The sequence below is a fragment of the Bombus affinis genome, chromosome 10, assembly GCF_024516045.1.
Source record: "Bombus affinis isolate iyBomAffi1 chromosome 10, iyBomAffi1.2, whole genome shotgun sequence".
In the NCBI taxonomy this organism is placed as follows: domain Eukaryota; kingdom Metazoa; phylum Arthropoda; class Insecta; order Hymenoptera; family Apidae; genus Bombus; species Bombus affinis.
The window spans coordinates 2,091,475-3,244,907 of NC_066353.1; the positions used below are offsets into that span (position 1 = coordinate 2,091,475).

The 1,153,433-nt window shown below is 37.0% G+C and overlaps 32 protein-coding genes and 7 long non-coding RNA genes across 94 annotated transcripts; 25 read left to right on the forward strand and 14 right to left on the reverse strand.

The window, feature by feature from the left end:
* Positions 1-5,656: 5,656 nt before the first annotated feature.
* Positions 5,657-397,882, forward strand: LOC126921419 (uncharacterized). Of its 11 annotated transcripts, none has more exons than XR_007712335.1 (18): positions 5,657-5,857; positions 8,164-8,446; positions 175,790-175,870; positions 181,463-181,685; positions 277,525-277,584; positions 300,703-300,813; positions 353,842-353,975; positions 382,866-382,956; positions 386,101-386,349; positions 387,040-387,304; positions 387,831-388,284; positions 388,519-388,783; positions 389,183-389,552; positions 389,757-390,046; positions 390,228-390,461; positions 390,682-390,832; positions 391,450-391,593; positions 392,764-392,983. XR_007712335.1 is itself a non-coding variant. In XM_050732990.1 (18 exons), exons 3-18 carry the CDS (start codon positions 8,406-8,408, stop codon positions 393,091-393,093), a joined length of 3,273 nt encoding a protein of 1,090 aa, XP_050588947.1. In that variant the 5' UTR covers positions 5,657-5,857; positions 7,601-7,659; positions 8,164-8,405; the 3' UTR covers positions 393,094-397,882. The 11 variants fall into 11 exon arrangements, 10 of the variants coding, with proteins under 10 accessions (XP_050588947.1, XP_050588946.1, XP_050588949.1 ...); XM_050732990.1 differs by lacking the exon at positions 391,450-391,593 and adding an exon at positions 7,601-7,659 and having other exon boundaries at positions 392,840-397,882; XM_050732989.1 differs by lacking the exon at positions 391,450-391,593 and having other exon boundaries at positions 392,840-397,882.
* Positions 36,900-37,367, reverse strand: LOC126921453 (uncharacterized). Its single transcript, XR_007712346.1, has 3 exons — positions 37,235-37,367; positions 37,059-37,137; positions 36,900-36,997 (listed from the first exon to the last, which is right to left on the reverse strand). It is a non-coding gene; the product is annotated as an uncharacterized LOC126921453 (long non-coding RNA).
* Positions 396,038-406,398, reverse strand: LOC126921443 (CD63 antigen-like). Of its 2 annotated transcripts, none has more exons than XM_050733048.1 (5): positions 406,158-406,398; positions 397,693-397,881; positions 397,419-397,595; positions 397,092-397,295; positions 396,038-396,887 (listed from the first exon to the last, which is right to left on the reverse strand). In XM_050733048.1, the coding sequence occupies exons 1-5, from the start codon at positions 406,215-406,217 to the stop codon at positions 396,813-396,815; spliced, it is 705 nt and encodes a 234-aa protein (XP_050589005.1). In that variant the 5' UTR covers positions 406,218-406,398; the 3' UTR covers positions 396,038-396,812. The 2 variants fall into 2 exon arrangements, with proteins under 2 accessions (XP_050589005.1, XP_050589006.1); XM_050733049.1 differs by lacking the exon at positions 406,158-406,398 and adding an exon at positions 404,179-404,360.
* Positions 406,399-406,713: 315 nt separating this feature from the next.
* On the reverse strand, positions 406,714-410,040 carry LOC126921442 (23 kDa integral membrane protein-like). Its single transcript, XM_050733047.1, has 5 exons — positions 409,654-410,040; positions 408,177-408,365; positions 407,804-407,968; positions 407,504-407,719; positions 406,714-407,433 (listed from the first exon to the last, which is right to left on the reverse strand). Exons 1-5 carry the CDS (start codon positions 409,711-409,713, stop codon positions 407,257-407,259), a joined length of 807 nt encoding a protein of 268 aa, XP_050589004.1. The 5' UTR covers positions 409,714-410,040; the 3' UTR covers positions 406,714-407,256.
* Positions 410,041-410,544: 504 nt separating this feature from the next.
* LOC126921447 (protein FAM177B) lies at positions 410,545-411,351 on the forward strand. Its single transcript, XM_050733053.1, has 3 exons — positions 410,545-410,761; positions 410,830-410,952; positions 411,084-411,351. The coding sequence occupies exons 1-3, from the start codon at positions 410,690-410,692 to the stop codon at positions 411,333-411,335; spliced, it is 447 nt and encodes a 148-aa protein (XP_050589010.1). The 5' UTR covers positions 410,545-410,689; the 3' UTR covers positions 411,336-411,351.
* A 102-nt stretch (positions 411,352-411,453) lies between these two features.
* On the reverse strand, positions 411,454-416,201 carry LOC126921422 (uncharacterized). Its single transcript, XM_050733001.1, has 11 exons — positions 415,967-416,201; positions 415,680-415,774; positions 415,434-415,588; positions 415,224-415,354; positions 415,013-415,148; positions 414,569-414,947; positions 413,959-414,494; positions 413,499-413,871; positions 413,093-413,418; positions 412,769-413,003; positions 411,454-412,673 (listed from the first exon to the last, which is right to left on the reverse strand). The coding sequence occupies exons 1-11, from the start codon at positions 416,043-416,045 to the stop codon at positions 412,311-412,313; spliced, it is 2,808 nt and encodes a 935-aa protein (XP_050588958.1). The 5' UTR covers positions 416,046-416,201; the 3' UTR covers positions 411,454-412,310.
* A 263-nt stretch (positions 416,202-416,464) lies between these two features.
* Positions 416,465-418,410, forward strand: LOC126921438 (ubiquitin-like protein 7). The gene is made up of 4 exons (XM_050733042.1): positions 416,465-416,820; positions 417,015-417,220; positions 417,291-417,427; positions 417,501-418,410. Exons 1-4 carry the CDS (start codon positions 416,676-416,678, stop codon positions 418,051-418,053), a joined length of 1,041 nt encoding a protein of 346 aa, XP_050588999.1. The 5' UTR covers positions 416,465-416,675; the 3' UTR covers positions 418,054-418,410.
* Positions 418,411-419,130: 720 nt separating this feature from the next.
* LOC126921421 (bumetanide-sensitive sodium-(potassium)-chloride cotransporter) lies at positions 419,131-433,900 on the forward strand. Its single transcript, XM_050733000.1, has 18 exons — positions 419,131-419,575; positions 422,431-422,872; positions 428,841-429,000; positions 429,067-429,162; positions 429,302-429,493; positions 429,560-429,736; positions 429,888-430,027; positions 430,253-430,552; positions 430,636-430,861; positions 430,950-431,071; positions 431,138-431,273; positions 431,345-431,556; positions 431,632-431,873; positions 431,948-432,093; positions 432,186-432,513; positions 432,595-432,746; positions 432,819-432,927; positions 433,019-433,900. Exons 2-18 carry the CDS (start codon positions 422,606-422,608, stop codon positions 433,152-433,154), a joined length of 3,141 nt encoding a protein of 1,046 aa, XP_050588957.1. The 5' UTR covers positions 419,131-419,575; positions 422,431-422,605; the 3' UTR covers positions 433,155-433,900.
* An 89-nt stretch (positions 433,901-433,989) lies between these two features.
* LOC126921441 (N(G),N(G)-dimethylarginine dimethylaminohydrolase 1) lies at positions 433,990-438,246 on the reverse strand. Of its 2 annotated transcripts, XM_050733045.1 has the most exons (6): positions 437,989-438,246; positions 437,558-437,660; positions 437,386-437,483; positions 436,640-436,696; positions 435,747-435,842; positions 433,990-435,651 (listed from the first exon to the last, which is right to left on the reverse strand). In XM_050733045.1, exons 1-6 carry the CDS (start codon positions 438,244-438,246, stop codon positions 435,397-435,399), a joined length of 867 nt encoding a protein of 288 aa, XP_050589002.1. In that variant the 3' UTR covers positions 433,990-435,396. The 2 variants fall into 2 exon arrangements, with proteins under 2 accessions (XP_050589002.1, XP_050589003.1); XM_050733046.1 differs by lacking the exon at positions 436,640-436,696.
* A 176-nt stretch (positions 438,247-438,422) lies between these two features.
* On the forward strand, positions 438,423-442,184 carry LOC126921433 (ribitol 5-phosphate transferase FKRP). The gene is made up of 3 exons (XM_050733029.1): positions 438,423-439,245; positions 439,334-439,591; positions 439,782-442,184. Exons 1-3 carry the CDS (start codon positions 438,781-438,783, stop codon positions 440,562-440,564), a joined length of 1,506 nt encoding a protein of 501 aa, XP_050588986.1. The 5' UTR covers positions 438,423-438,780; the 3' UTR covers positions 440,565-442,184.
* A 58-nt stretch (positions 442,185-442,242) lies between these two features.
* LOC126921423 (dynein intermediate chain 2, ciliary) lies at positions 442,243-446,764 on the reverse strand. 3 transcript variants are annotated; one of them, XM_050733002.1, is made up of 15 exons: positions 446,638-446,764; positions 445,448-445,545; positions 445,252-445,359; positions 444,959-445,160; positions 444,775-444,876; positions 444,531-444,652; positions 444,380-444,463; positions 444,121-444,307; positions 443,889-444,050; positions 443,686-443,829; positions 443,502-443,608; positions 443,214-443,391; positions 442,907-443,138; positions 442,599-442,832; positions 442,243-442,504 (listed from the first exon to the last, which is right to left on the reverse strand). In XM_050733002.1, the coding sequence occupies exons 2-15, from the start codon at positions 445,511-445,513 to the stop codon at positions 442,327-442,329; spliced, it is 2,106 nt and encodes a 701-aa protein (XP_050588959.1). In that variant the 5' UTR covers positions 445,514-445,545; positions 446,638-446,764; the 3' UTR covers positions 442,243-442,326. The 3 variants fall into 3 exon arrangements, with proteins under 3 accessions (XP_050588959.1, XP_050588960.1, XP_050588961.1); XM_050733003.1 differs by lacking the exon at positions 446,638-446,764 and adding an exon at positions 446,174-446,264; XM_050733004.1 differs by lacking the exon at positions 446,638-446,764 and adding an exon at positions 445,717-445,793.
* Positions 446,649-447,701, forward strand: LOC126921446 (uncharacterized). Of its 2 annotated transcripts, none has more exons than XM_050733050.1 (4): positions 446,649-446,766; positions 446,873-446,954; positions 447,039-447,225; positions 447,309-447,701. In XM_050733050.1, the coding sequence occupies exons 1-4, from the start codon at positions 446,698-446,700 to the stop codon at positions 447,520-447,522; spliced, it is 552 nt and encodes a 183-aa protein (XP_050589007.1). In that variant the 5' UTR covers positions 446,649-446,697; the 3' UTR covers positions 447,523-447,701. The 2 variants fall into 2 exon arrangements, with proteins under 2 accessions (XP_050589007.1, XP_050589008.1); XM_050733051.1 differs by having other exon boundaries at positions 447,042-447,225.
* A 411-nt stretch (positions 447,702-448,112) lies between these two features.
* Positions 448,113-453,446, reverse strand: LOC126921451 (uncharacterized). 7 transcript variants are annotated; one of them, XR_007712341.1, is made up of 8 exons: positions 453,340-453,446; positions 452,951-453,139; positions 451,603-451,910; positions 451,350-451,469; positions 451,107-451,281; positions 449,272-450,674; positions 448,516-449,064; positions 448,113-448,438 (listed from the first exon to the last, which is right to left on the reverse strand). It is a non-coding gene; the product is annotated as an uncharacterized LOC126921451 (long non-coding RNA). The 7 variants fall into 7 exon arrangements; XR_007712340.1 differs by having other exon boundaries at positions 448,516-448,675; positions 448,763-449,064; positions 451,350-451,910; XR_007712339.1 differs by having other exon boundaries at positions 448,516-448,689; positions 448,763-449,064; positions 451,350-451,910.
* Positions 453,447-453,555: 109 nt separating this feature from the next.
* LOC126921417 (uncharacterized) lies at positions 453,556-669,223 on the forward strand. Its single transcript, XM_050732987.1, has 8 exons — positions 453,556-454,349; positions 644,610-648,811; positions 652,652-652,777; positions 653,324-653,434; positions 654,396-654,582; positions 659,978-660,159; positions 666,198-666,438; positions 667,092-669,223. The coding sequence occupies exons 1-8, from the start codon at positions 454,202-454,204 to the stop codon at positions 667,337-667,339; spliced, it is 5,445 nt and encodes a 1,814-aa protein (XP_050588944.1). The 5' UTR covers positions 453,556-454,201; the 3' UTR covers positions 667,340-669,223.
* A 10,306-nt stretch (positions 669,224-679,529) lies between these two features.
* On the forward strand, positions 679,530-692,884 carry LOC126921431 (neurotrophin 1). 2 transcript variants are annotated; one of them, XM_050733028.1, is made up of 10 exons: positions 679,530-680,133; positions 686,038-686,196; positions 686,722-686,868; positions 688,317-688,419; positions 688,970-689,093; positions 689,582-689,743; positions 690,211-690,372; positions 690,831-691,144; positions 691,249-691,525; positions 691,843-692,884. In XM_050733028.1, the coding sequence occupies exons 1-10, from the start codon at positions 680,098-680,100 to the stop codon at positions 692,060-692,062; spliced, it is 1,704 nt and encodes a 567-aa protein (XP_050588985.1). In that variant the 5' UTR covers positions 679,530-680,097; the 3' UTR covers positions 692,063-692,884. The 2 variants fall into 2 exon arrangements, with proteins under 2 accessions (XP_050588985.1, XP_050588984.1); XM_050733027.1 differs by having other exon boundaries at positions 679,536-680,133; positions 690,208-690,372.
* Positions 692,885-695,527: 2,643 nt separating this feature from the next.
* LOC126921276 (uncharacterized) lies at positions 695,528-702,859 on the forward strand. The gene has a single exon (XM_050732732.1). It carries the CDS (start codon positions 695,528-695,530, stop codon positions 702,857-702,859), a length of 7,332 nt encoding a protein of 2,443 aa, XP_050588689.1.
* A 1,815-nt stretch (positions 702,860-704,674) lies between these two features.
* LOC126921448 (uncharacterized) lies at positions 704,675-707,434 on the forward strand. 2 transcript variants are annotated; one of them, XM_050733055.1, is made up of 4 exons: positions 704,675-704,816; positions 705,585-705,748; positions 706,347-706,443; positions 707,134-707,434. In XM_050733055.1, exons 3-4 carry the CDS (start codon positions 706,365-706,367, stop codon positions 707,376-707,378), a joined length of 324 nt encoding a protein of 107 aa, XP_050589012.1. In that variant the 5' UTR covers positions 704,675-704,816; positions 705,585-705,748; positions 706,347-706,364; the 3' UTR covers positions 707,379-707,434. The 2 variants fall into 2 exon arrangements, with proteins under 2 accessions (XP_050589012.1, XP_050589011.1); XM_050733054.1 differs by lacking the exon at positions 705,585-705,748 and having other exon boundaries at positions 704,679-704,816.
* Positions 707,435-708,018: 584 nt separating this feature from the next.
* On the forward strand, positions 708,019-714,424 carry LOC126921430 (uncharacterized). Of its 2 annotated transcripts, XM_050733026.1 has the most exons (4): positions 708,019-708,145; positions 710,824-710,890; positions 712,542-713,201; positions 713,271-714,424. In XM_050733026.1, exons 1-4 carry the CDS (start codon positions 708,128-708,130, stop codon positions 714,194-714,196), a joined length of 1,671 nt encoding a protein of 556 aa, XP_050588983.1. In that variant the 5' UTR covers positions 708,019-708,127; the 3' UTR covers positions 714,197-714,424. The 2 variants fall into 2 exon arrangements, with proteins under 2 accessions (XP_050588983.1, XP_050588982.1); XM_050733025.1 differs by having other exon boundaries at positions 708,027-708,145; positions 712,542-714,421.
* A 3,443-nt stretch (positions 714,425-717,867) lies between these two features.
* On the forward strand, positions 717,868-718,710 carry LOC126921449 (uncharacterized). The gene is made up of 2 exons (XR_007712336.1): positions 717,868-717,950; positions 718,547-718,710. It is a non-coding gene; the product is annotated as an uncharacterized LOC126921449 (long non-coding RNA).
* A 7,918-nt stretch (positions 718,711-726,628) lies between these two features.
* On the forward strand, positions 726,629-740,415 carry LOC126921426 (uncharacterized). Of its 13 annotated transcripts, none has more exons than XM_050733012.1 (8): positions 726,629-726,867; positions 737,180-737,322; positions 737,450-737,611; positions 737,716-737,871; positions 737,997-738,199; positions 738,683-738,868; positions 739,022-739,051; positions 739,103-740,415. In XM_050733012.1, the coding sequence occupies exons 1-8, from the start codon at positions 726,865-726,867 to the stop codon at positions 740,011-740,013; spliced, it is 1,794 nt and encodes a 597-aa protein (XP_050588969.1). In that variant the 5' UTR covers positions 726,629-726,864; the 3' UTR covers positions 740,014-740,415. The 13 variants fall into 13 exon arrangements, with proteins under 13 accessions (XP_050588969.1, XP_050588968.1, XP_050588971.1 ...); XM_050733011.1 differs by having other exon boundaries at positions 726,630-726,867; positions 738,683-738,802; positions 738,854-738,868; positions 739,022-740,415; XM_050733014.1 differs by lacking the exon at positions 739,022-739,051 and adding an exon at positions 738,950-739,000 and having other exon boundaries at positions 726,630-726,867; positions 738,683-738,751; positions 739,052-740,415.
* A 233-nt stretch (positions 740,416-740,648) lies between these two features.
* Positions 740,649-747,792, forward strand: LOC126921428 (uncharacterized). The gene is made up of 5 exons (XM_050733022.1): positions 740,649-741,488; positions 743,080-743,465; positions 744,151-744,549; positions 745,026-745,433; positions 746,560-747,792. The coding sequence occupies exons 1-5, from the start codon at positions 741,342-741,344 to the stop codon at positions 747,053-747,055; spliced, it is 1,836 nt and encodes a 611-aa protein (XP_050588979.1). The 5' UTR covers positions 740,649-741,341; the 3' UTR covers positions 747,056-747,792.
* Positions 747,793-747,899: 107 nt separating this feature from the next.
* LOC126921416 (cadherin EGF LAG seven-pass G-type receptor 2) lies at positions 747,900-767,463 on the reverse strand. Of its 7 annotated transcripts, none has more exons than XM_050732986.1 (14): positions 765,266-765,423; positions 764,934-765,060; positions 758,392-758,695; positions 757,656-757,927; positions 757,017-757,181; positions 755,389-756,069; positions 754,488-755,012; positions 753,462-753,814; positions 753,098-753,312; positions 752,049-752,608; positions 751,552-751,860; positions 751,159-751,453; positions 749,315-750,959; positions 747,900-749,007 (listed from the first exon to the last, which is right to left on the reverse strand). In XM_050732986.1, exons 3-14 carry the CDS (start codon positions 758,687-758,689, stop codon positions 748,797-748,799), a joined length of 5,529 nt encoding a protein of 1,842 aa, XP_050588943.1. In that variant the 5' UTR covers positions 758,690-758,695; positions 764,934-765,060; positions 765,266-765,423; the 3' UTR covers positions 747,900-748,796. The 7 variants fall into 7 exon arrangements, with proteins under 7 accessions (XP_050588943.1, XP_050588939.1, XP_050588937.1 ...); XM_050732982.1 differs by having other exon boundaries at positions 764,905-765,060; XM_050732980.1 differs by having other exon boundaries at positions 764,905-765,104; positions 765,266-765,415.
* On the forward strand, positions 761,080-762,745 carry LOC126921452 (uncharacterized). Its single transcript, XR_007712345.1, has 3 exons — positions 761,080-761,337; positions 761,741-761,876; positions 762,573-762,745. It is a non-coding gene; the product is annotated as an uncharacterized LOC126921452 (long non-coding RNA).
* Positions 767,464-777,542: 10,079 nt separating the features above from the next.
* Positions 777,543-779,830, forward strand: LOC126921479 (neurogenin-1). Its single transcript, XM_050733142.1, has 2 exons — positions 777,543-777,866; positions 778,023-779,830. Exons 1-2 carry the CDS (start codon positions 777,681-777,683, stop codon positions 778,530-778,532), a joined length of 696 nt encoding a protein of 231 aa, XP_050589099.1. The 5' UTR covers positions 777,543-777,680; the 3' UTR covers positions 778,533-779,830.
* Positions 779,831-801,685: 21,855 nt separating this feature from the next.
* LOC126921462 (vitamin K-dependent gamma-carboxylase) lies at positions 801,686-805,970 on the forward strand. 2 transcript variants are annotated; one of them, XM_050733111.1, is made up of 11 exons: positions 801,710-801,842; positions 801,921-802,043; positions 802,189-802,425; positions 802,553-802,874; positions 803,125-803,307; positions 803,429-803,592; positions 803,677-804,062; positions 804,152-804,352; positions 804,517-804,755; positions 804,884-805,198; positions 805,416-805,970. In XM_050733111.1, the coding sequence occupies exons 3-11, from the start codon at positions 802,200-802,202 to the stop codon at positions 805,573-805,575; spliced, it is 2,196 nt and encodes a 731-aa protein (XP_050589068.1). In that variant the 5' UTR covers positions 801,710-801,842; positions 801,921-802,043; positions 802,189-802,199; the 3' UTR covers positions 805,576-805,970. The 2 variants fall into 2 exon arrangements, with proteins under 2 accessions (XP_050589067.1, XP_050589068.1); XM_050733110.1 differs by lacking the exon at positions 801,921-802,043 and having other exon boundaries at positions 801,686-801,842; positions 802,190-802,425.
* A 2,610-nt stretch (positions 805,971-808,580) lies between these two features.
* Positions 808,581-813,200, forward strand: LOC126921465 (organic cation transporter protein-like). 2 transcript variants are annotated; one of them, XM_050733114.1, is made up of 8 exons: positions 808,581-808,728; positions 808,859-809,039; positions 809,388-809,627; positions 810,279-810,537; positions 810,775-810,943; positions 811,169-811,455; positions 811,780-812,063; positions 812,759-813,200. In XM_050733114.1, exons 2-8 carry the CDS (start codon positions 808,866-808,868, stop codon positions 813,017-813,019), a joined length of 1,674 nt encoding a protein of 557 aa, XP_050589071.1. In that variant the 5' UTR covers positions 808,581-808,728; positions 808,859-808,865; the 3' UTR covers positions 813,020-813,200. The 2 variants fall into 2 exon arrangements, with proteins under 2 accessions (XP_050589071.1, XP_050589070.1); XM_050733113.1 differs by lacking the exon at positions 808,581-808,728 and having other exon boundaries at positions 808,778-809,039.
* A 945-nt stretch (positions 813,201-814,145) lies between these two features.
* LOC126921484 (uncharacterized) lies at positions 814,146-815,119 on the forward strand. Its single transcript, XM_050733147.1, has 5 exons — positions 814,146-814,307; positions 814,392-814,491; positions 814,557-814,675; positions 814,744-814,861; positions 814,944-815,119. The coding sequence occupies exons 1-5, from the start codon at positions 814,266-814,268 to the stop codon at positions 815,021-815,023; spliced, it is 459 nt and encodes a 152-aa protein (XP_050589104.1). The 5' UTR covers positions 814,146-814,265; the 3' UTR covers positions 815,024-815,119.
* Positions 815,120-815,240: 121 nt separating this feature from the next.
* LOC126921460 (leucine-rich repeat transmembrane protein FLRT3-like) lies at positions 815,241-817,989 on the forward strand. 2 transcript variants are annotated; one of them, XM_050733108.1, is made up of 4 exons: positions 815,241-815,373; positions 815,471-815,673; positions 815,737-815,780; positions 815,877-817,989. In XM_050733108.1, the coding sequence occupies exons 1-4, from the start codon at positions 815,312-815,314 to the stop codon at positions 817,749-817,751; spliced, it is 2,184 nt and encodes a 727-aa protein (XP_050589065.1). In that variant the 5' UTR covers positions 815,241-815,311; the 3' UTR covers positions 817,752-817,989. The 2 variants fall into 2 exon arrangements, with proteins under 2 accessions (XP_050589065.1, XP_050589064.1); XM_050733107.1 differs by having other exon boundaries at positions 815,471-815,780; positions 815,877-817,987.
* Positions 817,990-819,478: 1,489 nt separating this feature from the next.
* On the forward strand, positions 819,479-821,868 carry LOC126921483 (troponin C, isoallergen Bla g 6.0101-like). Its single transcript, XM_050733146.1, has 5 exons — positions 819,479-819,629; positions 819,868-819,901; positions 820,059-820,202; positions 820,284-820,538; positions 821,228-821,868. Exons 1-5 carry the CDS (start codon positions 819,627-819,629, stop codon positions 821,251-821,253), a joined length of 462 nt encoding a protein of 153 aa, XP_050589103.1. The 5' UTR covers positions 819,479-819,626; the 3' UTR covers positions 821,254-821,868.
* A 1,436-nt stretch (positions 821,869-823,304) lies between these two features.
* Positions 823,305-825,199, forward strand: LOC126921482 (troponin C, isoallergen Bla g 6.0201-like). The gene is made up of 5 exons (XM_050733145.1): positions 823,305-823,462; positions 823,609-823,636; positions 823,715-823,858; positions 824,192-824,443; positions 824,850-825,199. Exons 1-5 carry the CDS (start codon positions 823,460-823,462, stop codon positions 824,882-824,884), a joined length of 462 nt encoding a protein of 153 aa, XP_050589102.1. The 5' UTR covers positions 823,305-823,459; the 3' UTR covers positions 824,885-825,199.
* Positions 825,200-887,017: 61,818 nt separating this feature from the next.
* On the reverse strand, positions 887,018-887,830 carry LOC126921493 (uncharacterized). The gene is made up of 3 exons (XR_007712357.1): positions 887,675-887,830; positions 887,257-887,391; positions 887,018-887,163 (listed from the first exon to the last, which is right to left on the reverse strand). It is a non-coding gene; the product is annotated as an uncharacterized LOC126921493 (long non-coding RNA).
* Positions 887,831-905,047: 17,217 nt separating this feature from the next.
* On the forward strand, positions 905,048-952,744 carry LOC126921461 (uncharacterized). The gene is made up of 10 exons (XM_050733109.1): positions 905,048-906,066; positions 945,600-945,960; positions 946,208-946,492; positions 946,581-946,854; positions 947,632-947,836; positions 947,974-948,158; positions 948,595-948,790; positions 948,951-949,163; positions 949,616-949,846; positions 949,926-952,744. The coding sequence occupies exons 1-10, from the start codon at positions 905,961-905,963 to the stop codon at positions 950,093-950,095; spliced, it is 2,226 nt and encodes a 741-aa protein (XP_050589066.1). The 5' UTR covers positions 905,048-905,960; the 3' UTR covers positions 950,096-952,744.
* Positions 952,745-954,062: 1,318 nt separating this feature from the next.
* Positions 954,063-977,299, reverse strand: LOC126921471 (uncharacterized). Its single transcript, XM_050733131.1, has 9 exons — positions 976,907-977,299; positions 958,107-958,343; positions 957,636-957,748; positions 957,402-957,511; positions 957,201-957,279; positions 956,797-956,936; positions 956,337-956,483; positions 955,893-956,115; positions 954,063-955,382 (listed from the first exon to the last, which is right to left on the reverse strand). Exons 1-9 carry the CDS (start codon positions 976,994-976,996, stop codon positions 955,184-955,186), a joined length of 1,338 nt encoding a protein of 445 aa, XP_050589088.1. The 5' UTR covers positions 976,997-977,299; the 3' UTR covers positions 954,063-955,183.
* Positions 977,300-979,713: 2,414 nt separating this feature from the next.
* On the forward strand, positions 979,714-1,027,267 carry LOC126921466 (synapsin). 2 transcript variants are annotated; one of them, XM_050733117.1, is made up of 10 exons: positions 979,714-979,841; positions 984,477-984,902; positions 986,618-986,954; positions 988,043-988,296; positions 988,635-988,770; positions 988,887-988,991; positions 1,015,866-1,016,071; positions 1,016,542-1,016,806; positions 1,017,193-1,017,439; positions 1,017,534-1,027,267. In XM_050733117.1, exons 3-10 carry the CDS (start codon positions 986,697-986,699, stop codon positions 1,017,704-1,017,706), a joined length of 1,644 nt encoding a protein of 547 aa, XP_050589074.1. In that variant the 5' UTR covers positions 979,714-979,841; positions 984,477-984,902; positions 986,618-986,696; the 3' UTR covers positions 1,017,707-1,027,267. The 2 variants fall into 2 exon arrangements, with proteins under 2 accessions (XP_050589074.1, XP_050589073.1); XM_050733116.1 differs by having other exon boundaries at positions 986,630-986,954.
* On the reverse strand, positions 989,054-1,012,577 carry LOC126921475 (metalloproteinase inhibitor 3). 4 transcript variants are annotated; one of them, XM_050733137.1, is made up of 5 exons: positions 1,012,148-1,012,577; positions 991,600-991,726; positions 991,434-991,516; positions 991,121-991,357; positions 989,054-990,863 (listed from the first exon to the last, which is right to left on the reverse strand). In XM_050733137.1, exons 2-5 carry the CDS (start codon positions 991,724-991,726, stop codon positions 990,642-990,644), a joined length of 669 nt encoding a protein of 222 aa, XP_050589094.1. In that variant the 5' UTR covers positions 1,012,148-1,012,577; the 3' UTR covers positions 989,054-990,641. The 4 variants fall into 4 exon arrangements, with proteins under 4 accessions (XP_050589094.1, XP_050589093.1, XP_050589092.1 ...); XM_050733136.1 differs by having other exon boundaries at positions 1,012,081-1,012,577; XM_050733135.1 differs by lacking the exon at positions 1,012,148-1,012,577 and adding an exon at positions 1,002,354-1,002,500.
* A 573-nt stretch (positions 1,027,268-1,027,840) lies between the features above and the next one.
* LOC126921473 (insulin-like growth factor-binding protein complex acid labile subunit) lies at positions 1,027,841-1,030,445 on the reverse strand. Its single transcript, XM_050733133.1, has one exon. It carries the CDS (start codon positions 1,029,013-1,029,015, stop codon positions 1,027,996-1,027,998), a length of 1,020 nt encoding a protein of 339 aa, XP_050589090.1. The 5' UTR covers positions 1,029,016-1,030,445; the 3' UTR covers positions 1,027,841-1,027,995.
* A 956-nt stretch (positions 1,030,446-1,031,401) lies between these two features.
* On the forward strand, positions 1,031,402-1,057,045 carry LOC126921456 (uncharacterized). 6 transcript variants are annotated; one of them, XM_050733065.1, is made up of 12 exons: positions 1,031,402-1,033,561; positions 1,033,980-1,034,175; positions 1,035,479-1,035,643; positions 1,045,250-1,045,377; positions 1,045,475-1,045,600; positions 1,046,869-1,047,223; positions 1,047,348-1,047,519; positions 1,047,602-1,047,701; positions 1,047,786-1,047,960; positions 1,048,050-1,048,193; positions 1,048,475-1,048,648; positions 1,049,126-1,057,045. In XM_050733065.1, the coding sequence occupies exons 1-12, from the start codon at positions 1,033,178-1,033,180 to the stop codon at positions 1,053,550-1,053,552; spliced, it is 6,546 nt and encodes a 2,181-aa protein (XP_050589022.1). In that variant the 5' UTR covers positions 1,031,402-1,033,177; the 3' UTR covers positions 1,053,553-1,057,045. The 6 variants fall into 6 exon arrangements, with proteins under 6 accessions (XP_050589022.1, XP_050589020.1, XP_050589024.1 ...); XM_050733063.1 differs by having other exon boundaries at positions 1,031,403-1,033,561; positions 1,048,412-1,048,648; XM_050733067.1 differs by lacking the exons at positions 1,031,402-1,033,561; positions 1,033,980-1,034,175; positions 1,035,479-1,035,643 and adding exons at positions 1,040,993-1,041,588; positions 1,043,058-1,043,385 and having other exon boundaries at positions 1,048,412-1,048,648.
* An 84,251-nt stretch (positions 1,057,046-1,141,296) lies between these two features.
* LOC126921489 (uncharacterized) lies at positions 1,141,297-1,142,433 on the reverse strand. Its single transcript, XR_007712352.1, has 2 exons — positions 1,142,290-1,142,433; positions 1,141,297-1,142,214 (listed from the first exon to the last, which is right to left on the reverse strand). It is a non-coding gene; the product is annotated as an uncharacterized LOC126921489 (long non-coding RNA).
* Positions 1,142,434-1,144,354: 1,921 nt separating this feature from the next.
* Positions 1,144,355-1,147,793, reverse strand: LOC126921485 (uncharacterized). Of its 2 annotated transcripts, XR_007712349.1 has the most exons (4): positions 1,146,767-1,147,793; positions 1,146,616-1,146,669; positions 1,145,477-1,146,547; positions 1,144,355-1,145,397 (listed from the first exon to the last, which is right to left on the reverse strand). It is a non-coding gene; the product is annotated as an uncharacterized LOC126921485 (long non-coding RNA). The 2 variants fall into 2 exon arrangements; XR_007712348.1 differs by having other exon boundaries at positions 1,144,355-1,146,547; positions 1,146,767-1,146,933.
* Between the last annotated feature and the right edge of the window lie 5,640 nt (positions 1,147,794-1,153,433).

Consider the following 1,153,433-nt stretch of genomic DNA (forward strand, 5'->3'; position numbering starts at 1 on the left):
GTGTAACGAGAGCAAGTCCGGTTTTTAGTCGGGCTTCGGCTATTCAGCGCTCCTTTTTCAGCCGGTGTTTTATACTGCGACGACAGGACGGAGAGTAGCGTGGACATCGATGCGTCTTCGAACGATCGCGTTTCTTCTTCCTTCTTCTCTCGTTCTTTCTCGTCTCGTCCTGCAAAGAATCGCGAAATCGACGTGATCATCAAAGGTTCAACTGTGCGTGACAATACGGATAGTCGATGCCCATGCGATGCCCACGTTCCATCAAATTTCTCATTTCATGCACCGTGTGTATATAACGCGATTGATATCGCATCGACTCTTTCCGTCAGTGACATTTAAGCGATGACATCCCAAAAAGTACAAAATTACGACGAATTATAATTAGTGACAAGCATTCGACTCTCAGTTTCGAAACGATCCCACGTTCTCTGAGACTATCAGGATTCCAGCCACTTGAAATATGATTCGACGCTCTGGAACTCCTGAAAGTCTCGAAAGTGTTGGAGGTCGTTCGCGTTAACACGTGTTTGTTTTCGCGCCTATAGAAGCGGAGACGTGGAATTGGTGCTCGGTCGTTTGTCTTCGAAGCAGACGACTGCTTGGTAACTTGATTATTCGCTTGGTAATTACACGACGAAATAGGAAATTGGGTCGAGTGTCGTGAGAATATTTTGGGGCACCTTCGATCTCTAGTGTTCTTCAACAACTCCTATCTTTGTGCGAGGCGTACTTTGATTCATGTGGCTCTCGCTTCCGTGCTTCGCGTCTTTTCAGACGCGAATCCGCGCGATGAAACGTTGCATTGTTTCCACGCTGCCGAGAAGAAAGAACTTGTGAAAAATTCCGTCCGGAAGAGATCGCTATTCGACGCAGACAATTTTACTATTATATTGTTCGATTCGTCTGAATGCTACTGTGTGTGAGTTTGATCGTAATCTCACAGGTTAATCACTTGTTTGAATACTGGTAAGAAATCACGTTATCGATGAATGTCGTTTAACGTTCCTTATCTCGATCAAGTAGTTTTACTATTAAACAAAAATACCTGATCGAAAGATATCACTTTTGGGAGCGGACAGTGAAATTACTTTGATCTTCTTCTACATTGGTGTTTCCCTGCTTGTGTTGCTGCTAATTCAGTACTAACGATATTTATCTGGTCTCGTGAATCTAGCTTCTAAATATGTTGTTCCACTTTGTTATCTATTACCTAATTTCAAAAACTTCGTTATCGTTCTCAACTACGTAACTTGACTCAGCCCACGGATACTTATCGTCACTGTTCTCTTTTACAACTGTACTAATATTATTAACGAAATTTTACATATCGCAAGTTACAAGTTTTCAATACAAAGGATTTCTACAAATTATTGTTGCAATTTTACAGGATACAAGCCAGCCGATTTCGACCAGACGATCGACATCACATGGCAAAAATTACTTACGTAGCACAGGTTTACATTTATTCCGCGACTACTCGCTTGTCAATTCACAAACGGCTGGATAAAATTCATGGCGATGTCGATGAAGATTTTGACAATACTGGATTTAGTCACGCATTTCAACTGTCATTTCTTCAGTCTCGTAATTGATCATAACTTTATTTTCTGCCGCTTTTATGAAATTTGTAGACAAAAGTAGAACTTTCCCTGCTTGCCACTGTTTTGTGAAAAATAACAGTGGGTCGACTTGTAACGCTACGATCGCCTGTTTTCCAAGAGTTACTAAATTATCGTGTAAACAGGCTCATGACAATTTTTTTTACCGAACCGCAACGCTCTTTTAACATTCCCGTTCGATAGATCTTTTCCTTTTCTATCGAAACCGTATGTTTCAACTTGATCGTCGACAAAACAACAAAACGATTCATGATGGAGGAGGTCAGATACGATCGACGTAGCCGGATCCATACCAATAAAAAGGATTAGGTAACAATCGGGTCGAATGGCTCGAATTTATCATGCATCCGTGTTCCCTGTGGTAACTGCAGGTGGCCCATTCAGGATGCGGGATGATCGGTCAGAAGTAGTCAGTCATGAAAAAGACGCAAGGACTTCTACCTCCTGCGTGGAACAATCAGTTTCAATGGTTCGGCTTCGTCCAGAACGATACATGGAGTTTCCGTTTGGTTGTTTCGGTGCGTGTCCCGAGGGCACTACCTGTCGGAAAGCAGCGTGAAATCTCGAGAAACCAGTCGCACGGATGTTCAATGTTCCTTCGGCCGTCTCCACCTGCAGCCTCTTTTTATTCTTGCCGCTGAACTTCACCCTGATCCTAATCTGCAGTTATATCTCAACCAACAATTAAATTGCCTTTAATAATGGTTTCCATGGATTCGATTCGACCACGAGCCGAATGATATTTCAGGTTCTATGTCGCAACGATCGAGCAAGAATTATGAGTTTCTCTATGGTTGTAGTCATGGTTCTATAATATAACCTTTTTTATGCTTTTTGTAATCTGATGCTATTTGTGTCGTCTTGGGAAATGGTGTGACAAATACGTTAACACGTGTGCTTGGAGGAAAGTACAGGAATGTTTCGAAAGGATTTACGATTAAAGATTGAGAAAAATTAAAATAACTGGCTGGAGAGATTGATGCTTGTGACATATTTTTAACGCATTGATTTTCTCTTACATCTATTGCATGTGACTAGTGGAGCAAAGAGTAGACCCGTGCGCGAATTGCTTTATTTAACTCGATGAAGGGTATTAATTCTGATGATCGGTGATTAATTATCAATGACCCACGTTATACGGAAAATCATTGTGTGACTCTAGATTTGCAATTTCATCTTTTAGAAAGACTTCATTTTTTTTCTACAATTTTCTATATCTGTTTGAACCACTCTATAAAGTTAAAAGTTCTCATTCGTCAGTAGTATAGAGTATAATAGGGTGATGAAATGGCACGGAAGATTCTTGTGAATAAAAGAAAAAGTACACGAGCTTAAAAAGTTCCCGCGAGAAAGGGAACTCTCTTGGAAATTGATTAACACTAATGGTTACCTAGCTTCTCTAGACATTTGATAAAGAAACTTTCTCGTCGGTAATTAAAAGCAATATTTTTAATAAAGCTCCGTCAACCATAACGCTCTATAACTTTTCACTTCAAAACGTGAAATCGAGCTTTACTATGTATTATAGAATTATCCTATACCGTATGACGTTACATCGTAATACTATATAACGTAATACTATATAACGTAATACTATATAACGTAATACTATATAACGTAATACTACACAACGTATTACTATAAACCGTAATACTATGCAACGTAATACTATATATCGTAATGCTATATACAGTAATACCTCATAACGTAATGCGTTACAACGTAATACTATACAACGTAATACTATATACCGTAATAAGTTAAAACGTAATACTATATATCGTAATAGTATATGACGTCATATGTTACAACGTAATACTATATAACAAAATACGTTACAACGTAGTACTATATAACGTGATACTAAATGCCGTAATACTATGCAACGCAATACTATATACCGTAATACTACATAACGAAATACTATATAACGTAATACTACATAACGTAATACAATATATCGTAATACTACATAACGTAATACAATATATCGTAATACTATACAACTTAAAACTACATAACGTAATAAGTTATAGCGTGAAACTATTAAACGTAATACTATTTAACACAATACTATACACCGTAATACTTTACGACGTAATACGTTACAACGTAATACTATATAACGTAATAGTAAATGCTGTAATACTATGTAACGTAATACTTTATAACGTAATACTATATAAAGTAATACTATATACCGTAATGCTATTTAACGCATACTATATACCATCTTAAGTTATAACGTAGTATTATATAACGTAATACTATATAACGTGATACTATATACCGTAACATTATGTAACGTAATACTATATACCGCAATGCGTTATACGACAATACTATATAAAGTAATAGTATATACCGTAGCACTATATGACGTAATACTATATATCGTTATACTTCATAATGTAATACTGTATAACGTAATACTACATAACGTAATATTATTAAACGTAATACTATTTAACGTTATACTATGTAACGTAATACTATGTGTCGTAAGACTATATAACGTAATACTATATATAGCGTCATACTGTATACCGTAATATAACGTAATATATACCGTCATACTATATAGCATAATACTATATAACGTAATACGTTATAATGTAATACTGTAAAACGTAGCATTATATACCGTAATACGTTGTACGGTAACACTATATAACGTAATACTATATACCGTAACACTGTATAATGCATTTCGATATAACACCATACAATATAATGTTATAGTATATAACGTATTACTGTATAACATAATACTTTATACCGTAATACGTTGTAGCGTAATACTATATAACGTACTACTATATACCGTAGTGCGTTATAACGTTATATTGTACAACGTAATACCGAACACCGTAATACGTTATAACGTAATATTGTAGAACGTAATAATAATATATACCGTAATACGTTATACGGTAACAATATATAATGCAATACTATATACCGCAATACATTATACGGTTATACTTTATAACGTAATACTATATACTGTAATACGTTATATCGTAATACTATATAACGCAGTATTATATAACGTAAAACGTTATAACGTAATACTATATAATATAAAACGTTATGACGTAATACTATATAGCGTAAATCGTTATAACATAATACTATATAACGTAATATAATATAACACAATATAAGATATCATACAGCTAATAAAACACTTACTGAAACAGTTTCATAACAAATTATGAAAAATCTGTGGCGCATGCATATAATTATGTGTCAAATGCGATCCATAGTGGGTGGGATCTTTCTCATATCTACACCAGGACAAGCTTTTACTTCCTATCTTACATGCTTATAAATTATAATACTTCTTTATCTCTCTTGCACTCTACTTCAAAATAATCACTTTACATAATATTATTTCACTTAAATCTTCCTGTTTTATCAGTTGCATGATATCTCCCTATTTTTTATTTTTTTTTTGCTATTGAATATGTTACCGTGTTTTTCATGCAAAGACCAACTCAAAATTAATCAACATTAATATTAGTAGAAATAAATTTTTCTATCTTTTAATCTATCTTTAATTCATACCTTTCTTTCTCCTCCAATGGATACAATTTAAATATTGGTACTGCTTCTTTATTACTGCAAATTGTCCAATTCTCAATATAATTCTTTCTACTAAAGTCAAACAAATATATTTTCTAATTTATACATTTTAAATTATCTACCTACACATTAATTTATACATAGAAAAAGCTTAAAAAATAACCTATTACAATCAAAATGCTTTGTTTTTTGTATTTTTAATTATTTATAATTACTTAATATAATATTTAAAATTGCACAAATGCCTACGGCAAAAATTCAATGCCGAAGAAAACGGTCGATCGTAGATTAATCTAATTCGATTGATTATGAGCATAGTAACCCGTGGCGCTTCGTATCGGCGCCGCGGCGGTACCTTGAGTCGTGCGCGTTGGAGTGGGGAAGCTTGTGGAAAGTCCGATGGAGTAGGGGCAGCGAGGAGCCCGGCGAGCTGCCGGGAAGGAGTACCACCGCGTGTCTGCCATCTCTGTCTTTAGTTTAGTTCGAGTTCGGCGCGCAGCCGGTTCGTGTCTGTGTGTTCTGCGTTCGATTTCCGCCTGATCGACGCTTGTCTCATCTCCGCGACTCGCGTCGATACGTCGTCGACCTCCACAGTGTTTCCTCATCTTCCTTTAATCCAGAACACGGTCACCGGGTCGAATTCCCAAAATGTTCGTATATATAACGTTCAAATAAATTCGTAGCGTCGCTAACCATTTTCACGAGTTTCTGCAGTTTCTATGATTCAGTGTGATCTTTAGTCGAAAACATCGTTGTTTCGTGTACGTGAATCTGCGTAAAATTCCATGGTGTACGTCGATCTATGGTGGTGACGTACAGCAATCGATACTATGTAGATTGCTTGTTGTGACGCTTCCAAAGAAACGGTGATTCATTGGACGCACGTAAGAAACACGTAAGCGGTTTGTTTTGCTAGTATTGTTTTCGCGCGAACGATTCGTTATGTTTACCTATCTAAACTTCTTTGATATTCATTCTCCGAATAGTGACATTTCACGAACGTAAATACGTATTGCTCTCTAAATTACTCTGAAATATCGATCGGTAGAGATACATATATTCACGAAGCAACGATCGATTATGTACGTGTTCGAGCTGCGACATTCAGACTAGTAGCACACAGTTTTCCTTTGAAATACATCTTATTTGCGTTGGTGCGTTTTTGGTTATGACAGTTTTCGTTATAAGTACGCGAAATAAAAACGTGTTTGATATTATTTCGCTATTATATTGTCGTTGTAAGTTCGAAATATCAGGATAATTAACTTTAAAAGTGAGCTCTTTGTAGCGGTTATTAAGCTAATAATGCTATACTATTAGGTTGTCCGAAATGTTTCTTTCGTTTCATAAGGTGACAATAGATGAACAACAACTTCTGTTTTATATTATTTTATTGAATTAGGTATGATCCATTTCGTTCTATTTCTATTATTATGTTCGTGCATAATTCAATAAACTAATATAAAACAAAAAACATTGTGCGTCTATTATTTACTTATAAAACGAAAGAAACAATCGGACAATCTGATATTTAACATGAATGTCATAATTCGATATAGAGCCGGTTTAGCACTTTTTTAAAAGATTTTTCTGCTGATTTAATAGTTTAAATTCTAGGGGCTATTAACTAAATTACGAAGAAAACGAAATTTTTCGTTGTTAAATGGTTGAATATTCAATGGTATTCCATTTATAGTCGATTTGTAGAATTTACTCTGTTAACGAAGCGATGCGACGATATATGTACGTAGTTCTATAATTAGTGTTTTGCAATGAATAAACGTGTGATACAATTAAATTTGGGGCTTTATAGTGGGGATAGTGTTATTATATACAGTGCATAGGTTTCTTGTCGTTTCTCCAACATTACGTAGATTATACTCGAAGCTGTCTCGATTTTTCGACCGTGGTAATGGTGGTAGACGTGGTGAAAATAAAAAACTTGGATAAGATTTCGAGAGCAGGTACAGATTTTTCTGGAAATTCGAAGTTAATTATTGGCTTCATTATTGCGACAAACGATTAATCAGAAATACCTAGGTAGCGCTGACATCATTGGCGACTAATTAATCAGTGGCATACGTACCTTCTGTACAGTAGACATCCCTCGTTAGACGTTCATGGAGATGTCTACCGTAACGAAGATTCTCGTTGTTTGACATCCATATCGTCAATATGTTTTCCTCGCCAAAGAATAGAAAGTAATAATTAATCGATTTCGATATCTATATTTCTCGTGTTTGTTGCGTAATTGCTAAAGATCACACATGATAAATGTATAAATTGTTGCCTTGTTGACCAAAAAAGAATAATTTCTTGTTCTTTGAAAGATCATATCAGTGTGACATCTTTTTTCTGAAATGTCATTTTATCTTGAATTTATAATTTTTCAGTTGATTAACCATAATCGAGTATTTCAAGCATATCGTGTTGATAGTGGTTTAAGGATAAGGTAATGAATAATGTTATCGATACAATCTACTCATTTTTAATATTTTTCTTTGATTCCTTTTTCAAAATTAACACATCATCACTATTAATATATTTTTTTCTCGTATCTTGCATTGAAATACAATTGCAGGACGTTCACCCGTATTGACGTGCAAAGACCCTATTATGCATGAACGGATCACAGGGACTGTAGAAGTTCTTTGTTAGTCGAGCTTGAAAGTTTTCTTATCATCAGTTACTCGAGAAAAAAGTCTCACAAACGTCGATAAGAAAGCATTAATAAGTCACGTTACCTAAAGAACATGTTATTTGCTTTTATACAGGCAAAAAATAGTTGAGATAGATTCTATGACTGTAGTTGATTCAAATTAAGCGGCAAATTAGTTGATAGGATTTTTGGTAGCAGCGCTACGATTGGTAGTTTGTTTCGATCGTCTCGCGAATCGTGTAACTTCCCGCGCGAATCAGTAGACCAATTAGAGAGTTTGTTTGACTCTTTTTGCAGCGGATTCGTGAGAATCAATTGATCAAGTGTCGAGCTGTTCGCGATAGACCGATAACGGTGCGAAATAAGAAATTACATAGTGAACGATCATGGTGTGACTCGGGTGACTAGATTGATCTTTCGGAAAGATCGACGAGATTGACCGGTGGTTGTGTGGTGATTGGTTTTGGTTGTGGTGGTTGATACGCTCTTGGGAGTCGGAAGCCCGTTGGCACTTGGGCCTCGTTTACATCGGTTTACTCATGCTGGGAGTTTTGAAGCGGCGCTGGAAGCCTTCAAAAAGGTGAGTGCACTTTTACATTTTTCTTTCTTTTTCACTGCTACATCGTACATGTATCCTAAAAGTGTTACGATTTATAATAATTTAGTTGTATTAAAATGAAGAGATTCTCTTGAATGTTCTACAGCTTGTTTTACAAAAAAAAGAAAAAAAACATTAAAACGGTGAAAGGAGGATTCCAAGGGGTAAGAATGGAAAATTACAAAAATAATATTTGACAATTGTTCCATAGAATCTATATATTTTATCAACGTTATGTGTTTAATAACTTATCCTTTTTGTAAGTTCCTGAATAATTTGTTGCTTTTTCCGAAGAACTTGTCCGAAATGTCACTTTTGAAATAACATGTACAATGTGGTACTTGGCTTCGAAACAAGAGATATTAACTAAAAAGAAATGTCTCAACGAGTAACAATTTTATTTAACGATTAATTTCCTAATTTATAAAAAATCTGCTAGGAGAAATATCGATAAATTACTTTGTTTGGAAACGATACGAGAAATTTGGAATACGAACGTCGGTCGGTAATCGATAATCGCGAGGTATCGTTCGGTGCATTGAACTTGCCGCGTAAAGTTAGAGCAACGTAACGTGACGCTTTAATTACGAAAGTGAGGTCGTTGTACGATAATTGCTCCTCAAATTTCACCCGAAAACTTTAATCATACCTAACGTTACTCTTATCAATGATTAACAAATATATCCGTATTATCAGCGTTTTCTTTTTGTTAGTTAGCAGTATCGATTCTTATGTTTCGTTTCAATCAATCTACATAACCTCTATATCAAAAGTGATGTAAATAATATTACGAATATATACTACGATATACCTATCTAATAGTTTATTTGAGTATACATAGCTATTTCAGTACACACGCACTCGAAAGGTATCCAAAGTCGACTTTCGAACACAAAGCCACGTACAGTGGCTCATAAAACTGTTCGAATATGTATCCATTTATAGAAAGCTTTTATGAATGTACTGTGCGTGTTACATAAAACATATTGAAATTTCATTAATATGTAATGAGCTGTTATATTGATAATAAATAATCATGATATTTTTTAATAAGTTTCGATATTGAGTGGGTCTATTTGCAATGTTTATTACAATATATGCTATGACACCTACTGAAATATACGTATGTTTGCAATAAATATCTTGTAACTTCTATATACACTTTCAGATTGGCTTGAAACTTTACCAACATAATCATGACAGTCGTCTCTCATTACAGTACTACGACGAAATTTCAAAATGTTTTCTATACAATATACATAGAATAGGTTTTGTATACCATAATATATAGGATGAAAATTATTTATGGTAGGTAAGTGTCCAAATATATTAGTGAGCCACTTTACACGTATATCTGTACACGTACATACGTGTACCATAAAACACGGGTAAATTCGTGCCAATATTTACGGCACGAAGAAATTTGTTAGTGCGTTATTTATAACTGTACTACCTATAACTAACCACAGTAGAACAATGGAACAATAGAATAATGCGGTCGGTAACGAGAGACAGCGTTGTAAGAACCAGAATCCCTCTAACCATTCGGTTTACCGAAAAGGCAGAAAAATAATCGGGACATGGAGTCGAGATCAAAGACAAATTCCAACGTTTCGTTATTTGTCGTGGAATTTTTCTTACACTGTGGATCTCCTTGTGTGTATCCTGTTCGTGGAACGTCCTAAGGAGGCTGTCTTTGTGACTCGGTTTGCTCGTCAGTTTCGCTCGTAGAAGCAAATATACCTGTTTTTTCTCGTATCATATTCGTCGGACGAACGCGCCACATGTATATAGGTTTTATAAGAGCGAAAAGCTTTGAAAAGAACAGACGCTTATCGGAGCGACGACTTCAACAAACGATTGGTATTAATTTCGAGTGAAAAATTCATTCGAATGGAATCGGAATGCCGAACGGACGTTATCCTCTCCTGTTATATTTTTCCGTTATTTAGAGGATTTTTTTTTATTTTTCTCGCCTGTTTCGATACCGAAACAACGGGAGCCGTGTATGTAATTTTTCCTCTTCGTTTTTTCTGGATTGAAAAAGTTTTGGAATGTTTCGTGCTTAGGCTAATTGGCATTGAATTTGAAATTGGAGAGAAAGTTTGTAAAACGTAGGCAATATAGATAATAATTAGGCGGATTTCTGTGTACACGCGAACGTTAGTCTAATTGGAGAAAGCAATATACAGTTTGTAGTAAAATAATCGATTCGTTGGTATTTATCGTGCCAAGTAATTAAACTTCTCACGTTTGGCTTGAAGTTGAGCAATATATTTATGATGCGGCATACGAACTTCTTGATGCATCTTCCTTCAGGCTATCTGAAAATTTTGTAGGTCGATCCTCCTTTGTTCCTGTAGTGGCTGGCTAAAATTAATTTATCAATATCTGTGTAAGTAGTGATAATGTATTCACTATCAAACAAGTGAATCACGTATATACCTAGAATATTCAAACTTAATTTATATTTCATATTTGAGTACAAATCATGTCCCATATCGTAAAATAAATATCTATCTCTGTTGAATTTTTATTAAATCATGAGATTACACAATTTTACAAAATTACCTTTTGTAAAATTAATAATGGGTTTATTTCATCTCCTACGCAGGTTTGTACTCGTTTTATGCGTTCGTTTGTTCCATCGATTAAAATATACCTGGTGAAGCACGTCGAGTTTCACGAGATCTTTCAACAAGCAGAGCACAAACGACGAACTATATCTATTATTATCGGAACTGAACTGTAATCCAAATAAACATAGGTGTGCATACTTGCACGATAAATTAAAATAATACAGGCAACAGGGTCGCGGGATCAATGTAACATAATTGCAACGGCGTAAATAATGCCGCGATCCCTAGTGTACGGCGATTCACACGACGAAGGTTTAACTCCCTGCATAACTTTGCATGCCGATGTTTACCTGGACTAATTTAAACGAATTATCATAACACCTGCTGCGTTCTGGTCTCTCTCCATTAATTTTCATTAGACTACTTATGGTCGATTAGATTTGAAACGAAATGATTGTTATCAAACGATGATTCTTAAGCAATTATTTTTGCTTATTATAACGCAAGAACTGTAAAAAACAGCAGGAAGAAAAGCAGAGCGTAAAATCAGGGCGTTGTTTAAAAATACAAGCTAAAACTTAAACTTGTACTTAGGTAATTAGGTTATCGCAAGTGTTTCGTATAATTCAACTTTTTTTATAGTGACAGCTTTTAACCTTTGTTACGTAGAATCGAAGAAGAAGATCACAGGCAGCGATCTTCCACTCGTTTTTCTATTATTACAAAATTCTTTTAAATTGAGGAGAATAGTGTCCACATGATTTCTGGTTTCAATTGTATGCTACAGGTTTTCTTAAAAGTCTTTCAGAAGACTTTTGAAGTTCGTAACAGGCGAACGAAATTGAAATCATCTCGGAATTAAAATTCAATACACTGTGCTTAACTATGCCACATTACTTAGGTTTTGTTTCTGGCTAATTCGTAGATTGTGTTTGTATTTTTCATCGTCCTCTTGAATATTTCGAAAATATCGATTGTTCTTCGTGCATCTTAACAATCATCGCATGCCTCAAAAGTTATTAGCGTAACGAGCACGGCGAATTCTTCACGTATCTTCTCGAGGATTATTCAAACGGCTTTTCCACTTGTTTCCTCTTGAAAACGAATCGCCGACATACATAGGTGCATGTATTTATTTGCTTTCGAACGTGTTGCTCGGAACTCCGTTCTATTAAAATAGACTTCAAGTGTTTTAAGTACGACCTGCGATAAAATGTTGCACCGACGCTTCTGAATGTCGGCTATGATTCGTAATCTGATGATTCGTACGAGCAAAAGCTACTATTTAAAACCATCATTTACGCGTAATCAGAGATTACTTCGTGTATATCGAACATTTGATACATTTCACACCTTTTATGCCGATGTATATTTAGTTTATTTCGCACGAAATGTGTCGAGGAATATTTCTGTATGAAGAATAGATATAAGTATAAATATGTTGCAACTATCAAGTTATCAAAAATCTAGGTATCAAAATAACTTACGTAAGTATAGATAAAAAAAGAGAGATGTAAAACATTCGTCAAATACTACATTATTTTATTTCATTAGTTTCGATAACAGAAGTCTCCTTATTTTTTTAATCTCGACCTCGCACGTTACATTATCTGCTATATATGTATTCTCCTTTAGTTATTATTCAACGGCGGATATTTAAAGAAATTCATGTCTTCGCGAAAACAATTAAAGGGATGAAACTTAACTTTGTACTTTCAAATTTCTCATAAATACGTAAGAATCTATAGCTTAATTATTATTTTCCTTCTTTCTCCTGTACTTTATTGTCATTCCGTTCTGCTACGTGAGACTATCGTTCTTATAAATATCGTTCTTATAAATTTACCCTTGCTCATTCTCATCACGCATTTTCTCGACGAAATGAACTCATTAGCCGAATCATCTGTTATCTAAAAACTTCTCTAATTACGATATTAAAAATTTGAGAAAACAAATTGATTTCAATTAGATCGGTTTCGGACGTCAGAAATATAAATTCGATATAATTTATTTTTTACGGAAATGGAATGATAGTGGTAAACAAATAAAAAAGATAAAATAAATCAATTATTATACCCGAAAGATTTGCAATCTAAATGACGAGTTAACTCGTCTTGCTCGTTTAATAGATCCATATCGGATACCTATATCTCTTCTAATCCGCGACTTATCGAAAACGACCGATCTCTCGTTAGTCTTATCGGCTCAATTCATTCAATATAAATTTGTCGGGCGAGTAATTTCGTAACGGTACTTCTGATCAAGCTTCTGTTCGGTCAAAATGTTAACTGGTGCGCGGAATTCCCGAGCGAGAAAATGCGCGCGATGCGGTCGAAATGCAAACGCAGCTGAAAACTAGTTCGTCAAGGAATTTACCCACAGGAAATGCGTCAAGTGTATCATGCGATACAGTTATAGGGAATTTAGGGGAGAAGAGAGGGAATGAACCGAAAAGGACAGTGGGTGGTACGGGAGAGGATTGCGGTTATTCTAAAAACAATGCAATTTCGTGCGCTTGGATTATCTCATGCAAAATACGCTCCTTTTGCTTGTTCGCGTGAACATAAATGGATAAGCTGGACTTTCCTTTTATAAATTTCCGCGTCGATCGTTCGGGCATTTCCATTTGAAACGCTGCACCAGGATATTTAATTAATTCATCCTGCTTTTCCCCGATATTTTATAATTTATGGAGCTTTTTCTCGTGTCGTGTATGTAACAGAGTTTAATGGCTCTGGTCCACTGAGTGGAAGTTGGAATTAATCGAAATCCCTTGAAGTTTTCGCAAGTAGCTTTGAATAATGTCACGTTACATATGTATGTTGATAATCACATAGTCGTAATATAAATTTAGATATATACATATAAACGAAGAGAATACCGTTCGTTGAAGAAGATAAATATTCGCGTGATTTTTTGCTGATCAATGCGCTAAACACACGAGTAGTGGATTTATATTTTGCAGGAAGACGCGTATCGTCATTGCTATTGCTCACATTTGCACTTTAATAAAGTTTGTGAAAAGGTTGATTAGAAGGTTGAAAGAGGAGATAATTCTTTGATAAAAAATATCTCTCTGTCTATCTTATTTCGTTTAAAAACTATTTGCAAGTCAAGGGATAGCCTCATAAATAAAGACGAGAAAGTAATAAATAAAGACAGCAATAATTCCTATTTTAATCAGATAGAAGTATTCAAAATTAGGGACGCAATTCTTGCCTGTATAAAGTTCATCTGAACGCGTTATATCGTTGTTACGTGCATAGCTGTGGAGAAACAGGAAATGCTAGGAATAAAAGAGACAGGATCATGCCCGACGTCAAATAAGCTGCAATTAGACGGTAGAGGTGGCCTTTTGGGAAGGGTATAATGGACGAACGCATCGTTACTCGATAAAATTCAGCTAGCTTTTTTCCCTGCACTCTTGACGCCGGTATATCCATCTCGCAAAAGTGCATGGAACGGGGAGCAACGTGAAACCGTTGAATAGGATTTGCTGGAGGCTGTAATCTCATTCACAATTATATCTGTCGCGCGAGAGAAGCGTGCAACTCGATCAAGCGAAATCCTCTCTCGTTTCCGGATATTCCGGCCTTCATGCACAAGGAACGAAAGAAAGGGGGGATGAAAAGAGACGAGAGGAGCAGAGAAGTCTAAAGAGACCGCGCACGGCATGAAAAAGAGAATAAGCTGCCACGCTACGAAAAATAAGAAAGGATCGTAATCGGGTTCCGTTGCACTCAAATTTCGCCAGCTTCTTGCAAATAAAGTAAGATAGCTCAAGAATGGATGGATCATGGGCATTGGATGAAACGACGTGATATTTCGAAAAGAAATATTCAGGAGAAAGCCGTTAATTATTAATTAAATCAATCTTCGGTACAATAATAGGAAAGAAATTATCTTGAATTTTAATTGGAAGAGACATAAAAAACGAACGAGCGTACTTTTAATCGATTGAAAGGTGTATAGATATGTAAAAGGATCGCAGTAATTCGCGCGTTAGAAAAGCAGTGATTTTGGTTGGAATTTCATTGTGTCGGCACATAACGATGGACAGATGAAATTCCAGCGGTAAATCCGGCCGCTCGGGCTGCTTTTGCGGCGCCAATTAGAAGTGGAAACGAGCAAGAAATCGTACTGAACGGAGCAGAGCTGCTAAATTCCGACCGAGTTTCTGGCCTGTCGAAAGTTTTTGCTCGTGGAAATACGATGCGCTCTTCCTCTGCACGGTTACTCGACCATTTCGCTGCGTTCCTCGTATTTTCGAGGAAAGCGTCGTGGCTTCAGATTTTTTGAAAGCAAACCGAAATCTCTAGATCGCCTCGATAATGATTTTCACCAAAGAGAACGCTTTGCCGTTGGGTATTTGGGTCACACGAGACTCGGAGCCGTCGCGAAAATTCCTTTTTCTTCTCTTCTCACCTCTTTAGTATATTCCAATAGCCGAGACATTGGTTTTTAAGCGACGATTTATTGGCGTCGAACTTTTAATCGTGACTTACGCAACATTGTATGTATAAATATATATATATATATATACAATTGCTTACGAAAACATTTGAATACTCCCCACAGAAATCTTTTATATATATGCAGTGACTGCAAAGAGTATTGCCATACACCCTTATTTATTAATAAGGCGTTTTCTTATCAAATTCTACATTTCTTTTTCATAGCGCCAAATTTTCCTAACGATATGAGTGCATTGCTAACTCATACGAAATTTAATATGCTTGGATCTAGTTAGTCAAGTAAATTCAGAAATCATCAAAATCGAGTAAATCTAGTTGATGAATGTAAATGCTATAATAATGTCATAAATTTTTGTAACCATTATATCGTACGTGTTAGATAGAATATTTTGAAATTTCATTAGCACGGTAACGAGACACGACTGTCGTGATTATGTTGATCGAATTTGAAACCAATCTGAAAATTTATATAAACGTTACGAACTATTTACTGCAAACATATATATAGTACAAATTTGGTATATAGTAAATATTCTACGAGTATTCGAACACTTTCGTGAGCTGATGTGCGTTGAAAAGAAACAAAAGAGCGTTCTGAAATAACATACCCATTAAATGTGTCTTTTATATGTGGTAGAAATGCAAAATATTCAAGTCGTAGTCGTAGAACTTTGTTGTCTATCCAGCGGAATTTGTTCGGTTAGCAACAACCAAACACAATTCTGCGAACACGCGTCGAACAGAAATTATGCAGAGAGCCGATCTAACTTTAGAGTCGAGCTTACCTATACTTGATTGATCCTTCTTTTCGAAGAAACTCGTTGCGTACCTACGCCTTAACCTACGACTTACGTCCTTGCCTAAAAATAAAGTAATTTAAAGTTTCGTAAAAGGTATAAAACCAGAGAACTGAGACACAAAGAGCGTAAAAGAGAAACATGATAAATGCTAAAACTTTGTTGGAATAATTTCGAATGAAAATCTGAATCGGATAAGAACAAGTAAAATATAAAAATTACATACGATACGAATGTCATGATTGAAGGAATAAAGAAAAGGAGATTTTATTTTGTAATACTTGAAGATAAGATTTTTCTCATCAGGTTCCAAACGAGAGATAATAATTCTTAAAAATGTAATAGTAATCTCTGTGGTTTAATTCGTTTCCTGTAAGTGTCCTAATACTTAAATCCTGAATTGTACGTAATACTCTTGCGTGGTTTACATAGTTTCGCGTAAAGCTTTTCGGTGACTGTGAAATTATGAGAAGCGCTTGTCGCATTTGTCGGTACTCTCTTTGAAACATCATCATTGATAGTAATCGGTCGTAAACCGGGGAACGAGATGCGATACCGACGTGTTTTACGTTCGCATCGCTTGAAAAGTTTGGATATTCTCGACTTTTCTGAGTACCACCCTCGGTTCTCCCTCCGGTTACCCGCTTTAGAATCGTAGTTGAAGCTTGATCAGCGGCTAGACGTGTTTATACAGTGCTTGATATTCGAGCTAGCGATCGAACTCGTGTTTAGAGTTGGCTTTTACTTGCTTTCGAACGTGTTTTGTCAAACGAAGTCATCAAACGTTTTAATCCTACAAACAACTTTTTAAAAACAGGCAATGTTTATTTCATTATCGCTAGACTACGTTTCTACTTTGTATCTTTAATTGTAATTTTATATTTACGAATATATCTTCATTATTGGGAATTTGTTTCGCTTATCGATTAGTATAACTAGTAATCTATTTTCGTTATCCTATCTAATTTTGCATATTATGTGCAGTCTATGCATCTTTGCATTATGAAATACTACATTGACTTAGTGTAAATAGAATTACAGAATAACATAGACATAATTAAGAATTAACGAACGATTTATTTTCCGAAATATTTCTCGTTTCCTTTTCTTCTTTTAATTTATTTCACAAATCTTAAGAGCGTCAGTGTGAATCGTGGTTTTACATTCTTCTTTCGCGGAGCTTTTCGAGTACACGCAAGCTTTGCGAACCTGAATCGCGTGGACCCTGGTTGGGTTGCGCGTGTGCATCGACTAAAAGGAGTAAAAATAGCAAAAGCTAAGCAGCGGTTGCAGCGATTTCGTGTTCCTCTGGCGGAACACGAAATTCCGACGCAGCTAGGTGCTAGGCGCGCAATAAACTCACCAGAGTGCCCACGACTCGGCTTGGAGCTGCGAACGTTCGACCACGTCACGAGAATAGCTTTTTCGTGTGAAACAAGAATCGCATAGCGTTTGCACGAAAAATACGGCTTATTGGAAAAATGATCGAAGGAGTTTTATTTTAAGAATTTTATATATCCATTGAAGCGTTAAATATATATGTTACTTCCAGAATATCCATTACAGAAAGTACTTGCATTGTATTTGTATTGTATTTTTATTGCATTGTGTTTGTTTATTGCGCCGAGCCTTATTCCTATTACAATCTTTTTGTGTATGTGCCCGCCCTTTACATTTCGTTTCTGTCTTAGCTTATTGCGTAAAGCTAAATCTTTATTGAAGAATGTTGATAGAAAACACTGTAAGTGCCAAGAAATAAATTTCCCAGGAGGGAAACTTATGCATTAACGTAGCATTAACGTATGCATAAACGAAGCGACGTTGCGACAGTATCGTCTAGCATTATTAATAACTATTTAGAAAGGGAAATTGCACTTAAATTCTGCGCGACAGTGTTCTCATTGATATACAGAACATTTTTCAATAAAAAATAAAGATTCTCCAATTTTACAGTGTTTCCTACAAGCAGTCTTCAATTATCTATTTGTCTATGATATAGATATATCTTAATTTACTATACATATTACTATATAACGTATCTCCTATGTGTCAGTCTTTGGTATTTCACCCTTATTCGTTCTTCTTTGGTTTCTCTATTCGTTCATGCAGAAAGCCCTCCTCGACTTCATGTTTCCCTTTATGAAATTTGCCAGTTCCTATATTTTTTTTTCGGTCGTCGTTGTTACTGTTATTTCTGACCATTTCTTGTTTCTCAGTATGATTGGTCTGATTTTTGTATATATTATACAGTTATTTATTATGTGTTTTCTGTTTTATATTTCTCCGGTGTCACATAGTTGATATATTAGATTCTCTTCTATTTTATATTTCATGTCTTGTCATGTCATAATTAAAACGCTGTAATCGATTCTGACATCATCAGTGTTAGTACCGACTCCTACGATAGAGAAATTAATCTATTTGGAACGACGATTTTTTAAAAAAGCAACTTATCATTCACTATCCTTTGCCACTTCTTCCATCACGAGCTCCTCTACTTCTCTATAAAACAGAAACTGCCTCGTGATTCATCTAGAATCCATCAAGTCTGGATATGTCGTGAAAAAGCGAAGGAAAACCATAAAAACTCATTGCAACTATATTTCCCTCGCAATTACCAGAACTTCGTCGAACGCAATGTTCTCAGCAGAAATATCGGTCACTGTGTCTCACGATCGGTGTACCAACTCGAAACTCGCGCTTTAAGCCGATAATCCATTCAGAGTGCATCGACGTATCGTCATATAAATCGTGAAAAAGTAGAACATAACCGTAGAAACTCGTTACGAAAAACCTCGTCGAACACGATATTCTTTACAGCAGGAAGATCGATTAAAGTGTCTCGTGACTAGTCCACCAGCCTCAAAGTCACGTTTGAAACCCGTGACCTGTTTTCACGGTCGGTTTGATAAGGACGAAGAGTTTCGCGACCTCGAGCACATCGAAGCGTTAGCCATCGAGTCTCCACCATCCGTACAAGCGTTCGAAAGAGGGAGGCCGATGGAGTTTTGGCGTCTCAAAGTTCCATTATCGTTCTGGCATCCACGATGACGCAGGCATAACAAACAAATTCCGCCGGTAGAAGCGCTTTTTCATTTGGCAAGGAGCCGGTCTCTCTGGCGGATAAATTTAATTGCTAGAGGCTCGTGGACACCATGGAAGAATGACCCTACGACCGGCTCACCTTGACGGTAATCATGCCTTGAATTATTCAAGTTCTTCCGTTGATAAGCAACCGTGGATAATATATTGCTTCTAATTAGCGTTTGTCCATAGGAAAAAAAGCGATGTTGGAAAGAGAGAGAGAGAGAGAGAGAGAGAGAGATAAAGAGATTCGTATCGTTAGATTAATTACCTCGGTAGAGAGATCGTTAGGCTTCGGGACACGTTCAGTTTTTCTTTATCCATTCTGTCTGTTTCCCCTCTCTTTCTCTTCGTATTTAACGTATGTGCAATATATGTATAATACACTACTGTTCAAAAGCATCCGAACGTTATGATCGATTTATAGTAACGGTATTCGAATTTCACTAAACTGTGCAAATTAACGATGAATAAATATGCAATTAGAGTAATACTTTCTATCTTCATACAAAGATAGTGGCTTAAATATCTATACGCTTGAAACAGTAAATGTAAATTATCTGTTAAAAGACTACCGTATATAGGTCGATGTAAGAAGTTTCTCTACCGATATAAGAACCTTCTTGATTTGATTGATGACTCAAGGATTGTAGAATCTGAAGATGAAGCGTTTTCGTTAAGAAAATAATTCAGCAAGGATTGAAAATTATAAATACCAGCTTTATCGTTGCATATTGGTTTTTAAAAAAGTAACGTAATCGCGTCATAATATTCTATTATACTAGACGATCGCAGAGCAGGTATTTGTAAAAGCATTTGTAAAAGCATCTGCAACTTCATAAATAAAATATATTCTCTTGAACGATATTGTACGTTATACGTGTGTGATCAACGATAGTAGTCGATCAATTTGGAGGAGGCTGCGATTGCTCCGATCGATATCCCGATCGTACGGATAGATTCGAATGGTATTGTACTGGAACAATAGAATTGAAATGATTTTCCTTTAAATTGCCTGCGATTTTATCCTACTTTATACTTGAAATAATGGTATAATAGTGCGTTTTCTATAATTCGAGCAGGTTAATAACATTGGACTATAATGTACGATGAAAATACGAACACGAAATAGCTTCGTCCACGAAATTCCAGCACCTGTGCCAAATAGTTGGAGGTCCCTCTGAATTCCGTTTATACAGAATTCTGACCTCTTGAATTTTGCAAGCGCTGAGAAAGCTATTTTCATAGCCGGTTGCTTGAAAGAAGTAATCTTCTTTAGAAAGTTATTGAAGGGATGGGATAAGATTCATCGTCGGTGGAAATTTAATTTACCGGACTAGCGATGCAGTATAGTAAATGGTATGTCAAACATCGTAATGAGAGGGGATAGCGTCCTTTAGGTTAATCAATGTCCGCTGGTTTAACGTTAAACTGAGAACACGAGGAAATTTTTCTTAACGGTTCTAAAATCCCAAACATCTGATATTTAAGTTTATGAATATTTTCTTTACTTTAATTATTTGTATCCAGAGAATTCTTTAATAAAATCGATCAGCAGTTTCAATATTCTTTTTCGGCAAAGTTTTCTTGGAAGATATATCGCTGGAAGGGAAGGATATAAATATTCGCATCCAGAATTTAATTTATTTATATACGCTACCTAACCCTCTCCTTTTCTTTATCTTCAATTCGTGAACAAAAAATCGAATAACACTTTTCAAGGAGCCAAATCGCATTAATCAAATGCAAAAAGGCTAATTCTTTTTATTAATTCTTTAACGGTATACACTTAGGGAGACTCAGAAAGGTGATCAAATGTAGTGTTATAAATTTCACGCTTTAAATATTATCACATGCATTGTGAACAATTTCTGTGAACAATTGAAAATATTTATTTTTGTATGTCATAGAAACGCAGGAAATCTTGAGGACCAGAAAATAATTATTTTTTAAATCGTCCATTTCTGCATTCCTCGTGATTTTATCATGCCATCAAAGAGCAAAGGATCTTTTGAAACTGATATATATTCGATCTCGTCCATTTATCAAAACGTATCATCCTGTAGCTATTATCGTTACAAACTCTCGAAACAGATGTCCGCTTATTACGATGCAACGTGTATATACATAACGTGGTGTCCACTCGACACACCTACTCGCCGAAAATTTACGCGTGGCGTTCGATTCGCGAGATGAGCCGCGCAGATTTCAAGGAATCGCGGATTTAGAGGCGCGCGTTAGAGTCGTGGTTGGCGCGTTCTTTAATGGCTTGCTTCCAACGCTCGTATATCCCGAGTCTATGCGTTTATAGCGGTTTAACGACGTCTGGTCGTTTGTTGAACGACGATGCACGGCTACCAGCGCCGCGTAATGTTCACGGTGAATTCTTCGAGACACGTTGGATTCTCGCTCTACGCGAGATTTCTAAATTCTCGTGTTGTTACTGCTGCATGAGAATTTCAATCGTTGTGACCATTTGCTTTTAAACAGTTTATTTGCATAAGTCTTTTTCTGTATCGTTTCTTACTTTTACGTTTAGTGTCTGGATTAGCGAACTTAGTCTCATAAAGAACGAAAGCACGTTCGTCTTAGCTGAAGAAATTGGACATTTCACACGTTACGACATAATACCATCTTGCGGTATCACTACGGTCTGAGAATGACCAGTTGTAGGATTTTATCAAATCATAAGATGCGTTTCATTTTCCAGACATATGAGAGTGAAGTATCTTGGATTTTTAACGAATAAACGTAAAATTTAAATATCCGTATCAACGAATTTTCAGGCTGGCTTCGAACATTCGAATATGAACTAATATACAGAATTGTTCAAGCGACATCAAGAATCGGTAGGCATCTTTTGTGTAATTTAAATCTAATTTATGAGATCTATATGTATATTTAGTACCTACTGCAACTATAACGTACAAGCACGCGTGAGTAGTCGATTCTACGCAAAATTCGTAATTAAGAACCTCGTAATTACACAGTTCTAAAATTTTACTCCATTACATTGGTCAGATACTAAAATCAAATATCTAGAATCATAATAGATATTGAGGCGTAGTTTTTATTTCGAATTGCATGCAGATCTAACTAAAATAGGGGAGTATCGGAGTTATATAGTCCTGATACTATTGTTTCGTGCGGACTACGGACGCGGATGAACTTATCCTCTTGCTCTTTTCACCTTTTCTCGGCTGACTTGAATCGTAGGTATCCTCTCCCATCGCGGGTCGAATCTCAAAGGTCAGTGTGTTCAGTTGCCAGTGTGTTCCGTGTTTAGTCGATAGAGGTAGCCTCGCGATCACGAACAGGGTCGCATGCGAAATTCTGCATAAGGGTTGCACGTTCTCACACAAAACTGCCGGATATCTTGAGTTTCTTCGAGCCTCGTTGTCTCGGGTTCTTCTCTTTTCCCCATGGAAAAACGCGCTCTGGTTTCCAACTTCCGTTTCTACTCGATTACCTGCCAGAGTTTCGTGCGAGTTCTAGCCTTAGAACGATGGTTCAGCAACATTTCTAGGATGTGGAATGTTCGCGTTCCGATGCTAGAAATTCTACTTGCGCTTCCGCGGCTCGGTCTTGTATGTTTACTCCAGGGAGTTGTAGCGTTTTGTCTATCTAGTACGGTGTCCAAAGAATGTAAGCAAAAAGATAATTCTTAGGTAACTTGAAAAAAAAAGAAAAAACAGCGAAAAATAAATTCTTTGAAATCATTGGGGAATTGCATAGCGTAATCATCGTTTGCTCAGTTTGATGTAACGTTTTCTTTGATATCGTCTGTTTCTCTAGTTGTATGCTCTTTGTTTGTACAAAACGTTATACAGTGGATACAAAGGTATTTGGACGCACTTTGTTTCACTATTTCCAATGAAACATTTTTTTGATAATATTCTGTGCATTTTATTTTCATAGTATTTATTTTTATAGTCACATAAGAGTATTGGCAAATGGTACGAAATTTAATAACTCGAACCTAATTAAACCAGTATGCAAATGTTATAATAAATATGTCGGGTTTTCGTTAGAAATTTTAGGCGCGTAATAATTAATAAGTATAACAAAAGCTATTGACAATGTTCCTGGGCTTAATAACGAATCCACGGTCAACGGGTAAACTCTTTGTACAATGGAATACATTTTGTAGCACGCAGACACGTTAACTCAGACGCTGGGTTACTTTCAGACTGACTGCCAAGACGATAACAGTAAACTCTCCAAGGTGATTGCAAAATAAAAGACAGATAAGGTCACATTTGTCAATTACATATTGATAGGGAATATCAACAAATTCCCAAGCGCCGTTACTAGGCAGTCCCGCGTAAAATCAACATTGCTCCTGACCGAGCTTGATTGTTAATACAGCGTGTCCCTCAACATCGGTACTTTCTCTGTTAGACATATCATTCATCCCGTGACCGTGGCTACGTTCGGCGACCAGTTATGTCACCTCGAGTCCAAGTATTGGGGATCTTCCTAAAGAAAGGCCCGATGTCCCTACATCTCGGACAAATATAACAATACGCAAATATTTTTGTGGTCGCTATAGATACTAGTACAACTGATAGAATTATTATATTATATTATATTGCTGTGTCAAACCGTATAAAGTAATGATTCTCTAATTATCCCGAACGGTGTATATCCATTGATTAATACGAAATATGAAATCTAAAAAGTTGAACAAATATTCTATAACAATTCTTTTCGATTAATTTTGCACAAAAAATGCACGCAGAAAATAACCCTCCTCTACATACATTTCTTTGCGATACAGACACATCATTTCGTTGAAATCATTCACTGATATTTTTATGAATGAACCCAATGCTGATTACGACATTCCGCGGATGAATGGTAGGAATTCAAGAATGAGCCGGCAGTATCCTTTCCTTTTTCGTTCGTTCGACTGAGATAAAGAGAGAGAGAAAGAGAGAAAGAGAGAGAGCTTGCTTTTAAATACGTCGTTGAAATATGACGTGAAAACAGCCAGATTCTGCTTTAATCGTGTACAAGTGGGCACCGGTGACTTCCTTGTTCGTAGATTGATTATCATGGAACTATGGAACATCGTTTTCGCACAGGCAACCGCAGCATTGTTGGTGGGTGGTTACGTTGAACGACAATTCCAAACGATGTAGCTCATGAATACGCCTTTAAAAGGTAACGGTACCTGTCCTGCGTATATCCGTTTTGTAGAATCGGGTTCTCCCGTGTGTAGGAGACTACTTGCATTGTACGTAACTCTACCGACGAAGCAAGGGAATTTTCAGTGTTCTTAGTGGAGTTAGATACTTAAACTTTTATATTTCCAAGATTATCCCCTCTAAGTTTTGTATCGATTCAATATGGCATTGGTCCAATGCTTCAGTTTGGTAATATTTGATGACTACAGGAGAAGCAAGGAATAAGTAAGATTTTTTTACTTTTAGCGGAGGACAGATTAAAATGTTGAGTCAGATCAAAATGTTGTTATTCATCGTACCAAAACTGTTTTTTTATTTATTTATTACTTGGTTTTTATTAATTAATAATTTTATTTATTTATTTGGTTTTGATACTAAACACGTATTATTGCACCTTCTTCATAAAATTCTTTATAAAATTCTTGAGAACATTAAAAGTATTGGAGATATGAAAATGTTGCTTGCCTTAAAATGATTGTAAATTTCACATCAAATTCTAGTATTACATTTTTATCGTTGTACTTCGTTGCTAAACTTCATAGAATTCTACTGCAACAGTACGTAGGTAGAAAGGTCTTGGCAACGTTTCATCTCCATTCGTCTTTTTCTTTTCTTAATCATTTCTCGGCGACCTTCCTCTATTTCAGTTGGAAACTTTCGACGAAATGCTGCAAGTTTCGGCCTTCGTATATTCTACGCGTTTTTCACCATCTCCCAGGCTGCCACCTCGCTGGATCGTTGCACCACTGTAACACAGGCAATTGAATTATTGCCTTGGCACATCCTGGCGAATCCGACTCTACTCGAAAATCCTTCTTCGTTTCTTCCGCGTCGCGTCCAGGCGAGAACTTTTGTTTCTTAAATAATTGACATGGACGACGAACTCGAACGGGGAGATCGTTGCACATAATTTATCATTTCTGCATTTCTCCACGACTTTCGTGTTCGTTCATGCCTCTCGAGCTGTGCACCGTGCCCGGTCGCTTCGATACATTGAATTATTGCTGCGGTACAGGTGCACCTGCAACCTGTAAGCGCTCTCCGCATATGGCTCTTCCACTTTACATAGGTAGCTGCGTGTGCATTGCATAATTCCGGGTTATTGCGGCACTTGAAAATAAGCTAGCTGTGTTTTGTTGCATGAGAAAACCGCCAAAGTATTCGAAAACTATTGTAATTATTGCTCGACTGGAATCTCGGTTACTACGCGGCTGCAAACGTTTCCATTTCTTGGTTGATTTATACAAGTTCGTGTTTCAAGCTAATTTCAAGTAAGAAGAAAAATTCAGTAGTAAGTGATTTACATAGTACTTATTACCATCGGAAATTGCTGTTTGCGCGTTTAACGTGTCTCGCTTGAAGGAAATTGGAAATACTGGTCAAGATTTTCTAATTATTTTACTAATTGTGTCTTTAGTGAACTTTTGTTAATTTTCTCATTAATTTGAGATTAGTACCACGGATAGGAATATTGATTTCCTTTATTTCGACAGATTTTTAATTGCAAAGTATTCTAGGATAAAAGAATTTCGATCCAACTCGTCTTTCAATCCTTAGATCTCATAGAATCACTTGTAAATATATGTTATTAATGTATACGTGTATTGTATTTAAGGTATATGCGTGTGCAGCATCAATAAAATATAAATATTATGTATATACTTACATACCTACAGGTATATCTACTATCTTAATAACGATCAAATTAGACAAAAGTGTTTTAAAATGTGTTCTAGAAATCGAGTTAGACCAGATCTCCGAGGTTACCTACTGTCTCCTAACAAAACATTATTAACTTAGCTGGCAGTTGTTGTTTGTCTATGTTTCTGCCAAGTAATTATGACAAGTAAAAACACAAAGGGGCAAGGCTTTGGGTAAGGCGCTTCTTGTTGCCGGTTGAAAGGAAAAAATGTTCGTTTCTGTCGTTTCATGGTTAGAGAGAGGCTCCCTTCATCGAGCCGGTTCGTCCCTACGATACGCGGCCACGTAACCCCCGTCTAATGGATGCTCTTGTCACATAGTGGGTAGCGATTGTGAAGGTACCGACTGCATTTAGAAAGGTCGTTAAGGACTTATTATAGAAACGTGGCGTGCTACCCGTATCTCGAGGGTGAGAAGTAGCAGACCTCTCCTCTTCACCCTCGAGCGCTTGAAGCGCCTTTGCCCGTTAAGCTTCATTCACACGTGAAACTAGCTGTCCTCTTTGTCGTCATAACGTCGTTCGGCCGGGAATTAATATCGTTCTTATAATTCTGCAATGAATTTAGAAAACGATTTACGTTGGCACAAGTGTGCTTAACGATCTCTACGGTTCTTAATTCAAAGGTTTCATGTACGTCGTAGAATCATTGGGAACTATAATCGTAGAGTATTACGTAGCAGCGTTAAGTCCGAAGTTTGATCGATAAGCTTGCGGAGAGTTGATCGTGTTCTTTCGTTCTTGAAAAATATAGTAACTGCAAACGATTTGTAATCTAAAAATTTTGTAGAATTTAATAAAACGTGTCCTTCCGCCTGGTCCTCAAGCTGTGATCATTTAAACGAACAGTAGCGTATATAGGATAGGTATTCTTGATTAACTTGGGAAAAATGATTTCAAAATTAGTCAAAAATCAACGGATCAGTCATTTGAGACGAGCAAACGAGCCTATCTACTTTCACGAAAATTTCCATCTGAAACTCGCTGATCGTCTTGCACAAAGATAGATCTTGCTCCTAATTGTCAGGGGAAAAAAGTTCAAGGGTAAAATTTCATTCAGGTTATCAACGATCCAGTTCCCGTACGAAACGTTAGATGATGAAATGAAATACGACAGTAACTCGTAGAGAATATATGTTGGAAAGCAATAAAGAGACATTAAGAATAGTGAGAAACGTAGTTGGACCGTAACGATCTGTGGACAGACCTTTAAATATGCATGCGTACTTCGACAATATGCATCGTACGCGTTTGCTTCTGGAAGATGGTGCCACGATGCCGCGTATTTATAGGCGTCATGCTGTTTGCTTCTGTATTAGCCCAATTTGCTCCACAACCCCCCAGTGGCATCGTGGCCACCCTCCAATTAGTAGATTAGTCGGAGCAGAACGCCTCCGCCTTGTTGGCGCGATTCGCGAATTCCAGCCTCGCTATGGGAACGCTCGATTTAACGTCGGGCGAAATCGCGAATTCGCTTCGACGACTAGTCAGTATTTCTGGCAAAAAATCGGAATCCTTCTCCTGCGGGTGTTGGTTGATCCGTGTTCCAGCTAATTGGTCGGTATCTTAACGACGCTACTGAATCTCGTTTCCGTCGGACGTCTCTAATTTCTCTTCCCTCTTTCCTTTATTTAATCGAATCTCCACAGTGCACTTAATTTGTGGAAATTACGTTTATTATCCGAGGTATTGCCAAGAGAAAGGACAATGTTTATTTTATTCGACCTGTGAAAGTTAATCGGAAAAGTTACAAAATTCCTGCGAGAATTGTTTTCACAAGAACAGCAAACGAAGGTTACAGACGAAAAATTGCAATATTTTGAAAGTCGAAGTGTTTAAAACACATGTACTGTTATTACGCTAACGAACGAACGTAAAATTTCATACTATATCGATAAAAGGTTTTGGAACACGCATTCTTCGATGGTTGCCTCGCGATATTTTCGACAATGCAAGAAAGTACATATTATTACTTGGTTTCCGGAGAAGTATTTGTCACCGTGTTTCTCGCAAGAAGGCGTTACACGAGCAGCGAGCTTCTCGCTTTTCGAATTTGTCAACCGTGCGTCGTTATCCGAAATAAATTTCTACGTACAAAATTTTCATGCGGCCGCGGGGCACGCCGTCAGCAAACTTCCCACCCTGTCCCGCGTCGTTTCTTTTTTACCACCGTTATTTCGCCGGATTTCGCGGAACACTTGCATGACACATTAACGTTGCAAGAAAAATCAAAACACGGTGCCGTTCTCTGGAAGCATTTGTCTCGACGTATAACACGCAACGCTTTTAACTTTTCGCGCGCCTTTTTCCTTTCCTTTCCTTTCCATTCCTTTAGTCCAGAGTGCATTTAGGAATCGTCTGAAACATTCTGCAAAAAAATGATCCTGGCGCGAACCATTTCAAAAGTTTCCTACGAATTCGAAGGTTGCGCAATATCAGTTTGATTTAATTAACATTAACCTGTATATAGATAATGTTATTAATATTTCTAAAATGTCTAAGAAAGTGACGAATATACAAATTTACAATTCAAAAGTCAAATGGAAAGATTGTTTTGATATGAAGCTAGTCGACAACGTTATTGAATTGCAACATTGCTTTTCCATAAGAGCCGAAAAATGTGACGAGGTGGTTTGTTATACGTGTTGGTTTATTAAAGAGACGAGTGATAAAATTATAATAGTCAATGTATATAAAAAATTCGTTTAAATACAAGTACAGAGATAGTGTATGCCGGTCGTAATCGTCGCTCCCTCAATGCTGCTGTTCGACTCTACGCTCGCTATTCGACTGTATGACTCGCTATAATAACTCGCTATAATGATTGTCCTAGAGAGCACGTTCGTCTATTCGTATCGACTGGTATTACAAATAACGGCGATAATATTTTGTCCGGAGTTCGTTTACCTTTGAACCTAGTAAACCAAAACAACGTTGACACTCCAAGTTCCAGTTGGCACAAAACAATATGAGTCTCTCCCGATTCGTATCTTCCGTTGACGCATGTGCCGCTACAGTGACTTCTCGGACATTTCAATTTTTAAACTTCAAAGTATTATTTAAACGATTTATATCATTGTCTTCTTGAAGACGGCTCATGCAGTGTAACTGGCAATCTGTTACGTCAAAGATATTTGCGTTTCTCTTTACCAAAGGGCATCTCAAAACGGTTACATAAATATTACGGTAGAAACGGAGTTCGAGTCCTTCTTGTCGTGGTAATTGTACGAACGGTACATTTCGTGAAGCGACGACCTTACGGGCGTAGTTTCTTCTGTTAGACCGAATTCATAGGGGGCTGTTCAAGGGAAACACACAGGAGGGCAGGAGAGATACGCTTCGCTGCCTTCGCGCCTTCGCGTTTTCGCCCATTCCCTATTTTCGTGTTTCTCTGTTTTCGAGGCGGAACTAATAACTCCTAAATGACTCGTTACTCTTTCTGTACGAGTTACTCGTATGATATACTACATCCACTCACGAAAACTAAAGAAACCACGTTGGACGAAAAGTTTGATGTTGCTACGTTAAGAATTGATTTTCGATCTTTGAACAATAAATGGAGACTCTTCCAAGTACTTGCCTCTTTCTAGATGTCTTATAATTTATTTCAAGGGAGAAGAACATTTTTATCCCTTCAATTATATTGATGATTTATTATTTGCATAGTTTTTCCGTGTTAGACATTTTCTGTTTTAGCCATATACGTATCTGAAAATAATTATCCAATAATTCAATTTTCAGATTTAAATCTGAATTTTGATACAAATAGAACCCACTTCTCCTCTATTTGATTCCTAATCCACCCTACAAGTAGATTGGATGTAATTAAACTTATGATTAAACCGCAGAAAACTTACCCCGTTAAGCACCGAGCAGTGCTTTGTTCTAACGAATGTAAATAGAAAAAGATATCGAGCGAGCTCTCGGAATTTCTTTTCGTAATCACAATATTAAAAAGATAGTTGTATGGATAAAAATATAAATCTGCATAGTTTACTCATAATTTATGATTCAAGATCTTAATTCCTTAACGAGACCTATTTTTAATTTTGACCTCCTGCCGATCTACGAACAGCAGCCGAACGAAACGTGCCCTTTGCACCAGCTGCAGCTTGAGCAGCGCACAGGAAACGTATCTCTACGGTTTGAACGATTCTATTTTTAAAGGGCCAGATAATAATGCCGTCTATGCGTTGAAAGATCCACGCTCGGATCTCCTCGGTTCTTCTCTCTTTTATCCAGCGTTTGTTCGCGTGCGTTGCTCTTAATGAAAGCTCGTAAAAATTGCGCGAGCTATGCGCACGTCACATGGAAATTTAGTGTCGCGAGAAATTGCAGCGAAGCCAGGCAGTAGTAAGGAAGGCCTCCGTGTTTCCTCGGACAGAGGTCGTAAAATTCAAATTTCTTTCCCTTTTTCGTCTCTTTTTCTCTTTCCAGAGTTTTTGGCAAGCGACGCGGGGTATAACGAACCCTTCGAGTGACACGTCCGCGAAAAATATCGCCGATAAACTTTCGAACGCGATCCCATGTTCTTTACGAGGTCGCTTCGACGTGGATGAAAGTTCCGCTGGAGTTATTTTCAGGCTGATAACCGGACTCATGTATTTTGTACACGATACGTAACCTTGTTTGTCTTTATCATTTACAATTTTCCATTAAGTTATAAGCTTGAATTTGTCTAAGACAGTCGTTGGGTTAATGAATATGCGTTCTTCGTGTTCAACTCCTTATATTAATTCACTTTTGTATCGGAGACTCGTCTCTCACTATATCGATACTTGTCTCACCGTACTTAAGTAAGATACTCGACGAAATATTAAATCGTTTTCTCCGTTATCATCGTGAAACATATACATGAGAAATCGAGTGGGTGGATCTCGAAGTGAAACTCTGTGTTTAACCAGGCGGAACACCCTTTGCCACTGTGAAGTTCCCACCAGTTAAGACCTGTTCCGAATTTATAAGAACACGGTCGACGCAAGTTTCTCGACCGTGAATTCAGATAAGATCGGGTCAATTCGTTAATATCAGCAAGTGTTATTCGAACAACGACGAAAAGTCGAACGTGTAACATAGATAGGGGAATGTTGATGCAAAATTTCCGCAGGTAAGAGTCGGTTGTTTCTGGAGATATCATCTTTTTCCCATCAGGGTTTGCGGCGGAAAGTTTAAAGTCCGTTCTGGCGGAAGCGGTTAGACACCGAAACCACTTCCGGGCAGAAGAGACAATCGGCTTTCAGGACGGTTCCCCTGTATTTTAAGAGCAGTCTACCGATGAAAACCGAACCGGGAAGCAAAGCGGAAAGGAAGTTGCACACAGTTGCCGCACTGATATTGATTTCTTTCCATTGAACGCGCACAATGGCTTATCTTTGCTGGGATTAAAGAAGTTTTGCTGCTTCGAGTCTAATGACTGTCCTCGATATGTTTGTTGTATCTTTTAATTTCCCCCTATATCTCTTTCCTTTCCCATTTCTTCTTTTGCTCCTTTTTCTTTTTCGTCTTTTTGAAAGTTGTCATGGAACCGTCGAAAAGTTGCTCGAGAAGAGGAGGATTCACGATGGGTCGGCAGGGCGACGCGTTTAACCTTGAAACGTCGCCTCTTAAAGTCTCCAGTGGACTTTTAAGACCCACTCGACCGCGCGGGATCTTTTTAAAATTTGAATTCGAGCGACGACTCTTTACGATCTCGAGGCGCCGTCGATTCGCGTTCTTTTTTCGATATTCATGCGAGCAAATGCCCGCCACGGGATGCTCTCAGGATATTAAAAAGAGACGCTACAATCGCATCGGGCTTCCGCTACGCTCTGTCGTATTAATTTAACATGCCACGGACATATCTCCTTCTGGCCTCAGTCGCGCTGCTTATCATAACCATTAACCTGTTTTCATGGCGTATAAATTACAGCTTAAAAGCTCTCGCAGCTTTCTGCGAAATTTCGTAATATATCTAGTCGTTTTCGTTTTAAACGATCTTCTGGGAAAATTAAATTGAACGATAATAGTTTGGTGTAAAAAAAGCACTCCGACGTCACTGATGTTTATTGGTAAAAATAATCGGTAATGGTTATTCCCGACGAAAATCATTTAAACTAAAACACTAATTCCTATATTATGTAATAAGTTTGATAATTTAGGTCATAGCTGTTATATGATCAGCAAAGATATCCTCGTTACGCTTCGATTAACCAATAATTACCACGATTATGGTTCGTGTCTACAAATTAGCGTAAACCTCAATTTCCCATAGCAGCCGTGTACTTATGAGATCGTAGATGGAGTATATCTTACAGTCTGTTAGTTGGTGGTATATTGGCACGATCGTTTAGAAACACCTCGTTGAACCAGCACTTTCCTCGTTTGCTCTGTCAGATTTTTCTGTTATTAGCGAGATACTTTACGAACGTGTAGCCGATACTTATTAATTTTCACGCGGCTCGCGGATCGGGCACCGCTCCAGTGCATCGCCATTAAGCGCAACATCCTAGGAGAAAGATTATAGGCGAACGTTTTATGAATAGCTCGATAAATCTTGCCCCTTGATACCGTTGCGACCGGTTATGCGTTGCTTTTAAATACTTGCTTAACGCTCGTGGCGATTTATTACGAGATTATCATTCCGGCAAATTCGCGTATTACACTATACTCTCTGAGAAGAATGATCGTGCGATTTCAGTAATTGTTCACGTTGTCAGAATTTTTGCCGCGTTTGTCGTTCGACCACAGTCGATGTGCGAGTGCAAGAGATTTGGTCTCGTTTACCTGATTGCTTTCTTCGTTATACGAGATTATACTATAATGCCATTCGCGTGACTTATCTTTATGATTGATCGTGAAAGAAGGTGTGTCTATGAGGGAAGTTTGAATTCTCATCCAAAGCCATCATCTGTAGATGACATTTAGGATAAAAAGATCGTAGGTAATTATAGACTTTAAACGAGGCACTTCAAATTTTTTCACGGACGGTTGACCATGTTTTAAGAAAACACAGCGTAATTTTAATGTAACTATCTCAATTATTAATTATTACGTTATTAAACGATCCGCGTGATGTCAAAGACATTTTCAATGGGCCTATGTTTAACATTTCAAGCGATGCATCCTTTTCCGTAAATGTCGGGAACACGTTTCTACAGAAATTTTCACACGTTCTTAATAATAGAAAAACACGACTATTTAAAAAATGACCAAAAGTATCGTAGCGGGATTAATAATTATACAAAGGAAGAATTTCTCGATCGATCCTTCGTTATTACGCTTTTAAGCGACGATTTTAAACGCGAAGGAACATTGGCAAAGATGACATTAGGTCGTTCTAAATTCAACGATAAAGTTATGGTTGAACGTTTAACTATCTTGTCAACGTCTGTCTCCATGGGAGTTGACGAAATCGCACTGAAACCATTATATGCCTCTCATTATACGCTCTTAGCTTCCATTGTACATCTCAGTTGCAATTCGGTGCAGTCCCTCGGGGCAGGTTTTGGAGGTCAGTCTATTCTTATCTACCTCTATTTGCCTCTTCCGTCTACCGAAATACGATCCTCTAAGCATCGCCGCGAGCCCGAGGTGAATCGTTAGAGCATCATAATTTGCACAGTTGTCTTCTGTCGTCCGGAAGATAGAGATTTTCCGACACTGAACAGACAAAATCATACTTATGACGTGCTAAAACCCATCGTTGAGTTTTATTATCTAATTTGGCACGATAGGCAAAGCTAAAGTAGCAGAGATTAGTCTCTAGAGTATAACAGTTTTGAATACATAGTGGCGCTATGTAGAGCAGAATTTAAAGAGTTCGAATTCGAATCTGTTTTGGATTCGTTGTTGGAAATATTAAGCAGCGTAAAAGTCATCCTCCTCAGAATGATAATTTTGTGCATTTCACCTCTTGTATCTCATATGGATACAAATTTAATAATTTTAAGGATACATATTCAAATTTTATCGAATTACATGCCTTAGTTTCTTTGCAAAATTATAGTTCAAAATCGCGCAGTAAATATATTGGTTTTAATTTTACGTTTTCGCGATTCCTTACCCTCCGTGGAGCAAAATAGCGTTTTACCTATTTACAACCTTATAATCAGATCCTGTACTCGCATTCGGTAGGAGTGAAAATGTATTTAATTCAGCGCAGCCTCTATATCAGAAATTATTTGCTTTTGAAAAGATCGATCGCCCTGTCACAAACCAGTCGAGCAAGTTTGAAAAATACAGAAATAATCCTTGTTACCGACAGAGAAGAATGATATCATCGTTGTCGAGTGCGCGGATCGATTCGAATTGGAGTCCCGTGTGGAAACGAAGCGTTAAGAAGGTCGTTGTGGTATAGCGTGGCTGTTTGCGGAGAACACGGGATCGTTTGTATGTAGTCCCATTTGCCATTCGGCGAATAAACGGAGGACAGGGCCAGCATGTTTGACACAGGAAGGTAGTTGCCTGTGCGCGACACTCCTGTATGCCGAATAAATAAGACTCCACCCCAAGGGCGCTGCTTTGTTGAATTTTCCGAGTGCCCCATTAGTTTACGACATTGGACAACGAAGCGACTACGGAAGAAATGATTTTAAAAGAACCTTGAGAAAACCTTGAAGGAAATATGAACGAGACAGGGTTCTTTTGGATGATCAGGAAGGAGAAAACACCAAGTCATCTATTAAATAGAAATCATGACAGAAGTAACATGATTTCTTTTCATAGCGATAAGTGCATCAGGCGAAAAAGAAGCAATTATTTGTCGGTAATTAATACATTAAGAACTACTGTTAATACGACGTCTTTTAGGATTAGGACAGATAGGTTAATTATTATTAGTATCAATGATTCTGCGGAAATAAGAATTCACGAAGCATATAATATTCGAAAGAACATTCTCCTAATTTTCATTTTTGATTTAATTTTTAGAAACTTGCGATTTTCTAGTTTCAAATTTTCATAAAATTACCGATTGCAAATATGTCAATTAACGTTGATTAGTAGCGTATTTTCTCTCATTTCTATATACATTTACTATGTTTCTTCAGGTATTTTACTCCACATTTAGAAATTCTTACAATTCCACGCTTAAATTTTTGACTTCTATTGCTTCGAAAATTCAAGTCTCAGAGAAGTATCGTTTTTCTGTAAAACGACTTAATATTTTGTTTTAATTGACTTACTTCTTTCAGTTTATTTCATCCCACTGCATTTGTTGATTATGGTTTTGTCGACCACATGTAATTCAATAACAATAGCGCCGAGTTTATGTTCGGTGCAATAACCGTGTTATATTGTGACATACGAACGTAGACTGCGAGATGGAATAGCATCCGATCTTTTCCTGGAACAAACGACGACAGTTGCTTCTCAGGCAAACCACGAGAACTCGTATCTTTAAAGATTAGAAGCGTGGAAAACGTGCGCGTTTGTATTCCGTGGAGCTGTGCATGAATTTCTTTATTCAGGTACCAAGAACTTCATAATTATGGGAAACAGGTAAACGTATTTTCTTTACGACGACATCCAAACAAATAACGCTATCTGACCGGTTTTTCTTGTTCTAATCTTGAATTCATTTTTATCATTGCTTGTTTTAATTACTTAATGATAGCGTTTTCCATCTTTCTTCGTCTAAATATATTCTCAGCTTATACAACGTATACATGCAACATCGATTATGGCTGATAACAATATAAAAAATATTTTGTCTGTAAAAAGGTAGACAGTTTCCTAGAAACCTAATGGTTTCTTTTAAAGAAAATCCACGCTGTTAATGTTGGAAAGGTTTTTTACTGCATGTTCTCTCAGCGATCTCATATTTTAGTAATCTCATCTCTTAGTATCAGAATTGATATATCTAATGCAACGTTCCTTCAATTTCCTGCTTATGTTCGGCTCATTTCCTTCAGGGATATAACGTTCTATGGGATCGTTTTCAACATGTATGGAATAAGACTACTCATGCGTATGGAACATACCTACATACCATGTGTATGTACTTATCTGCATGCTACATATAACAGGTTATGTTTCATTTTCCGCACACACACATATATATATATATATCATAAATGCGGATTATACAAGCTGTTTTTAAACCGCAAAACGTATTAGACTAAAGAATACGCTTCCATATTTGAAAAGAATTGCATTTAAAACAAAAGTAATACTCGTACTCTGAAAGATAAGAAAACAGATATATTATCATCTTTTATTACTTTATTTATTTGTGATCCATGCCTTTCGGGTACGTCTCTATTTACAATATTTTATCTTATATAATATTCTCATCATAAAATATACGTTCCTACCCTTATAGTCTTACTAAATTAGAATTAGAACCAATAAAAGTAAACTTAACATAGACTTCATCGATTTTTCTGGAATTTAATACTGCAAACTGAAGCTATTACGAGCTTTCGGCTGAAGTTTTCACGCAAAAGGTTTCGAATTTACATGGCCAAGTTTAAATTATACTTTGAAATTACCTCTTAACTTTTCTAAAGTGCATATTTATGAAAGATTCTTACCTATCTTGTCTAGATTCCTTCTCTCGAGATACCTCTGGAACCTTCAAAGCTTTATAGCCAGCTTTGAATCGGCTTAGTCAATCTTACGTACACTTGTAAGCCTTGTTTCTTGTCTACCTTTTTCTCGAAATACTTCATAAAATTATAAATATATTTTTAACCCAGATCCCATCTAGCTCCTTTCTTCCACGAAATACTCCTGAAATGTCAGGTAGCTTTTTGTTCAGCTTCGAATTTATTTAGTCAAGCTTGATCTGTACCTCTTAGATTTCTCAAAATATAACAATCGATGAAAGATTCCAATCTGTCTCATGTAGATTTTCTCTTTTCAAGATGCTTCTAAAACATTCTAAACGTTATTCACCTGCGAATTTATTTAATCGAGTTTAAAATGTATCTTTCCAATTTCTCAAAGTACTTGATCAAAAATTCGAACCTGTTCCTTCTACACATTTCATCAAAATACTCCGGAAATATTGAAAATCTCATCTCCAGAAAGATCTCAAGCTATTTACAGCATATTTGATTCAACGATATACTTGGTCCTTAGACATTTCGCGCTCCATCGTAGCAAGAGAACAGAGTTTGCCACAGTGGGTTCTGGCATTTGCCTGTTACGGTGACGCAGTCGAGTTCCTGACCGAATCTGAATGTCGCCAGTTGGAGGTTTATTGATTGAGGAAGCTCGGCGTGCCCCACCCTGTCGTCTACTGGCGAATATAGTTCAGCAGCTCGCCCTCGGCATTACTGACCTACTACCACACGAGCAGTATTCGCAAGGTGAGGGCTGTCTTCAAAAAGGACATTCGAACTGAAGAGAACCGTTTCAGAGGCGGCTCCCTCCCTCTATTCTAATACGCGTTCGATACAGTTCTGCTGCTTTGTGATTTTCAATGCGAGTAGTTTCGACCTTTCGCCAAGAATTTTCGAAGGAACATTCGCCGAGGGAAACAGCTTGGAAAGTTTCACGCACAGCTTGTGAATGATTTTTCCAGGAGAAACGAACAGAGAGACACGTTGCCTGGAAGACTTTCGAGGTATAAATGTAGGTGAAGAAATCGGTTTGAAAAATGGACTTTGGCAAGTGCGGCAGGTAATAGAACGAATACCAGAATGGAAGTTCTGTTTCGTACGTCTCTAATGTTTCCTTTCGATCTTGATTTTATTTTGTATTTTCAAGTCTGTGAAATCATTGTTTCTATCTTGAGAAGAACGGTGACGTTATTTCTGCGAAAATAGAATTTGATGGATCGTATTATTCACTAAATTTCGTGCTGTTACCGATCACGTTAATCTTGTTGCATCTTTTCAATTATTTTACACCTAGTCGTGTTTTTCTAGCGTTGAAAGATTTCTTCAGTTTAAGGAAAATATACGCAATAGAATCGTTATTCGTATATTTATATGATAACGAATTGAGTTATTTATCGTTTTATTAAGATACACAAAATATATTAAAATAATGAATACAAAATCAAAATATAAGGAAAAGATACAACAAGAATTTGTATGATTTAAACAAATATATGTATTATACTTTGTGATATTAATGGGTTAAAGAAGAATAAGCTATGGGTCATGCGTATTCAATGCTAAGAAGAGTTTCGATGAAAATAACAAGATTTTCGAAAAAGATGTGGAAACATCATATTGGCACGTTTTGTATTGGCGTCACGATTTCTGGTTCGATATGGTTGAAGTAATTAAAGTAGCGATCATGCGTCCGCGAATGTGAAGTTGGCAAGTGATGAGCATGTTTTTCAGAATGTTTCCTCGGTGTTTTTCCGCAATGCATATAAAGCGACTACTTCACGTCGCATGCATTAAGTCCTCTAAAGAGATCAACCGCTTTCAGGGTAAATCTTTGAAAAGAGGCGTCTCGAATTTGCTTTGTGCGTGAAATGATGAAAAGTCTGCTCCCGTTGCTTACCCTTCTTGACCTCGGCCCTTTGTATTTACAAGAGCTTCTCCAGCGCAATTAAAATTCTTTGAATTCCTCTGACGTGTCACGGGACATGCATATTCATTGGAAATGTTTAACAAAGAATAGAATTTTCGTTTGATTTTCATAGATATCTATTTAAATGGAAATTTAATTGCGGTATGAAATAATGGTGTCTGATATCTGGGAATATTTTGGAAATTCAATAGTACGTTGAGATAAATAGAACTGATATCTGAATATATTGGAATTTCACATTGTATTGAATTTTATTAATTTAGCTGTGTAGAATAAAATTGTAGAATACAATATACAATATCTTCATATCTTCTTTTTACGAAAGATTAAATTTCCTGTACGCTCTTCCGATATTGGATTTTCAATAAATTATAGCTCTGATTTAATAGATTATTATATTAGAATTTTATATAGATATTGAATTTTACTAAATTTATTATAAAGTTTGTCAATGTAACCATAGAAAGTGACGGACCTAACTTTCGATAGAATGTAATTGTCATGTTACATTACAATCAATATGTTTCTTGAATTGTTTTATAAATATATTTAATGCATCGATGGATTATTGTAGGATGGATTATAATACCATTATATTAAAGTTTCGTAATAATTGCTTGATTTTTATTACTGCACGTTTATGGAAACATTCGTTGCAGTGACAGACTTACAATCGTTTGAACGTTACGGAGAACACAATCATTCTGAGTGAACGCCGTGATAAATGTGCGTTGCGTAAGCAATAGGTGTACCAGACATAATCTACGATCTTCTGCTTATCGTGCCTATTGCGCGTAGAATAATAATCATACCGTAAATTAGTGATAACGGAATTTACACGTAGAAAGTGTCGGACAGTGCGCGACACGATGATAAATCCGCTGTAACGTTGAGATATCAAAGCGAATTCAACGATCGCTAATGATCAATCTCTCGATATAAGGTGTCGAATAGATAAAATTTCAGAGCCTCGAGTCTTCTTAGATTAAATTGTTGAACTTTTAAATTGCCCAGTATTCGAGTTTTTTAACTTTGCCATATTGCAATTTTTTAATCTTCGAATATTCGAGAGATTAAATATTGCAATTTTTTAATTCCCAAAGTTTCGCACTTTCAAACTTTTCGACTTTCCGACGTTAAAGCTTTTTAACTTTCAAATTCCCAAATTTCTAAATATACTAAATATACTAAATTCTACAACCATGAGAAAAATACATAGCTCCATCCGTAGCATCCTAAACTTTGCTGCCGAAGTTTGTAAGCCGAAATAAACGCGTTTCAATTCATTCGGAAGAATAGAATTAAAAACACGTCCTTAAACTCGAAGTACACGATCGTTTGACTTGAATTTCTTTCTTCTTTGGTCCAACTGGGATTAAAATGTGAATTATGCGCGGGTTGGTAGCTGGTGAAATTCGGGCAAAAAGGAGCATGGTCTTCCTGCGCGAGTACGAATCCGGTTTAATAGCCCGAGAGGGGGTGGTGGTCTCGAATTACTGTTTCGGCGATATTTATGTCGGGGCAACGGGAATGCAAGAACAAAGGGCTCTCTGTGGTGGCTCGATCTTAATCGTTTAGGATCCTCCTGGCGGAATCGCAGCGCGCCCTTAAATCGTCGCTTATTTTCTCCTCCGTTCTTTCGTTGTTCCTCTAATTACCAGCAACTGGTAATTTTTGCTCCTTAGAACGATGAATTCTCTTTGGATAGTCACGGGAACGTTTCCACGATATTTCATGTATCGACGTCAAGCAGGCTTGATAGCGGAAAATTTAGAGGAGAGTTTAAGACGATGAATTATGTTCCTTTGAAGTATATATATGGGTAAGAAGACTTTACTTAAATCGCGTTAACCTTCTCTAAGTTCTCGTGAACTATTGAATTTGAGTAACTTTGCTATATCTGTACTGTCGCCTATGTAAGTATTCGCAATCTTTCAAAATATATGAACGTTGGAATGAAACTTTTTAATCTAATTCTGTTAATATAATTAATCCAGTCTTAATCTAATTGGCATCTAGCTGCTATATTTCAAACGATCATATACAGTTAACTCAGCCAGTAAAACGTAAATTCCTGTTTTGTCAAGGTACAAAACTGTTACGATATATCTGAATTAAGATACGTATGTGTATAATCTATTGACCATGATGAATCAGTTGGTAAAATATCGATAACGAATCAAACCTTCTCGGTCTATCTCCACGTATTCTAAATACCATCAGGAAAATCGAAACATTTTTATTCAGACTTTTATTCAGAAAATATGAACCAAGCAAGGGCGGTAAGCGTGAGAAAAGGAAAAAAAGCACGATCGTAATGAAAGTGGAGAATGATCCTCGACATCCTTAGGCACCCCGATATCGAGGTTCCCATGGTGGTGAGTGTGATCGGAGTTCTATCTTTTCCTTTTTACACGACGACGGTTCTCCATTTGCTTTCAGAATCCGACGCGAAACGTCCGTGAACCGATAAGCCGTTCCTTTTGCGGCCGACACCTTGCAGGATCGTTACTCACTTATCGTTTTTCGAGAGCGCTAAAAATTGCAGTCGCACGAGATACGCTCGAAGGTGAACAGGTGTTGACTAAAAATACCCAGACACGTACACGAAAACACACACCGTGGACTCTGGATTCGCTGTAATCCGCGAGATTAGTCGAGGAAGAATCGGCGGAAGAATTTTGGGAATTTAGAGTGGATCCTGGGCTCGTGATAAAATCGAGGTCAAAGTGCAAACGCCAAACTCGCCAGGAACTCAAATTACAAAATAAAGGTTAGCACAAGCTCGAAGGTAAGGTTGTTGAATTTGCAAGATTAAATTGTTGGAAGGAGGTTTCTTTAATGCGATCAAACCTGTTCGTTTCGTTTTACAAGTCGCTCAGGGCATCGAATTTATGTTTCTGCGCTTCGAAATTTATGTCTAAGCGTTTTCTTAGGGCAGCGAAGAAGTTTTGCTCGATTAACGGAAGCACGATAACATCGCTGGCGAACTTCACACGTGCAAGCAATTAAAGCGTTGGCAATTCTCGACTCGTAGATCGTGATCTGCTACGATCGAAAGTAGAAGAAATCGTTATCCAATTAACGAAGCGTATGGCGTAAGGCTAGTTATCTTTATGCGTTACGTGTGTCGTTGAAAAATCTAACTCACGAATCTTACGATTAATCGAGAACATGGGAATAGTTAGTAGATGACATTAAGTACATCGAGTTTCGATGCTCTTGTTATTGAAACTAACCTGAAATGCAAAACGTTGTATCGGTGATAAAATCAATTGGACAAAACCGATGTTATAGTACATAATTAGCCTACGAATAGTCAAACTTCAAATTTTTATAAATTCGTTTATTTTACTGGACGAAACGAACGAAATGTAACAAACGATCTCTTGAGAAATTCGATGTATTTCGATTAAACGAATGATATTTTTATTATACTCTTGACACAATGTTATTGAATTTCGCTAAATAGAGTTTGTTGAGAATTTTGGATCTTAGTTGCCGAAATAAATGTATAGGAACACTCACATTACACGTAGAAATGATATTAAAATAGTTTCAGATTTATTTAATATGTGATTTACAAGATATTCGTAGATACCCATTGCACGCGTCTCAGCACTCCTTTTCTTACCATCTTTTTACCACCATGCGTACGGAACAGTTGCATTCTTCTGTTTTACGAGACGCTGCGCACGCACCTACTCCCACACACGCTCATACTCATATATGTGTGTCACTACTACGCGGCTAATCCAGTGTAGCACACAAAATTACACATATCTCAATAGAATTCAAGAGAGTAAGAACGACACTTATCTGATCTCAAAATTCAAGAAAAAGGTAGTTTTGATGTGTAGCTGGTTAGAAATATATTAAATTTTAATACTGTTCGTTTGAAATATATTTTATATGTTTGCAATAATTTAAAAGTGCTCAAATACGCATATGCACAATAGTGTATGCTGCATTCAGCTTAAATGAACACAGCTTCTGTCGAAGTTCACATCGTGTATATTACATTATATATACGTGGTTTTGATTCAATGAACAATGCGGTGACCCGATTGGGCGACCGTTAATTGATGTCCCTTAATTAATTAATATGCAGGATGGTCCGGCGTGTAGCATTTGCTCCAAGGAACGCATACACATAATTTCTCCTTCTGTCTGTAGAGTCGTGTTACGTTTATGGTTATATCGTGGTACACAGGTGTATCGATGCTTGTACGCGTAAAACGATTACGTTCCAGTCGTACGACTCTGAATCTTTTTTAATTTAACCAAGAATGGATGGAGCATTCGCTGAAGAGATTTCAGCGAACGGTTTTGCATCGTTGGAAAAATTGCACGCAAATTGCGCTGAAATACTCTTCGTTATTCGCTTTTACATACGTCCAATCTTACCTTATTTTATTTATGAAATTGAGGTAGGTTTTGTAATAATCCTGAGCCTGGATGTCTTTTGTACAAATCTTTACTGTTTTCTTATTAGTGTGTTTTATTCTGTTTGCGGAATGTAATAAGCCTGTTAGTAACAATAATTTGTTGTTTATACATTGTACCATTATAGATGCATATGCTATATCGTGGTTTATTGTACATTTATGTTAATGTTATTATAAATTTGTAAAATGTTCTTGTAAAAAGAAGGTAATTTTCAAAATCGAGTGATATATGTAATTGTTCTATAATTCTACAATTTCATGCAATTTAAGGAATTTGAAGTATTTATGATATTATAATAAACTATTGCTTGATTCCCGATTGATTAATGTCCAACTATTTCGCCATTGGTACGTTGATCACATTATCGTAAAGGGAAGAATCATTTTCAAAAGCATAGAAATCAAATCGTATTTTCTCATTGTCTATGTACTTTCACGAGAGGGTTTGCAACCATCGGCTCGAACCTTTAGGCGACTATTTGCGAACGTTCCAGCGGATAACCCTATCGATCGCTGCAGGTTTCGCCTGGACCTATTAATACTCATTCATGTCGTGCGAAACGTTTAGTCCGACGGTAATCGGCAACACATGTTGTTAATTGCACGCGCAGCCTTTATATAATCTGCTATTGGATCGATCGTGTCAGCCTGAGATCGAAGAGGATACGAATTTAAACTCGAGAATTAAAACGTAAACGTCGAAACGGTACAGAGTATTTGTCTACAAGCGTATTTTTCACGGGATCCTTCGTTTTCCCAGCAAAATCGATGAGCTTCGAATTTGTTTAAGCCACACCAGCGTACCGTTGAAATTTAATTAAACGTGCGTACCTTGAAGCTTTTATTTGCGCGCCGCGCTCTACCATATTTTCCTTGGCCACGTTGCACAGGTAATTACGTTGCCCGCTCGAAATATACATATATCGTTGGCTGAAATCACAGCCGGCGAAGCGCCAAATTTTCCGCGCTCTTTCGTGTTGAAACGGTCGTTCAATGCGCGAATCCTCTCGATGCTTCTCACAACGAGACTGTTTCACGAGAAGGGAGAGAATCGCTCGTGGCAATTATGAAAATTTCAACGTGTTCGAGCAGCAAAGAATCGCCGGATTTCACAGGAGAACCTGCGGTAGAAAGGATATCAGCTATTCAATCCTACCCTTCGTTGACGTAGAGCATTTTTTAGCAGGTGGATGATCGAACCCTTTTGGAGAGCAGCGTGGCCGAAACACGCTGTGATGTCGAGTTAGAATTTTAAATCGTCCACGTTTTTCGTTACGACGAAACCTGGATATCGTAGAATTGCTTATTAGGAAGAAATCTGTCGAATATCAAATTGTCATCGAGTATCGAATTGACGATCTAGCGAATTATAAAAGAACCATCTATAAAACGAACATTAACTTAATTAACAGTACGAGATTTTTAATCTAGCGAAGTATAGAAGATGTACAACGAAGGCCATATATATGAAACAAAATTTAAGCCGCTCTAACTTGAATTATTCTTCTTAAATGAAAAAAACGTAGCTTTTTCAGAAGTTATTCGAATCTCTGATTCAGAATGAAATCTCACGGCCGTAAAGAGTTAAACTTAGATCTTATGTAGCACTTCCTATCACCTCGATGGCTAATGCATATTTCAAAATCATAAATTTAGACATGAAATTCCTCTATCAATGATGCCTATGTCAACACTCAGGCTATCGGGGTGAATAATGTCGCAATTAACGACAGCCATTTGAATATCTGCAACGCAATAACGCGTCAATTTATCCACGGAAATTTAGAGGGAAACAAACGAGTTCCCATAAAAGTATCCAACGCTATGCGCGAAATATTATCAAGTTCCATCCGCGCTCGTCATAAATTCGGTTTACGGCCAGACCGCCTGTAAACTTTTCCATTGCTGCATTCAGGGTGTTATGTCGTCATCGTTGATCTTAAACGAACGAATGTAACTCGATGGAATTTCGGTGACGTTCGCTCGAATTTCTTTCGAAGATTTACCTGTCCCTGTCGATGATAGAACATTGAGGACAATATGTGTTCTCGATCCTTACAGCGAGACATCCGATTTTTCAAGCTTCGCGTATTTTAGACAGAAACGAGAAGCGTGTGCTACATTCGTCTTTCGATCTTCGAAGGTAGGATTTCTACTTGAGGACGGTCAAACAATATCCTTGGGATAAAAGGATTCGCCGAAGAAGATTTTTCGCTCTCATTGCTGAGAAATGTTCTTCCTCCTGGATGAAAAATCTGTTTGCTTAAATTCTTTTTGTGCTTTCGATCGAACATACACATCCGTTTGTAGGTATTAGGGAGCTTAGAAAAAAAAAGAAAAACAAGGTAAACCTTGATAAATGATCAGGAGATTATTAAACATCGCTTGGAACATTAAGCTGTAAAGAACTCATATGTTCAATATCGTAATTAGAATCTGACCGAGCGTATTTCGCTTTATCATGTTCTGCATGTCGTTGTTTTTGATAGCACCCTGTCAATAATTTAGACTGAAACGTTTCATTCACTTTTATCTTTTCGATGTGTTTCAAATCGAACAATTATATAGCGGATAATCTATTATCTATATGCAATTCTTGTAATTAATTTTCACAATTTTCTGTTTGGTACTTTGAATCGTTACTTTGTATAAATACAAAATTCTAATCCCTAAGACTAAGAGCTAACAATTCTAGATCGTCCATTACGTTATGTACAGGTTTAGCAGGTAAACACGACTTGCATTCCATTTTGTGTTGCACAAAGTATCGTATGGATATATTTATGAACATTTGGTATTCTTTAGATAGAACGATAATTCATGACGTTCCTAGATCTAATTAGAAATCGCGCGACAGCCGCAGTGCTACGAGATCGATGAGGAAATTAGTGGGATGTGAAAATCGAATTTGGGAATCTTGCCAATCTCGCATTTAGAATTCAAGAGCATGGCCATTCAGGTTCGCTGTGTCGATTCATAAGTATTGTAGCGGTACGAGCGTTACGTAATCGATCCACAATGTTGGTGGATATAACTAGATGTTATTTAACGATCACTATGGTTGTTATCAGACGTCGTTACCGTCCTCTTGCGCAATAATTCTTGGACTAATGATATCGGTAAAATGGAAATTTACAAGTTGCTGGTTATACATCTCTCTTTTACAATGTTGCAACTTTACGTCACATGGAATAATCAAATTATTGGTCATTTGTCAGATTTATATATAAACTTGAATGTCTTTTATTACCAAAATCCAAAACTGTAACTGTAATAAAAGAGACTTTACACTTATTGGTAACTTGTGACTTGTAGAGAATTTTTAGTAATAATATTCGTTCAATTGTACGTACAAGAGTGTGCTGATTTTGCAGAACTCGATGATAAAAAAATAAAGAGAAAGATAGGAAAGAATGAACGAGCAAAAGCAAGCGAAATTCGAGGATATTTGTGGAATTTATTCCATTTGCAGCGCTGATCGTCGAAAATACGTTGCATGGAAATGAAATGCCATGCTTTGTTTCGATATAACGCGCGATGAAAGAGATTGATTGGGATTTTTTGGCAGTTTTTTCGGGTTTTGTGAAATTGAACTCGCGTCGAATCAAAAGGATGCTAATTTCCTTTTCTTTTTTTTCATCTTCCATCCAACATCGATCGTTCGTCCGGTTTATCGAAATTTTTCATGACCCTCGTACAATTTTTCTCGTAGAAGGAGGTTAAGTTTTTAAACGGAGCAAAATATGTTAAAACCAATAAGTTGGAAGGGATTGTGATCGTTTTTAAGGATCGATACGTTGCTGTCGGGGATGAACGAGGACTTAAAAGTAAATTGCTCGGGTAGACCGATCGAACGCAGGAATCTTGCCAACCGCAGATTTAGAGGCGAGGCGAAGCGCAGCAAAATAATCGCTTAGATTCGGTGCCTACGATAGGAACTCTGTGGCAGAGCTCGTTCCTGCTTTCACAACTTGATATAATTGCAAGGAGCCTGAGTTAGGTGAAATCTCGCGATGATTAAGACCGATAGCTGGTGCAAGAATAATTGATCTCTCATGCCGGCGTTTCGTAACTTGGCACTTTGCATTGCTTTTAATTCACAAGCGCCGTCGCGAGCAGAAGAGACGCAAGGTTTCGTTGAACGCATAAATCACGATTACGGAACAGTTCGAAGCTTTCAAAGGAAACGAAGACAAATAAAGATCACAAGGTAAGAGAACGACGAGCAGTTTTAAAATTCAATTGTTATCAATCCCATGCGCGAATAAAATAAAACAATAAGTTGTAAAGGAGTTCGATGCCGATTCTCGTACGTCGATGCAAACGAGAAATCGTTACTTCGTGTCGTAACGATGATCCGCACGTGACTCCCCTCCCCCCTCCCAAATACGTTGGCTTGTGTAGCGAAAATAAATTTCACAGCCGATCTATACTAACTGAAAGCAACTGCATTGCAGTTAGACGTAACGAGATTGAAGAGCAAATTGCCAGAGTGTATTGATCGGAATCTGCAATTTCGTCGATTGCACTCGCCACGTAAGGTCGAAGAGCCGCGTCGTCCTGCGAGTTTTGCATCCGTTGAAAACAAAACGAATCGTTGTGCGTGGTATGTGAACGTATATCGGATAGATTTATCGGTACATCGAGCTAAGCAACGACAACCGTGTAGCTCAGCTGATGGATGAGACCGCTACGTTTGTTCGTGGAATCATACGGGAGTGTCGGAATTCTCTGCATAATGTATGAACGAAAGAAGCATCTTTCTTGGATCTGGCCTGCGATCATTTCGTCTAACTTTCGTCTAACGGAAGATCAAGTTGTTTAGAGGGCGTTTGCCCCTAATTATGATAATTGGAAGGTCCTTCGAATGGCTCGTATATCGAATGTATTTGGAATAATTTGACGCGGTAGGAAGTTTATTGTTGGCGAATCGACGTGTAAAGCACAAATTGTAATTCACAGGGACGATTATACAGATATTTACACTTATGGGTGGTTGTTACACATTAAATAAAAATCGATATTTGTAAAATTTGTAGAATGTTTATCCATTTGTATGGATTTTGAGGGTGTAAAAATGAGTCTAATATACAAAGATATCTTGTAATTTTCAAATACTAACGTAGTCACAATAGGCGTGTCTCGTTGCAACGCTAATGAAATTTCATGTTTCGTATAAAACACATACAAAAAGTTTGTTAAGGCGTTCGAATATTCGCGAATCACTGTATAAATTAGTAAACATAGACGTTACGATTTAGTCTTAATGGGTTCATGTTCCAGCAAGTTCATCGGTGTTCTCGAAGCGAGCTCGAACGAATAGGAAAATTTGCTTTCGGAATCAGCGACGATGTTCTGTGTCGCCTTGCACACAACCGGAATCTCCGATCTCGTGAAAGCCAATCGAGCCAAGATATTTCTCTCGGTTCCGAAACCAGCCAAGTAGTATTGGCTCAATTTTCTATTATATCCAAGCACGATTACGGAAACTTCCAAGAATTCGACTATTTCGAATATAGAATTCCTGTTTTCTCAAGGCGAAGCAGGAAACAGAGCCTCTAAAAGGCTTGGAAAAGTTGGAAATGCGACCGCCACAAGGGTCGCTCGGTTGCTCTCTTGACCTCGCCACGCAAACGATCGTACGTAACACGTACGAGAATTTAGGTCACGGTACTCACGACTATTTTCACGAATTTCATTCTTCGAGTCTGACAAGTCTTAAACGGTGACTTTAAATAATCGTTGATGGCCTTCACGGACGATCTGTTAATAGTTTCACGAAGCTTAGGAAGTTACATCTGTCTTCTGTCCTGTAGTCGCCACAACCCGACAAGACACTGAGCTTTACTTCCGTAGATTTCAAGCGAAGGGTATTTATCAGAAGCGAAAAAAGTATATTTTACCTTGCCTTGCGATAGATCGAGATATACTACACCACAACGGTATTTGCTGACTTTGTGCTGATAATATTATCTGTCATTTACAATATTGGAAATTTTTGTAGCCCAAGAAACGACCACGTGACAGTCAATGTGTTAAAAAACAACGATATTTTGTTGTTACCGTCGAAATACGAGAGGATCATGCGGAAGTCAGACCTCAAAATTAGACAGAATCTTCACCGATATCGTTCGATCGTGCGCAATTAACGAACACACAATTTTTACAGTTCTTCTTTCTTTTTTTTTTTTTTTATCGAAAAATGATGTTAGAGAGAAGCGACTTAATTGCATTTTAGTGAGAGACCAGCCAAGTGTTCGTGGAACGAATAACAAATGGCGAGTTGTTAAATGACTTCGTGACGGACCGGTGGAATGGAAAGGCCGAAAGGGACGAGAAAAATGGAGAAACAAAAGCGGATGTGGGCCTCGTTTCGCGGTGATCGTTTTACGAAAAATGAGGGCTGGCCTGCGCTTCTGGTGAAAAATGAATATCCGCCGGGAGAAGCGAGCCTCTATCGCCAAGAAATCGGAAGCGATGGATCAACGACAAACCAGCAGCGGAGGTCGGTCCTCTTTCCAACTAAGCCGGGACAGCTTGCCAATTTATGGCCGATTGATTAAGGCTGCGATAAACTGGTAATCCGGAGGTAGCGAACAGCCAGCTTCTTGCTCTTGGATGTCGCGTTGTGATCGCGGAGGGTCTCTGTTACTTTTTACATTGGCTTTTTTCCCCCAATCGCTGCCATTCATCGTTTCGTTGTTGAGCCATGCCATGGTTCCGTCGTCTCGTTGGTAACCACCAGGTTTCTGATTCAGTTCCAGATACATACGATTCATTGATCCCCGTCATTCTTCGAAATCTTTCAAAAGTCGCGAAAAACATTTGGGTATGCACATGTTTATTTGTATAGGAACGATGGGTCTTGGATTTATTATCGTTGCATAGTCATCGAGTGATGGTATCGAGCGGACATTAATAAGTACTTCTTTTTTTCTTGTTTCACTGTACGTTGAATCCTGCTCCTTTATCGAGATCTCGAAAGTATTATTCCATTGTGTATCGGTGTTCGCGTAAGGTTCGTATGAAATTCAATGACTCGTGGTTTTTATTATTGAGAGGAGGAGCATGCAGATCAATGTTCGATCTTGATAATTTCAGAGTATGGCCGATGCCTTTCGGGAGGATGAAAAAATAAACTAATTATAGGAAAGGAAAAAAAAGTGAAAAATTGCGTTATATATTTGTATGACGAATGCATTGAAATTTTAATATGATCTTGTTTACACGAGTATACGTGGTTCAAAGTCTCGAATAAATTGGATTCATCGAAGAGACTTAAAAATGCGAGTATTAATTATTTTGCAATTCTAGCTTTAACACAGCTTTCCCATGTTCGCATCTAAGTAATTGTATAAAGTTATGGATTTGATGAAATAAAACAGGTTAGTTACCACAGCGAGATAATTTATTTTCCAACTCATTACCTCCATAATAATGTTTCTAATAGCTGAACGTGTGAAGAAACTAATACTGTAAAAACGCAATATTCGCAGAATTAAATAGAATAAATCTAAATTTAGAATTCTAAAAGTGGAATAAAGGGGTTATAGAAATTATCGCAGAAATTATAAAACAATCGAAGTATTGTGTGAATGCGATGCCTGAAACAGACCCAGAAAACCTAGGATCTCCATCATCACGAACCCAAAATAGCGAGATCTATCTCTTATTAATCTAGGTACTTACTTCATGATCACATGGTTTGAGATTTTCGGATCATGAATATTATTATGATCATGAATATTATAATATTATTATTATGAATTATGCATGACAATTTTGGAATCATAAACATCGTGAACTGTCGACCTTGACGTTGATCGAATCGAGTTCTACGACTCGAAAGTTACAAAGTTTGCGATCTTTTAATATTAGAATGTTTTAAGACAGATCTTTCTCTCGACTCCAAACCATCTCATAGTCGTGGATTTTGATCAACTCGATGGTAACCCGTGGTAAATCTCACGATATCAAGATCATGTTGCTCCTGCTGTCTCGAATCGGTATTATTATGTTGATTCTTGAGACTGTGGTTTGCACGAACTCCTACGATTCCAGACTACTATTACGTGGTACCCAGATGTTTGGAATCGTTTGGTTTATAATTAGTTCCTAGCAACCGAGTTAATCGGATTCCTGTTGTTCGAATTCTATTTAAGTTGAAACCTCGAATCTTGAATAGTCTGTCACCTATTATGAGGCAATGAAGCGTATACCGCAACCTTTAAATATCTTCATTAAATAGCGTTCTCTTTTCATTAAATTAATTTTATCTTATCGCTTATTGTTAATTGCAAATCCCCAACGGTTCTTTAACAATGATCGTTTCTTTTATAAGACGCTTTTGACTCGTTGTTACCGTAGGTGTTCCACATGTTGCTGTCTCAATATTGAAATGTCGGTCGGTATTATTCCATGCAATTGACCTATGAACTCGATTCGAACAATAGGACAATAAGCGTCAAGGTCTTTCCTGATTCGTACGTCTTCATCGAACACGTACTTACGTGCCTCTTATAGCCGTCGGATGTTTTGTACTGTTGCGAATTAACAATCGTCGTACGTGTCTTGCCATTGCAAGTCTGGACAACAATGTCCCTCGGTTTCCTGGTTGTGGCACGGCGGCAGATGTTAACTGCGACTACCGACTGCGCGCAACTTGTGTCAAAGGTGACGTTGAAAGCCCAGGGATAAGGGAATGACGCGATGTAACGCAACTGTTACATTCTACGGAAGAACGTGCATAACTAAACGATGTTCTGTCGGCTATGTTCTCAACTCGGACGAACGAACGACGCGTGCTGAAGCAGCGACCGAAAGCAGAATTTTCGAAATTCCGAAGGAACGCGCGTTATTTCCGAGCAAAGCGAAGCTTCGAAAGAAGGAATTACCCTTTCACGTACAAAAAGGAATTCAGGATCAGGTAAAATTTACTTTACGGTATACCGTCAACGATATGTCAAAACATATCGGAAAATATATGAATGATAAGCTAAAAGACGACGATACCTAGGTAAAATGAAATTAGATATGAAACGGATTAAAGTGGATAAACCAAAGTTTTACATGGATAACATGGAGAGATGCGTCGTGTTGGAGTACGATGAGGTATGGTATCGTCATATTAAGCATTCCATGGCGAGTTTGCCGATGAAGGGAAGGCAAAGGAGGTAGAGTTTCGATAAGAAGGAAGCGAGATGAATTTCGAACGTGAAACGCACTGCGCAGACTGGTCGGCGTCCTCGTCTCGTTCGCGAGTTGCATTTCAATCGAAGCTTATATTAACCATCCCAGTTGCATTCTTTGACCTTCGCCAGTGCGGTGGTCGGGAGGTACATGCGCAGTGCTGTAGGCACCAAGGGCTGCATACGGGGCGTTGCTTTCTACTCGATTAAAGGTAGGTTGCCGGGGTTACGTAAGATTCATCGATGAATCGCAACAACGCTTTTATGCTCGTAGTCCCCATGGAAATCTACTTACGCGATTCAAGAGATAAAACAGCTTCTAATTATGTGAATCACATGAATTCGTTTCTTCTAAATTGAATTTTAATGTGTAAGCAATTTGTATTTAAAAGTTAGTACGTATCGATTTATACTAATCGCAATGTGGAGTCGTAGTAAACGAAATGTCATCCTTGCATTTTCTTCCTTACGGTCTTTAATTTTACTAAGTGACTTTAGGTAATCGAATAGTTGTGTAATAGAGTCATCGATAAGTACAGTGGCTCGTGAAATATTTGAAGACTTATAGGAAACTTCTCACGAATATATTCTATGTGTTATACGAGACATTTTGAAATTTCATTAGTATCGTAGTGAGAAACGACTGTCAAAATATTGGCAAAGCTGATTCGAATCTAAAAGCGATATACTTTTCTGAGTCACTGTATGCCAGAATTTCTTCATATTTTTCGAAAGTCTACAACGGTAAGAAGATCGACTTGGCCGAATAAAGAATCAAGTTTGTCCATTGTTTATGGAGGATTATTTTTCTTCGTTGAGGTTCGAAGGCTTTCGATGCAAAATTCCTCTCTTATGTGAAAATCTACAAAGCCAAATACATGACAAGAAACAACGCAAAATAATAACTCTGGCTGCCAAAAACAACTTTCAAAGTCGCACGATTCAAGACTCGGTGGAAATGCATTACCATGGTGGTGTATTGCTCGGGTTCCTTTAAAAAACCGTCATATTCGTCTGAAAGGGCGTGCGACCCTTTGTTTGAGGTTCCACCGTCTTCAAACATTTTTGCGAGACAAAGGGTTGTCGCACCTTCGTCGGGACGTACGCCAATGGTCGCGTCTCGAGGTACGGGAGGAAGTCGAATAAACGTGAATCGAAGTGACTCCCATTGAAAGGAACTCCGCAGACGTTCTGTACAAGAAACGGGCCGTGTTCTTTTACGTCATAGCAAAGTCAATGCACCGGTTTTTCGCCTCGTATACCAGCGGACAGTCGTTCGTCCGGCTACCAGGGACAAGTTCTGAATTTCTGATCGTTACCAGCCGATCTCGCCGGACCGGATACGCGTGTCGAAAGTCGCTGGAATGATTGTCGTTAGTAGTCACGTGCCGTGCAGCTTCCTTCTTGCCCGCGAAACTGGTTCGAAAATTATTCGGGTCGCTTCCGTTTGCTCGCTGCTTTAATTATCGAGGAGCTGGCATGGATCGTTGTATGCGTCGGTTGCGACCCTTCCAACTAGACGATTATCTTGAATCGAATCCTGAGACTACTACTGTCTAGTTAACTTCTCGTTAGATAAGTAGAGTCATAGTCTCTGTAGGTAGATGACTCGATTTTGTGGAATCCGAGCTTTTACATTTTCAGGGGAATATCAGCACGTGTGCCTGAACTATTCAGAAGCTGCATTGCTGTAGCCAACTCCGTGATTGGAAGGCAGAAAAAAGCGGTAACGCGATGAGCATCGCTTCTTTTTAATTTCATCTTGAAATTTATCCTTATTCGTGTAACTTTTCACGACGAACCAATTTATGCAAGTAGATGATTCATTTTTTTTTTTTTTTTGAGAATTGAACATTGGTCATTCATTGGGATAACGAAATTGAGAAATTAGCAAAAGGTTGATCAGTTCGGTTTCTGAAAGACCCGATTATCCTCAGTTCTTTGATGAAAAAGATTTAAAGGATATTACAGTTACACAGGTAAACGCTATTTTTCTGAGAGAAATAATTATCTTTTCTGATATTAACAAATTCGCCCCTGCACGATTTTCTATCGAGCAATTTTATCGTGATTTAACGTACATTTTTAAGTCAATTCTTTTCTATTTCCATAATACACATAACGTGTCTAGTTTATCGTACAACAGCACGACACGTGTGTGATAACTTTAATTGTCGCGTTACGATAATTGTACGATATTTCGTCATGCGAATTGCCAATTCGATGGAGGGAACGTTCTACTTTTTCCGTGGTGTAGAGCCATCGAGAGAGCGCATTATGCAAACAGGCATCGATTCTTGCTTCCAGCATATCGATTAACGTGCAGCCGGAATAAATCGGACGGTCTCGTTTGCGCCCGGTCAACGTTTTTCTAATTAATTTCACAATGCTACAATTAAACGGTGAACGCGCCAGTCACGAAGAAAACGTCGTGACGAACATGTTTCATGCGGACTTGGTTAGGCTCTTTGTTACGCGACCTTGCTTTTTTAATCCTACCATGACCGTGATTATGTATTTGTCGTTTTCGTGTGTTTAGTATTACGGTAGAACCTCGCTCAATTACAACAACATTGTTTTATGGACAATTTAAAGATAGTCTCTTGCAAAAAAGGATTAGGAAGTAAGAATAGGCATTGAATGAAATTGTATTGTTTATATTGGAAAACTTTTAGTCGTGTTTCAATGGATATTTATAAAGTAGTTGGAAGTAAATGACCTCTAATATGAAAACAAAGCTATTTGACTGTCTGAATAGCGTGTACCATGATTAGTTCGAATAATCAAGATTCTGCTGTATTTCGATTGTCCGACTAATAATACGAATCTATTTAAAATAACGTGACTCGTAATAAAGAAGAAAAGGGAGAAGGGATACGATAATATTGTAAATGGAAACGTTAGTTTTTCCTTGTAGTTCCATTTTCTCTCAAAAAGCGCGCTTAAGACTAATACCGAAAAATCGAAATTAAGACACATAAGATTTTAGTCAACACGGAATTCGATGACACAGGTATTAAATTCTTATGGCAGCTTTAACAATCACCTTACTCCCGTGTTAACTTTTTCTCGATAACGATAAGAATGATGCGTCTTTATCTTAACGTGCATATCTGAGAAAAAAGCAGGCGAATGATAACAATAGTAATAAAATACGTATACATATAGACATGGATAGCATCATTAAATTTGATCCTGATTTAGCATCGAACAATATTGAAATTATCATGAATCATGATATTTGAAGAATATCATTTATGTATCTTAAAAAATATGGTGCAGCGATGATCGAAAAGATGAAACGAGAATCGTATCGCAAAACAGATCTGTGCTATCAACGTTTATCTTCCTCAGACGCGAATCACTTCACGGTGAATTACACGAATCGAATTCGATCAACATTCTTGCGCTTCGCGTGAATTTATCTTTGTAAGTGGTTTCTGATCGCGGACAGACATCCGAAGTCACGATGATCGAAGGATGAAAGACGCGCGATTGATAACCGTCGGCGAGATAAGCCGAACGTCGGGAAATATCTGGGCCAGTTCTCTCTTCCGCTGAGTTAATGAATAATCAATAACTATGAGGAAAGTTCGCAAGGTGAAGCCCCTTTCTCCCGTTAGCTGTGGCATTTGTTGCAACGCGAACGATTAATTGGGTCACCCGAGTCGATTGTACGGAGATAATTAACGGATGTTACGTAAAGTCCTGAAGAAAATGTCAATGATCGAACAATTTATGGGAGACAGAAACGTGTGTGACAGTGTGCAAATAATATACAGGGTGGAACGAAAACTGTAATGCAACCGAAGACAGAATGATTCTATATGAAAAGTTTGCTATGAAGATTTTTCGACCGAGGCATTGATTTTGGGAAAACCCGATTTGCAAAGTTAAATTGGTTAGAACGAGTAGAATTGTGTGTTGTATATTTAATTGTCAGTGATGTATATAGTAATTAGTGAAGTAATTCCGTCCACGCTATATAATATGTCTAAGTATCGACAGTGGCATATTTAGAGCAATACATGTCTTCGCAAATTTTCGTTTTTTTTATTCTTCACTTGATCAGCACTAACTCTAACAGAAACCACTAATGGAATAACATATCAAATTTTCAGAATCAATTTTCAAAATTAATTTCCAAAATCAACTTTCAGAATCATTTTCGAAATGAATTTTCTATTAAACAAGCCCTCTGACAAGGTACTTCATATCAAACGTTTTAGTTATTTCTTTTATGTGAAATCACTCACTTTCCGATTGTATCTCGATTTCCAAGCCACCTTGTATGCATGGTAAATACATAGTAAACAGTATATTCTATTCATAGCAACGAGACTTTGTCGTAATCAATAAGCATTGTAATCTTTTTAATTTTGAGAATCTATCGATCGATCGGTAGGCACATTATTATCTGAAATGCAGCGAGATCTTTCGACACGATTATGTTGCGTCGCGCGTTGCATTGCGTTTTCGCGAAATTAAAATAACGAGTCATGTCGTTATCCCAGGGAAAATCTTTGGTCTATCTTTTGTTGGATGACGATAAACGGGGTTTATAAAATGGGCCAATAAATCTATCGCGCGGGATCGAAACTCGTTCTCACTGCGGAATATGCATTTTGCAACGGAGTTGGGATACGATATTTATTATGTGCCAGAGTTATAACGGTCCGCTGTTACGCCTTTAACGCGCTTATCTGCAGATACGGGCGTTCTTAACCATTGCAAAATGTCTTTTGATACGCAAATACGCGTGTCGATGCAAATATTTGCAAACGTGAAACTTATTAGGCTTGAAACGTTATCGTTCTGTAATTGATCGTAAATCGTACGGGACGATAGTGGTTTCTTTTTCCACTCGTAAGAATATTCGAACGAATTTTGTCGAAAGAATCTATCCAGTTATCGACACGTCCAATTGGCATTCGTGAAATTAAAACCGACGAATTTTCAGCCAGTCATCCAATTAAATCGAACCAGTTCCGAGCGATTGGTCGTTTATTAAATATTAGATACGAGAAAACGAAAAGATCAGAGTTCGAATCTTGATACGGTCGATCGATTCTTTTTTCTTTCACAGTGATATGAGTCACGCGATCGGGTACCAGCCGTATCTGTTCCTCGATCGAAGGGGGCAAAAAGTAACGGTGGAAAAAGGTTGAATGGTATAATAAAGCTTATCATCCTTGGATCACAGTTTTTCTGTGGTGACGCACCTGTTAAGTGCAACTGCTCCTGCCTGTGTTCGAATGTAAAACGTACATTGAAATTTCAAATACAGCCGGTACAATACAACTTGACTTAAATGGTAAATGATACGAGAAACTTCAAATACCTCAACATATCGTGAGAAATGAAAAAAACGTTACGTGGAGCACTTTATTAATGCGGATCAATTTAAGGTGATCAGCATACATCATAAATTATCCATGAGCAATTTAAAAGATCAATAGTCAATGAGATCGTTGGAATGCTTTTTAAGTTCCAAGGATTTCCATGACTTATTTTTTAGGAAAACAACTTTTTGTTTTAGCTATGGTTCTGAAACATCTATCTGTGGTGCTAAATCAATACGAGGATATATCTAGTTACTGTTGAACACCTTTGTCTTATACCCGAAAGTCCCAAATCATAATAAAACATACAGGGTGTTTCATTTATCTTAATATGTGCTTATCTTAGTTACTTTCGCTGATGGCACGCACTGTTCAAATATTGTCATTGCCGATCGTAAGTACTACAACACCTGTTAACATTTAGTTCAAAATATCCACAAATTAGATGCTTTCCAGCGCTTCTATTTTCTACTCACTGTATTTAGAATTCTATTATTTCGTTCTGATTATGCATCTATAACGTGCTTCAAATATCAAATAAAATACAATCTGATCAAATCTTCCAATAAAAGTAACAACAAGCAAATGCTCTGATACTTATGACCGGCAGCATACACATTCCACGTTTCTACGTCGCACGATGAATCACCTCGCCATCAAAAACATCGATTTCACCGCGAAAAGAAACGGGCGCCGGACACGAAGGATTAGGGACATCGTTTTTGAATACGTGTCTCGTGAAACTCGCTCTTGAAACGAAGGCACTCTCCAGGCTTTCACGCGTCGTTCCTCCTTCGAACTCATTACAATGGACCTTCGGTGGCTGAAAAGGGGCTGGTTCCGTCCGGGTCTTTTGTCTCGTGATGGCTCTCGTCGCCCACGTGGCGTTCACCAGCGGGAAACGCGGAACGCGCACGTGCAACCAGCCCGGATACGCGAGCCTGTTCGTCACGCGCCAACAGACACACACGGCTTTCGTGTATCATGTAAATATGTTGGAGATGCGCGTGCGACAGCTCCAAGTGCGCTCGAACTTTCGTTGCACGGCCGTTTCATACACGAGACATACCGGTGCGATATTCCTCAGAGGAGTACCGTATCCAGCCAGAGTGATTCAGCGAGGAGGAACGACTTCGAGCACGTGCGAGAATTCAGACGGTCGCGCGTTCGTAACGTTGGATTTCTAATTGTGTGCCGTGGAATTTAATAAGCCTGTCCGAGTGAATCTCGACCACGCGGCGTGACTCTACCAAGTCGGGCAGCCCCTTTCTCTTTTCCTTTTACACTTTTAACCTAAGTAACCTCTGATTGGAACTTGCGTCGCGTTTGTAAAATGTTAGGTAATTATGTAGTTGTCAGTATGTTTGCATGGTTCTTTGATAAATTTTGTTAAGCGATACAATTATTTGAATGAAATCGAAGGATCGTATATGAAAACGATAAATTAGGAGAATTTGCAATTGAAGAAACGCGGTATTAAAGGAAACTTGATCTAATGTTACGATTAGGTTATAGCATTTGAATACGATAGTAGAGTATAACTTATCTCATCTCTCTTCGTTAATTGTGATCTTTCGTTTATATAATTAGATTGAAGCGGTGTCAGTCCATTTAATCAGACGCTAATAGAAATTTCACTTCGATAAATGAAGGTCGAATAAACGATTTTCCATTCTGTACATTCTCTACATCGCTTTGATTTAAGCATTGTAGCTCTGATGTCTTTATTCAAACGCGTAGTGTCTCTGCAGACCTATCATTTGAAGGCATTCATCATTCTAAACCATTCGAGATCGAATGGCAACGATAAGCATTTTAATGGTCGTTGATTCACCTGTTCCGCCAGAACTCGGATACACTCGCGCGAATCGCCCTTCGTCTACATACTAGCAACTCTAATTACGGTTATTAAAACCATCGTGGTATTCACGAAATCTTTTTAAGCACTATATACTTTAATCTGTGCACGCGCGATGCGCGTAGAGCAGTCGCGACCAACTTTATTCCTCTCGTTCCGCGTTCTGATCTTGTTCCTACATAGAACGTCATGCACGATTATCGATCACGAGCCCACGATTCCAGTTAACGATTAAAGAAACCAGCAATCGGACGTGAAACACTTCGATACAGCCCGAGTTTGTGTACGTAACGAAAAATTATTTTTGAAGGTCTTGATCAGTTTTGGAAGTCTTGGAAGGCTTGAGAGTACGACTAACTTGATAAATATCAAATATTTGACAAGCATTTTCAATGCATTTAAGAAAGCACCTAAACATCGTCGTAAATACATTTAATTACGTTATTCATCCTTATAATTTGCATATATTATAAATGTTGATATTTCGGGAAACTTTCAAGAAATGCACGAAGCTGTAGATTACAGATTGAATACTAATCAGCACTCTTAAGAGTTCTAAGATCGCGAGTTACAAGTTCTGGTTCGTATCTCCGTAATCTGAAAAAATTTCGTTTTGAAAAAGAGTGGCTTCGCTATTGAAATTCAAACACTCATCGCTGTCTACGACGTAGGTCCTCCAAAGTGTTTGGAATCGCGTTTTATTGCGTCTGAACGCGTGTGCGGCATCCACGTTTCGTTGTAGATAACTATCGTGTTCCCATCAAGATCTTCGTCGAGGGCATATGTTCATGCAAATGGGTCTGCTTGAACGCATAAAGCGGCAGCAGGTGCGTTTGCTCGCGAAACTGGCGGCCAATCGGCCGGCCCGTTCGCGTTGGACGCGTGCACACGCTTGACGAGTATGTCCGGTTTGCTCTTGTTTGAAACGAGCGACGTGAGGATTGGCACCGTGAAATACGCCTCTCCGCACCTATGGCGCGTCAAGTGCGACGTACAGGGACATTTACTCGCGAAAATAGTCCAGATTCGATGTATCTTCTTGGGACATAGCTGGGTGAGCAACGTGAGTTTAACTTCTGCAAAGGTTGCCAGAGAGACGACACAGGGACAAGAGATGTCTACTTGTCACTCTTTTGATCTGTAAATGTAAAATGGCTATAAAAATTATTTGCACATATCTGCTCTTTTTTTCGATCAAACACGTTTTATCAAATTTCAGAATTCACTTTTAAATTTTTGTGACTATGTGCAAGTGGTGTATGCAAATAGTACTAAATGATATGAAGTTTAATATACTTGGAATTAATTAATTAGTATGTAAATGATATTTGTAGACGATGAGCGATAGAGGATCGCCGTAGATGACCGATTTTTGGGGTGTGACTATTTTGAGCAGTAATGAAAATGTATGTGCACGTATTTTAACCATTTTTGATATACAAAATGAAGTCAACTTTTATAAATATGGGAAAGGCATGAGCGCGAATATTAAAGCGCTATAAATAATTAATTGTAGCGTAATACACACAAAGGGAAATAAAAATGAGTCCACGTTATAAAGAACTTATTTGCGTATCTTTGGCATAGGATTGTTTACGCTATAAATCAATCAGATCTGCATTCCTCTTGTTAATTAAGTTCTCATCCGAGAGCAGTAGACATGGTCGAAATTTCTGCTCTTTTTAAAGCTTTATTTGGTGAAAGGTGCGAGATAAGGCGGCAGCTGAAATCATTTGGTCAATTTGTTGGACGCGTTTTAAAAACGAATCAATCTCGAACAACATTGATGCAACTTTTTAATAAGATTGGCGACTGCAGTAACTTTTGACGAAGATTATAATTGGCTGTCTCCTTCACTGCAATTTTGTTGCACGTAGGATGGCAGGTGGGCCGTATCTTCGATATATTTGGAATTGAATGATGAGGCTACTTATCAGAAAGATTTGCTATTTCTTTTCTTCTTAGCAATCTTTTTTCAGACGACCATATGTATATAGATAGATACCTAATTAAATTTTCTCTTAGAATTAGAATTGAATTAGGAAATACTGACACACTTTCGAGGCTTAAAATTAAATATTAATAAGCAATATTTGTGTTCCCATTCATTTACACTGAATGCTCTCTGTTAGAATCATCTAGAGCAGCTCGTCATTCGATACATTGGCATTGAATACATTGGCATTGAATACTTGAAATGAGCTAGATTACAATCATCTCGGTAAAGAAGGTTAACTCAGCTAGCATTGAACGATCCAAGAATTTAATATTCTTCAAGGATTATCCCGGTCAAATGAACGTTCTATATTCCACAGTGTAATCCGAATAATTAATAAGTAATCCGAATAATGAATAACTAATTCTACATAATTAATTCATAAATAGTTCCGCGCGTTAGAATTTGTATCTGAGTAGCAGTAGAATATAGCGCGCGCGACTCATGGTCGGACATAAGTAGAATACGAATGTTTATCCAATGCGAAACTATAGATACAGAATATCCAATAAATATCCAATGTGAAATACGCCAGATTTAGACAATGAGACGTATCTTTATTTAGATCTTTTAGTGACTGGTATTAGTATTCGGATACGAAATTTGAGCATTATTTATCCTATTGTTACCGGTTTGAAAAAGCATACAAAATATCACATACGATATTTCCTTTAATATACTAAGAACAATTTATTAATTGATACTATTATAAAAATATGTACATCAAAATAATCTCCAACGTCAATAAACCGATAATGTCCGTTCGAACATATAATATTCATTAATACGATTGCAAATGCAATTTATTGGCTTGTAAAAATAAATGTATCCTACTTTCTTGTATATATTATATGTACTGTATAAACGAGTTTACGTTATAATTCGAAGGAAATTAAATTTCTATCACTTCCTCCGTTCTCGACGTTTCCGAATATCTAACTCGTTGATATTATTAATGAAATATGAAAAAAGGAAACGGCGGTGCAGAAACATTCACAAGGAATGGCCGCAAGCTTTTTATTGGGATCGCGATGGTGCCGCTGTGAATGCGTTATCTCGACGTTAAAGGATCCCGCGGAGGAGGGAAAAAATTTGAAAGAGAAGATTCTGGTCAGCAGAACTGATGCACTGGTGTAAGAAGTCTGACGTTAGCGTTTCGATGCTAACATAGAGCTACTGTCTGGACCGCATGCCAAGGAGAATGTGGCAATTCTCCAAGCTGCGTGGTACACAACTGTCATCCTCTTTTGCTTAGAAGTTGCTTAATAATTCAGAACACAAAGTTACCGAGGCCCTGAGTTCGGCCGAAGTAAATACATCTTGGCGGTGAAATCGTTTAAGCGACATGATGCATTACAGCTAATTCAGCCGTGCAATATAATCCGACAGTAAATACGGATCGTTGTGCGCCCCTTTCGTAATAATTATGATATATTATCGAAACGACGCGTATAAGCTACATGAACGTCTATTTTGCAAATCGTGCGCGAAACTCGTTTACGTGTGAGAAGCACGTTTACACTTCATATGTGCGATGATATAGCGAACAGCTTCGTGGAGAACTATAAATGCACTTTACAAAATAATAGGATAAATATAGGAGAGGATGGGTAAAATCTATCTAGACATCTGTATTTATCTAGAATTTCGTTATAAATTGTTGAAATTTTATGATCACATTCTATACGTTGTTTGAATTCTTATGCGATTTTATACAATTTCTATGAAAAATGATATTTTGGGATTTTGTCGGCCTGATTAATCCGATAGTTGCAATGTTATTGTATAGAAGTATACGTCGAAGTTGAATTTTATCCATTGTTTCTTAAATTAAGGATTTTATGACTGCGTCTCTTCTTATATTTAATTATTCGTCGTTTTGAGTTTAAAAGAGACATTTTCCAGTATATTTCCAAGTATATTAACACAGATCAGATCGATAAAAGTAAGAAAACGCTTGTGTTTAAACAGTTATTAATATTCTACGAAAATGTGTATCGCAGACTTATATTATAATTAAATGCAATTACACGTCATGATCGTAATGTAACGTCTTGCTTGGTGATAAATCGCGTAAAATTCGACGCGCTGCGTTCGGTAAAAGGCTCGCCAATAAAATTATCGGGGGTTTAATTGGTAATTCGCGTTAATTGAAAGCATTTTAAGTAAATTGCGTGCGTCATGTGTGGTCTCGTGGTCGGAGACCTTCGACGAGCTGCGTCCTTCACCTTTTCGAGTTTCTTTGCACCGATCTTGCACGTACACTCAAGGTCGATACGTTCTCTCGTCTGCAAGGCTCTTCCTTCATAAATTTCTTGTCTGTCCCCGTCGCTAACGGGATAGTTTTCCATGTTGTCCGCGTGGCTAGTTATGCACGTGCAATAAACTTGTCGCGTTGAAACAAGGGGCTGCATGAAAAACGTTTTCTATCTTTGCAACGTAATCTTTTAATAGATAGAGATTTTATTATCTATATAATATCCTGTATTTACAACTTTTTATTATTTGCTCACATATTCATATTCATTATTTAACTGTTTAAATAATATTTCCGAGTATCTAATTGATATTTCTATTGTTTTCAGGTAAGAGCTGTTGGAATTTCTTATCTTACGATTGATATTCATTGAGGATCTTCGAGAATGTGTAAGTATTTAATAAATTATCCAAAGGGTTAGTTCTAATTCTGCAAGTGCAACACCGAATAGCTTTGATTTAGTAACTTTATTATTACGATATTTAAGGTTGAGAGATTTACTTAAAAACGCCCCATTTCTCTATATATTCTTAAAATCTTAGTTTCAAAGGTCTACGTTTACGATAAAGGAGCTCGTGTGTACTTTGTATGCCAGAAAGCTTGGATCTTAAAAGTTCAAAGACCAAGACGCGTAACGATCAAAGGAAGTTCATTCATCTAGAACACTCTATCTTAAGAAAACTTACCTTTCGGGTACCAAAAATTCGAACGACAATCCGCGGAGATCCGAGGTAAACCCTTGGAATAAATTACTTAATTTTACAGTACCTAGTTCCAATTTCTACGTGGTATTTTGCACGATAGAGACTACTCGACATCTATCACGTGAAATATAAGACACAGATAAGAATTAACCCCTTGGCCTATAACCACGAGTGAGACTTCTGGTAAGGGATTTGTGCCATAAGCGAAAACCACGAGTCAGACTCGTGGCGAGGAATTTATGTTGCATTCACATCGAGTATCTTTCCTTGTTTTTCGAGTTTTAATCAGTGTTTTGTTTTTATCATTTATTTCTGACGACAGTGGATAATCTCTTTAGTTCAGCATAAGGCTTCGTTACGTTCACACCTTTCAAATATAATCCTCTAGAAAGAAAAAAGAACATTTAGACCCATTATGTTAGCAAAAAAAAAAGAAAAAAAAAAAATCTAATGTTGATGGTTGTGTCGAGAAGTGTGGTACTATTGCCGATTGTGATTCGATAGACCTTTTTGAATATGTGAGTAAGGAGAGTGATATTATATTTCCTGTAAGAAAACGTCCACGAAGATTAATAATTGAAGATGACTCCGATGATGAAGACAGTGAATATAGACTTCGAATGGCTGAAGGAATATTACAAACCGTACCATCGCAAAATTATAACTGACAAGGATCATTATCGAACGGGGATATATATGAGGCTAGAAGCGCAACATTGGGATCAGTTTCCGAAACATATAGATCCCACGCCATTGAAAAAAGATCCAACAAGAACTTGCAAAGTATGTACGAAACATAAGAAAAGGAGTGAAACAACATGGGAATGTAAAAAGTGTCGAGTTGCGTTACATGTACCTAATTGTTTTGAAAGATACCATACAGTTGAAGACTACTAATTTTCATTAAATTAACTAAGTATTAATTTACAACTTGCTAATGATTCATTATCCACTTTGAAATAATAAATTGTTTTTGTTAACTGATCAATTGATCATGATTACGCCCTAGACGTCTTGAAAACACTATTTGTCCTCAAACGTTGATTATTATTTTACAATTCCTTTTGTAGCCCCTAAATATGCATGTCATAAGAAGAATATATTTTGCGCCAGTTCGGGCACACGGCTGAACAGATGAATGGCCCGGCGCCCGAACGCGCCGAACTTCTTGCTTACTATGGCTCGCACGATCGACAGATAGCGTGTAGGCCAAGGGGTTAAGCTTTCTAAAACGGAAAACATTACGCGTAATGACATCAGTCCGATACAGTACATAACCATCAAAGGTTACAGTCTGTCAGAAAGAACGTTTTGCTGTACGAAGAAGCGTTCGGTGTGAGATCTACGTCACGCGTTAAATCGTGTCAAAAAAAGGGAGACTCGATGCTTAGTGCGTTCGATCATCGTTGAATTTTTCATACTGCCAATTAGCGGCGAGTGCCGTGAACAAGGAGGAAGAAGGACGCTGCGAAGGGCTAAAAGGAGGTGAGACGAAACTTGGTATTGCGAAGGAAGAAACGAAACGTAGGAAGGAAAGGAGAGAAATGGTTCTCAAGTATTTATACATCTTTGCATTCCCGGCTGCCAGGACAGGGACTTTTCCTAGTAAACCGGGAATAGATAGCGCGCGGATGAGAAGTTGAAACTCGTCGTGGACCCTGGTTCTCGCGACACACTCTGCTCGCTTTGTTAAATCACGATTTGTTTGCGCTCTGCACCGCGCGAAGCGTGCGAGCATTTGTCTTCTATAGGTTCTAGGAAGGATCGCAGCTTGTGTTTGCAAATGGAAGTTAAATGGGAGGATATTAGGGTTGATAGAAAACGAGGTTACGGGGGATCTTTGTTGTGGGTAGCGCGTGCTTCGCTTGTCTGATGAATGAACAGATTTGTGCTTCGTCAGTGGGTTACTCCGGATCGTTGATGGAATGCCGTGGGGGAGGATGATGAAGTGGTAATGAAAATTATGGCTCGAATCTTGTTCGTTAAATGGACTTAAAACCGTGCTTTCATTTTCAAATATTAAAAAGTATCTAATGTTTCAACGAACGATTGTTTAATCTTGTTTTTGAAGAAACTTGTTAATGGTCGAATAGATTGACTCGATTAATATAGAAATAATATGAGTAATTGATCGATTAACGTAGAAATAGGTCATCATAGTGGAACGTAACAAGCGTTCTACACAAATTATAAAACATTTTTCATGTTTAAGAGAAAGTAAGTTGTTTTGGTCGAAAGTTAACGGCTGCTTCTGGCTTCTGACGAATCGGTAAAAAAGTTTCCTTGGTGGTCGAGTAAAACTCGTTCCATCGCCTTATGCTTCTCCAACAGTTCACCCCTATAACAGAGCATTCGACTATTAATCGTAATTTGTTTTTGTTCGAAGAGAGCGTTGAGTGTGTAAGCAGTAAGCACCTGTGCGTTCGGAGTTCTCAGAAAGAAAATGATCGTGGAGTGTCGACAACCCCTTACTGGAACGGGAATAATGTTTGACCACGTAGTTCCTCGGCTTTTTAACGTCGATTTGTATCAACGAAGCGGCGTCTTCACAGGGCAGGATATTTCTGTTTGTTTTCTCGAATCTTCGCGTCTTTTGTTGCTCCGAATTTTCTTTCAACGTTTTATGATTCCATTTTTAAACGTTCTTTTATTCTATAAATATCCTTTGTACGAATTTAGGTTTACAATTTGTCAGAGTTCTCGCGTTTTATTCTTCAGATTACCGTATCCGTTAACGGTAAACTCAGACGTCTTTATACATGGTGTATTCAGTACTCATTCGTTTTGGTGTTATCAGAACGTAATATTTCGGAGTAAGATTGATGACGATAGGGTATTGAAAAAATGAAATGAAAAAGAAGCACGACTACTGCGTGCGATAATAACGAATGATTTATTACTGTTCGCCCCGAAACTTCCACCCGGCTTGATTTTCGTAAGAGCAATAATTCTTCCGTTATTCGGAAAGCAACGGAGTTTGTAATGTCTTGACTCTAGCTACGTTGCAGTTATTTTTCAAACACCTGCTACGTTATTAAGGAAAATCTACCGGAGGATGTTCGTCATTTTTCCAGCGAAACTTTTTCACAGTTTCTTACTCAACCAACGATCCATGTTTGCAGTCTCTGTTTTAACCTACTTTCGTCTTCACTTTTTCTCGAATATCCCCGCACTGGAATTACGGATGGAAACGTTTAAAGCGAAACAAATTGTCTTATCTTATAGAATATCATAATTCATGATCATAAATCACGAATTACAGTACAGTAAAAATTCTTGAAAATATTTCCTTTGGGATATAAAATGAAAAATCTATCTGGTGGCTAACTTTTGCTTGGATCTGAGCATGATTTTCTATTATATGAACGAAAGATATTAGTATTAATAGAGAAAAAGAGAATCAGCGCGTTTCGATTATATGTATTTACAAATTCAAATTAAATTTCAATATATTATTGGAGAGCACAGAATGCAAAATTCGAGATTCCTTTAAATTCCATGTAAAACCATACTTTTATATGGACTTTGCATTTTGTAAAACTTTGTTCGAGAAAGAGAACGCATCCTAAAATAGAGCTTCACTTTCAACACGTTTACAGTAGATTATGAATAATGGTAGAAAAAGGCGCTGCAGGAGATCAAAAGAAGCTTTCGTTTAGTAAGGGAAACCTTAGCTGCTGTGGAGGTTCTGCCAGAAGCAGCTATGCTTTTTCCTACGGAAGTTTTCGAAGATGCAACGAGAAAGAAATTGCCGGACCCAGGCTGATATTTTTCAAATGCAGAATTTTAATGGATCCAGTGCGGCATGAAATTCCTACGGGTGAAAAGGGCGACTCGCGTACCTACTAGTTTGCATTCATTAAAATGCATGAAGGAGAAACATTGTGCGAGTCTGTATTTACAGAGCCATTAGTAATTATGTAAATACGCGTGGTTCGTTGTTTATTGAAAATTATCTCGCCTCGTTGGCTCAATTTATTCAACCCGTTCCTACCAGATACCAATTAATAACGCGATTACATATCAAACGAAAACCGTTTTCGAATTTCTTTTTTCAAGGGGATCGCCAGACCCAATGTATACAGAACCGGAATTGATGTTTATCGCGACTTTTGTTTATCTTCTCGCCAGTCGTGTAATGCTACTCGTTTCGATTAATATCAATTATTTTTCTGCAACTTTGTATCGGTTGTTTTCCTTTGAAATTTGCAAAATGTCCATTGAAAACTGTTCGAACAATGTGTATTCTAAGCATAAATAATTTTTGCAGTTTTTTATCACATTTTTGTTCCTATCATTTGTTACACTTACCCATCAAACTTTATGTCCACATTTTGCACAAATACAGTTTTTTAACAACGTATCGAATGTTAAAATTTATTGATATGAAATATGAAAAACAAAAAAAAAAGTTGCATTCTTCGCGAGCATCCTTAAGGCATAAAGTGTATAATAAATAACAGTGAAGTACAATGAAGGAACACAGTGCAACTATGCGTACAATGTGAATCGATCTTCTTTGAACAAAGTACGTGTATACAGAGACTTGTAAGTTGCTTAGGCGAAGTAATTTGTAGTCCATTTATTTCCCCTGCATTACGTAGCAGCGAAATAATATAATTTATGGACCAGGCCGCTTTCCAACGACAGTGTTCGCCATTACGTAAGAACAAGGGGTTGCTAATTGGCTTGCACCTGCACCCGTTCGCGGTTAGCAAGACGCGTTCCTGTAGCAACGTTTCGCTTCAACGAACCTTCTCGCGGACAGGTAGGGACGTTTTAACGATTCTGCCCTTAAACAGTTTAACAAGCTGGTTATACCTTGTGCCGAAGGACGAACGTGGCGTCATTGGCCGCGTGAACGAATCACGTTTCAACTAGAGAAAACTCTGTTAAAACACGTGGCATCGTTGGAAGCTTATAAAATGCTGTTGATGGTAAATTTACGTTAAAGATATTTTTCAGTTTAATGAAAATTTACGCTCGTAGAAATAGCAAACAGAAAGAACTTGCAGATGGGAACATCGACGCAGAAACTTTGCCATTGGATGCGATTAATTTACGCGGAGAAGTGGTCAACCTTTATCACGTAAATCGTAATAAAAATGCTCGAAAATCCGACAAGTGGAAAATGTTCGTTCGAAAGTTAAAACGAAACTCCGATATTTTGTTCCAACGTTCGGGCGATAATTAAGAAAATTGATCTTACATCGTTCGAGTAATTTGCATCATCGTTTTAAACGTGTATAGTATCGTGCGATTTGAAAGTTACATACTTGTACGTCTGTATCTTTTGGATTTTATGTAACCATCGTGTTTCATTGTACCCACTGTGTTGGAATTTTTATTAGCAACTGTTAATTCTGAAGTTTCCAGAGTAAAAGAAAATAAGATAGAAAAATTTGTTCTCCTCTAAATAAACAGAAATGATTAAGGAAAGACGATTACATATGAATAAAGAAAAGACACACAATATTTCCCTTGCACCAAATTCGAACGAAACCAGTTTTCACCTTCGACTGCGTACATTTGAACCATACGACAAATACCGAAGCAGGAGGCTTTACGCAGGCGTGCACAAATTATTCCGTAATTATTAGCGATTACAGAGGAACGTGTTGCGCGAGGAATGCCGACGACGAGCCGGGGATAATTTAGCCGGCATGAACGTTTCAGCCGTTTTAAATATAATTTAACGAGGCGAGCCTCTCTTTAGGGCTGCTGCACGCATATTTGCATAGGCATACGAGCGAGGCATGCACGCGCGCAGACTGCACCGATGCAACGTACACGAATCGTGTACACGGCCAATGTCATACTCGTGTAACTGCTGCGGATACCTTTTAACATGCCTTCCTCCCTTTCCTCTTTGCGTTTGTTCACCTTTTGCACGGCAGGTGCTTTCTACCTCTATATTTTAATGAAAGAATACCACTTCGGATTCGTTATTATTCATGCGATCCGAATATCAAATTAGCGTGGAAGATGCTTTTAGCAGCGATCATTTCCTTCTTGCTTCTTTTTGAAGATTTGTACCATGTGAATGAAGCGGAGTTTTGGGGATGGGCGAAAGATGAATATCTTTATGACGGGAATTAGAGGAAATCGTTATAGTAACTTTTAGCTTGTTTCTTTTTAAACATTCGTGCTGCCCGAGACGAATTTTTGGACATAGAGAAACGAATGAACTACGAACGTTTGCGCGATTGAGTCTTTTCTGTAGTAATTTTATAGTAAATTTTTATTTCATTATTTTTGTAATTTTTTAAATTCAATTTTAGCTCGTTATTTTTTGAGGATTTGCTTTGTGTGAATGAATGAGCTTTGCGAAAATAACAAGAAGACTAAAACACGATTGTTCGTGCGATGGGTACTTAGAATAGATTAGAATAGAAGCAATGCACTATTTAGTCTGATACAAAGTTTTGATATTTGTAAAATTGTATTAAGTTAAATTTTTCAATAAAACGTTTTCAACCTCGATTTATTAGGATTTTCTATAATGTTTAGTTTCGCTACAAGCTCGAGCGGATTATGTAAATAGATTTTAGTAGCAGCTGTTAGTTATCATATCACTAGCGAGATATTGTCAATACCGATGTCGAAATGCTGGCATTCGTGAAACCTTGTTTGAACAACGTGTTCAAGTTTGCCTATTACGAAACTGCTAAATGCAGCCACGGAACAGGGCTACAGACACGCGACACAGTTTCTTCACCCAACTCCGTATATAGTAATCGAGGGGATAAGAACAAGCAGATTTGCCACTAATAAACAGACCTAACTTCCAGGAGCAAACAAACTGGCCCTGTCTATTATCTCAAATTCACAATACACGTGTACACATATAGAAATATTAGTCTACTAAGTGTTGTACACTTTGACGAGTTCAACGAGTAACATATTACCATTCGAAATCAGGTAACATCTGAAGATATCAAAACTCTCGTACAGTTTCAATAGACGACATTTGCCCACTTAGATACAGATAACATCTAAAGAAATTAAAATTCTTGTACAAAAATCAATAGACGACATTTTGCTACTTGAAAACAAGCAACGTCTGAAGAGATTAAACTTTAGAAAACGTTTTGTACAGATATTCTTAACGTGTAACAAACACGCGAGATAAGTGCAAAGATGATCCTGTGAGTTATAACCATATAGGAATGGAAAGAGAACGCTGCATAAAGGCAGCTTGTGTCCTTGTCTAACAACGCATATAATTATCGTACGATAAATAGCCTGCATGTCCGATTAGACAAGGACAGAAGGCTCTCTATGAAACGTTCTCTTTCTATTCCCACAACGCATTCATTTATACGGTAACATATGGTTCTATCTCTGTATTTCTATGTTCGTAACAGTGGCTGCTATGTAAGTGTTAACTGAATTATATACCAAGGGATTAGTTTATAATTTATAACATTCAAGCGCCAGCAGGATTATGTATGGACCAATTAGTTCGTAATTTATAACATTCAAGCGTCCCGATCAGGCCTGAGCAACGTAATAAATCTTTATCCTCAATCTTGGAAACATTCGGCATCTAACTTTCTCCAGTTGCCTAAGCTTCCATCTGCTTCGATCAATCTAATCGATCGACAGGAACGTTCCTATCTCTGTTACATCGCAAGCTTGCAAGCGGTTGATCAAACTGAGCTAGTAGAACGCTGTAAACTAATGGAATCGGACGAGTCAGATTATTTTACTCGTTACAGTAAATTTTCATCAAAAGAGAGGCGATCGAGCAAGTCCTATCAAAGTCGTAAGATCACATATATGCGTCAGAGTGAAAAAGAAAAGAAAAGGAAAAGATTTCAAAGAAGCTTCCCAACTTCTCCTTGCTTTTAAAACGACCACTTCAAGCCAATACGTTTCACGGATCCACTCGCACAACCATAAACGCGCAACCGTAGGATTTCAAGATGCCTAACGACGAACGTTAATACCTCGATGCCATTCGCGATTCGTCCATCGGCGTATTTCGCTTTCCGCGAAATTACCAACTATTTGTATAGGTGGAAGAGCCTATAATTGTACTTTGGTGGGGTGCTTGGTGTGCGCGTGGTGGCAGCTGTTGGCCGTTTGCGTTCAATTCGTCCATCGCGTCATGGCAATTCCATATGTTCTCGAAGCCTCTGGTTTCCTTTATGCGCTATAGACCGTTGAAAATTCGCGTACGTTCGCACGCGACAACAAGCCACCGGCAATAAGATAATAACGCGAACTAGACCCCCGTTGGCGAGAAGGTAAAAAGGAAGCGAACGCCTCTTGAACGTTGTTCAACCTCTCGTTCCGACGACGACAGCTATACGATTTCTATATATAATTTCCCTTTTGCTCCGCGTTATATGGTCAGATTTTGCAAAAGAGTCGCCCCGTTAATTCGAAACACACGGAGGTGTGTTTAGACTCGAAACACGTCGCTACGCTACGAGAATAGACCTTCCTGATAGCAGCAGGATTAATGGATCTTCGTGCGTGCCAGGATTTTGAGGAATTATTTCTCGTGCTTTAGCAGACGTTTGCCTTGAAATTCTACCCGGTTAGGTTCAGTTGGTTAAGCTTTAATTGTTGTTTCCTGACATGTAGTGCCCTAGCTTTCGTAAGTTGCGAAAGATATATCAAAAAATATGATATAAATTGCAAGTTACGTACACTCTCGTTTGTAAGTATTCGAATACTAGTTAAAAATAAAATTGACCTCAGAAATGGTCAGAAGTTATTAAAATTTTTAACAATTATTATCTGCTTTGAAACGCGTACAATGATAGATAAAGAATTCAAATACATATATTCAACGTTACTATAATTATCGCATCTTTGTGTCTAATAATATCTATTAAATTTCTTGTTCTTTGAAATAGGATTGTTCCCCTAATTTCATTAAAACTTCAAAATTTCAATTGAGGTTTTACATTCATAATAAAGTATCACCTCGTGTATGTAACTTGCAACCACATTTATAGCATTTCTCTCTTCTTCCATCTTTCCTCTTTTCATTCGTTTCATTATTTCTCACGTCTGTCGAGCTAGTAAAACTAACGGTATATCTGAAATATTATCGTCACCTGTGTGCACTTTAAAACGTAATAACGTAGGGATCCTTTGTGGTGTGTCAGCTATTCACGCACGCATGAATTCTTCAAGATCTCCTGGGGCATACGTAGCTATGTCAATTTGAATGTTGTTTCAGGCTGAATGGTAAATTAGTTCGTTTGGTGGTGAAAAGCGTCGCGCTTCGTGAAAATCGACGCGTTCAAAAGCCAGACAAATCCAAGGGTTTACGTTAAACGCGTCACGCGTGAGATTGTAAAACCGCAACTGCGCTTGTAATGCGTACGGTCGAAATTTAATGGCCCGAATCGACCATGAATGGAACGCGGTTGTGTATCTCCTAACTATGATTCGTATAACGTTAGAAATACGGTTTACTTTTTACTTTATTCTTTATCAGTTACTGTATTTCATTGTATTAAATTTTTCTAGTCGTATAAAAATACCACTAAATAGTACAAAAACCGTTTTTGGATCTGATTTAATCCAAATGTAAATTCTACAACAAATACTATATTTGTCTAATGTATCGATGCATTTTGTTATAGTGATTGCAATAGAATGTGTCTAACAGTTTCACATATTTCATACGTAAAAATATTGTGTCATAACAATTACACGTTTTGAGAAAGATAATCCACTACACAAAGGAGGAAGTCCAATATTTGACATTTTTAAAATAATCAACTCAACCATATATAATAAAATACTCAAATCATATATGATAGAAGACTCAATAAAAACAATCCAAAAAGGACGTTCCATTAATTTCTATCCATTTCAATAAGAAAGTTAAAATTTCTCTTCCTATTAAAAATTATATGCTTCTAAAAAATTTAAAAGCATCGAAATTTCTCTTCTCAGTACCGTCTAATTGTTGCTATATTAAACTGGATATTGGAACGGAAGTTTCACTTGATCGTCAGTGACAAACAAGCGAGGGTAGAAGTTTAACAAGTTCGATGAACGCACCAAGAATTTTACCTCGCTCGATGAAAATGTACGAGGAACCGATTAATCGAATCGGACGAGGTTTTGATAATACGGAGGTTATTAAAATTCCCCTTGAAAGGACGCAATATCGTGGCCCGCTGTACATCAATTTGAAAGAACTTCTCGCTAACACAGTTATCCACCGGCTCACCTTGTTATTTCTTCGTTATTGCCGCTGTATCGTCCGTGAAAGCGAATCTACGGAAGATTATCCGATTAAGCGACTGAGATACTGCTCTGTGTAAATCGAATCATCGAAATAACCAACGCGGAATTATTTTCCGCTTTTGTCGAGCATGGCCGATGAAGTACGCTTTTGTTCCCCTGAAAATTCAATTTCGTTTATCGAAATGACTAAAAGACACACCTGGCGCGACGAAATTTCCTTTTCAACCGAGTGCTTGGTAATTCTGTTTACGGATTGCACGATTTACTCGTCTGCAGTTAATCTATATTTTGCTATATGAGAGAGTGGAACGTTTGTCGTTCGTAAATGAAGATGAGAGGGGAAAAACGCGATAAGTATACTTTTATCGAGTTCCTCACTCTCGTGTCGCTGTATATATTCGATATGACGTAATTCAAAATGGAAAATACCTGTCGGTTAAGCGTTACGGAAAAATGAATATAGCAAATATTATACACCAGTAGATATACAAATTAGCAATACAGCAATCTGAAGACAAAGATGTCAATATATTTGTAAATTATCTTAAACTTCAGAAAGCACCGTTTTAAATAATATCTCACGTTCTTAGGAAAACACGTAAACTCGTCCAGAAATTACCGTTTCCAGCTTCGTATTCAATTTCAAAGCGTTTACTAGATGGAATACAGAATGTATCTGGCAGTTTCTCTCGAACTCCGGAGTGCAAACTGGTAGGCAAAATGTAAATGAAAAGGACAAGCGATTCGTAGTCGACGTAGAATCCTGACGGTGATTAGTTGATTACAAAGTGTATTCACTCTGTGTTTCCATTTTCCAACGGTACATTCTCTAATTACTTGGCTTGTTTTTAGAACAAAGGAAACTTTGTATTCTTTGACCAAGTAAAAAACATCACGACACATTGGTATGGCATCTCTGGTAAATTATGCGTGTCAAAGAAGCAGTGTATAGCGTAATTAACCGTGTTGACATCACTGGTTGCTCTGAGTCGCCATTGTAAATTTGCCTGTTAAATCTTCGAACAGAATTTTTATTGCAGCTTTATGTTCAACGTCGTTTCCATTGTATGTTAGATGTTTTTGTCGTCTTTTAAATTCGTATTGTTATTATACATGTTATTCTATTGTTCGTTGGGATGATTGTTGGTTAAAGTAATTAGAATCTTGTCTCTTGATTACTATCTTATTTTTCTAACGATTCTTCAAATAACAATTAACACCAATTTCTAATCGAAGTTTAAAGAACAGACGAATATTGTTTATCTTAATTAATATCTTGTTTAATAGAACAATGAATGAATGGTTTAAATATTCGAAGATTATTTCACGAATATTATTCAAAGTTGCCAAAATTTCGTAAAACTGATTGTTCCATCTCACCTATCACGTTCCGTATGAAGTATTATTATCATCCTAAACTTTCATGGAGAGCCTAAAATTCTCTAATCCAACTTAACTAAAATTCGAAAGGAAGCTTCGAAATAAACGTCGTATATAGAAACAAACGTTCATTGAGAAGACAAGTTCGTGAAACAATGTATGATCGGATATTCGAACGAAATTTCACGGAAGCACAAACGTGAAACGAATTTTCGGCCATAAAACCATCGACAAGTAATTTTTAGTGGCGTGTAGACGACAGCCTCGAAAAATCGGTCCATTGTAGGCGCGGCTTAATGTCGTCCCGACGTTGGTCCATCGGTTCTATTCAGGTGAAACCTGTCGTCGTCGGTCTAGACTTGCTGGCTGGCCGAACAACCTTTTTCAAGCATGAAGCGCCTCAAATTCAGCGGACCGATCACTAGCTGTGTCTGGGCTTCTTGCTCTAGACCAGAGAACCGTGACTGTTAGACTATCGAACTGCCCGATTGATAACGAATATCGGGCTCGAAGATAACCAATAGCTCCCCTTCCATCGATTGTACATCCTGTGTTTGTGCAAACACTGCGTACAGCATGATTTTAACAGTTTAGGTTAGGCTATATAGTTCCGTTTGTGTAGCTTCCGCTGAATTTAGAAAATTGTAGTAGAAAATCTTGAATCGTTTAACAAGTTTTAATATTTCGTGATACGATTTTTTAAAAACGTAGATTATTTTTTCTTGTTTTTTTTTATTGATAAATATCTAGTATCATAAATAGTCTTAACTTAATATTATTACAAATTAATAATATGACAAAATATTTGTAATGTAATGTTTATTTGGTTCAGTTTCAATTAAACACAGATAGGAGAGGAATATGAACATCAAGAGCAGCGTATGAAATACGTGTTATAATTCGATAGTAAAATCATTCGAAAGTCAGTACTTGAAGATGTGTTTAGATGCGTTCAGTAAATATAAAAAATCAGAAATAATTGATGTAACTAAAAGAAAGCTAATTGAATTTATTCAGAAAATTAAATATTGTCTGTATTACATTGAGAGCGAGACCATTACAATTTTCCTCACGTTTCACATTTTTCCCATAACTTTCTACCGAACGATTTATTACCTTACGTTCACGCAACGTTTTCATCTTGTTTCTATTTTATAAAATGCTCTATATCTAACCTAAAAGCTACAGCAAACCAGGAGATATCCAGTATGTTCATACATATTAATATCAAAGGCTGGTTGTTTTATTAAGTACACGATACTGGATATTGTATTTTACACTTCAAATCTGACGGTATATCAATTAGAAGAATCGAGTGTTGATTATTACATAGAGAATGAGCTTTTAGAATTAAGGACTCGAAGATAAATGCTCGGTAATGATGAATTTGACGCTGTACTGCTTATCAATTAGTGGTTTCATGTAACGCAATGCATGAATTCATTACGAGTAATTGCAACAGAGATTAACTAATCGAATGCTTATGTGTCTTTCCTCTCTTTTTACATCCTCACATGCTTGTTTCTTCTTACTGTAACTTGTCTTAGATGCAACAGCAAAAGAAGAAAGCCCACGGATTTGCACGTTGTTTCTTGGACAAGTTTCAATGCAATTTACCGACCTTTGTCAGCATCAAAAGGATTACTAAGCAGGCAATTAAGCGGCGCGACCATTATTCAAATTACTCGTCTTTGACGAATGACGCTGAATCATCGATCAAAATATTCTGCATGGTAAACGTCGTCTTTTAATTCGACTCGCCGTCGATACATTTTCTCGTGGCTGGAAAAAATTCCAATTCCAGTTTACAAGCACGTTGCTCGCGCTTGTCGTTCTGACAATATATGATAAAAAGCCATGAGACCGTAAATCGCGCTAATGATGTTTGCCAACAGCTGTATTTCACCATGTCCACCACTTTGGTCGAATTCGTTCGCAAGTAATTGTCGTTAACATCCTGCAACACGTTTTGTATTTGTCATCTTCCTGTATTTTAGTTATTGCAATTTGAAATTTCACTTGGCCAGCATTTAAAAATATTATAGATGTAAATTTACAAACGTTTTCTATTACCATTAATTTCAATTTGCAGACCTTTGAATGCGATATGATTCCAGTTTCATAGCTTTTGGTTACTCTGATTTAATATAAACAACTAGAGTAGTATAAATAACCAATCGAATGCGTTCCTGCAGTACCCAAATTGACCAAAACCAACTCAAAGTCAATCGAAATCAAATCACCTTTTGAAACGTGCAATAAATTCATAGTCAACTGACATTCGTATTGATAAACTTTTTATTCCCATTTCTGTCCTACAAATGTTATTAAAATGTAACATTTTTTGTCGTCTGTGATCCTGTTATTAAAATCGCCTGGCTAAATTTTAAATACAGTTTCCACAAGCTACTTCGTCATGAATTTTTCAATCTCCATTTAATTGCAAATTTTGTCATGGAATATTTCCCTGACAATTTGCCGATTCGCGAAAGAATTCTTTCCTACCGTTTTCTCTAAGAATCGAATAGCTAGAAGATCGATTACGAGACGTAAATTAGAATAGATAGAATGTAGATGGAGACGTAGCAGGTCGACCCCGTCTCTGTAAAGAATTCTTCAATTTTCATCTAATTGTAAATTTTGTCAAAGCATGTTCCTTCGACTCTTTTATGATGCACGAAAGAATTGCTTCTTTGTGGGAACCGAGTTGCTAACGATCGGAGATCGAGACGCAGTGGCTCGATTCGATTTCGTGCAGTCTGTATCTCGAAGCCGTCCGAGAGTGAAGCACCGGTATGTCTCTCGACCAGACATACCGGTTGATCGAGCAACCTTTTTGAAGCATGAAGCGCAACAAGTTCAACGAAGCGGACGGTGCGTGTCGAGCGGTTCGAAACCCGGAGCTTGGAAAAGTGGACGTCGTACGAAATTATCATCGAACGCGGTGCCATTGTAACGCGTTTTTCATTCGGTTAAAAAAATCGGGGACGGTTGCTTTGAAACAATTCTCTCTTACGAAGGACGTCAGCGTCACGGTTTGTCGACGCTTTCCACGCGACCGTTCAAACAAACTTGCCGGAATCGCTTAGTTCGATCTGCGAAAATAATTCGTTCGAACAGCGTGAAATATAATAAGCGGCGAGCACACGAGAGAGAAAGAGAGGGCAGGAGAAAGAGAGTAATTATAACGTAGAATGTATTGGAGCGATATAGAGGAAAGATGAAATATGTAAAACGAAAGCGTTTGCTCGATGTGACAGCGTATATTTCGTTGGGTGAACTCGTGCGTGTGATAAAATGAGATCGTTACAATGTTTCTTACGTTTCAGTTGTCTTATGTCATTTAACGTTTGATCGTTTTTGACTCGAGTCGATGACTAATGAGGGTTACTTGGAATTGTTAATCTGACGATAAAGAAAACGCTGGAGGTGAAGGAATGAGACGTCTTGAGAGATTATCGAGCTACAGTACAAGCTGATTGTTCTCGCGGTGCTGCTGTTCGTTTGATGGAGGATTTACCGTGTAACGTAACAAATTCGAGAAAATTAACCGAGCTAAGATGTTCGTGCCACGAACCAGTTTAGTACGCGTTAGAACGGATCTCTTGTCAGTTGGCACGAAGTAATTTTAAACGTCACTCAAAATATCGTCGGCAGGCCAGGCTACGACTGGTGTAACGAGTGTAGTAATCGGTGCATCACGATTTCTGTACTGGAAACGGAGATGGTCGTTGCCCGGGCGAAATATCCACTTGGCTGAGTTGTACCGTGCAAATCTCTACCGTTCTTTTATTAACGCAGCAGCGAATGATATTAAAGTTTCTATAACTTGAGTTTCAAATTCCAGTTTTTACTATTTCCAGCGGTAAAGAACCTTTTAAAAGACGTTTCAAATGTCGTCAACGATAACTTCTACCAAGATATAAGGAATAAAGGGATAAAATATTCAAATGCGTTGCAATAATTCACTGTTCATATTACAATTCATTATTCTATAACAAACATTCACTAACAAATTCTAAGAGGTACTCTCAACCTCAACAAACCTCGTCAAACAATTCCTGAAAAAGGATTCGAATATTACGATTCGTTATTCCACGACAAACGTTTATTAACAAGTAGGCGAACAATCTCGCAACTGCCTCAAACCTTCTCGACGAACAAATGATTATTCTATAACAAATATTCATCGACAAATTCTACAAGATTCTGTAAACCTCGTCGAACCTTAGCAATTCTTAAAAAAGAATTCGAATGAAATTACGATTCATTATTCCGTAATAAACATTTACCAACAAATTTCGCTGAGAAACTCTAAAGCGCTTGAAACCTCCTCAACGAAGCGCAACTCAAACCGGGGAGAAAAATATAAAGAGATAACCATAGAAATCTTGAAAAAGTATCGTCCGGTCTCGAGCGTGTCCCTGGAAAGCGAATGACTATGTAAGCGTGGTTGTAAAAGGAAGGGAAAACTCGCGTTGTGAAATTGTTGCTATCTGTTTTATCCGGCGAACAATACGCTGGCACCGCATTCAAAAGACTGGCAGTGTATAATGGATGTCGCAACGCGGAGGGTTGTCAGCTCGAGGCCAAAAACGAAGCCGTCGTTCGAGGCAGACGCGCCGGCTGGCCGAGCATCCTTCTTCAAGCGCGAAATGCAACGAGCTCAGCGAGGCGGACGCGGAGCGGATCCGCCTAGACGAGCAACAACGTCTAGGAGCTGGAAAAGCGATATCGTGGCGCGTTGTGCCATGCCACGGCGGTGCCAAGTGGAACAGAACGGAACGAGCGTAAGGTTGAAGGAACGAGGAGAGTGGAGCGGTTAGGAGCGGATGAGTCACTCTTACCGCGCCGTTCTCGCTGCCGATAGTCGGCCTGCCGTGTAACCGGCTGTACGGTGATAGGTCACCGCACCTTGCCTTTCGATCTCCTCAGCTTTCAGACGTTCCACGCTTGCCTCGCGCGTAGACAAGCTGATTTCGTGACGGAACGATTCAAGATTGTCATTGTTTTATTAGGTTGGTGAATATGAAATGACGTTCTCGTTCGAAATGAAACTTTAGCAGCACGTAATACGTCGAAGCACGGAAATATTTGAACATTTACTAATGAGATCGAAGTTCTGGGATTCAAAGTTTCACAACTTAGGATTGGCGTAGGGTGGGTTCTCTTCTAACGGAGTTCAAAGTGTCGCTTTCTCGAGGAGATTGTATTCAAGTTTTGAAGTATCTTAATCTTCCGATTTAGTCCTTCGAATCTTCGAATTTTTTATGTTTCACTTTACAATTAGCGTTACGTGTTTAATATCATCATAGATGCAATATCTTTTTTATCTGAAATACACAGGATATTAAGGTTCGTTAGAATCTGATTTCTACATCGACGAGGCAAAGGATTTTATTACTTGCGTCACATTTTTGATTCTCGTAATCAAAACGCGTTTCTTTTCCGCTTTAATCGCATTTACAGTTTCATCATAGATAATAATCCGAATATCATTCACAAGCCGGAGAATCCTTCGCTCAGTGTTTAGGATTTCTCCATGGTATAAACCCATCGTGTCGTAAATTCCTTTATTTTCGAAACTTGATCCGTACAATCGCGTCGTTAAAGGTTACACCTAAAATCTGTCTCGAGGAACTCCTTAATCTCATTATACGGTACCACGATGGCGTTGCCACACGTTCAAGGCTTCTCTAGAGGTCTATGAAGAATTCTGACAATTAGATAACGCAAGTTTGTACGTTTACACAGACGTTACACGTGGGCGGTTTACGATTCGTTCAAGTTCCGTTGATTTGCACACGCGTCGGTCGTTGCAGGTTTCATCACGACCTTCCAGCTTGATCAGAAGTTGGACTGTCTGCAAGTTAAGTTGAACTCTCGGTATTTGCACCCCGCGGCTACGAGGAATACGACAAAGTGTATCTCGTAAGTTGCTCGTCAGCGTTGGTAACTTCCACTGGGAAAGCTCGTAAAATGCAGCTTGCACTCTCGTAATTGCAGACACGACTCAAGCGAACGGCCCTTTGAGAGTCGAGATCCGTGGAGATGGAAACGCTTCAACGTAACTGTCCTGGGTGCCGTTTCAATCGTAATATCGTGGAATTGTAAAAATTGAAAGCGTCGGTATTCATCGAATCGCCTCGGAGAAAAACGACTAGCCTCATGGCTAGAACGAACGACATTTGTCTCGAAATTGGTAAGCTTTCATCATCGTCTTTCACTCTTTTTCATCCGTTTGGTAATCGACGTTCGTCGACACGTGGCCAGACACCATCGAGTTTTATTAGTGCGCCTACTTCTTCGACCTTTGCCACCTTGAGACGCTTTCGAGGCCTGTACCTCGGCCTCTGCACTTGATGTCGATGACCTCATCACCAAAGCCGCTATTTTCATCTTGACACTCGAGCTTACTTGAAGTGCGAAGTACCGAGGTCAATGTCTCGAGAGAAATCTCCCTTGTCGAAGAATACTCCGTCTTTGATACAACTATCTCTATCAATTCTTACATCACGTCACCCTTCTTCCTTATATTTTCGAATGAAACAGCTACATCCTCTTTATATCCATCGACCCACGATTCAAAGTTTACCTTCTATTTTCCTCGTCTCTGACGTGGATATCGCACTTAAGTTTCCGTTTCGCTTAATCTCTTCCATTGACAGGCAACGAAACGCGTGTCCGGAATAGGTTCGCGTGTCGTATGATGATAATATTCGAGCGTTTTCTGCAATGCAAATGCCAGCCACCTAGTTTCTCCCGGTTGACCCAGTCCGAATGCGCTATATTTGTCGCGGTGGCATTTTCATTTGCGCCGAAATGCGCCCGTTCGCGGTTCGAGGAAACGCGGTAGCCGGTCGCTAAACTTTCGTGATAGGTGAGAAGTTCATGCATCTATTAGCGAATCCTCGTGAAACTGATTCCGTGCCACGAGTTGATATGTCAGAGGTCGGCAGAGAATTAACGGACGTGTTCCGGTTTCCGAGGGATTGTCCGGTTCTCCGTGTACCGCAGCACGGATTAACAAATATTCTGCGGTATGATTAATCGACGCGACGCAGGAGCATCGCGTGACACGCCACAGTTCCGTGCATTTTAATTGCCGTCCCATGTCACGCGTATCGCATGCTTCGGGCCAGATGGACTTCGCAACGTGTATCAAGACCGTTTTAAAAAGGAGAAACTATTTTTGTTTTATACGTTCATTACCGCGGCTGTCGTGGTTGATCGTTTAAACACAATTTTTCTATATTTTCTAAGTTACTCACATACGTGCATACATACATAAGTAGGTAGTGGTAGGGTTATTTAATTTAGCTAAGATTCAGTATCTTGAAATTCAGTCCGGAACTTGGAGAATAATCAAACTTGCGTATTATTAGACGCTGCTGGCTTTTGATATAATAACCAAAGTATGAGAAAGTAACGTGGACATTGGATACGGGAAGATAAAGTATTAAAAATGAGAAAATGATTCAGTAACGAGGTTATATTTGAATCAGGCAGAAGGTTACTCGGATCTAGGAAGGATTTCAGACTTCAATTTTCTGCAAATCTCTTCAATTTAATGCCAGTATTTGATGTTATTTAATTTTTCAGCCCGCTAGTTTAATATCGAACAGGCCGGCGGTTAAATTAAAGAAGAAGCGATGTTCGTACTGTAACTCACAGACTTCCCGTTAACAAAGTATTCATCCGAAACAAAGGCAATCTATTTGATGGGATTATTCTAAAAGCTAATCATGCTCGCCTGGGTCGCAAGAAAATCTCATTTTAGTCCGTAGAATCGTCGTCGGAAGAAAGGTATAACGGCCGCAAATATCAACGCGTTGATGACAGGAACTAAGAGGCAGAACAAAGAGAGATCGGAGAGAATACTGGAAGCTAGTTGCAAAAACTGTTCCCAGTGAATCATGGAATCGCAGGAAGTTCCAGGCGAATGAATGCAACGCGATTCAGTCACAGCCTGCGCATAAAAGCTTGCTAGGGGATGCTGCGCTTGCTGATAACTCGCTAATTAGCGAATAACTTCGCGGGTTGAATGTACACGAGCTGAGAATTAGCAGCAAGTAGCGGCGATGTTTATCGAAAAACAGTTGATCCTCGTGCCACGGTGGATTCTCTAGGAACGTGAAACTCCACTGCGTTCCTCTCGACTTTTTTTTTGTATTTAGAAGTATTTCGATCGTTGCCGATTTCTGGCACGAACATTTCGAACAAACTCCTCTTACGATTAATTCCACCGTACGTACTATTCTATCGTTTGGAATATGTTTTTTGATGTCATGTAAAGCAGAGTTGTCCAGTTTTTGTATTTACGTTTGCTTCTCATCCTCGATTATGCACGTAATGTTGTTAGATCATATCGTGCTTAATAAGTTATTAAGGAATTAAACGACAAATATATTTGACTTAAATAATCCTGTTTCTAATTTTAGTCGTTTCAAATCAAAAAGATCAGAAAAGGTGCGTTTCTATAATTGATAATCAACAAATAAAAAATCGTCTACAGCTTAACAAATTGAAAAGGAATTTGGTTTTCAAAGAGTTGGGGATCATACGCGAAGAAAATATATAGAATAGAAATGAAATACTAAAGTAATGAAATTCATAGGACGGAATGATATTTACCTCGTCGCAATGCAGTGAAGTGGTTTATTCCTACGTAACAGAAAGATTATAAAAAGCTTGGCAAATCGCCAGCTAAACGATGGAACAATAAACGTTATTAAGACGTGCAATATCAATCGAAAGTTAGATTTCGTAGATTAAATGCCGGCACCTTCGCCTCGCTGCAAACTCGAACGAAAGAGAAATCGAGGAATAAACAAGTAAGCACACGGTGGTAATAACACGCGTCTGTTAATCCGGTTCGTAAATTATTGCTGGCTAGATCGTAGATATCACGATATCATCCCGTCGGTCATTCATTCGCGATGATTTGTCCGACAAGCGCGTAGCGCGAGCAAAAACGTGTACCATTCATTATACGAAGTTGTTTCTTGAACGCCGGCGTCTGACGACTGGCGCATATCGGTTCATTAGCAGCTTAGAAAGAATATTAACCGATTAAGGTCCGGTAATCTGATTCGTTCCGCGACCAACTGGTGTTACTGATTGTACTACACACTCTAAAACGATCTTTCGAAACAATCGTTACAGAAATTGTCCTCGTTCCTTGAGAAAGCTTCTTTCTATCTTTCGTGCAGAAAATAATGTTCCTAATATCTCCTTTAGATTAGTTAAGTCAGTTGAGGTTGAGCAACGTGAAGCAATTTTGTCCGAGCGTAAATCTGATATTTTAATTGACTTGAAATTCGTTCTTAATTCCTTTAAGCTGAAGAAACTGACTCGATGTTACAACTATTGCTTGATTTGTAAGGAAGAACAGTTGGTTTAAGCATGTACACCATATTAACCATTCATTTTCTATTTTGAATTGTGGTTACTTGAATTCAAGTCACACAGCTTGACTCGTATGAACGCTTGAAACTTGAAATTCGCTCTTAATTTTTTTAAGCTGAAGAAACTGACTCGATGTTACAACCATTGCTTGATTTGGAAGGAAGAACAGTTGGTTTAAGCATATACAGCATATTAACCATTCATTTCCTATTATGTATCTACTTGAATTGTGGTTACTTGAATACAAGCCACACAGCTTGACTCGTATAAATGCTTGAAACTTGAAATTCGCTCTTAATTCTTTTAAGCTGAAGAAACTGACTCGATGTTACAACCATTGCTTGATTTGGAAGGAAGAACAGTTGGTTTAAGCATATACATCATATTAACCATTCATTTTCTATTATGTATCTACTTGAATTGTGGTTACTTGATTTCAAGTCAAACAGTTTGACTCGTATGAACACAGATTGGAAGTCGAGCATAAACTTGAAATCAAATCGCTCGTACGAATACAAATACGAAGTCAAGTTGCTGATTCTAGCCTTGTTTAAGCAATTTAAATTCGACCAGCACGAATAATATGAATGAGACTACACAGAATGGTGATACTTTAAAGTTTCGTTTCCTTTCGTTCGTCGTACGGTGTTATTTATACAAGTTTCATCCATCCGTGTATTAAGTGATTTCTCTTCCCGCAAACCCCCATTGATTACGACATCGAGATATCCGACACGGGATCCTCCTAGCTGTACTCTCTCGTAAATTTCACGATCCGCCATTAATCTCTTTTCGCGTGACTCGTTTTTCTCTCGATTCGAAATACCTTTCTTCCCTTGTAACCATTCATTGGAAATCTTGCACTCGCCTTTATTTATATCACTGCTGTTGTATCTGACAAGGAAACGTCTCCTTCATTTACGACTCGCGAACCTCTTAACCAAAACGAATCGAATTGTCTGAAGAACAAACAGGAAAGACGGTCGCCATAGACGCAGACGGTTAATTGCTTTTCCTTCGTACACGTTGCTACACGCTAATTTCATTTTAACACCAGGCTAAAGCTCAACAAACCTCTCTAGTGCCTGTTCCTCCTCGCTCGTTAGCTTCTCGTCCACGCTTTATATTATCGGTTTAATCGTTTTCCTCTCCATCCGTATCCTCTGTTTTTCTCTATCCTTCCACGCCCTCTCGTTCCAAGCTACTTCATACAAGCTCTCCGCATAATCTCTATATTCATTCGTTTATCGTGATTTAGAATGGGGCGTTAAGCACTCCGCGATAATTTTCCAGTGACTGGTGTCGTTTTATCGTGACAATTTTTATTGTAGTATCTTCGAAAGGGTGAAAACATAGGAGTATGACGACGTCTCAATAAAAAAAATAAAAAATAAAAAATGAAACTGTAATCGGACGTATATATGTTAAAAATAATTTTAAAATAGAATACATTAGAATCCGAGATAACTCGACGACTATCATTCGAAAACTATTTCTGACGCGTATTCTCCATGCAATGTATCTTAATATCCATATATGCTCCTTTTTTAATTTTTCAATTGTTTCAATCGCTTCGAGCAACCTGCGCAAATATTATCAAACGTGACATTCGGACGCATCCGCATAAAAACTTGGATATTCGAAGGTTGAATTTCCTAGAAAACATACGTCTTATTGAGATATGTATAACTTTGTGTGCTAGACTAGATTGGCCGCGTATAGTGACACGCTTATATGGATATGAGTGTATGGAAGTATGTGTGTGCGCGGCGTCTCGAAAAACAGATGAATGTAACTGTTCCGTTGGCAGTGTGGTATGGAAGATGGTGAGCCATGGTGAAGTACTGAGACGCGTGCAAATGTATATCGATGAAGATCCTGGAAATCCTTAGTGTTCCTTAGTGCAACCTTAGTGTTCCTTTACTTTTATTTCGGCAATTAAGATCCACAATTCTCAACACGTCTTTACGTTTTTAATTCGACATATTCATCCACAGTGAATTCCTATCAATGCAAGATGCTTGTAACGTAACTTACAATACATTGAAGAAGCATACTTCTAAACGATCTTCAATTGTCTCATTCGCGCCGGTACTTACGCTATCGTACATAGGTATTTGGGCACCTGTACCTGATGCAATTCGATCAAAAGATTAATATCTCTGTTATATTTTCAGTTATAATCGAAGAATGTTCCCGATGAATTCCTATACTCCGTGCCATAATTGGGATCAAATGCTCTGCTAAGCTTAAATCGAAACGAGTAATATACTTACCTGCATCGCTCAAATTCCATATTCATCTTTAACAAATAGCTAACATTTTAGAAAATTCATATAGTCTTTTCGGAATGTGGCTGGGAACGAATATTTTAATCGCTCTAACATTCCAACATTAAACAGGCACACTTAGAACCACGTATCTCAGGTGTCTGCAGGACCAATTTTCATCCATCTCAAATTATTGCCATTTTATTTATGCTGATTAATATTAACTATTACTTTTATCAGTATTTACTAACATCAGATCTAAAGATGTTTGCAGTAATTTAGGAGCGTCCATATACTTATGTACGATAATGTGCATGACTGAAATATCAGCTTAACCCCTTCCCGTACTTTAACGAGTCAGACTCGCGATGAAGATTTTGGCCCAAACACGAATATCGCGAGTTAAAGAGAATCAATTTCTACCACCACAGACTCTGACAAAAAGTTTCTCATCAAGCGCGCTAACACAAAATATACTAAAAACATTCATGTTTCGTAATAAATTGAAGTTTATAATATATGTTGCTTATTTATTTATATAAGTATTTATATATAATATAAATTTGTTGACAATATATATATTAGCGTAGTTCCGAAATATGAATATTCCTAGTAAAATCGTATTACTGTGCCTGATTGGAAGCTTTTTATCAGGAGTTGTGTATCGTTCGTAGCACCAAATAGAAAGATGTAAATCCGCAAATGAATTTCGCCTACACCTTGACGCTTTATTTAGTAGCTATCCACGTTAAATTGCTATTTCATTAACCACTTCTTCTCCCTTCTTTTGCGTCCCCCCTTCTGCCTGTATCGTTTGTTTTACGACGTGATCCGTCGTTCTAGCTGCGTCCCCAGAGCTCGCTTCCGTGTACATAATGCAAGGCGAGCGCGCCGCGGCTAATGTAAATTAAGCCGTGCATGCATATTAAGTACGCGTTGTCCGCCGCGTAACGGATGCACCGTGATATAATCTCAGTGTAACACATTCGCGGAGAGCGGGCGAGCGCGCGTTAAATTATTCGCATACATCCGCGGAACGGTACTTCGATAGGACGCACCGTTGCGTCTTCGATCCCCTGGCTTAACGAGACGAGCCGAGGCGTCGCGACGCCGCCCCATGCTCGACACTGAGAAGATGGTCGGATCAACGATCACAGAACTCTCTTCCCTCGTCGAGTCTGCGAACGACCCTTTTCTGCTCTTCGTGTTCCTGATTTATGGAATCTCGTTTGAAGGAGGCATGTTTCACGCGTTAGTTGAGGGTTCGTTCACGCGTGTTCAATGTTCGGGAACTGGCGATCTGGTTGTCGGCTGGATTGTTTGAATTCTGTGTTGGTGTTTCTCTGCTGGACAGTGAATGATGGAACTGTTTTCTAGTGTGGCGTTCAGTTTGCTAGCTGAATCGATGCCTCTCTTTAATCGGAAGTTTTAGAGTTGTGAATTGTACGTTCAACACGTTGATTGATAGCGAATGATTGATCGTGTCGTTTAAACTAGGTAAATGATCGTATCGAAAGAAATATTCAACGCTTCCAGTGTTACGATGTTGTAAAGTAGTAAATACGTCCTGAGGCGATTAAACAACGATGAATTTATTAAATTGTTTGAATAGTCGTTTCGTTTGACGTAAGTCGTTCATAGATTGCGAAACCAACTTTGAGCAACGATAGCGCAACGCGATTCGTCGCTTTCCAGTTTCGTCGAGTTTCATCCATCGGTGTACGTTCACGCACGGTGATGAGCTCGTAGAAAACGTTTCCTGTAAACAGTAATGAATCATCAGCGTGGAATTAAATTAAGTGTTAACCGTAGCGCAAGAAGCGTGACGCATCGACCGACAGTTCGTGTTTCTCGATTAACTTCATTTCCAACGCGATACGGCCTTTGATTTTGCATTACGTAACCCCGCCTGAGGCCTGGCCAAAGATGTGTGCTAACGATTAGGATTATACGGTGCGCTAGATCGCGATTAGAACGATTATGTAAGGGAATACAGCGATAATATTGAATAAGACTGGTCCGGGCTGGCATTTAAATTCGCCAGTGTTTGTCTCTGGTCTCGCGAGCCGGTTTTTCGAGTAACCCCACTAAACTACCGTGCCGAGCGACGATATGCAAAACTATTCAAATCAGATGCATTAGGATCCGTTACGCGTGATATTTTTTCAAAAGGCAGAAAATCTAAGCGTATTCGAAGAAACAGACGTTCAATGTCTTCGCAGATTGAAGGAACTGCACCGTCTTGCTCGATTGAATTAATTCACAAATATTGATAAACATCTTTGCACAATATCGGCAAACAAATTTTACAAATGATAAGTTATTTGATTGATCTATTTGACGTAAAATTGTAAAATCGTAAAAGGAAAGTCTGTAACTTGTAACTTATAACTTGTCAATGAAGTAGTAATTAGTTGGTAACTTATTATGTAAGAGAGCCGTAAGCGATAAAATCGAAATAATTCATGGGCGGTCTTGTTGCCGTTTGTGATTCATTTTATGGACTTTAGACCGGGACTTATCCGACGTTGTACCTGGATTAAAGTTATTGGAGCGGCAGAAACCGTTCCAGAATGATACTCGTAAAATGCGTTGTAGAATATTAAAGTCCTGTGTCTGTGTGTCTGGAACAGTTGGCAGTGGTTCTACAGGACGAGGCGCATTTAAACTGAAATTAAATCGCTAGCCTACTACTTGGCAACCTTCGCCGTCCGCTAATTTAGACCACCGGCAAAGTAATTCTCTCACACATTTTTCACGATTATCACCGCTGGAAACCGGGCTAGATCGTTTTTCATCAGAAGGATGCAATTAGCTCCGAACACCTTGGAAGTGGGACGCCTTTTCTTCTCGGATTCTACTCTGTGAACTGCTACCTTGTCTCATATACGTTACACGCTCTGGTTTAACTATCGTGAACAAGACAAAACATTAAGTGGATCTGCGGTTGGCTTTGTTCTCCTTGTATAATTAATGATTTTTAATTAAAGATTCTTCGCCGATGAGTGTGAAATGTTTACTACGAGTAATAGATTTTAATTCTCTTCCCGTATCTTTCTTCTTTTTGCTTCTTCATGCTTCTAACCCTTTCCTTTCTTCGCTTCCCTTTTCTTCTATCCAGTTTTCTTCGTTCTTTGTCTTTTTAATACTTCGTTCTCTTTTTAAAGAATCTTTGCCTACTTCTTAAAAAGTAAATGATAAATTGACCAAGTTTTATGGAACCCAGAGATATAACCGTGAAGACAAGGAATATTTTAACGCCTCTGATACTGTAATACGCTGATTATAAGAAATAGCTGGACAATTTTACAGTAGATTAAAGAACCTATGTTTAATTCCAAAATCAAATATAAAAATATAAGAATTTTGCCGATACGAGATTGCTAGATAACGCGGTGAACCTTAACGTTTCTTTCCCACAGAAAGTAGATGTGATTCTTCATGCTTTTCCCTGTGATCTCCACTTCTGTAATCTCTCCTGTCTAACTCGATGATCCACCGCATTCGTTTGGACGCAGCCAAGCTTAATTCTTCGCTCAATAGAATCACCGTACATCTCGAATTCGCAAATCGAACGTTTGTCGCGGTTTTACCTGGAGATCACGAGAACGGTAGTTCGGCCTTTGACATCGGAGAGGTTCATGTCGTTGTTTGGTTGCCCCGTGACACAGCCACGGATGATAGGATTGAGCGATTAGGTAGAATCCAACGGTTCACAGATTCCTATCGTATCTACACGCCGCGGCGATGCTCGATGTCGACCACTGATATCTCGACTCGTTCGAAACAACCCTGTGGTTCTCGTTTCGACCCTCTATCTAATAGCTAGTGGAACGTGCGAGAGTAGTCTGAAAACGCGCATAGTTTCGGCTTTACAGGACTTTACAGGGTACTCGTTTTGTATTCAACGCTCGTCGCTCGTCGACGTGAGTTAGATTCGTTTGAAATAATCCGCTGGACGCCTTCCGTATTATTTATATCGCGGCCGCTTTCATTCTCTTGGGAATCTGAGCAGGTAACACGAAGGTAGTGTGTTCGTGGATAAAGCGAAGCATTGTGAATTTTGACAATTGGGTTGATAGATCGGAGATAAAAATAAGTGGATAGGTAGTGGAAATAGGTATTGATTAAGTTTCGTTAAGTATAGCTTGTTTGCACAAAAGTGTCAATATTAATTCCAATTATTTAGAGAATAATACGTATAGCATAAGAGAATATAGTAGATGCTCGGAATTTTGAGCGGACAGGCCCATTCCCTTCTTTAGGAAATTCCGAATTACATGTCCTCCCCGAGCTGTAAACCTAATGACTCCGAGGTCAGGTAAAAACCCCCGGGAAAGGACCAGCCGGAAGGGCACGATGGACAGACGAAACCCAACGGCTGGTAGTGAGAATCAGCAACGCAGGAGGACTGTTCATCAACAGACATCGTACCGTACGGGTGAAATACTTCACTCCCACAAACTTACTACCGCCGTGTTCACATTTCTTAGAACCATCTGTGCGTAGCTTATGAGACACAAAAATTCACGAAGTAAATATATTACAAGCAAAACTACTAAAGTGCTTAAAGCAACACGGTCTTCGCTATGAATTCAAAACGAACTTCAAACGAAGTAGGCAAAACTCTTTTGTAAAAACGTTGAACAGATCGATCGATCTGATCTTCTAAACGAAACGTTTGACTTCGTAGAGACAGTTCGAACGTTTTACGATATGTGTCACAGCAGGTTGTTGGACAACGAAACATATCAGATAAAGGAACGATTAAGAGTCTTTGCTCCGAGATGTAAAATTTCCAACAGAATAGAGGGATATATGAGTCGGAAGTTTTACGATTGTCGATATCGATCTACGTTCGTCCGACTGCCTTGATACTTGCACGCGCAACCCTGAAATTGAAAGCAAGTCCATGGGTATGCTCGTGACAAAGCTAGAGGAATGGAACGTCGTGTATCTGTCTGCCCTCTGGGAGGGTTCTCACGGCGGAACGCTAGATGCTGGTGCAAGACATCAGATATCAGCTAGTCTTGTAACGATGACGCAATCCTATCTCCAGGATCACCAGACGAAATAATGCGTTTGATGGTAACGAGGTACGCGACGTGAAGAGAAATTCTTCGAAAGGCCGTCGTCTCTTCTTTGTGATTTACTGGAATAATGTCTCGAGCTCCTAACAAAGAAGTTTATTTAAGAAACTTTCTTTCTCGAGGATATGTCTCTTCGTAAATCGACGTGAGGTATCGAAAATATTTAAAAATATTTAAGCAGCCGATTAATTAATCATTATATTAGTACGATTTCACTATTCTTACCTTAATCATATTCTTGCGACCACTCCTGTGTAAGTCCTTAGATTTCTTTCAAATTTGATCGACGTAATCACGATTATCGTCTCGTTACATTGCTAAGCATTTCTTGTGATAGTTCTTTCTTTTTTCTGGTAATTTTATTAAATTTGGTACGATAGACAGAATGTGTCCATGAAAGTATTTTAAGGCTTCAAATATTTTCCAGATAAGTTATCTAGATGATGAATTACAGTATCCGGATTGCAAAATTTTCGATTTTGGTACTTTAGGTCACCAAAGTCGAAAATGAGGATCATTTTTCATGGAATTGTACGATTTTAAAAATTCCATCTTATGAACATTTGCCACAGCCGATGCCGATATTCCAAATGCCAATTTGGCCATACTCATATATATTCCAATAAAAAGTAATCCAAGCCTCATTCAACACCCACGATCCAAACGCATGCAGGGTAAGCCACGCAACGAGTTAAGAATACCAAATTTTACGAAAGGTATCGTCAAAATCCACGAGAAAGTCACACGCGTCAATAGGTTGACCGAAATTTATTACGCCTTGTTTCCGTGAAAATCACGTTTAGCTTCAGCGACCTGAAAAAATCACTCTAGCCGAATATTTTGCCGAATATTTTACTATACTAGAGCCAAAGTTACTACAGATATTTTATAATAAGATTTCTAAATACGCAGTTCATCCTAGGCATCGCATAGTTAGGATTCTCCTCTGCGACTGTTATCGCGATTAATTCAAGTATTCTCAAGTTTCCAAAGAAGATTAAAATTGTACGTTTCACTTAGCTTCTGGCGGTTTCCGTAAGAGAAGAAAGATGATTCCTTGTTTATCGTGGCGTCAAGCCGAAGAAACATATTTCATACTTGCTACCCTCGTCGATAAATAACGCGTAACGATTTGAAAAAGACCTCCTTTATAAATTTTGCCAGGTTCCTTTATAAATTGCCGATGTCATTCGGCCATTTCCCATTCTTTCTGCCATGGGACACGTAAATATTTACAGGAATTGGCCCGCGATAAAGAAGGTTCTGGCACGAAGCAATGGACAAAGGTCAAGCAGCCACGAAGGAGTAACGATTCCAGCCGATCGTACATCAGAATACTTATACGCGGACCTTTTTGGACTCGACCCGAAAACAGAGAGGTCAGAGATGGACCACACGCGTGGCGCGTACTACCTGATCCGTGGCTGGGAATCCTTTCACGAGTCCCGATCTCTGTAATGCCTCATGCACCTCGTCGTATCGTCGATAACTCTTCCGTTCTTTCGTCCTTTTTCCTGTTTTCATCTTTCTGAAGCTTTACTTTCTCGTTTGTTGGCGAACCGAGTAATCGAGTTGAAAGGAATGAAATAAACGACGGACACTCGGAATGGATAGTAGGAAACATATCGAAGCGACAATCGCGATAAACGCGACGTGTTTTTCGTACGAGCATCGATTCGTAAGCGTAGAAAATTCAGTTTCTACCACCTATGCTATTTCTCTCTTCCTAGACAGAAATCGTTCGAAACAATCGCGCGTACCTTGTTTTTCCACTATTTTTATTTCAAGAGTTTTGTTCCGTTCTGTCCTGTCAAAATGGAAACGTAACTTATCGTAAAAAAATATTCGCTGGGTTTTGATTTAAAAACTTCAGTATAGACGGAGGTAGGAGAAAAATTCCAGTAATATAGGAAATTTCGGGTAACAAAAATCCACGGAAATTCTAGCTTAACGCTTCCGTAGGCGTAACGCGATTTTTTAAAAATCAGTTCGTTCTTTTTCACGGACCGCTATATGTTTTACATTCAAAAATATAAAATACACAACGTAATAGAAAAACAGCAAACCTCCGCAAGAATAATTGAAATTTCCAGAAATGCTCTTTAGAAAACGCTTGGGCGGTAGATTTGACTTAGGATTATTAATTTTATCCCTTTTTAAATGCGGGACTAAATTTCACGTTCAAGGATATATATATAAATACATAAAGTAATAAAAAAAAAGCCTTCGCAAGAATCATTGAAATTGCCAGAAATCCGCTTGTAGCGGCATATGCGTCTTAGGACGCCGTGATACGAAGATGCCTCACGTAGTTGTTTTGCCTCAGAGGATTAACATTGTACGACGCGCATATGTAATAAACAAACTCTGGACAAAGCAATTTTGCTGTTACGTGCAATCTACCACGGCGACAAGTTCAAACCCTTCGACTAATATAAATAGACGACCAAATTCTCCACGAGTCATTAGTAATGCGAACGAATATCAGTATCGAGTCAGTAAGTAAGTCAGTCAGAGCGAACTAGTATTACGAATCAATCTTATAACGAGTATCATCAAGCGAACGACGCTTACGATTAATTTTGTATTCTACAGTTTAAAATACCTGTAAGTATAACTAATTAAATTAACTCGCCTCATTATTGATTTAACCAACAACACGTTACACTGTCCACCACACGCTTATGAGAACACGTGGGCGGTAGATTTCCTTCTCGTTTCTTCTTTCCTCTCGATTTCGTTGGTCCCTTTGTTTTTGCCATTGATCCTTATTGCATTGTCCGGCGTGGTGTCGTTAAGACGTATCTCATTGTCATAGACGGCACATAAACCATCCACATGGTGGCCTGTTAATACGGCGACGTGTTTTAGCGCCGGAGGAATTCGCGTATCGGAGATGCAATAAGCCATTCCACCCGGCGTTTGATAAATGTGCGACGTGTTGGTACACGGTCGCGGCGATTTCGTCTAAGAAATTATTGGATTTTCGCTGTAACGCGTGACAATGCCATAATCCCTTGCGCGTTAAAGCTTGTCGATGGTAAGAACGATCGCGAAACCGCGTGTTCTACTACGTGCACTTTATGGATGAAAATAAACGAGCTTGGAATTATTTATCCTTCGTAAAGGGATGGTCATGTTGCCTTTTGTTTATAGAAGTATGAAAACGAATGATGCGTTTGACTTATTATTCAGTCCTCTTAATCACGAAAAACGAGCAGTAGGAGGATGATAAACGAGTATGAGATAACATTATGGACGTCGGGGGTAATTGGAAGATTAGAGGGCGAAGAAGTTGATTTATGCAAGAGGCTATTAACCCCTGATCTTATGACTTTTCCGGTAACTACTTAAGGTTTAAGTGGTCGTTAGGTATTCTCTATCGTAATATCGTTCGCATAATCTGTATTTAAAGATTTGCAGTTCGAAGGATTAAAGTCGAAGCTGAAACTAAACTTTATTAGTAATACAGTCGGCAATTGTTAAATCGTAATAGTAACACGTATCACGACTGTGGCACGCTATTATAAAGCAAGGGTGAGTTTCGATTACGAACATACAGCAAATCATCGCTAACGAGTCTCTGGAACTGCTTTCTTTACTTATGAATTATCTCTTTTCTCTGTTGCAGGTAAGGAACAATTCTGCGATGTTAAAATGCCATCTGCAAATATTTATCCTCGTGACGCTGAATCGCCGGGGATACTCCAAACCTGTAAGCATAGAATCGTCTTGAAAAGAATTTTCGTTTAACGTGTACCTAGTTTCAAAACCGGAAAGCTAATTTCGCCGAAAAGATTCTTCGAAGAAGCCATTCTGCTTCATCAATTTTTCTCGTTAAACGAATGTTTGCTCGGTTTTTCATACGCGTTTCTTATGTTCTTATCGTGTCTCTTCGTTGCCACGGAAGATAATTGGATAGAACGCGAGAGTTTACATAGTATCGATGTTTATCTTTCGCATAATAGCGTAGGTTTCTACTGGAAAAAGCAGTATGGCGCACAGAATGTTAGAACGTGGCTCCAAGTTACGCCACGGTCAAAACTATTTGGACAGTCTGTTTGGACAATCGATTTCGATTCGATCATTGATACCGGCCTGCCCTATTTAAAGCTGAACGAGTTTATTCTGCAATATTCATGCACCCTACCACGCTCATGGGTCACGATCTATTGGAAAGATTTACTATCGTACCAACCCTTAGTTTCTGGTTCCTAGCAGGTTCTTGGCCCTTTGAAACTTTTAACTGATTCTGTATATTTACTTTAACTTGGACATACTAGAAGACTTGTAACATTTCAAGCAAGGGCTTGGTAGAATCTATTTCAAAAATTGATACAGATCGGAATTGACTATTATTATCAGAATCGATGATGATATAATTCAATTGATCAATACATATATATAACAGCGACTGTTTTATATTTTCCTAAAAATTAAGAAACTTTCTAACAATACAAAACTAATGATGACTAACTAATTACCTAGCGATTGATTGGAAAATGATACGAGGGACGTAACGGTGATAAAATGTAATGTACGAATTTAAGAGTTCAGCTACGTTTAAAGCTTCTGATATTTAACGAGTATCTCATTCCAGTTTAAGTAGGTGCAATTTTATCTGTGCGAAGGTCTTAAGGGAACCTTTGAATTACTGAAGACCGAAATACAATATTCGACGAAGCAAGAATCAAAATGAATCTCGTAGTCAGAGAGCCGGGTAGAACTTGCTTTCCTAAATTATTTGCACGCTCTGCATGCCAGATGATGCGTCCCGTAAACTATCAGGAACGAACACGAGTGGCACTTTGAGATAGTCGGTCGATTACGAGCTCGTTTTATGCTCCTGTGGATAGGAATATAAACTGTGGCTTCTGCGGTTCCCTCCTATCGAGTTATTCAACGATATCGCCATGTCTTGTTTGCATTTTGTATCATGCATTCTCTCTGTAAATCACGATTCGGTCGTTTTCACCAACTTCCTGCGTTCCGCGAAAATTGTACATTCTCTGATATTCGAGAGAAGTTTCTTCGTTCGACGAATTAACAGAGGCGAAACAGGCGGAGCAAGCAACGTTCACGATCGAACTAAATTTCCAATTAGCAGCTAGTTTTGCCCGATTCATGGAAGCTAAAGCAACTTATATATTCGTTGGCCACGAGCGTTTCAGTAACGCGCGTATCTCGTGTCGTTATTTGTCGAGAGTTGCGTTGAAGAAAGCCAGTGTCCGGATGAAACGTGCAGCAGCCGAGTTTGTTTGGAAATTTGATGCAGAGGCGAATCGAAAAATGTTGGATGCAAGTTTTAAAGCTCGAACGCTGTAAATTATTTCGCGTTTTTCCGTGCGGCCGGGGAATCGAAACGCGTAACGACCACGTTGAATTATGATCGAATTTCCGTCGGAAAATACGGGCCAACGGAGAGACGAAGTACGAATTAGATATAGAAATATACTGGTTAGTCGGCTGATTCTAGGCGAATAAGAAAATATGGATCTCGTTAGTTTTTGTCCCCGCGCGTACGTTCTATTTCCGATTTTAATGGTGTACGCTTTTTTATCATTACTTCATTTCCCAGGAAATATTAGTGAATATATATATATATATATATATATATATATATTTATATATATATATATATATATTCATATATATATATATATATATTTATATATATATATATATATTCATATATATATATATAATATATATATATATATATAATATATATATATATATTTCCGATTTATATATATATATATATATATATATATATATATATATATATATAAATCGGAAATAGAACGATATATATATCGTGATTCATCTTTTTGAAAGTAAAAAATCTTCGTTCGCGCTTTGTTACATGAGAAATTAATCGCTACGATCGTTTTGCGTTCGTTAAACAACATTCGTTAAAAGAATTGTCCTTTGGCAGAATAAACGAAAACGACGGTTTGACGATTTTATTCCGATCTGTTTTTTCTTTTGCTTTGTCCTTTCCGGATGGACGTTGATGTTTGTACACTTTTATCCTATAACAAGATCATTGTAATCGAATATTCGGTACGATACCACGTTTCGTCGCTTGTTCAAACTTGCACGAAAGTAAAACAACAACAAACGGAAAAGCTGAAAGCTTTTTCAGTTTAAAAGAAAGAAAAAATGTTGTTTAGTTTAAATTGAGAAACTGAGATCCGTAGGTATAATATCAGAGAAGTTGGACAATTTTTACTCATACAAATAGCGTTGCGCAAATATTCCATCGTTTGTACCTATATGCAGGTTTATTGAACTAGTATCTCCGACTTTGATACAGAAATAATACCTTGCAGATTGATGTATTTATTCCAAATAGGAAATCGAATCTGAAGGGAATTATTTTTCTTGTAAATTTCAACTTTCCTGACTTGTGTTCGAAGATTAACTGTAAAAATTTTACTCGCTATTTTTATTAGGTTGGTGCACGTATGACATATTGCTTTTCACAATAATACTTCAACAACATTATTCTTCTTCGAATTATAATTTCGATTAAATTTAAATACTATGCTTTGGACATTTTATATATTTTTATATATTTGTACATTGCAGTCGAATCTCTATAAGTCGAAAACCGTTGCAAATCGCTACAATTTTGTTAATCCCCCGCCAGTCCGCCGCGGAAACCTCTAGAAGCCGAAATAAATGTTACTTTAACTCGAATTATTTGCCACATGTCCAGCTGCATTATTTTATCTTTGTGATTCGAGCTTAGAATAGCCAGACTTCTATAAGTTGAAGTTTACCTCTGTAAGTGAAACTTTTATCGTTGCTGGCTCTGCAACTCGATGTATACCACCTGTAACTATGCTATGCGTCACAAGATGTGAGAAACCAATCAATCGATATTGTTGTCTCCTTTCCTCCAACTGTTAGGATTCTCTGGAATAACATAAGACGGTAAATGTAAAACGACGTAAACCTTCCATATCCATGGAAGCTAATCGTTTTTCGTCAGGCTAATAAATAATAATTAAAAAAATAATTGCCACTATCTCGTGCGTCTTTAAGCGTTGCATTTGTGTGCGTCGAATAAAATTAGTTTTAAGAGAAAGGTTAGAATACTAACGCTTTCTGAGAAGATGAATACAGCTGTGCCTTCGTACAAAGCTTCTTTCTTCTTTGTTAAACCTTCTTTATCTGGAAATTTTGATAAGTCGAATACAATTCGAAGATTTTAGCTCTTCCCTTGAGATTCGAGTTATAATAATTATAATTATAATACGCAGGATATGGTCACAAGTAATTGTAAGAAGTAAACTGCAGATATTCATCCATTTACGGGAAACTTAACAAATGCACAAATTTGCGTGAAATAAAACTCTGTTTAGGCCTTTTTTTGTACTATCTGTCACAAGTTTGCACGCGTTTTTCGTCACTTTCCAAAACAAAAAAAAAAAAAAAAAAAAAAAAAAGTCTACACCATTCAACCGCTCGTGGAACCATAAACTGACGTAGCCCTGTAACAGTTTTTTGCTATGTCAAACAAAGCTGTGACATTTTTGTCACTCGCGTTTCACGAAATACTGAAATCTCGCGCGCTGTGTAATCGTTCGATGAAAGTGCAGCAGGGCCATTCTACTCGGTACCATTTCGCCAGCTGTATTCAACGTATCCAGTGGCGCAGTTCGCGAGAATCGTCGGCAACGTGGAAGCGTGCTCGCAGATAAGCGCCATAAAACGTCTGTCAGCGCCGTTGGCACAGGCCACAGGTAGAATGGGAAGCTTGTCAGGCCGTGTAATGAATTTATTGTCGGCTGAAAGAAGGGTACTCGTGCCGCGAGCGACACGAGCTCGGATAAGATAACCGCGGAACGAGATTAGTTTGTTCGTACGGTTTTCTGTTTTGCAGAGGATCGCGACGGTTTCAAGGCGAAAATGGAAAATCGCGACCGATTAGTCGCAAAGAGGCAGTCTGCGCGTGCTTGTTATACGCCTTGAACGAGAATGGCGGTTGGTTTTCAATGGGGACGAAAGCACGAGATAGGAAACTTGTTTAGCGGAATATGTTTTTATGCTGCTATGAAAGCTTTCGACGGAGAGTCGAGAGAATTCTGTTTTAAATTGCCAGAGCTTGTATTCATTGTCTCGGACGTGTATTGTTAGCGATTGTTATTTTGATCGCGGACTTTTTGGAAAGCTGAAGAGTAGACTTTAGAAGTTGGCTGTTTTTGGAGCAGCGAAAGAGGATTATAACCGTTGGCCTGTTTCGCCAATCTATCCTATTATACAGTTGTAGTATAAACATTGTTTGTTGATCATTTATTTGCATATTGAAAGAACAAGAAAAATGGTTACAAGAAAAAAAGATTGAGAAGTGGGTAACTCGTACTCTACGAGTATCTATCGAGCATTTATCGAGTATTTATCAGCGATCTTATTTTGCGACTTATACACTGTACGAGCGTCTCAGCGAATATTGTCTGTATAATAACTTATTTAATTATTTTAAATATATTCGACGGTTTCAACAATAAGCAATCTCGTTTAATAAATCTCACGATCAAACATCCTCTACACAAGTCCTCTGCAATCGTATAAAAAGTATTACGAGTTGGTGAAAAACGTAACAACTAATTGTATTTCATAGCGTATCTTAGGAAATCGAGTATTGGACAGCGAACGAGTAGCTAGTAGTTGGAAATATGTGTAGATCTGACCGGTACGGTGGATTGTTTGACTCGTAAAATGGCAAATATTTACCGTCGTTAATCCGCCTGTACGACTCAAAGAGGGTGTTTAGTATGGCTGGTTCTTACGAGCATGCCAAACTGGATTATCGGCGTTCGAGGATCGTCCAGTGAATCAAGTCTCCGTGGACATTAGGGAGCGACCAATATGCGGCTTTATAACGAATAAAAAACATCGTGTCTTGTGCTTTATCGTCGGTGCACGAATTGTAATGCTACTTTTATGTCGCTTCGCACCTTGTATCCATACACCTTCGTTCGATTCTGTGTTCCGAGTTTAATGTAATTGCACATTAAATCTGCCACTTCGATCGAACTGAGTCTAACGAGAGAACTGGAAAGACTGGAACGAACCGAAAAAAATAAAAGAATTCTTGTGTGCCAACTTACTTCGATGATTACTGCTCCATGGAATTATTCTATTTTTAGAATCGAAACTAAAGTCTTCTTCGAGACCAAATCGAGCTCGATTTAAACATCCAACAGAGTCTAGAAAAAAGTTTTCAACATTAATCATCTCGTTCTAAACGCTCAGATAAACCTCTTATTAAACCTGTCTTCTTCGACTTCTCGATCTTCAAGCGACTTTGAATACCTACGACACTACTTCGATGATTCTCCGCGACTTTCGACTAACTTTGAGTGCGAATAGCACTACCTCAATGACTCTTTGTAACGTTCGAATGACATCGGCTCCCACAACCTCGAAGATCTTTCCGCAACTTTCAAGCGAACGTAAGTACTGTAATATGTCAACTTTTGAAGATTATTTGATTTTACGTTTCTCTGGATGAGAATAGAGTTTCTATACAAGTTTTGATCATTTCTCGTTACGTTAGCAGCAGGTTTGGTCCTTTGGTAACTTAATCCTCGAGTTTGTTCCGCACTAGTTTGCCCTTAATGTTTAAGACGATAAGGCTATGTCTAGGTGACACTCGGAGATACTGGCATTACAACTACCGGTTTTCCTCTGGTAGTCTACCGTGGAAGGTTCAAGGCACTCGTCGGAGAACCTCTTCCACGAAGCTCGTTATAAAATGTTCGCAGAAAATCGCTTGCCGTTAGTGACAACGACTACTTTCCTAAGTTCAAGGAAACACGCTCGATGAGGATAGTAAAACTGCTTGCACTTGGCGTAATTAATTCGCGTTCCTTTATTATTTTAGATTTGGAATGTAATTATTAGTACGATACGTATATTTTGTAGCGTGATGATGGAATAAATATTTTGACGAGTAAAGATTACGGTGACTTGCGAAGGAAGAAAACTCGAAATTTTGTAGAAAAATTTGAAACGTTTCGTTTTGAAACGAGTTCGTGGTACTTGAGTTTAGATCGAGGAATCCAAAAAGCTTTCAACTCCGCCGTGAATTCTGGAATTAGGATCTGTTCTCTATTTAGTCAGAAGAGAACTTATATCTGCTGTCTGCAACTTTTCGAGCTGTCCCTTCTTTCGGTAAACTGGTTTCAGGACTTTGTTTCCTAATGGGATTAGCGAGATTAGCATTTGATCTCAGCTCGTGAGTTCGGCCACGAAACACGTGAATCCATTTGTGTTCGTTAGTTCGATATCTCGTCAACACACGCGTATTAAATTTACTTTATGTACGCACGTATATATGTGTACTAACGTTCCTCAAGATACCCAAACAAGGGAAAATATTGACAGAAAATATCGTAGAAATTCGTAGAAAGTGGGATTCTCGCATCTATTTTTATTTTTCATTAAATTGTACTATCCTGATACGATAAGATAATAAAGTAAACTACTCTTAAATATAGTTAACCCGCATTAAATCGTGTAATCCTGCAACGTCCAATCATGTTGGTATAATAAAATAAATTCAAATAAAATGTTTTTCTGTTAGGAAAGTCGGCAAAATATATATATCTCAATCCTTGATTCATGGTCGGTAAAAGTCGATCGTTGGACAGTGAGGAGCCGAGACGAAGGATTATTCATCGATGTATCCGATCGGGAAAGAGCACGTGAAAGGGGATCCAATCATGGGACAAGGAGAAACTCGATTTTTCGTTTCATCGGCGCCGGATGATGAAACGTGAGACGAAACGAGAGTAGGTACAGGAATCGAGATTGTCGCGTGACGCGTTCCATGCAAATCTGAATAAATATGCTAGATAGGATCGGCCTTTTACCTCTGACTTTTGTCAAGTTTTTTCCTTTTTTACCCGCGTAAAAATCTCGTTTCTTGTTATCCATTTCGAGTAATCGAATAGCGTAAAAGGACCAGGGAGGAAACAAGTGCCGATCGTTTACAGTTTTCCAAGCGTGAAATTAATTCGATCGACGGTATGACTAGGAGCTAAACTTCGACCAGGTTCCAATAGCCAAAATCCCGTAGGACATTTGAAAATTAGTGATTCAACAGAATTTAATGGCTGCTTCGATCGGTACGAAGATCGTCGAGAGAAACATTTACCGATCGTAAATTGGAAAGCTTCGAATCTTGGAAATTGAAATTTCGTCTGGTTTTTGTTCGCTAATTGGCTAAAAAGAAACCTCGTTCTGCTGACTTTTGGCTTCTGGTGCCGACATTAACTTCGTACAAATTTAAATGCACATTTAGATCTTCCATAATTGCTTTCTTATTATCAAAGAACGTTACAAATATCGCAGAACATCACTTTCTTCTACTTACCAGATTATCTTTTTTTACTAAGAAAGTTATTCAGCCAATTTTAATTCTACAAAAGCGTAGTCGCTTCGATGTATATCAGAACACGCAAAGTCGATATCCGAGATACGAATCTAAGGAATTCGTGATCCTCGAGATTGAAGCATTCCATCTATGGACCGTGATCTCGTTTCGGCGAACGAAAACCGAGAGACGACGAATAAAAGAGATCGACACTAGCCATGAGAGATGGGAATCTCGAGTGATTTTCGAGCTCTGATTTCATCGTCTTCTGTGTAAAGAGGTTCTCTCTCCCGTTAATAACGTCATAACCTGACCGCTCGTCTTCTTCTATTCTATCTATTTATCTTCTTGTCGTCTGTCCAGCTTCCTTTGCCTTTGTGCCCTCTGCCTTGCGTTCTTCATTGTCCACGGTCGCACCTCTTTTACACGGCCTCTTGTTAATTCGAGCGTCCGTCTCTTCGTCTCAGCTTCCGTGAATTCCTCTTCTATATTGCCACATCGTCTTCTTCAATTTTATTTTGCTTTCCAGATCAAGTACTTTGCTATTTTCAGCTTGCAATATTGTGTTTTAGACTTGCAGTTTGAACCGTCGATCCTTTTATTCTTCTGCTGTATCTCGTAATTATGAGATCATAAAAAAATTGCGATTTTTATACATCGCTTTGCTTACGGCCGACTTTAGATTCATCGATACGTGTACCTATTCTTAAGAATATGTTTTCATTCTTTTCATCTTTTTCAATCCATTCAAATATACTCTGTATATAACGTAAGTTTACATCCTGTAAAGAATCGCATCGCCATTTAATTTCTCCATTATCTAACGAATATCGTTCAAGAAAACAGAAAAACATGAGAATCAGTTGTATCAGGCATCGATATCGAGGGAATTATTTCTCAATCAATAAATCTCCGAAGTGATTTTATATTTTATATGGTAGCGTGGCCGACTTGGTCGCTGTCAGATCTTATTATTAGTGTGTTTCAGTATCGTAAGAATCTCCAGATTGGGTTTAATTGAAACAGTAAATATAACGGGAAGAGAAAATCCAGTGCTGCATGTGTGAATTAATTGAATTCTGTCATGTTGGAAGTTTCCTTAACACCACAGCCACCTCTGTTCTCGTGTAATCTGGCCTTTCCAATGTAATATTAAAGCTACCAACTTGTAATGTGTACATACAGATGCTTATAATTAAAATGAAGATAAACAGTTATATATATGTGTTTTTATCCGAATAAAAGACAAGATTAATTTTGTCAAAAACATTCTGTACAATGTAAATAATTTTACAGGAGAAAACCTATCAATTAATTTCGATAATTCTAATGTTGAGATATCTAGCGAAAATAGTACAGCAGATCATGTGGAGACTCTTCATTTATTTCGTTTCACATGGGAAGAATTTAATTCTCATAGTTTTATAATTTCAGTTATGTGAGAATTTTTATTCCAAGCTTGGTTACTTTTACGAACCAGGAAGGCGAAATAAATCTCTAATTCTACCAAAAGCCGAAATACCAGCCGGCGTTATTAATCCGAGAATTTATAGTTCGCTCTTACTATAACATATATCTTTTGATACATTTTCATTCCGCTCTATCGCGAGCCTATTGAACGAACCTGACGTTTTTTATCGTAATTTTTACTTCTGTCTCCGTTTGTTACTCAGGAAAAATTGGAGAAGATGAAAGCATCGAAAGATAAACGATTCAATGGTATCTTTTTTTTTCTCTTTGCAACAACTCATTCTCTCCTTTTTTTCTTTACAAAATAAGGACGAAGGAGTTATACTTCAGATGTATTATGGAATCACGTTTATTAATAATAGTATTTTCTTGGACAAATTGGACCAGCCACATTGTTCGATTCTATAGCGAAGTATAATAGTATGAAAAGAGTAAGATAAGTTGCAATACGGACCTACACAATCTACATTGTACTTCCTTTTCCTCGCAATATTATGTTTATGTTATATTCTATAAGAAATAAGCCACGCTGAATAGACCTGAGAAAGTACCGCTCTTATTAAAATTCTGCTTTGAAGCGGATGCTTCATGCAATAATCGGATCATCTTGGTTCAAGATGCTTTTGAAATCTTAATGATTACTTAGAAATATTTCTTAGAAGAGCGGGACGTATAAATATCGCCACTTTTGAATCTGCAAAAATTAACGCTGGAAGTGAATTAGCAGAAAATAAGACAACAGTAAAAAATTACATCATGCAACAAATAAAGTAAATTAAATAGTGACGTACATAAAGTAAATTGTCCCGATTAAATTTAATTGTAATCTATCAAAAAATTTCACGATTCTCCTTTAACTTTACGTCGAAATCCCTAAAGCCAACGACTAACAGGCTAGTTCCATTCCATTTACAAAAACTACCTTCATTTTGGAAAACTGGGTTAGTTTCCTTGGACGTTGTCGCCATTTCTTCAAGTTGAACAATTCACTCGAAGTTCCTCTCGGTTGGTTCGTGAATGCAAGAAGCTACATGAATAATAAATACGCACTTCTCTCAAAGGAATTGCTAATTTCTTCCTCTCTATGGTCACAGAATACGTTTGCAACGAGGAAAATAAAATTCATGAAATAGATACCGATAATTACACACGCAGTAATACACACGCATTCATACATTATATCATTCCTATGTACACGGTAGCGGACAAAAGGAAATTTGAATGTAAATAATACATATACAAAAAGTATTGTAACTTTATAAAACAGAACTGTATTTGACAAAAGCAACGAATAAAAATGTTGAATAATGTTGAGGTTATTAGATGTATGAACAGAGGAACGCGTGGATAAATTGTAAAGTAGAAAATATATTTTAATACAGAGGTGTAAGTACAAGTAGGAATATAATTTGAGCTGGTCCCGATCCGCACGCTAGCAGTGTTACCCTATAACTGAAAGCCCTGAAGCCATCGTCGCCTGTCTACTATCTATGGTGTACTTTCGTCCCAGTCTATTGTCTATACGCTGTCGATGGCTTCAGTGCTTGAGAAAACTAAAAAGACCAGATTTAGAATTTTCTTAGAAGTGGTGACCACTTCAACAAATAAAAATTTGTCAGTGAAACTGAAAGATTATTTCAAAGAAAGATACGTTAGTTTATTCAATCAAAATAGTAATCACCGTTGCTTTCTATAACCTTAAGTCATTCATCAGGCAAGTGACGAATTCCATCACGGTACAATGCTGCGTCCTTAGACAAGATCCAATCGTCCAGTCATTTATGTATCTCATTCCTTAATTGGAAGTGTATATCGGATAAGGCCTGTTGCATCGATCGGAACAGGTGGTGATCCGATGGAGTAACGTCTGGTGAATAAGCTGGCTGTTGCAAGACGTCCCAACCAAGGCTCATTATGATGTCTTTTGTCGCAGAAGCAGTGTGTGACCTAGCGTTGCCACGCAACAATTTCAAAGGACGTTCACCTTTGTCCTGACGATTGGATCTTCTCTAAAGGGATTTTCCGCGTTGGAATTCATCACTTGCCTAATAGATGGCTTAAAGTTGTAGAAACCAATGACAGACACTTTGATCGAACGACTTGCGATATTTCTTCTTTTTAAATAAACTTTTGGGCCATCCACTAGTACACCTAATAATATTATACTCTGTAATATAAAACATAACATAATATAAAACAAGTGACTGTTAGAAAACTAGTAAAAATTATATCCAATATAAAAGTTTCTAATATGTACATATGCAAAGTCATGTACGACGCGAATAAACATCTTTAACAATTTTAAACCTCCTTTTGTCCGCTGTTTGTACGTCCGAGAGTCTACAAAAAATCCATTATAAGAAGTATTTTGTCATGGTACAAGTGTCACTTTTCGAAATTATTGTCGAACAGAAATAAAGTCAATACGTATATATATATACGTATAAATTGTGTGTATTTCCGCATTATTCGCAAGCTTGCAACAGTGTTCTCATCCGCATAGTTGGCGAAATTACGGACATGACATGTACATGTAATGAAAGGCGTAATGAAGCCGGATCGAGAAAACGCGGCTGTTTTATCATACTCGTACAGAGGGCTTGATTGTATTATTCCGGCGATGCGGAAAGTTGTTCGTCGCGACTGTTCCGCGCAACGTAATTGCTAATCTCTCGATGCCGTTTGCGATTCCATTTTCATCCCTGTTGATTACCATTGGGAATTGTTCGCTACGATGTACCGTTTCCATCGCCTGCTGTTACGCACAGCTATTTCTGGCGGTATCTAAATAAGAAACACCATGCTGTAATTGTTAGCTTCCTGTTTTCAAATTCAATACATATTAACGATTAACCCTCGTGTGGATTATCGGGATCGCTATGGCCCTGTGGAACTTTAGATGAAATTAATTTTTTAATATCTCGTCCTACACAGTTAAAGTTTAATATTTAACGATACAGAGTAAAAGCAAAATCTCCATTTACAAATTTTCTACAAAACGACATCAGGTGATTGCGTTATTAGCGATTACATCATATGTTAGTTTCCATTTTTAAAACCCATCGTACTTAGGTGAAACCTCTGTGAAGAACATTAAAAGCTAATGTATAGGGATTGTTTCTAATTCAGGACTATCGTAGTGTGTATTTTATGTTATATCTATTTTTGTATTGTAATAATCTTATCTATATATATCTACATATAAAAATATTGCCGTGATATTTTAATATAAGTATATTAGGATGTGCATATTCATCGTTTTCAAGGAACTGATGCATACAAGATGAACCTGTATAATCGCGGCGATAAAAATTAAAAATTGTTAATCCGCTATTAAACCGTTTAATAATCCCGGTATTTCTACGCGGGTTACTATTCGTTCACGTGATTCTGTCATTGGCTGAGTTTATATCGTTCTCATCAAGCCTCTAGACTTTATCCACCAACGATATTAAATGCAGCGAACAGCTTTCGACCGGTAGTTGCAACAGATATGCTTTGATTACGGTCCGTTGCAATAATCATATCAATGGATGTTGGTGGAGAATGTTTGCTATTTGAAACGTGGTACGCCGCTAAATAAGCCTCTGGTTTCCTGCCACCGTATCTTCCGTAGATTTTGCTTTATCGTGGGGTACCTATGCTTCGTATTAGCCGGATGTTCTACGATTAGATTCTTTGTTGTTCCAACGAATGCAGTGGTTGAATTTAAAATGAAAAGTTCTAGATCAAAATTATTTTCCAGTAAGAATTCTTCGACATTATCCGAAGCTTCAAAATATGGATTTTTCCATAAATATTCGTACCTTAACCATTACGCTATTTCTCCACATCGCTGTTAAGAATATTTCCTCTAGAATAAGAATTTCCTCTAACAATATCTGCGGATAAAAACATTTATGAATAGGAATACTAGCAAATAACGATATAGGTAAATAACAATGCGAGCAGATAAATAAAATATAATAAATAAATAAAAGTAACAATGCAAATTACAGTATTAGTAAATAATAAAATAATACTGATGAGTAACGATACTCGCAATATAGGCGAATATTTAACAACTCAGAGAAATTGAAGGGATGCTGACTCACTCAGTGAAGAATGAAGGGATTTGCGAGTCGATTTGCGAAAGCAAAGAAGGGTGAGCTGGACAAGGAAAATCAGGGGTGAGAGAATGGAGACACACGAGAAGTTGCTCCGGGTAATAACCGAGTTGTGCAGCTGAATTGCCTCGGATGCGATACTCGATGTCCAACCGGAGGCGGATCCGGTATCACGTCACGCTCGCGTACATCGTGGTTGCGCCAGACCTCAGAGGATCGCGTGTTTCCTCCGAGATCCCTGATGGATCGGAGTCTGGAAAAATGTGCTGTCGGCTCACGCTGTCGACTTGCTTCCATCGGAGTGGACTCTTTTTAAGATGATCCCTTTTTTCAGACATCCTTTTTCAAGTCTTCTGCTGCTCTTCGACGTCAGCTTTTTAATTTAAAAGCGTGTATACTGATACAGCAAAGGATTCCACTCGAGTAAATTATTATGTCGGTGTCGAATAATTGGTGAAAAAATCTGCCACGGAGAATCATGCGAGATTGGATGATTGAAAACTGAATTGTTCCTTTTTCCAGACCAAGTCGGAGGAAAAGACATAATTAACCCTACGATATTATACTATGACGGGGAACTGTGTACCTTGATTACATGAAAATACGCGAAGGAAGGTTCGAACGATCGAAAAACATGCACTTATTAATAGAAAAATTACTTGGAACAAGGTGACATCCTTTTTGCCACTGTAAAGTCTTGGTTTTTCCACCTCAAACATGGTAAATAATAAAATAGAAAATATAGCGAAGGTAAATACTTCGATTTCCACTAGAGGCGCACGAAGCTCGGAAGTAATTCAGCGCGTCGAAGGAAACACGCCAATAAAAATTTTTGCCGAACGTGAAGAATGTATCTTGAAGCAGACGCGCAAGCACAGTGGAACAACGAAACACTCAGTCACGTTACTTCCAAAATGAGAAGTGTGTAGCTCTTTGATTTCAATTTTCACGCTGTTGTCTTGAATGAGCCATTAGCCGCTGGCACGTGTGCCCTCGCGAACAGACAGTGTGACGCTCCTGCGGTACGTTTCTGAGGCCGACGAAAATAGCCAAGAGGCCGAGGTTTGCGCGTCTTCTCGCTCGATGAACGCTTTGCTCTGGCGCTCGTGCGTTAGGCAGGTGCAGCAAGCGTACGCCGGTCACGCGATTGGAATGCAGATTCGCGGAAGAGATGGCGTGGTTCAGGCTGTCGCCCACTTAGGGCCAATTAAAATTGCTCTTAATTACGCTTGTCCGCGGCGGATAGCTCTCTCCTTTAATCTCGAAATTTATGAACCGGCATGCGGACAGAATGGTGTTGTTGCACGTTGAAAGGAGTTTGATTAATCGTCTCCGGGAGGATCGCTCGTTTTTTGGCATCAACTGGAGAAAACGAGCGAGGGATTAAACGGCTGGAAACAGTCTGGGTTACCTGGCTGCATGATTTACGATCGTGGAAGCCAAAGTTTTGCGGGATGTCTGATCTTTTGATGGTAAAGATTTCGTGAATGACTGTTGCTAACACTATGACTTTAGCTTGCACATCGTGAATCAACATGTTATGGGTTTTACGTATGAGTTTTATGCGAGAGAATTTAGTAATTTCGAGTATTTGGTAAGTGAAGTACTAGAAGTAATGAACGTTTAAAGGAATGCGTAAATAATAGTGTAGCATCATCGGTCCTTGCAATATTAAACTTCCGTTAGATCAATTAAATTGCTTAAAGTGTTAAAAGATATAAAAATCCTCTCAAACAGCGTGAATCTGTTATTTACTTTATTATTATTATAAATCTGCCATTTCTCACGTCATTTTCTACTACTCGAAGCCGTTCCACTAATTTGAACCGTTCGATTCGAATAATCTTGATTCAAATGAACTGGAGCTCGAATTCAAGGAACCTGTCTAACTTATGAACGAATTTTTATGGTTGAGAGATGTATGTTGGAGATTTAATGCGAAGGTAGTCAAGCAACAAAGATAGAAAGGCTAACTAATTGTAAGTCTGTCTTTTTCTTTTTTCAAACAGCATTTTGAATTACATGATGAGAAATGATTTTTTGCGTTGTCGTTAAAGAGATTCATCTACGGGTTGTACGCGGGATTAGATTTCGCAATGCTTGTCGTAACCTTCTTCAAGCGGCGGCCTCTGATGTAATTAAACGCATCCACTGTAGACCAATTAAATTTCCTCGTAATTGCGTCCGGCTCCTTTGAGATTGCTCGCGTGTAGATGCAAACCCGGCAGGGGGCATAAAATGTCACGCGTCGTTGAAATGTTAAAGAGGTATTTTAGCTTGTTCGTTATGTCAACGTTAATCGGGTCGAGAAATTGTTGCAAAAATAAGATGGACTTTTCAAAGCAGCGTTTTTGCAAAGGCAAAGATAACGAATAATTTATAAAATCTAATTATATACCGTTCGAAGGATATATTTGATTCTATCATTTTTTAGATCGATACTTTTATCACTCTCCATTTCCTTTCGTTCGATTTCATTAAAAGTGACATGGATATTTAATCACCTGCCATCGCGATTCAAGTGTCTACTTCTTTGTATCTGGCGCGGAAAGGTAGTCGAAATCGCTGTCGATGAAAATTCTACCGACTCACCTTTTGAAATGTAAAATATTCGAGGCACGGTTTGGACAAAGAGTTACTCTCGATAACGATTGACTCGATCAATGAGAAGATCGATGATGGTTCGCGGGCGTTGAATGAATATAAAGGGACATTTCAGCTGTTCGATCTGCATGTCCACGTGTTCGGTTCAATCTTGACTCGGAGCGAGATACGAGGCGTATCGATGCGTCTTGACAGATCGATCGATGATTAACGATCCGTGTCGATTAAATTTTCTCAACAACGATGATAGATAATAATAATAATAGCAGCGCTTGAGTAATTGTTATTAATAACTGGACTAAGAACTTTTTAAGTCATATTTTTATGAATACAATTAGAAAAATTGAACTTAGGATATTTGTTTCATCTGCTAAATATTACAACGGGTGTTAGATATTTTACGTATATTTTACCTATTATGTGAATTCTATGAATTTTTGTACCTTTAAATTTGCAAACTCTCATAATCTGAATATCTTGATATTTAAAAATTCCATTATCTAGACGTTTTCGTCTCTCTAGCGGTTATCATAAGTACAACAAGGATATTTGTAGAAAATAGGCTAATTGTATAACTTATAATTCGGTTATCATGGTGTAATAACTTAATACTAATAATAACAGTAACACAATTTCCCAGACACGAACTTAGCTCTCACCAAGTTTGCTCCAATTTCCTGGTAGTTTGGAGAATTCAATTTTAATTTTTGTGCCATCGTCGGGCCAACTTTTTGAAATTGTTTTACAACGTTTCTTATTACTTCTCGGGACGAGTACAATGGAAGATTGAATTTCCAGAGCTGGCACAGTTTTGATCGGCGACAGTTCCCATTAGTGGCCGTGTCGGACGAAACGAAAAGAACGGTCGCTTAATTGAGTTTATTGTTAGACGACGGGTTCTTCCTTGCAGTAATTCAATGGGTGTCGCTCGAAGATGACGAGTTTTCTAACGGTTCGCAGTAAAAATAACGGTGACACGAAAGCTACATGGTCGATAGGTGCGTCATTATGAATTTCAATGAAATGTGAACCCGATAACGTAAGCAAATGACATTTTACTAATCAGTCATACATAAAATAATATTACTTTTATCTGAAACTTGTTTCCTGTAAGTTTGTGCGGATTATTACGGCAACTAAAATGTCAACCTTTTTATATCATCCCCTGTGACACGTTGCATATTTAAATCTTCGATAATGGATGGTTCTACATTGTGTACAAATTTATATCGATATATTAAGACGTTTCAGCTTGTGTTCTAACTAAATCTGAAAATGATCTGGAAGTCTGAAACCTGGAATATGTCTCAGAAGTTTGAAAGAAGAAACAGATCTCCAGCCGTGACACAATTCCTCTTAATTAACACTAAAACTACCGTTAGTTAACACGAAGCTATTTCTACCAAAACCAGTCAAAATGACTGGTTTTTAAAAAATACCTTATATAATAGAATATTTTTATATTCATTGATTTATTACTTTCTTACAGAAGGGATTCCATGTTATGTAGTGGTTTTTGGTATTATTAATCCATCCAGGATCCTTAAATGAGGGTTGTCACATTTATAAAATTCTAGAGCCAGTCATTTTGACTGGTGTGATATTTCTAATGTTAGCATCTAGTGATTCAGCGATCGATCCGAAATTTTCCTAATAACTGATATCATCATATTGAATGATACGCAGTAAAAATTTAAAAAACGTGCGGGAAATTGTACAAAACGAGGAAACTGGTTAATTGGAAATCGATGAACAGATTGCAGGATCCTTTTACACTTTGACAAGTACCAGTCATTTTGACCGATATTGGTGTAAGTAGCCTTAATACAAAATTATTTTGAATTTGAATAGATAAAAAACAAAATAAAATTCATTATATTATTCTTTTAGTTATCGTTGCGAAAGTCATTACATCACTGCGGGAAAAAATATAACATAACATGAAGTAGGTATTTTAAAATTAACTTTAACTGGTGTAGTAGTTCTAGTGTTAGTACTACGAGTATTTCAGTCGATGGAAAAGTACCTAAGAGATGCTAGTTGCTTTTCTATCATACACGATGGCCAAGGTTTATTAAATCTCGACGATCAGGTTGGCATCTTCTGGATCTTGGTCGGTGCCTATAATTTTCAGAAGAAGCATTTATCCTCGCGTCACGAACGGCAATATTGCGTTCCCCCGGCTGTGGATGATCGTTCCAGTCAACGTGACTCGTAGGCGGTAGCTATTTTCTCAACGATAGAGATAGGTAGCGCGGATGATTAGTCTCGCTGCTCGTCCTATTTGCGCCACAGTAACGTACAATTGCATCGAAGAAACTTGGATTTATCTTGCGGAAGATTACCAAACTTCATTATCTTTTGTTGGTCTAATTCTTTTCCAAATTTCACTGTTAGATTTTCTATCCATCGTCACACGGTGGTTCGGGTAGTAACGAACTTGCTATTTTTATGAATGTATCGTGTGTGTTATACGAAATATTTTGAAATTTGATTAGCACTGTAATGAGATACGATTACGGTGATTATATTGTCAAAATCTTAAATCGGTCGACATGTTTCGTATAAACGTCCAAGTATGTATTCCATAATTATCCAATTATTTTGCTAGACTACTATATTCTCTTTCTCTCTCTTTCTCTGTCTCTCTTTGAACATACTGTTTCGATGTCTCGAGAAAAGCAGCAGACCTGCCTTTCGTTGCTCCAGGGAAGGATGTAGATGGGATCAAGCCGCGTTTACATCGCACGTACATCATCGACAGCATGGAAAATTGATAACCCTGGCTAGCCAGCGTACAGGATTCGACTATGGAAATGTCGACGTAGACAAAGGTGTGCTGCTTTGTACATGAAATACCTGGTTCAATTGAATCAAATAGAGTGTAAATTCTGTTCGAAAGCAGTCGTGTGGATTAATTTGATTGAATGTTACTTTTATCGGCTAGGATCCGTTTAATGACCCTTTGTGTTCTGCAGTACGCTGTTGTATTGAAATGGATAGAATATCTTCTTTATCTTGATGTGAAAGATAGAAAACGTGAAAGAAGAAGAAAATCTCTTTCAATTAAGTAGAACCGGTTTATCTCAATAATACGCGATATAGATTTGCCCATCATATTATCATATTATCACAGAAAAATGCCAATACCGACCAATTCTACTGTACCTATTCTTCTAATCGAAATTCTATTTGCATTATGTTTCGTTTATCGCCTTAATTAAGTCTTAAATATGCTTCAAAACTAGAGTCATTAGTATCAAGCCATAGGAATCACTAGTGTAAAGTCGTTAGAGTCAAGTTATTATATAATACACGACACGCGAAATATACAGATGAATGGCAGATGTCCATATCAATCGCAACAATTCCAAAGCAAACAATCAAATTTGACAAGCATAATCATAAAACAAAAGAAAACCCGATCGATATATTCATCCCGGGTCGTTCAAAAAGCGAGTCCGCAACCAGCTACAGGCTGTCGATTAGATTTTGATCAACTCGGCCTGTCAACGAGGAAACCTACGACAAAACGGCAACAAATACGCCAGATTTCCCAATTCCGCTCGATTGTTTGAAATTCACGAATCAATTACCAACTTGATCCCATCTCTAGCCTGCGTGCACGTACCTACATACGTACAGACATATACACGCGTGTCGTATTATTTATAGAGGCTCGAGCCACGGAGTCTGATAGGCAATCAAGGCAGGGCGCGTGTGCGGCATTCCGCGACTGAGTCACCAGTCGTACGTAAACCAGTCCTCGAAGCCGCGACGATACGTCGTAATAACGGCGAATCCCGATATCGCCATTGTTTACGTCTACCTGGGGATCATCCCTGGATTCCTCGCCAAGACGATACCACGAGGATACACGAGCACAGATCAGATACGACGTGTATACGGACAAATACGAGAATTTATTGTGCGAACGATACTTAGAGTATGTACAGCTGAGTATAATAGAACCGAGAAGAAGATTAGGTAAATTCGGCTTCGATTGGTTTTTTAATAATAACACAGTCCACAAAGACGAGCACGCGCATTGACCAAAACTGTCGCGTAATATAAATTGTTTGCTATCTTCCATATAGTTTTCTGCAATTTGCTTGAATTTTTAAAGAAAAAATTGACAAATTATTATATGTAATAGCGTATCGCAACAAGCGATCGTTAGCTGACGCGTTCTGGTGCCACTTTCTGGATCGATCGAAGACCATATGCGAAAAATAAGATAGCTCGAATTTTGTAGATATTCTGATTCGATAATCCTTTGAATTTGAAGGTATAAGCATTTTAAGAATAGATGGTAATTCAAAATATTCTTTAAAAAATGATTAATGTTCGTTTGATTGTTATGCCAATTTAATTGAATTAATAATAGTTTATGCGTAATTGATGTTATTAATATCTTTCAAATGTATATGTCTCAAAATCAAATACAGAGATAGTTTTGATGTAGCATTGTAAAATTGCCTATCTATAAAATATAAGAAATGCGACTTACCATATCTTCACCTTTAGCCGTCACAATCTTTTTGTTTCCCACATCTCCGCGGATTATCTTCTGAAATAAGTACAGCCCATCGACGGTTCTTAAAACCTAAACCTCGAAAGCTACATGAGAAAATCGCTACTATTACAACAACCTCACTTTCCAAACATCTTAACATCTTCTACCAACGTTTTCCGCCGGATAAAAGGTTCAAGTCCCTGAGGGAACAGGCGTAACACGTTGCATCATCAGGAAATCCAGGTCCATTAACCTTTAGCGTCCTAATGCCACGTGAATGGAACGAAGAAAAGGAAAAACAGGTATACGTATATTTAGAAGCACAGAAGAGTATATGCTTGTAGAATGGACATAGAAAAAGACAGAAAGGGTGGGTCCGCGGAGTGAATGCAATTAGAAACGTTTGCACCTTCTTCGTTCGCCTTTTCCAACATTCGCATGCGTGCAGATAAGACGCATACGCGTTTAATGGTTCCCACCGGTTGTGTGTAGAACGTGTGGGCCGTCGAAGAGTATTTTAATGACGCGGCCATTGCACGAACGTAATTTACGTCTTATTGTGCCAGTTCGTAGCCGTTCCCGTATATTTATCGCGTAATGGTCCAACGATCGGTCGATATTTTATTTCCGTGGAAATAGTCGAACAAACGCCTCGAACGATCCAGAGAGAAACGTTTCCACGAGGATCGTTTTGATCCTTCTTCCACCTATCGGAGCTTGTTCCGTCATTTTGCAATCTGTAATTTGCGAGCTCGTGTATATTCCAAGCGATTTTCACGCGTCAGGAATTTCCATCGCGTTTCAGTGTCGATTTCATCCTGCGGTTATTTTTCTTGTAGGATCTATTTGTGCGTTTTACATGTACATGTTCTTGCTTCGTCGAGGAATGTGTAATATATGTTATCGGACATCTCGTGGACACCGTTAGGCGCGCTAATTTTAGATGGAACGCGAGGTGTTTCGTTTTTCAGGAATTTAGTCGTGTACGATTGAGCTTCGTTCGTGTCACAGCTAGGTAAATTGCTTATTGGATCTGTATGTTTAGACTTGCGTATGATAAGATATCGATGAAGAACCTAAGGACTTTTTTCGTTGTGCATGGTTTAGATTTGCCTATGTTTCGACAGGGAAATTCCTGACACGTCATCGTCAAAGTAACAGTCATTCCTGATTTCCACAGACAGATCACTGTACAAGTTGTTACTTATACGCGTGCAGACTGATATAAAATGATATATCGATAAAAACCTGATGTTTTTTTTAAATTTGACCGTGTATAATTAAGATTGCAACAGAGGCAGATTGGTCATTTGATCTACACGTGCAAACTTTTGCATAATATTTATATTTATAAAAATCCTGCGGTCTTTTAACGCAACCAATGATTAGGATAAATACTGAGATATTTTGAGAAAATCACGTTTCTCCGGTATCTTTTCAGGCAAACAGCATCGTATCTGAACGCACATCGATTATTCGATTATTCGCCTTTTCACGAAGATACTTTACATACGCAAATTGCTATCAACGTAATCTCCTGGCGACAATAAAATGCTTGTCACGAGGCCAGGTCGAAACAAACGGCCATGTAACTCGGTATTTCTTGCTTTCGATAAACGCCGGGTTCGTGAACACGATTTCAATGCGCACCCACATTTCCTGGGCTGGGGGCGGAGATAGGCCTTTAACGTGGTCATGTCCGGTCCCTGCTGCAATAAGACATAACGACGGTACGACGTACGCAATAATAACGCGATATGCATGCGAACCCGGCTGTATTCGCTACACAAGCTGTGAATAATGCGGCGCGGTGTATGAATCTCACTGGATTCGAACCTCTCGAAAAACATCTGTGCATTGCTGAGGAAATTGGACCTTGAAAAACGTCAAGGTCATGATGAAACGATATTTTCGCCGCTGAAATACAAGTGACGTCAGAGCTAGAAGTTAAAATGTGCGTGAAGGTCCCGTCTTTTTTTAGAATTTGAAAAACGCCCACTTTTTCCTCTTATCGAAGACAAAGCGTTATTGATATATTACTTATATTCAAAATATAGATTGCCACACTCAATATCTATTATTCCTCGTCTCTCGTACAAATTCTATTACACTGTAACTCCCTGCGTAAAGAGATTGAAGAACAACGCTGTTAAGAGTTGGCATTCGTAAAATTCATCCTGACGTTGTTATTCATCGAAAAAACTGTCGCGACAAATAGGTCATTTCGTATATCAAATACAATGTTTTACCCTTCTTCGCAATTAATCGGCTATTGTGGAATCGACGATAAAATCGACCGACCAAACGAGCAAGATTAATTCATAATCAATATATGTAAACGCGAATAGCGCGTTTCAGCCCGCGCATTGTTATTTTCCATAATACCAGAAATTATCTTGGCTTTGTGCAATCACAATGGCCAGCTGTACCACGATAATTCAAATTGCACAATGGAATATAGGGTTCCCTTTCATCGGGCAAACTTTGACCGATCCGAATCTCGATTCCATTACACTCGAACAATCTCTGCTATTGGTAACTTTTTTCGAGTTAGTTTCGAGTTTTTTCGATTCGACGAAACAGTCCTAGGCGGTGGATATCGAGGCTCGATCGGTAAGAAAACGTGGATCACGATAGATCACTCGGTAGGATCCATGGTGCACGAGGTTCAGTATCGGTGAATCTGAAATTCTTTCTCCTTTTTTCTTCTCTTTTTGCTCGCCGTTTCGTTGTACACGTAAGCACAGAATCCCGACGATTCGTGCGAGAGAAGCCTTTCAACTGGAACGTCTCCGCTTTTAGTTCCCGCGAAGAGAATTCTGCGAGATTCGAGCCTCGATTCACCGAGCGTTCCCTTAGCTTTTAATGCTCTCGATCGTCTCTCTTTCGTACGATTCAAATCGGTGATCGTAATTCGAAGACCGGCACGCTAGCTTTACCCTCTTTCTCCAGCCGCGAATACGAATTCGATCGAGAGTCGTGAATAACCCCATGATTTTCTCGCCGCTTTGCGTCGCTCGAGGCGCGAGAAAGGAGAGACAGGATGGATATTTCCCTCGGTGAAGGCCTATCTTGGTCACACGCCTTTTTGCATCGTGTTCTTCTTGTCGAATTTTTGTGGGATTTCCCTTAAGAAACGTAATATAGTTGGAGAAGATTATATTAAGTACATACACTAGGAAATTTTAATTTCACGTATTTCATACATTTACAAATGTTTCCAACATACTCATAACCAATTAGTCAAGAGGTTTCTTCTTGTTGAGAATTGTGGATCTTAGTCGCAGAAATAAATGTATGGGAACACTCACATTACACGTAGAAATGATATCAAAATAGTTTCAGATTTATTTAATAAGTGATTTACAAGATATTCGTAGATGCACATTGCACGCATCTCAGCACTCTTTTTCTCTCACCACCTTCTTTTCCATTATGCGTACGAAACAGTTGCATTCTTCTGCGCGCACGTACTCCCACACACACTCATACTCATCATGTGTGTCACTACTACGCGGCTAATCCAGTGTAGCACACAAAATTACAAATATCTCAATACTTCTGTTAATATTTCACTCTCAAGAATGTGAAACGACTATCCTGCGACGTACGAACGTACAACTGAAAAACTTAACACGTTGTCACTACGTCGACGTTAAAAAAATCTCCCTTCGAACATCTCTGAAAATTAACAAGCCTTTCTCGAAAATATCGCTATTGAATTCCCCTTAGAAAAATCTCCTCTATTCAAACATTTGCAGAAGCCAAAAACCTTCCACTGAAATATTCAAAATATACGAAAACGCCCGAATCGCATTCTCCTGGATTAATTCCCAACCGATAATCCCGAAATTTTCCTCCGGAAAAGTAATCTGAAATTACAAAAAAGAAGAAACAGAGGGAAAGTGGCTGCGTGCGTGCCGACGGGGAGCGAAAACGCGGTAGGATGTTTACCACGACATGTTTCGAGTTTGATCTTAACGAGGAGGAACGGCGGGTGCAGGTTTTCGTCGTAAATCATTCGCGGCTCACGCTTATCTGCCTTGTTATATCTGCTTAGCAGAAATGCTTCGTGTTCGAACTGATCTTTACTCGAGAGCCACGAACCGGACTGTCATACTGGACGCGATAGAATTGAACCGGTGGATGAGGAACGACCATCGAGGTAGCCGATGCTCCGTGCCGTTTCCGTTTTCGCGATCGGAAACGGGACCGAACGTGTTAACACGTTTTACGACCGCGCGAAATGTTGCGCGCGCGACGCGATCTTTCATCTCGCGTGACTCATCCGCGGCTTCAAGGCTCGAGATTACTTTCTATTAGACTTCAAGGGGATTGTTTAAGTGTTTAGAGACGAAGATTGGCTGGGAATAGGTCGACGAGTGGATTGCTTTGAGAGTTAATGGTAGGATGTACTTTTAGAAATTTTGTTTCGATATATGCGGGTAGATCGTGGGAAATGATTTTTCGAAGTTGTTGAAAGAATGCTAGATCGAAGGATATTTGTTATTTATTTATTTTATCAAATCCCATTAACGTATGAGTAGCGTGTATATATTTTGAACGGATTTGTAGAAATCAAAGAAATAGTATAACACAGCAAAGATTGTAATGGATGTAAGACGACAAACAAAGAGATGCTGGATTGGATCTTTAATTATAAGAATCTGCAAGAGGCAGAATGAATTGTAATGATACATCTCATTAGAAAGAACAAGAAATAAAATGTCAGAGACACGGAACACTAAAAAATTGACTGAAAGCTCGTAGGTTTTAGAGATACAGACTGTTGAGTTCATAAATAAGAGAAATATCCGCGCAGAGTATAACTCAGCATTCTTTCGATACACAATACCACACAACAATAAACTTAGACATCTAATAGTTCGCCGCAACAGCCTAGTGACTCATGGCCGACAATAAACCATTCATTCTACTTAAAAATTTCCTTTCACGAAACTCCAGCCCCGTGCCACCGACGAATATCGTTATACGCGCGTCAAATGCGAATATTACTACATTTGCCGGTGAAATTTACGCAATCCCGTTGCGGCACGAAGGAATATCGGGTGAATCGTCGATTTCAAAGCGGCTGTTCGATTCATCGGACCAGAGCTTTGTTGCAACCAACGCATGTCCGCGTCTCGGTTTCCGTGCAATATGATATTTTACGAAAAATTCGGAACGCATTGGTCGATCTCGAGGTCGATCGTTGAGTCGATGATTCGGATTCGAGCGTGTTTTTTTGGCCATTGAACAACGAAAGTTAAATCATCGTTGTCAAGAGCGTCGAATGTCATATCGTATAGCGATAATGCAACGAGCTAATTAAGAAGACTTTCCGTTTCTAATAACAACAATTAAAATTCCTTAATTCTGCTGCGTGCTTTGGCTCATTTTCGAGAATCCTATTTTTCTGTCGTTAGATATTTTATTTAATTTGAAGAAGATGAATTAGAAGAATATATAGTATGATATATGATACAATATACATGAGGCAAGAATGTACAAAATATCGAAAGTTACGTAATCGTTAAGTTACTCAGAAGATGAAATAATAGAAAGTAACGCTCTTGAAACTGAAAAATAACAATCGTGAAATATGTGCACGAGTCGGAATCGATCGAGCATTCGTTATTCGAGAGTTAAATTATTTTGTGCCGCTTGAAAATTTCCCTTAGCTCGATCGCTTTTGTATTTCTGTTTCGCGTTGCCACCTCTTGTGTTTCGTCTAGAAATGATCAGACTATTAGCGTGGCATTTGTGTCTTTGTGTGTATGGAGTTAAAAGTTGGAATCGTTGACATAGTTGGACTAATGTAGGAGTTGAATACGAACTTGTAGCGGTTTCTGCAGATTAGAGAGATATTAGCGAAATTGGTAGAAATTTGTCGAATGTTTCACGTCCATGGTATTACGTTCTTTGATGAATATCGAATATGAATTTAGCAAATTAAACGCAATGACGAATCATAAATTTCTTCGCTAGGACATTTTTTTCTTCTCTATATTAAAAACATGCTTCTGAATTCCCCAGAACCCATTTTTTGAAGAACCCATACACTGGCGCTCTTTAAGAAGCTTCCCCACGTAGAAACATATGTAAAGACATGTACAGAAAGGTCACTTGATCTCTCGAGTGCACGTGAATTCCTAAAAGGTCCATTTCCTAAACGTTACGCTGCTAACTCTCTAGGAAACCCGTTCTTACAAACGGCTGCATAAAATACTACTGGTTCAGTATTATTGCTGTTGTATAATAACAGGCAATTCTTAGTTAACTCTTCGTTTCAACCATCCGTCAATACTTTCGTTTATTAGAAGAAATCATCGATTTTTGATCGAAGTTTTCTTCTTTTCCAATGGGTTTAAAAATATTTATTTTTCTTATTTACGATACTATCGACATTTCACATGTATACAGACTTAGGCAAGCGTTTGAACGTTTGTCAAAGAAAATTTTTACGTTCACATGCGTTCTGTAAAATACAATAAACATTGAGTTACGAAGAAATTTAGCTCGTTTTCTGTACAATTAGCGCACGATGGTAATTAACGAGACGAATTACGGTAATCCAAGCCGTTTCGGTAAGTCGTGCACTGGTTTCCGGTAACGTAGACAACAATCGAAAGGTGAAAATCACACGGAGTAAGGTCGTGTTTCGGTTGTCCAATTAACAGCGTGTGGTCGAGCATTGTCGTGAAATAAAATGGCGGTTTCGAATAGCGTTCCTCTATGTTTAACGAGAATAGTTGGCCTCCGTTCATTAATTAGCGTTTCACGATCACATGGGACGCCGCGCCGGTCGTTGTTCCGTTTTCAACGCTGAATTCGCATCGCGTATCGTCTTCGACACGAATGATCGCGTGACGGATTTCAAATTATTAATTAATCTCTCCTCGAACGACTCCTTTTACTTATCGCTGATATCGTCTCACACAAGTTTCTTGTCTTGCATGTAGTTCTTGATAAACGCATTGCTAACGAGCTTACGTCCTTAATAATAATTTTCCATTTTTATACGTAGCTTATCTAGCAAGTTTTGTTTTATGCACCGTGACCCACGCACAGTTAATTCGTTGTATGCATTCTACAAAGCTGTTTGAAGTTTCATGAGTGCATATCATGATTATATCGATAGAATCTCAAGTTAATCTGCAAATTTATATAAAAGTCACGAAACATTTACTGTTAATATATACGTCTGTACTTGGTAAAGTAGTGTATAGTATGAATAATCATTTGAAAAATATAGCAAATGTTAAAAATGGTGCCATGATAAACGTTGAAGCTTGTTGATACAATGCGTAATTCACCATGATCATAATTAATAATCAATTATAATAAATTATCATGATTCTTTGAAATGATTAACTGATTGTACGCTTGATTAACTTGATTTAAGCTTGATCGATCGACGATGTGTTACCAATGTTTTTACTACAATAGATGAACTTTCATGGTGATTCAGCCGGATACTTTGAAATGAACACATCGCGCTATCGAATTCTACTTTTCCATCATAGATTCATTCGACGCGATTACAAATCTTTCTATTCTTCTGAAGTAACAGCAAACCAAACACAATTCAGCGAGCAGAGTCGATTAAATTCGATCGCTATGCTGAGGAAAAAAATCGAACCTACAAATACCATCGATTCTTTGGCTCTTCGCATTATCGACGTTCGTAAAGAGCACGATCCGAAAGAGAAACCAGCGAACACGGTTATTCGCTCCCCGTTCGGTTGGCCTTTTCAGCATGTTCAATAAATAGCAGAAAGCATGCGAGTAAATCTTTGTTTCTGGAGCCGCATCTTGAGCCGCGTTTGCCTCGTAGAATCCAGGTAGAACGTACTTAAGTACACACGTTTGATGCATATCGGGCCAGATGCAGCGGCAGATAGTTCGATGCAGCGCATAAATGCAACTCGCGCCGATAAAACAACGTTTCACGATCACGATCACGCCGAGGACAACGCCTATATTTTTCGTTTTTGCATCCATTTGGACCTGGTTTACAAGTCAAAATCCAGATTCTCTTTTGTGGATCGTGTATTGGATGTTGCATTATAACGTTTGCAGATATATAATCCGAATATCACACCTTCTTTGTAGAACGATATACCAACTAACAATATTAGTACATTGAAAAGTTATAAATTATAGGTAGTGTAGTTTATAATTTATAGATGATAGAAAGATTGTCTTATATACGAATATAGTTTTTTTTTACAATTAAGGGTAATTTATAGCTTTCAAAATTTATTTGGAAAGTTTCGTTTGTATTATTATCAAACTAGCTAGTGGTTTGCTAGTGTTGAAATTTAGAATTTCTCTTTTGTAAAACGGGGACAAGATATTAATTATCATGTTCTTCGTGCGTTGAAGAATTATTTTAAAATAATAGTAAAAGATAGAAGGACAGATCTGTCGTTACGATGCTATTGCGTAATAACGTTTTTAATTAAGCTGTTCGCGGCAGAAAGGACTTCATTTGGAAGTAATTAAATTCTCCGCCTTTGAAATAGTAATTAAACGTAGTGTAAATTTTAGTTCGTGTTCTCGGTGTTGTTTCGTCCTCGCTATTGTTGCTCGTTGCAAGATTCAGGTTGATTAAAATACCGCGTATTTATCGTCAGCTTGTTACCATAACCAAGAATCGAGATTGCGCGGTGGTTAAGCATCCGCTTGGAAACAATGAGATTTTCACAAATTATGTGTCTTATTTGTATAACAAATTCTAACTCTCCTAAGATAAAAAGTTAAGAAACTAATAGAATAAAAATAAGGAAAAAAAACACGACGATATAAGAATGAGAATACGAAGGAAATCATATTTGATCGACAAACCCAGATAGTCCAAAGAATAAGAGAATAGCATAGAATATTAAAGAAGCCGTATTGAAATATTCCAACTCTTCTATGGAGAGTAAAATATTAAACCGGGACAAGCAAAAATATAAGAAAAAAACATAAAACGCAACAAAGAACACTGAGGAAACCCAATTGCAGTCTATAAAATACTTCTATTCTCCCACGTAAAATAAAAAGATCAGAAAGCTGAAACAAAAAGCATAAAGCATATGAAAGTGGGGGACATTAAGGAACCCCTTTTTACAATTTAAAAAATAACATCTCCCAAATCTTGAATTCATTTTAACCACGACACGCTTCCACTATATCCAATACCACGGGCTTGAAAAATTCATATATACATAGGTACTCTATTCAGAAGGATTCTCTCACCGATTTTCTCCACCCTCGTATCTTCCATCGAGGCTTCTGCCCCAAAAAATTTCTCCCTTGTCGACCAGCAGATACCCTCGATTACGATGTTGCGTTTATGGATGCACGCAGGGGAAATTGCTCGAGCCGTGCAAATCGATGTTCCGTTAGCGATCGATGTTTTGGGTGGTCGACGTTGGGGTTGCTACCCCGTGGCGTTTTTCGGGGTTTCTAGGCTGACGTGTTTCTATTTTGAAGCGAACCGAGCCAATTACGCTCTTGTCGGCAATCTGCAGTCGCATAACGAAATAACTGGTTCACTTCGATTGCCATGGCGCGATTAATCCTTCGTTCTACCCTCGTGCGTATTCGCCTCGAGGATGATCAAGTAGAAAGAACGGACACGTCCTTTCCATTCGATTGCTCGAGGCTATCTCTCTCGCGATGACTCAGATCTTCATCGTGGCGATTCGATTTTCGCCGACTATTATGATTGGTAAATCGGAGACGGTGAGAACGAGAAAATTACAGTCTCTGGGTATCGAATTAGAAACGCTCGAAGTTTTTCTCTCTTTATTGAGATTTGGGAGGTGAGAGATTAATAATGAAGTTTATTAACTACCAAAGCGATATATATTCTTTGTAAATTACCTGTATTCTATGCATTTTTGTACCTTTAAATTTCTAACGAAATTTGTAAATGCGTATAAATCCGCAGGTTGATGAATAGTCGAAATGAAACGACGCGTGTATCAAAAAGATATAATGCAGCGAAAGATGAAACTTTTATCCACGTCCCTTCGAAATAGTTAACACAGTATAAAATTCGATGCAAATTGCAATCGCTAATTTCAATATATTAATTCCCATATATCATGACAGAAAATTTGATTAAAAATTCAGGGTATTAGAGATCAAAACAATACCTTCGCTCGTAAGTAACGGATCTGCATCAGCTTAGCTACAGATAATAGTCGGCGTACAAAGAATCATCCAAATATTGACTCGGCTCTTGTCCCGAGAATCAGTTTATTCTGCTTCGGCGACAGTCGCCAATGCGCTTTTTCCCCTCGTCTACATCACTTCGTGTTCTAGCATTCATCAACGGGAAAGCGTATTTGTCGAAAGCAATCGAAACGTTTCATAAACCGTTATTCTACACTGTGAATGAAATTCACTGGTCCTATCATATCAGTGCATACGTATCAAACAGTGTTTTTAGTCAGTCAACACGAGAATTCTCGTTTGTCAAAATGTCCACGGTTACGAATATATTTTTACGTGTGCACACAATATCCTTGATTTGAAGGGTAAATTCTCTTTAGCTTTGAAAGACAAATTGAAAGATTCGAGTGGTTTCCGAAAGTTTATTGCATTCAAATAATATCAACACTCTCAATTTTAATATTTTGCTCGTGTGACACTCATTATACGTATACAAATGTCCGCTCATTCACACGCGCACTTGTCAAAATCTGTCACGAGCACGCGAGTACACTTAAGTACACTTGCTCCAAGTACACATACATTTAACCTACTACATGTTATATCAAATAAGTAGGTACTTTGCTCGGAATATATCTAACGTATATTTACATATTATATACTTTTGCATATTGTACGAAAATATGTGTGTGTTCATCTGTATTGTACGAGCGAGGAATGAAAGAGAGGAAGACAAAAGGAAAACGCTATGAGACAAGCGCATCGCGTATGTATTGCATGAATGAATCTGTAATAAAACAAATTCATTCCTGTTTGATATATATAAGAGAATAAGAGAGCGGTGTACGTTAACACTTCAAATTATTCTGTTACATATAAATTATATATTTAGTAAAACGTTATATATTATTACTTTAACAGTACGATTCTGTATCTTTAAAGTTTCCATAAATAGATAGTTTCTATAAATAAAAATATAAACATTCGCCCTACTTGCAATCGTAACTCGCCTACCCCGAACGCCTCGACTCGAACCGACCCGATCGAATTTCCATCAACGTTCGCGGCCAGTTACGCTTTTGGCCATTCTCGTTCGATATCAAACTCCCCCTTTCCTGGGTGGACCGTTACTTTTTCTGGCTTACGACCGTGAACGAATTTATCGTCTTCCATGGTCATTTCTCCTCTTCTCCTCGCTTTCTTCCGATAAATGCAGCGTCGCGAGGCCAGAATACACCGTAATCGCCTTACGGTCGCCACAGGATACTTTCAGGAACCTTCACGCCATCCCTTATCGTTGAATATTATCGAAATTTTGGTTGGATTCGAGACATATGTATATACGTGTTATATATGATGTTTCTCGCTTGCGAAATCATGCGACCGCGCGGATAATCTCGTCAGCTATTTCAGCCAGCTATTTCAGTGTCAAGATTGACCCGCCATTGGTCCGCCCCTTTTTTCTTTCACAACGACCTTTCAGAGGAACGACGATGGTTTCTCCTCGTTTCTTACGGAAGAAGGCACTTTGGATTTGCAGAAGATTTGATTTACTCGAGCGTAGACCACGGTGGAAGGATTTCTCGATGAAACTGTCAGAGTCGATCTTTACAGATATGAATTCTTACACTCAAGATATTGCTAATCGGTAGAACTTGAATATTTATGAAAATTCATATTTTTACGAGCATAATTTCAAAAGCGGAATTTAGACAGTGTGTTTTACTTACTAAGTGTCGTAATAAATATTATAGTTTGCATATTTCGTATATTTCTGTGTAGTATGTGCATTGTGTGCATCGTTGCGCCTTAAAACTTCCCAGAAATGCGTAACATTTCGCAGTAACTTCTTTCCAATTATCCAAGTCACGATCGACGAAGCATTGGAACAACTCGTTTCTCCTTCCCTCTCTGTTCAACGTAAACGACACCTCCGGAAAGAAACAATTTACCTTATTAGCATATAAATTAATCGCTCTTGAAACTGGTCTCTGACGACGGAGTATCTCCTTGTTCTTCAATGTTCTTCAATGACGAAGAAAGATTCCGTTGACGTAAAAGAGCGAAAGTTGGGACAAGCAGAATTTGCATCATCGTATCAAGATTAGCGAAATTAGAAATGATCAAAATCAAATCTCCACCATTCGTTGTATATCAACCATTATACTGATCTCAACTATAAGTTATGCACAGTTTGTTCGAGTTTCTTGTTCGTTTTGCTCGGATTAAAGAACCTTATCGAGTTGGCGACGCAGAGTGTTGTCCTTTGCATCCGAATGGAACGGATAAAGCTGAGAGCCGAGGATTAAATTATCCGTGGACACCTTGCTGAATCGAGGAGGCTCCTTCTTTCGGTCAATTATTCCAGATAAAACCCTAAGGGCACTCCCGAAACTTGTTTCGGCCTTCTTTCGCTCTCTGCCGGTTGAAAACATCGACGATATCACAGTTGCTCTTCTTTTCGTTCTTTCGCTACTCCGACGTCCTTCTTTAATAAGCGATGGTACATTACGCAAATCTTCTTCTCCTTTTTTTAGCTTCTTGTACCACGCGTAGAATCTTGCCGTTGGAAGTTTTGGCTTCCTTTTTGGCGATTCTTACGTTTATAAAATGAAAGTCGTATGGTAATGAGTAGATATTGCGGATATTTATGCATTTATGGGGAATTTCAATGTGCAAAAATATACAGACTGCGTGTTATTACAACAAAAATGTACAAAGTATTCAAAGTAAAGTAATAGTTATAAATGTTAACAGGCAAAATGCATCTCTACTTAGGTTCCACTTATCCAGCTGTATTTATGTTTTATATTATGTGAAAATATAAATTTACATAAACGTCCGCGCATCCCCAGTCCAACAATGAAGAAGACAAAGAGTGGCTTTTATTTTCTTTCTTAAATTCGTTTTGCGCGAGTTTCAGATTTCTTTTTATTGATTTTTCAATATACAAGATTTTACTAGATAAACATAAAAAGAAAGAAGCAGATGATATTTTGAATAAGCTTCAGATTAGTGGGTTATTTGAGGTGTTTTGCACAAAGATTTGCAGCTTTAGAAAATTAAATTGCACAGTTAATTCTGATAGGTGAACATTTTCACCTCGTTAACTATCTTTGATTTTCGACGATATTGATTTTTATTGAAAGCTAACTTTGGGCAGTTCACTTGTTAGCGTTCACGAATACGCTTTTAAAATATATTTTACTGTACGAAAGAAACAAATTCGTACTCGCCGGTCGTGAAAAGGGTGTTATCTAAAAATAAAAATCTACAAGGTCGACAGCCACAGGAGAAAAATGCAACGTTCAATGCCAGAGCGGAAGCGACCAATGGTCCGTGAAGTTTTATTACCTTTCGCAGAATTTAATTATGCAGGGGAAAACAATTCTACAAAATTCCACGAATTTTTCGTCGATCGCAACTCGAGCAAATTCAGTTCGCGCGTCTCTTGATATATATATATACACATATTTCTAAGTATTTAAAGGTCACTTGTTTGTTGCACAATATCTCGACAGGAGCAGATCGCACTCGCGTTTCCAAGCTATTGCATACTTATCGATTTCAATTCGTTCCTCGAATCGAACGCATTGTGATTTTGAAAATTGTATGCGATTCGCGCGGTTGCGTGTTTTCCACGCAGTGAATCCTGCATTTGTAAAACATTGGGTAAAGCCATTACAAACATCGACTGTTTGCGATTGTTTGGTAAAAAATGTTTGAACGAAAGGTCAGCAGCAATTCCTTTCGGAAATCATTCCGCGGTTAAGCAAACGTTTGTCTCGCTTTCATCGCCAGTGTATTTTTGTTTAAAGACAGACTTTTGAAAATAATGAAACATGCAGTCGAGGGACAGATCGAAGTATCGATAGATATGTTTGGCTTGGTAATATCAAGTTGGTGTCTTATCTCTGTACATGTCGCAGATTTTTTTAAGGTGATAAATTGACGGATTTTATATATAGAGAAACTCGTATCGACGACTGTAAAATATTAACCTATCGAGCGATATTTTCTATGGAAACACGTAGAAGACTGGTTGCGCACGTAACTCGTGCTATCGATTGTTGTAAATCTCGCGTTCGTTTTCCAGTTCTCGCTATAATCTAGCGATTTTTGTTTGCCACGATTCTAGCAGCGTGTTATAAAAATCAATATTTCTCTCGCTCTGACTCTACGCCGCTAAGTTTGCGCCTCCTGATTTATTCATGAACTTCATCATCCTGTGCTAGAACTTATCTGTCTTATATCTATTACACCTCGGCGCTTACTTATCAGTCGATCTTTCATTTTCTTTTCTCATTTTCTATATTATTTGTTTATCACCTTATCATTTTACGTGAAACTGTAGATCGTTTCACTGATTTATAAAACCGAGCACTACCGTTTATTCACAATAGAATATCGCGTAGTTTTCTAACAATTCACGCGGTGACCGCGATTGTCCCGACCTTAATAGCGCTGATGAAGTTAACTTTCCATAAACACGCGATCGACGACGCATCGAATTAAACTGCCGTTGGGGATGATGAAGCAGACCTGCACGAGGAACTAGGGGTTTCTAAATATAGAAAATGGAAAAAAAGAACATCGAAAATAAAATGGCTGTAGATTTAGGAAATAAGAAAGGAAAAGAAAATATCAAAAATCTAGATTTTTAGATATATATATAAAACAAAAGGAAAATTGAGAGAAAAGGTTTCCTATGTTTTCACTTATATATTTATTTACAAGTAACATTCCTTTGATACTTGACGTATTATACAAACAAAGTCCACTGTTTGTACGAGAAATACTTGTCAATAAAAGTTCAATTATATTAAGCAACTACACAGAATGGAACTTCTGAAGCACAAAAATCTACGGAGAAGATGAATTTTCGTTAAAATTATTTACAGATAAAAATAATATATTAGTCCAATTATAATCTAAGTATTTTTGTATAGAAGAGAATAGATTAAAAAGTCGATAAAACAATTATTCGCATGGATAAATTCGCATTTGCGTAAAGTTAATGGCTGATCACGATGCGAACGTGTCACTTTATTATTTCAGAGAGGAAAAGGGATATTTTGCGTTGGGTAGCTCGAAGTCTCGAGTCAGCGTGAGATCGACTGCGAGACGATCGATGGTTCGCACTGGAAGATTGGTTGCTCATCGATGCCTTTTCCACTCCAAATACGATAACGAAAGTGGATGAAATGGTCAGCGAGCCGATATCACGCCGTGCATAATACGCATGGAAATTACTTTGCGCCATGAAAGCCCTGTCAAAATTGATCCTAACGACTCTTCGATCTTAATTGAAGAATTTATTACCATTTGATCGTTCACGGTTCCAGAATCGTAAATTCAATGGGCGTCGAAGCGGAAACGAAACTTTGATTCGTTGCGAGAGAACGGTTCGAATATTTCCATAATCGAAACGCGTCTTTTCAAACAAAAATGTTGCTAATTGTCACATGTCGAGTTACCTGCTATGCTCATAATTTACGCTGTCGGAGAACCGACATGCATAACGTATCGCGATATTTCCAACCAATGTTTTCTTCTCTCTCCCTCTCTCTCTTTGACCAATATCCATTTCCATCATTTGCATAACGTTTTCACCAGAAACATCCAGTTTCAGTCGAAGTACGAATATTCCTCTCATTACTTCCATTAACGTTCCACATTACACCATTGTTTTTAATAAACTATACCTAGAATTACCCATATTTTTTCTCTCTGTCTCTCTGGATATTTCAGAAAAAGTTCTCCTCTTTCTCTTTAATTATTACCAATGTCCATCATCTGCCTAACGTTTTTCCACCGAATAAGCAACTTAATTATTACAAATATTCCGCCGACTACTTTTCCATTAGCTTTTCGCCAATATTTTGAATGAGATGCATCAAAAATTCTCGAATTCATAATATTTTTTCACCAACGTTTTATATCTCACAATATTGTTTCTATATAACAAAATACACGTTGAATTTTTAACGAATTTTATATAAATTTTCACATTTAGCCGATATAATTTTCTGGCAAAAATGGCTGCTCCTCGACGAATTCTATTCTCTGAAATTACTGTTAATCCTGGAATAGCACACCGAAGTTTTTCGTAAGCCCGACAGAATACTGATTCCGATTCCGTATCGCAAAATATTCGCAAATGTAAAGCTTCTGTAACCTTTGTTGAACGTTTGAACTTTATAATTTATCGTTAGACCAGGAATTTTTATACATTTGTAGGAAATTTCAAGATGAAAGCTCGTACAAATTGCATGTAAGGCGTAAACACCTGTAAAATGTCTATGTAAGAATCTTGAGTTTTTGGCCTACCATATATTACATACTTACGTTTCTCAATTTCGTATTTCAAATTGAGGAATAGCTTGTACTTTATATCATTAGGGAATACAAACTTGGATATTACGAACTAAAAACAGTCGAGTTCAAGTTCCGTGGTGCAAGTATAATCTAAAGCCAAATTCCATACTCTCGTAGCAGACCAATCCAACTCTAGAGACCACAAGATGTACCCCGAGAGTTCCCCGTATTACGTCTCCCAACTTTGACATCCTCGATATCCTCTACTTCATCTCTGACGAATGATACTATTCCAAGTAATAGTTTCCAGATTTACAGGATCTCTGCTTTTGAATTTCATGGTTCCAAAATTTCAGTACCCAGTATTCAGTATTCGGATGAATATAGGTACCTAAGTCTCAATTATCGAGAATTTTTAGTCTTCTTTTTACTCACCATCAAGTTTGAACTCAATATTTTAGGAACGGTCTATTAAATCATGGGATACTTTGTGATGTGTGAAATATGATGTCACAAGATTTTCTTCTATTTTCTAACGTAGTGAAACGAAGATCGGACAATCTATATCACTGCTGGTGTACTATACGTACAGTAACTACAAAAAGTATTTGTACATAGCGTTATTTTTCAATGAAACTTCTCTTCTTATCAACTTACGCATTTCAGTTTCATAGTATCAAATATCTATAGTATTGTAAAAGGACTACCAAATAATATGAAACTTAATACACTTGGATTTAATTAATTAGTACTTACGTAAATGTATTTTTCGCAAGAGATAACGACAAATAAACGAAACAGCAATTCTTTGAACTCGTTAACTGATACGAAATGTTTTCAACTCTTTAGCATGTTTTATGGTTTCGATCTTTATTTCCTACAACGGTATATGTTAATAAAATGTCTTCTTACAATACCTGTCTTTATATTGCGAAATACGAACTGTTATAAAAAATATCTTTTCACAATTTTCAGATTTTTAATTCACGCGCCACATTCAGGTCGATACGATTATCATCTAAAAGCCGTGAATTCCTTAACATTGGAACTAACGATAGTTAACACGAAACTATTGCTATCAAAACCAGTCAAAATGACTGCTCTTTAAAAAATACGTAATAATAGAATATTTTTATATTTATTGATTTATTATTTTCTTACAGAAGCAATTCCACGTTATGTAGTAGATTTTTGGTATTATTAATCCATCTGGGACCATGACCCTTAAACGAGAGTTGACACATTTATAAAATTGTAGAACCAGTCATTTTGACTGCTGTGGTATTTCTAGTGTTAGCATCTAGCGATTTAGCGATCGATCCGAAATTTTCCTGATAACTGATATCATCATATTGAATGATACGCAGTAAAAATTTTAAAAACGTGCAGGAAATTGTACAAAACGAGGAAACTGATTAATTGGGGTTCGATAAACAGATTGCAACACCCTTTTACACTTTGACAAGTACCAGTCATTTTGACTGATATTGGTATAAGTAGCCTTGATACAAAATTATTTTGAGTTTGAATAGATGAAAAACAAAATAAAATTCATTATATTATCCTTTTAGTTATCGTTGCGAAAGTCATTACATCATTGCGGGAAGAAGATATAACATGAAGTAGGAGTTCTAAAATAAAATTGTAAAACCAGTGAATTTAACTGGTGTGGTAGTTTTAGTGTTAATTGCTATATTAACAAAGAATTCGGACTCGAAAGTTTTACAAATTAACGATTTACAGTACAAATCCGCGATACTACATCTATTTCATTCGTTCTTAACATGTAATCTCTCTCTCTTTCTCTCTCTCTCTTGTGTTTCTTATAAAACTATTATCTCGCTTCCTTGGTGACAACTTCGAACCATCTTCAATTTGATAACGAAGATACTTTGAATCTACTACATATCGAACCCCGACACGTTATAAGAAATACGACAATGTACAAATACTTTTTGTAGCCACTGTACGTTCGATCGAAACAAGCTGTCGCGCCTTCCTAAATGGCTTCAAACATTTCTATTCGCGGAACTGGATTAGCTCTTCGATATTGACGATTTGTACGGGCGTATTTCAATCGGTTGGGCCTGTGGCGTGTTTCATCGTATATTTCGCCGGTATTAATGTGGAACGGCAGGCGTGCCGCTTAAACCAACCGGGGCCCGCAATGCCGAACTGTCACCGACAATATCGTTGATTTAAACCCGGCCGTAACAGTTTCGCGATAATTTGTTTCGACTCGTGTACCGCTTTATCGCTCCGCTCACAATTTATACAATTTCCCCTCGCGTCGTTTTACGTAAGCCTCATTAAACGCAGTTGCCATGATTTTTCACGACGTTCCACGGCCTACTACTCGGCCAAGGAACGTAGCACACGCGGTATTGTCTAATCTCCTCGCATTAGTCGTTATTCATTGCTCGCGTTACAATAACTGGCCGTCTTGTTCGCAGTGAGATATGATAAGATCGATAGAAAGTGCGGCTGCCGGTCGGCTACTACTCGGACCACATTGTTGCGGACCCGAGTCCTTGGCGTTGACACAGACTACGCGAGAAACGGAACGCGGTTTCGCGACGAAAAAATAATATGTTGTCTGTCGTACGGTGGATTATTATACAGGCTCACGAAAGTATACCAACGCTTGTAGATATAGTTTGAACACGATTATATGACGCGTATTATGCGAAATATTTTGGAATTCCATTTGACACTGTTATAGGTGGACTGCGGATTTTTACGCGTTTATGGAATGTTGAGGTTATTCGGTATATAAAGAGAGAAAAACGCGTGGATAAAGTGTAAGATACAAAATATATATTTAATTTGATAGTGGAATACAGGAATACAATTTGAGCTGGTCCAGATCCGCACGCTAGCAGTGTTACTTTATGACTGAAAACCCTGAAGCCAACGTCGCCTGTCTACTGTTTATGGTCTGCCTCCCTGCTATTCTTTTGTCTATATGCTGTCGATGGCTTCAGCGCTTGAGAAAGCTAAAAAGACCAGATGTGGAGTTTTCCTAGAAGTGGTGACCACTTCAACATGGAAAATCCGAAAGCGCGGAATTGCACAGAAAGCGCATGATATGGAAAATTATATAAAATATCCAAAAGTATTTGGATTTATATAAAATATCCAATAATATTCGCCAGGCAAAACAATTCTCTATCGTGCTTCTATATTTTTAATTATATTTTAAAAGTTAGAAATCTGCATAAAAATCCATAGTCTAGTTGCGAGACTCGACTACGATAAACAGACTGTAGATACTCATAGAAATTCGTGTTTCTTGAATGTAGTTAAAAAAGTGAAAGCCAGATCACAGAGTGCACTAATCTCACGCAAATTATTCAACTCCACGCGTAATACCAAATTCTCGTTGTACATTTCCCATTCTCGACAGCGGAACGTGCAATTCTCCGCTTCGATTGACCAATTTCGATCAAACTTCCGTCAACTACGAAGCACTAAAAGCCGAGAAGCGATGAAATAAATGCCGTACGACGTCTGAAATGCTGAAAGCGGCGATTCGGAGAGAAAAATCTGCGCCGGAGTAAAACCTTAATATTTGTGATCGGCGATCCCAGTCCCAGCTACTTTTTATCGAAAGTTCATCTAGGTGGAACTTCAAAAAGATCGACGACTCTTTCCCGTTTCTTTTATTGCAGCGTTTGAAAGGCTCGCAATTACAGCGATTTGCGACCAGTGGCACGTAAATCATTGAGTACCGGTTCCTGGCTAACGTCTAGCCCCTGAACGTAAAAGAAATACTAGAATGGTTAAAAGGCACGATATCGTTTACATTAATCCTGGTATTAGTAAATTCTCGTCCTAGCTTGTTACGAACCACAAGCAATATTTGCCTTGTCGCGTATACGTATAGATTGCCAATAAACGCAGGTTAAAGAAGGAAAGCTAGTGGAAGACTAATAAAGAAGAGAAGAAAACGAAGTTTGTGTCCAGGCAAAAGAACGAATCGTTTGATTTCGGATGTTTGTGAATTCGATCGTTTGACAGACTTTGCCAAATTTCCAGTTAAGCTTCAATGAGACTGATCGAGGAGTTTTCTAAAAAAAGCTTCTACAAGTCTCTGTGGTAAATATATATAATAGCTATAATTGTCTACCTACAAATGCCTATAATATAATATCTATAGTTTCCGGGTGTATTTTTTGAACAGATAGTTGAACTATTATGAAATTTTTATTTATTACGTAAATATAAAACAAGGATATAAATAAAATATAAAAGATTGATGACCAAAGTAATAAAAGTAAAGAAATAAATACGAGAAAGTGCAACGATTTAAGCGCAGTTATATATCAAAAGTGTACAACTAAAATTGCCGACGAAATTTAATTAATTTACCGCTTTGTCTTTCAGAAATTTTCTCAATTGATTCCTATTAAAATTACCCATAGCTCTCTAGAATTAAAATTACGCGAAGAGATCTATATTTTCCTACGTAATTTATTACCTATGTACGAATATTAACAAATCGTCCTTTTACATAAATAACGATAATAACACAGCTTCGTGTTATTATGGCATATTTACAATTAATTCCCATCGAATTCTCCGGGATATATTCAAATATACATCGAATTTCGATGTTTTACACGGAAATACAAATATCCATTTACAACGTCAAAACATGTCCACCCCCCGAGTACAATAGACTCATTTCATGAATTGGTATTTCGAAAGGGTTGGGTTTACTGATGGATATTGAATATGAACACAGAGGAAGGGCATGAAAATTCTTCCGAATGGATATGCTAATTACAATTGAATCGTTTATTCAACCATCGATTAGCTTTCATTATCGATAATTATTGTCGGAAATCACGCGTTATATTTTTCTCCGTGCCTGGAAATACATTTTCCAATATGAAAATTGTTTTAACCGTCAGAGACTCGATTATTTTGACGGGCGCTAATGAAATTGTTTCCATTCACTGATATTCTATAATATATTGTTATTTCATAAATTCTACCATTTTTTGATTATCATATCTGTCAAGAGACTGTGAACGTGTTAAATATATAATATGTAGTGGTTACTTTATTTTACATTTCTGCAATCCACGCTAGACATTTAAATATTGTTAAAAATTGACACTAAAATTCCCACCTGTCCTTTTAAAGATGATAAATCAGTTGCTCAATATTAATTTAGTATACATATTTCGCGTTAGTGTTTTCATTAACTCGTTCTAGACGTCTTAACATTTCTAAGTTTATCGGTTAAATAGCCCTAAAAATTTGCATTAAGATCTCCGTGTTTCTATAAAAATGGTAAATTGGTTGTTCAATTTTAATTTCTTTTGCGATTTACGTAATTTTCGTGATCCACAATTTACAATAGTAATTAATATTTACTATTATATTGATAACAGATTATATTGCTGATCATGAAATATACGATTTGTAAATTATATTACTGTAGTATTGTTGGTATAATAGCAATTAGTAATTAACGATAAATTTCAGCGTTAAAACTCCACGAAGAAATGATATTCGCACGATTCGACTCGCGACGGCAACGGTCCCGTTTATCGGACAGTAGTCGATAGATTTGTGGTCAGACATAAGTAAAAGGTCGAAGAGGAGCACGAAACGCTTCTAGGCGATCGCGTGCGCGGTATACTTTATTCGTGCAATCTTCATTCTCGGTCGTGTGTTATTTTCTTCCAGATAATGAAAGTGGGCGCGTTATATTTTTTCCCTTCCGGTTCTGGTACAAGAGAGGGAGAAAATACACGAGAAGTCTTTGGTTTCGTTGCAGCCGAGCTCTTCTGATATTAAAATCTCTTTGAATACCTGCGCGTTTTCATTCGAGGATCCAAGACGACTTCTTTCTTCTGCTCCTTGTGTATATTCTAATATTGTTTTCACGTGTAATAGAATTCTTGTGGAACTTCTTCTGAAATTCCTGCGTGTTCCTCGCGCGTTTCTTGTCTGTTTGCCGTTGGAAATGTTCGCGTTTTGCGGAGACTTTTATTCGAAATATTTGTTTTAAACGGAGGAGAAACATAGATAAACAGAGAACTGTGAAATGTATAAATTTTAGGAATTTAAATAAAATTTGAGTGAAAATAAAGAATAAAAAGTCGTAGAATATAATTAATTCTGGACTTTTACGATAAATCGTTAATTATAATTCCAATATGTAAATGACAAATGCTTTGAGATCGATTTTAAAGCCAATTTTTCATTTACTTAATTAGTCTATCGGAAGGTATAATTTCAACGTAAATTTCGAACATTTAGAAACACAATGAAATAGAATAGAGGCTCGTTTATGAATAATAAAAGAACTTGGGGCAACGTTTTAACCAGAGGTTGTTAAATTCATGATACGGTCGTGATTCTTTCGTGGAAGTTCCGAACGACCGCGGTGCGGTCACCGCTGTCAGGTCGTAAAGACAGTTTAGCGCGCGATGACCGATTTTGTGGTCGACGTTTCGATTTGCTACGCGTTGTTAATGGACGTCGTTAAATCGAACGTAATACGGCTTCGCAATTAATTCCGGATACATTTACATTGTGGAGAGGTGTATACGTACTTTATGCTGGTCTTAACTTTAACTTGAATATCGTCACATGTTGCGATATACTTCATAAACCATGAAGACGAGTACATATAAGTATGTATTCTCGTGCTATAGTTTTCATGTACATTTTGGAAATTTGGTATTTTCTCCGTTCCACGTGCAGCTGAAAAGAAAGCATTCCTTTGAAAGCATATTTCAGAAGAATTTTGTTATTTATGGACAATTTTTGTTTCTTTTCGTTATTTGTTATTATTGTCTTTTTTATATCGTAATTGTTTTTTCTTTTTTGGTTTTATGTTTATTGGCCATCATTGGTATCGTTTACTCTTTACATACGTGTGATTATATGATATTACGTAATTTCTGTAATTTTGAAGAATTAACTTCAATAGACTACCGTACCAAATAAATTATCATACCTTTTTAACATTTTTGTGATTTCGCATACTTGTTGAATAACATGATTATTATATAGAAATTTTATTCTTAGAGATTTCTAAGGAATTATACAAAAAACGTATCATTAATATCTAATTCAACAAACAAACGTGTTGGCTATTTAAACGAAATGTTTTTGTCCGAGTTTCACCATTTCAATTGTCCTTTTCCTTTGTCGAGCCGAGGGACAAGTTTTCGCGAATAAAACCTAGGAAACGTCGCTTATATTATCTGTGTTACGCAATCAAACTTCATTACATGCGGCACGCAATTCGTAGTCTTTTTTCTTTGTTGAATTCAAAGTTGCTCAAGCCACGCAACGGTTCGCATGGTTCACGTTGAGAAAGAATGCAAATTTCAAACGAAAAAAGATCTAGAAACTCGTTGGGATCTCTAATTAAGATAAATGGTTTTGTCGAATCTGTTTCACTTGTGCTGGTCGTGCACCCATGCGCTCGCTACTAATTTATAACACTTGACCGTTGGAATTTGTCTCCATCAGATAGCATCCCAGTTTTAGCGGCTGTTTTTATCGAACGGGTAAAAGTATTTTCTGCGAAAGGCCATGGCACGCTTTCTCACGGTATAAATCTGGTAAAACATAGCCAAACATGTACAAATAACTATCGTCTTTCTCATAAAATTGCATAAAGCAGTGTTTGCATCTGTGTCCTTTTACTTTGTGCCGTATTTATCTGTGTACAAAATTCTTTAGATTGTTGGATCGTTGACTTCGTGGCCTCTAATCTGTTAACCGGATGCTTAAATTTTAATTAAATATTTCAATATCAAGTAAGAATAGAAAGAATTATTTTCATATAATACGATTCGTTCTTAACACAAAATGAAACAATACATCATCTTTAGGATAATTTCAAAAAGAATGGAGCATCTTTAAATAAAGAAATTTATTTTATTTAGAAATTAAAGTAAACTTATCGAGCAATTCGAATGACAGGTTAATTGATCGCCTCAGATTAACAAATAAAATCTTGTAGCGAATTACTCATTCATTACGTTTTTGAAGCTAGCTGAAAGAGAATTTGGGTTTTTTAAATTTCTTCTTTGAGAATTGTTCAAAAGCTGTTAAGGTAATACTTTTTGCATGTGCGTCGAGCTTCTGGAACAAGGTTTAATTTAGTTCTTCTTTGAACTCTGAGTATAGTCGGTCGAGTGATCCAATTTCGCGGTTCGCTTACGAACATTTTTGGACTGCGTGGACGTTTAAAGTTCGTACTGGAAGATATTTTGTATAACATCGCTGGATAAATACAACTTCCACTACGCTGAATACGATTGAAGTAGTTGCAGATTTTTCCTTGAGCTTTCAGTCATCGGTATTTATCGATTCAAGGATGAAAATAAAGCAGTTCTTTTGATAATAAGTCACTTTTTAATTAATGCCATCGAATATTAAAATTCAGAAGCCCTCGTAATTTCTATTTATTGTTGCTGACGGGATATTAGAAATCCGCTGCTTTCGAGATAACATTATGTGTTTATCGCGTGACAATTATTAAAACAGAATTGATTTTTCGTTGCAATTGGCACACGTGAACGAATCCTTGATCATCTGGATCAAAGGTATCGTCTATAATCTCGCGATGCATCGGCATGCCATTCATAATACCGCACGTTTCCCATACCATGCGAACACCATACCGATATTCGTGTGTCTCTGACTGTTACGTGTACCAAAATCGATCTCACGTCTGGTTTCAGTCCTCACGAAGATCATCCAGATTATGAGACGATTATTCAAAATTGACCGTTTGTTTTGCTGCGATTTCTAACCTTACACTGAACACAGTGGTCCGAAAAAATCTTCGGACACTCTACAAAATTATTATGTTAAAATGAAGTGTTACGAAATCTCAGAGTAACGATTTTAGATACTTCCAGAAGGATGAGCTTTACTTCAAACATACCTAATATTGACCTATAAAGGAAATTCTATCCGTAAAAGATCTTTCAAAGAAAGTTCTGTGTTAATGGCAAAATTTGTGTATAAATTTTCTAAGTAAAAATACCCGAAGAATGTGAGTTCAAAGTCGTTCCGTGATGCTTTCATCAGGAAAGATGGAATTGTAAAGAAAATAAGGAAAAAAATGAATATCATCGAAATAAAATAAAAAACATCGATAAACAAAGCGTATTGTTAATTTTACTCGATTTTGTGATTCGTCACGTATTCGACCACGTAAAGTCGATTTTCCGCGGTCGACGAACATCCCGCGAGAACTCGTGTGGATCGATTTATTCGTTGCATACCAGCGGCGTGTTTATGGGAGGCAGCGTAACGTTAAACAGGTACAAGTGGTCACGGTCATATTAAGCTGGCGCGGTTGAATTCCGTTCGCGTCACCGATGAAGGATTATTCATGGTCTTCTAGCGAGCTTAATTCGGCTGCGTTAATCCTGCGAATCGCACGAGTGCACCACCATGCTTCGTTAATAACTCGTTTCGCGGCGAGGAAGAGATTGCTTTCGTGATTTCGGGACGGAAGGAACAGATCGCGTCCGTCTCGCATTCGACTATCTTCACTGTGCTATCCAGACTGCTCGTGAATCGTAATTGCTAATTAGACACGGCTCGCAGCCTCCTGTCCGCCCAGGAAGTCACCTTCGGCGAGTCTCGCCTCTGAAAACCTGAGGAACCTTAGCGAAATCGAGAGCAGACGATGGTTTGTTGCTTTTGGTTTCCGGCCTCTTTCGATTTCTTTTTAAAGTTATTTTGAAGCTTTTTTTTCTCTTTCGTAAAGACAGATTCGAATGGAAATATCTGATAAGAATATAACAATATAATGGATAATAAAAAATTCTTGGTTTATTTGGAGGTATAAACTTCAAGAAGTTGATTGGAATTAAATGGTGAACATGTACGCGGTTGAAAATTCTCCGACAATCTTTGGAGAATATTTCAACTCGTGGTCCTCTGGGAATTTTTCTCGATATTTTTAAGTATTTCAAGGTTTCTTTTCGATATTCCCTCGTGAAAAGAAATTCGTTTTTAACAGAAGTATTTATATAATAAATGATAATAGATAACGGATAATAAATAACAAATGATAGTAGATAATAAGAAGTTAATTGAAGTTGCATAGTGAGGCATCGATATGGTTGGAAATTCTCCGAAAAATTTTATAGAAAATTTTGCCTCATGGCCTTCTTTGAATCTTTTTCAATGTTTTTTAAGTTTTTTAGCATTTCCCTTTGCGAAAACATATTTAGTTTTAACGAAAGTACGATAACAGATAATAAATGACAAATGACAGTAGATAATAAAAATCTGTTGGTTCATTCAAAGTAACGAGAACTAGAAAGTTGGTCGAGGTAGAACAATGGACATCGACGTGGTTGAGCATTCCACGCGAATCTTTGTACAAGATTTCGGCTCTTAGTCTGCTTTAGGTCTCTTTCCTGAAAAGAGATTCCTTTGGAACAAAGCTATACAACAAGAATAATCACGATACGAATAGGTAGATTATTCGCACAATTAACTCCGGACTTGTTTTTCCTATAAACGAACTTCCTAACTACCAAATCCACTAACCGCTATCAATCCCTCCACGCGATCCACGCAAACGGCAAAAGCTAAAATTCCAGCGATCCCGTCGTATCTCAAAAATTCCATTCTGCCTCATTAACTTGCAGTCGCATGCTGCTTGGCAGATCTCAGATCGGGGAACGCACGGAGAATTCGCGGCACTCGCGGAACTCGAGAGCCATTGGGGTAATACGTCGCGTCGCAAAGACGCGGGACGAGCTTATAGCTCGTCCATAATATTACGTAGGAAACGGGCCTGTGGCCGGATGCACACGTATACGGGTCTCGCGGCGGGATCATTACGCGTCATTACGGAGTTACACGGTCGAATGGACGACGTTACAAATTACAGAGAGACCGGCAACCTGCTGCTCCGTGGAAGCAACTATCTCGCATGCGGCAGAACACTCGAATCCCTCGGTGCATTGTTATCGGGATTATTCGCGTCCAGGCGGCGACAAATCGCCGGAACGTTTGCACGCGTTACGAAAAGCTTTCGTAAGCTGCGAGAGCGCGTTGTAATTCTCTTAATGCGTCGCGAGAAAAGCGAGAAACGCCGCAGCTGACTCGGTCTTTGGATCGTGTTTCGTCGACGATGAATAACGCACGGATATGTGGATATGCACAAAGAGTTCGGTGTATTATCCGGCTAGTTTAACGTTCGGGTACTTAACTGGATTTATGGTACGAGGACTAGCTCCGAACTCTAGAATTTTCCCAAGGCTCTTAAGCTTAAGGATGTTTTAATAGAAGATAATTTCAAAGGCATTTATGTATGCGAGATTGTAGCATCGGAGTAAATATATTAAGTAGTATATCAAGCAAGTATATTAAGCCACATTTTTTCCGATTCTGACTTTATAGCTGTAATAATCGTACAAGAGTGGAGATACTCGTTTCTTTTTTTCTTTTTTCGAATTAAATTCTCAGCGGAACGAAACCAATAATCGCACCGAAGATCTTGCGCTCACGTCTGTTTCAGATGGGAAATTACTCTCTTAGCATACTTCGTATTAATCACATTTTACATGTAACATAACTATCTATTTATCTATATTATGATAAATATACTATATTTGCACATGTAGTAGATTCGTGATTGTATTGTGTATACACGTAGAAGTTGATAAACATCTCTGTATAAATATGTAGTTATGGTAATTATCGCAATAATTATTTCCTGTTTAAGCTACGCAATGATTGATTTAACATCGAAGATAGACTCGTCACGCACGTAAGCAAAAGTCTATTTTTCCTCACCGCGAAACCTAATCCACAATCGATTATGTCCGACCACTCGATACTCATACTCAAATAGTCAGATAAACTCGGTCTGTTGGGGTATTTGAGTTTGGGTAAACCTGGTATGTTCGTTGTTTCGAGGTGTGTTTTGGTCTGTGAGCGAATTTCGTGATTAGATTTTGGAATAGCGGGTGTTTGGGCAGCGTTTGCTTTCAGTCCTTTGAATCGAGAGAATTTGTTGACCTAGGCGGAATACGATTCAATATTTGGCCAGTGTTAATCAATAACGTTTAGATTTCTATCAAATGTTTTTAGCTGCTTTTATGATTTTAGAACTTTGTTGCATCGTAATTTAAAAATTGTTTAATTTCGTACAAAATTCATAATAATTGAAAACTTGATCCGCAAGGTTTTGATTTGTATTTATGCATTCTAATGTACTGATTATCCTTGTATTGTCATCACGATTATATCGTCTAATTTTTTAAATTTCGTATCTTCAAGTTCTACAAATACTTAATCTTCAAAATTAGCAACAGTGAAGGGAAGCAAAGAAATATCATGATCGCTACTTTTTTCATGCAACTTTGCCAGTTTCGAAATATCCACTTGAAACTGTCGACACTTGGACGAGAACCCGAAGGAAATATTTCCGATCTCTTTAATTATCTCCATGGGATCATCGAGTTTCTCTTTATTCTTACACCCACTCGACCGCTTCAATCTCTCTTTTAATCTTTTAGCGTAAAAATGTCTGACAAAGAAACAGGAATTAAAGGATCGTGTTGAGACGGCGGAGAGGTTCTTGTAATTCACTTCTTGCTCCCTTTGACGGTGTTTATAAATGAAGGATTGTCGCGCCGGTAAGCGGAACACCAAGAGCGACAAGTAGAATGCACTCGATCGATACTATCAGCGAATGCTAATTTCATTGAAATTCACGTTGTCTGTTACTTTGTACCTCGTTCAAGTGTGAATCTGTGTAAAATGTATCTTTCGCAAAGGTTTCTTTGTTCTACGAGCGTGTCACGCTTCGTGAACGAAGCTTCTCGAGACGCTTGAAAAGGAAAGGTCGCGAATAGTCTAATTTGCATAAAAGTTTATAAGTTTGAAGAACCGCCACAAATATTAGACGCGTAACTTTTTCGACTGCCGTAACCCAAATTCAAGGGATGAAGCCACCCTCCAAATTCCAATCCCCTTCAGGGAAGAGAGATTACCTAAATCAAAAGGGATAGAAACGAATTAGTGGAACAAGAATTGAATGGCCTCCAACAGAGGCAATGCTGCAATTAACAACGAATTTTCAAAAATGTTTGAAAATATTGAGAAAATAATCGGCCAGTGTTTAATGGAAAAAATATAGCCACTGCGCATATAATGAAAAGAATTGGATTTTTATTGCAAAATCAACGATATACATACGTACATAGTTGTTACGTAAGTTGACACAAAAATTCCATTTTTTTCTTTTTTTTCTTTTTGAAAGGTGGGCGTTGGATGGTGAATTGCAAATTTGACGAAGTTTAACGAACGGTACAAATTTGTACGTATTTATTTTTTCATCTTTTGTTGCTGTGTCAACCTGGCACCAAATGAAAAATTGTAATAATTATAATAAGTGGTAAAATGGTAGAAAGAGGAACGGATGAGTGTTAATATGGTGCGTATACATTTGCAGAAACGAATACAAATCATTCGCAGGATGTTCCAAACATTTTTATGAACCCACCGCAGACGAGAAAGAAAGCAACTCGTCGTGAAACAATTTAAAAGCAGGAACGGAGCAAAAATAACACCACACCGCCACAGCCGGCACATCATTTCCTTTAGATTTTGTTTGGCCACGCGTCTGAAACTTTTAGTCGGATGATATCTCCAACTCGTAAATTTTCGCGGCTCGGGCTGTATCGCTGCGCGAACTTGCCTAAAATCCCTCTGTTTGTATTACGAATTCCGCGAGCAGCCAACGTACAGATCAAATTTCGAAATGTCGAAACTAATCACTCGACAATGTTCGACGATACCGAACTAAAGACTTTGTCGGTACGCGGAGGAATTACTGACCAAGCTTTGTACAGATTATCCTATTTCAAGCTTTACATGCCATTATCTTCTCAACTATTCGCTCTTCCGAATAAACGTTCCAAGTAAATCTTACTTTGTTCCTGTTGAAGTAATTACTTCAAGAAAAAATCTTTACTTTTGTATACCCGTAACATGAAGACCGCTGTTACGAAGAGAACAGAATTTAGTGAAACAAAAAATTCGAAATAAAGAGAGGTCCATATTATTATGCCCTTGAATATAAATCATGTTTTGGGTTACAAGATCCAGAAACGAAAGAACTATAAGTAGATTTCTATTATTGTTTCTTGTAGTCTTCAGCTAGAGTTAGAACGTTAACTTTTTGGTAATGTCTTTTGCTATAAATATATGAACGTGTTCCATATCGTAGCTTCTTCTACTTTTGTATTGTAACACTGCAAGAGCGAGGATCTGGATCAGTATACACTATACTTATACTTATTTCAATATATTTTTCTATTAGAAATTCATCTACTCGTTCCTATATCAGCCAGCCTCAACAATTTAAAGAAATATAAACGTGGAATTAGTGGCAAAGATAGATCCACTAAATATCGTGGCTTGTTAACGTAACGAATAATTAACTGACGTGTGTGAAGTACGCGTGCGCTAAATATCTTGTAACCCCGTACACATATTTTTAGACTTTTTTCAAATTTTATCGATGATAGTAGGGACACGTCCCAATTGAAATATAATTTCTAAATGTTTTGTATGACAGATATAACACATTGATATAATAAGTATTCAAATATCTTCGTGAGCCACTATATGTATAGTCTTTTGTACAATCGAACTAAACTTGTATGGAAATTTCAAGTCCCCGATGAAAAACCATTTCATAAAAAAGCATACTGAAAAGCAGTAATCACAACTACGGTTTAAAAAAAGGCGTTCGCGGAATACTAAAAGTATAAACACGCGGAACAAATGTTGACGGAAGCGCTTAAAATTGCAGCTTATGTCACGAATCGTGAAAGAGAAATCGCGAGTCGAGAAAATCGTGTACTCTACCGACTCCCGTTGACGGTTTGTAGAAGTTAATTAAAGCGTTTCTTTATGAACGTGTCATCGTATCTTGGATTTCAAGTACCGTGAAAGTAGCACATGTACCGATGACGATATTCCGTAAACAGAAGATTCGATCAATTATCAAATGCAGTGCTGCAGCGCAAATTGTTACTTGAAAGCTCCGATAATCGTGTAGTTCGAAATATTTAGGATCTTCGATCGACTCAGTATAATCTCGTTTCACCGCTTAACTTCGCTCATTTGTACCGCCACAACCAAATAAATCCAGCTGTTTATTACCGTCTGACAATGGCGATAGTCACTTTTTCTTTCTCAAGTTTTTATCCGGAACACGCGAAACCTGGACGCGTTTCTTTGCCGCCGGTGGAGTAATTCAATCTGTCTTATTAACAACGACATCATTAAGGATAAATTACGAAGCAACGTTATTCTCTTAACAGCAACTTAATTAGCTGAAGCGGTTCGCCCTGTTCCAAAGAGGCAACGTCCAATTCTTTTTCGAGCGTTAACCAGTTCTCAGTTGGAAAACTGAAAATACTTGCCACTGTCGTGGTCAATAATATTGAGACTTTATATAACAATTAAAAGTTGTAACCACACGCGTAACGTATCTCTGGTTTAACGTGAAGGCGCGTTCAATTAAAATTCCAAGCGGAACTTTCTGGTTAAGAAGGTAGGAAGCATGCGAAATAAAGATCTTAACGAAACGATCGCGTGTAGAGCTTTGGCTCCTCGATGCAACCTATTAAGGCCAACGAGATATCACTTGACGAAGCATCTTCGACGTTTCCGTTGTTCCCGGCCGGTAAATCTGGCCCGGATAGCTCGCGGAAATGGAGATGTCTCGTGAAAGCGTGCCTCGATTTTCAGGAGAGACGTCGTCGTCATTCGTTTTCACGATTTCTGTCCCGGTATCATATCGCCGCGACGCGATTTATCCGCGATTCGATATTCGATTTTGGCACGTTGAATTTTCCACAAGATCGGTTTGTTACTATGACAATTTCGCTGAGACACGAATTTCTTGAAAAGTACGGAAGTCCACCATTTTCATCTACGGTCTTTGAATCTTATTTAGAATATTATTTCCTTTTTCTTTGACGTTCTGGCTCCGATCTTTGAAAAGCCATTGCAATGTGCCGCGAGCGAAGTTTATCAGAATTCTCATGGCAATACACAATTGTATATACAAAATACCATAGTGCACACGTTGCATTTTTACCGCGGAATATTCGCATTTTCAACTTTCGAGTCTTCGTCCTTCTTTCTTTAATCTTGTGACAGCGACCTTTGAAAAAGAGTTGCGATTTTTCGCGATTGAAATTTAGAATTGTCTTAGTAATATACGGTTGTAGATTTGAATTATTACCCTATATAGTGTTCCCGACACGCTGAATTTTGCCGAGATACGAAAGTTTTCTGTTTCCATCTTCAACTTTCGTATCTTTCTTCCTCTTTCTTCAATCGTGTGATAGCAATCTTTGGAAAAGAGTTGCGATTTGTCGCGATTAAAGTTTATTTGGACGACTGTAGCAATTCTACGATCTGTCAAACTTTGCTGAGAAACGAAAGTTTTCCACTGTCATCTTCGATCTTTGAATTTTATGTCGACTCTTCTTGCTTTTCTCCTCCGGTCTTCTGATTTCAATCCTTGAAAATTTGTGCTGATTTCGTAATGAAAAAACCTTAAAGTTTGAAGATGATAGAACATAAGAGAGTCATTGAGGATATTTTAAGTAAATTTCTCCCCATTCTGTGGTGCTACGCAAGCTTGTTACACGAAATGTAAGGCAAGTATGCAGTACACGTGGCACACTCCAGTCTACTCCAGAAACCAAGAGTTAATCCCATAATCCCTGCTTTGAAATCTCCGTTTTGCCGGCTTTATCATACATCACTCACTATGCAGAGTCAGGAAACTTGAGTATCTGCAATTTAATTGGAATATCAAATTCTACTCTCTTGTAAATAGAAGGGGACTTTCAAGAATAATTAAATACTTTATCGAATACCCGTAACAAATTTAACAAAGCTGTAGAACGCCGAGTACTAGAATTCAAAGGAATATTTGATATTTAAACGTTTCTCCTACGAATAATTATTCATTCGTGATCCAGAATTCGACTATTTCATGATCAAATAAATAAGACATAAGAGTTACAAGATCATTCACGTTCATAGATGATTCTCTTTCTTTTTGTGTCCTATTTCTATGTTTATTGCATAAATGGGGAAACAGGACGAATTTATGTTATCAGCCGATACCATGTTTTATACTAAGACATCGCATAAATCAATAGTAAAATGAGAAAATGAGACGAAGAAATTGAACGATAGAGAGATAGGGAAATTAATAGAGAAATGGAATAGGATTTGGAAAATGAGAGAAAATATATCGATCATAAGTACTTGTAATTACTTTATTTTATTTTCTTCAAAAACAAAAGATATTTTCATTACAAACAACGGGGTTACCTGATAATATTCCGAATCTTCAGAAATAACGGAAATCACACGCAATATACCTTGCTTTAGTTTTATTAAGTAGTTTTATCAATATATTTTATCTTTACTCACAAAATCGATTCCTTCACTAAAAGCAAAGAGAAAGACACAAAGTTCTTCTATCCAAAGTCTCCCTCTAAACAAATACTAGAAGAACAGCACGAACTGGCGTGCAATCGTCAGCGTGGACACGGTTGGCTTTTTCAGAGTCATCTCAATCGGTGACGAACGAACCATGAACGAACCTCGATCCTTAGATGGATAAATATTCAAACATGGCCAGGGCACGCGTGGGTGAGCTCCCACGCGTGGCTGGTTCTCTCACGCATCTATAATGTCTTACCAGTGTATCCGTGTGTACGTTGTGTTTTATGCGACGGAGACATCGCGTCCGATAAATTTCGTCGGCTGGAACTTGGTTCGAGAGCGAAGGTGGAATCGGCGCGTTTGTTACGGATTGAGAAAACCCTGATAATCATAGGAGAAACGTACGGGCTCTCGTCCCACGAGAGTTTAACATGTCGACGTTGACTTTTTCTCTTATGGATTCTTCTCTCTGTAGGTTTCGTTCGTTCCCAATGAATGATTTCATTTGAAGGGTTCGAAGGTTTTCGATGGTATTAGCCTTGATAGAGTAAAATCGAATAAACAAGTATGTTACAAAATACAATGCTGATTCAGAGTCTGTGATAATTTTTGTTTTAAATATCAAGCATGTTTTAAATAGCAATAGCTAAATATTCCCGTAAAAAGAATCTTCAAAAAACTCCAAATGTAGCTCTCCTTCTAACTTCACCAATTATTCAAGTAGGGTAGAGATGGAAATTTATTTTAATTCCATTTAATAAAATGTTTGAATAAAAAACGGGATTTTATTTCGTGTCCGACCTGCGCTGATTAAATCTACTTGTTCATCAACCTCTATCATCCAAGCGGAATATCATAGATAATAAAGAAAAATTGCGAAAATTTTAGTACAAGTGCAGTTACACAAATTCTTGTTTATATTGAAATAAATAAAATTTTACCATAAAACGAACAACCATCCTTTAAACTGTTAACCGAAAGATATGAATTAATTTGTCGCTTTGACCGGCGATCTCCTGGACCTAATAATTTCGTTCACGAATTCAGAGTTTCACTACTATTTTACGTTTCTTTTCACTTGGAAATAAATTATACGATATTAAAATCTCCAAGAACTAGAACCCACTTAATAGGAACTGATTTACTTTTATTGACTTTTTATTTCGTGAATATGAAAGTTCCTGATTGATGTTCATTTCGTAGTTAACATCAGAGAATGAAATTTCTACATCGCAATGTAAAAGACCAGTAAAAAAAAATATGAAAGACGAGAGACATTTCCATTCCCATTTCAGTTTAGAAAATTCCATTTCAGTCAACTTGTTATTTCGTTTCTCGTTGCACAAATGGAACAAAGCTTCTATGCCCCAAGTAAGCTGTATTTTCACGGCGTAAATTCGCCGGAAATAGGGCGTCCTATAATTACCAGGGCGCTGTAAAAGGTGATGACCGGTGAATTCTTCCGTGTTCCCGAAAATCTATTTCAGATTCGCCGCTGGCTACCAGCGTGGAATGTAATTAGCGGCTGAATCATATTACCTCGCTGGGACCGTATAAACTCGAACGAATCCCGCGGGGGGTTGGTTGCGTTAGAAGCGTTGGCCAACGTGAGTCATTGCATCGTTGACAGTGCTCGCCGTGTATCCGGACTCTACTGCAAAATGGTCTTTCACAGCACGGCGCGCAAGAAACGTTTCTAATCTTCCGTTCCTCTTTATTAATAGACCTCGTCCAGGTTTATTAATAGCACCGTCTCCCTTGATTGATCTCTCGCGTTACCTTTAGCGCGAGTTACGCGCATCTCGTTCCAGTATTAAACGCGTCGCGTAATAACGAATCTCGAGTCGCGATAGAACGGAGTAGAATTAATGGCTTGTACCGGCAACATTTTTCCTCACTTGTTTCATTCATGGTCTCGCGAGGGTTCGAGCTATTTCACTCTCTGCGAATTCGAAGCGCAAAATATGTTTTGGACATAAAGAGTTGAAATTTTAACGTTGCTTCATTTCTTATTCACATTTGTGAATTTCATTCTGTTTAATTTTCAATTAGAAGTTTGTTAGGTTTTCGGGAGAATTCATTTGTTGATGGAGAATTGCGTCGATAATTGTATTTTTCATATTTTTATTGAATTTTTCAACCGTGATTTAATCATTTGTTATATAGTTCTTCGAAGTTTTGAAAAGTTATTATCTGCAGTTTCTTGTTTGAAGCTTTAAAATGACAGAAAGAACGTAGATTTCTTTGGATGGTAAATTCCGAACGTAAAACGTTAAAATGATAAGTCATGGTTAGCCGTAAAATTCTCTTCATTAGCAAACGAAGCTCTAATTACAGCGAGCTAAATAAACGTTTTAATTAACCAAAACAAATTTTAGATTAATTTCGTCAACTACGAAACACGATCCACCGTAACTCAAACAAAATTCCCCCCCTTACTGGTTTGTTTCTATTAATTCGTGGTACCAGCGGCGTATACGTCTCGGTCTTTCGCGGTTGACATGATTAAATATCGTGGCATCGGGCCTCTGTACGATGAAATGAAACCGCGCGCTGATTAATCGCGCGTCTAGCCAAGCCGCATCAGCGAATTCCGCATAGACAAGAAACAAGTGTTTACAGCAACGTTACGATCGTCCCTAGTCTTTTTGTGTAGCGAGCGATCAGCTTTGATCTTGCATTTGCGTAGGACAGATGGTTCGTTTTGAAACAAGACGTAGAATTCTTGTTAACTACTCGCTGTCTTCTGTCTTGCGTGTTTATCGATACAGAGATAGAATAACGAGATCGGATTGTTATCCCATGTATTTTTTAAATTTTCTTATCCATTGCAAATTTTTAAATATCTGTTCTATTATACTGACAACTAACGTATAATTTAACAACTGCCAGTGTATGTATAACGCATAATACTGCAGAACTCCATTTATTTGAATTTGTCAGGGGACGAGCAGTTTATATGAATTGTGAAAATATGAGTTCATACAATAGAAATTTACCTATTTTCCTAACCACTTACAAGTACTGTTATTTTTCACTCACATAATGGGACCCCGCCTAAATAAGTAGATCCAATCCATAAATTTCAATTAACTAACAAAAATTTCCTTCCAATAAATGTAGTTCGAACGAATGAAATTCCACTACTGTACCACCTTTTAGAAATTTCTGGACATTTCTTGTTAAACTCTCGTGAAACTTCTCCTCATTTGCCTCTACGTAATAACTACCATACCAGTTACCTAAAAATTCAAAACTATCAAATATAAGAAACTCATTTTTTCAAAAATGAAACACCATGTCGTCTTCCATTCAGAAAATAATTTTCCAGTGACTCATCAAGGAAACATCCACCGGGATATCCTGCTTCCATTGCATCCCATCAACAAATTATAGGTAACAATGAACGCAACAATAGAGTCGGTTTATCGTCTCGCGTGCTGGTTACGAATTACGAAAGTGGGCAACAAAGCGGGTCCGGCGATTCCCATCTACGCGATTCCACACAGGGCCCACACGAAAACCGCTTTCATCGGTGCAACGACACCAAGCATGATGGCGCAACCGGCGCGTAAAGATCGACACGCGGAAAAATCGTCAGGAACTGGTTCTGTACGAGCGATCCATCGCTTTCCGCGTCGGTGTCACGGAATTACGCAAACGACGTCGCCGTGAATGATCTACGGGAAGTCGACCACCGTATATCGTCCACGTTACGAGTGTCACGTCGCCGGTGAAGTTTCGCAACCCACCCGCCACCGGGTTCATTCGTAAATGAATTTAACCTTTACTGCCGAAGGCCTTCGTTTTCTAGCTGCTATACCGAAACAGTGTCTTCCTATAGATACAAGGAATTTTGTGATTTTTCTTAAGAGTTTTACCGTGTGGTGATTTGTCTCAGTTTCGCGTGTAACCGAGTTTAACGTAAAATACTAACGATCATCTCTAACCTGTTAACCAGGTGCCCTGTTTCTGGTGAACTGAAAAATTAGAATTCGATATAGATATATCAGTTTCAGCCATGTCGATTCTACTTGCAAATGTAAATACGATATAATTTACTCTTAACAAATGCAAGTATGTGAAAAATAGAGGATGTCTGTATAAAGAAATTATTACGTGCAACAGATTGGTAGTCTGAATGACGAGTTAAATCGTCTTCCATGGTTAATAGGTTGAAGAATAAAACTCGAAGCAAGATTACTTCAGGCATTATAAAGAACATCTTGCTCGATTATACTAAATTATCCGGTCCATTGATTCGTGTAAAAAAGAAAAATTTACAAAGCATAGTTGGAAACTCGCGTGCATACACCAGCGGATAATCATTACCAGGCCGCGACTCGCTAACTTACATTACAATGGCGGATCGGCGCCCGATAGAGGTGAATGTCTGCTCTCTTTCTCTCTCTCTCCCTTTTCTTTTCTCTCTCTGTATAATATATCGCGTTTCATATTATGCAAATAATCTTTCACGGAAGATGAGATTAGAGAAGCTTCGCATACATCATAGTAACAATAATCGTTCCTTCTTTTAAGGAATAATTGAAAGCGTTTGCTTTGATGAACATTTTTCGCGATATATTCCATGGTAAATCGTCCGAAACGATGGACTCAGATGACCGTGGTGATCGGATCGAAAACACGCTGCCTTTAATGCACCGCAGGAATTGTAAAGAAAAGACGATTTCAGGTACATAAGAAATTTTGACGAAACACTTTTGGAAATGTTACGATTTTCTATGTTATCCCTGGCTCTGTAGCTTTTTTCGTGTTCTTCTGTGGTATTTATTATAAAAATATTCTGAAATGTAATCTATTCATAATATTCGGGTTAGGTTCCTAGCGATGTTAAGAAACTCGATGGTTGCACGTTACTAGAATGTTAATAGCATTGAAACGCTATTGCGACGAAAGTATTTTCTCAGTGGTGGAATGATTGCTTAACTCTTTCAAGCGTGGGTTTTTTTGGGGGGAATTGATAGCAGCAGGTAAAAGTGGTTGATTAGAGGATGATCGATGAGATTGAATTTCAATAGAATGTTGGACACAAGTAGGAGTGGGAAATTGAATATGGTAATAGAGGAATTTATACATATAAATTCATATTATAGTACGTCCATGTCGGATGTATAATTATATTTCTACTCACAAAGATCCAATTTATGTAATATTTAATAAATTGAATTTTTATAAACCAATGTTATATCTTCATGAAAATGTAATATTAAGCGAAATCCTCTCTCACTATGAATTATTCTGAAAATATGCAACAAATTTATAATTATATTCCTACTTACAAGAATCCAATTTATGTAACATTTAACAAATTGAATTTATATTTGAAATTTACAAAACAGCATTTCCACGAAGATATAATATTGGATTATTAAAAGAATCAATACTCTCTTATCATGCAGGCCATGCACTGTCCTAAAAGTAAATGATACGTTCGTGAGGTCGTTGTAGAGATTTCGATCGTATAAACAAAAAGACGAGTTGCCTGGACGTTGGGAAATTTCTCGCGCGTCGTTCGTTATTTTTTAGACATTTCATTTCGAAGCGAACAATGACGACAAGCCGCGTTCCGGAATCGTGTTCATGTAAAAGGATCGAGACCGAATCGCCGGCGGATCGAGAGGGAATAAAATTGAAAGTCACGAAGGAAAAAGGAGACGTGGCTGAGAAAGGAGGATTCGTGAGTGGCGTATCCGGCGGAAGTAGTTATCATTCGTGGCGAACCGAGTGTTTTTCTAAGAGCGTTCCGCTCTTCTTCACGATATTATACCGTTTCTTGTTTCGTTGCTCTTTCATACCTTTCTTTTCTTCCGGATGACGCTTAATTTTCTCAAAATTTATTAGTCTAAATTCATTTTCTCCCCCTTTTCCGAATGCTGCTGTCTTAAATAAATTTATGCAATAAATGAGGATATTGCAATAAAAGGATTTTCTACGTATCTGTTAACCTTAAACTTGTTCTTCTCAGAGTTGTATAACCCAAAATGAAAGTTATAATTCAATAGATATTGCTAGAACGTATTCTGTTGAAGTATTCGATATAATTTTACTACGTTTACTACGTGTGGTTTACGCTTTCACGAACAAAGTGTTTCGAAATTTGAAAAGAAGAGGAAAATAGCATATAATAAAGATTTGACCTTTGCGCTGATTAATAGGTCTAAAATTTATGGTATGAAATTACGACGTGATGTAATTAGGAATTCAAAGCTCATAAATCCGAATGTCAGTAATCGATGTTCATTGCAGTAGTGTCTTGTAATTATAAAATTAAGTTGTTATAATTTTGTGTAATTAACTACAATTTAGGATTATAGACGTGAATGCTGGTATAAAAAAAGATGTTACTTCACGTATTTGAAGGATGTGTCGGACATAGAGAAAGGTGCAGTAGAGAGATAGTTTCTTTCGCACGAGCCATCAACTTTTACGCCCAGATTTCTTTTCGCTCTGTAGCACCGCGGAATAGTCAAGAAAATTACAGGTTAGCAGAATTTTACGTGCGTTCATAAATATAACGCTTGCTGCATACATAATAGGTAAAAACGTTTAGGAGAACATTGCGTAAACGACAACCGTGTAGTTACAGCATCCCGGAAAAACAGGTGAATTTTTGGTCGACGAAAGAACAAATATCTAAACTTTCTCCTGAAGAAGAATTTCAGGTTCAATAAAAAAAGAATGATAAAAAAAGAAATATTTACAAATCTTTCGATAAATTTGACAAGATACAACTTATAAAGAATCAGAATCTAAATCCAGATTTTTATCTGGATTTTTATCAAGTATCTTGCTATAAATATTTCATGAAATTATGTAGATTATATTTTACGTTCGTATAAATTTCTTGTAAAAACATAAACATCCGCCATTTAATTATTAATTCCTAGATTTCATATTAAACTACAAAAGATCGATGATTTATAACCCTCCTTTCTGCCGAAAACATTCTGGTTACAGAAGATTAAATATTCCATTAAAATCTGCATCATGCCACGGATTCTGCACTGCTTTTAAAAATTTCAAAAGCTTTGTCTATGCACCAATACCAAAAATTCCTGTTACTTATTACACAAGAGACACAAGCCGAAAAAATATAGGACACTCGCCAACTTGATCAATAACTTCACAGCATCGAAAGTTTCCACTTGGAACACGTACAAAAGTACGAAGCACGGAAACAGAAATTGCACTGCCGCGTTCCGTGAGCCACTTGTTTCGCATTCGAGGCTCTTTCTTCCTCATCGACCGCGGGGAACTTTTGACCCAGAACGAGGAGTAGCCGCGGAACGTCTCGACATTGTCTCGAGTACGAGGAAGCGGTAAATATAACGTCGTTTCAGTGGCGCGTGGAACGGCCACGAGTACTGGCCAGAAATAGTGTGGCGCAGGTGCTGAACGCCGTGGGAAACGTTGCGTTTTCACAGAGGGATGTTTTCCTTGCAGTTTCACATTCTTTCCTCCTCCGGACTCCCTCGAATCTGGTCTTTTTGAAGGCCTCGGTACTCAGAAAATATACATTTTATTTCACGTCTATAACTGTGAGTAATTCACTCGTCCAAGTTAAACAAAAATTAAAGGAACGCTCCTTTAAAGATACATACGGTCTTTTAAAAGATTCTCGGAATAATTTGTTACAGAAGAAATTTTGTTGCCTATTTGCTTAATTTTAATTTGTAATTTTAATTTTAATTGTAATTTTAATTCTCGATTTTATTTCCTATTATCTTTTTCATATAGTTGAAAAGTTGAGTTAATAGTAACATGTCATGAAAACTCGAATTCAGACAAATCCTACTGTCACCAAAGGATCCACGAAGAAGGCAAAAATTTGCAAACTGTGCATCTAAATTCGTCGTGCAAGCGAAATCAGGAAAATTTTATGGCTGAAAATAAGATAAATGTCAAGAGTAACAGAATTGTGTTAGAGGCTCTATTTTTGAGAAAGTCGAGTTTGTAAATTCACCAAGTGTGCACGTCCAATTCTACTGGAAACTGTTGTACGTATTTCTGAAGGATCACGTAGGATGTAGAACTCGGGATTGTACGAGCAACAAATGGATGGTTAAACAAATTTTTAAACCAAGTTATGAAAACTACGGTTGAAACTAGCGAAGCTACAAATTATTTGAAACTATTCCTGTGAGAACTGTCCTATGGGTTTCAAAGAACCACAGTGTTCTCTTCCCTATTACTTATTTAGTTTATTATTTATTATTCTATTATTTGTTATTCTACGATATAGAATCATCGCAAAATCCTTTGGGAAACATCAAAATTTTCTAGTTACGAGATATTCGAATATATTTTTAGATTACTAGCAATAAGTCAAGTATCATCTGAGCGCTGATACCTAAATGGTAAAGAAGCGAAAATCTGTCTTACAAAAACAAGAATTGCTCAAAACGTGTTGTCCTTAAAACGTACGATTGAGTACACGACCTCCTTGAAATAGATCGAAGAACGAATCGACCATCGAACGTCGAGAGGAAATCTTTCTCGATTTGTCTTTTCGTGATCAAACTGAACTTTGTTCTTCGTTCGATCATGGCTTCGTGATGACCAAACTCGTTTTAACGACGATACCCTGTGCGTGTCGAAATGGATTTATGAGATTTATGAGATAGCACGTTGCGAAGATTGAGATTGCTGAGTACTTTGATAAAGAGACTTTTGATGATGAATCGTTTCAATCGATTAAATTGTTTAAGGTGGAAGTGGTGGATTCTGTGGCCGGAATGAAAGGCGGACAAGTAGGTTTTAGTGAAACTTGGCGAGAAGATGGGAAAGTGTTTAGATAGGTTGGAAATTTATTTGCCGGACACGTCAACGGTTTGCTATTTTACGAATGTAACACCTGTTCTCTCGCTCGAAACTAATTCTTCTCGCTTGGATCTGTGTATCTTGACTGATATCTCCACCATCTTCTAACGTTCAGGATGTTGTCAGCTTTCTAATCCGTGATTCTTGTTGGAAAACCTAACTGACAAAAGTTTCGTCGATATCTATAGAAAGAGAAACGAATCGTCCTTGCTGTTTCCGCGGTGATTCACATTAAACGACTGAAATAAAAAAAAACCTGTACGAAGAAGCTCAGACTGAAAGGTATGTGGAAAAATATACAACTGAAAATAAGACTTCGAACGAAAAAATGTTATTCTCTATTCTTGGCGTATTATTTCATATAAAATTACCCTATACTTGATTGTACAACCTGTATAATTCAAAGGAAAAATCAAATCTTTGTTCAGATATCTTACAAAAAGACATTCGAAGACCTAAAAATGCATTGTTGTAAATCTACGTATAAATCTTTGACAGAAGATCGCTCTCGTTTTGATTAGTCTGATATTTCCAGTATTATACCGCGCAGAATCGTTATTATATGGCCTCCAGTGGTAATTTAAGGGGAAATTAACCACCATGAATGAGTGACACTTGGATGCGTGAAAACAAAAAGTCTCGCAAGCGTAGTCGGTCTGTTTACGCGCGATGGCGGTGGCTTTCTGCTCGCTTCCCTTTTTTCTCGGCTCGTGGCCGCTCACTTCCGCTCGCAAATCCTCGGACGGACGCATTTGGCGCTCTTGGCAGCAGCTCAGACGTTTGCGATGAAATATCTAGCACGGCTGACTTTGATCTTCCGTCGCGTGACCGAAACGACCTGGAAGTTCTGGATGCGGACGCGGGACTACACTCGCGACACTCCTCCGCCCAGACATTCCACCGGAACCAGGAAGTCAGTTGGAAACACTCGCGCGAACCATCATTTTCTTTTCGTATTTGAAATATTTTCTTATTACGTTTAAGTGTATTTTCTTTTATCTTCGAAACGTTTGTCTCTTTTAATTTTATTCTTAAGGTTGCACCAAACCTTAGAAGTTATTGGCAAACACATTGGTTTGATAAGAAAGATATATTGAATTAAATAATTGAACTTATTTTAGGAATCTAAAGACGTTTGAATTTAATTTTCTATTTTCCGAGGTTGCCATTGACTTCTGGTATAAGTTCCTTTATAGCATCATTTTGCGGCAAAAGTGTCTCATATTTATTGGACATTCTTCTTAGGCGAGAAAGTACGCGTGACGTTTGTGTGGTCGATCATTGTCTTGGTTAGTGCTACTTTACATTTTAACGAGCTTTTCTTCTATAATAATCTCAAAGGGGAAAAATTTGGAAGAATTATCAGTTATACTTAATGAATTCTTTATTTATTCGATGCAGTAAACGTGCCACATGGAAACATTTATGGGAGAGAAAGCGTAGGGAAATTATGAAATGTTTCGAAAAGAAGTAATTTAGAGAAACTTGCGTGTAATTCGTTAGTGCAACCGAAGCAACTGTTCTTGCATGTTAATTCATGGCTTTTTCCATATATTTTTTACTGTATCTAATTACAGAATTTTCTCGCTTCGCGGTATATTATTTAATTAAATTGAACCACACTAATTGAATTACATTAAAACGGAAGAAATTTAAGAATAAATTTTGCACGCAATGTATAGTGTAATATTATACCTAAGAATTCGTTGCATCGAACTTAAGGAGAATTCCACGATGAATTCAGAGGAACTTCGGTGCAAACGTTATTCGTTTAAATTCGATGTGATTTGTTTCCTTCAATTTGTCCAAATTAATCACGGACGCTTGACAAATCAGATACACGAACAAGCTATTCGGTGGTTGGCATTGAACAAATCGATGGCATGGTATTTGTTTCGAATGCGAGTGTTGCGAGCTCGCCACGCGTTTCGAGCTTGCATTCCGAGCACATACCGTGTCATGTATCGGTATTGTTTGTTGTCTGATCGACGTGCAGCTTGAAACAACTTGTACAGCATATTGTCTGAAATTAAGCGTGTTTAATTCGAATCCAACGTTGATTTCCTGCGACTCGAATTACGCGTGTTGTTCCGGAAACTGGTCTTATTTCTAGAGAACCTAACTTCAACTTTAGTAAATTTATACTCTATTGTTTCCTTCTCTATCGTTAAAAGCTTCCTCAAAGCAACAATAATTGTTAACATTTAAAATGAGTTTTAATTTTTGAGCAATTAAGTTCGAAATTTTTAATTTAACGTTTAATTTTAAGATAAAATAAGAGCGAGGCTGAGACATAAGAATTCAAGCACCATAACAGAATTAATTTTATATTTCTCGAGTCAAAAACGTCAAAGTTTCTCGACATCCTGTTTTTGGATTCCTCCCTGTTACTATTTCCCTCGAGGACACTTTATTCCTTTCGCGAAGCAAACAGCAGTCTTCGAAACACTGGTATAAACCTCTAAACGTAAATTCGCCGAAACTATTCAGGCAAGTTGCTACGGAAGGACACTTCTGAAGCAGCCACAAATTGGCGGAACGTTCGTAAACACCTCGCATGTTTCACCGGTTTAAATTACCCTCGGAATGGCATCTCCATTTACTGGGAAAATTATAATAACAATCTCGTTCCGCAAATTACGCTGTCAACGTTCCACCCTCGAGCTGGCATTTTGATACAACGCGAAGGCAACGAGCATCGTCGTGCGTTCCACGTCTGGCATGCTAAGCCGAAGCAATTACCAAAATTGCTGACAGGCACGAGCAGAACATCGCGACCAGTCGACAGCTGCTCGCATACGGAATCGCGGTCGAAATCTCGCTTGACCCCCTTCTTTCTCCTTCCTCTTCTTCGTTTTCTACCTTTTCCTCATCTCGTCGTTCTCCTCGCATTCCCGCGCGTAGAAAGGCTGAATCACACCCTCCTGTGAAATTCTAAAAGTGCCGGTTTCCCGAAAGTCTATTACGAACCACTTAGAATCATGCAGCGTGGCATTCGACCCCTCAAGACGTTGGCCAGTGAACTCAAAGCGAACCAAGAGCGTAGCCCCGCGTTCGTTAGCAACGCGAGTAAAACCGTTGTTCGACGCTTTTTTAGGTTTAGCGTTTCGTGCCTCTCGCTTTTGCTATCGACGCTGATTTACGACGTTCGAGACAACCCGGTGTTTTGTACTCGCGCGGCCAGTTAAGTTACTTTAATAAGCCACTTCGCGCTGATGCAGTTTGAGGCGCTCTCGTTAAGGTTACTAGAGGGTTTCTACGTCGAATAGATACCCTTGTTCTTATCTGAAATTCATGGGTTCGATGAAAGTTCTCGGGACACGTCAGGATCGTTGCACAAATGACGAGGAAGTTTCGTAAAGGTGTACTTTGCTACGTGTGTAGGTGCCTGAAATTAAGGAGGGCGAATAAGTTATGAGAGAAGGGTTCCTCGAATCTTTTAAAATTTCATGTTTCTGCTAGAACTTCTGTATCAATTTCTTTGTACTCATTACATGAAATATGTAGCGTGTCTTTTAATTAGAATGCAGCGAAGTTGATCGGAGCAACACGATCTTTCGCGTACACGTTTCCTATGAAAAGAAGGATATACTCATAGCATAGAAGTAGCTTGCTTTTTTCCGATATGTTAACCGATATGCAATCGTTTTTCTTTCTATTTCATATTTTCTTCCATATTTCTTTTCATTTCTATGCGCCGTACCACAAGTACTTTCATTTCTACGCGTTACGTAATTAATTACGAAAATATGCAAGTACGTTACAGGGCTCATAAGCATATTTTATGCTACTGAGTATATTATAAGCATTAAATATTCATGGGCACATAACAGCCTCAAGCTATTATTATTATATTACGTTATTATAGTATATTAAATTGGTTTTTAGCTTTAAGTTAACTTTAAAAGTTGAGAAACCTATGCAGAAATTTATACATCTCCAGAATTTTTAGAATCACAGAACTTTTTCGAGTCGCGTTGTCCCAATTACCATGTGGGATCTCGACAAGGTCAAGTAACTGCTTTGACACGAATCGGACGATAGGACTCGGTTTCACGACTGAATTAGCGCTCAGTCCTCCCTTAAAGGGCAAACGACGCCGTAAAACGACAGCCATAGCTACCGGATAGCAATAAACGTGTAATACTCGGCCGCCGGTGGTATTATCATTAACGTTGGCGACAGCTTCGAGCTTGCGGAGCTGTCTCGCTAACACAGCTAGGGGAACAGATAATATTAATCCGACTGGTAGCGACGTTTTATGCGAATTGGACTTGTGTTTCGTTTTAAACACGACATCGTATTCACTGTGCTTTGCTGGACCAGCTATAAAGCACTCTGGCTATTGGTATAGCCTGAACGAAAATGGCAGTGAAAGACTACGAGGAAATACGAGCGCCGTTAGAGTTTAATGGCTTGTTTAAAATAAGGTTGAATAGAAATCACGATAGTAATATAAGTACAGAGTGCTATCTTAGTACTGGAACTATGAATGAGAAAAGTATTTTGTTTCAAAGAGATCAAACTGACAGAGACATACGGCAGAAGTCTATTTTTCTCAACGAAATTTTCGTTAGAGTTCGATTAAATCACTCGTGTATGAGCCGTATTCGGGTGAACTCCGATTCTATGTATAAATTAATTATACTTAGACGGAGGAAGCTTATGAAAAGAAATATTTCTAAATAATCTTTCTATAAATGACGTAGCGAGGTGGATTTCGAAATTTTGAAAGTGTCTTTTGGTGAATTGTAACCCACGCAAGAAATTTGTGGTTTCGTTTGCTTCTTTTTTATGTCGAAGGTATTACGTTGCAGTAATTCGTATAAAAACTACACTGGTACAGTTTACGAGCGAAGAAACGAGGAGAGAGAACAAGGGTAAGAGTTAGGGGACTGTTCTACCTTCTAAACGAAAATTTTATTGCCGATGGTTGTATCTTTTATAATTTGTAAGCGCGTAGCACATTGAAATTAAATTTAATGTAAATTCGATTACCATACGTGTAAACTAATATCTTTTCTCCTTTATTGCAGGTAAGAGAAGTAAAGTGACAGTTACTGCTCCCACACGTGTGCCTTTCTGGAGAATAATAGAGTCACAAGTAAGTACTGTCGTTGCAGGAACTGAATAACTATGGTCATAACCTTGTGCAATATGTCATGTGGATTGTCATGTAATCACTCCCTGAGTATTAATTGAATGTTCATCGAAATCACGATTGTAATCCTACAAATTACAAATTTCTTACAATTCATTGCGAAGTACGAAAGATCTTAAGTAAACTCTTCTCACGAAATACAGCTATTAACTCGGATTCTACTTCCTTAAAGGAAAAGCTGGAGAATTCTTGGAGAATTGCTCCTTTAGGTCGTGAAAAAGGGTCGTGATAAAAAGAAGAAAAATGGGGAAAAAGGGGAAGCGATGTGGTACGTGACTCGGAACGAAGAAGAATCCGAGGAAGTGGCAGAACGAAAATTTCATTCCGGTCCCCGTGGAACCTAAATTGTGGGTCGCTGTTGCCTCGCTGTTCCCGTTGTAAAAAATGCAACGGGAACGTCTGGTTGGTCGAAAATCATGGCGAAACAGAAATGGCCACCAGGAAGGCAAGTTATTTCGCACCCAACGTTCTCTTGGTTGTAACTTAAACCACGAGCTGGTTGGTTGGTGCTCTTTGATGAGATCATGGAAAAATAAGAGGAACGCCGGGGGAAAAAATGTGTGCCAGATGACGGTACGCTGTTGCAGGCTAGATGAAAAAAATTGCTGATTGCCGAGCGTAGTTGCACGGTATAATAAGTTACAGGTTGGGCTCGGCAAGAGGTTTCTCTCTGTGAACTCTTTTTGGAGGTTCAGTGAACCTATATTTAAAAATAATCGTCCGTGTCGATGAAGCTTACATTGTACTGTCCCAAATTTCTTATTACGATCGTTTCGCATAATTAATTTAATATCAGTGAAGTTTTACAAATCGCGAGTTACACGTTATGTATCAAAACTGATTAATTCTCTTGAATAATAGGAACGAAGGGAATAGGAAGAAGCCAATGTTGCCTTTTTCTTCTTTTTACGCACTCTCATTCAAAAATTGATAAATTATAAAAGAAGAATTTCTGATTTATTAAATTTATTAAATTTATATATTATTTATTTTTGTAACTTATCAGTTGATCAATATTATTAATATGTAAATTACGATGCACGAGGTCTTAGTTAACGGGTCCAATTGTATAACCAATGATATATTTATTTCCTTATGATCAACTCTAAGTTCCAAAATTGCAAGAGTGCTTTGAAACTCGTTATTTCATAGACAATAAACGAAGCATTTGAATTATATGACAACTTCATACAGTAAATTCGAGGTTAGTCAAAAACGAAAAATAAATATTTCGAATTTTTTGCCACAGATTTTTTATATAAACAGACAAATTGACCCAGTAGGGTTTACTCAATTTTCAATTAGAAGGTGCAGTTAAAAATCGAGGAAGATGGTAGACAGTCAAAGATTCGCATGACGTATCGGCCTTTCTCTCAACTGAAGGGCAATTTAATCTCTCGGAACACCCGTTTAATCATCGACGTGTAACGTAAAAGAGCGAGCGATTTAATTAACAAAGGAAAGAGACGAAACGTTTTTTCCTACTCGTTTTGCATTGCATAATCCGCGACAGCGAAGCGGTGCGACCGGTAACGGTACACCCTCGGTGCATATTTCTCGAATGAAGTCGGTGTCAGATGCTGGTGCATTAGCAGCTTCGGGATCTCGTCTCCGCGTTGTAACACAATATCCTCCTCTAAAACAACCGCAACTCCCAACTTGCGTTGCTCCGTCGAGCTTCTGCCAGCGAGGAGAAGCGGCCTGGAATTATTATTGTTGACAGTGGGCTGACGAAACTTTAACTTCGTGAAATCGTCGCGTCGTAAATAATAAAGGTAGACCGAAATCTAGGTTACTCGTAGTCGACGTACGCTAAATCGTGTGTTAAATATACAGCGCCTTAAGATAGAATTTTCGTTTCTGGAAGGTGTCCGATTTTATGATATGATCAAGAATTATAGTAGAAGCTATCATATATCTAGATTTCGTATGACTGGTTGTACTACTAGCTATTATTTCTCGTTTACACGTTATTAATAGAAGTTCATGAGCAGATAAATAATTCAGAAACAGAATTTCTCTATTTAGAACGTTCTTATTTCGTTTTTGATAAATAGTGGTCGTTTGTGTAGAATTCTGTTTACATGTGTATGGGACGCTCATACGAAAGAAGTTCGTCGACTCTCTTCATTAGCTATGATTTCTCGTACGAATTAACTACAAGTTGCTTCGAATAAGTGGAATGCTACTACATTTTACATAACATTTTACATAAAACCACGAATTGTAGAAAATACACGAATACGTGAGGAAAATGTTTGATATTCTTACAAATCCTACTTATAAATCCTATTTATGTAGCAATAAACCTATCTCATGAAAGGGATGATTTCCCAAATTGAAAAATAATAAACCCCAAAGTAATATACAGTAATCCAGAAAAGAGCAGGTCACTGGGGACGTTAGTATCACTGAACTCCATACGAGGGAATCTCTAGGTCGTGAAATCCGAATTTTACTACCCTGTAACCACGGAAACAGCTACAGACTACAGAGTCTGCCGTAAAATCTTGACCTTCGTGGTCACCAGATCGAAGGTCCATAGCCGTATCATTCTGAACTCGCTGGACCTCGAAAACCATTTCAAGGTTGTGCACTCTGATCTTAAACTACAATGATGTCGTAAAGCATGCTCGTATCACTCAAAATTCTCAGGGGAAAATAGCGGACGCAATAAGTTCCGGTTCATAGAGTATATCTAGTGTATTCCAATCTCGAGAAGCTGTAGAGGTTTGGGAGATTTGCGGTGAAAACTTTGGTCTCGTGGAGATGCAGAGGGTGCCTTTCGATTTCTGACAAGTCCAGAGTGTGTCTTCTGGTTTTGCCATGAACCAGAGGCTAAGTTTCTCGGTCTTAACCTAGTTTGCGATAGACTACCTATTCTTGGTGTAGTCCGACGTTCTTAGACCTGTGAGTGATTCATAATGCTTTAGATTAGGTTCTTTGACGTGAATTTTCTTTAGGAGACGAAGCATCAGTTAATGTATTCTCTGGCAACTTCTAATTAATAATAATTATTCTGTGAATAATTTTTGCTCGATAAAACACAGGTTGGATAATACGCATATGACCAATTAATTTGTATTGTCACTAATTTATAAGTATAAAGAGCTTTTATAAGTAAAAAGCAATGACCATGTTATGATGTTTCACTGCTTCTGAACCACGGCCTCTATTTACAAATATTACGTAACAAATTATGGTCGATAAGTTCAGATTTCCATTTTCTGTGTTAATTTTGAAACGGATCGGTTGCCGGCCAACCGCGGTCAGGTTTTTAACCGCAGTTATTTACTCATGCAGAACTGAACAACAGAATCAGGAGGTATATTGTCTTGCTTGCATAATTGCGTGCTCGATCGTTGCGTCACATTCCACAACGAAGAATTACGGAAACTATATAATTTATCCAGCGAGCGTGGAACGTCTCCCGTTTGTTTCGCATACCTGGTTACGTGTCAGATGTTGCTTCAGATGTTGGGATTCCTGTAACTCCGTCCACGAACTCTGTTTTCGTACGTGAAATTTCAATGTGCAAACTGTACGCCGCGGAAAACTTGTGGCACCCAGTTGAGACATTGCTTGTATAATAGAACGAATCATATCTACGAAATGTCGACACAGCGAAGTTTCTGTCTCTGTAATACGTTATCTTATATTACGCCACGTTGATCAAACCTAGTTCAATTCTATATCTAACCTAATTCCTTTATTTTTATTGGCTGTCTTATATTCCATTCAATAATTCGTTTTACAATTGTCCAATTAATAAGATGTAGAGTAAGAGAATTATCATCTACAAATGTCTCGTATATCTTTTTATCTTCTTTGTATTAAAATTAGATGCTGATTAAATTTAAAGTTTATGAAAGTGGCCATCATTCTCTGATAATGAAATCAAGAATTGTAATAACGCGATAATTTCATGATACAATGATGAGGTAATTGGAACAGAAGTTAAAACTGTACATATGAAACCTCACTTACTCGATTCAGTTATATCTGAAATTATTTCTTTATTATCTTCCTCGGTTTAGGTAGTAGGGCAATGTTATTTTTTTTATAAATCTTGTGGAATCGGTAATTATATTTTTCTGTGGAGAAAACGTAGAAACAACATTGTTCAATAATATCATTATTTTTAAACAATTTCGAGAGAAATCTGCCAACTTTCAATTTCTTCGCCTACGATCTCGCCACGCGGAAACGTTGACACGATATTTTCCCTTTCCTCTGGCTTTTCAAATGTCGGTTTTGTCCTTTGGAAGATTCAGTTTTCGTTGAAAGGCGAAGAGTTGACGAACTTCGCGATCTACTTTCTTGCCGGTAGGCAGCTTATTAAATCAGGACCGGAAGCCACAGTGTGGAACCAGCGTTTCTTACAAAGATGGTAGGTTAGTCTAGATAGAGGATTACCGTTAATACACGTTTTGTGCGAATTCAACGTCGTCTAGATTTCCTCGGCGGAAACTCCTCGGCGACCATGGGGAAAGGCAAATGCTCTACGAAACAACGAATGGATCGCGCGATAAAACCGGGAACGTTGAAACGCCCGACGGCTTCCAGTTTCGTCCACAAAGAGTGCCAGTTGCTTCTTTGCTTCTTTTACTTTTTTCTTGCTTTTGCTTCTGTCCTTCTTTTACTTCTTTCTATTCTCTGCTTCGCGGGGACTCGCTTGTTTTCTTCATACGTATTTCTTTTTCTTAATTCTCTTTATTTTTCCAAGACAATAAGCTTCTTAGAGATTCGAGAGTTATTACTTCTCCTTTAAACAGATTCATTCAGATTAATGAAATGAACCCTGCTGTATTCCTTAGATAATTTTTCATAAAGTGTTTCTCTACTATTAATATGTTTATTAAATTTGGTTTATTAAATCGCTAAAAATGTCTTGTGCAAATCGTGTACTATAATTCTTTTCAAAATATCAGAAGAGATATTAGTTACATATAGATTTGTAGCACGTTTAAAGAAAACGATCGAATTTCCATTGATTTGTAGTTTGTTTTTATCGATGCAAATTATTGAATAGTGGATTATTGAAAAGTACATATCCATATGCAATACAGAAGTCGACTATTAAGTGAGCTTTGAATTTCTTTAATTCGACTCTAGCAACCGATTATTCCAATGAAAATACCTTACGGCGATTAATAACTGACCAGAACGTTTAACAGCAAACATCGAACGATAGAGTTTACCGAAGCACGAGCTCATAACGTTTCGAAGTTCCTGTCGATTTTAATTAAAACGACTTCAACGGGATTCGTGTCTGATCGCAAACGGGGATATTAAAAGAGGTGGAAGGTACGTCTGATGAAAATGCTTCAGGCGTTTTGTCAGTCGTTTCTGCAAAAGGATGAACGAGATCTCCCGCACTTTTATCAGGGGTTCTTTTTCCCGATTAACTTCCATCCTGGATCAATTTTTCGCGATCACTCGTAAATCTCGAAACTTTCGATCGTGATTTTAAGGCACAGTCATTTTATCATAATTTTATTGATAGGAAAAAAGGGGAAGCGAATCAAATTTTATTACCTTAACCTGAGAAATCATTAACGAAATTATTAAAACGTTCAAAAGTTATTTTCTTATTCAAAACGTTAGATTACAAAGAACTCATATTTAATATTATAACAACAATTTTATCAATGTGGTGTAATAAAATTATCTTTCTCCCTTCGTTGTGTATATCTGTCATATGATACCTTTATCGAAAATTTCAAATATAAGTTTCATTACTTTTCTGTACTACCCGGTCTCGTGTTACAAATGATATTTCTCTTCAACAACGAATATGTTCGATTTTATTTCATCAGCGGTGTTACGATATGAGTATCGGAAGAGACTGGTGGACACATGCGTGAACGAAGTTATTGACTGACTGAACCGTGATTCGCTATTTTATGTATTTTGTACGCGAATACCGCAACATACCCCGTGCGAAACTAACATCTGCCCTCGAGAAATGTAGCTACCTTCGAGCGATAGGTATTTTCGCGTTGCACGAGCATTGCCGATCGATGATTGAGAAAGCTATCGAATATTATAGAAATATGGGATTAATATTCTTTAGATACTACAATAGCTGACAACGTCTCTTTGTACAATTTGTTAAAATATTAACTAATACATTGTTGACCAGAGACATATCTGACGCATCGATACGTCTTGTGTTATCCGATTATATTGATTTGTACAAAGAAATGCATTTGCATTAGGAAAAAAGCTATTGTTCAATGTCCGTACAATGTTGAATTTATAAAAAAATGTCTTTTTACCTTGACATTTTTCTGCTATTATTATAACCTGAAACAGTCGCATGAATCATCCTATACACATATTCACGTTTACCGAAGCATAATAAATTTAGCTTAATTAATAAAGATAGCAGTTAGATAATGATTTTTTCACTAAGTGCGATCATCGCGAGTTAAATAGGAAAAACGACGAATAATACTTCCTGTTTATAAAACGATAAATTCAGATACGTATTCCGAGATAAAACGCGTTTATCATGTAATTCAGGCGAATTTCCAGCAAGAATGGCACAGCATATTTTACAGAACGTGTCTGTTTCGCCATATCAACGCGATATAACCGTGTGCTTTACCGTGAAACACGCGCGATAAATTCTCTCCGTAAATTGTTAAATTAATTAGAAGACTTTTCGTTGAAACGCATTATCATGGAAATTCACGTTCAGTCGACTCGCCGGATCGATCCGTTTTTCGTTACTTCTAGCAGAGCAACAGCGTGCACATCTCGTCCTGAAAATTAAAATCTCGATAGCGTTCGATGCTCTCGATAAGCAACGCAGAAATAATGAAGTCGCGCGCGAATCTATCAAGTGAATGAAAGTTCCAAAATACAAAGCCCTTTTTGCCAATTATACAGCAACTGAACGAAGCCGTGCCATTCTTTTACACGACCACTTTTCGTCCATGTCCTACGCGTTTTCTTTCTCGTTCCAATAGTCTCGCTTTTCCTGCCGTTATTAACTTTTAATGAAAGCTATTGATTTTTCGTTTAACTCAAATGTGTTATTCATTCATTTTCGTTACTGATTGAACCAGTATTTGGTTTGAATTAAATAAACAGAAATATGTGAAATAGTGGAGAACAGCGTTTCAGCCGTCAAAATGTTTGTCAACGAAATTGTTGCTAATTACTTTTTTATACAAACGTATGGAACAATATCTCTTACGAGTAATTTTAGATCCTTTATTTTGTTTTACGTTCCAAATAACGCGCAGCAATTTCCAACTGTTCTGCGATTGAAAAGTAAATTGAATTATCTTGATATTCTTAATTTTCCATCCAAAATTATATATATATATATATTATTTTTTTACAATAAAATCATGTTTTTCAAAAACTAAGGTTAACAGATCGATTCTGCTTCCAGATTCATTTGAAAGGAGAAATTCTCTAGGCAGTGTATTAACGAGACAAACGACAGAAAATATTTAGACAGATGATAGGTGTATCGTACAAAGAAACGAGTTCTTACGTACTCGTGAAATCAATCGAATAAGTCTAATTACAGACATCCTGTGCACGGTTTGCTTTTTAATTGATTAACGATGGATCTAACTGTGTACAAGCAATCGTAGACGTTTTCAGAAGGAGCCGGTATTTTAATTGAGATAAATACGTGTTAACCGTGAGTCTGGATCGCCACTTCCAAAGACAGACGTAATTACAAACGACTGGTTCAGTTGGAACCCGTGATAATATACAGGCTTTATCACGAGGAGCGATCCGCAGATGATTATTATTAATTAGCCAGAACCTCGTAATTGCACGTTTCTACCGACTGGAAATCCACTTAGAGTATCCTCTTTCTCTTTCATTATGTTGAAATATATTTACTCTCGTCGGGGCATTAATCAGGGAAATAACTGCCCAAGCAGTTTGAAACTGAGAAAGGAATCTCGTAGTCGCGATTGTCTTCGTCCGGCAAATCTTGTTACAGTGAGCCAAGGGAAAAGGAAGAAGATTGGATATAGCAAATATAACCATCGAATCGCTTATAAGATAATATCCTTACGGTACAGTATTTACTGATTACTATTATCTTCTATAACAGAGATTGTGTAACAACTTGTATCCTTTTATTATTGCGTAAAGTATTGATCGAAAGTAGCAACGAGGGTATAGGATTTTAAATCGGCTTCTCACAATACAATTTTGGTGAAATGTCCATGGAACAGCGATAAAACTGTAAAGAATGTACCGCTTCTGAATAGATTTAAGGAGGTTTGCAGTCTACAAAGTAGAAAATACTTGACGGTTTTTCCGAGTGTAAGATGTTCTGCAAAAAACGTTCGTTCCAAGTTGAAATAGTGATTAATTACAACTTTTAAGTTGGTGGAAGCTCTATAGCTCTCTTGCGACAGCGGGGAATAATTACCAGCGTTGAGTGTAGTTTTAAGTGGATTTAGGGATGAGATAACGGAACTATGGCTTGGAGTATCGGTCAATCACGCCAAACTTCTTAGCCTGGGTCTAGGCTGCTTAAAACCACGCATTAATCACGGCATTAGAAAGTTCCTCTATTCAACTAAGTTCGTTTTATAACTATCTTTTTCACGCAAAATAGCCTATTACGATATCGAACTACACAATGGAGCGAACACGCGAAGCTACTTACGAATCAAAAGGAAATAGAGTGTTTATGGGTATAAATGAATCAATTGAAAAGTTCGGCTACGAAATAAGACGATATCGTTACATAATCCTAACGTTAAGGCCGAATCGGCGAAACGATCACGGCAAATTTTTACAACATATTTATCGGTACGATCACGCGATCGCCTTTGCATCCGGGATGTCTGTCGTAAAACGAAAAGCATCAATTCTACGATTGCGCGTAAAGTATCCAAGGCTGTCGCGTTTATTCGTCCAACTTATTAATTTATGTCACGCAGTCGGGCGCCAGAAGTTGAGTTACAGCACGTTCTCACGAAAGGCGAGTTCATGATATCGGGCCTTGTCATATACCGGGAACGAAGATATAAATATCGTAATGGGGAGAAACGCATATTGAATCGTGATTATGTAATCGTAATTCGTTCGAATCGAACGTCGTTTTTTCTGTATCGCTGATCGAGATAAGGGCAATGAAAATAGATCTATAGCGGGTATGGCCCGCGAAAATAAATTTTACATTTTAACTTCGATACGGGAGCCGTTTTATTTATTCAAAATTATTTAAAAGCATACGATCCGTAAAAGCGTGGACGAGGTTCTCGGGTGTTACGCAAGTGCAACAAATTACGTGCGTGCGTTGTCATAAAAAGAAATTCACGAGACGATTCTGATGATGCTTCGTTGCGTCTGAATAACCACGACACTGTACGTAAGTACTTGCGTATGTATGGTAACGACGTCGACATGTAACGCCATACAGAAGGGTGAATATCCTGTAAAGCTTATTCTCAGAATAATCGTTTGACCCGTCTACCGGAGAGATACCCGTTTTCCAATAATTTAAACCGCATACCGTGTAATTTACGATCGATCCCGGACACTTTATTTTCATAGCGTAATTATAGCAGTTCGAACGATGATTTAATAAGTCGAGAGCTTGAGGGAATTTTAAACGCCGCAGAATTACGTAAATGCGTGTCTTAAATCATACATCGTCCATCCTGTGCTATTCATAATTATAAGGATCGATACCAGTAATAAAGAAGGTCTTTCTATAAATATTCCATAATGGTTAGAAACTTTGATTACGTACGTCGTGTAACTGTGATATCGATTATAGATCTTTCAAAATCCGCGCGCCTGCGCGCGTTTTTACTGTCCTGGCGCGTAACTTAGAGGATGTGCGCATGCGTAGATCTAATTCGCAATTAATACGTCGCCATAGTTTGTGGACAGTGACAGAAAATTTCAACTCGTGAAAATAAAAACTCGTAAATAATACATCTCTTACATAACGTGTTAGTTAATTAATACATTAAAAGTACATTGTAAAACGATTGTTCGATCTTGTGAGCTTTGGTAACAACACAGTCATCGTAAAAGTACTTCAAAATTTTATATGGTGTTTGTGAACATTGTAGGTTATATTGACGTCTCATCTACACATAAATTGATTAATATGTCGCAAAGCTCATCGTGTATCGATTGTTCTAACCCGTAAAGTTCCGCAACTAAACAGCTGTTCTCGAACTGTACGTTAGATTGGCATTTCCCCTATACACAAATCAATTAATATGTATGCTGCAAAGCACACCATGCATCGATTGCTGTATCCCGTAAAGTTCTGCAGCGTCACCAGCTGTTGTGAAACTGTAAGTTAGATTGGCATTTCTCCTATACATAAATCGATTAATATCTATATTGCAAAACACACCATATACCGATTGTTCTATCCCGTAAAGTTCTGCGAGAACATAGCTGTTGTGAAATTGTAGGCTAGATTAGCATTTCCCCTGTACATAAATCGAGTAATATTTTGCAAAGCACACCGCGTACCTACTGCACGATTCCATGAAATTCAGTAAGGAGATAGTTTTCATCAAATTGTTTTAAAGCTTTGTACAGTGTTTATAGATATTATAGGTTGTAATAATGTCTCTCTTATAGGGTCAGATACTATATTGTAAGTTAATCTGAAATATGTGTGTGTGATGATAGTATGGATACTTATGTATACATATATATGCACTACTTGCTGGGTATCGACTTCCATAAAGGCAAACGTAAGATACAGCCTTCTTTATACGTTATTGGCTTCCGAATAGCAATCGAGCTAACGATAATTCTGTTTGCCTAGGGCTTCCAGCGTCCGCGGACCTGATTCGCCCCTGAGCTCGGATCTGGCGCTTGATAAGCCTCGTCCCATACCATCACCCAGGTAAGCTACTTTGCGATTGCAGCCTTTTCTCACCCTTTGAAAGCGAATGAAAAACCTCGACCTCGATTTCCCGCGTAATAAACACGGGTTAATTGGAAAACTTGGCCAGGCAGTGTCGAAGGACTCCGTTTCTCATGGTCGGGGTTGTTCATCTTCCTGAAGGGCTTCGACCTACATTAAGGAGAGGCTATGATGTATCTATATCAATTGGAACTGTGCTCTTAGTATATAATTCATAAAAGTAATTTAAAAGATTCTGTTCGTAATCTATACATAACTTATTCCGTGTTCAGCCAGGTGTGTTCATTTTCAAGAGAGCGCAATTCAGAAATAATACAAAAGTCATGTCCCAAGTGACTTCAATGCTGTCGATAACATTTGTCGGATTAATTTACTACAATCATATTATCATTATGAATTATTATCCTCTGGAATACATAGGATTCAATTGAAAATTCGTATCGAACAACGGCGAAAGCTTCGTAATTGTATTAATTCAATTAGTTGAAAGGCAACTGGTTCTTTGCCGATTTAATTTCATCGTATTTGCGTTCGAAGTGCTAATAAACCGTAGTTCCTGAAGCGTACTCAGGAAATTCTATTTTTAACCGTGCTGGTACATTTCATCCTCTACCCACCGAGATTCACCCCTCGACGAAGGCTTGACGTTCGATAAGCCTGGCAACAATAAACCATTCGCCGTGCACACTGAAACGCCTATTTTATTTCCTCGTCGACACGTGATATTTCGAGCCCTTGGCTCTGTCAACTACGGTGGAATCAAACCCCCGTGAACTCTTATTCGCCACCTGATGAGAGGGAGAGAGAGAGAGAGAGAGAGAGAGAGAGAGATTCACCCTATCACATTTCCCGGCTAAACCACTTATTATCAAGCATCCACGTAGCTTTCCTTTGTTTTCTCGCTCTTCTTCTCTTTTTCCTGGCTCATGTGTGTTTCGCTTTGCGCAGCGAGAGAGCAGTAAAAAAGAAAAAGAATATAGAAAGAAAGGAAAGGAAAATTCCATGGCGGTGATATGAAAACGACGAGACGCGAGAGATTCGAAAGCAGTCATAATTAGAAGGCAACTCGTTCCACCGTCTAATTAAAATATGTTGCTGATTTTCAATAGCGTATGGATTATTCTGCGGAGAAAGAGAATAGCGAAACTTGTTTCGTAGCTAGAGTCGCAATGTATTAGTTAAGTTTTAATATTGATTCTTATTTAAAGAGGTTTTTCTTTTTCATATAAAAGTTTGGAAATTTATTTGAGAAATTCAAACGACGATAAGGAATTTTTTATTCAGATATGCATGTATAATTTAAAAATTTGTTTGTCATTAATGCATTTCATTTTTGTCATGGGCAAAGGGAAACATACGTTAGAAAATCACTCTCTGCTGTAAATCTTATTCCAGACGAATAATGTTCGAAGTTTACCAATATTGCTCAGTTTCGCTTGGAAATTTTGGTCGGCCAGTAGCCAGTTAACAATCCAATGGATCGTGTACGCCTGAGCATTACCCTCGAAATTCTCCTCGAAATATTTGCACGATCGTTTCGCGTGGTTGCATCGTTCGCATAACTTGCAGTGCTATTTGTGTTCATCAATTCAGCTGACCTAGTGCTAGCAGGTCAGTTGTAAAATAGCTTCGTCGAATGTCACAGTACGATATTGTAAATTGGAAAATTTTCATTCTTCTTTGGAATATTAAAACGTCGTGCTGTTCTTTTTCATCGAAAAATTTCTCAGCGCAAACACATTTTTCATCGTATTCAAGCTATTATTAAATATTTCAGAAATTGGAACGTGACATAAATATTTGCTATTGGATGAACATTTCGATCAAATCTTGGCAGATATAAATGATTATTTGAGTTCGAATAAACGAATATCATAAAAATACTCTTCATCTCGAGTGATAAACGTGAAATTTATGGGATTTCTTCAACTTTTCGTGGCTCTATTACAATCTGGAATCAGCACTGCGCTTTATCGCGTTCAATTTCACGTCAGTTCAAATTCGATGGAAACTTTTACGATGATTCAGCGTAAATGATAAAAAGTCACTTTATACGCAACTTAAAAACCAATATCCTTGGTGTATCTTTCTTTCTTTTTTTTTTTTTTATTAAAACATAATAATGTGGTTTGTGTGCAAAGAGTGCTATTGATTTTATGCTCTCTCGAAACATCCATGAATGTACGATAAACCGATTACTCATTCTCTCCACGAAATTACGATTTCATGTTATGTTGGTGCCCGGTCTTTCTGTTTTTCAGATTTCCATAAATATTTCATCTTCTTCTATTATTGTGGCTTTGTTAATAAATCATCTCGTAAATGCACCTTTCAAATAACGTGAAATTCGATAATGGACTTTAATTTTCTTTGAAAGTATAGTATGTACATGCCATGTACATGCTAGAGATATATCAATACATATTTTAATACGGTTAATAGCATAATGTCAAAGTCTCGGTCTGTCAGTTAGTATTGTTGTCACAATAGTAAAACGTTTTTAATAGACGTAAGATGTAAGTTTCTATAGAGTGGCGTCCGATAAACGTGTGAAAATGGATGTGCTATTAGTCGATCTCTTTGTAATTGTATCGAAGTTGAGCCTTCGTAAGATTACTGTCGTTGATACGCAAATGCACTCCTCGCATAATCGGCGCCAAGCGTGAACGAATAATCAACCAAATGGCTTTGTCAGCGTTTAAGTTGCTTGGTTAAGTCGGTCAGTTTTCCGGTTGCTCAATAACCGCGCGTTGCATTGAAATGCACGTATAAAACTGGTGTAATGCATTAGGTGATGTCAGAGTGTTCTACAATATATTACAATCGCATCCGTGAGAATTAGGCCGTCGTTCACTGTTAAAAAGCTTTCCATAGAAAACGCTGGAAATAATTTGGAAATTAAATCGACAAGGTTGGATTCATTATTAAATAAAAATAAAAATAGAAATAGAATGAACTTGACACTTAATAAAAAAGCAGCGGTGCATGTTTCATTTGACGACACATTGACACATAAGTGCTCGCAACTTTAAACTTTTTCTCAGCTGCAATGCAATAGAGTGAAGTGCTAGTTACGTAACTCATGGAACAGGTCCAACTTGACCTCAATCTCTAAAGTACACGAATTGGTACGCTTTACCTGATTAAAAAATGCGACCCTGTTTAAGTTTGATGGCTTAACAAATTGACCTGTTACACAAGTTTAACCCGGAAAATTTAATATACGCAGTCCCTGCTTCTTCTAGTCAAACTTTGAGTTTCCTTTGCTAGCGTGTTTCGTGAGAATAAATTTATTAAAATTTTATAACAAAAATATGAAGTATAAAGAGGACGGTAACTCGAGGTTACTATGGTACAAGATGAGAATTGCTTAATAATTAATATCATCGCTTCTTCAAAATCTTCACCATTTTTGTTAAAACAAGAATAACATGGTTATATAAGATGCACGAACTTTTTTATTTTATTATTGTACAAATTTCATCCTGTCCTATTTCAATGGACAAATCACCGACTCTTTTTATTAGTTAACCACAAGTATAAATTCTTATTTGATATAGCTTACAAATAAAAATTTCAAAATTCCTTACAAATAAGAATTTAATCAAAAATCAGTTGGTTTTTGAGAGTACTGTTCTTTTTTTATGTATCGCATTTTTATTACAATTTTTGTAAAAACTTCAAACGATTAATGTTCATACAACATCTTATCTACAGGTACTTAAAGGATATGTTGAAATAGCTTGGCCGTAAGAAATTTTTCGCTCTGTATAATAAATTCAATGCTGATTCACAATTCTTTGCGAAGCTGTGACTTCAATGAAATAAACAGGAAAATTAAACGAGTTCACTGACACGAGCGCAAATGCCAGTTACAAAAATGTTACGAAACCCGTTGCTAATGAAACTCATTCGCTCGCAAGAAAGACGTTATGCGTTAATTCAGTAAAGTATCGCGTGCATCGCCGCGCCGGCGCAACGTTAGATCCAAAGTTGCGAAACATTTTTACTCGGTCTAGCTCACGTTACAAAAGGCAGAAAAAGCGAGAATTGCGTATGCACTGTCCTTTTAGTCATGATGTGCCGTGAGCGTCTGCCGTGAAAATTCAACTAGCGGTAATGTAATTTCCTCCCCGTAGTTTTTATCTCATCGACCAGAACGGCAGCGGTTTTAATCGTCGTCGCGACCGCATCAAGAAACCTTCCCCACGTAATCAAGGTTCTACGACCACTATATTGTCAACATCGTTTTTATTTAATATGAACTAATTTTGTTAATTAATTTTACCTATGTACACGATCTCACGAAAGTATTCTAAGTTTGTAGATACTATTTATTTATTTTTATATATTATGCGTATTCTACGGAATGTATTCCAAGATTTGAATAGCCTTGCTTTAAGACTGTCATGATTATATCGGTGAAGTTTAAAACTAATTTGGAGATACATTTAGAAATTACAAGATATTCAAGTTCAGGTATAATATATTTTATAAAGATCATCAAAGTGTTGAAATAGCTAACGATGCACTACATTAATAAGCTTTAATATTCAATGGGATTATATTTAACGCTTTACTATTACTTTGTTTTAAGATAACTATTCATACTGTATATTAATTTTTTATTAAATATATGTTTGCAATAAATATCTTGTAATTTCTGTATACATCTTTAGATTGATTGTAAACCAATGTAATAATGATAGTCGTGTTGCAGTACGATGCTAGTGAGCGACAAACAGGCACAATATATTCATAGAAGCTTTCTATAACACGTGTTTAAGCAGTTTCGCGAGCTAGTGAATACGGTTTCCATATCACCGATGAATCGGATTGCTATTTTTCCCCATTACGCGTACGCAGTACGTAAAATCAATAAGTGGATCGTTTTGCATTTCAAATTCCCGATTGATAATCGTATCGTCTACTATCTTCTATTTGGTTTCCAAAGCAAGTACTTCACAAATTTTCATTTACCAATTTCAATTTCAATGAGCCTCGAGTCAGCTAGCGGTCAGATTTATTCCCTTAAATTGGCGATTCAATCCTGGTCGAATACTTTTAGAGCTGTTGGCGCGTTTTCGCGGTTCGTTTACTCTCTGCGAGGACAGAGACGAATGGAATATTAAATCATTGGAGATCATACGCGCGCAAAAGCGTTCCGTTTTATCGGAAAACGGCAGGGAGAAGAATGCATCGCCGATGGACGATTAAACGCCAGTCGGTTTTTAATTTCGTTAGCCCGCAGTTTCATCGATAAATGTCCCGATTAAAAGCAGCTTTCACCTCGGCGCGATCAATTCGATTCGCCTCGGAATTCTCGCCGCGTACGAATTATCCGTATTCACGTGTAAATTTACAATATCTCTTGTTCGAAGTGGTTGCTCATTCGCTCGTGATTCATTGTTCGGGCCACTCAGCTAGCGATTTAAATTCCTCGTGAGAAGACTTTCACCGGAAACCTGCGGTTCCTTTTCTGTTAGCAACTCTCGTTCTAGAATTTAAGTTGAAAACTCCATCTGGATTTGCAACCCTCTAACAGTGGCGCGTCTTTACCGACTGTTGCAGACAAATTCACCCCCTGTACGGGGAGAAAGCCGGGCTCCTAGGCTACTGCGACCCGCTCGGTAACGCAGAGAATTTTCCACCAGCCCCGAACATCGTCGTCGAGGGTGGCAGAATCGAGTTTGTTCGCCCCTCGCAGGATGGCACCACGACACCCCGTAGGAACACCATGTCTCGTGGCTCGCAGACCTTCAACGACGAGTCCGAGAAGTCTGACCCTGCGAAGGTAAGTGGATCCTCCGTTTTCCATCGGTCGTTCAACTTGAACCCGTCCGTTTTTCACGCGACCGTTTGCTTAGACACTGTGTTTACACGACTTGTTCGGACTGGAGAACTCGGTCAACCGAGTGAACCATGACGGCATTGGTTAGTACTTACGAAAACCACCACCGAATTTTTACTTCTTTTTAAAAGGGCAAACAAAAGGAAGATGACGAAATCTCGGTTGAATAAATAGAAGTTGGTTAGACTGTAGTGCACGTCCGCGTGTCTGTGAAACGGTTTCTTTGATTTGTCTTTGTATGTTACATGCAGCTCGAAATAAGCGAGGATCAGCTGTTTAAATGGCCTTTGTCGCTCGGTTAAGAGGCAAATATTTTAAGAACTTCAAGAAGAGAAAAGAACTCGAGTTGTTTCGATGCATCGAAACAGTTGTTTCTTTGTCGATACTACGTTAGTTTTAACTCTTTCCAGCTAAGCTTGTTATATTATTTATCGAAGGATAAGATAAGCCACGCACCTGGCACGTCACTGGTTATAATTGTTAAATTAAATAAAATAATGCAGCCTTTTGATGAATCTTTTGACGAGGTGCATATGAAGATTACGTTAAGATTTGACTCTTTTTTATTTTTCTGTCGCCGCGTGATAATGTTCGTATTAACATTAGCAATGCTAACAATTCGTTTAATGTTTAAAGTCCATTAGCCGCCAGCTCGTGAAAGGGTTGAATACTGTGTAATCTTTAATTGATGTCGCGTCGGCGTTTCTTAATGCGGTCCAGTGCTGTTCGCAGCTTGACAAATCGCATTTCTTCGACCCACTCAAGCATGAATTCAGTTAGCTGTGTTTTCGATGGGGTTGAAACGCGCGCTGATTTTTGTTGAACACCCTTAAACCCTTCATGTTGTATTCATTAGACGTAACCATAATGGAATAAGTCGTAACGTGTGAAAATATTGTAACCATCGTCTAACGACAGCTTACCAACGCGTTTGAAATCAACGTAGCTCGTTAGTTTCTAGTCGAAATATCGCATTAAATCCTTCTGTCCTTTCTTTCATTATTAATGTTCTTTTAATTTCCAACTGACAACGCACGATAATTATATTACGCTTTCTACATCTTAAAAAAAGCGGTATATTCATTAAATTTAAAATTCCTTCTCCGCTCCTTGATTATATGCTTCTACGTTTTCTCTTCTTTTCTTTCGTTTCCACTGTAAGCATCATATAGCTACGTATTTAGAATTATGAGCCATAATTTTCCTCTCGTCAGAAATGAGACATAATTTCTCTCTCACCAGAAGTTAGTCATAAAATTAGAAATGGGTATAATGTTTGCACTTATCTGTCATATTATGGGACTCTTATACTAAAAGAAACGACCAATATTTTATAAAATCGTAATTAACAGAAAAACGATGCTATTTCATATTCCATTCGATAAGAAAATATGAAAATTCACACGATAATAGTTCAGACGGATCGTGATTTAATCGTCAAATTGCTCTGAGATTTCATTAATTGGCTATATAACTTTTCCAACTGACTTCATTTCAGCGCCACCATTTAGCTTCGTTCGAAAAACAGTCACGTTTAATCAAATGATCTTGGAAACGTTGTCGCGGCCGCCGCAATTCGACTGGAAATTTTCACCCTGTTCTTTCTTGCCGTTCGAACGTCACTCGAATCGGGGGGAAAAGTGCGCGCAGATTCCTGCCGAACCCTTTAACCCTTCATGTTGTATTCATTAGACGTAATTGATTTTCTCGATAGGGCGTAGCGCAGGATTTCCATATTAAATTGGAGCGAGCAGCAGGCGACAGCGAACGTTCGCACCCGCTCGCGTCGATACGCGGCGATTATTCCGAAATTAACGACGTTTCGCGGCGTGTCGCGTTTTCGTCGCCGGCAATTCTAACGACTTATCCCTTTGCCCGTGCCCGTTTCTTCGTTTCTACAGCATTTAGGGTCGATTATAGCTAAAGTGAAGTCCTATTGTCGAATTCGTGTGAAAACTCTTTCTGGCGCTGTTAACTTTCTGTTATAGATGAAGCGTAGAAACCTATAATTGTGTACATAATTGTGAAAAGAGTAAAGTTGGAAATTCACACGATATATATTCTCGCTGGAACATTTGGAACATGTTAGGATTCAGAAAGAAATAATGACTTCATTAAGGAAATAAATATTTCATTCGTAACATTCTGTTATTATGTCGAGGCTATAATTACTTATTTGAAGAGCACACGGAATAAACATGACAAATCCACTTTTGATATAGTTAGAGAACCAGTTAAGTGGTTGATTCTTGTCGCCAAGTGCATATTATTCAATTGGGTCAATTTTAACGAACTTAAGTCGACCTGGTCTCAAACGTATAATGTAAATTTATCGACATTCGTCTGATGTCATTCGTATGAGCTACTCAGAAGCCACCTTAATCGATTGCATAAATTGAAAAATACAGAAAAGCGATGATGTTGATATAAACATTGTTTTTTAAATTTACCTTAGAATTCACTATTATTTATGACATCTTCTTGCAATGAACGAGTCGTCCATGTTTTTGATAATCGAATATTAATCTTGTACTTATGCAACAAAGTTAAGAAATTCAGAAAAAGTTAATCATTTTGACTTCTGAGAAGCTCATATATTATGCTTTCAAATAAGCGACAGCCTTAATAGACCGTACATTCCACCTAATCGCCCAGAAACAATTTACAACGTTAGTTGCCTTTTTACGTTATTGATTCACGTTAGGTAATGCGGAAAAACAGCTTTAGATACGGTTGAAAGTATGATGAAATCCCTTTTACAGCGTGTTCGTTTGACCTTTAGCAGACCCAGGCACACGTTTTCTGACAAAGTACATATTAAACTTCTTCGAGGTGTCGTCACAGGGCATTTGCATGCGATTAATCAGTCGACTTTCTTCACTACACTCGCTCAACTGGACGAAGCAGCGTGTTAACTCGAGCTCTTTCTTCGAATTCTTTCTTTTATTATTAACACTACCATAGGGAAAATTAGGGGAACCTAGAATACTTTGGCACCGTCCTCTCTCTGTACCAAACTAGGTGCAATTTCGTTTGATGCCATTGACGGGGTGCCTTTTAATTAAAGGATGGTTGGACAAAAATTTAATTTCGGGATATTTAGAAGCTACCAGCTGCGATGTTATTAAGTTCCACGTACGACCGTATTAAAAGAGCTATCCATGTTTTTCATGGTTATTATGGTAATTGTATCTACTTTAGTGACGTTCCTCAATTTCGATTATTTGATTCCAGTCTTTTTTTTTTTTTTTTTTAAAGCAAGAAAAGATTAATTAGCGTTATCAGCTTCTTTGATTGATTTCTTGTTTTCGTGATACGATAATGCTCGTAAAAATGATCCTAACTTACTGAACTGTATAATTATTCAGATTATTGATCCCGTTTCGTTGTAGCTTAATGTGAATACGAACGCAATTAGGACGACTGGTCAAGTATTTGGTATAAATTCGTATTCATATAATCCGCCGAAATAATTCGTTTCTTTCACGCGAGCAATCAGTTCTTTGATCGACTTCAACGAAAACCTCTACAAAGCGGAATCCAACGGTCGCGTACAACGTTCTTTCAATTCGTCTACACGTAGGATCCCATGGAAATTCGTGATGGAAATGAGTGCATTACGTCGGCGGCGAAAGACTTTTTACGCGGTTTCCACGTAGCCTAGCCGGCTGGAATTATTCGAAGGTTTTTTGCGGCCGAGCGAATTAATTTTAATTACGAACACTCCGCGGCTCGCGGTCAAATAAAAGGGTAATAAAATATAGGGATAAAATAGTGGCGCAACTGAAATTCATGCGTCCGTGGAATACTTTCGGTTTACTTTTATATTATTTCGTAATTACCGCCGCCTCCATTAACTCGAATTTCGACCAACTCTCGCCAACACTCGTGCAATTATACTGAATAATCCTTTGCACTCTACTGTGTGTCTATTTCATGTATCTTTTTATTTAATCCGGTCACAGTGTGATACGTTATAAGATATCGCGAGATTTTTCAAATTTAATATCCTTCTCTTACTATATCGCACGATTCTAAACGAATTTACAGCAAAATCCGTGGTTTGGTGATACGATAGAGTTTATTGATTCGAATAACACTTTCCCCCTGCGTGATTAATCGTACATCATAAAATACACTTGAAAGTAGAAAGAAACGAATTTATACAAATTATAAAACCGTACATTTTGAGAAGTAAAATAAATAACTAGTAATTACTCGTGTGCAAAGTCAACTGGTAGACCTAATGAAAATGTCAATTTAAGATTGCAAATAAGGGTTAAACAAGGTTGTGGAAGGAATGAATAATTTGGTGGAGCAAAGTGGAGGCCTTTGGACGCGATGCGTATTGACGTGTCTAGCGGCTTGGTGGCACGCGCGTGTATGCCGCCGTTACGAATAATAATTAATCGCGGTAGGAGAGTTGATTAAGGTCCTATTCATCGAGTGGGGACGTTATAAATCACAGTGGACAGTACTTTGATTGTTCCTATGCGAGCTCTACATAGCACGCGTTGCGTAGTTGCGCAAGTGAAATTTCGTGACGTAGCTTTTGTCGAACAGCTGTTCGGCGACTTTTCGGCTCTATATAAACCGGAGAAAGCGTGCGAACATGAGCTCCAAGCTAACGACTTTTGTATTTTTAAAAGAAGATTAGGCACTACTTCGTTTTATTATATGTCAAATTTGTGACCTTTTTTAAATCGTAGCATGATACTTCTTGACGAGTAGAATTAAAAAATAGTAATATTCTAAAACGAGAAAATCAAAATAATTATACGTATATACATTTTTCAATGATTTTTACTTCGAGAACTATATTTTTAAGCGAGAGATTAAGACTGAACAAAATGACGGATTCGTTGAGTAATTCTCTTTTTTACGATGAATAATCCCACCGAGTGATTTTGGTTGGAAAATACGAGTGATACATGTTAAAAGGGAAGGGACGAGTTATTATATTTATAGACGGTTTAATTTCCTAAATGCAAGTGTCCATTTCGCGAAACAGAGACCGACGTTTTTCGCGAAAATGTTTTCAGGAAATTAAATAAACTGAAACGCGAACATTGGAAGGAAACACACGAGCCGGTTCAATAACGATAAAATCTTTTCGGTGAATCGGTACAAATTGACGTTCGTATCTGACACTGGTATCTAGGTACCATTTGGCGAATCGACCAGCTACGAAACAGCCAGTCGAGCTTGCAGCCCCAGGAACAGGCTAAAAAAGATTTTAATAGCTCTTCTAATTTATGTTAATTTTCGGCCTGAAACTTTTTACCTCGTTCAATTCAATTAGTTCCGCTCTTTGATTACTGTAATTAACATATTCTACGAGCGTTCAGGTTTCCTCGGGGAGGATTCATGAAAATGTACCCACGGCACGGTGGACTTTCGACACAGCCCCAACGTTTCCATGTTTATTGAAATTTCTTCCTGTAAAATTTAAACCTGTAGTTTTTATGCCAACATTGTAGCCCCCATATGGATCTCTCAAAAGCTAAACTCCTTTTATCAATTTCTCAGTTTCATTACATAATCGTAAGATTAATGTTCATTTCTTGAAACAAATCACTTACCTCCATGAATTCATTTATCACTAGAAAATGACACAAGTAATAGTAAATTACAAGGTAAACATAGAATATAAAAAGCAGCGTTTGCGACATCATTACCATGCAGCTGATCAATATGCCTTCTAAACGACTTATATACGTACAAATCTATGAGCAAATATTATAAAAACAATTTTTCACTAAATGAATTTTCGAAAATTAATCTTCCAAAGTTATCTTGTCGAATTTGCAATTAGACTTTGCAACAAAATTGATTTCAAGAAACAGATGTTTCATTAAACAGGTTGGTCTGTGTTTAAGACATCGTCCTGTTTCAAATAGCTTGTACCACGAGAAATCTTCATAACGTAACTTAAATATCACAGATCCCTTAGTTACATAAATAGGTTCGTTAAGAAAAAAAAAAAAAAAAAAATCGAGTACAATTCTATGATATCCAAAATCTCTATATTCACAATATCAAATCATGTAATTATAGAGCAGTAGTTTTTCTTCACAGTGGATAGTCCGTTTTATCCAGTTTACCGAAAACTTGGTCGAAGTTACCATCGACCGGAAACGAAATTAGCAGGGTATCTGGCTGGCGGTGATTCGATAGGATCGACGGGTCACGTCGAAAGAATTCGAGATAAAGTTCGCGCAATCGAGTACGGAAGTTTTCCAGGCACTGAGAAGTGCTTCTTCTACTTCTGCAACGAAGAAACAGGCATAACTGATTGCCGATGCAACTTTTCTCGCTGGTTCTTTGTTTCGTGGTGTTAACAAGAAAAATATGTAGAAGTAAAATGTTCGTAACATCGTTGAAGGCACAATAAAGGCGTAACGTGACTTACATGTTTCCTCGCGTGAAACTACAAAGCTGTTCCGGCTGCAGCAACGAGGAAAATAACGAGTGATCAAAGCGAAACGATCCATAGAGCGTGTCGGCTATTAAACAGAAGCCTGGTTCCTTCCTTGAGAGAAATTGTTGAAAATGACAACGTGAGTTTGTGCTCGCCTTCCACATGCGGATGCACTAGTTACAAAAAACAGTAATTAAAAGATTGTTCTAGATGCAATCGATAGACTCGATCGATAGTTTTAAGATGCTCCTTTGTTTTTTTTCCCTAGTCCATGTAAGCGTGTGCAATAAAGGTTTTTTCGGCTCAGAACGGTGTGATTTATCCGTGCAATATTGTAATAACTATTGTGATCATACCTCTGAATATAGAAATAACAACAAAAATTTTGTTTATTTATGACGAACCATTGGCAGAAGTAACCGCTTCGTTTACGGGTGAAATAGAAGAGTTTCGTTTATACCTTGCGATATTTTGTAATAGTTTTAATATATACATTTTCATACATTCATATACACAATAGATAAATTTTCTAGAAAGTGTTTTATAGCATCACGGCGCAGGCGAATATTTTGTTGATTAGTGGAATAGTTAAATAGGGCGAGTAATTATTTTGAGTAACTCAAATATGACGTGATAAATACATGAGAATACGTTTATTGAATGAGGGTGTAATTAACCTCTTGACCGGAGAAGACGAGTTAATTTCTTACTGGAAATTACCAATTTATTGGATATAATAATTTACTTATCGCCTATCTTCTTTCGTGTCGTTTCATTTCTCTTAGAAATAACTTACGTCGTATTTATACTTCAAGGATTTATTACAAGATCATATCTTCAGGATCAAAGTTTCTATAATCGTGCGATTATAGACATTTTCAATTGAGGGATGTCTCGAATAACAAGTTGCAACTGGGGTATCTTTTTTACAGGTAGTTTCAGAAAAGGTATTCGAAAATTAGGTTAGGACAAATTCTCACCCACAAAGAGATCATAGTGACCAGAATCTGATAATATCCGGATATCCCGGGTAAAACTGTCCATATCTGGGTGACGTTGACCCTAACCGCAGGTTATCTGTGGCATCATTAATCGAAAGGATTTTCTTCGGACTTATCCATTGTTATCGCGAGACGTATAAGATTTTAAAAGGTTCAGAGTAGACGCGAACAGAGAGAGCAAGGAATAAGTACCAACATAAAGATATGGCACGTGACAAATTGCTGTTGTTGAAAGATATTCGTTTCTTTACGATCTCTTCAAATTCGATCGTCTCTTCTTTGTTAATATTCCTACTTTGCATTTCTACTTGATTATCGATACTACTTGTTAAATTACAGCTTTGAAACTTCTGCAATTAATTATAATTAAACAATCCTAAGATGAATCTTATTTCTATTTGAAAAATATTGTGACCAGTATGGAAAACAATTATTAAAATTTCCCAGTAAAAGCACTGCAGAGTATACAAATTTTCCAACAAACATTCTAACATTTGCTATTAATATTTTTTGTTAATCTCGCGATCGTGAGTGATCGTTGTGCTAAAAATTACATGCCATAATAGCGTGAAATAATTTCCTCTGTTTCTCAAAGCCCTCACATTTGGCAAAGTTAAGTCGAACAAAGTAGTTTAACGATAAAATAGAATTGGTGGAAACGAGGAGAAATTCGCCCTCGGAAATTTGGACAAATTCCCTTCCTGATGGACACTCTCATATTGTGTTCCGGATAGGAGAAAACGTAGCTTGAACGACGGGAGCAATAATCGCTGTCGATACGATTGCATCCCCGTGTCAAAGTTCTATGGCTAAGTGCAGCTGTCTGTTTCGATGTCGAAGATACTTGACATGGGGGATATTGTACAATAGTACGGAATTATCGTCGTGTCTGTTTAAATCGCACGTAATTTCCAGTATATCAGGGAGTGGTGTGTCCAGGTATTAGAATATAACAATGAAACATTCGTCTCTTTAATTAAAGACGGTAAATCCTTTGTTCTGTTAACGTATTACAAAACAATTCAGCGTATTGTACCTTTAACCAGTTAGTTGTTTTCGACGAGTATACTCGTCATTACTTACTTTTGGCGACACATTTTACGCACACACTTCTCAAAGTTTTCAAAGAGGTCGCAACAGCTAACTGGTCAATAGCTGGAAAAATAGTCTATCGAAATATGATTTTCATTTCTGGAAGATGTACGTGGAACGGTTTGGAATTCTTTTACGTCATAAAAGTAGAAGTTATATTTGTGTTTTAAAGTTCTGCTTGTTGCAACAATTTTATTCATGAAGTAGCATTAAGAAATGCTTAATACCTATAACACTTCCAAGAAATATACGTTATCTAATTATTATACTGCGGTTGTTTATGCATTTATGGGGAATTTATACGCACAAAAATACACAGGATGTATTTAATATGTAAAGTATACGTAACAGTAGTTAGAAGACGAAGCAAACATGAATTTAGATTCTATGTTGTCAGTTGTATATATATAGATATATCTTGTTTGTATAATAAAGTTTGTATAAAATTGAACAAATCTTATCAATTGCAAAAGAACTAAATTCATTTGTCTCGATAAATCCGGTTTCATAAAGCTAGCTATCCTTTCCACTTTTTCAGTAATTTATTTTGCGTCCCATTAAACATCAACGACAAAATCTAAGAGCCGCTGGCGATCGTTATTTTTAGAAGCAAAGCAACGATATACACATGCTCGACGAATCAGTTTCATCGAGTTATTTCATTCGCGATCGTACTTACTGGTTCTCGCTGAAGAAATCGACGAACGTGTTTGTGGCCTCAGGATCTCGTACACCGATCCCCAGCATGAATGGCGGACGAATTTATGAATGAGGAGGTTGCACGAGCGGTACGTGTTCTTGCTAATTAGAAGCCCCTCAAGGTTCAGCACACGGTCAGCCGAGGAGAAAGTTTCAAAGCGGCGGCCTATTGTTATTGCAATTAGCGTGGCCTGCCACTCGTCCGCCGGTTTCCTTTGGTACCGTCTGTTTTCCGCGACGATATTGTACCGCGAAGACGTCGCTTTTGTACCGTTAAGTAAGTACCACAAGGTTAATTAAAAGCTCGAAGGAAAAACAATCGCGAATCGTTTCTTTAGCGATCTGAAGGATTACCGGGGAAAGAATTAGTTTTAAATAGCTAGGATGAAATAAAAAATTGTCCATTATGGAATTAATTTTTCTATGAAGGATACTTCGGAGCAAAGTACAGTCGAGAATGTTATCAACATTTTAAAGTAGAGGAAACTATTCAACAAAGTAATATAATACGATATTGTATGCTAGTTTAAACTTTATCTAAGTTTTTATCGTAAATAATTGATGTTAATAATCAAAAAGATTATGTGATATACTTCTCTCTTAGAATTCCCAGAGCTTTCGATCTCCCATCATGCTCGTCAAGCTCTCACCGTCAGGACAGCATTTAGCTTTAATAATATCTAACGTCTTTAAAATCCTTTACTCCACTTTTCTTCGTTTTTAACTTGAATCTCGTTAAGATCATATATACTTCATGGAAAGAATTTAACATAAGCTTTTGCGCTTCGTTACCCGTAAAATTCAAAAGCCAATATCGAGAACTTGCTATGATTATGGCACAGTTCTAAGTTCGCTTGGACTTCCTATCGTTCAACGACTTATGCTTATATCCAACTTGTCATTTCTTTCCAAAATTCTAAATTACCACCTCGAATGCTCTGACATCTTCAGTTTAGTTCAGTTTAATGGCCCGCTTAGGACCCTCAGCAGGCACTCATTATTCCATGTATCCCCATGTCGAGCCAACGTTACTGTTAATGATTGTATTAACCCGTATGTGTAGTCAAGCCAGCCGGTACACTCATCGGCTTGACCTTTTTGGTTGTTCTCTTCGCTGTTTTATAAATCGTATACAATTTACGTCACGCGATATATCATAGCCCTGTTTTCGCGTCTTGTTATGCATATTATTTATTCATTTTTTACTGTGTTGACTTTCTCAAACGGTGGTACCCGTTAAAATAAATAAATGATGGTCATCAATACTACGATATCAATGTGAAGTATGAAATATATTCGTAAAGGCATAAACAAGTTGCTATTCTCATAAAATATATGTACTATTGAGATATGTATAATTTTGTGTGCTAGACTAGCCGCATAGTAGTGGCACACGTATGTGAATATGAGTGTATGGAAGTATGTGTGTGTACAGCGTCTCGATAAACAGATAAATGTAACTATTCCGTTGGCAATGTCATATGGAAAGTGGTGAGACAAAGAGAGTGTTGAGACGCGTGCAAATGTATATCGACGAAGATCCTGGAAATCGTTTATTAAATAAATTTGAAACTATTTTAATATGAATTCTAAGTGTAACCTTAGTGTTCCTTTACTTTTATTTCGACAATTATGATCCACAATTCTCAACATGTGCATAAAATATATGTGCATTATACGTTTACTGAGAATGCAATAACATATCAGTGCTATGAGTAAAAAATACAAAATTTATATAACATTCGTCATATGAGAAAAGGAATGGAGGAAGAAATCATTACACGTATTTCTGTTCAATTTGTACAGTTTGGAAACTTTCAAAGAAGTCAATCGAAGGGTTCGAATAAATGGCGAAACGTGTACGGGATGTATTTTCCCTCGGAGTGTCTGTTTAAAGCCATAGAGGGTGAAAAATTGGTGAAACGCGTCGGTATTCGCGGAATTCCTGGCGGGACGAAAATATTGCCTGAAATCTCACGGCTCAGGGCGTTGCAACTTTCGAACGCTCGCTTTGACGTTCCATTGGTTTTCGATCTTATCTTCGTGGTAGAAAAGTAGTTCTAGCAGATTAAATGGCGGATCATTGACTGGGCCGATAGTTTCGTCGTTAATTAAGGGTTTGTGATAAGTCGCGAATAAAACCATGGCGATTATACGAGCGTGCGTTGCGCGTTAATTAACGTTGACAATGCGGTTGCACGAGGTTCGCGAGAAAAAAGCTTGGCACGCGCACCTTTACCGGAGTTTAATTGATCGGAGGATCACGCGTATCACTGCTGCTAATTAGAAATAATTACACCAGTGATACGCAGGTGTATCTCCACTGATAGGGGACTATTTTAGAGCCGGCAAGGATTTTTATATCACCATCGATTTTTTGTCCTAAACGGTTATCAACCAGGACACTATATAATTCTTTAGTGGTTCAAAACTCTCGAAACTATCAGGTAGATAATAATTTGTATAAATATTATGCAAAGATATTGTGACGACGTTAATTTATTTTTATTTAGCTATTATAATAGTAATCGAATGCAACTTGTTTAAATTTTATGCCTTCTACAATTGATATGATTTCATATTTTTTCGGTTCAAAATTTCCTCAAGCTTGAATTCCTGACGAAACGGATGCTCTTTTGGAGAAAGGAAATAAACGTCCGGATTTCAGGAGTTTCGATATCTCGCAAAATTTCGGATTCGAGTTTCATGAACGTAAAAAACAGCTTTCGCTTCATTTATTAACCCTCCAACTCTCGTAATATCGATTTAAAAAAATTAAAGACGGCGAAGAGAAGTAATACCTTGGGAAATTTCCCAAATTCAATAAAACTCGTTAAGATAAATTTTAACAAAAAAGATTGGAAAATACGAACCATTTGCATAGAAAACGAAACGTAGAATTTGTGGAAAACTAACCGTAATTTGAAGATTAAAAATTTGGGTATAAATATCACAGAAATCATTGCTCTATCTGAAATTATTTCACGACGTTTACAAAGGAAAGATCTAAGAGAAACATTTTTGCTGGAATTGCGAAAGTAATCGTTTCATTTGCGGTTGACACGTTAACTCAGCACTCACGAGCGCTACCTGAACTCTAGGAATGTTATCTTCAGCTGACGACACTTGCCCCGGTACTCCTGGTTATCTCTGTCCCATTATCGACCAGCCAGTGGCTATTTTGCAAACGAAAGGCGTACCCGATAATCTCGCTTGCGATAATCAGTGTGCGTGTTGCGTCTAGCGAAGCTCGTTGCTCCATTTCAGATCGAAGCGAAGATTAAATTAAGCCGAGCCTACCACTTTCCCTTTTCCCTCGATCGTATCGACTGGGTTTTAATTAGGTTTTAACGCTACGACTCAGTGATGACGATTTCTTCGTTTCTTTATTAAGGAAACTTATATATTCACGATATAAATGTAGCGATGGAGGTAACACGGTTCGTGTTATTGTAGTTTTATATACCGAATTCTCTTTGTATAAAATTTTGTAAATTCTGAATTCGTAAAAATTTCTTTAGAACAGAGACATCTTCAGTTCTTTATTTCATTTTTAAACGCGAAAGCGTTTTCGAAAAGCTTCAATTTAGAGTTGCGAAAGTAAATATATCATATTTTGGAATAATCTCAGGTAAAGTGTTGTAGGATTTCTCTTCAGACAGTTACAGTAGTTTACGAATGGACAATTTTTCGATGAAAAATGTAGAGATCCTTAGATTCTATCTTTCTGTAAGATGCATAACACGTTTGTGGGTGACTAGCACAAATTTGAAAATTATTGCTAAACAAGTCAACAAGTAAAAGAGGAGGAATTGAAACGGAAAAGCTACTAGAATAGATAGAAAAGTGAAGAGGAATAAAATTTTCTCTAATATGCAAATATCGAAAAATTGAATGCAGAGAGGTATTAGGCGCCTAACGAAGCACGCGGAGAGCGATGATACGCAGAGCACGACCTCCTAAATTTAATTATGGCGCCTCTAGTAATTAGAGAGATATGTCCGTACGCGAAGGACACGCGAAAATCGAGCCTCGTATCGTTTTCCACGTGAAATATGGCAGACATGGCCTTGATGGGAGCACAGTCATGGACTTCAAAGGATGCCGCGCCGACGACCAAATCGCTTGTTTGCCGAAAACGATAGGCACACAGCGATCCACATGTAGCTTCCACCCTGGTGAGGGTGGAATACCCGCCACGTTGCACGGCAAACGTAATTTCGCTAATAAATGGTTAAATCATGGTGTTAACCGTCGTGGCATGAATTTGAAACGAGCGATGAAACTTCCCGCCGGAACGTAAACGGATCCATTTCTGCCTTTTCTACGACGAAACTCCGTTTTAGATGCAATAAAATGGAGTTTGCGATTGGAGTCGATCGGTGGAAACAAAAGTTGCCGCAATAAGAATATCGAGATATGTACATTTCTCTGTTATGGATTGTTTTGAAGATTCGCAGTGAAAGTTAAGGAAGGTTTAACTATTGTTGAGAATATTTTATGAGCTTCTAGCATATAAAGAAATATTAGAAGAAATTTTGGTCCTAGTTTGATGCTAAAAGGAATTAAGAAGAAACGTTTACAATTCGTTGAAGAAAAACAAGTTTTTCTTTTTAATGAGACAGGTTTGAATTTCATGCATGAAGAGCAAGAAAAGAGCGTCTTAGCTGATACGTTCAACTCTACCTGTGGCATTCATCTAATATAGCATAGCCTTATTTTAGATAGAAACTTTGTAAATCTGTAAAAATTATGCGTTATTATACGTTACCAAAAAAGACGAAAAATTTTTCTAGAAGGTAAAATTCATTTTTTGACAATCTAATACATATATCAACGAGCTTACACGATCGCATAACTCGAAAGAAACTTATTCGGCTACTTAATAATCATACGCGTTTGTAAAGGCAAATAATAAATCATCAAGCACTTCCTCGCATTTACAATACGTCGTTGAGGCGATTTCAGCTACTTGGCAGCAGCTGTGCTTATGTTGATAGTGACGGAAAAGTTAGCACACAGTTGCACGGTGGACCCTTTGAAGTCCGTGGCGATAGTCATGAATCCACGTCGCGCAGGGACATATCGGCAAACGTACACGTGTACGAGGCCGATGCAATTCGATTGATTAGCCTAATTACTCGTCGTTCTATCGCTATTCCTGTCGCAAGCAGCGCCGCGGGGAACTCGGACGAATACATTGGCTCACCCTCCTGCAGAGTTTCACGTTCGAATTTGCATCGAATCGCATGAAATGGATGCTTGAACATCGACCGGTGTCCTGAAGCTGTCAGTGTTCATTTAAGACGATCGTTTCGGGATCCAGCTCTTTAATCGTCAAATCAAACTAGGAGCTGTTATGAAAGAAATGGTCCTGAAGGAATACGTAACCTGAATTTAGGAATTCGTAGCTCGGAGAGACAGAATTTTCAAGGGAAATTGGTGTCGAAAGTTTTTCGAGAAAAAAAAACGAGCTTTTCGATTCGCTGGAAGTGTTCTTGGTTTCGAGACTAACTTTGGTAAAATAAGTTTAGCGGAATCCGAGGGTGTTTATGAAAGTTTAATAACTCGAGAGTGGGTGTTTCAGAGGTACACTTTTATATTTTTCACATTCTATGAAATATTATGTTATCTCATAAATGATGCGGGTTTCTACCTATGTTCACGATGGACAATATGTAACTGACTAATTTCAAGGTTTTGCCATTCCGAAACGATGTATCGTCTTTTGTTCCAATTTAGGAATTATTTTATGGATTCACAGCAAAATAATCATGGAGCGTTATACAGCTCTGGAGCGAGCAAAAATTGTTAGAACATTTTGTCAAAGAAATTCACATGATGGTGACCTTACACGAATTACGTCAAGCTATCGATATCGTCGTTTTGGCGATATCATCTGACTACATAGATCATCTGATCTAACTGCACCGTACTTCTTCTTATGGGGTTTTCTTAATAGTAAAGCACATGTCGATAAACCAAACGCAATTAAATAGTTGAAAGAATTTTCCACCTGAAAATATAATGAAAGTTACGACAGTGACTAAAGGCGGATATCTTTCTGATATTCCATACACAATTTCCAAGTAGGTATTAACAAATGACTTATATTAAAGCGACTGTTGTTTTTTGTTTTATTTGAAAGTTATTAACAATGAGAATCAGTCAGTTATATATTGGTCATTGTATATTAGGTGAAGATATACCAAGACAAAGAGGGGAGGAAGATGATAAGCCACATTTTCTATTTTTTAAAGGGAACAGTTTCAAAACTCAGCATATTATCAAATAGTCAGTTGCATGTTAAGGAGATTCTAAAATTATCTTTTTATTTGATTTTAGAGTTGAACGTGTGTTTCTTTATCCTCTTCAACATTTTCAAAACATTACAAGTCATTATTTTTTCAAACAGATCCCTGTCCTTTATACGATTCAGATACCAGGATACATAACTCAAAGTTATTTTAATTCGCTATATTCTAGAGTCGATTGTCGTGAACAAATTTATTCATAACTCGTCCATATTGCAAAACACGACCGATAATTCTACGAATTAATTCGCGATGTTACAGAATCTCGTCGAAGAGATTCGATTTGCTCAGAGGTTTTTAATCGCAACATCAGACCGGATTCGCTCGAATTAATCGAGAAAATTTATGGACACTGGTCGAGAACAGGTTACTTCAACTCGGAACAAGACTGTGCGCGGATAAATTTTCCTTTCGAGAGACATTCACGGCTGTTCCGTCGCAGTAACTTCATTATGAATTTTGATTCTCTACGGTTCAGTTGCTCCGACTAATAAATAATCCGCGTACGAAGTTAATCGATAAAATATCGATTCGTCGAAGCTTTATGATCTTTGTTCGACCAGCTTCTGTTTATTATACTTCTACGATTGATGATAATCCGTATGAATAATTTTTTAAAAACGGTCTATGAGGAAATTGTAAATCAAGTTTCAGTTCTTTAAAAAACAATTTTTCGTTTAAACTTTTTTAAGATGATTAAACTCGTACGGTGGTCAGCCTATCAGATAGACAGAAATGTTCAGAAATGTACAAAAGGTGCTACTAGAAATTATACATAAACTGTTATTTGTTATAATAACTCACAATGCGTCATTTCCAAGTTACAGCAATAATAACAATTCCTAGGGTTTCATGGACCGCACTTACCAGTTTTGGATTAAATACTACGAATTAGAAGATCTCTCACTAGAAATACTCAAGAACGAAATTCTGAATGGAAATGGGAATTTCGAGTGAACATTTGAATCTCAAGAATACTTAATTCGAAGATTTGTAGGCATTGTAAAGTAAACATTTGAATTTTGAACCATGTGACTAACTTCTGAAGGATCGATTTAGGTTGCTATTTAGGATTTTCGATGAACATGACTGAAGGTCTCCTATACATGTTTTGTATAGTTCATCTGGATTCTCTAAAATATATGTTGCATTTATCGTATCATTTTCTTCGTCATGTAGGATATTAAATAAAATAACACTTTCTCCTATCTTCTCTAATTACCTAAACTTCCTTAAGTTAAAAAAGAAAATAGAGTAACATAACATGAAAATATCTTTCAACGACCTCTGAACGACGATGTAAATTTTCTAATTTATGATTCATATATTTTTCCTGCAATATTTAATCCCTGATACGATACATTAGTACGTTGATATATCTTGTTAATTCTTTAAACATGTTAGGAGCATACCTAAATCTTTAATGCGAAAGATCGTAGATATATTATCATGGGAAGAAGGACTTCGAGTGCGTTCTGCGGCAGACAATTAGATTCGCAAATGCTTCCTGCTGCGACTCGATCCTGGCCCTCGGGTCTGGTACATATGCAATCGATTGTACGAGAGCAATTGCCTCAGGTCGCACAGGTGGTTGGCTAATAATAGCTCGTGTGTGTACGGGTACGCGTGCGGGCACAATCTAGTGCAGTGGTGCACAAATTTTTTATCGGTTAAAGTGCATATTCCAGCCAGGGGCTCTTAACTTGCTCGTAGGAAAAATAGTCGAGCTATTAACCTCGGTACTGAACCATTTTCATTGATCTTATTATACCGCGGGAGGAAATTAAAATTATACGTATAAGTACATAATATCGCTAAAGAATTTAAAAAGCGAAAAGAATATACGTTGAAACGTGGCGATACTACAAATTCTAGCACTTTACGTCCATAAAAGTTAGCGTTTTTTTCAAGAAATATGAAACTAATGATACAGTAATTTACGAACCACTGGATATTTCTGTAAATTCATATTTTTATCCTTATCGTTATTAATATCAATATCTTTATTTTTTAAGTATTTCGATTACATGTATATTTTATGGAACTTAGGTATACAATTATTATAACGACTACTATATTTTGACCGTTTTACATATTTTTCCGTATTATGTGTATCCTGTGCATTTTTGTACTTTCAAATGTTCCATAATTGCATCAAAATCCGTAGTTCAGTGATAAAATAAATATTTTATAAATTTTATCGTTTTTCATTTTATCGTTCATAAAGAATAAGAAAAATCCAGATTCTTAGATTGCCCAAGATAAATAGTACCATTCCGTTTTGTCGAAATTTCTGATATTAATCAAAATCATGAGTAGGCTGTAAATGATTCTACGTTAAAATTTAGCATTTAACAATTGATTGGCATTGAAGATTTATTTAGAATTCAGTGTTACCCGTTGGCAAGCTGGACGTAACGCAAAGTTGCGCGTCACTGATGCAACTTTACCCGTTGAAAGTGCGCTTGGCACCAGAGACGGCTTGTATGAGCAGCAGCACGCGGAAAATGATATCTATAGAACGATGAAATCCGCAACGTCAATAATTCCTGTCCGCTGGAAAAAGGTCGCACGTTGGAAAATGGAAGGTTACCTAAGCGACGAGAAAATTATCCCTTGATCCGATTATGGGTTAGGTAGACGCGATCGTTTAGAAAGAAATCCCGTGTTACACACCGTAGTAGGCGGTTAACAGAAGTTTGTTCCTCGTTCTTCGATGCTGATATTAGAAAATCTTGTTGTCTTATAATTGGGCGATTTCCACGGTCGTCGAGATTGGCGTAATCTCTCTCGGTGGTATTAAGATTATGTCGGCGTGAAACGACGAGCAATTTCCTTGGGCCATACTTTTCGCTGGAAGCGAGTAATTTGCGCTGGAAACGGCGACGCATAAATTATTCTCACGCGTCGTTTACGTTCGTCTACGTTAGTCATTTTTGCAGCTCCGGTAACAGCTGTCTCATTAATCGGATTTCAAAGCAGAAATTAATTCAGATATATTCAAATTTTCTTTTTTCCTTCCTCCTAATTTAGGAATTTGAATGGTATGAAATTTTGTACGTTCGTGAGTGGTTGATATAGAGATTCTAGGGACAGACGATGGCAAACATAATTTTTAATCTTACTCTTTTCAGGTTTATAAACCTCGAAATGGGTATCAAGTTTTAATAGATATTATTAAAATATAGGTAATTTTTAAATATTAAATATTTGGTTAGTTGCGTTCGATATATCTTTTCTGTATTTCATACTTTTTTCGAGCAAAGTGTTGCAAAAACAGAAGACATCTAAGGAGATGAAAACACGAAGAAGTAAGAATAGTAGAGTTCAAATTGGTAAAGATAGATATTGACATAGCAACAGAAAGTTGCAAAAGATCCAAGTTCTAGAAGTTACGAAAGTACAGTTAGAACGCGTGAAGTCGTCACGATCGAAAACTTCTACTCCTGATTCTCAAGACCGATCTATTTCTAAACGCGAGTCCCGATTTCTCTACTGAAGGCGTTCGCAGAAGTCTATGTTCGTAAATAGGTTTGCCAGGAAATCTGCAGAGGACTTTTCTCAATGACTAATTCTTTAAATATTTGATGTACCATTGCCAAACACATTCAATCTTGCAAAGTTATATTTCATCTCTCAACTCCCAATTATTATTCGACCTTCGAGTCAATGCAAGAAGAAATCGTATACGTAATTTCATACTTTCGAACTTTTTCCCAATCTTCTTTTCAAATCATACGCAATATTATTATTCACGAATAACTCGTGGTGGCAATAATAATTTGTTAAAGTTGCTTCGATATTCGTACGAAAACATATCTTTGGACAGAAGACGGACGACCTGGGAATACATTCCAATCAGGACACATTTGAATATAGCAATAATAGTTCGGCAACTTTGGGACGGTTTTCGTGGAAGCACGCGCCAACAAACTCGGCCGCGTTGTTTCCATCGGTCACCCTTCCTCGTGCTTTGGCCCACGTGCAAAGAAGAGGGCGGATACCAACGATTCTCGTGCGCTATACTACTGATATCGATGCTCGAAAGAGGGTCTGAAACCTCAAAGGGTCGACTAATTACGGCTGTTCCTACGGGGCCGCGTTGCTACTGGCTCGAGCGAGTTTCCAAATGTGAGCTCGAAAATATCCCGGTCTGGTGAATGATGCCTGCTAATTACTAATGGGCACACCCGAACAATTTCATAAACAATCCAGAGCGATTTTGTTTCGACACGGTAGTTGAACTATTCGAAGCATGAGTTTCGTAACTCATTTCAGGAAAATTGTTACGATTGAACGAGATGGAATTTATGTTTCTTTGTATCGAATGGTGGATTTTGTGTGTTGCGTAGATTCTATCGTTGTTTCTAGAAGTATTCCATTACCTGTGCTGCTATGTCGGTTGGTATCACGCCGAGAAGTCTAAAGAAATTTGTGCTGTACATAGAGTAAGAATCTTAACGAGTGGTGTAACTGAAAGTGGGGAGTAATTCTACGTGCGAAAATGGTTAGAACGCATAGACTAACATTTTTGTTAGAAATGTTTATTTCTGAAAAAATTTCACCTAAAGATTCTTTAGCTACGTGTGCATCGTGTTAAAGATCTAATATGTAGAATAATAATAGAAACCTTTTAACTGTAGAAATTTTCAATAGCTGATTAAAATCTCGTAATATTGGAAAAATTAAGTCTCATTTGTTTGATTAATTTTCTGTTTTGCGTACAACGGACAATCGCGTCGGAAAATCCTTTTCTAAGAAACGTAACGCGAAACACGCATGTCGCTTTATTGCGAGTGGTTAATAATCGATATGGGTATATAAAAATACACGAAGTAGGGATCAGCCTAGAAAGGTTGCAGGGGTTAAGTAACGATTGATACGCATCATTATATTTTATAAAAACGACAAGTACCGTGACACGATTATTATTCGCTGGATGTAGTAAATCTTCGAGCCGATCGTACATAAGATACAGGGATACACGTGTTATTTTCCTTTTTTACGGAAAAACAGAAGATCAAGAACGTTTTCGAAGGAGCGATAGCACGCCAGACTGTCGTGAAACCTGTTACATGCGGTATTTAACACCTATTTTCCCCGGAGTTCTCGACTTACCGGCGGCTGATCGTAATCGAGCGGCTTGTTTCGCGAAACACGACTCCTAACCCGATGGAACACGCGTTTATTTATTCTCGGGAAGCATTGTACGAGATTAGTCAGCGTTTACTCGTTCTGTTTCTGTCGTTTTCGTTCTGCCTTGCTAGGGACTGGCGACCGGATCCCGTAATGCACCTAATTGATTTCGTAACAACACTTTCGCTGATTCCCGAGATCATTCTGCTGTTTATCTCGTTACATAGATTTCGGACTTTTACTAATAACTGTAATGGTTATTCGATCGGTATCTTTCGCTATCGGTTTCCATCGAAACTCGTTGCGTAAGTACAATGTAGAGATTGCATGTAGTGTCTACATACAATCTCGTACAGCTCCTCGGTCAATTTAACACGATCTATGTCCGAAGAAAAGTGAGCGTTTTGTACTTCCTGAACGTAGAAATTTAAACCCAGACGAAAAGAATATATTGATGTATTGAATTATCGAATTAGGCAAACGTAATATTTGCGTCGAATTCTTCGTGTTTTCACATTCCCTGATATTTATTTTAATTAGGCGATATAACAAAGCATACTCTCGCGAAGCATTACATATTTTTAGTTGGAAACTAGATTCTCCGAATTTTCTCTAAATGTAAAAATATAAATAAATCTTGATATTTTCTTGCATTTATCTTAGTTGACGAAGTATGCTTCTGTTTCTTCGACGAACATTTCACTTTCATTGGCCATTTTTCACTAATCAAGATCTCTAATTCAAGATAGTCAAATATTCAATCGAAAAAGGAAAGACGAGAGCAGAGAGCGTAAAAACAAAGGGGCGAATGACGAATGAGACTGACACGGAGGCTTTTGCCTGAATTCCGGGTAATTTCTCATTGTTACGTTCGTCCACGTTGACGTGCCTAGAAAGCTGCCTACTAACAGCGCCAGACACGCAGCAGCCTGTGCCAATAGCATCTAGAGGCCGGACTACGGTTGCCAGGAACGTTAAACAGGCTGGGTGTCCCGTAATTATTGTTAATTAACATTTATAGAGACACGTACAGGCTCTTTAGACAATTTTGGCAGACGTGAGCGCAGGTCTGCATCATTCTGATCTGTCACAAAGATGTGACCGCCAAAGAGAACGGAAGAGGCTCCATTATATTCTAATTAACGTTGAAGGGCTCTTCACAGGTCCGAGGGATTCCAGAGAAGACGTGAAAATTGCCTGTCATACGTGACATATGTTACTGGGAATTTCCCAGAGAATTAGATTGTATAATTATGTGAGATAATTAATCGTTTAAAGATACAATCATATGGTATTGTTTGATTACAGTGCATATGTATGTGTGTCACATTAACAAATATTACTAATAATGAAATTAGTAAATACAGTGGTGATAAAAAGTAAAATATTTGCACACCACAGTAGTCACGAGAGTATTTATATCCTATTTAATTAGGCCTACGTATATTAACTTTGCTATCATTTAATAGTACGTTTATATCATGACTAGTACGCTACATGTTATGAAATAGATGCTATGAAAACGAAATGTAGATTACGTTAAAAAAGAAACACTGCGTTGAAGATAAGGATATATGCAAATACTTTTTGTAGCCGCTGTACATTTCGCGAGAGTATACTGAACCAGTGCATCGTTTATGTAAGGTTTTAACGGAGAAATTAGAAATTAGACAAATTCTCCATACTTTAGAAAGTATGTTTAACATAAAATATAAAATACAATATATAATATTAAACATAAAAACATGTTTAGGTACTACTTCTGTCTAGTAAGTGTATTTATCTATACTATACAACTGAATGCAGTATACCAATGCTAGCAAAATTTTTAGTTTAATTGCTTGCGTATACATTTCCTACACAGCTATAAATTTACTTATCAAATTAATTGACCGTAATAAGTGTAGATATATATTTAATTAATTATGTCCACTGTAACAAGCAAGAAAAATTCTATCAAACACATTCTAACAAACAATTTCTTCCTCGGTTCTCCGACGAAATTCTCACAATTCTGTAGAACATTAGTTTCCTTAGAACAACATCCGTTTCAGGCAATTCAATTACGTAGATTAAGCTTGACTATCGAATAACGGGAGCGACGCGTACCATCCCGTGGATCGTCTTTGAAGGTTTGCTTATTAACGCGAGTAACGGGATCCACTTCGCTTAACAAATTCTGGAAAACAACGCGATTCCTTTGATCTCGTGGCAGATCGTTTAGAATGCAGATAATCTCTCGATGAAAGTATATCAATAAGCTACCCGTGTAACAATAGCAAAGCGGGGCGGTTCGCGCCTCGTTCTGCCCTCGAAATCGGAGATCAAAGATCGGCTCACATCGGCCCTCGCTTCGCCAATGTTTTTCACAACCCCAGCCCTCTTTGCTCGCAACAAGCCGCGGCGTGCTTTCAACCGGGCCACCGAATTTCCATAAATCAACCCCCTCGAACCGCGATCTTTCCACCCTTCGTCCTCGACCACGTCCCTTCCTGAAATTCTCTGATCTCTGCCTCAGCGACAACGGCTCGTTCATTTTCTACATCTTGTCAAAAAATTGTGAACACCGCTAGAAAATATAATATATTGATCGATGTCTTTATTAGTAGATTTTATTATACAGACATTTTTAAGGTGAAAAGTTAGCTCTTTTGTTTAGTACGATGCGGGAGAATTTGCACGACAAATATCGAGAAAGATATCTTTTTCTCGTTTTTACTTGAAAAATGTCCACGGACACGGAATAGAATAAAAAAAAAGATATTTAGAATAATAATGTTGATACGCGTATCGACGTGAATCGATCGACTGCGTTAATGTTTGAAATGTCATATGTGTGTTCTAATTTCTTCCGGTCAAACGTAGTTAGTATATTCAATAGGTCAGGATAAAAAAGATCATGTAAACATATGTCATTAAAAGCATTGCTGAAGAGTTATAACAAAAAAACGATACACCAAATGAACAGGAACGGACGAGCATACTATGGTACAAAGTATGAATAGGTCAGACATATTTACATCTGGTAGTAGTCAGAAGGTATAATATGTATCATAATACATGCATCTACGGCTCCAACTCCAAAACGAGTTACAAACGAGAACTTGAAAGAGTAATAAATTCTATCTTTTGCCGCTGCCAATCTCGTATTGACAGGAATACTGAACATTTTGAAATGGAGTTGTAGTTGAAGCCATAGAAATATTATGATACTTTCTGACCCTTACTACATGTAAATATGTCTAACCTATTCATATTTTGTACCGTAGTAACGCGCGTTAGTTACCGCTCCTTTCTTATGTCTTTTATTTTTTGCTATAACATTTTAAAAAAGCTTCCAACGACATATGTTTATATATCATTTTCTTATCTTGACCTATAGGCTCATAGGTTACAAGACGAAGACTGGAACAGCCTGTATAAATAACCTTTTTTTAAATAAAGTTCTGTCTACGAACTGCGATGTACTGCAGACGCTAAGGAAGTTTCTATGAACGTGGTATGTATCTACCGAGTTGTTATAGTTACGTATTTGTATATTTGCGATGCCTAGGTATTGTTAATTCGAATTCTCACTTTCCATGACTCTATTATAATCCGAAATAATAAATAACTATAGGATTGATCAATTCTTTTTATATAGAATAATACTTTTTTATGCTACGTGTGCTCTAAACTTTATGAAACTATTTCTTATTCTAAAATTACAAATTTTTCTAAATCTTCCAAATATATGTGTATATATAAGCACTACCAAATTCCATACATAAAATTACGTCTTTCGCTACTCGAGAGATCGATCGACGGAGCCGAAGCGCTTTCCTTCTAGCATCATTTCAGGGCAATTCTTCGTGATCGCTACGAGAACACGACCTAGCCTGTCCCTACCAGCGTCGACCTTAAAACGCAAGTGCGAAAATTTCCAGTTCATTGCCTTGACAAACGCGTAGCCAGTCAATGACTCGTTGCTTAAAGGCTCTCGAGCAGACAGGAAGCATCGATCCTGTCTGCCGGGTGTACCGTACACCAGGAATCCCTGTACCAACGCCTTCCACTCCTCTCTCTTCCCCTCCTCTTACTCTCTCTCTCTCTTCTTTCTCTTTATCTCCCGTCCCCTCTCTTTCTCTGTTCGATATCTGGTCCCGCGCGTTTACGTTGGAAACCGGCTTTACGTCCCGACACCCTCTGCCAGAATTCATTAGCCCGCCCTTCCTTGATGCTGGCGAGCCGCCCTAAAAAAGACTCCAAAGAGATTTTAATTGGCGGAACTTCGACGTCCAGGCAGAACGTGCAGGCGTCGCGACGTCCGAACGTTCGGCATCATCGGTTTCGTAAAATGAATTCCTGCGGCTCCGATTAACGCTTTATGTTCGGCCATCAGCGGCACAACTTGGGGTCGTGGACCTTGGGTGTTAATTTCGCGACGGTAGAAACGATTTGTCACGCGTGTACGACTTTTACTCGGCTTCAATGTCCACAATGGAGAATTGGGATAAGCTTGGGTTAGTTCGAGGTATTGCTGTACGATTAATCAACACGTACGTTTATCAATGTGTATAGGTATATTTTTGTAAGATTTCTGGTTTTCTATGTTGTAGCATTGCAGAACGTAAGGTTTTAACGCGTGCAGTACCGATGCTTTATTAACAGAGAGCTTTCATTATGATTGCTTTTATTCAGATTGTATTTTATAAATTAACGAATGTATATTGTTATGAAGATATCAAAGAGAATGAAAATCGTAAGCGAATATCTAGAGACACTTTTATAAAAGAGCAGCTTCCAAATCTGACATGTTGTCAATCAATCCCATATTATAAAAATTGCGTTCCCTTTTTTCGTTTCGAAAGATGCACTTATTACGTTTTTTTCCTGCGATCTTCGTATATTAAATATAGAATTATATAAAGATATGTGGATATAAGAAACTCTGATTATTATTTCTACGTTATTCATCTAACATTGACGAATACTACTTGGTCCGGAAAGTGTCTTTCTTTCGCAAACGTGTTTTTTACAACAATACACTATCATACAAACATGAAACCAAATCTGTGAATTGTCGCGGTGTTTATCTCAACAGAACAAAATGGATCGTACGTAATTCGACAAAATAATATAAAACAAGAAACGTTGTGCGTCTATTATATCCTCATAAAACGGAAGAAACTTTTTGGATAACCTAATATTTATATCTCGCGTGCTCACATTACTTCACATAGATCGCCAATTGTCGTTAAAGCGTCGAAGCGATTCGCGAAGTAATCTCGTGTAGCAATAAATAAACGCGAGAAAACGCTTTCTCCTTAAATTCTTAACTTTCGAGAAGCTATCAGTTCTCAGTGACTTCACTTTCCTCGTTCCATTGCGCAGCGAGGTTATTGTTTATCGTGTGCGCTACCTCCCTCACACCTACGTAACGGAATGACACGTCAATCGCGAGGACGAATCGTGGAGGACGAGCGGCTATCTGAATCGCCATTGAGAAAGCACGGAAAACTGGCATCGACTCGCCGGCAGAGGTGGAAATTGCAGTCGCAGCATCGATGCATCGAGGCGCGAGGGTGTTTTATACGCCGTGCGACCGGCGCCGGTTGTCGGCGAGACGAGAACCGTTATCAGACGTTTCCACCCTCTTCCACCCTCTACATCCTCTGTTCCTCTATTTTCTCCGTTTCCCTCTCGCGTTTTCTGCGATCCACTTCGCTCTCGCACCTCATCCTTTACTTCTTCTTATCTGCTACTATCCGACACCACATCTTCGACTTCTTTTTCTTCCGTTTCTCTCGTCTCTCTCTCTCTCTCTCTCTTTCTCTTTGTTTCATTGTTTCTGCCTTCTTCCTTCCGTCTTCTCTAGTTCATTGAGCTTTATATTTTACCTTCTATGGAAGGAGATGGGGTTTGTTGGACCAGAAGAAATGACCGGAAGGTTGTGAGATTGTTTTGGTATTGTCTGTATTTTTAAACGCGAAGTAAGATATCAATGGAAGAATATTTGGTAGTTTAGATCGGGAAGAATTTTTGTGAAATAGTTATCAGTGGTGGAAAATATGTCTTGAATGCAAATATGGGGCTTTTCTTGATGCAATATGATTTTTATACGACTCTTCGTTATCTCCGTACGAGTCCCTTTAATTGAATAATAGATGTTGGCCATATACAAGTGCAATTCTTAGGGAACAATAGCACTATCAGTTCACGTTTAATTCATATACGCGTTTAATATCACCTAGCTATGACTCGCTAATCGATACCTAAAACGTCTTACGTTTTACGAACGAAAAAGTTCCATGGTTGAAGCATATGTGTTGGTCACATGGTCCGCGAAACGACGTCCGAGGATAGGACGTCGTAAAAGAATAAATCCTGGGACTTACTAAAAAACCCATGGGCCTTCGAAAAGAAAATTTATTGTTTTATCACCTACGGGATTTTCCATCCCCACCTCGGGAGAAAACTCTCTCTTCTGAGAACCTCGGTGCCCTATAAAAAGGGAAACGAGAAAAAGCTCGGGATAGTCGATGTTAGTCTGTCATAGTCAATAGCTGATAACAGTTCACGGTAGTTGCTGGTAGTTACACCATTAATCTATCAGACAGATAGTCATAGTAAGTTGGCATCACCTCTGTATCGTCATCGTCGACGAGCATCCGTTACGATCTAAAACGACGCACTCTCGACATCGAAATAAACATTGTTAAAACTCTACACCCAATAATTTGATATTATTCAACACGTCCTTATTATCTTCATCAGAAAGAATGCACGTGATCCTTGTCTAACATTCACATTTCAATCTCAATCTCCTGCAACCTAAAATCGCTTTCTTCTCACAACTCACAATCAGCAAGTGTACACTTTTCTAATTTGCAATGGCAGATTAATATCAAACACCATGTAAAGTACCATATCAGACATTCCTTGATTCAAGCGGTAATAATCAATCAATAATCAAATTTTCTCGTTTCTATCTTCCACCTCTAACGTCTCTCCTAATTTGAAAATAACATTTGTCTACGTTCTGTAACTTGCAAGTCTTTTTAAAAACGCACAATAATTACCGCATTATCTCATTCCGTGATACACGCTTTCCCCATCGTGCTCTCTGACCTTTCTCTTCCTTTTCGTTATTTACGTAATCTCGTCCTTTCTTCTTTCTCTCCCCTCTCACTCAGTGCACGCGTCTCCGTTCGTTATCTGCAACGTTTCTGCGTTTTCGGTGTGAACACGCCGCGTCAGACTTCCCGAGGCTGCAAAAGCAACCCCCTGTCTTCTGTCAGAGACCAGTCACGCGCGTCCACCGAGATAAGGCTTGCCATCATCGGCGTCGACAAGGTCGAACAATACCACGAGCATCACCCTAATGCGAGTACCCGACGAAGAACGAAGATCCCTCCAAAGATAAGACCACCGCGTGATGTGTCACCCTAATAGTTCTTCGCTGCCTCTGTCTTCCTATCCTGTGACACGGTGCTCCATAGCAAAGAACCTGTCTTTTTTCTTTTCTTTTCGTCTTTTTTCAAAGGACAAATTTCTTTGGTTCTGCTGAAAAATCTTATCAAGACTTTGATTTGAACCAGATTCGTGTCACGTAGGTTTGCTCACTGTTTGTTAATGGTTCTTCCAAGTCCTTCCCTTTCTTAGGGTATATTGGTATCGTATTATCTTGATTTGTTTGAGAACTCTCTTATTCTAGGTTTTAAGAGAAGTAGTTCTTTGTATTTTTAAAAAATATTAGGAGAATTGATATGATACTTGTTTGCTGGAAGTTATCAGATTATATTATAATGCAGGATCTTTACTACAAATAGTTTATGTATAATAAATGAATTAAACAGATGATGATTAAACAGGAAACGACGGTTGTTTAATGTGAACTAATCACAATAACGCATTATAATTAAGACAACTAGATAGTTAATTTGCAACTTTCGTCACCACGGATCCAACGCTCTTTTTCACGCGGACCACACTCTCTCGACAACGCTAGCAACACTATCTCCCTGACTTCTCGATTCACACTCTCTGGCTTCTCAACTCACACTCTCTGGCTTCTCAACTAACACTGACTGTTAATTCGTCTTTCTCCCTTAGCATCCCTTTGTCTTTTGTCTTAACCCCACCACGCACGTGCTCCGCAACCGCTCGTGGCCAGGGTCACGCAGGCCTTTTCCGCAAAACTATTAGATTGAAGGACCGACAATACATTGTTGGGCCTGACGGCACTTCGGCTTTCTCGCGACATTGTTTATAGTTCGCTCGATATTTCTTAGGCTTTTCGTCCACGATATTACAATAATATACACTTGTGCCTTTTTATAAGTTGTATAATACTTATAAAATAGGAAGTATTTATGTTAGAATTTAAAACAGATTGCAACTATAGATCTTTCATCGTTCGTTTTTCTTCAAGTTTACTGTAATCGATATTCTGTACTGTGTTATTCCAAATTAAACAACGCAGAAAATTAAAGTGGCACGCAACTTAAATCGACACAAAAAGAAATTTCCATATGATTCTTCGAAGCGACACCAAAGTACCGACAAACGTTATGGTCATTCATTAAAGGCAGAGCGTAATAGTCGGATCTATGGTCGAATAAGCAAGAAGCAAGAGAAAGAAAAGGGAAGAGAAAAAAGGATCATGGGCTACGAAGATCCTTGCCAAATTGAGATTATACTCGATAAAAAAGGAACATAGCAGGGCACGGTGCGCAAGAGAAATCGTTCCTTTCGACGGTGTAATCCGTCGGATTCCATTAAGGGCGCCACTCATATTCGACGCCGGTCTCTTCTTTTTCCTGCGGGGGTATCGAAAAATACTGTAATTTATCAAGCTGTGGTTACGGCACTGCCCTACAGTTCCCGAGCGGGGACTTTAACCCTGTCTGGGCTTTCTCCGTTCCCTCCCCTTTGCCTCGTTCGGTTCGTTCCTCTTTCTTCGTCCTTTCAGGATCCCTCCTGTAGTAGTTGTTAATGCATACGTCCACCGTAGTCGGCCTCGAAAGTCAACGCCCACCGCTAAGGCTGTGCTTAACAATTCTGAGAAGACCTGACTTAGTCCGCAACTACGCGATGAAAAGGCGACTCGCGATTGCCGAGAAAAATGGGAACAATGCTCGGCCAAGAATTTATTTCGACGAGTATGAAAGTATTGCGGGATGTATACATTGTGTCGAATCGTTTGTAATATCCCGAGGATCTGTGAAATATTTGAAACAGTTCATTTTTTGAATTGTGATTTAGACGGTGTATTGTGAATATTCTTATCAACATAATTGAAAGGGCAGCGTTTAAATACATATTTGATTTCACCTATTTTGAGATATTTTATATATTTTCAAAGATCACGTGCGTTTTATACATTTTTGTTTAGTTTGTCATAAAAGCGTAAGTATTGGCAGTCTGGTTATAAAAATATTGCAACGTTGATTTGTTCATCTATGTTGTATCATAATATTTGATACAGCATTTAAAGAAAATGTTTCATTTTCTGTTTCAGGTATGTCTTTTAATGCATTGCAATTACGTTCAGCAACAGTCTCTTTGATGAAACGTGAGTACATTGAAGTTAAGATCGTAAAGTAAGAGAATAAACAAAATGTGCTCTCCTCGGTAATCTCTTTCCATTATAAAATTATCTGTGCTATACATGTTTAATAATTTTCTTAGTAAAGTACGTTTCTTAATATCGATAATCGTGTCGTAAATTTCGTCTATATATATTAAGGTATTCGTATAAGCCCATGAGCCGCCTGTATTAAACGAGTATGATATTAATTGAGAAGAAATGAAAGAGGGGCTTTTAATAAAATGAAAATTAGCGTAATACGATATTCGCGACGGTGGTGGAACGCTGACACAACAAATTTCCATACGCAATTATTACCACCGGCGTGACCATTAAAGAATTAATGGCCTGGAAGCATTCGCAACTCCGCAGCATGAAAACTAAATTAACCCTCGGCATTGGCCAATACTCCACCTAAAAATTGTATTCTGTCTAATGGCTGTTTCGTGTAGAACGATTTTTATCCCGGCACTGAATTGCGTAAAAAACCAATCGCGTCCCTATTTATACTTTACAATTTGACATATTCGTTTCACATTACGCGTAATCGAGACGTTTTCAATCGTCACATCTCGCACGCTACTTAAATCAATTTAACACGGAACTCAAACTGATCGTCTCGCAACTTTCTATCCAAATATATTCAAGAAATATTCAGAATTAAATTTTCCAGCTGTTAAGTTCAATGATTTTTGTTAGCGATATAAGAAGAGCACGTATCGTACATAAAAATATAAAACGGCGTATATAATTATGTTTTTACCAGGAATGAAAGCCAACATTAATTTTCAACAAGCGTACGTAATTGTATCTTTTTCTCGATACCCGTAAAAATTAATCCTGTCAAAAACATTTACACGCGTTTAACGATTGCAAATCGAAGGATTATACTTGGATATTATACTTGGATTGAACGATTCATAGCAGAATTACCGTCAAATAAAAAGAAAAAATCAGTTTCTATACTCGCGACCTACTATCGAATAAATAGGCCGATTCAGTTTATTTTAATAATACTTTGATCATATCGTACTCATCTGAGATTGTCAATCCTGTCCTGGCTGTAAACTCCTTAGAGATTTAGTCTCCAGCTGCGAGTAATTCCTACGAAGCACGCGAGCAGTGCATTTACTATGTAAATGAGTAATTAGTAGAATTTCGACTAATCGAGAGGATCAGCTCTAATCGAAGAATAATCCGTGATTAATCGGTTGCTGTGTGGAGTAACGGTAAGGACCGGTATCGTTGTTGAAAACGAGCCGGCACAAGCGTGTCTGTGTGCACAATGTGTCTATGTGTATGAGTGGAAGAGCTCACGAAACGATTCATTGCCAACGGGTACGCAGATATCTGATCGTTGGTAGCGAATTCATTAACGGAAAACGCGGCACTGGCGTCGCAAGGGAAGGAAGAAGGAGAGCAAGAAGTTGAATCGAAATTGATTACCTGCATAAAAGCGATTGTAATATCGCTAAATCATTTCGTGTATTTATAACCATCCGCGATCCGTTTAGAGAAAAGGAAAAAGAGACAGAGAGAGAGGGAGGGAGGGGGCGAAAGAAGAGCGCAGAGAACGTTTCGCATGCATGGACATTTTCGAGTGTCAGCCTGAAATACGCCGCTCGTTATTTATTATCGTAATTAAACGATGCAATTACAGGCGTAAAATATGAATTTTATCGCTCTCAGCAGTTACAATCGACCGGGACTAGAACACATTTTAATTACGTCGCGCGCGAGATTAATAAATAAATTCGCGCCGTGCATTCTGCAAATAATAATAGAACGTTTATCAATGGAATGTCGAAGCGTTGTCGATGGAATTTGGCGAGCAGATTCTATCCTTGCCGGATTGGAAATTACGGCGTTGCAATTATCTTAAGAATTTTCTATGGAAAACCACGGAAATTCCGAATGATTTCTTCTATGAATAAAAATTCACGCGTTACATTGTTACAATTTTATATTTTATTCGCCACTTTTTATCAACTTTATTCCATTATGTCAACGCACCAATTATCATCGCGTCAGCTATAAAACAGAAATCGTGACTTCGTAATATTCATGTCGGGGTTGATTAGCATAATTTCAGCGTATATTGATGTGTACGTCGAGCAATTTTTCCGCGCAACTTGAGACGTATCGATAAGCAGACAGAGCGTGAGCTACCGAGCGTTACCAGAGAGAGAATTCATTAACAAGACACCGGGCAGGCTATTGATAGCTGCGACGGTGACTCTGGTTGTACCGAAACACGCGGGGGGTGGCAACAAAACCAAGAGCAACGCTGGCCACGAGGGTTAGCGGACAATCGAAACCGAAATCGATAACTCATCGTATGCGTCTGCCGATCGCCCTGCCGCGCTCCCTCCGTCTCGTCTTTTCCGTTGCTGCCTCTACCCTTTCCGTTATGCGTTTTCGACCCCATGCGTGTCAATCACGCGACGATACTGAATGAGTAGAACGTCGTCGAATCGCGTTTAATGACGCACGCTTTATGCTTCTGTTTGGAGAAACCGTTCCTGTTACGGACGAGTTCGGCTGTTGAAAAGGAACGGTAGAGGGTGGTTTTTGAGTCTGCTGGTGCTTCGTCGTGTTCGTTAGGGTTGTCTTTTATTGGCAGTATAGAAGATTATATCGATCGTTGGTTAGCAGTAAATTTTTGAAATTATGGTCTTGTTTTGAAAAGGAAGCGTAGAACGATTTTGAGTCTTTTGGCATTTCATCGTGTTTGTTAGAGGTGTTTTCTTTCTTTATGAGTATCAAGATTATTTTGATCGTTAATTAATGGTAGATTTTTAAGTTCTAAGATTTTTAAGATTTAGTTCTATTCAGGTTCCCTTCATTGTTGATTCTATTTCATTTTGGACGAAATGAAATCTTCCGAATCATTGACTCTATAATACCATACTAACAATAACGTATTATATCTCTACTTGTTTTCTTTAGTTATTTATATATAAGAGAAATCTGCGCCTTTTTGACTAGCTGAATAGTAGATTTAAACTCATTTGAAGCAAACGTTTAACCATCTAAACTTTATTCTTCTTTAGCTTCATGGTTGGAATATTTACGTACGTTAGTCACACCTTCCATTAAGTAACGCTGAAAGCTGGCCAAAAAACCAATCTAAATCCCCGAACAATCAAAGCAAACAGAACAATAATGGAATAATTCGATTTGCTAACCACGCACGCTCACCCTCGCGCGAGAATTCACGAAGAATAAAGCGTCAGTCAGCTCGTTTATACAACTCTATGGTTCCACCCTTGAGTGGCTGGACTCACGCGACCGAAACAAGACGTCACACCCAGCGAGTTCTGTCTGTCAAGAAGATAGAACGACCGACGCCGACGCCGACGCAGCTTGAAACGCGTTCAACGCGCCGTAAACGAGCGAATTCCGTGATCTTGCAACCGTTTCGTAAACAACACAGGGTTCCTTTCACGTAAAAATTAGAGAATATCTTTGGTATTTTCGAAGAAGCAGCCAAAATGGTCAGATCGTTTCGATCGTTACACGCGAGCTCGAAAAAAGAATGCCACTAAGGCGATATTAAAACGACATTTCGAGGATATTTTCTGCGTTCCTCTTTCGTACTTTTATCTTCCCTTTTCTCTTCCGTTGTCTATTACGATCTTTTACGGACCTCTTTAATGTCGATTCCCCGCACGGCAATCGTTAAAGAATTTTACGATGCCGTAAAATGTCTCGGTACTCGTCCACTCACCTTTCCTCCATGGAATACGTTCATCTGTTCGATAAGATGCGTTAGATGCGCGACCCGTGTCGTTTATAATGCTCATCGGGGCAATTTTAGAAAAGAAGGAGAAAGAGACCCGTGCTGACTAGACGATTTTCATCACCTGTGTCCCTTGCAGAGCTTGGTGGACGAATTCGTTTGAACAGCTAGAAATACGATTATACTTGAGTATTTGTGGTGGAAGATTTATTATGGGAGAATTTCATTAATTTGTAGATTTAATTGTTTTTATATAATTGTTGTTATATGTACATTCGGAGATTGTTTTATTAAATTAATTAAAACCGGAAATCCTTGAGAAAGTGATTAATCTTTTAATCCCTTCCCGTACTTTAGAGTCTGACTCGCTAAAGTACGGGAAGGGGTTAAATAGCTTTCACAAATTGCTACATCTTTATTTTGCGTGAACACAATATTTTGATCGATTAATCGTAATTAAAAATAATTTGGATTAATTATCAGGTCTTATATAAATTCAAAATGTGTTCTAATATTTATGAATGAGCGTGTACATTTCCTAGTTGTGTCACTCTTCTACCAAACAACGTGAAAGTTTAGTTTACCTCTCGGTGTCGTTTCCCACGATCCAGCGAAACGCAACAAATAAACCGCTAAACTAGCGCATGTAGCTGTTATTAAATTATCTTACGGCACGTATCAGCGCATCAACCATTAAATCCCCCGAAAAACATCGCAGACACGAAGTTCCGAGGGTAAATCAACTCGTTGCCGAGATCGATTTCCCGCGATCCCATCCCATCGGTTTGATCCCGGTTTCCTCTCGTTCATTCGAACGACGAGGCCGATCCCAGTTGGTGGAGATTTCACTATTAATTCGGCCGTGTTCCAAACGCGTTCCCGTCGGTTCCGAAATTTTCACGTGCCAGCACGTCGCGTCACGCCTCGTCACTGACGGCCTGCCCTCTTTTATTTTTACCGTCTGACGTTAATGAGAATTGGCAGGGTGATACGAGCGAGCGCGCGAGCGCACGAGAGCGTTAGGTAACTAACGAGACTGGTCACAATGCACAAAGGGTATTATTTCCAGGATAGGTTTGAACGGATCCGCCGAATCCCATTCAGGTTACCTCTTTTTCCTTCCCTTCGTCGCGTGACCGATCTCTCTTTTTCCGTCTTTCTACACTCTCTTCCTACATCCTCCCATATCTATTATTCTCTCTTTGTTTATGTCTCCATTTATCTACTTACCTATCTGTCCTGTTTGCTTACGGAATTCGATGTCTCTTCCCTTGCATCCTTCGTCTCTCTCGTTTTTTTCCCTCTGGCGCTTTCCTGGCTCTTTGATCTCTTTGCCAATCGGAGCTATTCAAGGGGTGAAAGTGTCGATCTTCAGAGGAGTTTTAGGAGAGAAAAGGAGCTACGCCTAAAGATGATGGATAGGTAGAATTTTGTATAAAATTAGGTTTTTTTTACGTTGATTATTTTTTGATATAGTTTAACAATAATTTAACGAAACGTTAATGTTCAAAGACCAATCACTCTGACATTTCAGAATCGAAACTATCACTTTTCGAATGCCCATGTCGAAACCACTCATTTTCCGTTCCAGCCACCCTTTTTCCTGATCGTTCAATCTATAGTTTATCTACACCCTCCGCACAATACTTTAATTATCAGAAGCACTCCTATATGTCCGTTCGATCAAAGAGGAGGTGCACAGAAGTAGAGAAAAAAAAAGATTGAATTCGTCCAGCGTCTATCCACTCAGACGCGTACTCTTTTCATTTTCTCCCTTTTACCCCAAGCTTTTGCTGGTCCTGTGTATTCCTGTCTTTCCATCCCCGTTTGTCCGTTTCACCCTCTATCTCGTCGATAGACAAATAAATAGGCAGGTAGACGTTGCTCGATCGACACCTTTCTCCCCTTTATCCTCTTTCACCTCTGTTAAAACGTGAGCTATAGTTAGCTTGAGGCAGTGGCTATGATGCGAACGTGATATCCCTGCTATTTTAGATTTTCCATACGCATATTTAATTATACTTCGTCTTCTAATTTGTTAGAATTAACGAAGAATTCAAAGTTTCTTTCTGCACTTCGATAGCAAATTTACTCGTCATCGATTCGCGAATTCTCAAGCGACTAGTCTGCTACCTTAGAACCTTCCTCCTGTCTCGCGTGATGTATACTTCGTTCTAATACTCCAAAAGCGATAATTATTTAATAACTTGACTAATTCCTTTCGGTGAGCACGACGCCAGCTATCAGAAATAAGATTTTGATAGCCAAGCTCAGGAAAGTATTTAAACTCTCGTAAACACCTTTTATGAAAGGTTCACCCTCATTTCCTCAAAATGTTTTATGTAACAAATATAATATAAACGCAGGAATTTTCCATAGCTAAATGTTCGAATATTTCGTAACCGCAAATCTTTACCAATCGTGCGGTCCACTTTGCTATTATATTTTACAATGCGCTGTTTGAGTGTAAGTGTGCGGATTCGCGGCACAACACCGTCCCGCACTATCTTTTTTTCCCTCGTTTCTTCGTCATTTTGGCAAACGGAGGGACGCGCGCTATTTCATACGAGCAATTTAAACGGGTTATTCGCCGGACACGGACACCTGGTGTCGTGATGTCGTTACGCCAAAAGCCAGCTGCGTTCGCCGCACAGATTATGGCTGCGTTTTTCGCATCGAAATTCTTAATGATATTGCCGGGGAGCGATGATACAGTGCCGATCGTTAAACGCACACCGGCCACGCGAATCGAACATGGCCGACGCGATCTTTTATTTGCATCGTGCCGCTATGCGACCGGATTTTATCTGTTACGCGACCCTCTCAAAATATAGATGTACTGGATCCGTATGATTTTCGGGGCTGAAACGTAGCAATTAACGTGAATCGACCTTAGAACGTTCGTTTGATTTTTGATCGATCGTGTGTTGGTCCTCTTTTCCTTTATTCGTAGCAGTTAGAAAAATGCGAGAACACTTGGTTTCAACGCTACTGAAAGAGATACAGATTTTTTTGGATAACTGTAAAACCAAAAAACAGTAGCGCTTGTCATAAAATTAATGTCGACTTTTGTTGGGATGAAATTTTATGTTTATTATACTACTCTAATTATAATGATTTATACGTATAGAATACGCTTTAATGCACATTAAAACTTTATTGTTCTGATGTTTAAGGCAAAGGAGGTCATTCTTATGGTTAAGGTTTTTTACTTAAAAAATGGTATAGGTGTAATTTTATCCATGAACAAAATTATCTTCAAGCTTTCATGACTACGTATGGGAAGATATTTTAGTATTTTGAAACGTATAAACTTCTATATCAGGATTGAATTTCATTCACAGTTTTTAAAAATTAAAGGTTCACCACGTGTATCACTTTCCTTATGAGACCCATGATTCTTTGATGAGTCGTTACATTTTACGTTATAAAACAAAGAGATATAGAGCTAATTCACATTGAAATACATCCCAGCTCTAATTCACAAATTATCTGGACAGTATCTGACTATCAGTCGCGCGATGCTGTCTGTGTGTGTCGCTGGCACCGATACTTTTCCATTTCCGTTCTTCGTGATCGACAATTGCAGTCGCGTTTCTTGCAGCAAAAACACATCGACGTGCGCGTCTACCACTGTCACACCGACAATTACTATTCTATCGGAATAATTTATCGTCAGATTCTATTGTACAAAGTGAAAATAAGCTGACACGTCCGTAGCGAAGAAACTCGCCCGAAAAGGAGAGAAACTTTCCAACTGTGAAACACCTTTGTGCCGACCTCATCAAACGCCTTTTCTCGATTCTCGTTCGCGCGAAGCTTTTCTTTTCGAATAGATAAACAATCATCCTTCTGCCTCTCCCGTAGGGATTAAACAAGGCAGACTCTTTTCTTCGGCGAAACCGGCTTGTAATTACGTAAACTGCGTGGATAACAAGACCACGGGTCTACAGAAAGTTACTTCTTTTTCCTTTCTGGCAAAGAGCGAAGGCTTCGTTAAAATACAAGCACGGAAAATAGCTTGGAAAAGCATTCGGTATAGAAAAGCCGGGGATGATTCTTTCGCCGAACAGAAGCGTCCTTCGCATCCTGTCGCCCTTTTCTTCAAGTTCCGTGCGCGAACTCCGGTTCTTCCTTTTCCTTATTTTCGTTACTTCCGCTTCGTGTTATCATCAGTTACTTTAAGCTTTCTTCGCTCGAGAATATACGCGAGTGCCAGCTCGTCGAACGCGAAAAGAGAAAGTTAGTCACTTTTCTCTTTGAACAGTATAAAATTTTACATAGCGTTGAATCAACTTTTAAATAATTTTGCGAGCTTGTAATTATGAAGATGGTGAAAGGGTCGCGTGATTAAATAGAATCATTGAGTAGACTTATTGTTAATCAACTATTCAGTATTACACGATAAGTTATATTTTTCATCTGTTATGATGGAGTAATTTCAATATTTCATACGTTAATAATCAGTTCTATTTTTGTTGGTTCTGAAATTAAATTTATATCTTTACTATTCCCCTGAATGTTTCAAAAATATTCACATTAACATCAACAAATAACATTAGTTATATTTTTGATTTTTAAAAACTCTATAAGTGTATCATCTATTTTTTAAATGGTTATATCTTCACGCAGATAACAAGTTTTTCTCTTCTTCATATTAAAATGTTCTTCGTTAGACACCATCAAACTCATAAAATCAGTTCAAATGTATGTGTTATATCATCTTTCATTTCTTCGAACGTCCCGAATTTTTTAAAAACTAAGTCCCAAAACATTTATCACAGATTCTTGTCGTTGCGTTACACAGACGCAGGTTCGTAATCGCAAATTTTACAAATTAAATTTTACAATGTTGTTCGTTTCGTACCGCGCAGTAGGCGTGCGATCAATGTAAAACATACATTATCAATGCTACAAGAAAATTTGTTTTATAGTTTTAGAAAGGCTGCGGACTCGAATAATTGTATTTAAGTTTTGTAGTTCTTCGAAATTGAAAGTTGTAACCGTTGTAACGTTCCTTCGAAGAAGTCGTTCCCACAATTACTACGGAAACGTAAAGACAAATCGAGCTGTGCGTCGTTAAAGTTGCATTACGCTGTTATTGCTATTACACGTAGAACCGGGAATTCGATTAAGTAGTCTTACGTTCAGTGACGTTCGAATTAATAACATTCTATTACGGCGAAATTGTCATTGATGGAAGAGCTATTAAGTGCAATTTATAAACTCGATCTCTTCTATTCCGTCACGTAGATCATGATACTCGTAATTCTAGGTGTTTCTCTCGCAGAACTCGATACGTTGCATGTCTTTGCCAAACTATAGACTTCATTGTTGCTGAGATAAATAATAAAAGGTAAATAAAAGGAAAGGTAGAAAATTTTCGTCGTATCGCACCTTTGCTCGCAACTTTGCTTGATTTTCCTTAATGATCGACTATGGAGTAATTCTACGATCTTTGCACAAGGGCAAATGAGTATGAACGGACACAAAAAAATTGCAAAGTAACTTTGCGACACTAAATTAATTAGAATATCTTGCAGCGATTTTGGTGAAAGTGTGTTAGAATTTTGCAATTCGAATTCATTCAAGTATAACCATAAATAACCAACTCCATAAAATACCCATCACTTCAACTTATTTACATAACACGCAAAACCTTCTCAGGCTGTATTCTTAACATAGCAGCAAAGTGTCAAAATATTCTCTTAAAAATACACAATTCACCCTTGGAAATATGAAAATCCAGGTTAGCCCATAAAAGGCAGGAGGTTCTTAAGGCGATTGGAATAACGACGAACATGTCCTTGGACATGTGTGAAAAACAAACTCATCGAATTTTAAGGGCGAGGAGCATGGACGAGAGACCGTAATCCCTAAGACGCAAAATGGGTTTGGGAAGGGATTTCTCGGGGCGATGTTATGGGGTTGCAGAAGGGTGCAAAGGGCCAACCCTCGTTCTGTTCGTAGCAGGATGCGTAAATAATGACGGTCATACGAGCCAACGGTATTCTTGCATCGGATCGTGATTTACTGGCAAGGGAAGATTTCGCGAGGTGAACGCACGGATGTTCCGCGATACGACCGAGATCCGACCAAGGTAAAGAAAAAATATGATATCCCGTGGATCGCATTAATAAATCGTTATAATAGCTTCTAAAAGGAAGCTCTATAGCTTTTAAAAGGAATAACGGCATATTATTTTCTTCGTGGATCGTAATATATTTTTTGCCTGAAGAGAAACGATCGATATCGTGTAAATAAATGTAGGAAGATTTGTGATTTTTAATATTGTTGCAATATAGTTTGTGAATAGATCTACCGTCAGTGTCTTTCGAATTTTTCTTTTATTTATTGCTCGATGAGTTGATACAGACACCAGACTTTTTATTTATGTAGTGGTGATCATTGGAGACTGACGATACTGGAATTAATTAAAATAAACAGATGTGTATAAAATTTACAGTAAGAATATGAAGTTATTTTACTCGTTTAGCATTGAATACACGTTTCTTTAAATTTCTTCTTCCTATCACAAATTCACAGGGATACCGTTAAAAACTCGTGTCTGATCATTGATGGCCGTGTCTACTTAAAAACGTTCTTTACAATGTTCATTGAGTAGCTCGAGTCTTAAGACCTTCAAACTTAAGTTTCGACCTTTAATACCACTTCTACAAAGCGCCGAGTGGAAAGGGGCTGTAATATTTTCAGGTCCATTCGCGCAAAGTCCGATTCCACCATTAAAAATAATCTCCCACAGAGTGGTGGTTTTCTTCCGAGAATGTCCGCAATTAAAGCTGTTTTACGAGGAAAACTCGAGGTCGGAAAGAGGGATCAGCTTCGGAAGATGGCCACGCGGATGAGAGGATTTCGTTAAGTACTTCCCGCGAGATGGGATGTTCATCCTTTTTACTCCCGAAACCAGCAGCATGCGAACTCTATTCTTTCATTTAACCACGCCCCTCGTCACGAAAGTGATGTGCTCTCTTGTCCGCCTCTTTATTCCTTTGGTATCTTTAAGAGCATTCGCTAATCTGTTTACGATGACGATGGAAAAAAGACCACAATTGAATCGAATAGTGTTAGAAGTTGCAAGTTGAAGTGTTGGAATTCACACGAAATATTTTGAAAGTTGATTATTTATTCTACTGTTCTTCTGCCTTTTCCTTTATATCTCTTCAGATATCTTCTCTTCTTTGGCTGTGCTACTATATTTATAAAAAGCGTAGGGCATCCAAAAGGTGACTATATTATGTGGAATACTAAGAATCAAATGTTTAAAAACTATCTGTATTTTAATAAAGTCTATGGAAGACAACAGCAGAGTTAATATCTTTTGCGATATTAGGGAAACCATTAATTCACGTATCTGTAGATACATTTGTAGGCATTTTTCTATAAATATCGCAATAGTTTTCAATGCGCTTGACGATTTTATGAAGAGAATTTTGTGAAAAATTTTACCAAGAGAATTGTAAAATGTAACAAAGTGACGATTTTCAATTTAGTTTATTGCAATTACTTTTTAATATTCATATTGAGGAAAGTTACCAAAGAACAAATCGAATCATTATTCCGTCTGTCTGAATGAATTCCGCGAAATGAGAAATTTGCAAGTACAAGTCGGAGGGCTAATTTCGAGCGGAATGAAAATGTTATTTGTCCAGAGTTTAGGATTCAGAAACGTTGACTCATTTCTCTGACCTAATGGCGTAATAATTCTCATCAGACTGTCACCGCAGGCCAATTCCATTGCAGCGAAATACGGCAATTAATTGCTCACCACGATGCACATCCCGCCAATTAATTAGCCATTTAATTTAGATCCTATCGGCGGAAGAGGTCACCGCGTTGCCTCCTTCCTTCCATCTTCTTTATCTTCCTCTTTATCTTTTCTTTAACCAGGAAAGAATTTCTCGATAAGAAATCGAAAAAGATTAAAGAGACATTTCCCCTTTTTACTCTCATAGCCGACTCGATCCCCCATTCTCTTGCTTTCCACCTTGTTACGACTACTAAAAGTGCCAATAAAATTTTCTACAACTTACGACCAGGTACGGGAATCGGACGATAGAATTATAAACTGACATATACGTTTTACAGTTTGTGTATGATTCAGAGTTCTAGAAGTTTCAATTTCCATCTTGTATATTTAGTATACCAAGATTTTAGACTTCTGTCTTTATCGGATTCGAGACAAAACTACTTTTAAGCATCGTTATTTTATTTTCAAATAACCACGATTTCACCAAACTACATCCTTCACCTATTAATCAATTGCTTTGAATTCCATAACTATAAAATTCATTGCTCGTCATTCCACAAGACAAAAACCTCTTCAAGTCGAAGATCTTATATTCGCGATTCATCCAAACTTTCTGTACCCTCGTTTTCCATTCCTTAACCACGATACCACCAAATTACGTTCCCATACTTCACAACATTGTCACCTGGCGTCTTTCTTTTCTACGTTTTCGACCTTTCTGCTCCGTTCTTCGTAAGCGAGCCACTCGAGGATAAAATCTCGACGGTAAGAGAAGAAGAAGAAGAAAGAGGCGGAGGAATTTCCTCCTGTTCTTCGGTGTTCGTTGCCCTCTCTCGCTTCAGCCAGTCATCGGGCTGAACGTTAATTACCGGCTTCACCGTGTTGCACTCTCCGAAAGTCGGCTGTTTACGGCGCCTCCTTCGCGGCTACTCATTTTTAAGCGACAAGTTTAATTACGCCCGCAGGCCAGACTGTTCATTCCAGGCTGGTTCCGCTTCGTGCAGCCGTGGAAACGTCTCCGGGGTTTCTTTTCACGGTCCGTACACGAGAATCGTCACGCGATATCCTCGGTTCACGCGTGTCGAAACCATCCTTTATGATCCTTCGGACCGTTTTCCTCGCCGGCGCCAGGATGCTTATTATCCATGGAGCGAGTCGTTAGTTGGAATAGCGGCGTGGCTTGCAGGGTGTCTCTACCGACGTGGTTTTTTCTCAAAAGGACACGGCTCGCTCGATTATCGCGAGTAAGTACGCAGGATGAAGGCAGACGTTTTATATGCTTCTCGAGATGTGGGTCTGATCGGACCGGCATACGAGGTGAGATCGGTGATGAACGATAATTGCCGGCTTCATGCGGATGAGGTTTTAGGTGCAATGTTTTTAAACGTTCGTGTTTTATGCGAAAAATATGTTTTTCATGGTTGTAGTTGAAGTTCTCTTTTGGTTTTTGTTTAACGGTTTCTCATCAGTTTGCCCGCGGAGTGACTTGTACATAATTCTCTGATTATGTTTTTCTCGATTCTGTTTATTTTCTTTGCAATTTAAATCGACCCTCTAGTAATCAGAAAGCAATTTCACAAACGCAACTTCTCATAATAAGATTATTATTTATTATACTATTTCTCGAATTACGAACTATCATATTTGCTTTATGCCAAGCGAAAAGATAGTATTATCTCCTTTTAGTGTTCCCATCTGACACAATGACTCTTAACGATAACAAGCGACTCTGGTGAGCTTCGTCATGTCACATTCGTCATCTATGCCATGTGGCGTTAGTGAAATCGTTTATAAAGCCATCGAACAGCTTCCCTTTGTGATTCTCCCTTGGAACGGCCATCGTTCAACGATCATTAGGCCATAATGGATTTCTGTCTTTCGCGCATGGTCAACTTCGATACGCTATCTATCGATTTGCCCGCATACTTCGAAATCTCGACCGATCTTTCGTCGAATCCCAACTGCTGGGATTTAAGGCGGGTCATTAAGGTTCATCATGCTAAATGCTGGTATCGTTCAATCACTTTCGATCGATCCTTTGTTATTCCGAATAGAAGTTTCTTACTCTGGCTTCAAAGTTAATTCCAGTTCAAATTTGAAACAATAAATTCATTCTTGTGCAGAGAGGATTGTGTCTTTCAGGTACTTTAGGTACTTGTACACGTTAACTATGGAAGTAAAGTTAGTTGATAGTTCGATGTTCTTTGTCCCTTCGACCATTTCCGTATTCGTCTATCAATTCTCAATTGTTAATTCTTGTATTAAGTTTGATAAAGGAACCGCCGTTAACACGTTAAATGCCATAGGGGTCACCGGTGACCGGCACTCAACTTGGTTGTGGCGCTGTGGGGGTCGCCGATGATCGGCGCACCAAGATTAGTAAAAATACATAATTTGAACAAATATCAATAGTTATAAATTTTTTATTATTATTATCGTCACTACGATGGTGTGACGAAATTAATGCATTGTAAAACATATAAAAATAGTTTTATTTATACATGAAATATAGGTCTATTATGTGCGCCCCCACCAGTGGCTGTCGGACATGTGAAAAACCCGCTTTTTCCGTATTTTATCTTAATGAAAAATGACCCTAAGGAACAATTTTCAACTTTAAAGATGTTTGATTGCAATTAAGGATTTCGACAGGAAAGTAAAAAATGCTAAATCTTGTGACGGTTCCTTAAGATTATTGCGGGTCCGAATAAGTATGATCGAGGGCTGGATTGTGATTTATGGTAGGTCCCAGACGTAACAACATAGAACAATTATTTAGCAACATGAAGGAACAATATGAGATAATTGATAATCGCAAAAAGTAATTGAATCGAGCGAAATTGCACTACAGCGCCATGGGGGTCACCAGTGACCTCAGTGAGATAAATTCATTAATGATGATTATACACCGTAACATATCTCTTGTAAGTAATATTTTAACATCATATGTATCGCGTAATAAAAAATTCATCGTGGCGCTACGGCCAAACTTTGTAAAACTGGCGTGACATTCAACGTGTTAATATTCGCGATTTCTCGTTCCAATTTCAAGCTATAGTTTCTCTCGATACATAAAAAATACTTTTGTCTATCGAAAGGAGAGAGGAATTGAAACATCAAAATTAATCACAAATAATCCAGTATGAAATGCTTAATTTTATAAAATCTCTCTGTGATCTTTGTCTGGTAAAATATAAAATGCAAAGTAAATTTATATATACTACAGTCAAATGACGAAACTGGATCATGGATAAGCATTTACGATGTGAATAGAAGTAACTTCTGAAAGGATCCAACAATAGCCTCGCCAGGGAAAATAGAACGAGCGCTGGAAAGCAGGTTCGCCGTACTACAAAATTCGCATGGAAGCCGCGAGAGATTTCTTCCATGGCAGACACTTTCACGGCTCGTTGGCTGCAACATCGATTACGATGTTAGCCGGCAGTGGCCGCCGTTTGATCGATACAAGGCGCGGCTAATTTCGAAAAAAAAGAAAAAAATTAAAATCCATTAATGCCTAGGCCACTTGGGTGCTATACTTTCATCGATGTCGCACGTGACGAAACCATCGAGTCCCGCCATGACGTTAATCACGCCTCTCTTATCCGATAGCTAACCTCCTTTACTTGACAAGAAATATTCAAGCAAGTATTTATATCTCGTAGCAACCGTCTTCACGATCCATTTATCTATACTTTACTTGCGATGGTCAAATTCACGTTATTATAATAGAAGGTTTAATAGAGGAGACTCTGCTAAAGATATGAAGACTTTTATAGAATGTTCCATTCTTTATGGCACAGGTCGGCGCTTGCACAAGTACTTCGTCTATACAAAATTGGCGTGAAGATTGAAAGGATCTATTCTATCTTACTATACATATAACTTGGCTGTATAACGTACATGCTCATGTATGGACATAGATCGTTTACAGTTTAGTCCATTTGTAGTAAAATATATTATAAAAGATTACAATATATCTTACCCAATGCAAGTTACTATGATCGGTGAAAGTTGGCGTATGCGATTTAGTGCTTCGAAGGATAACTCGTTAAAAGTTTCTGAAGGTGATTAAGATTCGATGGTAAAAGCTCGTATAAAATATAGAAGCAACCACAAGTCATACCTCAATCACCTTGACGATAAAGTAAATATCGATAAGTAAACAAATATCTCACCATCACTATCGGAAAACAAAAACGACGATCATCGAAAAAGCATCAAGGGTTCCGTGATTAATAACCCGGTGCTGGCCACTGCAGACAGACGATCGACGATCAAAGCGGATAACAGGGACGATCGACTAGCGTCAAGAAGAGACTTCGTTACGCGATTTCCCGCGCTGCTACTCTACGATGAAACTCTCGCGAGCGCAAGAAATCTCTGTTCGATAAGGCCGTAAATCGAGAAAGCGCTTCGAGGCAAGGACCGAGTCTAGCTACCAGAACGGGTTAATATCTGCGAGAGTAGCTAGTTGTTACTCGGAGCCGGTCCAGGTCGAGAACAAGCGGATTCCGCGACTCAGAAGGCCGCCTGTTAGTTAGATGAAAGGCAATTATCGTAAATAAGACGTGTGCCCATCGGGTATGTGGGTGTTCCGCTCGTGCCAGATCCTCTGGATCTTGTTCTGCTTCTCACCAGCGGAAGTAGCTGCAAGAAGAAATTATGTAACGAATGGCTATCGTATCTGGAACACATAATCTGTCAATGTAATATGCAATTTCATCGGTTGATGGGATTATTCGAAAGGATAGAGGAAATGTTTTATTGTAGTACAATATATTACAGTTTTATAGTATTGTACTGATTGTAGTACACGGATCTGTTTGTGATTTGAAGTCTGTTTGAACGAATTTGATATTAAAGGGAGATTGTAGGTAATGTAGGGTACTTATGTTGAGGTTAAATTTGTTTGAGATTAAGTTGATCTTTTAAGTTTAAGTAAAGGTTTTTTATATTTTCTTTGAAGGATACTTTGGAAGAGCGTATTTTGTTTGAAAAAATTTGGCAAGAGAGGTCATATTGCAGTTAGGTTTACACAGTTGGTTTTCGTAACTAGGTTTTCTATTAAGAACAATACTTTTTTTTTAAAAATGTGTGTTTTTTTTAATGGATATTTTCGTGTATTATTTCTACAACTGGTTTTATTAATCCGTGTCTTTTAGCGGGACACTGTTATCGCAAATGAGGCGTATATTCGGCGTTGTTCTCGTGATTCATTGTTTCTTCGTCCCTTCGAACGAAGGCGAAAAAGGAACAGAAAGGGGAGGTTGCACCGGAAGGCAACCCCATTTCGTTTATCTTGCCGTGGTAACAAATCTGCGTCCATCAGCAGCTTTCAAACGCATTGTTCTACATCTCTGAATTAACTGACCTTTTGTTTAAAAAATTTTCCATAAATATACTGTTACAAATTATAAATTTAATACTAAAGAATACACACCCAAGCGTATCAGGACATATAAAAACATTTCAAACAAAACCAGTTTCTTTTCTAATTTCATTTTTTAATTATAAATTCCCTTTTTCATCGTACTTAATCAATGAGATTGAGTTTTAAATCTAAACTTAATATAATTTTTGGCGAATGCACTCCGATTTATTTATACAATTAACTATTATAAACAACAGCAATTGTAAATATTCCTCTTCATATATCTTCAAAGATGAACGAATAAGTAACTACGTAATTGCGTAATTGATCTATAGCACGTTGATTTACATTTCTTAATTAACAAAAGCAGCGCAATTACATTCTTTAAGAAAACTTATCGTTCTGAGATCCCTCCCTGCACAGCGAGTCTCACTGCACCCCCAGTGTTATCAAGAAAAATTATAGTAGTCGCGATGATAGGAAGTGAACGTCGGCCACGCGAATAGTGCAAACTGATTCGCCTTTTCTCTTGGCGTAAGAGTCAACAGGCACGCAATCATACATCGTACGTAAGCACGTGAAGGGAAACTGTCGTGACAAGGCAGTCAGGGGTCAATCTTTTGTTTAGCCGCGACCTTTTGTTTCACTGTCTTGCAATTACTCACGTATCCGGCGCGGCCGTAAATTGGAAGGAAGCCTTTTCTGCACTGCGCTTCCTCTGTCTTCGTTGGCCGTATTTTCACCGTATCCTCGCGAGAACATCCTCTTTTCATGATTGACACCTCGGATGCGGAACTCGTAATTGCTGAACGCGTAAAAAGACATCCCGCCTCGAGTCGAGGTCCTTTTGTAACTTTCGTCGAGTCAAGGATAATGATTTAGCGGAATACTGCTAATTAACAGTTGGTCGCCTAATAAAAGCTGCATTTTTGAAAATAATTATCCTAATATCGATTAGCTATTATATCAAGAAAGAGAAGTTCTATCAGAAATCGTTCGAAGGTAGACAATAACCGATAGTAATAAACATTATTTTTAAAAATATGTTTTGAAATTTATTGTTATTTGTGTCGTTCTTTCGCAATGAATTGAAAATTATTAATTGCGTGGATGATGATTGCGAGAAATGTATAAAAACTGAAGTTGATCAGTTTGTTTCCCCAAAGACTCAAATAATAAGCCTCTAGTCATAATTAGACCTAAGAAAGCTCGTTAAACGTTCCATCTTTGCACCAATTCAGATCTTTATGCTAAAAAATTCGCTTACTGAGGCAGAATCTCATCACCACGAGCGAAAACACGATCAATAACTCTGACCGTAAGCATAATTTACATTTCTATCAAACGTGTCCAAAACCAATCACCTATCTCTTTCGACTCAACCCGCCGTGATCATCTGTCTTTTTATAGATTCGTAAGCACGAACAAAGTCGAACATTAAGAACTGGAAGTCTCCATCGTAAGTCCTTTCAGTTCGTTTGTAGCGCATTTAAGACCAGATTGAGCAATAATTTGACTCAGAGTAACGGTAGGGAGTTGCTCATGAAAATTTCAAGGAAGAGAATTCGTTTTTCAACGTTCACACCCTTGAAAAACCGTTTATATATGGTGAAAAGTTCCTCGAAAAGTCCCCTCTACGGCGTGCTCCGCGGAATGTCCACTCTTTCGGCGGGTTTCCAAGTGACCGTTGCCAAGGGAGGCAAGAGACTCCACTTCAGCGACCCTCCGCCGCTTTCTAAACCCTGCTCCGTCCAAGTAGAACGAGCCGTCGCGGCCTGGCCGTTTTCGAAAACGAGGAAAACGGTCGGACATGCTGGAAGAATGGAAGTTGATCGCTTCTCTTCGAAAGAAAAAAGGGATCCTGACGGAGGGACCGACTTGAAGAGCGTAATTTGTCGATGAGCGACTTCCACCATTTTCGTCCCTTCACTAGCTTTTTTCCATGTTACGTTTTTGTGATTCCTGACTACTTCTCCTTTGTGATTCCTGACACGTTTGGATGTCTGTGTGTTCCATCGATCCTAGCATCTTCTTCTTTTTTTTTTTACGACATAGGCTGAAAGTTAGAAATGATACTATTTTACCCATGTCATATCTCATGATTTTTCTATAAACTTATGTCTAAACACGTTGCATAATAACTTTTCCTAGAGTTTATAAGAATTTTATATCTTAATCGTAGATATTACTTCTTCGATGCTCAAAGGTTTTCAGGTACGTTCTATCTTTAATAAAGCTTCCGTGTTTGATGTAGATTATACGTCTCTTGAATCATATCCAGTTTACAGTATAAGTTTGGACAAATTAGCACTTCGTACGTTAGGTACACATAAAACCATATATAATATCAAGTTGTATCTAATAATCGATTGCAAGAGGTTTTAAAAAACGATGATTCGACCTACGATTATTTATCGCAGTATCCATTGTGCCGTCGAGCAAAATAAATTACAAGAGATAGTTAGTTTGTCGCTGGTAATTACGTCTAATGAGAGTCAGCAGAGCTTTGGGGAAAGTTTGAAGCGTCGGCACAGGGACTTTCTATTTACCCGCGCGGTGTCCGGTAATTGAGAAAAAGAATTAAGGGAGGATAGGATCGGCAGGCGCAACGAACAGCTCATTTAGCTACTCGTTGGACGTACCAATGTGACGGGGGAAAGAGCAGGAAAAAAGGCGGAGAAACTGATTTTATTCCCTTGCACCCGAAGCTTTAAAGAGTTTCGAAGGTGCTTCGAGAGGCCATTGAGAATCCTTAAGAAGCTTCCCTGTCTTGGTAACTAATTAAAATTCTTCCCTCTCGAATCTTTGAAACTCCTGAGCCGATCAATCTGTCGAGATCTAACATTTCCCTGTTACGAGTCGAGAAAATATACCGTTCCGTGAAAAAAAACTGGATAAAATAAAGAAAAAGAGAATGATAACTCACGCACGTTCACACTCGAACAATTCCAGTTAAGATTCGTTTGTCGACAGAATGGAAAACCGCGAGTTACGACCGCGGTTTCTCGACGATGAATGTTTTAACCCGCATTGACCTCCATGACAGTGGTCGTGATTATCTCAATCAGTGAGGCTAATTCTTCGCTGCCATTCGTCGTTGACCTCATCTTTAGTCTGTCGCTTTATTCGCCTTCGGCCTCTTTGTCCTCGTTTATTAAATCTTATTCAAGATTATGATGTTCGCTTGAATGAAAACCGTCAAGTTGTAAACTTCTTGATTAGGTCGTTTCATAGAAGTGAAAGGTGTAAAGAATTATAAGGAATACTTATTATCGATACTATACTGAATATTTAGTATACGAGTTTAAGAATTTCCTTCCTTACAGAAAGAAAAATTTACATTAACTAAACTAGTTTTCTGTTGGTTATATTTCTATCATTTAATTTATAGTATAATTTATAGCGGCTATAAAAATATTTTTCCTTGCCCTTATTTTGTGTAATTAAGTGTTTCTTATCAGAGCGTACGTTTCATTTCCATAGTATCAAATTTACTGAATACTATAAAATTTAATATACCTGAACGTCAATTAATTAATACGTAAATATTATAATACACAAATATAATGATGTGCAATGCTTTATTACCCACTGTGATAAATAATTTTCATACGAAACCTATTTCTACGTTGTAAAACCTTAACGTGTGCTTTATAAGAAAATTTGTTGTTAAAATTCCACTATCGAAGTTAAATTTTGCGATCCAAGCAGTCGGAGATTAATTGACTCCGCGCACGAACGAACCTTCTTCGAAAGTAGCATTTGTCTCGCGTTCTTTACCCAAAAACAAATGGAAGATTAAACCAATGAAAAGCACAGAAGCACCAAGCGTTTAATTAATTACGATTACATCGAGCAGCCACGTCTGAATCCTCAAAGTTCGTTTTGACGAGAAACGTAATATTCTGCTTTGCAAATTACAAATGTAGCGACACTGTTGTGACGCGTAATGTGGCGCAAACAAGTTTCGAGAACAGGGATATAGGATGTCTTAATGCGCTTGATGCCAGTGACCTATGATTGAGAGAAAACAAAGATAAAACTTCATTAAATGAAGAAGGATATCTTTCGATTGATTTTTAAAACATTTATAAAGATATTTACAAGATATACGAATATACAAAATATTTATAAGAAAAGACTATTTTTATTCATCTGTAACTAAATACTCTATCGTGAATTCTTGACTTAGTTCCAAAATTATTTTCATAATCTTAATTCCGTCAGGAAATCGAAGCACCAAAAATTCTATTTGTATTATCCAACAATCAAATATTTCTGCCTGCGATTCTTGTCTAAATTTTAATGCTTTTGATTTTCCTATATCAGCGTGCCAAAGTTATAGATTAATTTCTATTCTTCGCTGAAATATTTTTTTCATAAATCTTTTATGTGCCAAGAATATATACAATAGATCTACTTCTATTATTGTATGATCAATCTATCTGCAAATGTATGAATTTATCAAAATTCTCATGTTACTCGTAATTTTCTCGCATCTCGCCAGTGTCAAGAAATTAAATCTACTGTATTCCTATTATTCCACAATCACATATTTTATCTTTGAGAATTGATTGTAAAATTCATCCAAATAAAAAAAAACATATTTTATCTAAAAATTCTCTCTCTCTCCATATATATATATAAGAAAATAAAAAAATATATATAGTTTCTTTGAACCTTTTTATTTTATATATACATAAACTTGTGTCATAGTCCTAATTTCCTCGTGCCGTGTACCGTGTCGAAAGAGAGCCACCGACGTAAAAAATCAATGATACTTTCCCCCTTAGAGGCGTTAAAACAGCACTTCCTCGAAGCTATACGTCTGTACAGTTGGAGTAGTCTGCGGTGAAGGCAGTTTGCGGTCGCGAGCGAATGTTAAATTGGCCGGGCACGTTCGCGAGAGCCCGAAACGAACCGGAATTCACAGGTGTCTCCGCGACGAGCGTAAGCAGACAGGATCCTCTGGCCTCGTCCCGCCTTTGCCTTTCTACCTGTTCCTTTCTCTATCCGTTTCGTTCGTTCCTCTTTCGTGGCTGCAATTAACCGGTTTGTTTTGCAAACCGAGAGCTGCCACTTGTCACGGTGCAGCGAAGAAAAAAGTTCACGAATGAATGCTGGCTCATTTGCATGCCATTGTTTCAATATTAGCTCGGCTCTACGACCCTGTTCGGCTGTCCTGGGAAATATACGGCTTTCAAGTATACGAAGAAAGCGAATTTACTGGACGAGAAGGACACGAGAGAAAGAAATTCATAGAAGTATCATGATCTTTGTTAAGATTCTGAAGAATTCCTCTTCTCGATTCTTTCATAAAATAAGGCTTATTTAGAGATCTCGAGGAAGTTTTCTGCATTGGAATTGGTCGCTGCTAGCGTTACGGAAGGATAAAACCGCTCGAGACTCAGCATGAAAGTTGAGTGGAATATACAATGGCTCATGAAAGTATTTCAACACTTGCAGACACCTTTTGTAAATGTACTATGTCTGTTATATGAAAGATCTCGAAATCTCATTAGGAGTCGGCTATCGTAATTGTATTGGTAAAGTTTGGAACAAATCTGAAAAAAAAATATATATAAGTTTCTACAATATATTTGGTGAAAATATATGCGTATATCGCAGAAATCTCAAAAGTATTCAAATAGCTAATTGCCCCTTATATTAATAACACACGATATTCAGTGGAACCATCTTGAATACATATTATGTATTCAAAATAACTATCCATGCTCTATTGTAATTCTTCGTTAAATTAAATTCATATTTAATAAATTATTATTAAACATGAATTTAATAATTAATAATAAGTTAATTTAATAAATATCTTATAACTTCTATACACTCGTTTAGAAGTTACGTGCTCGTATATTTTAAGAAGACTGGTCTCAATTTGATCGATATAATTATGGTCCTGTCTCACTACATTTCCAGTGGAATTTCAAAACGTTCCACGTAACACTTACGGTATGAACGTGCAATTTTTCTATTATAATTGTTCAAATACTTTCATCAGCCAGTGTATGCAGTAACATAATATCATCGAGTCGGTATTTCGAGATTTCCAACGTGGATCATAGGTGTTCTTTCACCAGATGCACTATACTTGCCAACCATTCTAAATTGGCTGATTATGCTTTGGGAGTCTGTTCGCTCGTCCTCTCCGTTGCTGGATAAGCTCGATGATTTCCGTCGAATTATGTAAACGAGCGGTCTGGAGCCGCTGCCCAACCCAGATCCGCCGTAATTGAGGCTGGAGATGTGTATTTGCGGAAAAACGAGTGGTTCCATGGAAAAATTCGAAGTACGTCGTGTATTTCACTGCTCCCATTCGCCTCGGGATTATTTTAATCGGTAGAATGTACCGTGAAGGTTTCACTACCCTCGTCGTCTTTAGAATTTCCTTTTGGAATTAATTGGCGTCGAGGAAGATATTAATTTTGCGTCGTTTCCATTGTTTAAAGAACAAAGGGAAACCTTGGCTTTACGATTCTTTATATCACTTTGTATGCTAAATTCTTGGCAATCGGTATTTCTTTGGAAGAGCATCAAAAATCGTTACTTTCATAGTAAATCTATTTAGCCAACTCATTATTTGATTTTATTATTTGTTGTAATTGGATTATGTGACATTTTATTCCATCACTTCAAAGCTTTGATCATTTTTTGTTACAAATATGTGCTTTTTCTTCAAATATGTGCACAATGTTTCTTAAATATTGAAATAATTGAAATTTTAATAATAATGTGAAATATCGTAAATCGAAATGAAGCTGTGATAATTTCTACCACGTCACGAGAGAAACCTAGAATCAAATATGTTTAGGTATAAAGTTTTATCACTTAAATGCATCGTTTCTTCGATACTATTTATAAATATCTCTGCTATCCGATCCGCGATACCATCAAAAATCCATAAATATCAATCACGTGGCTAAGATATTAAACTGTATTAAAGTGTAACCGAGTTTGGCGATAAAACGCATTTCGGTATTCGTTGTTCGCGGATGATTCACAGGTAAAACCATCATTTTCGCCGTGGAGAATGTATGGCCCTTAACGATAATTACAACAGTCGAGCTACATCAACGCGCTGAGTATCGTGAAAAAGAAAAATAATAATTCGCCATGCGTTCAGCTTGGTACCGTTATCTCCAAAAAAAGAGATCGAAGACAGCGACCGAGGTAACGAGCAGCGCAGACTGTGCCTTTTTTGATGATAAAACACGGGAGAACGTTTTGAGGAAATGAATTAATAGATCTTCAAACGCGATAATTCGTCGGCCTAATAGAAACGCAATGAAACTTCAGTAACAATTTTTATTAGCATCCACATTTCAAAATGCTTCTTTGTATATCAGTTCGTGTAGTTTTTAGTATTTTCCGTCCGAATGTTTTCATTCTTAATTTTCAAATACTCGATTTTTCTAAAATATTTAATTCCAATATTCCTAAAACATGATCCAAATATACTTTACTGCGATACACACTTCATTCCTCTGTCAAACAATTTAACAATGTATGAATTTGATCGCAAAGCTCTGTCGTAAATCTCGTTTGTCTATTTACGACCACGCTGATAATTTCCACAAATTGCACGTAATTACGCGTATATTTTAGTCTAACTACGCGTAACATATTTTGACAGTGGAGTCGTGAAATATAAAAAGACGGTGTAACATAAAAAAATAAAACGCTATAGAAAATTTGACGAAGAAATTATCTTGAATTCTCCAGCGACTCTAAATTTTTCCACGTTACTCGATTTCCGCTACATAGTTTCTTTCCAAAATACCAGATCCTTCGGTAGTATTATCCTTTTTTTCGAGCAGGACATTCCTCCAGACTCGCACGAGGACATGGCTAACAAATAAAAGCGTTAATGAACGCGATACGTTCGGAAAGTGGAAGAGCCCGCTCGTAAATTAACGCTAATTCCCGTGAAAGTACCTATAATTTTCACCTATAATTTTCTCCGTGTTACTTCTTCGTTCTTATCGCTAAACAAGCGCGCGAAGCAACTGAAGAACGTCGGCGCCAAGCTTTTTCAAGCCAGCGCACACATGCACGTCGTGGGCGTGTAAATTTCTCAATTCGCGCATTTCCGAGGGCCTCGAGAAGCCAGCAGTCATTAATCTGGTTATGGATACCGCCAAAGCCAAGGTCTCTGCCACCAGACGGCTCGAGATTCAATCTCTCTTCTCAACTTCTTCCTTTCTCTGGCATGCTCGTGTTCAAGTACAACCATCAGGTTCCCTCTTTCTCCTGCTCTTAGTCTGTGCTAAGAAGAGTTAAAGGCAGGACGTGACACCTTTTATGCATGTACTCCCCTCGTTTCTCTTTCTTTCTTTTTCTGTTTCTCTTTTAATTTCTTTCTCTTTGCTGTGCTACGAATTTTCGTACGAGTATCTCGGCATTCGAGACTTTTAAAATAGCAAAATGGACTGTAGGATTACTGAAATTACGCTGCATCTCGAAAGTACTTGAACACTTACCATAGAAAACTTTTATTTTCACATTGTATATGTTATATAAAGCATTTCGAAACACTACGACCGTAATGAAATATGATGGCCGTGATTTCGTTGGTTAAGTTTGAAACGAATCTTAAAATACGCGTGGAAATTGTAAGAGATATTTAACGCATTTCGTGTGTTCACAGCAATTTATGTACGTACGAAAACTACATATAGAGTTACATATAGAGAACTCGATGAGTTACAATTTCCATCCTTTTACAGGCTAGTACTTTGCAAATTCAAATTGTCGATTAATCCTATGTTAGCAAAATTGTACTTTTATTTGGTTTTAAAGCTAAACCTCAATATCTTCCACTGTCTTCGAAATTTAAAAGACATTGGAATATTAAAATATCGAAAGTCACTAAAACATTCAGACCGTCAAAATATTATTTACTTTTGCAATTATACCTTGGTTGGATCCAACATATCTTTTTTTCCATTTTTATCTATTTCATAGTAAAATATCCATTTTTAGTCATAACGCGATGTAAATATGAAAAAATCAACGAAAACATACTTATCATATTTATTCTTCTGTATTCTATTATCATTACATCTATTATTATACATAATGATGTATTACATATCTATTCATGTGTATTCTTGTGTTATTTGATTGCTTTGACACGTTGGATTCGCCAAAACATACATCCACTGTAAAACCAGAGTCTTACAAGTAATTATTGCCAGTGTCCTGACTGTCTTTCTGTCGTTCGTTCAAGTTGATTGCGAGAATTCCTGAAGATTGCACGAGGTCGAGTCACCTCGGAGTAGTGCCTTTTTACGAGCCCAAACCTCCGACCACGATGTTTTGGCCTGTTCCCCGTTCCATGGTCCTCGTTCTACACGCGGTGAACATCGTAGAACGACCGTTCGGATATTTCTTTCTGCGGAATGTTCGGTAAATTGCTTATATTTAAACGGTTAAGCACCCTCGCCGGCGCGCAAACGCGACCATAAATAGCGGATTATTACGAACGAACGCCGCGAAGGGGCATTGCCGAGGTAATTGTGCGATTACCGTTAACATTTGCATGTGTGTTAGTAGCTCATTGCCGATTAAACTTGGTAGTGCGACTCACTGATCACTCGGTTACTGATTACCCAGATTTTTCTTTTCAATTAATCTACCTCCGTTTTCTTTCTTCGTTTCTTTTTTTTTTTTAATGAGAACTCCTGCTCACCTGCATTGATAATTGAAATATCCTATCATTGACAACTTGCATTATTTATATCATTGAAACTTAGGGAAATCATGGAAAAATGAAAGAAAAGGTTGTTAAGTACGAGATAGGAGAGAAGTGGTCGATAGGAGCTTCAATACTTGAAGTAGAAGAATCACAATCTTCTGTAATTAAAATAACGCTGAGTATGTTTAAATTTTTCATTTACATGTCACGTACTTCGAATCACTTATTATGATTAATCTAGAATAAAATTTATTAAATTTGTAAAAACACTCAACTGAATGCATATACAACTGTTTCGTTCTAAAGCTTGAACTTTTTACGGAAGTTTTTATACGAGTAGCAATCTTTGAATATGTTAGAAGGATAAAAGTTGAGGCAGAGACGCCAAAGATAAATAAATTTTTGTTCGACATCATTTACTGATAAAACAACTGATTACCGAAGGGTTCGTCGACGACACAATTTCTAACGATGATATGCGTACAAATGCAAATAGGATTACGGAAGGCTAACTAGGGAAAGGCAAAGAGAAAGCTAAATCTCGTGGGCAGTGGAATCCAACGGTCGAGCTGATTCACCTAACTCGCGTCTCCCACGAATATTCGGCAACATCTGGACGAACGAACCTGTTCCCCGTTAACGAGTCACGTTTCATTGCGTAGCTCTTCGAAATTTGCCGATCGGAAATCGAATCGTCCCAAATGACCATCGTGACGCGCATTTTAATTCACTCGAGGTGTAAAAACGCACTGATCTAAGGCGAAACTACTTGCTTAAATAAATCAGATATTTTCAGTGAAGTTGATTGTTATGAATTCTAAAGATTCATTTTTCGTATTAAGTGTTCTACGTTTCATAGGAACCGCGTGCACAATCAAATTAATACTATTAATTTAATTTAAATTTAATATCATAATAATAATTTAATATAATAACAAACTATAATATTATTTAATATAATATTAAGTAATAATAAATTAAGAAATTCAAACATACTCGTGTAAATTGAAGCAAACCTCTATCGAGGTTGCAAATGCTTATAAAAAGAAAAGATTTTGATTAAAACAAGTATGGCCAATTTTCTTAACTATAAATAAGCTGTATCTATTCTACGTAAAATTATAAAATTGTAAAAGCTATTTGAGCATCAAAAATCTACAACTTATCGCTTGTTGATTCACCAACATTATTAATTCATAAATCATGCAAGAGAATCTTGGTCAAGATATAACAATTTACTTTGAGAAATGAAACTGAATTCCGACAATACAAACGCGATCATGAATATATGTAAATTCGCAGATTGAAGCCATCTACAAATTTAGCAAGATACTGTTCGTTACAGACAACGACCACTTTGGCATCGCCTACAGGAGATGTTGGCATGACTAAGTAATTCAACGCGCATGAATACCCATACGGTATTCCGTATTCGGTAGACATCCACACCGTTAAATATTTAATAGTTCGTGCAAGGATTCGCCATCCTATATCTCTACGTTTCCCATCGTTTCTAACGCATTAACACTGCATCGATTACGTAATATTGGACCTTTTCGTAGCTACTGATACGAATAAAAAATTCATTGATGACTCTAAGGCATCAGTTTGCAGTCGTACTACTAACTGATACTGCACTCCTCTTCAAAAAGATAACCCAAGTGTGTTATCTTTAATTTCTCAATGATGCGTGCAAAGTTTTTCGTCTGTAACGCATAATATCAAACATTATGAGCTCAGGATATGAGGCTTGCTGGAAATAAGTCGCAATATCGTAGATGTTTATATACGACAAAGAAAAACTGTTCTATATTAAGATCGAAATGATAACACATTCTGTTAAGGAATTGCTCACTAGTTCGTGATCTGTCAACGAGTAAAGATTGCAGTATATATATTATATAAATTTGTAAGTATGGGACACGGAGAAAGATTAAACGAGTCTGAAAAAAAGCAAATTCTTGAACTAAAACAGCAACGGTTATCAATAACAAGAATATTGAAAGTAATAAGAAGAAGTCGTAGAGTAATACACAATTTCTTAAAAAATGTTGAAGATTATGGCAAAAAGAAAAGTACTGGTCGCCGTCATCGTTATCCGATCGCGATAAGCGAGTAATTTTACGTGTAGCTTTCAACTCGCAACAAAGCAAATAATGGAGAAATGTAATGTTAGTGCCAGTGTTTCAAGTGTTCGTCGAGTTCTACTATCTTGTAAAAATATCAAGAGGCTAAAATTGAGAAAGAAACCTTCGTTAACAACGAAACACGAAGTTTCGCTTTGCAAACTTTTACGCTTTGCAAAAGAAAGGGTGCATTGGAAAAAGGAATGGAGAAGGGTACTATTTTCAGATGAAAAAAGATTCAACTTGGATGGTCCTGGTGGGTTCCAATATTATTTTCATGACACAAGAAAAGAGACAATGCCAGCAATTCGACGACAAATGAGAGGAGGCAGCGTGATGGTTTGGGCCGGCATCGGTTATTTCTGCAAGACAAATATCAAGTTCATCGATGGGAGAATGAATAGTGTCCGATACATAAATTTAATCAAAGAAGAAATAAATAATCATGCAGAACGCATTTCTGAACCTGATTACATCTTTCAACAAGATAATAAACCTGTACACAAATCAAGATTGGTTCAATCATATTTTAATGAAAATAATATATATATTTTGCCATGTCCTGCACACTTCCCGGACCTTAATATTATTGAAAATTGCTGGGCAGAACTTGTTTACGGCAGATACGCGAATGGAAAGCAGTATCAACACGTACAAGAATTAAAAAATGCAATTGTACGCGAATGGGATACGTTAAGTCAAAATTATATCCAAAAACCATATAAATCGATACCAAATCGTATACTAGAAGTAATAGAAAATAAAGGGGGATGTACACATTATTAAATAAGTATATATGTTTGATAAGTAATTATTGCTAGTTACAATTTATGTTGTATATTATTTTCTTATTGTATATGTGTTATCATTTCGTTCTTAAAATAAAACAATTTTTTTGTTACACATTAAACCTCATAATATTTTTAATTATTTTCAACGAATCGCATATCTTGAGTTCATAATGTTTTGATATTATACGTTACAGACGAAAAACTTTACACGCGTCATAAAGATAACACACCTGGGTTATCTTTTTGACGAGGAGTGTATCTGTCTCAAGTATCAAGCATTAACGTCGATAACGACGTTAGACAAAATGTGATCGTCGATAGCAGTGGATTTTTTTCAATTTATTAACACGTTAAGAAAAATTTATTAACACGTTGACTGCCACGTGAATTTTATATATTAGATCATCCCATAAGTTCGTGCCGACTTTTGTGTATACATTTCATATTTTAAAGAAAAACAAGAGAACTTTTATCGAGACGGAATAATGGCCCTACCAGAAAAATGGGAAGAAGTTGTACAACGAGAGGGGGATTACATTTTTTCATGAAACTGAAAGGTATGTAAACAATCTTAAGATATATAACCGCTCGAAAAACGGCACGAACTTATGGGATGACCTAATATTTTTCTCTGGAAACGCAATGAATTGGAGTATAGTACGCTATAATATTTCAGTTTTACAAAATATTATGTTGTATTTGCGCATCATTTTCTTGGCAGTGTTATCTAAGTCGGCCACGGTGCTGAAGCTTTCTTAACCGATGAAATTTATCTTATTTCAATCATTTTAAAATATTTAGTAACGTGGGTCTCCTACTGTCACCACTTTCCAATCGTATTATTCACCTCTGTCTCAAGTATTATTTCAATTAGTTTATTCGAAAATTTGCATGTGAAATATTTTCGGTGAAGCTATCGTCACTTTATAGCGCAACAATCTCATCTTTCGCCACATTTCCTCTATCTCTTCAGTCTACACAAGCGTTTGCAAGGGGATTCATGTGTCTCGATTGCATATTTGTACGTTTCTGTCTGGGCATTGGTTCCTCTTACGCTGCTCGATGCATAGCTTTACTATATGCACAACTGTTCGATCCAACCACGTACGGTTCTAAGCTTCTTCCTCGATTTCCTTGATCTTTTGTTTCCGTGCGTGCTTCTAAAGAGGAGCACGTATAGGTAGATTCTCTCTTCCTCATCCCTGTTAAACTGAGACTGTTTAACATCTCGCATATCCCGAGAAGACTTCTAGACTTCCCTTATTTCCGACATGTTAACATCTACCTGTTAAACCATAAATTACCTTCGACCGTTCAACCTACTCCCACACAATTATCGTACTTACCTATTCATTTACATATCTCACTTTACCTTTCATCTCGCCTGTCTTCTTTTTTTTACTATTCTCCGCCTCAACGTTAGCGAAACACAAATTTCTCAGTGACTGTGAGACTTTTCTTTTTATAAGGTTTTACGTTTCGTTCTCATAATATCAAATTTTTGTAATCATATGAAAGTATTACTAAACGATATAAAATTTAATAAACTTTCAGCTAATTCATCCGGCTGTAAATGCTGTAATGAATGCAAATAATGTTCACAAATAATTTCTATAGCCACTGTATATTGGCAAAATCATTTAAACTATTCAAATTTTGTATTCATATGCTATATGAATATCGTATATGAATATAAAATTCCGATCGATTAATCGATTCTTTGATAATTCACATTAATTCTTTCTAGTTCCTATACTTATGTGTATCCTGTTCCAATACTTATAAACGAGAGTGTACATTTATTTCCCTTTCGATACAAGAAATCCCACGGCTTCTAACTGAAAATCATCTTCCGTCTCCGCCATTCACGCGCCTTGGAAGAGGCCATCAGCTCCTCGTTGCCGTGCGATTTTCATCTCTCTATCTTCGCTGACCTCGAAGTGGCTACTCTCGTCTCCGTTCATCTTTTCTGTCCACACGCGAGTTGAGAATGGAACGGATGGAGGGAGAGGCTGAAAGACAAGGAAGGAGTATGTATATGAGAAAACGAGAGAGAAAGAGAAAGAGAGAGAGAGAGAGAGAGAGAGAGAGAGAGAGAAGGCCAGGGCACAACCGCAGACTGAAGGAATGCCTAATGAGCCAGACATCTCGCGTGGGAGCAATCATTTCCATGGGGACCGCTTGTAGATCGTCGCACGAAAACGAGCCACACGGCGAAATCGTAATTCAACGGGGCGGAACTCGGGGAGACGCGAAATTTGAATTTAAAGCGGGCCGAATGGCCGACGATCAGCAGGCCCGGCCGCCATCGCCGCCACCGAATTAACCTCCGTCCGGACTAAATCCTGCCTACGTGATTATATTTGCTCGTACGGCTGCTGGCCTGGACGATAAAGTCCGCGGAAACGAGGGATTTGCTTTTTAAGCTCGCGCCTCGGATTAACCGTTGCTCATTTATTCGGCATCGTTTTCGCCCGGTTCGCTCGTTTCACGTCGTTAGTTTTCGTCGTTATCTTTTCGCTCGTAATGTCCTTTCGATGCTGTCGCGATTCCCGACGATGATGGTCGAAGCTACTTCGTGCTCGTTCCGTTTCCACGTTTTGTTATCAGCTGTGACTCGCAACGATTAGATCGTGTTTCCATGCTATACAATTTACGACTTATAGCGGATGCGGGGTGGCTATACCTTCCACTCTTTAAACGACCCTTTTTTATCACAGAACTCGGATTTCGAATTGCGTTTGGAGATACTGCGGGATTTTTTCTCCCTGCGTTCCTCTTCCTCTTTTTTTTTTTTTTTCGTTTTTGCGGATGAAGGAGTACATCTACGAAATGTAGATTTCCACGTTTATCGCTTTTAAATTAGTGAAACACGTTTCGATAATCGGGTACTTTATTCTAAATCGTGCTGTTTCCATTTAATCGTACTGCCTTAAATACAAGATTATACTTGAAAGATGAAAAACCGTATGAAGTAAATCTATATATCTATTTGCTACCAGCCACGTAAATTTGTTATATTCGTGGTACACTACTCTGAGTAGCATTTCTTTCGAATTCTCTCGTTAATTCGATAGATAATGTCTCTATAACTGTAATAATTAGCGACATTCTACATCGACTTAAATATAATCATTCCGTAAACCTCGACTTAAGAAGAATCGTTTAAATCTACGTGCAATCTGAACAAACTAAACAACGCTACATTCAATACGATCTGATCGTTCCACGAAACAATTTCCACGGTAAATTCTACAGAATTTCAGTTAACCAATCGGCAACGAGAAGTCCTAAGCCGAAGCAATCTTTGTTCCATTTCACGATCCACTTTTCTCTTTCTTCTGTTTAACTCGACAACGTTCTAAAAAATGTGAAAGATCGAAGAAAGGTGGTTTCGCGACTTAACTCGGTCGGAAGCTTTTTCCCCGTGGCTCGAGCCGCGGAAAGCCTGCAATCACAAGCAGTTGTGGTCCGATAGCAAAGCCAGAAAATAAGGCAACCGATCCTCTCGGTCCTGAGACGATACCAGTATCGACGTTCGACCGGGAGAACGACGTATCCCACCACGTCTCGAGCGAAGAGAAACGTTCTCGGCACGAGCGATTATCTTAATGTCTGCATCATGGTGGCAGAGGGACCCTGAAGGCGCTGACGAGAGCCAGGGGAAAACGCTGGACGAAAAAGTTTACTGGCGGCGATAAAATTTGTTCCTGTTCGGTTTTCAGCGACCGAAAACTCGAACGTTCCTCTTTCTTTCTTTCCTTTTTACTCTGTTGCTCCTCTTTCGGAGCAGGTTTCGTTCGTTCGTAGGTGGGGTAAAGTTGAAACGTTTATTGGGCTGGATTACCGAAAGTGCTCGTTCCTGGCAACAAGTATAATTTCTTTCAAGTACGGTATTTTAAATAATTGAGGGGTTATTTACTTTGAAGCAAGAATTGAGTACGATGAGAAGATGTATAATACTCCATAGGTTAATCTGATCTCAGCTGATTCTTCCTTCGATTCCGCTTCTTCGTTGGATAGTAATCGCGATACATAGGAAGATAGGTAGAGATAATCGATACAAATTCAATTTATTCTCAGATATTGATACCGAAGATAGGGAAGATGACGAGAAAAATTGAAATCAATCGTAGCTTCGACCGCAGAGAGCCTTCGGGATTATCTGGATTGCCTGCTACCGAAACAGGAAAAGTTAAGAGCTGGAAATCGATTTATTCGCGAATCGTTGAATCATCGTGATTTATCGTTCGAAAATTATTGTTTCAGTTTGTTCCGACTATGAATAATACTACAACGACATTTCGATAAACCAGTCAGGATACTTTCGATACTGTATCGTGTGCATGTTGTTGCTGTAAATTACTCCAAAATTCGGTCTTCATTCTTCTGTTAGATCGTGTATACATCATTTTAATATTAATTGTGAGAATATTCTCTTACGTGATTTCGATCGTTCCATTTTTAGAATTCAGTGAAATACGTCGTTGAAAGTCAGACACTCCGTACGTTACAACGCAATAAGTGAAACTACGTACATACTTTAATTTAACTACTCAGATAGCCCATTCAGAGCGTAATAACACATATACGTGTAATAGAACGATAACATACATTACCCTAATCAATTGTCGTTCACGTCCGACCCATACAATGCAGTTCGTACGTTCGCAGTTAATGCACAGATATTTTTCAACAGATTCACGAGGCGAATGATTGAAAATATTTCATTCTATTGAGCGGCGCGATAGGGCAAAGATCAGGCTGTCGGTAATTCTTGGGGATAATGGCTTCATATCTCTTCGGCGTTGAACGCAGGTTTCATTATTGTCGGCTTTTCTTGCCGGCGTTTGTTTTTTTTTCATGTCGTCCCTCCGATACCCACGAGTGTAATTCATAGCGCCATATAAAACGTAACGCTCGAACGTGCAATTGCTCGGCAATTTGCATTTGTATGGTGATTCGTACATTTACCCGTGAGAACCTGATGAATCACGGAAAATAATGTCGCGCAATCATCGGAACATGAGTATAATGCCGGCTCGAATGCATTGGAGAAGCATGTAGCCGCGAATACTAGCATCGTCAGGTGACTGTAAAATTCGTGTTCGATCGGGTATAATAAACGTAAGATGAGGTTTCATCTTGGAAGATAGTTGATAATTGTCGGTCTTGAAATGTTAATAGAGATTTAATAGAGAAACGTTTCGATTCGAAATTTATTCAGTAGGCTGGTGTGTATATCTTCGTTTGTCGAAGTTCCTTCGGAATTTTTAAATCTTCGGTATTATTCTTGCTCCTTTTTTACACTCGTGAATTCAGGCACCTAAATCCTAGAATTTACCTTCTCGTCGCTTCGCAACGTCTTACTGAGGGAGGATCTTCCATGATCCTTCGAAAAGAGGGAACGGAATGAGAAAATGATATGGAAGATTTTGTCTTTCCGATTTAACTAGAAAGAGATCCGAGATGTAAATAGATGCTGCCTCCGTTTCGGAAATTAGTCGACAGAACTGCATCCATGTAGACGAACAAGACACCAGTAATCTAACTGAAACAAAACTAAATTCCAGTGAGAGTTAACGCGAAACCTCTACGACGCTTAGTAGAATAAGCTCGGCAAAGTAAACAGAAGTTTAATTAAAAAGAGGTCGAGAATATCTGTTGTATCTTCCCAAATGCCAACATTTTCCATCGGAAAACTTCAGATAACGTCCTCATAAAGGAACAAGATACGAGTAATCAAACTAAAAAAGAACTAAATTCAAGGTAGAAGGTTGTTGGTACAGAACCTGTGCGACGTTCAGGAGGATAAATTCGGTCGGAACCGAGCGTCGAACCGTGACGTGCTCCGGATCAGTACCCTCTGGGCAGGCTCTCGCGAAATTCCCTGCTCTTCGAGATCCATAATGGACGTCGAAACAACGGACCGTCGTCGTTGCTGCTCCGTCGATTCTCTCCCCGGCCCGATTGGCCGTAATTTACGCGTTGCGTGGAACAAATAGTCCTTGGAAGGATGAGGACCCGACGCAGACACATTCACGACCAGAGTAACGCTCACGGCCAGACATTATCGTTCGCCACTATCTTCTTCTTCTCTTCTTCCTTCTTTCTCATGTTGTTCTTATTGCACAGTCTGTCTTGGCCTTTCTCTGCGAATCTTTGTCTTCGTCTTATGTTAGTTTCATTCGATGCGATCACGTTCCTATCTTCTCTTGCTCATTCATTCGGACGATTCCATCTTCTTCGTGATTAACGTGTTGCACGAATTTTACATGTTTTGCTTTAGCATTCTCGATAGATCGAAGTATACTACATCATAACGTTTAACTGATACTATACTGTATTCGCGCACTTTTTTCTAACAATGCTTTCTAAAGCATTCGCATTATTGGAAATTTCTTGGTCCATGAAATCTGTTTGATTTTCATCATTCTGAAAAATGTAGTAACCTGGTTGACTAATGATCATCGTTAGTGTATTAAATTAAAGTCGATATTTGATACGTGAATGGTACATAAAGTGGTAAATATTTTCACCGAGGAATTGAGCGTTGGAAAATAATTTGTCGATAAAGAAAAACACAATATGAAATAATGAAATAAATAACGCGAACGAATGAATAAGTATGGAATCGTAAATTATAAACGTGTTACATTGTTGAATCGTCGAACGTCGAGAGACATTGCGTTGCTCGCTTGTTAATATAAGTCGTCGATTCTAAAAAGTTAAATAGTGTTCTTTATTCGTCGTTGAGCATTTTTAACTTAATTAACTCTTGAAAAACGAAAATCTCCCCTGGTTTCTTTACTCGTTGACTCCTTTGCATGTGCCGTTCGTTGCACCCTATACGTCGGCGTTTTGCTCCTTTTTAACGGATATTCTTTCTTGTGCGGTGAATGGAAGAAGCTCGTTGGGTATTTTTAAGTTCCGCCTGCTTTCAGCCGATCATCCCACGTTTCCCCGGGGAGCTCCTTCCAGTTTTATTATTGTCGAGCTGCAAAAACGCGTGTGACTAGGGAAGATATTATCCAGACACCTATGTTTGTTTGTTTCTTGAGGTACAAATTAAGCCGGAAATCGCAGTAGAATCGGAAAGGGGTGATTCTACGTGAAAACTTTAGCGTGAGGTTCTTTTAAGCCCTTTGTTTAGAAAACAAAGCTCTGAATGAAAAAGTGTATAGCAAATTTTTTATTTACTTTTTCGCGTAGAATCATTCTCTGTTCTCTTGTACTGCAATTTCTTGCTCACCCTGTATTTGTCCGGCGATTATATCTAAAACAATGCTGTTCGTTCGTTGAGTTTAATTAATTTTTTATACAGAGAAGAGAAAAGAACAATTGGAACGGAGAATGTTTCGGAATGTTCAATTTTGCCACGTCCGTTTCCTTTATTCTGTTCTCAATTTCATCTTCCTGGTATATTCTCAGCTTCATCCAGTATACTCTCTCCTGTGGATCATTTTCTTCGACCCGTTCGCGTTTTTCGTCTTGCTACGTAGCAGCAGTTTCAAGAACGTGCTGTAATTTTCTGTTCGATCGACCCTGAAGGACAAAAAGCGACCAATCTAACCGTCCCTCGCGGATTAGGTGAACGATATAGCTAGCTACTTCTCTCTTAGAAACTGTGGACAGGAAAATGGCACGAAAAAATGAAGGAATTGCACATTTGGGTTTTGAGTACTGCGGTGTATCTATTAATTAATCTATTTTAATTTATAGTAAAATATCGAAAGGTCGTTTGTTAAACATGTACTTTTGTTTCAAGGAAATTTATAAATTTACTAATGTCTCTTGGTATCATTTCCTGTTGCAGGTGAGTGAAACCACGTCCTGTTGCTACTGTGCCAAACAAACAACTGTAAGGTACATGTACATCGTCGCAAATGTACATAAACTTCTGTATTAGTTTATTATTGCATATTATTATTTAGTTTTCAATATTCGTTTCTATGAAGAATAATTCTATCTTTTTTTATGATTCACCGCTTCTGACGGCAAGGTGCATCAGAGCGTTAGTTCGTGAGATTTCCTGATTCAGAACCGTGGCGAGACCTGATAACGTTCCATTGATCCAGCTGGTTTTCAACGGAAACTTCGAGGAACTCCTAACTGTTTCGTGAATTACAAACACTTTGATGTCTATGCATTCTCTTCGGTGTAATTAAGAGTTGATTCAGCTATGAAATGATATATTAACGCATAGTTGTTTCTCTATAAATCTATAAAAATCTCTAGACAAAATCTATTCGTAGATTGAAATCAATCGACGATAAGCTACGTCATATTTTTCTATAAAAATTCTCGTTTGACAAATGTAATATTCATGGCGATTACTCAAATGCAATTTTATATTTACCATAACCATTATGCTTTTCATGGATAGAAATTTTACATCCTTTTTAACAAATGTATCTGATATTTAACGCAGTCGTTCAAATTCGATTGAATATTCATCATACCACAAATTTTATATAAACGTACAACAAAAGATTCGCACAGGAAAATCGAGTAAATTAAAAAGCACTGTACCGTAATCACTCAAATTTAGCTCAATACTTATCAGTAGACTGCGGATATTTATGACAATTCATAATTTTATAAATATAACGTAATTATAAAATGCTACCAAAAGTTATGTATTTTTACATATTATGCGCCTTATTATTGCGCTTTTAAATTTCCCATAAATACATAAAAATCCGCAGTCTATTTATCAGAATATTTCTCGTAACTCCGCTATTTCTTCTACGAACACACATGTTGCATAAAGCATATAACGCAAGATGCAGCCAAGATACACCGAACAAATTGAATTCTGAATCAAACGATTCGTTCATTCACAGTTTTAACAATCAAGACTGCGAAACCTCAATTTAATACTAGTGTCGCTGAATTCTATCTCCAGCTGGCAGTCGTCTAACTGCGTAAACGGTTATCGATCGCGTCGCATACCGATCTGATGCGTATCGGTCATAAAGCAGCCACGGTTAATCTGGTTGTCTCCGCTCTCCGGATCCTATTGTCCCAGCAATCGGTTGTTGCGGCTTGTGTACGCGACCGATAATCGAAATACAGCGTGTTTCTTTCCAACCCTTTGTCAACAGTAATGACGGAAAAAGGGTGAACCGCGTTGGAAGTGGAACGCGCACATGTACGATAAGACAGGGACATTAAGCAAGGCCATGCTAATACTTGATCAGAAACGTAGACTTTATCTGGTTCGTTCGCCTGCTTCGTTTTCTTCTGTCGCGCCATTTGACGTACGATCACGATACAAGACGATCGTCTATCGGGTAACTTTCGTTTGCCGTGTCTCTGTCCATTACGAAGCCACTGATTGGGGGAATAGGAAAAATCAATTGATGCATGGCTTACGAGTCTCGTACAGCGTTTTTTTAACGAAGGCAACTACAAACGTACAGTTTCTTTGGGCAGACTATAGACATTCGCGAGAGATCTTGTTATTTCTTATATATATATAAATCTGCATGTATCTTCTAAAGGGCAATTTTCGTTTAAACAAACCATATGGATCACAGAAAAAGATGTATTAAGTATAATTTTGTTGATTTGCAGATTTCAACTTTATTTAGCGATTAGAGGGAAGTGGTTTTATGCAAAATAGTTAAAAGGTGAATCTAGAAAGTTTTATGAAAAAATAAGGATATATCTAATACATAATAAGCAATATTTTTGAGAAATCAATTTTTTTAATGTGAATATTTTTCAACGTAAGAAAGAAAAAGACAAGTTTGGTAATATGCGATTCACGAGATAGTGAGATTTAAAATTGCTGTCATATGAAAAAGAAAAATCATTATTGTGTTTTTCTCCTGTGATCTTCATTTGTTACGTAAAATGCCAAAACTAATGAATTATACGGATTTAAGCATTTGCCTGATAAGATAAGATAAAATATTAATCTCTTATAAATAAGATTTTATGAGAATTAAATTATTACTGAGAAAGTTTGATGTTGAGTGTATTTAATGGAAAGTCGTTTTATGAAAAAGAAAAAGTTGCCATTAATTCTATATAAACGTTGATAAATAACTCTTCTCTTTCTGAGTCTAAGAGGAGAAATTCTTCAGAAAAAGAAAAATACTTTCTTCGGTCGATCATGGTTTCCTTTTTGTCATTATTGCTTTTGGTCAGCTGCAGATTATCTTCTATTTATCAACGTAAATTTAACGCACTGTGGAAAGTGGCGAGAAAGCTCACTGGTAGAATCGAATTTATTGCTCTTTCATTTTTCTACGAATTCTATTAATATTACAGTATTTTCGTTAGTTAAATAGTCGCCAAAACTCATTGTATATCCGTCGAACTTTTGATATTCTACCATTTCACAACAAAGCAAAAATTATTTTTTGTTAGATAATTGTCTATGAAATTCTCTGAATAATACACAATTCCATTTATGCGGATATTCAGCAAACAATAATTTCTATGAATTTCCATCAACGTTATATTCCAGAACTGTGTTGAATAACAAATCTTTTAGAAAATGAATTTTCCATAGTAATACGGGGATATTGTTTAATAATGAAATTTGCAGCAATTTATCGTTACGTAATTTACTTTCACATCCGTAGCATTTTTTTGTCTTCTGGCATCGGTCAATAATGAATAAAAATTTGCTTCTACATGGGGGTTTGATTAAACGAACAAGCCGAGTTCCATCTCCATTGCAGCGGCAAATTTAATTTCGCTCTTCCTCCGTATTTGGTCTATTGCTGGTCGAGAACATATTATTGCACGGCGTCAGAGTGCAATTATATGTAATTGCGAACTGACTAATCTGATTAGTCAGATCATGATACCCGTTCCTCAGTGTCGGGCAATAGATCAGCTTGATGTATTATTACTACGATACATTGCCGCTACTCTGCTGTTTACAAATATGACCTAACTCAAGGCACACCGATAGCTATCTCACTTTCGCCATGCAGTTACAAATATCTTCAAACGTAGAGGACTCTACGTCTAAGCTAGAATGAATCCTATCTTTTCTTTCGAAATTATTTTGTTCCTATGAATATGTGTTGAACGAGGAAGAGTGTCAATTACTCTTTAGCATTTGAACTTCAATTCACAGAGTATCTGGCATATATTATATCGTTTAAAGAAGGAAATCATGTTCTCTTTAGACATCTAAACTTCAATTTGTAGGGTGTCTCTCGTATCATTTGAACCTTGAAGGAAGTTCTGTTCCACTTAAGCATCTAAACTTCAATTTACAGGGTGTTACTCAAAGATTGTAGGCACTTTGTTGCACAGGAACTCGTGTTCAGATAATTCAATCGGCAAGGTTCAAATAATTGGACTAAAATTGGAGTAAATTTTGTTCGAATAAATGTACACGTAAACGTAAAATGTTGAAAATGTAGCAGCTCTATCTGTATTAGATACTGCTATCGATAATTAAAAAAAAATTATTGGACCATATTCGAATTATAAATAAGAAAATTCATCGTGATAACAAATCAAAATGGATTGATAGATAGACACAGGAAATACAAAATGCAAAAATAGTCTTATAAGAACTTTCTAGCCTCGCTAAAAGAATATGATTCTTTTACCCAGAACGATATCCTGCTCAGTGATACCACACTTCACAGGACACCTTATACACAATAACATCTATTTGTCCTTACACGACAGATAAACTTGCAATCCTGCTTCAGAATCTCAATTTATCGATTCTTTATACTGAGGAGTAATCGCGGGATACTGTGATCGAGCAAAGAGTCTCTGTATCTTGGTGTTATGGTTGGCGTACAAAAGATCCAGTTCCATATATCTGCAAGAGTACCTAACTCCGAGGAAAGTCGTGTTAGCTGTCAATGCAATTACCAGTCGATTGTTCGCGATCGGGCAGAGCCCGACGGATTTATCGAGCGTGATAAATATCGAGACGCGTGCAGGATCAAGCGCGTTGTCCAGCTGCGAGCTCGTCCTGGAGGCCTCCTACGAGGACACGCGCATTGTACTCGCGGTTATCCAGCGCTCTCTCAATTAATCGACCGGCTGATTGCAACCGCGATACCATCTGCTTGTTGCCTCGCATTGTAGAACGTGGAAAGAGCGGTGAATACGACGTGATTAACGGGACGCCGCCTACGTCGCGACGCTCGCCCTCCAAAGGGTCGTTCCAACTAATCGAAAACTGCTTTCGCTAGAGTCTCCATTCGATGCACTCGAATCATGCCAATTTCCAACTGGGTATTTATTCTACGCTTAGCTAATTCAAACAAGTTCTTTGGAAAAACTATTTGGAAGCTTGCAAAAATATTATTTAAAAAATACGTAATGTTAGGAGAAGAAATAGAGCGCAGAAAACAATTTTTGTAATTTTCTATTCTTAACTATTGAAATATCCGTTTGGCGATTTTGTTCTTCTAACGCAGGGCTGAATCATTTTCATTTGCGATACTTTTTAGATGCAATGGCTATTATTTTCATAGTAGATGTTAAATTTTTGTAATCGCGTGAAGGTATGTGTGAACGATACAAATGATACGAAATTTAAAATATCTACATCTAATTAATTGGAATATAAACGTTATAATAATGTCCATGTGTAATATTCTAATAGTCTTCAGCTAAACATAGTATCATAATCCTATAGTATCACTGTATCAAGTTCATCATAGTATATATTCAACTTTCTAAATCTAAAATTATATTCTAAACATACTGCACATCAGTTTCGTTTAATATTCGCTTCGTGTTCCCAGTTGTCTTTTATCTTTCGTGGATCATTCAGCGGAATCCTTGGATTCAATGTCACGACAGAATGATGACTTGTAGGGTAAGCTAACATGTCCCGAATTTGCGAACTCGTGACAGCGAAGACGTATAGTGGATCAATCAGAAATTTCCCTGAGATCGAAAGCAAGGGGGGTCAGATGTGCTCGCGAATTAATCGTGTTATCTGCTTATCCGCTTCTCGTACGGTTCGACGACAACGCTAACTAAGTTTACACCGTCGCACCGTGCAGATACCGACAAACTGCTTGCTAGAAGTCGAACGCATTTGCGACGTGCGGGACTATTATCGAGTCGCGCGTGTTTAATAGTACGACGCTGATAAGGTGATTTATGTCTAGCCGACTTTGTATGAATCTGTTTTCCCATAAAAAACGCGCGTGTCTTGGAACAAGTTGTATCTTGTATGTATAGAATTTATCGACAACAATTTGAAAGTGGAAAAGAAATACCGAGTTTAATATAGATCGGGTTTAATGCAACCTGAAATTAATTAAAGCTAATAATTTTTCTTTTCAATATATATATAGTGTACAGTGTATACTACGTCAAGTGTCGCAGCTCGTTTTCTCACAAACCATTTCCACTTCAATTTTTTCCTTTCCTTTTGGTTTATACTAAATAGAACTGGGCTGATTATTTGGCGCGCAAATTTCTAAGGAGGTATCTTTCTCCGTTTCTTTTTTTTTTTTTTTTTTCGAATGTAGTGGTTTGTTAGGACTTAATTATATTCATTTGAAATATCTTTTTTATTCTACATAGGTAAAAAATTACGACCAAGCGTAGTTTTCTCGAGACATATTTTCGAAAGATATCAAAATAAATGTATACCGGTTGAAGAATATTTTTATTGGAAGTTTGAGATGATCTCCTTGATCTAAACGTTAGGTTCTTTCTTACGGTATTGCATAAAATATAAAACAATAGATATCGCCTCTACAATAAAAAGAGACAAAAATAAGAATACTTACCGCCTATATATTGGCTGCCTTGTTCATATTATGAAATATTTGAAACGCGATGTTCGTTTAATAAAAATGTTACAAGTATTTAAAACTTACAGAATACCATTTCGTGAGAAACAAAGAATAATCTGAATCGATACTTTGTAATGCAACGGTTCCCAAGAAAACAGTCTGTGACACTTTATTTGATCAACCGAGCATAATATTAATTATATTTGATATGAATCGTTGTTTAATTTTATCGAGAACGAAAGTAAGCTCTTAATTTATTCTTCATGAAGACATTATCATGAATATATAGCTGCATATACAAGCGCATCATGAAATTACGTAGAAAGTTTTTACATTTCCTCGTCTGTGGGTTGTTTCGATGAAACTTCCCGCCAGCTCCATCAACCATCGCGATGGTTGCGTAAAAGAAACATTGCTGGTAAATACAATTTTACCGGTTGCTTTCTGCAAGCTTCCAGTATCTTTATAGCGAAGACTGTAATTGCAATCGTAAAAGAATTTTGCGAAACACCTCGAAAGTGTCCTGTCATTCGCTTTCTAATTCTTTCGCCTCCGTTAGGCTACCTGACTCGTTGCGCACGATCGTAAATAATAGGGGATATTTTTTTGCAGTTTCATCGTCCGCTTTATTGTCTCGCGATTCTTTCGATTTCCCTGCAGCCTTCGCGCAATAAAAACGGGGAAACTTTCACGGATTATAAATCGCCACTGTATTTCTTTCCTTTATCCGGTAGAAACATCTTCTCGTTATTCATTATGAACATTAATCGCTGTTATTTGTAATTCTTAGAAGGACTTTATACTCTTCTTTAAATTCTTTATTAATCAAGGAACGGTGGACTTCGAGGTTTTCAAAATTTTACGAGATGCTTCATTATAGATTCTTTTCCCGTTTTTAAAATCCTCTTGAACCTTTAACGAATCTTCTTCGTTTTTATCAACCTCGTAATAGTTTCAATAAAATATACAACACGATCAAATGTTTGAAATAATTAAATTTGTTTTCCTTTAGAAATATTTAATCGATTCTCAATCGACGAAAAATTTAGCAATTTTAAACGGAGTTAATCTCGTGGATTTTAATTAATTAAAGTAAGTCATACTTACTTTTGAACACTATATTACATTATCTCAACTGTATTCTACCCTCTGTCATCAAACACGAACCAGAACAATCCAAACGTCTCAGTCCCCTCTGTAACCCTTTTCAAGCCGCTTCGTGGAAAGATCGATGGTCGAAGAGTCGCCTCCGTGGCACATGTTCCTCGAGGTTATCCGTGCACGAAAGAAAGAAATTATCTTCTCGAATGGAAATTCGTGCATTACGAGGCCAGGCACGATCCTTGTCGGTGATAGAACGCTGTGCGGTTCGCCGTTTGTCGCCAGGGTTACGGAAACAAAATAATTAGAGGGGAAAGGAGGGTGAAATAGAGACAGAGAAGGAAAGAGAGAGAAGTCTCCCCTGTAGCTGACAGGATACGAAACGACGAAAAGGAAAAGGGGACCGACGATTCCCCGTAGGAGTTATTGCGTAATCGGGTAAACTCTCGTTCAACCGGCGTAACTTCGTTTAAACGTTACGTACGTTTATCGCCAATTAAATTTCCAGTCCTTCGTCGATTTAAACTGGCCGCTGGTGCTGTCCGTACACCAATTTAAAAATTACTCCGATATAATGAACTCGAGCTCCTCGATATAATATATTTTTACCTTCCTCTTTCCACATTTTTCGTTTACCTTGCGTTTGCTGATCGCTGAAGATAGCAATGAAAGTATAAAAGAGAATTCCGATTAAGGAAGAATATAAAAGTGGGATTGGAACTTGTGATATTGCCTGTAGTGGATTTTAAAGACGTTGGTATGTCACGAAGCTGATCGATATTATCTCCTTCCTCTTTTTATCGATTATTTTGTACTTGTTAATTATCGATTGGGATACAAAAATGGAGCAAGAGAAAAAATATAAAAAGTAAAATTGAAACTTGTGATTGTCGTTGATCATCGAACAAGATATAAAAATAAAAGAAGAAATCTAGTTCAAGAGAAATGTACAAAATAAAATTGTAATTTCTTGACTTTATTATGTCACGAAAGTGGAATTCTCCAGCGATGATAATCGTCGCGAAAGGTACATCCTGCTGCTCGATTTAAAACGACCGTACGGCTGTTGATCCTCGACGGACAAGCCTTTGATTTCTCCGCGTGAGCCACCTTTCCACGCACGATATCTCGTGTTTCGTCTGTCCATGCGTTCGATCGTATTCCTTGCTCCGTTTCACGCATCGTTCCTAAGTGATAAATCGTCTGTCTGGATCAGGGTTACCTTAAAAGGTCGATATCGATCGCGCGTGCTCGATAGAGTCGTTCGAAAGGAAAGAGAACGCGCGCGAACTCTTGTCCGGATGATTGATGAGATTTCCCGGTTATTTCTGCTGCTTTTTGTCTTACGCTGAATTATTATACCTCCCTTCGACGGTCATTAATATCTTCCAGCCTGAATGATAAAAATTCACTCTTCTGGTCGTTTGATTCGATACAGCACACTTTAGTTCTATTACCCTCATGAATCGTGGTGTAATTATTCCACAACGTTAAAACAACTTTTCTGCCTCTCAAAGGATCATTAACAGTGATTATGGATTCATGGAATTAATTATCTACGATTCATACAAACGTGAGAGATAAGAGGAGATTTGAATCGTTATCGCAGATTGTCAATTTAATGTGGATCAAACTTTTTTTAATGCGTCGTCTATGAAATTTAATTATGGAGTTACGTTACGAAGCGTGAACAAGGCTGTAGAGATAAATGCGTGTATTATTAAGAAAGTTGAAATATCTAAACTATAATATATCTAGTTTACGCTCACGTAACTATAAGATTTTCGTACGTAGAATGATCCAAGGTGGCGATCTATCTAAGAAATGTTACCTATGTAATTCTATCTAAAAATAGGTGCAGCTTTAAATAAAGTTGTAAACGTATACGGTAGGAAATATATATAATAAAAGTAATGCAAAACATTCTTTTCTATTTCAAGTCGTTTGGTCAGTTGAGCGTAACACTTTATATGATAGTATGACAGGCATGATATTCCACACAAAATCATAACGCACATGATATTAATTCTGCTTATTTCTGGCCGTGATAACGTGCGTCCACATTCTACTGCTACTCAAAACCAGATTGCCGTTCGCGTTTCCTAACTTCTAATAAATATTAGGTCATCCCATAAGTTCGTGCCGACTTTTGTGTATACATTTCATGTGTCGATTTATAAACATACGGCGATAAGGGACCAATGCACTTGAAAAATGGGAAGAAGTTGTACAACGAGAGGGAGATTACATTTTTTCATGAAACTGAAAGGTATGTAAACAATCCTAACATATATAACCGCTCGAAAAACGGAACGAACTTATGGGATGACCTAATATAATCTGGGATGTTTTGCATATTTTTGTAGACTTTTGCACCTTTAAATTCCCCCAAAATAAATAAAAATCCGCAATCTATTTGTAATGTCAACACCAATACAATCGAGCAATCACTGTGGAAATATCATCAAAAATAAACAAAGCATCAGCTTCACGCTCGTTTAATGGAAAAGATAGAATGATAGCAATATGGGATGGGATAGGATATGACGAGTGAAAGAATAAATAAATCGGTGGATGAATTTTTCCCGCGACAGGAAATATTTGTTCGGCGGTCATGTCGAGCTCTGGCAGCACCGGGGGCACTTTATAATTGCAACTTGTTGCCCGGTTGCACGCTAGCAGCGTGTTCTATACCAGTTCGCGGTACATGTAATTTATGGTCGTCGGAGAGGCGGCCAGGGTGGGGGGAGCAATTGCAATTTTAACGACCGTGCACGACGGCATAAATATCGAAGGACGTGGAACAAATAATTGATCAAGAACGTAGTCACGTTTCCTGCGAAACGATGTATCTAGAAATGAAACGCGTAGGCAACTCGCCTATTCGTCATGCATTCTAAAAATGACAATTTTTCCTTCTTGCTTGCTTTTTTCTTGTACTTTTTCCTTTCGATAGGTTACGGGATAATTTGTTGTAGTCGAGTCAATTTAGCGAGCAAGATATTTAACCAGATGGAGTATCGTGGATGAGAGTCTCGAGCAAAGTATGATTCGAAATATAAATATGAAATTATAGTTTGGTACAATAGTATTGAGTAGCGATGAATGATAGCAGTGCGAAGCGAAGAAAATACAGAGCACAGGCGGAAAACGTGGGTCGTGTTTATTGGTCCAGTCAATGAACGCCAGCTGTATTTATCGATGATCTTTTATAGTAAAATACATACTTGCGTCGACTGTTTGCAACCTCGTGTTTTTATAGGAATATTTGCGAATTTTTTATTACGGATAGCAGATCGAATAATAAAAGGTTATCGTGAATGAAATGTTGATTGCTAAAAATACGATCTGCGTATAGAATACAATATCGTTCATATTCTATAATGCAAGTTTCACTGCTAAACACATATTTCAGTTTTATTGACTGATAACTTTGTAATAAAACGTATATGGGAAACCTTTATAGAGAACATTCTTTCTTTCTATTCTTGAAACGTCTCAAACAGTCCAATGTTCTTCTAATTAAGATCAAAGTCACCCACATATTATTACTTACTATTGGGAAAGCTAAAAATTAAAAGTCTGATCTGTAAATTCTCGCAAAAGATAAACCTTCTCTCACGAAACGTAACAAAAATCAATTTACAGAAAATTATTTCACGCGAGGCCAGCAGAATCGTTTAAAGTTTGAATCTCGAACAAGCAGTATCGTGAAATCGCAACGTTTAAATATGGTAACGAGACGAAACCGATATTACTCGACTGTGCTGGAGTTCCTTTTATAAGGGGGACGCGCGATTAAACGCAAATCGTTAATGGAAGGGCGTAAAGTTCCTCGTAAACAATCCTTATTCGCGGGTGAAGTTACTTTTTACCGTCCTCGTGCTAATGCTATAAACAGTATAAACTCGTTACACGTAGAAACAAGTAACCAGTCCTATTAAAACAATTTTAATCAAGACGAAGTTTCGCGCGAGTCTCTCGTTGTCCCTTTGTTTCTCCAGGTGGACAAAAGATTTCGCGTCGACGCTTTCAATTATTTCGCGACATCTCGGATTCTCGTTTTATTCACCACAATAAACTACGTTATGCGGGGTTGAAGTATTCGATACGATGACTTAGTCTTCCCCGTTTCGTGAATGTTGCGAAGAAATTTCTGCGGTTATTTTGGTGTTCTATTCCGATTTTGGAAATGAACAACTGGTTATTCATTTTGGGGGACTTAAGCAATAACGCACGTGCATGATGATTCTTTGATGATTATGAACTTTCATACAAGAGCTAATTTTAGAAACGAAAGTTGAGAAGGTTGTTTTCTTTTTATTTTTAAAATAAGGTGAAATATGCATATATTTTAGTATATTGAATTTTGGTATAAAAGATATGTATGAAGAATGATCTATTTTCATAGTAAAGTTTTATAAAGATACATATACATATATATAGTAGTGTCTTTATCAATAGACTGCGTATATAGATTATATTTATATACGAAAGAATATAAAATACCTAAAAGTGAGGCATTTGTTATAAAATGTGGATGGTGAAACGAATCTCTATTAATTTTTAATTACATTCATAAAAATATGAATTTGCTCAAGCATTCGCAGTCTGAAATACGAGTTTCAATAAAAAGACAGTATCGACTTCTCTCAACTACTTAGTGCCTTTTAAAATTGAAAATTCCCCTTTCATTTTCTATAAAAGACTAAACTTCGAAGGTACAAGATGCTCCAGCAAAATAAATATATTTCTCTTTTCATCTGTGTGTTAACAAAGAGCATTCGAGTATCTTAAGTAATTATCAAAGGTAATTCAATGAGCGGTTAAGATCCTGGCGAAAAGGCTAGCAGCAGCAGCCATAAGTACTCGTCGAGTCTTGAGGGAGTGAAATTAAGGGGTTGGATCGAAGGTTGCGAAGAAAGGACAGTGGTATAAGGAGCCAGCGAGCGATGGAGAGAATGATAGGGTGATAGAGAGAGCTGATGAAGAGGACAAGGCTTTGAGGACAGACTGAGACTGCTACTAGGTCGAGGGTTGTCGTGAATGAAACCGTGAAGGAGTCAGCCTCTCGTCTTTCATGTCGTACCAAGCCGAAATTGTCTCGAGGGTTCTCTTTCTATTAATACTGTTTCCACGATGCGCTTAATTTTCCTCGGTGCTCTATGTTTCGGACATCCCTTCGCTCTACATCATGTCAATCCTCATGAATCGTGTGGAAGAGACTAGGTAAAGGAGGTTGATCGTTTGATGATCTGACTGGGTTACCAAAGAGTGAAATCTTCCTGTGCATAAAATTTCGATTAACGAAACATTAAGAATAATTACTATTTTGAAACAGTGTGAATACAAATTTCATATCAAAATTTTTGTGATCTAGTTTTTGTGAAAAGTTAAATATTGTAGGATATTTTCGTGGGAAATTGAAAAGAGAATAGTTCCAATTTCTTCGGAAAATAATGCGTTACTCTATCGATATGAAAGTTTAATTCTTCACGATTTTCCTCTAGGAAATTGTTACTTATGACAACAGCACTTCAACGTTTAATTTCTCACGATTTCTTACAGGAATTTGAGAATTGCGAAATAGAAACTATTTTTAAAATTATCAAAACCTCTTCCTTCCACTTTGCCGATTCGAAAGTTTCCTTCTTTCATAGAAAAAGGTGAATTGTAGAAATAATTTTCTACACCCCGTTAAAAGGACATAATTATCTTTGGTGTTTCATGCCCGTAATTGTAACACTGTATTGCTTGCTAACACGCATCGTGGCACACGAATCGATGAAAGTGGCGCTCTCGGTGCGTCTTGAATGTAAGCCAAGCGAGTTCCGTGCGCGAGCCACGCATGAAAAGACTCCCGACATTACTGGAACAGTTTTAATCAAAGTAAACTTCCCTTCGGGTATTCTCGACGTTGCTATCGTCGTCGTCGACGAAGGTTCTTTGTCCCGTGCTACAAGACGAGAGAGGTTTCTCCTCAGTGGTTTCATTCATTCGAACCCTCGACCCAGTACCGCTCTTCATCTGTCCTTAGAACCTTGCTCTCTTCATCAGCATCCTTCTTCTATTCCCTCTTCCATCGATTCACCCCTCTTCATCCGCGCCTTTTCGTTTTCATTCCGGTTGAAAAGTGTTCGATGTTTTGCCCACGTACGTGCGTGTGTATCTTTGCCATTGGTGTTCTTTGATGCGGTAAATGTATATACGTCTTTAGCTTACGTTGGATTAAGAAAATGAAGATAAAAATGGAAAATGGTCAGAATCTGGGTAGCCTTGGCAAACTAAAATATTATGTATTAGGTTAAAAAACAAAATTTTCAGAAATTTGTTCATGTATGTCTATACTCTTGAAAGTATCATTCGAAATTTATAAGGTGTAACCTCGTCGTCGGCTTTCTTTCCATAAGATCAAAAAATAGATTGATTTTTTCGTAGGGATAAATATGAAACAACATTTTATGAGAAATAGTAATGAACTGACGTACACCATTATGATCCTCAGATCACCATGTGTTATAATAATTGCTTTTTATTTTTCAAATTCAAGATGAACAAATTTATTTATAGAAATAAATGTAACAACGATTAATCGTTCTATGTATAGATTTCGCTATTTCTTCTCTTTCCATGAAACTTTACAATCAAGATAATTTACAGGTTTTACCAGTATGTACAACTTTAAACAGGCAGAGTTAAGCTAGACGATTCGACGCCGATCGAGTCGATAAAGAAACCTAACACCAGCAAAATAGATATCTAGCAAATTGAATAAAACTCGAATAAAGTGTTGGAATAACGATTCAGATAAGATCTCGATACTGAAAGTTATAATCTAGCCAAATTATCGATCCCCGAATCAGTAACACGACATGTATTCTGAGTCGTATTACTAGCCTAAAACACGGGTTCGAATAACGGTTCGATTAGGGTTCTTACAACGACTATTTCACACGTTAGTCCGATGTAATTCTATCTGTAATTATATGCATTATCTGTAATTCTATCGAAAGTCAAATTAGAGTCTGGTAATAACTCGATCCTGTTCCTCATCTGTAACAGCATTGAACAACGCGTCAGCTAGTTTATCGATAGTTGAATGGATAATTTCACGATAGAACGAAGCGTCGACAATCGAAGGTCGGAGTTGCGAATTGAATTCTCAAATTATGTGCCGCGTAAATTGTCTGCGTATCTTTAATCCGTCGGTGCCGGAGAATCTCCACGGACGATGCAGTAATCGTAAAAGGTAATTCATAGACGTCCGTTCACGAGTATTCCATCTGGAAATCTGTTACGGCACATTTGTCACGAATGTTGCCTAACGTTGAGTCAATGTAATCCTCGACTGTAACAACTAGTTGGCAAAAAGACCATCTCTACGATTGAACATCGGAAGCAATTTGAAGAATTTTTAAATGCACCTATACGACCTGGCAACCTTAGGATTAAAACTTGGAAACACAATGAACACCCGCCAGATAAAAATTTTGATTCTTACATTGCGTATATATTAATACGCAAAAGTTTTCTAAAATCTTATCCAAGTACAAAGATTCCTATTCGTGGAAATCCGAAATTTGCTAACATTTGTCATGCAATATCTAAAGCTGCTACATCCACTACGCACTTCATACTCAAATATCCTTATCTGCACTTATTCGATACGTCGATCTACCTGCAAATATTCCAACCATAAATCTACGTTGCGGAAGCTCTAACACCGACGACAAGCAATACCCCATAGAACAAACACTAGAACCTACTACTCCTACGCGTTGTCCCGTTGCAAAACAATCCTCGAACTGTCTACTTTTGCGATTATAACGGGCGAAGGTTAGAATAAAACCGTGCCACATGTACATGCTTGCAGACGAAAAGTGATCATCGAGATTACTCGTTATCGTAACAAGAAAAAGCACGGACGCCCACACGGCCGATAGCGTTACGAACCTTAATTGCAGCTGGGTAATTGCATGGAGGCCTTTCGAAAGCGAGACCGGCCTCCTCCTCCTCCTCCTCTGATTCACGTTTCTCTATTTAAAGACCGCCGGTGAATTTTTCCTGATTGAAGACTAGCGGTGTCTGACCGTCGCGTCGAGGTTCGCTTCAGCCAGGAAGAAAACGCGGCGAGGAAAGACAGGCGAAGGCGGTAGAACACAGGCGCGAGCGTAGCGAACGTCACGCTTTGCTTGTTCGTCCCACGCGAGCCAATATCCAAAGCGGATACGCGATATTGCGATCAATGCCATTGGCCTATCTGGAATACGATCCGTGGCAACGAGACCGTGGCTCTCTACGTGTGAGAATCCCGCCGGTTCGACGCGCTTCGAGATCGATTACCAGAGATACGCGGTCGAGCAGTGTCCCGTCACTTTTCATTCAAAAAGCAGACCGCAAGCGTACAATCGAACTATACGCGATCCACGCGACTCCGATCCGAGACTTCTTCTTTGTGTTTGCGCTGTCTGTGTTCTGTTGAACTTTATTCGGGGCTGAGATCTTCTTGGATATAAAAAGTAGATTAGAAGTATGAGTACATATATATATGCACTCCATTTGCAATAACAATCTGAATTAACATTTCTGTGGCTCTTTGAGGTTCAGTGGTGTTTTTATTCGTATACCGCGCTTTGTTCTGATGTTTCGTGAACATTGCTGTTCGCTTCTTCGGAGCATGTCTGAAAATGAAGGACACATATGATTCTGATCATCATTTCACATCTAATTTTCGTGGAGGTTGAAAATCTGAAGAAGTATCTGGAAAATCTGGATTGTATCAAATGTACAAGCTAATGACTTTTTTGCTATTTATCCTATTCCTATTAATTTATAAGAACCTTCTTAATCCAACTTACAACGCAAAAATTAAATCGTCTAAAGAGCTTGTCTTAAGATGTGACGATTACGAGTTTCAGTTTTATTATTATATATTGACTTTTAAAAATCAATTTGATCATCGTGATTGTAAAGAGTAGGATCATTTCCGCTTGATTTGTTCGTAACCTCGTAATTTATGTACATCTTGTCATGACACCGTTAATTTGTCAGGGGATAAACAGTTCGTATATTCATGTAATCTACTCATTAATTAATCTACTCATTCTGATGTACGAGAGTAATCTATCGATCAGATACGATTTTTCGTCCGCGTAATAGGAGTTTACGTTCAAATAAGTAGATTCAAGCAGCAGAAGTTTATTTAATCAGACACCGATTAAAATTTCATCGAGGCAAGTGAAATTCATATAAACGTAGTTTTATCGCACTTCCATCTATCTTCGCCATATTTTCCCTCGAGTATCACACAAATAAAGAAGAGCAGTACCAACCAGAAGAACAGGAATTTAACGCCTAATCCGCACGAAAACAGCGCAAGTCGACTTATCTCTGCGCGCACCGAACGTGTACTCGCATTAAAGAGGATTAAGGAGCCTCATCTCTGCCCAGCGCGATACCTGGAGCCTTTAGAGCGGTAAATGTACTCGAGGAGGATAGTCACGAATCGAGCGTGCGGTCGATGATGTACAGATAAACGAGGGAAATTTTGCTCGGGAGAACAGAAAGACACTTTCTTCCTCTTTATCATCCTTTCCCTGTTTGTCGTTCTACTTGGCGTGTACCCGTTTCTGTCTCGGCGAAGGGACTCGCGATAATTATAAATCGTTTTGTGGCTGATGCTAACGAGCTCCTCGAAGCCGCCTCCGCACGAGCTTTGAGCTTGGACCTAGCAAGACCTCGGAACTTATGTTGTCTCTCGCCAGGAGGATATTATTGCTTTAGATACACCGTGGCTGATACTTAGCCGATTCGAGGCGAGTTTTTAAAAGTGTAGGTACAATCTACGCAAATTCACTCGTGTGTAATTTATCGTGCTATTCGAAGTAATTAAAGGGTTGCTCGTGTAATCTTCCAGATTATAAATAGTCCCGAGTATAGTACCTGTGTTTATGTTTCTTTGGGTTTAACGTCTTGTTAATTGCAAATTTTTTGATCGGCATGTGTTTCTCAAGGTTGTAAATGACAAGGTTGAGGTGAGTTTGCATAAGTGGTTTCGTATTTTCCTTTGTCGATTAGCTACGAAAAGTGTAGCTGTCGTTAAGAGAAAGAGCAATTATACTCTACGACTGCGTGCACTCGCGTAACTACAAAATAATAACAGGGAATACATGGAGGAAATTAAACGTATCTATTTTTTGTCTCGTGCCCCGATTTTTTTCATCGGCTTAATGACTTTGCATTCCCTTCTCGATTTAAAAATCTGTTTGTTAGCGTAAAAATAGTTCACTTTTGAAGCTTAACCATACTTATTTGTTTAATCCTTAGTTCCAGTATTTACTCTTGATTCTAATGACCAGACTGCGGATATTTTATGAATAGAACTGCGGAAACGTAAATTCTGAATGATATTTGTCTCACTCGTGAAGTATCACAACATAAATATCCTACTTTTTATTGTTGGATTATTTGATATCTTTTTATATTATTTCTAATCATACACGTTTGTTTCACGTCACTAAACTTGCCATAAATGCGCAGATGAATCCATAATCTACCGATAAATCAACTTGCACGCATTCGAATGATCGATCGTTTCCTAATAAAGCAATGTAATGTATTGGATCCATAAGAGATAATATCAAATGTTTAATTCAACGTTTATTTCGAGATCAAGGAATCTTATTGATTAAGAAATACAGAAACGCCGGGACACGAAGGAAAAGAAACGTGGCGCGGATCTTTGAAGTAGATTAATCCCAGCGTGGGTCAGACGGTCGGATATTGGGCTAAACGTCACGCGCACCCTCTACACATTGCACGAATGTGGTCAACTCACCCTCCACTCGCTGATCGCGCTCGATCCCGGATTGTTTTGATTGACAGGAACAAATAAGAGTGACGTGCATCCATGGGGACACTGTGTTATCGCGTCTGATCCTTCGGTATCGCCTCCCATGGGTGGATTAAGTGAAACCTTTTACACAAATATTTTGTGACGTGTATCTTTTACCGCGTCGAGAGTTCAACGTTTCAACGAGTGAAATATGGTTTATAATCTGTACACTATTTTCTTTCTCTCGTGTAAGGAGACGATGGAATTTAGCATTTTTTTCATAACATTGAAATTCTAATTGTACTTTTTCTTATCAAAGAAATAGTAAATTTGTAAATGTTGGAAAAATTTGATACTTGATTGTACATATTGCTTTTATCCAGAGAGTGTTTGCGTGGTTAAGATTTGATTACAATCATCGTGAGTGGAAGCGAAAGATATTTGGGGTTCGATTGCGTTAAAATCGTAGCCGGTGTCAAATGTGGCATCTGAATGTTTCCATCAGATACAGACAGTTGTTGGAAACCAGAAACCACAGTTTCTACTTACATTTTGCTGTGAACGGTCTGTTCTCGCGGTGAGGAAGCGGAAACGGTAATAGATGATCTTTTTGCTCCACCTTTCGCTGTTTCTTGTACAAACCGTCAACAGTGTCATTTGAATGTCTTTGATCACATCGAACAATTGTGTGTTCCAAACAATCTATCTTTAAATATATAAAAGTTATTTTATTTATTCGAATATCCCTAAAGAATTTAGGAAATCATAAATAGAACGAAGTGGGTGAAAAGATTTCGAAGTACTTTAAAATCATTCTTATTTCCCTTACATTGAGAAAGGTCGACACGGCTTTCATTTTTGAGCAGATGAATCGATAAGAACCAACTCACGGCCATCGATATCCCTTTATTCGGCGAACCGTGGCTTCTTCGTAGCCCCCAGTCATCGTTACTACGATTATTTTCAAATTCGTGCCCATGAGAGGCGAACAAAAGGGAAACGAGAAGCAAGTAATTCCCTCTGGAATCGCTGAACGGCGCTGGCTTGTCCAGCCATCTGTTGCCTTTCAAGGATAAAACCAAAAGTGGAGCCAGGAAAGCCGACATCCTCTTCCGTGGTCTCTGTCATTTCTCTCTTCCCTTCGTTGCAAACAATCTTCCCCGAACTTGCATAAAATGATTTGATAAATTCCACGTTTGTATGTTACATAAACTTGTCCAATATAAAGACGTATTAAAGATTGAATTCTTAAATCAAACAGATTAATTGAAATTTCAATATATACGAGAAAAAGCCGATCAATCTAATTCTTTCCGAAATCTAATCTTTTATGAACGGTATATGGTAGGATAAATTATATATATTACAAAACGATTACCACTATGACATCATAATCTGCCATAAGCCACCCCCTATTCTACGAAGCGCCCTTTATCGTATATCAACATTGCCTACATGCGTTCGACGCGAAATCTTCGGAATTTCAGAAAGTGGAATTCTACAAAGTCCAAAATTGCGTCTAATATTACAAAATATATAAAATATCCAAAATATATATTTTTCCATAGTACTTGATAGATAAAACAATTTTCTACCGAGATTCTATTTTTTAAAATTAATTTTTGCAATATATAAATTTTCATAGGAATCCAAGCCTACTCATTATAGCGTCGATGATACTTGACTATTTTTCATATGACACACATAATGCGTACACAAAATTTCTCCGTAATATGTGTTCAAATACTTTCCCGAGCCACTGTACCTTTGAGTCGGGTTCGGTGTTTTATTGAGCGGTAAAATTTAACGGCGAACGCTGGCCCGTAACTTCCGGTGTTTCGTAGGTTGGCGGCCCTAGCGTTCGCCCGCCACGAGTCACAATGAAAGCCACCCCGCGCGCGGAAGGATAACAATGGCAACGGGAGCAGCGCCGGTCCTGGAAATACCTTGATCCCACAAAAGGTAGCTAAACACGAGCCAGGACGAACACCCGAACCCTGGCCCTTCCAATTATACGTACTCTCGACTCGCAAGCGGATTGACGGTTGGTACGCAACGATAAATCGCGACGGTGATCCGACTTCTCCATTGAATCGCGACCGAACGAACGCCAGGGAATCCGATCGTACCGCCGAATATTTCGAGCCAGGGGCTTTCGTGGCTTTTCAACCGACCACGTAGCCGAGTTTGTTCGTGCGTTCATTGTGTTACCGAGCAGTCGACTTTCAATATTCGAAACTTGCGTTTTAGGGATCCGCTTTGATCAAAGTTTTTGAATTGAAATCTTTGGCTCTTTGACATTTTTAATTGTGGGATTTGTTAACTTTTAGAGTTCCGCGAATAGTTGTATCCTTAGTTCTTGCCATCGTGGAACTTTACAAGATTTTTTAATTTTATATTTATATAGAATACAGAATTGTTTAATATATAATGGTAGACTTTAAACTTTCGAATTGTCGAATACTTACACCTTTGAAACTTTGCATCCTGGAAGCTTAAAATCTTTGAGTCTTCTGAAATTAAAGATTGTCCTTGATCCTTGGATCTTGGAGTCTTTGTTGAGAATTATGGATCTTAATCGCCGAAATAAATGTATAGGAGCACTTACATTACACGTAGAAAAGATATTCAAATAGTTTCATATTTATTTAATATGTGATTTACAGGATCTTCGTCGATATATATTTGCACGCGTCTCAGCACTCTCTTTGTCTCACCATCTTCTATACCACACTACTAACGGAACAGTTGCATTTACCTGCTTTTTGAGACGCTGTGCACACACATACTTCCATACACTCATACTCACATACGTGTGTCACTACTACGCAGCTAATCTAATCTAGCACACAAAATTATACATATCTCAATAGTCTTTGAATATTTGAAACGTTGAATCTTTGCAAATTTTAATTCTTTGATCTTTGAATCTTTGTGTCTTTGGATTGTTCGAAATATAATATATAAAAATTTCCTTTGACAAAACTGATTATACATTTTCCGTCGAATTTCGGAAACAAAAACGCGTTCGGGGGTTTTCATTTTCGTAGTTTCTATTAGAGCAACATCTGCTTCCTTGCTTGCCGCGCATTGATGAATTAGTTGGGTCAAACGACAGCCTCGCAGCTACGTTCACCCCCTCACAATTATCTTTTCTCCCTATGTATTTTTCCCTTTGTTGTTCATCTGTCAGCTCGCTTGAAGGATGCACAAAGGCTTTCTGGTACTCGCCGACGAATTCTGACGTTCCTCGCCCGCATGGCTTGTCATAATTTTCTAAAGTGCTGGTCACGCTTCTGATTACGATCACGCAACGAGTGAAGGAATTTATATGATAAGCAAACATTTGCAAACAAACGAATGTCCGTAATTTCGTTAATGCTACAGAGTTTAATAAACTTACTTTTTCCCCTGTACAGAGGGATTTTTGTAAGGCAAACAAAATGGAAGCTTTTACATAAATCAAATAAGACCCATATTTAAATAATATGCAGCTTAATTCTCATATCAATATCATCTAACAATTTTAAATAATTTGCGATACTTCACATTTTAATCTTTCGAATATTTATTTCTCAATCTTACTCTGAAACTGTTGAAGCTGTAAGGATATTTTTTAATCTTAGAAAGCATGTAAAAGTGTTAAATATTTCATTCAATAACTCTAAACACATTTTAAATAAATCGATATCTAAAGTATATGTGTACACATAAAATAATTTCTGTATGAATTTTCAAGCAAAATTTTACACCAAAAAAGCTTCGAATAAAGAGCTGCATAAAACTAACGACCAGATCATCCATCAAGCGTTCTATCAGCCAATTATCTGAAATCACCGCTGTCATCCAAAGAAAATGAAAACCAAACTTCCACTCTCAAGAATCCTTCGAACTTCCATACGTGTGACTTTACACAGTCTGAACGATCTATAATAACTATCGTGCGTCGATCGCGCATCGTAGATCGAGGGGACAGAGCCAGGAAGACCGGTACCGCGAAGAAAAGTAATAAGGGTGGAATATCGATATTCATCGACTAGAAAGCAAGTGGAGGCGACGAAGCGCAACGATGCGCGCTAGATTGGCCGGCACTTTCCGAGATATGAAATTATTGTCCGGGCCAGCAGCCCCTGTCAAAGGATCGACTGACAAGCGATCTCGAACGAAGCACGACAGCTTGACTAATGCGGTTACTACGGCCCCTCGTGATATAACCAAATGAAATACTCCTACTCGCAAGAAGAAGCTGATGTCACGAAATCAAAGTTCTTTTCCCTTGTGCTTGGATCATCCCTTCTTCTTCTCTAAAGAAGAAATCATCTTTTCCACCGCATCAGCGAGAATTCCTCTGCTTCATCTATGTCTTCTTTTTTCATTTGTCAATCGATATGCGAGAAGGCGACGGTGACGTCGATTTATTTATTGTTAATGTTTCGTAGCATTTAATTGAATTGCGATTTGCTAGGTTGAGACTCGATAGATGATTAATGATGGCTTCGTCAGGTTATAAAGGGACGACCAAAGAAATTGTTGGTAGTTTAGAATCGAAGATAGAATTCTTATTGTGATTTTGTGTAATTGAATAACTTAAGATTTGAATAGTTAAATGACGATTCTTCGATTCTGAAGATTATCGAGATCAGCTGAGATAAATTGAGTTTGTTTAGGATTTTTTAGATATTAGATTTGTTTAGGAGGATTACTAACTGTGACATAGTAATCTTAATATCATCCATTTCTGATAAACTCGCGTCTTTAATTCCTCGCCATACAAAATACCATTTTCGTGTGTTCGTAAGTTGGCCACATCAAAGTGTACAGTGACTAATGATTAATAATCTATCTTATTGAAATATTTTAACTTTAACATGATATCATTTTTTCTCTTTTAGATCACTTTCTTAAACGTGGTTATATTTTTTATTTAGAAGCCTTTTTCGTGTTATTCCATTTTTATTACAAATAGCACTGAACCTGGTTAACTTAACTGCCAGTTTCTTCGGTGCTTTCAATAACAGAAATGGAAATAGTACAACCGCGGTTCACAGTATTCTCGAAACGTGCAGCTCGTAAACTGCTTGTCGAGCGAGTAGCTGTACACCTGACAGTCGAATATTTTATTACTTACGGAAGTTCTAGCTCGCCTTCTCCATCGCGGACCGTGACCCTTAAGGTGCGGTCAAACTCGCTCGACAGCCGCGCAATATGTAACATGAACTTCTGATGTGTTCTCCACGAGGAATTTAACGAACAGTTGCACGTGTTCATTCCATTCGTGCTTGGAATAATACCGAATCGTTCGGTACTTGCATTTGACAATGTAATTTGTATATTTCGCGCGAAGAATGCAGCATCAACAAGAAGCATCGACACATATCGCCATTTCCTATTAAAGTTTTCTTATCAGTTTCCATACACAGTGGCAGACAAAAAGAAGCTTAAAATTGATACTTACGTATAATAACTGCACTACATTAATGGTAACTTCGTTGTACTAAACATTTTTATGTTCATATCATGCGTTGATAACAGTCATCTATATTATATCTATTCATAATTTAATTGTTCTTGTCAATTATAACCGTTTTGTACTGCTTAGCCTTTAAACTTTCTTTCGTAGTCCAATGTGTATTTAACCTTCATAGTATCAAATTTTTGTAGTCGTATGAAAATACTACTAACGGTTCGAAATATAATATTTATATTTCGAAAATTTAAATATTTCCAACGCCCGAAATTTTAACAATTTGGAAGTTTCTATCCTTCCGCGGCTTACAAATTTTCTACGGTTTTCTGTCCCACTTTTCACGCATTCTCGTTTCTTCCTACCTAATTAATTAGTATGTAAATGGTATAATAAATACTGTCAACATTTATGTAGCCACTCTGAGTTAAAGAACTAGAAGAGTAGAAATAATAGAGTACATCAATACGTTGAATAATTACAATTCTATTTCTTGGATACTTCAACGAAAGTATTCGTCGAGACTTTGTGTTACAAGCAGTAAGCAGATTTCGATGTTTGCTTTAATATAAAAGTGAAAACAGTCGATCAGGGAATCTTTCTTTGTCTGCGTAGAGGGAGGAAAGTGTGTACATCGTTCGTTTGCCAGGGCAGAATGGAAGCTGTATTCTTCTTCTGGTAAACCTCTTCGAACCTTCACCATTCGAAACGTATTTCACCTGGAATATATTTTTCCTCCTTGATTTGCAAAAGATTGCGTTGGTATTTACATAAAGTAAAGAGCGGGAGACGGTGAATACGTTTCGATCTCTTTATCGGCGTATAATAGACCTTGGTATTCGCCGGTATTCGTGCAAGGGATTGTAAAATGGTCCTATTCTCCTTGCATGTAATAAGATTCGGTAAGGCTAAATGTTTCGGAGAAATTTCAGGGAGATTACATTTGAAATTAGTATAATCAGTCCGTGAAAATTAGAAAATTTGGAAGAACGAAGATTTGAACCAATTCAAAAAATCAAGCCGTTGTGAAATAGGAGATTCGAAAATTTGGAAAGTCGAAAATTCAAACATTTGGGGGATCGAAAATATTCATGGACTTTATGAGGTCAAAGCTTGGAACATTCAATCCAAATTTGCGGGGTCAGAAATTACAAAATTTAAATATTTGAATATTTGAAAGTTCGAGAATCGAATACTTGTACGTTTGTAAGTTTCTACTTACTTCTAGCTTATCATTGCGTTACTTGCGACGTATAACAATTTTTTTTACCCGCTTCCGATCCACTTTTCACATTATTCCGTTCTTTCTTCCACGATTCCCACGTTCTCAGATTTCCAAAGTCCCACGCTCTCAATTTCCAGTTCCTAAAAATAACAATACATATATCAACTGTCAGATACCTAGCGTAACCAATCAAAGTTTCCCAACTACACGATGGACATCCCCTAGTCTCTGCACCCTACAATTTCCTCCAGCCTACAGGCTGGGTCCGTATACAAGAATAGTCATTGCTACCGTGAAACGAAGCATGCTTTCTTCATCAGCAGCGTTTAATTTGAATACACGTGCACGTTGTTACACGCAAACATGCGCAAGAGGAAGGAATCGTCGCGCGCGAGTAACCGTGGATCTCTTTCGCGTAACAAGACACTGCAAAGTAGGAGAGTACATATTGATCTTCCATTTCCTGCGGCTGAAACCAAGGGCTCTGCGCCTTGGTGAATCGCGATATTCGCCGTACCGTATCCTCCCACGTTGTTCGGCGAACGATGACGACGGCCAGGGTTCTTTCCAGGCTCGACGACTCTTAACGGAGTCCCACGAGGCACCGATTACACGAATCGGTGATTCATAATCGTCGTTCGGGCTTCCTTCCTGAATGCAATCACGGCCGCGGGGCCGCCATCCGTGAACAAAAAGAAAAGAAAGTCTCAAGGAGCTCGACTTCCATGGTCGATCCTTGGTTTCTCGCCATTCACCAAGACGCCTCGGGAAGCTTCCAGGTCTGTGGATATTTCACGAGAGAATTTATTTTCATTTGATTTGTGGTTAGTTAGATTAGACTATATAGTTTCATTTTTCACTTAATCGATAATGTCTTTAGGGTGATATAAATTTAGGATTTCTTACTTGGGAAGTTTCATCGAGTTTGGCACATTTCGTCAAAATGTAACTTCGTGTAAAATAAATGCGGATAAATAATAAAAAAGCTTTAGTGAAAATACATAACGATTTATTTTTCTGAGGTAATTTCATTGATTTTAGCGTTGTTATAATTTTGCTCTTGGCTTCGCCATACACCAAGACGTCTCAGGAAATGTTTAAATCTCTGGATTTAATCCAGATAATTATTTGATGGGAGGGACCGATTTTTCGTGGTTCGTGGCTACTTAGATCCGATTATAATAATTAAATTCCTCAGTTTAATTGGCAATTATTTTAGACTGATATAAATTTAACGTTTCTTTCTTGGGAAGTTTGTCCGGGTTCAGGGACGTTTCGTTAAAACGATTGAAAGTAAATGCAGATATATTTTTTAGAATTTATGTTTTCTGAGAAGTACCAGTGATTTTACAATTATTTTTTATTAAACGATCCGTGTTTCTTCAGAGATTCCTCTGCATTTGCGTAAGAAGAGTCCTGCAGCAACCTATTGTACCCAATGTCGCAAAAGCAACAAATCACAACGACACTGCACACCAGAGAAACATGGAACGAGGATCAATTATGCTCCGCTCGTAAATCTCGAACTACCCCAAGAAGAATTTTATCATCGTAGGTAGTTTATAACCTTAAAGCTTCGGAGTGGCAGTCCACGTTCCATATACGTAGCGTTTCAAACGAAAGCCTTGAAACTTGCTTGTAACTTTATAAAGGCGAACGTTCTTTATCGGCAAAACTTTGAAAAGCGTAACGTTCAGCCGTGATTTCGTAGGGAAATACACGGGAAACGTCGACTTGCGACGATCTTTGAGAACGCGTTAAAATATAAATTGCATTCATTAAAGTTGAATGGACACGTAATGACGCTAAATGCTATTGATTTCGTATTCTATAGAGCGGCCAGTTTGAGTTGGCATCGGCGAGACTGGTGCCGGATATAGGTGTCTTATTGTCTGAATACCCCGAAGCTCTCATTGTTTGGATGTTCCAAATGTTAATTCTAGGTGGTACATCCGCATGAAATACCTTTTTGAGTCTTGTGAATAGGAAAAGCAAACGACAGCCGGTCGGATGAACATGAAAAATAGTTGACATACACTGTCCACGATTTTTTTACGTATAGTCAAGATGAAAGTAGGTTGATCGAAATATCTGAGAGGAAATGGTACAATCTTTTTTTATCCGGATCCATTGTTTGATGAACTGGTTTCCTTTTCCTCGATCCATACACATTCCTGAGTGCAATGTGAACGTGCCAAGTGAATGCCAATATACAGCTTTATTCATAAATATTGGCACATTGTTGACCTGTACAAAATGCAATAATCGGGCTGAATCGTCAGGCAAATCAGGCAATCGATCAGACTTTTGTATTTATACAAGATAAGGACCCACGAAATGTACGATAAATAATTGTCAGGAACTGCTTACGTTATAAGAAAGTTATAAAATATAAAATACACGAGAGTTATAAAAAAAAGTAAAGAATAAACGATAGTCCCCACAGTTTCCTGATCGATATCTTGTCGAAAAAATTTCAGCTGAATTGCGTAAGTATCGTCGATGAGAATTGAAATATGAGAAGTCTATCCAAAGGCTGATTGCGATCTATGAAAACCCGTGCGACATTTATGGAACCAAGTAACCACAGACACATTAGGAAAATTAACGAAACGAAGACACACGATTTGTCCAAACTTAGTCTGCAACTGCAGGACAGAAACTGCCGCAGGAATCGAAGAAATGATCGGTAAACCGATCTACGACTGACAGAGGAACCCTCGTTAAACCGGCGATTCATCATTCGTTGAGGAGTCTTTAAGGACGATTAGGTAGTACGTCGACGAGCAAAAGGGTCAACGAGGCTGGCCTACGTCAAAACGGATGGGAACCTGTTTTCCTCCGTCACCGCCCGCATCTTCAACCCTCGTAACGAAACTTGGTTAACCCTTTCGGGTAACTGGAGCAAGTCTACTTCTGTGTCTTTTTTCCTTTCGTTTCATCGAAGGGAGAGGACCACGTGCCTTCGAGGCTCATTTTCACCAGAACTTATCTCCGTTAAACGTATACGCGAACTAGGATCTTGCTGGTGCAGGGGACGAAGGATTTCGTAGACGCCATCGCCAGAGGCAATCTGGGCACCAAATTGAGCCGTACTTTCGTCAAGGCGACACGCGCCCTCTGATTAAATCGGGTGTATTATTGACGACGACCTGCCTTGTCTTCGACATTGTGAAACTTTACACGTTGCGTTTTTACAGCTTAGAAGTGCTGTTGAGAACTCCGCCGCGAATTTCACTCATTAAAAGACAACATTGCGCAAACGTATAATATTCCATCTGCAATATTTTTCAATCAATTTACGTTATATTCTCGTGTTAGAGTTTTATTTCTAACATTGTAGCTTGGGAAACAGGTTCCAGGGATTAACTCATCACCATAACTCAACGATATCTACGCAACCTTATTATTATTCACTTTTCCACTTATAATCTCTTTCATTCGATTCTATGGAATTCATACGATAAACTTGTTTTTACATCTTAATTTAATTTGTCATTCCGAATCACTTAGGTGAATATAGGCACTAATCTCAGGTCAGATCTAAAATTTCAACGAGTTACTTATAAAAAAATTGGTATGAAATTCTCTTGAGTTCATATCACATTTTATTCGCTTATATCCTAAAAAAAAACAATATCTTCTTTCTGCTTTCAGGTACGTACCTGCCACTGCAGCATCACGAGTTCTTCCCTGACGTCTCGAGCGTGCATTAACGTGAGTAGATCAAAGCACGAAAGGAATTCGTATCCCCCGAAAGACAAAGAGTCGTCTTTTTTTCGATAATGAAACAGGGTTGAGAGGGATGAGTTGTGATTGTTTCGTACGCGAACGTAATCTCGGGGGAGTATTCCCCGCGGTGGATGAAATTTCAATTTTCGGCGGGAATTTCCACGAAATCTGCATAACTCGAGGATCCGCAAGACGCTCGAGTGACAGAAAAGGGAGGAAAGTGTCGGAACCGAAGGAAGCACTAAATCTTTTAAGTCTCGCCCATTTTTGCACCAGAACCGCGAACAAAAAGAGATCGAGTCGGGAAGAAATCCGCTGAAACTTTCCTCCTCTTCTCGAGATGCTTGAAATGTCTTCTTCGTTGAAATTTTGAGACATGAAGAGGAATTTGAGGAAGTTGGAGATTTCGATTTGAAGGAATTCCAAGCGAAAAACGTCGCGAAGCTTTAAATAATGTATAGCTGCGGTGGATCTGGCTTTTATTTATTTAAAACACGATATTTTTAGATGAAATTTTAAGTAAAGAAATAGAATCTAGTAAATTTTTGAGTGGAATTCGTAAACAAATGATAGATACCGAGAATTCGTGAAACGTATTTCTTATCCGCTCGAGGGTGAACTACCCTCTTCCCGTCGATTCGATGCCAATTCAAGAGTATTATTTCGAATACCAAACGTTCCTTCCAGAATTTCCATTTTTATCGACAATTTCGAAGCTCTTCAGAAAATTTGAAATTTACTTACTTTTACAGACAGCTTTTCACTTGAATTTTTAGATAAATTCTGACAAATTCTATTCAATGTTTATTCAAGAACTGGAAATTTCTCATATCGAACGAAACAAGAATATATACTTCCCATTAGTATGTTAACCACGAGGCTATGTTTCGTCGAATATTTAATCCCGCTGTTCTCCTATGGTCTGCATAGCGCAGCTTGAAAATCACACCTCGATATATATTGTAGAAATATCGTTGAATCTTTATTAATATTGTATAAAATATTGTTGAAATCTTTGCATATTTCACACTGTTCGTGAATTCAAATTTCGAAAGAAGATATCGGAAAATATAAGAACGTAAAACGGTACTAAGCAAAACAGCAGGATCAATTATCTTTTTAAACAAAATTTCCAAAGACTCTATGGATCTGTCGGTTTGTTCCCCGTTCGATATTTTGAAATTGCGAAAGCAGCGAGAGAACGATGGCACCTGTACAGTTTACGGCTTTATGCCTTGACGACAGGCGGCCTCTTCATTTCTATTAGCCTCCCTTCGAGTCGCTTCACCCTTCTATCTCTCGCTAGGCCTTCCACCAAGAAGCCCGAGAGAACCCATGACACAAGCTCGAATCCCCTCGCTCTAAACCGCTCACTCCCTCCCATACTCTCCTCGTTCATCCTTCCCCTATTGTTCTTCATTCTCTGCCGCCCAGACTTCGATCTTAAAGGTGCACCCCTCGAGCCCTTTCGCCAACCAACGTCTAACTCGTCCGCCACCAGAGTCAATTATTTCGTGAGAAGATTTCAGGATCTGAGAAACGACAAATATTTTCTGTTCGATGCGAAAAGTGGAAGACAAGTTGGGGCAGTTTACCCTGGTTTCCTGGAAGTTTACGACTTTTTATGGGGTGTCGAGTAATGGATATGTCCTTTGAGTCGGTTGGATGAGATTGTCGTTGGATAAAGTAAGTTTCTCGTGATTCTATTCGATTTTGCCGGTCAGAATAGGGTCGATAGATTGGTACGATTGTTTAGGGTATTTTATTGTTACGTTTCAGTATTACAAACTGCGGATGTTTATGGAAAAGTTTATGTTTTGGGGAAATTTAAGGGTGCAGGGATCCGTAGCATATATATTATATAAGTATATATGTAAAATATTCAAAGTAGAGTATTTATTATTTCATGGAATTTAATAGATGAAACAAATATGTATTTGGGTTCTGTTTCTTCAGCTACGTATATCCAGTTCAAAAAGTAATTTGATTTCGATTGATTGTTCGAATTATTGGAAAGTATGCAAAGAGTGTCTCCTTATTGCAACAACTCCTTCCATTTCTTTACACAAAAAGCTGCAACGCCATAAAAAGTAAATATAAATAGCAGACAAGTACAAACATCCTATTTACTATACAACGATGTCCAATTTCCAGCGACGTGAATCCGAAAAATCTCAATGTTAGCGCACCCGCCGATGCATCAACGCGAAATACAAATAGCCAGTTCGCGTGATACGCGCGCGAAACAGCAAATAAGACGATAACGTATCGCCATCAACACCACCAGCGCTATACAAAAGGAAGAAAGACGAGGAAGAAAAAAGAAAATCGAAATAAAAAGATAAATTATCTACAGTTATTCATACATTAAACTCGCGCGCGCTATATTTCACCGTTGTCAGTTTATCCGCGACACCTGCTACATCGAATCCCTCTTATTTCGACGGGTATCAACGGTGCAGAACAGTCGTGCAGGGAACCTCCGGGATCGGCGAGATCGATAGCGCCAATAAAGCACCACTTTCGCTACTATAAATCGAACCGGAGATCTTTTATTGCGCCGAATATATTTGCGTGGTAATCACTGATGGATAGGCGAACACATGAACGCGATGGATGGCCGGTAAATCGCGTCGCGTTGCTGCATTCGATTTATTACGATGAAAATACTGGCGACGATGCGATGGAAGGAAGAGAAGAGATTAGGGTCTTTTCAAATGCTTCTCGACGCCAATGACTTAAGAGGGTTGCGGACTCCCGTTGTCGTGAATAAGAAACGACGCGAGCTCTTAAGAAACGCGGAGAAGCGTAATTCATTTACGTTAGATTGATTAAAGCGTTCGTTAAGGTTGCGTCGAGGAAACAGCTTTTAAACGATTAATCGTTAATAGCACTGCCATGGCTGTTGTTGCACCCGTGACGAGATCGTTAGGTATTCATTAGAACTTTTTAAATATTTGTTTGTAGCAACACTTAATTTGATTTGTTAGCTCGAATCTTCTAAACGATTAATAATAGTAATGTGATGGTTGTTGTTTCTAGGCAAGATTTTTACAAGAAGCTTTTTATATATATCTATACTAATAAAAATAAAAGCGATAGTACTAATATCTGACTTTTGTCGATAGGTTTGTTTCTTTATTCTGCTGTGTTTTTCCAGATCCCGTTTTCGACCCAATCGTATTTTTCTTTCGTCAATAGGTTCCCTAAGTTTGAGAAGAAGCGACGTGATCATTATTTTTCTTAAACTTAAACTTCTTAGTAAATATTTGAATGAAATTGTTGAGAATTGTGGATTTTAGTCGCTGAAATAAATGTATGGGAAAATTCACATTACACGTAGAAATGATATTAAGATAGTTTCAGATTTATTTAATATGCGATTTACAAGATATTCGTAGATACGTAGATACAAGAGATTTGTAGCACTCTTTTTGTCTCACTATGTTTTTACCACCATGCGTACGGAACAGTTGCATTCTTCTGTTTTATGAGTCACTGCGCATGTACATACTCCCAAACACACTCATACTCATATATGTGTATCATTACTACGCGGCTAATCCAGTGTAGCACACAAAATTACATACATCTCAATAGAAATAGTAAAAGTCTTCTTATTTGAAGACTGCAACAGGGTTGATTGGTTTCCAACGTTTTTGGATGGGACAAGGTTTAAGTAGAATATGTTGCACGTATCGGTTTCCCATATGTACAAAACAATCTTCGACAAGCACTCGCTAAGGATGTGGTCTCAATTTTCCGCGGCAAAAATAGGACAAGTAAATGTTGATTTAGTTAATGGCGCTCCCGTTTCGACTGACTTTCTGTCCGCGTCGACTTAACTGTATAGGGTGTATATTTTAGGAACAGAGTTGAAAAAGGATATAATAAGAGAGATATTGATAAAGTATTCAGCCGTTCGATAAGTTCGTAACAAAATTTAAGAGAGATTATATTAAAAAAACTAAAGAAACTTCTGTAATAAAAATTGAAGGTCTTTTTATTATTTTTATACTTTTCTTCTACCACTAAAAAAATATATATGCGACGAATTAATATATGGAAACGAAAAAAGAATCACAAAAGCAAATTTCCTGAGATTGTCAACTTTAAAACACGAGATTATTTATAGAACCGAATATCAGGCCTTTCATAAATTATTCAGCAACCCAATTTTCTCTCAGAAAAGACAAAAAAACGTGAAATCCCCGTAAGGTTCTTTGTTCCTGGCGGAACAATGCAACTCGAGCGAAGTTTCTAGATAAAAATCCGATCCAAGTTATCCAAGAGCGAACGATCCGCTCTCTGAAGTATCCGCTAATTAGCTACGGACGAAATAAAAGACGTAATCACCTCGATAATAATTCGAAACTTGGACGAACTTGATCGTTCGATGGTTGCTTCATCTTGAAATATGACAGTGAGAAACCGAGAAGATTGGCAAATGGAATTCGATACGTTGTCGCTTGGAAGGGGCGTAAAATTAAAATATCTCTGCGGAGAAGAAGCGTATCGAGGGGTAGAAGATTTTTTGCTCCTCCACGCTTTCCATCGTTCTCTAATCTCTACATCTGCGCCTTCTTCCGTTGGTATCCTTTCTGCTCGAGAATTTCGTCCTTCCGCGAGAATCGATTCCCTTAGGAACGCTTTGGAAACCCGGTCGTCGCAACTTCTTTGCAAAAAGAAAGTCCGTGAAGAAGGGACTCGATACTCGTATTCTATCCCGTAGGGTTTTGTGGCAAGAACGATGAAGAGTCTATTATATGCGTTCTTTCCCTAGGGTATCATAAACTTAGCAGCAACTCCTTTTGTTGATTTTTGGGCTCGTGGGTGCTTTCATTTTATTTATTTATTTATTTTCCAGTAAAAGCCCTTTGACATCAAATGCAAATAAAATAAAATTGGATACAATAGGATTAATCGTGCATCGAACGCCTAAAACATGTCCCTGTGCCGTGAAAAATCTCAATGTGTTTGTACTATGAAATGTAAATGAGCACAAGCGAATGATTAAAAGTGGATGTGGTACCAACAGAATAAGAGATGAGCTATTAAGATTTGGTAATAACAAAGAGAATTCTAATGTAACGTTTAAAATAACGTTGTATCGTTAAAGAGTCATTAGAATTTGTCAGTGACTATTTACGAAATTTCTCTGACATTTCTGGGATTACTGAATCAATTGTTTCGTGAATTTTTGGACACGCGGTCGTGCATTTTCTATTTCTTTGCAAACGGATTCAGCGACGAAGAGAGACGCTTTTATTCGAAGGAACAAAGCTGCTCTTCAGAAATTGTAGTAGTGTCATTACAAAATAGAGTTTTTACAAGAATACGAAATTGGACTTATTTTATGGAAGTTGATTTGCTCGCCAAGGTGAACAAAAGCGAACGTTTTGTTTCCCGGTGGTGTATTCGACGTTTCTATAGGGTTGCGTGGCGCAATAAAACGCAGATGTCAAATTCAAGAAAGCTACTTTCATCAATCGTTTTTTTCCGTTGTCGTCTCTTTGTTCCTCGATTCTTTTCTTGTTATTTCAACTGTCTTCCCTGCTCGGACGAACGTGTTCCCCCTGCGAGTCTCATCATTCGACCGAATCAATTCTTGTCGAAATACTTTGTCATTTCGAAATTACTTTAGCATTTTCCTTTTTTTTATAAAAACACAAAATTAGAACACTTTCAACATTACTAAATTCCTACGTATAATTCGATATTAGGAATGTGTAATTTATTACGTATAAAGTTATGAGTATATTTTTTCGTACCCAAAATTTGATGATTAAATAATAATTGGCAGGAGGAACCGAATACATGCATCGATTTATACGAAACACAAAATTGCCAATATTTCGAATCTTCAATAGGAAAATGGAAACGATGGCTTCTTCGCGATTCTTAGCTTCATAAATCGAAAATGATTAAAAAGAAAGATACTTGATTGCGATTATATAAAATTAATCGACGAGTTATTATGTTCACAGAAAATTCTTTGTATGTTTTATATAATTCAATTCATCAAACAAACTTCTCTATTTCCTCGATTTCGAAGCTGAGTCAAAGAGCTTAACATTCGAGTTAAATTATGTCTCTAAAATTCCTAAATTTGCTCCTATGGAATGCCATATAAATCATATTCTTCAACGAATAAATTTTTCAAGCACTCCTTTCCGCAATAATTCTTCATTTCCGTTGTGTACTCGGCATTCCACCGTTAACCATACTTTACGTCATCGGACGCGTTCTTCCGTATGCTCCGGCTGGTTCTCCTCCATTCCTCTTTGCCTGGCCTTCCTCTATTTTCTTTTTTCCCCGCTCTCGGTCCCGGCTTCTCCCATTTTCCATTTTTCTTCTCAATTTCGGCGGCGTTCTCCTCGAGGATTGAATCCCCCGTGGGACTCTTCGTAGGTTCCCCACAACTTCCTTATAAAGCGAAACATTGTCTGGAAAGGGTTGATATATTCTACGCGAAGCCAACGTTTATAGCCGACGCGACTATAGTCGTCTACACCATACAGATTTCTCCGTTTCGCCAAACAAATACGCGCCAACTTCTTCGATGTTCACTGCCCCTGAATTGCTTTCGCTAGAAGAAATTGCTCGTACCGTTTGAGAGATTATGGTTTCACGCTGTGGTACCCAGCAGACGAACGTTGACGTTTTATTATACTGTGACAGAAATATTAATGAAGGATTATGTATACATACTACGCTATATACTATCGGTCAGAAGCTTAGAACTCGTAATAAATGTCCTGCTAATAGTCTCATTAATTTGAAATTCTTTGCTGCAGTAGATTCTTTATTAAAAAAAATTTTTTTTTAATAGATTTCTAAGCTAAAATTTTCCTTGAATCGTTGTATTTGATGGGATGCTAGTAGTAATTGCAAAGTTTCGATCGACAGTATATATCTAAATAGATAGCAAAGTTTGATTAATGTTACTCGACAATTAATAATCGTAACAGATTGGTCGAAGTAGTTTTGTAAAATAAAGAAACTTAAGCAGCTAGCGATACATGAACATTTTTCTTTCGTTTTAAATCAAAATAACGCAAATGTTATAGAATTATAAAATAAATATGAAAAATTGATATTTGCATTGGATATTCTGTAATTTTCGAGCTGAGTTATTCTATGTGCGAGGATGTTAAGGAAATTAAACGAATTTCGATAGTTAAAATAATAATTAAAATAATTGCTCTAACTGATTGGAACTCGAATAGAAGATATACCTAAAGAGGACAGACAAAAAGAGGCATAAGAGTAACAAAATGATCACATACATTTTATAAGATAGGAGCGTGTGATACGTTTTAACGAAATAACGTGGAGTCAGTTTCATAAATAACCGAAATGAAATCCTGCCGGGATGTAGTAAGTGAAGATAACAACGTGTCGATATAGGTTAGAGCATGGAAAGGGACGTTATAAGGCTGGTGCCTATAAATTTCGTACTATTACTTCTGGCAAGTATACGGTGGGGTAATAAAATGCAATATAACACAGAGCCTGAACGTGTCTATGTAAGATTCCTCGCTACATGCCGCGAACATAGAAGACCACCTATGGAGTGAGTTGGAATTCGTGCAAAGACGAAATAGTTTTCTTTCGCGAGAGAAGGTAACGAGAAAGTATGCGACGTTTCTGGAAAGTATCAGACGAAATATAAATGAATAAATCTTCTGAAAACAGTAGATTATAATATTCTTTATTTTATATTTAATTTTATCATTAACAGCTTTCAAATAATAATTAAACAACGTTAAGATCGTAAATTTTATTGCAGACCTCACAGACTGAAATAAATATAGTCTCAATTGCATCAAGAAGTTTAATTTTTCATATAGCACACGACGATTAAAATCAGGACTATAAATAATAGCGAAAGCAAAACGTAATTGGTGGTTGCTCGAATCTTAGCAAATTTGTTAAAACTCTTTTGTAAAATGAAAGAAGCTTCGATTGTGTTTTAACGAAGAGAAACTGTTAACTCCAGCGATAATTTAAACAATTTGTCCAATTGAAATTTGAATCTCTCACGCTTGAAAAAATCCCAAACTCCTTGATCCATCGTTAAAATGTCGAAACTGATCGATACTCATCAACGTAAACATCTATTCGCTGTTGTCCACTCTAAAATCTTACAGAGCAAAAAAGGAGCGTCAAGATACAGTAAATCACAAGCTGTTCTCTCAGAAACGTGTCACCATCGGTATCGAGAAATCGTGACATTTATCTCGTCACAAAGAAGAGACGATGACGAACGGTCGCGCGTACTATTTCCTCGATCGACGTGTCTCTTGGTGTACGCGGATGATTTACATGGCAATAAACTAACGCCTTGGTGCACCACGAAAAACGCTTTTGATTTATCCGCGTACTTTCTCGAAGCACTGGACTTCTGCCAGACCGGAAGGTCCATCTCGCCGGAAATCACGGTCATAATTCAGCGACGACTACGGAGCAGAGGACCATGAAAACACCCTCCAGTCGAGAAGTGTCCCGCCGCTGGAATTTACATAAAGCGGACCGTGGTTTTGCAAAATCAATTTGAACTTTTGCGGTTCCACCTTAGCCTCGTCCACCTACCACTGCGTTTCCCCTTGCCTCACCGCTGGCTGCTTCTCTCTAACTTTATTACGTCCCCAAGAACGTCTGTTTGCAGAGCTTGGTAATAGAGTCCCTCGGTGGTGAAAGGAAGCCGCCGTCGATTCGCGTGAAACGGATTTCTATTCCTCTTTTTATCGGTACTATTCTGCCGCCTTTTCTCTATTTCCGAAGTCGTGGAATTCCCAGTGCATAATTACTTTTTGCTAGCCGCATATTCACATTTTTAATATTTTATTTTCTGGTAAATATTTCGCTAACTTTTCTAAACCTGGTGAGGCTAACGGTACAATATATCACGAGATAACTTTTAGAATAATTATTGGATTGTTTTATAATGTTTCTTTCACCACTGAGACATATTGAGACGTGGGATCTCGTTATAAATGCTACTACATATCCCGTTTTAAGAATTATGATTAACCTATTTTTTTCAAGCATGAGCGTGTTATAGTTCGCATTATTATATTACAGTTAAAAGAAGAATCCTTGTCGAGAAAGTTAAATTGTATATTAATTAAATTGGAAAGAAAATTGTTGTTTAATCTAATGTTATGCCGTTTTGGAGGGTCAATTTATGTCTTCTTATCTGATAGATCAAAGTTAATAGGAATTTTCTATAAAAATGATAAAACTTTGGATCCTAAATATATGATCAAACAGATACACAGACGATTACTATGAAGAAAAAAGGATTTACTATGCGAACATACCGGAAATTATTGTTCGCGGAACGATCGAAGACGATGATCCACCGACAACGACTAGCCTCTCTTTGTGCGTGGCCGATGCTTTTAAGCAGATGGAGATTTATGCGCTGGTAGACGAATTCCAAGCGTTCACTGGGTAATGGAGAGCACTCGTGGAAAAATCATGCATGAACGATTCGTTCGTTGACCCCCTTTGCATCCCGCTGACTCTCGGCCCTGTAACGGCCCTCGAAGACGATTCTACCGGGACTTTTAACAGAAAATCGAAGGAGCTCGTCGGGAATGGCACTTCAGGTTCCGTTGTCCCCTTTCAGCTTCGCATTCCTCTCCTCTTCGCGGCTAAAATCGGCCGAACATCGTTTTATGACCGTTTTATGAACGTTTTACGACCAGCCGATTTTTGGTTTATTGAGAAGCTTTGTAGAAGCATAACGAAACGTTCAAAATTATGAAGTCTCCGAAATTAATCCTGTAATTTTATGATCTATAAATGTTCAGTTATTTATTTGCCCACAATTATTCTTTACCAATTAACATATTCACCGAAGCCTCTGAAGGTCTTCCGTTCTTTTTTCAAAAATGTTTCCGTTTTATGTAATAACGTTCGTTCCAGCACACTACCCGATATTTCGTTTATCTTCTTAAGCCATTTTATTGGAACGCACACACAAATTGCAGCAGTTGCGTCTGCAACATTACCAAAACAATTAAATCGACGCAATACTTTCATCGGTAGCAACGAATATGTTAAATTCTCCGTTTCTACAATCTCATCCGATTAAAAATTTAAGCTAAAAAAAAGCTAAAAGTTGCGCTTTAATTCCGTCGCTCTCAGAAGGCGTATACTATCTTCTGACAAACGCTAGACCGGAAACGGCGCTGCATTTGCATTAACGCATCAACAGTTTCAAAGTCTGCAGACGACGAGGACGACAACGATAATTCTGGCCGTATTTGCAGGCGTATTTACAAGGCGCAGGGTGGGCCGCGTTTTCTACCTCGACGGCCAATATACAAGAGTGCCTTGTACATATGTATTTCCTGCATAATTTTGCACCAGTCTGGCCGTGTTCTCACTATGCGAAACTCGCGGAAGCCCTCGAGATATCCGCGGAACTTAATACGCTGTACGAGCTTAACTCGTTGTCACTTTTCCGTTCTAGCATTCTCCGACGTAAATCTCGACCTTGTTGGCAATATCGAAAATTAATCAAGTTAAGGAGCTAGATGATCTTGAGAAATCTTTTAGGAGACACGAAGAAGTAGTGAAGATTGGCTTTTGATGTTGGTCGTTTGGTATAGGATGAGAAAGGATTGAGGTGTCTGGACGAGCAGATATTTATATGGAAATATTTAAAAGAATATAGGAAAAATTTTATTATAGATGAGATTTCAATTATTGTACGATATTTCTGTTCAGTATTATCGTTCTATAATAATTCAGTTTAATATTATTGTTGCCATTGCAACGTTACTTATATCCTTTAGGAACGATCATTTTTCTACTTCCCAGTCAATATCGAATAATAATATAGATCTTAACTGCGCTACTTACGTTTGATTTAATGAACATGTAAAATAAAAAATATGTACTAAACTGAAATTTCATATAGCACAAGCATTGATGTTATTCCATTTGATAATAACTTTTGGATTAACATAGCTACCTATTGAATGATAAAATGATACTTGGAATGTCAAAAATATCAGATATAGAGTTTAGTATATTCATTCGTAAAATTCAAACCACCAAGTATCTCGATAATCCCCAAAATCAAAATAAATCTTAAATTATTAGATCGTTTTGTATTGTCGATTGAATTTTCCATTCTCCGTAGAACACACTACCCTCTCGCAATTCTGAAATTCACCATATCCTAAAACCTCCAGCTAAGAAAACCGGCTGATCAAAAAGACATTTCCTGTTCCCTTGCATAAGGTTAACGGCCCTCAATTTTCTTTCACCTTTGTACACGAACTGAACAAACGCAAAACGATGGTTCTTGGTTATTTTGGCCGTGTATCAAGGAAAGAAAGCGTTCGAACAGTAGCGTAACGAGGTACACAGGCCTTTGAAGTACATTGTTTTCCACCTGATTTGTCTCATCCCCCCTGTTCCCTGGCTTTTTCACCACCTAATTATCGGCCCGAAAAGCTCAGCTGGACGTGAGAACATCTGAGAGCCTTCTTTCGCGTCCATAACGTGGAGCAACACGCGTAGCAACGATGGGCCCCCCTTTTTGCCAGATTTTCGATAGCCCTAAAAGCGTGCTCTCGTTACGATGGGGGCAGCCCACGCTAATCAGGATCAAAGTTAGGAGCCGCGTTCGAAAACGGCAAAGAGGATTTCGATGCTGGACCTATCGAGCCGGTACGAATACGGGCTATTCGCGTTCGTGATCTTCGTTAAATTGGCTAATCAGCTAATCCTGTCTTTGATTCGCTGGGTATCGGTTAGTTGGTAATGGCGAGGGTGAATCTAGAGACTTTAGGTTGTTTCTGGAGTTCATGGAATTTCATCGTGTAATACATTATGGTATTGAGTTAAATATTTGCAGGATTATTTATTTTGTTTAGTATTATCTTATTTGAAGTAGATTTAATGTGGAAGAAGAAAGTATATGTATATATTAGAAAGGAATTGAAATACAAAGAGAATATTTTTGAAGAAGAAGAGATAGCAGAGGGAAATTTTTGGATTGGATAGATATTGAAGAACAATGCACTAGATCTAATTTGGGAAAAGAAAGTATTGTAGTAGAATTGAAAGAAATGTAAGAGAAATTTGTTTTGAGAGGAAAGGCTAGGAAAAATAATTTCATAGGATACTGCGTTAAAGACCTGAAATATGACTAAGATATGAGTCATTAAAAAGTTCTTTATTTCTTTTTTTTTAGTGAAGTATTTTATGGAAGAATTGCATATTCAAAGTATATGAAATGTCACTATCCTCCAACCATGAATCTCTCTATGTTCGTTTATCGAAAATATCAAAATTTGCAAAGTATGTTAAATGAAATTATTTAAATGTACTTTAATTTATCATTTGGTCAAATATGTTAAATTTGAGCAGACGTTTAGTTACATTCTGATGCGATTTGAATGTTCTTCAAGCGGGCCGACCAGAGCAAGCACGTGTTGCATTTCGGTTGACGTGCATGCCGGGCGTTACTCGCTCTTGCAAATAGTTTACATGCAAACGAGTTGGGCGTGTTCGTGCATGTAGAGCACGTGTATATTTTAAGTACGCATTGACTAACTTGGTACATTTCGAGTAAATTTGGAACAGACGTTGAGCATAGACCGAGCGAACGTCTGTTATTTTAATTATTACACAACGCGAGCACCTACTCGATAATTTCTACCAATTCTCTTCATCTTCGTGTTTAATCAACTTGTTAGTCGAAAATCGAATTTACAAAGGAAAATTTGCGATTACTTATCCGCTACAAACTAGCAAATTTTTCACGAATAAAACATTATTATGTACGATGTTATCTATTTTTATTCTTATTTTTCTATTTATTTATTTTTTTAACAAAGGTATTTCATATGGTTTAGAAAGGAAAATGAGGAAGATAAGGAAGATAGTTATCAACGTAAGCGAAGCACTGATTAATATTAATGGGACGCGAGTCAACTTGCTCTTCCGGTTCGCTACAAATAATAGCCGTGATGTCGCATTGTTCTATAGAAAGCGACCGCTGGCATTGCACATCGATGGCTGTGAGGCAATTCGCCGCGACCATCATCCCATTTGCACAATATAACGATACCGTGATCGTAATAATCAAGTTCATTTCGCGTTACTGGTAATTAATGTTAACATGCTGGATGATCGGCTGAATCGTTATAATTGTAACGAGGTTACAGGAAGTTTGCTTGTTATAACGTACCTACCCTTCTCATCACAGAACTTTTCATCATTAAAACAATTTTTAAATATCAAAAGATTTGAATTGACAAATTGAAAGTTACGTTCTACTTTAAATTTTAATCTTCAAATTTCAGGATAATACAAATTAAAATAAAAGTTATTGCCACTTGTTCTATGTATGTAATTTACTGCTCAAAGATACTCAGATACTATTTGTCTTCATGTAACTCAATTACAAACTGAGAGATGAATTGGCAAGTTAAATTAATTTTCAACTGACGTTTGTAATTATCAAGATCATAGAACCATTTCGTTGTTTGACAAGCACTTAATCTCCAAATTCTTCAATTCCTCAATTACAAGCAGATTGTACAAAAGTTCTTCCAAACCGATAGAAAAATGTCCGACACTAATCCAAGCAGTGATATTAATATGGCAAATGTACCTATGTAGCAGTAAATATATTTCGTGGCTAAAGTTCCAATAAATAATTTTACCTCTAATTACACTGCGCTAAGACTCGCATTCTATTGCTATAAATCGATCATAGCGTCTGGATCACTTCCAGCCGATATAATATCTACCTGATCAAAGATTTTCATTATTCAAGACCATCCTCTTCTCCACAAGCTACACCAAAGACTCTAGCCACCATTCTCTACATTCCCATCCCTTGTTCCAACGAACCCCATCGACCTCGACAATCTCCAGCAGCTATCAAATAATTTCGACCAATTAACAACCGAATAATTACAACAGCCGGTAAAATTGCGATACCGACACGCAATCAGAATTTTACGCGGATCGGTCGTTGTCGAGGCAAGAACAGTGGGCCAAGAAAGCGGGTAGTAATTACGGCGATTATGGTATCAAAGAAACATACGTATACGGAATACCGATCGCGATTGAAGATTGTACAGCTGGTGCGTTTTAACGTTCGTTGAGCGGCCGTTTTAACGTGCGCGCGGCGATTTATTATCACCGGTTGACACGTTGCTATAATTTACCGCTACGGCAGCAGAATATTTCTTAGATCCCGGATACCAGAGGGAAACGCGAAACAAACTGGCGATGCCCAGTCGGCCAGGACTAAGCGTTCATCCTACTTGGCGAAACGATATTTATAACGACGATTCGTTACCGTTTGTCCCGGTGTGTTTTATTCGCCGCGATACTCTGCGACAACCTGTAACTGTATTACGAGAAACGACCGGGCTTCCATTCGAGAGAAAAGTAATCCACGTTGATGAATCTTGGTAAAAGTTGTGCAAGTAACGAGGTCACGACCTCTTTCAGTCCGCTACGATGGCCACGATGGGAAAAAGTGGATTTGTGACTATTGAAAAAATGGTACGTGGAAGGTATATAGTGTTTTCTCTTTTCTTCCTTTAGATTTAGTGGTTTATATTAGTTGAATTTTTATGTGCTTAAATTCAAATATAAAAATGTAGGGAATTTATATATGGAATGGGCTGAAGTACTAAGAGCTTCCATAATAAATATTTAATCCTTTTAAGCAAAATTCACTTTCGTTGTCCGACAAGTGTATAAGTGTATGATCTCGAGTGTTTTTAAATATGAGAAGTTGTTACTTAAAGTTTTCAAAATAGAGTATTCTTTTATATAAACAAAATGTCGCGCTTATCCAAAAAACGTGTAAATTTAAAGCTTCAATATTTAAATCTTTCGATAGAACATCTCGGTATTACGTTTTTACTAAAAGATAAAAAGAAAGATGTAGAAATGGATATTCGATTGTCCATACTAGAATTCAAATATGAAGCAATTCTTTATTCGAGAGAACTCCAATCCCTGTAATTCTTCAAAAAATAATCCATTTCCACCCTACATCCGATAAATCTCCCTTAAACCGCTTTCGTCTGAGTTCTGAATTGATTTCGATAACCCAAAGTCACATTACTGAAACCAAATTAAAGCGCAATATTTTCTCCAATAAGTTGCCCATATGGAATACTTTATCCAGCGATAGGAAGTCTGCGTTAAACACGTTTGACGAGATTTTTTCGATTTCTGACGCTCTGCGCGCGACTCAAAGGGAAAATAGCTCGAATGGGAATCGCCTTTTCCAGCTCTTGATCGTTCGATTTTCATTAGCTGCGCGCGGTAGGAGTGAGACGAGTTTTGCAGAGGGCGGCGGTGGCTTTCCTCGACAGTTTGGGGTTCGCCTTTAAAGCCGCTCACCAGCATTTGCACGCGGAAATTAAAAACGCGTGTCGGCGACGTGCACGCCGCTTTGATTTTACGGTTTTGCATCTGACGATATTGACTAATAATTCATCGAGAACCGAATATGTTCAACGACGATACGTACACCGTTTTCTATTGGACGCTCAGAAAATAACGTCCAGCTTATTTAAGCGTAAATCAAGCAGATGGCCGTTGCAACATGTCTCGGACGTATGATCAAATGATACTCGGAGAAACGATCGTACCGTTAGAAATTCTGTTTATAGTCGTTTCACTTGAGTTTTCATAGTTCTAATAATGATAGGTTATTGGTGTATTCGTGTTTTTAAAGAAAAATAGCAAATATAGGGGAAGTATAAATAGCAGTAATAGTGATATTTAACAAAAAATTTTGTTCGACATATGAATCGCTTAATAGCCATATTGATCGATTCTATAAATTAAAGAGTATACGAAAGTGATGATGTGTAAGGAGAAGACATGATGATTTCAAAAACCTTTTGAAAACTTCTTTAAATTTGCCTTATAATTTACCATTATTTATGTCATCCCCTGATGAATGAATTTATGAAAGTCCTTAGTTTTTTGAGAATTAAATATTCGTTATATACTTACATGATAGTAATAGAAAGTAGAGTTGATCAGATTGGCTTCCGAAGGGCTCATATTTTAGTCATTTTATTTTACAATTTATTGATCTCATCCCTATTCTGACATAATAATGACGAACTAGATCGTTTTATGAACGCTACTGATAACATAAATATGCAAAAGAACGTGACTTTTTAACACTTGTTTACTCTACCAGTAGAATAATGCTGACACCGTCAAGTTCCTCGACTACTGAATCAGACATGTGATAACTGAATCTGTTAGACCATCTGAATCCGGTCTCTAACCTAAACAAAAACCCTTAAAACATTTTGAATATGTACAATATATATCATTTCTTAATTTCATGCAATCGATCTCTGCAATACTCTCATTGTGTAATATCATTTCTTCGATTAATTTTTCAATATTAACTGATTATAAATTGTTTACACTTGATTACAAATCATGCTTTGGCCAAAGAATACTTTCAACCAAAATTAGCTCGATGGTCAAAGAACGTCAGCATTTCTTCCTATACAAATCACTATTAAAATTATGTCCATTTTAGTGTCCTAAGTCACTCGGGAAACTATCAAATTGCTCGAACTATTTGATCAAACAAACTGAATCTTTCCCACGCCACAAATCTGCCGACTCGTATCTCGACATTTCATTTCACGAGTTCAATTAATCTTCCGAAAGTTTCCAGCAACGTGTATAAATGATTCGTAAATCCTCGATGTTCATTAAGATTTATGGGTAACGCGTTTTGAAGGAATACGCGAGCCGAGCGTTTGCACACGTCGAGATGATGAAAAGAGAAGGGGATGATCGTGGAAGCGAGAGAGGTTGGCATTAACCTGAGGCGTTCGAATTTAGAGGCACGAATGCTTCGCACGTATTTCGACACCAAAGAGCCGTTGTCGTCTTTAGGGTGAGTCGCTTTGCAGTAAGTGGCAGCCGCTCTGCAAAGGACACCCTTGCTTCGGGCTCTTGCGTATGCAAAGCGATCATATTTCGCGTCGAAGGTCTATTAAATCTCCGTACGAGAAGCCACGATCCGAACGATATTTTCACTTTACGAATTATCCCATTTAAATCGTGAGTTTCGCTGGCTTCTCTGCGATTATGAATACATTCGTTCGATATCTCTCTTCGAGTTCGTTTGATTCGGTCTCTTGCCGATGGAAAAAATTCTCCTAGTTGGCAGATCCACTTCGATGTTAAAAACAGAAAAATTCTTTCAGTTATTGTTGTTCCTGTCTACTGGTAGTGGTATTAAGAATTGTTAACTTTCAATAGTGATGCGAAAGACAAAAATCAGGTCAAGAAGTCTTCTTATAATAGTAAATTATACAACAGAACTTTGATTGTGAAAGCTTCAAGGGTATCCAACAAACTGAAGCTGATAGATTTTTCAAAATATTGGGATTTTTCAACAAATTACACGAAACTTGAAATAGCATTGCATTCTCAGTGATGATTCGGAACATAAAAATCGGATTCGGAGATTTTCGTGTAACAGCAAATAACTTAAAAAGTTTAATCTTTGAAACCTTGAAAGGAAGTTCCTTCTCTGATAAACTCAAACCGATGAATTCTTGAAAAAAATCGCAAAGTTTTAGAGAGAGTCGTGCAATATTTAAAAGAACGTGTATCTTCGTCGTCTGGCATGTTAAAAATTGCGTAAATCAAGTCGTGGAACGTACGATAAACGTTAAATAAAATCTGCGACAATTAACGGAACGAACACAGTAGTAGCATGAAACGTTTCATGGAGAAAGAGAGAATGTTGGAGGGTCCCTGGACGCTTTACTCGACGTGTCGTTGTTTAGAGACGAGTTTCACACCTTCGTTGACGTCGAAATTGAACGGGCGCGTCAGCATCAGACGGCGACAAAGGAGCGCCGCGATGTCGGCGCAAATTTCCCGACGCCAGCGTCGCTTTGGCCGAGAGCTGCGTGTTCGACTCCCACCCCTGGACGAACGCGAAACGATCGTAATTTCAACTAACAGCTGCTCGGCCCGACGCGTCTCAACGAGACACGAAACACCCTTAAATCAAGATCTTGCCTAAACACGACCGTTTGAATAGTTCGTTCTCGTTGCTCCGTCTCGAAATAGACGGCGCCTCTCTCATATTCAGTTCGTTTCTATTACGTGCTGTAAATGGTGAAAGAATCCTCGATTATGGTAAAGTACATGTGTTTGTGCGCGAAACAAATAGAGCTAATTAGTCGGAAATAAGAGAGAAGTTCGTACGTTTGCGTGAAAAAGTGCTGGAACGTCAATTTCTTGTTTTACCTTTTACATATCTATGTATCTACTTATCTATTTTGTTTTGGATTTTGTTTATTATCATACAAAGAGATAGTCTTGCTACTTTTCGAAGTGCTTCTACTAATATTGGACACTTCTCGTGTACGTTCTCAGACGAAGTGACAAAAGTGATTAACGATGATAATCATGGAAATTTTAGAAACGTAATATACAAGTATTGGAGTGTAACATAAATTCGTTTTGTTCTTATATCTATTATATGAACGAAGACAAATGATAATTACATATAATAATTACGCGTAGATAAAATAGGAACAACAAATTCTTCTAGAGGATGATGTGACACATAAAATTTGGCGAACTTGTCTCGATTCAGAAAAATACAAGCTACACGTGGTGTTCGAAATTACAGAAACTTTACACAGATTGAGTCCCTAAGATGGTTAGAAGAATCTTCTATTTCCTAATAATCAACCAGAAAACCAATCACCGTCGGAATTTTGCTTTCATTTGACAGTAAGAGGCAACCAACTGACTCTATTCGATCGATGTCTTTCATAACGATCTCAACAAGTTGTTCGAGCACGATTTAATCTTTTCTGAGTGAATCGAATAAATTCACTCGGTCGAAATTAACATTCCCCGAGGAGAAGATCCATCGACGAGAAGATACGAGCGTAGTCACAGGCTTTTCTCTTCGGGGCACAAGAAAATCGGCTCGAGCTGTCGTCCCGTAAACGTTCACAGGATCGAGTTAACCGTCTGATTACTCGAGGGCGGCGTGCACGGGACCTTACCCTTGTTCCCGTTTACCTTTATCCATCCTCTTCCGACCTTGGAAAATGGACGTTTGCAATTTAACGGAATCTCTGCATATAGAGTGGCCTCATCGTCGCGGTTCTATACTCTAAATGACGTCCCGGAAGTCCCTGTACTAATTCTATGGGTCTTCCAATGGTGACGCCCTTTCGTCCATAGTGTAGGGTGAACGCGAGACAAGGGCCAGTTACACAGGGGTTGGCTTGTTATAATTGCGCCAGCTTTCTTCATGGTACACCTGAAAGACCAAGGAAACAAGTATCCTTCTTCACTGCACAGATCCGATGGATTTAATTAATTATGAAGGAATGCGAAGAAAGACGAGGATCTTTCAAAGAAAGCATTCTGCTTGAACATCTGCGAAGGAATTCTTGAAATGTCGGTGGAATTAGGGATAGATGACGGAGTTTAACAGGTTCACTGATATGAATGCAAGACGCGCAAATTACATGATCGTAACGAAATTTGTATAATAATTATGGCAAGCATATCCGTAAAGTTCTATAATATGAACAGAGATCTCTGCTTCTCTTTTGGGATTCGTTTTATTTTTCAAGATGCATCGAAAGGATTGAAGCTCCCGTATTCTTTGTCTTTCAAGTGAAGTTATATTATGCAGGTTGTTAAGAAATAACAATTGGGTAGCCTAAATTGAATGGAGAACAAGAAAGCTTACTTCAGTTTCGAGATGGTTGATAGGATATTTAATTAAGAAAGATATTAGTGTGTGAAAATTATTTGCGAGCACATACAACGTTGGAGAAGGTGAATTGGTGGCATTGAAACATTAATTTGGCAAGTTGTGCTCGAAAATAGTATTTCGTGTAATGCGTTAATGGATAAGCGATAAAGAATCAAATATTTTAGGGGAAATTCGGGGAAAAGGGAACAAAGGGTGATATACAACTCGAAGCCAGACAAAAATTACAGCGAGGGTTGGCCAAGCCTTAAATCTTTTCTTGTTTGTTCTGGTCTTGCCGACTCATAATTATTCACAGCGTAGTACACGCCATAAATCCAAGGGAAACCAATACTTTCCCGATAATGTCAACCATGGTCATTCTAGGAACCCTTTAATACAGATTTACAAGTATACGCGAGCCGACAAGGAAACCTACCCCAGCCTGTTTATATAGGGTGTATTACGAATTAATCCGAAACAAATGAAACTCTCTCGCAAACATACACACTTCTACGATTTAACTGCATTTTTCTCCAATTGCATTTTTACTTTCGATTCATAGAGCGAAAAGCTTTATATACGTTATCAAATTTTCAACAAATCTTCTTGAACAGTCATTAAAATGTTCAGTTTAAAGACTACAAGGACAATTCAAAGAATTAAAACGAACAAAGACGGGACAGCTGTGTACAATAGTTACAAACTAAAATAATTTTCATATTCATTTATTAGCAACTACAATTTTTAAACCTCCGCCCTTCTTCTATTTTTACACGCTTCGTATCGCATAAAAACTCATACCCTTGCTAAGCACACAGAATAACGAATGGAACATATAAAAAAAATCTCTGAAGCTTTTTATTTGTCCTCGTGGAACGGTGGTCGTAGACACGCGGCACACCCGGTATAATTTCGTTGGTTGGCGACAAACAATAGCCAAGCGTGCTCGTGGAGCAGCAAAACGTGGACTCGAGCTGGGAGGGGTTGGAAAGGGTGAATTGCAGCTACGTGCACCAGCATACGAATCATCCCTTCGCGTGGACCGGCGCACGGGCGCGAAACGTCGTTGCCTGCCTCGAGGGCCCCTGAAACCGTCGGCGTCGCCTCGAATCTAATGGATCGCACCGATACTTATGGTCAAATCGCGACCAACAGCCCTTCGAGGCCCAATGCTCATTAGCATTCCGTTCGAGCACGACTGAATGAGCGCTTTTGATAATCGGAAATACCCGCTCGAAGACGTAAATTAGGCGAGGGCGGTGCCGTTATTATTGCACCGCGCACAGGGGTTACCGGGGCGAAAAGTGAAAAGGGTGGTTACGCGGAGACCTTGAGGACAGCTGGCTTTACGATTCGGACGTGACTTCTCAGGTGTTCTTTAGATGATGGAATTTTTCTGGGCGATTGGAGCGCGCGATGCACTTGAACCGGGCTGGTAGGGAACTTGGGCGGGAAGATTGGAAATTTTAATTGGGATCAAGGAAGTTTTGAGATTCTTCGAATTTAGTGAATTTTAGAGGTGGATGGCGGGTCGAGCATTCTTGACGAGGTTTGTGAAATTGTTTTTGCCGCGTTGATTAGCTCGATGTATCAATTTGTTAATAACTTGACAGAAGTATCTTGTCATAGACGCAATAGCTTTTTTATTTGCGGCGTCTTACTTTTTTACGTGTCGCTCCGCATTTCTTAAAGACGAATTCAAATATAATTGTAATTTAAATACATTTAGTCGTGTGGTGTTAAGGCTTAGAAATGAATATCCTTTTTATTGTATTCTTTGTGTTAATGAGATGTATGCGGATTGGTTAATTACATTTGTTTCATAAATGGCGTTAGGACAGTTAAGAACTAGCGCGGCGATTTGTAAGAACTAAAATGTAATAGAAAATTATATATAGTAATTCTTATTTTTATTATATAATATTCTTGAAGTTTCTCGATCCGTTTAAGGCATGATTAATAGATAAAAACGGAAAATATTACGTCGAAACCGTCGTTAAGAGCTTCCACCGATGATTAAAATATGCAAAATTTATGAAAATTTTCTTTGATAATTCTATTCATGTTTAAGCTGAAAACTGTATAACGAAATATATCAGAAAATATCACAAAATATCGATTTTAACTATCAAATCGCCTATTCACAACAATTCTATTTTATTACTCAATTGTCAAGTAATGTTGTATCTTCTATTACAATGTTGGGCTAGCAATTACAAATCGTTTCTTAAATTGAACGACAGTCGAAATTCTATTCGTTTGAAGTTTAAACTCCAAAATGTTATCTCACGGAACTGTTGACCAACGATTGGGTTCTGAATCGCGCATAGATCGGAAGCTTACGGTCGAGCGTTTCTCAATTAACTTTCGCGGCCGCAAACGCAACGGAACTGGAAACTTTCCCTGTAACTTTCAGCAGGATTTCCTTCTCCCGCGTAATTCCTGTTGCTCGAGTTTTAAGCTGCCTTAACAGGGGCTTAAAGTTCCTCGAGAGATCGCACTCTACGTGTACTTAGAGATTACAAACACGTGGATGCCGAATTCCGTTTTTCCAAACTGAGAAACACACGATTTCTTCTTCTCTTTCTTATGTATTCGTTAAATATCTCAGTAATTCTGATATGTAGGTTTATTAATAATTTAAAAATTCTACAATTATTGGAATTAATATTAACCTAATTTAATAATTTACGACATCGATACCGATGACTCATGTTTGATGTTTCAAATGCTCTGAAATTCGCGTACTTTGATCGTCAGCAACTCTAGTGTTAAAATGGAACGGTGAAATATCTGCAGAGGACTTGTGTAAGATGGTTGATCGTGAGATTTATGAGACGAGGTTACTCGTTGTTGAAGCCGTCAAGTATATTTAAAATGTTAAATAAATAAATACAATTACTGTTCGCAAAGACGCTTGTACTAAGAGATTCGCCAACGGGATTCGATAACTCGGTAGATACTCGTAGATATTCGTAGATACTCTTTCGCGCGACTAACTGATAACTGCTAGATAACTGAACTCTTACGGTCGCGTTCGTTTATTTATACTGGTCGGGGAGAGCCGGAAAATTTGAATTCGAGTTTGCTTGACAGTTGCACGTAGCGGCAACATTGTTTTGCCCGGAGTTTATTTATTATTACGTTGATTATCGAAATACTAAAATACTTAACAGCTGTGACATTAAAATATTCAAGCTTAGCTGTTTGAGTTAAAAAAAACGTACTAAAGTACTGAAGCAATTGCATGCAAGAGTCTAACAGCAGAATGAATTATTCTAAGCAGTCTGTTGATCCCTAACGATTGTCTTCCATTTCAGGAGAGCTTGGAAGAGCGGGTACAAGAACTGGAACAGGCGTTGCAAGCAGAACGTCTTGCTGCGCAACGAGACCGAGCGACGATTACGAAGCTGCAAAGACAGATCAACAAGGTGAGTCAAACAAAACTGACTCTGATTTCAAGTAATCATATCGTATAATCAATCCGTGACTATCTACAAACATTATCGAATATCATATCTACCAAACACGCGTAACTCATGAACAATTCTTACAATGCATAACTTATTCGTGATTCATCGTAATCACGATCAGATAAGACATAATTTATCATCGGAAACAAACGAATCAATAACTGAATTATCAATTGCCCATTACAAACATTAAATCGGTTAATCGTTCGAAAGAAGGTGCTGATTAAATGGAGCCAGTGAGACGTGAAAAATCAAGAGAAAGAGATTGGACTTCTTCGAACGAGCTGCAGTTGTCGTATCGCGAGTTCGGGTAAACTCAGTGAAACGTTCGCTTAATTATAATCACGCGTCTTTCCTTTCTCGCGATTTATTTCGAGTTGTGTAATTTAGATATCGCCTTGCAACGCCTGTAATCGCTTCCGTCTGGTTTATGCGACCTGCAGTTCTCGCGGAATCCGTTGAATTATCTCGCACCATTCCGCGGATTATCCAGAGACCAGTTATTTCGTGATACGCGAGAATTTAACTGCAATTGGAATGTATTAGGCAATTTACGGTGACCGTTGTGGCAGGGCTCCTGCCTAAGATAATTTTTCCAGATTAAAAACGCAGTGAGAATGTTATTTGATTTGTGTGAAAATAGCAGAATACGCGACAGTCGATTTATTAACGCACAGCAATTTATTAAGGAACGGTTGAATTTTCAATTGATCAGCTCTTAAAAATAAATCTCTCTTTTCTTACGAATTAAGCTCTGATCATATACAGTAACTACAAAACGTGTTTTTACGCATCCTTATTTTCCAATGAAGCGTTTTCTATTGAGCCCTAGGTTTCTTTTTCATAACATCAAATTTTTCTAGTTATATAAAAGCAATACTAAGCCATACGAAATTTAATATACTTGAAACAATTAGTATGTAGATCCTACAACAAATGCAATTGTGTGCAAATATTTTTATAACCATCATACTGAAATTAAAAAATTCGTAAAAGTGGCTCTATCTTTTTCCTGGCAGATTCAGACAAATGAAACCTTAGTGTGATTCTCTCTCTGTCCCTCTCTCTCCCTCTGTGACTCTTGAACTTTCAAGATTTTTATGTCGAACGAAGAGCTAATCATCTTCATCAATAATTCTCTACCACTTTCCATTCGCGAAAGCAAAACATGAAAACATGAAAAACCACGTGAAAAATTCCCAAGAAACAGCCTCTCTCCGGGATTCTCCTGAAATCCTTAGGATTTCACTAGTAGCACGAAGGAAGCTGCGTCTTACGAAGACGCATAAATTCCCAACAGATCCCGGATAATCCCGTATACTCCCTTTTAATCCGTTCGCGTTTCCGAGTTTCTCACATTCGAAATGGTGCGATGGAAATTGCCCTGGCTGAAGGAAAATGATGCACGAGCGGGACCAGCGTTCGTGGTCTGTTTCTGACATCGTCAGCCTTTCCCCTTCGTTTCAACAGGCCTATAAACCATCGTGACAAAAACAAACGGGGGTAACGAGTGGAAAAATCGGGAAATACAACAGCGGAACGTAATCTCGCATGATTTATGCGCTTTCGGTTAAGTTTCCGTTAACGCCAATCTGGAGACTGACTCAGAGACGCGTTAAAATTATTTATTTCTCTTCGATACTCTGTGCGGAACGATTCCGTGAAGAAATTGATACTGACGATCTCGATCAAACCGTAAACGCTGCGAAGTCGAGCGAGGTTGTTTCCTGAAAATTTATGACCGAATTTTTCATAGTGCTGAACAAAGTATCCATTGTGAAATGTTTTAACTTATCGGTTCATAGGTGATTACTTGAATCATAGATGATCGTAATCGAATGTTTCACTGTGGTGAATGAACTGGAATATTTTAAACCTTGATTGGTATCATTAAATCTGTGTACATATATATATATATCATATTTTAGCAGATAAATACCATTAATCGTCTTTATCACACGATGTACGAAATATAAATTACAAGTTCTTTAAAATTAAATAATCCACGTCAAACGGTTATGCATCACCAAGATACCAGTTGATTAATCTTGGCAAGATTAATAGGACAACACGATCAAAAGTAATTTTTAGAAATGCTGTTATGTTCTTCGAATATTTTTGAGACAATTGAGGCTAAAATCCCATCATAAAAATAAATTCATCTAAAAAGGGTTAAGAAAGTGGAATTAAAAGAGTTCTTAGAATTCTCGAGTATAGTTCCTAAATAAAATTTAGATATATTTAAAAGAAGTACGAGGAAGTGGTACATATAACAAACGATAAAAAATTCGAAGTTTCTTTTTGAAAGGGAAGAAAGTTAAGGAAGAATCTATAGTACAAAGTCATTTTCCGGTTGATTTTTATTTTTTCGCGGGCTATCTCCGATTATCCTTTGTACCCATTCATCCCCGACTCTTCTTTGTCTGGCTGTTCTTGTAAGTAAAAGGCAAAAAGGAGAAGTTTAAGGAGGTCTCCTGGTAACTGTTGGTAAGAGAGTTTCCCGCAACTTGCCGGAGAATTTCATCGGAGTTATTTGAATTTCCGCATAGCTCTCGAAGCTGGAACGCAAAAAATTCGCGAGATACTTTCAGACAATTTTCAGACCGTGTCTAAATCACGTCGAAACTTCGAGTTGTCTCTCCGACCAGTTTTCGCTATCGAACTTCTTTCCTGGTACCTAAAAGGCATATGAAAATTCTTTGTCTGTCTTTCAAAATATCTCATCTCTTTGACAAAATATTCTAAATACTTTTCTTTCTTTTTCTTACAGCCTCGTTTTAAACGCGTTAATACATTTTGCTGCTCTTTCTCCTATCTTCCTTTTGTGTCAAATTTTGTTCTTTTCTCTTAACACGTTACAAACATTCGGCATACAACTTTGTTGTAAACGAATTAATTCATTTTTCCATCTTTTTACCGCCATTACCATTTGAAGTCAATTTAGGATAACGATATCGCTTCTTGCAAATTTTGTACATACTTCTTTTTCCTTACATAATGCAAATATCCTGTATATATCTTTATTACATATAACCCTTTTATTTTTCCTTCTTCGACCATGTCGAATTCTATCATTCAGATCGCATGTTGTTTTACAATTTTCAAATGTTATTTCGCGCCACATGGCCCACTGTTCGATAAGTCAGAGAAAGGGGTTGCTGGAAAGCGACGGATGGGAGCCATGGTGCTTCCAACTTATTTCAACGCCACTCGAGTAACACGCGTGCCGTGTACGAAGTGGTTATCGAGGAAATAGCCTATTATTTGTAACGAATACAGGCTTTGCGAGATAAAATTGCTTAGGGTGGAGATTGTAAAGGGTCAAATCCAATGGAAATGTTATTCGATTATAATTCTACGTTCTTGGGGTTGCTATTAAACGTACACCACCTAATTCTATGCAAAATACGGGGCGTTAATTTTTCTTTAATTGCCATAGTAATAGCAGTAGAGACAGTAAACTACGATTGGCACTGGTGTTGTATATTGGCGTCCCATTTAATATTAAATTCGAATGAAATTTATTTTACATGAACGCAATCGTCAAATGAATACAAATTGCTGGTTTGATGCGAATGCAATAATTGAGAAGCGTAAATATAATCTATCATAATAATTCATAATATTCATAGTATTTCAGTTATATTGTGTTAAAAGATTCATTTGTTTTCGATAAATATGCCTGCTATGGAATAATACAACAAACGTAATAATACAACAAACAATAAATTAACGTAAATGAATAACTTCTACAAATTTCTATCGATACGTAGAGTGATTCAAACTAGTCAAAAGAAGAGGATAGTCAAAAGATAGAGATATAAGTATATTCGTGCACGCTTGTTAAATTTTACGAAGAAGGATAAGAAAGGCAAAGCACATTCTTGGCGAAGCAACGTTCCGTGAAAGTGAATTGAAAGGGAGGACAGGTGAAAGCTCGAGACTCTTGAGAAAACACCCCGGTTGACATTGCAGCGTACGTATTCTTAGAGAAATGCTAATGCAACGATATTGCCAATTATGTGAGTCGTTTGTCGTGGAAAAGTTCATTTTCGTTGATAACTTTCCCTTTTAACGGAATTCAACGTGAATGCAGTGTACCTCCTATGATCGAATTAATTTTCGACCAATGTAGATTTCGCAAACTATGCAAATTGAACGATCATCGTATTTTTTACTTAACGTCGCGTCATAAGGAAAGAATTATCGAATTCTCGAATTTTTTATTCGACGCCCTTGTTAGAAATTTTCATTCTATATTATTCATAAATGAATTACAGATACTTATGTATCGTATATCATGTATAGTAGTCTAAAGTAGATGTTTAACACACGATCAATCAGAGAATAGTCACTAAAAGTCATTCTTTCCAAAATTGTTCCACAGAAAACATCTCTAGCGTAAATATTTTAGGGGCTTTGCACTCGGTTCCAACTACTTACGTGGACAATGTCTATTCGAGATCAGTGATAGGAAACAATATATCTCCCCAGAAACTTCCCTTCGGTAATACCTTCATGGGGTGCACGTTCTACCGTGATGAAATTGACACTTCGAAACATTTTCACGTTTTCACGTGGGGAAAAGTAATTTCTTGGCGGAGGGGGAATCTAGGGAGGATTCTGGTATCGCAAAGACCTTTTTAGAAAAAAAGATGCCAGCAATAAAAAACAAGGCTATAAAAATAAATAAATAAAATGAAACTGCTACATTGGAAAAGAAGCTCTACCCGTATGAAAAAAAAACACAAGGATTGCAAGCAACACAAGGTTATCAAAAAGGCAGTTACTGGCAATAAAAAAAAGTTAACATATAAGATAACAAAGCACAGATGCTAAAGGGGGGGGGGGAATTGCAGCACTAAAAAAAAAAGATACCAAAAGAAGGAATTCTACCCATAAAAAACCAGGACCACCAAAAATAGAGGTTGATCTATCAAGTAAGAACACGAAGAAAAAGGAGTAAAAAAGTTTTTCAGACTTCGTTTCTCGCTCGATTTCGCCAATTTCCACCTATGTACCTACATCAAGGCAACAGGTTGAAGCTCCTAGAGTATCGCGGTCCCACTTTTACTATTTCCCTACTACCAAGAAAACCCAACTTTCTGCTGAACATTCGAAAAAGAGGAAGCTATTTCTATGCGCACGGCCACACAAATATTGTTCTATCCTCGCCAAACGAAATAACCATCAACCCGGATAAAACGGTTTAATGGTCGTTAACGCTGGGAACCAGCTCCAGAAATTTCTCTCCGGATAGATTCTTTCGATGTGTATACCTGCGTGCCCTTAGAACCCCTTGGCACGCAACGAATTCGACGAACCGTCGCCAGTGCGATTTGCCTTCGGTCCATTTGCAATCGGAAACGACCTTAACTTTCCTGCCGTTTGCGGCAATGCGTTCCATTAACCTAACGGAGAAGACCGTTGGGGATGCTGCGCGAACGGAAGGGAAAATATAAGAGCGAAGGGTGAGTTTAAGGAGAGCCAGAATCTCCTTCGTGCCAGACTGCCGCCTGATCCGGAGGCTTCCGTTCAACCAAGAATCTGCGTTCTCTTTTCTATGTTCGACTTTGCCATTGAACAATAGCCATCATTTTTTCTTCTTTTTCTTCTTCTTCTTCTTTTTTTTTTTTTTTTTTTTGCTTCTTCCAGATAAGAAACTTCCGCCGAACAACTGCTAACGACAGATTAATATCTCTTTTAACGAAGTTGCAGAAGTTCTTTCAACAACTTCATTATTCGGAATTACTCGTTTGTGAAAAAGAACTTGAACGTTGTAAATTTTTTATTTTTGACGATTAATAGAATTAGAGGATGTGTAGAAGTATCTCTAATGGAACGTGTGGAAATATTGAAATGCAAATATTTTATATTAGTAAGTTTTGAAAGATACATAAAAAGTAAAGTCAGTCAACGTTACTCGGTTGAAATCAATTTTGCTGAAAAGATATTCCAAAACAAGAATAATAAAAATAAAAATAATAAACGAAAAAAGAATAATAAACGTAGTAGAAAATCTCTTGTGAAATATGTTACGATATACAAATAGACAAATTTTATATTAGCGAGCAGTCAAAGATATGTAATAAATAAAATAAGACACTGTAATTAATGTATTAATGTATTAATAGAGAATAAATTTTACCAAAATATATTTCACGGAAAAAGAATAGTGAAATACCTTTTCCAGAATGGCTTTAGTAGATCGAGTAATGTTGCCAGTAAACTCCAACGAGCGAAAGTTAAGCCAATTGAGATAAAAGTTTGAGGGTAAAGTTATATTTGCACGAATCCCTATCTCCAACCATACGGATCGCTATCGTTGAAAAAAAAAGAAACACAATTCTCCATCGAGATCGTAGATATCTGTGAAAACTAGGTCAGTCGTTGGAAGGAATGTCCCTTATCCAAAAAGAACTGGCTCCTGTTTCCGTGCTTTACAGCGACTTTATGGACAAGCTCGAAATTCGAGTAGATCCGAATGGCCGTTTTACGCACGAGGTGGACGATATCACGGAAAAATGAACTTACGAACGGTGAAATGGACCGGCGAAATGGAAAAGAAGGAACTGGAAGTATCGTATAATATAGGGGACAGATAAGATACGTAACCATTTGCACCGAAACACGCCAGAGTTGTAAAAGTAACAGAGATCGTCGATCGTGTTTTCTAAAAATGTTTTCGATTCTTTTTTATTGTCAATGTTTCATTGAACGAATAGAAACCATAAAAGAATTGATTGCAAAATTCTCTTTGTAAAACGGTAAAAGGTATATAACGAAAAATGGCTAAAATAAATTCTAGAACGCTGTACAAAAATATAGATCCATGTTGACTGCTAAAATTTTGTAGCTACAATATATAGTTTTATCATATCACTAAGACGATAAATTTTTTAATATAAAGGCAGATTTACTACGTAAGTATAATAGAAGATATAGCAGATCCATTTAGTGAAATTAAATTTTGTATATCAGAAGTCCATAGCCTACAATTTGTCCATAGCCAAAATTTAGTAACGAAAAAGCGTAATATTATATCAACAATTATTAGATATTGAAGTATCCAACTATATAACTATGTGTTTTCTTTCCCTTCTGCACACGGCTCTTTCCTGAATGTCTCAAACAGTGTTAGACGAAGCAGTGTTGAACGTATCACTGTTAAGTGCAACAATGTAAATAGTATATACATGTCGAACACTTAAGTATGCAAAAACACTCGAGTACCCAAATTTTTGCTAATATCTAAGTACTTAAGCATTCCAGTTTCAAATATCTAAAGGTACACAGGTACCTAAATATTCATCTATCCCAATTAATACTCTAACATCTAACAACAGGTACCTACCGAAACTTTAAATTATCAGAATATTGAAGCACGAAAATACCAAAGATCTCAACTGCTTGTAGAATCCTAGTAATTCCCCAAGTGCTCGATCACTCGATTATAAATACTCTTGCATAAACATCTAAATATTCCATTACGAAAATACCGCATTCTCTCCAAAAAGACTCAAGCTCCACTCTGTATTCTTCAACCTTTTACTCTTCCTGGTATACCCAGCTCGATCCCCTGAGTAATACCTACAGCACGTGGCAATCAACTAAACAGGGTGAGAAAGTGCGCGATCTATTGGACGATCTTGTGGATCTTGGACGTATTCCATTAGCAGGGGATTTCTATTCGGACGAGAAGAATCGAACGGCGGAGACACGGTTCCAGGACTTTTCCCAGTCGCCTTATAACCTACAAGATCCGAAGCGTTTAGTAGACGCGATCCGGTCTGGGCCGGCGTAAATCACCCCGATAGGGAAGCGCGTCGCTACGATTCCGACCAGAAACGAGGAAAACCGGACGACAAAACGGCAGTTCACGCCGGGACCCAGCCATTCAATTAAGTTTATCTCCGGCCCTTTCAGACCGCGCGCCGCGTCCACATACATCAGCTTTCTGCTGGAATCTTGCAACCTGACCACGTACCCATGTGCCTGCTCCGGTTTTTCAAACCTACTCTGCACTGCTAAGGACGTGTACGCAGCTGCACGGAAGAACCTAATCTAAAAATCGTCCAGCGTACAACCATCCTCGGAAAACCGCCGTGTTCTTAAGGGATGCTGGAATCGTGCGGTCGAAAGTATTTCTTTGAAACAGGCTCAATTAACAGACAATTGCTCGAAACAATTCAAAGGTCGCTGCACTATATTTAGTTCTGTTTAACTAATCGAAACGATGTTTTAGGAGATTGATAGATGGAAATATGTATAAGACTGTGACGCAAGACTGTGGCTTTAAGGTATTCGTTTTAAACAATGCATAGGCACTAAAATGTAGAAATCATGATGATATGAAAGATGATCCTCTAATTGCTTTGAGTACGTTAAAACCGTGCTGATATAAATCTGTTGAAAGATAAATAATTGGAAGATAACTGAAGTTCATATGTAAAGTTTATTGATCCTACCAAATATCTATGATTTTTGTACATACAATAGAAATTCACTTGTAAATAATTGGTAAGTCACATTAAGATAACTAACTAAAATATCATCCAAATAGAGTTCTACCGCAGTGTATTAAACGCGTATTTGAATTCGACAATAATTGGCTAGTATTTATTAATCATAGATCGCCACTTAGAAATATAATACCCTTAATAGCACAAATTCAAGGTAGTTATCCTACGCCATTTATTCATGGTATGGAAACAAATCATGTACGCACAAAAAATACAAATTTGATACAATGACCACCCTTTAGCCAACAAACTTACGTCGTATCATTTCGTTTCCCCGTATCTGAGACGAGAATCGTTGGCAAAACGTCGTTCCCTACAGGCGTTCTAATCTTTATTGAACATAAAATCAACCATAGCGCCGTTCTCGTTCCAACGTGATCGATAACGTTCGTCCAAGCTTGCTCGAGATCGCCGTGGCTCGCAATTTGCTTCCAATAAAGGTTCCTCCCCGTAAAGGTTAAAGAACCTGTCGCTTCGACTGTCTTCGTCGTTGTTACGTCTATGTGCTACAGCTTCTGGGCTTTTCGAAGTGGAAAACCACCCGTCGCGACGGCGCCACACATCCACACGTACACGCACATTCATATGTCCATACACTACGGGCCAAAAGTTTGAAATTACCTTTACAGCTCTAAATATATTAAAACTCCTGCTAATTTTTATTACTAATTCAAATATTAATATCACAGATATCAATGGCAATCGTCTTCGTTTCGATAAATTCGTGATTAGGATATTACAAAAAAAAGAAGAAAAGAAATAAAAATTTTTATATTCTGCAAAATTGGGGAAAAGATGAGCGAATGGAATACGGGTTTGATTGATTATAATACTCATGATGGATTAGGCGCTGGTAGATTTTAGTTACTTATAAATTAATAATTTAAATTTAAAAATTTATAGATTAATAATCTCCTGTTACGCAACAGTAAAAATTACTTAACTTTACGAATAAACAAAGATAACATTAGTGGTGTTTTGCATAGTCAACTCTCAGTGGCTAACTACTCCTTTGACCATATTGCAGCTATTGGGTCTATAGATAAAAAGAAAAAGCTGTTTGCATTTTTTATTTCCACAATATACAAATATACAACATGGCTACCTCGATCTCTGGCGCATTAAACTTACCTCGACTCTAGCGTATTATAAACCGAAATGGTTTATTAATTATGTCACTTGACATGTAAAACAAACAGGATATTCTTATCCCTTTACTATCTCGCTAGACTTCTTTTCAGCTCTCCATAGTTGTACGAAACTTTTGCTCAGTAGTGTAAGAGGAACATGTACATATGTACTATCTCGTCGTTGATGCAATAGCAACTGGGCCCTTACTTCTGATCTACAGTTACGCGCTCTTCGTCGAAATTGTCTCTCTAAATGAGAGTTAGGTTGCTTCTATTATCGTTTCACATTGTTCATTGTTACGTTTATGAACGCCGATCATACGCGATGTCGTAGTTTGGCCATCGACCACGATATCGCTGTTTTTCTTCCGTTTTCAATCCGTTTCGAATTGTTTCTCGCTGTTTGTTATTCAAACTCGATGAATTTTATTGACAGACAGCTTCCAGTTGCGGATTGAGTGTATTAAAAACAAATAGGAACATAGCAAGCCAATGGATGTTTGAGTGGCGGCGATTTATAAAAAATCGTGGACTGATGGACAATTAATATTTCCGTGATAGATTTTATCGTTCGTAGTATTTATTCGTGAAAATTCTACTTCTTATCAGTTTAACGTTGGTGGCAAATTGTAGAAAAAGTTTTCTTTGTACGAGGGAAATTTAAAAGTACAGCCACACCTGCAAATAAAGGTGACTTAAACCAAATAGGAAATAAAAAGAAAGTAGAAGTAACGTTCTCAGTATCTCCAGACGTCAAATTATTTTGCCACGCGCAAATAAATTCAAATATTGGATCGCTTCCTGTAAATCGCAACAAAATGAAGGTGACAAATGACCCAGAAACTTCAAGGGATCACAAAGATTAACAAGAAGATGATGAAAAGTATATCGGTGTGACGGTAACACAAGTATTCTCTTGGAGCATGCACATGCGTGATCAATGCGTGCTCATCCATCAAGTCCAGAACATTAAATTTCCCGATCGAAATAAATGAAGGTGTCTCATACATCATCGAAGAAATGAATTCATCTTCCGTTAATGAGTGATGCGGTCCCCATGGAGCTAAGGAGGATACGCAAGAGTCGGAACCGCTGACGGCGAAGGGAAGTCGTAACTTTAATGCGCAGGACGACAGGATAATCATTATTACACCGCGGCTCGTCTGCGGGGGCGTAAACCGGATGTTGCCCCGCGTGCTCTGCGGTTCCGCCCTGCGGACGAAGCTTCTAATCTTCCAACGAAACTCTGTTGCCGGATATACAAGTGAGTTGCATTACTATTTATAATAAAGAAGAGATTTTCCTAAAAACTATGTGGCTCTAAAATATGAAGTTACTGCAAAATTATATTACTCGGAGGATAAAAAAGGAAAGGAAAGAACTTATTTGAGTTTGGTATTGGCTTCAACTAGATTAGATTTAGTACATTTTTAGTAACTTTTTATTTTAGTTTTATTTATAGTTCATCTCAAGTGGTATTTGATTTGAAATGCTTAGAAGATAAATGGTGTAAAGTGTGCAAAGTAGTAATGTAAGGATATAAAGTAGTGTAATGTAGAATATAAACATGGTTTATATTTTTCGTTTATGTTAGTATCGCAATTTTTTTAATTTAGATCATGCGTTTTAATTCTTCATTGTAATTCCCGTGTGTAACTTGGACAGAGCTCTAACCAATTTCAACGTTGATCTTAACACACTGATCACCGATGACGATCGATGTTTAAATTAACTAAAATATTTAAATTGAAACGAGTCATATACATCAAATTTGTAATACTTCTATCATTACAACGGCAATATATAAAATAATAAATTTGCTATAAAACAATCCCTTGAACAATCCTAGTCTCCTAACGAACGAGAGGATCGATCCATTAACAAGGTAGTACCTCACATTACATGGAAGCAGCCGTGGCTCACGCATGCCAACATTTTCACCAGTCTGAACCACTTGTTCGACGTAGCCAAATCGCGATCGCCTATCACCGTGTCGCGTCGTTGGTTGCTTGTGTTAACAATGGTATGCCATAATGGCGTCGTTTTCACGCGGCACGCGTATAACGAGTCACCGCGATGGCGTTGACGTATCGCGGATATTTGCATGCGGCCGCAATTTATCTCGCGCGTCTCCGCAAAGTGAATCTTAGAATTGCTGTTGGCCGTGGCTGGCAGAGAGGCTGACAGAGAGACGAGGGAACGAGAGGAGAACGCTCATCAGTCATTCATTCCCGCGGGAACCAGCCTACCTATAAACGAACGCCGCTTTTCAACTCCTGTATATACCGTCCTTTTCCTTTCGCTCGGATTCCTTAACGATTATCGATTAAACGTCGCGAGAACGATGACCAAGAACCGGGGAAAGTTTCGAAGTTTCCACGGTGGCAAAGATCTCTGCGTGATCTTTATCTCGAACGCCTTCCCCACGGGATTAATCGTTGACAGTGATTTCGACGGGGACGATACGCTCCCCAGTAAAGTTTGAACCTCTGGTTGATACGTTTTAGAAGGTGAATACCTCGTTTTGCGTAGCACGAGTTTGGTGCGCGAGGTGGAATGAGTTTTAGGATGATTTAACACGTTAATACGCATATTTAACGCATTGCGTACGACAAGCAAGATTCGAGTCGGTGCATACTTTCAGATTATGTGTTCTATTGACTCAAATGTTATATGTGAATGAGAAATCCCGCGATTCTGAGAAAGTATCTCTTAATTGTTAAAGTACGGAGAGGACTTTGGAGAGATATTACAAATAACTTTATTCTAACATTCACATAACTTTGCTGACTACTCGCCGGCTACTCGCCGGAGACCTAAGACACGAGATTTCACACTGCATCCCCTTTTTTCTCAACGGAGTCTTAAGTCATCATGCGACTTTACATATATAGTATGGGGAGGATACATACTTGTGTGTGTTGACTTTTAAATATTGTCACGACGAACTTATCTCTCTTGTTCTTTGTTCGCTATATTTTACGTAATTGTATATACGGCTGGTCACATACCTATTCGTTCACCTATCATATCCTCGTCTCTTTCATGCTATCTCCTCTCAGCCATGCACGATCTTCAATTGAAATCAGCAATCTACATTGTGATCTACAATTGTTTATTTTTTATATCATACTAAATGCATGATTTATATCACGTACCCAATTACTACATCTTGGAAAATACTTTTAATCTTCTTAACCCTTTGCACTCGAGAGGCGAATCTCAATCACCACAACGTTCCGTGCTGCAACTCCAGTAGCGAGCGAGAGGCTACAGTCCCTGAACTTTCGACCGTTCACGGGGTGACGCGATCTCGAAGAAGCGCGCCAACGGGAGTCGTAAATTCCCGTTACGATTTGAATGATCGACGCTACGAATCGTTCGATTTCTTATTTCGATTAAGATAATAAGGGTGGTTGAATGAATATAACGTTGATATTAACAGGTTAATATATATTTTCAAAGATCCAACAATTTCAATGTGATACAAGGTTACGTATGTGGAATGACAAACTACGAATGAGTACGACCTGAGACTCGTTTCGTGTTGGCGACTGTGATGATGTATCTTCTGTCGATTGACTGCCTTCGACTTGGCGATTCTGCTGACTTGACTTCTGACTCCTTCTGTTCCTTGAACTGTGTTTTAACTCGAGCTGGTTTTAACTGACTACTCGCTGTTATGTTATTACGGAGGAAAGCTCGGTATGGGTGTGCCCTTTGAGCGAAGAACGTGGACTCATAGTTTACACTTTTCGTTAGAAAAGTGAGGCCAACTATTCGCGATGCCCATTGGTTATGACCCATGTTAATGAGTGAAGATATGAGGAGGAAGCCTTCTACCAACGTGGCTCGCGGGTGATCTTGTTCATGGAAAAAACCAGCTTTTCCGTTAGACAAATATTCGTTTTTCTCGTTAGGTAACTACTCGCTTTCTCCGTGATTTTTAAAAGCGAATAATAAATCCAAGGACTAATTTAACTACTTAATTTAAGTACCAGACGTGACCAGTACCAGGGATTGAAGATTCCGTTAAAAAAATTCTGTTTATAGTGGTTCCTTAGGTTTATTGAGGGTCTGAATTACGGTGCGTGTGCCTTTGATGGTCAGACAATGAAGGACAGCGCACGGAATGTCCCACGCGACGTAACAGTCCCTGTTTATGTTAGATTTCGACATCTCCGATTGAAGAGAGTGCAATATTGATTCGTAAATTGGTTCCTTAGCTCTTTATATTGTTTGTTCTGACGTCTCCAACGTTAATTCGGATTCGACGATCATGGCAAAAATATTATAGTTTAGAAACCCTAAAAAAATGGATTGCGGAAGTGAAATTAGCTCAAATGAAGATGAACTTAATTTTTAACTGTTGAAAAATGGATCAATTATATTCAAGAATGCATCTTTGTGAATGCTTTATAAATTATCATACAAAAAAAATACAGAAATTAATATTACAAAATCATATTTTCAAAGATGTAAATATAGATAAATTATTAGAATATAATGTTCCTCTAAGTTAATTTGTATATAAAATCATTTTACGCTAAATCATACGAAATAGCTGCTACGTCCGACCGAAAAAGTCCTCGAGTTTAAAGGGTTAATTTAAAAAATTTGGAAGTATCTGTTTGAGATACAGAAGATTAAGAAATAGTTCGTCGTTAGTTAGTTTTCCAAGCAGTCGATGAAAAATTGACGCACGAACGCAACGAAATTGAAGCGCACGGTATAACTAGCCATCGGTCGAAGGAAGATTTAAAAGCCCTTGACGACACTAGGATCGCAATTTCTACGCGAGCAGTCGTTACGTCAGGTGCTGCGGGGATTCATCGTAGAGAAACTGCTCGGAGCAGACGCAATTTATCATTGTTGAACGGCCGTGTACCCCTTTTGCGTCCGCCAATTAAGACGATTCCGGAGTCAATTTTCGCGCGTAAAATATCAGGGCTGATTGATGGGGAGAAGCCGACAACGGGCTACGACGACATGGAATGCGTTATTAAATATTATTTCACGAGACAAAAAAGAGAAGAGGAGAAACAAAGAAGAAAGAAAAAAAGATATTCGTTGGAGCCGAACAGGATAGACGAGCTTTCGTTAACGTCATTAATCATCGTTCATCAAGAGGGATCGATCAATTTACCGTAAGTGGCATAAATCGTCGAAGAAAGTTAGTTGCAGCCGTTTATCGATTAATCACCATCCTCCGCGAGTTAAGTCCGGTCAATGTCTTCTTCTTTTGCAGTTACGTAATACTTGAATGTCCTTTTACTCGGGCGCAACAGCTCGATTATTAATCGTCGCTGATTAACGATCGTCCGTGTTATTCCGCGACAAATGGAGAGAATTCGTCGCAACGGGACAGGCTGTCCGTTGAACGACCCGTTTCGCAGATTTTATCTCATTATTCTTGGTTACGTCGGCGCCATCGTCGAAAGTCTATTCGCTGTTTCTATTTAAAGCTCATCCGTCAAACGCTTACGGCTTTGCTCTTTTATTTCTTGAGTAACAAACGGAAGATCCTTGTAGAAGTTTTCTAACGTTTGAACTATCGTTTATAAAATATAAAAGTTGCGACAGAGAAATCAAGATGAAAGATGTATGAGGAAGATGTATCGGGCAAAGAGAAAAGTAAGCTTGGACAAACAAGTATGCTTGTGTAACAAATTATAAATCGGTCTTAGCCAGACTTATCTTTGCTTCAAGAAACAAAAGAAATTTTAACATTTTGAAGATTACGCCTTACAACAGTGATTCTCTTTTATTTTCCGCGAATGTAAAACACTTTTTTAGCAATACAGAAAACACAATTGAATGGAAAATGGCCGAGACAACGCAGGATTAAAGAGACATAGATTCTTTCTACGTCGTTAGCTTGTGAACGAAATTGGAGAAGGGAAAGGAAAACCGGGCAGCAAAGGGAAACGATTTGTATTTTCTCTTCGTGGTTGAGAATAAGAAACCACGACACACAGTCGATAATTGCGCTAATATTCTTTGTTTGCCGTTTTGCAACTTCTTGGCTGGAACCGAGGGTCGAGCAACTGGGGATTTAAGTTTCCCGGAGCTGGATTAAAATTTCACGTCGAGCTGCTCTTCGAAAAACTTTCACCCTCGTCGCCGTTGGTACTTTCCCCTGTACAATTAGAGGAGGAAACTGAGTGCGAATCTTTGGCAGATTCGCCATTAAAAAGTATATAAAATTTCTTATCTGGAAACAAGCATTTTATATTATTTAAAAGAAAATCAAGTAAAATGCATAAAATAAGACACAAAAGGAGATGAATTAATAAACAACATTTTCTAGAAAGCACAGAACATATTTCACGATAACGTTCACCTATGTCATCTCGATTTCGCGTGGAAGATAAGAGGATCGATTTTAACAGCAGCAAACGGTAATCCAGTGAAAACGCAAACGTGGTTTGAACGCGCGACGATAAATCACCGATATCGAGAAACGTAGTCATCAGGCAGTCGACCTGACTATCTCCCAGTTGCGTATCCAGCGGAAACACGACAATAAACCTTGTGGATACGTCGTAAAAGGCAAGATTTACCGATCCACCCTCGTTCTTCCTCAATGATATGCGCGACCACGTGGACCGTGCACCACCTACTCGAAAAACCATCTCGCCTTCGCCTCTTTATCGTGTACACGACATTAATTAACCAATTTCTGAAGCTTAATAACATCGGTCGTTGTACTCGCGAGTATCTTTCTCTCGCGCTCTATTACTATTTCTCTCTCTTTTTTCATTTGCTCGTTCTTTCATTTGCATTTCTTTTCATTTGCTCTCCCTTCGTTCGCGCATTCTTTACTGTTGTTACTTTTTGCATTAGTCGATAGATGGAAGGCGAAAACGAGAAGAGTTAAAGTAAAAACAGCGTCAGTTTGAATATTTAAATCGACGCGTTATTGTTGCCACGAGTCGGCTTAATGAATAACGATTTTAGAATTGCGAGTGGGCGACTGCGGATTGAAGGCCGAGGGAATGGCGAAGGTTTTATTTGAATACTGGCGGTGAAAGCGTATGAAGTTCTGTGGGAAAATAAACAAATGTCTGGCTTAATTAGAACGAGCTTTGGCTTAAAACTCCGGAATGTTTCATGAGGTGATGTAGTAGACTCTGTTGCCGAGCTGGTAAGCTCGTGAAAGCACCGATTTGTCATTTGTTTGAACTGGGATTAGAACGCTGGTATTAATGTGCAAACTAACGACTTCGAAGATTAAATAAATCTATATTAAATATAGGATTATTCGCGTACGAGCTCCTGAGAAGCCGAATTAATCAACTTCACTTTTCAATTCTTCGATCGATTTCTGGCGATTTATTCAAATTATACAATTGTTGCAGCAACTCTGCTACTAAATATCTTTTAAAAAATTCTACTGTTTACCAGTAAATAATAAACACTAAATATTTGCATATCATAAATTTTCGAAGAAATCAAAAAGTATAACGTAAAAATCTTTGAATGATCCTCATTCTTGATCGGTTTAAATGAGAAGTCAGGGCAAAGACGCGATCGAAGGTAACAACACGCTCGCCCTTTCGGACAGCGAGTTTAAAATGAAGAAGTTCATCCTCGGGCGAGCTGGCTGCTGAGCGCTGTTAAAATCTTACCGAACTTATAATGAAGAGATTTTTCACCGAGTGCACCGGCCAACTCCCAACCCGTGGTTAATTAACGTTTTGTTTGCAACGGGGAAAGTTATTGAGATGGTCTTCGACGTTCCAGAAAATTATTAATATCGTCGTCGATTAATTAAGTCTTTGCCGGTTAACTGGCGTGGTACGAACGGTAAAAGGAATTTTCATTGTGTTGCCACACGAAGCAGCTGGAAGATCGTGCAGCTTGTTCAGCCAAGGTGAAAGAAAAATTCGGCTCCTTAAGGCAATCGATATTGCCTTGAGAGATTATTAAACCTTTAATATCGAAATTCGATGAAATATTTAAAATGGCGAGTCTTCTATCATCGATAAGGGAAAAACTCACGAGTTATTTTATCGTAGAACTCTTCTTTAAAATTAACACGTCGACCGCCACGGTAGTCATCGGTGATCCACGTTACTAAAATTTTTTTAGAATGATCAAAATACGACAAATTTCATAGACTGAAAAGTTTTCAACAATGCGAATGATTCAGATAACATTGTCAGAAAAAAAGCAAAAATTAATTGTTATGGTGTAGTATATTTCAATCTATTGCGTCTTCTAAAGTAAAATGTATATAAAATTCTCGTGGCAGTAGACTCGCTGAAAGCTTCAATGAAATGTTCGAGCAAATGCAAATATGGCAAGGTTGCCCTGATCTTTTTTAGTTTAATTTAATTAATTTATCCGTTATTATGTATTACGTACGTTAACTTTTTGAAAATAAATTTCCCTGGGAAATTTAAGATGATGTAGAATCATTTCATGAAACGAAAGAAATTCTGCGAAATGATCACACTTACACGAGTGGAAAGAAAAGGTCGGCATGCAAATCGGTCCGAAATTCCATCTACGTGAAACTAGCGAGCAATTTCCTCTCGATCGAATTTATTTCATGTTAGGTCGCACAAGCGTCGTTTGACGGCAGACGCGAAAGGTAAACGGAAACGAGAGAAAATAAGGGAGCCATAGAAACGGACTGCGATGGTCGACTTTGACCGATAGGGACGAAGTCCACGGAGACGAGAAACTGAGAACAGGAAATAACCGAGGCAACGAAGAGCGCGCGATAGGAATGTAAGCAAGAAATTCTGATAGTGCTAGTGACAATTTTTGATCGAATAGATATATGTATATGTTCTATATTTTCAACCCTTTGAATACTCACTAAAATTATTGAAATTTTTCTTTTGGAAGATGAAATTTGGACGATGAAAATGGTAATAGCAAAGGTAACAATAATAGCAATAATGACGACATTATGATAGTAATAGCAATGACGAGCGTGTAAATGACAATGGGGACAGCAATAGCAATGAAAATGGAAATAGTAACAGAGTTATACATTTTTGAGAAATTAGACAGTAATTACATCTGTGGATAATAGCGATGATGATGAAAATGACAGTCGGAATAACATTGACAGTAACAATGTGAACAACATTTGGAATAATAATAAAAGCAACATTACGAGTGATAATAATGGCAATATCTCCTGCGAAACGTAACAATAATTCTGAATGTGATAACAATCGTATAAAATTCGATTGTCGAGGGCAATTTCTCTCTCAACAATGGTAACGCGTTTCATTAGGTTTAGTATTAGTAGTAGCATTCACGAGGCAAAATGCAGGAAACTTGACTGGACAAATAACGCGGAGACGAAAATAAATACGCCGCGTAACGGAGGGAAACACGAGGAATGAAATTGTGGAACATTTGACAGCAAATGAAAGAAAAAGAAGCGGAACGGTAAATAGAAAGCAAATATAAAAGGAATTCCGTTGGTTCGACGCGACTGGTTGCTTTGTAGGAATACAGAAACGTGTGTGTATCTTTACTACGATACGTACCTTTTTGAGCACGACAATAGAGAAGCTTTTGTCGAGAAATTTCGAGAAACGGAAATATTTCGAACACAAAGGTACCAAGCTCTGTTTCTGATATCTTTTCTTCCACAATGCAAAATCAATGAGCGGAAAAGTCGTTCTTTCTCCTTGTTTTCCAATACAGGAAAGTGTTAATTCTAAATATGATCTATGTAAAACCGATTAAAGTGAAAGATGATTATTCGAGATTTTTGCAAAGTGATTTTCGTCGTATCGTTCAATTATATACCTGCTATTAATTTTCTTTATCCCTATCAGATGTAGACAAAAATTGTAAATTTGTTAATGATGGTCTCCTAAGGTACACTTGGATCAAAATAATCAAAACGATGAAATCCTAATTAGAAACGAACATTACACCCTGCAAATCATTCAAACACCCGCGTTCAAAAGTCGTACGGTAGTTACTCAATTTGTCCCAAGTTAGAAAAATATTATGAATGATCTAAAGTACATAGATTACTAATATTTTAATAATTTTATTAAAAGATGTATACAATGCAGAATTCATAATCTTTACCAAATACCAAAATTCTATTAAATATAATAGCTAAATAAATAAAGAGATAAATAATAAGGCTTCCTAGCTATTTTCATTGATATTCCAAACTCCCCACAATATAATAGACACGAGAATCTATATCAAAACTAGATTCAAACACTTGAACTAAAACAACAATGTGTAACAAAAAGCTCGCACAGAGGCTGACCGAATACTAAGAGAAAGGCAGTACACGTGAAAGTGGAGGAACGAGAAAAGGAAAGGGCATCCACTCGGTGGCAACAAAGTGGAGGGTGAGAGGGCTGCGAGTGATGATGACTAATGTCCGTGCGAGCAATTTACATCCCACTTTGCAAGAAGATATCCTCCGTTCCTGGCCTCTCCTTACGAACCCTCCTTTCTGTCTCTCCTCTATCCTTCTCCCCTTTGCCTTCACCCTCCTTTCGCGAGTTCTTGCCGAGTTTCCTGTCTGTCGAGGCCACTCTCGAGCCTCCTGTATATCGTTACCCTCGTGTCTGCAACGCGAACAGCCATCAAGCCGACGTTTTGGCAAATTGCCCCTGTTTTTATCGTGCGCGAATATTTCTGCGGCCTCGAAGAGACACGTCGCGTCGTGACGCTTCAGCCGGTCAAACGAAACATTCGGAAGCCCAATTTCGAAAAGATGCTGCGAAGGATCCTGTAGGATTCCAGAACACGGTTTGATCTTCTCAAAAAGGTAGAAACGACTCGTTTCGTGTTTTTTTACGAGATTCTTCCTGCTGGTGCAGGTGGAGATCTTGGTGATTGGCTGAACGAAAAAGTTTCGTTGGAAAGATGCTTCTATTCGACGTGTCCGTGTTGATTAGAACGCCTTCATGTTAGAGGTGAAATTAACGTTTTGCCCGGTGGAGATCTCTGCTACCCTTGGGATATGTATGGGTTTCATTTGGTTTGTATGTAGATGCACGTGTGTGAGGTATGTGTGATAATTATTTGAAGAACAATTCGAGTAGTCCCCTGATAGTTGTAGAAACGAATGTTCGCCACGTGAATCTGAAGATCAGGTGTTTTTAAGAAGCGATTAGTCGAATAAGTCGATGATTCTGTTGGAGTTATACGTTTGAATATTCTTTAAAGGACAGAATATAATAGAATTTTTTAAATTCATCTGCTCTGTTTTGTAGAAAACATAGAATCTTCTTCTATTTTGAAAATTATCTAAACCTTGCTTAGTTCAATCTTATATTTCGAAATCTTTGATTTCATATTATACGTAGATATAAAATAAAACCTAGGCAGATAGGAAATAAATAATCCAATAGTCAGACGGAATATTCTACTTGCTCAATAGGTAAGCTCTATTATTAAGCTACATATATTTCTTTGACTTATTTCCCTCGCTACCTAAAGAAGATAACTTATATACATACATACATTGAAGATTATAAAATTTATCTGACTGAAAATCTCCACATCAAGACAAGAAGTAAAAATAGAGATTTCCATAAACACGCACCAGAGATTCTGCAGAATCTTGAGTTTTAAGCTGACCTTGAACGTCGGCGAACAGGTCGATATATGTTAATCCCTGGATATTTATGTGAGAGACGGGCAAGCCTTATTGATGACCTTACCGCGGTGTTACACGTATATAGAGACGGTCTCTGGCTCGCTGGATGAAAAATGATAGGTCGAGAGAAAAAATGAAGCTGAAGTTACAGGCGGAGATATAGATTTTTTCCTGGCGCACGACGACACGCGCGAGGCTCGCGGATTTTCGCTTCTCTGAACGATTTTAAGCATCAATCCGACACGGTTGGTACACTCGTCGAGGGAAAAAGATTAATACGCTCGACGACGTCTGCAGTACGCTTCCTGCGTCGATGGGTTCGTCCTGACGAGACGATTCTGACAAATCATGCCTGTTCTGACCGAATTATGCGAGCTCTTCTGACGAAAGCAGATGGATAATAAATCGAATCGATGAGAAATAAATCTACTTTGCATGGGGAGAAATAGAGCAGCACCAGCTCGAGAAGTCATGATTGATAAATCGTACAACCATAGAAAATATGAAAGAATGTATAAGAAAATAGAAGTCTTCGGAGATTCTTCTTGCCAGGAAACATTCGAAAATTTCTATAGAATAATTCTCCGAAAATTATCTTTCCCAAATTTTTTAGTAAAAATTGTTTTATCTACTTGATATTCCATTCGATTGTCCCATATTTTGTACAATAACGTATATAACGTTATAATTCTTAGAATTAATTCATTCGTTAAATATTTAAAAATCCAGGTGAATCACCGTTCGTGCAACGCAGTTTATGTCATAAACTTTCACGCAATCACTCGTGGTGTTTGCGCTTATTTTTTCGGTTATTATATCCGAGCTCGCCCCTCGATTCTGTATTCACGCGGCTCGAAGATCGACGGGGGGTTCTCCGCCACAGAAGGAAGAAAGGGTGAACGAACAGAGGAAGGGGAAAGTAACAAATTACCTTGCCAGTTGATAAAACCACGATAGAAAGCGAAACGAAGGAAACGACAGCTAGGAAAGCACGTGTAGAAAGAGGGACGTGGAACAGGGTAATTTAATACGAGAATGTGTCGCGAAATACAGCAAAATAGAATTTTCATTTTCGCTCGCCGCGATTATTCCGCTTTAATCGTGTTATCGTCAGTCACGATGTACATTTGCAATACAATAAGTATCCCGACAGGACGATTCAAAGGGCCAGACGTCGAATTGTTAAAATATGCATGGAATAATTATCCAAAATGTAAGCAGGCCGCCTCACGGTATAATTACTTCTATCTCCAGGCAGGTAAATAATAATTAACAAGATACGCCGTAGATCAGTGAACTTGCAGGCTTCTCTGCATTGAAAACGCTTCACCTTGAGTAAAGTTTTGCCCTTGCGCGAGGACAAATTGGGAAGTTTCCGGAATGACAATAACAATAAGAAATAAAGCAACTTGTGACGGTGATTCCGGAAACTTCTTAATCTGTCTTTGTAGTTTCTTTGTGGTGTTCTGATTACGAAATTTGCGAATTAAGGCAATTTCATTTAGGAACACATACTCGATCGAGCTTTTTACCCATTAAAAGTTTCAATCTGATACTTCGTAGAAAAGACTTCTTTGACTTTTCTGGTTTCTATAAATACACAACTTTCCAATCTTTTTAACTACCCCATAATTGTAAAAATGATCTTAAAGGAAGTACGACAATTAACTATTCAAAAAGTGATCAGCTTTATTTTCTACTAATTTCTTAATTTCTTTACTTAAGTACACGATTAAATATATATACATAAATAGAAAATTTTAAAAAATAACTTCATTCTATTATGTCACTGTCTCAATTATCTTAATAGATAACAATTTAGGAAAAGATCATCTCTTTCCCATTTTTTACAAATATTTTATAAATCATTCTTCACGCTACAAGCGCCATATCAATAAACTGTAGATAAATTACCACCTGAATCGCTCATTAGACACGTTTAAAATACCGCAAAATTCCAGCCGAATTTACGCACCGTCCACGCTTCGTTTTTCCGTCTTTCTCGAACGAAACTCTGCTTTTTCACAATGTTGTAATATGATTGTGAATAAAATAAATCGGTACAACTATTCCGCGCGACATCTAGAACAAATATAGCGAGAGTTGTAGGACACGAGGTTCCCACGTTGAAATTCAAATTTCGTCGGTACGTGAGCCGCGCATAATTTCCATCGCTAGCGCGCGGATCTGTTTTGAAAGGATTACAGGGTTGCGCACGTGCAGGGCGAGACAGTTCTTTGTTGTCCAAGCGACCAGGGTGGTTCTCCAATGAATCGATGCTAACGGTGCGCATGATACAAATTTGCATAAATAATCATCGATGTTTGCGTCGCGTCTTTCATAACGTAGTTAGCATCCCTTTGATATAGAATTTTTCCTAATTTTTGCTCCTCTTCCCACATTTTTTGTTTCATCCCCTTCTCTTTCTTCTTCCTTTTTCTTTTTTTTTTTTTTGCGAGTAATGCAACCGAATTAGCATGCACCACGAAAAGAGACACGCGGTAATTTCCTTTGCAAATTTTTCCCCTTCTTGTACCGTATGTGTACACGTATGTCGTGGAATTATGAATTACCGTGTCTGGCTTCTCGATACTTGCTCGTTTCCGCCAGCCGTATTTTATTCCATTATACCCGCTTCCAAGGGATGCTTTTTCGCGAGCTACTTGAATTTCTGATTCGCGGTTATCGGTGTTTCCATACTTTCCTATTTTTATTCGACCGTTATATTATTCAAGTTCCCAGGTTGTTCACTGTGGTTTCGAGATTTTGGTGGGTCTGTTGTTTTACGAATATTTGCTTGTTATTAATTAACGATCGTACAGTTTGTAACCGCATCTATCAGTTCAATCGGCGGTTCCCGGAAATGTCCAAATTTTATCTATTGAATCGATATTCAGCGATTCAGTCCGTTTCAATAGCCAATTGTATCGCTTGTACAATGGTGGGAATAAAAAATGTTTGTACAGTTGGTTTATTATAGACATGAAACACGAATATACATGTGTAACTATACAATAAACATTAATCCGCAAATGCCATACGACGTAAAAATAAATGTTTAAAAACGATCTGTAATAACAAATGTTATTAAAAACTTGGTATTATCTGTGCCCAATAAATTGCAGCCATTTATTCGTCGAACAAGGAAGCCAACGAAAAATTAATTACAACACGGACACTAATTATTAATATTAATATTGTATGAATACTTTTGTCTTCAGAACATTACCACTAGATTGTCTCGTTATAAATTACCAACTAAAACGTTTATATTTCTATAAATTTATTGTTATAATGTCTGTGTAATATGCGATTATGTACAATCATTTGAATATATTTAACAGTATAGAAAACCCCTTGCTCCTTTTATTTCTAATATAATTAATAATTTAATAATTCCAACTGTACAAATACTTTCGTCTCTCACTGGATATAATTTACATCTGTCCGTGTATCTCATTGACTCTCTGCGTCCTGGAGAGAATAAGAATAAATGCATAGTTGGAAAACGAAATTTATCGGGGCGGGAATGGTGTTTGAGTTGGATCGGCGATCCACGTAGCAACGTTGATCGAAACGACGATATATCAATACGCAGCCAGTCCTTGAGGCGACAGAAGTAAATTCAAAGGCGTCGAGGATGAAGGATGGCGAGGGATGGAGAAGAAAGGGTCTGAATGGCAGAGCGAGAAGGATAGAAGTCGAAAGGACGAAACAGAGAAGGGACACCCCTCCGGATTTCATGGCGCCGCGACGTCGCAAACAGTCTAAAGGTACGATATCACCAGAACGACGTCGAACCGTGACTCGTTGCTATATCGATCATTAATACGATGAAAAACAATCGGGGCGAAGAAACGGAGAACCCTCGAGAAACGTCTGGTATCGTCGAAAAAGATTGTATTTCTTATTGGCTGATTTTTTCTTATCAATCATTGGCACCGAGGTCGCCTCGCAGTATCGATTAGTTTGTGGTTGAAAGAGGTTGAGAGATGCAGGAGTTGCTAGTTTTATATACATTTCATCTGCAGTTTACGAATGATTTAATTTTACTGGAAATCCTATGATGTTCCTTAATTAATTATATCCATATTCATATGTTTTATTACATAGTTTGAACTGCTAATATTGTAATTTTTGCTAATTATTTCGAAGTGTGACCTCCACACCGATTTCAATGATCTTGAAATACATTGTCAAGGTCATCGTACATATTAGGTCGTCCGAAAAGTTTCGTTTTGTAAGGAAATAATAGATGCACAACATTTTCCATCTTATATTATTTTATCGAATTACGTATGATCCATTTTGTTCTATCAAAATAAAGATCACAATGTTTGACGGATTAGGTTTCATGTTTGTATAAAGATGTATCATTGTAGAAGACTGTCTGTCTGTAAAAGAAAGACACTTTTCGGACAACCTAATAAAACAACTTTTTCCTATACACGTTACCGCAGCTCAGTTTTGATTTCCAAGATATTTACAAAAACTTTTGTTAAACCTACCTCGTGAATGTTCGTTACAGCGTGAATTCAGACATAGGCGATCACCTAGCGGCGTCCACATTCCCATAATGTAGCCTAATCTACATAACAAAACAGAAAAATTAATGGGTTATGCGATGTGCTAAATTTATATCCGGCCGCTTCTCGGCCGCCGGCAGCGCTAGCATAGAAATACGTGTGCCACCAATTATAAATCTAAATTCAACAAAAGCTTTTTGCAGATATGTCAGAAACGAAAGCCGAGCGGTAACTATATAAGAAAAAGTTGTTCAGAATGATGACCTTGATATTTCGAGATTATTGAAATCGGAGAGGAGGCCACGTTTTTAAATAATTATCGTAGCTATTTGAAAAAGATTTATTTCTTTTATAATAATGCATAATTACGTATTCAATATAAGCATAATTCAATATATATTACATACTCAATATAAATATTTGTACATATACAATAGTACATATTTTTCAGTAGCGACTTAGGATAAGTGAAATAAGATGACATGAGGTCAGAAGTAAGACAAACATTCAGACAAACTGAATAGAAATATACGTTTTCGCTTGAAAATCTCAGGACACATATTGTTTTTAATAAATGTATTTAATATAGATACTTGTTTATAGTATGAATTTTAATAGATTAATACTTTATACATTACATTTTCCTTATCGCATAAAGCATCAAGTTAACTGATTTTCCTTCGTATCTTTTAACGATTGTTTAAAACTTCAGTTACTTAATCTAACTCCAGTAGCTATTCTAAGGCTTTTGAGCAGAAGTATAACTCTAAAATGTGTATTTTGCATGGATAAAATTGTTTGATTAATCCAAAATTTATAAAATTCTCTATTTCGCAAATTCATTTTATAGATTCGAAGCCACTTATTCAGAGGGACACTTTTAAGAAGCGTAAACCAGTTTTTCTCATTTCTTGGAATCCTTTGATATCCATGGTGTTTGTCGACTGGCGAGTCTGCTGCGGCAGACGCTCTTACGCAATGTCATAAACGTTAAGGTTTTTAATCGTTCGCGGGGATATTTGCCGACGCGCGGAAGAAGAGTATCTCCGTGTGGCCCTGCTTGATAATTTTAAAATGTACTCCGAGCGTGTTCAGCCCCCGCAGGTATCTTTCCAGTGACGAGGGTTGCCAAGGACAGTAAAAATGTCGTAAAACCGCTTCCAAGAATTACGCCGGGGGAAAAAACCATGGAAATTCACGCGTATTTAAGTACAGGACGATCGTTATCGTTGCATAAACTTTACTTTCGTTCATCGTGCGTCGCTGTGCTTTAGCTTCGCGCTTGGTCTCGTTCTCCGTGTAAAAATTCTGCGTGTTCCGTGAGACTCTCAACTTGCACGATGAACGTCACTTGGATATGAAGATTACATTCATTCTGTGAAAAGTGAAATGGAATCTTTGAGACGCGAGTATGTGGTAAAGATTTGAAGGTGGTGGAGTCTGGCTACTAAACGGCTACAATGTCTCAAGTATAATTTCACGGTAGTAGCGAGACTTTAATTATGATATAAATATTTGAAGGAATATATTCAATATATCATACAATCGTATAACTGAGATATTTTTGTAAACAGATCGAAGAAATTTAATATTGCTCAAAGTTTAGAATAAATTGAAAATTTTAGTATTCATAACGGTATGATAAACCACTGTTTTTGGTCTTCAATGTATTGTTTGATATCATTCTCCTAATTTAATTATTTGCTCGCTATGACTTTCACCTAAACATGCTTGAAGGAGATTTAATATTATGACGTTTAAAGTATTTCCAACGAATAGATTTAAAATATAATATGATACGAGCATCGAAGTTTCGCAAAAAAAAATTCTTCCTTTTGCATCGATAATTCCAACATCGTGAACAACGACTACTTGAAACTCAAAATTTATATACGACCATATGTTTACTCAATTAGCACATACCTCAGACCAATCAAAACATACAGAATCAAGCTTATACCCTTTCCCGTCCTATGGTTTTCAGTCCAGGGAATCAAATATTTCTCTATTTCCGGGTGTTGAATCAGAAACGGAGGAAATTCGGTCGGTATTCCTCGAACGAGGAAGAACGCATGGGTTCCTGTGCAGAACCGCAACCAGAAAGGGAGGAAAGCGGAACCCGCGGTTTTCCACCAAAGGGTCATCGCGTACTCGAAGGGTTGAACCGGATAGGCTCGCGAAGGGCGCGAAACCCCTTAATAGATTGCGACTCTGCATCGAATGCAACGCGTGCACGCGTTCTCGACAATCGGGTAAACGTCGTCCTCGCGCTGTCGCACAACCGATCGCCATTAATTGCTATGTCGTTGTTTAAATATTGGAAGCCATCCATGAATAAACCGCCCTTATTGAAGGGGTCATTCTTTCTATATATAGAGGAATTCAGTTCATTCGATAAATTGATACATGATTGTTTTGTTTGCAATGAAATATAGAAATTATGAGGTTTTTAAATCTTTGATAAACAATCTTTTTTTTTGCGCTGTTAAAAATCATGAATTAAACGAATGAATAGTAAATAATATTTTCCTTGTATTGTATTGAAAGAAAATTCTGCATGCAGCAAATGTTCACTGTGGTCAAGACTGAACTAGAATGTATTTTTCAAATATTTTAGATTCAACAAACAAAGTGTAAGGACAATGATGTAAAGAAGTTGAAATTAATTTAATTCATCTGATATTTATTAACTGGTATTTAGTTTACGTTCGATTTTGCTTGTTAGAATGACGGAAATCCTATATTGAGCTTGTATAATGTAACTTTTTTGCAATCACAATACGGGAAGCATCGAAGATGAAGAACTTCGTTAACTTTACTAACTTTTTGCAAATAACAAACTGTCATCACCATCTTACGGAACATTTACTTTCGTTTCATTAATCCCAGTTTTTTCCCCAACGCTTCGACGATAAAGTGATGGGTAACTAGTTTTTGTCAGTCTGTAATTTGCACAAGCATTCTTCTTTTACCCTCTTTTTGTGAACACCGAGGTAAACGTACCTTGTCTAAAGGAGTATTTAATCATCCGCCTAACCCTCGCGTGTTTACACTCGGACTGAGCCTGTTAGCATCTTCAGCAATGTAAATTCAATAATGCAAATTTCGAAGCTACTTATCTTTTCAAAAATTTATTCGTTTGCATTTTCAACGGTACATTAATAAAACTTGTGATAAATCGAATAAAATTTCCGAAAAAAGGAACATCTAACGAGATACAAACTTGGAAAAGTAAGAATACCATTGTTAATCTTATTCATAAAATTCCGAATCTATGTAAAAATAGTCTTCGATTATTATATAACAATTATAACTCGATAGTTCCACTGTCCATCGATTATCCATCAAGTGCACGACTGAAATCGCTTAATCTTGCGCGCATTGCATTCGCGTTCGGTTACACCGTGCGAACGCAATCTTACGCTTCGAATCACCGCGTGATTACGTCTCAATTAATCGCGGCGTAGTCACGTTCAATGCGAGTCGTCATCGAGGGGAATAGCTCGCGATGACTGCTATCAGCGTGCGTTGATCAAAGGATCGCGTCGACGGTTCAAGATCGGCCGAGTATCGGTACGATACGCGTTTCAATGATTCCTCGAAGCCGTGGATACGCTGATCGACCCGCGAAAATTCAGTAAATCATAGGAACCAATTAATTCGATGGTCAAAGGGGACTACGTAGAATTCGATCGATCCCTCCGAGGGCAATATCATCCTCTGATTTACGAGTAGGACACGATTATACCTGGCGCTACAGGGTGCAATTTTCACTGCTTTTGTTCTTCAGAATATCCAGCTAGCCCTTGAAATTACAGATTTTTATTAGACTATGTATGTTTATGCAAGTTCATATTTCTCCAAACGAAGACCGTAGGTGAAATACACGATAAGCAATATAGAACTTAGTTTTTTCAACAATTTCGATTGCCATAACATTGGATATATCTTTGATTATTTGCAGAATTTAATAGATTAAAATGATATTTCCTTTCCCACTATCCTAGTCACTAATTGAAAGCGAATGCCTCTTCAAATATAATTAACGCAAATATGTTTGAACTGTTGTTGTGTGTATTTCAAAATAATGTTGCTTTTGCTTTATTTCAGATCTATATATTATACAACAGTGTTGAAAGTTTCGTTTTAATATTATCGTCCTGTAAAAGAGCAGCCATGCGTTCGAAAGAATATTGCGTACTGTAAAAACAATATATAAAGATGAGAGAATACAATAAGATTATTTTCTGATTATTCTTTCGGAAAAGTAATACACATGTCTGAGTTATTAATAATCTTATATATATATAGATTCTCATGTAACCATCAATCATAATAAAATCACGAGAAAGCTTCAAAAAGTTGGTTCCATCGCAAGAGGGTGAAATCTACCCTTCGAATAGAAGTCGTATCGAGGCACACGTTCCATGTGTCGATTTTTCCATAACAATGAACGCGTTCGAAGACGCGTCACGCCCCTTACGATAGTATCTGGAGGCAAAAGGCTGAAAATTCCCGCGGGATGGTAAATCGCATCCCACTAACCCATTCTAATCGGTCGAACAGCAGGCCTAAGTAATGACTAATGACCGGACCACATTAGGGGATGAAACAGTGCGCGTTGTGGTTTACGGTGGCGCAGCTGATCGGTACATAACTTTGCACTTCGACCCGCGTCGTTTCTGTGCGTTGCATCAAATCCGGTATGATATGCTCATTGCTTGGAACAATGAGCATACGTTGTATAACTAAACGGCAATTTATACTTGTACACGTTTACATAGGAAAGTAAATTGAAAGTGATATTGAATCGTGGGGTAGTAGATCTTTTATTGTAAAACGTAGACTAAAATAATGAAACCTGGAGGTACATCGATATGTGTTTAGCTGTAATTTTTACCGTGTCTTTAAATAAGTAACGTGAATTTATAAATATATATAATTTGTCAATCACGCGAGTTCCATCTATACGAATAATTCATAAACACTTCTTAATGAATATTACATGACGGATATCGTCCAGTATTTTCCGGAATTGCGTACACCGTTCATGCATTCAGAATTACGAATGTGTAACGAGCAGATAATGTTCCAATCGCTGGTAACGATAATCATTCGATCTAGTTAATGTGAAAATCCACAGTCTATAGTCATTATTACTGTTTTTTTCCATGCTATATTAACCAGATAACGCGGGACAGTAGCCATTATTATTGATTACACATTTAATACCTGTATTACGATGCCACTTGATATCACAGATGCAAATAATCTCTATAATTATGCAAATAATTTGAAGAGTATCAATTGGTCAAACAGATCGCTAATCGACTAATAGAAGCATATTTACCTATAAACGTTTCAACTCCAGAATTCTTTCAATATCAGACCGTATGAAGAGCACACTGGAAAAACGTAACAACATCATATTTGCTGATTTCATACTGTCGATGTCAATTAGCGGCTAACATAGTTGAAGAAATAGTAATTTCTTAAATTCGAATATAAAAATTATCTCCTAATAACAGATGGTATATCTACGAAACCTTGTAAACGATTAAGAATATATTTAATATTGCAACAATCGACATTAGATCCTTAGAATATTCAAAATGTATTTAAAAAGGAATAGTTTTAGATAACTAGTAACAAAATGATAACTGATCGATAGAGCGCTGAGTCCTAAAATTGTTTATCACATTCTGTTCCTGTGATCTTCATGTTCTAACGTAAATCCAAACTTGCCATGAAACAGACGTATCCGCCAGCTTCTATACAACAAATTCTTCCGTCCGTGCACCGAAGATACGCTCGTTTGCAATCCGCAAATTGATAAAACGTCGTGCCAACAATATGGAAATGTTGCCGGCCGATTATTTATGAACGAACAGCCGAGACAGTCGATGAACTAGCGCGGTGAGGAAGTGGTATCGGTGACACGATAACACGGGCCACCCTTTTACACGTTGGCGTTTTTTAATGGAGTCGACCGAAAGAGGGATGGAAGTCAAAATGGAAATTTCGCGAGGTAGAAATTCGGTTCGTTTTGCGTTCGTTCCTCGGGTCAGAGAGAAAAAAAGCCCCGGTTCAAGTGTTTTCTAGTATTTCAATTCGCACGTATACTCTTCGACACACGGCGCGCTGGAAAACAAGCCAGACGACGATAAATCGTTGCACCCAGCCAGACAACGAACGTAAATTGTTTGCCGACCCGCCGATACAAAAATCTGCGCCCAGATCGAACAGAACTTGCCGATAAATTCTATAGTCTCCGCTCCTTTCTTTCTTTGTTTCTATGTCCTGCCTTTCGCCCTTCTTTTGCACAGTAGAAAGCCGATCTTGCGCATTCTTGCGTGTTATTAAAGACATAGGGGGTGGAAGAGAAAAAAGTATTAAAATAAGGTTGCTGCCTAATTACACGTACATAGTAAATCTTTGCTAAAACATTTTTGATAAAGTAGCTATGGTGTAATTATGTTATATAAAGTAAGATTCGAATATTTAAAGAGAGTAAAAGGAAAATATAGGTATACAAGAATATTCTTGTATCTGTGTATCTTGTACCGATACTCATATGAGCATCGGTAGAGTTGTGTATCAAAAGAGTTCAGATTACGCATTAGAACAACGAGAAATTAGAGGAACATAATTGAGAAGTTGAAATGGCAAAGGATGTGACCAAGAAGTCACAAGTGACTTTTTATTAATTTTATACCATTTATCGTTTGAATTGATTTTCAATAAAATTTATTTTCGCAGATTTAAAAGGAGATTAAGCAGAACAAAATTTATTTAGATTCGTTACATTTATTTATTTGTATATTATACGGTAAAAAGTTTGTTTATTCGTTAAATTATCATTTAACTTGTTATCTTTTAACAGGTATCATTTCAACTTCCTAATCGTAGAAAAAATTTTTTGGAGATCAATGACCTTCCTCTCTCGTATGACAAATTATATCTCAAAATCTCTATTTTAAAGTTAAAAAGGCGCTGATCTGGAATCGATAAAAGGGTTGAAACCGATCGATGTTTCCGACTAGCGATAAATCGCCGTTAATGACACGGCTTGTAGCTGGAAATTTAAACTAAAATCCGGAGATCGTCGGTGGACCGTACGACCCCACGTTATTTCGGCTATCTCGAGGCCGCACCCCGGCATTCGCGGAACAACCATCGTCGCCCCCGCGCTCTATACGCCCGAAGGTTTTTATCGAGAAGGGTGCACTCCGGGGCCCCTTTAATTAATGGCGAGACGCACACACGCCCACCAACCACGCTCAAGAGAAAACAGGGATGCGACTCGTATAGACTCGTTCCTCGCCGACGAATTATGTATTTGGAGAAGCATCACCGCTTCCTGGGGGTTACCACCAAGGATAAAAGGGGTGTCGTTACTGACCCACCGAGGGACGTGCCCTCGTTCGCCAAATTTGACAGAATTTCCGGCAACTTTGCATGCGACAGGTACTCTCATGGGAAGAAGAAATTTATGTAACGTTGGATCTTGTTGTCAAATTTAAAAAAGCATACGATCGTAGACTGAATATTTATGCAAATTTATAGTTTTACGGGTATAATTCAAAAGTGGAACATACGTGGAAAATTGTTGAGGTGGTGTGTCGTGATAGGTGCGGAAGGAATACTCAGATGTTCAACAAAAAGTTTATTTCTATTAACAATCAACAGATCAACAATTTATACGATTCACACTTATGATTAACCATCGAGAGTTTACAATCGCGTATCTCGGCTTGTGTTTGCTTCGCTATGATGCTGAACCTTTCGCACTTCGCGGTTGGAGGCAGAAAGACTCTTTTGTTCGAAATCAAATGGATTCTTTTCTTAGTTGCCCTTCGATATCCCCACTACACACGCGTTTATTAGATGTACCGCGGCGGTTGCCGTGCGTGCATTCTTCCGAATATTCGGCGGAAGAACCATAGGGATATCGATGGCACATTAGGCACGTCGGCCTTACGCTTTGAAGGTATAGCGCTTTGTGTCGCGAAGCCGTTGGAAAGTTCCGTGCTCGAGTGCCGCTACATTGTCTAATATGTTTTTTTTTCAAATTAGCCATGAATGCATAAAAATTCGTAGTCTATTTATATTAGTTTATACGATATTACTAAACGTTAGTTGAATAAGTTATAATTTCGGAATAATTGAAACTAATTATGAAAACAAATGAACAAAATTAGAGGAAGCGAGAAATGAATAGAACAAACATGACAATGTCTCAGCTTCGATATTTATGTACTGACGAAATAGAGAATTGTAATTTCCTCTTGCTCGTTAGAACAAGAATTTATTGTGCATTAAATTCATTAAATGAAAGAAAAAAGATATAGCTATCTTCCTAGGGATGGATCTTTGTGATTCCCTGCAATATCATTGCACGCATGACCGGAGATGAATAACCACAGAGAAAATCTAAATGATTGTCATTACTGCCCTACCAATTATTCGACGAACATCATCCAACCCCTGTTTATGGTGGGGACAAAGGGCAAAAACATCAGAGTAGCTAACCTAACCAATGATACGCCCTTATTTACGAAATATACGATTGTTCGCCAAAAATGTTTTCGTAGCAGGTGGCCACAAAATGATATACGTTTATTGTGATCAGATATTTGTCCAAATACCAAAAGCAAGCACAGAGGAACTCTGGTTCGTTCGAAAATTATTCAAGATCATAACAAGACCGTTTGAATAATATTTATAGCCATTTCATGGTTGAAATTATTGGAAATTATATCAATACTTGAAACATTTTAGAGCCATTTAAAGTCGTACACTTATCTTAAGTAGGACCATTTAATCACACTATTTCAGTTCCACTTCATAGAATATCAAAAGACGTATCTATTGTAGTTATATCCATTCGTATGGACCTCGAATTTGAAGTAAACGAAAAAACCATCGCCATAGTGTACGAATTAATGATATACCATCGTATATACTCATAGAAGTCTACATAATGCAACTTACGTATTTCAAAATTAAAAACATATATAACACCTCAGACCCGAACAAAAACCATGATTCAGCTACTAAATAATCGTCTATCAGATGCACTGCCAAATTGAAGGGAACAGCAGAATCGCGTGATTTACATGGACACGAACGACGACAGAACTGGAAAGTGCAACAACTTGCAACTTGCAATGTAAAAAACGAGCCAGTATCGCGCAACGGTGCTCGCTAAAAGTTATTTTATTGCATGCCGCTAATCGTCGTTCTCCTGTACGCTTACAAGTCGCCGAGAGTCGTTTCATACTTTCACGCGTAGTAAATACGATACAGTACAGCGGAAAGCTCTTCAGCGTTATCATCGCTCGACTCGTTTCTTGTTCATATTCACCGAGAGACTCGGTTCCGCTTTGCCGTGTAGAGTCTTCAGCGAGTCCTCGCCGAAATATCAAATCTCGAATTTTCCTCCTGTCGCCGTCAACGTTTTCCTTCCTGTCGTAAAAGTCTCGTCACGTTTCCTTCCCGACGTGTAATTCCTGTATTAAGAGCTGCTCTCTTCCTCTCACCTGCCTCTCTCTCTCTCTCTCTTTCTACGATTTACAGAAACGCCACGTTCTTTTGATCCTCGTCTGCGACGCTTACGTTGTTTGCTACGCTTCCTATCTCGCTATACGGAATTCATTTTCGTAAAACATGTCGGCGAAATCTTATTTTGGAGCACTACGACTTTGTGATATATTTTTCTTGTTGTAATAATATGGTACTTTTTGACGAGAATGTACTTTTAGAATGCAAAAATCACAGTTTCAAAGCGCGGAAGTTTTTATCATAAAAGTTGCGTACATAGTTGAAGTTTATGGGATGAAAGTTTCAGAAATGAAATGAGCCACGTAATCGGTTCGCGGTAAACATGAAAAGACGAGAAGGATGTAGGGCAATGTTTCCGAAGTCTCGAATTGCACATTTTTTTGAATTGATCGAGTCGTTTACAAACATTTACAGTTGTACACTGTGTCAGCTTGATTGATCATAGTACGTGAGGAAACTTAATCCTTCATTTCATAGTGCATCGCTGATGAGAATATTCTTTTTCTGTTTCAGGTATGTATCCTCCAACCATTCGCTACTTCCTACAGGAACGTGAGTAGAATAAAGAAACTGGTTAACGAATACTACTTTCTATTCTAAAAATTTAAAGTCTTGTTTTATTTGACGAACCTCAATGAATATTGTTAAATATATTCTACCGAACAACCAACATTTAACCGATAAGTATTCAACGATTGAGCATCACAGGAAAAGACACGATAAGTTCACTCTTATTGATTTCTGTACACGAACGTTATTTTTCGTCCAAAAAGGAATATTTCGCTAAAAGTGCAATACGTCAAATTGAAAATTATATTTGGCCATAGAAGCCAAAGATATTAGCGATAATAATTATTATTTTAATTCATATTGTATGCAACGTCTCAATTAATCATCATCGATCACCGCTGATCCTCGCTCTGTTTCCAGAGGACAGCAAATCCTCTGGCTGAAGTAGATCGTTATTAAACAGTGGTTACAGCAATATGGTCGATCGATTTTCAGCAGGAAACAAATAAAGCCGGGTGGGTTCCCCGGAGTAAAAAGGGAAATTATTCAAAGGGCTCCGCCCTCTTTGTTCCCCCCACGTGGACGTAATACGGGGCTACTTGTATACGTGGGGTTTGCGGCAAGCACTGGCATAAGCATAGTGCATATGGGTATCGGAAACGTGCGTAGATCACGCGGGATTATTCGGACACCCCCTCAACGTGGCCTAAGCTCCGCTGGATGCATGCTAATTGCCATGAAGACGTACACAGCAGCGCATTATGATGGGCATACGTCATTGTTCCTGCCGGTTTCTCTCGTACATTGTTATGCGTGGAAACGAGCCGCGTGTGACTTAACACGTTACCGGTTGCTCGTCGTGTTTCCTCGCTGTTTTCGCGACCCCCGTGTAACAACACGCATTTTGCGTGTCTTGAACCTTAGCTTCATCACGTTGCACAACTTTTCTTCCGGGAATAAGATGTGCAGAAACGAATTTTAATAACTCCTGCACTAACAATTTTTTACCACATTAATAATGCTCATCACTTCCCTGGTATATCGTATATTTATTTGTTTTTTTTTTTTTTGGTAAATATAAATACATTTTGGAAAATTATGGTGTCTTTTGTATTTTTTGTTTGGCAAATTTCCCGTTGTCCACCGTGTTTGAGTATAACGTGTTCGAGCGAGATAACGTGATTTTTTGGAATTTGTACACTTGAATAGGTGTGAGGTAGGACTGAGGAGAATAACTTGTCTTTGATTCTCTAGACGATTGGGATTTTAGGTTGGAAAAATTTTTGGATTTTAGAAGCTTTGAATTTGAAGTGAAACCAATTCTTAAAATATTGAACGTCGAATGTAGAATGTTTCAGCGACTGACATATGTATGAAACGAGACTCATTTGGTGAATTTCGCCGTCGTGAACGTATCGTCTTTCATATGTCGGTCGACCGTACTGGTAGAAAAAGGAACGAACAAGGGAGGCACAAAATCCAGCTGTTCGAGCTGTCCTTCGAGGGTGACATGCTTTCGAAGCAATGCAGTGAATGAAAAAAAAATGCACCGTGCAAAGGTATGAACGTGCCGGTATCGAAGATCACAAAAATATGAAAATTCCATACTTCTATCTTATCAAGATAATATTTAGCATAAATAATTTCTCATTTGAATTCTTCATTTTAAATTCTTGGATATCAATCTTTTATTTGTCAAGTTCTGGAAGAATTGTTTTTTTATTAAATATTTTAAATTCGTCATAATCAACATAGTTTTTCTTATCTCAAATTCTTAAATATACGATCAACTCTTCCTTCTTTAATTTCTAGAAAAATTTAATTTTTTCAACCAAATATCCACCGTTTCTCATATCACAATGTATGTATAATCAGCATAATTCACGGTTTATTTTCTTCTAAATTTGTCGCAAACGTTCAAGGAAACTTTCCTCTCCTTATCCTCTATTAAATCCTTAGATACACAGTTCTGCTGTATTCTTCAATTCCTACGATCTGTCGTTCTCTTTGACTAAATATCTGAATCGCGTCCACCGTGACTTAAAACCACCCTTTTTCTCAGAAACACCCTAGCTCTCCCATAACTTCCAGAGATCAGAGAAGAACAAACCGAGTGAAATCCGACTCAACGCCGAATAAAATTCCACTACGACTACGATGTCTTATCTCGTCTAATTGTATAGCTCGAGAAGATCCAGGCAATCTCTCAAAACGGGAAATGCCAGGCAAATTCCGCTTTCTACCGAATCAGGCCCGCGTACCACGAAACGTTGAACAGTCGACAGATAAGAGGCACCGGAGCTACTGGCTTCTCTGTATCGATGATACGGGACGGACAGGGATGAGAACAGAGAAGAGGAGAGAAACAAGAAAGAGAGAGAGAAAGGGAGGAATGATGATGGGGGTACAGAAGCACCTTTCATCCTGCCCGGGGATCGCACGACAGTAGAACTTTCCAATAAACGTGGAGATCTCGGCTTTGTGACTGTTAGAAGACAGATAAGGTATGCCGAGGAAGGGTCCTTAGCAAGGACTTTCGTTGAGAGGCGGCGCATATTAAATTGTTTGCCTCACAATGTCGCCCTCCATGGATCCTCTTGCCTGCTCGCCATCGGGATATTGGCAACCTGTTAATATACTTTGCGGAATGGCGAAGCAACGGACGTATCGATCGAACAGGGCAGTTTCGCTTTCCTTCAGAAATCAACGTGTATTTATCATCGTCTAGTGTTGTCTCTGTGGTCTAACGATACTCCTGATTGATCGTCAGTCCATCAGCAAATTAGTAGAGTTATTGTTTCACGAGTTATTTCACGTGTGAAATCTTGTGATGTAAATATTTGATATTATAACAGTACTCATTAATTATGTCGACACTGTAAGATAATAATTTTCCTTAGTTTATATTAGTTTATATCTTCCGATCACCGTTTTAATATTAGAGAGTTAGAAACTTCATTTGTTTAGTTTGAAGTTTTCTTCTTTTAAAATGTGAATGGCGTTGCATCAAGAAATATCGTGTGTCCGTGTCAAAATGTATGTATCTTAACGACGGTTAATTTCAACGAACGCGTCAAAAGCTTTTAAGCTTCTCATCGCGCCAAGTCTTTGACAGCTATTTCGCCAACTGCTGCTACTCGTTTCGCGTCAGGTTTGCAAACTTGGTGCATGTCGACGTAACGAACACCGCTATCCATGCCATTCAATTTAATTCTCAAAGTAGCAGCTCGCAGGGAATAATCCCACGAAACAGAATCCCTCGTTCGAAACAACGACCGCGTCGTTCGCCGTCAGCGATTTGTAAACGTCGTCAAACCTCAATATCTCTGACCCCAGCGGCTTATATTAAACGCGGCGGACAGCGAAAAATTCCCGTTATAAATATAAAACGCGGTAACGCCATTTTACCCTCCGACGAAAATTCTAGCAAATCACGGTGTTCGAATACTCCGCCGTTAAAATAAAATTCACGTCGTTCCGTAGTAAAACGCGCGATAATAAATCACGAGGATCGATTATTTCGTACGTGATTGATACACGACTATTGTTCGTCGATGAATTTTCAAAATAATGGCGCGGTTTCTATGAGGGGCAGCTAAAGTGAGCGCAATCCCCTAATCAGTTTTAAAATGTCATAAAGCGGATTAACCGCGAAGGATATCGAGGGTCAATCGATGTTATGAATTTATTAGAGGATAGGAAATGAGATTACGAGACCTTAATCTAAGCGATTCCATAGCGACCGTCTTCATACCCAGTTTACGTAATTACCAGTGTCTTACGAGGCAGTGGATTCTGATGAGCTTGAGCGATTTAGATCGCTGTTTAGCCGAGTTGTACTGACCCTAATCAACGCAAATCTTGCTCATCTACTGTCTACATGTTCTTTTATAATATCGTATGTATTATTATATCATATCGAATTTTATATTCGAAATTCTTTTAAGCAACCCAAAACTGTTTGTACATTTTTATCTAACGACTGTTTGAAGCCTAATCTTTTTTTGTTGTGTAACTAATAATACGTCAATCTATAAAACTTTCGATCTATCAGTCTATAAGACTGTCTCATTTCTGATCATATGATTGATCCAGTAGAATAATTCGCAATAGAGATTAAGTAAATTATTGAACAAAAAAAAAATCAATACGGATTTCGTAATCGAATTTCGTTGTCTAGTTTGTTCATTAATTGTCTAAAATCAAATCAAAATTCCAAACCACAAACTTCCTCGATCACCAAATACCACCAAATGATAGAAACATTCATGATAGAGATTGAGTGTACTTATTCAAGAAAAATCGATACCGATCTTCTAATATAATCTCGCTGCCTTGTTTGTTTGTACAAACTAGAGATTTTCAGTTAGTCTTTTGCTATTAGATTTTCTATCATGAATTACCTAAAAACAACAAATGTGCAACAAACTACAAATGTACTTCTACAACTCCTTAAAAAAAAGACTCAAAAATGAAACCAAAATCTCTAACAAGAAACTTTCTCAACCATCAAAGACCGTGAAAAATTCGGATCCTTAAAAAAACCTAAAAAAACTACCATCCGCGTTGCCATCCTTGGTCACCACCAGCACCACTACCACCACCCCTTTTGCTTTAGAACCAAACTGCAAGCGCAACAAAAAGGAAACGTGAAAGAACGAAGCAGAAGAAAACACCATGAAGAGGTATACGTAGAAAGTTTTACTAGCTTTGTCCGACGAGAATCTCGCTTTTTCGTCGTTTTTCGAACGTGTAAGAACAGGAGGATCAGCAGCGCTGTTTCACGCGCTCCACCGTGCGTATGCACGCGCGAGCCACGCAGGCGCACCGTTGAAAATCCTCCCCAAGGGTTGGAGTGAGTCAGACACACGGCGAAGGGAGGCCGTTAATCGGCGATAGGCAGTCAGTCGGTCGGCAACCAGCGCGCCACACGGACGTCAGCTCGTGTTTTCGCCCCGTTCCACGCCGATCCTCGTCGTCGTCGTCGACGCGCGTGACACCTTCGCTCGTCTCAGCTACCTCTTCCACTATAAGAAAATATTCTTCGCTTGGATAGTTTTGAACAATTTCTTAAATATCCTATCAATGACTCTTATATTTTTATTCTGCGATCTTCTAAATTGCAACTTTGAGAACTTGGTGAATGCTTAATAAGGGATGAATAAATGTTGGAATATTCTATAGAGAACTTCGAATATTCTATATGTGGACTTTACTAAAAATTTCCTGAACGCTCGATGTCTGAAATATCAATGTTTTAACTGGCAGCGGAGGTTTAAGTAACAGTCGGCGAGGTAGTTAATCGAAAGAGAGGATCGATCGGAGTTTTGAAGGACAGAAGGGGTGGCTCGTTGTCTCGCTGTCGGCCGCAGCGACGTGCGAGTATCGATGTCCAGTGAACACGAGTTCGTATGACGAGTACCGTCTACCGGGACATGACAGTGAACGGACTGTGTAATGGGAGTTGACAGGCGGACACCTGGTACGTTCGAGCGATGCACAGAGATGAACGAGAACGTGTTCAGCTGATGGCCCATCCGAAATTTTACCGATCCTAATCTAGAAAGATCGTTGCCTTACTCGCGATAGAACGTAGCTCGCTTTCAACCGTGAAATCCTCTACCTCCAGATCGTGATATATCTTTTGTATATATTTTTTACGAGTAAGCGAACCCACGAAATCACTCATCAACCATCTAAAACACCATCGCGAACAAGAGTCTTCCAGGAAGTTAATCCACCCTCTTGTCCTTCCATAAATACCATCAACTTTATCAACGAGATTCTCTTTTAAATCAGAAACCGACATATTCGATAAATTTCTAAAGAAGTCAAAATTAAGAAGAAATCTTCGCAATAGCAAAGATCTCCTCTTCAAGAGATTCTTCTTTCTGGAGAAAAAATTCCATTTGCAGAAAAGATCCGAACAAATTCATAGCAAAGAGAAGCGTTCGTGAGCCACGAGACTCGACCAACGACACGAGGTTCGTTGATCGAGCGATTGCGCTGCAGCTGCAACGATTTCGAGACAGCTGCGACGCGCTTCTCCAGAGGGTGGCGGAGACCGTGGGGAATCACGAGGACGCCGATCATCTGCGAAGGTGACAGGAGAAAGATCAACGGGGAGGGTGGAGGAGACGAAACATACAACGAGGCTGGAAACGAAGGAGGTGGAGGGTGAAAGTGTCGACGACAGGAGTGGTGGTGGCAGTGGTGTTATCGGTGACGACAGTGGGACTATCAACGAACACGGCGACAGTCGTGGGCAGAAGAATAATAACGGTGGTAGTAACGGCATTGGTAGCTGCGCTACGAGTGGTGTCAGTGGTGGTGGTGGTGGTGGTGGTGGTGGTGGACTATCGTGCAAGGGTAGTACGTTACGACTTCTAAGGGGACTGGTGGAGGGCCCAATAGGCAGGGTGGCCGCACGAGTGCACCGTTGGGGAACAGCAGGAGGGGTCAATCCCTCTGCACCCTCAGGACGGGAATGTCCCGGCGGAGAGGGCACCCCCCGTCGGAACGTCCTCGACGCCACGAAGAATCGCCGGCTGATGGGCGCCAACCTCACTAAGCAAAGCAGGGTGAGTCGCTCGAGAAGGGTGGCCGTGCGAGCTTCTTTCGATTCTCGACCCGTTACCGACAACACGCGTGCTGCGTCCAGCCTTCACTTCTCCCTTTTTTCCTTCCTTTCTTTCTTCCTTCTTTTCGCTGGATAATGAAGCAGTATATGGGTTAGAGCGTGAATGGGGAATATAAAGGTACATTTATAAATCGATTGTTTGAGAATTTGCGGGGTTGCATATGGTGCTTTGTGCGAATAGAACGATTCGAGGTTAAGGACAGTGTATCGGGTTCAAGATCAGAGCGATGGATATATATTTGGAAAATTGTGATTTTTCTTTTGAGATATCGAAGTTGATTAATTTCAGAAAGTATGTCGTATTACGAGTAACATAATTGCATCGTGATTTTATACTCTTTATTGTCTCCGGAGCATTCCTTGCGATTTTAAAAACGTTTAGTGTAGCTTTGTTTGGAAAATCATATACTTTTTGTTATTCGTACGAGAAGTTAAAACTGATATCCATCTTGTGATGAATCTAGAAGCAAAGATGAATTACTTTAGTTACAACTATTAACCGTATATTCGGCGCAATTGTTCTCCAGTAAAAAATATTTCTTATTTCTTTTTGCCACTTAAACTCCCCGAATAGAACGGTAGAAACATTGAAGAGGAATTCACATCAACGATTAAAGCGACCACGCGTGCCCTGCAAAGCCATCTAACTTCTATTAAACTACTATCGCATAAAGCTTCCATATTCGAGTAAAGGACATTCCAAGACGAACAAAACACCATACAAACGGAAGGCATAATTCATTTTATTATCCTACACGAACAAAACGGATTATCTTTGAAAGTTCCAGCGATGAAACGTTTTATTCGTTGCTGGAAACTAGCCGGACCATTCGTTCCGAACGCCAGGAAGAGTTTCACGGCGAATCGTACCGTTGAACTTGTTTGGATATTCGTCTCGCGCTATAAACGACAATCGGGTAGAAAGTTTTGTCTGGCTAGCAAGGGACATAACCGTTGTCCCGTAACAAAACCGTCCTGGCTAGTTTCGTAACTTCTATACTTTCGTAACTTTTTACGTCCCTCGATTCGCGTCCTTTGAAAGAGTAGCTGCTGTGGCCGTAGAAAAAGTCGTACGATAATCGAACGGAACCAGCAGTCTTTTTTTTCGACGACGTATAAAACTGGGAAATGTAGAAAGACGTTAAAGCGTGAATTTTCAAGCAAGAGAAAAATTTTACGATAGAAACCAAGTTTTTAGGTCAAATTGCTAAGTTAAAGGGGAAGCGTTTACGTTTCTTGCGTCTCTGACGCCTCGTAGTTTCTTTATAGTTTAGAATATTTCTCCCCTGCGAGGGAACAGCATTGAAGTCGCGCACACCGCGGTTGTAAAAACTCGAAGTGCGCTATATTTCTGCGGAGAAGTAACGTTCTTTTCTGAAGACTGAGATGAAGTTTGGATTAGTCTTTCTTATAACTATAAGGGCGAAGGGTTGTTTAACTTGAACTTCGAAGAAGAAGAAATGGTGAACCATTTACTTTCCCAAAAAAAATATTTCATTCTTACGATTGTTTCTTTATTTTCACCTTCGAATATCTGTAATTTTCTTCTTTTCTGCAAAATCGTGGAAGTAATGATTATCCTTTGAACTCGATGAAAAACCTGTGAAATTGTTTCAACCGTCGAAGATCCCGCTTCTTTAAAGGAAAAGAAGAAACACAGTCTGTTCTCGTCTTAGAAAATTGATATCACCGATTCTGTTAAAAGAATACCGTTGTTCGACAGTTTCTCGTTGAAATCGGAGCACACGGCAGCTTGGAGGATAAAAATGCGAGGCGGAAGAGGAGAAGGGACAAGAAGAAAAAGGTAACGAGGAAATTCATGGGCCATTTAAGCTCTGCCGCAGGTATCACGCGTAGATATCTGCGCCCATGAGAGACACCCATTCACCGGCCGCTTTCCGTGCCGATGAATGAAGCATTCATGCGCCTCGTGCGTTCGTAAAAGACAGAGTTTACTTTGACGATTTGAATCACGCCCGCTGAATCTCTTCCGATTCAGCTCACACAAACCCTCCACAATTTCTATTCATCCGCTCTTCTCTCTCTCTCTCTCTCTCTCTCTCTCTCTCTCTCTCTCTCTCTCCCCTTCTCTCTTTCTCTTTGTCTTATGATCAAGATCGTTCAAGTAATTGAAGATTGATTAACCCGAGCATCGCTAATGTCAGTACCTACGACGTTACGTCTTTTAAAATTACTATGATTATTGTGACGATTGCATATTGAGAGATATCAAAAATTTATGTGACTGCAACCTTTGAGTTGTCGTAGAAGAGATATTTGGTTTTCGTGAAAAGCAACAAATTTGACAAAGAAAATTAGGCAACATTGAACGACAAAATTAATTTTCAAAAAGTAAATTTCATCCTGTGAATTTTCATTTTTATTGGAAAACGGTTTTTATCTTAGCAAGGAATTATATAACATCGTAGGAATATTGATAAACATCGCGAAATATTCTTAGGTTTTTGAAACACGTAGAACAGCGAGGAAATTCATCCATTATTATATTTTCTCAAACTTGGAAAGCAACGAAGTATTTTTTGTACCGTACCTCGTCTTAATTCATAATTCTATTATAACTTGTAATCTGTAATATAATATTGTATACTGTAATGTGTTTTCTCGCCGTAAATAAATTAAAATTCAAATTGAGAAAGAAAATTTTAGAATCAAAATTCTACAAGATATTATTTCTCCATGAATCGCCGAATTTCTCCAACATGTTCAAAGAATTTCTTCCATAACAGTGATACGCTATGCCCAGCATTCTTGCTGTAGCAAGCCGTACGATTCACAAATTCTCTCGAGTAGAATACCGGAAACGTAGCCACGGTTCGCACGGTGCATACCGGGAGGAATAGCCCCGTATATCTGTTAGCTAATTCCAGGATTTTCAACGAGTGTACGAAACTAGCGTTATCATCGTTAGCACACGGTTTGATGTAACGACGCGTATCAACGCGGTTCACAGCGATAAATCATGGCGAAAGCAACCCCTAAATAATACGATACCGGGAGGCTGATCGTGCAACCGCACGAAACTCGACGAATTCGTGGAAAAACGTCGTTGACTGGCGTTCATTTTGTAAATGAACGGGACCACGTCGTTTGTAACTCGAGCAACGTCGTGTCGAGGATCGTAAGTTACGGTTCCTTTATCGCGGTTCGACTAATTACCGGTCGATCGCGAAAGAACGCGTTACACTGTCCGGTCGAAATGGAAAACCATGAAAATACGAGAGAAAGGATTTTATTCTTCACCAGAGGCAAGGTGAATTTGCATTTGGGTTCGTTACTCGAATTACACTGAGGCATGTTCCACGATTACCGATTCTTTTGATAACCGCCGCGAAACTGTTATACGGTCGGTAATGATTACATGGAAGCTTTTGTACCAGGCTGGATTTTAGAGGCGAAATTGCATATGCGGATAAAAAGTATTAATGAAAGAGACGATGGAGTTTTAAAAATCGTAGGATTCGTTGATCTGTGTGACGCTTCTCGTATATTATAATAAAATAGAAAAATTAATATTGAGTCACTTTTTGTATGTTCATAATATTAGGTGAAGTAAAATTATAGATCATGTAGCTCCGTAACGTCTAATAGTAGTAATAGTAGACGCAATAATACGAATATATTTCATCTATTTTACAAAAAGAATTAATTTTAAGAGCTGTATCGTGTTCACGATCTTGTGTCATAAAATTATACGCATTAATCTCACAAAAAATACAGTAAGACCATACCAAGCTGTAGAAAACATATAACTGTACCAGACAAAAGCTAACCCATAAAATCTGTACTATCTGTTCCTCGTTGACAATGGAGAACAAACAAGTAGAGTATGCAACAATAGTAAAAAAATTGTTCACTTACGACAAAAGAAACGAAGGAAATTGCAGAATCATCGTTGTACGACGAAGCCAAAGAATTTTTCGTCGATAATAAAAACTAAAAAAGTAGAATATACAACGAAAACGAAAGAGAAAGGCGATTCGTAGCCATAACGAGCAAGAATATTAACGCGTCCAACGACCCTACTCGCTCCTATTCGCACATCGATTCGCTTTAGTAGTCTGTAGACTAATACACCCCGCAAGAACTGCTTCAAATCATAACCAGTATTAATCGGCGCTGTTACAATGCGAATTTTCGCGCGAATGCACAATTTGATGAATCGATCGCAAGTTTGTCGACAAACAACGACGTGAAATCCGTCCGTGAAATGGAAAAGTACACAAAGCTCGTATGCTGCACCGATAATGTCGAGGTCGAGAGGTGTTAATTATCTTGTTTGCACAGTTGTGCTCGTGCCGCGATTGTTTGTCGTGGCTACCTTTGATACGTGTCCGGTGTTTGACACCAACTTTTATAATTCACATCTGCGCCACAAATTTAGCTTCTTTTTCTTTTATGTGAAAAGCGATGCGTGGAATCTTTGTTTTTGAGAATAATTCTTTTTGCAATTCGAGGATTATATGGATGTGTATGGTGTGTTTGATAATGTTTGAAGAGAAAAATTGATTTTTTAGTTTTTCATGATCTTATAGATATCTATGTTGTTTTGATATTTTAATTTGGATAAGTCATTGGTATTTCTATGAAATACATATGTTATTTTTCTATTCTTATTCCATAAGAATAACTAATAACTCTAATAACTCTATTCTTAGTTTCTCTATATTTCATGTTTCTAAAATAACGGCGATCCTATGTTTATACGACATCGTCATAGGAGGAAAGAAATTCGCGTTTTTATAATTTCTCGACTGGAAAACCTCGTAGAATGACATTTGTACCGTTCAGGCAATTATCAAATGAATACTAAAGACAAAAATGCAAAATCCATTCCCAAAAACCTGGGTCTTCCAAATTACGTCGAACGACTCACCACAGGCAATTACACGATGACCAACTTCGTAACACATCCTCTGTCATTTAAAAAGGGCAGATAATTGACTCGATATGCGTTGTAATAAAACAACTATGGCACAGTTACGTCCCCACAGGGCAACATTCTCCTAGAAGGCGCGAAAGAGCCTGCAAGATTTATCGCGATTGCTTTCCCAACGACGAGAGGTGAGGATCAGTGGCACGTGACCCAGCTATCAATCCCTTTGCGCCACGACCGCTCACCTGCCTTTCCAGCTTTTACTTTCCCTCTGAAAACGACGATCCCCTCGCGTACAAGCAGCTAGAAATCCGATCGTGGCCGAGAATTTGCTCGCATTCTGAATTATTCAGCCCTCCACGCGTTTCTCCAGTACGCGTACGCGCTATCATTGGCGAATCTCATTAATAATTTGTCACTCGATCAACGAGCCCTCGAAACGTATCGGGAACCCTTTTAACTCGAGCCAACGTCGATGGTCCAACGTGGAGGTCCACTCGCAGCTTCTTCGCGGCTCGCACGTGCCTCGAATGAAACTAACGCGTGCACGCACTGAGTCACCGGGGACTTTGAACCGACGCAACGCCGCGTTCTGCGCGCCGAAAAACCAAGAATACTAATACGACGAGGTGAATGGAAGAGCTGCGTGGCTAGGTTGCGAAGAGTGTGTCGCTTTGCGTTAAAAAGGAAATATTCCTGGTACGTATTGGTGGTAAAAAGATGGGATTCTGGAGATTTTTGGTAACTAAGTTCAATTAGGAATATCTACTTATATCACGAGACGAATGGGAGAGCTGAGTTACGAGAAGTGTATCGCTTTGTATTAATGGGAAAAGCTTTCTGGGACGTATTGGCGATAGAAAAATAGGACTTTGGAGATTTTTGGTAATGAAAATTATTCGTAGTTAGATTAAAATTGCTAATATTATGAGGCAGATGGAAGAGTCACATGCTTTGAGTGAAAGGCGAAAAATTATTACAACTTATTGGAACTTGCGAAGTGAATTTATTCGTAATTAAATCGAGAGTGTTAATACGATGAAGTGAATTGAAACGTTGTACTGTGTTTAAGAGATTAGCGAATAAATAAGAAATTTGCAATTTTAAGACGAATGAATATAATTAACGAGTTAGGAACGGAACTCGATGTTAGCGGAAACATGACAGGCTCGGAGGTAGTTGCTAATGAATACGTAAAGGAATTAAGTTGGCTCGTTCATAGTGCAGAAATGGTTTGACTTTTTGTGGATAAAATTAATTGTATCATTATATAAAGTGTTTCGACACATATATATTATGTTATGTCCATATTTCAAGGAAGAAATTTCGTAGAAAGTATTAAGGAGGAGTGTAGCCTAAGTACTACAAGCTTATATAGTATATCATGTTATGCGTATTATAAGGCTGGCAAAGAAGAAGGGATGAACATGAGAAATAACTCTTTTGTGATTGATGATGTAGTAATCGTATTTAAGGAACGGGTATATAAATGAACCTTTCCGTGATAAATGATCGAGTACAAATGTTCGAGGAATTAGATTATGAATCATATTTTCGTAAAAATTAACATCAAAGATTTCATATCTATTTTCCAAGTTGTGAATATAGACTAGAAGAAGAAAAAAAAGAAAATGAAATTGTCGGTCGATATAAATGAAACGTGTACAAGAAAGATTGTTAAGGTGGTCGAAAAACTTGTTAATCTATCGATGAATCCCTTCGATACGCCATTGAGACAGCTCATCGCTGAATCTCGTTAAGAACGTAAATTTTTTACGTGACGCACGTGTCTCGAATGAAACTCACATGCGGTTATCGATCGACGTGCCCACCTTACTCGTTGTGTAAGCAATGCCGTTCCTTTTAGAATACGTTAAGCTCTCTCTCACGGACACTGCTACTGTATTCCTTAATTTTTGCTCCCTGTGTTCCGCAATTTCAATGCCTCGCTTCGTTTCCACACGAACGTGATTTTATCGAGAAACCAAGAAACAAAGTCTCCGATATATCAGTTACAGTGAAATGTCGAACACTGTTCAACCAGCAAAGGGTTAATTCTTCTGAAACCACATACTTGTTCTTAATGAAATTGAATTCTGTAAAATTCAAACGATCCTTCTAAATAGTCATCATTATACAATCGATGAAAAGTGCACACAAGTATCGTTATTTTTCGATAGAAACTCCTTCCAAACGATATTATTTAACACTTAAGAGATCGCATAATACTCGTAATAGCTGAAATAGTCTAAGCAATCATCGATGTATCATCAACACAAATATTACTTTTCTATTGAAATCTTCTAAAACAATATCGCTTATGACATAATACACTATCATATATTATTTCGCGATAGCATAATAAATCTTCCTCAAAAAGAATAGAAAGGTAAATGGTCCTAAGCCTTTGAAAAATCTCTACATGAAACTCAATACGAAAGCTTTCCAGCTTTTATATCCGCATCCATTTAAATCCTCTTTAAATTATAGAAAAGACAGAGTTACGAAGTCAAAAGTAACCCCGCGCTGGCCTGTGCTTCCTTCAAAGCCTTGCAATGGCGGCGTTTCCGTCGACTGGCAGCCGAAAAAGGACAAGATCGCATTACCTCTCGACGAGTGGCCACCCCCCGAAAAAGAAGAATAGCACAACGAGGGAGAAGAACGTTCGTCGGGATTTAAGGCTCCATAAATCCGATCGAAGCATCCCTTAAGCCCCGTACGCGGTGGTCACTCGGCTTTTACCAGATTGTATTCCGCGATATCTCCCGTTTCGACCCTTGACTAAACGCCTTTCACCTGACTCCGTTTAATGGACCGCCACCTATTTCGATCGCGATGACTTTAAGCGCGGCCCGGTTTAATTCTCCGCTTGTGTTCGATCTAGCGAGCGTCGAATTTCCTGCAAGATTGAATTTTCTTCGTCTGGCAAACTACTAGTGAAATCGGAGGATCTGAAAGATCAAGACAAGGGAAGATAAGAATGCTGTAGTATTCGGTGTTCTTTGTAGGATTAAATGAATTCGGGGATGAAGAAGAGGTTTGACCGCGCTGTAAGATACAAAGCACGTTTGATTCGTTGTCGTAGCGTAGATTAAATTTTAAACGATCGATACAATTCATCGTGAATATGTACAATGAATTAATCCTGCGTGTAATACGCGTTTATATATCAAACTGGATTTCCTTCTAACGAGCAAGAAGACTGTCGAATCCTCCCGTTTCAAATCGGAACGTGACAGACAGCGTAGAAGATATGCCAAATATCACACGTCTTATACTTTTCTTAAACTTAAGAAATATTTCAATGATAAAACAACGCGATTGAGTCGAAAGTGGCTGAAGAGACGTCGTTATTTGTAATAGTTGGTAAGCAATTGACCGAATTGCTTTGATAACAAAAATTTGTAAAACGTTCAAACGAGGTACAAATCTTGACTGAGTTACGTGCAAACCTAATAACAGTTCCAGTACTCGAAGATATTTAACCTTCCTGATATCGAGAGAATGCTTCGTAATAACATTTATCCTACCCGTCTCTTTTCTACAAAAATATAAAAGAATCCAAACTCGAAGAATTTCATTTCGACAAATAGATCAAGCAACTTACTCTCTGTAGCCTTTCAAGGAACTCGGTCTGAGACACCGGTATGTTCTATCCGACGAGAAAAAAGCGATGTGGCCTTTTCCTGGAACGAACGTATCTACTAAAACCTGACAAACAAAATAACGGAATTCCGAGGAAATTTCTCGAACATCCAACGAAATTGAAACATCGAAGAGGCCGGGAGGACGGTTTAAAACTCGTTTGGTTGGAGTTGGGACCAATACGGGTGCGGTTCGTCGCGCATTTTCCAAGTTCCATCGGTTCTGGCAATTTATTATCGACGTCGATAGTCGCGGCGGGCACATTGAGTTAAATCGCGTGAAATACTGCTTTCGGCACATTCGTCGAGCGCAATTATTGATAGGACAGCCAGCGGATTCGCAGCAGAAGCATAGACGAAGGCTGTAACCGGGCTCAGAATCGAAAGGGTGCAATCAATGTACCGTGCAACGCTTCGATTTAAATTCATGAATAATTCCTCCCAGCGGCCAGGCCGAAGATCGACGAGCTCCCTTCCATTCTCTTCCGTCTTTCTTTTTTCTTTTGTCTTCCTACGCCGACCATCCTGGCTTTATCGGGTCGTTCTGCTCGATCGGGCCGAGCTTAATCAAGAAAATGTTCGATACCTACGAAACTTTCGTGGTTGTCTTTCGGTTCTTGGTGAAAATCATGTGGTGGAGGTAGTGTCATGCAAATTCAAAGAAGCTTGCATATGGTTCGAGTTACGAATAATTTGAGATATGGTCGGAACGAACATTGTATAAAAGTCAGCATATTTGACCTATCTCTGTTTAATGTAAAAGTATTATAATAATATTTCATTTTAATATAAAAAACAAAGGATACTTGTGAACAATTTTTCTATGAAAAATTCAAATCATCTTGCGTTCTCAAAATACTATTTTACATATTCCCGTGATTTAAGAATATAATAAGAATACATTCTATATGTTTAAATTTTCTGCAAATGCATAAATGCATAAACGCATAAACATAATCTTTGTAGTAACAAGCATCTATCCTTCCATATACCATTCAAGTTACAAATAGTGTCAATTAACGCAAATCTTAATTCCAAAATTTACAAAGAAAAGGAAACGAAGAGGATCGAGCCACTAATCCACGATGAATCAATTCAGCTTCGTTTCAGTCGATAATTCGAACGAAATTAATTCCAGCATAAAATCCTCTAACACGAATGTCCATCTCTGATTGAATCAATCGCGCAACCGCGTAAACAATTCTCGTTCGATTTGCCTTCCTCCCTACTAGTCCGAGTTTTCACTCTCCAATAGCTGAGACTTCCCACTGGAGATAAAATCGAAATCGACAAATTCTGAACTAACGTGACATCGCCGGAAGCCAAAGTCCCATTGTCGATATACACGAACATTTTCTAACGGAAAAGAGATCGTAAATAGGTCGTATTTGTCTGACAGACTACTGTCCGATATTTTACTTCCTCGGCAAACTTCTTTCTTCTTCTTTTTTTTACGATTCATTTCGCGTCCTGTGGAGTCGGCGATAAATCTGCTCGCTTATGCTCGTTCGAGTCGAAAAGCGTTCACGATGCATAAAACTCAGCAAAGTCTTGAAGGGGTGGAAGCAGCATTGAAAATTATCATGAACGAGGGGAGCGAATCGCGTTCGCTTGATGAACATCTGCAGAGATAGAGACATGGATAGAAACGTGCACGTTTCAGTGCATCCGCGATGAGATCAATGGTCTTGAAGCGAAATAAATTTGCACATGAATAAGGGTTCTTGATGATCGGTATGGAGGGCAGTGGGACGTTGCTGGACGACGCTGGAGAAGAACTGACTCAATGGGGATTGAATAAATTCGCTCGAGAAGATGAAGGGAAATATGTATTTGTATTTACTTTCATTAGATGCTAGATTGTTCTGCGTAAAAATTAAAGAGATGACTCCAGAGCGGGAACAAGAGTCGTTACGTTGACTGATGGGAAACACTAATTCGTTTGTTACAGAGAGAGGCTACGCAACGAGATGTGGAACGCGAACGACGACAACGAATGGAAGCCGAAGCTCGGGTACGCGAGGCTACGGCTGAAGCTGAAAGAGCACGCTCCAGGGTTCATCACCTTCAGAGAGAACTGGCCAGGTAAGAAAACATTCTATATTATATATGACAATTACAGAAGAATGATACGCTATGTACACTTTCATTAATTTTCTGATTTCTATGTTATTTGATGCTGAAAAATAAGATAATAATATAATGTACTTTGACATAATATGATTAAGAAAAAACACAACATATTTGATCTGAAAATATAAGTCATTTATTAATAGATAATAAGTTGATGAAGTTTTATGAAAATATTAATGTACCTAATACATATATAATATGTGATAACCAATATTTTTTGACAAATAAATATTTTTCAAGAGAATCCAATAAACAAATTTAATAAAAAGATAGTTTTAGTAATGTATGATTGGTTAACAAAGTATTGGGTTTTAGCATTATTGTCATATGATAAACAGAAAATATGACCCATCATATTTTTCCCATAAAATGTTCATACGAAAATTGAATCAGTTTGTTGTGGGTATATTTTTTATTAATATCCTAAAAATTCAGTCGGTAGATTACAAAATACCAGATTTAAAAACTATTTCGTTTATCGAAATCTAGTCGAAATAAAAAATTCCAATTTCATTGCAGTATCGATTAATTTTTTATTTTCCCCGTCTGCAACGTTTGTACAACACGTTCAACCAATTTAATTAAAACACGTTCATGTTGTACATAGTAAAAAAACGCTTGAACCAGCGCTATGGAAAAATACATATGCATACAGAATATAAATTGGTCTACTCGAGTTCGAAGCGAATACGTGCTTTCAGTAATTTTCTATCCATTTCAAGTGAGCTCGTGCATCAACTACATTAATTGAAAAATCCCCCTGTTGCCAATTAAATCTAAATTTTGATCAAAATTAACTTTGCAAATATTTTGACATATATATATACATAGATATATTTATACATAAAATACAGCATAACGAATAACGCAAACTTAATATGCCATTCCATAAACATTCACCCCAGAATTTTATACAGTGTGAAAGATTAACCCCTCTGACCTATTTAAGACAAACAAATACGAATACGAAGAGCTTCATGTTCTTGAAGCTTAACTATCGCGAATTATGAGCATAACGAAAAAGTGTAATATGTAATAAGAATAAAAATATTTTGATTCGTTTAATTCTTTATTAAAATCATTGAAACTGTAAAAAGCTTTACAGACATTAATTATATTGACGAATTAGTTACGATACTGGAGCGACGAGATACGGCGAACTGGCCGTTAGTTGAATAGATTCATCAACATAGAGAACTTTATAAAGCGCAGTATAAAATTACTACGAAACGAGGAAAACAATAAACTCATAATTCGTCGACAAATTCAATTCGGTATCTGCGATGCTTTCGAAGAAGATAGCTTCTAATACTTTATCACCCTATATATTCTACCGTCAGAAGAGAACAAGGTTTCCCGTAATCCTGGGAGAGCACAACTCGGTGCAACTTCGTTTATGCAGGGGTCCACATTTCCCATCGATAGACAGGAAAAGAGAAACCAGGCCTGCAAATCGATGCGGTTGCCAAACATCCGGTAATAATTCGAGACGCTTGTTCGACATCGATTTCTCCTTCCTTTGCCTTCCTCTCTACGTAAATGTATCTATACACGCGTATATATGCGCATGTGTGCACGGGTTCGCGAAAATCGCTTATTTCATCGAGCCACAGACAGCGCTTTATTTCCCGTGCACAGCTCGCCGGAAAAGTATCGACTCGATATAACGTATAAATAATGCGACCGCGTTTCCCACGCAATAACTACCGGATTTCATGGTAAATCATCGATATTGGCGTCCTTCCAATAACATATCTCGAACCGGCCAAAACCTCCCTCGCGAACGTATTATCGCAGCGTTGTATCGAGATTACAAGTTTTCCCTTCTCGGCCAAACTACGGTGCGAATCGAATGCGGTGGGCTGTGGAAATTTTACCTTGGCTAACATTTACACATTTGTTTCACACGATCGTTTCACCGTACTACGTAGATTAGCGTTGTGTCCGCGTTCATCGAACGTTTCGAGGGATTCAAGTGTTTGCACGATGCATCATCCGCTACTCATGGAATGTTTCGAGATTTTAGCCCCATCGTTCGAGCGTTGTTCGAGCATAGTTTCGATGTACGAGTATTCGAAATAATAATAATAATTACTGGTATTTATCGTACGATAACGTTCGTTAATAAAATTAAATACAACGAGGAATATATACGCGTCTACTCATAAATATTAAGACTGTTCATAAATGGTAATAATAGATTTTTTATACGAGTAATATTCTTTAATGAAATTAAATACAAAGAAAAATGTATACATCCCCGTTCATAAATATCAAGGCGCTTATGAAAATCTAAGTAAACCTGAAAAATTATTAGGGAATTACCAAAACCTTTGAGAATGATATTTCATTCGAAACGTTAGACTATAAAATATCTCTATATTATACATTATAATAAGAATCTCATCAGTTTAATGTAATAAAATTAATTCTCTTCTTTTCCCTCTGTATATCTATCTTCACAATTTTGACCTTGGGAGTAGATCGTAATAATATGAAAAATTGTTGAATTCTTTCTATCGGAATAAGGTTTATGGATAACGTATGCCTGCGAGGTAAGAGGTCGGCGATAATTCTTTCATATCGGACCTTTTTCGATGACAAATCTCGCCGTCGGAAATGCTATCAACTGGATATATTACACCGGATATCGGAAGCTGGTACTGTGACGTTAAATCATAGTGGTTGTTCGTTTTATTGAAGGATCACGTTCGAGAATGAAGTTGGAAACGTTGTCCTCGAAGATTGTATTGAATGTAAGACCTTTAATCTTTTCGCTGTGTTCAAACCGTAGAAACGTTAATACGATTCTATATCATAGACAACGTACACATAAACCTTTAGCAATTGATATTATATAATAATATTACTTAATATTTCTATTAGTTAATATTTATAAATATGCATATTCAGATATGTATAATTTTGTGTGCTAGACTAGATTAGAATATGAGTGTATGGAAATATGTGTGTGCACAGCGTCTCGAAAAGCAGATGAATGTATTTGTTCCGTTAGCAGCGTGATATAGAAGAGAGGCAAAGAAAGGTGAGATAAAGAAAGTGCTGAGACGCGTGCAAATGTGTATCGAAAAAGATCCTGGAAATCGTTTATTAAATAAATCTAAAACTATTTTAATATGAATTCTAAGTGTAACCGTAGTGTTCCTTCACTTTTATTTCGGCGATTAAGATCCACAATTCTCAACAATACATATACATAACCAATCAATTTGAGCAGATTTTATCAAAAAATAGGTGTAACTTAAAGTTCATAATTTCTATCAAATACTAAACTCTTACTAAAATTGAAAGTCGTCCTAAGACTTTTATACGGAAATGTATACGTTGTCCGTAGTGAAAGGGTCAAGGATATTCGATAATTGTAAAAGAAAATTACAATATCGTACAAACTTTGTATAGTCTCCAATATAATGTGTTCGAGTCATTTTACCATTAATTAAACGATCTTATGTAACGATTTTCCTGTATCTTTCTATCTCTTATATACGTGATCAGTAATAAGAGATGAATTAAATCAGTCCATTAACGAATTTTATCGATTCCTTATTTCATGCCTGACAACATATAAGCCGATGTAACGACTAGCCAATAAATTATATTCCCATCGCGACGAACGTTATTACTGCGTAAGATTCGAGAGGTCGTCGATTTCTTCGTTTCCGCTACAATAGTTAATCGCAAATTCATTTGAAGATAAATGAGACAAAAAGAAGAAGAAACTGACTTGGCGAGCTCGTTAATAACGCAGTCGACTGCAATGATTCGCAGGAATCGAATAATTGCTTAATTATCTGCGATTCATTAGTCATGTCCAATTACACGAAAGCAAGCGTTAAATAGGGTATTAAGTGCGGTGTAAAATACAACGTTAAAGGACCGCCGCGTATCCCGGTTCTCCCATAAATGGCTAAAATTTAATTCCCGCGTTCGATTGTACTCCCGCGCAAGTGCCGCGTAAACAGTCTATTGAATTTCAAAATTTTAATCGACGCGTCTGCTGGCCGTATAATTACGAAAATTAAAGAAATCTTCCAAGTCAGAAAATGACGTCGCTGATCTTTTGTGAAATTTTTATTAGTCGGATTAAGTAATAAAAGCAAGTAATTACATTTTTTATTGGAAAAAATTTGAAGATAACTTTTGTAGCTGATATGAAATATTAGGTTATTGTAGGAGCAATATGATTCTTTCAAAAGTTTACACTTTATATAGGGAATAAGATGTAAAGTGAATTGATTACATTAATTCATATTAAGAATCTTACTAAAACATTCGTACAATGTAATGCTCATAATGTGCATCAAATACTGGTAAAAATTGTAATAAAAATGAAAGGTGTCCTAGTGCTTTTCAGCAGAAAATGGGCATCTATTTGTCGGTAATATTATATATACGATATATATATTTCGTTTTTATTTTAAACTCGTCACTTACAAAAATCAGATTAGCCATGAGCTTAATATGAATTAAATTATATTAGGGGAAATTGAAGTCTTAAAAAGCATGAATGCTCCAGAAAAGATCGAAATTGATAAGAATTTCTTTTATTCGCCTCTCGAAAGATCGACACAACACGATTGACATTAGATAACTTTTTTACAATTACTAAAATCTGCTGTCGCTATTATGAAAACTTGCATTCATTACATCTTCTATCAAGGAAAGAAAACGATTTATAAAACGGTTTATACACCCTCAAACTCACACCACGAAAAAACATACTCTTTCTCCTTACCTTGAGCCATATCGCATTTATGTCAGAAATACCTACGGAAATATCAGACAACGATCCTTGGCCAGCATGCACATTGTCATTGGAGCGATAAAAAAACGGAGACTGGAACGCATATTTGGCGAGAAACCAGGCTAGCCAAGCAGACAGAAAAGCACGTTAAGGCGGAGCCATGGGATCTACCCCTCGACTCAAGTCACGTCGAACGCATCTCGGAAACGGGACAGGGTCGATTCTGCGAAGGGGTTGCTTATGGCAGAATGCCACGAGAAGCGAGACAACAAAGCATCGTGCGTGTTCGCAACAAAAGCGTAGATGTGCTTCTCATGCTATTCTGGTTGCACAAACGCAGATGCACCACGACTTCTCGATGCCTTTTGCACGTCATTCCAGCTGCGAGTGGATTATGGTTATGCTAATGCTAGAAAGATATGATAACTGCGCAGGGAACGCGTCATCAAGGAAAATTGCATCTATAAGCAAGAAAAAGTGTTGATATTAATTCAATTGTGCAAGATTCTCTCCAGCTGCTTTTACTATTAATTCGAAATTAATATCGTAGACGTGGATAATAATATCTTTTATCGTGATAGGTGTTTGAATAAAATTTCTAAGATAATAGTTTTCTCGTAAAATTCTTGGATTTAATGAAACGCGCAAGTAGAATTTTCCAAGCTTTAAACCAGTAGTGAAACTACTAGTGAAACCTAGTGAAACTTGAATAGACGTATTCTCGTCGAAAAACAAAGAAGAAGAATTTCGAAGAAGAGAAACCAGAAAATTACAGTTATCATTCGCGATAACCATACATATCGCGATTTCAATATTTGTATGTTCTAAAAATCTGACTTGTTCTAATTCTGATTCACTGATCTTTGATCAAATAGATCGAAGGGGCTCTATAATCTTTTTTCTTTTCTTTCAGTTCTTACGATCTGAGGAAATTTGTAACGGTTCTCGTGACCATAGATACGAAGAAAGATTTTATACTTTAGGGGAAAATGTTGGTTTCGCGAGCTGGCATACATAAAGACATTTTGAATATAAGGACATAAGTTGAGGAATGGATTTAGTCAGAAACGTCCAGATGAAATTCCATCGATAAGAGCGTATTTCGCGTTTTCCCGTCTTTTGGCATGTAAGCACGTCTCCTTACAATTTCTGCGCGATGCTATTCCCAGCCGGCGAAACGAATTTTTATCGCCAACCCCATTTGGCACCGGTATCGTATTTCCCGTCGCCAATAGCCTCCGAAAATCGGGACGGTTACGCATTATATCGTGGAAGTTTGAATTTTATTAAGGAACTTCTTGGCCCCTTGCCGCACAATAACGTTATGTCGATTGGATCGCTGGTAAGCTCGTGCCATTTTTAATACTTCTCCACAATGTAATCCATTCGACCCTGAAAAATTTCGCGATTCTTAAATTCTGTACTTTGAGAATACATTACTGGAATAAGCTTCGCTAATAAATGTCCATATATATTTTTACAAATAAAGCATAAAATTATATGTGCTTTTCAAGTGACCTTAGATGTCAATAATACGATTTCGATGACTTTTGGAGGTCTCTGAATGATCTTGAATAGTAATAATAAGGCTTCAGTGTCTAGTGCTGTAACTTTCATATGACTTTAATTAGCAATGACACGACCTCGATATAAATCTGTGTAATCATGTAACGATCCTGACTGCCAGTGAAATGACTTTTATAACACCTTATGACTCTGAAACGACTTTGATGATCAATAGTCGTCAATTTTAATGACTCTCTAAAATTTTGAAACGATTAAACATCAAATCGATATTTTCTTTATCCAATGAAATTCAGAAATCAAGCACACAAAGATGTTTATAAATAAGTTAAAAATTCTCTATATTTGTTTGATTTTTTGATTTGTTGAGTTTTATCTTCATAGAAATGAAAATTAAATATAAAGTGTAACGTAATGTCCATTCTCTTATCAAGATAACATCAGTAGTACGAATCTATACGAAGCTCGTCTGCGCAAGAATATTCATGAAAATGGCTCGTCTCGCATGAATGGCACGTCGCCTGATCTAAGTGCGAAGCATATGTCTCGAGTATGACAGCGCTGCAAACAGCTACTAGAAACTTCACGGCGCAACGATATCTACGAATTCGGCGAAGGGCCATGGAATCAGCGAAATGCTTAACAAACATGAAAGCATTTAGCTTGAAAGCAGCGATACCCGCTATAGACCAAGATGCGCAGTAGAGACGCGTCTCGTTAAAATGCAGTCTTGAACTTGGAGAACAGTATGAAGCGTACTTGAAATCGCATGGGAATCTCACAGACCTTCCCCGAGGATATACATTCGTTCTCGTAGACTCGCGTCGAACCTGCGTACTTTGTTCGCGTTGCGTTTGATTTTGTTAATCGAATGCGGGAAAAGATTCGAATACAAAAGTTTGAGTCGTATAGAAGCTGCAAATAAAAGATGTAGGCGCTGCTTACAGGACCGATTTCAGATACCAAGACAATGGAACAATAAATAGGAAACAATTTAATTAAATATTCCTGTACACGGTCTGTTTGTGTATGAATCTTTTTTTTAATCGGTGGAGATCTGCCCTTGACTTGGAAACTTCAAATTTTTTATTTCATTGTATAAAAAATATCAAGACAGAAAACGTTAGCGTAGATCGATCATTGAGAAAGCAGAGATGTGCGATACGAATAGCCTGCTGATATTCGAAATAGCACAGAAAAGGTGTCATAAGAAACATACTCCGGAACCTAATTATTCTCTTGCAAAATGGAACAAAAGTTTCGTCTCAGCACATAAACCGGTTTACGTTTCCAACGGACACAGATGTACAGAATTTGGACAATAGATATCTGAGTCCGATGAGTGTAGGTTCTTGAAAATGGATGATACGGCTCAGAAAGATATACATATGTAAAATGTAAAGGTTTCAGAAAGTATTACGGCGACAGAGTGATTCGTAGCATTTCAAGGGTCTCGAGACCATTAGGTAGTTTGAAAGATTTCTAGATCCCTGAAATCCTGAGGCCTTAGAAGTCTCGTGGCTTTCAAGGTTTCCGGAGATATTAGAAATTTCTGAAAATCTTGAGAATTTGGCAGGGTTTCAGAGTACGAGGTCCATGGAAACTCTGAAATATTCAACGTTCCTAAGATCCTGGTAAGTCTTAGGTCTTTATGAATGCCAGATGTCTAAACTCCCTTTAGATCTTGAGATTCCAAAATTATGGACAATACCAGACAAATAATCTTACCACATATAATATAACAAAAGAAAAAAGATAAAAAAGAAACACGATAATTTTCAAGTCCTATTTAACATAAAATCACATACAGACCCTCACGAAGTATTCGAATATTCGTAGAAAATTTTTTACTTGATCTATAAAGTGGAACTCGACTATCATTATTACATTAATAAAATTTGAAACAAATCTGTAAATATATATCGAAGCCACAAAGATATTGATTTAAATAGTCGTTATTATTCATTATTCAATGGGACTATACTTGGCACTCGTATGTTTAAAATGGCTATTCACAATTATACTAATTTGTTATTAGATGTATGTTCGCAATAAATATCTTATAACTTCTATATACATTTTCAAATTGGTTTCAGTCATATTTTGTTACCGTGTTAGTGAAATTTCAAATTATTTTGTATATCACGCACAATATATTTATATAGGAAAGTTTCCTACCGTAACTGCTCAGATACTTTCATGAGCCGCTGTAAAGTCATAGAAATTGCAAAGTGGAAGATCTATCGCGATCAATCGTGTCTGGTATCTGCTGAAAAGTCGATAACATCCCTACGATACGGCTATATCAGCCATGCTACCGACGGAAATGACAGTCTACAGACAGCAATAACGACGCCACCCTTTGGTCCCATCGCCCCTCCGCTGTTCCGAGTCTCAATTCATCCGAACATCCCGATAGGACGTCATGTTCGATAAATCTAGGCTGTTTTATTACCTCTTTAAACTAAATTACAGTCTACCGTTTGCTTTTCGCGGCGATGAACCACTCGATCTACGTGCCCTGTAATTTCATAGGCATTTTTTTCTGTTCAATGTTATCTTAACGTTAAATCCATTTTGTACAAAGCTCGGGCACCCTGTCCAGATTGACTGAATTATCTGTTGAACTGTTTCTTTATCTGTTTTATTACCATACGATCGAAAGAATTATTCGATGCATTTACCTACGTTGCGTTTTTACGTCGCATTATCTGTAACTATTTGATATTATATTTCGACCCTGTTGTTCTCGTCGAGTCTATGTGACTTGAAATGAACATTATATATCAGTAGATATTATCAAAATATAAGTAGTCTTTACATAATTGATCTTCATTCATGCGAATAATCGATATATTTAAATTGTACTACTTGTGTAATCCTTACAATTCTACGCACTTTTTATGAATAAACTCCAAAATCCTCAAAGATGCTCAAAATTTTCTCTAAAATTTGGGAAGAAGATATCAAAGGGATACATCTTCCCTTGGGAAAAATTTGATTAATTATTTGACGTTAAATGTATCTCAATTATCATTATGTATATCCATTATCATATTTTTCAAGAAGAATTTGCAAGGAATTTCATGTAATAAAAATCAACATTATGCTTCTCGAGAAACATTATTTAACGTAAATAATGCAGTAAAAAATGTCTGCCAAACTATATTGAACGATTGTACAATGGTATTGATTAATCGAAACCAGATCATTTCAAGGATAACGAAACGAGCAGATGAAGAAGAAGAAGGAACCTCGACAAGATATTCTTTAGGTTAATGAAAACTCGAAGCATAGTGATTTGAACACGAAGAGAATTCCAGCCGCAGAGATGGGCGAACGTGTCGCGTTAACCGATGTGATTATTCATTCAGGACAGAAAACCGTCAGCCGGTATATCCGGCCGGTTGTAATGCATCATGTCGCGTTATATCCTCGAGAACAAAAATGTCCGGCCAATGTACACGCATTCTGCTTGCGTGTTACGCGGTGCGTGAGTTGGCATGCCCCTCCTTCCTGGAACGGTTCCCGGCAGGAATTCACAGCGTCGGGAATTGATCCCTTCGACCCTTTCTGGAAATCTTTCGTTTCATCGACACTGGTCGTGACAAGGGTTACGTATACGACCGAAAATTTTTTAGCTTTCACGTAAAAAAAGAAATGGCGAAAGAATCAACTATTTACCTTTCTCTTAATTCTGCGATAATATATCTATATAATATAATTTTCTAACTATGAATATAAATAAAAGTATTATTAAACTTTAATAAGGGCTGAATTTTAGGAAAATGCGTGAGAACGGAACGTTTTACGTGATACGTATAACGTGTTTTATCGAACGTAGTATTACGGAGGTGGACTTCGAAGGGTTAAAGAATTGAAATGGTAAGCGGTGTACCAGATATTTGTATCGAATAGTATAAGAGTATAATAGTATAATATATGATAGAAGTAAATAATAGAAATTAATAATAATAAGCAATAATAAGTAACAATAAAAACTAATTTTGATATTTGTATCATTTATCACTTGTTATGATATATAAAGTTATGACACTGCAACATTTACCATTTTTATTTTGGAAGGGAAATATATAAAATAATAAAAACTATATTGAACACATTTCATACAATAGCAAATATATAAACAGAGATATAATTGAGGGAAAATACGCTCTTGATTAACGTTAATACTAATTTAAACATGACGTTATCAATTAAGTTCGCCATGAACCCTTTAGTTCCGCATAATTAATACTTCCACATTTCCAAAAAAAATCCTATTACTTATTCATTGCGGTCCGTCGCGTAAATCGATTGAAATTCTGATGGTATCGAATTATCCGCGTGCTTCGAATATCAGGAACTTATTCGACCGGTATTAATAATTAACAGTGGTTGGACGTATTAATTTGTATTTAACTTGTCAGCGCGTTTATTTGCCGCAATGGTCAGTTAATTCGCAAACGTATGCCCGGTTAATTTATTATTTAACTCATGATTAATTAATGAGCGTAATTACCCGGCGGGGATCGCGTGGCGATAATCAAAACCGAGCAACAACAGACGACGAGGATCGTTTTATGCTTTTGTTTTGTGCCGCTGTAATCGGTTACGTGCCGCTTCGCTGTAACTCATTCGCACAAAAGCAAAAACTAAATAGAATCATCGTTCGAAGATAATATAAAATAGGAAAAGGAAATTTCTGTTTGCACGAATATCGAAGAAAAATGCATTTTATGGTTGATATATGAGCGACAGAAATTTGACACAATAATTTATCACGTATATACGTACATATCTTTATTTTCGGCCTCACAGCCCTGAAAATGATTTCGTTCGCAATCTCTTTATAATGTCAATTAACATCGAATGACTATATGTATACACATGCTTATGATTTTACTTACTTGGTCTAATTTCTCAATTTTGCTCTCTCTCTCTCTCTCTCTCTCTCTCTCTCTCTCTCTCTCTCTCTCTCTCATTCTCTTACCTTCTTTCATTATTCATTCATTTTCGTCTTTCTTCCTTTTCTCGATTTCGCTCAACCATTTTGTTACCTCTTCTCTTTCCTTACCATTGACTATGTCCTTCTCAAGTTCCCCCTTACCAGTTCTTTGCATTCCCTCAGCATATGCTCCAGCATGCTTCGTCCTTCATGGCAAATCTCGCACTTCCTCTCCTCTTCTTCTTTTCGTATTACCTATCCCATGTTTCTATATTACCACATTTAGCCTTTGTTATTAGCATCTGACTATTTTCATCCCTAGCTCTTTTGAAATACTCTGCCTGTACATTTATTCTTATCTGTTTGTAGCTTACATTATACCTTGCACTTTTTATCTTGTCTTATATTACATTTGTCTTTGGATTTCTCTGTCCCTTTCTTTTACCTTTTTCACCATTTCTTGCTCTTCTAAGCTGTTCGATTCGTAATCGTCATCTCCCGATCTCTTTCCCTTTCCTTTGTCTTCCTTTCGGCAGTTTTCTTCTTTGTTCTTCCTCTGCTTTTTCCTGAAACTTTATTGCTCTTTGCTTTATCTTAATTCTTACCTTGTCTGCTTTTGTTACTTCTAGCAGTATGTAAATTTATCAAGTATAACGATATTAACAAATTTACAATTTACCATTTATAGGTTATTAGCTTCTCTTTTTTTTAATTCTCCGCCAGAATCATCCTCTTTAGATAATTTCTCATCAGACAGAATAACCAAACTACTTGCAAAATTTCATTTGTTTTATTACCGAAGTTATTATTGGTACGCAAGTGTATTTATTAATACTGCTGACCTGTAACTTATTAATTTAATTATGCGATGCATCTGGTCTCGGTATATTCTCTGTATGTTCCCTTCCTTCGTCACGCAATTCTACATAATTCAGCTTATAACAATTCCAGTTAATAATACAGTTTCGTGTACCTTGCTTTTACGATTATTATCTGAGAGAAGATAGTCCTATCGATATACATATTATCCTTTGCAAAAATAAAACGCAAATTAATTTGCATAGCTAGCCAGCCAGTAAACAAGTGGTAAATTCAAATATCAACTCCGTTTTTCCCACCTTCCGCTTCTCTGATTTTTCCAGCATATTCTGATTCCTCTAGTAAAAACGCGAATTAGAGATAATAAATGGTACACACGTACAGAGTGGTGACTCGGAAAGAGGAGAGAGTCGCTGCGACGCGTGAATCAACGATAATTAATTCCCGCAATTTCTCGCGTAAGTACGCGAACCGTGTGCACGGTCGCAATTTATGAACGGCCTGCACGAAACGTCATCACGCGCTGTGCCCCGCCAAAGGGGTGGAAGAGCCGTGTGCAATGTGCACGTTTCGATCTTCATTCTAACGCATTTACACGTTCTGCACCCTGTGGCCGAATATCTCGATTAATCACTGAAACCGAAACTTTTACTTTACAAACGAGAATATTCTTTCATTTGATGTTAAAATACAGTAGATATTAAAAGGTCCAGTATATTTGATTCTTTTACATGTACTTTGAAAAATGAAATCAAAATGAAATCATTTAAGTACATATAATCGAATGCTGGTGGAGTAGAAATTTTTGTGTACTTCGCCAGAAATTCTACTCAAGAAATTTTTTAATGATCTTCGGAACCAATTGAAAACTATAATTGACCGATTCTGAAACTAAACATGTTTTACTTGTTGCATACTTCAAAACTGTTGATTGCCCCAGCATTGGTTATATTATTGACTTTTTATGGAACTTCAACTAATTTTGATTATGAAAAATCTTTATATGTATATTATCGATTAACTTCAGTATAATTAACTTCATGTATCCGGTGAAGCAGAATTACCCACATGTGTAACATTTATCTCTGTGTTTAATAAAATTCAAACTATATGTATTATATTTATCATATAGTTAATATTAACAACATTCGTAAACTTCCGCTTAATTCTTTAAGCGTCAGCCGAAACAAATTCGCGAAATAACGCAGCCTGCAACAGCTGCGAATCTCCAGCTTCAAATGCAACCGTCACGAGCGACTTTCCTTCTTGCTCCTTCGTTAAGTCGGTCTCTTTCTCTTTCGCTTTTATCCGCGCGACGCTTCCGCTCCTTTTTTCCTTGTGCTCGTTTTTCTTCTCGTCTACGCGGCTCTTCAGTCGCCTCCGCCTCTCTTTGTTCCATGCTGCTCTGTCTGTCCTTTGAATTGTTCGTCGCTTTAACTGTTCTTCCTCCACTTTTGTTTTGCTCGATTCTCCACTCTTCTCGTTTTATTCCTTCATGGTTTTTAACTTCCTCGTTCTCTGCCCTTTGATTCCTATTTACGCTCTGTCTTTTTTTTTCATTGAACTACTTCTTTTTACCACTTCATTATACCCCGAAGACTTTCTCCTCTTCTCATCCCATATTAATTTATCTTTGAGAATTTCCTTCTCTATTTCTCCCTTTTTTAAATATACCTATTTTTAATTTATTTACTCAACAAGGTAAAGTCGTCTTTAATAACAGATCGCTCACTGTATCTTGCGTTTTACTTCACAGATATTGTTTCCCCTCTTTCTGTTGCAATTGTCATATAACACGATAATAAATTATAATGCATTATGTTACGCCCCGAGGCTCACTATAGACCGTGTTCCTAACCGTCTCCCTTGGTGTTGTCGCGGACGGATCGTCTTACATGACCGTCGAGATATATACAAAGTATACAAAGTAGCGATAAACGCGTAGTTGTCGTCAAGCAGCGAGTTCTAGAAACATCGTTCGCCTTCGGTCCGTTATTTTATCTACGCAAAAAAGATGGCATACGTGACCATAGGCGTGAACGGTTGCGAGACCCGAGCGTGGTGGGGGTCGTCTCCCAGAGAAGATAAAGGACAAAATCGAAGGGCAGTCAGTGGCAAATGAGGATTCAAACCGAATGCATTGAGAGGTTCAAAAGAATAAAATTGAGGTCGCTTAGTTAAACGAATACATCGAGAAATATCATAAAGTCAGGTCGAATTACAGTAACAAACTAATTGTATCATCGTTAAATCATCTGTGACGCGTTCATTATAATTTTAAATATTGTTAAATATACAAGTTTATATTAACCCGGTTAATTCAGTGTCACAATCATTTGAACTACCTCTGTTATCCTAATCGAAACAGGGGAACGACTGATTCGCGGCGTTGATTATCAGAATCGTAGCGAGAATTTACGCCTCTCGCTGACGCGTTTTCCTCGCGATCGCGTCTCTCCTCGAACGGTCGTAACACGTTATGTCTTACTTTTTCATTTCTATTATTCTTTCATTCGATGATATGAGAAGCATTTACAAAAAATGATCCATCCATCCTTTTTCGTTTTTCATTCAATTTTTCTTCCAGATCCTCGTTACATATTCTGCCTTTCTCCACAACCTAATTCGACTGCCTTTTTCTAGCCTTTCAACCTTCTCTTCGAATTCTTTATTTCTGATTTTATTCGCTAGTTCAACGCAAAGATTTACAAAAAATGATCCCACTTCTTATTTTTTACTCTCTATTTTTCCAAGCTCTCCATTTGTCCTCCCTTCAATACAATCTAATTCTACACCTCTTCCTCACCTTTCATCTTCCTCTTCGATTCTCATTCCATGAATCTCCTTTTCCCTCGTTTCTTTCGCATATCACTCTTCGCCCTCCTCCGGCATCCTCTTCATCCCCTTCTGTTCCCAAAGCAGCACCCTTTCAGTGCGCCTATTTAGCAGGCATTGTTCCTCAGCGCTGTTAATGGGCCCTCTCGGACGCGGAGAACGCTCACGGTTACGTGTCCAGCGGCAAAGGGTGGATGGAAAATTGAATTTCGTGTCTGCCCGCGCAAAAATAACGCGCGACTCTGCTCGTAAAACACCGCTCGGCCCGTACGAGGATGGAATTTTTAATTTTCACAGAGGAGAGCCTCTATCGCGAGACTGTTTGCCTGCCCGATCGTACGGGAAATAGACGAGTGTCCTCGCTTCGAGCGCGAAATCGCGAAATTTCGAGCGGTTCCGCATCTGCCAGCCAAGCGACTAGCCACGAACAAACGCGCTTAACAGGCTGTTAGGTAATTTCCGCTGGCCTGGCAGGGTGCAATGTTTGCTCGTGATTTCAAAGTGACGTCGAACGAGAGTTCGTTGCACGTCTCGTCTCTTTCGACCCAAGAGGACAATGAACGAGTTGCGTCACGATCGTCGATCGATCTTCCTTCGAGACGCTGGTAGTTCCTCGTGACTGGCGATTAAATTGGCGAATTTGGTTCCTTGAGGTATACGGAAAGCTTTTGGTTCTGTTTTTGATTTGCATTTCTCGGCAGTTACACCGACCGGCTCCATCTTCCACCAAGATTTCAATTTCGTCGCAAAAATACACGAATAATGTTCAGTTCTCAAGAAACTGATAACTTATTTCCATTAGCTTATTTCTTGCCAAAAATGAAGTAATTATGATATTAAAGTCTAAGGTGAATTTAAAATGCCTTTTTTAAATTTAAATTTCATTTAATTTTTTCAAATTTCTTCAAATTTCACACGACTGTATATATATTCATAATCTACTAATAACGATAGATATAGTAAAAAATAATACGAATTAGTTGAGAATAAAATCTACATGAAACAAATGTAAACGCGAAGGAAGTTTGCATCGCGACATAATTTCGTTCCTTTTTCCTCGATGGATAGATCCCGAAAATGTCTCATCGATTCCAAAGAGAACGTACGACGAAATTCTCGAAGGAAGTTTTCCAACGGTAATTTAAATGCAATCGGAATTCAAAACATGTTTTATTTCGTGCATTTTATATACTACCGCGAATGCATAGTAAAACGAAACTTTTGAGCTGGCTTGTCCCTATGAAACGTGGCAATTTCGCCGTATTTGCGATGCAAACGATCGGGAATGGGATGGTTACATCGTAAAGCACGGTCTATTGCAGCCATAAAGCGTACTGGAACGCGTTCGCGCGATACCTGCTGAAAATCGAAAGTTCGTCGCGCAAATTACAGACCGGAATTCCCATCTACTCGGCAGAAGGCGGCCGAACGATTTCCGTCGCCGGCTCGGAGAGGCCGAATTAGCCAGCGAAATTTGCGCGTCGCCAGAGAACACGGAAATGATAGGTGAAAATTATTCAATTCCAAAGTCCACGTGGAAATGGCAATCTCGATGGTAACGATCGAAAATTGCCGCGAAATTATGGCCGGCCTGTGTGCGGCCGCGCCGCGCCCATTAACCTCGAATTAGCCGCCATTTCCTGCCGACATTTTTCATTTTTCCGGGTAATTACGAGCCTTCCTTGTAATTATACCGTAAAGTACGACGCATGCTGCACATTTCGGGTCTCTGCAAAATGTTACGATATTCACGCGTCGCCAAATTCCCTCCGAAAATTGCTTTGGCGCCGTAAGTCCTTGTCGATGTCAGATATCAAGTGATTTCTAATCGTTTTTCTGCAAATCTTTCGCATCACCTAATTCGTATTACCTATTTATCGTTCTACGTCGGATACATAGAACCATATCATGAAAAGAACAACCAAATGTTTAGAAACGAACAGTGGTCATTTTGAATCCACCTAATGGAATGAATTTCATCTCACAATAGGTCTATTTCAATTACTCTCTGACATCTTAGATAGCCTCTTCGCAGTTTCCTTTCGTTAGTCCTCTTTAATTAGGCAAATTAACGAAAAAAGCTTCAGGCAAATGTTCTTTAGTTTTGTAAGAAATATCTTAACAAAGGGAAATTAATATGGCATTACATTTCAAAAGAATCGTTCCTCGAATAATTAATCCTCTTGTATCATTAAAATGTAAAAAAAAAAGCTAGTCGATATTCGCTATAGTTTCTAAGAAGATGGCTTGTAATACTTTACGCGGAATACTCTGTATATTTCGACTTGTATTTTCACACGTTGTGCGTTGCGCCATAATTAACCGTGCAAAGTATTTAACCCATAATTGGTAGGACCTATGAATCTTTGGGAATTTTTATTCTCGTGGTAATTTGGAAGCTGTGAGTCATGAAGAACTTAATGTCTACCAATCCATGTTATCATCTTTTGTAAACTCCTGAACAATTTGTCTATCTAATTATATACCAATATACCAATCTAAATATGTAGTAATTACGAGTTAAATGTTCACACGCATACGTTTTCCCCTGTAAATCAAAAACTGCTTCTCTCTGACACCAAAAATATTCACACTTCCGACTATATCGTATCAAGAGGATCAGGCACCCAATTCGCCAAACATTTTCAATCATAACTGTCGATCGCGAAGCAGATCAACCAGAATTGTTTTCAGCACGCGATCAACCGAGGCTGGAAATAAGCCTAACGATCGATGGAAGATTTAATCGTGGCCTAGGGAACGCCGCGTTCCATTCGCTATTGTTCCAGGACACGTTCGACGTTATTGCGTAGCACAGGATCGGGATGTTTCGCCGTATGACGGCGCCGTTCAATTTATTTCACCGAATACAGGTTTACGAGTGCCTGTTAAGCACGGTTACCGTCGCATTGTGTTAGCCAGATACACGGAGCACCGTTTATTACGCGTTTTATAGCCACCACCTCCCATCCACCGACTACTTTTGTCGTAAATGCATCCGCGGCTGAGCACAATCGCGCCTCGAAACGATCATCGCCGGTTAAACGTAACTATAGAATAGCAATGGCAGAATTGTAGGTAAAGACGCGCGCGTCAAACGCTTTCATTATTAACACTTTACCGACCGTAGCCGATTAATCGGTTTTTTGTCGCTGACGCTTACCGATCGATAATCTATTAATCGGCTTTTTGTCGCCGACAATCTTTCTCATTATTTGAGCAGTAATTTGTTATTTAGTACTAAGATACCTTGCTCAGTTGCGTCAGTTGCGTTGCTTTGTAAGCTCCCACAGTTTTATACCAATTTGAAAAACTTACCGTTCGCGATCAACGAAAAGAATGGTATTGGAGAGTCTAAACCGAAACAGAGCCGGCGCCAGGGAGAATTTGCGCCTGTTCAGTTTCAGAATGAATTTCATCTGTTCAATATCGATATCGTGTTTGGAGATAGTATACATTATTATTATTTGAATATTACAGTACTATAAATATATTTATAGTTTTCATTTTAGTTTTCATAAATTTTGTATTAGAGTATTTCAAGGACCAATTTTTTATAGATCGGTGGCTGATTAGGCTTTTTTTTTTATTTGGGAAACCTCAGTCAAGGTATACGATGTGAATGTTGATAAGTTCGAGGCGACAATATTTGTAAATAGAACTGATTGTAGATATGGAATATCGATATGATCGTAAAAAGAAGAAAATTATTATTTGAATATAATTTTTGTAACTGCGATATATGTACGTGTTTTTTTCAACTCCCTTGAAAGCATTAATAAAGTATATAGACACGTGTGTATATAGGGTGAACGTATTTCTATGTAAATTTGAACACAGCTATCAGTACACAGAAGAATGAATTCGTCGGGGGCATTGTTAATAGTAATTCTGGTGGAACACAGTCAATTTTCGTGGCTATCGGTTGTATTTGATCAAAGCTGTCATAAGCGGGGATAATCGAACGTTCGGTAGATTGAAAATTGGGGTAGATTTCGCTTCTCATAATAGGATCGCAGAAATGGCACGCGATCCGATTCGACTCGATAAAAGTAGGTCTCTGTGGGAAAATAATCGCGAGACTTTCGCTCGATCGTTATCACCCTTCAACGAAGCTACGCCACTGCGAAGATAAACAATCAATTCCCATACACCATCATGGACGTTTTGATGTTCGTATCTCGACACTGACAAGAGGAGATCGAAAGATAGATATACTGTATTCCAAATTTTCGGTGGAAGTTCTTTACAATAAATAATGGATTAATTCATCGAAAAAGATAGCGTAATATTTTCCTATCTAAAATATTCTTGTTATTGAAATGAAAAGCAAAGACCAAAAACTAGATACATTAATCGTATTCCAAAGTTAGAATTGTTTAGAATAAGCGTCAAATTAATTTGATAAGAAATATATAACATAATTGTACTTGTCTAAAGTGTTCTTCTTATTTAAATAAAAAACGTAGATGAAAACCAGATACATAAACTGTATTTGAAAATAGAATGTTTTTAGAATAAACGTCAAATTAGTTCGATAAAAGATATATGACAGTCTCTCTTATTTAAAATATTCCTGTTATTGAAATAAAAATCTTCCTTATATGATAAAAAACGAAAATCATGGAGAAATTACGATCGTAACATTTTCAGACGAATTTCATGCTCCGAACAGACGAAACGATTCTTTTTCAACCCCCCAGAGCAGACACTTACCCCGGAGTCCGGTGCGTGTTAGACGAAAGCGCGGTCTCGTATAATAAACCAGCCATTATCGTGTCACTGTTCACCATCCAATCTTCTTTGTTATCAAACTTTACCGTCGCCTTCTGGGAAAAGGTTCACAATCACCCTCGGCCCAGAAACCGCGTTTGTCTTCGCTGCTAACGGCACATCGCCTCCGTGCAATCCGTATAAATGCATTGCGAGACACTTTACCCTATATTTCAGTTAGTTTCTGCGATTCATAAATAAATTATGCACTTCTATAGCTTTGAGGAAACGAACGGCCTCCGCTGTTTTAGAGTATTCGCGGCTTCCTCTTATCTTTTCCCCTAGAAACTGGTGCAATTATTATTTCCTTTCAAACATAATGCATCATATTGAAGCAATAGTAGAGAAATTAAGGAACGAGATAAAGCTATGGATTGCAAGCTGCTTTCGATATTGCGAGAGACTGATTCGCTCGGAAATGTAACTTGTAAGAAAAACCAAATAGAGAAAAACATAGATTGGATAGTGAACATCCGCCAGGATGATATAATAGGGACATTTGGCAAAGACTACTATACACGTTTAATCCGACAAATGGGAACCTAGTTCCATATCTGTGATCTTCCAGAGCAACTACATAAGATCTTTCATGGTCTGGAATAATGTTGTTTGCTATTTATTACCTTGTAAGCTAGTCTTTTTAATTACACATCCCAAAGAATTCAAATTATCGCGTGTAGATTTAAATTAAAATTTTTTCATTTAAATGAGATTCTTCTATGGTTACATATATTCTATGCATGAGCTTTCAAAGCAACGACACAAGCGCCTCCAAGCTTTCTCAATAGAAAAAGATTTTTAAGAGCAACCCTTAAACTCTTTCTTTTTCCTTACAAATTCCATTTACCTTTCTTTTTCCTTTTGAAAAACTATTGTAAATGGCCTGCAAACCACGATCAGCTCCTTTTTCTCATAGCCAAAAGTATCTTCTTGCATTCCAAGTTCGCAAAGTGTGCGGAAACGATTCGTTTCTACCGACCTTACGCGTTTCTTCAAACAAAAAAGCTCGCAAACCAACATCAATCCCTTTTTCTGCGCTACTAAAAGCATTTGCTTGCATTCCAAGTTTGTAAAGCGTGTGACTAATTTGCAGAAACGGTTCGATTACACTCCCTTTCGCGTTTCATCTGTCATCAATAGGCGACACGCGATTATACTTCGACGAACATTTCTACCCCTTCTAAAATGGGAAAATCCTCGTCAACGACGCGTCTCGAGCTGCTGAGAGTAATTATTGTTTACACGTTAGATCGCACGTGAGCGATAGTACGGAGCATGCACGTTCACGTACACGTGAGCTATGCAAACGCAGACGGCGGCTAAGACAAACAGGTATCCATGAATGTAGTATTGAATCGGGGTGTCAGAGCCACCTTTGTGTACTCGCGCCATTATTATCCGCGGAAACTATAACGCTTACAATAAGACTGCAACGATAGTGCTCGTTTCTCCCCTCCTTTTTCCTCGTTAATAAAGACCTTTCAACACGTTGCTGTTCCCAACCTTCTGCCGTGTTTTTATTGCATAGCATATCCTACGATAGATGAAAATTAAGAATGCAGAATGTAAGGGATAAGAATTTTTTTAAAATATTCAATTACGTAAAAGTCATTATTTCTCTTAAAAAATACATTTATTTTTCATTTTATACCTGACACGTTTTGTGTCAGATTAAACTTAGGAAAATGAACAATTTTGAAAATAAAAATTTTCTTAGAATATTCAGTTACGTAACGTATTTTTTATTGTATACCTATCACACCCTATGTCGTCCTAAAAGTAGGTTAATAAACAATTTGTAGATTGAGAATTTGCTTAGGATATTTAGTTGGGGAAAAGTAACTTCAAATTTTGTTAGCCATCATGAAACGCGATGTTATTAATATATTTCTAAAGGTAACATAGTAGTAGTCGATGCCTATGTACAGTAATAACTGAAATATAATAGCGTCCAAAGCTTCGGAGCTTAGCACGAGCAACACTGCTTTAACCCATTGAGACTGATGTTGCGTTATAACGATTTTATCGTAGATGAACGTTTAAAAGCAATACATCTGCACATGGCGCAGCTGTATTACAGAAATACGGTATTGGGCGAGGATTATGTTGTAAGAGAGGGTGATAGTTGAACTAGTAACGGAACTTCTGTATATAATGAGCTCCCTTGGTTTATTTGGCAGGGTGTTCCCAGAGAACAATACCCTGTACACCCTAGGTATTGTTTTAGTCCGTTGTTGAGACTAAGGATTTGGTTTTGTTTTCAGTTTTGGTTTCAACGAACTGCAATTTATAGTCTGCTCTCATTTGCATTGTAGTTTATCTTTACTCTATTCTTTAATCATTAATATAGTCGTGAAAATTACGTAAAGTGTTTGTAAGTAGTTCGAGTAAGTAATATCGCAAACGCGAGTAGATAGAATACAAATTGAGGAATACGTTCGAGCATCCTTGATTAAAATTGAGTAGTTTACGAATTTAATAGTCGTTTGATCGTAGAAATGGTGCAATATCGAAGATTCTTACGCGCTACTTGAAATATTAAACATCGAATTCCAAATACATTATGTTCTGTTTTATCGGCCCTATGCTATCACTCGTAAATATCTCAATATTTTTATCCGAACGATACTTTAAACACATAAACGATATGAGGATATAGAATCTTTCAAACAACAAAAGTGCTCCATAACGTTTGATACTTATATTCAATACTATTAATATTAGTACTGAATGTTCCATTGATGTTCGACCAAATGCACGCACTGATGTAAGGTGGATTGCATATCTACAGGCGACTCTAGCGCAACATTCAACTTTGTCGAACTTGAAAAATAAGTGCCATGCATATTCGACATTTATATACATGAACTTTCCTCATTATCTTAATGTCTAGAATCATCCATATAATTTATAAATATAAACATTCTTTGTAATATACATTGGAATAAAAATAAAAAGGAAGATCATGATTTATCTTTTTGTTTGCATTTTTGCAATAGAATTACATTCAGGCCAGAAACAAGCAAACGTCCAAGTAATTTTGAACAGTATGTATAGTATGTCCCCTAGTTTACTGTGAGAAAAACCTACGTCTGGCTACATACATGTCTACAAGACCGCTCTCCTAATAAATCTTATTTTGTCTTCAATATATCCCTGTAACCGGCTCCCTCCTCGTCCAGACGTAATACGAACGAAAGTAATCGCGCGATTTTCCAATTTATCGTCCGAGAATCGGCAATGGTTTGGCAATCGCGTCTTGTAACAATACGTCTTCCACGGATGCTTGTTCCGGGTTGAAAAATGCCCGTGACCCGGACCAATTCACGAAACGAGATTAATGGTTTCGCGAGGATGTTGCCTGTCGTTGAAAAAGAATCTCGTCGAACAAAACGGAACGAAACGGAATGAAATAAAACGAAGGGAACGGAAACGCACGAGCGCCTCTTGATCAATTCCTCGACAAAGCACGGATCGCTGGCAATTACCAGCGCTCGTGCACACGACTACAATAATGCCACAGGGGCAGATTACACTCTGCAGGCCAACCCTTTTTCCGGATTGCTGCATTTTATGCGCCTTTTTGCGCAAAGTGCAGCGACCGAACGCTGCTCGATCGTTCTGTACTGCTCTTCTTTTTTTGCAGCGATAGATTTTAATGAAATACGAGATTATGGCGGTTCTTTGCGAGGGTAACATGGAAATCGACGGATAGAAACGTGATTAATATGAAATGATGCAGATGAGACTGTTGTAAATGAAGATTACAGGCTGTAGAATTCGATATAAATCATATTTTCTGGTTTTCAAATTCAGTGCATTGTAAACTAATCTGCAGTTACGAAAATTATTCTTTCAATTTCACTCTGGGGCTGAACAGACGTTTTTCTATTCCTTTTTAATTTAAAAAATATTGCTCGTCGTAATACTAAAATATTGAGAAACATTAACACGTCGAAGATATTATGATTTTGTTTATCTTAACAGTGAATCTATCTGGTTTACTCATAAAGCGACGTTCAAATATTAAAATTAACAAAAACGTATTATTATATTTTGTATTTATTTCTAATGTGTATTTTTATTTATTCCACAATATATAATTTTTCATATGATTTTCCGATATATTGTGCTTATGGTTCCAGTATTTCGTTTTGAACGTAATACGTCAGCGATGAAGTTCTTGGACAGTTAAGCATACCATTTAAAGTTCTTGTCTCTAAACTCTCCCATATTTGTCATCCTTGAAACTTTCACTGTCTACATTGACTGCCCTTAGAAACTTTCCACCCCATATACACTTCGGGACCTCTAACTTTTATGCGTGTATTCATCTCCACTTCGCTAACCCTCGATATTATATTAAAAATTCATTTCAATTTTTTAACTGTCCGCAAAGTACCTTCGTTAATTAATACTGCTACTAAAATATGAAAATTGCTTCTGATGAAATGGTATATCATTAACAATTTAACGAATAAAGATAAGTACAATATAAATATATATATATAGTACAAAAAACGGTACATAAAGATTAAATCTAGAAAATTCTTATAAAGAGTCACGAATTTGTGAGATTATCTTTGCCACTTTAACGTAAACAAAGAAAACATAAATATATATGTTAAAAAATATAATATCGCATAAAAATATCGAAAGAATATTAGGTAAATACTAGATGCAACTGATCCGTATAAATATGAATTGGTCACTTTTACCATTCTAGAGTTACAATCTTCCCAGAGAAATTTGTTACATATCTACTTATGCAAAAATACTCAGAGAATATTCTAATAAATAAATAATTGTTAAATAATACTAACAGCAACTGCATCACATGCAATCATAACAGGAAAATTCAGAAATTGCTAACATAATTTTATGGTAATTTCGGAACTCCATCTTCCTGGCTGTTACATCGCCGAGGCATCCAGAGTTTCTATCAGCAACCGGAACACATGGCACCGGCCAGCCGTTCCTCGTGATTTACTGCTATTACCTTGCAAACTTGATTATAATGATGCAGGAACACCGTTTGCCGAATTATACGCGGAACCGCGTGTAGCCGAACTTTCATTAAACGATAATCATCTTCCGCTCACTTGTTGGAACGGCCGGAAACTGTTGGGGACAATGCGTCTTCCACGTATTGTCTCCGGTATCGCGCTTCGCCTCTTTATCGCGGCTCAAACAGTTTTCCCACGTGAAGAATGCACTCGTAGTTGATAAAAAGTTGGCGACGTTTTGACGCCGGAAGAAAGCGTGAAATTTGCTCTGGGATTTAATTAAAAGGAAGAACAAGCGATGCTGCTGACGTACTTTAATTAGCAAGAAGAATATAAGAAAATATAAGAATTGTATTTATCCGCTTTAAAGTGCAAAGAATTTGTAAGGAGAGTTTCTAATCTTTGAATCTTTGAATCTTTGAATTTCTAAATTTTCAAATCTAAACGTAATTTAGTTTTAGATTAAAAAGTTTCTATTTGAGAACTGCATTCTAAATTCGAACTCCAATATCAGTTGAAAGCAGAGCCGTTTAATCTTCCGACAGTTAAGTTCTAGTTGAATTTCCTGCAGACCAAACAATCGAGGACGAACGAATCCACGAAATGTTGGAGGAAGAGCATAAAGGAACGATGTGCAAAGTGAAGGTAACCGTAAAGGCTGCAATCTTGATTATTCATCGTATGATGGGTTCGCTGACAATCGCTCTTCTATTTGCACTTATAATTACTGTTTGCGGAGCATTGTTCTTAAGTCTGACGCCTGAAATGGCACCCTAGTTGATAAGTTACGGGGAATCACCGTGCAAAGTCTCCCCGTTTCACAACTGGAATCGACTTCCAAGTAAAACTCTAATGAAGAAGGTTACGGGGTTACTTGCAGATCTCGTGAATTATTACGTTATCCCCGGAAGAGGAATAAGGTTCCTATGTTCGTTAATATTCACGAGCTATACGTATAGAAAAACTGCTCTTTAGAATAAAGATTTAACTTAATAATACGCAGATATTATTATTTATACAAAGATCCAAAGACTCAAAGATTCGAGAATGTTTATATAAATTTATAATAAATTCATTATTATAAATTTTATTTTTACAATTTAGACGCAATTACAGAAATACAGAGGTGGAACGTAATTTGTATATATATGTATGTATTTGTATTATATATATAATTAATATTTTGTATTTATTATATAATAAATTACAACGAGGGTTCTACTTTGAATATTTTACATGTTTTTCCATAGTATATGCATTCTGTGCATTTTTGCATCATTAAATTTTCCATAACTGCAGAAACATCTAAATGAATTATGTTACATTAGACCTAAAACCTCTTTAATCCAGTTATTTTAAAATAACAGAGAAGTTAGCTGGAAAGTTACGAAATTCTATGGAATAAAAATAAAATTTCACTTTTTAAAAGACTTGCACAATCACGGAATAGATATAAAAATTTAGTAGATAAAATGTTATTTCAACAAACCACAACAATCTTTCGTTGATGCTGTAACTCATCTCGTATCAGAAACGATTCTATGAAGCCTCAAGTAAACGAGATGGAAATGAGACGAGCGTAAAAACAGGGCAGCGTGAACGATAACGGGATGAGATAGCGAACGCATAAAGACGTTGTCACCTTCCAACGAACGCGTTAATAAAGGTAGACGGTTTAAGGCCGATTGGATACTTCAATCTTACTGAATGCCATTTTCATAATCGTTTCGGAAGCACGGTAAGGGTTAAAGTAAACTTGGAGCTTTAACGAACGGACTTCTAAGCCGATTAACATCCTCGAACTCCTCGAATATACACAATCCAGGAGTCTGAACAAGCAAGTTCGCCGGGACAATCAGCTTATTCGCGGAGTTTCTTTCCACGATCCAGTATGTACACAAACGAGCTATCTATGAAACGATACTGAGGAAGAACGGGCAATAAAAATGTCTCCCAGACGTTCCAAAGCGAGAAACAATTGAAATCGATCAGCCGCTTATCGACTGTCTCAAAGGAGACTTAATTACGAACTTGGGCATTGATCGCGCTCTTTCATTGATTTTAAACCTCTGCATCGTTATTATCTCTTCATCTTCTTCTTTCGTTGGAAAATTTGTACTCTAAAAGTTTTAGGCTTCGACTTTTACACTTTGGATATCTAAATTCTCTAGGACGTGAAATTCCGAATAAAAGCATTTGAAATGTTCATTCTTAGACGTTGCCTATCGGTCAGGTCTCGCGTATCTTTTCATCTTTCGTTGCATGTTTCCTGAAAATTCATGTTTATACGTTAGAAAATTTTGAAATTCAGAAATTCAAACATTCGAAGGTTAAAAATACCTTCGTCGAACTCTTTGCAATCTTCTAATCATTAGAAGTATCAAACATTTCACAAACGTGACCATCTAATTGAAAATTGACTTTGATCCCATCATTCTTGATTGCAGTTAGATAAGTTTCATCTGCTTTAAAATTTATCCCCGAAGAAACGCTACGAGCGGTATGCATTGTATATATTATTCTACTATTTATCCAACTTCTTCATGGCACATAATATAAGTTCAGCAACTCGTTATCAAGATGAGAGAGTCGCAACAAAGTCGTACCCTTCTCCAGAGGTAATTTTTCTAATAAAAAAAAAAACGCGGCTCTGAAAAGGATAGTCGAGCGTGGCAGCGAGTAATTATCAATTAATCTTCATTAAAGCCTTCCGCGTTCCTGCAGATGGCTGCCACGATGGAAAACAATCAGACGCTTGCTCCAAGGAGCGTGCAGTTAGTTTGGAAAGTTAGTTTCGAAAGAGGCAGAAGGAAAGAGAAGAACGGGGGAAAACGAAAAGGGTGTTGCCAGGCGTGTTGGAGACTCGCCCTCGACTCGTCTCCCTCGGAAAGCTTAAATCGGCTTCATATCTCAGCCCCTGCAACCCTCTTGTATCTCTAATCAGATCATTAAGCTCGCGGAGCGTGCGCATGAAGAAATTTGTCGCGAACCTAGTCCTCCGCGTGATTCGCGAAGAAAATGTATAATCGAATCAACATTGACGAGGGGTCGCGACTTTTTCCGTTTCGGCTTGCGCGTAAATGTGCACGCCTGTCGATAAACCTTCGGATACACTCGACGAGTTATTAAGTTAGAACTACGACTGGGGTTGCTTGTAAAGTGGGTGGCCAAACTTGGCGAAATTCTGCCCCTCTCTTTTTATGTATATTTCAGCTTCCCTTTGCCATTCGTTTCTTCACCATGCTCCTACTTTTCTTTTTTCGTGTAATATATTTTCCGGACGTTTCCCGTCTCAAGTTCTTTTTTTCTTCTTTCGACGCGGAATACTACGTTTAATCAAAAGCCAAGCAATGAAATTAATTCACGAAAATGTTGAAACTCGTCGTAACGTTAGAGATACCTTTTTAATGCTTCGTCAAATATTATTTAAGCTAATTTATTAATTTATACTATTCGCTTCTTTGATACTTATTTAAATACTTTGTTAGATTACAGAAAATCGTAGAATCCAAGTGTCTCGTAGAAACAATGACGAGTACTAAATGTATTCAAAGTTACTGCGGTTCTCGAATTTTGAGCATTCGTGACTGAAGACGTCTGAAGTGTCGTTACAGTAATAGAGAGAATGGTTTCTACGACAGATGGTTAAAGTTCCGAAACTCGTAACGGGGGTGGAAAGCGAAGGTGGTAGCAAAGTATAGTGGCAACTGTCTTCCAAATGAGAGCCATTTTTTATCCACGACACAGCTGTGACAACATGTTCCACAACTGTATCCATTACCATCTCCCTTTATAATAATTTCTCACCTCTATAATCATAACGATTACATCGACGATGCAGCGATCGTTTAAATCCACAAACTGTTCCACCGTGAAACTCCGCGACAAAGGATACATTTTTTACAGGCTAATTGCATTGAAACATTTTTCCCTTTCTTTTCTTTTTTTCTTTATTTGAAATTTTATTTATCGTCAAACGTTTCGACCTCGGTGAGTTATATTGGACTCTGAAGTATTAATATTTCACGGTAGAATTATCACGCTGGAAGCAATTGAAACATGCGCAACAATGGTAAAGGGATTGAACGGGGCCACGGTACGGGTTCAGTTAGAACCTTTTCGACGAGAATTAAAACTGGACAGCTCCTTCAAGCGAATTCGATTTGTTCCAGGATGGAGGAGACATCACGGGGGTTGCTGCAGCATAAGCACAGGGCCGAACAGCTGAAGCAAGAGAAAACTGCGCTCACACTTTCTTACGAGGTAAGATTTTACTAAACAAATGTTTCCAAGTAGCTCAGAAATTTAGTCGATTATCCATAATATTAATAAACCTCGATATTCAGCAGAACCACTTTTAACAATCAGTTTAATACCTATTCAATGATTATTATGTCTTGTTACAGTGTTTGGTAAAACTTCAAAATGTTTTGCCAGTCACTTGTAAGTTTCGAACTTTTCGAAAATGTTAAATTATGTAACATTACGAGATGCCATTAAATCTTATGATTTCAAAAGATTAAGATAATTATTCGTATCGCATGTTACATCGAAACATAAGTCCCTGAAGGAATTCAATTTCTGCAGGATTTCAATTGCGCGTACCATCCTCCTTGAATTTATACTCGTTCGAGTGGTTCGTCGGATTTTAGCTTCCTGAATGTAGGGTGAAATGAAAAGCGGAATGTCTCCCCCTTGATTCAACCATTGGTTCCGTTGTCGATAAGCACGAGCAGATAACGAAGAGGCTGTCAAATTCTCTAGTCTATCGAACAGAGTTTATCCATCGTTTATCGTGGCGACTATTTCTTTTTTTCTCTTCTGCGATTTATTTGCTTTTTCTCTTTTTTTTTTTTTTTTTTTTTTTTGTAAACAGAAGTCGAGACACGATGACACTCTGGTAAAAAGCTTCCAGCTGCCATGGTCCAATAACAACGCTCTCGTAACGCGAACCAACAAGCTGTTATTGTATTTCAGCTGAAGTTGTCATGTACGATTGTTCCTGCCGGAGACACAAAGCGGGGTGCTGGGTTTATCGTTGAATTCACGTAACGCAATTTATTTCATCCTCTTACTCGGTACTTTCGGTCCGTGAAGCGACACAATGGGCTAAAGAACGCGATATGCACGCGATGTATACTCCGCGTCGATTAAAAACACTCGATCGGTGCGATTAAGGATATTCTTTTCGATGAACCTGTTACCGATCGGATGGCGTTTCAATTAATTTCTCTATACATTTGAAGCAGACGCACACGCAGGTGAAAGGGAGTGCGTTTATTCGAAACACTTCGAACTTGACTAACCAATGTTCTCAATAAACCGAAAGATTGACATCGATGAATTTGTCTGAGAAATTCGTCTGTCGTATTGTAGACAGGAGAGTATGACATTTAAAAAACTCAAGTTGACCTTAAATTTTCCCCTTCGTTTATAGAAAAACTATGTATGTTACGTAATGTCTCCTGCTGTACCGAAAACTTCTTTTCTAAGATCAATGTTTTCATGTTTTCATTTCTTTACGATATGTTTAATTACATTAAATTCAAGGAAGCTTCTAACATTTCTAGGTTCTACAGGTTTCATTTTCGAATCCATATGCCTTATGAACTATACTATAATATGACGTAGAATCACCCTCAAACTGCTTTTACAATCATTTACGACCTACAGCGTATGTGAAATCTATATTTAAAAATCTGTTTTTATCCGTTATACCTGTCCAACCACGTCGGAAGTCAAAGGCAGAGAAACATATTTGAATAGAATGTGGTTTCGTAGAAAGGCAATTTTGGCAAAGACCGCCAGCAAATTCCCTAATTTCTGCTCAATCCTAAGCGAGCCATCTGCGAACTGACAATACTTTCGCCACATATTTGCCAACGACCAATATCCCTGACTTAACGAAGTAACGTAACGCGGCCGTGTACAATGAAAGGGGAGGAAACGGTAAACGGTCGCGTTTGCTACGAGCCCTTAGAATGGTACGCACTATCTCGTTCACGGCCGGTTTGCTTCTAAAAGAGTCGTAGATTTAGAGCGCGTGGGGTGTGCATCACTGCCCCACGAAATACCGTTTATTATCGATCGTCACTCGATCCCCTGGTTCAATGTCGTCCCGCCCTACCGATGCCACCCCCCTAAAAGTCCTTTTGCCGGCTACGAGGAAGTATATCCATAATGCCTGCAAGTGTTCTCTCTAGCTGTTCGATTTTACTTGCGGAGCGCGCATCCCCCTTCTTCCTTCGCGATCTCGGGAAGAAAAGTTGCTTGAAAACTCACCTTAACATAATTTTTTCTGGTAAGAAAGGCGAATGGGTTTCGTCACATCGCTGACAAATTTTTTTTTTAGTTCTATTAGTATTAATAAATTAATGTTGTTTTATTAGTAGATTAGAAGAGCTGATAATACGAGGAAAGAAATCTAATTGAATAAGATCTGCTAAAAATTGCAACTCGTAACCTTCGCTCCTATGTTCTTTATAAATTCGAGTAAACTATCTTTTGAAATCTTCGTATATTCGAATTTAACATCTTGTTACGAGTGTATTCTTCAAGATTAGAAATTGATTAAATTAGAAATGTCCCTGTACTCGATGCGTGCAATTCAGAGGCGAGCAGAAGCTGTCGGGCGCGACGATAGATTAGTCGAAAGTGGCGGGAAACGACGCGAAAAGATACGCTGCGGGAAAAATTCCATGAAGCGGACAGTTTATATTTCTATTTTTCGTTGCTCTTCTCCCGCGAGATGACAGAAAATCGTTGCTCTCCCTTCAGCTTTGAAAGAAGGGAGTGTAGACATTAGCAAGGGCCGGCTGGCTGGCACGACTGTTATAAATCAGACACACGCACCCTCTATTAGCACCCCTGTCCCCGACAGGTCTCTACAGCCCTAATTTAACGTTAAACGCTTTTCTGCTAATAACGACCGCTTGTGTTATTAACTCTGACTACGGAACTGCGCCGAATCCTTGACAAAAGTGCAGTTGGTCACCAAGGAGGCGCGTCCCTTCTTCGAATTATCGCCATAGCCTTACAAATTATTGCCGATTTCTCAGTAAGCAAAGCAGCGCTCCTTTATTTTCTTATCCATCGTTTTGAAACATCTGAGAAAAAGTTTTATTATTTTCTCGTGCCATTTGTATTATTTCTCAATTGATGCTATAACCTACGAGAATTTGAATTAAATATTACATATAATTTGGGAATATTTGTTATTCTCATTTGTATTCTACGATTCACGTGACGAAGATTATCATTTATAATCCACTTAAAATTAAATAACTCAAATCTAATCCTGGTTCGAGTTATTGTAATCACCTCGTCGAGTTAGAACAGTGACGCGAGTTACATTGAACCGCTTTTTCGTTAATGACGTTTTATTTTTTGTTTTTCGTTTGCCAACAGGCACGCGTGCATCAGTATCAGGCTCAGATTTCGAAGCTGCAGCTGGAGAACGAGTCGATGAGGGGTCAGCTGCGCGGTTTGGAGGCTGCATGTGCTGGTGAGGTGCATGCTGCGTTGGTGGCACGTCTGGCGACCTTGGAAACGGAACACGCTGCCTTGGCACGAGACGCGGACGCTCAGCGTCGCCAGTACGAGCGGTGCCTGGACGACGTCGCCAACCAGGTGGTCCGCGCCCTTCTATCCCAAAAGGTTCATTGCTATGCTCTCGTTACCACGTCCTCGACTTGTCTTTCTTCTCTTTTCATTTCCTCTTTTAATTCTCATCTTTTTTATTCATCTTTTGTCGCGATGAAATACTCACGTCATTCGATCTTTATGTCTAATTATTTGATGATTTGTGACATCGAAGTAAATTATGTTGCATTTAAAATATACTCATACTTCTGAGTCGATTTCGTTGACTAGTATAAGACGTTGGCCTTTACGGGATAATATTTGTGTTTAATTTCTTCTCCTCTTTTACGTTTAAAAGAAATCTACCAATGGTTATCCAGATTTCACCCTTAATGTCGATCCCGTCTAATCCATCTGCTGAGCTGCGAGATTGCAAAGCTGCAAGTGTGTGTTCACGCATACTAAATTAGTTCGATTAAATAACACGAATATATTTAACAATATTTTCCAGGAGACAATCTTCTGTGTTCGAATAACTTGACGTTGCTCGAACCTTTTAGCACGTAGAAGGAAAAACAACGAACAGAAGAATATTTTATTTTCTTTAATGCTAGTTTTCGTGTAGCAAACGCTTGTTTATCCAATCACATTTTCAACATTTTACTTTGAAATCCTCATTGTTCGTCCGCTAACGCGCTTTCTATTGTCATTCCTAAGATTATGTTTGAAAAAACGGCGTACTTATTGTTTCTTTATGCTGTATAGGGTCTGAGGGAAGAAATCGGTGCATTGCAGAGGCGTATACGAGAGCTGGAGGCTCAAAATCGAGCACTTTCAGGATTATTGGCCCAGGCCGCAAATCCTGGAAGTCCGACAGAATTGATTCAAGGAATCCTCGAAGCTGGACCGGCGGCACTAGTCGCTGCTCTTGGTCTGGACCCAGCTTGGGTTCCCTTATCAAGGCCACGCTCGCTCAATTTACAGATACCAGTCATGGCTGCTACGAAATGTCGAAGAAACAGACCTTTGGGTACGTTTATCAATACCAAATAGAAATATGTTCTATGAACGAGTAATCGTTTTAAAAATATATATGGCTTGATTAGATAATTCCACGTGTGATTGTACGTTGTGCGTGTGAAATCTTTAATCCTTCCACGTTAGATTGTAGTTTCAAATTTTAGTAACTAATTAAACGGTAGATATATTTTACTTTCAACAAAACTGATTCTAATTTTAGTACATTGCATCTCGCTTATAAAAAGATCACAAATATATATATATATTTAATAATAATTATTAAAAAGGAAAAAGTTGTTTACACAGTCTAAGAAACATTTCGCTCGTAAAAGAATTAAGGATACGATATGACTTGAAAGAGCCAGAATTAAAATAAGCATTATGCTTATAAGTCAAATGTACAGTTGAAGTATTCACAATAGTCGTACGACAATTACCCGCATTACTCGTTATATCTGCAGTACCATTATAGTATTAACAATTAACACAAATGCTAAGATAATAAGATTAAAGTAATGCTCACCGCGATAATTCAGCACAAAAACCGTCAGAAGAGGAAGGTAGCGAGAGTCCAGAAAGTGGGAACAGAGACGAGGGTTATTCAACGATGTCCAGCGACGTACAGGGTGAGGGTGCTCGACAGGAGCCATCCCGAGGGTTAGAAGATCTAAAGGAGGCGACAGACGAGACCGAGGCAGACGTTTCACCGGATGCACGGCTGGTCGCCCTCGACGCTGGCGACCCGGACGTGCTGTTTTTGCCGTTGAATCTCACCGTAGGAATAAATCCACGTCACAGTTATCCCCCTACCAAAGACTTGCTGCCGTATCAGCACGTGATGCGCAGCTTCTCTGATAGTCACCTATGCCTCAAGCTGACCACTACAACCAATTTCACGCCGTACAAGCTACCAAGCCCCATGGGATCCTCTTCTCTTCTTCTAGTCGAAGAAGAAGGCTGGGATGCCGAGTATGTGCAACAATGGCTCAGGTTCGTTCATAACTTCCTACTTACTTCCCTGTCCTTTTCTTCCCGTAGTAATCACAAATTATCAAAAAAAAGTAATATGATTTTTTCGTTTACTTTTATTAATTTACTTTTATTGGAAATTGATCGTGACGATCAAATTGGTTTGACAGTAAATTCAATTTAAAATTGAATATATGTAAAACACAATGGTATGGGTTGAAAAGGAAAACAAATTGAAATTTTTGTAACCCAAAGGTTGGACGACAGCAGAAGTGCTCAACAACATCGAGATCACCTCGAGTTGGAATACGACAGAGCAGAACTGGAAGATTGGAGTTTCTCGTTGTCCACCGAGGACCTTGTTCAAAATGAATCTACGGTATGGAAGGAGCCCTCCACCACTACCACCCCAGCTCTTCCAGCAATCAAGGAACATAATCCTTTGGAATTGGAAGAAGACGCGAATGAATGTTTGTGGAATGGTGCCAGTTACCTTGCTGATAGAACAGGAGGCGAATTGGTAAAAATAGAAAACAACATTGCTTCTTTATATCTTCTTCAAATTAGATATGGTTTTAACAATTGATAAATTTCCGATAGAACTCCATTTATACAAATTTTCCGGTAGAAAGCTAATTTATGTAATTAGATTTCATACAATAAAAGTCTACCGATTCTCCGCTTTATAATCTTTCATTCAATGGTAAGAGTTTACGTTCGGTGGATTTAAGTGAATTTAAGTGGATTAAGTAAATGGATTTAACTAACAAGAATTAATTTAACCGGGTATTGAATACAACTTGGTTCAAATAACTGGAATTCATATAAACAGAGTTCTACTTAGTCTTAAATTAGGCTATTCGTTAAACAATGCAATTGTATACAATTTTTATTTGGGAATCTCTTGTTCGTTACCTAGGTTGCTCTTCTTATGGATGCCAGAGCGACTGGGTCATGGCCATATGCTACGAGTCCTGGTGCTTCCTGGAGCAGCGAAGAAGGAGCATTTGAAAATTCCAGCAAACGATCCTCTGCGGCATTATCCGGCTGCAGCGATGATCCAGACTCTCCATCCATTGGCACGGATTTCACCAGAGACTTTTATAGACTGGTAAAGTTCGAGAGTACGAAAAGCTTGGCAAGCACATCGTCGAGAAGCGGAAGACCTCCACCGGACAGGGAACAAGCATTGCAGAGCGTGTTGTCCTTTATCGCTGAACAACAAATGTATTTGGCTGAATTGCCAAATAATCTACTTGAACATAATAGTGCAACTCTTGCAACAGAAGGTATATTCTTTTCATGTTTATATGTCTTATCGTTATGTTTGCTGTATTTTGTTATTTCAAAATTTATTCCTAAGTTCACGTGTTACAACACAAAATTAATGGTACAATTCTAAGCAACAAAACTGTTGGAAGAAAAGAATACTTAAGAAAACTAATAACGAAATATCTCCGGACACGAATTAAGATCAAACATTATGTAAAAAGTTCTAGAGGAAACCGAACACAAGGATGAGTCTGGAACCGAGGCGATGTGCGCCGAAATAGAAACATCTGTCGATCAAGATAGCAGCAACATCGAGAACATTGCTGAAACGAGCAGTAACGACGATTTGCTCGATCAGATACCCGTACCCTCTTTAGCGCCGGAGGAGAGAATAATCAGTGCGGTAGCTTGCAATGGTGGTGTTTCTTATACTACAGTCGCGCCGTCTGAATTAGGTGCCGTTCCCGAGGAAGACGAGGAAGCTGCTACTTCCTCTACACCAAGCACAGTTGTAAGTTCTATAGTAAAAATTTGAAACGAAAAATCATAATTTAAAATTTAAAAAGTTACATCTTTGTTTTAATTTTCATTTATGTGTTTTTTCCAAAGCTTTAAATGTTTTATGTATATTATTGAAAATTTATTTCAATCCTCATTGCTTGGACAGTATTTTGACATTACGTTTTCATTAGGTAAGTCCAGCAAGAGCACCGCTATTAGTTGAAGGCAGAGACAGATCACTGAGCTTTCACGAACGTGCCACGTCGAAAGATGTGATAGATGAACTGAATCGAATGATCAGAAAAGGTGAAGAGAACACCGTTACCCAAGAAACCCAGGTGCCGCTTGAAAAATTGGATCTCGCTTGCTGCTGTCCGACTGGATGGGTTCACGTTGAACGAGATATTGACTTTACCGACCCAAAAGTGAGTACTAGTCGTAAAAAATTCAATAGTTATTTTAACCAGTTAACTGCGACTCGTCGTCGCTTGTATTTATTGATGCACTCCATGACCTAAGCCCATGAGAGGTTTCTAAAACTAAATTCCGCAGTTAACTGGTCAATTAAAAAATTGCGAATTTAAATTTATAAAATAATAATTACCTAATTATCATTTTTTTCACATAAAATTCATATTTCTCCAGGCAAGAGCCAATTTATTAGACGTGATGCTAGAAAGCAGTGAAAGTTCTTCGGCGACATCGAGCAGCGGATCAGCCGGAAGTGACTCGGGGGATGAACCACCTGATTACCGTCACTTACATAGACTACACCGATACCGACGACAAAAGAAAGGTATTTATTAACAATTCCTTAGTAGTACATCTTCTTGTCCAATCTTGCACATCACTCTGAGATACTTTCTCCTATCTATAAAGTGTATCTTTCGCTGGACACGATATAATTCAACAGACACAAAGGTTATTAAAATAAAAGATTTCAAAGCTTGCGAATCTCGACCATACTTTCAATCTCGACGTCTTTCTGCCTTTCGTTCAATATATATACATGTTTCTTCTTCCAAGAATGCATTGTGAAACAAAGAATCGCTTCCGCTTATCATATTCGAAATAACATTACTAACAACAGTATCAAAAATCACGCTACTATACTCCAATATGTGAAATAATTTATTTCACGCAGAATGTGTTCATTTAAGAAATATTTGAATGTATTTAAAGTAAATGGAAAAGTTAAATAAAAATAGTTGCTCAGTGCCGTTTTAAACTTTCACAATAATAAGTATGTATATTAGCGTGGATTGAACACCAACACGCATTAACACGTCACGCTGTTAAGTGGCTTTGGCCGATTAACACCCCGTCACTGTACAGTTACAAAAGAAAACGGAACATGAACACGAACGCTAGTAGCCCTCGCTGTACATAGCCTTTTCCACGTTTTCTGTTCAGATGGTAGCTCCTACGCGGTGTGCTTTGATTGTCACAAGAAAAGCTACGTAGTTCGGCTTAGTGACGATCAGTTTCTGTAACCGACATGCCAGTTGGGAGGAATCGTTTCACCGGGACCTATTTTGGCCTGATCCAACGTGAACTGTACGGCTACAACGGATTTTCTATTGGCTTACTAACCGATTATTAACCAGAAGACGTTCGAACGAATTCGTCATGAGTCACCTTTACGCAATTCCACCTTTGCTATTAAACGAATGAAAATCCGATATATACATATCTAATAAATTCCGATTTAACGTCGGTTAACACATTACGAACGATGCGTTTGACAACTTTTTATATTACATATATTTTTTGTTTTATTATTTTTAAACATTTAATAAAGGCAATGTCTATAGTTTTTCCTGAAAATTTGTCCGTAATGTGTTAATAATATTGTTATTTATTTATTTATTTTTTTACACGTACAAAATAACGTTCGTTATTATTTAGGATGATTTTGTAACTAGAATATACGTGAAATTTGTACGCAGATACATAGTAAGTTTGATTAGTTAATAAAATAGAACAGATATTTGAAAATTGTTTTCGTATTTAAAAATTATATGTTATGTAAATACTTCTCTATTGTTCTATTATTTATTATATATTGTCATTGTATCTAATCTAACTGCGTCTGGAATTGCGTCAAGGATTATATAAAACAGTTACTTTCTCTCTCATTCTGAAAAGTACTACTACTGGTTGATTTCCGTCATTGGCAGGTGTTCGACTTTTCCACTATTTCTATTTCAATCATTTTCCTATTATTCGTCATCTTATAAGAAAAAGCACAGAAGTAAGACACAAACCTTACATACCTAGTACATTAACCTTTAGCATAATAATTTTCGTATATAAATATCTCATTTTCATTTATTTCAATCAGACGTCAAGTTATTCGTGGCAGACAAATAACATGTACTTGCAGGTAAATAACCGAAAAAGAATCAGTTTCTTTCTAAACATATCAACGTTACATAGCAGTATTTCCAAAGTTACATCTACGTAAATAAATTTTACAAAACATATCTGCAACTGTGCTGTTTGGCTGTCACGAAATCGTACATGGAAAATCGAGCACTTGCCAATATTTAAAACTCTCCATACGAAAGTACCCATTCATGAGAGAGATCAACAAACGATCACGTGGCAATGGAAGGCAGAGAAAAAATGGACAGATACGTTATGATAAAGGAGAGTGAGGGAGAGAAAGAGAGAGGAACGTGATACGTGTAAGAGTGCTAAGCCGAGCTACTCTGTGTCTGCTAGAGCCGGTATAGGAAGAAAGAGAAAAGAGATCAAGTGAGGTCTGAGGCATGTTGACCCGCTGCGCTTGGTTTCTCAGCATCGGCGGCCCAGGCACACCGTGTGCTGCGATTGCCGTCAACCTGGGGTTCATCGAGGCCGTCGATCATCGGACGAGGTGACGATTTCTTCGTGCGATACGGAGACAAGGAGCGCGAAGCTGTGGCCTCGTTTGACTTCCTCGACGAGATCGTGGCACCTTCCTCGACAGGCTCGAACGCTAGTCTCATCGATTTGGATGACACACCACCTACAGAGCTTCGTAGCGACATCATGAAGCTTTCTCCTCTCTAGGATCAGCTTCGACGTAGAAGTCTATCGTAAAATTGCACGTTGACGCGATGGAAGCACTCTTGTAAGGGTAGGAAAAATATCCTGTTCTAATTGTAGGTCAGCGCGCATACTTTGTTACACTATGGTGAACTTATGCTGCGCCGGTATTAAGCTTCAATGCTGTATCAAAAGTACATAAGTACATGAAACTGAAATCTACGGAGACAAATTGTATCATAACATCTTGAAGGGTACATTGATTTTTTTTTTATTACTCTTGTTAAGTCGCGCGTACATTTACATTACACGTACACTTACAGCGAGTAATTTGCATATAATTTCGATGGAAACGTACAAGTTGCTCTTCTTGTGCGAATATATTCTACGGGTGTTTTGCTAAGGGTCAGTATAGTGTTATTGCGACGATATCTATTTATTTTTGTTAAATTACCCTAAAAATCTTCGACACAAATTTTCAACAATGTGTATTCGTTTTTCATAGTATAACATATAAAATATAAAGAAAATTCGGTAGTATAAAAAAGAATTTTTTTTATACTCTCTTATTGCTTTAAATCGTACCTCCTTTTTGGATAAACATGAATATTTCTGCACAAAATTAATTATTAAATAAATTAACGAAATAAAAGCCACTAAACGTAGGTACTGTTATATTGTTTGCCTATTTATCATAGAGATTCTCAAGATGTACATCTTTCTTTGGTGTCTAATGACTTGCTACTTGTTATAATATTCGTAAATATTCAAATTTGTAAATAGGATATTGGTTTTCTTATAAATAAGAATAATTATTCATTATCTACTTGCATCTTGAATACCATGGTGTATTAAGATTTTTATAAAGTTTTAGATATGAATATAAATTATTATTGAGATAATCACAATATAAAAAATATTGTTTGACTTTATTATGAAAACTTAGATATATAATTTCTAGAATTAATGCTTATTTTTTGTTTGAAAACTTTCTTTGAACAAAACGTTGGATGAATGTCCTTTTATCTTTTCTTTATATACATAAAAAGTCCTAGAACAATTTATCATACTTGAAGTATGCTCTTGCTCACAAGATGGAAGTAGACTCCTTAATTATTATATACACATAAACATTAAAGTATGGATAATATTATCTAAGAGGTGGTCTATACATATATACAAAAAAATACTATTAGTGTAATATGTACAGTATATATGAACTATCATGAGAAAAATATCATAGACTGGAACTATGATTATAGGTTACTGTACACTTGAATACAAATTTCAAATAATACTTCCATTGATGATCTTGGCAGATCATAAAATATCAGGTGATCTTAACAAAATCTACTTCTTACGCACATGAAATTTAATTTACACTTTTAATATACGTTTCATAAAGAATTTTAAAGGTTCAGAAATCTATTACAACAAATCATGATTGGAACGTATCTTTAAAATATTTAGATAGAATAACTGTTTCTACATTTTTCAAACCAAAACATATAATTTAAAGAATGCGATGTCGCGTATTATCTTCCCAAAATTGAGCTTAGAAAAATTTAGATTAAGAGTACTCGACGATTTTGTATGAATATGAATTTGTACTCTTCTTCGTCGATCATCAATAAACGTTGAGGACATACTCTAATATCCTGTTGTTGGTATGAGACACGTGTTATATGTACGCTATGAGTGGATATAACGTTTTGTTCCGTCTTCAACGAAAATATATTGAATGTATTACTTATGATCTGTAAGATAAAATAGAAGAAGTTCAAATTCAAACGGATATATTTAAAATACGCTCGGCGAATGAGTCATACCTAGGTGATAGAAATAACGTAAGCAAAAAAAACTCGCAACAGAAAAAAAGTAACGCTATGATCAAAACGCCGTACCAAGTAGATGATTTCGTCATAATTTGTACAAGATAATTCACACTATTTCAAGAACATATAACGTTCGGAATAAATCGTTAACTTGCGTTTGGTCAAATTACTAGAAATAATATAGTTCATATAATGTTTAAGGTATCAAGTCGATAGAAATTGAAATATTTTACACGTAGATATATATATATATATATTAAATATATATATATATATATATATATATATATATATATATATATATATATATATATATTAAACACGGTGAACATTTTCAATGTTGAAATGGAGACTGTACGAATATAGAGTTGTATTTTCCATTAGTCCATTTTTTACACACAGTTTCTTATTATCATATATACAATGTGTATGAGACTAGAATAATCAATTCATCCTTTATGTTAAAAGAGATAAAAAATACTATACATACATATTATATTGAAACCCAGTATATTATTATTGTTTATATCTAATGATTACATAAAACTTTACCGCATCGCTAATTTTAATATTTAATAACTACAACGAAGAAGTTCCAAACGAAAACAACTTATATCCTGCAGTCTCAAAGTAATCGTTTAATGATAGTTAATAAGGTACGTGTGAGATGCATTATATCGAAAATGCGATGATTAAAGCACTGATCCTCTATCCCAATTGAAAGAAAGAAAATCCATCGATAGATACAAACTCGTGATTGGGACATTGTAAATAGTATGTATTATAGCACAACAGATGTAAGTTATCCTCTCTTGAACTTAATAAATAACGACAATATAACGAATGTAAAGGCGCATATTCGATGTTCAATCTAGAAAACCGTTCCTATAAAAATACTATTGATATACATATAAATATTATCAGTCCACTCGATCATATTGTCCATTAAGATAGACAAATATTTCAATAAATAATAAAAGTAAGTTAATTATGTGAATGTTTCATTTGCATGTAAATAGCTGTAATAGTTAAATACTGATGCATAAATTAAAAGTATGATAATCTCAAGTTTCGTAAAATGTAAGAGTAATTTCTTTTAGAGAGACAAAATAATATGTTAATAATCTTAAAAATTTGGATCAAATAAATTTTATTACAAGAAATAGTATATATTTCGACATCCTCTGAAAAACATAGTGAATGTGTGCTGTACAAATAACAATATAAACAGTATTTTATAAAAGCATCTGAAAGCACTGTGTAATACATATGTATTTTTTAAAATATCATTATAAAAATATTTTCCTATGATAGTCGCAGAACTACATAATGCAATGTGACTTAACTTATTGTTTTACCAGAATATTCCGTAATGTTTAATTTTATATTATAAAAAATGATCTGATATTCTGGTGCATCAATAACAATTTTTGCTAATTGTGTGCAAAAGACGTTATATTATATTATATATATGTGAATGTATACAAAAGTTATGCAAACAAGAATAGACATGAAATGTATCGAATCTCTAGAAACGTTTTGCACCAATTATTATTATTAAGAACAGGTTATCATTATTACAATTATTTTATTTGTCGCACATAAAAAAAATATATCCAATTTAACAGAAATGTACCAAAATTAAAAATATATTAAATAACATGTTTACACATTTCATATTACATACCAAGGTCAAAATTTAAACAAAAATCGTGCTTCAACTTAGAAAAACAGGCACTTTTCCTGTCTTTGTTTTCATTGATCTACCATTTAAAAAAATATTTAAATTTGTTTTCATAGAATAACTGCACTTCTTCTGTCACTTAAGATCAAATTATTAATGGTAGTGTTACCAATTATATTACTTTTCGTTTTTAATATATATTTCTTTCATTTATCTTTGAACTCTTACACTCTGTAGCCCCTGCGTTCAGCGTTCCGTATAGAATTTGCCAAGCAAAGTGCGAATATGATTCCGATCAACTGAAACATGATATACATAATTTATATACAGATCTTACATATTCCTGCTATATTTTATAGTACACTATACTTTATGTTGTACATATACATAAAACACAGAAGAAATGATAAAATATCGTGAAAATCGGCACAAATACACGGTTTACTAGTTTTATTTACGACTAACACGATATTTACTGAATACAGCAATAAAAAAAAACTTACCTCAACACCGGCAATAGCAATAGCTAAACTGCCAAGTATAGTTCCAGCTTTGGAGATCGCATCCTTTAGTTCATTCACACAGCCTACCTTATACACATCATTTAAAGGGCAGGTTTGCCCTTCTGCTAAGCCACAGCAACTTGGCGGAATAGGGAGGTTGTGGAGATTGAAATCTTTCGAAGAATGGACACCACAGCAATGCAACTGTACAAAAGCAATCCGAATTTGATATATCATAACGTTTTTAGATAGGATGTTTTTCGATAAGAAGAATGTTTTTCAAGAAACGAATACTTTCATTCATTTAACAACCGTAAAATTACTTACGCTACTCTGCACAAGATTAACCACTTCTCTGCTGTCTTTGTCCACACTGTAATTGTTAAATAGTTTGTCGTAGCTCTCTGTGATGTTAATCTTGTCATCGTTGTTTTTAACAACAACAAACACATAAACAGCAACTGCCACTTGCACGATCAAGATGAACAAAAGGAACGATGCGAACTAAAAGAGAAAAAATAATTTGTATCTTATTAAGCAATATTTTTATAATAAAATGTTAAGTGGAATTTGAAGTGATAAATATAATCAATATATTTACGGTAATTGTCATGCAATGACTCTCCCGGATGGCGCCACAGCATCCGAAAAATGATATTATGAAGATTATGCTGCCGATAACGATCAAAGTTATCGATGGGAATAAAAGATTGGTATCAATGTGATCGGTTATTTCTGACACTTGCAGATGTACAATAACGCCGAGAGTTAAAATAGCCAATCCACATATCTGCAACACGTAAAAATGTCAAGGATGAACAAGAATTCAATTTGAGTAAATATAATACAAAATATAATATATGTCTAATATACGAGATATAAAAATATACGAAATATAAAATTTACAAAAAATATCAATTGGAGGATTATTTGATAATATTTAATATTATTTTATTTTAAATTAATTTTTGTACCACTTTTAATCGATTGGATCGTCGAGTTTCTAAATATATATACCGATTGAAGGTTAAGATAGCAACTTATTACATCACATTGCACAATATTAACCGGTTAGCATTGAACATTCTGTAGACGGTATACTACGATTGCAGCCGTCCGTAGGTGAATTTAGGTCATGTTCCAGGTGCGAGCCAGGTGGTAGTTGAACGGACTTTCAACAAAGAATACTGACAATAGACCTCGAGCAAATCAGGATCTTTTCAATAAAATACACATTCAATCGTATAACTTGCACAAAAGAAATGAGCAACCAAAAAAGAAGATAATAAATAACGTTGGACAAGAAAAAAGAAATGTTGTAAATTCCTATAGTAATATGAACGGACCTTTTATCAATAAAATTTTAAATCAGCATTGCCTTTCTGTAATGTAAATTATCTGCACTCCATATTACTTACAAATTTACCAAAACCCACGATGACTCAAAAGAAACAGCGAGAAGAATACAATATTCTAAAAATTTTATTTTTATTTATGTAATATTTAACAGCTAAGCACAGTATCTATATAAATTGGATTTTCTTGTTAATATCAAGTGTCTTGATAAAACAAAATCAATAATAATGCTATCTGCTTGATATTTGAAACGTTTTTTAGACAAGAGACAAGAACGTAACATACGTAAGTCTTTCTAACTAATACAATCTAAGTAATAAGATTCTAAGTAATAAAATTCTGCATATCATTGTTACGATTATATCGAAATATAAATTTTGATTGATATAAATATCTTTTTTTAATCGGATAACTAACTTCACAATAGATACTCTTCCACGAAACCATGTTATCATAGGAAAGTTCTCTAAAATTAACGTTTTAGGAGTTGTAAACATATAATGCTATTAATAAAACGGAGTTATTAATTTTTCCATTTTACAGATAATATCAAATCTTTCGTAGAATTTTACTACCGATCAGAAATATAATAATAATCGCTACTGTAAGATGTAAACTGTAAGCACTCGTGGATATTAAGCAATCAATGATAAGATATTGCTATGGAGTATAATCATTTGATTAAAGGTAGGAAATAGATCGATAAACATTTCAGTGAAATTGCAATTGCTCGAAGTTTCGTTTAGATTAGATGTGCACAAATATTGATTATGGCATCGAGATCAGATAAATAACTTCTTAAAATATTGAATTGAGAAAAAAAGCAATCTCGAAGGCTGCTTCGGCAACGTCTAATCACAAAATCGGTTAGGAATCATTTGAGATCGCGGAAAATCGAGCAGAATTAAAAATTCACGATATTGAATTTGTCAAAATTAATAACAATTAATAATTTTCTAGGTTCTATTGATTTTAAACCATACATCATTGTACTCGCTATCAGAACAATTCATTTTCACAAATTAAAGAAAAAGATTCTAATGTAGCGTAACTTTCTTTTTTAGAACTAGGTGAGATTCTAGTTTTAGAAGTTAAATTATATTTTACGAGAATAAACAAATCAATGGTTGTACTTCGCTTGAGTAAAGCCAATTGTATATCGATACGTAAATACGCCGTTTGTATCCTTGACACTTTATATTGTAGTATATTCCTTTGTGTCTCGCGCATGTTTGAAACTATTGTAATCGATGCTGAGAGCCGGACATGTGCGAATGTCTGTCACGCAATTTTTAGTCCGCGACGTGAATTTATCATTTGAAATCTGCTTATAACTCTTCGGCTATAGTTTCCTCGAGTTAGAGGACTGTACACTTCGATCTACTTGGAGTAGTTATTTTCAAGTTATTATTATTATTGTTATTATACAAGTTTCTACGGTAGATTTTAAAGAATTGAGAACAATTTGAGGATCGATGCACAGACTCTTATTAAATGATTAATGCCTGACACGGAGGAGCTCATAGGAATTCAAGACTGATTCTAAGTGGCGTGATGTATTTTGTCGAGGATAAATTCCAATAAAAAAAAGCGTAACAGCATGTTATTTAATCTATGCATTATTCAGAAATTATGATACTGTGCTTTTCTCTATCATTCTCGATGAATAAGAAGAAGAAGATACATAAATTGTTGAACTCCAATTAAAATGTGTTGTTACTTGATTATATATCCATAAAATTAATCGTATTTTTGTTTAATATTTTTACTTAAATAAAAATTTTTATATGAGTGTATAATGACGAAGATAATTGAAATAGCGTCATTTGAGAGAAAATTATCATGATAATTGTAACGTCTAAGATGTCTCTCACTGTAGGAATTAAGAGTTAAGAACTTTTGAAGTCATATCAAGCTGGTTTAATCGGACACAATGTTCCCAAACGTGATAACATGAACAGTCAGAGAATAGAGAACGCACAAGCTATAAACTTGATCGCTCAAACTAGATGACATCATCCTATTCAACATATGCCTCGGTACTGACTTCCTCTGAAACAACATACGTCTCTGTCGATGGAAATAAGTTTCGAATTGACTTTGCCTGAACTGTACGTTCTTTTCACTTGCAGTTTGTTTCTCGTATTCATTTATATCTCCGCCTAAACAAAGATTCTTTCTGAATGAAAAGCCAAGGTCTGCCATCTGGAACTTTCTAAATGAAAATCGTGTAAAGGTAGTTTGTAGCTTGAAATATTTGATAAACAATTCTGGACAATTTTATAGATAATACCAAGTTTTCCAAGAAATCAACAGAAATATAATCGATATTCAATAACACAGAGTTTATCTTGAGATCGTAATCAATGATTTAATGAAAAACTATGAAACTAAATACAGTACCATGCAAGCTATTTTTTTAATAATAATCTTATTTTACGTTATTTACGTTAATAGCAACGTTAACAATAAATCATAATATATTATCAAATATTTGAAAGAGACAGTTTAGAAATTCGGAAAGATCAATATTTTAAACAGAAAATATCATTCATATATGTTAATACATATCACATTTCCGAATAGGAAAAAATATTCTAACGCCAGTAACAGTTCGTTTTGTGAGTACATAAATCAATTTAGCCGTTAAGCTTAATGCTTGCAGTTAAAACTACTATAGGCGTACTGATAGTTTCAGAGAACGATACTTATTGGCACGTTATTGCTGTTAATTGACGATATAAAGTATCATCGTTCTATCATCTAGCGTTCTTTTAAACATGCAATGCCGCAAAGTATAAGATAAAACGAAAAAGAAGAAAAAATATATATTTTCAACTGTGTCACGTAATGGAAATCGTTTCAATTTTAGAAAAATCAACTATCTTGCTAGTTTTCTAGAACGCTAATAAAACCTGTTTTCGGTTTGAAAAACAGCGAAGCCTTGAAAAGTATTCTGTCGCGACACAAAAGAAACGTTGCCAAACGAGCAACGTCTTTTTTTTCTTTTCTCTGTTTGAAAAATCTCGCATGCGTAGCTATACATTTGTAGTAACTGCGTGCAAAATACCTGAAATATACTGAAACGCAGATGAGTCAACATTTCCAGGACAAAGTTTCTGACGCATATTTAATCAAGTTCGTGATAACAAAACTATAATGAAACGCGATACAGTCGCCGAATTTTATGAAAGATTTTGAAAAGCAAACGGAACCGGTTATTTCACCATTGATCCGATATTTATCTCTATTCTTAGAAAGAATAAAATCGTGTACTTCCGGCGATACTTATCTTTGTGAAATGCTACAAAAGTCGATCCACTGCGTTCCACGAATGCGTTAAAAAATTACGAGAACTATGTTCATGTACGCTTTTATATATTAGCTTGTTACCATGATTCCTTTTTACGCAAGTCGATTCCTCAAATAAATCTTAATATAAACTTAATTGTTTGTATATGTATATAGATTAATATAGATCATGATTTTAAGGTAGAAATTTTGCGTAAGATTAATCACTAATATTAAATACACAATGTAAATACGATAGAGCAGGTTTATATGATAATGATATATTAAATAAATATTTAAATACATAAAATAAATAGTGCAACCTTGCTTTGTAGATCGACTAATTTATCGTGAATATTTTCCTTTTTATATTGCTACTTCGTATGAATTATTGATCGCGTAGAAAACTGGTAAAACATTTGGAGTACGTCATGCGTTAGTATGTGTAATGTATATCGTTTCACAAAATACAGAATGAGATTTAAGTTTATCTTCAATAAATTCGATAGCTGACCAACGTGTCAGGCAATCTCTTTTACTCGTGTTGGATTAATTGTCTGATTAGGGAGAAAGAGTTATCAGCGATATACTAAATAGATGAATTGTATACATCGATTGTTTGGCATACAAAGAATCCAGCTCGAGTTATTTCAGTCAAACAACCAGTCTGATTGATTCTTTTTATTCGTTTACGTAACAAATTAAAATTTAAAAATGCTAATACTTAAATATTATCTCATTCGTCTATTAAACTATTAAGGCAACCTCCGAATTTCATTCAGTTCTACGTGCCAATTTTGTATAGGTTTCTGTGCCAAAATTTTATCTACAATATAGAAATCACACAGTGGACAATTTAATCTAAGTTTATTCGACGCTAGACGTGCTTGCAATATTGTACTTTTTCATAATGGACAAAGACAAAGAAGAAAATGTACTACCGATCGCATGATTATGTTTCGTACGTGATGTAACCAGTAACTACTGATCTCACAGTACCTGGTGGTACGCTCGAAAATTACTACGTTACATAAAAAAATCTAATACAAAAGACTGTGAGTAAAAAAAAGACTATGTATCATTATATGCAAAATGGTTAGAAGAAAAGCAAGATTTGACTGAAATAATGAATACGGTTATCTGGTGGAAGTATTTTTCTGATTGAACCATTCTCTTCCAAATGTCGATATATATAATCGGCAATTATACAAGAAAATCAAGAAAATGCCTTCGATTTACCTAACTTATTCACTATACACAACTTCTTTACCAAAACATACAGACTATCAAAGAGCTTTACGGCACCTCACTAGGAAGCTGTGCTATGTATGTAAAAACAAACCGTTCAGAAAATTCAATATTTTTTAAAATTATTTTTCAACATTTATTGTTAAATAGACAAAACGTAATTTTCAGCTGTAATATTTTTATTTTAATATTTCAATGCTAATGTTACTAGTATTATTATCGGCGTTAATTAACACGATTTCAGACTTCCTGGAAAATGGCGTCATATATATAAATTGCGAGATATCTCAGAACATGCCCATAATCACGAGCAAATACCGCATGACGCTGAATTTACATTGTGATAGCGATTAAATTTCACACTAACGTACTCTAAAACTCTAGCTATGTAAGAATTCTTAATGACACAACGCACAATACAAGAAACGATTCCTTTAATTAACATAGAGATATCAACAACTATAGTGAAACATACACAGAATATTTCTCTTTGCAACGATTCCTATTATTCATAAAATGTTCTGACATAAACACATCTCATTATATGTAATTTGCATTTCTAACTATGAATTACTGTATGAACTCTGAATTCATTCAATATTATGAAATATTAATGCAAAATATATGTAATATATGTAAAATACATGCTAGAGTTACTTGAATAATATGATAGTGTTTAGAAACGAAATATAAAGGTGCGTTCTTAACGATCCATAAAATGTCAAGGATACTACAGTTCAACCGAACCTTGACTAAAACGTATAATTTAGAGCAGAATTACATCCAGTTTTTCTCTGACTGGAGGGGAGTTTCTCTGAAGAAATGACGCAATTCCATTGTAAAACATGCAAACTGTTGTGATCTAATACCCCAGCTTTATCGTGGCAGTTAAACATCAGAACGTGCTTTCTTATTTCTACAACCCTAAAATTCCAACTCCATTTCCTGTTTTTCTCTTGCTCTGTTTCACAAATAGAAAACCAGTTGGTAACTAAACCTAGTCTCGACAGATTCCCTAAGAAATATTTAAAACTCTTTTTAGTACCTTTTTTTCTTCCACTATAAACTATTCCTTTCCTAAATTTAAGAAAGAAGAAGAGCCATCTATAATCCGACCATTTGGTAGGTAAAACAGTTTAAAGGTTTTTGAATCGTGATCTTGCAGAGCTTATTGGCTTCGAAGTTTACTTACCAAAAATATAAAATTAAAAATAAAAAGCAAATATTTAATACAATCCGAGATGCAACTCATCTTGATCTTTTCACCACTCGATTTTGATGACGAAAAATTAAACGACACAATCGAAACAGAAGAGAAACGCGCGTAACGTCACAAGGACGATCGAGGCGATACGCACACTGATCTAACGAGACGAACGCGGAACGAGCATTAAAAATACCTACAGTTAGTGTATCTACAGAAATACGTGAGAAAAAGTCTCTTCATTCTATCTCTGTTCCTCGTCCATCAATGCAACACACACTCATCATTCGGGATTCCCTGGCAGCCAATGATTCGCGTTTACGTCATTTGCAAGAGAATGCAATTTCTTAACATTATATGCAACACTACTATTATTAAAAAAGACGAAGAGAGAAGAACGTGCTTGCGAGAGATCAGCAACGTAACTTTAAGATAAAAACGTAAAATCTCGATAAGGAAAGAACGATATGAGTTCAGCATGAGTTTACAATCATGCAGTTTATACATCGTTTCCATTGATAATTTCCCAAGAAAAGATTATGTTTTAGATTACTAAAAATGTTACGGAATTTTACTTTTTGATCAGTATCGATTTACAGACTAAATTTTTATCTTGAGATTAAATTATAGAAAAAATTATTGAAGTTGAGATATAGATGTTCTACTTCAACTACTCTATCTAAGCAAACTTTATAAAATCGAGAGTACACCACAGTTCTAATACAACTTGAATCGTTACATCGATTATTTAATATATAGTCGAAAAGAATATATACTTTGTCCCCTTTCTTAACGCCATTCGAAACACGTGATATCCCCAGTTGTTGGTAATATTTTATCGAATTGCGCAATGTTATTTATACTTATACATATTTACATGCATGTAACGATATTATAATGCGCATTTAAATTTATCCTACATTTTAATTCGATGTTATTACTATTCATAGTTTGAAAAGATTGAATTCAAAAAAATGCGAAATATAGAATAAATTATCTAGATTTATATCCGTCACTGAAATATATTTGAGTAAAGAAAAAAACTTATTTTGTATATTTTGCTAAACATCGCCTAGTGTTGACAGTTCTCGAAAGGCTTGGTATTTTTCAACTACAACGGGTTTTTCTTATCGTATGACTCATGACTCATGGCTTGTCATTTACATTGTCGTATGTTTAAACAACCGTGTAAAACTCTCTCTGACTCAGTATTTGTGACCCACCCTTCACTGTTATCTTTGTTGCTATTTCAAGTACCGTATAATGATTAATATTAAGGAAATATCAAATTTCACAGCTAATTGGCGCGATAATGTCAACGAAGAAAGCGTTAAATTTATTGCGAGATTTCCATAACGTATTGTTATTGATACGCGAGTAGTCATAATTAATAACATTATAACAGCAGAAGAAAAATCATTATTTTTTAGTTCTTAAATAAGAACACGTTAATGAAAGTATTAAAATCAAAATTGTTGAATAAAACCAAATTCACGTATAAAACTTACTAAAATTTTTCGATTACTAAGCTCCTTTTACGCAATTAATAAAAAATCATAAAAAAAACAGTAAAGTTAAAAGAGATCAATATTCAAAATAATCAGTATTCAAAAATAGCAATGATGATAGGTTACAAATCAAATACGGCGTAAAATCTATTCGTATCGCATCGTGAAACGACAGGCTACAGTATACTCTTTAGTAAATTACCAGCTTGTCTTCGAATAATGCTAGAAAAATAGTAACACCATTGCTCGCTTAAACATTCATTTCATAAGCACAGCATTCGCTTTTATCATTATAGCAGACAAGCTTTTTTCATTTCATTTATCTTTTAATATATTTTTAAATGATAAATTGTTAAACGAGAACACATTGGAAAATTATAAAATATAAATTGAATATTACGCCATAGGCAAATAGGAAAGATCATGGAATATGTTAGATTAATACTAATATATACTAACCGCAAAGATGAAGTTAAATATGAAAAGCAGGTATTTTATCATTCCTATTCCGCAGCCCATCTTCGTAGCTTTTTTCTTTCCAGCAACTTCTGTTTCGAGAAAATAAATCCGTTAAAATACCAGAAGTGATTCGGAAGACACGCAGAAAGATGCTCAACAGGTTAGGTTAAAGGACGGCACGAACAAGAACAGCAACACTTACAACACTGACGTCTCGCATTCAACTGACGCTACTGACGCTAAGCGAAACGAGTTTCAGTCATGAAGCGTAATAGCGCCGTACCTGTCTTATCTAGAGAGATTAAAAAAGCTCTTGTATAAATTTCCCGTTGATTTTGATAACGTAACATTAAAAAAATGAATCGTAGAATATGAAATTCACCGAAGGGTTTACTGAAATTTTTAACGATCAATTTTAAACTTCTTAAAAACACTTCAACATCCGACCTAAGAAACTTCTAGTAGCATAGATTTTCGTGCTCGGAACTTATCGAAACTTAAAGATTTGTTATTTCATTTTATATATACATCAAGATTGGGTTTGATTTACTTACAATTATTTACAAACGTTTATTTTGTTCGTATTAAAAGTGTACAAATTTTTAATCAAAGTGTAAATCATATATCACTGACATTCTTGATATAAGGGTAAATCTTATAATAAGAGATTGATTTTCTCGCATTAATATATTAATAATATTTAGTAACATTACTTGATTCTTTGTTAATAATGATTTGCTTACTTTTTTGTGTTTAATTGTAAAATGTCTTTCAGCTAAGGAACTTCGTATTTGGTACATTTTGTAAAATGGCACAATATTTTGGCATGAATAGTTTCATAACACCATGCAATGTACATGATATTTTTGTTACTGATATTTATGTTAATATTGGAGAATTATGTATTTAACATATTCAATATAAACGACACTTTTAAAGTAAAGGAACACGCTAAAAAAAAAATACCAAAGTACGGCACACGATCTCTATAAAATACTACAATGATTAAAATGAAAGTACTTATGTAATGAAATACAGGTATAAACAGTAAGTATCAAAATACAAATATTTCTTCTGAAGAGAATAAAAATTCAAATTATCAAGCATCAGGCACCGTTTTTGAATATTTTGACTGATGATTCAGAAGATTATCGCCTGTTCCGAAATCTTTGGACGCTCGCTCGAATGACTGAGAGATGACCATCATGTCCTTTCTTCTTTCCATCCTTTCTCGGCATGCTTTTACGTAACATGACATGCACGTTATGAAGCAGACCTAAAAATAGCAATACAATCACATTTCCGATTCTATCTATAATGGTTAACTGATTAACAGATCTCATTACCTGTAATAATACTGAGCACAATGCAAGCAAAAAAATATGAAGAAGAATCGATCTAGTACGATTTAATACTACATGCTGGCAACCATGTGCATACATGCTAGTACACACGCCTTTATCATCATTAGGATTTGCAAGTGATGACGTATCGCAACAAGACCAAGGAACTGCATTTTGACTACGATAATCGGCTGGTCCGTTTATTCCACAACAATGTAACTAAGGAAGGAATACATAAGTATTTAACTCGAATATGATATGTGATATATGAATTACATATCATCTTGAAGTAATTAAATGTACCTTTGAATGCATACTATCCCAGCGAGACTTATCGTCCGTTATAGCAAGCTCAAATACATGTTCGAGATGCGCTATTGGCAACAAATCCACTTGTTCATGTCTAACAAGGGCCCAAATTCCAGCGCTCGTATTAACAATTGTAACAATTATAAGCAGTGCAGAAAACTAAATGAAAAATTATATGTTTCTTTATCGAAGATGGATAAGGAAGGAAATCTTATCGAAGAACAAAAAGCGATATAATGATCAGAAATATATAAATGTATATACTTATACATATATACTTCTAAGTAAAATTCGTTATTGTTAGAAAAAAGTATTTACAAGTGTATTAATCGATAATTAAAATAAGTAATAATCTAAGGTTCCTTACAATTATAACTTGGCCCCTATTTGTAAAATCTAGGAATTGCCAAGCGCACCAAGCTATCATACACGTTATCAAACCCATCACGACCAATGTTATCGCTGAACCACATACATTGCTAGATGTGAGGGATGAATATTCATACAACTGGTATATGAAATATCCAGCGCAAACACTTTCTATGATACCGCACACCTATGGACAGTAAACAGAAAAATTTTTATCATTTATGGTATAATACAATGAATTCTACGGTGATAACATACTTTAACATCTGTGATAAGCGATGATTAATTATATCTAATCTTGATGTTTCTTGTAATACATGAGATTAAAGGTTTCGAAAGAGATTGGATGATAAGACATTTTAAGTTTTTATGAAATAACATTTCTCGCAAATTACGAATTTTGATTTTGACATCGATATTAAAGATCGATTTCACTCCCTTTTCCGTGAACAAATCAGTCTTGACATACTTTAGCACGATCACTCTATCTACATTTCAATTTCAGTTGTTGGCTATAGATCAATTGAACTATAGATCATTATGTTGTTTGTCTATAAGCCCAAGACTATATTAAAACCAATGTTACAAATATTTTTAATTAAATTTGATAAAAAATTTTCTTTAAATATATATAATAATGTTTGCATAAATTTTGCACAAATTGCACAAATTTGCATTCACATATACGGAAGTACTAGTACGAAGGGTTTAAGCTATCGATAATGCGATTATTTTTTTGTGCATACGAGATATTGATATCAAAGACAAACAAAGTTTATATACTAGATATCAAAAACTTATGTGAATCTATATAAAAAATTTTGTTAAGAGAACTCTAATAACTTTAACAAAAGAAAGCATTCTTTTGTCTTATTTTATTCTTATTTATTAATCAATAGATAATAACATAAACGGTTACAATTACATTGATTTTAGGAAGACATTCAATATTGACCAAATAATGATTTAATTGATAAAAAAATACATAATAATTCAGAAGTCGAAATAGTCTTTATGCTGAGTAATTCATTTCCCCAATTATTTTTGAGACATTTTAATTCTAAATGTACAATAAAATTCTTCAATTTTCAACACTTTTTAATCCTTACAATAAAGAAGAATAAATTTCAGCTGTATATGAATTAAAATCGAATCTCGCAGTAAACGGATACGTAGCAACAACATTCGACTATAATCGAAATCGTAGCATAAAGGTTAAAGTGTCCAAAAGAATGACGGGGGAATAGCATAGTAAGTTGGCGGATATCCAATTCCACGACAAATCTGAAACTAGTCACCAACTGCTTAACACTTAATAATAGAATGTTGAAAAACGAAACTGAGAAAAGGTAATATCATTTGATACTTATCTGAGAACTTAAATAAGACAAATTTTCTTTGAGACAACATTAAATCGTGATCCATCAGGCGTAAAAACAAACCATTTAAAATAAGGGTAGTAAATTTGCACTTACACCAATGATGATAGCACCAATGATGAGAAAGTACCGTATACAAACAAGCGTCTGTGCCATCACAAATTTATTAATAGAAATCACTTAAACAACATGAACGGAAGGTGTAGTTAATACAAGCTAAGGAAAAGAAGAAAGTGTCACTATCAAGTATCGAAGAACTGTCACCACGGTGACCAGGCGCAAACCTCAATCTGAACCGACATTCCTTATAGTACTGAGCTACAAACGTAACCAATTATGCTACTAGCCTTATCAATACAATTCGAATGTTATTACTTCATATAAATAATGTACGTTTCATGTTGCAATATTTCTTTTTCCTTCTTTATTCATACCAAAGGATATGTCTATACTTTTGTTTTTCATCGATTAAAATCGAGGATCATGTGTTTTCCACAGACAAGAAATAGTATAGATGCAATAGAGAATTCTGATGCTAAAATACCGACCTCGCCAAAAAATAAATGATTTTTGCGCCCTCTGTAATTTAGAATGAATACATAAAAAATTACGTATATTGAACCAGAAACGAAATTCAAAATAGATCTGGCATTTTATGGAACTTCTCGTTAACATATTTTGAAATATCCACTTCCAAAAACAAACTTTTTATGCAGAATCGGTAATGTTGGGAATGATATTAAAATGGTAAAGGAGTACTAGAACTCTGTATTACAATATTACATGTATAACACAAAAATGTATTAGGTCTTTACGTATTGAATATTTGTGTACGAAATTTCATAACATATCATGTCTGTTCTATCATTTGTTAATGACGAAACTTTGGTTTTCTTAATTAATTTAAATCTTAAATGGCCGGTATTTCAAAATATGTGATACAAAATCCCGTAAGATGTCAGATCTATACTATATCTTGTTAGTGCATATGATGTGACTGTATGACTCATATAAGAATAAGTAACGAACTATCTGTTGTTTTGCTTACCTTAGATTACAGATGTGAGCTGTCAGAGATGATAAATAATTTAATATAAGGTTGTTATTTCGTAAATAATTAAATTTATCGATTATGGATCCGAGGAAGAATGAAACTTGTGATTTATCGGATGTTATTTTAAACGAAACTGATACTGGCACGCAAGTATGTGATATTATAGAAGCAAACATTTGTCAAAATTGTATTTTTATTGAGATATAAAGCAATTTTAGGATCGTAAGTCATTAAAACGACCAAAGCGTGTATTGCATTTTTCGGATGGTGATTTAGAAGAATATTCTGAAGACGAAACAGATGTAGCGCATATAAATGCCACAGTGAATCAGATAGATCCAGTTAAGTTTTATTCCAAACTGCTATTACATCGAATAATACGACGTAATTACGTATTACGCCGAATTCTATATATTTTATAAATAATTTATTTCAATGGATTTTATACTAAATTAAAAAGTAAAATTTCTAGAAATCTCTGAATTGGTTACCGTGGGCATGGTATCAAACCACTTCAATTGGTAATAAAGTACTGGAAGGATGTGAGTGTGTAGGTGAATGGTTAGCGGGCTTTTTCGGGATTACATCACCCAAGTATCAGTTTGAAATCAATGAATTCTATAGAATTCAAGCTCTTGAAAATAAAATGCAACATAAACAGGATTTGGAAATGGGTGGGTGGAACGAACACAGCAAAAATAATATTGTAAATAATGTGCAATAAATGTATTATTAAATTATGCATTTTATAATATTTATTCATTTAATTATTATATTTATAAAGTATTTTATGATTCAATATTGCAAGTGTTAAAAAATCTTTAAGTTGTTACAGTGTTAAATATTTTAACAATTATAATCATTTATTTCAATATTACACATAAAAAAATGTCGCTTTTAAAAATATCTATGGTATCTTAATCGTTTTTTACATGTGTATTTAATAGTATAACAACTTTTAAAAATACCAGAATATATTGTATTTGATTAACACAAATTAACATTACAAACATATAAGTATAAAAGTGTTGTTTTAAGAAGAACTTAACAATACTGTAAGCTTTTGAATTATTTCACATTGGATACTAATTAAAGTATTGTTTAATACAGTAGTAATGTTATTGTAAATTGTCACATATTGATATAAAGGATTCATAGTGTACAAATATTACCTTGTTTTAGTAACACTTAGTATTAAAATACTTTCGTGCATAGGTTTGTAATACCAATCTTGCCACAAAAATTTTGTACAATTTATATGTATTGACTTGGAAGCATATACAGAATTACTCAATACAATCATATTAAATAAAAATAATTCTATAATTGTAATGATCGCTTTTCATATTATAAATTGGCAAAAACAATACTTTGTTATATAAATATTTTATTAGACCTTGAGAATGTTCCCTTAGATATATGTATAATTATTTTCACATAAATATTAAATGTCACTATAATATGAATTGTTCTATTGAAAAGAACAATTAAAATTCTATTTGAAATAAGTGGAATGCTGTCGTGTTACACTATTCTATACTAGCAAATTTTGTTATAAAGGAACATTCATAAGCTCTTTGTATAATTGCTTTTAGCACAGCATATATATATATATATACCTGCAGTCTTGTATAGCAGGAACTGATATTCATTTTTTTACTTATACAAATAGTCTTTTATATTTTCAAAGCTCAAAAAATTATGTTTCTGGCACGAACCTATGTAAAGCACTAGTCAAGACTAGTAGAGAGCTTTGAAGGCCCTGAGGTAAATGCCTTTGTAACCATGAACCTTTATACTGTTCTATATGAGCCAACATTTTGTTTGCTACATCAGTCCTAAATGTAGGAGGCAGATTACATATACCTAAATTAATCACTGCAAGACCCATATTACTATTTGGATTAACACCAACGCCAATCAATGTTCTGCCAATTTTACATGCTGTTAACATTAAATCAGCGGTCAACTGGAGCTCTTGTAGTTCCATTGATGCAAATTTCGATGATAGACTTCCTTCATATAATGAATGTGAAATACGTTTAACTTGTTTTGTTACTTTCTATTAAATAAAGCGAGAATATTATTCATTTAATATACTCTTATATATCACTAATATATTTTTTAATATACTCCAGGTTTTATAGTTTTTCTTACCGCAAATAAATCAGCCGAAAGGTATTCTAAATTTACATTATCCGGATCTGTTAATAATCTGTATAAAGTTGATCCTCGATTGTCAGGGATTTGTTGTAGATCTTTTGTTCCTTGATTCTTACTTAAAGTAAGTACTAAAGTATCTAAACGCCCTAATTCTAATATTGCATTACCAATTTTATATTCAGAATCTTGAAAAACATGAATATCTAATAATTTCGTAATACATTTCTGCCTGTAAAATAACATACAATTTCTCTTTTTAATACTTCTACATAAATGTGTAGCAATTATGCATTACTTTTAATTTAATATATTTATTACCTTGATCCAAATACTTCAGGTATTTCATAGTTATCATTGATACCTATATCTATTTCACTAGCTGGGTTCCATGCCAATCCTGCTGCTATTAAATATCCAATCCATGCAAAAGGATGAGGAGTAAGATGATGACTTCCAGACCAATGAGCTACAACTATACCCACTGAATCCTGTTCAAGAGAAGTTTTTATTGCGTTCTTTGTATTTGCATATGTTGATGCTGGACATCCTGCTAAACTATTATAACTTGCTGTTCCAGAACTAGGCAATACATTACCACCTGCTGTTCTAAATGTTTCTGTCCATTCAGAAAAATCATAATCAGCCTGTAATATAGTATCTTATAATAACAAATTCAATTCAATTTCGATATTATATTTATTGAACCACATATAACTTTATTTACCTGAAATCCGTATTCAACAAGAATAATATTACTGGGTATGTTATGAAATTCTGCCTTAGAATGTAAGCCATTTGAACAAAGTAGTAAAGTTGTATTTGGACCTAAATCTAAGATATGCCAAAGTTCTTGGAGACAAGAGTATGATTTAAATATTTCTGACATATCTGTTTCTATAGTTTCATTAACTGATAAATTCAAATCAAGGTTCTCTGCTTGAACAAGCAAATTAGCCAATCTAGGCCCAACATGAACATAACTTAAACTTGGAAATACTGCTAATAATTCTTGGAATATAGGCCACATTTGTGACAAATGATGTTGTCCTACATTAGAATCAACATCCAAAGTTGGAACTAAATCCAAATGTCGATCTCTGAAATAAGAATTATTTACAAAACATATTTAAGTTACATAAACATAAGAATATAAGAAAAATAATGTTACAGAATTGTATACATACCTGCAATAACGATCTAGAGTAACCATTTCTGATTTTGAATAACATAATTGCCAATCACAATTTGGTGTAAGTCTGGAATATAAATGTAAGTAAGATATTTTAAATGACGACCATAAATCGATCATATGAAGTAAGTATTCTAATGTAGGTATTCGTCCTCTCGGTGAAATATCTAACAGTATACCACGATGAGTAAATCGCGGTTCATCTTTTATAAAAACTGGTTCGATTTCACATGCTTCTGATTTACTTTGATTTTTACTTAATCGCAAAATCTGTACAAAAGTACAAACTGCATAATGTAAACCAGCTAAACTTCCAGCACCAACTTTAATAGTATTTTGTGAAATATGCAATTGATATCCTTCAGGTGTATTAAACAGACTTTTATTAACTATACATTCAATTCGGTTATCAGTTAATAATTTGCCAGAACTAGGATGTACTTCACCAATTTTAACGTCATGACCTAATTCTAGTAAATGAGTCCTGCTAATTTCCCAAACATCTAATATTCTGTGTATGGATTCACTACCCTATATAACAATACATACATATATAAAAAACTGAATAAAACAATGTGTATTACAGTTGTCTATCAAAAGTATACCTGTATTATAGATATAAAAAGTTCTTTCCCTGCAATAAAAGATGTAGAAGAATTTTTCAATTCAACAATGGTTTTTGGTTGTGGCCAAAGTAAACTATAAATTCCATCTTTTTCTGCACTTTTAGTGGGGCTTTCTTTGCCTGATTCACGTAATGGTAAGTCATAAACTGGATCTAATGATTTGGTAGATTCAATAGAAAGTTGACTCATGTTACTTGAGATGCTTTTTTGACAAAAATTTCCATCTGTAAATGTTGCAGTTGGGCTATGCATTGTTTCACTGTCGTTTGATACACAGTTTGATAGAAATCTTTGAAGAAAACAGTGCAAAGATTGTTTTCCTCTAGTAAGATCATATGGAGTCTTCCCTGCAAAAGTTCTATAACACAATTCGTTAAAATATGTTTAAGCGTATGTTATAGAAATACAATATTGCCTATTTACCCTTTAGTTGCTCGTACAAGGGGATTTGCACCAGCTTGTAATAATTCTTGACAAATAGCAACATCACCACGATTTACTGCATCATGTAATGGTGTAGCACCACAACCATTAACAGCATTTACATCTGCCCCTCTATCTACAGAAAAATTGTACGTGTTAAATTGAAAAATAAAAAATAACTTTCACAAAATTAATACTTTTAAAGTTTTACCAATTAAATATGTGACAATATCTTTATTTCCATAACAAGCTGCCCAATGTAAAGGAGTATTTTTACTGCCATGGGAATCCCATGAATTTACATTTAATCCCGCATCTAATAATTGTACTACCCTATCCAACCTTTAAATAATTGTATCCTTATATGTAAAATTATTTTAATATATCATATACTTATATAATAAAAATATTGATCATATACTCAGATGCAGCAGTTGCTCTTAATAACTCTTCAATATAAGTACGACGTATTATGTCACTTGATGCAACATCTACAGCATTATGTCCATTAGTATTCTGGACAGCTGGATTAGCACCACAGCTTAACAATGTTCGTACTATATCTGGTTGATTTGCCTGTATTTTAATATAAACAGATAAAAAGACATTTCAGTCCTTATGAACTTACACAAATTATTTGTTTATGATGTATGATATGTATGATTACCTTTGAAGCATATGAAAGGAAAGTACCTTCTTCTAGAAGTGGTTGATTTAGAATCTTCTCCTTTGTTATACCTTCAGTTGCATTGCCATTCTCACCTATCATAAAAGTGATATAAAGATTTTGAAAGATTGTACTTTAAAGGATTCAATATATGAATTATAATCCATTTTACATGATACATTTTTATTCACTCTGTTATTCTATTTTAAATAAAAATATTTTATTCACAACATTATGTGATAATTATATTTAAAATTTAAATATAATGCAAAATTTGTGATACGTACATGCATCTAAAAGGGATCTAATTATATCGGTACGTCCATGTTCAATAGCTGTACGAATATTTTCGCAAATGTCTTGCATTTCTGCTTATTCTTATATCATATCAAAGTTGTATATTGCACAACATTATAAACAAATTACTTGAATGTCAGCTATGAAAACTTATTACAAACATTTCACGGAACTTTCTCGTCATATTGCTAGTACAGCGTTAGGTTGCATATCGCAAAAATATCGATATACCGAATATATTCAACATCGAGTCATCGAAATCATTTATCGATTTAGAAAATTTTAAAAATGTTGTTCCTAAGATATATATTTTAATAATTAAAATTTCAAATAACGTCAATTATAGTTCATTCCGTATATAAATATAGTGAATTTATTTTTATCTAATAGTTGGTTCCTTTTTAATTTATAATAATTTGAATATGTAAAATGTCGTTTGCATTTGCTTGTTTTATTCTTATTAAAAGTTCATTCATAATAATAAAATATTAAAACGAAGTTACTAAAAGTGATTTCAATTTCAATCAGTTAAGAATATATGATAGAGCAGTTAGAAAATAATGTGAAGTCAAAAGCAATAAAATGATATGAGGGACGCAATAAACGCTTCATGATGATTTTGTAAAATCGAAGAGTGTATCGATTTGAAAGTGTATCGTGTTCGTGTTGTGTTTTCTGTGTAGTGTTTCTGTGACAATAATGAGTTCAGAATTGATTCTAGGTGTACGTTTAGATCCTCAAACATTAACTACCATTAAATTAAATGATATTAATTTTAAGACAAAGGTTGAAAAACTGAAATATGAAACAGCTGGAAGGGTTAACCTATCAAAAGATTTATTTGGTGAGATGTTTTCTTTGTTTCTTGTTTCCATTTCTCTTGTGAATCACAATGTTTTAAGTTCTTTAACATTGAAGCAATAATGCAGTAATAATGTATTATAAAAATAATGTATAATCATCTTTGTTAAAGTAATTTTTAAATTATAACCATAAACATATTTAAAACACAAATATTTTTCTTTTGTTTTTCCATAGAATTAATTTATTGTGGATGTGTCCTTGAGGATGATATGACTCTAGAATCGTATGGTTTGAAAAATGGTTCAATGGTACATGTTTTAAGAAGAAGGGAACCAGAACTGCCATCATTTCCTAAATGCATATCAGAAGACGGAATTTTACAACTAGTATCTGCATTTAAGTCTTTTAAAGAAAATCCTGGGCTTCGAAGTGCTTTAAATGTACATTAGTTACTATGCACTTACGTGAAAATACTTAAATTTTATTACAAAATGTATTTGTTAATTTTAGCGCATAGGTAAGAAACCAGAAGTTATGGACAATATCATTTCATCTTCTCCTGGATTACACGAAGATACAGTAGCAATTGCAATTTTACAAGACCCTGATTTAATGTCATATTTCACAGATGTTGATACTGTTAGAAGGTAAATTCTATTATGTATATTTTTAAACACTATAATTCTAAAAAATTATTACGTGTTTTAATTATATGAGTAGATTTGCAGAAGCACATCCAGTCTTGGTGGAAGCTGCTCAAAATATAGCTGCAGCTGTTCATGCTGAAGCACATAACAACGTAACTGTTGGCTCCAATTCTTCACTATCTAATTCACAGCCTGCCGCTTATTCTTATAGTTTAGACAATTTAAGTGGTGATGAAGAAATGGCAGGAGATTCTTCTCAGTCTTCAGATTCTACACAAACACCAAATTTATCTTCTAATCCAACAAACTCCGTTACTGTTGCACAACTTGCAGCAGCAGTTTCTAGAGCAAGAGCTGGAAGTTTTCCCCTCTCCAATCCTGCTTCTTCCACTTCAGCTGGCAGCACGAATTCTGGAATAATAACTACGGAAATGTTTACACAAGCTATGCAGCAAGTTCATTCACCGTCCGTTTTACCACGCTCTTCGGATTTACGACGAATGTTAGCGCAAATGCATGAACTAGGATTGCAAAATGATACATTAAATCTTCGAGCATTACATCTCACAAATCATGATGTAATAGCAGCAATTGAACTTGTGTTCAGTGGATTTAGCAACAATTAAGTTTATAAAATTAGAATCACCAGTGCCCTCATTTGAACATTATATACAAAAATATAACGGTATATGTCTTATTTTTATGCATTAAACTGAATGATCTTTATGAAATTTAAAAAATGGAAATTTCCTTTAATTTCAAAAGAACTTCAATCATTGTAATTTCTCTGGTTTTAAAAACAACTGTTGAAAATCTATAAACAAAATTTTCGAGCTAGATATATAAGATAAGACTTTTATGTTAAAATAAGAAAAAAGAATTATAATCTGTTTATATACTTTTGATAATATTAATAATTATATTTTATACAATTTTGTTAATGTACATAAAACCGACAAATATAAAGAAGTAATAAAATTGAATACTTAGTAATTAATATGCTTATTTCTTGTGAAATATCTTTTATCATTTAATATTTTCGGAAACTGGTGGTTTTGCTCATATATTTTTAATAATCATTGGAGAGATATACATACATGGTTTATGTTAATTTTATGCATTTTATAATAGCACGCGTAAACCATGTGGTGTAATAGCGGTATTCACATTGTAATATTAAATAAATACGTCATAAAATAATAATAAAATTTTAATAAAACACGTAATAAAATTTTATCGCATTAAAAATAATATTAAAAATTGATCTATTACTCGATTCTTATTTGTTATTATCCGATACAGTAAATACATTCATACACACCTATATACAATAAAATTGAAGTAAATAAAATTTTAGTTGAAAATATTACAGTCTAATAAAATATTCAAATTAATCAAAAATTTAAAACTTACACCAGATAAAAGAATTACAAATTTCACGAACTCAAAACTTAAACCTGCAATTGCAATACTACTGTATATTTTTTATTTGAAACAGACGAAAAGAATAGATTATTCATAAAGGATGTTCTGACAGCGAGTAAGTAACGTCTCGGAGGGCTTTGTAAGAAAGTGCATGTACAAAATAACGCTTGTATCGCGATGATCTTTATGACATGTGTACAAAGGAGGTGCACGTGTATGTATACATATTGGTACGAAAGCGATTGCGTGTGAACTAGTGGACGCGAGCGCACGAACGGTTTAGCTAGAGTGAAGGGGAATTGTGCGATGTTCCGTCAGTAGGAATCGGGATTTTGTGACGGCTGGACGCGTCGTGGAGTGGTGAGTCTGAGAAATCACACGAGCACGTATGACAGAAGCGGCACGTGCTTACGCAAATGTATAAGTGTACACACCGATCCAATTCTCGTACAGTGTAAAGTCCATTGACAGAAAGGATAGTCGCGTCGTGGTGTAACTGGACATTAGTTGAGAAGTTGCCGGCTTCGTTTTATGTTATCTGACATGCGGTCGATTATATTCCTGAAAAACATCGAATGTTAGGATCGTTGTTTTATATTCAATGGACAGATGTGAGAAGAAATCGAAAGCGTGAATATTCATGGCGTGAGGTTATGGGGGGATCGAATACCTGACGGATACTCTGTTCTACTTGACGACCTTTTTACGTGACTGAGAAAGAAGGTGAAGAACGAAATGCTTGCTTCTATTTATTCCCTTATACCTGATCCCCTTATGAATGATTCCTTTTCGAGCATCTGCACTGGCCTTTCCCTTTTGTATCCATACGAATAATGCTACAAAATATTAGACTATTCGCCGGCGTCTAGGGTGAGCCGGCTTCCTCCCTACAATGAACCCCGTAACGTTTCTTCTCAAATTTTCGTCGTTTCTTTAATAGAACATTTTACAATATCTCCAATATAAAATTTTATTATATCTATTAAAATACATATATTTCTTGGATCAATATTAGGCTTGATTAATTCCGTTAGCAAATTTTTTAAAAGTTTGTGTTCTTACAATTAAATTTTGTATATTGTCACGTGGACTGTCTATGTATATGTGTGTGTGTGTAATTACATAAATTAATCTTTCTTAGTTGCTAATTGGGATTTTGAAATTTTCATGAACAGATTACGATCAATCGTGAAGTGATTAAAGAATATCCGAAAACTTACAAAAATTAAGAAAGAGAATCGATTCCTTTCTCTCTAAAAAGACCAATCACGAGGCATGCTAGTATTAATATGAATTAGTAAAACATGACATAATATATGTGTACATATTTATAATAGAGAAGACAAAGAGTAGCTGTCCTTTTTTCTGATAAGCAGCGATACACCGACTTCTTATTATTTTTTAACATACAACGATAAACTCAAGAGAATATTAATCGTATTTAAGATAGAACGACAGAGAAAATGATTTTACTCATACGTGAATCGACGACACAGTCGAAATATGAAAAGGTAGGTGGCCATGAGAGTTACCAGGATATTTGCCACAGTCTCTTGCTTGTCACGAATGTTTTAGTGAACATTATGTGAACTAACGAAGTACGGCTTCCGATATTTCGCTCGAATTTCAAATTTTTCATTGAATAATTGAATTGAAATATATTGGATTCTTAATATTTATATTAAGTCAATAGTCAAAATAGTATAAACGAAATAAAAAACTGTTCGATGATGAACGAAATGTAATCAAATAATATCGTATACTTGCATAAAAGAAGACCTTTTTCACTTGTTGATTAATCTGATATTTTCCTTGGCTTGTATAAAAATGTTGCAAGCCTACTTAAATTATGTTTTTAATTTGCCATAATAATTTTCAAAGAGAAATAATAAATAATTTCTAAATGGGCCATAATTCGAAACTATAGGTAATTATTATGCTTAAATGAACAATAATTTCATATGTAAATTCAATGATATACGATCGTTTAACAGTTTCAGGTTAATATGTTACGCGATACTTATGCGTTGCAGCTATTTTGAAATGACACGGACTGACGAGTCGTCGTTAAAAATGCAGTTTTGAACTTGCGTAAATTAGAATGATCTAGTTAGACGTTAATCGAGACCAATTTTTGCGGTAATTACTTGATTTACTTTATGTACTTCGACTTACACCGAAATTTGTTCTTTACTTTATGTACTTCGACTTACACCGAAATTTGTTCTTATAATAACAAGACAAAAGATCACATAAATTCTTTTCACAACTATTCATTCTCTTTACGATTCGATTCTATTCCGATTTTAAATCGGAGTTAAGTTAATTGTCAAGAGCGGAAAATTAATTGACAACGAATAGAGTGTTTTTCCATTATCAGTATTACATTTTCTAATTACCAATAGCATAGCTCATTTGCAATGAAATATTTATGGTAGTAAAATAACGAAGAAGCTGTTCATAAAGCGATTAAAATAGTTATACATTTGCTTATAAAACTTTTGCGCGAAGCGTTTAATTGTTCGTTTAAAGTACACCCAAACCATTAACCGTTAAGGATGCATTGCCAGCCTCCCTTCTTTTTTAATCTTGTCATGGAATAAATTATAAAACGTTTATCAATTACCGCCCAAGATCGTTTCACGGAAGCAGCGCGCCATACAGACAGAACCTTTTCTCATTTTCCGTTTTATTAATTTGATCTTCGCAGATGTTGATAAATATTTTCCTTCTGTTCGTACATTAAAAAATAAAACAGTTAGTTTCTATTCCAATCAGAAAACTATCTTTTTACGGCGTTAGAAGAAACGATTAATTCAATAACTAGATCATTCATGCATTAACCCGTCGAGAGCTAGTAATTATGTACGGAGTGTTGTAAACAAGGGTAATTTCATAATTGACAAGCCTACGCGGCAGTTGTTAACTAATTGTAACTGGAGAACCAAGGGCATCGGGTATCGATCGTATTTAAGACAGACCGATTCTAAGAAATGCTGCGAATACGGATTTTCATCTAGTTTGTCCCGTATTAAAATCGCGAATAATTCCATATCTACAATGGCATTTGCAAATAATCTTTACGATCGTTGCTTTCAGTCAAGATCGTTGTAACTTTTCCCCCTTCGTTCTTCCAACGCCTTTTCCGGCTAATATTATCCAGAAATTGCAAGTGCCAGTTGCATTTTTGTAAACAAGATCTCTCGGCGGTTACTTAAAGATCGATTAGAATTATTAAACCACGCATGTTTATACATTTATAGAAAATTTGAAGATGCAAAAATTGTACACTTACAGAAATTAAATTAGTTGACAAACCTATGAATCTGCCTAAACATCCGCGGTCTAGCTATTAGTCAGTTCCGATTTATTTTGTAATTACCGAACCACATGTATAATGCAAAATGAAAATAGATCTTCGTCTTTCCGATAAAGACAAAAGGAAGTTACGTTCTCCGTTATAAAACCTTTCAAGACTTGACTTACTCTTACAAAGGCTCGAAGAATATTATCCGTAGTCAACGATTTACAAACTTACATTCGTGAGCCAGCCGTTAATAGAGAATTTTAATTCGAAGGTGAATCAGTAAAGGCGAAACGATCAAACGTCCAGCTCACCAGCTTCCAGAAGACGTTGTCGAACCTGATCGTCGTCAGCTGCATCGTCAGCGGTGTAACGAACGAAAAGTAGAAGGATCGCAGAGCCAAAAACAAGTAATAAAGTAATAAAGTAAAGAGATATTGAAGGAGAAGATGGCTCACGAGAACGGCGTAAACGGCGATACCGATTCCGAAACGGTGGAATTGAATTCCCTGAGAAGAACCAGATTCCACGTAAATCGAGTAGACAGTCTGGAAGGTCGTGCCAGCCTTCTTGGCGAGCAGGAAACGAGAAAGTCTCTTAGGCACATGACGAGGGAGGCTCTCCCTAGACTGGATAATTATAGAAACATTATGAGTATTCAGGCTGCTCATAGACCGTCTTTGGACGAGCTTCACAATCCCACTCTGCTTAACAAGGTAAGGATGATGATACTTGACCATTAATAGGACCGCTATTACTTTGTTTTATAATGCGTCGGTAGTTGTATTCATTATGATTACGACGATGTGTGATATTATGCACTTGGTATTCTCCTCGGTTGATTTCCAGCTCCAGACGTCTTTGAATCACCCAACACGTGCTTTTACGAGACAATTTTTCACTTCATTTCGATGTCATTTTGATAAACGAGCAAGTTTATTTTCGAGTCTCGTTATCGCATTATTTATTGTTCTTTAAATTGCTGAATCGTATAATTGAATAGTAAACTCGTATAAAATTTGTTTATCGTTTAAAGAGGAGTTTCATAATTATTTCGTGGCTGCTAGGGTGAGATCAATTTAATTTCGATTGAGGTAGGTAGAATTTACGCTTTATGTATATGGTTGATGTCGTTTTACATAACTTGCATTATGTTTGCACATCGCGAAATTGCAATTACAACAAACGATTAATCAACTTGCAGCTTATCGCTAACTCAGTCAGTGTGTCGGTACTTCGTTTACAGACTAAACATTAGACTTCAGTGACAAGGCAAATAGTTGTGGAAAAGCATAATCAATGAGACTCCACCCCGTGAAAAAATTATGTGGGTCACTTGAAAGTTCCCCTTTGCTATTTAAACGAATGTCAAGCCTTAAGATCGAGTCAACGTTCGTTCGGAGAATTTTCGAACTATATGATATAGTATACATGTACTACGAGAGTATTCGAACACTTATCGTAGAAAATTTCCATGAATATAATAACACTTTTTGAAGTTTCATTAGCATTGCAACGAAGTGACACGAATGTCACGATTATGCTGGAAGAATGTATACCAGTAAAGTTAATTTGGAAATGTATACACAAGTTGCGACGTACCTATCGCAAATATACGTTTGATAAAAAGATTGTTATACGAAAGATGGTCTTATTAAGTGTCGAGGTTTATTGATATAATGGAGCATTGACTGCTTAAATAATTCTGTGATTTTAATATCTTGTAACTTATACATTTACAGCATTCTTACAAACTATCTCGATCGTAACATAATCGTATGTAAAATACAAAATATTTTGTATAACAAATGTATGGTACAGTATATTTAGAATAAGTTTCTATACGTGTTGCCTTGTATAGTCGTCGCGTTTTCTCTATCTTCCTCGTTTGAAACAGCGGTACGTCGATGCATGTACGAACACATGTACGTCGGCTGACACGGTGTACATTGACATTCAAGCATTTCTTAACCGAGTTCGTCCCTTATCTACGACCCTCTCTCGTCAACTACTCCGGTCTAAAATTAACCAAGTATAGTAAACGTGGTCGTGCACGCGTTCGCCAACGAACAATGCCTTACAGATTCGTTCATTCTTTCTTCATATATATGTTCATACGTCTGTTGCTTGATGATGAGATAATAATTAGGCAGTTTTGTCAGGTTATAGGAGAAAGAAAAAGAATAGAGAAATAATTGGAAGAGTTTAGTGGGACTACCACAACGGAAACGGGAAGGGAAATGAACAGTATTTTATCTTCGTTCGTACTCGTCACGCTGATTTATCAAAAGTCTGTATATTGAACGTACGTCTGAATTTGTATTACTATCTGCCGAATCGGTATATTCTTTGTATCACATAACGTTCCGTTTCCCGTTCGTGTTACTCGGAAATAGTAGGAGTCAATGGAAACGGCGTTATATTTACGAGCTTGTTCGATTTGAATTCATTCTGTGTCGGTAAGCGATAACTTTTTTTTTCGATAATCGGAATGTCGTTAGTTTCCTATGAATATTTTAGTATTTATACACAGTGTTTATTAAACTTAGCTAAATAAGCTTGCTATTTTGTTCATTTTCTGGATGCCTTCTAATAAGTTACATAACTTATGCGATTAAAGAAAACGATATTCATCTTGTTCTATTTACCGTGATTGACCTATTCCTTGTGATAACAAAGAGGCTTCGTTAAACGTTATTTTCTTAATCTTTCTTCCACTAAGAAACTGATTAGAACGTTTGTGTTTATTCACATCATAATGTTTCATTCTGTCGACTACAGTTGATGCAATAGTTCAACATTTTTCAAGATTTTTCATATCTAAATACCTTCTTCTGAGACACAATTTGTCGTTTGCTATTTATGCTTGGGAATTAGTTGCTATTTATGCAACGAATCTGATTCCATACTACACGTACCGAACAGCTAAATAGGGAGCAAGATGTAAATATACCGTGTTTTAAGAAATAGTACTCCTAGAAAGGATAACTAAAACGACTAGTACGGTTTCTTAATTGTATATCCCATTGTGTAAAAGTATTTAAAAATACACGGATTAGAAGCGATTAACCCCTTTCTTGATCAACCCCAGCTGAAATCATGGACGTTACATTTGTTCCCATCAAGTTTTCTCATTTCAAGTTGACAATAAATCCTGGCCATTAATCATAATAGAACAGTTTCGAGCCAGCAGAACTTTTTCACTAAGTCTCATGGTATGTTTAGCTAAATATAAGCTCCGCTAAACTGACTACTACGACGAAATATGATATGTCCGGCATAACCGTAGGATCGTAACGACTTAAATCCATCATCTAGATTGCCCCTGACACGGGGTTAACTATAATTCAACCTAAATAAATTTCGGATACAATCGAGTTCGCTCGATCGCCTCGATGCGTATAATCAGATCGATTGGGATGAGTCGGTACGGCCAACCTTATTCGATTACGAGCAACCACGTTCCCCAGGTAATTCAAGGAAGTTGGTTGAAATAGAAAGGAGAGGGAACGGGGCGTCTTGTACAGTACGTGACGAAACGAAAACTTTCCAAACGAATGAAAGGAGAAAAGGGCGCTAGAGAACGACACAGAGTTAGAGAAAGCACATTGTGTGGCATACATTAGATGAATGATCATTTTTTGACAATGTTAACGGGTGAAAACGCACGTGCGTAGTTTATCGATCGTACATTTGGATGTAGAAATCATTTCCCGACGCGCTCTTCTTTCTTGTTAATTAAAATAGTGAAAAATAAGGAGAAAATATTCCATTTCCGTCTCTTTATCCAGTCTACGTTACATGCAATATTTTAACAATTAGCTGCGTTACCCTTGGTAAATTTTCATAGTAAATTTTAGTTTATAATGCTTCCACTATTTGTTTTGCTTACAGAGCCATTTGCTATTGCTGTTAAGTTTATTATCAATATCTACTTTTGAAAATTTGAAAGTAATCCACGAACCTAAACAAACTTCACTTTGAAAGATTAAAAAGTCAACATTAATTAGCGACGCGTCTTTTATGAGGTTTTTAATTAAAAGATGAAGAAGGATCGGCAAATATTAGTAAACGCGTATGAGCAATTTTTATTTTTAGAGGCGTATCGATTCATGTGAAGTCAAACGAATTCTTGAATCGTAATCTTTCGAATCGACAGAACTAATTAGCAACGCGTCTTTCAGCAGGATGAAAGTCGACTATGTTTTTGTCGTTGTCTGCGATTCCTATGGAAAACGAGCACGATCGAGCGCTATTTTCGAGATCGTTGTCCATTTCGTTGGAATTAATTAGCACAGACTTACCTCCGCGAGGATCGATTATATGGCCCTTGCCATGAAATCTTAGAAATCGCGTGCAGAAACGCAGCAACCTTCGCAGATCGTAGAATGTTAAAATAGGAACCCCCACGTTCGGCTGAACAATTAAAGCATCACTTGAAGTGATCGTAAATGCCATGAGACTGTCTCATCCATAACGCAATGCTCGACAAATCGTACCGTCTATTCGAGAAATTAACATCTTTGTACAAGCACAATAGAACTTTGTCTTACCATGAGGCACGATTTATTTTGATCATTTTATCCTGCGTTTGTGTCGATGCGGTTATCTGTCTCTCTCCGTCGGCTTCGTCGTACCAAGACCATATGAAAGTCGTTGAACGAATTTGATATCAATGAATGTACTCGTTCTTATTACTTCATCGTATCAGTCGACCGCAACGTGCAAAAGGTCAACGATAAACGATTCAATTTTGTTTGACTAGATCGATTATAGAGTAATAAATATGTAGATTGAACGACTGACGACGGTGAAAAGGAACGAATATAGAAGAAAATTGAAATATCACTTGTAAATCCAAATTGTGTGGCACACATGAGTTAATGACAGCATCTGTAGGACCAGTAAAACGCGTGCTCCGAATACATTACATGTCGAGAGATAAGCGTTCGTTATTATTTGACTATTATGCCACGTATCGTACGGACGTGTCGGTTTCAAAGAGTGTGTATGTGGCCAGTAGGCGAGAAGCGTGTTCTTTTCCTCGTCGATTTTTTCTTTCGATGCAACGCGCTCGTAATTCACTTATGCGCGTCGTAAGTACTTACGTGCATGATCTGCAACGATGAACAGACGACTCATCTTTGGACAGACTGCTTTTTCTCTCCAAGTATATCTTCATAATGTACTGGTTCCGAGAAGAAAAGGATTAGTTTGGTGCTTTTCGTTGTAACATTTCAAGGTACAATAATTGTAGTAAGAGGATCGCTTGAGAAATTTTCTCTCGTTAAGTTAAACAATTTGCGGCATTGAGAAACACGACACGTTTTTTACGTGGCGATGAAATTGTTGAAAGTCAAGTTCAAGTTCTACATTTATATTTGGACTGTGTTATCGGGATTGAAATATCGAATGATTGAGAATCTGAAAATATTATTTGACAGTTCATAAGTTTCCTGTCAGGGTAGCTTCATTTATTTGACCGATTCGAGGAACATTCTTGTCACGTTACGAAGGGTAAGTCGACGCAAGATTGGCTCCGTGCAGATGCTTAAGAATAATTTTACAATTATACCGAACTTCAAGGCACGATATTCGAGGATATAACGGGAAATAATGGGATGAAATAATCGTCTCTCTAAGAGTTAGAAGCTAGTTGAAGCAGGCTCGTAGGAAAATATCTTTGAACCGCGGATATTCGTGCTTGCTATCTATTCTTCGATTTTTGGCGATTTCTTCGAATTTTTGGCGTATTAACGATAGAAAAGAATCATCGTATTAGCTGAAGCAAATTGAAATAAGCTGCTATAAAAAGTTCAGTTTCATATCGAAAATCCTTGGTTTCTCTATTCGTCGTAAATATCATGTTATTACAGAGGGTATAATTCAATTAGTGTTTACATAGTAGCTTGTTTCTAAGGCTTCTACAATCGTTTGTTTGATCAGGTCTATACGTATTTAGAGAAACGAAAGTTCCTTCAGCTTTGTTTGATTCTCATGTAAATACTCTGAAGAGTTCGCATCGACACTACTTCGTTTTATAAATTCCACTTTTCAGTTTTCATTAATTTAGATTTCCATTGTTTTAATTTCGATTATCGTGTTTATTCTGTTACGCCTGGGATTTACAGCGTAGATATTGTCAATATCGTTATCAATGTTATTTTTCATCCATAACGAGCAAAATGTATTTTTGCTTATTAATAATATTCGCTGCTAATCATCGACATTTACGGGCTGGATTTCTAAAAAGTATCTGAACATTGGGCGACGCGTGTAATGTATGACATGTGAGGCATTGTTACGTAAATCGTTAGTCTTCATTGGTTGACTGGCGACCCTTCCTCTAGACGAATCACCTTCAATGCCGATAACCACCTCTAAATCTCAATTTACGCGTAACACTCACATAGAGATCTACGAATCTCTCGATAAATTCTGCAGTTTATTTCCATAAATACTTGTTTGTTCCAATGGGCCTGGAAACTGAAACAATCTTATTCATCATCCAAGAAAATCTACCAGTCATCGACCAGTATGTGGGACGATGATTTAACTTGAACTTGAATGAAGTAAATAGTTGATTGTAATACATCGATGTTGTATTTCTATTCGAGCTTAAACTAGATTGAACGATAATCATTAAGTCGCTTTAAAATTATGCTTATTGCTTTACTGTCGTAGGACGCAGGATCGCATATATTACCAATAGCACAGGTGAAATCATCGATTTCCGGTATAAAATTCGGATGGATTCAAGGAGTCTTATTGAGATGTCTTCTGAATATTTGGGGGGTGATGCTCTTTCTACGACTCTCTTGGGTCGTAGCACAAGCTGGCATAGGTAACTATGAAAAAAAAGAAAATGTATCTTATAGATTTCATGCGATTTTTCTTCCGTTCCCTTTAGGGGAAGCTATTTTATTGATTTCAATAACGACAGCTGTAACCACAATAACATCTTTATCGATGTCGGCGATTAGCACAAATGGGCTCATTAAAGGAGGTAAATACCAACGAATACGTACCTGTTATATACTATCGATTCGAACAATGGTTGGAAAAAATGTGTCTACGTCGGTCGACACGTTTTTCTTTCTTCATTGTCTCTGGTGTCAGCTGATAAGATTAATTACTTGCCGCAGGTGGCACATATTACATGATTTCCAGATCACTGGGACCCGAATTCGGAGGTTCTATAGGACTTATATTTTCTTTGGCGAATGCAGTCGCTTGCTCCATGTACGTTGTTGGATTCTGTGAAAGTATGGTTGACTGTTTAAAAGCGAATGAGATTTGTATCGTTGATTGTGACAATACAGACATCAGAATTATAGGTCGGTATAAAAGGCCATGTACATGATTTTTTTGGACAGAATTTCTTATGATTCCCTTCCGTACAGGTTGTATCACGATAGTTCTGTTGCTGCTAATCGTTATGTTCGGTTTGGAATGGGAGGCGAAGGCTCAGATTGGTTTGCTGATTATTTTGCTCTTAGCTATCGTCGATTTCATGATTGGCACCATCATTGGACCTAAAGACGATCAGGAACGGGCCAAAGGATTTATAGGATACAACGGTAATACATACTGCTGATAATATCATTTGTTCAAAAGATAGTAACTAAGTTATGAATTAAATAATGATCAATAATCAGGATATGTTGCAGATAAAATATTTAAGGATTTTACAATTCTTTAACTCATATCCTATTTTCCATATGTCCGCAGCTGATCTATTCAAAGAGAACTTTTATTCGGACTACAGATACAGCGAAGGGGTGGAACACAACTTTTTTTCAGTTTTGGCTATTTTCTTTCCTGCGGCTACGGGTATCCTGGCAGGTGCGAATATATCCGGTGATTTGAAGGTGATTTAGCCCTTTCGTTTATAGGGAATATCTTTCAACGTTTTAATTGCTAAGAAGTTTCATTGATATTACATTATATTGTTATTTTATACATTACATGTTATAATTACATTATATTAAATCTTAGCATTTAACTCGCCGTATCTTAATGTTGCATACATTTGTAGCATTAGAAACAAATATGTGTCTATTATAGTCCATACAGAGAATTTGTATTTTTGATAGGATCCACAAACAGCTATTCCTAAAGGAACACTGTTGGCTATTCTTTTAACAACTATATCTTACCTCTTTATGGCGCTTATGGTGGGCGGCACAGTTATGCGAGACGCGTCTGGTGATATTAATGATTTGTGGAACATTTTCAATAATTCATATACTGCTTTATCGAGTTTGAATGCGACTAATGAAACAACTGAATCCCCAATTGCTACCTTAAATACTAGCGAAATAGTATGGAGCATGTATGACACAAAATTTAATTGTACAGGACATTGTCTTTATGGTAGTCATAATAGTTTTCAGGTATTTCTTCTAACAGCTAGCAATCAAAGGAATGCGAATGAATATTTAATTTTCATATTGACTATTTTATACGATTGTTTTAGGTGATTGAATTGGTTTCTGTATTTGGACCATTTATTTATGCTGGATGCTTTGCAGCTACTTTATCAAGTGCCTTAGCATCACTAGTTTCTGCACCTAAAGTATTTCAGGCACTTTGTCTTGATAAATTGTATCCTGGAATAGAGTGGTTTAGTGGTGACAAAGACAAAGAGCCAATTCGTGGTTACTTTCTTACATTTATAATTGCTGTTGGTTTCATTTTAATTGGTTAGAGTTATACTATCTTGTTCTAGATAAATAATGACATTATTCACCGATGTTAATTGTTTCGAATAAAAAATTTCATTTATTGTAGGAGAATTGAATGCCATAGCTCCGTTGATCTCAAATTTCTTTTTGGCTGCCTATACTCTTGTTAACTTTAGCACGTTTCATGCTTCATTGGCTAAACCAATCGGTTGGAGACCAACGTTTAAGGTACAATTTGCATTAAATTATTTTTCTAACAAGAGATTATTAGTCGCAAAATAAATTTTATTCCAGTATTATAATATGTGGCTAAGTCTTGCTGGTGCTATTCTCTGTGTTTCTGTGATGTTCTTGATCTCATGGTGGACAGCGCTAATCACTTTATTCGTAGTTCTAGCACTTTATTTAGTAGTCTCGTACAGAAAGCCAGGTAATATTTTACAAATTAAGTATTTTTTATGTTGTAATGACAACGTTAATAATCTAAAAATGATTTCGTAGATGTTAATTGGGGTTCTACGACACAAGCTCAGACATATAATAACGCCTTAAACGCTGTTCAGCAGTTAGATAGAGTCGAAGAACACGTTAAAAATTACAGACCTCAACTGCTAGTACTCAGTGGTACTCCAAGTACAAGATCAGCGCTCATTGACTTTGCACATTATATTACTAAAAATAATAGCTTATTTATTTGTGGGCATATTATCGAGGTACAGTATTTTTCGGTAAGAAGTGATACACATCTTTTATGTAATGTTTAATACATTTAAATTTCCATACTTTAGTCACCAATTTCATATAAAACGCGCAATTCCATGACCGTGAACTGTACTTCATGGTTTAGAGCGAATAAAATTAAGGCATTTTATTCCATGGTGGATGGTGCAAATTTTCAAGACGGCACTACTTCTCTTTTGCAAGCCGCTGGCTTGGGAAAAATGAGGCCCAATATTTTGTTAATGGGCTACAAACAAGACTGGGCGACTTGTCCTCGAGAAAATTTGAATATGTACTTTAATGTAATGCAGTAAGTATTTTCATATAATTAAATATAATAATTAAGTGAAATCAAAATTTCACGAAAATTTTATATATATATAGCAAAGCTTTGGACATGCATATAGCAGTAGCACTTCTTCGAATAAGCGAGGGTTTAGATTGTAGCACGGTTGTAGGAGATGCTGAAGAACAAAAGAAAAATGCGCAAACAATTCCAGGAAATCAAAGCTTTTCTCAGCTTAGTCAGGGTTTGTGGAATATCTGAAAAGCTTGTTTTCATAAACACTGAATTTTTGTTATAATCCTTATCGTACCTTTAAACTAATATTTATTCTTGCAGCTAGTAGTACGTCAGATATTTCTATTCCTGGGAGTCCAGCTCCAAGAAGGTCCAAAGTAATTAACGAATATCCTAATCCAACTGCGCAAGGTCAACGTGAAAATCAACAGAATTTTCTACCGGTAGCAAAAGATATACTTAGTACTGTAACAAAATTTCAGCGTAAGCAAAAAAAGGGTACGATAGATGTATGGTGGTTGTACGATGATGGTGGTTTAACCCTTTTGCTACCCTATATAATAAGTACAAGACGTAATTGGTCTAATAGCAAGTTAAGAGTTTTCGCTCTTGCAAATAAAAACTCAGAGCTCGAATATGAGCAAAGAAAGTAAGTATATAATATGTATTTCTATGAGTAAAAAAGAAAGTTAAAACAAATTTATTAATATTATTATTGCTTTATCATTAGTATGGCAAGTCTTTTATCGAAATTCAGGATAGATTACTCTGCCTTGAACGTAATACCAGATATTTCAAAACCAGCTCAGGATACTACCAAAAATTTCTTTAATACATTAATAGCAAATTTTCAAGAAACGGAAAATACAAAAACGGACGATGGTAGTATTATGTTAATTACACGCGTATTTTGATAAAATTATAAAAAATTCCTAAAAATCGATTTATTTTCAGATATCATTAAAGATTCTGAATTAACCGCTATGAATGAGAAAACAAATCGGCATCTACGTTTAAGAGAATTATTACTTGAAAATTCAATGGAAGCTAATTTAGTAGTTATGTAAGTAATTGTATAAACAATATTACACTTTTACCGCTTTTTGTTTTTAATTTACTGAAATTATTTTTGTTTTATTTTATTCTCCTTTCAGGACATTGCCAATGCCTCGAAAGGGTGCTGTATCAGCACCTCTTTATATGGCTTGGCTTGAAACTTTAACACGCGACATGCCACCATTTTTGCTTGTTCGAGGCAATCATACATCTGTCTTAACTTTTTATTCTTAATAAGGGAAAACAAATAACAATACTTGTGCACTGTGACGTTAATAATATTTAAAGTTAATTGAAGTATTTTACCAATGACTTAAACATTATAGTTGCACATACGAATGAATTGATTAAAATGAAAAATAGAACTGCCGCGGAATATAGATGACAGTAAGAGGCCTTTATAATGAGAGTGACACATGTTTGAATGAGTTAGTATTCAGGTGTGTTTAGTAAGAATTAATCCCTGAATATATTCGAATACAACGAATGCAGCAAGACTGTATTATTTGTTAAAATAACGTTCGCTACGATAACTGTTCCTGAATTTCGAAATGTTATCCATCCACCAATTGTAAAAAGAAATAACTGCATCCTCATAAATATTTAAAATAAATGACGTTATCAGATACTGTAAATTGTACAATCACCAATAACATGTTTTACATATTTGATTACAATTATTCAAAATTTCGATAATATATAAAGATATTATAGTTAATTAATTTATTTAGAAAACTATTGACAATCGTTAAATAAAATATTTTGAATAATTATAGGCAAATATGAACCATTAAAATAAAAATTTGAGAAAAAATACTAGTCCTAGGTGTAGCACTATAATTGAAATTGGTATCTATTTATATCAAAGTATAAAACCATGTATAAAATTTTAAAATTAAATTACATTGCAGGTACTATACTGAGTCACTCATAATAAAGTATTGCAAATGTTTTGTGAGAACATTTTTTAAATACGTAAATCTATTATTTTATTAATGGACCTAGTAATAAATACATTCACATTCCTCCATTCACTTAGGTAGGGAATCAATTAATCAAAACTAGACTATAACGTCTAGCATATATTTTTTATTTTGTTTACAACTTCGTAGCCTTATACACTTTGGAAAATTTTTTAAGAAATATACAGAATGACACTAAACCTAATATTATAACGTGTAAAATATTCATTGTGAAATTATTTTCAATTTACAAAATTTATATAATTGCAATAAAAAAGAATAAGAAGAGTTGCAAAAACGAAAAAAAATTTGGATTAATATGAAAACATGCAAATTAAAGTATATAAAAATATAATAAACTGATTTTAATATTGTCATGATTTTTAAGAAATATCAAGAAATTATATTATAGTACTACAAATCGTATTGATACTCTACAGTTGTAAATTTGCCAAAACGGTTTAAGCTTGCTGCAATATATATTGTGTATATATGAAATTTGTTCTTATACAGAAATTTTACTTCTCCTTTTGCTCAGTAGACTCTTAACCATGTAACTTTGCTATAATGTGAATCAGCACATTAACTCTTAACTATCAGTGCTTTTATATATCATTAACTCTGTAGTATATAATTGAATTATAGAAGAACTCTATTTGAATAGGTGAACATTAAGTGAACACTTTTAATAGACTAGTAGCAAATGCATTCAAAGGTATTAGAATACTGATGATTGATGATTCTAATAAGTGATTTTTAATAATATAACAGAAAATATCAAAAGTCGAAGACATAGATTGGTATTGGGATTTTTATTTTTATTTTATGATTTTGTTCTTTTTGTGCTTAATTAAAAATTCATTTTGATTTACTTGTATAATCTATAGATCAATTTTTTTTTTATATTTTTGGTCTTTATAAAAAAGAAATTTTGTGCAATATAATTAAATTACTATAATATTTTGATATTAAATTTATTGTATGTAAAAGTTCATCATATATTATTAAAATATAAAATATAATAACTAAAAAACAATCATAAAATAGGTTTGAAATCACGAAAATATAAAAAATATGTATTTATAAATGCTGTCATAATAAAATTGAAACATATTAAAAAAAGATAAATATTATATAAATGGCAAGATAGAAATTATGACTTCATGTGATATAAATCTACAAATTAGGTAAATAAAGTCTCAATATATTATCTCTACTGTAAATACGTTAAAATCAAATATATTAATCTTCTTAATTATAAAATCTCTTTTATATTAAGATAATCTTTTTATAAAATAATTACAAAATAATCTTTCTGTTCATTAAAGTAGTCATTAGAGTTTTGGAGTGACGTACGTGTTACGTCAATATTATAGTTTTTTGCACAGCATTTTGGTAATATTTCCTATTAGAAATATTTAAATTCTTGATTTTGTGGTTCACATCAATATATGATCCTAGCAATTTAAAACGTTTGCTAGGTTGTCATAGGTTTCTGGTCTTCATTCCGTAGCTTAAATACTGCGAATATGTCTGGGTCTACGCACCAGTAAACAACAAGAAGTTAAACCAGAACTAACCTTTGCTAATTCAGACATACGTAAGGATCTGGTTGGAAACTCAATTTTTTCTGCAAAAACTTTACTTGATTGTGGAATCTCATCTTCTGATCTATGAATTAGAGTTCCATTAACATAAAGTACATTCGCTGCAGCATCTTCAGGCACAGTTAATGTTTGGTAACTATAAGTTGCTTCCCTCTCAATTCTCTGCATTATAAACAATATATTATATAAAAGATGGGCAAATTAAAAAGATATAAACAAATGTAAAAAGTAATGATATTTGAATTACAAATAAATACCTTCAAGACTTCTTGAGATTCTTTTCCAGCACCTACACAAATAATATCAGGGCCAGCCATTGTAACTAAACCTTTAAGACGCTTGGATTCAGCAACCTATAAACAATAATTAAATAAAAATATAAATATTTTCAATCTCAAACAATAATGAATTGTAATCATGAATGCAATAATGATAAAATTATTAACCTTTTCTTTATATTCATGATATTTATACTATTTCAGATATAACTTAGGTTAGAACAAAATAGATACATATTTAGATAATTTAAGCATCATTTTCATCAGTTAGCTTTTATAATAAACACAATGCATAAAAAGGAAAATGAAAAATGAATATATATATGTAAGTCCTCTGTAGCATTGCATAAGAAAAATAATTAAGTAAAATTGATGGAATTACTATTTTTTATTTATGAGTTTAATATGCATAATAAGAGTAGCAAATAATGTATCTTCAATCAATCATTAAAATTTTATAATTATAGAAATTAAAATATACTTTTTAACAAAAATATTTTTGTATATTCTACATACATTTTTTTTATATATACTTGTTATAAAATTGATTGAAGTTGCACAGTACAAAGTTCTGCAATATGACAAATTTATGCAAAGAGATACAAACATTAATCACATGCAAGAGTGAAATATGATCTTGTGTATCAGTGTATGTATGTGTTTCATGTGCACAATTACATCAAGCCATAACTTACATACTATATATATAAAACTCCATTTTTGAAAGCATTCTGTTTAAAATCTGTAATGGGTAATTGTAAAAAGTATATTCACAAACAAATTTGTTGGAACCGTGCAAAATTGTGTTTCTAAATCGTGAAATCTTTTTTCGATATAATATGCAAAAGAGAGTCAGTCTAATACACCCAAACCTGAATTGGGGCTGAGGTAAGACTCTCCACTATCACCTCTTCACCACCATCACCCACCTTAAATGAATACCAGAATGGTAAGTTGTTTGATCTTAACCTTTTGTTGTGGTCAATCATATTTTATAACCTATATGTGTAAGTGTGTGTGGTCTCACGCGCATTTATGTTATGTATCATATAAGTAGCTTTAAATGAGTTTTCTTAATATAAGTAGTAATATTTTTAGTTTAATATTTACTAAGAAAACTATTTGGTAATTCATATGGAACTAATAATATAGACTATAATTATTAATTTAATATATGCTACTATAAAATCCAAAGTACAATTACCCATATCATATATTATTACATGACTTCATTAAACTAACTTTCAAGATATAATAATAAAGACTACATTATATAGATACTAATAATACAAAAAAGTATATTTCTAAAACAATCACAATACACATATATGTTTTAATTTCTTTATAACACATGATACTCATTGATGACACAGATTATATAATGAAATAAAAATGTTAAAAAATATCAAATAAAGTCCCATTATGCAAACAACATCAATTCCTTTTTACTTCAAGAAATATTTAATGAAATAATTCATGCATTATTTTACACTTTTAGAGTAAATATAGATTTATATAAAATAGAGGACTGAAATATTAGTGTAATATATATTAAAAAGCAGATGACTATATAAATTATATTAAATACTAGTAACATAACTTTTAATAATTAACCAACCTTAATAGGTACACATGGATATTCTGGGAATGCTGCTGCAACTGCTCTTGCACCTGCTTCATTAGTATAATGAGACAATCCAACAAAAAATTCACGACCTATAATAATCAGTTACTTCTGTTTAGTAATTTGGTTGTAAGTTCATTAACTTAATATTAAAAACAAAACTTACCAGTAAATAAAACATCTCCTCCATCTAGACGAGCATTTTTGTCAGCTATTTCTATAAGAGGAATTTCCAATTCCTTCTTTAAAACAGCTCTAATTGTCTCAATCTGGAATTAGATCATCATCATTTTAGTTATTCACACACTGGAAACATTACAGAATAATAATGTTAATACATGTAACAATGTAATGAAGTTATATTCTTTTTATGCGAATATGCACAAAATAATTGTCCAATTCATATTTTTTAATTTAATGTTATAATTTGATATACAATATAGTATATTGATATATACTTAAAATGATATTTAATGATTTAGATTTTCTCTTAAATAATACAATAGCATAATAGATTGAAATTTCATTATTTATATAAAATAACAATAATATAATTAGAAACTATTTATTAATTACTATACGATTTTATAAATATACCTCTTTTAGGCGCGATGGTTCATTGGGCCGTGCTATAAGTGCAATACCATTGCACACAACTGCGATATCTTCGACAAAAACACAGAGCGGTGAATTTTCATCCGGTGGCATTTCAACAACGTCGATGTCGAGTTCTCGTAGAAGCTGAGCAAGTGCCAAATGTTGAGTTCTAGCTTCGTCCAATGTGACCTCGCCTCTTGTACGAAGCGAAAGAGGAATTCTACATAGAACTGCATGAGTATAACGATGGAGAGGCATGGTGCTTCGATAGAAAGGCTTCCGTGTCAAAGTTTATCTGAACTTTATTACTTCTCGTTTATGTAAATTATAATACAACGATCACAGAACTAGTTCTACGTTTCTACTAACTTCATTGGAACGCCGATTGCAACAAATGTAGAGTTTGACGTTTATGTAAAAACAACAGCAAGACAGTATTCTAAACATTTACATTTGTAATGTCACCAGATCGTAGCGTAATTTTGAATTTTTTAAATGTTGGATTAAAACTTTCGTTTTTTATTACGGAAAATTAGTTAAAAATATTAAAACCTTACAATAATACAATAAATATTTATTAAATGATGATGTAATATAAATAGTATTTTAATTGTTATATCCTTATGTTATATCCGGAAAATAATAGATTGGCAGTGCTGAATAGAAGTGAATTGAAACATGCAGAGGTACTGTGATCTGTCAAACATTTAAACGTAATTTGGAGGTGTTATAATATAAGGATGAAGTAAAAAAAATTTGATCTACGATGACATCACAAAATATGTGATAATTATGCGTTTTAAGTTTGTAAGAACGTTATTAGTGCTTGCACTACTAGCTAATATCATTGTGTGGCACAGAATATGGAGGTTATTTTCAACGCAAAACACTTTGCGGTTGTTGACACCAACTACCGTAACACCTGATCCTCCGCAAAAACTTCATCGGCGATTAGCTCGATTAGTAACTGTGGTTATACGACAATTTGAAACCTTTGAAAATGATGTAACTTCCACTGTAGAGTCTGTGTTAAGTCTTTTTCCTACTATACCAATTTTAATAGTAAGCAATGAATTACCATATCCTCCACTGGAATTGGACTTTGCAAATGAAAGCATGCAAAATGTTAAACTAATAAACTTGCAACCGGAATTTAATAAATCTTATGATGAAAGAAATCCACTATTTTATATACGTACAAAATACGTTTTATTTTTACCTGATGGTAGTAGGCTTTCTACTAAGCAAAGCATGGAAGTAAGAAATACGTTATATATAACATTATTACTTTATTGTAAGGCAATAATTTGCTTTTTTTAATTGTCTTATATCAAATATTTTTCAGGAAATTGTATCACAAACTACAAAATTAGGTGCTGTAGGTGTACCAGTAGGAAGTATAACTTTAAATTGTGTCAATATAAATTTAAAAGTAAAAGAATGGAGTCTGAAGTTTTCATACATAACAGGCACTGAATGTGATGGAATAAATGGAAAACATGCTACAATGCTTGAGGCAAAATTATTACGAAAATTAACTGATCCTTTCTTACTACCTTTTACAGATGCATTATATATTCAAACAACTGCATTAGGTGTAAAGGTTTGTACTTTATATTTAATTTTTAACAAAGAAAAAGTTTTTATTAATTTTATATATCTGGAGGTTTTACTTATTATTTCTTTGTTTAAGTTTATGATTCAAATACTATGATTCACGATGTTTAATATATAAAAATATACTAATAATAAGTAAAATTTATTCAAGTAAATAATTTATTACATGTTGTCAGATTCATATGTTGTCAAATTATCATTTCAACGAAGGAAAATCATCATATAAAGGTCCGCAATTCTTATGGAAGGTACAACAGTTACATCAAGATCATGAACGAACTATGTTTGAAAAATTGGGAATTAAGAAGGTTACAAGAGCTTCCAATTCTATAGAATGGTATGGCTGTTCTAGAGAAAGTAGTAGATGTTTTGGACCAGTCATAAATGGTATTCCATCTTATCTTCATCAAAATCGGTTTACTCCACCTTGCTGCATCTCAGGATTGAGAAAAGTTGCTCATCATGTGTTTAATAAATTAGAAGAAGTTGGTATCAGATATTGGTTAGAAAGTGGATCTTTACTTGGTGCTATGAGAAATGGTGATATTTTACCATGGGATCATGAAGTACAAATAGGAGTAAATCGTGATGATCTCTCAAGATCATCATGGTTAATTCAAGCCATGGATAAACCTGTTGTTGACAATCATGGTTTTGTCTGGAAAAAGGCAACGGAAGGTGAATTTTTTAAAGTACAGTATTCAAAGGTAAACCATTTAACTGTAAATATACTTCCATTTTATGCAAAAAATGGATCTATGCTTAAAGATGCATGGTTTTTAAACAATAAAGATTTTCCAGAGCAATTTCTTCATCCAATGTCAAGTATCGAATTTGCTGGCAGACAAGTGCCATGCCCAAATAATATTAGGGATTTTTTAGAATTAAAATATTTCAGGGGTGTGATAGAAAATCCAGAACTCCCTGGTAAAATTTCTTTTCAAGAGTTTCTTCATTAAAAATTAATCTTGTAGTAAGTCATATATGAAATTGGGAAAGAAATTTTTCCAAAATATATAATTTAAATTATCTAATCTATAATTGTCTCATCTACAAATATATTTAGGCTTTACAATCTATTTCCATAATTTTAATCATCCGAATTAGTATATCCTATGAAAAAATTGTATTGGGAATACATTATAGCATTTTCGAATGAGAAATATTATTTTCCGATATTTTATAAGGTTACGCGATTTTATGCTAGAATAAGAATTATTACTAATTTGGCTAGAAATTTAGTATGAGAACAAAGGGAAGGTTCTATAAAATGTCCTTAAAAATGTAGATGTTATATATTTTCTAACATTTATAATAAATATATAGGTACTTAAATTTTAATTGTATTTAAATAATTGCGTATTGGAGATAAAAAATTTTCTTTTTTTTGTTTCATTAATAATGAATTGTCATGATATCAAGTTCCTAAGAAAGATTCAGATTGTTTTGAATGTAATATAGTAATGAAACTTGTTGGTTAGATAATTATAAAATACATTTTTTTTTTTTGTAAAAGAAATATTGTTTATTAATTGATATTATGATTTTAATTTCTTGCATATGCATTGTCAGTATTAATTATAGTATTAAATATTTCATTTCGATTTTGTTTTATACAACAAATAGGTGTGCCAAAGATATAAAAATTATTTAATTTAATGAATAATATACTTTTTATATTTTTAATATGTATTTATAATCAATATTTTTGTATGTTATTTAGTATTTTTATATATTATTTTAAGATTATTTCTATTTGATATTATATGTTCCTAAATTGTTTTATATAAATGGTAATATTTTTTCATATACATCATTTTTTTTCGAAAAAATAATTTGTTTAATAACATTTAATTTGATATAACAACTTATATATAAATATTTCTTTGATATTAAAGAGGTAATTAAAGATAACAGACACTGTGATAGCCAGTGCTTAATACATTTGAAATATCAGAAAATAAGATTTGTGTAATAATAATGCTTGTATTAAGTTTATAGGAAATTGTGCATACTGTTGAATTAAAACTTACTGAATTGAAACATTTTTTATAAACATTACTCAAATTTTTCTTTATAAGGATATTACAATTTCACTTGGACCACTTTTCTTATAATATTAGCTATTATTAAATACGTAACTCGATATTTACATTGATATTTTCTTGATTATTATCCTTTTTTAATACATATTAAATTTCATATACAAATTTAGGTAACAACAAATATTATTATATGTATACAATTAATGTCGACTATTTCTGAAATCACTAACTTATTCTTTAAAAGTATTTAAAGATAAAAGTATTTAAAGACTTATTATGAAACTGTGTGGTACTGTTATATATGGAATTGCAAAAACTTTAATAATTCTGTTTACAAAGGAATGTATTAAAGTAGTTTCATAATCGTTAATAATTGCTTCTAGTCTAGAAGACATGTTATAGTAATTATATAGATAAGTTTAGATTTGTAAATCATTCTAAATTTAGTGCCAATTTCTTCATATAAAGACATAGATATTAATATGTATTTTCTGTTATAGCAAATGTTAATAAAGTGTTGATGTTTACAAAAAATTAGAGAATATTATAATTTTTTATTATAGTATTATACAATAGTGATGATTATCATTATTACCTGTAATATATAATTTTCATATCTAAACAGATTTTATTTTAAAAAAGCACATGCAAATATATTTGTGATTAAAAATATGACTTAGATTTCTACCCTTATATCTTTTGGTGGTGGTAAAATAGCTGGTTCACGTACAAAACTTAATAATCTTTCTAATTTCATAATTTCTAATTCTCTATGTGTCAAATGAAGTTGCCTCTTAGTTGGTTTTACTTTTAATCTAAGGTTTGGTGACAATTTCAATGTATTTATGGTACCTCTGTTGACGAGACATGAAAATGGAATTGTATTATAACATTATTCATTAAACATACAATTATATTATTGAATAAAACTATAAAATAATTACATACTTATCATCGCCCACTATAATGAATGGTAATTTATTGTTAAATGCAAGTCTAGTTAGTTTATATTTTTTTCTGCTAACAACTGGTTGACTACATATTGGTCGATATTTATTTACATTCAAATCAAATACTGTAACTTTCCCATCATTTGAAACACAAGCTAACACTGTTGAACTATATGGTGCCCATTGAACATCTCCAATGGGAACGCCAAGATCAAACATAAATAAGGGTTCCCTAAAATAGTGCATACTTAACAGATAAGAAAAAATTAAGAATTTAAGAAAACTATGAATGTAATTGAAACTTACATTCTATCATCTTCCCATATTTTTATTCTCCAATCACCAGAACAACTTGCAAATATGCTGGAATTGAATTTATTAAATACTATCCGGTAGACTGGCATATTGTGTGCTTCATTATAAGTTCTCATATAAACACTACTATATGCTGTATTGCACTTATAAATTGTTCCTTCTTCTGTTCCTACTAAGAATACATTTTGATCTGCAGGGTGAAATGCTAGACATGTTCCACAACCTAATAAATTTTATTTTTTATTTATTGGAGCTTGTTAATCTTAGAAATTATATTAATGGTATAAAATATTCTCACCCTTAAGTGTAATTATTGTACCATCTGGCCCAGGTATTGGTGGTCTGTCCAAAAAAAGGGTCATCACAGTTGTCAAACCAAGATTATTTTCACTTAATATCCAGTAGTTTACTTTTCCATCAATGCTAACACTGTAGAATGCTAAATTACCTTCTTCCGTGTCTGGTGCCCAATGTACCTTGAACATTATATATTATAAATATTGTATTAATGATAAATACATATTGAAATAATTAACACAGTGATGTTGTTAGGCATTTTAGATATTTTTATTTGTAATCAACAAACCTCCCACACAATACCTCCATGTTTTTGAACAACATCATTGCTTCTATATTGAGGGGCTGTAGGTGGCAACATAATATTATAAACAGCAACAGCACCATCCATAGTACCTTTATCATTAAAAAAGACAATATTACAGTAATGATATTATAATAAAAATGTACTATATAATACTAGTTTTTATTACCAATAACTAAAAGATGTGGATGTTGTTCACTGAAGTCTAAACACATTACGGGAGATTCTGTTGGACAGATCCACTCTGGATATGATGGATTTTTTAAACTAAATAAGCATACTGTTCCATCTATTATCGAATTACTAAATGACACTGAAATATTTTGTATATAAGCATTTGTATATAACCGAATTTTTATATTTTTTACTAACTTGTCCCATATGAAACTGCAAATAAATCATAATATCTACTATTGAAGCATAAATCTGTAACATCATGTTTCTTGGTTTTTTCGTAATGAAATTTCCATAAAGGTAGTAATGAACCTTCTCCAACTTTAAATTCATCACTTGGATCATCCCAATATCTGTAATCTAATAATATTTATATTAAATATTTCTCTAAATAAAGTTTTTTTGGGAGTCACTGAATTAAAATATTAACCTTGCGCTATTTCATCAAAAATATTTTGATTTACCATTCGTTCCAATGTTTTTGCAGCTTGTAACATTCTACATGTTAATGCTGTGGATTCAGTTTGAGCTTTTTTCTTCATATCCTCCTTCTTCAGTTGTAGAAATGGAATTCTTCTTTCTCTTTCTTTTTCACGTTGTTGTTGAGCAAAATCTTCCTAAGATATATATTTATTCATATTTCTAATTCATATAATTTTGAATGATTTAATTCAAAATAAAATACATACCTGATACTCATCAAAGATTGTCCATTGAAAAACATGGGTATTAAATGTCTCTGTTGGAGGTGGTATTGTTTGGGTACTCATTTCCTATAAATTAATATAAAAGTAATTAAATAGATCTTAGTCTATAAAATCTAAACTGTTCTACACTTACTCGCATAGGATTGGTATAAGTTAAAGCAGCTCTTTCACAAAAGTTAAATTGATTTGGTATTTTTTTTGGTTTTACTCTTTCTTCTTCATGATCATCTTCATGGTCAGGTTCAGGTTCATGTTCTTCACGATTTTCAATATTTTTTCAAAATTTTGAATTTTAAAATTGCTTTTTACTTTTATCAAAAATAAATATTTGAAGAGATTTTTGTAACTTTCTCTATTATTATAATTAATCATCTTACCTTCTTGCTCTTCAACATCTGCTCCTTCTTCTTCATCTTCTTCCTCTTCTTCTCTTTCTTCCTCATCATCATGTAATATGGCTTCTTCAAACGGAGTATCCACTACAATAATATATTTAAATGTTACCTAATAAAATATTAAATTAATTGTAAACTTCTTATATTTGTATTTATGGAATTTTACCAACAAGTCCTCCTGCCAATTGTATTCTAGCTTCTTCAGAATCTTTATGCAATATCGATCCAGGAACACTTAGAACAGTTATTAAATGTGGTGGAGGAGGTAATAATATGAAACTTTTTAATTTCCATGACCACTCAACTAAAGAATCTGGAACTCTTGTGTTATGTATAGTCAGAACTCTTGCAATCTCTTCTTGTAATTCCTAAAGTTTTATTTTTTGAATTAGCTATAAACTTTCTTAAAAACTCGTAGTTGGAATGTATGATGTTTCAATAATGAAAAGGTGCACATACTGCATCTGATAATACTAGTTGATCTTCTGGTTTTAAGAAAACTCTTCCTCGTAACCAATCCATATCACCACCACCTAGGTCCATACGGCTCTTCAAGAAGCTTATATGCTAAACATAAGTAAGAAAATAGTGATTAATTCTTTATTAAAAGAGTTCGAAATTTTATTAAATTAAATAAAAAGTGTGAAATACTAACTCTTGCTGGTTCTTTCGATACCTCTGCCACTTTAGAAAGTGTTCTCTTTACTAGTGATGGACGCATGATTCTTGGATTAAAACTTACTTAATATCCAACTACATAGAGAAATATTGCAAATTAGTGTTTATGTTTATTATTATATAAAAGTTATTATTTTCTCTCTCTATATATATTTTTATTCTTAATTTTTTATTTTCTCATTTTCTTTCTAACAATAATGTAATTTTAATATTATATTATAGAATAATATTTATTCAAATTCTTACAATTTAAAATAATAATATTAAAATTTTTCAGTTTATAAAAAGATATGGAATTTCGTTTGTATATTTGTATTAACTAAATTGACTTTTGTACTAGATGAATAGAAAACAGTTCTATTATAGTAAACATATATTAAAAAACTAAATAAAAACTAAACTGAAGTTCTTTATATCTCTTATTTTTCTCAATAAATACATAGAAATAAGTTCTGGTTTCCTAGGAAACTTGTTATACTATCATAACATTTAAATATTATCTGTTTTAAGTTAATAATTCTGTCATACAATATAATAATTTATTTAAGTTACGCCAGGATACAAATTTTAAAGCTCTGAAAATTTAAATATTCGGTGGTTTATATATTAAAAATTTAAAATTATATTATAGTGTTGAATATATGCATAAATAAAGGAATATAATATATTGTGCTCAAATATATTTAATTGTAAATTTATATACATTTAGATAGAGGTAGAGTATACATTTAAACATATAAGATTATCTTTTAAATAAGGGCAATATTTTTAACATATTGTGTGTGGTTATATAGAGAAAGAAAATCAATAATGGAGCATACCATGATAATGTAAGCATGCTTCCTACTAGATAAGTCAGAATAGCTTGCAAATACTTGTGAGTAACAATTTTCAGATTATCTTTCATTAAGCATGGTTTTATATAGAATGTGCATTATATATAAATTGTATTATATTTCAGAATAACTTATTTTTTAAGTACTTGTTAGTACTTGTATATAAAAGATGACAGTACATAAATTAAAGGTGGAATGTGTGCATTGTTATTGAATATTTAAGTGATAAGAGGTATTATTTTATTAGTTATTTTAAAAAATGTTGCTATATTTATACATGTGGTTATGTGTATGAAAATTTTGTGTAATTGGAAATTTAGAAATGTCTTACCTTCATTTCAGATGAATTGAGAGATTTGATCTTTAGTTTACAATACATTTTTATTTTGTGATGGAAGATAGTGGAATTGATAGTGATCCAAAAACCACTAGTCATACAGAAGATGAAAGACTTTTCTTGGTAAATATATGCTCCATAATATTATCCATTTTATAAATTAAAATTAAAATAAATAAATAGAGATAATAATGAAAGAGACACAGTGCTTTATTTCTTTTTATTTTAGGGAAGCGATAGCAGTTGTAGCAGCAATCAGACACAGACATCACAGCATAATTCTACTACTAAACAATTGCAAAGAAAGCTTGGTATTGAATTGTTAATTGTTGTTTTATAAATTACAAATATCACAATATTTACAATTTCCTTTATATGTTATCTGTTTTGGGCAGAAGCACGAATTGAACAAGCTAAACGTATTCAGCGTAATTCAGATTATGTGAAGTTGCCAAAATATGATAAGGGATGCGGAAGTGGTAGTAGTGCTGCTGGTCTGATTTCTATTCAAAGACTTCCTGTACCAAATAAGAATAAAGAACATCTTCCTCTTGTTGAATATTGGCATAGTGATAGTGAAAGGTAATTAGTAATATATATATTATATATGTAGCAATTCTTAGTATAGTAAATATAGTACAGTTATGTATCTTATATATTTTTAGTGAAGAGGAACTGACTCTTTTTTCAACAATTAAATCGAAAGATTCCTCCAAGCATAAGCAAGATCTAACTGATACATTTAGCATTGAAGAAATGAGTGAAGAAAGTGAAGATTCTTTAAACTTAGGACCTGCACAATCATCTCCGGAGCTCAAATTTATGAAATCTTATAAATGTACTGGTGATTGCTTTCATTGTCAGTGCCACATATTATAATTCATTGTTATGTATATATATTTTGAATATGTTATAGATTAATTATTTTTTTGCATTATTAAATATTAATTTAATCTCTCAAAGTTTTATGTAATTATGTAATATGAAAGATTTTATATATATCGAATGAAAACTAAATATATCAAATATATATAAGTTAGATCTATTAAAATGTATAATTGTCTCAATATCTTCCATAAAATGATAAATATTAAGAATAATGAATGAAAGTTGTATTTTACATTCAATTATAATGATGTTTGATGATTAAATGATGTTCAAAAAATCAAATTAATTGCTTTAGTGATTGTATTATGCGAGCAAAATGATACGCGTCTTATTCGTGACTGAAGTAATTATTGCTAAGGAAATTATTCAAATAGTGTTTCTCAATTGTGCATCGGCAGACCTCGTAACGTCTATTTTGTACGAAGTTGCAGTAGGTAATATCCGCCGCTGTCACTTCAGGATATTACTTAAGCCTTAAGACATTGCTATAATGGTGCCGTGCGAAAATTTCAAATTGGTAAAATGATGGTAGCGTGTCGTGGCGGGATTTTATGACTGTGTAAATAAAATTTTGCAGCTAATGAAATTAAAAGATCATATAAATATATGTTTATTTTTTCTATTTCTTTATATTAATAATAAACTATCTTTGTACTTTTATTTGGTATTTTTTTTTGTGACATCATTGCAAAGAAACATAATACCGTATAGGATCACCCAATAGACGTTTCTGAAATAAAGTCGTATGGAAATCTTGTCTTGTACCAGAGAAGAAATTTCTTTTCTGCTTGTACCAAACGTATACACAGATAACCTGAGAAAATGCGGTCCCCTTCGTAATGCGCGGTTTATTCTGTAATCTAGATCGTCCTCGGGGAAAAAGACTGCGTACTCCATTTCTTGTTTTCTGCAAGCAAACAGTTCCACTATATTTTATACCGTTATAGAGGTTTCCCTTCTGTATTCCCACTCGTTATATCTTACCTGTCCGATCTGGTGTACATTGTGCGTGCCTAGAAAAATTCTTTTAAAAAATTCCTCGAGCTATGTGTATGATACAGAAGTCTATTGCACATTGTTCACGAATTCTTTGTCAAAGATATTATTTCCTAGATATACATATGTGCCTGTATTAACATTTTTTCTAAAAGAAATTTACTAACATTTTACTTTGATAAATTATTGTAGCTTTCTATTAATTTGAATACTTAATAATAATTAATTGTATTACCTGTTTTTCACGTTTGATGTGCCTTTAATCTTTACACATTACATACTTATATAAATGTAGTTTCAATATGCATACAATGAGCTGAGATACGTAGGAAGCACAGGATTAGCATAAGAAAGGGTGATCCTTAAGTTTAAATAAATATGCGTCAATAGAAGAAGGCAGAAAATCCATTTGACAATTACGTATCTCTTGTTTAACCAAATATTTATTTTGTACTTTAAAGCTGTACGTTTAAAATAAATATAACGTTGGAGTAAGTAAAATATGTGTCTCCTTCTTTTCCGAAAATATTTTAATGTCTGTAAAGAAAAACACAACTGTTAAATCGGTAGAAGTATTTTAGACAAAATTTTGTACGAAAAGATAAAGTTGTATTAATACAAAACATAGAGCCGCGATAGTTACGCAGGTTTGATGTTGTAAGTATTAACACTCATAGCAATGAGATGAGCATCGCGGTTATTCGTAGCAGCATCTTAGCACGATGCAAGTAAGTAAGTACGTACTTCCCATGAGTTCATTGCTCGCGAAACCCGGCAGCTGTAAATGTGTCTGTGTAGAGTTAATTGTTTTTCTTGCCATGTTCTCCTCTCTTTAGTCCTTCACGAAGAGAATTCCTTTCAAATTAATTTAACATATCTATACAATCCTCAAATTCAGTTTCCGAATTTCTACTCGACGCAATTGTTGCAAATAAATCACTAAAGTTTGAATTGTCGTTTAGACGTAGATAGGATTCTGTAACCCAGAACGAGTTCCATTGGGGCATTCCTTGTCCCAAGACGAATGTAGATAGATTTGTGGGATTTAGGATAAGTTAAAATCGTTCGATGCAAAACTAGTGCTATTGAACTTTTTCGATGTAGTGATTGATATTAGCGGGATCGTTCGACTTGTCTAAGCGTAGTATCTTCTTATTTTTTCGCTGATTCTTGTGGTAAACATAGTTTATTCCAGTGAGGATATAGAGTTGTTGCTCGATTCAAGACTGGTCCTGGCGATGTCTTTGGACTCTGGCTTGTTATTCTCGGTTTCTGCTTGTATTCTTTAGCCTTTCAGGTATATATGAATTATGGACATTTTTATGTAAATATATGATTGCACTTTACCATACTTAAACGTACTATATAGGTTTTGCGCGTATAATGTTGTTAGTTTTTATTTCCCATACAAACGTAGCAAACAAATCGATGTAGTTACGAAGGTTTTTTTTGGAAGCACATTCTACGTACGTTACGCCCTCCTTGTATAATAAGAATATCAGCAATTGGACCGCTAATTAATGGCTCATACGTATTAAATTTATTCTTCTCTCTGATATTCTGGCCAGTTCAATTTTTAATGAAGCCCACCGCCGTGGATCTTACAGAGAGGAATTAACAACCTGTTGTGCAGGAGATGGTGTTTGGCTACATGATATTTTTGCATACAGAGTGAAACATTTATCTCCCGATACTAGCTATGCATTGTTACAATTTCAAAGAACTTCTTTTACTTGTTGAATACTTTAGCTTCTTTAAAAGTGATATTTTTTAAATTTACAATGACAGACATTATATTTATTTAAATCATTTTTTGTTTCACATAAGTCATAAGCATTGCACATATTAATAAAAGGGAGGTAATCAATGATTTTATTAAAAGTCACTCTGTATATGTTGCGTAGACTCGGCGTTTATAATACTCGTAGCCGCAAACTGATGTATGATTCGTGATACATTGCATATGAATATTTAAATACACCTGGTCTCTCGTATTGCTCTCGTATGTATAATATTATATGAGAGAGATATATTCACGGGATGCGTCGTCAACACCATCGGTACGGTCATAAATTATGCGAGAGTTATGGTGTATTTTGTAACCAATTTGAAGTAATAAATATCATCTCCTTTGAGAACGTGACAACCTGTAATGTGAGTGCCGCTAATATCTTTTCATTTATTCGTACGTAACATGTGAAAATGAGAAAGAGATTGCAACCAAAGATAAACGCCGATATCGAGATTAATTTACAAATTAATTGAAAATCATTTAACTGGCATCATTTTAACATCTGCCAAAATCGGATTATCAACTTTAGTTTTGCTCTGATTATATTTATTAATTTCTAGATATTTGTAAAACTACAGAATGGTATGGAGTTTACTTAAATGAATAATTGGGTCTATATGAATGAAAAGTGTTCATTATAGCGTTTAAATTTAGATTTTACGGTCTTATTTCTAACACGGCAGCTACATTCTTTTACGTAATAAATGAACTAATCTAATGCGGTGCATTGCGGTACAGTAATCGACAGAGGTGCCGATTTACCGGGCCACCAGAGACTAAACTTTACCTTCGTATCTAACACCAAACCAGTAGAACCGGATTTCGTGAGAATATGTCCCCCAAGGCTTCAAAAAGGGCGACTAAAATGAAGAAGCATAGAAGAACTTCGTTGGTACGTAGTGCAGTGTTTAGACATTATACCGAAATTACGCATCAACCGTGACTTTCCTCTTGAACACCTTCTGAAAGTTATTCCATACCTTAAGTGTGATACATCTTGTACACAGAATAACATTAAATAATTATTCACCATAAATAACAGATGTTAATGCAATAGCCTGGCAGTTACGATCAGTTACAATCACACCGGAAGATATTTTAATGTTGTAGCGACTATTAGAAGGAGACAAAAGTTTGTCGTCTTCAGAGGCTGAACAATAAAGTATTGTGAATTCTTCATACGTGAGAAAGATGGTTGAATAGTAGTGGCTCATTAAAAGGAAGATACGTTTTACGATCTTCTATACTTTACGCTATTCTAAAACCACAGAAAGCTTCACTACCTGTGAAATCAGCTCGATCTTCATTTCCTCATTTTGTTCTACATATTTTCTAAACTCTACGCTATTGAGCAAACAATCATTATGTCAAATCTCATTCCCATTATCCTACGATCATGCTAAAATTAGACAGCACGTTTATCAAGGATAATATGCAGATGGCAAGTAGTGTATTTTTTTCATCTTAATTCTTCCATTCGAATCTCATGGTATGCACATTACTCGATTCGGTTGCCTCTGTGCGCTCAGAGATTACGTATCGCGATCGAACTGCAATTGAAAGTGCATCGACCGTCCGTTTTCATGTCAGGCTGAAAAACAACACGGATCGTTTGCCTTTTGTGGTGGACAGATAGAGCGAGATAAAGCGGAAAAAGGGAACGCGCGACAAAGACAAAGCCGGTGTTCTGCTCTGACCATTACTCTCGGGTCTCGTGTCGATAATTTTTAAGGTCGACGCGGTTCGCGATCCCTGCGGAATACCGGCGAGAAGTTGCACCGGCATTCTGCAACGGCGTCGAGGCGCCGCGATGCGCAAACATCCGTTGTGCAAAGGACATTGGCCGATCGATTGGGACTACGCCAATGAATCTGTCCCGTAACGGGGCTCGAACTACGGTCCGCTGCTCGGCGTACTCGAAACCCATCGCTTCCTGTACCAACGGCTTTTTTTCTCGAACGACCGGGCTTAATTAAATACCGGTAGACCGAGGCATCCGTGTCCTCTTCGCGGAGAGGCCACGCTTACGTGACTGCGACGCGTGATTTTACCTTGCTAAGGCCGGGAATGGAGAGAGAGAGAGAGAGAGAGAAAGAGAGAGAGAGAGAGAGAGAGAGAGAGAGAGAGAGAGAGAGGGAGAGAGGCGGTGAGAAATCGCCGCCGATAGGGAAATGTAGGTAACGAACGAATCGCGACTGCTTTCGTGCAGGAAACTGTTTAGAAGCAGCCGGCGAACGGTTCGCCGGTGTTGGGCAACGTTTGCACACCATGTTTCAAGTTTGGCAATCATAAAAGGGAAGATACGCGTTTGGAGGTATTTGTGGAAGATTGAAAAAGCGATAAATGCAAAGATGATTTTAACCTCTAACTGGTAAGGCGAAGTTTATCGCGTCCAAGCATTTCTTACTTTGGTAATGATAGTAATTTGGAAAACAGCTACTGTGAGATGTCGTGCGTAACGGCAGCTATCTGTTAATCAGTATGATTCAATTAGTTTTTAAATACAGTAATAAATATGATGTATATATAATATTATTGTATTTTTTTCGTTAACTGTAAATTTCTAAGGACTTCTATAGAGTTCTGTACATATATTATCATTCAGTTTACGTGAGAAAATGACTACCATACCAGTTATTGGTTAAAGTTGAATCAGGAGTGCATGTTGAATAAGAAACCAGCAAGGGAATAAGACACGTGTTGATTTTTCGATTACGTGTAACTTATAAAATTCAGTTTTCCTCGAATCGATTACGTTTTGGGTGGTTGCGGCCGATTCGTAGAAGCGTTCATTACACCGCGTGCATTTTTATGGAGAACCTGCAACGCATCGAAATCGATTTATCGAACGAGTAATATTTTGACGATACCTCGTTAGGCCATGAGAAATCGAGGCGTCAATAATAAAGTAATGGATATAATTTCCGCTTTGCATATACAGAAACCGTGTTGCATATAGCGATGGAAAAAAGGAGAAGAGTTAAGAACGACGCATAGCTACGCAGCTGGTTGATACTTACGCATACACGCTCGTAGTATAAAAGGACCTGTCTCCATGAATGAAGTCAAGTGACCACGTGACACAGAAAGAACGACGTAAGGAACGTGCGCGTGAAAAGCGTGCCGGTGGTTTACGCGCGACGCCAAAAGTTCGGTGATAGGCGGACAGATGGCGCGGATGTCGCGTGGCGGCTGCTTGAAACACCTGACTGGTGCCTAGCAGTGCAGCATGGACTCGTGCGGCAAGCGCACACTTCTTTTAAAACAGGTAGCACGCGCGGTCTCAGATAATTCTTTTTATTTTCGCGTCCGAGCAGGCCGTATTCAATTAGGCATACGCGAGTGACAGTCGACGAGTGTGTAATGTCCGTCGACTGACAGCCCTTCGTGTGTCACGAATCGAGGGGGATGAGATCGGACGAAGAAGATTCGTAAAGTTTCACCGACCTCGAGTTTCTCATCCGTGAACGGTGCACTCGTTTCGCACGCGGATTCTGTCCTATGCGCAGTAATTATGACAGTTCGTTCGATCTGCGCACTTATCGATTACGCGCCCTCAAAGGGCCAACTTTGCGTCGCTCGAGGTTAAAATGCGCGGGAAAAATGCGCAAATCGTAACGAATTGACGCTTTCGTATATTATATGTAATCGTGTCTCGTCTACGTATAGTCGCGTTCGTTTGGGTTTGAATAATATGCGAGGATTGACGGCCGGTACGCGATTCCGGCATTCGAACTTCCCGCTTCGAGCGCTCGATAATTTCGAGCTTTCCTCTTCGAAGCGCCGATTCTCGCGGCTCGTGAAAATGTGATCGAACGGCATACCCTGTGTCGCGCGACGGATTTTTCGTGCCCGGTAAGCGCAAATCTTTTTTCTATCAAAATGACGGTGAACCGATCGGTGATAATAATGGTGTTGATGCTGGTGACGAGCGTAATTGTTTTGGTTCATACGAAGGACGTGACGACACTGGAGTACGACGATCTTCTTCCGGTGAACGAGACCAACGCCCGGCACCGAGTCCATACAGGTCGGATTGAATGATTTTTGCTCGTTTTTTTTCCATCTTTTTCGTTCATTTAATTTATCTAAACTTGTTATTCGATGTTTTACAAATGTATCAAAATTTGAATATTATCGAGATTGTTTCCTATAGATTTTTTAATATTAACGTATATTTATGTGATTATATGTATGTGCATATATATATGTATATATATATATATACACACACATATATGTAATAAATAACACTACTATACAAACAAAAATTCTACATTATGTATTTTGAATACTATCGGTAGTGAACGTACAAATACAAGTTCGTATATGATTTTTCCCATACTTAACGCCGTCAATACGCGACTACATAGTATTATTATTTACATTCGTAAATTTTACTGGATTTACAAGATTTATGGGATAGCATTTTTTAAATAGCTTCCAACATATTTTTATATATCAGTACAGAACCGAAAGACTATTTTTACGTGTGAAAAAGGCTCCCTTTTTCCCGTTTTGTTCATCCCATTCAATACATTCGAGTTTTCTCGGCAGTGATTATACACGTCACGATTTGCATTGAATGTCACCGCTCATTTAAATTATCGAAAGTATCGCTTATGTTTGTTGCACAATGTGTGTCACGATACCTTCTTAAGACGTATGACCTTACTGTGAAGAAAATATTAGTATTGTTAATTACATGTACTATTTTGTAAACTATATATCTATTTTCAATTACCCACGCCATATTTTATGATTGTTATAGAAGATAATATAATACTTGAATTATTTTTTTGACTTTAATTTATTCTTTTGGAAGTCTTCACCGTGAAATGAAAAAATAAATAACATTTATAATTGTTTTCTGTTTGCGATATGGCAATTGCACTGTCTCGAAAAGAACAGTATGACGGTGAATGCTTGAACTTTGTTACTCGTCTTGGATTTGCTAGGGAAGAATGACCTTTGCTCTAACGCTTCTGTGAAAGTATTATACGTTCGCCGAGTAAGGCCTTGTGCCTTTCCGAAGTAATCTTCTAACGCACGCCTACTTTTCATGGGGAAATTTCATTTTCCCCTTGGTTTTTGTGTCGTCGAAATTTAAGTGAAATCGTATTTTCGTCAAATGTTTCCACACGCCTCCGTGTTTGATCTACGTTGTTATTTATAAATAGAACTATGAAATAATCATAAATTTGCCACGCGCGTTAAGAAACGCCTGGAAAGGCATTATTAGAAACTGTAATCTATTATTCTTAGCGTAATTCCTCGTATATATTAACTTCTAAATATATTTCATGATTCGGATACTTGTAATTAAATTTTCGATATTTCATCCTATTCAAATATTTGTTAATTTCAATAAATTTAAATAATTGTTAAATTTCTATTAAAAATTTTCTTTATTAATTAGAATTAATATAGTTCATCTCATTTTTATTCAATTAATCCTATATCATCGATACTCTGTGTAGTATAATAAAGTTTTCGAAAATTTTTAATTCAAAATAAGCTATCAAGATTAAATAATGTAACGTAATGTAATTGACGATATGAAAAACAAAAGGATTTCATGGTGGATATGTTGGAATGATTCTCGATTTATACGGATTCCTCGCTCATAATTCAATGCAAAAGAGGAAAGAGTTTGTAAGATGACTTGACTCTCCACTAGCATTGACGATCACGTATGTCGTTGAACTGCATTGTCCCCGTTGTTTCGATAATTCACGTCGAAGTAACTGGTACTGAGGTAACATCCGTAGCGAAGGTTCGAATTATGTAATTTCTAGCGAAATCCGTCGGTTGGTTGTTTCACTGCTCATTTTTAATTGTGTGCATTATACAGAGAGACAGCTTTGCGACACGATCATTTCGTTTTAATGACACTTCTCATTGAACTTGCTTCATTCGGATGAAACTTTTTCAAATATAGTTTGCTTAATTTTTTTCTTGCTGTTTAACTTTATTCGTTATCGAAACAATGTTTGAAATGTAGGAGTAATATAAATTTTAACATTTTGAGTATATCTTTATTTTCGTACAATATTATTCATATTATATACTAACTTTTTACCAAACGTCTTGTAACGTACTAATGCATTTTTGAATTAATTAAACATTTTGAGAACACGCACATGTTCATGCGAAGGTCCTGTAAATGTTCAGATACTTTTGCCAGTCATTATATTCATAATCGCTAGTTTAATTAAACTACTTTATGTTCAAACATTTCAAGGCCAGAATCTCTCATTCCAATTATTTACATTATTTAATTACACGATAGCTGCCTGATCATTTCATTAAAGGGTTAACGGTGACTAACTAACGCGTCATTCACCTCGTCTAGAAAAATTTCCCACGCCGTAAAAGAATTCGTCGATAGCTATCGTTGGACTGTGTCCATCACATTAGCTTTAATCGCGTTCGCTTAATTTGCATTCGTTTAGAAAGGCGGAAATGCGTTTCTGTGCGTGTCGAGAGAGGTGTCGTATGCCAACTCGATGAACTCTCAAACGAACGTCTAACTGTGCGTGCAAATTACTTGTGCGATCGCGCTTTCTATCAGCGTACGAACGTTAAATAGAATTTTACGTCGCGTCTCGTCCGTGAATGTGCGTGTTCTTTAATCACTCCTGGCCAAACGATAATTAAATCAAAATTCTCCGCTTAAGGATCTTCATGTATACACGCTGGCTGCCGGTATGAAACAATACAGGATATGGTGTAACCTGGACGTGTTGAAACCGTGGTACAACGAAATTGATTCAGAGACATTCTAACCGAGTGGTCGCAAACAATCGATTTTTTTCTAATTTAATAAAGCGAGGCTATGCACATATTCGTCTTCTATCGTTGTTCATTTCTATATATGTATTATCATTGGAAAGGCGTGGTATATTTATAAGAATTTCCTCTCCATTCCGTAATAATTATTTCGTATAATAATCTTTTAAAGATTTCTTTTTGGTCCGAATAAACAAATTTGAAACATTAATTACTAATTACAAATGATCAAATCATTTGTAATTGTAATCACAATTTATGCTTCAAATAACTCACGTCGTTTAGCATAATCGTCTTTTTTCTAATTAACTGGTTATTAATGAAACATAGCTGCAATTTTCGCCGGATAAGCGAATCAAATATTACGAGTTATTTTAGTACGTGAGACACTGTCTGGCACATCTGATGCATATGCATGCACTAAACGTAAACGTGCTGGCAACGTAGAGTTCTTTTTCAACCTTGGTGCGAATGGTATCCCGTGTACGTGTTGAGCCTGTTGTTAAGAGCTCGGTATCGTACGAATTCTACTAATGGTTGACCGTACGAGCCTGATGTGCTCCGAGCGCTCATTTAACGATACAGCATTTACGATTCGTTGGCATTGTTTACGGTTTGGAACAAGTTCGTTAATAAATCACCTGGCATTTTAAGCATGCGGGACGATTAATCCACGATTGCTGCCTTTTTCGTTCCACAGTTCGACAGTTGCTTGCTGTGTCGTAATTAATTTTCTTTCTACGTAAGTGCGATACTTACGACTAGTGTTGTTGGATTTTTGCTGAAACTCTTCATGTTATTATACGAAACGTTAATGCGAATCTATAGAAACGTTGCGTTAAAGCATTCGTAATTCTTTTAAATGATTCGTCAATTTAACAGTTTAATTGCGAAAGAAAATCTCAAGAATTTGTCTAATATTTTTTCGTTACTATTCTTTTGCAACTTAGAACCTACAATTTTATGAAGTATAAAGAAATTGAAGTAGTCACTACAATAGACTATTTTTTTTCAAATCATGGAAATTCTTCTTGTGTCTCATTCGTCATCTCTTCATCGTCATTTATTTAACTAGCCTCTATAATGTATTTATAGCGTCGTGATTTACAGTGTCGTGATACGTACTTTCAAATAGTAGTTGCCTGATTTTTTTAACCAACATGTGTTTATGTACTTTCCAATATTATTTTAAAATTCGTGCTGTTCTTTAAAGCGTGTTAGGTTAGCCATTCGAAAATCTTATCTGCAAGATGTAAGTGTTCGTAGAAGTACAGGAAATGAATTAAAGGTACGCGAAGGGAACACCATGCACTACAGCGCATAGGAACTATACGTTTTGATAAGAGAATCTACGTATAAGATCGTGAGCGAACTTCTTATCTTCTTACGTGTAGATAGTTACACGCAAGAAAGCAAATAGGATAAAAGAGTGAATTTCGTGTTAGGCACTAGGAAGCCTCGAAGATTAATGTACAAGCAATGTTAGATGATTGGAGGAGATTTAATTAAGATTAATTCCATCGCTTTCGATGATTCTTCTAATTCGCAAGTATACAGTGTTACGCTGTTATGGAACAAATGTAATTTACCGTTTTCGTGTCCCATCGAATCCAGGAAGTTTCGTAACTGGTCTATTAAACATTAACGTATTGTAACTTAATACCGTTGAAGTAAAGTATTTTCAAAAAATAATTTAATCGATCCTCTAATATCATACAAGTCAGATATAAAATAATAGAAAACAATGAGCGTACGAATAACATTGTGACTCCGTCTCAGGAAGAAATTTAGTTTCAATCGTGACCGTGAAGAATCGCGTGCATCATCACGATCTGATTAGAAAAATTCGATAATTATTTGCTTATTTATAATGGACCGAAGTACGCGCAATCTTAATGATAATAATCGTCAGGGCCGCTACGTGTTCCTTAAAGTGTTGCGCATTGCCTTCTACGTGTTACGTGTATGGTCTTGTAATGCGATGCAAGGATTTCAAGGTTTCGCCTATATGGGTATGAACAGTTCTCCTATTCGTCTGTGTTGCGTACACCGATAGGATCCAAACGAGATTTAAACGAAGTTGCAATAAATCATGTATAACTTGCCATTGAAAGTTGGACAGCAAACCAGTTCTCCCGCAATACCCCCTTTTTCCCGCGATTTTATTGCTCCAATTATTTCGCCGTACATATGAAATTGAAATTTCACCAATTATCCGAACAAAATAGAGCGTACCGGTAGATACTAGTCTTATACACTGAATTCGTGACATTTTATTTACTTGAATGCACATTTGCAAACAATCTCAAAGCATGACCATGATGGTAAATAGAATTACAAGGGGAACCTGCATTATTTGAATAACGCTATCCGATGTCATTGAAATCTCGAATAGATTTCAAATTCAGCGTCGTTCTGTTAATTATTTATGACAACACCATCGATTATACCCTTGTATTCGCACGTTATTAAATTTACGTCGTGTAAACTTCGTTACTTTTCTTTTTACCTCCTTCGCGTATCACTTTATACAAAACGAGCTGAGAATTCGAATGTGCGAAAAGAACTTGGCACATTTCGCGGTGTGTTTTAGTAACAAGCCGAGTCATCAAGTTTTCTTGCGTATTACCATTTCCTGCACTGAGCCCTCCGTTTTTTCGGTCTGGTTTTACGAGCCGAGCAAAATACGATCGTTCGCTCGTTCGCGATTCGAAGGGTGTAATTTTGCCACCGATCGCGATTAGGGACATTAACTTCGCTTAACTTTTTTTTGCCGAGCAGATATGGCTTTGCATTCTTCTCGAAGGCGCATAAGTCCGCCCGTTACGTCTGGCACGGTCGTTTCGCTCCCGTTATTATACAGAACAATGAATAGTTAAGATCGCTTTATTGCCGAGCCACCAAAGCTGCTGGTCGTTTCAAAGCTATCATTACAGGAATCAATGACCTCTTCCTTCGCATCTTCTTCTCTTTCGAAGATAACGGAGTCGTCTGATTTTTGAGAACTTTTCTTTGTTTCAATATGAAGAGCTAAGCAGTATTGTTTATCATTCAATTTTTAAAATTTTAAAGAACGGATGAATAAATTATATAGTGGAGAGAGTAGGAATATCAGACACTAGGGTTTTTATTTATATATACGGTACTGATATCTGTAACAATGATTACAGATTAAGTCAGTATCAAGTATCAACAGAGATCAACAGCGCTTAACGAGTATCTCCGCGACAAATTATACCGAGTATTTATTCCGAACTATTTGTTGCATTTACGACGCAGTGTACGTCCATTTATTTATTTCATATATACTCGACGAATTGCGACAGCAACCTATCATCCGTGTTATTTAATTACATCTAACACAACCTAATCTCCACAGATCAAGTATTATGAAGATTATAACATTTTTCTACGATTGCCATTGTAGTGTATCGTTCCTTGGTTAGAGCTGTTCGTTTAAATATTTATTTACACCTGCTCTAAAATTCCATAAATCAAAAAATGAAATAAGTATTTGGCACTTTCGTCCTTGCTTCGATTACTATCGGGACATTCACTTGTACAGTGGGTTATAAACCCTGAAACAGGACTCCTACGAGCTCATGACAAAGCAACTCGCACCTGCTGAAATTGTCCACGCATAGTAGCATTGCTGGAGCGTGAGCAAATGCACGGAAATAACTACCCTGTTGTTTCAAGCGAGCTGCGGGGAAAAATATCCCAAGGTGTATAATTGGTAAATAAAGGGGCGGTGGGAAACGTGGCTCGGTGAAAACATTGACGAGAAAAAGGCGTTGGCTCCGCGTCTCTCGATATCGTCGAGCAATAAATCGGTGCCGCGGGACAATAATTATCACACGCGGCGATGTTTTTCGCTTCATTGTATGCCGGTTCCGAGCACGCGGAATGCGGTTTTTCTCGCGTCGTTTTGACGTTCTGATACCTGCTGTTGCGGGCTGTTCAAGATTTTGCTAGCACTGACAGTACAATGGTGCTAACACGAACATTGCCAACGTTTCGCCGTCATAGCTTCTCCAGCTAGAAAGACGCATGCATCGTTACGAGGGGACAATCGTTGGTTTGCGTGGATTCGTTAAATCAGTGGAGGAAGGCATCTTCTTTTTTTCTCTTGCGTTTACTATTTCTGAAGCATCGCCGCGATCAGTGAGAAATAAATTTTAATGGCAGAAACTATCGGAGTTGTTCGTGCAGCGGTTCCGTTTAAAATGGTACCCAAGAAGCAAAATGACGATTATCAAGTGGTACGACTAAGATGCGTGTTTGTATTGGTACAGGAGGTGAACGTGAATGCGCGTACAACGTGCTCGATATTTGCAGAGAAGAGGGTGTGGAACCTATACTCCGTATAATAGCGTATTATGTTAGTTGTTGGTCGAGATGATATCTGATATACGTAGCAAGAAATAAATATAAAAGTACGGAGCGTTCGTGTATGCGTGATTTTCTAATTATTTTGAACACTTCGGGCTATTGGAATTTTTCTGAGAAAATTTTATTACCTCGTATCGTGTATCGTTATTTGTTATATAGAGGATTGATCTTATCTGTCGCGAATGCTTCGAATCGTAGCAAACGAACCAGTATATCATGATTCACATTGATCGGTGGTCCGAGTTTCTGATTGCGGTCGTTGCGATAAATAAGTAACAACAGGATTAAAAGAGAACAGATTTGCAGAAATGGTAGTGGCGGTAATTAAAAAGATAGTCAGGTAAAATGATGATTATTGACTGCCGCTGCGAGCTCCGGGTATACACAGGTGAATGTAAATGCAGGTTAGTTGGATACTCGCGATGAAATGGGTGTGTAGGGTTCTGCAAGTATACTGTACAGTGTAGGTATAGCTGGTTTACAAGGCTGCGCTTCGTTATAAAGTAGGACTAGACCGCTATTTATTGTAGATAACAATATAAAAGAGAAACCTTTGAGAACTCATCGAGAAAGTGAATAAAATATAGTATATTTATTCTTAAGAAATGTTCAAAGTATCAAGTGAAGATCGGAATTTTATTATTAACAAATATTTAGCACGAGAATGCAATATCGAATTTGCTCAGTGGTTGCACGATATCACAGCATCAGATGCAAAAGATAGCATTCCAAATCGGATTTCAAGTTGAAAGACTAGATTTTCTATATTTGGCAACGCGGCTTACAATCCAGTATGACGACCGCTGTTCACGCCTAGTTTTTGTGGTCAAGAATCGGTAAATATAAAAGTCGAAGCGAGTAATAGAAACGATGGAATACTATCGATAAAATGTATTGATCGATCATTCGCAATGTACGATCGAATTTTCTGTAACGTAATCTCCATTGATCACACCTGTGTTCTATTTGCAAGACCCGACGTTTACGAGGAAAATTCATCGTGATTAAGTTATCATTCTGTGACTTGGGTGAGAAATTTCTTCATCGGTGATCACGTCGTCGTAATTAAAGGTAAAGTTGATTATAATAACCGGTCACGACGTTAAAATTCGTGGCAACATCAAGGTGTTTTTACTTATTAAACCGACGAGGGAGCGTTTCAGCCACTAAAATGCTGCAATTATCCGCGATTCGTATTTACTGAAACGGTATAGATGTGGATACTACAGGCGAATCACCGACACGCTTTTTTCAGGAATGATCGCGCGGCGCGTTGATTAAAAATAAAACAAAAATTGTCAATACTACGAAAATGTGTATCTAAACGTTGATTCGACATGTTCGCAGAGGACAACCAGGTTTTAACATTTTCTCCTTCGCATCTTTCTGTTATCGAAACGATTTTCCATTGAAAAAATTGAAATAATTACGATTTTTATCACAGTTTATATTAGGACGAATCTTCTCTATTTAACGTGCTATGAATTATCGTAATTCATGTTTAGTTGAAAATTTTGTTCTAGAGAATATTGAATTTGCACGAAAAATTAAACGAATTCTAGTTCCAGTTTAATAACAAAGAGATCGCATTATTATAAAGAGTCAGTTTCTGAATACTATAAAATCAAAATATTAACAGAAATGATAATTTGTCATGTTTTCTTTCGGTGACTTTCATACGAAATGTCATCTGAAGCAACTTGAAGTTTAAATTCTAAAGTAGAATCTCGAGAAGTTACTAGTTAGATAAAAGATTGAATTTTTCCAAACGGAAACAGGCCCCATGGGACTGTGTCATGCCACGTTGTAAAGATTGAGCCCTCCTTAGGGGATCTGTGTTGGATGTCCTGATCAGGAGGAGCGAGGTGGGTTTGAATTCAACATTCGCTGTGTAACACAGCGTGCGTAGTCGAGTACACGACGTATATAAGCTGCACAGGTGAAGCGGGATCTCGGTGGTAAACGGATGCCACTCTCCTTCTCTCTTTTTCCTTGTGTCTCGTTCGCCATTTTATATGATACGAGTTACCGTCGTCGTGGTCCTCTTGCTGAATGCGCGCAGGTTTATACTGGTCACTCGCATCCTGTGTCATTATCCATCATTACGGAGTCGGACAACGGTGAGGAATCGTCTGTGTCGGAGTCCGGCGTGCCGTGTAAAATCTCTTCCTCCTCCGTTCGTCCTTTTTTTCGTCGGTTACTTTGATGATCGTTGCGTGGTCCCCATGAATTCGCACGATGATGCTTCTGGCGTGACTCGGATGGTAGTTGTTGAGCACGATGGAAGCACTGCGGAGAAAAAATTATAGCACTTATTTCGTAGAATGTCGATTACCCGTGAAATTGAATTTTAGAAGAATTGGTTATTATTTTGAAAGTAAATTCTTAGAACACTGCGATTGATATCGCTCGTGTGCTCGTTAAAGTCTCCCGCAGCGTGCTCCTATGCCCTTATGACTTATATGGATTACTCTTTTTAATTCGACTTCTTAACTTGCTTTATAATATCGAGTTGCACCTGTCGCGTAGATTATGATTCCGATCTAACGAAGGCAAGTGATATTTACGGTAAGGTTTAACGTTAGCTTTAACTTTATTTGAAATTAATGTAGTAAGGTCCACTAAATACAAATTACGTATAGTTCTGCAATTTATTGCGCCTGATACGTTATAAGAGCACCGAATGTAACTAACGATAAAAACTATAAGGCGATCGATTAATGTCAAAATAAAGAAAAATTCCTTCTTACGTATACGTATAATATAATTTTTGTACATAACTTAAGTTTTCGTTCCTTCATAATTTTTTTTTAGATCTAATTATACAGTACGTCGTTTCTCTTTATCCCGAGCTCCTTTTTAATCGCGACAACCCCTCAAATTCGTGTGATAACACTCAGTCCGTAAATATTCTGGTGCATACACGCGTACGATCCTTCTTTTTCGTGATACGAAGCATTAAAGTCTCTTACATGGTATTTCCCCCTTGGTTGGCTTACCTCTTGTTATGTCCTGCTGTTGAAGGTGGTTGCTGGTATATGGGGGGTTCCGATGATTACACCAACCAGCTCGGTCAGTCGAGATAGCCAGACCGAGGCTGCTCCACTCATGGATGCTTTATTTTCCGAATAAGCGTTCGGTCAGGTGATAGATTTTTCTCTGGTCTTTTTCTGATGAAGATCCGCAACGGATACTTCGATTTTGCTGCTCTGCGAAAATATACAACGAAGGGTTTAATAAAATCGCAAATTCCCATCGAAAAATAACGCGAATCATATACAGCAATTTTTGCAGTTGTTCGTAATTTAGATTTTATAGTTATTGGCTATAATATTCGTACTTTTCCTATCAAATTTCACTCAAAATTATGGTGGTATTTGGAATTAATTCCATACAACTTCGAATTTGATAGCTAAAGAGATATCTCTTTATTATTATATTACACAAAGCCGGTTTAAATCGAAAGGTTTTCTGCTTCTGCATGTATTCCAATCGTGCATTCTTTTATCTAATACATCTGTTATTTAGTATATTTGAAACGATCTTCTTACTATAATAGTACATAGTATCGTGTATTTTTAAGACTCAAAATTTACGAGCCCTTTTACGATCAAATCCAAATTTGTGTAACCCGTATATCTCTGAAACGTTGAAAGTAAAGTAGGAAACAGTAACGGGCGCAAGGTTCAACTGAAAATTTTTCTGGTAGAATTAATTGTAATATATTGCAGTATAAAGTACATCTATAATAGAACGCCTGCAGCGATGGCTTTCAGGCATTCGATGATTTATTTAAACGTTCACGGGGCCTCCGTTCTTCTTGGAAAATTTATTGAACAAGATTTAAAGAGCAATGGGAATCTAGGAGTTTCACTTCGTAAACATATTTCATCCTCCGCAAGTTTGCTGCTACATGGGATATTCTTCGAGCAGTCGTTTCATATACACAATTTATTTCCAACGTACAATTAAATATGCTAAGTAGCAAAAAGCATCGATGCCGAAATAAACTTCGTCGCGCATTGTGAACCTAACAGGTGTTTTTACTGTTTGATGTAATAATCAGCCTGTTAACGCGCGAGCATTGCGTTGATCTTAATATTATGTCTCATATAAACCGAAAAATTGAGAAACATCGTTGTAACAAGAGCAGCGTAAGAAGGAGATGCTTCTCTAAGATAGCGACTCTTTGTCTTCGAGTACAATACAATTATTTAAACAAGTGTTCCTTCGATATACAATTTCACTGTTTTCAAGATATCTTTCATAAACGTGAAAATTGACAAGTCGTAAAAACCGAACATGCCAACAGCTCCTAACGCGTTACGAAAGAATAGTAAATGTGCGTGTCCTGGTGCGCTTACTTTTCTCAGAAGAGTAATTGCCAGTCGGTTCTAGCTCTTCTTGAAATTCTGAAAAAAGTAACTGACACTTCGATATTTCGTAGTCAACCGTAATCTACGTCTTTTCATCGGAGCATGGTGCTCGAACATAGCACGCAGCGTATTTTGCTCCGTTTTAATCAGAATATCGGCAATTTCCCAGAGCGGATAGTCGTACGACAGCCGCGGTACACATAGCTATAATCGCGGCTACTCTAAACAGGTTTCCAAGAGACGCCGGATGAAAAATCGCCGCGACACCGGCGTGTTTCTGAGAATCTACCGTGCGATCGAACTCGAACTTGAAATCGAGACTGGCTTGGCGCGCTCGTAATCCAGCGATCGCGATTTTTCACCGTGGTTTTTCTTCCGTTTCACAGCGGTGAGCCAGGATAACAGTTGCGCTGGCCGGTCGTTTCCCTGGCGACGTGGGATTTTCTTTTCCTCGGTCAATCGACGTCGCGCGTATACTTACGATCCACCGTGGAAGAATCTTGGTTGATCGTAAGCAACAAGTACTTACGCGAGCGTCGAGTCGATGGCGCAGGACGCGACTATATTATAGTAGGTTGGGACCATCCATCAACCGGATCGGGGTAGACGAGTAAAAAGCTCAAACTTGTCTAAACCGATTGCTCTGTGCAGCTCTCACGGTCGAGCGCGACCGCTCATTTCAGATAATCCGCGATTGCGTTCGTCTTCGTGGGCATTTTTATCGCGTCAACTTCATACGCGGTCTCGGTTGCCGAGATGCGTGTTCGGGAATGTAGATAGGATCGCGTGTGTGCGTGAGCTTACGCGCAGACGATACCCGCCGTGGACCTGTTCATCCTCGGGCTTTATAGATGATAATGTCTTCGTGGAATGTAGGCTCCTTTTACGCGGCGCGACGCCACGCGGTATTTGGATTGATGTTGGCGTTTGATGCGAAAATAAGAGGCCGTGTAATTGCAGGGTGGCAACGTGGAATTCTATAAACGTAAACGGTGGAATTTCGAGTTGGTCATTAAGGGTGCGTTTTTGATAATCATTAATACGGTATTTGCTATTTGAAAAGGAAAAAGAGCGAGGATAATCTTATATAGAGTCCAATTAAGGTTTATAGAAAACAGTTTATACGAGAAGTTAGCAACTATCTGAAGTTTTCCATCGTCTCGTGGCGATGGTAAGTGGTGTTTTTACAATTTGCGACGGTTTAACGACCACGAGATAGAGAAGAGCAATTATAGGATATCCCTTCGCTGTAACGTCCATCAGAGAGCCGTGTGTTTATAAGCGCACGAGTCCACACCAACGCATTTTCCTAATGCTCGTAAACCGCAATTTTGCGTTGGGGATGCGTTGCGCGTTGCCGCCCTCTAATGAAGACGTCGGTAAATGACTTTTCTTTCATGACAAGAATTCGTGCACGCGATGTTATTATTAACGATCTAACTGTTAATTCAACTTCTTTAAATAGACTCGTTAGTTTAACTTCTTTAAATAAACTCGTTATTCAACTTCTTTAAATAGACTCATTACTTCAATTTCTTTAAATATACTCATTTTTCAACGTTCAACATTTGTACTTTAAACTGTACGTTTCTCTATGTTAAATGAACTGCACGCGAAGGAAATATGACAACACTATTTTTCACGTTAAACGGTTAATTTCAGCATTCTATTGCGCGAAACGTGAATGTTGTTCTGGTACGTGTAGTAGACGACCGAAAGTTTTCCTCTGTGAACAGCATTGCGGTCGTTGCACGTGCTATTTACGAGGATCGTGGAAGCGAGGTAAAATGCCGCTCAATGAGCATTTACGCAAGTCAAAAACGCTGTCATAGCGGCTTATTATTATTTCACGAGGTAAAAAGGCGTTGCCGAGCCTCTGGTAGACCGACCCTGTTCATTACGCTTCGCGTGTTTCACATGGAAACATTCTTCTGCAATTTTTCTTGCGTCGTTCGTTTTGATTGCTCGATCACTATACTTCCGAGAAACTGCCGTTTAAAAACACTTTTCGTAGGCATTTTTACTACTCGAACGTTCATCGGCATGGTTGACCATCGCGTCGCTGTTGCGGCTAATTGTATGTGTAATTGTGTCATCGCGTACCCAGCACCGTCATTAAATATTTCATTTCGACATTCGTACATGCCTCCTCGTCACGCTTTTGGAAAACGAGGTTATGGCAATTCTGTCTTCAAAGCAGTTTATTTGTTGCTTATCGTTGTTTGTATTGATATTTAGTAAAGAATTAATTGACAAATTTATTGATAATTGACGGATGTATGAGAGTTAATAGTAATTTGAGCGTATCAAATTTGTCGATCTCGTTCGTTAAGAATAAATTACAGAGCTACGTCTAAATCACATCATTTGAGAGCATTTGACTATTAATATAGATTTGATATAGGAGATTTAAATGCTTGATTTATTGCCTTGTACCACTATAATTTGTAGGTGATACTGATGATGATACATCGAGCATTAATCGAAGGCGAACGTGTCGCTTGCGTTGTAAATTAATTAGTTGAGCACCTTGTCACACTTTTGTTCTTGAATTCTGTACCTGAGTCCCATACTGCATCTATAATCCGAGCTTTAAAAATAGCAAATTTTTAATCATTTTTAAAAATTGATTAAGTTAGTTATGATTAGTAACTATTTCTAACAATAATTACTCCTGCAAAGAGCGAAATGTTTCATCCGTAATATGTAGGTGAATAAAGCTCAAAGTTTAAATAAATAAACCAAAGATACGGCAAAGATAAATCGTGCTCAAGATTTCTGAGCGCCTATTATACAGTTTTTTTTAGAACTGCTATATCGACGTCTTGTTAAATGACGATGATGCAGCAACGTCCGATGATCGAGTAGAACTGGAACTAATTCTAGCAGTTTGCTTTTTCTTCAATCTTCCAACTAGTGCTCTATTAACCCAATATCGTTGGCCTCTTCATATTCTCTCGATGCTTGACCTATTTTATATAAATATCACAATTACCTTTATATTCTTTTAACATACGACATACCATTATTTCTACAATATTAATCAGGTTTGTTAAATGCTATATTAAGTATCTTTCAAGTATATTTCTCAAAATATTTTCAAGCCACATTATAATATCGCATCTTTCAATTGTTAACAGTCGTATATTAATATTTATTTTGATTTAAGTCTCGGCTGGAAACCGAGGGTTTTGTTTCTTGAATATTAACCGCAAGGTGAGTCTCGTCTTTACGAACCACTTAATAATTTCTGCTTTACGAGGCCGACGTATTACAACCTCTACACTTCCAACGTGCTTTGCCCAGCTACTCGAGGAAACTAGCTTTTTACGTCGACCGCGGATCCCCTGTGTGTGCCGTACACGCGTCATCATAGGAGCTGTTATAACGCTAAAAGTAATTGCAACGTGTAAGTTGAACCAGCCTCTCGTTTGAGTTGGCCGTAGAACTTGAACTATCGCGGATTCATGAAAGTTTTATGCTTCTCGAACTCTGCCAACCTCCCGACAGATGATAGTTATTGACCGTGAGATGCTTTAAAATACTGACGATAGCTACTCGCGTTCGCTATGCTAAATTCATGTCGTGTCTCAACTCTGATCGACTCAAGGTCATCTGACATTGAAATTCGTATCCATGGTGGTCACCGCTTTTAGAATGTTTCCTCTTTTTACCTAGCGCAAAGACTTTATCTTTGAACACCACGTAGTATAAATTTCAATCATCAACCAAGCAATTCACACTTTTACCCACATTCCGCATTAAAGATTCAGCATTGCTTCTAGAATTTATTGTCTTAAGAATAAATAGCACAAATTTTGATTTCAATTCTCACCCAAGCAATTCAGATATTTCTTAGATCCAACACCGAAGTATCGCTTTCGTAACTTATCTTTAAACATTTAAAGTTCTCAGAAATATTTACCAATATTGTATCAGAACTAGATTTAATAACGAACTGCCTGTTATACACCGTTATTGACTTACGAGCGTGAAACGCACGCGATAGACGTGCTAGAACGGATATAACTCCTTCCATCGGCGATAGGCAAGCTCGCGCGGAGACAAGTCGGCGTAATTTAATTTAACGAACCACGTAAATCCTGGCGATCGGTCATCGGATGCCGTAGACACCGCGCACGTCGCATTTCACGAAGATCCAGATAAGAGAGGAGGCCAGAGGCACGCACGACGGCACGCTTAACCACGGGTTTATATACCGCGAGGGTGCTGGTCGTCGGGACGCATCGATCGTCTTAATTAATTCGCGCCGGCAAAAGGAAACCTCCCATCGTTTTATCAATGAACGCTCTCGTCGGATCTCCAGTCCAACACGAAACATTCGCTTGCCTTTCTGCCATGCTTGAGAACGACTTGCGTGCATCCTGCGATTGGGAAACGACTCGTAAATAATCGTGTACTCTACGTTACACCCCTACGTTCATAAGAGTTAGGACACTTACCGATAGCGAGATTATTCTCAGAAATGATTAGAAATTTCTTTAAGAGTTAGTTTATCCAAGTCATCTTGCACTACTGAAACTAATTAGTGACATTTTGCAAGTTACAAGTTAACGATATTGTTCAATACTTCTATATAACATTAGCAAGTTCCATAATAAAACGAATGAAACTTTTTGTTGATAAATTTTACAAATTATAAATAGAAATTTTTATAAATCATAATCAACTAAGCTTTCAATGTGATTTAGCTGAGGAGGTTGTGAATATTAATACGCATGATTCCTAATACATTTTGTTCGCCACGAAATTTGTAACAAGATCGTGGGCAATTAATGATTTCCTTGATATAACTTAAATAAGTTGTCACGTTCGATACGAGATTAAAATCTGTCCTATTACTTATAAACGGCAGTGTACATGTTAATAAAAACAGCGAAGCAAGTCTAAAAGAGGCGAGTAAAAAGGTAAAAGAAGAGAAAGAAGATTTAGAAGAATAACAATTAAGAAAGAAGAAGAAAAATGAAGGGCAAGGATAAAGGAACAGCGAGCGAGAGCGAAAGGGGAAGAAGAAGACGTGGAAGAATGGATAGGAAAAGAGAGAAACAAGTGGACGAAGAGGGCTCGAAGAGAAGTCTTTGCGATGGTGCGTGGGTGGCTCGATGCATAATTACGTAAGGGTCTATTAAACGCAATCATTAGTAGAAATCTAATGGTGGCGATGGCTTCGTGCACGATGCCCACGTGGTCGCGTGATCATTTGTACCGTGCGTCGAGGAATCGAGGCCGATCTTTGATTTATTTGCTGGCAGCTGTCTCGGCCGTCTCGCAGCTCGGCTACGCGAGTTTGTAATGCATCGATGGCTGACTGGTAATAGGTTTGGAGCGTAGCGATTATGTACCGGCACGCTTTAACGTCGAAGATCCGCCGCCATGGTCGCGATTGTTCATGGAATCTTCATTCGTTTCGGATGCGTAACACGTAATTCAACTTGCGTTCTCGACGCGTCCTGCTAGTGTATGCACGATTTGCTAGATTCGCAATGGTTTCGGATATTTCGTATGAATTCAAGGTCGATCGGGACGAGGAGTAACATGGGTCGATTCAAGGATCGGTTTTCAAAAAAATTAGTTCCTCGACACGTGTTTGGAATCAACAGACTTTAATTCGTTGCGTATTGAGTTAATTGTCTGGGGAATATTTTCAAACCGAGGATTCGGGTATCTGGATTTTATATGGAGATCTTAGGAGAAAACTGTAAGTATACTTTTGTTTGTTTTCTAGTTTCAATGTCATTTGGCGATTACGTAGAAGAATTTATAATACCACATAATTGAAAATAAAAACAACCTGTTTAGCTTTGAGGTGTACAGTCCGTGATGATTGTCGCTGGTATTCGTCCGGAGTAATTATAGCTCTGGCTGTAGATGCCGCTGCTAGGGTACTGCTATTTTTCTTCTATTTTTGATGCGTGGAAGAAAAATCGGTCTCCAGTCGCCGGGATTCGAAACCCGGGTTCCGAACGTTCGTAACCTAAGGCGCTAACCACTGCTTTTTTTTTTTTTAACTTTGTTTATTAATTTCAGGTTTTTTACATATTTTTTTTTTTACATGATTTTTTTTCCAGAATAAACGCTGAATTCTAATTGTAGGGTGGTACAGGCAAAAGTACCGATACGCGACGGCACGACGTAGCCATGCATTATTACATTTTTTTTTTTTTTAAGATTATTATTGTGCCTTAAATTTAAGCCGCTGTTGCGCTGTGCTTATGTACGATATTTTAATTTATGTCCTGAAAGCCTGGACGCAAAAACAGGACAGACGCTAACCACTGCGCTGCCGTCGTGTCAAGTGGTGGTATTTGGCTTGTCGAGTGCCACCACAGCTTCTAAACCATAGCCTGGCATTAAAAACAATTTTGATACCGTGAGACTGATTCATGACGCAATTTTAAAACTGCTATATTTGTATAAACTAAAAAAAGTGAATTATCATGTTCTTGCCTTTAGTATTCATATAGAATTCTATACAATTCCGTTGACCGTTGTAACGTTTACACGATTTGCATAAAATTCACAAGACCTCTCTATGAATGCCTATATATTATACTTTCACAAGCGCATTTCAAATGATGTGCAATTGCTATCTGTACTCCACAAAACGAAGCAACAATGTTGCGAAATTACTCGTAGCAACGTACCTAGATTGCAGGCCCTTTGTAATAAGTATAGTAAAACATGTAAAGTTCATCAAATTGGAGCGAAGCACGCCCATTTCTTCTAGTGGTCGTTACAATCGTCATTATTTCTCATTGTCAGTCAATTCGTTGTTCCGTACACACGCATTGTTCTTCGTTTTCGCTTGTCGTTTATTGTCACAACGATCGTCGATCTCTTAACTAGACGTTAATGGAAATTCCGTAAGCTGCCGGTAGATTATGCGGATAGTAACGTGGGACTTCCCCTGTTGTCCTCCTTGTTATGAAACTGACTAGCACGGAAACTGCGAGACGAGATCCTAGATACGGAGGGACTAATCCTGAAATGCATCTTTAGCTAGAAAATTCATGCCGGCTGTTCTCTATTCCCTAAGGATTTTATTAATTCTCCTTTGATCATAATTCAGCAGGTACACCTTCATTTTCCATTAAGCTGTCTTTTCGTTAGATTTTATATCCTATTAGTTACTGCGTCGCAATTGCTTTCAATTTCAATTTAACACAGTATAACATGGAAGTCGTATCTCTACGGATTCACCGTTCCGTAATTGAATATTTCATTATTGTCGATTGAAATACGAGGTTCGGTTTGTATCTCGAACGAGGCACGCAATAATTCTTGCCACCATCTTTCTACTGCCTCCACAGGCTTTTCTTGGTATAACTTGTTCGTTTTTAAGGATGGACATTCAATTAACTGAAATGATTTTCCTTTCGCGCGAGAGGACGGTTTCTAGTTCGTCTGTGACAGTGCGTGTCATAAAATCGAACGTCGTCATAAAGTTTAGGCGTCTAGCAGACTGTACAGTGGTGTCCGATCTCGATGTCGAGGAGTCGACACGCGCTGGTGGGCGTTCAATCGTTATTCACCACCTCGCCAGGAGTCTGGTCGCTCGGAGAACCGCGAGCAGTGGCTTTTCGAACTTTATATCGTGCCGTGCGCCGCCAATCAACAGCGTGATTTCATTCACGCTATCGATCATAAGGGAAGATTCGATAGGTATTCGGATTTAACTCATTCATAAATTAAGATTAAAAAAAAGCGAATATCGTGATTCTGAAATCATCTTCTTCCTGATATTCTTCGATTTTGTTCATACTCACTTCAATTTATTTTTATTCTATGCATTATAATTTTTTCAATAATGCTTCTCGTACGTCTAAGCAAGTTAGATGCAACTTTGTTCTTCTATGAGTATAATCACAAGAGAAATATTTTGCTTCGTTTTATCCGAAATATCACGCACCTGGCATTAATGAACCAATATTAAATTATTCTTCTTTCTTACACCTTTGATCTCATTCACGGACCGGCTCGATTTATTTTCGTTATAAGCGTTATTTCATTAACAATGGTTCTCGTATGTATAAGCAGGTTGATCGGTGTTCTTTATTCTTTTGTGAGTGTAATCATAAGAAGAAGATCTCCATCGATGGGCATGTGCCCGTAATTGGAATTCTCCTGATCCCAGTTCGGTAAGCGTCTCCGACTCAATCAAAAGTAATTGCGTTTGACGTCTTAAGAAAGGCGTCCGAATACCAAGATAAATAGCAGCCGAATCGTCACTGTCAGGGTTTGAGTGTTACCCTCTATGCGTGCGCGTAATCGATTTGAAAAATGCCGGTATGATATCGTCTCGGCACAGAATCAATTCCGTTCAGCTATAAATGCTTGCCCGTATCCACAACGATTATTAGGGTGTCCTCGTAAAGTGACCATCTCTCAAGATGATTTATCGGACCTCTCGATAGGTTCACAATTTAACGCGTGATCCGATCTTGAAATGTCCCACACTGTCTACCAGTGTTTCTTGACCGAACGCTGGAAAACCAAACGAAACGAAATGAAATGAAACGAACGATCGAATGAGATGGGAAGTAGAACCGGGGAAAGAAAGGAGTGGGAACGAAACGAATGGAAAGGAAGAGGAAGGACGAATCCTTTCCGTGGGCGTTTTGTTTGATTACATTCATTAAACGTACGACCGGTACGTTCGTTTTACCCGCGGTATCAGTTTCTTCTTTGCCGCGCTCGTTCTCGTTTGCTGCCGATATCGAGCTGCTGTGATCTGGAGCGTGTAGTTGGCTGCGCGGCCGAAAGGATCGAGATCGAACGACCGCGAAGAGAGATATAAGCAAGGGAACGGAGAAAGAGAACGCTCCCGGCTCCTCGCTCGTGGACGAAGAAACAAGAAGCAGAGGAAACAGGAGGGAGAAAAAAAATATTATACGGTCGGTCAGGAGGGAAAGGGAGAGGCGATCGGATCGCGAGAAGAGGACAGTAGAAAATGCTAGGAAAGGAGGATAACATCTCGTTAGACTAGTCTAGCAAGCTCTGGGGGTCTCGTTCCACTGCTTCTTGCCCTATACACGAGATTGATCATCTACGCATATGCCGCGCTTATCCGTGGCTCGTTCCTCCGTTGCTTCGGCTTCGATGAATAGCCTCGACTCTTTGTCGACACCGCGTCGAGGAAAATCGTTTGATGTTTGTTTTTCGCTAACGTGTTTGCTTAACGGTCCTACGACTCTGTTGCTTCTTTTCTTAATCATTTCTTGCCTCTTCGTCTCCTCTCTTTTATTTTTCCTGCATCCTTCATGGGTTTCCATCGTAATAAATGATCGCGATAATTAAAATACGAATTGCATTTAATTCAGAGTCTACCTGGTAGCTTATAAAGGAACGCGTGTGCCCCGGAACTGCGGTCTTGCTTGATTTATAGCGCGGCCCCAGAGAACACGAAATGGCGATGTTAAGCGTAGATGCGATGTGGGGAGTCCCAAATTGCTGTTTCTTCTTGCGAGCGCAATCCTTCACCACCCTTGTAACCCACGCAGTCCTTTGTCCCGTTGGTAGGTACACTGGCACAAAAATGCCTCGTTAGGTATCGCCGTGTAAATGAACGTCATTTGTGTATTAACATTTTGGTTCAACGGACGACGGTGGCGGTCATTAGTCATCAAATACGTTTTGTTGCCTTCCAACGTTATTCAATTGGTACTTTATCTCGTTATTCGTATATCAGTGATTTCTTTGTTAATCAAATAAATTCGACGTTTGCAGTGAAAGGAACCTATTTAAAGCGTAATTATGCAGCAACGATGGGAGAAACCTACTTTAGCGGACGATTAATGGCACCATGGTTAATTTCTATTTAATTGCTTCTTACTAATTGATAACGATCCATTTAGTTTGTAACTACTTTAAAATAAGGTTGAAATATTCCATGTTCTCGATATCGCTATAAATCGACCGAGTAAATCCTCATTCTCAGCGAAAGGTCGAAAAATGCGCAAGAAACTAGGCGAAAGGAATTTCCATTTCTGTCGTCTCATTTCGATCAATTTTACGGTTTCACGGTCTGTTGATAGCATTTCACTGATCTCTTGACGACTTTATTATTAAGGGGGATTCTCGTAGAAATAGCCGTCGCAATGACGAGACTGTGTATACCAGCGGATAAAGCGTGATTTGCATCAGATGACGTGTAATGCATTGTCCACGCTTACCAAGCAGATAAGTAAGTACTTACCTCGCTTTTTATAATCACGAGCATTGGAATTCGCTTTACGGCAGTTTCTTTATTCACGCGTGAAACGACTTCCGCGTCAGTTTAAAAGGAATGTTGTTCATGCGTGATACCAGGTCTTTGCCGGATGAATGAAACGTCGATCGGTTTTTTGTCGAAATTTCTATCGTGTAATTTGATTGAATCTTTTCCTTTATATGAAACGTTTCATTTTTGTTGCGTGATTGAAACGTCAAGCTCACTTTTTTTACTGAAATTTCCATCATATAATTTCGAACTTTTTGTTGGCATACAGTGATTTTTCTTGTCTAACGTTTCATGCCTGTTTTTTTTAAGAACAGGTAATTGAGTCATAATGATCATGAACGCGAAATATTACTTAGCGGTGCGAGAATAATCGAAGAAATAGTATCACATTGCTTCATCGCTTGAAATAATGCGGCAGCTGTTAGATAATGGCACCTAATGTCACAAGCGTTTGATGTCGGTACGGTCTATTCGACAACCACCTACATAGATACATAATAAAGGCGTAGAAAATAATGTTCTTCTGTTATCTTTACCATACATTTTGATTTTTTGTTTGAATAAGCAGGTACCATTATCTTTGCATTCGAGTCAAGATATTCGAGTTATACTGTCATTTCGTGTTACTGGAAGTAGGTGTAACGTTATACCCTGAAGAGTACAAGTACATTTCTTGACTTAGATGCTACTACTGCGTTCACGTAGGCGGATAGTGATTGGATTGTTACGTAACATTCTTTCCTTTGCAACGGGAGCTGAGTCGAGGCTGAAATATGCAAACTCACAGCAAAGAAGGAACTCCAGTAAAAAATGACAGTGTATCGCAAAGGGATTTAAAAGATAGTGCAAGAACATCGAGAGCATGATTCTGATAATAAAGCAAATGGCAGGAACGCTAAAAAAGAGATTCCAGAAGCAAAAAAAAGTAGAACAAGGATGTTATTATTCTTATATTTGGTCCTTGCATCAATTGATCTTATACCATTTTGATTTTCCATACACATCTTGTTTTATATCGCACGAAGAAACCTCTCGCGAAACTTTGGATTTTCTCATCATCATCTTGCACCACGTTGCAAATCGCATCTTGGGTCTTCTTACGAACAAGTGCCTCGTCCATCGATCGAAAACAAGCGTCAAACACCGCCCACAGGATCAGTCAGAGTTAACTCGAAGCAATTCGTGTGGAGCACGCGAGCGCGAGAGGTTCAACGAGCGCACAATGTAGAAAGACCTCTATCATTGAATCCAATTTACCGAACACAACGGGCCGATTACATCGCTACAAGAACAGGTCTCGCGTAGAGCCAGTCGGAGGCCAGACTCCTCTCATTAGGGTATCGGGTCACGGGTTATGTCTATCACATTGTTGTTCTGGCCTGGTGTGCGGTTATGGAGGATTATTCGGTTTGTAAGGTAATAACGCCGACAGCGTTGGTCAAGGGTTGCCGAGATAAGGCCGGGTAACCAAATAAATGAGGTAGGAGCTCAGCCTTCGAGGATGAACGTATCGGGAGCCTCTATCCGAGGGCAAAGTCTCACGGTAATCAATTAATCTTTCGACTCTCATCATTCAGCCTATCGACCCTTTGTGAACATCTGCGGATACTAATAGTCGAGTGGATATCGCATTGGTAGGATTTAGAGGCGTTTCTAACTTGTATCTATCTGAGAAATAGATTTGGAGATAATTTAACGCTTCTTTGATTAATGAGGATACAGAACGACTTGCGTAGTCCTTATATAAGAACTCGTTAAATTTGAAATCATGTTCGATAAGAATATTACACGGCATGTGCTAACTTTTCATTGAACTTTATGACTTGAGTTATACGCGTGTGTTTTACAAGATATTTCTCCGCTATAATAGTTATCGACTCTTTTAGAACTAGCCTCGAATGCTAGTAGTCGAACCGGTGCGGCATTGGTAGGTTTCAGAGGCGTTTCTAACTTGTATCTACCTGAGAAATAGGTTTGCAGGCAATTTGAAGTTTCCTTGATTAATGAGGATCTACTGTAATAATTAGATATTACAGAATTTGATTAAACAGTTAGTCTTTGTAACGAATAACTCGTTAAATTAGAAGACACATCATGTTGATAAGAATATCGTGCGATACGTGCCAGTTTTTCATACAAAATTCATGCCTTGAATTACATGTGAGACATTTTACGAGACGCTCCTCTGCTATAATAGTCATAAACAAATAAACTGAGCGCGTTTGACCTTTGAACATTACTGAAACTAAAGCAGCTACGCGGCGAGAGTGACACAAGAGGGAAATCAGGTTCTTCAAAGTGGCTGTAACCACGGAGTAATTCTTGCGAATGAAAGAAGAGTCGCTAAGAGCGAGAAGAGATAAAGACCCAGAGAAGAGACGTTAAGTTCGTGACGATGCGTATATTCGGTGTCTTGCTTGGTCGAAATAAAACAACCGAGGGAAAGAGATCGTGATGTTGGCCCACTTGCGGTGACATGACATAACCGGTACGTAGTTCCAAGGCGACTGGATGCATCCAGAATTTCAATAAGCTCCTTTACATTCCTTTAGTCGCCGGAAATGTAATAGCGTGCTTTTTCTTTAGTTACTTATTCATTCGATGAATTCTTCCTCTTTTAACGGATTTCTATTAAAAAATGGCACTAAAATAGCGTTTTAAAGAATTTGTTAGCAAGCGATTACGAAAATAACATTACCATGTAATCGCATCCTTCGTTTTTATCCTGCCTTCTCAAGGTACCACAGAGAATATTTAAGATTTACGAGTCATCTTTGACTTCAAAAATCCTGTATGCATTATGCCGGGGTCACAAGATTCATATCAGATAATCTAGCATTATGAAACGTAGGATGAATTCTAGTAGGATTAGCTGTATAACATTGCATTTGGTTACAACTGTTTCACCATATTAAAACTAGTTACTATGATTTGAATATGGATCGAAGAACTTACTTTTGAAGCAACGAGACTTAGCATAGATTATCTTTTCGAATATTAGGTACTACAAATCGGATTTGTATAATATTCCTCATGGATCATGTAAGAATTGTGAATTGTAAGAACGTTGTGACTTCGAAGTCGTCGAATCTCCTACGATCTACCTCTACACTCAGGGAATTAAATTAGAATTTAGTTTTGAATTTAGAGATGATTTAATTTAGAGAGAGAGAAAATCTTAGAACAAAATGGTCTTCTAAATTCTAAAGTAACTAGGAAATTCGAGGTTTAAGAGAGTTTCTGTGAAACGTTCGTTCGAAGAAAATAGTTTCCCTTAGTAACAGCACCAAACCATGAATACCACGTAAATGTAAGAAAAAGCTGGCTTTCGAGCAGTAATCCCACTGAAGGTTATATCCTTTTCCTCCGAAGAGGAATGAGAATACAAAAACGGAGAACATGACGAGAGATAGTCAAGAAGTACGGAGAAAAAGTACGGATGGTCTCTTTAAGGATACCAATGTTTGCTAAATCTTCGACGTCTCCTCTAATAGATAATTCTGAAATTTCACATAGTTTTCATTGTATTATTAATTTATTATAATTATTTGTTTCACGCTGGTTTCTCGTCAAATCAGACATTACGTCACTATATTTTTATATACTGCGGGTACGTCCATATTTTGGTTAATTGATATTATCGAGTAATTCAAATAAAATAACAAATGCAAAGTATAAATTCAGGATGTTTCTCAAACTTTTTCTTGCGAACCATTTTCGAAACCAAAAAGGCTACTGTCGTTAACGTTCGAATAAAAATAGACACCCAAGTACAGTAGTTGTACATTGGTATTACTTCACGATCGTACGGGGTTGCAATGGATACGATCGGCCCAAGGCTGACTAGGAACGAGGACTAAAAACAGGAATTTCCTTTTTCCCATTCGCGAGCGCGATTCCTACCGGAGCACGTATTATCGAGTCTCATCACAGAAGTCGAGTGAGCTCGAGTAGATGCGCGATCGGTGCTCGAAGAACAGGTTGCCATCCAGGTTTTTGCAGGTGGCTTATAGTGCAACCACTGTCCTCTTTCTCTCTCCATCGATCTTCTTTGTCTCTCTTCTCTGTTTCTTTCCTCTGGCATTTCTAGGTACCTCATATCTAACGATCTCGTCTGGAACCCTCGCTGCTCTTGAAACTCGTTACAAAATGTTCTGGCCGAGACCGCGAGCCAACGTTAGTTTTATCACGGTATCTTCGCAGCCATTTCGATTATGTTTCATTAGTATACTTACGAGATGAGCTTCTGATACGTAGGTGTAAAGATCAAGGTATGAGACACCTGTCCCGCCGGTTGCACGATAGATTAAGGTCTTTCCAGGTGCAACATTTCCAAACGGTTACACGATCCACAATCGCATTTCATTTGATCGTTATGGAATTCTGAGGATTAACGTCGAGTTATATATGTAAAATAAAATCGAAAGCATGCTAATCTGTTTACGCTTCCTTTTCTGTTTACCATTGTGCAGTATAGTTTGTTATGAGAAATGATTGATGCTTGAACTTTCACGATCAACGTGTTTATCGATAGTCAAGGCTTTCAAGTGTCAGGCTTGTATATGTAAAAAATGATTCCAATGTATTACATTATTAACGTTAGTAATAGATAGTTGCGATTCTAACGTTAGAATCGTTTTTCACATTCATATACTGAAATTATTGCAATGTTTACATTTATCGTTGGTAATGGTTTTATAAATAAATGTCCAATGTAGTTAAAATATGTCTCACATTTTTAACAATTTTTCGCAAAATTTTCTAGATTTAATTGTCTCATCTTGAACCTTTATCACAATACTATAGAAATTAAAATATTAGTGAATTTTTTGACAAATTGCGAGTTACAGTTTTACGTTAAACGAAATAATCGAATTTGTACATTCTAACATTTTTTGTGCCTCATGACCAAAATTGTTTTGATTACGGAAGAAAATCTATCGTACCAGTAACATGTAATTTATAAAATTTCGCTAATAATATTGGTTTGATTGTTCAAGAGAATACTATATGTCAAGATAAACGTTGGCTTTGGATGCTTGTTCAGTTGTTTTGAAACAACGTTGTTACGGTCCCATTTCTGGCGTCGATAGGTTATGAATTCGTCTTTCATCGTGGATTCCTTATTTGGTTGGGCGGCTCGGCACGGTTAGGATCCACGAGTTTAATAATACCACATCTAGCCAGATTTATGTTCACCGATATGAAATCGAGATTGTTCGAAGGTAACTCGTTTTTGACGTAGACATCTTCGTTCAGCGGGGAATTGTGCCATCTGATTCACGTGCCGTGCGTAAACTTTATTCCAGTCACGTTTGCTTATGCGCATATGCTACGCATAGTCCTTTATTTTCTCTGTATCATTTACGCACGTTCCTTGCGTTCAGATGCGGCTTCATTATAACTAATGACGCTGTAAATTCCACGATAACAATGCTAGATGCGCTTTAAACGCTAGGCGCGTTTGATTAACATTTCTGCTACCGTTGTGAAAGCTGGGTGGTCATCAGGATGGATGTGTGATTTTTACACGGGAACCAGTTAGAAAATGGTGGAGGTAGAACAAAAAAAAAAAAAGTGGATTGAAATTCCCACGGAACAATGGAAAGAATATGGTTGGGATAGTGGAATGTGCGATCGTACTTATATGTACGCTATCGTATAAGCTCGCACAATGTAGTAAATAACAGGTCAGGATTTCAAGACTATGCCTTTGCTTTCTACGAATACGAAGCTAGCTATTATTTTCGAACTGTATGCGATCATGTCTCGCTTTTCCTTTGACGCTGTTTCGCCATCATCGATGGGAAATACTTTTGTCTGAAGTCTGTTCTTTCTTCAATCGATCGTGTCTTAATTTTTAATTTTAAACGATCAACGAAAGAAATCACAAATCTACGAAGTTCTATGAAGAATATAACTTATCATCTGTTTCCCTCTTGTCTGTATAATTATAAGGAAGCGATATTTTTGAACAAATACGATTTGATGTAAAAAGTAAAACGAAAACAAACTGAATTTAGTATTTTTACTAGCTCAATCGTTGTGTACTAAATAAAGGAGATACAGATAAGAGATCGATACAGTCGCAAATAAGCCAAGGAAGCGTTGGCTACTGGTTCTATGGCATATGCTTACAGTCGGTGAACTGCAGCGCAGTATCTGCATTCATGAACTTCTATTTTCAATAGCGTGCTCGAGTGCCAGTTGTCCGTTGCATCTTTTAAATCCTGATACCTATGAAGCCGCTTACGGTAAATTATAGTGCAACGCGAAATAACGTTAATCTACAGCGAGGTCCAATGAGAACAATGATTTATCATAACGAGTTAAACGCAAATTATATGCTATAATTAAATCGATCAATTCCATCGGCAAATCGAAAGCCCAATTTCCTTCCGCCAATATTATCGAAATTATACTCTATCCTACTACCTTATTATCAACTTCATGTTCTTTTATTTCTATATACACTCCAGATCGTTTATAAATTAACTATTATATATACAGTTACTCATAAAGGTATTTGCATATTTAGCATAGGAAACTTATTGCGTACATATTGCGTATGTCATACGAAACATTTTGAAATTTCATTATCACCGTAATGAGACACTACTACTACGATTACATTGATCAAACTTGGCTTCGAGGTAATTGTAGGTATTATGTTGGATTAGTTCTGGAGAGATGAAGAGGTGGATTTTTATACGATATGGAAATTTTGAAATATTTTATGCAACAAATACAATATATACATACAAGTTTCCTATGATAAGTGTTTAAGCGCGAGTCTCGTTACAGTGTTAATGAAATTTCAAAATGTTTGGAACTATGCGTATAATGTTTCTATAAATATTCGAAAACTTTCGTGAATAATTGTACACGCATCCATTTCGACTAACTTGAAATCAAGTGAAAGGAAATTCAACGGTGACCCTAAACGACATCATTCGTTATACTTTTTACGTCGCGGAAATTGAGGATAAAAGGTGTCGACCACGAGCAGTTTAGACTCAGCGATCGGCTTTGAACGAGTTCACCCCGAGGGAGCAGCAATTCCAGTAAATAAAATCGAATAGGATTCCTCGGTGGGCCAGCTTCGTTCCGCTTTCAACCTACTATTATCTAACTTGATTTCTGTGTTTCGCGTTACCGCTCTCAACCTAGTAATATCTGGCCTCTGCGTGGCAAGAATTTTTTCTTGTTGGCGATAATCGCAGGGTGTCTGCACACGTGACGGCTTTTACAAGTCTTCGGGCCGTGCGGAACGCGCAGCAAAATTGAATTTCGACGATCTCTGTGTGCATCTTGCGTTTTATGGGATAAGTCGGCGAGAGTATCCGTGCTCGTGTTGCGCTCGGGATAACAAGCTTGTACGTTTGCTCTCGATAGCTATTTTCCCTCGGAAGCATATATACGCGACTGTTTGTCCCCCTATTTCCACTTTCGCTTTTGATTTTCGATCGTAGGTGTAACTTTTATACAAAATAGCAATCTTCTTAGACTCTTATCAGATAGGAGGAAGGATAAAGGAAAAGAGCTATTGCAAATTAAATTCTATATTGTAAAAGTAGAAGATGTTTCTTTTATTTGCAGCAATTAAACGTGCCTATTATACCAACAAGATCATGTGGAAATGAAAATTTGATGCGAATGTTTGTGACGAGTGCTTGAGTTTTCAATGTTTGAGATTAAATACTTGAATAAAGAGACTAAGATTACTGGAGTTAAGTACTTGACAGAAGACCTGACTGAACGTTCTATGGACATACGAATTGATTTGAAGATTTCTGGATCTTAGACAGAAGATATTCTATAAAAATTCAGCTTTCCATCTTTCTAAAGACGATCCACCAAAATTCCCATAATCACATGTTCTAAAAATTCTCTACATCATATAAACCTGTTTTATCGAATCTGACGAAGATTATCTGACGAAGACGGTCGATTTCTCCTGAACGCAACTGATTGCGTTCGGCGTCATGTCGGTGTCCGGCGGAATAAGAATTCGCGTGTGTATCGTTTTCACAGCGATCGTGTACTTCGGCATGCTGCAAGCGTAGAAACAGAATTCACGCGAGTTTCTCGTGAGACGGTATCGTTTTGCTGGCTTCTGTTTACGGGCAACATAGCTTCAGCTATCCCGTCACGGGATCTCGTTGCTGGCGGCCACTCTCCGCGTGCTTCGTGCAAGAATCTAACCTTAATGAGTAAAATTGAGTCCCGAGGGGCCAGAATCAACGAAGACCGGCTTCTAACCACCGCGTGGCTTCCTTCTGGATGCGTTGTCCCGCAAGCGTAAAAAGCGTAGCGGACGAAAAAGACGAACAGAACGTTGCTCCCCTATTGAGCTGGCTCTGGTATACGTTGCTATAGCGAATCAGGATTCTCTGTGTACCACTGGTGGCGGCCGATACGCGTTACGTTACGTTCTTGCGGTTCGTAGAATTACATCGCTGTCGGACGTGTTGGTCAGAGAAACAGGAATCTGCGCTTAGGTCTGGCTAGCATGAGCTTACGCTCGATGCTCGTTGATTATCGAGCAGCGAGAAATCTGTTGCCTGTTTTGCTCCTTTCTCCCTTTACCTAGCTGCTTGTCTGATGTTGAAACATGTCTTTGATAGGCGTGGCATTGAAACTATCGACTTAGATGGTTATAACGTTGAACAGAATTGATTAAACTTGATTAGGTGTTGACGTTCCTCGATATACAGATACTGTAGATTGACTTACGATGAATGATGACTTGTGTTACGTGCTTTGATGTTGTGTGGACCTGGTTTTCATATTTGTTGAATAATGGTCCGTTCAAACTAGTTAACTTGACAGTTTCCTTGTCGGGTCGACCTGTAAATGTGATATAATCTGCCCTTAACAGAAATGAGACAACATGTAAGATATAGAGGATTCTTTAATTTGTTAAGGATAAAGGGTTAAGGGTAAACGCGATTGCTTTCACGCGATATTTCGTTCGTAATGTTTCTTAATTATTTCACATCATTCAATTCTATTGAATTTGCGTTGTGATTATGAGAAGCAATTTCAAAAATTTTCTCAACATCTTCTTCGTTATTATAGTATTTCTTTTCTCATCTAGATCCTGTAACTTTATGAACATTGGCCAAGTTGAAATATTTTACTTTATCCTGATAAACTATCCTTTTTGTTTTCAAGCTGTAGAATTTCTTTTTATGCCTCTGATCTATATGGTGGGCTTCTGTTATGTATATTTCGCTATATCGTTCTCAATGGGTCAATAAAAGAGATTGTCAATTGGAACGACGAATTAAATTCTTCCCTAGTCTCCCCTAGTTAAAAGGCTGTGAATACGAGATGCAATAATTAGATTGGTTTCTCCTGACACATTAGCCAGTTTATTTTAATTATTTTCCGGGTTACAATGTCACTTAACTTTCTCGCGGATCACGCAATCTTTATTGTATTTTATTCGTGCTTATTGTGTTCTAGGATTTCTCCGTTCAATTTTATTGTTCCCCCCGGTTATGAGGCGGGAAAGTCGGCTAATAATTGTAAAACGCTTTCCAGCTTCGATATTAATGTCAGTCAGGGATTAATCGTTGGAAGCGTAGGTGGTTTCCCGCGGAGAAATCGTCACGAACGGTCGATACTTCCTCTCCGGGAATCTCACGAACACATGTTTGAAGATGTTGGACAGCGATTCGATGCGTTTCTTTCCCGTGGATCGTGGTCGAATCATGGCTCTTCCCTTCGGCTTGCATCTTCGCGCGAGAAAGTAAACGAGTCGACCAAGTTTCTCACGGTACGCAACTTCTACGAATTTCTGACACATTCAGCCTCGCGTGTGCATGAAACGATCGTTGATCGTGAATTTACCTTTCAACTTTGGGTTTTCTAATTTATACATAGATTAGTAGATTAGCGGATTATCATATAAAGGTTCGGTGGCGATTGTTCGCGGAGACAATACAGAGATACAAAATTGTAACTCACGGGTTTGGCAACATTTTCTTCAACTGTTAATTGAAATTAAAAGGAAACTGTTTACTTGTAGTTAGCTTTTCTTTTCAGTGTGTGAGTATGAAGATAAAAACGCAGATTTGAGAGAGATTAATTTCCTAGATTATTTATCTTATCTTAAAAATTTTTACTTTGTAATACCACACTTCAAACAAGATTAAATTAATTACCGATTCTTAATTACCGAGCTATTCACAGAGAGCTATCATCTCTTATAAATAGCTAAAAGAAAACAAATGGAGCATGTAGTATTCCCCTATAAGATTCCAGCGTTAATAAATCGTTATCGTCGATTTATTTAAATTTTTTCAAATTTTCTAATAAAAAAAATAATTCGTCTATCAACTAAAAAATAATGAAACTTTCTCAAAATCATTTCCAAGTTAAGAAACTCCGCATTTATTAAAATTGCCATTTTACCGAACTCCAATCGTTCCATTGACAGAAATATTCAGGTCATTGGAGCGTCGCAACTGCCTCCCACGCGAGTCGATTTGCGGTCGATTAAAATCACTATGTTTCGATCCCGCGTGGATCTGATTCGTCGTGATTGCATGTTGAGTCTATTCGAGAGGCACGAGAGAACGCACGTCTCGTGGCGAATCACTTTTACAACGACTCGTTTGACTTTCGTGTCCCACGCAAAACTCGTACGCGCGTAAGCATGCAGGAACGACGGCCACGGCGAAAGTAGGATGCACTTGGCGACTCAGTTTTCGCTCGGTGTATGTAATTCGCTAGGGGAACGAACACGGTGAAAATATACGCGCTTTAAATCTACAGCTTCTATATTGTTGGATGAAGAAAACGAATTTTATTGGCGGTCGAGACGTTTATTACGTGCGAATGGATCGTCGATTCGTTCACGACCAATTTGTCTAAGGTAATAACATGACATATAGCGAATTACTTGTTTGACTAATTTTCGACGTTTTTTTACCTGTTCCTTTTGGTATAGTTTTAGCGTAATGATGTATAAATTATTGGTATCATTTGGCAGACTGAATTGAATTTAGCACTGATTTTCCATTTCTGGTATTGAAGATCAGTAGTATAAGATAAAAGTTGTCAGACACAGTTTCCTGTCGCATGAAAAGAAAGTGATTAAAAGCTTAATTTCTTGCTATAGCACATGTTGACTTTGTAAAATTGTTTCTTGTATTATAATCCTGTAATTTATTGTCTTTCGGAAAAAATGATAAAAAATTGAATAATTGTATACCTTGTAATTGTATAAAATCCAAGTACCAAGTCGATATTAACATATTATATTCATAGTTTCCTATCTTACATTCATTTTAAATACTTTCGTTTAATAATTACATCCATGCATACTTTACAATTTCATCATCGCTATCTTCAATCCTCCCGTTAAAACCTTTTTATACTTCATTCAAATCAAACTGTAATCGAATCAGAGGTTTGGGAATGAATTCTGATTCGAACAAATACTTCAACCGAGTTGTAGAACTGACCTTAGCATTCATCGAAAGTAAAAGGAAATTGAATTTTCCATCGACTATGAAGCGAGTTCACGGTGTATGGAGGCGCAACTTTTAAAGTCTGGACAGACATGAGAACGACTATGCTAGTGAAAGTTCTCGACTCTCTGCACTTTATTAACGCCCGTCGTTGCCTTCGGAAAAGCGCGTTCAAAGTCATTAATTAGAGGCTGCCGACGACCGATATTCTTCTCGACTTCTAATGCAAGATCCGCGTCGTTTGCATTCTTCTTGATTTTATCGAGTAATGTTTTGTCGCATCGCTCAAAAATAATTAATCGCTCGTACGTAGCATTGGTGTTAGAAAGTCTGGTAATTACAAACAAGTAATTAGCTTGCGAACGGTCACTGGAGTTTTCTTTTTGCTAGGAGTTTTGCAAGTAAACAGCTGTCGCGTGTTCGAGTGACTTTTTGACGAAGACTGTGTTATATAAACGCAATGACAGTATAAAGATTTCAAATGGCGTTTCTACATATTTCAACAAGTCGGTGGTCTTAAGTTTGGTATTATCCTGCATCGATGGTGGAACTAAATCAATAGATCACTCTGATCAATTCGTTCATTTACATTTTGTTTCAGTTACGTTGTGTTTTTCATTCCCAAAAAACTACGAATTCCGATGCAAATATTTCGCAAACGATGATCTTTCACATTTCTTATCGTTAGAGTTGTCAAACCCAGTTGGAAACTTAAAATGAATGTTTCTTTAAAAGCTGTTCAATTCTTGCTACTTTATCACATTCTAACAGCACATTCATATATGTATATCATGTAGAACTTCTGCACACTAATTTGACCAATAAACGAGGCTGACGAGTGAAATCGGCGTTAGCTGGCAGTCTAACAAATACCACGGAGGTTCCCTGGATCGTCCATACTCTTAAATCAGTAAGAAGCCATGAAAGATATAGTCATAAATAAAAGGTTCGACTTGTGCACAGTCGAATTAACCTACATTCTACTTATCTATCGGTCACGCGAAAGTCACGGACGTGTTCCAGATTCATCGCGCAACACAGGCACGCAACGCCATGTGCACCCCCGTTCGTAGGTACAAGAACACTTGTAGAAAAATAAAATAAACCCCACAAAGCATTAGAAAATTCTTAAACATCGTTTCGAACCTGACTCTGTATAATAGGATTAGTCGTTGCTGTTCGTGTCAAACATTAAGTTTCTGATATTTATATTAAATAGTTATTCCAGTAGTTATTCTATTTTTATCCAATAGTTATTCTATTTCTTATATCGTTATTTACTTGTATGCTATTAATAATTCCAGGCGTCAGGTTTAAGCTCTGGGCGATTCGATTTAGTTAAAATTCTTTCAATTCTTCTTAAATTAGAAAATTGTATAGTCTTCTACATATAATTGTTTACTTCCTTTGAAATTCTTGAAGATAGTTTCCACAACTTCCCCTCGTGTATTTTCGATGAAACTGATCAATTATTTTCCAGAAATCTAAGTCATTATCCTGTTCGAAACCAGCGAGCGTCTTCACGCTTATCAACAGGGGTGTAGATATTTGGGGCGAAGGGTTGAGCAGGGTTTTCGTTTTCGACGGCCCGTACAATATCGCGAGACGGCTATTAATATTGTTTTAAAAGACAACGGTGGTCCGACACGTGACTGCAAACTGGTTTCGTTGTCGCCTCGGGCCGATGGGAGACCCTGACACTAACATTCCTCAAGGCTGCCTGTGGGATCGTTCGCGTTGCCCGGGGGCTCCATCGGACCATGACATTGACTTCGAGATGGAAGCCTCGTGAATATGGTAATACCGGGTCTCTCTGCTCTACGCGAAGCATTCGTTTCCCCGGCGATGGCAAAGCGGCGATGTAGAAGCAAACGGTAGAACCGTTCGCTCTCGTCCTTCTTCTTCTCAGTTTCGCCACGAGAAGAATCTTTATCCGTCTTCCCGTCGTGTTCTTCTATCGGCGTGCTTGGCGCATCTCCTCGGCCACCGGATGTTGTCCCCTTTTCTAACCGGCTGCACGTGACTTAGGCAGCATAAACTGTGTTTTTAAAGGGCGGCCAAGCTGTGAACAAGCGGAGGGAACAGGGATCGTGGCTGGCCTACAGCTTCAATTCAGAGTATAGCTTTACGTATACGTGATGTTGTATCGTTTCGTGCTTGGAAAGCGTATGGAATTAAGTGACAGGCATTTTCTTATTCTAGCGTTTTTGGTTGTTATGTGTAGCCGTATACATGGATGATGGGAGTAAAGAAAAAGAATAATGGTGTTTTTAAGCTCTAGACCTTTTTCTTTCTAGTGCATTTGGTTGTATTTAATTAAGTAACTTAGACAGATTTGCAATTAGAAAATTTTTCTTTGTTGCAGGTATGATGAATTTTATTATGTTAGAAGACAAAATCTATCGGGTGGATATGTAAGTGCTTTACAGTTAATTTCTCTAACTCTTCTCTCTTTGTTAATCATTTGAAGAATAAACGAGGCGTCTCGATACTATCTATAGTATAATTTACATTATTTTGTCGCTCCTGTTTTATTGCAAAACGAAATATGTGAAAGTCTTTAACATCGATCCTAATCGATATTATCCGTACAAGTCAGACATTTCCTATGTTAATCCTATATAATGTTAGTACTTATTATCCCTTACATGCGAATTCACTTGAGAAATTACAACGTTTCAATCGTTACACATATTCGATCGAGACGTCTCAGTTAAAAGTTTGATACATTTCAGTAATCGATATCTCAATTTCCGCGAAAGTTTCGTTCTGGAACGGAAGCAGAAATAGAAGCGTACTTTCTTTTTATCGAGATGCCATTTAGGAAAAGTTGTCATTACGAAAATTGCGGTATTCGGTTCTTTGCGTCCTCAATTAGAACAGAATTCGCTTTCACACGAGTCCATCGTCCTTCTCGTACGTAGGTGCAACGTGATTTGCCACTTTGTGGCCCGTGATCGCGAACAACGTCAACCGGTGTCTGACGCGAAGACCCAACGTCACTTTCTTATCGTTACATTAAACATGACGTATGCATTATGGATGACAACGATCAAAACTCTTGTTTTGCGTCAAAGCGTCGCGCAAGGGACGCGCGATACTCATGATCCCGAATAATTTGTACACCATCGTAACTATCGTGAGACTTTATGCAAATCATCTTGATGGTTATGCATAACGCGAAGCGTGTTCAAGTGTTTCGTCGTTCGATGAAAATCGTCGAGGATTTACATGTTTTAAACGTAAAAGCCTAAACTCTTGTTTATAAATAACAGGATCTATCGAGTTTAAATCTTTAAATCTTTAATCTTTTATCTTCGTAATATAATACATATACGTAATTGAATTTTTGTTTTACGATATTTATGAGAAATAAAATAAACCAGCCTCTCAACGAGCCAATCTGATCAACTCCGTCCTCTGTAAAAAGTAAAATACGGAAAATAAGATGTTCTTTTATTCGAGTCCATATTCCTCGCCTGTATCTCTGAAAGCATGAATTTATATAAAGATCCATAGCCTTCCAATGATCGTTGCCTCCAAACTCTAAATCCCTCCATTACCTAGCTAATCACCTTTCCACACTGAACAACAGCGTCACGCTAGGGGAACTCAAAGCGGACCATTAAGTTTCAATTCGCGTGAAATTTACACCGCGTGGTACACGGGACATCTTAATCTCCTTCCATAAATCCAGTAAAAAGCGTAAACGTCAAGCCGGACGCGATTCACGTTCGTTTCCCCTTGACTCTTAGCCTTATGCTCCTATCTTCGTCATTTCTCGCATACGGTGCACGCGACGAGATCGCGCTTGCCCGCGTACTACAGCGTGCATTACAAGCTCGGATTCCCGGCTGACCTATGACCCTCGAACGATGTCGGGCGATGTCGTACGCGCGGGGATAGCGTTACGCTCGCTATAATTCGAGCACGAGCGCGCGGCCACAGGCGCGTCGGAGACGCTCCGGCAAACGGACGAGTGAGGTTCTGCAGCGTCGAAAGCGAGCGACGTGCTACATGGGAGCTCGTTACCGCGAGAAAGAGTCAAGCCGCGTTTCTCTCCGTTCGAGAGGCGAGCCGCCGCGAGCCAAGCAGTAAGGAACTGCCACGCTCGCTGCCTACCTGATCCCACGACCAGATTTATTGGCGCGCGGAAAACTAATGGTAACACTCGAGGGATTCCTTCGAGATGGCACGTCGTGCGCGCAAGTTCTGTCTCTTAACCATCTTTCACTGAAAGTACGATGGAACTCCGTTTGTATGAACTTTTCGAGAGACGACTAGTTTACAAAATTGCAGTTCATATATATTGGGCGGCTAACAATTTTTTCCATTACCTGTTAATTTTTGTTCATGTATGCAAAGCCTGTTTCTTGAGTATCTGTCGATATGGTAGAAGATATAGTAGAGTTCCGTTTATATGTGTGAATTTTTCGGGGGAAAATAGTTTGTACAGGATGTTAACACACAGGAGTAAGATTTTCAGGGTTAATTATAGTCACGGAGAGGAGTAAAGAAAGTGCAATAAAAATCAACTTCGAGCATTCGACAATGTAAATGAATCTTCTCCCCAAATTATTGGTGAGAATTTGGAGTTTTGTATTAACACGTTTATTAATATGCACTTTGTATTTACAGATGTAAAAAGACAAAGAATTCAGAACGAATGATTTCATAACGGTTTATTAGACAGTTTGTTCGAATCTCCTCTGAAGTACAATGTTAAATAGCTAATCAATGTGTTTGATAGAAGCTGTAGGTGTTTAAGTTTGTTCAGAGAAGGAGTTGATAGTAGACTTGGTTCCAAGTTCCCGAGCAGAATTGCAAGTTTCCAGGTAAACTTGACAAAGGAGCACGATGTTGGCAAGATCGAGTGGTTGGAACGTATGTTTCCAGAGAAATAGCCGTATCGATGTTGATTAGATAGCAGGGAATTAAGAACAGATTTCTGCAAAGATTAGGAATTTTCTAGATATATGAGATTTAGTTAAGCAAAGGTAGCAGTTTGCTGAGACTACAGATTTCTTGATATTTTTTGTGACATTTCTTTGTCTATCCCTGCTGTTGCAGAGGAATGACAAAATAGTCAGGTTAGCCATAAATTTCATAGCGTAACAGTTAGTAATCAGCTAGTATGCGAAAGAATTTTGCATAACAAATATACGCATAGTTTTGTTCGATCGAAAAGTATATACTAGACGCTGGTCGCACGTTTGTGCATGAAAAAGGATAAAGATATATCTCATACAGAAGCAACTACGTTGTGTTTTTCGATTCGTTTCGGTGTCAGAGTTGATCATTATCTGATTACATACGCAGTAGAAAATGACTAATAATTTGAGGAAAGACTGTGTTTAATCTTTTAATTTAATTAATTAATTTTGAAATTAAGATTAATTTTGAAAAAACAAGTCAAATATATAACGATCAAACTTTGATCAAACCTTTTGTAAAACTCGCATCGATCAAACCTTTTGTAATGAAAATTTAAAACTTAAAGCACGAACGAGCAAAAGTATGTCAGTAAGTAGCTACAATCATATTACGTTGATTTTATCATTCACCTTGTCCTTAACATCAAGAACACTCACGAAGAATTTTATTTTATTCTGGAGAAAGGTTACGCGTATCCGAAAAACCTGTTTCGTCCGAAGTTTTGCTAGAACTGGTTGTGGATAATTAAGAATAATGAGCTTACGCAAGCTGGCATAAACTGTTAGGGAAGGCGTTCCGGGATAACGAAATGTTGTAAATAATTCTACTCACCATACTCCGTGCATAGTATACCGTTCAATAGGCACTACATAAACTTTATTCTATAAATTATCTTCAGTTAATATTCTAATAAATTCCTTCTCTTATCGATCTTGTTTTTCCTTTATATTTTTTATCGTATGTAAGAGTTTTAAACTAATGACAACGATCCCAGTCAAAGCGTTAGCAGAATCGTAAATAAAACCGGAAATCGACCATACAATAAAGTTAATTCCTGCAGCCGGCTGAGTGAAATTTATCGATGCTTAGAAGGCATCGGTTTATCGTCGTAGGGTTACCAGCGTCTCCGATATTCCTCGTGCACGCTAAAGGGCCTGGAAAAGCAGACGCACTTTGAAGCGTTCTCCGGATAGAAAGAGAGAGAAAGGAAGAGAGTTTTGTTGCACGGTCGCTAGCTACGGATAATTAAGGATAATGGAGGTGCCCGAGGGAAGACGAGAATGGATGAGGTATTTCCAAGTGATGGAATATTATGAATAGTACGTTGCTCGATACTACAGAGATATCGGTCTCTTAGCTGGAAAGGGAACTGGTTTTAATTTTTGCGATATTTCGTATTCATCGCGCGCACACCATATGGAAATTTCTTTTGCCTCGAGTGCTTGAATAATGTACATTGTTATTACGTGTTAAAATAACGCATCCGACGATCTGCCGCTGAGAAACTATCCTTGATCCGAGTTTTCTTCGCGCGATAATCAATTCAAGCTCACGTTCGGAATTTTAAGTACATAGGCTCACAAAAGCATTTGAATATTTGTAGAAATCTTTTGTGGGCATATTTTATAAATTTTACATACGCTTCCAGATTGGTTTCAAATTTGATCGATATAATCGTAACAGTTGCGTGTCATTACAATGTTGATGAAATTGTAGAATGTCTTATGTAACACACGCATGACATATGATGAACATAAAAGTTTTCCACGGTAAATGTTCAAATACTTTCGTGAGCCAGTGTATAATCGAACGAATATGCGTTCACGCACCAGCATGAAATTAACGTGGTGTGCATTATAATTCTATGAACACGATTAAAGCATTGGGTGTTATCGTTGCACCGAGCAACCAACGACTTAATGTACGCGGATAATATCGAACAAAAAAGAAAAGAGAAATTATTATGTACACGTTTGTTCTCGTTCCCACGTTCGAGCCGGTCGTTTTCTCCAACCGAAAAAGTTTTTCCACTCACAGCAACTGATATCCAATTGATTTGAATAGAAATTAGCGAGCTTTTTTTCGTATTAGAAGGATTCTAACGAAGTCCCGGGTAAATCATTAACGGCAGTAATAATATTCCCCGTTAGACTGGTTGCGTTGCAAATAATCTGCCGTGGAGAATGGCCGCAATTTATATCGTCAGTGCGGCGCCAGGTAAATCTGCCCGTTATAAACAGATCCACTCGTTCGATCATTTTACGAGAGAACTGTCATCGATTACACGTAGATATTCGTGAGATTGCGTTGTTGTCTCGTTACCGGTATTAAGACAGAGTCTGCAATAGATAATATACTTGTTTCCTTTCATGAATTTGTTCCACTTGCGAGTTCTCCTTTTATTTATGCGTTCTAGCAACGCAACCATCCAGTGTTCGATAGTTACCATATGAAATCCAACTATCAGTAATAATTTATACGGTCAACGAAATATTTATGATACTATGAAATCGCCGATTTTCTTGTTCGTTTTTCAGACTCAATGAAAAATCATTTGCAAGATATATGAGAAATAGGAGCGTAGAAAGCGTGTCGGCGAAGAAATCGTTACGAATCTTCTAAAATAACTTAAGCGCTGGTTGATTCGTAGCCGTAATAATTCAGATAATTATGCCTGGACGTTACCTCATTAAGAAAGCGTGTTCCACAAACGGTTAAGGCAGGGGTCGTGTAAAACGGCGCGAGTTATGCCTTTTTACCGTGGCTGGAGCCATTCATCACCGTGGCAGCCGGTGTTAAAAGGCAAAACTTCCGATGACCTCCCGCGTTGAAATCGGTCGTGGATGAGAACGGGAAGTGGCACCCATATCCGGCAAGAACTGCTTTCATCGTCGTCCACAATGCAGCCGAAAGCGTGGCTTGCCTGTAATCCATTGTGTTGCGTCCCCGTTTCGAGAAACGTGCTCTTTCTTGCAACCGCGATGTTACGAGTTGCCTCCTTCGATCGCGATAAACTGGAAGGCGAACAAAAATTTCGCTCGTCAACGCGAGGATCCCGTTGCTACTTTATTCCGTAGAGAACGAAACCGTGCTCCCTCTACCGTAACGTTCGCTCACATACAAGTAACGTTGGAATAATTATTCTTTTTCGTCTGCTTCGTACAAGGTCAACGTCGATTCACGTGTGGCCGCCTTTCTTTTTTCTTCCCGCTTCGCACGATTTGCTCGCACGCACGTGTTTCATATAGTAGTACCGTTCCATGCATTAACGGTCAACGTTGCGTTAGCGTTGTATTACGCATGCAAAACTTCCTTCGCAATGTAGATTATTGAACTATGTTTTTCAATATTAGGGTTGTGAGATGGAATAAGAAACGAGCACGAGTTCCATAGTTGTATTGAATCTGGTCTATTTTACTAATTTCTTTTCTTTGGAAAATTTACGAATGTTTCTATTGGACATTTGAGAAGAGATGAGTAATAACAAATAACAGAAACGAGTGACGTTTAGAGACGACCATGAATGGCAATTTTAGTTTTAGTCCGAGAAAAATTGATTCTGTATTTTTTTAGATTTGAAAACGATTTTGAGAAGATTTGTTGCGCGTAATTGCTCGACACTCGAGTATCATAAATTACAAGCATCCGCCCTGCGGCTGTCATAATGGTTTCAAAAGTTTTATTAACGACTTCAATTACGAGTGATCGTTGGTTCAGTCATTACGAAGGCATCGTATCCGCTCTGGAAATTAATTAAATCTTTTTGTACGTTTGCTCTTGCTTTTATCTTTATTATAACCTGCCACGAAGCTTTCGCACACGTTGATTTCATAGTCAGAGAACGATTTACTTACTTTAAATAGCTCGATCTCTTCCTCCCCAACGAAACGTATTATCTGGTACAGCGATCCATTTGAAAAAGCAAAAGCAGTGTAACGTGCACGTGAGGTCCACTTCGAGTAAGGAACCTATCGATCCAGTGATCTAAATTAACTCTCGTGTGGCCGTGAATCACCTGCGTCAGGTAGCTTAACACGTACACCGGATGATTTTCTGTTGTTCTTCGAGCCACGGAATTTTTTATCTCCATGGAACATATAATTTCAGAGAAATGTTTAACACGTGCGCTGTTGTTGACCATCCTGTTCTCCGAGATTTTACGAAACCTACAGCGATTACGTTTCAATAAAAAAACTTTAAGCGAAATCCGAGTTTAATGGTAAACATAAAGGTTTTTTCGTTAGTTATTTCTCTGAACCTGAAAACTGATTTAAGTAGCTCCGTGATACACTAGAATGTAATACGAACAACGAAAAATATGTTATACTAATCAAAATAGTTATCTGAGATTCTATAAAACTTACAACAATTATATTTCGTCAAGAAATGTCAGAAAAAATGTGTGTGGAAGAAAAATGGATATAGACATAAAGATTTCTATCGAGCATATCTCTGAACTTAACAAATTATTTCAATAGTTTTCATGATACGCGAGGAATATACGGAATATAAAATACGTTACAGGTACTAGTCGAGGATTAGATTTGCTTATCGAGAAATTTCATTTCATCAAGAATAGCAAGATACGAACATCGCCCACTCTCGAATTCTGTCAAGAGGCAGTTGCAATCTTTCCCACGGTTGCTAATGATTTATTTTCAAGGAGCATACAGGTTACACACGCGAGGTTCGCGGCATTATTCGCTGCGTATGCGAGTTTTAAATCGATCGAAAATAGGATCGGCTTAAGAATTCGTTTCGCGAGTGCTTTACGTTGCTCATGCAGCGAGAATTGATATCGTGTTTAATAAATGCGGTAGCTCAAGAATTTCATTCAGCCACGCGCACCGAATTCTGATGAATGGAAAGGATCGTGCTGGATGCAAGTTTCATAGAGAAGTACGAAATATATTTTTATAGTGGAATGATCTGTTATCGATTAAATACTAATCGCCACTACGTTACAATCCCTATAACTGTAGATTATAATTGAATAATACAAATAATTTTTAAGTATATTATTTAGTACAGAAGTGCAACTCAATAACAGGAGGCTCTTCAAAACTACTTTAACACGAAATTCTTGTTTCTACAATATTTGATTTCTTGATATTTTGACCTCTTGATTATGTTTCAATTGATATAATTGTATACTATGTATATACATTTATGAAGAAATAATACATAGAAATAATTTTTGATTACATTTTTCAATACAGTTCAATAATCCAAGACTTTCCAAAAACTAGTTTAACAGGAAATTCCTGATCCCATAACACTTGAACACGACTATACAAGGATGCTATCTCGTCTTAAGTTTATTATACTGAGCGTCGCCATCTTATATTTGACCCATTGTTTGCCCACAAGACCTTCAATGGTGATATTACTTGTCCCGAAATTGTATCTTCTTTTGGACTAATAATATTTTAGCCAACTTTAAGACACAGCTACCTACTACGTCAGGGTCAGCATAGCACTCTTTATGGACAGTTTAACTACTTTGACCGTATATTTATTATTGTCAATAATTTCTGCAAATGTCTTAACTTTTTTTATTCACATACTAATTTTAAACGGAACAGGTATTCCACTATTTTTAGTATTCGATAACGGCTCCTTTTTGATTCTGTTCTTTTTCTCTACACTTTAAACGGTTTTTACCCATTAATCTTTATGAATATATGAATAAATGAATAAATGAATACTTACTATCAATATTCTCCGCTTCTCTATTTTCTGATTTTTCCAAAGCATTGTACATTCCTCTACCTTCCTCCGCTGGTTCTCCAGACTCGATACGAGATTCTTTATATCCGTGAACTATTTATGTGTGGTCCGTTCGCAAGCTCGTTTCCTATTCCTCTTGTTTCCTCCAACAAACAAGCGACAATACAGTACAACCTTCTCCATCGGATCGTCCCTTGGCTCCGTGCTTCGTTCTCGTCGCAGAATGGAACAGGTCGACGGTCCTGTTGTCGATAAATCATTTCGTAGTCGTTATACTTTGTCGCAACCGGCGATCCTCATCCCTTTTCCCTCTGCGTCTTACTGCCTTGCAGCGTAGAAGAATGCAACTGGGGAATCGAGAATGTGCATCGTGGCTATGCGGAAGAGCAACAAGATGATATGTTATTTGATTTGTGGCGCGTTATGCCGCGAATAAGCTCCAACCTCTTTGCGTAAGCTTGCGTTAAGCCGCGTATCCATTGGCTTTGCGATAGTTTCATAGACGTTTGCTACCTACTTGTTGCATACGAGCAAGGTAGATAACTTTTGCGAGTACTTGCAATTAGCGTCGAGACCTTAAACCTGAGATTACCATATTTTTGCTTTTGCGATTTAAGCTTCTTTCCATTATATGTACGTTAAGTGGATGAAATGTTTGTAGGATTGTTGAAATATATTAGGAGCAACGGCAAGTGTTTTTAAAATTATTTCAGATTCTTAGATATGGTTAATAGTTTAGCTACGTGTCTCTCTTGTAGTCTGAGAATTAATAAAAAATTATCATTTGTGCACGTTCGCTGGTTGCGCTTTAAAGAATTAGCTTCCTTTGAAGTTCGTTTAAAGTTGGTTCCACGTATTCGATATTCGGCGAATGGAATTAAACAAAGAGTTCTCTGTACTTTGAGCATTTACTCACTATATGACGAATATTTGACGTCTAAATATTTTTCATTTCAATGCGAATACACATGCGAAACTTGCCACCTCTGTAATAATATTTCGCTATAGTTGTCTCTGCGAATATTTCACATCATAATCTAGAGAATCCTTAGATCTACCAAGTCTAAGTCTACTTAAATCTGGCGTTGCTGTTACAAAATTCCAACGATATCTTATCTCCTCTTCGATATGGTCATTAACGAAAAATTTCCAAAAAGTATTCGTCAAAAGTTCCAGCTGATATCTGTTAATACTAGAAAAAAATACTATATACGTTGCGTATGCTATGATATAATATTCAGCGTAGTGAGGACGCGTCTTTAGACAGTACATGATACGCGGATGCAGTGTTTATTATTATCGCAAGGTTAGAAATCGGTGACGTTACCGCGGGCTGTTTAATGATCATTTCATAATCGACGTGATCGATGGTAGAACGCGAGATCCTGTCTATGGCGCGCATCCTGATCCGCTGCAGGCTCGAAATCCTGGCTAAGCTCGCGAAGGAAAAGGTAGGTTGCAAAAAGAGACACGTGGAGGAGGTCCATCTGCATTGCAAATCGGGTAGGCTTAACGCTTGTTCGCCGATTTCGCGGGAAAAACGTGACACGTTACGTGCCAGGCCTGCTAATTAATAGTGATCTCATCCCGTTTCCATGGTAACGTTTCAATCATTTAACGGTCGGCGTGTTTCGATCAGTGAGAGATTTACAAATCATCGTGGTAATAATATGAATTTTTTTCGATGAAAAAACTATCGTTACAAGATTGAGAATTCGTGTGGGTGACGAGTGGTTGTGATCCGGTGGAATGTTGATGCTAGAACGCTGTTGGTGAGAGAGCGGCAATTCAGAAAATACACGTGGATGATTGATATGCAAGGTGCGACACGAAGATTTGATTGCACGTGGCAGGAATATGTGTTGCGCGTGTAAGATTTATAAGATTGCGGTATGATTGAGTAGCGAGAGATTACTGAAAGTAAGAGTCTGGGATCAGAGAAATGAAATTTTAGAGTGTCGAATCGCATTGAACGAAAATCATTGTAGAATTACTGTATTATTGTCGTATTATTTCTATTTTATTATTAGATACAGTTCTTATTATTTTATATCGTATCCATCCACGTGATTCGTGTTGGTTGAAACTAAATTTGTGAGATGACGCGTAAGATAACAATCGACACTTAATTATGACAGCTTACAAAGCTTCGCGTCGAGACACGTGAATTTACTCGTATATATTCTTGAAAATCCTCTTATTTAATAAAGTAATAATTTTCCTCACCATCGAATAAATTGTACATTTGTCATATTAGCATAAAAAGATTGCGAAGAATTATACTATTTTTAAAACGTTGTAATCATAGATATAGGCAATGATGCGGTAGCCATAAAATTCTAAACGATATATCCGTTTCAACGTAATCGTACCTAATGGCAATTATCATCGCGGTGAAGAGTTCGTGGCTGGTTGCAGAGAAGTCATCTTCGATTATATCATTAGCTTCCAAGGATTTACTCCATTCCCACAAAGCTATCTTCCGTTCACCGTATTCCGGCAACAATATCGTGCCATGTCAGATCTGTTGAGATCCGATCGCACCTCTTCTTCCAATCATAAACCAACGAAGGTTGCCGTGGCGCAATGATCAGTCTGACATTCTGCGAAGCCTCGTAAGTTGTAATCCACCATTCAGAAACATTTTGACTTTTGTATCTGGATCGAGCATCTTAATTCTTGGAGATGCGCTCGATGAAAAGGCGAAGGAAGATATTTATAACGCCGATCACATTAACATAAACCAGATCGTAACCTTTGCTGCGCGATAAAACTTTGTACAGTAATTTGTATTAGCGCGATTATTGTGCAATCTTTGAAGCGAATAAGTGTTGACCAGTAAGCGAAATATACGATTCACTGTTTGATATCCAGCAGTGAATTAAAATTCTAATAACAAAATATAAAATCTGTTAGAATTATAATATACCAAATGGAATGTTGTATAATTTGTACTTTATTGGAGAATGTGCTTGAAATTCTAACTTATTCGATAGATTCTGATAAAATGTAGGGTCTGTTTTCATTAATTTCCCTCTTGAAATTCTTCGACAAAAAGGAATTATTTCAAACACTGGTGGATTGAATTTTAATGGCTTAAATATAATTCACAGTTGTAGTAGAAACGAGAATTGCGTTTACTTCAAATCGGAGTAGGTTTCTACGTGAATCTGCGTAGGTTCGTTATAATATATCGAGTTGTTGTAGCGTGTGACAACGTTAAGTACCAACCAGATGAATATGTATTTTCTGTTGCTGTTTAGTGAACACCGGGATCAGTGATGACTGATGTAATTTGTATTCGTAGTAGTAACAGCTCTACACCTTGGTTCAACGTTCACGACAGACGTTCGAATTTATCTCTTCCTTGATACGCGAAAAATGACTCCGTGCATTTATCACGTGCTTATTGCGTTTCCGTATTCTCAGAGAAAATTATCATGCCTACCAAGTGTAGCAATGTAAATGCCGTAAGTGAATTTTTACACGGTTGTGCCAAATATTTAAATAAATTTTGAAAGAGCATACTCGCGTATATCAAATTCACTTTGTTAATCGAATCGAATACAAACCGAGGACCATACAACAGGGCAGAATCATTTATCTCAGTTTTGAAACCTCTTCTCTGTAAAGAATGGAAAATGTTATCATAATTTTTTCCCGCGATCTTCAATGGCTAGATTTTTGAAGTTCTATTCATTGAATTTTATCCATAGAAGATTTTAAGGTGAACTCTAACTCTGTATAGATTCGTTAAGAACGCGAGCAGGAATCGTTCATTTGTATTGATCGATGTACTCTGATCGATGAGCGTAATAAATCCCATTGAAACTTCATCGTGCGAGCTTTCGATGATCACCAGGGTCGAAATCAGTCAAGGTTTGTTCAGACTATTCGATAGTTCTTTTGCGGCGTCTCGTTCCTTTCTTCCGTGGCAACGAGTTCATTTGTACGCCGCCGAACAATAGGTTCCAACGTTTTCGCAGGGCATTGATTAATGATTGACGATGCGTTTCTGCGTGGCAGGCATTGTTCTTTGTGCATGGAAAAAGGTCACGATATCGAAAGTGTTCCTTTGCAGTCAGCCGAAAGTCGATCTTCTTTTTGCGATGGTTAGCGCATCCCTCTAATAAATTATTTATAATTATTCGTACCCATTCGTATTCAATTTTATTTATTAATTAAATTTCTATGTGAGATTTCGAAATAAATTTTATAAAGGATAGTTGTTCGTTTTTCGCGAAGAAATTGTTCGAGTTGTGTCACTTCTGAAGAACACGTGCGATGTTCTGATAAATTTAATCTCGGAATATAATCTTCTCTTCGAAAAACACTTTGTGTAATGAGAGAATGCAGAATCGGTTCTTGAGTATTTTGTACGAATATTACAGGGAATGAAATTCTGGTAATTTGCACGATTATTCGCGTGATGACTCGAAGCACGTGATGTCAGACGTGCGTTCGGCAAATCGCCAAATTGGAATGGATCGTTCCACCTCAAGGTTGCAGGTAGAAGATCCATCGTAAACGAGCCGTTCAACTTCCACGAAACGGATTATTATGGAGATGCGAATCGAGAGACCACGATTGTGGGTGCTATTATACGTATAGAATCTGCATAGAGGGACTTACTTCCACGCGAAGAAGTTGAAACATCTGTTCAAGTAAAAAATTCCTTCGTTCGTATAAAAATATATCATCAAGTTTCATCTTTACATATAGACGTATTATTTAAGATAAATTATACAAGATCATTTTGGGCAGCAATTTTGATTTAAAAAAAAGAGAGACAAAAAACTATTACGTGTTAGAAGTAAAAATATTATTGTCCGTTCAAAGTAATAAATTGCGTTATAAATGTAAGTCACAGTCGAGCTGCAGGCAAAATTTAACGTATAAATACACACAAATAAATCCTGATATATCGAGTATTAACGTATAAATTCATGTCATATGATTGTCGCGCGATTGTTAGACATTCAAATATTAAGAAAAAGAGGCGGGTAAGGAATGATGTAATTATACACGTCTTATAATTTAAAAACCATCAGTGATCATTATTTTATTAATTAAATACAATATTCTTCAAAGCATGTTTTGTGTCTGATATGAGTTTGGGTTATCTTCGTTTTCTTTAGACGTTTCCCTCGAGCAAAGAGAGTGATTCTTTTCAGAAGTCTATATCTTTGGGGAAGATAGTAAAAATTTGTGAAAACTTTTCAGAATATCTTTTTAACTAAAGAATGTTTGATTATTTGGATATTTAATGCAATGGTGGCGGTACGATCTCGCGTTATCTTCAGGACCGCTTCCCCCTTTCGAGAACCTTCCACGTTCTTTCGACTACTTATTATCTGCTTTCCGTTTTCCTCGTTATCTCGTTTTATTTTCTCATGGCACCGTGTTCGTGGCGAGGATCCCCGGTCCTAATGAACGCAGCGGACGATGTAGAAATCGTGGGACCGTGCTGTAGATCCGCGGATAGATTATTTTCATCCAAAAGTGGGATACAAAGCCGGGCTACTTTTGGATGCGGCCGAACGAAATAGAACGTAATTAGACGATCGTTTGTGCCAAGATTCACTACTAGATAACAGACGAAATAAAATAATGGAGTATTCATCGTAAAATTTAGAATCCTCTTATCGTGAATGTTTAAGAGTTTCAGAGGTTCCGAGCATTGTGTTAATGTTTTCCGATTTTTTCTATTAACGATATTTTAACGATATAATGTTATATAATTCTATGGAAAATATTATACATAATGAATAATGACATAATGGATACAAAATGAATTTTTTTTAAAGCGAATTTCATAATGTTTAACACTTTCTAATAATGTTGTAATAAATTCATTTCACACTTTTTGTCATTCTGTTTCCGACGTTTCAAAAGCTGTTTTTCTTTTTAAGTGACTTCGTATGTATTCAACATATTGCGGAATGTTCAGTAAACTTATTCGTCATAAAAAATCATAAAATAAAAAGCAACACACGAAAAGAGTACCTAAAGATTCCATTCCATGGAGCAGTATATTAAAAACATTTTCAAAAAATACACTTAGTACCTGTCGTTGAAAGACGAGTAACATAGCTGGTCGAAAATTCTTGTATATGGTATATTCATTGAAACAAGTTTTCCACACTTGCTTAAAACAAGTTTTACACACTTTAAAGAGATAACTGAGTATATTAACTAGATACTTGTTTCTCACATTGTAAACGGATTTCCATACGTGTATATGTATTTACTGGTCGATTCAGACCTCAGGCATCTCGTGTCTCCGCAACAAGAAATTAAAATCACACCAGGTTCACAAGGATGGACAGCAACGGAAAACATAGCTGGAGGATACGACTGCATTCATTCGAGCAGGCTTATCTGCCTCATCAAACTGTCTGAAAGTCACGAATGAAGGGTTCGTGTCTCCCGCTAAGACACGAGTCGTTGAACGAAGAGATTATCCCTCAAGGTCTACTAATTACGCTGACTCGGAACAATGGATAGCTTCGTACGAAACGGAGAAAAAGAAAAGGACAGGGACAAAGGCTTTATCGAAGGTTAGGTCCAACAATGAACTCGATCGTCCTAGGTGAGGTATGCACGAGATATCTTCTCCGCCTGCAGCGACTCCTCTTGTAATAGCTACACGTCTATCGATTCTCCTCGAGTACGCTGGTCACAATAAAAGATCTTCGATATTATTCAAGGAATGAGCTCGTAATGATCGCTCTTCCGTAGCTACGTGTGTTGATCTTGTTGTTGGAAGTTGTCAACTGGAACGTACTTTTTTCACGGCCTCTTTGGAAATCGAGCATTTGATAATTATTGGAAATGTTTCGGCTGAGAAATATTTAACGCGAGAGTGAGAATTTACGTGAATGGCGAGCGATCGAAAATTTCGTGGATTTTTATATCAGATATTTATTCGTTTTAGAATATTCATATAGGAATTTGGCATTGCAAGGTACCGCATTTAGCTGCACATCATAAAACAGTTGTACGTTTGAAACTTATAAAATTGCAGTATTATTCAGAAATATGTAGGAATTCTATGTGAATCGTTGAAAAGTTGTGAAAGTAATTTGAGGTCTAAATAAACAGAGGTTTGAGAGAATTGAAAGTTGTTCGGAAACTATGCTTTTTACTATTTTATTTTTTATTCCTAAGTAAGAATCTCTCTGTAACCCAACATTAATTTTATTTTCTAAAAAACCGTTGGTTAGGGCAGTTGTTCTGGTCGTGCGTTAAAGATGTTTAGCAGTTTGTCAGTGAGCTGAAGCGAAACGAATTTGTGTGGACTCCGATCACGATGCAACGAATCGTACGAGTTGAACAAACGAATTGCAAACAGTAGACGGGTAGCGAGATGTTTCTACAGGGTTTTAACGTCAGTGGAGCCGAAAATGAAATCGCTACCATGTCAGGTCAGCAGATTTTTTTGCTTCTGCGGTTCGCCGGAATGCTTTGAACTGCCTGTTTAGCTGTCTGATTTGCGATATAGCCGATTAGTTGTCGAAAAAAGAGCACAATGAGATAGCGAAACACGTAAACGGTGAGATTTTATGCCCGATTCGCAAATAAATGTCGCGTCGAAAGCTCTATCTTAAAAACGTATCTAAGGATTCTCTTCGTGTGTTTTGTCTTTTAGCTCGTGACTCATCGAAAGTTAAATTCATTCTTGTCTCGTCCTGTCTGCCATCAGATACAATCCAAATTTCGCTTCAGGACTGATTCTGTTTTGTGAGGCAAATCCTCGAGCGCGAAAGAAAATAAGAGCCAGATAGAATCGTTCCGACATTGATTACGTTCTCAGTCTGCACCGACCCGAAAAGGAAATGTTTGAAGAAAGCGTATCATCAAATTCAGTTCCCTTCGTTCCCTGCTCTGATTTCTACACGCCCATGGTGCATAATTTTAAGAAATTTTAGAGCACAGCAAATTCGTGACTTCTTCTGTATAACACATCATAGTTTTTTGATGAGTAGATTCTAAAGATAAAAGTAGAATCTAGAAAAACACTAGCTTCGTGGCACGGAGGTCATCACTTAAAAATTTTAACACAACACAAAGTTAACACGTTTCACTAATCACTTTGTCAAGCCTGTTATAATTCATAATATAATACATAACCGATTAATATTCATAGTATTAAACTTTTGCATTTTTAGCCATACAACTTTTGAATACGAAACATATATCTGAGGTGGTATATGTTGTCCGTGATAGTTGTAGTTGCTGGGCCTCGTCCGGAGTAATTGTCGCTAGGGGCTGTAGTAGATGTCACTGCTGGGGTACTGTTGATTTTTCCTCCGTTTTTTGGTGCGTGGAAGAAAAATCGGACTCCGGTCGCCGGGATTCGGAACCCCGGTTCCGAACGTTCGTAACCTAAGGCGCTAGTTAGTGTCGAGTGGCGGTATTTGGCTTGTCGAATGTTGCCACATATCTTTCCTTTTCTTCCAATAAATACAACTTAAATATGGCTACAAACTCTTCGATTAATATTCTATATGTTTTTAAGAGAACATTCCTTAGCTCCACATCTTCTCACACTGGATACGAAAGGAATCTCGAAGAATATCACTGCCACAGGCCCCCTCTTAAATTCTCGCTTCTAATTACAAATAATTTCATATCTCAAATAGGGAATCATCTTTGAACTTGTAATCGTATCTCCAAAATGATTGACAATCTTATAATTCCACCACTGTGTAAACAACTTAAACCTAGTTTGCTACAAAAGTGAAGAAGCAATTCGAAAGACCTGCAGATTCTATCGAAGAGAGAAGAAGGGTCGAGGAGCACAGACAAGAGACCAGAGAGAGAGAGAGAGAGAGAGAGAGAGACACTCGAGCAGGAAGAAGCTTGCATAAAGGGAGACGGTAGAAAGCAGAGGCGTTCTTACCGCGCAAAGCATGCGAGTGTCCTACGGTGGAACTAATGGCGGTGCCATTAATATAACTTCGCCTTGGCTTAGATGCAACCGCGGTTTGTGTACATACGCATATTGTAGCAGCTAGGAGTGATGCATGGCACGCCGCGATTCACGGTCCTCTTAAACGTCACAATGCCACTCGCAGGATGGGAACATTAATCCTTTCGCCGAGTTTAGCGTTTCGTCCGCGTGTTTCTTGCAACCCTCTCCGAGTAGCTTAGACACTTGGCGCACTTAGTCTCTCGGACTAACCTCGAAGCAAGCTGGAAGTAAACGTTGGCGGGGTTCTCTCGTCTAAGAGGATAAGGGGAGTTTCGTTACTTGTTAACGTTTAAAGCGCGTCGCAAGGATCCGGAGGGGCGCGATTATTCACCCTAGGATCCTTATTATCCGCATAATCCTTTTACGTTGCGCATGATATGCCCTGGTCAAACCTATCTCTCGATTTATACGTTCCTTCTGGGCACCGATTATCTTGTTGAATTTTATCGCGTTTTAATCGTAGCTTGATAAACGGACCACGTCACTGTAGCATTGAAATGCGTTTTCGGGCATATCGAATTTATTACCTTCTTTTTCTTACAAGAGTACGATAGATATATTTTCGTTAACTTTCTGACTTTTATATCACTTGGTGGCTGAAAACAAGTATTGTAATATGAAATTATGGAATTAAAGAAGGGAATAATCTGATGGATTCGAAGATATAGGCCCCTTTGGAAGTTTAATTAATTAATATCAGTCTGTATAAGTAATGTTATTAATGTTTTTTGGATGTTTAAAAGGGTGATAAAAACGCATAGCTTCAAAATCAAATAAGAAGATAGTTTTAGCATGGAACTAGTTAACAACATATTAAACTTTAAAGTTGCTCTTCTATGAAAGACAGGAAATGTGACTCATATGCTTTTCACCTGCGGTCTTCATATAAGATATTCCGTCTTTAAAAGCGATATTCTATACATTTCTACTGAACAAAAAAGGTAAATACAGCATCTAATTTCAGCTTACGTTAAATGGAGCGTAAGAGCACGATCTCGTAGATAACGTTGGAGACGATTAGAAAGGAAAGCAAGAGGATATAAACTAGTTCGTCGGAAATATAAGAGTTAAAAAATGAACAGTAAATTTGCATTAAAGTCGCGGTGAATGTTTTGCCGGTCGATGAGACTCCGAATGATCGCATCTTTCGAATCAGCTTGTTAATTTCGAACAATTAATGAGTTGATCATCCCTGTAACTAACCGGGAGAGTTCAATGAACTGATCGAGCAAGAAGGATTGTTTTGCTCGAAGGGAGTTGCTTCATTAGCTTCGAGCAATTAATTTGGCTCGTTCGATGAGAAAAGAATGGAAAAGAAGAGTAGAATTCTTCCTCTTGCGTGTTTTTAGCTCTTGTTGCGATCTTCAGTAACGTTCTCTTCTCTCATCTCTGTTCGAAAGAATACTTCCTGCCTTTGGCTGGAAGCACATTGGTCATTAAGTTGATTTTCTCAACTTTGTTGTTGCTTCGCTTAACGACACTTCCGAGGAAGATTTCTGATTTTGCATTCTAGTGCTTTGCATGGCTATTAATATCACCATTATTGACATCTACGTTCTTCTTTTCTCTGAATAGTTGCTTTGAATAGTAACGAACTGATTAAGCTTCAAGTTGACAATTAAATTATACTTGCTTCGAAAACTAAATCCAGTTGATAATTAAGTCATGTTTGCTTTGCTAAATCAAATTGATAATTAAATTACGTTTGCTTTGAAAGTTGGATGGATAAATATGCTAACTTTCGTATGAAGTTAATATTATTTTATTGAATTAAAAAGGTAGCTATTTTCTGAAGTTCCATCTGAGTCTTGTCGTCTTTTATTCCGTTCTTTTTCTGTTACTCATCATCTGTTAAGAAATAATCGCGTAATTTTCTTTGCCCGTTAAGCTGATCTCCTCTTGCGTGGTATGATCAGTGCATTCACCTTTAAGAGTCGGTTGAACAAGCACGTATTAAGGTTCAATCTATGAGATGACAATCAGAATGCCGCTATTGCCTTGGATTTTTCTTGTTTCAAAGGATATTGCCCGCGTAATTAGAACCGTTTTGGAAATAATGAAAGAGAAATTTTTGCCGGCGTAGCGAGAGAAAGGAGAAGGATGGTCAACTTGGGAGAAGACTAGATGATGTTGCTCACGATTCGAGATATTCCGCTACTTTCCTCTGATCTTATTCCTTTTTACGGCAATTAAATCTTTATTTTATCCGAGGAAAAAAGACTGAATAAAGTGTCTTTCAATTATTTGCATCTCACGGCAGTGTCTTAAAAAACAACAATAATTAATTTCACGATAATTAGAATTCAGTGATGAGAAATTAAATGCCACTACGAATCATCTTTTTCTTTGCGTAAATTTACATATTTAGATTCAATGAAATTACTTTTGCTTGGAAAATCTTTGAATCTTCGACATGTTTTTATAACATAGTTTCTTCAATTTTAAACGTTTCACTTTCTACTTTATAGTTTAGCTCCCTAATAATAGAACTTTAATATACACAATCTGAAATGTCATAAAAAGTGGTAACATAACAGAACAGGGAATTTTTACTGGCAGCGAACTTGTGTTTCTTGTGCGTATCGCTAGCATAAAGTTCAATATCGTAGGTTGCCGTTCGAGCAAATTTATCGCTCCCATGTGCACCCCATATTTAAAATTCCTGCACGCGTTACGTCGCGGCCCAAGATAAAAATCCATATTTTCCGTCCGTGCCAGTGTTCTGAAAGGCTAGTTGCGGCAACTTTTATGGGATTTTATGGAGTGCACCTTTACGTAGTAACATTACACCGCGGTTAAGCGAGAGGAGCGAACAAGGGAGAGGTAACATTTCACTCCGGTTCAACGAGTCCGACAGAAAAATTGTTGTGGTCTATGCACCGGTTGCTCGTAATATTCTTACGATTCTTCTAGATGCAATCGTTTCTTACATTCAGAAATTGGATCTGCCACTAATACGAATTCGGCCGCGTTCTTTTTCTATCTGATGTTTCAATGCCAATCGTGAAATTTTGTCTTAATGATACACGGTTGAAGAAAAGTAACAAGATTGCCAATACGTATCAATTCAAATACGCGTCATGTTTTTAAAAATCGATCATTTCTCTCGAATCCTTGTCGTATCCACCTATACGGTTGTAATGTCTTCATGGCGAGTCTTCTATTGAATATCGAATGAAATAGAAAGTAATTACAGAAAATCAAACCAGATGGATATACAATTATTGGCATTTGCTTCTTGTTCAATATATTTTCTTATGAACAAGCATTGGTGTTTGCTTTTCGTTTAATAATTTAATACGACTGCTATAGCATGAAAAAATCAGATGTATTAAGATTCTATCACTTTCATTTTTATCTTGATTATCACTTGTATGATACATGTATACATGTATATTTTGTGGTTACGAAATATCGTCATTAACACATGTAAATATGATTTCGAAACAACAGTAACGATTGCAGTTTACATAATTAAATATTTGTTTCTTGGTTAAAAGTTTGTATGCTCGATCGAGATACTATCTTTGACGTTCACTTGTTGTTAATTTTTGTGAAAACGAACGTTTCCAATTTGTTCTGTGAATTATACGGAAGCAGGCATCGGCTGTCTTTATTGGCATTGAAATTCAAGGTGATAAAAGTGGTCCAATGAACGTACGGTAATATCGTCGCGACAAATTGCGATGTAATTGCACGCGATACGCGTTCATTCGTTAAACAAGCATAGACACTGCGGCAAGATATCTCTCTCTCCTCCCCCGCTTCCTTTCCCCTTTCGACATTGTATTCCCTTTAAGGCTGCGAAGTCTATCCGGTCGCGTGACGATTGAATCTTACCCTTGTAGCAACTGTTAATTGAAAACCCGACACGGTTCCGTTAATTATGGTTAAACAGGTTAATCGTTATTCACGAGAAACGAAACCGAGATGCGTAATGTAATGTTTTAGGTAAGAAATAGAAAAACGCGATGCGTTTTTCTTCGATCGTTCGAACGTTCTTCGATCCGCGAGTTAGAGAAATCGTTTCTCACACGAGAATCTTCGTTCGTCTAAATAGAAAGAATTCTTTGTACACCGAGAGTTCAGACTCTGCAATCCGATATTTAACCTAGATGCGAATCTCTGAGAAGCCTAAGCACTCGTAATCAACTCTACCATTTATTAATTTCTTAATCTCGTTACGTAAGTAGATAATCAATCTTCGGTACTTAAGAAACATAAATAATGATACGTTCTAAGTGTTTGTAACATCATCACTTATCTGTACTTCTCAATTCATGGACTTGATCGATGTGAGTTCTAAACGGTTTAAATGTCTATCATTTTCTCGAAAGAGTAATTTTAAATTTCGATACTGTCCGACATTCTTTTCCAAATATGGCTGGTTTCTGAAGGCGGTTAACGATAATTAAAAATTTGGTCGATACGTAAGTCTTTCAATTTATATCGCAAATAAAGGAAAAATTATATCGTTATGAAAAGTCTCAGGCACGTTTGAGCTGAACTGCATCCTTTGTTCTAGAGATAAGATAACGTTTCATCCCTTATCCGATGTGTAACCTAAACTCTGCCAGGGTCATGCGAGTACGTATACAACAGAGAATCTAGCAACAACGAAATCAAATAGATTTATCATCGAGGCCGTCATTTGAGAAAACGTTTCCTCCATGGAAGAATGGCTGTCGCAGGGAGTAAGGAACACCGTATTCACGGCAGGTTATGAGAGAAACGCTCTGGGCAATCTAATCCAGCGCATTCCAGCTGTCAGTGCATGCGAGAGCGGCTAGCAGCCACCTAGGCACACCCCGCTCGTAATATGCAGATGAGAGTATAAATATGAAACATGAGATCACTAAGCCACCTACGGACCCGCTGTTACACCGCCGCCAAGCGTTGCAGCTCCTCCGACACGCATGTATGCACCGATGCACCGCGAATATGCGCACCGATGTGCATGCGCGCGTGCACCAGCGCTCCAATCCTGCTCATCCCTCAGGTCCTTAAGAAAAAGGCGGGCTTGAAAACGCGCAGAAATGGAGGATTTGAGAGACGTCACTGGACAGTGGATTTTTACGCATTTGTAGGAAATTTGAAAGCGTAAAATTGCAAAGCAATGCATACAATATCAAAAAAATATATAGAATACCCAAAATGCGATACTTTCTGTAATACTTGGTAGGTAAAATAATTTTCTATGGAATCTGTGCCTTTTTAATTATATTCTGGAAAGAAATAAGGATTTGAATATAAAAATCTGAAGTCTAGACATCACTGTTAAGAATGTTTTCGATCATGTGATTTAAGAAGACGATTTATCTTCGTTTACCTCTTAACACTAGATGATCAGAATGATTAACAGTGCATTTTTAAGAATTTGAATGATTTTCTGTAAAATATACGATCGAAGCTTGTTTTCCTTTTTATATTATGTTTTTTTCATATACTTTTCATTTTGATTTCTTTGATGGAAATTTTTATAGGAGAGACAGTCGTTTAATTTATGAGTTGGGAAGTTATGTTTTGGCAAATAAGAATTTGAAAGGACAAAATGCGATGTATTTATGATAACACAAAATGATATACAATATGAACATAAATATAACGTGACATGGAATAATTTAAAAATACAAGGATGACATCCGTTACATAATAACTGTAAGTAGACTCGGAACTTCAAGTAAAAAAAGTTGCACAATATAAATGTTATCCGCTTTCGGAATATTACGAATTAGAATTCAGTTCGTCTCTGATTATATAAGTAATGTACTTACATTGCAGAATAGCGTATGTCTTTATTTCGACTGTCACGCTGTATCAACTAGAAAACAGAAATCTTTTTTTTCTGAATAATACCAACGTCGTTTTCTCTCGGTACAAAGTACAGTTAAGTTCTTACCGGTTCTTTCATGACGGTCCCTCATGTTCATAACTGAAATCAGTGAGCGTAAAGACGATGTTAACGAAAGTACTTTCTTCTGTGGCTTGCAATTTCAGGATCATAAACCAAGTTAAACTTTTAAGGTTCAGTTTCTCTTAGTTGTCCACGATAATTATATCGTTACCTAACGGTATAACTCATGCATCTAAATACCGTACACCCCATTATCATCGAAAAGAATAGAGAAAACGATGATTTTCTTGTCTTCAACGAACTCTTCGCTTTCGCTGTGAAACCGTTAAACGGTCATTAACATTAAACTAAATCTTTGGATATGAATTTCATAACTGTATATTTTACAAATCTAATTAAATTAACGAGAATTTATAAATAGTAATAATTACAATAATAGTAATTTAGAATTCGAGTAAAGGAGAGTTTAGAATGGTAAGAAATTCTACTCTACTAACGAGATGTTCACCATTATCTTGAACTATAATCTAACTATAATCGTTTCGGCGATTCGGAAACTTCTAATTGTCGTAGTTGCATAGTAAATGATTGAAAATCAGTATCGGTAACGACCGATTGTGATACATTCAATCTCGACTCCGTCATCGGTTCGATGACATTATTGATTCGTAATTATACGGTTCAGAACTGTCATTGGTAAGGAATCACAGATCGACTCGAAGCTTTAATTCGTATATCGTTATGACAAATCGCGGAATAATCATGTCGTTCGTATTTCAATAGCCACGTCATCAATGAACAATTCTTCGTCATAACATTCCTCAACGTTCTCATATAACACTTACATTTACGTTTGGACAGAAAAAGTATAATATCATTATTCTTTCGCGAGAATGTGACACGAACAGTAATGAATAACCATATATCTTTTTGAACTGAAGAATTGAACACGATGAAGATGGAGTTGGACGATCTACCACGAAAACATCGCGCTTATGCCCACATTGAAGAATCCAGTCGCGTTACTTTAGCCAGATATTATGTCATACGGACACGACACCATCAAATTACCATGAACTCTTATAAATTTAAAGATTGAATTCTCAGCGAAGATAAAACTCGACGTGTCCAGCGAGAAGATTGCGCTTATACTTACATTGTGATTTTCGTCTCGTTGCTTTGGACAGAAAGCTTATAATATTATCCTTTGACAAGAACATGACACCAACGGTGACATATTATCATAAACTTTCTTAACCTGAAAGAAGAATCTAGTGAAAATCAAGCTCGACGATGTGTCATGACAAAATCGTGCCTTTGTTTGCGTTGAAGATTCCAGCTGTGTCATTTTGGACAGAAATTGTAACTTTACTGCTGTTTCATCCAAACATGACACCGACAGAGACAAATTACCATAGATTGTCGTAAATTTAGAGTTTTAATAATTCTCAGTGAAGATGAAACTCGATGGTGTGCAGTGAGAAAAACAGCACTTGTGCGAGCGTTGAAGTCACCAGCCGCGTTGCTGTAAGGTGGTCAAGATTATGAAATCGTCTGTGATCGGAGCAGTATTAAACTTTGTCCATTGATCGCGCTTGTCTGGCGTGCACGCGTGCCGGTAATAAGAATTGCATCTAGCTGTTTGTAGAAAGGGGCAATTGACTTTGAACGGTTCCATTACCGTGCGACCGTGCTGTTAATACGCCCACGTTTTCTGGATCGATATCTTATTGTGACGCACGGGACGTTGCTAAAACTAATGCTGCAAAGCTAACGCTGTAAAGCCAACGCGACGAATTGATTGCTTTAAGATCGAATACGGTGCATGGAAACGGGCGTTAAACACGTATGGGCACTTTCTAATGATAGTGTAAATAATAGTTAATAACGTGTGTCGATAATTATATCGATATGGTGTTGATACAAATAACTATGATGTCTATTGTCTTATGATCAGAATGGTATCGTAAGTCTTAACGGTATCGTTAAGATTTGATCAAAGATTAAAGTCAGTTTAATTATTGAAAGTATTAATGCAATGCGGACCACATTTTTATACGTTGGACTTGGTTCACTTAGAAACATACCATCGTACATCGAATCCTACATCGAAAAATCCAATTCTGGATTCACATCATTGAGCATGATTTTATTTAACGTGGCATGTTTCGCAGTGTAAAATGCAGAACAACTCGTTAGATTCACAAATGACAAGCCTTATGAAGATAGCTGGTAAATGTATAAAATTTTAGAAACACAATCGAGCGAAGAATTATTTCTGGAATGATCAATAAGATATAAAAATGGACATATGTATGTATAAAAGGAAAATTATGTTAACATGAAATTGATTACTGAATTTTAAAATTGCTTATTATATTCTTTACCTGTGATCGTCGACTATTATCCATTTATCAGTTTCCTATGACTCAGCAGTACCAAGCGAAGGTTAATCAAATTTCAAGAGTTACATAAATTGAATCCATGAACTTGGTCAGGACAAATTCCGCGACCAAAGATTCAACCAGTGCCAATTCTAAGTACGGAAATCCGCTCAGGATCAGTCGTGAGATCAGATACTCGAACAGGACCAACTCTAGGGTCGAGACACTCAATCCGGACTAAGAGGTCAGAGGTTGCCAGACACCATGACTGCACAATCGCCTCAGGTCCTAGATGGCTGGTCCAGAGTGGGTCCCTCGATTCGAAGGATAGGCTTTTGTCGGATCCCTCGACTCAGTCGGAGTACGCCTTAGACTGGTTCTTCTGCCCTTAGGGCTAATTCTATCTAGGTCTGTGTGTTCTGCATCATTCTTGACCGATTCATTCGAATCTGCGATCGTAACATTTGCGTTCATAACTTGATTATGCTTCGTCCCACGCCCCAAGTGTTGTTCGACTTGTACATCAGGATCTTCAAGTAATTTGTTATGTTCTTATTGTTAGCCCTGTGCTATTATATTTTCTTGAGCTAGCTGGAGATTATTAATATGACTGTATCCATCGTTACTTGGGCGGTGTTTCTCTGTTGTCTTGGCACTGTGTCATTAGTGTGTCCCGACTTTTGGTATAACTGTCTACATTATTGTTTTGTTAATGTTTTATTACTATATACGCGAGTGAATTACAATTTATATCTCTATCATTACTGGTCTGTCGACATATATTTATGCAAACTTATATTTTCGGTAAAATAATTATAAAAGTAGGACCTAGGTAGAGATTTGTTTCACCTATTAAGTATCACATTGAATATTTTATTTTGGATATTTAATATGTTCGTGTATATTCTATGCATTTTGGCGTCGTTTACTTTTTCATGAATGAATAAATATTCACAGTTTAATAATTACTTAAAGAAGAAGTCATTAGCTATACTACGCTATTGGCGTTACCAACCAATTATTATGAACGAAAATATGTTTTTTCTTTGGTATGCATATGTGGCACGAGGACATTCTTTGTCATAGTCACTTGTCATCGTGCCACATTACTCGTCAGCGTGTGTCAACTACTGAATACACCATGTGTTTTCAGGTGAACACCTGAATTCGTGACTCATTTCACTTAACAAACGCGTAGACCGGTTGAAATGATGTGCGCCGATTCTTTCGTCGCGTGGTTAATTATTCTCTCGTGTGTCGTATTCGTGTAATTAGGCTCATTTTTTACACGTTGCCTAAAAATAGCTGATGTTTTGATTTTCTTAACCGCAATTACGCAATGACGTGTTTAACAAGAACTATAAAGAAAGTAACTTCCGTAGTGAGCTGGTTGGCCTTTTTAGATGAAGATATTTCATCAAAATTTGACTCTCTCTCTCTCACTCTTTTGTAATTTGTTTCATTACGCATAATGTACGACCTATTGTGAAATAATCTCTATACGGAGATCTCAATTACTTCAATAAAAAGACTTAAACTTCTTCTGCTTCTTTTCGTAATAAAACAAAAATAATTAGGAACGAAACGTTAGCATTTTCGAGTGCTTGATTCTCTTGGTATACGGAAAGTAATGTTGATATAAATCAAATCCGTAACTGGTAAATCTCCATGTAGAAATTTATTGGAAGTTAGGAAACCGTTTCGCGAGGTATCGCGACACGGGTTCGTTAGTGAAACGAGGGAGAAAGGACTGCACAGCGTTCGCTACTTTCATAAGCGGAAAGTGCATCTGCACGTGTATCTTCGTTTGCTCGTTTTTGCGCTTTCGGATCACGAAGTCTGTACGCTAATTGATCGAGTCCAAGCACGGTTCTACCGTTGTATACACGGATGCCCTTAGGCCCTGGACGAGGATAATGAAGATGCGCGAGCACGACGGTTCCTAGAACCTCCATCCTTCCTTTTCTTCCTATCTGCTTGGCTCCTTGAGTTCCTTTCTTTTTCCATCTACCGTTTCTCTGCTCCCTTGTATCTCGTGCCTTTCTTAGAGCCGATACAGGGAGTTTCTACCACGTCCTACGCTGCGGGAGGACGCTCGAAATTGCATCTCGATTCCTCGAAGCCCTCTATAAATTCGGTTAATAGACTTGCATCATCTTCTCACCCTCAGGTGAAATTATAACGGTGGGAATCGCGTTCGAAACAGGAGCGACGAAGTATAGTCACTTCCATTTTACGCAGGAAATATCTTCTTCGGCTCGCTTCGCCAAATATATTGCTGAGGATTTCTTTTTTCAGTTTTTAGGATGTAAATTGGAGAGTCTAAATTTGTTCCTTTCCTGACCGTTGTAGGGTGCGTGGTCTTATATGGGTTGCTTCGATGATCTAATCTGTTTCTGCTAACAGATACCTTGGTTCGTTCTTGTTCCTTTGGCTTGATTGGTTATTCATTGTAGCGGTTTCTCTGATATTGTATTTTATGTATGTAGATAAAGAACTGCAATGTACTATATAGAATTTTTTTTGCAGTAGAATATACTATCATCAGATTTTTAATTCAGATTTTTCTGAAAGGTTAAAGCATCTTTATAGTGTTATACGATCTAAACTCTGATCTTTGAAAATTAACAGAAGAACTCTAACAGTCTCCTTACGAACTGAGTTATTTGCATCATGTTGATCTCGTTGTTTACATTTTTATCCGTCGAAGAATTTCCTCTTTTTTTTAGAAATGAACTTTATAAAGGTTAGTTACTTTATACTCTAATGAGTATCTCCTACCTTTTAATATCAGCGATGCCATTTTATAAGAATGGATATCAAGCCGAGTATAGAGTGCTTCTACGGTTGCGTTTAGTAAGCAGGATGAAGAGTCAGAAAAGAAACAAAAATTCGCAGAAACGGAATCAATGAAGACGTGTAGTGGAGCAGCTTAAAGAAACACCCTTTGCATGCTTTTCCGCTGTCATTTATTTTATTTAGATTAGTTGGCCAGTGGAACCCAGCTGTCAAATAATTTCTGCTTCCCTTCGTCTTTATAGCTTCTTTTCAATTCGTTAACAATTCGTTTTACGACTGTCGTTTTTAGACATCTCTTCTCGTCGTAAAAATTGTTTTTTCGAAAAAATAATTCTACATCATCATAAATAAAGTAAGAAACGTTTTACCAAGGAAAAACTTAGAAACGGGAAGTATTCTGATCTTTTATCGTATCAATTCCAAGTATCTTTCGTCTGACCAAATAAACGAACGAGCGCATCTCTTGCCAGTGAAGTTATTTACGGTGTAGTTACTTTGTTACGTACGGAATTGAACAATCTCCAGCCAGTTTATCTAACCGATCGATCTATCGTGATATATGTTCTCTTTCAGATCCTCTCTCGCTGAAATTGTTAGCCTTTACGTAAGAAGAGGTTCGTAAGCGAGTCAATAATTACGACGCATATGAAATATTTAATAAGCAAACGTGCACTTTCTCTTCGACGAGGATTCCCCTTTCGACTCGACTCATCCTTTCGAAGAAGAACCGCAACCAAGGGTAGAACGGTCGCCCATATTACGTTCAGACTTTCTAAAACTGTGACACAGTTTTCGATTTCATATCGCGAATACTCACTATTCTCGCGAATAGATTACGGATGTCTGTGTATTTGTGAGAAATGTAAATATGTAGAAATATACAAAATATCCAAAGTGATATTTAAAGGATAAAATACACCGTTAATCAAAAATTTGGAATCGCTCCTCTAGATGTGTCTATAGCGAATTTCCTGCTAATTTTACGATTAATTAGAAATTAATGCCGTTAATGTCAATAATAATTTTCGAAGCTCGACGAATCTTTTAGAAAAAAGTTCTCCGATCTATCAGAATTTTCAGCTGTTCTCTTTCTAAATTCTTAGAGTTCAATGATAATTTTCCATACTTTGATAGATTTTTAAGAAAAGAATTTTCTAGATCGATAGAATTCTGAGCTGAGCTTTTCTCAAATTCTTCAATGCTGTAAAACATGTACTGATTTTAAACTTCTGGCACGGTGACTATCTAGCTTCTACTTCCTTAATCTACATCGTAAAAATATAAATTTACATAGATATTAGTATTCTACTCGTGATGAAAGTCGATCGGTTGGCAACTAAGCGAAAGGAGAATTATGCCACGATCTTTCACATAGCATTCACAAGAACTCCGAGAACTCAATTAATGGTACATTGGAGAATGTTCTGTGGAGAACCACGCAGGCGGACTCTCGACTTCACGACATCGGAGGTAATGATCCTGAAAGGTGACACAAGAGGTAACCTACGCATTCGAAAGTTCACGTTCTCCGTTTGTCGGAATCTAGATCTCCCTGTGTTCCCGCCGATCGTAGCGGAGAAAGTGCACAGATGGTTTGCAGGACACGATCGACACGATTCGAGAGCTCCGCCGTTATCATTTTCCGCTCTCCAATACCGATATCGTATCTATATCGAGAACAAGTTAATACGTTAAGAATCCCCTGTTATCGAGTTACATTGGGATCTCATCGATTTTTGGTCGGTCAAGTAGTTGATCATTTCTAAAAGACTGAGTCGAAGTTGCGATTCAATGATTTTCGAGTTTGTAATTAAAAAATAAAGAATTAAATTGATAACCAACACGAATTACTTATTTTATATTTATCGAGTCTCTTTACTTAAAAGACTCTTTGTGACGGTTCTTGTCTTTAAAGTCTTGTTTTATATATAGCGAGAGAGTCACATGAAACACAGAATTTAACTAAAATATCGGTTTGGATCGAAGACACAAAGGATGCAATTGGATTTATCTTTGAACTGACTAGTGAAAATTGAATGTTAATAAGACAGCTTGTTTGATCTGAGTCGATGTCAAATGTGTCATCTGACACATGCTCTTCCTTCAATTCGCAGAAAAGATATAATGCTGATTAGAATGTTTAATCATTACGTATTTTATATAATATTGAAAAGTACCCATATAAATATACGAAATAAGGAAAGACGAAACAAATCTTTATTTCTCTCTCATTTCTTTAGTTACGTTCAGAAAAACACAAATTTACATAAAACTTCTTAATCTTATAATTATCTACCATTTTACACATCGAAAATTAAATTATCGTTAAACTCGCGTAGATGTTATTTAACTGTAACCAGCAACGGTACTGGTGTCGCGAAATAATTACAGCACCGTTTAATCGGCATCGGTACTATTATCAGTGACCCAATCTAATTTAATAGGTTCGCCACTAGTGGCTACAAGTGCGTTGTTTCTATTCTTATCCGTATATGTTCAATCACGACAGCATTTTCTGTACGACACAATGAAACTCGAATTTCACTGTGTGCTCGTATGTAACTTTTGTATCTTTCTGCGTTTAACAATTGTTCGAAATGAGTACCATTAACGGCTATTTGTAGCCGGTTGCAAGAGAGAAGTCTGGAACAAAGGCAACGTACCAGTTTACAATTCGAACGGGGGCGTTAAGGTTCGTTTACGAAACCTTCGTGTTAGCCTCAGACCGCTATTAGCAGGTGAACCAAGCTCTTTGAAACGGTAATAATCGTACCTTGATGATTTATTGTGCTAATAGATGAGGCAAATCACTGTAGAATATATCTGGGTCAATGGTATCCGGTGTCGTGTTATTATATTATTATTGCTTCGACGCTAACACGTTTTGCAAATAAATATTTTTAAGACTATGTTACGTTTGCACATAAAAAAATACTACTCGCACGGTATTTACTACGTGTGCAATTTTATAATTCTTTCGCAAGTGTTGACTCGTTACAAGAACAGTGACATTGGTTCGAAAAGAATCTCGTCGCGCGACATTTTGCTGCTTCCTGCAGAATTCGACGAAACTGGACTTGGAAGATCCTTAAAAGGACGAAACAAGTTTTGGAACCGGGTGACCTACATAAAATGAGCAAGTCGCCAACTACTTTTTATTCGTTTCGTCCTACGAATTTCTCGTTCCATTTTAACCTTCCAATATACAGTATATATATATTGATGAATGAACTCGTATTGTATATAGAATCAAAGCTAAAATTATGCTTTGAGATTTCACTGAACACCTTAAAAATATAATTCAATATAAAGAGTTTTTATGAAAATTCTTAAAAAGAAATTTCAAGAATTTTCTCAATACCTTTTTCCTCGTTATTACTGTCACCTTCTCTCACAATTTTATGAAATTTAAGAAAGTCGAAGTATATATAACATTATGATAAACTACCGCTTGATACTTAATGGGCTGAAGCAGCTTCACAACGTAAATAGTCTTTTTTTACGAATTTCAGTATTTTGACGAAATCCAGCAGCGAAGTTCCACAATCGTAATAATCCACTAATAAATTAGCCGTAACATCCTTATTCCTTACGAGAATTATCTCAGAGAGTATCGAAGACACGCGAGTATCTTGGTGAACGTAACCACCGTATCGATTACAATTCCTGTTCCTGCGTGGAGGAGCACAGCTGTCGCTACATAGAGAGAAAGAATTTGGATGTGTTCGCTTCCTGACCGGGCGAACACGGGTTTTACACGGTCGAACGTGGTCCACGGAAGGGCGGAACGAGTTTCTGGGACCGGGTTACCCAGATAGGATTCGAGCTGTGCGCCGTTGCAGCTGCCCACTTATTCCGCGTGCATACGGGCATCGTGGACGCCTACAAACACGCAAATGAAGATATTCACCGTGTTTACGGAGCCGGTCGCGAGGTCAACGTCTCGTAAGTGTGTCGCCGGCTGTACGGTGAGCCAACTGAAAAACCGACAGCTTGTCCTATCCCGACCTTGGCGTCTCCACGATGAAGGTTCGACAACCGTGTCCCTGTCTGTCAGCTATTCACACACAATGGCTATAGAAAATATTTGCAAATATCTTTACTTTTCAACGAATCTGTTCTTTTTTTTTGTATCAGGTTCCGCGTTTTATTTTCACGGTATGAAATTTTTGTCGTCGTATGAAAGTACTACTAAATGATAGGAAATTTAGTTCGATCATGGATCTAGTTAGCAACGTTTAGTAAAAAAAAGATTCTACAGGTCGCAATTTTAGAAATTACAAACTAGTTGATTGTAATCGTAAATCATAAAATTGATATTTGAAAGAAAGTTGTGAGATTAGAAGAGAAAGATTTATAATCTGTGATTTCTAACTTGTCAATTTAGAAATATTACTGGTTGGTAGGTTATTGTACAAGAGAGTCCTGATCTAATATAATCGAAGATCGGGGAGATTATTAAAGATGAAACTGCAGAATTCAGAGTTATAATAGAAATATGTTGCAATATCAACTTTAATCGGCATAATGGGAATATAATTCGAAGGAAATTAGCTTTCTACACGCGATGCTCTGATTTCACCTCTCGCGTAAATCGACCGGCGCCAGAGTAAAAAGAAGGAATATAACAGTTGCGATTTTAGTGCGATTAAAGTCTGTGAGTACCATCATGAAATAAGGCCGATTAGACAGTACAAATAAATTACTTTCTTTCCTTAAATTCAGTGTGTAATTACGTCGATCGTTCTCTATTATTAGTGATTTCGCTGGGAAATTTCCATGAGACAATTTGGATTTCATTAAGCGCGACGGATGATCGATTTTCGTGTATTTATCTTGAAGAATCTTTTTTTTATAATAATATATAAATAATAATAATATATGTAATATAATATAGCGCAATTCGAAAGCATGTTTCGCTATTCTAATTTAACCTTGATCGATCGAGCAGTATTTTCGGTATAGATCGGCGATATTCAATGTTGTCGGATAAGATCTTACGAAATTTATTCCTCCTTTGTGTCGAAGGCGTGGTTAGAACAATGAACAAAGAGCATCGGGATGTTGCGAATCGTCATAAAAGTTGCGGACTTCTGACAAGCGAACTCGATCGTAAAACATTTGCGTTCGTATGTTCGTTTATGTTTGGTAGGAAATAGCCTATTGAATTGTGCACAACCCGCGGTTTACGCACTCTTTCTATGCAGATATCCACGCTTCTGTCCCTATTCTCTTTGGCTTTCAAATCTTTTCCTTTGCTCGCGTTGCGTAAGCTAATGTTACGTTCGCGAAACGTGCGTTTTGTTCAAGTTTCCAAACGTTAAGGTAATCTTACGATTTATTAGATATTTTATAGTAGGATTTTTAACGATGCTGTTGATTGGAAAGTTCGATAGTCTGGATGATGGATCGCGGTGTAACCTTAATGAAACTTTAAGAACGTACAGGTCAGATGGTATCATATACTGTGAATTTCTGACGGGATCATTTGTCATTGTAGATAACATTACCTGATTTGTTCGACTGTTTCTAGGTTTTGGCAGTTGGGTTCATTCGAAGGTAGTTCGAGGGTCTGTGAGATGACTGATTGCACGAGTGATCTCTTCTAATAGTCTTCTTTGAATGGGACGCTAAATAATTAAATATAAAGACTTGAAAGTTTGAGAATTCGAATGATTAAATAAGAAATTTAAATATTCCAAAATTTAGTCGCAACTGTATAATATTTCAAAGTGACCAGAGGGTATAGCGCTAATATTATAAATTTGTTGTCTATTTTGTTGCTAACACTGCTACCGAGCGCAGCATTTTTTTCGATCCGAAAAATGAGAGATTCGGGGCGTCCCATGGCTGGTCCGGCGCGAGTGGAACATTCGTTTTGAAAATATCGCCTCCCATGATTCTAACTCGTAAAGTAAGCAGCGTAGCGGGATTCGGTGGCCTTTGAGAAGCCGCTGAGAGGCGTAGTGCTTGTACAAGCTGTCTAGGAGACGATGTTAGAGAGGGACTCACAGGCATAAATCGCGTAGGAAAGATAAAACGTCGTAGATGGAAGGTGGAACGCACGCTCGCACGTGTGTACGTGAACGTGACCCTCGCTGGCCAGGTGATTTGTGAAACAAACTGCTACCAAGCGTGCCTCTCTCTTTACGTTTCGGACACCACTAACATTATCGGCAAGGGAGTATCCATGTTCATCAAAATTCCCCTATCTAGTCGAAAAACTTCGAATATTTATTCTGTGTGCGTTACTATAAGTGATATATTTTATTATTATCTATTCCGGATATCGCACAGAACATAGCACGCAAATAATCTAACATTTCTACCATAAATTTATTACAAGAGCTTCTTCGCACAATTAAACTAATATCGTTGGTAAATTTGACGAGTTCCAAATATTAATAAATTTTCTTGCATAATAGTAATATAATAAAAGAAATTAAATTTTTTAAGCAAATTTTACAAATGACAAATCGTTTAATGATCCTGTTCCAAGTCGTAAAATTATAAAATTGTAAAGAAGAAGTTTCTAAGCTGTAACTTGTAACTTGTTAATTTAATAACATTATTACTCGGTAAATTATTGTGCAAGACAACCAAGGCTGCGATGTGTATCTATTATTCAATCAAAGTCTATCAATTGTCATTGGGCTTTCGCAACAGGATAACGATTAACCGCATTTATTCCAGTTGATCTTCGTACGTGACAATACTTGGTATTCTGAATAGCGAAAGGATTTCTCACAGTTAAACTAATCGCTTCCTCGATACGGAAACCTTGGACTCGTAGAACGCGAATAACTTTCTTGCATACGATTTCAACGTAATTTTAACCTTCGGTTCTTTTTTTTACAGAGAATCGTTATAGTTTTATCGCGCAGAGACGATAAAAATCGTCTATTTTAACAAATTTATTACCATATTTTACAGATATACGGTCTATAATTATTTCCGTTTAGTGATACGCTCGAGGACGTTTAATATCGTATTATCCTTGTTGTAAATTGCTGACATTCAGAGTGTAAGCGACGGGTAATATACCGAGCGTGCGCTCCCTCACTTTGCTCGAGTAACACTCGAATCAAGTAATGAAAATTGCACGTATTAATTACATTGCCGCTTATCGTATTCTCGAACGATTACTAATTCGATTAAACATATTCGACGCGTTCTGTGTCATTATCTTTGAATGTAACTAACAATTTACATAATTTATCCGCCGTTACCTTTTGCTATTACTATTCCTTATAGGTGTACATTAAAACACCATGTGATTCTTCAAATATGTAAATGTATAATCGTTTGATAATTCAAACATTTTTGAGATTATAAAGCGCAAAATGTTAGTTTACTGCATATAAATTGTCGTTTCTCTAAATAAGATTTTAATCATATATATGCTGCATGTATTTGCATAATTAACTCCTCATAACATATGTACATCGGATCAAAGTAATTTCTATGTTAATCAATGCCTTTTTCCCAACCGTTAACGGAATTTCATTATTCCAGATTTACAAGAATTATGAGTTCCAAGTAAACCGTCTTGACACGGTTGTTAATCGACAATAAGACAATATTAAAAAAGAAAAATTCCAAGGTAAAATTCAGAACAATTAATTCTTTCTTGTAACGGTAGCAATTTCGTGAAAGTTGAAACAAACAGATTCTTCGACAAAATACCGATGTAATAATTGCATTGTGAAACATGTGAATTTCTTATTGGTTCGTGCCATCGAGAATTCCAATGCGATGTTTCCGAGAAACGAAGCATTTATTTATTTCCTGCGAAGCAGAGCAAATTGTAAATCTATGATGCGTTTTGCGTAACTATTAAGTGCGTTATGGTTTTATTTATCCTTTTTACGAGGTATTAAGAGCTCGTTCGATTTGGTAACGGTACGAGCGCACTTTTTATTCTTTCCCCGAACGATATCGTTGGTTAAGTAACGAAACTTGTATCTGTCATTCGTGTGTTGTCCAGAACATATGCAATATACATACTCGTGTATGTATATCTGAAGGAGTATTCAGTCGTGAGAAAGGAACAATCGAATCCATAAGGTCAGGTATGCGTGCTGGTATGATTGAATTGTTTATGAGCACGGAAGAATGAGCTTGCGTGCACCGTGTATCGAGAGTTACAAGTTAACAGACGTTGAATATTCAAATTGGTAGTTCGTGCGGTAAAACATCGTTGTTACGTATCAAAAGTATACAGGTTTTACATATTTTATAGCCCGACAGTGGCTTGCGAGAGTATTTATAACACTCACTATGGAAAACTTCTACGTGTATATAGTATGTGTTATGCAAGACATTTTGAGGTTTCATTAGCGTTATAACGATATAACATTGTAATACTAAATCGGTAAAATTTTAAACCAAACTAAAGATGTATGTAGAAGCAACAAGATAGCTACAAGATTGTATTGCAAACATATATATATATATATACTTAGTAAAAAATGAATATACTGTATGAATAGTTCTTTCAGATATGTAATAGACGCTAAAGATGGGCCCATTGAACTTTTTTATATCAATATTTTTCGAGAAATTTATTTTTATGTTTTAGTTTCATAGCCTTTCTTTGAAATTTTTTCCCTTTTTCTATCGTTCGAAATGATGGAAGGCTCTTTGTTTCATATTTCAATGGCACATAAATACATTATTCGAGCACATAAGCGCGCTCTTGAATACCCCATCAACAACACCTTGCTTTGCCATCGTTGTGTTCATCGTGCACGTCAATAATAAGTATAAATACTTTTATAACTGTAATATCTCTTGCTATACAAGAGATTTCGCTGTGTAAGATATGGGAATTGTGCGGCGGCGGTTATACACGCATGATCGACGAACCCATAAGCCATGAAGCTACGAAACGGAGAAGGCGTATTACAAATATTACAATACACACTCCCGGGGGCACGTTTGACGTTTGAACGAAATATACAGCGGGATAGTCGCCCTTTCTTATAATGTCAGTGTTATCAAATTAATATACGTGGTATGATAGATAACAGAAAGGGTAAGTATAATTTTTATGTTACTATAAGAGAGATATTTTGGGTCATTATAAGTTATTCGTGATGTTAGATAATGTTCATGGACAGAATATCTCTACTTAATTAAGAGAATCTTAAATAAAATCTAAAAATTATCCTTAAATCGGTTTCCTATCTAAGTGAACCTCTATGTTGAAGCCCATATCACTTTTTATATTTAGATTTATAAATAAAAGTTACAATTTATTTGAAATCCAATATGCATTTGAATTGGCAAACTTTGTGCCCAATAGAAGTATAAAATTGGGATAAAGTGTTCAAATTACACTCTCCCCTCTTTTATATTCTACCTACATTTTAATTTTCCATTGTTAAAACTTACTCTTAAATAACTAAATTTTACTTCTTATTACGCACTTAATTCGACAAAGCTGCTTCCGAAATCTTTTCCAACTTCCTCAATCAATTCCAAAACTATTTATCACCATTATCTTCATTATATAAATTCGATTGCTCTTCAATACTAATCAGGGCTAGTTACAAAATTTAATTAAAGATTGTACGTTCGTCATCTCTTTTGTTTATCCAACTTTAGGTAAATTCTTATATCAGTAAAAATTGAGAAATCGATCAATCAGATAATATAAGAATTTACATAAAACTAGATGAAGGAAAAAAATAACAATGAATGTACAACTTTAAATTAAATTTTGACACCGGCCATTTGATCGAACCTGGCGTTAAATCCCCTTCATTCATTTTTACATTGATCAATTCCTTATTCCAAAAAGTTATGACTCTCATAACACGGTTAGTTTCCTCTGTGGACACCTGAATAAATGTTCGTGTTAAGGTCTAATTTTCATATGATCGATGAACGAATTGTTCAGAGACACACGAGAGTGCGATGGGAGATCCCTGGGGCCGTCTTTGACGATCCGACGAAACACACAGCCGGACGACCGTCGCGTCGTTCCTCAAAGTGTCGTCACCATCAAATTAACATACGAAATCCAACCGGTCGTAGCCGCGTATATCTTGTTTAATGGCGGGCAGTCGCATTACTCGCCAACAGAAACGACCCCGGTACATCACACGCCCAGTTGTCTCACAGTACGCGGCGTTGTATACGTTGAAACTCGATACCTCGGCTCGGTTCGAGACTACGATCGATCGAACCTCCGCTTGGCTCGTACCGTAGAGAGAAGACGCAGAAAAATCGGATTAACAATCTCGAACATTGGTCGAGTATCGAGAAAACGACCCCCTGAGAAGGTTGTTGGATTTTATTCCTATCTCTGGCGTTTTGCCCAGTCCCACGGTGATCAACTGCGTTTCGTATGCGTACGAGAGAACCGTTTTTTTCCTAGTACATATTAGATTACGCAACCGTAGAAATGTACGGGAGAAAGAGAGACTCGGCATCAAGGAGAATAGGATCTCGCGCGGGAAACGTTCCGCCGAGGGAAATTGTGTGTTAATTTTTGCTCGCATTCCTCGGATATCTGTCCCCTATGAGAGAAGTTACGAGTTGTGAATTTTAACGAAATAATGAATATCAAATATCTGATAGCCTTTTGTAATTACTTTTCAGTTAAAAGTATCAGGGGCCGTTTTATTTCATAAATAAGGAACAATCATGTTATGTAACTGTACATAGCAAGTAATACTTAAGAACAGAGAGATGTAAATCGGCAGCGAGAATTTCCAACTTAATGGGAAACTATTTTCTGTTTCAGGTAAGAACGGGCATCGTGTTTCGTTATAGATATACTTATGGCGTGGATTTCCCTCTGTGGTTCGACGAATAACAAAATCAAATAATCTGAAACGCTGCTAAGAACGTGTAACATACCAAGTAAGAAATCTCCGATAATATCAATCTACCTTCCTCTACACCATTTTCAGCTTATTTAATTAGACATTTTATTTCGCTAAAAAAGGCAAAAGCAAGGAAAGCATAATCATTCTCGTAAAGTCAGTCGTAAACGCAGCGAGAGATCGTAAATGGCGGCAAGTCAGATCGAGCGACACGGTTTATTTTCGCGATGATGCGCAGGCGTCGCATCGATTATTCAGTACGGCCGTTAATTGCGCTCGTCCGTAATCCTGTTAACTCGCGGCGACAAGCTGCAGGGTTCATCCGGTTGGTTTCTTCTTATTATCGCTCGCAGCGTGCTCCAATTTCGATAAATCTGAAGGTGGACGTCGTCCGTTGATAATTGCCCGCCGAGTGAATTACGCGCTCGCGGGCCAAGAATGCAGTTAGGTACGTCGGCTTTGCGACACACGACTCCGCTACGACCTTGTTCGACACGGTTCCGACGTGGATTATGTGTGATTTCAACACGTGAACAATTGTCACGCGTGTCGCCGTGAAATGTCCCGGGTCACCGTTACGACATTACAGAGGAAGCTCGTGGCCCTTGATTATGACTGGACAACGTTTATGGAGTTACTCGAACATACTTGATACGCGCAATATAAAATACGTGTGCTGGGTATAACAAGCTTAAATTTTGAATGGGACAAACGTTCGGGTCAAGGATATTGTAAAATTTAACATAAAAATTTGTTGATCGATAAGTCGTCTTCGCACGATAATTTCCTGACTGATAATATCATTGTATCGACAAGTTACACGTTGTCGCTTATAGACTTCAGTCTTGCAATTTTGCATTGTATAAAATAATCGAATGCTCGTAACTTATCAGAGCTCATTTTTCTTTATTAAGAAACTTAACATTGTTCTTTAAGGATATTTCTTGATACCGGTAAGTTGCAACATTTAACTTATTAAATTTTACTAACAATATTAGTTCGATTGTGCAAGAGGGCCGCGGTAATAGTTTAGACTCTTACAATTAGAAAAGATTCTGAATCCGTAGTGTATGGTGATTCGTAGAATCTGATATCAACGATCGTTAACTCGCGCGATTCGATACCTGTGAACCTGTAGAGTCCGTAAATAACTCGAGATTCGTGGGATTCGAGGCAAATATCCTTGGTTTTACGAGGTTCCGCCGTAGACTCGTTAACTACAGCGCACAATGCTTTACGCTTACAAAATCATGAGATCCTATGAATTTTCGTAACTGTTCGAAACCGACAGGCATCGTGAAAGAAATAGGGTGTCGTGTTTGGGCCATTAAATGTTCCACAAAGATGCTTCGAAAGATGTATCGAGACATATCTGGAGCACCGTGTAACAAGCTGGAACAATGGAAAGTGGAATTGCCATCGTTGACGCGCAGGATGGATCAGGAAAAGATGTTACGATTTGAGATCGTTGGTCGATTTTCCTTCGGAAGTCTAGCGTAATCAGCTGGCGATAACTGTGTCGTTTCCAAACTCGTCGTATGCCTACGCGTGTGGAATAGTTGTCGTTCCTCTCGAACGAGGCCAGGATTTACTCTCGATCGTAGAATTCTTTAACTCGCATCGCGAGCCGTATAAAGTCGGTCGCGAGGCCGCGGGGTGGCTCCGAGTGACGACATGCTGTTCGCAACTTTTTTTCTTCAACGTTCCGAAAATGGATCTCGTACACACCCATCGAGCTCTTCACAGCAATCGTTAGTCGATAATCCTTGAAGACTCGAGTAAGCGGTTTACGATGCGTTCTGAAGCGACGTGGAAAGACGAAGAGGAGATAAATCGATCCTCGTGATTAACAGCAGACGAAGAATACTTTTGTTGATTTTCTGAATTTTGATATCGCTTTTCCTTTGGTGATTAAAACGAAGTATTTTAACGTGAAATAGTTGGAAAGGAATACTTGAAAATAGACGATGAACCCACGGTGTTTACTCTTTTTTATTTTACTCTGCATTATTTACAATCTACTCTTTAGCATATAGAATAATAAGCGTTGAATAAAAATGTGTTGCGATGTGATTTGACGTGAGCAGAGACATCATCCAGCGACGATACTGACCTTTATACCGACCTCTAGGTCTTCGTACTTGATCTTTGATAATTTTAGCTTACTTCTTCTCTCGTCTGTAGCAGATCAACTGCCTATTGTTTCTTCAGCATTCTTGTTACATTTCGTGCAGCTTGATACTTTGATGATAGTGCGTTGATAGACTACGTATTTCTTCTATGACGAAAAGAATTTTGAGATCGTTATGGAAGACATAGTTTGAGGTGTACGAAGGATGTTTTTTAAGAAACGATTAATATTGGTCTACGTAACTCTAATGTTATTAATACTTCGTAAACGTGGAAGAAAGTAACACAACACGCATTTAATCCGAAAATCAGATGTACAGATAGTTCTGATTTGAGATTCGCTGACAACATATTGGATTTTAAAATTGCACGTCTATAAACCTTCTTTACCTGCGGCTTGCAAAGTGAAATGATTTTCCTTAGATATCCTTCTTTTTTTACACAACTCGGAGATCTTTTCGCGATAGATATTTTTCAAGCCATGCCTCAGTGAAGAATTCTTGGTTGGTCATTAATAACGTTAACTTTGTTTGTTTAGGGTGAGCATGAAACACAGTCAGGGATGATAAATGATGCAGCGACGCGTATCGTTATTGAATTTTAAAGTCCAATTAACTTTCAATTTATTCCGACGACGTTCGTTATCTGCAAATCATACTACGACAATTATTGGTCGTTTTTTAGGTTTTACTTTGGAACGATTTGATTTTTGTTGGCGCTGTTAGGCATTGCAGAAGAAACTGATGCTTCTTCGCGGCGTAAAAGGCCGCCTCGCAATATACCACGTCGTATACATCGACGTTGCACGTGATAAGCAGAACCTTTATACATTTTAATGACGAAGTCATAAATTGCACCTTCGAGGCATACGTTCGGCTTTTTTCAAGCCTTATAGAGCCATCCACGAGGTCAGCTTTCTTAGTTGCTATCGATGTGTCCGTATAGGCTTGGTGAATGTATTAACACACAAATAACTCGGTAGTGAAACCGGGGCATGTTAAAAACAATGGTAAAAGTCATTATAGAATTTATGAAGGTAACTCCTATAAATTATCAGTGTTATAACAGCGCATTTCATTCGCGTTGTTTATTCTTTCACACGATGAAAGAATTAGCCAGAAATGGAAATTAAATATTCATTTTACTCGAAGTGTTGTAACTCGTCAATATTTTTCATACTTTTCCAGTATCGGATGAGAAATATCAAGATACAAAAAAACACAGAACGTACATAATGAGCAAAAATATATTAAATTCAAATTATATAGTACTACCTATAATAGGACAACAGGTGAAAAAAATATCAATTGTCTGGATGTTATCTTTTTAATTATTTTCGTAAAAATGTAAATTTGTCCAAAATATTTACAGCGTATTTATTATGATCAAAGTTATCATTATCTTTCTTGTGACGTTTTGTACATTATAAATACAACAAATCCTTTTTACATCGTGATTTTCTAAGTTCAAGAATCGTGTGAAAAATTCGAATATTTAATATAGTTGCGGTCACTGAATACGATAATGCATACGAACGGTTTTAACACATGAATCTTAATACATAACGCATCAAATATATGTAGCTTTCACTTGTCCTGGGTACATTGTTCTCATGTTCCACGTATCGCGCTGTCTTCGGAAAAAAATCACCATACACTCAGCTTTCCAGAGGTCTGTGAAAGAAACTGTTCGCGACAATGGCCACATTCGTATTCCTTGTAAGAATATCGTGGCGTTGCACACGAATAGCAAGAACCAACACTCCGTCACGAATTTCCAAACGGGTACTAATCGAGCATTAGAAATCCCCGATGCGTAATTCAATCTGCCTGCAAGAAGCTTTACCCGTTAACTAGGTAATTCCTTAACAGGAAACTTTTATAATCACGAACGATTCGATCCAATCACTTTCAACATTATGATAGTCCATGAGAGCAAATCAATTTCGGTTAAGTCAATTCTGGTCACTATAAAACGATGTTTCTAACAAAGTGACTATTAATTAAAAAATAAAACGGCACATAAAAATTAGGGGATTCGTAAATAAAGATATTATCATATGCAAAAAATTGAGGATTATCTACTTGATCATCATTTGATTCGTTATTCTTTTAATTTTTTTCACGTAAAATCGAAGAAATAGTTCTTCTCCTTAGCAATTATTTTCTTTTCGTAATACTATGTTTCGCTTTGATTACATTCTGTTTCAAGGATGAAAATCCATACATTATGAGATACTCTGTGAATCACAAGCATCATCCATGGCAGAAGAGAGAATTTCGTAATATACAGTAAGTCGCGTTCGAGTGGAACTGCCCCAGATGTAACTTCGAAGCCGTAAATCGTCCATGAGAAATTTAGATGGTACATTCTAAGCAAGGTTCTCGTTCCGATCGGACATTGAGCGTTTTGTAACCGTGGAACACAAAACGCCTCGCAAACAGTTGAATTCCGTAAATCACGACACCGAGAGGTTCTAGGCCATCGATGGGAGGTTCGTGTGTTACATCACAAACGTTTACGCTGCGCTGTTATCGCAGGGAGACTCGTGTCAGACGAGGTGCGTGGGTGTTCAACGAGAGACAACGGTTCGTCGAAAGTTTAATGGAAAAGTTGATGTACGCGCGCGAAAGACAACTTGTTTATTAAAGTCTACGAGAACTCGTATCTTCGATCGTGTTGCCAGTGGACGAAGATGAAATGTGGTTAATGTCGAAGATGGTCTCGTTTCAGCGAGTTAGACGATCGTTTTTTCACGAAGAAATCGGTATCATACATAGGGTGTATCGTGAATTAACCGTTAATTCTTTAAAGATTTTACGATATTAAAGGAAGCGAAAAGTCTCGAGTGTTTCGGCCTCTTATTTTTGTAAATGCGTTTCGATGGCAACAGATTACGAAAATAGTAAGGATCGAAGTCATGCTGTGTATACATTGTGAAATATTATTAGGATATTTATGGGTTGAACTAAAGATCATGGGAAACGAGTTTATTACCTATAACCGTTCTTGGTCTATCCGCAGAGAACAGTTTTGTTTGTAATTTTGAGAAAAAAGAATTTTATTATTTCAATAGTAATAAAAGTGAAATATAGGAAATAATTTAACGCGTTATTATTATCGTCATTAAACCACATCGTCTTAATGTTTGTTTGCTTTCAATCAATGACATGAAACTTCAATTACACAGCCACCAGTCTATCTACTTCCAACTTCAATCACCTCTAATCACAAATCAATTCAACGACAAACCTATCTGGCAAGGGTCCCACAATTCATCGAATCGATATCGACAGAACTTCACATTTGCCATTCGTCACGTAAACGTACGAACCAGCGACTGAATCAGTTGGCAATAGATTCGCGGCACACCCTGTACATTTATTGCCGATTGCGTTATGTAAGGGGATCCATATGCTCGACTGGCCGCACGATGCTTTGCGAGGAACGTTACTCACTGTTATTCTTATTAACTATTCCCCGGCGTTGTAACGATACAGCTACGAGGGACGCGATACGATCTCTCGCGCGCGGAAGATCTTGACGCAACCATAATCGTATTGCGATCATTGATTACGCTCCGCGTTCTCGAGAAAACGTTCGCGTTAAAACTTCGTTTTGCGCGTTAGATATACAGTATCCTTAATTGTGTAACTTGAAAACCTTTTATTGATTTTCTACGGTAAATGTTCAAATATTTTTGTCAGCCACTGTACGTGTATCGTATATGCGAGTTTATAGACGATTGATAAGGACATCAACGTCGGATTAAGCAACAATAGCGCACGTTCTTAAGCAATGTCGTTCGTGTCGCGTTATACTGCAAACGTGTTAATCCCCGAGGTCGGTGTACGACAATTTGCTAGGTGGTCAATCAGTCCGAGTGCCAAGAAACTGCATCGCGGATGGTTTACTGCTACGGAGCAGCGTAAATCTCGTTTAACAATATAGGGGAGAAATATAACGAGGCGAAGGCCGTAGGTTGCCGGGACTGATGATCTCGTTTTCTCGCTTCAAATGGTAATTCGAACACGCGATTTAGCTTTTCATCGTTCAGTCGACTGGAAGTAGTTGACTCTTAGAGAATTAATGGCTCCAATTACTCCCGTCTGAAATTTTTATTTTTCGCCCGTATATCGTTCCTCATTTACTTCTCACACGTTATATCGTTCATACCTTGAATAATCATAATTGATGTATCAACGTTTTCTCGTGTCCTTATTTGCTACATTTGAGTTTCAATGGCAATTTAGCTATTGATAAACGACAATTACAGAACGGGAGCTAATGAAGAACGATCCTCAAATTGAACGTGTAATTTGAAATAAAATTGTCGCCCGAGGGCACAGGTCGTCGGAGGAAGGCCAATGTTAATGGTCGAACGCGTATCGCGAAAACGAGAATAAATCGACGCGAGTTCACGGTACGCATCCACTTTACACGTCGTGACGTGAAAGTTGATTCGCGGTACGTACGTGTCTTTATACGCGATTAAACTTTTTACGACGCGATTGTGTCGGTTATAGGTACGTGGCCGCTGGCCACGATCGTAACTCACGCGATTCGTAAACCTCGTTTCTCTGCTCGAAATATACTCATCATCCATAGCCCTTACTCAGAAATGTTTCGTTAACGAGCTTCAAAATCGCATAGAAAATTGATTCGTAGATCGTTCGAAGTGAAAACTCAGGATCACAAATAGATTTTCCAGTATTTAATATCGACATTTTAACTGGAACATTTTATACGGCATACTTCGGTATTTTTTGTTCTATTTTATATCGTGGCATCATGAAATATCGAAACGACTATTTATTTCTGCTATGAAAACCAAGAACTTTTGTAACATCGTGTAACACCATCGCCATAGCGCCATCGTATTACCGCGACTTGTTGGCGTTTCTGCAAAATGATAGTACTAAGGTTGATGGCCAAACGACAGAAGGAGAGAAGAGGAAAGAAGAATGTAAAAGGGAACCATTCTTTTCATGTACAAAGCTTAATTACGCAGGGCTATAATGAAGGGTCTTGTCCAGTGGATCGTGCGCTATCCTGAGCGTTGTTAACGAAGGAAAAAAAAGTCTTGTTATCTTGATGGGAGGCCAATAAATGGATAGCTGCGTTAGTTTGCCCCGTGCTACAATAAGCTGACAAGCGGCACTCACTCCTCAAAGACGACCCGATCATTTTGTCTGTACTTTAATAAGAGACCTCCTCGACCTATTCGATGTCTCCCCTTCCTTCCCTTCGCGATATCGTGAAGGCACTCTCAATCACGATCGGCCAAACCTTATATCGCTAATCGACAATTAGAGGGCTCTATGATAGATCGTGAACTCGTGATCGCTCGACAGATCGATCTCTCAGAATGCACTATCGAGATAAGTTCAAGGTTCTACTTTTTATCTTTGAGAAACAATGGTTGCTTGCTGATTGTGATGCTATAGTAATAACACTAACACACAGTTTGTATCGATGTGATTGTATATCTGTGTTTCTGTATGAGGGTTGAATATGTAATTCTCAACATAGAGATAGAAAAGATGGATTCATTTAATCAATACCTTAAATTATTAATTCTGGAACGATTGAATTTTGAATGAGAAAGAATGGAGGAAAGAATAATTACACCAATCGACAGAGACAAACACGAAGATTTTCCCCCTTTGATCTTTCGCGAGACTATAGATTCCAGTAAAGTTCGAAATTTTACTATAAAAACGAAAATCTTTCGTTAAATTTATCTAATTTATTTACCTAAACTTGAAAGATTATACAAGAACTAAATATCGAATAGTTGTTAATTTCGTCTGGATTGTAAAATCTCTGAATCACACGTAGTTACTATTATTATAGTAAGTACAAGTAATACAGTTACGCGTCTCGTAGGTGCGTCATTAGCTTAGAATAGACTTAGGTCTTAATCACGAGGACAGATTGAAAGAGTAGTCGATCGTTCCCAGGAAACAGTAGCTTACATAGAGACGAAGCAGCAAGCGAGTCAAAGTCACGATGAGTGAATGAACTAGAGTAAATGACGCGATCCCACGAGGAGAAGCTGCCTTTACCAGACATCGAAGTCATCGTGGTCGATCGAACGCAATCGATCGTTGACGCGAGGCCAATCGTGCTGCGATTCATTTCGCGTGCATAACGCGGGGAATTTAACCGGGAAAATCGCTAGATTCTTGCCCGCCTACTGTCATTAGGTTAATCGAATCATCTAACAGAAACCGATCGATTAGCCGTGAGCGCGTTTCTCACAAGTGGAATGTTATACTGGTCGGCTTGTAACACACGTGAACGTTCAAGAACGCTTACACCGTTTACTGTAATATTAAAATCGTCAGAATGACGAAAATAACCAATTTATATTTTTTACAGTAATCAAATTCCCAGAATCATTTACCAGCAAAGATTTCAAACTGCTGCGAATTTAAAGATTGGAAACCAAGAATCTAAAAGAAACAACGTTATTTTAGAATGTTATTTCTTTAGAAAATTGTTTAGTGAACAATCTGTCGAAGTAAGGACAGTTACTTTTGCTATCTATAAACTTGAATTAATAGTGATTTATGGACTAGATACTTGTGAAAATTCATATTTTGTTTAAATGGATCCTGAATAAAAATTTATTTTACGTATTAAAACATATTTTCAGAAGGTTTATATCTTTGAATATTAATTTGAATATCAAGCTACTCCTCTCTTCAACCATTCCATGTTTATCCACCAAATGGCATAACAGTCAGAGGATCAACAAAAACAAACTTATCATATTTTTCTCTTGCGATCTTCAACTGTTACATATCTTCCTTGTTTGTATCTCAATGGAAACGTCAAAACTCACAGCAAGAGATCTAACATGAGGTCATTCACCCTTTTCTTCGAGGTTCGTTAACTTTACTGACTCCGATCGGTAAAGGATCGATTTAATCGCGAGTCGATAAGACTAGCAGCGTTCTGGCTAGCGCAGCGTTTACGAGTCGGAGCGCGCGAACTCGAGCGCGACGAACGGAGAAAGGAACACTGAAAGGTTTATGGCGACTTCTAAAGTTCAATAGCAACCGAAGCAGGCAAGGTTCGCCGCTATTTATTTTATAGGCGTGCTCCACTTGCTAGCGGAGCGAAAGAGGCAGCTTCCATTCACCGAAAGAGGGAAAGAGGACTCAGAAGGACAGAGAGGAACAACGGGTAGGTACAGAAAAAAATCAAGGTTTACGATGCCGCAGTTTAGTTGTTTCTGCATGCCACCGCGGTGCCGCACTATACACACACCGAGTTGATACGATTTACGCGACAAGTTTGCACGGCTCACTTCGCGAGAGACGCGTCTCCGCTCCGGATTTCGCGAGAAGATATCGCGCGAACGTTTCTCCGGTCGTAGTCACTCGAAACAACGTGGCTATTGGTCCTTTTTTATCCCCTTTTCTACCCTTACCTCGATCAACTTTACGCATACGCAAACCGGTTTAAATTCACTTCGATCGAAGCTCCGATCATTTGCCAATGAAATCGCTTTAGGAAAACGAAGATGTTCGGAGGTATAAGTTGGTCTCCCAGAAGTTGTTGTTTCTCAATAACTGTGTTAGCCTCAATAGAGTTAGAGAACAGTAGTTCTCTGTGGGTAAGCTCGTGAAAATATTTGAACATTTACCATGGAGAACTCATTATATCACTTTGCGAGCCACTATATATAGTTTTGTTTTTCTTAATGGAGTTTACAAACACAGACTCGATTATTGTAATGTTTATAGTTCAGTGTCAGAGTACGTAGCAAGATCGTGGGAGAATGTCTATATTCATAGTCAAGAAAAGACTCTTGAATAATCAATTAACTGCAAACAAACCTTAGCTCATCAGCCATTAGTCGTCTATTATCCGAGTGGTTCATCGCAAAAACATTATTTCTTGCGCGACCTTCTATACCAATAAGATAAGGTCCATCAGTATACACCCATCCATGCTGGTAAGTCCTATAGAATGCCCATTCATTACGGTAGCATTAATCAACGTCGCTTATAATCGCTTTCTACACTCGAAATTTATCTGCGCCAGCACGCACCGGCAACCCTTCGAACGGAACGTTTTATCGTGGTCGCGTACTACTACCGTGTGTACAAGAGAGCTCCACCTAGCTCAGCTACCAGCCGAACAAGTTGCTCGTAAATTGGCAAGTGCGCGACTAGCTCGATTCACAATAAAACCACCAACGAAATTCGCATTACATTCGCACTTATCAAGCACCGTGACACGAGCTTCGGTTCGAGCATCACTTTGTTAACGTTAGAACTAAACGACGACTATGATATGAAATTTGTATCGGAGAGATCAAAATGAAAGATGTTTAAAAAAATGTGTAATATATGCAGCATATGGACCATTAGTCGACAGTTTGGAATCGTTAGACTGCGGATATTTTTGTATTTATGGGAAAGAAACTGCAAAAATGTACAAAGTGCATATGATATAAAGAAATATATAAAATATCCGCTTAGATTTTCTTTCTTTACTCGTGTTTATAAAGATTTGTTCGGTGAGAAGCCCACGATATTTTGTAAGAAAGGAGTAATGTTAGTTTAGTTGTGTTCACTTAATTGTTAGTTTAATTTAATTAATATTAGTCTGCATAACTGATATTCAAGAACGTAGTTTTCGTTTCTTTAAATGTTCAAGGAGGTAAGCATAATATAATGCAAATAATATAAATGCATAAATGCATAATATAAATGCAAAAGCATAATATACGCATTTGTAATCGCAAGACTAAAATTAAATTACTGAAAAATGAAGCTGCGATGCATTCCAGAATGCTGGAATTTAATAAAAATCATAAGTAGAGAAAATGAGTTCAACAACGATCGTTAGTCGTGAGATAGGAATTACAGTGGTCTCAGGACGAAGTCTTCTGCTTAATTTGAAACTGTGTTGCGAAGATAGGCGAAGAAATGGGATAGGGGCAAATGAATAATGGAACGAATGAAAATAAATAACAAGCGTACGCTGTTCAATACTTAATTAAAACGCTTTTATCGCGTCGAGGAACCGGATTTATCCCTTAAGAAAAAACGTTGCAACGTTTTAATCCGCGTAGAGATCAGCCGTGAGATTACGCCGCGTAATCGGATGATTCAATAATAATTATTCGTCCGCGAATTCCGCCGCCGACTGTTTTCGCCTCGATGTTCATTTAAGACGCATTATAACCTTAGGTGAACGACTCACGTTCTGCAATAACAGAATTTTCTATTGAGAATTTTATTCAATCGTACGAACTTTGAACTTGAATGGTAAATTTTATACTTAGATGGAGTCAGAAACTTATATTTTTTTCATTTTTCTAATTTTTCATACTTGCCTCAAATACCAGGCTATAAGTAAAAACGTTTGATATTTTACTTCGAAGTTTCACCAAATGAAGAAATCGCAATTTGTGATTTGGAACAGATTTCATTTATCTCGTTGAATAAATAAATAGCTGTGGCCTTACAGATCACTGAAGCGAAATCACGAACGCATCGAATGGTATTTATCATAAAGCATTTCATCTTTCCTATTTATGAATAAAGTTATCGTAGCCTTCGTTTGGAATTTTCGAGATATAGATTTGTTTTATAATATTTTAATTTTAAATAAAAGATTCGCAAAATTGAATATTCTTTCATCGTTGTGCGATTAAAATTCTACACAATCAACTATAGCCATCAAATTACCCTGTTGTTAACTATCGTTTATTCGATCGTTCAATCGATCAGTTCGATTGCTGGAAATCGCGTGACTATTATCATACCATTCCGGTCACTTGCATTACACAGGTATATGATTAGAACAGCATTGTTGTACCGTAGTTTTAAAAAGCTCCGCGGATAAGCTTTCCGGTATTTTAATTGTTAAATATTTAAATGTAAATGGAAAGGGACTAGCTAGATGAACAGACAACGAGCGCTGAGATAATTAAAATCGTACCTAATCACTATGAAAGCGTTGCATTGAATTTCGTTGGATTCGAACAATCAAAATCCGATTTTCAGATTACCAGCGATGTATTAATCGATCGGAATTTAAGCAATCGTAGGAATTGGACTTTGAAACCAATGTATTATTAATAAATATCGCTTAGAACGATAGGGCGATCGTTACGTTGGTATTTGACTATAGACGCATGATTTATCTGATCGCTCTTAATACAATTCCTTTTCGAATAATACGCGAAGGAACTGGTTCATGGAATTTAGCAGCATAGCTTTGCTTCTCGGAGAGCTATAAATACGAGTTTAAAAGGGGGATAGAGGCGGTATTAATATGTATATGAATCATTGGTTCTTTTTCGATGAGCCCGCCTTCGAGCGAAAGACGCCGCACTGTCTTGAAAAATTCCCATCGACACACATTTCGTCGTATCTGCATTATTTATGGCCTTGTATAAAAATGAATAAAGGATCTCGTTGCATTTTTTCGTAAAAATCATACTATAATTGTGGGGTGGCGTAGACGGAGTAGAAAAAAAGGGGAAGATAGAGCGTGAGACCTTCTGGGCACGCGTTGATAAGCCTGAAATATGAACAGAGTATCGCACGAAAAGCACAGATGAAATATGGCGGATAGTGATACTGGACACTATCGAAGGGATGGCTGGACTGTTGCGTTTTTAACATTATTCTATGGTCGTTCAGTTAATATGTTCTCAAAGGACAATGCACCCTCGAGGCACGAAACAACTTTGAGAAATGTATATCTTTCAATGGCGGCTTATAATTAGAGGACGGGGCGATGTGAGATAATGTTGATTGCCATCGTGATATATCGGACTCGCGCACGAAACGTTCGAGAAAACACTTCGGAATATATTGCCTAGTAAAAATGAGTTACTAAGCGCGTGTCTCCGCGGGCAAATTATTGAACTGTGCAACCTTCAAGTACACTGTATGCCATTTTTTTGCTTCTCTGAATAAACTTTTCAAATTAGTGACATTACACTTTCCTACTTTGATCACGATGATCCAAATAACGTCAATGAGTAAATTCCATTATCTTTCATTCTTTAAGATCATAAACTCTTCTGTAGAATTCTCATGAGAATAATAAACTCATCCCCCTTATTCTTTCTACTAAATTTGTTTTTTCACCGTCCAAGTTGCTGAGCGTTTCATCAAAATGAATGGATTTATCCAATTAGCGAAACATGTTGCGCCACGCTGTGATTCACGAACTTGGGCAAAAGTGAAAATGCAGCGAAGACAGACGAGGGAAGGTTTCGTGCATTAGAGGCCACACGGTGCCCTTGAACCATCCACCTGTTCTCGTAGAACGTTACGCTCGGATTATCTGATCGTAATAACAGGACTGGCACGCCAATTGCCTGCGAGGTTTAATTGCAACGAACTGCAACATCACGTGCACGCGGGACGCATCGCGGTGTTCGCTTCGTGTTGCTTGAATTTAACGCTGCTTATTCAGACATGGATCCCTTTGAGGGTCGTATCGATGCTCACCGAGCGGATTATGTTTCACAGTAGAAACCTGTTACGAGAGTGATACGCGTTCTATCAAGACACGTAATTGCGGCCAAATGACGATCGTATCGCCTCTCGTAATTATGATCAAATTGTTACAATCTCTTCTGCGTCTACTCGTCGAGAAATTTATTACCTCCACTTGTATGCGCTATACATATTATATACAGCTAGTTGGACTTTTATACGTTTCATTCTTTCTATTTGTTCCTGACGAGGATTATTGAAATATTTTAATGCGAAAAAGATTATTTAGAAAGGAAACTAAAGGAAATTCAGATCGTTGAATCTGGATGTTCCGAAGTTTCTATAGATATTGTTATTGAGATATAATATAGTATAATTGAGTATAATTTTGTGTGCTAGACTAGATTTACCGCGTAGTAGTGACACACGTATATGAATATGAGTGTATGCGTTCCGTTGGCAGTGTGGTATGGAAGATGGTGAGACAAAGAGAATGCTGAGACGCGTGAAAACGTTTATCGACGAAGATCCTGGAAATCGTTTATTAAATAAATCTAAAACTATTTTAATATGAATTCTAAGTGTAACCTTAGTGTTCCTTTACCTTTATTTCGGCAATTAAGATCCACAATTCTCAACAATTGTATCTTGTAACTTTGAGTACGTATACTTCGTAGCTGTAATCCATAGCTTTGCCTCGCGAGATAGTATCGAAAGTCGATCACGAGGGAACGTTTCATCGTGGCATGATGGGTAAAACGCAAACGCCTCGACCGCAAATTCCATCGTAACCATCGCAAAGTGGACGATTTGGCTGATATCGAAGTATTAGCTGCGAACAGTCGGTTCGTCCTTGTTATTTTCTTATACGCGTGTCACGAATTTTTACACGGTTCGACCACAGTAAAATGGTAAAAATGTCACTGAAAAATTTGTTGTGAAATTCGTTCCAACTTGATTTTGACTAACCCTATCACTTTCTCTCGTGTGGTTGAAACAGGAATTTGATTATAGAACTCGCAAATCACACCCTACGCAACTAGCTTGTATCTTTCGAAATATTGCATGTGAGTCATTTAATTCCAGATAAAGTTCATTTGAAACTCACTTAAACGATAGTTCGTTCGCATAGAGACTTACTGTTCTATGTACAAAATATTGTACAATTTGTATATATATAAATAATATACAATTTAGTCAGCTAGCTTTTACAAGCCTTTCTTTCTTATGCCTCTTAAATGAGTTTTGTAAAGACCAAAATGAATAACAATGACATGATATTATATGTATTGAATTGGACAGATAGAATTGAACTTGCCTAAGATCCATTTGTTCAATTATTTCATTACTTGATAAAGGTTCATAAGAAAAATGCATTGAACTTTCCGAGTAATCTTCAATTATTTTCGGTTATAATTTCTATTAATCATTCGAAAGAGCGCTATTAAAATTAACGAAAGTGCTCACGAGGGCCCGCCAATGTCTCTCTGCAAATATAAAAACGAAGCCCTGCAGCACCTTACGAGACCAACCCACAAATACAGGCCGCAAAAAGTGGCGTGTACAAGGGCCAGTGTGTTGAGAAAAAAAGTGATAAAGCATCGTTGGCACGATCGGGGGCCTGTTCCATCGCCGTACAATACTTTTTTCATAAAGCATGGCAGGCCTGGAATTTGGGGCGTGCTGCTATTCCAATGGTAATTGCTGGCCAGCAACGGATAATTAACACGGCATTAAGAGTTATCTCGGCAAATCTATCGGTAGAACCAAGCTCGAAACGCCTCTTTGCCGTTCAAACCTGATATTCACCTAGTCTGAATTACGAATGGCTGTCACGTCAGCCTACCACTATGAAAAGCAAAGCAAGTACTCTCGTTGAGCGTACTTTTTCTCTTTGTTTAATTGCCTCGACAAAATTAAAGTAGCTCTATATTACTGGATAATTGGACCTGATGATTTTAGACTAGATGCAGCTGAGCGATTTTTCTCGTTTATTGTCACAAAGATTAGGTAGTGTTAGCGAATAAAACGCTAATCGTCAAATGTGATCATAAAATACTATACTTGTTATAGTTAAGTACTGTGCCATAGGTTCTATTCATTTATGTGCAGCATTTTACTGGATCTCAGGGATATCGAAAGATATCTGCTTAATTTTTAAATATGAATAATTAATAGAGAAAGATTGAAATGTTAAAATATCGATAAATAATGACGAAAAATTCAAGTGTTTAAATGTCAATAACTAATAAACAAATTTTCGAACTAAGCTAAAACGTTAATACTTATTAAATAGAGCTTCAAATTTTTCATTTTCCTCTTATTTTAACTTATAGAAGCATCTATTAAATTTTCTATCACCAGTTATCAAATACTTTGTATCGATACTCGTGTATTTCTTCGTATAATCGAGTGTTTGCATCGAGTTGACTTTGTGCGATACAACATCGTCATCAGCATAGAAATCTTTCGTTCGTTCGAAGTTAGATAATTGAAAAACCATTAGGTTCCAGTATTCTTAAATGGTTATAACGAATATACTCGGTAGAGTATCCATGAGCGCCGATCAAAACGAAATTAAATAGCGCTTGTGTATATAGATGTCGTAACGATTCGCGCCTGTAAATTGCGCGTTCTCACGTCACGCTGGCCGTATCATAAATTACCGGGCCGTGGTCCTGGAGATGTTCGTTGGACTGTTGCTTGTTCGTTCAGTGATTTTTCATTCGCGGTTTCTATGCTCTGCCCTCGCCGGCAGATCATTATGATGCGCCGCGTGCGCCGTTCGTCTACCAATGATTCAGCGGAACTCTTTTCCCCGGGAAACTCTCGAGAACGATGAACTTTCCAGTGGTTACGAGTCTATACGTTCCTCAATTATCATACGCTTATTGGTGTTTGTAGTTTCTTTTCGATCAATTCACACTATTGGATTCTATCGAATTCATATTGTGATTATAAAAAGAAATTCCAAGAATTTTGCACAATGCTTTTGAGTTTGAAACAATTAAGTTTGAAGTTTGAAAAGATTAAAATGTTTATAGCATTATAACAAACTATCTCTTTTTTCAAAGTGTATTTTGTATTCGGGTTTTGCAATGTATTTATTATTCTAGTACATTAAAGGAAAGAGAAATATCAGGTTCTCGCGATGTAGCTTATTAATTATTCGCGAGTCACTAAACTGGGTAATTATATTGTTAATCATTGCAACTGACTTTTCGATGGAAGATCGAGCGACGAGTCCAGAAAGAGAGTTCGCGTGTCATCGTATCATTTGATGTTGAATTTGTCAGACACGATCGATCAACGTACCTGTTGCGCGTTCTGTGTTATCACGAACCCTATCTGTTGCAATGTAACGAGAATTAATTTCGACGCTACCGGCAGCAAGCTGAGGACTCCTCTTTATGCATACGGCATTGTACAAGCTGATTCGGTCGATAGTCAGACGAGTCTTGCGAACTCGAAAACTTGGATGCACAAAAGAATCCTTTCGCCTAGTCATCGGGGTAAAACCGAGACTCATCAGGTGGATTGCTTGAGAAACAGATACCTACTGGGATTTTTTGATTACATCTTCGAAAGCAATGTAAAGTGGAACTGATCTTGCGCGTCGGAGGTGAAGAAATTCTACATTGTCTACTGGAGCATCATTTGTCAAGTACGGGACAAGTATCATTACTCTAGCAAAAGGAACGTAAGAGGATGGTCACGATACTATCAGAATTATAGATTATCTAATGAATCTCTAAGCAACTAGGAACTACAATATTATGGACCGTTTAGACGATCAATATTATTGTCAATATTCAGGGTTCTTAACATAGTATTGACAATTGGTCGTACAGAGTGTCTTTTATTATACGTACGATAATGTTGAGAACCTTGGATATTGACAATAATAATGTTTGCAACAAGCATGCTTCAACAATGCTATTGCTTCAACAATAATGAAGCTTGCAAGACAATTTAAAAAAGATCAAAAGCAAAATTCAAGGACAAGAATATTAAGTTCCGAGCCTTTCATTAATTTTTGCGAGAATCAATGAATATTTTTACATTAGTGATATCCTATTTGATGTCCATACCTCGTAATATCCTTGTAATTCATATCTCAGTTTGCACATCAATGTTTCGTAAATTCTGCATGAAGTCGCAGGTAATTAATTGCACGAAAGTACTTTGTTGATTAAGATGACGAGATGACATACGATCGGGATGGTAGAAACGAACTGAATGATGAACTTGAATGAACTGATTGATTTATTTGGATGAAAAGTTTAAAATTTTCAGCAAATCCAATGTGGTTAGTGATTTTACTATTGTTCAATGTTCAATTTTATTGTATAGCCTAAATTGCCTAATTAGGCATTGTATGCCTAATCACGTGATATTTCAAGCGCTCTAATAAGGCACGAATGCTGCTTAAATAGAAGATTCTCTTCCGCGTCAATACCACACAATCGATTGTTTTTAAAATCAATATCGTAAATCGTGGCGAGCAACGTGTTGCCGAGCCATTTTTGGTGAACTCCTTGCCAGCAGCTCGTTCCTTCTGGCTTGACCTTTATGGGCATCGTTACGAATCACCATGAAATCGTCCTAGAACGAACGTGGAGACGCGCGCTTTGACGTGAATTACGCGGTCCGGCTGCGCTTCCTCTTCAACTTTCTCTGCTCCAGTCACCGGATGTTTGTAAAACGCTGTGAAAACGTCTGGCTCTGACGATTGTTCGCGGGTCAAGCGTGAAAATGTACTTACACGCCGGACATGGAAAATAACGATACTTCGAGATCGTAAACTCTAAACGCACTCATTCCTCTCATTATGTGACAACAGTGAAAATTATATGAGAACGTATCGTTCTGTGGGATACACTTATTCATTTGTGTTTTTGCTTTATTCATTATTCATTGAAAATATCTATTAGCTTGGTTTAACTTAAGTTTCGAATGAAATTAAAAACGAAGGTTAGAAAGGAAACATTATAGATTAGATCGAAATAAAATGTAACATCACTTTAGTTTAGTTCGAGTTGAGATGAAATAAAAATACTGACTTTGATCTGGGTTAAATTTCGAAACCATTTGCGAAATTCTTGTTCAGCGAACAAAGATATTTGCTTATTTTCTTTTAATATTCAGAGAGAAGGGAGAGGAAAGTATGACAAGATAAAGAAACCTATAATAATTAATCGTTGTGATATAAATTTCGCATCTGTTTCTAATATCCCGTATAAAAGTCGATTCATACAACGTGTAAGATTATTTTTTTAAGCAATGTTAATCGTTTATTTCCACCAGGTAGCATTTCGATAAGAATCGCAATAAATTCTCGCGTGATTCTTTCATCTGCGCATAGAACATCATCGAATCACTTCAGTACATAATAACGAATACTGTGTAATTATTTGTAATATCGAGATTTACTATCGTCTTTCGACTTGTATTTAATCTTTCCCAAGCACGATGATTTCACCTGGGTACATCGTGCATCGATCAAGCGAATCTGAAAGCACTTAAGAACAATCAGGTAGCAGAGGTGCGTACTACAAACCTGTGGATCTCTTCTCACGGTGGTTCGAACGTCGTTGAAATTACCGACGATTTCTCTCGTGATCCTCGTGTACTCCCACTCGCTAAACGAACGTCTTCAGATGCTGATTATAGGATTAAACGAGCGAAGAGACGGGAAACGATCTTATGCCTGCAGTGCATCGTGTAACGATGTTACTTCTTTTCTTTCTATTGTGCTGATTATTTTTGAAAATTTATAATCTATAGAAAAGATTGAGAGATGGACACGTGTAACGTCGGAAGAAACGTTTTCTCGGCTTCATTTTTCGATCGATATTCTTTCAAATATTTACTCTTTATACACCAATCGATGCACTTTTTCAATTCCTATAATCCAAAAGCAAAGTAGGTATTTGTATGTGAAAATACTAAATCAAATATTTAAGTATGCTGTTTCTCATGATTCATTCTCGTATAATAACTTATAACGTTAGAATAGCAAATATTACGTAAATCCAACTTCTCATTATTAGCATTAAAGAATCAATATACACAATTTTCTATTCGATGAACCTATAGATAAGATTACTATGGGTAAGGTTGGACTATAGTCCAATGTCAATAGCAACGATTTAACGTCCTCCCAAGTATGAAGCTTGATAACAACGCTCTATTCACAATCTCGCTCATCGTCATCCGAGGTAAATTTTTTCAAAGGACAAATATATGATGCAGATATTTTTCCTAAAGCATCAGGCATAGAGCGATGGTCCACAAAAGTCGTGGAATAGGAAGAAGCACGCCCGTAGTGCGATCAGAATTGACCGAGTGAACGGTACGAAGGAATGGAACGAATCGTTTAAGTTTAAAGGTATGTAGGCACGTTCGACAAGAGAGACGAATCACTGGGGTCGAAAGGTCTCTGATAGATGTTCCCAGATAAGAGGGTTTTGCTATCTCGATTTCACTGATGGGGGCATAGCCACGATGCACACGCGCGCCACGCGGATTGAAATCTGGTATTGCGTTTCACCAGGAAGCCGAGGGAATCCCTTCGATCGCCAACGTGGAATGTGGATAATGTGTGGCAATCGAGCAGTAACTCTTGTAACTCTATTGTGAATCATTGCGTCCGATGGACACCGAGGGGAACGAATCGCGTTTCGTGCCGGGGTCGCTGAATGCAAATTGATCCTTTTTCCCATTGTGTAATCGGAGAATTGGATATTATGTGCGTTGTCAATTGTCCGGTGTACACGCAACAATTGGTGGCAGCGTGTACGGGGATAACAGTGAATGTTTATTGAATTATTTTGTTTGATGACGCAGGTATAGCGGGGGGAGTGGTATGAATGCGATGCGGATTACGAAATAGTTGTTATACAATACGGTTATTCCACGTTTGTTATCATTTTTATCCTTCTACTTTGTGATTACCTTACGACGAATCAAATTGATATTTTTTAAAGATTAGATTTGTATAAAAATTTAATAAGTTTTGTTTGTTTTGTCTGGAATCTGAGAAATAATAATTATTATAAACATTTAATGTTAGTAGGATGGTGTATTAGTAAAATAGAATAATACAATAATAGGAAAGATGATAAAGTTAAGAAAGTAAACGTATATACATGTAACTTATATGTATGTTAAATAATGTTATAAAGGATTAAACGAAGAAAAAGATTCGCTTCATAATCATAAATAGAACGTTACTATATACATCTCGAGTATCAAACGATATTCTAACGCGTGTTATTTAAACGTCATTCATCTCGATAATATCACCGCTACCAGGAACATTAAGGAAATCACGGATGAAGTGACACTACACGCAGCCCAAGCACGAAGAAGCAAGTGTCGGAAGCTGTTTCTGCGATAATATTATCCTGTTACACAATATCGTAACATAAAGGCGCTGCTATTGGCGTGGCTTACGTCTTACGTTACATCGGAACCAGTCGAGAAACATAGCGCACATTATTACGAGCACGGACGTAATGTATGCAGAGAGCTTCTGCTCACGAGCAATATACAGCTTCGACGTTTCCCCGAGAAAACCTCTTCACATCTCGTCTAACCTCTCGGTCTATTCCTGCCACGATATTTGCAAGCGAAATACCACGTTTGTCTATCTACACTTCCTCAAGACACGTTTCTACCGTTTTTAATATTGCATTGCATGAAACACGCGAACTGTATGTGCAGAAAATTTCACTCATAAATCAATTGTCACGATATCTTTTTTTTGATTCTGATAGGTTAAAGAAAGAACGCTTCCAAGTGGAAGTTAATCGATACTAAGTGGAAATCTATTGGTATGAAATCAATTTTTGAAATTGTTTCGTTTCTATAAAATGCTAAAATCGTCTGAGATTTTCTAAGTGACAGTGTATATTTTTCTGTACAAATTTTTGGATTGTAAAAATTAGATAAGTCAAATATTGCTAAAGTCGATTCGTGACACATTCCGCAGATAAAAGTATTTATTTCGCGATTCCCGTTTGATTTATTTATGAGACATAATCGTTCTTAAATTTCCTTGCTCCCCAAAATTGAAGATTACTGGAGTTACATAATGGTCACTAAACTGAGTACAAAAATTACACAATGTAATTTCGAGTCATTTAAATTCATCAGTAACATTACTTTCTTTCCTCCGTTGCAGCTATCAGAGTATTACTTTCATTACTCCATAAAGTTAGTCGGAAACCGCGCTACGAGATCAGGCGAACGAGTCCGTAACCTCTCTTCATTCATTAAAAACAAACGGTATACTTAAGCAGGCCCATTCCGTACGAAACGTTCGCTATTTAACAGTACCTTGAGTCAAAACGGATCGCTTTGCGACTGAATTAATTAGCTTGCATAACGCTTCCACATATAACCCAGCAATCTGCGCATCGTAAACCGCACAGCACCAAAGAACTGGCTTGCTCTGTGCCTCTTTTGGTGGCTACGATACGCGCATAAATAACCAGTAGTATCTTTGGAAAGCACGTTTCTGCGTCGGTACAAACCGTTTTCCCATGAGTTTCACCGACCATAATAACGTTCCATTCGCAAAGAGAGTTCTATAGGTCAACGTTAACGGATTAACGCTTTGATTTAGGTTACTGGTACACGCCTACGACAATTAGCGTTTCTTCCTTTCCTCCTTTCTGCCGATTAGTGCTTCTTCGCGAGGCTTTCACACAGGAAGAGGGCATTTCCTTCGCGCGAATAATTACGGGCCTGTTGCTCGTAAAGTAAAAACCGAACATATTCTCTCGGTCGATTACGTCAATTGCATAAGACGCACGACTGGTTGGTTGGTTGCCACTCCGTGGTTAGTCTCGACGCGGCTCCAAGAAGTTTAAGAGCCTGTCGGTGCTTCGGGATTCGTTGCAAGAGGTTGGTTAAGAGCTAAGAGATGCGCGAGTGGTTAATTGCACCGATTGCATAAAATATTTTGCTTCCTCGTACGTCAGCTTCCGCTTGGTGTCTTACTTTAATCTCCTTCAACGATTGCGCAGAACGTAGCGATATTCGCTTGCGATTTGTCGTCTGATCGCTTAAACCAGAGGGATCAGGTTTACAAGATTTTTAGACAATTAAATTCAGGTTGATTATTGTTTTACAATTGCTCGCTGTTCGTTTTTATTGTCTAACCCAATACGTAATATTCGAGGCTAATACTCGTAGATTGGAAAGTATATATAAATATAAAAGCGTGATCGATCGTTTTTAAAATGTTTTTCGTAATAATCGCACCGACGTATAAATTTCTGCTCTCTCGCTCCTTGGTTTCCACTTGGTGTCTTACTTTGGTTTCTTTGATTGATTATAGAGAGAATAGTGATATTCGCGTGGGATTTGTTGTTCGATCGTGAAAACGGTTCTGTATTGATCGATTTATCGACGAATTAATTATTAATGGTTCTGGAGGTAGATAATTGCGATATCCTGTCAGAATTGCTTTTTCACCCGTTATATTCCGAGAATAGAATCTTATCTGGTAGATCTGTTAAATACATATTCGTGGTAATAAATCTGTTTCTCCTAAGAATAATTGCAAGATAGATCTTAACTAAATGGAAGTACACGTAGATGTTTTTTCATTGTCTATTGCAAATGAATCTTTATCGTGTTTACTTTGAAATTGTTTAAAATTGTTTGTTACTTTGAAAGTGTTCGCTTGGAATTCGTTAAGAAACAGAATGACTCGATGAGCCGAGGCATTCCTAACTATTTACCACAACAAGAGACGATTGCATCAAGAATCCAAGTTTCGTAGCTTCTGGGTGTAATTGGGGTACACAGTGCTCCGATCCATTCGCCGACGTAATTTAAAGGCACCTACATTCCCGATGAAAATGATTCACAATTGGAACACTCCTCCCAGCTATGTACTTATGTAAACGCCTGATGTTTCGTCGGTAACACAACCGATCACACGGAATTATCTGAAAGACCGTAATCTCTGTAGACGCCAAATACCATTTTTTCTCACTTTAACTCCGCGCCCATTAGTTTATTTTTTATTCAATCGATGTTTTCTGTTCTCAAATGAAGATTCGTTTGACGAAAAATCATTCAAAAATCGTTGTTACCACGTGTAATTTCTCGCTTCAATCTTATTTTACAATTTGCTTTAAAAATTTGTAAGTCATTTTCCGTTATTTTTCGGTATTTTTTAACGGTATTTTTCCGTTTCTTGAAACGTGAGTTTGGATTAGCAAATTGGATGATAGAAATTCACAGATCATAACAGACTCGAGTATGAACACCTGTTTCCGTTCTTAATTGAATAATGCATAATAATTATAAAAATAGAAATTGGAGAAAATATCAGAGAAACTGGTAGTAACATCAGTCGGAACAAGAAACTGAATTTAAAATGGCATTTTCGGATGAGTAATGGGGAGAGATAAAAGAAAAAAAAGAAAGTTGATCCCGTGAAATAATGCACGAAGCTTGTCGAGACATCAACGAGAAACTTTTGCTCTTTTTCTCGCAGAGTAGCCATTCTGGTTTCGAGATTTTCTACGGTTATCGTTTTGCAAAATACTCGTTTTTTACCAGCTCGACGTGCAAAGTGGTGTTCACTGTCACGATGCTTACGTAATTAGCGAATGATGAGCGATAACGAAAGCGAAACGTTGTTGCCTGTCTACTTACTCGTGACCTCGTTACCATCAGTTTCTTCGCCCAGTAGCACCAATGTCGGCTAATCGCTCGTTAGCGACGACTAAAGCTGATCTCGCTGTAACGAGGCGAGACCGATTCTCTTTGCCATGCTTTGAGCCTTTGCGAAATACGAATCAAGATCCCTATCATCGAATCTGATCGAATCGGAGATTTATCTAGAGCAGTGTACGGGTATTTGTTTTCAATAGAATTTTTCTTCGTTTCTTTATTCGTCTAGAAATTTATTATCGTACAATTAGATGTATTATGACTCTGACAAATTTTGTTCTGCTAATCTTTAATAATCAGAATTTGATTCGGAACATGCAAATGACTTTTATATGTGTTATTCAAGGTATCAAATCTGGTCGAAGGAGATATCCTCACTCAAGTACAGGTAACTACAGGAAATCGATTGAGACGGCCTTACACGTTCTCTCACTCATTATATTTTTACTGAAAAATCACTACCACTTGTCGTTACCTGTATGAACTTCACCCTTCGTTATACTATTTTTACAAGTTACAAGTAAGAACCTTACACGTTTCATATACTATAGCAAAGAAATACAACTTTTTCTCACTCGCTATATTTTTATTAATATTCTTATCACTACCTTCATATCGAACTCAACCCTTGTACCTTTTTTAAAAGTTTCAAGCAAAGATCTTACATATTTCATACGTCTTAACAAAGGAACAAGACTTTGGTTTCAAGAGGGTGCTCGAAAGTCGATGGCGACAAACGACAGCCATTAGCGGCAACGGACTCATGGATGGGTCTCATAAGTTCGATAACCTTCGGCAGCAGGCAGCAGGCACGAATGAATAGACCGTACGAGCTCAGGCAGTCATTAATTTCGTGAGAGCTGGCCATGTTTTAACATTATCGTAATCATCGCCAGGATGTTCCCGTTATTTCCTGCGCATCTGACTGTGGGAATAACAAGCGACTGGTTTCGGGCACCGGACCAATCGATGGTCGGTTACGTTTCGTCGTGTCTGCCAGGTTTTCAATCCAAACCTGATATAAATCAGATTATAAATCACTGGAATAATTGAAATTGCGGTAAACTCCTTGTTCTGTTCCTTTCAGTCGATCGTTATGCAATTTCATGACGTAAAACATGCCGATTAGGTTCAACGATCAACAATTGCGCGGATGAATCATAAACCTCGAATGCAACGACCGATCAGAATCACGAAAAACATTATACAGAGGATTCCAAACAATTTCAAACGATTAAGTCGATCGGCAAGTTTCATGCAGGGTCGAATGTTCTTGCAAACAAGTGTACGCGTAGAATTTGACCCGTCGTGTGAATAATATTTTCTCAGAGTAATTAATTTCAGTCGGGCACAGTTGATATTTAATTCCGCCAATTTGTGCGTGGATGATTTTATGAGCAAATTATGGATTACCTAATGTGATTTGCGTAAGTAGCTTTTCTCTTCCTTTGATTGATGGCTTTTAAATGTCTAGAATGATCGAAACGTATAATTCATACTGCGGTACGGTGTTTTTTTTGTTCTTTATTAAATTCAAATAAACTAAAATGCCAAGAGCTGGAAGTTTTTTGTTTCTGTTGAAAGATAAGATAAATGGCTATATTGGGATTTAAAGGTATACTTAACGTATACGCAGTACGTAAAAATATTAAAAAACGCTAAAATCGAAACATTCGTTACGATATATAGTTGATATAAAATCTCAGAATTTTCATTCAAATTCCATCTCTGTATTTATCTTCTATATTTCTTCTATCACTCATTCTACCATCCTATATCATATTTTAATAACTTGCATTACAGTAATTCTCAATTTGCTCATCAATTACAAATGAGTTTAAATTTATTCAAATTACCGTAAAGTATAATCAAGGAATTGGTATATTTACGAAGAAGAAAAATATTCACTCAATAAACATCTCCTGGCTAACAATGAACCATCCTTCATCATTTCCAGGAAGCATCAGCTTCATCATAAAATTAATTTACCGTTCAATAATCCTCCTCCACATCGACAAGCGACATTCTTCCCTAACGGTATCCTATCTAACGTTTCTTTGCTTCGTAAACAATCAATTAAAAGAAAGCTTGTTAAAAAATCAAGCGTTATCTATAAACGGAATTCTTCAGAAATTCCCTTGGTTAGCAAGCAATCATCGATTCCCTCTATAGTACCTCGGGATAATCAATGTTAGCCAGCGATCGAAGGAACGCTGTGTTCGCACTTCCGCCGTGGAAACTAGTGGATCTCACCCGAGCAAGTTCGACAACCTTGCGGTGTGGAATCGTGTACATGTTCGCGCGTGTACGCACGCTGATGCGCGCGCGATGTTCCGCGTTAAGATGATTATCGAACACGCGAAACGGGATTCGAATCGTCATAGTAGGATGGCCAGTTATCACAGATCCTCACCGAGATAGAAACCTTTCGATGAAATAACAGCTTGTTTTTACGTGTATTGCCGGTCATAAATACGTTCAACCGTCTTATAACACAGCAATCTGAAAACGTGGTTCCGATATAACGCGATGTAAAAATTGCCGGGTCCATATAGCATAACTTGGTAACATTGAACCATCCACAGATAGCAGGAATCACACTGTTCTTGTTTTGTTTAACACGATTTCTATACACCGTGGAACCAATTAATCGTTTTATAGTTGGGTTGATTGTACTAAAAATCCAACAATTTTTACTTTCTCTAATAACATATATCAAATGCCACGTGTAAATAACATGACATGACAACATAATGACATGAACAAAATAACGGATTTATAATAAAATAAGTAGAAAATAAAAGCGGTGGAAAACATTCGATTTATACTAAATATCAGTAAATGTCCTAGTACTTATGGCCGACCGTATCTTGCTTACCCCATGGTTGCTTGTTTCCTATTATGTTCTCTCTCTCTTTCTCTCTTTCGTCTTTGTATAATTTGATTGATACCTTGTCGATGTTACCTCACCTAACTTCGTATTATATTATTCCTGCTGGTTATTCACCTTAATGGTATTTCTCTCTTCGTGTGTACGTGTTTTGTTTCTGGGATGTACATGTCCAATTTGAGGATACATTGTCTGATAGAGAATGGAGGAAGTGATTTCGTTGCGAATGAGATTCTACAGTTCCTCACGAAAGTATTATAAACAAACCGAAGAGGATATCGGCTTGAAACGAAACAGTGTTTTCGCTTTCTACGATTAACGATCTTCAAATTTGCTTTCGTATTTCCCGATGCTTAAGATGTTGCTGTAACTATTGAATAACGTTGAACAAGAGGAAGACGTTGAGCAACGTATATTTAAAGGATTTTGATGGAGACACAGACGTATCGCCAGAATGTAACAGTCGTTTCGCAAGCGTTGGCTAATGTGTTGAAAGGAAAATCGTTTGAAACACATTTCCAGAGGATGCTGAAATTCCTAGGATACCGTGCCCTCGGATTTATCGCAAGTGTAAAGAATCATTTCCTAACAGGCCGGATTCTAAAATTCGTGTAACAACAGGTTCAACGAAATATCTGTCACATTTTATCGGTATTCACCGCGTCGTTTAATGTCTGGGAAAGTTCCTAGGCTCGTTGTTCGACCTATTACAATCGAGTCGACCTAGCACAATCATGAGAAACGAGATAAATCTATGTAATTTCAGTCACCTGTTAAAAATTATCTCGTGTCCCTCGTAAATTGAAACAGTTCGCTGTAGTTTCTTTCTCCAGCATATTTTATCGTCAAACTGCAGGTGATTAACAAATAACAGGATAAAGAATGTAACTAAGCTACAGGCAAATTTATTCCAAATATTGTCACCTAGTTCTATTACCTAATTCAATCATGTTCTAATAGAGCATCACATTAAAATACTTTACTACATGTATATAACCCTAAAGTCTCGAAACTTCACAACAAAATTCTTTGGATAAATTCGGCTGTTATACAATATACGACACAAGAAATGTCTTGTGTGTATCACTTTTCCACCTTTCAATTAATCGTGTAATCCTTTCATCGTGTTCCATGATTTAACCCCTAATTGACCTTAAAAACGTATCCGCATTATTACATACATCACATTTCCCATCCCGTTACATAAACCATGCCCCTTGTAAATTATACTTTCACAAGGAAACATCTTTTACGAACAATTTTTTGAAGATCGAATCACCTGCAGCTTCTCCAACCGGACATGTTTCCTACAGCCTCCTCTTACTCACTGATCTAACCATTCTTCTCCTCCAGTGGACGAGTGTCAAAATGGCTCGCTCGCGCTAACGACTAGGGTAAATTATCAGAGAAACCGTAAATGGATAAACATTCGCCGGACATCCGATCCGGCGGCGCGAATAAGCCCAGTATTTTTCACTTGGCCCGCGATTTATGATCTTACAAAAGGCCGGCGATATAGGTGCAACGTTGCACCAACGATGCATTCACGGTAACACCAGCTACGTATTCGAGGAGAGATGCAGCGAGCGAGGTTGGCTTGCCTCTAAAATATACACGCGAGAACCGTGACACCAGCTATGCCAATAATTTAACGCGGCCGTTTTTTCTTTCTATTTTGTTTTTCTTTCCGTTTGTTAGGTGAGACTGGCGCGGGCTTGCGACCGTGCAAACCGGAGGTGTGCAAGACTTGTAAGTCTCTATGCGACCTCTACCGGTTTCTAGAAGATACGGCCGCGTTAATAAAGCAGGTGTACGACCGGTGAGTATGCACGAGACGCGTCAGTCGGCGTTAATGCGTCTTATGAGCGATTGCAGCCGGTGTACACACGCATCCTGCCGCGCAACGCGCTAATACGTGGTAATTCATTTTGCAAACGCGGATTCCGCTCCCTCGGAAATGGGTTTCGCGGCTGGAGTTCCCTGATTTTTCTCAACAGCGTAGGAACTTGGCGCGAGTCTCTCTAGGAGAGTTTACAATTTATTCGAAGGGAAATCTTTCTGGTGGTTAATTTGTATCGACAACGATCGGTGATTTTATAGATTTCCGTAGACTTTGAATAGTTTAGGTTACGATAGTGGATTTGAGTATGCTATAGAACGTAGGACGAATATACAGCGATTCGCATTAGCGTTCGGATATTATTTAGCTTCTTGTTTCGTATTTAAAGAAAGTATGTGCATTGTGTAAATAAAATACATGCTTTAGCCAACAACGATATTTGTTTTAATATATTAAGATTGCTAAGCAACATATAGGCTTATATATTTAAGAATATCTAGTTATGCGTTATAAGCAAATGTATATAACAATAATGTCCCGCATCTCATTATACCTTAATATTAATGCGGGTAGGTGGATTGGACTCTAGATTGAATGCAGAATAAAATTCATGAAATAAATATAGAAATAGGACAAATGTAGATTAGACATAGAATACGGAAATAATGAAAAATAAAAGATCTGAATAGATAGAATATTTTGAACATATTTTGAATATATTATTTTGAATATATTATTTCACCTATATATTTCCTTTATTTCTTACTAAATTCCTTTCTTAGTTGGATTAAACTATGATATAACAATATACCCTAGACTTGTTTTAGCTGTAAACTTGATTTTTTTAGTAGTCCATGTGTAATCATTTTTGCAGATATGCATAATGTTATAATTCTGAATTTACAAGCCATGTGGAAATACGTACGGGCACTTGCGAGTGTCATTGGATATTCGTTATTCTATAAATTTCAGCATTATGGGATAAAGTTACGTTGCCTTGAATTTACATGTACCAGCCAAGAGGCCTCCATAGCCTTTTCGCCTTGATTTTCATTTCAACTTGTCTTACCTTGAAATTCATATTTGCTGAACAAATGACATTTTGGTTTATCGACGTTTACTATTTGATATTTTGGGAATTGTGTTTGCTAATTATATCATTCGGAAGTTTACTTTTTTACGCAATACGCCATTAGTTGGATTTAATCTCAAATCAGTAGAAAATTGCAAGGACAAGCTGTTAATTCAAGTAAGTAAATATTAGCAGGAATCTTAGGCAAATTATGCAAATGGAATGAAGATTAGGCGAATTCTATAAATCATGGAAACTAAGAAGGTTAGGAAAAAATTTCCTTATACGATACATACATACTGAACCATAGTCTATATTTCACAGTAATACATATCTAATCTTAAAATTTACCAAGATCATATCAAACCAACATGAATCACTGCTTTTGCCGAATGAAATCTATTCGTCAAGGCGCGAATAGCCGAATTCACGCAAAAGGTAATGAAACTTTTTGCAGTTTCGTGTAGATTGATCGACCGATTCCGGAACAGTCAAATGACCGCCATAAATTATCGTCGTTGGTCTCTGTCGAAGGTGTGCACCCGCCTACCATTGAATTGCGAGACAATCTCGCGGCGCAGAAACCGGCGAAAGAGTTTCTTCGATTTACTGTACACAGCACCGTGATTCCCTTTCACCTAACGGTTCCCATGCATGCCGGTTAATGGCGGGAAGAAAGGTCTCGCCAAAGGAAAGCAAAATCGTCCATGGATCTCGTCCTGTTCATTTTTTGCTATCGAGTTCCTTTTACTTGCGATTCTCTCTTGATGTTGCTGGGTGAAAGCACCTAATTCATCGTCGATCTTCCTCTATCTCGTTTTATTTTCTGTAACATTTTGTAAATTTCTCTGTGAAGACTGAGTTGAATCTGCACATAAGTTTAATTGCATCGAAAAGTTCGAAGACATTGCGCTCTGAGTCATCGAACAGCTGCTTAATCGAGGAATCTACATTTATCTTACAACTTTCTTGTTTCAGCCTGTTCCGTCTCATTTGTATGAGTTATTATCCGTATATTACATTAGAATTATAGACTTTGCATGAGAAATAAAACGGTACTTTTACCTATAAATTCTCAGCTAGTATGATTTAACGTGGCCGTAAAATCATGCTGCATTCTTTTATTGCAGAAATTTCTATTTCGTTTCTTTAGTTCCTCATTATTTTCCATCTTATTGCCAAGATCTTTTTTAACGTGTTTGCATTGTTTTCTTAATCGATGGAATTTCTCCTTTCATTTTCTTGTACTGTATTTTATTGCTTAAATTCTGCCTGAATAGGCTTACTCAAATGTCGACATGTTTGAAAGCCTTAATTTCATCACGGTAAAATGATATTGTCGATTGGGGTTGCCCTTAGGGTGATCGATAATTTATCATATTACCGTCTCAGGATGAATATTGTGTTTATATAAGTATAGGAGTTCTTAGAAACATCCATAATAGGTGATTAAGTATTAAGTAAGAATAGTTTTGGGAAACATGTCCATTAGCGGATAACTACAGATGTGGGTATCCAAGTCCTTCGATTAAGATATGGCTCTATATGCACTAGTATTAGTTACTTAGTCAACTGACTATCACAGAGAAATTTCTTGGAAGAATTAGATTAAAGATATTTTTGAAAAATGAAAAAAATCATTTTTTCATAAATTTCAATAAAAGATGTTTTCTAACTTTCTGCTCTCGAGACACCTTTTTAAATAACAGTGGTCATTGTTACAACTCTCAATTTCAGATCTTAATTAATTCCTGTAATATACACATACTACGAATTAAGAATGAATTAAACATAAATTAAGAATGAATTTAATTGAATATCATGTTAACAATTATACTTATAACGGCGGGAAAACGTGACAAGATTAGTCAAGTATCAAATATCATATATTCAAATATATTTCGTTCTTTGTCGTTATCCACGCAATTCCCGATTCCAATATTGCCATCGAGCGAGTACGTTGTTTCGTTCCGACCATCGCCAGCAGTATCGAGAATATCAAATTATACAAATGCAGTCGTGGATGGTCACGCCGATTATCGCGAACAAAATTTATCTTTCGAGCAGTGTTCCCGCATCCACTGTATTTCCAGCATCCAACGATTACAAGACGAGGCAGGCTACCGACGTACACACAGGCGTACGTGGCCGCTTCCTTTGATACGCTGCTGCAATCCTAATCCCCTGTGCTTACATATCGCCGATGTTGTCCGTGAAATTGCATAATATAATCCACCCACGGTAGCGGAAATTCTTCGTGGGAGTACGCGCGCGTACCACCCAGCCGACAGCTGGCAAAACGATGAATAATGTCTTGAAACAGAATACGAGGGATATTGGTTCTTGGGTAGGTTACCACAGACCACGTGTGCAATTATTTTTGACACAATGCTGCGGTAAAATCATGATCTCCTTAACTAAGCATTCTTGCTTCTTTAAATATTCCCGAGTTACTTAGTACTTGAGTTATTACCAAACTTTTCAATTAATTACGATCTGAGTAATAGTCATAATGTTATAATCTATTCGTCAATTTCTTTAAATTTTATCAAACAAAATGTAGGATTTAGGAAAATGTATGATGGCGACCGAAAAAATATTCAGTGAACCCTTGGAATCCTCTTTTATAGCTGCAATGTTAAAAAATAGGATACGAACGATAATATAAATTCGTTGAAAAATAATTAGAAATGAATATTAATTTCGATTAAAACAAAAATTTCTGGTATTTTCATACACTTATCCTAGAAATAATAAATTTTCTTACATTTCAATGTTTTAGAAATAACAAGAATTCTCCTTTTTCTGCAACTTATTTATCTTCGTCATTAAAATTCCTTGCCTAAAAAGAAGTACACCGTCCAAGAGTCTTACCTCTTATAATCTGTTCTACGAAAACATTCTTACTCAAACTCGTCAAGAATGAATTACTGTTAACCACGAGGACGTCTCCACCATTCCACTCACATCACTCCATTCTGGAAACAAATCCTTCAAACTCAAACCCGCCGATAGAATTTCCAATCATCTTTAAACGGTCAGAAATTATCTTCCTCTGACGTCAGGATTTCATCGACGAATCAGTCGAAACCCTTTTCTTGCTATTGAAGCTCAAGATACTCGACAGCGCAATCGTGAACACAACCGGAGAAGCGTTGACAGTAGATTTTTTACGTTTCACAGTCGCTTCTGCGCGTAGAGTGGACGGACCACCGATGAACATGGCTCGTTCGGAACATTCTTCAAGGAACGTTACATCCTCGCGCGAATGACATACGATCGAGACGTTTAAGCGAGGCGTACAGGTGTCGAGGTCCTCGAGGCTATCTTTAATCGGCCATCGAAGAATTACGCGACGTACCAAGCGTACACACGGTGGTTCGTTCACGAAATCGGCGTCAAATACACTTTACGTAGCTTCTTAACGATGAACAGTGGTCCCGTGCAAACGATCATAAATACCGAAATTGCGTGCGTTCGATCAATTAACGGCGCACGCGTAAGCGCAGTGACCGGTATTCGGTATTTTCGATGATGTGTAATGCCTACGGCCTGTAAATGCTCCTTAATGTTCGATTACCGCGCCATGGGGTAGAAACTGGTCGTTACGTGTTTATTCGTAGCTTCTTGCGCAAACGACGAATACACGGTATCTCGGTAGTCTTAACGGTCGGCTAAAAATAATGTTTAACAAGTAGGGATTTTTTGCAGGTTACGTTAATTCGAACGTTTATCATCTTGTGTTGATGATATACGCCAAAGTATAGCGTTTTCACGGCAGGCTCGTCACTCGTTGTATTTCTTCCTTTTCATTCCATGCTGTTTACTTGGACCTAGGAATATAAGCACCATGCTTGAACGTAGTTTATGGGTGACTGACGTAGGTTATGGGGGAATGAAAATTAATTCTGCTTAAGTATTAGCTGCATTTGTACCTGTATCTTATATTGCTAATTATGAAAATCGTTTATCATGTATGTTCAATGGTTAGAATTTGGAGAAGTTTGGTATAAAACAATATATTGTTATTGTAAGTGCGCAAGGTTTGTCGTTCTTTTTATTCTTTCCTTTATTCGTGGATTACAGTACGTTCAGTTTTCCATTTCTTTTTTCTTGTTGCCGGGAGATCCGTGTACAGGCCCGAACGACGCAGAAAGAAACTCGATGAGATTCGACCGACCCTTGGTGCGTTTGAATGCGTTCACAGCATCTCGTGCAGCGATGTCATTCGAAAAGTGGTCACTACCAGAAGGCAATCGTGACAGTTAATGTATACCCCGTTATTTACGCGACATAGTTTAAGACCACTTGTATCTTACAAATACTTACTTAAAGTGTACAAATACGTTATAACGTACTAATACGCTTATAAGGCAAAAATATTTCTTGACGGTTTGCTACAAATTCTAATAACAATGCAATGTAAAAATACGCAAATCGTGGTAAGACGAATGAAATAAGAATTAGCGAGATTGAAAATAGAAAACAGCGGTTCATTTGTTTTATCCTCTCTTTATTGACAGATTTGTTTTATGAGACAGTCGATAAGATAACTCCATACTTGTACATTTATTTAACGATACACAGAATTAAAACTATGCAAATGAAGCTATTCTCGTGTTGTACAATTTTTCTTAACTTTAACAAAGATTAATTCTCAAGGAGTAGATTAACGTAATTATCATTAAGACAGGAATCCACATCGTTACGTTTTCATTCTTCGTTACAATGCCTTTAAAAACCACATTTATGGAAGGTACGACCTATCCCAATCGATTTAAAAGAAGAATTTAAACGATCGTTTCGCTTCAAGCGCAAGAAACAATTAAAACCGTTATCAGCGATCATTACTTCCACTCAAGGTCCGGTACATTATCGACGACCTAACTCACGAATCTCTCGTGGAGTTTCACGAAAGAACTCGATACGAACGTCCGGTTCGAAGCTGGTTCGCGATCCGAATAAATAACAGGGTCGTAAAGATAGAGCACCCGTATTCGTCCGACAATGATTACGCCATAAAGACTCGTTTGCGGTGTTCGCGCACGACAACTGTAGGCGTTACAATTATTTCAATAATCGATGCATAAAACTGGTTGTTGAAAGAGATAGAGAGAGACGAATAAGAGAAAAAATGAGAGGGAAATAGGCGATCAACAGACTGAAAAAGCAGAGTTGGACGCGCCGAATGGTCCGGTGGCCCGGTGAAATACACGTCGCTACAGAGCAACGTATATATACGTGTAGCACACGGAATACCAAGGTACCTACGAGCCTACCTGCAATCTATTTGCATGCAAGAAGTTCGCATGCTGCGCCGCCGCCGCCGCCGCCGCGTTATTTTTACTATTATTATAAAGTGCATGTTCCTACCCTTGCGTGCAGGCCGCATGCCGCTGCACTGTCCCGGCGATGGTTTATAAGGACTATAAGTTTTATTGAAAAGCCCTTGAGCTTCTTTTCTTCTTATTTTTTCCTTATTCTGCCTTGGTCCCCTTTTGCCTGAGAAGCTCAGTACGATATCGATAAACCAGGTCTCCGTAGCGAGGGAGGAATATGGTAGAATATGACCATATGTAATTTTTATGTATACCTTTTAGTATATCTTTTAGCACATATATATAGTGAAGTAGGGTTGTATAAATCATCTAAGTTTCAACATCGTAAAATTCAACCTTGATCTTTGCACAGAATAATCAAACTTGTACGTTATGAGTCATCGTTAGTCCTTAATATAGTATCGAGGCAATGAGGAAAAATCCGTTTTTTTTTTTTTTTTTTTTTATTTAACCTGTTTGTTTTCGAGCTAGAAAAGTTGATATAACGAAGATTTATTTGACACATAACCGTGAAAGACCATGGCCGCCAAGCGTCGTGTCAGCTTGCGATGTACGTTAGGCTGTATAATGGTACCATAAGTACTCGTCGGGTGAAAAATAAAATATCGTAAAGGAAGAAAAGTCAGTGTTTTAGTTGCTTTACCGCCGTCCTTTGTAGTCTCGTAAAACCTTTTGATTTTCGTTTTTGGTAGTCGGAGGTATAGCGTTTAGAGAGATAATCGATTATGAATGGCGAACCGTAGCGCCAGCAACATGAAGTACTAGAGAAGTGTATGGCTCTCATCGAAGGATGTTCTATTGTAATTAAACGTTGGAGGGAGAGGATTATAAAGCGAAGAGTGGTAGGGATAAACGGCGGTAAAACAAAACTAATTTACGACTGAAGAATTTATTGGCAATAAACAATGGGCTACGAGCGAGGAATTTAGCGAGGCTTTAAACAGTCGCGAGCATAATTTCATTCTAAATCGTGCAACTAACAGCGTACGAACGCTCGTTTCAACATACCAAGATATTGTTTCTGATGTATTTATTATTCTTGTAGCTGATTCGTGGGATCATTAGAGCCGAGCCTGTTACCATTACCGCTACCCATTACGAATGGCCTCCATTTAAATAATAAATGACTTCATACAATTGATTCATACATGTGCTCCTACGCCGTTCGTTAAAATTTAATGCGCCAGCCAATTTGTTTAACTAAAGTCCCGCGCCTGCCCGCAACTGAAGTCCCTTTCTTTCTCTCTTGACGAGTTCTCTCACTGCTATATCTCGAAGCCCCACGGGGATGACGATCCTCGGATCTTTCTTTTTCTTCCCTCTCGCGCGAAATTGAACATTTCTGCCAAGTCAGAGAGCCCCTCATCGAGAAAGAGAGAGGGAGAGACCGCATCAGTATGTATACCAATTACCGGACGCAACGCAGCGTATTGTTGAGCGAAAGCAACGCAACGCCCACGCGTAGGAATCGTACCGAGCGCGCATCTTGTCAGGGTGATCGTGTAGAGAACTTCGTGCACATTGCAGGAAGTCACGTGCACTTGTGTGCATCCCTGTCAGGCGCGCGTCCCGAGCCTGTCGTACGCGCGCCTCTGAAACGAAAGCAACATCCATTTGCATGAAACTCATCGGTGCACACCGCAAGAAACTGAGGGATCGCTGCTCCACAGGCGAAGGTGGAAGGAGGAACGTAAAATGATCGATCGGTATAATAAACGATTACTTTTGAACGAACGCCTTTAACCCTTGTCTATGGAGTGCCTTTGTCATTAGCACTGTCAGGATCGCTGGAAAGGAAATTGTAATGCATTGGGTCTTTGTTCGTTTGCTCTTAGCTTATTGCAAAATAGATTATATTTTTATAAGAACGCGTAACCTATTTTGAATGTTTTATATACTTTTATATGTTACGTGAATTGAGGATTTTCCACAAACGCACAGAAATCCATTAATTATATGTAATATAATGTACGATATTAATTATATGTATTATGTCGAATTATATATAAATATGATAATTGAATGCAACAAGTTTTTGAGTCTCGTGAGTTTTGTGTGCCAAAATGAATAATGTAAAAGTTGCACGTGTATTTTTATTAATTACGTATTTATGCGTACGAGTAACGCATAGATCCCAACAAATTGTCTCTAGTTAGGGTTAACTTTAAATACAATAAAGTAGGGTTACTTCAATTTTTTGCCACATACATGTTTTGTGACGTAATATGATGCTTTTTTGATAACAAGCAGCTATTGTAATTTTCTGATGTATTCTATTATAAAGTTTCTCTATATCTCTTCACGGTATGTAAGATGAATCGCAAATAGCAGAGATAGCCGAGGGCACGTTAGTTCTGTTTAACGACCGATATCAGCTAGTGATAACGCAATATCCCCGTGTACACATGAGTTGAACGTCTCGCACGGGTAGGCCAAGTAACTGTAAACCGAGTTTGCGAGTATGCGAAGCTTAGAGACGCGAACTCATCTCTGAAACCTTGTTCTATCAGTTTTGCCTGGGTTTACGGTACTGCGAACAACGTCTGGTCGGTTGTTTAAGTAGGTCGTGGTGCCCAAGTCGATTCCTATCCTTTGTCTCTGTGAAAGAAGTCTGCGATATCGCATTTTTATGTCCCTCCCAATCTTTAGAGAAGATATTGGAATTCTAATGGGAATGATAGGTGTCATCGTAGAATTCATTCTTTTATAACAGTTTTTTAAATCGTTAACTAAGAAACATGAATTATTTCGATCTTTTATTTAAATACCGATTGTTGTTTTAAGTATAACTCCGTTCTTTTATTAAATAAATTACGTCACATTTTCGTTTACAGGAGTTAGAATTACCCTGGTTAAAATTGATTTTTCTTTATCAACTTATAATTCTGTAATTGTAGAAATTTAAAGATAAGCTAAATGTGTATTAATAACTTTCTACGATCAATATTCAGAAGCTAGCTAATAAATCCGTATCAAGGTCATAAATCTTGAACATAGTGTCTTGTTTAAGAAGAAAAGGCACGAGCAAACTTTCTTTAATCGATCGAATTAACGATACGTTTAGTGGAACAACCAATTTATTTCGGTAAAAATAGAGCTCTGGAAGGTGGTCATGTTTCACGATTCCGCGGAGGTTCACTAGATACTTGCTCAATGATCGTTCGAACGAGAAGTGGGACAACGCGTTGCAGGATCGTCATTCCTAAGACGGTCTCGTGGCGTTGCTAAACATTGATATATGTGCGGCGAAAAAACCTGTGAATATGTGACGTAGGATGGTTATCTTGTTATTGTGGCGACGATGGCGAGTCATTGTTTCTTCGCGTATTAATGCAATTGACACAATGATACCAGTTAACAGTCGTATTAATCCACATATTTATTATATCTATCGAATTTTTACATTGATTTTCAAAATTATTAGATATATAAATAAATTGGAGAATTCATGAAAACGAAATAGAATATAAAAGGTCGATCAATTTTCTGTTTTTAGTTTTCTATATTCTCTCCTACAACCTGAACAGTCATCTAGCTGGATATCGAGCGTAATGAATTATGTTTTGTTTCCTGGCAGTAACCAGGCGGGAAGTGAGCAACAAATCATATCGACACACTCGACACAAGATTTCTACATCCTCCCACGTCCTCAATCGATCCTCCCCTTACACATGTTCCTACCGTAAAAAAGCAGCGTCGATATCTTCATAAACATTTTCATCTGTTTATTAATATTGTCTTGTATTGGAGTAATTAATTATCAACCTATCGACATAATTTAACAGCAAACTAACGAGTAAATCAGAGCTACATATCTTTATCTCTGTTGCTTCAATGTACTCCAGGATATCTGAAGGTTAGATTAACACTTACTCCTTCGTTTTGTTAGACAGAAACCGAAGACCTTCGAGTATCATCGTTCTATCTTACCAATATACATCCTATTTCTTTCAAGAAAAGTTAAACGCATTGATTCGCTCTATCATATTATAAAGCTTCAGATCAAAAGGATCTGGTGGATAAGTTAATACGTCAATTTTCTAATGCATCGACGCTTCGAATCAGCGAGTAACGCAACGTTATTCTACAATATGTAATAGAGCTAAGCTCTACACATTTACCCTTCATGTTCATCGTTTCTCGACGAAAAGAAGGAAAGCTGTACTAAGGATATGCGTTACGAATGCCTTAGCAATTAAAATGCCAGCATCGTTTATATTTTACACGTCTGGAGGTCTGGTATCTCGATGAAGATTCGTTGCGCTGGCCGACGTTGCGTTGTGTATACGAGACGCTATTCGCGAGAGCCAGTCGGTAATTGTTTTCAGAGGAGCAAGAAAAAGAGATTGTGCATCCCCGATAGGTTCACCTTGAAAAGTTTCTCGCGCCGCACCGTGATCGAAATCGTGGCTTAATGAAACGTGCACGATTTTTGCCAGGAATTATGCTGCCTAATGGACATCGTTCTTCGTCGCTACGCAAAGTTTAATAAACGCAATCGGCTTTCATATATCGTCCACTAAGAAACAAGAGCTACTCGAGTACATCCTAGTCAGCCGGTTTTAGAGGACGACCGTGTAGGTTTCTTTTTTCTGCACAGCCGACTGCACCAAGATACGACGATTTTAATTGAAACGTAATACTATCAGAACGGACGAACGCATATTTTATATCCGGATTTCCACTGTGGTAATTAGAGGTTTTAACATGGCGGATGTTCCTTTAGTTTTATTGGTTTTATCGAGGATAAGAGGATTAATGGAAATGAAAGGATGTTGGAAAGATTACGTCGATTTTGTTAGGGTAGTATAGAGTACACTTGTCGGATTTCATTAGAGGACAAATAGTTGATATTAAAGCAGTATAGTGATTCTCTTTGTTATTGATTTATTGGTTTTATTCGTGTTTGGGATGGGAATTAATGGAAACGAAACTACATTAGGATGATTATGTCTGATTTCTTGCTTTAATAGAGTTTCATTCGTCGAACTTCCTCAGGGACATATGATTCATATTATAACAGTTTATATTAAAGAGATATACTGATTCTCCTTATTACGTAGGCTTTTTTAGAGAATTTTTTGATTATAGCTTCGCATTCAAATAAGTGGATTCAACCGAAAGGAGCTTTGTTGATCAGATATGATTTATTCTAATAAACGGAGTGCAATTATCCAATTTAAATTCAACTAAGCTAGAATCTTCTGGCCACTGTGAATTTGATACTTCCAGTTTGAAATTCCTAGTTTCAAGTGAAGTTGTAATGTTATTTTCAATTTCGTACTTGCTGATATTGCATAAATCAAGTTGGCCAAATAGCTTGAATTCGTGCAACTGGAATTAATATGAACAAGGTTCTGAATTTTCAGACGTGTCGTTTCATACATAGGTAAAACGTGAACGCGAAGAATATGTTCAAGTCACGAATGCGAAGAAAGTAACGAATGGTACTAATTTATTCGATATTAAGAACGTATGAAGATATATTTCGCGTCATTGTCGAGGCACGCAAACTCAATCGAGGATTACATTAGGGTACAGAAGAGGGATAAGGAGATAGAGGAGCAGAGAAAGAGACGGTGCCACGTTAGCTGTGGAAAATGAGTGGAGCCGCGCGGCTCAGAGTTGCTGGAATTTATTAGCGATCGTACATACAGATACACCAGCGCATCGCAATAACACTTCTTCTAACAGGTTTCCTTGGCTTCGATAAAATCGTCGGCGGTCGCGTTGCACCTTTTGCAACGCCCTGTACGCACCTGCGCGTCACGTTCTCTACGTCGGATTCCTCTTAATAACGCCATTAACAGCGACAGTATATCCAGTCGCGCTTTCCTTCTGGAAAATCCCAACGCATCACACCACGAACGACAGTACTACTGGTATCGAATTACTGGTTAGTTTGTTCACTGGAATTATCGATTCCTGAGTAGAATAAGATCCTGTTTGATATTCGAGAGCTTCTGCTTTGATATTACGTTTGTTATCGAGCATTTGAAACTTCAATGGAAGTGAATAAATGATTTTATTTACAATCTTTTAAGGAGGAGAAAATATAAAAACACCGCAACATTTAGTTCTGTCATTGTAAACTAGTGTTAAAGAATAATTCAAATTTTACTTCTCGTCAATTGTTTCAGTTGGAATTATCATTTTTGCTACTTTGAGCCAAACAGACATTCCCTTATCAAATAAGTAACTAAGAAATCGTCTGTGTCTTTAAGACTAAATGTTCAAAAAAAAAAGTTATTGCAAGAAATGAATGATATATTCAACGCTGTATTCAAGGAAGTAAATACAAATGAATCTTCGATTTTTTACTTTTTCATACCGAATGAAAAATAGATTGGAACGTAAGATGAAAATAAAAGGATGCTCGCAGATTTCCATACAATTCTTCGATCTGGACTTGCGTAGCAAGTATCAAGAATGGAACGTTGGGTCATCCAGCTTTGCATCATGCAATTCTCTAATTAATTATCGTTATCCCGTGCCACATGAATACTCTATTCTCTCTTTACCATACAGGTGGTTATGTGCGGCGTGGCGAAAGATATATCGACATCCTCCTGTATGGCAAAGCGCGCGGCGTGTTCAGCGAGAAAGCGCATGGGTGTAACGTTGCAACGGAGCCTATTTTTCTTCGTAACTGTCTAAATGTTAAACGCGAACGTGGCAACTCCAACCCGTTAATTATTTCGCGGCATTGTGTATTATGACAATATATTAGACGCATTATTTCAATGTTTCTTCGTTGTTTCGTGCCAGAGTTATGTTAACTGTTCTTAGGTACCTGTGTAATATTTCATCGTTGTGAGATGTGAATTTTGCCGATTTGGAAAATTCATTCTTACGCAAGTCTACGCAACAATTGTACGCTGTTATTATATCCAGTATGTATGACATTAAATGATAGGTTGAAAAATTAAAAATTAGCGAAAATATGGACAAGCAATGTGTAAAGGTGATTTCTATATAAATAGCTTTGTATAGTTTACCACTGAGTATAAACGAATGTATTGTCATGACATATTCTATTAAATTCTAAAACTTTACATATTGTATCGAATAATTAAGTTTGTTCGCTTTCTACTAATATATACATTTCGCAGAATTTATAAAAATTGCTTAAGGAATATAAAAATACCCGTTTGAATTTTTTTTATAAAGGACACATATTTTTAAAGAGATGGAAAAATTTTATGTAAAAGTGACGAGACTGCGCGTGCTCTTTTAAGAAGACACAAATGAATTTATTACGCAACCTAATACCTATTATCTTATTCATGAAAATGTCAACGAATCAGACAATTTTACACCAACTATCAAAAATTCCTATCAAAGTTTCTAGTTGATCATAAATTTTTCATCTTAGAATTCTCTTGTTTCCTCTTTCATTATGATCCTTTCGCTTTCCAAGTTTTGACTCGATTCGACTCGATGAATCGCCGAGCAGCGCTTTCTAGTAACATTAGCATTTGAATGTATCGCGTATTGCGAAATTGCGTCTATCTCGAGGTACCGGCTAGCTCGTTTACAAACACGCGTCTCGAATGTTAATTAACGCGGATTATGGGGCACGGCGAGAGATGATAGCTAAAGAACCGCACAAACTATTGTCGAATTGATAGAACCGGCGAGATATCTGAGTCTGATCTCGGAAGCTGAATTTAAGACATGTTAGATGTGGTAATTGGTGCATGAAATAATGTTTGTAGCCTTATCGTATAACGTAAGAGGAAAAAATTGAAAGAAATTAAATAATAGATAATAAGGAAATGGTATTCCTCTATTTACAATATTTATACGATATAATAATTATTATTGGAGCTCTTTCATTTCCTGTTTGAATAAGGAAGAACATGTTATTGTTAGATTGCAGGTGCTCGGATATATGTATATAAGAAATTTAAAGACGTGAAAAACGTAGAGTGAGAGAAAGTTATTTTAATAAAGAAAATTTCTGTCAAAGATATCAATTTGCGTAAACTTGTGTTCGAAACTTAGTTACTCCACATTATCGTACGTATTACCAACAAATATTTGATTTTTCGATATTTATCAAATTTTTCATCGCAAAAAATATAAAATATATCAATAAACCTGTAACATCTGACATTCCACGAATCCAACGTCTTACCGAATTACACACAACAACCCACAAGGTATGTACCTAAACGTGGTGGGTTCATGTAGAGACTCTGGAGGCTGGCTATTGCGTATTCCATTGCAACGGAAGATACACAAGAGCCGGTAGAGGAAGAGAACGAATAAAAAAAGGAGTAAATTTCATCCATTCTCGCGCGAAGTCCAGCCGCGGCGCATATTGCACTTCGATGGCGATTCTAAAACAGTCGGGGGAGAACTTCTATGGTGCAGTAAATTCCCAACCGTCTCGTGCAATCATTCTAACCTACCCTTTGCTTAGCCTTCGTTTCACCGGCGGACCTTTGGCTCTGAAATGGACCCTTTCTTCCTTCGTGGTTCCGCTCGGGTAATTTGCGATCAGGGCACTGAGTATCCGATTCTTTTTCGCCAACGATCGACGCTTGTCCTTCGATCTCGAACGTGAGACGACGCGCACGATAGCCTTCCCTGTCCTTATTCTCGTGTAGCTTTCCAACAGGATTCGAAGAAGAAAATAGTCACGAATATTTTATATCCTTCGCTAGTTTGACTTTCGTGCGAGACGATCGTAGATCTTCGTTTTCTTCAATGGATCCCTTCGATTTGTTTTTCTGTTTTTCTATCGAAGAAGCACGACGAGAGACGAGACGAGTCTTGATTTTTGAGTCTTAATTTTTCAACAGAATTTTTGGGACATTGAACGAATTTACGAATTACAATATAACGGAGAAGGAATTAGTCATTCAGATAAAGGTCGGATTGGATTCTCGATGATTTTACCTCTGGTAGTTATTCAATTATGGTATTTATAATTTTCCAGTAATTTCCTTAATCGTCCGCGTCCTTCGGCACGATAATTTTCTTTCTTCGATTATCGTCGTTCGTCGGTTTTTAAGGACTCCAGTGTCGTCGATTAAGCCGATAAAAACATCATCGACACCTGGGAATTTTATTCATCAATCGAGGTTGAGGCAAACGGATTCACAGCACGAGGATTATACCGATCGGTTCGGTTATTATTATTGGAAAGCGGAAAGAATCGCAGCGTCTCTTGTTTTCCACGATTTCGCGAAATCGACACGCTAACACAAATTACCGCAATTTTCCACGCTACTTGGTGTGCATTGAATGTACATAATACCAGTAGTTCTTTCTCCGAGAGGAACGATATTTTAATTGAAATTTAACAAGTCTCGATGAACCATGACATTTCTTTCGCCGAAGTAAAAAATATCCAATTAAATAATTGATTAAATTGGCGGTGCAGAAAATATCCAATTAGACAATTTATACAGTTGACGGTTGTAAAACATGTTCAATTAGACGATAATTGATAAAATCGATCTTGTATAAAACTCCAATCAAAATTGACGATGTAAAAAATATTCACTCGATAAAATGAACGCTGTAGAAGATACAATACGATAATTGATAAGTATCTAAACAGAAAACCGAGAAGAAACATATGAAAAAAAAAAACAGAAGAACGATGAAACAACAATGATTAAAAATGTAAAAAAATAATTCGACCCATATCTACTCTCTTCGCAACGGATTCTGAAACGCACATGACGCAACGTAGGGAAGAAAAAAACGATCTCCCGTGTCATCGACCATGTTGATGACGATACCATTATCCGAGGATCGTGTTTAGCGCTCGAGGTTAGAATACTTCGAACGTAATTAAGAAACGTTCCGGCTGGAACGCGTGTAACCATATAGCTTGGCTTCATTGTCTCTAGCATGTGATGTTCGCGCGTGCACGTACATATTTTTTATCGCGAGGTCGATAATTATTATCGAATCAAAGGGGACGACGCCGCTCGATGAGCTCCTCGCTGGCTCTTTTATGCAGCGTGCACGCCTGCCGATGGCAAGAGGTCAGCTCGCGAGGCCTTCAGCCTATGGAGACGTAGCACAAACCAACCAGAGAGATTCGCCAGATACATCCATCTCCGGACGCGGCCGATGCATCCTTGGAAATAATCAGTCGGCCTTCCGCCCGTGTCAACCGCATTTTTCGTCTTCGATTCCCCGTTGAATCGACTCGTCTCGTTCCACCGCGAGACCTGCCTGCCGCAGATTCAAAGGGAGATGTCCTCGTGGAACGCACCATTTTGATCCTGTCGGCAATACATCAAGGTTTCCATCTGCTTGCTCGACGCTAGGGGAAGAATAGAAGACGAGTTGGTCGCAGGTGTGAATTGTGAGTCGATGGATACAGGAATGGGTGACTTGGGATAGTCGTATGGAGTCGCAAAGGTATAGCCAGGTGTTGTCCGAGCATATAGTGGTTTGCTAGAAAGTGTTTGAACACTTATTACAGGAAAGTTTTACGTGTATATTGTATGTGTTATACCAAATATTTTGCCATATTAGATATGCGATGAATGTTGAATGTTGTGACCCACTAAATAGTGAATAATAAATAAATACTAAATATTTATTAAATAAAATGTTTCATATTAGACACATAATATATTTGTTAAGGAGCTTTACAACTGTTTGAATACTTTCGTCAGCAACTATAAATATACATAGAGGAAACTTTCTTTAGATGTAAAGTTGCATTCGTAAAGGATGTAGTTTGAACGTATAATTACAAACCAGCTATCGCCGAGAAAAACTTGCATGTTATTTATCGTTATTGATTACTCGATTAATAAATTGTTCATTGAAACATAACGGTTTAATTTGTTGCGTCGTCAATGTGGCCCGAAGTAAGCAAGCAACTTTCAGAAATAATGGATGGAATTATCATGTATATGTTTCATGGTACTACCATATTGCGTTAACCGCGATTTAAACCACGACTTCGTTCGGTGAGATCGCTATTCGTATCATGATGCGTCCTTGGCGAGAAATTCACTCTAAAAAGGCTGCGAACTGACTACGTTGGAACACCGGAAGAGATGTTTTCTTGCCAAACATCGTCCCGAGACGTTCGCTGTATAAACTACACTCAGTTTTTGCTCGTTTCTTGCACGCACAAAAATCTTATAATGTGCGCATCCGCCGTAAAATCTCATAACAGGAGGAACATCGAGCGTGTCTTGCCCCCAAAGAGAGGCGCTCGTTATTTCTTCCCCGGTGAAATATTATTTCCGGCCGGGGATCGGTTGTTTTCTTAGCCAACAAAGAGCTCCTTCCGCGATCTCCTCCGTTGTCGATTTTCCTTTCTTTTCACTATTTTCTCTAGCATGCGCGGAAATTTCTCCTGTGGTCAAGTTTTCATCCATTACAAATGAAAGACAATTTTCTCCACTTCCTGTATCACATTCCTCGTGTCTATGAATATATAATTTGAAACCGTATACAATCGAGTATCAAAGGTAGTAAAATATTTGAAGATTCACGAGGAAGGTCATAGTAAATTCCATTCATTTTCATCAACGTGAATGGACAGAACTTTCGACTCGATTAATAATCTCTCCCTCTTCTTTCACGGTTTTAGACTCGGTTTATAAACCCGACGCTTGACGTCCCTTGATACGCTTAACGAGCACTAAATCCTGAATTAAACGATCCAGAAACTCGTTCAACGGAACGCTCCCTGTTCCGCTGTGTTCTAAAAAACCGTGTTTCCCCTTAATGAGTCTTGGCAATTAATACCGCGCGTATCGTTTAAAAGTGTCTCGATGAAATAGTCCGTTTCTTCCATAAACTATTAACAAACAAAAGGAAAAGAAATACTTTTCGTACTCGTTGTACCTAATTATACAATGATGTTTATTCGTCATAGCGTTTTATTTTATTTATTACTATACCCTTGTATCGAATAGTATTAAAAATCCCCTTAGATATTATTATTGGAATATAAAGCGAAAAAATTATCTGACTGGAAATATTTGCACGCTATTATCAATTCGTTCGTGGTTGCAAAAGAGCATCAACCTTCTCGCAATTTACAACAAGAAATCAAGAGGAATGTGGAGCTACGCTGAGTATCGCCGTTAAACGTTAATCAAGTAGAATCGCGTCCCATTAACCGCGGCGAAAGGAGGACCATGACGAGCGAGCCTTTGACCTGCGAATCCATTGGAATAAGAAATCACGGTTCAACTTCGCCGCCGCTTTCCACCGTGGCTCCGAACGTTCTCTTCGCTGGCTGTTTATTCATTCGGCGCCGTTTCAGTGAATGCTGATAGAGTTTTGATTCGCGGCCGATTTGAATTGCCAAGCAGCCTCATAGTACACGACGACCGCACGCGAGCGTATTTCCTCCGTTCTGCTTGCGCCGCCTCGCCATGAAATTCAGATTCTCGTCGAACAGTCGAAGGTTATACCGAATCGACGATTAGGGAAATATCGTAACACTTTCTGTTTCTGAAATCGATGCGCCTTTCTTAAATCTGGCAGCTGATCGATTCTGCGATAAATTGTACTGTTGGTGTAGATAGAAGCGTTCGTTAAATGCACATAATATCTGGAAATTTGAAAATGAAATGAAATTTCTAATGAAATTTCAAAACATTTCTAATGTGCTAATGAAATTTCAAAATATTTCATATAACACACACAATATGAGTATTTTCTATGGTAATATTTTCGTGAGTCATATAATCCTATAAGACTCCATAATAAATCCTATCATTTCTAAAAAACAATCATCGCTAATATAAAAAGAATATGCTTTGATGAAACAGTAGCTTTACCTCATTTTTTACCGAATATTATCTTGTATCAGCTCAGTCGAGAACAAATCCACAGTTACCGAAATTTTTTAAATAAGCTTCTCGAATTCGTGTTTTTGAAATTGTCAGACTACCCAGGGAAGTTGTAGATTTTCAATACATCGCCTCCATTAAACGAGCGTAAAACCGTAAGAAGGAAGTTTAAAGAAAAGAGACGAGTCGCTTCTGAAAAGTGGCGGAACGGCCGTAAAGCTGTAGAACAATTTGAGGCGGGTTGGTGCGTAGGCGCTGTTTGAATTTTTTTCGTCCCGTGCGAAGGAAGCTGGACGACTCGACTAAGAAAAGAGAAAGAAGGAAAGGAATGATTCACGATTATTACGACCGCTCCTCATTTTGGCCACGAGGTCGTCCTTAGTCTTCGCCGCTTTAACCGATAAGGTGGTCAGGGGTTTCCGTACGAAATCAACGTGTTTTACGGTACTGGTGTCATAGGCCATATTTTTGTTTGGCGGCGTTCCTCGTTCGTGGCAGACGTACGGCGCCGCGTAAATTAATTTCCCAATTGATGATCACGGAAGCTCTGTTACTTCGCCTGCAGTTCAGTTGACTTTTGTCTTTTAACTATTGTCCAAATCTCTTTTGACATATCGTCCACCACATAAGTATTTATCCACCTACTTTTTCAACGTTTCATATCATTTCGAAATGCTTTTGTACTGCTAGAAAAGTTTGATATTATGAAATGTAGAATTTTATAAAATGAAGCTTCATTGGAAACTTAGAGCGTATGCAAATACTTCTTGTAGCAATATATTTATACATCTTCTTTTTAAAAAACTCGATAATGATGTACACGTTTCTATGGATTTATTCTACAAGGAAGCGTTCTTGTAATCAGTTACAACGTTTAGAGTCAACCAGCGCGATTGTGTAATCAATTGTGAAAGGATGTTACACTTTTACGTCTTTCCGTAGTTCGTACAGGTGTGAAAGTATTGTGAAATAGGAAGCAGAATCTCTTCGTTCTTCGTTTCAAACGCGTACTTTTCAAAATTTATTACAGAGAAAGTGATCTAAATAGCAGACAGCAAGCCTTCGCGAGTCTAATAACAGACATGCTATACTATAAATTACTACACTACAAATTTACAAGAAGATTCGATAGCGATGCCTACTACCTCTCTCGTTTATCTCTTCGAATTTAATGAAACTATTACATCGATCTTTCGGATCAACGACTCAAAGATATCGCCGCGAGATAATCATAGAACAAATCAGACATCTTTCCTATCAATTATGTGGAACGTTTCCAGTCAGGTTCCTAATAGAATCGCCTGGGATCGGACCGAATACTCTGAAGAAATCGATAAAAGCGATCACGCTATTTCGTTCACGCTGATTCGCTCCTTCTCTCTCCGCTTCCGTATCGTTCCAGCAATTAGAAGCATCAAAAGAGCTGGAAGATAATGAGCCAACTCGAGACGGATCGCAGTTGCTGATTTTAGGTACGGTTCGAATACCTGGCGATTTGCGATTCGTAGCTCTCTCGCAAGCCAGAGAGATTATCGAGCCGGATGGTATGCGCTTCGAAGAATGTGGAATCGATATTTTTTCGCTTCGATCGAACTCCGTGATTCCGGTCTCTCTCTAATTATACCATGGCCTCGGTACGCTCCCTTGCTAGCCTCAGATTATCTTACGAAACGAAAAAAAAAAAAAAAAAAGAAAACAGTCTCCTTTTCATGGTCGAGACGTAACGAGTCGTTAATTGACGGACTTCGAGATGCATTCAGTCGCCGTTTGATTTTTGATCCACCATCGTAATGGCGATCGACTTCGAACGGATGTTTCTCGATAGCTTTACTCCAGGCAACTGCAACAGGAGTTGGGATGGAATCTTGGTATGGTTGTTTTTGTTTTGTACGAAGATGGTAGAATCGATTAAATGATTAGCTTGCTGGAATTAAATATCGGTTCAGTGCTTTTCTCTTTATTATTTCATCCGTTATTTTTCTTTTTATTTCTATTGTCTTCTCCATTGTTCGAATTCTAATATAGATTTCATGGAAAAACCTGTCATTGTTCAGGCCATCTAAGACCTATTGTTTCTTAATCATATTACCAATTTAATCGATCGTTAGTCGTTAACGAAATTGTTAGTCGTGCGAAATCAATTCCTTAACGAGTAGAGAAAGTCCCTCGTGTTACCATCACCCTTTTCATTAGCAGAGATTCGGCATCAATCATCTAGCCGTTTCGGCCACTCCTGAAACATCGTAGAATTTCAAATACTGCGCGAATCTGACGGGATCGACCGCCACGATCAATCACCGTCAGTCTGAACCGCACCTGGTCATCGAGTACTCACCTAAAGTATTTGAAACATTGGCATCAGAATCGTGGGAGAACAAGCTTTGCGAGGCTAGGTTGACCGACAAGAGAAACCAATACAAAACCACTATTTAGCAATTGTTTAATGATAATAATGACAAATACCTTTGCGTACGTTTTCATGAGTAATATGGCCAGTAATAAGTCATTTGAACAAACGTTTTACACGGTATGTAACATATGCTGGATGGGTATATTTCATCTCCACCGTTTAGAAATTCGATGTACTCGACAATCATCGATATTACTATTTTTAGTTTATATTAAAAGCAAGATCCATTCTCCATGGACATCAAAGACAGAGAATAAAGGGATTTTGTTTTATTGTTAATTTAAGTACTGCACTTGAACTCTTGAATACTATTTGTATTATTCTATGTTCATTATGGAGACATTTAATAAATGCGATATTGATTACACAATTTGTTTCATAAATTAAAAAGTTATGGAGATCTAGAACCTGAAGTACACAGTTTTGTACTTTTCCATACCAAGTGCATACTCGTTGTTCCATCTAACGACAGAGGAATGGAGGGACGACTACCAGCAGCGCTCTTTCCGCGGACAATCTGTTGATTTATAGTAACACGCGGCCTCGATTCGTATATATCCCCTCGCGGAGAAATATAGAGTCCGGCATTTATTTCTCCGTGGGTGATTTATGCTCGGCCGATCCTCTACTTGTGCCACGTCCGCGTCGCAACGAGGGCGTCACATTGCCGCTGCATCGAGGGATTCCGATCTATAACGCTGAACGCATACCGGACGGTGGTTCGGGTTCGATCGTGCTGACCGAGGCATTGCAAAAAGTTCTTTGCTTCGAAGAAACATGTCTCGCGAGGCCAGCTTCCAGAGAATCTTCTCGCGACTTCGAAGCTTCTTGGGGAGCTCAGTGCACATTCAAAAGGGGTAATCGATCTCCAAGACGATTTATGACGCGGAGGATAGCTTTTCTTTCAATCGAACGTGTACCACTAACAGAATTCATCTTTGTGCAGCTAATATCGCGAAACAAGACTAACTGGTTTATCTTGCTTTGCAAGAATTCGATTGGTTCTGTAAACTATTCATATATTCGTACTATGCAGGGCTGCAGAGAAGACTAACCGATGGTACAGATGGTTTCATCAAGCTTTGCATTGCATCAAACAACACTTCACACGATCAACCTTTGACGACGAATTTTTCTTTTAATCATACGATTCTTCCAGAAGTCAATATGGTTAGTTAACCATATTTGAAGAACCATAGTTGGTTCTTATCAGTTTCACGATTTAAGTATTCAAAAGTTCCTTCGTCTTATAAAGATGGTACAAGTAAATGTATAATGGCAAATAAAAAAATATAATGGTAAAATAAATGATAAATTTAAAAAAATACAGAACTTGTAATATCATTGCTTTTGTCTATAATACAAGTTTAACTATCAATAGGTTTCAATCGTGCCAGAAAAATTATATCAATATTTCTAAAAATAACTTTGCTACATCTTGTGCCATTACTCTGTAAGAGTACACATAACCACTTCGGCCATTCCCATTCGGTCTTCCCATCTCAGCATAATACGCAATGTATTTCACAACTCCAAAAACGGCAGCTCCGATCCTGTCACGAAATCTGATTAAATTTTCATTAAATTTTCGCTTTATTATTCGATCGAAATACCCAGCAGAATGTCCAATTATATCTTTAAATTTTCGAGTCTTCAATTTTACGAAACAGCATATACGTCGAAACTTCCAGGCGCCATGTCGAGTGGCGGTTAATCCGGCGATGCTGAGTAACAAGGTCGGAGCAAATCGGAGCAAATGAGGTTGCGGGGCGGTCGAAAAGGGGACGGAAATCGTGGGCCACGGTATCCGTTCATCTCCTTAATCACGCGGTCGTGTTCGAGCATGGAGGGCAGTGGTGTTCACGGTGAAATAAATAAGCCGGCCACGACCACGCTCGCGGTACACAATGCGCCACCATTTGTCTTGCCAGGTTCGTTTATTTGGTGCTTATTAATTTCAACAACGAACCAACCTGCGAAAGCCTCGATGATAAAGTGTCCCTCCAACCTGGTGTAGAGCATAGGCGTGAGCCTCTCGCGGATTTAGGCAGTTCGTTGTGACAAAGAATTCTGTTAGGCGAATAAATGAGTTCGGTAGCTGGTCGTGTCCCTTTATCGAGTTACCGCCAACTATTCGTGATTACCTTCTTTTAGAATCTTTGGAAATTGATGGACGATTTGTTTCGCGTCTCTACAACGCTGATTCCGAATTTGCTTTCTTTTTTCTCCTTTTGGATAATAGAATTAACAGAAGAGGATCTTAATAACAAATGGACTCGTATTCGAACGTAGGGTGACTCGGAGATTAAGCTTCGATGATTTATCGGTGAGATTTTTACATAGAGGATTACATGGAGGATTTATACATAGTTTTCTGACGGTGTTTGTAGCAATTGATTTTCGGAAGAGATTTTTCGTACACGTCCGATTTATGTAAACGTTGAGCTTGATTAATATCCTTGGTCTCTATGATGCATCCTTAATTGCCGATTAAACATTCTCAATTCCTCCGTTGCAACTGCATTCTATTCAGTCATTCCCTTCGGACGTTAATCGTAAATGATGCGTTCGCTTGAACGTGCGAAACAAAGGTTTAACCCACATCCTCGTTTGTACGACACGATGTACTTAAACGATCGTTCATCAGAGTAAAAGTATCTATGTTGGTAAATAAAATTCTTTTCGCATATATTGCGCATCATTCCCCTCTGTCAAGTAAAATCCAAAATCTCTGAAACAAAAATTCTTGGTTGTCCAATATAAATCTTTTTACGTACTAATAGTGATGCGTCTTTTTGAGTTAAAGAAAATCATATCCAATTCTTGTAAACACGAGATAGGGTAGAAATCTGCAAGAATCAAAGTCAGAGAATAAACTATGAGCGGAATTACATTTTATCAGTGGGAATTTATGTGGTCGTAGTCTCAATGCGGCGTTCGGCCTGATAAATGACTCCGATAGCTCGTTCGCGATTCAGCCACCGTCAGAATTGCGTTATTTATTCCTCTCGGAAGTGGCGTGTCGGGCCATTCTTCGGCGTGGATTCTTTCGAGATCGGATCGGAGTGGCGCGTATATGCACGCGTGAGCGGTAATAACGCGCATCCGTATTCCATGGCAGTTTGATAACTTCCATGCGGTTGTACTACAGATTTGAGTTATTCAAGGGAATTTGTTCGCGTCACTGGTACTGCACGGCTCTTCAGGGCGCATAGTTAGTACGTTATTCCGTTGGATAATGCTTCCACCATTCGACTCCACGTGTCTGCGTATTTATTGATTTTTACAGAGAGCTTCGAAACATTACGAGCTACTTTCATACCTATGTGATAGACGATAAAACAGAATCTTCGTGATTTTGTTCTCGCTTGGTTTAAGATTGAAATTAGTAGTTCGATGATCGCGTGTGCGTTACGTTGGATTTGAAATTACGTCGAGGTTTACGATACTTGGGTAATTAACGATGCTTGGGTTAACTCAGTTCCCTCGATATTCAGTAGGTCGTTTAATTACTGATAAATATTAATATGATAATTTTACATTAGGATTGAAATTAAAAATACTTGTTATTCACTTCTTTTCTCTTGATTTAGTACATAATTTCGTATTCCCCTACCCCTTAGATTTATTTAATAATTACAATGTTTTCGACACTGTGTGTCAAATTCATCGTAAAAATGATCTTCAGTTTTTAATAGAATCGATTAACCGCTATAGGAGAACATTTCTATACTCGTCAGAATAATAAACGTAAAAATAATAAACGCGAGTATACTTATGCTTCGTTATCAATTCTCATTCTCCTTTCTCTCTGGGTACACTTATGCATAATTCGAGAGAAAGAACTTTATTATTTCGTGTTGCTGAATCAATCAGATTGAATACCATGTTTACGTATTACATAGGATCCTGAATATCGACTTTTTATCTTGATTAAACGTTTCTTCGACTAACGTGTTGATTTTCTCTGCAATAATCGTCTCGTTGATTTACGATTACAACATAGCGAGGAAATATTAAAGTAAAATGTATTATTAACTCGCCCCTGTAACACTATATGTATCTACTCACAAAAATTATTACGACAAAATTATAAAGAAGAGAACAAAATTCCAATCGCTTCACGCGTTGCTGGTTTGAAGGATAACCACGCTGCAAAGGTTAAGAATTCTCACGACCGTCCAGTATACTTAACCAAAGTTCTCGGCAATTTTCATCCATACCTGTCCCGATGCCACGATCACTTGGCGTATTATCGTCGCGTACATTTCAATGATCAATAGCTCGAGGTCGTAGCGAGCACGTAACCACCATTGCAATCCCGTACACGCGTGAAACTGCATCGTATTTATTCGTTTAAGGATCTAAATATCGTTGCTGCATAATAATGCAATCATGTGAAAATTAAACCGAATGTAACGAGAAAGTATGCACTATAAATCGAGGAAATAACGCGTGTTTGGGCACAGTTTTCTCGGTATCCGAGATGGAAACGAGAGTTGGCGATTGTAAAATTCAAATCGACCGCCTCTTATTTCCATATTAATGTCACGTGCGATATTCCCATTCGTAACGCGTCTGTGTGGTCCAGTAACGCAAGAACAACAATTTTTCGAGATATTTCATAAACCGATAATTTGCATCGAGCATGTACACATATTAAAAATTAACCTTAACGAACGGTGATATTTAAGATCGAACGAAACAACATGTTGTTGCACGATGCTTGTAGAAAGACTTATCGATTTACGTGCTTTCGAGCAATCAGTCCGTCACTGTAATGATTCCTTTATAATTAATTTTTAGCGTAAATACACCATGCGAAGATTTAAGGTTATCGACGTGAGAGTTAAATCGTAATCTGGCTGCATATTTCGAGTGACCTTAAAAAAATAATTATTGTTTGTTTGTTTTAATGCGCTATCGGAAAAAGTCTAATCTCTCTGCATTAAGTAAAGGAAGATAAAAATCACCCATTTGAAGGATATTTAAAATATATAGGTTTGAATTAAAACCTTAAAAGAAGAACACTAAATAATATGTGTATTTATTCCGACGAACTTTCCCAACGAAAATTGCTATGTTATTGGTAAGGGGGTTAATCCAATCTCCAATGGTTACAAAATAAGTAGACTTTGCATTAAAGGATCACAAAAAGTGTGAAAGAAACGCCAAAGGAAGAAGCTGCTCACCTTAATTCTCGAAAGAAATTCCAAAATGTCTTGTCATATCTTAACTATAAATTAGCCACGGCTTGCCATTATAGTCTATTAGCGATATGGTCGTGAGAGTTGTTCGTGCATTACGATAATAGTTTCCAGCCGGATATTCCGTGTAGCGCAATTTCGCGACTCGTACGTCCTACGAACCATCAATGATCGAGAAATCGTTACGCACGATCGCGTGCAATCACGTTATCGGCCAGGGCCGTAAGACGATACATAGGAATCGCATATACGAGGCTTTGATAAAAAGGAAGAAGCGCGGTTAATGCGCGATTCATGCTGGCTTCGCTCGAATTATGGCTAGCGTTATGAGAAATGACGCACAACACGGTTATTGCCTCTCATTTAACTTACCATTCTTTGCAATAAAATTTGGCACTATAAATTTTATAAACTATCTGTTATTAAGCACAAAGGTTCTTTAAGATATTCATATTAAAATATTCTCTGTAATAAAATTTTACATTATAAATCTTATTTTATAACTTGGCTGTCGTTAGGGATAACAAATTCGTAGAATATTTTTCAGACTTTTTTTCAGATATAAATTCGGAACAAGACCACATAAATATTCTGGTTACACAATTATTCGTGATAACGAATAACTAGCTCGTTATTGTGCATTTTCTTCACATCGAACAGATATACTTCGTAGTAAGTTTCTTCTACTTTAATGCGATCGATATACGAACGATGTACGAATTTAATAAAATTAAGGCAACGCGTTTAGAAACGAACAGTAATAGTAACATAGAAGCAAATAGTAATAAAAAGTAAGCTGCGTTGATAATAAGGAACAATAATGGTAGAAAATAAGCAGACGCTAGGGTGTAATAGATGTAGAAAAACACGCGATATTATGAAATCACTGGAACATGAGATTTTGCAACAAAATTGGCGGCAGGACGTCAAAAATCTATAAAATACAATGGTATGGGAAAGGTTTCTCGGTGATGAAAGAAGAGTAAAGAATTGAGTAACATTCTTTCTGTGCATCGTAACAGGCGTTTGAGCACAGATAATTTCGAGGTGTAACGTCGTACGTGACGACGCAACGCGAATTTGCGTTTATCCCTTCAATGCTAATTACGCATCTCTATTTGCATCCTTATTGAAACGATTCTATGTATCTATAAATCGTTGAACGCGTTGAACGTTCTTAGTTTTGATACACACAGATCGACTCTACACGATATTACGCAATTTATACATATGTACATAGGAAGTTATACTTTATGGCGAATCGAAGAATCTTATAAATGAACCCAATATCGTATTTCGAGAGATGCACAAATATTTAAACGACTGATCTAACGGTACATCGATGGCATTACGGCGATTTCCTTCACGGGCCGTGAATTCTTGATTGGGGAATTACTATCAAACTTTCAAGCGTGATACGTGAAAGAGTGCCAGCCACCTGCCTCCGGTACGTTGACTTTTCTTTCCAGCCTGCTAGCAGGTTCTCAACTTCCTTCGAACTATTCCTCTACATTGTAACTCAATATACACATTAACTATTATATAACTTACCGAACTAATGAAGGAGCTGTCTAATTTGCATTCTCTGAGAAAAAATCACATTAACATGTATAAGCCAAAAATATATGTATCGCAAATAATATTTTGTTAGATTAGACACAGAATCGCGTCACCTGTTGTTGTCATCAACGAGTCATTGTGCATTGTATCGTAGACGCCGCGCTTTGTTGTTATATCACTGTTGCCTGTCGAGCGGTTAAGACGTACAAGTAACGAACTTTGTGAGATATAAAATAACGATTAAAGTCGCATACGTGGTATTCCTGTAAATTTACAATGTAAGTCTTTAATTTGGAAAGATGATTTCAACTCTTTAATATATCCATAAATTGTCATATTAATATTGTGATTAATTTAAAAAATACAATTCGAACAACATCGTTATTCACAGTAAAAGGAACTTGATTATTTTGCACGATAATTTATTAGATAATTTATGAAATAATTTACAAAATAATTTTAACGAATCGACCATTCGTAAATTACAGGTTGTAGGCTCTTGTCTTATAATTTCACGCAAAATAGAATAATCAATCGCGTTCTGTTAAACATTCTTAACACAAAACCGATCGTTGTCGATATGCACCATTTCTCGTTTGAATTATACTCGAAACTTTTTCTTAAAATATTAAAGCCATCTTTTTTGTTGAAAGAAGATTCAATTTGAAAGATATAAATTTAAGGAGCACGGCGGGGTTGGAGCCATTCATCCAGAATACTTCCGCAATGTGTGTACGTGTAAAAAGCGAGCATCGACAGAGGTAAACGAACCGGTCGTGGAATCCAGGCTATCGAAAATCGATGGCATCTGTGGCACCAGGAAGCGAGCGTGCGTCGTCTGCCGGCGCTAGGGACTTGGAGCCAAAAGAAAGAAACGAGAGTGTGGGCTCGGTCGAATTTTACTGTGGTAGTCGTGTTCGACGAGGCGCAGTTTATCGCGGATAGCCGGATGACCCGAGAGTGTATAACGGTTCCTCGCAGCATCCCGCCTGTTCCTGTCGGTTTTTTCGAACCTCCGTTCAGCAAAACTCGTCCCATTTAAGCCGATTATTCGTCACGGAGTATATATGTACCAAGTTGGTCCCGTACAAAAACCACAGGGATATGGCGACGAATGGCTCGCAAAGTTAATTGAAAACGTACGTCGATAATGGAGACGCGAGTCTTTAATCTGCAGCGTGTGAATCTTAGATAACGTAATGGTTTGGTAAATTGGTTGGTTTAATTGGCTCGTAGGAGATTCCGAAATAAATTCTCGGGAGTTGATTGCTGGGAAATTGGTTATTTCATATTTTTAGATACGGAAACTCGCGAGATTTACAAAGACTGCAGATAGTTAATGTGGATTTAAAATACCAATACCAAGACAATACCAATTGTGATTCCAGATCGCTGGAAAGAAGGCGACATTTACATATTGGATTTAATTTTACTAATAGTTCGATATAGATTCTTAATAGAATCGCATGTGTAGACTGCGGAAGTTAATGTAAGCATATATTTTTATAAATGTAGCTATGAAAAATGGAATTTACACAGAGAATTGTTTTACTCGCAAAATATATTATTACAGCAGGTATTATAGTTTGAATCTTCTATGTATGTATTCGGTGCATTTTCATATCATTTTCCCATAAATGCATAAACATTCGTAGTCTACGCGTATACATGAGTTCACAATGTGGATATAATTTAATATAAAATAAATTAATGTGAGAATATGATTTCTTATATTATCTTCTACTAATTAGAGGGGTAATTTGTTAAGGCGTAGAGATTTGATTTAGATGTTTTAGTGAGAAATAACGATGCAGGTGAAAGACTGTAGAAAGGCTATAAGAACGGTAGGTATAGTTGGGATCGGCAGTAGACTGCCAATTGAAAGTAAATTATGGAAATAGCGTAACAGTTCACAGCATAATTATGAATGCTCGTTATCGTTGAAAGTCTGCCACTCACTGAACATTTCACTGATCATTCGGTTCAATAGATCGGATTTTTGGAATCGATGCTTATCGTTAAACGGACAGTAACGGAAGGAAGTAGTTGGTGCAATTTTGCATTCTTCCGTCTTTAAAGTTCTTTCTTTCACCTAGGAAGTGTATCTGTCGATACATATCTAATAGGTAAAAACAACGAAATTTTGATTGATTATAATTTATTTCACGATTTAAATCATGCCTTTCATGAATAATAATATTCCAAGCTAATGAAGCACGAAATTAGAAAATATATGTATAAAAGCAATATAGGAACAAGAATTTTTCGAAAAAGAATATTTTAAAAAGATTCTTTTCCTTCATATTTCCTTTTATCTATCAATGATAAATGTATACAACTCCATTTTTTAACATGAATCAATTACAGAAAGTGAGAAAGGTAAAATATATATATAAATATAAATATATGTAAATTATATATATTTAAATTTATCTGGTTGACTAGCATCTTTTTATTTACCTTTCTCACTTTCTGTAATTGATTCATGTTAAAAAGTGGAGTTGTATACATTTATTATTGATACATAAAAGGAAATATGAAGAGAAAGAATCTTTTTAAATAGTCTCTTTCCAAAGATCCTTGTTCTTATACTGCATATACAGATATAATAATTTTGTTAATAAGATGTATAATGTATAAAGTGTACTCTGAATCCGTATATCCTCAAAGAGCAGTAATCTTTCAATAGAAAAAAGATATTATTCAACTATTCGAAGAAATAAAGATAATTAAAAGTAACATTTCCTTAGATGACTGCCTCATAAGTTTCATCGTTTTTATGTTTGATTCTCAAGTAATTGGTCTTGAACGCATTCGTAAGGAAGCAAAAGGCTCGTTAGAAAGGGGAACGTCTCAATAGATGTATTCTGATTCTCTGGTACATAGAAGTGGCCGCGAAACAAATCGCATTGATTAGAATCGGTTCGTTATTTACCAGCATGAAGAGTTGCGCGATTCTATTTTAGCTGTCTTTATTTAATGTTGGAAAACGCGACCATTGTATCTCCTTTTAAGGCTATTTTGCGCTTGTGTGTATTTAGAATATCCGATGAATACGGAAACGAGGAGATAAACTAAGAGAAGGGCGATCATGCTAAAATTAAAGACAAGAAATTTACTTCATTTAATATTTTATTTCGTAATTTAATATTTAAATTTCAATGCAATTGGCCGACTAAGAATTATAGTAGAGTATGTCAGTTCATTGCTACTTGTCATAAAATAGTATCCTGTGTTTATTATTATAAGGAATTCAGTATGTTTTTTAAATCGGGGAAACGTATTGTGGTAGAGAAGAAAGTTATAGTTTAATTAGCTATGAAACTAAAAGGATTATACTTGTAAAAATTGACTAAATAAGTGTCTAAAATGAAATTCTCAAAATTTTGATTTACGTAACCAGTCATTTCCAATTTACAAATTGTTCCATGTTAACAAGATGCAAGTCTTTACAAAATTTTAAATCGAAGTCAGAGTATAGCAGTTAAAATGAAAAATTCTTTAGAATACTAATATTTGTTTAATAAAATAGTTACAATATTTAATGTTATAATAAAACGATTGACGCGCCGTTACCATTATCCAAGAATTATTACATAAAGGTAATAGCAGTATAGCAGTTAAAATGAAAAATTCTTTAGAATACTAATATTTGTTTAATAAAATAGTTACAATATTTAATGTTATAATAAAACGATTGACGCGCCGTTACCATTATCCAAGAATTATTACATAAAGGTAATAGCAGTATAGCAGTTAAAATGAAAAATTCTTTAGAATACTAATATTTGTTTAATAAAATAGTTACAATATTTAATGTTATAATAAAACGATTGACGCGCCGTTACCATTATCCAAGAATTATTACATAAAGGTAATCTGTGTCACACTTGCGTAACAGAGCGCCACAATATTTTCCATCCAATATAATTCCTATATAATTTCTTTTTCTTCGCAATAAAAAGAAGGAATAAAAAAGAACGGAAACAATCTGTAACACGTGAAGCAAGAAGAGGACTCGTTTATGTCATACTTGTTTCCTTGGCGTAGTTTCCATGTCATCTAGTCGATGATCTTTGTCCTGACGGGACGACGACGGTTTTCCTTACCATCGGCGCGTGACTCTGTGAATCGTGTAACTGTTAACCTCGTGCCACTTTCATGACAGTCACTGATTATCATGATAATTAGTCCATAGAAAAATCAACGTGAACCTCTTCCTTGGCTCGTTGCGTTGTCTGTGCTCGTTCAGAGAAAAAAATGAACAAGAACTCGACAGCTTCGTGATCGAGTCCCATCGATTTCGATTATTACCAGTCATCAGAAATCCGTGGGAGCGTAATTTTCTTGACTCTGTGCCTACTAAGCACAGTGCGCCTACTTTTCGTTAATTCCGTGGATAATTAGATAGTAATTATCAGGATCCTAGAGATGATGCTAATTTATAGATTATGGGGAAGGTTTCTGGCAAATGACTTTGTGACATGAAGCTAGTCATTTCTTTTGGAATTTAAAAATTGCTACAGTAGTGGCAATAATTTTTGGACATGGGACAATTATAGTAGCCACCATGATGCAACAAAATTTTATAGCGATTGCAAAAAATATTGGCACGTAACATTATTTTTCAACGAAGTGTTTTTTTGATTCAATATTTGTGACATTTTATTTTCATAGTGGCCATATAAAGTGTTAAATGGTATAAAGTTTAATATGCTTGGACCTAATTAAATTCTATGATAGACAGGATAATTTGTCAGTATTTTGTGCAGCCACTGCATATTATTATATCATGGCGACTAAGAATAGAAGGATAGATTAAATTAAAGATTACGGTAATCGATTAAGGATGGAAGATTAGCATTCGGTTCAATAGTTCGCTTCAGCCTTTAATTTGATTTCTTAACAATGAAATATCTACTTTCCATTATTACATGATTTCATGGACTGCATAAAAGAACAGAAAAGATGAATAAGAAACACAGGATGCATTCGCTACCAACTCTATCGAGCTCTCTGTTCTTTCAAAGAACAATCAAGTACACAATATAAGTGTCTGTCAATCATTTCATTTACCACCTTTAACTAAAGCGAAAGTAGAAAAGAGATCTTTTAAGTGCATCCAATAATCAATGGATGTATGAGTTTACTACAATCGTCAACTCTCTAACAATAAACATGTTCCAATCTTCCTGAAGAACAATTAAGCTCATTGTTAAATGAAAGATTATACAAATAACAGAACTTTAATTCGATCGAACTTTAAGCGGAGTTAAATCGAACTACAGAAATTCATATGATTTCGAATATGAAAATATCTTGCTATATATAGGTACTATACGTAGCTACAAGGAAATTTCTAAGAAAATCTTTCTTCTGATAAATACTTGTGCACATGTAACTCATTCTTAGGAAAAATCCACTTAGATCGCTTTTCCACTAAACTCCTCTCCTTGGTCTTTTACATTTTAATATGAATCTTGATCGTTTATTATAGAATATAATATTAAGAATTTCTTATTACTCCCTTTGCACAAAGAAAAATTCTATAATTAGGATATTCATTGAAAAATACAACAAGAAATAGACCGTCATCTAATTTATATTAGCCAGAATGAAAAATTCTTCATACGTTAATTTTATATCAATTTGTCCACTGATGATGAACTTTTAATAAACCATATTAACTTTAGTAAACTTTAATAAACCATATTGTTGGACTAAAGGCTTCGTAGAAAAGAAAGGAAAGAAAGGCAACGAAGGGCTCGTTTATTCGAAAATTGTTTCGGGTAGCCCTGGTTGCCATGTGGGTCGACCCCTAACCTTAAATCTCGACGTATCGAAATATAATTGAGGGTCTGCCAAGGGATATATCCGCGGTGCGGCCAGCCGTATGAGTTTTTGCATCAGGGTGCATCGGTTCCCGCCCATTCTCCTTTATTGCTGGGCGTACCGCGACTGTATAAAACATGCAAATCTCTCGGATATTACCGATTCCCGTGTGACGACCACTTCGTGGAACTTCGCCCCGTTCCACGATCACGTTCCACGTTTCACGCGGATACGCAAACGAGATTGAGCGATAGCGACCCCTCAAAATGTGTAATCTTCCCTGTACTTTCATTTTCCCTTTCATAGTATAGCTGCAAATTTGTAGTTACATTGTACTCTAGAATTTTTGTTCCTGGAATAAACTGAATTTATCGATTCGTAATCACCTGAGAGTTACGTGGTCCTATTTTTACACGTCAACGTGACTCTTTCCGCTTCTTGATTTATTTTCTTTCGGATTGTGCTTCTACAGAGAGTAGAATTCTATTTGTCGAAAATTCTATTCATCGAAATGGAATTTTCTAATGGTTAATGCGTGAGTAACGTATCAACAGTGATTAATTAAATTTTTATCGATTAAATCCATTTATCTGAACTCCATTTACTTATCTGTGCTCCTATCATTTGGATGAAAAATCTTAGTGGGAAGAATCAGCGAACTAGCATTGTGTGAATCTACGATATTTGTATAAATTATATATTCCTTGATAGGTTCAAATAAATAGCAAATATTCCGTTGCATTTACATTGATATTTTTACCTCTAAGATGAAAAAGTGAAAGAAAGTTCTTTTTTCCTATACTTGAAGTTGGTTTGATTTTCCGTATTAGTTGTTTTATTTTAATTTGTGAGAATGGAAGGTTCTGAGAGTGCCGCTGCGAAAAATATACAGTTATGTTGAAGACTGGATCGGTGAAGAAATTTCGTACGTGCGTAATTTAATCGCTACTCAAAGAAGTATTTTAGCTCGGGGCTTGAGTAGCGATAAATAAGCATACAGGAGAACGGTAGTTCTTCTTTCCAGTTTCTTGTTAATTCACGCTATCGATTAGCGTAAAAAGTGTGACAAGGTTTCTGGTAGACTGAAACCTCGTTATCGAGGAGGTGCGTGACTATTTCTTTTGCATGTGGAAGATTCAAGCGAATCGGTTCGTTAAACTTTCTATTAAAATTCGGATTATTAACAATTTCATATACCCATAGAACATTTAAATGTACGATGTATTAAATGTATGAAATAATTTTGTGAGTAAACTAATAATACCCGTTATAGCATGTAGGGTGAATGTCAAGTGCAGATGCCGATAATAAGACACCTATCATTACAAAACTTGAAGAAGGTAGCTTTTTTTAGTTTTCTGCCTGTAATTAGATGGCATGCGCATGTTGTACAGTATGCATACGTTATAAAGTGACTCAGGCTGAATATTATGATCCAACAGACACGCAATTAGCTCAAATTAACTGGTTTTGCCTGAGGCGTTCGCCAGTCTTTCCATATTTGCAATAATTGCGCTACCACCACCATCATTTATTTTGCAGTCTTCTTACTTTAATCGCGCAAAAGTGTTGTATTTTGCGATTTTAATTACTTCTGATATTTTTATATACATCGGGGATATAAGGCAGAATCTTAAAAATTTGCAGGTCTGATGTTTAAAACCGTCAAAGGCAGTTATATTTTCGCAAAAGTTTATCTGTCAAGTTAACAAACATAAAAGCGATCAATTATACCTACACACTACTAAATTGAGGAAGACAAAAAAGGAATAAAGAGATAAATAAAAACAAGAAGGAGGAATAACGTACGTATCAAGCAACATCCAGAGATCTTTGAGTTTCGCACTCAGAGATCAGAATCTTTACAAACCTATATGAATCGCAACAATTGTATGATGGAATCATGAAACATCGCATAACTTATCAACTTTGCAACCCCGATAATTATACAGAAAAATAGCAAATTTTGTATCATACATACCAACGCCAATGGAATGCAGTAGCGGTAGTAACGCTCGTTTTACTGCAAGAATTCACCACAAGAATCCATTACAAGGATTCACGATACGCGATTAAAAAGATCGGATTTCTTGGATAGTAGAACGACTTAAAATACACGAAAAGCGAAATGGGGCCGAGCAACGATCGTACATGCCACGACTATACAATAGCATGACTCTGAATGCAGCAGCGCGACGTGGAATTCCGCTCGTTCCAAGGCGGGCGAGGAAAGAACTTCGCCGAGTTTCTGGGTTGCTTTATGTAACAGTCGCGTAATTGTTATCTCATGGCGTCGTGGGTCGAATTTTTCGTACCGGCTAACCGTCTCTGGGTGGTCGCCAAGTCTCAAAGAACGCGTTTCACGTGCGGCTGCTAATACCACGTGAGAACCGTAAAACGGATTTGAACGATCAGAACGACGTCTCCCGCCCGAAACTTTCGGCGTGTCTCCTTCGCGGTCAATTAACGCGCTGCCCGTACATTGCCATTGTTTGTTTAGTTATGACATTCCTCTCAATCCAATGAAACCGTTTTAAGCGATTTTATCTATACTAATAGAGCCTTTGGAAAAAATTGCTTTATTTCTACAAAAGCTGTTAAAATAGAATTCGGAGTTGATATGATCGTTTGTAAACGAATGGGAAACTTAAAAATGCCAAAATACATACAGTGCGTATAATAATATCAAAACATATAAAATATCCAGGGTAGAGTATTTATTATAATATTTAGTAAACGAGACAAATTTCTATTTATGTTCTATTTCTTTAATTATGTTTATGAAAATACAAAAGTGCGCTATAGTTGACAGTCTAATCATTGGTTTTAGATTGAAAAATTTCATTTCATTTTTTTAGAATGGTAGGAGATGAATGTATTTTCTGTATCAAACTGGTCTTGTTTCATAGTAAACGAGTTTTAAAGAAATGCTTCTAAGTACCATCCCCCTAAGCACCTGGGAATTATAAGCATCTTCGAACAATTACTCGTAAACTTTCGATTTTACACCGACGTAATAAACAAGCCTAATGAATAGAGACAGCCACGAAGAACAGTAAAGGATAATGCGCACCACACCTTTGGATTGATTCAAATAGGTGTGGATCAGTGTTCGATGAAATTAGGTTTGATGGCGTACTAAATGAAAAATTGAACTTTCAAAACTATTTATAAACTGTTCATTATAGGCATAACTTATATCAATTACACGCGATTCATTCTAAAGAACATCATATAAAGAGATATTCATTATTGATATCCAGAAAATGTTCTTACATGTATATCCACTATCGATGAATTAAATTTTAAACAAAGTCGTAATAAGACATAATTCGGTTAATGACAATTTAGATTTCAGTAGAAGCAGCGTAGCTGTAATACTCTGACTGTCGCGACAAGAATATTAACAAACTCTTGAAATTGCTCTCGTTCGGGTCGATATTAATTAAACAAAAATGTTCGACCGCGAGTAGATCTCTCAAAAGCGATTCAGATTTACCTTGGATCGTTCAGTATTATTCCCGTGAAAGGAAGGAGAGTAAAGTTGGATGTCGTAGTCTCGATTTTTCAGACGCGTTTATCGGCCGATTAGTTCGAGGTACACGTGGATTCACTTTCGCGCCTTGTCGCCGAACATGTCCTTTCGCTTGCGGCGCGTCCGGCCAGAAAACGATCCAGTACCCACGATGTGGCCATTGTCATTAGCGTGAAAGTCGGTCTTTCCGTCTTGGTCAGACACGTTAATGGTCTAAGCTTTTAACTCGCAGCTCTTTTTGAAGGAATGAATTCTTTTTGGTTAGCCGTCGTTCTCTTGACAAAACTGAAAGTCGAGAACGTAACTCGAATAAAAGAATACCAATTACGTGGAGACTAGTAACTTATTACGTGGAGATTATATAGTTCAAAAAATACGTATTTAAAATATGGCTGGTCTTATATCTGACAGTTTGATCATAAGAATCAGCATGTAATAAGGATCATTGAAAAGTAGAAAATTTAAGTTTCGATAAATGAACAAATCTTTTAAATAAGATTGTAAGAGCACGATTGTTGCGTGAATGTTACACAAGAATATATTAATTTGTATAGAAAAATCATTTCGTATTGCGTGTCCAATTCCGCACGCATATATAATATGTACATAAATCCATGTATTATGTGACCAACAACGTAATCATACAATTCCATCTTTCCATCAAAACCAGAAATATTCAACAAATAAAATTCCTACACGTTAAACACATCTCTGTAGAATTTATTAAAATTACCATGCTATTATTGCGATTATCGAAAATACCCTACTCGACCATGAGCACGATCCATCATACTTTAAACTGGCTTGCATCTCATGTAACTGGCCCGGAGGCCTCGTTCCTCAGCGACTCATCGTTACACGCTAATCATGCAAATTTCCCAAAGGACAGTCCCCTCGACTCACTCGCGATCTCGAACAAATTACTCGGCTCGTTTTCCACCGGTTGTCGTTCGAGGAATATTCAATGCAGCGATCGATGGCACGTAAATTCAAGCGGGTTCCCGCATATACGCGCTTGCAACAGGTTCATCGCGTCCTTACAAGTCCGACAAGTTCTGGCTCTCGTACAGTCTACGTTGCAGAATTTTCTTTTCTCGCTCGGCACCGCTCGTCCTGTCTCCCTATGCTCGTTTCGAACGATCTCGAGAACTAGTTGTCATACCGGTGTCTCTCGACAGCTCCGTGATTTTTCAAACCGGTGCGCGTTCGCGGTGAATCCGCAAAGTCTAGAGGCACTTGCCTCGACGGGAACAAGTGCGAGACGCCAATAAGCCTGTTCGATCGGTTCTCCAGCAAAAACAGAGCGTTTAAATGCTTTAAATGTCATTCGAGTTCTGCGATAAGGGTATTAGAGACGAGTCGATTCGCGACTTATGCAGATCCGTTTCGTCGTTTTGTTGTTATCTGATCGGCGATATTAAAATTGCGAATGTTAAGTTGAGGGAGAAAAGTTGACAGAATTTAAATTAGAAACGTAAGTTGGTGTTACATTATACGTGATTTATAATTTATGAAGTGGTCCATGGTTTTATGTTATTCGATCGGTAATATTAAAATTTATTGTTGGGAAAAGTTAATTGGATTTAATCTAGTAGCCTAACTCGTTTCCTTTATTTTCTTTCACAGCATTCTTCTATTATTAGTTTATAGAGTAACTGGTATTTGATTTAAGATATTAAACTGGAGGCTTAGTCTTGGATCGTTGAGTTCTTAGATTCAAAGCTCGATCCGTGTCCTGGTTGCATTCCTTAAACCGCGGTCTTGTCAGGATTTTGATCTCTAGAGATCAAGATATCTCTAAAACATATTTAAAATTCCTTTGTCTGCGTTATTCATTTGGACTTGATATCGCATGTCTATTGTAAATATGTTATAACTAGACTGTGGACGTTTATGTAAATTCTAATTTTTATGGGAGATAATAAGATCAAATATATTAAAACATCGACCATATATTAAATGCATTATGTGCATTCTATATATTTTTGTAAAATACCAGTAAATTTCTTATAGATGCATAAACATTCGCAGTCTAGTTATGACATACCAGGCGTCATGCTTGTAGCATACTGACACCGTTTTATGTTCTACGTTTTCCTTTACCGCGGTTGTTTTCACGTTTCCATATTTACACATCGTTCCGCAATTACGCTCGCAAGCCGCTTCGGTCTAATTCAAACTTGCTCGCTCTTCTTTTCCAGGTATGTTGACCGGATGTTATTGTGGCGTGAGAATATCTGGCTTTATCGGAAGTACGGTATGATGCATTTACTGCCAACTGCTTGAAACCTTCTGCACGGAAACGGATGTTTCGTTGAGACTTATCGATTACTAACGCAAAATTGCAAATATTTGGTATGAAACGAACTTATTTATTCTCTTTGTTAAACACGATTTTGTTGAAAATAATTATCGTTGAATAATAAATGCAACAAATATTAAAATAATTCCATGGAAGTAGGCAAATAATAAAATCGAATTTTTCGTATAAAAGTGTACTAAATAGATCGTGATTTTATTTTTCCTGATTTCGTAAAGGTATCAGGACATGAAAATTTTCGTGATTACGAAACCGAAACGTTCTCTCTCTTCTTTCAATATTTAATTTTCGTAACATCTCCGGATATCTAACGGTGATGAAATACCAATATGGGAAACGCGAGGAGAACCGTTTGCAAGGACAGGCTTAACCGTTTGTTTGGACTTGCATAATCTTTCGTTCGTTTCCAGTGAAAGAGGAAGGAAGAATCAATATTTAGATATCGTAGTGACGTTAGGTCCTGTAAACTGGTAAAACCAGGTTATTAGAACCAAAACCTTAACACATTTACAAACAAGAAGTATATCTCAAATATTCCTCTAAATTTTTTTTAAAGAAATCTATGTTTTCGAAAGAAATTTATGCGATTTAAGGAGTGATTCTATTAATTGGCATTATGAAAATTGTAACATCAATCGCGTAATAAATTAGCAATTTCAACAGTCGACGCGTTTATCTGGCTCGAGGAAGCAATAGTATCAAAAGGGACGCAACGTATCGCAACCGCGAATCCGGTAAATCCCGCAATTAGATAGGCATTGTTGCAAACTCTGCTTCTTGGCTTTACTTCAGCGAATTGCAGGTGAAAATACAGGTTGGCCTTGTGTCTGATTACCGTAACGAAGCGCTCAGTGACCGCATGTTACCGAATTATCTCGTTAGTTCATTAAACGAATCCGCATACTTGGCTGATAATTAAGCGCTTCGTTGCAGGGAATGTCACAGATTAATTTTTCGCAGTCATTATCTTTTATAATTAATTTCTGGATTAACAACCGCTCATTCTATATGAATAAAAATCCTCGTAGATTTCCAAGCAATAAAATTCCATCGAAATATTTTATATCCACTTCAGGGAAAGGAAATTGACCGGTCAAATTATGGCACGTATAATTTGATCTATAGGGTTAGAAAATATATCGTTTACAAAGATTGATTAAATATTTCATAATTGAGTGAACGAGTAGTCCGTAAAATTTACGAAAATATAGCGTTTCCTTATTGCCTATAACAACGATCCAAAACGAAAAAATCTTTCCCGAAAAGGAAACCGTTTACGATCTTCAATTCACGGTACCGTAACGTCGCACTTTATGGACCATTTGCAGAAACGTTTCGAATAACAGAAGCTGAGAATTCCAAAGGAAATAACGCGTTTAGGTAACGACAATGTTTTCGAACGACGTTAAAATCTTAGGATATATAGGAAAAAATACGCTTTCACCTGTATGTTTCGATACAGACTAGAAAATAGAAGAATCGTTACTAAGATCGGCGATTTTCCAAGCAAGCGAAATTGCTTTCACGGAAACAACGATCCTGGCGGTTACGGTAAGCGCAGACGACGGTAATTGATAGAAACGATACCGGCTGGCGACTTGTTGTTAGTAATAAAACGCCGGTCTCGCGGTTGCAAGTTCGTTCGAAGCCGAGGACGTGACCTGACCATCATGTCAGGAAGTTGTAACGGAGAACGACATGAAAAATAGATAACTACACCAGCTTCTGTCGTGTTCTATTTTCGGAAAGTTGATCTGTGTACAGCGCTAATAAAAAATTTGGTATCATCATCGTTCCATAGGTTTTCAGAATTAAAAGGAAACGTAAAGGCAGCTCAGAATCTGTTAGGAACGTTCATCTGCATATAGTGCTGGTTAAAGATTTTAAATCATTATACTGTTTCATAGAATTACAGAAGATGATTAGACAGCTTTTCTTATGTTTTATTTTTTAATAATTAGGCTATGTATATGTTATTGCCGGTTAAAAATTTCGAGATTTCGAATTCGAGAATCAAAGATAGGAAAAGTAAGCTTAAAATTTAGTTGCTTTAACAATTTTTTAATCAAAGGAAATTGCTATTGATATCTACAATATTAATTTTGCAGTAATAATCAGAGTACAAGTACAAATAGAAAGGTGTATATGGTTAGGTATGTCAGAACTTGTCGTTTGAATTACATCGAATTTCTCCGTACGTTATCGCGACACTCATTAGATTACAACGGGACACGCAATTTGCCTCGCCATTAAAGCTTCTTCGTAGCTTTCACTGTCTGTTGAAGACCGGATTGCATGTGCATATACGTGCACCGATGACGCACAATGTCACAGATGCGTGCACCCGCATTTGGACACTTGGTTGACTTCTACTTTCGTGGGATATTTTACTGACGTACGCTTCGAAACGTTGATTGATTGGTTGGACTAATGAAGTATCGTTTGCTATGATGCGACGAGCTGAATTATTATAAAGATCGATATCTGCTAGAAGAGAATATACCTTTGAAAAATTCCAATTCCTACATTTTTGTTTTTCTAAATATTTGAAATTAAGAACTTTTAGTTCTATAAATCACAGGCTTTCGAGTATAGGCTTTCATCAACTCTCTATCAACATTAACACGTTTTTACGTCTTGGGCCTCAACTGACCAAGTCAGGTGTGCGATAATTTGCAGCCAGAAGTATCTATGTACTTAAGTCATACGTATTAAATAATCAATACTTCAAAGACTAGAATCTCTCTAAGTGGTTCTTCCATCAAATCTTAAGCAGCTGACTAATCCAAGAATCGTAAAGCCACCAAAGAAAGTGAAATAACCGGAGTTTACATTACGGAAAGTAGAAAAGTTTTCCCGGTAATGAATCATAGAAATGCAATTACAATTAGTCGTAAGAAATCCTACACATAGCAGTGATTACTTGTAAGATAAGGATTGGAGTAAAAGTAAAATAAGAGAACGGTGTAATGAAGAAGAAACGAATTCCCAACGAGAAACACTTCTGTCGTAATTCGAATTACCTGATGGACGAGGATACGAATACAAAGTATACAGCAGTGCAGTGGCACGATAGTATTGCGGATACGTTGCACGTCCGGTTGCATTTTGTCGCATGTGCAACCAGTGTTGGTTTAACGAACCGATCGAAGGTCGACCATCGATTTTCACACGATCGGCTACACTACCACGCAACCACTTAACTCGTCGTTTATCTTCGTGCACGGCCACCGTTCGGCGCAACGTCAGTTTAGTCAGAAAAGACTAAAATGAAAAATAAATTGCACTTGAGGTTTAAATTATGCTGTTCTTTGTGAAGGTAAAGTTTTATCGGAAAAATTTGATTCGAGGCAATCAACCTAATCGGGATCCAAAGAAAGTCATACATTACACACGCGGACGATAATCGAAGCAGAAAACGTATTACAGTATCGATTAATTTTCCGCGCCAGACTAACGTTGAGAAAGTCGTTCGAACTTAATGAACTAGAAAGTACTTCGGGAAGCAGAACATCAGAGAACGTTCGTATCATTGACCGAGGTAATTTAATCTCTCTAATAGAAATTGTTTTCTATCTTGCAATTAGTACAACATTTTTAAGAAAGGCACAGAACTACAGATATTGATAAAAGTCTTCGTATATATGAGCTTCTTAGATGGCAAACTGAACGATTGCACTAAATTAATCAATTCTCAAGGAACAGGTAGTTCCATCAGTTCATTTAGTATAAGAAGAAGACAACAATAATAGCAAATTGCAAGATAAATTTGACTGTTTCAGTACTTCTAGCATCACTAGAAATAGCCTTCCTATAGAATACATGAACGTTCTTATGGCTATCTATACAGTGTTTAAACTTTTGATCTCTCTCAAACTTGACCTATACTTGGAAAGACATGTTCCGTAAAAAGAAAAAATTAATATTTAGAGAAATTGAAGAGAAAAGGAAAAATGTGACCATCTTGAAATTAAAAATCTGTATCGATTCATCGGCGTTCGAAACACGAACATAACCCGAATACTGCGTGCATTGTGGAACGAGTTCGCGTGGCCACTCAGCTCGTGAGTCGTGCATCGACAAATCGAGCCCGACTTTCGCACGACCCGCATATCCCGCCGATACGGTTTCCGCCGCACCATCGTCAGACTCATCGTGACTTACTATACCGCCATGCCCCGGTGAGAGCTGTGCACGATCACCTAGACACGAGCTAGGGACAAAATCCTCTCAGAAAAGTTGGTGATAAATGCAGATATGTGGCCGCGGTGGAAGAGGTAACACGCAAATGCAATATACCCTCATCTACCGTGACCAGTTACGGATTAGCAAAGGTTGCCTTAGAAAACCTAAATACATTGCTTGTTCCATGGTTGCTCGCTTAGAACTTTCCTAGGAATTCGGATTTTAATGCAAACTATTTCAGTAAATATCGACATCGCACAGATTCAACCTAACGAGGAGAAACGAAGTCAAGGAATTCATTCCGCAAATAGCAAAAATATTTTACAATCCTTAATCTTTAATTGTTAGAATTTTTCATCATTTAAAGTAGAGAAAAATTGTGAAAAATTTTCAGAGTAATGTACAAAGCGTAAAATGTGGAAATAAGTATAGAAAATACCGTAAGCTTTATTTTTTTATTTGAATTTGTTATAATATGTCTATAAGGGACTTCATGCCTTGTTAGAATTTTATGAAGGAATTTTCTGAGGAAGAGGAAAATTATGAAAAATTTCAGAGTGATGAACAAAGTATAAGATATGAAAATTAGTGTAAAATATGAAGCAAATCTTATTTTGTTCGATTTTGTCATACCTGACTCATAGTCTCTCCTTTTGAAAAAATCACGGTGACGGCAATTGTGAGCAAGATTCTCGGAATCGAATACTATTGAAGTTGATACTTGACATCATCTAAGGGACCAGATAGCAGACTTATAATTTTAGTGCGACTTCAAGGTTAAACGGAACACTTTTGTAGATTTTTTACTAACTGTAACACAATGACTTCACGCGCTGATTCTTCAATCACGTCTGACATCATTTGCCAACAGTTGCTCGAATCGATCATTCTCTATCGAATCTTTTGTTTTCTCGTTGGCGTCTTCGAAGTTTTTACGGGCGCTAATGACGCGTTCGAACGCGGAAGACCACGTAACGAAAGGTTTTCAGAAGGCAGCTACCACCAAAGCCAATAGTGTGTTCTTTGTGGGGAAGAATCAATTACGAAAGGAATTTCGTGCGCAGAAAACGGATACATTGGAGCAAGCGTACACCGGTTACGTAAGTTCATCGTTCGTCCATCGACGTTCCGGCCGCAAAAGCCATCACAGCACCTCCGTGCGAAGAGAAATCATACCGACGCGAATGTAGACACCGAAGGCAAAAACTCGTGCTTTCGCTTGATCTTACAACTAATTATTCGACGAACATGCCGATCAATCAAGGAACATCCAATCTCGACGACAGATTCTTCCAAGCAGTTTCATTCGAATATTTAATTAACGTATTATACGAGTCTGTCTCATGTTCGAGATACTAGTCAATAAGAGTTCATCGTCGGTTTTGCAATATTTTGGATTGTTTTCAGTGTTGGCTAAATATTTATTCTCTTCGGAATTGTCGATCACAGTTGAGATCGGTTAACTATCATATTAGGTGAAGAAAGTACAATCTTATAGGTCAGATAACAATTCCTTGAGTGGTGATCGTTGTTATAAAATAGGTTTTATTGTTCTTTAAGGAACTATGTGAACAGTTACACAGCGGATATATAATGGCGACAGAAAGGATTTGTATATTTTTCTTATTTTCCAATGATGCATTTTTTATCAGATTCTACATTTAGTTATTCATAGTTTTTTTCCAGTATCTAGCATTTTTTGTTCATTCTATAATATAATAACGGTTCATGCTCAAATAATTCAAATTTCGTTCCAATAAATGCAGTTGAGATAAATGAAATTCTATCGTTTTCACCGTCTAAAGAATAGAATATTTTCAGCGCTTTAGCCCGCTGTATTAAAAAATTCCAGATACAGTTTAAAATCCGCTCCACTCATTTTCACATATCCCACCAATTCCCAAGACCCTTTCTTCTGCTACTGGATGGTTTTTGCCCCCCTCCTCTTTCTTCCTCCGGTTCGGCCGAAAACTACAAAGTAGGGGATGGATGAAAAGAAAACAAACAGACGTTTCGAAGAAACATCGGTCGATGCACGTATTATCCGTGGCTGCATAAAGGTAGCGTAGTCCTAGCTACCAGGCATGTATAAAGCATGAGCTCTCAGTCCCAGGACGCAATGAATAAATGTAAATTCAGCCCCATAATAATTGCTTTACGGGGGTACCCACCACTGTAATCACTTTAATAGCCGCTTCTGTCATGGCGGCTGGAGAAGTGCCTTCTAGACGCAGTGTGATGCGCCATCGCATTAATGGCGCCTTTTACGAGGCTCTTGTCTGTGGTGTTTCTGTGCTGTTTTGCGCGTACGCGTTACCCGTATAAGTTACACCCATACAAATATAACAGACCACTTTCGAATGGAAAAAAGGAATATGAATGACGAAACAGCATAACGTTTGTTGTTTCGTATCAAATTTATCGTGCATAAAGGCGGACAGATATTAATGGTAAATTAATTGCTAAATAAATTCATTTTTATCCAATCACGTTGTTTGTTCGATAATTTTGCTGAAATTGAATATCTTGCACTTTCTTTTCTTCTCGTTATGGCCTGATTTGTACATTACTCGCGATGACAGATTGCCAGACATATTCATCGTGCGCATCTACCGGTCGTTGCGCTTCGAGATTGTTGTTAGACTTTGACGAGGCACGTTCTTTTACAGCATCGTTATGAGCTATACGATATACAGCTAATTGATAAAGTATTTGAAAATCGATAAAGCTAATTTTGTACTAGACAAATATTGAGATTGTAACAAAAAAATCTTCAATTTCATTAATAAATGTTACGTGGAGAAATTTTTACAAATGTTTGAAAATAGCTTTCAGGAATACATACATATGTGCAACAAAGATTTCTTTAAATAATGAAAAGTGAAAAGAATTCGAAGAATTGAATGGTCGAGAAATTAGTACTGTGAGGAGATCGTGGTTGGCTTTTCACGAGAATGTAAGAATTCGCTTGTCACACAAAACGAAATAAATTATCCTTACCCTAAGAAGAAACGCACGCTCCTACAATTCCGGCAGACGCGGCGCCAATTAAAAGCAAACACTCGGCCCGCTCTTCTTGTTACCAACATCACGACCTCTCGTTATTGAGAATCGGGTTTGATAGTTAACCTGCTACGTGAGCTCAACTCGACCATGGTATTCGCGCGAAATCCTTATTTTTCTTGTATGACGCAATTCCTTACAAATCTACTCGTTAATTAATTTAAAATGTTTCAATCAGCATCGTACTTTATTATTGACCTATTCCGGATAAAACCACAATCTATACGTGCAATAATTGACGTCTGATATTCTAAGGAAATTGTAGTCGATGTAAATTCTTATATCGTATAATCTTAATGAAAACGTCATAGAATATCGTTTATTAAAGAAATTTCAACATGTGTACACTGACGTCATAAATATTAAGACACGCATTGATATTCAATACGAACTGAATGCTTTTCATTGATTTTATTTTACTTTGTTCCTAGACATTTCATATTATATGAGTTTTGTAATGTAAGATATTAAATAAAGTAAAATTTGTTAAAGATCTCCGGTGATTGTAACCAGTAAACATCATGATACTTATAGCCAGTAGATGTACGTATTTTTAAAAATTGAATATTAACTTTATCCAAAAAACTAACAAGAACATACACGTACAATTTTTACAAAAGTCTGTGTTTTCTCTTATTTCACTGTAATTATTACTATCCAGTACAACGATTAACGATCTTCACGAAATGGCCTTCAGCGATCTAATGAACGCTTAAAGCTTCTTCTGAACTGGGAGCTGTCGCAATTACTTAGCAAAAATATGGCACGTTCGAAGAATTCATCGAATCTTCGCGAAGAAGAGCGGACGTTCCCAAAGGCTAGTCAGGACCATCTGAACCGCGATGACGAGGGGAAGCCATTCGTTTCGGGCGTCACACTTACAATGAATCCTTAAATTATCCTCCGGCGCAGAGGCAGAAGAAACGTCCGCGTCCTTGCGCCGTGGTAGCCGCCACGCGGATAGAAGTACGTTGCCTCCAATTAAAATAAATGCGTTCGCTGCTTTTCTTGTCACCGTTCCACAGTTGCTCCAGCGCGGCATCTCGTCAGCTCCCTCTTTCCTTCCACCTGCCTTCCTCTCACCATTTTCTTTCTCGCCTGGTGTACCTTTGCACCAACGATGATCGCCGATGTCGTTGCACCGATCAAAACTTACTAGACAAACTTACTACAGTAAAGTACTAATGTTATTTGAGTTAGTCAAGCTAAAACATTTCCAAATTTAATCTTGAATATTGCACAGTATAATTAAACCTGTTGCATATTATGAAACATCGTTTGTCTTGATTAGAAACAATTGATTTTAATCACCTATTGCACCTTGAAATTCTCTGATACCACTTTGATATTTTACCTTCAACGTAGGACGAGACATGAACGGCTATTTAACAATCAGAAACGAGAATATTAGTTCAATATTGTGAATGAAAATATTCTCTTATTCGCTGCAATACAAACTTTCGGCTTTTAATCCGGCGCTAAAATACTTCTCAAAGTTCTTTAAAAAGCATCGACTTATTTAAACAGCGCTTCAAACAAGCACGCTGATCATCATTTATATTCTGACACGGCAAAATCAACGCGGTCATGCTGCATGCTTTAACGTCCTTTTTACGCTGCCTCGTCCGCACCGATAATTCCTTCATGCGATATACAGATACTATTATTCATTTGCAACGTCACGGGAATATTCAGGTTTCCAATAACCATGAAACAACCTCATACTCGGGAAATAAGAAATCTTTCAAAAATGAAGAAGGACATTTTTTCATTCTAATGATAGCTATCCTTTCGTCTGTCATGCAAAAAACGATTGCGATAATAAGAATATTCGATGATATACTGTTGCAAGTGTTATTTGGTTGAGAAGAATGTTAGAGGTGAATTAGGTAATTCGTTTTGTAATTCGTCAATTTACGAGATTCCGAATTATTCAGATCTTGAATTTTAAGGTTGAATCCTAAATGACTAAAATAAGCTTACTGTATTTTACTCGATTGGCACAACGATGCCACGCATTCTTGAGCCAGTTAAACGTCATGACGCGCAAACGAACCACCGTGGATTCCGGCCGTGTCCTCGTCCCTCTTTTCCTATGCTCCAGCTCTCGCGGGGTGCACGCGGCATAGGCTGTCCGCGCAGACAACGACGACGAACACGAGGTGAACGACACCGTTGGCATTGACCACTTCTGTCGCTGGCGTACGGCCGCCGCAAACGACACACGCGGGTAGATCTCTCAAGCTTTTTGCCACGCCGGCCGACCTGTGGAAATTGCGCTCGTCCACGGAGACAGAGACGCCGATCTAAAATCCTCGTTCGTCGAGCGATTACCGAGCGCCGCGAAAAGAAACGAAGAAACTCGTTGCTTTTCAACGCATCGTGCCATTTCTTCGTGAGAAAAAAGATTTTATTTGTGCGTTGAACAGAAGACGAGTGGATATCGTCGACGTGATTCACGTGTTAGTAAATTTTTATTTGTCGTTCGTATTGAGGAGAAGGTAGAGACGGTTTTCGGCGAGTTAATCCGACGGTCTGTCGGATTCGACAAAGCGCTTGAAGCTTATTTAAATGTCCCCGTGTGCGACGGGAGTCCTCCTTAAAGTCCTGCGAGGCGCATCACTAAGAGGACACTACGGAGACATAAGGGGACGTAAAGGGACGCGTGCGGACGTAACGAGACGCGTAGAAGTAGAGTGATATGAATACAGATGCTGAGCGAAATTCATATGGAACGAAACGCGTAAACGATATACCTATGATTTTATAGTATAGTTCGTAAATATTTGCTCGATCGAAAATACGCGTGCCATTAAGATACGTTAATGTAAAATGAATGTTTTATTAAAAAACGTTTGAGATTTATCATATGCATTTTCATGAGATTCATCATGCATAGTAGATTCTGAAAGTATTTGAAAATTTGTCATAGAAAATTTCTATATATACGTATATACTTCTATATATACATATACATATTGTATAATATTTCGTAGCTTTTGTATGCATATGTAGATTTGTTTCGAACTTCAACAATACGATCCTGATAATCGTGTTTCATCAAAATATCACCAAACGAATAACACTTATAATATATTCATAAAAGTGTTTTACAATGCACATTATTAGTGTTAATGATCTATTTCTTCTACTGATTTGTTAAAATATATTATGTAAGATAAATTGCATATTTAATTTGCTTGTTTAATTAAATTCTTCAAAGTTCTGTAAAAGAATATATTAATAGCGATAGTCTATAAAGTTTCGTGAGTAATGTTAATTCATAAGTTTGCAATAGAGTTCTAAAAATAGTTTCAATGATTCGCGACGAATTATATTCAGTTATTACATTTTGTTCGACTCGATTTTCAAAAAGGCCTCCGTAAGAAAGGTTTCCTGCAATATCCTTCGCGATCGATAGCCCTCTCGCTTTCGGTAAAAGCGTCACGCTCCCAGCGGCAGAACTTATTTCTTCGTAGAAGCTCGGGACCGACGACGACTTCTGGATTTCGTGCGCGTGTAAAAGCATTCGATCGGCGACATGGAAAGCAACGGTAGCGCGGTAAGAATATTGAACAGCGCGGTGAGAATATTGAACAGAGCCTGCACGGAATAATCTGCGAATCTCGCGGATTCTGGGTTCCTCGCGCTCGCGCCATCGTCTTTGACATAAGCGCCGTGTCTTTATCTCCGATTTGCTCGCATGAGATGCGAACATGAAAATGAATCGACCTGTTGGTTTCGAGCGGGATGGTAGCGAATGGTTGGCACGTAGCGCTCGAAAGAAAATTGAATCAAGTGGCTGCGAGGTGTCATTTAAATATGCATGAAGCTGAGTGATGAGTTTTGCGTAGACTGACACGCAGTCTCCCACGAACGCAGCGAGCTATGTTTCGTGTTCTTTCATTGTGGATTCCTGTATTAGCTGGTTTTCGGAGAATTCTTAGCGATGCAAAGTTTACGATGTTTTTGACACGTATTTTTCTGTTTGGTAAAGGTAATCGAAATAAAAGAAATAAGATAAATATCGAAGGATTAATTTGAAGCAAACTGCTTCTTCATCAGAGATGTTGGTATAAATGATTTAAAAATTACTACGATTAGAAAATTTATTATGTCTCTTCTTCTGACACAGGAGACCATTTCATTGTCGCAAGTGATGATAGGTAGAATTTTTCAAAGGAGATGAAGGATGATCCAAGCAAGGTAATGTCGAGCTATTGTTGATCGTGGTTGATTGTTTACGCGTTCGATTATAACGCACGCCATAAATCTTGAAACAAATGTGCAATGGCGCGAACAAGCGGTAAATTCAATTATTGTAATCAATCAGATATGAAGCTCCGGATCATTATGGAAATGTATTACAAGGTGAGTTTCTTAACTCGCGTCCGTGGCACGACTGCGAAGAGGACACGTACTTGCAAAGAATTTTTCAGGATTCTTTTCTAGAAAGGCTGGCAAATCGTATATAGCGTCGCTATTGTACTTGCGGCTAGCTGTTTAAACGTATGCGACGTACAATGTACTAAAACTGTCGTGACGTAGCCTCGAGGCACGAAGAAGGTACTGTGAAGTGATTCATTCGGCGATCGAGAAGGATTCGTGGAAAAGTGAGTGTACTTTCGTAAAACACGTAAGGAAGACAGTCAGAGTACTAATCTACGCGAGGTTGCGAATAATAGTATGACTAATCGTTAGTTTCCTGTTTTCAATGTGAATAGGGGCCGTGTTCTTGATAAAGTGACAATTATCATTCTGTTGCTAGTTTATTCATTGCAAATGACTAACTTCAGGAAATTATCTTTTATGTACATCCTTCAGTCGTAATTGCCTTCGCGATGTAGCGAGATTGTAAATTAAGGCGTCAAGTAGCGAGATCGATTAACACTGGCAGTCGCGTGCAACGTTTTATCTTTTTTCAATGGAGACATCAGCGTGTTTTACCTTTTTCAATGGAAACGTCAGGCGAGAATTCTATCATTCCAAGGGCTTTTTTCCCAAAGGGCAACAATTTTATGGGATATGCAACACCATGATGAAATTGGGATTCTAAAAAAGTCTCTACATTTGAAGGATCATTTCTAGGAATCATAAAAATAAAGGTCGAAGAACGAAAGGAACGACAGAGGTGAGAAAAGATGCAAGGAATGAGATGATAGGAAAAAGAGAAGAAATCTTTAAGACTCCCATTTCCAATTATATTATATTTATTGTCAGATATTCGTTATTAAAGGTAAACTTTATCATTAAGATTACTTCATCGTGGAATACTAGAAATCATCACCGTCTTTCCAATTTTCCCTTTTAACCACAGAAGCATCCAAAACCGTCGTCGAGCATTCTCATCAACATCAATCATTTTTCATAGCAATTCTCATCAATATACTCCGCCGGCCTCCTTTTGCTCGTCATTAGCACAAGATAAACTCAATTGCCGCAATCCATATACCCAGCCATCAACCACGTTTCTCCATCATCCATATTTGCCGCTTCGATCATTCAGAAACGTTTCTCTCCTCTTCCTTTCTCGATCAACCATGTCAAACGCATTGGTCCCACTTTATGCGTGTGACCCAGTGAATAGTTGAAACGTGCTCGGAGCATTTACGAACTTTGATCGTAAACGTGATTCATGAGTCGTAGTCGACCGTATCGCAACCTTGAGCAACCGACGAAGGCCAAGGTGAGAACGCGCCAGCCACTTATTGCTCTCGATGAAAACGAACGAACAGACTGACGCGGTTCAACGTTCGCCATAATTAGGGACCGGCTTGATTTTTCCGAAAGCGTCGTCACTCATCACTCGTCAACCGTTGCTACCTGCTGGGTAAACCGCGGGAAACGCGAACACCTTGACGAGTTTCAACCGTCTGCCATCTAATGCGTCGACCAATACATTGACGGTTTTCGGATTTCACGCCAAGAGAAAATTGCCTTAGCCCCCAGGAGATGATGGAACAGCTTTCGTTTCAAAATTGTGTTTCCATTCGTTCAAGTTTTATTGTTAAAATGTGTGTTTAGTACTGGAACTTTTGAGAATTTTTACTTATTTTTTAATAAGTTTATTAATGTCACGATTTTTATTTATTACTAGCTGCACATTGGGGCACCTCAAAATTTTTCATAAATGTATAAAAATTTCTAATCTATTTATTATTTTCTATCGGATGATATTATTATCAATTTGAGCTTGTGTTTCGGTGATTGGCTTATCAAGATTGAACGAATGTAGCAATGCAGTTATTATAATTACATAATGACTAGGCTCTCTTTTGTAATGTATGTTAATGCATAGTAGTATTAGGTTAATTACCAAGTGTTCTTAGATACAGTCGTTGTTTTCTATTTCTTGGAATATACTTTCACGTGTGCTCTCTTTGTACTTCCTGATTGTTCTTTATATGTATGTAGAGCTATTTTAACTGCATCACCGTAGATTTTTATTGAATTTATGCATGTTCTATTGTGTATACGTGTATTCAAATGATGTAAGAAATTATCTCAAAGGATTCTATTCTGGAGATGACAAAGAAAATGAAATGTTGACGTCAAGTGTACGATAATTAACGATTCCTCGATTTCCTCTACTGCGTGTAGGTCGTCGTTCAATGCTGACGTTGAAATCTACCGAATGCAACGCGGTGGCTACACTGTTTGACGGCCACTCGGCACTTCGGATAATCATCCAGACATGTGGGAAGATGGACGCGAACGATACAAGCTTTTTCAACCTTCTCGACCCGAGAGACGTTCCTACCTTGTAGAAGGATTGACGGGTCCTTTTCCGATTTTTATTCACTTGTCGATTGTGTAATGCCTTGCCATAATATTACATGCTACTGACAAAAAGTACAAAGGAACAGGTGTGTATAAGGAACAATGGTATTAACTTATTATCAAACAATGTCCATTCTTTAAATACGAAAAGTTTTGACAAACGATACTCTATAATCTGTCTTAATTTAAATTAGAAGAAACAAGTCCTCTTAGAGGCCATACTCATCAACTTGATTAACATTTACAATTGATATTCAATTCTCAAGCAACAAATGACTTACTTTTGTAAGTTCATTCGTCGTGGGAAGATCATCTAAATAATGATAAATTCTAAGATAAATTTAAAAACCAGTGTGTGAAACATCGTGACTTTTGAATACTTTTTAGTTTATAAAATTGATCAAAATATAGCTTGTACTTCATACAATAGAATTATCTCGTTATAATATAACAATCAATTCTACATAATAAACTTCATCAAATAGAAGAATTTCAATTTTTCTAGTGATGGATTCTTGATGGACGGAGAGTAAAATGTCAATTATTAATGTCTCCATTACACGATTGGCATAACAATCTTAAGACAGAAATTATACAAAAATCCCAAAACAGATAAACACGGTTTCTGTGAAGTACAACAGCAAATTTCTATAATTAAAGCAAAGACAAGAATTTGAAGATTATACCTATTTCCGAATATCATTATTAATACAAATAAATACGACAAAAAGTAGCCTTTCTCTTAAAATCATTGATAGTTGATTTTGATACATGAGCTTACTCTCACCTAACCGTACAATTACAAAAATCCAAATTCTTGTCCAACAATTTACACCATTTTCCATTTAAGCTTCTCAATTAACGAAGATTGCTTCATTTTTTCATTGAACTAAAGCTTATCGCTCATCAATGGATCTATATTATACAAGATATATCATTCTAAAGGTACGCAACCTGATGGGCTTGTACCGCATGACGTATCCGCATTAATGCATACAGGTTGTACGAAGCTACAAAGCCGTAGCGAAGATCCGCTTGCAAGCCGATCCGCAAGGTGCGCGCTGTAATAAAGATCGCGCTTGGATTATCGCGACCGGCATCGTGTTCACCTCGGGATCGAAATTCTCGCGGCGTCTTTCGAGCGTACCGACGATCGAATTTTGCGCGTGGCTCGCGATGTCACGCGATACGCGCTACGAAACGCTTCGTGTATCGTTGCACAACGCGATTGTGCGCTACAGTGCGCTAGCGTTTCACTTCGAGCTTCACTGTCTGTGCGTGATCAATGAGGGTCAGTGTTAAGAAAGTTCATTGTTAAAGGTATTATTCAGGGAATTAGGTTTTCTTCGTTTCGAGGTGAGTTGCAATCAGCTTTGATTTTGTTGAGGTTCAACTTTAAAAATAATAGCGATGGTTGAATCTATACACAATAGTATATGTTTGTTTAAGCTCCAAAAAATATTAGCATATAGATTCTCTTATTTTATTCTTTGAAGCACTTTCTTATCAGGTTCTACATTTCGTTTTCGTAGTACCAAATTTTTGTCTTTATATAAAAGTACTGGAAATACTTGGGAATTAATTACTACGTAAATGTTATAATAAATTATTGTATCAATTTTTAGATTTCAAATTTGAGCAATTTAATCATGACTATCGTGTCCCATTACAGTACAATGAAAGTTTTAAATTTTTACTGTACGAATACTTTTGCGAGCCACTTATACGTGTTTCTCACGTATAATGCATATAATGTATAAGTTCGAAAGAGATCGATTTCTGTTTTTTTTTTTCTAATTTGATTCCTTTTGATAAAATTTTTCATAAAATTTCTCCTTACACTTACAAATTAGCCAAAAAAAGCTTTTAATTACCTTATGACGCGTAAAATGAAACTCGCTAAACGAATCCTGTATATCTGAATGTTTGTTCATGTAAATCGAATAACCTCCATTAAATTCGCTTCAAGGTGTCTTCAGTCATCTTGCATGTTCTATTTTTGGGATAAGTTTAATTTGACGGACGCACGAGAATGCGGTTGGCGTCAGCCGACAGCTCGTCTCGTTACGCGTTTGAAATACATGTGCGCGCGTCGTAGTAACGGGATCATTCGGTTTTATTATTTTGCCGGTTTACGGCAGGAAGTCATTATCGCATGCAGATTTGTGGTGCACCGAAGGCCGGAGGGCAATCTTCAGGGGTAGAAAAAGGCTGTTCTTCGTGCATACACCGCGCTCGCGCTCTTTCAGTCAAGAAGAAAATACGTTCCGATGCATAAATCCACGATGAGTTAAATTGAAGATGCTAGTCAAGACAGCTATTCGATTTTTTGAGATTGCATCTGTCAAAAAAGTTTAAGTCCTTCACATTTTTGACATAGTATTATAATCGTTTTCTAGAATCATAAGAGATTGTTCTAAAACGATATTTTCTGAATTAGAAATGTGCTAAACCTTCGTGTGAAAACTTGGCTAGAAAGCAAAGCTTCAAGCAATTGCCTCATTTTTTCTTCCTTTAATTTTTCTCAAATTCTATCAACTATCAACTATCACTATATATTTAAATAAATAAAACAATGAAAGTTGTTACTATCACAGCTTTATTAATTGGAATAAAAAACATAATAAGGAAAGATAGAGGTTTATAAAAAGACAAATGAGAAGACATCACTGATCAATTGTCAACGAGCAATTTTCCATTTTCATATGAAAACCGCAGTCCACGTTACTCCACGACCTGTATCAACTTAATACATATAGAAGAGGAACGTTTATTTCAATTTCTGATATTATCTTCCTCTTAAATTCTCACTTGATATACGTAGCAAGACGCGTCTGAGCCTTTCGTTAATAAAATATCGTGGTGCCAGTAGAATGAATCCTCAAGGAATCCCTACAACCAGCGATTCGAGCAATCTCAGAGGGAACACGCTGGATCCTCGACAAGGTGGCGAGTTTACAACAGATGGATATCCGCGTCCCACTGTACTCCCGTGAATCCGTTGTAAAGTATGCGCTGACACGAGTTCGACCGTTTACAGAATAGATGCACGCATGCACGTATGTGAAATACCAGGCCTGGCAATTACAGAATTTCTGCGGATTTTTCATTTCCGTCAGCATTGTTTTCCATCCGGGCCCGACTCCTGGGGAATGCCACCGGTTCGAGGAGAGAAACACGTGGCCGTGCTGTTGCTCGCAAACCCTTATAGGTCCGTAGTAAATAGCACCGTGGAGGGAAAGAGAAGGTAGAGGAGAAGGAAGAAAAAAATAGCTGACAATGGTTTGCACGGATACCAGGATGAACAGATGGCCACGCAGCCTTTAGGCAATTTACGATTCCTTCGAATCGTACTTCGTCTCTCCCTTTCGTACCCTAACGCTTATTCCCGTTCTTCTTGCCCCTTTCCAAAGCAGGCACCGGCCCCTGGCTTGTTCACGAATTCTTCCCCGTTTCGATCCTTCTCTCTTCCAGGCCTTGTTTCGAGCTTTACACGAAACGCGGTTTCGTGGACCACGTAAATTTCCTGGCCCAGCTACCATAACACCCATACTTAAAGTTTCCTTTGTTCTAGTAGTTTGAAACCATTGTCTTCTTACTCTGGACTCTCGTCGTTTACTTTGAGGATTCCTTAAAGTTTTTTGCAAGAGGAATTCTTGCTGCAAATTTATAAACTTCGTTGGGCTCAGCTGTCATACCAATTGAAAGGTTCTAACCATATCATGGAATTTCAATTGGAAAATTCTAGTCAGTGGCCCTAAATTTGTGAAAGTAAGAAGTTTGTTACAAGATTCGTGTAATCATTCAAAGGTGAAATAGTAATTCTTATTGAAAAAAGTCCATGCTGTCGTGAATCTTACTTCACCATGCTAAGTTTACAATCTCATTTATACAACTGAATCTTAATTGCAGTAAAACTTTGGAGAAATTATCCCCCTTGTAAAGTCTCTTAGCAACTTGTACAACTTCGTAATTCGACTTTTATTTCGATACACAGATTCCAACTGCATTATGAAACTCAAACTAGGAAATTGTAATCAGTGGCGCTAAATTTATCACAGTAAGATTGTCCCAAAATCCCCGTAATTGTTCGTCCATACTGAAGAAATTCAAGGGTGTTGCAAATCTTACGCCACGATACTAAATTTACAATCTTATTTATGCGATCCAGTCTTAATCCTAGTAAAAATTTCGAAAAATTATAGTCTCTCCACAACTTCCATTGTAATTCAAAAATTCCAACTACGTCATGAAATTTAAATTAGGAAATTCTAATCAGTGACTCTGAGCTCGTCAAAGCAACAAGTTTGTTCAAGGTTCCCGTAATTATTCGAGGGTGATGGAAGAACAAAGCGCCCCGGTAGGGTCGTTGCATCTTAGACGGTCCTTATAGGATGGAAGCCGCGAGGCAGCATTGTCTAAGCGTTTTTCTAGCGGATCCAGGAGGAGGATGCTCGCGTGCGAGTTATATAACAAAATGGCTGCACTCTCTTCCAGCGTAGCTGTCGGTGATAGTCCCTGTGTGCGCGTCGGCACGTAAGGAAGGAAGGAAGGGTTCTATGGGATTGTGCGTTAGGCTAGGTTAAGTAAGGATCGGTTAGGTCTTTAACCGAGGCGAGGGAATGCCAGCGAAGCGTACAGTCGAGTTATCATCTCGCCCGTACGATCGGGACGAAACGAATGAATGAGTTCGCTCTCGCGTTACCGTAGATCCTTCCGTTCTGGATCGGTGGACTTTATGTGTAGCCGTCCGTTCTTCGCTCGTGCATCGATCTCTGGTACACGGTTGGCGATGCTTGGACGTTTAGTCGTAAGAATGTTTGTAACATAATTTTACATTTTACCAAATTTTTTCTAATAACACGATGTGATTTTAATCTTACTTCCCCTATTTACTTTCATTCTTACTGTTTCTAGAAGGTTTTTGTTATTTATATTTGCCTGGTAATCTTCCAATAAGAATATGATTAATACAAGTAGGTTTGGACTTGTTTGAAGTGGATATTATGTCAATAAAATTATATTTCGTATTAAATTCTACAAATTATACATTTTTCAGTATAGCATAAGATTATGTACAGATATAGTATAGCAGAGCTTATTTTGAAGTTTACATCGTTTTCACATGTTTGAATTCATATTTTTTAATTTTTTCTCGTACCTTTTGATATTGTAATAAATTGTCGATTAAATTGTTCACGTATTTTATATTTCTTCGGTTTTTTTTTTACAAACGAATTTACTTATTTAATTCGATCAATAAAATAACACGTCATTCTACTTGACGAATATAATAAATCATTCGACCGAACCTCGATCATAATCGGTACAATCGTTGGATGGTATAGCGGACTCAATCTTTCGATCTTTAAAACGCACATTCTAGCGACGATCAATTCCATCCCATGTTCAGTGCACGCTATTTCTTTTCTCTGCAGGCGAAACGTCGCGGTCGTTTCGTTTTCTTTCCCATCGGCTCGTTCTCAAAGAGAGACGCCTAGGCGATCGAACGCGACGCATTTCGCTTACGGGGAACGTGAAACGGCTGGAATTCGTTTCATCCAACAGAGCCACAATGCGACCCTGATGAAACGATAGGAGCGATTATTCCCGCGAGAATAATCGCGGCTATCGAAAGGACCACGCAATGCCCCGTGCAAGGCCGCAGCTAGGCGTGTCGACGAAAAGATTTCTCGTTTCGCATCGTCTCCTTTCGGCTGTTCCTCGAACACGCGAATCACTCTTTCGATCTTCCACGCTGACGAATAGCAAACGAGAAATCATGAATTTAAAATGAATCGTAGGGACTTATTGACGATTCCTAATTAGTACTTTATATAAAATAATCATATTGCAATATATAAGTATTAGATACATAAGTATTTCAAGTAATACGTAAATTGAGTAATTTAAATAAATACTGTAGAGATAATAATCAAGGCTTCTTTAATACATTCTTAAATTTACATATCGATATCTTCGTTAATTTAACAGATTAAATTAAACAATGAATTGTTTAAATGCTTTTGAACGAAAAGCGCATCGTTAATAACCTGTTGGTGATTCCGATAGAATAACTGCGAATTAGACTTCTTAGGCAACGTTTGTTTGGTTTAGCAAGGTGCAAATTCAATTTCCCTCTCAGAAGCATGAATGGAAAGGTTTACTGGTTACAGGTAGATTTCCAGTGAGCCAATGATCCGATAGCAGGGAGAAATATTTGAAAAGAAGCGACGAATTCGATTTTTCTTTTACCCAAACAATAGGTGATTTAGCATTTGCGATGGGAACGCGTATAGTCGCGAGTTTTATCTCTCCATTTGCTGGCAGCGGTGAGTCCGACTGTCTAGTGGCGGAGAGGGGTGAACAGTGTCTGGTTTCAATGCGTTTCTTGAATAAAATACACCATATCGCCAAGTTGCTAGTCGAGGAGAATATTTCGCTTCAAGAATACGGTAGAATTAAATATTATTTCTACGTATTATCCAAATTATTTATAGATGAAAATTTCTCGGTAGCTGTATTACAAATATAAAATTACTCAAATTACTCGAAAAAAAAGAAATGGAAAGAAATTACGTCGCAAGAAATAATCGCGTAATCGAATTATCATCGGTCGTCGATATAAAATCCATTTACTAGCAATAAAATCCGTATGTTATATCTTTCAATCGACTGCGATTATTCGAATAACTCAGGTTTCTTATTCGGAACAGCTCCTCGAATTTGAGCTATCGTTCTTGAAACGAAGACGAACGATCGTCGGCCACGGCCAAGCAACTCGTTCCGCCGTCATAATCGACTTTGTAATCCGCTTAAAGCCGCGCCACGCTGTAATTACATAATTCAATCAGCACGCGCATAAATCGCTCTTGGAACAATGTGCAACCGTGAGAGTGCGGCGATACTGGCCCCCTTCACGGGAAGATAATTTCAACACGTACCTAAGATGTGTCTAATTTCGCGGCGTTTCTCAATCGATCTTGAGCGCAAGTAGCATTTGCCATAGCCCCGAGAACTTCGCATGAATTATCCGACGTAACGTACGTGCGAGACCTCGCGCAAAGATTAGAGAAACGTTCAATGCGTATAATGGTTCACAGAGTGTAATGAGAATGTAATCGTTGCAAAATTTCATTTACGATTGTTGTCAATCTTTATGGAATACGCTTGTCTTCGGTGTATCTCTGAACTTTGAGCTGTTATTGCAGAAATCGTAAAGAATAATGATAAATATGCAAGAATTTATTTCATTACAGAACTCATTCATATATCACTTACATTCTATATAATTTTTTATTTCTTTTAATGTTTTACAATTTCCAGAATAAGTCGAGAGAAAATTCGTTACTAATTCCAACACAGAACTTTGCATTTCTGTTGTTGTTTGGAAATGCCCAGAATAAATAAAAAGTAAGTCGAGCAAGTATTCATTATTAATTACTCATAATTACTATTCTAAAGTACTGGATTGTTCGAAAAAATCGCAGGCAATTTATCTTATCAAGTACCATTGCTTTAGAAATAATTCTATTTTCTCTACTTTGCTAAATACGTAGCAGAAGATAATGTATTAATTCTATGCCCTACTTCTACGACTCAACATATAAAATGAATTAAACATTTGCCGAAAGAATATTCCAATTTCAATGAAAATTCCCCAAAAAGCAAGAAGTTAGCTCGACGAGAACCTCAAATACACGGAGCACGGTGAACTTACACGATTACACAGAGCAGTCTTAAAGAACGTAAAATGTCTGACCAAAGAAATTACTGAACTGCGAGCAAAGTCGTGCTGGCCGAGGTACACAAACCGCTGGCTCCCTTCCAAGGTATATAAAAAAATCTCCTTCCGCGAGGTGGCCGTGCGCATTTCAATTTTCCCGTCGAACGTGAAGAAAGACGAGACTCGGGAGGAGGGCTAAAGGATGTGTACACGGCTGGAGGAAATTCTAAGAGTCACGGGAACGAGTGGCGGCGTTGTAGGTACGTGGCGGCGGCGTTGGGTTCGAGCCTAGTTCTCTAATGTCCTTTTGCGTGGCAGTCACTCGCAGCACGTCCGTCTATGATTCCTCAGCAACATTCTTCGAGCTGCTCGGCAGCGTTATAACCGTAGCGAGCAAGGGCCGCGGCAGCCTTAAGACGGTACACAAGTTGAGCGCACGACCAACCGACCGTCCATTCTCGTGAAGTGGAACGAAGACGGCTGGTACGAAGCTCACGGCTCCAGTATTTCTTCGTCCGTTCCCCTTCCTAGTACCGGCCAAGTCCTTCTTCTTCCCGTCGTTTTTCCCCTCTTTCCAGTTTGTATCGTCCTATGTGATTCCACCAGGCGGAACTGCCGGTATATCAACCGCCTCGACGTTTTCCTATATATAGCGGGGCGCGCGCCTACTGCCGTGCTTTTGCTTCCCAGCTTTTTCGATAAAGCTCTCAACGTGCCTCGGGAATATTGCCTCTTGGATGGTTGATGCTTCCTCGAGAACTGTGTTACGGGCTTGTAGACTTTAAAAGAGCTAGGTTTCGCGTACGATGTTTCATTCGATACGGTTTACTAATGTTTGTTGGAATTTATTGGAACTGCTGATTGGGTTCGAATCTTTTTTTAGAAGATTCAGTGCTATTGGAATATCGTATGGGTATCCTTGATTTTATACATATCAAAGTTACTAAGATTAACTTGTTTGATATAATATGGTAATAGCATGTGATTAGACTTGGATGTTATGTAACTTCATATTTACATGAACGCAATTGAAGCGATGAATCTTCTATGCATCATAAGAAGTACTTTACTTTGGATAGTTTGTACATATATACTACATGGGAAAAATATAATAAGTCATGATGTTTTCCATTTTTTTATAGGGCAACAGTTTCTAAATTCACCCTTTAATTACGTGTACTTCATACATTTTTGCACCTTTCGTATCAATGCATAACCATCTGCAATCTAATCATAATAGCATATTCCAATTAGAAACACCTTAGAGGAAGACATTTGACCACGACAAATGGAGAGAATTAACATTTCCATATACCGATTCTCTCTTCAAAGATCTTGATAAAAAGCAGAAATGTTTTCCACGCAGTCTCGCATCAAATGGAAACTACGAAGCGTGCAGAATGTTAGCGCAACAAAATTCGTCACGGTTGGAACAAGTGAAAGAGACCGATGGGAATAAAACGTGAACGGAAGGAAGGTAGAAAACCCTTGGGGGGAATGGTGCCTCTCCCTTTTGCGGGCTGCCTACGCCTCGAGACGATGTTGCATTGTGTACGTACAATATTAACCGCGATATGGTAGGACGACAAAAAGGACCACGAAAGTGCAACGGGCGCTGCAACGCCACGGGACGAATGAATGATTCAGAGCCGTGGCTGTCACGATGTCCCTGCTGCCACCAGCTAATGCAGAAACGCTCGTGCGCGCGCGCGCGCGCTTATGCTCGTGGTCTCGTGTATATTGCTTGGAATAATGGTACAGCTCTCTACGCACGTGTGCCTACGTTCCGATTTGAATTCTGAGACTCACTTTTCGTCGTGAAGGCGGACAAGCTTACGGAGGGTTCGAGACTTCTCGAATGAAAAATATACTTATTGTCGGAGAAACGAGAATCGACCGATAGACATTCTGCAAAGTGGCAGTCTGACTGATATTTCATTGGTTAGATGAAAATATTAACTCATTACGAGACAATGCTGCGTTAACGAAACGTTTTGTTTGCAGCATTTTTCAATTCATTTACATTATTTTTTTCTTTCTTTTTAAATATTGCAACTATGGAAGGAAATTTCATAAACTCGATTGATATTTTTTTTGTCGCTATCCCTTTCATCTAGATTCTACAATTTTACGAAGTTTACAGAAATTGGAGTATTTATAACATTATTACAAACTATTGCATGACTTTTAACGGATTAAATTATTGGACGTTTTGTTTCTTATGTTTTTATATGATTTCTATACGGTTTTGCGAATTTTTGTTAGCTTCACTTCTGAGAATTTCACAGGAAGAGGATTATTTTCTTATCTGTATGGCAAACGAGCAACGCTTGTAAAGAGAACTTTGAAGAAAACTTTTTTTTTACTAGGCGTGGTTTCCTAAAGTTCATAAATATTCATATGCAGGTATTGCGAATATGCACGTATCTGCGGAAAGTGAAAAGTTCAACACGCGTGATAGGTCGCGAATTCGATACGCGATGCCTTTTCTTACTTCCATTGGCATTTTAGCAATTAATTTCGCCATGTCGAAGATCGGCAATTGACCAGGCGTTGCTTATGAACCAAGTTTATTGCATTCTCAAACAATTCAGTTCTTATGTCTTTCACTCTTGAGAAGAGTAAATTTCCGCACGAGAGCTTCTTCTTATTTTTATTACTTCAAGTATTCTCCTCAGTTTCCACGAACTTTTGTCCTTCAGAAGCACCCTTCTTCTCTTGTTTCAACCGATGCTCGCGCTTGGAAACGCGCGAGTTTCACAAAGTTGGCAAGGTCGGGGAACAAGGAGAAGCTAAAATTACCCTTCTCAAGCGGAATTCCTAGGCACTGTAGCTGCAGACACTCAGCACCTCTGCATACTAACTACGCTGCTCACGAGTTCGCACAATTCTATCGATACGTGTCAATCGATTTAATGTATCGCTGGTTGCGCAACCAGTCACCCTGAAAGCACACTTGTTGCCTTGAGTCGAACGACAGACTGGTTGTCGACCTCGAGCTCCTTATTTTTGGGATTTCTCGTGACCGACAATTCGTGACGAGATATCATACAGCGAACCGTTTCAAAGTGATAACAAACATTGTATGCAACGCAATAAGTCAGCTGTAGATAATCTAAAAGGGGTCTACATTCTACGCTGTTGAACATTTGTTGGCAATTTTGATCAAAAGTTAGATAAGGTCCGTTACAAAGTTATAGAGTTACAAATACTGAAAGTGTACCGGTTTTGATCAAATCATAAATACATTGTGAATATTTATACAAATTTATATTTTTATAAATGAAATAGAATTTGCGCAGATATTTGTTTGACTTAAATATCATAGTGAGTATTATATTTCAGATATTTTATATGAAAAATACAAGGGATAAGTCACATTTTCTATCTTTTTACGAGCGAGATTAAAATTCTTACGTTATCAAAATTACCTTCTCATTTTATTTTGGGCTAACAACAACATAATAATTTTTCTTTTTTTTTTATAATTTTAGAAACGTTGCTCAACAACGTAAGAAAATTTCGCACATTTTTTCATCTTCAAACTTCAATATAAATGCACAAACCGCAGTTTAATAATAAATGTTCTGTTTAAAATCAGATTTGTTTTTAAGTATAATTGTTAGACAGAGTTGTTCGTCAGGGTTCATTAAACGAACCCAATTTCTTAAAAAAGCACAATAGACAATTGTTCTCCACGAGACAGGCTAACGTTCGTTCGAAGGTAGTCTCCAGACACCGGAGACAATCATTTCCAAGACGCATCTTCCGCAGCCTACGCAGTCTCACATTCGACTCATACTGTCTTCTATGCACACAGACATCTAACACTGTGAAACGTTTTCAGTCCAGTCATAAAAAGTGTGCCAAAACCGAGATGATTCGTTGAATGTTTCGTCATTGACGATCCAATTTACAGGTCAGACCTGTGAGACCTGACAAGGGTCTAGCAGAAACGAATAAATTCTGTTGTCTGTGAGATCACATTCTTTAGCAGGTGACGCCATAAGTTCAACTAGGTTCTCTGGAAATCCAATTACCAACAGTTCTATTCTATTTCCTGGAAATCGTTGTGAGGTTTCATTGATATTGAATTATGGAAGAACTTTAGGAATCAAAAGTTTTATGAAGGATTCTAATGTTTGAGTGAGTGTTTAAAGTTCGTTGATAAAAATTAGAAATATAGCAATGTTTGTTTGCATTCTAATAAAATTATTTCATCGAAAATCACAATGACACAAACTTATCACTTCTACCGAATCTATTCCAGAACTATTCTTTTTCCTTGTAGAATGAACTCGGAAATAATCCTGGGAAAAAATCGCTACCATTACGCAAGAATTACAATGTAGATTCCCGGTTACTATGGAGAGTATTGAAAAAAAGTAGTCGATATTTATCTGATGTGATTATAGACAACAAAGCAATGACGCGATAAAAAATAAAAGGGGTAAACTGTATCAAAATCACTGTATTTCCCTAATGAATTCGTGCAATCGACGATAACCGTGGGGTTAAAGATCAATTCTGATTCGAAGAAAGTAAGACGCTCCAGAAAGCTACGTCAGAATCTCAATTTATCAACGTCGTTCCATGAGATTCCTCAGTGGAAGTAAAAGGAAGACGAATAGCGAACGTGGGGATTCGCGCGTCTTGACCGGACGCAAACTTTTACGAAATCCTTATTCCGTGAGATACGATCCGCGCGTTTGTTCCTTCATCTTTTATTCAGTCGCTATCACCCCCGATTCTAAATCGCCGGCAGTCATGTGCGACAGCGCCCGGCTCCAGCCCTGCAGACGTTTCCTTAGATCACTCTTGAAGAAGAGCAGAGGACATAGAACCTTCTCACACACGAGAAGAGCCAACAGCGGACCACTCGTGGCCCAGGAGAATGTAAACGTGGGCGGTAGTTTACATAGAACTTTGAACCGTTTGTTCGTCGATGTCGGCTGTGGCAATGGCTCTCGCCGGGTAAGGGCAGTAATTCAAATCGACAGTAGCATCCATTTGGTTAAGGGGGCCTTACCGAGATACGAATCAGTGATTTATAACTGGCTGCCGGAATGCGTGCGGACGTGCCAATGTCTCTTCCAACATCATCGATATCCATTATTGAACTTTTTCTTTCACCTACGGGCCACTAGAATCACTACGAACTTCGTGCCAAACAGACGAACTGCGTTCGTGTTACCACCTTCTGTGTTTATCGTTTTTCGCAATTGTTGACTAGTAACTTGGTACGTTTGAGAAATAGTTAGTAATGGTTTGATTATATCAGGAAGAATATGTTTTAGTTGCTTTATCTTAACTTATTTTAATTTTTTGAGTGTTTAGTTCGTTATATTGAGCGATGCTTGAAACCGAAATAGTTCCCTTTATGTTTGAGGAATTTAGATACTATGCATGTAGAATGATATATTTTAAAAATATATGATATAACGAATAAATATCTGAAATGTCTAAAAACGAATGTATTCTTAGTTCGTACTTTTAACGTAGTAATATTTCATAGAAATTTTGTCGTTAAATTAACATTTTATCATTAAATAGATAACAAATAATATAATTAATTACTGTAGTAGTGGAATGGTATCAGATCAGCCTATGAATATTTATCTGTGACCACATTGTCATGGAATTCACGTTAGCCAGCCCCTAGATTGTACAACATAGAATACAATAGGGGTTTAAATACAAGCCCCTAGGTCATCGCAGGTCATTCTAAGTCATGGTATTTGTGATAAATTAGAACGAGGTCGCAGAATCATGATCCCGATGACCTTGATGACGCGAGATTTATTTGGGATCTTGTTGTCGTAGGACACAATGGGGAAGATTTCAGGACTATAGGATTCAACTTCAACGCCTTCAAAATTACGAGAATACTTTAGAATCGTATCGTTTATATCAAACTAGTCAAACTTAGATCCGTTGACCTCTGTACATATAGTATTATGGTAGCCTATGCCTGCTAACTTCGATTTGAGTCACACGACCTCGAGGTGATCGGATTCGGATTTTGCCACCTCGAGGTTATAGAGGTCCCATAATCATGGTTCGACTTAGATCTCACAATCTCAAGGTAGTTAGATTCAACTTGTACTGTTCTGAGAACATGGAGGTCAAGTTCCATGACCTTAGTGTGACCCAAATTGCATCCTGCGACTCCACCTTTAAGGTTTCACATTTATGTATTATTTATGTGCTTTATATAAAGTATTTACATAATATATGTTGTTGCCTATTTATTTGTTATATTTGTCATACATACGACCAATTTTCTCATGATACGATTATTTGATTTTATTTGTGCGTGTAATGTGAATAAATGGAATTGTTTGATGTCATCGAAACTCAAATGTTGACTGTTTTATACATCTTGGGGTGTACATACATAGATGCACCGACGTTGATACCTTTTAACCTTTGCGATTTTCTGCGTGACCCTAAAGGGCAACTATAGGCCCGCGCATTGTAACAATGCATCATCTTGTCGCGCTGGGAGGTTCACTGCTTCAAGGCTAGCCGAACCTGCGACTCCGGCTACGGAATACAATGGACAGTTCAGGCACCGTCGCCGGTTCAATGCTTACATTATGACTATCCCTGTGGCTTGGCACATGTAACGATACTTATCCCTGTATCCTTACAGGCTTTGTCTCACATTGGTGGGAGGACGCGATCGTAGGCTGCGCATTCTGCAAAAATTAATCTCTATTAACTTCACCCAAAGTCTATTTCCTATTTCCTTGAATATATATTCTTTACAATTTTGTACATATATATATTTGCAGCCTATAGTTTCAACAATACAACAGAATAATGCTTTTTAATTTAATTATTATCTGCATTATTTCCCTAAGACTTTGAAATAACGTGTTTCATAGAATATAAGAATTAAACAAAAGTTCATTTAGAATTCTGCTATTTCCGAAAACTTCTCCCGCCAAAAATGATTCAAAGTAGTATCAATTTAAAATTAATAATAAAATTACAACTTTGATTCAGTATAGGAACAGTTGGGAAAGTGATTCAAACTCCTAACTAATAGTTAAGATATTTAACTATAGTTAAGATGATAATAATAATAAATCTTAATTTATATAGTTATATCTAGCAAAACGTTACTGCATGTAATGCTTGCCAATATTGTTATTCGTTTAAGTTTTACGACACCGTTCTCGCAGGTAAACCATCGTATTGATCTTTCTTGTTTAAATTATTCCGTCTTTCTCGCGATGCATCTACATGTTTATGTAACTTGTACTCAAGATACGTAGGCTCATTAGCCACGGTATTACGTGCCGGAAGAAGATCGCGTGTAAATGATCGGCGTGTGTACAGTCGACGATCCGCTCGATCATCGAGTAAATATTCTGTACTATCTATTCCGATCATACATGCTATACATACAAGATCTCAGTTATTTAAACTTTTACAATCATATCTCTTTTCTTACTTCAGCTCTAATAGAGACACGTTATTGATCTAACTTTATCTTAAGTTCCTCTTTTTAAAGCGAAGCTTAAAATTTATAATTAGCCCTATTAAATTTAAAAAATCAACAAACCATACCGTATCACGTTGTTCCCATGTTATCTTTGGGAACGTTTAAAATCTCGAAGAAGGTTGTACATTTCATTTTTAAATTCCCTTACACCAACGGCTAATTGTCAATTCGCTAATTAAAACTACCACCAGTGTGACTAATTACGCTACAACGGCTGGCTCGTGTGACTCGAATCGTAAGAGAGAAAAATCTGAATCACGGGACACGATCGTTGCATCTTCGTCTTTCTAATAACGACAAGCCAAATACCGAAATACGAGCAGGTTCGTTAGTATGTAACATAGTAGCGCGACATTCACCTTTCCACCCGTAATCAAGGTTCAATGTTCGTGCAAAATGTGGCGACGGAATGGTCGAAGATAGACGAGCTCAGCTGATGATCACGGTGAATCGTACATCAAGGGACCTTGGTACGAGTAACACCCTGCAGCAGAGATTACGTTCACCTTTATGAGTGAACATACAACATACTGCAAGACGGGAAGCACTCTTGATGATACATATGTATAGACCTCTTCCGACAAAATGTTAGTGGAAGGTTAATTTGTTTGGCTACAAGAGTGATGTTTAAATTCTCTCGACGTGAATTGATGAGACTGTAATTTTTTTAATTATTTCGGTAATTAATGTTTTCCATGGTGGCTCGAGAGTACATATGTTTTCGTTATCATCGAAGAGGTAAAAGGTCCCGTGTTTTGTTTGTTCTCTTTAAAGCATCGGATTAAATGCTTTCCCGAAAGGAAGATAAAAATGAAATTATAGCATTAAGAGCCTCCAATATATTAAAAGTGCCACTTAAGATACGCGCTTTTAGTTCTGTACTCTCCTTCGTTGGCCTTCGTTTCGCAAATATGTTTGTCTGCCTCGATGCAAAAATAGATATTACTCGCGATGATGGTAATTCCAAATGTGGCTTCGGTAAATTGTATGCAACTTTTGATTTATTTTCCATTGGTTGGATGTCAAACATCGCGATAATAATATCTTATATATGTCGGAGATGAAAGGACGCTGGGGCCTTCTCTTTGGGATTCTTGGGAAAATACCCAATATTTTAATCTCTGTAATTTAACTCGATTATAATTGTTCGAGATCTGTGATAATGAGCTTGGGCTTGAGGCGACAACTAGTCGCTGAACGTAGCCGCGGTCACGGGATGAACGTTTTTACCTAACAGAGGTATGGAGTAATTCTATAGCTTTCCTTAAAAGAAATAGTTGTAGCGGCACGCGACAGTAAACATTCCAACGATTTCTGTCCCGTGGCTCGCCACACACAGACCCTATTCTTTGGGCAAGATGATTACCAGATGTCGATGCATCTCCATAGTACATGTTCAGCTATCCTGAAGACCCACTATAAATCTTAGGATTTAGTTAACTAAGGTCCTTCAAACGGACAAACAGACATTATCCTAACAGTCCCTGAATCACCCACTATGGGGAAATACAGGAAATCTGCTTTTCTCACGAACGACGCTTCCCGCTAGCAACTTTCTCTCAAGAGCGATTAGCATCCTTCTTCAACCACCAACATAGAAATTGACCAATTAACAGGAACGCCCATTTCCCTCACTTTCCGAACGAAGGCTTTCCTCGACGAATCCGATGATCTCGTGTCCTTAGACACACCCCATCATAGTTTTCCTCTGCAGCGTCATCGTGTCGGAAAGTTATTCTCTTGTGAGGTCTCATTAGCGAGTTACATAGCGTCTTTACACTCGGTGGATATTCTACGTTTTAACAAAGAGTTAGTTCAGTAATACTGAAGACCGTAAACAAGAAAGTTGGGTACAACTTGGACCTTGGAGGAAGGCGCATTTTGTTGTCCCATTTTGCTGTTCGTTGTTGGGCCTGGGATCATTGGCATTAGCATCTCGAGTATCTAATTACCACGGTTACTTGTCAAATTCTGTAATAATCATATTTGCACTAGTAGATATCTTCTCTATTGCATAACAACAGTGTCTGATCCAAATGAAGATTCGCTTCACGCCTCTGATCCTAATCATAATGTGAACCCGACATATATATCTTATATATACCTTATATTTTACATCTATCTTATATCTATAGAGTTTTGGTAACCAAAGGAAGGCTATATAAGGTTTTATCGACAAAAGAATCAGTATCTGTTGCATCGAATTCACCAATTTAAAAATATGTCAGTTTATGATTCTGCTACTTAAGAATTTAATTGAAAATATATCCAAGACTATTATTATTAATATCTGTATATCCAATAAATAAACAAATGACGTAGGTGTTCTAATATTAGCGGCTGGTACGTTATGCATATTAAAAAGCAGATTATACATCATGTATGATTAGAAGATATTGAACGTGTTAGTATCATAAATTTATCTTAAATTCTGAAATATCTTCATAACCCGAATCGATCCTCTGAAACTCCGTTGATTCAGCAATATCCTATTGTAATAACCTTGGAAAGAGCAGCATGTGCACGCGCGACGAGTATCGAGAGATCTAAACAGCTCCCCAGGCTCGACTTTATCACGCCACTGGTATTGCCGGGAAACTTACGAACTGATAGAGGGAATAAATTCAATGGAACGCATAGTAGTGGAGCGTAGTAGCGGCGATCAACCGAAAGGAAGTATGACTTTCCATCTTTCCTCGATGCTGAAACGCTCATTCAAGGCCACACTCTCAAGATCACGGTCACGTCGTTAGTGTTGGACAATCGCCATTTGTCATCGACCGTTTCTCTTATACGATGTCCAACGAGCGCAAAATAAAATAAACAGAAAACGAACAGTAATATCGTGCTGTGATTACCTGTACATGCATCACCTCGCTCATTTACATTTTCATTGGAGAAAAACTCGAGGAATCTCGAAAGATTCTTTTACATTTCATCCAGAGAACACCTGTCAACTTGATGCTTCGCGATCATAAATATAATGATTATTCATTTGCTTCCGTATTAGCTTCCAAGAAGGTTAGGAAGGTAATTTAATAAAAGGATATATCATTCCACAAAGACTTTCCTTTTCTTCGAATCGCGTTATTTCTTAAATGGGTATTCCCTCTTATGAAGAATATTTTCTTTAGGATTTTCTTCAGCTACGGATAAAAGCTTAAAATCAATTTTTATCTTGTAACTGTATTGAGTCTACCGATAATTTTGTTATTGGATCAAAATTAATGTTCATCTAATGTGTGACTAAATTCAAAGAATGTTTTTGAGTCCCCTGTATGAAGTTTGGATTAATTCAGCTGGATGATTCGCTATTCTCGTTGTGCGTGCTTATTTCGGAACAGTTTTTAACGGTCCTCCTAAAAATAACGAATCTGATAAAATATATTTAGAAAAAGAACATATATCTAAACGATATTTAAACTGGATGTTTTATTCTTTTCTGAATAGAAACTAAAGGTTTGAACGATGAACGTATTATACTAGAAATACGAGATACAAAGCGATCTTGTATTTCAAAATTCTCATTCGAAAACATAGAGAAAGAATCATATTTTCTTCTGCCGCAAGCATAAAGGTAACAGAAAGAGATCAAGAAAACATCTTGTGTCATGGACAAATTACAAACATATCTTCTGAGATCCAGAATATAAAAGAAGGTATAAATAAGGCTTAACTGTGCCGTCCAAAATATAAAGAAAGAATGAGAAAGAGGGAAGGGCATACAGAGCATCGTGGCGATAGAAAGAATTCTGTGTGAGCCAGTTCGTGACGTGGTGGCGATGCACGACTTTGATAATTCCTTCCTTTCTCCGTGTCCACGTGATATCCGGGCGAAAGATCGCACCGGCAGAACGGAGGCTTTCAAGGGATCGCTTTACATTCGTGAGAAGTCAATGATCTTGATCGTGATCGTTGGTACGCCCGCTTACCTTCTGGAGGAAGAAGGATTCCGCTGCAAAACCGCGTTCATTGGTATTTCTATCGCTTGTTGCTGATTGTAAAATGCCACGAATACCTTAGAGGAAATCATTGGAAAATGTTCGATACTTAAGTAACGTAGTTTATGAATATTTCAGCTCCTTAGAGAAACTCCATATTTTTTCCTCGTGACTTGACATAAATATCGCAAGAACCTGCTTGAAGATACTTCGAGTGGTTGATGAAGCTTTAAAGAGTATTCTACAATTTTTTATAAATTCTTCGAGGTTAAATATTGAATAGAAGCAGAGGAATGATTCGTAGAATCCGGGTGATCTTCGACCCGCGAACGTCGTCGGAGATAACGAACGTGTCGGGCACGCATGATCGATCACGTGCTCACCGAGAAACGATTCGAATTCCGTTACCAGGAAACAACGAGACCCGATGGTTTCTAGGAAGAAGATGAATTTCTGTTGCTGTCAAGGAGGCTGGATACGGAAACGAGGCGTCAATTACGCACGGTACGCAATATCTTAAATCATCGGCCCGTAAATTAATACCCCACTGTCGTACAATTTATTATAATTTATATAGAATCAATGACGCCTGCGGGTTAGCGTGTCTAACGGGATTCATTTTTCATACACAATCATAATAAACGTCTAACAAATATTTCACAGTAAAACGTTGGTGCTATTAAATTTAAATAAGGTTTGCTATTAAATTTAAATAAGAACACTCGAAAAAAACGAAAATAGGAAAATGTTCTATTCTATCAAAATATTTAAAAGTAGCTTGGAATAATAATTAAATACTACATATATGTATAAGTCCATATTTTCAAAAGAATATAGTCGATAGTAGTATTGTAATATAAAAATATTGATACGTTGGAATTTTAATATAGAAGAATTAAAATATTTGTTCGAGATTCGAGTAGGTGCAAAATGGGTTGGGTACGATCTCGAATTTTTAGGATCCTCTTCCATGGATCCTGTGAATCGCTTGCCACATCCAGGAAGCGTTCCGGCAGCCGACCACTGACTTTTCGCGAACGTCGATCTGACCGTCCGCGTTCCATTGTTCTCCCGATATTTGCATACGGTTTAATGGAACATCGGGGCCCTATTGTGCGTCCGTGGAAATCTTATGTAACGAAGCTCTAGGTGATAACATCTTCGACACGTAATCGCATGCGTAACTTTATCGATGCTACCGAAAGGTCCTTAAATGGACATTCGAATCAATGTTACTTCCTTGTGAAACAGGCTTAAGATTCGATATCGATAAGCATGACACGAGTTCTGTGGTTAACATCAAATTCTAAACAAAATTAATTGAATTATACCTGTATATTACATATTGTAATTTTAACCCGGCTTTGTTTTATTTTATCGTACCTTTATTTTGAGATATTGCAAAAAAGATGTAAAAAGATCCGAAATATGTAGAATGATAGCCATTATTGTTGTATCATACTTGAAAAGATACGATTATTTGCATTTAAATTTCAATACGTAAACCAGAAATTTTTCAACTTTTTACGAATTGTTACGGTCGCTCCCACGTTTCCAAAGTGACTTACCAGAAATAAAGACGCACACATGTGATCAGTCCTGCGGCAGTACCTCGCGAATCATTCGAACTATGATTACATACCGAAGATTGCATCGGTCCGACTCCTCGTTGCATAATAGCTCCTGGGATCTTCCATTAAATCATACATAAGTCTCGAAGAGAAACCATGAGCGCATTTTTAGATTGCAGAACGTGGAAACTTTCGATAGATGGTTGCTATAAAACGTTTTATAAAAGGGTCATTAAGCTCGCTGATCGCTCTCGATTCGATTTCGTTCGTGAAAGTTTTCATTGATGGATCTACCGTGAAATTTTTACTGCTCAATAACTTCGACTTTTCCGACTCAAAAATAACTAAAAATTAAACATCAATTCTAAATAACACGCAAGAATAAAATTAACTTTTTCTATTATTTTTAACAAAAATACCTTAAGAATAATTTATAATTTTCACTAGAAGAGTATTACAAAGCAAAGAAACAGAACATTAAATATTAAAGCAAAATACATTTTTTCTATTATTTTTAGTGAAGATGCGTAAAGAATAATTTATAATTTTCACCGAAGAGCTATTAAGAGAAGAAGAGAAAGAAAAAAAAACAGAGCACGGCTATCGTCAATTTTTACACTGCAGAAAAGCATTCTCCGTCTGACACACACGGGCGCACCTACTGCCACTGCGTCTGTACATGCATGGCTCGTTCCACTTGTGGTCGTCTTTCGTGAAGCGTGTATCCGCTTCCGGTGGGACGAGTCACAGAGGACACTCCGGTCACTGAACACAAATAACTCATTGATAATTATGTAATGAATTCGTCGTTTCGTGATGATCGACGAATGCCCATTATTTTGGAATTCAATGACTAGCAATTAGCTCTTTCACGGCGATTCAGCTTGTATCAATTGTCGAACGGCATTTGACAATTTGTCAGTTCTATTCAGAATAGAATACGTTCCTCCAGCTAACAAAACAGAACAAAAATGTCAACTTTTGTGAACTTATCGAATAGGAAGCAATTTAACAAAAATTAAACTATTTTACTGAATAAAATTTGTTATTTATATTATATCGAAGATACATTAATTCACGAAAGTATTCGGATTTCATTAACATTCACCAGATTCAAACCAAACCAAAAAAATAGTACGTACAATTTATATGAAACTTATTGCAAACATGCACTTAGAAAATTATCTTGCAATTAGTAAATATCGTGACTTGATACTGTAATAAATAATTGGCTACTCAAGTAGTTTAATAATTTTTGTGAATATGTTTGAAATAAATATGTTGTAACATCTATATACATTTTCAAATCCCTTCTGAATTTTACCAATACCATCATGTTCGTCGTGCCTCACTACAGTGTTAATGAATTTTAAAAATGTGTAATATAACACTTATAAGATATTTATGAAAGGTTTCTTCAAGTGTTCGGATACTTTCATGTGCCACGATATTTCAAAACATTAAATTGTATTGAACTCACGATCCTTTCCATCAATTCTGTTCGATTCCTATAAATCGTGCTTCACCGGTAGGTTAATGTGTTTTCATCATAGTCGAACGCGTTTCTCTGGCGTAGCAGATACGGACGCAGGTTGCAGAACACGGTAATAAACATTCGGGCACAGTTGAACGTGTTCGAAGAGCGTGTAACCTGTTGCGTTGCCATTCCTCGAGTATTGTTCCGAAAAATTGCGTGCAACAAAGGGAGTGTGTCCAACAGGTGGTTAGACCTGTTCAACATGTGCGCATCATATGTGCGTTGAATGCATTCGTGCGGCACTTAAGGAACATGCGATCGTTCGCTTCTTTAAAATAGCCAGCTTTCAATTGAAATTCTCACTTGCTTCCTCGGTAGCGTTCATTAAGTGCAACTATTTTATGATTTTTTATGCCCACTTTATATATGCAAAATTTTCCATTCAATGCATAACGATCAGTTTTATTCTCACGTGAATTTTTTATGCATGGATTTATAAATTATTTAAGAGTTGGAAACAATACTGCATCGTGAGAAATATTTTCAATTATTTTAGGAGCAAGTGATGGATCAAAATTCTAGAAATCATTTTAAAGATTAATTCTTTTAAAGAATATAGTCTACTCAAATGTTCATAGTCTGTAAAATTTTTATAGATTTTGTAATTATTTGATATACGTAACTCTGTTTGCAGACGGATTGATTGCTTTAATTAGACGAATATTGCTAATCGACAGGAACCGAGTTCATTCTATTTATTCTTCTCTGCAAAATTTCCTGAGCGTCCATAACAATACGTATAAATCATTCATAGTTCTTAAAGTCCATGATTGGCATAATCGTTTGGTCGTAACACGGTGCTATAAATGATTTGTAACTTGGTTCGAACACGATACGAATAAGAAAGAAAGGAATTTGGAATATCATTAGGTAATTATTATCGATGCCGATAATCGAGTCGTAATAATGAAAAAAAACGGAAGGGTCAATGATCTCGATATTATCGATTTTGTTTGTGATAGACCCCGGTCGCCCCGAGGCTAACACGAACATCTGGTTCTATGAATATTTGAGACTGATCCAGCAGATTTTAATGCGAATACGCACTATGGTTATTACCACATCTATTATAAATTTAATGAATACTCTTCGAGACGTGTAGTGTAATTGTAAACGAATAACTTCCGCAAACTTTTTCTCTACCCAATTAGTGTTTGTGTTAAATGAATTATCTGTTCGTTAATTGATCTGTTCAGGTAATTGATATCGCAAAAAATAGAATAAAGTTCTCGGATGCCAGAAGACAAAGGAGAATTTATCAGAGCAACAGAGGTAAATGTATTGAAGCAAATGGAGTCGGAAGTATTGACGAATATTTTCTAACGAGTTTTACGAGCGTTGTAAGGAAAAGGAACGTTTGAAGAGCCAGTCTGGTCTGCTGGATCGTTAATCTACATCTTTCAGGAGTATTACATAAAACCATTAGGCGGGACCTTGATTACGTCAAGCCTGTAAAATGAGGTTTCCACGGCTAATTACGCGATGACTAAGCGTATTTGATGGAAATCATTTATTAAGTTATGATGAAACAATTTTGAATTTTCCATTAATATTTTCTAAAACCTTAATACAATTATTATAGATATTGAGACTTTTTATCAAATTTGATCAAAAAGATTTTTCTCATAATTAGATTAATAAAATTTTAATAATACTGTAATAAAATTTTTGACAAGAAATGTGCAAAATTTTCAGCTCTTTATGAAGGACATATACGCAGAATAATTCGTTTACGCGGATTACTAATCTCCCCGTTGGCTGCTCTGAGAAGGAGCCATTCGTGGCATTCACGTTGTCACAGGGTCACGGCTTCGGCATAAATACCAAGATAGTACTCATAGATACGGAGCAATCCTACGAGTTATCTTATGCACGATGCCTTGGACAACATTGAAGCGTGATTACGATCCTGGCCAGTTTAAGACAAAACCAGCAAATTGCCAAGATGCTACCTCTGTCTCGTGCATGCATACAAAAATGAATTCAACAACCGACCACTAACTTTACGTCACGTAACGCGAATTAAGTTAATTGTTCTCGAACGAACCTAAATGAAAAATTTAATACTACTCTTCAAACGGACAATTCACTTTTACTCAGAAAAAACATTCGAACGAAATTACGCGGCAATTACGTTGCTGGAACATCAAACCACACGCATTACGATAATCACATTTGCGCGTAAATGGCTCGAAACTTTATTAACCGGCTAAATTAAGTTAAACGACGCTGGAGGAGGTGAACGCGTTGGAACCATCGCAATAATTCTCTAGAATCGCCGTACCGCGCATGTACATCCGAATAAGGTCGAAAAATATGATACTATATAGCACGTACATCGAAAGTCCGCGCAATCGGAGAACACGTTTGAACAATTACAGTAACTTATAGTAATCGGCGCGCTACCCGCAAGTCTCAAGGACAATGAAGGCCACGAGGTGACGAAGTGGCTGGATTAAAACAAGAGACGAGTTGGGGATACAAGAACGTTTTCAAGCATTTAGTCGCCGAGCGCGGTCCGTTTCGACCTTTAAATTTACGATGGAGAGCCGCGGACGCGGGCAAAGTTATCGCGCTGCGAGTAATGAACACTTGTTCGTTTTAAAGTAGCCGTCCGGCAATTTGTACGTCAGTCGGAACGGCGCGACAAGACCGACTTCTATCTGGCGCGAATCTCGCGCACTTCTTGCGCTCCTCCTTTTGTGGCGCGTGCACAGTCCGAGTCGCGCGCTCGTAAAAGCGTACCATCCGCTGTTCCACCCGAAATTCCGCTACAAAGTTAGATCTTTGAAGCGATTTTTTTAAATTTTGAAATACCTTGAATACCTTCTTTTGATCAAAATTTACGTAGAATTAACGTTATTGAGCGTCTGGATAATTTAATGACTTTAATGAATGTTTCATTGAACTATCAGAGAGACACCATCGTGAGATACAACAATAAAAATATTGTAATTGTTCAAATATGACACCACTTTCACGAAAATATGAAATACGTAAAATATAAAATTCACACTGAGAGTCAGACAGGAATAAAAAAGCCATTGTTTAGAACAGTTTATCAATTGTACGGAGCATAATCGCAGTTTAACTGGAACTCAATTATGTAGTGTATGCAATAGCTACATAAACTATACTGTACTTTATTCTACATACTACGCTGTAGATGCCATTACCTTTTAATAAAGCATTTTTTTAATCAAGCACATTTCATTTTTAATATTTATATATATTATATAAATATTTTATTATATAATCGATATATTTCGATTTAACTAAACATAATGTTGGTATAAATGCTGTAATAAGTATAATGGTATGCAAATGCTTCTTCTAATAACTGTACAGTCTCGTAAATACACATTTCGACATATCACAAAATATTCATTTATTCGATACTTCCACATCGAATAATAATTTATTCAAACACTTGCGATTCAACTAAAAGATGTTCGTTCAACCTACCATCATCTTACATCACGTCAAATACTAACAACTTTCGTTCCAATTTTTACAAAATCCTGTCACCAGATTCTATCATCCACTTGATGTTTAAAATTCGTAAATATGTATATAATTCCGTACGAGACGCGAGATACGATCCCATGAAAGGACAAGAGACTCGAGGGCCGTCGTGATCGATGAAGAAACAGTAATCGCTACATCGTCCGGCGACATGGCTGTTTTCCGCGCGGAACAATGGCTGTTCTAGCAGAGAGAGCCGTGGTGGAATCAAGGAAACAAGGACAGAAAGAACAGCACTGACCTTCCTTATACACGTGTTCACATAAAACATTACGATCTTTTATGCGGTCACGTTCGCGGCGATAACCCACGACTTCTCGTGCCTTCTTCTGTTGCGACGCCAGCTTCGCCACTGAGTCCTCCCCTTTCTTCTCCCTCCTCCATTATTATTATCCGCCAATTCTTTTTTTCGCCTGTGCCAGTCGTTTCCTCCGGTTTCACCGGCGGGACAGGGAGGACACCCATGGACCCCTCTAGAATTCCGTGCAACGTCGGATTCTTGCGCGCCAGTGCAGAAGGTCAGATGATGACTCGCGATTCCGGAAGGGATAATAGGTGGTCTGCATTATTCAGGACCTCAGGATGCAGGACCAAGACCATGGCTCGGTGTCGGACCTCACGTTTAACCGCTACGATTGCGACGGACAAAAATGCCCGCTCGTCGATGTGCAAGCGATTCGATACTTCGAATTGAATAACAACGGTGTACGGGCTTGTTTCTGCCCCGATCTTCCTATCCACCAATCCCTGATAATTTGGTAAATCGCATGAAACGTTTCGACGATCAGTGATTTTGTACTTGTGAGTTCTCTGGGATACTCTGGATTCATATTCTTCAGTGTTGGGTTTTTGAACAGTTTTCAGAGATGACAGATATTTGGTGATATTTGATTAGTCGTTATGTTTTCTGAACGCTATACCAGTTACAAATTAAACTTAGACTTTTTAGATTCTGAAAAATGGGTACGTTTATTTAGAGGAAGGAGATAACGAGTAAAAAAAAAGTTTAATATTTTACTCTCAAAATTATATTGCAATTTGTGATGCAATCTTGTAGATTGCCACTTGATGATTCATTACTTGGGGTCAAATTTCTATGGAATTCTACTCTGTATAATTTGTGAATAATTTCAGAATCACGTAGCGCAATACGCGAGTAAACTATTTCATTGGAAAACAAGTAAATAAAATGTCGATTAAGCTGCAATTGCAACGCCCTTAAAATTTTTTCCAGGTCATCCGGTTCTGAAAATTGCGACCGGTTTACACGGTTCCACGCAACAAAGTGCATGTTCTCATAGCAATCATATCTGTTCTTGCTGACTGAACGAGATCTGGTACTCACGTTTTTGTCATGAACGCTGGTTATGCGTATCTCGACTTCGTTGTCTGGTTTGATTACGCCAATAATCAAAATACTGAATGGTTCGAAAACAACATCAATCAAGATACTAAGACGTGCTCGTAAAAATCAACGTAATACCAAGTCTATAGTTGAACATAAACAACATCAACATTCTGATATCATACTAACATACTGATAATACGACTGGAACTCGAAGATTCATAAATAGACATCATCTGTTCACCGTGAAAGCTTAAAATCCAAAAATAAGTAAATCGTATTTAAGCACCGAAGAAAAGAAATTGGATATGTTTTACAATTTTCTGTCAAGTTTTATTTAAACGATATCGAATACTGGGAACAAAAATGACGAAATTGCGTGGCAGTCAATTCCTCCGATTCGCACAGCCATTCATCTGACTGAAGTTGGAGAAGGGGTCATTTTTCGTGGTGAAACAAAACGAGAATTGCCCATTAACCGCACGATAGGGTGGAAGATGTCGATGTACCATCGCGTGTGAGAAAGCCACGAACGAAGATCCCCCAGGCGTTCCTTGCCTGTGTATAACGTAAATATATTGTATCTCGTTAGTTTTCTTATCAACCACCAGAGAAACGATCCCGATTTTGAATTAACTTTAATATACCTTCTATACTTTCGATATAGTTCATTGTAATAGTGATATTCTAACCAGATTAATATTAATCTTTTATTTTCGTATAAAAATTCTGTATTCCAATGTAACAAAGCAATATTTATACATAGGAATTTCTTGGTAAAAATGTACGCATGGTAGATTGCGTTTATCATGGATATATTGATGAAGTCATTAAATTAATTGCTTCCCTCTTGGTTTGTAATTCGTTTCGCGAAATACGGTGTTCTGCGGTGAAGTTTATGGCACTCCTTCCGTGCTAGAATACATATGAGCTGTCGGAAGGTGATGGGTTGTCAATTATACTTGACCTCAATAAAACTTTTTTTCGGAAGTTTTTGTCCAATCTTGATAAGTTACGATCTGAAAAGTGCCGCAGAAAGCTTTGTAGAGCTTTTAGACATCAACCATGTTCTTGTCGTTGATAAGGTGGAACCTTTTATTTTGATTTCATTTCTTCAGTTATATTCGTAAAACACTGGCTAATATTATCTGCATCTTACGATTCGAGTATTACGGAAATTTAGTTATTACAGAAATTAAATAAATTTCTAAAACATATAAGGATCAATTAATTTAACAGAAAGGAAGACAAAGTGTAATAAATGGAAAAACGGAGGAAATTAATGAATAGTTTACGCTTCACGTGGAAACAGTAAGACAACTGTGTTAACCGTGCACGGAGGCATCCCTTTTCCCGTCACTGATGATTTACCACGGAAGCGGTTCTAGCGCGCTTAAAACTGCTTTCCACGTGTCGTAGACTTGTAAGTTATGCGCGTGCATATGGAGACGTAAGTGCCTGATGCGGTCATTCTCGCGCCGTGTAACATCGTCGCGGCCTACGGATAAAATTTTGTCCATCCGCACCTAGGATATAGGCGCCAAGAAAAAGTGTAAATTATCGCGAAACCTGTGGAACGTTGCCGGAAGAACTAGCGGATTCGCTGATTTACCGACCGCCTTTAATTACGAACGCGTTACTGATTTGTAACATCTTACGAATAAATTTCACGTTGAATATTCGCCAGACGCGACTACACGCCGTCAATTATTTCGCTGCGGGAACTTCTCTTTGTTTGTAAATTTTCATATTTATTATTTATGTAATTCTTAAGAGATAGATATCGGCGTTGTAAGAAATGAATTCGATAAGAATTCTACCTATCGTGTGTAAAATCGAACACTGATAAAAAGGATGGTTGGAAACTTCAATGTTTGCTTAGAATATCGATATTTAAAGTAAAAATGGTAGATTGCTTTGGATCATGCGAAATAGGAACTGTTTACTTTTTGATTATTCTGCGAGATATTAACGATAGAACGAACCAAGGATTAATTGTATTTCATTCGTCTTGAAACATATCGTAAATAAGGATTACAGAGGCGAAACATGATAAGTCATTTTTTTAAACTACTTGCGAATCATATTAAGATATCCTCTTTTAGCCAACAAGTTATGTATACACAAACGTCTTTTTTCAAATAAATATAGCGATAAGTTAGTGCAGGTATAATTTCTTCTGCGTAGTATTCCTGATATACTAAATTCTGAATACTAAAAACAATCTGAACGATGAAATAACTTAGATTAGCAGAGAATGTGATGGAAAAAATGGACACGAGTCTGTGGGATTGGTCGTCCGCGTGGCAGGTCGCTTCTTCCACATCTTTTATTTCTGTTTACTTATAAGGAAACTGGTACCATGTAATTACCTTGAGATACCGCTACGGTGTTATCACACCCTTTCCACTTTTCTCTTTGTCGTACCGTGAGTCGAGATAGAGATCTCCTCTCGTCCGTACTTATAAAGTGGTTTGACCCGAGACCTTGACATTTGACTTCAACCGCATCCTTTCTTCATTGAGGGACACCGTTAGCTTCGTGGACCCTACAGAGGGTGACACCACTTTCCTTTCATTGGATGCAAAGTGTGTCACAGAAATATAATATACGAAATACACAAGTAATGACAATTTTTAGAGGAATCTTCCAAATTTTATTGATTCCTTAACTACTGACAAGCAACCTGATTGGGTTCTAGGCGATGATACATTTCTTTACGCTTGGTAGCTCTTTAAATTCTGTTTATGAGCATATAAAATATTTTCTAACAGAAATTTGTACTGTATTAAAATTTAAAGTTAGTGTTACATAAATTTTATAAATATATAGCAGCACTCAACTTTCATCAGAATCTAGTAAACTTCGTATGAGTATTAGTGTCTTAAAATTAGATGTTGGTAGTTAAGCATTGTACAAATAGGTTTAAATTTATGCATAAGTGAGATGAAAAACGTTAATATTGAATTTAAGCAGTCTGTTGTTACATTTTATGAGTTTTATATTAATAATTTTTATAGGAATCGTTTCCTTCGTCATTATTAATGTATACTTGAAATTAATGTAACTGTTATATGTTATCAGAAGAAACATATGTTAATATGTCTTAAATGATGGTAAACGTTCTAACTTTCTCCTGAGAGTCTTCCTTAATATCTGCTCGGAAGTTCAAGAACGATAAACGAGTACTATACTTCAATGCTACTAACGGTACTATCAGATCCTTTCTCCTTCTCCTGCCGATGTATCCACGATCACGATGAAAGTCTTCCTCTTGTCTACATGCACGAGGTAACTCGACCTGAGGCCTTGGTACTTGATCGACCAAATGTTTTTCTCACAAACTACCGATCTTATTCTACTACTCACGTTCCTTTAACAAGAAAAATTGCTCTTCACATCTAAGATAACATCCTTTAAATAAATCAATCGCAATGAAACGATTACAACACGTTTTAAGACGGTTTGAGAATGAAACATGATTAAGTGTACAATATAATTAATTTCAGTCAATACATTAGCACTGCCTTTATCTTCGATCTTGTTACTTAAATATTACATCTATAAAAGATTGCAATCAGTATCGATCGATTTCGCGTTTCCACAGAGTTATAGAGCAATGAACGAAGCGTCTACAGTGTTCAGTGATCTCGATATGAATAATTGGCCAGAATAAGGCGGTGCTACATAATCACGACGACATGCAATTCCGTCTCGTTCCGGCTCTATTCGTAGAGAGAAAGTCCGGTTAATGTAAACGGATCCGTAACAATACGTCAAGAAATAGTAAAACATACAGTTCTTACACGAACTCGTACTCACGGCTACAAATTCCTTTCCTTCTTTTCTCCCGTTTCTGAAACGCACATAATATACGCCAAAAGAATTTGCGAAATCGATAGATCAATGCAAAAGTATCTTTCCAATGTTTCGTAGTTAATTGCGTTACGATACAAGTCTGAGATTAACCACACATTATTTAACAAACAGCGATCTTGGAAAATTAAATATTATATGACCAATTAGTTATTTAATCATTCCCATTCGCGACATTAACAAACGAGTCTATAGCTTTCATCGTTCGTTCGACTCGCTCGTAATCGTTTCTTGTCATGATATATCTACCAAAAGTAGGTTCAACCTGTTTATCGAGCATTTAGATCGTCTGTTCAGAGGCTAATTATTATCAATCGGTCGATTTACACCACATTCCATTCAAATTGCACACCATCGACCAACCGGGGATAAACAGAACGTGAATGGGACCGAATTCATGGAAGATCGAAATAAATGGAACGTTTCTTAAGATCACGGATGGCCGACTGGACTTGTTATCTTTTTTATTTTTCTCTTTTTTTCATTCTTCTCTTCACGCAGGGTTCCACGGACCCTGTACCGTTATTTCACGGTTCCGTACGCAGCAGCGAACGTTTGCTTCTTTACGTCACCTTCTTCGTGGCCCGTCACACCGCTGAAATTCCTCGAAGTCATGATCCGATTAAAATCGCGCGTCAAATTCAAGCCAATGATTTGGCGCGCAGTTAGATCAATCAAACTGATTTCTTACGTAATTGCTAGATCGTGCATGTTTATGCAAATTTACAATATTAGGTGTGTAACTAAGGAAGTGAATTCTAAATGGAAATTAGTTTCGCTTACTATGTATTATAACTGCGGATTTTTTTAGCGTATTTAGATTAAGAAATCAATAGAATGAATAGAATATAACATGCAAAAATAAAGTATAGTATTTGGTAACGAAACAAATTTCTGCGTAATTTTCATTTCTTTAGTTCGAAAAATTATGACTTTACATAAATATCTGTAATCTTGAAAAGTTAATTATAAGTTATTAGAAATGAACAAAAATGCTCAATTATGAACTATACAGAATTAGTAAAGCATTAATATAAGTTGACGAATTTAAAAATTGATGCGTGTGCACGAATTCGTTTGATTTTAATATTCGACCGCCAAGTTCGTAATAATATTATAATTGCTTGATTAACGTTGCGGAAGTCACAAGAAGAAAGGTGTATATTTAATCAAATTCCAATCCACGGAAGATAATCCTCCAGCCCAAAAGAAATTTGCTAAATAGAAATAATTTCCATTATTCGGTAAAGAAGGAAAAATGCGTCGTTTGTACTTGAAGTTAAGAATTGCTCGTTAAAGCTGACGACGAACTGTTTGTTTGCAGATTCCTCGATCGGCGATCATCGTCAGGGTCGCATGTCCCTTCAAGCCGAGCTACCGTCGTCGAAGGCGAAGAGGGAGCAGGCGCTTCGCAGCATCCTTGCGGCGAGAAGACGACAGATCTTCAGCCAACGGCCGATCGAATCTCGGAATCTGAACCGCACACCAAGACCATTCGACGCGTCCGCGAAAGATTCGCCGGATGTTCTCGAGGCTCAAGAGACGAGGCATGGAATGTACGTAACCGCACCAGCTACCATTAAACAGGACGAAGAAACAGCAAGTAGGATCATCGTGTCAGAATTGTCGAGCAAAGATGTGGACATCGAATTCGTATCGAAGGACGTAGAAGGCAAACAAACAATCGATCAAAGTTCAACAAAACTGAGCAACGAGAATCTCACTGTCTCTGCTATCGAAGATAAACCAGTCTCTAGTAATCTCAAAAGCAACCATTCAATTAATCAAAGAAATTCCTCTTCGTCATCCTCAACGACTGTCATCGTAAATACACACAAAGCTTCCGATACGGAAGTTCGTAAAAAGAACATTGTCTCTATGCCAGAATCTTTGTATAATTACTTTAGACCGGTAGAAAGTAATATACCTGTAGAAGACATGTCACAGTTTCTATATTTTGGCCAAAAAATTCAACCAGAGACGCAGAATACAACTGGGAACAATTCGGTTGAATCTACGCCAACCGTGCCAACTGTACCCAGTTCTCGAAGAAGGTATTCCATGAAGAGATTCAGTGCTACGACGTCTGTACCAGTGCCCAAGTTGGAAGAGATTATTAATGAAGAGATGAATATAGCCGTAGAAAGACAGACGGTCGAAAAGAATAAGATCTCGAAGATTAAGAACGCGTTTAGAAGCGCGGAAAATGGCGTTTACTACAGGAAGGCTAGGCCAACGGAGGGGGCGATCGTCTCGAATATGATCGCAGTGAAGGAGGCAGGAAACGGCACCGAGGCTAGAATAAACTCTGGAGATAAATTTCGCGACAATAACTCGTCCGCTCACGCTGACGCTGCGGACCAGCTGCGGCGCGAGAGAGGAAGTGCTGCAACCCACGTGGCCGTTGAAACAAGGAATGCGACCAACTCGACCCAGATACCGTACGCGCAGCCCGTTTCCGCGAACATGTACGGCCAGACCGAAAGTGAAATCAGTTTTAAGGATCATCCTGCGGATACAAACGAATCCAAAACTGCTTCCACAACGTTGAACCGAGTAGAGCATACGAAGGCAATAAAGAGTTACACACGAAGAAGGAAGAACAATAATTTGTCCGTGAACACTAGTACCGAAAACGAATCCGCATTTGAATATGAGAATCCTCCAGAGACTACAGATACAGAAATGTACGGAGAGCAGACGGAGAAAAAGATACGAAGGATCGATGTATACAACATAAACGATCACCCAGATATCTTTAAAACGGAAGAACCGCCAGCGGATCAAGTACACGTGACTAATTCCCGCGAGAGTAATAACATCGAGACTTCGACTTCCAGAGACAAGATCGGTCGATCGACTACCGAGCCATTTCGGATCGTTTGGGCGTCTCCTGAGACGTCCACCCTGCGGATCATCGTAACCGAGGGGAGTTTAGAAGAGAGTTTCGCGATCGGCGCAGATGCTGCGGAGAAGTATACCGTTAAACCGGTCGATTCTACGATGGAACGAGTTCGCAGCTTGGCTTCCGGCGATGTTCCAGCTGCGGACGCGGTTGCATCAAGCACGACGATCGCGTCTACGAGTTGGTCCGCAAGCAACGTTCAGTCAGGCGCGTTTACGATCGAGCCGGTGTTAGTTCGGTCCAAGTCTCGACATTGGGAACAGAAACAGCAGCAGCTGGAAGGAAGCAGCAAGGTAGAGCACGAGGGGAATCAGGATCCGCATCGACATCAGCGGCAGGAACAACAACAGCAGCAGCAGCACGTGTACGCTTACACGATAACGAACGTGACGCGGCTATTGCGCAACTACACCGGACCTGGGTTAAGCAGAGAGGAACAAGGAGGTCCAGAGCGGAGCACCGGTACGACCGAGATAACGACCGGATCAGCGCAGCGGCGTCAGCCACCGCCGCTGTCTCTTCTGCTTCCTCGTGCCGGTAGTGGTATAGAGGCAGGCCGAGCGCCGGCGGAACTCAGTGCCGGCACGACCGTCGAACCAGCCGCAGCCGGTGGAGCGTCCGCTGCTCACCTGGTGGGGGAACGACAGAGGAAAGTGGTTACAGTCGCGCCGCCGCAGTCGCAGCAACGTGCGGTCAACAGAACGTCGCTGGTGCAGCTGACCAGCGTAAACAAGACCGGGCCGAGGTCAACGAAGCCGACGGAACCGAGTCACCGAGGCGCCGTCCGCTGGAATCACACTAAAGTTAGAAATACGGATTTGGAGGGGTTTAACGACAGGAGGTTTCTCAGGAAGTCGGCCAGCGCGGTGCTCAATCAACGAATTGGAGCAAGTCCCGAAGAGGAAGCTGTGCCCCCGGTAATAGGCAAGAGACGAAGGTTGACAAATGGACAGACAGTATCCAATAGAAGAGTTAAAGGGACGAGCAAGATCGTAGAAGAGAATTTAAGTAAAGTGAATGAGTCTGGATCTTATTTGATCGGCGATAAGAAAAATTTGGAGAAGAAGAATGTAGAGGATGTGGTGGAGGGTCGAGGATTTAGGTTAGCAAAAGTTGATATGAATCGAACAAGTACCATTTTGGAAAATATGACGTCGGAAAGCGTAACAATGCAGCAGAGAATTTCGCCTACTACGATCTCGTTTGCTCCCTCTGTGGAAGAAACGATCGATTGTACTACTCCTCAGACACCTGTGAATACCACGGAGGAAGATGAAAACAATGTGACAGAAGTGGCCACTTCACCAAGTGGAAATACGAACGTTGATACCAAAGACGAAAATACCGAGTTTGGAGGTGAAAACGAGAGTGTCCCCACTAGTAATGGTAACGCGTCCGATAGGAACGACGAGAGTGGTGCGGATAATGGTAATGATAACGGAAGTGGTTCGCCGACCGTGACAGTGACCGCGACGGCCGACGAAACGATCGTGCCCAAAGAAACGAGTACCACGCCGATGTCGGCGCCAGTTTTTCCGGTTACACCCAGAATAATCACGGAAGCGAGTCGAGCGTCGGTCGAGAAAGAAACTTTCACCTTGAAGCCAACGGACTCCGCTATGACGGATATCAAAACGACTGAACTGGATAAACCTAGAACGTCTAACCTACATCCTTCGGAGATCCAAAAAATGTACAGGTCGAAAGACACCACTGTAACTACGACTACAACTGGTGCACCAACTTTGTTCACTACGACGGAAGCTCCGACCACTACGATAACCACGGTTCAAATAGAAATTTCTACTATTCCCGAAAACCAAAGTACAATTTCTGATTCGAAAATACCGAGTTCGGAAGTGAAACCTGACCCGTTTTCAGATTCGACTTTACAAGGAGTAAAGTCAGAAATATCCACAAATCCGTCGACAGAAACTGGAAAGCGAGCGTCTGGTGAAAGGTCACCTGAAGTTAGAGGCCGAAACCTGTCTGATAAATCTCAGGACGTACCATCTGACAAAGACGACGTGCTACCTATAATGCATCTATACAACACTTCAGACATCTTCAACAACACTGGTCCCGTGAACTCGTTCTCCCGCAGTATGGAACGACGAGCGGAACTTCCGGTGAGCACGAAGCAACCGGAGACTTCGAGAACGACCGAGAAAGCTAACGACACGATTACTCTGAAAAGTGCTACGAACGAAACGAATTCTATCCGCGTCCCAGAAAGCACAAGGAAGGATAAACAGGAAGAAAATCGTGATACGATCACGCAGGTTCCACCGACGGGTCCAGGTAGAGGATCCACGAGCGGAAGTAGTAACAATCGAACGAAACACAGGCCAATTTATCACCACACTATCTTACCGGAATACAACACCTCAGTGTATTCCAACGAACTGAATAGGACGTTCTTTGAAAGTGGATTGATATCGGTTAGTCCAAGGGAATCGGTGAATATCAGTGAAGTGATATCGAAGAGACACGACGGAGATGCCATTGCATCGCAGGAGACTGTAGCTGTGGTGAGCTATATCCTGGCGACACTGGTCGTCTTTCCAATCGCCGTTGGCGTTGGCCTAATTCTAAGAAGACTGATACTTAGGAATCGTAAGGTGAGTGAGATTTCTTTTCGGTTAAAGTGGATATACAGTAGCTCACGAAAGTAATATTTGAACACTTACTATGGAAAACTTTTATGTTCATATGTTGAAATTTCATTAGCAATGTAGTGAAACACGATTGTTATGATTATGATTTTCAGCTAATTATAGGCGTTAAAGCCTGGCTCCACTGAGTAGTGATGTTAATTAATATAATGTATCTTTAACTGTTTAAATATTTTTGTGATCTTTACGGAATACATGCTTGTATTAAATATATTGTCATTACTATATACGTTTTTAGATTGTTTTCAAACTCTGCTCAGGCTCATAATGGTATTAATGAAATTTTTAAATGTTTCATATATCATATCATATATATTCATAGAATGTGTCTACAGGTGTTACAATACTTTGTCTTTACATACGGAGTTGTGAATATAGGGTGTCAGCATTAGAAAGTATTTGTAGAGGTACTATATAATATAGGTCGCCGGATGAAAGTGGTCTAGTGACGTTTGATGCTGGTCCAGTGGCCAGACTCCGTTTCACGTGAAAGTTTGCAAAGGTGTAGGAACAAGGTCGGTGTCAATGACCTGGTTATTTTTGGACCAATATCTCGAACTGTGTGCACTACTTTTGTTTACTGATCGAGTTGTTAAAGTATCAAAGAAAAGCTTGTAACTCTTTCTTTAGTTATCTTTTATTATTTTTTATATGATTAGTGCTATGAATAGATGGATGCAATAGATTTTCTAGATTTTTATTAAAAAATGTTGCATACATTATTATTTATTCGTAGTAGTTGAACCTGTAGCATTACATTTCACGTATAACAAATGATGATTATATGGAAGAGAAAACCATGATAAGTACATTTTTATTGACTTTAATTCTGCTTTATGATTAAAGAGCAGAATTTTGATATAACATAATGAGAAATACAAATAATTTACCAGATCCAAAGCTCTTAATATATGAAAGTAGGTAATAAATTGGCAAAGTCTAACTAATCAAAGATAAAATTATCGAAACAAGGAATATTTTAACATTTTCAATATTGTGTAATAAGATTTAGAAATTCTATTATAATGTCATTCATACGCTATGCATGAGTGTATCGTACGTACAACAAAACTTCTATGTCTGGAAAAACATTCCTCTCCAAATTCTGTCTTAAACATTTCGTTTTAGACACAGCGATTTTTACGTCAAACGCCTCGGAATAAAAACATCTTGCTCAAGTCTCACCCCTAGAAATTTCTCTCTCCCAGGTTACCTACCCGGGTTTGTTCGACGGACGGTTTGAAAGCGACGCTCCCAACCGTGTAGCCGAGGGGTGGCCATTTGAAATGGTATTCTTCAGCTGCTAAACGTTTCATTTTTATTCGCCGTGGTTCTCGTCCAGCGGTGTAATTTCCTCTTGAGCCTGCTGCTCACCAGCCGTATTATCCCGACAAAAAATTTTGATTTACGATTGTGTACCGTAAAGCGTATCTGGCCGATGATCACTAAATCGAAACGCGAATTGTATACCAGTGCCACTTAAGTACCGTTACGCTGGCCCCGTGGATTATCGTCGACCGCGAGCATTTATCATCTGGCCATTAACAGACAAGACTTTCGTTATCTTCCGCAAAGTAGATCCACGTGCGTGTGTTTCCTTGACACTTTTCAATAATTATCCTAAAAACCGACACGTTTCCGTGCACATCGAAATTAGTAATATCCCAAGGTCGAGGAACTTGTACAATTGAAGGAATTAATGAAATCATAAATAGACTGTGATTATTTATGCTACTTCGTATTTCTAGAAAAACAAATATAGACATAAAACCCAAGCAGAAATCTGTTTCATCCACTAAATACCGTAATTGGTGTAAAACTGCATATTTTATATACTTCTGAATATTATGAGCATTATGTGCGTCTTTGCTCTTCTAAATGTCCCAGAAATGCATAAAAATTTATAATCTAATTACAGTTACAAGAAACACATAAATTTTCATTATGAATTTATTATTATTATTTATTACGAATTTGTAATTTCTTATTCTTATACTAATACAGAAAGAATTACTTGTATCTCTAATTTCGTAAATTTTATGACTATATCATTCATTCGTATGTTTATCGCTACAAGTAAAAGATACAGGAAGCTGGCTCTTATTAATTAGTATTTTTTATTTACTAGAATTGCTATTGGATACACTGTGCGTCGCTAAGATCGAGCTGGCGCGTATCCCCGAGTTCGCGTTGAATGAACCGTAATGAAAGATCGCTACTTCCTCCTCCTTTGTAACTGGAAATGCTTTCGCATAAGCGCGTACTAGGAAGCGAATGCCTTCAGCGATCGTTAACGATACGACTATTCGAGTTTCTGCAGATAATTTATAGATCGCGATGGATTTCGTTGGTAATGAATTTGTGACATAATTTTTTGAACGGTCTCAGACGAGGAAAATATTTGTATGACTGCCGATAAAAAACATGAAACGTGTGTTAGTCATTTCTATTTTGGAATGGTTTGACGAAGGTTCGTCAAATTAGTTTGTATGACGCGTGTCAGTTGGATTCTTTTTTACTTTATCAGTTTGTCTTCTGAGGGTCTCATATAAGTCTTTCTTTATTGTTACTATTATTATTATTATTATAAAAAATATGAAGAGGACTCTGCAATCGTTTAAGAAAAACGCTGATTTATTTAGTAATTTTTCTTCGATATCATTACTTTTCACGTAAATACTAATCTTTTGGTTGTAATAAACGGACTAGAAAACCAAATCAGGCATCGTGACACGATCGCTTTTTTGCAAATTTCTTCGCGCTTTGTCCCTGAACTCGCCGCGAATGGCCACGACAACTCGGTCGTCGACTAATTTTTACGGATCGCGAAGGATCGCCAGTGATTCACCGAATTTGTAATGAACGTCCGATCACGAAGTTAGGTTCTATGTATCAATTGAATAATCCGTTGCCTTTTTTCCCGTAAAAATACAGTGTGTCGTTTCGTGTGCTTCGATCTATCGGATAGTATAATGTCTTGAAATAATGAGAAAGTAAATTACATAATGCGAAGATCGTTTGCGTCTTTGTCTTCGATAAGCGTTTAATTGCATATTCTCTGATGAGCATAAAAATTGAAAAAAATTAAACTGCAACCGTTGAAAAATTGCAGTAGTTTAAAATGTTGTAGAAAAAAAGGGGGAAGAAGGAAATGGAATTCAACTTCGCTGAACTTTTTAGAATCAATCAGTAAAATATGTATAAATTTTTAAGTAAGGATAAGTATTAACGTAAATTAATCATTTTCCATGATAAAGAGCTACACGTGTCCCGCTTTATCCACGTCGTGTTTTCGTCTTAAAAAATTATTAATTTATCGTGGTATGCAGGAAACAGCTTCTTCAAAGGCGATGTAAATGTAACAAAGATGATCTTCGAATGCAAAAGTGTGAAACAGTCACGTATTTTCTCTCGTATTTGCGTCAAACACATATTTCTTCGTTGACATCCTAACGTTCGTTCGCATTTTGCATATTTTTAATTTCATTCTCATAGTATTTTCATGTTCATCAACGTTATCCACGAAATTCATATTTCTTGAGCGGCCATAAATATTTTTTTTTATAACGAAACATCGTGCTACTTGTCGAACGTTCGTAATTAAATAAACAAAACGATCGATAAAACATGACTACTTGTTATTGCAGACTCGGTTCCTTTACTCGAGTCACGATTACTTTATGAGCTGCGAAAATATTCGAAGGAAATCGAAGTTTCTCGTAAATTGCACGCTCGATCGTTCTTGTCGACTGCATGTACAACACGATGACGTTGATTTTTTCGTAGGTACTGGAGGAGTCGGACACATCGTCGGAAATAAGCTGCCGGAAAGACGCGCTGAATCTTGAAAATGGTGACTTCAAAACATCCATCGAGAAGGCGATCACGAAACTTCCGAGGATACAACACTTGGTACTCGCATATCTTATCTATCTTCTAAATTATATGAATAGAATATAAATTTTTTTTTAATAATATAATTATTTACGCGTTCAATTTTATCGTTTCTACGATAATCGGTTGCATATTTAAAATCATAAGATAGAATGTAACTTTTATCAGAAAGTAATCATAACAGATAAGACTTTTTCTATTTGTGAATAATTTATACACGTTATTAAAGTTGTTAAAATCTTTATATAAATCATATATTTTTTTCACAAAAGGTAATCAAGGGTTAACTTAATTAAAGTAAGTGAATAAAAAATTACGAAAATAAATTACGACAATACTCGACCATTTCGGCATAGTTCCATGCTGTTGCGTCTATTTAGATGGTTCATTCGAAAATAATCGCCGCGAAGAAACGATAATTCACGACGCAGAACGCCATTCTGCTCACCTTTTCGCCCGAAGTCGCGGTACATCAAAAGGAACTGGCCGGCCGCAGATTTATTCGTCAGGCATTTTTAAATAATTATCGTTCGCGATTCAATACAGTCTTCTTTTTCTGTTTAGTGTCACGAAGCAGAGAAACCACCGCCTCCGTCGTCACAAGAATCCAGATGGGAGTTTCCTAGAGATAAGCTTAGGTTACAGACGGTCCTCGGCCAAGGAAACTTCGGCCAGGTAAAGCGTTAGTCTCTCCCTCGAACGGAACAGGAACAGCGAGTCCTCAGGCGAGAGACGGCGATAATAAATCGTCCGACGTTAACGTGAAACGTGCGCCGCCCGCGAAATTTCGGTTACAACTCTTGAAACACTCTTGTGAAACACTTTTTTATTCATTTATTTACTGGCGGGAGTGACCCATTAATAAAAAGCAGAAGAAAGAAAATTATACATGTATGAGTAATTTTAAAAAGGAATAATGTTCACTCTGATAGTTTAGTTTTTCTTTGTATCAAATTCTTTATTATTTTTTTCACTAAATTTTTTAATCTATTATTCATTATTTTTATTAAGCGTGTATTAAATTGTTCAATCGTATGACGATTTTACGGACGTTTATTAATTTCATGTGTTTCAATGGTCGATAGAAAGATCGTTGTTTATCATTTATGTAATGATCCGTGGAACTCGCGGTGATATAATGGACTTCAAATGTTCAATAAACAGTTGTTGTTTGCATAGACATTCGAATTACTTTTGATTTAGTGATTCCTGGAATACTGGTTAGGTGGAACTATGCTTCTTATTAAGCAAATAATCAGTGAATACCTTGTCGATTGTCGGCAACATGTGAATTCTTTTATTATACAACTGTATTGTATAAGAATTCCTTATACATTACTGATTCTTTTCTTTGAAATACTTTGTAAAAATTACAATCTAAGATGTATCTAACGAGAAAATTACTTTGCAACATTTAGTGTACTAATCTTTAATACTGTTTTAATTGCTACTAACGCATGTTTTTCAACCAAAAGACATTCGTTAGGTAACACTTATTTATTACATAATTTTCTGTCTAACGTGTAATATCGTATGCAATTCTGAACGCTAAAACCTAGTTTCACGCAGAAGATGGAGTTTATAATTAAAATCCTATTAGAAAGTCGAATTCACGTTGTATTTTTTGGTCGTTTAGGTCTGGAAGGCTGAAGCCGACGATTTGACTGGTCATCAAGGAACGACCCGGTTAGTAGCCGTCAAAACCGTCAAAGAAGGTGCTTCCGAACGAGAGAAGGAGGATCTGGTTCGAGAACTCGAAATCATGCAGCAACTTGGCAGCCATCCGAACGTCGTAACTCTTCTAGGTTGCTGTACAGAACAAGGTAGGCTCAATTAAATTAATTTCAACATAGTTCATACAGCTTTTATTTCGAAATTATGTCATTTAATATGTGCACAGACAACACCTCAATTATAATGTTAAAATACTTAATATCTGAGGAAGAATTTATTAAAAATATTTTTATTTTTGTAATTAGTATAAGAGATAATATGAATAAAGATAGTTCTTCATTTCTTAGATCAATATGTCATTCCTTACCTTAATGCTTTTATAAAGAAGACAAAGAAAAGTCCAAGTAAAGGTATTATTTAATGTGTAAGAAAAAATCTATTAAAGAATTCCTTATTTTTGTAATTTATCTAAAATGGTAATATCTCGTTTCTTATATTTGCACAAGGAATGCGATGGAATGTTGAAAATGAAATACTCAGTACTTGTTAAATAAATATCGCAGGTGTTGTTTTCGCATTTGAGTCCGGCAGATATTACTTTGTTACCAAGTTCACGAGTCACTTATTCCTGACCTTGCCAGTGTAAACGTCAGCGACTAGCTTTACAAAAACTAGTGGAGTTTTAAGTGGCAGTTCGTTTACGGAGATTGCAAAATACGATGATTAAGTAATCAAGATTCTAATTGTAAGAAGAGGCATCGTTTATTTGAAAAGTTACATTCCAACCCATCCATGTTGTCAAACGATTGTTCTTCGGTCTTTTTCTGACGTCTATCGCATAAAATAACGTCTCCATTAATATTCCTATTGTGATGAGTATACTGCAGACTTTTATGCAATTTTTTATTTCTATGAATATATCAAAAAAAAAAAAAAAAATTAGAACAAATTTTGTTTCACTTATTAAATATTATAACGAGTATTTTATTTCGATTATTTTATATATTTTTGTACATAAATCGCATGCATTCACGCATGTGCCTTCGAATTTTCCATAAATGTATAAAAATCTGGTCGTGAGAATTTTTTCAATCCCAAAATGAAGAGTCAATCTCTTTTGTTTTGTTCTTCACGTTTTTCTCCCTGTTATTCAACGCCATCGCGTTTCCCGAGAATTAATGGCTTAAATAGTAATTCACACCTGCGTTGCGTAGACTACGAAACTACAGACAATAACTGGTTTTGATCGTAGTCGCCTCTGAAATCGTGCTTATCTCGCCGACTAGCGCATCTTTAATTATTTACGATTCCCTGTTTTCGACGACCATCCATAGATCGTATCGCTGTGAAACACGGCGTAATGCATATTGAAGACGTCGTTAGGGGATCGCAAGAGAGATGCATTCCTCGTCATTGAGTCAGCAATGATAGGTCTTCTTTCTCCTTCATCTCCGTCTCAACCGACCACCGTAATCATTTACACGCGTGCACTATTGTTTTGCAAATAAAAGGAAGATCGATCGCTGGTACCAGCGGAGGAGGACTCGCTGTTTACGTGCGATCATCCTGCAGGTAATTGAGTAATAGTTCTGGAGAACTGCCTCCGCAGAGTCACCACGAAGGAAGGATTAATGAGTTCCAATCGGTTGGATAATCGCGACAATATTAGAATTCGATTTTTTTCTTTGACTAAGAGACACTGTGCGATAAAGAATACAATCCGTTATTGTATTTGAATTGTTAAGAAGATATATTGGTTAATATTATGTATTAAAAAGTGGAGAAAAGTTAGATTGTGTTTTTTAAGAATTTTCTTTATATCTACGATTGTTTGTGTCACCTTCTTACAGTGAATCAATTTATGGAAGTAAATAGTTTGAGTTTTGAGAAGGGCAGAACTAATTCTGAACTGGAATAATGAAATTAAGACATTTATGAAAAGCAAAGTTGATTGCTTTGGTTTCTGAATGACTTGCTTGCAAATAACGTACAATAAAGTATTGTGTAAAGAAATTATATGGAATTCGCTAATTTGTGAATTTTACCAACTTCAACGAATTGCGTGAAATACATTTCTGCTAAGTTCAGCGCATACCGATCGTGATACGAGTATTGATTACGAAACATCAAGGAAAGGAAATTTTATTTCACAACGTTATCGTGCAAGTTCGTAGTGCGTTAAAAGTCGAAGCGTGAAATGGTTAAAAGCTATTTGCTTGCCTATGGGTCGTAACCGCTGTCTGATTAATTGAGGTATAATAAATTGCTATTACATCGACACGGGATGGCTAAATAATCACAGTTCCTCACATTGGTCGCAATTATCTCGATGGGAGGATAAACCAGTGAATTGCCGTCGTGTTTTTCGTTTTTCCAGTTGTCGATTGTGCGCAGTTATACGCGTAAAACTGCGACGAAGAACGCAACGAAACACAATTGCATCGGACAATAAAAGAATGATCAGCTGTTTCAATACGATAAACCGAGTATTCTTCGAGTACCATTTCCTTGAAAAAAAAAATTTTCTTGCAAAGATTCTTGCTACAGCATTGATGAGAATCTTTCAAAGAATCAATTTTTGAAAATAAACAGATCAACAATCAAGTGGCGGCAAAAATTCTTCCTATCAAAACTACATATCCGCATCATTGCATAAATATGTCTCACTGTCAACAAATCCAATGCCAGGGACGTCAGAAGAATTTTTCAAAGTATCGAATCTTGAGAATAAATAGAAGAATAATAAATAAACAATCAGATATAGAACTAAAAGTTCTTTTCTCAGTTTAAGTTGCATATGCATCAACGATTGCATTAATGACAAATCCGATGGTTGAGACATCAAAAACAGCAACGAGACAATCTCGAAGTTTTAGTCGTGGTGGATTTCAAAGAGGGAGGCCCATTATACGTCTTTCGTTGGAAGCCCGTCGGTATCGTCGCTCTCATCGTATAAATTTCCATACGCGTCCCCACGGCGACGATCCTCGTGGCACAATACGTCTATTAAGTCGGCGAAATGATGGTTCGTAGCGGGGTTCGGAAGAGGATACACCGGTATCGATACGATCGGTCGGCTTGGACGTCGATCTGGATTTGACGTCGTTACGGCCTTCCCTCGATATTTATGCGCAGAATAGTCTTTTTCGCGATTGTATGCTAATGCACGCAGAGCTGGTCTAGTAATAGTATAAAATGTAATCCCCTTCTGGGAAATAGCTTCTTGATACGTTTAGAAAAATTAGGTTTTACGTACGATAAGCTTTCGAAGAGAAATTATTGTAGGTTTCGTGATACTATATTAGGTTGTATGAGATTTATGATAGTTTTGTCAGTTATATGCTGATAGTTATATGGAAAATTTATTAATACTATAAGTATCACGACAGCTTCTGTTTTCATATAGAACGATCATTCATTGAAATTATGATTAGGAGATAATGGTGCAAAAACTCGCAAAAGCTACTTGCAAAAGTTACAAGAGATTATTGCAAATATTATGTGTAAATTTGTGTATATTTGCATTTTTCATAGATGCATAAACTATCCACAGTCTATTGATGAATATTTGAAGAATTTTCATAAAAGAAAAATATTCTTTTGAGATGGTCGTATAAAGAAAGAGTTGAAGTAAAAGGTTCTAATAATTGTAGGTGACCCTCAAAGTCCATGGAGGACGTGGCGTGTTCGTTTTGGGATGCACCACCCCGAAAGTCTTTCGACTACGTTCGACGTGTGTAGAAGAAAAAACACGCCTGCGTGAACCTACTCGCAAGATTTACGGCATCTAAATTTCTGGCCCCCCGTATTTATCGTTTCGGTCATGGTGGGCGCGTTCGAATTCCTTCCGAGCGACGTTTTCGTCCTTTGACGGCCGGTTCTTGTCAAAAGAATCCCTTTCAACAAATTAAAAAGAGGAACTAAATAAAAGGACTGTAACTGTCTTCAAGGATGGAAAAATATTTATGAACTGCTGTGTCGAACTTTAGGAGAATATTTGGCATTATTTCCCATCGGCAATAAAAAGAAGAAGATAAATGCAATTCAAGCAAGTATTTCTAGGTAAAGGTGTGACAGTAATTAGTCAGTTCGCTTAGGTATTTCCTTTGAAAAACAAATCTGTGGCACGTTGAAAAATTTCTGACACCCCTGGTGTTCAGAGTTCACGATCCTTAAAAGAGTTCTTTTGATGATACCGACGTTTTTCTTCTCTCCGCTTTATTCTTCTTTTTCTTTTCACGGTTTAATCGAGAGTCGGCGTTATTCACACGGAACGAGATTCTATAATACTTTATCGTGGATAAATTAGGAGCGCGAGTAAGGGTCCACTTAGTGTCGTATTTTTCTGATCTCGCGACAGATCGATATTCTTCGATAAAGTATCGCATGTGGCATTAATTATGTCACCACCGCCAATTACCGGTGAAAAATTTTTGTCTTTCGAGGGGTTGAAGCGGTGTCTCGTTTGTTCAGAATCCGAATAGCCCAGGTGCAAAACACAAATTTCGTTACCATTCATTGATGTCGGTAATAATTTATTTCCAAATTAGCGGTGATCAGTTTCTGAAATACGATACGTTTAAATATCAAAGACAAAAATTACTGAAATTACTGAAATTTTGTCTCTTCCTTGGAAAAGTAGAGATATAAGGGAAAAATAATCACAAAATCGTAGAGACCTGATTCAAGATATTGCGTGAAAGGCCAAAATGTACGACCTAGATTACTATAATTTTATAAATCATCAAACCCGACTCCAAGATGATTTCAATCGATGATCCTTATGATCATTCAATCGTGGTTGCATAATTTTCTCATGTTCCACACCAGATTTTATGACTTTTACACCGCAAGCTAAAAATTGGAACTCCATAATCAAACAATGAAATTTTGTAATTTGATAAAGATCTGAAGAATAAAAAACTAGACCGATGTTTAATAAAGATCAATTCCTATACTCTACATTATAATCCTTGAATAAGATTTGACCAAAGTTTGCCGATGCTGTCGACATGATAACAGCAGCAAGCACATTCATTGTTCAAGAGTACAGCTGTTAGCCCCAGTAACAACATCCTAACAACACAACCGGACCAAACTTAGAATTCACTGTATCTTGATTGCGTTATCCACTCGCCACGTTACATTTCTCGCCGTGCAAATATTATGACCGAGTGTACAGATCGTCTTGCATGGAACGAATCTACTCGTAGAAAAGAAACGCTCCTTAACAAATGAAAATTATTAAAGGCCGGTAATGCTATCCTAATATGAAAGTTACGAGCTCGTGCAGCCAGCAAAAGTGGGCCCATATGTTACAATCAGCCTGATACTACCTACGGGGTCCCGAAAGTGCTCCGGTTAAATTACTTTAACGGCCTCACTGTGTAGTACACCTCTTCGTATTCTCACCATATGGGGTCCCCTAATCCCATGCACGGCATCGTACGCGCTATTTCATTCACCGAGTTAATGCTGATCAAACTGCAATTTCGCGAAGCTTTAAGACCGTTTAATTGTGTAATCGTGTATGCTTGTTCGCAGAGCCTCATTATCTTATACTCGAGTACGTGATGTACGGGAAATTGTTGGCGTACCTGCGTGATCACCGCACCAGGCAGGATTTCTACAATTTCAGTGAGGACTCGGCCGCGCTCACCTCTAGGGATCTCACTGTTTTTGGATACTGCGTGGCAAGAGGTATGGAGTATCTTGCGTCAAAAAAGGTGAGAGTGTACTCTGATTTTACTATGTATATTTCTTTTGATTTTTTTTTTATTGTTTATTTTACTATAAATCATTTTGATGTATTTGTTTCTTAACCCACTACTCATCAACGTTGCATTAACGCAACATTTTATTGGCAATTTTCCTCGGTTAATTTATTGTAGATTATCACGACGATGTGTAAATGAATTGGGAATAGATTTTAACTTTTAAATGTACAATCCTTTTCTAATAGGAGAAAAACGTTTTGAAAACGTGAATTTGTGGAATACGAAACTATAGAAATATAGTCTCAAAAATCCATCTCATCTTTTCTGTATTTTTTATTTCAAGAGAAATTAATTGTCAAATGGATTAAGCGATTCTATATCTATTAATAATCTGAAATACTTTAGAGCTAAATCTTTTTATCATGTTGATTTTTAAGGACGTTAAATCGTAAGTATCGCGTCGCGTACAGCTTTTAATATCTGTGAATTATTGAAAGTACCCTTTCGTGGTCCGGTTTAAATTATCACTCCCCCCTTATTTGTATTTCCATTACGCTCGTGAGGCTTCTTGGTGTTGGCCGAAAATTTATTATGACCTTACATGCTCGCGTGTTAAAGGAGTCTTAGAGACGAAGCCAAAACGATACAGCGGCCGTCTACTTACTGTAACATTATATCAAAGTATTACCCCCGATGTTGTTATATTCATGCCATGCCGATCTTGTTCTTAATTCATTTCGAATCTATAATCGATTCTGTATCTCATCCCGCAACAACAAAGAAAAGATTCAGACTTCGTAAATGTCATACAAATTTATTACTTCATAAGAATGTCAATTACTTCATAAGAATGATTAAATTTTTCAGTATTTTTGGTAACTTAATTGGAAATTAATTTTGATGAAATAGTTCTCTTTCGTAATCAATACAACATTTTTCTCTGTATCTTTTTACGCAAAATATGCAAAGCTTCAGTTTCTCAAATCTACATCCCTATTTCATTTAATTTCTTATATTCTTATGTTTCCAAATTTTTCTCTATACAAAAATTCCTTTTTTGCAAATTTGCTTTCTTACATTTTCACGTTTTCAAAATTGTATCCGTGCAAAAGTTTCTTTTTTTCATTTTAACCCCCCTCCCCCTTCCCTATTTGATTTAGTCTCTTATAATTCACATTTTCATACTTTTATCTATGCGAATATTCCTTTTTTCACGTAGTGTATTCTTCACGTAGTATATTTTTTAATCTGACAAAGCTTCATAAACTCGCCATAAATCGAAGCTTCTCAATAACGAAGATAATGAAACGATAAAATATCGCCTTTAAAGTCTCCAATGTGTTTCAAAAACACCTACGTGTCAAAAGAGTACCCCGCATTAAAAACCGAATACCTCGTCCTTCGAGGTTGCCTATACGTTACGACTGAAGGTCGCGAGCGAAAAAGCGACGACATGACAAACAGCTTGCCGGTGGTATTTGTACGTCAAATATTTTCTTAGCGTCGGAAAGACGCGGGACCAGAGATCATTTCACCAGTGAATCTGTGTCAGTGGGCAAAAATGGATGACATGGTCAAATGAGATAAATTCTGACACGATCATTCTATAACCCTAAGTTGGTGTGAACAGCAATAAACTTATATTAGCGGGAATACGCGAAGAAGTTTGTATCGATTAAAGCGAGTTCTTTCCTCGTAAGAAAGTTAGCATAAGACCTAATATCTTTTTGTCTCGTGTCTTGATGAAATTTATGCGACGGTGAACCAATTTCCAACTTTTCAGTAGCTCAATTGTTTAGATTTACAAAAAATTAAAAATTTTAGAAGGGATGTTGAATATGGTGATTTAAAAACTGGATAATTAAAAAAAATTGTATTACTTTGTCGAGATATTTATGGCAAATAGAAGTCATCGATGTTAATAAAATCTCGTTGTTGAAATATTGCTGAAGAAAATTGGGATTCTATGAAGATCGAAATCTTAGAAATGTAGAGTACTGAAAATGATCTTATGGTTCCAAGTCGTTTACGTAGATTAAAAAAATTAGTTAGGCATCCGCGGACACATTTTAAATCGTGCTAAGACCCAAGTTGGGGCACTGACAGAGGTATCGAATGTTTATTGTCGATTTATGAAATTTCAAGCCAAAAATACGTGTGACTCGAAGCTGATAATGCCGCCGTAACCGCAGAGTGACACGAGTGCGTTTAATATTACGGTTCTAACCTCCTTGCTGAAGGCACGTGATTCGCGTCGGAACCATAAAACAGACATTTTTATGCATCCAACGACGTTTAATGGACTCTTTTTTTGAGATAGTATCGTGACTCGAAGTCCAAATCAACATTCTAAATTATCGTTCGTTTTCTTTATAGCCCTGCGTAAATATTCGAATATATCTTTTAGAGTTTCTTTTTGTACACAATACCCTAAATTTCACTTTTTTCATTTTACAACATGTTTAATAATTCGATACGTAATAGTCAGTTTGAATGGCGTAAAAATGAAATTCATTTCTATGGAAGCAACTATAAAAGAAATATTACCGATGGTAAACCTTCGATTAGAATAATTTCACGCCGTTTCTTGCAAGGGCAAATATCGAATAAACCGTTCGTAATTATTTTCTACGAATATTCGCGTAATCATCTTCGGAGAATTGCCGCGTGAAAGCTAATTTTCTGAAGTTAGTGGACGATAATTACTCATCAGAAGGAAAACGGTAGTGTACATTCCGGCATGGAGAACATCAAGGTTCTTTTTCGCTCTACCAACCTCGAGAAACGTGCCTTAAACTTCAACTGTACGTTAACTATCTCTGCTAGCTATAACATCGTTTAAAAGGTGCAACTCGAATCTTGTCGTTATCTTCTCGAGTGTGAAAAAATTCATTTAAAAACATATTACTCGTTATGGATGAAGTTTTTGCATCGTATGAAACATTCCTTAGCAACTGGTTTACTTAACTTTTTATACAAGCATACGAAGCAACCAACACGTGTCTGCATCATTTCCATAATTCATCTGACTGGTTCATGCTTCTGTCGTGTCATCTATTCCATAATCCTCCCTTTGCCGATGTATTAGAATAACAAATCATGTATTTCATAGTGCGAACATGAACGCTCATGAGTCACGAGGTATTTTAATCATTTTTTCGTATGTGTTGCAAAATGATTGGAGTTTTCAAATGAAGGTGATGTTGCGCCTTGTTCGGAAAATTAATTACTCTTGAAAACTTGACGAGTAAGTTGTTTTATAATACGGTGAACCTTAGACGAATGTCAGACAGAAGCATTACATCAAGGTAGATATTGCAACCTTTTTACGCTTTCAAATAATTCCATTAGACCTTTATAGAACTATTTTACAAAAGAGAATAACTAGGTTTCTGAGAATCAGACCGTAAATGCATTAAAAGAATACTTTAATAATAAAAAATAAAAAAAACTAACAGTTCACTACGTAAATTTACTAAATAAATTGCTAGAATATTATATCGAAGACTAATTAATAGAAATTTTAATTAAAACAATCGATTCCTTTTCTTTCCTGAAAATCTTTCTACAGACAAAAATATACCATAAAATATTGGATGCTGAAAAAATATATACATATAGATTAAGTAATTGAGGAATGAATTATTAGATAATACTCGGGTAGATATAACTCAGATGAATTATTAGATAAAAAAAGTTTCGATTGTAATAAGCAATTTCCGTCTTGCTAAAAGTTGAACCAACAAAACTTTCCGATCAACCTGACACTTTTACTGGAATAACAATTTACTAGATGACAATGCAGTAGCGAGGTAAAAAATGGTAAATAGCTAAATATCATCATCGACCGGTTATGATTCGGTTGATGGAGATGCACGCGGCGAGGCTGCTCCAGGCATCGAACAGCAGGAACGAAGTCTCGATTGGAATCAGTATGCTATGTTCGTCGTTGGAAGGACGGGCAAAGAGCAACCGAGTCAGGATGTCGATTTCAATCAAAGATTATATACGAGTTCGCAGAAATTCTTCTCAAGAATTGTTCCTCCAATAATTCTCCCGACATACATAGTACCCTTAATTGAAAGTGGAAGCCACGGTTGATGCACGAACGAGATGAAATGATTTAAAGCCTCGAAACAGCAAGGTTTATTGGTTTAAGATCGAGATCGTTATGCTTACTTCGCACGAACCGTGGAGGTATTGTTTCGATTGCAAATTAATACGGATATACATCCGGGGAAATATTTATTCCGAATTATTTATCGTCTTTCCGCTCAATATTGAAGGATCGAACTTAACGTCGTAACATCATAGAATCGAGAATACTTTACAAAATTATAATTTTTAGAGATTTCCTTCACTTGACACTTTTTAAATAACGCGAGTCTTCGACAAGTTCAAGATAAAAATGAAAAGAAAGACACAGACACAGGTAAATTAAAAACAAAGGAAATGATGATATTTGATGATGATATTTATCAAAGTTAAAACGATAGCTGGAAAAGCAAAATTTCCTCCTGTCAGTGTAATAAAGATAATAATACATAAGCAATGAAGCAATTTTAGATTATTTATCAATTATACGACACTCGTACAAAATATTTATCACGCGAACGTGACTTAAACGTGATCGGAATATAAATCGTTTGGCTTCTTGTTATTTCATCTTTTTTTTTTCTTTTGATACGGTAACGCCGACATACCATAGATACACTGGTATCTTATGTTACGCGAAAGTAGTCGCGAAAATATATTTTTCAACCGTACAAAACGTTGAGGAGCGGGCAGAAACACGAGCAGCTCGACACGACAAATGGACTCGTGTTCGAGTTTTGCACCGGTGGTCGCGCGGCGCGCTATAAATCTAGAAGATGAAGTCATTAAAGAAACGGCAAAGACGTATGTATATCCAGCTCGCCTTGACATTGAGCAGCGCAAGTTCATTAGCATCGGCCACGGTCGAACGGCGAAAGCCCGCTCACCCGATTTTCCGACAGCCTAATTCGTACTCTTCCGTGCGTTTTCAAAGTTTCTTGAACATTTTCTTGAAACAAAATTTTCTTGGAAAGTTACAATAATCTGCTATTTTCCACGAAAGATTTCTGTTAATTAAGAAGATGATTCATAACGTGTTCTTATCGTGTAACTTTGATTTTGAATATGGAGACTTCATTTACTTCGATGATTCATTGATGACGGTCCATTTTATCTTCTGAAATCGGAGAAATGTATGTATGTATACGCGGATCAACATTGTTGATCGGATAGTCGATCAAAAATAGCTTTTGAAAAAATTGCTACTACTATGTTAAATACATTTTCTTCCGACGATAAACTTCTTAACTGATGCTAAAAGAAACTCAACAATTTACACTTTTGACTAGGCTTTGCATTCAAACTGGAGTTATATAATGGTCGTACCATTTCCCCGAATATTCCCCGGAGACTTGAACCTGTAATCATCTATGACGGAAGTCTGCAACACAGTTCAGTATCGTTCACTAGTTTAATCGAAGCTTTCATCGTTGCTCAAACATCATCACCGACTTTGATCGACGTGTCGAGGCCGTACGACAATTAAATTTCACGCGTATTTACCGGTACGCCAAGCAATTTCCATTGAAGCACACAGTTCGCGAGGTCCGCGGTGACTGGCCACATGAGAACGTAAAATAAATCAAGCTCAGCTTCTGCGGCAAATAACAGTACGACGAACACGCGATAAATCAGACGTACAATAAATAATCAGCAATAACGTGTCTCTGCCGCCGTATTACGAAGCCGAGCAACATGGAATCCGCGGGTCATAAAATCTATTCGTCGAGTCCCGTCGTCGAAGAATATCTTTGGTGGTAGAAGGAGTCTTGAAACTTTTCTACGCGACAATCCAACCAGTTCGAGGATTCGAGTTTGCTCGCTCTCTCACTTGATACCTTGTATATGCGATGTGGTAACTATAGTGCGGTTGCGTAACAGGACGTCCACCTGCGGTCACTGTCTCATGGAGGAACGTTGATCGAGCCGTGTGCTTTTGTTCAATTTTGCAGATCATCCACCGTGATCTTGCCGCGAGGAACGTGCTAGTGGACCATAACAAGCTGTGCAAGATCGCCGACTTTGGTATGTCCAGATTTGCGAATGAAGATGGGGAAGTGATCGAGACGAGACACGGCAGAAACGCGTTGCCAATAAGGTGGATGGCGCCCGAATCATTGATCTACTCGCTATTCACCACTAAGACCGACGTTTGGAGTTTCGGGATCTTGATGTGGGAGATCGTCACCCTGGGTATGTGTGAATTATCGATTTCTCGAATTTGGTATTTTATATTCCCATCCCAGTTCTAAACTTCTTTAACCCCTTTCCGTACTTTATCGAGTCAGACTCGCGATGAAGATTTTGGCCCAAACATGAATATCGCGAGCCTGACTCGCGACCAGATACTTGGGCCAAACGTAAACATAACAAGCCGAGCTCGCCGACATAATGGCAACTATATTGATGATAAAATAATAATACAACCTTCCTCCTTACTACTATAATCTTAACTCTTCGCTAACTCTTGTCTTCGAATTCTTAACTCATTCGTTCGCCCATTCGCTTTTCTTTATTTCTCTGTCTCTTTTACTCTTGATACTTTCGCAATCCTATTAATATTCTATCATTTTCACATTTCCTATTTTATATTTAAGTAATTATTTAATTCCTTTATTTCTATTTGCCATTCCCATTTAAGCAATTGTCTTAATAATTTACAACTTATAAAACAGATATGTATTTTTTAATGCATTATTTTATCTTTGTGAATCATAATATAAGATGTTACTTAGAAGTATTGGAATTTTTTTTAATTAAATATTTAATGATATCTTATTGGAGATATTTTTCCTATTATATTATCAACGTTATCAATGACAGAAGAACTAATTTCCTTAACGCAGGTTCGACACCGTACCCGGACATGACGGCACGAGAAGTGATGCGAAACGTGCAGAACAGTTATAGGCTGGAGAGACCTTCGCATTGTCGAAGCGAGCTGTTCAGGGTGATATCCCGATGTTGGCAGGCTGATCCAGACCGCAGGCCGGAGTTCCAGACTCTAAGGAGGGATCTGGCGCAGTTACTCGAGGACAATATGAACGGACATTACGTAGATCTCGAGAGCTTTGCCTCAGAATGCACTGATTGAGCATCATCCAATAGAGATTCATTGGAAATCGTTTCTCTGTCGTATGCTCGTCTTTGACACATACGATCGAGCATTCTGGACCATCGGTTCATGAACATGATTGTTTCGTGTTCAATAATCGATCCTCTGTTTTGAACAGGTGGACAATCTCAAGTTCGTGAAATTTTGATCGTATGTTTGGTTGTGTCAATCCATTCGAACGCATGAATGTGAATGGAATGTGATGCTTCTCTTTGTATGAGGTAATCTGCGCGGTTTTGCGAAGGTGGTCGAGAGAGATTTTTTGCCTCAACATGGAACTAGTAATGCGTGAGTGAGATACGAGCAGTTCTTTCTTTAACGCCTTGAAATTTGTGAATTTGTAAAAATTTCAAGTATCTGTTGCAAGATGTGGAAATCAGAATCCGTCCATATATGATTCTAATTTTTTATATCAATTGTATGTACTTAGGACAAACAAATCTGTGAAAAGAAAGTAATTTTCGAAGCGTATACGGAATATGTATATATTAAGGAACAACTTCGTCAATATTACATCTTGTTCTTGAAACGTTTTGATACGGGTGCATACGGGTTTCAGAAAAAAAAGTGCTGATATGTTATGAGACTCGTGAAAGGCGAAGAATATTTGCATCGAACGTAAAATTATGGAAAGACAATCGATAGCATATGTGTGTGAGAGTGATTTTATCGTTGAAACGAAGACGAAATTGCGAATTATGAGGCGAGAAGGGTGATTTAACAATGCAAATACGATGGTAAAGTAACGTGCAGTATGTACAGTTAAGGATAATAGACGTTCTTTACTATTTCTTTCTTTCAACGCGGAGAAGATGTCTAAGATTCTCTTAAGTATTTCGTTTAGTATTACTACACTATGTCTAGCGTTATTTCCTTCAATTAATGCGCCAGTCGTCGAAAGTTCGTTCATATCGGTGTTTTTCGTTCAACATAATATAATAAAATAACAATATTATAACAATATTCAAACACGCACAAGAAAAAAACAAAGGAGTAAGGTGATAGAGAAACTTCCATACTGTTTAACTTTGCTCACATTCAACAAAAACTTGTTGAAATAAAAAAACTCCGATATGTAAACGATCAATTACGCAACCCATCGCATAAATCTCATGACAACGCAAAACGATCGACGTTCCAGTTGTCTAATGTATTTCTCTCACTTATAATCATTGTACATAAACTCGCATTATTATAAACGCGTCGTGTTAATCAAAAAAAAGAAAAAAAAATTGAAAAAACAGAGCAATTTTTCTTGATCGTCTCACCGTAGTTATATCGAGGATTATTGTAATAATAATTATTATTATCCGTATCATTATTAACGAATTGTTATTAAACACGTACGTTTATAAGTTTCCAATCGTCGATTAATATTCTTAATCATTCTAGTCTTTCTTAATGCGTATGGGGTGGCGATTGGTCCTGAATTAAGCACAGAAATCGCGTGTAAATTTATTATTCTGGATTGTGATATCTTCGTACGTTTTTTTTTTTCTTCTTTTTATACGATATGTACATTACGAGAACTTCCTTTTAGAGCTGATTAAAGCCCCATCATTGTCGGTTGATTGTTTTATTAAGTTTTGTACGTTAAAACGGAACATCGACTCATCTCTTCGAGAATCCCGACCTCGCTTCCATAATATCGAAGAGAAGCGATTCTGTCAATTTTTTTAAACGTTATCGTAACGTTACTCTTTGCGTAGTTTTGCGGTCCGATCACATATATACATATTCTTTTCCTATTTTTTTTGCCTGCCGTTCTCTGTTACCCCCGCCCCCAAAAAAATGCAAATTATTGTATGTAAACTCAACTACTGTAAGAAGATTTTTTTGTCAGTAAACGTTGTCGTAAATTCACGCAGTTCTTATTTTTTTTATAAACAATTTTCTTGATCTTTGATTATCATAGATCAGTGTATTACTCAATCACTTTAAACATATGAGGTCGTCAATCGAATTTTGTCAAAACTGTGTAAATAGATTCATTTATAACGTACAATAGCGAGAGAGAAGTAAAAGTTTGGGAGCGATGGTACAAGATAAAAAAACATGGAAGATATGGTAAAAAGAATGTATTAAAAAATAAATATGGACATGATTCATAATATTATAATTTACAATAAGATTCAAAGGCACAGACAAACGTTATAATCTATTCTGAAATGTTAATTAAAAAGTTTTTATGTCTACGTTCCTAGCGAGGCATCCTCTAAATAATAATAATATTTCCATTAATTTTCTTCATTAATATACATGTACGATAGCGAGTTTTCTTTGGTACTCTGTGATCGATATAAATTTCCTGAAAGAATCTATATGTATGTTAAGAATTCTTATTTCCTTTAAAAAGTTTTAAAAATATTTAGATAGGTATATGTAGCGATAAATTATGGATTTAACTCATAGAAACTATAAAATAATATGTCATGATAAAAATTAATAATTAAAAATTAAAAAGATTAGAGTTTGCAATTAAAATAACTAATTTCAATAAACAAGATGGAAGCCGAAACGTCACGCAAAGAGTCAAGAATTAAATATAGCATTTAATTAATATGCTTTCGTTTAATTAATACCCAACTGGGTAAAGGGAGGAAAATGTTTTAATATATAGAATGATTGCATTTTTCGCGCGAAGAATGCGCGAATAATTGACCGAGAATGCAGGCCTCAATTAAACTCTCGGTCTCCCGCCGGTTTAATTGCGAAATCGTAGCAACGAATTGTTACGATGATATCGTGCGTGAGTTTTCTTGTTTCTCGATTATTTTTTTTACTGCTTGCATCTTAATTAACTTGCTTCCAACGCATCAAAGAGGGTGCATTCCTACGCACGATTATACGCGACACGCGTGTTAAATTTTTATTGAAAACGGTTAAACAAAGAGAAAATAATATTTGAAAAATTTGAAAAGAATTTAATCGTGTATAGACAATTAAATAATATATCTACTAAATAATTAGTTAACAAATTATTACAGCAATCTGTTACCTGTGATGAAATCGATTAACATGTATTTTGAAGTAGCGCGTTAGAAATCGAATTTCAGAAATTTCCATTTCTTTATTAACAGTAAAGTGTGTAAATGGGAAATTATGTGTAAAAATTATTATCAGTATACTGTATTAGTAGTTAAGTTTAGGAATAATATAGGTAGTTAGAGTAAATTTAATCTTATACATATTGCATTTCTAGATTTGATATTTCCTGTTTAAATAAATCTACTCCCTAATAATTTATTTCTGTGTAACAGGAGATTCATCTTCATTACAGTATGATGTTAATGATCACAAAACTTTCACCTGTCTCTATTATCCTACGATTTTAAATTGTAATTATACCTGTTTGTGCTGACCAACTTTCTAAAAGGTATGTAATCCCAAAATCTTCTTTTGAAGTTTTTCCTAAAACCTTAAAAAGAAACGCAGGTAATATTTTTCATCGAAATAAGTTCATCAGGTGATATATCAATTAAGTTTATGATATGAATTGCCAAATTTAAGGGCCGTAATAAAATAATTATTTAAAGGCAAAATGATCCAGAAGACACGTCGAGTAATCTTCAACATACATTTACTCAAAAATTAATAAACAATTATTATTTATTATTATATTATTTTTTATTCATATATTTTTATTATTATATTATTTAATTTAATTATCATTTAATTTATTACTTATTAATACAATAAACAAATATTTAGGGATTAATGATTAATGATAACTATGAAACCAAATTCAATTTGCAATTAAATCCAAACTTCCGAGTGGTCAATGAAAGTTTCATCAAGGCAAGAAACATTTGCTGAATCGGTAAAATTAGATTCCGTTATCCCCGCCCGGGCTTCTCTCATAAAATTTTCAGAAGTTGTTTGCATAATTTTAAGACTTTATCACGCAATCCTTGTAACGGTAGTGTTCTTCGGTGGAAAGATTCCGCAAAAAGCGCGAACAGTTGATGCGTTAATTGAATTCTCGCATCACGCGATGTTTTACGGCTGAGTGAATTATCTGAGTTATAGTGCAATAATTGAACTAAGGATTTTGTAATTTATCGCCGACTATCAGGTAAGATGGCGAGCCATCTTAGTTTTTGCCCGGCATGAAATTAAGCTTACGCTCCACGAGTTTATACCCTATCGTCTCGTGACGTTTCGATTTGCGGTGACTTGATGGGCGTGTAATATCCTCGTGTATCTGAAATTCCTATTAATACTTATTCTTGTGAAGAATTCGTATAGTAAAGAATTTCGTAGTGAAGAATTTCGTAGCGAATTATTTTACATACTTTTGTATATCATGGATAGAAAGCGATGGAAATATTTAACATTGAATTGCGATTAATAGTTAAAATATAAAATAGCTAAAAGTACAAATAGTAGGACTCGTTATATATATAATATAAATATTGAAACATTTAAGGTTCGTATTTTTCAACTCATTTAATCAATTTTAATATAAACGCATCGAACAAATATATTAGAAGGAACTTAAAGTGAATATGGTAGGAGTCACTCGAGTCAGAATGGCCCTAAAGGAAACATGTGAAACGCACGAAGAATCCTTGAACATCTCCAATCATCCCCGAGAATTGTCAGTAGGAATTGCGTGGATGGCATATATGTATGAACGTCTCGTGCAGTAGTTTTCAAAGCTGTCGTATGTTGCAACATGTATTGGGGTAAGGATCGTTATCGTAAATTGGATCGCATTCCGGAAATCTTGAAATAGCCGTAAAACGTCGAAACCTGTTTATAGTGATGGGTAGTTCGATGATAGGATGAAATCAAATGAGATCTTACGTCGATGGAAAAATAATCGTAAATTTAGTTCATTCAGTGTATTTCGCTTTCGTTCATATAGATTACAAAATGTAAAAGTTATTATGTAGGAACTATTATGGATATGTATGTATGTCAATGTTATAGATTTTATACGTTGCAGAATGTGAAAAATATTGAACAAATAATATTATACGGTACATCATGTACATACATATATTAGGTCGTCCAAAAAGTTTCTTGCGTTATATAAGGAAATAATGGGATGCACAACATTTTCCGTTTTATATTATTTTATCGAATTACGTATGATCCATTTTGTTCTATCAAACTAAAGATCACAGCGTTCTACAAATTAGGTTTCATGTTTGTATAAAGATGCGTTGTTGTAAAAGACGTGTCTGGGAGAGAAAGACACTTTCCGGACAACCCAATACATACAGTAGATACAGTATATACAGTAGATATTATAAAACACACGTTATTGGAAGCATTGTTAAACAAAAAAGTGCTATAACAAAAAGGAAACATTATACGGAATAAGTGACAGTGGATGTGCATTAATACAAAGCATGAATAGATTAGAAATACTTAAGTAGCAATAGTCAAAATGTAACATAATTAGAGGTGTTCGCAAAGCCGAAAATATCAGAAATCCAATACTCGTCGAAAATCCAATAATACGAGTCGTTTCAGATCTGATAAAAGTATCTCCTAATTCAAGATTGTCATGATTCGAGAGTTATAAAATTATATAGCAAATTATAATACTTCATAATGAAATATTATATCTATCATGTATTTCATTCTTATTTTTGCTCAGTATTTTTGCTTATATAATTTGAAAATTCTCAAGAATTCCGAAAGCCCTGACAATTCCCACTTTCTCGAGAATCCCGAAATTCTCGGGAGTTCCGACTTTCTTAAGAGTTTCGAAATTTCTGGAAATACGAGACACCTTCGGGAAATCGACCCGACTCCGGGAAAAATTCTTGACCCGACTCAACCCGATATCTTCGGGTTATAGCATAAGTCTAATCGTAATACTTCTACGACTTCAGCTATAACACCATTTCAAAATGTTTGCTATTAGTTATTTATTAATTATTAATACTCTTTGAAGTTCTCATTTATTGCTCATTGATATAACTCTTTTACAATGCTTCCAATGACATACGCTTGTATGACATTCTTTTCTTATCTTGATCTATGGAATCTACTGATAACGTTTGACTGAAAGAACTGGGTCACCCTGTATATTTACTCGCCATTGTAGATCCTCAAAATAAATCTCTTAAATATCATTTAGGCGAAAAAATGACCTTGGAGTGATCTTGTAACGAACCAAATGATTTAGAAATGACCATCAAATGGCCTTAAATATCTCAAGCAACCTTGGAGTTACTGTTAAATAACCTTGGCATAATCTTCATGTGATCTTGAGGATCCTTCAAATTTTTCTTTAAATCTTAATTAAAATTAAATTTTTTAAATGTTGGAGGATGATAATTTATGCTCGTTTATTGGTGTGACTTAACGAGTTAAGTACGATGCCTTGTAGTCTCATGAGGATCACTTGAGGAGATTTACGCAGGAAATATCCTCCACGTGACTAGGTCGCGTTTGCTATCTATGGAAAGACTTTCGCCTAGAGATCCAGCAACGGTATCGAGGTAACAACATGAGAATGTAATGAAGATGAAAAACGACTTAACATATACCGAGAGTATCTCAAATCACATTCGATTATATTGGAAATCACATGAACACTATATTTTGAAATGATCTGAAAGCAAAAATTATTAATATTGTCATTATTAATACATCCAGTCATTCAAATAATTAATGCTTTATAAAATTCATTCTGATGGCTAGAACGAACTTTCTCGTCTGCATTTATGCGATAATATACATAAATCATTTGAAAGTACATCAAATATTTTGTCCAGCGATAAAATTCCTGCTGCATAGTTATTAATTTTATCGCGATAACTTATGGTCGTAAAACGAACAAATAACTGCTGGATAGTTAGAAGATCCTTTCCATTCCCTGGGACGAACGCGCGATTAAAAGTAAGATCGCGGCGACACGTTCCACTTTCATTCGTGGCCAGTTGAAAATTCTGTCTTGTGTTGATCAACGCCTTATTTTTTATAGTAATGTTAACGAGCTGCTGACCCAAATATTCTCCGAAATGAGCGCGTTTCACTTTACTGAAAACGTGCCGAAATAACGTCGGAACGTATGTATCGAATCGAAAATATCGTTAGTATGTTATCTGCCGCTGTTTGATGGTTTTTGATATCGGCTAAATAAGTTTCTGACGAAATGTTTTTGCACTTGCCATCCTTCGCGAGAACAAAGATCAGCAACGAATTGAGAATGAGGAGAACCTCGTAGAAACAAAAGACACCGCCGCGCAGTAATGAGTTTCGATTGGTTCCAGACGCGAGACGTTTTTCAGCCTTTTTCAAGCAGATTCGTCTTCCCATTTTGTGAGCAGAACGAATTACATCGTTTGATCCTTTGAAATAAGAGAGATCAGCAACCTTGAGGTCTTGACTTGATGATTCTTGTTTCGAAGGTCAATTCTTCTTCTTGACCTTTTTGCACAATTAATCACAATTAAAGTCATGACAGTGAATCGACAAGTTGCAAATTATAAGTTATAGACTTCTTTCTTATAAATTTACAATTTTATATGTACACCTTCGTTCGTTCTACCAACAAACCTGTTGGCATTGTTCAAGAGAATTTATCGAAATTGTTAACTTGTAATTTATGATTTGTAAAATTTCGAATTTCATATAAGAATTATTATAGAATTATTGTAGAATTATTGCATATTAATATATAATAGTATGTAATATGTAATAATATATATTACAGTAGAATTATTGCAATAAAGCGCAAATGAACTCTAGATAATTTGATGCTTCTTGATATCACATACAGACGATAAGGGAAGTTAAATACAACGAAGGGATAAATACTTGATCTTAAAAATTCTTTAATTGCTAGTGCAGATGAATGAAACATTTTTATATTCAAGCACGGTGTACAAATAATAAGATGACATACAGAGTATACTATATTTTTAGTAAAATGTAAAAATAAGAGTTAAATCGAATATAGCATATTCCGACTTTTAAGCATGGACATGTTACGAGTTTTGACTTGATATTAAAAATCAAAAAAGAGTGAGAATATAATGAAAAGAATAAATAGCTTGTACATTACAATAACGGTAACGTTATATGGATACCGGAAGTATAAAATGACTGAGAAGGACTATAATTGGTTCTCACGAAAGGAGCGAACAAGGGAAACGGATAATTTCAGCCGTCGTGTAAATTATGTTGCTATGTGGTGCTCAAATAATCTTTCAAACGTCCAGTGAAAGTAACTTCCACTAATCTGTATCAATAACAAAAAGATACGTCTGTATAATTGTAAGGAAGCATGCAAAAAAGGTATCGTAATATCACCTTTTTAGTATCACAGGTAATAAAATTCCAACTTACTCTTTACAATTTCTCCGTAGCTTCTGAGCATTTTATTCCAGGATTGGGCAAGTTTCATTTCAAATGAGGATACAAAGTAAAAAGTTGAAATAAAGAATCATTTTAACTAGAATATTACTTCTATATTAGAAATAACATAGGAAAATAATAATTTTATTTATATCATTTTCTTTAATTAACCTTTGAATTAAACCTCAAAGAATTAGGTGAAATATCTATATAAGTCTTTTTTAATATTATGCTCTTCGCCTAGAATCGAATAATAATGAAACATTTAATCTTTCATTTATAAAGCACGTGTTGCGAAGAATACCCGCTTATGATAGTTTTTAAAAATTGATATCTGCAAATAAAATAAATAACTTATATTTCAATATTAATTTCTATTTTAAATATCACACTTTGCGTATACCTAAGTCAGAAACAGTATAGGCAAATTATTTTACTCTCATCTACAATATATCTATCCACATAGAACGATATATCATTTATATAATAATTGTTCAAATATTTTATGTAGACAATATTCAAGTCAATTTTGTCCAAACTAAACCCGTTTAATTTCACCGATCCACGGCACACCGTTTGATACTTGTTGACAAATTTTACGAACACTCTAAATCTCCCATGGAATCCGATTGGAAACGTCGTTAACATGGCCGGGTTTCTAGTCGCGGGGTTTCGAGCGCATCGATGCGTAAATCAAGAGCGAAGGGTTACAATATTCCTTTTACCACTTTAACTTGAACTCGTACGGTCGTACGCGTTCCGACACAACAAGACCTACTCTCTAGCTCAACGTGCACTTGAATACATGTACGCGAATGGTTCACACGCTGGCAATAACCATTCTCTTTATCGAGTTAAGTGAGCCGCGGATCGTTTCGCGATCGATTCGTCGTCCGTTTATTTCGATTTCCACGACTGCTTTAAATACCCGCCGCGCAACGATACACAGGCTATCGTTAAGTTTAACAGAGGAAACATCTCACGGCCGCGTTCCAACGATCTTTATGCGGGTTGCACGCGCCGTTTCGGAATGCAGATTCGCCACGAAGGACAATGGAAACGGCGCCAAGTATCTACCAAGCCAAGTACATCGTGACAGTTTACGCGTGCCCCTGACAGTTTCACAGTTGGATATTTATCGAGTGGAGTTAGGAGGGTGCTTAAAGAGGATCGTGGGTTTACAAAACGATCGAAATTTGTTGGTCTATCGATTGTCTTCGTGTTCTGGATTGCTTGAAAGGTATTTGAGAATATTTTGAGAAAGATTTGTCAAGGTAGGGTTGATATGAAATGTTAGAGTATGGTTGACGAACGAACGCTAGCTAACTAAAATATTTGAACAGCTAGAAAATTTTTAGGTATATATTGTACGTGTTCTGTAAAATATTTTAAAGTTTCATCGACACCGTAATCAAACACGAATGACCATGATTATGTTGGTAAAATTTGGAACCAATCTGGAAATATATATAGAAATTATAAAATATTCATTGCGACCATATATTTAGTACAATATCAGTATACAGCATAAAAAGTTATCTTAAGCATATAATATTATTATTTTATTGTTTATTCAAGAATATAGGTCTATCTTAGGTCTATTTAATAAGAGTAAGAATAGTTTACACCTATAGTGGGCCTCTCTGCTTACTAATAAACACTGCAATAGAAACGTAATAGGTACTAAGAATCCCATAAACAGCGATAAGAGTATCCAGAGGACTCAATACCTTCTCTCGCTTCTCAAGATATCTAAAACCAGTTGCTTCATTGCAAGTTAATCACGTCCTATCTGCAATTTCGTTCTACCGAACGTTGTGTTAAACGTCGAAACGACTGCTCGTTTCTGTACAGAATGTCGCCAATTACAGACTACGGCGAGGGTCGTGAATATCTCATAAACTTCCTTGAGTGCCTTATGTGAGAGTGACGAACACTGATCGTGGGTTTAACTCGAAGACTCGCGCCGTTTGATTCGGAAACGCTTGGTCGCTTTCACCCTGCGATTCGTCGCAACAACGCCGTTAGAAACACGGGAAAAACGAACTTGAAATACTGCAGGATTTAATATCTCGAACCAGGAAGTTTATATACGCGAAAATAAAGAACAGGATGCAGACGTACTAATTTTTAATTGTTGTGATTTATTTTAATGAGCGGTTGTTTGGTCATGATTTAATGAAAATTAATTTCTTGTTAATAAAATTATTTGATGTGTGTAGAAATGATTGCAATGTTTAGAATCTTTTATGTAGATACGTTTTATAATAAGGTATTTATAGAAGTAAGAGTTTTATTATACCTTATTTTCTACGTTCTTTGACGTTCCCCTATCGCTTTGACAAATCAAACAAGATTATAAATTAATTTGTATGAATTTCAACGTATCTGTACACACAATATATTTTTTATTAATGTTAATAAATGAAAGATTAGAAAATAACATAGTCTCATTTTCTATTCATTGATACTCGTATACATATACACGAATGTTGATTCGTCCTGTATTTACGAAATTAGTGTATCGACATTGATTAAGGCATTACTCTTAACTTTCTAAAATAGTTTAGCTTTCCCAACGTGACATCGAACGATACATAGGTCGATCTTCTATCCCAGTATTTCAAAATGCAGATTGTATCTTACCTTCTTTTCTCAACTTGGACCTTATCGAAGGATTCGAAGAGAAAACATCATCAACCATCTGTTGCCTGAATCATAGTTGTAGACGATGATATTTCGTTTTAATGAAAGCATCTTCCTTTCTTAATGTATAACGAGAGTCAGAAAAATATTCAGGAGAAGTAAATGAAGATTTATGTCCTTTCTATAAAACCACTTGTATTGCGCCTTTTATCATACGAATTTACTCGTGCATGAAGACAGGCAAAGTTAAGATCGCGGTAGAGATGGAACTCAGATTTACATCGAAAGTTACATGCGCGCTAATGACAGCAATCACGGAGAAAACGTCGCGTCACTTCCAAAGTCGAATCAGACGTCATTTTTCATTCGTTCACGAGAATTTAATCGTAGAAGCTTGAAAATATTTCTCTTTATCGTCTAGAAAAAGTAACGAAAATGAGTAAGAATATATTTTCCTGCGTCGTTTTTCATTGGAAGCATCTGTTCATAAATATTTCATTTGTAAGATGTTCAGTTTGTAAAAGTTTCATTGGAGCAAAGAAGCTCGAATCATATACTGAATTGTATTAATTCTATGACTGTACCCTCGTTTCTTCACAAATCTTTTAATACTTCATCTAATAACATTGCTGTATTGAAATTTCCCAATTTTGAAAAGGCTTCGAACAACCGCTACTAACAGAAAGCAAGAGAGGAAGGAGGAAAAAAGGAAAGGAAAAGGAAAGAAAGAAAAAAAAAATTATGAAAATAAGCGGGACAAAATACCTAATTCCACCAACATAATTAAAATAGAAGTTCCAAATTACATTATGGCACAAGTTCCCGAAATAGACAAAATCTCTAATTTCACCAACACAATTAAGATACAAATTTCAAATTACTCACACCGACGATAAAACAAATTTCCAAAAAACAAAAAAAAAAAAAAAAGAAAAGAAAGAAAGAAAGACACAACGAAAGAAAGTAAGGAGACAAAAGGATGAAAAGCAACAATCGCGGTGAAAACGTCACGTGCTGTCGTATCAAGGGTGACGCGGGCGACCACCACTCTGTCGGTGCTTCCCAAGAGTAAAGCTGTAGACTGAGCCGAAGAAGAGCAAAGGAGGAGATCGACTGGCCGACTTCTTCCTCCTCTCGAATACGACACGCTTATCCGGCCGTCCGGTTTTCTCGGTCATGGCTCGACGAAGGGGGAACACGCAGGACGAAGCACGCTCGTTCCTACATTATCCCCACGTGAGACCCGCCAGGCATCGGGCCACGATTCTTCTTCTCCTTTGGCATCTCTCCTTCCACCTGATGAAGACGAGGACCGTGCCCGTTCCGCGGCGGCTGTAACCAGAGGTCGGTGCGCTTCCACGAGCGCACAATTTTTCGTCCCCTTGTGGAACACGCAGCCTCCAGACGTCGTTGTTCCGCGGACGTCGATGAGAAGTGCGATTGAACTTCAAGCAACGTCGATTAATTGCTTCAGAGACTTTGTTAGGCTTGAGGAATTGTCGTCGAACCGGAGCACGTTGTTTTTGCTGAAGAACTGCCGGGTGAATGATTGAGAATCGATAGGGAAGGCTGATATCGATGTTCAGTGATTTGTTCCATTTTTCTAATTAATTAGTATTAGATATTAGACGTATTGGTACTTGAAAGATAGTTTATTTAAGCGCATTTAGTATTGAAAAACTGGATTAAAATAATTGGTGGTGATAGTGAGTGTGGTACTGTGCGTTGGGAAGAAGCGAGAAGACCTTGATGAGAGATCATATGAAGGAATGATGATGACGCGTGGACTATTTTTTATCACGGTGGTAAGAAATTGAAATTTTTGTTATACTATTAATTTTGGTAGTTCTAATGGTTCTAAACACGTGTCTTGTCTTGAATGTATGAGAGCATGCCAGACAATTCTACTTTCGCCAATTTGTCAAGAATTAACTAATGTCCCATGGCTTTTTAATCGCGAGTAACTTTCATGGACACGATTTCATAAATGATCCTAATATTTTAGTTATGAAAATTACAAAAATGGTCTAAGAAAGTTCAAATTAGCCCAAAGCATTCATGTGAAACCAAATGTTGCCACTTGTTATTGACTTGTAATTAAGTTACTCGGAAATCAAACCGAACATATTTAATTTGTACAAATTTATTATTATACAAAATTTTTCAAGTAGTTATTTCATCAGTTTGTTTTTTATGTGATTTGATTGTTTTTTCTTTTTTCTTTTTCATTGAAGTCTTCAATTTTTGAGAAAAAGTATAAAAATCCGTATATATACAATATAGTTCACAGGTTAAATTTTTCAATAAAGATAAAAATGACACATACGAAGCTATATTGTAACATCTTCGTGTCAATCGACAATTAATATTTACAGAGGTCATTAATAATTACCAGAAGGCAATCTTCGAAGTAATTGTTCTTGATTAATACATATATATATATCACGTTTATATACGTATATAAACCGTAAGGTATCCCGTTAATTAGTTCCTAACGATGAAACACGAAACATGAAACGTCACATCACTGATATGTAACATGTTCAACCAAACATTCCTAAGTTCGTCGACAGGAACTCGAAAGAAGTTTCCGTGTTTTCGTGAAGAATGGATGACTAACACCCTGCGCCTGTGGTTCTCTTCGCGTAAAGTGGAACAACCTTTGCATGGCCTTGATCCGGTAACCTGACGGAATCAGGAAAAGTAAATAGATTCCCTTAATTGCTACGAGTTCCCTCTCACGTGCTGGCGAGTAAAAGATTTATCGACGATTACAAATATGAGATCGTTTGCAGAACGTGCAACTACTCGCATATTTTTTTTTTTTTTTTTTTTATATCAATAGAGACAATTGTTCGTTCCTTTTATCGTATTTCATCGATCAGTTTGCTTATTCCTTCGGTTTCTCTTTGTTGGACCCTGAGAATTAGGTTGTTCGATAGATAGTTCACTGTGCGTGCTTCGTCATCAGTTCCTGTTCGTTTCTGATTGATGAAATCACCTATCATGCGATATAATTTACGTATATTGTAACTCACGTTAGTTACCTTTAACTGATCTTTGTAAAATTCACGAATGAGATGGTTATTTGAAAGTTTGATTTAACAGATTAACGTATGATCTATTGATCTTGAAAGCAAAGATAAATTGTGTACTATTGTAAGTGGTATAGATATTAGTATATTTAAAATATGTATTTAAAAATGTATTTTACAAATTATGTACATCATTGTTCAGTAAAAGACTGAGACAGTCAAGAGGAGTAAATTTATTCAAGAACTCAATCTCAGAAAGAAAGTTATTAATTACCTGAGCATTTTATAATGACAAATTTTTGCTCATTTATGATCCAGCTAATGGTCTCTGGCTTTTAAAGATCTGTAATAAAACATTTGTTATATATATTGCTTATTATTACAGGAAGGCTGTTTTCTAATTGCGACCTTCTTTTTATTAAATAGTATAACTTCGTTATTAATATTTTATTATTTTATTAAATAAAATATTGACACTATTCTTGAAAATGTTAGATTGTAATATATATATAAATAAAGATAAAAATAGAACAATTTATATTGTAATCAAATAATTCACTATCGAAGTTAATTATTGCAGGTATCTTGAAATCAAAGATTTTCTTAAATATATCGTTATTTGAACAAACCAACGATGTGATTACAGTATTACCTGATTTGTGAAAGATCCTCTATCTTCAAAATTACAAGTAATTCCTTTGAACCATAGTTATAATTACGTATTAAATTTCACTGAACAGATCTTTTGATTTGATACGTCGGAATAAATCGATGAGATCAGCGTACCGGCTTATAATTTGCAACAAGTGTATATCTTCTTAGGACGATAAGCACGGTGAAAGTTCTTGACAATAATCTAAGGTAAAATGTTTTATCTTATGAAATGTTTCATGAAAATTTTCTAACTCGAGGAATTTAACCATGTCGATATTCGTAACGAAAAAGAAAAAACATCGTGAACGAAGGAAATGTTATAAAAAGAAGCTGTTACATGTATTGGTAGAAAGCCTGTCGTATTGTTGTATTTTTTTCCATTCACGCGAGAGGTATTAACGTTTCAAGCATTTAAATGAGGCTCCTTCAAAATTTGTGACTCATTATAATATAATATGCTATTCGAAAGTTGTTGATTTCTCAGCTAATTACAGGCAAACGGAATTCACAAGCGCCGATTGTGGATTTTTATGAAAATTTACATTTTTAAAAAGAATAGATTTTATGTCAAAGTAATTACACTCCGAGATACATCAACGTCGACATTCGATGTTCTGAGAAAATGTAAATGAATTAATTACTCAACCTAATACGATATAATATTACAGAAATGATATTCTATAAAACAAACAGACGAGTGTACAGATTTTATTTGTATACAATTACGTATATATAATATACATACACACACGATATTTAGTCCTTCATTCGGAAGATTACGAAGAAGTAAAAAGAAAGATCACCAGAAATCGATACTAACCGAGTAACAAAACACCAGGAAACGTTACATGTGTTTCAAACAAATAATCGTACAACAATGTTACAAAATATCCTGAAAAATCGTACGTTATTGGCTAAGAATTGATGAACACTCGCGATATGAAAAGAAAAAAGGATCACTCAGTGAAATCGTAGCTCTTCCTTCTGCTGAGCATCATGGTTACTAGGTCAGCGCTCATTGCAAACAGCAGAGGATATGTTGGAATTTCCACGTTTATGGTTATTTCACGTGGCATAATACTGCCGAGTCTCCACACGTGTTGTTACATCGACTATTTCCTGCAATGGCAACATTAACACAAACACTTCGTATTCGTATTTCGCTTATCTTTCTATGTCAGGAAATCTCGAACACATTGTGATCCGTGTTAGAACTATAAGAATTCGAGAAACATCCCATAGGGATGGAACAATGGGAATAATAATTTACTGAAACGATAACAATGCGATAACAGTGTTGTAATCGATAAGGATGGCGTTAGTGGAAACTGAGATACACAGTTCAAGGATATCGTTAAGACATGTGACAAAATGTCGCTTTTGGCTATGCTAAAGTCGACGTCAGACAGAACGCAAAATAGGCAGTTACAGCTTTTAGTAGTTACGAGACCACCCATGATATGATAGCATCTAACTTAATTTGATAAGAAAAAAATCAACTGTACAGCTGTCATTAATAATTACTTTGTGAAGTCGCATTGTAATTAGCAATGTTTAATAGCAATTAGCATAAATTTAGTGGTTAAATAATGTAGGATAAACTGGAATGAGTTTAATAAATAATTTGTATGAACAAGGATGAAAATGCATATATATATAGAAACATAATAGAATTGAATCACAATTAATAATTTATTATATGTATTTTACACAAATTATTAAATATTTTGAAAATTTGACTATGTAGCAAAATTTGCCATTAAAAATTCACGATTCTTGTCCAAACCATTTTTGTTTGCATTCAGAAATTGATTTTACCCCTTAGAAAAAAACAATATGTGTCAAATATCTTTCTAGGAATTATCTCATGTAAATTTCATTAAAATTGACATGTTACATTTAAGTGATATATCCTGTTAGTCAGACGGCTCAAAGTAAGAGCGGGAGATTATTAAATTCTCAGAAATATACCGACTCCACTCAAACAATCGTAGATCCATCTTAGGCTAGATCTTATCGATCTTGTCCACAATTTGGGGTAACCCTAAGATAGAAACACTGAAATATAGAACAAGATCATGGCGCTTCGATATAAATTGAAACAGAGGAACCAGGTAAACGTAATAAATGAATTCATTATCTTGACCATTACGCTCGTCATCGATCGCATGATTTACATTTTACTCGATCCAACTATGGCGCGTGAACGCTATTCAATAGAAACTTTCGTTCGATCTCCCAATCGCAGAAAAATCTGTGCATGCGGCTGCACACACCGGCAGTTGCGTTTGCTCGAAACTAATCATGGATGCGGAACAACGTGACTTTCACCCGCGAATTGCGAGTGTGTTGTATCTATGTGCATTTTTTATCATTTCCTAGACTGGCGTCGTCCGGAGAAAAAATCACATAATTTCACCGGGCCGACACGTGGTCTGTGTCGTTAAATCCGCTCGATCGTGTTTTCACGACGATTTCACGACGCGTTACGCGCCGTCACTTTACAACGCCACTTCCGCTGCAACGTAAACGAAATTAACGTTTCTCTATAGCTCGCGCTTCCACCACGCGCCAAAGGAGATTTCTTCCGTGATAGCCAGACCCACAGAAACGAGAAGCTCGCCCGTACAACGTTTCCCTAGCGATCAATTCCCGCAATCATAATAGAAGAATTGTGCTATTGTGTCCGCCGGGAAATCCTATCGTTGTTACGATTATGAAAGGGAAAGGATTTGTTTCGAATAAAAGATCGTCTAAGCGATAAATTGTGCTGTCTCAGCGAGAAAAAAAAAAGAACAAAACGGAAGACGGTATACGTGTTTCTGAAAGGAAGCAATGTCTGCTTTCATAGTCTAAGAATTTATTGAATTATAAGTGTTTAGTTAAAGGAAGAGGAAGTTTCCATGGAAAATACAAATTTGAATAATATAGAATTTATTAGATCTATAGAAGAGGAATATTCTATAGAGAATATGAAATTTTCTGAATTAAATTTATTTATAGTAAATAAAATAGAAATATATATACGTGGTTTCAAAGGAGGGATGCTTTCTTTGTTTAAAATAATTTATTGAATCATAATTATTTAGATAATGCAAAACGAAGCTTCCATAGGAGGTGCACAATTCACCTTGAAATAATTTATTGCAATAAAGGGAAGAATTTATGGACAATGTAGAAGTCGTTGAATTAAATCTATTGAAATTGAGTGGAAGTCAATGTACATGTTCCTGGACGATAATTTTCTGTTTTATATAAAATATAGAATTTATTAAATTAAGTTTAATATTTTGTGTGGGAACGAAGAAAGGAGAATTATTTAGGTATTCGAAGATGACAATGAGTCATTGATAATTCGATAGCTAGCTCAAGATATCGAATTTTACATCAAATCAAGGAATTATTATTAACAGAACTTATTTGCCTACCTGTTGGATGAGTATCCGATATTCTCGTTAGGACTATTAATATGGACATTTCTACTAACTGTGGTTTAGTATTTCGATGAATATTCATATGTGTGACTATCTGTGGAGTAAATTGGTCGGCGAATGACAATAATCAAACTAATTGAAACTGTACATTTATTATACAGACATCTGCGTGACATTTTAAAATATAACTTTAGAATACCGTGAATTAAAAAAAAATATAGCAGGAATTGGTGGGTTTAAATCTTTCTTTAAAATATTTCCAATTTAAATTTAGCTCCTTGTACGTTTAAACTTTCTTTCAAAGCACTTTCTTCTCTCAAAATTCTTCTTTTAAAACTTATTTCTTCTCTTTTTAGAAACTTTCTGCATCTAATCATTTAAATATCGCACGAACGAAAGCGAATTCGAGGTCAAGTTATAGAAAATACGTTTTATCTTGCAAAGTGAAAATATGATTAATAGTTGAAGAAGATTCGTCGAGAATAAATGAAGAATAAGCGTGTCTGAACTGAGATCTCGCTGACCCAGAATTTTCGGCGGTAATAATAAGTTTACGCGAATACACGGGGTTCGTTTCACTCTCTAGGCAGTCGTGCTACTGTCCTCGATCAACGTCAGCGTTGAGAAGGATTTGAAAGACGACGTGGATCTCAACGATCGCAAAGAAAACAACGAGACGACGGTCACGTCCATCAAGATCAACGACGTAGAATTCAAGAACAGGACAGATAAACTACGGGAGAGTGTGAGTGAAAGAAGTTTCTATTTACTTAAATAACGCTTACACGCCGTGTTAGTCGGGTTAACTGCTGTTAATTTAACGAGCTAAACATATCGTTAACGCATTAGCGTTGATGAGAACACGAAAACAGACCTGCATGAAACACATCTTGCAGTACGTGCACATCCGTATGTGATTCGGAAAAACTATACTTTGACAGTTATAGTCTTCTTTGGAATTTATTAAGACATGCGTTACATTCTGTAAATTGCTTCTGTCATGTAAAGTTATAAATGTATTATAGTTGCTTTTTGAGGCATTCTTCCTTTTCTTGGTTTGCTGATTTACAAAATTTTTAGAGAAACTGGAAAGCAATATTAGAATGTGTCAAGTATGAACTATTCAGAAGCCACATTGATCAACCTGTAAAAATTTCAAAATGGAAAGTAGTCCTGTATTTGGGTAGTTGATCAATTTGATTTGTGAAATTGAATATTTTTTGTAAAGGTCAATCACGATTATTTTCTCATTTATTACAATTCTCAACAGCAATTGGAAGAAGTTCGTGCACTATTGAATAATGGAAGTCGACAAAATGCCAGCAGGGAACTCATGCTACCGAAAAGCGCGGACATCGCAAAGATCATATCCGATGATCCCACTGGTGATGAGGAAGGGTTGGAAGAATTGCCTGAGGTAAACAATAAAAAGAACAGATTATGCTATTCTATTGTCAATTATTTAATATTTTGATGGTATAAATATATTTTATATAAATTATTCGTTTAACACCATTACGTCTGTTAAATCATTTTGTGTTCAGACGTTTCTCTCCATTGTTACAAAATTTCTTAGATTTATAGAAAATATTCAAGATTTGTTTCATTCTTAATATACATGATTTTTCGTTTTAAGTATATGTTAAATTTATTTCTTCAAACATTAAATATTCCTTCGTTTGTTGAAAAAAGAACGAAATTGGGAAAAGAATAAGGGATATGAAAAAATAACCATCTAAGAAAAAACTAACGCGAGTGACTCAAAAAAGAATAGTATCACTTAATAGAATTATAAAGGATTGTTAGCTCATCCTTGATACCCTTTTTGTATTGTAAAGTTGACCCTGTTCCGATCGAGGATGACGTCGCGTCGCGATGATTGCAAAGCTTACTTCTACTGGCAATCACTTTTATGTATTTATTCATCCTGGCAAGTTTCTATACCTAATATAGGAAAGTAAATTATCCTGCATAATCCGTAAATACCAAATAGCAGTCATCGATTTAACTTCAATCACTTTTATGGTTGTACAAGGTTCGACGAACGTTAAAGAAGCAACTTCTGAATCGCTTTGCATTTCCCAGTAAATACGATATTCTGGGCCCAATATTATTGTATTCAAATGGAAGATTGATGGCTCTTTACCTCGTTACAAGAAAAATTCCTAGAAAGTCATACTTGGAACTCCTTTCTATCGTAAATCATACCAAAATGTACAATTTTGTCACATGCGGCCGCTATTCCGTGCAATTATTGTATTTTCGGACTTCAACTTTCTGTTCGTAACATTACGCGCAAAGATCTGTGTAAAACAGGTTTGTTAATACAGGGATTTCTAAAATGATATCCTTTATCCTTTCCTTCTTTCAACATTGTCATTTATACAATATGTATAAATTTTTGAAAAAATCTTCTATAAATCTTTAAAAATATATAAATCTAAATTAAAAGGTTGAAACATGAAAACTTGAAACGTGATAATTTCCAAGAAAATGCTTTTCTTTTTGATGACAACATATATTTTTTCCGCAATTACTTTCACAAGTTTCTAATTGGTGTGTTTATTACATTACCAGTCGTAATTTTCAGAGGATCTCGGGCAAAGCTATGTATGTAAATTTCTCAAAGGATGCCGCGAAACCTTCCTTACTGAATACTAATTGGCAACCAGGCTAAAATGGCTAACGGACGCTCGAGGAACATATATTGTTAATTATGTGTAATTAAGATTTCTCGACCGATAAATAGAATTTTCTAAAAGAATACATGTTCGTTTACTACTGACGAGATAAAGAAATAGCTTAAATAGCCTGTATCAGAGTTCACTGATTATGATAAGTTTTCTTTTTCTCTTTTTATTACAGCCACAAGAATTGAGGATTATAAGACCCAACTTGCGGAAACGACCTGGTTATCGACCTCCTCTAAGAAGACCAACTTCTCTAAATCGAAGAAATGTCTATGCAGGTTATTTTTCATACTTTTATTCTATATTTCGTCTTAACAAATTTCGGACAAGATATTGCATGAAACTTTTTATTTAATACGTCCCATATTACGTAATAGACTGCGTATGTTTATGTAAATTTACTTTGTTTCAGTTACTAAATATTATAATCAGACAATGTTCGAGCGTTTATTGAGAATTTAAAAATGCAAAAATGCACAAAATACGCATATAAAATATTTATAGTACTTGTTACAATATTTAAGAAAGAAACAAGTCTCTGAGGTTCTGTTTCTTCTCAGCTCGCAAAAATATAAATCTGTATTTCTTGTGTATTTACGGAAAATTTGAAGATGTAAAAATAAGTATAATATACAAAAATATATAAAATAGCCACAATATAACTTCATAGTATAATTTCATCTCTTTTCTATTCGTAAAATATATTACATAAACATCCATAATCTAATTTTAATGAATGTCTTATCTTGTGTATTTTACCATAAATGCATAGAAATTTTCAGTCTATCAATCATATAACAAGATCGATCTATAATAATTACTTTCCAGATCTATCGAGAACATCACTAATAAGACCACCCAGACGACCCACAGAAGTAAAACGAGATCCAACAGAAAAAGATTGTACTTTCTTCACGAAGACAGTTTGTCTCGAAGTAGCTGATTACCCACAGTAAGTTTCATGTATTACTATTTTTCTTCTCTTTTTTCCCCCAACAAGTTGCAACAATTACGCAACTAATTCAGTGTCTCGCATTTAAATTAAACTTTCTCTGATGAACAACAGGGATTAACGTTAATTAAAACATCGTTTCACGATAGTAAAGACAATTCGCAGGCTCGTTAACTGAAAGAAAGTGCGCTCGCTTTTCTACGATTCCACGTTCGAATTGTTCATTGCGCAATGCTTATTCGACCTCCGTTTTCTCATAACCATAACCATAAGTTGTTTTTTTAATTAGGAATTATGGGTATCCAGATAGGGAAGGAAGTCGTGGAAGCAATTGTCAAAACTTTCGTTTCCTTTCTTCCATTTGTTCGCATGATTTCATTGAATTGTGAGAAAATTGTTACGAATTAAATTGGAAGAAGAAGAATCCTCATTGAATTTATTATTATGTTTATTATTACGTGGATTTAAATAGGATGAAATTTTCTTAGCGAGGCGATTACGAGGAGTTTGAGAAGCAACAAGGAGATGGTCGCTGCATTGTTGACTGATTACAAGTCGCAAGATTTTGACGAATCTGCCGAAAGTCTTCCGATTGCATTGCCCCTGGAAAATAAATATGAGAATCGATACGAGAGTAATGAAATTAGGAGGTGAGACTCATAGACTTATAATAATTATTAATTTTTTAATTGGGGAAGACGAATTAATTTGTCATTTGAATATAGCAATTCTTTCATGTATGGATCTCAACTTTTACTCGTTGTGTAATTTTTGTTCACAAGAAATTATATCAGATTTATACTGTATAACTAAAATTGATCTAACTAAAATTTGTCTTTGTTAACTCGTAATTCTATAATTATAGGAATTTCTGGTTAAGAAATGAGCTGAATAAAAGGTTTAGTTCTATTGTGCACCTGTTGAATGGCAACCGGGCCCAACAGCGATGCTTTGTAGCAACGCGTGGTATCATGATACAGGATTATATACATTTTACACTGAATCATAATATCTATCGAAGTTTTCTTTTTATAAATCACAATCATTTTTCCTGTAAGATTACTTTCTATTCTATTAAATTAATTCGTGTCAATTTCACATCGATTTATCTTAGAAGATCCGATGCAAGTTCATCATTTGAAAATGTCGAAGAAGGATTCACTTGTCCATCCGTCATCAAATATGCACGACCACAACTAGCTAGAGCCGCTTCCGGTATTTGGAAATACATAATAAACACTGGTGAACACACGCAAACTCTACGAATGGAGAAATGCTCGTAAGTAAAAGACAATCGCAATTAATTGGCATCAAGCGTTACATAAAATCAGCAATCTACCAGAACGTTCCTTCTACTTTACGCTCAAGATTGTCTTTTAGCCACGGTTAAAGCTGAGATTTCCTGCTCTGTGTAAAAGGCAATTCCGTTTACCTCGATCGTTCGTTCCAATGGTTTATTTTTGTAGTTGAATGCAACTGATTCGGTTAACACTTTCCCAGTAAAATTTAGCGGAGGATCTTCTCTTGCGATAGAAATCGAAATTCGATACTTTGTTACAAATCAGTGAACAAAATATCTTCTTTGTGGTATTGAACCTGAATATTCCTTGAAAATAGGAAAATGATACTTTACCGCGTTAACAAGGCAAATTGAAATACTGCAGAAGAAAATTTCCAGGACAAAATTATTCGAAATTTCTTACCATTGAACACTCTGACATTAAATTTCGCTTTCAGAAACCTGCAGTCGAGTTGCTCTTTCATATCAGAGAACTATCGATCTTCTTGCATGCAAGTGTACAATTACCATAGACTTTTGACCTGGGATAACAAATTGGGTCTTCACATGGATATTTTCAAAGTTCCATCTTGCTGTAGTTGCCATGTGCACGGTTACGCTGATATTTTTCCACCTCATCAAAAGGACCCATCACTCAGAATTAAAGAATCGTTTCCTGGATCTGACTTCGCCACCAGCGATCAAAAAGATGACTTTGAAGAGTCTCCGAAATTAAATTATTTAAACAAGTTCCCTTTCGATTCATCTCTTGGTATGTAAATTGATGAAAAAAATAACATTCTTTTTATTTATCGTGAATGAATTTGAAAGATAAAACCAGGTGAAAATGTGGAACAAATTTCTAAAACCTTGCAGGTTCAAGCAATAAAAAGCCTACAGTAGAAACTACCCCTAGTAGACCACCGTTTATTCTACCTGTAAGAACAAGATCAAAGAAACCTTCGTCTACAAGTTCAAGGCCATTCGATAAATTGCCTCAGCAACACGCACCGAATACTAGAGCACCAGGATATACTGGACCATTACTAAAAGGTTCTAGACCAAGTAGACCCAACAGACCACCATATAGAAGAGAATCCACGTCTCATGTTGAGGAACAAACTGAGACTGTGAACAGTACGATTTTAAATAGGTAATCATCAATGACCTTACGTATCATGACATAAAATCAGGAATCTTACGTTTTAAATTAAAAAATCTGACATTTGGAATTAAATTTGAATCATTTAAAGTTTAAATTTTTTAATCTGGAATTTTGAATTATTTAAAATGTAAAAATCCGAAATTTGCAATTTTTTACTACTTAGAAGTAATAAAAATTTAAATTTTAAATATTGCATTAAATATGAAAAATCTTGATTGAATTTAAATGTACTTTTTATTTAAATTTAAAGATGTAAAACCTATAGATGTTTGGACATTGAATTAAATAAATTTGAAATTGCACAGATACAGTCAACCATACGATTTGCAAATGGACGCAACGTCAAGACTACAAAATGGTGGTTTCGACGACGAATACCAAGAACCGCAGAGGCGAATCAATTATAATTACCACCCGATTATCGACTTCTTCAGACCAGAGGCAATGATGTTACAGTCGTCTGAAGATTCATCGACATCGGACCAAAACGATTCCAATTCGTGGAAACCTTTGATTGCTTCTTGAGCGTAATTTTGCTTCTTTTCGGAGTACCTGATCGTTTCTTTCTTTTGTAAGAAATTAAAATTGTCGGATGTTCATCGTGTTTTAACGTTAATCAACCTTGCAAAAACGAAAGTATTATATACATAATAAATATATACGTCGAAAGTAGATACTACAATTCGACTTATTGTTAGTTTCATAGTTTATTTTCTGTACTCGCTCGTATTCGTTGGTGTCCTCCAATTTCGATTAATAAATCGTTTTTATGATGCGTTACATGAAACGATGATTCATCATGACAAAAGTATGACATTTAAGAAATAAAAATGTCGAATATAATTGTAATATGTGATTCATCCTTTGGGTTTATATTTTATGATCATATATAGAAAAATAAATTAAAGGGAGGGTACTGACGCAATACTTACGATTAGTATAACGGTAGCAAATGTTTAATGCCTATAGGAGAACTACAATCATATAGTTGGGCAGGTGCAATTGCAAATACGTTGCAATTAAGCAGCGTCGCGCGAACTTTTATATATTTATTATTCTGTACGTGTATTATTTATAAATCATCGTTAATATAATGTCTATTATAAAATATCGCTAGTTGGATTTATGTGTTTCGCGAATCATTAAATAAATAATGCAACAGCGACTCGTTGATAGTTTCTTATTTTTGATATTGCACATTTCCTACTAACAAAGATCGCACGCTGTTTCTAAACAGTTCTATTTCTTATTCCACATTTCTCAACTCTTCAATTGTCTTACTAAATAGCTACTTGTCAATCGAATCGTTACTACTTCATAATCGTGAACCATTAAACTGGCATATTCATCAACACAGTATGATATATAAACATTTGAAATTAAAGAGAAATATGAATCGTAAATATGAATATAATATCGTATTTTTAAATTCATCAAATTTACTCCAAATTGTAAAAATATTTTTTAACACGTTATATAAATATAATAAAATATGTAAACAACATAATATAGGCACAGTTATATTTGATAATATTTTATTAATGAACTCTTGAATAAAAATTCTGAGATTAAATTAAGTAATCTCTTGCAATAATATTTAACAATATTCAAGTTGAAATACATTAAAAATATGTAATATAATAATCAGAGATATGAATCCTCCATTTCTATTATATTTCATGGATCTTTCACGACACATAGGGAATACGAAACCATTCTATTATCCAAACTTCCTGTCGACTTATCCATTACGATAGCGTTAACGCGGCTTAAGCTGCGGCTAACTATCCACAGTCAAGAGCACTGAGCGTTTTGCTTAGCTCACTCGTGTGTAAATCGTTTGTTTCGCTTGCCAAGTTTCTGGCGAGGCAATTACACTGAGCCTTTCCGCGTCGAGCCGCGAAGCGTGTCGCCCGAGCCACAGTTTTCTTCGCATCGCTACCTCCGGATGAAACATTATCGAGAACCGCTAATTCTAGAAATGCTGCCGAAGCCAGAATCGAAGATCTACTCCTTTCCCATGGCTCGTAGGTTCCACCGAATCATCTTCAATCTTTATTATTAAAGGAGCAAATCAAAATAAACAAATTGAAATTTTCATATTTCGTATAATTTTCATAACAAAAATCTAATTGTATTTTTGTAACGTTACAGAATATCTTAAAACGTTACAAATTCTTTTTGATTGCTAGAATGAGAACAAGATTCGGATATTAAAATTTGATGGTCGTAGCAAGATTACAAAACCCTCGTCAATCTTTGTCTTCCACGGAGAAAGCCAAACATATGTCAAGATATACATTGTATTGCTGTGAATCTAGCGTCTGACTGATACAATGCATTCTTATCTAAAAAAAAACTGGAAAATTTAAGATTGTTCTCTATATAAGCCCTTCAATTACTAATGTAACTCTATAAATCTCAGAATTAAATCCTTGGAATTTGAATCTCGAAGAATGATCTGTAGCCTCCAAAGATTAATAAATACATCAACGTAGACGTTCGATGGAGTTCAAGATTCCGCGTAATAATCGCTGGGAACAATTTATTCAACGATTCTACAGATATCAATCATTGAATTAAAAGATTATTACATAGAGTATCAATTAAACAAGCAGCAAATGAGGCTGTCCCATTAAACGAATACTATTGCGTGATGGATAATTACGTTTTCTCACGTACCGTTTTAAGATTGCAGTTATTATATTGAAACTGAGGAGTAACGGGAAATATGTCTTTAACACGACGATCTTCTAACACAAAGAAACAAAACATCTGAATGCAATTTATTATATATATAGTTATACAATGATTTGTAAAGAAATTTCAAATAAATAGAACTCTTAGAAAGAAATCTCTAATTATATATATATTGTATAACTATATATATTTGCATTATGCAATATTGCATGCATTATATATATATAGTTATACAATTTTAAACAAGAAATCTCAAACAAATAGAATTCTCAGAAAGGAATTTCTAACTAATTTTCATAATTTTTCTCGTTCTTTACAGTTTGATCTCAGCTTCGAAAGTCTCTGAAAAAGTGAAATAAAGCGTGTCGTGTGATCGAAGTAGAAGGAGCAAGAATTTAGAACAAATTAGCGAATCCGCAGAAAGTGGTTCAGTAAAAAGCGTTGATGCAATTAATGCATCGTGCGCGAGCTAGGCTGATCACGGATTTCTTTATTCCCTTTCCAATGAAACGATCCACCGAGGGGCTCAATCGAGAGTGACAGAACCGTTCTGTGTTCGGCACTGCACGGTCCCGTGAACAACGACACTTCAGATCCTACTGCTGCCTTTCCGATCCACTGGAAAATATAAATTAGGCCACGCGGACCGTGCCGCGTGCAGTTCGATGCAAGCTTTCAATCGAAAATGATTGGAAACCTATTGGTTTCGCGCCAATTCGAACCGTATCGATCATAATTTGTTCGTGCACCTTCCGGCCGAATAACTATAAAGCTTTTGGTGGCACATTTTCAAATCGATTACAATTTATTCGCGCATCTTTGAATTAAATCGATTTCAATTTATTTGCGCGTTTACAAATCAAATTTAATGTCATTTGTTCGCGTATCTTTGAATCGTAACTTATTTGTGCAATCTATCGAATAATCCTCATTTGCCTACGTTGAAATTTTTTATGAAAATAGTGAGCCTTGCGTTGTTGCGTGCTTTGTAAAAATTCGTAAGAGCCAAAATGCGCGTTTCGATTATTTCTTCCTTTGGAAACTTGTAAACCTACCGTGTTACAAGATAGTTCGTTTCATTTATCGTATCACGTGGATATTATTCAAATTTGTCTGACTGCAATAAAGTGATACTGACTGTAATAGTTATCTGACTGAAATAAAGTGATGTTAAACTTCTCAACCAACAATTCCATGTTTCACTTGATATGGTATTGTGGATAGACAAGGATTACGCAAATTAATTGACTTATCTTTGCTCAAGTGCAATGGCAAGCTCACAATAGCGCAATGAATCAAGTGTTGTTAATGTTGTTACTGGTGTCGGTTTTCGAGTCTCAAGGGAAATCAGTGTCGGATATTTCACATGGTTCAGGAAAATTTACCAAAGGATCTCCTACAAATGATATCCAACCACAATTCAACATCTCTAAAGAAGAATTCTTCTTCGCAGAATCATCAACAACTGAGCAAATCTCAACCACTGTTTCTCAAGAAGAAAATCAGAAAGAATTTGATCAAGAATCGTCTGACACCAGTGTATACAACAGAGTCCAGAATCAAACGGACAATGAGTCTTCTATAGATGATTCTTCTTCCGAAGAAGGAGAGCCTGATGGACCAGCTGATCACGCGATTCCTTATTCAGAGCACGAAAAACCGAGAAACGTTCCAACAAAACCGAAATACACTGCTCCAGGTGAATGGGCCAAGCCACCAAAGGACAAAAAAGTTCACTTAGAATTTGTACCAACGAAACTGTACGCTCAAGTGAGAAAAACTCATACACTGAGGAAGCTGCCTCGAAAGAAAGCTATAGAGAACGCGGAATCTGAAGAAGAAAAGGAAAACGCAGCAAGATTAAGAGCAGTGGTGAAGAATACGAAAGTGAACACGGTTTATACGGAAGAAGGCTACGAAGATTCTGCGTATGATCATGCTGGACATATTAGAGACGCTGATTTTCACGAAGGTTACGCCAGGAAGTTGCACGATCATTTGGATCTTAAGGAAAAATCTGGAGACGATAATTATGATGATGATCACGAGAAAGAAGAGAACGAGACAAAGGATAAAAACTATAAGAAGATTAAATCCGAAGAGTTCAAGGAGTTTGATGAAGATGATAGTGATCGTCCTAAAACGAGTGCAACGAGCAAAATTAGTGATAATGTTTTAGTAAATCCAAAATTAGTTGCTGAAAAGGGAATAGAGAAGCTGCAGGAGGATTTAGAAAGAGAAGCTGAAGAAATGGAGAAAGCGATTGAGATAAGTAAACTGGAGAAAGTTCAGACAACCACTGATATGGAAACCTTGTCTGAATCAAAGACACGTGATAATTATGATAGAATTAAGGAAAGAAGAAAGAAAACGGATAAAAAACGAAGAAAATTGTCATCGTCTGAAAATATTGAGAATTCTACTGCAGCGTCGATGGATGAGAATATAATTTCTACGGATCGTTCTACGGATACTACGAGTGTCATGGCACTACAAGTCGATGGTAAATCTTCGCCTAACGTCGATACAATTAATTTTACACGCACTGAGGAGAATCCAACGACTGTTAGCTACGGTCAACTCTTCTGGGATTATTTTAAAACAAGGCAGGATCAATCAACAACTACGGAGTTTCCATTGATATCGGAATCAACGACTTTGAATCAGAATCTCGCACAATCTTCCTATATTAGAAATTTGAATAATTTTATACCTTATTCTGTTTACGAAGAACCTACGACGATGTTTTCAATCTTGGAACCTGAGATCTTAGGTGTACAGGAAATAAAATCTGGCCATAGTTCTATGGATTCGGCATATTTAAAAAATAATAGGCAGAGTAGTGAATTGCTACCTGTGGATAGCGCAAGTATGGACGAACTGTGGCAATCAATTAATTCCAATGAACAATTAAAAATGGAATCACCTTCCTTTTTAGAAACTCATAGTGATAAGATTCCTATGAATGATCAAGAAATTTCATTATTGAATTCCCAGAAGATTTTAAACAGTAACGAAGAATTTAACCAAAACTTTGACAGTTCTCTTTTCAATCCAACGTTAAGTACGATGAGCAATCGCAAACCACGTTACAAAATTACAATTAGAAACAAACCAAAAGAACCTCAAAAGCCCTCGAATCTTAACATTCAATCTTCAAATCAGGAATCATCGACATCGAGTATCATAAACAAACAACTGACCGATATGACGACTACGAAGAAACCTGTCTCAATGAATGAAAATTACATGAAAGTTTTAATGCACGTGAAGAACGAAAAAAACCTGAAAAATGTTCAACATCAGCATCCAAACAGTCTGCATCGAAATCCTCAACATCCAAACAGTTTACAACCTAACAATCTTTTTCTGTCTAACACTGAAAATAATCTACAAGACTTAACCATACTGAGACCCCCACTTCCTCAAAAAACACCAGATTATTATTATTACAACGTTGTTCCGCGAAGTAAACCGGAGATCGACACCACGCTGTCTGACTGGAGCTCGATTCCGGTTTCTCAACAACGTCGTCAGGTATACACAAATCCTAAAATGTATCGGATTTATTTCGATTTGCCCCAGATGCAACGACATCCTCTAAATCGCAAGAGAAACACGAAGCCAGCGTCCGATTTGATTCGAGGCGCTCCGCCGCCGCAGAAGGATTTAATCTGGCACAGTGAACCGATGGATTACGTAAGTCGTGGTGGAAACGGGTCGAAGCAGGGCAGAAACGTTCTGAGATCGTTTCGTCAGGCGTCGAATCTCGACGGGGTTCGTGGAATTCGTGCAAAAAAGCGTAAAAGAAGATTTGTCGGAGCTGATGACGAAAGCGATATCGTGAAAGGCTCGATGGTAAACAATAGCACGTCGAATCGGGGTGAAATAGAACGAGCAGCGAAAAATCCATCGATCGAGAGAAATTGCTCGCAGAAAGTGACACGCGACCTGGAAGTGGGGCTCGTTCTGGATACGTCACAGGCGAAACAGTTTGAGGAGAAGAAATCGAGACATTGTGGGAAGGATTGGGGAGAAGAGTCGCGTGTCGTGGAAAGAGAAAGCATAGATGCGAATGGGTATATTAAAAGCAATTTGAGGGCGCCGAGGTATGACGATGGAAAGAAAGAGGAGGGAAGTTTGATTTATTTGGTCAGGAAGGGGAGGGACGTTGGAAAGAAAGATTTTAAAGCGAGGAATGAATTAAAAGAACGTGAAGAATTATTGGATGAAACATCTAAAGTGTCCGGAAGGAAGAAACGAGAATTAAATGTGATTAATTTAATAAGAAAGAGAAAGGATGTTAAAAAGGATGACTCTAACATGACGAAAGAATTAAAGCAACGTATAGAATTATTAAATAAAACATTTCAGGTGACTGATGGGCAGAAAGAAGAAGAAAAAGTGATCGATTCAATGGAAGAAAAGAAAGACGTTCATGAAGAAGTTTCTAAAATAAAGGACGAGTTAAAAGTGCATGCAAAATTATTAGACGAGGCACCAACGATAACTGAGGATGTCATAAACCAGGAAATAAACAGTCGTTTTAACGAAGAAACGAATGAAAGTAAGGAAGATAACGATAAAGAAATTAACAAAGGGAAAGATGATGAAAACGAAGAACAGATTGACGTTGATGTCGAAGTTCCAGAGTTCGATTACGTGGAAGAACTAACCGAGGAAGATCATGCTGATGAAAGTATTGCTACCACAGAAGCTACCATAAATATAGAAAAATATCCATTTTACAATAACGAAAAGATGCCAACTCCATCTGCTTTAAAATACGCGGTAGATCCTAAGAGATTGCCTACGAAAACATACGGAGCCATGGACTTTTACAATTCGAGGGATGCTTATATGCAATGTGACGAGGTGGAGCCTAATTTAAAGGTATTACCAGAGAAAGAGGAACCAGTAGGAAATAAAGATCCGGAAGGGAATCTTCCTCGTCTTAAAGGATTAGGAGACAAGCTCGACTGTTTCAAGGCTAAATATTTTGACGAAGATCCATTCGATAATCCCTTGTTTCTAGAGAAACAAGTGGAAGATCCAGTTCCGCCAGCTGAAATAAATGGCAAGCAGTTCGTTTCGAGAATCATGATGTTCCCTAAAGAAGAGGATGATTATGTGATACAGAAATCTTCTAGAAGACCAGAGAATTATCGACAACTTCGAAAACACATTTCCAATCCAGTCGTAGCTCAGAAAACAAGGCGAATTCGATATAAAATTTATCCAAGAACGACGCCAAGAACAAGAAGAAGACCTGAGAGTTATAGAGTTCAAAGTTCACGGACTAAGTATACGAAAAGTTCTAAAAGGCCACAGAAAATTGAGAGACGTCCTGTCACATCTGCCAGTGAAATATCCTCGATAAAGCTTTCAGATAGTATACCATATCAGAGTCAGGTTTATGAGGACGTTATGGGTACCATAAAGAATTTAGCGAATTCTTATCAGGTTCGTGAGACAACAACGATACCAGCTTCAGACGAAATTACTTTAATGGATGATACGGTGGATGATGTTAAAACGAATTCTAGTACAAATTCGACCAGTTACAGGAAAAGAGAGAAAGAGAAGAATAGTGTGTCGATAGATATTATGGATCGTCCGAGTGATATGAGAATTAATATTAAAGGACCGATGCCTAAATATCAGAATAGGTACAGACAAGGTGTGTACAAGAGAATTAGAGTTCCACAGAAAAGTCGATTAAGGGTTCAGCCGGTGCAGAAACCTGTAATTGGGATTAGAACTGTGAAACGTCGTCGAAAAGTCCGCATTTATAAACGGGATCTGAAGGGTGACTTGAACTCTAGTCGTGAAAGAAAATTATTAGTTGCTTCCATTGAATTGGGCTCACAGTCGGCAGAAAAGAAAGAAGACAAAATAGGAAATGGATTCTTGAAATGGAAGGAAAGCGATTATCAACTAAGAAACTTGGAAAATTCGACGATTGAGAACGACAAAGATTCTTCTACTCAAGAAAATTCAATGACTTCCACCAAACTTCCAAAAACGTTCGATACAAAGAGAAAATCGAAGATTCCGAAAAGTGTAACGATTAATTCTTCGAATAATAAAGAAGATCACGAAGAGGAAGAATCTCAAAAAGTTGTGTACACGATTAAAGACAGGATAAGGTACTCGAAACCAAAAGGTGATCTTTGGAATGTTGGCAAATTTGTGAATAAAACTATGGTGGAAGAAGACAAGAGACGAAACGAGCCAAGGTATAATTATATTACAAGAAAGAACCCTTCAAACCCAACATTAACCACTACAGAGAGTTCTTTGTTGGACTTGACTAATAAAATTAATTGGACAGAGACTGCGACGACCACGGATAAAGTCAATGAACTCGACAGTCAAGAAATTGTGAAAGAAAACCGTGAAGTGGAATATATAAGCAATAATACTAAAGACGATTACCAGAATAAATCTGAAAATTTTAATAACTTTAAACATGATCTAATTAACCAATCAAATGAAGAAGATGCAAATAAAACAGGAAGTGGTTATGCAGTTTACGAAAGTGTGAACGAAGGTGAAGTAACAACAACCACACAGAAACCACAATTGTCGACTTCTACTGAATTCTTTAATTTGAAAAGCTTCCTGGATACCGATCCTCCAAAATTTGCAGAATTATCAAACGAAGACTTTGAAAAATCATTTTCATTGAATACTACTAATAGTTCTAATGGGCATAACAAAACCTCAGACTCTACGAATTTCAATGAAACACAGAAGGGAAAAGAACTTGAGAAAGAAAAGGATGAAGATACTTCGAAACCGTTTCATCAATCATATTTTTCCAATGAAAAATCTTCGGAGAAAGCACAGACAGAGACGAAAGTTCAGTCAAGTACAGAATCTTCTGAAGAAAGCAGCGTCACATCGAAAGAAAGTGAATCAGAGGAAGATCGAACGTCTTTCTCATATACTTCCAGGCCATCTTCTCCAGCAGAGAACTATGAAGATGAAAAATATTCGCAGCTTGGACCACGTATAAACAAACCAGCCTTCTACCACCCTCCATTTTTCAATTACAAAAGATTTCATCCAAAGGGAAACTCCGAAGAAACGCAAGAAAGCAACGAAGAGAAAGAAGAATATGTTTTTCCGTGGTATAAAGACAAAGACGACCGACGGAAACGGAGACGCAGTCGATATCGCGATAAAATGAATTACGAATACGAATATCCATGGGAAAGAAGAGAACGTTTAGCACGAGAAGATAGAAAAAGAGAGGCAGAGAAACGTAAAGGCTTGCTAAGAAAATTTAATGATGATGAGGAAGAAGCAGAGGAAGCTTCTGCTACGAAATATCGAACGAATACTTATCCACGTGGAAGATACCGATTTTGGGGTCGAATAGACAGTGATACTTCAGAAGATAGAACTTCAGATAACATAGAAAGTAGCAGCGAGTATCGGCCAATAATGAAATATAGCAGCAGATATAATTCGAGAAATATTAAGCTACCTCTGGACAAACAATCGACGAATATCAAATCGAGAAGTATAGAAGAAATTAGTAGATCGATCAAGAAGACCCTGGAAGACAATTCAGAGGAGAAGGGAACGTTGGAAGAAACGAAAAATGATTCGTTACAGGAAAAGAAACTCGAAGAAGAAGAATCTATGACTTCTTATAAATCTAGAGGTATTTCCCGAGGAATGATTGTTCCTGAAGATGTGACATTAGTCCCCAGCAGGAAAACGAGAAATAGAGAAAGATCGATAGATAATAGTTCTATGGATACCTTGCTTGAAAGTAGAAACTCGAGCGAGTTGGTGAAGAATACTTTAGATAATTCTGAGCCTCGAATAACCGTGGTCGAGAGTCCTCGAGAAATTGAGAATTCCACGAAGCAGACAAGCAAGAAAAGACGAAGGCCATCGAAGAACGCTATTTCTACAATCGAAACTGTGACAAAATCTGCCACTGAAGCTAATCGAGCTCGTCGAAGACAGAAACCTTCTTCTACTACGGTTTCCACGGTCGAATCTACTTCTTTAGTTGCAACAACGACGGCAGCTTCTAAAATTGCTCGAAGGAGAAATCAGAAGAGTAAGGATTCGAAGAAGAATTACATTTCTAACGTCCTGAATAAATCTGTCAACGAAGCTAGCAACGAGACAGATACTTCGAGTAAAACTGGAACAACAGACCAACATTCCAGAAGCAGAAAGAAGAATCAAACGAATGAATTAGTGAGCGAATCGGCAAAAAAAGACAGAAATCAAGAACTATCTGTAGAAGGTTCTATCAAACAGGAGCATCTAGAAAAGGTGAACGATGGTCAAGGAAAGAATCCAGGGAACGAAACTATCGAGGAAAGATTGGTTGACGTGAATCAGAATACGGAAGCAGAGGAATCGAAGAGAATATTTCTTCCTGTCAAGAGTGATGAAAAGTTCGATTTCAAGGACGCTAGAATAGAGACCTTGAGTAACTTTGATAAAACTCATAATGATTACGAGATTGGAAGCATATTGAAGACAGATGGGAATTTTATACCTCAGAACAGAGCTCTTCAATTGACCGAACAAAGTTCCAGGGAAATTATTTCTACTGTTTCTTGGATATCGGAGAATTATGATTTTTAAGAATGCTTATTTTTTATTTGTATTTTATACCAGTACTTTAAGGTCTTTTTAGTAGAGTCCAGAGGAAAGAAGGAAAAATTAAAAATCGTGCTGTTGTTGAGCTAATTGGGAAACATTTATGTAGACGAGTAGAAATTGTTTGGAAAGGATGTTAATGACACGTTAAGATGATATTGGCTTCATTAGAGATTACCATTAGAATTTTCTTTCATTAAGCTGACATATTGAGAGAGTTTTGTGTGATACGGTATTTTAGAAAGGCGAAACGAATTTCAGTTATTTTAGTGATTATGAGTCGCTTACGAAACGATTTGTTTTAGACTAGTTTTTGAGGGCAAGTTGGTAAAAAGTATATCACGTTTATCTGTGCAATGTTTTCAGACTTAAATAACTTGTGAAAAGGAAATAATTATAATGCTGGAAGGATGGAAATCGAACGGTCATATTCATTGGGTTTAAAGCAAGAGGCGAATAAAAGAAATGGCGCAAAGAAAATGTGAAGAAAGAAATCAGGATGGAACGCTTTAACAAATCTTTGCAAACTATTTTCTGTAATAAATCTAAACTATTCTAACTAACATTTAAACAAATTTGTTAGAATTATAATGACATTAATTCTATAAATCTTTTACTAAACAAATGAAGTTACATATTTGTTATCGTTAGTTCTTTATCTATTACATGTACATTGTACATAAATCAGACTATTTGAATAAAAATGAACGTTGCACAAAAAACAGGAAAGTCCTTAAAGAATCCTTAAAAAAGTTTAAAAAAAATTAATAAAATATTTTCACTTAGAATTCTTTTAAAAAATTCCATAAAAGATTTTAAGAAAATTCATAAAACATCCTTAAAGAAACCTTAAAAAATTCTTGAAAGATCTTCATAAACAATCTTTAACGAATTTCTAGCCTTTTACTAACATGTTAATTATTTCTTTGTACAATTGATTATAATCTAAATTGTTGCGCTCATTACGTAACATCAATCCTTGTTCTAAAGTGGATATCCTTGATCCAATTCAGTACAACAGAATGTCACAATTTCTCCATGGAATTTAGTAAGTAACTTCTGAATCATTCTTCCGTTTATCGTACTGCAGACGTGATGAATGATTCGTCGATGAAGAATGATGTACTTGCACTTAACGATTATTATGCAGTTTAGAATAATGATCCATGCTATTATGTTAATTACTAGATGAATAGAAAATAATCGTCTTATTAAATCAAATGCACCTACGAACTTCATGGTCTGAATATCGTTATGGCTAAGAAACTATGTAGGCAAAGTAATTAGTTACTAGTAATTAATGCGTGAAATAGAAGTATCTTATACAATAACAGATCGTATGAAGATTAATCAAAATATCCTTTAGTATTCAATTAACGAGATCTTTAGCCATATTTAGATATCAATTTCGATACTTATTTGTCGTGATACAACTTTCAATTTGTTCAGTCAGAAAAGTGGAAATATGTAGTACAATAACTGAGTGTATAAAGATTAATATAAATACATCTATTCTTTAGTATTTAATTAATCAAATTTGATGAGGCATTTTTTATGAGGCAACAAATTTTCAATTTTCAATTTGTTTAGTGAGCAACGCGCAATGAACAACTTTCAAATATTTCCCAATCGGAATCAGATTTTCCCTGATAAAAATACGAATTACAGAGTATTTACCTTATTCTGTTGGCACGACCGACGTGAGTGGTAGCTGGACGTTCACCAAGGTTAAGGTGGACGATATCCTCCATTTAGGTACGTACTGCATTCTAATAAAATCCTGTATCGATGAATAACACTCGATACTGAAAGGGAATACAAGCCTTTGATTGGCCAACTGCGAGACCGAGCCCCGTATATAATTCGATCTTTAGTTTCGTGCTTTAGTTTCCTTCTTGTCTTGCAAAGTGACTACCAAAAGGTCAATATGATTCCTTTGAAGGTACGTCGTCGCACTTGTGCTCGTTTTGCATGAGAATAAATAAGAAAGCACTTCGTAATCGTCTAAAAATAGAATCTTAAATGAGTGGTGTTCCTTAACAGTATAGTTATTACATTTATTTCTAAATGACGACTTTTATACATATATAAGAATATATAAATATCAATTTCCTTAGTGAAGTGCGATAAAGTGTTATTATAATAGTGTTTTTGACAGAAAAGAGTTAAACGATATAAAAGATTCAAAATAATAAAATTTATCTAAACGCAATGATTATTCATTAAAATTTTCATTTTTCTTCCAAATCTCAAATATTAAATGTTACAATTTAATTTCTAATAATCTTTAGATACGTTCGTGTATACTAATCATTTACAAAATATTGAATTAATAAAAGGAAAAGGAAGCGATAAAACATTTCGGTAAATATATGATGGTGTCAAATCGGTGTTCCTCGCGCGATAATTAAATCGGGTTTTATAAGCGTTCGAACTAGAACGAAAAAGAGAAAATAGTCACAGCAACACGACTCGCGTGACTAACGTAAGAGAGGTGATTGTGTTCTCCAAGGTCCATATGTTTCACAGTAATGCTAATTCTAAAGACATGTTTAATGAACTTTGCAAATCCGTTTTGTAGTGAATTTAGACGAGATAATTATTTAAACCAAATTTCGTGACTGTGTAATTTATATCTGCTTTCTATTATTTGTTAGATTTTAATAGTTGAAACATAATTATTGCCTTACGCGAATTCTCTCGTTTACAGTGTTCTCTAATAACGAAATTAGTGGAAACGAAATCCCGGCCTTGGATTGGCTAACAGTAACCTTACGCCGAGCCTATAATTCAATCTTCAAGTTTGTACTCGAGTTTCGTTCTTGTTTTACGATTCGACAAACAGAAAACACGACTACGTGTGCTGAAATAAAAGTAAACTTAAACGATGCATCCAAATGAAACTGTGTATTTTAGCTGCATATATATGTTCCTGCTTCTTTTCTTTCTTTCTTTTTTTTAACAAAAATAAAATGACAGGAGAAAGCGAAAACGTTTAACATCTAACAGTTAATATTTCAAACATGTTTGTTTAACGTTTTGCGAGATTTCTATATTCGAGTAACGATAAGACACTTTGCTTTTTACGATATAATTAATTTATATCACCAGGTAAAAACCAACATGTAAATAATGTCATACTTTCTATCGATGACTGTCGTTTACTGCCATTACCTAAGTTTGCTATCGCGAAATTAAATTCGAGGATAATAGGCTTACCTTGTTAATAATTTCTTAATTGAGAATCTGATATACCTGACTAAATTCTATTACATCGACGAACTGAATATTGTTTAATAATATGGGAAGATAATTTCTTTGTCTTTAGTATCTGATTGAAATCACATATAAAAGAGCGATAAAGTACGTTCAGCTTCAAAAATTACATTGATTTAGCCAGCAGAAACAACTAGGATTTTCTCATTTCATTTTAGCGTCTGCTTATAAAATGGCAATAATTAATTGTTTACAGACCATTCTACTGTTAACTATGGTTGGTTTGCTGAACTTATCGACAGTTGCACCGGACAGCGCAGGAATCGTAGAGATGGTGAACGGATTGGCGTATGGTAAGTCAGTCTACTTACTTTCCTTTTACGTTACATAATCTCAAGAAACTTCCTTAATTTTCGTTTCTCTGCGAGTAATTTGTAATTTTGCTATTTCTATGTGTACATTATCGTTATAACTAACTTCAAATTTGATAAAAGTAATCAAACGTGTTTTCACATTCGATTGAATCACGACAGAGGACGACACTGCGTTTCGAGAACATTTCGCTCGAATTCCTTTCACTTTTATTATAAACAGTTTATCTTCTGAGAATCAGAGTAGAAGATTACAAATTCCATCATATTAAGCAAGGTTATAAAAACAGGATATAAAAATATTGGACCTGATTATACATTTTTATTGCGTGTGATTTAGAAATCGTAGAGATTTCAATGTCCCGAGTGGAGATTTCAACACCTGCGTAGGCGATATCGACTGCTTCATGTTATATCGCTCGAAACGCATAAGATTTAAATCAATATAAAAATGAAACTAAGTTAAATATAAAGTTAGTTAGTATAATTGCTACTTAAAGGATAAAAATATTGTTTAACTTATTAAAAAATTATACGATAAAGTATAATTAATATTACCATATTAATTAAACTTTTTATCCAATTTTAATTCGATTCACTTATTGAAACTACGATGTTTACTTACGAATTGTTATTTTTCATTATTTACTAATCATTATTATTTTATTCTAGGAGGCATTCCTTACGGAAGCGTAACTGGAATGCTGGCAAAGTATCCAGGATTCATGAGACAACAATTTAATTCCATTCAGGCTCGGCAATTAAATGGATTCGGAAATATACAACCGGTAGTTGTCAATCCAAATTTTAGGGCAACGAGACTGGTAGGCGTGCATCCGCAACCTGTACAAGTTTATAATGCTCGTGGTGTCGTTGCCCCTGGCGTTGTTGGCACGATCAGTCACATAGGATACTGAATTCCATTAGTTATAAAAAATTTCTAATAAAAAGTACAAAAGCTTTGACACTTTCATTATACATTCCAAAAACTTCATTATATTTATTATCACGTATGATCGTATGTATGTGTATTCAAAAATCATAGTTAAATGAAACTTTTTTAGGTAGTGTCATTAAAGATATGAGAAATGGTTTAGAATACTTTTATTCCTCTCTAGCAACTTGTTTCTTAAAAGTACATGTAAGGTAAGTATCCCTTCAATTACGTTCTCCCAATCACTATGTAGCAAATGAAAAAGATCGATAGTGATATGACAAGTATATAATTCGGATGTGATCGACAACTTTCTATCTTGTGAATCAGTATTTCCGTAGCGTATACTGTAATTCTATTCCAAAATATTACTTTAAATTAGTTCCTTCCTGATTATACAATAAACTATATTATTACCCAATCTAAATAATAAATTACAACTCTAAGGATACATCAAACGATCAATTGATACCATTTCTGTGTATATCAATTATATAGATTCGATGATGATATTCCCGTATGAAATATACAAAATTGATCGACCATTTGTCGATTGCATTAGTTATCAGAAATTCGAGTAAAGAAATTACACGTAATTTCGTTTACGCATGAAATATTCAAAATTGGTTGGACTTATATCAATTGAATTAGGGCAGAAGCGTTTATGGAGAGAAAGTATAAATGACATCGGGTACGGTGTATGCCTGTTAGTCGTCACGAGCTGCACGCACGATGCATTACCCTCTACACGTGAGTACCTATATGAACGCTAATACGATCCTCGTTGACAGAGAGAAAAAAAAACCAACTGTTTCGTAACTGTGAAGATGATATTCGTCCTACATCGATGCACCATGCGGTAACGCGGCTACTTTCTTGAACCGTCAATCGAGAAAATACATTTTCGTTTCGTTTGCCTCTAACGATGTACACCGACCAATTGTTTCTTACATAATGCCGCCACCTTTATCGTTTGTTAAACCTGTCAGATTGTCTTATCATATATATTTAATATAAAGAAATATCGTACCGGTACTTTGCTTAAACGAACATTATAAATCATTAATAAGGATTAAAAATTAATCGCCGCATGATGTATCGTATATAAGTTACAGAAGATGATAAAGTATAATAAATTTGAAACAAGTCAGTGAAACTTTTCGATTAAATTGAGTAAAAGAAGTTTGGGTACGCAAACCTCACAGATCTCAGAGTATGTAACCGTAAAATGTAAATTGTCGCCGTTGATTCTAATCGTCGCAACAAAATTGTAATTGTTGCGTAGCTGTGAAAATTTATTGCTATTTACAAACAGTGTTGTGCACTGATGCTGTACAGATGCAGATTTACACGTGTCAGATAAATTTTAATGAATCGTTCTGCAAACGTCGTGTGTTAGATTCGCACTAATATATTCGCAAGTGCACGTCCTTGCGAGAAGAAAGGATTAGACATTGCATAATCGTGCTAATTACGAACCGACCAGAACAATATGAGACAGTATGCATGTACATCATGTTCCGAGAACGCGTTCCACTTGGAGTCAATGCAATTAACTGTAAACGAATATCTATCTAAAGCAATAAATTCCATAAAATATTCGTCACTGATAGAAAGAAGGAAAAAGAAAACATTGATTGTCAACAAGGTGCTTTATTGTGTTATGTTTCCCAGACGTTTAATTAAGAAAACAAATGTGTGTGTTAAATTAACGGACACAGATTCATATCGACTGTTGGAAAATCCCTTTGTCATTCGTGTCGAACGACAGTCGGACCGTTCATTGATCGGTTGCTATTGTTCAATGGAAACTTATATGTCAGCTTCGCTAGAAAATAGATGAAACGTGGGCGTTCTTCGGGTACAACTTTAGATCGCGATAGTGACCATTCATAAGGACTACGGCACGTATAAATCGTGAGTGACCATGTGTATTTTATTGCGATCGTGGTGTACGCCGCTTGTAGAAATTAACTTCGTGAATGAATAAACCATGAATGAAACGGGAATACAACTCCTTATTTGCTTTCTACGTGATTTACTTATTGCCGATTGATACGTGCCGAACAGATTTATGTACTTGGCTTCGTGTAACTTTTCGTTGTAAAGATCATTCGATAATCAATTAATCGATCACTGATGATAATATATCTACATTTATCAGCTATCAATATAATATAATACTTACACATACACATTTGTAGTTATCCAGATAGTATCAAATCAAAATTGAGCCTCTGGTAGATACTATTTGTTATTGAAGATTGATTTGAGAGAGAAAATATTTCTGAAAAGAAAGAATTTTTAGTACTTAGAAAGTACCTACTAATTTCTATGCATTAGTAAGCTGCTGTGCAGTTGTATAAGTCCATAATTACGATCATATGAAAAGTCGCGAATAATAAGTAACAATTCACACAATTATTTCCTTATGCGGACTGCGACGAGTGATACAATAATTGCAATCTATTTTCTTTGGTTCTTTTCATGCGTGCCGCACCTTTCATACTGCAATTTTAATGTTATATAACCGTGGTCGATTATTTTCTCGATCGTGTTCACTCAGTTTTATTCTTGGAATTCTAGGTATTTCAGGAAGCAACAAGTTTGCCACGATCAATTGGTTCGCCATAGGTCACAATCTCGTGGATAACAGGTTCCATGAAAACTAAATGAGAAATACTGATGACTTTCTATTGCAAGAGTGCTATATTTTGTAAACAAACACGAATACCTGTCATACTTTGATAGTTGCTCGTAAATAACGACACGGGTCAATGAAACAAAAAATGAAGAAGTTATGTTTACAAATATTTATCAAAATTGAAGTTAAAATTAGTTTATGGCGAACATCGTAATGCACTAAAAAATCATAAGTTATTTCAAATTTACAACATTGCTACTCAACTCAAATCTGAGCAGGTTGAAAAATTTAATCCAAATCCGACATCATAATTGTCTAAAACACTAAATCAGAGCTTAATTCAAAATTTGTATATGAACTCAAATTTAAAATAATTAAAATCCTAAATCGAAAGCCAATATTACAATTGTGTAAGAAACTAAATACAAAGAAAACTGAAACAGAAGTGCTTGTATCAAAACATTTCGAAACTCAGAGACGTTCTTCCGCCTCCGCGATTGCCTGCTCGCAAAATTTTCACAATCGGCCATACCACGTGCAAACCAAGTGTGTCATGTATGAAACAGTGCGTTGATCTTCGGGTTTGAGCATGTAGCTTCTCCCATTGCATAATGAAAAATAAAACATCGTATTACAGAAAATTGCCGGGTACGGTATCGCGAGCCTCTCATTACTCGCTCCGTGTTACGTAGTTCAAAGGCAAGCTTAGATTTTCCTCATTTAGAAAGAGAAAGAAAGCCTTCACTCTTCCCATTGACTATTTTTACTTTAATTTTCATTGCAGATAACGGCGGTGATCGTTAGTCTATGGATTCTTCGGGACAACGTGAACGCGGCAAAAAGCGGACTCAGTAAGTCGATTATTATTCCGTTCTGGGAAACGCTTTTAAACATCACTATGCACACCCTTGAACTGCTTTTAGAACAATGACGATTATTTTTAGAAAGGAAAATTCTACGAGACGAATGAGATCAGTTTTATTTTATTAAATGCGTTGATATAATATTTAGAATCGTTTGATCTTGCGTCGAGAATTGAAATTATTTGAGTATTAAATGCGCCGATACCTGAAATTGTTCGCTATAAAATGCACTTGACATTTACGAATCTTTAAACTTGTTTAATTACTTAGTAGCTTGTTTAAATTACTCTGTTTACTGCTGAGGAAAAATGCAAAAGTGCTTTAATAAATCGAGTAATTCATTTTATCATGATTTATTATGGTCAATGGAGAAATTCAAAAAGACAAATCAAACATATTTTGATCTTTGTAAGTATATGTAAATATACGAAATTGGCCAATCTTGTATGAAGTAAACGATAGCAGATGTATTCGAACGGAGAAAGTATAATTGACATCCAATATGATGCATGCCAGTTGGTCTTCATGAACGATGCACGCACGTTGCATTATCCACGTGAGTTCGCGAACACTAATAGGATCCCCGTTGACAGGTTAAAAAGAGCACTTTCGCAACTATGACGATAAATGACAATCTTCGTCCTACATTGATGCCTCTCGTGGCAGACGAGTCATTTCTTTTATATCTTTAAATCGTGACAACTAATTTATGATTTCCAATTTAAATGTTAAATAATATAGTACATGAAATGTTATCTTTTATTATAAAAATTTCTGGTTTCTGTTTGTTTAGAATCTCTGTGGCATTTCGAATACTTTTAATTGATGACGATTGTAATAATTAACTTAATAATAATAATCCAAACAAAATAATTTAAACAGACTTTTTATTTGCAAATACGCTATTTGACGCAGAAGTAAATTTTTTAAATATTATTGTACAGTAACTCTTTTAAAAATAAGTATCTATCTATTCAATTCTTATTTCAATTCAATTTGCATGCTTCTAGTCCTCATGGGCACAATTACGCTAAAAAATTATTTACTAGTAAATTGTGTAGTACACGTGTGGAACACAGATTTTGCCGTGGGCAAATTTTTTCTTCCTTACTTTCGACTATTCATCACACTCACGATTTCCTTATTGCGCTTGGTTTAGGCTTTGGGACTTTTTCTTTGGGACATGTTTGCATTAAATGGTGTCTGTTTGCCTCTGGCTATAACCAACTTCAGCCTTCCACATCTACTATCGTGACGTTTATCGTTACATCCGTAAGCTGTGACATCAACATACTGTATTGGCCCGAACATTTGCTTTATTGTAATTTGTCTCGAGCGTGTTGTAACAGGCTTGAATATCAAATTAACGAAACCACTAAGATACTAGCTGTCTTTTCAAAGCCTAAGATCCACGCAATACATATGTAAAAATATAAATGGCAAAGGTTGAGATACATAATAATGTGAAGTGATTGTATTTATACAGAAAATTTCGAATTAATAAAAAAAAGGGAAACTAGAAAAAAGCTAAAAGATTCAGTCAAATCAACATAAAAAAAATAAGATTATTATTTAAATTCTGAAATTCTTTAAAACTATATCGAACCAATAACATCTAAATCGTTTTGTTGCGAAATAGGTACCGAGGTGCTGACGTCTTTCGCCAGGAACATCGCGTCGGTCCTATCAACGACCTTGCTAAACGATTACCAGGATCCACCATCGAACCAATCATCAAGTAACCTTCTGAAAAGAATCCAGGAAACACAATTCTCCTTAGACATTGGCCGTACTCAGCCAGAGAGCCCCGAAATCTCATCAAATACTTCTTTCAATCGTTATCCGCGATATACTCGTGAATCTTCTTCAAACGAAGGAAAACAAACGTTCCAAAACACTTTCTTAACGAACACACCCCAATACTCGAAATATTACAATTCAGAAGCGTACAAACCTTACGAATTCGCGTCGAATCGCGATGCGCGAATTTCTTACAACCAACTGAACGTAGAAACACCTGGGGACGTTAATGGTGGTACGAAAGATAATTCCATCGACGTAAATATTAAAACAGCTCCTCTGCATTATTCCAATCAGTACCATCAACCTCCAGGATTCAGATACAAATCTGAACCTATACATCAATTATCTAACGCAAATCACTATGCTCAGTTTGACCCTCAGCCGAATTATCATCATCTATCGTCTCAGACACCTGTTAATTCTCAGGAATCTTCAACAATCGAAGGGCTTAACCCAAACGATGAAAACGAGAATACTCAGATCGCTCGAATAACTCGTAAGCCGTTTAACTTAAATTACCACAGTCCCTTTACTGGTCCTTATTATCCATTTCATCAACATCCAGGATTCTATTCTCACCATAGGCCCATCGAAGGTGAGAATCAACCTGTGAATCCAAGTAGTGGACAGGATGAAAGTAACCCGCCTAGATTGATCAATGACCAGAATCAAGGCCAGACCGCTATAGGGGGATACGATTACAGTCCTCGTTTTCATCATAAGCAACCTTATTACGATGGTTTCTATCATGGATTTCCTGGATTTTACCCTGGCCCTTTTAACGAGTCTCTTTATCGAGGAAATGTAGAACAAGGTGGTAGTAATGGGACATATAGTCCTTATGATCCTTATAATCCGTTTTATTTTCATGGTTCAAAGTTTGGGCCTTATGTTCCTTACAATCAACCATATTATCCGAACTTTAATGGACAAAGAAGACCCGTGGAACCACAAAATCCACCTGAGAATCAAGGACATCCTGAACAAATAACATCACCAGAAAATGTACAAGGTGATGTCAATTCTACCGGATATCATCCTCCGTATGGTGGATATCCGTATGGTTTTCCACCATATGGACCCTATTATGGTGGTTTTAATTTTCACTCCTATCCTTTGGCACCGTTTCATGGATTACCTTATCGTTTTGGCTTCCACAATTATCTATTTCCAGGAATCAAACCTGTACCTTATTTGAATTTCTATCCAAGTAATTATCCACTGGTTCATTCTTATCCTTTCGGTGGATATTATCCTTATTATAAACGACCAGCGGTAACTGAGAAACCTGAACAAACGGAGAAGGCTACTGATGAAAATCATAAAACTGGGTCAGCCCCGAATAGCGAAGCTGAAATGTTGTCTGAAAGCAAGTCGGAAGAGGTTCGATCTCTTATTTCAAATGGATATAAGAAGCGCGCTTCGTTTGGACTTATGACCAAAGAAAGAAATAAAGTAGAGAGTGATCGATCGTTGAATCAATTATCTTGATGTAATTTGTAATCATCAATAAATTGTGGATTTTTATACAAAGTATATTTTTTTATGGGTACAGTTAAAGAAATAAAATTTAAATATAGATTTTTTTTAGAATTATGACGAGTATTTTATTTTACATATTTTATATATATCTGTATATTATATACATTTTGAATTTCACCGAAAAGTACATAAAAATTCACGATCTAATTATTGTAATATGTTAGTATTTATGTATTTAATGTAAGAAACATTTGTATGTATCGATCATTAATTAAAGTATTGTGGACATTTTCTCTTTCCTTGGTAATTTCCTTATTATTTTCGCTACTACTGATCCTCTCCCAATTCTTTTAATAACATCGGTGACGCATACATTCTCTCAATTGTGTCTATCACATTGTTGACACGTACGATGCGCTCCCTCGATTGTTTCAATCTCACCGGTGCATTGTGGTAATTATTTTATTTTTATTTTCATCATTGCAATCAAAATTCACTATGAGTTTCATAATGAGTTTATTTAAGTCAGTTTTATTATATCAATTTTATTATTTGGATTAATTTCTGTGAGTCAATTTCATAACAAAAATATTTTATTATTTCTGCGAAGGAAAAAAATGGAATTTCGGTGTGCAATAGCGAAAGCGTTATTCGATTACTCCTTCTATGATTAAAGATATATTATCCTTTGTCCTAGATGATTGCAACAAGTACTTACTAAGCGATTCATTAAAATAGTCACTTTACATTCATCGAATCATCGAATTCTATTGGAAACCGCAGCGGAAAATTTTCAATGTGATTATAATTACGACCTGTTCTCAGGTCGCCTCCTGGACGTTGGAAAAATTTAATTGAGGTCCAACAAGGTGTCCCGACGACTTAATTGACAATTTATCTGACGACTAATCCGACGACACGTGCCGTAACTTGGCATTGCTCAACGAAACGTTCCCATACTTATGATATACAAAAAAGTTCCCATAGCTCTAGTTGGCCTTATCCTGCAATTACACGCCGTGCCCATCACGCATGCCAACTATTACGGTCTAATAATTTTCGTGACCTTCGTAAAGATCTCTTACATACGCAAATGTGACCTATCAATCGATCATTAAAGATGACACGATGCAATTAAGAACTCGACATTTATAATATGTATGGGAAATGTATAAATGTAAAAACGTAGAGAATGAAATATGATATAGAAAAATATATAAAATATCAAATTTATTATATTTAATGGATGAAGTAAATCTTTATTTAGATTGGAAATGTCTATCAATTGTATCCATAAAAATTTGTGTAAGCATCCTTAATCTAGTGATCAAAGGTAAGAGATAAAATGATAATTATCCGTTCAGAAGGATCAGTCGAATCCTGATTGTCCTCCAAAGGATCATTTGGTTCCAGAATGGTAACAACGCAATAAAATTGATATATTGTTTTCCCCTCAAGGTGAACAAATCGTGATACGTAATACGCGGAAAATCCTTCATCGTTCACGATATTGCCGATCATAGATTCTGGGGAAGTATTTATCGTGAAAACAAGAAAAAAGGATCACGTAACTGATGGAATTAGATTCTGAATGTTTTTGACGCGATGATTAAGGCGAGGCGTGATTATATACCATGCAAATTAGCAATAATATCGCTGGCAATAGTTTAATATCGCTCAATAACGAAACTGATTTTACGTATATATATATATGTATGCATGTTGGTCATTCGAGCAGGTTTCTACTTGATCAATTGTAAAGATTACGAGTCACGACTGCAAATGCTCAACCAAACCAAACCTGTTGGTTACAATTTGTGCATAAAGTTATATAATTAAATGGATCGATAAATCAAGCAGCAAAACACTATCGGAATACGCGATATGTCTGATGCATATGCAATAATTGCACGCGATAAACGAAACATTCGACATAAAGAAATGCAGCATCGAATCGTGAAGTCACGCAATTCTTTTCCAGAGAAACGAAATGATTATTCATTGCATATATCAATTACGCGATTATGTTATAGAAGATGTGCTGCGCATTTCCTTGAGTCGTCGATGAATTTCAATACAGTTTAATATCATTTCGATTATATTATATACTTTACCGATTCGTCCAGTCCATCGAAAGGATTCGCTGAATAATTTAAAAAAAAAAAATGGAAGAAAAGAAAGGAACGAGAAGAATTCATATACATTCGTGCGAGCACCAGAATATCTGATTCAACGAAGATCCAGTTGGGCAACGTTACGCTCAATGAAGCTTACAAGTATCGCACATTAACTGCAATTAATGACAGACGCATCCTCGGTTCCATGTGTGTCGCAACGATCATTTTTTTTCTTGATTTCGTCCCGCAACCCATACCGTGTAATTTCACTATTTTGTAATGTGTTCCCCTCTTCCACGCTCCTGTTACACAACCCATAACTTTTCTTCTTTCAGTCTCGATCACGATATCCACGATTGCATCTCCTTTCGTCGCATCGTACATTCGTGTACACATTGCCCTTACTCGAGTAATAATTAAATTATCCAACAGCGTAGAAAAGACTAGTTGACAATCTTGTTTTATTCAATAACTTCTACTATCTATTATTAGAAGATGATTAGGTAAATATTAATTATTGATTCGTATACTGACACAGTTCTGACTATTTATCTTCTGAACGTTAGAATTACCAACTGATAATTTTTCATAGTAATTTTATGAATTTGCAGCTCTTATGGGGAACTCAATGATTTTTAAGCTTTCTGAGATTTAAGATTTAAGATTTTTAAGACACAATATGCTAAAGACACAATAAAGCTATGCATAATAATTTCCTATGCATTGCGTATTTCCTCGTATACTTTTTACGTTGATTCCCTCAATTTTATACTTTAGAAGTTTTATTCCAAGTTTTAATTTCTACGCTTTATCCTTAGTTTTATTCTCAGCTTCATTAGCATATCTTAGTCAGATAGGTAGAATTCTAGCGTTAAAGTTATTTTAGGAACTACGTTGATTACAAAGTGACACAGTAGACCGTGTAATTCATCACAAGAATGACACGGAGAATAGAAATTCTCACTATTAAAATTGAGATCGACACGAACACGGTAATTTCAACTGTCATATGTCAATTCGAAATACATGATTCGCTTCTAATCACGTTATATTCTTGCTTTGCAAATGCATGAGATTTCCAAAAAGAAATTAAATTTTCCAAATCGAGTCACCAGTTCAGGTATCGAATAATAAGTAAACCCATTCTTGTCGCAGAGGACCAACTAATTTAGCGGGTCCACGGAATTTACAATGCAAATATCATGACAACGTTCTTCTGGGTAACGCATTCTTCTTTCCAGGTACGTAAGAGGCATTGGGAAATTTAATGGAAGGTTTCTCAGACGAAAAGCGTAGATTCCTCGGCAAATTTGGATGTCAAGGCACTGTTCACAGGGCGTGCACACGGTTGACCACCCCGAAACACCGTTGTTGCATCGTCTCTCTTTCATAATGACGTGTTGCATTCGCATAATCCCAGAGTAACAATACCAGTCTTTGCTATTAGTGTTAACAGAGGGAAGCCAATACGAAGGCTGGGAAAATTGCTGATGGGGGCCGTGGCGGAACTCGCCTTTGTTATAAAAGAAACGGAGACCAACGTTGAACGGACAGTGGTACACTACTGACAGATCGGAAAAATTAGTGCAATTCCTCGAGGAGATAACAGGTGTGTCAGCTGATAGAGAATGGCTTGCTTGAAACTTGTGAGTAAAGAAATCATTATGCCCAGCAATGAAATAAATTGATCAATTCCATTAAAGATAATTTAATTTTTGAAAAATCACACACTAATAGTGTATTCTAGTACTAAAGTTATGAAATGTTGGAAAATGTTGATAAATTTGTTTTGTGAATAGCGTTATCCAGGTGAAAACACGTTTTATTTTATTTTGAAAATAATATGCAATCACTGAATACTGCAAGTATAGATGGTTTTCTATATTCTATTTCGACGGGAGAAATTTTTATTCAAATTTTGTTTGGAGTATTCCTTTTTTTCCTTCATAATGCGACGAGACGTAAATAATTTATATATCTTATAATATATACAGGTTATGTGACTCGTCTTTCATACTGAGAATTTTTTATGGTATTTAAGAAGTTATTTCTGGAGAACATCGTAAACTTAAAAGGAGGTATTACATGGGGAAAAAATACACGGGCAAACAAGTGTAAAGGAATATGTTAGTGTATAAACGAATTTTTTAGAAATATAATTTCGTAGAATTGAACAATATATGAGATTTGTGGCATTTATTATGCATGTATATAATGCATGTATATTTATGCACATTTTTAGGATGATGTTTCTTTCTAGTACACAGTCCTGCTGCTGGCTGTCATTATTAGCATCGTCGCTGCGAAACCAGGATACTTAGGTGGATACTACGGCGGATATTATCCTTATATTTATAGCTACAGATATCCGTTCTACGGATATGGACACGGATTCGGACATTATGGTAAGAGTACAGAATGCATGAGAAAATTTAGAACGCGAAAGAAGTGCTTTCAACGTCAATGAATTTTTTGTAAGCTTTAATTGGCATTCCATTAAATGTTATATCATGTGAGATTTTATATTTCCAACTATACTATAAAGTAAATTTTGTTAAATTTTTATTTGATTATTGTTTGGGATCCTATCTAACAATTATTGTAAAATGGACAAAATATTCATCGACGTTGCACATTCACGAGCAGTATTATATATCATAAAATGAACAAAACATTCATCGACGTTACCCTGTCATCCTAATCTGCTTTTCCCCTTAGGCTACCCCTATTATGGTTATGGTCACGGATTCGGTCACTATGGCTATCATTAATCAAAAAGACGACTGTTTGGATACCACGATACCCAAGGAAGAAATATTTTAAAACCGATCTATCCTCGTACATCCGCCAATTTTATAATCGAAATCTTCTTTTATACAACAAGCTTTACTGCAAACTGCATTTATTTTCTATTAAATAATATTCTCGAAATTCTAGTTACTGCTAAAGCAATGACGAAGATATTTGTCAAGTAAGCGATTTGAACTGTAGTTGATTAAATTTTATACTTTCATCGTCGTTAAAAATGTTCTGCAATTGAAAGAAATAAAACGTAGATTTCAGTAAGATTGTCGTGTCTGGAATATCTTATCATAGAGCCTTACATAAACCTTTTCTGTTACACAGTTCTTTACGAGTAATAATAATAAAATTGTAAACCTACTTGTTCGATCGTTTCATGAAAGTATCATTTAATATAATTTTTTTACATATCAGTATCATTACGTTTGTTTACGATCACTTCTGCAAATGGACAAGAAGAAGGAAGACCAAACTTTAATAACAATAAGAATACATATATATATTTGTAATAAATATTACAGTGCATTTCGTGAAACTCTAAATACCAACTTCTAATCATAACATTCATTACTAAAATAAAAACGAATTCCTTGAAAAAAAAAGGTTACAGTTACAAAAGAAAGCAGTTACAAAATTGAACAAATACTTAAACTTAAAATTCATTGCATGATGAAGGACATTAAGCGATTTCATAAAGTTTCATAATATTGAATCATGAACTGGCGACTGATCATGAATCACGAAAATGCAGCAGAGAATGTGACAGACACAAAAAGTGAGAAATATGACACTTTTGTGTCTGTCACATTCTACCTGATATCGGAGAATAAACCAATATAATTTAAGATGGTCGAATATTTTGAAAACATCGAAATAAAATTCCACGAAGTTTAGTCGGTATCTTTGTCTTGGAAATTAGATACTAATGCGATATTCATATGTATGGATTCCGATGTTCTGCATGATATTACGGAACGTTACGATACTCGTTTGAAAAACTTCGAATAGTAATATTAGAAAAGTATACTTTAATTTTAGTAGAGAAGTTGGAAAGTGCGTTTAATATTATTCACGGATAGCTTTGTTGCAATTAATTCACATAATATACAGAAGTTTCGGAACGATATCGTCGCACAAATTAGAATTTCGTAGGTGAACATACCCAACGTTAAAGTCATTAGGGTTTAGGGTACTATTTTATTTGAAAGATCAGTGATAGATAAAGAAGAATTAATTGTTACGGCTTAAAAGTATTTTTAGTCTCAAGGTATATATGCATGGCCTTCTAATGTCAGATGAATGGTCGGACCTACATAATTTCTTCGACTTTTTTAAAGCTATATTTTATATATCAAGTCCTCCAGGTATTTTGAATACGAATATTTGTGATTCAAGGAAAGCTCGCAGAAAAAGAAAGTGAAGGATATTAGATGAATACAATTAAAAATCATTAATGGAACAGTGATTAAAAATATTTATACTTGGAGTAAAAGATATAAGAATATTCGGTGTCTTTAGTTATAAATTTTATTCAAGGTTTTACTAATAAACGTAAATATTTTATTCATATAAGCAATTCTTGTTTGATACTATATGAATTAAGCAAAATGTTGCCGAAGTTACTAACAGCGTAAAATGGAGTTTTCAGAAAAATCTGGAATAAATTCTAAATTTCATAAAATTGCACAAATATGTATATTTCTGAAATTTTGTCCAAAATCAAATAAAAATGAAACTAAAATAGTGATACGATTAATAAATGAAGGAATCCGTGATGTTTGAAGAAGTGACAAGCTTAGGTAAAGAATTGTGCACAAAATAACCCCAAGCTTTAGCACTTTCGCCAAGTGATCAGCACCTAATTGTCAACAACAGTCACTGCTGGGTTTGCCGTGAAACGAGATAAAATTGATACGTCGTAGAATCAATGGTGTTTGTGGGAACCACTCGGCAGTCCAGCAAGGGTTAATAAAATACATAGTATAATGACTGACTACTAGTCAATGAACATATGTAGTGTATTGAATTTATATCAATATGTCGGTATATCATTTGGCATATCATCTAATATGTTGATCGAGTATCTAAGCGCAATAATCAACGGGACTTGTAGTCTCTCGATTGGGCACTGAAAGTACTATTGACGATGCTGTATACTTATAATATCTTCTACATCAATTCATTTATTATGCAACTTTGTTTTCGCTTTAATATAGATTTAATTATAGTAAGACTACGGATATTCATACAAGTTCATATATTTATGAACACAATTAAAAGAGTAGGATTTTTAATAGAGATTCTTTTATCTATTAAATATTATGATAAGTAACTTTGAATATTTTATTTTTGCATATTACATTTTTAATTTCAATCTAGTTATATTGTTCTTATTGGGTTACATTAATTAATTTTATTATATATTTTATCATATATATTACCTTTTATTTAGCAAGGGAAGCAAAAGTATATCAACCTACTGCTGTTCGACTTTTTTATGACTTAAACATTGTCCAAGTTTCTAATTCGTTGGATTTCCTAATCTCCAAGATTCACAAATCGTTAGGGACGAATTGCATAATACATATATTTTATTAGCTTATCGAACATCTTCCAAGTTGTCGAAATATCGTTGCCCACGTTTAATTAAACATTATTTCCTGGATGGTGTTTCTAGTCCTATCTAAAAATCTTTATATTACTGACTATATGTCAACGAATTTATAAAATTTTTTCTAAAAGATGTTAAACATTATTTAGCTACTTTTATCAAAGAATCTCGCCTAGTAATAGCAAAAAATATTGCAGCTAATAAATACAAGTTTAATTATAATGATGGAAGACTTGGAAATAGTTCAGCATGGAAGAAGTTTACAAGCAGCATGTTGCTGAAGTCCTGTTTCTATGCGTATTTCTGTTTAATTGGGCAACATCCGCGCGATTAAGAGGGAATGCATCTACGGTGATCCGTATGTGCAGGTGCAGAGGTCATTCACGATGTTTCAGGTCGTCCACACTTTTACTTTGCTGCGAGCAAACCGCAATAACTTATAAGTGTGACTTAACACTAACATTAACATATAACTTAACATTAACATATAACATTCATCGGTAACAATTTACTTCCTTATAAAACACACTTAAAATATATTCATTTATCTTTATTATTTATATATATATATATATATATATATATATATATATGAATAATAAAGATAAATGAATATATTTTAAGTATATAATATATATATATATATATATATTATATGTATAACATACATATACATATATCTATATTATTTATCATTGATCTTAAAAGAAAATAATTTCGACTCCCATATATTTGTCCATACTTAAGGTTAACAATTTTCTTTTTATCCTAAAATGATCTACTCTGCAATGAAAAAATTGACTGATCGTTAGTATATGAAAAACACATATCAAGAAAAAACTGTGAATTTATGGTGTTTTGCATTTGTGAAATCGTAATGAGATGACGACTTCGAGGTTGTCGCCTCTGTATCCGGAACACGGTATCTTAAAATAACGAAACGAAATCTCAGCTAAGAATCCAAGACTTTTAATGTATCCTAAATGCCAAAGTATCAAATTGTTAGCGTTCATTCAAATAAGACGAATAGAAGATGATGGAGGAAGGAAAGAAATCTAATGATAAATTTACGATTATACAAATCGAAGAAAGAAACAAGGATGAAAAATAAAAAGTGAAAAAAATATTACATAATCTTTTTATTTCGTGTGGCTATATATACCTTATGAAATCGACTGTAAGTAATCACTTACGTCACTTACATGTCAGGTTTGCCTTGATATATTGGAGATTCACCAATGATATACTAAATTGTTATAATAAAAATTGTAGGGTTATCTTTTCGTATCGCATTGTATCTTTTGTAAATTTTTTAACACATTCCTTGCTACTGACGTATATGTTGTGTCGACTCAATTATAATAAATACAATATAGCGTTGATATAGCTGTCACGTTTCGGTCTCTAAGAATTTGGATGATTACAAGCGTTCTTCTGTGATTATTAATTATTAATTAATTTCCTTATCGATTCTACAAATATTTATATAATTTTAATAATTGGTATGCTTACTAATTTAACTAATTTCTTTTTTATTCCTTATCATTTCTTTATTGAATTAGTAATGTTATGTTAATACTGTATTCTGTAGTTTTAAATTGCATTGCGTCTTAAAAAGAAATTCTTTCGAGAAATATTTCCCCTTCGTGTAATTCTCTATCATTGCTCATAACTCAGGTTATAGACACGCTATAAATCATGTTACACACGTAATACCAGGAAAAAAGTGCTTATAAATTGGATACCATATAACCTGTTAAGAAATAAAAATTTCATCTAAAATATTAAACAGAAACTTGGACTATAATGTATGTTTCTTAAAAATCGACTTTCGATGTGCAATCCGATCTAGCCTTGAATTCGAACGGTTAATTTACTTTAATGGGCCATAATTCAGTCCAGAAAATATAGGCATTGACTGTGACCATTTTATCCGATATAGGGAAATGATGGAAGATCGAATGAGCCTTGATTACGATCTTTTCTATGGTCGACGTAACTTCTTCATTCAGGTTAAAAGTAAATAATAGTAAGAGAAAGGATAGGTTTATATGAAAAAAAGAACTTCATTCATGCGTGGAAATCAGGATACGACCCCAGTATTAATGCCTGAAAGAATAATTATAACTTGCAGAGCCTCCTTTGTTACTATTGCTTCCTTATGCAAAGACAAACTATTTGTTGATTGATTATCAATGATTTCTTTAATGCACAGTAATTCTCATACCGATCTTCTCTCGAAGAATAATTCGAAAAGAATGATCACGGTAGAGTAATTTCGATAATAAGAGCACGAGGGTTCAAAGTCGATTTGTACTACTTAAAACGCGTCCCTCTGTGTTCTAATTCTTCATTGTTATAATCGTAGGAATTTAGCCGTTATTTGTGCAATAGGTTGGCGCAACTACGAAGAAATATGGTTAATAACAGTGAAAACGTTTATGGTGATTACTGTTGTTGTTAGTAATTTAATCTAAAGTTCAGTTTACGACTCCAACTTGAAGAGAGAAATCATGAAGTCGAAGTCAGAAAAGAATCCTTGCTGAAGATATAAGAGCATGTTGCGGAAGATGTGCTATTATACAAAAAGATCCGATGAAAGCACGTTTACTTCAACAATTTTTATAATTGGTAACGTTATGTACGTGTACACATCGATAATATGAAAGAATTCATTATATCGTTCCAATTTCTGCCTTTGCTTTTAAGAAGAAGTTGAAGAATCAAGATTGATCAACGATTGCAGTAGGGTCAAATATCACGGTTCATCCAACCTTCGATTCGTTATCGAGTGTTAGATCGATCAGATCTATAATCGTTACATCTATTGAACGAAGAGTGACTCGTATTTTCAGATTCCTTCAAGATTTCATCAAAGGGAATCTTTCACGTACAACGTTTTATAATCGGTCATTATGAGCAAAGAACGTGATAGCGTCGAATGGACAGTTGCCTAATAGAAACTGGATAGTGAAACTGAAGTGGCGATTTCAATCAATAATTTCACATTCTCGGCATTATTATATAAATATATATTAGTCGCTATGGATTTACATTCACTTATCTACTCGCCAGTTCTTAATACAATTTAAGGAAAAAATAACCCAGTTTAACGAAATAAATAAAAACTTTAAAGGAACTAATTCTCTTACCTGTAAGTAATTAACATTCGTTCCAATTGGTTTAAGTAAGCCATACATTTCATACAATTCGAATGAATTAGAACTCTCAGATGTAGTTACGACCAATTACCGGTTTTCGAGCACTTATTGTATTATTTGTCGAACATCTTTGTTACGATAACATGGAATGGCAACATCGGTAATGCAGGTACAAATATATACGAGCATACGGATTACCAGGGATGGTGAACTCACGTAGCGTTCACGATGATTATGGTCGATCATCGAACATCATTGTGTCCGAGGTTCTTCACCTGCTTGAGAATCTACATGAATCTCGATGACAGTGATACGAGTGAGACCTTGCGTAATATAGATTTTCTTATAATTGTCTATTTTACACGGCAGTTTCGTGGAATTTTAACCAATACTTCGTAGAGGATATAATGGATCTATATAACAAATTGTCGAGTTGAGAAAGTAAATATAGTAACTTTTGTGTACTTTCGCCTTTTTGAGAATACGCCACATCTTTTACAACATTATTTTCTATTCCTGTTTAGTACTAAGATTAGATCAATTATTGACAAACCCGGATCTGATTCCAGGATTGCAGAAAGTGAACGAAGAAAAAATGCTGTCTCGTCGATTTATTACAGCATAATTATGGCAGCACTTACGTACACCCTCTACACCAGAACAAGAGTCTTTCATTCTCCTGAAGAGATAACTTAATTATCCTCAATTATTCAGATAGTATGTGACGGTAGACATTCTGTAACCGTGGAAGTCGACGCTAAATAATTGGGCGAGAACGAGCGGGGGGATGAAGTTTCTTCACTATTCGACCGCGCTGTCCGCGAACAACTTAATTACAAAGTGTTACGCAGTTTCTAGGTGGTGTATTATGTGATTACGATGTATTATGTGTCTACTTTCTACGGTCGTTTTAACGAGATTCGTTTTTGCAACTTTTTTGAGAAAAATTTTAGAAAGACCTCAGAAGTATAAAAGAGTAAGTAAGCATAAAATGTCAGTGATCGGTAAAATCTTGACGAATATTTCGAGTGAAAACAGTAATAATATAATTAGATGTTTTACATATTATACTGCATTTCAATTAAGAGAATTTAATCAAACATGAATACGTTCGATGCGAAACCCTTGATCAAGCAAAAATATGATCCAGAAGTGTCTTATGCGTAAGTTTACTTAATAGAAGTACACGCCGTTCGCCCGTTAAACAATAAATTTCATTTTAATGGGTGGGTGTAGCAGTAACATAATCTCAGATGGCGGTGACCCCCACCATTGCTAGTGTAACGAACGAACGTGAATGTCCTTCGATCGTGAGCCTGCGAGAGTGAAATTACCTCATCCCGTAATCAGAACAGAGTTTGTGACCGCATCGATCGATCTCCCTTTAATCATCCACATGTGCGCTACAAAGGAAACCACGATGTCGAATCTGCTAATCGCTGATTTGCTTCTTCATCGAAATATGTAGCCGTTGCCGCAAAGCATGGTGAACATTCAAGAATGTCCTTCGGTACTGGCGCACGTTAGACATCCACGAGGATCGTCAGACGCGACGTCGAACCTTTTCAGACGACGTTATACATCGTCCCGTCCTTCTTGCTAGCCAACGACTCTCACTTTCTCCTTCTCTGTCTCTCTTTCTCTCCCTTCCTCCCTCTACACATTTCAGTCGCTCTAGCTGCCGGCCGTTGGTCTTTCTTTCTCTTTCCACTCTATTCACCTCGTCTCACGAACAAGACGAAGTTACAGCATCCTCCCGTGGACGTCGGTTCGCAATAATCGCATGGACCGAACGTTTTACCCCCACCAACCAATCGGGTGAATCCTATAAATGCTCTCCACGTTCCTCGAGACGAAGAAGTCACCTCTCTCGGGACCACCAAGCGCACCCGCGAGACATGTGTCCGTGTTGAGTGTCCCATTGCGCACGGTGACCAGTTTTTTGGTTCAGAAAGGCCAAAAAATATAAGATCGCGACCACGAAAGATGGTAAGTAAAGTGTGGCGACGGACCAAGTGACTCGAACGTGGGGGTTGATTACGGATGCGAGATGGGTTCAGGGTGAACGAGAGGGAACGAGACGTCATTACGATACGATGGACACGATAGATCGCGTAGGATTGTGTGGAACGATTGGAAAATTAATACATATTTGAAAAATATATATAGTATCTGTGGTGAAAGTGTTTTTTCCGATGATTTCACGATAATTGTTATTGGTGCGTTCTCGTTAAGAACGAAGGGTGAAATGGAAAATCGTCGTGTGTTTGCTTCGATACTAGTTGTGTTCCGAAGAATAGTTTTGAAAAATTCACAGAATTAAGGTTACCCCGTTGTGATCGAATTTTTGTTGAATTCCTTATGGAGATATAGTTGTATTGAAATTCTACGTATTCTTCGTATGTAACAACGAATTATCGTTGCTCCATAGAAAGTTCATCCCGCCTAAAAATTTCTCCTCAGTCCAAGCCGTTCTTGGAACCCAAAAAATCATTGCTGGTCTCGATGAGGTAATTCTTTCTTAGAGAAAATCGCTTTGAGTTTTTGTTCAACGTGTAAAGGGCCCATTGAGCCCCAAACATCCTGAAAAACATTTTCATTGTGGAATTTTCGAGTTGTGCCGCGACTTGCAAAACATCGTTTCCACTGGTGAGCTTAGCGTTTGGTATTTACATGTACGGTCGCATCCACAGCCTCGCAAGAATTAATACCGAGATACAAGCATCAGCCAGCTGTTAGCACGCGAAATATCAAAGGTTATCATTGTTCCTTAACTTGAAATCCGCCTTTCTGGAGCCTTCGTTTCCCAACCGTCAATCTCAAACATTGAACATCATCGATAGCGTCGTAGCCCCGAGCACGGAGAAAAATCGTTTTCGAAAGAATGAGGTTACGACGTGTCACAAGAATCTTAAGTAAGATGAAGTTTCTTGAAGTAAATGGAATTTGTGATTGCGATACGTTTGAGAGTAAAATAACGTTATTGCGAATAAGATTTCTGTAAAATTTTAATTAAAAAAATGTAACTCTATTTTGTTATATTTTTATATTTTTCGTGATAAATTTTTTAAGTCTTTGAGTATCTGAAAATTAATTGTTATAATGAGAAAAATATCTTCGACGAAAATTCAGGAGAAAAATATTTCTCCCACGCAAATTATACAACCTGTTCGAATTAAATTTTCTCCAAGCTACGATTATTCAAATCGATTGTATTAATACCCATATACGTATCTCCTATTTACTATGCGTTTAGGTAAAGGCAGCTCTCCGGTCACGTAATATAGAAATTTTTAGCCGCGAAAGGTCAACAGTGTAATTCTGTCATAAAAAAAGATACTGTGCCATCAAAATATTCGTACGTCATTAGAAACTTCATCGTATCGATGACGTAATTTCTTTTATGGTTTCTTCTTCAATTCGATGTTAAATTATGGTCTTTCACTAGTGACGTAGTATGTATACGCTTCACTTTAAAATACTGATGTAACAGTTGCTCAAGAACTTCAATAGATGAAAGATTCATCTTTTAATTATATCTTAACACGTTTAACGTATTTGAAGCTTTTTTACTTGATTAAAAAAGCGAACAGTTGAATACATCGATCAAAGAGTGAGAAGCGTGAAATCGCCATGAACATTACAGTATTACCCGCGTCATTGGTTTAGAAATTAATTATCCCGAGGAATACCTGGTTGAATCACTCAATTGAAATTCGCTCATCGATTGAAAGACTGATTGCTACCTGTACAGGTTTCTAGCTCAGTGATGCGTCGATATGACGCGTTGGTTAGTAAAACTTACTTGTCGGCGTCAGTCGGGGCAGAAAACCAACATGTATCAACCTCTCACCTATTATGTAGTCGTAGATTTTCCTAATTAATGCCATCCTTACGTAGAAACGTGATTTCCTTCGATATTTTTTTTCATGAATGCAACAAGGCCGTGGAACTCTAACCTATCGTTATTTATTAATCATTCGAACAACTTCATTAAGCTATATAGAATAATTCCGTGAAAAAATTTTTGAATACATAGTGAACGACAAAAAAGATAGTTTGACCAGGTTGCAACTCGTTTCATAACGTTATACAGTCATGATTGATTTCACAATTTTCCTTTTGAAAGTCTTTACGAACTTAAGAAGTATCAGCTGTATCAGAACTTTCAGCCGTAACTTAACTTAAATTGCGTTATGATTGATAATAAAAATATACTACCTTGCGAAAATGTGTTTGGTAAACAGTAGCATACAGTAACAAACGTAAAATTGGTCGTAACCTATCGCATAATATTCGTGGTATCGTTTAATAGGCTAGTAAACTAAGGAAGTGCGTAACGCGTCGGGATGCGATAAAAAGTTCTAGATTTGTATTTTGTTACGTAGAATAAGAAGTTATTAATAAATGTTACATATTTTTGCATTTATAGGAAATTTAAAACATGCACAGAATGCACACGATATGCAAAGATAGATGAGATATCTGAAAGATAGTACTCGTTACGATCTTTAATGGGTGAAACGGATCTCTTCTTAGATTTCATTCCTGCGGCTGAATTCATAAAAATACGAATTTGCATAAACATCCGCAGTTTACCGACTTAACATTCACTGAGTTGCCAATGTGTTCGTACCTCGGTCACAGTTTCGTGAGAGCTATGAACTTATTCGACAAATGATTTTTCCAAGATCTGCATCGTCAGTATGACGCAAAAGCCACCATGATTGCCACAAGAATTACGAACAATTACGAAAATTGATTAATTCATCGTTTGCCAATCGCTCGATTCGTTCTGTGACGTTAAAATGATGAATTGATTATGTGACTTGCCTTTGAGACATGAGACGCGAACGTGATTTAGTCTATTAGAAGACTTCGATTCCTTCGAATTAGCATCTTTCATTGTGCTACGGTTTGACAGAATTCCTTTTTCCATGCTACCACTCGACCATAATCACGATTTATCAAGAGATTTATCATCGACGACTAATCTGTCGAAGCTGACATTTATAACCGATGACGAACAATGCCTCGCTAGAAGCGATAATCAGGTGATCTTTCATAGAACTGACATTTGCTCCCAGGGAACAATTTTTTTGCACTCATTGTTCGTTTCAACTGTTTGTATTTCTTATCTGGTGACTCTTGCGTAGTGAATCGTGGTTGCATTTTCCGCTCCCACGCCTACAGAGGTTTCCAGTCCCTGTTTCCGCAAGTTCTTGCCTGAATTTCAATTCCTTTGAATACTAATATAGCAAGTTTAGTGCAACATACAACCGATGGTACCCTGTACAATGTGCAATCAAACTAACTAATCCAAGACAGTATTATTCAACAGATTACAATAGTTTCCAAAAGTATTTGAGCAAACGTATTTTAGCGAACAAAACTTTTATGTATATATAGTACATGTTATACATATATAACATTTTAAAATTTTATTAAGACTGTAACAAGAAACACGTCTTTTATATTGGTCAAATATGAAAACAATCAGAAAACTACATCCTGTAATTACTCTATTAGTACATTTCCAAATATGTTTCAACATATCAGGTAGTAACACCTGATTGCAATGCTAATGAAATTTTAGAGTATTTCATATAATTTTGCGGGTGAGCTATTATACATTCATCAATCGAAGTTTAAAGTTTACTACAGTTTTCATGATGAGAACAAGATCGACTGTTGGTCAACGTGACCACTGATCAATGTCAAAATGCATAGTAAATAGCAGCAGAGAAACTATAAAGCGAAGATCAATGATAGTTGGTCTCAAATGGGGCGATTGACATCTACCGCAAACAACTTTCATATTCTCAAACGACTGCTATTGAACCACCGCCCCGCTCCTTTGTGCCCTGATGATGTTCTCGTGTTTGAAGTTTAGTGCCTTCATATATCCACCTGTCCGTACTCCCTCCGTATGCCGTAATACAGCCTTGATGAGAAGGATGAACATCTAGCGTCTGAATTCCGCGCGTTCTTTTCTCCAAGCATCATCTGAGAGATTTCAATTAGAGACCTCACGTGGGTGGGTGTTGGATTTTGCTCGGCAGGATCGATGATTGCGTTGCACGCCAGATTTAGTGTGAACTATGAAGTCATTGGTATTGGGCATTATCATTATCTGAGACGTTGGACATTAATTCGACAAGAAATGTTATGGTAATTTAGCAAAATTTTATAAATATTGTATGACAATGGCAGGCCATATTTTACAACACACCTTATAACGTAATCTCAACGCTGAGTAGATCATGGAATTGAAACAGTAAATGGTATAAGTGCTTACAAGTAGAGATATACAGTGAAAACAAAAATTCATTTCTGCTAATTTTGACACTTACGCCATTTATCGCTTGAACGTTATGGGCTTTCAATGTTTGCCAATTTCACAGATTCAGGAAAATAAATGGTAAAAATTCTGTCTCGCTTCCATTTTCTTTAATTACAATTTAGTTGGCAGATAATTTATATTTTTTCTACTAAAGGAAAAGACGTTTTTTATTTTTGGTACACTTACAACATTTACCGTCAGAAATATTTAAATAAAAAAATTGAAGAATTATGAATTTGTCATGATAATTAATCTTGTATTCGCCTTAATTAATAAAACTCGTTTCTTCTCCCGGTTATGTCATCTTATTGCAAGTTTATTGCAACTTTTATGATTGGAAAGTTCGAGCGATAAATTAACAGATGTTAAATTCGATAGGAAAGAGTACATTCATCGCCGGAGGAGCGTCAATTTTTGTTTTAACTGTCGCGACTAGTAGTTACTGCCACGTTAAAGAATGAATGTTAGCGCTGTGTTAATAATGTCAAATTATATATCCTTCGAGAATTACTATATAACGAAATATCGCGTAAGAACTCTTATAATTTTGCAACGGGAATGTAAAACATGCAACAAATGTATAAATCGAAGTAAACGTCACTTTGAATATACATACCTTCGTATCTAATTCTCCACATCAACACAATTAATTAGCTCTTCAAGTGTAATTTAATCGCAAGGAACTTTTTAACTAGCTTCGATCGACAGTTTCTTTAGCAACACTCTTTTTCAGCGACTTCATTTTTGATATCTTGAAAAAATATCAATTAAACGAAGACTTTTGTATCTGTAAGAGATTTTTACGTAATAGATTTGGTAATAATTTGGAAATAATTTTGTATCGACGACATAACCAAATGAGAATCGTCCATAAGATTCAGAGGATCGTGAATAATCATTTTTGAGTCGGCCGATCGAACATGAGATCGTCGCTATGGCATTTCGATTGCGTAACGATCGGCCATGGCTGGACCAAATTGACCAATAAATTTCACGATGATCCATGCTCTTTCACATAAGAACGATAAATAATTGCCGGCTCTTCCTTTTACTTTTTCTTTCTGTTTTTATTTTTTTGTTTTCTTCTGGCCCGATCGCAATTTCTGTTCCTTTTTTGTATATCATCCCAGACGAGATCCAGCGGCCAGGTTATAACTTTGTTTACGTAATAGTTATAACACTTTTTCCTGTAACCTTCAACCTTTTCTTAAAAAGGATTCACAGGTAGCTCTCTGTTCGGTAATTCGTGACTCGTGAGATATAACATACTCCGATTCCTTTGGTTGCGTCACTGAACGTTAGTTAGAACAACGACATCGTCTATGGTGAACGAGACAACACTTATAAAGACGACACGCTATGCATATTTATTGAACGTTTTGTGAATTTATCCATGAGTTAAATTTATAATCAAACGAAGATAATGTACATTAATAAGATTTATTAAAGATATCTAATATTTATCCTAAATAAAGACTAGGAAGGAAAGACAAGAACTAACTTCTTCCATTTTTTACATAGGAGCAAGTTTTATATATTCACTAAGTTTTTTTCATATAATCAATCCCATGTTACGAAAATTGTCCTTTTATTTATTATATATTTAAGCGTATATTTATCCATCTTTCTCATAACTTTAGATATATTATTCGTTATTAAAATATTGTTACAATATAAAAATGTCGTTTGTTAATAATCATACCTTTAGTTACTCCAAAGCCATGTCAACTATATAACTGATATAACAATTTTTTTAGGCTTTTATATTAAAATATTTCCTTTTTTTAAAGATGCAGTAGCACTAAAGTAAGAAAAATTAACAAGAATGTAATTATCGTGTTTTTTTCCTGTAATTATCAAATGAAACACTGCACCAAAAAGTTTTGTACACATTATATACTACGTACAAAGGATGAAAAGTCATGAATTTTCAAAGAAAACATTCGGTTATAAAAACGTTCATTTGTATTGAAGAAACGTTACATTGTCTCAAGAGTTGAAAGGAAATGTTCTTACTCATTTTCCTCGACAGGATCGTATGATAAAAACGCTTGTCGCTGAATGTCATTTGCATCCTTGTATAAACGCTATCGCAGCGAGCAGTAGAACACCAGCGATTTTTTCTCGTCCCAATAGAACAAAGCCGATCTTTGTTATGGTAATTAGTAAAAGTACGCGAACATTTCGTCGTGTCATCGTCCTCCAATTTTTTTCACTGCATTCCTCCTTGATTTTGCGATGGTTGCACGCATTGTTACATGGGTTGGGACATACGAGCGAACTGTGGCGCACCGTACTTTCTCCGGAGACGTACTTCTTTTCGCGCATCGTGACGCGTGACAGCGGTCTGCCCTGTTTAATTCATCGGCACGAGCCACGAGAGAAATTCGTCACGTAGTAGGCTAAAGTGGTGGTTTGTACGATCACGAAGACAATGAGGGTGATTACGAATCGACTTTATTCTTTCGTTACTCCTTTGTCTTTGGAAAGGCTGCTGGATTGTTCAAATTTTTCCGAGAAAGTTGAAACCTATTAGACTGTAAGATTAAGGCATATGTCCCATTTTTGAAGTTATGCTTCATTTATATTAGCTATTTCGTGAAAGGATCAAGAAGGAATTTTTGAAATCTAAATAAATATCGATAATAATAATAATAATAATAATAATAATAGAGAAATCTGAATAAGAAGAAAGTTTATGTGGTAGATGTTGAATATGGGATTAATAGGTGAATATCTTTGAGAATAAAATTATAAGTGATAGAATGCACCTACGACTAAAAGTGGAGCATTCTGTAAATAAAAATATAATTTCAAAGAGCAAAATGAACGCGCGTATGGGGTCGAAGGAAGAGATTATAGATATTGCTCAGTCAGAAATGTCCTATTAATCTTTACCGTAAACCTGGCCGTAAATTAAAACTGTCTAAAGCAGTAATTGGCAACCTTCTGTTTTCATAATGTTGACAATTTATGTATACTCATTTATTTGTCAAATAAGGCACTTAGGTAATGTGCATCGACATCTTCTAATTGTACAGTGACACGGACCGATAATAACAAGACTTAATGTAATTGCTATTAATTTTCTTCAACGTAAGACCATACTTCATTACTCATTAAAATAATCGCTTTGCTAACTGAAACCTCCTACTGTTTAATGTTTTTACTTTCAATAAAAAAAATTGTATAGCTTCTAAATGATTAAGTTGTTATATACCTAAACAATTCGGATATTATGAATCATTACTTCCATTATCTATTTCTTTAATGGCAAGATAATTAAAACGTGATAAGGTATCACGCGAAACTAGAACGAAAACCATCCACGAGAATCCCTCGCGCATTAATTAAAGTCAATTTATACTTGTTCCGCTTATAACTCCACTTAGTATTCTTTTCTACTTTCGTGAAAATGATTTCCCTTCTACCCGGTTGTCATTTTCGTTGTTCGCCGCGCGAGTTACGACAAACCTCGATGGATACGCCACGATGTTTCTTTCTTCGTTTAATAAGCACTCGCATTAGCAGTGCACGAAGCAGAATAATTAGAAAGCCATATTCTCGAAGACACGTTGCTCAGACTTTATTAGTACAGGTAAGGATGCAACCTGCGCCTTCGCTATTATGCAAGATGTCATTTTTGCGCGTATCATAGTTGATCTAGCCGTTCGTCTATTGAACGGAACTCGTCTGTCCGATTCAAATCAACCGAAGATAAATCATCCGGTTATAATGCGATAAATGGATGTTCGATCGTAAAAAATTCAAAGCGAAATTATGTTTCTGATATTTTATGTTGCCTTTTGAATAATATCATAGATATTATTACTCAACGTTTACCATTCATGAATAATTATGAATCTTCTTAAAAATGCAAATATGTATTAGATATCCAAAAGATTTGAAGGGTACCATTGACCCACAATCATTCGCGAAAGAATTTGAGCCCTTATGTAGTCGTGTTTCAATTCGTATGCTAATGGAATTTCAAAAATATTTCTGTGACATACATAATGTATTCATACAAATTTTCTATAAAGTTTCTATAAAGTTTTCTATATATTTGTAAAAGTTTTAATGTAATATGTTCATGAGCCATCGTAGTTTCGAATCTTCTTTCGAGAATCATTTGTCAGTGTGAACAGTGAACCAAGTAACCAAATGCAGCTGTAGGCAGTTCTAGCTATTGCGACACAATTTTGCACCTCGAGTCGCGCGAACTGCTGACCCATAGGAAACTGTTGTCATATCGGTTTCTCATTAGAACCGAAGACGTTCTAGACGTACAGTTTGCAACTTTCCCTAGGTGCAAATAAAACGTTGATGGGGCTGCTAAGATGTGGCTAATTGTTTGCACTATTCATCCTTGCACCTGAACATCTTTTAAAGCTTTGCTAGTATTAATCATAGAATTTCTTGCTAGCCCGACATAATTACTTCTACGTTATGGAGGTTGCATAATGTAAATTAATGGAACGTTATAAATCAGAAAGTTAGAACGGTACTATTTTAATAAATAATAATAATGAAACATCATTCATTATGTTCTTTAAGTTAAACCTCTTGACACAAGCGGCTCGATATACATTAAATATTTCACCAGATGCTACCTATATTATCTTCTTTTCTACAGTAACAATGTCGTATAAGAAATTTCTCAGGTCACGAATATCCCCAGAGGTTAAGAAAGCTCGATTTCGCAACCTCACCGACAAGGATTGATCGTACTAAAAGTATAGAAATTGTACTAAAAAGAAAATATAATTTTCGTTCCCAAAGTACTGCAAAGGAAATTTTGTCTATGCAAAATGTAGCGAACAAAAATTATAACCGATCTTCTAATTACTTAAAAATAACCATGAATGGCAAATGTATTTCTTTACATAAATTATAGTACTTCTAGGAATTACGAAGCATATTGTTGAAATTCTTGCTCAAGTCAAGGACTAGTTCATTAGCAGTATCTGAGAAGAGTGAAACGAAAGCGTGAGACCTCAAAATTTCTCAAGAAACGGTAACCTTGCGATCTGTATCGGTTGTTCCGCAAATCTAGCCGTGACACCACTTATACATCAGCAGCCTTTCACATACTGACGAAAGAGATTCTCTCCCCATAGCCCGCGCGATCCTCCTATATAAATTATACACCTAAAGGTCACTGGACGTTTCTTCGAGCCAGAACCATCATTCGTAGCAGCGCTCACGATGTCGTAATCGGATAAGACGGTTTTAAATTTCTGGGCAACGAAGCTTCCATTAGCTTTCTCTGATTTATGACGCTTATTCGACGAAAGATAATTACGTCGGATGGTAGCATTATTATGATCCGATCGAATTAATTCGAAACATTCAATAGTTTATTGCAAAGATGTATACATACAAAATATGACAATCAACACTTTTCAACGCTGTCAAATGTATTAAAAACAGCTAATAAATAACGTACGCTATTTTAAGTATGAAACTAATTAGCGAGAGAAAGAAGATAAGAATCGCGACGTGAATTAGAATAGTGAAGTTAAATACGCACGTGCGAAGTTTATCATATGATGGTTGGTTAAATTCAGAGACAGAAAATATTAGGGTTAGAAAGCATCTTCAGCCTGGATAGGACATTGATCAAAAATTCGAAATGACCGGTTTTGGAAATTAAGTACATAATGATCAATGACATACTGAATGCTGTATCTCGCACGAACGAACCTTTCACGATTACTAGTGTATCACACAAGATGTATCCTAGTCGAGACAGGTTATGTAAGTCCTTGGTTAAGGCGTGAGATAATCCCACGAAGACAATCTTCGATATATCATGGCCAATTGCGTGGCGATCCATGACCTAATACATATATTTCGAATTCATTCAGGTTAATAATTGAGATCATTATTGTGCATTTATGTGTGAGATGTTTGATTTATATGAAAGATAATAATGACATGTATTTTCTGATTCAGCGAATCTTGTGGATTGCCACAATAGTGGCAGTGCTCTCCACATACCATGCGCAAGCATCGAGTGAGAAGAGCAAAAGGGCGATAGCAAGCAATGGAGGATATATCTATGAGCCACCAAATGAAATATTCACGCTACCCCCGAGGTAAGAATTGATTGCAAAATTTTGTATAAAACATTATACGATCATTTACATAATTACTCGAACAAATATACACGCGAGTAGCTTTAATATTTTGGCTACAGTAGTCAGTTATACAAATTTTCTGCAGACCAACGTTGAGACCATCGACAGCAGTGACTCATGGATATCCAACATCGCACTCATCATCAAGCACACTGCATCCTGTAACAACAGCACCATATACCTATCCAACACCACAAAAATTCACAACGTCACGCACACCATCTTATTCTTATCCAACTCCATCACAGTAAGAATTGATCAAAAATTCATCTTAGAACATGATGCGATTATTCTAGATGTAACTTTGATATAAATTTAAATCATAATATATATACCACAATTATCTCACAGACCAACAAAAAGTCCACCATCAAAGACTACAGGATATTATTACGAAACACCTAGTAGGCCATATACGCCACCTCAGACAACATCATATGTTCCACCAAGGATTGATCGTCCTACAACAACACCAGGATTTTCACCTCGGCCAACTTTACCACCGCAGTAAGCATTTGTAGAAACTTGAATTTAAAAACTTGTAAAGAACTTTATATTATTAGACTGATGAAACTATAATTTGTAGCACAACTTCTAATAAAATCATCATTTATAAATACACTTTCTTACAGAACGCCAACGATAGGAACATCTCCAGGGTATAATTATCCAACACCTGAAAATCCATTTACGCTGCCGCCTCAACGACCGTCTACACGCCCTCAACCACCCAGAACCCCAGCACCGCCTCCACCTTTCTCACCACAAACACCACGTCCTCCAACTCCACCACCATATGTATCTCCATCTCCACCACAAACACCAAGAACTCCACCAACTGGTTACACTTATAAAACACCACCACACCCATTTACATATCCACCTCCTACACCATCACGGCCTTCAACACAACCACCAAGAACGCCACCGCCTGGACCGCCATCAACTGGTTATACTTATCAAACACCATCACATCCATTTACACATCCACCGCCAAGACCTTCAACACAACCACCAAGAACACCACCGCCTAGACCACAACCTCCAAAAACACCAGCACCGCCACTACCTTTTCCACCGCAACCACCACAAACGCCAAGACCTTCTCAACCTCCAAGGCCACCCTCTCCACCACGACCACCCGTGACACCACCACCTTTCCCTCCACAACCGCCACAAACACCAAGAACTCCTTCACCCCCACGGCCGCCTCAAACTCCAAGACCACCTGCTACATCAGCACCGGGCTATCTGCCACCCGTACCACCTACGCCTCCAACAAGACCACCGCTTCCGCCACAGCCACCAAGGCCTCCCACTCCACCACCATATGTACCGCCATCTCCCCCACAACCACCAAGGCCTCCAACTCCACCACCATATGTACCTCCATCTCCTCCACGACCACCAAGACCACCAACTCCACCACCATATGTACCTCCATCTCCTCCACAACCACCAAGACCACCAACTCCATCACCATATGTACCTCCAACTCCGCCACCTAGGCCTCCAACTCCACCACCATATGTACCTCCATCTCCTCCACGACCACCAAGACCACCAACTCCACCACCATATGTACCTCCATCTCCTCCACAACCACCAAGACCACCAACTCCACCACCATATGTACCTCCATCTCCTCCACAACCACCAAGACCTCCAACTCCACCACCATATGTACCTCCATCTCCTCCACAACCACCAAGACCACCAACTCCACCACCATATGTACCTCCATCTCCTCCACAACCACCAAGACCTCCAACTCCACCACCATATGTACCTCCATCTCCTCCACAACCACCAAGACCACCAACTCCACCACCATATGTACCTCCAACTCCGCCACCTAGGCCTCCAACTCCACCACCATATTTACCCCCGTCTCCTCCAAAGCCACCAAGACCTCCAACTCCACCACCATATGTACCTCCATCTCCTCCACAACCACCAAGACCACCAACTCCACCACCATATGTACCTCCATCTCCTCCACAACCACCAAGACCACCAACTCCACCACCATATGTACCTCCAACTCCGCCACCTAGGCCTCCAACTCCACCACCATATTTACCACCAAAGCCTTCAACTCCACCACCATATTTACCACCAAGACCTTCAACTTCTCCACAACCACCAAAGCCTCCAACTCCGACGTCATATTTACCACCAAGACCTTCAACTTCTCCACAACCACCAAAGCCTCCAACTCCCCCGCCATACCTTCCTCCAACTTCGCCGCCATACCTTCCTCCAACAAAGACTACACCACCGCCTTACTCTAAACCATCAACGCACGGCGACCCGTACTTACCTCCAGACGATCAAACTACTTCAAAGACTACTCCAAGATATACCACTGCTCACACAACGCCAAGTTCATTCCCACCAACAGCACCAAGTACGCGACCTCCGCCATACCTCCCACCCTCTTCTCCCACTACGCCACGTGTTACGGTAACTCCACCGCCTCCACCAACTCCACATTATACTCTCGTGCCAACATCGACTATCTATACTGCCCCACCAACCGGTAGACCAGCTCCACCACCAACTTTACCACCAACCACGAAGAGGCCTATCGGTTATTTCTACGATGTACCAGAGAATCCACTGCAATTACCACCCTTCTTTCGATGAGGACGGGCAATGTTTTTGCCCTCTTTTTTGTAATTTTTAAATGTATAGTATACAAAGCTATTTATGGATCACCATAGGAAATGATAAGCAATCTGTAATCGAAAAATGGGTGAAAACGATATGACAGGTTTGCTGTATATATTATATCCAGTAACTTGTACTGTATACGTTTAACTAGAATGGTAATTATTGTAAGTGTAACGAATGTTTCGAACAAAGTCGTAAAGTAGCTTCTAATGAAATGATTGGAATGATAATAATTGATTTAAAAAGCTGATGATGCTGTGTTACATTTGTGTAAGTAAAATACAGTGAATATAAGATAAAATGGATGCACATAACTTTGTACATCTGACACACGCATATTACAAAAGAAATAAAAAATTTATATAAAAGAATAGATGTCGTATCGTGTCTCATTTCACAAAATTAAAATATATAGAAGATAGCAACCAGTTGTGACATATGATAAATACTTCTGTCATATTACTTGATCATCTCGATGTAACATTTTCGAAAGATTGAAAGTGAGGTACACCTGATTTGCCAGAGGGTCTTGAGAATCATCTTTTCGCCTACAACATCCTCTTCTCTCGTGAATATTAACTCATGATTATGAAATGCATTCGAGAATTCAGAATAACGCGACTGGCTTGAACAAACACTATAAATCGAAAATAGTTTGCTGCTGCAATCAATCGAGAGTTATTTTACATCACGCAAATTTCCGTTACAAGGTACGGTAATTACAATGACTTTCCTTCCGCGTGAACCATGACAGAATGACGATAATAGTTGATTTGCTTAACCAGCCAACATGACACCGTGACATTGGCATTCTCTTGCAGTATCGTGCAATAATATTTAACTCGAATCTCCTTGCGTAGTAAGTAGTCCATAACCTATCTCCTACTACCATAACAAGCCTCCCCCACGAACAAAGAAATTTTCTACGTTCATGATAGAATTCAAACAGTGAAAACTCCGTTGCGAGAAATGAGTGCTCGTTAGTTGTATATGGAACTTCGAAAGAATACCGTCTCGTGTTCTTGCGACACAGGATTTGCAAAACTATTTGTTATTAGAAATTTTTAAACAATACTTCGATTGTTTGATTGAAGATCGTGCTCATTTTAATTACCATTTCGATTGTTGTATCGTTGATATTGGAATACTAATATTTTTTAAATCTACTTGTTATGTTTTATTTATATTTGTATTATGTCCACTTTATATTGATAAAGATCGTAATCATGTGGTAAAAAACTCCCTGAGTGTACGAAAGATCGATCGATCTATCTCGAAAATGTCATGCGAATAATCAAAAGATGCTGGAAACGGGAAGAAGAACTGTAATTAATACGTCTCAGCTTGGACTTTATTCCGATCACGGTGATCGATACTATAGAAGTCGATACAGTTCTATTACGAGGAAATTTGTAATTGGAGTTATGGTGGTAGTGGCAGTGGCATTAGTAAGTATCCAACCATAGCATCAATAAAAATCTTTTCAGTACTTAGTTCTCTCATCAATCCTCTTAACTATTTCACATGTGAAATTTTATAATTTTAAATTTATTTAACTCTCAATATAGTCCCATTTTTAATATATTAGATTTCCTTTGCAAAAGCAACAGAAAAAATGTCTTATTGCTAAGATTATTATGTTGAAGATTATTAATAATTGAAAAGAAGAATTTTTTCCACAGTCCAAATAACATTCATTGCTGAAAGAATTAAGTCTCTAAGTTTTTACCATCAATCATTTTTCTTTGTTTCCTCTTTTCAAAAAAATGTTGCATCCTCAATTAAACGAGTTATCGTATAAACTCAAACATTATAACTTACATGTACTCATTACTATTATTACATATACTCGCTATGCAAACAGTAACACGCTGCTCACCTATATATCGTGTTATGTGCTTTAAAGAGTATTGGTTTCTTTTACGCGGTCTCCTTACAAAAGCTATTCATCTCACAAGGAATCGTTTCGTGTACCTACTGCCACATCGAGTAAGTTCAATGACTCAGCCTGCGTGATCGAGAAACATTACGTATCGATCATTAACAGTGCATTACGTTCTACCGCGTTCGAACGCTACTGTCTGCATAGCTGTAACACTTACGATGATTTTTTAATGGGTACCAAACTATGCGCGAACGATATATCAATAAATAATACTTAATGCATTCATACCAGGAATTGGATTCATTGCGACGTAAGAAACGTGATTTTCTAATTGTTTTAATAGAAAGTTGATTTTTATGTTTTTAGTTAATTCGAAATTTGTTTTATAATTAGATTATGAATGTTTATGCATTCATAAGTGTATTTAAATATGCAAAAATCTAAAGAATAATTATTAGAATATTTAGTGGGTAAAACGAGTTCCTATTTAGTTTCATTTCTTTAGTTATGTTTATACAAGTTTGAAATTGCATAAACATCCGCGATCTCTTTATAACTGATACAAAATGTGATTAATTGTAAAATTAAAGCAACCTGACAGAAAGTAAGCGTTTAACTTTGCAATAACAAACGTTTCGTTAAAAGTAAAGTTTTTGTCATTCGGCGCCTTAATGAGACGCAATTGTGGCGAACAATAAGCGCAATTACACTTCGCGAGTTTTCTCCCATGATTAATGCAACAGGTACAGGTAGCAGAGTTAAAAATCACAATTTCACCGTGGATCTCGCCGCAGTAGATTCGCATGCTTGGCGAACCAAGCGTCTCAAAGAAGATTTCTGCGTGCTTCACATATAGGGCGTTAACTGTGTTTTGACACGAATTAACGTGTGCCTTCTCGAGAATGGTTCTCGTTTAGGTTTAATGTATAAACGAAATCTAGTGAAGAAATGTCTTTTCTTGCGAACAGGATACCAGTTCGGTTTGAATTGAGAAGTGCACTTTCCAATATCTTTTATATTGGAAAAAATCTAAAATTAATTTCACGAAATAAAATAAAATATGCTTTATATGTTTAGAAAAAGTTGAGAAAGATGAATTAATTAAAATTTAGTGCAAATTAATCTTGACAATTTTATTCTATCTCCTATTATAGGTCGGAATATTTTTATACGACTTCACATCCGCTTCATCAGTGAACAGCAAACTGAATCAGGAAACAAAGCATATGTACATCTTGCAAAATGCTCTTAAGAAACCTTCGAACTTTACGAAAAAATTGTTTAACTCGACTGTTCCGCCAGAAATGAATAGAACCAGTTCCATTTACATTCAAGATCGTTTAGACAATGATGGGAATCTGTTCCTTTACGATGAAACGACCGATCAGAAAGTAGCTGACGCAGAATTTAAGTCTCAGAACCTGAATAACTTCAAGCTAAGGAAAAGAGTGCTGAAATCGGTGGAGAACAAGGTGGACGAGTCGGCAGAAGGGAAACAATTGTTCGACAATCATGCAATTGTTTATCGTGTGAGACAAAGGTAAAATATTGTCTACGTTGCTCTTTATTGAAATAAGTGATTGTATCGTGATTTTTTCTGTAACCTGACAATATAAATATATAATGAAAATGTTCGATACGATTTCTCAAGTTATCAAAGACGTCATAAACGAACTGATATTCATAGAGTTTCGCTTCAATCGTCAGGAACGAAGCCGAAGATTTTAATACGGTGTTACATAACGCTTACAAAACCCGTAACTGGGTTTTAAATGTCCGTCAAGTATTTATATTCGTCATATTTTTTCCTTCGTTTAAAAGTTAATGAGCATCCTCTGTAACGTACGCACACACACGATTCGTATTCGATGGAAATGTACATGAACTGATTATCTCAGTTTCATTATATCGGTGTTCCCTGCCTGTGCCTCAAGCCAGCAATAAATCAACATTACAGCCTACAGTATGTAAATCCTCAAGAAACACTTTCTACTCTTCAGCAACACTTCTTCTTCCCTCGAACATAGCTCTATTATCACTCACTTTATTAATACGCATTACGTACATCGTAGGATCATAAGTACTAATGAATAAAAATTTCAATCTCATTTATATATTACAAATCTTTTATTTCATTCGGTATAAATCTCTGGAATTGAAACTTGAGAACTAATTGGCGGAAAAAAGTATTTCTAAATGCAATATTTTTAAATATACTTAAACAGACACAAGTACCCAGAGTTGGAAGAAGATGGAAGTTCAGAGGAGAATCGACCTCTTCCTTTTCATTGGGAATTGAAGACACCACAACCAACTGCCTTTAAACGTCCAAGATACCCTCAACTCACGCAGTACAGATATCCATATGCCTCTAGAAATATTCAGGATATCATCAAATATCTGACGAACGACGCTGACTTATCAAATCGAGGCATCAAGTTCACTGGCGTGTACGTGAATCCAAAGAAATACGATTTGTATCCTGGAGCAGGGGAGATGATGTCCAACAGCGATAGATCGGAAGAAGATGAAACTCCACCTTATCCGCTAAACGAAGATCCGTTTTATCAGTACAAACCCAAACATCCGGCGGACGTGAATTTATTGGCTACGTCCAATGTCAGGTCTGTAGAAAAAGAATCTACGTATCATTGGTGGTTAGAAACTTGGCAAGCGGAAAGAATGCAGGTTTATTTGCCCTACATAAAGTTGATAGAACCATTCTAGTGACAGAATTTTTAAAATAGGGCACGCATATTGGAAATTATTGATTATTTACACACTTACTGATTGACAGAGGAGCAAGTAGAGTATGTCGTTTGCCTTTGTACCGTTCAGCTATTTTTCCAACTACATATAATACATACTGAAAAATTTGTTTGCTGAACGTAAATTTAATAATAAAATTATTTAACTATCGTAGTTGAACATCGATTTAAATATATTACAATAATTTCTTTAGCACAAACTATTACATATAAATAAAAAATATTATAGGTACTCTGAAAATATTGCACTTAGAAAATATAACAATGCAACAAACTCTCTGGAATAAAAATGTTTTTAATTATGGAAAAGTGAAATCAGTTCGATTTTTCAGATTTTCACCGACAGGTCTTCACAGATACAACTACGATGCTTATGGACGGCCATCTAATTATTATAAACCGACGTCGATTGAATCCATGTACGAAAATCCAGCTTCATATCCGAGTAATTACGGAAAGAAGCGGAAACCGCAGCCATTCAGTGTTATGTTGGACATTTATCCCATCACTGACATTACAGAGCAAAATAAAAAGGCAAACAGGCCGAAACAAGTGCCTATGGACGATTACGAACTGCGAAGGCCGATTCAGTATAACAGAGGGCTGAAGTTTCATTCTCCACTCCCGCAATCATTAATGGGAATGTCTACTCACAATCAGGCAATGACCGACGAAGAAGAAAGACAGCAAATGATATTCCATTTGAATCTATATCCAAGAAAAAAGAGCAAGATGAGCAGGTGAAATTTTAAAATACATAAAACAAGCTGATAACCATGTTGCGTTCTTTAAATGATATTAGATCCGGTTGTGTTTCTTATTCTTAACAAACTTCTTAAGTTTGAGGAAAACACGGAAGAATCGTTATTGTATGTTATTTGCGTGATTTCCCGTTTTAAATGTACACCAAAGTATTTTTTGAACATTTCCCTTGTTCAAACAAGAGTAAGATTTGGACATAGATATTTGAGGACTGCACCAGAATTAGACACTATAAATTTACTTTTTGAGACAGCTTATTCTAGTCAAAATAGAAAATATATTGACGTGCCAGAAATATGATATTTTTCTTAAGAAGTCACATTAAAGTACAAAATAAATTATATTCAATTTTGCTCAAAATGAAACATAAATAACATTTCCACATTTCCGACTCGGCGATTACGTAAAAATTTCTGTGTGCAAATTTTTCACCCACGGTGTCTACGTTCTTGTATCGAAGACGATCTTTCTTACTTTCGATTACATAAGACTCACGGATCGCTTTCGCGAATCCACCTAGATTTATTCTCAATCGACGAAACGCGATTTCCCTGTAAACCATATCGTGCGATGGATCGTGGAATAGTTACAATGGCGATCCTGGCTTCGTTCTACGTTGTATTTATCTGCGAAATCGTCGGGAAGATCGGTAAATTCATGCGGAGAACTTTCACCGAACGTGCGACGTCGATAGGTGAAAAAATCTTGTCGAAAATGTTCGACGACTCGTTAAAGACGACCACGTGAAATATCATCGACTAACTTCAAGGTATAAACGATCGATTCGAAAATTATTCATCGTAAATTCTCTTCAACGATCCTTGCAAGATTGCCTCCTGAAATACATGCATTAATGTATTTTATTAACTGCGAAAAAAGAAATGACATCAGTTGATATATTGTCAGACAACGAGGATAAGAGTCATTAATGCCGTAATATAAAAATAACAGTTAACTAAAATAAAGAAGCATTGCTTGAAAACATTTTTTGAAAAATTTAAATGAAAATTATTCTATTTCTAACTACTACACTATATATTTTTAAGTATAATTATTATAATAGCATTGTAAAAACAATACTTAAGCTTTATCATTTGGTTTTAGGTACGATATTATTCACAGATCGGAATCCATGGCACCAGAAGATCGACAACAATTCGTGGATAAAGTATGGTCACCTTTAGAAACGATAGCCAAACATTTAGCTGTAGAACAATCAAAGTTCATGGATCAGGATAATGAAAGATCTAATCTTGCTGCCACACGATATCAAGAAACTTTTCTCGATAACAAAGACGAAATAAAAAGATTACAAAAGACAAACGATTTTTCAAGATTAAGTGAAAACGAAAACCCGGATGAAACCATCACTGTCCCACCTAACCATAAATCAAGCATAGAGGAAGATTACGCTAGTACCGAAAAGTACGAATTTGAGGCTCAGAAAATTGTAGGAACTACCACGGAGAGTGAATTGAATGAATGTAATACGACTGTCATTTCGAAAGAAACCAAAATCAATAAAACTGAAACTATCGATAATTCAAAGGATATTGACACCGTTGAAGGATTTAAACAATTCGACGACAGTGTCTCTTAAAGAGACTGCAAGAAGAAACATACGTTTCCGAGAAAGAAAAATAATAAATATTAAAAAAAATAATAAATATTAAAAAGGATATGGTTGGTCAAGGTAGCTGCGTAATTGTAATAGAAAATTGTCTAAAATCACGCAACGAATACATTAGTGTTCTTTCTTTCTAAATATATTATGATTTCTAATTATATCCTCGAATGTAATTATAGATGTCTGAACTAGACAATCGTCAATCTCCTTGAGATTTCTTCGTATTTCCCACCAGATCAAATTATCTACCGAGCTCCACCTCGCCTTGACATTTTCGTCGAGGGCGTTCGAGAGTCTCTCAAGATCTTTGCTGTAGCAATCTTAAGATATTCGTTCAACGCGATTGCTTAATAGGCCAAGAGATCGTGGTCTACAAAATTGGTATTAGTCGCTGAGTACATCTTCTAACGGAGAATCTTTAGACGACTATAAGATCTATTATCTATTGAAGTAGAAAATATTGAAATATTTTATCACAATTTAAAATTAGGAATTATACAAATTTTGTCCGAAAATTTTCAGTTATTTTCTTAAAAATTTCGAAGGAGGCAATTATTGCCATGAAATAATTACTTATTTTGATATTACGATTATACAATATATAATTTACAATTACTTAAATAAAAATCATAAATCGCTACTTCTCAATTTTTACTTACTTTCTTTTTAGTTTAGTTTCGAAGTTTTAGTTTCGAAGAAGATGACGAGGTTATGATTTATTTTATTCGTCCAATGTAAATTAAATAGATTCGAAAGTTGATTCGGGATCTTACAAATGTTAATGTATCCAAATTGGTATATATAAAAAAGACAGCGATATTTTTCTTTTTTTATAAACATAACTCAAATGTACAGTTTTTATTTCATCCTTAAATACTGCATATATTACAATAGCGGACGCGCATTTTCTATGACAATGTCGCGAAACGTTTTGTGAATCAGATCCGTGTACAGTCTAAGAAATATACAATTCACGCAAATTAGTTTCACTTAATACTAAATAATGTTGCACTTTACACGTGTCCCTGTAATTTGGCACGAATTTATCGATCTTACATTATAGCACCATTCGTCAACTTCGTTGCACGATTCTCGTAATTTTCTCGATGACACCGCAAATGACTATAATACAATTTATTCGTATGCTTCGGGCGTTTCCAGCAAGAAAAGCGCATTGTCAGTTCTTGAAACGTGATCCACGATTTGTCTCGTTCTCATTGAATGAATAAATTCACTGATTTTGATAACACTGTGCGTTTGAACAATTCCCTGTCAAGCCATATGCCTTGAATAAGTTTCATTGCTTTAAAATAACATTCAAAACTAACGAATAGCTACGAGCAAGTATTATAGTTGTACTCTATCTTTGATTGACGTTTGTAACTATGGTTATCAGATATATTCATCTTAGAGATTTTTTGATTAAGGAAATATCTAATTTTTCGTGAATGCTTATATTCAACGTTTCTATTGTTAATATAGCATTCAAATTATTGTTTCCATCTCGTATAATACATCACCTCTCTGGTATTTCTTCTTTCAATAATACTTTTAGGAAATAAAATCTCAATATGGCATGCTCGTTAAGTAATATCGAAATGATACAAATATTTATCCATCGAAATCCCGGTTCTGAGCTAAAAAGATTTGTCTCAAGGCGTTTTCTGTACAGAAGAATGAAAAACTTTATGCTGTTCAGTCATCGTCTACTTGTTTACGTCCTGGAACCGAGAGTACTCGGATGATAGAGAGTTGTATCTGCTCCCCATTCGTAAGGACCTTCGTGTGGTCCTAGAGAAACCATGGTACCAGGTCCCAGTGTTGTATGTGATGTGGCACTGACCATCCCTGGACCGGAAGAGACGTAACTTAATGGCGGCCGAGGCTGATCACGCAAACGGGCGTGTTTTACTTGTCGTTTGTACCTGGAAGGAACAATTAAACTAATTATAATTTTTTTCTCAAAACTCGATTACTTGTTGTTAAGAGAAGATAGTGGTTACGGATAATATATGTGTAATAAGATAACGAACTTCTAAGTTGGAATTTTAAATTAAATTCCTAAATTCTTAATTTTTTCTACATTCTGAAAATCTATAGAAAACATGGGGTGATTCCAAACTTTTGATCGATAATGTATATAATAATAGCATTTAAAAATTTGGATTATTCGAAAACATATCTAATTCCTCTTACAAGTCGTAAAAGTCCAAGAAAATCATAAACACTTACTTGGCGTGCATGCAGCAAAGCGCACAACTAGAAATCACCGTAGCAATGCCAACAAGAACCGCAATGGCGAGCACCCACATCTGCGTCATCGAGGCGTCAGCTCTAGCTACCATGGCGGCGCAATGTTGCACCTTCTCCACGTGATACGTCCTATAAACTTTCTTCAATTCCTCATTTTTTGGATCAGTTAGAAGAGCTTTCATTTCGTCCAAATCATATGCTTCCTTTCCAACCATTTGGAAACAGGAACTGGTCGAAGAGAAATCCAAAGAATTGTCTTCCTTCGAATAAAACTGCGTATCGTAAACATTGACAGTTATAGGTAAAGATAGAGCTTGTTGCACAGATTTCTCAAAATCCTCCAGAGTCTTTCTGACCTCTACAGGTGGCTTCGAAAACACGAACTTCAACATGTCTCTGTCACGTAGTAGAAATATCCTCAATGTGATATTCGTCTCTCTGTCTGGTGTAACCGAGTTATTGGCCGAGACAATGATTTCCATGTAACCATCTGCGTAACTGGTCATGGAACCAGTCGTTCTGAGTTCTCCAGTTTGAGGATTCAAAGACAAGTGCGAGGGAATCTTTCGTTTAGACATAGAAGGATCAACGAGGGAAGTAAAAGAAGCTTTACCCGTGCTGTAATTAATTGGAAGAGCGTCAGAGTCAGCATCGAAAGCTTCCAGAGTGATAAGACTCGTGTCTATTGGAACATTTAGACGGACACCCAATGTGACATTCTCCTTTTTAAACTTTGGCTTATTATCGTCGATATCCAAAATCTTGACAAGAATTTGTCTTTCAGAAGGATCTTGTCGATTGTAAGGTTTTGGAACGATGTCACTCTTCTTTGTGGAAAAGGGGAAACATTTAATCGTTAGCAAATGACGATCAGCTGTCTCTCTATCGAGTCGACCGTTTGATTTGATCACTGCCGAATTATTTTCGAGTCTTTCTACAATAAACAGCCTAGCTTCGTTTCCATAGATAATTGAATAGTCGATCATTCCATTTTCTCCAATGTCTTCGTCAATCGCCTCGATCACGCCAACTTTTGTTCCAATTGGTTCTTCTTCGAATATTGTCAGTTCTATAGGTGAACTGTCTAAATTTCTTTTAAAATGAGGCTTATGATCGTCGATATCATTCACTAGAACTTGAAGAACTCTGGTTGCCTGCTGAGGAGGACTTCCCAAGTCTTGAGCAACTAATATCAACGTATAACTATCCTTTGTTTCTCGATCTAGTAACTTCCTGGTAGTAATTAGACCAGTTTCGCTGTTTATTTTGAAGGCACTCGCGTCTTTGCCGAAGTTTCCATCTTCTAAAAATTTGAAAGTAATCTTTCCGTTTGGTAAATTCGGATCATCGGGATCTGAAGCTACGACTTGAAACACTGGACTGCCAATGGTTGAGTTTTCAGCTATGTGAGCTATTTCTTCGAGGGTGGGTCTGATGAAAAGAGGTACGCCATCATTGCTGACTACATCACCGATGTAAAGTGTCAGAATTACGTCGGAATAGAGTTCTGGCACGCCGCTATCTTGAGCTCTGATTCTCATTATGTATGGCTCTGTCCTTCCTTTGCCTGTCAATTCTCGAGCTGAATAAATTTCGCCAGTTGTGTGGTTTATTTTGAACAGTCCTAGAATTTTCGTAATCCACAAATCAATCTTAGAATTTCTTGGCGATTGATCGTATTTGAAAATTTAAAACATTTGACTCTTTTACAGTGACGATAAAGAAATAATTATTGTTCATTCCGAATTTTTTATTAGAATCAAAGAGTTAAAGAAAAAACATTAATACTTCGAAAACGGAAAAAATGTTATACTTTTGCTTACCACTTGCTTCGCCCTCATCAATGATTTCATAATTGATTATTCCGCCATTGCCTTCGTCTGGATCTGTGGCAGTAATATTCACTACACTGACACCTGATGAAGCGTTCTCAGGTATTACAGCTGTATAAGATTCTTGCTCAAAACTTGGAGCGTTATCATTGACATCTAAAACATCTACGGTCACCAAAGCTCTCGTGCTTCTCTGTTCTGCTCCACCTTGAGGCATGTCTGATGCAACGACATAAAAACGGAGAACCGACTGTTTTTCTCTGTCAAGTGTTGTATTGGTTGCAATCTATACAAATAAAGTTAGAAATATTCAAATTAATATAACATAGATATAATGAATGTAACGTAAATTCTAGTAAAATGTATAAAAATAAATTTATTTACCTGAATGTTACCAGTTATTGGTTCCACCTCGAACATATTAGCGTTTTCTCCAACTAAAGAGTATCTCACTTCACCGTATCCTCTCTTAACTTCCTGTTCCGTGCTGGAACTATCCATGTCCGTAGCTCTGACGTTCAATACAATCTTTGGAGGTTTTACCGATTCTAATACAGAAATTTTGTAATCCTTTTGAGTAAAGATAGGACTGTTGTCATTCATGTCTTGCACTTCGACTATCAAGTTGGCTTCCGACATTTTTCTTGTTATCTCGTAATCTCTTGCTAAAGCTCGTACTTTAAATCGAATGAACTGAAAATCACAAACCGTTGAAATCCCAAAACATAATTATGTATAGACACAGGAACATAGTTTTAAAATTATAATTTGAATAATTTAATTACAAATAGAACAAGAATAAATACTAAAAATGAGCTTAGAAATTAGAATTTATAGGATTAAAATGAATATAAAAAATTAGCTTTAAAACTAAAATTTACCTTTTGATTCAGAGCTTCATAGTCCAGCCGCTTGCTCAAAACAACGTTTCCGCTTTGAACACCCACATTCACATACCCTTCATCATCATCTTCCCTCACCAATTCAAACCTTTGAACGGCATAACCAGTAGTTGGTTCTTTGGCTGATAGCATTAGCAAAGTAGTTCCAAGAGGTTGTTCCTCTGGCACGGAAATCTTGATTGTGGGATTATTAGGCGACCATCCTGGGTTCGTAAACGTTGGATTGTCGTCGCTGTAAGCTTGGATATAAATCGTCACCTCGACATTCGTAATCTGCTTCTCTTTATCAACGACGGCGTTCAAATCTTGCACCTGAACCGTCAAAATGACTACTGCAGCCACTTGATAATCTAACACACGATTTACTGTAATTAAACCAGTCATGGAATTTATTCGAAACGCTGTTTTGTAATCATAGGAAGTTGTGCTCTTCAGAGCCACGCCAGTTTTGTCGACAGCCCTGATGGGTTCTACTAAAGAATATTCCAAATAAGCGTCTGAGTCTGGGTCTGTTGCTATTACTTTCAATACTGGTTCACCTGTTTAACGATTATTAATTATCAGCACTGAATTCTTTCTGTTGTAATTTATATTGCATGATCCTGTCGCTAGTTAACATAAGGACTGTGTCGATAACCATACCGGGAACTACATACTTTTCTTATATTTTTATATACAGTGATGTACAAGATAGTTCCGACCAGAAAGATTTTTCATTTTATATTTTAAAAGTGATACATGAAAAATTTGTTGCTAATATTGAATATAAAGACGTGGCACGTAAAAGATCTCAGTAAAACAAATGGACGCTACCATATAGTTTTATAGTTATATAATATTAGCAGAAATTTTTTTAAATATCGTTTTTGAAAGAGTATAAAATGGACATTTTATCTACCTTGAAACTTCCATGCACCACTATGTACAAACTGAGAACGAGAATATGCGATTCACTACTGTTATTACTGCCTATGAATTAACTAACAAAAGAATCATCCTGTATGTTTTTTTATTATTTTGGAACCTACCAATAGATGCTCTTTCCGATACGTAAACGAGATACGTCGACTCGTTGAACATGGGTGGTTTGTTGTTCACGTCTACCATATTCACTGTGACAGTTGTCGTAGCGGTTTCCCTAAGTGGTGTGCCAGAGTCTATGGCGTAAACTATTACTTCGTACTTTTCTCCTCCGGTTTCCAAATCCAAACGAGCATCTAGTGAGACCGTGATAACACCAGAACTAAACAATTCATAACAGATTTTAATATTTAATATCTATAATATATTATTCTAGATCTGTGAAAACATTTATTGAAAAAAGCATTTACGAAAATTGTTACGTATTTGTCTTGAATAAATTATAGAGATGTAAATTATGGTGTAAATTACCTAGAATCTATGACAAAATTATCTTTAGCACCGGAAGCAATGTGATACTGCAACAAGTTGTCTCTTCCGTCAGGATCGTTTGCTACGACTCTAATGACTTCCGTTCCTGGCGAAGCGTTCTCCAACAATCTTGCTCGGTAAGTGCTAGGTCCTGGTACATTAGATTTGTAATTTCCACGGAAAATGGGTTTTTGGTTTCCAGGTACTCCAACCCTTACTGATAATTTTGCTTCGGAATATAATGGCGGCGTTCCAGCATCCGTAGCACGAATTATTAATTCGTAAATTCCTCTTTCTGTGTCGTCTGAACGCACTGCTTTCGCCATTGTCACTTCTCCGGTCTCTGAATTTATCTGTAAAAATATTGTTATTAATTTTGTGCACAAAATAACTTTTATTAATAACTTACAATAAAGATATGCAAATAGGACTTTATCGGATTGCTAATTTTTATTCACTATACTCTGTGATGGATTTAACGCTTTGGTTGCCTGAAGCTAATAATCATTTTCAGCTAAAACGAATTGAAAAATGTTTAACCTGGCTAAATCGATGTTTCTTAAATCAATAGGAAATTAATATTTACATTTAGAGATCTTTTGACTAATCTGTCAAAATGATATTCATTTAGACGGTGAATTCATGTGTAGCAATTAAAATACGCACGATGGCCAGTCCAAAATTGCTTTTAAAACTCCTCGAAATTGTAAGCAAGAAAGATTCTCTTTTTTTCACGTATTTTAGAAAACGCAAGGATCCTCCAAAATGTTTTAGAATGGACTCATCGAATGCTCATTTTGGCCAAGTTAAAATTTTGATCTCACCCCTTGAATACTAACAAATGTATTTAATATGATTCTGATAATTGTTTATTAATCTTTTTTCCAACCACTTTGGGGCCTCCTTGGTGTTCCGAGGCCCGAATCTTATTGTGTCATTGGTGTCAAGGTAGATCTGCCTCTGATTATACCTAAGCTTATTTCATCTATTTTTACTCTTTCATATTTATCTGACAACAACACGTACCTTGAAAACACCGTTCGTCATACTGTTATGCGAACTGATAGAGTACGTTACTTTCCCATTTCCCTGTGCTGGACCATCGACATCAGTGGCTCTAACAAACATCTGTGGATCGAAACTTGTTGCTCCTTCGCGGACAGTTCTCGTATATTCGTTTTGTTCAAATACTGGCTTATTGTCATTAACATCGTCCAATTCTATCAGAATATTCACAGCAGATACTCTTCCACCTCCATCTTTAGCTTCCATCGTCAATGAATACGATTTCTGAGCTTCGTAGTCCAATGGTTTTGCTATTGAGACTCCACCTGTTTTTAGATTAGTTTCGAATTTGTCAGCTCCGAAACCACGTAGAGTGTAAGTCAATTCACCAAAAGAACCACTGTCGTAGTCTCTTGCGAACACATCGCCGAATCGTGTGCCTATTTCCGCGTTTTCTGGCACAGATAGTTTGTACACCGATTGAGAGAATTCTGGACTGTGATCGTTGGCGTCCATTAACTCTACGTGAACTCTACTTATGGCCACCTAAAATTTATTTATTAATGTATTACTTTTCATACATCAATTGTTATACAAATATTTATGTGTATATGGTCAAAGATAACATGGAAGTTCTATAGAAACAAATCTAGGAATTGTTAAGAATGTATCTATTACTGTGTTAAAAATATTTATATGTAGACTAGGAGTATTTATACAAAATATGGAATTTATATTTTTAATTCTAGAAATTTATTTTATCTAATAAACATCATTCCAAGTATATTGTATTGTATTTGTATGTTATATTCTTATAGATTCTTGCATATTATGGTGTATTTTTTGTAGTACATCTTCAGATTTTTCGTAAATGCATAAAAGTCCATGGTCTATTTACAAATTATTGACGATAAATTCGTACCACTTCATTTGCAACTACTGCAACAACTTCGAACTCGAGTTTCCTTTTAGCGAGGTCATCCACATCATAATCCAAGACATTGACATCTTTTGCTTTAACCACAACTGGCACACGACCTTGAGCTTCCTCGGGACTAACAATGAAAGCCTTGCTAATTCCAGGATAATCCGGCGCATCTCTAAGAGCCAATCTATACTTCGCATTCTCTCCAACATCTCCGTCACTCACTATCATATTTAATCCCGGTAAAGGTGTACCCTTACCTATGTCTTCTGAAATTTTTATATTGAAGTACTTCTCGTTAAACACAGGCATCAAATCGTCAACATCTGTGACGACTATCGTGACAATCGAGGTTGCAGTGTCTGCTGGGATCTCGTTATTGATTAATTCCGTAGCTTTCACTTGGAACGTGTAAATCCCACCATTTTGTAGGATTCTAGGATCCTCTCGATCGAGGGAAATGTTGGTGGTAACCAGTTTGCCTACTGTCACGTCACCCTCTCTCGATACTTCGAGATCAAAGTGGCCTGATTCCTCGTCTTCGAGAGTTAATAGGAGAATTCTAGGTTCACCCGTGTCACCGTCTCGCGCTCTGATTGTTAGGATCGTGTGACTAGCTGGCGTGTTCTCCGGAAGTGCCGCGCTGTACGGCGCGTTCAAGAAGACGGGCGGCTGATCCTGAAAGCAATTTATGCAATTTATTTATCATTTACAATCCGTAGTAAATGTAAATCTCTGATTCAAAGGTTTGCTAGTGGATGGTACTGGAGCAAGAGATGTATCCTGCTTATTTGACTTCAGCTTTTGATCAAAGCTGACACAGTATGTACTGCAAAAACTATGCCTATTGCTTTAAAATCTGTTGCAACGTTTCTTACCCCTTTCATGTAAAAAGATTTAATTTCAAGCGCCAACCGATTATTTTTGGTAAAGAATTTTATATTCTAGGTCTTGCATTTAATTAATTGTACTCTCATAATAATACTTATATTTGTGCAATATTTAAACCGAAAATACAGTTATTCAGCATTATAGTAATTGTGAAATAAAAATGTTACAAAAGCTGTACCAGTATACCCAAATTCGTTCATCACCATGTTGAACTATCTGATTTGTAAATGTGACTATTTCAACCAACTATTTTAACAAAAATACGTATTCAACCACAAACAGTGTTTTAATAGTATTTTAACAAAATATATATATCTATAATCTATTGATTTAGAGATAAATAAATATCTATAATCTATTGATTTAAAGATAAATAAATATCTGTAATCTACTGTCAAATATCACTAGTATCATCTCACTTGGTTTTTTATTTGTCTTGAGTAATTCTCATGATTCCCAGGAATTAATTAAAAGAATTTGAGACCGTTATCTAACGGAGGATTTCAAGAATGATTAAAGTTTGTGTTAGAACGAACGAAGGAAAACGTTTACCGTTCTGGTGAAAGTTATTTCGCGAACAACGCGTACACATAATAGGACGTTCCACGAACAGAGTCACTAGGTAACGGCCTGCGCTTTCCTGCTTAGATTATCGTAAACAATCTTACTAACTAATACGGAATGATCACACTGGATGTACAGTTACATCCGCGGTTAGGTCGAGACCCACTTACCTGAACATCGAGAACGTCCACGGCTACTGTTGCTCTGGCCTGTAACCTTTTCGATACATCGCTGGCACCGTCTACAGCCAAGAGGTTGATCAAATACGAGTTTCTCCTCTCGTAATCCAGAGACTTCGACAGGGTGATCTGTACGTCGTATTTCCCTTCCGTCAACTGAAAATGTAGTTTTTGATTTATAAGCTCAATCGACTTTTCGTTGAACGATCGTAGAAGAGAAATTCGAGCATTGGATGTAAATAATTGGCAATTTTTCTTAACTTAATGATATTTTCGTTGAAGAAATGGTAGAAGGGAAATTTAAGTATTGAATGTAAGTACTTAAGGATTTAAGGATAGTATAATGTACAGAAGAAATAAATAGTTGAAAATTTTGGCATGTAGGATATAGAGAAGTAAAAATATATGTATATAATAGGATCTGGAGAAGATATAGTCAAGATCTTAGAAAGATCGTAGAATGTAAAGAAGTAATTAACGGAAAATTTGGATATCATATAATATAGAGAAGCAAATAACTGAGAATGTACGCAAAGTTGAATGTAGAACATAAGTAAAAATTCTGGATAGTAATTACGTTTAGTGAATTGCTATGAATTGTTTGTTACAATGAAATGTCAAGGTTTCTACCTTTTCTGTAGAAACGTTGAAGACCTCGCAGACATCATCGTCTCGCGACGTAGAGACACACTGCACGTGAATATCTGCGTTTACACCACCATCGAGATCCGTGATTGTGATTGTACCAGGTGGAACTAGAAGACCACCCACGTGTGCGCTTTCTGGCACCCTGGCTGCATAAGGTCTGCCATGGTATACCGGTGGATTATCATTCTCATCTAACACCGCTATCTCGCGTCGGAGGGATACTGTATTGGGTTCTGATCCTGCGATCCCTTCATCTAATAGAATATTGATTTTAATATTACTCATAGATATCTCTCATTGTCTGGTAAATAAAAAGTGTACGTTTTAACACAAGAAAATAAGGAATATTGTTTGATGAATTGAGTTGCTATTTTCATAGAAGAAATTTATAAATGAAATTATTTCTATGTATTCTCATGGAGGCTTAGAAATTTTCAAGATAATTCTTTATATCAATTCTTATGTGTATCTTGTTGTTCAAAGACATTTGTATAATTTCTTTATCGAGCTTCTCAAATAAAGACTGAAATCAAAAGTTTAAAGATATAGTCGCGTAATAAATATAGAAAAGAAACTTCACCGAAATCTAATTGCACAATCGAGTCATCACTATTCCGCTAGCATATCGGTCATCTAATGCTCTACATATACCGTCATCTATTCATTGATATTCTACAGTAGCATTGTAACGGAATATCTATAAAAACAGTGTAGTTACCCGTTATACTGATGATCACTTCGATCAAATCCTGGGTCTCCCTGTCTAGCGCCTTTCTTAAAACAACTACACCGCTGTCCCGATTCACAGTGAAGTATTCACCACTGATCGAATAATGTAACTTGGATCCTTCCGGATCTTCTCCTTGAAGAGTGTATACAGGTGCACCTGGAGGTGTGCCTTCTGACACGGCCAGTCTGGCCATGTCTCCACCTTGCACGAAATGCGGCGCTCTGTTGATCACCTGACCCCATGACGAAGACCACGTGGAGAGTGTAAAGAGCAAAATTGTCCACATCGTCACCTGCGGGTTAACGAAATAAATATGTTAAATATTCTTTTACTTTTAAGTTTTGAATATTAATTTCGATACAGACAATTGATGCGAAATTTAAAAATATATTTTCAGTATATTTGCGATTCAACCGATTTATATTACTAACGATGCAACACTCGAGAACGTAGCTCATGTTCCTATTTAAATAGTATATATCTCTAATAAATTTTTAATTTAAATCTGTCAGATCACATAGTTTTGGCATGCAAAATGTTAACAATTTTCATACCTCCATTTTCACCAAGCCTAAGATCCAATTCTAGCTCGTTGGAAACTTGTTCTTTTTATAATTAGAGGTTCTTTAATTATCGTGGGATGTTTGACATCGCAAGACCATTGTCTTTCATTGCTCGCTGTATAATTTGAGAATGTAAATTAACAATCATAATGCTATTTACTGATATGTACAAGGACCATCATTAGCATCAGTGGTTGACGTTGCATTTGTTGAATAACGGTTATTTAGTGGACAATTAGAAAGTGGATTCAAAGATGAAAATGTTGGGTGTAAGAAGAACAATTCCGCGGCTTATGCTTGGAACTTTCATTAAACAAATTGAAACATGAAGTTTTATACATAAAAGCGCGTTCTCTCTTGCGTGAAAGGTGAACACTTCCTACATTGTGATTCGTCACGATTCCATTCACTTCCGGTCATCGAAACAAGCGTATCTTAATAATTGTACCGCTTTAAATAATGCAAAAAACAACATCTCCACGTTCATGGTAATGTTTTCTCCTATAAAACCACATATGATATCCTATATGACTACAAAAATTTGAGAAACAGACAGAAAAAAGACAATAAATTTTATGATCTATCAACAATTACGACAAACGATAAATTATATGACCAATAATCGCTGTGAAACTTCGGTTTCAAATTATCCGTTCCCACACAAATTTTATACAAAAGTATTCAAGCTAATTTAAAGTATATAAAAAAACGTGCTCTTGTTATAAAAGCTAATAGGTGAAACAAAGTCTTGTTACATTTCATTTCTCTAACTGCATTCACAAATATCTAAATTTCTATAAACGTCCACACTCTAGTGATATTTATATATTTCCATGTATAGCGATACTTTATATCTCCACATACCTACAAGACCACTCACTTTCTATCCAAACAACGATTAATTACACAGCAAATAGACATCACTCAGATAATAGTTCGATCAACGTCTTCAACTAGAAAGGAAACTATCGAGAAGAAGTTAACCATAGGTGAGCTCGAGAGCCATCTGAAATAAGCGTACGTGCATTTGTTTCTTGGACGTTGTTGGGATCAATGTTCGCGGTCTCTGTTGGAAAAATACGACGCATAGACGAGTGGGCAGGAGAGAGGAAATGGTTAAATACTGCGGAGGATGCAACGATCTATCGGAGCCACCGGTTACCACCCATATAAAACGCGGCAGCGACCGAGCCGCGTTCTTTCTGTGGCATTCCGAAAAAATGCTTTCAGGCGAACCACCAGCCAGCGGTGCAGCCACCGAGTACGGTGACTGAATGACTTGTAGCGGGTGAGCACAGTCAGTGAAAAGCCGTTAGAAATCAGATTCCATTTCAGGAGTTCGCGGTATTCTTGTGCTGCGATCCGTAAATTAAATTGTCCTATTAGTCGTCGAACATTTATCTACGCCTTCAGTACCGTCATTCTGTTTTAATTAATTTAAGCTTTTAAAGTGTACAAATGAATTTGGTGTTGGTGGATAATCGCGTTGCTTTTATGGATAGGATTTAACAAAAAAGGTAATTGTTGCTCTTATCTTTAACGAGATACTAGAAAAAAGTACAAAATTACTTTCAGATATTTAATATACCCCAAATCTTAAGGATTAAGAAATACTTTGTAATTAAAATTTGTATGAGTGAAATATGCATATTATAGAAAAATATGTATGAGGCAAAATAAGGTTAATAAATACTGTAAGATAAGATTCCTAAAAAGATCTGCATACACGCGCATAGTTCCGGAATATATTAATAAAAGGCGTAAAAGATTCGAATCAGAGTTGGAATTCGTCGAACAAGAAAATTTAGAATGCAAGTACTGACCGCGATCTTCGTTAATCAGAGTGTGTAGTAATCGATTAAGTATTTTTTCGTGAAAGCAGCATTCCAAACGACTTTTCCTGGTAGTGTAAACGGAAAATAATATTTCAGCGTGATTTCAAGATCAGCATACGAAATTTCATGGGCCGATGAGTAACGCGTATTAATGTTGCGCAGGATTGTTAAGAACTTTGCGGTAACTTTCTAGTAGAGTCTCCAGACAGATTCCGAACAAATGTCTTGCACAACAGCATCGGCTTGGATAAATGCAGATTGCGTTCTATGCTATTCCGCCTCTATCATAACTCTCACTCAAGACAGCAATTTGTGCGGAATCAAAACCACTCGACCAATAATATTTTTCTGTAGCGTTTAAGTGGAACTGCAACAATATTCATTTAGACTCTGGTATTCAAAGGCCAAGTATGTGGAGCAACATGATGGATTACGAGGTTAATAGGAAATCGTTCAGATGAATTGCAGAATTTAAAACACAATGGGTTATGTTAGAATAAATAATACACAGCATGATTTCTACCCATAAAATTAAGGTAGGTACTAGAATGAAATCACATGTGATTATTGCAATTTATCCTTTTTATGAATGACAGCTTACCTGTTCTTTTTATTAAGATAGGTTTGAAATGTACCTGTCATAAAAATATTGCATATAAGTTACGCAAACTACTCTTATAAATTATTTGCATCATATAGGAATTTCTTTAAACTGTGAATTTGAAGTTTTCTCTAAATTACTGTATGATAGAATAGACGAATGTAATAGACAAATAATAAAATATTTTATAATATATGATTAAAAAGCTCCGTTTATATGAATTTGTTGGGGGAAATATAGTTTGTATAGCTAATTGGAGTTCATTTTCATCACCACCTGTGACCTTTCGTCTAATTTTTTGCTTAATTTTGAGAATTTTGAAACTGTTCATTTTGAAGGCTTCAATGAGAACCAGCTGAAAGTAATACGTGGGAAGCAATCATTCTGCGAAGAGAAACAAGCGACGACTACAGGACAGTATACTAGCGATTTTCCGGTGACTTCGTACCACTAGTTGACTTCCGTGTTCAGAAGGTTGTTATCAAGTATTGTCTTCGGCAAACCTAATTATTAATCATGTGAAGCTACTAGAAATTTTGTATGATACGGGAAAGGCAGGAGACCTGCTACCTTGTTGAAACAATTCTCACAATTACTTCACATCGGAACCTTAATCATAGGATTAATTTTGAGTATCTTTAAATACCACCAAAAGAACACGTTGCTATGATCTTGACTCATAGTTAAACACAAAAAATTTTACACAAAATGGATAATATTTAAAGTCCTTATGAAGTCATTTAGATTCAAATATTCGTGCATCACTATATTACCCAACAATGGAGAAAGGCTGCAACTATTAAAGAAGCAATTTCTAGCACATTGACATAAAGTTTTCACAGCTTACTACATTTATTATATGTTCTGATAATATTAGTGATTTGTTTAGCAAATTACTATATTAGGCGTGCAAACTAATTTGGACTTTTGATTCTTAGATTTATCTATTTCTAACTTAAATTCAAATATTTTTTCTATCTTACAGGAGTTTTATGAAATAAAATCTACAATTAATGTAGTTTCACACTTATTATAGTTAATGAAATAATAAGAACGGTTTTGATGATTAAAATATTATATAATGAATAGAATTTCCATTTTCTTTCTAAAGGCACCGAATCCATTTACATTTATAATACACATCTAATATTTTGCTTCCTTTTTTCACAGTTGAGCAGTGTAGAAGAGGAATTGACAACGAAACATACAAGGAAATTTACATTTCCTCATAAACCGCTTAAATAGATTCAGCAATAACAAACAGACTCGAAGTATTCCAACATTGGTACGATTTCTATTATAATGTGTGCAACGCGGAGAAGCATGGAACGTTAAAATTCATGACCAAGAGTATACTTCTACTGTTTGAAGATTCGTCCGAGATTCTGAACAGTGTAATTGTAATTATCAGCGACGTAACATAAAACGATACGGCTAGATTATGCGATGGATTCAATTCTAGCCAGGAAGAAATTCACGGATCGCGCTTTCGTCATTCGCCATGAACGAACCATAAAACACACCATGAAATCCCGCAGAAATAATAGTAAACGGAATATTACACCGTAAGCGCAACGATCGCCGACCACAATGTATTTACTAAGCGCGATTCTCAAATATAAGATATATATATAATAAGATATATATATAAATCCTTTAAGATTATGGAAAAGGATGAAAATAAAGGAGATAAGGAGAACACAAAATTATTCAAATAGAAACAACGCCATGCTCTATTTAATAATGCATGATCCCATTATTCATGATGTTAAACGAATTCGAATTCATGACGTTGTCTTGTATTCCTTATGAATTATAGTTGATGGTAACTACCGCAATGCATGCAATTTGCTGTTCAAAGTTTAACTGCTGGTGCTTCGTTATATGGGTCATCGTGATTTAAAACATGATTAAAATAACAAGATAAAAGCATTCTATGCGCCTCAATTTTGAAATAAAAGTGGTCATTACCTTCAATCAATTTGAAACGATGAAATTGATCTGCTCGTTAGGTAGGGGAAGAAAAATATATTCTTGGCCTTTAACTAACAATATCTGTACACACGTATATTCTATCTTATCGAGATTTTATATCCAGTTAGTTGATAATACATTTCTTTAATGTATCACGATCTTATTTTATTACTGTGATGATTTGTTCATTTAGACGTTAGTTTTAAAGAGAATTGATTGTAGCCATCAATGAAGATAGTACTGTAAAATAATCAAGAGCTCAAAGTGATACTATAAAATTGAATAATCAACTACTCGAGAAAGTTATAACTGTTTCCTCGCTCCTTTATTGCAACACATGTATCAATTAAAAGAACATGAACTTCATTTCAAACAGAACTGAAAAATAAAGTCAAGAACAAAATGAATAACTACTTTATTAATATTTTATGATTTTTCATCAACTATAAACATATCGATTTCAAAACATAATCGTTAAAACGCTGAAATTGAGCTCAATTTCATGAACTGTTGTTCGATCAACAAGGAAACCGGTTTCATCATTGGCTAAACGTATTTCGCCATTTATTACGCGTTGCGACGCTCCGTGCAAGAATTAATTCCTGTGTTATCTGATAGAAAGCTTTTCTCTTTGCGTTTGCTTCCGCACGTTCGTTTCCCGTGAATGAAAAATACTACGTAGAAATTATACACCGCGGTGCATGGTGATGTGTCACAATAGAATTTGCTGAAGTAATACGCGGAAAAATATGTCACGGTACTAGCCATTTTTCCAACTCGATACATATTCCAATGTACTCAAAACACTACACTGCGCCGCGGAGAAACTCGAATACATTAGCCGTTCGCTCGATAAATTATTTTCCATTTAGGTCGATCGTAAAAAAGATAATGTAATGTTCGTTTCGCGTTCGTTAATGTGGATCAAAACTTATACTACTATAATTTGAAATGAATTTAAAGAGTTGATCATAAATTCATAATCGTTTAAAAAATTACTTAACTCCTTAAATGCAGCGTGTTACTGTTTTGTTTTAGTTGCGCAATACCTTTTTTTAGTGAATTGAGAAGTGCAAACGGAATTTACATTTAGTATTTTATGTAAAGTAGAACAATTTAGACAATGAACTGGATTTGTATATTTTGTAATATTCACTTGTAAATCGTTGCTGCTATTATACAAGAGAATATATTAACACTGGTAATTTGTAACTTGTAACTTATGAAGTTTTACTAGTATAATAATTAAACAAATTAATTCGATTATGCAACAGGATCTTAGTAATGTTCCAACATATTTCCTAGAAAAACCAAGATTATTCAGAATCTAACAGATGGTAGTGAATATACTATTTTAATAAAATTACGTTCTTCAAGTATTGCGACCACTCAACTTTTACTTATTTTCATGGTTGAGCTACACAATTTCCTAGATTACACATAAGCGTAATATTACAACATTACCTAAAGCACTTTATCCTAATCAATTCTAAATTTTCAAAATCTAAAATTCTGTACAAATATTTACCATATCCATTTTACAGTTTAGGCACTTACTACGTAAACTCCCGAGACATTGTGTATACACGCAACAATCCCCAAATTACAAAAGTCCACAGTGGAGTTCACGCGTGGCAAACATCTATCACATTCTCGCCTTTGAGACCAATTTCCCAGAGAATTTCTGTGCAAATAAATTACCTAGATTCGTTCATTGACCTAGATACGCTAAAAAAAAAAAAAAATCGCGTACCAAGCACGAACGGCTCGTAATTGGTTTTCGATACCGGCAACAAGCATTTCGAAACGCGTTTCTTGTGAAATTTCGCGAACCGCCATCGCGGTGATACCGGTCAGGCCAGCAACATTGGCGTAGGATCTATTCTCACTGTTTCTCGGAGTGAAGCGCCTGGTTTGATTCGTATCCGCGATACCGATTTTCTCTTCGGGTTGCGCGAAAAGCAAACGAGTACGCGCGGTTAACTGTTCCGTGCTGATCGTACGAGACCCGACGTCCTAGACTCGTTAATCGCCGAGAAAGGAGAAGAGGCAGAGCGAAGGCAGGCCACAGAAAAGCGAGAGGAAGACGGAGTAGCCGGCGAGAGGAAGAAAAAAAACCGTTATAGAGGCCCCCTCTACGATCCACACCATTACGTTACGCGCCTGGCATCCTGACACTGTGTGACCAGGTGATGCCCAGGATGAATGACTAAGAAAAGTACCATCTTGTCACGCGCTTCTTTCTGCCCTGTCTTTGCATTTTTGCTACACAAGACGCTGCTGTTCCAGACTATACTGTGTACCGGATAGACGTGTCATTAATACGGTTTCTTTAACACTGGAACCGTTAAAGTGTTTAATAAATCAGTATATTATAAATTAATGCTATATATGTATATAATTACTGTAATATAATGAAAACGAACAAGTACATAAAACTACTTTTCTATTTCTACAGGAAATAAAATTAATTCTATTAAAACAACTATGATTTTAGTAGCAACAAAATTAAAAAACGTGGAACCTGTCGTTTTAAGGAATTACGTAATTCTAATGTGTTGAAAGTAATTATGGAATTTTTGCAGAATTCTTCCAGTTTTCCTACGGATTATTTCGGATGCTATTCCTCTAATCTTAGAGTTACTTTAATATATACTATTCCTACTGTGGACAATTTTTTTAAGAAATTTGCAAACAGAAAATTTCAAGACCTAAAGGTGATGGAAATTTGTACATAGACCAACGCATTAATGAATGACGGAATATTGAAATAAGTGTAAAAATTTAATAGCACGTATCAAGTTTTATCAAGTTTTATACAAGTATCTAAGTTTTATGTAATAATAAAAATCTCACAATGTTTACGAAGAAAAGATCTGATGTACATTATGTCTTTATTGGTTGATCAAGAAAGCTGTAAGTTGCAAAAATGTCTTTCGAGCAACCTTGAAGAACGCATGTTCGGTATTTGCGAGAAAATCAACCGATTAATCTCTGAACGTGTTAATACATGTATATTCAAGCTTTTCCTGCTCCACGAACTTGACACCGGTTCCTTGAAACCATGACTTCGACTAGTGCACTCGCTAGTCAGACTGGTTTTCCTCGAACTGGCGAAAACGATGACGGGAGTTCGGCATAGTTTGTCACTATTTTATTATTTCTGAGTCATGTAAATGGAATGTGTAAAAAATATCCTTTAACAAATGTACATTCCTGACAACAAGACTGGCTGGTTTTAACTTTTCATTTTCCCAGCCTTTCGCAGATCACTGAAATATTTAATATGATTGTTTAAAGTTTCCAGCCAACGACTTTAACTATCTCTCGATATAAAGGTCAAGGAAATACCAGTAAGATCGAGCCTAATATAGAGTTACCTTACACAGTTGGTCTCAACTTCATCAAGATTTATACGTATTTATAACTCCACTTTTATCGGTTCAATTCGTATTCTATCTAAACCAAACTCTACGCAACAACGCGTGTATCAAGTTTTCACGATGCTACCTCGATAGTAGCACGTGACTAAAACAAAAACAGGAAATCGAAACGTGCCTGAACGTCAATGAATTTTTATGGAAGATACGTTGTATAGGATATTTCCTTTCACATATCCACCCGTTCGATTCACAATATTATTAAACCAAAGGACCCTTAAATGAAAATTATTCCAACAAATATAGCGAACAATAATTAAAGTAACGTTTAATAATCCAATGAATGTTGCTTTGTACTTTCGTTCGGACTCGATCAATCACTTGAAAGCAAAGAAATACCATCTGCCAAGGACCTTACCTCATAAAGTCGGTCCAAGATCCTTCTTCCTCGCAGCACCGTATCAACTCATCATCACACCACGTGTATTTCCGTTTGGGAGATCACTCGTTTGAAAAATAACATTTAGAAAGAATCACGTACATACACGCATACCTCATGACGCATCGGTACACGAGTGTGTCTAACACGACTTATATCCTCTATCCTCTCGGTTTCATGAGTCGTTGTCGTTTCGAAAAAGAACCGATGTCTGTGCCAGCCAATGGACAGGTCTATACTGCATCCTAAGGAGGTATGCGGCCTCTGCTATGGGAGTGGAAGGAATGGAGAGAGAGAAACAGCTCGCCGCGAAGGAGAGACTACAGTCCGTGCCCGGTAACTGTGAGCGAAAGGGGGGCGAACCTTTTTGATTCTTTTGTACCTCGACGTGCCAGGTGAGTCTCTTTCGTGGTTCCATCGTGACTGGGATTGTGACGCGAAAGGGATCCAAACAAAATTAGCGAGAACTTTCCTTGGTGACATTATCTGAAAAAATATTTTATTTTCGTCATTTTTTATTGGCGGGAAAACTTCTATTTTTATGTGTATATATGTACACTTTATCCTTGATTCATAGTTTAATGATTTAATAGTTGAGAATCAAAGATATTATTTGGAACAAATGAAACCTATTTTAGTCTTAAATTTTAGTTATGAGTATTTATGTTCTAGGGTTAAATATGTTTGCAGCAAAATTGAGATCACAAATTATCGTATTCATCATTTATTATTCATCAGAAGTTGAATGTTGTGAAACACTTTTTACTTTAGAACTTTTTGCTTCCTAAATTAATACTTTCACGTCGTCGTGTATATCAGAAATTCTCTGTTACTAATGACAAACTAGGATTCTAGTAATAAATCGAAGAAATATATCACATACCATTTCCCATTAAAGCTCCCAATTAATTTTTCTTGCTTTCGCCGACGTCTAATAGCGCCAAAACAAGTCCATTAAAGCGTCTCCTTGCACAATTACATAATCCCTACTATTTTCATCTCCGTAAGAAACGCGGCGGTATCCATTAATTCCCTTAATGTCCCTTAATGTCCTTGTTTTTCCCATATAAAACTAGAAAGTTCAAACTACGGAATGAAACGGCATCAGGAATTGCTACGAAACATACACAATAATCATTCCGCAATCCTCCGTGTCTTGCAATGATACTTGTTCTTAACGCTATCGTTAGTCCACTTTCCTAACTCTGCCCACTTTTCCATATTCACGCAACCAATCTAAACGCGATTCTCACAGAGAAAAAGATACGTGCACAGTACATATCAGAAATTTATAAATTATCATTCAAATTTGAACTGGAATGGTTTTATTTTTTATAAACTCTACCCACATGTTCTGTCAAGAATCTTAGGGCAGATGACGTTATGACGTTATGATGACGTTAACTTTAATCGTACGGTCGCAGGTGACGTTGAAATTGTGTTCTATAAATTTTGTTATTTCAGTGAGCCACGCTATCTGTACGTTGAAAGTTAATAAATAAAACTATCTCCTTCTTCTATTTATTGGGATCTTTTTTGTTTTGCATTAAAAGTCTCCCAATGATAAAGCTATACAAGATATACAGGGCAGAGAGAGGGAAGTGGAGAAAATTTGAAATTAATTAACGCTAATTATTATACGAAATTAACGCTACGAATTTTACTAGAAACTTTTGTGCCACAAATTGTTTTCAATATTAGTAACAATCTTCTATCTTATGGTATACATTGTATTTATATCATTGATCTTATTAAATTATAAGTCCATTTTGTAAAATTACCATGTCTTCTTATAGTTCTTATTTTATAAACTTTCTTTCATCTGCCGCTATAAATTTTATTCGTGATTTTGTAGAAATGTGAAGATCGTTCACGGTTGATAGATTAGAATTGATAAAAATTAATTAGTTCGCGACATCCGCGCGCTCGAACTGTACCCTGGAAGCAACGAAGCATTCTACCGGAAGTGGAGGACGACACAGTTACGGAAGCCTGACGAGCCGCATGCTTCCACGTAGAAGGCTTCCACGCATCCTGAGGGACGCATACGCGTGCACTAGCTCGATAATAACCCCGTAACCGGCAATTCCGTGCGAGCTGTTTATCGTTGTTTCGCGGGCAACGTCTCGCAGCGTATTCCTTCTTGATCATTGATAAGGGCAAGACCGGTAAAACGAGGAAGACACACGTTCCTGGATGATTTCAGCCTCTGCTAGAGATAATGACCCTTGCTCAAACGCTTCCTTCGCGAGACTGCGCAAGCCAGTCAGTGATAAGCAAAGTAGAAACGAAGTGTAATTGCCCTGAGATATCGTGAACGTAATTTTTTTATAAATTCTCGGAGGTGTATAAATACAGAGAATGTTGTACGAGGTGTTAGGTGGTCTCGTAATTATGTAGAAGTTTTAGAAGAATTAAGCTTTAACAAGATTCTAGGCTTGTAGATTTTATGCACCAGAGAATGCATTTGGTTGTGGTAGCAGCATATCTCTGTTAATTATCATCGGTGTATTTAATTGAATGAAATAAATAATCCTATATTTTGAAATTGTAGCTCTCATACAATTATAGATTGAATTAGTTAAATACATCATATATGGTATATTATATGTGGTAAATTTATAGCTGGTCTGTGAATACTTATGCAGATACGTTATAAATAAAGATACCCGATATTAATATGCCTATAAATAGAAAATTTAAATAAAGATTTCTTTCATTATCTTAATATTACAACAAGTATTTTATTTTGGATATTTTGAATATATTTTTTAATATTCCGTGCTTCGGATATTATATCTTAGATATTTCTGCGTATTGAAATTTTCTGATGAAGTTGACTGATAGAGGAACGAGTGGGTGAATTTGTAATAGAAAGTATATTAAAATATGTATATGTATAAGTATAAGTACAGGTATAATGTATGCTGATCCAGATCCTCACTCTTTCAGTGTTACAATACAATAAAAGATAATAGGGAATACGTTCATACATTTATAGCAAAGGATATTACCAAAAAGTTAACCTTGGTGTATAGGTCTAGCTGAAGGCTACAAGACACAGAAATAGAAATCTATTTATAGCTCTTTTGTTTCTAGACCTTGTAACCTAAAACAATATATATATATATATATATATATATATATATATATATATATATATTCAAGAGAACAATAATAATATGGTCCTCTCCTTGTTTCGAATTTGTTTCACTAATTCTATTCTGTTCGTAACAGCAGTCTCCAGGTCACGGATATACAAAAGAAAAGGTGTAGAGTGTTTCTTGAAGTAATTACTTCAGCATTTCTCATAAATGCGTAAGAAATTTTCTATGACAAGTGTTCCAATACTTTCGTGAGGTTCTGTACTCAAGAATAGTTTTATCATACTCCATGCGTCATCGTTACGTATATGCTATTCAGGAAGAAGGAACCAACTCAATGCAGCTGGATGCAATGCGTATGTATATATTATGTAGACCGTGGATGGCGCACGATGGAAACTGCACACGTGCACACGCGACAAGCGTGACCGCGCGCGGCGCCGAGTGGGTTCGTTCGCGCCCGCCTCGTTCCGTCTCGCGGCTTTCTCATCGAGCCGGTTCAAAAGGTCCTGTCCAGGATACGGAGGTGAGAACGCAACAAGCGTAGGCTATAGGGGAGCGACGCTTAAATGCGGCTGGGCCACCCTGCAGTCTCCTTTTTTCTCTCCGTTTCTTTGACCTACGTGACTGGTGGTGGCAATGGTGGGGGCTCGAAAGGACGCGGAAAAAGAGGACTCACGGAGATCGCGCGAGAAAGTGAGAGGACCACCACAGTCCACCGGAGGAGGATGTTCCTGATAGGATGTGAACGAGATGACTCGTGAACTCTTCCTTTAACAGGATGACTGCTACGGTGGCCATCGATGGTCCACGTAATTCAATTTTTTAGAATTATTACGGTGAGATAAATTTCATGGATAAACAATTTTCGATAATGTGAATGACTTAAATAGCATTGCGAATAGAATGTTATTAATATTTGATACAATATTTAATATCTTGTAGAAATGAAATATTATTGTATATTGTAGTATATCTCAATTTATTGCGACTTCCAGGACAGAATATGTAAAACTCGCGTAACATTTCACGTGTTAAGTACTCATTTCTCTTATTATTATATGTAGGTTATATAGAGGACTTAAGAGTCGGACAGTGTAAGTCAGTTAATTTCATGAAAAATGACTTATGCCGATAAATATCACTTCGTTATGAAAATCTTCAGTTACCGGAACAGTTCAATAATTAGTAATTATGTTAGAATGACTGAATTATTAATTTTATTATAATAATTAAACTATCCTGTCAACTGTACGTTTTGATAATGAAAAAAAAATAAATGGAAGATTGACTTACATTAATCGAGTTGTGGCAGTCATATTTCTGCCTTTCTTCTTTTTTTCTTTTTAGGTGAACAGAAAATAGAAAGATTCGCGATTGGAGCAAAAGTCGTGCAAACAGATTAACGAGAAGGAGGCCACGAATGGAGAAAAGAGAGGAGTAGATCGAGTTAGCTAGAGAAGGACGTTGCTGGAAAGACGAGAAGAGGACGTATACAGTTACCAAAGGCCGAAGCGAACAGCTCCACCTCTGACGATAAAATACCGACTTTGAAAAGTCGGACAAAGATTGTTTCTGTTTTCTGAAAAAATGATTTCCGGCGATGGACGAAGCACTTCGATGGAAACTGAGGATTCGTTGTAATAAGCCGATGATTTTTGGAAAACAAAGATCTTGAAAACAAACATCATCTTAAGATCTTCGATTTTTATCATTAGCAATGAAAAAGTACGAAGCAATCTGTTGGCGACTAACAGGTGCTAGCATTGAAGGTCGGGACATTCTCATACTTTTACTAGCTGCACCTCTAGCGCATATTTAAAAGTGGGAAGATACGCAATTTATTCCTTTCTTATATAAGGAAACGAATAAAGAATGTAAATAAATTAAAAAAAGGAGAAAAATAAAGAACAGAAATGTATATTATTATTGTTATTATTATTGTATAATCATGTATATGATTGATACGGAGTGTGTAAATGTATATTAGTATAAACAGAAAATTTGGGAAAATAAATAAAAAGATTATAAACAAACAAAGAATATAAACACGCAAGAGAAGGAGGTAAGTAAATAACAGACGTAAAGAAGCAAAACATATAAATAAGCAATCAAGATGGACACAGATACATCAAATCGTTTTTGTTACACATCTGCGCTGAGAAAATCTAAAAGAAATATCAATACATACAGCGTTGGCGATAAACAGATGTTTTCTTTGAATCTAATTTCTCATTACAGCATCATTACTGTGTAATCAACGTAACTGTGTAATCATTGACATCATGTGTAAGACAATGACAACCATGCAATCGTCTGCCCCTTCATAGACGGTCGTATTGTCGTAAGAGGAAGAAAGTCGTGGGATAAAACATAGCTTATACAAAGATCGACTGCGATCTTCTCTCTTTCTATCCGTCGGAGCTCGTTACAGGTCTGGGAAAACTCCCGTGAACTATATGAAACATGGGTGTTGGCAGTTAGTTAACCTACTTCTCACGACGCGAAAACCTTTCCAGGCGAAACCTTTTAAGGAGACCGATTTTATTATGGCGAAGCTTGCCTAACCTTGCACCATTGAAAATATTAATTCCATACATCTCAAATTTATATTATATTTAGAAGTTTATTAATTCATCATTTATGAAAATATTACTATTGTATATTGAAAGGATCGTCTCGTCTTTATGTAATGGATTTGAGGAGGATTATTTTATTATGAATTTTATCAAATAATAAACACTCTTCTTTAGCTTTCTCTCTCTCTGTTATGTTTGATAAAATTTTTCTCCTGTTAAAAGAAACTTCTATTTTACTTAATAAAATATGAGTTCTATGAAAACATATTTTCTTCAACCGTTACTTGTATTTCACTATCAACTTTTTAAATAATCTAATATTGCATTACTTAAACATATCCATGAAAATATTCCAACTCATAAATTCTATCAATCATAGAAATTGGTAGAATGAAACGAGGAAGATGAATAATCTGTAAAAAGGCGTTTGCGCGATCGAGAAGAGAGACGTTATTTATTGCCATAGCCGATAAATTATCCAATTAGAGCGAATCGCTTCGGCAGCTTTCCGCAAACCCTTTTTTAGCATTCGATACTGCCGTACATATCCTCACGCCCCGTTTCCTTTTTATTTGATTTTCGATTCTACACGCACCCTGCAGCAAATCTTTCGTGTAATTTCCAATATTTCCGCGGCCTGATCGAACATGTGTCTGACAGGGCATCGATTTCACGGCGTCCTTTTATCGACGAAACGGCACGAATTTTCTAAGTGTGAAAAAAGGGTTGATCGGAACCTTTTGCGGCAGAGGGTAGGTATTTTAAGGGTCGACGATCGTTCGAAAAATAAAGTTCAGTCGCAGACTTTGGATTTCAGACGACTTTTTATAAATTGACATATTTTTGTGTAAATATTTTACTAGAAACAATATTTTTTTAATTATTCTACTGTATTCCAATTTCTAGAACGTTCTGTATTAAGAAATTAAGATGTTAAGAATCAGTTCTTTAGAAAGAATGTTTAGAAAGAATGTTTTATCAAATTTCTTTGATCTAAAATTCAAAGTTTTATTTGATTTATATCCGCATGGATTATTACATTTTCATATACATATTTTATTGAAACTACCTTTACAATCATTTTATTGTGTTCCAATTTCTAGAAAATTTAAAGAATATTTTACGTAATTTCCTTGATCTGAAATTCGCAGTTTTATAAAATTCGTATTCACGTAGATTTATGTAAATGGCGAGAAATTATAAAAAACGAACTTACCACTAAAACGGTAATTTCACGGTATGCCAATTTCTCTGCTCTTAGGAGTACCATGAATGTTTATCAAAAGTCGACTTTCGCATGTCTACTTTGCAAACCGATCTATCGTAAACTGCTTTCTAGGCAATAAAGATTTTACTTGAACCGTTGAACAAGAAGTTTTTAGAATATTTTATATTGCTAACGTAAATGGCAAAATTCATGACACTGTGAAAACTTAGCATATTTAATTATCAAATATAAATGTTTCTACTTAATCGTAAAGTATTTTATATTATATAATTTTTAAGTTGAAATTATGGTAAACGTTTCAAAGAAGCAGATTCATTAGAAGAGACTCTCGTCCAATGTTGTACTATCAATGGCGCTGATGAGCATCTTAAATGCAAATGAGGTGCATAAAAAGTGGTATTATACACGGCTTTCGTTTATAGTCAGTTCAATAGAGTCGATCGAATCGTATCAAAGCGTATCATGCAAATCACGTATCATCAATCGCATTGATGGTTTGCACTCGAAATCGTTCGGCTCACTACAGCATATTTTATCTCCAAAGGGTAGAATCTTGACATGAGCAACTTAGTATAATTATGAATAAACGTATGTAAGCAATAAACTACCGACTGCTTGAGAAAATCCTATTCTAATTACTAGATATCAAATAGTAGTCTTATTTTAATATACTTAAGAACTTATAACGGGAAGAAATGTTAAGTGTTGATGAGAATAAACTTTTATGAAAAGAATAGATTTAGGAAGAAAATTATAACAAAAAGACTCAACGCTCGAATGAATGACGATCGTGCTCGAACGTTGGATGACCAGATAATGCAATTATGTAAATCTTACGGTGCAACTATTTCATAATTTTCGTTCATTAAACGAATCATTATCTGTCTTCCGTTTATGATAGAAGAGAAATTGGAGTTAAAAAACTAACAGCCGACTACCGGTGCAATTACCGTACTTGCGTGTTTTAAACTGCTATCGTGTATCAGTGAAGGTCCGAAGAAGAGAAACTGTTATCGCTCGAAGAAAAAAAAGCTGGGAGCGCTATTAGGTCAGTTATAGGTTCAAGCTTTTCTTTTGACACAAAAATAAGAAAAACAGGATAAATAATCCTTGAGAGATAAAGAAAATTATAATGTAGGGCCAACTGTTAATATAAATTAATAATTAATTCAAGTATGACAAGAATTGTAATAGAAATACTAAAATAATGTAAATTATAAATTGTAAAACACATATTACGTTGAATTATTACTAAAGATATGCCAACCTTGTAAATATCAGTCAAACACTGGCTTGAAAATCAAAATTTGCTCGTGTTTATTGGATAAATTACTCACTATGAATACGCGAATATATTATCGATAACAAATCGTTATGCAAACACACGTGATTCTGATATTTTTCGTTCCCTTACGAATCAATCTTGCATATTACTCGTGCACCTCTTCATGCTAGACAGTAGACACGATGTTCCAATCATACACGATTAATACTGAAAGATATTGTCGATTACATAACTTGTCAAATAATGTGACGGAGATTGATAAACTTTAATACTTGTAGAAAACATTGATTAATGCTTTTCCTATCGTGCTACCGGTGATCCCTATGCACACTGCACACTGATATTTCGTGGGAGCTGGAAACTGTGAGTGTGTACTCTCGTGCAATTACCGATATTTCCCGCGGACATTCGTGATGAAACAAGTAGCTGCGATACGTCAAACTTTTTTACGTTTGACGATATAATTGGAAATTTATGAAAAAAAAGAAAAACAAAAAATACTATTATGAAGAATGTTTTAATAAAGATATATTTAAAAAAATACACCTATAGAAGCAAACTAAATTAAAGTTTGTTAACTGCGACAATTTATTTCATTGAAAAAACTATTGTAAACCGATTAATTGTAAAATTCACAGTCGATTGGAAGCTTGTTTATCAGAGGTGATCTACCTATTCGTTTCTATAGTGATGTTCGAGCATTATCAGCTGATTAGCAAATGTGACAGATGGCCATAGTTGGTTTTATTAGATTATCGTTCACTTATTTCCAACCGTATATCCTTGGACAGTATTCAACGAGGTTGCGAAGGTGAAAATTTCAGTGAAAGTCGACAGTGGTGAACGGAAGGATAATTGAGTTTCACTTTTTTGTATAATAAGCGAGGTAAGAGGTATTTGATTAATCTCGTATATTCACTCATCACATTACAGTACAGCAGACGCGCCTTTATTATTGATATCCCGCTATACAGTATAGAAAGCCCGGTTACAAACCGAAGAAATAACGGCGCAATTTCTTGTCTTATAATATAATTTCAAAAAAGAATAGTTTTATCACATTTGAATTATTCAATACTAATTGAAATAATTTAGAGTTAGGAATGATAATACATTAGTCAGATTATCACATATCAGAGACACAAAAATCAATAAAGTTTATTAGATTTTTAAAAAGAATCAATATGAATCATGTTAGTAAGAAGCCAGTATTTTAATTACATGTAAGTCATTGTAAATAAGAAGAGAGAGTTAGTCAGTTAATCAATAAAGTTTATATTAAAATTAAAATTATTGTTAAAAGTCAATGTTAATAATTAATATGAAAATCACGAGATACATAACAGTGTATCAGAAGAGAGAATTAATATCTTTATACACAAAGATGAAACACGTTTATCAAGTGACCATAATATCCTCACCATAGAAATTTCAATAACACGCCACGAAACTTGGTAATCGTCCTCGCATGAGTTCCATGAAGAAGTGTAATCGCCCTAAAAACCTCTAATCTCCTCAACTAGACGAATACATCGCTGTGGCACGCGTCTAATACATACAAAGAGAGTGGTGGGGAGAACGTTAGGTGCCCCTACACGTCGTGATTATGGGGTGAACCCTTGGTACGGTGCCCCATAGACGGCGGACCGCCCTTATGGAGGGGGTAAAATACCCCCGGGACGGTATATATGCTCAAAGAGCCCCATGCCACTTTCACAGTACCAAATTGTACCCAGCCTAGAACTGTTCTCGTTTCTTATTTCCTTTTTCACGCTGCACACCAAACGTTCGGCTATGTCGTGACAAAAACTTTTCCATATTATTAGCATATCGTGTTATAAAATTTTAATAAGAAGTTAGACTTTATGAAGTGATCGATTGAGGTGACATATTCTACGAGGATCGTTTCATTGAGCTAACAAGTTTATTAGGTAAGATAACTCTTCGTTAGTCAGTTGTTGCGCCAGTGAACGACGCAATTTGAACGTTTGATTGAGTATCTAAGCATTTCGGAATATTATGGATAAAAAATAAAGAAAAGAATAAATTTAAGAGGTTAATCTAGAATTATAGAAGAAATGGAGTAATAAGAATAAATTCGCAAACTTAATGTGGAACTACAAAACAAATAGAATAACGAAAAATCACAGATTTAATATAAAACTACAGAAGAATTGGAATATTTTTAACGACTATTCATGTCACACATTTGTCATTTCATTAATCAAAACTATTATTCATCAAAAATTACACAGTACTGGAGTATCTTTTCAGAAAACCTTCCACAGCATGTCCTCGGAGTACTCATTCTGCAGCGAAGGCGGCTTCGACGAGCTCTCAAGTTCCTCGGATTCCGGTTTTGACGTCAGCTTCGAATCGCCAAAACACGAGGTCCAGTCAGACACCCTGTTTCCACCAGCCAAAGAAGGAAAACGAAAGAAAACCCGAAACACACGGTGCAAGAGTCCCACACAGGTAAGCGGATGTATCTACCATTGCTCAGCCCAACTTCTCTTATCTAAAAGAACGTTCACCCATCGCAAAGAAATCGAGTAAAGAGAATTCTTCAAAAAGCCGGAAGACAAAAAGAGGAGGCTAAATGATCACAAGGAACCATTGATTCGTCCGCAGGTGCTCAGGCTGAAAAGGAACCGTCGAATAAAGGCGAATGATCGAGAGCGGCACAGGATGCACACACTGAACGACGCGTTGGAACGTCTCCGGATGGCGTTGCCGACCTTTCCGGAAGACACGAAGCTCACGAAAATCGAAACCCTCCGTTTCGCCCACAACTATATTTGGGCGCTGTCACAGACGTTGGGGAATTCCGAAGCAGGCGAAATCACAGTGAACGTGGGTAACGTGACGGTCAGTATCAGTGAGAATGGAAACATGATCACCTCCTCGACCGGAAGCTGTGCTGTAGCCGCGCAGAAGCGGCTTGGACCGTCGCATACTGTCTTTCCTTATCCTCAAGAAAGATTCGTGCCCGAATGGCAGGAGTACGATTGTTATAGCGATCAGAGTGTTAGTCCACCGATGCAGTATCAGCAGTGTTATGACCAGAGGATGTATCATGCGCAGCATCAACTTCCTGCGCCGCATCATATGGGACATAATAATATGTATCAGTGTCTTTAGGTAGCTTTTAGCTCGTGGATGTTTTCAAGCACTTTGGTGGGTGATGATGGAAATGATTGTAAGAAAATGAACTTCCATAGTTTTTTCCATTATCGAAGAAGTTTATAAACGATTAGGCGATCGTTTAAAGTGGTTATGATAATGTATAAGAAAAGGTTGACAGTTAGAAGAAATTCATGTGTCAAAAACGACGATTTAAAAGAAGTGTGTACCTAAGGAATTTTATGGACGAATTGAAGGAATTTTCAGGGTCAGTATTTTTGAAGCTTCGAAATGAATTTAGTACTTACGGAATAGATATATCAGTAATCACGAGTCGCATGAGTCATCGCCGCCATTGTACCTTTGTAATGAGCAACGATGCTTCAGAAATTGCATATGTTCAGTGAATTCAGTGCTATACAGTGAGGTTAACAAATCTAGCAAATTGGCAATTACAGAAATTCTAACTAATTAACTACTGATTTGTTAAGTAACGTTTCTGTAAGGAAAAATTTTAAAGTTAAAGTGCTGAGATCTACTTGAACCTTAAGTTTCTATTTGATAATTAATAATCGAAGACCAAAGAATTTTAATCCTCCATGCTTTAGTGAATTTTTTTATACATTCTACAAAGTTCCAATAACAAGTATAATAGGTAAAAGCATGCAGTACAATTTACGAGCAAGGCAAATATATTTTGCTAGTAATTGTATTTTACAGAAACATGCAATCATTGCACGGATGTCGAACAGATGTCGTCCAAGATAAATTCGCGTTAAATAATCGACGTGATTGTAAAAAGAAGTAGGCCAGTGCGCAAGATAATCGTTATTTACTTTGTAAGAGAGCATTCTATTCACAACGAATTATTAGCATTAAGGTCTAATGTTAGGCAAACCGACAATCTCGTCGTTTCTTCGAAAACATATTTATCATTATTTCTTGCCTTATAAACAAAAAAATCAAGGTATTATAATTAGAAACACGTACTAAATATCGCGTTCCTTTTCTTTTCTAGTCATCGATGCTCTTAAGTTGATCTCGAATGCCTGATCTCACCCTTTGTTTCTAGATTATTGTATTAGGCCATCCCATAAGATCGTTTCGCTTTTCGAACGGTTATATATGTTAAGATTGTTTACATACCTTTCAGTTTCATGAAAAAATGTAATCCCCCTCTCGTTGTACAACTTCTTTCCATTTTTCAAGTGCATTGGTCCGTTATCGCCGTATGTTTATAAATCGACACATGAAATGTATACACAAAAGTCGGCACGAACTTATGGGATGACCTAATATTTAAGCATACATTTCCGCTAGTGCTCTTATCGGATCGTGAAATTGCCGATTCAGGGAATATATGTATATTGTACAGAATTTATATCTTATCAATAAATCATATTTTACCTAGACATTTATCCTCTTACTATTTATTTCGTCAACTACCCCAATATGATTTCAACTTAAACTAATTTAATTGCTTAAAATAATTAAAATTGGAATAATTAACTATATATAACATTCCAATGAATTTTGTCCATAAAAAAACTTCAATCAAATATATAATACGATACTACATACAATATTTTAGTAAAAATATCAGTCAAATAGGTAACACAATATACGAATGATCATAGATAAACCACGTTTTCGATTGTCGATAAAGAGATCGTTAAAAGGGAGGAAACGGATCCGCAAACAGAACAGTTACTATTAAGCAGTTATCGTCTTACAAACGAGCATGCTTGAGCCACTTTGCAGGAATGAAGTCCTGTTCAAGAATGAATGAGCACGTGCCAGGGCACGTGTCCTTTGTAGGAATCACTGCAGAGCAGATGTATCACAAGTTGCGCCTGAAATTACGCCTACCCGTCTAATCCGATGGATTACATGACGAACGTGACTTGAAAACATTCGAAATCGGTCAGACGAAAGAAAAAATCAGCCCTAGTAGGTAACCTGTTGTCTCAGCTTTTATCCATAATCTCCCTTTAAATCGCAATTCACGTATCGTATTCGTAATGTCTGAACACATTTAGAAATTAGGGATGAAGAGAAATTTCTATTGCGACGAAAAATTTCATTGGACGCAGAAATCTCACAATTTTCATGCACGAATAAATATTTTCGAGAAAGTGGATTAATCTGATGAAGGGAAGAGTGGAAAAATGTTATTTTTCCATCTCGAATTCAACAGCTCAACGGTTATTGTGATAGCCTCATCCCCTTTGCACTCTAGTTGATCGAACGATCGAATTCGCCTATTTATTTTTCTAACACTTGGCTACTGTGTTCTGAAAATGAAACACCTACCTCTACTTGTTATGGAAATTGTCCTTTCGGAAAGCGATGCTTCTTGCTGATTGATCGATTTCTTTTCCAGTTCATTAATTTTACTATTGTATGATATCTATATGGTATTGAATCACGAAATTTGTTTCTGTTTTTAAATTTAGCAGATTTAACACTGATCTCACTGATATCACTGATGAAGATCTAAATTTAGAAGATAATTTATCACTGATTTAATATTTATCTATATATATTCAATTTTTCAAAGAATATTTGTAATTTATAATATTCATAATTTTCTATCGATTATACCTGCAACATATAATTCTACAGGAAGACGGAGTGATAGAAAAAAATATTTTTGATAGTCGATGCGGTTTCACAACATCCTTTGATCAATAATTTCGTATACAAGGCTTATTTGCAAACAGGCTGCAAGCTGTGACGAATCCGTTAGCACGCTCGATAGTTTCCCCAAATCTCACCAATAATGGTAATGCTTCAATGGAACCATTATGTCCACGACATATAACTGTGTGCACAGCGCAACAGACGGCTAGATTCCGTAAAGGTGTTGGATTTTGGGGGGATTCAATCAGTTTTTGCCGTGGCCTTTGCACCCCGTAACTGCCTCCAACTGTAGGGGTTGCAACGATAGAAAGTAAGAAATTGGAAAAACGACTGATTTATCCTTCACAATTACTCCCATATAACTTGTAATTTTCAATTTTCATACGTACTTAATATTTTTGATATTTTATTAAATGTGAGGAAACATGCTTGTGATTTGTTCTTTTTTATTTATTAATATAATTTGCAAATATTTGTATACGTTCAAACACAGCTCAGCCGAAATATATCCACAATTCTGTTTCTTAAAAGTCAGATTGATCAACTCCGCTTTTTGATAATTTCTTAATTTTATTACACAAATTTATAAATAATGTTCAGTTTTTCAAAAATAAACGGCTTAGTTCCATAAGTTCATTTAATGTAAGAAGATGACAAAATAGAAAATTCTCAGGTAAATTTAAAAGATACATTTTATAACATTATCATATTTTTTATACTTCTTGATTTATGAAGTTGATCAATTACCAACGGTTCAATTATTAAATAACACAAAGAATCGATATATATTCAGAATTGTTTATAAAAACAGAGGACTGCTATACGTAACGAAGCTGGAAACAGCGAGCAAGAGGTCTTGGAACGGAACTTTCAACGAACTGAAACATGCCGCACGCCTGCAGAATCAAACCAAACAATGCAAACGACGAGGTAGCCTCTCAGTACAGTTTAAACAAAGATTCAACGAGGAATTTTTTACAGGCCATAAACGTCGCTGCTGCATTTCGAAGCGCAGTGATTTCGCTTTGATCGACCTTTCGTTGGGTCGTTTCCGACGAGTGCACATATCGATCGCGTTCAGGGCCCTCATTGTGCCGGGGCGCTGGTGTGTACGGTGACATACTGGTGGCTGACAGAGGTGCTCCCCCGTGGAGACCCCGACCAGTCTCGTACAGGGGTACCGTAGCACGAGTACGAAAAGAGGGGGAGACGGGTTTTCCTAATTCATGAAAATTCGTGAAATTACCTTGACCGATCGGTGAACGCTTAATCGAAGATTAATAGGCAGGATCCTTTACGACAACGGAAACTCCCTTCTGATGGAATAATTATCCGACTGCAATGCTTCTCGAAACATAGATATAAATAGGAATAGTCGAAAGTTTGCACGAAAACCTTTGAAAAATCGTAGGTCAGTTTAACCGTGTAATTTCGAGTCTGAAAGAGAGAGAGAGAGAGAGAGGGTGGTCTGAATGTTTCACTGAAGATTGATGATGATATATGTTCTTATAACGCTTTACTTTTGCGATGGATTGAATATTTGAAGTGGTTAATAAATATGAAAACCTTTTTACTTGGTATTAATCACTACGGACATTTATGGAAATCTATATTTTTATAAAGGGAACTAAGAAAATAGAATGATAAAATGCAATTTATTTTACTCTCCAAATTTTCAATATTATAACAAGTACTTTAGTTTGAATATTTTATGTGTTTCTGCGCATTTTAGTTCCCCATAAATGCATAGACATCTGCAATCTGCTTAATACAAATTTTACTAACTGTTCATTACTAATCAAATACTTAATTATTCTATCTATGGTACAAAAAAAAAATTACAAATTTTTATTTGATAATAATCTTAGGATGCATATAACGGAGCACTACTATTCCTACTACGTAGGATATTCCATAGAGAATTACATCTAAATGGAGGAACAAAGACAACGTCGATCAAGAAACAGAACCAATCCCGACCGTATTTATCCTGAAAGACTGTCGACAGATAGCGCAGGGTGTAAAAAGAAGATTCAGACAAGCATCTTTCGGCATCGTATTTCGGCATCTGTTTAGACGTGACGCGTAGGGTAGTGGGCTTTTCACAGCAAGTTGGCATTTGCAGGCCTTTGTGGTAAACCACGAACAATGCCGGTTAGACCACTACGTCATGGGACACACCCCGCGAACACCATCAACGTCTATTCCACTTTCTCTCTTTCTTTTTACATGTTATGTAGTACATGGTAGCTCGCTAAAATATGGAAAGCCTTATTTGATCTGGAGATCGACGCCCCTGGCAAGAATAAATTGAATTAATGAGGACGAGAGTTGATTGTTAAGCTTCCTGCAGAGAGATGATGTTTGTTGAACTGCATTGTTGTAAAGAAAAAGGGAATAATAGTACCGTATTGATAAAATGGGAGTGAAACTATTGTTTCGTTTGTTTTTGTTATTAAGTTTTAATAATTAAATTTGATAATTTATTAAGTGATAGTATAAAGTACATTTTAGTAATTTATTAAATCTAATAGATAAAAGTATTCTTAAATTATCCTTATTTTCTTCGAAACATTGCACGCAATAATTTTCACTATATAGCTTTTATAATTTGAAGGCTTGATATACAATGTAGAATCCTAGATATTTCTTGTTTTCGTATGTGCGAATATTTAAAAACACGCTGAAGAAGATGTTTCGACAAGATATGCAAAAAATTATTGAGGTAAAGGTTCGATAACATTTCGAGTCGTTAATAAGAACTTGACAACAACTGCCGAGAATCTGCACGCCATGGTTTGACTCTAGCGATGGAAATATAGGGGACAGATGTCTACGGGGGGCAGGTGTACCCCAATGTACGCGTGCCAACCAACCCCCCACCGCGCTGCCATTCAAGACTATAATTTACTTGAAGAATGCCCGAGCCAGCCAGGCATTCATCCCGGAATGACGTGGATTACTGGTCCAGGGAGCAACGAGTCCTCCAAAGTCGATCGGGAATCATCGAATGCCGAGCGATTGACGATAACGTTAACGATCCCTTTCCTCACTGTTAAAGAAACCTTCTTTCATGACACGTGGTAGCTACATAACTAATGAACACATAAGTTTTTAACTGTTCAACTTTTTATATTGTCTTTGTACGTTTATAACAGATTTGTATCATAAAACTTTATATGAATTCTATGATAAAATTTTAATTACCTTTCTACATTTTCAAAGCAACTTTGTATGTTTTTTAATAGAAAATTTACACTTTTTCGTTTGCGCTTATATAATAATAATTGTTATAACGTGAGAATCTGTATAAATTCTTCGGTAAAACTTCGATTTTCATGTCTACCTTTTTAGTAGTAAGCTTGTAATTTTTTAACAGTAGAGTTACATTTATACGTTTGCAGTATTAGAATTCTGAAAATCATAATAGGATTTTCTCCGTATTTAATATACTCTCCACTGGCATCATTCATTAATAACGTCAATCGGTCTGACGCTCGGACCAGCTTTTAATCACATGTAAAACCGGGATTAAAATCCGTGTCGAAGGATTGTTGGACAAATCATTGATTTAACGTTATTGTGAAGCATTCGTAACAGCGCGCGTTTTATTGGGCTTGTAGGGAGAGCTTACGCAGGATTATACGCTCGCTGAAAACACATTTGATTGAAGCATTTATCCACGTTCCATCCACATTACTTCAAAGATTGCATACAATTGTTAATGAAAATAATATATTAATTTATATTTAGTAAATAATATAATTTTATAAATATTTTCTATAAATTATATGTATTCATATAGAAAATTTAAATCGCCTAGAAAGAGCTTAAAATTAATTGAAAAAAATGAATCGGAACTATACAATAAAAGATTTTGATTTTCTAGTAATTTTAGAAATTTTTGAGGCAATTAGTAAGAATCATCCGAACAACAGTAAAGGTAACGGTGATGGATATAGAGTTTCATATTGCACGCCTGAATTGGCTAGCTTCATGAATTTGTGGACTAAACGGTTTTCCCTAATTCTTCAAATCGTCCGCAAATAGTAACTCAATATCATGATCGGTGTGCCCTTCAGATTTTGAAATTACCGGCAAATAGTAACTTAATATGGTGAATAAAGGCTCCTCAAGGTGGTTCAATAGGTGAGGAGTAGCCTAATTTCACGGCAGCGTTACTTTCGTGAATGCTCAGGTGATCGATGTGGTCTTAGGTCAGCGGTCAGTTAACCAGCATTGAAGAGCTCTTGTAGACCCTCCGGAATCTTCTTTTAACTTCTATACATGATGAAATACCAATATCTTCTTTTTTATATTTTTTATTCTCTGTATATTATTAGTAATGCAACATTATAGGTTACATAACATCCAATAGAACTTTTTGTCCAAGTTATGAATCTTTAATCTTATGAAAATTATGATTATTATTAAGAGATAATCTCATTTTTATCAACGAGAAAATGTAAAATATACTACAAATGCATACGAATTATAAATTATTAATTTAGTAAATTCTTTGCAAACGTAAATTCTTATTTTCATAAAGATTATTTTATTACTCTTAATAGATCGCATGTTCATTTTTATCAACAAAAATGTAAAACACCAGCCAGGCTCCACTTAAACATATGTAATGTTATTTCAACACTTTACACGGTGCCGGTCCCATAAACAGTCAAGTGGTGCCGTAGCTCGTGCCCTATAGATTCACCATCCTCCTCGCACCCCAAAAATCCCTCGACCTTCCCGATACCCCATTCGGTCTTTCTGTACCCCCGTTCAGTCACTGGCTGGCAGCTCATTAAACACCCACAGCTCCCCTTATCCACCCCTCAGCCTGATTTAACTATTGTTTAGCTTGCATGTGTGCGTCATCACCCACAAGGGGAAAGAACTAGACTCGTGTACGACGCTCGACGAATGTACGGGGTGTAGATGGAATGTTCCACCATCTTGTCAGCGCAGTCTGTCGTATTGGTTGTTTGATTGAGTTTGCAGAACTTGGATTTATTTTGAGATATATTTTTGTCCTCCTTATATATATATCTAAATATATTTAAGAGCATATATATTTAAAAGGTGAATTTATATCGTATATTTGCACTATATTTGCAGGTAATTTTTTCCATTTATGTATGACAGAAATTTTAGGATTTAATATTAGTTTGTAATATTGAAATATAGAAAATGGTTTGCAATGATGATGTTTAGCTCTTTCTTCTTGGAACAATGATAGAATTCGCACTGGTGACCGACTCCTGTTACACCCTACATCTTTTCGTCATAGATGCACGACCACTGACGAAACAAGGTTCACCGACATGTTCACCATCATCGAAGAGATCCAACGAGCCATCTGGCCGTATTATGGTGCTCGATGTACGAATCGCAGTGGTTCTTATTTTTATACAGTCCAACTGGCAGTTCATATCGTATTTTGCAAGTAGCGATGGGATTTCCACCCTTCCGATACTCGGATCAAAATCCGACGTTAAATCCTATTCTTATGATTACACAAGTTTATACACGGAGAATTGATTAAAACAGAAATGACACGAAGCACAATTTTGCAAAATATATTCACTGCTTCTATCATAAATGGGGAAAACTTCTAATAGAAAAAGGATCAGTTCATAGGAAGCTATGAAACAATTACTTGGTTTAGTAAAAACTTGTGTCTTAATTTATATATTTTACCTTTAATGTTTACTTAGATCTGTAAGAATTAATGTATGTTAGATTGATAATACGCTCTGATGGTTACTTTAATATAAATTTGTTTGATAGTTTTAATTCCGTCACTACCCAAAACAATGGATGGAAATGAAGTTCTGTTTGTATCGAAAGAATAGTCTACTAAAGAAATCATCCCTTCAGGGAACAATAACGAGCTTGATTGCCGTCGAATGATCAAGAGAATTTCTTGCATCAATTATCACTTCCTGTCTAAACTATCTAATCCAAGTTCGTGAAACTTTATCTTTCTAAGAAAATGTTCTCGCCTTATTTTATTCTTCTCATACAGTCATAATCCTGAGTTGTCCAGAGTATTTTAAAAACTTTAAATATTTATTCATTAAGCATTACTTAAGATTCCTACAATCTTCAAACCAGGAAGGAAACTGCTAAACCACGAAAAGCAATAAAATTGTCATAAAAAAATATTCGTTCGCCAATCTTCTCCATCATTAGCACTCTTCCGTGACTTCATTTCATTATCTGATCAATTCGAGCAACGGATATTGAGCACCACCGGAAACGCAGAAGTGACGTGTTCCGATTGCGAGTACACTGGCGTGTGTTTTGATTGTGATCATGTGCCTTCGTCCCCACCGCGATTTCACCCCTTTTCCCTCGACACCCTCCGTAGACTACGGCCCTGCGCTACATTACTATTTCATAATAATCGCAGCGTATACGACCCGATAATCTATACCCAGGTTCGTCGAACAAGCCGCACTAGCTGCAGCTAAATCGCGACTTGACTTTGGTGTTAAAAATTTCTTTGCCACCAGTTGTACATTACATCTTTTTCTCTGTCATGAAATTATATTATTTTTGAATAAAAGCAAATTAATTTCGTGTTTTTCTTTCTTCCACTGAAATATTTGAAAATTACACGAGTAAATATAATTCTGATGATTAATAAAATAACTGTGATTAATTTTCTTTTAATGTGGTAACACGAGATAATAGTCGACTGCCAGACACATTATTTGAGGATAATTACCGCACTTAATCATCCATTAACGAGTTGAGGCTTCAGTTTCAACGCTTAGCAATCTCTAAAAGCGTACAAATATGGCACCGCTATCCATTCTCATTAAGTATTATATTAACTATTATACATAGTCTTTTAAATCTGAAACATTTGTAAAAAGTCAGAGTTTTTAAAGTCTACTTTATTTCATATAGATATGCACAATTGAAGACTTCAGGAAAATGTATAACATGTAACATTTTTTACAGCGAGACGGTTTTAAGATTCAGTAAGTTGTACAATTAGTCCCAGTTATCAGAATCGTTCTTTTATTTGATTTTTTGGACTATTTATCTCTTCATAAGTTTAAAAATATTGTTTGTAAGAATATTAAAGTATTATTTGTTTTAACATATCTATGGTTTCCACAAAATTTTGTCAACTATATCTTTCACTTTAACAGATTCTTTTCATATTTAGCTCTTCTATATTCAGATATTCTGTTTTTGCCATGAAGTGACGTTAAGAAAATCAATAAAAATGTACTTATTAGGATTTTTCTCTGTAATCTTCAATTATGATTTATTGTATAGAGTATAGAAAGTATGAATACCATGTAAAGAGGGAAAAAGGATGAAAAGGTGTTCGATATTATCGAACCCTTTTCCCACTAACGAGAACGTAACGGGAGCCCTATAAATCCCAACCGCGATTTCCTGTTTCCCTTGGGTGCCCATTCAACGAAATTCCGTTATCCGGACGCGAGCGGCTCTCTCTACTCAAAATTCGTTGTAAAAAACTAACTCTATGAAATGGAATTAGGAAGTTCACTCTCGAGAATCTCACGCTCAGAATACATCTCTCGCACGATGGATCAAAGAATAGTTTGAAATCGAAAAGAATCGATATATGCGGTTTGGTTACTATGACGTCTTGTTTATGATTGAAAAATTGGGGGAAAATCGTAAAAATCGGCTAAAAGTAATATTCTTGAAGAGTCAAAAGCGCGAAAATCCGTCGTTCGCGGTTTGCCTGTGATGTTTGCCGCGAAGTGGTGAATTTCAAAGACGCCGACTGGTTCCTCAAGGGTAGCATACCGCAAGAAACGACCGTGAAATGGGCACACGCTTCACCAGGATTTCAGTGTGGCCTCCAATGCGGGGTGGTCCCGAAAAATTTTATGGAAAAATATGAAATTACCGAAAGTGGCGGTGTGTGAGAACGTAGAAGTTCGTGTGAAAATGGCGATGAGAATGCTAAGCAGTAGTTGTTGATATTAGAGATTTTAATAAATTTTGATACATTACAAAATTGATACATTTGTTAGTAACTTAAGATTTGAAATCGTGAATCATCGGTTGGAAAACTATAAAATATCTTATATCTTATATTTCAGGAATTTTGAAAGCTTTACAATTACGTAGAAACCTCTACTTATAAAGAAGAATAAATAATACATAAAAAGTCGTACGTAGAAAATTAAAAATCTATATATATGAGATTACTAGAAAAGTTTTAAACACGCATGAAAAATTATCCGTACATAAAAATGCAAGTGTAATCAGAAAAAACCTTCTAAAAATTGAAGCAGATGAATTCCAAAAATTAATAGTAGTTTGATGTATCTCGGAATTCAAGTGAATTATCGACGCAGAAGTGGAACGAACGCAAAAAGAGATCTCGCACCTGGCAGCTTTTTTACCGCGTCCGGAAACGATTGGAAGTTTAATAAGTCGAAGGATATTTTTAAAAGCTTGCTTCCGCAGGGTAAACATAAAAAACAACCCGGAAAATGATTTTCTGGTCGATAGTGTTACAACTGTAGCGATCGGGCATGTATGTCTTCCGGCGGTAACGAGAACGAGGGATGAACAAGGGAAGTCAGAATAGCGTGGTTAGTCGCGACTAGTGTGGCGAATCAATTTTAATGCAACGAAAAACGTGACTTTGGGGTACGTGCTACCTTTATGGACCACCGCTTGTGTAATTTCAAGGTATTTAACGATACTAACGAGGACAGCACCCCCGAATTTCTCTTCGTGAAATGTCATAAAATTTCTGGATTATGGGAGCTATTCTTGTTCCCTAAATTGAGATCTCTGAATGCTGACTGATAAAGCCTCTTAATCCTTTTGAATTCCTAGAATTTGTAAAAATTCGTAATTTAAGAATATCGTTGAGATAAAAATGATTAAGAATTGTATAATAAAAGCTCCATGATATTTCATAAGAAATTATAGTAAATTTTGTCTTCCATAAATCGTTTCTAAAATTATTAAGAATTAGAGAATAAAAGCTTCATTCTATTTCACAATAAACTCTAACCATTTCGTTTTCCATGGCTTTCAAATTTATTTAGATTTTATCCTTACCAATTATTAGGTCAAACTCAAACTTCCTTCGAATTAAACAAACCACGAAGCATCCGAGGGTATCATATCACGCCCAACCCCAGTTGACGGTCCTTTCCAGCCAATCAACCTTATCCGCACTTTAGCGTTTCGAGTTATCGCCACGTGCCGGCCACGCGACTCAAAACGCATCCCTCTTGCACGCCGACACGTGCGCATTTTGCTCGTCGTAGTCGTTGATTCGAGGACGGATTATTCACAGATAACACCTCGGTAAAAAAAGGCGGAAGAATAATAACGACAGAATGGTAATTCTGTCATTTGTGTTTAAAGTGACGCGTGTCGTCTTGAGTGCTCCTTGAAAGGTTCTGAAAAAGCGTGCACATGGACGTGCATATACCCACTTCTTGTTAAGTCTGCAGAATAATATATTTTGATAAAAAAGAATATTAGTAAGCACATAGAGTTTATGATAAAAGAAATAATGAAAATTCTAAGATCTATAGATGGTACATTTGAATAGATGCAAATATTGCAAAACAAAAATACACTTTGAAAAGAAGTATTAAACATTATAATTCATAATAATAACATTATAATTTCATTGATACAAAGATAGAAGATTGTTTTGTTGAAACCACCAATTGATCTTCTTCCCTCAATTTGTAGGATATCGCGAATTAACGTGGTGTGTAATAACGGTCACGTGTACGTTCTGGTCGGCACGTGATCAGGAAGACCGAGATGCGACTAAATGCCACAGCCACGTGCATTTATCACTGGGTAGCACTGCTGAGAAATTGATAGCGGGAAACTTCACACCGGGGTGCACGTGTTCACCTACCATCGTGTAAAAGTTATGCGTAATTGAGATATCATAGCTGGTTTCCCACTGACAAGGGAATCCCAGTTTATTCGAATCAAGTTTGAAGACCGATTATAAACCTCTATCTTTACATTTAAATTCTATTCAATATTAGCGATACTATTAATATTATAATAATGTTAGTAAATTATTATTATTTTAACTATAACATACTATAGTTTACAAATTATTTAATTTCTTTTAATTAAAATTTTTCACAAATTTAAAATTCTGAAAATTTAACATACCTCTAGCGCTATTAATATTATAATAAGAGTAAGTGTATTATTATTATTTTATAACGTACAACAGTTTTGAAGATATTTAATGATAATTTTATACATGATTGAAATTATATGTTTCTTCGATATTGTTAACTTGAAAGGATGTAATCACTCTGTTTGTTAATCCCAGACTGAACACTGACGAATCTATCATGGCTATGGTTTTAAGCTATGACACGTGTCAATGGAACGATGTGGAAATATAAGCGTAATTGAGATATAAAAGGCGGTTCCCGACCAGTGAGAAATTCTTCGCTAATTCGAATGCTTGCACCCTGCTCCAACACGTGCCTTCAACGCGTGCGAATCTTTCCGCAGCACGTGCTATGCTAGTAACGCTAGATTCGTTTTGATGCATCGAATTTATTATGTACCGCGTGACTTGAATATTTAAGCATCTTAGTAGAATATCCTTAACTAAACCAAATTTGCTAGCATATAATATTTTGAAAGTTATCATATAACGATTATGAAGATTCTCTGAAAATATAGAACATGGAGATTTTTTGAAAACATGGAACATGGGGATGCAATAGAGAAAGGTACGTGACGAATGTTTTTGACGGTATGAATCTGTAGAATTTTACAAAAATCTGCGTATAATATTTATGTGCGGCTAAAAGAAAATATTTTAATATAACATAGCTGCAAAGATATAATATTTTAAAATTGAATTAAATTTTAACGAGATTAATTGACGTATTTCGAATTAAAAATTTTTTTCCCTATAAAATACGAAATACATGACTTATATCCTTCCCTTGTGATCTTCGTATTTGACCTGCTTCTGCTATTGTGTGCATATTTGTGTGAATACTGAGAACTAAGTACAACGATAATATCGAGAAGAAATAAAACGAACGCGCATAAGAAGCGCCTGAGGATGTTTAACCTGGCTTACATGTCGGTAAATGTTTGACCCACGTGAAGTGCTCGTGGCAGTTTACGGAGGGTTTCAATTAAGACGCGCGCAACGGAGAAATAAAATTATTTGATGCCAACGAACCAGTGGACAGCCAGAAATCAAAGGGGTTGTGTACTTTATACGCTTGAACGTTTGTGTACACGATATAAGCCAGTAAACACACATACTCTATACATTAATGAAAACAATGAAAATACGATAAAACAGAACTGAGTTTTTTATTACAATTAATCCATTTATTAGCTAAATTGATCAACTTTATTGATATTAATCGTTTGATTTTTGAAGGATTAAACATAGTTTCTTTGTGACAATAGAAATGATAAAATTATCACGGAACAAAATAAAGGAGTTTGTGCATTATAAAAATATATAAAAGTCGAACTTTAGTAAACATCGTCGAGATGAATCGTTTGATTTCTGAGAAGTTAAACACTAATCATATAATATTAGGATCGGGACATTTTCAAGGAATGAAACAGTTTGGTTTCTGAGTACCTCAATTGTCTGTTATCTCTTACAAGACATAAAGGTATTAAATCTAAGAGTAATTATCTCGGTGATAACAGCAATAAAATCGCGATAGAACAAAAAAACTACTATTTATGGAGCTCAATTTGGGGTGATCGTGCACACCCGCGCTGAAATCCGCTCGAGATAACGAATCTCGCATGTTGCTACAAACGAATTCATGCCCTTCGACCGACAATAAACTGCATTATCTTGGATCCAGGCCACTCGATGCACCCCAGCAACATCAAAGGGAAGAATTTGATCAAGGGAGACGATCGATAACACGATAGCCCTGAATGCTCCACTTCGTGTGTAATTCTACGCTCATCTAGAAACATTTTATTCTTCGTTCCTTTGATGCGGCATCATATTTGCTACGTGGACACAATTTTTTTTTTCATGAACGTTGATTCGATTTGTACGTGACAAGCTTTATTTATGGAAACTTCATAACGAAAGAAATTCGTCATCGTTTCATGGGCGATCTGAATAGCTTACAGAAAAATAAATATAATTTATTTGCAAAGGATTCTTTCGAAATGTTATATATTGACAATTGATCAATAATGATTTTCCCCTTAAATTCCGTTTCTGTCAAGTTTTCTATTTCGATTTTATAGAACTCCGACAGTAACAACTTTCATTATGATAGATTTGGCTTTCAGAAAGAGCCATTTTTTTTATGGAATAACTCATTAAAAATATTCTCTTTCTAAATATAATAATATTCTAACTAAAAATTAAAAATAGTATTAAATTACTATTAAAATACCCATCATGCCATTAGAAATTAAAATTAACCAGTTGTTTCCTTATAAAATCGCCTTGACAATTGCAAACTTTTGTAATCGCCAGGGTTTCAGGGTTTCAAAAGGATACATTGAGGTAGATCGAAAGAGAAACAAAAAGGCCACATTAGAAACTGCTCCGAATCTCGTCTGGATCGAATAATCAGATACCTTCCTGCCGGTATATACCAGGTGAGCCAGTTGAAGCGAATAACGCCTTTTGACGTTAACACCAGACCTCTTGTATGTGCGGCCACCATAAACACAGTCGGCGTACAACGGCAGATTTTAATCTCCCGTTCGAGTTCCTGGTTACCGAGAGCCATTACCATTATGTTTGCACTCTGACTATCACTCTATTGTCTCTCTTATCTAATGGAACATCGACAGAATTGCTGTCGTGACAACGGATTTGTTAACTTTGCATGGCCACTGTTTCGATTCCTTGAGTTGCATTCGTCTATGTTGGTCAATTCTTTGATATTTTTAGAATAGGATATTTATAAAAAAGGAAGTTTAGTTAGTTGTTTTTCAATTGAAGAGATTATGGGAAGTAATCAGGATAAACTAACCAAGATAGGTATGTCATGTGTTCAGTTAATTTATAAGATAAATGATCTTGTTAAAAGGTAAACAATGATTGTGGGATGCAAGAGGTGAAAAAAGAAGAAGGATGAAAAATAGTATGGCTATGTTAGAAACGGTTCGTACACAGAAATTATCGCAGATGTCTACTAAGCGGGTCTAGGTACTTAAAAACGAAGTGGACCGGTTTGGCCCGGCGGCTGGGCAAAAGTAGTACAGTTGCCATTTGTGGTAAAATAATATCGAGGATAAAAAAAAGGCTGCACGCGCCATTGACCTTCTATGAACGTTACATCGGAACGATTGTACGGTTAAAGTAGAGGGTGGCAAGTCTGTCGAGCCAGTGTACACAAATAAACAGACAGAGGGAAATTATTTTTAGGGGAACTCGTTAAAAGTACTGTCGTATCTTTTAGCTTCTCCAACACAGAATCAAACTATGTACGTATGAGCCTCTTGGAAGACGAATTTATCAACTCCACTTTTTATCAATTTCTTAGTTTCATTACGTAAATACACGATTAATATTCAATTCTCACAAAACAAATGACTTACTGCTATGAAATACATCGTAAAAATATGACATAAACAATCAAAGACAAATGTAAAGAAACGGTTCGTAACATCATCATAATTTTGTACTTTCTAATTTATGGTATTGATCAATATGGCTTCTGAACAACTCATATTTCGATTGTTTATTGATTTTCATTTCTTGATTGAACGAGAAAGAAATAAAATTGAACACAAAGCTGCTTTTAATAACTCGTAACAAATAGAGAAAGAATTAATCTTTATTAAAGTTTGTTTAAGCTACAGATATACTGCAACATTCTTTCTAATCTTACGAAAGATTCAGTTGATTCCTTTTCTATTAATAAAAGAGATAACGTTCAGATTACTCGACTCGCATCGTATCGCTTGGTTTCTAAAGAGATAATGATCGTTCCTAGGAGGGAAACGTAGAATATAATACTCGAAGATTCCCTAGGGACAAGAGAGGATGGTTCTTCGCCAACTATTCGAACAAAAGAATCTCTCAGCAGGGTATTCCCTAGAAACTGGTATGTGATTCGCAGATCGATCAGCTACGGTCTTCCAATGTAACAGATCAATGAAAATAATTCTAACGAACTGCATCAAAGTTTTATGGAATCTCGATTGGCTGTCAAACTCTAATCAAATAAAGCATAGACTTTCCTTCCCCTCGTTCTATTTTTGAACCATGCTTTCTTAAATCCATAGAAATCTACTTACATACGTGATATCTATTCTCGACGAGTATTGTATTTATGAAAATTAAAGAGGCTACTGCAATAAGTAAGCACCCCTCTGTAAATACAGGAAACCAGTTCAAAATTAAGTCGGCTTTCGAAACGTACTATAAATTCATAGTTAAATAATATTTTCCTAATGATAAACTTTTACACTTTTGGAAATTTTAGCTTTATTTCTCTTCCAATAAATAGAATTTAAATATTCCAGCTATCGCCTTATTTCAACGAACTCTTCAATTCTAGGCATGTTTCAAGGCGTAGAAAATGAATCATACGAGTGACAACATGATGGACACCCAGTCGAACACGCACCGGTACCTGTATCCCTTGCGTTTTGTCACCCCAGAATCGTCTTTCCGGATGAACGCCTCGCAAAAATGAAAATCGTTCGCATGTGATGATGCGAGTATCAGTCAGCCCTCTTTCGAGATCATAAACTATCGAAACGAGAAATGCTAATGAGCTTCTAATAGTTTTAATTCCATCCAGCACCCCACATGGATTTTACAGCAAACTTAAAAAAGAAAAAGACGGTTAAACCTCGTGCACGTTTTCTAGTTATGCAAGTAACAAAAAGAGGATTTTCACGGGGAACGTTTTTAGTGCTTTTTTTGTACCGAATTTCGTTCACGAAACACTTGCTCCAGGATTGTCTGTTTTTTTTTAGGAAAGCGAAAAAAAGCGTGTATTCTTTTACAATCGTTTCTTGACCAGCTGCAGGAAGAAATGAGTTTGTTTCTGGAAGACTGGTCTGATTTTTATTAATTACACAACGTTTACTGTATGTTTTAAATTCGGATGGCATAAATTTTAAAGTTTGCAATCCATATTATAATCTACACAATGTAATCCTACTTTATTTAATACTTCTAATCTATGCGGTAGCATTTATTCTACAATATACAAATGTCTACTTATTGTGTCATATGTCGACAATACTTTATTACTAAAATTTTGTAATAAAATAAATATTAATCTAAACAACGAATTCACATTTACTCCATAAATCAATCGGCCAACAAATGTGTTTAGTATCCCCATCAGGTTTCGTGAACATTGAAAACGCTTAAGAAGCGACCGCCATGGAAAACAAACTAGCCACCCATCGACGATCGGTGCTCCATTATCTTCGGGCTGTCACGGCTTTAGAGGATTACACGTCGATTACGAAGCTCAATTTTAAACTGTCCGTCTCCCTCTTACCCCGACCCAGCAACCCTTTGCGGGTTACTCCATGGTTTTACAATCAGTCACCCGTGCTGTGACACGACCGACGCACAGTTCGTCGAAGGGGTTGCCACTTTTCGAAAAGCGGATTACGCTTCTCATTCTGTCTTCTTTTTCGATTCTTTCGTGCTCCGCTGTCCTACGATCGTTACTGATCGATGGGTTTTGATCTAGAATGGATCTTCGTTTGCTAACTGTCATTCGTTCAAAACATTTCCTCAAAAGAAATCGAAAAGTGTGTAGTGTTAGCCGAAAATAATTAAGAATTTAGAATCGAGAAACCCGTGCTTATCTAATATGAATATAATAATATAATATACATTGATATAAATACCTAAAATAACTAAACATTTTCTATTATTGCATAAAGCAATTGAAAATTTTTTAATGTTACTCAGTATCATTGAGGAATTCCTCAAGTAAACGACATTAATTTTTAATTGCGTTAACTATTAAATTTCCAGCACAAGATTAAACAACGGATTGGAAAATATATTTCATAAAGTTTCTCTAGGTACCTTTTATTCCCAGAGGATGGCGAATATTTTCTCGATAGGGGCAAAGGGTGGTCCATAAAGAGAAAAATGGTTTTACGCCTTTCTTTGGATATCCATTTTTTTCCTTACCCTGCGCGACAGTTTCGCACGTCACTGTTTACTACCGGTGCAACCCCTTTTGGCGTTCCTAGGCGTGGTAGTATTTTTAAAGGGTGTCAGCCAGTTTTTAGGAATCAAATAATCCTAAGAACTTCATGGGTTTGTTTGGACGCTATTGTTGATTTTAATTTACTTTTCCTCTTCTTTGTTTTCGTTAAGTTACGGCTTGTTGTAGAGACATAAGAAGTAAAAATTTAATTTTTATTTCCAGTTGCAATTTATTTGTTTCTTTTCAATTTTAACATGAAGTGTACTAAAAGTATTAAATGTATAGAAATAAAAAACTCTATATATTCTATTTAGTTTACTTAAACTTGCTTCGTTCATTCATACAATATCCTAAATTTTTTTAACGTATCCTTATGAATATCTAAGTCAGTATTATTGCAAAATTAAACCATTCACAGGGACAAGTATGAAACTTGTTACTATTAAAGGTGCAACTGAAGCTTCCTGAACAAGGCAAACGAAAAATCCAGCGTAGCATTAGAAAGTACTTGATGCGTACTGGGTACTTTGAAATTTCGAAGGCCCCTCCACTGTAGGCTGCTATAGGTGCCCCCAGGTTTTTTTTCAGTATGAATGATGATGTATGGATGTTGGCTGGGCGCTAGGGGCTGGGTAAAGGGTTCCATTGTTAAACACCCCCCTCGAGAACGAACCCTCTCTCTCTCTTCACGGGAGAGGCCATCGTGAAATATTGCTGGCGAGCAACAAACTGCATTCTGCAAGCTGTATACTGTTAATTTTATGCCGGATTTTTTTTGCCCACTTCATCCATCCCTCCTCCCCTTTTGCTATTTAGACTTGCCGCGCAAAAATCGTTACTAGTGGAATTCTTTATGGGGAACTTACTTTTGGGGAAATGTTCGCTCTTAGATCACCAATGTACATAATTTGAAATTTCAATTTCAAAAAAATGTATAAAGTGTAGATTATATGTTCTCGAAATTTACATGAAAGAAATTTTAGACATGACAATTTTCTTTAAAGTTTCTGCAATTACGATATTGATGGAAACAAGTGATTGAATTTATTGGAATAATTCTTTCTTACGTAATATATTTTTATTGCATAAAGAAACTCTTGAACACAATGAATATGAGTTACATAATATCGGATACGCGCTACATCCACGCTATTGTTCCTTCATGCATAAAGAGTTGTCCGCAACATCCTTCGATTCTTCTACTCTTCACATGAATATGCATCCGTCTAATGCAGTGAGGATTACACTTTTTATCGAAATTTTGAGAATAACGTGGCTACTATAGTGAACCGTACAAACCTTTCATTCCCTTCAGTTTGTTACATAAATGACAACTATGTTGCTTTTGACAAGTATCAGTATCATTAACAGCAACATTGTTCGATAAGAATGAAAACTCAAAGAAGGAACAATATTCCTTTCACCTCTAAAATCTTTCACAGCATATTGACTTCTTCATGAAAGAACGTGGTTCAATAGAAATTAAAAGTTACACCCTCGAATATTTAACCACTAAGGCTAAGCTGAACAACTCAAAAAAGAAACTTCCTTCATTCACACTCTTCTCAAATCTGTCACGATCAAAATTACAACCTATGAATTTCTTCAGGAGAGAACAACGTCGAATAAAAATCACAAATTGCACCATTAAATGTCTAACAACTAAAGGCAAACTGAAAGCTCTAAAAAGGAATTTTATCTTTTCATACTTGTTAATCTATCACGATCAGAATTTCAAAGTGTTAATTTCTTCGTAAATGAACGTCACGTCAAAATGAAAAGCGTCATTCTTAACTAAGTCGACAATCGAAAGCAAGCTGAAAAAATGAAGTCAAGGGGAAGAAGGAGGAGTGAACGAGGGCTAGAACTTGATATCAGGGTACGTTATCGCGGAGAACAATGCGGAACCGCAATTAATAGGGCCTGTAATCGGACGCCAGACACGCATCCCGGGCGATATATGCAAATTCGATCGGACACGGTTTTAGAAATTCGCCGCGGCCCTCCTCGTCCGCCAACAATGCGTGACTCCATCGACAATAGGAAATAATAAACCGTGATAAATAGCCGGGCAAATACGTACGACAATCGCGGATCTCCTTTCGCCTCTTCTCCTCTTCGTCCGACTTCTTCTTTCTCCGTCCCTCATTTTGGCCGTTTCCAGGTGGACTGATTCATATTCCTGAACAAATAAGTTCGGCAAATATTGCGCGGGGGTTGATGGGGTTCTTATGTGTGCCCGTGAGCAAATAGCGGCGTTAATTTCCTCGCTCACGTGTCCCATCGCGTTCCATTTTCCAATGGAGAATCGAAGAAGAGGTGTTCTTTTTTATGGTAGTACATTTGATGAATATTGAATGTCCTATTATAGGTTTTATATTCGCGCAAGAGATCGTTATACGTGTAGAAAGAAATTGAAAATGAAGGAAAAAGGTTTTTTCCAATTGGTTATCTACTGAGAAAAATCGAGAATACAAATTCGTAAATTTCAAGGAAACACGTTCAATATTGCTATCGACAATGTGTCGAAGTGTTCATTTCAAACTTAATTCTTTCCAAAAATCAAAATCTCAGGCGAAAAAGCTTTGCATTTCTTCTTTCACTTATACATACTTGAATGTAAAATACCTTCCTGCCTGAGTCGTACAGTACTTTGTTCAGAAGTATAAATAAATGTTTGAAGTGACTCGTGACGGTAACAAAACTACTTTGATAGAAAAGATAGAAAAAGTAAAAGAAAAGAGAAACCAGTGATTTCGTATGTGTGTAAAAGATCAAGACTCTTTAGATATTTTTAACTCTGTTAGATAAAGCGTTTTAAATTTGTATCCAGCTGATATTGAATTTTTATTTTTAATGTATTAGAACGTGTTGTAGATGTATATAACTACATTTGGCGTTTTTGTCTCTAAGACGTATCGAGGAATACAAGAGGGACCGAGATCCATTATGAAATGGTAGTTTTGGAGCCTTAAACCTTGAAGAGGCAGCACTAATCAAAAGTGGTCCACGGAGACAGATTGAGGGGCGTGCTGAAATAAATCAGTCCTTTGTTTTACGGCTTTAAAACGGCCGTTGGGGATTTTGAACGCGAAGTTACGTCCATTCATTAGAAACACCCCAGCTGCGAGACCAAAAAGACTTCGTTGCCTCATTCAAAAACTGCGTAATCGTTGTTCTCTAATACGAATCGTATACCGTTATACTATTCCTCTACGTACGTGACTTAAAACTGCATTTATTTTTAGACTATAAAACCATTTCGAATACGAGAAGTATTTCTAAGATGCAACGACAATTTTTCATGCAAGTTAGATTCGATAGGTTCATGAAATAAATGAATAAATGTGTTACTGATTCATCAATTTGATGAAAGGAAAGGGTTAAGCGATGCGTTGTGATGGAAACGATTCGGATTAATAGTGAGAGCGTAGCGAGATCCCATAGGACCTTCTTGATGAAAAGTAAGGATTTTGGATATAATAGTCTATCTTTGAGAATCTAATATTCTCGCACCCCTCTTGTATCTTTATCGATGATGAAGATAGGTTATTATTTGTAAGTCAGATATATCGTATCTTTCATCATATGTACTGAAACATATATACTGAAAGATAATGTTAGTTACCTTTGCAAACATTATTTATTATAGAATTATTTCTTTATATCTATTACAATAATAAAAGTAAATATTAAAAAATAGAAAACACACTATTGCTCTCTAACGCTAGTCACGCAATAAGAATATACGTAAATTTGTCAGACCTTGTTATATAATTACATAGTGTACTGACAATGGCGGAGATAAGCGGATGTCGATAATTTATTTTTAAACGAGTGTAACGGCGCAACGTATAATTCAACCAGTTAACCAACGTTCCAATTGCTATGAAACGTTCTCCTGGCTTTCACAAACTTTCTTTACGTTTCACAGTATTTTAGAAAATACGATAACTTTGCTCAATCGTATAAACCTGAGAAAACTCCATAAATTAATTCGGAGCACTCTAGTATCTTCCATATTAAACTTCCCAATATCTGAAACTTATGCCGATTATGGAACCCGTCTATTATATAAAATTTTGGAACATTGTCGTGAACATTGTCGTAAAAAAATCGATCGATAAATTTAGTCCAATAAAATCATCGAAGCGAACAATCGTCACTTTACTTAGGCATCCATCCACTTTACAAAATATACTGAAGCAAATTTCGTTTTCTTTCGATTACACACGAAGCAGAAACAGATGACGATGCATTTTTTAAATATCGACCGATAGTGTGCATCGTTAAACCTGAGCACAATGCACAAGAATGCCCGATAATATATATTATTATTGCGCGGGCGCGGGTCAATAATCGAGCACGTTGCCTGGCGACGGTGCTCCTGCTCTCTCTCAGCCTCCGGAATTTCTTCTTCAGTGACTAGTCCTGCAGTTGCGACGCGCAGAAGTCCAGCAACCTTCGATACATCGTCATCGGACCGGTTTCATCTACTCTGGCTTAAACACGCCGCTCCTCGGTAAGTTAAATCGAATACTTTCGCTTTATTCTTCACATCGGTTCGCGATATATTTGCTTTCATTTGATCTCTTATCAGTTTCAGTCTCTTTTCTGTTCAGATTCAAAGTTTGAAGTTAAAGTTCAGCGAACTTCATTGCGTTTCGACTCGCCTCGATGGGATTTTGCGGATCAATTCTTTAATATTTTTTATTGATTGATTGTTACGTTCATGTTCTCGTATTGTAGGTGATAATGTCAAAAAGAGTGGTTGAAAAGAAGTAATTCTGGTGTTTAAAGAATATGTTTGTGTTATGTAAAATTCATGTAAAGCTTTTGTAATGTAAAGCTTAGTATTTTTATTTTCAGTTCAATAGTTATGTGGAGGAAAAGCAGACAATTAGCAACTTCCCAACCCTGTTCAGAAACTGAAAGTGAATGTAAGAAAGATGGTAAACAGAAACTCTCAGCACGTACTATCGAAGATAAGTTCGAAAGACTATGTGGATTCAAATTGGACGATCTTTCGTCTTTCGAAAGATTCACAACGCTTTTGTATCGACCAACTGATCCAGCTAGTTTAGGAGTTGTCAGAGCACTTTTTGGTTAGTTATTTTAGGATACAATATAATGGTTAAAAAAATAGATGGGCAATCTATTTGTTAACATAAAACATAAGAGGTAATACAAATTTATACTTAATTTTATTTTTACTTAAATAACATTGTCTAGGACTATGCATGATATTGGACGTGGTAGAAGAACGAGGATTAGCAGATATAGACATAAAATGGGGAGATCCTATGGAGTGTCATTTCCCATTAATTCACGGAATGAAAGCTCCCTCACTGCCATGGATGATATTAATTTATGCAATAATGTGGATAGGTGCTTTTGGAATTATGCTGGGTTCGCGATTCAAAGTAGCTTGTGCCTGTTTCGTGATTCCATATTGGTACATCTTCCTCTTAGATAAAAGTTACTGGAACAATCATACGTATCTTTATGGGATCGTTGCTATTCTCTTCTGGGGTACGGAGGCTAACAAGTACTTGTAAGTTTGAAAGAAAATCTGAATGAGAAAATTGACTGATATGAATCAGAATCATTGCAGATATTAATTTAATACTAAAAAATATCAATTTAATGGCCTAAACAGTAAATGCAAATTTTTCTTCTCGTTTTCTCTGCAATTTTTCCTGATTTTCTTTATAAAATGTTTAATTTATAAATCTGTACAACTTGGGCAGTTCTATGTTTACTAATTATTTAATGCTAGAAATTGACGAAGTGTTCACTTTCAGTGCATTGGATGCTACTAAAATGAAAGTTACCGAGAAAACCGCACCATTATGGAACTATTTCATTCTAAAATTTCAATTTTTTGCACTATATTTCTTAGCTGGATTGAAAAAATCTGGCGCAGAATGGCTATCAGGTTACGCCATGATGAATTTATCGCAGCATTGGGTCTTCAGTCCGTTCAAGTAGGTATAATTAAGAACCGAACGTATCTAAATTCGAAAATACATGAAAACTATACTCTTATCAGAGGTAGACAGCCGATAGAATTTTACCAGTCGATAAAATAGTATTGCACCATTTCAGATTATTTTTGACTACCAAGCAAACTGATTTTTTCATAGTTCACTGGTTTGGATTTATCTTTGACCTCACGGTTGGATTTTGGATGCTGTTTGATAAAACTCGAATTCCTGCAATGATCTTTTGTACAGCTTTCCACTTAATGAACTCTCGATTATTCAGTATCGGTGAGTAATTTCGTTTCGGTAACAATTTTATCCCAAGGTAAACAAAATTCTACGTGCATTATTAATTTCAGTGTTTATTCTCAGGAATGTTTCCATTAGTGTGCCTTGCAACGATGCCTCTGTTTTGCAATCCAAATTGGCCTCGAAGGCTCGGAAGTTTCATCAAACGTAATTATGCTCGTCCATTTTCTAAGAAAAGTCAAGAGACAAGAAACTATAAGAAAATTGTGATGGAGCGAATAAACGAATCGTACGATGAAATAAATGATGAAACTGGCAACGGATCATCGATCGATGATGGAAACCAAGAAGGTACAAACTCGATAAGCTCTACAATTACTTGTAAACATATCAAAGGAATCAGCAGCAAATCGACTAGAGTGACAAAGAAGCAAAAGTTCGTAGTTTCTCTATTACTATTCCATGTATTCTTGCAGTTTTTCTTACCATACTCTCATTTTATCACGAAGGTACACTAATAATATGTTCCTGATTACACGAACAGTATACATCAATTTTTTGACATTCAATAATTCTTTCCTTTTTTCATTATTATTAGGGTTACAATAACTGGGTACCAGGAATGTACGGATATTCTTGGGACATGATGGTGCACGTTTGGGATACTGTACTAGTCGTAATTAAGATTCACGATAACGTCAGTAACGAGGATCGTTATTTGGATCCTAAAGCATGGGTGCAAACCAATCGATGGGAGAAACACGGCGATATGGTCATACAATACGCTTCCTGTTTAAGAGTAAGTGTTATCTTATCGATACACCCGTATCATCGAATTATGTAATGTTTGAGAATGTGAATTCTTAGTAAATAAGAAAAGAAAGATTCACATCTATAACGACGCGTACGATCAGCAAGTTTCACATACAATTTATGCTGTAAGGAGTAATATAATATTTATAGGATAATTTAATTAAACAAGAAAATCAGGTTTTTGAGAGTGACTTCCAACGTGACAGAAAACCGAAATGGTCGCGTCTGTCATCGAATTTAAGCATCTACATCGACGTGTGGTGTTCGCTAAACGGAAGATTCCAACAGAGGATGTTTGATCCAAATGTTGATATGCTAACAGTAAATTGGCACCCCTTTCAGCCTATTTCTTTCTTAATGCCCCTTCTTTCACAATATAATTCGTACAGGTATAAACACAGTTGATTTATCTAATGATTTATGAATTAAACTACCCTAGTAAATAACGTTTTCAACGAATGAGTATTTTTATATAAATAAAAAAATTATGATATTTATTGCTGTATTTCCTATTCAGATACAAGTTGGAAGAAATTCAACAACACGTTTACACTTGGTCCAACGATACCGATGTTCTTTTTGTCGCGGATTTCCCAGGCATGTATCTAGACAATTATATCTCTAAGAACTTCACCAACGTCACACTGACTGTCCTCGAAGGTGAAATAACATATAGCGACGAGGAACAGAGATACGATATCGTGGTCTCGAAAGGATCATCGATTCAAATACAAACAGGCCAATTTCATAAAGTAACGACAACGAGCCCTTACCCAGCTTGCTACATGTACACCTGTACTAATCGAAATAAAGAGGAACCAGGAACAGATGGGTATGTAATAATTTTGTAAATCTTTATAAATACTTTGTAGACATAGTTGTTTAATTGCTGGTTACACCCACGATAACTTATGTCGAATATCTGTGTCATCTTTGAGTCTAGTTAGTTGAAGGTGTTATAAGTTATAGTATAGTTGAATGGAATATAGCAGGTATGAAGCATGTGCAAATTAACAGAATAAATTTAACTAAGATTTGTTTCTTTGCAGTATAATGGAGCTCGAAGAATCAAGAGAAGCTTTCCCAATCACGAAGGAAATTAGATACAAGGTCGACGCCTGGATAAGAGCATTGTATCATATAGCAAACTCATTTTTCCATTTAGTGTACAACGTTCCCATGGTGCGACGAGTACAAGTCAATGAATAATATAAATATTTGCGATTCAAAGTCGTCCGAACACACTACGAAATTAATCGAATGTTGATTTTCGTTTCTAAGCGACTAATTTTTTAGAAATAAATCAGGACTGATGAACAGTTTATTGTTTTACCTGACTTCGGGTAAAATTGTGATATCGATTCTCAGTAGATAGCGTTAATTCAATTCAGGAGATAAAGTAGTATAAATGTCCAAAGAGAATTTATTATTGACTATCAGTTATTATAAAAATAAGTGGACAAGTGGAAACATGTATCAATGAAGTTTCGTTAAATGCAACTTTTTTACATCAGAATATTATTATTATTTTCAATTATCTACTAAATAACCTATATGTACTATAAGGATATAGAATAAATAAAATTCAAGTATATAACAATTAAGCTTCATTGGTATTTACTCCCAGTCTACCCGTCTATTTATTTTTGTCTCTGCGACTGTATGTAATATATAAATAATGGAAGAATCAAAAGTGCACGGAGGAAGGTGATCGTGATTAAAACCGTATTTTCGTATTTTTTCCGATTAACATTTTCGCTTTTGTTTGGAAGATAATGGCGAATAATTGCCACCGTGGCGAGTTTTAGAGCTAAGAGCGTCTATTATTAGTTCCTAATAAAAAGATAATCGACGAAGTAGAAGACGTCGTAATCGTAACTATGTCAACTCGTCTATGCCCTTGTAAAAACAATTCATCGTGCTTCTAATAATACGCTCAAGACAGATCTTTCCTGTCTCGGTCTATGCGCAAAACGTCACTGAAATAAATGGTCGATAACCTGCTTCGATTATTCGTCGATTCGGTGATCGTTGTAAAAATCGACGAAATTCGAGAAAACACGATTTTTTTGATCTAAGATCTTAAATAAAAGAGAAAGGAAAGAAAGAAATCGCATCCCATTCTATTTAATAATAAGAAAAATATTCGACGTGTGGTTGGATATTTAGGGGCTCACAAAACATTTAGAGACATTTTGAGAATATATTATGCGTGTTATACGAAACACTTAAAAATGTTGTTAGCACTGTAACGAGACTGTCATAATCGTATTGGTAAAGTTTGAAACGAATCTGGAAATGTAGATGGACGCTACAAGATGCTTAGAACAAGTATTTGTTTATATGACATCATAATAGTATTTAAACAGTCGATTATGAATTGTATTAGTAAGCCTCAATATTCATTATAATTATTTTCGATACTTAATTCGTTCAAGCTGTATATTGTACGTGCTGTATACTGACTTTTTACTTGATATATTTTGACAGTAAATATCTCGCAATTTCTATATATATTTTCAAATTGATTCCAAGTTTGACCAATGTAATCACGATAGTCGTGTCTAATTACGGTGCTAATGAAATTTCAAAATGTTTTATATAATACGTACAATATTGGTACAAAAGTTTCCTATGATAAGAGTTCAAATATTTTCGTCAGCCGCTCTAATTTATATATAATGATAAGCGAAGATTGAATTTTAAAAGAAAAACGGCTTCTAAAATCGGAACAATCGGCGAATGTTTCGTTTTTTTCTTCTTTTTTTTTTTACATTCAAGAAGTCTACAGAACTATTTTCCTCGCAATCGGTGCCAAGAACTTCGGCAACCAAACGTTTTACAGCGAGTGCCAGTATTGCTCAACCGATTCTCAACAAGATAACAGATAACAACGTGAATTAAAACAATTCGTTCGTGTGTTTTCACTGCCACGAAATGTACGCAATCAAACCATCTCTTTTCTCTTCGCGACATAATGCTTGTAAACCGTACATACGCCTACGTTAAGCGCATAAATTTGATATCTCGTAACATTGTAATAAGCTTTCTCATCTGATAAGTTGTAAGTAAATGCATTCGATAGATCTGATAATTATTTCAGTGATGTACCAACTGTTTCGTATTGCCCCGTGGCCGACAAATAATGACATTATTGTTGTTGTACAATGTAGAATATGCTGCCACCTGTTCCTTTTACAAAAATATTTTCAACATTGTGTCATCAATCACGTTTGTTGTAATAATAATTTTTTAATCGAAGAGCTCGATGGAAAAGTGTATTTTTACATTCACAGCTCTTTTAATACTTTTGTCAATATAGTTTACTTTGCAATATAGATTTTCAAATAAATTTCTAATTTCTCAATTGTAAATCTTGATTTTATGAACACTCAAAAACCATTTACTTGCAGACACATATCGTTTAAAAACAAATATGCAGATAGAAGTAACATCGATGGAGATCGGTAATTAAGTACTGATGTGTTCCCTTCCATATAAAAATTCTAGATAAGTGTTGAACGAGTTGCAAATAAATTTTAAGTTCTACTAAATCCAAAAATCTGTTCAGTTAATATTCAGTTTCGATGAAATAGAACTCTATAACAAAAAAAAAAAAAAACTAAAATTAAGAAATCTGTTATGAAAAAATCTGAAAACGTTTTTGATAAAAGAACAGGAAATAACACTAAATAATATAAAATTGTCGAAAGAATTATAAACTTATAGCATAACAATATACTATTTAGAACACGAGGACACTTAAACATATAAGTAAATCAGCTGAGATTATCATTATCACAAAGTGGACATCGGTATCGACATACGTAATGTCGCTATACCTATACCTGTTTAGAAACTTGCTTATCTCGATACGTGGCGGAGGAAACAGCTGTCGATTGTCAGTCGCTGGTATACGATCGTACGGAGACCTTCGATCCAAGAAACGTTGAAAAATTTGTCCGAAATCGTATTGGTAATTAACCAATTGCGAAATTGGTGAGCGTAAATCGACAAGCGGATAGTGTGATCCATTTAAACTTACGCGATCGAATCGTTGTTATTCGAAGTGATATAGTATGCTTATGAGAGTGAAAATATGATGAAAATAATTGCAATGTGACAGTGTCATCAAAAAAGTACTACATATTGACAAAAGTTTGTGAAAAATTTTGTAAATAATTACATGAGATAATAATGAGATACAATATAGAACTATGAGTGGCAGTTAGTTGATTTTATGATTAAAAAATGAGCAACTATTAATTGTATTTATGGTGTGATCGACGTTGCAACGAATATAATCGTTAATAATTTCTTCTTCATATTTTCTTGTAGATTTGATTAGAAAATTAAATGATGGTTTGTAACTTTTTTCAAAATCGTATTTTATAAATGTTGCGTACAAAAACACACTGATTATAATCATAAAAAATTTGTCGATGCTTGTTTTTCAAAAGTATGAGATTATTTACCTTCGTATGATTTCTAGAGAAAACATGCCCGCCAATGGAGATAACGATAGAGGAAGAACGAAAGACACGGATCCGCTGCTCGAAGCGCTTGATAAACTCGGATATGGATCCAGCTTTTTATGGATAATATTCATTTTTACACTGACACCGACGATATTCAATGGAATGCACTCCATGTCTTATATCTTTATTGCCGAAGTAAACTTAACTTACACTTAGTAGCTACAAAAACTATTCGCACATATCATTATTTTCCAACGAAAAGTCTTTCTATCAAGTTCTATATATGTTTCAAATTTTAGTAATTATATCAAAGTACCAAATGCTAAAAGTGGTACGGTAACAATTAACAAGTAATCAAACTTAATCAGTTAGTATTTAAATATTATAATAAATATAATGACGTGCCAATACTTCCTGTAGCCACTGTACCATATTAATAAAAAAAGTATTTTATAGTGATCATAGCCCTGGAATAAAAAATTGATAGAATTCTATATAAAAATATACACATATCATTAGATAAATAAGAATTATGTTTCACAGACTCCCACACATTGGTGTGCAATACCAAGTTTGACTGCCGCGAATTGGACGGACGAAGAAATAAGAAACATCTCATCGACCAGTTCATGTACTATGTACGATTATAATTATGAAGACTTTGCGCATATTGGATTCGAGAAGGCATTAGAATATAAAATTTCGAAGCCTCTGCCTGAGTCAATTTCTTGTGAAGTAAGGAGTTTCGCGAATGACATCGATGGAACTTCTCTCGTGCAAGATGTGAGTATCACATTTCACTAATTAGATATAGCCGTAAGTCGTAACACTATTATCCGAAGTTACTTAAAATCCAATTTCCTTAAAGTTCCCTTATCGTTGCTAGAAAGTCGTTTCGATCGTGTTCAATATTCACGGCGACATCTGTTAGTATCGATTCACTCCCGCTCAAAAATTCGGAGCACGTTAAAATTCTTAAAGAAATAACGACTTTCTTGAAAGAATATATATTTCACTCATAACACACAATATCCTTCAATAGTATTGAAATTGTAATCAATTATATTTAAAAATAAAAGTTATGATTATAATATACTTATTTGAGAGAAAAATGGATGAGAAAGCTTGCTTTACTGAAAAACAAATTTTCGAAGTCCCATTTCCAAATTTTTTGAATTTTTTGTCGTATCCTGGAATTTTTTATAGGCAAAATTGGAAAAACTGGATTTTTTGCAGGCAAAACTGAAAGAACTGGACTTTTTTTATACGTTCTTTATACTTTTTTATAATGATTTTTCTCAGACAGTATTTCAAAAGATCTTATTTTATAAAAGAGTATGTTGCATTCCAGTAGGAACTTTTATGTAGATAAGATAACCAGTGACTTAATTATAATGGGAAATTATGAATAATCGACTTTATTATTAATTTTAGTGGGATTTGGTATGCGACAAAACCGTGGCCCGTTCGAGCACTCACATGGCTTTGTCCCTTGGAAAATTATTGGGTAGCGCTTTGTTCGGAGTCATCGCAGATAAATATGGCCGAAAAATCTGTTACGTTATTGGAATAATAATGTTAATCACCTCTGGTCCAGCTGGTGCGATCGTGCCTTGGTATTGGGGTTTTATAATCTCGAGAGTAGTTAACGGTGCTAGTCATGCAGCCATACAGTATTCGTCTTTCACGACACGTGAGTACTCCATAAATTGATAATATTATAACTATGAAACACATAATAATGTGATATCGATGTGATTTTAAATCAATTGAAAATTTGTATTTATAGAAATTTCTATCCTTGGAGATTCCAATAACTATTAAAATTAATATTAAAATGAAATATTACTAATGAACTAAAGGTTGATATTTATTAGTTGGTTTATTGGGTCGTTAATAATTATTATATATTAGCCTATTTGTCATATAGTCACAGAGGTAGCGAATGAAAAACACAGACAATGGATGGGAATTGCTTACAACGTCGGCTATGCCACAGGGATAGTAATTGTACCAGGTGTAGCTTATTTGCTACACGAATGGAGATATATTCAATTAGCAATATCTTTACCGGCTTTGCTTTTGCTAATACACTTGTGGTAAGTTTGCTTTTGTGTAATGTGAAGTTTCTCAAAGAGACTGAGATCAAGCAGTTTGTTGTCTGAAATTGCTTCACGACATAATCTTGTTTGAATTATAGGATTAAAAACTGAATTCAGAGAAATACTGTTTGTATCTTTAAAAGAATTCAGGGAACTTGTTATGATAAATCATTTTAATGAGCAGATATGTAGAACAACTGTAGTTTGCAACTACTGTTGCAGGCTTATGCCAGAATCTCCACGATGGCTGATAACTCACAATCGTCGACAGGAGGCGAAGAGTTTAATCGATAGAGCATCTAAAGGAAGTCCTGATGCAGAAATGAGTACGTCATTGACATCACCCATACAAATACAAGAGTTAAAACAAGAATCGAAGGATACCAAAGAAGGATTGCATAAAAATATCAAAGGATTTTGGGTGCTTCTTAGCAATAGTGAATTACGAAAGAGGATTCTTATCACGAATTTTACTTGGATGACAGCTTCTCTGACTTATTACGCGTTAGGTAATCGAATGATCGAAATTTATTCCTGTTTCCGCTTACTACTATAGTATCTAAAAGAATTATACTTTTACAGTAGAACTCTGTTTATAGTAAATTATCGAAGGAGAGATAGTTTATATAATTGAATTTTACATGTATAATGAGAATGTAGTGATTCTCTCCACTACCTAGAATTTTTTTCGTACATATAATAGCAGTTCATATTCAAAAAAATGGATTTAACTAACAAGAGTTCATTTAATAAAAATTTCGTTCAAAAACATAGAGTTCATGTAAACTGTCCTAAAGCTTAAAGCTTAAAATATATTTTATCAATTCTTTCAGCGTTAAATGTAAACAATTTCTCAACAAATCGGTACATTTATGTGTTGGTAATGGGTTTAACAGAAATACCAGCTTATTTGATACCGACACCGATTCTAATGATTATGGGACGACGTCTAGGAAGCGTAATTTTATATGTCATAGCTGCGTTATGTCTACTCTGTATTCTCGCAATTCCAACGACTCAAAACGATGCAATTATGACCGTATCCTTAATTGGTAGATTCAGCGCGTCAGCTGCTTATGGGATCGTCATTCTATATAGCTCGGAGCTTTTCCCCACGGTAAGCATAAATAATTGAACTATAAAAGCAATTTACAATAAAATGAGCAATTCTACAATTTTTTTCAAAAGAACTTTACAAATATCCATTTTGCAAGATCCAAATTATATTTTGTTAAGTATATAGATAAAAGCTTGATTATCCTATAATTTCATTCACGCGAGTTCTATATTTTGGTCGCCGATAGTTCTAGCGTTAATAAATAAACTGCATCAATTATACTTCTAACTATATCCAACTATTTCAATAAAAATTACTCGCTAGATACTATTAGGTCATTCCATAAGTTCACGCCGACTTTTGTGTATACATTTCATGTGTCGATTTATAAACATACGGCGATAAGGGTCCAATGCACTTGAAAAATGGGAAAAAGTTGTACAACGAGAGAGGGATTACATTTTTTCATGAAACTGAAAGGTATGTAAACAATTTTATCATATATAGCCGCTCGAAAAACGGAACGAACTTATGGGATGACCTAATATGATAGACATTTTCGTAATTTTTACTATTTAATGTACCTTTTGGGCATTTCTAGACAAGTTCAATAAATATATGTATTACGTGTGTTTTTGGAACACCTGAAATTTCATTAGCACTGTTACCAAGACTAGACCATCATGATTATCATATTGGTAAAATTTGAAATGATGACATCAATGACAGCTCTAAATTATTTTTCTTCAAAACAGGTCTGCAGAAACTCCGCGGTTGGTACGAATTCTGCGATGTCGCATGTCGGAAGTGTGGCCGCGCCTTACGTCGCTGATTTATTAGGAGCTGTTGTATGGTGGGGACCAACAACTCTTTGCGGCGGCTTAGCTTTAATAGCAAGTATACTATGTTCGATTTTGCCGGAAACTCGGGGCAGGCCGTTAGCGAACACCGTCAACGAGGAAATTACGGAAGAACGAGAGAACGTGTCGTTTTATAACTCTTGCAAGTGTGTATGAAATACAACAGTAATGGGGTCAGGACTGGTATATTTTCTGCTACATTAGCTTATTCTGATTCGTTCATAAGATCCCTTTTTTGTTCACAAGACTCATTTTTCAAACAAAGCAAGATCAATCTGTATTTCTAAAAAAGGTGTAACTGTGTTTTAATAAAAGTATTGTATACCAGTATACCAAATTCCCACATACAAGACTTGATGAGACGATAGTCTCGTTTCTAAACAATGTGTCCTCACATATTGCAATAGCTAACGAAAATATTCGAACTCATGTAGATACATTTTATGAATATATTTGTTGTATGAAAAATTTTGAAATTTCGTTAGCACTGTAATGAAACTCGAGCATCATGATGGTGCTAGTAAAGCTTGAAATAAATCTGAAAATGTACATACATGTTACTGCTGCAAGATACCGAATATAAACGTATAGTTCGTACAGATTACAAAAATATTTAGACAGTCAAGTATTTATTGTACTAGTAAGAATCAATTCAGTGAGACAAGATGAATATTCGTTTCTAAACGTATACTAATTTCTTACTGAATATGTATATGTTAGTAATAAATATCTTATAACTTATATGTGCATTTTCAGATTGATTTCAAATTTTACGAATATAATTATGATGTGTTTCATTATAGCGCTAATAAAACTGCAGAACATTTTATGTAAAGATCCAAATACTTTCGTAAGCCACTGTACTTCTGACTGCGTTTTACACTGCCTTTGTACAAGAATTTGATATTATCAACGGACTTATTTTGTATTGTATATCCACGGATTAAAACGCGGAGAATTAGACGATGACTGAAGCATGTAATTGTCTGCTTGTTATACTTTATTTTCGAAAGAAAAATATATACAGATTTATGTAATATTTCTTTCATATCCCTTTTTATGAAAATTCTACTTGATCTCTGGATAGTCAGAAATCATATTTAACTCGTTGATGTTATTTATTCACCGTGAATAATTCTCTCGACACTTATTACAGATTATATAACTACCATCAACTATTGCAATTATACATGGCATGTGTAAGCACATGCATTGTAGAAATCGTTGTAATTATCTCTTCTGATACAAATCTAACACGGTTGTCACGCATATATTGTCAAACACACAAGTATTTAAAGACAAAATACTTAAAAGTGAACGTATAAAAGGTAAGACTAACAATCGTACAATTAGTTTAGTCGGTTCCTTACTTCGCGAGGAGATTCGACATAAGTTTTGAAACATGAAGAATTCAGCGTTTCTTGCCTCGTTTATCCTCTATTGGGTAAGAATAAATATATCCTATTTTCAAACAGTATAAACAATACGATGTCTGTCGTTTCAAAATATTCAAATTTATCTACTTCAGGGTCTTTTCAGTCAAAATGTAATTGTGTTACACGCGGAACGTCCACCTTTTCCTCCTGAAATAATACATGAGTGTATGGATCGTGAAAACATAACAACTAGTGAGTTAATTATCATAAGTGAAACAATTATTACATTTATAATAAAATCATTAAAAAAATTGCAGAAGAATTGATGATACTTGATAGTTTACCGGTTGAGACAATTAAATTACTAGGCAGCAATAGAGAAGACTTCAGAAATATCGGATGTTTCTTAGCTTGTGCCTTCCAACAATATGGCGACGTAAAGATAATTTTATATATAAATATAACCAAGAAATTAACACGTTTTTTGATTCATTTATACTTCAGATGTCAGGATATACTATGAATGTACAAACAATGATGGGTCGTATGCACGGAATGCATCACGGTCACATGGACGCCAATCCGTCTTTCGCTAATGTCTTGCAAACATGTGCAGATTCTGGTAAGTATATTTATTCTGTAATAATAATTCATATTTTATCATAGTGAAAATTTTAAAAATAATTTGTATCTCTTTGTTTTAGTTGGAGGAACAGACGACAAATGCGAAGCGGCTCTTACCTTCCACGTGTGCTTGATGGAAGCTTTCCATAATAGATCCTAAATCAATTTATATTTTATCTATTTGGACGTATCTGCTGCGATAATGGCAACTTGTTAAAAATTATTTAAATTAGTAAACTATTTAATTAGCAAGCAATTGAAAAGGATAGTTGATAATTTGTACAACCTTTCTCCCTAAGAGTCCCAGTTCAAATATATCTAATAATGCGTGTGATAAAATTAATCAATTCGAAACGTAGATACGATTGCCATACGTCCTAATACAATTGGATTATGTTTCTAGATTCGTCACATAGTCACGACTATCGTTTCGCGGTGCAGTATCGACATGTTCGCTAAAAAATTACAAATTTCCTCCACCTTGGTTTCCAGATCTCAGGACTTACTGAGGTATTATATAAAAGATCTTCATATTCATCATTCAGTAATGAATAATAGCAATTTATTCCTATTCGTGAATAATTATTTAACGCATTAACGAATACAGTTTTGGATGGCGAAAGCTTCTAGTGCCCGTTTCGTTGTTTGGAGTCATTGCACTTTTATTCTGCTTGTGCTACATATTTTGGGATACGATGGATTATAAGATAATGGAAAACAACGTTTTCATCCAAGATCTAAATAGCCCTATAAAGGAAAATTCAACATTGTCCCAACAAAGTTTTAATGACACTATGCAACAGAAAACTGGTAAGACCTATTGTCAAACTGGTCCATCATGTAATACAATAACCTGTTCGTCTATCCCGCAAGATTCTGGAACAGTGGTGTCAGAGTTCATCGAGAACAATTTCAAGGTATTTAATAAAAAACAACAACGAAAACAATATTCCTATCTTCTTAGCCCAAATGACGTATCAACTAGTTTATCGTATATTATATATTTCGTGTAGGCTACCTGCAAGGATACAACATCCGTGAAATTGTCACTTATCAAATGCAAATTCCCCGAGAACATGCTTCGGAAGAATTGGCTGTGCACCAACTTGTCGATCGAAGAGTTGACGTTCGAGCGCTGCTTCCTCAGCAAAATAGAGGATAACGCGTTTTCGTCGTTCATTTATGAACAGACGAAGAAGATCTCCATGATCAACAACGAACTCGTCTCTTTGCGCAAGGCGATGTTCCGTCACTTTAAAATGTTAGAGGTACTGAGTATTAACGAAAATATCGTCAAGTCGGCTGAATTTAATTTGCTCGAAGAGGTGGCGGGTTCTTTGACCACGCTGGACCTGCGCCAAGCCATCGACGATCGGAAGGTGCTTCGAAACATAACAGGTGGAAACGCGTTGTCAAAGCTTGAATTATTGTCTTTATGGGGGAACTCCATATCCGTGATCGATGCTGAATTGTTCATCGGTGTGCCAATGGTGAAATCGCTTTATCTACACGCCTCGAACATTGAGACAGTGTCGCAAGATACTTTGCAACCGATGGCTTCATCCATATCGCAAATAACGCTGTACAGCAACAATATTGTCTCGTTACCGCAGGGTCTGCTAGATCACGTGGTTGATTCGAATAAATGCTTTGGTATGTTTATGTACGACAATCCTTGGCACTGCGATTGTAGTTTAAAATGGTTACAGGATTTCATGCAAAATCAGTATATCTGTATGGACAGGTCGAATGTAGTAAATTCGGATAGAAAAATTCCAATTTGTAAGACGCCTCAGGAAAAAGCTGGGAAGCCATTTACAACAGTGGATTTCTGTTCTCAGTCAACCACCAATTCCACCATATTCACCACGACACTTAAATCTACTAAACACGATTCGATCCAAACTACTACTATTACTCCGACTAAAGGTATAACCAATCAAACCACCCAGACACCAGATACAACCAATAGGATGGTCCACGTAAATTGCAGTCTCACCTATACATATATACAAACTGCTAATACACGAAAACTATTATCCACCGATGTTCTTCAGTTTCCTCCGCGATTTCCCCATTTCTATATCTCGAAGGTCTCAGACCGCAGCATTCTCGTGAATTTGCCCGACCTGAACAAAGAAATCACGCTGCTCTGGTTCGACAACAATAACGTCGACAGCTCGCTCGGCTGTGCAAAAAATGTGAAGTACTCTTATCTGCTGCAGAATATCGATTCGCAGGCGACGTATACGATCTGTTTGCTCGACGATAACGGGGACAACGTATCACCGTTGAACTGTTTGGCTGTAACTACTAGGCCTACTTACGAGTACAGGACCTGGTTGACGAACGCAGACAAAAGTTTGGTCTTCCCTCTACTGATATCGTCGTTGATTCTACTGTTCTTCGTCGGTGCTTTCCTCTCGTTCCTGCTGATAAGGCGATATCCAACGTTGCTTCGCGGTAACAAACGGATCATGTTGGTGAAATGCAGGAACGTGGACGCCATTGTGCTTCCAAAGGGCGTCGATATGGATGAGGCGAAACAGAGAAAGTCAATCTCTGTTTCTTACGTTAGTAAGCTTTACGAGGATGGCTACGTTACGCCTTTGCCTCCGGAGAGAACGCTGCTTCCTCGAAGATCGAGAATATCTAGAACAAACTCTCAAAGCGACAGAAATAGTTACGTGTCAGAGATTGAGACAATAGAGTCGCAACTAGCTTTTTGGAAACTGAAAAGCGAGCTGGAGAAACAGAAATCAATTGCTCCTCCATTACCACCACATCCTTCCAACTTAATTCCTTCCGTCTCTTGGGGAATGGATACAAAAGACGACCGTGATTATGAAGCTTTTAATTTAAATTCCGTAATACCTGATGCCCATTAGATCATTAACCATTTTACAACAATTGAGTAATGATTTCAAAGTCGTTTACTGACATATACTACATATTTTGCAATGTGAAGTTACACAGTTGAATCTCTTCTCATTGGATCGAATTCTGTAAAATTTGGCTGCCGGCCGAGAGGTACGCGTGTCAATGTCAATTTCAGTGATCACGTATAAACAAGAAAATTGAACCACTAAAAGATGTCGATAATTGGAAATATATATATATATATCGTAAATAAAATTTTAGTTAAATTTATGAAACGTGTTTCGTTCTATTATCGTTCCTTGTATCATTGCAAAAATGTTTGTTCTAGTGTCGATTATTATCATTGGCCAGTCTCTGTCGTTTATTTTTGATGATTAGGTCAGTAGTTCGGCGTAGCACGTCGAAGCTCTATCTGATTGGCTAAGGAGGTCAGTCAGCTTCGTGTTTGCTTCTTAGAAGCGGCTGCCAGCTCGAGCTTTTTTACTACCACGAGTGACTAGCAATCCACTGCAATTCTCTAAAAGGACGCAATGCCAATATCAAACCACTGTACTGTTGAAGCACGCTGCAATCAGTATAACTGTTTGCGTGTTCGCCCACCGAGTGCCGTGGAAATGACCGGCTATACGCAATGACACGTCACTAGCTTTCTACGTGCACTGCCAATAGCAGTTCCGGATTTGCGTGAGCTTGACATTGTCAAATGATGTAACACCACACCTAACACGTGCCATTTCTCCCTTTGTGATAAATTGACTTCTTTGCACCCTGATGAACCACGATCGAATACACTTTTTATTGTCTTTACGTTCGTTTATCTCTACTTCAAGTTAATCTCATTCTTTCGACATTTTCTTTTTTTTTTTTTTGACATTAGAATTAATCTATGAAATACAAATATTTGATGAATTATTGTGATATTTATATTCAATTAATTAGATATATACTGATTCTATTATATATGTTAATAAATTTTTATATTTATTTTGCTTTCATATCTTGTATATCCTTGATAGAAAATTGTAATTACTGTACTGTGAATGTTTGTCTATTTTATACGATGCAGAAATGATTGAAATGCATAATATTCTATGAAAATATATGAAATACCTAAGGTAAAGTATTATTTTCACTATACATACATGATATTTAGGGGATGAAATGAGTTCTTATAATATTTATGTTCCATTTCTTTAAGTATGTTCATAAAGATATGAATTAACATTAACAGCCATAATCTACTGATCATAATGTAGGAGGATTTTCTTTCCTCTTCGCAATTTTTCAATTTCACTTTTTCAATTTCTTAATTATGCAAAAATTTACTTGATTAGGTTCTTCATTATATCCTTTAGCAGGAAAAGACAACGACAAAGATATTGGATAATATGAATCTTGATTTAAAATACAAAAATCATATAAATGTAAATTTCAATGATTCCACAAATCAAATGTGGAAGAATAGATTAGGAAGATTAATATTGGCAAGATGTATGTGTTATTAATAACATGTAAACAAGATGAAACAATAAGGAAAGAACAATCGATTTAAACGCCGATGTAGTTTGTCATTCACTGGTTGCGCCAACAGACTATACGTTTCGCAAAGTGCAAACCATGAAAGGGTCCCGATTAAGAATCTTTTTATAGTGTCTTTAGGTCGACAAATGATTGGTGATTGTCTATCGACGCTAATAAGAATGCGAGATTGCGTCTGTGCAGCTCTACTAATTAGTTTACTAAAGCTCAGTGTGACATTTTCATCGGTACAGTAAGTTGTTCAGAAGCGATTGCTCAGACGGGAACTGTTAATCATTTGCTTCTGTTATAACTGTGATTAGATTGAACGAACATTATCGTTAATATATCGAATCACCGACATAATGGTAATTATCAAAGGGATCTTTGAACGCGAGCTATCCGACTATTAAATTTAATAACAGATTAAAGAACGTTTCATTACGTGATATAGTGATATGTAATTATGAAGATCGATCATTTTCTTGATATAGTGCGACAAAGTTTGGGTGATCTCTTATTTAGTTGAAAATACTAATTTACAGTATATATTATAATTAGTAAATGAGGTTTTAATAAATGTGAATCGATTTTTCACTTTTCTAGGATGACATTCAACTTAGCAAGGATCAAATTTCACGTGAGTGTCGATTTCATAGCCAAAAGTACCAAATTTTTTTAAAACTTCCGCGCTATGTAAGTCAAGCTCTTTCTCCAATTTTTTTATTGCATTCAACTTTTTCAAATCTTACGATATAAAGTTACTTTCCTGTTTTCTAAAATTTTCAACCTCGCAGAACTGAAAATGGGATTCGATGCATTCGATCCTGACAAAAAGGGAATCATCAGCACCGACTCGGTCGGTACCATTCTTGGAATGATGGGTATGAGAATTCCAACCGATCAATTGCATTTGACAATTTCTGAATACGACCCTTTCGGTAAATTAACAATCTACAATGTTCGGATTCTTCGAAATTAAACAATCGACATAAAACATATTGATTGCCTTCGTTTCGTAGGATCTGGAGAAATTAGTTTCCAAGAATTTTGTAGCCTGGCCTCCCAATTCATGGAGGAGGACACTGACATGGAGGCAATGCAGCAGGAATTACGCGAAGCTTTCCGCTTGTACGACCGAGAGGGAAACGGTTATATCACCACCGATGTGTTTAGGGACATTCTTCATGAACTAGATGACGCACTATCTCCCGAGGAGCTGGACATGATCATCGATGAGGTGGACGCTGATGGTTCAGGAACGGTCGACTTCGAGGGTACGTATAATGTACTAGAACTTATACGTGTATACGTATACTGTACTTATCTGAACTTTTATACGAACTCAATAAGTTCAACGAGTTCAAAGCGAATAGAGCTTCAAAGATATGTACGACATTAAACCAGACAAACTTAACATGTAAGAGGATATTAGAAATACAATAACCTAGTTTAAAGAAATCATTGTGTTCAACAAAATCTAACTTACACGAATAAAATATAAAAGAAGAAGAAGGGTTCAGATAAATGGAGTTTTACCATAAACGAAAATAATATAGCGCGATTGTAAAAGCAATAGGGAGCTAGTTTATAATATACGTTTTGCCGAGGCGAAACACATGCATAAATTGGAGACATGTTCCAATATTTAAATTTCCTCTACAAAACACGTATTGAGTACAAGTCCTTCAACAAATGTTCCTGTTTAAACCATTAATTTAACTCCGGTATCAGACAACTCCTAATTTTATCTCATTTTATTACGAATCTCTATTTCGGAGAATGTAAAATACAATAAATTATTACAGTCATCTATAACTCAACAATAATATACGAGGATTAAAATCGCGCTGTATCGCTCTCGCCTGGTATATCGTAAAGAAATTTTAGATCAATCCGGTACAGAGATCGTGTTACACTAAGAATTTGTAAATCAGTGTCGAACAAAGTTCGTTTCACGTTGCAGAATTCATGGAGGTCATGACAGGCTAAATTATCAGCTTGGCACGAGGCGGTCGTCCCTCGTGTTTGTCACCACGAGAACGCATACAAACGAGGCTACCGTCTGTCCTACACACGTGGAATATGCGATTTATCGAGACACTGTTGGCAAAGTATGAAGTAAAAAGTTCGTAGGTGATGTCTGTTAGGGAGGAGTAAGGATAGATGCAGTTGAGAAAGTATTTTTGACGTGTGGATCGCTTTTGGATTCACAATCGGCTAAAATGTATTTCTATCTATGCTGGGATTAAACGGATGAGTTTCCGCGGGTCTCTCGCGAGGCATGGTATGGAAACAGGGTTATATCGACCGATATCGTTTCTACGTAATTATCACCAAGCAAAGTAGTTTCTATTTTGCTCATTATATGCTGACTAAGGAAAGATTGAGAGATCGCGTGAAGCTTAGTGAAATGAAATTAGGTATTGCTTATATTTAGAGATGGATTTCTAATCTTTATACTTTGCCTACGAAACCTATGATCGTCTGTAACAGTCATAATACTCATAAACAATTAAGTATAATTGTAAAACCGTACATTTAAGATTAACAAAATTTACATAAGATTGTATGTATAATAAAAGTACAAAAAAATAGCAAACACAATTCGTGTAATTTATTTCTTCCTCTGTTATAATGTATATAATTGAATTATAAATTACATAATGCCATTAACACTTGGATTGCACAATTCTCTAATAAAGAAGAAAACTATCAACGATAAATCTTAATCCAATTAAATATCCATTTATTTATTTGGACATATACATTTATTTGGATTTAAATGAATATCCTACGTTGAATACGAGTTCTTAATATCGCACAATACCCAATAATATTACTATTATCGAATTAAGTACCGTTACCTCGAAATCATATTATAAGGAATGCCTAAATCCGCTCGTGTAATAACACGTGTGCCCTCGAGTAAATATAGCTTTAAAATTAGCCCGTGCTAAAGAGCACGTTACTCATGATCGTTGAAAGAGCAAGGAATTTTCGCTAGGAACTGAACAATGTATTGTGAAAGATGAAAACCGGCGCTAATACCCTCGAAATATAATGGCTAGCTCTAGGTGCATATTATGAGTGTATAATTAGCTTCCTAAGAATACGACGAATACGTTTATTACGTCGAATTGTCTCCGAAGATTGTGCAGGATATCATCATGAGCCAACTTCGTCTATTGTCGTACCGTTTTTTCTTGACACATTGATCATGAATCGCGAGTTATAGAGTCGCGGAAGCTCTAGCGATAAACGAAGCTAGCGGTCGAGAGATTCTTGCGAAACGAAGCTTTTACAGAATATAAAGGATTCTCCCTGCGGCGAGTTATTACGCTGGCGATCGCGATAAATATGGCGAATACCGATCGATGAAGTAATTTCACGTCTCGTGGATTGAATTATAAATAATTGAAACGTATCGAGGTTACTACAAAATTATGGTAAACAAGAGCATTGACATGACTTGTTGAAAATTGATATTTGTAATTACGCGTATGAGAAATAAAAAATTCTATATACAGTCGCCTCGGAAAGTAAGTTAATGATCCCGTTAAAAGTTTAAATATAAGATAGTTACTTTCCGAGGCAGTTGTATGTGATACCAAATTCACTCTTATTAAATTTCAGTGGAACTTTCATATTTATGTAGTCACGATTGTTGATAATTCTTTATAATGAACGTCAAATATGTAATGAGAGAAAACGAATTTTTTTCAATAAAATGTACATGTAGATTGAAACCTCACAGGGGATTAAATAATTGAATAAAAGAATAAATGAATTATCTGAAACATGATTTTGAATATCGTAGTTAAATTTTAAATACTTCAGTTCGAGCAATACATCAAAAAAGCCACCTATATGTTACTCCCATTTGAAACAGTGTTAATCTGATAATGGCAATGAAACGATCCAAGATAGAATAGCAAATTGAGTACGTTGCCTCGAATTTCACACAATTGAAGCTCCGCTTCCGTGGAAATGCAGAGTGGGGAGTGTCCTCGATGAATTTGAAAACCGCTAGAGTTCCTACGTAGATATTACTCGGTCAATCACGTGCCAGATCATCCTAATGTCCACATAAAACAGAAGTCCACAGCCAGAATCTGGTGCATACCCGGATAAACCGTCGATGCTGTCGTGTGTTAACAGCAGAGTTTAAAACCGTGTATCTGATTATCACATCAACATGGTACGTTGTCAGGAATAAAGATTCAACGTTTGAACATTATCAATATTCTAAAAATTTTTCTCATAATATTTTTTTAGTATATTTCGAGTTACTTTCTTTAAGATATTATGACAAGTGAGAATAATGAAAACAATACGTAATTTCAGGATGATCTGACCAAGGATCAAATTGCACGTAAGTACTTCACTTCCATTTATTCGAATGGAAGGTTAAAACAAGCGATTATTAATAAATAAGTCCTATATTTTACAGTGTTGAAAAAGGCCTTCGATGCCTTCGACCACGACAAGAAGGGTAGCATTGGTACCGACATGGTGGGTACCATATTGACCATGTTGGGGTACGAGCTGAGCGAGAAGACGCTAAAGGAAATCATTACGGAAGTAGACGAAGATGGTAAAAATATCTATCGCTATCTAAACTTTATCATTCAATAACTTCTTAACTACCTAAACAGAACTAATTAATACCAAAGACACCTAACATACGAAGATAATTGCAAGTTCCTAATATGACAATCCAACAACTTGGTACGTCAAATCATTTTTGTGCATCATCAGGGAAGTAAACGAAGATAATAAGAAAATTCATCGTTATCTAAATTTTACCATTCAACAATTTCTCAATTAGTAAACTTAAACAAAATCAAATGACATATACCCTAGACATTTAACAAAATTTTTATATGATAGTCTAACAACATGTCACACCAAACTCCATCTATTACAGGATCCGGACAATTGGAATTCGAAGAGTTCTGCACGCTTGCTGCCAGATTCTTAGTGGAAGAAGATTCGGAGGCGATGCAACAGGAATTACGCGAGGCATTTCGGTTATATGACAAAGAAGGCAATGGCTACATAACAACTGCAGTGTTTCGTGACATTCTTCACGAGCTGGACGACAAATTGACACCACAGGAATTGGACATGATGATCGAGGAGATCGACGCCGATGGTTCAGGAACGCTCGACTTCGATGGTAGGCGTTATCATAGAATTTATTAGAATTAGAATTTTCATAGCGTGCCAATCAATCTAATTACCAACGCGAACCTAGCTGTACCATGTCAGGAACAGTTAACGCAGGAAATTGTGTTGCACATTGAAAATTATAGGGAATGCTTCGACGTCGTTTGCTAAGAATCCATCAGTCTGGTCAATTAATTAAAGCTTGTCGTCTACCAAGTTCGAGCGTTTTCACTTCAGGCGAAAAAACGAAACGCGTTTATACACCAAACTTCTCTATTTACCGAGCAATCAGTTCTCTCATATATAACACAGTTTAAGCGGTTATATTCCTGCTAGGTTATGTCACAGATTTCCGTGCATTTCGACACGATTGCAAGCCGGCACGTGATCTCATAAATTTTAATTTCTTGTTTTAGAGTTTATGGAAGTTATGACCGGTGGTGACGACTAGATTATATGGCGGATAATTAGGATGGACAGCGTCTATAATTAAACGCGACAACGATTGGCACAAATGCTGTTTCCTATCTGGATACCAAGGGCAAAGGGAAGGACTGGTCGACGTGTACAACGTGGTTTAAGATTGGAAACATTTCTGTTTACACTTTTCCATCAACCGCATTTCCAATGTCGATGTACGGCGAATAGCATTGCTAAAACCTCGTCGTAAGAAGAAGAGAATGAAAGAGAATGAAGTTAATAAAAATTCCAAAATAAAAAGAGACTTCTTAATTACAAGTGAAATACAGAATATGCAGTTGTTAAACGTAATATTTTTTCGTAACCCTTAAATGATATGGCTAGCAACGAAAGCTAGTAAGTCCACCGTAGTAGCGGTTTTATTGGTCATATTGATTCGACGCCTGAATAATTGCAACCGGGTTTGTACTCGGGGTATATCGTTGGGAAGTTTTAACGGAGCTGCAGTGCGAGAAAGAGCACCAAGGAACCTGTAATTATCACTGGAGAAAAATTAAAAATTAAGAAACAGCTTCATTAGCTTGCCGAATTTTTTTACTTACTGCTAATATATACTTTATTCGAGAGAAATGATTTGTTGTCGAAGATTAAATCGTTAAAAATTTATATACTTGTATTAAAACAACGTATTAAAACAATAAAATTACCTTTTTGTACAAAGAATCGAGTCTTTATTAAATCCCACGTGGTTTTTGCGATTACATCCGGAATGATTTAAGTTTTTCACAAATATCGTAAAGCATTATTTACGCCCAGAAACGTGGTTGGTAATCATAAATTCGACGGTAAGCGACAATTAGTGAAGTAGAACCTGAACGTTAGCGGATATTAATGAACGCCAACATTCTTGGCAGCCATTCATTTAAATCGCATCTACAAGTGCAAATTGAATTTTCCACTCACTCTTACGAAAAGCGCAAGTGTATGCTAATCTGATAAATTCCCTCTCGTGTTCGCGTCAGTCCATATTTTCTTATCCCAGTTTATTTATTTACTCGCCACCGTCTGGTTACGATAATATTAATCGTTGCATCCATTTTCGAGTACAGAAAACACGGAAGCCTGTGAGATTCTTTATTTGGCGATCTATATCGGTTATCGTATTACAGAAGTAATTTTAATAGCCACTCTGAAGCGAAGTGACAATTTTAAAGAAGTATATTCAGTGTGAAATTGTGTCATCGAGGGAAGCGTAGACGTTTCCTGAATTATTCGAGATCTTCACCTCGCACAATTTGAAGTTGGAAAAATTTATCACGGAGTTAATGTACTGTGTATCCGATACACTAGCCAAATTTCTAAATGTCACGAACCTGCTACATGAATTCACACATGATTGAATTCGCGAAATCGCCTTCGAGCTCTGCAAGGAGTTCTATGACTGCTTTATCTATACAGTAAACCTCCTATGATAGGGAATTCAGTAGTATAGTTTTCAACACACTCATCGTTTCGATCTTGGACATAGAGAACCTATTATTTTCCTATATAGTAGGACGCTACAGCATCTCTTAAATTTCTGTGTCTGAACTTTACATTACACAATTAAAATTTGTCTTCATTGAAGTCTGGTTTATATCTTCAAACGATAAATATATTAGGTTGTCTCAAAAGTTTCTTTCCAGGAACAAACTGGTTCATACATAATTCAATAAAATTATATAAAACAAAATATGTTACGCATCTACTATTTCCTCATAAAACGAAAGGAACTTTTGGAACAATTTAATATTTTGCCGACTATGGATATTTTTACTGCTTTTACATTCTAATTATTTTAATATATTAACATTTATAATAATATAATATATAATAATAATATATAGTAATAATAATATATAATAATATAATATAATAATATATTTTAATATAAATCTGATATTTTATTTACATCATATGTATTTCAGAATAAACTAGGTAAAGTGAAATTTGTTAAAGTTTTGCAATAAATATAACGAGTAGATGTCCTAATAGTTATGACCGGTAGACTATATAACACACAAAATATATTCATGAAAGGTGTCTGCAGGTGCCCAAATACTTTCGTCAGCTACTGTAGGTAACAGAAAGAGTTAATTATGATCTCTGTGTTTCGAAGAGAGAACATTGCTATAATAATATAATCACTATGTTGTCGTTGGTTCTCGATTAAAGTCAAATCTACCGGAGTTAGGCTCGACGTTTGAGATTTTATGGAATTTCCTGTCGGAGATTGAAAGGGGCAATCGCGAGCAGCTGTTGGTGAACGGGAATCGGACCGACAGAAGTCATACCAAATCGGGCATCTGAAATGTCTAGAGATGTCATTATCTCGGCAACTCCCACGTTGCGAGGTAATAGGTTTCGAGTGAAAATCGTTAGTCTACTTTCAATAATACTTCCCCCTATATTCAGTAAACATAAACAGGACGAAATTATTATGACCAAACCATACAACGAATTTCGAAATCGTTCGTATCCTGAGATGGTAGTTCTAAATCATGACACTTTACATTTATCATGAAACGTATCCGCTTTTCCAATAGCCCTTCGGGTTTGAAATAGCAAAGTATCGGCCCCTCGCGTATGAAATAAACATCAATGTGGAACGATTAAATTGAGTTCCAATTGAAATTAAAGATCATAGGAAATGTCATTTTATGCTTTAACAAAAGGATTTGTATATGACATAATTGGGAATAAGAATGACGTGTTAAATATAGATTTAGAAATTGAAGATAGTTGATAGGATAACGAAGATTTATGGAAGTCAAAGATATAATTATTAAGATATGCAATATTTTGAACAATTTGAAGTAGGTGAGAAGACAAATATTTAGTTCAAAAACCAAAAAAAAAAAGACAATTTTGGTATCATAGGATTGATTAACGGACGTAGCGAATTTTAAAATTTCTGGGTAAAAAATAGAAAATGTGACGTATTATATTTCCCCGTAGCTTTCTTATTTATTTTAGTGTTATTTATTTTACATATAAATTGCATCATTTTAAAAATAATTGCAGCGAGTCGATACGAATTCCCAATTTCTCGAGTAAGAACAGGGCAACCAACGAGAAAAGAAAAATATTCGTAATTAATGGACAGTAATACTACTTTTATTATATACACACACAGGTGCGCGCACATATAATTTTTAACGATACAATAAATTATCGATGGAAAATCAATGGCGTAAATTGAAGTATATCAAGATTAGATGAAATAGGAGCAGCTTCAGGTTTTCCGTTGGAAAATTGCCACTTGCCACTTGTCACGCTACGGCTGAAAGTGACATTAACTCTTTATTTTAGATCTGTGTCTGCTACTGAACCCGCCTTGTTCGATAATTTCAATAACGGATACGCAATTCGTGATATTTTTAATGGAAGAAATGTACCTTTCACTGGTCAAGCTCGACCAGGTGTTACTAGCACGCTTGTACTAGCTAAAATCTATATTCTGGAAGTGAATAATATAATTAAGTGAATTATAAATAATATAATATAAGTGAATATATGTGGAAGTGTATATTTCGTGAAGAACGAATGACACTAATTAGGGAAGCGTGGAGTTCATTAATATCCCGTCTACGATCAAGATAAGTCCAGCTCGAATAGTACTAAAAATACGTCTCGGAATGTGGAAAGCAACGAAGACTAACTTAAATAATTTTTAAAAAAGTGGTTCAACGACCTTATGTCACTGGATAATTGCAGTTATAGATTTGCTTGTGGAACGAATATCATTATCATCAAATATATCACATTATAAAGATTAAAATTCAACCACATTTCAATTATATATTAGATATACGAGGTGAGAAAGTTATAACGTACTAAGCCATTTTTGTTGGTGTTTAATTTGGTCCAAGACGAACCAAATGGATTGCTGCAGGTAGCACCAAGAATTGGTCGTTGTCGAGAGGTAGAATTGGAAGAAATATCGGAAAACTGAAGAGTTTGAAAAAGAAAAAATAATGCAATTATATTACTCTTATAAATTGAAGTAAAATTACGAGGCTCAATGATGAACGTTAATCTGTGTGTTAAATCAATGTACGGATTTCTAATGACGTTCTCAGTTTATTCTTGTAATTAAAATCACAAGATTACGAGACAAATTGGTCGAGACACCATTTACATCATGGTAAAAACTTGTCTAACAGCTACAACAATTCTTCGTTAGGAAGGGAGATTCTTCATGTTGATTTATATTAGGTTATCTTAGTCACCATCGAGCAAATGTAGTTACGTTCTTATATGAAGACACAAATCAACATAAAAATCGTTTCTAAAAGGAAAATCAAGTGTCTTGGTTGCACGATCAAATTCAAATTCTTAAATTTTCCAATGTTCAAATATTCTTATTTCCCCCATGCTCGTATTATATACACATATCAACATATCAAATAATGGTTTGGGCGATTAAATTTAACTGCAATAAAATGCGATATGTATGCATGAAAGCATACAAATGTGATACGCTTGTCAAATTTTTATTACCCGCTGATCGAAGATTTTACTTTGTGAAAGTTTACGCGATTACCGCACATGGTACCCTGCTGTGACTTTTACTACTATAGTTTACCGATTGACCTGCTCAACAACTAGATTAATTCCTTCGGCATATCAGCGCACACAATAAACCGGAATTGTAACAAACCTTATGAAAAATTTTATGAGAGAATAGCATTGCATTTATGGGAAGAACGCTACGCGGTGAGGAATAATACTGGTAAAAATTTTAATTAGCATCGCAAGAAATCTAGATATACCTCGGTCCTTATCGAGATCATGATTGATCTATCTGATAAACAAGATTCACAACCGGTTCCAGTTCGTCTGATACAAATAAATGTTCTTTCACTCGAGATCCTCCTTTCGATAATTCATCTACCGATCAGGCAATCCACGGAGCGATAATTACATGTTTCGTATGAAATATCCAGGAGCGTAGGCTAATGAAATTCATAGCTTCTGTCCAAAGTGGGTAATATCAGTAATAAGATTTTCATTTGAAGTGAATTGATCCGCTAATTACACTTTATTTGTTAAACCAATTGTATTGATATGAAAGCTTATCAAAAATAAACGATATTAACCGTAATAAAATGTGTTTGTGATACAAAATAAATAATGAGAGTATTGAGCAATAAAACAAGGTTGTAACAGCGAAGTTATACGTAATACGTTAAGTTATTCTTATTAACATTTATCTATTACTTCTATCCTTAATAGATCATTAAATCATTTGGACAAATATAAATATTATCGGACACTCTGAAATTAAAGTAAATGAAACGTGAAGGAACTTTCCCTAGTGATTATGTATCAAACCAATCGTTTAACTTCTTAAAGTTCAAATTGCTAAATTTACAGTTTCGTTTTGAAATAAAAATTAAGGATTACTTCCGTAAAACGCTCTCTATAAAGACCATAAATCGATTAATTCGTTCTGCATAGGTCCACAAAGTTATAAGATATCGTAGGTGTCATAAAACCTGTAGCGTCATGATTCGTGACTTATAGAACCTCAGCGGCCATGATTCGTGACGTGACCCATAGGACCCGGACACCGTAAACCTTGGATGGTATTTAGAACTTTCAGTGTAACGATCTTAGAGGTCATAAAACACGATGGCGAAAATCTATAATTTAGAGATCATGACATCCAAGATTCTATAAGCATGTAATTATAGCGCTTCAAACTCTTATACAAATTATAACATTTGAAGATGTAAGGGTAAGTACATCAAAAATATACATATCGTTTGTAGAATCAGGGTATCTTACAATCTCATGATGATTCAGAATTTATTGTGTGATCCCAAGTTATTCCAGTTATATCTGATCTCAAATTTCTAGTTTAATTTAATTAAATTTTTTAATTTTTAATTTATCAATTGCAATTTTATTGAATTTTTACCTCGAAATTTTCTAATTGATTTTTAAATGGTTCATTATAAAATTAACAGTTTGAACATTTTTCTTTTTAAAATTATAATATCTTTTTTCCTTGAACTAAATCCATATCTTTTATTAGAGTTTATTCCTATATACATAATTGTATTTGCTTGCAAGGTTGCTTTCCTACAATTATCTGAGCGTTTCTAAAATGCTTATTAATTTCGGTATATTTATGCTTGACTGTTAGCCGAAGCTTACTCTGTGAAAGAGAAAGTAGGTGAAGGCTAGAACGAACGATTTGCTACAATTATTCGTAATCTTCGAGGTGTTACACTATGCTAACGAAGCAAATCCTCCGATGAGAAAGTGTTACCGCCTAGTAGGCGTTCGATTAACTGTCTGGTTGGGAATACCAATATTGGCAGTGCAATTAGGTACACCAATTTGGCAATTCTATTACCTGAACACCATTACGAAGATAGAATAACCGCAAGATATCAAGAAATAGTTTGAGGAAATTAGGTCCATATCTAAATGCATGCAGTAATAAAAAATTATCTTTTTCTCTCAAGTTACGTACATATGTATAATTGAAGATCACAGAAGAAAAAATTAAGCATGTTCTTCACGTTTTACACAGAAGGAATTTTAAAATTCAATATGTCATCAATCAATTTAACATTACTAATTTCTCTCTTTGATATATAGCTCTATAATTAGTATATTTCATCTATATTCTTCTGTAATTATTATAATTTCTTTAATTGATATATTTATTTATTAAACATAAGTATATCTTTGTCACTTTCTTGAACATTTAAAAAATATTGATTGTCATAATATTATGCCATTAGTTCGTTACCAAACTTTGTAGGAACTTATTTTTACGAGTTTTCTTCCCAACTATGTAAGTATATCGAAATAATCCGTTTTAGCGGTCGAATAGCACTGAAATTAGAAAAACAATGAAAATTACGTTTTCCCCACGTGATCTTTAATTTTAAAATGTCACTTTTTTTTGTTTCACGAACTATTTGAGTTGAATTTTAACATCTTTGGTACAGAATTCCGTATTCATGTCAAGCATTCTGTGTTCCCACGTTTATCGTGGTTCGAAAAGCTTAATCAGAATGGCTCCAAGGTTAAACTTATTATAAACTTTCATGTGAGTTATAAGCCAAAAGATGCTTGATCATCACGATCCATATTATCTAGTTTCATATCTACGTATTATATTTTAATTTCTTATCTTCCTGCTTTTTCACCATGGAATTATGAAAATATCTCTTAGCCAACATATACTTTACAGGAAAGAAAAAATAAGAAATAAACTACAGGATCGTAGCACAGCGTGGTACACGATAACACGTGAATCAGTCAGATCAGTTGTAGGAATGCGATCGACTTGAAAGGAAAACAGACGATTAAATAACGGTCTCGTGACATCATATACAACAAATTTGCATAGAGTTGCATCTAGCGGCAGGTAGTTATAGAATTACACAATATATATCGGTAATAGAGGTATCTGCTATAAACTTGGCTGCATTCCAGCGTCGTGATGGCCTTGATCGCATTTCGTTGCGGAGTTCAGTTTGTTTTAAGCATAGAGGGATCTCGTTGCAACAATCGAGACTCTGGTAAACAGCGTAGCAATCTTCGATCAGGGATACGTTAATTACATCTTATCGAGCTGGCGTTATTTTTCGTTCTCTTTGTAACTAGTGCCTCTCATAGTACGATGGTATTATCTGATGCTGAACGTTGAATTAATAGCTGGTAAGCGGCTATCATTAGGAACTTTATCATACGATAGATTATTATATTAAAAGGAGAGGAAGGAATAGGTTAGCCGCGTGCCGATCTATTCAACCGGAGGAAAAAACGTAAGGTCACTTATTTAATAGCTATAATTTTAGGATTATTAGACGCGTTTAAACGGCGTTGATACACGATCACGCAAGAAACGTTTCATAGTTAGGTTAAATAATCGCCCATTCTATTTTAATAAAGTGACTTAATGCACCGGCGGCGAACATTCGCTTATTTTTTACTCTCATTTTTATGCACCGTAACAATTTCCAAACAGGATCTTGGTCGAATGAAATTTTTTTTATCGAAAACCGTTAAATAGTCTGTGTTAGCCACTTGTCATAATTTCTTCGTTCGAACGCGATATTAATTAACCAGATCGTTATTGGTACACTGAGAGCGTGTCCTTCGGCTCTCGATCTATCGAGAATAATTCAGATCTCCTTTTCGGTTTTAAAGGTAAAGTGAAAGATTGAATTCAATTAGAACCGTTCCGGTCAGGTTTCCACGTTTCTTTGGCGGTACAATTAAATTGTTTGATGATATCAACGATCGACATGTTTAATTTCATCAAAAGGCTGCGACAGAAACGTCCGAAGTTCATTTCGAGTTTCTTTGATTACAATGATTTATTTGGACGTAGAATATCGCTTATAGTTACTTGAACGATAAATCTTTTACACCTTACTTCTCTTCTATAAAATCTAAGGAAGGTTTCTTTGAAATTCTTTATTGGAACGATGAACACTTTTCCTTATCGTATTATTAGTTAAAAATTGTACACTTTTGACTTTTGAAGTCGTTAGAATAATTATAAGTAGTAGTAGTATACAAGCTTTTGATATATATTTAAATGTAAAATACTTATACTTCCTTCACCTATCAAGTGACATAAAAGTCAGAAAATCAACAAAAATAGGCCCAACATACTTCTCTTGTGTGATCTCCATGTATCAATGAGGATAATGTTACCCAGTGTTTCGAATCTCAACGTTCTCGTCTATAAAGAATGATAGAAGCAAGTATATAAGCTACGACAGGGTATAACACATTATGCGTTGAAACGATCGACATACAGTCGTTCGAAAAAATGATCAATACATTCCATGAACTTCGCCTTGATCATCGATCACTTTTTTCCTTGATCGAAACGTAAAACGGAACATTTAAATTAATCACATTCGCGATTCATTGCTATCAATTGAAAAGTACGACAATCCCGCAGAAATTAACCGGAATCAAATTGGTTTCCTTAAACCTACACACATACGATTATTTTTGCACAATTACGAAAAATAAAAATTGGAACTTTTTACCCCTCCACGTTCGAACACCTCCGACAGGATAAGATCTAAATGGCTCGTGATTACCGTGTCTTTTTATTTGTTCTTTACCTCCTCGTAAGATCGTTGCATGACGCGAGAATTAGCGTGCAACGACAAACATTCGCCGTTCATGAAAGTAAAAGTTATCGCCAGCAGGATCGCATTATACATAAACAAGCGAACCATAAATAATTCCATGCTCGCCTCTAATCGATCTGAAATCGTGGTTCGCGGTTCACCGAGACGGTTAAATCGATAACGTGACGACAAGCTGAAGTCGGGAACCAGGTTAAGCGCGCAACAAGTTATAACCGCGAGTAAAGGATATATCCGACGTTTTTCCACGTCGATCTTCAAGTTTAACAACCATAAAATTTCAAAATAAAAATATTTTTTCCAACATAATCAAACTGTCATTCATTCCAACTGACTTTAATTCAATTCCAGTTCAATTATACCTACATCCACTCTACTTATAAGTCCACTTATACAGTGTACTACATGCATTGAATGATTTTCTGTCTATTTCTTAGCGATCGGAAAATGAAAAAAGAGAAAACAAAATTTACAGATAGCGAAAGCTATTTATACTTGTCTCTAGCTGGAACTCAAAGTTGTTTTTCTACGTAGTTCATTTGCTTTTCTAAGTAATAACTGATGTATTTTCTCTCGATAAGGAGTCCCGTGGACTATGAGAATCGTTAATGGACTTGACTGTAATTGATTAATCACGAAACTCGACGAAATTCTATAATCGGTATCGATGGTTGTTGTAATTACATCAAGATCACGGAGCAATTCAACTCCCGTTGTAATTATCGCCGTAGCGAAATTCTCTGAATGAGTTCGCATATACTACTTGTCAAAAATGTGCTATAACTTTTGCAACCGCATTATAATTCGAGACAATTTGAGGATAAGACGATGCAAGATCGTGAGACGCACTTCAATCTGCTCCTCCTTTCATCTGTAAACATTAATGACAATTTAGTTTATTGATAACAATTCGTGGATCATTTTAGTTAATAACGAAAATGTGCGTGCTCCATTTAAACTATTGTGACACCGAATATGATTCCATTGCTATAAAAGAATCAAGTTTTCATTTCGTTTCTTAGCCAATTTTTTAATACCAAACAGTACCCATAGTAAATTTTCTATCAATTTTGTCATAATTTGAAATTAGTGCTCCACTTTCTTTATTTTCTATACTTCATACATCTCGACCTATTTCGATCAAATTTAAACGAAAGAATGTTTCAACGTAATAGAATTGTAAGCTAACTTTCTTAAATTCTTGGTCCCATGAAATATGTAATAACTACAAACTTTTGCTAACGTGCGTATGCACAGAAATATGCGGGATCGCGTGATTCGTGGAAACATTTGTATGGAAAGTTGATTTCGAGAAACAGTTGAGACCAGTATCAAGCAGAGTCTTGTGCAGCGCTGGATTTAATTTCATCCGGTGGTTAACGGCGAACCCGGAGGCGGTCGATCCGAATAAGACGATTGTGAATCACATTCGAGAGCACCCAGTCGACCGGTTAGACGCATCGACTCAATCCACCGAACTACATAGCATGTCCCGTTGCTCGACATATGGTGAAAGGAACTGCGCGGATCTCTTCGGCCTTTTAACGCCCTCGTCGCGTGTATTTCCTTCATGGTATGCGCGAATAACATTTCAAACGGTTGTTTGTCCTTCATTTTGTAATAGACGCGTGTATACAAGACTCCTTGTTCCTCGTAAAATTTGGTAACTTGAATTGTTGGGTGATTTCGTGCCCCAACATAATTTAAAGAATTTTTTTGCGGGAAAGTGAATGGTTAAAGATGTGAATATTTTTATAAAAATGAAGGCTTTTGATTGTTATAACAACAAATTCTTGAATTTTAATTAAAAACGCATTGGAATATTTTGATGAATTTGAATGCAGCTTAAATAAGGACTTAGAAATAGGGATTTAAAGAAAGAAGTTGGATTCCGAATTTTATTTAAGAATCTTCTGTTTCTAAGTTGTCTCGGTTTTCTTCAAAATAAATTAGATCGTTACATTTTCAATTGAAAGTCGATTTAATATAACCTTATACATCTTACGCAGAAAATATTCATTTTAGACCCTGGTTTTAGAAGTAGAAATATTAATTTTAATACATTTAGGTATCATTTAACATCTTAGATATTAATTCTCTCAATGAAGAAGTCTTTAAAAGTATTATATCTTTTTCTTGACGTACAGTACATTTATCATCATTATAAGTTGAACGTTCAAACATCATGAAGTTATTACTATTGGTTTATACTCTTTGTATAACAATGTTGCATAAAGTCAAACAGGCGATTGAAACCTTTCGTCGAAAGGAAATTTCAAAACGACCAATCGGCTAGATTGAAGGCAATAGATATGAAAGGGTTGAGTGGCGTATTGGTAGCCAGGATTGTTGGCGATGGTGAGTGCCGTTTCTCGCGAAGGACACTCGCTATATCCGCGGTACACCCGATCGCGAGCCTACGTGCCCGTTATTCTACGGTAAACGTCACGTCTGACGAATCATCAGGCTCGAAAGTGCCTCGAGTTGCTGATCGCCTCTTGTGATTCTTTGACAGAATCCTACCAACAAAGCTACTCCACCCTGTTTGTACTTTCACGAATAGCTGAACGTCAGAGCTGACTATATGTATACAGCATATAAAATATGCGAATTTCCTTTCTAATTCGACACTTCGAGAAAGTGCGCGGAGGGCTACTCACGAAAAGATGAAAGATGATCGTGAATCATTTACCAAAGCGGAGGCTACCTACTGAATTAGATGAGGCGCAGATATCGTAGCCACGTGCTCGTGAATAATATCCAATTCTGCTATATAGAAACTCTTTACATCTAGGTCCTTTCATCACTAACCATTAGAAAACGCTCTGTTAGCTATCGAGATGATTTTATTAGGTACGCCCATTCAGCGCACAGTTTTCTAAACGAATCGACTGGTCACGGTTCCCCCGTTGTACATTACAGATAAAAACCTAATCTGTATCAAGCGTATCGATCGAGTCGATTAATTAATAATTGGCTGGTTTTTCATTTAGCTTCTAAGCGTTCCTTAATTGTTTCCAACTTTCACCCTTCGTGCTGGTTTGACTGCTGAATTGTTTTAGCAGTCTCGAGAACGTAATATTATGAAACTGATCTTGTTACTTGGTAGCTGTCGTGACAGGAAACTGAAAATCAACGTAGGAATGCTGTTTTTCATCCAAATAAGTCGCCTTGGAAGATATCGATCGACGAATAGTTCCGATTTCCTTAATAACTTTTTATCGTCGCCAACGTCGCAAGTGCTTTGCAAAAGAGAATTATCGAAATGACTCGAGCTACGCGGTTGACGGGGTAAAATAGCTGCAGCTGGCTAGTTACACAATCGAAACTAGATACGTTTCTTAAAACGTGTCCCTATAGTTGTCTTTAGGCGATCTCGCCGCGCCTCTATTAGTTTGCAGATTAGGGGCACGATACCATTCGACAACACACCATTTGCCTAACGAATCGATTTACCTGACAAACTTTTTTCAACTTTCCTGTCTTTAAAGAAACCAGTATTTTACAAACGCTTCCCCGGTTTTTCACTGATGTCTACCACGAATCAATATCTTAGGAAATCGTTACGAACATGACCATTACTATATTCGTGCAACATGACTATATTCGTAATTCCAAGTTCTGAAACTTCACCAAAGGCGTTCAAGTTGTTCCTCTTGCTCTCGATTCCTCACTTTGTTTGACTTCGATAAAACCGCCGGATTGGTTGATCGTGTAGAAATTCCAATCACGATTGCGGTTTCTAATATCAATGTCTTTAACTTCTCCAATCGATTGCGGACATTCTTCTTGTTGGCTCGGTTTCCGTGATCCTTTATCACTGTGCAACGTTCCACTTGCATTTAATCTGTTTCACAAGAACGTTTCTAAAATTATTTCTAATGCTGTATTAATATTTCTCTTTTTGAGAATCTAAGTGGTATATAATTAATACGAAATATACATTTCTTTATTTGTTCATGCCCATGAGGCATTTAACATTCGTACAAAGAGATCTTAATATCTCGAGCGTCCGCGTTTTAAATTCTACTTCGATGAAATTTAAACACTTTCTTCTCCCAATTAACGTTGCACAATAGAATTTCTTTGATAACGTATCGAAATTTAGATACGCTTTCTGCTGTTATTTGGCAGGCATACAAGACATGTATTGATTAGTATACTATTGTTAAAGAAAAAATATATGCAATATCAGTAATCTTAATAGCGGTGATACGAACAATTGTGAAGCTGTTGCTTTCAGTTAACATTTCTTCCATATAATCAATCGTATCACAGCTAAAATAATTCCCGCACTAGCTGTTATCAATTTACTTTCCGCTATTTCTTTTTCCGTTACCTTATAAATTATGAATTGGAAGTGAAACCTTGATAGCATTTTCCTTTTATCCGCGTTTCGTCTTTCTGCAAAGCGGCGTTTGAAGTTAATTTCGCACAAAGTTCACGAATGATTCTAGAACCCTCTTTTCCATTATCGATACCGCCTATCGTTGGCCAACTCTTGTTACGCGTCATCGACTGCTTACTTTCAAGGTGACGTCCTCCTTGATGCTTCTCAACTTTTAACGGCTTCAGCGATATCGCGGAAATACATTTAACGAGTTTCTGGTCTAATATTCGATCTTTCGGTCAAATTGCATCATAGATTTATAATTCCGTATTGAAATTACGTTAACAGAAATGTGCGCTAAATATTTGCTTTTGATAACTTTGTATTTAAAAATATGAAATTCCATGATTTGTTTTTAGATCCTGTTGCTTTTAATACTTACTGTTATTAGATCGTAATGTTTCGTACAATAAACAGTTAGATAATTATGCTTTTTATTTAGAGTTAATTGGAAGAGCATTTAGAAAATGTAATTGAACCTCAACCGCGTTATAAAACAAGATATACGGTATATATAACCCAACACTCATATTTTAATGATAAATTTAAACGTTCTTTCCACGCATGTACTTCGTGCTGTAAAGTTAAATAATAAATTTCATTATCTGGATCGTTCGAGTGTAGGTTATTAAACCGAAAGAATGTCCGTTCGCTATTTTCTAGCGTCCTCCATCATTTTTGATTTGACGTCTCTGTGATGTATCGTCGATCTTATCTTCTAAATACTATTGAAAATGTTTTCTAGACGATTTGCCAGTTGGACTGTTACAGTCGACATCGATATCTTTATTAAGAAATTTTACGTTCTCGACTAGGATTTATTACTTGATTCTTATCACCAGTCGCGCGAATACAACGTATTCGTGCCTGTATCGTCGAAAATGTTTACAACTTTCCAAATATCCCGTTTTAAATGACTCACTTGAGTTTGTGGTCACTTTCTTCGTTGAGCAACGTCGCGATAGCTCCCGCCGCAAGACAACTAACGAGCAAAGAAACATAGAAAAAACCATTCGAACGTTTTTAGACATCGAAAGATTCGATCTAGAAGGAGCGTGTTTCTCTGTTGCGAGACAAATTTCATTATTTTCTCCAAGCTGAGCAGCCACCATGCAACCAGTTATGTGAATCGATACACATCTTCAGAAAACATTTCCAACCTGCCGCTAGGAATAATATTTGTAACAAGAATGTCGAATGTCGCTTGATATAGAGATAATCGGTTATTAAACTCTGGATTAGGCTATTAAATTTAACTAGGTTAAAACTGGTTTTCACTTTTAGACGTTTCACGCGAGAAACGTTGATGGTGTATCGATAGAGAGATAGAATTTGTATCAAACAGATACTAATGAATTTTTCGTAGAGGAAAGATCGAATCAGTGAACCTTTAAGCTAAAATGAACCCAATATCTAAGAATATACTCGTGTAACATTGCACGCTGGTATCGTTAATCTCGCTTGTCTATACTTTACGAAGCGTTTCATGATTCTAATTAACCGCACGTTCATTGTATATTAATTCAACGATATGTAGCAAACATTACTGTCAATTAAACTGCGTATGAGTTCCTGTAAAATATGCTTATTTCCACCGTCAGCATCGTTAATGTTATCAGATGTTGGATCGTTGATGTCTGCCTATGAAAGCTGCAGCTTCCGCCTCTAGACTCACGCCACTTTTTCGATATTTCAAATTTGTGCTCGTTTGCTTGGTAAAACTTTGCTTCTTTCCTACATTACGATTTATTGTTAATTTAACTTTCCCGTCTATGTACAGGGTGTTTCAGAAATCCGATGACATGATCGGTAAGGGAATGATTCTACGTAAAAAATTAAATCGAAAATATGGAATAAAACTTTTTCATACGGCGCTTCGTTTCCGATAAAATCAAATCAACAATCAGTAGGGGGTTATGCTACGCATGAAAACGAATCAGAAATGTGGAATAAAATTTCGCTGTTTATAGACTCGTTTTCAAAAGAATAGAGCTGAAATGTATTCAATTAAGAGTTGGCCTGTTGCACGCGTACTTGATCAATTTTGCAACTTTATTTTTGCAGAAACGAAGCGTCCTAGGAAAAAACTTTATTCTACATTTTCGACTTGTTTTCGCATATGGAATAACCTCCTGTCGATTATTTGGTCCTTATAATCCGGAATTGACCAAGTTCAGATACACTTGACAAATTGATGAGCCCGGTTTTCTCGGAAACAAAGCATCGAATAAATAAATTTTACTTCCAACTTGTTTTTCCATGCAGAATTAACTCTTGGACAATTGTACTATAATTACTGGGGCACCCTCTATACACATACATTTCTATGAAATTATTATAAATTATAATGTATATAGAATACAATAGTTTCACCTGAGATTAATTTTACGAGAAAATGGATTTTGAAAATACATCACGCACATAATACATATTTTCATAGCTACAATATGATTTATATATCTTCTTTACATACAATGCCAACATCCTTTTTGCAAATTGTAGGATTCGGAGAAAAATTCTAACAATGACATTTTACTTTATCAATTAAATATCTTCGTAAGTCCATGCCTGTGCAATAAATTTTTAAAATCAAATTTCTCAAAAATTATACTTCAAACGGGACAATTATATTCTAAACTTTTAACCATTTTTGTATAAAGAATGTTCCGCTTGTACAACTCTTCCGATCGTACCCTGTATGTACACTTATATATTTACTTTATGAAAACAAATTGACAACGAATCCCAACAAGACAGAGGAACGAGACTGTTAGGAGTCTATCGATGATAATTAGCCAACTAGAATCGCCATGGACCGGGAGTAAAGCAAAAGTGAAAGCGTGAGCAATTTTCTTTTTTGCTGATTGCACGCTCGAAATGTAATGGGAGCGAAATTCGAAATTCGTAAAGGGAAACTCGAAGTTGTGTGGTCGTGTATCGTTGTTGGCTCGAGATTCCACGTTGCGATTGGTCTATTCAGGAAGGGAACGATATAGCCGCGTGTTCGTATAACAAGTAGTAAGTAACAGTGAGTTAATTGATGTACGGGCTAAAGCGTCTGTAACTGATATGCACGCGACCGGCCGCTTAATGCACACATGGGAGCAGTTGCTTGCCTCGCGGATAGGCCGAGTGGGTTTCGAGACTGCGAAATTCCGCGACTTCTCCCGGCAAGAAACTAACTCTAATTAATTGTGCAATTACGATCGATGTTAATTAGAAAAAAAATTTATATAGAATGGCCTGTCTGTCGAGATTGAGATATGTTTTTCTTCCTTTGCACGCAGTCGAACGAATAGAATGGCTAATGGATTTCTTCCTGTTCTGACGTTTATTAAATGAATATGATAATTTCATACATTTTGCGATTAGTTTGCTCGAAGAACATTAGTTGATTGTTTACTTCAGGTTATCCTTCAATTATTGCAATAATCACGATTGTACGCGTATCGGTTCTGAAATTCGGACCTCAAAGTGTATTTTATATTTTGTATAACGATACATAGATGTGGGGGCAAAATTAAATCATTTTGATTTTATATTGGATCTGTTCCCGTACCAAGCGTTGTGATACCGATTTTTTTCGTAGACACGTCCACTAAGTTGTTGCGACGCCTCTCGATTTCTATCTAGAAATAAACTGGGGAAGATCGAGTGGTAAATTTCACCTATATTCAGATCACATAGATGTTATCGTCGAGATCACGGTTAATAAATTAGGCCAATACGAAAAGGAAACACGACACTCTCTCCTGCGTGCTTTCTGTCAGCGAAATTCTCCCGTTTCTTTCTCCTACGTTTCTAGTAGTGCCGCACGTGCGTACAAATGACCGCTGATAGTGTTAAAAACTAGATTCAAGCGAATCATTTTCTTCCTTTTTACTCCTTACCTCTTTATTATTAATTATCGGTATCGATTATAATAGAGCAAAATAATGATTATGAAACAAAGCAGAAAGGGTGATTGAGAAAAAGGAGTAGCTGCTGGTGCTACAATTTATTTACATCCGTTAACAGAAAACAATAGTACGAATAAATTGCGGAAATTTAATGCAATATTGTCTCAGAAAAGAATAAAGCTACGTGTCAAATACACTAGTAAATACAGTTTATATATATATATATCACTTGTACAATCTGACAGAATTCGACAGAAAATTCATGCATAAATCGTACGAGCATGTATCCTTAGTATGTATTTTAATTGCGTCACTGGGGAAGGTGACGCGGCGAGTATGCTAGCGAAGCGATCGAGAAAATCAGCTCGGTTTCGAAAGATGGAATTACAAGAATTCCGCTGGACACGCGAGAATGAACAAACGAAGGAGCGTGTAAACGACGCCGACTATGGTCGACAATACTGCGTTTCTCAACACTGTTGACGGGGGAAGTATGAAAAGCTGCGAACGTAACTTTTTCAGAAATTAATGGCACCTGCCGACAACTCTTTATTACCGTTTCAACGGAGATAGATGAATTTAGACGCGGCACTCGTGCCTGATCGTTACAAACACGTGACCCGAGGTTTCTCTCGATCAAACTTACTAAATTTAGCAACACGAATAGAACGTATAATACTCTTGATGAAAAATGTGGTGAAGTTATAAAATTGGCTAATTGACTCAAGTTCACATTTCTTGATAACGACGACAATTAGTTCCAGACGTATTCGGAATTCAAACACTTGTATAAAGTCTTTTATCAATGTATTATTGTATATCATAAGTAGACTGCAAACTTTTATGCAAATTCATGTTTTTGCGAGAACAACTTGGGAAATGAAACCTAAACGGACATCTGTTGCACATCTGAAGAATCATAACCAGAAGTTTAGTTTGAACATTTCATATGCTTTAGCATATTATGTATTCTTTTTATATATTTCAATTTTTCATAAATACGTAAAAATTTAAAAACGCAATCTTGTCATAAGAAACATTACAAAAATTTGAAACGAATTTAGAAATATATTTTTGTCTGTCACTATACATCCTTTCCATCAGGAGAAAATACACGTGGCTGGATTGCTTTACGAAGACTCGATACCATAAGAGACGTCGTCGTATCTCGTAGCGTATTGCTCGATTACCGTTTTAATAGAATACGCGCTTATTACGCAAAACACGCGACAGACTGACGTAATAAGATAGAACACAGTACCTATTCCAACACTATTCGTTACGAAGGAAAGATCAAGTAAGCTTGATGTTGCGTGCGTACGGTGTGTATGGTACAACGTTGGTTCTTGTATATATTACCATACGACGCGAAACCAAGTCGAGGAAATAAGCGTTCGAAACGACCCTGTTTCAAATGCTTGCATAAGCGAATGGGCAAATCAGATAGCACGTAACGGGAAAGCAAACCTATTTATTACTATGTTACGCCGGGCAATAATTGCTAGGATTTTGTTCTTCTTGTGGGAATCGATGTAGCGCGAGGATAAATCTCTTCTCGATTCTCAATAATGAAATTCCAGCTACTTACGTTTCGTACAGATTTATTTCGTAGACAGAGGCTGATCGCTGATCCTGACGCATAACAGACGAGTTACTTTTACATTCAGCAAATAAATACCTGCTAAATGTATCGATCTCTACTGTCGTGTAAACTACAGTCTGTAACACAGATTCGATGTACAGGTAAGAAGCTAATACGTATTTAATGACGGACGTAATTTCCTTTGAAAGCGATTTTAGCATGGTAAAGTCTCGGCTTATTTCCGATAAATTTTTCTCAATATATACTACTTCTGAAGACGTACCTACTACAGTCTTTTCTTAAACACGTTCTCCTTGAAATTTACATTTCATAATGGATCAAATATTTTCTATACGATTTGCATTAAGGAGCTGGGATAGGGTCATAGCTTTCAAGCAAACATATTGAAAATCGGTTAGTTTGATGTGCTATGTTATATTCAGTGACGTAAATCTTCAATATATTCTTGAAGGAGATTGAATTTTCTATTGAATTTTCTACTACTTCGTTTAGAGTTTTACAAGAAGAATTACTTTTCACAGAGTTCCGTGAGCGAAAGAATCAAATGTTGATTATAAAATGATATGTTTTTTGTAATAACTTTCGTCCTTACTCTCCGTATTTACTTCCGACAGATTATAGAAGTTAGACCGATCTTTTGTAATCCAAACAAGGTACCTTACATCTTTATTCAGACTTTTATATCGGCGAAATAATCACTTAAAACAATGCCATTGTACGATCATTGTTCATTGTACGATCACGCAAACAACAAGGGCTATGACACAGGTAATGAAGAACTCACTATACCTCTTTACTTGATTATTCGTGTCACATTCGAATCTCGTATTCCGTCCAATTATCGTGGAACGCAGTCATTGTTATACACCATCAAACTTTAAAGAGATAATGATGGTCATAATGATGGTTTCTGTTACATCCTATTGATAGCTGAAGGCAGAACGCATCGGGACGTGAAGAAAATTTGAGATTGAACGACCGTGACAAATCAACGTTGACATATGTTATACTTGATCAAATTCCGCTCTGACTGGGTAATTAAAACGGCTTTTATGTAAAAATCGAAGAAGTCTGGAGCAATTCTCACGAACGAAATTCTGGAAGCCTTTATTTTAACATACCAGTTTCGTGTAATTCTCTATTAGTTTTGTTAAAACTTCTGACATCGTAAAAGGACTTGAATTAATTAAAGAATAATTTTGTATTTCAATTGTTTTATTGTTATTGTTATTGTTATTGTTATTGTTATTGTTATTGTTATTGTTATTGTTATTGTTATTGTTATTGTTATTGTTATTGTTATTGTTATTGTTATTGTTATTGTTATTGTTATTGTTATTGTTATTGTTATTGTTATTGTTATTGTTATTGTTATTGTTATTGTTATTGTTATTGTTTGTGCATAATAAAAAGTGTTTTGCAATTTTATTATCGCTATAGTGAGACACGACTACTATGATTAAAAGCTTTTTACAGTTAGTATACAAATACTTTTGGTGAGCTACTGTATGTATAAAAGAAATTATTTCTGGCGCATGTGGAACAGTCAGCTACGTATGAATGTCCCGTACACCTGAATGAATCGCGGCCTCCTCGCGACACAGGCCACAAAGACATATTGCGGTTTGGACAAGAAAACGTTATGATACCTCGGTGCACGCGGTCAAAAAACCGATCCACAGAGTTTTTTAGTTGAACGAATTCTTCGAATGAAATGCAATGCGATTTCGAATTATCAGTCTAGTGAAAACACTATCCAAACACGTCGTTATTCTTATTGTTTTGTTAACCTTAATCGCCACTGTCAGTCGTCCAGAGTCGAGTACAACCTACGTTCCACAAATCCACAAACTTTCTTCAAACGACAGAAGTTCCATTGGCATGGAGAAATCACATCTAATGTGTATATCTATGTATATCGTAGACGTTATATGAACATTTTGAAATTTTATCATTATTACAATGAGACATTGCTGCCGTTATATTGGTCAGATGTGAAATCAATCTGAAAACGTACATAGAAGATGCAAAATATTTACTACAAACACAAATTCCACTGAATACCGATGCATGTAAATATGCATATTGGATAATTCTCTTTTTAGGTACTCTTCTGATTTCTGTAAAATATACGATTTTATATAATACACATAATATATACAGACAAGTTTTTCAAACACTTTCGTAAGCCATAAGTATACAATTCCTGCGTATTATTGCAATATACAGTACAATGTCCATTTAATTAAGGCACGCAAGGTTCACCACGCGTTTACTTGTTTCTACTAGGATATCCGTGTTCTGACTAAATCATCACAACCTCAAGAATATTAGCGTGATTCAGAATTTGGGTATTTCATAAAAATTTCCAGTCACCGAATAATTAATTTAAAGCCGTTATGACGAAATAGTGTAATAAACAATGTAAATTGGAAACAGGTAAAGTCGCATAGCGCGGCTGGGTAATCAGTTTCGTGCACCAGCCAATTACACGAGGTCGTCTGGACGCGTAATTTACAACAATTCCAGACAGACATGGCCGGCTACCCTAGACGCACGCGAGTTTCCGTGCGCCGCGTTCCTTTTACATCCGATTTCGCTTTCGTGAAAGCGAACAAACGACTCTTATCAGATCGGTCCACTAGACGTCGACCCCGAGAAATTTTCTCTACTAATTTGCGAAAATTTCTTCGCGCGCCTGGCGGCCACGGTGCAGAACGCTGGAAAGGTAGTTGCCTCGCTTATCGAACGCCGAGGTCGTATGGAAACGCGAACCAAATACGTCTATCTTCCTTTTTGTTATACCATTAAACCTAGAGCCAGATTATTACTCGAACATATCGTTAAACGTTACACGTTCACTGAATATGCAAGAAGTTTTTTTGCTCGTGGCTGCCACGAGGGAGAGAGAGCGCGCTTATTACCTGTAGATGAAGAACTGATTGAAATATAATATTGTAGATAGGAATTGAAGATTGCGAAGGTGAAATATGATAGGAACAAATTCCTTGATTTTGTAATTTAAATGTTATTTGGTGGTTAAAAGAATGTAGTTTAATGTGACATAGTAAAAGAAACAGTATATCCAGCTTAAAGATATAAGCATACATGGCAAATCCATGAAGTTTTGTGAGAAAATTAAAGTATGGTATCTAAATTATGATGACGAATATTTTTGAACTCAATATTTTGGGAGAGGGCTAAAACCAATATTGCATATTATTGCGTAAATATTACAAAGTCAAATTTCTATTATTCTTGAGTTTTATACCGTTCGCTGTGCTCATACTTACCCAATCGATTGGTAGATACAATCTATATGAAGTAGATTCAAAGCATGAAATGACACTTTTTGTTGCAATGGAATCCAGCTTCTGATTTATGAGGCGTTTGTTATTAGAGGCATTAGATATAGTGGAAATATACTAGGGCCGTTTACAAATACATATTACCTTTAAATACATAGAACCTTTTACAACATAACCATGTGAATTTAAGTATGAAGTAGTGGCGCCGTCTGATGATATTCACGGCCGTGTATAGCATTTTACCGAGCTTGATAAAAAGTAAACCAAAGATAAAATCTTTTGCTTGTGCAAAGTGTATCTATTAAACTTCAGGTTTTAAGAAGATCAAGTAGTGCAGTATTATAAATGATCAGTGCACATGAAAAATGTTGCTCAAGATTAGAAATCGTGAACTACACAATATTAGGTCTTATATCTTCTATATGCCTGATTAAACGTATACTTTGTGGTCATTTGTTTTAAAATCATTTCTAGTGATTATTTGGCTATGCAGGACGTTTCTTAGTATTTTCTTCTAATTTTCAGCTACTTCCGTGAATATCTTGAATCAATGATGATAAATAATTTGTCATTTCGCCTACAGTAATATCTTTCTAAGCTACACTACTTCACTTTGATGAAATTGCAACTTTGAAACGTTTCCATATAAGGAGAAAAGCAATCCTATCGTGGGATATATTCTAAGAGTTTTTAGGCATTTTTATGTAAAACCCAATCTTTTTACAATCAGAGTATTCCAAAAATAAAAAAGACAGAAAAAGGAGAAATTTTAACTAATAAAAACAAAATCAAAGAAAATCAAAAGGAGAACCCGAACAATGAAAAAGAATACTAGAGAGGCTATCTTAATGATTTAAAAAACTATTAGGAGAAAATCAATAATGCTAATAAAAAGCAAGTTTAGAGACACAAAAGTAGCACAACAGTAGTAAAACGAAAGAATAGAAGAAGGAATTAATAATACAAGAACATCCGAATACAAGAAAAAGTATAGCGTTTCTCATATATGGAAATATAGCAAAAAAGTTCGAAGATATTATTGAATTAAAAATTACCATCAAATTTCCATATTATCTTACAATTACAAATAAAGGACATACGTATATGTACATATCACAAATTTGAAAATGACGGCTTTCAGAGAGACGTAGTATCGACCACCGAACTGGGCAAACTTGATGTGAAAATGCAAATACATACAATATATGTGAATTGTACACGACTGGTATGTACATACGAATCAATATCGAACACGTCCAAACAGTCGAATCAGATTTCCCTCACGAATCATGGAAATAGTTAGATTGTAAATTGTGGTAGTCGATATATGCCACGTCAGATCGTTCGTTAGAAATTATACGTTAAATCGGTCGCAAATTTTGAATTAATGACTTTAACGTGTTCGATTTATTTTTATGGCGTATTAAAGTAGCCAACATTACGGTTCGGCGGTCACCGACCACTTTCTCCATCATATCGGGTATACGTGTGTTTCTTGCCGGTAGGGAATTCTATACTATTTTGTGATCATTAAGTTATCGAAAAGGTCTTACGCACTTATAATGATTGCTTGTTATTGGACAACGTATCCAAAAATTAAATAAAATCCAAATTTCCTTATTCTATTCAATTTATTAGAAATATTGATTTTTTAGTAATTTTATAACGAGAAGGACCGTGCACAACGCGTATGGTCACTTTTCTAGATAATAGATATTTTACAACCTGAAAGCTGAAACTTTCAAAGATTCTACTACATTCAATAAACATATGAGATTAAATACTTGATAACAGTTAATGACTTTATTATGTAGCTCATTTTTTGAAGATAATGCAATGAATAGTAAACAGTATTCTGGCTGTTAATTGAGATAATGTATTTAATGACGCAAGATAACGACTATCATAAAAGGCAATATAATGCAATAAAATAATCGTAACACCCCCAAGGTGGGACTATGTTTGAATATAATACAATTCCAATTTGGAACATGATCGTATAGGTTCCATATATCGGCACGTTTGTGACTTTGCGTTCTAAATCTAGACTGCAATGCGATAGAAGCAAGGTCGGACTGGTATGGTTTGATATCGCCCAGTTCACAGATGTGAAAGTATAATTTTGAATATCAGGTCGAGTGTGATTGATCACGTGCTCAGTACGATCTTCGTACTCAGTCAGGTATTTTGAAATTTTAATTGTTAAACATTTTTTATCATTCGTAACTAAAAGAAGCCAGAAAACAATGTGAACGTGATCAGGTAATTGCGAAATATTCGAAGGTAAAAGCGAATGAGCATTTCACGAAACCTATATAGTCGGCGTTTATAGCCTTTGAAAAGGGAATAAAACCAAGAAATTTGCGTCTGCGTTCGCCTGTTAGGTAACGATGCCAGAAATAATAGTTTCATGGAACGCTACTTATTTAGTCCAGTGTCTTTTGCTTGAACTTACTTAGTAATTAAATGTTCTAATGTTCAAATGCTTGTGCAATATTATATGTCGTTGACTTTACGATTATGACTATATAATTAACAAATTGTACCGAACGTATAACCATAAAACATCGTGATAACGATGCAAGTTATTTCAAAAACACAATATGATATCTCAATCGTAACAAACTTTCCATATCAAGCAAGTAAAGAAGTTTGATCACTTAACATAAATATCGTATCGTATTTCAGCATTATAAAATAACTAAGAACACATCATTCCCAATTAAGGTTCTCGCGAATCACGCTGATTTATGGTCAAATATGTTGGCGTTACCGCAATCGTAAACGTTTGCGTATCGCGTTATTTAATCTACAGTACGGAGGAACGAATAATCCTTCCGTAAATCGTGTGTGGCCGCTCTAAATCTAGCGTGGGTTTCGCAACGCGCGAATTCTGTTACACTTATTGCCGATCATTAGCGATCTAGCGGTACGTTCGTCGCGATTCGCGAGTATTATCGACGCGGCATCATTAACTTTCACGAATTTCACGCGGGTCGTTCCGTCATTACGTTCAACGATTCGTCCGCGAAATGTTCCGCAATCTCATGTCCCGGACGTTAGCGATTTCATCGAAAATAAAGAAGCCGGATGTTCTTTTGCCCGCCCTGGAAAACTCATACACGACCTTATCGATAGTTTCTCCTGTTCGCTTGCATCACAAGTGACTCGTCCCACGAGTCAATGTATAATTAAAACGCAACCACAGGATTCTCTCAATTCTGTCTTGATCGCGAGTTACACGAGGCAGTTCAACATACATAATTGGAATCACATTAGTTGGTGAGAATACGTTTTATAGCATGATTCACACCTTTATCTTGACAGGATACTATCTATCAAGACATTATCTCGATAATGCTTGATCTTCTATAAGTCCATGGAACACGATGCAACCAGAATATTATCACAGGAGAAATACACAATGAGTATATTTCTTTTAGTTTTTTCATTTTAATATCGCTTTAGGTCTCAGAAGGAATATTTTAATATGAAACGGGGGAAGAACAAGATAAGTTACATTTTACATCGTTTTTACAGTTTGATAATTCAGCAGATTGACAATCAATCTTACTGCAATTACCTTTTTATTTGATTTTAGAATTAAACATTTATTTTCTCATCCTCTTTATTAAAAGCGTGGGTTGTCATAATATTAAAATATTGAAGGAAGCGTTTGATATAATATTCTGTTGTCTTGGTATGATATAGCTTGTAATGAACAGAAATTCATACAAATGTTATAATGAACAAATTTCGAATATTGAATTTCAGATGGCATGTTTGAATCTTATTCTCTTTATAAACACACTCGTCCTAGTAACTTAAATACTTACTTTAAACTAAATTCGCCTTTTCCATCAAATTACTGCCAACCATAACACCCAACTGTTGGTTTTATCCATAGATCTTATCTGGTCTCTCGTCATCAGGTGTCATTCACCGTGCAATTACCGACGTAGTTGGCAGTCGTTACGATCGGAACCTTTATGAATCGGCTAGTGTCGGCGCGGACCTGTTTCGATTAATTCGAATCACCTGCGGCGAGTTAACGATCAAGGTGTTAGGATGGGGTGTTGCAAGAATCTCATTAAAAGCGGGCATTCAGCTGCAGCGCGGCGTCCACTTCTATGATTCCAACGTCTACGTAACGCAAACCAGGCCGCCTGCCATTGATCGTTAGAAAATTTCATAATCCGTTCGTCGTCATTTAACGGAAACCTATTATTTTCTTCCTTCGTTCTAATTAGAACCCGTTGCGATCCTGTCCCTTCGGATTCCGTTTGTTACAAAGAAACAGAGAGTCAGCCTGTCCACGATTATCCACTTGTTTTTTGGCCAACTGTATAGCTATTACAATGAATGTTGGTTGAAAGTCTACCAGGAATTCTGTTCTTGATTCAAGAGCATGGTGACGTTAATGTCGCTTGAATAGAGGTGGAAAGAATTTGAAAGCACTGACATTTTTTTTATATAAGGATTTTGGGGCATATTTGCTAGAATTTCGCGTATTACGTTCGGTTTATGATTACGCTTATGTCATTCGAATGGTAAAACAAATTTGAATGTATCGAAGTCTGTTCAAGATATTAAACTGTGTTTGTTGCTTGATTTTTCAAGCAAATAATGTGAAACGTATTTGAAAGCATTGGTCTTTGATCAAGTCATTACATGGTGTCTATACAAAAAGAAATTGGTCAGGCTGTATAAAGAACTTGAGGTTGTTAAGAAGTTTGAGAAATTTAAGATTTGTTAGAACCTATGTTGCATTTCTTGTGCGAGAATGTAAAGCATAATTAACAAAAACGTACCATGCTATACTTTCATAACCTTTAGCTGACATAGTTGTACCCAATTATCGTATTTGTTGTAACTATATAATCTATTTTATAATAAATTGAGTGCACGTACTTTCTCTGCATCTTGTCCACTATAGGTCACAAAAGAAGTCAATGGAGAACGTTAGCAAGTAGTTGTCCCAATTATTATCTCATTACGTTTTGCAACTTGTTAGGAATTTATGAGAAAGAGAATTAGCGAACAAACTTAATCGCGAAACCAATTAAAGTAACTGGTAAATCTATGCCACAAGACAGATATCCAATATTGACCGAAATGCTATTAAAATTGATTGGCTGTATTTTGAATTCTCTCCGACCGCTGACGCCTTAATACGCAATGAAAGAAAAGAGAAGACAAAGTAATATATTTTTATTCTCTTTTAATTACTTTTTAATCGATCCGTATAATGAAATTATTCAACCATAAAACAGAGCTGGTAATTGTCCATACCTAATGAAATATGTATTACAGTCTTCCTTATTTGTCTAGATAACTTCGATAAATCCTCTCACTATCGAAAGTTTCCGCTCATAATAAAATAATATTCAAACTTATTAATTTATACCTTTACAAAATTAAACCTGGACGTAAATACTTCATTAAAATTTTATGGCTATAGTGAAAACTTTTATATTAAAAAGTTCCTTCATCTCTCGTAACTTTCATCTTCGTTCCCAATTTCCTGAAGAGAGACACCAATTTACTATGCTGTAATCGTCTACGTCAAATTTCGGTGAAGCAAATCACTTTTATCGAATTAATTGGAAAGCAATTTCTTCCGTTTCGAGAATATCTGTCGCAAGCGTCGCTAGAATACGTTTCCACTGTGGATGACTCAGGAGAAATATCGAGTCGAAGCGCGAAAGAAGAATCGCGGAGGTTGATCTCTCCGCTCGAGGACGATCCATGATCTTGCCCGATCGACGACGAGCCTCGATAAGGTGCAACGATCTTCGATGACGTAATCGGCTCGGCTAGAACGATCCTCACACGGCTAACTGCTCTTCGAATGATGATGCAAGTTTTATTAACCTAGGCCATGAGAAAGACGAGCCATGAACTTGAGCGTCTCTCTAGTTCTCAAGGGAATCTTCTTTTTAACCTGCCGTCATTATCGACTTGTCGCTGCACACACGATGTGATCCAATTAATTCACTTCCATAGAAGGTTTCCATACCTGTTTCGCGTGACCTAGACTATTTTACTTTTAAACTGTCGACGCACGTGCTGCCTGTTAACGTCTAATTAGAAGATGCTCGATGTCCGTTTCGAACTAGATCGTTAGAGAACGTGCCTGTTAAACGGTTTGATACACATATATGAAGAATATAGCGGTGACGCGGAAGTCGCGTGGTTGGAAAGGTTACTTTCAGTGAGCGGAGAACATGTAAGCGCGATGTGAGGTCCGTAATAAATCAAAGGCACGGATTTAGCTTTGTGGATCAACCTTCAAAATGAGTATCACGATTCCTCGCGGGGAATAAAAAACGTATTCAAGTTTGAAAGACATTCTTTTATGACAGTGATGAACAAGATCTCCTCCTTTTCAGAACGAAGCTTCAAGTTTGTTTATAGTCCAAATGATAAATTAGCATTACGAATAAAAAGAAACGCGCTCTATGTTGTTTAAACATTATGAATGAAATCGCCCAAGTGCTTGAAAAATTTCTTCTGACAACGACTCGTTAATTGCCCTTTCGAAATTGAAATCTTCACTGTTTCAACTATTCAATCCGCATATTTATCGTGTTATATTTCCATATACATATGGCGTTTTCATGCTTACATTTCAAACTACAGGGTTGTAGCCCTCTTATACAAACATGAAACAGATTTCATGATGAAAACACTGCAATGACGTTTTACCATAAATTCTTTATCACAAAGTTATAACTAGATTACAAGTCTTTCTAGCTTGGTTATGAATTTTCCACGTAGCTTAATATTAAACCACAACATATAAGAGTTGAAAAATGTCAAATATTTCATAACTATGAAATGCAATGTCTACTTGAAATATTTTGTATATTTTTCTATATATTTGTATTCTACGAATCTTTACCCCTTTAAATTTACCATAAATGTGAAAACATTCTCAATTGAACTCCACGTCAATGTTATATATAATTTGGCAAGGAAAATTGGAAGTACCCTATACACAAACATTGTTTATAAAACGCATATTTAACGTGGAACATATATCTCTTTGCGTTCTCCAGGTTCGCGAAGGCTTAACCGGTAAGTCGGTCTTGCAAAGTATCAGGAAAAGGGCAGTTAGGAAACGTCGGCACACACGATCGCGGATATTATCTAACCTTTAATGCCAATCGCAAAACGGGCAGTGAAAACGACTGGAGTGGTCAGTCGCGTGCGTGGTGAACCGAACCGTTCGAAACCTCCGTTGCGGCTCGATTGGAACGAAACGGAACCACTTTTACGCCGCATTCTTGGCATTGAAGTGTCTCCCGTACCACGCCTGGGGTGGGTGTGGCACCATTCGAACTCGTGACGTAGCCGAACACCACCGGTCTCACAAGTATTATACTTACGACACTCGTGCAAAACCGAACAATGCGTGGAGAAGAATAAAGCAAACACACTTGCAAATCGATTTCCAGGTCTGGGAGATGGCAGAATATCGAAAGTCGATTACGTACAACACCTTACGTTATGGATCGAAGTATTAGAAGAAGATGTGTCTGATTTCAGTAGTAGTTGAAAGATCTATCAATGTATGGGACCAGTTTCAATTCTTGGTAGGACATTAGGACTTCCCAGGCAATTTCGTAAGAGTTGTGGTTTTTCTGAAGAAATAGGTGTAATATAAGTGCAACGATGAAATCAATATAGGTATAGGTATTGATTTTCCACGAGAAAAATGCATTTCTCATGTCACCGTTTCCATATTTGGATAATCGATTCCGCAAGTTTCTTTTCGCGAAGGCAATGCAGAGTTTTATGAATACGAAATATTGCTCACTTTCGTCGTTATAACTAGCTACCTAAATCTATAGTCTGAACATATACAACTTGTTTCTGGGCGTCCGCGTGTCCAAACGATCGTACGACTGGATCATTCTTTTTACCTGGAATATATTCTTATGAACATTTACGCAAACCTGACGCTGATTTATATTCATTTGGCCAGGAACGTAACTTGTTCTGAACGATATTTCTACGATTATTAGACACGTTTATCTAAGTTTGCCAGCTGGCACCTGCTACCATATAAAGTGACCAACCGCTCTAAAGATAGAAACGCTCACTTTTGCCAACTATCTATTGCCATATTCACGTTCATTTCCATAGTGAATGTAAGTACACAGAAACGTTCCTACACAAACATAAATGACAATATTTTCACGAAATCATTTCCTTTCTTCCGGAAGTGTGCGATAATTTATACGAAATGTCGCGCGTTCGCGTGCGCCGTAATAAAGGATCTGCTGCCAGAATTGCAAATGAAACGATTTATCGGCGTCCGGTTAGGCATAATTCTGCCAACAAGTTGAACACCTACTATATGGTGTTTTTCTACCTAGTTTTAACTAGGATTACGAAATCTCCTAGTACGCAATTTATTAGGAAATCGGTTAATGAACCGCTTAATCGACGAGCATTTCCGCCGCTTCTCAAATGTTAAAGAGTCGATTACATATTGCCATGAACTTCGTGACTATCGAGATTTACACTTTAATCGAAGGTTTCATGGGTACCGTTGCAAAGGAATTTGTTGAATTTGCTTTCTGACAGCGTGATCTATGATATCAAAGGATTAAAGGTTCGGTAAGTTATAAAGATGCTTATGTTACATCTTCGAAGAAGATATCAGCAGATGAATAAACTAGAAAGTAATTCCTCGCTTTTTTTCTGTGAAATATCTTTATTTGTATGTATTCGAAGTATTTCTAACGAAAAATTAAGAGTTTCAAAGGGAAAATGATACAAGCGAAAAAGGTTTCCATTTTAAAAAATTCTGAATGAGGGTAAGTTCTAGTAGAGTTCTATTATTATCCTAAACATAAAAACATATTACTCGACTATACTTTTTTTATATTTTATATATATTATTTTATGCACACGAAGAAGCTATATAAAACAGTCAAAATGAAGTACTATTTACAACACTTAATGGATAAAATATATCTCTATTTAAGTTCCACTTCTTTACTGACACCCCTAAATTTTTCTCAAATAAAGAAACTCACGAAACCCCTCCATTGCAACAACGTAAGTTTTATTTAAAAAGCGTATTCTCGTTCTATACGCAAATACGTGCCGTTAATGTGATATAAATTGCAGTGATGAGCGTGCTGCACCGAGCACTAATTAATGCACGAACATAAATTCTTTAGAATGATATTTATGCATATACTTTCCGTTCTTATTATGTAATTCAACACGAGAATTGTAAGCAAGTCGAGGTAGAACGTAAGCAGGCTTGACTGCTCAAGTCAGTTTTTAAGCGGTAGTAAAGACGAGAGGCATAGCGCACAAACTGCACGCAGTGCTTGTTGTTATCGGTTAATAAATTTTCTTACGATAGTACGGCGTGGAAAAAGGTCCGGTCACGTAAGCGTTCCGCGTGGACGGCTTCAATGTACGCGGCAAAGAGATAGAACATTCACTTGCCTTGTGAACGGTAAAGCGCTGGTTTTTCGTGTACGTTAATTCGTGTTTAATTGAACATAAATACTTATAATCGATTGATCAATAAGCCACAATAAAAGTTTCCTTCTCTTTCCTAATGATATTGATCGATATCTTATCCATGTCTTCTACCGTTTTACTTTTTTTTAAAGCGAAAGAAAACTAGAAAAGTTCGATGGCATAATATGGTATCGATTTAGAACTTATCAGCGTTATTATGATTAGATATCTTTCACAAATGTTTGTCATTCTACCTTTCTACTGTTCTATTTCTTCCTCTCGAACATTAAATGATGATCGAAAAAATGTAATCACATAATACAGATAAGTAGTACTTGTATGCATCATTGTAGGACTGACTACTGCTATCATGATTAAGAATCTTTAACAATTCGTTAATATCGTATCTCCCTTAGTATTTCGTTTTTTTTTTCTAAAGGTTACACGTTGGTCAATGAAAAATCCCAAAATCTCTATCGTAGAGTACCATTTTGTACGAAGTTTTCAACATTCGATCGTGTTGCGTAGCGATTGCAAAACAGACAAAAGAGAATACACCTGCGAACCACACATCCCTTATTAGAAAACCTGTACTCTCATGAAAACGCTGGCTCTCACGATACACGGAGATATTAGGTTTGCACATAAACGGAGGTCGATTAAAATTCACCGTGCATTATCCATAGCAAGCACGCCGACAACTCCCAGCTGATGCCGTGAAAACCGCATCCGGGCCAAATAGTCTTTGATCAGACGCTCTGTTTCTGATCGCGGTCTCACGTCTTCCTATACATCACACACATCTACTGCACAGCTAGCAATTCGAAGTAATGAGCCAGATATTCACTTTATGTACTTCGTCATGATGTTCCAGCTCATCAAACTCGATTTACGTCATGAAATTCGTGAATGAACAACGATGTTCCCCATCTTCGTTGGTGGCGACTAGACAGACGACTTAATTGAAGATTTCTTGGGATTATAAGAAACTTTCTGTTCTCGGATCACGGTTTCGTTGGCGAGTTTCGCTATTCGTGCAAGCTGCTCAGAACATAGATAACTCGGTCGTAGCGTCTGGTTCGTCGGGCATTTCACGCTATAACCAGCCAGACGGATTTTACGCTACTCGCAATGCTTTTAATTAACCGAATTAGACGGTTACCTGACAGTAAAATCGAATAATTAGATTCCAACGAGCGTCAAGCTTACGACCCCGTGCACGAGCCGTCTTGCGGCTTTGCCCACATATGAGCAAGCGTACCTCGACTGACGTGGTTTTCGTACTATCGCAGCCACGCACACGTTCGTCTCGAAAGTATGGGATCAAGTTACGTATGGCAGACGTTCAAATGGCCTTTTAATCGTGGAAAGAAGTAATACATTATGGCATAATGCGCGAGCCCCAGTTTACGTAATTTTTTTGTGTGGGAGCATGTACGTTTTATTTTGAAGGAAGACACGGATCGATCGTGAAAGTCAGATAAAAAAAAAGATATGGAGAGAAAAAGAAGGAAAGATGGAGATCAAGCATATAAAGCGGATTTATTGAGAAAGATCTTTTTATTACCAATTGTCCCACACGAGGCGAAGATTTCTCAAGATTATCGATGTATTATTATATCATTGTATCGATGGCCGAGTCACGATTCCTTTTTACAATTATATATATAATATATTATAATTACATATATAATATATATAATTATATATATATATAAGACTTGAACGTCTTATCTTTATTGAAATCTGAAGAAGTTTAATCCGAGGGGTAGCGCGTGTATTTAATTATCATAAATTAATTTTTTCTTCCAGCGTAACGCGATTATTTCACAATGGTCGAGTATATCACATGTGTATCTGAACTATTTTAATCACCTAATAACGATTATTTATTAATTCATTTTGTCCAATTACTGAGAAAATTAGTTGATTACAGACCACAATATAAGACGTAATCTTACTTTATTTCACGTGGCTGTATTGTATTTCAGAATTTTATCAAAGTTATCTAATCAAGGAAACATCTGGTTCTACTGAATTATACGCGTTAATACCGGCCGTATATCCGTTATGATCTGCACGGTTACCCCGCGCGCGTTAATCTTTTTTAATTAGCGCTTAGGCGTCTGCTTAACTTGCTTTTCCATCGCGTTGTGAACAAATTGTAGTACATACCGATTTGCAGAATATTCGTTATGGTCGGCCTGTGGTATAAGGTCTGTGTATGACACGGTCGTTCGCACGATGTCATCTAGAACTGCGAAACGTGCAATTTGCAACGCGAAGTAACTGCATATCTTACTCTGTGAGAACGTATCGTGATTTACAGAAAGCTACCAAACTATCGTCACAATGTAATTCAGTGTACGCGTGGAGATGCAGAGACTCGCGAAAGTATTTGGACATTATTCATAGAAATCTTTTATGTTGTATTGCATGTGTCATATGTAAAATATTTTGAAACTTTATTAATGCTGCAATGAAACACGACTGTCATGGTTATATTGATCAAATTTGAAACCAACCTGAAAATGTCTATGTACGTATAGGAGTTACAAGATATTTAATGCAGATTTACTGCAGATATTTAGTCAAAAGTTAGTATTATAGTATAAATAATCATCCGAAATAAGCTATAAATGTTAAAGATGATTTCATTGAATATTGAAGCTTATTAATCCTTATCTAACTGACAGATACGCTACCAAATGCAAGCTAAAATTTTACTATCCCACATGATTAGAGCGATAAGAATTGATATAATGGAAAATTTGCTGTTGATATACTTTCGTGATCTTTGGCGAAATATATACTTGCACTAAATATAACTAATGAGATTTTGAATAAAAAATAACCAATGAATTTTTATATACATAAAAGAGTTTCTAGAACTATTGAAGTAGTTTTGTGAGTCATTGTATTTATAATAGACTGAAACAATCTCAAGAAACGGAATGATGCTGTTGCGGATTTTCGTTTTCAACGCATTGGGAAACGGGGGAATTAATTGAAATCACGAAACGGTACTTAATCTACGTTTCGCATAGCAGTGAAGAAATATTTGATGTAGATATTATCATGTCTGCTATCTTGCCTGTTATGATGTTCACCAGTATTCTAATCTAATATTTTGTTCATTTCCTTTTGCAACCCTGCTTTCTGCTTTCGACTTCGGCGAAAGACTTTCTATCAAATTATTGGCAATTTCTGGTCTACTATTACATACTATTCGCGATATTTCGATTGCATCGAGCTAAGAATATCGAATTTCAGCCTATAGGAATATTGTGAACATTATAATAATTCTTAGTTGATTTCGCTTCGTTACGATCCAGTGAGTGAACGAAATGTGAATCTGGTGAACCAATACACGCACTCTTGTCTTGTATATTTTCGTAAATGTCTATCAATTGTATAATAATACCTGATTCAACGTCCAATCAAGCTACTATCACGTCAGATCTATTCAAGGCGTGCATCCCATTGAGGATAACGTATTTCCCTTCAAGGAGGAAATGTGAGAACTCCTGACAATAAAAATTGTCGATCCAATAATGTAAGGCTCTCAGCCTATATTGTCGAAATCCTGTAATATTAATGTTTTCTTATATCGAAGATGCATTGTACCATAAATAAAGAATCGTTTTATCTCAATAGTATGTAATTCGAATGCTCGTTTTACGAAGTTCCATCTTTCACCAGCATAATAGCCATTCACCACATCGTGCATCTAATCCGTTTCTTTTGTTCCTGGCCTTGGCAAATATCTCCTAGATTACTAATTTGACTCAATTTTGCCCAAGATCGCTCAAGAGCAATCAAACACGTGAACCTAAACGAAGAATCGTGAAACTGGGCGTTGTCCATGGCAAGGTCTCGGAACATGAACGTTACCTCCTTCAGTGAGAGGAAAAGTGGTAATGACATCATTACTATCATTTTGCTCATTGGATTGCACCGTATTTCGCGTCACTTGATTATTCTCCTTGATGGCTCGCCGGTCTGCAAATCGTGGTCACTTAGAGAAATTCTAATTAACTTTTTTCACGTCGATGCTTTTCGATATAATTATCTAGAAGTTATTAAGAAAATCGAGGTGCAAATTGAGACTGGATTGGCTCGTGAAATCGAAAATTCGACAGAGAATTATTAAGGAAGTCCTTATTCTGAAAGGAAAGTTTATTGTATAGAGCATTTCTATTTGTATAACTGAGATATCAATGTTTTTGATATTAGAAAGAGATATCCGATGAAGTAAGTTGTTTAAGTATAACTTAATATTGCATCTACATATTATTTTCTTGCTTCCTTAATAGAGTAGCGCAGAATAACGAAATATTGTAACATAGACTTCAATTAAGGTCACTTTTTTCAAAATTTATCCCGTACCTTTCTTGCAGTACAAACATAGAAAGAACATGATGAAACGAGTTTAATAATATTCCATATTGCATGATTTTATTGAAAGCAGCGCAATATGAGAAGGTCATTACTAACCTTCGAATCTGAGAAAAAAGGTAATATATCGTAGGAATAGTATTCATAATTGCCCCGTTCTTCCCAATTGAACAACTTAAACAATCTTTTCAGAAAGGAACGGGAATATTCAATTAACAAGAACTGTTTATACGATTTAGATGATTTGTCAAATACTCAGGGCAACAATCCTTCAAACGGGGCAGTGTTGCGGCAGAAAAGCAAGAAACACTTGGTTGCCAATACGATATTGCGCCGGAACGGCGCTAATGACAAATCCTCGTAAGGTAGCAGCTGTTAAATCCCCGGTGTCGTGGAAATCTCGCACGATATAGTTCCCCTGTCACTGGTTTTATTGAAGTGACTGCCGTTCGGCCATTATGCACAGCGCGTACGCAATTATCCTGATCATTATTATCACCGCGAAGCTATTTGAATACGGTGAACGGTCGTGCGGAATCGGAGCATTGCGACGTGGAAACGATGGAAAATAATGGCTCTGAGACACGAGATAGAAGATTGGAACGCAAGGTGAGGAAACCTCGCCTTTCGGTCATTACATTTCTTTTCGTTTCATTTATTTAAGCTGTTTTATATTCTATAGATACACTAAATTGTTTTTGTTACTCTGACGATATTTCCGAGTGAACGAAGTTCGAGTTATAATTTAAGGGTAAACTAAACTTTGGTTTTCGATCAATAGATTTCTTTCCATTTCATTCGTTTAGGCTGCCTCTGTTTTATGGACACATCAAATTGTACAAATACAAACTTTGTTATCTTCGACTGACTGTGTGATTTATGTTTAATCTCGTTTGTCGATCGTTGAATCTCCATTTCATTCATTTAGGCTATACAGATTTTCTAGTTTATCGATACAGAAAATTATTTTTAAGTGAGTGTACAGGTAATTCAGAGGTAATTAAGTTTTTATGTAATTTGTAATTTGTAATTAAGATTTGTAATCTCATTACCAGAGATGTTAATAAATCTTATTCCTATAACTGCTATGTTGAAAACCGCTATCATCGATGTAATAATTAATGTATAAAATTTGCAATATGCTACTGCTTGCCATTCTAGTTTACATCATCCATAAATCTCTTCAGAGTTTGTAAGAGAAAATTGAATTGATATTAAAGTTTAACCGTTTTGAAGCGCTTTGGTATTTTGGATGTCACGTTGACAATTATTAATTTTTTCTGTGCTTTGATAAATGATCATTCGAACAGACTTCTAATAATATTATAGGTTTGCCAATATTTCTCAAACGTTCATTGAGCATAGATGCCTGAAATGTTCCACTCTATAAAGCACTATGATAATAGTTAGACCCACTCGTTTATTTTCCCAAGTGACAGGAATAGTAATCGATCTTAACGATAACGACAAGAAATAATATATCAGCATCCTGTGGAACAGTTGCTTATTCTATGAGACGAATAAAAGAAGCGAAAGAGTCATTACAAAACCTTCGATGTTCTTTTTGCATCGTTTATAGCTTACGAACATTTTATAAGAATTATCAGGATTTTTACAAATAGATTTACTATTACTAAGAATCAAGGACATTAAGAACAATATGAAAGGTAAATTTCATTCAATTTGTTCTTTTCATCCAACAATTATGACAAATGGGAATAGCTTCAGTTCGACTAAAACCATTTAATATCAATCGTCACGCTTGAGCGAGCTGTTAAAAGTGGCCGTTTTTTTTTCAGCCAGTTTTCAAGCAGTGTGTAGTCGAAAAACTGGCACGAAAGGTCACTAGATTGTATCGAAAAATATCACGATTAGATTTTGTAATGTAATGCGAAGCGAAAGGTCTTCTCGACTTCAGCCGTCGTACATATGTCATACAGCATGGTCCATTTTCGATTTTTCATGCGTCTGTTGCGCGGCTCAATCGACGACAGAGGTCAAAAAACTTTTCGTGATACGTATCACGGTTAAGTAACAAAACAAAAATGGAGTTAAAAATTCACGAACATTTTATTTTTTATTACCTGCTTTGCAATCATATTTCTTTAGATTTTTGATAAAATTTTTCTTAACAGAGCTTTGAAAAATTTACTTTTAAATATTTACTTGTTTGCGAGAAAATTTACTAATACTAAGGATTTGTAATTTATGAATTATAAAACTTCACTAAATTAATTAAAGTATGCAGAAGGCAGAAGTAGATAACCTAATACTAGGTTAAATTTATTTAATTCTTGGCTTCTATAGGACGCATAGCATGTCTCGAGCTTGATAGGTACACTGTGATTGATAGGTAATAATCAAGCATGTAATTTATGTACAATTAAAATACTTTAGCGATGAAGCTTTTCAATTACGTCTAACTAGCTCCGAGAATGTAATTGGAGTTTACTCTCTGGTGGGAGTTTTACTCTTTTTATCATCGAAGTCATCGGAGAGGTTAACATCTTAATTACGCGGTTGCTGCGCGGATATATTTCGAGACTTGAGTTGAATTTATCAGTAATCGCATTAGAGTTCATTCTTCTCTTACCGTTAAATTCCTTGTTCTTTTGCTTTTGTAGAACTGATCTACATATCTCTCAACCTTAGTTTTTCTCATTCGGTTAGTATTATAATTACGGTCATGTCAACAAAAACTTGCCTAAACTACTCGTATAATTATGTTGGTTTCATAATACCTGAATGGTTAAAAAAGGTTGACGAAGTACATTTTAAGAGTGAATGTTACAATGTCGCTTGTATATATCTCAGTGTACCTCATCGTAGATGTGACTGATTAAGGAGATTTTCGAGTTAGACTTCATTCTTCCCTTACACATTTCCTATCTAATTTAACTATATTTTCCTGTCTCCTCTAATGTAAACCTTCGCGACAACGACCATTTTAAGGAGTGAATCCACACAAATTTCTTTTAAATACAAAAAGGTGTACTTCCTATCTTCTTAATTTTACGCTTTGAATAGTTTCGAAATAATTCTAGAAACTAAAGAACAATTCGTTTGTAATTCATTTTAAGGAGTGAGTCCATACAAATTTTTTTTAAATATAAAAGAGTGTATTTTCTACATTCTTAATTTTACACTTTGAATAGTTTCGAAACAATTCTAGAAATTATTAAATAATGACTCATTTATAACTCACTCAGTTGGCAAATATTTTGACGAATCGTTTCTTCGAACTGCATTTAAACTATGATCAAACATATTAAGTGGGCTTTTCAATTACTTTCCTATAGTTCACAGATCATATTTTGAAATTCTAGGTTTGACATATTCACGATAATTTGTCGTTGCATCTTTAACGACGAGCAGGCTTTAACGACCTATTAATCGATACTCGATGAAAGCTTATTTGTCGCTCAAATACGTTGAGTCACACTTTCCATTTGTACCATTATAATTACATTAAGCATGTAATTATCATTCCCTACGCCCAATTAGTACTGTCGTGTCGTGATGAATTGAACGATGATAGATAAGTTTCATAGTCCCGAAGAAATACGATGACAGCGTTTAAAATTTATAAAACGTGAGTCCAATAGAACGCGCCCAAGCTTCAAAATGATTCTAGAGGTAGATAAAAGAAGAAACTTTGAGAGAGTCATTCTTTAATCTCCTGAGGCGAAGCTCTCCGTGAGCAGCTTTAGAATTTACGAAGATACTCGTGTTTCCTTTATTACTACAAAGAAACATCAAAAGTATTATATTGAACGAGAGAAATTTATATTAGTAAATACCTTCACACATTGTAGCTTTGTTACTTCTATATTTAAAAAAAACCTTACCTACTTTAATGAAACAAAATTAATAAAGAATCTGTTTAGAATGAAGTGCTTTACGGCCAAAAATGTGGAAGTACCTACTATTTGGAATCTCAGTTTTTACATATACTAAAAGTTATTGAAAATTAATGCTGTAAATATTAATGGCAATTTTCTCTATTTTGATAACTTCTTATGAAAGAGCTTTCTAGGATAATGAAATTCTAAACTAACTTTCTTCTAAAATATAAATAAATAATATGTGAAGTAAAATTCTGAAAAATTACGAGGAAATTAGAAAAAGATTATAAATTGAAATTTTTCCAAATTTCTCATTTCAATTCTAACAATTAATGATCTCAAACTTTAGCCGGTAACATATGACGTAAGAATCTATTGTAAAAGATTAACGCAGATCGCGCAATCACGCAACATCTGTAATGCCATTTTCCCTAATATTTCATCCACTCCCCTCCTCCTCATAAAATAGTCAGTAAATTATGATAAACCGCTCTGACTAACACCAACAATTTCACAATTCCGAACAAATAATGTACTCCGATCTACTGATTAATGACCGAGTCGTATCTCGTGCCGGACTTTTGTTTGACCCCCGAGTGCTTGTGTTATTTCAATGGCAAGAGAGGTGGTGCAAAAGACGTTGTATAAAATTACACCCACACGAAAACGGAATACACGATATCAAATCGCTTGTTCCTCGATACAGATTGTGATCCAAACCTTTCGAGGTCAGTGGAATAGAAGAAATTCGACTGAGGGCCATTTTTATACGTTGCTTAGGCGGATAACGGAACAGACTATCAGTTGACGGCAAACGAACGATCACAAAGGAGCGAAATCTCGATTTAAGGTTCCTTAACTGCCACCATCAGCGAGGTGTGACCTCGTTTGAGTATCTATCGTAATCGCAGGTGGACCAGTTAGATATGGATGTCCGGGTGTACGAATACTTCGAGAGTGACGTGTGTTTGAAATATAGGCTTCGAAAGTATCGCGTGTCATGTACCATTGCGTGTTCGTGCTATGATTTTAATGCTGAAACTATGTGTGTGGCCGAAGCGATCGATTCGTAATTTTTGATAAGTACTAATATTTTATAGCAGATTTATTGCGGTGCGTTTTTGGAGATTTTAATTATTTTGTGTAAAGTAAATAGACGAATGCTTGTTTTCTTCTTTAACACTATGTACTTTTTCATATACTTTTCACTTCAATTTCATTGATAAAATTTTATATTATGTATAGTTATTGATAATTCTATAGTATTAATCTTCTCAATCTTTCTCTTAAACATTCTTGTCAATAATAGTTGTATAAAAATCGAAAGATGATAATTTTCAACTAATTTCCAGAGGCAACCATTAAGGTAGAAATTAAACAATGTATGCAGCATGTTAGAAACAACTTTTACCTTTGATAATGACATTTGCGGCTTCGGATGAACTTCCGTCCGTACTATCATCGTTTCTCTGCAGTATGATACTTTCTACCTTCTCTCTTCTGAGACGTTGAGGAAAAACATTTCTTCGTAAGGATCTCACGGTGACAGTTTTAAAGGAGACGTTTGTTAAAAATGGGGACAGTTCGAGGTCTCTCTTTCTTAACCATATATCATTTAACGAATAAAAAGGTCGCTGTTGTTGTTAGAAGTTGAAACGTATACAAGTTGTAACGAAGCGATGCGTGTGATAGGAACCGTTCTAATGAATTCATTCTGAGACAATAATTAGCGGGACCTCCGCATTTCTATCTGTCTTCAACGGCGACAAGACTCTTTAGTGTTCCTTGCAACAGCCGATGTCGTTCAATTAGAAACGAACGATCGTTCGTCTGTGACGTGAGGGAAAGTAACGCGGATTTCGAGGAATCTAGAGAAAAAGAGAAGGAGAAGAAGGTAGCAGGTGTCGTTTCCTGTGGCGAGCAACATCAAGTATATGGAAATCGAAACCGCTTCTGCACGGCTTCGTTCCACTATAGAATGGAAAGTCGAAAGTGATCGATTTCATTCTCTTACGGACTGCTTTTTTTCTTCGATTGGACTGTTAATTCAAATTCGTTCCGTATTCAAATATAGAGAAAGGTATTCACAATACAATTATATGTAGTTTCAATTTAAATATCACGGAATAATAACTATAATTGACGAATTGGAATAATAAATGATTTAGATAAGTGGCAAAGGATAAAAACAGTTTTTTAATGGAAAGGAATATATATTCCATACGAATAAAGTGAACAAAAATGATTTAATTATGAGGAACCTGAGAATAGTGAATTGGAAGTACATATAAATAAATAGATTTGTCTAATCCGCTTTTCTATTTATTCATCCCCTAATTGTGAAGTTAGTAAAAATACTAAACGCAAATATTAAAAGATTATAATGTTTAAATGATAAAGGCAATATAATATTAGAAATCATTACTTACCATAAAATAGCATATAAAGCATTTAGTAAATCGATATAAATGAAGTATATGAATTATATTAGGGAATCTCAAAATTTCATATCTTTCTCATACCAAAAGATGAAAAATCCTATTCGATCACGTTTCATGGTAGTAAAAACCAGGATTAGTGCCTTCCTGTGGTTATAGGAAACACCTGGAATTGTTTCATGGTTAAAAAATTTCGATCTGTAAAATTTCTCAGATAGGAAATTCAGAGAAGCACTCACGAGGTCGGAGGATCGCCTTTTCCTTGAGACTAGTACCAAGAATCGAGATCTTGAAATTCCGAAGCGATCCGTAGCAATTCCTTAAACCTATGATAATCCACAGTCGATTACATTACACGTAACCATGGACACAAAAGAGAGAAGTTGTTCTACTTTTACGTAATATATCGTAGATCTTCGCTTAAGGTCGTTGAGGTTAAGGTCATTCTACTTCACAGTGGAGTGAATCACGTTCTGGGATCTCAGGCAACCAACATTCTGTAGATAGGGAACATTTTTTTATTTATTTTAACCTTCGATTGCTACAGTGAAATAAAAATATATTAATTTCCTGATGGAATTCTCAGATACCACACTGAAAATTTCAATCTCAGCTGATAGTTTATAATCAACGGGATTTATAATAAACGGGGTGATTATAATTATACAGAATTGGCTCAATTGGATCCTTATCTTAAAGGTCACAATTTTAGCGCTAACGATGATTAGCAAAACTTTGTGTAACGTACTATTTCAGAATGATAATTTATAATATTTGAGTTTTATGTATTAGGTACTTTTTTAGTGTTTTTATTGAATTAACTAAGTTCGTAGCAAAAGTCTATTTCAAGTTGCCTGTAGGTATTTCTTTCTTTTTTGCTTTATGTTCCTAAATTTGTACTCCTGGTAATGCACGGTTTAGTAATCATTATCTTCTGCAACGTTGATAGCGGGACGCCTTTTACAATACCGGGACCATTATGAAAAGGGTGCGGTCACATTAAAACGAAATAGGAAATGTACCTTAGTATGGTCGAGTTCGATTGTACGTAGCAGAACAGTATGGTGTGCATAATAGAAATGTATATTAGTGAAAGTCTGAATAGAAGGAAAAATCTGCTGATTTATTTACATTTTATCGATTCTAGTGAAATACACGTGATTTTACGTAATGAAGAACACGATATGTTAATATGTTTATCTATATATAGCCGTAGAATCTGATGGTTGAAATAATGAATGTATGTGTAGTAAACACCATAAGATGGAACGACTCGTGTGCATATCATAAATGACCATGTTAACGATATAGATTAACATAAAATTATGAAATCGAGTGTATCCATATTATTTCCATTAGAAGTAGAATGAATATCCATATAATTCATGTATACGATGAAACATTTATAAGTAATACTGCTTGCAGATATCTAAAATAAAAATTTTGCTAATTTATAATCTAAACTAACTCCTAGTGTATTTTAAAATGCAAATCCAAACTCCAATGTTACACGCGTTCTACTTCATAAGATTTATATATCCAGTTGTTAATTTACAGATTAAGATCAATTTTAAACGAAATATTCGACTTTAAATTGAATATCACAGTTACTGTATATACAATACAATCAGACATACCGATTACTAATTAAAAATATGTGAACACAGTTCATTAATGCACGAATTGGAATCTTTATGTAGGATACCGATAGTCCAATTTCGAAAGTTGATTTTCACTCACGTTCCTTCATTGTAGCGAATTCTTCTTCTAAGTATTGTTCAATAAATAAACTGTTTCCTGATACGCGGCATTGCAATTGTACGATAATTTTAACTTTACAGCGTAGCAAAAGCCATATTTGTAACAGATATAAATGTCAAGTGTACGTTTGCCTTAAGTTAGATTGTGATGCGTAAATTTCCTTTCGGAGCATAAATCAGGGGAAGAAATTGTACGATTACGTTCTGGAACTTGTATAAGGCGAATAGAATGAAAGTCTTACAGCTACCGATGAAGAATAACAATAAGCGCTACACAATTTAGTTAACGATGAGTATTTATTTTTAGAATCATCTCGCTGTCTTGACTAGTTTTGTTTTTCCTGTTAAACGCCCGCTGTTCGTAATAGTTTCGCCCACGCCAACCAAAGCAAGATGTGTGACTTCCGTATATGACAACGGCTCTTTGTGAACAACGGCTCTCGAGGTTTTCTATTTTTCCCCCCGCAGCGTTGGAAGTCACAAAAGAGAACGAGAGAGTACAGATATGCATATATAGAAGAGAAACAGAGTAGAAAATCTGAGAGAAATTTCTCGGAATGAATATTTGCAGCAATTATAAAAATTCATGAATAAGCGAAGATAATATATGTATATATTGCAACATTGCTGGCTACTATTGCAATAATTGGAATTCTGAAAAATATAAAAAAATATAGGATAATATTAAAAAGGAATTTAATTCTCTGAAAATTGTTCGAAATTAACATATGAAAAAATATGAAAATCGCGAGCAAACAGGAACGAAACTAAAATCTCGGTGTGCCTGGAGCCTGAAGTTCATGATTACTCGAGAAAACCAACAGATCTATGCGACATAAACCAACCCCAAGCTTTAGTACCCTTACATCGAGCTGCCTGCACCTACCTCTAGTTACAATCTTGACGTAGTTTAAACCAGTGGATTACATAAGAATGGATCACTCGTTAAAAAGTAACCACAGTTTTGCCCATCTATCATAATATTACAATATATCTTGATATTTAATTCTCTATATTTCATACAATTATACTTTATTGATATGAAATGATGTTCAACAATCATTTGTTAAATGTGATAAATCTGCAACTGCCATCATATATTATCGTTCAACAATCATTTATTACGTGTGATAGATCTAAACATTACAAATTATTGTACTTCTTTACACATGATTAAACTGAAACATTATTATTAATTCTTTGAACATAATATTAAATGATTTTATCAATTTGTGCGACTAGTCTGAATACAATTCCTAAATTCATTGCTTCAAATTGTAAGAGAAATAAAATACCTCTGGCTTTCTTCGAAATGGAAATTTTAGTTCGTATCAAACAGTAGGCGTATTCTTTATTACATCCCTAGCACGAAAAAGGTAACACCTAAATGAAAATACTATGGACTACGACTGATCGAAGATACCGAAAAGTTTAATAGTATATATATATATATAAATAGATACAAATAACAATAAATAGTATAGATATAATAAATATAAAAATATTTCAATTGTTTGTAATTTTATTTGCCCATAATATATGGCATATATTTTGGAATAATGCAATATTCAACGTTCGATACAACATTCCATGAGGTACGCCAAATATTTCGTAATTTATGGTAAAATATAAATTTCTTCGAAGATTTCAAGAATTACGTACCCCTATTTCCTGTGGTAAAATGTTCGCTTTAATTGAGAATGTTAATTATTAAACGTGATAAAACTGTGGACGTTAAACAAATTACCCGCATTCCTTGCATAATACTGACAGAATTGCTCGGTATTTGTATTTCACAGAACTTGTAGAAAATAAATTATCGACGTCGATTTACATTTTAAATTTGAATTTTATACAGTCGATATTTTAAATATTTAATCATGGTGGGAAAAGCAATCTACGCTAAAGTCAATCAAACACACGTGAAATTGACAACGTTCTGTGAACTGGGCGTGGGACTAAAGAAAACCGACTATCAGAGAACACGGATCGTGACGTCGAGCTCGCGACTCTTTTTATTCGACGGCGCACAGCTTTCCCTTTCTTTCCCCTGAGAAATTTAGCAATAATTACGTCGCTTTGCCGTTACTCAGTCTCCGTTATACTAGTTGGAATACTAAACGATCGAAAAAATTGCCGCGTTGCTACACAACAGTATTTTCGCTTAATTATTTCTAGAATATCCAACAACCAGTTACCAGAAATGGTACCGTATCTTATGCCTACATATTCACCCTGTCAAACGACGTAAGAAAAATTCAGATACTGTATCGAGCATGGAAACGAAGGGGATTAAACGGAAGTGAAGGTTTTCAGATTAAATTCGAATTTCTATAAATGGTACATTAATTATATATCAGCTACTTAGATATACACTTCGTTTAGGTGTACTTTATTAATACTATACAGGACGTATATTGATCGTTTAACTTGTTACCTGAACTCCACACAGCGACTCCGCATTTCGCACAGGTCACTTTCTCGCCGATCTATATCAACTCTGTATATCAACTCTCTAAAAAAAAAAAAAAAAAAAAAAAAAAGAAAAACAGATGGACAGAAAAGGAGAAAAATCGACATTCTCAGCGTGAATTATGACAAACAGCATATTGATCGTTGCGGCAAAGTGAACGTCAAGATCTCGCTGCGCAGAGCTTTCCTTTTGACTAAACGTGGTTTTCTAACCGCGAAGATCTCTTCTTGAACAAGTATAACCTTGCCATTGCATAGTCGATCGTTCTTTAGGTTAAGGGTTGAAGTAACATGCATATACTGACATTAGTAAAATGTAGACACGTAAAAGCATCGACGTATCCACTAGTTTTCACGAAGCCTTTCGAAGTAATGGTTTTTTCATAAGTTCGAGAGGACATTTTTCTATATCTATTTCTATATTTATTTCTATATCTTGCATTTAAAAACATGACAATTTGAAAATAAAAGATCTTTTCAAAGGATCTTGCTATTTTTGTTAAAAAATCAATAGTTGATTTGATTCTTAAAGATGGCAATATTTTATTGGATATTTGTTAATCTCTTTAAAACCAATTTTATCGCGTTACAAGTAACTGTAGGATATTAATACAGAATGATAAACATTATGTAACGACTAACTCGTCATTTTTGCTCATGATTCTGTAACTAAATTCTTCTGCCAAATTCAAGCATCCTGCCAGAAACAAACATATGGTGTGTCAAAAATAAATATATAATTAGATTGAAATAACAGATTTATGATAAAATATTTCGAAAACAACAACAGCGAAATGCATACAGTTTGCACTTAATATCTGTAGGTTCTAATTTATGGCTGGGAGTGCACATATCGAATTCCGTTTTAGAATAGATAATGTCGGCGACGACGTTTCTACTATCGTATTCCGAGAACGCGTCACCGCATAAACATGTTAGACTCGACGTTGTCCGAGACAACGACTGCGAAAAATCAACTTTCATATGATAATAAGAGCTCTAATAAAGAACAGACACACGCCTTCAATTACGTGAAACTTTCACGCTAGGCTTCTGTACTCGAAGACGCGCCTTGCTCTTCTTTTTTCACGGTATACAGGGAGAGAAGTTCAAGTACGCGCGAGACGTATGTACGTACAAGAGGCTATGATGCCTCGAGAAATTTAGTAGAATTTGCATTTGTTTGTTGAATACTGAAATCGAACAGCATATACTATTTGACGAGAAATGTATTTCAGAAGTAAATCGTATAACCGTTCTTGCCGTTAAAGGAAGCTGTAAAGTGCGCCGAGAAAATCGCCGCGCTGCATTAGAACGAGTTTCGTTTCAAAATAAGGAAGTTAGGTGATTTCAGAAAGAAATTGCAGGCCGATAAACAAAGTTGCAAATAATCCCCCCGTCGAGAATTTTTTTATTGTGTGCGCGTTCGTTTGATCTCAGTTTAAAAACATTTCCACGGAAACTGGCGAAGTTGCTCGAATGACGGATATGAAAGCGAGATAAAATTTTACGACAGGCGTACCATGCGTGTATTGTACCATTGGTATGGGTAAAATCTGTATTCATTCCACTCTGATTTTTAACATTAATGAGGAATGTTATAATAATCAGGTAGCCGAACGTTCGTCTTTTCTTCCCTTCTCTCTCTTTCTCTCTCTCTCTCTTTTCGTTATCCTTAATGCGTACCGTTGATATTCGATACGTATTCCATTCGATAATTGTCCGGTTGAAATTCATTGATAGTGAATTATCAACTTATTACCTTTCCAGAAACCTGGAAGAATTATTCGGTTGTGCTATAAACTTAACGTGAACAGCTATCTTTTCAAACGAGTTGCACAACTCATATAAGCACGTAGTACTTAGTAATTTTCGTATAATAACAGTTTAACGTGATAATTACCATTCAAATACCATTTTCTAAGCGCGTGCTTCTTCTTAAGTGAAATTCAAGTAGAAAACGCAAGGGTGTAAGCAACAGCTGGATAGAAATTTTCCATGCTGACCGTTTTCATATTGTTCAGCAACGACGTAATTACGGATTTTCTAATAATTCGCCTCGCGAAAACGAGGTCACTTCATTTAATAATACTTAAAGTTTAAAAATCTTTAAATGGAACAAGACAACGTTATTTACGTGTATACGTAGAATTTAACTGCATTACGTCATGGAACACGATAAAAGTAGAAAATAACGGATATTTATCGTCATATTGCAATTTAATTAGAGACTGATGCGCGAATTCATGCGACGGACGGAATTTACAGCTCATCAGGGAAATGAAAACGAACGATACTTAACTTCCTCGTCGCCATCGGCATGCTTCCGCGGTTAATCATAATAACAAGTCGGTGTATCGGTGTTAGATAGTAGGAAATCAATGAAAATTACTATATTTCTATGAAAACATTCCTTTGTAAGATTGTTCGACTTCATTTAAGAAGTATCACACAGCTTCGATTGTAAATCTCTCATAAAAAGTGCATTAAAGACTTGAAACTCGATATTTCCATTCGAAGCAAGAATTTACACTTACAATTTCTAAACTTAGAATTACACTACTATTTCATAACGATTAATAAAGTCATCAACGATTGTGCCATAGAAAATAGATTCACGGTCTGGTAAGTCACATAGTAGCAACGTTTATGCGAACGAGAAAGAATTCCAGGACAGTTACCCATCCAATCTTTTTACGACGTTCGTAACGTGTTCTTTAACAGCTTTTTTCATCAATTCGACTTCAAATTGCGAGACGTCACGTTAATCCACTAAAAACATGAGAGAATGAATGATTAACGGATATTGCTCAAACGTGAAATTAAATGCATCGATAAAGAAAATATAGAAATGTTTGGAGGCGATGCTAATCTTTTGCCATATTTAATCGTGATGCGAATCTTCCATCAAGAATCTCAATTGTTAGTCACGATGCAGAACATTACATTTATAAATAGAAATTTGAAAAATGTGTTGAACAAAATGGTTTTATTATACTGTAACTCGCTGGCTCGTTTAATCATTTCGATACGAATTTCTTAGAAGATGTTAATCATATCAATATCATAAATTATGTTAATGCCCGAGAACCTCGTATATCATGAAAATATATAAACCGGCATGTTTCTTTCATGTAGAAATTGGAATATGCTCATTTTTCATTCGTGCCCCAGAAATTGCATGTTGTAATGTTACCACTATGGCAAGACGTAAAATAGGAGCCTGTTGTTAAATATAATAATGTTAAATATTTGCAGTGCGTACGGCACGAACACGTTATTATCTTTTATATGCATCATTATTAGATGTCCATTTGGTGAACGCAATCTGAATTATCGTCTCGTGGATTATTACTTGTTATACATGAACCTACTACAAAATCAATACTTTTACTCTGTTCGTATAAAAATAAATCAAACCATAGCATATCGAAACTGTGGCATAAAATAAATATCTCTAGTTCACAAGAAAGGAGAAATCCAACGGATAATAGATATTTTATCAGAACATCAAATTACAGGATTCGATTATACATTACTTTTAGTAAGAAGCATTTCTCCCAGTTATTAGCAAAAAAATTAGGCCACAGGCGTGAACGTCGATTAATTAAACGTCTGTGAAACGTACAATAAGGGCATAAATAGAATCCTTAAAGTAACAATGATCTTTCATCGACTACGCAAAGTCGAGTACCCCCCGAAGCGAATTGCTTGAAAATGCAAACGAAGTTGAGCACAGGCAATAATGAGCGTGGAGTGAGGAAATTCATTTACAAATCGTCTCGATTCGTCGTTCCGTTGGAGAAAAGAAGAGAATAAAAATATCTATGGTGTTACAAGTCCATTACCCCGATAAAAATCAGCGTCTTCTGTCTTTTTACGTAATATTGTTTTACGTGTGAAACTAAACTAGAGCTGTGCTAAATCTGTGAGAGTCGGTTGTTACGTTACTATTGCGGATGTTATTTCCCATTGGATAGGCGATTCTTATTTTTCACAGCTTCTTGGCTGCAAACAAAAAAGAGAAGTACCGAGAAAGACCGCAGATTTTGTATAATTACGCGCAAAATTTGAGCGTTTAAAATACCGGAACAACTATACGAAACGCAAAAAACGTTTTAAAACAGAATTCTGCTCAGTTCAACCAAGTGACATTTATTGCAAGTTATACGTTGAATAAATTTTAGTAGGAATGCAAATGTCTAATCGAATACCGCTTCTAGACTTGCTTCCACTTGGAACGTTCAAGTTCAGGAGTACGTGACATATCGCAGATCTACCTGAAATCTCGAGTGAGATGACACGAATGCCTGAAGAGGTTTTATTGCATTGCCACAGTTAAAGAGCGCTTTCTTTTCGAACGTATCCGACAACTGACATTGAGGACAGTTGTTCGACAATATTGCGAACACCCCTTTCTTTTCGTATATTTTCTAGGAAACACCTTTCACCAAATAATGACTGTATTTTTTAAGAGTCTGCACATGAGATTCTTAACGATCCAAATACTTCTGAATATGTAAAATCCTTTAACGAATAATAACTTTAACACTCAATGGCCACGTATCTATATAATGTCTATATTATTTTTGTCAGGAATATCAAATGAAACAATATAAAAATAAATGTGAAAGAAATATAAAAGAATTAATTATCCGCTTTTATTAATAAATTTACGTCTGAAGGAATCAAGAACAAATCTGTATTGTAAATATGACGAGAAATTTGAAAAATGTATATGGGTGTAGTTTACTACATTTGAGACATATTTTTTTGTGTACACGAAAACGGGTGAAAGCAAGGACGTTTATTTTAACTTTTAATTAAAACGAATTATTCATTGGTGCAATATTTTACAGTACATAAAACATTAACGAGCGAAAAACTTCATCACCTGTAAGTATTCTTTTCTTTCCCTATCAGTGCTCTTTTCGATTTTTCTAATTGTATTCCCGCATATAATCTCTGTATGGAAACAAAGACCCACATCGAAAGATTTTTTGCAAAAATCTTTAACTGGCATTGAAATCAAAATTCAATGTTATTTTTATTATCATGAAATTTCTCCCGTGTTTTCGAAGTAAGATTTCATCAATTCATTTACATTCTACATCAAAATATTACATTCTATTATGGAAATATTGTATGTATTTTTGAGATGTTTGAAACTATAAATATGCACATAATGTATATAAATGTAGAAAGTATTTGAAATAAAGTATTTGTTATGGTATCTTGTAAGCGAAACAAACCTCTGGTTAGGTTTCGATTAACAAAAATACAAATTTCCATTTCTAAAAACATCCGTAATCTATAAATAAATAAATCATCCAAAGACCAGGGTAACTGCTGCCTTTATCGGAAATCAGGAATTTGTAATTACCGGAAGCCACTAACGTCGGAAGAAAGTCAAATAAACAACTATCTATGCTTGCTTTTAGCGATTCCATGCAAGGAACAAGCAACGCGTAGTTGCGTGTTACTTCGAGAATAATAATGAACTGCGTAATTGCACCAATTATCCGAGCAAGTTGAGCTAGTTTAACCATTGCAAGAAACCGATCGATCAATTTATTTATTCCGTATATAAACCGAATCGAATGTTAATCGGTCTTCGATTTGTAAAATGTTGTTCATTTAATCTATAGAATAATTTGTAGCTTATCGACGTATGCTACATAGAATTCAGATTAACCGCGAAGAACTCGAGTAAACGAAAACCGAATTTGCTATTATTATAACTGAATTTCGTAGTAATAACTGTCATGTTTTGCAAGAGTTATTCCTAGCTTTTCTAACATCGAAATACCCGTAATAATACGCGTTTTCCCTTAAAACAAAGGAACATCAATCATCGAGTCAAATTATGCACGTTGAACATTGTTCATTGTTATTCTATAAGAATTTTCTAAACATCGTTTTATTGGTTCAAAATGTGAATACGCATAGATATTAATGCGTTACTAGTTATGAAGAAAGAGGTAATATTTCATCGTGTCAAAAGAAAAGATATTTGAGGAGAATAAATAACGCGGTAATAATACGAGAGGGAACAACGGAAAGTTCGATGTCTGCCTCGACCATATATAGTAGTAATCATATATAGTAATATCAGTATAAAGCGAAAGAATTAGAACGTAGTGTTCCATTCATTCCAATTATTTTTTTAATATATTCCATATTGTATAAATTTTTATTATCTAGATCTTTATAGTTGGGTTTATTTCTATTATCTTGGAAACCTGACTTCATAATTACTTATTATTCTTTATTTACGATATGCTCTCCAAATTGTATATGTATACTGGAAAAATATTAATAAACAACAATTAGTTGGTCGTTTGAATACGTTTATTCCACTGGAAATTCCATGAATAGCGTTCTCGTTTAAAAAGTAAGAAATATGAGAAGAGAACCTCAAACATTTCCAATTCCTGAAAAATGAGAAAATGGTAGATGCCACACAGTGTATACTTTGACATTCTGGACAATCAATGACGAATGTATATTCAACTCGACTGCAAATGTTTATATAAATTCATATTTTTATACACACACATAAGAAAATATAAAATACAATAAAAATTTCTTCATCGTTGGATATCTCATATGTTTTTGCATTTCACGTATACACAAATGTATTCTGTACATTTTTACATATTTAAATTGCCTATAAATTCATAAGCATTCACAGTCTACTTATAGCAAAATATCCACAATTGTAAACGTCAAACGAAATTTATAAAAGAGGAAAAGATAATTGCCATGCGTTTAATAATCACGTATAAAGAAAGACTAACTTGTTTAAAGTCCATCATAGCAACTAACCTAAAGGTAACATATCCACCATATCCATCTAGAAATGCACGTATCGGAAATACATCCCACCAATCTTCCCAATTAAATCTCGCTTCCTTTGCTCGAGGAATTAACGCGCCGATCGGTATCCGTTGCAACGATGCAAAGCAGCTATCTACACGATCGCTGCCTCTGTTTTATAGTACGGTTCGACGATCAGGTATATTGAGCGTGGAAGCTGCCTGGAGTCCGGGAACAAAGGACATCCGTGTTCGCGGGATTCGTTTTGCGGTCAGACGCGTGCAGCGTGTGCTTGTCACGTTCGGTCTAATGAAAACAAGATTTTTCGGTGAAAGTGTACTGTAATGATATATAACGCGGTCTACTTCTCTGAATATTTACGGAGTTATACGGGCAACGACACCACGTTGCCCTTTCTTTTTCGGCACGCCACTGTTTCGTCGTCGTTGTCCACCTTCCGCTTTCAGAAATTATCCAACAAGGACCAGTTTTTGAATGATGCTCTTACCAATTTCTTATATGGTTCGTCATAATTAGAATTCTTAATTCTGCTCCACATTATATATCTCTGCTCTGAATTACAATTGAGCGGGCTGTTGCAATAAGGGGTCCAGTTCCGCTTTTCAATAACTTGAGTAAATCAACGAACATTAAGTCGAAATTAATCAAACTCGAATCACTCCTTCAAACATGCTTTAGATTGAGTCGCTGAGAAACTACATTGATCGATTCCATAAGTTGAAATATATTTTGATAGAAATTGATAGAAATTTGATAGAATGAAACTTTTATACTTTTGAATATGAGACCTCCGAATATGAAACCTATATTTTTCTCATCTAATAAATATAATTTCAATATTGGAGCTCCCTCGTTCTTGCTGCAAATCTAACAATTTCAAGTATGTACTTATTTTACATATCATTTACTTTTTACGTTATTTATTTGGATCGAGGAAATGAAACATAGAAAAGAGATTGTTTAGTAGATTTCTACGATAAGCGTTATTTAGCGAATTATAGACTTTCACGCTACATTCCCGCCTCCGATTAGTAGATAAGAATTTTCACGGTGATCTCTGCGCGGTGTACGATTTGAATATTCTGCGTGCTTGAATTGAATTCTTTTAGTCCCAAAGTAGAATAAATAAACGTTTCTAAACAGGTATTTCATCTCTCCACTTCAGTTTGACATCGGCGGAATTATCTCGGGATTTATCACCTGATAATCTTCGTACCTATCTATAATTACAGACGATGTAGAATATAGATCTACCATTTTATTTCGAAATGCCCCATGTTTTAAAACCTGAAGTTTTATATACTTTCTACAATCTGATAAATTTAGCAATTATATTCAATTCAAACAGATATCAATCTAAATAAGAAAGATTATTTATCTTCTCTAGGAAACTTAGAAAGCGCAAATTCTTGTAGATAATAGAAAATACAGAAAGAAAATTATATTCATTCTGACCTCTACGGTAGAACAGTAATTCTACCCTGTACCTCGTGTATGCTATAACATATGAACTAGAATGATTTACCAAATCCTTCTAGGATTTAGGATAGGATAGAACGAAACCTTCCAAGATTCTACAGTGCTTCAACCTTATATGCCCAGGATACAATTTGGATTCTCGATACTTCTCATATCTACAGCCTCGAATGCGGTGCACAACAGAGACGATTACGTAGGCAGGATTTTTCCTTGCTCCGTCAGCGAAAGGTGAGAAGTGTAATAAACGTATCGTAATATATGTTGCAATCACGAAGACAAAAGCATCTAGGCGATCGGTCACGGATGTGTACTCTAATTACATAATATCGTGGTATGCGTAGAGAGAGACTTTTATTCTATGCGATTCTCCAGAATACGCGCATTCGAGTAAGGACGCTGTCACGCGGACTGACCAACAAGCGTTTCGTCACAACCGACGTGCAAGGTGTGCGATAAATCGTTCCCGTTACGACAAGGACACACAATGGGCAACGTGTTACACGCGGTCGGCGTGCCACCAGTAGAGATAAATTAAAGATCGGAACAAAAGAGGCGAGCCAAGGTGGCTGGCTACTCGAAAGGAACTGCTTACCGTGGGACGCCTTCGATCGAACGAACATTCACAATGGAACGCGGCATTCGCCGATTCTCGCCGGTCTTTCTGCTTTCTTTCATCGATTAATTACTAAAACCAGCCGACACGGAGCCAAATCATTGGTCCGGGTAAAAGAGATCGGCTCGTTGTTACCTTCCGCGTGGCGAAAGTTTCTCTTGATTGAATTCGCTAACGAATTCAATTTACGATAAATTTATAAGCATCGATATATTAAGCTGGAACATATTAAATCGAGGGAGGCAGCGGCACGTTTGATTATGGTAACATAACGATTATTGCGAATCGATCGATCACCATACCGCGGATGGTTAATTATCAACTTCAAAGCTTTGCCTGGTTACTAGGCGCCAGTCATGGCGAACGAGAAAGCTCGCATTCGTTTGAATGCTTTTCTATTAAAAATCGACATTACGTAACCCGGTCGCAAATTGCTTTCTATTGTTCGTTGCCTCATCACGATTTTTCGATTCGCTTTCGGTCCCCGTACGCTTTCTTTCGTAATTAGTTTACGAGTATTTCGGAGTTTTTTCTGTTTTTTTTTTTAACGAGGAAAAACGAAATTTGGCAACGATACGTTTACAATTGCGTAAGAACGATGTCGAAACGGTGTATTAGAATCGAGTACCGTGACACTTTTACACGAAACTATTTGAGATTGTATGCTGTTTCTGAATATATCGCATAAAAGTCGACCTTAAGATTATTCTCGGTTTAGTTTTTTACTAAAGCAGAATGTTCCATTTATCGTGCCTGATTTTTGATAACTTTTGCTTTAATTTTATTTATGTACTCTAAAACTTCCGCGTGAAAGTCGACCCAAATGTTCCTGCACAAATTTAAAAAATTACGCAATTTGTAATCAGTTCTTGCATCGGTGGTCAATCTTTTGCACAAATTCGCAATGTTATCAAAGTAATATATGAGATAGCAACTTTCCAAAGAACCTTAATTGCTTGCTTTTTTTATTACTCATTCTTTATCCACCTTACTGAATCGTAACTTTGAAAATGTAACAACAATATCAATTTTCTGATCGAATTGTATTAATTCCCTTATGCACTGCTGAAATAGTATTATTTATGAAATTTTCCAAGTCGCGAGTTTAAAATGGCCAACAGTGATAAATATCCTTGTATAATATTAACAAATTTAATAATAACACAAATAATATTTCACACGTAAATGTTAAAACTCACAAGTTATCTGATTATGCTATTTATCATTTATTTTCTTAAATGAAATTTTAAAGGAGAAGTTCTAATTTGTCAACCCTCTAATGTTATTAGTTGATAAATTAATTAATAGATAGATAGATATAATTAATTAATTAATAAATAGTTGATATCGTATACGAGGTCTCTGATGTTCAAATACTTATATGTACACGGCAGTTTACCATAACATCAGAGCTAATCTATACATCAAAGATCATCCTATCGATGGATGCTTCCTGCTTTCTCCCCTAAATTTGCTAAATCAAGCGTTTCTCATCTTTCATGTTCACTTCTATACTACTTAAGTAGCACGTTTAAATCGTCGTTCAAATACGATCGTGTAGGCGCGAGTTTACGTCCCGTGAACAGTGAAAGTTTCCAATCGGTCGCGATCGGGGCGTACTGAATTATTAATACTATAAGTCGTACTCTAGTCGGAATAAAGGGGCGAACCGACATGTCCGGTCGGACACACGACTCGGGCAAGCGCTCAACACTCTCGTGTCTCCTTTTTTCTATGTCTCTTTCTCTGTTTGTCCTTGGAGTTGGGGAGAGATACTCAAAAATCGTGCGACTGCTCGTGCGAGACGAATTGCAAGTCGGTCTCGGAGAACGTGGAACAGTTGCTGTGCATGCACACTGCGAGAATGTATGACCCGCTCCCGCTGTATCGGCCGTTGCATTTTCGCAGGTCATCTGCGATAATATAACGACGTGGTCGTGCGAGGAAAGGGAGCGTGGCTCTCCTTTCGATTTCATTGTCTTCGAGCAACTCGACCTCGTGTTGCTGATACCGTATAGGTTAATAGTGGATAGATGGAAAGTCGTTGGTTGCTATTCAATTAGCGTATTGTATTTCTGATCTCTTAGAAATTCGTTCAATGTTTAAAAAGGTTTTCGAGCAGTTACACTGAAATTTGTTGAATATTTGTTAAGCATTTTGATGAAAAAATTAAATTTTGTATGGATACTTTAGATCGTTTGAAAACTTTTTACGGAACGCTTGCAGAAGTTTGCGAAGGCTTGCATTGGAATTTACCGAATATTTACGCAGCATTTGAAGCATTGCTAATATATAGTTACTATTACTAGTCGAATGCAAATAAATTTCTTTTTTAGAATACCAACATTTCTCCAAACGTTTGCGAATGCTCGCTATCATTTGTAATTGTTTGCTCTTCGTGCGGGCTTCACGTTTCCACCAAACAAATTCACATTAGCGGAAGTTAGCAAGCGTTCACTAATATTTCACCACCAATGGATGGCTAACTGACACGAACACAGAAACGACACGTTCTACCATTTATTTTCATTGAAGTTTCATGCATGCAAATGAGCAGTGCATTTTTTCGATCTACCAATATTGCCTCAAACGCTCACAAATTGCAACTACAAACATTTGCAATTGTTTGATATTCCTGCATGCTTCGTGTTTCCTTCCATGTAAATTCACGTTAACAAATGATCGCAAGCATTTCACATAATTTGTGAATACTCAACATTAGATAACATATTATTGGTAGCTGCGTTTAGCAAGTTTCTTAGTCCTTCTGTTCTTTTAGGGACAAAGAAAGGCTTAATGACGCATAATGTTACATAGGTAGGCTTTTAATCTGTTTATCCATGCATTGAAATGATAGAATTGTCGATAAAAAGTGGTTTGGTCCGCTGTTAATCAACTAGAAAAGTTATGCAACATTGTTGCGCTTGGCAGCAGCCCAATCTGATCGAAAGGGTTTCCGGGAAATTGAGCATGATTTGCGTATCTACGAGCTATGTTGACAAAAACTAATCGCATGTAAAAGACAAGTTACAATTGCTCCTGTCTTTCGTAAAATATTGAAAGGAAAGCAAGCATAATTCCATTCGAATAAATTTAAAACTAGTTCTCATTTTTGTATAACTAAAATAAATACATGGAACTAGTATTTTGTGGGAATGTCAAAAATATGTACTTGATCCAAAAATCAAATGCAAACATAATTTTGATATGAAATTGGTTAACATATTGAATTATAAAATCGCCCTTCTATAATATAAAAGACAAGAAATGTGACTTACCATGTTTTTTATCTGTGATCTATATCTAGCTGTCTATACATTTATCATGGCCAATTTACTTGATTTTATGTTATACATCACTAATGAAACAGCCTGTAGAGTCGCTCAACTATGCAGATTTTTTCTACACCTGCACATATGTAGAGCGGAACCACCCGGCTCGAGAAGATAAATGAAAAGGTCAGAGCGCAACGAAGGGTGAAAGTGAAGGTTCGCTTCACAATTAGTCGCTTACAAATTAATTGTGATCGTCGCTAAGAACCGATCGATTCTCTCATCCTCATCCAGCGTTACGTCATCCTAGCAGCCACAATCACGTTAATGATTACAGAGTGGCTTGCAATGTCGGTTATAACCACGTTTCCTATTTAATGGATGCATCCGATATCGATGAAAATATATTGTACAAGCTCCCATCCTAATAAATATCTTCCGTGCATTTCATCCTGTCATAGTTCGAATGCCTCGCGAGTTTTATTTCGTCTGTTCCTCCTCCGATATGTCGATGATTTGAATTGCACGCACATGAAACACAGGAAATATTCCAAATAAAAGATGCGACTTGATCGATTGAAGAACATTCGATGAAATATTTCGACGAATATTCGACGTTGCGTGTGTGTAACGCGAAGTGCATTTAGATTCTGGATCTACTTCCTAACAAACGAGTTATCGCGATAGGTCAAGTGAAACGCGATGTTACGTAGATGAAGATGCACGTAGAGATTAGATTTTTGAACAGAAACACCGATAAAAACGATGAAACATATGATACAGTTATTTTGCAATTCGTGAGAATGCTCTCGTGGTTTGTTGAATCAAGCATGCGTAATCTCCAATGCAAGTAGAATAAGATGTACATGCACAGATATGCTTGAATCGTTTAAAATAAGATTCTCTTTATTTAAACCCCAGATTACATATATCATATCCTATGATTACCGAATTTCAAAAAGAGAAGTCCTCCTTTCTGGAACATTTTGCACAGTGTGGACGGTGCTTCAAAATATCATAAAATAAACTTATCTTGGAGTATAGCAATATTATTCATCCTGAACATATTCGAGTTAATAAATCTTCATCCGATTAAATGGCGCTCGTATTGTTGCCTAATTTTCAGCTATTTGTCAGCCGTTAAGTCAGAATATCTTCAAAACGAATTAGAGACTCTACAAATCTTTCCTTTCTATCCTGTAATGTGTAGATAAATAATAGACTTAACAACTAGTCTTACTGTGTCTTTCGCTATTCTTAATTACTCGTACCACGCGTATGGTTATACAACGGTATTGCGAATCGACGTGTTTTTACAGAAACCGTCGAGGAATCGAGGATTTCGCCGGTTTCGCCGATTTCCCACAGATGCGATGCTATGCATAGAATCCTGGGAAGTCAAAGCGTTCGAGTAATGGCTTGTGTTACACGCTGTGTATACAGAGGTTACATTAATTGAGGGGTAACATAGGTTTTTAACGCTTTCGAGGGAACAAGGGAGACTAATTAAAAACTCATTGAAATGGCGACTCAAGAGGTATATTGTCTGGCCTAACAACAATGTCGCAATTGACCTGGATCATGCTGATTATATTATTTTTACGGATTCCTCAAGAATATTAGACGTGTAGAATGAACTCGTTTTCTCCCTCATTCAATGTTCACGTGGCTGGTCCGTTGAGACGTGTTGTCTGACTTATATGTAGATACTGTGGCTCACGAAAGTATCTGAACACTTACCATAGATAACTTTTATGTGTAATATTGTACTTATGTAAAATGTTTTGAAATTTCTAGTTCATATAACATTAGTCGTATAGTTTGGTCAGCGAAAATTACGACACTATACAAGCTTGTTTAAGCTCCTATATACAGTAGTTCGTTGATATATCGAACATTTGGAGAAACCTTTCATGAATACATTATGTATGTTATATCAAACTTTATTAGGGATATAATGAGACCTGACTTTCATAATTATAGTTCCAAGCTTTATTATATAGCTATAAAAGGAATACGAGCCATAAGGAAAATAATAATGGATCCGCGATTACTATGCTCTAACAAGTTATAGATTCTCAATCAATTTAATCACTAGGTATTAATATTCCATTTCAAAACGTCCATTGTTCTTGTCGGTAGAAGATTGACAGCGGTAAAAAGTGAATTTATTATCTCACGAAGTTTATTCCTGTTTCGTTTCAGCGAGTCGATTAATTCTTCGTTTCTTTTCTTGTAAAATTAATCGCACATATGAAGCTAGTAATGTGAAATTAAAGAAAGTTGGAATCCTAAGTACCTATTGTTCCTTTTCTATTTCTGTCCCAATTTTTTAACAGGCAGACGACGGATATTTATACAATTATAGTACAGAATAGATATAATATGCAAAAATATATAAAATATTCAAAGTTTTGATATTTTGTGGATAAATCTCTATCTAGATTCTAGTATTTGTTTAAGTATATTCACAAAGATTGGAAACTGCATAGGGATTCGCAATCACTGTTGCAATTCTTAAATTTTCAATTTTCAAGCTTGCTCTCGTTGTAAAAAATATAAAATACAAAATTTAAAGGAGTGATCGTGAATATCAATAACATTTTTTATATTTCGTTTAAATTAGAAATAATTTTTAATATTAAAAACATATAATTGGAGAATTGAGAAAGCGTAATAGGATTCCAACGATCTAAATCTATATAACATTTTCTTCTCATTAATACTCCCAACGCATTCTACCAAATTGTAACCAGGAAAAACTGGAATATACATACCTGTACCTGATTATTATACAGTTTATTCTATTTTTAAGAATTAATTCACGTAAAAGGATTGCGATTCATGCGTCAAAGGTAAATTGACATCTAAGGCTATCAATGCAATCCACAATTTAGTCATAATTCAACACGATCCAACCCAAAGGCACCAAAGGTTTAATTGCTCAATTAAAGGAACCGCGTGGACGATTCAAAGGTGTATTTCGATGCATACTAGAAACACTAGGTACGTCAATTGTAGCGTGGTCAGATTCGATCGATTACCTTTGAGAGTCGGATCGTGACCCAATCAACATTAGGCTGTACGGTGGAATGCGAGAAAATGACTGATTTAGCGCGAGCACGAAAGGAAACGAACGAAGTGCCCGCGCAAAAGTTTATTACGCTTACCATGTGCGTCCAAGGATGGCCGCCGGCCATTTCTTGATTGATATTCAAGTAAGCAGCTCCGACGAAACGAATGAGATCGACTGGAACGATGAAAATCGAGGCCGAAAACGTTCGATAAGTCCCAAGAATCCTAAGCGTATTTCGCCGCTAACCTGACATAAATCGTAATTAATGATCAGACCGATATACCGTGCTTTTGCGAATTTTTCGCCTGACATCACTTAAGGTTGCTTAAAATAACTTACATTACAACATTACGTTAATCATCGTCGAGACACGTAATCCATTTGTTGCGCTCGATTTGTAGAAAGTTCTGAAATCTGAAGGAATTTTTCTTGCTCTTCTTTTATTCCATTTGTTTGGCAAATTGCCAGAATTTCCTACAAGAAATGTCTTCTTTAAGTAATTTCCACTCGATCGCTTTCAAGGAAGTCTAATATGGTTTGTTTACGCCGGTGTTGGGAAATGCGGATTGAACGATGGATTGAATAAAAGTATCAGATTCTATTGTCTATTAAAGAAATAGTCATCGTAAGATGATAAAAATTTCGTACTTGCATGCATGCGGTCGAATATTCGATGGTATGGATAGGAAGTTGTAAAATTTTTATGGGGGATAACGTCTACTTTCTATGACTAACTCTGTAGAAAAGGGTTAATTACCTGTTGGGGTGTGCCGTTTTTCCGCATACTGCAATAGATATTCGTTTTTCGACGCTTGAACATGGCGTTTGATTATACGTGTATAAGAACACGCGTGGGATGTATGTATTCGTGCTAGAACATAAATTATAACCGTCTCGATAATTAACTTGGACCGTTGTATAGTGTTTAATGAATATCGAGGTTTCCATTTAATAGTATAGAAAAGAATGTGTTTTATTTTCATAAAAAGTCCTGTCGTAAAAATAGGTTTAACGATCGCTATTAAAGTGAGGCATGATGGTGTGCCGCATAATGGAGCAAACATGAATCGTAATATCTAAAGGGTACAAGAATAGAAGCAGGAACGGTATTTTGAGATTTCATTAGCACTATAAGTCTGATGATCGTGATTATAGATCGCAAACACAAAAATATTTAAACAATCAATTATCCATTAAGTTAATAAGCTTCGACATACAGTCACAGCATTTTTAATACTTACCACATGTCTAAGATGGTTGTTCATGCCGTATTTAATTCCTTACTATATGTATGTTCACAGTAAATTTTCTCATTTTTATACACATTTTCAAATTAGTTTCAAATTACACCAATGTAATCATGATCATCGTGTCTCACTATAATGCTAATGAAACTTGGAACTGTACTATGCAAAACACATAATATAGACATACAAATTTCCTATGGTAAGTATTCAAATACTCTCGTGAGCCTGTATATGTATTAACAATATCGTTCGAATTATCGTAATTGCATTAAGGGCAGTGAAAGCGCGTTTCTCTTCCGAATGAGACGTATTGTTAATTACGTAAAGGTCACTCAATAACAAAAGAGACTGGTTTCCGACATAGTAATGCGAATTTTTACCTCACTACTCACCGCGTGCTCTCGTCACGGCTTAAACACCTCCGCTACGTATGCTCGGGATAGTCGCGGTTATATAAATATTCATAAAATTTATGGTACGCCATAAATTTACTAGAGAACTTATGATGTATCGTTACGCCTTACGCCGACTTTCTTCGTGTCGGAATGTTTAATGACAAATATTGATTCCTTCGCTGCCGTGGCTAGTTCATAAAATCACCGCGGAGAAACTTCGTGAAATACTGTACCCTCTGCAAAAAAGCATCTTTTCTTCCTTTTCAAATTAGACGCGATGAGGATGAAATAGTGATTCCGTTAAATAATCGTGCTACACTATTCAGAAACATTAGAAACAAATATATATTATTTTTTCTTCTTTTTTTTTGCAAAGAAAGCACCTGTTATAAGATAAAAGATTGACTGTACGTGATTACACGTCATATGAAAGCGCGAAAATTATTTCAGCATGATCTTATAATTGGACCTAGGAGACACATTGACGAATGTAAATTCGCATCTTAACGGTTAATTAATGGCACTTTAACGGTTATAAATGTGCGCGCATACATATAAACGTACGTGCACGGAAGTTGAAATTTATGAAAATAAAATTTTATTCCCTAATCTGAAACCATAATAAGAACCCTATTCATTCATAAATCCGAGCTACACGACAAAAGAAAATTTAAAGAAGAACGAAAAGCCTTTTGTACGAATGGAAACAATAAGAAACGTCTTTAAAATGTTTTTCTCTTTTCCTGAACTTATCTATCGAACTGTCAATTTCATGTTCAGGGAGAATGGAGAAAATAAGACGATAAAAAAGATCTGTTTCGATTCAAAATAACATAAAAGAGAAATATTTTACCAGAAACGCCTGCATGAATTTAGAAATTCCAAGAACAAAAGATTTGACATCGCTTATTTTGACTAGTTTGATACTTTTGATGTTACCTATTCTCTTCGTTCGTCTATTACGTCTTGGTACCAGCGAATCATGAAAACAAGATATTTCAGATAAGCCATAAACATCTGCTGTATACCATTAAAGTTCCGTTACTGCTGATACGCGACGTATGCTTGCTACCTTGTAAGGACGCGAAGGATTGCCACGTGCTTGTATCACGGCGCGGCGCATCGATTAGAATCACGGTGAAACCACGTCGAGATGTAATAATGATTCGCTATGTACGTGCATAAGTACACCCTGCATACCGTGAGTGACGTTCTGAATGAGAATTTTCACATGACATGTTTAGGATCGAGTTCGTACGAAACAATCGCGGTAGTCTGATTATGATCTATGTTTAGTATGGAAATTAGGAGAAATATTGAGCAGCGCGTGTGTTGAAATGGGAAATGAAATTGGAAATCAAGATGAATGGGAGCGGGAATGGAGTTCGAATACGACCGTCGAAGACTGATAAATTTAATTGTTAATGTGTAATAATAGAAAGTAACGTTAATGGCGAAGCGCAGATAGATGTACATTAACAATAGTTTACTTTCTGAAAGTGACAACGTGCATAAATCTGTTATCGATGCGGTGTGACACACCCTCATACCTCTTATGGCCTTGCTTTAGTATATCTAATATTTTAATAACGAGAGAAAGTATTCTTCCACCTTTGTTTTCGTTTGCTCGTAATAAACATGTACGATCGACATTTTGAATAATCTTATTTAGAAAATAAAAAATCACTCGTTATTACTATTTTCGTTTTTGTTGATTCCCTTAGGTTCATGTTAGTTCAATGTAGAATATCCGAATTTGTAATCTCTATTAAGCTTGTTGAATGCTTCAAATTCTAGTTAATTAAGTTAGCTATGGCTAACAACTACCACGAATGTTAATTAATTCTAGAATAGTTACAGCTCATCTATCACATGTATATCATATGTAGAAAATAGTTTTATAAATATTTTTAATAGATCTTCACCGATTTTAGAAAATAGGGGAACAACAATAAGGAAGTGTATGTATAATTCAATTTCGACAGAGATAGATTTAAGTTAACCTGAGATATAGATTGTGAGTATGTGAATGCTTATTTGATATTATTTATGTTTTTGGTGAACTGGTAGAAAAGTTCCGTTCTCTTCGATTTCGATGATTTTTGAATATGTGTAAAGCTCACATTTTTAACAACTTTTTCCTGTACGTACAACCGACACGGCGGTCAGTTCTGATTTTCGAGATATTCGCAAAAAGCTCCCAGTACAATTCTGCCCATAGTTGTGCATCTATGGAAGCGTACGTCTCAGTATTGGTTCCTTATCTATTGTAGTTTTATTTGTAAACAAGTGAGCGAGCATTTGTAAACAATCAGGCGAGCTTAAAGGCCCCGTGCACAACTGCATATTCCAGAAATGTCTGTTATAGCTTATAACACAATTAAGATTGAATATCATCAATGTATTGGGTTGAGGTATGGGTTAGGTTTCCCAATCAATTTTTTCAATTCAATGGCAACGCTTGCGTGAAATAATAACAAATTAATTATAGAAATAGCAGACGAATGAGTAGTTCATATTATTTTACGAAACAGAATAATCGTGATGATGTTCGTTTTTAATTGAGTTATAACAGACATTTCTTGTAGCCTCGCATATGCAGTATAATCTTGAAGATATTTACATTTAATTGAGTTGTAACAGACAGACAGTTGTAACAGACAGTTCTTGCAGCCTCGCTTTTGCAGTTACGCAGGGGGCCCTTCAGCTCGCCCGAACCACATCTAGAAACAGAAAATAAGCGGTCGGCGACGGCCAGCAACCAATACTGACACATACGCTGCCACAGACGGAAAACTATTGGCAGACATAAACTATAGCAATGTCGGCAGGTTTTTGCGAATATCTCGTAAAGTAAGTCTGACCGCTGGTTATATGTATAGCAAAAAGTTAATCAAAACGTTAATTTCTACCATACAATTCAAAACTATCGAAATCGGGAGAACGGAATGTTTCTACAAGTTCACCGCGTTACTAAATATGCGATAGCCTTAAGTCCTTTTTTTCGAAACGATATTTCCATTCAAACCTGAACACTCTGATCACTATAATTGATTAAACCTCGCTAAAATAGCAACCTATATTTGATCCAGCTCAAAATATTATCAGTTTTATGGCTTATTTTATATTGTCTGTTTACTAAATGCCTTGTAACTCGCATCTAATCTAATCTTCACGTCGAGGATTACACATTATGTTCTACTAACCGCTTTGTAAGATAAATTAATTAATCCCGAAAGGAATCCAATGAATTTAAGAACGAACGATTTCATAAATTTCTTCTCTTTGATCGTACCTATTAGCCATACGCAACTTATATGCCCAATTAAACCAATGACGTGTATGCACAAATGTACACCGGCACAATTACAAATCAGCCGAACGAACGTGATTTTTCATCTGTCGTAAATTCCGCCCGCGGCAGCAGTTCGATTATTGTTCCGTGATCGAATTCTCGTACATATATTCGTAGATACCAATTAAAGGTTGGAACGATCACATGCCAGCGAGCACCTTCATCTTATCCGAAATTTCGCGCCTGGCATGATTAACGTGACGTTCGAACGCATCGAACACCATAAATTCCTTCCTCGGCATTTCGTTTGCACTATGGTTAGCCATACCAGTCCGATGCACATGCTTATTATCTGTGTTATAAATTATTTTGTTACCGGTATACATGGCGTAATCGGTAATAAACATTGATTAATCAATAATGTGGTTGTGTTATGTTTCTATTTTGAGCATAAACAAATTATTTTCATTCTCATTGGTAGCAGGGTTTTAAGGCACTAACAGAGTATATTTTCTTTAATGTTCCGTAAATTGCAAATAAATATTACGATTGTCCACATTTCAAGTTTTGTAAAATTTATAGGTATTTATATCTTATAAAATATACGAAGTCTGTGATTTATATATTTTATGAAATATAAATCTCCTAAAATATGATATAAAATTCGTAATTTACGTGTATTGTAAAATAAGAGATTCATCAATGTCAAGTTCACCAAAGTGAACAAAAGTGTACTTGATGAAAATGATGGTTCAAAAATTAAAATTCTATACACGCTGGAGAAAATATTGGCGAAATTTCTACATAGCTCAGAACGTAATTCTATTTCGAAGAGCAAATAGAAAAACAGCAGCGATATTTTCATAAATCTGCTATTTTCTATATTATATATTATATAGCAAATAACGGAGGAAGATTTCCAGCGAATTTATTTTCACATTGTCTACAGCTGTAGATATATGAATTTTGATAAAATTAAGAATTATTCTGGCGTTGAAAACAATAGCTACCGTATGAATAATTGCGTGGTTAACCTGTTTCTTAACGCAGACACGAACTAACAAGCAAGAATTTAAGCAAATAGTAGTAGACCAAAACTCGTATGCTCCTAACAATATCAACTTTTTTATTTATATTATTTTCTCGTTATGAATCTATTGTGTTATTGCGTACGTAAACCGCGTGAAACTAACGTTTATTCTGGTTTAATGTGCAAAACTGCTTGAGAACGAGACAGAGAAAAAAAAGTTGCTTCTTCTAAATCGTAGAATGTTTCGAGTAATCGAAGCAGGAGAATGTTGTGTATCGCGTGGTTCACCGACTTTATTAGGCCAATTGAACACGGTTCGCGGAACGACAACTTTTCTAACTTGTCAGCATTTCGTAATGCATTTCCCATTGACGATACATGTTATTTAGTTATTTGCAACGTGTTATTCATCGAATGTAGAAAGAATTTTTGCCATGAAACTGTTTAAACCATGGCAAGCGTGTAACGAGTATAACATCGACGATCGTGCAATTAAAATATCTCAACGTCGACGGTATTTCGGCGTGCTCCGACGTCATCATTAAAACTATTTCCTCGGTTTTCTATCTGAGAACCAGATACACGGGGATGGTCGTTAATTAGGCGCACATACAGTAAGTAATTGGAAAAATGAGATCGTGCAGGATAGAGAAACTAGTAACGGGTTACGAGATCGATAGATATAGGTATATGTATAAGAAAATTATCGAATCGTTCGAGGTAATAATCGACTGAAATCTTTGGTACAAAACATAATAGGCAAACGAAGATAATTGTGAAATATTTTATGATTTAAGAATGGAGCAAGACGTTGTTGAAAAATAAGATTTATTATGCAACAATTTATCATTTAGAAAAGTAGAACTTAATGTGTTAAAAAAGAAAAAAGTATACTAATAAGTACCTCAGCGGTTCTCACTATTACAATTTTGTTTCAACCCTGAGTGACTGCACTGAACTTGCGAAAAACGAAATAAAAAAATAAAACAGTATAAGGTAATTAAGTATACAGTTTTATAGTTCTACATAGATTTTCGAATTGGTTTAATATTTTACCCATATGAAATTTTCTGATGTTTTCTATGGTAAGTCTTCAAATATAAGGCACATTTTTCTTAGTATCGAAGTTCTTTAATTTTGACGATACACATTTATGAAAAATTTGAGTAAATTTCCAAAGTATCACAATATACAAGCAAGAAAACCCACTAATTTTCTCCGGGTAAAAATTAAATACTCAAACACCTCAAGTACTCGGACTGACACCTTAGTTTACAATAGTAAAAAGAAAAAGGCAAAGAATGTACGCACGAGGAGCCTAGAGAGCTGTGAATGAATTGTCGGGAGTAATGAAATACCAGGAAATTTCTTTTGTTTATACCGTTACTTTCCCTAGCTGGTAGCCAGAAACCTTTCGGAGGGAGTTGCTTCTGTAGGAAAAGCGTTGAAAGCCAGGGTGAAGGGAACCAGGGCGCGATTCATTTACGCGAGGCTCACCTTGCAGCTTCTTTTTACGGCATGTGCCAGCCCCAATTAGAGGCGGTTCGTTGCCCAATTGCCTGACTTGTTCTCGAAAGTTTTCGCCGGAAAGCGTTGGTGAACATCTCGTAAATCATCACGTGCATGAAGCTATTAAAGGGGAGAAAATAGGCAAACGTTGTTAAGAAACTTTTATTTACGTGAAATGTATCTCCAGGGAATGACACAGATCGGCTTTGCTAATTTGTTTAACAAAAAATCTCGAAAGAAGAAACGCGTACTGACGCTGCGTTTCGGTAGTTTAATTTCAAGGTAGGTTTCCACCTGGTATTGCCAGTTACACATACTTGCGAGCTTTATACGTATTGTGGTAAAATGTGACGCAATTGATTAACTTTCACGGAACGCGCTAATAGAAATTTATATTATAGAGGTATCGATCGCCAATTTAACGGCTTGGTATTTAGCTATTTTAGTGTTTGAAAGAAATGGCAATTAAACGACTATTAAATTCCTAAGCTTAGCTATTTACGATTCCATAGAAATAGCAAAGGAAAATGTATTGGGAAAATGTAACATATATAGTAGTATGTGTCTATGTAAGATACGTGATAATATGTATCGAATAATTGTTGCTATAAGACAAAGCTTAGCTTATTATACGAAAGTTACAATAAATAAAAGGAAAAATGTGGTAAAAGGGTAGTCGCACTCAACCTTCCGTCACTTTACGTACCGAGATCAGTACATTGGATATTATTGTTGCGAAAGATCGTTTGAAATGTCAACCGATAAACATAGTTAAAGATTAACGACGAAAAAAGTAGCTTTCGGTATCCGTGCACGCATCCATGCGTGTTAAACTTCCAACGAACGATTTTTAATTAAACCGGGCCCTGATCGATGTTAGACAAACAAGTTTACCTTTACCTATTTACTGTCTTATATGCAGATTGCCTGAAAAACGAAAGTATTAAGTAACTTGTTTTCTTGTTAAATTCTTGTGACTTTTAGTTACTTCATTGCGACTTTCTGCAAATGATTTTCTTCAACGGTTGAAGAAAATCAGAAAAAGAACGATGCATTATTCAACGATGCTTTTCTCTTATCCCATATTTTGCATTCGATCCTTACGCGAACGCTTTCATTGAATACAAAAAATAAAAAGAAAAACACGAAGAATTTCTCCGTGTAGTTTTGCGTTTAATTTATAATGAATTCAATCTTTATATACATTTCTATTCATAGATATCAGACATTTATACAATTTATACGAATATTTGATACATATTTATCAAATATTTATAATATATACGAGTATTTAATGATCACAATGTGAAATATTTAAGTTACGTAACGCGGCAGAAAATTGTACAGATAATTGGTCTTTATTGATATTCGTGGTATAATAAAGTACGTAGGAAAAAAACAATTAGATCCGTTTGATACTAACAATCTTCGGATATTATAAATTATATTCTAAATTATTATAAAATTATATTAATTTATAATAATGTTATAAATTCAAATTATTGAAAGAGAGACTCCAATTACGTGCCCTGATATTTACGAACAGCGATGCGCACTTGTCGTTGTCTCAAGCCGTATTGGGTTTGTGTATATAAATACACGAACCGTTATCGAGATGTCCATCCGCTACGATTTCTCACGAACGAGCGTGCCGAACGGAAGCTTAACGAAAAGAAAAGTTTACGTTCGATAAAATGTATGTCGGAGTCGGCGCATTCCACGAGTTATGACTCTTTTTACAGATTTCACTTCGGACGGCTATCTGTTCCGTTGCCGATTCAAATGGATTTCTGACGTAACGACCCCGTCGTTATGAAATATTTCGACTTATTATTCGATTACTGGCGACCTGTGCACTTCTGTCGGCGGAGAAAATCAAAAACCACGAGGAATTTTATACGCTGTCAACGTGCGTGATCTTTCCGCAAACGTGAGACGAATAATTCGTAAATTCAGCATCGTTGTCATCGTGAAATCATATCGATTCTGATCGTACTTACATCGACCATACATGCTTGTCTATTACGACTGATTTTCCAAGGGATTGCGAACCGATAGAAATGAAGAAAGGAACGCAGGCTAAGAAAAGTAAAGTGAGCAGTTATGAGCCCCTCGCGAAATTTTAATTCGCACGTTTTTAAACAAATCCTCTGCTACCAATTGCGAAAGGATCCTATTCGTGGCTCTTTCGTCACTTCCTTATTTATCCTCACGCCCTAACAATTACGTTATTGCATCTTTACACTATGGTGGAATGCTTGGAATCACTTTTCACAGGTATGTGTATACTGAGTAATTACATTTTCTGCAAATTTCGTTATTAATTCAAAATTAATTTTACATATATTACTCGAATATTTTTTTAATTAAAGAATTTTCTAAGGTAACAGTAGATATTCTAACCTGACACATTTTTTAAATACAAGATTTCATGAAACACGTAGTGATCACACTCTTTTGATGGATAGCGTATATCGCAGTGCTAACACTGCCCTCTGACTTATGCCCATTAATCGACGTTATTAATCACCAATTACAAGATGCTTGGAGGCAATATTCGATTGAGCGTAACGATGAAACCTTTTGCTGAAAAGCGTTTTTCGTTGCATTTACGAGCGATTTCATCGGACCGTTTTTATTAAACTCGGAATTAGATATCGAAGGCCTCGAGGTGGCTCTATAACAACATGATTAATGAGATGTCCTTCCATATTCTATTAAAATTTCGAGTCAAGCGTAACGAGGTAGTTCAAAGTCATCGGAAGTCATCAATGTAATAACTCGCGATCCTAATAATGCGTCATCTCGTCCATAAATTCTAGTTATTTTTCGACTTCATCCTAATTAGGCAACGAACCACTATTAATTTCACGTAACAGATAAAATAACTCTCGTTCAATCGAAGGAAAAATTTATTCGGTCGCGTAATTTAATTACATTTAAAGTGATAATAACATCGGCTGATGTGAATGTAGGTAGAATTGGTTCGCTAATTCGACGATTTTATGGAACTAAAAATAATATGACTGTTGTAATAGTTTCGCGTGATGTTTCGAAAAAAAGTATGTACATATATATATATATTGGATCATACTTGCGCTCGAGGGTTTAATTTGACATGAAAAATCACGTAACTGATACAAGAAGTACATTACTTATTGCATTTTATTCCGCATTGGTTCTTTAAGACACAGGTGATCAGTAACTTTGCACAATCCGTCTAATTACAATTACCATTTTACGCCGTTTAATCGTCTTAATTGTACCCAAGTTCCTGTTACCAATGATAATTCAACGAAGGCGTAATACCTATCATTTGCCATGTAGAGTATACGTGATTGATTTTATCCTCCGTTATTAACATAATGAACAGGCATAGAGAAATTGCTCGAGATTTCTGCGAATTTTTCTCTCGAACTTTCTTATATAGAAAGTAGATGACCTGTCGATAGAATTTTGACGTGTGTTGGATCTTAATCGTACAATAATTTGCAATTTATTTTAATTGACTATCATTTATGTTTATTTGTAAGATTTATTAATAAAATAATAAACAAAGCTTGTACTCGGTGTAACCACGTTTAATAACCTTCAAAAAGATTATTGTAGTAAGTTGGCCAATCCACTAACGAACATTGTTATGCAATTATGACCGAGATCTAGTAACCTATCACCTTATCTATATTCGGCTATGAATGAATTGAGCTATGATGTAGGCTGCGTAGAATATATATTACAGGACTCTAAACGGATTAGATTGTTCGTGTATCGTTCGAATTATGCCTGTAAGATCATTTATTGTTATTTGAGGTCACATGGTTCACGGAACGGTGAATCTGTCATAACGAAGGCACGAGCATTTTCGGTCGTGTTGGACTGTCAACAAAATGCTGCGTGATGATGCATGAACAACAATCGAATGGTTTTTATAAATCGAATCTCTGTATATCGATTGATAGTTGTGACTTTGTATCGTTTACTTTAAAAATTTCTAGTGATATTAAAAATTATACTTTTATCGTTAACCTGTAAATGAGTAAAAATGGAATTTCTTCTTAGTAAACTGCGAAGATTTATGCATTTATGGGTAGCTAATTTAAAAATACAAAAACCTACAGAATGAAACCTATTAGGTTCCACTTTTTTTAGTTCTTTTTATAAAAATAAGAAATTGCATTCAGATTTATGTATCTAAAAGCTTCTAATTGGACACAGAATTCGCACACAGAGATTTCTTATTATTATAAAATTGTATTAAAATATATTAAAGAGGCATACTTCTAAGCAATTAATTTATCATTTGTTATTATTAATTATTAAGATTATCTATTAATTTATTTAATTACTATTTATTAATTTATTATGATGTCAGACCTGTTACAGATGAGAGATTTGTCAACAGAGAGTAAATGATACGCAATAATAATCTAAAAGTAGTAAAATAATTAGCGCGTTAATTATTACTCACGCCAAGCACGCATTGAACCAGTGTACTACTAAAAATCGCTTAAGAAACTCTTATGACAAAGCGGAAGTTGCATCGAGCCTTATAGGAAATCTTGTCTTTACACGTGTACTTCAGCCTTCTTCGAGGAAAGATCCATCAACTATTTTTGCTCACGCTTGCACGCAAGGAAATGTCTAGTCTCAGAAAAACGTATTTACATTGTTTCTTCACGAACCGTACAGGGACGTATTTTTTTACTACCTCAACAGTAAACCTGTACATTGGATGGTTAGAGAAAACTGCTATACGAAGAAAGCATTTTTCACGCGTGTACAACGCATCATTTCACGCACTGCAAGAAGCAACCAGTCACGTAAAAGCTGGAACGCGAGATTGAAAGCAGAACGACTCGTGATTCTCGATCAAGTAACCTCTTTTTATTTATTTTTAGCGTACAATCTACTTAGCGTAATGCTATTTGAAACAGTATAATTACAAGTGTTAAGTCGACAAAATGGTGAAACGTTGCTCAATGGACGTACAATTCCTGGAGTGAATCACGTGGTTAAATCACACGTGCGTTTCCGACAACAGAATCTGACAGAGACCACCATCATCGATCTGCTTCGGTTCCCGTTCTTCTACATCGATGCACGCGCCTCATTAGATACAATGCCGAAGCAATAAAACGTTAATTAGACTTATCCAACACTTGTTCGCTCGGCTTTTCCTCGTCAGTGATCTGGTTGAACGAGGCCTTTACCCATTTTAGTGATGCTGCGTGCAAATGAACCACTGTTTCCTATAAATTAATCAGGAAAATAGCACACGCGATTGTAGTTGTTCTCGATTGGGAGTTCAAGCAGGAAATGTATCAGAGTTCAAGGAAAAGGAAGGATTCGAAGAAATGTCGAGTGTGCAAATTGGTAATTAACTTAGACCTGTGCAAATTGGAGGAGAATTATACTTCGGAATCTAGAAAGTTGCCTGTTGGTTGTAATATTGCTTCTATAGTATATTATTATTTCTCGGCATGTTGTATTGTCTTTAGGGCAGATTATTTCTTTATATATAATGTTGTTTCTTAAAAATATACATATTATGGAACACGATTACTTCCAACGAGCAGCAAGTAATGTAGGGGTTAAGTATATATGTCCTCGTTGAAAGTGGAGTTATATGAATTCAGTGACTTGAATTAAAAAAGGCTTGGGACCACTTCTCCAGTTTAAACCTGTTTGTTACTTACAAAATCGTTTCCAGTTTTCACGCTTCTCGTTAATCAAGCCGCATGAATTTAAGTAACTTGGCCAATCCGAATCAGATTTGGTGTCACGACTACATCCAGAAACAAGGAAAAAGCCAGTACTTTCAAATAGATTCAAACTTACAGTGAGATAGATTCAAACTCCACCTTCAGAAATAAAAGCTATACTTTCAAGTGTAATCGAACCTTGACCAAACAGATTCCTTTTACGAGTAATTTAACCAGAAGATTAATCAATAGTATTTTTAACATTAAAGTCGAACGAAGTCAGACTGTATATATGTATATATTATACATAAACTGTATATAACCTCCTGTGAGCAGGACGTTTGAAAGAATGATGAAAACTTGAATGAAACAGAAAAGAAATCGTGTTCGATCACACGATCGAAGGTGAAATGCAAGGAGAAAGAACTCATGTACTCCAATGAAGAATGTTTATCAATTTGGAAATACCACCAAGCATAGCGGAAATGCGGTTACAAGGTTTTTATTTCCTCGGAAGACATAGTTAGGCAGGAACATTCATCCGGTTGCGCTACATTTGATCGAGAATCTGGTCTCATTATTCTGCGCAATCGTTGGTTCGTTACGTCATTGTCCGTACACCTTCTAACCAGCCACGATCCTAGAATCAATAATATACACACAGTCACGATTTACATTCACGATATGGTATACCAGGAACAGACTTCTCCCATACGCGTGGCTTTCGAACGCTTTTACCTGGGCACCTATCTAATCCATAGCATTGAAAGAAGCCTAAATTCGCTCCGTATATTCCCACGTGTTATCTAACCCGATATGTGTAAGATAGACAGGGAATAACGATATACATAAACATTTTTCGCGTGATCGAAACGAGCATGTTATAGTTTCGTTTCAACGTTTTCCAACATGTGATCGTAATAGGCCGATATTACGTTCGTACGAATAAATCAAACGCCAGGATCTTTGAAACAGTCGACTGGTGAATGCTGGTGATTAATCTTGTAACCGAGAATGCAAGTTTCTTGCGGATAATCGAATATTTCGCGAATGAAAATGGTCCTCGGTTGTCAACGATTGCCATAGTTCCTCGAATAAGGGGGATCGACGTATCGTAATTTTACAGATTATAGTTCCGCGAATATGATTGATAATCGGGCGTGAAAAGCGTATACGTGAAAAGACACGGATCGAACTGCCCCGTATCTTACAAAATGATCGCGCGTTGAATAGCACGTTCCATGGTACATTTACTTTCAATCGAAAAGTCGCGCTAATCGGTCGACCGTTTGGTGTACGATATAAAGCCTAGCCGAAGGAAATCACAGCAAAAAGTTCGTTAAATGTGGAGTAATGTCTATGATGAAACGAAACACGGTTATATGCATCGTGACGGAAAATGATACATTCTTCGGTGTATATATCTGTCAATCAACGGCTCAGTGAGAATTACGACATTAATGCTTGTCACTTGTTTCTACCACACCACGAAGATATGTACACTATTGTACATGCCTGAATAGAGAGCTATTTAACGTGGTTCGCCATTCTTCTATGGCAAGAAACATTCCTCGAAGACGGACGTTCTAGCATAAAACTTGAATCTAAGAAAGGTTTTATGCTTGTTAGTAGTTGTACTACATCGTTGTCTAAATCGTATTCCCGACTTATTATTTGCTCAAGGTTGATGAACTATTCGATGAAATCGTAAATTTTGTGTAAATAGTTCGATTCAAATCATCTATTTATGACACGCATGTCTCTTTTCTTATTTTTTCTTCAATTTATTTTACAGACGTTACATTATGACCGCTTTAAAAATTTGTTAGGCTACATTGAGTTTCCTCGTTGGTTCTTCTGTACTGAAGTCATAAATTTCACAGGACAGTGCCTTCCCTCTTCGAGATCGCAACACTGATTTAACAATTAGCTGATTTCCAAACGAGAGGAAAAAAATTATTTCATAATGTGCCAGACTTTCACGGTGATAAAAACTCGTCGCGATGATAAAGCTAGTGCTACTAAATTTAAGAGAAAGTGTTAATTAATTTATTAGCTAGGGGATACGTACTCGAGGAAAAACTTATCTTATATATTATCAATTAATGAAAAGAATTTTAAGTTAAAGAAAAATCTCATTTATTAGCGCTATAAAACATTGGAATAACTTTTTTCCTCTTTTAGTTTCAACTGCTTCATCTATTTATATCAAGCAGGCTTCACATCGGTAATCTTAGTCAATTACAACGAATAAAAATGGTCAAATGTGAACCAGTCTTCCACCCACAAATCGTTCGAAGCAACCAAACCGGTACCCCATGAAAATCAATAAACTGACTAATAAGCTCTAAGAATTTTACTTGTCCAATTACAGGAACGTACTACGTAATTGAAACGATTGAATTGCAAAGGAGACATTATGGTTAAAAGGAAAAGGAGCAAGACGAAATGTGAAATGTGAAATTCATCTGAAATGTGAGTCAGTCACGTGGATCGGTTCCGTTTACTCCAGCTACGACGACAAAGAATCAAATGAATTGAATTATTTTCAACGTTACTCCATCGAGCGTGTCAAGTGCCAATTGGCATCGATATGCAGAGTAACGTGATCGCGGGTTACCTTTCGATTTCCGTGGAAAATATCGACGATGGCTACGCGAGATCGTTGAAATGTCGCGAAGAATGTTTCGGAAGCAGGTTCTGGCAAGGTATTGAAATGCACCTCGTGTCCGATCTAAATCACTTTTCACTGGCACGCTTCACTCAGTCTATGCAAGCTGCTTTCCTCCGACGTTGCTTTCCTTTTCGGAGAGAAAAGCAACGGTCTGGATAGGCCACGGCAGGTTTATCATTTTCCTTCATTTCCGGCGTTCTTCTTTAATTATCCGTTCCTCGGTTTTGCTTCTGTTTGTTTCGCTTTATGGCTCCTTTCGCTGATCTCTTTTTCATAGTCTAATGCTCGGAAACTTTACTTAGCTACGATATCAGTCTATGGTGGTGTGAAAGAAAAATTGAAAATTTTCTGATAAGATCTTTTACGTTTTTTTGGTGAAAGTGTTTGAAAAGATATTTTTTTGTCACAAATAAGATAAATATGGGAAAGATTAACTTTCAATGAATATATTTTATATATATTTTTTGCTCGTGGTTTACATCTTTAATAGCAAATTTCAAGAATATTCTTTGTATCCGTGGATTTAAGTAACTTCTTTATATGTCATTTGTTAATTAAATCCTTCAGGAACTGTGGTGATCAACTTTATTGTTTGAAACGTAGAGGAACTCTTTTTTTTTAATTTACCTGAGATTTTAATATAAATAGATTACTCGTTTTTGGAGAATTGAATATCAATCACTTATTTATGTAATGAAATTAAATAATTAATAAGATCGGGCGTTGATCAATTCGGTTTCTAAGAAGATCAATTATGAATGTGAATACACATGTAGATATGATACGCGTGTCAATCAGTTTCAATACAGGAAAAATCGAGGTATAGGAGTAACATCAGAACATAACCGTTTTTCAACGGTGGTTTCATTTACGTTGTAGGCCAGTAATTTCACGGAACACTAAGATCGGTAATCGATTCTCGATAAGACGGAACAGGTTTTCAGTGGATTAGATTTCGTCAGGAGGCACAAAATGTCACTTCCTCCATACATCATTCGATAATTACTACCGTTCCTTTTTCTCCTTCTCTCCCGCACGCAACCGGAAAATAGTCTAATATGGTCTCAGGATGAACACGCTACTCTGTTGAAGTTCCTTGACGTAATGAATCCTTTTGATACGGCTCAAGTACCAATGACCAGCTTTTACGAGCCTTCGCTACGATCATTGCCCTGTGTTGGTGTCGCGTGCCTGATCTTTATGGCAATGAATAATTAAATAGTGTTCACCGTAAAACTAGTTGAGTTAACCTAATCGTGGAGCCAAGGACTAATGTACGAATAGATAATGACATCATTCGAATACTAGTACTTTTATGGGAAATTATTAATATGCAATATTATATAATGTTAGTATATTGCCATTCTCTTGGATAAATAACATCTTTTCTTAGGAATCGTCTATTTTTTTTGTTATATATCATTTTATTTCTATCAATGATAAATGATTACATTTACATTTGCAAAGATTGAAACAAGACATAACTGATATTGATTTATCTTTATTCACTTCTACTTCACCTGTTGCGGTTAAAAAGTTGGTCTTTTTTCAGCAAATTAATTTTCTCTGTACCTTTTTGTTCCAAACAATCATAACAGTTATTCATAGATTTTTCACAATTGGCAACAATAACGGATATTGAATGGTAAAAACGTGCTGGAGGTCAAAGGATCAATGAAACCACCACTTTGAATAAGTGGATTGAGACAGAACGAAGAATTCAACATTCCTAGCTCTGTTTCCTGAACGAGACGGTAAAGATATCATTCGTAGTTAAAAAATTAATCGACGATCGTTAAGTATTCGATCTTACGTTCCTACAAATTAAAATTACTATCCATTAAAGCGGATCGAAACATATTTTCGAAAAAAGTGGAAAGGAGAAATCGAAGACCGGCAAACCAGCCGCGAAGTGAATATTTTTACCCGACCCAAGAGTACCGGTAAATATGCGTACCACTTGAATAAATCTCGACAGGCGTCGCGTTATTCGACCGCTTTCGAAACGCTGGGTTAGATACGCTGACTTAACGCGTTCGCTAATCCGAGGATTTTTCACCGACCAATAAATAGTACCTGTCCATCGATATTTATGGGTGTATCGAGTAGAATTGGGGACAAACCTATTCCACCTGGTCCCTCGGTCTTGGTAACCAAGTTGAAGTTTCCACAATCCTGGACTGTGGTCTCATAGAAACTACAACGATGCTTGTAGATGATAGTTGCCAAGTAGAATCCTCGATGGATTGTTCCTTATTGCACCAAAGTGATCTTCTGGGTATATCCAAGCTGTAAACTACTATCGCGAAAACACGCAAATTGCGATAAGGGACGGCAGACTGAGGAAAACGGCAGAGTCGGGGACGTGTAACATGTGTCCGTGCGAGGAAGCTTCTAAAAGAACGCGAAACCTAGCTGGAGCGTAGACAAGCTGGCCGGCCCCTCCACGTGCGCCTACCACTATCAGAATCAGCCAGACAGGCCGATAGACGGTAGAAATGGGGGACATAGAAGGGCACCTAAGAAAGCCAACGTTAGCTTGTCGCGATCTTGGTTTCGAAGCAAGGAAACCCCACCTAAAACCCCTTCACCTTCATCAAGTGGAGCTAGGAGTCTAACCGGGGGGAGAACTTGGACGTTACTTTTCCAGGTCTCTAAGCTCATTATTAGCGGCGCCTTCCAAACATCCGTAGGTATTACCACCTACCCGAGTATCGCTACCACCTACCACCTACTAACCGACACTTTCTGCCACCTCTCCGACCGATCCCTCACGTCTCGATCTGAAAAGGAGGTGAATGCGCGCGAGAGTGTATCATTGGACAAGGAATTGGGGCAGGAACCAATAGTAAGGAGCGCGAGGTGGAGCGATAGGTTTTAAATAGATGTACAAAGAGTACACACTGAATTGCCACTAGTCGGATAAGATACCGATACACGCGTGTTTCCGCGGGATTTCGGGACTAAATACGTGACCTCGCCGGGTCCGTTGACGTCGTCGTCGCCGTGGTGGTAGTTTCGCTTCCTTGGGGATACCGGGCGAACGGTGTGAAACCCGACGAGAGAGAAGTGACAGTTGAGATAGAGCGGCAAGCACAAAGAACGTCTCAGTCGGCGCTGAGCCATTGCCTCAGCAAGTCTCACCAGAAGTCGGAGATCTAGTTCGAGAAAGTTTTGACTGATTACCAACCATGAGATTCTCCAGTGGCTACGCGATATTCGTCTTCGTGACGATTTTTGCGTACACGCGGATCTCGTTCGCCATACGTGTCACGCAAACCTCCGGTAGGAAGAACGGTGAGTCATTTTCTTGCTCTTCTACTCTCCTCTTCGTTCTTTCTGCGTCTTCTCAGAGCTTGCCTCTCTATCATTATCTACCTGCACCGTTGCTTCTTCCTTCTTCTTCTTCCTTTTTCGTCTTTCTTCTTCTTTTCCTTCTCCCTTCATCTTTCCTCTACCAGTACACGTTTACATTTCCTTCCTCGGTTGTCTGCCCCGGTATCCTCGTCCTTCTCGATTCAAGGTCTTTGACCTTCCCTTGTTTCTCTCCTCACTCCGTTTTCTTCTTCTTTAGCGATTCCTCGGCTAATATCCCCCCCGTTCTATCTTCGGCCTTCTTCCTGCTTTTTTTGCTTCTCCCGCTACACGCTGGGACCGTTTTCCTCTGCGCGTTCCCTGCGTTTCATTCAATCGAGTCCCGCCAGTACGTGAATTTTCGCGCGTCGATCTGACAGGCAGTCGCGAGTGAAGTGTACTCAAACTGTGCGACAAAACGTACATGGGAGAACAGTGCAGAATACTGTGATGTGTTATGAGATTATACTTCGTTGAGGGAACGTGACATCGCTATAGTATACAACAACGAGATGCGTCGGGACTATCGTGTTTTCTCACGTGCCTTACAGCTCTTTTCAATTTTTATCCAACTAATACTCTCATAAATGTCACAGTAAATGTCAGACGAGATTCTTATCTGTCGTGATTCTCAATCGACTTAGCAAACCATGTTAGTAACTGGTGCTTTTTTCTCGAATCAACGGAACGTTGTTGTTCGATTCGTGTATAATTGAATCAGAGGTATGATTGTTAATAGATTGATTTGGTTCTGTACAACATGTTTCTTCATTAGTTGAAAATTGAATAGAGTAAAAGACTAATTTGAATTCCATTACACGGCCCATTAGATTTCATTAAATTTCCCATTTTCTAACATTTCCGAAAATAGTGAGTGATATACGTGTCTGCCACTAATGACGCCACATGTTCTAATGTTTTACATTAGCATATCAAATTTTCGATGTCTCGATAGCGGGAGTGATAGTTCATGAGAAAAGCTACGAGCAAAAAGCGCGAGAAAGAAACCGATTACCAGTAATCCATCGATTATAAAGCAGAAAAAAACCAGGAGAGAGAGAGAGAGAAATAGTGCGCGTGTTATGTGAAATTGCACCGTTACATCGCAAACAAATTGCAACTACCACATAGTGTCTCGCAAAGGGGTCGCTCAAGAAATTAAGTTATTAAGCCCACTTTGTATCCGATAGATACTGGATAAATACTATTACGGTAATTCTTGTTTCTTTTTTTTCGCGGGACAAAATTTTGTTTTGTATCTTTGGCATTTATCAACATTTTCCGTAGTCTCTATCGTCATTCGTCATTCGTCGACTGTGTAAACTTTCCATTACGAGCATAAATTTGATCTAGAGTATTCGACCGAGTTGAGTTCGTGCGTGCGCGCGCGCTCCAGTCAGCTGACGAACTTTTAATGAGGGGAACGGAGGCTCGAGACTAACCGACTTGCAAAACACAGCAAACGTTACACGATCGCCACCTATATGGAAGTAATTGCTATAATTATACCAAGCGCGACTAATCGAAATATATGTAGCAATTATTTCTCCAATTTCTGACGGTCATGCGATCCTCCGAACGACATCCAGCGCCACTGATCTCCATTAGCGTCATCTAATTGGAAGTCAAAGTTGATAACTGCTTTTGTTGGATTTGAACAAAATATAACTACGTGATTATGAAATCGTGAAGTATAAATAGTGAAATATAATTAATCAGAGGCTAATTTGTACATCGCTTTATGAAAAATTCATAGAACTCGAGGATGCATCGATCATATCTCGTGCTCTGATAGAATGACAGGCCGTTGAGAATTATTAACCACGCGATAGTTAATGTTTTACTGTGTAAGCGTTTTTCTTAAATGGTGATTTTTAATGCTAGAATATCTTTGATTTTAATCGTAATTTATCGACGCCTGAACAATTGAATTGATGTTTCAATAAGACGTTTCTGTAATCAAATACACACGTGCATCGTTGAAATTTAAATGTCGTTGCGCAACGCATGTAGGTTGCAGGAAGATAGAGTTCGACGTAACTCGATTTTACGAATCTCTGCGAGATTTGTTTCATGAGTGGAGCGTGTTCGACATTTGCATACAACAACCAATTGTTTCGGGTGAATTAAACTTTCCAGCCTGAATTCATTAACCAGATTTTCTCCTGAAGTATGCGACCGCACCAAATTCAGAAATTATAGAACTATTGCGAACATTACCAAACGTACGATTGACCGTTCCTTATCCTACCTGTGAACATGAAGTCACGTTGTTCTCTAGCAATCTAGCGAGTGTAAGAATCTAACATCTTTTCATTTATCCAAAATTATCGATCAATTAACGCTAAAAATCTGTGTAGGTATTTACGTGATACGAATGATAATCGACGAAACGCAAGGAACTCGATGTTCATTAACAAATTAACGTTATCGTGTTTCTTCCAGCAGATCTAATGGTCTTACAAACTTTTTCTCCCATTTTCTTTTTCTCTATCGTAACCCATTCAGCCGTTAGCATTGCTATTAGAAATCAGTTTTATTAGGAAGCAGATGGCACAGCGCCAGTGCATATAACAGTTTATCGCGAACTGGTTGAACATGTTGTTCACTTACATATAGCGACGTTCACTGATTCTTTGTACAGGCGTACACGATATCGTAGCCGTAATCGTTTTCCGTTTAAATTCTCGAAACGGGCGTAAAAATTGCCCTGTCAGGTACTCGAACCTTGCTCGTCATTGTCTCTTATTCAGGCCCACGAGGAACCAGCGCTTCTGTTTCTATCCTTTACTTCCTCTTTACCTCTCCCTCTTATTCCACTCTCCACTTCCATCCAGCCAGTCTCGCGTCCTTAACGGTTCAAACGGGAAAACGCACGGCGTGTTCCGTGAATGAAACACGTCGGTGGTCTTGACGTGTCTTAGGAGAATCTGATCAATCCTCGTTCCTTGAGAACCGGTCTAATGAATGAACTATGTTTAAATAAGACGTTTAATTTAGAAAATTAAATAGAATGGTTGTATGGATATCTGTTTGGAAGGCTTGAACGAAATTAAAAATTTGAAAAAATGGATGTTAGGGGAATACAGGATCGTTTGAGTCTTTGGTATCTTTATACGATTTGGTAGATTAATTCTTCAATTCTTTTTATTGTAAATAGATTGTAGATTTCTATGCATTTATGAGAAATTTGAAGACGCAAAAATAACCAGAATGGACGGAATGTACAAAAGTGTATAAATTTTTATATTTTATATATTAGTTATAGAATTCATTAAGTGAAAGAAATCGTCGCTTTGCTATCATTTCTTTGCATAAATTTTTGCAGCCTAACTATTTAGATTAAATTAGGTCAATGATCAGTAGATTCCGGACTTTTATGTAAATTCATGTCTTTATGAACGTAAATGAAAGAAGATTCTAACTAGAAAGTTGTATACCTTATTAGGTGTTAGCCATTTTTACTTTACGTTCTTCGAAAACATTTATATATGCCATATCTACACTCTGTACATTACTGTTTGTTTCAATTTTCTGTAAATGTTAAGATAGTCGTATTTTACTAATCAATATAAATTCTGATTAGTCAGCTAATATTGAATCACTCAGTCTTCGGAAAGAGAGATGCTGTCCAAATCCGTCAAATCACGTCTTACAATCTTCCATTCCATATAAAATTCTCGAAAGTTTGAAACGTCTGAGAAACGGTTAGTTAGGCAAATATGCAAATATAAAATTGAAGAACATGGAAATAAAAAGGAACATAAACAAAATGCCTCCTGGCGCAAAAAATCTGACGTACAATCTGCGTGTATGTGATATACTTGTAACAATACCAACTATATAACTTTATAACTATATAACTCTATAATAATATAACTCTATACTGTCCGACATATTGTTAACAGGATGTCATCAGATGTTATGAATATATCCAAATTGAAATCTCCTCATCAATAAAAATTTCAATTTATTTTTATTAGTATATGCAAAAATTAAATTATCTTCAAAAGCCACATAGAATAAATAGACATTTATTATACGTTTATTATACGGATCTTTATACGTTTCTAGGAAGTTTAAAAATATAAAATTGCACAGAATACATATAATATGAAGAAATATATGAAATATCCGTTTTCTATAATACTTGATGGGTATTTTCATAAAAATGTATAATTTAATTATAACACTCGATATATACAAGCATAATATAATATTATAATATAATTATAACATTAATATGTGTGTATGTGTATTTTTCGCAAAAAGTTTAATGCAATCAAAACGATCAAAGAAACTGGAAGAAAGCGCGCGTTTCTTTGTCGGAAACAAGAAACGGGCGGATAGACAACAAAGAAAGTACGAAAAGAAACGGATGTGGTAGAGACAGCAGTTGGTCGATCGACTTTTGGCGTGTTTCCGATCGTTCCCTGCTGTTCGATGGATTCTTGTTATGTAGGTTGAATTGTTCGTGTTCGTGGCGAACAATTTGTTGCACTGGCGTGTATGTCTCGGATCGCAATCACCGGTGAAACCAGCAACATCGAGCGCCGCGGGTACGTCACGCGTGCGTTCCATGCGATCCTCCGTTAAGAAAATTGATTCTAATGGATTCGAAATTGCACCTGTTTTATCTCGTGCGCGGCGAGTTACAAACGAGAGATTGATTTTACAGTTCTTTACCGGTTGTGAACGTTTGATCCGATTGATAGGATAATTGACGATCGACGATCGTTTGTTTTTTTCATCACTTCTCAGGTCATTACACAGCTATGGAATACTTAGTAATGTTTCGAATGACGAGTTCGATCGAATTAATATAGTATAGACGTTTTTCAACTCGGTTAGTATAACTCTTAAGTGCAAAAGACTGTATCTTTGTCGTTAACACGGCTAATTTTATATATTTTCCCCTTCAAGACTGTCAGCTTTAATAGTGATAATACGATAGTGGAGACTATAGTACATTCAAATTTAGAAAGAAATAGATTAAGTGCAATTTTCAAGTTACCATATTTTCATTTCACTTGTACGTACTTCACTACTACAAACGTACGTTTCACTACTACGTATATTTCAATAGAATAGATCTCGTTCTATACTTATAATGTGCCTCGATAGTATAGGTTCCAATGATAGGACATATTGTTCAGTTGGAGTCTAGTTTCGAACTAGACACATAAATCTGTCGACGAATATATGTTACAGTCTTATATATACGGTGTCTCGCCGAATAACATGTAAAAGCGGGTACGATGTGATTCCTTGTGGGAAAATAAGGAAAGTATATGTAGTATAATTTTTTCATTCCCCGCTTAGTTTTCAAGGAAATCGAGGGAATCAAGTATTTATCAAGTACATGGCCAATTCCGGACTGAACAGAACTAAATAACTGACGGGTAGTTTCTCTACGGACGAAAATAAGTCAAAATCGTAGAATCAAGTTTTTTCACAAGGTGGTTTGTTTCCGACGAAAAAACACAAGTGTCAGACCGATTCTTAGATAAACATGTTCATTCTATTTTCCTGAAAACGAAGCCTTAAAGGGAAAAATTTTATTCTGCATTTCTTTCGCACGTAGGATGATTTTCTGTCGATTATTCAGTCCTGTCCAGTCTAGAATTGGCCATGTTCAGCTATACCTTAACAAATGCTAACTCGATTTTCTCGAAAATTTACCCGGGAATGAAAAAATTGTATTCTGTATTTCATCCTTATTCTTTCACAAGGAATCACGTCATGCCCGTTTTTATATGTTATTCGGTTGGATCCTGTATTTATTTGTTGAGGTTTTTTATAGTTCAAATTACTCAAACTTTGAAATGTCTAAAATTCTCTAGATGTAGTAATGAAATAAAAATGTAGACTTCTCTTATCCTTAGAGACGAGTGGTCCATAATTATGGATCAGTAGAAAGCCCGAATTTGCTCGCTGAGTTCATGCGGTACTCGACCCTTTGGTCCTCTCGTTTGCTAAATGGCTGATCCCATTAATCGACCTATGAAACTTGATGATTCCTTTCGTCTATAAAAATCAGACTTACATAATCACTGACGCCCACGATTTAGGCCTCTCTATGGCAATAGAGGTCCTCGATTGCGTACGCAAGTTAATATTTGACGTAAAAGGAAAACCAGTCGACGAGGCGTAGTCCTAAAAATTATGAAATTTGAAAGAGCCAGTAAACAAATCGATCAAATCAGGATGGTTCGAACCCTATTTCTTTCTGGCAGCATCGTAAGTAGCGAGCCATCTGTTAGCTAACATTGTTAACGTTGAAAATGTAGGGAACCTGTCATGTTTGAGGAACGGCCGTTACTAACGCAACGGTACAATGGGTCATTTATCGCGGAGCAATTCGCCTCACGAACGCCGTACTTTGTTTTAACGATTCCCTTAGGGATCCATTCATTTCTCAATGTAGCCACGCGACGCGAGGAATTACTCTCAACCGATTGAAACAATTACACTGAAATTATAATCGATCGAAACAAACCCAATTCGATTCAATCGACTTCGAACTAGAAGAATTTTTATGCAAGCCATCGTGAAACATTTTCCTTTTTGTCTTGTTTTTTTTCGCGCCAACTCTCACTTGATTATTCGCGGTCCCGTTCATTTCGAGCAATAACAGTAAACTTATTAGCCCTCGGGGCGAGTCTCTTCCTGACTATTGCTCAACTTGAATCGCGCTTACACATAGTCTTTCATAGTTTACCGCAAAATCACCGGAGGCAAATCCAACGAGCCACTCATACAACATTCACGAAGCCATAAAATCCTCGATCAAAATCACGGAGGCTTGCGCCTCTCTTCGATTCGTTCTATTAATTACACATCATGATGGAACATCATTCGTACCAGTTCGTTTTTAGATTTCGCGATCGTGAAAGCGAACGAAGAAACGAAAAGATTTCATCGACGAGGAATTGATTTCATTGAGAGAAGAAAGGGATCGCCCCGGGAATATGAGTAACGGTTTTTGGGAGAAAGTTCCACCAACGACCACTCTTTTATGTTGATTTCAAATTTCTTATACAACGAAGCGTCACGGAGATCGATGTTCCGCGCGAGTGGTTGATTTCACCCCATCTGCAAAATATACCGTGGTTAAGACTATCGATGACTTCCATACACCACGTCTATAATCTCTGGTCAGTGATTCGATATGAACATCACACAAAGCTGTCAATATTTTTTGAAATAAAACTGAGACTCGTGCGATTTCTAAGCAAAGTTCATTAATTCTCTACTTCGATGGCATTTAAATCGAATGAATTACCTGGCCAGGGGAATACGAATTTTTTTGTAAATATGATGTAATTATAAATTAAGTAAATTATCCAAATTAAACAATTGGTGTATATATATATGTCGGGTTCACATTATGATTAAGGTTAGGGGCGTGAAGCGAATCTTCATTTGGATTAGGCATTATTGTTATGCAATAGTAAATATCTATTTACTAGCACAAATACGATTATTACAGAATTTGACAAGCAACCGTGGTAATTAGATACTCTAGATGCTAATGACAATGATCTTAGTTTCAATAACGAATCCGCGGTCAACGGGATAACCAAATGCGCTTTCTTCCAAAGTCCAAATTGTACACTTGCTTGTCTATGGTACAAGTATTACTGAACTAACTCTTTGTTAAAACGTAGAATATCCACCGAGCGTAAAGACGCTACGTATCTCGCTAATGCGCCCTCACGAGAGAATGACTTTCCGTCACGATGATGCTGCAGAGGAGAACTATGATGGGGTATGTCTAAGGACACGAGATCATCGGATTCGTCGAGGAAAGCCTTCGTTCGGAATGTAAGGGAAACGGACGTTCCTGTTAATTGGTTAATTTCTATGTTGGTGCTTGAAGAAGGATGCTAACCGCTCTTGAGAAAAAGTTGCTAGCGGGAAGCGTCGTTCGTGAGAAAAACAGATTTCCCGTATCTTCCCGTAGTAGGTGGTAGATTTAGGGATTGTTAGGATAAAGACTGTTTGTCTGTTGAAGGACTTTAGTTAACTAAATCCTAAGATTTATAGCGGCTCCTCGCGCTAGCTTCATGTACTGTGAAGATGCATCGACATTTGATAATCATCTTGCCCAAAGAATAGGGTCTGTGTGTGGCGAGCCACGGGACAGAAACCGTTGGAATGTTTACTGTCGCGTGCCGCTACAACTATTTCTTTTAAGGAGAGCTATAGAATTACTCCATCCCTATGTTAGGTAAAAACATTCATCCCGTGACCGCGGCTACGTTCAGCGACTTGTCGCCTCGAGCCCAAGCTCACTATCACAAATCTCGGACAATTATAATCGAGTTAAATTATAGAGACTAAAATATTGGGGGTTTTTCGAAGAATTCCAAAGGGAAGGCCCCGGTATCCTTTCATGTCCGACGTATATACAACCGTCTATGTATTTAATAATAATTCTAATCACCACGAATAATTCATATTTTATAAATATTATGCGTCCATAGGACATATTATAGAGAAATGCGGTACCTATACGTTGTCCTAAATCGATATCCAGAAATTGTAATTAATAGTAATTTACAATTCGTAAGCTTAATTGGTTGCACTAATGAATACCAATCGTTCGCGCAAACAACCATCGATCTTTTGCTCTCAACGAGAACTTTCGATTACAGTTAATTGCGACTTTTCTTGGTAATCCTACCAACTTTTTCAACATTTTTCAGTAATTTCACTGGTATTTCCTTAATTGTCGTAAGTTAATTGCTTTAGATGTAACGTATCTCGTAAATAAAGCTGTCATACGATGTAAAAATTGATTTCCAATTCACGAGAAATTCTTGTCTCTAAACTAGACTAGTGGGAATAAATTTGTGGTATTTTGCTTGATACACAGCGGGAACGATTGACAAATATCCGATGATTAACAGTGCGTAAAAATTATTTGTCAGGCACTTTCTTGTCGTTAGAAACCATCGGTGAAATCTTCGATTACGGTGATCCCACGCTCTTTTGCCTCTATCTGTACCGAGTTTCCATCGTATGACAAACAATTTCCGATAAAAGGTGGTTTTACTTCTGACATTTTTCTTTTTAGCAGTTCATGATGGAATGTTTGCATACCACCCATTTCAGGGCATTATTTGCCAGTGATTGAAATAAGAGTGAAAAATGATAGGAACGCGTCATTACCCTGTCTTAACTATGGTTTAATTTCAGGAAAAGCAATCCCTAAGAAAAGTGAATAGTACACATAGCAAAATGATATTTCTTATAAATGTGTCAGGAATTTCAAAGCTTTTTCGGGTTCAAATCAATTTATGAAAGGACACTAGAGAATTTTTCCCAATTTGCCAAATTCTTAAAATTTTCGTAGCAAATTGACAAATATTTGGGCATGTAACTAATTAGGATAGAAGTCCATTTATCGAAGCGAAATTTTAGTTAATGTCCGATTAACTGATTTTGTTGAATAAATTTACTGATCTCCTCTTACTTGACACGAAAAATCACAAGTAATAAAATGAAATCCAATAGATTAATTCGTAATTGAATATAGAATAATCAGATACTTTTGGAAATAAAGAATCAAGCTTCGACTATAATCCCGTTTATCATACTACATTTATTGTTTCAATTTACGCAATCAAGAAGAAAGAAGGAAAGCATTCAGTGAAAAAATACAAATTTACGCAATCATTATTCAACATAAGGATAACAATATAAATGTCTTGGTTAATTATTTGAACAATAAATCACGCAGATAACGGTAAGAATAGTTAATCTCGTATTACATAAACTCCAATTAAATGAACCGTCTGCCCTTCATGACGTTGAAATAAATGTAATTCTACCGTACAATCATCCTCTATAATAGGATCCCATATAACATCATGAATATTTTCACACCTATTATAACACACATCTATATTTCAAGCCAGTAATTACCGGTTTCCACAAAACGCACGAGATTCAGATCAAGGTCCCAGATCAATCCAGTAATCGCGTCGATTATCGGTTCCCCAACGCGGTCAAAGATATAAAAACCATGAAACGGTTACGTTAATTGTGCACATGCTACGTGTTGCTCGTCTAGTTGTCCCATTCCTAACCGGTATCGAATTCCGTTTCAGTGAGGTGTAAAAGGTAGGAAAGACTTGAGAAAGAAAAGTACTTCCCGTCTGGATCGATGCAATAAATACAAGTAATAAAGGTACGCTGGATATGTCCACATATCCGGCCTAATGAGTATTTTGCCACGGAACATAAGGGCTGTTAGCGACGACTTTAACTAGAGCGTCAAAGTCTGCATTTAGGAATTCGCCAATCATCAATCATTCCCCATTCGTCACGGAGCCGCGTACCTTTCCTTCAAAGCTGTTTTTTGGCCTCTACCGTTTCGACATACATCCGTGAAAGTGTTTTCACGAAAAACATCAGACGTTCTTCGCTTCAATTGGACCGTCGATTAAAATTGTCCGATTCGTCGAGTTGAAGTTTAATAAAAAGAAAGTTTTCATTCGATCCGTACGAAAAAGGCACGCGAGAAGAAAGAAAACTGATCGCGCGAAGCAAGATCGAAGTTTCACTACTTTTTTAGTTTTAAACTACTATCGATTATTTTGATTAACGTAAGAAAGTGATAAGCTGAGATTGACCTGAGGTAGAAAGAGGAAATAGAAGTTTTTTTTGGAATAGTGAGACAAGTTGAAGAAGTGCAGGTGACTATCCTTATATATAACAACACCGTGAGAAAACAACTTTGATTATTCTTCCTGTTCTAGCTGATATGCAAAACAGGTAGATCAAGAACATTAATGACGTCAAAATAGAACGCTGAAAGAAAATGAATGCAATTTGCATTGCAGGTTAGATACTATAGTGTCGGATTTGAATTATGATCGAGAACTGGACTGGTGGGATGTGTGTAAAAGTCTCCGGTCTACAATTATACAGTTATCATTCCGATCAAAAATCTTTACAAGTTAATTGCAGTGCTTCCACGATCGTTGAAAACTTATCTAATCTTTCGAATCTTCATTCTATTTTTATAAATGTCAATGACAGGGTTACCATATCCACGATCGTGTCTGTCTTCTTATGGGAAAGCACACTTATTTTACACAGATTTGGTTTTATCATTGGTCAATGGTTACGAATATGGTTGTCAGGTTACGATTGAATGTACGAAGCATCATGTTCTGCTGCACGTCTCTCTTACCGATTTCTCTACAGACTCTACAATATATAGACTCTACATTACGCTACCTGAAGTCAGAAGATCGCCTTGTACCCGAGTTCATTCGTGCCAAAAGCGAAAGGTTCGACCGTAATAGAAGCAAACGCCAAGTCTCATATAAGCTGGCAAAGGAATAACTCTCCATTGATTTCAACGTGGGAAAAGGTTACGACGTTTGATCGAACTGTCGCGTCGCCATGACTAATTTAGCGTCGTGTCGCAGCGTTCAAAGAGCACTGCCTTGATTCGGTCCGTACTGTTTCTCTGGTATCTTGTCTTTTCTACAGAACGTCATATTTGGCGCTATTTTATCGATAGCGTTCGTCTTTTATGGAATCAGCTAATGAGTTGTTGAAAGTGTTAAACGGCAATAATCTTCCCGATTGAAATGAGAATAGTTTCATCGTGGCGAAAATGGGAAGCAACTTGTGAAAGTTTGATCTTGGTAAATAATTATAAATATTGATGGGCGAATCGTTTAAAAAGGAGGATCATAAATGTAAGTGACGCGGAGGATAGGAATTACGAGACTTATTGTACTGCAAAGTTCAGACGAATTAGGTGTCTTCATGTTTCATTGATGAGAAATGCATGTTATCCTACCTGCTTCATTACGTTCGTACATGAGCGCATATAGTTGCAGAAGATTCGGAACAATAACTTTATAAATAGATCCGTGTGAAAGTATACATCGTAAGAACATTAAAAGGCAGAACCTACGAAACTGACTATGAATGATGATCTTCTAAAAGATGTGATTATGATACTCATCTTAGCAAAATACCAAAAAGGAAAGATTTATATCTGAGGTCATCTATATAAAAACAATTTATAATTCATTATTCATATTTACCTGACAATCCTAGAAAAAGATGTTATAGAGATACAGTTCTCAGAAAAATACCAACGAAGAAAAAGCTAGAGTTACCGATGATTTCCTTTATACGTTGAGGCAACGATCTAAGAATCCGAATGTTCCGAACCCAGATTGTGATTCGTGTTTCATTAGCCAGAGGCGTTAACAGCCACGTTCTACTCATCTACACATGTAACTTAAGATTTTCTAAAACGCGGCGATTCGTTTTCCGCTTGCTAATTAACAGTTAACCAGACTGGCGGCAAAACTCTGGGAATACTATGATCCACGTTGCCATAAGAGTGGATACTTACCTCACTTCCTGCATTTAATGGGATACCAGTTGGCAGTTGCCCCACTCGAGCCACAATATAAAATAACCATGCGATTCATGCATGTTCATAGAGACAAGGAGCTGTGGTACAGTGGGTCACGCGGCGCGACATGCCTTTATTTTTGCTAACCAAGCCAGCCTACATCCTAACATGGGCCTCGTTGCGTCACTTTACTACGGCTCCACGCGACCGCAATGAAATAGTAGAATCGTTTTATTGTGAACGGGCAGCCTACCACGAGGCAGATTTGATTTAATCGTCGTGACGTGATTCCCGTCTTTCCCATTGCAGACTGCTTCCTGCGAAAGGATCAGTTGTTACGTCACGAGAATTACAAATTCAAATAATTATTGAGATACTGAAGATCTTCAGACAGCATTTACGGGAAATTTGACAATGCAAGAATTGCGCTAAATATGTAAAAATGAACATAACGTATCCAAAGTATAGTATTTGTTATGATATAAGTTCTATTTTTTTCATAATACCTATAAAACTGTCAAATTGCATTAACATCTGCAGTGTAATTATTTCTACTAGAAGCACCAAATCTAACGAAATGTTGAATTTTTGCTTTTGGAATTGTAGAGCCTGCAGCAAGAAAGAAATAGCTGCTTCATTTCAGTCGTTTTTATTGAGATAGAAAGAAAGATATAGATTTCATATTAGAAAATGTAGAAGTTTAGTACTATGAATATTACTACACTATAAGTCTTTAGCACGTCTGAGAAAGTGATTTGATTTTGATTGATTCTGAATTGGTTTATTCAAATTAATGGAAACTACAGTGCCTCCTTACTGCAGGAACTCTTTCAACCACAAAAATTATGTATATTATATTAGCAAAGTTAATGTTGATATTTACATGAAACATGATTACGTATACTTTTAGCACAAGTATTTCAGAATTCAATGTAAAAACATTTCCCAATTGAAATCAGCAATTTTTTTGTCATTCTTACACGCCATATTTAAACATAAGTAAGATATGATACACATTAATACTTTTATTATTAAATCGGTTAGTTTGTTTTGCCTAGCATGCTAGAAATTCCACGCATCGGTAAACCGAGAAAGTAACGTGACCCATGGATCGTTTAACAAAATTTATCAAGCCGTCTGCGAACGTGAGAAAGACGGTTTCTTTCGGAACGAAAAAGAAAAACGTGTAAGAATTAAAACACTCGAAGGGAAAAGCGTTTCCTTTGTTGACCGAATTCGCTTGGCGAAAATATTACGCCATTTCGCGGCCGTTTCACGCGACAACATTAGATAACGCGCTCTGTTGACAAAAAGGCTGACAGTTTTGACTAATTACCGGCTAACAAAGGCAACCGAGCTGGACAAAAGTACGGGATGCGTAACATTTCATGTTTCTCGGTTCCATGACGACTATCTTCTTGTCACGGTTGTGTGCGTTTTTTCTACATAAAATGCATGCTTGTTGCAATATCGTGTAGTCAATCAGCCGTTTATTCGACACGCTTGGACAACATTCTAATAAGCAAAACCAAATGTGAAACATTCGCGCCACTACATCTACGCCGCGGTTAGAAAACCGTTCGTTCTGGAATCTGAAAAAAAAAACAAATGCTCACTCGCTCTACTTGTCAAATAACTTTAATCACGATATACATTCGATATACGGCATCGTGTTGGTGAGATTAGAAAATTTTACGTACTAATTTTCTTCCACGCCTTCATTCATCGTATCTGAAATTGCTTACTGATATGTTATTCGCGTTGTCCAGATCTTGTTTCGATAAGAGTATAAGATTAATACGTATAATAGAAATATATAGAATAATTAGAATAGAAATTATATATTCGTGGAATCGAGAGCTACACCAACGGCGGCGGAAAATTTAAGGAAAAGAGATTCATGTGCGTTCTATTTGTCATAAAAAGCGGAGTATCTAGAACGTGCATGTTCCAATATATGTATACATAATTCTGTCGCCTAAATCTCCCTGCTTATCTGAATTAATATTATTAGTGAAATCTTACAAGCTTTTCGAATTACAAGTTATCAACTCCATATAACAAATGCTCTTGTGTAATAACAAGTATGATAATGAAACAAATAAAATTTCACGAGTCAATTTCTCCTCATACTGCATTTATTTAATTCTATTTACAAAAATATGAGCTGATCGCAAAGACAGATATATCGTAGTAATTATTGAAATTGAAAACCAAGTAAATTCAAGTAAATATTCTGACAATACAAATAACGATGAGCTGAATAAACAATTGATTATTGATATCGCTCAATTAGCGGTGTAGGCTCACAATTTCGTCACATCTTGTGCCATTTGCAATGACTATGGGGAACGGAAGAAAGAGATTGAAAGAAAGTAAAACGGAGAAAAAGGAGACGAAATCGAGTTAGGTGAGCCTATTGTCCGTGGTATAGCACCTACGTCGTTCGAGGGAGTGGGAAGTTAGCTTTGTAGGCATAAGGAATAGCACACGAGAGTGTGTAAAACGCGGAGACAGCGTGACGAGGTCGGGAAAGTGGCGACCCGTCGTCCTCGATCCTTGCTAAGGTTTATCCGGCATCCACCACACCCTTCTCACGCGTCGAATGGTATCTAGATTTCGATATGTCAAAGTGCATGCCTCATTGCGTTTCTCGCGCTTCTGTGCACACGTTTCTAACCATTAACAGCTTCCTGAATGCGCTTCCTCGACCGCGATGCCGTAACCGCCTGATCGGGATTTCTTATTTCGTTTGCGGGGAACTCGAAAGTTTAGCCTAGGCTATCGAGTAAAAGTGTTGTTGCGGTCAGTTGGAAGCTACGCTCCTATATCTCTGTATGGTTCTTTGCTTCTGATATTGGCATCGTTGTAAATATTGGCAGTTAGATCACGCTGTGAATTTTTTACGTTTTATTTATTCCTCTCGATGTTACATAAGACAGCATTCTACAATTATGTCGCTCTTCTTAGTTAAAAACTTCTATCTGGTTCCTTTTTATTTGTTGAGATGTCATACGTGTATCTCAGAAGTATCACGACAGAAAATAATTCAATCTTGTGTTAAAAGAATATCAGAACCGTGGAAGAAAGGTTTCAAGGATTGCAAGTGGAAAATTATAAAAGTAATATTATACTGAGTAATATTCGAATGTTTTCTGGAGGCCATTCATTTTATCAGCAGTATGTGTTTGGTAAACAATTTTTTTGTAGGTCTCTAAATAGTCAAATGAACGTTCTGGCCAACCTAATAATTGAGGGGAGCAATATAGATCGTTAATAATTAATCAAAAATAATTTCTCCACGCGGTAAAAAGATATCCGATCTTGAAAGTGTTATAGATTATTAGTCAATTAGAATATCGATGCTGAAAGATTGAATTATATATTAGGTCGACCGAAAAGTTTCTTTCGTTTTATAAAGAAATAATGGATGCACAACATTTTCCGTTTTATATTATTCTATCGAATTACGTATGATACATTTTGTTCTATCAAAATAAAGATCACAACAATTTGACAGATTAGGTTTCATATTTGTATAAAGATGCATCGTTGTAAAAGACGTGTCTGTAAAAGAAAGACACTTTTCGGACAACCTAATATAATTAGTATTCCTTAGGAGAAAATTGTTATGTCTAAGTAGTACATGTTATCGCGTTATAAGAGGTCTATAGAGTTCGATCACATGTTCGTTTATTTTAATTAATTTAGTAAGCTGACAAATACAACGTTATAAGGAAGTAGACACTTGGTCTTTGAAGATACATTTCACAGATACAGTACGCGATAGTGGATCTGATTCTATATATTTACATATAGTATATATATATATATATACACCATGTGTCAACGTAATCGTTTGTATAATATATGCGAGATATTACAGTTTAATAACGTTAACATTGCAACTAAAAGCAATTAAATTTTCTTTCACGGAGGAAGACGTGGATAATTCTTGAAAGAGGAAGACTAATTGAACGGGTACCCATTAGCTGTGTAGGTTTTCACAGAAAAGAGAGATTTATTGCTTTGTGGCATAGATAACGAGGCTATTCACTACCGAAAAACGTTAGCCTAATTATAACAATGTTACACACGCACCACTTCACAGAGGTACAACGCTTCCGATGTCACACAATTACATCTACTAGGTGTTTAACTTTCTCCAACGATCTAAGAAATTTGACCAATGAAATTAACGAGCGACAGAGAAGAAACTGAAGTAAGAACGAAATACGACACCAAGGAAACACTTAGTAGGTGCTTGTTCACTTTCTCATTTTTAATCTCTACCCACGTATTACTGAATTACCACGCGTGTTTCGCTAAATATAATACAAGAATCGATCGCCAATCAACGTAATTGACACAACATTACAAATTATTGACATCAGAAATCGTGGATTTCTATCACATATACAACTACTTTTCGTTAAAACAAAATTCACGATAGAATCGCTAACGTAACGCATTAATTAATATGCACCCTCAAAGTGAAAATAGATTTGTCACATGCGGCGCAATGCATAAGCGCGAAGAAACACGCGTGTTTCGCTCGAAGCATTGAGAGATCGCGAGAAGTTCGTGTTTGAATAGCTTCATCCTATTCCGCGTGTCCCAGTTTATTCAGATTAAAACGCACACGTGTTTACACGTGAGAGCACACGACAATTTCTTTGCACTTTTGCCTCGCGTTCAGTTTTTCGCACGATTTTATTCTTAATATTATTATAATCGTCAACGAAGATGTCTTACAATATACCAACGTCTTCGTTATGCATGGAGCTTCGTGTATGTACGACGCGATTGCGTCGGTGATATCAATGAAATCATAATTACAGCAATGATCGTATTAGCCAACAGCATGTTTATTACGCATCCAACGCTTTCCAAGGAAATAACTACGTCGTTTCGTTGAAATTTGCAATGTGCATTTACTTACATGTGTTCCTATATTGTAAAGTGTTTCGAGATAAGTATTACAGTTGGACTAATAATAGAAAAACACAGAGGCATATATGATAAGTCACGTTTCCCTTTATTAAGCGTTTAAAATCTCGTTGTATCTGTATCTCAGTTGTATTTGTATGTTGTGCATTATGGTTGTCTTATATGGATACAATCTTTAAATTGAATATATCGTCTAAAGATCTTATGTTATTGTCCGTTCTAATATCATTTTTTTATCTGATGTAAGGGATATGTGTTTTTATTACTCTCTTGAATATTTAAAAAATATGGATTGTCAGGACATTTGTTCTATCATTGGTTTGTCGGAGAAAGTCTTAAACTTATCACCTACATATTTTTAGAATCTCTTACTTATCTCTGGATCAAACAGATTGCTCTCCTTCTTAATCTTGTGTTAAAATATTTTACTTCGATCAGAAAATAGCATTCAAATCAATGAAACTGAACTTACCATGCCTTTCTCCTGTTACGTTCAATTACATAGTCATATAGAATCCCAAGCATTACCAGAAACTTTATTCAAATATAAAATAAGTATTTCATACAAATATCAAATATAAGATATCTTTAAAGTAAATAAGAGAATGCATAAAAAAGTTTGATTTTAACAAAAATTCGTGAACTCTATTAACAAACCACCACTTCTTTTTCCAACGAATAACTTATGCCAGAATTTCTTCAATCTCTTTCTCAGATCATTCTGCGTGACAACAGTCACCGCTAGGAAATCACTGGCGTGTGAAACACGTTCGATTTCACGACGACTTGTATTACACTAGCGGATCTTGTATTTGCGGTTGATCGGCAGACGACTTTGATTATTGTCTATATCCCTGACCCGATGTGATAGGTTGGAACGTAACATGTTCGCAACGTAATAAATCCATAACGTACGAGATGCATGAGACATAAGGCGAAAGACTTTCTCGATCGGAATTTCCAGGGGGAATTCAATTTTTCCCCTTTCGATGATTTCCATGTTCGATAGTTAACAACATTCTCTTAGTCACAGGAAGAATGAGTGTCAACTCCTTTTGCCATCACGATGATTCAATTTAGCAGATGTGCGATTGTCATTTATAACGGGAAATAATATGTCTTGAAAAATTCGAAGAAATGCAATTATCGCAAATACAGTCGATGTGAAAGATGACTATTGACAATGATCGATGGTAAGCCCGTGTAGTACTGAGAATTACTCGATAATTCTTTTTTCTTCTTCTTTTTCCCTTTAGTAAATCATATAAATGGTAATCAGTTTCGAATTAGAGAGAAATTGGCGAATGAATTGATAATTTAATTGATTACATCCGTCGTTCGAGAAGTTTTAGAAGGTATTCATAGTGGATTTAGTGTCATCCCGGATTTTAAACGAGACAACCTGTCAAAAATAATTAGATACCTATCTAAAATTTGGAAAGTTGAGTGTTCCGGAATTTCCGTAGATGGATTTGTATTCGAGATAAAATCAATCAGCGCCTGATTGGAAGAAATTTTGTCGAAGATAAAAGAAAGGAAAGGATGATAGAAATGTGAAAGATGTACTTCCTGTTCTATTGGTGGACTTGTCAGCGAAGTACCTCGAATAAGATAGCAACAAGATTTCGATGTTGAAATCGACGGCAAGACGTAGGAATAAAATCTCTTAGAAAGTTCTGCAGTGACAAGTACAAAAGACACTGTAGTAGAAAACATCTAATTGAAAAGCTTCGAGACCCGTAACAATTTAATTCGATTAAGCTGTAAACGTGTCAGTTTCAACGAAAAAAAACAAGGCCTTGAGTTAGAAAATGAATCCTGTGTTGTACAATTACTTTCCTGTATTTAATTTACGTCGAAAGTATGAAATCGCAATCCACTATATCCACCAGCAATTAAAATATAAAACTTGTACTAAACAATTAAAAATTGATGATATGTGAAAAAGTGCACAATGTAAAGAAAAGAGAAACTTTATCCGTGCACATACTTCACAATGAATTAGTTAAATTCTCCCCTATCTTAAAAATCCTAAAATTTATTATTATACATATGATCCATGAGAAATTATGAATTAATCATTCTAATCACTAGTTCTAGTATAAATTAACACCAAAGTAAAGTTCTTCGTCGTCAATTATATGCATACCGACTAGTAATCTTTGGCAATAGATTGAGTATCGTTCTGATCAGACACTTTTCGTTCGATGGTCGCATGCAGCTCAATTGCTCGAAAGTGAGAAGTTCTGGACCAGCGAAAGTCGCGTTTCAGTGGGCGTGAAAATTGTCACTTAAACGAATAGTGTGTCGTGTCCTTTATTTATCGTCGTAAAATGCTGCCTTGTAGCTCGTGCGGTTACTAATCATCGCTTTCAGTTATTGCTGTTGCCCTCGTTGTACCATAGCGAATACAGCGATACAACCGTGACTCGAAGCTGTTATCCATTGGCGATAGAGCGAAGAAATTTACCGTCGATTAAACGGCGAAATTGAACGAGATAGAAGGCGATATCCCCCGTGAAAAGAAAGCGGTATAACAGTAAACCAAAGGTTACGCAAATCCACAGCTATGTGCTCTATTTACGGAATACAGTGTTCTAACAAAATTTTCTATCCAATTCGATACAACTGGAGTCACGTGGTGAACGAAAGAGTATAGATTTATATACAGTAGAACTTTACTTATTAGAACGAAAATTTATTTAATGTTATTTAATTGCACTTTTACCGATTCAACTTATTTATCTGAATGTAAATTCCTATTAAGCGAACGAAAAGTAACAGATAATTTGAAAAATTGGTGAATTTTCTATTATGTAAACTATCTATCTTCCAGTAATACGAACCTTCCGAAACCAGACCTTTCAGACAGAATCGAAAAGAATTCAACATCACGAACGTAAAATACTTGGATTAACTATTTTATCCTAACTTTCATACGAAATTCATTTACTCGGGCAACAATGCAATGTTTTCGCGCGAAATATATCGCGGCCTTGGCAACCTTCTTCCACCACCGCGTGGAACTCGATCGATAATATTTATGAGCTGGAATTATACGAAATTATGTTTGTTCGCGGTTTTATTCGCACGGGATCGACAGGAAATCACGTGGAGGGGAATGCAATTAATTGGTGGATGTTTTTTCTTTAAGTCTACACAAAACGAAGGGACTTTCGGAATTTTTGACATTAGTATTGTGTTCTGCCAAGGCAGCAAATAATGAATGTAATTATGGCCACTGTTTTAAGGTTACACAGAAATATGGATGTTGTTGTACTATTTGTGCTACTCAGGAACATAATTACTCTTAATTTATTCTTAATTCGTTTTATTGATTAACTTCATAAGGAAAAGTATGTCGAATATTGTAATTTTTACAAAAATTGGAATTGATTCAATTATTCAAAGCAATGGCAGAATGATAATTGTTTTAATTAATTCTACCATAAATTTCCCACATAATTTCAAGATGAATTCCTACGTCAGAAATATTTGACGAAGAAGCTAGGAGATGCAAGGTGAAACTTGTTCTATCTAGTGAAATTACACTCTAGTTCCTGGATGCGAACACTTTTTTTCCATTGACGACGCGATCTCCTCTTCCTCTGAATATGCGAGGAGAAAGTCATCCTTCGGCATATCGAACCTGAATGCACGAAACATCGCGATAGATGATAATATTAGGTTCATGGAACGATACTCAACATGGAGTGCGCTGTAAATCGACGTCGTACCGATTCCTCGCTTTCTGCTTAATTTATCGCATCCGCTCGTTTTTGTCGTCATCGAGATTATGAATGCATGTTCAGTCACTTTGTATATAGATAAATTATTTCCTATAGCATCGGTTAATCTTGTTACGTGAATTGATGACGTGAATATTCACGAGAGTTATACAGTTGAATAATAGCGACGATTATGTGTGAAATACTGTTGGGAGTCTCCGTCCTTCTTACATAGAACTGTGATAAAATTTTGCTTTTGTTTGTAGAAAGTATCTTTTTTATTTTAAATTCTATTTTAAAACTTTATTTAATTTTTAACTATTCCATTATTTTTGTGTAATTATTAGATATCGTTGTCGATTGAAGAGCATTTATTAATTTGTGTTTTAGGAATATGAAGTAATTGATAATATAAACTAAAATAAAATTATAGTAAGTATAACAAATTTTCACTTTCTAATATATTCGCTGTGATTTGAATTATACGAACAGTTTTATAGATTCTTTAAATATTCCTTCGTAAGTTTTCCACGAGTTCGAGCAGTCCGATGCTGCAGTCCGGTAACAGCGAGCTAGGTTAGCTCCTAGTCATGCCTTTTACTTTCAACTTGCTTCAAGTACACGAAACGTAATCAAATTCCAGTTACGTACGCTTCTAATTCGCAAACTTTCATGCTAGTCATGTGCTCGCTTGCTCACTGGACAAGATGCCCTAGATATTCTATTGCCTTCTATGTTTGCTCCATTTCTCTATATCAGATACACGTGTTCTTCTATTTTATCATAGAACGTGTGCCTGTAATTATCGATTTGCGTATCGTTCATTGATCAAATGTCAAGTTTACACGCGACGTGCTTTGTATATCATCATGGTCGACGAATTAAAATAACATTAATTCAAGAGAAAATTAAGAGAATTAGTACGCATGTCACGTATTCTTTGACGAGTCGCACGCTCTGTTGATGATCAAAGAACACAAAAATTTTGGGCAGTTATAATACGTGGTTAGCATTATAGAAATTTTTTGGTGCGTGTCTATCTTAAGCCGTTGAAAGTTGCTGAATTTTCGTCTGATTTCGTTTTCAGTCACATGTCTCTGATGTAAACTTCCACTTGAAGCCATGTAATCTGTGCCATATTTTACCCAGAACGATCAGAGATAGAGAAACACTGAAAATGTGTCTCTGTTAAGGTCCAGTAATATTTAGTACCTCTGGAAATCTTTTCCCTTGATATGCCGCTAAGAGCATTGCAACACGAGCGAAAGGTGAAAACAAAATGAAAGAAATATACTCAAAAATATAAGAGCTAGATATCATTATTAATCGAGGAATTTTTTAGAAAAAGGGCTCATAAGACAAGATGAAAAATCGAGTCTATTCTAGGTATTGGAAATTTCAGTTTTTTAACATTAGCTACGTTTGGATTGGTGATTATTAAATTGTGGATCTTTATGCATTTGTGCGAACGTTGAAGATGCAACGGTACGTATGCACATAACATAGGGGAATATATAAAATATAAATTTGCACGAATACCTATTATAATGGTTACTAAAGAACTTTCTTCGTTTTGTCCATTTAGAAAATAAATAAAAATCGGAGAAAGATACCCATGTCTCCTCTATATATAGTTGCCATCGATCTGTAATTTATGTTTTCAAAAAGCTCTTCAATTCAATGACTATTTGATAGTTTTCTTTTCCATAGTTGTAACGTTAGAAACGTTTATCTCTGACAAGAATTGCATCGATCGTTCATTCATCATCCATTAGAGTTCAATTAAGAAAGCACGAGGTCTACCACCTAGCGTTCCGGTGTAAGGTATGACCTAGAAACGACTGTTCGCAAGAAGTCAGGTAAATCGGCGCAAATTGATTCAAATGTCTGCAATTGAGCCGCATTACGTTTTCATCGGTGGGAACGCTTGGAGGGACGAGTTGTCTCTGTGTTTAATTCCCCTCGAGCAGATAGGAACGTAGCTGCAAAAGTAGTGGCAGAACAACTCTTGAGATTACAATGAGAATTTATTGACTTCATTATTGATAAAAGTACTGTTAAAGGTCAGTAAATGTTGAGACGAGGTGGGCTAGGTCACTGCAGTCACATAAAGGTTAAGACTTGTATAACACGATATATATACAGATACACGAAGAAAACTAAGGGAAACGAACGCACGTTGCGTTTCGTGGACTGTCTCTAAAGAACGCACAAAAGGCCTTTCACGTGGCCTCGATCCTTGTATCTGCACGGAAGAACTTCGAGTGAAAACTCGTTCGTTTCGGTGATCAAAGCGTCCACGTACCTTCCTTCCGGTTTTGCGAACAATTAGCTCGTTCTATTTGCTAGTAACACACTCGACACCGAGAAGGGGACCGAATTGTTTACACTTCTCTGTCATTGTTCTTCGTCTGAAACGTACGATAAAATCTCTTTGTACTGTTTGCAGGGTTTGCAGCAAAGTGTTAGTACTGAAACTATCAAGACATTCACAGAGATAAATTGGTAATTTTGCAATACAAATTATATATGTATATAGAATGGTTTTGATATTTATATTTGTTTGGAGAATTTTACTATGAGTCTTAAACTTTTTATGAAAACATAATCTTTTTTTAATTCAAATGTAAATTTATTAGTAGTTCTTCCTCAAATGAAAGATTTTGTCATGTGTGTCACTTTTCTTCTTTCCCAATCAATCTGTTAATCGAGCTGTTCTTTAAGTAATACATCATTTATATAGCCACGGGATTAAAAGCTAATAAAGTTAATTTTTTATATTGAGTTTAAACCTTGTGAATCGTATGTATAATTCACTTTTAACAGAAACGAAACGATACGTCAAAACCAGGAAATGTTTTAATAAAAAAATTATTATATTGAAAGAATTAGAATCTAAATGATAGATAAACTTATATTCCCAGGTTAAAAGATTGATAAAAGACTTCCATTGGCCAAGTAAGTTTAAATAAAAGAATCATTAAGAAAGAACGTTTGTTTTTACTGCGCGTACCATTCCCGATATAGTTTCCATAAAGGTCTGAAAATTAGTTAAGCGTATGTTGGAAAAACACCGCGGTCACGAAGAGACAGAAAAACGAAACAAAACAACGATCCGTTTTCCCTCCTTGTTCCACCGATTAACGATTCCTTAGTTAACTAACCATTGATGTTCCACTGGATTTTCAGTAATCGAATCCCATGTGTACCACCTAATTGAAATTATCGACGTGTAAATAATTCACGAGAGTCGCAATCCCCGTGGACGCTCCGTTAGTATCGATTAATTACACGAACTCCCTAGGAACCAACGAAAAATCCCTGGTCGTCGGCGCGACAGTTAATTATAGCGCGTTATCCCTGAATTTGGACCAACGAGCTGTTTTCAATTAACCATGCGTGTCTCGATTGCAACGCGTAGCGTCCATTCCACGTATCAAAAGTTCGCCTGCTTTCATTTGGTCGGGCATAAATTACGTCTCGTCGTGGGTTCATTAACCATACGAAACTCTAGTTGCTTAATTAAGTTGATTACCAAACAATTCGCCGTACTTGGACGCATCTCCTTAAAAAGATAGCAGCCTTTTTTCTTCTAGGTCTTTTATTTCTTTTTTTATGTTTCTTGACGCTCACGCCAAGCTCGTTTATGTACCGCTGTTGAATTCGAATGACATTGAATCGTTGGCATCGAAGCAAGTTCGAGGTTCTTGCACCGGTCTCGAAAAGAGATTCGAAGGCGAACAACGCCAGAGCAGAGAATCCATTAAAGCGGGTATTAAGCAAGAGGGACCCGGTCTTCGACCGAAGTCCGTCGTGCACTTGACATTGGTGAAACCAGTAGGCCATGATTCGTGCATACACAAAACTAGTTCGACTGCTTTTCTGCCGGTCGTTGACTGTCAAATGCCATCTTTTATCGGCAAATGAGCCTCGATGTCGTTGGCCAAGGTCAATGGTGAGGATCGAACCACTGTCGACTCGATTCATCGCTTACAACCAGTTGGTATTTCGCGTGTAACGTAATACACATGGATAAAACACGATACCTACCGACATCGAAACGCGATAGATATCTGTAACGCTAGATCCTGTAAGATTGGGTGCTCTCAGTAGAAAATAGTTCAGAGTATAGTGAGAAACTAGACCGATTGTGGTCAAAACTCGGAATCGTTAAGTAAAAGAAAGAAGATGCAAACTTGAAACTAATCTGATTGCGGTCGAGGCTCGGGATCATTAGGTAGACCAAAAGAAGTGCAAATTGTAATACTGATATCCAATCTTTGGAGTATAATAAGAAACTAATCCGATCATGGTCAAGGTTTGGCATCGTTAAGTATACGAAAAAAAGAGTGACAATTTTTGCGAATGTTTCAAGTTCAGGAGGATGTCCGTATCTTGTTAATAGCGATGCTTGAGATTAATGACTGGCATGTGAGAGAAATGTGCTTCTGACAGTTGTATGATCGCAAATTCGATTAGTCATAAGATAATTTCCATCGCGCTTAGATTCCAATATGTTTCTCAACAGACCACCGTAAGACTTTATTAAGTTTTATTAAACAAATTTATAATACTCGAAAAGATCGAAGAGAAAATTAATGTCAGAATATAAAAAGCATCGTTATTGCCACTCATAAATGAAGACTAATTGGGTAATATGGGTTTGTTGTAAATCAACGTAACGATCGATCGACTACATTACAGAGATCGAAAGCACAAATCTACTCGAAGTCGTAGGAGTTGGTATTTAAATTATATATCTAAAATAAGACTCTTAACGTTAAATGAAATATATATTGCCAATGAAATAAACAGAAAAGGTAACTTGCAATTTCTATATATTAATAACATAATCATGACAGTTGTATCTCATTATAGCGATAATGAAATTTCAAACTGTTTTATATAATATATATAATACAATTATATATATACATAAAAGTTTTCTATACTAAATGATACACTTGGATGCATCGAAAAAATGTGGTAGGCTAGTGTAATAGTGAAAATATAGTAGATATACGTAGTTCGCCGGATCGCTCTCCATTTCCGTGGCGACTGTCCCACGATCGCTACTTTGAAACTGTGTCACGCTTTCTGCATCACTACTCGGCCAATAAGTAGCCAATCAAACGCGAACGAAACCGATCTCAGACTGATTCGTTCCCGTGCAAGTCGATCGTGACAACAGTACCTGGCCTTCCGCTTTTATCAACGTCGATAGAACTTGATCGAAGCCTTCTGGCAAGGAATCGAAGGTGATTTGGTAGATGACTGTCGTAAAGGAATCGACGATCGCTGCGATTACGGGCTAGAAAAAAATCGAATGGACTGTTGCGGTACTTACTTTCAGCAACTCTGTCGTTGAGCTAATCGAACGACGAGGTTACGTGCTCGTTATGAAAGCGTAATTGAATATTCCTTCCGGCTAACCGATTCGTAATACTATGTAATAAAAGTATCGATCTTATTCATTTTGATGTCATATCTCGATCCAATGAGATTTAACCTTATCGCATTTTTTTAACCGTAAAACCAGTAAAACGCGTGCGCCTCTTTTTGTTTTACTTAATTAAGTGAAATTCTTATGTATGTCGTTCGATGGTATTTCTCTCGTTAGGTTCTTCAAGGTGAGGTTATCAGAGTGAACGTGTTTTACGGTAGAAAGAAACTCAATTCAAGAATCAAGTGATTCCTGATCTCCCTTGGGTATGCAGCCAGTCGCTTTTTCATGGGGAGATGATGAAAAGATAGGAACGCGCCTCGTTAAGAAAACGATGTCAAGCTTCTACCTTTTACGTATTGCATTTCACCAGCAGCACGTGGATTCATATCGACTTCTCGTTATTGAACATTTTGCAATACCATCTTCAAATTGGAACTTCTCTTTCTTAAATTGTCCAATTATACTACAATAAAACTTCGTTTACAAAAACTTATGGCACAAATAGTTCCCATAATTAGAATTCGTATAATAAGAATTCTCTCATTCTCCCTAGTATTTACGACTTTTCCTTTATAAGTAGCGCTTAGCGTTCAAAGCAAAAGTTCCTTTAATCGGATATTAAGTAAAATTTTGTCAAAAAAAAAGAAAAAAAAATGGTCCATATAAACGGAATCCTATAATATTTCTTAAGCCTACTTTTCAAATCGGGAAGATAAAAAGAAAGAAATTATATAAATAAAATCTGTATGGTTCATGGACGTATAATAAGAATTCCCACGAAGGATCGATTCCTTTCGCCAAGTCGGTGGCCTGTCACTCTTCCATTTTTCTGTCGCGTTTCCCCACCCGCGAAATTGTGCAAGTAACACTCAATTTCCAATAGTAAACTGAAAGTCGATAAAAAGGAATAGTGTTCGTGATGTAATGTCTTTCTTCTGCCGTGCGGTTTCACCAGAACAAATGGTCGTAAGCGATGTTTGCTGTTTTTCAAACGGTTATCAAGGTTCGTGTTGTGAGAAATAGCGACCGAACGGAAACTGGATTTCCGATTCTAATTGACGAGAAAGCTTTATCCCCTTGTCCACTATTTTTTCCCGTGGGACAGCTGCCAACAATATATCAAACTAATTCGCATCCTGCGAGCATCAAGCGAATTCACATCCTGCAAGCTCAAAAAAATAATCTGACATTAAATCAGCGAGATTTTTCATTTATTTCGATGCATAATTACACCGATTCGTGTGTAATGCTCTTCTTGCTGGATTTCTTGTTATTTCTTTCTACCTGTCGAAAATAAACTAGTTACAGGAATCGCAGCTGCTTCAAAAGAAAATATAACTAACCCGCACTCGTGTACCACGTGTAATATTCGACGAGATCAGAATTTAGAACACTTATGATCTAAAGTGTGATGTAAGGCGATGTTTTATTCGATGTATTCGCGTTTAAATTGCGGAACGGTCGTTTGACGCATACTTCAAAAGTGATACGTTTAATTTAATCGTATTTTCTAACGAGTTCCAAGCGTATCGCAAACGATTAGCGCGTATGAAAGCGTAGAAGTGCCACTTTGGTTTCGTAATACGTAAACTATGTAGGTTGTATGCACTTATGGAAATTTTAAAAATACAGAAACATAGATAGGGAATCCATAAAAAATAAAGTAATTAATTTATTCTATTTAGGCTTTCTAATTAAGTCTAGGATTTCTTATTAAATTCGTTTAAATACAAATTTATTGAAACATCCGCAGTTTGATAATAACTCAATTAACAAAACGATCACTGCGCAATAACCATCGATAAATTAAAATTATTTAAGCAGCTAGTTTAAGCAACTAATGATTTGATTACACTTGAAGACTGTATTCTACCGCTTTGACAAGGAACTATTAACCAAATACTTCACAATGGCATAATTCTTCAAGTTGCACGACGTTTGTATTTGGATATTCGTCAGGATCAATTACACCATTTCTTTGTTCATTTTCTGACTGACGCGGCTCTTTGTCCCGTCAAAACATTTGCACGAAGAGATCCGTACGTTCTATTAAATAATCTGCTGGCACAGTGTAACCTTTGCCACGGAAATCACGAAATCTCATGAACCTCCCGCCTCATCTTTGCATAACATCGATGGGATGAACGATGCCATGACATCAGAAGAATTATTCCGGCGTGGTGAACGACATGTCGAGGGGTTGTGTACATGTATTTCGTAGGCAGCAATCATGATTCATGTATTCCTGCGAGCGGTATCCTGGCGAAAATAAACCGCGAGTCATCAACCGGCTGTCTATCTCGCTAAGAAACGAACGGATGGAAATAAAAATGCGAACGAGAGAAAGGAGCAGTCTCTCTAGACGAGATGCAAACCTAGACGCGAGCGCGTACATCTTCTATCATACATTATTTTTTCCAACATAATTGTCTTGTATCGACGTTGACAAAATGCTTCGAGTAGTCTTTCGTTTTACATTGTTAGCGGACTGCGGATATTTATGAGAATTTGAATTTTTACGAATGTAACTAAATGAAAATAGAATCTAGACAGAAACTTGTTTCACTCACTAAATATCGTAATTATCGTTCTAAAATCCCTCGCAACCATTCAGAGGCTCCTAAATTTTCATGTTCGAAGTTAGCAACTTAATAGATTCTGATGTCTGAAGCTTCCTGGATTCAATGCTTTGGACTTTGAAAAAATTCTAAAATTAATACATTTTGAAATTCCACAGTCGTCGATCTTTCAATCGGCCTTCGTTAATCGAATATTATAGATATTTAGTGAAATAGTCGAACACAGTCGGGAATAAATTTCATTTACAATAACGTCTCTTTTTAATCAGCTCTTTTCATTACCCTTCCTTTTTCTTCAGAAATAAATATTTTACTTTAAACGTTCTGTTGTATATTTCGTATTTTATATAATTTTCCACAAATGCATCAACATTCGTACTGCATAATAATTATAATAGAATGTTCTTTCGATAATCTTTGGAAACTTTATTGCATTCGTTACGTAAAAAATTAGATCGATATCTGAAGTAATTTTCGAATAACTCCGCCAAGCAATCAAAACTAATTTCCACCAGGTATATCTGATAAAGTGAAATGCAGTTACCGATCACTATCATAGTCGATATTACGGATGTGAAACTTACCTCGAAAATAATAGATTTACAAAGCCATATGTGCTATGTAAACTGTAATTAAGTCTCAATGGTTCTAAGTTCTAATAAACGCTTTCACGGCAGAATAAAGTCCAAAAGTGTTTTACCAAGACACCTACTTGAATAATCGCCCAGAAAATTACTACGATAAAACGACAAACTTTTGATTAGCCGAGAAATTGTTTATACCAATTCGCGTATCCGGGAGAAAAACGAAAGGAAACGCATAAAATGTTCATCGTAAAAGTTGAATTATGTCTTCGTACATAACTCGCGGAGACAGTACGAACGACTATAAGGAAAAGTATTTGGAAAACATAACGGAGTTCAGATTTTATGACTCCGACATTTACAGCCTCATTAAAAGGGGCGCGTTCTGTGAAAGAGCCAATTTGGCATCACGTAAAAACCATCGACTTTCGCCGCATAATTAATAATTAAATTATTAAACGTTTAAAACTAAAAGAAAGAAACAGATATCCTTCAACTCGAGAAGACTTATTTTCAATCTAGGAGATATAGATACTATTTGATCGTTTTAATCAAACCTCTGTCTGAAGTGATTAAGAATAAATAAAAATATGCATCGCCTATTAATTATAGAAGTACTCAGACGAAAGGACAGAAGGTGTCTCAATAGGAAGGATCAATTTTTACCCACTAGAAAGTTTGGAACATTTCTGATCGTTTTAAGCAAATTCTTTGCGTGCAGTGATTAAGGATGTAAAAAAATATACATCATCCATTATAAAAGTACTGAAACGAAAGGATAGGATGTATCTCAATGTACAGGATCAATTTCCATCCACTAGAAAGTGTAAAACCGTTTTGATCGTTCTGAACCAATCTCCACGCGAGATGATTGAGAATGAGAAAATACGAACAAAAATATACGTCATCCATTACGAAGTAGTCGAACACGTGGGAGGAGCTATAATTTCACGGAACATTTCTCGACGAAAGTACATACTTATACATTTTGTTTCGTCTCCGTGAGCTGCCGGTGTCAGTATAATACCTGTGGGGAATCAAGGAAAGCGAAGCATTGGACGTTAGTAGGGCGATTTTAACGATAGAATCGGCCGTGAAATTTCATGGCGAGCTCGTGCACGCGTACTTCCGGTGTCTCATCGCTTGAGATCGTAAGCCTTTCACTTGCGTCAGCCGCTCCACCAAGTCATTAATTTGACCAGGCTGCGATTGCCTCGTTTATACGGTGAATTTATTGCCGGTGTACACAACGAAATCATTTAAACCCGTGCACGTTTGATCACAGAGGGGACGTCTCTCCGGGAAACGGCACGTCGTATAAACACGCGGAAACGGAACTCAGAAATAGCCAGTTATACGCCTCGTTAAAATATCTGCAATCTTATTTTGAAAATCTTTGAAATATATCTTGCTTGAAATATACAACTGTCAAAAGTTGTTTGCTTTGGAGCGATCTGCAGGCGACGCCTTGACAAACAAAAGCATAAAAAACAGATGATAGATGACGAAGGCCATTCATCTCGCGTCAAACGTTAGGAAGCAAATGAACAAAACGACTTAATAACCCTGGACAAGAAACGGTGGCTTTTATTAAACCAACGCCACGCAATGGTGCCGCGTGAAACAACAATCACGTTGACGCATAAATCATGCAGATGATAGGTTTGATGAAAGCAAGAGAAAAGTGAGACATAAAAGACGGCCGCGTTCAATTGTACACGGCAATCTATGTAGACGTAATTCCGATGACTAGAAAGCTTTCGTTCGGAGTGAACTGTTATTACATTCATTAGCGCAATCGAAACGGTGTTTATGCGGCGCCGACGTTACGAACGAACGCGATGCAACACTCGTTGAACCTTCCCTTCACCTTCTGACGCTCTCCTGCCGTTTGCACAATACCTAGCTTTTGCACAACTCGAGGAACGCTTGTCGAGCGTGTTCCGTAAGATGAGACGAGGACAAGGACAAGGCCAAGTTCATTCGCGGATCATCACGCTTTCTATCTTAGCTTGTATTTCAAGCTATACACAGCATCCTTTAATCTCCTCTTTTTCACGCTACTATCTATAACATTCACGTGTACTGGAATATATATACGATATTCTTATTTCTCTATTTATTATGCCGATAAAAAGTATCGTTAATTGAGTTCTCGAAGGGCATTGCTTGGAAAAGAGCAAGGAATGTTAATGAGATAAATGCAGTAGCTTTTTGCAGCGTGATAATTAGGATAGAGTTTTTAGACTGTTTCCATCTATAGATATCGAGGAAATAGTTGGACATGATTGTTTGATCTATTCGTGAACAAATGTAAAAACGTCGAAATGTAAACGGGTCAAGGTATATGGAACAGATTGAATCGGGCGAGTAATCGATGGTTCAACAGTTAGAATAATTTCATTCGAATAATGGAACGGTGTATTATAATAACAGATAATCGTTATTATCTAATAGTCTCGAAGGATAGTGAGGTAATTTTTTACAATGTCAAGACATGAAAGTGTCTGTGTAATATAAACAGTTTGACATTTTGATCGCTCGATCGTCGACAGTAAGAACGAGGACGCGAAACCACGATCAAGGCGCAACATTAAGCCTCGAATCAATAGCATTCCGTTACGATCTTACTTTGTTTGAACTTTACCTTTTGTTTGAACTTTAGAGCGATGAGCCTTTGTGACTACGTAGTCTCGTGACTACAAATATCTTGCGAATATCTCCGAATAACGGTCCGCCTACGAAACGAATCTTATGCACAGTTAGTCACTTCTTCGTCGATTATTCTGCGGTTCAAAATAATCGTGTTAGAAAAAAAGCACCTGAGAGCATTTCATTAACGTTTTATTTACAAAGAAATAAAAAATATAGGTAGATTACACAACAGGAACAATAATTCAATCATCTAATTGTGCGGGAAATAATTATCGCGATCATTAACGATACGTAATAAAACGAAACCGTAATATTCTCACGCAACACGCTGAATTCTGCTCTCACTTCCTTACGCGCTTGCAAATCTAGCCGCGAATACGATATATTATCGAACGACCGTTGCACGTTGCGATACTCACATTTATCACAATTATTAATAAACACCGTGAATAAACTGCGCTTGATAAAGGTAGTCAGATCTGTCTGTAAATTTTTTTACTTTAATTTTACTTTTTTATTTTTATTGTTTGCAATATTATACTTATAGTAGAACTCCATTTATATAAACTTGTCGGGAAGCAACTAGTTTATATAATTGGTCACATTCAGATAACTGGATTCGACCGACAGCAGTTCATTTTATCAAGCATTAATTAAAACTTTATTCAAATAAATGTGGTTCATATAAATGCATATAATGTATAATGTATAATAATATTATAATTACAAATAACGTAACGTTTAATATTAATAAAATAATATAACGACGTGAAACTATATAACATTCACTATAAATCTCGAAAGAGCAGTTTAATGTCTCGTTAGATCTGCCCGAGCAGTATGAAACGTACGACCATCCATCCGATAATTTAATTAAAGGTTAGTCACCGAACCGTTCGTTTTGCGTGCATCAACGTTCCCCTGTTTATTCAAGTACGACGCCAAAGTTCAATCGCATACCAAAGGAAAGGACAAACTTTGACTCGTGACACGATCGACGTCGAAGGCTTGACATTTAAGCGTTGCCAATGGTCCCGTTTTATTTCCTTTGTCCCAGTTCGGCGTCCTGTTGTTTCGAACTATCCTTTCGAGCGTGTGAAACGGACCGATCGCTTATAAGAATACTGAATCAGAACAAAGAGCACGTGCAAATTACAACAGTTTAAAAGCGACGTATACTATTCGAGAGTCTCGTATCATGAAATCTACGTGAGAACGATGAAATTAACACATTTTCAACTGGTAATTTTATGGTAATGCTAAACTAAAAATCCTACGTTCGCAAGTTTCTACAATTAAAAGAACGTACTATAATTAATTCATATAAATGAAAGGAATTTTTCTTTCGTGAAATTTTTTTTCCATTTCAATTCCTCCGAATATTTATCTCATTTTTCATCAATCCATTAATCAAACTATTAGTTTCAATGGAGTCGATCAATTGGTTTATTACATCGTACAGTAATCGTGAAACTCGTCGTTAATGTAATGAAACATGGAAGACGGCATTGTATAACCGATGAATTACAGCATAAGTATGGCGTAACTGGAAAGATTTTCTAAATTAAGATGTTAAGGCGACGTGGAAGGTTTCGACGTGTACCAAATTAACTACTCCTTAAATAGAGGTTAATAAGACAGCACAGCTGTGAAATATACTTCGTTGTGCATGTTATTAACCTGACATGTTCGATGAAAGAAATGAGAGTGAAAGATTTAAGAAAACACATCTCGAAGCACGGCTTTCTTGTTAATTTCTCGGCTGCTCTGATCGAAATTCGGCGTCCAAACCGCAATTTAATTTATTTACTTCTTAACCCTTGTTAACCTTATTCAAATACCGCTTGTTCACACTAATCCTTCGAAAGATGTCTTAATTTTAAATCTCTTTAATTGCTTCCAATTCGTTGATTCGCATCAGCTTGACAGCCGACGTGTTCATTTATCTACGGAACGCCACAATTCATGTCTTGTAGATGCAAATTACGAATCTAAATATCTCTCATGATCTGTCCAGACTACTATTTTCTAAGTCTTGTTCAGACCAGTTAAATTACTTTATTAATGTAAATCTGTTATTTGCTAAACTGAAATTATCCTTTCAAATTTTAATATCCTGATTTTCATTAGCCAAATCACTTGACTTTTATAAACATAAATTTGAAATCGAGTTACTTCGAACTAATGTGAAGTAGTCTTAAAATAAATTATTAACAATCCATCAATCCAGTTTTCACACAAACATATCCTTACTTTTTAAGCAGGCCTTATTGTACCAGGTATTACATTTAATTTTCATAGTATCAAATTATTATAGCTACACGAAAGAACTATCAAATCATACAAAATTTCATTCACTTTGGCCTAATTAATTAATATATTAAATGTCATAATAAATACAATAGTGCGCCAATACCTTTTTTAGCCACTACAAGTGACCTAAAACCCTTACAAAACATCGTTTCTTTCGTCATTTCATTTGACTCAGTTATATCTTTCTTTCATAATGATCCATCTTCCCTTCCGTAACCGTACTCTTACCTTGACTAACAACAAAACTAGCATTTCCCCAACGTAGGACTGAAAGAATTGCTGGACACATTACACATTCGTATTGTTCTTTCCTCCCATGACGTACAAACTGGACTGTCACGACCATTGCTTTATCGCAGTATCATCATAAAAGGCATTCGCGTGACAGGGTTTCTAGTCAGCCGACGTAGGTGGACTCTCTAACCCCGGTCTGCGAGTTCGACCATAGACATGCGGCCGGTATATTATGTAAACCGCGTTTCCTTACGAGTTCCATCTTACATAAACCTATGAAAATTGCGTAATAGAACACAATCCACGAGACGTCAGATGATGACACATCGAACTGGAGATCCGTCATTACAGGTGGCGTGCGAAATACAGTGAAAGTCTGCCGTCAGGGCGGCATCGCAGCCACAATGTTGTTTTGACAAATTTGTTCGACCGTTTCTAACGATAAGTGCAAGTCGTTTAAAGACCAATTGAAACACGGCGTAGCGCAGGTGACTTTGACGTTTTCTTAACGCGTCCCGTGCCTTCTCGCAGGACCAGTTTTCACGTATTTCAAAATCCGAATCACAGAAATCATTAAATGCGTGAATTTATTCACGCTTTCTACTCTTACCACTCGTAAACGTCCTCGTATATTATTTGTCTTTACCGAGTTTACATCGCTTTTAGCACAGAACAGTAGCCATACAATGTTCGGGCGATAATCTCGTGGCATTAGATATAAAACGATATTTTGCGAAATTACAATATTTCGACGATTACCTGGAGATTCGTAGCTTGTAATTTATCCAAGGAATTATCGTAATCTGACAAGTTATCGCAGATCCTGTAAATTTCGTGTTTCACGTTTTTCGTCCCATTATCTTCTTGCTAATGGCTTCCCAGCTGCGCAACAATGTGGCAAATCGTGTTCTTCCGGACGAACGATAAATCAGAGAACAAATGCAAAACTTTCTACATTGGACTGTGCTGAAATTAAGAGTTTTACCGACCCTCTGACAACAGAAAATTTTAATCTACATTCTTTTCTTACCTACTCAGTTAGGTAATCGAATGGTTTACGAAATTGCTACGAGAATTGTAGAAGAGCGAAAAACCAGCTTCACTTATGCTCTTATCTATTTTATAGATCTTTTTTTTCATTAACGAGAACTCATTGCGAGTCCAAGTATCGATTACTAAAATGCCGTTGCGACAGAATTCCTTTTCAAGCGAATCGTGCTTTGTTTTATCGACCATTCGTTTAGTACCAATCGTAACAAATAATTTGCTGGTAGCGCGAACGAAGCTTAAGGAAACCCCGTGGAATGCAATAATTATCGAACATTATATATGTATATATATTATAAATTTTAATTTTTTCATCGACAGAATAAGTCAATTCAAATAGCTTAGAAGCATTAGAAAGAAGAAGAAATCGTGATTCTTCAGAGAAATTTCTCCAGCAATCGCATCGCTGCGAACTTTTACGCGGAAACGTTGCAAAACGGATTGATCGAACAGCGATTTGCATATACTTTCGAAGAAATGTCAGGCGTGAATGTATTTAGATGCGGGAAACGATCAAAATAACACGAAGTTCGTAGTGCGGCCTAATGGATGATAATTTACGTTCAAATTTATATTTGCCTTCTCGATTTGTGAAAGATGGTTCGTTCAGTAACAACAGTTTTCATAGTCACGCTTACTTAACGTATTGAGAAAAAGAATGGAGATAGTGTAGTTCCGTACTGCTTTCCGCTGCATTATTTTCTGGCTTCTTCGTGGAATATTCAAAGAGCGTGGTTGCCATCGTATTCACCACGAAAGCCATGGTACAGTTTAGACAAATGGTAGCTTTCAAGCTTATACGCGAAGTTCAAAGCTTTGTAGATGTACCGCGGTTGTCTGGGAAAAAAATTCGCATACCAAGCGAGCGGCATAATTCATCCGCAAAGAATTTTTACGTCACGATGTCTGTTCGGTGTAGGGTCGTAAATAATGCACGCCTATGCCAGTTGCGGACGAGGCCGACCGCCTGGCGTGCGACCGGATAGAACGCTGAATTACAATACTATAAACCTTTAAGAATATTTGCGCAGGATCGTTAAATATCCAAAAACAGTTCTTGTGTCAATTCGTTGCTCAGTCTTGTTCCCATAGAAAGGTACAGGTAAATAATAGTGTCAATCGTGCATGGAGAATTTGATTAATTAGTCTATCAGGTTATAACGTTTCTCGTACCAGTTCTAAGTTTTACACAATGAAGGTCATTATTAAGAAATAGGAAAACGCTTCTACTGAGAAATTTATTAATTACACTATTACGCCACACGGTTTTGATATTGCTTATGAGTTTTAAACAGCGGAAGACGTTTTGAAATAAAACGTAACATTTTCTCATAGAAAATTCATATGATCTTAATACAGATCGATTAAAACATTTAAGAACTAAGGCATGTTTCGACGATTACTTATGAGATGATATGATAATTTTTTTAATGACAAATAGTCATTTGTTTGTAATAGTCATTTGGGAAACTATTTATCCCTTAAATGAACAGTATTTGATACAGTTCTAAGAATAAAGAATTTCTTCCTTATCAGATAAAATAAGTATGTATGAATGTATATCGAGCTTTCGAATTTTTCCAGTGTTCAATCGATGTATATTGTATGTATATTTAATCGACGCTGTTTTATTGATAAATATTTAACTTTCTCTACTTTCCATCAATGTCATTCTTCGCAATAAAGTATTGTACACTCGTTATATGAGTAACACTAGATTTTCCAGTTTCATTGGAAGTCCCACGCGACATCGACGGTTTTACCGCGGCAATGAACAAATACGGTGAGGCAAGTGTACCGCGTGATTTTTATTCATCGAACGTTACCCTAGATCAACATTCTACGAGAACTTTAAAGCCGCGGCGAGTGCTACGCAATCCGAAATTCCTTCAGATCCTTTTTTAACATACTCGTGCTCACGATTTTTTTCGCGTGGCAAAACCGGTTTGTAAAGCACCGTTTAACTCTGCAATGATTTTTAACCGAAGCTATGATATTCATAGGAGTTCCAAATTATCTTCGTTAGAATTCTGTTCATTTCGATTTCAGACAGCAACGGATTATATGCGAAAAAATTGCTCAAGATTGAGTTTCCTTTTGTAAAAGAACCAGGAAAAACAATGTTACAAACGTTAACAAAAATTTTGCAAAAGGAAACTGATTTTCCCATGAATATTTCATAGAAACCAACAAGTAATGCAATCGAAATAAAATCAGAATTGCTTGAGGTATTGAAACGAAATCCGAGATAATAACAGAAAAATAAATTACGAATACGGTGTTCTATAATTGGGTATCCGAGTGGCCGCGGGCCGTGGCATCTATGTTGTGAAAACCGCTCGCGAAAGTCACTCGAGCGTCGCGATAATTAAAGGGAAAATATAGCACGAGGCGTGCTGCTAATGTGACCATCAAATTAATCGTGGTTCGCTCGCGCGTTACTCTCATTCTGGGCCGCACACCTCGTGGTTATAACTCGACCTGTAGCCGTTATAATTAATGTGTTAATCGTTCTTTGTACCTGCTAGTAATTATTGTATTGACTAATAATGCTATCGTGTTTCAATTTCGGGGACGGTGAATGTTTTTCTTTCTCAACGTTTGTCACGATCGAAGCAACGAGGACAGGATTATTAATTGTACAACGAAATCATCTATTCGCTATCTTCGTCGAGGGTCAAGATAAAGATAACCGAACGATAACGTCCACCTTGACTCGCGAGAGTTTGCGTCTGTACCTGAGAGCAATTTCTCTCGTAAATCGCCTTCTCCCGCATACTTTTGTAGCATTGATCCGACAAGCACGCCCGAGATAAATGATCGTTTTTAGGACTGTAAATGTGCATTAGGAGCCGGTAGCGCGTTTTAATCGGGGCTATTTTTCCTTATAAATCGAGGAGTAACTTTTACACGTACCACGTGAAACGATACAAGAGAACCTTTCGAATTTTTTGCAAGTCTCGTTGCTTTCTTCGTGCTACGCTTGTTTCATCTATCGTCATAATGGTAGCGTTGAAACAATATTAGACGCCGTATTGCACGTGTATAGTATGTCGCATCACCATCGTCGTAACTGTTATAGTTGTGAAATGCTGTAGAGTTGAAACGTGTATTTACCTGTTATAAATAGCAATAGATTGTATCGTTTGCCCACTGTTAATTATCTACATTTGCTGTATTGTACCTTATGCTCGTTCTGCTATAGTATTTTTTACCTACGCGTTATTATATCGCGAAAAACCCGAAGAAAAGCACCTTCCAGTTTACCTGTCGACCGTTTTCTTAGTCTTCTTGCTGGCAGCTTCTCTCTTCGTATTGAATTCTACGTTTACTCGAAACCTTTAAATCACCTTTGCTCATATCCTGTAAAACCAGTTTTCTTAATTTTAAATTAAATAGGACACTGTTGTTTTAATCGTACCATTTATGTAATTTATTAGATATAGCGAATTAAATGTTAATTTAAATTCAGATATTTTAACTTTCAAATTCAAATTCTAAAATTTACATTTTTGAATTTTAATTTTAAACGACCAATTACAGATGTGATCGCCGATCAGACACCAGCGTCTTCTTTCTGGACTCCAACTATTAAGACAGGCAATATCTTTACCGATGATAGCACCGACTTTTTCCCCTCGAGTCATGGCTTGGTGCAGACCCATCCGACCGGTAACGTATTTAGAAGTGGTTTCGGCGGAATCGACAATCTTGGTAGTCGGGGGGTGACTGTCAGGCCGCCAAGAACGAGGCCCCTTGACTATAGCGAACGCGCCACGGCCGAATTACGACGAAATCCGGCGCTTTCCTCGCCGGACGAGTGTGCCAGAGCTTGTCGCGAAAATGAGCCTCCGAGGATATGCTACTATCACTTCACCCTTGAGTACTACACTGTACTTGGAGCGTGAGTATCATCTTTCAGAATCTTCAGCCAAGAACAAAATTCATGAATATAAAGTCTTTCTTAACATCTTAGCTGCGATAGGAAAACAGAGATGAGAATAATAAAGAAACAAATCTACATTTAAATTCTCAAACTTTCTAATTCACTTTCAAATTTTTAGTCTATTAGACACTCAAACTTCAAATTGAGACATTTGAATTTCCAAACTCAAATTTATGCAATTTTAATATTTTTCCATAATTTATAGGGCATGTCAAATTTGCACCCCCAACGCAACTAACGTCGTTTGGAGCGACTGTCAGTGCGTTTTAGCAGATGGCGTGGAACGAGGTATTTTAACAGCAAATAGAATGGTTCCGGGACCAAGCATTCAAGTCTGTCAGGGTGACAAAGTCGTGATTGACGTGGAAAATCATATCGAAGGTATGGAAGTTACCATTCACTGGCACGGTGTGTGGCAAAGAGGAAGCCAATATTACGATGGTGTACCGTTTGTAACGCAATGTCCTATTCAGGAGGGTAGCACATTCAGGTAACTATAAACCAATCTTGTTTCTTCATTTCGCTTTTCTTTCCAAATTTTCTTTTCATACATTTATTACGTGCTTATGTACACATAGGTACCAATGGTTAGCTGGGAACGAAGGTACGCATTTCTGGCATGCTCACACAGGATTACAGAAAATAGACGGTCTCTACGGAAGTATCGTAATACGTCAACCACCGAGCAAAGATCCTAACAGCAACCTTTACGACTACGATCTCACTACCCACGTCGTCCTCCTTAGCGACTGGTTCCACGAGAATGCGGCCGAGCGTTTCCCTGGTCGTCTTGCAGTTAATACCGGTCAAGCGCCTGAAAGCGTATTGATCAATGGGAAAGGGCAATTCAGGGTACGAATCGTCAAATTTATCCTCGTTATGTTATGTCTTGTTTTTCCATCTTTAACAAATATCTACGATACCTATAAATTAAGTCGTAATCATATATGTCCTTACTTCGTTCACTTTTCCTTTCTCTCTGAGTCTGTTTCTAATTGTCACTACTCTGGACATCCTAATAAAAATCTCTTCACCCAGAACTGGAACCTTATTCACGTATAAATTTTCCATCATTTTGGTAAATCTTATTTCATCAGTTTCAATTTCAGTGTCTCAACTATTTGCAAGAATTATCCATAACTACATAATCTTTTATACTGTGTTTTCTTCTCCTCATATTTTTTAATGATTACTTCTTTACCCAAAATAGGATCTTGACTAATATATAAATGTATAATTAGTCTACTGACTTCATATTTCAATGTCTATATCGTGTAGAAAAATTATTTACCACTGCACATACCTTCTTTTACTTTCTTTTACTTCTCTTTTACTTCTCTTTTACATCTTAATAAATCTTGTCACCCAAAATAGTAACTTCATTAGCATATAAATTTCCAATCATCCCAATGACGGAATACTACAGTCACTGCATCTAAAATCTCTCACTCTTCTACTAGATTTTAATAAATCTCGTCACTCAAAACACGACCCCCATCAGCATATAAATTTTCAATCATCCCCATGATCTCATATTTCAGTCTGTAAACTAACTGAAAAAATCCTGGAACTCTGATGAAGCCCCATACAAACGACGCGAGACATTCTAGAACTCGTTTCTGTCCGCAGGATCCCAACACCGGTTTCATGACGAATACACCCCTGGAGGTGTTCACTATAACTCCCGGCCGTCGTTATCGTTTTCGACTGATCAATTCCTTTGGATCGGTCTGTCCATCTCAGATCACGTTCGAAGGTCACTCCCTTACCGTGATCGCGACCGACGGAGAAGCAGTCCAGCCAGCCACCGTAGACACGATCATCTCATTCTCCGGTAAAAATCCTCTAACCTCGATTACTCGATTTTTTATACCCTCCGAGATCAGAGGGAAAGCGCATTCGCTTTTATTTTCCTAGACTTTAATTGAGGTACGGTTGTGAAAGTAAAGTATCTACTTGCATGATTTACAGGCGAACGATACGACTTCGTAATAAATGCGGATCAACCGGTTGGCGCGTATTGGATTCAAGTTCGTTCGCTCGGCGAATGCGGTATTCCGCGTGCTCAACAGCTAGCCATACTACGATACGCTCGTGGTCCTTACCAACCGACTACTACGGCACCAACTTACGATTTTGGTCTCCCGCAAGGTGTTGTAAGTGTCGCAAGTGTCATTACTTAAATAAAGAGGCGTACTTTGAGTAGAAGTAGTTCCTTTAATTAGAGGAATTTAACCAAAGTAAATGTTAAGTAAGCAAACCAAATTAGTGCAATAAAGTACTTCTCCAAATCAAGTAATGGAAATAGGCTGTTTCTATGGATGGAGGGGATCCAAAAGGATTCAATAAAATAAAATAATTTTTAGAATTTTATCATTAATATCTATCTATAGGTAATTGATAGAATGAAGAATATGCCTTAGGAAATTTAAAATAAAGCAAGAAACTAATTTGTCAATGATCTATATGTACCGTTTATACTTATCAACGACAGTCAACTATAGATAACACAGAAATCGAAGAACTCTCTGTCTTACCAGTAGTAGATAAAGAGACTCGATTTTTCCCGATTACCAAACCACTTACTTGCAGGTACTGAATCCTTTGGACGCGATTTGCAATCGTCAACGAGATGACGCGATTTGCGTGAGCCAGCTGAAGAATGCTCGTCAAATTGATCAAGGAATTCTTCAACAACGTCCAGATGTGAAAATATTCTTGCCATTCCGCTTCCTCTTCTACAGGCCAGAAGAAGTCTTCCAGCCTCAAACGTATAATCGATTCTTGGGTAAGCGGCCTTACGGACGATTTCAAAATCGCACTCGGTTCCTTTCTTAAAGGATGGCTTCTTTTTCCTTTGATCTGTCGCAAGAATTCATTACCATCGAATCCATTAAAATGGAATTCAAACCAAACCGTTTATCATTTTGCGTTTGTGCTTTTCACAGTCGCCCCGACCGGAGATCATGTAATCTCTCTCGTCGATGAAATCTCGTTCACATTTCCGCCGGCGCCTCCGCTTTCGCAAATCGACGATATCCCGCCCGAACAGTTTTGCAACGGTGACAACAGGCCTGCTGACTGCGGTGCTAACTGCATGTGCACCCATCAAGTTGATATCCCGCACAACGCGGTCGTCGAAGTGGTTCTCGTAGATGAAGGTGCGATCTTTTTCTAAAAAAAGAACTTTGGAAATATATGAAGATCGTAAAACAAAAACGTGATGAGTCATATTTTTCATTTTATCAAGACAATATTCTTTTATTAAATTTTATCTACATATTTTCATCATTCTCTTTTTTCATAAAATTTCATAAATGTATATATATCATTAATACTTCAATTTCATACTAAGATGATTTCGTGTTAATTTCGTGGAGCAATAATAAGTAACGTCAGACATTCGTAACTCTCTCGTGTTCGATGAAGACGAAATACACTTAGGATTTTCTAAAGATGTATAAAGTCCTAGAAATATTGAGTTCTAGAAATAAAACCCAGACTCGTGGCCTTTTGATATTGTATTGCTGTAAATCAAATTCCAAGTGCATATACCCTTTACAAATCTAGATACATAGAAAGTAATTTTATGGTTTGATTAATTTTTCTACAGTTCAGCAACCCAATCTGTCGCATCCTTTCCACCTACACGGTTACGCTTTCAATGTAATCGGTATCGGTCGCTCCCCGGACAAGAACGTGAAGAAGATCAATCTGAAACACGCATTGGATCTCGATAAAAGGGGTCTTCTCAATCGACAGTTCAATTTGCCACCTGCCAAGGACACTATAGCTGTTCCAAACAACGGCTACGTCATTTTCCGCTTCCGCGCAGACAATCCTGGTAAGCGAAACTGCGCAACGCGATTACACGTTTATAATTCAAATCATTGCGATCATTCAACGTCATTTCTCCTTTTCAGGGTACTGGTTGTTCCATTGTCACTTCTTATTCCACATCCTTATTGGAATGAATTTAATTCTACACGTTGGAACACATGCCGATCTTCCACCAGTGCCGCCGAATTTCCCAAGATGCGGAGATCACCTACCGCCCATAACACCGCCATCGTTATTAGACTCATTTCACTGATCCATCCTAAAGAAAGTGAGAAATTAGAGGCGGTCCAAAGCATACACGATATTTTTAGCGTATTCCTGTAAAGTAGTCAGTATGCTGTAGCGAATCTATTTCGTAAATTTTCCTCTCGTTGGGTCGTTCGTTAGAGAACGCTCTACGCGAGAAACAAAAAAATGGAGGAGCAAAGCGAGCGAAAGAGTGTATGAGAGAGAAAGAGAGAGAGAGAGAGGGAGAGAGAGAGAGAAAGAGTCAGAGTGAAAGAAGAGAGTAGAAGAGACTCATGGTCCTCGAAAATACGAGGTTCATGAATCAAACGATAGGAGAACAGGCGGAAAAAGAGTTCTTAATAAGGCACACCAACAGACATCCATTTGCTGCCGCAATAGCGATCGTTCCCAAAAGCGGTAACGAATCCACTCGCTGGCAACAGCCAATATTTATTATGTCCTAGATGCTTTACTTTGCCACTTTACGCGAATCAACGCCCCATTTCAATTACGTGACAAAAAGGAAACGTGACAAGAAAAAATGTGACACCGGTAATCTATACACCGTTACTCGAGAATATCCTCAGCCGGTTGCCGAAAGGAAATCGCGAAAAGTTACTAACATTTATAACTGTGTACATAATGTAGAAATAATTGTGTTACATTTTAACGAGATATTAACGTGGGAGTTGTTTGGGATAAAATGGCGCGCGGAGGAATCTTTGCGAAAACAATGCACATGGCGTGGAGACCTTTCACCGTGAGATGATCGATCGGCGATCATTAGAATAACGCTGTTTAAGGAAATTCGATCCGTTTCATCTGGATGAGCATAGACCACTAGCATGAGTGAAATGGCCCGATACACGAGCGACGAAACGCTTCGCTGGATCGAGTCCAGGTTCCTAAAGCGGCCTTTTTAGTTAGGAAGGAAAATTCGTGCCCATAACTAGAGCACGTGGCTTTCGTTCTTGTCCTTGTCAGCATTTCAAGTAGTGCAGTTAGGGTATATATATACTGGAGGAAAGGTAACTTTAGCGTATTACCTAATATGTGGAGAATTAAATTAAATGAGAAAAAAAATACAAAAAATATCCGTAGATAATTAGTGTCAAAGAAGATGGTAGGAGTATCGAAAAAATTTCTCGACGTAGCCGCGGATGTATCGGTATTTCCGTTCACCTTTTACGAAATACACGCGCCAGGCTGCGTCGTTACTTGCCTTCCTCTTTTTGTTCTAGAAATTAACGATTTACGATACTATTCATTATTTATTTTGCTCAGCATGAAATTTCGACTTAATCTCGGGCACGTTCGATTCCTCGCTGAGCTTAACACAGCGGGCAAACCATTTCATTGGTCATTTGCGAACATTGAATCCTTGAATCAATACTCGATCAACTATAATGTATATTCAGGCTGTACTTGTTCTTATAGTACTTAACCATTTTTCGAATGACAGTCGATATTTTATCGTTAAATAAGCAAATGTTAGCACGTAGACAGATTTGCTGTCGCTGATTTATACATACCTATATATTTCTACACTTTTTCATGGTGCTTCCATTTTTCCTTCTACTATTTTTTTGTTTTATTCTATCAGGATATTAGAGAATTCATGTTAAAACAACTACTCGCAACTCACAATTACAACGCTTGATGACCATTGAGAGTGATCACGACTCTGTGCTAACTGCATCCTCGCGAGTCACACACGACAAACACACGTGCACCACGTCACGATACTCGCCGTTTTGTAGATAATACTCTTCTATTTCACTTCGCTAAATACACTCGACAAAACCGTTAAAACACGAAATACTCGATCGTGGCGATACTTAATCACTGACGGATTAACATGGTGTACGTCGTCTATACAGATATGTATTTTATGACGTCGCTTTTTAGCGATGATAGCATGTTTGTTTCGTAGAAGAGAGTGTCTCTGACGTTGCACAGCCCGCTATGGAACCCCCGTGATTTATTTCACGTAATTTATGGTGGAGAAGCTCAACCTTTCTAACAGGAAAGAAATAACAACCAGAGGTACTCTCTTTGGTATTGTTAAAGATAAAACACGTACGCTAATCTTCGTTTTCAGAATCTTTTCTGCGGGACCGTTTATTTTTATTGGCTTGTCTTCAATTTCTTAGGGCAACGTTCTTTGATACGTGTTCGATAAGGGCAAGTTTTCGAGAACGAAGAACTGTCGTTAGTCAGACGTTCAATCATTATTTATTTATGAAAAATTTATTTCTTTACACGAGTTTCGTGTTGACAAAGGATATTGAGATATTGCATGTTATTTGTGTTATGAATTAATTTTCTTCCCCTTTTAACTTATTTATACACTTTTGATGATGGATCTATAACGTACAAATACACTTTTATAAGATCAACTAGCAGAGATTGTCACTAAATGTTCAGAAAAGTGTCACTAAAAACGTACTGTATACTTAACCAAAATGTTCACTGACAAAATTACAAAAAGTCGAACATTTCTAATAATAATTTATGCAACGAAAATTTCTTACAGATTCAGAGGTTATTGTCCACATGAAAAGATGAGTTTTCGTGTTTTTTGTACAGGTAGTATTTAAGCGAGTAATTCGCATATATGCCGTTATCAAGTGAAAATGTACATTTAATAATAAATTTTTTTTTTAAAGCTCGACTATCTTTTTACTTTTGTCGATGAAAATCCCATAATCCTATTGCACGGTCTATAAAATATCATTTCATTCTTTTATCACTATACTACATGATAAGATGCTGACCTAACTTTCTTAAAAAGCCGAGGACAACGACCATGCATGAAACTAGAATACTGTTATCGTTAACGTTAACAAGTTCCGCGTTAAATGAAGTTGCAAAAGTAGCGGTACTCAGATTCAGTCAATTAAGCCAGAGGAGAACAGCACGCTTAACCCGGATATGTGATCTCTTCCGAATAACTAACGGCGTCACATTCAATGAAAGGAACATTCAAGAGATCTCGTTTCGAAATGTATTAGTTCGTAACTTGGTTAAACGTGATATTTAAACATTTTCAATAACATTTCCCGTTATTGGTGTTTAATTTTATTTGATTAGACGTTTATTAAAAAACTGCAAATTTTTATGCACTTATAGGAAATTTGGAGACGTAAAAATACACAAAGATATATAAAATATCAAAAATAGAATGTTCGTTATAATATATATTTAGTAGGTGAAACGAATATCTATCTATGTTCCATTTCTTTGCGTTTGTTTAAAGATAAATCTGCAGAAATTTGTCGGAATTTTATGCATTTATGGGAAATGTGAGGATATAAAAATACACAGAATGCAGGCAATAAACAAAAATATATGAAATATCCAAAGTAGAATATCCATTATAGTATAATAATATCCAAAGTAGTTATCCATTATAACAATACTTAATAGGTAAAATTTAGTAGTGCTTGGGTTTACAAAAGCACGAATCTGCATAAATGTATGTAACCTATTTATTATTTATATATTAGTTATCATTTATAAATCTGAAACTTTAGATATGTTAACTGCAGTTTACCATAATGGAGTATCGTATTCGTCCTCCATGAAGTAGATATTTAGTATGACAAAGCGAATGATGTACGTGCGTATTTACGTGACTAGATGTATTCATGAACAACTGGTATGCAACACACCCCAACACCCGGTGTCGCATACTTTTACTGATAATACCATCTTACGAGAACACATACAGATTTAATTACAGAATAACTGCATCCATAATATTTCAAAACGTTTGATTTTCTTCATAAAGTAGGTAAGTCACGCGATCCACGTTTCACTCCTGCGTTCATTCACTTGTGTATCGTTTGCTTGATAGAAAAGAAATTTATCATACTTATGCATCCATTGAATTCGAAACGTTACTCTCCATGAAAACGAAATCTTGTTCGTGGAATAAATTTTAACATCGTTCGAAAATTGGGTCCAGGTAGAATAAACGTTTCCAGAAACTTTTTCTACATTTTTACTGTATTTAAAAAGGCATATACTTGTAACTCGTTGAACATGGAATATTTCATTGAGCTGTAACAACAAAAATTCGTGTCAACGAAAAAACGGAGTAACACTCTAAGTCTATTTCTTGTTCCATTGTCTAAAATTCATAGATTTTCTTGCTTCTTTCTTTGTACAAAATGTAAAATTTATTCTGTTATCCGCGACAGATTAATTTTCAAGTTACTACATTCTTTGTTCCAACTATTTTTTAGAATTCGTAGATTTTTTTTCTTTTCTTTATACAAAATACAAATTTTGTTCGTGATGATAATACCTCTAGTTGGACGGTGCGAGAACCATACATGCGCACGAAAGAACGTTCCTACGCATCGCTAAGACAAAGGATGATGTTTCTGATTAATGAATTTATGTACAAAAGCGTTCGTCTAATTCCATCTTAATTAAGTAGGTATTACGCAACATAGTAAAAAAAGAATGCTAAGTACCTATATTTATGACTATCATATGATACATATACGATCTAGTTGAAGAACCTTCTCTCGTACAGAGATACTAAAAGTAAATGGAACGGATTGCCATATATCTACGAATGAAACGTGTTATTTCATTGTAGAATCCGCGTACAAATTAATATTTGATCTTTCTCAAGTTTCCTGCCTTTTTGAGAAAACCGAAGTACGAGTCAGACAATAGCTGAATATTAATACAAAAATACTCTTTGAAGGCAGGAATTGCGAACTAAGTGTATCATATATTAGTAGTAACTATTGAGGACGTATCAAGCTATACGTAAGTCAATCCTTAACGCGAAAAGAATTCCCAAACAGTGTAAGTGTTCATTACTGTTCTTTGTTAAGAATATAATCAAGCATATTATTGCAACGCGTCTGTATGCTTTTGTTTCGAGTCAAGGATCAACCATTGTCTATTATCTCGATATTCGTGTAGTTTGTCTTTGAACAGTGTGAGCAATGACTCTATCGATTCTAGATACCCGTTACGCGTGGTTGCGTTGTTATAAAAGAGCTTCAATTATGTTCGAAACATTAATCAAAATGATAGTTTGTTTTATACATCTTTTCTTTTTTCGTTATATATGTTAATTTGATGAATATTATTTTCCAGAATAGTGCGAGCCGATGTTCGACGGCGGCCCTCTGTGATGGTGATGATGCTTCTGACCTGGTCCGGAATATCTGCTTCCTGGCCTTGAATGGACTATGGCGTAGTGATCGCTGTTCGTCGATATCGACCTGGTTGAATTCATCGTCGATCCTCCGGAAGCATATCCTTGCTTCCCGTTTAAGGAGTACCTAAACACAGACAATGATTCAGTCGAGTGTTCGATCGTTGCTAAAAATAATCTCGATGACAATACGTTGATAGATCAAACACGTAGACGATTAGTCATTTTGAATACAAAAGCAATAATTAAAGGCCATAATATTTTTTAAATATGACGTACGAAGTAGCATCAAGTTTCATAAGCAATGCTAAATTGACTAAAACATGTTTGAAAAGAAAGAAGTATTTTTTCTTCGCTATGCATTTCATATACTCGTTTAGCTCACGCGAGCAATATTCATTATTTCGCTTCAACAAGCTAGCAATCGATGCAAAGAATTCACTACCGTGTTTCAATCAATTCGAAGCACGCAAATTCCTCGAATCCTCCTTTTCTAAACATCTCAATTACACTCCGTACTAAAAGAGAATCTCTTTCGCCTTCAGGGTAATTACAAGTTCCGTGGAATTTCAAGGAATCTTTCGTCTTCGTGTTCTTATGATCTGAAACGTTGTTCCAATGAGAAATAAAATCGAACCTCGAGCCGTATTGGGAGCCATGCCAGCTACGATACGGATCGTAGTCCTCGATAATCGATGGCTCTTTCTCGATAATGTCCGTCCTGGTGCAGCTGCAGGTCATCGCGGAGCAGAGGAATATATTGATTATCAGCATGATGAGGAACAGAATGCCAAGAGCTACTGCCAGCCACAGCAGCCATAACGGGTGAACGCTGCCATCCTCGTACAATGTCTGAACGGCTATGAAACAAGTACCGCGTTAACAACTATAAGAAACCTCTCCTGTGGAAAATTAAGAACAGAGAATTTCATCGAAATGGAGAAACTGCTGCATGGTGGTTAATTAATTCAACTCCGGAGGTAGGAGTTCAAGTAGAAGGTATGAGTATAATCACGCGGTGTTATCCACGGAGTAAGCAGGAAGCGATGGTATAGTATGAAAAGTATGGTGCGATATTTACATGGTGTTTGACCAGGGTCAAGAACGAACACGCTCGTGCCGGCTAGGAGCACTCCTTCCTCGCCGCTCACGCTTTGTCCATTAATTAAGGACGCTCCCTTTATATCTTCCTCGTTATCGCCTTCGCAAACGGGGATACCGCAGCTTCCTGGTGGAAAAGAAGATAAACCGTTTTACGTTTCACCTGTTATCTATTACGACGCATTATTTACCGTTCGACACTCGCTCGACCACCGCGAGGAAGGCGTTCTGAAATCTCTTCTTGCAAAGTAGAAAGCGTAATCGAACGAACCTAGACGCGATACGACTATGCTTGTCGGTGTCCGTTCGAATAACGCGTTTACTAAATGTCCAAAGAAAGTTTCGAGGGTATATGTTAATTGCCGAGCCGAGTTGAACGGCACGCTGTAACCCAGATCGAAGCAGGCCGTAATCGGAAATCATTCAGCGAATCAGTTTACCTCTGCACACGGCGATGTCACATTGAAAATGCACCTGCGGACTGTCAGGGAACCGGAACATCGAGAACAATGTCGCATCCGCCAGGCCAGTGTTTCGATCGTAGATGAATTTCGTCATGACCCGAGCCTTTACGGGACACCTTTGTCATGGAAAATGAACGTTACGCAACCGGTTATGATCGTGATCGCAGTCGTGACAGCTTGAATCGCGTAAAATTCATATCGGGATTATGTAACTCTGTTGGAATTATCATTGATCCGTTCGACAAAAGTAATCGACAGTTTTACATAACTATTATAGATTAGATTTCCACAAACTTTATAGGTACACGAACGATTTTGATAAATGAATTCGTCCTAGAGGACGAACAAATGAAGATAAACGAGGTGGATGTAAAACGTACCCTTTATCGTCGATCAGTTGTACGCTGCTGTTTCGTTTGTTGAACGCAAAACACGACTTTACTTTGATTCCGTACATTCCTGCAAACGAGAAAGATCGATGAGAACGCGTGAACACGACCGTGCGTTCACGCGCTACGCGTGCTCGTTAATTCCAATTAAACGTAAGGAGTGAAACGGAGTAAGAGACGCTATGTACGAACCATCTGGTCGCGAGATCTCCGCACGCAAAGTGTAGTTGTGACCATAAATAGCTTCTTGCACTTTGTGGCCTCCGTCCAAAAGACGCAAAGATACTAGCGAGGTCTCGTTCCTGAGCAAAGAAATTATCGTATCGTGTTAGGATATTAAAGTCTTTCTGTGTAGCAATCCACTCTCGTGGATTGCTGGCGATTCCACCGAGATACAGGATAATATTAATAAACTGTGATATGTACTTGGCGTTTTTGAATCCAGCTTTTCCGCACGTGATCACGTAAAATTTATCGTCCGCCAGCTCTAACGTCTTGTGTATCCTTACTGCGATAGGAATGGACCGCTCCTCGGTATCCTGCAAGAATTACAACGGGATTAAGGGGAATTTGTTGCGAGTGCGTTTAATGAAGGACGACGTTTTCCACCAAACGAATAGAGTCTCCTGATGTTATCGGCCGAAGTAATAAGAGTTGAAAGCGGTGTTCTATTCTGATATTTCTGTGATATCGTTTCGCGAGCATAGTTAAACAGAATGTTTCGTTATATCTGAAGATCAAGAACGAATTTAAAATGCGATAGATTGAGCATTTGTCTTACCTGACCTTACTTTTCGATTTTAAAGCATTTGTTTCAGCAAATAGATCTTGTCACGTTGAAAAGTGCTATCAATATGTGTTTGAGTTTTAATTATAGAAATGGAAAAGATCGCTTACGTTGTTTACCAAAACGCCACAATAATCCGGGGAGCCTTTGGGCGCGAGAAGATTAATGGCGAGCGTGGCGTGTGTAGAGCCATTTCCGGGCGCCATACATTGCGGCGTCCGAAAATCTCTGGCATGAATAGCTCCCACGAAACTTTGATTCAGGTTCACTCGTATCGTCATGTGGCCGGCCTTACATGTTGCTGTAACCGTCGGTTGAAACTCCGTGTCCAATAATTGTCCGGTGACCTGCGATTGAACAAGAATTACATTGACTTTTGACAGCAAACAACCTGATCGAACGAAACTTTGGTAACGAATTCAACTACTGTAGATGGTTACTAAAGTTGTTTGCTTGTTACCGTAGTTGTTTCGATGAACGCTAAGCGATATCTAGGACAGCTAGGAATCATACTAATCGACTCCATATATTGGAAGGTGAAGAAAAACGATGGTATCACAAATATTATTTTTCCAAATTTGTGTTCAAATTGAGAACTGTTTTCTGCGTATAGTAATCAATCTTCGGTTTTTTTTAGAGCCGAATACTTATCATGTATGAATTTAATAAATTAAGAAAAAGAAACGTAATTGATTAGTTTAGTTTCTAAGAGATTCACTTGCAACTAGAATATAACAGTACAAAGATATTCTCTACTCTGTTGCAAAGATAAGCAGTGAAAACGAATATCAAAATATGTACTCATCGAGATGGTCGATTTTCAATCTGAAAGAAGACTCGCTGGTAAAGCTCGTTTCTCCACTTTCGTTTTCCAACATTTGCGTATAGTACAGATATATCGACAGCTGGAGATAGCAACAGTTGGATCATAAGAATCGCAGTTGAAAAAGATACGAAAAAATGAACCAAGACACAATTAATATTAACATACCAGACTAATTAGTCTGCCAGCTTTAATTATACTCAGTTAATTGCCCCTTGCCCTTTAAAGATCGCATACCAGTCCTCAAGCGTCCACCGTTCGTCTCGTGGTTATAAATTATTTAATTAATTACAATCAGACAAGGGGAAGAATTCTCGTGACCATGGCGAATTATGTACCGGATACCCCTATAGAAAACGATCGAAATTCACGAGTTTTTGCTCGGCCATGCATACCCATCGAAGCTCTTGAGTCATAACGAAAGATCGGTGATATTTTCTCGTGCCAATCGCTAACTTAATGCCCAAGTAAACTTGGACCGGTCTGGGCGGCAGCTATCAACCCACGCTAACTTTCAATTTCATGTGGCCTCACCACGTTCATGCCACGGTATATGGTAGACATGTATACATATAAGTATGTCCAGAAGTGCCAGACGGATATACGCCAACAATAAAATAGAACCGAACTAGAGACGAGCGAAAGAGATGCCACCGCGACAAGCATCGAGTCTCTTGGAAGCGAGACAAAGGTCTGGAACGTAGGCGGTTGCAAGGCCAACGGTCCTAAATGCTTCAGTGGCCTCTCTCCGCGGAGAAAGAGAGAAAGATCAGAGACGTGTTGGGTTACAGAAAAGGATTCCTCCTTCTCGCGGACGGCTAATCGATTATGAGAACACGACATGGTAACGTATACGCGCGTCCTTGCGTTTTGCTGATTGCTCCTTTTTCGGTCTCAGTTCTGCATGCTTGTGGTATCCCTATCTCGTTCGCCATCTATATTCTATTATCCTTAGAATACCAAAACTCAGACCGCCTTTGTCTTCCTTTCGACACTGACGAATGACATCCTTCCGAATTTCTTTATATGCCAACTTCTTTCGTTCGGAACGATTAGTTCCGTTGGTTAATACGATCCTCGTAGATCCTTCGTATTTTCGTAATATACCTTGGCTAAGTTAGCTGTGATCTTAGACTTGTTATTTCGTTATAATCCGTTATACGTTTAGCCTACTTATCTATTTACCAGTCGTATTGCAAACAACAACAAATTCATTTTCTTGAGACTTGTGATTGCTGGAGAAAGGAATGCGTTAATTATAGGCTGATTGCGAGTATACGCTTGAGACCCGAGGCTTTACGTAATCGATACGGTAGCTCCAATTAACGAATACTTCAAGGAGAGACCGGCAGGAGAAGAAACGAGACCAGAGGTCCTCGAGGCTTCGAATGTGAGACGAGCTCCAATGAAGGATACGGCTTTACCATTGCATCGTTATAAGAAACGCAGAGGTCTTTTCTAATTTCTACGATCTTAAGGAGGATCACGATATGTGCGTAATTACTATGATTCACGATCATTGGGCGGGTCGTAAATGCACGCAACATTTGATATTGCACGAAATCTTTTATACATCTCCTCTGGTGGATTCACGCGAAACTATGGTCGCGTGTTAGACGTTAATCGAAGTCAACATTGTAGCGAGCGTAGCTTTCTTCCTGCGTTGGAGACGTAAAAAACGTGTGCTCACGCCGTGGAACACGCCTCCCCCTCCCCATTTGATGTCTAAAGTGACGCAATCAATTGCTGAGCACTGTGCCTTGTCCAGGTAGCGGAGAGACGAGAATAGTGGGCAGAAGAAAATGAGGGTGACATCACGGAACCGGCTGCTTATATAAACGAAAGTTAACGCGATCCGAGCTAGCGTGTTGGTTAGATAACATCTAGAACGTGTCGGGTTGTTGGCGAATTTCGCGTGGGACACGAGGAACACGGGCTGGAAGCGGCGTTCGAACGGATCAACGATCGATGTAACTCGCTAACGAGCGATTTTACTCGTCCACAGGGAAAGCAACAATTAGCCGGCGCGGACGCGCGACGGCCGGTCACGAAATAGAATAATTCATGTACAAGGAACCGTGGCGGGCAAGTGGCCACTTAGTAATTCGCTACGATAGAATGCACGCTATCGACAATCAAAACCCCGGTCGATAAATCAATGAATTTTTTCGGCTTCGTCTACATAGGCGAAACTGTGTAACAACATCTTCATAGAGGTGTGTGTGTGCACGAGAGCGCGCGCACGAATTTTACGCGTGGATAGCGGCAATGTATCAAGATTTAATCCGACCGCCTTGTGGCCGCAATGTTTCAACACATTCCGATAGTACACACCCATGGGGCAAGTATGCGAGCCGCTGGAACGAGGGCGGAATAGTATCGACTGTGAAGCGGCGACTATTTTTTCCGAATCGAATGAAATATATTGGCGGACTTATCGAAACGTCGGACATACGCGAACCTTCGCTTCGCCGTATCGCTTTTATTAAATACGTGAATAGGTATAGGGTTTCGAGTACACACCGCTGCTAAACCGTGAAACTTCTGCTTGTTCGAGATAAAGGGGTTTCGAAAGAAAGTTTTACTGTTCTCTTTGGATGGCCGTAGTTTATCAGGATTTCCGATTCTTTTTATCGTTTCTTCGGGAGGAATAGGAGATACGTATTGCACATTTCGATCCAAGTTCGTAGAAGTAGTCGGAGGATAGGTCGGGGTGTTGTTTAAAACTTTTCAAACTCTTCTTTTTTTGGTCACAGTAGATACTTACTTGTATCGAAAAATAGACAGTTTATATGCAGTGACTCACGAAAATATTTGAATATTTACCATCAAACGAGGCGGAGAGAGCAAAAGCAGACTAATTATAAATCGTATTCTTTCTTAACGTAATGTATCATTCATTTTTTCCTAGTAACTTTATTCCAATAAGCTATATGAATCATACAAATATGAAATAGTTTGGCTTGTTCAAATCAAACCCTTCGTCAGGTAGCATAATGAAAACAGTTATTGCAGTGAATATTTTCTGCTCACATCCATTTTAGACAATGAATTACTCAATCTGTTGAATATCGTGGCTCGCTTTTACTCTCAATGTCTCATTATGTATGTACAGGTACAGGTTTTTATTGTGTTCAATGTGTTCAAGTATATTTGTGAGTCACCGTATCTGGAATTCGCATAATAGGAATTCAGTGATTCTCTTTACTACCTACGATTTTTTATTTTTACTAAAAACATTAAATGTACGATTAATTGGATTCAATTGACAGTAATTCATTTAATCAAGCACCAATTAAAATTTCATTCCAGTAAATGGAGTCCTTCCGTTCTGAAAAGTATGATCGCTATAAAACTGTCGTTCGTTCGTAGAAATAAATACCGTACATAGAACAGTGATGATCTTTTTTGATTCACTGAGAAGTCTTCCAAGCGGAAAGTTATAACGAAGCTCTGGAAAAATACTAAACGTGCACGGAACAGCACGTGGTGCGGCCGAGTAATTGAAAAATACGAGGAAGTCACGTCTCCGTGGAACAATGCTGCTGTGTCACACTCGCAAACTGTAATATACTACAGGCGCTTACAATGCCACCGGTCTTCCTGAGGAAGCAAGTTTTAAGAAACAACTTGCAGTAATTGTTTACATGCCTCCCGACCTTCTTTCACGTTCGATGTACCATTGTTTTTTCTTGAAAACGCTCTCTGTCCCTCAATATGTTCGCCAACGCACAGGAACCTGAACTTGAAAAGGAAATATATCAGTTTCTCACCACTCATCGCCTGCATTCTTTAAATGTTCGAAAGTATAGAGCGTTTCAAATTTGCACGATTGAGAACTTATACAAAAAAGGAGGTACATATTAGCGTGGTAAAATATGCATATAATGCCTTAAAATATCAGTGTGTCGAAAGTAGAGTCGTGATTTTAATGAACTGGTTATTAATTAATTTTGTCTGTACCATCGACAGCACAACAAGAACAATAATGAGAAATGCATCGTGAAAGTTTATTTTTATAGAGCGCTGAATTAATTAGTAGAGAATTCGAACACCTTTTTCGTAAATAAAGAGCGATCTCACGAGTTGATTTCACTTAAAAAGAAAATCCGTGGTATCTCTGAAGTGCCTGTTAAGAATCTTTCCCTAACTGCTTGAGTTTATAGCTATGATTCCAAATGATTCTTTATTTACATGCTCGATTAAACCAGAAAAACACATACTTCCGATTAACATACAGTTGGGCCGTGTTCAAAACACAAATTATATCATTACGAAGAAATACGTCCCTGAAGGTAACGTGGCGATCATGCAACACCTTCGAACGATAAAATTACGTACAAAGCAGACTACCAGACATTAATATAACAATTACGACGTTATCAGATGTATCGTTCCTTTCTGTTCTTTTTCTTTACGATTATTACAGGCAGAGCTCTAAGGCGTTTGTCAATGCGAACTGCTTGCACGTACGCTGCATATATGCAACGTAGAAAGCGCATTCTTTGGCCAGAGGGCTCGAGCCAGCTCTCGAATTATCTTGCGAGGAAAAGGGAAGAAGGAGACAGCCGAAACGTATGTTATTGACCCTGCCTTCTTCAGGTTCTTTCGTCTAACCGTCTGTGTCGTCGATTTTCTCTCCTTCCTTTCTTTCTTTTCTTTTTCCCTTTCTTCCTGTTCTTTTCCTTTTCTCCTTTTTTTCGCGTCCACCGAAACCCAAGCCAGCGGCATTTTCGCCAGAAATGGCACTCACCATTTCGTCGTACAATTTGCGATCCGATCGTTTGGCAAGTTTTATGCCTGGACGTTTAACGGCACATTGTTTAACACACACATTGTTTAATAATGACCGTTTACACGGAAGCATTCAGGGAAAACGGTTATGTCGAACGGTACGCGAACAAACAAATGACTTCCGAGAAGGAAGATCCTCGAAGAAATTTCTAAGAGGGGGACTCGGTAAAACTTCGATTTCCTTCTCATCGATAAAGAAGCATTCGTCATCAGTAAATATATATATATATATATACACATATAATAATATACATATATATAAATACAATATATATATACATGTATATTATATATATATGTATATGTATATATATAATAATATACATATATATAAATATAATATATATATATGTATATTGTATATATATGTATACATTGGTTTTATAGCCTCTTTGTCGTGAGTCAACATCAGATGTAGTTTTGATTGATTGGTCGAAGAGAACAGACATATTTATCGTACAGTTTCTTTCAAAATATATGGTATATTGTTCAAGGTAAATTCGGTTTATGAGAATTACGAACTTATTGGGTTCAAAACTTAGGTTTGGATACCGTGATTGTGAAATTATCGAATGAAGTTTGAAATGTAGAAAGCTATGTACAATGTTATCCATCTTATCGTAAATGCTCATACGTATGTTGTTAAAATTATCTTGTAACTAACTTGAACTACTAGACAAGCCAGCTATAAACTATACGATTATTTAAAATAAAAGTAGCATCGCTGTATTATATACTAATAGTATTTAAAATGTTGAACATTTGCCCATACTATTTTCCAAATTATCCCCATTTTACAAAAAGGAACGTCATAACCCAACGCAGTCTTCGTTGAAAACGATGCATTAAAATCCGAATCCCATGTATATCCCATAAAAAGGCCTCAATGGCCACGATTGGCTTAATTGTTTGCAATATTTAAGGACTGGGAGAAGCCTCGCAAAAGCTACAAGGCACTTTGTAAGAGATGAAACTCGCTCTCGTCCGTTCAATAATTCGACTCGGAAATTATCAGATTAACCATCGTCGGAAGTAATTGTAAATTTAAGTTTCGCGATATCTGATCGAGCGGGCGCGTCATCTCCTCCCACTTTTACGGGAGCGCGATCCTCTCGAAACCCGAAAGCGTGTAAGTGAAAGCAGAGTGTGCACCGGGCCCTGGCACGCTGTCTGTTAAATTTACGCATGGTAGAAACGGTTCGAAAGAAAAGCCGAGACACGTGAAAGTGTGCGATCCGCAGAAGATTCCGCTCTGTGTACGAGCGAGCGTTCGACTCGCGGGAGAGCTCCCGCATTCCGTTCTATTATGTTTCGCGTCGTTCACGAGACAATGCGCTCAAAGAGAGCCTCCGTGATTTTCTTCTAAAACATCAAGTGAAAGCATATTTGATGCACTCAACGCAATTAGTGGAACGATGAAAGGAACGTGGTGTACGCGCGTAATATATTGAGTACCTTCGTTAGACCTTGTAAATTTGAACACGCTCACTGCCGATGGATATCGACTTAATTCGATAGAGAAACATATATGTACTTTTATAGCCAGCATGATCGGTTGCATTGGTAGTTAGGAACGATACAATCGTTTCAATAAGCGTTCCTCTAATCAGTTTCCTCGTGGCAGAAAAACAGCCCATAAAGCTTGCTCTGTTGAAACCGAACGATGTCTACATGATCCTTGTATTATTACCACTTGCAATTTTAACGATGGAAAATATTGATTTCACCCCTTCGTTCTCGACAATACGTATAGGATATCGGTCACGTTTTTATGAAATTTGTATAATATACCATGAAACGTTAGACGTTAAATTTGTATAGTGGCTAATGGTATTCCGTTATTTTACTCTTTTGTCGTGCGTCATTGTGTTTCAAGCGATCGATTCTGTCGTCTTAAGTTACGTAAATCTTCGCATCAAGGAATCCGCTTTCTTTCTGAAAAGTAACCGATTACGCCTTGTGCAAATAACGCGGAGATGAGATTCGCAACGAGTTTGTTTCTTATCGTATATATTACGGACTAATAGAAATGCACACGCACGGTCATGAATACATTCACACGTATGTCCGCGTATCGTAGGTTTAATAACCGCAAGAGATCGCGCGAACGCATTTATGTATACATATGTGTAGTATTATACGTCGGTGTTGGCTAATGGTCAGTGTATGGGTGTATACTATACGCTTTCTGCATGCGTGTTATTGAATGGCGAAAGTGAATTGCGTGAAATTATTACGATTATACGAAACGCGCGTGGCGCGAGAGCAACGATGCTTATTACCTTCACCACCTGCGTCGATAAATAGATAAACGATAAGTTTCAATAATGTTAAGGTGTTTGAACGGGTGGATGCCGATGCTGTTCCCTACAGCATCTACGATGTTACCTATCTCAGTGAATTTTTACCATAATGATTTTTTTATCGTGAAGCGAACAAAGGAACTATGGCGCCAGTTTAATACAATAGATACGTATATGTATACGCATATACTACGTGATCGTTTATACAGCAGATTTGTAGAAAGAAAGAATACTCAAATGTATATGGCAAAATAAGATGGTGAATTTAATCAAAATGAATTTTGAAATTGGAAGTGAATATAAGTTAATGATGAATTAATAATCAAAAGCTGCGTTTACTAACATACTGTAGATTTAAATTACCCATTGAAAGATAGAAATACTATATTTTGCTATTTAATGTATGTCTGTATAGATCTGTATATATCTGCATGTATTTAATATTATATTTTATAATATCATCCCTTGCATTAACGTCAGAAGTCTTTTCATCTAACTAGGAAATTTTTCTTCATGTAGATCATAATTCACAAATTAAAATATCTAAGAACAATAAGCTCGTGAGGTAATAAAATATTTCCAACAATTTTAAAAATTACAAACGTCAATTTAATTATTGCGTATAGTATATTTAAAAATCAGTTCGATAGTGACATAGTATGCTATTATGCAAAGTTATTATAATATAAAGAAGCAAGTGTCCGAGTACTTTTGAACGATGAAGTATCACACGAAATACAAATTCTGTATAATCATATGGCGTTTAATCGATGAGATCGATGTTAATATCGTAGTCCAGTTATCGCTGTTTTTAATTGAACTGTTAAAACCTGAATGAGGAACGTACGTACGGTGCAATTAATAAATCTTACAGCGGCGGCGGTCGATGTAATTTCTCGTAGAGCAAGCAGCTCTTCTTTAATAATCGCGGGCACACATGGAAGAAATTAAAATGAACGATACATGGCGAATAGAGCCCAGAGAACCTCGGTACCTCGACAGCCTTTTCTACGCAGTTTTAATTAATCTCTGACACGATTGCAAATTTCGTAGACTTACGCTCGGACCCAGGTATGCTTATTAATAAATTGTTGTATCAACGGCGGATCGTTTATCGCGGCTGACTGTATAGTTGCTTAATCTTCAACGATAACTCATTAGACAGATTGAGAGAGAATCATCTTTTTGTGTCTGGGTAAAGAAAATCGGATACTTTCCGACGTCGCGCCGTTAAGACTGCGTCGAATATAAAACCACTGAAATGAAAATAACGTATGTTTCCACAGCTTCTATCGGAATTCCAAGAAAGGGAGCCTCTCTTTCGTTGTGATTAATTCTACATCGAGTTTAAGCAGTTCGTGCAAGCGCAATAAAAGCATAGCAATTAATACATATTTCATCTTCACGTGCAACTTCTGCTACTCTGTCGCTAGCCACTCATCATGCCGATTAAATTATTAGAATATCATGATATCGTTGCAATTAGTTCCAGTTCTCTTATCAGAATCTAAAATGGCTAGAAATTGCTAGATTCTTATCTATTATCATTAATTTTATATTCATTTCAAATCAAATTATTCAAATATGCAATATAACATAGTCAGAATAAAAGAAATAATTTAAAGAAGATGTTATTTATACTTGTTCATAATTATAAAATATTTTTTCTACAACTTCGTTGGCGTGTTTGCAACTTTAAATCTGAATATGAATTGCGTGCTGCCTTGGACGTTTCTCTCAGAGCCACATTCCGATTAATAAACGGGATCGAGCGTTTCTCGTCGTCTCGAGAGAGAAACATTATGAACGAAAGGGTTCGTCGAAGAGCAAGACAGAGTCGCAGCCAGTGGCCAGATGGAAAAGTATGGCGAAAAGTGAAAGCGATGAAATTTAAAAGCAAAAAGGCAAAACTACGCTGGATTTTATGACCGGTTGAGGTCACTGGTCCAGCTATCGTGTCGTGGCGAAATCGATGCTCCCGTGGCTTCGAAAGCCTTGACTTCCAAACATAAATCTTTCGAAATTGTTCTTAAGAAGTTAAATGTACTATTTCATTAACCACTCAATTTCGAGTTGTTATATTTATTTTGTCTTTTATTTATAAATTAACTAGTTTACTTTTAAACGACCGTCCTTTAGTTTTTAGGTATACTTCACAAGAACATGTTTTAAAAGCTTCGATTTTACGATATCTTTCGAAATGTATAGCAGTATACTGAATAATTTAATTAACTATGAACACGAGATTGCAAATGTGTATGTAAATTCATACGTTCACCCATATTAAAGGAAGATTGAGATCTATTTTATCTACCAAATGCTATAACAAGTATTTTATATATTCTTCTATGAAGTGATTACAAGAAATATTTGCACGTATCCTCATTATGCAGTGAAGCATATCTTTAGCAAATTCCACATTTCATTCTGAATTACTTCTTCCAATCACTGTATTTAATATGTCACTGTACATTTTTCCATAAACCTGTAATAAATACACGTAAACATCCACATCTAATTATCAAAAATCTACTTTCATGAATTTTCATTTAAAATTACCAAGCATAGAAGAGAATACGTTTCATCAATTTCATGGATATCTTTTTGACGCATAGAATTTTCTACTACAACATAATCAAATTACTATATTGCAGATGAGGACAGTACCCAAACATTCGAAGGAACAAGCGTACAAAGCTGGATGAACACGTTTCAATAATTTCGCACGACACGGATAATGAGTGTGTATGACAACGGGACGGAGTGATATCACTGCTCCGATACTATTTTCTTAACTGTGCCGTTTATCTCTCGCGAAACGGTATCATTACGTTTGCGAACGGCAACACACGGCACGGGTTTATTGTTCCAGTAGAACAACGATTCCGTATGTGGCGAATACTGACGTATTTTACGGTATCCAACGAACGATTCGATTGCAAAGGGTGACGCCACATGAAAGGAAGTACGAAATAAAGAAGGTATCGAAACTCGATGGGACACCGAATTTACGGGAGATCCGACGTAGCGATACGTTTCCGACGATTGTCCTTCGGAACGACGACTCATAAACCGATGAGTTAACCGATGGATAATGGCGTCGAACAGGAGAAAGAGAACAGCAAGAAGTTTGATGAAGAAGGAAGTAAAACAGCGACGCGATTTCATGCGGCAGTCTGGGCCGTTCTACCTCGTTTCCCAGAAAACGATGAAGAATTCAGAGCCCAGGTGAATTCGATTTCGAGTCGAATGGTAGAACCGGGGGAATTCGAGAGGTACGATTCGTGATTTTACAGGTTGCTTCAAAGCTAACATGATTGTCACTGAAATGAAAATTGCACTATCTGTGGTTAAACAAGGGTGATCATGGCAAACATGCGTATAAAAGTTGGCTGTTTATACTAATATAAATGACCTGTAAGGCAATGCGCGTTTTAGTCAGTTACGATGCATTTGATTTTTCACACTTCCTTCGCATATCTAACAGATACGTTTATATTACTCGCAGAAACCAGTTGATACGAGGAATCGTATAATCTTCTAATAAACATTTCTATGATATCTATTCGATAATTATAGATTGAGGATCATTACTATTCGTATCTTTCAAAAGTTTACAACTCCTTTTCTCAAATACTCTCTACGTTCATCTTTTCTCTTAATCCGTATCCCTTTTCTCTGATTTTCAGTCGTATAATCTTTCAAACAGATGTTTCCACGATATCTACCGCCTATGAATTATGCATCATTATTCGTATTCCTCCAAAACTTTACAATTCCTCCTCTGAAACGCTCTGTACGTTCGCCTTTCTTCTTCCTCCGTATCCCTTTTCTCCCCCTGGTACCACGTTGGGTTCCGTGGACCGGAGCCCATAGGTAGTTTAAACACTTGACATGGTTCGATCCATGGAGCAGTCATATAGGTTTGCCCACGGCAGTCGGCAAATCAGCCATGTCAGTGGAGATCGTGATTTATATCCGTAGTTCTCCCGAGGGCGACGCCAGGACGAAATCGACGGAGAGGTACGTTCTTCACGCTTCGTGTGCAGTACCTCGGGTTCCTTTTGTGTTCGACGTGTACGTGCACAGCCCGTTCGCTGGCAACACATCTCGCCGCGTACGAAATGGCATTGTCGTAAAGATGTAAGCGTCCGTGAATCCTATCTGGAAGTCGAGGAAGCACCGGTGAAACCACGAACCAAGAGAATCAAACTTTTGTGGCAGTGTTCCTCCGGTTGGAAACGAGCGAGTCTTCTCCACCGACAGTGGTAATATTAAATACGCGGTTTTTCATAGGAGAATTTAACGATCTTGCATTTTTTTCGCTATATAAAATGACGAAGAAATAGCTACTAGTCCTGTTACAAGAAAGTCAGTATTAGAAAATGGTAAAAGTTGCTGGATGCCGTTAAAGTTGTTTGGTAATTGAGAAGTTGGAATGGCAAACGATTTATTAATTTATTCGAGCTTTTAAGAGTACCGCTATGATAAATGCTAATTACACCGTAATTGAAAGAGATGGAAGTGTAAAATACAAATAAATAAATTTACCCAATCCAATACACTTTATTTATACTTCCTTGAAATTTCTGAATGTGATAAACGCTAAAAATTCATAGTTTTTAAGTAACAAATAATATAACTTATCAAATTAAGAAAAATGCGTTTTCTTGTATCTGTTTGAAGCTTTTGCTTCTGGTATTTACTTCGTTTACGATTGCAGTTCCTCATATTTGGAATGATATCGTTATCTATTCAGTAGTCGAGACATTAATTACGCGACTATTTCCTCGTGTTTGTCCAACGATTTGCACGATGGTGATAGAAGGTGTGACTAGGTGGATCGCCTTTAATTACGACGCTTCCCGAGAAATATTTTAACGAGGTATTAACGCTTTGCTGGCCTTGCGGCGTAGGAGGAAGACGAATACTCGGTGCGGTGCTTATTTGTCAGCATCGCTGGCATTAAGAAAACGAGAATAAGGATGAAGAAAGAATTAATTGCGGCATAGCCGAGAATATTCAGAGCTCGAAGCTCCTTTGTCTTGGGCTTTGCCACCCAAGAAGAATAACAAAAGATATGGTGCACACCTTGTTAAAAATCTACAAATCTTTGTTCTAATGAAATGATAATATCAGGAGAAGATATACTTAATTTGAGAAAATTGTAGATAAAATTTAGTAACACAGTACTGTGGTACATAGTTATAAAAGTTTAGAAACCCATAGTCTCTAAATAAATATGGATGTCATGTATTATTTCATGCGCGTGTTTTTGGGAAAAAGAGCACTTGCATTTCGTCTGAACTGATCAAACTTGGAGAACAATAGTCTCGAGATTTATTTACTTCAGAAATTACGTCGCTCAGAAAATTACACTGGTAATGTCTCTTAATTTCTAATAAAGATAAATCCATAACACACCGGTTATCATTGGACTTTGAATTTACATATATTGATAGGAAATTTAAATGTGCAAAAAAAAAAGATATGTTCATGGCACTCCATATTATCTTTTCACGATCATAATTTTCATCGCGATGATTCATCAATAAATGAATTTCGCGCATTATACGCATTAAATGATATATGAAGAATTATGAGCGACAGCATTGTTTAAACATATTCACTTTCGTTGTCGTTTAGTAATATCTCGATAGGCGGGAAAATAATGAAGCCGGGAATAGCGGTGAAATCGCGTATTGTACGTAGTACGATGCATAGTATGCACGCCGTGGCTGGAACGCGTCATCATTAACACCGTTTCCGTTCGCTCTGATACACAGCGCAGCTCGTAACGCTGAAACGATGCGTGATTCCCAGCGGCCAGATCATTCTAGAATTTACCAATGCAAATCGATGAAAAAACGACGCCTCGCAGCGTTAACGCTGTATCTTTCCATAGCCTCGAACATCTGCATTCCTATGTAAAAGAACTTCGTACCAGTCTGTTCGAAAGTGCAGTGATGCCAGAGAAAAAGAGCAGACTGGCATGGTGGTTATAAACTGTTCGGCCATATTTGGTCCAGCTACCTGAGTGCCACAACATTTTTAAAACGTAATAGCGTAATTAATCAAGATTGTACAAATTTCATTTCTTCAACTGGATTTGGGTAATCAGAGTGTGTTGTAGGTGATACATATTTGATTTGACTAATTCGAACATTAATTCTACTTCAGATGTGATCCTCATTAATTTGAACGAAATTTAGCAAAGTAGTAATTCTGAATAATTTATAAGAATCTGTAACTACTTTGTACTTGTTTGTAGTCAATCAGTTATGAGAAAATGAAATGATTCAACAAAAATTCTATAACATGGTCCATATCTCTATACTAATAACATTTGACATAATTGTTCAAAAATTTGAAATCTTATTATCGTCATTCTCACTTCGGTCACACTTATTGTCAGTCGTGTAGAATAACTTATTATCACATCGTCATTCTTCAATAATTCAAATTCTTCCAAATTCCAAACATGCTTTTTTCACAGCTAGTTGAATATCTGACAATTAGAATTACAATTACACTTATTCCAAACACATAGAACTTCCCCTTAGTTATTCCTGAACTAAATTCATATAAACCTACCTCAATAAGTCAAACTTAACGAAGAACCGTGTCATATAATCAACCAGGAGGATCGACAAATATCCTAGTTACAAAATCTCCAATCTCCATAGATATCTCACTGTTATCATAATAAAGAAAGTATTTTATATGCAACGTTGGAACATGTTTCTGTCGTCTAAAATCGAACAATACGCGTTATGCTTCCGTGTCGCCGGTCGTGTATACGTGTTTGATCTTCGATGTAGATATAACGTATGATATACCAGCTACGAGTAGTTATAGCCAGCCGTGCGTTGGGTGGATCGTCGATATTCTCCCGGCGCTCGTAACCCTCTCGTACCCGTTCTCGTACCTTTCGCAATCTCAAACGAAAGACATATTATCGCGGCCGAACGTAGGCCGCCCCTGTGGCGTAGGCAGAGACGCTATCTGGTCTGTGCTCGTTCTCCCAAAATGGACACGCCAATGAGAGGAAAAGTATGCAACAACAGAGGTTCTGTCCGTTTTTGTACAAGATTCTGTATATGGCGGCGCACTTATACTGCAGCAAAACGAAAAAAATCCTTCAACAACATTTGCTCGTTCTTTACCCATCCTCCTACCCAACCAGCGAATTCGTTCAAAGAGATCCAAGTAAGAGCACGAATTCGTTGAAAATCTTGTCGATTGATCGACCATAAGTAATATGTACCATGTAAGAATTAATTGTGCGTTGCATCATGCTTTCGGTGAACCATGGAACATTTCTGAAGAAACCATTCCGATATTATTGCATCTAGTTAAGATTTGATATTCTAATTCGTCAAACTGCTCTTGTAACCAGCATGATCAAGCTAACCAATTAGAATATTATTTTCAATAACATGTCTACGTATTTACTGTTACATCTATACATTCACATACTATCATAGTTACGAATCCGTCGGTTTGATTTAGCTTTTAAGCTTCATTTCAAAAGGAGACGCAGTACGAAACCGATACGAAAATATAATCCTTAAGCCTAAGGTCTTAGACGAAGTCCAACGTGTCAAAAATGGATAGAATGTCATCGTTGGAGCATTGTAGTTGTGATCCGACTGTGATTTTCGATCACAGTTTGTGGACTTATAAACGGCTGAATTTACGAACCCGCACGGTTGTCTGCTCGACGAGAAATGTCCGACGTAAGAGGATTACAAAGATGGAATAAACGCGAGAGATGCCGTCACGCTTTAAATTCTGTCGATTGCCACAGAAGGAACGATGCTGAGTGTACATGCGTGATCGCGGATTTCACATAGCGCCCCGTGGAATTCTCGCGGAAAGTGAGAATTCCTCCGCTCGTTGAGAAATAAGATAGGTATATGAGAAGCATAAGATTTTCTGTGCGAGACTGTCGCTCTCGAGGACGCGCAATGGTATGTCGCGTACACGGATGAGTGCAAGGATGAAGGAATGGATTTTTCTTTCGACGCGACGATGTCTAGTTTGCGTTGCGTCATTTCGACGTGATCGAATATTTAACTAAGAGGATCGCGCTCTCTTTTTCTACCGTATGTAGTCATACCAGTAGTGACACACATCTGTTACTCTGAGCCATGAAAAGAGTAGATACTATATAAGTGAGTAGAAAAAGATATTTGTTCGCGAAAACTACATGTTAAGCTTTAATGTATATTTTATTGTACCATGCAGGAAAAAAATTTATTTATATTTTTATCTCATAAAAATTTCTGACATAACCCAGGTTTTGCAATTTCTGCCAGTATGCAGGTGCTTTCATGTTCATTCCACCGCAATGAAAATTAGCGTTAATTTTACTAAAAGCGCCTGCACGATTTTAATAAAAACAAAAATCTGAAATTTTGCTGATATTTGCAAGTTAATAAAATTAAACAGTAAGCTTAGTATTCACAGTGTTTTTAGATCCGGAAATTCTCGTAATCGGATCATAATTCGACCATACAAGAATTATTCCATAAGGTATGTTGCCATAGCTGGAATTGGATGACGCGCGTTAAAATATCTGTTGAATAAAGTGTGGAATTATTAAGCAACGTTAGCGCGAGTTTACGATTATCCTCGTTTATTGCGTTCTATTCTTCGAGACGGTAGCGTACGATTCGCGATCGCGCATACACGCACAAGGAGCATAGCGAAACTGGCGCAAAATAATTGCTCAACGAACCCAAACTTGTCACCTCGGCGTGTCACAGATCGAGTCCGTACGTTCTATATTGCAGTGATATGGTAGGGTGACTCATAAATATTAATAAAGCGGTGTTGTGTAAATTGATCAACGCGAGGCCGTACGCTTTAATAAGGTTACCTACTATTACGAATGATCAGTAATGCCCTCGATTGACAAGCATCGCAGAGAAATGAGAAGAACTTTAAAATTCTTGGCAAGTTCGGTACAAGCGTTTGCAATTAATTCGCCGATGCTCAGCTCGACAGCCGGCGAACGTCATTAAAATTCCCTGCGAGCTTGCGCAACTTGCTTTTGAATCTCTTGTGTGGCGAAGTTTTCCAAAACATATCGCCGATTTCGATAACATTCGCTGTGTATCCCTCCGATGCGTTTTCTCGCCGCTGACACGGACGTAATTGTGCGTACGTAAAAAGACGACGTTCGATTCATGGAGAGGGTCCCGAGAGTAAGGTCTATTTATACGCGCGGGATTCGAACCAAAGCCAAGTTGTATCTACGATTTACGTAGTAGATAACCCCGTATGAGGCAAGGCCAGTTTCCTGTTAAATAGATTTTTTAATTAAGTAAAAGTTCGGTCCGCGAGGAGTGGTATACGGCCAGGCGGCTGTGTGCATCATTGTTTCTCACTGCCCACTTAAACGGTACGTGTTTGCACGATACATACCGGGTGTTCGTTGCATCGGGCGTTATGTACGCGTTATGAACCAGTCCAGACAAATATCTAGTCACCCAGAGATTATGATATTTCTTGTAGAAGCAACTTACGCTTTTGCATTATCCATAATGGAAAGTTCGCTTATGAATAGCTTAAGATTTCCTTTATATCAAGGTAGCTCTAAAAAGAATCATTTTCTTAGGAGAAGAGATGAATAATGCTAATGTTTTTCATATTCACCTAGTATTTACATTCCATTGGTACGAGCTTTAAACACGTTTCTATATCTCCCATTCAATTCACGCATAAATACACACCGTTCGTTTGTTCGTTCTTTTATCCAGCACACGTAATTGTGCAATTCACGCATTCGATGCCCGTCCCATCGATACACGCACACGCGTGGCCGCGTTCGTGGTAGCCCGCATTCTTGCTGGCCATAGGCAGATCCAGAGGATCCGCGGCATTTCGACGTACAATATATTTCGACTGGAACGAGACAGAGAGAACCGTGCCATCCAACGATGCAGCCCTCCCGCTGGACATGCATTCCTGTATCGCGTTCTCGCAGAAACCAACGAAGCTGGCCATGCTCCAGCCGGTCTATCTGAATTTTTCTCGGTGAGAGAGCGCAACGTTCTTACCGAAACAATGTGGAAAGGCAACGTTTGCGGCCGTTAGCGTACCTACTTCCCGATAGATTACTGTATCATATCGTATTGCGTGGTGAGCACGCGAATGCCTAAACGATCTGCTTTTTTCATGAACGGTTTCGCAATACTTTCGAGTACCGTTCAGTCCTTGTGGATCCTTGTGGTTTTTCCTAATTCTCCTAATGAGATTTATGACTGCAGTTTATTGTACATTTTTCTAATTTGTTTAACGGTTGAACGTCAGTGACACCGATTTGGAAGCGACGGGAGTGTATTTGCGCGAGATGAATGAGTCAGCTGGAGACTCGGCACTCGATCGTGGCGATTTATCGTCGGCGAACGTGCGTTTATATGTATCTCGCGTTATCCCAGCAAGATAAAGAACAGTCATCTTCCATTTCGATTTGACCATTTCCCGCGGTTCTGTTTGTCCAACGATGATTGCGTATCGCTGATCTTAACTCGTGCCGATACACAGATGAATAAACGACACCGATACAGGTAACAGCACAACTGCATCAAGCCTGCATTCCGGCGGGTATAATGTATTTCTCGATGGGGACATCGAGAGAAAAGTCCGCAAAAGTCTAATTAATACGTAATTCATAACAGTTGACTAAAATCATCGGATATTGAGGTCTTATCTATCCAAGAAACCAATCGTAATATGATTGGAGTAAAAAATTATTGAGATTCAAACAAAATTACCTCCAAACATTTGCATCTATGGAGAGATTCCTTTGGCTATCGATTAATAATGTATCGTAACATAAAAGTATTTTGCAAATAAAAATTACTTCAATAAAAACAGCTACGAATATTTCGTGAAGCATTTCATTTATTGATAATGTAAAAGAAATCGTTGCAAAATGTATTGTACGTAGAACTTCGTGACTGGACATTGCCAAACTTACCTGGCCGACGCGAAGCGCCACCAGAACCAAGAACAGTACCGACACAAGTGCACTGGTGAACGCGTGAAAATTGGTCCTTCTCACTGGCATTTTGACAGAGTGCGTGCCACACTGAACGACCGACTACGAAACGTGTCACGTTCTTGCCAAGGCTCTCTTAAGGCCAATCTCACGTCACATTTTCGTTATTTGCCGAGAACAATCTCATCGTATCGCGCGCGTTCAGCGAATGATGGGACGGTTTCGAGGCGGCCACGCGGTTTTTGCTTTCCGTAACGACGAACTGAGGGAACGTGGCGATCGTAAGCACGGCCGTATCGTGATCTCGTGGATGGTGTCTCGAAAACTCGATGGTTCGTTCAAGAGAACTGGAAGCGAATGTTATACTGGCGCAATAATGACTGTTCCTCCTGAGCTGCTCCCAGGGACGCTCAGGTGTTCAGCGTTTTTGGTGGGGATAGATCGTGCCGCAGCGGCCATTCCCTTTTCATCCGATATTGTATGCGATCCACGCATTCATGTCTCCGAATCCGGCAATGAGCTTTGTATATTTCTCATGGTTGCTGCGCGAGGCCAGCACTGTGCACACTACACATGGTTCGCGTAGAAAATCTCTTTATCGACGTGCCTGGGAAATTCGAGAACGTTCTCATATGCTTTCTAAACTATTTTCTACTAGATGGTGACCTTAATTTGCAAAAGGTGATCTTTCATTTTTTCACAGATAGGAAAATGTTTCTCTTTATGGTAATTATATTTGATTGTTAATGTCGATGTAAAAGAAAATAGAATTTGGAATTTTCCATTGAATATATTGAATATTTTTAAAGAGACACTCAGTTTAAATTGTCAGATGTGAATATTGATTTCGGAAAACGATTCATCTGCTTTAACATTTAAATTTCGGAAAGTCTAAGCCCCATGCCTGAAAAATGAAATATTTTGGCTTTTAAACATTTGAATTAGGTGTTTATTATTTCGCCTGATTATATGTACGAAAATTTGAATGCATTGGCAATAATCGAATAATTACGTCCAAGAAACGATTCCATAGATATTGATTGTAGGAACGAAGATTGTAGGAATTACAGAACTGTCGATAGTCGTGACGCTGGTAAGGGTATTGTCGTGGCACCTCTTAAGTTTGTCACAATGCGGATGAAGGTAAATATCGAAGGCAATACGATAATTATGGAATTATTCATCGATAATGTGAAAACCATCTAAGATAGTGATGCATCATTTTTATTAATTTTTTTTTCCAATCCACCCAACAATTGTACATAAATATATACAAGATGTAACGGTATTATTAGATTGCGTATGTTTGTGCAATTTCATATTTTTATAAACGTAAGTACAAGAATGGAACCTGAATAAAAATTTGTCTTATCTATTAAGTATTAAAATAGTTTGATTTGCATATTATATATATTTCTGCATTCCTTTTTACAGAGTTTAGTACTTTTGAGTTACCCATAAATCCACAATCTACATATTACGTATTTACAGTTAATGACATGATGTACAGAATAAATCACTAAATATATGTAGACACTTATAGCGATAAGTGGATAAAAAGTATTCATTTAAACGCGGTAATAAAAAGTTACAGCTATGAGGATAAAAGCTTTACTGGGGCTATTTTTCTTATGTGTTAACGCGAAGCCACCTACTCAAGCCGAGTGGCTTAATTGGTCTCTCGGGAAACTTGAAGGCATGAAAAAGGAATAAAATTTTCATTCAAAGAGAAGGCAGTGCTAATTCATATTTTCTTGCGCAACAAGGCGAGACGTTATATTTAAAGCATACTGAAAATGTAATCTTAATGAAAATCCAGACGTTTTTGTTTCCTTTGAAGGTTTTTACCTCGGAAAAATGTTTGTGACCCACTTCCCCACAGAAAAAACAGCTCTAACGTCGACTTCCCTACGCGAAGAGAAGAAAAAGGGGGAAAAAGAAAACGGGAGAGAAAAAAAGAACCGTCTTCTCGCGTTGAATACTATCTCTATCTATAGTAACACGCAAAAGGGCAGACACTGTTGCGAATATATCAATTTTATTGCGTCCGCGTGAACGTAAACCAGAGCTGCCGCACTGAATGCTATAAACAATGAAATTTTATTCCAAAAGAAGAATCCGTTTCCGTACTTTACCTACACGCGTCCCCACGCCTAACTAACACAGCCCCAAACAATGGAAATTCTATCTCTCGAAAGATTTCAAAGTACGATCTCCATAGGCACAAAAGCTCCGTAAGTGCAACGCCGAGGAATCATGAATAACTGGGTCGCTGCATTAATTCTTTTATGCAGCTCGAGCTTGTGAAACGCAGAGCCGGTCGAGTGAACACCAACGATAGAACCGGGAAATCAACATCTCGCCGGCACGCTATCTATAATCATTAAGATATCAGGAAAGAGAACGTCGCAGATACAAAAATAAAGTACAAAAATAATATTGTCGGATTTGCTCCCAAGTTATATCTCATACCCTGCTTTGATTTCATTTCATATGCAGACGCTTTAGAAGTTCGTCATAGGTTTTAAAAACAAGCTTCGATCGTGTAGAGTTACGCAACCCGGGACACGAAATAGTATCGCAACGGTTCGATATAGACACAACCACGTTTTACCAATGCGTAACCTGACATTTCATCTTCAGACGACCAGCAGGTGGGGCATGTTTGATGTGCATCGAACAACATCATCCTATACAAACACGAGAGAGAACCAGGCCTGGGCATATCGGGAAACCAGGGGCTCGTCCAGTTTCCCCCTAGTCGTTAGCTCGCGACACGCTGGAGGGGATGATAAGAAGAACGCAAGCGCGAACCTATCGACCAGCTAACCCTCCGGGTAACACCCTTGCGATCCTCAGCCGAAGCTCACTGCTTCTCCGGCGAACTAGTGGGTAGTACACGCACGCGACACAGGTGAGTACCAGCTTCTCAAATTTTGCCTTCTAAGTGTAATCTAACAGAGAATGTTTGGGATAAAATCGACGTCTAAAAAATTCTTCTAACCGAAAGATTGACCGAAGAACAAGTGATTCAGTTTATAAATTTGTTTTTTATGACCAATGATATTTTCTTTATTTGGTAGTTTAGTGTTTGGTATCGTAGTCGGATCGGTTTTTGGCTAGGTCGTACTTCTCTCGCGGGGTACTCGCAACGGTCATGAGGGAACTGAAAGGAATAAGAAATTGATTTTTAGCTAGAGAATATTTTTGAGGTTTCTTTGTCATATTAGTAAGTAAATAAGGTTTCAAATAGATAGTTGATATCGCGTTTTTTCGCTGTTGAATAGAGTTTTTCGAAGTTGATAGAGTTATTTATTTTTCAATCATTTAGTAATAGAGATTTATGTGAAATAGGTAGGTGTGGCAGGTAAGAAATATTTTAATTCGAAAATAATAGTGATTGATAATTGGCCTTGCGTTTTAACACTAAACCTACCAGTGCTGGTCAAATTGACCGTTTTCAAACTTCTACACAAATTTAACCATATTTAAACGTTATCATATTGCTTCATAATATCTGACTTTTCCTAAAACATGAATACAATATATTTTTCGGTATTTACTTCTAGTTTGCTTTTTTCTTTTCTAAGAAAAAATTGTATTCTGTCCTGCCTATCGCGGACGCCCAGTTTAACCGAACGATAAAATATTTTAGTTACTCTTAAAATAAATACAATCAGTACAAAGAAAAAGCTATATCAAAGTCAGATGACAAACAAAATCAGTAATAACAAACAATAATAACTGTTACACTCGTAATCTTGTCATAAACCATAATTCATCCTTCGATCAAGATGGTCACCAAATATCAAAACATATCAACTTAGGCCTATAATAATCCTAAGGAACCGCCATAAAATTTAGCAACTTTTACGGTTAATTATTACAAACATTTTAAAAGTCGAGAAGTTTCTTAGGGTTGTTGCTCATTCTGATAAAACACGGGAAAAGCGGGGTTTTCCAATAATCAACGGTCAATTCCACCCTTGGACAACCGTTGGTGGAGAACGGCCAGCATCCATTAATATTTTCGTATAAATATTGCCGTCACAGATTCTTACTTGCTATCGTCCTTCTGACCAGAATACATCTCAGTTTGTCAGTGAATCAATCGACATCTAAATTTGTTATCTCTGAAACTCAGACAGAAAGCATCTCAGGGCGTTTTGTGTAAAGTTGTTATAAAAGAAAAAGCACATATAATAACGGACATAGAAGAAGACTGTTCAGAATGCGATGAACAAGAAACTTCAGCAACTGAAAACAGCATGGAAACACTTGAAAAGCTATTTACGACCGAATCAGAGTTGAATATTATAAATAAGCGTTGACGTCCAGGGCAACAAGGAAAGAAACTATTATTGACAGCAGAGGATGAGACTAATGTAGAAAACCAACGTATCACAACTGGGCCTGATGGAACAGTTTGGAAAGAAATAGATGCAAGTTCCAAACCTGGCGGACATCAGTTCATAATATTTTTAGGGATATGCTAAACGGCATATAATGAAAGGACAAGTAAAGACGACATTTTATCTTACCATTGATCACTGTATAAGAGATCATATAATAAATTGTACGGAAGAAGAAACATTCAGAGCACTGGGACAAAACTAGATGCATTTATTGCTCTGCTATATGCCCGCGGTGCATATCAGATAAAAAATTTAGATGTTTCACATTTGTGGAATAAAATTTGGGGACCTGCATTTTTTTCAAAAACATTGAGCAGGAATGACTTTGCTGAAATTATGAGGTTTATACGATTTGATAAGAAGAGCGAAAGAAGCCAACGTTTACGAACCAATAAATTTGCAATGGTACCTACGGTATGGGACCCATTTATAGAGAATTCACAAAATTGTTATCAACCTGGTGCATACATTACTTCAGTATAAAGAATCGCGGGGAAAATCATGCAATATAACTATCAACAAGTTCAGATTCCTTACTACAAAAAACTTGTCAAGTAAAAAATTGTAAAGGTTACAAAACTACGAAAATCTGTTCAAGATGCAGGAAATATGCATGTGGCAAATGTACATTTGATAATAAGATAATTTGTAAAAAATGCAGTGAAGTTGAATAAGATATATCTTTATATAAATAAATGTGTAACTTTATTTAAGTCTATAACCGAAATTAAACAAAAGTAAATTTGGACGAAATTTTATGAAAGTTCATCATTTTATATACATTTAGTTATAAATTAACCATTATCTAATTTAAATCATAAGAACTATTACTTCTTTAATCACCGGTCATTTTGACCGGATACGGCACAAATAGATATACACAAAGTGTCGGTAGGTTTAATGTTAAGTATGTTATTAGTCAAGATTCGTATTCATTTTAAATTTACGCGGGAACCTATAAACGCAACGGTACTATGTTGATCGAAGAGTTCGAAGAGAGATCGAAGAGAAGATAACAATTTATAGTGCCCGTAAAGTGACGTGACCGTTCTCGTAGGTACGTTGCACGTTATTTTCACGTAACGTTTCGATTCTGTGATCTCTACTTTTTTTCCACCAATTAGATTCTTCCAGTTCTTCGATACCAGAACACATCCTTTCGTACGCCGTTCGTTACAAAGAAGTTTTTATTGAAATGTTTGATTTCTGATGTACGAAATCACCATTTAAATACGTATATTTAATAATGATAAACATAAACGGTTTTTGTAAAAAGAATTGAATAAAAAAGAATCTAGTTGAAGTTACACGTTGTTTTACGTTTAAAGAACGTTAAGTGATTGCATTAAATATAATACTACGCCCCTTATCACAAAGAATAAAGAATAATTAGAATAAAGAATAATTAGTCACTAGAATAAACGTGGTGTAAATACAAATATAAATAATTTTACAGTTACTCAAAATTAAATATTCCATGGTAAGTATTTGTTCTTTTTTTTCAACTTTTACGGCACATGCTCGTTTCTATATACGCAGCTTTGAGCGGTCAATGCGCCTGCCCTTTCCTAACGCCTAGGGATTTCCATCATCGATTATTACTAGAGTCTAAGCTAAAACCCCTAGAAATAATATGATCAGCGTAGATCCGTGAAAATACATGTGCGTACAACGTAGCTATTCCCATATGTCGCATGTCGATTAATTAAGGAAATTATGTCTAATACATTGGAAAGGAAGTTTACCCTGACACTTAATTAAACATACGGTATATCCGAATACGTTTTGTACACAATAAATGTTTGAACGATGGGGTGCGCCAGGAAATCTATTGATTTAAAACTTTTTATCACTTTATCCCTCATGACAATCGGCTGCGCAGTACTGGAAAATTGTTATTCCACCTATCTATATTAAAATTAGAAACAGTTGTCAAGATCTGCTAATTGATTAGTATGACGTTTAGTACATTCTAAACATAAAAATAAATAAAGTGAATCTCCCAAGTTACATAAGCTGTCACGAGTTAATAAGATCGAGGAAAAGAAGATATATCTAAAAGCACGTGGAAATTAGGAGGAAGACCGAATTTCGTAGGAGTTCATTTAAAATTCAATTACGTCTAGAATCTCTGACATTAATTGAATGCAAACAGTTCGCCAAGTTGTCGCATGCAACGGCGAACTTTGTTAGTTTAAAGTTTCGAGTTATTCTGATTAGAAAATGCTTTCACGGGGAAAGCGACTAACTGAAAGTTTCGGCTTTAAAGAAATCACGAAGCTTCTCTCGACATTTAGCGAAAAGTTTCCACTTTTCAATTCTTTCTTTGCTGCTGCCACTTTACGGTCACGAAATAGCGTGTCGCGTTCAACGAGTAACACCAGTGAATAATTCCGAAGAATTTGAACGAGACGCCACTTTTATCGTAGAAACAAATTGGTGGCCCACCATTTCCTGGTAGCCTTGGTAAAAATTGTACGAGGCAATACAACGTTATCAGACGTTTCTATCGCGGTCCGATATCGAAGTTAAAATCATGTTTGTTATCGGAGAAAGCAAAACACGGTTCGCGTAAAAAAGTTCTTCAGCATGTAAAGTCACGCTGAGTCGGTATCGATCAGCGGAATATCAAGCTCCACCTTTACTGTGCTAAATTTCTGTGAGGGTCTCCATCTCGCGCACTCTGAGTGTTCGCGTGGACGTTTTTATCGCGGACCTCGCACGAGCACTCGTTGTTCCTTACTAAGAACATGGAGGTTTAATTATAGCGATACTTCAGCATAAAAAAGGAGAGTAAAAAAAGAATGTATCTCCTCTTTTTTTAAACCGGTTGCCAGATATTTCCATGGCTTTCAACAATCTATATCCGTAACTCGTTGTTTTAAATATGCGAGTCACTTTCGAAGAAGATTTTAAAAACTTGAATGACACTTTTGTCCTGACATAATGCGTATACTATAGTAACACTATAGCTCGTACGTTTACGTAATCCCTTACATGTATGAGGAGTGCTTACGTAGTTGTAGAAACTTTATATTAATCCAGCAGTATTCCATCAATGGACATTCATTCAATATTACAAACCAGAAACCATTCTAACATTCTCTAATCATCATGTACCATTCCCTTTGCAGATTTCAACTTGGATTGTTTAGTTTCTCCTTCCTCACCTCTCTTATTTCATCCTTTCCTTTTGGATTACCTTACGTTGAAGTGTTATTTCACAACTTGGGAAAAAAAGGGCACAACAAAGAGACGAATCGGTAGTGAACGTCGTCGAGCAAGCCACAAAGCCCAAGACACGAAATCTCCGCCTCCATCTCCCGTTCCTAAGCCGCTCGAAGAAGACGAAGATCGTCGCATACGGTGACCATCCGACCACCAAAAGCCACCGGAATTCTGCGGTTTTGGTCAGGAGGACGAGGTCGGTGTTAAACCAGCAAGATTACCGGCCGCGGCGGTTGCGCCAAATACTGTGGTACAGCCCCTTCACCCGGCAACATTTCATTCTCCAGCTTTCGACAGTCCTTCACTTCCAATGTTAACTACCTGAAACGGAGGTGAGTGCCTGTCCCTTTCTGTGTCCAACAGCGCGATGCCTATTCTATTGTCTCTTTGCATGCTCGATAACACTTGGCCAATGGAATTTCAACACTTTCCCTTCTGACCGTCTCGAGAGATTCGAAGAATTCGGAAGCGAGGCGCTTCGGATATCTTCAGATTTCTATTTGTTCGTTCAATAGCTTCAAGCCTTGTTTGTTGAATGATTAATACTAAAAGTACTAGTCATTAGGAAGTCGGTAAAAGTTAATTTCCCGCCTAACGACTGGAAATGCTTAGAGGTTTTTATACTCGAAAGAATGACAAGTGCTGTTATATGAATTATTTAAAATAATTAAGTCAAGATAATAAATTCGAAATTTTTTGGCTATTGCTTTTAACATATAATAAAAGTATAATTGAAGGTTTCATGAGAAAGAATCTCTGCGTTGTCTAGTATTAAATCATCATCAAACATCGTTTAGATCGAAAGGTCACTGAGCTTCTTTTTAGAACATTATAATAGATTAAGGTCCCTGTCAACGACGAAAACTGTAACTTTGTTTCTCGTAGTTGAGAACGTTCAGATACGTTCATAACAGTACATGCCAGTACATGGAAATGTATAAAGCAACTCGAAACAAAGAGTTCGGGTCGTTGTACGATAGATGCTTGCAGAGGAGTACATTTGTCGCAGCCTTTTCATTGAACCTGAAGACAGAGTCTCATAATAGAACCTAAAATAATGAACGACCATCTTGATAGAAAGCTTAGTTGAATGGTCTTCTATACGTATATGTTCCGAATGGTGATATGTCGTATAATATCTTGGCGAATAAATTGTTCGTTCAATTAACCCTGGACCGACTATCTGATTTATCCATTGAACTATAATTAACAGCCGGTATTCGAGTTCCACGAGACCCGAGCGAAGGGCCGATAATTCCAACTACATCATAACGGCTATTATTTAATTATAGCACAATTAAGCGTAAATTAATACCGCAAAAAGAAGTGGAGTAAAATACCATGCAAGCATCTCGGTGTTTCTTCATGTTTTATAAATATCGATGTATGTATGCATGCAAATTATCCAAGAAAGTGCTTTTGGCATCGTGCAAAATCAGCCTTAGGCCTCGACGTTTTCCATCTTGGTATTAGTCGAGTGATTTAAATGCTCTAAGAACAACTTTTTGTGTCAATTACAGCCACCGCTTCGTATCATTTAAACCTGTAACGATATTACGCTGAATATTTCAAATTATTTCAAGCTTACCACACATTCCATGTCTTCGTTACGACTTATTGTCCAACCAAGCAAAATGCAGCTATCGGGTATCTGTCATCCGATTGTCTCGTCGTCAGGGAGAAGTCGTCTCCTCCTGTACCTTGCAAAGCACGAGCGATCGTCGAGCCGTATTTCACGCAAGGCACCACAAGACGAGACATGTCCACTACTAAAAGACACCATTCGACTACCAGCTACGCGCATCAGAACCAAATATGTCATCACATCCCGCGTCACGCATGCAAACCAGCAATCAGCAATCGTCCATCATCGCCGGCGCGCCATCTATGCCATTTATACCCCGAGCACCTCTGGCTGTTCGATGTGTGCATTATGAACTAAGCCGTGTGAACTGAAAAAAAGCAACCAAACAAAATAAAAAAATGCAAAAAGCGTGAAATCACTGGACGATCGGACCGATTGCCACTATCACGACCACGACCATAGTTTGTCTTCCAGGTTCTCGTCAGGGGATTTGAGCTCGGAGCTCGACGATGAACCAAGCACAGACTCCGGGCTGGCCTCCATGGCCAGGGATTCGTCCCAATCGTATCAAGCGGTACCGGATCGGCCATTGCAGTCTCAGCCGACTCCTGTTCCACCGGCTAATCAGCCACCGGTACCTGGGGCACCGCCGTCTGGACCACCTCAACCAGTTGGCGGTGATCTAAGTCTCAACCTGAGACCCGGATCGAGAACCACCAGCGCTCCTTCCTCACCGGCCAAGACACGGGAAAGTTTACTCCAGAGAGTTCAAAGTTTGACCGGAGCTGCTCGCGACCAGGTACACTTCATCTTCTTTTTTAAATAATTAGAAAAACTTAGTACAGAAAAGTTAAGCTGGGGTACGAATTTTGAATCCTTATTACTAAGTTATGGATATTTATGCATTATATATTATATATTATATATTATATATTATATACTATATATTATATATTATATATTATATATTATATATTATATTGTATATTATATATTAAGGAAATTAAAAGCTACAAAAATACACAGAATCCACATGCATAATAGACGAAAATATATAGTACAAGTTATATTTAGTGGATGGAACAAATGTCCGGGGCAAGATTCTATTTCTTAATTATAAGTATAAATTTTTATAAACATTCACAGTTTATTTATTACCCTACTGCTGACAATTAGGGTAGAACCCTGGTTTATATTTGATAGCATTGCAATTGATCGGAGTGATAAAGTTTAAATTATATAATAGTGAGCGAAAGAAAGATATACATATATATTAGATCTGTTTTATATTAGACTCTTTTTATCATATTAGTAACAGCCATCCGTTCTGGCAGATATATTACGTCTATTCGTATCTCCTGTCAAATATAATATCGTTTTCTAAAATTACAGTGTTTTTCGTACCATTTGCCTTTTAAGTCTCCTTTGGTTTATCACTGTACGAGAGAAATATATGACTAAGCATGATTACTTCCGTGAACGAGTTCCATCTTCAAGTCCAATTTCACGAAGGTGTACACACAGTGTGTAACATATAAATGGTTACTCATTCTCAAACAGTCAAATTACATAGAAATGTAATCGTAGAAACGTGCGGTGCAAAACCTTCGATAGAACGACATTAGCCAGATTTCAAGCTAAAATTGCGTTCTTGCATGTTCAACGCGTTATCTGGTCTTTCTAATGCTTTCGAAGAAATACGCAAGCATTTGCGTGCACGAAATCCCATTAATCTCTTCAGTATTCATTATCCCATTATACCATTTGGAGCGTTTGGATCTGTTAAGACGTAGCCCTATATGTGGAAGAAAAATTCTTTCTTTTTTTGCGTGTAAATTGTGGGAATGTAGTAGTGTAACTAATTGTTTAAATCTTCTTTACAAACAGGGTGCATCGATTCTAGGAGCAGCGGTGTCAGGTGCAACTAGAGGGCCATCTTACAACAAAGATCGGTGTTTCACCCTGCTAGTCATCGATGACCAGAATACCGACTGGAGCAAATATTTCCGGGGTCGTAGGCTTCATGGTGATTACGAGATCCGTGTAGAACAGGCGGAATTTAGGGAATTGTCGTTAACTGCGAGCGAGACTGGTACTATTGTGTCCATGGCGGTTTATCGTAACGGAACCAAAGTCATCCGGTAATTATTAATAATTATAATTATATATTATCTTTCAATTTACGTATCTCTCTCACTTAAATTTATCTATCTATATATATATTTTTTTTTCTTTTTCTTTTGAGAAATTTAAAGGTGCAAAAATGCATAGAACGTATAGAATATATAAAAATGCATAAAATATCGGAAGTATAGAATTCACTATAATATTTAATAGAAGAAACAATCATGAAAATATGAATTTACATAAACATCCGCAGTCTATTTGTTATATGTATATGTACGTATTCTATTTATTTTAATCAATATGTATTGTTTGTTTTCACTGCGAAAGTAAAGCAGACAAATTCTGTTGACAGATCTTTCAAACCTGATTTCGTCCTGATACGACAGAACCTAAAGGATGCCGGAGAAGACAACAAGAACCTTCTTCTCGGTTTAATGTACGGCGGTGTCCCGAGCATTAACAATCTGACGGCAATTTACAACTTTCAGGTATGAACTTTGCGTGAGCAACGACCACATTGAAGATACTTCGAATAAAGGAAACGATTAAGAACTTTATCAATTTCGAACGAAAATGGATTTCTTCATCGTGCTTCTTCTTTCAGGATAAACCATGGGTGTTCGCGCACCTATTGGGGCTTCAACGTCGTTTAGGAAAAGACAACTTCCCCTTGATCGAGCAAACTTACTATCCCAACCATCGTGAAATGGTAAGTTATAAGATATAATTAAAATAAGGTAACTGTTTAGGTCTGTATATTGAACGAACGAATATGAGTTTCTCGTTTATTTCCCATCGTTTAAGTATTATAATACTTTACAAAAGTTATCAAATGAAAGAACTAAGACTAAGAACATACATCGTCTCGTGTTACGTTCTCAAGCTAGGAAATGCCGGCTAACTTCCGTCACGTCGCGCGTTTTTTAGTGTTTTGTACTAAAGTCCTACCCATGTACAGGGTTTCTGTTTCTCGTCACTCTTATCAAGAAACAATACGTGATTACGCTTAGATACATAGTTGATAGGTTAAAGTACCTAACTTGATTGTAACATTTCTAACACAACGCTTAGCATCTTTGTGCTATCCTTCGAATAATGAGACAACATGATCGTTAAAAGGAAACTTGAATTTTTTTCGTAAGAAATTATATTTCTTAAACATTGTTCGTTAATACTATAAAATATCTCCTTTTCTTTTATTTATTCATTTATTTTTTTTTAACTGACTCGATTGTAACTTAGTTTCAAATATTCAGAGACCTGTACAAGACATTGCTAAAAATTAAATACGTGTTAACAGTTTCTTATATAGAAGAAATAAAAGAAGAAGAAACTACGTACAACAAAATGAAAATGAGAATAATTTAAAAATGTATAATATACATCAATAGCCTAATATATACAACTAAAAAGATGGCCAATCATCTGTACCTGCTATTTCAGATTTCACGAAATTCAGTCGATTCATATTGCGAATCAACGTTAGTCTACGATTCAATTAAACGAAATAAGGTTAACAGCGATGATTAACGGTAGAAGAGGAAAATTTCAATCTGAATCGATACGAACAAAGTTTTTTTACCGATGATTCTTCTCGACGCGGATTAATTAAAAGTTGAATACATTTAACGACGTTTATTATTCAGTTTGTGAAAGAAGTCAACGATCCCGGAATAAATATTACCGACAACCGGTTAAATAAAAGATGAAAATAGAATATCAATTATTACAAACGCGATGAAACAGACATCGAAACATCAAGGAAGTAATTTATCATGAAAATGCAAGCAGTTTCAAGAGTTCGACGGTTTATATTATACCCCTGAATAACAGCTTCCCCTCAGCTAGCTGTGTACGATTTTCTCCAATCGATTCCCTGCTTCGTGTATTTAATCAGTGTACAACTTTTGTACTCGTCGATATATCACTACCCGATTAATACTTCTAATGGAACGCAACAATAAATAGAGCATGACACGATGCAGAAATGAAAACGTTACATTGCGAATTAATGCTATTCCGACCATTTGACTTGGAAAATTTCTTGAATATTTAATTATTACAAATATTTCTGCTTTGAAGATACCACACCGGGTACAGAGTTCGCTATAACACACGTTATAAGATAGCATTAATTTGTCAACATGTTTACATGGTACAGCGCCAGTTTGCTGCATATTGGAACGCTCATTGCACACGAAGTAACATTATTCTCGTGGGGATTCTGCGAAATTTCACAAATATGTTCATAAATCGAGGTGTGCTACGTGACTTGGCACGAGCAACGTCGATTTTTCGCCAGCGTGATCGATTTTCTCGTTCCATCGTAGAACTTTCGCATGCATCGAAATAGAAAGATTTAAGGTTCTCGCGCCCTCTGTTGCTCGCGTTTCTGTTGATACTCCTTGATGCAGTTCTTATAAGGAACCGACGGGACCCAAGAGCATCCAGCTGGTCCTGGCATGCAAACGCCATAATCCCTCTGGCACTCTTCCGGACCAGGTTTGCTTTCCCATAGACATTCTTTGCCATCTGTGCCTTCTAGAGCGGCACCCTTGGTCCACCAAGGTGTGTAATAGATCTGCAATTCACGAAACGAACAGAGTGTAATTGAAAGAAAACAGTTGAATTCTTGGTCAATAAGAATTCGATATTATGGCCTATTGGTTAAAATGTATCGTAGCTGAGATGAGAATTCAGTCACATGCAACTGTCTGTGTCGTCTTGCACTATTGAACTAATCATTATTAGCAAAATTTTACAAGTCACAAATTATAAGAGATGGAAAAATGTGTCATGAAAGCTTCATATTTGTACAAAAAAAAATTTCTCACTTACATTACACGGGCAACCGTAACGATACAAATGCCTGAAACCTTTTCGTTGTCTGCTCGTCACAGAACGCCAGGCCATCTTTATACCACACAACGATATGTTCGCCTTTTCACCATCATAAGTTTTGCCGCTAACAACGTAAGTTTCTCCAACTTCGAGGTCCACTCCACATAAAACTTCCGACGATGCGGTCCATAAAATATTTTTCTTCAGGACGGTGTACGATGTCTTGTTGTTCACCTATAATTAAAAAACAATCAGGTTTAGGTTACGATACAAAACTGATAAGTAAAAATAGTGTAACTGCCATACGAACCTTGAAGATTTTATTGATTTTCACGCTATAGGCGATTTCATGCTCGTTCACGTTCATCATCTTCTTCACTCTTACAAGAACGACTATTATAGAGGAGAGAAAAAGCATGTTTATAAAGTAACAGAAAAGATCGTATTTTTCTAGCAAATTTCATACAAATTCTTACCAAAATCTGAATTGCAAAATAGTATTTGAGGGTGACTGCTCATGCAGCTACAAGCCGCGACCCTCTGCAATGGAGCCAGCGATAGCGCTATGAGCAGAATGTACATCCAAAACCTTAATTGCCACATCTGGAAACAGAAGAATCGATTCAATTACATGGTGAAAGTTAAAAGGAATTTCTGGATGTTTTATTGGTAGCAATAAAAAAAGATGCATTAAATCTTATCAAGTATCATCGGAATTAGATTAAATGTTTATCAAAGATAAGAGTGAAAGGTAGAAATGATACGATAAGAGGCAAGGTAATGAAACGATCTTGAATCGAAGACGCGTAACCATTGTAAGAAGATAATGAAACTTCTGAGAAATACTTGTGCTCTCAGACAAGATCCATTTATCTCCGAAATCTGATTAAATGTATCCGAACGATCCGAGACAGTTGTCACCTGTCGGATACGGCGTAACGTATAACTCTATTCAACGAACGAGAAACTGACTGACTAAGTCATGAGAATACGTGTCTCGTTTTTGATGCAACAAACGAAGCATCGCGTCGAGGTGAATCATGACTGTTCCTAAACGACTAATCTGAATTTGCTATTGCTCCATCTAAATCTGGTATCTCGGCAGCCTACCTGCAAACCTCATTAATGCAAATTTATTCAATCCTTGCAGAGCTGTAATGTGTGGTTAAATTGATGTGCGATTCTGCGAAACTGACGATCAACAATTGTTAACACGAGGTCTTGAATAAGCTGCCACTGACCTCAAACACAAAACTATCCTAGCAGAGAATAGTTAACAAAACTTGTTTAAATGGACTCCTGAGTCACGCATAGTGACTAAATCCTTTTGAATCAATGAAAATACGCGAAAGTAGTGTTACGAATAGAAACATCAATCATGGAGGACAATGTTATAAATTCATTCATAACACCGAGTATAATGGGGAAGAATCACTTTTGGACTGACAATAAACGTTACGGAAGCGCTGCAATTCGGCCTAGTTTATCGACATCAGCTGGGCCAGGTCTAAACATAGATGTAAAATGGAAACCGAAGTCCAACACGGACCAGAAACGCCGTGAGCCGTTTCAAAGATCGTATTGACGATACGTTTCCTTGGACTGCGAGAATAGACCGGTGGACAGCTTAGAATCTAGGCATTCCTAACGGAACCGACTGGCTGCTGCAGAACTTTCTTCGGTAACTATACTGTGATTATGTGCATCGATAATTCCAAATGAATTGTTGGTATTTACACACACACACACATACACTATACTATTTTTATAACTAAGTTTTAACTAATTAACTAATACTTTATACTATAACAGAGAACTTAAAGAATATTAATGCTTTATGCCAGAAATCTTGAACTACTTCTTCAATTTCTAATAAAAGTTTCTAATCAGAAATAGATCCAACGAACGAATTAACAAAATATTTCTTATGTTGATGTAATAAATCAAAGGAGAAAATGGGGTGAGACATATACGCCCTTTATATATATGTGTTCTATGAGGATATATAGGGTAAATCACGGTAAAAATGAGATATTTTTTAAACATAGATACGATAACTATTAACAAAACATGGAATTGGAATACGAATATGCACATAAATAATCATAGCAATTCAGATACTGAAAATGGTTGTGCGTATTAAATAAGACAAGACAGCAATGATAAACAAAGTAATTTTCCGATGCCATAAAGATTTCTTTCCGTAATGCTCACCCATTTGTTAGAGAACTCACATCTTTCACTAGTAACGCATACAAATTTTGATCAAGAAATTGTATTTACAAAACGAACGATAATGCACGAAAGCATGTAGTAGGCTCAACCTATAAATAGTAAAATCGTGAAACATATTTGTTTCAGTAGGAGCAAAGAGGTTAAGTCACGAACACGAAAACGATTTCGGTGAACTATATCGCCATCGAACTTCAACGGAATGTACTGAACGTGCACAGATCGTTAGCGTGCTCAGGCAGTCACGATATTCAACCCTGTATCGATACATCATGCTCGAAAATATATGTTTATGAAGCGTAACACACAGTGTTACTTCAAAACGCAAAGTACATTTATAGTAAATGATAGACAAATTCGTAGGTGTTGTTGGAATCATTGTTTAACACGCTTTCCAATAGTACCCATGCACTGTCATTGAACCTTTTATATGATAAGCTTTCGTTACGCAATGGTTTTAAAAAATTTATTGGTTAGTTGACAACGAGTTAGCCATTTCAGGCGGAATGAATGTTAATAGCAAAGGCAATTTGAGTGAATTGAACCACGTTACGCTAACGTCAGGACGCTCGTAGAGCCACTTGCTCAACTGTGTTTTCTCCGGCTTGCAAATTTGATTTTATTTGCGTTTCCAGTCTTATTTCGTGGTTTTATCACTGCCGTCGAGGGAGTATTATAGTGCCACTGACAAGAAACAATTTTACGTTTGAAGATCGTAAAGCTCTGTCTGATTATTGTAATTACGTACGGAATATAGGGTGTCCCAGAGTTATGAGTTCGAACTCGAGTGGATAACGGACAATTTGCAGTAGCCGTGACTGGAAACTTTCTACATAACGCAGATGAAAAATTCTATTTGATATACTGTGGTTGAAAATAAACATAAATTTAACTCGCTAGGCTTCATTCTGAATAGCATTCTATAAGTGTCTGCAAACTCACTAATTCAAATGTCCTCAGAATTTATATTTTTATTTTACATATTTGTGCACTCCATGTGCATTTGTGCACCTCCAAATTTCCCATAAATGCAAACAAATTCGCAATCTGATGGTTACTTTCGAAAAATATAATAGCCAATACTTTATTATAACAGAATTTCCTTTGTTAGGACGAAATTTAAATTTAACGTTATTAATTAAACTTCCATCGATTGAATTCACTTACCTGAACATGAACGCATATTGATCAAAGAAAAAATCATAGATAGTCGAAACAATTATTCAATTCCAATTACCCGAATAGTCTGCCGTGCAACAAGTTCAAATAAATGGTGTTTCGCCATTGTTATAAATTCTGCCAACTATTGAAGTTTACATTTCCAATTGGCGGACATGCGTTCATGCAATTATCAGGAAAATGAATGTAACCGATCGAGCGCAATGTGTATCGAAACAGTTAATTGCGTGCAAGAATTTCAACGGAGCCACAGTTCGTAGCACCCACACCCAAATGATGGCACCGATACTCTCACGTAGCATTCATCCGATGCACTTCATGCATCATCACGCAAAACGAATTGTTTGGCTGATGTCATATAGGCAGCTACGTACTTGCATTATTTTTATTTCCATCGGCAATAATAAACATACACGAATGGATCGTTCGTTCCACACCTCGTGACGCATCGACATGACGACCTATTGCGCACCCAAACTATTATTCGTCAAACGCATCACAATTTACACTAAAAGTATGAGTATTTGAACACTTATCATAGAAATCTTTCATGTCCATATTGTATATGTTATATAAAGCGTTTTGAAATTTCATTAGCACTGTAAGAAGACACGACTGTCATAATTATATTGGTCAATTTTGAAACTCTGAAAATATATATACTATATAGAAACTAGAAAGATATTTATTGCATAGGTATATATATATATATGTATTTAGTAAAAAATTAGTATACACCATGTGTATAGATTTCTCAACTGTATAATAAGTGTCAAAGTTCATTATACTGAATATCGAGGTTTATTAATATAATGGATAATTGACATCAAATAATTTTATGGTCTCCGGAATATATACTTCTACCAAATATGTCGTAGTTTCTATAGATATTTTCAGATTTACTTCAAACATTACAAATACGATTGCGATAGTCATGTCTCATAATAGTGTTAATGAGATTTCAAAATGTTTTATATAACACGCAAAAGTTGTCTACAACTGCTTAAATATTTTCGTGAGCCTGCGTATTTCGTCTGAAATTTCGTTATGACGCGGCTTTGTTTATGCAGTTGATCATATAATTATTTCCCGATCGAACTGTGCTAGTTTGGTGTTAGGTTTGCAACCCGGTGTAAAGTGAATATTACCCGATACGCTGAGGACGGATTTGATTTCGTTCTGCTCCAGTTCGAGCGAGTTTTGTTTCTACGCGCTAAGTTGTGGTCATGGTTGCATTCAGAAGCAATGTAACTGTTTGAAGATTTGTGGACTCGTTTCAAGTTACGAAAATTTCTTGGTTAACCTTTAGTTGAAGAGATAAAATTAAGAATCTTATTTCGTTTCGAACTTCCTGAAAATCATACTTTGGTTGTAAAGTATCGAAACTTACGGGAGATCTGTTGGTTTTTTTTTGCGTGGAGAATTAAGACGTTCGAGGCTCAATTCGCTAAAACCAACGGAGAGACATAAAAATGTTCGTTTTACGAAGACCGAGAGCAACCAAAGGTGAACAGTATTACCATTTCGTGTTAGCAGAACGAGCAATCTGACTGGCGTACGATGTACGAAGTAATTTACGATCGATAATTCTGCCCTGAAGATTTGTGATTGCACGGATGTAAATAAGTGCGCAAGGCTACGCCAATTAACCTTAAACTCCGAATAAGTTTATACACAGCGTAGCGCTGTTGAACGTAAATGAGCGTCAGGCCACGCATACTCGCTACAACTCATACTTATGGTAATCTAAAACGAGCATACATATAAGTGCAATAATATAACTTCGCATTTTTCTCGAGTCTAGTACAAGCGCAAGGCTAAACGTTGCGATAATTCACGCGCATCGTTGCTACGAACGACAGATTATCCAGAAAAATCTGTAATGGTCCGAAATTGGCAGGAATGCATGGTACAAATACCAATCAACTACACGGACAGAATTATTAAGACGAGTAATATTTTAATACCTTCGATATTTGAATATTGTCTCGCACGATATCTAAACAATTTTAAATTGTAAACAAAACAAAAACAATTGTTAAAAAAACAGACGTTTAGCTCAAAAATCAAATATATTTAGAAAAGTTTAGTAACGTGGGCTGGTTTGACAACGGACTGAATATTTCAATTGTTTCCCTTATGAAGTAGGAAGGTTTCCGCTTGGTTTACGTTTACAAAACCACGATGAACTACAATATTCAATTCTCATGACTACTCTTACGGCTCTTCGATGATGAAACATCCGACGGATCAACTAAGTTACATAATAGTCCTATCCGAGTTAATATCTATTGATTCAGCATTTCCTTATCGGGAGCATTAAAATCACACTCGTCCCGCCTGCACGTGACTTTACGTAACTTTACCGATGCGTCCAAATACGTGCCGATTTATATCGGGTATACCGGCGAAAGGATTGCCTCGTGTTCGGTCCGGTCGTAACGTTTATCGCTTTCGTATATCTTCATTAAGACGGGAACATCGGAACGATGCTGTGCGTGATGATGTCGAACGACCATGTTTAGATGGTGCACGCTTTAAAAGGTCATCTCGACGTAGAATTCCACGAGTCACCGTGGCAAAACGACTTGAAAATGAACGCGATGCGTTGTGGTGATTCGAAGCGATCAAAGCGCGTCATAATAACGTGTCGAGTGCACTTCCCGTGATTGTAACGACGTTAACACGTTTACCAGATCTTTTCTTACCTACATACGTGTGTCTACTTTCTCCGATCTCGCGTTTTCATTTGCGGCGTATCGTTGCAACTTACAGACTCCCTGCTACTCGAGTTCCTCGCGGAGATCGTTATTCCCCATCGCGTCGGACTGATTAATTTACGTTACGTTTCCGTCCTATTCACGAGCGTGAACTTGAGCTGATTTTCTTGCCAATAAATATCGCGCGAGCATGACTCTGCGAATAAAAAATTTGTTTCGCTTTTGAAATCAATGCAGTTTAAACCGAACGCAACTTGAATTATGAACAATTGAATGTTTAAGGTTCAAAGAGTAGTTTGAGAAATATTGCGTTTGCAGAGAAGCGATTTCGATGTTTGATCATAGTAAGAAAATCAGTTTCAAATGTTTCATGTTTATTATAGGTTTACAATAAGAAATTGTGTTCTATATTTATAAAATATTATAAGGTATAAAAATGAGTATAGATCGAGCAGTTTCTATAGTTAGACGTAGAACACAACAAAGTCTCTTCTTGGTCAATCATATTATGTAAATTTAGAAAAGGTAACAATATTGTATTAGTCTTTCTCGTCCTCACTATACTCCAGACGGCACTGTCAGATTACCATTGTTTTAGGTCATTAAAAAATTATTTCAATGAAATGGCGATAGTACCTACTAAGAAACTTCCAAAACGATGACGCAATCGTAGAAAAATTACACCAAACAGAGCGGTTAAATAAATTAACATCATACTAAGTTCATTTACTGCTACATCCTCAAAATCGACATTACTTCTTCATCTACCTAACATTATACGATGATCCGGAAGTAATATTACACACGATAGTACAAAAGAGCATCTAGGAAGAATTTCTTTCAAAACAAGGAAGACAATCGCGGCAGTAATTGAATACCGACTTGCATCAGGCATTCTTGCAATTGTTTACAAGATACAGTGGGCGGATTTACGCGACCATTAGAACGCGTTCTCAGCAAGTTCTTGAAGTTTTATATTACGTTACAGCTGACAGCAGCGGCAGCGACAGCAGCTCGTATCAAATATACCGGGGCGTGCACCGGCTCACTAGTTCCAAGCGTGAAAATGTTCATCGTCTTACGAGTTTACAGGACTCCGATCTCACGAATAGGAGAAATATATCGTGTAAACTATTATCCAAGCAGCCAGATGATAATATTGTGCTTAACTCAACGAGTATATTTCCACCGAGTGGCTCAAATGTTGAAACTTTTATCAGAAACGGAAGAGGCGTGGAATATAAAACCCGTTCGATTAACATTTTGCCACGGTAACAAGATTGAAAATTAGCGATGACATAAAATCATAAATACGTCTATAAATCGTGAAGGTTTATCGAAGCGTATATTGAGATATTCGAGACGCTATTTGGCTTTTAACATAAATTATGCTTTATAAAACGCTTTCTCATTGAGTTAAGATTAAGTGAGAAGGAATAATTGTTTACGGATCGAATGAACGATTGTTCTTTTGATTATCAAGACTCGCAATTAATTATTGCTCGCTTCAAGAATAAACGGATTGCATATCGTTCGAACGAGTTACAACGTTATGCTTAGATTTAACGAACTGCCAATTTCGAAGTAGCAAATACATTAAGCCAAGAACAATTGTTCTCGTTATCGTTACCAGAAGTCGTTTCGCTGGATTAGAATTCTTGGAAATCTTTCTGAAAATACGCTCGCTCTATTTTTGAATTTCAAGAATAAGAAAAGGTTAGTTTCCACGTTTCTGGGTAACTTCGCGGATATTTGCAAATTCAATAAACAAAAAAATGAGATAGATACCATGTAAGAAATACAGAGACTCGTTTCTTCTTTAATTAGAGGTAAGCATATAGCGTTAAACATTCTTTGATGCTCCAAAAAATTGAAGAAATATATTCGAACATAAATTTTTGTGGTCGTCGATTTTCGAGCTACGAGATTGCCTCGTGGATGTTGAGTGGAATTTATAACGAAATCCATTTCATTAAAAGTTAATAACAACCCTTTAGTGGCGAAGAGACAGATTAGGCTCCTGTACGGAATCAACTAAATCGACGCGATGTAGAGAAGAAAGTTATAAAAATAAATTGGCGAGCATTTTACAGTAAACGACGTATTGTACATTTTAATGGTAATCACGATGTACTTTATTGAAGAACCATCATTTTCATCAGTATCTACTTACATATTCATTAATTCAGCGCTACGTTAACACGCGGGAAATATGATGCCCAAAATTTTCTCTCAATGAATTGGCTGGCCTTTTCATCTCGGCCTGGATAAATAGATTACTCGCTTTCGTCGCGTCATCGACCATGAATACCGGTTTAGTCGCTTTACATCAGACAAATTATATATATAAACTTCATATGTAAAATTTCAATTTTTAATCACCCTCGAATTCTATTCTATTTCTGAATATATCGTTTTTTACAGAATGTACAAAATTTCATTAATTAAACATAAATAATCCTAAACATTTCGTGTTTGCTTGAAGTAGTATGTCACAGTTAGTAGACAAAGTAATGTCAGTAATAAGAGCAGCAAATCAGAGCGATGTAATTCCTGCGCACACTTAACAAGAGTGTGAAGACTCAACGTTTATGTGGATAGCAATTAGCATCTCTCACAATCGGGCGAGCTAAGTGCTGTACAGAGGCTTTCAAACACGTCGTTTGAAGTTCATCGCTGTGTTTGCTAACAGTGCATGTAATTAATGCGCAAGAAATGACGTCTCGCATTGACGTGCACTTGCGTAATTTCATGCGAACGATGTGAATTGAATTGCATGAAAAACATTGCCAAGAATTCTTAGCGGATTTGCAAAAATATTTTTGTTCAGAAATATCATGAAATATTTAAAGAAAAGTTGAACGATTCTTCAAACGTTTTCTCCCCAATACGATGCTCCCTTGGTTCAAATATTCGTTATGTTTATCATAATTCCGGAATGTGACATCAGTTGAAAAGCCATGCAAATCTGGAAACATACTGCGTAAACGAAATAGATGTGTATGTACATATGAAGCACTGTATTCGCATGTTCTTTAGCGACTTATCTTTTACTTTCTATTCTTATTTATCTAAGAAAATATATAAAAAGTATATAATAAATAACAAAGAAAGGGCTCATAACAAAAATGACAGGTTTGTTTTTTTTTTTGCAGGTTTGTTTTTCTTCAGAGAAATAAAAAATACTCTGACATCTTTCATTTTTCTTCTACATATTCAAACTGTTTGAAATAAAACATTTATCATATTTCACAAATGTTGTCAATGTATTTGTACTTATTGTAGATGGTTTAGTTAATTTTTTCTTTTTTTTTTTTTTTTTTTTTTTTGGCTGTAAGACAGAATATAATCTTCTGAATACTATGTTAAATATATTATCATCTAAATGGGCGGAAAACTTGACAGGAGCTGTTTTTTGCTAATTTGTCCCTCAATTACCACATTTAATATTATTTAATTATTAAATGAAAAATATTTTGTATAGCATCGATTAGTGAACAATCAATCTATATTCTTAGCTCCACGTTTAAAAGTGATCTAAGTGTCGAATAATGCGAACACAGAGCAACATTTTGTTACAATCTAGATAAAAATACACTGAAGTAACATCCAACGTCTGGCCATGCGTCGAGTAATAAGATAAATCTGCAGTTTTCCTCAGAAACAGTCGAATCATTTACGTTCTAAATCCGCGACTGCAAGTGCAGATGCGATGCAGACAAATATTAATTATACGATCGATCAATCACCGGCAAATGAATGGTCGGATGACGACCGCCACGATGTCACGAAGCGCGCGTGATTTCGAATCATCGCCGCGCGAGAGATAAATCGACGATGGTACCGATCGCTGATTTACATTTTCCGAGCCATTTGTCGCAAACAGCGTTCGATTAATGAAAACAATTTAATAAATGGCTGCTCGATCCTGAGACACGCGGTACTACCGCGAACACTGTACCATAGCAAGTGTTGCAAATTGATAATTGCACCGAGGCTAATAACTGAGCGGCATCACGCGTGCCGTGAAATGCGCACGAACACAATATGTCACGAAGATAATCAACGTATAAATACACATCGCTTATCGTCATTATCTGACATTCATCTAAAGAGCAACTAGTTTTCACCTGAGGCGGTTCATCTTCGATGAAAGTTCATGACTCAACTGGTGCACTGGCAGAAATTAAACATTTGAAAACAAGCTTGTACTTCGAGCTAAGGCTTCGAAATATTGCAGTATTCCGATACCAGCCATTTGTAATTATTTTATGGATTTTTGTTTCCCTATCTTATTTGTGTACATGTGTAAGTGCAAAAATGGATAAGTTTGAGAGAAGAAAACGATTAGTGATTCCAAGAATTTTCTCGTTCACCGTATCATGCGTGGATAACGTTGATTGAAAGTAAATATTGCTATCTTTTACGCTACTACACCGCATATGTAATATTCGTCATGTGTACTTAAGCGATAATCCGTAGAAATCGTTAAGAAGTAAAACGAAGAAAACGAAAAAGATATACATTAGCTTTCGTAAGATGGGAAAAATAAATCGACGTGAAAGTCGACAGTTATCGCTTGCGGATGTCTATCGCTTCTGTCATGTTAACCTTTGCTAGTTTACACGTGACCGTCTATTAAATTGAACTGGATGAACTCACTCTAGTTTCCAGGGAATGTCGAAGCTTTACTTGGCCGCTTCTAATACAATCCTAACCTACCGATATTTCACTCGATTTAAAAATCTCACATCTCCAAATTCACTAGATCACCCAAAAGAAGAAAGACGAACAAATTACGAATTTTTAAAAAAATTTGATTTCTAAAAAAAATTCACCGTGATTCAATTATCAATCATGAATAGACTGCGGATATTTATATAGAAACAAATTTTCGTGATCACGACTAAATAAATGATATTTCTTTCGCTTAATAAATATTATAACGAATATTCTACTTTGGAAATTTTATATGGCATCTTTAAATTTTTCACAAACGTATAAAAATCTGCAGTCTAATCGTGGATATCGAGTTTTCACAATTCACAATTCGTCCCCAGTATTTCGCGAACGTCAAATCGAGTAAAAAAGGAACGAACCTCTAGAATCAAACGTTTCCAAAAATAAAAATTTGCGTGACGATGGCGAAACGGAGCAGTAGCCAGGTAGAGGCTTCTAAGACGCCCGTCAAAGCAGGACTGCCCCAGTTCCATCGTATTACCGCTATTATATTCCGCGGCAGCATCCGTACATGCGTGTACGCATGAGCTCTGAGCTCGTGTACACTTGCCAGCTCACTCACTCGCACGTTCGTCAACGCGAATATACTATCGCGACGTGCAGAAGCTACGAAACCGTGCCGAAAGAAGGAACGCGAGACTATCTGAACAGCGATTAATCATAAATTTGGACGTTACGTCATGACGTGACCGACGATACGTAGTCGGAAGTGCAACCGACTAACCGACGATTACGTCGATTCTTCTCAGTAAAAACGATGGATTGATGTTGCCGTCGATCTTGCAGATTTTAATATAAGCCCGTTTCATTTATTATTTCTGTTTGCTTGTTATTATTTATGACCATGTCACTGCCATGTGCGAATTGCGACGTATTATTAGAATGAAACAACTGTGAAATTGATAGATCGTTAGATTTGAATTTCTTAAAAACCACACTGATCGTCTCTAGTCCTTACATCAGTGTAACAAGTTACGACTACAAATATGGATTTTTATAATCGTTTATGCTATCCCTAATTCGTTTCTTTTTTATGATATTAAATACTGATTATATAGTTGAGTAATAAGATTAAGAACTTCATAAGAAATGAAGCTGATTAATTTGGCTTCTAAGAAGCTTTTGGAACGAGATGATTTTGGAGTTAAAGAAATTTGATAACTTGGGAAAGCGTCTGGCAAGATTTGTGAGTCAGTTAGTGATATCTGGTACCACATAAATCACGATTCTTGTATCTAATATTAAAACGAAACCATGACATAATAAGTATATTGGATATGTGCATATCTCTGATATTTGTATTATATTTAAGCGGAACAATGGAAATCAACATTGTATTGGTTCATATATTTATCGCTGCTGATAAGTATGTAGTCTGAGCTTATTAAAAAGATTAAAATTTTATAGACATACATGTAAATACGTTATCAGCGTGTCGCGCAATTTTGGGTGTTTTGTCAATAAACTCCATCAAAATTTCATCAAAACGAGTTGCAAAAAGATGATAACGAAATGAATGATATTATACACTGAATAATACGCACAGAAAAAAGTATTACGAATTCCTCGATACGAGATTCCAGATTCATATATCTTCATACTTGTGCCGAGATTTTGCATCAAATTTGATATTCTTAACAGTGAAAACGGAGATAGCGATATGTCTTAATTACATTTCGATATCGATGCCACTGCTCGGGACGATAGCACGATTAATCATGTATTTGAACATCGTGTCGTGTTGCCCGTTTACTGTGCACGAACACATAGGTACGTATACTGAAGAATTTACTACATTTGACACATACGTAAGTACTTTGTTATGAACGCTACCAGAGGGAGTACGGATTCAAAATGAAAGACGAAAAAAGAATCGAAGAGACCTGGCATGGTTTCAAGCTCGAATGGCAATGAATCTCTCTATGGTTTTGCATAACTGCTCCACGATACCCGCTATTATTAATCCAATGCGTAACATTGCAATTTCGTTACATTCAGCGCAATTTTTCTCCAACCACATGGAAGCTCGTGAATCAAGTTCCTTCGTTCGAAAGCTAATAAACAAATTTCCTACTGGAAACATGCGTAAAACATTAGATACAATTATGACGAATCAGTCTGTTTTTGTAACCATCTGAGATTCGACTTTATAGAATTGTTAAAACCGATTTCAATACCGTTAACGTTCCAATTTCCCGCAGAGGTTTGATCAGCGGGCAAATTGACAGGTCGAAACGTTTTATTATGGTAATCGAAGGAATTAGGCTAATCGCCGATGCAACGGGGAAAGTCACGGCGATAAAAGTATCCAACGCTGCTCTCGTGGTCTTCGCGTCATGAATGCGTATCTATATTTACAGTGTGACTCAGTGTAAATAACGAACGAACTAACGCGATACTGGTGGTCGACAATTTGCGCCTCGTTAAATCAGCCGCTATTGCGACCCGATAACAATCCGCCAGTCTTCATTTACCGGTCGAAATAAAAACGTAATCGCGCCGATTCACCGTAATGCACGCACGAGCTGCATTAATTCGAAGATTCGTAAGCGCAGAATAATGCACGTCTCGTACGCTTTGGAAGTCTCTACGTATGATTCAGCATCAATCCTGGAGGATTACGTTAAGATGCAATTTCGTGGACGACTATCGGGAAGAGAAACAAGAGGGCGGAACGATTGTCAAGTAGATTTAGGACGGTCTATGACAGATGCCCAAGACAGTCAGGCCTTGGGTGCGATCGTTATTGATAGTAAACGAAATTTTATCGCTTCCACAAAACACGTGTTTGTAGAATAAAGAAGAAGCATGTTCATGGAAGTGTTCGCATTTGTGAAAATAATCGTTGGCAAAGAAAACGTCTGGCTATAAATTGCCAAGAGGAAGTCGTCGCAAGTTGCATACAACCGGTTGGGGAAGCAGAGAGGAAACAGAATCAACGATCAATTTGCGAGAAAAATCTGGCCTTAGCTTTGCCACGAAATTGCGTGCGGGCATGTTTCGTGCACGGTTTAATAGCGATAACCGTACTTTGCCTTGTATGTAAATTGCGGTTGGTGAACAATGAAGTGTAATTTCGTAGTCAGAGCGCAACTGGGAAATTTGACGTGATTCGATTCTAAAAACGCGAGGTCTTTTTCGAAACGGTCTGGTTGATAGGACGTAGCTGATAGAGAGCTTTTACCTTGTAAACAATGGTACAGATTAGGCTATTAGCGACACTTTCTATTTTGTGAAACTTTTGCTATATCATTATGCAAATTCGATTATTACGGATAAAACGTTGAAAATTATAGTAATAACGAATCACTCACAGTATAGAATGAAGAAAATGATCGACCTCGGGCGATAGCGCGTAGATGGGTACGCGATATATTTATCAGAATGTTTGGATTTAGTAAATTACTGGACCAAAAATATGGGGCAACTAACGACACAGAAATAAATGGGCAGCTATTTTCACGCGCATCGAAGAAATAAAAGTGTTTCAAAACAGCCCGTGGGTCACAAACCGCTGACACGGATTGTCTGTATCTATTTTTAACCAGACAGGGAAAAAATAGAACCGCTGACTGACGAATAGCTCTATCTTTGGTGCGAATCTACCACGAACAATTACAACGATGTACTTATCTGCGTGCCAACGAGAAACATTCTAATCCTTTTATTTACCGAACGAACGACACGATGTTCTTCTTATTGGAATTAAATACATACGTTTCTATATAGATTAGACGACTATATCTTTATAGTTCTCAAACTTTTAACTCCGATATTCCAAGGAATGATGCGTTGAAAGTTAATTGGAATAGGATTATACGATTCTGCGTAAAACTGTTTCTTATTAAACAATATCAATACCACAAAAGTGAATGTACATAGGCGTATCAAAGCAACCAATATATTTTAGACCTCGAGAATTGCCTACCCACTGACGACAACTCATGAAAATAACAGATGAAATCACAGCCGATTATTATCAAGCGTGCACTTTGAATTGCCAGCTCGAAGCGTGGGTAGAGGAGAAAAATGTAGACTTCCTTTGACGCGGGTACACCATTTGCATGGCATGATTTCACGGAACATCTGTCAAAAAGGGAGCCGCGGATCGCGTCTCCTCCTTCGCCCCGTGAAAGGAGCCGCGCGACTCCGATACTGGCTACAAAATATCGCGTGCTACATGTGAAGAATGTATTCGGGAGAGTTACATGTTTGCCTATAACGGGTAATTAATTCTCCGTACGGATTTACCAGGCATCGGGCTCGGTTAGAATTTCAGAAAATCGAATTTATCACTGAAAGTTCACGTGGCTCGCGTTATATACGAATAGTAAATCTGCGTGTGTCGTTGGAGCTGTCGTGAACTAACTCAAGATCGAATAGACTAGAGAGAAATAGAGAGAGATGGGGGGATAAGGGATGTGAAAAATAAGTTGAATACACGAAGCAACGACGAGACGTCGCGTTTAACGAATGGCTCTAATTACTAAAACGCTTTCCCATCCTAGAAAACATCTCGTTCCCCGAAGCGTCGTTGCAAAAGCGTTCTATACACGCGGTTCGCCGCAATACTCCTCTTTCGCGTCGATGAATGAGATTGCTGGCCGCTGAGTCACTCTGCTCGTAGTAGCAGCGTTAGCTGGCCCGCGAAAGAACGCGGCAGACGTCAGAGAACAGAGAGAGAAAGAGAGAGAAAGGGAGAGCTGACTACCTCTAAGTATCACTCGTAATAGTCGTAATACGTGGCTGAAATTTTTAAAAAGGCCCGCTGATTGATCGTGCACGACGCACGAAGGCTTTCTGCGTATGTACACGAACTTGTCGATCGCTAACTTATGGCGATCGATGCCAAGGACTGACTCAACGGCAGCGATCCGTCTGCACTTCAAAGCGGCCTGCTTTCTGCTGAAAATTCATTCCTTCTGCCAACCGATTCCGTACTTTCCGCGAACCACGACCACAAAACATCGCGCTCACCAGACACTGAGGTGGGAATGCAAAGTCGTACGAGGAATTGTTTCCATCGATACGAAGCCACTTGTAATTTGATTACCCAGTACTAAAGAATGTCGAATAAACAGTTTGTTTAAAGAATACCTTTTGCCAAAGAAACCGCGAAACGTGTACCTGATTTCATATTCATACGGAATTCGCTGTACGAGAATTTCACACGATTCTGGAATACCAAGATAGTAGAAACGCGACTGGGAAACATCGTGATACTATTATAGGAACGTAGAAATACAGTGATTCAAACTGCTAGGATCTTAATCAATTTTTGTTGCGAAGGCTTAAGGAAATGAACGTTTCGTTGGTTGAAACTTACGAATATACCTTTTGAAACGAATGCAACACGTGCAAGGGTTGTCGTACTCTTTCATTACCGCGGCTTAATGCTTCAGCCACGCGTAATGCGATCGGTTCTTCGTGCCAACGAATAATAGCGAGCGTTAATTAAAGCTCGCGCACTCGATTATGTGTGCCACGTAATCTTATACGCGTTTACGGGTGAATCCTCCTGAGCGCGTGCAGAGACTCGCGAAGAAGATTAAGAGGAAGAAGAGAAAAGGAAAAGGTAAAAAAAAGAATGCTAACCGCGGGCAGAAAGTGCATGACTAGACTGACCATATATTTGTGATGATGTAACGGGAGAAACCGCAAAGACCACACCCCGACGATACCGCAGCCACGTGCTGTTTCGTAAGCTACCGACTTTTAGGCAAGGCCATTGCGATGCTGCTTGCTCCCCATAACATGTTTTTGGCCATTCCATGGTGTACATCCTGGACATTACCTTGAGATGTGGCAAGTAAGATTCGTGGTCTGTGATTCATGTCGGTATTTTCAGAATTATGTATTAAATGTATTTTTATGGTTATGTAGTGTTAGATGTTTAATGTGGGGCAAACTGTACAATCACTTTTTTAAGATATCCATGACTTTCATCCTGGCTATTACCTTGACATGCGGTTAATAAGAGATGAGTAGATGCGAGTGTTTTGCAAATTATGTATTAAATGAATTTTTCTGACGAATGCTTAATGTAGTTTAAACTGTAGAAATTATTCGAGTTCGCGGAGTAACTACGTTACCATTAATCTGCATTCTCTGTATTAAGGACCACTGGTCTGTCGAAGGTTCTTGAACCGCAAGCGAAGTAATTACTGCGTGAGAAATATAGCACCATGCGATGTTTCCGGGTGGACAAGAAGAGTAAGTTTGTGGTCTCGGCAGTTTCACGAGTCCGTCGAACGTTGTTGCTCGTTAGTGCAAACAGCAAGACCGTGTCTCGCGTCTTGGAACAGTACAATTGAGAGCAGCTACGTTCACACAGGGTAACAATTTTAATTGATCGAGAGAACACGATCGAAAACAGTGACAAACAATGTCGCATTCTATTAATTTGGCTGACCTTCGACTCAATAATGTCACGTTTTGATCAAGAAAGAAAGAAATATATATCGGAGAAGGACAGGTATCGCGAATTCCACGGAAATTATTAATTTATTATTGGCGCCAGAGACACGTATTGGATAATAGCCAAGAATGGAGGAACGTCGTTAATCACCAACATAGCTCGCGCGCATTCACGTAGTCGAAAGTGCACAGGACCGGTTCGAATGAGGTCGTGAAATAATACCAGAACTACGAAAATAACGGATGTAAAACGTTGTTAATTCGCGCGACGTAAGAATATAAGTATAAATATTACCAAACGCGCGGTAACAGGCGCCGGATAAAGAACGCCTCTCGTGCACACTGTAATCAGGATCGCGGGACGGACATAAAGCAGCGCTATAGGCATAAATAACAAGAATATTGCCAATAACTCCGAGACGTACGTTCGAGTCTGTGGTGCGTTTGATCTCGGAATAGTTCAGGATTTATCGACCAGATTCCCAGATTACGCTATCTCCAGTTGCCATGAAAGAATAGAAAAGAAGAAAAAATCCGGAAGAAGAGGAAGGAGAAGAAGAAGAAGAAGAATGGATCGCGAACTCCTGTGGCGTTATCGAAACGCAACACTGTACACAGGCACTGTGTCCCCCTATCCTCTGTACATCGTTGAACGGCGTGCGTGCGATCATGAAAACGGGCTGCTATAAATATTCGATTCGCTGTTCTAATCTGTTGGCGGACGAGGTATACCAGGTCTACCAAGTCTACAGAGAGCCGTCGCTTATTCTTCGAGTGGAAATAAAACGCGTGTAGAGCATAGGTAGACACAGCGGACGGGTGACCATGCGAATACGCGGGCCTAATACACGTTTCTGAAGAAACATACGTAGATAGCTAGGTATACATAAGCGGAGACCGGCTGGTTGGCGCCACTCGGTCCTCTCATAGCGTATCGGAGAAACGCGTAATAAAAGTAATATCGTACACGCCGATATGATCCGTGCATTACGTTCCCTTATGAGAGTCGAATCGAGGGATTATATCTTCCTCTTCCAATCTTCCTTAATCGGTGTATCACAATACCACGTCGCAACGTGGGGAGGTCAGAAAGGATTTATAACACGTCCCAGGCGAGTCGTCCCTGTTTGTATACTTCAGGGAAATCGCTTTAGTCTAATGAACAGCGACCACGATCATTCTCGATCGTTCTACGAAATCGTTCCTGTACACAAAGAAAGTGCATGTAGAAGATTTGCAATTGAAACTTTAATTGACGATATCGTAAGAAATATTGAGTATTTTGTCCTATGATGGAATATTTTTGTTGTAATTTGAAAATAAACTGGTATCACTATCAAGTTAAAGAGTCTTTTTCTTGTACAGAAAGTATTTAGATTTTGTAGATGGAAATAGTAAATTGCATTTGATTAAACTAATAATTTTTTCGGTTAAATTAAATAGTTTCTTTAGCATGAAATAATATAAAATTCTTTAGTTATAGTTGCGTGGTACCGTCTTCTGAATGGAGAAATGCTTTCAGAATTCCCTTACAAGTTTTACGAGCAAATTGATAAAGAGGATAAGAGAGATAAGAATGAGAAACTTTGATTACAGTTACGTGAAGCATATCTTCAGACTCCATTCAAACAGAATACCGTATTCAATTGTCACTATAATAACTTTGTCTCCAATGATGTTTGTTTGGAAGCGTATACAAACGGTCCACGCGAAAGGTTCAATCATTAACTCGACGTCACAACGCGGCGCCGCGCCGTGCCGGCAGGTACATTCCTCCGTACGAGAGGTACGATATAGTCAACTCGAAGTTCGTATCCTCATATTTTCTGTCGTCCGCTTTATCGAAATCGATTCCTCGACAGCATACCGAATTCGATTACATGGATATCGGTTTCGCCAATTGAACATCGAACGAAGCTTCTCTTGAGTTTTACAATATGCGATCTTTCTTTGACTTTCCGATCGAGCGTGGAACATATAATCCACAGTTAACAACCGGTTAAGTAAGATCGTCAAATTTTGATATTTAATAAAGTCGTTGGACGTTTAGTATCTATCTAACGTTAATGTATGATACTTAATGAGGTGTGCTCCACACGCTGAAAATGATAAATAGGACAAGCTAACGAGTAAATGGTTGTTCACCGTCCTATATCGAATCGATGAAAAGGTGGATTGAATTTACGAGAAAATTTGTTCTCAAGAAATACCTACACATCCATGAAATTCCTTTTAAACACATGTTGGAAATACTAACATGTAACAAATTGAAATTAATTCAATTCCATCACCTTCACCTTGTTGACAGTAATTGACAACAGATTATTAGAATTTTGTTAACATAAATTGAGGAACTTTTGAAATTATTCTTCGCTACGTATTACCCTAATAATTTTTATTATTTTGTTTATCGTGAGATATTGAAACTATAATGTATTTTAGCAAACAATTAATGTAGACTTCTTAATAGTAACTTTAAATACGTTTCAATTTGCAGTTAATTAATTCTCGTTCGCTGGGTAAATAACTTCTTACATTTCTATTATCACAAAGGTATTCGTCGTTATCAATATCGGCAAAGCGAAGAGAAAAAGAAGGAGATCATAGACATTACCGGACACGATAGGTCGAACCTCGACTAATTAGTATCATGAATTATTCATATCGTGAGCTGTTGTTTAAAGAACATAACGATGACAGAATATAACTAGATGCGAGGGTTTTATTTGCGTGTAGTAGCGAGAAATAGCAGGTAGTCGGATTTTTTTCGAAAAACGCTGGGTACACGAATACCAGGAACATAATAGATGTCGCTGGATAGAATTAACATAATGAAACGATCGTAAAAGTCTATGTCTCTGTTATTTTCACGATTCGCGTGGATTCTCGCGTTTCAACCATGGCATTCGTGGCTGGAATGTCTGTCTTCGCATAAGGTTCATATGACACAGTCTTAGAGCTAGCATAAACGATCCTCTACCGTGCTCATGTTGTCTGATTTAGACTTATAGTTTTATTTATACAACTAGCGCTGCAAGATACCCAGTATTTAACAACAATGCCTTGAAACAACGCATAATTTCTACGTTTCTATCTAAACATCGGTAAATTTGCTGCCAGAAACGCGTAAAACATAGACTGGATTGTCTAGAACACATCAGTCTATTCGATTGAATACATTTTGATTAGAAAAGAGAGCCTCAGAGAACGCGGTTCTGCGTTTCCTCGGTGTACGATTAGCGAAGTTTATTTTGGCTCGCGAGCGAGTATGATGTCATCGTTTTGATTGCTACTACGATTAAGCGACAAATGTATAACTTAAGGCCAAATGGAGTCAAAGTGCAGCCACTTTTAGTAGCGAATGTTATTCTCGTATCTACTAATCTTCGAACGCTCTGCTAGAAAGTTTTATTGACATAAAATCTATCTACGGATCATATAGAACAGTAAATTGTCTTAATGATAGATAAATAACAGAAAGTCGTAAATATGTCGATAAAGTAATATATCGATTGATAAATAAGAAGCGAGTAGAGAGAAGTACGTTAGAGACACAAAGGTATATACAAAGGTATATACAAAGGTATATCATTTGAGACACGATCAGTACAGGAACACGAAACCGCTTTCAGGTACAACGTGAAAATCGTACATGCGGTGCACAGATACCTTTCTTCGTGACCCCGCGTAGATCCTTCCGCTTCGGCTTTCCTCGTAAAGTTTACTTGCACTCTACCTTTCTCTCCGTTATTCTCCTTGACCTCAAAGACGCGCAATCATTCTTCGAAACTGCGAATGGTTGTACCAGAGTCCGTCGACGGGTCGACGTAGCCGGTAGATTTTTCAGAAGCGACCGTCTCTCCGTGAGCCGGCGAGTTCCGCGTGATTCGATTCGCGTGCACCACGTTTTTCTCCTTCGTTTGCGGAAACTACGATCGAACTGATAATCGAACGAACACGAATCGTACTTAACGATGAGTGGAAGCTTTCCCGCAACCGTGTTATAAATAAACGATCTCGAGTTCGCCAACTATATCAGCCGATACACCATCGACCGTAAACGAGGACCGACTGGATTTTCACGTGTGTTTATCGATCAGCGCACACGTATACGTCCAACAAGAGCGGACCGTTCGCGCGCGAGCTTCGAAAAGCAATGCAAGCGCGAACGACACGGGAGCCTCTCGTTCCTTCCTACGTTCTTACGTCGATCTCGCTGCTGTTTCTGTCTCCCTTCCGATCCATTCCTCCTCTCTCTCTCTTTTTCTCCTACCCTGCTATCCTCCTCACTCCCGTTCAATCATACCTGTCCTCCGTCTCTGTCCCCATTTCTGACTTTTACCATTCTCTTTCGCTCTATACCGTGCTCTTCTGCTCTCCCTTCCTCTCGGAGAACTTTGCTCGTTCCAGCGTGTTACGCTCTTTTTCTCTCTTTCCAACTCGATCATCTTTTTTCATACCTTTCCCCCCCCCTCCCCCTCATTTCTTTCGTTTATCCCTCTTGTTTTCTCGTTACCTTCCTCGTCTACTTTCCTCGTGTCCTTGCTCGCTCTTCTGTCCTTCCTTCTTCATCTTCCGCAGCTTCTTACCTATATCTTCGTCACGCATTTTCATTATCGTTCTCCTCCTGTCCCGATCCTCAACTTCCCCTACCATTGGAGTTTTCCCCCTTCCAACGCTCTCATCCCCCACTTTGTCGGTATACCTTGCTCGCTTTGCGTCTCCTGCCGGCCACCCACAGTCCTCTTTCTCTTTCTCTCGTCTTCTCTCTCCGTTTAACCGATGCTTCGTCTTCCTCTCTTTCTCTCTCTCTTATTTCGAACTTCGTCGATCTACTTACATTTTTCTTGGCCAATCGCCCTCCTCTTCCCACAACGCGACCTCAAGCTTCGCTACGTGCCTTCCTTGTTCGCCAAAACGCGCTCGCGGGGGTTCCACTCATCACCGTTTGATCCACGATTACTATCATTTAATACGTCCGCCGGCCTTTTTTATAGTTCCCTTCACGAAACACGAGCCAGGAAGGGCCAGAAACATATTTTGCCTTTGAGACGCCCGCAAACGTAGAACAGATCGATTCTATTAGCATTCAAAGAGCCCTACCATAGCCTGCTCGGTAAACAGAGACTGGTAATATATGTCCATAATGTTTATTCGCTTGATAAACGGTAATTCACATAAATTCGATAGCTTGTGGTTTCTTCTTTGAGTCTGATGATGCTTTTTAGACGAGATTAGCTACACACATTATATAAGCTTCGTGGCTGGAATGTTGGATAGCGGGAGGAATGCAGATTTGATTGGTTTATAGTAATAGGATCTTTTTTCGTTACACGATTTAAAAAAAAACGCGGCGTGCGTATTCTTTCTTTATTGAACAAAATGGTAGTTGATCAAAATTCATAGAACTCTGTTTCTAACTTTTCAGTAATCAGCATTTCTAAAGATACATTGAAATATTCAAAATAAAATTATACACTAATTAAATTGTGAGATATTAGATAAGATATTTTAATGAAAACGGAATTTGATTTTTTACGTTTCTAAATTTAAAACATGGGCAGAAGTCGATGATGGTGCAGAACGATTAGAAAATCGGACAAACGTTATCGAAAGTGGGTGTGACTCGTCAAATAACCTTGGATGGATTATCACCGAAAATTTCGCAGCAGATATAAACGTTGGTTTCGCGGACGTGAACGGCGCATTATTTTTAGTGCGTTCAAGTACGACGAACAAAATCGACGGCGACACCCCTGTGTATGTCTGCCCTCGGAGTCCTCGACAGTCCCCTCGAGCACGATAAATGATTTATCTCCGTGTCCCTCGCCGTTGATCCCCGTCGTTGGTGTTCGTGCCACGGGGGAACGGACACGCGTCCAGCGGTGCTCAGAAAGTCACTTTTGCGACACCCACGTGCCGACATAAACACGTGGATACGATACGGTTTGAGCACTGTCCATCGGAGAATCAGCGCAGCCAGCCTGTGGTGGCCGGACGTACGCCCATGAGACGATTCGTTCAACAACCACTTCCTTTTTCCACGTCGCTTTTAAATAGCTCTGTCATTTAGTTTCCTAAATTGTCCTGCGTTTTGTAACTATTAAATGTTTCACAAACTAATTTCATAGAAAATTAACGATCCATCAATATTTGAACCATTTGTTTCCACAAATCCTCTCATATGTCCACGAAACAGAAAGTGGAGAAAATTGATAAAATTATATAAGATAAGCATCGATCAAGCTTTGCTGTTATTTCAAAATTATTTCAAAAAAGTTGTAACGTCGAGTTATTTAACTTTGGCCTGAGAACGGTTCATCTCGTAATTTTATTGTACGTCGCGAGTAAAAACAAAAGCTGAACAAGTTTTATATCGTGAAATTTGCAAGGAAGAATTCTGAAGAAAGTAGAAAATATTGAACGATCAACTAAAATTTTAAATTCTGAAACAGAGAACGCGGTAGATTTGAAAAGAAATAAACTTTGTGTCTATTAAACGCACGAAGAATTTCATGGGAAATGATATAGATCGAAGAATCGATTGACATTCCTCAAGTTGTCCTAAGTTCTGAGAAAAATTGGACGAAGGAGATTAAGGTTCAATTTAAGTGGAGTTATCCACTTAAGCTCGGCTGGCTCCGATTTGTTTCTTTTAACAAGGAATTCCTTGGTTATCTGCGCTAACGGGATAACCAGGAGAGAGCGTTCACATTTTATGTCGCCTTCACCCTTTTTTCCTAACTCGATTACCGTGGAATCGGGTGAAATTTGTGGTTGAAGATCGTAAGCTTCGAGTGAATCTTAATTACCAGGAACGAAACTGGTACGTATGGTTTGCAAACTTCTGGCGGCCTTACGTTTCAAAGAAATTATTTCAACATCGAATGAAATACCCATCTCATATCACGCATATTTTTAGCATGCTCCGGTTCGCTCCGGTAAGAAAAATAAATCTCGAGAGGATATGTTTCACGATCCTGGAAGATCGTTCCGAACGAATCGACTGACGGATGCAACGAATACGCAGCATCATCGTTTAATAATCTCTTGCGGCCCACGCGAATATCGTAGACTGTTTAATCAACCGCCTGTATATCGGCTGACTTTGATCTTCATCCATAGATGTCGGTTAATGTATTCGATTATTGAAGACTAGCCCGAGATATTGCTGTAGGCGTCCCTTCGGACTGGTTTCCGTCGATTAGAGCGGAATGCAGAATACGCGTGCATTGTTAATCGATTCTCCACGCAGAAATCTCGATACCACGTTGAAAATGCATCCGAGAAGCATCGAATATATTCAGAATTACAGAATGTTTGAAGTTCAACGTTTGAAGAGTTGTCGTTATGCGACAAGTCGTTTGGTGACGCAGTCGAAGCCAATCGATTCGCGATCGAACACCGTGTACCCATTAATTCTTTCTCTTTTTGAACGTTGATCGTCTTTGCAGGTGAGTGCATCTCGTTATCCGGTTGTGGTGAAACTTGGGCACGCCCACGGTGGAGTGGGAAAAGCCCGTGCCGAGACGAATCAGGAGTTTCTAGATCTCGCCTCTTTGGCTGCTTTGGCGAACACCTATTGCACGTCGGAGCCGTACGTCGACACCAAATACGACGTTCACGTGCAGAAAATAGGCAATAACTATAAGGCGTTCATGTGAGTGCCGCGAAATGTCTGCCAGATCGATCCCGTGATCTGTCGTTGCAAATGTTACCGAGTAGCTTGTCAATGGATACTACGGTTTCCCCACTGTACAAAAATGGAAATTAGAACGCGTAGCTTAACTCTCGGCTGGTAAGGTGAAACGTAAGTTATGTAACAACCAGTGCCGGGATCGTTTCAAATCTATCTATTTTTTTTCACATTTTACGTGACTGAATATGTAAGCATATTTATGGTAATACGCATTGTATGACTCACAGAACAATACAGGATCCTGCACATTGTCATTCAATTCTCGAAGCAGGATCAAGAAGTTGTCATGTTACACCTTTCTAAATATATCTTTTTGAACGATCGAAACTTTAATCCATCCTTCTATCAGTCGAGGGTTAACCAACTAGACAATTGCGACAAGAATAGCAACGTATTTAATTAACAACCACGATCGTCGACGTTCCTCTCAGGCGGAAGAGCATAAGCGGAAACTGGAAGTCTAACACCGGTTCGGCGATGTTGGAGCAATTAGCCGTGAGCGAAAGACATCGCACCTGGGTTGATCACGTGGCCCAATTGTTCGGTGGATTGGATATCTGTGCGATCGAGCTGTTGGTCGGGAAGGATGGTCGAGAATACATAATCGAGGTGAATGATAGCGCGCTGTCGTTAATGGGAGACTCACAAGAGGAAGACCGTCGTCACATTGCAGACCTCGTCACCGCGAAAATGCAGGTAAAAAGTGACAATTTAATATACTTAATATAAAATTTAATATACTTAAACTAAACTAATTGGTATGTAAATGTTATAATCAGACTGCGGGTTTGTATATATTTATAGAACATTTTAAATTGCAAAACTGCACAAAATGCACATAGTATGAAAAAGATATACAAAATATCTAAAATAGAGTACTTTCTGCAATAATTGGTAAAGCAATTTTCTGTACAGATTCGATTTTCTTAATCGTATTTTCAAAAATATTAATTTACATAAAAATCCATGGTCTAATTATAATAAATACAATAATGTGTCAATACCACTTTTAGCCACTATAAATCATAAAAATTAATAAGTCGACAAATTTTTATCATATGATGCATTACTTTTTCCAATAGGCATGTTGTCGACCTCCAAGCGTGTTGACGAAAACCACATCCAGAGGATCGATGTCTGGCTCCAGTCAGGCAACGAGTCCTGTAGAAGATCGCACTGTGCCACCAACAGCTCCGCTAGGATCGCATGGAAGCATGGGGTCCATGGCTAGCATAGGAAGCTTAGGTTCCATGGGCTCCACGACAGCAATGGCGGGTGATGTAACTAGTTCTGATAGCCACCATCAACTGCAACGACGCGATTCTCAAGGTTTGTAAGAACTATGAATTTGGTTTACAATTATTGAAGTATAATTAAATCAAGAATAACTAAAACATCGAAATATTTATTTATTTATCTGCAGCATCGCAATCGAGTACAGTGAGCAGCGCTCCATCGGTTGGTCGACGCCAAGAAGATGTTCCAACATCGAGAGTACCTTTCCACAGACAAGGCAGCCAATCTCAGAGCGAAGACACCGAAGACACCATGAAGAACCTTCGGAAAACGTTTGCAGGAATCTTTGGAGACATGTAAATTTTTCGAACGAAAGTGTACTGGAGCAAAGGAGATCATTTTAGGATTATTATCAAATTTAAGTTAGTGAAAAAAAAAGTATTTAAAATGTAAATGAATTAGTTAATATTTTTAATGAAACATCGTATTTTTTTATATAGCTTCTTCATTATCAGTCATGTATAGGAGTAATTTTGCAATTATAGGATTTTTGTTAAACAGTTACAAGATGTATTTAAATTAATTTGTCGAATATGAAAATGTACTGGAAAGGAATATATAATATAGTCGATATATTTGTAGATCATCAAGCTCATCTAAATGACGCTCGCGTCCCACACTGGACGCCATATAACAATGTAAATTTTGCTAACGGTCCACGGCGATGTGTATAAACATAAACATAACTTAACTTTTCGTTTTTTATCAGTTCAATAGTTCATCCATTTCTTGCCATTCGATTACGTTGAGCGAAATAAAATATAGTTGGAAATTTATTCTTCTAGAATTCTTGCTAATCGCGTTGCTATTGCTTTGTACTTGATTATTAATCGATATCGCGTATTCAACGCATCGGTTGCTATTCAAATATTAACTACGTATTTTCGATAAGGGGAGGGTAAGTAAAAATTAATGGGGAATTTAAAGAAAGAGTCGTGGTCGTTTATGTATATTAAAAAGTAAAAAAATAAAAAAATCGTAATGTAGATTCTATGTATTCGATGTATTCAGCATTTACATAGTGGCTAGGGAAAATTCTCTCAGGTTAAAATAGTAAAAGAATGAATACTTTTCCAAGTGTCCAGTTATGTTTCGTTACCATCGACGTATCCGTTCTGCATACTCGTCTCGTTTACGGGGAACGCCGCCACTTGGTTTTTCGATTCCAACAGGCAACAGTACCATAGGCCCCTGTCATCTCCTCATCCGACTTTACTTCAGGCGTCCACTTTTTAGGCTTAACTTTCGATTATAGCATTGTCTAAAGGCGAGGGAACGGGAATGATGCGGAATGAAAAGAACAAGAAAGCTGGAGAGAGGAAAAAATGGAAGATGAGTTATAAATTTAAATGGCTGATGGAAGTCCTGCAGTAAAATACATATTTGTAAAATTATTAAAAAGTATTTGTAAGCCGACGTCATTCAAAATGATTGAGGAAAACAAAAAAGAGGAGATTCGGGCATTATACTGAACATTTGGCTAGAGAAGACTTCGGATCGATCGTCCGGCACTCAATGTCGGGCCAATGGAAGAACAAGATCGACCAGTCTGTATCTTAAGCGCACAAATAGTCATTAGGATTTCGAGACACGGGCAGTACTTTGACATCGTGCATGTGAACAACGCAAACGTTTGGTCTAATAAACGGGACTTATGGTGAGGGAGAAATGAAAAAAATTCTTCTGCAGAGTCGCCGGTTCTTGAACAATGATACATTTCGGCCTGCAAAAAGTGTAATTCCTCGGCCGGCGACCTTTCGATTTGGATTATTCAAAATTCATTGTCTCGAATAGTATTGAGCATCTCGATGTTGAAAACTGTCCTGCATTCCAATAACGAACTGTTTCTTTTTCCTAAATTTTCACGCATTTGTAGGTCATTTGTAAAGGAAAAAAGGATTTGCACAAGGCGACTTGGCACGCTTGCTGAAAATTCATGAAAAAAGAGATGTTCGTTGCTCCGTAGGCTTTAAGAACAATTACCGATGAAATCAAAATGTAATAAACGGGTTTGTGAGCTAGGAACGGGAAGCGAAAGGGAAGCGGCCGCTAGTTGCCGCGAGAATGATTAAAAAAAAACATGGGCATTCAGTAAATCGCGATTCTTTGCGATCGTGCAGAAAATCCGAAGCACACCAAGCAACCTTTTGATGATCTGCAAATATAATCGTGTTTGCTTGCCTGAGTTAACTTGATTCTATTGAAGCTCCTTTGATTCAGTACCCGCTGGAGAAGGATCTGGATTTGCGAAGTAAAAACCAATCGACGAAAGCGAGAAGAGAGAACGAAACGTCTTTGTCCAAATTTTTCTTTTTTTTTTATTATTTAATTTGTACTTTACAATTTTTCCAGCTAGATATTCGGTAAATTTTTTTAGCTTTACTGCTAAATAACATGTGGATGGCTATCCCCAGCGGGATACCATCTTCAAGTTTGTCTATTTTATTTCTTTAGTGAGGTCAGTGGAGTGTTTTCTCTTTAGTCTTCTTTTTATGAAAGTTTTGCTCGCTTCAGCAGCTAGCTGGTTTGGATGTGTTGCCGTTCTTCTCTTGTATTTTTTTTGCGTACCGATTTCTTCCTTGACCGTTGGTATTTTTAAGTCTTTGCGTATATCCTCGTTTCTGACATACCATGGGGTGTTGACTATTGTTCTGAGTATCTTCGATTCTAGCGACTCTAGTTTATTTATGTGGTTCATTGCTGCTGTTCCCCATAGTGGTATTTCGTACGACCAAATTGATTTCATTACCGTTTTTTAAATTTTTAGTTTATTTTCCATGCTGATTTTAGAGTTTCGACTGGTTAGGCAGTATGTTGCTTCCATGTAAGTTGTGTGTCTAAGTGGAGTCCTAGGTATTTAACTTGGCTTGTTCATGTTATGTGCGTGCCATTCAATTGAATATTTGGTGGTTTCCGTTTTCTTAATGTAAATGTAATATGGTTGCATTTACTGAGGTTTGCTTTTATTTGTTTATTTTGTATCCATTTTTCTATTTTTGTGATATGCTCTTGTAGTAACGTGACTGCTGTTTCTGGATTAGTGTGCCTGACTAGTACAGCCGTGTCGTCCGCGAATATCAGTATTTTGCTGTTGATAATTATTGGTACGTTGGCCGTGTATAGTATGTATAATATTGGTTCTAAGACGCTTCTTTACGGTACCCCTGCGTTGATGTCTTTAACTTCAGAATATGTGTCCTTTATTTTTACTACAATTGTCCAAATGATCTCAATTTACCTTAGCGTAAGAGCTGATAAATGCATTACGACGAAAGATAGGCCTCGTGGTGTCAGCTTTGAAAAGAACTATAATAAGTTCGGCCGTTTAATATTCTGTTCTAATTTAATTTCACATTTCGATTATGCGACTTTTGTCAAAGAGGGACTTCGGAAAATTAATTTTACTTAAACCTACGTTAATTGCAAGAATATAAGGAGATCCCGGGACATCCCTGTTGAACGTCAGCCTAACCATCGTGGAGTTTTAGTCGGTATATCCGGCACTATCCCGCCGTTCCACGGAAGAGCGGCGGGGTATCTATGACTATTTCCTCACGTATAAAAAAAAAAAATGTTGCAAGAATATAAGGAGGTCCCAGTGTACCGCTGGTGAGCGTCAGGCAGGCCACCGTGGAGCTTTAGTCGGTAAGTCCGACACTACCCCGCCGCTTCCCAGAAGAGCGGCAAGGTGTCCATGACGATTTCCTCACATATAAAGAAAAAAGTGTAGTTTGTTCCGTTACATAGCGGTTCGAATACAACCCCGGGGCAACCCTGGCGTTTTTGTCGATAAATCTGACACTGCCCCACCGCTGCACGGAAGAGCGGCGGGGTGTCTATGACTATTCCCTTACGTATAAAAAAAAGTTGCAAGAATATAGTAGAGGAACGCATAGAATCGTAAAAGGAATGTATTGCCTCCTCTCGTTCTGATTTATTGTCTCCTATTATCAACACATTGCTTTATCGAATTTAGGAATATCAAGTAAATGAACGCAAAGACCTGAACTTGATCAATTCTCTATTGCACGACTAATTGATCGATATTCCTGTGTGTGTATATAGATGTAAATTAATACATTAGTCATTTGTTAGAAGATACATGGTACACGAATTTAAACGATTACAAACGGTTACATAATGTTACAAACGGTTACATAGTGTTACAAATGGTTACATAGTGTCACAAACAGTTACAAACGGTTACGAGTTAATTTCCAAGTAATAGACGTCCAATGGTTTGGTTTTTGAAGTGCCTTGAATACTTAAGTGCCCTTCTTGTCACGTTTCTTGCCCATTCGAAGTAGTCGAAGTGCGTGTCAACGTGCACTTTTTACTATGCACTTAACCATGAGAATCTCTCTGTTGTTTGTACTTTTTATACACTAAACGCGTGCATCATTTTACCTTTCCGCATGATCATCTTTAACGAGCTGCTTATTGATTCATCAGGCACCTCGATACCGTGGATAAGTGCAGGTACACCGTCCAAAGTATGATCAACAGCGAACGAAGACGTTGATATCACTCGAAACATCAATCGATCGGACAAGCGAACCTATTATCGTTCGTCGATATTTGCGGTAGCTCGATACTATGACTTTATTCTTTTTCGTTCCTCACCGTTCACGATTTAGTGCATTTAGATTCACGTTCTTTCACGCTTAATTCTTATTTAAAAATTATTCATTATTACGATAGGCAATGACACGTAGAAAAAGAAAATAGTCTTAAAGAGTGTTTAGAATGAATAGAACAGTGAGAGAATAGAGCAGAAGCTTCTGGAATTAACGTTATAAAAGGCTGTCTAATTTCGGGATTTAGTTCAAAAACTCTTCGCAACTGAAAAAGTTGTAGTTGCCCGATAAAGTACAAAAATTATCCTCGAAGAACGAAAGCTGCTGCTGAGACTGACTTTCAGAGCTGACGCCACGACGCACGAGGAGAAGCGAAACGCGAAATCTTGATAGATTTGTTAAGATGGATGCATTCGATCCGATACAGAATCTGTACTGATACGTAGACGCGGTTAAAGATAACGAATATCTCAGGGGTGCAAGTCTAAGCACAAGGTAGGATAGAAAAAGATGAGATAGAAGAGGCAGTTGGGTTCAAGTGTTGTTGCAGCCTAGACGAATTAACGGCATTGACTTCGATACCTACAACGACTAGTCACTTAGCAAGCACGCTTTTTCGGAAAAATCACGGCGATTATCCATTTAAGGATAGAATTTGCGGAATCGGATCCGCAAAACGATCATCTACATTTGTAACTATTCGAGAGAACTTCTTTATGCAACGTTACAGTGTTTTGTACAGATGTGTTAATCGCATATTTGTCGATTTAACGTCAATTCTTACAAGCATATCAATCATTTCGTTGACATTGACAATATTTGCTTGAAACGAGTTAATGTTTAATTTAGTTTTAGTTGTTTAGACTTTTAAATTTACAGATATAATTTGAAAATAATTAGTTATTCGTTAAAATCGAACAGATGATCAAATCAAACAGAACACCAAACGGAACACAGAAATCACATTGTTAAGCATTTCACGCTGCTTGATCTTATAAGAATCTTTGATCGACGACATTGTAATTTGTTCTAGTGCCCGTGTGATGTAGTGAGCAGCACTGTTACATCTTCCCATTAGTTTTAAACGTGTTTATGTGTCCATACTGCATTTGATTTCGTCGCAACCACGTGTCAGCTTAATTTGGCACACTAATAGATTCTTTATTCCATACGAAGACTCGCATCGCTTTGTAAATTCGAGTCTAGTTTTAAAAAAAAGCACAGTGCTTTTTTGCGCAAAATTTTCGTCTTTCAATCTTTGTTTCCTTTTTGCCGGAAGTAATAATATTACTACTAGGCTAATCTTACTTAGAATCCTTGCATCACTGTAATACCGTTGTTAGTTAAGATTTACCATTCTTAGAAATACTTTCAAAGTCGTGGAACTAATTTAGATGTCTTGGATTACAACATCGTATAAGGTAAGCTCCAACAGAAAAATAATTAAAAATGAAAAAAAAAAAACGGAAAAAAGAGAACGAGAAGACAGGCCAGGCTCGATGATAACGCAGCGGTAGTGTAATTTTGTGTTACTATCGTTGTTTCGTAGCTTTTTTCATGATGCTTTAATCACCGTAAGATCATGTGGCGAAGCTTCGAAATGCATTCGATCGAATAGCCTAGTGTTACACTGTAGAATATGGCAAGTAACAATTCTAATCATCTCGCCGAGTATCGAAAAATATCGAGCGTTCGATGCAAAAAATCGGGGCCAAATCCTGTCGTGCGCCAGTCGAATTAGCGATCTTAACTCATGGCGTTCGCTGTCAATTTAGTGCCTCGTTACTTCCCTTTCTTTTAGCAATTTTCTTTCTAGTGACTTAGAGTTCAAATCATGTCGCAATATTCTTGTCTATATAGGTTCACTTATGCCTATATTAATATATTCCTTCGGTTCGGCGAATCGAACAGAAATTTACGCCACGATCGAATCGTCCCTTTTCCTTACTCGACTTAAATGATGCGTTCACGAACACCAATAATTTTCTTTCACTTTCTTTGTTCCTTATCGATACTTCTCGGATCGTGAAACGAAACACCAAAACACTATACGAGACTAATTACAACGAATATGTGGAAGGGGTGAATATTATCAAGCAACCTTCTCATAGGAGTAGAATTTGGCCGGCTGGACGATATTTCCGGATTTCGCCTCGATCAACGCGAACGTTCGTCCTTCTTATTATAATTAATCAATGTCTATGTGTAACGAAACTTAAGGTAATAATAATAGCTTTAATAATAACAATCGTTAAGGTGAGATTATTATAGTAGGGTAGTTAAGAATACGGTAGGCTCTATATGTAACCGTATGTTACCTTCTTGATTTCAATGAGTGCTAGTCACATGTATTATTCCCGGGGCACTCCTATTAAGCATTAGGTAGGTCACGGTGTGGTTTTAGTCGGTAAGTCCGACACTACCCTGCTGCTTCTCAAAAGAGCGGTGAGGTGTCCATGACTATTTCCTCACGTATAAAAAAAAGAAAAAAAACGTTGCAAGAATATAAGGAGATCCCGGGGCACCCCTGTTGAGCGTCAGGTGGGCCACCGTGGAGTTTTAGTCGGTAAGTCCGACAATACTCTGCCGCTTCCCAGAAGAGCAGTGAGGTGTGCATGACTATTTCCTCACGTATAAAAAAAATTCACATGTATTATAATTACTTAACACTCGTATTCTCACCACATGAATATATAAACACGACATATTATATATACACATAACATTATTACATAAACAACATAACATTCTATGTCTATTATTCTAGGAATGTATTAAACGACGTTGTAAAATGTAAGGGTGCTTCAGGTCTAATTAATTGTAAATCGATCAGAATGCGATTGTAACCCGAAAAGAGAAGCGAATACAGTTACAGAAGAAAAAAAGAAGAAAAAGAATGAAAATGGAACGTTCTCGTGCGACTAGCGCTACATTTCGCTCGGGAAATGGACCGGTGTCTCTTATCGTCGATTAATTTATACCGAATCTTCGACTAGAGTCACCGTAGCACAGGACGTACCATTGTTATTGCCGATATTCGATATCAATTGTATGACAATACAAGGTATCACGAGTAGAGTAACGCGCCATGAGCGTTCACCCTTCTCGAACGAGACAAATGTGAGAGAGTAGCAAGTTAGTACCTATTAATCTCGATGTTCTCTTTCGCGGTGCACGTATCCTAGATGCGTCGCGAAATCATTTGGAACATTCCTCTGAGACAGCGCGCGATCCAACTATCGAGATCTTTGCAATTCATTCGTTGATTATTTCACTAAAGAATCGTCGCTTTACTGAACGATCGACCTCGATCGTTGGATCGCGCGTATTGTTCGCGGTCGCCTCGTCGTCGATCGCGTTTGCTCACTTATTTTTCTCCCGTGCTCATAATCAAGACCGCTTAATATTGATGACGGGTGTTTTAAGCGTGTGATTATAAGATATCAAGTGAACAACGAATCATCGCGGTCGAGTGGGCAGCGATCACGACGCGGCGTCTCGCCGCGATGATCGCTCGAATTGAACACGATTATTACGAGTTCTCCGATCGTACGACCATTTATTACCTTTATCTAACCGCCAAGTATAAGAGAAGAAGGAAAGAAGGAATGTTTAAAAATTAAAAATGCGAGTAAAATGCGAGTTCTATCTGTCATCGTTTTAGCTGTTAAGGATTCATCATCAAAGTAAATGGGGGTAGTTCTAATCCAAGTAAGCGTACCACGTAAGTGCAATACATTGAAAAAATACGGGAAAAAATAACAAGTAGTACAATGTATAGGTTTGTGTATAGATACTCAAGGACATATGTAAAGAGGTATCGGTCTTGGGGCACACGTCGAGCGCTCGTTACCGATTCCTGCCCATTGGTTCAACGTTAAAAGGTATTTACGGACGAAAGCCTAACAAGATCGTTCCTCTAAGCTTCTTGAGATACCACAAAAACCTTCTCGACTGTTTTCTATTCACTATCCGTGAGTAATGGAAGTGCAACGGCCCTTTTCACCGAGGGATCTCATGATAACCTGGGGTGGTCGATAGGTAACGAGCACGCCGTTTCATGGAACATCAAGAGAGTCTTCCTCGCGATGGCAAACGACACTCGACGCTCGGTGATCATTTCATGGCCTTAATCAAATTTTCATTAGGGGTCAAGTGTCTTCGTAATCGTGACATCGTGTTTGTCGCGATAAAACGAAAAAAATGTTTATGGCGACGACACGAATGGCAAACGCATACCAAACGGAGCGAAAGGTACTGGTGAATATTATATTAAATTCAGTGTATTTTGCGAACTTCGTTTGCGAAACCGACGGGCCGATGTTTTGTGCTAACTTCGTGTAAAATTTCGATCGACGCTTTAACGTGCCCCACGACTCTTATCGTCAACTGATTCGATTGATCTGGAAAGATTTTATACTGATTCTGCGTCGTTCTTTTTTGCGCGTTTCTTCGCACGAAACCGCTGAAAGAGTTTTGATACATGACGCAATTATGGAAAATTTTTCAACGAATGAAACACCGAATAGAGGAATTTTTCGAAAAGCAAAGTTACATATGACTGAATAAGAATGAATTAAAGGGGCCACGTGAGGAAGAATAAACTGTCGCGTTTCTGATTATTGTGATTATTTCTGACTATACTGGTCTCATGTCGTACTATCAAACATGGAATATCTTTATGGTGTCTCCGTAAGACGATCGACGTGGCCTGTTAACAAACGAATATGGATATACGTTACAGAGTTTCTTCAACTAGAATCGTGTATTCATCCATTGCATTCCAATAGAAAATGAAGAATATTGCCATATTGGACTGTGAAACGTAGTCAAAAACATTTTCGAAGTCGTCATATAGTTGTTAAGACATTATTTTAAAAGTATTAAAAACTCTTATATATATATATATATATATGTTGAAGTTATAATTACTTCTATGATAGTCATACCAAGCAGCGTAATGGATGAATGACATGCACTTAAAAATTATAAAATGTCGTAATTACTTCCGAAGTCGAGTAACACAGAATAACTTTCAGGCCCTGATTACTAAATCCTAAATGAAGCTGTAACGAAGACAAACGTTAGTGAAAACAAGTACGTGAACGATAAATCCCAGTAGTCGGGATCATATGAGAAGAAGAACGACTTTCGATTCTGTGCTAGATTTCGGGACACCGTGTAATTCTGCGTAGCCCGACTAGGTTCTCATCGAAATACGATTACTGCGATACGTCAAGCTAAACTGTAACAATAAAAACAAAATAAAATATTATACTTCTGACTGTCGTCAATCTCACAACCTCATCACCAATTAATTTTGAAATATTTTTTAAATATAAAAATTACCAAAATAATTTCTAGATATAAAGACTTGAAGTATCAAATTATACTTTCTTAAATATCAAATATGATTTAATTTTTAGCGCCTTTCAATGCACAAGCTTCACATTTTTTAAATTTATTGGATACATTATGTATAGTACACCATCGATATTAAACTACGATTTACTTTACAAAAGATAGTGTGACCTAAACAAATTGAAAAAAATTATGGTTAAAGAGGATGTGCAAAAAAATTAAACTATGCTTTTATCCAGTTCCGTATTGAGCGAGCAATTACGGTACATGCCACCACGGGCCTGGTTGTCGCTGAAACAAGTATTTCGTGGATAATAAGAGGTGGGCACGGTGTGAATCGTCGGTGCGTACCATCCGTAATCCATCGACGTGCTCCTGTAACAAGGATGCGGAGGCGGACTCTCGTCCTGTCGGTATCCTTTGAACACGCCTGGAAAAACGACTTTTATCGGATAAACTTGTACTTTACCCCTAAATAGATTAATACAGTGTAACGTCTCTGTTTCGTTGTATTAGTATATTTTCCAATACTTTACATAAATCATCGTTAACAAGCATATCCTATATAACTAAAAATTTGTCAAACGACGTTTCGAATACAGATTCGCGTTTCCATATCGAAGCAACACTGTTCACTCTGTAAACCGTATTTTAATGAACTTGAGATTCGATCTCTGTGCACTCGTAGGGCAGCTGATATTCGACGTTGCTACACTGAAATCGTCCTTGCACTTTGGAAACATTATCAATAGTCGCCCCGGCAATCTTGAAGCCTGGGTCAGTGGTAACGTTCTTCATCTTGACGAAAGCGGACATGTCCACAAAACGGAGTTCGTTGCTATTCAAGAACAGAAGCAACAAATTATCCAATCCATCGAAAGCGTCCCCCTTCAGCATGACAATTTGATTCCCGTTGAGCCACAGAGAATTTAAGTTTTTCAGATGTCGGAAAATTCCTCCAGACACGTTTTTCAATCGATTTCGTCCCAGGTCTAGTTCGTTGATTTCACCAAGACCACGAAAAACCTCGGGTTGCAGGGACGAAATTTTGTTTCTCGACAGATAGAGGAGATCGATGTGAGGCAGTCCATTAAACGCTCCAATAGGTACCTCCGTGATTCCGTTACAATCCAACGCCAAAGTTTCCAGGTGTCGAAGTCCTCTGAATATGTTTCTCTTCAAGGCAATATTGTTATTTGTGGCATACAATTCACGAAGATCGGTGAGACCCTTCCACATTCCAGGTCGAAACGCAGTAATATTATTGTTATCCAGCAGCAACGTTTCTAGACTGTGCAATTTGGCAAAGGCACCGTCTTCTATCTCGGCTATACTGTTATTCTTCAGATCCAAATACGTCAGTTGGTCTAAACCAACGAAATAGTGTCTAAAAATTGTAGACAACTGGTTATCACGAATGTACAAGGCGGACGAGTTGCTGACTTCGAGAAAAGCGTCCTTGGCTATGTCGATGATCCCAAGACCCTCCAGGTGTAGTTCTATGTCCTCGATCGTCTGCACCGCGTTGACATCCTCGAACGCGACACTGTATAACACGCCGTTGGCCAGACAAACGTAAAGATGGTTATAAACTTGGCAGTCGATTTCCTCCGCGCGAACGTCTTGAGTGGTGACCGATAAGAGGAGATAAACGAGCAAGAGGAAGCACATGGTGTGCTCAGATGCTGGATACGCACTGAACGCGTGGAAGAGCAGAGTTTCGATGTGCAGCCAAGGGAACAAACCGACGGTTACCGTTCGTCAGATACGATTGGACAAATATATCAGCCATACCGTGTACAGTATAACTCGACGATGAAGTTCAGTTCCGCGGAAATTGGATGTTTTATTCATTTTAAACACACGCCCCGCGGTTGTCCGCTTTAACAGTGGCTCTGTGACCGCGGATGATACGGTTACATAGCAACGTTTCATCTTGAAATTCAATTTTATTGAAATCAACGTTTGCACATCGGTCCAAAGTAGCTGTTTCTTCGTAGCTGATATTCAAATTCATAATTTCCACGGAGTTTTAGAGAGATAAGGACCCTTCACGGGAACCCTGCCTGCATTTTTATCGATGCAACGTTATGTGTTCGTTTCGCGTCTATGAAAACTGTTCTTTGTCGCTGTTCTGGAAGCATGGCTGGGATTTCAAAGGACACATTTATTCACCGTCTCCCGCAATCTCGTAATTCGAGGTTTCGCGTCGGGCAAGTTATTTTCCTGCAGGATCGTTTCGCATTGTTCGAGACACCGAGAAACACGACGCTATAGAATTTTGAATCTAGCGTTCACAGTGTTACGCCGATGTTTCGCGAAATGAATATTCGAACCAGAGACGAACGTGTTCTTATTTTAAACAGATAATTTCCAAATGAAAATATTAAAGCGACGTTTTTAATATCCGAGAGCGTCAGATACACGCTTCACTCTTATGGCAAAAGAAACGTATCTGAGAAACATGGACGTTTACAAGTGAACTTGAGCGTAGATATATGTATTTCGACACGCTTCAAATCATCTTTTTTCTTTTATCGCGAAACGAAGTTAATCTCTTAAACGGAAAATACATGAAGTGACGGAATTGCGTATATTTTAAGCAAGACCTATCTTGTGAAAGGTTCCTGTGACATGTGCAAAAATGTCTGTATTACCGATAAGCTTCGACGAATGTACCGATCGTCAACACTGACTTATTAATAGCAGAACGTTATCGTTTTAGTACGAAGAACTTCTTGTCGTGTAGTCTACCGCGAAATGAGATGTTTTCACGACACGCGAAATCAATCTCCGAACCAATTCAACGAACTTCATAAAACGTTTAAGAAAAACATTTTCGTAAAAGAATAAAATAAGATTAAAAATATCGATTGATGTGTGGAGAACCAATCTGGCTGTACAATTAAGACCATGTCACTTGTTAAATATAAAAAACGTCACGTTAATAAATTATACAAACTTACGTGGGTACATAAATCGTGTTGGAAGATTACAGGTTCGATAAATGTCATCGGTGCGTGGACCGAAAGAAATTTCCTCTCCCTCCGCATCCTCCTTTTTTTCTTTGCATATGCACGGCGTTTCGATCATTTTGGATTATGAGCGGCTCAATCGATTTATGAACGTATCATAATGCTCCCGAACAGCAAAGCATAATCTTCACAGAACACAGTGAAAATACGCTGCAATTTCTGCTGCGACATTGACCATAAATGTTTCGTTTCTATGGTGACTGTATCTTGTACGCGACATTGGTATCGATCAAACGGGCATCGATTTACGTTGCTCGGTCAACTTCTCGGTGATATTCGTTTCAAAATAAAAATGAAAAACCTTAGAATATAAGTGACAAATTCTGACAGTTTGAAATTAAAAGATTTAGATTCAGAAATTTAAATTTAAAATTTCAAAATAAAGAACAAGAATTTACAAAAGTTAGATTTAATATTAAAAAGTTCAAACTTAATTCAAATTCAAATGAAAATTCAATATTGAAATACAGAATTAAAAAATTTGGATGTGAAATTTAATTATTCGTCTGCCGCTGAAGATATATAATTCTGGTTTCTATGTCCGATAAACGTTATTTCCAATCAAATGGACATTAAAGTGAAGGGTTCATTGAAACTTTTTGTTCATCGTGCACTGTCGTTTTAATTTCTTACTCCATAAAGAATATTTTATGCTTATCTGCACTCATGAGCACAGAAACGGGGTCCGCTTCTTCGATGAGCAGTTTTTTGTTAGGAAAAGGGTTATTGAACCGACCAGGTGAACGACTACTGCACACCCAGCAAGCATTTAAAATTCTAGCTGAGTATGCAGTACATTACATCGGCCGCGTTATCAGTAACAGTCGATAACAGTAGCGGTTTCGATGACCGCCTTGAAATCACACTTCCCCTCATGCCCCCTTATTGAAAATTTAAGCAAAACAAACAGAGCGTTATGTAATTAATTGTATAGTAAAAATCATTCCTTGTTAATAATCTTGCGCAATCTATGAAGAAAGGAAGTATGACTGGAGAAATAAGTAATACAAATTTTAATCTTTACTTTTCATTCAAATATTAACCATTTTATGAGAATAATATTTGTTTGAGAAGAAAAGGAAATATTGCCAGTATTTACTAGCGTAAATTTACTAGTGTGATTAACATACAAAGAGATCTTTGCGTTTTCGTTGGACACATGGCAATTATAAATAACGACAGCTGTTTCGTTTGTTGTGTACACCACCTCTGTCAACTAGTTGGTCGACGACGTAAGTGGAGGTATGGACTTAATGAAACGATTATCATCGCCGCCACTTCCAGTTGCGGTCTGGCCACCAGAAGCGAATTACTGGCCTCGCGATAAGGGTTACGACGCGTAGAGAATGCAATAAAACAGTCTCGAAAAATATTCGTCGACGCCAAGACTTGAAAGCTGTTAAAAAGACAAAAAATGTTAAGAATAAAAGCTGCTATTAATAAGAGTAAATTACAAATTAAAATCACGACAAGGAAACATAATAGCAATCTTAAATGTATAAACATCGTCTTTAAAAGTTTTGAAGTGGATATGTGTACTGTGATGACAACTGAAAAGTGAAATAAAATTTCTCTTAGAGATAGACACCCAATGACTCTAATTTAGTATTATAAATATCCCGCGCGACATTTGAAACTCTTTCTCGCGGAAGTATGGAACGTGTGACATTTAAATGTAACATAAATTTTCTGTATTAGTATTTTCATACGTGTGTGCATTAAGTCGCCGCTTTCGTTAAACGAATCCTAAACAAAGACCAAGACAACGCGTAATATATTTAATTTATTATTTCGAACTGCGATCAGGTGGTATTCATATGGAATTGTTTGTAAATATTATTCCGCAATTTACAGCACCTATTCTATCGACGGCGATAGTCGCTTTCATTTCATAAACGCAAATGAAAACGTATGCGTTTCGAACGTTTCTTCAGCCTTGATTTTTGCTAATCGCAGTGGAAGCAATTACGAGTGCGCGTGTATTAAAAATGATAAATGTTAGATAATTTCAATTGTAAGAAGGCCATTCATTATCTACATCCTCATGCCAATGTCAAAGAAATATTGTCCTGCAATTTATTCGTTTATTTAATTACACTTGGTGAATTTTTATTATATCTTCATATGCGCCACTTTGTGTACATTCAGTTATGGTTGCTGGTAATTTATTTCAAGCATTCTCGGCAATTAGCAGGCACAAAGAATAGAAATTTATATCTAACTAGTCATTCATATCTCTTCGCATTTCAATTCATTCTCTTAACAGTGACAAGTTTAGCAATAAAACAAATAAAGTTCTATAGGTCAACTTTACAAATTATAATTATATTCTATTGGATATTTCGTTTTAAATCTTTATCGTTTATTTGCCATTTGTTACAAGCAACAATAAATAAATAATTTAGTCCTAAATTGTTAATATCACTAGTTATTAAAGCATTGTGTGAAAGGTCCTGCTAACGAACTTTCGCATTGAAGTTGTCGAGCATTGTGTATTTGCAACTTGAAACGAGAGTAATAACCAAGAGAATGAGAAACTAACATTCTGTCACGTTGACACGCGCGAATTCCGTTTGAATGTGAAATGTTTTCCTGGCGAGTCAGACGTAAACGTATTCTCAATGCTCTCGCGGAACAATATTACTGACATTTCATAAATAATCAACTCTATTGTCAAAAGAGGTGAAACGATCGTACGCACGATGTTTCTTAAACCTCGTACCACCCACAAGAAGTTCCAGTGAGCTCGAATGACTATACTAATAAGTATAATAGCTTAACAGTCACGTTGATGAACCATGAGCTGTAACGTGATGCCTCTGAAGAAGTACGCGGAAATTAGTTACCGCGTGAAATGTGTGGCCGTGGAAAATGAGCGTGTGTTTGGTGACGTGTACGTCACACAACAAACACGAAATTTGCTGTATTGCGCAGATGGATATCAGTTTCCCTCGTTGTATAACAGAAGCAGACGCAATCTGATTCAGAGATCATGGGAAGGTCCGGATTTCATGGAATTGAATCGGAAAAAGCCGATCAGAAGGGCTAGTTGCACGCCGACCAAAGTGGAGAGAATAAATTTGAAGAGGTCGAAATCGTTGAGTGACACGTGGGACTTGATCGAAACTGATTGCAAAAATGCTAACAATTCGAAAGATGAAAATAGCATTTGCAAGCCGAAGGTAGGCTTTTAGAAAAATATTAATCTTTGCTCGACACAGGTTAGATCATAAATAGGTTACTGTCAATATCGAGTATTTTATTCTATAGGGATAAAGCAAAGAGAACAAGAGAAAGCTTTGTATTCATGTTTTATATCGCGTAAAAAAATAAAATTATTCTTGTTATTTAGCAGTATTTTCGTAAGACTACAAATATTTGATATTTTTAATATGAAATGTAAAACCTAATGAAAAATGTTTCAATGAAAAATAAAGGATGTGCTCTAGTACTTTTTGCAGTTACTGTAATTGGGTAAAATATAGTAAAAATACCGTGTAAATGTAACTGAGAAAGTAATAAACGTAAAATATGTTTCTAAAAAATTTGGTTCTAAAATCCCCATGCAATGCAAATAAGCATATTATTTCTTTCATTCAGACATATCCATCACCGCTACCGAATCCACCCGAGAAAAAAAACGGAACCGTGTCTTCGTTAGTTGATCAATTGTTGCTAGATATTTATGGATTGCCAGACGGTGACAGAAGGCGATCAGAAAGTGACTCGACAGCCTCATCCCTGAAGATACGTCCGCAACATCAGCATCTGCAGAAGGCGCGTTTACTCTGGAAAAGTAAGAGTAATTCAATAAGAGTTGGATATGTCGGAGAAAAGAATAGAGAGGTCGTGGGTGGTGGATAAACACGTTAGCTCGAGGACATTTATTGTAAAGCATATTTCTCCCAAAAGCACAGTAGCTACTCTTAAAAATAAAATTAAGGAAGAGAAATGGTTGGATACGTTCCAGTGGAAAGCATTTTATTAAAAGAAATACTAGCTTCTATTTTAAAATAAGAATACTTTTGCTGCATCGCGTGAAAAATCGCAATTTTCAACTAAATTTTTCGCGTTAATCACAGCGTCACTTCGTTTATGATATTTAAACGTAATTCAACGCATGAAGTTTGAAATGAAACCGGATTAGGCAAAGATACTTTGGCAGGAGCTGACGAGACAAGAGGTCGTAGAGACGAGACAGACAAGCGACCTCGTTGACTTCGAGGCACGAAGGTTCTTTGACTTGGAGTACTACTTTTTCCTCCTTTTTTTCCTTCTTTTTTTTTTGAAGAAGAAGCACTTCTTTTATCTCTATACGCGATGCTGCTTCATTCTACCTCGTTGAACATGCATAAGGAAATACAGAGGAGAGATTACACGTCTTAAACTAAAACATCACGAAAAAAACGTCGAAATGATCAAATCGATATAAATCGATATATATATTTATTTCATAAAAACATTAGAAACTCATTAAAACAAACAATTATAAATAATTATAAATAAAGATGAAATATATATTTGATGGATCAATTTTATCTCCTGCTACGTGGAGAAATTAAATTACACGACATTTCATTAAATTTGTATAATTTATCCGTGACACGTGACAGTTATTCTTTTCAGATTCTTTTTTGAGCATCTTACGTATTATAGACGATGAGTCGTTCCCTCAATTTCTACCATCTAATTTTTAACGCGAAAGTTAACATAATTTAACTTAGTTATCGAAAACTTTGACGAATTTGCGAGACGAACATGTTTCTGGAATGGCGAAAAGAAACAGTCGGAGGGAGAGCACGCTCATTTCATCGAAGTACGCGAGGAGCATAAGCGGAAGGGTTGGGAAACTTTAATCTTCGGACGCTGTGTACAAGGGGTGAGCCCTTTCGGGCCGTTATCAAGATTGCAACGCGAATTCAAAGATTTCTCCAAGTGTCTCGCCTTTTATCCGCGTCAGGATATAAAACACGCGACCCCCAATTTCGAAATAACCCCGTGCAATTCGGAATATTGTACGTGCTTCTTACACTATAACTCTCACAAGATTAAAAATTTCTTTCCTGCTCGTTATGTAATGCATGTTGAATTCATTTCAGGCGAGCACGAGCTTCAAGTTTTAGTGCAGAATTTACGCGACCATATTAATCACACTGGTGAAATACTCATTCGGCAGTTGCGTCGTAAAGATTATCTCGCCACCAAATGTGAGAAACTATGCGCCATAATTACGGCTCACCTACTGGCAGTCAGCCCAAAACGCGGTGAGTACACATTTTCAGAATTTTTATAATCTTGTTCTTGGGTTTTTCGAACTTCAAGCATGACATACGCGTACACTTGTACTTCGGTATTCCTTCATTTAGTTTTAAGTTAAGTGATCGTATCGTTTCATGATTTACTCGCATGACATTTATAATCACTAAAATTGGCTTAGGGGAAAAGAAGTAGCGTTTAAACAAACAGTAACGTTCTTCCAATGTCGACGATAATGTCGCTGGACAAACAATAGAGCTTCATATAATAGGGAAACACAGCTGTTCGCGTAGAGTTGCTTCAAGCTCCGTATTTCCCTTTTTGACAATAAAACCGTCGCCGCACAAAAGCGATCTTCGTGTTTCGTCTCGACGCGGGAAACAACCGCGCGATTTATACTGTCTCTTCGTTAACCGCTGGCAACTTATTGTTTATCTTATCGTCGTTTTGCATTTATAAATATGGAAAACAGTTGGAACAGGAATTCGGACCGGTGTTCAGATCTGTGGCACAGATACGCAAATTATGTGCATTTTTAAGAAAGAAACAAAGTTATATTTTACGAACTTACAAAATTATTCTTATTAGAAATTGTAACACAATATTTAATTTTTTTGACACGAACTCCTATGTCTAATATCTCTAAATTATAAAAGGGGCCTAGGGTTCGATCGTCATCTATTTCAATGAAATTTGTCACGTCAATAGTTCTATATACAATGATTAAAACATAAAATTAATTAAGTTCAATATTTCATTTTCATAGTATGAAATTTGTGTAGTCAGAAAGCGTCACTAGATAATACGAAATATAATATACTGGAAATTAATTAATTAATAAGTAAATTCTATAATAAATACAACGGTATGTAAATACATTTTCTAGTCACTACTTTACTAAACAACTTTCAAAGTTCGTGTTTTACGCTGCGTCTGCTGCGCATGCCCGAAAATTCAAAGTTGTCGTCCAACTATATGGATTTTTGCTAGCATTTTTTTACAGAAGGATTTTTTTACAGAAACCTTGATCTCCTCGCTATATTTGAAAAAAAAATGCAGAAAAAATAATACTCAGTACGTACTGTTATGGAATAAAATTACATTATTAACACGACCATGTTACACTGTAAATTCATGTCCATTTTGGAACAGGAAGGCATTGCTCTAAAATTGTTCATTCTTCAGAAAACGTATTATCGATACTTTTAATGTGTTATTATCATGGCGTATCGCGAAAAATATTACGGCTAATGGCCGACTCGTCCGGAAAACAAAGAGGGCCTTCTTTTTCACGTGGCACGACGCGCGCTCGGTGATCAATAATTAGACTTTGCCGCGCGTATCGTGCGCAACACGCATGCCCGGCGTGCGGTAAGTGCGGCTGAACCTCGCGGCATAGCGTCATTGATAAAGTTTTAATGATGTTGCGCCTGCGAACCGGAAATGCGGAACTTTCCTCGGTCTTCTCTTTAACTTTAGATCTGCATTTAGTGCGATGAACCCGATGCATCGCGCGAGCCGATGCACAACTAAACTGGCACGCTCCGACCACTAGGCAAACATTTCATATCTGTGTTTACCTCCAGTTTTGCATAGTTCGCTTATATCGTGTGATATTTTCACATAAGCAATTTTATGGTTGAGTTTTCACCACACGAACGAGCTGTTATACTTAAAGTCGCTGAAGTGTACTTAAATATACATTATAATGACATTAAAATTTAAAGGTCGTTTACTTGGCTTCACTTAATTTTTATTTTTTAGTAGTTAAATACCTATTTTAAAATATGTGAATTATTTTTGTCAAATGTAGATGACATTTCGCATTCTTTTTATTGGTATTGTCGTGCCTATTATTGAAATCCCTTTTTTTATTTGTCTTTTTTAGATGCTCTTGCACTGCAGTTTTTACTGTTGGAATTTTTCTTTTCGATGTCTTACGGCGGATCTCCTGTATATTGTATATGTGGGTTTTTTCATATTGCTAAAATTTCTGACTTCTTGAAAACAGTTCTTTGGTAGGATCATTTTTCTGTATGCTCCTGTAAACTTCTCTAAGTTCTCGTTTCATTTCAAGGAAGCTCCTGCAGTAATAGATTATTTTCCATGATCAATTTTAAATGAATCACTATTGTCAGAAATAGTTACTGAAAAAGGATCCTTCAGACGTAGTTAGATATTCCGAAAAGATGATTTTGGACAAAGTGACCACTAACTGCCTACAAAGTGCACAATGTCCCGGGCAGGTACTCGATCAGTGGATTGGTTCAACCTGACCTATAAAGGTCAGTTTCGACCTAGGTACACATAGAAATTGAAAAAGTAATGGATTCGAATAACCCTCGTGAAAAGTGCTGGGAGCCACACATCTTTCCATGAACCTTCGTGTGCGACATTTAATTTGGAAGAGCATCGTCGACTAAGTGCTTTGTGGTTCCGACTTCCATACTTCGTAAAGATATATATAAATAGTAGGATCCTTATTGATTTCAGATCCTAACTTCACCTAATTTGCTTAAATGTAATTATCTATATTAAGAAGTTTAAAACTACAACAATTCTTTAAAAAATATGCGAATGAAATGACTTTATATCTAATTGTTGATGTAATTGTTTCTCGTTCTCATTGTGTTTTAATCAATGAACACAAATAGTTAATTAATAAATGCATTTTTAAGGACATTTTCATTCTATATGCAATATCGATTTTTGTATTTATATTACTCAATCTTATAATTTTTCTCCTTTAATTTTTGCATTGAACAGATTGTTATCTGAAATAGGAATATGATAGACATCTCAAATAATTTCATTTAGTGTTCAAAATAGGTTGTTTTAATATTATATGCAGTAAGTACGATGAGTACGGCGAATAAATTATTTGGGATTTAGTCTAGGTAATCAAAAAATCATAAATATTTTTCTGGAACGAGTTTGTACCTAACAGTTTGTAATTCTACATTATCGACTTACGAAGAATTAATCTCCTTCCTGTCAGTTATCAATTTATTAGTTTTTACTACCGATTTCACCGTTCCTTTCACTACGATCCTGGTCATGGTATTCGTTTTACTCGGGACAAGATGACGCTTTCGTCGAACAATTTTTCATCCTTAACTCGAGAAACTTATCGACCTCGCACAATTTTTCAAACACAGCTTCTAAACTCTGTCCTTTGCCGGAGTGCTTCAATGGGTCAACCGAGCGTGCAAAATATTAAGTAACTGTTTCCAAGCCATTACCCCGATGTGCTTGCAAAAGCGGCAAAAACATGGTCTTGCGAAATGAGCGTATCTGCTGAATATATCCGCGCGGATTATGCGTTGATGATTGCATCGATTATCGTGATACCCCTGGCTCGCGTCACGCAGAAAATGCAATTTTTTTCACGTAAACTGTATACACCAGTTTAGTTTTTATATTTAATTCACAACAGCTCAACCTTTATCTTTTAACATGTTTTAAATATTAAATTCTAGCGTTAAATTATTCAAATATTTCGGATTATATTTTGATATAGATTACAATTCTATCATCTCGAATTTTAATCTACAATTTTATTTGGATTATTATATTCTATCTCGAGTCATGTATTAAACTTTCTTTTTTGCAAATAAGAAAACAGAAAGCTGGTAAAAAAAATATTTCTTTCGGTTTCACTAAATAACTACACGTCAAAATTACTAACATTGACTTGGAAGTATCATCCATTGGAACTCGACGATGATGATGGACAGAAAGAATAACCCTGGAAGCTGAAAATAAGCGGTTAGACGAGACTCCAGCTGGATTGAAACGAATTGAATTGGGTCGAATTCACGCGAAAAGGATCGCGTGTCTCAATCGAATATGGACTTGCAATGTAGCATTGTTGATACGGACAAAGGTAATTCTATCTACAAACGCTAAGCTCGTCTTTAATTCATATTCGATCAGATTTTCCATGTACGAGATGGGTGTCCTGGAAACGCGATCGAAAGACGTCGATAACTTAAATTTTTCCATTTTCGTCGTTTCTTCCAGTTGGTTAGTTGTAAAAATGAATCATATTGCTGATATCTTGACATTGTTGTTAATTATTTCCGACAGTTGTCAATATCAACGATAATGCCTAATATTAATGATCATTGCTTCTGATTGAAAGAAAACGAAACGATATACATAGTTCTTTCACATTTCTATTCTTTTATCAGAAGCAAATATTTCCATGCGCATATTTCAGACTCTCAATATTTAACTACGGAATGAGTTATCATAAATTTGACTATAGAGTGAATTTTGAAACTCCCAGAAACCTCATTAAATTTGAATGATACAGATATGTAATGTTGGGAGAGAAAAATAGGGGGAGAAAAATAGAATGGTTCATGGTAAAGTAAATTATCAAGTTCATGCACAATGTATGTACGTAAATACTAGTTCGTTAACTATGCGGCAACGATTCGTATCAGTTAGAACACATCAGTTCACACGCTGGCAAGGTTATTAATAATGTAGAACGGAACACGAGCAATATAGCATTACAAAAATAACAGCTATTTTTCAGTTTTTATCTTGAGAGCTTTATTTTATACTGAAGAGGATCGTCGAGATAGACACTATATCCATGAACGTATCTGATGGCCTTAGTCTCTTCGTCGTGTTGTTACTGACTCTGACGACATTTCCGACTGACCCATAAAGGACCGAGTCGATAAGTTCATCGATCCAAGGAACATGGCTTTGTTGTGTACGCGGATTAAAATCGACTGCTGCACCGCGATATGACGTGGCGATAGAATCACTTACTTCTACTGTCGCGTACGCTACGGAAATACTCATTTATGATGAAACATTGCAATAAAAATAAGTAAAAACTTAAAAACTATCTTCAAACGAACACAATAACGAGAAGCAACGTACAAAGATAACAAAAGTCATTGAAAAAACTGCAATAATTTCTCACGACGACTAGGGTAACTCTATTTAAGGATACCCATTTCCCTAACAAAAGAACTCTCAAGGAAAGTACAAGAAGAAGAAAAAGAAAGATAATGGAAGAGCTCCTCCAATTATTCACTTGCAGCACTCGTCCAACAACGAAGAGAAAGTGTACCCCGAAGTATTCGTGGAAATGAAAGATAGCAGCAGGACAGAACAGGAATAATCGCGGTAACGTTGTCGAAGACGTAAGGGAAAGAAGGTAATAACCGGATTCGAGCCACCCCTACGGAGCGGTCACGGCATTCCCGTTGGCCGCGAAGACGTTAGCGCACGCGAGCACCCCCACAGATACAAATTCCTCTCCAGTGGGGTGGTGCGGGGGCGTTAGCGCATGCGATCTAACGGGAGTGGCTTGATCGCTAAGGCTGCCACAGCGAACGGTTCGTGGAACGGCTTCAGTATGCCTATTGCAGGGTTCCACGAGACAACTACCCCTCCCATATACGCCAGGCACCGTAGTTATTTTCACGGCGGACGTACGCGCGCGCGCGCATCTCTGTGCTTCCACCGGCGTAGTGGTCGTTCAGCTAACTCGACGTATTCGTCTACGACCACGTCGTTGTCGTTGTTCCGATTGTATACTCTCACTCAGTACAATTGTCCATAAAAAAGAAAGTTTGGTCTGAATCAAAAAGTGAAACATCACGTCGTGTGCATTATCGTTACAGTGCGTCGTATAAATTCCAACGATTTGTGTGTCTCTATACCCTCGACTTCTTTTTTCTTTCTCTCTCCCTCTCTCTCTCTCTCTTTCTCTTTCTCTCCCTCTGTCTCTCCCCCACGTACACAAGAGGGTGAACCAGTACGCGTCAGTGTCGGAGGTGTGCACTACGGGGATGTGCTTTTGGTGAGTGTTCGAGGAACGTGTGTGCTCAGTGACACGAGGCCAGATGCGTGATACGACGTGCGGTTTTCCCGAGGACAAGCCGTCCACTTCACGTTCACGACGTTGATTCGCGCACTGACAATGGTAAGATGTCCCTGGAGCAGTCTCGCGGGGATGTGTTTTGGTAGCTTCCTTGACCGCGTCGAAGCACGTTGATTTATCGAACGACAATGATCATACCTGTGATCGTACCTTCGAGTACACGCGAACACAGGACGAAGGGAAAGAGGACGTTGAAAGTTTCGTTAAGTTCTTTTGCTTCTCTTTGCTTGGAACGTTCTATTCGGTAGAGGAAGGGGGACATCCTTTTCCTTGGCCAAGAAATAAGTAGGCCTTCAAAGAGCGGAGAAATCGATGTGTATTCAACGGCTGAATAGGATTAGATAAATCAAAACGTTCGATACACCAGTTTGACCGATGTTAATGCCTCGTTTCAAGCTGCGATTCGCTGTGAACGTGTACGTGCTCGCATTGATGTTGGTTCGTACTTGTGTACGTGTTCGTGGGGTGCGTAGCAACCATATGCAGCCTTTTAGACCATTCTCTAAGTTTTTTCGGATGAATCTAGAAGATATTTATCAACTTTTTCAAACGACCTTTTGCTATTTTTATCGTTAACTCAGTATACTTTGAGCATTATTAAAAATGTCTTCACTTTATGAAGAAATTTATATTGAAAATAGTTACGTGGTAAACTTATTCTTTTTATTTCCAACGCAGTCTAAGAACAAACCGCTTTTATCTTCGATAATGATATTCGAATCTGTTAACTTTTCATCGTCGCCAAATGATTTATATTATACTAAAAATTTTCGTTCCATTGGAAGACTAGAGATTTCCAATGTATACGTTACACTCCGTGCGTCACATGCTTTCAATTGAAACACTGATAACCAATCGATTTGTCCCAGTATCACCAACTTCTTCGTAGAATTGAGCGCGTGCATTACGTATCAGTGGTACGTCCGCATTAAACGCTTTGTAACAGGTGGTATACTTCATGTAGACGCGATTAACAAAAACCACGCTGAGAACGCGGTTTCGTTTGTCATCAGGATCCCGATCTAGAAAATTGCTCGTGCTTTCTGAAAATTAATGCTTTCAAGCTGACCATTTCTTAATACGCTTTTAAGAAATTAATAATTCCTTCGTTATTTTTAACAGTGGAGTAGCTATTTAAGTTCGTTTGTTCTCTACAATACCTAAGCTTTATGTACATTCCACCATTTGAATAAGCAAAAGGCACATATGTTAATAATCGGCTCCTCTCGGTACATATATGGTTACCTATTATTTTATCAATACACATGCATATTCGTAACCGTAACTAAAGGAATTTTTTCGTTCGATTTTCACATATAGTTCTCGAACGCTATCGTATACGATACGTGCGTGTTGGATAATAACGGCTAGTTGTTCTGCTCATAACTCACGGTGTATCAACTTTTCAAACTGGTCGACAACCATGACGTATCAGCGTCGACCGCAGCGTTATCGAGGAGAAACTTCCCTTGAGATCGAATGCGCGTAACGCCGACAAATGTTATTTTTAGAGAAGGTTTTGCTCGAGGTAAACGTTGCCATCGGGATTTCAGACACGTGATAAAAATGCATCTCGCACGACAGAAGGTTCGCAGAGCGCGACTAGCGAACATGATCCCGAGGAAATAAGCGGAAGGTCGACGGATCATGAATCACGAAAACGGCTGAAAGGCGGCTGCACTGCGTACAACAAGAGGCGGCTGAGGTGAAAGTGACGATGAAGAAGAAAGAGCGGCGTTCCTAATTGGAGAATGAGCGGATTTTTCAACTCCCTGAAAAACTTCGCGTCAGGAGCCGCGTACGCTGCCAGCTCTGCCTCGAAGTACGAAGAATTGGAAGGTGAACAAAACAATTTCAACGTCCGGTGCATGTGACTGTCTCTGTGTGCTCCGTTTCTCAGCAAATGGGAATCAACGTTTGGTTTCGTTTCGTTCGACTGTGCATGCGAATTTCAATTAACTTCCGCTTCACGACTTTACGTTTCAAAGCTCTGTTTTTGTTTCGGCTGAATCGCCTTTGCTTTGAAAACGAGATCACCGAATGCGATGTGATTTCATTTCTCGACTTGATTCGAAAGCGCCGTAATTGCTGCTTGATTCGTTCGCCACTGATCGAAATAGGATTTTTAAATATAGATAGAGTCAGACTCTTGGGCGATTCTTTACGATCGTCTATGGTAATATTTATTGTGTAACTTAAACGTTTGCCGAGATTGATACGATGCTTGCATTGGCAACTTCTTGGAACGATGGAATGTAACTTTGTCTCCGTCGTTCCGAGAGTCAACAACGATGCTTTTGAAGGAGTCTTTACTCTTGTATTAGTAACGGGAAATATTATTTCGTTGTGTAAATTCGAATACTTTTTAATTGTGTACACAACAGAAATCTTAAGTTACGCTTCGCTGATTATGAATTTCCTCCTAAGGCACATAAATTCCAAGAATGCAAAGTATGTACCCCCACAAACTACTAGAAATTCATGAAACGTTTGACGATTGAATAAGTTAGAATCGAGTTTCTCGAAAAGTCGATCACACGCACTGGCGTCGTACTTTATTACAAGTCGAACGAGTCTCTATTAATGGACTTTTCGTTCAAACAAAATCCTGCGGTTCAAAAGGAGATTCGGTTACGTGTACTGGGTGATTCGAGTTACGAAATTTACGGAATTTATCCTTGGACAACAAAGGGATAATGGAAATCAGTTCACATGTGTATTTATAATACATTCTGATAGACGAGTTATAGATTTTATATTTATCGGAGCGCGATTGCAAAATTTATAATGAGGCATATGGCTATTTCAACTTGTTGACGCTAAATACATTTATTTAGTTAATGATTTCCTACTTAACTAAATTAGATTTCAATGTAAACATGTTCCCCTCATTTTAATCCGTAATAGGTTGAGTGACATTTCGTACCTGTACTTAAAAAGAAAAGAAAAATGTTTGTGTGGAACTATAAAAGTAAGGAGACATACATTTAGGGAGTAATTAAATATATGTTAAATAAATATACTACTATATGTTCATTAATATATTTATTAAAAAATAAATTTTCAAGTTCAACTTTCAAAAATTCAAAATTTTGAATGGGGGTTTTACAAAATCGAATGAATCAATCGTAAAAATATCGGCGGAGTTCAAGTCGTCCACGCAGAGTGTGTCATGTATCCGATTCGAAGATTCACGACGGCTAATTAAATAATAGGTTTAACGACGATAAAGCCGTCTGGCCGATAAATGTATTAATATGCTTCGAGGTTTCATGATGATCGAAGCATTCAATTCCGATTTAACTGTCCATCTTTCGTCGTTTGTTCTGCGTGTCCCCTTGTGTTAGATCTGACGTTTAATTGCAAAACTTCGTAAACCAAGTTGAATGGGAGTTGACATTTCGATCAAATTACAGATATTAACGTTTCTGTTTGTTCAACGCAATTTATACTACTCGAGCAATTTAACGAGTGCCTGTGTACTCTCTATCCTCGATCCTCTCGTTTTTCATTTTGATCTTCAATGTTTAACAAGTTCCATATTCAGTTAGAGGATTGTTACTTGAATATCTTTGTATTTTTCTCTATATTTTTCGTTTCACTTCTTTTAAATTTCATTGTATTCATAGCAACGTCGAACTGCTGTTTGCACAAATTTCTTCATCAACCCCAGATATTTCTCGAGCATAAATTGAATTTACAGTCGAAGACACGAAGATGAGATTTAGCCTGACGCCGCAACCAGGAGAAAGTGGTTTTATACAATGGCTGGACGCGATGAAAATGGTTGCCAGGTTACCAGGAGGAATTCCGCCGGAATTTCGAAAGAAGGCGAGTATCAGACTAGATTCCAACATCTACAAGCTTATTGTCCTATAGAATGCATCCTCATTTCTCTCTATTCTCTTTTTTTCTAAATATTTCACAGTTGTGGCTGACATTGGCAGAACGTCATTTAGAGCAGCGCGGCGTAGATTGGAAGCAGGCTGAAAAGATCTGCTTCAACGAGTGGAGCAATCCTGACGATGAAGAGCTTGGTATACAAATCGTTAAAGTAAGGCTGCGGAACGTACATACTTTTTATAACAGTTGCCCATGTACATCGGTGTTCTTATGAACTTCTTGCTCACCATCTCTGGCTGTCGTAATGACGATAGCGATATGATTTTTTGAGAGCAATACCTAAATTTGAAATGTAAATATATATCCATGTCTTTTTATTTTTCTACATGTATATATTGTTGTTTTTACATCTTTAATTGACGCATTTTTTATTTGTTTTGTCATTAACGAGTGTTATTAAGTACAAGTTTATTTAGATAGCGAGGAAGAAATAATTTTCCGTTGCTTGTTAACTAATACGTTTTCAAACTGACTACTAATAAATACTTGTTCGTCGTTCGTTTACTGAATTATTCACTCGCCGTATATATAGCTATTAATATTTTTTATCGCTGTCGTCAAACAACGTTCCAAACCACGCACTTTAAATATTTCCCAACTTCCAAATAGCTTTCACTCTCCGTTACTTTTCCCACGTTCCAACCAAATACTTTCCAAATAATCTTCGTTTACAGAACGAAAACAGTCGAAATCAGTTTTCCATTCACATTTCACATGTCCACGAAAATCTGACACCACTGCTACGATTCCTTCCTTATACTCGCCCTCGTTCTTCGTATAATTTCGCGCAATTAAATTTCGATCATCAATCACTTCGACGCCGAGCAATTAAGTGTCGCCAATGAGCTTTCCAATTAACTCGCTTGCGACGAGAAAAACTGACCTTTAACGAATCTGGCCCAGTCACCAGTCAGCTCGTTTCATTTTCCTTCGATCTCAATCGGAATCGTAATTCGTCCCGTTAGAGTTCCATAAGTATAAAATCCTATATACACCGATGGTTATAAATATTATTGCTATTGGAAAACTAACAAATTTTATTTTATTAAGTATTCCACATTATAAATATAATTATGAATGGTTCACGAAATAGTGACTAAATCAAACCTAATCCTGTTTGAACATTTGTACAAGCTATTTCTGAATATACTACGCAATATATTTTGAAATTTCATTAGCACTGTAATATGACATTATTGTCGTGATTATATTGCTAAAATTTGCAACAAATCTGAACATGTATATAAATCAGAAATGTATAGAAACGTCGAAGATCATGAAAATATTTGAATAGTCAATTATCCACGATTATGTTATATTAGTAAGTCATAATTTTAGAATTTTATAATATTGAAGCTTAGGTGATATTGCACGTATATGTACGCCATTATATACACTGTATTTGAACAAACTTTTTAGGACCTACACAGAACGGGCTGCAGTCTGTTTTGCGGTGCAGCTGGCAGAGACAATCAAGCGGTGCTTCGTCGAGTTCTGCTCGGTTTCGCCCGATGGAACAAGTCCGTCGGCTATTGCCAGGGCCTGAACGTGTTGGCCGCCCTCGTTCTGCAAGTAATGGATCGCGCCGAGTCCGCCGCGGTGAAGGTGATGATCTACTTGATAGAGGGTGTCCTGCCCGAGGGTTACTTCGCGGACAATCTCCGTGGCCTGTCGGTCGACATGGCGGTATTTCGAGATCTCCTCCGGGCCAGGCTGCCCAAGCTCTCGAAACATCTGGAGGCGCTGCAGAACGACGCGAAGGACAAGGCGACAGGTAACCAAACTGGTTGTGCAATCGTAACTCTCTGTTCAATTCAGTTGTAGGGACTGCGAGATCGGTCCCAGGGGCGTTGTACTGGCTTATCTTATTCGCGAAAAAACAACAAAAATTTGTTCAGGCAGCAGTTACGAGCCACCTCTGACGAATGTGTTCACGATGCAATGGTTCCTTACTCTTTTCTGTCACTGTTTGCCACAAGAGGCTGTCCTGCGCGTATGGGACCTCATATTTCTCGAAGGAGATGAGATATTGCTTAGAACCGCACTGGCCATCTGGGAAGGACTTTCCGAGTAAGTAGAATCGGATTAAATATCTATAATTCTATAACTTCGTTTGTTCAGTTACATATAGAGTGATATTATTTGGTTTCAGTCGTATTATGACGGTGACATCGGCGGACGAGTTTTATAGTATAATGGGAGTGCTGACAAGGGAGATGCTCGAGTTCACGGATACTAATAACCTCATAAAGGTTTGCCAGAACCTTTTATAGAATTATTGAAAGAATTATTAGATCGAATACTTGACGAATGATATAATTGTGTCACTTTGATAGAATATCATTAGTATGGGATCTCTGCATGGTGTAACGGGGCTAAGAGAGAAACATAGATACAATATCACACCTTGGGCAAGAAAATTGAGCGACGACGAGGACAGCGACACGGAGGAGGATGAAAGGCTGGCCGTGGCTGCTGCGATGTTCAGTATGGCACAGCGACTGAAGAAAGGTACGAAATAAAAATACGTTAACATTGTAATCATTGTACCGTTATGATATTAGCTGTGGTTGTTTCACATCGTAAAAACATGTTCGCAGATCGTATACCTCAAACGATTGGAGCGCTGCAGGCAATGGCACCCAGCAGCGACCGAGAACGGCTCGCTTTAGACATTACTACTTTGAAACAGCAGTACGCCAAGCTACGCGAACGTCAACGACAGGCACATATTATACTTTCTGGTAATTACAGATTCTAATCATAGAATTAAATGTATTTTGCTAAGGTTTAAGGCACGATAAATCATCTCGTTTCCTCCATCGCTTTTGAGATACGTGCTTGACATAAATGTTTCGCATATATTAAGGCATTTGACAGTAGAATAAGACCAATGGAAGTATGTCTGTTGCAAATTGAACGGCTACAAGAATGCATATGTTACTTTTTTTTCCTGGCGCAGCTGCATGTGCAAGGCAGACCATGGTACCACCTCCTACTTCTCAGGCCATGAATCATCTTTTAGTGGGCAAAAGTGCGCTCGTGAGTGGGAAGAATCGACCCCTGACCCTACCTTCTGGTGCTGCAACGACGAAGATAAGACCTACGACGCTAAATCAAAACCGAAGGGACAGACAAGGCGTCACGCTTCACTGGAAAGACACCAAAAAACCGAAGCAGAAACCCTCGAATTTACCAGGTACAAATAACACGAACAATACTTCCGTAAAGTGTTTTTATAAGATTTGTTTGCAGATAGCAGGTAAATTTCTGTCTTTTCTAATTCACTTGCTAGTTTTTAAATATGTTACTTGACAAAATAGTTTACTTATTGATTAAAGGTAATGAAGCACCAATAAATGGTAATACAGGAAACTACAGGTTGTATTCACATGTATCATCAGTTGGTAAATATTTCTTACCAACAGTTAGTTTGTATCTGCTTTACCTACGATAGAAAGGGAAGTATCCTTGAAATTAAATAACATGCTTTGCATTTACACCACTGATTTAGCATGTATGTGTTAATTTAGTATTATAATAAAACAACAAGAAGCAGATAAATAAAAATTATTATAAAACTTTAATGGATTGACAAAAATATCTCGTCCTTTATGATAATCAATTTGAATTGAAGTGTATATAATGGGCCAATATACCTTCATGTACCTTTCAGAAACGGTGGAATGCAACGTTGTAACAATGCAATCCACAGAAGCTGAGCTGGCTTCTCCGAAGCGGAGTAACGGTGACAGTGATAGCGACAGCACATCGACGGAATTGTGCGACGAACCGGACCGTCTCAGTGACGTTGACAGCGAAGACCTGACGTCAGCATCCGAATCCTGTGTCGTCGGAACAGACGAGGAGAAGAGCTCTCAAATCACTGGATCACCGATTCGCGACAAGCCACTCGATCGTTCGTTTCTCGAGGAGAAGATAGAACCAATCAACGTCGAAGATTCGAAGGACTCGAAAAGCTCCGAGGAAAACCTTGGTGACATATCAATCGCTAAGATCACCGACCAAATAAGACGATTATCGGCAGAGGATGACAATAATTCCATGGTTCCTCAAAAATTTAGCGTGCAGAGCAAAGAATCACCGGAAGAACAATCGACGAAAGAATTGAAAAAAGAGAAATCCATGTTAGATCTATCTATAGATTACACTTCCGATAGTAACATCGTTAAAAAATCGTCATTGAACTCGAACGAGTACGACTATCTAGGTTTCAGTGGCAGTAAGATCAGTTCGAAAGAAGATGAAGTATTAGTGCACGAAAGGCATCGATCTAAACAGACAACAAACGAGATTGTAGATATACCTCAAGACGAAGTTGCGACAATCAAGAAAGACCAAACTGAAGACAAGATAACTACGACTATGAAACAAGATTCTTTAAACATATACTTGGATTATTCAGCATCCTTGGACAAGAAATACGATAGAATCACAGATAAATCAAGCCTCGATGTAGAGATAGAAAATGAAATTAGGTCGGATCGATATAAAACATCCTTCGATTTCTCTAGTAGAATATCTTTGGACTTGAAACCGTATGAAACTTCAAAAATAGGAAGTTTAACCAGTGACACTGCAGACACAGTGAATACTGAAAGAACGCTTTATGGCAAGGCCTACGTTGGATATCTTCCTATTTCACCTGTAACAGTTGATCAAAAATTAAGCAAAGTGACACCCAGTACACATACAACGCATAATACTACTGTATTAACTCCTGAAACGCCTGAAATTCTACATAAAACGTTAGAGAACACATCATATAACGATAGAATACAAACGAAAATATATTCAGACCTAGTGAAGAGTCCTAAAACACCAGAAAGCAACAAATCATTCAGTTCAGGTGAAACCATGGGACCTGATTCAAAACCATCGAGTCTGACAGTTAGCCCAAGGACGCCGGTTAGATCAGAATCTCGAGATTTCTCTATGGACAAATCGCTGTGTTCGTCAGTTAGCTCAGACTCGAAGACTTTGGTTCTTCGTTCCGCAGATTCAGACAGTACGAGGGACAGCACGAAAACCGACGCGAAGAAAATGTATGAGATTTCCAATTCGGCGACACCTATCAGCATGGACTCGTTGCAGAAATCAGAAGCCAGCCCAAAACTAGTCGTGAGCAGCTCCAGTGAATCGTGTAGCCCGAGTAAATTAAAGTCTTCCGAGAGGTCGTTCAGTTCGGACCTGCAATCGCCAATAAGTGCCAACTCCATAAAGTATACCTCGAATTTCAGTAGACGGGGCCAAGATGACGTGTCAGGCTCGCCAATGGACTTGAGCAGCGCTACCTCGCCGTTTTATCCGATCTCGAATCCGAATCAAAAAACTCCGACGTCCCCGTACAGTGTTTCTAGAAGAAGATCCAGTTTGGACAGCAATGAAACGTCACCTGAACAGAAATCGACCAGTTCGAGGGAGTCGAACAAGTTCCTAGGTTATCAGTCGACATTTGACTCTCCCATAAAGACGTCTGATATAAAAGATGTAGACGGTATAGCACGAAAGGGTGACACATTCGTCAGACCAGAGTTCATCACGAGGAAAGAAGACTCGAGTATTAATTTGACGGATAGAAGAATCAATGTTAGTGATGTTAAGTATTATCAAACAACGAGTACGGATTACTATCGCAAGGATAAGGATATTTTAGATGACGGAGGGGATGATCCGTCATCGGAGAAAGACGTGGTACCTTCTTTGCCTCAGGAGAAGCTAGATAAACATTATTTGAACTATCGATATAGAGATAGATCGAAGTTGTTGGAAAGAAGTTCAAGCAGTTTGGACAGTAGGAGGTACGCTGATATGAAGTCATCAGCTTCCACCGATGAATTTTCAACGTCGATCGCGCAGAAGAGATCCAGTGACATTTTAGAAGATATTAAACACTTGGAAGCGAAAGCAAACGATGGGTCGTCGGATAATGGGATGTTGACGAAGAAGAGCAGTTATATTTGGGAGGATATGAAGAATTTAGAGGCGAGGAGGCAAGATACCTTTAGTGATTCAGCGAGGAACTTTTCGAAACATCGTCTGGAGATACCAGATATAAATATAACCGGAGAAAGCAGAAAATCGTACGTGGTACATCCGAAGATTAATATCGACGAAAATAGCGACAGCATATTGAAGACCATGGCCTGTGGTAAGAGTAACGGCACAGATGATGGCAGGGAGTCGAAGTTGGGCGTGTGGACGAAGGTGAAGCCTCGTAAAAAGAGTGACAATGGGCGGAGGAACAGCGACAGGGCGTTGAAGATCATTCAAGAAAACTCCGCTATACTTCAGAAGATTCTTGCGTGTCAGGCAAAAAAGCGTCTGCCAGACCTGGAGGAGATATCGAAAGAAATTACCATTAGCCCTATAAACGAGGAGATTTCGAAGATCTTTAGTCCGATATTAGAGAAAATGGGATTAAACGAACACGAGATTAACGAGGAATTGGCGAGAATCAATTTCAAGGATTTCGACAACATGACCGCTACCAGTGTGTCCGAGTTTGATGCAAAGATTAACGAGGAATTATCGAAGCTTTCTCTGATCGACGAGACGGAGCAGATGGACCATTTCGACGTGGACGAGGTGATATCCCACGAATACTTGAACACGAGAGAAGCTCTAATAGATCGTAAGATAAACGAGGAATTGTCGAAACTATTGGCGAACTACGACGATCATTCTCCAGCTAGTATGGTGAGTTTGGACAAAGGACCATCCAGCCAGAATATTAGCGAAATCGAAGGACTGGATCTGTCCAGTATTTCAACTAACGTATTTTCCTATAAATCATCCAATGACTCCATTGACACGAGAAGCGACTTAGGCTCGACGCAGGAACCGTCCATTCCCGTTGACAAGTTTCCGAAATATACGGCATACGCCGTACCGAAGTATCACGTGGACGATTCGTCACCTAAAAGCGACATAGACATCTACAGAGAATTGGAGAAACTCGATAAGATCTCTTCCGCACAGGTGTTACCAGATCCGACTCTGGAGCTTCCACAAAAGGAATTGTCCTCAATTCCGTACGTTCCAAATACGTCGCCCTTCAAGGATGTGTCACCATTGAGGTACACTTCCAAGCCGGCTCAATACGACACTTCACCCCTGAAGACGTCTTACGATCCCTACAAGACCTTCGACTTCAAGCCCAAGTTGTCACCTAAACACGTTTCCACTAATCCATTTGTGTCAGCTACGTATGAGAAACCTGTGGTGGATACCGCTTTCGAGTACATTAACCATAAACCAGAGATCTCGATCAACACGTATGATCTACATTTGAAGAGTCCAATGATGACGAAAGAATCGCTAGAGTTTCGTGTCAGATACGACGATGATCCAGTCAGAGAAGTTAACACCGATTACATGTCTCTCCAGCCAGAAAGTAGATCGATCACTACCACGAGCAAATCTCCTTATTTCAGCAATGGAAATACCGAACCGTTAACGCCTACGAAATATATTTCTAAGGAGGAGAGAATCTTGGATACTGGTGGTACCTCGTTTTTGGATTATCCCAGCGAATCTCCCGAGCTTCTTCGTCGAAAATACAACGCTTTGTCTCCTAAGGAGTACACTCATACCAAAAGTACGACGGATTATGATAGACACTTAGGCACGTTACCTCCTATAGAACCTGGAACAGAGACAGGATCGTATTTACCGACGAGACACCGAGATTATCATTCTCTATCACCGAATCGTCAGTTTCCTGATCACTTTCCTTCTACTATCAATCATCACTACACCTCGAAACTTTCATCAGGTCTCTCTGACGAATCGAAACGACCGGTTTCTCATCCGGAATTCCCTGGCAAGATGAATGTTGGGAAATATGCAGAATTACCCGATAGAAGTTCCAGCAGTTACAAGAAATCATCTCTTAGTTTAGGAAACATAGGACACTCGAGTAAAGGAGCTGATAATAACTTCAACACTGTGACCAGTCCAAAAACGCAGTTCAGTCCCTTTCCCGTTAGAAACGCTCCTAGGAAGCCGAAAGAACTCACGCTGAAACTGGGCCTCTATTCGCCCAAAAGTTCTGATATAGGACAGTTAAAAAGGTCATAGTGTAGGATGATAAAAATTCTGTTTCTGGTTTATCGCGTTGATTTATCTGTTCTAAATGGTTGTTTGTTGTTGATTCTGCGAAATGTATCACATGAATTGTCCTTGTTAAGGGAATGTTCGCATTGACAGTGACTACGATATTACCAAAATGGGCCTAACTTATCGTTTGTGGTGCCTGATGTTGCCAACAGCTGAAGCTAATCGTTACCAGCGTAACACGTTATATGAGTTTATGCACAGATATCGATCGTAGAAATTGCGAAGTCTGCCTTCATCTGACACGAACGTACCATGATTACGACAAACGATTGTTTGTTCTAAGTTGGCGTATCTTGTCTAATATCTTGTCGGTTATTAACACATTCCCTGTAGATTCTATTTCTACATATGCTTGGGAAATTTAAAGATACAAAAATTCATGGAATACACACAGTATCCGTTATAATATTTGACGGATGTAACAAATCTTTGCTTAAGCATGTGTTCCTCCAACCGTATCCATAAGAATATGGATTTATATAAAATTATCTACGACGGTGTATAGAAGGACGTGTCAGAAGAAAAGGCACGACTTCGAGGATATCGCTCAACGAAATAAACGTTGAACACGAGTTTCACGATTTATCGCATACTTACTCTTTAATGTTAATCATTAACTCGTTTCCTCAAACGTTTATAGTCTACGAATGTTGAGTAATTAAAAATCATTTTTTTTTTCTATGAGCTCTGCTTCATACAGCTTAACACACAAAAATCTCTTCGATGTAAAAATACAAATAGAAGAAAAAATATAAAGTGAAGAGAAAAGAAGAGAAGCTTGTGAAAATAGCGTACAAATCCTTGGCGAAACGTACTCGTGCGATTTCTAATGCAATGCCTTCAATCTCCCTCCAATCACGCAGGAAAAACCTCGTTATTGCGTCTCGATTATTCACTAAATTTACGCTAAATAGTCTGTGGAAGCGCACGAAATTTACTAGTGGAAGAAAGAGGAAAGTAAAAGGAAAAAGGACGGGGGAACGTTACAAAATGCCTTCCATTCCTTCGAACGCGATTCGCTTTACTACGGTAATCTCGCATGCGATCGTAAATCATGACACTGATCGCGAGACCGTGGTAACGTGAAATTTCCTTCGAACAGATACGATATATAATACAACCACATAGATTGTATAAAATTATAGAAGTTGTTACGACGGAGCAGCGATATAGAGCTTAATTTGTCCGTACGTTTTGCGCAAAACCTAGACGTGCAGTGGGCGTATCGTTTAAGTAAGGATCGAGTAAGTACCATTATTCGAGGCTAGAGACACAAAAGAGGCAGTAAGTCAGAAAAACAAATTGTACATAACTACTTAGACGTTAATTGTATATTATTAAACAAAAAGAGGTTGGGAAGAGAAAGAAGAAAATGGGGTTGTGTGGAGGTTGAGAGTCGTTCTAAATCTTTTTATATAAAAAAAAGAAGTAGTATTTTTAGATGTTTCTAATATGAGATAAATCTTCGTATCGTCGCTATCACTGAACGAGCTTAGCTGACAATGAGCTACGCTTGTCGCGAGAACGATCGTTCTTTTTGCATATTCTTTGTTACCGGTACGACTGAAAAGGAGGCAATCCATTGTTTCAAATGAATTCAAATTTAAAATGGTCTACAAGTTTAAAGAAAAATCTTTCAATTGAATATTATTCAGTTACTTTTATAATATATATTATATATATACATATATATCTTTTAAACTATAGTATCTTTTATATAATTATATATCTTCTATAGAGGATCGTAACGCGAACCTCTATAACACCTTCAATCGATATTTTATAAATACAGGTTTCATTCTATTGTAATTTGAACTGTCGTTCAAGTCGATAATCAGAAATTTCAAAATTGCCACGAAGGTAATCTGACAGACAAGAAATAAAAAATCTAATCTCAGAATTCTGGAACATGCGTTAACGAAATAACACCACGGAAAGAATATACATAGGCTGATAACATGCAATTTATTTTCATCGGCTTGCATAGCGATATAGATGACAGTCTGTCGACCATTACGTCCAATTTAATTACTGATGGCAGGTAGAATCGTCAATTCGCAATCCGACGCGTGCAGATTTTTATACGCAACGGTTGAGCTGGAAGAAACATAAGCTCGACGATTAACTAGAAGCAGAAGCGAAGATCGTCGATAAAATTTACCGAAGTAGCTGGCTGCGTTAATGTGCCTCTGCAATCAACCCGCGTCAAGTTTCGGCTAATTTACAACGACATGTCGAGAACTTGGACAAGCAAAAAAGAAAAAAAGAGAAAATATCTGCGCGTCAAGAAAACCAGAAATTCTTTTCGACGTCGTGTGACATCGGTTATAGTTCTTTTTATCTACGTCGATTACTCTAAGAAAAAAAAGTCACGCTTGTAGACAAAATTCTACGCGTATTATAAACTAGCTTCTAGATACAACTCGCTAATTTTATCGCGAAGAAGAGATAATTCTCAAGATAATTCACAGTTACCACGATCTACGAGAAAACATGTGAATCATGGCACGCGAAGCTTATGCGATAACTTTGCACTCGATTAAACGATGCATAAAAAGAAACCTTTTCTCCTGCGTAAAGAAATTGTAATCGTAAGTACGAATCAGCGTTGTCTATGATGTTACAACATAATATTTTTCATGGCCAACGAGAACGCAGACGAGGAATCGCCGTCGTCATGTTCTTCCGCTGACGAGCAAACAAATCCAGTGAAACGAATCCGTTTCGGAAGCCTGTGAGGGATAGAAAGTATTCGTAAAAGGTGCTTTAGCGAGGCATTTGGATGCGTTAGGTAAACAAACAAGTATAAAAACTATCTAGGACGTAGGTAGCTGGTAAGGAATCGATGATATATCGTTTGTTCGTTGTGTTTTGCGAATGGTCGTTTTCGAAGGGCGGAATATCGCGTGGTTCACGTTGATTCCCAGTATTCGGTTCGTAATAAATTCGGTTTACTTCGTTTGTAACGATTTTCCGGATGTATCGTTGATCCGACAATATAACAGGCGTTCTTGATTCGTTTTCTAAGGTTACTTCTTAACGGCAGGAGCATTTTTTAACGTACATACACAAGTTAACACATGAAAATTATCGTAACAGACAGCGGTCCGAGTTTTTTCTACGCAGGTAATCGAAAGGGAAAAACGTAATCGGAAAGTGAAAAAATGAAGGGCGTGTTTTAAGCGGAATGTTGCCTTCGTGTGGCGATCGTTGCGGAGAACGTGATTGTTACGAGAGGGCACACGAGTCCTATTAGAAAAAAGTCATTTATAAAGAAATGTTATATTTACAAAAAAAAGGGTATGTATGATGTTGTTACGTGACGTTTTGTGAGACGTTGTTGTAAATATCTATCGGTACGAGAACTATGCCAGATATAAGACTGTATATTTGAAGAGCATAGAGATGTAAGTCGTTATGAATAAAAAATAAACGGAGCAAATATATTGAGGAATACACTTTGTCCTGATGTTTCTTCGATTTTATATGGAACCGGGATAAATTCCTAGTATTGAATAACATTCACGATATCCTTTAATAAAAATACCATTCCGTTCCTAGAATTTTCCTCTATCAGAAAGGGAAACAATATTCTATTTTAACATGGAGCATTTCGCTTCGCTCGCAAAGGGGTATTAAAAGAAGAAAGAGGAGGAAAAAGAGAGGAAGAGAGAAAATAGAAGAAACGAGCAAGGGAAGAAAAATAAAATCTATCGTAGAAAATAGGTTGAAACTTATCGACTAAAAAGCTCTTGCCATACCTTTTTCCGCGAACAGTACCACCCCGATATCTTGCGCCAGAGTGGACATTTCATTTCGTTAACACGATTACGCGTATTCGTGCGCAGAGTATCGTGAACTCATTTTAATTGGGATTACGTTTCAATTAAAACTCTGTTCCCCATTAGGTGGTAGCGTTGAGTTTTGGAGAATAATTGATACGAACAACACGTTATCCGATTGCGAGGCCGGATAAAATATGCATGTTTACCAATCAAAAGGTGTCCAGTGTTATACACCTGCTCGTTCTCTCCTCCCTGGATAAATATGCGACTACTATGGGTTCTTTGGCTGGTAACGTGCGACTGTGTGTACGTATGCGCCGTACGAGATGTATATAACTGGCAAACACTGATACCTTTGAGTCGGCCCGAATGAAATTTTAATGACGCACAAAATCGGAAACCTATTCGCCTTTCGTCGATTCCCTGTTGTTTTGTGCGGTGGTTTTACACCGGCAACACCCCGGGCGACCACGTTTTCATTCATAAATTAAAACGTGTTCGCAACAATTACATTTCGCCCCGCTCCCAGTGTGAATTAATCGGGCGAATTTTATCAAGCGCCCGCTGATTTTTATTTAACGTTTGTCCGATATTTGTTTCGGAATTCCTTTCATATTGAAATCCTCATCAGCCCGATTTTAAACGTTTTAACGTTTCCCTCAGGAATTTTTCTATTAACCACCGTTTCGTCGCTCAAGGATCTATTTTAATTTTCCCGAGTGCCTCAGCAAATGGGCTTCTTTGAATTCGGATATGGAATTAAAATTAAAACTCGATATTACTCGATACGTTTCTATCCATGTTATACAAATATATTGAATTGTAGTGGCGTTAATACACTTCGCAGTGAGAATATTTTTTTTTCTATATTTCACTCGATTATTTAACGAGTGAACGCTGATTTAAATGTTTTAAAAGTAGCAAGTAATATTAACGAATATTTTCGAATATTAACGAATTGAAACAAAACGGTTTGTGTTATTACAAAAATTTGCGCAAAAATAAAACAGCCATCGGTGAGGCAACTAAAAGTGGGATCAATCGATTCATTTTATTTTTAGAAATTGTTTTAAACTCCTAGAAACTCAGAGATAATTTCGCTTCTGCATAAAACAAAGAAGCAATTTGCGTTCTTCGATTTTACGTGCTAACGTTACATCTTTCAATTCTTCGATTTTCCATTGGAAAACAGTGAAACCATGAAAGAAAGGATGGAACATCGTCGAAAATATACACGTGGAGGGTTAAACGCATCGAAATGGATCCGATTTCATGAAACATTTCTCTCCTGCCTCTTTCTTTCACTATTTTGTTTTTTTTTTTTTTTTTTTTTTTTTTTAATCGAAATCATGATCGTTGCGGTGGCTTTGAGAATTTCAAGTCAACGCCAACGCAACGCACCGCTCCAAAGGATACAAAAGTTTAATAAATCCATTCATCGCGTTTAATACGAAGAGAGAGAAAGAGGCATACATACCTGTGAGCTCGCTTATTGCCGACACAACATATTCAGCAATTTGTTCGTTCGATGAAATATCTGTTCTCGCAATTTATCCGTTTGGCAAAATGACAATTCGACAGTTCGTTCGTCCCGTGGACGGAGAGCGTCGGTCGATTCGCCGATTGAACAACCGTCCTATCCGTGTTTCGATCCTTTCATTCAATATTTTTTTTCACTCCCGTAATAAATTCGTTTACCTTCCCCGCGTTTTTTCACGGTCTCGTTTGATTAACTGCGAGCGGATCACGTAATTTCCGGAAAAAATTCAGGGACTACCGACCGGTTCGTACATTTTTTTTAGCCCAATCCATCCGTGACAAAAATAAAAAGAGAAGATGAGTCCGAAAATGGATGAACATCGTTACTTTTTTCCATGTCGATTGTTCCAATATCCACTTTTGTATCTCGCATTTTTTGATTGAAATATACTGCTGGTTAAGAAACCAACGGGAATATCTGGAAGGCAGAAACAAAGGAACCAGGCAACGAGAAGTAACGATAAAATGCAGGCACTAAATGTTAAGGAAACCGAGAGAAGGAAAACTACGGTGACTAATCACGGGCATTTTTTCTACCAGCTGTGTTTAAAACAGCTCGACAAAAATTTCTTCCGACGCAGATTGTTTCGCGGAATAGCAGCAGATGTCCTCTTGAAACTTACGATTTTCAATACTGCAAGTCTTGTTTCAACTCTAGTCCGATGTTGCGAGAAATTTCGCTCCGATTATTCTGTAATTCCGATCGAGCATCTTCAAAAGCGCACAAAGCTACAAAAAAAGAAAAAAGAAAAAAAGAGTGAGGAAGAAAGAGAAAAACGAGAAACGGTATCCGCTCGATCGTATGAATTTCCATCTTGCATTTCAACCCGAACTTCCGAACTGGTTATGGAAGCACCAGGCAAGTAGTGGAAAAGGGACAACAAAGAACTCGGAGAATAAGAAACGATGATAAAGAAGAGACAGTAAATGATAAGAAAAACTAAAATCATAGAGCAGTACAAAGGGAAAGATGGAAGTAAGACAGCGTACAAAAACCGGGAAAATAGAGAACGAAAATGAGAAACACAAAGCAAAGGTGGTTGGCCACAGAAGCGAATGCACAGAGTTGTGGTTACGGAGAGTAATATGTACCTATTCCGATATGGAAATGAGCATGACCGAAGGTGTGTAAACACGAGAGCGCGCGAGCACACGGGAATCCGATCAGTAACATCCACTGCATCTGTAATGTCGCTCCAATGGCTCTGGTTCTCTTGCTTCTTGCCCTCATATCACGCCCACTGACAATACATCTTCGATAGCTCTGAATCTCGAGTTACACCCAAGAATCCCATCACGAAATCGGAATAATCGAAGAACGTGTGCTGTTTCTTGTCCTGCCGCTTCGTGGTCTGAGAGTTAGATGGCGGTTGGTTCGAGGAGAAATATAACGTGTTACAAATTGTTTCCATAGTTTACACTCTACTCTGATGTATACGGATTTAATGGTAATAATTTGAAAATAACCGCGCTGGATTCTTCGTAGAAATTGACCGAGAATAAAAGATTCTTCGATTTTTTTCATTATAACAACTTGAATGTTCGGCGAAATTGACCGACTGTTTGCGCCAACAGCGTCCATTTTTTCGGCGACAAATCGAAGGAAATTACCGGGTCGCTATAGCAGCACGGAATCGGCCAGTATGCATTGAAATTTTGACAATCCTGTAAAAATCGTTTTCAGAGAGGCGGTCAGAGAACTATGGAGGGCCGGAGAGCGCGATTGATCTGCATTGTAATGGGAAAATTTGAAAGTACCCGCGCACTTTGGAGCGCGCGCGAATTACCAAACCATTTTCGAGAAAATTCCCGAACAAAAAAATGTGGTTGTATTCGAACATAGGGTACGTCGATCTGCATTTTAATACGAAAACACAGGTCGATGGTAGAAGATAGAAACGTTGTAACGAGAAAGATAGAACGGTTTCACTTGCGCCACGACGCACCGCGTAAAGTTGAGTGCAGTTTTAGAGAAATTCGCCCATCGAAATTCATACCTCGTCGCTCCGTTCTCCATGTAAATTTTATATTCTGAAATTAAGGATTTTTTTATTTTTCCAACGCAAGAATTTTCATTTTGCCACTGTGCTGCCGGCGTTGAATTAAATAGAATTTATCATTAAATATGAAACGAGCATACTCGAATAATAACGGAATCGTTTTAAAAGCACTTTCGAAATAAATGATGGCTTTCCTTTCACTGTTTTATACGGTCGAGGAGGAAAGAAAAAGAATAGAAGAATCTCGTGTTAACTCGTATATTTTCGCGTTGAAAAGGAAACGATGTACAATAGGTACGCGAAAGACAATGCGGCGAACGTTTATAATACGAGGGCGTTAAAGTTACACGAATATCGATCAAAATCTGGAACGTGAAGTCCCATCCAGCCGGGATCTAGTCGTAATGAATTGATATTAAATTGATGGTAGCGAAGTATACGCGGCTGCGCGTGCACGTTACACAGGTCGCTCGTTGTCTAACTGGAATTATGCAATCAAATAACACAATGGTTCAACTATTATGTATCAGGCAAGCGACCAACTTGCCCGCAATGAATGCAACGGTGACAATACCAGACCTCGTCTCTTCTCCTGTCTGTTACAGCGTTGGCATGCTCGATATTGCCGAATTCTCGTGAATAATAATTGTCGTTGCGAAAGCAATCGCCGCAAACGTTGATCTTTAAAAATCATTTACTATTCGTGAATGTAAATTTTGGGTTACAAATAGTACATTTTCAGACCATAAACAGATATTGGAAATAATCCAGAAAATTTTATGCAGATTGTCAAAGTTTCATTTCAAACGTGTTTGTCCTAACGCATAATAGTAGCCGTGACCGATCGTCAGCGAGTATGTTCACTTAATAGAAGCGACGCAGTTCGAGCGATGGTATAACGTGATTCCTTAACAAGTCTGTTAAAATAATGGGAGACATTATTTTTCACTTCGTTATCGATTAAATTAGCTAGTGGAAGTATTATGTTCATTTTTTTCTCTGGCTGCAGCTTTCTTCCCGGTGAGAAAAGCCCAGGAGTGAAAAGGGACAGGTAGGAGGAGGATAGTAAACGAAAAGGAAAGGAAAAAAGTAGCGAAGAAGTACGAGGCACGTGTTCGTGAGTAAAATCATGGCTGTAATTATGTACTTACCTTCTGCCTTGTAGTTACGATTCATTAAAAAATCGCCGGAATTTTTATGAATGTTCCGAACGAGATCCTCCCCTCTGTCGGCCTCTGTTGGGGTGTAACAGGGCGTGCGAGGGCCAAGGGAAAGTGTAATGGGATGTTTAAATTTGTTCAAGGTAATAATCGGGGGCTGACGGTTTTCAATTGAGATAAGAGCGGTGCCGGGGTATGCGTTCGCCTTTTGGCAAAAAACATTAGCATTGAAACATCGACGCGGAGCCTCCGCTGATGAGGAAATGAACTTGCAACGCGGGAGAGAGGATAAAAAGTTGCGGGACGATACGCCGTCTGCGCGGCTTTTTTTTCATCCGACAGAGTGAAATCGCCAACGCATCGCCATTATTGAAAGATGTAAAATCGTGTAACAGAAGGAGGAGATGCCGGACGCGGCGCTTGAAAACTTTTCATTCGTTTGAATTACCAACTCGATGAATACGCTAAAAAAATGAGAGAGAAAAAGAGTGAAAGAGGAAAATAGAAAAGAAGAGAAAGGAAGGGAAGCATGTACATTGCCCCTTTGCGTTGCGTGATCTCGGAAATGGCAAATGAGAACGGGGAAAAGAGATTATCATCGCGAAACGCTATCGCGTGCCTCGCGTCCCGAAAGGTAACTCTTTGAATCTGAGCTTGATTAGCGAAAAAACCTATTATACAAAACCAGAAATGCATACGTATTATCACGATTATAGATGACATATCGCGACGGTTGTTAGGAAAAGCAACACGGTTTCCGAATCGTGATACTATATGAGAACTATAAACGAGAGAACATAAAAATTCACTTGGGAAAATTGTAATTTCTTTCGCGATAACGTAAGCGCATTTAATAAGAAACGATCATTTGTCTTCGGTTAGACACCTGAATCTTGGAACAGAACATTTTTCATTCTGGAATCAAGACATTGAAAAGGTGAACGCTCTGTTTCTAATAGTGTCATTTTGTTCGTTGGCCACTACACTTCAGCGGCTCACGTTTAACTTGGGTTCTTAATTATTATTAGTATTACGCAAGATAATCGTCGCATGACCGACATAATTGTCTTATTATCCCTAACCGATTTCTTATTCGGAATCGTAGGAATGGTAATACGTTGTTGATCAGTGGTATCAAGAGTTAGCTGGAGGCGAACACCGAATATTTAATGTCGGTTTTTAGTGATCGTTTCAGCGGCGTCTAATGGCGGTCGAGGAGAACTTCGCCATTATGTCTCCAAAATTCCTTCCTCCACCTGCCGACGATGATTACGCGTAGCCTGCTGTGTTCGTCAAGAACCATCAGGCCAGCGTACACGCTCCGGTAATAATGCAAATTTCCGTTTCGCCTGTCCAGCATTAATAAGGATCAGCGTGGCTCGATTAATCTAAGAGGTAGCCAGAGATTTCGAGAAATTTCGGGCCAATCATTGCTCGTATAATGCGCAGCCTGCATGACGGGTAAGGTAGCGGTGTTACACGACAAACGATCGTGGCCTCGGACGAATTTTAATCGTGGTATCCTGCTGGAAAGCGAATGCGAATAGAAACGGGCCGGATTTCCAGTGTTAATGGCGAGATAAGTGCGCCATAAGATTTAATCCACCCCGCATGAAATTGGAGCTGACATCGTAAAGTATCGCTTGCAGCTTTCGACCTCGCAAATTAATTTCTGAACTTACTCGTTCCTGGCTTATATTTCGGGTACCTAGCGCCAAGTCGGGCCATACTGATTAGAAAGCCATTAAAGTCTACCAAATGTATCATTTTATATTTGTACTCAATTATTTTGAAAATAGAATTAGTTTATTCCGCGAATAATGTCATCTTTTGTGTTATAAAAATTCGCGTGTATTAGACAAATCAAATCTTCTGTAGAGTTAATAAATACTTGTAATCTGAAGCATAAGATTACTTCTGCTTCAATCCTAAAAGGAGCAATGGTATATATTTCTTTTTCTCTCTTTCTTCTCTTCTTCCATATCTTTTCTTGTTCCACCACTTTCTTCCCTCTTTTTTGTAGCTCAATTCCAAACTACGGATAAATTATATATTATAAAATATTTATAAAAAGGTTTCATCCTTATTTATTAAATCAACTATGATCTTTGCAGTTTTAATAACCAGATCGAAGATAACAGTCAAGAATGTCAAAACTACTTGCAAGGAAAAAATTCGAGATCGAGCCAGGCATTCGATCGTTATCACGCAAATTTGCGACGTTTCCATGATCTCTGCGTTAACTTAATATTCATCGGAAAAACGACGCGTTTCTTTACGGGAACTCCTTTCGGAGTACCCAGTCCGTTTCTCCAGTGAACTCGGGTTCCAAAGTTTTTTCGAACGAAATTGGTTTCACTGACAAGTGGTCTGGCTGAAAGTGCCTGGGAACTATCCGAAAATTATACCTTAACCGGTCAAAGCGAACTTCCACCGACGATTCTTTCCACGGAGTACGGCCCCCGAAACCACTCAAACCTTAAAGGCAACGGCAGCCACTAGGACAAAAGGATTGGTACGAAACAGTTTCCGTCTCGCATGGTGAAAGAATGAACTCGCACACCCGTCAAACGAAAGTACGAAGAATCACGCGTGCATCACGCGTCTCTTTGTCGTGATTGCAAAGTTTCTCGTGGAAAACTTGTTCTAGTCCTATCTCTCCCTGCTGAACTATTTGCTTGGAACATTTCTGGAAAGCATACCGGAGAAATCCTTTTATTTCGGCGAGACTGTCGCAGGATTACCTTCCTTTTTCTTTAGTTCATTGGATCGGTACAGAACACGGAAGGAATGACACAGAGAAAAGAGAGAGAGAGAGAGAGAGAGAGACCTTGTGCTTCCTTCGAAGCCGACGGATTCAGAGTAATGTAATATCCGTTTTCGGACTCATGAAAATTATCTGGTGGATGGAGAGAACGCGGGAGCAAGGCTTCATTATAGTTCTAAGGATTTGTTCAGTCTGAAAATATGCGCGATAACGACGCGACAAATGACCCTTACGTTAGACCTGTTTATTTATGAATATCAATTGCAGTTTTATATCTCTCAGTATACCTTTGAAACATTTAACTCGTCTGACCCAGGAAATATTAACGCATTATTCAAATTAAACTGGAATGCGAACGCGGTATTGTCATTTTTGAAAATTTATATACGAAGCGAAAATTAAGCAGATGCAACCACTCTGGGCAACACTTGTATGCTAGATCTCTTTCAGTGGTGCATTATGCGGTCTTTTATATTCACCGAAGTTTTTAATGATTAACATACTGAATATATCGTATAAAATGAGATGAAACGGGGGAGGTAGTATAATAAGGAGGATTACTTCTTAGTTCAAAGCTATCGAAACAATCATATTCTGTATTATCTTTCACAAAGTTGGACTTAATAACTTACAAATATGAAGCATATTAATGGATATTAGAATCTGGTGTATAAAATATTATAACTTTACAAATTATACAAGAATTAAATAATTCGCGATTATATTACACACTGAGAACTTTTACGAATACATTGCGTCTGTTATATGAAACCTTTTGAAATTTCATTAGTGCTACAACGTAATTCAACTATCATAATTATATTGGTAAAATTTGGAACCAATCTGGAAATGTATAATGGGAGTTGCACGACATTTACGGTGCATATATGTACATTTGCGCCTCTCTGAAGCTAAACTGATCAAACCCACAATTGATGTTCAATTCTAAAAATAACAAATTATACAAGTTTATATAAGTTTATTTTCATAAATTCGTTTGTGATAGAGAGATCATACAAACAATAGCAAATTGCAAGATAAATTTTAGAATCAATACCCGTGATAATAATATGGCACTATTCTTTATTTTCCAATTTTGGAACTGGTCAACGTGACTTTTGAATGGCTCATACATCATTCCTATATGGAGTTACTGCGGATATAGTAACCTAAGTTATACGCTGTCCACACTCTTTCAAGATCGTAACGAGAATCTGGCCGTGGAAAGACACGCGCAACACGAACGAGCCACGATTCGCGAGCACAATGACACGATTTTAACCTGCGTGTCACGATGCCGAAAGAAGGAAAAGCAGCGAAGTTTTGGACAGGGTTTTCAATACTCGAGCCACACCCCGGTCGACGAAGTGAAATTCCATATCGAAAGTAACAAAAGAACGTCAACTCACTGGGCGAGATTCGTATTCACGAGCGTGTAAAGGAAGGTGGCCAAGAGGAGAAAGAAAACCACTCTTGTATGTGTTTCCTGCGGAAAGCGAGCAACCTGCGGATATATGTTCTCACGGAGGAAACTGGCAGCGCTTGGCTTCGGCGAATAAATTGCGTGTCGTTTTATTTACGTCTTCACGCAAACTGGATACAAAGGCGGACAAGAAGGAGAGCGCGTTGCAACTCTCGAATGCAGCGATGGTAAGGTAGCGGATGCAAACCGAAAGAAACGCTTCCACTCTCGCTCAAAGACACGCACGGACACTTTTACTCTTTTTTATTTTTCTGCGCGCCACCGTTCCTCCCGTTCCCGGCATTCATCTTCTGTTCAGCTCATTCAAACGACGTTGCCGCCACGGAAGCTCCTGGCAATTTACGTATTTAGATATCGTTGCACGCAGATGCTCATGCTCCCGCGCCTTCTTTCCACTTTTTTACGACGCTTTGTAGGTACGCGTTTTAATGGATTCGCATGTTCCGTGAAGTTTCCTTTTTGGTATAAAAACCAATACCTGGACACGACCCATGCTTCACTGAACAATCATGATCAATCGATGATTTAGTTGGTTTTGTATATAGATTGAATAAAATGTGTACGGTGGTTACAATAACTATTTGTACTCTTACTTTCCAATGAAACCTTTTGTTTATTAGGTACTACACATTTCATTCTCACTTTAACTACTATATTTTTGTAGTGATATGAAAATGTGTAGGATAGGAAATATAATATACTTAATCAATTTAATTAGACAATACACATTATAATGAATTTGTATGTTTCACGGAATTGTTTATCGGTCTAAGTACTAACATTATGACTTCTGTCTTAGTGAAAAATCGGAATTGTATGATCCCACCTATGAAATGTAATTGTTTAATCGTTGATTTAATTGATCATGCGAATAGATGAAAGCAAAGAAGAATATAAATTACTAAGAATATATATATATGTCGGGTTCACATTATGATTAAGGTTAGGGGTGTGTAACGAATCTTCATCTGGATTAGACATTGTTGTTATGCAATAGAGGAGATATTTACTAATACAAATATGATTATTAGTACAAGTGTGGATATTGCAGAATTGACAAGTAACCGCGGTGATTAGACATTAATGACAATGATCTTAGGTTTGATAACGAATCCGCGGTCAACGGGATAACAAATGTACTTTCTTCCAAAGTCTAAGTCGGACTCGATTTACTTGTCTACGGTATAAGTATTACTAAACTAGCTCTTTGTTAAAACGTAAAATATTCACCCAGCGTATAGACGCTATGTAACTCGCTAATGAGACCTCACGAGAGAATAACTTTCCGTCACGATGAAGCTGCAGAGGAAAACTATGATGGGGTGCATCTAAGGACACGAGATCATCGGATTCGTCAAGAAAAGCCTTCGTTCGGAAAGTGAGGGAAATTGACGTTGCTGTTAATTGGTCAATTTCCATGTTGGTCGTTAGAGAAGGATGCTAGCCGCCCTTGAGGGAAAGTTGTTAGTGGAAAGCGTCGTTCGTGAAAAAAATAGATTTCCCCTATCTTCCCGTAGTTGGAACAAAGACCGTTTGTCTGTTTGAAGGACTTTAGTTAACTAAATCTTAAGATTTATAACGGGTCCTCAGGCAGCTGAACATGTACTGTGAAGATGCGTCGAGATCTGGTAATCATTTTACCCGAAGAATAGGGTCTGCGTGTGGCGAGCCACGGGACAGAAACCGTTGGAATGTTTACTGTCGAGTGCCGCTACAACTATTTCTTTTTGAGGAGAGCTATACCCATTACTCCATACCTTTGTCAGGCAAAACGTTCATCCCTTGACCACAGCTATGTTCGGCGACTGGTTGTGGCCTCGAGCCCAAGTATTATTATCACAAACCTTGAAGAAATACAATCCGATCGAATGACAATAATTGCTTAATTACGGCTATGGTAGAATCTAGATTAAAGTGTTAAGGGGTTTTCCCAAAATTCTAAAGGAAAGGCTTCGGTGTCCTTTCATCTCCGACATATATATAATATAAAGATAATTATATAACAAATATATATGTAGTATCAAAAAAAGAGGGAGGTGTACGCTTTGTTACGCTACGAGGTTTTAGCATGGGTCGCGTTTCTGGCCGTCACTCGCGGTCCTACAATGTCGCAGGCGGATTTTCTTATTTGCCCGATGAAGGGCATACAATAAAGGGAGGCATGAAACGTCGATTTCGGCCTGTTGTTTCAGAAGAATGCGGCATATGTGATCATAGGCGCGAACGGTGACGTGATCTGAGCGTAGTGGGGGTCGTCTCCTTAAGAAGACCAAAAAAGATCTAAGGTCAGGAAGTCCTTTTTGAAGATTCTAAGAGCACACGTCAATAGGTCGGATGTATAAAGCCGCTAAGCCGAATGAACACGTTGACATTGTTTATCGCTGAATAATATGTCACTCTTTATTATTATATTCATCGTTATTAAATACACAAACTATATCACCTTGTTAACAAATAAAGCATCCTTACTTGTCCTTACTCTAGACCCATTTTGGATACTACATATATATAAAGGTATTTTTTGACAGGATTTCAGAAATATATGGATCTTTAGATCGTATACGAGGAAAGTATACATAGATAGGCTTCATTGACATTAACGCGCTCACTGACACATAGCGCTGACGGAATAATGAATTTTCCTGACAACGCAGAAAACGTGTCGATAAATCCGACACTAACGACTTATCTGGCCGTGTCATGCACAGCGAACTGGTGATAGCCAAATGAGGTCAGAAATGGCGTTCCGTCAATCGCAGAATATGAAATTTATCGATGTTTCCTATCAGTCTTGCAGAAAATACGAAATCGTTTCGGTAAACATAAAGTGACTCTGTACGAATTGTTTTTGTGACATTATCATGTAATGTATATACTATAAGCTATATGGCTGTCGTATTAACACGTGGCGAAATATTTGAATAAACTTTAGAATATCGCATGTAAATTTCATTTTGACGCTACTTTCCATATTGTATGCCAATCTGTTATGACACCATCTGCGTCTCTTTCATCGTAATAATTTATCGCGTTAACACCCCTCGAGTATTTCCCGCCCTTGATGGAAGTCGATGACATTTCAAAGAAACAGCCATATAATCATCTTTATCACGCGAACTGGAAGAAAAGAAGATTGCGTGAATGTAAAGAAAACAGATGCATCCTGAAACGTTCTGATGTCTGATCAGATCTAACGTGAGCACGAGAAGCTTCTTTCACGGCTCGAAATGACTCCAATTTTATATAAGTATAAATTTGTGAATGAAAATACCAAGATTTAGTTTTGACGAATTCAATGATCTGCAAAACATCTGTTTCATTTTTGTGAAGCTCAAATTATGTAATTCGTAAACATAGATATGCGAATTATAAGATATTATACATTGAAAGTTATATTCTTAATAATATTATTATAATAGTTTATATTACGAAGAAAATTAGAGTAAAAAGTTTTTATAGAACACTAGTTAGCACAAATGTAGAAGTGACAATACTTCTACGATTGTGATTACTATACAATTAGATTTTCGTGAATGCATGTGAAATTTGAAGATAAAAGCATACATAAAATTCATGTAATGAGAAAAAAGATACAAAATATCGATAATGTGTGCGTTATAATATTTATCAAAAGGAAAAATCTCCCCTTAGACTTTTTCAGTTCTATTTCTTCAGTTGCAATTACAAAACTATAAATTTATTGGTATTAATGGTATTAGTGGTATTTATCAATACCACTTGATGACAAAATCTGTAATCACTTAGTTGCCAACCCAATACATGAATATCCTTAGTCCAGTAACTACAAAACAGTAAAAAATCTTGCAGCTTTATCCATGCCTTCGCATTCTGCCACTGAATGCAGTCCGGGTATCATAATGCTGGATCTTGAGATCGACTCGAGGAGCGAATTACATTGTTATCCTCTTCCCATTGGCATTGCTGGGCTTCCGGAGCGGTGACATGTGGACCGAAGACATCGACCACGCGAGCGCTCGAGTGTTCTCCACGTCTCACTATATTTAAACTCGGCGAGAACTGGCCGCGGCTCTTTTTACGCGTCAACGAGGTTGACGTATCTTTAGGACATTCTAGCAGAGACACTAATTTAAAGGCGTGTCGGCATTTGGAATGCATTGGTTCAAGAACGACGTCATCATTAGAGAGTAGCTCGAATCGTTCGCAGAGTCGTTGTCCAGGAGAGTACAAGAGAAACAGAGAGATGGAAGAAGGGATACATGGATTCCAGCCAGAGCTCGACGCGATGTCCTTCGCGTCTTCGACTGACACCCTGCAAGATACGGTGCTTATGTTAATGCGAAGGAAAACGTGTACCAGGAGGGACGGACAGGGACTGACACACAATGCGGCTCGCGCGGCAATATCTGTGCAGCCGAGAGCCATTAATAACGAACGAGACGAACTCAATGAATCACGGCCTCCGTGTTCCATTATAATGCAAATATTCGGCGCTGTTTAATGACGGAGTAATGCTATCTTTGGCGCACGTCGCTGGAATGTTAAGTGTACACACCCTTTATGGGTAATCTTGACTTGTGTTATCGAAATGGTCACCTTGAGTTCACCGAGGATGCACAGTTTCTCGAATTGTTGATTCTAGCGTTTATTCTACAGGAATGTATTCGTTTTTGGTCAATATCAACGATCGTCGATTAACGTTTCAGTGGTTGGGAATGCATACATGTAGCCCACGAAGATATGCGGATGCTTTTAGGAATTAGTTCATATATTTTAGTAATATTCGTGTTTTGCTCACAGAAAACTACCATAGTGTTCACATAAAGTGGCTATAAGAACAGTATCAAATTTTTGCAGTCATATGACAATATTACTAAATGATTCGAAATTTAATATATTTGGACCTAATTAATTAGTGTGTAAATGTTATGATAAATGCAATCCCCAATATTTCATTGTACACAATTATGAACGATAGTGTGCAATCATGAGATTTTGTAAAAAAACAAAGGATATTTTTTAATATTCAGAAGGATAGAAAAAGTTTTTTTATGGTAAGTACCCGAATACTTTGATGAATCACATGTTTGAACACTGAGATAACAAGTGGCTTCTTTCCGTATTTTGGTACGATATGCCAAATTAGCTATAATTTATATGTATGTAATTTATATTAGGTATATTAGATCAAAATCCTTGATATGTTAAATTGATAACGAGGTCGGAATTGTGTACCATGCAACTGATAATAAAGCATCGTTCGATTTCGAACTTGAATTGCAGGAAAACGGGAAAATAAAATCGTCGTGCGTTCGACCTTTTGACCTATATTTGAAATACGCTATTAAATACATAAGAGCCCTTTTAACTGGAGTTTGCATCGTTGTTATATATAATGGTTCGTCATTAAAAATTTGACTAACAATTCAGGCGTTAAAAGTCCCATTTTGAATGTAACGTTACAAGGTGCTCGAGGTAAAAGGGCGTTTTGTATTCTTCACCTACTTGTTCTAAATGTGAACCACTCACGATTCGCTAACATTCAAATTACATTTTCCGAAAGTTGAATTCTCTTATGCAACTTGAGAAGAATAACACCCTCTCTATTTGCTCTATGAGTGGAAATTCCACTGAAGAGATCCGATCTAACAAAATTGTAAAATTTTTTCTCCCATATGTAGTTGCTTCAAAGAAGAAATATACAAATTCAGAAGCAGATATAACACAAGAGTCAACAACCACCACAACCCATTAGTCACCCAACTACTTGACACGACGGACCAGATCCGCAGACTAAAAAGAAAATACCCTTTAAATTGAATCATTAGATCCAACTAGAATCAACAATATAAACTATTATAAACCATGTCATTGTATCACGTCAAATGAAGTTACTGAAAATTCTCAACGAGAATTGATTGTAAATATTCTAACAAATAAAAAAAAGAAAAAAAAATGTAGTTGCTGTTCGTTCAAGAAGAAGGGGCGTTATTTCGTAAAGAAAATACCTTGGCTTGTCCAGCGGAAGGATTTCAATTTTCTCGGGTAATCCTTTTGGGAGTATAATAATTTAAACGTTCCCTTTTGCATTTATTCGCGTGCATCCGGGGGAGGCCTGGCTATGTATTCTGTGTGCTTACCAATGCTCCTTGTTCAAAAGTTTCCAGCGCGTTTCAAAGGTGGATTAGGATCAGCATAAAATACGACAGAATGTCTCATATCGCGGATACCTCAGAGATCTGCTTCGTCTAGACGTTTACTTTGCACAGGTTACTACAAGATAAACCAAACTTTCCACGATGAGATAAGTTGGCGAAGAATTAATACAGCTATCTCTCCGGTGCAAATCGCTGCCAGCGAAACCGTGAATATTCCGTCGTGCTGATAATTATCGAAATTTTGTTCTCTTACACGGAGCTAGGCGATTCCCCGTCTCGGTCAGTAGTTTAGAAGTTAAGTAACGCCGTGTTAACTCGCGCTCGCCGGAAACATTGCGTGCCATTGTTTCGTTCCAATTCTCCATCGCTTCGAATCCAGTTCAACATGAACTTCGAACTTATTAATTCGCACGAAACAATTTGAAGGGGAATTTTCTTCCGACGCGCCGAATACAACCGACGAAATCCAATGAGCCAACTTTCAATTCTAATCGTCGGTACCTCGTAATCGGAATGAAATTGTTTGGCTAACGATCCAGAAACATATAACAGGAGTATACTTACTGAAACATTGACATTCTCGATAATATTCTGCATCTCGTATTATAATGAACGATTATCGTGTGCATACATACTGGAAACTTTAGGCTAATTAACATGCATCAAGATAAATTGAAACACTTCAATTTGCATTAACAATGTTTGAAGATCCGACCTATGCATGCTTGAATTAACAAGAAGTTACCGATGCGATGATAATTTCGCTAAAATTCGAGCACGGGTATGGAAACCTATGAAGATTTTCATAAATTATATGTTAATTTTTGTGACAAATCCCCATATCATTGAAATTGTTAGTTACAATAGCTTTGCGTCTATTCAACTCAAACTAGCCGAATGTCAGAACGTTGAGGAACTCATGAATTTGCATGGACCAAACCAAATATAATCTTAGTGCACACAGATGGTTCTCTCTCGGGCAATAGGTGCTCTCCGCCCTGAGGATCCAGCTCATTCTCGTCGTTCATGCGACGTCGTGGATAGGAAGTGCAGATTGCCCTGTTTAATTACTGGTGAGGGATAGACCAAGGACTTCGAGGGCAATCAGCTTGTTTGTATTTGCTTACAGATTTACGACGGTTCGGTTGGAAGTTAAATTCCGAATTTCACAAAGTCGCGCGTCAGCATCATCGTACTGTCGTCGAGTTGCATCAAATACGCTCTTCCACGTAGACGGTTTAATTAACCCAATTAAGGCTTTGATTCTTTAATGTAGCAAAATGTTACGCACTTGGCATAAACAGTATTCTGATATTACATATTTTAAGAACTAGAGTGTATGAATGAATTAGAAATACATATGATTTATGGCTACAAATCGTCGAGTCATATCACAGCATAGAAAGTTAAAAATTACGATAGAAATCATCCAATATTAAATATTCGTATAATCTTCCTATGAAAGCAAAATAATCGATTTGATCTTGAATGTACAAAGGCAAAAAGTTTGAATGGCCTCTCCTCAAAAATAGTTTTCTGTTTGACCTTCACCTTCAAAGGTCAAATATTTGATTGACCTCTCTGCGAAAACGAAACTTCTGGTTTGATTTTGAGCTTCGAAGGTCAAATGTGCATACATTTAGTTTCCTCTGCAAGAGTTTAGCTTGATCGTGAATTTCGATGGTCAAATATTTATTCACCTCAAACACGAAAATAATATTGTTCGTTAGCGTTTTGTAGTAATAAATGTGTTTCTTGGTGGTACCGTTCTTGATGGTCAGTTGATGTATTGTAATAGCTCTATAGCGCGGCTAATTGTTTGATAAGTAATGAATATGTAGTATATGAAGATGCTCAACCTAAAAATGCATCTGTGTAGTTATAGGAGATAATAGGCTTATTGTTAGTAAAATACTCAGTTACTCGTGAAGAGTAGAACGATGGTAATATAACGTTCCTTGAAGAAAGTTGTTATACACAATTATTTAGGTCGTATATACATATTACTGTAAGTGAAGGTGTACTAGTTTCTCTAATCTGATATAGTATACTGCTCCTGTTACAGTTGAACGAAGTTAATGTTGAGAGTAAGTGTAATTACTTAGTTGTTCGATGCAATTTTCGCAGACTTTACTGTTCTATAGTTTTCGATTTCGTCTTAACTTTTAATTATTCCCCATCATCATCAACAGCCGCTAATTCTTTTTCTATCGTCATACTAGAAATTTATTTAATTCAAATAAAGGATCTAAAAATAAAAAAAAAATGCTACTATAGATATTTGATTTCAAAATTAAATTTCTTTAATCTGCGTTCAAGGAGGTCGATTTCCGTGGCTGGTATCTACATAATTCAGAAAACAAACGTTCAATAAGGTATAATGCAAATCAGGGAACGGAAAAGTAAGGCGATAAGGCACGTCAAATTAATCGACTTTTGTATCGGATGGAAATCGATGAGCAGTTTTTCAACAGGAGATCCGCGTGGAATTGGTGGCTCCGATCTTTCATTCTGCGCGCTACATACGTGAGCCGGGTACGTAAATATAAATCGAGACGGGTCAGAAAACGAGGCAGAAATCTCTTTAGACTCTTCCTTTGCGTTCCAGGCACGCGATGACCTTCGTCTTCATTAGTGCACTCCATTATGTGCACATAGCTTTTAATAAACTCGCGATACGAACAGCGTGTTTCAATTCCGTCGACGCGGCATTCATTTGATAATTTTCATGTTCCTTCTAGCTTACTTCGAGGGATCTAAATTACCGTACACAGCATAGGTTGGAACAATCACAGGACGTTTCAATTATTCTTATTACCAAAAAATACCTTTTCATATTTTTTTATTACTGCTTCAAATAGTCGCGATTTTTAGCAATTACTTTATGTTGGAGTTCATAGAGTTGGGTTTATAGAGGTCATTGGCAGTTTTCGACCTATGAACCCAATCGAACTGTACGTATCGTACGGTCATATATTTCAATTATTTTTTTTATTTGTACATTTTGCATGTAAAGCTTTTTTAATTTCTAGTGCTTCAGTAATCCATCTTTTTGTACTATGTATTATATATTTTTATTTCATATCACTTTTTCTGTAATAGACTCGTTTATATATAAGCAATTAAATCTAACAATTTATAGGTGTATATAAAATTCTCAATTTATATCTCATTCAACCTTAACCATTCAAAATTACATATATTCTAGGATAGATTATCAGCCGTGATAAGAGAAAAAGAAAATAAATCCAACACTTTATATATATATTTAGAATTTTGAAACAACCTATACAAGTCGTTGAATTCCTGACATTCGAGATTATATTTAGGATAGAATATTCGAATAGGTAACATAGAATTCAATCGTGGAAACGGAAGAAGAAACCACGAACGCTTTCCTTTTACGTTTTGGGCACACGATAGCCTTCGGTTTTAATTGGTGTGTTTCACCATATCCGACGTTGGTTCACGAGCATCCCCGTGGTTGAACGTATTCGGCCCACGTCGTATCCCCGATACCCTAATGAAGCAAATTTGCATCCATACGCGACACGAGTGAGCAAGTACAGAGATACAATAAAACTGATTTCGCGTCTCCTGCGAAGGACCTGGTAAGATGGATGCGTCTGCACAGCAGGTCGCTGTTGCGGGGTTGGTAGTTGCATGATAATGATTCGAGCGCGGTCTGCTACTGTAAGGGACGATGTATCGGTCGCCGGTTTGTCCCATGCTATTTCTAGAGGATTCGACTCGATGTCTGGAATCTTGGAATCTACGAATTGATCGGAATCTTCGCCATTTTTGCCTCTTTCCTCGTATGGCTGTCTAACGTTGCACACATGCTTTTCATATAGATTTCAGAAATATTTTTTTTCTAAACGTACGTGCTAGGAATAGCAAAAATTCTGTTCTTTGAAAGTTTCAAATATTTGTTTCTTCGCATAAAACATTTTGGAACTTCCTATTTATAAATTTCATACTTAAACTTAATGATGAATAGCATAGCATGAAGATAAGATCCGAGCAGAGATTTGTTTCATTCCCTGCGGTTGATCTCCGTTTATACGAACTTTATTTAATTGAACGAAATTTTAGTGTCCCTATTATACTAATGGAAGATCATATACATATACATAATTTAGGAATAGTAAGCAGTATGTGAACTCCATTTACACACATGAATCGCTTGTATCCCAGTAGGTTCATATAAACGCCGTTGTACCACAAATTTTATAAGTACTTTCATAATTTGGATATTTGTACCCTCAAATTTTCCATAAAAACACGAACATCCGCGGTCTAGTTACGAAAGCTATTTGCATTAAAATTAATTTCTTTCATCAGTTAGAAGTTTATTACACAAAATCGAGGATATCAGAAGTTATGCTAGCAACTAGACGGAGGCTGTGAATTCACCGGTTTTCGGAAGAGAACGCTTCCGTTGGTCGCGCGTCCGAACCTCGATGCGATGCGGAGCTAACTCTGTTATCCATAAACTTGCGACGGGAATCAGGAAAACTTTCCGATGTATAAAGCCTGGGTCCGCAGACACAAAGGTACATACTAATAATAGTTGCTGAAAGCGGGAGATTCACGGTCAGAGAGAGCCGGAGAATAGAACGTCAATACAGAGGCTCGTTACACCCTGATATGCCAATGCCAACAAAGCAGTTCAGGTTGTTGGTTGAATGCACCGGCATAACTAACATAAGCAGAGATTCTAACAGTCCAATCAGAACGGGCTAACAAAGATACTGTTCTGTCTATTGTGTAAAACGTACTCTGTGCACGATAGCGCGCCGGTCTTTTCAAGATTGGTAATCGAAACGTAATTTCGACTACTTTCCTCGGGAATGAGCGTTGATAGTGAACTCTGCATAAAACATTCCATGTCTATTTGTATATGTGTCTGTATCTCTCTAAAGTACGTACAGACTAATTGTTACGTTGCTATTTTTTCGATTGAATGCTTGATTAACTCTTTAACAGTGTAACAAAGTAGCGATGAATCCCGAATAATTAGTCCTTTATCATCAAAGTTTCTAACATTTCTACAATCGAATGCAAAAGATATTTATTTTCAACTCTTTATGCGAAATAAATATTCATAACTGCGTGGTTTAAGATTTGCAGTATTATACAGTAACTGCAAGAAATATTTGCATATCGTTGTATTTATTACAGCATTTATTAATTATTAATTACTAATTATTAATTTGTAATTAAAAAGTATATTGAATTTCATATCGTCATAGTAGTGCTTCCACATGACTACAAAAATTTGATATTATGAAAATTAAATGTAAAACAAGATAATATGTAAAAGAATGAAACAAGGATACCTGTAAATACTTCTTGTCGTCACGGTATTTGAGAAACTCCTCAAATGTTTTTCAGATTACGTCGTTAAAACATCAATTCATGTAATAATCTTCTATATGTAAAATACAAAGATAAATTTCGTGAAAGAAACAAATGCACCAAACATTCCAAAATTCTCTCGTTTAATCTATTCCTTAGAGGAAATTAAGCAAAAGCTCTTGCTAAAGATCCAACAGGAGATTGATTATTCATATTTTAAAACGTATCTGCTCTACTATATCCCCCCTAATCTTAATCATTGCCTAAAAATAACCGAATTTCAGTAGTGAGATTTCCTTTTTCGGGGTGGCGTTTGCTCTCATTCATTCCCTCACGAATCACTGAGCCGTACATCCTGAAGGAATTGCGGACAAGTGGTAGCCATCTCTGGATTCAACCAGTAAGGAAATGAACGTTATTCGAGGCGGTTTGGCTTTTGGGCGCGACGTCGAACGATAGAATGGAGGAATCGCCGATGAGAAAGAACGTTTCGAGAGGTGTAATTATACCGGTCGATGTTACGTAGCTAGGCTCTCTCGTCTATAGAGTATTCGCGTAGAGAAGAGTCGAGCGAACACTGGTAATCCATGCAGAAACGAGGGGAAAACAATTAATCACGTATGCAAACGCTTTTTTAATCTGGACCCATTTCCCGCTTCTCGATTCTGCTGGTCTATTTACGTTCTGCGTCGAACGTTTCAGGGAACGTGAAAACGTTGGGAAACGTCGGATCACACGTAAGTCATTTTCACTGGCGTCAAATATTGAGTAGCTTTTAACGGGGTGGCTACGTGCGTGTCGCGGGTTCAACAGGAGAAAAAAACCAAAAAATAGAAGAGAAAAAGTAAAAAACATATTGGAGAAAAAACATGGCGAAAAAAGCCGATTCTTCTGCGAAGCAGAAAAATTTATGCGTTGCTACGGAATGCATAAACGATGAACCAGTCACATCACGTCCTATGCTCGCCACTAACGTCCCGTCCCAACGTATTTGTCTCGAGTTATTACAATCAGCTTCGTTCCTAGTTCTTTCTTCTGTCGTATAGAACAGGGAGAATGTGAATAAAAAACGAGATTTCTTTCGGCGATATGTCTATAACACACATATGTGAGATACGTGATATGTGAGAGATCAAAGGGTTCGTTATTGATTGGTTATTTCCAAACAAGATAAAATTGGCTCGTCGTTATGTGTGAATTGATTGGAAAAACCAGAGAATAATATTATAATTATTTTATCGCAATGAAATTTTCATTGCAATTACGATAGGATTCATCGTTATTCAACCTTGATCCATCGCCCTGATAACGTAACAGACACAAGGAGGAACATTAAAGGTGAACAAGTCGTTAGAGACATTAACGAAAACGCATGAATAAGGCGTATCTAAAGGGCGTATCTAATAAATCTCTCAGTGATTATCGATTCCTTGATCCTCCAAGTTATCAGATAAATTAATTTTGGATCAAAGTTCTTTTGTCCGAACTAACCCGACAACTTCTCCGTTTCTCGTTGTTTTCTGTGCATCGAAATTAACACGGTCCTTATATCCTAACAAAAAGTTTCATATAACGAAACATAAAAGTTACACGTACAAGCAATATGTCGTGCATCCATATATAAATTCCTAGACACCAAAGACAAACAAATGCGATTTAATCTTCGAATAAGAAAACGCTAATCTCGCAGGGACGTAGAGAACAAGGATCGTCTTTCATGGTGGCAACTTTGATTTCCCGTAACAAGGAGAACGATGTTGCAATGACGATGAACGGGAAATTGCATTAATCCGTGAAGGAAACGTATTACAGTATCCTCTCCTTAAATGTGTTTTCGTCGGTGACGTGACCTGGCTGTAACACAGAAGGACGGGGTAATTAAAATAAGAGCCCCTGAGTTTGCGTTGAATGCTATCTTAGCATCGCGGTTAACCTCTTGGGATCCAAAGGTATTTCTGGCGCTTACCTACACGCTCGCAATTGACAGGTACATCTTAGATATGTACTTACCGGGAATACCTTCTGTTGCTCACTGACACTACGTCGGAACAACTTGTGGCAGACTTTAGAGTTTAGAGTTTACTTAGGGGGCGGACTCTGCATCTCATGTTAGTATGATTAGTCGGCGGCCCGAATGTGCGGCTTGTTGCTTGTATCGAGATAACAACCGACGTGCATAGGCATTTGCCAGCGAGCAGCGACGATAATAACGCGTATTTCTCTCGCTGTAAACTCCGATCCAATTAAGGACCCGTGATTACCGTATTACATCGGTAACGATGATGAGCTGTAACTTCCGACTTGATGATCGAAGGCAGGCATCGTGGCCGATCGCGGTCGACAATCGATCAGTTATCATGATTATTTGGCCAAATTGCACGAAGGAGGCCTGATTAATTAACGGTGCGGAGAATGATTGAGTTTATTCGTATCACGAATGTTTTTATTCGTTAAATCGATGGTAATGCGTGTTGGAGTTTCATCAGAGGTCAGCCTCCATTCGATCGATAGTATCTACATCTAGAGCAAATATTTTCTTCACGGTCGATTAATTAATTTTTTTACGGACAAAATTTTAATCATGACTACAGTTACCCACGAAAGCAGAGTGATGTAACTAACGTAAAGAAAATATATTTTTCAATTTTAAATTGTGAGGTTATTCTTGGTAAAGAGTATTATCTTATTCAACAATTGTGACAAATTTGGTAGATATCATCGCTTTCAACTCTTCTGGCAAACCATGTGAATATAACATCGATCATTATTCGGAATAACAATTTCCATTTAAAAATAATAATCTCCGTTAAATTTTGATGATACGCGAAGGGCGTGGAATTAAGCGCAGATGTTACGTTTTCCACGATAGAACAGTTTAAAATCTGGATTTTTATTCATGTCTGTCCCGAAGCGTAGCTCAGTTTTTAACTTATCATCCAAAGTAAACGTCTGGAAGCCTTTCCTTTGAAACGTTCTTTCCCATTTCCTGCGTATTTGCGTTAAAAGCTTTTCTCAATTTTCACAAAAGTTTTTCTACTTTCCGAAGTTGGACTCTCCCATACCGATTCGACGGAGTACAAGTAATCGTTTCAGATGCGATTAATAACTCTCCCTTTCACAGCGAAAATATTGTTTTCCCTCTCACCCTTATCCTCTCGATCAAGAGTGTCCCGTTAATTTAACTTTTTTAAGCTTAATTTAGCTTCTTAACTTCGCTCCCTCCACCTTCTTTCTTGCTCCGATCCTTCGAGAAGAAGCACGCTTCTTCGTATCTAAGTCTCGAATGCACGATCATCCTCGCATTTATTTCCGTCGTATTTCCATATCGATCCCGCAGTTATGCGCTATCTTGAAACGCGACTCCCTGCGAGCAGTTTCTGGAAGCGAGCGTTTGATATTCATCGTGCAACTTTCTGACGTTTCGCGAGAACTAACTTCGAAAAATCTTAATTCATTCTAAGCCATCGAAAGTGGGAAAACTGTTCGTATCGCGGGCGAGGCTCTCTCTGTCTGGAATTTCGAATAACGCCCAGAGAGCGCAGAGATTCAGAGTTACGAAAGTTTCGGTTGTACAGTTACCACTGCCATCTGCACTAATCGCGAATCTGAACATTGCTGTCTAATTCAATGTAACAAAGTTCTGAGCCGGACTCGAGCTCGCTTGAGCGCTACCCTCGCAAACTGAAATAATCGTTACGTAAACAACACTCGGGGATTCGGTTGCTCGTAAAAGGGAGGCCTTGAAAAGAAATAATCCAGCGGGATTACGCTAATTGCATTCACTCGAGAGGTTAAGACACGTGAGCCGAGTTAACGATGCTGAACATATCTTCTTTAAGCAAGAGAAATGAATATCGTATTCTATACGACATTTTGCTTTCACGGTAATTCTATTACGTTCCGCGTATTTTTTGTGCTTGCACTTCGCCTTTTTTACTCGGTAATTCGGTAAAACGGAAAGACTATACCGACACCTCTTCGTACATAATTAGAGATCATACTTGCGCCTGTATTATGAACATTTAACGTATGAATACATATCTGAAGCTTCCTTTATACACACTATTCATTATGCGATTTTTTATTATAACAGGTATTTATTATAGTAGGTAAAATTTTGAAACGGCCAAAGAAAAAAGTTATGAGAAAAAAGTAGTAAAAACTGAATAAAAAATAATTGAATTATAATTAACAAAAGAGAACTGGTTTATAAACGTTAATTCACACGTTAACAAACGTTAATTCATTTACTTGAGCAAGCCATGGGTCATTAGAAAATCCGTATCATGAATTTGCGAATAACTACGTGCATATCTATGCTTCTTCCTCCGTACGCAATTTGAATGCAAACTCTTTCTCCAACAAGGGCCATTCACAACTAATCAACGACCCATTTCTCTAAGCCACTTGATAGGGAGCTGGCTGCCTAATAGAAGATCGAGCATGCGCTACGAATTCTCCGCAACGAGCAAATACATCTTGCTGAGGCCAAAGCGGACTGACCATTTCCATGCGAGACCAAGTATACACGGAAGCGTGCGTCTACATGGAACAAATTCAACCCTCTCGGAAACGGACAGGAGTTCATTCGACCTAACGTGAGACGCCGAGACCTTCTGTCGGTGCAATATTCACTGTTACCGCGGATGAGATATGAATGGACATTAGGCGGCACGGGTGCATTTCAAATCAAGCGATAAATTCACCGACCGCCTGACAACGGGAATGGTTAAAGGTTCAAAAAGAGGGTTCGCGGTTGGAAACTGCAAGCGAGAACGGTTAATTAAACGAGAAAAGTGTACGCCATCCCGTAACAAGGTTTCTTTAAGTTTTCATCGTAAAATTGATAGAGGGAAGTCGTCGTTCAAGTAAGTTGGGAAAGAAGAGTCACGATCCTCTTTTCTTTATATTCGAGATTGCTGGGAACATAATAGAAGTCTGAGAGCCTTATTTAATAACTTTCATTAGAATTTATTGTGATTGGAAGATTATATCTGAAAGATTAAATTTTGAAATTCTCCATATACAAAGAATACAAAGAAGATATTAAAAAGGAGGATGAAGATATCATAATTAAAATACCGATGTGCGCAGTTTGATCGTTTCTTTTTTCGTTGCGATTCGAAGTTGTTGACGTTACTTTTACCTTATAATGCACAAAATATTATCTCGGCAGAAGATAGTAAAGGTTGGAAAGTAATCAAGCGCTTCGTTCGATTCGATCCTGACGACACACAGGCAAAAGCAGTTCGAGGTAAAGGTAGCTCGTTCACCGAGTTGCTTCCATGTCGAAGTTTATAATTACAGCGAACGATGCTAGTCCTGAATGCGTAATTAAGGTACGTGGTTAAAGCAGGCTAGAAGAGTTTGTTACATGGTACTAACGTGTCCGTAACAGTTATCAAAGAGAACAAGCGGGAAACAGGGATGTAAAAGAGGGCAACAACACGGATGTTTAAATACGGATCGTTTAAATGGAGATCGCCAAACGGTGTGAAGGATCCATGAAAGCCTGTCACGGCTTCGTGAATACAGAAAAGAACGTTTAATGGAACACTCGTACTTTCTCGGCTACCTTAAATACTTTTATGACGACTCGCGTATGTACTAGCTGTCCAATCTTCATTATCGCCATCATCATCATTCTCTTCGTTTGCAATTACTTCATGTGAATCAACATTCTTTTTCTCCATTATTTTTACTGCTTTCCTGCGAGCTAGTAATTTTAAAATTAATTGAGCAAGACACTGCGAGACACGTAAGATATCAATCTATCGACCGTATCGAATATCCACGCAGAATGCATATAAATTTCATAAAAGCACACCGTGTCGCGCAAGATGCTGTTAAACCACTCTGCATCGAAATATCGACATTAAAGCGGCCGCTTTCCGAATATTCTTTATGATGTCCTGTTCTTTTCAGCAATGTCACGAAGCCATCGGTACTTGACCGATTTGCATAATATCTGCGCAGCAGACATGCCGAAAACCCGCTAAATTAAATGTAACGTTTCAAAACGAGAATTTAATAAATTGATAATAAATCGCAACGCCACGATTCGCCGTTCATATCTACCTAATTTAAAGTTGCGCGTTTTTAACGGGACCGGTTTAATCTCGCGAACGGAACAGCTAAAATTGCTTATAGAATTACAGGCGCGATTCAAACTTCAGTTCCGTTTCGTTATTCGGATTCGCTGTTTTTTTTCTCCGCCCCTGTCCTCCGCTCAATTTTTTTCCTCCTCTACCTCCACCACATCGTGCAGGGTACGTCTAGCGCAGTAATTAGTTCTTGAATTAACGCGTAAAATTAAATGGCTCCATTCTACGGAAGTTTAAATAGTCTACCGAAGTTATTTAAAATTCGTAAGTTAAAGTCGTACCATTCATGCCGGTCGACAAAACGGGAGTTATCCCACGTTTGCGCTCCCTCGCAATTGGAAACGCGGTCCGTCTATTATGATACCGGTAACTCCAGGATTACGTTGTTTCAATTCGAATGGAAAGAGCAGTCAATTTAAGAAGAAACGAGAGAAGAAGAAGGGAAAAACGAAAAGGAATAAAAAAGAAGGGAACGCTTCCCGTGTACTTACGTTTAATTAAAATAACGTGGCTCTGTGAGCTAGCGTTGTTTCAAACTGGACGTTCCATGGGAAAACCGAGTTTCTCCATTACGGCGGTGGCCCGAATGACGTGACTACGGGTGCCTCTCAGGCTTTGACGTTTTTAGAGAACGCTAGTTTCAGCTGACGACGAATCGTCTTCCTGATGTAGCGTTAATGCGTGCAGCAAGCACGGAATCGGATTACTAAGGGAAAGCGCGAACTTCCTTTCTCGTGGAAAAATAGAAACTCTTGTCGATGGTCACGATCCGTCTGCAGGGTGTGCTTACCGTCTAAACTCTATCTTTTCGTTGCCCAAACACGTACGATTTAAATTTAGCCTTTGGATAAACTCGTGGAACGTTCTTCCGAGGTGGGTGCACGAATCTTCCTAAATGTTCCCTTTCTTGTAATAGGTATGAATATTTAAGTTCGCAAACGTTTAAGAAACACAGCCCCGGTATTTATGTATACAGTTAATGTAAATGTAAATAGAACGGTAGAAAAATGTCACAGGAATCTTGAAACAAGCTTGGAACATGCCAGTGTAATTTGCATAAGGTTAACGGTGTTTACACGACATCGCTGCATTGATACGATTGTCAAGCGTAAAAACGTCGCATTAATCATTTCAAAATATTTCCGAGAGACAACAGCTTCACTACACGATTACGTAATTTAAAGTTAATCTCGAATAAGCATACTACCCATTTATCTCAAAATAAGCAGCTTTCTTTAAAGTGAAAGAAAAACTTACTCGGTATTCCTAATGGCTGTGACAGATAGTCAGCCAGCCAAATGTAGAAATTTACTTTCTTTTGTTGATGTAGGCACTAAATTGGGGATGTTACACAGTGATTGAGACAGGCGGTATCCTTGAATCCGTTGATGTACGATGTATTTTTATATTTGACAACACACATGTGCCACGGTTGCACGAACCATAAAATAACCATGAAACGAGAGTTCAGCGGGGTTACATGCACTCGATGGCTTTAAAAAACTGTTTGCAGTTGTACAGATATGACCTAGACGTCATAACGCGGTGAATGGATCCGCGAAAATATTCGTCGATGTTTTTGTTTCTCTCGCAACTAACCGTGTAACAGACCGCGTTACAATACAAGTATATAATCGCGTTTCATTCGCCGGCTACAAAACTGTACTTTTTCAATCCTCACTGGACCTAGTTTAACAACATTGTTTTTCCACAGTTTAACGACGTGGTAAATATACACGCACGGTCAGTTAGAAAAAAGCTATGACTGAAAGTTTTCCCGAGAACGCGAAATAGCATTTTCAATAGGAGGTAGAAATATTTCCCAGGAAATTAATTTATGTGTTCAATACGGTGTATTGATTTATATTTTGGAGTAGTCCTCGCGCAGTGCTACGTCTCAATTATTTTCCTACGAGTTTTCTTACGTTATCCCTTGGAATTTCTACATCATAAATTTCGTCGATCAAAAACTGCATTTACAACTTCTCCGTAAACTTTGTTCGAGAATATATCTATCCAGCATCAGACTTCGAAGGCCGATTATTATCGTTAAAGAAAAGCTCTGGTAGGTAATTGAACGCAAGACGAACAAATGATACACGAGTGATATAAGTGCATATCAAGAATCAGGACGAATAAATTTATTTTCCCATCCCCAGTTTCAGAGACGTTCCGCCACTCCGTCATGACGTAAAAATTCCACCATTGCGCGTACATTCAGAATTTAATCCCCCTCCGTAATTTAAACTTGAATACGATCTCGTACTTCATAGCAGACACCAATTAAAACCCGGTCTAGAAGCGAACTCCTCCGCTCAACCTGACTTCGCATTATCCTACCGCAGTTGAAATAATCCTAACAATAATAGCATGGTTATTAATGAAGAAGAAAAGAATCGTGAAATTGTAAAACATTGTGCTACATAGATATTTCCGCATTCTTGTTCATCAAAGTTTTGTTAGCAAAGGAGCAGTTTATTTTCTATTCACAGATTAGAGTACTTTTATCTGTGTTATAATTATATTTGATTCAGACAAAAGTCAAACTCTGATTTACTTGATCATAGTTAGTTGTTTGACTTTTAAACAAATTAAATTTATAAAAAATAAAGTTAATCAAGTTAGTTCCCAAATGATCCATTTATTAAATAAAGTGAAGAGTAAATAAAGTGAGTCTTTTAACTTCTTAGATCCCATATGAGTCCGAATACTTCGAGTTCTAAGATCTCAAGTTCGCGAAATCTGTTTTGTATCACAATAGAATCATGTTACTTTGAGTTTCACGTTTACAGAATCGCAGAATTATGTAGTTCCAAATAATTCCAACTTGTAGACTCTCAAACATCGTGACCTCAGGGTTCTAGAATACCATTCTACAATTTTAGGGTCGAATGATCTCTCTAAGGAGCACTAAAATCACAGCATCTCACGTATCAAGTTAAACTTCAATTATTGTGTTTCGTCTCTAATACGTACATGCTTTCACGAATGTTAAATGACACAATTTTTGAGATCCTTTCTATTTGATTGAAATTTTAAGTCGACCATGTTACTTTTGTGTTTCTCCGGTTTCTTAACTCTCAAGTAATTACAGTGAAAGCAAACTCGGTGGATTAGATGAACTACGTCAAGAATAGTTCATAATTATAATAAAAGAATTTTCGTGACGGTTCGTGTAATATTACCATTGGCGCTCTCGATGCTTCAAAGAAATTCTAGAAAATTGTAGTAGGAAAATTGGCGAGCTAACTCGTTGAATTATTTTATTGTGAATTATCGATACTATAATTTTACTTAACCGAAATTATAAAAAATTTCATCACTAATAATAAACAATCACTTGTATAGAAATTTACAGTTGCAATAGTGTGAAACTGTATTCGATTTCCGCCATTAAACCAGCAAGTTTCAACCGTTATACACTTTAAAATCGAGTATACCTGATACGTATTCCTGCTTCTGAATTACTAGAATTTCTCGAACACGATTCCTACCGGGATACCGCATATATAGTTTCTCGAATATAATATGAAAATTAGTTCGTCCGTGAGGAAGTACGAGCGTCCCAGCCAGCCAGCGAATTATGAGATTTCAACGACTTTCGAACGAGAATTCGAGAGTGGCACAGTCTCTAGGGAAACACAATGTGAGGAACCGCGACATTTCGATGGACCTGGCGCGCTTGTTCTACATCGCGTTATTATCGATTCGGAAGAATCGTTGTTCGTCGGAAACGTCTGAATGGAGGTTTCATCGCTGTGAAGTCGCCTACGAAAAAGGCTGAAAAAGGGAGGACGAGAGACGACGGCAGAGTGGGAAAAGGTGGGTCGAAGAGAGTCACGGAAGAAGTGAAAAGCGTGAAAGTGGGTCGCGAAACGAAGCGCGGAAAGAATTTTCTACGGAAACGTCGGGACCTTGCGCGTATTTCTTCCCGTGGCAGTCAGAGGGACAGGAGCTTCCGGTTGCCGTGTTTCCGCTGCTTCGTACCGGAGTACAAGTGCGAGGAAAAAAATATACAAGAAAGGCCGCAGAGTACTGAAGAGGCAGAAACGTGCGAAAGAGAAGCTTCGAGCGACAAGGTAGCTAAGAGGACGTGCAAATACATGCGAGACCGAAAGGCCAACCGAGGTAAATGCAGCCGTTTGTACGTAGATGGGGGCTCTTAAATTCTTCGCGGTATGAATTTTTAATTTTCCTGTACTTTACGACTGCCCATTAAAACGCAAAAGAAGAAAGGAACGAGTGAGTGTGGATAGAGAGAGAGGGGAGAGGAAGGGAGGGAGGGAGGGAGAGAGAGAGAGAGAGATGGGGAATGAGCGAGAAAGGAAAGTACTAGAAGCAGTGCCCAGCACGGACCTCGAAGGCGGAAGCGTAGAAAAACGTGGATGTATAGAGCCCGCGGGAATCTCTCGGGTGGAGGTTATATTTTTCTCGGGGAACGCCTTTGACTATGTACCACGATTGCCCTGAGATATGCGGTTACGCCAATTTATCGGCGTATAATAGCTCGCGGCCAGTCCGAGGACGCACTTAAGCATGAATGCGAAATCAATACGCAGAGTTTTGTCCTTAGGTTTGCGTACCTCTTGCTAGACCGTGTATAGAACTTTTATTATCGGATTTTGTTCGTAGATAGTGAAATGATATTTATCCTACTTTTTCACAATCGTGTCATTTTTATTTTTAGTTTTTACTTTTGGTAATTCCATTCTGGTTGCGCTAGTGAAAGTAACGCTTGATTGTTTCATACAATTTTCTTAAACTTATTTTTTACTATTACATACGATAACACGACAACGATAGAGAAAGAATGGAAAGGAAATATTTCGTACATAATATAATCTTTAAATTATCACGGTTCTATTTCCAACTATGTTTTATTACATTAGTACGAACTCTATCGAGTTATTAGTTAAAATATCGTATCAAGAAATCTTTTCGAAGGGAACCTCGTCTATTATTGCTGTGAAAATATCCTGATCCTTCATATGATGGTGTTCTAAATACCGAACGGAGCGGCAACGGTGAGTACGTTTTCATGTACTCTGTGCAGTGCAAATAAATCACTCGTTATCGAGCGTCCTAGGTGGTTAACCCGAAAAGTGTACGTTCGTCGGGCTGCCAAGTTCCACCGGCTATTCTATTTGAGTGGAAAAAATAGGCACTTTTCAGGAGCACCGACAGTTACAAAAATCGAAATCCGAATTGCGACGTTTCGTTATGTTTCGTCAATGCTTCTCTTCTTGTACGAATTTCAATTTCCCGTAGAAGCGTAATGATCTTGACGTACAGGACGATAAGATGATTTCGAATATCCCACTGCAGGAAGTTAGGCCGCGTGCTGGTCGCGAGAGACCGCTTGGTATTAGGTGTAGAAACCGACTGAGTTACGAGGGGTTATAAATTCCGAATATTGGAGTTCTGCCTTGCGATCCCGTCCCTCTAGCTCCCGACTACCAGCTTCTACCGTACAATGGAAGGAATCTCCTATCCGCGCAACTTGTCTTGACCTACTATAATGTCTGTCCATACAAAAATAGAATGTCCATTGGAGCGGTCCGCATGAACGCGGGCAATCCTTACGTCATTCGTGGTTGTACGCCAATTGCTGCATTTACAATGGAACAGAGGAATTCGGGAAGGAAGAATAATGAGACTGGAAACCGGATATATGGTCGATATTGGGCGTGTAATGCACTCCTAAATTCAATGCGATTAATAATCACTGATTTAATTAATTAGCACAAATTGCGTTTCATATTACGAAACTTTCTTTGGATTATTAATTCGACTGTTTAATTTTCGTTGGGACAGATTATACAGGCCCATGGAAATATTTGAACGCTTATCGTAGAAAACTTTTATGCGTATATTGTGTGTCTGTCATATAAAACTTTGTGAAAATGTGGCATGTTTGTCATGATTATCTTGGTTATTCGAAACCAATCTCGCGATCTTCATAGAAGTTCCAGAATATTTACTGCAAACCTATATTTAGCAAAAAATTAGTACACAGTATGGATAGTTATCTTAAGGATATGATTAGTAATAGTAAAAATAATCTCACTAAATATTGTAAGTTACTAACATAACCAATAATTAATTGTTCAAGTATTTGTTTATCCTTGCGGAATGTGTAACTCGCAATAAATATCATGTAATTGCTACATGTATACGTTTTCATATTGGTTTTAAATATCAATGTAATCATGATGGTTTTGTCTTGTTACACTAACAATTCGCACATGATATATTTATAAGAGATATGTACAGCAGTCTTTGTGAATCGCTTAAAATGGCACGTAGTATTTCAATTGATAATAAATTTTTAATGAGCGCGTAATATGACAAAGAGAATCGACTGATCATGGAAGCTAATAAAATTGAATTAGCAGATGATCGAAAATACGGTTGAGTGTACTTACTTGACGTCAGGCTCAGGTCGTCTTTAACGGAATAGATTTTTTTCTTAGGATGGCAAGGCATGGCGTCACGGCTGAAACGAAAGGAAGGCCATGCTGAAAGGAAGTGAACTATCACGGAAAATTGTGCAGCAGACCGTTCGGCCGGAAAATCGACAGTTTCTTTTATTTGTCAGGTCGCGCTTTCCAGGATCAAAAGAATGAAACTTTAATTAGCAAAAGAGCAGGTACGTGCTGGCTCGGATAGCTTAACAAGGGCTAGTCCTTCTGTACCTTCTTACGCATTTTCACAAAGGAAAACGCTGCTACTTGATCTGAAAGAATGAGGCACCCGTATCTGTGTTCAGCCAATTTGGAACGCAACGTTGGCTGACGAATAATAACGCGATTATGATTGACACGTTTTGAAATAACGCTGAATGTTATATTAACCACTTTCGTTATAAACTAATTATGAAATTATCTATTTTAACGCGTTGATCAATATTCTATATATTATTAATGTTACATTAACTATAGGGTAAGTATTTCATCATACCAAGCATGCGATATTTCTTCTAGTTTAACATGGATGCATTTATAAAATGGAATTTAGAACTTAACCTAGTGCAATTAACATTGAAATGAAACGTATTTAAAAATAACATCTAAACTATACGCTGTTTAAAATTTAAATCTTTTATATTGATTTATTAAATTAATAATGTTATACTTACTACATCGAGACCAAGAAATTCTTCCGTTTCTAATAGAAAACACAGAAGAATTGTTTGCACGAAAGTTCATCTTATACCATTTCCAGGCCAAAGTTACGCCGCGAGGAAACTTTCATCAGCGATAAAAGTTTGAGTCTGATAACATTACTCAATGAGACAGGATGTTCTTTCACTAAAATGCACGGAGGAGCACACACATATTTCAACGACTGATGCGAACGTCTGGAAGTAAGTTGGTCTCTATCTCCCATTGGTCGGTCGTTTTTCAAATCGAACGATTTCAAAAAACTTTTCCAATCGAATTCGATAGCGGAAATGTTTAACCATTTTATTATTGCGGTGTATTTCAATCTTTTTGCAAAAGTTAATGTTAAAATACATATATAGCCAAGTTCGCTGAAAAAATTTACCATCGTGAAGTCTCTTCCTTCATTTTTTAATCGCATCGCTACAAATTGCCATTCTTCACGTTGGCAAAGAAGGACTCCGTTGAGGTATCGTTAATGGATGTTTTAGATCAACTTTTAAAGGAGATCGGCGCACGAAGCACGACGGAAGCAAGTAAGAAAGGGGTTGGGTGATAGGCAAGAGCGAAGCGGGCCGTGCGCCCAGAGGGCGAGGCTACCACGAGGGGAAAGAGCGTGAGGGAGAGAAACGGGATGGGATGAGTAACGAGATCAGGTACTCGATAAGTTCTGACAAGCGCAATTGCACTTTCGAACGGAGCTCGTCTATGCTTAGACTGAGCAATTCCGTGAGCCGATTCTCCTTTTGTTCGTGCAGCTTGCGTAACGACCAAAGTTCTTCCGATCGTTTTATTCGGCGCGATCTTTCGGCGTTACAGGCGCGATTCAGGTTTCTCCGATACCTTCCCTCTGTTATCAAGTATCAGAAGTAATAACGACTCATTAAACGTCGACAAACGAGCAAAGGAGCGACCAACAAAACCTTGTTAACAAAGTCTTCTGAACTGTTTCGCTTGCTGGAGAAGATCTGAAAAGAACGCTATTCCCATTTGCTGTAGATTAAATTATCTCAAAATCTGTATTTTATTTTACCAAGTTGCTTGAAATTTCGATCGTTTGTAAAATCACATAACATCAATGCTGATAGGTGACTATATGCGTGGTATAAAAGTTATATTAATTTAAATTATAAAAGTGGCGGAGATATGCATTATATAAAAAATTACAACTTTCATCTGGTCTGTATCGTGTAATTATGCTTTTCAGTACAATTAAATATAATTATATCTCTCACTAATCATTTCCTTAATGATTTGAACCTTTCACGAAGATACAAAAAGAAGACAATATTCTATGCAATTGCGCAGCCGTTTAATCATTGCATCCATTATCCACTTGCATCTTTTAAAGCGTATTTAAACGTTCGCCACTGAAAGTTTCTCATCGTTTCAAACTCAAACTAATTTGATCTATCGTTGAACGCAACTAGGAATTTACTCAAAATTACAGCCACATTAAAGGGCAAAACGACCATGCTAAAGGGGCCTTTCGTGTAGGGTTCAAGGTTTCTTTGAACGCGAAACTTACATACGCTTCTGGTCCAGACGAAGTGGCGCATTGGAGATACAAATCACGTGAGCATGCTTTCTGACGCGGAACTAATAGAGGCGCAACAAGGTAGGCAAACAGCAACGAAGGCTCTCCTGATTGCAACGAATTAGAGTGTCCTAACCGACCAACCGAACTCTAGCAGTCGGTAGACAACAGTGCGGTTCGGATGAGCTGCCGCGAATCTATGAGTATTCGCAGGAGGACCAACCCTGTTTTCCCTTGGACCGTGCAAGGATCAAGGCGACGCAACGGTTACGTACAATGGTTAATTGGTTAGTTATCATAACACGTGGTTCCATTCAATTTCAGAATGACATCGGGTTTTGGTTGATACTACCATGTTGAATGTCAGCTTACCTTGTCATTATCTAACATAAACGTCAACATATAGACCGTAGTAATTTCTGTAAATGTTCTATTCCTCAATCACACGATCTTTGTTGAAGTTTTTCTATAATGCGATTTCTTCCCTTCTGCAATCCCAATTTTCAATTATTCTTCCGTCATATTTCTTCGCAACCTTCTGTATACATATAAAAACAAGGAAAGAACATAAGCAATTTTTAAATTGAATAATCAATTCCATATTACTAAAACTGTTTTTTGTTTGGTTATGGGGTTAATATACGTTACTTTTTTTACCATATTGGATATTTTAAAAACTCCAGTATAAAATCATAATTACAATATGCGCACGCGAATAAACGTCTAAACGTTGCTTCATAAAAATTTGAGCTGTTTTAATTCTTATACTTGGAATCCAATAATACAATAATAATAATAATAATAATAATAAAACAATAGCTTCTATTTGATACAACATAAGTAAATCTTAAGAGAATTCCATACATACACAAACATTAAAAGCAAAAGAAGGAAAGCAAGTGATAGTAAGAAAACAAAGAGAGAGGATGTCACGAATTCGTGTTGAATTCCCGTCTGGCACGTCAGCTTGCGACGAATTTAATGTTAAATCGATTCGACGGTTAATTATAATAATTCGTCCCGAGGTGGAAAGTTCCGTGACGCTTCTAGGCCTTTGACACGGTATACCGTGTACTCTATGAAACTGACGGTGTGTTATCTATCTCAAGACGTAATCAACACCTCCGGATATCAAAGCTCGTAGATCCCTCGAGAGAGAGACTCGAGGCGCGTCTAATAAGAACTAGTAAGTTTATTCGGTGGCGCAATACTGTTAACTTTGGAACGCGATGCTTTTTCAATGAAGCTCGACCACGTGTTTCGCCTAGAAAAGAACACTGAGCGAGATATAGCTACGAAATTAGTATCTCCAGTTACACCGTACCATTCTCTGTGGTTCTTTGTAAGGAGCAATACGACTGTAACGAATAAAGGGCGTTGAATACGTTATACCTGTTGTGGAATAATATCTACTGTCCTCTTTAATTAAAATTTATTATCTACCATTTTGAAAGAAAACCCAAGTTCTGTCATTTTTTTGTGCCATCTTTATTTTTCTTCACTCAATTTTCGAATATTCAACCATTATTTTGTAACAACTTGTATGATATACTTCTTTTTAAATGAAAAAAAAATATGAAGAACTTTCCCAACTATTCCAATACATCGAGAAAATGTTTAAACATTTATAGAAACTTCTTAGGAACACATTATGTGTGTTATATAAAGCATTTTGAAACTTTATTAGGAAGTGTACAGAATATAAACAGAATATAGAATACACGGAATATTTATAAGAACTTTTTATAAATATACTGTATGCATTATATAAAGCAGTCTAAAATTTCATTAGAACATAGAATATAGAATATCCTCTAATTTCCATATACATTAAATATCTTCGATAATATTAACATCTTCAGATGATCATGAAAAAATAATCGGTAATACATGTCTTAAGGAGGGCAGAGTAGTAGTCACGAATAAATTATTAAACAAGTAATAGATAATGATAGACTGCAAGTTAAATCTTAACACACATTTGTATGCATTCAAGTATGTGTATTAGAGAATTAAAATTTTATTCTGTCAAATCACTACTATTCTCTTTTTGTTTTTCAACGAACAATTCCACAATACTGGAAGCTCATTAGATCTCCTCCGGAAATGCTAATTAAATGACTGTCAATTAACTCAAGCATGTTAAGATTGACTGGAGATAGACCGATTGACGCTTTGCCGGAACAAGTCCCGGACGTTTATTCTTCATTGTTTAGAATGCAATGACGGAAGTACTCGACTGACACGACGGACCGAATTTCGTCTGATTGCGTAAAATCCTTTATTATCTGCCCACCGCTTTTCTAGTTACTTTCCCATTTCCGTCGACGTTGTGTGACATGATATTTCCACCACTCGTCTACATGCAGAAAGCAATAAACGTCTTCCAGCATTTTTGAAAAAATACCTGCGCTTTCATCTCGTCCAAGTTTACTTGACATTATTAGACTTGTAAATAGATTTAAATCATTTGAGGAAAAGTACAAACAATTGGTTTCATCGCTTTATTTCGCAAAATTAAACTGATCTTCATTATTTAGATATACGCGCAAATCGCGTATATTTTATAACTTATTTTAAGATAAGCAAACCTCTGTGCTTTTTTGTGGATCCTCTGGTCGATTCACGTTCCGAAATACAATTCATCGAACTTTGTTCCGCTATTCACCCTCGCCCTTTCAAAGACTCTTAAAACCCTAAAGAATACTCGTTGATTGAGTATTCAGACTCTAGTTTGCAGTCAGCAAATCCCATCTTCCAAAACTCTCTGTCCTCGATCTTCGTAAATCGTGAATAAAAGCTCCCTTGACTATATTGGTTATCGTTAAACTTCCGAGAAGACGCGGAGCGAAAAAAGTCGCGTGTCAGATTCGTCCACGAAATACGTGATTTTGGTCGGCTTAAAACAGACGATTTCGACTTTCATGGAATTCGTTCCCTCACAATGTACGTGAGAAACACATAGCTCGTTTATTCCACGGGAAAAAGAGAGCAACGGCAGCAGCCCTCGAAGCAGGTGTGTGGCTCCAGAAGAATTTCTGAAACCAAGAAGTGTCACGATCGGTTATACCAAACGCGATCGTATAAAGCGATTGGTACCGGAAATATGTGCAATGACACGTACCTCAGGGGCGGAAGACCCCTGTCAAAATATTAAACCCTTCCCTTGGAGATCGAGTTTCGAATAGTTTCATGTCATAACAAATCCGATCCTCTTTGCGGGTATATCGTAACGGAAAGGTGGCACATCAACGGGGTCGAGTGTTGGAGGGTTCAACCGGCCAGTATCACCTTACAACAGCTTTCCACGCGTCCCTTTTTACGAAAGGGCCGTGCCATATTTCCATTTATTTTTGTTCCATCTTTGAAATCATACACCCTTTATTATGGAACTATGTGACTGATGGTCGCGCGCATGTTGTACGGATCTTCCTGGAAATTTTTCACTTTGTATTCTCCTTTCGTCATTGTGTCACACATAAAATGGAAACAGGGGAATTGAATTCCCATATGCGACGATTGGAATAATTTGTATCCGAGTTTCATAATACAGTTTCATAGGTATATTATTTAATTGAAAATACAGAAGAGTCTAATATTATTCGAAGCAATTAATGAACGCCATTCATGCGCGCACTCTCGAAATAATGATCATCGATGCATCGACACTTATGGCAGCGTATATCTACACTCGAACAATACTTCTACCCGTAACGATATATCCCGAAGATAAGTTTTTTAATGCTTTTTGTCAAACATGTCCCAATATTTTGCCTCTCGTCGTCTACCGTAGGCCATGTACTACGAAATAATAGCATTTTTGATTTCCTTCGAGAATCGTAATTCGAAACCTGCTCGTTATTTCAGAAATATTGGACGAGTGTTCGCCAGTACGTTGTTTAAAAACGATGACATCGCATTCGACCACTCATGAAAAGTACAACACTTTAGAATAAAAACTAGAGAATAACGACACAGCCTAACGATTAGAGACTCCAACTATATAGGTTTAACGAGCCATTCGAACTTACAATACGACTTCTCGTTACAATACGATTTTTCCCCTATTCCGAAATTTCGCTCGTATTTAAATTTACAGATAGCTCGAAACTAGTTAAAACGATTATCTATACTTATCAAGCAAACTGTAACAGCGTATATAGACATATATACACACATACATGTAATAGGCTAGCGAGGGTAACTTGGCCAGTTGGAGAGCCGGCTGCCGCTCGTAGATCGATAACACTTTTCGGCGGAAACTAAGCTTAAGCGACGTACCTAACGAGAGGAAATGAGGTACCACGGGATACGCGGATCGAAAAGAGGGGTTAGTTGTAGTAAAGAAGATCGCGGTTGCCCGACGAGCCGGTGTTCCATCCAGGGATTGCTTCCTCGTGGACGAAAGGGTTAGAATAGATCGCGCTTAGTCAAGGTGTTGGTTCACACATTTCGGCATAATCCGTGCACAATATATAACAACGTCGGCTTAGGATCTCCGGCCAGCTCTGTGCGGTTTCTCTGGTCTAGGTGGCTCTTAAGCTTCCGGCAGCTGGAAGGTTCATGGAGTTGGAAACGACCCCGTCTGTACGATTCCGTACCGTGGACACGATAAACGTTCGCCGTCTTGGTCATTCGTTAACCTTCCCCTGTATATATATATATGTGTGTGTCGTACAATTTGTCAGGAACGGTTAAAGCCGCTATTAACCTACCAACGATTATTGCCGTCTCTTTTCGCTTTGCCGACTATTTTCCCCGGAACCCGGGGATGTTTCGGTGCCAGCAGTGGATCGAGCTGTAAAATTAAGAGCTCTCGCTGGGAATCGACGCGGAGATTTAGAATTCGCTCGGTCGCTCGATGATTTTGCGCCGTCCATATCTTCGTGTTGATCGATTGGAGATCTTGTAAAATTATGAAATATTCTCGTCTAAATATTTCTTTGTTATTGATATTGTTGATTCATCCCAACAAGTTGTATTAACCATACAAAAGCAAGAGAATTCATTCTTTCTGTTCAGCTGTTGTATCAAACGCTGACAACGCTTACAATTAAACGAATCGCTTAGGTTATTAAATATCGGTCCACTTTTGTTCTCGAAATTTCTGATTGCGAAACTTTTAAAGTCGAAGATAATTTCATGGTTGATACAGAGAACCGGGTCAAAGATTTTGAACGTTTAAGGCCACTTGCTCAGCTACGAATCACGTCGGAAACGATCCTCACTTTTACGATCTTGTCACGTGCATCAGCTTTCGTCACGTACACATCGCAAGTATGGGTGGAATAACATCATCTTAACCATGCCATTTGTCTCCGTTCACTGGTTGTACATTTAAGTTCTCACGCTTCATCCTGGGATTTGTTTCGTATTCTACCTATTTGAATAATTAAAATGTTCGATCTATCATTGGTTCGTTTGTCGGTTCTTGAAATTGCTCGTTAATCGTTGACTTTTATTTCCTATCAACGAAAGAAAATTGCCATAACGTTCTCTCCCATGTGGCATCGTATCCTTCGTCACATAGCCTTAATGCGGGTTGAGCACCCGGCTCTCTGGGGTTGACAAGACCGAACAGAACGATGATTAAAGATCTTACCCGGGGCGCTTACGATTTTTTGCAACAATTATTTCCACAACATAAATTCCACGTTACTAGCGTTCCAACCTCACCATTAATATCCTATCTAGTGGAATGTTAACCCAGTTATAGGCGACCGATGAATATTCAAAGCCAACCCGGTGTCGAGCGTTAACATTTTCTCTTTAGATTAAACGCCAAGAATTTTCGTCGAGTACATTTTGTAGAAAGGTAAATCATTAACGATTCAACGCAATGCAGTCTATCGGATAATTCGATCGACGGGAGATTCGCAAAACAGAGTTAATAATTCACATCGAGCGGCGATGGCGCACATTTTATTTCTGACGACACACGGACGATTTTCGTGGGACTGTGGTTAATTACGGTCAAATAAAGTTTCACTGCGAAGAGGATATCGAACGGAAATTCCAAATAATTGCATGCTACGAAAAGCTTGCCTTTGGGCGATCGCCGGTAAGAACAGTCCTCGGACGTTCGCTAAGCTCCATGTCTTTCCTCCTTTCACCACCTTTCTGCCGTAACCCCCGGGGTTCTGAATAATCCTGAAACCTGAGGAAGGTTAGCGATGAAAACGGAATAGATAGGTAAAGATCGTTGTAAGAAGGAAAATAGAACGTATACGAGAGGGTTAAGGAAAGACGCGGAAAAAGAAGATGGTAGCAGGTCGAATGGCGGAGGGTATAAAACGGAGTCCTGCGAAAAAGAATCGAGGACGTAGATGCGTTTAGCCGGTCGAAGTCTTCCCTCGCTTCAATTGAGCTTCAATAATTTGTGGCCCTGCGCCAGTGGGCTGGGCGAACGATAAGATGGGATAGAATGGGATGAGATGGTGCACACGGAGAGCTCTGGTGTACGTGAAACGACAAGTAGAAGGAAGGAAAATCGGTGTAGAGAAAGACTCAGCCGCCGGTGCCGGAGGGTAGTCGGTGCAGGCAGGATATGCGAGGCAGTTGAAAAGTTTACACGCTCCGATGGTGATGTATGGAGATTGTGCGTGCGTGACTTGCTTAGTTCTGAGGTGGAAGCTCGCTCGCACTCTATCCCCGTCCTTCTTTCCCCGTTGGTTTCCTCTCGTTCTCACCCCGGCTTCCTCGTCGACGTTCTGATAACTGCTGCTTTATCGGTCTGCTAGCAGAGATACTGGTATTTCGCTCGATCGGACGTGTGGATGACTAGGACGCACGATGGATGGTAATAACTGGTTCGAACTTCGTAACAGAAGTGGCCCGTTTTAACGTGATAAATACTCCCACGAAGTGTATAGCCCACTTGCGGAGTTTCTGCCAGCCGAAGATTAGGGAATATTGATTGTAATTAATTACCGGGCCAGTCGCTTCTCGCTGCATGCGAACGAATCGCGTTCGCCATCTGTGAAAACTTTTCGATTAAGCGACGACATTAACCACGGCTGGTCTACAATATTCTCCATCGATTTTATCCATATCTTAATTGCTCTTAATTTACTGAAAAATCTTTTTGTATTTTTACTACTCGCTGTATTCAATTATCCGTTTGTTCTTTCCATATGTGTGTAATTCCAAATAACGTTCGATACAGAGTTAACCCACCTAAATGAAGATACCGTCGACAAGCAGCCCGAAGGGGTTAATCTTGTGACCTCGAGCACCGTGGGTGCGCGATAATTAAAAGCATCCAATGGTCCGTATTAATCCTGTTAACCTTAAACCGTACTGTAAACGTTTACAATTTCACGGAGCAAACACTTGGGTAAACTACGACGGACCGATTAACGGAACAATACGCCTGTATACATTTCATAACGGTTAAGAAGAATGGATTCAGAGGCGCAGAACCTTAAATAATTATGGTGTTTGCTCGAGCAACCGGGACTTTGGGAGAAGGGATCCGGCCCAAGGCTTGTAACTCTTCGGACTAGGGTGAAGGGTTAATTGAAGGCCACAATTAATTTACGATGTTGAACGAACTCACACAACTTTGACAAACTGCCAACGGTGAAGGATGAAGCGAAGAAAACCGCCATAAATAAGGACGAGGAGTGGGAATTACGCGATAGATCTCCTGAGCTCAGTACAAGGAATAGTAGAGCTGGGATGGTGGCCAGAATGGCGGAAGGCCGGTGACCAAGGGACAAGGGGAAGTCTTAAGCCCTGGAACTAGCGAATATCCGCCGTGTCCTCGGACCAAATTAGTCGCGGCGGATTTACTCGTCGCCGGATCAGTTTTTTAATCTTCCCAGGAAGCCGCAAATAATTCCGCACCGTGCATAAATCCCCGGTACCAGATTCGTTATCCCCCGATGAAAGTTTTTGAAATTGCCACCATCCTCTCGCGGCCATTTGGACTTTCTCACGGTCGAATTCATTGTGGACACGTATCCAAAGATGCTATCGAGTATAATAAGTTAATAATAAGTCAATAATATGTATTTTATAGTTATAATATCTGAGAATAAACGGGAAAACGTTCGAAGGAAAAAGTCGTTCGTAAGTAGAATCGTTACGTAATTAGTCAGACACAAGTAGAATTTCTGAACGCGTTGATGACGTGTTAAATACGCAAACCCCACGTGAATATCGAAAAGTTAACGATCTATTATAATCTTTAATATTCAGAGTGGATCGATCCCGAGTCATTTACCTTGTTACCGCGAAGAAATAAATCATCCGGTCGGTTCGTAACGAACTCACATTTTCACGGCTTCTTTCTAGCCACTCGATCGAGCTCCGTTACAGTTTGGTAGGCGCGTAGCAATTTTTTTCCCTGTCATTTGCGAGGTGTTCGCGATAAGACGTGGGGCGTAAGACAATTTTCAGCAAACCTTGTGCTTCGCCCTCTCTCTTTTCTTCTCCTCAGTCCCTGTTTTCTCTCTGTGCTCTAGCTACGTCCTCCCTTTTTCACCTCATTCCCTCGTTATAAAGTGCTGTTCGGTTGACAGCTCTTATCGGCACTTCGCACAGAATCGATACGAACGGCTGGGTACGCGATGTCCCTGCAGCCAGGCTCATTTTGGTCAATGCACTTTTCGCTGGTCGCGCGTGATTCTCTCGCGATAGCGAAATCCTTCCCGTTGAAGTGCAATATATCGGCGTAGCTGCACGCCACGATTTCATATATATCTCGAAATACGACTAGAAAGCTGCCTAAGATAAATTCACCGACTTCATTTGTCCACCGTTGGATTGCTCACATCCCATCGACTCAATATTATTTCGTTTGTTAAGAACAAGCGCGTTAAAGTATGACGTATTTACTTACTAGCTGAAAATTCTCATATGTGATATTTCCACGTCCATCGAAATGTTTAAAAACAATTAGAATGGCTCGTGAAATTTATGTCCATAATAGTAACGTTTCGCGATACACTCGATAGAATCCGACACCTCTTCGATTAAATTCCGATAGATTTTTTAACATACCAGAAGGAGGAGTTAATAATGATAATTATGGTACTCGTATAATAACGTTATTTATAGTTCCATGGCAAATATGGAATTTACTTCGCGCCAAATACTCAAGATAATCAAATTGGTTAAGCATCGGGAAAAACAGCAGCGTGTTAATTGGTCGAATGTTGTGCGAGGATTGACGCGCACTTATTTCGTGGTGTCTAGGACGTTAAATGTAATCCCAAACTATTCAGAATATCACGAGGCACCAAATATATCGCGATAATAAAATTCCTCGCGGTGCGATACTCCCAGCGGACGTGTATCAATATTTCGCGACACACATCCCGGAGCTTGTTGCCACGTCGTTATGCGATTCGAATGTGTTAAAGCGACGACGTAAACTCAAGTTAGGCGCGGAGAAATGACACGAGACTAAAGTACATTAATAGATTTTCTCGTCGTAGCTCGTGTCTCGGATAATTTGAGCTAGTATTTTGGAAAATTTATTTATCAGAGATATGCCTCGATGAGATAACTGAAATAACTACTAGTATTTCTAAGATGCGATGTGCTGCTCCACTATGTCACACTGAATAACCAATTTTTACTTGGTAACTATCGCACACTTTATAGTCGAGCAAGGGTATTGCTTCAAAACTGAAATGACTCGGTTGAAATATCGTCGATTTTAATGTGCGTTCAACCGTCGATCATTCCTCTTTTTGGAAAATCTTACTTATATCGAAATAGATAATATATGTGTATATATGTGTGTATATATGTGTATGCGTAGACAATCACGCGCGTTCTGCTACATATCGGTGGTTTTACTGCGAAACATTTTACGCCGAAAGCCTATTTTTCTGGCAGTTGGAATACCTATAGTACGATATTTTTGCTGATACAGAAATTCAAGAAAATGCAAAGGTTTTATTTGATCCCATAATGCATCGTGTAATTTATTATTAGCGCATAAGTTAACATGTATTCGAAACGTAACTCTCGAACGATGAAATAAATCCAGTTTCACGCAATGTAAACACCTTCTTTCGGTGAGTATAACGTAATTGTTTTATTTCATTGGGAATGCTTTTAAATAAAATCATGGAACGAAAAGTAAAGTTAAATAACACTTTCACAAACAAAATACAGCGAATTAATATTAAAATTAATGCATAATCCATTGTTACATTTTACGAACATTATTGCTCATCTTACTAATAAAGAACGTTTAATTGTAACAAATATATTCCTTTGAAATTATACATGAGATATACATACGTATGTAGATGTATATGTAATTAGCCTTATTCTGTTATTAAAACAATTTCACAATGGCATTGTATTGACAGTCACAATTTATAAAGAGCATATCTGATGAATTGCAAACTGCATGGTTCATTATGTCACTTTTGATTAATATCAGGCGGTACGTCGAGCCTGACGTGTTTAGTATGGAACTTGATCATTCATGTGCAGTTCAACCTGAGTGTCCCAATTTCCCCTGCACGATTATATCAATAGAACAGCCGCATTTCCATCACGATATCTAGTGTGGTTACTACGCCAGGACAATACTGAAATCTCATGTCATCTTACTAGGAAAATGAAGAAAGATTAATTAAATGATAGCTTAAAAGTCATAGCTCAGCTTTCCTAGATAAATCTACGTATACAAATAGCAAATATTACGAGCACTATAACTGTAACAACTTCCGAGATTTTAGTTCTATAACGGGCATACAAATACACTAAAATAGTGAGAGCGATCTCTCAGTGATACCATGTTCACAAAACCCACGCCATGGTTGTAAGTCAAAAACCCAAGTTGGAGTACATTAGTTCTGAGAAGATCTAGTCAGGACTAGCCAGAGATCTCAAAATGGAAAATGTAGTGGAATCTTCCCCACATTACTTCAGCATCAGAGAAATTCAAATACGAATACTTTTTGAAGATGAAGAGTCTGGTCGTATCTGAATTGGTTTGGTAAAATCGCATCGTGGACCACACTGGTAAAATCGTGGAACGCAGCATGGAATAGACATTTCAAACTTCTCTCAACTCTGATTTGGTCCTGGATAGTCTCCCAGAAGCGTCATGGTATTTGTAAAAAAGAATAGTTAAGGTGAGTACTTGTGAGAGTTATGTCTTTGATGTGCAATCCTCTGATGGCTAGTGTAGGAAATTTGCCACAGATTTATAGTAAATCCCATAACTTCTACGATTTAGAATTTAAAGTTTGATATTGAAAAATATTATGATCTGGAATCCGCAATACACTCTCAGTATTCTTACATGCTCATGATAATTAAGAATTGGTGATTAAATAAATAGATATATACAGTATTTTATCTATAACAAATAGCTTCATAACCTGTACTTATGTCATTTATCATTTTAATGATACGTTATCTAGTAATATAGAGCCAAAACAGCTCGCTACGATCTAGTATATCGTGCGTATGCATTTCGATGCAATCTGGACACGGAACTCCCTTAAGAGCACATAAGCTGTAGCACGTAACGGAATATTTCTTGTGGTTGTTGTCGAAACTCGGTTAACTTTCTAATTAGACTATCTTGTAGTTTACAACTGGCTATCAAAGCCGGACTATGTTCTCAGACAATGAAGTATCTCTGTAAAATTTTCACAACGAATTAATATCTACAAATAAAGCTTCCCGTTGATACACATTACCCAGGTGCGCTACTGTCTATATTCTCCATCCTCAACATATACAAATGTCAGCCTCAGCCGTGTAACTTTTCTATTATTCTCTGCAGACGATTCTCCGGTTGCGCTCCAAGTTTTTAAGCAAGCTACCTGGCAATAAAGTAGCAATAATATTACCACCTCCATTCTCTTATACCCATCCCGCCGTTCGTGTTTGCCTCGTTCTACACTTCCTTCGGTACACTGGGATTCTAATGAAAATTCCTCGACAAAACGAAACGAGGTGAAACTTTGATGCCGTATGCTGCTAGAGAATTCAGATTCAACAGCTTTTACGCGCTATTGCTTCCAGTTTATTACGATTATCCTATATTTACCCCTATAACACGAAATCCTATTCTACATGTATACTAATGTAACCAAAATATTAATTTAACTCGCCGCATTTACATTGCTACATTTACATTGCTACAGTTACATCTTCATACCAAAGATAAAAGCATATTTAGGATCATGTACGAGCCAGCAGATCACAGTTACGAGGATCGAAATTCCGTGTCACGAATATCGTAAGGTTCAGTTATATGCAATCCGTACAATTTTCGAATACCCGAAATCCATGTATCAGGGAAATTTATTATTGATAGAAGATGTGTTATACGCAGGCTCGAGAATAGCGTTTCTTCTTGGTAGCTTAGTGACCGAGGCAAGTTAAATATTTCGCGCTGTATGGCGAGTTTCTAAACAAGTTGGCCGCAATAAACCGGTAGCAAAATTTCCGGCATCCCTCTCTGTCGGCTCTGTTTCCGACCGTCCCAAACCATGAGGCAATCGAGAGCGCGAGCAAACACGATGCTCTGCATATAAAATGCGTCCGTAAAGAATCTCACGTTCCACGGCTCCGCGGCAAACACTTTGCACGTACGTAGTTGCGCAATACTTTCCGAACCGCGACCCTTCGATATACTTTATAGTGGCCGACTGTGCGAGGCGGTTATCAATTCACAGGAAATATTGATACTTCTCTCTTGGTATTCCGCGATGCAAGAACGCCGCGAGAACGCTGCGAGAGGGGAATATTGGCACGTACCCGGGCGAGAGATCTAACGCCGGGAACAGGCTGCTTTGAGGAAGACCCGCGCGAAAGAGAAACGTCATTGTGGCGTGTGCAGCAGTTCACTTTGTAGAAGGAAAAAGTAATTTGCGTACGTTGCACGTTTCCTTTTTTCTTTCTACGACAGAAATAACAGTTCCCATATTTCTTGAAGACAGGAACTTCGTGGACTTTGTCAGCCAAATCGTGTCTTCGTATCGATTTTTTGCTATGGATCCAGCAGATATTTATAGAGTAATTCATGAAAGTATTCGAACACTTGTAGGAATCATTTATGAATGTATTATGCGTATTGTATAAAACATTTTGAAAAATGATTCTGTGTAATGGCAATATGTGCATGTTCAATTTAAGTAAACAATTGAAATTCTTTTATTCTTTTATTTCCTGTATCTGAGTAATTTACTGCATCGGGAGTTCTTATTGTTAAATGATCTTTTATCCAATTGTACTCTTTTAGAAAATATCTCAAGCTTGGAGAAAATATGAACAAGTTTTTATTGGTATGTATGGCTTTTTGTTTTAGTCCTACGTTAAATAGCTTTAAGCTAGATAATATTAGAACGATGCAAGTACTCTCTGTTCTATTTTAAAATGAGAGCGTGATTGAAATACAAAAGTTCATGGATCGCAGTAAAGCTAATTTTAAATTATTCAGTTATCGTTTCATTTCACCAAGACCATTACATAAAAAAGAAACTACATTGTAAAGCATCAAGATAGTGTGTTTCGCAAGTAGCACATCGTTTCCTTTATACCTTAGTCGTATCCCAAGATGTGAATAGTTTCTTACGTGTTCGGTTGACTTAACCGAAGACGCGCGTGAATTCTGCATGAAGATCGCGACGCTGTCTGTTCTTCACAATAGTGTCACGTCTGTTTGTTGCAAGATAAATTTATGTCGTATATCTTTCGTGTGCCACCTCGTCAATAATCATCGTATAAAAAAGAACATCCAGAAAAACAAACAAACGAAGCTCTACACTTAATACCGTTCGTTGGTTCGTTCGTCAAGGCAGAATGCTCGAAACAGCACGAAATATATTCCGTCAGATATTATTGGCTGCAAAACACGCGGTACGAGATACGTATCGTCCGAAATTGCTTGGCACAAGTTCATTCCCGGCAAAACGATCCTTAGAAATATGTCCATAAAGAATTCCCATCATATATAAACAGGTCACGGTTGACAATCGCGATATCGCTGGCGCCAATGCGTCGCTGCGTTTCACCACAGTGATAAACGCATGCACGTGGCCCGACGTTTTCTAAATTGTGACGAATGTTCCGTTTGTCAGCTATTTACGAGTCTACGCTTCTCTACAAAATCTATCTACGACAACAGCAGCTAATATTTACTAACTCGAAGACACATTGCTACATTGCGTGTTAAAAATCTCCTTTTGTATTCCCCGAACGGCATCAACATGCGATCGATTGAATTATTCCGTATTTATTGGTCGAGATATTTTTTTCATCGAGCATTTATCACATTAATTAAACAGTATCGCAATTTGGTGTACAATTCACAAACGTGTACATGCGTAGGAGTATCGAATATACTTGTAATTTATTTCAGATTTATTATTTTCTCGTGGGGTTTGATCAGGTTATTGTTTGTATGGTGGTCGAATTCACAACAGAGAGGGTAGGCCGATAGGACTATAAAGTTGATGAAAGTACAGGATTTACTATTATAGTAACAGCACAACTTCGGTCGTGCAGTCGCGCAACTAATCAATTCCACGAGTACCTGCTAGATTCGAAGTTGGATTTATGGACGGTGCTTGAATCCGTGGCTGGCGAACAATCGTATTATATAATTCCGCCCACGTGATCACGAACGAGATCGATGCGGGGAACGTCCTTTCTAACGTTGTTAGTCGACGCAATACACAGCGCGCACTTTTCCCTCTTAATTCGCGGTGTTCCATTTTCTTGATGCCCTTTTCCACTCTTTTTGCTTCACTACGGTCGGGAAAGTCGTGTTTATTTTAATCGACGACCAAACGAGCGCAAATAAATTTCCATTTCGTTTTCGTCGGAATGAATCGCCACCGAGCAAACCACCGCTTACAATTTCAACGCTATCTAAATCGCATTTACGCAACTCGCGAATACACATACCGAACAAATCGATGAACGTGGACAAGATTCATGGTTGCAGAAATAAGTAACCGTTCCTCGAATAACATTATTGTACCATTAAATTGAATTGCACCTTAAACCTAATGCAATTCTATACCGAATCGAAAATAAACCCTCCTATATCTCTATATCTTGTTATCGGAAAAATATCGTTGACACAGGTCATTTATTAATTTAACTATTCGTGTCATTTATAAATTCTCTTTCTTCTCCTACGCGTAACATTCAACGAATCGTTTGATTTTATATTCGACTATTGATAATTTTGATGTGTTTATGCAAATACGTCCCTGCGTTATTTAAAGTCAATAAAAAGTACGATTGGTAAAGGCTGTTACGAATACGGGTCGAATCGATATAATCGGGCGAGCATATGCAACTCCTTTGCAGGTCATCGGGTCAACGATCCCCTCCGCTTGATTCTTCGTTCGCGGATCGAGTCAATCGCGCGGGATATGATGTAAGTTTTACCTAAAAGCGAACTTTATTGGACGGAAGGATGTTGATCAGCAAACTTACAGATAGCTAGCTACCTTTTCGTTAAGAATGAATACCGAAAGGTAGATGAGGTTCGATTACGGTGAAAAGAGGGTAACGATGAAGAGGTAGGAAGCGATTTCCCTCGGGCCAATGTTCCATTTTATAATAGCTTTCAAGGATACCCGATATTTAATTTTTGAAATTCAGTCATGAATAAAAATTTCTTGATGGAAGGACTCGAATATTCTCAGAGACCTTCAATTTTTGCAATTTAAATAGTTTTGCGGTAACTATTTCTGACTTAATTTTCTGATACCTGACAATATAATAATTGAATGGAAATGCAATTTTGCACTTTTATTTTCAGTAAAAGTATTTATGAATTGAAAAATTTTCAAGTGTGACAGAAATATCTATTTGTACCTGAAACCAAATGAAAAGACCGTTTTGATGTGATAGCTACTTGACAGCATATCGAATTTCGAAACTGTTGGTCTATGGAAGGCGAAAAATTCAATTTATCGGTTTTTTACCCTTAGCATTTCTGCATAATGCAAGTATCTTCCTGAAATCAAACGTCGCTCATGTAACATTTAAATACATGAATCCACGTCTCGACCAATTACAATTTCTTCACCGCCACGTTACAAAAAATAATGATCACTATATCCAGAGAATTTCTCTAAATTCGATTAGCTATTAGCAGATTGTTAGTCAGCCATTAAACCTGGAAGAACGGAAAGAAGAAGAACAACAACAGGAACCGAGAACAGAGATGAAGGCACCTGCGACCGCCGCAGCGCCGGTGTAATAACGATGTAACTGTTCCGGCAAAACCGTTTCCCCGAACGATCTTATTATTCGAGAAAATTGGCGACTCTTGCGTCATTAATCCAACTGTGTGGAGGTGCCCCGCGAAAACGACGTCGTTTCTCATCTGACCGTGATGCGAGTACAGCGGCCAGCTCGTTCCTAATAGCTCGGCCAATCAGGAGATATCCCAACGACGATGCGTTGTATATCATCCATAACCTTGCACTTTGAATTTACGTGACCGTGTCGGTACATCCTAGGCGACCAGGCATTATGTATATTGCGAGCTTGTGGATACGCTTTAATACGCCTAGCTTCTCTCGCGAAATGGTAAGACCGCGCATTCGCGGCTTCACCGCACTTATATCGTCGATTCATTATTCCTTGTAGGATCTTTATGAGTTCGATTGCGCTATCTAACCGGGAACGTTACGATGACCGTTTGTGTCGCAGATTTCAGTATCTCGTAACATTGACGATGACGGTTTCGTGCTCTGTTTCGAAACTAAACGGCGCAGTCTTTAAAGATACAGGAATAAATACGACGATGCGAAGTTTTATGTACTACAATACGAAGACTATATGTCTATATTCCAGGTATATTTGAAATATCGTGCACGTTCGATCGTGGATAAGCGTCACGGAGTGAAGTTAAATGATAAGAAATAGTAACGCAGGTAATGAATAATAAATATGAAAATATAGTACAATTACTCAAGTGAATTCGTGTGTCGAGCCACGTAAAAATCATGTTCCCGATGTGGAATCTACTATTTATCGATTCTTGCTGGCAGAGCAATTCTGTATTTTAAAAATACGTTTAACTGGTAACGAACAACCATAGCTCGTACGTTCCCAAATAGGAATCCTCCAGCTATCCGAACGTTAAAGCGGGTAATCAATTAAAATGCTAGCCTCGTCCGTTATTTATTGCCTCACGCAACGATCTAGAATTATTTACCCTGTCTACCGCATTGCCTTTTTCGCTCGTTCCTCCCGCTCGTGTCCATCGCGTAGATTTATTCCTCATCCGTCTCGAGATGCAGCGATATACATTTGTGCTTCATTTTTATGACATGTTGGAACGCGGAGTTACGTTCGGAGTCCTCCGCGTTGAGGAAGAATGCCTATCACGTTTTTGATTTATCTCTGCATCTTACATAATTGCACAACGAATCCTATAAATTTTCCTTCCTTCTTAGTTCGATGCACACACAACGCGATCGCGTGAACGCGCCATGCCATTTTGCGCGAAACGCGCGAGCCAAAACACTTGGTTCAATGTGGGTAGACGGATGATCCGCTGAAGATTTAACTGTTATCGAAACGGCTGTAGCCTCTCGTTGTCCAACTGAAAGCAATCAGGGCATAAGGGGGCAAAAGTGATTCTCTTCGATAGCCGCATTCCATCCAGGCAAAAACATGCTTTCTCGTGGCCGCTATTTCACGTGAAACCTGTTTTTCTCATTACCACTCGTTGTTACGTCCTTAATGAAAGCCCTTTTTCCCGGCGCCACTCGTTGCTGCGTTCTTACTGTTGTTGATACCGCTCCGATTCACACACGCCTCGTTTGACGAGCGTTTTACGAGCCATTATCGGCCAATCCCGTCTCTCCATATCAGCCGATCAACGGATTAACGTCAAGAAATTAACACTCTGATATTCGCCGGTAACGGATCCTCTTATGCTGTTAAACTTATTTCTATACGGCTGCGCATATTTCGCACTGAGAATATGTACTTTATTTCGTCGACGTTTACGATCTTGTTACGCTGCCAAGAATGAAAATAGTTCTTCTTCGACGATTACTAGATAATCAATTATTGTTAGATAATTTCCAATATTTCCGTTTTGATATGTGTGAACCTTTTTATAGTTGATTATACCCAAGTTATCTTCTGTAATTTCTACAATTATCTCAGCTTCTTAACTATGTGTAATCTCTGATTACTCGAGTTACGCCGACTATTCTTAGAAAAAGAAATTCATTATAGTTATGTCAGCGAGGCAGTATCCATTCTCTATATTAATTTATCAAAAGGAACGTAATAAGCACGTGCAAGGATATAAATTGCAGACGTAATCAGTTAAACAATACATTAATCTTATATACACATAATACTATCTTAGATCGCGTTTCTGAAAGATAAAAGTTCCTGGAATGAACGTGACCTTAATGATCATTTAAAATCATATATCAGACGACTTTAATATATTGTATAATTTAAAATCTGCCATATATAATTTTAAAGGATTTATAATTCACTTAGATATAATATTTGTATTAATAATTATTTATATATATATATATATATGTGTGTGTGTATATATTTATATATGTAGTATTTTAATGGGTCTTAGAGGAAGGAGAAGTAAAGATGCTTTATTTGGTAACAAGTTAGTATAGTTCGTGTATTTGATAACGATGAATATAATAATAAAGAGTGACAGATTATTCAGAGACAACCAATGTCAACGTGTTCGTTCGGCTTAGCGGCTTTATACATCCCACCTTTCGACGTGTGCTCTTAGAATCTTCAAAAAGGACTCCCTGACCTTAGATCATTTCTTGGTCTTCTCGGGGAGACGACCCCCACTACGCTCGAATCACGTCTCCGTTCGCGCCTATAATCACATATGCCGCATTCGTTTGAAACAAGTGGCTGAAATCGACGTTTCTGGAAGTCGCTGCTTGGATGCGCTCGTCGATACATTATATGTCCCTTGTCGGGCAGACAAGGCGGATCCGCCTGCCACATTGTATGACGGCGAGCGATGGCCAGAAACGCGACCTATACTAAAACTTCGCAGCGTAACAGAACATACACCTCCCTCTTTTCGATACTACATATATATAATTATATAGTATATATAATTAAATATAAATTGACAGGATAATATATACGTTATTAATTTATTTGAACTAATTTGTAGTAAATCAAGATTTAACGTGTATTTGATTTTGTATTTCCGATTTGTACATGAGAATTTCCAACAGCAAACGCGAAATAATCGCACGTCATATCGAAGATCGAACTCGAGTCAAACAGCAAGCCCTATGATGGCATGAAAATTCTCTTGCGAAAACGCGAGCAGAAAAATATAGGCTGAAGCATACCAAGCGTCGAGCTATTGGAATGCGATATATAAATGTAAATGAGTGGCGCTATCGTGGTATGTGCAATTAAGAGGTTATGAAATTCTTCGCTGTCGGAACATCCTTCTTTCGCCTCAGGCTTTTGTCTCTTTTCATCTTAACGGCATCTTGTTTCTCTTTTCACCTTTCCTTCTTTTTCTTCCTGTAAATGGAGTAAGAAAAAGTTTTTCGGTTTGATTTATCAGTTCAGTGAGGAAGTTCATAAATTATGCTCTTGTGATCGATTATTAAGACTACAAAGCTGAGCCAGTTTCGTTTTTATTCTATTTCTAGAAAAATTCAGGAATTTCGAATATTTGTAAAGCAGAAAGATAGTATACTAATAGTTAGTTAATACATAGCGCTGGAGTTGCGTCACCGGTCCTCATAGTGTTAATCCACAGATATTAATTTTTCACACTAAAAATTTCTGTACATTATATTCTATTTTTTAAATTAAAATTATTATTTATTGTTATTAATAATTGATACAAACAAAATTTAAAGTATTAAACATTAGGTACCTAAATTAAGACCGCCTAGCAGACAACTGTGCATGCCAATAGATTAATCAGTATTCTTATTTCATTGCACCATATTTGTATATATATTTTAGGAAAATTCAGCCTCTTATACTATCCGGTACACGAACTTTTCAATTCAACTAGCACAGGAATCGAACGTGGAATCGAAATTATGCGATTGATTGATGCCGTTAACCGAGCGACGAGTGAACGAGGATTTTTCGTGCAGTAGGCAAATAATCGAAAATAAAAACATTTTTATTTATGCTTTCTACGGGAAACGCAGTACCGTGGACACGTTGCGGTAGAAATTCGGTCGTGGCAATTTCGGAAAATGGCCCGCGCGCGGTCGTGTTTCGTGAGCCACGATTGCACAGGGAAAGGTATCGTTGTTCATATTTTTTTGCAGATTGCGGTTGCTCGTTTGTCGAAGTTACGATTTGCGTCGTTTTCGTTCTCGCGATGCGTTCCACGTACTCCACGTTCGCTGTTTGCAATGACGACTGTTCGCTATTTTTAGCTGCGAATATAATGGATTACTTTGCGCGTATATCGTACCGATTTCGATACACGGAAAGACATCTGTTTCATTTTGTTGATATTACTTTGATAAACACATCTTGCGAGAAGAATATTAAATGTTTATCGTTTGCTTGGATTTCGATCGAAAATGGTGGATGCAGTTTGCGAATGGTATCATATACGAGCTTGACAAACATGACCAGTGGAGCACAACCACTTCGTAAGTGCTATTTTTTCTTTTTTTTATCGAAAATATAACGACCGATAATTCGTGTTCGAAAGTTCATCAGATATATGATTCCTGCGTATAAACTGACAACTCTTCGTGAAACGAAATGCAGTCGGCGATCGGGAAACAATGACCGACATTCACGGATAATAAATACTCTTGGAAAAAGTGAAATTAAAAGTCCATGTTTGGTTTGATATCCTTTTAAATCCGTAAATTCCGTTATGCGAATTGCCCGTCGCGGTATTAGGTATTGTTGTGAAATTCATTTCGTTGAGTAAATTGGTTTGCTTTTATCTACTTTAAATATGAATGGTTACATAATCGAGATAATGAATGAAAACATGGCTGGAATAAATTATGCGGTTATCGTAAGAACTATACAGGAATAAGTATGACATTTTCAGAATCAAAATTCGGTGAAATTTACAAAAGCCTATCGTTGATCGTTATTTACAAATCAGAATAGGATACAGAAAATATGGAAGTTCTTTAAATCTTTGCTAACAAGTTGCAACATATCAGGATTACTTGAGAATACAATAGAGAAATTGCGGTAGATCAGTTAACATAATAACACTCTTGAAACTGATATACATCAGATATATATATATATATTATCAGTTACAGTGATATCGTTTACATGGCCCAGAAATCTATACAAGACGATCAATCCTGTCTCGTTGACAGTACATCAAGAATCATTCTAAGGATGCACGTGCACATGTAGCAGACTATTATATTGATATCCAGATTTCGATATTCCTTAAAGACATCATCGAATTATCTGACAGAATTTCATTAGCTACGTCTTCTCAATTTCGAATTTTCAACACCCACGTTTCTTAAAATTCTACAAATACACATAATTATCTATACTGACCTATGAAAGGTAAATACGTAGAAAATTGACTACAGGGCATAACGTTTCCAAAGGTTTCTAGAATATTCATTGGATCTGTACAACAGAAATCCTGTTCAGCGTATCTGCAATTATAACACCAAGCGAATACCCGCCTCGAAAACCGAGAACCGTTCTCCCCAAATGAGATATACAGTTGCAAACCAAATATATTAAAGCGCCTTAGTTTGTCTAATTTTGAGTACGAATAAACACTTAGGTGTACGAATAAACACTTGAATAATAACTTCGAACGCTTATCACATCAACATTTCTCCATCGTATAATATCGAATACTTTGGCGAGATCGATTGACTGTTACGCATCATTGGTACGTTATTCCGCTTATTTTATTAAATCGCGATCCCAGCGGGGAAATTAGCGATGCTTTCGCCAGGCTTCCGAAATACGCGCGTCATCAAAGTGCACGAGCCCTGAGCCAGCAAATTATAAACCACGAAGCGAAAAAGTACTGCAGAGAAGTCTGCAATTAAAGGCACACTGCTGGTCCGCGGGATAGTGCGTCGCGCGTGCATACTAATTACGCTAATGAATATTTATTCAATTGCTGCGTGAAACCTCAACCAAACCGCAGGACAAAGAGACGCGGTCGCGAACCGCCCCACACGGATAATATGTTTGATGACCGTGCACGATCTCGACCCGGTTGTTCCTTTATGTCCTAACATTTATTACGTAAATCCACGCAGCGATTGTTCAGTCATTGAGAAATAGTCGAACGAAGCTTTGAGGATTTCGTTCGCCGCGACGTAACGCGCGTCTAATTGCGACATTCACCGACGTTAAAATCAAGTTAACCACAACCCTATTTTTGCACGAATGAAATATTCCGTGACGAGTCCATATAAAGATCAAGCGCGCTTCTCTCACTTCTCCCCAGTGATGCCTCAATCCATGATCAACCCTCCAGGACGACTTCATGGCTTTGTTTTAATATTGAAGCAGAGGGCCGAAACGAACACAACCGACTTGTCTCAAAGGATTCTACACATACATACGTGTATACCTACGTTTGGTTAAACATGACCGTATTCACGTTAACGCGGACACTGGACTAATTTTCGTGGAAGCTCTTTAGAGGCCAGAGACCACCGGAGAACAGCGTAATTTCATGCCGCGATTCGTGTGTTGCAATACACGAAATTTACGAGACAGCGGCGAGCGTCGCTGCGACGCGAAATTTTTTTTCACCTCTTAATCGTACGTTTTAAATTAATTTACGTTTTCCCTCGCAGGTGCTTTCTTGCGAGTAGATTTGCAACTGTAGCCAGGACGCTGAGGAAAGAGACGAGAGCGGAGGGAACGTAGGAGTTACGCTTTTAAGACCGGTTGAAAGTAGCTCGGCAAGGAAACAACGTAACTTTATCGCGCGTGTTTCGTGCATCAAGGAAAAATATTTTCTTTTCCGTGGCCGTATGCGCGATTTAATTCTCTGCCGGTGAATTTTCGTGGAATTCAGTGCAGTAGCGAACCAGCTTCTACGTGTTTCCCTGTAAATGCTTCGGGTTTTAGCGGTTCCGTTCTTTCTTTTTTGTGTAAGGTTTTACATGTTGAATATTTAGAAGCCTTCAGCGACGGTGGCATGTTTCCCAGAAAATTGCGCGGAAATTCATTTTTCTTATAGAACACGGAAACATAGGTGAAATGATAAATGTTTCTCCCTTCGAGTTATCATTCTTGCCCGTATCAGAACGCCTCGTTACGTCGGAATTTTTGCACCAATAAAATTCAAGAATATCTCAACTCGATGAATCATTCGATTCGAAATTTTCATGCTAGTAGTTCAAATTTAACAATTTCTTTCTTGGTAAAGAGCAATCGACAGAATTCTTTGTCAAACGTCGAGTGCCACTTAATTTCGCGCGCAAAGTTCGCTTCAATTTTTAATTTCCGCCGCGCGACGACAGCTTGGGTGTACGCAATCGATGTAACGCTCGCTCGTTTCAGATTTCACCGCTGCTGTAGCATCCCTCGTGCAAGATTCACGAGCATGCTCGTTCGAACACCGATCCCTCTCGTTCTTCCCAATTTCAGCTTCTCCCACGTACGGTGCGCACGCGTGTGTTGTTTCCTGCACGATCTCTTGTAGCACAAATTCGTGTCTCGTATGAGCGAGCTTCAAATCTGGTGCGTGCTACATCTGGTTCATGTACTTGACAAGATTCCAACTTGGTCGTGTTTCCATTTCATCCTTTCTCGCTTCCTCTCCTTATTCTCCAGTTATCCGTAGCGTACGAGGAAGAATGTAAAAAAAGGATAAAGAAGAGGGTGGAAAGGAAAAGAAAAATCGACGACGATCAAGACTCAGGCATGGTTGACGCCATTTCTGAGTTCAGCGTTTTTCCGCATCAGTCCCGTCTGTCTAGGAAAACTCGCAACAAGAGTCCAGTACCAACAAAGTTTGCGGTCCAATTAAAAATATTCCGGGCTTTTTCGCTTCCACCGTTACGTCGTTAATGGGGTCGACACGCGGAAGCACGGTCGGGGTTCCTCGGTACATTCATTCGCAACTTGAACGCGGTAACCTGAATTAAAAATGATGGTAAAAGCAGGATGCTTTGGGTGACCGAGTAAACGAAAATTGAAAAGCCGAGACCGCTTTCGAAACTCTCCATCGTTTTTCGTTCGGCCGTTTCCTCATGCTTTATCTTCTGTCGCCGAGTTCGTATTATTCATGATGATTGATTTTCTAAAATCAAATTATTTTGTTGTTTGTTCGCGAGTGAATGTGATAATGGATGTTAACGTTGAAAATTGAGTTTCGTTTTCCTAACTTTAGTTACGATGGATGCATGTTCTGACGAATATTTGTCAGAGTGATTCAACATTGCACAGACATTGTCATATATAAGAATCGCAAATATTAAATGTTTGGCCAACGCCAAGTCTTCGAAATCTATATTTCCACATGACACGTATTACATAAATCGCAATGTTTCACTATCTCGAATTACTTTCCATATTAAGTAGCTCCGCGCACAGATGCGATCATCGTCTTTCATTAAATATTATAAATCACTGTTTGTAGTGAACGCCGTGCAGCTTAGTAACTCGCAACGGCTGAATACTACCGTTTGATTTGAGTAACCGCATCAATTTATCTTCTTCCCTATAAGGCGTTCGCTACATTTGCACAGCGAAGCCCAGCTTACTCTAACACGAAACGAATAAAACAACGAAGTGGGAGAAGAAGAATGAAAAACCGTCGATGTATTTTAATGCCTTGCTCACCGTGTTGGCGATCAGATGCACTGAAATAAATTGATTTTTACTCAATACCGTCTACAGCTTAACGAAATCAAGGATCATCGCGTTTACATAATTGTAATGAAACTTTCTTGTACATTCTTCTCGATTAAAAACGCTGTATTTAACATGGTATCTGACTTTTTATTTCATAAGAATGATGTAATCTAACCTTTCCCTTTAGGATTAAATTACGCCATTATAGTTTAATAACGAATCGATCACACCATTCGATCACGTTACGAATACACAAGCTATCGCTTCAATTTCTCGTTATGAGAGCTAATGAATGAAAGGATCATAATCAACGCGTGGATGAAACGATCGATGATTCCTTTTTCACATTGCCCGTGCCCGGTAATTACGCGGACAAGTACAATCAATTTGTCGTAATTGCGTTAGCCTCTTAATTGTGCTTCAATTAGTTAGATAAACCGGCAAATTTAATTGGTTTACTCTAAATAAGTAACTGAGTATTATACGCCTTGCTTCTAATCCGACTCGAACTAGTCACGCGCTTTCATTGTTGTTCCATTATTATGCAACGTTCTACTTTTGTTATCCAATGAAAATTTCAATCCCTATTATGTACGTCATAGATAATGACTACTCGTAACAATCGTCGATAATTCCGATTGGATCGTCTATAGTGATGCTTTCGACCAAATCGCTGTTGTCTATCTCTACCTACTTCACTTTCGCGGAATAAAATGACTGACAGCTAAACTCGAATTAAATCTGAATAATTAATCCTGTGTAGTACACGGATACATTAATCTATGCTACAGGCATATTTTCAAATTAAAAATTACATAAAAATACGAAGAATGCTTAATTTTATAATATTAAAATATGTATGACAATTACTCTTCATCATTAAGACACTTTACAATGTATCTGCTTAAAAATATTTAGAAAAATCTCGCAGGTATCTATTGGATTAATCGCGATTTTCACAGGGCTAAACAACATCTTTTTATTATAATCAATGGTTCGTTTGTAATTGTGCATGCAGTTGCACATGTAGTGGCAATTACTTCACCAGATAATGATTCAGTTATATTCGGATGTATTATGTTCAGATATAATAGTATACCAGATACTACGTACGGATGCATTTAATGCATTTACATTACACTGATCATATTCATTGTATATTAAAAGCTAACTACGCCAAACTCCTTTAAACCAAAGAATTTGATTGCGCGATATCACAAATCTTAGAAAAATACCAAGGAAAAGAGAGAAACAAGGTACAAAACAATAAGAAAAATCGATGAGCCGATTGAATCAAACATGTAACGTGGAAAATATATCGCGAAAATATCTCCATGACAGTCACGAGTCTCGAACTGCGAGGAAGAAATCGAAGGAGGGCGCCAGTTCCCGCAAGAGTTCTGTTAAACACAGGTCCTCGTGAGTTTCGAAGAGGGATGCGGAGGTGGGTGGGCTTTTCCTTCGGCTGATCCAGAGACAAACGGAGACCGAATTATTCGCGGTTCGTTTGCCACGTCGCACGCAGCTTTGTCCCGAACACGAGGCCCCCTTGCGAATTCTGACGTAAAAATAACGACTGTAGCCCTCGCTCGTTGTTTCGCAAAGACGACCCTACCATAATGTTACATATACCGCGCTTTACATCACACGTGTCGAGTTCGTGATTATGATTGTGATCGTTGCTGCAAATCGTAACGGAATAACATCGCTGTCAGGGTGTAACTGCTGAATCAGAGCAGCGTGTACGAGCAGTATCAGGCTTGAAGATTATCGTGACCTGAATCTCCGATTTTGCCGATACGCGAAGTCGTAGGAAATTTAGTGTCGCTTCGCTTTCGTTTATTTACCAGCCTCGAGATAAGGGTGAAGACGTTTAGGATGAGACGTGCTCGTGATAGAGTAACAAAGGGGGACGTGAAATTACACGTCCCAGCGGCTCAAGGTCACGCTGTTTCACCTCTATTCCTACTAAGCTTTTCGATCGATGGGAATTTTTTACGTTTTCGTTTTCTTTTTTTATCTGATGTAATTATTATCGTCCGATTCTGCCTGAATCTGCTATTGCGTTTTATCGAATCCGAGCATCCCCTTCTTCGTCAAAATCAATTTCTCCGAGCGTAGTGGGAGAAACGTGAAAAATAGAGTTTACCCCGAGCTGAAAAACAATCTCGTACGCGACGGTCCTCTCCACGCATCCGACGCAGAACGACGAAACTTACTTCTTCCTTTCCGTAGATTAGATTGTGTGTTAGGTTCGATGCGTCCAGCAGCCGGCTCGCCCCTAACGCGGTCCACAAGATAACAATGGGCCGGCATTTTATCCGAACTCTGATACGACAGAATCGAACGGCCAACAGGATCAATGGAACTACATAAAGTAACTCATCGACCATAAATGGCTAATAGAAATAGGTTGGCGATCGGTGAACCGGGCGGATAGTGGGAGGATCCCAGAAAAAGGTATAGAAATAGATATTGGCTGATCATTCGCCGTTTCGAAGGAAATTGTCCCATCAGGAGATTGAAAGGGGATCGAGAATAAAGCTCTTTCTATGTATTGGTCGGCAATGATCGTAGCAGGATGTGATAAAGGGTAATATTTCTCGGGCGTTACTAAGAAAACTTTCCTTTCTCTTCTCAGCATCCACTGATACGATCTATCCGAAAACGACAGCTTTCCTTGACAGATTCGTCTTCGAGACAATTTTCATCGGACTGTCCCTTACTTTTTTTTCCACCCTAACCAACCAGTCAGTCGGAATGTCATCCTTTTAGCGAGATTAATTTTATTCGTTATTCGTGGTCATGTATGTATGTATAAAGGTGTGATTCATCGAGAAACATCATCTGTATCCCGTAAGATTTTATTGTGACTTGTTGCACGTAAGGGCAAACGTTTACAGTAACTGGCTAAGTAAAAGTCTTCCGGTTTGTTTAGATAGCAGTCTTCTCCCGCTTATCTTTTTTCCTTCGTCGGTTAGAAAACATTTTACGGCTTGGCCGGGCACAAAGTTTGTCATATACACTTTTCTTACGTCTCGTTTGCTCTATCGATCCCACAGAACACTCTTTTAGTTGTCTTTCACCCTCTCGCCTCGAACTAGGGAGTAATTAGACGCGAAGTAAGGGCTCGGTCGGCCTTTAGCCGATTCGAGCATCGAAACGCGCTCGTGATATAATTACAGGGATATTACCCGAGAAACTTTCATGCTGGGAATTGAAAATAAATTAACGCAACATTACGATCCTCTCCGTGGCTCCGCCATGTAATATAGGAATGAACGCTATTAGCAACGTAACATTGAAAAATGCGATCAGTCGACGCCGCGAATTTAACGATGGTTTGGAAATCCTTCCAGTAGCGATGCCTTCTGCCGGCGAGTATGCATTACGAGCTATAATTTCGTCGTTGATTAATTCCGCCGAGAAAACAAGCGTTTATTTCCCCATCAGAAAGCAACGTTCGTTAATAAACGATGACGATGGAAACGAGATCGGGTCGGACGGCGTGGAGCCTGGTCGGTTGCGTGTATAACATTTTTCGAGCATGTCGTCCAGTGGAAATTTCGCCATGGAGCACACCGAGTGCAAATTGCTTTCGGGCCGTTTTGTCTGCCAGGAGGCCATTTGTCACAGCGGATTCTGGACGCGCGACGTATAAGCCGGCTACGCTAATAATGACGCTACGACGGCTAACTACAAGCTCATCGTGCGCGCATTCATGAAGCAATATACATGCATTTACACGGTCTCTCCTCTATTCCCTTCCTCCCTCTTTATCCCTCTCTGTCATCGTTTTCCTACTCTCTATCCCTCTGTCTGATACTCGGTCGTGGTATTCGTTGTCACTTGGACCGTACCCACACGTGCTTACGGTCTTTACCCGCTGTCTAAACTGAACAATGAACGTTGCTGTGTCAACGCCGAATTAATACATTCAAATTACCCATTGTTACAGGTAAGACCAAAGTAATAGCATTGCAAATGACGCCTGTCATCGATGCAGCGTGTACACCCCGGTTTGCACGATTGATCGGCCATTCCTGCGGGGGCGAAACATCGTTTTTGCGTTTCGTTCCCGAGTGAACCAGTTGTCATGGTCCTCCGACCCGCCACGTCGTAATTTAAACCGATGCCCACGCGCCCTACCTACAACGATTATTTTTACAAATATGCATTTTTATTGTTCTCGTCGAACACGTGTTCGTCAAAAGAAAAGGACGATTTAAAAGGAAATTTCGCTTTTAGCAATGACTTCATTTCCTGTGCTTGAAAGTTCATAGCTTTTGTAGCAATCTCATCGCGAAGGGACAATTTAATTTCACAACGCTCGATACCAGTTATAAATATTATATACTCGTTGGCTCGTGATTTTCTTCTAGAATTTATGAAATCGTTCTTTGTAATTTGTCCTTTAAAAGAAATTTCCTGCCCTTTTGTTTTCAACATAGGACAACTGTCTCCTTCCTTTTTTAGAAAGAGAATTAATAAGGCTGCAAATTTCTTTGACCTATTTTGCTTTTAAATGCAGCGCACCCTGTGTTTCGAGCACAAATGTTATCCGCAACGTACTTTATATTTTTGTCATACCTTTAAAAAGTCGAATATTTGGTATTTTCATAATTCAGAGAAATAATTGGGTCCATACTGTTCATATTCTATTGTTCCATTTAAAAGAATTGCATTTACATAATAAAAGAGTGCAAACTACAGTTAATCTAATCTAATTTCTCTATAATAAATTTCTTTGGCAACTTGCACGAAATCACAGCGAATTGAATTTTCACAACGTGGTTATTCATTCACGGTCGAATAACGAAGCAAAATAATTACACTCTTAAATAAGACATCCTGTCGACGTTAAAGTTAAGCGACATTTTTATAATTGAAAATCGAATTTGCAGTATTTATGATACAGCCCTGATCAAGGAGCGAGATACATCACGGATTTCGATCCTACGACGTTTAAATTATTCGAAACTATCCTAAAATATTTCCGGAATGTTCCTTTTAAATTCTCCGGTTAAATTGTTCGATTGTTTCATACTAACCGTTTCTGCCTGTCTTAAATAACTGATGAATAAATTTACTCTATCAACAAAGAAGCCATTTCTACCAGACCGTTAATTAATTTTTCTTTTGCGTGAATACTTCTCGAAAGGATTCAGCCGTTTTCTTCTGTGCCACGATGCCGTGAAATCTTCCGTTTTCGTTCCCGTTTAACCAGAATTATTCTTAACAATGCGGCAATGGTTCGGGGAACAATAGAAATTCAAAGATGGAAACGAAGGAGGGCCGGTGCGCGGTAATAGTTAACAGACGCGACAATCTTCGCGGGAATTACTTGGCCAGAAAACGGGGAACGGTAAATTATTGCGACGGTGGGAGCGTGTTCCAGGACGCGTTCCATCCCGCCGTACGAAGACTCCGTGAAGGAAACAAGGAAGACACGATGGCAACCGGAAGAAAGACCGAAACAGGAAAATAAAGAAAAAAACCATGAGCGTGAAGCATCGCACACGCTGCTCGCGCTGTTACCCAAGAAAAGACGGAGATGCGCTCCCGCCACAGAGGAAAAGTTGCGAATACGTCACTTGAATGCCATCTTAATGTTCACAAAATACCGGAAATATAAGCAAACGTACGCCTTCTATGCTCTCCGGGGAAACTGTCGTTTACATAAATAGCTGGAACCATTGGATTTCACGTACCGTTCCTCGGCGCGTGCACGCAGCAGTACTCCTACGTGTCTCGATGTTTGACTACGGAGTTGCCATGAATTTGCCTACCAAATGGAATCCAAGCGTTTCCAGGAAGTCCACCTTTTTCCCTGATGTACAAAAATCTTCGAGACACAACGAGGACGAACGAGTAATGGTTCGAATTTTGCTTTATTTTCGACCGCCGCGTTGTCCAAACTGTTTGATATTACGCTACTGTTCGGGATGGGGACGAAAGTTCGCAAGGGAAAATGTAGAATAATTTGCTGCGTTTCCACGGGAACGAAGGAGTGTTCTGACATCTCGCTGGTGTATCTGCCGTGCACCGCCACAAATGCTTGTGTTTGATGTCTACATGTATGTATTTTGAGAGAAAGAGATAAGAGTCTGAAGAGCTTCAACACAGTAGGAGGAAAGAGAAGAAACATTGTATATGCTTCGACTTATCTATTGTCACAGAATACTTTTATTACATATGCTATATGTACAGTATAGATATAAAGTTGCTGTTATTAAACGTATGGTACAATATAGTTTTCTCCTCTTTTCATGTAGTATTAAATATGTAATCCATATGTTTTCTAAAACTTTTACGATGCTAGAATATCATACCTAAGATGCGAATACTATACAAAATACGCTCTATTTCCTATTTCATTCTACGATCTGCCTAAAAATATATACCTACATGTATCATATGTGTCAGTCCTCTTAGGATGCGGGCATGTAAAAAAACTCCTAAAAGGAACTACACGTACAATCTTTTTCAAGACAAGAGATATCAAAGTTTCACTCGGTCGTAAAACTATGCATTGGTAATTGTATATTATAACAATAAGTAACAACTACGCTGCCGGAAAATGCATACGCTTGCTGTTGTAGCGGTGGAAAAGTTTCCGCTCTTTGTCTGCCTTTCTTTTTCCTTCGTATATTTTGCTATGCTTTATCTTCTTTTCTTCACTCGTTTCACAAAAATATTCGCATCATTAGTAACAAGGTAACAAGTTGAAAATTGTTCGAATATAAAGTTACTCGTTACCAGCTGCCAGCTACATTTCGATGGTCGTATCATGTTTCGTGGATTGTCTTTTGTACTGTAACAACTTTCCGTGTAAATTATGAAGCTTGCTAAACGTTAAACCACTTGCGTGACGTCGTCAAGCTGAATATAATATTACGCGGCTAAATCGTCGCCGACGCGTCGAAGACGGCGCAGAAGCTTGTGAGTTTTCGTGAGTTCCTCCTCTTGTCTTTATTTTTCTTCCGTATCGATTCACCAGGCGCACCAAGTGACATGAAATTTCTCGACGCGGTGGCAGCCATCACGATAAAACAAACGTAGAAAATTGCGTTACATCGCGTTTGGACACGGAAGGTCTTATTTCCTGGCGGAAGTCTTGAAACATTAACCGTTGCAAAATAGCTCCGTGATAATTATTTATTTAACCCATTGTTAATCTGGTTGAAAGCGACGAAACAGTTTTTACTGGCGGTGGCAACACGAAATATGTTATAGGAAATAGAATTGGCTAACTTAATTAGATCGCGTCGAGTCCGACGTAAGTTCGTTTGACATTTCGTTTACGAAAATTAACAGCAATAGCAAGGAGACTAGAGGAAAAAGGTAACGGATGCTTTGAACTGGAAACGAAAGTAATAAGGTCATTCCAATAACGAGGGGTAAATGATTCGCTTTGCAGAACAGAGTTTAACGTTCCGTTTCAAATGGTGGCTGTACGAGCACTAGAAACGCCATGAATCGAAATCATTCGAAGCTATGGTGTATACTTTTTACGTGGAAGGGCCGATAAGTCCTTCTGTTTGAGTGTTTTCTTTCGCGTTTCCTCTAATTTTTTGCCAATCGTTCTTTATCGACCTCTCTCCCTGATTGAATGACTGGATTAAAGAATATTCTCTTAGCAATAGGAAGTATGTATTGCTTTTTGTTTTCATTCTCAGCGTTAATAACCACAATCTTTATTACGATCTAAGATTAGCGAGATAACTAGTAATGTCTTCTTGATGACGGCACAATGACATCGACGTTTACGCCAATTTCGTTCTTGCGACTATGTAATCGACGTTATAGATATTTTATACGTAGAGACAACGTTGATACAACGCGGAAGAAGCAAGGAACAAGCGATGAACCGACCGAGCGAAGGGTAGGGAAAAAGGTCAACGACAAGCAGCGGTACCATGACCTTCTGCTCGCCACCTTTCTCGTGCCATAGCTTTCAGCCGCGCATAGTGACTCATCCTTTTTCGATCTTCGTACGGCACGTCTTTACTCGATGAGTTTTCATTTCTTTCGCCACAGCCTTCATCATCATGAACGTTCGCAACACCGCTAGTTCCATCGACGAGCGATTCAAATGCGAGACTGCCAGACCCGACTCGTTGCAGGTGATTCGTCGGAAGATTTAATTAAAAGACGCTACCCCAGTCTCCCCGTTTTAATCTGAAACCGTGGCTTTGCATTAACCACAGAATTCGAATTCCAGAGACCGTAATCGATGAATAAACGTAACTTTATGACGATACGTAGAGTTTCCTAGTTGGAACTCGTTTTTACTACGCTATTACGTGAATTTTCGTTAATGTAAGTTCGTTTTAAAGCGATGCTCTCCTTAACGTTGGATTTATGATTTCTATTTTTCTTGTTGGTGAATATTTGTCACACGATAAACACAGAAGCTACAGAAACAATAGATACGTCGCATATATAGTGGAACCGATTGCGTGCGGAATTGCATTTAACATTTGATTTATTTACGGTCATACAATATTTAAACTCATAAATATAATGGATTAATATTACATAACCAGAAAGGGAGGACTACGTTTTGAGACTGCGCCTCGAATTGCCACTTTATTTATTAACGAACCTCATTAATAAATTCCGGCCAGTCCACGCGTGCCATGTTTGTTTCACCATGGTTACAATTTTTTCCTTGAGACTGGAGAATATTATAGAGTTACGCGATTAGCGTTATCAACAATGCGACGCATCAAGCGACCACAGCCAGTGCAAACAAAAATTTTAATTAGCCCTGCGAAAGAGGGCACAAGAAAATGAGATTTTGTTGTTCCATGTACGTTATCGCACTAATTAGAAAAACGTAGAAAAGACGGAGCTATAGTCGCAACTATTAATGGAGGATTTTCTCGCCTACGATACTCCTAGAGAGCATGAAACGAGAAGATCCTAGCCGAAGCATACCGTTCTTTTTCGTGTTTTATTACCTATTACGTGACACTCCATACAGTTTAAATGTTTCCCTCTGTATATGTATTATCCGTCACAATAATCCCTTCTCCACATCCTTCGATTACCTAAATTCAAATGATTTAAAAACTAGTCGTTTTATTACGTGAACGATCGATGCATGCGATGGTCTAACTCTAACCGGACTGGATATCGTTCGCAAACGCGCAAAGCCTCGAAACTGCTACGACATCAGTCTGAAGGATTAGAAACGTCCACGGTATCTAGCCATGGATGTAAAACGATGACGCGAGTCTGTCGTCCCGTCCTCGTTTCTATCCTCAAAGAGCTGTTTTCACGACCCAGTTCGATTTAACGAGCTCCTCCAAGTCAGAGGGAGTCAGTCGGGGATCGTGTTAGGTAGGACCAGGATGAGTGTCGGAAAGCAGATTTCTTCCGACGATTTTTCCATTCGGTACAATTTCCTCGTTAAAGGAAGTGTGGCGACAAGAGCGGGACGCTTACGCGAGCTTAATTGTAACATGCCATGGAACGCGGGGAGAGAACGAGCTTCTTCGTGTCGTCCTAGTTCTCTCTCTCTCTCTCTCTCTCTCTCTCTCTCTCTCTCTCTCTCTCTCTCCTCCCTCCCCTGTTCGTTATATTAAGCAAGCTTCGAACAATCGGATTTCTTCAGTAGTATTACGAACGAAACTTTTAATTAAATGTAATGGTGTGACGCAATTACTGTGCCCGTAGCTTGTCACGTTTAACGCTCGGTATAATCAAGCGTATGTATTTTCAGCGTGGAAACATGCGGGCATAAGCAACCATTCTCTCTTTCTCTCTCCTCAGCGTGTTCGCGTGCACCAGTAACGTGTACGGGAATGTAACTAAACAAACAGTACACTCCGGAATCACCATAAGTGTTTGCGCAAGTAGTTGCCTACTATTATAACACACAGTTGGTGCACAGTGTATCAAACCATGTCAAAATTAGGGAACTCCCACGCACTCTGGTGTATCGGTATTGTTATTGCTGTTAATTAATAAACCCCTCCCAGCGATCTCACCCGAGTTCATTACCTCTTAATAAAACGTGCTAAGAATTTCCGCATCGCGGAAGTATTAACCCTCTGTCTTGAATACTGCGTGTCTACGAAGATGTTCTAAGATGGTATAGTAGATTGTATAAATATTAAACGACCTATGGGTTTTGGTATGTTCCAGAGTATTAAACGTATCGAAGCAAAACGCGTTAAACTAATCTTATACTTAAAAGCAAATGTGTTTTATCTATAATTAATATCATGTACTTTATGTAATCGATTAATAAATTTTGTATATTTCAAGTGAATTGCCATTTTGATAGTTCGCTAGCCAAGCATATAACAGAGTGGAGTATTTCACAATATGTATATTCTGTTGATATTCGACTATTTGAATGTAACTTTGTTTTTCATAAAATATTGTCACATCGGATGCTTCCAAACGGTTGCTAAAAGAGAAACTGATATTACGCGAAAGCTTCCACAAAGGGAAAAGTCATTGAGTCCGGAACTTGTCGATGTAGAAAATAAACACGTACATTTTCCGAAATAATCCTGTCTCCAATAATATTCAGACGAGAACATTTTTCAACTTTCTAGTGAAACTTCTTGACAAAGATAAAGCGAGTTGCAAGCGCGCCACGGATGGTTAAAAAATATTTGCAATGGTGTTATTGCAAGTGTAGAAATTGTCAAGTTGCTCTCGTAGCGGAAAAAATGATCCATAAACACAGATCCGCTTAGCGGAGGTGGACTCGGTTCCGGTAAAGTTTACGTGAACTCGCATGCAACGGATAGGTTTCATCGAAACCACGATAATCCCTTTTCTCCCTCGCATTCTCTCACTGGCTGACGGTGTAATAGAAACATCGGTAGCTTCGATACATATGTATTCGTTAAATGTCCGATACCAGACCGATCGATGACACGAACAATGAGTAAAGTTGCCTCTACTCTGTATGGAACTAGGCATTATCTCGTTGTAACAACAGAGTCATTCAAAATGTTTCCTGATACTTGACAATAGGGATGATCGCTTAACTGTAATTGCTTCATTGTTGAACTGTTCGCGATCAACCGGCATGTGAATCATCGACGATCCTATTTCGAAACGGATTAAGTATGGAAAGATTAAAACCGGCGGCGCGGTGAAATCGTGCTTACGAAACGAAGGAGCATCGCGTTGTTCTGCAATTAAACGATATTACCAGATGCTAATTTATAGAAACATTCATAGATTTTTCGATATTATACAAAACATTCTGAAATTCCGTTAGAGCGATTATGGGACACGAGCATCGTAATTACACATATTGGCTTTGAAACAAATCTAAAAATGTACATATATATATATCTACTAAAAGATATTTATTTGAACAGTCAATTATTCACTATATCATTTAAGCTTTCTAATATTTAGAGATATCGTTTTTAGCACTAATTATTATTTAAGATTATGGTTCATACTTTATACTAATTTGTAGTAAGTGTATTGCAAGTATAATAAGTGTTTTGCAAGAAATGTCTTGCAACTTCTATATACATTTTCAGCTCGGTTTCGGGTTTTGCCAATATAATCAAGATAGCGATTTTAAATTCTGTTAAACAGCTCGTTTGATAAATCGGTATCAAGTTCAAAATATCGCGGATGAAATAGCGACGAATTTTTTCTCATATTATTTCCGGTACAATAACTCTGAGGCTTGTGATTATATTTCTCAATGACCTACGCCAACTCATCAATTTCCTTACCTATAATTTATTAACACCCTATGTGTACGACGGGCTAAGAGGGAGGCATGGAATGAAGTAATGAGTTGCAAGGCAAGATTTCCAGCTCATTGTATCGAAGATGTATGATAATCGCGGCGGAAGGAATAATCATTAACGACTCTTTCGAAAGCAATCAATCTCCGTAACACGAAATCACTCGTGGCCCACGATGCATCTATTATATACGGCTGTTAAGCATGTATTTCCTGCCGCCACGTGGCGAGGCTCAATTTCACTGTTTTGCGTCCACCAGCACCTTTAATTATCGTTGCACGCAAAGGTTTAAGGAAAAGGTCGAGCGCTGGGAATTCGCGATAAACTGGACCGACTGTCATTCACCTGCCCGACTAGCGCCCTTTTCTAGCTTCAAAGAAACTAGCTGAGTTAACGAGTTTACCGATACACCCTATGTAAGATAAATGTTTCAAGTTTCCCCCTTCTTTAGCGATCGTCTTCGTCCTTATACTCTACCTCTGAAAACATTTCATTCGATCGATCGCCGATGATAAAAAATAATAGCTATCAACGAAGCTTTAACAGCTATAAATAATTAAACTGACAAAGCGTGTTTCTGCATGTGTATATTTTTTTCGATCTTCACCGGCCCATAAAGTTAGCGTTTACATGAAGTTTATAGCCCTTTGTGTATATCTATTTTTTGTAAACGATATAATATCGCTGGGATAGTTAATTTATCGTTTATGATTTTATACAATAGTTTTAATCAGCGGTTATCTAAAACAGTTATCGGTTATTTCTCTTATGCAGGTAGCTGCAACGAGTCAATTCGTTGCACGCCGTTAGCGCGATAACGTTATTAAAGGAACAATATACACATAACGGTGAATCAATGGATATTATTAATTATAATTTCACGAAGACCAGACAATTAATTAGGTCAATGTAATATACTGGTCAGCAAAGTATTAATTAGTTGCTGGTAACTTTAATACTTGCAATAGTTTCGCCAGGACTGCAATTTCTGCGGTGTAAGAGTGCCAAAATTTTCCGTATAACTCCACGTCAACTAACTTTGTTGAGGTTCGTTGACCATTTCATTTTTCTTTCACTCTTTAAACTTCGTTGTTTCGCCCCGCTGGCATTTCGTTCGAACATGACTTAGCGATATATCGGCGATAGCGTTGCATTCAGACGATCCGATACCATCGAGCTATCCGAAACAATGCGTAAAAATTGAATGAGCGGTTAAAAAAAGAATAACGGCTCGTGTGTAACTTTTCGACAAACAAGTGAGTTTTGATACAGTAGCCATCCATCAACCGTGTTACTGTATTCTTATTGGCCAAACACCAGATTTAAATAAAACAGTCACGATCGCTTTATGTGATTATATTGCAGACTGAAATTAAAAGCAAACGGAAAAAGAGAAAACAACATTTATAAATGTCCTATACCTTTATATTTTAATTCAATCTGCCAACGTTTGCTATATATTTTATCGAAGAATGGAACCGAAGTGCACGTATTTGTCCATTTTAATCAATACCGCTCGTGATTGAATCATTTCTGCATCCAGTTTTTTTATTATCCTCATCGTGATCAGTTTCGCGATAGGTTTGTGTAAATTATACGAGCATGAACGAAGACTACAAGAGAAGAACAGGATGAATCGTTTTTTTCATTTTTTACAGGGAAATAGTTTCAAAATTAAATAATAGTTAGCAATACACTCTCAATTAATCCCATGTTATCGAGATTGTTCTTTATTTTTTACAGAACTTCATCAAATTGTAAGCTACTTTCAAAAGGATTAATCTTTGGATTTAACAACTTGTTTTAATTTTCAACTATGTCATATTAAAGTAAAATATATATATTTAATTATGTCATATTAAAATACTATTCTTTAATCATAAATTGCATAAACATCAGAAAATCTACAAAAATATACTTGTCATATCTTTTTCTTGTAATCTTCAGACATTATTCTATAGAAAATGGAATCGTTAAAACATGTAATATCTTCACGTGAATCAAATTTCAATGTTCTCAAAGAACGCCTGTTTCCGTTATGGATTCGTAAACGACGGGAACGCATTAACAAAGAGGTAACTCCTGTTTCGTTTTTGTTACTTTCGTACGACAGTTGTTATAAAGGCACCTTATAAAAGCATTCCAGCTATTTCCTGGAAACGATACGGTTTCGTGCAAAAGTAGCGGAAATCAGTATACATATTTAAATTCGTCGGTTTACACGCGAAATAAAGTAATTTCAATTGTTGTGCCGCGGCGGACGACGTATGAATAAATTGTTTCGCTTCATAAATTCCCTAGAAAACGAAACATTAAACCACTCGCGGAACATCGCGCCGTAACCATTTTTGTAAAAACAAATAGCGACGACACGAGCGGATCAGAATCAAAATAATACTCGCACAAACGACGACACGTTAACTATCGCCATATTTTCAACGAACACGCGCCAATTATTAGGGAGCCGTCCGCTCGAAATGCAAACACATCGTGGCTACATGCGAACGCTACTTGCATTTTTTCCTGTCTCGTCACGATTATACCTCTGGTTTGCGGTTTCATTCTCTATATTAGATTTCGAAAGAAAAGGTCTGCCAATGAAGTTTTTCATCCTGCGCATTTTCAAAAGAATTTGATTAAAACGCGACATACAGGTTATATGTATTTTGTAAAGTGTGTTATCATCCAGCGGAGTATGTGATTCTTCATAGCAAAATAACCATGCTTTTGGAATTGCGATTCGTTTCATAGGTAATTTAGTTTGAAAATATACTATAATATTGAAAATGTAAATATTTATACGTAAAACTCTGATATTGGTAAACCAATGTGAAGGATAATAGTCAATATGAATAGATAGTGTATAATCAACGAATGGAATGATTGAACGAAAAAGAAATAGAAATTTCCAGTACATATATCCAGAACAAGGTTCATTAAGTCATTACTCTAGACTGAATTAGATTCAATTGATCGGCATTTATTTAAAATTGATATCCTTCAAATGAGAAGAATAGAATTGTTTTAAAGAATCACACCTTTCTGCTACAATTTATGTCACTCTATACAGATTAAAATTGAATAGCCATCCATCCTTAGAATAGCTTCGTTACAACACGACGTTTATTCAAGAAAGGAGGAAACAAGCTAAATCGACCGATTCTTTCCCTTCCTTTCTAACTGGCGTTTCAAAGGCGTGACGAGGTCGTAATTTTAATTCGTCCATTAATTCACGACTCATTAAACATCGAATTCTTTTGCGATACTTTCGTCAAGGGTACATCGAACGAAACGGCTCGATTCGAGGCAGGACGTCGATCCATCGTTAACGCGTAACAATAACTGAACCTGCTACACCGACGCTCAGCGATGGATGAAAAGAGACAGATAGCTAGGATCATGATTCACGCTTGAATTTACATTTTAATTACATTACGTTTGATGGTGGTATTAATTTTATCGGAACGATCGACCGCAGGAATTCCGATATCTTCGGCGGTACCGGTGCGCGGCGAGCCATCGCGCGTGCAACCCACCACGACAATGCGCTTGTGACCGTGCACCGTAATAGATCAAAGCGAATCTGGCACGAATTAATAGTCCGGCAGGATGATCCATCGAAGAATTATTGCTATGTGTGGGCAAAGGAGACGCGACCGTGTACATACAGACCTAGGGGGTGGGATTCGGATGACGAACGTGACGCGTCGTCAAACGCGGACCCATGAAGAATAAAAATGTAATTCGGTACGTGACCGGACAAAAAAAAAATACTTCGTCGATGGATATATATATATATATATGCGGAGTGAAGTATAGGTAATGGAGGTAGGTAGTGCGCGTGCGACAGAAACACGTAGGCCAACGCGAGTCGAAAATTTCATCGGCACGAGTCATCGGGTAGTTGGTAATTAAATAGTGGCGCGAACGATTTCGGCGAAACGATAGAAGTTTGAAAAAAGTTTTTCGCGATATTATGTACAAGTACCAAAATCGACGTTAGGAAGAGAAAATGAAATATTCATTCTACCTAAACGCTCTACTTCACAGCCGTGATTTGGTTTTAATTACCGATACGCTGACGACCGAGAATTATCGTTCGCCCGTACCGGGTTCGTGACTCTACACGTCCCGTTTATCATTGTGCTCTCTTGTTTTCTCACCCAAACCCGGGGGAGATGTTCGCCACGGCGTGGCGTCGAAAATCGTCACAGCGAATAATCGACCGATATCGACGTTCCCGGGTAATTAGATCGCGCCACGATTTCGATGAACTCTACAGAGGAACACGAGGAATTGAATTACGTGTAATTAATTAATTTCAAAGAGTCGTACGGTACAGAACGAAGAGGAGATGACGATAAGAGGATGAGACGGCGTAAGATTGTCTTATTAAATTTTTCAATTTACTCGGAGACGTCTATGAAAGAGTACGAAGAGGCTGGAAAAAAGGAAGAGTGAGAGAACGAAGGTCACAGGCTGTACAGAAGTTTTAGAAGAAAATTAATGCTTTTTGTAATACAAAAGATGACGATCTTTGATTCTTGACAAGACAAAGACAATGGCTTATTAAATAAACAAGGTAATTAGATACGAATCATCTCGAAGGTTTACGTAATAATACTGTCTAACATGTGGCTAACGGACCACTACCGCGAGTGTTATGGAAATTTATTATAAAATAATCTCATTAAAGCCGCGAGCAATTTCGTACGGCCATGGGTATTTTATAGCGATCCGACGAGTGATCGAAAGACCAGATGCGCATGAACGCCGATCTACCATATGTAGTCCGTGATTTACCACACATTATATGAACATACTAAGGGACGTTTAAAAGTCTATAAAACTGCGACAGCTGTAAATATTTGTGCAACCAAATATAAAACATATCGCAATTTTGGGCATGCGTGTTAGCCCGGTATTAAACCTTTTATGCAAATGAATTTGAATAAACCTGACATATGTTTTGCATGGAAGTTCAAATATCTCAACGTTTTTTAAAACAAATAAGAGGAAAAATATTTATGGAGGCATTCGCTGTATTCTGGAAAATGTTGATTCATCTATTAAACGAATAATTTGATTTTGTTTATTAACAAGTGCAAAGATACAAAATTCGCACGTATTTCTGATAAATTTTCTATTAAATTTTTATTGAAAAAGGATATTAGAGCACCCAAAAAACAATTTCGAGAAATGTATGTTAATTTTTTTCTTGCTCCTCTTTCTTACTTTAAGATTTGCATAAATCATAAAAAATTTATCATCAGCCCTAAATATTCCGCTAAACGGCGCTTTCTCAATGTGATAGACGTTCGTAATAATTCATTATCTGTAAATCACATACAAGATTGGCGTGCGAAATTGGCACACAATAAGAGGTTATTGAAGAGTTAAATCTCATGGGATGTACGCTGTTAAATAGAATATTCAACGAGACAAGAAAATTGCGATATTAGCCGTATTGACGTTGGTGACGTTATGCAAATGCGTAAGAGAATCCTCCGCAAGAATCTTCCATTTGCCTGACAACGCGTTTAACTACAATATGTAGGGTATGAAACAACATCAAACAAGTGCTTTATGTTAAATAACACGATTTTGAAGCGACATTCACAAGAAATTCATTAGTTTTCACAAGCATTTCTGTAGCGATTACAACATGTCTACATATTGTCCGATGTTAGTTTCATATAACAAGTCTTCCTGTTTCAACAAAAGTATTAATTATCTGGATCTTTATTATTAGCGAAATTTGATCAATTGTCAATCCTAATAAATTTTATTGCATAATAATAAAGTTCTCGAGTCGCTTTTACAATTTTGCAACTTAGCTGATTCTTCTATTCGACGTAGAATTATAAAACTATGCAACAGAAGTTTATAACTATACGATTTGTCACTTGTCAACTTATTGTAATTACTCGTTAATAAATTATTGTCCAACAGGGTCCTGGATGTCTATTCATAATAAAAGTAACGTAAGAAACTTAAACTCTTAATTTACAATAACTTCTGACGAACTATACGTTATACCCAAACGTTACCTGAACGCGATAGCCGCGATGCTTTGCAGATTCTTCGTCCGGGAAATAAGACGTGATTCGAGGCTCGAAGGAAAAGATAAGTCGCAGGAAACAAGAATAACTCAAATGAATGATAAAGGTATGAGAAGGAGCGGTAAGGTAGCTGCTAATTAATGGGGACATTCATCTGACGCCATTTTGTGACTCACGGACCGCCTTCCTTCCGGGTGCTCGCTGCGTTTCTGTGCCAAGCGTAAACCTTAACGTTGTCCGTGTCTAGCGAGGACCACCGGCTGCCTGCATCGCCAACCGGAACGATTTGTAATCTAGCAAACCGTACCCAAAGATTGAGAGAGCCCAACGGGTCCTATACACCATTGTATAAATTAGATTTGGTCGCATCCCTTGCCAACACTGGCCGCAAATTTCACCTGCGTACTTGTCAGTCTTAATAAGATTACTCTCGAATTAAAACGAATCTCTACGTTGCTCCATATCGTTCATTTAATGATTCTTCCAAATTTGTATTAAGTTCCCCAACTCTGCAGTTTTGTACAATTTTTGCACTACTAGTGTTTTCTATTTAATAGTTCTTTTTTAAATTGTTGCGATCCATTTTCTAGTGTCCTTACGCTGCTTTTCTTGGAAAATGCTTTTTGGTACTAGAAGTGCTTCTTATTGCATCATAATATTTGTTGTTTAATGTCATTTTACTTTAAACGATTGTAATATTTTGTTGCTAAAATTTCTTCTCCCTTTGGTCATTCTGAAATCACAGTTAGAACAGCATGAAGTAGATATTTTAACGTTGACTCAGTTTCTGAGAAAAATCATGGTACCAATGGATATATTGATTCTGGCAAATATGTTTGTAAAATCTTACGACTTAAATTATAGATATAAAACATCTATTTTTGAATTGTATCCGTCTTTTAATTCAACATTATACTGTACCGTGTAAGCTACTATATTCAGATAGAACTGGAGAGTAAACATATCATCAAGATATTTCTTTTCCATATTCCAATGGCAAGTACTGGACCAATAATGTGTTAATAACTATGTGTTATACTAAATAATATGTTAAGAGTAGCGCTATGGTATAATGAAAATCCTTGGTGCGAACCTGGAACTTATCATGCGTTTGATCTTTATCGCACAGAGAAAAGGTGAGCGAGATATTAAATTTGCTGCGATTATTATGCAACTGGGAAAGAAGTAACCTGCATTAATAAAGCAATTTCTCGATAATCTAACAACTTTACTTTATACCGTAGCGGAATCAGCTGGTAATTGATTTCGCTGGAAATTTTATATAAAATAACTAGAATGATCAATCGCAATTTATTTTCAACAAGAAAACTTGCCAAGGAAATGGTAGAAAAATGGTAAATATTACTATCACGAAAAGAATCGCAGATGGAGCGATATTTTACGGTTCGTTAGATATGAATTTCGCATCAGAAGGAAATTATTTAAGTTCCCGTTATTTAAATAGCGCCGTGATCGTTTATAGTCTCATTTATAGAGCTGTATTATTCATCGAACGACGTGTTACGGATTCGTTTTCGGTAATGGATATTCAGATCGAGCGGGCGAAATCGAACGATTTGAAATAGAGTAGACACTGACGTACACTGACAAAACATTTGTTCCTGTCTTTTGTTAACATCAATACAGGCAATTTAATCGCGCTGCAGTTACATCTCAGTGTTTTTCATAATTAAGTTTTCTGTATTAATTATTTCCGGATAATGAGTTCCGTAATTAATAAACGTACAGGTAAAATCATTCGTAACACTTGTTATTTCGAACTTCAGAATGAAGTTGCAGTAACTTTTTTAATTTCAAATAACTCTTTAAAGTGATAAAAATTCATTGTGCATAGAATGAAAGAACGATGTACAATTAAAATTCAGTATATAGATCGGGAAAAATAAATACAGACATATTGACCGACGAAGTTGAATTTGTTAATCGAAGTTACATTTAAAAAAGAATATTATATGCGCTGTTAGCTGTATCTTATTAACTCTCCTACGTTAAACTAAGATAGACAAGGAAGTATTCTACGATGTTAAATGTTGAATTAATTTTTAGTTCGTAATAATGCAAAAACGACAAGAACGTAATATTTAAAAGTCGAGAAAAAATTGGAATACTCATTTCAGCGTTTATTACCATTCGCGTAATAACACACTGCTACGATCCGTATAAATAAAAGCACATATTATTCACTTAAATATTTTATTTGTTTACTGAGTAAAATTCTTTTCCGCCGCTTTTTCTGACCCTTAATATACCTTCAATTATGAAAATTTAATTTCACCAGATGAATCCACCGGATAATGACCCTTCATTAGCGAGATGAACTCAGCCAAAAGTTTATAACGAAGATTTATCGCAATTTCGTGATCGTCTCGTAATATGTGCTCATTTTCCTTCTACTTAATCTTCATAAAATTCCAACTACTAGCGAATCGATGTCGTATTCGATATAGTTCCTCGAAAATCATCGCATGATCGATTGAATTTAGAAAACCAGAAAAATAACCGAGGAAAATAATCGCGCGAACTAGCGAAGTTCTTTCTGAAAGTAGCTGCGAAAGGAAACGATTAAAATCGTTTATTTTTCAACGAGACAAGCTTAAAAAGCGTTTCATCTGAATTGACATCGGTTTGTCGTCGAATAAACACATTTACGTACACACTGTTTGAGTTTGAACGTCGTTTTCACACTCGTATAATGAGCTACGATTAAATTCACGAAACTTCCGTAGCGTTGAGTAAAACGGAAGGTCAACAGGGAACTAAACGCATAAAAAGTTGTTAATTTGCTCTTAGGCACCGGCTATTTTACTCGATTATGCCACTTGAGCTTCTATAAAGTTGTCCCCGCGGTATCGGGCCCACACCTCCTCGCTTGTCGATTACTTCGAACCAAGACACGCGCTTCCACCTCTCCCAAGTCATAGCCACCAACTTTATATTGGCTTAATTGCATTTAGACGTGAAACTTTAGCTGCACCTTTTTTCTTCTAACTTTTCTTTTCGCATTGCCGTGGTGCGAGCTGTTAACTATCGATACGTGGATTGATCGTTGCGTCAACGTTACTTCATCCATTTTATATTTGGAGACAAAATCATTTAAAAAAAATACTTATGAAATGTTATTATTATTCGTTAGTAAATAAGTTATTATTTTTATTTTTTAACTTAAATTAGTAAATAAGTGTTATTATAATTTATAATGGAGTTTATTAATGTTCTAGATTGTTCATTATTTCTTAATTACTGATATCATAAAATATTCAGGGAATATGTTTCATGTTTCATACTGTCATGAGGAAGACAGTAAGATTGATCCTGAGAAATTATTGTTTGGTTATACGCCACATTTGCTGTACATTCTTGGGGAATTAATTAATCGTATCACATACTCATATCAAATCCCAAAGACTTCACATGTAACTGGGAATTTTGGGGCAGCAATTAAGGGAAGTGCTTATTACCATGTAACAATATCTAGATATAGTGCTGCATATTGATAAACGAGCTACGTCGAAGAAAAAATATTGTAGTATCGGAGTATTTAGTTATACTTTCGTGTTTTATCTTAATTAATCAAGAAATATTTCGTATTCATGATATATTCATTTATTATATTTTAAGGTCAAATTAAAATGATTTAATGCTCTGTAATAAGTACCATTTCACAATTCTATGCAATTTTATATAAAAATTATTTTGAAATAGGAATATGTGAATTTAGCTCTTTAAGAAAATGATGAAATTAATATAATTGACACATTCTGTGATAGTGTTTACCATACGAATATGTTATAATGAATATATTAGACCGTAGCGTAAATAATGAATGGGTATTATATGTAAAATGATTCTGTAAGAATTAAATTCAGGTTAAACCAACAGAATCACCTTTTAACATCAATCGATGCCAACGGCTAATATCGAAATGGCGATAGTTGGTTGCTTCAAAGCACCAAATTTTCAAATACAATATTGCTTTAATGCAGTGATTCGAAACATTTGCAATACTTACGATCGACATAAAGAAATTATTAGGATGTGTTTGAAATTGTTGTGCGTATCCCTGAAAGGAATATTGTATAATATAATTAAAACGTTGTACGTCCCTTTGCGACACATACATGAGCATAATTTTGTTTATTAAGTTTTATACTGCAATATAAATCACGATGCAACGGATACGCACAATAACTGAAAATATGTATACCTGCAATTTCTTTTATTACGCTAATAAAGGAAAATAAATCAATGTAATCGTAGGGAATTTTTCTTTATTAAAAAGATAGTAATAAACATACGATTAAAATCTCAGTATCGCTTTGTTTCATCGCGATAATAATTCGAAAATAAACACGCAGATTTGTGGCAAAAGCGAACAACTCATTTTTTTCCCTATAAAATTTATATATAAGTGCGTTATACAGAATCGTTCCACCGTTGTAAAACTTTCAAACATTACGCGCTTTATATTATCAAAGAGAAATATAGAACGCGATTCCAGAAATTTATTCACGCGCGAGTCTAACGCCATTAATGAACATTAATATAATACAATAACGAAGAGAAAGAAAGGAGGTCGTGAAATTTATTGGGATTTAAATAACAGAATAAAATGCACGGTGTTTAAATTTTGTTTCTAACGACAAAAACTGTTGACCGGCTTTTAACGCTCACTTCTATTTATCGAGGATTTTTGCCAGTCATTGACGATGAACGAACGACACGCTCCGTGTCACGAGTACAAAACCAAGAATTTATTTACCGTCATCTGTTTATTGTTTACACGTCAATTTATGAAACTCTAAATATTTTAAAGCGACCTATTTACCGTGTATCGTATCAAAATAATAATACTTATTGCAATACCATCATTGTACATACTGTTGTTGCTCCATTTCATTTATTTCATCGTTCACAAATTAATTAAAGCAACAACGCAGTAGATTGTTATTACCTTATTCCTTCCTTTTAAAAAACCGAGAACGAGGGTTTAGTTACAAACTCATATTTGCAAAGAAATCTTCTCTACAATAAATCAACATGAACGACAAGAGATCAGGAGAAGAGTTTCTAATATTTCATCGGTGAAATACAGAGTAACGAGAATTTGCATCGTTACCGCTCTCATTCTTTTTTCATGTTTTTCCACGGAAACCGGTGTAATACAAAAATACACGTTCTACATTCTACGCATACATCACACGTTTTTCATGGATATTTTCATGCATGTATTTAATATTTTGCAAATAATTTTATCAGAAACGACTGACAAACTCTGATGAAATCACCGGTTTAATGTCTGCTTCGGCCATATTTTCGAGATAAGAATATTACAGTTAGCAAAATACAGAAACTTACGAAATAAAAAAATTGATGTAGAGTGTATTTATCTTATTTCGTCACGCCTTCAACCATATTTTTTTATTATGTCGTGAATGCCGACGGATTCATATGAAACAAAAATCTTCAATCAAGCCGAACTCGCCACGGTGTATCGTAATTCCTCGCTTTCCTCATAATAGAAAATATAACTTCGTGGTACAGAATATTAAATGTCCATGACGAAGATAGCGCAATGGAAAGTGGTGGGGGACGATGCAGATCGCAGTTGAAATTACTATTCCAATTGCATCTTTCCACTGGTAACGCCCCAGCTAGGAAGAACAGGAAGAAGGGTTAAGGCAGCTGGAAAGCTTAATTTGTTGGAGATAGTAAAATCCGTGGGTTTAATACATATTTATAAAGCGCATTAATGTAACCTAAAGAATATTCATGAAAATCTTTCCGAGCGCTCTCCCGGCGTCTCGCGTTTCCACATCCGCTTCCTATTTTCTAGAAAACAGAAGTAATACGCCAAGAACTAAAGCCAGATGTTAGAATGCGTACCGATGCAACTTATAATCTTCCTTATTCCGTGTTGTGATTTTCTTTAACGGTATGGTAGAATGTCGAGGCGATATATCCACCTTTGTTCCATTGCAAGCTTTTAGATGACGAAAAGATAACGAACGAGATGAAATTATTTATTATTATTTATTATTATTTAAAGAGAGAATGCAGAATTCCAAGATGCTTGATGTTTGTTTATTTTGTGACATTTAGAGAATTCTACAGTTCGTAATATACTAGTGATTAATGCAATTAAGATTTAATAGCTTCTTCAAAAGATCGTCGTTATTTGCTATTTATAAAGTCGGATTTATTTTCCTTTCCGTCTCCTGCACAGATACTAAGACATACGAAGGAATTATAATTATTGTGTTCATGTTTATCGTTACATTAATCAGTTATAGTAATGATATACGTTGCACGTGACTTTTGTGGCGGGAACATCGCAAAATTTCTCAGGTAAATAAGAACATCTCGGTGAATTCTTGAAAATGATCGAGCAATATTGCGAGGGAATTTTATAAAGAAATAAAAGAATTTCTTATCAGTTCTTTCACAAGCATTACATAATATCCTGACATGATAATAAGAGAAATATGTATAAGAGGCTGGACAAATATTTCCTTCATATTCTTGCCTCTTGACATGTCTCTCTGCTTTATATGCATATGTAACCGCCACATTATATATACTACGTATGACAATAATATCACTAAAAGTAACTTTAGTACCTCTTGACAGTTATGTAATACAATTTCAAGACAGTTAAATATATATTATATTTTATTTCTTACTTAGTTCAGTTATGTATTTAATATCGCTAAAATCAAGATCTTCTCTAAATACTGTCGTTATCTCTTCAGCTTCAAATTTATTTACCATTACAGGCTCTTTGTGAGAAAAAAGATGAATAAACTTTATTCCAATACGGTTAAAAGATAAAGGATAATGATGAAATTAGTAAATTCAGTCAATAATATAATGTCATTATGATCTTACTGGGCACATAGCTGCTACCTGAGGGAATCTGCATCGTCTGCTGTAGAAGGTACTACACTTGGATGGATCCTTCAAAAGACTAAAACCAACAACTAAAGTAAAAAGTTAGAATATCGCTTTACATAAAATTATAAGCAGAAATAGTAAATAAATGAAAGTATCCTCACTGCCTCAGCGAGTGTTATAAAACAACGTGGTATCGAAATGACGGAGAAAAATAAAAAGAAATATTTTAATCGTTTGATACATGTTTTCTTGTGTACAATTCTTGGTGTATTCAATATTGACGTGCCCACACTTCTACTTTTTATACACAATCATCATTCAATGTCGCAGAACATATAGATAAATGAAAAAACCATTACACATGTTTTATGCGGCTATGCCAACATTAAAAACAATTTCTCGTGACTGGTGCGTCACGATTTACTGTTTTACAATTTATTATTGCACGAAGTAATAAACTTCGAATACAGAATTACGAAACATATTTATCATTTATCAAATGCTGATCAATAGCAACAGAAAGATGAAACAACAAATATTTCTGTTACTGTCAGAGACAATGGAAGAGATTGACAACTTTCAACTATGCAATGCTGCATTTTAATATTGTTACTGTTAAAAACTTTTCTTTAATTCATTACTCATATACAAAATACGAAGTAAAATAGTAATAATATTTGTTGCTTATCTAGACAGCTGTTTCTGCTTATCTTTACTTCAGCTATTATTTTAAAGTGGCAAACAGACTTAATAACTGTTCCATGTTTCTCTATGTCGAATTTTTGCGTGCGATATGAATACTGCGCTCATTATATATTTCAACACTATTATTTATAGTAAGTTACTACAATAGATTAAATCTATCGTTATGAATTTGTCACGAATAGATAATATATCCACATAATTTATTTCTCTAGCAAGACATATATAAAAATGCGTCGATATAAAACACAAAGTAATTCTTCTAAAGAGTTAAACAAATAGAAAAGCTTGGGAAAACTCAGTATTCCAGAATAGTGTGACAATAATATTAGTCCGTGGACATCGTATTATTTAAATCTTTTTATTTATGAGAAGATGTATGAATACTTAAGTCCTTCAGACATCTTTAATGACAAAACGAGTTTTCCATGTTGTTCAGGTTGTAAATGTGTCAATTTCAAAGCTATTAAATATTGAGCACAATATTAAAAGCAATAGGAAAGACAATGATGTATTGTAAAACAAATGCTTTATTTTTTAATAATATTTATTTACACAAGAAGTGTCAATAATGGACGACAAATTCCATCACAGTGCTAATCTTCCATCTAATAATATATGATATAATAGTATAATATGTAATATCATGTACATATATTTATTTTTATTCCTCTACTGCGAAATTTTCTAGAGAAAAATATGCATTATTTATTAACGAAATATATTATTGATACATATGTTTAAATATTTACAACGTAGCGTTTTGATTGTCGAAGGGAAGTAACACAGCTCAAAATCATACGTTAAAAGTACTAAAAAAGTTACAATACTGCAATATAATATTAAAAATCATGAGAAGGTAATATCATATACAATTCATTATTGGCCAATTTTTAATTGCATACGAAGGGTACAGAATTAACATAAGCGTGTCATACTTCAGTATTATATGATATGAATCTCTGGCACATATTTCTTATACACACGTGGAATAAGCCATTGGAGAAAAATGTTATCGATTAATAAAAAATATAAATTCATATATATATCAATATACATACATATAATATAACACAAAAGTTCAAAATACTTTAAATTATTAGAAATACTACCACAATTCCTTTATCAAAATTTTGATATATATTTATATTAATATAAGAGTTCCCTTAATATGCAATATTACATAATTGTCCTTATGCCATCGAAGACATAACTAAGTAGCCTGTTAAGACGACAAGCAAAAAAGAAAAACGGCTTCAGTGATGTATTCATTTTGAAGCGTATTCAGCTCTTGGTGCAAGACGATGCAATATCGATATTTTGCTTCGTATTTATACTATAGAATTGAATTGTTCTTCGTTGTGAAAATATTTACGAACACTTATATTTAATAATAAATTTTTATAACTGTATAAATGATTGTGTAGATACATGAGGTCACGAAGTAATAAAATTTGAGTACACAAAATTTGAGTGACGTAAATAGATAAGTGAGAACAATAGTCTTGATTAAAAAGCGGATACTCCAAAATCACACATGAATATTTATTAAAGAAGATAAGAACTCTTTTATTACAATTGTTGTCACAAATCTATACCTAACGATTCACCACCTTGTGTATAAGTGTAGGTATATACAGTATCATTTACGTATGAAAATTACAATGGCGAATACTACCTTAATCTATCAAGACCATATAAAACTATTCTTAAATTCTTAATCTTTACCATAAAATCTAATCATTTTACAACCAGAACAGATAACTTTGTTGATGTGATGTTAAATTGCCAAAGAATAAAATAAAGAAACGAAGACAAGAATTCGAAATTTTCAACAGTAAAATTTTAAAAATTATAGTGGCCGATGAAGATATGATTAAGTAATTGTAACTAATTTTTAGGTACGATAGGATTTCCAATTCCTTTTGATAATTTACAACTTAAATACTTAAACTATTTTCTGTTTCATTAAGCAAAAAGGTGCCTGAACTGTCAATAAGCTTTTATGTTGCCAAGTGCCGTAAAAGAAATGCCAGCATAGCGATTCGTAAATTGTGACAAATATTATCTGCTTTGCTTTTATTTTCTTTCACTTTGATTTCGAAACGTAAACGTGTTTCAGAAAACAAAGGATTTACTAAAGGAAGATTAATATCATCGCGTATAAATACGCATCGCGTTGTGTCCCGAAAGCGATACATTTTGAATAACATAAAAGTGATCGGGAATATTTGAGAGTTAATTTTCCTTTTGTTCAGTCTTCGTCATCACTGTTCCCGCATAAAAGGCAATGAAACACGAACGGATCAAATAATCAATTTTCTGAACAAAGATAAATTTAAATTAATTGCCGTCTTAGTCAAACATTGTGCTAATTTAAAATGAGCAAGGTGTTGCCGTAAAGCTTATTTATATATAAATCCAGAGGTATCCAACTGGTGAATCCTGGTATTTCCGTTCCATTATCCTCTCATAATGATAATTAATCGCGCAGAACAATAAAACGTAAAGATCAAAAGACAATAACAATAATGCAATGCCGAACGTTCCACTTGACTTCATTTTATCTGTTAATTTAACGATATGAAATTGTTTCCTGAAAAACGATATTCGTACTCGGATTGCATGATTGACTGGAAAACATACCTGCCAGATAACATTTCGTGTAAACTCGGTCGATAATCATATTGTACCCTTTGGAACACGTGTTTACGTAGTTGCGAATACGCGATCATATCGTAAAGTACATAAACGAAAAGGAATGCTGTTTCCTCGTTGAAGTAGCAAGAGTCACGTGAAAGTACCGCGCACGGGATCATTTCGCGGATATACGACTTTTGCAACACCCTCGACCGGGGTGGAGGGAGTTCGGCTTGTTGGGAAAGTTTCACGACTTAAGCCCTATGCTTCGTCTTTCTTCTCGTTCAGGGAACAAGCCGGAGACGGCGTATCTAAGGAAATCCTTAGCCAGGTATCACAAAGTTATCACAAGACAATGGAGAGCAGATCAGGTAACTTAGTGAGCAGCGCAAAATCGAACTCGAGGGCCGCTTCTGCTAGCGCAGATAAAGTTACCCCCTTAGTCGTTCTTTTTCCTTTCCTTCTCTTCATTTCCCTCTTACACCATTCCTCTCTTTATCCTGTCGCTCTCTCGCGTTGAAAAGCAGTTTCTTTCTTTATTTTTCCCCTTCCCATTCTTACTTCATGTCCTCCCCTCCTTTTTCCCTTCCTCCTTCGCTATAAGATACAACTTTCCTATTTCCTTTGGCGTTTTCACCCGAACGAATAAGAGAATACGCGTTCCAAAGAAAATCTTGGTTTCCACAGTGATTCTGATGGAATGTGCTGAGGTCTGATATTTTTTCTTCAACGAAGACTCCTCTTCGACAGGGGAATTGAATATTACGGGAAAATGAAAAGTTCGAGAAGTTAGATTCGAAAAGAGAATCGTTCGGACTCGATAGACGAAAGTTTCGATGTACTTTAAACTGCTACTGATTTTTTTTCTGGTCAAGGAGATCATTAAACAAATTGTGCGGAATCCATTGTTATATATTGCATTTTCTTATTGCAGGCTCAGGGAAATGAATATTTGAACGAATTTAGTATGCTTTAAATATGCTCTATTTTCTAATACTGCTCAATCACACAAGAAAAATTTATAACAGTGATGTGCCATATCGTCATATATATTTATCCTTGGATCATACAGACTCTCTAAAAGAAAATATTCTCGATTAACAAATTGTATTATTGGTTAACATGGTCAAATATTTGTAACGTACTATACAAATCGGGTGTATATAACCAGGAGCCGGGCGCCCATTTTTACAGACGCACTAAAAAATTTATATATATATAATATATATATATATATATGTAATTGCTTAAAGCCTTAATTAATATTTTATCTGTAATATAATATTTTCTACTTACCTTAGCGTCAGCCAGCGTAATGAAGTAATCTGACATGAGAATAATAGCGAAAAGGAAGACAAAAAGTCTCACCAATTGATTCATATTGCTACCTGATTGATTCTCATAGCAATATTGTGCTTCTTATATATACCGCAATGTTTAAACGTTTTCACATAGAAATAGATTTATGAACCGTTGCGTGAAGCAATAAAATGAGCCTTTCGTGATAATCGTAGAAAATATGTAATATAAACTTTGTGTTAGAAATATATTAATTTGTGAAGTAGTAAATTTTGCTTATAAAGTCAGGAATAACAACAAAAGCGATAATAATTATTATCCAGGGATGCCGATATTAATCTATCAATTTTATTTACGAATGCCTAAAATTAGTGAGCAAGAGTTTGATCACGCGCGCAGAATCAAATTTTTCTTTTGTTCGCCTCGCAAGTTCTAGTTACAACGTTGAAATCTTCCATAGTAATAAGGAACAGCCGAAAAATATGTACCGCGATCCTCGGTTCTGGACCGCCATGAAATCTTCCAGATTTACATAAGGGCCTCATTTGCATGAACTTATTAAATTTTTACCATGAGTAGTAAAACATCGTACGTAGATACGAGTAAAACTACCAGCAGGTGGACTTAATGTGTTTTAATACAGGCTCCTTTTTTACGAGCGAACTCCCAAGCAGCAGAAAGCGTAAAATTTCTCGCGTCTGTTATATTCCAGCCTTAAATTTGCGTAATGACAACTTCCACTACCCCACCGCCGTTTCTCTCTTCAAACCTATTTCTTTTTGCCTACTTCCCACTCTTCCTTTCTTTCCTTTCTTTCTCGTTTCCCAAGTTTTCGTTCACATGTTGGTATACGGTCCATCCAGTGTCGTTCGTTATGTTCCGAGACTTCTAGCTTAAATGCGCATTCACAATGAATTCGACGCAATTCCGATTTGCCACGTCTCGAGTCCATGCAAATACTCGTTCTTAAACAAGGTGGCAGGAAAGCATTGCATCAAGGATCAACTCCTTTGTTCGCCAGTCGGCTTTATAGTCTCTGTAAGAACAATAAAATCGAATGGCATGGGTTTCGTCGTGCGAATTTAAAAGGGTAAATTGAACGCTGGTTAAGCGAAATTTGCATTAAACTGGGGGACGATCTCATTGACGAAATGCTCGGCGATGAAAAAAATTATTACTCCCGGTCCCTTTGATAGTCCAGCGAAACATCTTTACGAGTGTTAAATCGTAATTAAACTTCTGCTAAAGTTCTATTTATTCCCATAAAATTATAAAAATTGCAAAAAGGTATAAGGGTAAATTATTTTATTCCTTATTTCTGATATTTATTCAATATGCAGAAAATTAATACTATTTAAGTATTATTGTACTTTTGACGAGCAAACGGGTTTCAGCTCATGCGTGTCGGCCGTTTATTTGTTGTCATAACGGCCAAAATAACGCAATTTATGGTTACGACTGCAATTTTATGGACATAACTGCGAAGTTATAATTACGCGTTTCTTGCGCTGCTGCTCGCGCCAAAGATCCACTTTACGTACTGTGAACTTTCGACCGTGCGCCACTGTATTGCTTACCCACGGCAACGTCGTAAGAGGCCGCGATAATTTCCGCCGGAACAATGAAATCGCGCTTCAGAGATACAACACCAATAAACCAACTTCCTTGATAATTTAAATGCTATAACTATCAACGTCAGATCTTTATGGTAATTTCGTGCATTGAAACTTCCGAAACGATAACACGCAACTTTCCGAATTGCGCTCGTGATTCTTTGGGAATGAATTTGACTTTGAAATTTCATTGAAATTTAATCTATTATTATTGATATATTTTAACAAATCAATATCGATAGAATATCATTAGCATGAAGTAGGACAACCAACCAATTCCTTGTTGACCAGAAAATTATTTATGCAAATATTATTCCGTCGCGAAGAAACAAGATCCGAAGGTTACCATGCATAAACTACCCTCTCTTGAACATGTATTACCTAACCGGCGTGTGTATATTAGGCAACGATTTATGGATTAGGAACTTCGGTCGAACGGAGTTGTCGAGACGCGTTTCCAAACTACGTAATTAAGCAGTAGCTAAGAAGACGCCGAACTTGAACGCAATTATATCCTGATTTTGTTGCTCTCAAGTTTCAACTGCGTAATAATCGATCGTAGAAAATTAATCGTTGCAACAGATCGAATGAAATAAAACGAAACAAATGGAAATATATAAAGATTAAATATTTAATTATTCAAATATCGGTTTTCTATTTTATGCATACATATTTACCTACATGTTTATTATCTAAACTCTGAAGTTAATCAATATAGTGTTTCGCTTGCGGAGTTTTCAGATTTTCTCGAGGATCGTCTATATCCGACGCTATAAATTCAGATCATCGAAATGGCAGTTCAAAGAGTTCCGAGTATCTGATCCCACGACTACCAAGGTTGTCAATACGAAGCTCCTAAGTCCGAAGGTATCGGTATCATGTAGTCTGGGACCAATTTCCTCTTGATCAAGTCCCACGAGTTCAGTTACGACTCTATCCTCCATGAATTCCAAAGTCACCTGTATCTAGTTTCGCGAGTAAGAGGTCGCCTCTCGTCGGATAGGTCTCCGTTGCACAACGGAAACCTAAACCCTTCGGCAATTACAAGTTCAAGGCAATCTAGTAGTATCTGTCTATCCTGTGAATCGCGGGGACGTCTATCATTGCGATCGATAAAGTGGCGTACAATCCCCTCGAACTCGATCCTCGAATTCGAATTTACCATGATAAAATGAATCTCTGCGACTGATTAAACGGTCTCGGTGGAAGATCGAACAATCCAACGAAGAATACGCGGAGGTTACAAGGGATCGATCTTCAAAGAAACTGGTCACACGGAAGTTCGACAGTAGAAGTTGAGCTGCGTGGTAGCTGGTGCGCGTTCAACGAAGGACAATGTATCCCATGCAATTTACCGTCTCTCCAAACTTGAGGAAACTTGCGCCCGTAAGGAATAACCTGGCCCGCCCTGTCGGTGGCCCCTACGAGTTTCCAACTAGTTAACATTACAGTGCCGCGTATATAATATTCCATCTCCGCTCCGTTTCGACTTAAGCGGAGGGCAAAGCCCTCTCGCCTCCTTTCTCGTCCCCTTCTTCACCATCCGAATCCCGATGTCAAGGAGAGAGCGCGTTCTATGGATCGTCAAGAAAATACGCGACCGAGGGTGCAATAAAACGCGCGAACGCCTCCGGATGGCATAGAAACGGTGCGGTCGCCCTAAAGAGGAAACCAATAAGAGCCCGAACTCTTCATTAAAACTCGACGAAGCTAGGTGGAGTGCGACGTCAGAGCGAGAGGCGACGACTAAAAAGTCGTGGATGGCGAACAGGCTTAGAGGAGGGAGAGAAGTAACCCTTGAGCACCTCTCCCGGCCGCCCACTTTTTTCCAACCTTTCACCCTTTCTCTTTTCCTTCCTCTGTTTTTCTCCATCTCCCTCTTCCTGTTCTCCCCTTTCTATCGTTGATATAAACCTAGAAGCGGGATATTAAAAGTTATTCCGGCACCGAATAAAATATCCAAACTTTTCGCGACGAACTTTTCACCAGCGATGGTCTTCCATTATCCCGACTGGCGCGTTCACGAGAGAACGCGCTCGATTCGGTGGAACGACTGCTGGCGCTGCTGCCGGTGTTCGTCGAAAAGAGGGGAGAGGGGACGCTGTGCCGGCTGCTCCGTCTTTCAAGAAAGAGAAGACTTCTTCATAAGCCTTAAATGAATCTTCCGCGGCCGGGCTTTGGTCGCCTTCGCTTACTTTATGCCGTCGTATATTCTTCCGGCCGGTCTTATCGCACGACATACCCTAGGATTACTCCGTGAGAGAATTTGCCGGAACTTTGCTTATGGCTGTACGTGTCTGAATGCTCCGAAGATACGTAGAATTCTTAACACCGTCGCCCGGTACCATCCATTCCGTTTCAACGCACGTAACGCACCGTTCCCGTAACAAGGTGGCAATTAAAACGATAACACTCGGCACAGAGAATTTTCCTTAGATTCGTTTGTGAACTGATGTCTAGCGATCCTACGAGTATAGATAAGTCGTCCAAAATGGAGATATTAGTGATTAAAACATTACGATTTCTACGTGACTTTCAGATCTAATGAATTTATAAAATTTTCTAATTCTTTATCAGCATACCATTTTCATTTTTTTGTAAATACAAATTCATGCGAACCTTCTGACACATTCACTCAAAAATTGATAGAGTATTTTGATGGATATAAAAATCCCGGCGTTTGATCCATCGCTTCGGCGAGAAATGATAGATTTATTAACCGACGATGACAATGTCTTCTTTACAAATTTTATCTATAGCATAGTATAATAGAAGCGGAAGCAGCAAAGATTTATAACGAAGAAGCGTCTCAAGTGCCTAGGTCGAGAGCCAGTTAAGATTTTAAAGTAAACGTATTGTCACGGTTCAGAAGTCGAAGCATCGATCGTCGAAAATTACTTTGAAAAGCATCTGTTTTCGTGATCCGATAAAAATGACGAAATAAGAGCAAGTATCGAGTACCAGAATCGATTATGCTCGAGAAAGTCACCGGTCTAGTTTGAGAAGAAGACCTAGGTCGATCAGAAGTGAATCGAAAATGACGTCGAAGAAAGGATATTGAAACGGTGTTGACTGAAGATGAAGCACCATCTTCTGGGGAATTTGAACCAGTCCAAGGATCTGCAGAACTCTGTAACAAAGACAGTCTAGAGGCGTCAAGTAACAAACACTCGGTTACCGAGAAGAGAAAATAAGAACCCGAACGTTTCACGGAACTTTGTATCCGTGCACACCGAGTATCCTCGTACTTGCTTCTTGCACGGACGTTTTTCTCATCGCGTATATAGAATCGTCGGCGAACGAAAAATTGTGCAGGTAACATTGTTAGCCTGTCGCGAGTGATCCACGATGAAAAGTTCACACTTGATGTTGCATCGATATCCAGGAATTGGGTTAAAGGAAAAAAGAGAGAGGGAGGATATTTTATTTGTTGCTAGTTGACGTAACGTGTTTCGGTTAATCGGACTGATATTTTTCATTAAAATTTCATTTCAACCCTAATTAGATCAAATGTAACTATATTCCACAATCGCGCCTTCGAACAAATTCATCGCTAAAGTCGTATAATATTTCGATATTTTCCGACCGCGTTTCCATGTTATCGTCTTTACATTACGCTGCATGTTACTTACGTGATATATCAAAGGGTCCGCCGTTCTAAATACAGAATTCAAATGTAAACCAGCGATATTAAAATATTGCGTTACCGTGCGTGCACTGGTGCACGTGTATATCCGTGTACGTGTGCATGGTGCAGTGCGTGTATCTCTATAAACATTAGTAACGCGGCGTGCATCGCTCAAAATACAGTGCAAGTCAAATAGAAATCCTGCCTCCGTTCGACTACCGGTTGGAAGTTACAAACCTGCGCATACAAACATTAATTTAAACGACATACTAAGGAAAAGCTAATAGCCAGCTCCCTCTGTCTACGATTATTAACAGTCTGCGCTTTCGAGTAAAACATCGTTTTGATGTTTAACCTCGATGTTTCTCGTTGTTTATTGGCATTGTATAACTAATACCTTAACAAGCTTTATAACGTTAATGTCTTTATTGTTCGTAATAACGTAACGACATTGTTTATGCTTCTCAAAGTTTACAAAGACAACTTGAAAGTATTGTAGATATGTCTGGGAAGAGATCCTCGTCGGCACGATATAGTTTCGACTGCTTTCTTCGAGTAGCTTTAGAATGTTGTTCACAGACGCGAACAAGAGTATTAGAAACTTAAGTTTGACCGGTGTCGAACAGTGATAATTGAACGGTTGACTTTGCAGAAAGTTTTGGTCGCCGAGCGTTCGGCTGCGCCGCTAGTTTCGCTGCTATTGATCAATACCGAAATATTAATCATATCGGTGCGATAGGAAACTCGCAAATAAGAGGCTCGCGGCGTTGCAGGGATGGCCATGTTTGCACGACAAACGTTGTCCTTGCAACGACACATTAATGTTCGAAATTGCTGTTTTGACAGGTACTTTGCGCTTCCAGGGAAATATCGAATATTCATAGTATCGATCGGCCGAGCGTATTCCCTTCGCTGTTGCCCACGCCATAGTCTTCCTAAATTGTACCTCCCAATCGCGACCGTCTGAACGTTGAAATTCCTTTTCTCTTTCGTTCCCTACCCATGAGTTTTCCTACGCTCTCCCGTCGTCGACCTCGCCTCTCGCCTCCTCCTTCCCTTTTCACCCCTCTCTGTTCCACTCTTTTTTTCATCGTTCCCGCTTCCAGTCTTTCCCTCCGCCTGGTAAATCCACAGGGACTCCGTGGGATTTGAGCTTTACGGATTTGCGGCGTGCCATGTCGAAGTAGAATACGTCTCGTGAGGTACGCCATAGTAGTCGAACTCCGCGTCGGATCAGACGGATCCGTTACTTCGCCCTTTTCTCTGCAATCTTCGCGCCGCTTTCACAAGGAACCGTTTCGAATTCCCTTTGATCAAGGCAACATTTGTCTCGCTATCGCATAGATTCCCAGACCGTTTCTGTCGTTTCGCTCTTCTCAATTCCTTTCTTTTCTCCATTTTCTTTTCTTTTCGTTTGTCCCTT

Bases quoted from the DNA above. Each gene is read 5' to 3' on its own strand.
- LOC126921443 (XM_050733048.1), bottom strand. From the start codon at position 406,217: ATGGGCTGCGGAATAGGAATGATAAAATACCTGCTTTTCATATTTAAC. The intron at 397,296-397,418 runs GTAAGTAATTTT...GCTTTTGTACAG, and splicing joins TTAATCTTGTGCAGAGTAGC to TTGCATTGCTGTGGTGTCCA. The intron at 396,888-397,091 runs GTAAGTTTTTTT...ATCATGTTTCAG, and splicing joins TTGCTATTGCCGGTGTTGAG to TTGATCGGAATCATATTCGC.
- LOC126921433 (XM_050733029.1), top strand. From the start codon at position 438,781: ATGCGTTTTAAGTTTGTAAGAACGTTATTAGTGCTTGCACTACTAGCT. The intron at 439,246-439,333 runs GTAAGAAATACG...AATATTTTTCAG, and splicing joins CTACTAAGCAAAGCATGGAA to GAAATTGTATCACAAACTAC. The intron at 439,592-439,781 runs GTTTGTACTTTA...ACATGTTGTCAG, and splicing joins CAACTGCATTAGGTGTAAAG to ATTCATATGTTGTCAAATTA.
- LOC126921419 (XM_050732990.1), top strand. From the start codon at position 8,406: ATGCTGGGAGTTTTGAAGCGGCGCTGGAAGCCTTCAAAAAG. The intron at 277,585-300,702 runs GTGAGTAGATCA...CTTCCATTTCAG, and splicing joins CGTCTCGAGCGTGCATTAAC to GAGAGCTTGGAAGAGCGGGT. The intron at 353,976-382,865 runs GTAAGAAAACAT...GATTTGTTCCAG, and splicing joins CTTCAGAGAGAACTGGCCAG to GATGGAGGAGACATCACGGG.
- LOC126921482 (XM_050733145.1), top strand. The intron at 823,637-823,714 runs GTAAGTACTTCA...TATATTTTACAG, and splicing joins GACCAAGGATCAAATTGCAC to TGTTGAAAAAGGCCTTCGAT. The intron at 824,444-824,849 runs GTAGGCGTTATC...TTCTTGTTTTAG, and splicing joins AGGAACGCTCGACTTCGATG to AGTTTATGGAAGTTATGACC.
- LOC126921475 (XM_050733135.1), bottom strand. From the start codon at position 1,002,467: ATGGAACTGGGGCAGTCCTGCTTTGACGGGCGTCTTAGAAGCCTCTAC. The intron at 991,517-991,599 runs GTAAGAATTTGT...CCTCTATAATAG, and splicing joins ATTTTGCAATTCAGATTTTG to TCGTTCTTGTAAGAGTGAAG. The intron at 991,358-991,433 runs GTTCGTATGGCA...TTTTAATTATAG, and splicing joins AAATCAATAAAATCTTCAAG to GTGAACAACAAGACATCGTA.
- LOC126921276 (XM_050732732.1), top strand. From the start codon at position 695,528: ATGAATCAAGTGTTGTTAATGTTGTTACTGGTGTCGGTTTTCGAGTCT.
- LOC126921423 (XM_050733002.1), bottom strand. From the start codon at position 445,513: ATGCGTCCATCACTAGTAAAGAGAACACTTTCTAAAGTGGCAGAGGTA. The intron at 444,877-444,958 runs GTAAAATTCCAT...ATATTATTGTAG, and splicing joins ATTGGCAGGAGGACTTGTTG to TGGATACTCCGTTTGAAGAA. The intron at 442,833-442,906 runs GTAAGTTTCAAT...GCACTATTTTAG, and splicing joins ATATGGGAAGATGATAGAAT to GGAACCCTTATTTATGTTTG.
- LOC126921461 (XM_050733109.1), top strand. From the start codon at position 905,961: ATGAGATTCTCCAGTGGCTACGCGATATTCGTCTTCGTGACGATTTTT. The intron at 946,493-946,580 runs GTAACTATAAAC...ATGTACACATAG, and splicing joins CAGGAGGGTAGCACATTCAG to GTACCAATGGTTAGCTGGGA. The intron at 946,855-947,631 runs GTACGAATCGTC...TTCTGTCCGCAG, and splicing joins ATGGGAAAGGGCAATTCAGG to GATCCCAACACCGGTTTCAT.
- LOC126921442 (XM_050733047.1), bottom strand. From the start codon at position 409,713: ATGGCACAGACGCTTGTTTGTATACGGTACTTTCTCATCATTGGTGCT. The intron at 407,969-408,176 runs GTAAGGAACCTT...TTTTTCATTTAG, and splicing joins ATAGGGGCCAAGTTATAATT to TTTTCTGCACTGCTTATAAT. The intron at 407,434-407,503 runs GTAATGAGATCT...TGCTATTTTTAG, and splicing joins TGTGCTCAGTATTATTACAG to GTCTGCTTCATAACGTGCAT.
- LOC126921428 (XM_050733022.1), top strand. From the start codon at position 741,342: ATGCTGGAAACGGGAAGAAGAACTGTAATTAATACGTCTCAGCTTGGA. The intron at 741,489-743,079 runs GTAAGTATCCAA...CTCCTATTATAG, and splicing joins TGGTAGTGGCAGTGGCATTA to GTCGGAATATTTTTATACGA. The intron at 744,550-745,025 runs GTCTGTAGAAAA...TCGATTTTTCAG, and splicing joins TTGGCTACGTCCAATGTCAG to ATTTTCACCGACAGGTCTTC.
- LOC126921484 (XM_050733147.1), top strand. From the start codon at position 814,266: ATGAAGAATTCAGCGTTTCTTGCCTCGTTTATCCTCTATTGG. The intron at 814,492-814,556 runs GTGAGTTAATTA...AAAAAATTGCAG, and splicing joins TCGTGAAAACATAACAACTA to AAGAATTGATGATACTTGAT. The intron at 814,676-814,743 runs GTAAAGATAATT...TTTATACTTCAG, and splicing joins CCTTCCAACAATATGGCGAC to ATGTCAGGATATACTATGAA.
- LOC126921471 (XM_050733131.1), bottom strand. From the start codon at position 976,996: ATGCCAGTGAGAAGGACCAATTTTCACGCGTTCACCAGTGCACTTGTG. The intron at 956,484-956,796 runs GTAAACTGATTC...CTTTTCCACCAG, and splicing joins TGACATCGCCGTGTGCAGAG to GAAGCTGCGGTATCCCCGTT. The intron at 956,116-956,336 runs GTAAATATCGCA...CTTGTTTCATAG, and splicing joins TGACCCTGGTCAAACACCAT to CCGTTCAGACATTGTACGAG.
- LOC126921441 (XM_050733045.1), bottom strand. From the start codon at position 438,246: ATGCCTCTCCATCGTTATACTCATGCAGTTCTATGTAGAATTCCTCTT. The intron at 435,843-436,639 runs GTTTGGGTGTAT...TATTGTTTATAG, and splicing joins TTACCTCAGCCCCAATTCAG to GTTGCTGAATCCAAGCGTCT. The intron at 435,652-435,746 runs GTATTTATTTGT...TTTATAATGCAG, and splicing joins AATCTCAAGAAGTCTTGAAG to AGAATTGAGAGGGAAGCAAC.
- LOC126921473 (XM_050733133.1), bottom strand. From the start codon at position 1,029,015: ATGTGCTTCCTCTTGCTCGTTTATCTCCTCTTATCGGTCACCACTCAA.
- LOC126921417 (XM_050732987.1), top strand. From the start codon at position 454,202: ATGACGGTGAACCGATCGGTGATAATAATGGTGTTGATGCTGGTGACG. The intron at 454,350-644,609 runs GTCGGATTGAAT...GTTTGTTTGCAG, and splicing joins CCGGCACCGAGTCCATACAG to ATTCCTCGATCGGCGATCAT. The intron at 653,435-654,395 runs GTAAAGCGTTAG...TTGGTCGTTTAG, and splicing joins GCCAAGGAAACTTCGGCCAG to GTCTGGAAGGCTGAAGCCGA.
- LOC126921460 (XM_050733107.1), top strand. From the start codon at position 815,312: ATGTTCGCTAAAAAATTACAAATTTCCTCCACCTTGGTTTCCAGATCT. The intron at 815,374-815,470 runs GTATTATATAAA...TAACGAATACAG, and splicing joins AGATCTCAGGACTTACTGAG to TTTTGGATGGCGAAAGCTTC. The intron at 815,781-815,876 runs GTATTTAATAAA...TATTTCGTGTAG, and splicing joins TCATCGAGAACAATTTCAAG to GCTACCTGCAAGGATACAAC.
- LOC126921446 (XM_050733050.1), top strand. From the start codon at position 446,698: ATGGAAGATAGTGGAATTGATAGTGATCCAAAAACCACTAGTCATACA. The intron at 446,955-447,038 runs GTATTGAATTGT...TGTTTTGGGCAG, and splicing joins ACAATTGCAAAGAAAGCTTG to AAGCACGAATTGAACAAGCT. The intron at 447,226-447,308 runs GTAATTAGTAAT...ATATATTTTTAG, and splicing joins TGGCATAGTGATAGTGAAAG to TGAAGAGGAACTGACTCTTT.
- LOC126921479 (XM_050733142.1), top strand. From the start codon at position 777,681: ATGTCCTCGGAGTACTCATTCTGCAGCGAAGGCGGCTTCGACGAGCTC. The intron at 777,867-778,022 runs GTAAGCGGATGT...ATTCGTCCGCAG, and splicing joins GGTGCAAGAGTCCCACACAG to GTGCTCAGGCTGAAAAGGAA.
- LOC126921426 (XM_050733008.1), top strand. The intron at 738,200-738,682 runs CAACTGGTTACA...CAAGGCCTCCCA, and splicing joins ACAAACACCAAGAACTCCAC to CTCCACCACCATATGTACCG. The intron at 738,752-738,898 runs CTCCATCTCCTC...CACCATATGTAC, and splicing joins AACTCCACCACCATATGTAC to CTCCATCTCCTCCACGACCA.
- LOC126921438 (XM_050733042.1), top strand. From the start codon at position 416,676: ATGAGTTCAGAATTGATTCTAGGTGTACGTTTAGATCCTCAAACATTA. The intron at 417,221-417,290 runs GTACATTAGTTA...TGTTAATTTTAG, and splicing joins GGCTTCGAAGTGCTTTAAAT to CGCATAGGTAAGAAACCAGA. The intron at 417,428-417,500 runs GTAAATTCTATT...TTATATGAGTAG, and splicing joins GATGTTGATACTGTTAGAAG to ATTTGCAGAAGCACATCCAG.
- LOC126921430 (XM_050733025.1), top strand. The intron at 710,891-712,541 runs GTAAGTCGATTA...GTTGCGAAATAG, and splicing joins CGCGGCAAAAAGCGGACTCA to GTACCGAGGTGCTGACGTCT.
- LOC126921447 (XM_050733053.1), top strand. From the start codon at position 410,690: ATGGATCCGAGGAAGAATGAAACTTGTGATTTATCGGATGTTATTTTA. The intron at 410,762-410,829 runs GTATGTGATATT...AAGCAATTTTAG, and splicing joins AAACTGATACTGGCACGCAA to GATCGTAAGTCATTAAAACG. The intron at 410,953-411,083 runs GTTAAGTTTTAT...TAAAATTTCTAG, and splicing joins CAGTGAATCAGATAGATCCA to AAATCTCTGAATTGGTTACC.
- LOC126921421 (XM_050733000.1), top strand. From the start codon at position 422,606: ATGGCTCACGAGAACGGCGTAAACGGCGATACCGATTCCGAAACGGTG. The intron at 422,873-428,840 runs GTAAGGATGATG...TTACTGTCGTAG, and splicing joins ATCCCACTCTGCTTAACAAG to GACGCAGGATCGCATATATT. The intron at 432,928-433,018 runs GTAAGTAATTGT...TTCTCCTTTCAG, and splicing joins GAAGCTAATTTAGTAGTTAT to GACATTGCCAATGCCTCGAA.
- LOC126921431 (XM_050733027.1), top strand. From the start codon at position 680,098: ATGATGATGACGCGTGGACTATTTTTTATCACGGTG. The intron at 680,134-686,037 runs GTAAGAAATTGA...TTCACTCTCTAG, and splicing joins GACTATTTTTTATCACGGTG to GCAGTCGTGCTACTGTCCTC. The intron at 688,420-688,969 runs GTTATTTTTCAT...ATTACTTTCCAG, and splicing joins TCGAAGAAATGTCTATGCAG to ATCTATCGAGAACATCACTA.
- LOC126921448 (XM_050733054.1), top strand. The intron at 706,444-707,133 runs GTAAGTCAGTCT...ATTTTATTCTAG, and splicing joins GGTGAACGGATTGGCGTATG to GAGGCATTCCTTACGGAAGC.
- LOC126921416 (XM_050732982.1), bottom strand. The intron at 752,609-753,097 runs GTAGGTTCCAAA...ATCGTTAAACAG, and splicing joins ATCGGAAAGAGCATCTATTG to GTGAACCAGTATTGAAAGTA. The intron at 750,960-751,158 runs GTAAGCAAAAGT...CGAAAATTCTAG, and splicing joins TGATGAGGGCGAAGCAAGTG to GACTGTTCAAAATAAACCAC.
- LOC126921462 (XM_050733110.1), top strand. From the start codon at position 802,200: ATGTGGAGGAAAAGCAGACAATTAGCAACTTCCCAACCCTGTTCAGAA. The intron at 802,426-802,552 runs GTTAGTTATTTT...AACATTGTCTAG, and splicing joins AGTTGTCAGAGCACTTTTTG to GACTATGCATGATATTGGAC. The intron at 805,199-805,415 runs GTATGTAATAAT...GTTTCTTTGCAG, and splicing joins GAGGAACCAGGAACAGATGG to TATAATGGAGCTCGAAGAAT.
- LOC126921422 (XM_050733001.1), bottom strand. From the start codon at position 416,045: ATGCAAGACATTTGCGAAAATATTCGTACAGCTATTGAACATGGACGT. The intron at 414,948-415,012 runs GTAAATAGGCAA...ATTGTGTTATAG, and splicing joins CTTGTACGAGCAACTAAAGG to AACTTTTGCAGGGAAGACTC. The intron at 413,419-413,498 runs GTAAATAAAGTT...ACTATATTACAG, and splicing joins TTGTTGAATACGGATTTCAG to GCTGATTATGATTTTTCTGA.
- LOC126921465 (XM_050733113.1), top strand. From the start codon at position 808,809: ATGCTTGTTTTTCAAAAGTATGAGATTATTTACCTTCGTATGATTTCT. The intron at 810,538-810,774 runs GTGAGTACTCCA...TTTGTCATATAG, and splicing joins GTATTCGTCTTTCACGACAC to TCACAGAGGTAGCGAATGAA. The intron at 812,064-812,758 runs GTAAGCATAAAT...TCTTCAAAACAG, and splicing joins GCTCGGAGCTTTTCCCCACG to GTCTGCAGAAACTCCGCGGT.
- LOC126921483 (XM_050733146.1), top strand. The intron at 819,902-820,058 runs GTGAGTGTCGAT...TCAACCTCGCAG, and splicing joins TAGCAAGGATCAAATTTCAC to AACTGAAAATGGGATTCGAT. The intron at 820,203-820,283 runs GTAAATTAACAA...TTCGTTTCGTAG, and splicing joins TTCTGAATACGACCCTTTCG to GATCTGGAGAAATTAGTTTC.
- LOC126921466 (XM_050733117.1), top strand. From the start codon at position 986,697: ATGGCCAGGGATTCGTCCCAATCGTATCAAGCGGTACCGGATCGGCCA. The intron at 988,297-988,634 runs GTAATTATTAAT...TTCTGTTGACAG, and splicing joins AACGGAACCAAAGTCATCCG to ATCTTTCAAACCTGATTTCG. The intron at 1,016,807-1,017,192 runs GTAAAAAGTGAC...TTTTTCCAATAG, and splicing joins TCGTCACCGCGAAAATGCAG to GCATGTTGTCGACCTCCAAG.
- LOC126921456 (XM_050733063.1), top strand. From the start codon at position 1,033,178: ATGAGCTGTAACGTGATGCCTCTGAAGAAGTACGCGGAAATTAGTTAC. The intron at 1,033,562-1,033,979 runs GTAGGCTTTTAG...TCTTTCATTCAG, and splicing joins ATAGCATTTGCAAGCCGAAG to ACATATCCATCACCGCTACC. The intron at 1,034,176-1,035,478 runs GTAAGAGTAATT...AATTCATTTCAG, and splicing joins GGCGCGTTTACTCTGGAAAA to GCGAGCACGAGCTTCAAGTT.